The sequence below is a fragment of the Lutra lutra genome, chromosome 2 (genome assembly GCF_902655055.1).
Source record: "Lutra lutra chromosome 2, mLutLut1.2, whole genome shotgun sequence".
Taxonomy (NCBI): domain Eukaryota; kingdom Metazoa; phylum Chordata; class Mammalia; order Carnivora; family Mustelidae; genus Lutra; species Lutra lutra.
Genome location: NC_062279.1, coordinates 65,249,524 through 66,326,601, shown reverse-complemented (window position 1 = coordinate 66,326,601; position 1,077,078 = coordinate 65,249,524). Strand labels below are relative to the sequence as shown.

At 36.8% G+C, this 1,077,078-nt stretch overlaps 1 protein-coding gene, 1 long non-coding RNA gene and 3 pseudogenes across 5 annotated transcripts; 2 read left to right on the top strand and 3 right to left on the bottom strand.

Annotated features, from left to right (window-relative positions):
• Window positions 1-185,909: 185,909 nt before the first annotated feature.
• On the bottom strand, window positions 185,910-214,017 carry LOC125094071 (tigger transposable element-derived protein 1-like; annotated as a pseudogene).
• A 3,840-nt stretch (window positions 214,018-217,857) lies between these two features.
• Window positions 217,858-704,451, top strand: IQCM (IQ motif containing M). 4 transcript variants are annotated; one of them, XM_047717609.1, is made up of 17 exons: window positions 242,508-242,745; window positions 244,720-244,787; window positions 257,775-257,780; window positions 272,432-272,507; window positions 307,900-307,984; window positions 316,526-316,605; window positions 318,706-318,973; window positions 363,569-363,659; window positions 367,761-367,855; window positions 428,227-428,342; window positions 465,116-465,180; window positions 490,339-490,537; window positions 502,184-502,328; window positions 512,133-512,267; window positions 616,464-616,622; window positions 701,513-701,561; window positions 704,392-704,451. In XM_047717609.1, exons 5-17 carry the CDS (start codon window positions 307,948-307,950, stop codon window positions 704,414-704,416), a joined length of 1,464 nt encoding a protein of 487 aa, XP_047573565.1. In that variant the 5' UTR covers window positions 242,508-242,745; window positions 244,720-244,787; window positions 257,775-257,780; window positions 272,432-272,507; window positions 307,900-307,947; the 3' UTR covers window positions 704,417-704,451. The 4 variants fall into 4 exon arrangements, with proteins under 4 accessions (XP_047573564.1, XP_047573565.1, XP_047573563.1 ...); XM_047717607.1 differs by lacking the exon at window positions 704,392-704,451 and adding an exon at window positions 297,018-297,243 and having other exon boundaries at window positions 701,513-701,904; XM_047717606.1 differs by lacking the exon at window positions 704,392-704,451 and having other exon boundaries at window positions 701,513-701,904.
• On the bottom strand, window positions 384,094-392,817 carry LOC125093828 (40S ribosomal protein S3a-like; annotated as a pseudogene).
• Window positions 704,452-897,965: 193,514 nt separating the features above from the next.
• Window positions 897,966-898,065, bottom strand: LOC125094550 (uncharacterized; annotated as a pseudogene).
• A 20,359-nt stretch (window positions 898,066-918,424) lies between these two features.
• On the top strand, window positions 918,425-940,384 carry LOC125090407 (uncharacterized). The gene is made up of 3 exons (XR_007124327.1): window positions 918,425-918,437; window positions 937,064-937,069; window positions 940,223-940,384. It is a non-coding gene; the product is annotated as an uncharacterized LOC125090407 (long non-coding RNA).
• The last annotated feature ends 136,694 nt before the right edge of the window (window positions 940,385-1,077,078 follow it).

Here is a 1,077,078-nt window from a genome sequence, read left to right as displayed (position 1 = left end):
CAAACAAATGGAGTCCAAACAGAAGAGAGAGCAGGGTCTGGGAGGGTCTCAAATGCAAAACTTCAGCGTCCTGTCTCTACAGATGCATTAAATATTCGGCACCCTGAAGGTAAGGTTATTACCCACAGAATGTTAGTAACGAGGGATGCTCACTCAAGCTTCTTTGTCTCGGGTTTTCACTGGGATTTCATTATGGAATATGATTGATTGACTCATATGATTAAACTCAATCTCCAGACTGCCTTCCCTCTGTGGTGATCAAGCTTGTATCATGGCTGAACTTCATAATCCTCTAATTACCGGGTTGGTCTTTTTGGCATGGCCAGCCCCCATCCGGAGTCATTTCCGTAGCCTAAACTATCAATGGGCCCAGCAGGAGTCACCTCGTTAGCAGAAACTATCAGGGTCCATTGTGAATAGCAAAAATATTCTTATTACTCAGGAAATTCCAAGGATTTAGAAGTTACCTCCTAGGAGGCAGGGACAAAGTCCAGCCAAATTCTTTCTTAAATGGCACTGGATAAAGACATAGTTGGCCCAGTCTACGCTGGGCAGTTTGGTTACATGATCTAATAAAACTCTTATTTGTTCAAGCCAGACTGAGTTGCATTTTCTGTCACTATTAAAAGTCCTTAGTGACACACAAATCAATTGGTTTTCCTGACTCCTCTGTCTTCCCACTAGTTTGTATCGTAAGTAATTGTCTGTTGGATCAATCTTCCTAAACAACAGTTCTGATCTTGTCATTCTATTGTTGAAAATCCTCCATCAACAAGTTACTTAAGTGCCTTTTCTTTATCTACTAGTCCAAAATATTTAGTCTGACATTCAAGGCCTGCATCATCTGACTCTGATTTCCTTGATCTCTCACAGCTAACCTTTGGATATACACTGTATTTTTTTTTCCCAAGTAATACCTATTTTTTAAAAAGTTTTTATTTAAATTCTAGTTAGTTAACATACAGTGTGATATTTGTTTCAGGTATACGATGTAGTGATTCAACGCTCCCATACACCATCTGGTGCTCATCACAAGGGCCCTCCTTAATCCCCATCACCTGTTTAACCCATTCCCCTCCCTCTCCACCTCCCCTCTGGTAATCATCAGTGTGTTCTCTGTAGTTAAGAGCCTGTTTCTTCGTAGATGTGCACTTTAAACCAAAATGGACTACTTGCCTTTTCTGGAATGCTTTTTGCATTTTCCCATTCTGTGCCTTTGTCAGATCATCCTGTTTGTTTGGAAAGTGTACCCTCTTCTTTCTACTTGCCAAATGGTACTTAGGAAACTCTTCCATGAATGGTTCTCTAATAATCCCAGCTGGAAGTAATTTCTCAGTATAAATTCTTCAGTAGTGAGCACTGTCTTTGTGCTTCTCTAATAACACCTGTCACATCCTGTTTATTATTAATATCCATACTTTACTGATATATGCACACTTACATAATATTAATTAAATGAATATTTAATTAGTTTTTACAACATTCTAAGAATATAAATATGAATAATTAGCTTGAGTCCCAGAGCAACTAATTAGTAAAAGAGGATCATATATCTTTTATCAACTGGCTTTATTAACCTCCAAATATCTTATCTCCCATATCCTGCCTATTCTCTCCTTCTGTAATTCCTGTTAAATGGGAGTAGGACCTTTAAATTTATACTCCTTGCCTTTTCATTTTTTTTATTTCTTTATTTTTGTCCTACATTCAGGAAAATTTGTTCAAATCTATTTTCGAATTTACTAATTTCTCCTTTAGTTGGTTCTAATCTGCTGTTTAACTCATTTATCCAGTAGTAAATCTAAATGACTATTCATTTCTAAAAACTCTAATTCATTCTTTTAAAATTTGGAGTTTATTCTTGGAACACTGAAAAAAAAATTAAATTAAAAAATTAAAATAAAAATTTGAAGTTTTTTTCCACAGTAAATTGCCATTTCTTTATTTTTTTCAGAGCCTTGTACATTTTCAAATTTTAAAACATACATGGTCTTTTTTAGATTGTTTCCTTATATATCGAATATTGAGATGAAAAATATTATGTCTGATTCTCATATGCTCTTTGTGAATTTTTATTATGAGCTTCCCTTCAGTGAGGCTCACTTTTGTCTGTGGTTATCTCATACTGCATGGATAGCAGAATTTAATATTAACATCCTCCAGGTACCTCAGAGGCAACCTGGGACCAAGACTGTGATAATTTTTAGGCTTGATGTTTCCTGCAGGACCAGGTAAAGTAAATTCAGACTACACACCAACTAAAGCAATAGGTTTGGAATTTTTATTTCTCTGAGAAGGCTCGTTTTTTCCCCTGCACAGTTTTGTCATTTCTTGATTTTGTTGGCTAAAGTTTTTGGTCCTGTTTGGCTGGGATTGTAGCTTTGTATTGTCCTGGCCTTAAATAGGCATCTCTGTTCCTATTTTCCCTCAGGGGGGCATAAGAAGGCTTCTGTTCCTAATGGGCATTAAAACCCTGGTTGTTACCAAATCAATACCACAGTTTCATCAACTTACCAAGGTTACTGCAGCCTCAATTCTCATATGTATCATTCTGGCTTTTAATTCCCTCTGTGTTTTGGCACTTAAAGATTCCCTTTCTGTCAGCTACAAATTAACTTTTTTAACCCAGTGCTCCTAAGGGCTTCAAGTTAGAAGGTTTCCATGTTACCAGTCAACCAGATTGCTAGAACCACAATAAAAATAGATATGTATCCAGCTACATAGTGTCTACCACACCAGAAGACAGCCTGATAGATGTCATAATAAGGAACTGAAGGAATTCCTATGGAAATTCATAAAAGATAGTAATTAATTGTGATTTCAGGGTTTGAGAAAGTCTTGATTGAGTAACTGTTTTAGTCCCTTCAGGCAGCTATAACAAAATACCACAGACTGGGTAGCTTATAAACAACAGGAAGTGCTTATAGTTCTAGAGGCTGAAAGTCTGAGATCAGGGTGCCAGCATGGTCAGAGAGACCTTTAAATCTATTCTCAAAGTTGCTGGTCTCTTGGTCTAAATAAAAGCCATTGCCTAGAAGTTCCTTTTTAAGAGTCCAGTTTTCAAAAGCTCTCTCTGTATGAAAGCTTTAGTTTCTAAAAATAAAGTCAGAAAACTGTTCCTTGGAGGAAACATTTAGCAACAACCACCGCAAAAGTTTGAGAAGGAAACTCATTATTCAATAAAAGGAAGAACAAAAATCTAGCTTTATTCTTTTTAAAAAATTTTTTTACTTGCTGAGTTTCCCAAAAGCTACTTAGATGGAAACAAAAGGGAAATGAAACAGTCAAGAGTATTTCAGTTTGTATTTTAATTAAAAAACAAAACAAAACAAAACAACTCACCAATAGTGTTGTCATTTGGGAATAATTTTTTTAAAAAGAATAAAAGCAAAAAGTCATTGGGGTGCCTGGATGGTTCAATCCATCAAGCAGGGGACTCGATCTTGGGATTGTGAGTTGGAGCCCCATGTTGGGTGTAGAGATTACTTAAAAAAAAAATCTTAAAGAAAAAAGCCAGTGTGGTTCATTTTCATGACATCCACATTGCATCGATTCATTGATTCATTCTTTTATTTATTAAATATTTGTTGAACATCTGTGTCAGACATCATACTAGGCTTTAAACTAGGGGTGTAACTTAACTAGTAATGCCATCATGATCATTCGACATGGTAAATTAGGTCTTTCCTTCTGTGTGACTGGCATTGTGGACTGGCTAACTAAACTTTTATTTGATCATTCTTGCAGTGTGTCTTTTTCTACTGCACAGTTTGGAAAGCTGAAAATGTCATTTTTCATGATTGGTTCCTCCAGTTTGGCACATCTGCATGAGATTTTCAAGGGCAGAAGTGAAGTGAAAGCCATTTTCCTGACTTTTGCTTTATTCCATTGGCAAACTAGGTCATGAAATGTCATGAAATGTGAAAAATTTTGGTAGTAATGTATCCAAGTCCATTACCAAGCTTTCTGTCTATCGAGAGGAGTTGCTGGGGAGAGGAAGCCACGCTTAGCTTCTTTGTTCCCACTTCCTAATTTCTCCACTATAGCTATGACCGTATGTTCTTGAACCCGATCATTAAAATGATAGTTTCAGAGGAATAGCAGTTCTAGGATTCATTTCTATAGACCACGCTCTGCCAACCAACATTTTATTATTTATTGCCGACCAACATTTTATTAGCACCTAATTCCCTGTGTTAACTCCCTCCCTGTTTAAAATATGAAGTGTGGATTCTGTTTCTTGCACCGTATCATACCCAACACACCCTCCGATGTTACTAGGAATAATACTAGAATTCTTAGAGATGCAGCACTTAGAGTTGTGTATAACTAATCCCTGTATATTTAGTTTCTCTTTTCTTACTTCTCTCTCTAATATTGCAGTGAAAATTAGAATATACAGGGGCACCGGGATGGCTCAGTTGGCTAAAACTTTGCCTTCGGCTCAGGTCATGATCCCAGCATCCTGAGATGGAGCCCCACATCGGCTGCTGACTCAGTGGGGAGCCTGCTTCTCCCTCTCCCTCTGCCTGCTGCTTCCCCTGCTTATCCTTTCTAAATAAATAAATGAAAATCTTTAACAAGAACAAAAAAAGAAAATTAGAATATCCATATATTAGGAAGTCACTATTGGCCATATGCTGTCAAGGTTAAGAGCATAGGTCCCAAGTCAGATAACCTGAGGTTCCTGAGAGAATATGAGCTTCTTGAAAGCTGGGATATTGATTTACAATGGATTCCTCAGGTGCTAGAACAGCACCTGGCACACTCATTTGTGTTTACCTGGGGAACACAAACAGGCAGGTACACAGCTCTTTTACCAACCTAGCCCAAGAAAAATACAATGTTCTCATTGTTTGGTGAGAGCTGTGGTCATGCATCTGCTGATGATCCACGGATAGCCGTTGGCCCACCACAAGTATTCCAAAGGGTTTTTTATTTATTCCAAAGTATTTTTTCATCAACTAAAATAGCTTCCCAGCATAATATAAAGATTTGGAGTATGACAAGTAAATGGGTCCCATATTAGCCATGTGACTTCGACAAGTTCCTTATGTGCCAAAAGGGGAAAGTAGTGGTCAGTTTCTTATGTGCCAAAGGAGGAAAGTAGTGGTCAGCAGGTAGTTGTGAAAATTAAATTTATGAATGTAAAACGTAGGTTCTCCCCTGACTTTTCCACCTTACGAATGAACCCAGTAATTTGTGCTCTCCTCCATCTCCTCTCTGAGAATCTTTAATCATTCCCTGAACTTCATGTCACTGCTTTGTGCAGTATGTCATTCATGTGAGATTTCTCTGCATTATTCCTTGAGCACTGAGTATTGCAAAATATCGCAGTAGAGGCAACAGGGCACACAAGATGAATAATACATAGGTATTTATTTATAATACACTATAACAGTATTTAGGTGAGTTATATGAAATTTTTTTTCTGTAAGTCAAAAATGGTAAAATTGTTCCAATATCATATGGCTGAACTTACCTGCTCTTGAAGAGCTCACAATCCACTGATATACACCTAAGTCCTTAGTGAGGGTACCACGGAATTACCCACAATATGTTATGTGGATAAAAGAGACAGACTACTGATAGGAGAAGTTCTGAGAACATTTTGTGGACTAGATGGAGTTTACCAGGTCCTGAAATTACCAGAAAAGGGATATGTCAGTTTTATAAGGTAGAAGCCCAGTGACCTAGTCCACTGCTCATTGATTTAGAAGAGCAGCTGCCAACAAGTGAACTCAGTGGGTTTATTTTGGAAGGGCTAAAGGCATTTCAATTGGGTTAAGGAGACCAAGCCAATTTTCCTCAAGGAGAAGTGAGACACGCATGTCTGTGGTGAGAGCACTGAGGCCTCCAGAGAATGTGTATGTCTTATTATTCATTTGTATCTTACTTTGAACAAGAATTTAATAATGAGAAGATAGGGTGATGGACTCCAACTTTAAAAATTAAGGCCTATAAATTACACAGCTACTTTTTAAAATTCATGGTAAAATATACATGGAAAAATTTGCCATTTCAGTCAATTTTTTAAAGATTTTTTTTTATTTGAGAGAGTGAGAGAATCCCAAGCAGACTCCCTGCTGAGCACAGAGCCCAATGTGGGGCTCGATCTCAGGACTCTGAGCCGAAATCAGAGTCTGATACTTAACTGCCTGAGCCACCCAGATCCCTCCCCATTTCAATCATTTTTAAGTGTATAATTCAGTGGCGTTAAATATATTCACATTGATTTTTTTAAACTTTTTTTTTAGAGAGAGAAAGAGAGCAGGGGGTAGGGGCAGAGGGCGAAGGAAAGAAAGATTCTCAAGCAGACTCCAGACCCAGCACAGAGCCTGAGATGAGGCTGGATCTCACAACCCTGAGATCATGATCTGAGCTGAAATCAAGAGTCTGATGCTTGACTGCCTGAGCCACCCAGGTGCACCTATATATTCACACTGTTATGTAACTATTACCACAATCCATCTCCAGAACTTCTTACATCATTTCAAACTGAAACACTGTACCAATGAAACAACAACTCCTCATTCTCCCCTCTCTTCAGCCCTTGGCAATCATCATTCCCCTTTCTGTCTGAATGAGTTTGGCTACTCTAGGTACCTCACATAAGAGGAATCACAGAGCATGTGTCATTTTGTGTCTATACATTTAGTATGACTTTAAAGTTCATCCATGTTGGAGCATGTGTCTGAATGTCCTTCCCTTTAAGGCTGAGTAACATTCCATTGTATGTATAGACCACATTTTGCTTATCTATTGCTCTATCAGTGGACTTTCAGATTATTTCCTCTTTTTGGTAGGAGCTCGTTTTAAGCCAATTTGAGCAGCATAAACTAGGCTAGCTTCAGACAGCTCTTCACCTGCCATCCCTGGCTGGGAGGATGAGATAGAAGCACCTATCACTTACCAGGTGCCCTGAGAAACTGGGGTAGAGATCACCAGATCTGCCTTGTCCCAGTCAGGGATGGGACCAGTGAGGGCCTGAGATGCTGGGCCCTAACCCATGTGTTCCATGTCTTTGTCCTAAGACTGACCTTGGAGACATTCTTCCACCATCCTGGTCACATCCTACTTCCCATAGCAGACCAGCAGATCCAGTATTCTCGGTTTTTCTGTAGTTTTTTTGGACAAAAGCTTTATTACCCATGAGTCCACTTAAAAATCCCTTTTACAAATAAGGCCTCAAGGACAATGGGTTTTTTCCCAATTGGTAATAAGTGGCAGCTCAATAACTCCTCTTGCTTACCTCATACTTTGTTGCATCTTTTTTCTGGTGCCATCAGTCAGTCAGTCAGTCTCAGGAAGGGAAACTCAGCAGAACCACATTCCAGGGGCCCTCAAAGTGAGAAAGAGAGTTGCTTTTCTGTGTGTGTGTGTGTTTAAAAGATCTTATTTATTTATTTGAGAGAGAGATCGAGCGAGCGAGCAGGTGCAGGAGTGAGGGGCAGAAAGAGAGGGAGAAGTAGGCTCCCTGATGAGCAAGGACCCTGATGAGGGACATCATCCCATAACCCTGGGATCATGACCTGAGCTGAATGCAGACGTTTAACTGACTGAGCCACCCAGGTGCCCAAGGGTTGCCTTTCTTGTTTATTTCTAATACCTCTTAATTTTTAACCTGGTGGGTAAAGTCCTCTTTCTCCTTCCCCCAGAGAAGAAAATGGTAAGATTTTTCACTTGGTTTTGCAAACCAAAGTTGCATATGTTGATATGACATATCTTCTAATTACTGCTTCACTATCAGGGTATCATAAAGGCTGCTTCAAAGACCAAGCAAAAATAGATTTTGAGGAGTATAACACCCATGCTCTTTTAGTACATCTGTAATTATTGTGTACATTCTAATTACAATGTGCTTCTTACCTAGATATTCTTGCTCAAGGAAAACAACAACAACCACAACAAAAAACTAAACAAAACAAAAAATCCAACTGTGCTTCTATTTTCAGTCAGTGTATTTATACTCTTAAGCCTAAACCTGCTGAGTGCTGCCTGGGCTCTGCCATCCATACTTTTTCTAGCAGCCATACTAGGTGACTTGAGTATGCAAACTGACAGCACAGTATAATTGCAAGCTGAAATCAGATAAGATTTTTCATGCAAGATCTCAAATGTTAGAGTCTTAATTAACCCTTCGACTCTGAAGCAAAGAGTCTCTCCACCCATCTGGGCTAACTTTTACTCTCACTTCTTAGCCTGTTTCTCTGGGGTGTGAGCACTTGGAGGGTAGAGAAAAGACTCATGGGAGTCAAATACACTCACACTACACTGTTTCCATCTAATTAGAATTAAATCAGTAATTTCATTGGCTAAATTTTCAAAAAATCAGCAGTGAAAGTCAGAAGTTATCTTATTTTTTTAAAGATTTATTATTTGAGAGAGAGAGAGAGACAGCACAAGCAGGAGGGGCAGAGGGAGAGGGAGAGAGAATTTCAAGTGGATTCCACACTGAGCACTGAGCCCAATGGGGTTATCCCAGGACCCTGAGATCACAACCTGAGTGAAACCAAGAGTCAGACTCTTAACCATCAGGTGCTCCAAAGATTATTTTTAAAAATGCTTCTAGGGATGTCTGGGTGGCTCCGCTGGTAAAGTGTCTGTCTTCGGCTCAGGTCATGATCTCAGGGTCCTGGGATTGAGACCTAAATCAGGCTCTGCTCAGTGGGGAGTCTGCTCTTCCCTGTTCCTCTGCTCCTTCCCCCTGCTTGCGCGCTCTCTCTCTGTCCCTCAAATAAATAAATAAAATTTCTTCTATATTTTAATGTTTCCCTCATGAAAAGTATAGCATTTTATTGAAAAAAACTAGTCAAAGCTGGCAACGTCTACACTCCCTAACGTTTCTGATACCTTGAGTACTATTGGAAAGTGTGGGGCTAATTAAATTAAATATAAGTAGAGACAAAATATTTGGAGTCATAATTTTATTTCATGTCTTGACAAACATAAATGATGGGAAGGGTGTGGAAGAAGGAACCAGAAGCAGAGAAGCATAACCTTGGCTCCAGAACCAAGGACTACTGATATCTGGGTTTCAGCAACTCTGTGTGGGTGATTATTCATTTACGGAGTTGGGAAAATCAGGGTAGCAGTTGTTTATTCTTTTAAGTTTTTGAAATCAAGAGTGCTGTGTTGGACAGGCTGCATTTGAGACATAAAGTGTAGATGTGAAGTAGACATTTATAAACATAATTATGGAACTTACAGAAGTCAGGTCTGGGGATATAATTTCAGGAGTCATTAGAATATGGGTGATATTTAAAACTGGATTGTATGCATCCCCTTGGAGGGAGTGTGTTGCCAAATAAGAGGACAGAAAAGAAGAAAGAGCCAGTGCGGTAACAGGAGATCAAGGGGATGTGGATAATGGAGGCCAAGAGCAGAGTATCTCAAGAGGGAAGGGCTGGTAAAGGGTGCCACGTGCTGGTCATGAATCAAAAAATATAAAATTGAAAACAGTTCTTGAGCTGTGGCAATTTGGAAGTTGGTGACTTTGACAAGAACAGCTTCAGGAGAGTTGGAGGTGGTAGGACATTGAGTGAAGGATGGTGTGAGGAATATGAAGATAAACCAATTTTTGGGTTTTGGGGCAAGTTTCACAGTGAACATGTGGCAGAGACACTAGCTGCCCTTTTGGAATGCATTTCCCACTTCTATTTTAGAAACAGAGGCTAGATTTTTTTTTTTTTAAGATTTTATTTTTTTATTTGACAGAGATCACAAGCAGGCAGAGAAGCAGGCAGAGAGAGAGGAGGAAGCAGGTTTCCTGCTGAGCAGAGAGCCCAATGTGGGGCTTGATCCCAGGACCCTGGGATCATGACCTGAGCCGAAGACAGAGGCTTTAACCCACTGAGCCACCCAGGCACCCCCAGAGACTCGAATTTTACTTAGACTTTGCTGCCTGGAATAAGGACTTCATTGACTAGTCTCCTTTGCAGCTGGGGACAGAGGTGTGGCCATGGGACAAGGTTTTTGACAAAGTATTTCTGAACCCTCTTCTTAAAAGGAAGCTTTTTAAAAGGAAACTGGGAGGAACACCACCCTTGTCCTTCCCTCCTTCTCCTGCTGCCTGTAATGTGGGATGTGATGACTGGTACCTCAACAGTAGCCATGAGGTAACTCAGAACATGGCCTTGAAATCCAATGCAGGACAAAAGTGAAACATGGTTTCTTATGACTCAATGAAATAATTTACCTTTGTACTTCTTTACTGAGAGAGAAAAAAACATCTGCATGGCTAAATCATTATTTTCCCCCCTCTTACATTAACCAAATCTATTCCTAATTGACACAGAATCTAAGCAGATTAAGTTGGTGGTAGGTTGGAGATAGATGTGAGGTCATAGATGTTTTGTTGTATGTTTCTAAGTTGAATGATTCACTGAGTAGGAAGTAGACACTAGATCAATTCTTTGGGAAAACTTCCACAGTTATTCATCATCCCTGGTGTAAAATGCCATTCAAGTTTTGTTTCCATTTTTAGATTTAGTATATCAGTCAGGGATCTTGTTTGCAAGCAGTAGAAACTGACTCTGGCTGATGTAAATGGAAAAGGAAATGATTGCAGCCAGTCAGTGTCTAACCGAATTGTGGATGGCTGGAAAGCCAGGCTTGGACAAGAGGCAGAATGAGAGAGGCAGCACAAGGCACCACAGATACAATCATGCCACAGAGTCAGTCTGTTAGGGACACAAATGCCATCACCGATGAGCTCTGGATGCCTCTTCAGCCCTGCCCGCCTCCCTCACCAAGGATGGATGCTTTTGCCAAAAAATGATTCTATACCCCCTCCCTCTTTCCTTTGGGTCATAAGTGCCTCATTCAAAATCTGTGCTGGGATAACTGAGTGATCTACCTGTGGCCCAACTCCTAGCTGCAAGGGAGGCTGGGAAGGAATCGACTTCTAGAGTGAGGGCACCTCAGAAAAACTCATATGGGAGTTCAGATGTGAGTGGACAAAAGCAATAATTAAAAAATGCTACCATATACTCTACTACGTTAGTTTCTCAAATATAACTGTTTTTTATAAGATTTACTTTTAAGTAATCTCTATGCCCAACGTGGGACCAACCCATAACCCTGAGATTGAGAGTTGCCTGTTCCACCGACGAGCCAGCCTAGGTGCCCCCTCTTACCTACTTACCTACTCTTTAATTTGAATATTAACTACTCTTTAATTTGAATATTAACTTTTTAATTTTGCAAGACTTGAGTAGGATGCCTGGGTGGCTCAGTTGGTTGAGCATCTGCCTTCGGCTCAGGTCATGATCCTGGGGTCCCGGGATAAAGTCCTGCATCAGGCTCCCTGCTCAGTGGAGAGCCTGCTTCTCTCCCTCTCCTTCCTGCTGCTCCCCTGCACCCTGCTCATGCTCTCTCTCCCAAAAAAATAATAAATCTGTATTAAAAATAAGACTAAAATAGATTGTACATGTCTTTTGAGTATGGGGTATGTCGTTGCTGGGAAGAACAATGGACAAATTCATCTATTTTTTTTAAATCCTTTCAATATTAACAATTTACCATTGTTGAGTATTACTATGTGTTGGCATATATGTGTTGGTATATACATTTTCTTTTTATTTTAAAGATTTATTTATTTGAAGAGACAAAGAGTGTGTGCATGTGTGTGTGTGTTTTGTGTGTATGTGTGTATGTGTTTGTGTGTATAAGCAGAGAGAGGGGGTAGAGGGAGAGGGAGAGAAGCAGACTCCTGTGCTCAGAGCCAGCTGGACTGGGGCTCCATCCCATGACCCTGAGGTCATGACCTGAGCCAAAATCAAGAGTTGGATGCTTAAACCAACTGAGCCACCCAGACACCCCTATACATTTTCTTATCTAGACCTCACAACAGATCTTCAAGTCATCCCCACTCTACAGATAGAAAAATTGAGGCTCAGAGAAGCCAAGTAACTTGGTAAAGGTCATGAAAGCTAGTAAATACCATAACTAAAAATTTTAATGGAGGAAAATCTGGGTACAATTTAGCAAGGAGTGTTGTAGGGGACTTAGGAGCTCTAAAAACCTTATTCAGGTCAATTCACTTCAAGGACAATCCCAATTTATATAGTAAGCTGGGAGACTCTAGATGCTAGCTAGATTTCGACATGATTTAAGTAAATGTCCTTATGATTAATATGTTAGATGGAATATGGTGATCGACAACAAATATGGCTTGACAGTTTGTCCTTAGTTATTGAAATATCTCCAGCTCTGTGTTGATAGATGTGACAGTTTCCACATACCTCAAGCAGAAGATCTATTTGTGAAAAGTGGATTTGGCCCAAATTATCCAGATTGCATGTTTATGTTCATCAAATTTGTCCACTTAGCTTATTAGTGGGTCAAACAATTAGTAATATAAATAATCAAGTTTCTAGTTTAATTAGAGTACTGTCCAAATATACGAAGACCAGAACCGACTAGAAATTAGTCCTATTTAAGTGCAAATTGAGCAGACACGTTGACATCTTGTTTTACATTCTGATTAGAAATATTACATAATCTCCATGTTCAGATTTTTGTGTCCTACAGTAGAACCTGATAACACAAATCATCATATTGGATAATATTAACCTCATGAATTAAAACATTTTTTCCTACTAAAGGAATAAAGACAGAAGTACATTAATTCCCATTCCATAATGACACAAAGGGAAACACTTGCTGTTTGAGAAATTGAAAAGGAAATGGTCTCTGGAGAGATGAAAATGGAATTTGTAACCTTTTCAGAGGACATAGTTCCCCCACCACCAACCCCTCCTCTGATTTTCTGGGCTCTAATTCAATTGTGACAGTGAAATCTATTGAAAGTGACTTTTTCTTGTCGGCACGGAGAGAAGAGGCACAGGTTACCAAGCCTCTGGAGGTGCTGTCTGTGTCTTGGGCTAGAGAAGAGGTTATTTACTCATCACCCATGGGCGTTTCTGTGGGTCTGCGGAAGCCCTGAAATCACACACAGAATGCATTTAGGAATTTGAGGGTGTGTTTGTGGGAAGAGGTTCCCTAGTTTTTATTATTGACTCAGAGAGGTTGTGACCCTAATAGGATCACAACCCTGCTCTTCAGTAAGGTTCCTGGCACCTGAACACCAAAGCTAATGCCTGGGCTCCAAGTCAAAAGGCTTGTTTGGGTGCTGAGTTAGCATCAGTATGGTATTATTCGTTATTACAAATAAACATATTGCTTTCAAGTATGTTAATATAGATAAGGCATTTAAAGAGATTTTTACAGTTTCCATGTCACTGTTATCTGTATTTGCTCATTTAAAAATCACAATAATCCTCTGCTAAGGCTGGATCATTAATATTATCTTCATTTTACAGGTAAGCAAATAAAAACCCAGAGGGAGCAAAAGCAACAACTTGTTCTAGATGATTAAAAGATCCACAGGGATGAGTTTCTTCCCCTCAAGGGATTGGCATAGGAGTGGATCTCTGACTACCACTGGGTCAATCAGAGGTTCTCCGTGAACATTTGGAAATGTGGCCCCAAATCAAATTGTTTGCCCAATTTGGTTGTGGGGTTTGTGTCTTCTGCCTGTCATCCATACAAGCAGGGGAAGGGTGAGAGGGGAGCAGAGAGAGGAGAAGAGGGGGCAGGGAGAGAGAGAAAGGAGGGAGGGGAAAAGGGAGGGCAGAGATAGAGAACGGGACTTCAGGCTGTCTGTTGGCCCTGGGTCCCTGAGACAGGCTTGCATCTGTGACAGCACTTGGAGCAGAAGCTGGATACACTAGAGAAGATACATTTTAATTTTTATTGGAATATAATGTTTCAAAGTGAAGCGAAGAACTTATGAAACATAACTGATAGAAATAGGGGTACTACTTGATCCAGTGTTTGCAAGAATCATAAAATAACGTGCAAAAGATAATTTAAAGGGAATTTCAATCTCATCTTGGGTCTGTTGAGGATCCATTTACCACCCATAAGAACATTTCTTAAAAAGCCATTTTTGGGATGCCTTGATGGCTCAGTCGTTGAGCATCTGCCTTTGGCTCAGGTCATGGTCCCAGGATCCTGGGATCAAGCCCCCATCTGGTTCCCGCTCCGTGGGAAGCCTGTTTTTCCCTTTCCCACTCCCCCTGCTTGTGTTCCATCTCTCTCTGTGTGTCTCTCTCTCTGTTTAAAAAAAAAAAAAAAAAAAAAAAAAGCCATTTTCATCTGACCACTGGTTTCCCTTGTCTATTTTGGAACTACTCACATGACAAATTTAAAAACGCTCCCTTAAACTTCAACATGTATGGATTTATATATCATTGTTCTCATATTCCACCCCCAACACCCTGTCTTTCCTCTCTTGTTCTTTCTTCTTGTTGTCTTTATTGCCCATCACAATAAATAAAATAATAAGTAATGCCTTCCCTGAAAACTTGGAAAGGGGTGGGGGAGATAGGAGGAATTTTGAGAAAAACTGATAATATTTAAATGTAAAGAAATATCACCCCTGACACATATGTTTATAATAATTTTCCTTTTTTTTTTTTTTTTTGCCTAAACTGATATGACTGGTTTCTATTATTTCTTTAAAAAAGGAGTTCTAAGTATTATGTTCCTGGAGATAGTGAGAGAATTGAGGAGAGAACTCTGGCCTGTTGATTTAATATCTGCTGTTCTTTTTACATACCCTGGCTGTGTCTGCATAGATTTCTATTGCCAGAGAATTAAGGATTAAAGGCTGGGTACTGACTTTTGTTTTCCTTTAAGATTTTTTACTTATTTGAGTGAGAGAGAGAGAGAGAGAGAGAGAACAAGTTGGAGGGGCAGAAGGAAAGGGAGGTTCACAAGTAGACTATGCACTGAGCACAGAGCCAGACGCAAGGCTTGATCTCACAACCCTGAGATCATGACCGAGCTGAAACCAAGAGTCAGAAGCTTAACCAACTGCACCACCCAGACGCCCCATGACTGGGTACTTCTTAAACATTTTTGTATGTCTTCCTGGTCTGTGAGTTCCATTAGGGCAGGTGTCATGTCTGTCTTATTCACTTCCGTATTTTCGGTGTCTCGCACAGTGTTGGTGTGTGAATAATTGTTGATGCTAAAAAAGTGCATGAATTAATAAAAGAATGAAAGAAGCTTTAATCTTCAATGATTTAAAATGTATTATAATCTTGGGGCACCTGGCTGGCTGAGTAGGAGGAGCATGTGACTCTCGATCTCAGGGTCATGAGTTTGAGCCCCAACTTGGGTGTAGAGAGTACTTAAATAAATAAAAAAATAAAAAATTATTATACTCTTATTTGCCTTTGTGGAGTATCTTGACAGAAAAATGTAATAAATATAAACTGTATATTTACCATTCCTATTAAATTTATGCTGCCTTACAGAATAAAATACTAAATTTCTGTTAACTTTTCAGTATTTTTCCTGAAAAAATTTTCTTTCCTCTGTGCTTTATATCTCAAGGGAAACTTTTCCAATTAACTGTGATTTCTGTTGAAAGCTCTTTCCTCAAAGAGGGCAATCAGTCTTATCTTCAAGTTAAAGCTTTTGTGTTACATGTTAACACAAAAGGGAGTGGAAGCTAATTTTGCTAATCAGAAACAGCTCTAGTTACACAGCTCAGGCCTAAGAAATATGGGCTGGACTAGAGATATGGGGAAAGATTGATGAAACAATATTTCAAGCCATGTTTTCTACATATGTTACAATGAATCTATATTTGTATTATGATGAATACAAATCATAATTGACTTGGTCGAAAGCCCGATGAGTGTGTTGTGTCATAGTGATAATTGCGTTGGCCTGAAGGGGAAAAAAAAAAACCTTCCTTGGGGTTTGAAAAACCTTAACTGCCTGCTCTTATAGTCCAACATTTGTAGCAAAATCTACTTAACCTGAATATATACTTTATTCTATGAAACACTGTACTCCCAAAGGACCTGAATTTCTTCTCCCAGGGACTCAGGGCTTCCTGCTTCTCTCCCAGCCACCATTAGATCTTAGATTCTGAAGAAGGTAGATGTAATTTTCCAGGGGCAAGAAGGGGTCGTGCTAAGCATGGTTTTCTTCTTGATATCTCCAATTGGGTTGAGGTGTTAGTGTAGAACAGAGAATGCTCCGGATTTGCTTCAAAACTTAACTCTAGCTTTGAGACCTTTAACAAGTTACTTACTTCCTCTGATCCTAAATTTCCTCAGTTGTAAAATGGAAACAATGGTGCCTGTACAGGTTTATCACTGAACGCAGTAACATGTTAAATACCTGACTCGTGGTAGACTTCCAGAAAGAATGCTTTCTCCTTCTCCTCCCTAGTGCCTCTTTTCCACTCAGTTTTGTCTCTCCATGAAGGAGAACTCGTGACTTTCACTAAATGGTCTGAGATTTTTCTCTGGAAAAATATTTTCCTTTGCCTCTGGGAAAGAACTGAAGAAACTGCAGAGGTTTACCTTTTCGAACTTGTACCCATATTTCCAGGAGCACTGGGACTCCAAAGCCCGATGACTTTGTAGGGAAAACATCAAGCTGAGAAATCTCTAACCACCTTTTTTACTCAAGCCCTTGAATACTAAGCTATAGGCAGTCAACAATTTTGATGTCTATTCTACTTTTTTCTTTTTTCAGGTTTATTTATCTATCTAGGAGTTAGGGCATGCTCCAGCAGGAGGAGGTGCAGAGGAAGGGGGTGAGAATCTTCAAGCAGGCTCCCTGCTGAGGGTGGAGCCTGACATCGGGCTCAATCCCAGGACCCTGAGATCACAACCTTAGCTGAAACCAAGAGTTGGAGGCTTAACTGACTGCACCCAGGCGCCCATCTACTTTTCTTGTATAAGGAACTCATAAGGTAGCACAAAATCATGGGTTACAACAGGTGATGATACAGTCTTCAAATAGAGAGATGATCTTTGGGGCGCTTGGGTGGCTCAGCGGGTTAAAGCCTATGCCTTCGGTTCGGGTCACGATCCCGGGGTTCTGGGATCGAGCCCTGCATCATCAGGCTCTCTGCTCAGCGGGAAGCCTGCTTCCTCCTCTCTCTCTGCCTGCTTCTCTGCCTACTTGTGGTCTCTGTCTGTCAAATAAATGAATAAAATCTTTAAAAAAGAAGATGATCTTTAAATACTTTAATAATTAATTTAGACTTGCATGTTAAGCTGATTTGCCCAAACCAGGATTAATTTTTAATAGAGAATGGGTATTGGACCAATGAAAATTTTGCATTGTGTTAAAAAACTTCATTTAGATCATTTCACACACAGGAAAATTACTTTTTGGATGATTATGGCTTATTATATCTGTTGAGATATAAGCAAAAAGTTCTAACTTTAATTTGAATTATAGTCAGCAATTCTCTCAGATTCTATGATTCTTTGTAAAAGGGGAGGATTGAATCTCTGTAGAAATAAAGCCTCTTTTAATATCTGCAATACTGTTTTACATTTTATTTATTTTTTCTATCTTGGGTAGCATGGCCAAACATGTCAATTTGCCAAGGATGATCTCTTTTGGAGACCATTGTTCTGATATAATTATTAACAGAATTTCTTTCCCCACCAAACATGGTTTGGACAATGAAATTTTATGAGTACACTGACCTGAGGGCATTACATTTGATATTTTTCCATTGGAATATCAGAAGAAAAATTTGTAGTCTCAGTTTTTCCTTTAGAACAGGAGTTCTGTGGATGGAAGTCATAATTTGGGAAAAAATTTATGCCTTTATTATATCTAACTCTCATTGCCTTTCACTTATAGATTCAGGTAATAAATCACAGCACTATTAGTACTCCTGTGACTTTGTTACCAAGAAAAACTATAATGTGATATGATACTTTCGTATCACATTATAGTTATTCCAGATATTGCAAAAGATCACTCCTTCCATTATTGCTTTTATTTTTTAAAAGATTTTATTTTTAAGTAATCTAAATACCCAATGTGGGCTGGAGATTACAATTCCGAGATCAAGAGTTGCATGCTCCACTGATGGAGCCAGCCAGGCGTTCCACTCATTATTACTTTTAAATTAGATCACATGAGATCATTATCATTGCATCTACAGATACTGTGCAATGTTGTAAGCCAGCTATTGTCAAGCTCTGTACCTTCACCAAACCTGAAGTCACATATTCTCACAGCAGTAGCCCCCTGTAATAGCGTTACAGACATTTAGGCTATTTTGCAGGATTGTTCATCTACAACTGCTTGCTGGTCAATACAAGGAATTATTTCTTAAAATTTTGCAAACCTAGGCAGTTTAGATAAAAATTCTTCGTTCTCTGTAAGGCAACAGGCCTTTTGAACATAGCACATAAGTCTTACTGTCACGTTAATGGATACTCTTGGAAATCTACAATCTTTCCGGCCTAAGCTGCTAATGTGGAACATCTTTGCCAACTGTCAGTGCTGGAGGGAATGTTTTACTCTATAAAGATGAGATACAAAGTTCTTTGTCAGTCTCTTTGAAAAGAGAAACATCTGGAAACATTTCAGAAAGTTTTACAAATTATTTTATTTTGATGGCATCAAGTTGAAGCATGAACCATCATTCCCTTTTCTTTTTGATATAAAATATGTTAAGATGATGATCTAGCTAAAGAGAAATTCATTAGTCTTGGGTTAAAAACAAAACAATACAATTGCAATCTATTTTAAAAACCCTTGGAAAATTCAGGTGTTTCTTGATAGACACTATACTTGTCTTATAAGGTAACTATAAAACCTTTAATCTAGGGGCACCTGGGTGGCTCTGTTGGTTGAACATCTACCTTCAGCTTAGGTCATGATCCCAGGGTCTTGGGATCCAGCCCTGCATCCGGCTCCCTGCTCAGCGGGGAGTCCGTTTCTGCCTCTCCCTCTTTCCCTCCCACTCATGCCTGCTTGTGTGCTCTCTTTCTCTCTCTCAAATAAGTGAATATAATCTTTTTTTTAAAAAGCTTTAATCTATTTGTAAGAATTTATGTTTAGAAATCAGCATTTTCAACACCTGTAACAAGTAAAACAAAAAATTGAAATCAGTTGTTTATTCAAGACATACCTATAGTTTTTTCAAAGACCTCTCCACCTTAACGTTCTTTTTTAAGAATTTTTTTATTCTTAAGAGAGAGTGTGTGAGCACATACACACAAACACAAACACACAGACACACACACACAGACACAGACACGTATATGCAAGTGGTGGGGGAGGGGCAGAGGGAGAGCGAGAAAGAATCCCAAGCAGGCTCCATGTCCAGTGTGGAGTCCAATGTGGGGCTCAATCTCACAACACTGAGACAATAACTTGAGCCAAAATCAAGAGTTGGTCACTTAAACTGACTGAACCACCTAAGCACCCAGTCCATCTTAATGTTCTTATTCAATCTAGTAACAACAGCCTTTCCACTAAGTTTTTATTTATTTATTTTTATTTAAAAAAATTTTTTTCAAGATTTTATTTATTTACTTGACAGACAGAGATCACAAGTAGGCAGAGAAACAGGCAGAGAGAGAGAAAGAGGGGAAGCAGGCTCCTTGCTGAGTAGAGAGCCCAATGTGGGGCTTGATCCCAGGACTCTGAGATCATGACCTGAGCTGAAGGCAGAGCCTTAACCCACTGAGCCACACAGGCGCCCCTAAAAAAATTTTTTTAAAGTAAGTTCTATACCCAATGTGGTGCTTGTACTCACGACCCAAAAATCAAGAGTCACATGCTCTACCAACTGTGCCAATCAAGCACCTCCAACTAAGTTTTTAAAGATAAATTTATTTTCAATTTGTCTTTTAATTGTTTTCTTATTCGATGCATCAATAAATATACATTGTACTATATCACACACTGGTTTTTCAAAGCTATTTTGGTAACTATATAATTGGTTTCTCTTGTAATTCTATTTTATTTCCCACACTTTAAAAACATTATTCTGAAAAGGATCCAAAGCTTTATCAGACTGTCGCTAGGTTGCCAACAGGGTCCATGACACACACACAAAAGGTTAAGAAAACTGATTTTGGAGCTAAATCTCAAAGTAGAAACTTTTAGGAGGCACAGTAGGCAACCTTCCATTTATTAGCTGCATAGAATTACAAGGTTTTAGATATGGAAAGGACTTTGAATAGAACACCTACTGTACAGGTCATGTATGCCTTATGTCAGAAAATGGTTAGCAATGAAATGTAGCACAGAGAAATACAGGTAAAGTTCTAAGGATGGTCAGAAGAAAGAGAGACTACTGTCTATTAGGGGACACATGGAAAAAGTGTTATTTCTGTTGGTTTGGGCAGAATGGGTAAGATCGGAGTATTTTATTTGAGAAAATTCATGCTGAGATCCTCCATAGACTTAACCAAAACAGATTCTTTGGAGCTTTGGAGCCACCTTAGATTTCTTCTTATCCTGTCTCTGTGATTGAGTCTTATCATTTGTGCCTCCTTCCTCTTTCTTATAGCCATCCTCTCCTATTCATCCCCCAGGATCTTGCCTGGCTCATTACTAGCACTACTGGAATGGTCTGCTGCCTAAACGTCCATCTCCTCTCCTGCATCCCTTCCACCCAGGCTATCCTAACCACAATGACAATAGTAGATTGTTTGTTTGCAGCAGTAATGTTAAAGAAATGTTTGAGTGTTAGTGTTATATATATGATATAAGCACCATATTAAAAATTTGAAGTTCACATACAATACGTATGTTAAAATTGAAGAGGATATACTAGAGCTCTACCTATTAATCTTGGCAACACATGATAATCACCTATAGAGCTATTAACATGTCCTGATGCAGGAGACTTGCCCCCATAATTCTGATCATTCCCAACCAGACAAAGAGCTCTTGAACTGCCATCCCCATTCCTACTTACCCCTCTAGTTTTCACATTTATCATGCTCCACTTTGTACGCTACCAAACTCTTGGGAGGTTCCTCAAATTCCCATGCTGGTTGCATGATATCCTGAATGCAGTGTACTTTTTCTCCTTATCTATTCATTTTTTAAGTCTCAGCTCACCTTTTCTAGGAAGAATTTTCGGTCCTCTCCAGGTGAAATTGTCCATTCTCTCTCCTTTTTGCTCCTTCCTTCATCTGTATGCTCTTAGATCATAGCAGCTGTGCATATTTTAATGTATTCCTCCATACCTCTGACTAATAATGACATTGCAAGGGAAGCCATCTCCACCATGTCATTTTTATAAATATATGCATATATATTTTAAAGATTTTATTTATTTACTTATTTGAGAGAGAGAGAGTGTATGTGTGCATGAGTTGGGGGGGGGGGCAAAGGGAGAGAGTGAGGGAGACTTCCTGTTGAGCAGGGAGCCTGGGGATGGGGCTCATCACAAGACCCTGGGATCATGACCCCAGCTGAAGGCAGATGCTTAACCCACCGAGCCAACCAGACACCCCTACATATATTTTCAATGATTTTAAAACCTTACATGCACAGCCACCACTATATAGAAATACTAGACATAAACTGGAATAAAATTTGGCTTTTATCTGTATTTGCTTATATAATACCTTACTTATCAATCCCGTTTCATGGTAGTATAAGTAATAAGATCCTATTTCTGTGACAGACTTATTTGTAATAGAACACATAAGAGAACTCAATTGGAAATTTTGAAAAACATATCCTCATTGTTAAAAAAAGAAAGCCATTGGGATCACTATAAACATAGCATGATAAAGTTTCTATCAAAGTAGCATTAAGCCCAGATACCAATCTTTTATTTTGCTCTTGAGTTTCACATCAATATAAATCAGAAAAGTGGCAGCTGCTGCTATTACAAGTGGTAGAATCCCCTGGCAGATGGGACCAGCTCAGCTCTGGACCCTTTGGAAGCTGTGGGAGTAGTACATTCTGAGCTTGCTTTTGCAATGCTGGGCAAACTTTGCAAAATGGCTTCTCAACAAGGAGTCTATATTTGCATAGTCAAATTAGATCCATACAAATATGAATGCCTCCAACCTCGCTTCCATGTCAAATCATCACCCTCTGACAATACCTATATATCCATCTTGATTATTTATAACTTCTACCTTTGAAAGCTTAAGCTTAAATTTTATTTCCTCTATTTCCTTATGATTTTCAAGTCATTAATCATAGTCAAGAGAAAATTAAGTTCCCAATGCATTCTTTTATATACTCTAAAAGATATACACCCCTCCAATAATTAAACTTATGGGAAATATTTTTAAATGGACTTATTTCCCAAGTAAAAGTTTTGCTGAATCTTTATCTCAGTGTTATCACTATAGATTATATAGTAAAGCTGTAATGGAAAAAAAAATCACAATTATATAAGAATTCCTACTTTCTATATGCTGTTTTAAAAATGTGATCAGAAGACAACCTACATCAGAATAAAATGCAAATTCTTGCTCCATTCCTAATAAGGAATTTGCACTTCACTTGACTAGTTAGTTAGTTAGTTAGTTTAAGTAAGCTCCATGTTCTGCATGGAACCCGATACGAGCTTGAACTCACAGCCCTGAGATCAAGAGCTGAGCTGAGATCAAGAGGGATGCTTAATCAACGGAGCCACCCAGGCACCCCATCCATGTGAATTCTATGAACCATAAAGTTTGAGACTACTGCTCTCAGTCATTTTGAAAATTACACACTCCTGATAAAAGGGCTTTTTGAAATTCCCTTTGCGTAATCTATGGCATGTGACTCCAGCTTCTGCTAGCATTTTTGCTTCTTATGTTGTGTTGGCCGTATTTGTCCCTCAAGCTCTAATATTGATAGTCAGGAATTTAGTTCTATGTGGCCAAAGATAGAATCCAGTTATTACTAACCTCTTAACTGGCTGCTTTTCTTTTGTTATTTCTTTTGCATTTGGCATCTTTAACTTCAAATCTTGGGTTCTTAAAATATGGTTATGCTCTTGCTTAGTCAGCTGCGTGTGTTCTTTTAGAAACAGCAACAAGTCTTAAAAAAAAAAGCCCATATGTTTTAATGTTAGTGGTTTCATGTCTGCCCAGTCACCACCTAGGTTCTATCAGAAGACCATTGGATAATAGTGAGAACGCAAGAATGATAATTATTCAGTACAAAAATCCATCCCCACCCCCACTTTCATAATTTTAACTGGCTTCTCTCTTTAATTCCAAATGTAATTCCATTATATATTTATAAAAAGGTATACATCTTTATCATTATTGCCAAGTAGTTTGCAACAATTGTCAAAAGGCTGTAGAGCATTTAGATGAACACAACTTTTTTTTTTCTTTAGATGACTGCAACTTTTAAAATACAGCGTTTCTCTCTTCTTTTCTTAGTTAACATAGCTGAAATTACATATTTCCATAAGAAAAGACTCTTTGTAGTCTTATAATTTCATATATGCTCTGAAGAGAAACCAGAGTATAGCTACCTTTCAAAAGAGCACTCAATAGCAATTTAACATTTCCTGCCAAAAACCCTAGGTTGTGGTAATTTTCAAACATTGTATAAAATGACACACATTCCATATATGAGGTGTGATTAAAACATAAGACAAGTCACACATGAAAATGGCTCTCATTACTTTATAATCACACCTCATACATAATCTTAGGCAATCAGTCATGGAATATAATTTTTAAAACCCTCACCCTATTGCCCACCTACCTCTAATCCAACTTCCCTTCTGGCCACCCTGAGGTGAGAAAAAGTAGACTGCCATCCAAGGACATCTGGTTTGGAATATGGGCGGGGGGTGGCAATCAAACATCATCAGGTGGGATGTCAGTGGGGATCTGCCACCACTAAAAACTCAGCACTTATGTGGTTTTGAAATTATTTCTGGCTGTTTCACGTAGGGGCAGCTGTAGGCAAAATCGCGTAGTCAGTGCAGTCTGATTCTGCACTGCTCCCATGGCTTCCAGACCTGTTGCCTGCGTCTGAGTGTCCTCTTCCTGACTTGTGCTTCACAGGCAGTCCTGAGTCAATCAGCCCTTCTCATTTCCATTCTGACTTGTTAACACATAGCCATCTTTGGTCCCATCCCATCATTTGGTTCATTTCAGTTCACAATAATTGAAGACTTTATGCTGAGCAACTCTTATGTGCCAGGCAAGGTGTTTGGTGCTGTAGGTACAAATTAAAAAAAAAAAAACCAAAAACCAAAAACAAAAAACAAAAGCAAAACATGGCTCAGCTTCAAGAATTTGTGATTTAGCTGGACAAGGCAAATTAACAAATTTAACTACTTCAAGTTAAGATGGTTGGTTCAGGTGATTGATGTATTTGAAGAGTTGAAACAGTGCTTGGTAAATGCTCAGTAATTATTTCTTCATGAAATAGAACTATTCTAAGTGCTAAGCTAGAGGTAGGCTCTGGGTACCATAGGAACACAATGGTTCAAGGAACATATCCTGGAAAGATCACGGGTGAGCTAAGTCTGAAGAGGATGAGCCAATTATTCAGGGTAAGGTAGGCTGAGAAGGCATTTCGGGCAAAGGGAAGGTAGGAGCAAGACATTGGGGGTTTTAAATAATGCACTGTGTGTGAGGACATTTTAACAATTGGGTTTTATAATACTTAAAGATATAAAGCAAGGATGGGTGGAAGATGAGAGAGATATATAAGTGTAAGTTATACAGGTATAAGAGGTATATAGGGTGTAAGTTATCTTAAATGCCATATTGCATCAGGGTGTATTTTATTTGTAGTCCACAGAAAGTCACTGCCATATTTGCTTTTTTTTTTTTTTTTTAAGATTTTATTTTATTTACTTGACAGAGAGAGACACAGTGAGAGAGGAAACACGAGCAGGGGGAGTGAGAGAGGGAGAAGCAGGCTTCCCACCAAGCAGGGAGCCCAATATAGGGCTCAATCCCAGGACTCTGGGATCATGACCTGAGCCAAAGGCAGATGCTTAATGACTGAGCCACACAGGTGCCCCCATACTTGCTTTTTTATTTAAAAAAAATTATTTTATTTTAGAGAGAGAGCAAGGGAGAGAGAGAGCAGATGGGGGGCAGAGGGAGAGGGAGAGAAAGGACCTCAAACAGACTCCCCATTGAGCATGGAGCATGACACAGGCTTGGTCTAATGACCCTGAGATCATGACCTGAGCCAAAACCAAGAGTTAGACACTCAACTGACTGAACCATCCAGGCACCCCCCTTCAAGTTTTTATTTTTATTTTTTTAATCTCTGTGAATTGAGGAATAGATTGGAGGGAGACAAGAATAGAGGCAGAATGCACATTTAGGAGGCTACTGCAATCAGTGGAGCTAAAGATTGCTGGTACAGATGATGGTCTGAGCCAGCGTGAGCGTGGCCATATTTATATGTTAAAGACCTTTTCTTTTAGGTAAAATATAGATATTCCCTTGACCTTGGTTTCCAGGAAGCCCAGAACTGGATGTATGCTATTATACACACAGGTTAAACCAGTAAGTGGTAAAGTTATCCCAACTATTCTATTTGCTTTCAATATACAGATGGTTCCTGAGGTGTGATGGTTTGATGTATTAATTTTTTGATTTATAATGGTGCGACCCATATGAATTCAGTAGAAACCCAACTTCAGAGTTTGAATCTTGATCTTTCCCTGGGTAGCAATAATGTGGTATGACACTCTGGTGGGATGCTGGGCAATAGCAGCTACAGCTGCCTGCCAGCCACATGCTCATGAGGGTACACAGCTGATACACTTACAACCATTTTGGACCCACAAAACCATTCTCATTTTCACTTTCAGTACAGTATTCAACAAATTACATGAAATGTTTCATACTTTATTATAAAGTAGGCTTTGTGTTAGATGCCCAACCGTAGGCTAATGTAAGTGTTATGAGCACATTTAAGATAGGCAAGGCTAAGTTATGATGTTTGGTAGGTTAGCTGCATTAAATCCTTTTTTGACTTGCAGTGCTTTCAACTTACAATGTGTTTATTGGGACATAACTCCATTTAAGGCAAGGAAGTTCTGTATATATTTTAGTTTTACATTTTTTTGTTGAGATAATTGATACAAAAGAAAATACAGAGATATTAACTGTATAGTTTGATGGGCTTTGAAAATTGTATAAATCTACGTAGACAATTAGTCAAATTGAGATCTAGAGTATTTCCATCACATCAAAATATCTCCTCTTGTCCTGTCCAGTCAATTCTTTCTGCTCCAGGCAACCACTTTCTGATTTCTGGTGACATAGAGATGGTAGTTACCATGGGTCTTTGAGTTCTTATAAGTGAAGTTATATGCATCACAGCATACCACAATATATCTTCTTTTGTGTCAGGCTTCACTCAATATTATATGTGGAAGATATATCCGCATTGTTGATTCATCAGTAGTTTGTTCCTTTTTATTGCTGAATAGTATTCCACTCCCTTGATGAAATGAATTGTTTCAAGTTTTTGACTACTAAGAATTAAGGCTGCTATAAACTTTCTAGTAAAAGTTTGTTTTTTGTTTTGTTTTGTTTTTTGTGGACTTAGTTTTAATTTCCTTTGGATAAATGCTTGGGAATGGAATTACTCGGTTATAAAGTAGGTTTAGATATAGTTTCTCATAAAGAAAGTGTCAAGACGGTTTTCCATATCCTCGTCATTGCCAGTGTTTCTGATATCAGTAACTTAGAGAGTATAAAATTGTTATTTTAATTCATATTTTCCTGATGGCTAATGAAATTGAATAACTTTTCATGTGCTTGTTGACCCTTGGTATATCTTTTGAAGTATATATTTAAATGCTTTGTTATTTTTAAATTGGCTGTAATTTTCTTATTGGTTTGTAGGAGTTCTTTATAATTCTGGATGTAAGTCCTTGTCACATATGTGTATTATAGTGTATGATCTCCCAGATTTTGTCTGGCCTATTTATTTGCTTCAATAGTGTCTTCTGAGCAGAAGTTTATTATTTTAATGAAGTTCATGTATCATTTTTTTCTTTTATGGTTAGTTCTTTCAGTGTCCTAAGTTAGCTTATCATAAGTCATGAAATTATTCTCTTTTTCTAGAAATGTTATGGTTATAACTTCTATATTCTATAAGGTCTATAATCCACCTTAAATTAATTTTTTAATATAGAATGAAATAGGAGTCTAGGTTCAATTTTTCCCATATGTGAATTTGATTTTTTCCATTTGTTATAAAGATGTTCCTTTCCCATTGAATTATGCTGATACCTTTGCTGTAGATCAATTGACCATGTATATGCAACTCTAATTTTGAACCCTTTCTTATTCCATTCCCTGAAGCTATTTGTCTAGTCTATGATGATACCACACTGTCTTGATAACTGTGGCTTTACAAAGATTATAACAGACATCCAGTGGGGGCGGGTAGGGTAACTGACTGATGGGTATTAAGGAGGGCACTTGATGTAATGAGCACTGGGTATTATATGCAACCGATGAATTACTAAGTTCTACCCCTGCAACTAATAACACAGTATATGTTAATTAAATTGAATTTAAATAAAAAATGTAAAAAATAAGAATGTTTCTGTATTCATGAAAAAATAATAGTCATCCATATGTTATCACAGTGTACATTCAAGTAACACATTACTTCATAAAAATCTAGTTAACTTACAGAAGGATAATTCTGCTTAACTTTTTCCACACTTATGCTCTCATTGCCATAATTTTTCTTCATACATATTTAACACATTGCTATTTTTTTTTTTTTTAATGAGATTTCTCTTTTTTTTTTCAGAAGAGGGTGAGGGCAGAGGAAGAGAGAGAATCCCAAGCAGGCTTCACACCCAGCACAGAACCTGACACAGGGCTCAATCTTACAACCCTGAGATCATGACCTGAGAAATAAATCAAGAGTCAGATGCTTAACTGACTGAGCCACAAAGGTACCTCACTAGTATTTTTACTTAAAAGAATTAATCATCTTTTCGAGTAATTGAAAATTACATATAAAGATCTTTAAAAATTATTTTTTATATTTTCTCACATATTTGCCCCTTTCTTGTGCTCTTCATTCCTTTCTGCATCTTTGGGCTTTCATCTGGTATCATTTCCTTTTAGCTTGAAGAATTTCTTTTGGCATTCCTTATAGCACATGTCTGCCAGAGTCTGTCCAAAAATGTCTTTATCTTTAATGTGAAGGATATTTTCACTGGATATAGAATTCTATGTTGATACATACTATCATCTTCTAACTGTCTCTGTTTCTGATGAGATGCCAGATTAATTTTTAATGTTGTTTTCCTGAATGTGCTACATCTCTTTTATTTGTTTGCTTATGTGTTATTGGGTTTTTTCCCCCTTCAACTTTGGTGTTTAGCATGTTAACTATAATGTGTCTAGATTCAGTTTTCTTTGTATTTATTCTGCCTGGAGTTTGCTGAACTTCTTGGATCTGTGGCTTGATGTCTCTCATCTACTTTGGGAAATTATCAAACATTTTATTTTCAAGTATTTCTTCAACCCCTTTTTCTCACGTTACTTTCTTCTAAAACTCTAATTTCATGTGTGTTAGACCATTTAATATTATCCTATGGGTTTTAGATGTTTTGGTCAACTTTTTGCTCATTCTTTTTCCCCTCTTCTTATTTCAGTTTGCATTATTTCTATCAACTTATCTTCAATGTTTCTTTCTTACACATTTTCTACCCTATTATTAACACCATGGAATAAATTATTCATTTTTAACATTGTAATTTTCAGTCCTAGATTTATCATTTTGTTCTCTTTCGTAGTTTTCATTTCTTAACTGAAATTCCATATGTGTTTATACATATTTTTAACCTTTTCCATATGTCTTTTCACATATTTATCAGTTACTTTAAAGTTTTTTATGCTAATTCTAAAGCAATGCCATCTCTGGGTGAGCTTCTAGAGTCTGCCTTTTATCTTGAATTTGGGTCACATTTTCCTGCCTCCTGACATAGCTTGCAAATTTTTACTCTATGACCAACATTATGGGTAAAAAATTAGTAGTGGTGGAAATAAACAATATTTTATCCCTAACAAAGGCTACATTCTTTCTCCTCTGTTGAGTTATTAGTTTGAGGGATAGGTGGATAGGAAGTCAAACTGATACATACATGTATAGACTTGTAGGAGCTTTCATTAAGTTTAATTTACCTTTGGTTTCAAATGTTTCAAGCAAAGGTTTATATTTTCCTATTGGTATACTTTGGGAAATGTGAGGATCTTGTGATTTTTCTCTGCTATATGGCCTAGCCACGGGTTTCCTGGGTATCTGGGGGGTGTTCTTGCCCTATAGCCCTGTCCTTGGATTTCCATGCCTCAGGAAATTCTCTTTACCCTGTTCTTCTGCCCTTATCCTTTGCAGATCTTCTAGCTTACAACTTAGTAAAGGACTTATGTGCTGTGGAAAGTTTCAGTTGGCTCTTCTGTCTTTCTCCCAGCCTTTGGTGGGCCACTGCCATGACTCAGGAAAGTCTTGGAGCCACATGTGGGGATCTCTCCAAGCTCTCTGAACTTACCCTCTCTGTTTGGCTTGTTGTCCCCTCCCTCATGAATTAACATTCAGTGTGCCTCAGAAGTATTTCTCACAGCTTTCCTGTTCTGCACCTGGACTTCCATGCTGTGTCCTTAGTGAAGGCCTTGTAGGAACGAACCGGCAAATGAGCGCAGAGATACTCTGTTACTATAGCTTTGTAGCCTTCTCATCTATGATGCCAGCTCAAAAATAACCAGGGAACATTTATGTAAAGTTAGGCTGGTTTTGCACACCCTTGTCAATGACAGGTTTACTCCTCCATTTCCTCAGCTAAGGAAAAAAGCAGTCATGCATGTTTTCTTTCTTAAAAAGAGTTGTTCCTTTTTGGAATTTAGTTTATTTATGTGTCCTTAAGTTTATTTAGGTTTGTTCCTCAACTCTTTGGTTGTTTCTACTGCATCAGAGTATCAACTCATACACCATCCTTTGATAGTTCTTACTATAATTTAATGTTTTTAGCTTATCCAGCTTGTTCTTGTTGTTTGGAGTCATTTGAGAATTTCTATATCCTAACCAGAAGCAAAAGTACCTTCTTATTATTGGAAACATATCTTTTCTAATAAAGCATTGGAAATCTTTTCAAAAGTGGTTTAACTGAATTTGTAGAAATGTTAAATGTGTACACTGTTAGATAGATGGAATAAGAACCGTTCTTCAAGTATAATGAATTGGGAAGATAGTCTCATATCCAGGAGTGGTATGGTATCTGGGCAATGAAGCAGGGAGGTGGAAGAGGGAGAAGAAAAGTTAAGGAGATGGTTCTACTACCTCATACCAAAGAATTCTCATGGTCCATGCACAGATATAATGAAAGACTTCCTTCCATATTATAAGTAAATGATTTGGCATTGTAGTGGAATTTCCAGGACAGGAGAGACAGCTAAACCATGCTGCCCTAGCTCTTAGTCTGTTCTTTTTGAATCATTAGCTAATTACTGCTTCCATCATAAGGGCCTTAGAGACTACTCCCTCACTCAATAATTTGGTGCAAGTGTAGGAAAATGAATTATGCTGGTGGATTTGTATTTTGTCAGACTAACAATGCTGGAATGACATTTCCCTAGGAATCTCTTCCTTGCATATTTCCAAGTCAAGAAGCTATTGAAGACAATTTGCATGAGGTATGGAGGATGAGGAAGCACATATTCCTCTTATGTCTACAGGGTCAATCTGGAGGCTCTAAGTGTTATTGCCACTCATGCACACTACCATTTCTCTCCTGGCTCATTATGTTGGCTGAGTATGCAGCTGAGCTTACAGCAACTTCAGTACCCTCTGGGGGGAACTGACTTGACTTCTGCACCACACACTTATTTAGCTCTGTGATGAAGGACACCAGCTTCTCCAGCAGAACACTGCATCATCAAAATGGGAAGTTTGGAGGCAGTGCAAGAAACATGGGTTCTGGGGCGCCTGGGTGGCTCAGTGGGTTAAAGCCTCTGCCTTCAGCTCAGGTCATGGTCTCAGGGTCCTGGGATTGAGCCCCACATCAGGTTCTCTGCTCAGCAGGGAGCCTGTTTCCCTCTCACTCTCTGCCTGCCTCTCTGCCTACTTGTGATCTCTGTCTGTCAAATAAATAAATAAACTCTTTTTTTTAAAGATTTTTTATTTATTTACTTAATTACAAAGATTTGCCCCAATGCTGGGTTATAATAAAAGAAGACTAAAACTGGAGCAATATGGATCTGGATAACATGGGCAAACTATGGATCCTTTTCCCCTAGTTCTGATTTTTCCTGCACAAGCTCCTTCCTAAATCCCATTTCAAAGGCTATTCTCTTCTACCAGCAGGACAGTTATTACCTACATTTATTCATCCAAGTGTAGATCAAGGAAAAGAAGACAAGAGAACAAGCTTGAATCCTCCTTCCAATCTGTTTACAGCCTGCTCCCTGTCCCTAAGCCTTCTTGAGGGTTTGCCTTCTTTCCTGCTTGACATCAGAAGTTTCAGTATACTTCAGGAGGGAAATGGTCTACCACCCAGTTGTGACCTAGGCTTAGAGAATACAACAGGTAACAAAACAAACAAACAAAAAAAAGCAAAAAAGAAAAAAAAAAAAAAAAGCAACGCAAACCTACCACAGCCAAATACCAAAACCTATATCCCCAGTAGCAAATAATCTTTACCACTAACATAGTATTACATGCAATCTACTATCAAGGTAACTTATGTGAATCAACCCTCCTTCCTTCCTCAAGACAGATGTTATCCTCACTCTTTTGTGAGTGCTTTCTGTCCTGGATTATTTAACTTAGATGTACTGATATAAGACTATTGGGGGTTGGGAAGGACATGCTGTGATCTCCCAGGTTCTGTGTGCCCTTCACCATTGGATGCTGTGGTAAGGGAGATATTTCAGGCTGAGACAGCTCGTCGTTCTCCCATACATATACTATGAAGATAATGGCCTACTCCTACCATGCGTTTGGGAGTCCCTAGCCCTGCCATCATGTTTTATCTTCCCTCTCTACCTCAGTGTTATTTAGTGTTTGCACAAGGTAGAAACTTAGTTAATAATACCCAGAATTCAGACAGATTTAATCGTGGAGCTAGATGAAATCATAAAGGACATGTAGACCAAACCAGCCATTTTATAGATGAGAAAATTGACTAAGGGAAGTGAGGTCATGCCCTGTGGCTATTTGGGGAATAATAGTAGTGAAGAGGGTTGACAGTAGGTATGGTTAGCCAGCTGCTGGTGTCTGCCTCAAACACATTCATTTTACACACCACTGATTATATCCTCAATGACTGTCACAGTGCTTGGCACATTGTAGGTGCTCAAAAACATTTACTGACAGACTGAATGAATGAATAAGTGAGTATGTAAAATGTGCTGAGAGGTAACCTAGCTAAAGCCACAGGTCTAGTAGATAATGGAGCCAGGATATACATTAAGGCCTCTTTTAACCTCCATTCTTGACAAAGAAATGATTGGTTTGCTTAGCTTCGCAGACTCCTCGGAGTCCCCTGTGGAGGCAGAATAGTGTGTGTCAGAGTCTGTCAGCAGGAAGCCATGGTGGGCAATGCGAAGAGCTGAACTTCATGGTGGTGGTTCTACTATTTTCCCTCCGTGGTGACATGGGTTCCAAGTGTTTGTGGTCATATAATAACAGGACCTTGCCTCAAAATCTAATAGTCTAGTTCTGTGGTTCTAAATGGGTTTGGCAAAAGGACCCCAAATCTTTAAAACATTTTTGGCCCCCTCACTCATTAAAAATAGACAGTTGCATTAATAAGAAAAATAGTTTTTCGGTGCCATAGATTTTGAGTAAATGTTGTTATGGATTCAGATTTATTTCACTTGAACTTGGAAACATCAATTGTTGATTTTTGTTTGCCATACACTTCCAAAACAAACTTTAAAGTCCTGAATCCCTTCCAAATAACCATTATAGTGTTTTCAGAATCACAGAGCAAAGGAAATCATTATCTTGGGAAAACTTCTAGTTTAAGGACATTTTTCTCTTTTAGACATCCCTACTCAGTGTCCAAGAATTTTTGTGTTTCTTTAACTGACTCTGATCTTCATGTTCTCTCTCTCACACTTTTCCAACAGAAAGTATACATTATTCTATTGCAATTTTTAAAAATATACACAAAAAAGGGAAAAGCAGCTTCTGAAAAAATTATTCTGTGATTTTGGATGAATTTAAATAGAAGAAAATTATTTCAAAAGCTTTGTTAACATTTGTGCTAGCTTCTGTAGTGGATAAAAAAGAAAAGAAGACTCTGTCCCAGTCCTTTAAAAAATAGTTTGAGCCAAGCTGTAGGCATAGGCTTAGTGGACAGCTGCCTAGTCGGGTGATTTTGGAAACCCCAGAAGGGAAAATAAGAAGCCAGAATCTAATTATGGTCTTTTAGAAAAAGCATAAATATCAGGATGGACCTTGTTAAAACTAATGATAATAGAAGTTATGATAGCTAATAATAATTATTAATAAGCTCTTTCTTACATTAGGCTCTGTGCTAAGAGGATACTCTTAGAATGTGCACTTTACAGGCGAGGAAACCGAGGTCTGCTCCTGAACAAAATCCTACCTAACTGCTTTCTGTCTCAGAAAAGAATTCAGCTTGGATGCAGATAGGCAGGCAGGTAAACTTGTAAACCCAGTCATAACAGAGAGTGGGTCCTGGAACTGAAGAAAGGGTGGGGGAAGGGACCAGGAGTGAAAAGAAACAAGAGTCTTGATACACCTGAGTCTTTGTGGTGTCAGCTAATATTAGGATATAATGATGCTGAAATTAATGCACTCAAAACTAACGGAGTAGCATCTGGCATAAGCCTTGACAGCACTTACTTGTGAATGTTATTTTCCACTTCAGAATCTCATTTGGATTTAAGTTTCTGCCTACAGAAAGGGCAGAACAAATCATTCTAATTGTGATGAAAATAAATGTTAAGTTCACTTGCTTCTAAAATTAGGTCATCCTGAACACTGGGTTTAAGCAAAAGAAATGACAAAACCAGCATTAAAAAATACTTTTAAAGTGTAGGCTTTTTCTCCCTCCCCAACACTATATCTATGGATATTTTAACAGCATGGCATTACCTCAGGAAACCGGATAGCATCTAACTAGTAAGAACTTTCAGGAAGTAAATGAATAACAACAACAACAACAATAATAATACAAGATATATTTCATTAGCACTTAAAGTATGTTAAGCACTGTGCCAAGAGCTTTATATTGGTTAGCTCAGTTATTTAGACTCGGGTGGGCTATAAATAGATTTGAAGAAATACTACTTTGCATCTTCAAAAAAAAATTCAAATGCCAAAACCTGACTCTTTTGGTATTTTATACTTTCTTTGTATTTTATATATTTCCCCCAGTTCTCTGGAGCCGCCATTCATTAGGTGAGAGGAAAACCTGACTTCTTCCTGGAGGATTCTTCTGTGGAATTCTCAGCATGACAGATTTTTTTTTACCATGTGTGTTTCGTTTACCATCTCTTTCTCTGCCTTACCAGTTAGAGCAGGGCTTTTCAAACCAAAATTTCATAAAATATGTTCATCTATTCCATTCTATTTCGTTTTAAATGATGCTAGTCAATATGTACTTGAGTGACTGAAGAAACTGAGTTTATGCCTCACCCATGGGTCAAGCCCATTTCAAAAACATTGGATGAGAAACTACCCCTTGGTTAGAGAGAGTCGACCTGAGATGCATGGGGGACCATTTGAAAATGTTAACTTTATTCTTTATTGTCTACTAGGACTAGTTCTTTTCCAATCCCATAAATGATTTGGTATAAAGATGTCTGATGTGATTTTCCTATCATCCTCAAATTGTAACTCAAATCAAAAGCTGAGGACAAAAGATATCTAGGATCCCATAGGCTATCTTCACAACTGGGAATAGACTCTTCACCACCAACTTCCCAAGATGCTCCAGGACTGGCCCTTCTACCATTCTAGTGTCCGCACTCTGAATCAATAGAAGAGAGAGTTGTTTTTATGGGGGTGGGGGTGGGTTGCAATGTGCACTGAGACAGCCACTCCCTTCCCCCTGGAGGAGAAGATAAGATGTTTTTCCTTATCTGAGACCAAGGAAGGTTCCAGAGAACCATTCATAAAGACTTGGGAATGTGTGCAAAAAGGGAAGACTAATATCTTGTTCCACCATGGATCAATTTCTTAGAAGCAGACTTGCTGACCTATTTCTGTGGTACTGGAACTGAGGAAAAGAGAAACTGGGAAGGAGGGCATTATGGATGGATCACCAGGGGATTGCTATCTGTCCTCCCACTCCCAGTTCTTAGTTGCTGAGAGGTATGGAAAATGAAACCCATAGGTCTGCAATTGGGCACAGAAGTTAGATGAGGTGAGTGGGGCCTGTGGTTCTTGCTTGGGGATTGTGGTAACAGCAGCATGGGCAAGGAGTCGTGATAGTCAGAGGAATTTGTCTTGATGTTCCCTATTGGCAGGTGTCAACTGGAAGGTGTGGCCAATTTTGCAAGAGGTGATAAATGCTTAGGGGAACTGTGTGTGTTTCTCTGGCTCTCAAGAACCCCTTTATAGGTCTCCTGGCCAGAAAGTCGTCTTCTCTTGGCGTTTTTGCCAAATGCATCCACTAAGTAGTTCCGTGATTAAATCTGCTCTTCAAAGTCAGGAGATAAATTGGAGGTGGGGGTGGGCGGGGTGGAGGTGGTGGTGGTCATGAAATTCATTGCTATTCACTTTGTTTTTCAAGGTTTGGCTTTCCTCTCTAATCTTCCTGCTATTGTTTTCTTGTCAAGGACTTTAGACAGCTTCTTTTTGTATCTGGTCCAGAGTTTTAAGTGTAGTCCGCAGAAGACATAGGCTATCTAGGGAGACATATTCTATCTTGGCCAACATGGGAAATCTCCAGGCCCCCATCCCCTCTTTTTTGATGCTGTTGTTGTCATTGTAGGCTCCAAAAATCATGGGACAGTTTCTCAGAGCTATTCGGTTTTAAATCTGCAGTGGACAGGTCTCTTTTCTCTTTGGGTCCAGAGAACTATCATTTTGGTGCAGGAGGAGTCCCACTCTAATCCCACTATTATGTTTAGGAACATCTGACAAACACCTGTGGCATGGTGGTGATATTCTCACAAGAGACTGGGGCCCTGCCAAGGTATCTCCACATGGCTTTGCAAGTAGAGAACTTGGACAGATGGTTTGGGAGTTGGAGCTGGGTGGAAGAATGGGGTAAAGGAAGAAGTAGGAGCAGGGATTTCATATTGCAGAGTTAGCTGCTTAGGTTCACATATTCTCACATAATCTGTGATGTGCTTCTTCTCTAAGGATCCATTTCTTTGTTTCTAAAATGAGAACAACTCATTTGGAGGATGTTGTTGAATGAGAAGCTTAGGAACAACTGTGCCAAGTGAGAAAATCGGGGAGAAGAGAGGATGTGGCAAATGAGTCTCCACCTCTCTAAATGTTCTTCAAGAGCACAAATGAAGAATAGAATCCTCTTTGATTTCACTTGGCAGTTAGGCTGTGTATCTTCATACTCAACTTGCAGCAAGCTGAGTCACATGGAGTCCGGGAATTATTCGAGACAGAGAGGCGCACTTACAGAGCACGTCAACTCTAAATATCATAATCTCAGGTGTGAGAATGTCTCTGTGGTGGACAAAATTACCCTTGTTCCAAACACTATGCTGTACATGTGGGAAAATGCTATAATTAAACTGTATTAGTTCCTATGAACTGAAAATATAAGTCTAGCAAAAATGTTGAAACACTGGAGTTAGAAGATTGTAAAAAGTGCAGGAGTATAAGGACCATGTCTGGGAGGCCCTTGGAATAGAGTAAAGAACTGCTGACACTACGAATTAGGAAAAACAGTTGCCATATGGCGGAGGAAGTTGGCAACAAAGTGCAAGTACCCTGGAGAGGTAAGCAGAAGACCACGTCCCCGAGAATTAAGGAGTTTAATAGAATGCTCTGTCTGGCTTTCTGCCCAAACAACTGTTCACCTTCACACCTGGGGGCATGTAGCTCCTCCTGAGGCTTGGCATGGACCAGTAATTTGCCATCAGAAAAATGAAAGAATTCTGAACTAGTCCTGTAATAATGACGATTATAACTAACACCTATTGAGCAAATCGATCTATACTGTATCTAGAAATATAGGCCAGCTTATTGATCTATATATCACTATGCTACCCGCTTTAGATACAGTATCTAATTCTCGTAACATCTCTCTTAGTCAGATATTACTGCCCTCATTTTATACAAGAACAGGCCCAAGTTTGGGAAGTGAAGTAAGCAATCACATAGCTGGTGTTCAGTACAGGAAATGGAAATGACTTTGGTGGTTCCAAATAGAAAGGATTTGAATTTGCATTTGCATGAGGAGACTCCTAGGTGTAGATTTTCAGGTATTTATTCTGCTTTGTGTTTTCTGAGGTACCTAGACCTATGGCTGGAATTAATTTTTGAAAATCCTTAGCCATTATTACTTCAACTATTTCTTCTGTTCCTTTTCCTCTTTCTTTTCCTTCTGATATTCCCATTAGGCATATCTTTTGTTATTGTCTCTTAGTTCCTGGATATTCTATTTTGTCTTTTTCATTGTTTTCTCTCTTTGAATTCAATTTTAGAAGTTTCAATTGACTTTTTTTTCTTTTCCTTTTTTTTTACATTCTTTTTTCCCAAGTTTTTACTTATTTTTTTAAAAGGTTTTATTTATTTATTTGACAGAGACAGAGATCACAAGTAGGCAGAGAGGAAGGCAAGAGAGAGAGGAAAGCAGGCTCCCAGCTGAGCAGAGAGCCCGATGTGAGGCTCGATCCCAGGACCCTGAGACCATGCATGACTGGAGCCGAAGGCAGAGGCTTAACCCACTGAGCCACCCAGGCGCCCCTCCAAGTTTTTATTTAAATTCTAATTAGTTAACATACAGTGTAATATCAGTTTCAGGTGTACAAAATAGTGATTCAACACTTCCATACACCACCTAGTGCTCATCACAACGAAGTACACTCCTTAGTCCCCACCACTAGTTCACCCATCCCTCACCCACCTCCCTTGTGGAAGCCATCAGTTTGTTCTCTCTACTTAAGAGTTTCTTTCTTAGTTTGCCTATCTCTCTCTCTTTTATTTCCCTTGGCTCATTCATGTTGTTTTTAAAATTGCACATGTGAATGAAATCACATGGTGTTTGTTTTTCTCTGACTGATTTACTTCACTTGACATAATACTCTCTAGCTTCAACCATGTCATTCCAATTGGCAATATTTCATTACTTATTATGACTGAGCAATATTCCGTTATATATATATGTAAAATATATATAATATATACACATATATAAAATATATAAATAATATATAGTATTATTATATATTATTATAAATAAGATATGTATATAATATACAACAAAATTTTTTTAAATTTTTATTTTTTAAATTTCTTTTCAGTGTTCCAGAATTCATTTTTTATGTACCACACCCAGTGCTCCATGCAATACGTGCCCTCTGTAATACCCACCACCAGGCTCACCCAACCTCCCACCCCCTGCCCCTCCAAAATCCTTAGGTTGTTTCTCAGAGTCCACAGTCTCTCATGGTTCATCTTCCCTTCCAATTTCCCCCAACTCTCTTCTCTTCTCCATCTCCCCATGTCCTCCATGTTATTCCTTATGCTCCACAAATAAGCAAAGCCATATGATAATTGACTCTCTCTGCTTGACTTATTTTACTCAGCATAATCTCTTCCAGTGCCGTCCATGTTGCTACAAAAGTTGGGTATTCATCCTTTCTGATGGAGGCATAATATTCCGTTGTATATATGGACCACATCTTCCTTATCCATTCGTCTTTTGAAGGGCATCTTGGTTCTTTCCACAGTTTAGCAACTGTGGCCATTGCTGCTATGAACATTGGGGTACAGATGGCCCTTGTTTTCACTACATCAGTATCTTTGGGGTAAATACCCAGTAGTGCAATTGCAGGGTCATAGGGTAGCTCTTTTTTTAATTTCTTAAGGAATCTCCACACTGTTTTCCAAAGAGGCTGCACTAACTTGCCTTCCCACCAACAGTGTAAGAGGGTTCCCCTTTCTCCACATCCTCTCCAACACTTGTTGTTTACTGTCGTGTTAATTTTGGCCATTCTAACTGGTGTACGGTGGTATCTCAGCGTGGTTTTGACATTTCTTAAAACTTGCTGATTCTTTCCTTGGCCTTGTCCAGTGTATTGATGAGTCCATTAAGGACTTAACTTCATTTCAGTTATGGTGTTTTTGCTTCCTAGCATTTCTTTTATATTCTTAGAATTTCCATCTTTTTGCCTATGTTACCCATCTGTTCTTGTATATTGTCTACTTTTCCTATAAGAATCCTTAGGATATTGATCATAGTTATTTTAGATTCCTGGTCTGATAATTCCCAAATCCCCCCTATATCTGAGTCTGATTCTCACACAAGTTTTTGTCTCCCTTGACTGTGTTTTTTGCCTTTTAGCATGGCTTTCAGAAAGATTTTTTCAGAAGTTGAACATGATGTATCAAGTAAAAACAAAAACAAAAACAAAAAACTGAGGTAAATAGAGTTCCTGAAAAAAATCAGCTTTATTGAGGTATAATTGACAAATAAAATTGTCAGATATTTAAAGTGTATATAGTGATGGTTTGATATATGTATACATAAACAGGCCTTGAGTGTGCATTTTATGTTAATTTGGCCAGGAGTTAAAGGAGACTTACAGCTTGCTGTCGCTGCTGTAGCTGTAGTGTCTGAGGTTGAAATTCCTCAAGTGTTTGTTTTTGTCCTATTGTCTTTATGTTTTCCTACAGACCTCTTAAACAGGGTCTGAGGCTTGCAGTTCTTTCAGCTGTAATCCCGTTTTTTTTTTTTTTTTTTTGACAGAGAGATCACAAGCAGGCAGAGAGGCAGGCAGAGAGAGAGAGGGAAGCAGGCTCCCTGAGAGAGCAGAGAGCCCGATGTGGGGCTCGATCCCAGGACTCCGAGATCATGACCTGAGCTGAAGGCAGCGGCTTAACCCACTGAGCCACTCAGGCGCCCCTGTAATCCCGTTTTTATACAGAAGCTCTATTGATGTTGGTGGGGCTTGGGGGGAAGGAAGCATTCTATAGTCCCGTGATTCCGCGTTTGTCTTTTAAGGAGACTTTGTCCCTGGGCTGTGACCTTCATGCATGCTTCTCAATTCCCCCTCCTCTGCCTTAAGTGAGAGAAGGGGAAAGGGGCTGGAGGTGGGTACTTCCTTTCCCTCAGATCATTTAGCCTCTGGTAAAACCCAAGTCCAGCCAGGCTTTTGTAAAATAGCCTCCCTTGAGGGCAAGCCTTATGGGGGATAACAAAGGTCTCTATGCATATTTCAAAATGGTTACTTTTCTTTTCGTCTTGAGGGAAGCATGAGAGGATTTTTTTCTCTGATCATCACGGTGAGAAACCTTGTAGGGCTTTGGAAATAAAACATAAACGTGTGGGAGCACATCCCGCACACATATACACAAAAGACTGGGCCCCCTTGGAATTTTTAACTCTCAAGTTAGTCTACACTGAGCCTTCAGAAATTCCTCAATTACGGTTTGAAGTGCTCCTACCAATATTGGCTCCAGGTGTGGGCTTCTGTTCCTACCTAAGCTGGTAAACTGTGGTTTTCTGTATTCACCTGTCTCCCTAGTTTTTGGATCTAAGAGGACCTGTTGATTTTCAGTTTGTTCACCATCTTTTCTGGTTGGGAAGACAGAGCAACAACTTCCAAGCCCTTTCTGTGCCAAACTGGAAATCAGAAGTCTCCCAGAAACAGACTAAATACAAGCAATTAGATGTTTAAGGGATTTTAGGAAAGGCTGAAAGAGTGTAAGTTGAGGGCTGGGCTGCTACGGAACTTTTAGTTTCAAGCTCACACCGCCATCACTGAAATCTAATGGTCAAGAAGATGCCACGACCACCATAACTGCCTCCAGCCCAAAGCTAACCGGACTCGGCCATCCATAAGTCTGGTCGGCTTGCCCACCACAGGAGTGTCTACACATAAGGACAATCTTGTCACTAGCCTCAAATATAATAACTACTCTCTTTTTGTTCTTGTGTTTGTTCTTTGTTCCATTTACTAAGTCTTTACCTTGCCTCATCTTGTTTCCTAATGTCCGATTCCCTCACTGTTTTTGCAATCCTGGCCCAGATTTCTGCTCATTCTGCACAGGGTCCTGCCTTCCCCCGACCATTCCTTTTAGTCCCTCGAGAAGCTCCCCCCAACCAGTAGCCTATTTGCCAGGATCGCCCTCTCTCTCTTTGAAGAATTGTCTGTAGATTCATGATATATTAAAGGCAAACAGTATATTACCAAAAAGATTGTCCTGTATAATCCAGAGTTTGCTTATATGTGTTTGTGCACGTGTGTATGTACATGGGGGGCATGAAGATTAGAATTATACATATCAAAATATTAACAGTGAATATCTCTGTGTGGTTGAATTCACTTTATTTTCTTCTTGATATGGAAAATAGTTTTCAAAAGAGCCACACTGAATATGCACTGTTTGTGTGAAAAGGACTGTCTTGGGAGCATATTGAAGATTTTAATGTTGATCGGCTTATTTTCTGTGGCTGATAGGCTTTCATTTTTTTTTTTCCCCAGAAGAAACCAAATAAAGGACCAAGGACAGAAATATGTGGTGCTCTTGACAATCTCTGTATGCAAATTTCAAGGCATAATAAGGTCCATCCCTTCTCCTGGTTCACTTAAAATACGCAAAACAGAACTGTGGGAAAAAAATCTTGCGAGATAACTGAAGGTATAGCTCATGCAGCACCATCAGTCATTCTTCAAAGATCTAAATTTCACAAAAGAAATCATCAAATTGGCAAGGGAATCTTTTCCTTCTAAAACCACATTATCTTGTGCATTCCAGTTTTGAGAGTTTCTTAAATGACACAAAGTTGTCAGCAGATTCCTCAAGAATGAGAAGCTTAAAAGCAGTTTCTCAGAAGAACTAGAGGGACCAGTAAGATTGCTTCTGGTGCTTTTCCGTCCCTCAATTCGCTCGGAAATCAGAGAAAAAATATGGTAATAGTCACCATTTGCTGAGCATTTGCTGTGTGCCTGGAACTGTTGTTCTAAGCATTTTGCAAGGATGGTAGTGCTTTTATTATTATCCCCATTTTTATCGAGGAAGAAATTGAAGTTTAGAAAAGTTCAGTATTGTGTATAACGGAAGACCCTTAACATATGGGCATGGTTCCCAACCAGTTTCATGAGCCTGGGGACCTACATCAATTAGGATAATACAACAGTCTCATAAGCTAAGACTGAGTTTGAAAAAGCCCCTTAAGTCGTACCCACACTTAAGGCTGCTCTCAATACTGACTTTTTCCTCCCTGAGGTGGAGGCCTTTGCAAAACTTAACCTTTATAATTATCAACAGCAGCTCATCAACAATGCCACCAAGCTAACAAATGGTTGAACAAGGAGTTTTTGGAGTCAGAGGCTAAGAATCTCTGTTGTATCTGGAATAGTCAGGTTTTTAAGAAAATCAAATGATAGATTCTAGATTCCTAAGAATTATTTCTAATTTTGTTTGTCATATTGAACATGGATAGGAATCAGCAGATGATGAACTCTCAGAAGGTTTTCATTTCAACAAAGGGATGAAAGGAAAGATGCTTCTTAGCAACTGTAGAAATGACTTCGGCATGCTGCTCAAGAAAAAACATGTAAAACCCAGGATGCACTTTCTCAAAAAAGGGAGAAATTCTAAATTTTTAGTATTATTTTGTTTCTAACATTTTTTCTTCCCTCCCAAAGGGCGCTGTTTTATCACACACTCTACAAATAACCCGTGATGGTGTTGGACTTCGGTAGTTATCACTGATTTTTGAATGAAAGATGGTACGTTAGGATAAGTATGACCCTGTTTCTTATTACTGCTGCTCTCTCAGAGCAGTGCTAAGGCACAACATGGGAGAGGGCGTTGAATTCTCAATTGCTTACTAATCAAAACCTGCTTCATCCATAGAACATAAGGTCAACAAGGAAATTCTTGCTGTTATCAGCAAGGTCAAGAAGTTATACAACCAACTCTATAGTCAAGCCTTTTACATTGTATTAATCAAATGCTTCCATAGTGACCCTTCCCTACTTATAATTAGGTCACCATGTAAGGAGTTCTGGAGTTCTTTGTTGAGTTTGTGTTTCCTTGGGTTTATCTGTGGGCTAGGAGAGTTACTCTAAATATCAGTGCCCTGGTCCCCTACATAAACCGTAGGGGAAATTGCATTGGGCTTTGTATTCTGGCTGGAATTCTAATGTTTTATAACTACTCTTGACTCATCTTTTCCAGATGATTAAATAGATGATTGTTAAGTTTTTCACACTGTCTCTGTCTTACATTGGGCATGAATGGCATGCCAAAGGATCTTAAGGAATTTAAGTAACCATATGCCTAAGTTATCTGTTCCTGAAAGATGTCTTTTGTGGGAAAATTACATTATTTTTCAGCATCTATGAGGATTTTATAACCATTGACTAAGTGAATTCTAAAAGAGGATCTTCATACTTATTACCTTAGCCCTATAATAAGTTGTATATCAGAGGGCATTGGTTCAAACCATATCTGGTGGCCTGGAAATTGAATCAGACTGTGAAATGAATGGTAAACCAATGCAATTCACTTATTCAATGTTTATTGAGCACCTGTTATATGCCAGGCTACTTGACAGAGGTCATCAGTACATTTTGTTTAGGTGGCAAAAAACCAGGCTTTGATTGCTGCAGGGAAAAGACTTCACTGGGCTTTGGCTATATCTAAATAAAATAATTTGGTTATATCTAATTTGAGATTGCTAGTTTGGTCTCAATCTATGGAATAAAACCACGGCTCTGAGCCATGTATGTCAGACACTTTGTTTCTTATACTTCTGTATACTTTATCCCAGTTCAGTCATCTTCAAGCAAATAGTCTCACAAAAGCATGGATTATTAAGGTTTGTTTGAATTAGACTTATTAGGTCTTTTTTGTTCAGCACGCTCCCACAAAGTGTATTCACAGGATTCAGCATGATTGTCCTAGATTTAGATTCTGGCTCTTCACCTAACCAGGGCTGACCGCCTAACCTCCCTGAGCCTCAGTCTCCTATCTACAGAATGGTTAATTTAATATCACCACAGGTAATGCCTATAAGTTGTTGGTAATTAGTTAAAGTCGAAGGCCATCTTTTAACTGGACTTTCAAGGAAGAAGCGGCTCTCTAGGACAAAGAAGAAAGAATATTTCAGGTAGAGGACATGTCACATGTTGTTATGTACATAGGCAGTATACTTATTATACTGTCTAACTATTAGCATAGCTAAAACTATACTTTAAGGGGTTATCAGTTTATTCAATTTGGATTATGCACATCCAAGGGCTGTGTACACTGCCATCAAATCAGGCTAGAGGTGGCTACTGCAAGAGCTTCAACTATTTTTATCTCTGATCATCACTATAGGGGTTTAAAAGTCACAATAAATATTAGTAATGTGACTTTCATTGGTGAAGTTAGTGGCTAGTTTATCATCATAAAGGGTACTGGAGATGCACTTCCAGTTGTCAGATTGGTGGTATTCAAGATATGTGGATTGGTGAATATATTTTGGAAACATTCCCACCTTGCACGAACAGGATATAGAAATTTAGCAAGGTCTCTTTAAGTCTTAAGAAAGGCACTCCGTTGCCTGGCTGGCTTAGTTGGTAGAGTATGTGACTCTTGATCTCACTGTTGTAGGTGTGAGCCCCACACTGGGTGTAGAGATTATTGAAAAATAAAATCTTATAAAAAGAAAAAGAAAAAAGAAGAATGGCACTATAGATTTGACCCCAAATCAGTTCTAGGTCTAGTGGCTTATTCTCTGATTTCTGGTTTCCAAAATCTGAGTGTATAGTTAGCTGAATCCTGCTACCAAAACGTGTCTCATGTGCCTTAGGGGCTTACTGAAGTGAGGCAATGTAGGCAAATTGTTCAAACTTCACTGAAGTTTGAGTTAAATACATTGTTTCACCGTTTTATGCCCCTTTGCTAAAAATGTCTGTATGGAGAATTTGGTTTGGGACTTGCTTTCATTATAACTAAGTGGCCAGTGGGAGAGCGGGTCACTTTCTTCCCATGTTTTCTGGAACTTTCTTTATCTATTAAAAACAGCTAAGAATTGAGCATGACCAAACTGTCTTAGGTCAGTTTGGACCTGAGGGAAGGACACAGAGGCGTTGAGGAAGAAATGAGTTTAGAAAGTAAATTTGGGGCCACCTGGTGGAAGAACGTTGAATATCAGTCTAGTAAGTAATGTTTGCAGAGATGTCAGAGATTTTTAAGAAGGCAAATTACATATGTTCGGATTTGTATTTAGAGCATCATCTCTGACTGCCAGGTAGAGGAGAGAGACCAGTGAGAGTAGGAGTTCCAAACTATACCCATGAGCCAAACCTTGCCGGCCATCTGTTTCGGTGCTGCCTGAGAGCTAAGAATGGTTTTTACGTTTTTAAGGGGATTGGGGGAAGATGTATCATGGTATTAGATGAAATTAAAACTCTAGGGTCTAGAAATAAAGTCTTATTCCATCACAGTCATGTCCATTCATCCACATAATGTCCATTGCTGCTTTTACACTATTACAGTGTAGCTGAACGTGTGTCACAGGAACTGTATAGCTCACAGAGACTCAAATTCTTACTATCTGGCCCTTTACAGAAAATGTTTGTTGGCCCTTAAGAGAGAGAGTGATTGCCATCGTCCATGTGAGAGATACTAGTTATGGTGGTGAAGGAGTAGGGAGATGTGCTTCCTGCACTGAACTGTGAGGACTTAGACATGGGTTAAATTCGGGCAATGAGGGAAAGACTTCCCTTCTTCATCTCCTGGTGCTACTAATGAGGAAGAGTATTCTGGCAAAGAAATAATTTGGTGAGATAGAGGGGTAGATAATAATTTGGGTCAGGCTAATTGAATCTGAGCTCCCTGTGGAAAATCTAGGTAGAGGAATCTCATTTGAGGGAAGTTGGGGCTAGGAATATAGATTTGGGATTTATTCATGTAAGACCCCATTTGAAGCTCTTGCAAAGGTAGAACTGAGAGTGAACTGGCAAAGACAGAAAGAATGTAAATAAGAAGAGATAAGGTCCTCTACCTAAATGTCTAGCCAAAACCCTAGTGTCAGGCTGGACATGCCCTATTTTTCACCCCAGATAGCCATTTCATCTCTGAGTCATGTTGATTCTATGTCCTTAATATTTATTCAGGGTGTCCAGGACTCTTATGTCCTCTGTCATTACCATAACACATTGGTAGAGTCTCTCTGCTGGACTCCTGGAACAGCAACTTACCTGTTCTTTCCCACCTCTCCTTTCTTCTCCAATCTATGCTCCACCTACAGACAGCAATCCTCCCCCGCCCCCGCCCAAGTTTGATCAGGTCACATACCTGTTTGCAGCTCTGAAAGTAAAGTTCAAATCCTCAACATGCTCCACAAGACTCTCTTGATTTGTTCATCAAGTGTCCCACCAGCTCTATCCTGTACCATTTCTCCCAAAGTCTCTATGACAAATATCACATTGGTCTCCTTCCAGTTCCTTGAGAACACCACATTTCTTTCTACTTCAGGGTCTCCCCATCAATTAATCCCCTAACTTGGAACCTCATCCCACCTATGGAGCTAATTCCTCTGATTTCTTGCTTGATCAGGTTATGCTACTTCTTTAGGGGAACCTCCAATTCCACATTTTAGGTGGGTCTCCTTACTGTGCACTCTTAGGTCTGGAGTTTCTCCTCTGTGGAGACATGTAGGTATTGTTTGGTGTTTGTTTTCTTTTCTTGAAATCGGGAGTAACATCTCTCTGGCTTACTGCTTACCTTTTCACTGAGTGATTCCTTTGGAATGAACACTTGTGGTAGAAATGCAGAGATGGCGGGTTCCTTAAATTTTGGGTTCGATAAGTTTTCCATAAACTTGGATCCCAAAGGGAAGTAGAATAACTTAGTAATGGCAAAAACAGATTCAAAATTGATTCAAAATGTTTTTTTTATTTTTTAAATAGATAGGGAAGGTTTGAATAGGCAGTTGACCCTCAAACAATACAGGTTTGAATTGCATGGGTCCACTTATAAGCAGATTATATATAGTACAGTACTGCAAATGTCTTTTCTTTATCATTTTCTTTTCTCTAGCTTACTTTATTATAAGAATATAGTATATAATATATGCAATATACAAAATATATGTTAATTTACTATTAATATTATCAATAAGGTTTTCAGTCAACAGTAGGCTATTAGCAGCTAAGTTTTTGAGGAGTCAAAAACTATATGGAATTTTTTTTTTTTTTAACTATATGGATTTTTGACTGGGCGGGGGGGAGGCTTGGTGTCCCCATCCCCTGCATTGTTCAAGGGTCAACTGTATCTACAAAACACAGCAAAGGAGTTCAGTAGGAGAAGTGAACTTCTGAGATAGACACTGAAAGAGGAATAACTGGGGATAATAGGGAGAGACGGATCCTAGAGGTGAGGTGGAAGGTCCAGCTATACAAAGGCAGGAACTGTCTTCAGATACTGTAGGAAAGTGCTGCATGCTGGATTCACAATAGATAATGGTGGATATTAGAAGAAATAAAGCAGTTTTGTCTGAGAAGTAGGAAGTTACTATGGTTTGAGTTGTCCACCAGAAGGTGAACCTGGATACCTGTTAATGTGACCTAATTTGGAAATAGGGTCTTTGAGAATGTAATCAGGTTAAGAGGAGGTCATTAAGGTGGGTTCTTATAAGAAAAGGAGGGACACTATAAGGACCGCATAAGGACACTGGTCTTATAAGGACTTGTGTCCTTATAAGAAGAGGAAGAATGCCACCTGACTGCAGAGACTGGAGTGGGGCAGCTGCAAGCCATGGGATGCCAGGAATTGGCGGCTACCACCAGAAGCTAGGAAAACCCAAGGAAGAATTCTCTCCAGAGCCCAGAGGGAGGAGGAGGAGGGCCCTGCTGCCACCTTGATCTTGGAGGTTTGGCCTCCAGGACTGTGAGAGAATAAATTTCTGTCCTTTCAAGCCTCCCAGTTTATGGTACCTTGTTGTTGCTCCAGGAACACGGTAAAGATTTATGCTCATTGTTTTGAGTGCTGGAGGATAGTGTTCGCCTCAGGACAGTAATGAAGGTATTGAAAAGTCACTGTGAGGAAAGACAAAGGGAGTTGATTCAAATCTAGCAAAAAGTAGCTGAATATTTCCTGAATCTTCAAAGCCATGATAGGATTATTAAATAATAGGAAATAAAAAAGACTGGGGCGCCTGGGTGGTACAGTTGTTTAGGTGTCCCACTCTTGGTTCTGCTCAGGTCATGATCTCAGATTGAGCCCCGCATTGGGCTCTGGGATCAGCACAGATTCTGCTTAAGACTTTCTCCCTCTCCCTCTGCCCCTCCCCACCGATCTCGCTCTCTCGCTCTCAAATAAAGAAATTAATTAAAAGAGAAGAAAAGAAAAGACCATGTGGAACAATGGAAAACACTTAGGTAAATGTAATTTTTTAAGCCTTACATTTAAACCTAAAGAGATACAACTTGGAGACATCTTTTTTTTATCTTTCAAAAGGGAGTATAATTATCCTCATAAAAAATAATTACTTTCTTGGTTGTGATTTCTTATTTGAGAGACTGTGAACAACATAATAGCAACAAATTTCATACAAGATGTAGATTCAATTCATATTTAAGCATCTATTCTGTGTTAGATCTCTGTTATCTCATTTACTTTAATCATGATTAAATCTAGGTATTTTAAAATAATTTTTATTTGCTTATTTGAGAGAGAGAGAGAGAGAGAGAGAGTATGAGCAGGGAGGAGGAGCAGAGGGAGAGGCAGACTCCCCTCTGAGCAGGGGGCCTGATGCAGGACCTGATCCTAGAACTCCAGGATCACAACTGAGGCAAAGGAAGGCAGATGCTTAACCAACTGAAACACCCAGGTGCCTTAAATCTAGGTATTTTGTTTTCCTATTAATACAAGAAAACTGAACTCTAGAGATAGGACTCAGCTAGTAAGGGGGCACCTTTGAGCCTCAAATCAAGGTCCCTAACTTCTAACTTTTAATGTCTTCTAATTCTTCTTTCTACCATATCAGGTTACTAGAAATGTTTTTTAGGTATAGGCACTTCTTAAACTCACCTTTAATAACTGCCAGGTGTGTAACAAAATGTAAGTTTAGTAGAGATAGTTCTTCAAGAGTCTAAGTCTATGCAGTCCAAGTAAATAGCTTTCTGGAGGTCTATTTTGATAAAGAAGACAGTTTAAAATACCTAAAGAGATGAATGGATAAACTGTCTTGCTCAAACATCACTTATCTCTGTTGCCTTTTGACAGAAGCTGTGGAGCAGTCTGTTTAAGTTAAATTCTGGCAAAAATCCAAAGTGCAAATATCAACCATTATTGCTTGAAAGAAGCCTCATGTGATTTGGATATCAGAATGCACAAAGCAAGCTTGCCATTCTGTTGAAAGTTGAAAAGGCTGACTTGTGTTCTTGCCTGGATAGAGGGTCATCTCACCTCTATGTCCTAATTAAAAATTCATGGAGTGAGTAAGTTAATTTAAAAATTCTATATTAGCAATATTAGCCTAGAAATCATATAATGGATGCTCCACTGTAGCTGTTTAGGGAAGCATAAACTTTCCTAGCCTTGCTGCTATTGAACATTCTAATTTCATTGCCTGATCTGAAGGTCAAGGGCATGAACTTGATGAAAAAAACCCTCCTTTGGGGAATCATTAGAGGAAGTGTGCCCCAGTCCTTCACCAGTGATCACAGAGGAGGGGGTACAAATGGTGCACAAAGCATACTTGCCCTTCAGTGACCCTCAAAGCACCCTGTGGCTCCATGTGTCTTTGACCAAGTTTACAGCCTTCCATTGACCTTTGTGGTTATTGTGAAGCACCCATGGGAGAAAGATGATCTCAGGTAACCAGGACCCAAACTGTGCAAAATTCTCGAGATCACAATCAACAGCGCTGATTATTTACATGCAGTACCAATCGTGTGATCTTTATCAGTGGGATCAGGAACCACACTGACATATATCATCCGGGGCTGCTTTTTGTACTGCATCTCCTGGGCATTGAGATGGGAAGTGATAGGAACTCCATAGAGGACATGGGCTGTATAACAACATATTTTCTTTCCCACATCTGAAAAGCAGTATTGGATAAGCTCAACATTTGATTAAATCAGAGTATCTAATGAATTATTAAAATAAAAAAACAGCACATGCAGCCCTCTCAAAGATTCTGAAATCTTCTCAGCTGGAATATCAAGGTTTCCTCAATACTCGCATGCTTTAATAGCCAAAATCATGCTATCAGTTACCCTTTCACTGTAATAACTCTTTTATAATAGCAATAAATTATACATGAGTTTTAAAAGAGAGAGCTTTGACGTTTACTCTACAAGTTCATATAACTTTTTTTGTTCTTGTTGTTCTGGATGGTTTCTGTCTTTTCTTGCCGTTGGGGGTGGAGCAGGCAGAACATAAATTAATGGTGAAGAAATAGAAGAGTCCGGGATATTCCACTGCTATGCCATCCTAATATGCCGAATATATTTATTTATTCTTGCATGAAATTCTTGATATGGAATAAGGAGTAGACATACGAAAAAAAAGTGAGAGAGACAAACGAGTGTGACAAGTTTCTATCTGAACGAAGGAAAGGGATATTTCATTTGGGGATGGAAATTATACAAATGAAACAACAGAATGAGAATACCCACATTGTTTAGTTGATATCTATCACTGCAAATAACCATCACAAGATGGAATTATTCAGACAAGACTTGTTATTGGAATTACTAAAAACTTTCATAAAGGAAATTGAATAGCAATTTAGTGAAAACTAATTAGGTTTTCTGTTAACAACATGAAAAATCGGTGAAAGAAAAACAGTTCAGTGGCAACTTAAGGTAAATTTGTCACATTTTTCACAAAAAGAAGTAGGATAATCATTAAAGGGAAATACCATAGGTAGATATATTTTTCAGTATAATCATTGTGAAAAAAAATTTAATTCAGAGTACATAGCCTTTTGACCTCAATTCCCCTGACTGGGTTAAAAAAAACATGAGCAGACTAGACTGTCCAGCTGATGACTTGGGGAAGGAATGCTGTTATTTTTAACTAGGCAAATACTTACAGAGTCATCTGTTTTGCACAAAGAAGACTGATAGTCCTGTTCTGCATTTTCCCTGCGTCTGGAGTCTGAACTTGGCTGACTCCAAATTAGGAAGAAACACCCTTGACTTCAACACAACTTTAAAATTAGTTCAGAGTCGCTATCAGCTATAACATTTAAGTTTTCACTTACAAAATTGAGGCATTGACACATTTTCTAAGAACAAATGAAGGAATAAGAAGGAATAAGAACAATTGAAGGAATAAAGAGTTATCTGATGAGGTTCATACACTGAATAAGTATTTTCAGTTAATCATTACATGACGTCACAAATGACAGTCCCACAAGCCTCAAATTGAGCAAACAACTAGTTCTGCAGAAAGAACCACCCTGAGTTAAGGGATGACATTTAAAAGAATGCTACAAAATAGAAGCAGTTGTTACCACAGTTTATTGCTCATTTCTGATTATTTATGTTTTACTTTCAAAGATCTATCTGTTGAGGTAGCAGCTTCAAGAAAGAGAAGCAATGCACTCATTTTTTTTTTCTTTTTCAGATAAGCCACATGTATAGTCTAAATTCATACAAATGCAGGCTATAATTTCTAACTTAACATTGTTGGGAAATCCTATTTATTTTACTTTACCACATTTAGGTATGTTGAGGCCAATCTGCATTTTAATAAGCACTATAGGCTGAACGGTGTCACCCTAAAATTCATATGTTGAAGCATTAACCCCCAACTAAGGGTTAACCCCTAATTTCTAGAGATAGGGTCTTCAGGGGATAATTATGGTTAAACAAGGTGTAATAGTAGGGCCCTAATTCCATAGGACTGTGACTTTATGAGGACACAGTGTGAAGGCTGCCATCTGTAGGCCAGGAAGAGAGCTCTCACCAGAACCTTTGATCTTGGACCTGCCAGGATCTTGAATTGGAGAAAAAAAAAAAATATCTGCTACTTAAGCCACCCAGTGTGTGGTATTTTGTTATGGCAGCTCAAGCTGATTCAGACAGTAAGACTCAAGTCTACTTCTGACTGTCCCTTTTTCTAGAGCATGGCCCTTCCAGAGCTTTAATTCAGAACTTGCCAAGTTTTTGTTTCCTCAGCACCAAGAAATGAAAGGGTCAGCTCTCCTTCTAAGAGAGTTTAGATTTGGACTTTTAAGTTCTTTCCTTATGCAATTTCAGAATTGCTGAAGTCTTGGATGGGAAATAGTGTCTTTGAGAGTCCTGAAAGTCTCTAATTTTTGTCATTCAAACCCTGGAGCAACAGCCAGCGGTTTGCCATTTTATCTACCTACAATATAGACTCTGCTGGGCCAAATCCCAACTGCCAGTGCCTAGCCCCATCCAGAACTGGGTAAATGCCCCCAGGGGGGAAAAATAGAGGCTTGGATCCTCCACTCACCTCCGAGAATCTCTCCTCTCCCCAGAATTTTAATCCTCGAATTCCCCTTACTTCTAAAGCCTTGGAAGATTAAAAAAAAAAAAATATGAGTTTTGTATTTTATCTGAATTTTCTGGTTGTCCTTGGTAGGAGCACTGGGTCAGTTCAAACTATCCCATTCTATTCCATCCATCCAGTTCCTTTTCAACCTCATCGCATTAAGGGTTCAAAAAGTCATGGAGTACAGCTCCTCCGTGGTTATCAGGCATGGGCCAGAGATAGAGGAAGTAGAACATGGTAGAAAAAGTAGGGAGTCTGAAGTCAGGCACACTGAAGTCCTCATTCTGGGTCTCCTACTCATCTGCTGGGACTACAGATAACTGTCACATAGTAGGCAGAAGTACCAGCTCAGGAAGCAGATGGTCTGGGCTTTATCCCTGTTCCACAGCTAGCTGTGTGGAAATTGCAACACTTACTTGAACTCTCCCACCCTCTGTTTCCATATTATAGAATAGAAACTCTGTAATACATACCACCTAGGATTTTTGTGAAGATTAAATGAAATTTAATGCATTACACTTATATCAATCAAGACTAGCTATTGTTATCATTACTAATTTGGAAAAGTTTCATATTCTCACTAAGTTGATTTCCTCATGATGAACAACAACAAAAAAATGAGTATAATACCTGTCTCATCGAGTTAGGTATAAGGATTAAATGAAGGTGAAAGTCAGTGTATGTGACAATATAGTACGTTACAGTACTCTAGTCACGGTGGTTACTCAATAGTTATTTTTCATTTTACAAACTTTCTCTGAGACAAAATAAGATTGTTTACATTTCAGATTCAGATGGTTTATTTTATGTGGATTCAGATTTTTGAGGCACAGATCATATCTTATTCATCTTTGTATCCCTACCACATGGCCCTGGAGCCTGTCGTGCCAATGCATATTTGCTGAAAGAATGAATCAGTGAATACTGACTTCCAGTTCTATAGTTCATTATTCACTCCAGCTTCCAGCACATCTCCTCATTCAAAGGAAGAGCCAAATAAATATTTGTTGAATAAATGAATTATTCGGTCATAAAAAAAGCTTATTAGTTTATTCAAGGATAATATCAATCTTTTTCTCAACCTGAATTTAAAAGACACTTTTCATCTGGACAATGATCTACTCTGTTCTGACAAATGGGTTCCGGGGATTATAGAGGAACTGGGGCCAAGAATATTTCCTTATCAAATACAAGATCTTGACTCCTACTTATCAGGTTTGGTCACCAAATACATTTTCATATTATCCTGACTATAGGGTCATGCAGCAGGAATGTAAATTCAGATGACGGGACGGTCTGTAGCTGGGTTCAGAGTGGAAGCCAGATGGCTCTAATCCTAAAGGATTGAAACCTAAAACAATAATTGAAAACTTTCTTTCTAAAGTGCACATATTGCATGTATTCTTTTTTTTTTTAAGATTTTATTTATTTATTTGACAGACTGAGATCACAAGTAGGCAGAGAGGCAGGCAGAGAGAGAGAGGAAGAAGCAAGCTCCCCATGGAGTAGAGAGCCTGATGCGGGGCTCGATCCCAGGACCCTGGGATCATTACCTAAGCCGAAGGCAGAGGCTTAACCCACTGAGCCACCCAGGCGCCCTATTGCACATATTTTTAATCATAATATGAGAGTTTAACATTCAGAGGATAGCTAGAAGTATGCTTCGCCAACTAGGAAAATAATCTCTAAAGCATTATCAGTTGCCACTTTGCCACTTTAAAATAATAAAATAACATTTAGTGACTTTTTGTAATGTGCTTGGTATTGTGCTACCTACTTTCTAACGCTATCTGTTAATCCTCACGGAAAAAACAGTACGTCATGAGATGGGTTTTATTGGTGTCCTGTTCCATAGGTGAAGATGTTGAAATAATAAGTGTTTTAATAATTTGCTCAAAGAGGGATGCCTGGGTGGCTCAGTTGGTTAAGCCACAACCCTCGGCTCAGGTCATGATCTCAGGGTCCTGGAATCAAGTCCCACATCAGGCTCCCTGCTTGGCAGAGAGCCTCCGTCTCTATGAGGCTCTGCTGCAGGGACTCCCCCCACCAGAACCAATGTCTTCTTTACCACTCTGGAATGAAATTCACAGATAATATTATTTCCATACACACATAATAATAAAAAAATTTTCTGGCCTTAATATGCAAGGGTAATTCAAGGAATGTAATTTTTAATGAAACAATGTGTATTTCACTGTGTAAATGGTTTGACTTGATTATACTGGAATAAATTATGACGTGGTCAGATGCTTACACCCATCTGTAGACTCTTTATGAATGTATCAGCTATAAAAAGCAGAATGGTACTAGTGTGTCAAATCAGCAGCTCAAATACCAGCTGGGGCACTGCCATTAACGAAAGGATTTTCCCAAAATGATTAAGAATTTTTGGTAAAGTTTCAAACTAAACATAGTGCAGTCTTCCTTCTATTTACAGTCATGTTGCATTCCTGGAAAATTCCGTTTACATGAAAACCATGCAAAAGATTTTGTGTTTACGTGTAAAACATGAGATAATTATAAGCAGGCTGTTTATGTACATGAATGACCAGTGGGATGTTGGAAGGTCACGAGGGATCAGGAGTAAATTTTCCTTGTGCAGGATGATTCCACTCCTGGCAGGATGCCTAGGATTTTTGGCGTTCATTCATTAATTCCAGAAGCACCCTCCAAATCATTGCAAAATCCACAAAACACCTCCCTAAGTTTCTAAATGGCCCACTCTGGTGGTCCTGGCCCAGGTGAGGACCACTGCTCTATAGAATGCTCGAAAGAAACTAGCACTGCAAAGCCACGGGAAATTACACAATGCCAGACAAGCTAATGGAACATGGGACAGAACTTTAATCATGTAATTAATTATTGAGTGGTTTTTAAGAGTAGAAATAGAAATAGGGTCTAGGAGGAATTACATTTTAGGAATGAAGGGTAAGCGCTTTCAGGAAGGACTCAAGGAAGAACTCTTGCCCTGTCCCCACAAATTGGGTCAGGCTCTCTTTCAATATCCTATCAATAGCATCCTGTGCATCTACTTTATAATATGACAATTGTCATTAAGTAGATAGTTGCCTGTGGCTTATTTAGCATGTGTCTCTCCCACCAGAGGGTAAGTTTCAGTAAATTTATTGAGTACCACTAATACATATATATGTTTTGTATAAATAAATTTTCTTAAATTTTGTGTCAATAAGTATTTGTAAAATGAATATTTTGTGATATTTATTTGAAGGTTTTGGAGGAATCTGAGAAGGTTTATGGTTATGGCCTTGATGCTGGCAAATGCATTTAAAGTGTACACACTGATTTGTATATATTATGGTTCGCGTCCGTGTTCAAAGTCTGCTAATTAAACACTGCAGATAGTCCGCAGTGGTTTTGCAAGCATAACTCTAGTGCCACCTTCTGCCAGGGAGAGAAATACGTGCAGATCATTTGCCTTCTGAGAATCTAGATTTGATGCTCAGCTCTTTATGCTATAAAATTAGATATTTCAAAAATGTTAAAATAATGGGGGCCAATAAACTCCCACTTAAATATGCAAATTTTGAACAAACTATAAACAGTGTTGACTGGAGTGTGCAGAATTCCTATTTCAATGGTTGAGATACAGAGAGCTTTCTTAGAAAAAAGAAAAAAGATTGAGGACTTTGGTCTTAATGATTCAATGTCATTGGTCATTCATTTGAAAATTATTACAAAATGCCCCAATTATTATGAAAGCATATACTCAAGTTCTTGCTTCAGGAAAACAGCCTTGTGTATAAAATTCTCACTGAGGTTGTTATCAAGAATATTGTGGAGAAAATAGTTTGAACACTTAGTATCTCTGAAAATATTTGATCAGGAGCTCTGCAAATTGATGAAGTCTTTAATTTATCATAAAAACAAAGCCCATCTCTCTCTCTGTATCAAATAAATAATAAAAATCTTTAAAAACCTCTCTCTCTGCCTGCCTCTCTGCCTACTTGTGATCTCTCTCTCTCTGTATCAAATAAATAATAAAAATCTTTAAAAAAAAAAAAAAGGGGCGCCTGGGTGGCTCAGTGGGTTAAGCCTCTGCCTTCGGCCCAGGTCATGATCTCAAGGTCCTGGGATCGAGCCCCGCATTGGGCTCTCTGCTCAGCAGGGAGCCTGCTTCCCCTCTCTCTCTGCCTGCCTCTCTGCCTACTTGTGATCTCTCTCTCTGTATCAAATAAATAATAAGAATCTTAAAAAAAAAAAAAACAAAACAAAGCCCATGTTTCTATATATTCATGGGTAACCATGCAACTTGAAATGGCCATTTTCTCTGGTAAGATAATATTCTCTCTTTGTATGGTACTTTTTGTAATCGGTATGCTATTGTGCATTCTGTGAATAAAAAATAATATTCCAAGGCTCTAGTGGGATTAGGTAATAGATGTGGCACTGCTATGGAACAAGTATTTTTGTGCTGCACCAATGGAAACAAAATTTCAATTTTAACTCCAAACTGGAAGGAAAATCCTACTCCAATGGAAGGAGGATCAAAAGCTTCTTCTTATATATAAGCATAGAGCAAAGGTTAGCAAATATTTTCTTTAAAATATCAGTTAGTAAATATTTTAGATTTTACAGGCCATAGAATCTCTATCACAACTATCCAGCTCTGAATTTGTAACTTGAAAGCAGCCACGACTATGTACAACCAAATGAACACATTCGTGCTCCAATAAAACTTTATTTACAAAAAGAAACAATGGGCTAGATTTGGCTTGCCAGCAATTGCCAACCCCTGGCACGGAGATCTGAGAATGCCGTTTCAAAGTAGAAAGCTCTGATCTTTTGGGCAGAACCATAAGGTTTGCTCCAGATCTGGCATCAGAGTGGAGGGAAGCAGGGCTTTCATGAGGCAGCGTCCACAGACTGAACTGTGATGGAGTGGCAAGCAAAGACTAAGATACCACTAGATTCAAAACTGCGAAAGACACCAATAAACAAATGTGGACTCCGGTAGCTGAAGAGTCGGGAACAAAGTGCTAACAGGGGTAGGGTTAAAAGAAATAAAATCCACAAACTCTGTAGGAGTGGGAAGAAGCAGTCTTTCTTATTGTTGGTCTTTAGGGTCAGGTTCAAGTTCTTGGAGACAGCCCACTACCAGGCCTCACTTCAGACCTTCATCAGAATATGTATTTAATTTTCATCATCATATATTCATTTAACATATACTCTGAGTCAACTATGTGTCAGGTGCCATCCTAGGCACTGAAGATATGGCAGGAAGCAACCACTTGTTCGATCTGGAGTACAGAGGTAGACAATGAACAAATAAGCAAGCAAACATGTAGTGTAGCTACTCTCAATCTTTTTACCTGAATGAACCCTTGAAACAATTTTCAAGTCTCAGGGAAACTCTGCCTAAAAATTATTATATCCACAGCTCATGGGATATTAGCAGGTCCAGTAACCTGTAGATCTGATAATCTAAGAATAATTTTCTCTGATCCTTTGATAGACAATGTTGTTTTCCTGTAGATCTATCTATTTTGGCTAGTCTTCTAGTCTATTCTTTTTGTTTGGTTCCCTCTACCCACCAAGCATACAAAACCCACAAAACAAATCAGTAGTTGTATGTAGAGGAAACTCAGGATTGGTTGGTTGGTTTGTTCTTTCTGTTTACCTATTTGGTTGTGTGTGTGTATGTGTGTGTATTTAAAACCTTATCCAGTAAGCCTTTATATTAGTTTCCTCTTGCTCCTATAACAAATTACCACAAATTTAGTGGCTTAAAGCAATGCAAATTTATTAGCTCACTGTTCTGGAGATCAGAAGTCCAAAATGGTGTAGCAGGGCTGTTTTCCTTCTGGAGATTCTAGGAGTATATCCATTTCCTTGCCTTTTCCAGCTTCTAGAGGCTGTCTGCCTTCCTTTAATGATGACCCCCTTTCTTCTTATTCGAAGCTAGCAGCTTAGCACCTTCAAGGCTTTCCCCTTCCCTGACTTTCATACTTCTCTCTTGTAAGGATGCTTGTCATTACTTCGGGCCTACCTGGATAATCTAGTAAATATAATCTCCCTGTTATAAGACCTTAAGCTTGACCGACCTGTTAAATCCCTCTTGACAAATAAGGTAAAACATTAATAGGTTTCAGAGATTAGAATGTGGACCTCTTCAGGGGTCAATATTCAGTTTACCACAGCCTAAAAGTCTTACTACAGACTTCTGTGATACAAATGCTAACAGAGTATGTGCAACAATAGTTTTCCTTATTCAGAACAACAAAAAAGGATCTTTAGCTGAATTTTCTTGAAAAATATGCGCAGTTAAGCTTACTCTACTGAAGATTTATTTCCTTACCTTTCATAAAATTTAAAAACTTATGTGACAAACATAATAAACTTGTTAAATAACTGTCTTAAGCTAAAATAGGATTTAATTTCCTAAAGGCAGGTTTTGTAGATTTAAAGTTATAAGTTGATTTTAATTAATGCTATTTTCAACATGAAAAAAACATTTTTTAAAAGATTTTATTTATTTATTTGACAGAGGGACAGAGAGATCACAAGTAGTCAGAGAGGCAGGCAGAGAGAGAGGGGGAAGCAGGCTCCCTGCCGAACAGAGAGCCCGATGCGGGGCTCGATCCCAGGACCCTGAGATCATGACCTGAGCTGAAGGCAGAGCCACCCAGGTGCCCCTCAACATGAAAATTTATTTATAATATTGGATGGTAAAATTTACTAATACCATGACCCAAAGCAATGAATAAAAAAATACAGCCTAAGACACAGTTTTACTCATGATTTATTTATTTATTAAAAAAATTTGAAAAAGATTTTATATATTTATGTAAGAGAGAGAAAGAGAGAGCACACACGTGAGCAAGCAGGGATTGTGGAGAGGAGTATGGGGTTGGTTAGAGGGAGAAGCACACTGCCCACTGAGCGCAGAGGGAGCTGGAGGAGGGGCTGCACAGGCAGTGAGATCATGACCCTAGCCAAGTCAGACACTTAATAAACTGAGCCCCCAGGGGGGCCCTGGTTTTACTCAAGATTTAGAAGAAACAATTTGTTATTGTTTGACAAATTCAGACTTCAATATAGTTACAAATTATTGGACACATACAGAGTTATAAAATTATTATATACCTGTTGGTTTCCTGGATTCTTTTGTAGACCTATATATGCACAAAACATTATTTTTGAAAGCCAAAGTAAAGAATGATATGTACATTTCAATATGACACTTGTGGTTCTCCTTTTTTTTTTTTTTTTTTTTTTTTTTGTTGTTGTTGTTGCATAAAGTTTCAGTTTTGGGTCAAGTGAGATGGGTATAGAAATTTCATCTTCAACCAAAATAAAATGATTCCTGTTTTTGCTCCTCTTGTCTGTCTACGTTTCTACCAATCTCTCTATCATTCTGTATCACTTGTCGCAAACGATCATAATACTTCATCACTAACCTTATGAAAATTGTCCCTAAGCCTGGGATAAGAATTCTCTTCTCCCATCTCTCATGCACCTTCAAATATCACCATGTTGGAGGTCAGTCATGTTTATAAAACAAATGTTAATGAAATAGAAAACAGGAGGTCACAACAAACAAACAAGAAAGGAACAACGATTATGAAAACATTCAATACAATCTCTTCTAATCTGCACAATCTTGCAACATTTATGACAGAAAATCGACAGAGGAGAAGCTGAGACATGGTGCATAAAAATTCCTTCTTCAGAATAAAAATTTTCCTAAGATTTTCTGCTGTACTAGTAAGGTTTTTTTGTCCTGCTCTTGTTGTTTGTTTTTTGTTTTCCCCTAGTTCAATTTGGTATGTGTAAGGAGTGATTGGGGGATGTAACTTGGAAGAAAAAGCTTGAAATTAAAAAAAAAAAAGTTTGAAATTTTTAGTTTCCTGTCCTCCAATCTGTGCAATTCTGTGCGCAGAAATCATCAATGATCTTCTATATTTCACACCCAAAATTGAGAGAGAACCTAACCAAATAAAATGGTCCTACTCAGTATGGACAAAAAAGAGCAGAAATACTCGAAAGAAATTTCTACCAGGGCTGCTTGGTCATGACCCATCACTATGAGTGTTAGAATAGCTTGGCATGCCAAATTCAAAAATTAATGTTTGTATTTTTCATCATTTCTCTTATAGAATCCCTAGCAACATATCAGAGATATGGATCTATCCATATCCTATCCAGAGATAGGATCCATGGAACCCTAGATAAGTGCCGAAAAATCCTTGATAAGTGCCGAAAAATACAGCAGGAGAAGGGGCATAGAGCGGGCTGGGGAATAGTGGGAGTTGCCATCGACAACTAGATCAAATATCATGAAGAAAATGGTGAAAGGCAAAGGAGAGTGAGTACATTTCGTTTTTATAAAAATAGCAGAGAATTTGGAGGCAAAAATACATCTTGGTTTTGCAACTGAGGATTGTACTGAACTCACAGTTAAAATAAAATATGTGAATATACATGCCTATCTTGCCTCTTTCCTGAAATCCCATTAAAATGGCAGTAAAGGAATAATGTCAGTAAGAATAGGAGAGGTTATCATAACCAAATGGGAACTGACAATGAAAATTTGGAAGAAGGAATTCTGTAGCTGATTTAGCAGAGCCTAAGAAGCTGAAATCTAATGGCATACAAAAGGAGGACTCGACAAGAAAAAAATGACTAACACTACAGACTCCCAGAAATTGGAGGCAACAGATACCTCTAAAGAGGATGAGGGTGGAAATGAAAAGAAAGAATTGGTTAAAAGTCTATATAAAGAACTGTGTATTATTTGGCTATTGCTGTATAACAAATCACTCTAACACATAGTATCTTAAAACAATATGCATTAAGCTCACAGATATTCTGGTCACTGGGGGGCTGCACGTAAGACAGCCTTGCTCATGTATCTGTAGTCATTTGCCAGGTTAGGTAAGTGGTTTGGTGATTATAGAGGGCTCTCTCACATCTTGGGTATAGTTAGGTGGACTCAGCTCTGGTCTGTGTGATCTCTCATCTTCTTCTTTTTTTTTTTTTTTTAATTTTTTTATTTTTTTCAGCATAAAAGTATTCATTATTTTTGCACCACACCCAGTGCTCCATGCAATCCGTGCCCTCTACAATACCCACCACCTGGTGCCCCCAACCTCCCACCCCCCACCCCTTCAAAATTCTCAGATCGTTTTTCAGAGTCCATAGTCTCTCATGGTTCACCTCCCCTTCCAATTTCCCTCAACTCCCTTCTCCTCTCCATCTCCCCTTGTCCTCCATGCTATTTGTTATGCTCCACAAATAAGTGAAACCATATGATAATTGACTCTCTCTGCTTGACTTATTTCACTCAGCATAATCTCTTCCAGTCCCGTCCATGTTGCTACAAAACTTGGGGATTCATCCTTTCTTTCTTTCTTTTTTCTTTTCTTTTTTTTTTTTTTTACAGCTTTATAAACATATATTTTTATCCCCAGGGGTACAGGTCTGCGAATCGCCAGGTTTACACACTTCACAACACTCACCATAGCACATACCCTCCCCAATATGCATAACCCCACCCCCTCTCCCAACCCCCTCCCCCATCAACCCTCAGTTTGTTTTGTGAGATTAAGAGTCACTTATGGTTTGTCTCCCTCCCAATCCCATCTTGTTTCATTAACTCTTCTCCTACCCCCTCGACCCCCCATGTTGCATCTCCTCTCCCTCATATCAGGGAGATCATATGATAGTTGTCTTTCTCCGATTGACTTATTTTGCTAAGCATGATACCCTCTAGTTCCATCCACGTCGTCGCAAATGGCAAGATTTCATTTCTTTTGATGGCTGCATAGTATTCCATTGTGTATATATACCACAGCTTCTTTATCCATTCGTCTGTTGATGGACATCTAGGTTCTTTCCATAGTTTGGCTATTGTAGACATTGCTGCTATAAACATTCGGGTGCACGTGCCCCTTCGGATCACTATGTTTGTATCTTTAGGGTAAATACCCAGCAGTGCAATTGCAGGGTCATAGGGTAGTTCTATTTTCAACATTTTGAGGAACCTCCATGCTGTTTTCCAGAGTGGTTGCACCAGCTTGCATTCCCACCAACAGTGTAGGAGGGTTCCCCTTTCTCCGCATCCTCGCCAGCATCTGTCATTTCCTGACTTGTTAATTTTAGCCATTCTGACTGGTGTGAGGTGATATCTCATGGTGGTTTTGATTTGTATTTCCCTGATGCCGAGTGATATGGAGCACTTTTTCATGTGTCTGTTGGCCATCTGGTTGTCTTCTTTGCAGAAATGTCTGTTCATGTCCTCTGCCCATTTCTTGATTGGATTATTTGTTCTTTGGGTGTTGAGTTTGCTAAGTTCTTTATAGATTTTGGACACTAGCCCTTTATCTGATAGGTCATTTGCAAATATCTTCTCCCATTCTGTCAGTTGTCTTTTGGTTTTTTTAACTGTTTCCTTTGCTGTGCAAAAGCTTTTGATCTTGATAAAATCCCAAAAGTTCATTTTTGCCCTTGCTTCCCTTGCCTTTGGTGATGTTCCTAGGAAGATGTTGCTGCGGCTGACGTCGAAGAGGTTGCTGCCTGTGTTCTCCTCGAGGATTTTGATGGATTCCTTTCTCACATTGAGATCCTTCATCCATTTTGAGTCTATTTTCGTGTGTGGTGTAAGGAAATGATCCAATTTCATTTTTCTGCATGTGGCTGTCCAATTTTCCCAACACCATTTATTGAAGAGGCTGTCTTTGTTCCATTGGACATTCTTTCCTGCTTTGTCGAAGATGAGTTGACCATAGAGTTGAGGGTCCATTTCTGGGCTCTCTATTCTGTTCCATTGATCTATGTGTCTGTTTTTGTGCCAGTACCATGCTGTCTTGATGATGACAGCTTTGTAATAGAGCTTGAAGTCCGGAATTGTGATGCCACCAACTTTGGCTTTCTTTTTCAATATTCCTTTGGCTATTCGAGGTCTTTTCTGGTTCCATATAAATTTTAGGATGATTTGTTCCATTTCTTTGAAAAAAATGGATGGTACTTTGATAGGAATTGCATTAAATGTGTAGATTGCTTTAGGTAGCATAGACATTTTCACAATATTTATTCTTCCAATCCAGGAGCATGGAACATTTTTCCATTTCTTTGTGTCTTCCTCAATTTCTTTCATGAGTACTTTATAGTTTTCTGAGTATAGATTCTTAGTCTCTTTGGTTAGGTTTATTCCTAGGTATCTTATAGTTTTGGGTGCAATTGTAAATGGGATGGACTCCTTAATTTCTCTTTCTTCTGTCTTGTTGTTGGTGTAGAGAAATGCAACTGATTTCTGTGCATTGATTTTATATCCTGACACTTTACTGAATTCCTGTACAAGTTCTAGCAGTTTTGGAGTGGAGTCTTTTGGGTTTTCCACATAGAGTATCATATCATCTGCGAAGAGTGATAGTTTGACTTCTTCTTTGCCGATTTGGATGCCTTTAATTTCTTTTTGTTGTCTGATTGCTGAGGCTAGGACTTCTAGTACTATGTTGAATAGCAGTGGTGATAACGGACATCCCTGCCGTGTTCCTGACCTTAGCGGAAAAGCTTTCAGTTTTTCTCCATTGAGAATGATATTTGCGGTGGGTTTTTCATAGATGGCTTTGATAACATTGAGGTATGTGCCGTCTATCCCTACACTTTGAAGAGTTTTGATCAGGAAGGGATGCTGTACTTTGTCAAATGCTTTTTCAGCATCTATGGAGAGTATCATATGGTTCTTGTTCTTTCTTTTATTAATGTGTTGTATCACATTGATTGATTTGCGGATGTTGAACCAGCCTTGCAGCCCTGGAATAAATCCCACTTGGTCGTGGTGAATAATCCTTTTAATGTACTGTTGAATCCTATTGGCTAGTATTTTGGCGAGAATTTTTGCATCTGTGTTCATCAAGGATATTGGTCTGTAGTTCTCTTTTTTGTTGGGATCCTTGTCTGGTTTTGGGATCAAGGTGATGCTGGCCTCATAAAATGAGTTTGGAAGTTTTCCTTCTATTGCTATTTTTTGGAACAGTTTCAGGAGAATAGGAATTAGTTCTTCTTTAAATGTTTGGTAGAATTCCCCCGGGAAGCCATCTGGCCCTGGGCTTTTGTTTGTTTGGAGATTTTTGATGACTGTTTCAATCTCCTTACTGGTTATGGGTCTGTTGAGGCTTTCTATTTCTTCCTGGTTCAGTTGTGGTAGTTTATATGTCTCTAGGAATGCATCCATTTCTTCCAGATTGTCAAATTTGTTGGCGTAGAGTTGCTCATAGTATGTTCTTATAATTGTCTGTATTTCTTTGGTGTTCGTTGTGATCTCTCCTCTTTCATTCATGATTTTATTTATTTGGGTCCTCTCTCTTTTCTTTTTGATAAGTCTGGCCAGGGGTTTATCAATCTTATTAATTCTTTCAAAGAACCAGCTCCTAGTTTCGTTGATTTGTTCTATTGTTTTTTTGGTTTCTATTTCATTGATTTCTGCTCTGATCTTTATGATTTCTCTTCTCCTGCTGGGTTTAGGGTTTCTTTCTTGTTCTTTCTCCAGCTCCTTTAGGTGTAGGGTTAGGTTGTGTACCTGAGACCTTTCTTGTTTCTTGAGAAAGGCTTGTACCGCTATATATTTTCCTCTCAGGACTGCCTTTGTTGTGTCCCACAGATTCTGAACTGTTGTGTTTTCATTATCATTTGTTTCCATGAATTTTTTCAATTCTTCTTTGATTTCCTGGTTGACCCATTCATTCTTTAGAAGGATGCTGTTTAGTCTCCATGTATTTGGGTTCTTTCCAAATTTCCTCTTGTTATTGAGTTCTAGCTTTAGAGCATTGTGGTCTGAAAATATGCAGGGAATGATCCCAATCTTTTGATACCGGTTGAGACTTGATTTAGGACCAAGAATGTGATCTATTCTGGAGAATGTTCCATGTGCACTAGAGAAGAATGTGTATTCTGTTGCTTTGGGATGAAATGTTCTGAATATATCTGTGATGTCCATCTGGTCCAGTGTGTCATTTAAGGCCTTGATTTCCTTGTTGATCTTTTGCTTGGATGATCTGTCCATTTCAGTGAGGGGAGTGTTAAAATCCCCTACTATTATTGTATTCTTGTCGATGTGTTTCTTTGATTTTGTTATTAATTGGTTTATATAGTTGGCTGCTCCCACGTTAGGGGCATAGATATTTAAAATTGTTAGATCTTCTTGTTGGACAGTTCCTTTGAGTATGATATAGTGTCCTTCCTCATCTCTTATTATAATCTTTGGCTTAAAATCTAATTGATCTGATATAAGGATTGCCACTCCTGCTTTCTTCTGATGTCCATTAGCATGGTAAATTCTTTTCCACCCCCTCACTTTAAACCTGGAGGTGTCTTCGGGTGTAAGATGAGTTTCTTGTAGGCAACATATAGATGGGTTTTGTTTTTTTATCCATTCTGATACCCTGTGTCTTTTGATTGGGGCATTTAGCCCATTAACATTCAGGGTAAGTATTGAGAGATATGAATTTAGTGCCATTGTATTGCCTGTAAGGTGACTGTTATTGTATATTGTCTCTGTTTCTTTCTGATCTACTACTTTTAGGGTCTCTCTTTGCTTAGAGGACCCCTTTCAATATTTCCTGTAGAGCTGGTTTGGTATTTGCAAATTCTTTCAGTTTTTGTTTGTCCTGGAAGCTTTTAATCTCTCCTTCTATTTTCAATGATAGCCTAGCTGGATATAGTATTCTTGGCTGCATGTTTTTCTCATTTAGTACTCTGAATATATCATGCCAGCTCTTTCTGGCCTGCCAGGTCTCTGTGGATAAGTCTGCTGCCATCTAATATTTTTACCATTGTACGTTACAGACTTCTTTTCCCGGGCTGCTTTCAGGATCTTTTCTTTGTCACTAAGACTTGTCAATTTTACTATTAGGTGATGGGGTGTAGACCTATTCTTATTGATTTTGAGGGGGGTTCTCTGAACCTCCTGGATTTTGATTCTTGTTCCCTTGCCATATTGGGGAAATTCTCTCCAATAATTCTCTCCAATATACCTTCTGCTCCCCTCTCTGTTTCCTCTTCTTCTGGAATCCCAATTATTCTAATGTTGTTTCGTCTTATGGTGTCACTTATCTCTCGAATTCTCCCCTCGTGGTCCAGTAGCTGTTTGTCCCTCTTTTGCTCAGCTTCTTTATTCTCTGTCATTTGGTCTTCTATATCGCTAATTCTTTCTTCTGCCTCATTTATCCTAGCAGTGAGAGCCTCCATTTTTGATTGCACCTCATTAATAGCTTTTTTGATTTCAACTTGGTTAGATTTTAGTTCTTTTATTTCTCCAGAAAGGGCTTTTATATCTCCCGAGAGGGTTGCTTTAATATCTTCCATGCCTTTTTCAAGCCCGGCTAGAACCTTGAGAATCACCATTCTGAACTCTATATCTGACATATTACCAATGTCTGTATTGATTAGGTCCCTAGCCTTTGGTATTGCCTCTTGTTCTTTTTTTTGTTGTGAATTTTTCCGCCTTGTCATTTTGTCCAGATAAGAGTTTATGAAGGAGCAAGTAAAATACTAAAAGGGTGGCAACAACCCCAGGAAAATATGCTTAATCAAATCAGAAGAGATCCTGAATTGTGAGGGGGGAGAAAGGGGATAAAAAGGGGTTCAGAAAGAAAGAAAAAAAAAACTATAAAAAAAAAGAAAGCCGATAAAGAAAAAATATAAAAAGAGGAAAAAATATATATATATTAGATAAACTATTTAAAAAACGTTAAAAAAAGAAAACGGTAAAAGTTAAAAAAAATTTAGCAGAAGAAGAGAAAAAGAAAAAAAATTGAAAAAGAAAAAAAATTAAATTAACTGCAAGGCTAAAAAGTCATGGGGAGAAAGCCATGAGTTCCGTGCTTTGCTTTCTTCTCCTCTGGAATTCCGCCGTTCTCCTTGGTAGGTGAACTTGGTCCTGGCTGGGTTTCTTGCTGATCTTCTGGGGGAGGGGCCTGTTGTAGTGATTCTCAAGTGTCTTTGCCCCAGGCGGAGTTGCACCGCCCTTACCCTGGGCCCCGCTGAGTCATCCGCTCGGGTTCGCTTTCGGGAGCTTTTGTTCCCTGAGCGCTTTCCGTAGAGTTCCGGAGGACGGGAATAAAGATGGCGGCCTCCCGGTCTCCGGCCCGGAGGAGCTGAGAGCCCGGGGCCCCACTCCTCAGTGCGCCCTCAGAGAACAGCGCCAAATGACTCCCGTCACCCTGGCCTCCGGCCGCGCCCCGAGCTGACCGAGCCTGCGACCGGTTCAAGGCAACCCTGAGCTGAGAGTCACTCCTCGGCTCTGTCTCTGCAGCCGGCTTCCCCGTTCCAATACCGGTAAGCTCTGCGACACTGAGACACCCCCGATCCTTCTGCGACCCTGCGGGACCTGAGGCCGCACTGACCCCGCCTGGGCTTCACCCCAGTTAAGCCTCTGGAGCAATGTCCCTCAGCGGAACAGACTTTTAAAAGTCCTGATTTTGCTCCGTTGCTCTGCCGCTCGCCGGGAGCCGGCCCCTCCCCCCGCGGTCTATCTTCCCATTGCTTTGGATTCACTTCTCCGCCAGTCCTACCTTGCAGAAAGTGGTTGATTTTCTGTTTCTGGAATTGCTGTTCTTCTTCTCTTCAATCTCCCGTTGGATTTGTAGGTGTTTGCAATCTTTAGATAAGCTATTTAGCTGATCTCCCGCTACCCGAAGTAGTCTCAGCATGCTACTTCTCCGCCATCTTGACTCCTCCCCGATCTCTCATCTTCTAACAGGCTTTTTCATTAGGCAGAGGCAGTGACCCAAGAAAATGAGAAGTATGAAAAACTTCTAGATGCCTAGGCTCTTCCTGCTACATCATTTCTTCCATATTCCAGTGACCAAGACAAATCAGAAGACCAGCTCAGACTTGGGTAAAAAACTATATGTTCATGAAAGTGGTTGTGAAATCATGTTGAAAAGGGTATGGAGGGGTGCCTGGGTGGCTCAGTGGGTTAAACCTCTGCCTTCAGCTGAGGTCATGATCTCAGGGTCCTGGGATCAAGCCCTGCATGGGGCTCTCTGCGCAATGAGGAGCCTGCTTCCCCCCTCCCCATCTCTGCCTGCCTCTCTGCCTACTTGTGATTTCTTTCTCTCTGTCAAATAAATAAATAAAATCTTAAAAAAAAAAAGAAAAGTGTACGAATATAGAGAACAGGGAAGTACTGTGGCTATTTTTTGTTATCTATTATAAAGAGGCCCTCAAACTATTTCTCTTGCTCTCTATAATGAACTGGATACTACTGACATTTTTAAAGCATTCAAAGAACAAAAATAACTATTAGAATTCAAATATATGATAAAAATTTTAAACCTTTTATAAAGATTTATTTATCTGAGAGAGAGAGAGAGCAGGAGGGTGGGGGCAGAGGGAGAGAGAATCCGAAGCAGACTCCCTGCCGAGCATTGAGCCAGACAGGGGGTTCAGCTCCACAATGCTGAGATCATGACCGGAGCTGAAAGCAAGAGTTGTTCAACTGACTGAACCACCCAGTCCCACCCCCAATTTTAAACTTCTAATTAAAAAGTTGGAAAATAGAGGCGCCTGGGTGGCTCAGTGGGTTAAGCCTCTGCCTTCGGCTCAGGTCATGATCTCAGGGTCCTGGGATTGAACCCCGCATCGGGATCTCTGCTCAGCAGGGAGCCTGCTTCCCTTCCTCTCTCTCTCTCTGCCTGCCTCTTTGCCTACTTGTGATCTCTGTCTGTCAAATAAATAAATAAAATCTTTAAAAAAAGAAAGTTGGAAAATAAAGAGGAAAAAATTATCTAGTGTATTTGTTTTCAATTGCTGCATAACAAATTACCACAAGTCTAGTAGCTTACACAATACACACATTTCTCTTACACTGTGTGTGTGTGTGTGTATGTGTGTGTTAAAAGTTCAGGCATGACCCCTCTTTTGGGGTCACCTGTGGCTGCAATCCAGATTTTGCATCAGAGTCTCAGTTGGAGAAAGATCCAATTTGAAGCACAGTTAGTTTCTGGACAGAATTCACTTTCTTGCAACTCTATGACTCCAGGCCCCACCTTTTTTTTTATTCTGGCTATTGGCTGCTTCAGATCTTACAGGCCACCTAGAGATAGATCACTTGCTGTTCTTTGCCACACGAGCTTCTTCAATATGCCTGCTCACTTTATCAATCCAGCAAGGACGACCTCTCATTCTAGTTTGCTAAAACAGTCTTATATAACATGATGTAGTCATGGGAGTGATATCCCATCAACATTGCCAGGTAATATAACCTAGTCAAAGGAGTAATATACCACCAAATTGAAATAAGAAGACTAAGATAAGAAAATGAAAGAATGAAATTTGGTGATTTAATATCTGACTAATAGATTCAAAAATAGGGAAGTGAAAATTTTGAGATGAGGAAATTAAAAAAAGAGAGAAAAATGTATTTTCCCCAAATAGAAAGATATGAAGGTTCCAAGTTGAAATTATGTACTAAATTCCAACATATTAGTGGGAAAGAAACTTAAAACAAAGCACATCATTTTGAAACTTAAGGTAAAGAGACAATCTTTAAAATGCCTAGGAAAAAACCTGAGCCATAAAGGATGTGGATTTAAAATGACATTTGATTTCTGAACACCAATCCCTACATCTAGGGAACAGTGAAAAGTGGCTTCAAATATTCTCAATAAAAGTTATGTCCAATATTTAATTCAAGAGTCAGCTACTTATTTTTTTTCCAACAAAGGTTATAATAAAGTCATTATTTTATAAGCAAGTTTGTAAAAAATTAAACTCCAACATATTCTTTGTTTCATGAAGCTTCTGGAAATCTGCCCAGCCAAAAGAAGGAAATAAATCAAGGAAAAAAATATGTGAGTTCTGAGAAAGAGGAACAATAACATAGAGTCCTGGAGGTAAAAGTAATTCCTAGGACAATAGTGAATAGATGTCCTAACATGATGGCTGCACAGTAGACTGAGCCTACAAGTCCAGATTGGAGTGGGAAGACAGTGGGATCTAGGACAAATATCTCTAACAAAAAACCCCTGACATATTGTTTAATATTTTTATTATATTGAAAAAAATTACAGCTCTGCTGGAGATTTTGAGAGAGGAACTATATAGAAAAAGAATTACAGGGGCGCCTGGGTGGCTCAGTGGGTTAAAGCCTCTGCCTTCGGCTCAGGTCATGATCCCAGGGTCCTGGGATCGAGCCCCACATCAGGCTCTCTGCTCAGTGGGAAGCCTGCTTCCTCCTCTCTCTCTGCCTGCCTCTCTGCCTACTTGTGATCTCTATCTGTCAAATAAATAAATAAAATCTTAAAAAAAAAAAAAGAAAAAGAATTACATAGATAAAGGAATTACATAGAAAAAGAAACCCTCTTCCCAAACCGGAAACCCCAAAACCTGAAGTGATTATGAACTTTAGGAAAAACAAAGAGCTGTACATAAAAGGGAGTTGTAATCATTGTATACTATAAGCCTTATCTCTGAACAATATTCAGATACTTATGATAAAATATTGATTTAGTAAAAAATTGTGCCACCTGTTTGAAAAATATAGCAAGGGGTAAGTGCAGTATATATATATTTATGTGTATGTATGTGTATGTTTATATGTGTGTATATGTCCATAGTTGTGTAAATATAACATAAAATCTACTATTTTACCCATTTTTGCATGTACAATTCAGGGGCATTAAGTACATTCACACTGTTGTGCAATTATCACTACCATCCATCTCCAGAACTTCTTCATCTTCTCAAACTGAAATTCTGTATGTGTTAAACAATAACTTCACATACGTCCCTATCCCCAGCTCTGACAACCATCATTCTACTACTCTAGGTACCTCATAGAAGTGAAATCATACTTACATTTGTCCCTTTGTGTCTGGCTTGTTATATTTAGCATAATGTCTTGAAGACTCACCCATGTTGTAGCATGTGTCAGAATTTCACTCCTTTTTGTTTTTATTTATTTATGTATTTATTTATTTTATTTAAAAAAAGATTTTATTTATCCTTTTGAAAGAGAGAGCAAGAGATTGAGAGAGAAAGAGAGAGAGAGAGCACGAGCAGGGTGAGGGGCAGAGGGAGAAACAGACTCCCCACCCAGCAGGGAGCCCCATGTGGGGCTTGATCCAGGGATGCAGGGATCATGACCCGAGCTGAAGGCAGATGCTTAACTGACTTTGCCATCCAGGCGCCCTGTGAACTTCCTATCTTTTTAAAGCACAATAATATTCCATATTACCACATTTTGTTTATCCATCCACTCATTCATTGTTTGGACATTTGAATTTCTTCAGTCTCTTCGTTATCATGAATAATGCTGCTATGAACCTGAATGTACAAATATCCCTTTGTGTCCCTGCTTTCAATTCTCTGGATATATATACTCAGAAGTGGTATTGCTGGATCATATGGCAATTCTATTTTTCAATTTTTTGAGGAATTGGCATACCGTTATCCATAGCAGCTATACCATTTATATTCCTACCAGCAGTGCACAAGAGTTCCAGGTGCTCCACATCCCTGCTAAACTTTATTTTGTTTTTATTTTTCTTTTTAATAATAGTCATCCTAATGGATATAAGGTGATAACTCATTGTGGTTTTGATCTGCATTTCCCTAATGATTAGTAATGTTGAGTGTCTTTTCATATGCTTTGTGGCAATATTTATTTCTTCTTTGGAGAAATGTCCATTCAAGTCCTTTGCCTAATTATTTTTGTTATTATTGAGATGTAGAAGTTCTTCATATATTCTGGATATTAACACATTATTAGATATCACTTGCAAATATTTTCTTCCATTCCCATAGGTTGCCTTTTCACTTTGATTATGTACTTTGATGTACAAAATCTTTCAATGTTGATGTAGTTCATTTTATCCATTTTTCCTTTTGTTGTCTGTGCTTTTGGTGTCATATCAAAGAAATCATTGCCAAATCCAATGTCAAGAAGATTTCCCCTTAGTTTTTCTTCTAAGAGTTTTATAGTTTTAGGTCTTATGTTTATTTCTTACATATATTTTTGAGTTAATTTTTGTATATGGTATAAGGTAAGGGCCCAACTTCATACTTTTTCATGCTATTCCATTTCTTATTTATATGATTACTGTAATAGATAATAAAAATTATACATTTTAAAAAGAAAAAAGAGCAATGTATTGTTTTTAATCGATGTATAGAAATACGTCATGATTTGAAACTCTGGGTTATTTGCTATGACGTCATCTTGTATTGTCATTAGATTACTGTGGAATTGGGTGGTAGTAAAGTTTTAAGTAAGGCATTTAATATTTGATGATTTAATCTTAAATATTTTATTTGTCATTAAAAAATGAGAATTCAAAACTTTTCTGTTTTAGAAATAAAGACATTTAAAAAAACTAAAACCAAAACCTTTCCCTATACCTTACTCTCAAAAATGTTTCTATATTTTCCTTAGGTTTTGACATAATTTCATCACTGTAAAAATAAATGAGTGAAAGTCGATTGTAAAACTTAAGTTTCATGAAAAAGAGATCAAATACTATTTTGCTAATTAACAAAATTGAACAAGTTTTTAAAAATAAATTGTTAACATTACCTTCCCCTTATTTAATTATAATTCTCAAGTAAGTCAGTAGAATGGGGAATTAAGAAAGAAGAAGAGGAGGAAAATGAGAGGGAATTAAATACTTTGAATATAGAAATCACTATTCCCTATAATTCCAAGAAGGATAAAGTTCTTTTTCTTAAGCGATTTTCCAGAAATGATATCTTAAATGTTATTTAAAATTTGTTTGCAAAAGGAACTCTAATACTAATATCAGAAAGCCAATGAAATGTGTATTTTAGGCCAAAAGAAAAGAAAATTAGTATTGTTTCCACTACGTTGGTGGCAGAACTCAGAAGATTTCAAATAAATCTCTTTTTTTTAAATGCAAAATTTTATTGTAAAGCTTTAAGCTTCAAATCTAGACAATTACACTCCAGGATTTCAACTAATGAATACCACATGTTAGACTCAATAACTTCAGCTGCAGGGTGGAGAAGGCTGTTAAAGCCACTCAGATAATAAATAGCTATCCAGGTCCATTTCAGCTAGAGCAAGTCAACTGTATTGAATGTGAGTGAAACATTAATTCTTTATAAGAACATGCCCAACTGGCAGACACTTTGACATATAATATACATTAATTCACCATTCCACCCCCGTTGAATCATTTTATCCTTTGTTTGAGTCTGCACTTACCTGCGTACCTATCTCCCATCTCTTGAATCTCTCTTAGGGGTATCGCTTGCAGGTACTTACAAAACATACATTTTTAAACAGACACATAAATGAGAATAGTTCCAGTTTCTCAAAAGTGTTAGTTTGTCATTACTTCTGTTTGTTCTGCAAATAGCACATGGCTCTCTTCTTTCCTCTGGGACTGTCTCTGGGTTCTCCCTCCCTGTCCTTGGGACTTTGACAATCTCCCCCCCCCCACCCCCCGCCCCGCCACCTTTTTCTTTTCTAAAGTCTTGTAAAAACAGAGGAAAGAGACTATTACATGTTGGTATTGGACACAAAGGACACCTGGGGCTTGTTTTGGCTCCAGAATTTAAAAAAAAATTAAGAAATGAAAAGGGAAAGGCAGATCTTTCCCAGAGAGGGCTGCCTCACTGTACAGGTTATTCCCACGGGACAAACTCTTGCTTTTGAAAGCCAGTCTTGGGAAACAGCAACAGGAAATGCAGAAAGGAATAAATCTGTCAGACTCATTTTCCTTTCTATTTTACAGTGGAGTTGTTTTTGTTTTCTTTCCCCTTCTCCTGGATTGAAGCCACATTTCCCTGTTGCTGGTATGAATTCCTTAACCAGAAACAGGGAGGGGGTACGTGGGGGCAGTGGTGGAGAACGCAACATTCTCCAAGTTCTAGCTGAGACACTTAACTTTCTCTAACCATATTGATGAGGGAAACTGCAGACTTTAGCAACATAGTTACCTCCTCATACAGCATTTCTTTTCTTTTCTTTTTTTTTTTTAAGATTTTATTTATTTATTTGACAGAGACAGAGATCACAAGTAGGCAGAGAGGCAGGCAGAGAGAGAGGGGGAAGCAGGCTCCCTGCCAAGCAGAGAGCCTGATGCGGGGCTCGATCCCAGGACCCTGGGATCATGACCTGAGCCAAAGGCAGGGGCTTAACCATTTAGCCACCCAGGTGCCCCATACAGCATTTCTATCACACTTTTTATCATGTTATTGTAAGCTAATTTCATTTTGTTCAAATTTTGAAATATATGTGGCATGTCAAGATTGAAGAAATGAAATTATAAATATATAATTGCTATTTATATATGTATGAAGATTTTTTTTTCTAAATTATTTTAGAGAGAGAGAGAGCATGCAAGCAAGTGGAGGGGTGGATGAAGAGAATCTTCATGCAGATTCCCCACTGAGTGTGGAGCCCCATGCAGGGCTCAATACTATGACCCTGAGGTCATGACTTGAGCTGAAACCAAGAGTCAGACACTTAACTGACTAAGCCACTCAGGTACCCCATGAAGAATATTCTTTGTGGCCATATATATATATTACTTTATATACATTAACACTAGTCTTAAAAACAGTTCTAAAAGATAGGTAGACCATCTTTTTAAAACTCAGAAAACTATGGTTTAAAGAGAGAATGGGACTTGCTTACATTCTGAGCCAGGATTCCATGGAGCCCTTCAAGATCAACTCTATTTCTTTTCTCTCCATAAGTGTTTTTGTTTGTTTGTTTGTTTGTTTGTTGGATTTTATTTTTAAGGGGCATCTGGGTGGCTCAGTCATTAAGCATCTTCCTTTAGCTCAGGTCATGATCCCGGGGCCCTGGGTTTGGGCCCTACATTGGGCTCCCTGCTTAGCAGGGATTATGTTTCTCCCTCTCTCTGCCTTTCCCCTCACTTGTGTTCTCTCTCTCTCTCTCTTTATCAAATAAATAAATAAAAATCTTTTTTGAAAAAGATTTTATTTTTGAGGTGCCTGGGTGACTCAGTTGGTTAAGAAGGTGACTGGCTCAGGTCATGATCCCAGGGTCCTGGGATGGAGTCCCAAATCGGGCTCTCTGTCAGCAGAGAGCCTGCTTCCCCCTTTCTCTCTGCCTGCCTCTCTGCTTACTTGTGATCTCTCTCTCTGTCAAATAAATAAATAAAATCTTTAAAAAAACAGATTTTATCTTTAAGTAATCTGTACACCCAACATAGGGCTCAAACTTACTTGATCAAGAGTTTCATATTCCACCGACTGAGCCAGCCAGGTGTCCCCTCTCCATCAGTGGTTTCTAAACTGGCCTCCATGAAGATCTTGGGGCTGTCCTGCTTAAGGGGGTTTAGTTCACCCTGTCTTGACCCTTCCCCTCTGGAACCACACTAGGGTTTACTTGTTTTATTTGTTTATGCTTCTGTATGACATATTGGGGGACTTAGAATCCAAGTCCTCTTTCTTTCCCTGTCTCAAAAGAATAACTTAGTTGTTTCAACATGGAGTAGATCTTTGCCTTTCACAGAATGAGTCTTGAACATCTGTATCTTTTGTGAGTGACCCTGCAGTCATCTGGAGTTTGGCTGAAGCACAAATTTGAATTTCAAGGGTTGAAAGGGAGATTAGGAGAAATTAGCTAGTAAGAGAGCCTCCTTTAAAATATGGACTCTGGAGCTCATCTTGGTTTTGTTGTTTATGGCAAGCTAAACAGATGGTATCAGTTTGGTTTTAGGTCAGAGATTAGCAGATTTTTTTCTATAAAGGGCCAGATAGTCAATAGTCCAGGTTTTGCAGCCTACATAGTACACTGTTGAATTTTCTTACTCTTCTCTTTTTCCAACCTCTAAGAAAGGTAGAAATCAGTCTTTTCTGGAAGGAAGGCCTTCAAAACAGTCCAAAGGGGATGGACTTGGCCTATGGTCATGGCTCATCCTTCCCTATTTTAGGTAACACCATTCTTACTTTAAAGATTAATATCATATCTCAGAGGGGGAAGTGAGGAATCTGGGCTAGGTAGCTCACAATGAGGCAAACCTTGGTGTGTTTGGCTCCCCAGTGCACTTGTTTTCAGCTATACCTTTTGTTATAGTCTATTTCTTAAAGGGTTTCCTTTCACATTCCTCAGAAACAATAACAAATTGTGTTTTTTTAAATCATCATTTTCCTTGAACTTCCTTCTATAAGAGACATATCCAAGGGAATGGCCCCATTTCTCAGAATGATGATGAAAAACTAATGCGAAACAGAACACAGAACACAGGTTAGTTACTAGAGTTCTGGTTTTGAGTTGTCAGGCAAAGGAGATGACTCCAACAAACATCTCATACCTTTGGAATAAAGTCATTTTTAAGTAAATTGCTTTCACATACTTTTGTTCACTGATTTTTAAAAACAAATTCAGCTTGCGCCTGCTTCTGGTTTCTGTATCACTCAACTGGTGCGTGTCTTGAGGCAAGTTACTTAGCCTAAATATCAGTGTTTTCTTCTATGCAAACTGAGACCGCAGTAGTATATGCATCGTATGCTCTGTGGACCCCATGAGATAATATACAGAAAGCACTGAACAGCAAGTATGAAAAACTGTTGTTGCCACCCCCTTCTTCCCAACACGTACACAAGTTGTTTCATCTGCTGGACTTCCAGATGTGGCCTCATCCCTTTATTATCGTTGTTTTGTTGCTGTTTTTAGATTATCCTCACTGCCATGCTCTGTAGTCTCAAGACCAGACTGACCCTCTCTGTGCCCAGTCCCGAGGGAAGGAGAACAGACGAGAACACATCAGTTGAATGACTGAATGTTGTCAGGCTATGGTAGGCAGCCCAGAATGGCAAAATGGTTATAGGGAATGGGAAGATTGTTCTAGAAATAGCATTTCGATGGACTGGAGTTGGGTGAAAATTGTAAGACGAGCAGTAAGAGGCTTTTGGGTCCTGTAGATTCCGGAGCAGGGTTTCTCAGCCTGCCAAATCATAAGCATCCTGTGGGGTACCCTTGAATGCACAGATTCCTAGGCGGCAGTACAGAACTACTGAATTAGGGTGTGGAAGGGACAGCCTGGAATTGCTAGGTTTTTTTGTTGTTGTTGTTTGTTTTTTTAAGATTTTATTTATTTATTTGAGAAAGAGAGAGAGTGAGAGAGAGCATGAGAGGGGAGAAGGTCAGAGGGAGAAGCAGACTCCCCATGGAGCCGGAAGTCTGATGCCGGACTCCATCCCAGGACTCCGGGATCGTGACCTGAGCTGAAGGCAGTTGCTTAACCAGCTGAGCCACCCAGGTGCCCTGGAATTGCTAGTTTTAGCAAGTCTCTCCAGTGATTCTTAAGATTTTAAGTTTTGAAAATATTGCCCTAAAGCAAATGGTAATGTAATCAGACAGAGATGGGATGAAAACTGCTCTCATTAACTCTCACGAGTAACAACTGTCCCATCAGTTGTCAAGTGAAGCATGAGCTTAGACACCCTTGGGTGTCTGGAAGCTATAGAATCCTGAAGAAGGTGCCTTTGCTCTTTGCCTCCCTGGGTGTGTATAATCTCTTTCTCTGCATATTTGTAAGACTGTGATTATCAATCCACACTGTGCATCAAAATTACCTGAAGAACTTCAAAAATACTAATTCCTCGACTCTATTCCAGACTGATTAAATCAGAACCCATTCAAGTGAGTCTCCCCCCCCCCCTTTTTTAAGTTCCCAGTAATTCATATGTGTGACCAGGATAAAGAGAGTTACTGCCCCAAATACCTTGTGTGTACCTCTTATATTCTAGTTGTCACTTTTGTTTTCAAAATAAACTTTATTAAGCTATTTTACATGCAATCTGTTGTAGTTGTTTTCATACCCCAGTTATCTTCCAGGGGTTCACACATATGTTCCCAGTTTGCACTGGCTTGGGGGATGAGCATAATCATGAGAAGAACAGGTGCTTGTTTTTCCCTCTCTGTGTTATGATTATACAAAGCCCAAGGTAGTGGCTTTAGAACTGTTTTTAAAAACAGAAAAGCATTTTCCACAGAATAAATGGAAGCCCGCTGAATAAGCCTGGTTCTTCCCGTCCTCATAGTGGCTGCTGGGGCATTGCAGAAGTCCAGGCCGTGTGGAGCATACCTTGAAAACCACTTTGCTTAGAGACACAGGAAGCATTGAGACCCCACCAGAATCTCGTTTTGTGGAGAGTCACAGATTGCAGGAAATAGCACCCCTTACATATTTCGCCTTTCAAGGGGAGAGTCCCACAGATGATGAATTGCTGTTCCCCTCTATCCTGTTTCCCGTTTTGTGGCTTCAAGAAGTCCTGAGAGGCATGTCAGTTTTGTTAAGTGATGACTAAAGATGTCATAACAATTAAACCATGAGGGCCTTTATGAAATCCAAACCTCGAAAAAGTAGGTTCCCAAATGGTTATGTCATGACATAACCTTTGAAAAATTTAAATGGCTGGATACTATGCCTCTTCCTCCTAATATATTGATTTTTTACTTTAATCTTATACATTCGAATTGTTTTATTGATTTTCTAGGATACCAGGTACTTTGTTGCAAAAGAGTGTAATTATTCTCAAAGGTTAGGCAGCGCCTATAAGAATGTCCTTTGGAAGGCTGGAAATATTAACACCAAAACCACATTAACTGAAGAAACAAGAGCCCCAGGGTTAGTAAAACCAATGTCAAAGAGGTTAATACTGCTTTGCTCAGCAGATTCACACACAGGCCTGTGGGCTTAATGGATCAGGGCTCACAACAGTCACACTGAGAGAAAACAGAAACAACAGGTACATTTCAACTTGAATGTTTTGACTGGAAAATGTATTGGTGAAGCAACTTTGTATTAATTGTCATTAACAGTGTAGCTTCTCTTTGTCCTTCCCACAAAGCTATGGGTAGGAGTCAATGATTTCCTGTCAATAATTTTCTTTTACAACGATTTTGTTGTAGTTGCCAGTTGCAGTTACTTTAAAATCTTTTATGTAACCATGTTGTCCCTTATTTTTTTGAGGTGATGAGGCAACTGACTTTGTTTATGTTGATTTAGGAAAAGCTAGGGCACATGCTGGTATGACTAAGTACAACATTCATTGACCATCCAATAAAAATCAAAATAGGAAAAATAGGAGGTTACTTTTCTCAGATGTTGAATCAGACAATCAACCTTCTTTCACAAACACAATGCAAATTACAGTCTGATTTCATGCTTAGTTTTTTTTTCTCACTTCCTCTGTCTTTAATATTTTTAAAAATGGAAGTTCAAAAAGGCATTTTATGTCACAATTGTAAGTTTTTATAATAGTCCCAACATGACAATTTACTTTGTTTTCTTATCTCTGGTGTACAGGACTGCTTTCATTTTATATTCAATAATACTATTGATAATGGTAATCGCTATGGTTATGTGCTTTACACATGGAGTTCTTTATACATAGAGCTCCTATAATAGGGATAGTATTTATAATATTTGAAAATGATTTATATTCATTTGTCCCTTAAATCTTTTTTTTTTTTTTTAAGATTTTAGTTATTTACTTGACAGACAGAGATCACAAGCAGGCAGAGAGGCAGGCAGAGGCAGGGGGAAGCAGGTTCCCTGCTGAGCAGAGAGCCCAATGTGGGGCTCCATTCCGGGACCCTGGGATCATGACCTAAGCCGAAGGCAGAGGCTTTAACCCACTGAACCACCCAGGAGCCCCGTGTCCCTTAAATCTTATTCCCCTTTAACTTCAATCTAAACAGAAGGCTAAACTATGAGGTTTGTTGCCCCAAGAAAGGAAAAGGTGATACCAGATAAAGCAAAAAAGTGACACTAAATTTCTTCACTGTTTTAGGTCAGGGGCAAAGGTCTTGAAAATAAGATCTTTGGACAGAGATATGAGATTTCTAAATTCCAAAGACTTTACATATGAAGATTCAGGTCTAGTAGAAGTAGTTCTTAAAGTCATAATTAAACATAAATGTCTGAGCATGGAGGCTTAATGGCCCCCAGAAATGAATGACACCGGGAAGTCCAAGGTAGAAGAAAAGAGGAAGTGTGAGCCTGTCCCTTCATATGTGGTGGTTGGACAGTAAGAAGAGACAAGGAGGGGGGCACCTAGATAGCTCAGTCAATTGAGTGTCTGACTTTTGGTTTTGTCTCAGGTCGTGATCTCATGTGTGGCAGTATTGAACCCCACATCAGGCTCTGTACTTGGCAGGAAGCCTGCTTGAAGATTCTCTTCCTTGGCCCCTTCCCCAACTTGCTCATGCATGTGCTTAATCTCTCACTCTCTGAAGTAAATAAATAAATCTTAACAAAGAAAACAAAAACAAAAACGAAGAAGATACAAGGAGGGAGGGAGGGTGGTTATCAGACATCCAAAATGTGTAAGGGGCTTCCCTGCCTTCCATTAAAATCCCAGAATGTGTGTGTGTGTGTGTGTATGCAAATACTACAGATGTTGAAGCCAAATGCAGAGGGGTCCCAGGCTTCTTTCCCAGTCAATACCCAAAGAGCAGCCATAACCCGGTGAACTTCGAGTGTACGGTTAGGTAGAGGAAGAGGCTGACTGACTTGTCAGAGGCTCCTTTACCTCCAATGTGGAATGGAAGGTGTTAAGAAGTCCTTGTTTGTCCTGGGGAAGGGAAGGAAGGCTGGTAATCTTAGCAAGATTGTAGGTACAATGGGGATGAGGTGATCTTGAAACCAAAGGCTGCAGAGTGGATCATTTGGCCTCAGAATTCAGAGTCTTGTCTTAGGAGGGATGTTTATCTGAGAAAAGAACTGAGGTTGGTGTTACTAAGTCAGTGGGGAAGGCTGCAAAGCCCAGAGAATACATGTCAGCTGCGGTTATCAGGGTGAGCCTTACCTGGTGCCTAGGTTACACCCTTCCTGCCCTGGCCCTGAAGAACTTGGGGGAATACCCCAAATTCTCCAGGAAGAATGATGTTTTATTTACTCTATCCCAAGATGCCACTTGGAGAGAAGTGGTGGTAGTGGGGATTCTGAAAACCTGAGCTTTTACCTGAAAAGAACACTTGCAAGCTGAAAGCAGACCATTTAATGTGAAGTAACTGGATATTATTTCTCAGCAGGTTTAATTTTTTCTTTTACCTGGAAGAAGGGGTGGGAGGTTGGTAAGCTAGATTAGCAAGACAGAAAATTATAGAAGCTGTATTTCCTTTGCATATCTTAGTGTAGTGTGAATAAACTGTGTGTCACTACAGCTCCATACTATAACAAATGGAAAGAAGCAATCTTATAAATTTGTTCCCATAACAGATAAAGATCAATATTACTCAAAGCTGTTGACTTAGAAAGTCAAGAGAGATTGGAAGTTCTTAAGATGCTGTATTTTTGTATCTTTCAATTTATATATTCATTTTAGAGATTGTAACAGATGTTAAGACATGGAATGTATTATCCAGCCCCTTCCTTTTGTTGCTTCTCATATCTCTCCAAGTGTTCTTCATCTTTGTCCTTTACCCAGAGAGTGGTATGTCATTAAGCATGGGAAACAGGCTTTCCACTGCAGTGACCACATTGTGGGGCCTCAAAGGAAAAATTTCCTTTTGAACACACTTAATAAATGACTCTCTGAGGCAGGACATCAGGAAAGATCCCACATATGTAACAGCAGATGATAAATTCTGGTAATTTACATCCATAGGTCACTCTAAGGACATTTCTGATTTATGACTTTGAACGGAAAAAATCTAACTCAATTCAGAATCTTACCGAGGCAAAGAAGTTGAGCTCATGTCTGCCATCTGGTGTAAATAAAAGGTAAACACAGCCATACCTTAAGGACTGAATGCAATTTGTCACCTTGTAAATACTGTCTTTCTGATGCCTTTTGTTAAAATTCTTAAATCCACATAAAAACACTCCTTTGAATTCTAATTTTTACAATAGAAGAATTGCCCTTATATGCCTTTTTTTTTTGCAGTTGGGATTAAAAAAATCATATTAATACTTGAAAACAGGGAGGGGGGCTGGAGTTTATAAAATGAGGGTATGAATGATACCCTTATGCTACTATTTTCTTCTTTATAGTTAAATCATCTTTTGATTGGAATCTGTACATCTAAGAGAAGCAGCAAAATGGAAGAAGCAGAAATTTCCTTGAGAGTTTGGAATAAGGTTTTGGTTTACAGAGCAATGAAATTCAGGTTTAGATAAGGCCATTGTTCTGGTTTCCCCCCAGAACTGGGAGACTGAGGGGTTTCAGTGTTAACAATAAGGAAAGTCCCGGGTGAACTGGGATGGTTGGTTACCCAAGGTCAGAATCTCAAATCAGGTATACTTAAAAACCATTTACTAAAACATAGACCAAAGAAGCTGTTTGGAAGCGGTGGTTTCAAGCTGGATAAGTTAAAGTAGCCAGATGTTATTTGCAAATATTTTCTACTTTTTCTTTTCACTTAATCTATGTTTACTCTCAGCAGATTTGTGCTTTTGTAAGAGTTTGAGAGAGCCACTTTCTGAAACATTCGGAAGCTGGAGGCAGACTCTATCTAGGGACATCTGGTGCTGACTCTGCATTCCTCTATTTTCTGGAAGGGTTTGTATAGGATTGATATGATTTCTTTCTTAACTGTTTGATAGACTGAATCAGTGAAGCAATCTGTGCCACTGAGCTTTGATACATCAATGAGCTTTGATAGTTTGTGTCTTCTAAGGAATTTGTCCATCTCATCTAAATTCTTGAATTTATTGGCATAAGTTATTATAAATATTCCCTTATTATTTGTTTACAATCTGTAGAACATTAATTTCTGACACTGGTAATTTGTGTTTTTTTTCTTTCTTTTTTTCTTGACAAGTTTAGCTAGATTTTTATTGATTTTTTTTCCTGAGGAACTAACTTTTGGTTTTATTGATTTTCCCCATTGTTTTTCTCTTTTCTAGATCTATGATTTCTACTTTTATTTCCTTCCTTCTACCTACTTTGGGCTTAATACGTTCTTGTTTTTCTAGTGTTCTAAGATGGACACTTAATTAATTTTAGATGTTCCTACTTCTTTCTGTTTCTAATACAAATATTTAAACCTCTAACTTTTCCTAAGTAGTACTTTAGCTACTACCACAAATTTTGATATGTGTTCATTTTTATTCAGTTAAAAATGTTTTCTAATTCCCCTTGTGATTTCTTCTTTGGCTTTTTGTTGATTTACAAGTATGTTGGTTAATTTCCAAGTATTCGGAGATTTTTCCAAACATTGTTCTGATTTTAATTTTTAATTTAATACAGTTTGCTCAGAGAATGTCCTCCTTATGATTTCCATTGACATTTACTGAGACTTGTTTTGTGGCCCAACTTTGGTGTATTTTGGTAAGTGATCCACATAATTTTTGAGAACTTGTTTGGAGGTTCTAGCAGAAGAGGACAGCTACTGGTATACCCATGACCAAAGAATGGTCCTCCTCTGTTGGGGAAGGTTGGAAGTTTGTCCTTTTCAGTGGAGCATGAGACCCACATGCATTTGGAAAGAGAGTCTATTCTGCTGGTTCACAGTCTAGTGGTTTATAAATATCAGTGAGGTCAAGTTGGTTCATAGTGTTGGTCTTCTATATCTTTGCTAATCTTTTTAGTTCTGTTCCAGCAATTACTGGGAAAGATGTGTTTATTTATATCTCTATTTATAAATTATGGATTTGTTAAATTTTCCTTTTAGTTCTATCAGTATTTGCTTCATGCATTTTGGAGCTCTCCAATGTAATTTTAATTTTAATATTTTCTTATAGTATAATGTGTTAAGTTTTGCACTTAAGAAATGTATTTAAAAACTATTTGTATTCCTTTCCTTTTAACTCTTTCTCTTTTTTTGGTGCCCATTTCCCCATCATGTGCTGATGTTTTAAATAAGAATATCAGCCTTTTGCCTGTAATATTTGTTGCAAGCTTTTTGCTTTTGACTTGTTTAAAATGGCCTTTTTTAAAGCAGAAGTTTTTTATCTTTATGCACTTGAATTTTTCAGTCTTCTTAAAAAATTATTTCTGCGTGATAGGTCATCCTTAACAAGGCCTTACCCACTCTGATATTTCAAAAGTAATCTTTATATTTAAAAAACAGGGGTGCCTGGGGGGCTCAGTGGGTTAAAGCCTCTGCCTTTGGCTCAGGGCATGATCCTGGGGTCCTGGGATCGAGCCCCACATCGGGCTCTCTGCTCAGCGGAGAGCCTGCTTCCCCTCTCTCTTTGCCTGCCTCTCTGCCTACTTGTGATCTCTGTCAAATAAATAAATAAATAAATCTTAAAAAAAAAATCTTTGGTTTCAGTCTTTTATATTTACGTGTTGATCCATACAGAACTTGTAAGATAGAGTTCCAAAGTTATATTTTTCTCCAGTCCACCCACCCTCAGCTTGCTTGTTTATTTATTTATCCATTTATTTATTTTTATTAACATATAATGTATTATTTGTCCAAGGGGTACAGATCTCTAAATCATCAAGCTTACATATTTCACAGCACTCACCATAGCACATACCTTCCCCAACGTCCATAACCCAGCCACCCTATCCCTACCCCCAAATCCCCCAGCAACCCTCAGTTTGTTTGTGAGATTAAGAGTCTCTCATGGTTTGTCTCCCTCCTGATCCCATCTTGTTTCATTTTTTCCTTTCCTACCCCACATGAGCCGCCCACCCTGACTCTCAAATTCCTCATTTCAGAGAGGTCATATGATAATTGTCTTTCTATGATTGACTTATTTTACTTAGCATAATACCCTCTAGTTCCATCCATGTTGTTGCTAATGGCAAGTTTCAGGGTTTTTGATGGCTGCATAGTATTCCATTATAGATCTATATCTATATCTATATCTATATCTATATCTATATCTATATCTATATCTATATCATCTACCACATCTTCTTTAGCCATTCATCTGTTGATGGACATCTAAGTTCTTTCCATAGTTTGGCTATTGTGGACATTGCTGCTATAAACATTTGGGTGCATGTGCTCCTTTGGATCACTACATTTGTATCTTTAGGGTAAATACCCAATAGTGCAATTGCTAGGTTGTAGGGTAGCTCTATTTTCAACATTTTGAGGAACCTCCATTCTGTTCTCCAGAGTGGCTGCACCAGCTTGTATTCCCACCAACAGTGTAGGAGGGTTTCCCTTTCTCTGCATCCTTGCAAACATCTGTCATTTCCTGACTGGTTAATTTAAGCCATTCTGACTGGTGTGAAGTGGTATCTCACTGTGGTTTTGACTTGTATTTCCCTGATGCCGAGTGATGTGGAGCACTTTTTCATGTGTCTGTTGGCCATCTGGATGTCTTCTTTGCAGAAATGTCTGTTCATGTGTTCTGCCCATTTCTTGATTGGATTATTTGTTCTTTGGGGTTTGATAAGTTCTTTATAGATTTTGGATACTAGCCCTTTATCTGATATGTCATTTGGAAATATTGTCTCCCATTCTGTTGGTTTTCTTTTGGTTTTGTTGACTCTGTCGTTTGCTGTGCAAAAGCTTTTGATCTTGATGAAGTCCCAATAGTCAATTTTTGCCCTTGCTTCCCTTGTTTTGGCAATGTTTCTAGGAAAAATTTGCTGCAGCTGAGGTCGAAGAGGTTGTTGCCCGTGTTCTCCTCAAGGATTTTGATGGATTCCTGTCTCACATTGAGGTCTTTCATCCATTTTGAGCATATTTTTGTGTGTGGTATAAGGAAGTGGTCCAGTTTTATTCTTCTGCATGTGGTTCTCCAATTTTCCCAACACCATTAGTTGAAGATACTGTCTTTTTTCCATTGGACATTCTTTCCTGCTTTGTGGAAGATTAGTTGACTGTAGAGTTGAGAGTCTATTTCTGGGCTCTCTATTCTGTTCCATTGATCTATGTGTCTGTTTTTGTGCCAGTACCTTACTCTCTTGATGATTACAGCTTTGTAATAGAGCTTGGAGTCTGAAATTGTGATGCCACCAACTTTGGTTTTCTTTTTCAAAATTCCTCTGGCTATTGGGGGTCTTTTCTGGTTCTATATAAATTTTAGGACTATTTGTTCCATTTTTATGAAAAAATTGATGGCATTTTGATAGGGATTGCATTAAACGTGTAGATTGCTTTAGGTAGCATAGACATTTTCATAATATTTGTTCTTCCAATCTGTGAGCATGGAAAGTTTTTCCATTTCTTTATGTCTTCCTCAATTTCTTTTATGAGTAATTTATAGTTTTCTGAGTACAGATTCTTTGCCTCTTTGGTTAGGTTTATTCCTAGGTATCTTATGGTTTTGGGTGCAATTGTAAATGGGATCAACTCCTTAATTTCTCTTTTTTCTGTCTTGCTGTTGTTGTATAGAAATGCAACAGATTTCTGTGTATTGATGTTGTATCCAGACACTACTGAATTCTTGTATGAGTTAGCAGTTTTAGAGTGGAGTCTTTTGGGTTTTCCACATAAAGTATCATATCATCTGCAAAGAGTGAGAGTTTTACTTCTTTGCCAATTCAGATGCTTTTTATTTCTTTTTGTTGTCTGATTGCTGAGGCTAGAACTTCTAGTACTATGTTGAATAGCAGTGGTGAACACATCCCTGCTGTGTTCCTGACCTTAGGGGAAAAGCTCTCAATTTTTCTCCACTAAGGATGACATTTGCTGTGGTTCTTTCATAGATGGCTTTGATGATATTGAGGTATGTATCCTCTATCCCTACACTGTAAAGAGTTATGATCAAGAAAGGATGCTGTACTTTGTCAAATGCTTTTTAGCATCTATTGAGAGGATCATATGTTCTCTTTCTTTCCTTTATTAATGTATCACATTGATTTGTGGATGCTGAATCAACCTTGCAGCCCAGGAATAAATTCCACTTGGTTGTTGTGAATAATCCTTTTAATGTACTGTTGGATCCTATTGGCTAGTATTTTGGTGAGAATTTTTGCATCCGTGTTCATCAAGGATATTGGTCTGTAATTCTCCTTTTTTAGGGGTCTTTGTCTGGTTTGGGGATCAAGGTAATGCTGGCCTCATAAAATGTGTTTGGAAATTTTTCTTCCATTTCTATTTTTTGTAACAGTTTCAGGATAATAGGTATTAATTCTTCTTTATATATTTGGTAGAATTCCTCTGGGAAGACATCTGGCCCTGGGCTCTTGTTTGTTAGGAGATTTTTGATGACTGCTTCAATCTCCTTACTCGTTGTGGGTCTGTTCAGTTTTTTTTTTTTTCTTCCTGGTTCAGTTTTGGTAGTTTATAAGTCTCTAGGAATACATCCATTTCTTCCAGATTGTCAAATTCGGTGGTGTATAGTTGCTCATAATATGTTCTTATAATTGCTTGTATTTCTTTGGTGTTGGTTGTGATCTCTCCTGTTTCATTCATAATTTTATTAATTTGGGTCCTTTCTCTTTCCTTTTTGATAAGTCTGGCCAGGGGTTTATCAATCTTATTAATTCTTTCAAAGAACAAGCTCCTAGTTTCATTTATTTGTTCTACTGTTCTTGGTTTCCATTTCATTGATTTCTGCTCTGATCTTTATTATTTCTCTTCTCCTGCTGGGTTTAGGCTTTCTTTGCTGTTCTTTTTCCATCTCCTTTAGGTGTAGGGTTAGGTTGTGTATTTGAGACCTTTCTTGTTTCTTGTATCACTGTATACTTTCCTCTCAGGAGTGCCTTGGCTGTGTCCCAACGATTTTGAATAGTTGTGTTTTCATTTTCATTTGTTTCCATGAATTTTTAAAATTCTTCTTTAATATCTTGGTTGATCCATTCATTCTTTAGTAGGATGCTCTTTAGCTTCCATGTATTTGAGTTCTTTCCAAGTTTCCTCTTGTGGTTGAGCTCTGGTTTCAAAGCATTGTGGTCTGAAAATATGCAGGGAGTGATCCCAATCCTTTGGTACTGGTTGAGACCTGATTTGTGACCTAGGATGTGATCTATTCTGGAGAATGTTCCATGTCCTCCAGAGAAGAGTGTCTATTCTGTTGCTTTGGGTTGGAATGCTCTGAATATATCTGTGATGTCCGTCTGGTCCAGTGTGTCATTTAAAGCCTTTATTTCCTTGTTGATCATTTGCTTAGATGATCTGTCCCTTTCAGTGAGGGGGGTGTTAAAGTCCCCTACTAATATTATATTATTATTGTGTGTTTCTTTGACTTTGCGATTAATTCACTTATATAATTGGCTGCTTCCATGTTGGGGGCATAGATATTTAAAATTGCTAGATCTTCTTGTTGGACTGACCCTTTAAGTATGACCTAGTGTCCTTCCTGATCTCTTATTATAGTCTTTGGCTTATAATCTAATTTATCTGATATAAGGATTGCCACCCCAGCTTTCTTTTGATGTCCATTAGCATGGTAAATTGTTTTCCACCCCCTCACTTTAAACCTGGAGGTGCCTTTGGTTCTAAAATGGGTTTCTTGCAGACAACATATTGATGGATTTTTTTTTTTAATCCATTCTGATACCCTTTGTCTTTTGATTGGGGCATTTAGCCCATTTACATTCAGGGTAGCTATCGAATTATGAATTTAATGCCATTGTATTGCCTGTAAGGTGATTGTTACTGTATATTGTCTCTGTTCCTTTCTGGTCTATGTTACCCAGCTGATTCCTGCAGCGCACTTCCATGCCCCTCCCCCAGTGGAGGAAGGTGAGTCTCCCCATATCTGCTGTTTGTTGGGTTCCTGCCCAAAGAGCAGTGGTCTACTGTGCCATGGATCACAGTTTAAGGTAACTCCGAGATGAGAATGCACTCCTCAGCTCCGTCTCTGTAGCCAGCTTCCCTGCTCCAATACCTGGAAGCTCTGCCACTCTCAGACACCTCTGGTCTTTTTGTGTCCCCGCAGGTCCTAAGACCGCACTGTCCCCATGAGTGCTCCACCCCCTGCTTAGCCTCTGGAGCGACATCTGTGAGTGGAGCAGACTCCTAAAAGTTCTGATTTGGTGCTCTGTTGCTCTATTACTTGCCGGGAGCTGGACCCTCCCCCTGTGGTCTCTCTTCCTGAATGTTGCCTTGGATTCACTTCTCTGCATATCCTATCTTCCAGAATGTGGTCAATTTTCTGTTCCTAGAATTGCTGCTCATCTTCTCTTCTCTCTCCTGTTGAGTTTGTAACTGTTCAGAATGGTTTGATAACTATCTAGCTGAACTCCTGGAATCTGATGATATTTAGGTCTCCTACTCCTCTGCCATGTTGCTCCTACTCTCAGCTTCATTGAGATATAATTGACCTGTAACGTTGTGAAAGTTTAAGGTTTAAAATATGTTGATTTGATACACTTGTATATTTTAAAGTTATTATCATTGTAAGGTTGGTAATACTTTGTTACATCACATAATAACCATTTTTTTTTGGTGTGGTGAGAATATTTAAGAACTACTCTCAAAAATTTTCAAGAATGTAATAGAATATTATTAACTACAGTTACCATACTGAACAAGAGTCCTCAGAACTTATTTGATAAATGGAAGTTTGTACATTTTGACTACCTCCACTCAATTATGCTTTCTCCCACCCCCCACCTCTGGTAACTACAAGTGTGATCTCTGTTTCTATGAGTTTGGTTTCTTTAAATTCCACATATAAGTGATATTGTACATTATTTGTCTTTCTTTGTCTGACATATTTTATTTAGCATAATATCTTCAAGGTCCATCCATGGTGTCACAAATGATTGAATTTCCTCCTTTTTTCATGGCTGAATAAGATGCTCACATTTTCATTATTCATTTATCCCTCAGTGGACACTTAGATTGTTTTCATGTCTTGCTATTGTAAATAATTCTTCAATAATGAACATGAGAGTGCAAATATCTTTTCCAGATCTTGTTTCCATTTCCTTTGGATGTATACCCAGAATTGGGATTGTTAGGCCATATGGTAGTTCTGTTTTTAATTTTTTACAGACTCTCTATGCTGTATTCTGTAGTAGCTGAATCAGTTTACAGTTCCACCAACAGAGTACAAGGTTTCCCTTTTCTCCACATCCTTGCCAACTCTTATTTTTTTCTTCTTTATGATAGCCATCCTAATATTTGGGTGGTGGTGATATCTCACTGCACTATTGATTTGCATTTCCCTGATGATTAGTGCATCTTTTGATTTCCCTATTGGTAAGCTGCAAAATGGTTGGTCTTTGTAAAAATGTCCATTCAGATCTTTTGCTCATTTAAAAAATTAAATTACTTTTTTTTTTGTTGTTATTGAGTTGTAAGTTTCAAATGTGTATATATTTGGAGAGTAAACACTTACCATATACGTGGCTTACAAATATTTTCTCTCATTCCATAAGTTGCCTTTTCATTTTGTTGATTGTTTCTTTTTTGTTTAGAACTTTTTTAGTTTGGTGCAATTCCACATGTTTATTTTTGCTTTTTGTCACTTGTGCTTTAGGTATCATGTCAAAAAAAATCATTGATAAAATCAATGTCAGGAAGATTTTCCCGTAAGTTTTCTTTTAGGAGTTTTATGGTTTCAGGTCTTACATTTAAATTTTCAATTCATTTAGAGTTAATTTTGTGAGAGTTGTAAGACAGGGGTCTATTTTCTTTCTTTTGCTTGTAAATATCCAATTTTCCTAGTGCTTATTGAAGGGGCTGTCTTTTCCCCATTGACTTTTCATGTTTCCTTGTCAAATGTTACTGGAAGGTTTCAGGTCTTATATTTAAATCTTTAATTCATTTTGAGTTAATTTTTTTTAAAGATTTTATTTATTTATTTGACAGACAGAGATCACAAGTGGGCAGAGAGGCAGGTAGAGAGAGAGAGGAGGAAGCAGGCTCCCTGCCAAGCAGAGAGCCTGATGCGGGGCTTGATCCCAGAACCCTGAGATCATGACCTGAGCCAAAGGCAGAGGCTTTAACCCACTGAGCCACCCAGATGCCCCATTTTGAGTTAATTTTTATGAGGCATGTAAGATAGGACCCGATTTCATTCTACCACATGGAGTTGTCCAGTTTTCCCAGCACCATTTATTGAAGAGACTATATTCCCATTGAGTATTTTTGGCACTTTGTCAAATATTAAGTTGACTGTATATGTGGAGGTATATTTCTTTGCTCTCAATTCTTTTTTATTAATCCATGTGTGTTATTTTTATGTCAGTACCATGCTGTTTTGATGACCATAGATAGTTTTGTAGTACAGTTTGAAATTAGCAAGTATGTTGCCTCCAGCTTTGTTTGCTTTCTCAGGATTGCTTTGGCTATTTTGGGCCTTTTATGGCTCCATACACATTTAAACAACAGTAATTCTTCCAATCCTTAAACACAGGAAATCTTTTCATTTGTTTGTATCTTCAATTTCTTTCATCAAAATCTTACAGCTTTCAGAGTACAGATCTTTCACCTCCTTGGTTAAATTTATTCCTAAGTATTTTATTGTTTTTATGCTATTGTGAATGGGATTGTTTTCTTTACTCCTTTTTCAGATAATTCCTTGATAGTGTATAGAAATGCAACTGATTTCTATACACATATTTTTAAAATTAACATATAATGTATTATTTGTTTCAGGGGTACAGCTCTGTGACTCATCAGTCTTAACACAATTCACAGCACTCACCATATAGCACCTACTCTCCCCAGTGTCCATCACCTTATACATTGGTTTTATATTCTGCAACTTTACTGAACTTGTTGATTAGCTCTAAGAGTGTTTTGGTGGTGTCTTTAGGAAATTTTTAAGAATGATTTTATTTATTTATTTTAGAGAGAGAGAGAGAGAGAGCAGGGAGGGGGCAAAGGAGGAGGAGGAAGAACAAGCAGACTCCACACTGAGCACAGAGCTCCACATGGGACTTGATCCCATGACCCTGAGATCATGACCTGAGCTGAAACCAAGAGTTGCCCACTTAACCGACTGAGCCACCTAGGCACCCCGAATCATTAGGATTTTTGATATATAAGATCATATCATCTGCAAATAAAGTTAGTTTTACTTCTTCCTTTCTCATTCAAATGTTTTATTTTCTTGCCTGATTACTCCAACTAAGATTTCCAGTGCTATAGAAGTAATGAGAGTGGGCACCCTTGTTTTGTTCCTAATCTTAGCAGAAAAATCTTTCTACCCTTCACCATTGAGTATTAGGTTAATTGTGGACTTGTCATTTATGGCTTTTATCATGTGAAGGTATGTTTCTTCTACACCTAATTTGTCGAGTGTTTTTATCATGAAATGATGTATTTTGTTGAATGTTTTTTCTGTACCTACTTAGATAACCATATGATATTTATCTTTCATTTTATCAATATGGTATATCACATTTATTGATTTACATATGTTGAACCGTCCTTGCATCCCAGAGATAAATCCCACTTGTTCATGTTTGTATGATCTTTTTAATGTGTTGCTGAATTTGTTTTGTTAATATTTTATTGAGAATTTTTACACTTATATTCATAAAGGATATTAGTCTGTAGTTTTCTTTTTTTGCAGTGTCCTTATCTGACTTTGGTATTAGGGTAATGCTGCCTTATAAAAATGGCTTTGGGAGTGTTCCCTCTTCTTCAGTTTTTTAAAAGAGTTTGAGAAATTTTGGCATTCATTCTTTTTTAAATGTTTGGTAGAATTTATCTGTCAAACCATCTGGTTCTGGGCTTTTCTTTGTTGGGAGTTCTTGAATACTAATTCAGTATCCTTACTTGTTACTGGGTCTCTTCAGATTTTCTCATCCTTCATGATTTAGGTCATATGTTTTTAGGAATTTATCTATTTCTTCCAGGTTATCCAATTTGTTGGTGTATAATTATTTGTACGAGTCTCATAACTTCTATATATAATCTTTGTATTTTGTAGTATATATATTATAATGGATCCTCTTTGATTTCTGATTTTATTTGAATCCCCCCCCGTGAGTCTAGCTAAAGGTTTATCAATTTTGTTTATCTTTTCAAAAAACCAGTTCTTAGTTTTGTTGATCTTTTCTATTATTTTTCTGATTTTATTTATTTTTATTTGTTATTTTATTTAATTTATTTTATGCTCTCATATTTGTTATTGCCTTCCTTTTGCTACAGTGGGCTTAGTTTATTCTTCTTTTTCTAGTTCCTTGAGGTGTATAGCTTGTTTTATTGAGATTGTTCTTTTTTTCCCCTTAATGTAGGCATTTATTGCTATAAACTTCCCTCTTAGAACTGCTTTTGCATCCCATTGGTTTCTTTTTTCCCCATTTTCATTTATTTCAAGATATTTTTTGATTTCCCTTTTTTAAAAAATTAATTAATTAACTAATTAATTAATTAATTTGAGAAGGAGAGAGAACATGCATGCATGAGCAGGAAAGGGGCAGAGGCAGAGGAAGAAGCAGACTCCCTGCTGAGCAGGGAGCCCAATGTGGGGCTCGATTCCAGGACCCTAAGATTCTAAGAGCCTGAGGTCATGACCTGAGCTGAAGTCAGGCTCTGTTGCTTAATTGACTCAGCCACCCAGGCACCCTTTGATTTTCTTTTTGATTTTTTCTTTGACCCCCTGATTGTTCAAGACTGTTAATTTCCAAATTATTTGTAAATTTCTGGTTTCCTCTTATTGATTTCTAGTTTCATGCCATTATGGTTCAAAGAGATAGTATGATTTCAGCTTCCTAAATTTGCTAAGCCTTGTTTTGAGACACATTGTATGATCAATCCTAGAGAATGTTTTGTATGTAATTAAGAGGAATGTGTATTCAGTTGCTTATAGTTCAAACATTTTGAATGTATCTGTTAGGTCCATTTGGTCTAAAGTATGATCTAAGTCCAATATTTATTTATTGTCTGTCTAGATGGCCCATCCATTTTTGCAAGTGGGGGTATTGCAGTCCCCTACTATTATTTTTCATCTCTTTCTCTCTTCAGATCTCTTCGTATTTGGTTAATATATTTAGGTGTGTTGACACCAGGTGCTTATGTATTTATGAGTGTTTTATCTTTTGATAAACTGACTCCCTTACCATTATTTAATGAGCTTCTTTGTCTCATATTACCATTTTTGGCTTAGAGTCTGTTTTGCCTTATATTTTGTCATTATTTTATTTGTCTATATTTATCTTATGGTTTTCACTTGCATGGAATATCTTTCCATCCCTTCCCTTTGAGCCTATCTGTGTTCTTTTTTTTTTTTTTAATTTTTTTTTTTTTAAGATTTTATTTTTTATTTGACAGAGAGAGAGAGAGATCACAAGTAGGTGGAGAGGCAGGCAGAGAGAGAGAGAGAGAGAGGAGGAAGCAAGCTCCTCACTGAGCAGAGAGCCCGATACGGGGCTCGATCCCAGGACCCTGGGATCACGACCTGAGCCGAAGGCAGAGGCTTTAACCCACTGAGCCACCCAGGTGCCCCAGAGCCTATCTGTGTTCTTAAAGCTGAAGTGAGTCTCTTGTAGGCAGCAAATGATTACATTATTTTTTATTCATCCAGCCACTCTATGTCTTTTGACTGGAGAATTCTTTTACATTTAGAGAAATTATTGATAGGTAAGATCTTACTAATACCATTGTATTGCTTTCTGGCTGTTTTATAGAGCCCTTGTTCCTTTCTTTCTTTCTTGTTGCCTTCCTTTGTGAACTGATAATTTTCCGTAATGGAATGCTTTGATTCCCTTCTCTTTATATTTTGTGAATCTACCACAGATTTTGCTTTGTTGTTACCATAAGGCTTACATAAATGTCCTGTAGATATAAATGTCTGTTTTATGTTGATAACAGTTTAACTTCAACTTCATGCAAAACTATACTTTCACTCCTCCCTTTTTAATTTTGGTATTACAACTTACATATATTTTCATACTGTGTATCCATTAACAAATCTAGTACCTATAGCTTTTTTTTTAAGGTTTTATTTATTTATTTGACAGAGAGAGAGAGAAAGAGAGAGATTACAAGGAGGCAGAGAGGCAGGCGGGGGGGGGGGGGGGAAGCAGGCTTCCCTCTGAGCAGAGAGTCCGATGCGGGGCTCCATCCCAGGACCCTGGGATCATGACCTGAGCCGAAAGCAGAGGCTTTAACCCACTGAGCCACCCAGGCGCCCCCTATAGCTATTTTTAATATTTTGGTCCTTTTACATTTATATCAGAGTTAAGTAGTTACATCATCATGCTACAGTAGTAAGAGTATTCTGAATCTGACTATATACTTACCTTTACCAGTGTGTTATATATTTTCATGTTACTGATGAGTGTCCTTTCATTTCAGCTTGAAGAACTCTTTGCAATAATGCAAAGTCATTATTGATAGATACGTATTTATTGCCCTTGTGTTACTTGATTTTTTGGTTTTTGTGGGTTTTTTTGATCCTTTCTTCTCTCTCTTTAAAGATTTTATTTATTTGACACACACAGAAAGAAAGAGATCATAAGCAGGGGGACCGGCAGGCAGAGGGAGAGGAGAAGCAGGCTTCTTGCTAAGCAGGGAGCCCTGAAGTGGGGTTTGATCCCAGAAACCTGGGATCATGATCTGAGCCCAAGGCAGGCAACTAACTGACTGAGCTAACCCAGGGGCGCCTCTTCTCTTTCTCTCTTTCATGGCTTGGTGGGTTTTCTTTAGTGATATCCTTGAGTTCCTTACTTTTTATTTTTTGATTTATGGTTACTGTTCAGTTTACATGTAACATCTTCTACACATAGCAGTCTATATTAAGCTGATTGTCACTTGATTTTGAACTCATTCTTTACCACTCTCTCCTCCATGTTTCAGATTTTTGGTATCATATTTTTATATCCTTTTATTTTGTGCTTCTCTTGACTGATTTTTACTTTTTTTTTTTCTTTTGTGCTCCAAGTTCTCTTACTCTTACTTACGGTTTTTGTTTTCCACTCACAGAGTCCCCCTTAATATTTCTAGTAGGACTGGTTTAGTGGTCATGAATTCTTTTAACTTTTGTTTCAGGGAAACTTCTTACCCCTCTTTCTATTCTGAATGACAGCTTTTCTGGTTAGAGTATTCTTGGCTATAGATTTTTTCCCTTCTAGCACCTTAAATATGTAATGTCCCTCCCTTCTAGCCTGTAAAGTTTCTGTTAAAAAATCCGCTGATAGCTTTATGGGGTTTCATTTGTATATAACTGTCTTCTTTTCTCTTGCAATCTTTAAAATTCTCTTTTTTTCACTATTTTTTTTGCCATTTTAATTACTATGTCCACTTGGTGTGGACCTCTTTGGGTTGAATTTGTTGGGGGATATGTGGATATCCTAAATCTGGATCTCCATTTCCCTCCCTACACTGAGGAAGTTTTCAGCTATTATTTCTTCAGATACATTTTTTGCTCTCCTTTCTCTCTCTTCTCCTTCTGGGATCCCTATAATGTGAATGTTTTACACTTGATGGAGTGATTGAGTTCTTTAAGACTGCTGTCATTATGTAGTATTTGTTTGTCTCTTACCTGTTCAGCTTGATTGATTTCCATTACTCTGTTCTCCAGGTCACTGACACATTCCTTTCTTTCCTGTAGCCTACTATTTAGTCCATCTATTGTATTTTTAGTTTCATTCATTGAGTTCTCATTTCTGATATTTTTTTTAAGATTTTATTTTTGGGGCTCCCGGATGGCTCCGTCAGTTAAGCATCAGCTTTTGGCTCAGGTCATGATTTCAGGGTCCTGGGTTTGAGCCCTGTGTCTGGCTCCCTGCTTATCAGGGTGCTTGCTTCTCCCTCTGCCCCTCCCCCACACTTGTGCTCACTCTGTCTCTTTCAAATAAATAAAATGTTTAAAAAAAAGAGATGTTATTTTTAAGTAATCTCTACACCCAATGTGTGGCTCAAACTCACAACTCAAGATCAAGAATTGCATGCTCCACCGACTGAGCCAGTGAGATGACACTGATATATTATTTTTTATCTCTGCCAAGGGTCTCACTGATGTCCTCCACCCTTTTCTGAAGTTCAGTGAGTCTCTTTATGATCATTACTTTAAATTCTCTACCAGGCATATCATTTATTTCTGTTTCACTTAGATCTCTTACTGTGATTTTGTCCTATTTTTTCATTTGGAACTTATTTCTCTGTCTCTTCATTTTGTCCATCTCTCTGTGTCTGCTTCTATGTGTTAAGAATGCCAGTTAGATCTTATTGAAAGTAGTGGCTTTATGAAGAAGAGGTCCTATAGTGCCCTGCAGTGCAGAGTGTCCTGTTCACCAGAACCTGGCACTTCAGGAGGATCTCCTATATGTGTTGCTTGTGTCCTACTATCGTGTGTGAGTCCCTCTTCCTTTCAGTCCAGACATGTACACGGACTCCTTGTGGGCTGTCCGGACTCCTTGATGTTATTGAGACCAGGTAGGCTGACTCTGAGCAAGTGTGGCTATGGGAGGGCTCAGGGGTGAGGTAGTGATTCTAGCAAATTTTGCGCTGAGCCACTAGTCCTAGGCTGGATTCCCCCACAGTATGTTGGCCACTGGTGGGCATGGCATGAAGAGGCAGCAGATGGGTAGGGTGTTAACAAAATTTGTGCGGAGCCCAGGAAGGAGACCAGCTGGCTAGAGTGGATGAGTCATCAGAACCTGTGGGCAGGTGCACTGCTAACAGGTTAAGTAGCAAGTGTCTGTGTCGCATGCCTGTCAGCAGGTGGCTCTGTATTTATGCTGGGGGATGAGATGGGGGAGGAAAATGGCACCTGCCAGCTCCTTTGTTTCCAGAAAATCTCCCCAACAGACTCTGAAACCTGTATAAACAAATCTCTCCTGCATTTGCCCCAGGTATTGTGCAAACTGTTCTTCTACATTGCCTGTCTGTAGGCTGTTGTCACTTTAAGTGTGGGGGCCCAGCTATGCTTGGTCTCCCAGCTGGCCCAGTGCAGAGTCACTGACTTTTAAAGCTCCAACCTCTAAGTCCCACTGGTTATACAAACTCACAGAATTCAACTTCTCTGATTTTTAAGGCAAGATATTATGGTTTTTTCCCTGGGTGGGGTTCCTGGTGCTTTCCCCACTCAGTCCCTATAGCTTCCTCCCTCCTGTTAGTATCCCCTGCTTTTCTTGCTTGTTCCTAACTGTCTCTATATGTCTCAGCTTTGCTGGTCTGGGTAGGATGAAACCAAAATGGGATCTTCATGCCGTGGCGTGAAAGGCTAGGAAAGATGCTTACTCATCCTTCTCTTCTTTCTTAGCGAGGGAAACTTTCCAGCTAGTTTGCTTCTTGGTGCTGAGCTATGCCAGCTTGAGTGATGGGCAGATGAAGGCAAAATTAAGGTATCTTCCTTCTTTTATGTGTAGCTACTCTTGGGTTTTTTGTTATGCTACTTGCTGAAATTTCTAAAGTGGACCCCCACAGCTGTATTTATTCATAGATAGCTGTTCAATTGTTGATTTTTATTGGAGACTGGAGATTTGGTCTCCTGTCTGTCATTTTGGTGACATCATCTCATGCTGACCATTTTCCCCAGGTTTTTCGGTGCCATCTTTTTTCTGTAAATTTGAAATAATTCCTTTATTATATAACAGATTCTTACATGTGTTTGGACCTCTTTTTTGCATTTCATTTCTGTTCAGTTGCTATGTCTGGTAATTAAATATCTCACCTTTAATTATCATTACATTATTATATGGGTACATCTTAATATCTTTAGGTCTAGCCTTCCCTTTTTCTTCTTCTTTTTCAGAATTATCCTATTTTTATGCATAATAATTCCCATCTGAGCTTTAGAATCATCTTGTCTACTCAAAAGTAAGTTTGATATTTTTAATGGGATTATTTTAAATTTACAGGTGTATCATCTTCATGAGATTGAATCCTGCTGTTAAAGAACATGATATAATTCTCCAGTTGATCAAGTCCTCTTTTTAGGCCTTTATAGCCTTTAAAACATTTAAATATGTAGATCTTGCATGTCTAAAAAAGTGTATTTCTACTGTAAAATGGCTAACCTTTCTGATTGGTTGTTGGCCTTATAAATGGGCTATTGATAGCACACCTGGCTGGCTCCATCGATGGAGCATATGACTCTTGAACTTAGGGCTGTGAATTTGAGTCCAATGTTGGTTATAGAGATTGCTTAAAATGATAAATGAGCTATTGGTTTCTTTATATTAATATTTCCTGTAGTCATTTTGCTGAATTTTCTTGTTGTTTATAATGACTTTTTAGTGAATTCCTCTAGGTTCTCCAGAGAACCTCTAGGTTCTCTCTTGCATATGAATAAACCATATGCAAATAATTTAACCTTTTTCCTTTCCAATTTATATACTTTATGTATCTTTCTCCTCTCAAATTGCTTTGGGTAATCTATGCACAAAAATGTTGAATAGTGGTGGTGATAATGGACATTCTTGTCTCATTTTTGCCTTTAATGAGATACTTCTCATGTTTCTTCATTAAGCATGACACTGGCTTTGGAACTGGTTCCATATATTTTATTATGTTAAGGAAGTATCTATGAATTCCCATTTTATTAAAAGCTTAATTTTATTAAGAGCAGATGTTGAAGCATAGAAACTTTTTCAGAATTTTTAGAGAATGATACTTAGATTAAATAATAAGAAAATGTAACATATTTATATATTTAATTAAGTAAATTAAAAAAACCTCTGTCCTTCAAAAGAAACCATAAGGAAAATGAAAAGACAAACCACAAACTGAAGGGAAACATTTACCACAGAAGAATTGCCTGTAGAATATATAAAGCACTCCTACAAATTAATATTTTTCCTGTATGAACTCTACAAATCAATAAAAAAGACTTATAACCCAACAGAAAAAGAGGCAAATGACATAAACAGATGGATCTTGAATTTTATCAAATGTCTTTGCAGCATATTTGGAGATGACCCTTGACAATTTTCTACCAACAAATATATATATAAAATAAATATATAAAATTAAATATGTACATTTTATTTCCAGAATAAATCACACTTATTAATTTATTCTGTTTGCTAATATTTTAACGAAGCAATTTGCTTTGGACATTCTGAAATGTTCATGTATAGTTTTATATTTTTTTGTGTGCTATCTCTATCAGATTTAGGAATTTTTGTAATGTTGTATTTATGTATGTTTTCTGTCTATATTCTGGACTAGTTTAAGTAGTATGGGAATTATTTTTCTTTAAAAATTTGGTGGACTGGTGCACCTGGGTGGCTCAGTTAGTTAAGTGTCTGCCTTTGGCTCATGGTCATGGTCCCAAGGTCCTGGGATAAAGCCCCAGGTCAATCGCCCTGCTCAGTGGGGAGTCTGCTTCTCCCTCTGCCTGCGGCTCTCCTTGCTTATAGGTGGTAGTTTTGTGTGTATGTGTGTGTGTGTGTGTGTGTGTGTGGTATAGTGATTAGGAGGTGGTAATGAGTAAATGTTTTCTATTTCTTCCATCTTAATTTTTCTTTACATTTTCTATTTCTTTCAGACTCACTTTTGTAAATTATACTTCTTAAAAATTACCTGATTTCCATTTCTGCTTCCTGCTTATATTATGTCTTTACTATAAAAATATCCTCTCAATGTCTCCCTCTGATTTCTGTTTACCTCTCCACTCAAATCCTTTTCTCACACTGCTGCCAGGGCTGTGTCTTTAAAATATGGATTGGGTGCTCTCATTCTTCTGCCTAACCAAAACCAGTAAAAGCCCTTCAATGACTCCTAATTGTTCATAGATAAATTCAGAATGACCTGACTGTGCTGTGCTTTATTACTCTCTTGCTTCCATGACTCATGTGTGTACTCCTGCTGAAGAGTCCTCCTCATTTCCTTCACTGTTCCTTAGCTGGTGAAGTATTTTAAGGCTTACATTCATTGTGAGTTTATGAAGTTACAGCTCGTGTTCTATTCAACTTGATAATCTTCAGTGCTGATGCCAAGGGTGTGCAGGCTCATAGCAAATAAGTGATCAGTACGTACCTGCTGGATCACACTGGCTTTTATGTATTTGTTTTCATGGTGATTGAATATGTGTGTGCTTATTGAAGTGATTCCTTGTAAGATAAACACAGCTGAGATGCATCGGTGAGGGGAAGGGGGTACAGACACCAGTTATAGATACCAGGATTTGACTGTGAGCATATCTGCTCTTTGATCAAAGGTGACAAGATTCCTCCCCTCCCTAAGTATCAATACAGACACACATGCAGATGTACACATACAAACATGCACACTTCAGGAGGCTGGGGTAGTAACTGAGTCAATCAATCATTCTTGGTCCACTCGAATACCTGCATGAAGTTGATAATCCCAGAGAAAGGTCAAATCTTAGAGTTACTTTTTTTTTAAAGATTATTTATTTATTTGACAGACAGAGATCACAAGTAGGCAGAGAGGCAGGCAGAGAGAGAGAGAGAGAGAGAAGAAGAAGAAGGCTCCCCACTGAGCAGAGAGCCCAATTCAGGAATTGATTCCAGGACCCTGGGATCATGACCCTGAGATCATGACCTGGGCCAAAGGCAGAGGCTTTAACCCACTGAGCCACCCAGGTGCCCCCTTAGAGTTTTTAAAGAAGAACATTTACAAGCCTTTCCCCTGTGGTTTTCCTTTTTTTTTTTTTTTTTTTTGAAAGATTTTATTTATTTGACAGAGAGAGAAACAGTGAGAGAGGGAACAAAAGCAGGGGGAGTCAGAGAGGGAGAAGCAGGCTTTGTGCCAAGCAGGGAGTCCAATGAGGGGCTCAATTCCCAGGACCCTGGTATCATGACCTGAACTGAAGGCAGATGCTTAACGACTGAGCCACCCAGGTGCCCCGCCCCTCCCCCCCCCCCCCCCCCCCCCGTGGTTTTCCTAATGCAGATTTAGAGTATTCCCTAGTCTGTTCATCAGCACTGAATGAGCATTTGAATTTAGGCTAATATTTCTCTTGGCAGCTTTTTCCCTCTAAGGATGCAAATATATGTTCTAAGTATAATATAGAGATTCAAAACCAAATGTCACATAGGAAGCCAAATACTTCACTCTATTTCTCAGCAACATCAGGCTCAGCCAGTATTGCCAGGCAGCTGCCTGGGTAAGTGGGACTGGCTCTCTGTCTTTTTACTCAGACTCTCTGGATGCCTGGGCAGTGGTGCCGACTTCATGCTATCTGTAGAGTATTTGTTCATCTGAGAATAAAAAAAAAAAGAAACTTTGCTTGAAATAACATTCAAAATCAGGTCACTTTACACTTAATGCTTACTGGGGCTTTGTTCTGGAGATGAAGAGAAAAAAACACATGGGCTTCATATTTCTTCAGTTTTTATTTCCTTCAAACTGAGTCACTTTGAAACATTCTGAAAACAGTATTCACATGTGTTTACACTCATTCTACTTGATAATTCCTATTACAACCTACATGAATTATGGTGTGTTTCTTTATAATTGATTAGAATTATAGCCACTACTAGTGTATACACTAGAATTTGGAAAATACAGTTTTCTGGAGTGTATATATATATATATATATGGCAAATATATAAAATATATATATTAGGCAAATATATATATATTTTTGCCTAAAATAAAAAAAACCCACTACCCACAATTTTATTCCCAAGTGAAATTATATTTTCACTTTTCAACTTTTATCTATACTTTAAGAAATTGTTCCTGCATGAGTTCCATATCAGATAGCAGAAATAGAAAATCCACAGTAATTCCCAGCTCCTTTTGGTGTTTTGTTCTTTTCGTTCCCTTCACAGCTATCTCAATTCTTTTATTGCAGCTGCATAAATATATTTTACAGATCTCACATTCCCCCAAAGTCATATTAGAACCCAAATAAAGCCCCACCGATACAATAGCAATGACATTTCGAAGCACAGTAATATATCAGGAGTGCTAAAAATGTTTCCTTTAGACTTGGAGACCTAAGCTTCTGTCTACATCATTGTTGGTAAAAGAAGGAGGGTAAAATAATAGATTTGGACTTATGGTGATGTGGCTGGCATTATGAATTTTCAATATGACACCTAAAGTAGACTTTCAAGCATCAGGGGAAAAATCTAGCTTTGGTTATTGAGTGTTCCAGAAGAAGTTTTGGTGACATAAGAAGGAGATTTAGAGAGGAACAGGTACCAGGGGAGGTTTTGAGTTAACCCAGGGTCTGACCAGGACCACAGAAGAAAAAGGAATGACAGCGAGGGTGGAAGAAAAAAGTGAACAAGTGTCTCTGGGATGGAACTCAGCTGCCAAGGGAGCAGCCCCGACTATAAATTGGCCCCACTTGTTTTCACCCAAGACTCTGGACTCTTGACTTGGATATTTATTAGCTTTTACCGTGAGAAATTTACTTCACTTTTCCCAGTTTTGCTTTCCATGCCTTAAACTGACAAAATAATGTCCATTTCCCAGGCACCACTTTCTGCTTTATTTTTAGCACCGGTGCTGTTCTTGCATCATGAGAGCAGATCAGTAAGCACTCATTGATTGAATGCAAATGTAAATAAACTGCCCAGCCTTAGAAATGGTGAATTAAAGGATTAGCTGTGTCTTAAGTTTAAAATTTGGCTTTAAATATAAAACTTGGCTCTAATTAGGATTCCAGAGTTTTCTGGGTACTCTACCATATGCAGCATTGTTTGTGGTAAACCTGTCCCCGTGGGGGTAGTTGTGCAACTGATTGCTTATTTTAATTATACAGAAGAAAACAGTTAAGGTGAGGGGTTCCATTATAGCCCCACCTTCCTAACTGAACAATTTTTTTGTACTTACTGAAAACAGTTCCATGTTCATACAAAAAATTTCTAATTTACAGTGTATAAAATAATGACTTATTCAATTAAAAAAACTTTATTGAGTTACTCTGCTCTGGGCCAGTGGTTCTCAAATTTTAGTGTACATCAAAATCACCTGGAGGGTTTGTAAAACCCAGATTGCTTACAACATCACAAGACAACATCACACTCTTAACAAGTGATAAAACTACCAGACAAGACATCTTCAAGGGTATAGAACCGAATAACACTATTGAACAATAGGATCTAATTGGCATTTATAAAACACTCCATCCAACAAAAACAGAGTACACATTTGTTTCAAGCACTATGGAACATTCACCAAGATAGACCATATCCTGGGTCATAAAACAAACATTAAGCAATTTAAAGAATTGAAATCACACAGAGTATGCTTGCTGACCATAATGGAATGTAGCTAGAAATCACTAACAGAAACACAACAGGAAAATCTCCAAGTACTTAGAAATGAAACAACACACTTCTAAATAATCTATGGGTCAAAGAGGAAATCCCAGAGGAAATTTTAAAATACATAAAACTGAAGGAAACTGAAAGCACAGTATATCAAAATTTGTAGGATGTAACTAAAGCAGTACTGGGAGAATGCATTGCTTACATTAGAGAAGAGGAAAGATTTCAGATCAATAATCTAAGTTCCTACCTTTAGAAATCAGAAAGAGGAGATAAAAATAAACCCAAAGCAAACAGAGGGATGGGTACTAGATATCAAGGTGGAGAAGTCAGTGGAATTCAAAAATGGGAAAATATTAGAGAAAATTGATGAAGTATACAGCTGGTTCTTTGGAAAAAAGTCATTAAAATTGATAAACTGCTTTTAAGACTGATAAAAATAAAAACAGAGACGAAACAAGTCACCAGTATTTTTAAGGACAAGAATGTAATCATGGATCCTGGAGCCATTAAAAGGATAGTAAGGAACAACTATGGATGAGTTTACTCATAAATTAATAACTTTGAAGAAATGAACCAATTTGTCAAAACCCACAATCCACCCAAACTAAGCCAAGATGAACTAGATAACCTAAACAGATCTACAATAATTGAAGGAATTGAATTTGTTATTTAAAAAAAAATAAAAATATAAATATCCAGTCTCAGGTGGCTTTTTTGGAGAATTTTATCAAATATTCACAGAAGTAAAAAAAAAATTTTATACAGTATTTCCTAGAAAATAAAAGAGGAGAGAACATGTTCCAAATAGCAAATTTTATGACTCCAGTTTTACCCTGACATTATAAACTAACCAAATGCCTCCAAAAGAAAACTACAAATCAATAACTCCAATAAACTTAGGTGTAAAAATCCTCAACAGAAATTTGTCAAATCAAATACAATAATCTATAAAAGTAATTATAATCCAAGTGGGATTTATTCCACATATATGAGGTTGGCTCAACATCTGAAAGTGTAAGGCACCATATCAACAGGGTAAAAAGGAAAAATCACATGACTGTACCAAGGTAAAGAAAAAGCATTTGGTAAAATTCAGCACTCATTCATGATAGAACTTCCTCAAATTTAGAAAGAGCATCAACAAAAACTCTACAGCTAACATTATACTCACTGGTGAAAGACTAAATGCTTTCCCTCTAAGATCGGGAACAAGTTAAGAATGTCTGCTCACACTATCCTTATTAACATAGTGCCTAAAGTCCTTGTCAGTGAAATAAGACAAGAAAAAAGAAATAAAAAGCTTACCTATTAGAAAAGAAGAAGTGAAACTGTTTTTATTTGCAAATGACATGGTTTTCTATTTAGAAGTCCCAGGCAATCTTAAACACACACAACCACACCCAAAACTACTAGAATTAAGCAAATTCAGTAAGGTCAGAATAAAAGATCAGCACACAAAAAAATCAACTGCTTTTCTATATACTGATAACAAACAAATAGAAACTAAAATTAAAAAAGCACAAGACCATTTACAGTTGTTCTGAAGAAAATGAAGTAATTCTAACATACCCGTACAGAATTGGTATGATGAATATGATAAAATGCTTATGAAAGAAATCAAAGAAGACCTAAACACTTGGGAAGACATACTGTGTTCATGGATTAGAAAACTCAGCATAGTAAAAATGTCAGTTTTCCTTAAACTGATTCTTAGGATTTAACAGTTCTATTAAAATCCAAGTAATGGGGTGCCTGGGTGGCTCAGTGGGTTAAGCCTCTGCCTTTGGCTCGGGTCATGATCTCAGGGTCCTGGGATGGAGTTCCACATTGGGCTCTCTTCTCGGCAGGGAGCCTGCTTCCCCTCTCTCTCTGCCTACTTGTGATCTCTCTCTCTGTCAAATAAATAAATAAAAATCTTTTAAAAAATAAAAAAAAAACCAAGTAAGTTTTCTTGTAGACACAAACAAGCTTATTCTAAATTTATATGAAAGGGAAATAGCCAAAATAATTTTGAAAAGGAAGAATTAAGTGGGAGGAAACACTATTCTAGATGTTAAAATTTATAATATAGCTATGGTAAGCCAGACAGTGTGGTACTAGCAGAGGGATAGATGCATATAAGTCAATGAAACAGAATAGAGTCCAGAAACAGATGCACAGAAATATGACCAATTAATTTTTGACAAAGGAGCAAAAGAAATCCAATGGAAGAGTGACAATCTTTTCAATAAATAGTGCTGGAGCAATTGGACATCCACAGACAACAACAAGGACAACACCCCCAAATCAATCTAAATCTCACACTTTATATAAAAATTAACTCAGGATGAATCACGGACTTAAATGTAAAGCATAAAACTATAAAACTTCTAGAAAAAATAGAAGAAAATCTTTGGGACCTAGGACTAGCCAAAGAGTTGACAACAAAATAACAACCCATGAAGGGAAAAATTGGTAAGTTGAGCCTCTTCAAATTTAAAACATTTTTACTGTTTTAATAGAGCAAATATTTGTTAAATACATGGGTATCTCACTGAAGAAGATATACAGATGGCAAATATACACACAAAAAGATTCTCAACATCATTAGCCATTAGAGGAATCCAAATTAAAGCCATGATGAGATATTACTATACACCTATCAGAATGACTAAAAGTTAAAGGAAAATATATTAATAACACCAAATTCTGGTGAGAATATGGAGAAAGTAGACCACTCATATATTGCTGGTGGGAATATAGAATGGTGCAGCTATTCTGGAAAAACAGTTGAAGTTTTTTTAAAACTAAAAATAGACATATTTGATCCAGCAGTTGTACTCTTAGGCACATAGTATAGAGAAATGAGAATGTATTTGTCTGTAGAAATTCATGTGAGCCTCAAATTAGAAACTACCTAAATTATCCTTCAATAGATGAATTGTTAAACAATCTGTGGTACATCCATACTATGGAGTGCTACTGAGTAATAGGAAGAAATGGACTATTGATATACATAAGAAATTGGATGAACTGCAAGGAAATTATTTTGAGTGAAAAAAAAAATCCCCAAAGGATATATACTGCAGTATTCCATTTGAATAACATTCATGAGATAGTAATTACAGAAATGGAGAACAGATTAGTGGTTGCCAGGAGTCAGGAATGAGAGAGAGGTGAGTATGGCTGTAGAGGGGTAGTACAAGAGGGTCCTGTGGTGATGGTACAGTTAAATATCTTGACTATGGTGATGATTGCATGAAGCTACACATATGATAAAATTGCATAGAGATACACACACACACACACACATACACACACAGATGAGTACATGTATAATTAGTGAAATCTGAATAATCTCTATGGATTATACCAATATCAGTTTCCTGGTTTTGAAATTGTTCTAGTTATACAAGATGTTAACACTGGGGTAGACTGGGTAAAGAGTGGTTGGGACTTCCTTGTACATTTCTTTGTACCTCCTCCAAATCTATAATTATTTCAAAATAAAAAGTTTTTTAAATTTAGTTAAAAAAGTGTTGAGTGTTGAGTACTGCCCCCAAAGTTTTTGATTCAGTAAATCTGAAATGAGGCCTGAAAATCTGCATTTCTAATATGTTGTAAAGTGATGCTTTTGCTGCTGGTGGTGGTTTTGCTTTTGCTGCTGCTGGTGGTCTAGAGACCATGTGTTGAGAACCACTTGGCACTCTTGGCACACTGTAGGAAATATGGAGACAAAAAGCAAGAGCTTCCATGGTCAATATATTAAAATTAGAATAATTACTGAGAATACTGAGAATAAAACAGGTAAAAAATATGACAAGTAGATATAATACAGATGCTGAAAAAGTGATAGTTCTAGACATTTCTAAGGAGTAATAGATTAAAACTAAGGATCAAGGGAGACCTCCTGGAAGGAGTGGTGTTTGAGGTGTGTGTATGCAGGGATGACGAAAAATATAAATTTTACAAGGCTGGAAGGGTGTTTTAAGCAGAGCAGCTACATGAGCAAAGGGAAGGGGGAGAGAAAAATATTACTGGATTATTCATACAGCAAAGTTGGATAGAACTTGAATGGAGTACAGAGAAATTGTAGGGGGTAATGAGCAACCAGATGAAAAGCTTGTTTACAGTTCATGTTATAGAGGACCTTGTATGCCAGGCTAAGAACTTTGTACCTGATTAAAAGCAGTGTTGACCAGCTGAAGCTTTCTTTCTTTCTTTTTTCATTTTTTTTTTTTTTTGGGCAGAAGCACCCTGTTTTATTCACCAATTTGTAACAAAGCCACCCTGGGAATTCACTCTTCAAACATTTTACCAATAGTATCTTCAGCTGAAGCTTTCTTAAAAGGTAAATATAATTATTCTTTAAGATTTGAGGTAGTTTTGTTAATTAATAGTAAAAACACAAAGCTTAAAATCCATATTGTTATGTTAAAATTAAATGTAGTGTGGCAATCAACAACTTAACATTTTAGAATCCTATGAACAAGGTTAAATTCACCACTTACATGCTACAGAACCTTGAGCATACAACTTAACTTTTTTGACCTTAGCCTCATCCTGTTTATTATCTCATAATATGAGGGTAACTATCCTTATATCCATTGTTATTGTTGGGCTTATATAAGTTAATGGTCATAAAGTACTTATTACCATGCCTCCATAAATATCTATAATACTAATACTACTAAAAATAGTTATTATATTACTTTTACTATTATAATACTATATTACTATTATTACACTATTACATAATATTACTATTATGGTTATTAGGGGCCTAACAATTGTTCAGTTGGAAGCATGGTATGATATGATAATATATATATTTCTTGAAACTGTTGAGATAGTTTATGCATTCAAGTTTCTACATAGAATTTATCAAACTAGTCCTAGCAGTTAACACAACATACTATATATTCAAAATATAGGAAAATATAAAATATAAAAAAAATACTATATATTCAAATATTTCTTCTTATAATAAGAGACATAACATATATGTTTCACTTAATCCAAAAATTAAAAATTGGTTTTCTTTAATACTAGGTAATAATAATGATCTAAGTATACATAATACTTTTTCCATATTTTTCCAAGGACAGTTTTGTTGATATGGTTGCTTAGTATGTGTTGTCAGTTTAATACAACTTACAAATTGTAATAAATGACTTCAAAGTAAGTAAGGTAACTTTCCAGACTCTCTTTCCCCTATTAGCCTTTCTGTTTTTTATTATCCTATATTTCCTTATAAAGTAGCAGTCTTCAACCTCAGGTATACTTTGGAATTACTTTTGGAGCTTTCAAGAAATCCTGATGACCAGGTCATGTCCTGATTGATTATCAGAATCTCTCATGGTAGGACACAAGATCCAGGATCTCAGGTGATTCCAATGAAACCAAGTCTGTGAAACAAATACCGAAAGCTTAGTAGTATACATCCAGAACAACAGTCAGGTGGGAATGTAGAACCGATGGGGTGACCCTAACAGAGGGATAAGGGTGAGCAGTTGGTGATCCATCTCCCAATGATTGCACATCAATCACCATCAATCCAACCTGGATGTACTGTCTATTATCCACAAGCCACTATACTGGGAGAAATATACACAAAAAGACAAACCCTTACATACCATTAAATTAATATAAACTAGACTCTACCACTTATTAAAAAAAAAAAGAACAAAACTAGCATTAAATGACAGCCATGTACAAGAGCAGAGATCAAAAATGTCAAGATTTTAAGGTGGTCTTGTGGAGTGAATTTGCTTCTAGGTACTTTTTTCTTGGACCTGTGTATCCAAAAGCCTATGCTCATTTATGCCTATTGCATTTACCTATGTTGCTCCCCACATCTTGAATGCCATCCTCTTCTCTCTGTGACTGATGCCCTCATGGTCAATAAGACCTCAGCTTTCCCTCTGCATTTGTTATCACACAGCTCATTGCTAAGATGTTCTTGGTCTCTATGCAGTTCATGGCTGTCTTCAGTTCTCCATGCCCTGAGAGTTTTCCTATCTTCCACAGCCTTTCAATCTGCTGGCCTGGGGTTCTCACAGCGCTGATTTTTCTTTTAAAGAGCATGATAGGCTTTAGAATACCATGTCCTCATCAGCCATCTTCTGTTAAAAATATGGGAGAATGGTCTTGGCTTTGGGCAGTGTAAGAGAATAAAGAATATGCAAAAAAAAAAAAAAAAAACAAAAAACCCAAAACAAACAAACACCCAAAAAACAAAAACAAAAACAAAAAAAACCAAACCCAACACCCCAAAAACAAAACAAAACAAAACACCCCAAACCCCAAACCAAAACAAAACCAAAAAACCTCTCACTGTGTTAATCATTAGAGCTTATTTTCCCTTTCATCAATATGACAGCCTGAAGCCAACTGTAAGTGGGACAGAAACAGTGAATTCTGTGTAAATATCATCAAACTTATGTGAATAGCACATTACTCTTGAACCTTGTTTGGTCTTTTAGTGGGCCTTTCAGAGTTGACTTTTAGTGGACAAAAGATTGATTCCCTGTCACTGCAAGGACTTGTAGCATGAGGGCACATAATAGGGGCATGATAGATGCTCGTTGAATTGAATTGAATTTACTAGTCTTAGAGAGATGTTGTCAATGAAAGAGAATATAGTTAAGACAAGAAACATTGCTTCTTAGTACTTATTGACATATTTGAGCAGAGTGGATTGAAATACCTCCTTGCCTATTCAATTAAATGATCTGTTTTATTTTATTTCATTTTCCCATGCTAGTTACAAGGGCTGATTCTAGGCAGAAATCTGAGTTCAGAAAACTGTGTCATTTTCTGTCCCTTGTGACCTCATACTTGTCCCTTGGGCAGAGACTACAGAACATTCCTCCTTCCTCATTTCTGTCTACATATACCAAGTTTTTGTCTGAAGCCCCATTCTTCCTAGGCAATTCTTGCTACTTCCACAAAACTGACTAATAAGATAAATAGTAGACAAATAATTTAATAAAACCAAATCCAGGTTAATGTGCTCTTGGGAAAAGGGTAAAACTCCAACTCTTCTTCCTTCCTTAGGAACTCAGTTATACTTAATTATTGCTTCCTCCAGACCACACATTACCTAAACTCAAAGGAGTGGTTTTTATAATGACACATTCAAGTCAGAAAGAAAGGCGGGGAACTCTATAGAAAAGGAAAAAAGGGAAGGAAGGAAACTAGTATTTGTTGGATGATCACTCTGTGCTAGGCACTTTGCTGCAAGCTATATACACATGATTTCATTAAGTCTGCACACTGTATCTATGAAACAGATTCTGTCATTGTCCTGATGTTATACATGAGGAGACTGAGACTCAGGGGAGGTTAAGTCACCTCACCAAAGTAAAAGAGCAAATAGTGATTCTACTATACTACCTCTTAATGTGTTCTAAAGCTAAATTACTTTCCAGGATTCAGGGTGAGGCCCAACTGGTGCCATAAGAAATATAGATGAGGCTAAATTCCCATCTTCCAATGATAAGTATCTCTTGGCATGTGCGGGGCTCACATCTATGTCTTTGTCTGCCTTTATATGGGACTGGGCATAAAATGAGCCTCCTCCACTCAGTATAGAGCTATGTGCTGTGGCATAGTGTGCCTACATATGGTAAAGGCAGATATCACTGAGCATCTGCCTTTGGCATCTCTGTATTGGTATGAAAAGGACAAGAAAGCTTCTTGTCCTTAACAAATAAGGATCCTTGTTTTGGAGACTTTGAAAGCTTACTGGAAGGTAGGACATGCAGAGAAGTGAATCTGAGGCAATATATGGGAAGATAGGCTGCAGGGGGAGTTGCTGGCTTCTGGCAAGCAGTAGAGCAGCAGAGCACAAAATCAGAACTTTTGGAAGTCTGCTCCACTGAGGGACATCACTCCAGTGGCTAAGTAGGGGTGGAATCCTTGCCGGGTCGGTGTGGTCTCAGGATCTTTGGGATCACAGCCTGAGAGTGGCAGAGCTCCCAGATGTCAGACGGGAAAGCTGGCTGCAAAGATAGAGCTGAGGAGGGGGCTTTTAGCTCGGGGTTGCCATAAACCATGATCTGAGGCACAGTTAGACTACTACTCTTCGAGCAGGGACCCCACAAATGGCAGATCCTGGGAGCCCCCCCCCCCCATGAGAGGAGTGGTGTGGGAGCATGCTGCAGGAGTCTGGTGGGTCTGGAGACACCAAATGGGGCGATGCACCAGAGATAAAAAACTCAGTCACAGGCTGGGTGAGCTCAGAATACGGCTGGAGACCAGTGAGACAGATGTGATTGACTGCTCTTCTCTGAGGCCTCACTGAAGAGGGGGGCCCTGAGCTCTCAGTTCCTCAGACCCAGAGATTGGGAGGCGGCCATTTTAATTCTCATCCTCCAAAGCTGTATGTAAAGCTTTCAGGTAACAAAAAGCTACCAAGAGCAAACCCAAGCAGGTTGCTTAGCCTGGCGCTTGGCAAGGGTGGTGCAATTCCACATCCAGCAAAGACATTTGAGAATCACTGCAACAGGTCCCTCCCCCAGAAGATCAGCAAGAACATCCAGCCAAGACTAAGTTTTCCGATCAATGAGAACTGTGAAACTCCAGCATTAGGGGAATACAGCACATAGAATTCATCGCTTTTTTCTCCCAGATTCTTTAGTCTTTCAAAGTTAAATTTTAAAAATTTTCTTTATTTTTTTCCCATTTTTTTGAATTTTTCCTCTTTCCTATTTTGACCAACATCTTATTTTATCAATACCTTTTTAAAAGTCTTTTTTATTTTCATTTTTATGGTTATATTCTCTCCCTTTCATTGTATTCATTGTATTTATTTATTTATTTATTTATTTATTTTTAAAGATTTTACTCATTTGACAGACAGAGATCACAAGCAGGCAGAGAGACAGGCAGAGAGAGAGGAGGAAGCAGGCTCCCTGCCGAGCAGGGAGCCCGATGTGGGGCTCGATCCCAGGACCCTGGGATCATGACCTGAGCCGAAGGCAGAGACTTTAACCCACTGAGCCACCCAGGTGCCCCATCATTGTATTTAACCTTATTTTTAGTACACATATAAATTTTTCTTTCTTTAAAATTTTGAGATACAGTTGCTTCTAACAGACCCAAATATACCCTAAATCTAGTTTATGGCTTTTTTCTAGTCTCCTGACTGATCACATTCTCAATCTCTTTTTTTTTTTTTTTTAAATTTTTTCTTTCTTTTTTCAACCAACTTCTTATCTTATCAATTCATTTTTTAAGATCTTTTTAAATTTTCATCTTTAGGGGCGCCTGGGTGGCTCAGTGGGTTAAGCCGCTGCCTTCGGCTCAGGTCATGATCCCAGGTCCTGGGTTCGAGCCCCACATCGGGCTTTCTGCTCAGCGGGGAGCCTGCTTCCTCCTCTCTCTCTGCCTGCCTCTCTGCCTACTTGTGATTTCTCTCTGTCAAATAAATAAATAAAATCTTTAAAAAAAATTTTTCATCTTTACAGTCATATTCTATCCCTTCCTCATATTTACCCTTATTTGTGTGTGTGTGTGTGTGTGTGTGTGTGTGTGTGTGTATAGACATATACACAAGTTTTTCTTTCTTTAAAATTTAAAATTTTAAAATTTAAAATTTTAAAATCTAATGTGTGGCTCTGTTCTATTCACAAGCCTGATCATATATATATTTTTTTCTTTCTTTCCCTCCCAGTTTTGGATCTCTTCTGATTTGTTTAGAGTATATTTTTCTGGGTCATTGTTACCCTTATAGCATTTTGTTCTCTCATTTACCTATTCTTCTCTGGACAAAATGAAAAAGCAGAAAAACTTACTTCAGAAAAAAAGAACAAGAGACATTACTAACTGCTAGGGACATAATCAATACGGATATTAGGAAGATGTCAGAACTAGAGTTCAGAATGATTATTATAAAGATACTAGCTGGACTTGAAAAAAGCATAGAGGATACTAGAGAATCCATTCCTAGAGAAATAAAAGAACTAAAATCTAACCAAGTTGAAATTAAAAAAAAATATCAATAAGGTGCAATAAAAAATGGAAGCTCTTACCGCTAGGATAAATGAGGCAGAAGAGAGAATCAGTGATATGGAAGAATAAATGATGGAGAATAAAGAAGCTGAGCAAAAAAGAGACAAACAACTACTGGACCATGAGGGGAGAATTTGAGAGATAAGTGATACCATAAGACAAAACAATATTACAATAATAAGGATGCCAGAAGAGGAAGAAAGAGAGAGAAGGGCCGAAGGCATATTGGAGCAAATTATAGCAGAGATTTTCCCTAATTTGGCAAAGGGAGCAAGCATCAAAATCCAGGAGGCACAGAGAATCCCCCTCAACATCAATAAAAATAGGTCCACACCCTGTAATCTAACAGTAAAACTTACAAGTCTCAGTGACAAAGAGAAAATCCTGAAAGCAGCTCAGAACAAGAGGTCTGTAATATACAATGGTAGGGATATTAGTTGGGTAGCACACCTATCCAAAGAGACCTGGCAGGCCAGAAAGGACTGGCAAGATATATTCAAAACACTAAATAAGAAAAATATGCAACCAAGAATACTATATCCAGCTAGGCTGTCATTGAAAATAGAAGGAGAGATAAAAAGCTTCCAGGACAAACAAAAACTAAAAGAATTTGCAAACACCGAACCAGCTCTACAGGAAATATTGAAAGGGCTCCTCTAAGCAAAGAGAGGGCCTAAAAGTAACATAGACAAGAAAGGAACAGACACAATATATAGTAACTGTTACCTTATAGGCAATACTAATGGCACTAAATTCATATCTTTTAATAGTTCACCTGAAGGTAAATGGGCTAAATGACCCAATCAAAAGAACAGGGTATCACAATGGATAAGAAAAACAAGACCTATCAATATACTGTCTGTAAGAAACTCATTTTAGACCTAAATACACCTCCACATTTTAAGTGAGGGGGAGGAAAACAATTTACTGTGCTAGTGGACATCAAAAGAAAGTTGAGGTGGCAATCCTTATATCAGATAAATTAATTATAAGCCAAAGCCTATAATAAGAGATCAGGAAGGACACTAGGTCATACTTAAAGGGTCAGTCCAACAAGAAGATCTAACAATTTCAAATATCTATGCCCCTAACATGGGAGCAGCCAATTATATAAGCCAATTAATACCCAAATCAAAGAAACACATCAACAATAGTAGGGGATTTTAACACCACCCTCACTGAAATGGACAGATCACCTAAGCAAATGATCAACAAGGAAAGAAAGGCTTTAAATGACACACTGGACCAGACGGACATCACAGATATATTCAGAGCATTCCAACCCAAAGCAAAAAAAATACACATTCTTCTCTATAGCACATGGAACATTCTCCAGAATAGATCACATCCTGGGTCACAAATCAAGTCTCAACCAGTACCAAAAGATTGGGATCATTCCCTGCATATTTTCAGACCACAAAGCTTTGAAACTAGAGCTCAACCACAAGAGGAAACTTGGAAAGAACTCAAATACATGGAAGCTAAAGAGCACCATACTAAAGAATGAATAGGTCAACCAGGATATTAAAATTCATGGAAACATGAAAATGAAAACACAACTATTCAAAATCTTTGGGACACAGCAAAGGCAGTCCTGAGAGGAAAGTACATAATGATACAAACCTTTCTCAAGAAACAAGAAAGGTCTCAAGTACACAACCTAACCCTACACCTAAAGGAGATGGAGAAAGAACAGCAAAGAAAGCCTAAACACAGCAGGAGAAGAGAAATAATAAAATGAAATCGAAACCAAAAAACATTAAAACAGATCAATGAAACTAGCAACTGGTTCTTTGAAAGAATTTATAAGACTGATAAACTCCTGGCCAGATTTATCAAAAAGAAAAGAGAAAGGACCCAAATTAATAAAATCATGAATGAAAGAGCAGAGGTCACAACCAACACCAAAGAAATACAAGCAATTATAAGAACATATTATGAGCAACTGTACACCAGCAAATTTGACAACCTGGAAGAAATGGATGTATTCCTAGAGATGTATAAACTACCAAAACTGAACCAGGAAGAAAAAAAAAAAAACTAAACAGACTCATAACCAGTAAGGAGATTGAAGCAGTCATCAAAAATCTCCCAAAAGGGGCACCTGGGTGGCTCAGTGGGTTAAAGCCTCTGCCTTCAGCTCAGGTCATGGTTCCGGAGTTCTGGGATCGAGCCCCACATCGGGCTCTTTGCTCGGCAGGGAGCCTGCTTCCCTCTCTCTCTCTGCCTACTTGTGATCTCTGTCTGTCAAATAAATAAATAAAATCTTTAAAAAAAAAATCTCCCAACAAATAAGAGCCCAGGGGCCAGATGGCTTTCAGAGGAATTCTACCAAACATTTAAAGAAGAATTAATACCTATTCTCCCAAAACTGTTCCAAAAAATAGAAATGGAAGGAAAACTTCCAAACACATTTTTTGAGGCCAGCATTACCTTGATCCCAAAACCAGACAAAGACCCCATCAAAAAGGAGAATTACATACCGATATCCTTGATGAACACGGAAGCAAAAATTCTCACCAAAATACTAGCCAATAGGATCCAACAGTACATTAAAAGGATTATTCAGCATGACCAAGCAGGATTCATTCCTGGGCTATAATGATGGTTCAACATTTGCAAATCAATCAATGTAATACAATACATTAATAAAAGAAAGAACCAGAACATATGATCCTCTCAATAGATGCTGAAAAAGCATTTCACAAAGTACAACATCCTTTCTTGATTACACTCTTTGCAGTGTATGGATAGAGAGTACATACCTCAATATCATAATAGCCATCTATGAAAAACCCACAGCAAATATCATTCTCAATGGGGAAAAACTCTCAGTATTTCCCCTAAGGTCAGGAACATGACAGAGATGTCCACTATCACCACTGCTATTCAACAGGTACTAGAAATCCTAGCCTCAACAATCAGACAATGAAAAGAAATAAAAGGCACCCAAATCAGCAAAGAAGAAGTTAGTCTCTCACTCTTTGCAGATTATATGATACTTAATGTGGAAAACCCAAAAGACTCCACTCTAAAATTGGTAGAACTCACACAGGAATTCAATAAAATGTCTGGATATAAAAACAATGCACAGAAATCAGTTGCATTTCTATATATCAACAACAAGACAGAAGAAAGAGAAATTAAGGAGTTGATTCCATTTACAATTGCACCCCAAACCATAAGATACCTAGGAATAAATCCAACCAAAGAGGCAAAGAATCTGTACTCAGAAAACTATAGAATACTCATGAAATAAATTGAAGAAGACACAAAGAAGTGGAAAAAATGCTCCATTTTCATGGATTGAAAGAACAAAAATTGTGAAGATGTCTGTGCTACCTAGAGCAATCTACACATTTAATGCAATCCCTTTTAAAATACCATCAACTTTTTTCAAAGAAATGGGACAAACAATCCTAAATTTAAATGGAACCAGAAAAGACCCCGAATATCCAGAGGAATATTGAAAAGAAAACCATAGATGGTGGCATCAGAATTCTAGACTTCAACCTCTATTACAAAGCTGTAATCATCAAGGCAGTATGGTACTGGGTTTGAGGAATTCCTTTGGGTTGAGAAACTGGGCATCTCTGATAACCAGAGTGGCAAGTTACTGGAGAAACTCTGATAATTTTGTATCATGTAAAAATGGTGATCATGATGATGATAAATATTTACTGCCCGCTTAAGTGCAAGATATTACCCTAATAGCTATGGATACATTAACTCATCTAACTGTTCAATAATCCTGTGAGGTAGTTCCTGCCATTACTCTTCATTAATAGTCAAGAGGTTAAATAAGTTACCCAATGTTACATGCTAGTAAGCGGCAGAACCAAGATACAAATTTAGGTAACGTGGCTTCAGCGCCTTCAGGGAATGTCATTTCGGACCTCTCTAAATGATACCGAGAGACCTTTATGTGACCTTGAATTGGAGGTGGCAGTGAGTAGGAGAAAAAAGGAAACTTGTAATGACTAAAATTAAATTTTGCACCACCTAGTGAGAGAGCAATTGAGTGTTATTTATGTCCATGAAAAGGAAAAAAAAGAAATGTGACATTTCTTGTATTCCTAGTTTGTGAACCAAGATTCGAGCATTTTTCATATCTAAAATAACTTATTTTCTAAATTTTAGCATTACTACTAACCAATACAAGGGAGGAGTGAACTTGAGACCACACAATTAATTTAATCTTGCATATTTTTTTCTCTCATCATGTGGAGAGTGCCTGCTGACTCTCCCTAGCTGTGTGGCTCTCTAAAGAGACCTTTTCCCACAGATTCCCTATGGGGGAAACAGCGATGGTAAGGGAGCAGTGCACTCTATGAAGATGGATGTCATGGTAACCTCATGAACGAGGGCTAGTGATTGGGGCTTAGGTGGGTGGGCCTTTGTGGAGACACATACAAATGCGGAGGCATTGATTAGAAAACTTCCTGGCGTTTTTCAGTATTTGAAGTGTACCATTATACTAAAACAAAACGAAAAACAACTTTGGAAGAAAATTTCCTTCCTATTTATCAGCAGCTTGAGGTCATGATTTAGACAGACTTTCTCAAGGCGGAACGAAAGAGGAGAAATAATTTAGATACTCCAGGCAATGATTTCAGGTTGGCTGTGAGCTGTGAGGTAAACCGTGATAGAGCGGTGGTAGCTGCAGGAGGAACATCGGTTTGCAGCCACATGGATTTTCTTGCAGTGCTTTGAATAGGCTGAGCTTTTCTTAGCTCTAGATCTTTGTACTTTTGTCCAGCAATCTCTTTTTCCTTTTTCTTCATAGCGGGCTCTTTCCTTTCCTTCAGACCTCAGTTCAGTGTCACATTAGGTAGTCTTTCTTGGCAACTTTTTCTTTTCTTTTTTTTTTTTTTTTTTTAAGATTTTATTTATTTATTTGACAGACAGAGATCACAAGTAGGCAGAGAGGCAGGCAGAGAGAGAGGAGGAAGCAGGTTCCCTGCGAGCAGAAAGCCTGATGCGGGGCTCGATCCCGGGATCCTGGGATCATGACCTGAGCCGAAGGCAGAGGCCTTAACCCGCTGACCCACCCAGGCGTCTTGGCGACTTTTTCTAAAATAGGTCCTCTCCCTCCCTGATCTACCGCTCAGCATCCTGCTTGTTTCCTCCATTATAGTATTTTTTTTTTTAAGATTATTTATTTATTTATTTATTTGACAGAGAGAGAGATCACAAGCAGGCAGAGAGGCAGGCAGAGAGAGAGAGGAGGAAGCAGGCTCGTTGCTGAGCAGAGAGCCCGATGAGGGGCTCGATCCCAGGACTCTGAGATCATGACATGAGCCGAAGGCAGTGGCTTAACCCACTGAGCCACCCAGGCGCCCCTCCTCCATTATAGTATTATCTTCAATTGCCTACTTTTCCTTCAGATTACTTATTTATTTGATTTGCTCCTCCTGCGTTCTTGCTATAATGTAAGCTCAGTGAGGTTAGAGGCCATGATGGTTTTTCTCACTCCAGTCCTCAGCATAGTGTGTGTGTGTGTGCGTGTGTGTGCTTTTATCCTTGACACATTCTTTTTTTTTTTTTTTTAAGTAAGCAGTCTCTATGCCTAACATGGGTCTTGAACTCACAACCCAAGCACAAGAGTCAGACACTCCACTGATTGACTGAGCCCGGCACCCCACTTGGCATAGTGTTTTGCACAGAGAATGTCATTAATTAGCATCTGTTGGTTAAGGTATGAATGAAACTCCTCTGAACCAGGCTTGGATGTACAACTGAAGTCCCTTTTTCTTCCCCTTGGTAGTGGTGTGCTCAAGAAAAACACCTCCATGCTTATATTCATGGTGCTTTAATAGGAGTCTTTCCATATTATTATATTTATTTGACTAGGCCTTAGGCTTCAGCTCTGTGGAAGATTATTTTTTTTGGCTCTGTGCCAATCTGATTCTCCACCACAACTTTTGCCTCTGGTCTTAGCTGGTTAACTTGGTTTCTCCCAAATTCTGTTGCTTTAATTCTTAGCAATGGCTCCTGTCATTGTCACTGACTTGTCTGGGTCTTCCTTCTCTTCTGCTTTAAATTTTCATAGCAGATGAGTTCCAATTAAGATAAAAATAATATAAATTGAACAAAAATAAGCTATGCTCCTACAGAAGAAAAACAAGAAGCAGCAGATCCTAGCATAATTTTATATCACTAACTTCACCTTAATTAAACACAATTTTAAAAATACATTAAATTACTTTTTCAGTTCCATATTCCAGTTTGATGCTTGACAAATCGACTGTGGGCAAGTTTTGAAAGTTTCTCTAGAAAAAAATATCTACATTTATATCATATTCTCTAAGGACCTCAGAGTGCCCAAATTCTCTGAGTCAATTTTATGTGATGAGACATATGCCTAAAATGTCCTTATTAAACCTTCTCACTACTTGGAAACACTGGAAATTAAGGGAAGAATTCTTATCAGGAATCTCATGGCTTTCTCAGAAAAGACTCAAGTCTTCATCATTAAATGCCTTCATTCTAAGGAAGGGATTTGGGATTTTGAACTTCAGCCAAAAAGGAAAAATCCTGCCCAAAGATTACAGTTTCCTCTACTTTCTGATTGATGTCAGAGTGTTTCTATTTTTGTGTCTGAACTGAAATCATATTATCTGCTGCTACCTAACTTCTGAGGTCTTTTAACACCCTCTGCCTCAATCGAGAATAGAACCATACTCAGAAATTTACCCTTATCTTAGCTGGTGTCCCTTCTGTGCATCAGATGGAGGCTTTACATTATGTTTTGGGGGAGCAGGTGGGAGGAGCAGCTGGTATGAGAAGTGAGCAGCCTGACAACAGTAAAATTGAGAAGTGTGTGTGTGTGTGTGTGTGTGTGTGTGTGTGTGTGAAAAGAGAGCAAGTGCCACAACATGAAAATTTGCCCAAGAAATTGTAAACCTTACAGTTTGTTCTCCAGAGCTAACAGTACAGTAAATGTGCCAGGTAAAAAGTCAGTGAGACCCTAGATATCATGAAAATCAGAACAGCAGAAATTTGGATTAATACTAAGGTCTAAAGGATGTACAACGGATTTCAATGATACTTTATAATAATACTTTTTTCTATTTTTTAAGTTATAATTCCATTTAAATCTTTTATTTTTTTCTGTATATATTTGTTGTGCCCCTATGCTATGTCAGCTCCTGTCACAGGCTCTGGGGGAATGGCCAGAAATAAAACATAGAATCTGCTTTCATGGAATTTCCTGATTTTCTTTAAATGAAAGAACACTGAGACTATTCTGGAACTGCTTTAATCATTGCTTTTATATAATGAAATGAACATCATCCCTTTATTTTAAATTTCAATTATTAATAAATTATTTTATCATTTGGTCTTTTGCAACAATTCATTTTGTAGAGCTATCTAATTTAAATCTTTCAACTCTTTATCTGGGATGTTGCCTTACATTGAGAGTCTAAATATCTTTTCAAATATCCATTACGTTAGCCTAGATGATACATGCAAATGGAGATTATAAATTATATATTTTTAATCTTTTTCATTGTGTGAGAATTTATTTTTCTTCTATTTCATTCAAACCTAATTAATTAATTTGACTAGGTAATTTATGAACATTTGAAATGTTAAAAACATGCACAGTGGTGTGAATTGTAAGAGTAATTCTCCCCTACTTCTCTTCTAGTCAAGTTCTTCTCCCAGAGGCAAACTATGTTATGAGTTTTTGTGTATACTTCAAAAAATATTCATTACAGAAACAAATATACAATTTATATACACATACATATTTGCTTTTTCAAACACAAAAAGAATTATAATGTGCATGTTTTTCTGCACCCCTTCACCCAACAATGTCTTTCTTCTTTCTTTTCATTCCCTATCAGTATGTAGAGAGCTCTTTTTATATGTATGTGATATGTATATGTATATATATATGATTCCAGTGTATAAATATACTGTATTTATTTAACCAGTTCTAACCGATGAAACTTTAGGCCTTTTCAAGTCTTTCCAAATAGCACAACAATGACTATCCTTGTATATGCGTCTTTTAGCAATTGTTCACATGAAGAAGAAATTTCTGGAAAGGGTATTTCTGAGTCAAAGGTGTGTGCACTTGTACTTCTGATAAATATCGTTAAACTGCCCTCAGTATAAGTTCTATTAATTTACATTTAGCAATATGTAACTACCTATTCCTCAACATCTTTCATAAAGAATATATCAAAATTTTTGATTTTTGTCAGTCTAATAGGTGGAAAATTATACCTCTTAGTGGCTTTAATTTGTATTTCTCTTATAAGAAGACTGAGCAGCTTTTCATGTGTTTAAGTTATCAACATTTCCTTTTGTATAAACTGTTTATAGTCAGAAAGAAGAATGGATATTAAGGGATAGCTGGTAGTTGACACCACAGGCTCCTATTTTATTTATTTTCTAGATGGCTATCCTTATTAATTACTTATTAAGTAATTCATTTTCACCATCTTTTCAAATGCCAATTTGTTAATTTTTGTATATTAGGTTTAATTTTGGACATAGTATTATATTTCATTTTCTGTTCTTCTCTTCATATGCCAGGAGTACATTGCTTTGTTCTCATTTCAGTTTAATATCATATGATCAGAGAATACTATTTATACTTTTTTTTTCCCCTTGGAATTTATTCACTTACACTCTGTGGCCTACTATAGGGGCTTTGTGTTTCATTTTGTTTTAACGTGATAGTCCATGGATATCTGAAAACTGAGTTTATTATCTCTTTTCAAGGCATGGAGTGTTTTTTTTTTAATATAACAAATATATCTATCTTATCAGGTATGCTTTGTTTTTCTAAATTCTTACTTCTCTTTGTTCACTTGGGCTATCATAATTTGGGAGACATGAATTAAAATCTGCTACCATTAAAATATTTTTTCTTGTAGTGCCTCATACTTTTGCTTAATGCAAGTTGATGATTGGTTATGAGGTGCATAGGTACTCATTATTGGAGAAATTAATTGTGATTATGTCTTTTATTATGACAAAATAGCCTCTTGTATTGGTTAAGTATTAACCTTGAATCCAACTGTGTCTGACTATTAAAATCATGACCCCTTCTTTCTTTTTGTTTATATTTCCCTGGCATATTTTTATTCATTATTTTACTCCCAGCCTTTTTGAATCACCTTTAAATTGTTTCTCTTATCTCTCAGCATATTTTTGAGTCTAATCAGGCTTTTTCATCCCTGTTTTTTTTTAATAAGTGAGTTTCCTTATCCAATGTATTTGTAAGTTCTGTTCCTTGTTTTATGTTTCACTCTGTTTCTATAGCTTAAAATATTTAATACTCAGAAATGGTCTGCCTTTGCTTTCTAAGTGTTTCTTTTGATAATTTGAAAGTTTTGTTGGGGTGCCTGGGTGGCTCAGTGGGTTCAGCTTCTGCCTTCAGCTCAGGTCATGATCCCAGGGTCCTGGGATCGAGCCCCACATGGGGCTCTCTGCTCAGCAGGGAGCCTGGTTCCTGCTCTCTCTCTGCCTGCCTCTCTGCCTACTTGTGATCTCTGTCTGTCAAATAAATAAGATCTTTATATAAAAAAAGAAAGTTTTGCTTTGAAAAGAAAACTTGTTACTTTTTAAATTAAAACTTTATTAAATACTCTTTTTAAAAATTTATTTATTAGAGAGATAGAGAGAGAGCACAAGTAGGCAGAGCAACAGGAAGAGGAAGAAGGAGAAGCAAGCTCTCCACTGAGCAGAGAGCCCAATGTGGGGCTTGATTCACGGACCATGACCTGAGCTGAAGGCAGCCGTTTAACCGACTGAGCCACCCAGATGCCCCAAAACTTTATTAAATAATCTTAATAATCGATTTCTTTAGGAAATATCTTCACTCTGTACTATAAGCAATGAAAAAAAAATGAGTGGATTTCCATTTCCTCTTTTTTTTAAGGTTTTATTTATTTATTTGTCAAAGAGAGACATTTATTTGTCAGAGAGAGAACACAAGTAGGGGAAGCTGCAGGCAGAAGGAAAAGCTGCAGGCAGAGGGATAAGCAGGCTCCCCGCTGAGCAAGAAGCCTAATGTGGGACTTGATCCCAGGACCCTGGGATCATGACCCAAGCCAAAGGCAGATGCTCAACGACTGCACCACCCATGCATCCCACCTCTGATTACTTTAACCCAGCCATTTGGTTTTAGTTGTTCACATTCTTTTTCTAAGTGTTTAAGTGAACTATATATTACTTGACTAATTCACTTGAAATAACTTCTTTTGGCTTTCACCATCATAATACCAAGACTTAATTTAGTCTTACCCTTATGGCTACAGTAAATCCTCCACTGTCAGTTCTTTTTATTAAAATTTTTTTAAAAGATTTTATTTATTTATTTGAGAGACCGAGAGAACACAAGCCAGGTGGAGGGGCAGAGGGAGAAGCAGGGAGCCTTATGTGGGGCTTGATACCAGGACCCCAAGAACATGACCTGAAGAAAAGGCAGACGATTAACAGAGTGAGCTATCCAGGTGCCCCTGGAAATGCTGTATCGAAACTCAGGAAGTTTTCTGTTATCTTTCTATTTGAAGCTTATTTGGCTTTGATTAAATCCTTCGGTTACATTTTCTTTCTTGAGGATTTTGCAGGTATTTCCCAATCATGTATTTGTGTTGAATGTTGCTGAGGAGAAGTCTAAGTTGAGCCTGAATTTTTACCTATACATGGCTTGTTCTTTCTTGCCTCAATGCATAAAGAATTCTTTATTTGAAGTCCTTTCATTTTACTTAGATATTTTGAGTGTTAAGATTTGTATGTTAATTTTTCCTAGGCAGTGTATATCTTTCAGTTTTTAGATTTAAGTCTCCTTTGATTATGTCATTGCTTTTTGACTTAAAACTTAAAAAAAAAATTCATTTCTCTTATTTAGAGGCAGGCACCAAACACTGGTGGTGGATGGTGGATCTCCTTTGTCATATTCTTTCAATTCTTTTTTTCCCCTCCTTGGCATCCGCCCCACCCCGTTTTTCTCATTCCTGTCTTCTGTGTCCCCTACTGTATTTCCAGCAGTGTCTTGTTGTCTTAAAAAATTTCTTCACTTCCATGGTGGTTTGTTTTCTTCTTTTACTTCTTTCTTAAGATTTGCCAAGACATTCTCATCTTTTTTTCTGGTATCTTGACAACTTTCCTAAACTCTTGTATCTTTGCTTTGAATTCTTATTGTATAAAAGTCTTCATTACTTCTTTAAGCTTTTTTTTTTTTTTTTGATGGCATAGGGTGTTTTGGCCACAATATTCATTTGTTCCTTGACCATATTTATCTGGCAGTTGAGCTTTCTGTGTGATTTGTCCCCCAGCCACACTTAAAAAAAAAAAAAAAAGATTTCATTTATTTATCTGACACAGAGAGAGAGATCACAAGTAGGCAGAGAGGCAGGTGGTGGCAGGGGGTGGGGGGGGGAAGCAGGCTCCCTGCTAAACAGAGAGCCCTTTGTGGGGCTCCATCCCGGACCCTGAGACCATGACCTGAGCTGAAGGCAGAGGCTTAACCCTCTGAGGAACCCAGGTGTCCCCCCCCTCTTTTTTTAAAAGCTGTAACTTTAATATAGATCTAGTGGTGGATCTATTGATATTATTTGAATGAGGAAGGTCCATCTTGGACCAGCTATTTACCTATTTGTACTATGGAGAAGTCAGGGCTATATTCCAGAGTTACAGTCTTACAAAGATGATGTATTTGTGAGATTACTTAAAACCACCTCCTCGTTTGTTCTCTGTCAGGCAAGTTCTCTAACACATTATTATAGGCTTTGTACTTCAAAGTTGTCCACTTAGTTTGGAGAACTATGATTTCTTACCTTGTCTGAGATATTTTCCTACAGGAATTTTCTTCTTCCCATTCCTCTGTTTGACCTTCAGAGAAGTAAAATGGAGTAGGTGCTAGAGATTAGGCTCTAGGGCCAGACTGCTAGAACTTGATTCCTGACCCCTTTATTAACTAGCAGAGTGAACTTGGGCAAGTCACTTAGCTTTTCTGTGCCTCATTTTTCCTCATTGTGAAAGAGGGCATACTAGTATTGATCTCATAGGGTTTATATGAGTATAAAATGCATTAATACACATAAGGTGCTTAAAGAAGGGCAGGCAAAAAGGAAGGGGTCAACTTTATTGCCATTTAAAAATGGAACTATAGAATGAATGGTTTCCTTTTCTACTTCAGACTTCTCCATGCTTCTTCATGGTCTGTAGTGTTTGGAAAACATTCCCATTTTGGCTGAGAAGAAATTTGGACATTCTTCTCTAACCTGTCTAGACTGGCAACCTCCAGCTGTGTTGTTAAACAGAATCTGTGGATGGTCATGAAGCTATCTGTAAAAGAGAGCAATTCACTCTCAAATGATTTTTATATCTCTTTAGAAGTTCAAGTCTCATCGCTTCTCAGCCTTTTGGCTAAGATCAAGTGTAGAAGTTCAAGTCTCTTTCTCTTATGCTCATCAGCTCCCTCTCTGACACTCTTTGTAAGGGTTACTTCCTCATTAACACAGACACAAAATATGATTAATAGATTTTATTTAATAGTGAAGAAACACAATTTTTAAAACCTGAGTATTCAAAACAAATTTTGAGACACATATTCTCACAGAGAACATGGATGTACCTGAAAGGTTAAGAGTAGTAGTCTCTTGGCATAGGAACATGGCATTTTAATTTTAATAGCTTATCTCTATTTTCCAATGTTGTATAGCACACATAAAATTTTTTCATAACATGAGAACACTGGATCAACTCAAAATCATGGTAGTTGTAACATTATTGTCCTAGTCACATAAAAATTTTATTTAATTTGAATGTAATCCTAAGAGACAGAAACCAAATTGCATCTGGATTCAAACTTATCACCTTTTAAAATAGAGGTGGGGGCACCTGGGTGGCTCAGTGGGTTGAAGCCTCTGCCTTTGGCCCGGGTCATGATCCTCTCTGCTTGGCAGGGAGCCTGCTTCCGGCCACCCTCTGTCTGCCTCTCTGCCTGCTTGTAATCTCTGCCTGTCAAATAAATAAATAAAATCTTTAAAAATAAAATAAAATTAAATAAAATGGCCATTCTAATCTACTACATTTATACGATAGCATTATGCTTACATGGAAAGACAATGAATTTTGGGGACAGACTGCTTTTTAAATATTAACTTTGTCATTTAACTAATTCTATGCTTTGGGACAAGTTACCTGATCTCTGAATTTCAGTTTCTTCATCTTTAAAATGTGGAAGTAATGTTTATTACACAAGGTTGTTGAGAGTTGAGGGAATGTCTATAAACAACACAATGCCCACAATATACAGTAAGTACTTAATGAATTAAAAATAATTTCAAACCAAGAAGTCCAAAACCAAAGGAACTAAGGAGTAAGTTTTATAAGGAAGAGAAAGTTAACTGAAAGAAGTTAATACAATGCCCTTTTTCTGTCCTCCATGTACCAGAAACACTTGTACTTTTTTTTTAAAGATTTTATTTATTTATTTGAGAGGGAGAGAATGAGAGAGAGAGAGCACGAGAGGGGCAAGTGTGAGAGGGAGAAGCAGACTCCCTGCTGAGCAGAGAGCCCTATGTGGGATTCGATCCTTGGACTCCAGGATCATGGCCTGAGCCAAAGGCAGTTGCTTAAACCGCTGAGCCACCGAGGCAACCTAACACTTGTACTTAATACACACTTATAAAAAATAATTTCTGTGCCCACCTCCCCTCTTCAGACTGTGAAATTTTCAAGGTAGAATGCATTTATTTCAATTAATTTTTTATTTAAATTTTAGTTAACATATGGTGCAATAATGATTTCAGGAATAGAATTCAGTGATTGACCACTTACCTACAAGATCTAGTGCTTATCACAACAAGTGTCCTCTTTAATGCCCATCGCCCACCTAGCCCATCCCCAAGCCACCTCCCCCCATCAACCCTCAGTTTGTTGTCTATTGTTAAGGGTCTCTTAATAATAGGTTTTTTTGTTTGTTTCCCTCTCTCTTTTTTTTCTTTCCTCTCTTCTCATATGTTCATCTGTTTTATTTCTTAAGTTCCACATATGAGTGAGATCATATGGTGTATGACTTTCTCAGACTGACTTATTTCACTTGGCATAATGCACTCTAGCTCCACCCACATTGTTGCAAACGGCAAGATTTCATTCTTTTCAATGGCTGAGTAATATTCCATTGTGTATGTATGTATGTACATGTATATACATATAGGTACACCACATCTTCTTCATTCATCAACTGATGGATATTTGGGCTTTCTCCATAGTTTGGGAGGATGTATTTCTTTTTATATACTCATACTAGGATGGTTGCTGGCACGTGGTACATAATCAGTATTTGCTGTCTGAACTGAACTCAACCACAATTATCTATTTCTCTGTTTGCTCTGATACTGTGAGAAGATGGTTGAACAAATATCTCCCAAGTTTGGAGTATATTTGTGATTTTCTGACTCAAAATAGGGAGTATGTGATGTATGCAACATTCAACTGCAGGAAGAGGGCTCTGGGGAAAAACCTCAAAGAGAGAGATATCATCTGACGACAGGGCAGGGTGGCAGTGAGACTGCTCTAAGGACAAGCATGCTATGTATTAAGATGTTCTGGACTGAGAAAGCAAAACTGGTGTAGAATATGAATCTTAGCTGGAAAAATCCCAGACAGGCATTCTGTTTCAGGCAAGTCCTCCAGGGTGAGGAACAGCAAAGACTTTCTTTCTTCCTTCTTTTTAGGTGTGTTATGTGTTAAGGATACAAAGTGAATGTTTTAGTCTCTGTCCCATGAGCTGTTTGAGTGTGACAGTTAGGGTGTGGAAATCTAGCTTTTTAGCTAGATTTCCACAATCTAGTGTTCCATCTAGCTTTTTTCAAAATAACCCTTAAAGTTTTGTTTTCTTTTTTTTTTTTTTAAGATTTTATTTATTTATTTGAGAGAGATCACATGTAGGCAGGAGAGGCAGGCAGAGAGAGAGGAGGAAGCAGGCTCCCCGCTGAGCAGAGAGCCTGATGCAGGGCTTGATCCCAAGACCCTAGGATCATGCTCTGATCCGAAGGCAGAGGCTTTAACCCACTGAGCCACCCAGGTGCCCCAAAGTTTTGCTTTCTTAAAACAAATTTTTTTTTTAAACCCCTTTCTTCTTGCCCTGAACATCATTGCACATCTGGCTCAAAGTTACCCCTTTCCCGTCATGGTCCTGGTTCATCCACATTGCAAAATTCACAAACAATTGTCACAGTAGTCTTTTCAGGATGGAGGGGATTATTCGTGGATTTAATTTCTTTTCTTTGTGCCTTCCTATCGTCACTAAGTTCTATGCAATAAACGATCATTACTTTTGCAATTAAAGAAGTTATTTTTAAAAAAAGATAATTAACTTGCTCTGAAAGTCTTATCTTCCTGTAAACATTTCAACTCTTGTGTATTAACATATCAACACAGAAAACCCAAATTTGCCCCCACCCTCACCTCCTGAGACATTAATGTGTTACATCTTGCAGTTTTTTGGGAGTCAGTATCTCTCCAGGGAGTACAAGATGAGGAGTTACCCAAGGCCTGGCACAATTTATGCTCTGTGAGATCATTGCTCCATCTGAGGACTCTTCGCAGTCCAGAATGTTGAGAGCTGCAGGACTTACTCCAAATGCCACATGAATCGGTGGACTATGACCCATTAATCACATTTCCTGAGAGGGGCTGCTAGATATTTTTTGAGAAGCCAGTTGGTATTAATTAATATTACTATTTTGTTGTCCGTTGCTTTTGACACTTTATGAAATTATTCATTAGCTAACTAGCTCTTTTCCAAATTCTCTTTACTGTGTTTGCATTAATTTAATTTGGAATTGTTACAACCATTGCTACATTTTTCAGAGTGGCTAAGTCTTAATCAATAAATCCAGGGACCTGTAAAGTTCAAGACAGCAGAATGTTAGAAGTATGTTAAACTATGCTTAATATACCTTCTGTGTGAAGCAGATACTAACTGATTGTTTCCAAACCCAGATTTCTCTTGTCATCCAGCTCCTCTTAAACCTGTAGGCACCCATGTACTTCAAGATGGAATACTAAAGTTTTAAAATGGATAGTGATAAGGTTAGATTTATTTTGAGTAAAGGCAGGTTGAGATAAAAGTTATTTTCCTTAGAAATTACCATTTTTTTCTCTTTTCACGGCTACTCAGATATTTACAGTGAAAAAATTTCAGACTTCAATGTATATTACATAACATATGTAATATACATATGTATATATGCATATTATATATACATATATACATATGTAGTATATGTATATATATGTAATGTATGTAATATACATATTACACCTTCTTATATGCATAGTCCTGGATGGACTTGAACAATCTGCAATAACTTAGGCTTTCCAAGAGCCTGAAATAATTGAGTACCCTGGCAAATATCTGCGTGGTGAACAGATGAGATACATTAGTGAATGTATGGACTTTTTCTGTTTGTCTTACATGGAGATCATGATCACTGAAAGCAGTGTTGCAATGGGTCATGATTTTTCCAAACTGATATTTGGACATAGCAGACCTGTATTTTGGATAGATTAGAGAGTAGTAAGTAGTGAGAAGACAATGTGAAATTGCAGAATTGTCTCTGTGAGGACTGAGAGACTTGGTAGATTTTTAGAACTCTCTTTGTAGAGATGAATCAGACACTTTCTTAAGTGTCCATTTCAAGTTCTTAAGTATTCATTTCCTTAATGCCCATTTCAATCTTGTGGTTCCATTAAAGCTACTGTAAGAAATTTAAATACCTACATATAAGACAACCAGAAACACTAAATTAAAATTCTGGGGATGAAATATATAGCACTGTGACTAAAGTTGACAATATTGTAACATATATTAGTTACTAAGATAGCAGATCTTAAAAATTCTCATAAGAAAAAAAATCACAACTATGTGAAATGATAAATGTTGACTAAATTTATTGTGGTCATTTTTCAATATCAATTTATCAAGTCCTGTTGTATACCTATACAATGTTATATGTCAATTATATCTCAATAAGTTGAAAAAAATCAAAATAAAAGATATCAAAAAATGGATCATTAAAATCTCACAGGACCCTGAGAGCTGGGTATACCAAGCCCATACTACAGAGTAGTAAATGGAGAGACAGGGTAACAAATACCCAAGGGTAGCAGAACTGAGACTTGAGTCCCTGGTGTCTTGACTCCAAAGTATTCTTTCTACTGCTCTGTCAAGTCCTGGAGATGTAATATGTAGCATGGTGACTATAGTTAATACTGTATTGTATATTTGAAAATTGCTAAGAAAGTAAATCTTAAAAATTCTCATCGTAAGAAAAAGATTGTAACTATGTAAGGTGATGAATGTTAATTAAACTTATTGTGGTAATCATTTCACAATATATACAAATATTGAATCATTATGTTATATACCTGTGGTTAATATGTCAATTATACCTCAATAAAAAGTTTCGAATACTGAGTGAGGGGAGACAGGGCCCTGGGGTTGGTGAAAAGAGGTCTTTGAGGGCAGCCAGACTTGCCCTATTTGGAAAGTGTCCTCTTTTTAGCAGGTAGGTCTACTTTTCCAAGCCATGTCGTGACTAAGAGGTTGCTCTTTTTTTTTTTTTTTTAAAGATTTTATTTATTTATTTGACAGATCACAAGTAGGCAGAGAGGCAGGCAGAGAGAGAAAAAGGGAAGCAGGCTCCCCACTGAGCAGAGAGCCCGATGTGGGGCCCGATCCCAGGACTCTGGGATCATGACCTGAGCCGAAGGCAGAGGCTTTAACCCATTGAGCCACCCAGGTACCCCAGAGGTTGCTCTTTGTGCTGGGATAAGGGAAGTCACTAATCACGGAGGATCCCCGAATTGGAGTGATGTGCTGGGAAGGGCACCTACAGTAGTCAGCTGCACTACAGTTCTTTCCCTGTGCAACAACATCAGTTTGTGGGGCCTCTGGCAAGCCTCTGACTTTCTGGGCCTCAGTTTCCTTATCTGTCAAAGGAAAGAAGTGGACCAAACAATCTCTAAAGACTTCTCCTAGAAACATTCTCTGGTGCTGATGAATCCTCATTCTGAAGAGCTAGAGAATCATCAACCCATTACAAACTGAACTGGTTGTTAAAAGCTCTTCAATCTTATTTTGGTTTCAGAATATGTAACACTGTATTGTTTTGGTAATATTTTCTTCCTCTCAGGGCAGATATAGTATACGATGAAAATGAAAAGAAGCCTGTGAATAGAAGTGAGAAAAGTTGGGACAGTGAATCAGGTGGCAGAATATCTGGAAGCTTCTCGCAGACACAGATGGTTGATGTAAACTGTTCTGGCAGGGAATTTCTGCCAGACATCCCTTGGAGTTTATTACTAAATGTGGGATCAGTAAACTTTTAAAAACATACTGTGCATGTAAAATCATTTAAAATAACTGCAAGTGCAAAATCTTTCTGTTTCAGCAATATCTAATCCTTTCTTTCTGCTTTATAAATAATTTAGATTAAAATCCCAGCTTTGGCATTGAGCAATGTTATTATCTTTTATAACATTTTATCCTTTCTAAAATTGTTGAGTGGTTCATTGGGAAAAGTTGAAGTGGTGTAGTGGCCCCTGCTCCCAGGATGTTTCATTTCACTCCATATTTTTTTTAAGACAAAAATATTGTAAAGGACAATTAAGAAATATAAAATTCATGTAAGACGGTGGAATAAAATGAAAGAATATTACTCCGCAGTGGGTGGTCTGAGTAAAAAGCATTAAAGTTGAACCAGCTGCTAAACTCAGTGCTCAAGTGTAACAGTTAATCTTATGATATAGGAAACCACTGTTATTAGGAAATTGTTATATCTTAAAAATGTAACTCTGTATAGTAAAACCAGACAACCCTGAGAGTAGAAGCAGGGATTTTATGGAACATTAAAAATGTTTCTGTGCATGAAATCCCAGCTGCAGAAAATTTTAATTGAATATATGCTGTTTTTCCTCTATATATAATAGCTAATATTTATAACTTATAAACATATTCACATATGTTACCTAGTTTGGTTTGTATGCATTCTCCAAAAGGTATGTGGGAGGTATTACTCCATTGATAGCTTTATTTTGGAGATGAAAAGTTGGGCTTTAAATAGGCTAATGACTTGTCCAAGTTAACACAACTTGTAAGTGACATAGCTAGTACTCAAATCTGGTTTCTACCGAAAGAGTCTCTCACCAGCAGCATATGGAAGTTTCATAGGAGAGCGCGTAGGAGTGATCATTTTGTTTTGAAATGGATTGTAGACTCTGATATGATTTTGATCTTCAGGAAGAAAATGTTACATTTGGCTTCCCTAAGTTCACTCCTGCCCAAGTCCACTCCTACCAAGTAGTTGATAGCATTACATTTATTACAGCTATTTTCTGGATAAATTTAATTAGTTTTTTTTTGAATACAATAAATTTGCTAAACATTTTGTCCACACTGATACTAGTTTTTAAATTCTAAATGTGATGAAGGTGAAGGACATAGGCAGGTTCTTTTATTCAACATGGCCAAAGGAGCTACCCCCACCAACTTTAATATATAAATTTGTAAAGAAAAACAAGCTAATGGAATAGAGAATGCTGGAAAAGACTGTTAGGTCATTGAACCCGAACTCCTCCCCTCTGCAAGAATATGGTCCACAGGTCTTGGCAAATATTTGTCTATTTCACTATTCTAAAAAAACAATCCATCTTTTGTGGGAAAGAAGTAATTGCTACTGGTTTCTTTATTCTGACTTCTTCTACTGACCTTTCATTCATTGGTAGTAGTTCCACTTGCTAGAGACCCTCAGGATTAGTCTATGTTCTTATTCTTATGAAACTATTTCCTTGTTTGTTCCCGCCTTTCCCCAGATCCCTTTGGTTATTCTATATGATACAGTTTCTAGACCATTCCACTTTCCGATCCCCTTCCTTAGACATGTTTGTCAATATGTCCCTCAAATGCAGAATCCATAGTTGAACAGAATGATCTAGATGTAATAAGATCCAGTAGAAGCACTATTGACACTCTTGTTCTAGACACAATAATTGTATTAATTCTACTAAAGATTGCATCTGATACATTAGTGCGTTGTCAGAAGGTTGGCTTATAGCATTGTTGCAATTAACAAAAGGGCATAAATTTTTTCCCCCTACACAATTGCTATTTTTCCAGGTCTGACATTATGAGCCTCAAACCAGTTATTATTTTGATCCTTGGTGCAATATTTCATATTGATTCCTATTAAATTTTATTATGCCCATGCAAGCTATTAATTTAATGTTTTGAAGTATTCCTGATTTATTAAATTTTCTCAAATTTATATTCTTGGCAGATTTTGTTGAGTGTAATATTCTATAAAGTGCAACGAGGGACTCCCTCAATATTGACAAAAATCTATTAATATTCTTTAAGCATGCTGTTCAACCAAGTACAATGCAGTCAGAATGATCGCACTACTCCCTAACCTTCACAATCATCTTTGGGCCTCGGTTCCTTGAATAAGCCCTTATATAGCACAGGTCCCTAGCAAAGTTCAGTTGAACTGATTTGAATGTATGTATCTCTTTATGACTGTTCAGCATTTTGAGTCGTTGGCACCCTGCAAACAAAAGCTTGTGTACCCTTCTGAGGATAGCTCATATCATTCCTCCTTCAGAAGGTTTTTCTCTACTAACTCCAAGCTACATTAAATCTTTTTTAAGTCCTGTAGCATAAGTTGCTTGTATCACACATCTGAGCATTTAATTATGGGCTCCTTTGCGCTGTTATCTAAAGGTTTATGAGTGTAGGAGTATGTTTGCAATGTATGTTTGCATAGTGACAACAATTTTCTTTTCTTTTTTTTTTTTCTGTCCAATATCCTCTACCATTTCTGCCTCTTCTCATTATATATCACCAGTAATGAGACCACACTTTGGTCACATTTGATTGGTTCAAGGTTGCTAACTTAACCCAAGATGGACAAGAGCCCTTACCTGGAAATTTTGGAAATTGAGAAAGAGGTGGCTATCTCTTTTTAGGATACTTAAAATGAAAAGCTGGGGAGTTGTCCATGGCTGTGGCCGTGTAGGCAGAAAACATGAGTAAAATCAACTGAAGAGTGGGAGAGAGACAGAGAGAGGCAGAAACAGAGAGAGGGGCAGAGAGACAGAGAGACGGAGCACCTTTACAGAGAAAAGTGACCACTACGGCATCTGATAGAATTTGAATTCCTGGGCCAAATATTCCTAACACCTAACCACATTCCTCAGCCTGGGGCCATAAGATATATTAAGCAAATTCTCCTTTCCTAAGCTAGTTCAAATTGTGTCGCTTCAGTATTTTAAAATAGTAATTTTAGAGTTGTTCAATGGCAACTCAAATGGTGGAGAGAAACCCTAGGTTGTGAGATGAATGACAGGTTCTTTCTGTGGCTGAATTTGGCACTGCATAATGGATTTTGTATAGCACAAATTAATATTAAGAATTAGTATTCAGAATTTTAAAAATTAGGAAAATTTCTGCACACTGGATTTTTGGTTTCTCTTGAAAAGCCTGAAAATCTAGAAGCCCTGGGCTGGCGTTTGATTTGGCAAAGAGGTTGGAGCTGGAGACGAGTTGTCCCCTTTGGAAAGGGAGGCACTCTCTCGTTTGTTCTCATGCTCACCATTCCATACTAGGAGATGAGGCCAAAATCAGTTACCATTTCACATCATCAACACACACATACACATATATAAAAGTAAATTTCTTAGCAGTAGCTTTAAAAATGGTGATAAAAATTTGGGGACTCCATGTTGGGCATGGAGACTATTTAAAAAAAGAAGAATGAGAGAATTTTGGGAAATGAAAAACTGACAAAGCTCTATGTGTAAAATTTTTTCTTTGTGAAAATAAAAACTATTACTATATTTGCTTTCCTTTTGTTACTTACTTTACCTGCCTTGCACTCATTTATATGTGAGCCTGGAGAGAAAGCTTCCTTAGAAGGATAGAAAAAAGACAGGGCTTACCTAGGGAAACCGCCGGTAAAATTACCTGTGGGCAAGGAATGTCCAATGAATTGCTAGAGAAATAGGTTATTAAGATAAAGTTTAAAGTACAACTTTACCCTCCATTATCCTTAGCCTTCAAAAATGTATGTTATACATAATGGCCTTAGGTTAAGGGTGGTTGATGAAAGGGAGTTTGGTGAAGGGAGTTCCAGTCTGGAACAGCAGTATGTAAGTAGTCGTAGTGAGGAGGACTGAATCAGCAACAGACATGAGAAAAAGTTTTCCAGAATGTTCTAGGTAAAGGTGATAAGATTATCTGTTATGTGGGGTGGGTGATGCAGCTAAATAGAGTCATTTTATTTGATCTTAAAAGCAATCTGAATTGCTAGTGTATTACTTTTTACTGACATCTGGTCTTGGTTTAATGTTGTCTCTTGGGTTTTGCCCTAACTGTTACCAACACTTTATATACATCTTGTATTCAGATCCTGAGAGAGGTCTGATTAAGTGGGTCAGTCTTTATCTAGGGCAAAAGATCTCTAGTGATGAGAGGTCTTCTGCCAGATCCTCATATAAGGTACAGGCAAATTGGCAGATGGCAGTTCCTGGATTTGATGTGGCTTAGGAGGTAGGTTATCACTGGTAAATTTCCCAAGAGTATAGTAAACTTAACTCTAAATATGGCACAGCAGTATACCTCTGCTTATTTTACTTGACCTTGTGAAATTTGCTGTGTAGGCTTTTGTCTACATCAATTATTTTTTTTTGGAAGAAAGTAGAAGAGAACAAGTAAGTAGAAGAGTAGAAGAGAAAGTAGACTTTCTAGCTGGCAGCTTGTCCAGGTTTCACTCCATTCGCAGCTGCTGGAAGCTGAAACACAGTTCGTCTTGTTTGCCTGCCTACTTAATTCGCATTCGGAGACTGAAGGAAGGAATGTGTCTTTCCTCTGCTGTTGGGAAAATTTTTTTCTCTTTGGAAGTAAGCAGAAGAGTACAAAAGAGTACAATTAATAAATCCTTAAAATCTAAGATAAATATTTCAGTGTCTATTTTGGCTTTCATAAATTCAAGCATGATAATCATAATTCCAAGATTATTACTTTCACATCATTCAACATTTCTTCAGCTTTGATCAGATTGGAGACAAATATACATATTCACAATATAGTTCCCTTAAAAACCGAAAAACTAAAATCTTTTATGTCCAAGCATTTTCATGTTTTATTTGATATACTTAACTTTCATTTTAGCATGTAACAATGTTATCAGAAAAGACCACTAAAGTACTCCAATATTTAATTTGTAAAGTATCTGGAAAGAAACTTTCAGGAACATTTTGCTTGAAGAAGAACTAATCAGTGTGTCAGCCATCGTTTTAAAACTTGCTTTTATCTTAATTTTATATAATGCTTTTAGTCCCCTTGACGTATGCTTGAACTGGCCTCACAATTTCTGTTCATTAGAGTGCAGTTTAGAGAATGTTTACTGTGGGAAACAATCACTGAGCCATCTTTTAACATTTTTGCTTTAAGTGAGTAGTGAAATGGGAACCAATTTTGCATTAATAACCCAGGCACTTCATTGTTTTGAAGCACTGTTCTGCGTATAACGATAATACATTTAGTTCCACCTCAGCACCCGCCTAGTGTTAATCAATAATATTGATTAGAAATGCCTGCCCACCAAGTGCAAAATCAAATATTTGAAAGTCAAGTTGAATGATAAACTGTACTTCCAAGCTTAATCTGACGTTTTGGAGCTGGTATGTGATATTCTCCCCTTGTTTCCTGAAACGTCAATTTAGCAACCAATGGTCCTGTTATGTTGTATTCACATGGTGTTGTCATCTTTCTAGTAAAGAATGTAGAAACTGGCCATGGATAAGCTTTAATAATGTTAGATGGGCACTTGAGGAAGCACAGGTAAAATTACTATCAAGGAAACTACTAGATTGGAGCCAGAGTAGCAGCTAGGAAAAATGTGCTGCGTAAAATTGTAAAACAAAGTGTCCAAAGACATGATAATTGCTTTGTATTTATTAGCTAAATTCTGGATATAAATGTAGACATTCTGGGAATTTTGAAAATGTAATGAAACCATGGAGTGGGAAGAGAAAGCCATAGCAATTTTTGGTGGGAATGGGTGGGGGTGATTTGAGATGAGAAGGTGAATTTCAATATATGCATCATTTGTTGGCTTAGATTTCTTCACAGTTCTTCACAGATCTTGTCAGTGTATTAGTTTATTATATACCACTTGAGATAGCTTCAATAATTATTACCATATTAAACCTAGAAGGAAAATTTGAGGCAATAATTTAAAAGGGTTGTTTACTTTTAAATGCTTTAAAGATCAAAAAATGGATCAGAAACTTCTGATGGTTAAAAAAAGTAGAATCTTTTGGCTTTTGATAACTTTCAGAAAATAGGCAACCATTTGAATGAAGAAAAAAAAATCACCAGTATTATAGGACAAAAGAAAGGCCAATTAAAATTCTTGATTTAGAGTATTCATTTTCAGAAAAGAATCTCAGAAAGATAAGAACCATGCCTACTCCCCATCCTCCAATTCAAAAACTGTGTTTGATATATTTTTTGCCATAGAGGATTGGGTCTACTCAGTTCCCCACTCCCCACACTCCCCAAATCATTTATTGTATGGAAGTGAAGTGAAATACATTTTCTAGCCAATGGTTGGTGTTTGTTTTTTATTTGACATTGATATATGTAAACATATTTTATATATTGTATCAGAGAATAATAAGAAACTGGTTAGTAGAGAAAGAAGTCTGAAGCTGTGACAACTTTTGGTACGATGGATATTCTTGTTAGCAAATCCATCTGCACTCTTGGGCCAAACCTTGAAGATAATCAGATTACTAAAATATTTGGGAAAGATTTCTAACATCACATTTTGTAACCCACTTAAATTTTGGCTCTTTTAAAAAAAAATTATTGCAGCAAACATACCTATTGCTCATTTTGCTCAATCTCCCCGTTAGTGTTTGACCATTTTCTTTTCTCTGTAAGTTCTTTCAGTTATGGAATGATTATTTGAAGTTTTACCTCCTCTACCAAGACTTCCAGTTTTCAGCGCAGTGTCCTAGACACAAAATAATCTGTGGATAAGTATCTGAAGTCATTAATGATGGTGACTGCACAATAAACTCGCAGAAAGAAATTGAGTAGTTTCATGTCTCAGGGATTTCTGATTTCTTTTCATGTGCATCTACAGATGTCAAAAACACAGAGTAAAGAGTGAGCTCTGTCAATTTTGTAGGTGAGTAGACCTGGGTTTTAGTCTTTGCTATTAGAGTAGAGACTCTAATTCAGTGCACAAGCTATTGCTAACCTCTTTGAGCTTGTTACTTTATTAGTAAAATAAAAGGAATTCATATAGTGGATCCCTGTGATCTCGTTCTAAAATTGTGTGATTCTATTTAAGATTAATTTCTCTCTGAAGAATCCTAGGCTTTTTTGATATTAACCTTTATTTTCCTTTGGGGTAGATTCTTTTCGCTTTTGGACTACACAAAAGCTAGAAGAGGTGCAGTGTTTGTGGGATGGTAGGTGTAGCTAATGTGCCCAAGTGGGAGACCCTCAGAAGTTGGGGGACAGTATGAGATCTACTGGGAATCTGCAGGTGGGTAAAGAGGAAAAAGGAGATGAAAGCCATTGAGGATAAATTTTACTAGGTTCACAATTTTGTCCAGAGCTCTGTGTGGATGTTTTCTATGAGAGATAAATTTTAGGGAGTAGAATAATGATGCATAGAAATATATAATATTATATAATCTTTTATCATACTCATAATGAAAACTTTTTAGCCACTAGTGTTGTGCCAGACCATACAGAGCCAGAGGCAAAAGAAAAAAATCAGTAATACTAATCCTATCTTTATTTAGAATTTTAATGTATTGTTCATCATGGACATTTTTGCATTACATTTTATTTTTTAAAATATTGCATTAAAATATTATTTATCTTGATTACTGAGATTTTGGCACTCATTAAGTTTTGCACCCAAAGAGAGTACCTCACTGCTAGCCACTCAATAACATTTTGTGGTTCCTATCTGCTGCTTAACTAGCAATATGAGAAGGTTTATTTTTGCTTGCACATGGAGAATGTACCCTCTGGTGGGGTTCTTGCTTTTTGAGAACTTTCCTGTGTCAATCAGTTGAAACCCCTCTGCTTGGGATACATAACAGGCCAAAAAAGATGTATAGAGTGCAGTTTTCAAAAATGCCATCTGTGGTTCTTTTGGTTGCAGTTGTGTGCAGTTCACATTCTTAGTAATCATTAAATTGTATATTTAGTGGAGTTATTCCTAAAACTTAAAGACAAAAGATTAATGCAGAAGAAATTCTTTCTATTTGCAAAGCAAAACCACCCCACTAAATGAGACAATCAATCTGCCAGAAGCAGGAAGAGTAGCCTGCGTTTGCTCTGGGAAATGACATGGGGAAACTTGTTAAGGGAGGAAAAGACTGAAAGTGTAACTGCAGGCTGGTGAGGTGGAAGGATCTTGGTGTTTAGGGGACCAGAGAACAACTCCCAGCATATATATAGGGTAACCTAATAATAGGCCTTGGACATGCTTCCTTCCATTCAACTAAAATAATGCTTTCCTACAGCCTTAGCATGGAAAATGGAAATAATATGGGCCGGTGAACCAAAGGGAGAAATATGTACTTAATTACATAGTACTGTGTAATAGAAAAAAGTAAAAATAAAACCAAGTGTTAAAATGAGGGCTATTTTACAGTCCATTTATAAGAGTCTGCAGGACAGCATGACAAGATGAACGGTTCTGCAGGCTGGCTCCTTGAGGGACAGGCTAGTTCCTTATTTCTATCTTTTCTTTTTCTCTATTTTGAGGCTTAAGAAAAAGTTGCTTGAAAAAAGGAAAAAAAAATTCTTGTAGGAATATAAAATGGTACAGCCTCTGTGGAAAATAGTTCAGTGGTTCCTCTGAAAGTTAAATAGAATTATCATATGACCCAGCAATTCCAGTTCTAAGTATAAACCCAAAGGAAATGAAAACAGTCACTCAAACAGATAGTTGCAGGCCAATGTTTACTGTAGCATTATTTACAATCGCCAAAGTGGAAATAACTCAAATATCCATCAATAGATGAAAGGATAAACAAAATGTAGTATATTCATACAAAGAAATATTATTGAACTGTAAAAAAGTATGAAATTCTAATACATGATACAACACGGATGAACCGTAAAAACATTATGCAAAATGAAATAAGCCAGACACAAAGGGACAAATATTGCATGATTCAACTTAGGTAAAATATCTAGAGTAGGCAAATTCATAGACAGAAAGTAGATTAGAGGGTACCAGTGGCTGGGGTAAAGGGGAAATGGGAGACTGATTGCTTAATGGGTATAGATTTTGGGGGGTGATGAGAAAGTTTTGGGGGCATCTGGGGGTTCAGTCAATTGAGCATCTGAATCTTGGTTTCGGCTCAGGTCATGATCTTGCAGTTGTGAGATCAAGCCCCATGGAGGGCTCCATGTTCAGCATGGACTCTACTTGGGATTCTCTCTCTTCCTCTCCCTTTGCCCCTCCTTGTGCTCTCATTCTCTCTCTCTCTCTCTCTCAAATAAATAAATAAACCTTTAAAAAAAGAAAAAAAAAGCTGTGGAAATAGATAAGGTGAAGATTGTAAAACATTGTGTATTATAATTAATGCCACTGGATTATACACTTAAAAATGATTAAAGTGACAAATTTTATGTTGTATATATTATCACAATAAAAGGAAAAAAAAGGCAAAACAGGAAATCGTGGATTTGTGTAAAAAAATATATTTCTGCATATCAGTTAAAGCCAATTCCTATATTTGGAAGCCATTTTTAATTGGATTTGATCAACTCAACCTAGTGTTATAAAGCAAAAGATCAACTTTCCCCAGAAAAAATGTTCAGGAATAAATTAACCGCAATAAAGGTTATTTGATCCATTAACAGGTACTTATTATGAGTTAAAGCAGACATGTCACCCATTTTGGTTTCACAGAGCTCTCTCCTCAATTAGGGCTAAATTATACTCTGACTGTAGAAACCACTAGGCCTCCTGTTCTTCTTACAGGTAATCAATAGCATCATCTCCGAGCAAGGGAGGGACAAGCCCTGACATTCTTCCCACGATTGCCCTGATATTCCAGGGAATTTTTTTTCATGGTGGCAGTGGACCCAGGGCTGGGGGTAGGGAAATATGGTGCTTTAGAAGCTCTTGCATATTAGAAATAGCTGATATCTTTTTGACACAATTTTGAAACAACCGTGATTCTGAATGTCTGGATACATTAGAATGTGGATTTAGAGCATTTATGCTACAGATTTTCTGTGATTAAATTTAACAACCAGTGTGGCATGTTATACTTAAAAAACAAGTAACTTGAATTTGATGTGCTTTATATGCAATATAAGAGTATTTGAGGGCTAGATAAGAAATCCTATTTATCTTTTCATTAAATCCAGGTTCTCTATATTAACCATGTGTTGGCCTCCTGAGGTTATTACAAATATTTGAAAGTACTAATGTTTCATTAAGAATATCTATTTCTCTATGCCACAGTAGACCTTCTAGCTGGCAGCTTGTCCAGGTTTCACTCCATTCGCAGCTGCTGGAAGCTGAAGCACCGTTCGTCATGTTTGCCTGCCTACTTAATTCGCATTCGGAGACTGAAGGAAGGAATGTGTCTTTCCTCTGCTGTTGGGAAAATTTTCTTCTCTTTGAACCATACTTTTATAATTTTCTCTTCAAAATTTTCCTTGTTATTTTCAGCCCTTGTTATTTTTAGCTTTTTGCCAAATCCCTGCATGTTTTTCTCCTTCTTCTTCTTCTTCTTCTTCTTCTTCTTCTTCTTCTTCTTCTTCTTCTTCTTCTTCTTCTTCTTCTTCTTCTTTTGACTGCTTAATGCTCTTTAAGCTCAGAAAGGGTAAAGGGGATTTTATTACTAAGTGAATCATTTATAAATATTCTCTATGCACAAAGTCTCCATCTCAAGTGTAACAACACACAGGGTGTTATGTAGGTAAATGTGTAAGTACCTGAATAGGTGTGTATGGACAAGCATCTCTTCACTTCCTACGTGGAACAGGAGCCAGAACAAATAGAACTGGGGTGTTCTGTTTGAGGGAGGTGCCATTTATAACCAAGAAACTGTATGGGCAGTGCTGACATCCATACTTATGTATAAACAATGACTTAATAATGGACCTATTATAATGACATTTAATTTGGGGAACATTTGAAAATGTCATAAACACATGCATTAATCTCTAGAGTTTCAAAAATTTCAGGTGTTTTCTTGTTTTGAATGCCTTGGAAATCTTGTTTTGATGTAACATTTGGCAGGGTCTGGAGCTGATGACGTGCCTCCAAATTTAACATGTTCTTCCTGACCACGTTTAACTTTGAGGAGTCTTTAGAAATGGTTTTGTGTGCAGGTTTGTATCAATACCTTATTCAGCTACTAGAGTTATGTCTCAAGGACATGGTTGCTGATGCTGAAGGCTCAATATGGCACTCTAGGTGGCACTTTCTGGCTAAAACAGCTATTGCTGAATGAACGAATGAGGAATTAATGAGAATATAATATTTAAAATTGTCTGCATGTTTTCATCGGAAGGAGAGTGTAAGATGAAGAAGTCCCTATTAATCCATCACTGAAATGAGGTTTTTCGCAGGAGGAGATACAGCTGAAATATAAATGGGTGAAAGCAGAATGATAGACAAGCAAATTCTTGCATGCCAAATAAGGTTCTAGATTGCTAAGAGTCATGCAAGAGGGATCCAGTAAACCTGTTGTCTCTGGAAATCTGTGGCCTTTTTGGCGTTGTCATCAACTCCACGCCTGAGCACATGCCTTTAGCCCTCCTTCTCCTGTCAGCCACCCACCTGCTCTGGCTGTTTGGTGCCCATACTTTTGCTGATTTTGTCTGTCTATCATTCATTCCTACTTCTTCTAATAGAAGCTTAGTTTTTCTTTGGGGGACAGCCCTTTCCCTGTTGAATGCAGTTTCAGTGAGACTGTCAGGCAAGGTATCCATTTCAACTCCTGACTGAGGGGTGAGCCCAAACTCATGGTCAGATCCTTTCTCCTTGATTTGAATTTTGTGCGAGTGGCACAAGAGACAAGTGAGTAGGACCAGAACACATTCCTCATCATAGTGGTGTGATTATGGTGGTCAAAAAGGAACTGTCTGTTTAACTAAATTCCTAGAGCTGCTGGGATTCTAGCTTTTTCTCAAAAAACCTTTTTTGGCTCCCTGCTTTTTCTTTAGATCTATGAGCAACCTCTTATTATGGTAAAACATTCTTCCCCCCTTAAGCTAGATAGAATCAGTTTCTGTTGTTTGCAACTGACAAAATCTAAGTGATACAGGCTCTTTTTTCCTGAGTCCTGTACCCTGCATGGGCTCACGCTATAACAAAGACTCAGCCTTAGGCAGGGGTGAAAGGAGAAAAAGCCTGTCAGAGCTTCCTTGGTGGTGTCACTATTTTCTGTTCTGCTTAAAGATGACATTTAGTCTCTTTGTTTTTTTGGGTTTTTTGTTTTTTTTTTAATCCTTCAAGGTTACAAAGATAGATGAAATCTTATACTCAGAGCATTTTTCTGCTCTTGTGTATTCTTAAGTCTGTGGCTCAGTGCCCAACCCAATCTCAGTCTCTCCATAGCAATTCAAATGTATATGTGCAGTGGTGACTTGCCCTGGTTCTTTTAAAAGGGGAAGAGTTGCATCACACAGAGAGAGGCACCACTGCTCCCTGTGCACACACACATCCCTCTCCCTTTTCTCCTCTTTGCCCCTCTACCCTAGGAGGGAAAAAGTTGAGTCCATTCATCAGATAAAAAACAGACGCTAGAAAATACAGAAACATCAGCAATTAAGCAGCGTTGAATACACACATATTATTTATTCTGGGAATGCTCACGCTTCCAGCGTGCGAACTCCTCAGAACTACATATGTGTTTTTGTTCAGTGTAATTTCAACAATTGTGTAATATTATAAACATCGATTAAATATCTGTGCTTCCATGAAAGAAGGGTCCTGCTTCTATGCAAATATTAACAAAGTAGTTAAGAAAACACAAGGAAGTAACAAAGAAAATATGTCTTATGGGCAGATGGTTTCTGAAATTATATATTTTTTCTGTAAAGCATTAGTTGTTTTGAAAGCATTAATGCTGATCTTTCTTATAGAATGTGGGCGTATAATTTAAGGTAAAACACCTTCATTGCACAATGCAGAGCTTACTTTGCCAAGTACTTATTTTATAATAAGTTTTTTCTCTTGAAATATTTCCTCAAGTAATTTTTAGTAATTTTTCATGGAGTGCTATTTCTAGGAAGACTCTTATTTGAAGACTGAGAGAAATCTTGTCAGTATTTTCCAAGGCAGAAAAGAATACACAGTATTAGAGAATACCTCCTTTAAAGGAAATTCTACAACTTCTCCTACAGACCCTTTCTAAAGTTTATCAGCTGGTCTCTGTCAGAAAGTCGTTTTTAATAGTGACCTACATATCTCATGTTGTAATCTAAATCCTTATTTTCTTTTTTCCCAAGATGAAGAACAGCTGGGAATAACATTCTGAGTAAGGATGAAGGCATAAATGTAAAATGACTAGCTAAAATTCTCTGATAATATGAATTTTAAAATAATTTTTCTCATTGATATACTTGCTGATTTTGAAGAATCTCCTTGCCCATTTTATACCTTTACATATCCTTGAAGTAGTGGAGACAGAAGTGGACACACTATGGAACAAAAGTGGAGAATAACTGGACTCACCCTCAGGCAGGGCTCCTATGTCTGTATCCCCTTATTAGAATTGATGTTTAGATCTCAGTGACATATTGATGTTCATAAGTCAATGTGATGACCAAGCTGACTTCTAAATTGATTTCTACTCTCAACTGATCAGTCCCAGCATGTGAGGCCATCTGGTTGGTCACCCACACGATTGGTCAGCAGCACGGATTTGCCTCATCAGACAGCATGAGGACACAGCTGTGGAGAAGCCGGTCCCTCCCTTTCTATCCTGTCTCTCATCAAATTAATTGCTTGATGGAAAATCACCACTTTCCTTGCCAAAGTTGTTTTTATGTGAAGGACTATGAACTGTGCTTCCTAGTTAGCACTTCAGTTATTTTTCATATTTTACATATAGAATATTAATTTCTCTTCCTGAAATGTACTTTTTTCATATCTTCTCTTAAAACATCAGATTGGTCTTGACCACTTTCTTAATTTAATAAATACATCTCCATCTGAAAGAACTTTTTCTCACTCCTTCTTAGATAGATGTTAACTACACATTTAAGACCTCTATGCTCTTTATTTTACCTCTGAAGCCAAGAGACATGTGAACTTAGGATTGCCTCTAGTTTTGCTCCCAAAGGTTAACAATAGCCTTTAAGGAAGAAAAATTATCCATCTTCTTGTGTGCTGTGTGATTTTATTCTGTTGACTGGAGTCTAGCTCTAGAGTATGCTATTCCCACTTTCTATATACATTTTCTCTCTTCCCCCTTCTTTGATGAGAACTCCATATGGCACAAGATAAGAATTCTTGCTGAAGTTGGGACATTGCATTTATCACTTCCTCTTGACCCACCAGATCTATTATTCTGCCTTTTTATAAAATTAGGTGAGTCTGATGAGACCTCTTTCTTACAGATCATATATTCTGATGCCTTCGAGGTGTTTGTGAATTTATTGTGTAATGATTTCTTCCAGCAACTTTTTAGCATGGTTCATAGATTTGAAATAACCAGAAGCATTTCCTTTTTCAAATATAACTACTCTATTTACCCTCTCCCTGCTTGTTTTAAAAAAAATGGAAGGAATGTAAATATACAAAAAAAAAAAAAACCCACACAGAATAATATGGCAAAAATATTATTCTAGTTTAACGACACAAACTTTTTAAGGTCCATTCTTACACTGGTAGGCATATGGGTTATTTTCACTATTTTGCTATCATAGGTAGCTGTATAAATAATATTGCATGTGGGGCACCTGGGTGGCTCAGTGGGTTAAAGCCTCTGCTTTCGGCTCAGGTCATGGTCCCAGTGTCCTGGGATCGAGCCCCACATCAGGCTCTGTGCTCTGCAGGGAGCCTGCTTCCTCCTCTCTCTCTATCTGTCTGCCTCTCTGCCTACTTGTGATCTCTGTCTGTCAAATAAATAAATAAAATCTTTAAAAAAAAATAATATTGCATGCAAGTATATTCAGCTATTTGTAAGAGTTTCTTTAGGATATAAACCTAGGAGTGGAACTGCAGAAACAGAAATGTATACCCATCTTCAATCCTTTTAGATATGGTCAAATTTTTCTCAAAGGGCATACCAATTTGTAACTACCTCCATTGGTAGTTCATGAAAGTTCTTTGCTCCATATTCTTGCCAACACCTGGTACTTTAAATTTACTATTAACCTGTTGGGTATGAAAGAGTCCCACACAGTGGCTTCTTATTGATTTTATTTACTTATTTATTTTAAAAAATATTTATCTACTTGAGAATGTGGGGGAGGGACCGAGGAAGAGGGAAAGAGAAACCCAAACGGACCCCACGTGAGCGTGAAGCCCCATGACCCTGAGAGCACGACCTGAGCCAAAACCAAGAATCAGAGGCTCAACAGACTCTGCCACCCAGGAACTGCCCACACTGTCCTTTTAATTTACATTTTCCAGATTAGTGGTTAGGATGAGCATGTTTTCATTTCTTCCTTAGCCTTTCATATTTCTTCTTTGAGAAGCTTGCCTCTTTATATCCTTTGCTATACCATCCATTGATAGTTATTTTTGTTGTAAGTATCTTCTCCTGGTCTGCAGTTTGTCTTTTCTTTTTAAGTTGTCTTTTGCTGTGTGCAAGTTTTATTTTTAAAATGTAGTTGGTAGTATAAGTGCTTTTCTTTGTTTTTACGTTGGCATCTTGTTTCAGAAATCATTCTCTACCCTGCAGACATAAACATTATTGCCCCTTCTTATAAATGTTTTACATTTTGGTTTTTCAATTGTTTTGATCTTTTAAACTACAAAAAACCCTTTGTAAATGGTAGCCCAATTTATTTATTTTCTATTGGGCTAATTTGTCAAGAACCCATTTTCTTAACTATTAGAGTTTTGTAATGAGTGTTGATTACTTATGGCTCTGTCAAGTAACCCCAGCTTGTTCTTTGTTTCCAAATTGCCTCAGCCTTATTGTTCCATTGCCTTTCTAAATTTTGGATCAGTTTTTCAAGTTCTACAGAAATCTCTGTTGGCATTTCTATTGGAATTACATTAATTTATGTATGAGTTTGAGCAAGACGAAATCTTTATAGTTTGATTTTCTATACGTGAACATCACATATTTCTTCTTTTATTTTTGCCATCCTTTCCTACCTTTCAATAGGTTTTGGAAATTTTCGCCATATAAATGCTGCCCAATTAAAAAAAAATATTCCTACATGTTTTGCAGTTTTTGTTGTTGTAAATGGGGTCTTTTAAAAATTGTTTTCTACCTGTTTCTGGTATGTGGGATGCTATAGATTATATATAGTTCTTTTTTTTTCACCTCACAATTCTGCTGAACTCTTTTTTTATAATTTCTCTATAGATTCTTTTAGAGTTTTCTAGGCTGAAAACCATATTATCTGTAAAATAATGACAATTATGCTTACTCCTTTCCAAGTCCGTAAATCTTTGTTTTATTTTCTTTTAATGATTGGTGAGGACTTCCAGAACATGGCTAAGTAGAGCTAGTGATAGAAATATCACTGTCCCATATTTGACTTTAAAGGGAAAGTTTTAGCTTCCCATTAGTGAGTGTAATGGTCATTCCAAGTTTTTGGTATATATCCTTTTTTGGTTAGTAGTTGTGTTTTTATTTTATTTTTTTTTAATAGCACTATTTTGCTGAGGTTGGTTTTTTAATTTTTAATTTTTTAAAAAATCACGGGTAGTATGAATGTTATCTAATGCTTCTTCCTTCTCTACCTATTGAGATGATCACACATCTTCTCTTTTTAAAATTTTTTGTATTTATTTATTTGTTCTTTTTGAGTAGGCTTCATGCCCAATGTGGGATTCAAATACATGACCCCAAGATCAAGAGTTTCATGCTCTTCCAACTAAGCCAGGCAGGTGCCCCCACATAACTTCTCTTTTAATCTAATTGTCAATTACATAAATGCATTTTTATCACATTTAATCATTCTTGCATTGCATTGTCATCCTTGCATGACAATTTTTTTTAATACACTGCTAGATTTGGATTGATATTTTGTTTAGCATTTTGTATCCATGCTTATAAGTGATATTAATCTGTAATTCTAGCTTTTAAAAATATATTGATTTTCATATCAAAGTTACTGTTAGCTTCATTAAATGAGTTAAGTACCAACACTATCACTCCCATCTTCAGTTAGTGAAACAATATGTATAAAATTAGAATATCTATTCAATGAATGTTTGGTGTATCTTACGTCTCCCTTGTAAAGGCATCTGAGCCCAGGGTTGTATTTTTTTTGTGATTGAACATAATCTTTTAATAACTATTGTTATATTTACTAATGTCTTTTCATTTAAATTTATATGTGTTACAGAGAATTATTTCTGTGATTATGAAAATGTACCAATCTCTTCATGACACAACTCAAACTTATGTAAAAAAAAGTAACGCCATACATAAGTATTTATGATAATTATCTAAACAGGGGCATAATTTTAAATTCTATGTGTTTATGTACATCTTTAACCCCTTAACTTTTGGAATATTTTATTTTATTTTATTTTATTTTATTTTATTTTTTTAAAGGTTTTATTTATTTATTTGACAGAGAGAGATCACAAGTAGGTGGAGAGGCAGGCAGAGAGAGAGAGAGAGGGAGAGAAGCAGGCTCCCTGTTGAGCAGAGAGCCCGATGTGGGACTCGATCCCAGGACTCTGAGATCATGACCCGAGCCGAAGGCAGCGGCTTAACCCACTGAGCCACCCAGGTGCCCCTGGAATATTTTATTATCAAAACATGTCAGATTTAGTATGTTGGTGGCATGATAACAACTAATATTTATTGTCATCTATTCTGTGTAAGGAAGTTGACTTGTGTTTTTATATTCAATGCCTATAATAATCCCGTGAGAGTTGGCTAATCCCATTACACTTGAGTAAAGTCTAGGGGCTAGATAACTTGTATAAAATCTCATGAGTAGTGAGTGGCAGATTTGAGATTTAAACTACATGTGTTTGAGGGAAAGATGGTGTTTTTTTATTTTTACATCTTACTGGGAAATATATAATAAGGACTGAGAATCAGTTTTGATAATATGTAGTAAATTTTTATTGATGTTATTTTTTGAAATTGAGATTCATGATATAAGCTTCTAAGAAAATTGACTATGACAAATATAAATACTGCTAGAACTCTCATGTACTAATAGCCTATACACTGCACAACTCCAGAGGGCACCATTGATATGGGCTTCAAGGTGAATGATGCTTCTCTGGATTTATATAGTATGATGTGTTTAATGCTGCAAACAGCTACCTGCTTTGTAAGATTCTTAGGAAAGAGAGAAGTCATTCCAGTGAAGATACATTTTCTTTAAAATTAGTGAAAGGTTAACTGTATTATTGGGCTGAGTTTAGGGATTCCTGTTAGTACATATAGTGGGGCTTGTTAAGATTGTATTTTACAAAACTTGTACTTGATATTTGTAGTTCTCAGTTTACTTCATAAAAAAGGAGAAACATGTTTCAGATGAAGGCAGCTAATTAACTTCCAAATTTTTCTTTTGACATCAGCTGTAATATTGAAGAAGCTTAAAAAGGAAACTCATAAGGTTTGATGATTTGTTCATGAAATTCTTCTTTTTTTTTTGGACACAGTGAGAGAGGCAGTGAGGGAGGGAACACAAGCAGAAGGTATGGAGAGGGAGAAGCAGACTTCCCACTGAGCCCAATGTAGGGCTCAATCCCAGGACTCTGGGATCATGACCTGAGCCAAAGGCAGATGCTTAATCGACTGAGCTACCCAGGCACCCCTCATGAAATTATTCTTGCAGTGCAATGGAAAAAGGAAGCAAGTATGCTTTCTTAAAGAAGTCCAGACTTTGTTTACCATTTAATTACTTTACCTTAATGAAATGCAGCATAGAGAATTCAGTAACAAATAAGTGATAAATACAACAAATGTGACAATTTATTTAGCTTCGATTCTAGATTTGGAAATAACTGGTGTTCTAATAAAACAGAATTTCATGATATGAACATATTTTATAGGTACTAGAAGTAATGTAAGTTTTAGTGGGTTTTTTTTTTTTTGAGACTATTTCTGGCCAATATTGCACCCATTATATTTTATGTTTTGAATGCAAAACATTTGTAGTATTTCTGATTTCCCCTGACCCATCCATTCTTTTGTGCTTGTTTCTCCATTTTCCACTAGACTTTGGCTCCTTTACTGAAGATATATTTTTTCCTTCCAACTCCTTTTCTTCACAGCAGTATCCATTCTCCCTGCTGGCTGTCAGTTCTTTTTCTCCTCTCAAAGTCATTTCAGTCATTGTTCTTTATGCCTCTCAGAGGAATAAAAAAGGGCTGGTCTCTGAATTATTATTTCTCTTTGAAGCAAGGAGAATGCAGAGTGTGCTAAAAATCACTTTAATTTAATAGGTTCCCAAAAAGTGAATTCAGTTTTTTTCTCTGTTGCCATTAAAAAAATTTATTTACCCTGTCATTTAAACTTTATAATAGATGACAAAAACTTTTAACATTTAAAATGACATGAACAGTTGGCACTTTTTATTTTGGACTCACCTTAAGGCAATGTATAAAGACGGTGTTTCTCTTATTGTAGTGAAATCTTTGACTTCTCAAAACAAATTTGTTAATGCAATGTTTCTGAGTGCCGAGAAGTTAAACATGTTAATGTTTTTCCCCTTTAAGTTTTTGAAAAGCTCTGCATATATTCCCTGGGAAAATCTTGGTCTTTCTTACATATTACACATATATGGCCATATGCAGGCAGTTCCCAACTTGCACCTTTCAGAAGTTAAAATGTTGGCTCATTGACTAGCGTATAGAATGCATTTCCCCATAATAGCAATAAAGTAGATGGTGGTTATGTTCCATTAAAGCCTATTCAATCCTAATGTCAGTGCTATATCAGTGTGTCTAACAGCCATCAATAATGTTGCTTACATGGGCACTACATTTTGAGATCTGGTAGTAATGATGGTCATGAGGTAGGGTTGGCAAGGCCTATCAGTGACATCTCCCTACTGAATAACCTTGGATTCCACTGTGAAGGGAGAGTGGTTAAGACCACCTAGAGTCAGAATCTGAATTAGTCATAACTAGCTACATATAAACCAAGATGATTTTGTTATTTATATGGAGGGCAAAAGATCACAAATCTTGGGGAAATAGGATAGTCTGGGAAAAACCAAAGCCACATGGGAACCTCTAGCTGTGAGAATTAGAAGAGAGTATAATATAGGTCAAGGATTCTTAGATATACAGTACATATACAAGTGCCTTAACATAATTTAACAAAAATGTAGTTTTTTTCCATCTTTCAGTTTTCAACATTGACTATAAAAGCCCCTTTGCTTTCTCTTTATAGCTGAATCTATTATAACATTGGGCTAAACAACGCAAACCTTTACTGCCTTATTCCTAAAGAAGGCCTGAGAGGCTAAAGAAGAATGAAACACTAGTCTTCTCCTTTGTTCACCCTGTCTTTTCTCTAGGTCTCACTACCCAGTTTTCCCTGTGGAGTCTAAAATGTGTTTTTATATAGATTTTGGACCATTAATTTTAACCTCTAGAATTTCTTCTCTCCATTGCTCTTTCTTCAACTTCTCTCTCATCTCTTGGCATTTGTGCTGTATTTTGTTTATCTTATTTATTTCTCAAATTTGGTAATCCAGATATTGCACCTGTATCCAATTTCATTAGATTTCTCCATTTTTTATTTTATATGCTGGAATAAGGGATTTGTGAACTTAACATACAACTATGTATGAAACTTGATGCAAGTTTTATTTCTTTTTTTTTCTGGGAATCTAAGACCAATAATGGTACCTGAATTTTTCAAAAATAGTTTTAATAATAGTACCTGGCATTCCTCCCTTTGTGGAGTTGGCTTTGGTCTACATGGAGAGTTTAACCTTGATTCTCAGTGTACATTCTGTATTTTTGGATCCAATTTGCCCTTCACAGAGAGTCTACATGCTACTTAAAATGAAATCCTGCAAAACAGTACTAAAACAAATGTTATTACTATTATTATACTAATCTTCTATGAAACAAAGATCAATAGCTACCCTCAATAGATAAATTACCATCAGAGGATTATTCAAGGCAATTAAGAGTGTCAGGGAGGCAGTAGACAGTTTAATCTTCTTATTTTTGCATACTGATTTGGTTGAAAAGATTTGAAAACCAATTTATATCAGGTAATTTTGGATGAGGTTAGGATACAAGTAAAATATGAGAATCAACTTTTGGTTAGGTGCACCTGCCTTGCCTTGTGGTGTGGAGATGATACAGAAAAGGGCCTTCTTACAGGGTGTCATTGTCTCTGATGGCATTGTGTGTCTGTGGGCTCATCTTTCTTCCAGGTTTACCTGGGTCTGGTTACTGAGCCCAAAGCCCAGAGCAGAGTATAGGTGTCCTCCAGAGCAGGGCACATGAGTTCAGCATAGTCTCCTTTTGTTTCCTATGGATAGAGATCTACTTTTAAAAGGTCTTATTCCCCAGCAGAAATATGTTTTACCTTGGTCCCTTAAAAAAACAAAGAATCAAAAGGAAATCAGGACTAGATCCCAGCTCAGAATCCCAGGCAGTTCCAAGGATATGGACAACAGGAATCTATGGATTTTGAATCAAGGACTCTACTATTAATGAGACTCAGTTATTTTTCATATTTCTGCTCAATTCTGTTCACTCTCTTTTTTTTAATATTTAATATTTTATTAAAAATTGTTTTTAAAAATACAGGTTTTAGGGACGCCTGGGTGGCTCAGTTGGTTAAGCAGCTGCCTTCGGCTCAGGTCATGATCCCAGCGTCCTGGGATCGAGTCCCACATCGGGCTCCTTGCTTGTCAGGGAACCTGCTTCTCCCTCTGCCTCTGCCTGCCATTCTGTCTGCCTGTGCTCGCTCTCTCTCCCTTGCTCTCTCTGACAAATAAATAAATAAAATCTTAAAAAAAAATACAGGTTTTAGAACTGCAAAGTTAGCTTATTTACACAGGACACTTTGTAAACCTGACATGGAGATCCCAGTTCTTTTTTTTTTTTTTTTAATTTTATTTTTTATAAACATACATTTTTATCCCCAGGGGTACTGGTCTGCGAATCGCCAGGTTTACACACTTCACAGCACATACCCTCCCCAATATCCATAACCCCACCCCCCCTCTCCCAACCCCCCTCCCCCCATCAACCCTCAGTTTGTTTTGTGAGATTAAGAGTCACTTATGGTTTGTCTCCCTCCCAATCCCATCTTGTTACATTTATTCTTCTCCTACCCCCTTAACCTCCCATGTTGCATCTCCTCTCCCTCATATCAGGGAGATCATATGATAGTTGTCTTTCTCCGACTGACTTATTTCGCTAAGCATGATACCCTCTAGTTCCATCCACGTCGTCGCAAATGGCAAGATTTCATTTCTTTTGATGGCTGCATAGTATTCCATTGTGTATATATACCGCATCTTCTTTATCCATTCGTCTGTTGATGGACATCTAGGTTCTTTCCATAGTTTGGCTATTGTAGACATTGCTGCTATAAACATTCGGGTGCACGTGCCCCTTCGGATCACTATGTTTGTATCTTTAGGGTAAATACCCAGTAGTGCAATTGCTGGGTCATAGTGTAGTTCTATTTTCAACATTTTGAGGAAACTCCATGCTGTTTTCCAGAGTGGTTGCACCAGCTTGCATTCCCACCAACAGTGTAGGAGGGTTCCCCTTTCTCCGCATCCTCGCCAGCATCTGTCATTTCCTGACTTGTTAATTTTAGCCATTCTGACTGGTGTGAGGTGATAGCTCATTGTGGTTTTGATTTGTATTTCCCTGATGCCGAGTGATGTGGAGCACTTTTTCATGTGTCTGTTGGCCATCTGGATGTCTTCTTTGCAGAAATATCTGTTCATGTCCTCTGCCCATTTCTTGATTGGATTATTTGTTCTTTGGGTGTTGAGTTTGCTAAGTTCTTTATAGATTTTGGACACTAGCCCTTTATCTGATATGTCATTTGCAAATATCTTCTCCCATTCTGTCAGTTGTCTTTTGGTTTTGTTAACTGTTTCCTTTGCTGTGCAAAAGCTTTTGATCTTGATAAAATCCCAATAGTTCATTTTTGCCCTTGCTTCCCTTGCCTTTGGCGATGTTCCTAGGAAGATGTTGCTGCGGCTGACGTCGAAGAGGTTGCTGCCTGTGTTCTCCTCAAGGATTTTGATGGATTCCTTTCTCACATTGAGATCCTTCATCCATTTTGAGTCTATTTTCGTGTGTGGTGTAAGGAAATGATCCAATTTCATTTTTCTGCATGTGGCTGTCCAATTTTCCCAACACCATTTATTGAAGAGGCTGTCTTTGTTCCATTGGACATTCTTTCCTGCTTTGTCGAAGATGAGTTGACCATAGAGTTGAGGGTCTATTTCTGGGCTCTCTATTCTGTTCCATTGATCTATGTGTCTGTTTTTGTGCCAGTACCATGGTCTTGATGATGACAGCTTTGTAATAGAGCTTGAAGTCCGGAATTGTGATGCCACCAACTTTGGCTTTCTTTTTCAATATTCCTTTGGCTATTCGAGGTCTTTTCTGGTTCCATATAAATTTTAGGATTATTTGTTCCATTTCTTTGAAAAAAATGGATGGTACTTTGATAGGAATTGCATTAAATGTGTAGATTGCTTTAGGTAGCATAGACATTTTCACAATATTTATTCTTCCAATCCAGGAGCATGGAACATTTTTCCATTTCTTTGTGTCTTCCTCAATTGCTTTCATGAGTACTTTATAGTTTTCTGTGTATAGATTCTTAGTTTCTTTGGTTAGGTATATTCCCAGGTATCTTATAGTTTTGGGTGCAATTGTAAATGGGATGGACTCCTTAATTTCTCTTTCTTCTGTCTTGTTGTTGGTGTAGAGAAATGCACCTGATTTCTGTGCATTGATTTTATATCCTGACACTTTACTGAATTCCTGTACAAGTTCTAGCAGTTTTGGAGTGGAGTCTTTTGGGTTTTCCACATATAGTATCATATCATCGGCAAAGAGTGATAGTTTGACTTCTTCTTTGCCGATTTGGATGCCTTTAATTTCCTTTTGTTATCTGATTGCTGAGGCTAGGACTTCTAGTACTATGTTGAATAGCAGTGGTGATAACGGACATCCCTGCCATGTTCCTGACCTTAGTGGAAAAGCTTTCAGTTTTTCTCCATTGAGAATGATATTTGCGGTGGGTTTTTCATAGATGGCTTTGATAATATTGAGGTATGTGCCCTCTATCCCTACACTTTGAAGAGTTTTGATCAGGAAGGGATGCTGTACTTTGTCAAATGCTTTTTCAGCATCTATGGAGAGTATCATATGATTCTTGTTCTTTCTTTTATTAATGTGTTGTATCACATTGATTGATTTGAGGATGTTGAACCAACCTTGCAGCCCTGGAATAAATCCCACTTGGTTGTGGTGAATAATCCTTTTAATGTACTGTTGAATCCTATTGGCTAGTATTTTGGTGAGAATTTTTGCATCTGTGTTCATCAAGGATATTGGTCTGTAGTTCTCTTTTTTGATGGGATCCTTGTCTGGTTTTGGGATCAAGGTGATGCTGGCCTCATAAAATGAGTTTGGAAGTTTTCCTTCCATTTCTATTTTTTGGAACAGTTTCAGGAGAATAGGAATTAGTTCTTCTTTAAATGTTTGGTAGAATTCCCCCGGGAAGCCGTCTGGCCCTGGGCTTTTGTTTGTTTGGAGATTTTTGATGACTGTTTCAATCTCCTTACTGGTTATGGGTCTGTTCAGGCTTTCTATTTCTTCCTGGTTCAGTTGTGGTAGTTTATATGTCTCTAGGAATGCATCCATTTCTTCCAGATTGTCAAATTTGTTGGCGTAGAGTTGCTCATAGTATGTTCTTATAATTGTCTGTATTTCTTTGGTGTTCGTTGTGATCTCTCCTCTTTCATTCATGATTTTATTTATTTGGGTCCTTTCTCTTTTCTTTTTGATAAGTCTGGCCAGGGGTTTATCAATCTTATTAATTCTTTCAAAGAACCAGCTCCTAGTTTCGTTGATTTGTTCTATTGTTTTTTTGGTTTCTATTTCATTGATTTCTGCTCTGATCTTTATGATTTCTCTTCTCCTGCTGGGTTTAGGGTTTCTTTCTTGTTCTTTCTCCAGCTCCTTTAGGTGTAGGGTTAGGTTGTGTACCTGAGACTTTTCTTGTTTCTTGAGAAAGGCTTGTACCGCTATATATTTTCCTCTCAGGACTGCCTTTGTTGTGTCCCACAGATTCTGAACCGTTGTGTTTTCATTATCATTTGTTTCCATAAATTTTTTCAATTCTTCTTTAATTTCCTGGTTGACCCATTCATTCTTTAGAAGGATGCTGTTTAGTCTCCATGTATTTGGTTTCTTTCCAAATTTCCTCTTGTGATTGAGTTCTAGCTTTAGAGCATTGTGGTCTGAAAATATGCAGGGAATGATCCCAATCTTTTGATACCAGTTGAGACTTGATTTAGGACCAAGAATGTGATCTATTCTGGAGAATGTTCCATGTCCACTAGAGAAGAATGTGTATTCTGTTGCTTTGGGATGAAAAGTTCTGAATATATCTGTGATGTCCATCTGGTCCAGTGTGTCATTTAAGGCCTTTATTTCCTTGTTGATCTTTTGGTTGATGATCTGTCCATTTCAGTGAGGGGAGTGTTAAAATCCCCTACTATTATTGTATTATTGTCGATGTGTTTCTTTGATTTTGTTATTAATTGGTTTATATAGTTGGCTGCTCCCACTTTCGGGGCATAGATATTTAAAATTGTTAGATCTTCTTGTTGGACAGTTCTTTTGAGTATGATATAGTGTCCTTCCTCATCTCTTATTATAGTCTTTGGCTTAAAATCTAATTGATCTGATATAAGGATTGTCACTCCTGCTTTCTTCTGATGTCCATTAGCATGGTAAATTCTTTTCCACCCCCTCACTTTAAACCTGGAGGTGTCTTCGGGTTTAAGATGAGTTTCTTGTAGGCAACATATAGATGGGTTTTGTTTTTTTTATCCATTCTGATACCCTGTGTCTTTTGATTGGGGCATTTAGCCCATTAACATTCAGGGTAAGTATTGAGAGATATGAATTTAGTGCCATTGTATTGCCTGTAAGGTGACTGTTATTGTATATTGTCTCTGTTTCTTTCTGATCTACTACTTTTAGGGTCTCTCTTTGCTTAGAGGACCCCTTTCAATATTTGCTGTAGAGCTGTTTTGGTATTTGCAAATTCTTTCAGTTTTTGTTTGTCCTGGAAGCTTTTAATCTCTCCTATTTTCAATGATAGCCTAGCTGGATATAGTATTCTTGGCTGCATGTTTTTCTCATTTAGTACTCTGAATATATCATGCCAGCTCTTTCTGGCCTGCCAGGTCTCTATGGATAAGTCTGCTGCCAATCTAATATTTTTACCATTGTATGTTACAGACTTCTTTTCCCGGGCTGCTTTCAGGATCTTCTCTTTGTCACTAAGACTTGTAAATTTTACTATTAGGTGACGGGGTGTGGACCTATTCTTATTGATTTTGAGGGGGGTTCTCTGAACCTCCTGGATTTTGATGCTTGTTCCCTTTGCCATATTGGGGAAATTCTCTCCAATAATTCTCTCCAACATACCTTCTGCTCCTCTCTCTGTTTCCTCTTCTTCTGGAATCCCAATGATTCTAATGTTGTTTTGTCTTATGGTGTCACTTATCTCTCGAATTCTCCCCTCGTGGTCCAGTAGCTGTTTGTCCCTCTTTTGCTCAGCTTCTTTATTCTCTGTCATTTGGTCTTCTATATCGCTAATTCTTTCTTCTGCCTCATTTATCCTAGCAGTGAGAGCCTCCATTTTTGATTGCACCTCATTAATAGCTTTTTTGATTTCAACTTGGTTAGATTTTAGTTCTTTTATTTCTCCAGAAAGGGCTTTTATATCTCCCGAGAGGGTTTCTTTAATATCTTCCATGCCTTTTTCAAGCCCGGCTAGAACCTTGAGAATCGTCATTCTGAACTCTATATCTGACATATTACCAATGTCTGTATTGATTAGGTCCCTATCCTTTGGTACTGCTTCTTGTTCTTTTTTTGTTGTTGTGAATTTTTCCGCCTTGTCATTTTGTCCAGATAAGAGTAAATGAAGGAGCAAGTAAAATACTAAAAGGGTGGCAACAACCCCAGGAAAATATGCTTTAGCCAAATCAGAAGAGATCCCAAATCATGAGGGGGGAGAAAAGGGATAAAAAGGGATTCAGAAAGAAAAAAAAAAAGAAACTATTAAAAAAAGAAAGCCAATAAAAAATATAAAAAGGAAAAAAAAATATATATATATTAGATAAACTATTTAAAAAACGTTAAAAATAAGATGGTAAAAGTTGAAAAAAATTTAGCAGAAGAAGAGAAAAAAAATTGAAAAAGAAAAAAAAATTAAATTAAGTGCAAGGCTAAAGAATCATGGGGAGAAAGCCATGAGTTCCGTGCTTTGCTTTCTTCTCCTCTGGAATTCCGCCGCTCTCCTTGGTATTGAAACTGCACTCCTTGGTAGGTGAACTTGGTCCTGGCTGGGTTTCTTGCTGATCTTCTGGGGGAGGGGCCTGTTGTAGTGATTCTCAAGCGTCTTTGCCCCAGGCGGAGTTGCACTGCCCTTACCCGGGGCCGGGCTGCGTAATCCGCTCGGGTTTGCTGGGTTTGCTTTCGGGAGTTTTTGTTCCCTGAGCACTTTCCGTAGAGTTCTGGAAGACGGGAATGAAGATGGCGGCCTCCCGGTCTCCGGCCCGGAGGAGCCGAGAGCCCGGGGCCCCACTCCTCAGTGCGCCCTCAGAGAACAGAGCCCAATTACTCCCGTCACCCTGGCCTCCGGCCGCGCTCCGAGCTGACCGAGCCTGCGACCGGTTCAAGGTAACCCCGAGTTTAGAGCTTACTCCTCAGCTCTGTCTCTGTAGCCGGCTTCCCTGTTCTAATACCGGTAAGCTCTGCGACACTCAGACACCCCCGATCCTTCTGTGACCCTGTGGGACCTGAGGCCGCCCTGACCCCACCTGGGCTTCACCCCAGTTAAGCCTCTGGAGCCATGTCCCTCAGCGGAACAGACTTTTAAAAGTCCCAATTTTGTGCTCCGTTGCTCTGCCGCTCGCCGGGAGCTGGCCCCTCCCCCCGCGGTCTATCTTCCAATCTCTTTGGATTCACTTCTCCACCAGTCCTACCTTTCAGATAGTGGTTGATTTTCTGTTTCTAGAATTGCTGTTCTTCTTCTCTTCAATCTCCCGTTGGATTTGTAGGTGTTTGCAATCTTTAGATAAGCTATCTAGCTGATCTCCCGCTACCTGAAGTAGTCTCAGCCTGCTACTTCTCCGCCATCTTGACTCCTCCCCCAATTCTGTTCACTCTCTTGACTACCTTCTTCACCCTCTATTCTTTGTATATCTTTTCTCTACCTTATGCTTATTCGTGATTTTGGTTTACTCATAAATTGGGCTGTCAGTTTCCTAAACCCTCTATTTTTCCATGAGTCTTCACTGGCTTTCTCTGACAGCTATAATACATATTTTTTCACAAGCTTAAATTCCCTAAGATAGAGGCTGATTTTTTTATGTCAAAACACATTATAGATTGCTGGCTAGACTGTGGATTGGCTTCTTATGGATCAAATAAATGATCACTTTGGTTCAATGAACAGGTGTTGCTCTAACTTTGAAACATAGCTGCCTTAGGAAGAAGTTAAGCTTTCACTACTTGCAGATGACATGATACTCTATATAGAAAGTCTGAAGACTCCACCAAAAAATTGCTACAACTCCTACATGAATCTGGCAAAGTTGCAAAATATAAAATCAATGTGCAGAAATCTGTTGCATTTCTATACACCAATAATGAAGCAACAGAAAAAGAAATCAAAGAATCAATTCCATTTGTAATTACACCAAAAAAAACATACCTAGGAATAAATCTAACTAAAGAAGTAAAAGATCTGTACTCTGAAGACTATAGAACACTTATGAAAGAAATTGAAGAGGACACAAAGAAATGGAAAAGCATTCTATGCTCATGGACTGGAAGAACAAACATTGCTAAAATGTCTATACTACTCAAAGCAATCTATACATTTAATGCAATCCCTATCAAAACTCCACCAGTGATTTTAATGGAGCTAGAACAAACAATCCTATAATTTATATGGAACCACAAAAAATCCTAAATACCCAAAGCAATTCTGAAAAAGGAAAATAAAACTGGAGGCATCACACTTCTGGATTTCAAATTATATTACAAAGCTGTGGCCATCAAGATGGTATAGTACTGACACAACAACAGACACATAGATCATTGGAACAGAACAGAGAGCCCAGAAATGGACCCTCAACTCTATGGCCAACTGATTTTCAACAAAGCAGGAAAGAATATCCAATGGAAAAAAGATAAGCTCTTCAACAAATGGTGTTGAGAAAACTGGACAGCAACAAGTAGAAGAATGAAACTGGACCACTTTTTTATGCCATATACAAAAATAAATGGATGAAAGTCCTAAATGTGAGACAGGAATCCATCAAAGTCTAGAGTAGAACATAGGTAGCAACCTCTTCAACCTCAGCCATAGCAAATTCTTATTAGAATCATCACTAGAGGCAAGGGAAACACAAGCAAAAATGAACTATTGGACTTCATTAAGAAAAAAAGCTTCTGCATAGCAAAGGAAATAATCAATAAAACTAAAAGGCAACCTATAGAACAGAAGAAGATATTTGAAATGACATATCTGATAAAGGGTTAGAATCCAAAATCTATTAAAAAAAAACAAACAAAAAAACTTGCCAAACTCAACATCCCAGTGAAGAAATGGGCAGAAAACATGAATAGACACTTTTCCAAAGAAGACATACAGATGGCTAACAGACCCATGAAAAGATACTTAACATCATTCATCATCAGGGAAATACAAATCAAAACCATGATGAGATACCACCTCACACCTGGCAGAACAGCTGGGAATGCAAATTCCCAGAACATGGTGGGAATGCAAACTGGTGCAGCCATTCTGGAGAAAGGTTTTGAAGTTCCTCAAAAATTTAAACACAGAACTTCCCTATGGTCTAGCAATTGCACTACTAGGTATTTACCCAAAGGATACAACAATACAGATTCAAAGGGGTACATGCACTCCATACAGCAGCATTATCAACAATAGTCAAACTATGGAGGGACCCCAAATAACTGTTGACTGATGCATAGATAAAGAAGATGTGGGGTGTGTGTGTGTGTGTGTGTGTGTGTGTGTGTGGATATATATAATCTCATCCATCAAAAAGAATGATATCTTGCCATTTACAACAACGTGGATGGAGCTAGAGTGTATCACACTAAGTGAAATAAATCAGTCAGAGAAAGACAAATATCATGTGATCTCACTCATATGTGGAATTTAATAAAGATAACAGAAGGACATATAGGGAGGGGGAAAAGAAAAAAAGAGAGAGAGCAAAACAAGTCATTAGTGACTCTTAATGATGGAGAACAAGCTGAGAGTTGATGGAGGGTGGTGGATGGGGGATGGGCCTAGATCGATGATGGGTATTAAGGAGGGCACTTGTTTCAATGAGCACTGGGTGTTGTATATGAGTGATGAATCACTGAATTCTACTCCAGAAACCAATACAGCACTATATGTTAACTAACAAAATTTGAATTAAAAAAAAAAAAAAAAGAAACATAGCTGCCTTAGGCTGCCACTGTGCAGAGTCTGTGGAGACAGGGACTTTCCATTTGAAGGGGCTGTGGCATGTCAGGTACCATGATTAACAAATTGAGTTACTATAGAATCTCTAATCCCTCCTTTATGTATAATCTAATGATTACTGCTTTCATAACAATGTCTTAGAAGCAGAAGATCTGAAGCTCTTCAATATCCTGATAAAAAATTAAGCTATGTTCAGCAGAGTTTTGGTGTTAAGCATATTTTACTGTATTCTAATACTTTAAAAGTTGGTAATTTCTCTACATCATTATATGGTGAGTCTTAATTACCCCAAACTATTTCTATTAATTTCCAACAAAGAGTGATTATTGCTGTAATGAGAAATCTTGGAGGTTTGGAGGCAAGTTCTCTCCCTCCCCACTCCCTCAGCTGTGAAATAATGGATTGCAAAAGCTGCTACATATTGTCTTATGGATCTTTACCGCGCATGTGTGTTTTACCCCCTTTGAATAGTTGTTAAGAGCCGGTAAAAATTTCTGTTGATCTGCAGTCAATTGTCAAAATGTGTCCATCGTTGTATATTAGGAGACAAAAACTTTCCAGCAGAATGTTTGATCTATTAAGCAATGAGGAACTTCCTTTAGAAATAAAGTCAGACAGGTAGGAAGAATATCTGGAATATTCTTATGCCTCAATTCGGTCATGATTCACTAGTGTGCAAATAATTTGATCATAATGCAATTAAAGTCTAGAAGCAAATACTTTCCAATTCTTACTACTGTTAGACACACTTACCTTCTTCACTTAAGTAATATTTACTGACTACTGTCACCTGTAACATTGTCATAAGTCTAAATTGCAGTGACTACTTGCTGAAAGAGCATTGGAAACTATAGGACTTAGGACCATGCATTGTAGAATTCAGGTAATAGTACAAAAACCTTTTTTGAGTAGTTTTAGTTACTTTGAGATGGTCAAAATGAATTGGTTAAGTCTGTTTGGGAAATATAGCTACTCTTTTTGATATTTTTCATAATTTAGAAGATAAACTATATGACAGAGATGTCCTTAAACACCAACAAATGATATCCAGTTGGAGGATTGGACTAGTGGACTGGAGGTTAGTTAGCAGGGAATCTATTAATCACCTACTGTGTACCATGCAGTGTGCTACATGTGTGAAACATTTAGTATGCTCATTGTGGACTGGAGGTTAGTTAGCAGGGAATCTATTAATCACCTACTGTGTACCATGCAGTGTGCTATATGTGTGAAACATTTAGTATGCTCATTTTCAATGAGAAAGTTGCCTTAAATACTGTCTAATGTCACACAATTCCTGAATGAAAGACCTAGAATTCAAAACCAGGCGTGATTCTTTGATTCACGTCCAAAGTTCATAATCTTTTGATGACATGATACTGTTTTACTTTGACTCCTTTGTGGTATTCTTCCCCTCCTCTATGTTTTTCAGCTAATGATGATTTCTTCAACTTTTTAATGATAGTTTCAGTATTCTAGCAGGTGCAGTCTGTGTGGGCTGGTGAGGAAGGATGAGATGGAAAAGTAACATAGCTATAGCCTTTTGGACTATCAAAAGACTCTCGAAGGTCTTGGTTTTGAATATAAGAAAAGGAGCATGAGTATTTGCTATTTTAGGCCTTCCTGCCATGATTGGTGACTGTAGAATAGGAAGTAAATTAGTAGAACAGCTGAATAAAGCTGTGACCTTGAAATGAAGGTATTTTTCCAGTGGGATACCCAGATCAGTTTCTGTATTATCTCAGAGATGCCCACTAACTTCTGATTCTATTTACAGTTTAGATTTTTATGGCATACAATATGCAAGAAACTATGGCATAAGTAAGGAAAATAAAGATCAGTAGACTTTAGGAAAATTAAGCAAAGCCACATAATAATCCATTGGTTTAGGGGCAAAGGCTCTTTAATTTTTTAAAAATAGAACTTAGGTTAATTAGAATGAGTCCATAAGGCTAAATGCATTGACCACTATACAAGTTCAATTTTATTCTACTTTAATTATAGTTATAACTAAAATTATAAATACTTCTTATGAAAGTATAAATAATTAAAGTTATAAATAAATAAAATTATAAGTAATTCTTAGTTTTACCTTTTAGTTTTATTAATCTTATATTTTATAACAAATTTCCAGTGTCATTCAATAAAGATATCTAATCTACATTTTCTAGTGTTAAGCTTAATCGTAAAATTTTAGATAATAAGGGACATTGGGAAATCATGTAGTCTCTAGCTTTCAAACCGATTTATTGCCTTAGGCAATGATATTCAGCTCTGATATGGTAACGTTCCAGGGTGAGTCCAGTGATCTAAAAATTATGAAAACAAAATCTAAAAAGTAAATATATCCTTGAGTTTTCAGTTGGTTGATGTAAAAAATAAGTAAACCAACTTGATCTGAATGTCATTAACAGAAAACTTTAAACAGTGAGAGAACATGCATTCTTTTCAAGTGCACATGAAACATTCTCTAAGAGACCATATGCTGGACTATAAGACAATTCTCAGCTACTTTTTTTTTTTTAAGATTTTATTTATTTATTTGACAGAGAGAGAGAGAGACAGTAAGAGAGTGAATACCAGCAGTGGGAGTGGGAGGGAGAAGGAGGCTCTCCGTTGAGCTGGGAGCCCGCAGGGCTCAAGCCTAGGACCCTGGGATCATGACCTGAGCTGAAGGCAGACACTTAATGACTGAGCCACTTAGGGGTCCTAATTCTCAACTACTTTTAAGGGATTAAAATTATGCAGTTTGTTCTATGATGAAAACTGAATTAAATAAGTTATCAATAAAAAAATAATCTTAAGAATCCTAAAATATTTGGAAATTAAAGGATAGACTCTAAAAGTCACATGGGTCCAAGAAGAAAAAGCAAGGGAAATCAGCAAATAGAACTGAAATGTTAATGAAAATATAGCATATCAAAATTTGTGAAATACAACAGGACTTAGACATACATTTATCTTTAAACACTAATATTTAAAGAGATTTAAATTCAGTGATCTCTATTTCCACCATCAGAAGCTTGAAAAAGACCAATCAAAAGTAAGTAGAAAATAATAAAGAGAAGAGGTTAATAAAGTAAAAATCAGTCATTAGATAAAATCAATTAAACTGAAGTCTAGTTTTTTTGAAAAGACCAATACAGTCAATAAACCTCAGGCCAGACTATAAAAAAGTGAGATAAATCACCAATACTCAAGATTGAAAAAGAGGATATTACTACATATTTTATAGACTTTGAGAAGATAAGAGGTACTTATGAGCAATTTTGTGCCAACAGATGTGACAACCTAGATGCTACGGCTGAATCCTTGAAAGATACCAATTACCAAAATGAACTAAAAAAGAAATAGAAAATCAGAAGAGGTATGTACCTAAATGTATCAAAGAACTTGAATTCATAAACAGAAAACTTGCTTCAGAAAAACTTCAGACCCAGATAGTTTCATTGGTGAATCCTATAAAATCTACGAAGGAAATATTCCAAATCTTGCAAAAACTGTTTTGGAAAACAGAAGTAGAGGCTAAATTCCGTTTATGAGGCCAGCATTACTCTGATACCAGAACCAGACAAAATTACAAGGAAAGAAAACTGATCAATATCCTTTTATGAGCACAGAGGCAAAAAAAAAAAAACTTTAATAAAATATTAATAAATAAGTAATATGCTAGAGTCACTCAGCGGGGTTATACTGTAAATGTTAATCCTACTTACACCCAACCTAGCTAAATGAGACATTTAAGTTTGTACAAAACTTAAAAAAACTCTGCTAAAGTTTATTAGACATAAAATTGCCTACTTTTAAATATATCTATAGGTTTACCAACTTATAAAATATTATAATACAATTCTTGTTTAGTTATTCCTATATATTCATATATATATGAATTTCTAGATATTTCTAGAACCTTTCTAGAAAAGCAAGGGACTATATATATAAATGTATATATAAATATATAAATATATAGTCCCTTGTTTTTCTAGAACCTTTCCATTACATGGGAATTGTGCCCTATTTGACAAAAGTTTTCATAACTGAGAAGTGAAGGAAAGTAAAAGAGTAAAAAAATGATTTTAGTTAGCATCGGCTTTCCTGGCTTAGAATAACTTTTCTATTTAAGGCCAGACACTGAAAAAATACAAATCTCTTAAAATTGAAAGCATAATGCTTGCTCATGGTATAAAATTTATGTAATATAAATACGCCAATCCCATGTTTGGAGAAAACCATTATTAAGTTCTTGATAAAACATCTCTACTCTGATTTAATAATAGATATGTCCAAGCAAAGAGAACCAGAGAGAATCAATAATTTGTGAGTTCTACCTTGGGCAAAATGATTGTAAGACTTACTACTTTGGGGCCTCAGTTACCTCATCTATAGAATGTGGGGACTCAATTAGATATTTTTTATAGTCTCTTCATGGTTAACTTTAAGTATATACAAATCTAAGGGAAATTTCACAACTCTTTAAAGCATAGAAATAAAAGTAAAGTCCACACTAAACAGAAGGTGGCAGTGTTGCTGAAGAAAAGGGTTAGATTTTAATCCTGGTAAATGCAGGTGGATTGCTATACAAGGTGTTTGTACTTTGGTAAAATTAGTGCTGTAGCAAATTAGTGACAAACCACTAATTTAACAAGATTAAGATATCCTGTTACAATAGTTATGTTTTTCTGAGGTTGATAACATCATTATACATGACATTGCTTTACTGTGAAATGTGGCAGAATCAAATGGGATCACCTAACACTCGTACAAATATAGAAGTCGTGCTAAGCTCAGAGCTTTTGAGTGAATAATAATTATTGTTATATTGGTTTCAGGTATTTTGAAAGCATTTGCCTGGCTATTATTAAGTGACAACTTCCCCATACATGTTTGCAATTTGGCATGGCTATTTTTAGTGAAGCAAAGTTTTTCTTTTTTTTCTTTTCTTTTTTTTTTCCAACTTTTTGAAATGAAGGAGCATTCAAGCATATATATTTTAATGTGCTTTAGACAGATTATCTTTAACACTTGGAAGTGGAATTTAATAACTCATGCTTTGTTCTATCTTAAAATACTTAAGAGTTTAACGCTTATGCTAGACTTAAGATATGAAGTTAAATTTATGATCTATTGTTTATTTATCAACATACTAGAAGAATATTGTTCAAGATAGCAACCTATTGTAAGGGCATATGTAAAGTCAAGATTTTTGTTCACACTGTTTTAATATATTTCACTTGGGTCAGGTACAGTCTCCTCCCAGGACCCCTCAGGTTCCTAGATTAAGTATACTACCTTTATTGGGATACGCCTCTCCTCTCAGCATTTCTCGGAATATCCTATATGGAACAATCTTCCAACCCAAACTGTCTTTCTGTCCTTCTGAAAGTTTTTGAGAAAGATTAAACTAAGATTCAATTAAATGAAGATTCAATTAAAAGAAGAAGCATGCAGATTATATGTTAATGCTAACACGCATAAAACCCTTTCCTCAGAGGGGTGTGTGCATGTGTAATTTCCACAAAGCTCACATGCAAAAGAGAGAGATCAGTGTGAGAGAGTAGGAGGGCCTCTCCAGGGGTGGAAGTCAAAGCCTTCAGCCCTTGTACTGCTGAGCTGCTGCCCTCTATACTTGTCAACCTGCTCCCTAATTACCATGGCTCCTGTAGCAGGAAGGCAATAATTCCAGTACAGGTAGCACTCTCCTCCTTCATGAGGCCAACTCCTCTCTTTGGCTATTATTTTATAGAAAGAATCACTCCATATCCTTATACTTTGGTTTTTCCATTCCCAATCCCATTAGTCTAAACTGCGTATCCCCCTATCTGTGATACATTCCTATATTGTATTAGGAGCTGCCCTTACTGCCTCAAATCTCCAGTGGTGGCAACAGTCATGGTGACCTTCTTGTCTTTCCTCCATTATCTGCTTTCTGTCTCAGGACTTTTTTTAAATTGGGATATAATTGAGATAACGTTAGTTTCAGGTATAAAACATGATGATGCAATGTGTATATTATGAAATGATCACCACAATAAGTCCAGTAACATCCATCCCCATACATAGTTACAATTTTTTTTTCTTGTGATGGAAACTTTCAAGATCTACTCTCTTAGCTGCTTTCAAAAATGCGATAAACACAGTATTATTAACTATAGTCACCATGCTGTATATTACATCCTGATGACTTACTCATTTTGTAACTGTACATGTCAAGATTTTTATAATTGTTCCCTCTGTCTAGAATGTTCACCCTTTGATAATCACATGTCTAATTTCCTCCCAAATCTTTTTCTTCTAATGTCACTCTTTCTGTGAGGACTTCCCTCATCAGCTTATCTGGAGTTGTTATTCATTCACCTTTCTCCATTTTATTCTTCTCCATAGTGCTACCTACCTTCCAATAACTACATAACTTACCTAATGATTTTGTTTATTGCTCGTCTCTCTATACTAGAATGTAGACTCTATCAGGGCAGGAATTTGTGTCTGTTTTATTTATTGCTGCATTTTCAGTGCCTGAGACAGAGGAAGTATGCAATAAATATTTGTTAATGGAAGATATGATCGAATTTCCTCGATGGAATTTCCAAACAGAACATTTTTCTTCTTTCATTTTATTTGAAATGATAGAAGTAACACAAATGCAGTGAGGCAGCATACATGCTTTTAAAATGTGGTGGATATTTTAAAAATATTTCATGAAGATTCTTTGTGTTTATAATGCAACCAAAGATAATTTACAGAAAAATATGTCACTATAAGACACGAGTTAATAACCTGCTGTACAGACTTAATAATTGAGTCTTCAGATGCAGGTTGAGGCCAGCTTAAATCTTTTTGCATCTTCTCATGAGAGTTTATTATTCTTTGTTCACTGTTTCTTCTAGTAGACAACAAGGATTATTTAGCTGCCAAGTCACTAGACAATGTTGCCCGGAGGTGCTGGCTATTCTCACTCCCTTCCTTTCCTTCTCCAGGCCAATCTTGAAAAGTGTGAGAGGCACAACATTTTCTACAGATCACTAGTCAAAGCGCTTTGTCTGAGGTGTTTGTCTAGGTTATGTGTTTAAAAGCAAAGAAGTTATGGTCTAGATACACAATGGAATATTACTCAGCCATCAGAAAGGATGGGGCTGGAGGAGATTATGCTGAGTGAAGTAAGTCCAGCAGAGAAAGTCAATTCTCATATGGTTTCACTTATTTGTGGAACATTAGGGATACCATGAAGGATATTAGGAATAGGAAGGGAAAACTGAAGGGGAAGAAATTGGAGGGGGAGACAAACTATGGGAGACTGCGGACTCTGAGAAACAAACTGAGGGTTTTAGAGGGGAGATGGGTAGAGGGATGGGTGAGCCGGGTGATGGGTATTAAGGAGGGCATGGATTGCATGGAGCACTGAATCAAACAATGAATCATGGAGCACTGGATCAAAAACTAATGATGTACTGTATGGTGACTAACGTAATAAAAATAACTAAAAATAAAAATAACAAAATAATCAAAATAAAACAATGCAAGTTAAAATATCATACTTAAAAGTATTCTGATTGCACTTTATCTGTTGAACTAGAAAGCAAATTTTCATATGCTCAGAACCAAAGTGGACAACCCTCTTTTTTAAATAAACATAATTTATAATTTAGCCTTATTTCAAAATTCCTCCCCGCCCCCACCGCCCTTTCTCTTGAACAGACCTTTCCAGGCTTCACACGTTCAAATTTTCCTCATTCTTTAAGGATCAGTTCAAAGGCTATCCCTTTTTTCTTTTTATTCCTGACTTCTCCAGATAGAGAGCAATATCTATCTTCTTTCCACAACCAAAGCATTTTGACTCTATCTGCATTAAATGTTAGTTAGTCTTGCATTTCGAGGAGCAAAAAAAAAAAAAAAAAATTTCGAGGCCAGCAAAAAGATAAGACATATATGCTAATAACTATGATACTGAGTAGTGGTTGATTGGTATATCCTTTTAAATAATCATATAAAGTCCTGTGAGCATTTAAAGACAGAGCCATGGCTTCTGACTGATTCAGCCTGGGCCCTTCAGGAATGGATACAGTTGTGGGGGTGGGGGAAATAGCAGAGAGGAGGAGGAAAGGAGAGCTCACAGGGGGGATGGACTGAGGCATGCCAGCAGGAATTCCTGTAAGAAACAGAAATTGGCTCAATGAATATAGTGTCACAGTTTATCAAAGGGAAGTGAATGGGAGCTAGGACTGGAGAGATAGGCCTGGGCCAAATCATGAAGGGTTCCAAGTGTCAGGCCACAGAATTAAGTTTGCTGTTGTAAACATTTCATCAGAGGAATGAATGGACAGAGGTGCACTTAAGGTAGATTAAACTAAACCAGTGTGTATGTAGGATGGTTAACGGGGAAGAGACTATAAACAAGGAGTTGAGTGCGACAGTTGAATGAAGGCATGATCACAACAGCAACAAATGAGAAAAGAAGAGAGTGGGATGGCTGGCAGGGCTGAGTTATAGAAGTGACAGAACCGGAGGACTGACTGGCTGAGAAAAGGGCAGAGGTGTAGCTGTGTCTAGGTTGTTGAGAGGATGGCACTCATGAGCCAAAATACATGTGCAGTTTTCCACATACGCAGGAAGAGGAGCTTTTACTGGACAAAGGAGGAAATGTTGAGTCCGAGGTGGTTTCAGGAGCTTATCAAAAAGAGTCACTCTCTAGTAGGTTATCGGATGCAACATGTTGGATTCATGAATAGCATTATGTGAGCAGCTTAAAGTGAGGAATGGAGGCTGAAATCTTTCATTTTCACCTTTCATATCTACTGAGTGATAGCACAGTGCTGAGCACACTATACGTAGTTCAAGAAAAACATATTGACTGACACTACATTTTACTTTAGAAGCCAGGTTAGGGGGAAGAAGGTATTAGCCTAACTCTGAAATTTCTGATTAAAAAAAACCCCAAGCCTCTGAAGTGCCCTTCTTTGGCTAGCCTGAGGCTTGAAATTCTCTCCACTTAAATCCCTTGAGCTACTACAATGTAGCTGGATATTAACATGTAAATGATGGCTGGGTGGTTACATTAAAGCATTAAGCCTTTATTAATTAACATATTCTTTAAATGAATGTATCAGTTCCTTAGAAGACACCTGGTCCTCAGGGAATAAGAGAAAGGACAGATACTTTGAGAGGGGAGGGAATGAGAAGAGATATTGTCAAAGGACAGTGAGTGGTCCAGTACAAAGGTGAATTTGGGGCAGACAGGAAGCATGGGCTGGAAAGAAGAAGGTGGGCAGGCAAAACCCAACAGATGTTCACCATGCTGAATGCTGACCATGATAAGTGAATTTAATTTATAGTGTCATTTGTCCTCACTTTAAAAAAATGGAAATTGCTGTATAACAGTGACTATGAGGTGAGAAGTCAGGAGACCTGGCTGCCCTCCCCTAACTGGTTATATTGCCTGAGGCAATCTTTTAACCTTCCAGTACCTCTGTGTGGAAAGAAGCTTTGAATCCAGAAAAATCTGAAAGCTTGGCTCTTTCATTTACTAGCTGTGTGCCCTTAGAAAATGTACTTAACCTTGTTGATCCTTAAATTTCCATCTTTGTAAAATGGAAATGTCATTACTTCATAACCTTTTTTAAAGGATGAATGAAATGACAAATATATGACATAATTGGCTAATACTGGGATTTCAGTAAATGTTACCCTCTTTCCCCTTTCCCTGTCTTCATTGCCTGAATCTATGTAATGACAGAACTGGACTAGATGTACTGTACATACCCCTCCCCTTGCTTTTTTTTTTTTTTAAATGATTCTATGAATTCTTGAAATCCTTCCTCCCACTTTCCTGCCAAAAGTTTCCAAGAATCATAAATTAATGCTGCCAGGAAAATGATTCAAATAAATGACTTCCTTTCTGTCTCTCTGGGATGGTGGTGGTCCCTCTGTTACCCTTCCTTTCCTTTTCCTCTCTCTCTCTCTGCGTCTTAGGTCTTCTTAAGAGAGACTGGGGACCTTTCAAAATTATACTAAATAATTATGTGTGAAAACAAGGCTATTTTTTTTTAATTGGCCAACACATTAACACAGATATTGGTAGGAGGAAATAAAATTAGAATTCCTTAGTTTTGGTGATGGTGATTCAGCATTCATGTACTATTTTCTGGGGAAAAAATACCCTTGATATTTCCTGGGGAGTCAAGGAACTGGGTCTTTATGGTAATCCACACAAATACAGATGGCCAGGAACTGCTAAGGCCACTTGTAGGGATAGTGATCGAGCAGAGGTGTTCAGAGATTGCCTGGTACAATGAATATGAGACAAGCGCTTCATGAAGTTTCCAAGGCCATACTTGATTCTTCTAGGCTACCTATCTGACTCAGGGATGGGGTCTTCCACTGTCTGGTTCAGACTCTTGAATCCCAGCTGTTAAAATTTAGGTTGAAGTGAGCTCCCTGCCAGAATTTTTTTCTATTCCTTACAACAGTTATGCTTCCGTTTTGTCCCTCAAGTATTCTGTGGTGGGCACTTTTTCTTTTTATTATTCCTCCTGCTCATTCCTTGGCCTTTTCTGTTCTTATTTGAATAGAAATCCTGTTTTTCTTTGGTTCACCTCAAGTAAGTCTCCAACCTGAAGCCCTTTTATGAGTAGAAAAGAGTTCTTTTCTGTGTTTTGCTCTAAGACTTGTCCATTGACAATACTCAGGATCCTCACCTGGAACCCAGGTTGACCATTGTGTGCTGGGTGAAACTCCTAACGGATCTTAACAAGATACCACGCACATAAGAGAAAGGAAGCCAGTTCTCTTTTTCTGTAATTTAACTTGCTATTCAAAGAATAATGTTTTTCATGTTTGTACCTGAAAACCAAAAGAAGAATGTAACTTTCTGCTATTATTTAGTCACTCTCCGTTTCAATCAATTAATTTGTGAGAAACTCATCTGAAAAGGTTGGTAAATAGGATTTGGTCTAATGAGACCTCTGTATAGACTGGCTGGAAAGAGGATGATGCTCCAATTCACCTAAAATCCCGATTCTGGCCTCAAACTTTTCATTAACTAGGACAAAGTTTCTCCTGGACAAAAAAATCACCTGTGCTTTTTTCCCCACCAAAAAGTTCAAAGTCTTGTAGTAGCATCAGAGAATATTTTGAGTATCATCTGTGTCATTAATTTCTCATGCAGTAGAATGATACCTAGCTATTATAAGTTATTTCCCTAAAATTTAATGGACTTATTTCTAAGAACAGAGATGATAAAGATGATTACCCTTAGGGAACAAGAGCAAAGAATTCATATATTTGGATTGATCCAGAGTTGGTTTTTGTAGAATAAAGAAGACCAGGAGGGCAAGAGAGGTGAGGGAATATTGAGGATCTAACTGAAGGTGTATAGTGATGAAGATTTAGCTCAAAAGGAAGCTAATAGGTTGGAAATAACTGGGAAGGGGCTGTTATGGAGGAACCAGAGGTTTCAATGAGGTAAAGAATTAGATACACTATGCTAAGGTAGTGAATAAGTTGTATAGTTAGGAGGTGTTGGTCATTCAGTGAAGGAATTTAAGATTTCTGAGGGAGTAAATGAGAAGGCCTCCATGACTACCTGTAGACACTTTGAGAGAGGAACTTCAGTAGCTAAGACTGGAGACATAGGGTGGGGCCAGACTGAAGGTCTTGTATGCCTCTTTGAGGAGCTTGAATTACATTTGAAGGCAGCTGAGGTGTAGCAGTGAAGATCTTTATACTCTGGGGTGACAGGACCAATAGTTGCTTTTAGGGTCAAGTATGTGAAAGCTTGAAGGATGGGGGACATGGCAGGCAGAAGACCAGTTCAAAGGTTATTTCATCAATCCCTTTGACAGACAAGGAATGGTTGGTCTAAGGCAGAGATTTGATTTGTGAAGCTTTTTTGTGATAGAACTAATGAGTTTTGGTGACTCATTGAGATGTCATTGGTAAAAGAAAGGGAGGAAGCACAGAATATCCCCAGGATTTTACATTTGGAGTATACCATTAATTGAGGTAAAGAAAAAAAGAATAGGTTTCAAAGAGGGGTGGGGTGGGACAAAACTAAAATAAGGTTTAGTTACAGTATGTGAGGAGAATCTGTGAAACATAAAGATGGACAGACCTGTGTGTCAGGAACTTGAGAGAGACTGGGGCTGGAGATGAAGATTTGAAACTCACACCCTACATAGATGGTAGCTGAGATCATAAAGGGAGGGGAGTGGTGCGAGGGGAGAAGAGGACTAATATGTAAACATGAGAACTGCTAAGAGCAGAGGTAGAGGCGAGTTAAGAGAAAAGATAGGTAGAGTGGGAGGAGGAGAAGCAGAAGCAAATGGGGTTCTGGAGAGCAATGAAAGAGACAATCAGTATCTTAAATATTGCAGAAGAGCAGGAATGGCAAAGACAGAAATAGGGCTGGCTTTAGCAATTGGAAGGTGACTGGTTATTATAATTAGAGCAATTTCAGGGAGGTAGTGAGGCAGTGAATTGAGGAATATACTTATACTGAGAAAAAAGTAGATAGTGAAGATAGAACTCACCTCTGAGAAGTTTGGGGATAAAGTAGGTATACAGCAATAGAAAAGGAGGACCTCTGATGAAAGGAATTGAAGGACTCAAATACCAAATGTCTTAACATTGCAAAGGCTATGAGAGAGTCTTCTTATAGCTGTGTCTTCCTGGGCTTGAACTAATGTAACAGTTATGACTTGGGGGATATGAATTTGATCTTTGGAATGTCTAAATCTGTTTGCCAGCAAGCTGTATTATAGTCAACTCTGCTGGATATTATTTTAAAGAATTTAAAGCTATTCCTTTTGTTTTCCTTATCCATCTGCAAACATTTCTTTTTTTTTAAATCCAGAGTCAGTCTATGAGGACATTTCATAGCCTGTGGCAGACACAGGCTCTGAGAACTTCTCTTCCATGGACTGTTTCCAAGTCTCCCCTAGTTCTCTGAGACCCTCTGGGAGTGAGTTTCACTGTGCATGAGGAGTCAGACATCTTTAGTGCTTTTGGTTGTTATTTCCTTGATACAGATGAACCCATAGCCTTCTGTAGAATTCCTGCCCTCATCTCTTCAATGAGTGACACATTAGCTATGAAGACTATTTTCAAGTTATTGTTTTAATAGACCTTTTCCATCAGGCTCAAATAAACCATGACTACTTCACACTGGTTGGAAGACAGATTTAGAGTTAATGGGAGAGCACTACTAAATAGCAGTATAATACATGGAAAATTTACCTCCTTTTAATGTCATATTTCTTTCTAAATGGCTCTGATGAGTGGTTTTTTAGAAGGCTCATGAAAGTAGCAGAGTATTTAAAAAGTTAAAGCTTTATGACAGGTTTCAAAAATATCTGAAAGTCAGTATATATGTTCAAACTTAATACTTCCATATCATAATACCCATAATAGATTTTAAAAACTTTTCTTGGCAATTAAAAAATTAACTATTGCTAAGGAGATATTAAAAAAACCCCTTAAAACCAAATGAAATGTGTCAAGATTATTAGGTAGAAGCTGAAAATGAGTATGTGGGTTGGAGAATAAGGGTAGACTTTTTATTTAAAGCTATCTAGAATTTAGACAATGTGAAATTACTAATCAGTGTAATTCTCTCCTGTGGCAACCAGGAGAAAGAATTCTCCTTCTACTTCCTTCAGTGGTTAGGAATCTAACTACTGTCTTTGTGCTTATGACACTGTGACCTCTAAAACCATGGAAGACAAGGGTAGCACTAAATGCAATTTTGGACCAGGTAAAATTTGTTTTCGGTAACTTCAGGTCTTCCTTTCTCTCCTCTCTCTCAGAGCTCTCAGATTTTTCCTGGCTCCTTGTCCTGCCTAAACTTTCTCTTAGAGAAGGGTCAGCAAAGGTGATGTTTAGTTTAAATTGAAGTGTGCCTATGTTTTACATCTTCTAAAGGAATTTATAAGTTTTTTATTTCTAATTATCATATGAAAGAAAGGATTTGTGTTCTATCAGATTTTCAGGCATTAGTCAATGGATGGAAAGGTCTTTGCAGGGGAAAATGGGCTTCTTGGTATATCACATAGATAGCAACTTACCATAAACATCTATGCAAGACCAGCATGCTTTTAACAAGTGGGCTGAAAGTATGACTGTGTATTTATCATGTGCACAAGATAAGCCACATATGTGTGAATGTTGGGACTGCCTACTCTTTTTGCTCACATCCTACTTAATCCTCAACCCACACAATCCAGCTTCTCTACCTCTTCACTCCCCTTAAAGTCATTAATGGCTCCTTAGTTATCCAATCCAGTAGACTTTTCTTTTTCCTGTGCTTTTTCATGTCCTGGCAGCAACATTTCGTATCAACAGCCAGTTCCTCCCCCTCTCTGTGGTGTCCATGGCTTCCAGTCCCTCCTTGGAATTCTTTTTTTTTTTTTTTTTTAAGATTTTTGTTTATTTATTTGACAGACAGAGATCACAAGTAGGCAGAGAGGCAGGGAGAGAGAGTGGGGAAGCAGGCTCCCTGCTGAGCAGAGAGCCCGATGTGGGCCTGATCCGAGGACTCTGAAATCACAACCCGAGCTGAAAGCAGAGCTCAAACTAATGAGGCATGCAGGGGCCTCTCTCCTTGGCATTCTGCTGACTTAGTTCACCTTTCCTACGACAGACTTCTGGGTCCTTTCTTCTGTCATCTACCTTCTAGCTGGGTAGATTCATTCATGTCCATCACTTGAATTGTGCAATTTGTCCTCTTCCTATCCAAATCTCTATGCTAACCTCCAGATCCAACATCTGCACCTGCAAATTCCATAGACACCTTATGTGTCCTAATCTGAAGTCACAAACCTCCTTTTTGCCCTTATATATCATCTGTTCTAATCAAGATAGAAACTTAAGCATTATTCTTGTTTCCTGCCTCTTTCTCACTTTTTTCCTATCAATTACCAAATTCTGTAAGCTTGTGCTCCTAAATATGTATTTGAGCATACCGGCATTTCTATTTATTGTGACTACTGATTCATGTTAGGCACTTACCATCTCCAGCCTGGGGTTCTTACTCTGCTTTTCCTCTGCTCCAGGTTTTGTTTTGTGGCTAGAGTGACCTTTCCAAACTTGAAATTAGTATTTGTTCCTTTGTCCTGGTTCTTTGTGTATCAACTGTAGAATAAAGACTGAATTCTGTAGTCAGACATGACTGTTCTGTTTCTTATCAGCTGGTCCACTTTTCTGCCCTAGCTCTCTGACTCTCCACTCATATTTCACCCTTTTGCAACATCAGTCTCTTTGAAGCACATCAAGCAGATGTCTCCATCCTCTGGATTTGGGCAGATGCCATTCCATATGCCTAGAATGCCCTCTCATCCTTCCCAGGGTAAGAAAAATCTCTTTTCCATTTATTTTTTTCCTTTGTGAATTTTTGTTTGACACCTCCAGACAGACATTGGGTCCTCATTGTATCTTGTACATACTCCTAATAATTCTGTTGTCGTACTTATTGTAATTGTTGGTTTACCAGACTGTCTTTCCACCAAACTCTTAAGTTCCTTAAGGGCAGAGACTGCATATTTACATATGTACCTGTGGTTTCTAGAATAATGTGTAGCATTTTCTTTCTTCCTTTGTCTTTCTTTCTTTCTTTCTTTCTTTCTTTCTTTCTTTCTTTTTTGCGTGTAGCATTTTCAAAAGATACTTATTCAATGAATGAATGTGTGGATTAATTTGAAATTCCTAAAAATATTTATCTTTTTTCCTCCCTAAAAGTGTTGGGGCCCTTAAGAGGCTCATCTGCTAAATTCTTTACCCTAATTTCTTTGTAGACGTTCTTTTTTTTTTCCTTAAGATTTTATTTATTTATTTATTTGACACAGAGAGAGACACACACAGCAAGAACAGGAACACAAGCAGGGAGAGTGTGTAAGGGAGAAGCAGGCTTCCTGCCAAGCAGGGAGCCCAATATGGGGCTGGATTTTAGAACCCTTGGGTCATGACTTGAGCTGAAGGCAGACACTTAAGGACTGAGCCACGCATAGGCCCCCTCCTTTGTAGACATTCTTTTTTTTTTTTTTTAAAGATTTTATTTATTTATTTGACAGACAGAGATCACAAGTAAGCAGAGAAGCAGGCAGAGAGAGAGAGGGGGAAGCAGGCTCCCCGCTGAGCAGAGAGCCCGATGCGGGGCTCGATCCCAGGACCCTGGGATCACGACCTGAGCCGAAGGCAGAGGCCTTAACCCACTGAGCCACCCAGGCGCCTCCTTTGTAGACATTCTTATGTTTTCTTAGAGTAATCATTTATAGGATGTTCCCATTTTATACTCTTAAATCACTTTAGTAGTTCCCGTTATGGAAATTCAGAAATGAGATACAAACCACAAAAGGGCAGTGATAAGGAGGAAAGGTAAACTCCAAATATAGCTCTACTTTTTTTCTAAAGGAAATAACATTTGAGCTTATTTTAAGAGTATCATTGTGATCACAAGGTACTGATTTAAAATACCAGAGAAATATTCTCATTTATTTGGTCTTTCCAATTGGTTGGCACTAAATATTTAGAAAGTGATATTTCATCAGAATGATTTCCTTTCTGGCCCTAATATTTAATTCTTCGGTAAAGGCAACACAATACCTTGACACCCTTTTTATGCAATTACAGGCCTGGGAGCTGGGAAGTGATCTATAGTGTTCTCTTGATCAACACAGAACACGTTACAGAGAACAGTTATCGAGCAGTTACCACCAGACAGGTACTGTTTTTAGTTGCTTTCATATATTAATTCATCCTGTGAGGTATGCACTATTATTGTTATTTTTTAAATTTTTATTTTTCAGTGTTCCAAGATTCATTGTTTATGCACCACACCCAGTGCTCCATGCAATACGTGCCCTCCATAATATCCACCACCAGGCTCGCCCAACCTCCCAAACCCCTCCCCTCCAAAACCCTCAGTTTGTTTCTCAGAGTCCATAGTCTTTCATGGTTTGTCTCCCCCTCTGATTTCCTTCAAGTCACTTCTCCTCTCCATCTCCCCGTGTCCTCTGTGTTATTCCTTATGCTCCACAAATAAGTGAAACCATATAATAACTGACTCTCTCTGTTTGACTTATTTCACTCAACATAATCTCTTCCAGTCCCGTCCATGTTGATAGAAAAGTTGGGTATTCATCCTTTGTGATGGAGGCATAATACTCCATAGTATATATGAACCATATCTTCTTTATCCATTTGTCCGTTGAAGGGCATCTTGGTTCTTTTCACAATTTGGCGACTGTGGCCATTGCTGCTATGAACATTGGGTTACAGATGGCCCTTCTTTTCACTACATCTGAATTTTCGGGGTAAATACCCAGTAGTAGGTATGCACTATTATTATCCCTCATTTTACAGATGAGGAAGCTGAGGCATAGAGAAGTAACTTGTTTAGAAGTACAGAAATTGTTTAAAGAAGTATAGAAATTAAGTGGTAGAATCGGGATTTGAACCTACCTAGTTCAGTCTGTTCATATGATATATGAGAAAACTAAGATCCATCAAAGGTCTTAATTACAAGAGGCAGAATCCTACATTTTTGGCTTCTGGTAGTATATTAGCACTTTTTGATTTATTCAGGTATGTGTTGCAAACTAGAAAACCATTGGAAATAGTCCTTTCCCATAGCCAGTGTTAGCTTTTTTTTTTTTTAAGATTTTATTTATTTATTTGACAGATCACAAGTAGTCAGAGAGGCAGTTAGAGAGAGAGAGAGAGGAGGAAGCAGGCTCCCTGCTGAGCAGAGAGCCCTATGTGGGGCTTGATCGCAGGACCCTGGGATCATGACCTGAGCTGAAGGCAGAGGCTTTAACCCACTGAGCCACCCAGGTGCCCCGCCAGTGTTAGCTTTATTCAATGGTTGTTCATAGCAAGAGAAATTTTCTTTTGAAAATTCTCTTTAATTCAAAATCAGAAAAAAATCTTAGATAAAACACACATACCCACACATAACTACACACACACTTGGCAATGAATATTCTCAATCAAAGTGAGTCCCTTTGATCATTGTGGGATATAGAACAGGCCAGAAAATCTAACTACACCCATATAAGCAGTATAACAAAATGCAAGAATATACTGATTATTACTTGAGATTTGCTTTTAGAATTATTAAAATTTAACTTCAATACAAAACTATTTAATATCCAGTTTTTCTCTAGTTTTGATGTAAAAGTTTGAATCCCCAAGTTCTTGGCCTCGTTTTGGGAAGCAGTGGACCCATATGGGACTGCACATGTTAAGTTGCTATGGTTGTGATTTGCAAGGCTCATGAAGAAAGCTATTTCACTGTTTTCTGTGGGAATTACAGAAATAATTGTCACACTGGTTTTTGTATCTTTAAATTAGAAGTTCTTGGTGGTGGTGGGCTATTCTTTAGCAGCATGTTTCTGCTTATTGAAAAGCTTTGCTGAACACAATATACCCACTTTGCTATGTAAATAAAGACATTCTTGTTGGAATAATGAAGTTCATGGGATGCCTCTTCTGGTAGGCCTATCTGTCAATCTGTGTTTAGTTGACTTTCCCAGCCCACCCATTCTAATTACTGCTTTTCAGTCTCCTAGAATGGGGATCTAAGAAGGGGATTTGTTACAATTGGGTTATTTAAATAGAATTTTCCAAATATACACTATCTCCTCCTCAGATCACAAATTCACTCCCCCATTCCTTCCTACATGCTTTAGATAATAGCTCGTGGCAGGCTGTTATTAAGAACTAAAGGGCAGGTTTCAAGCACCCTCAATTTATGAAATGGTGAGGGCCAGTCAGTAAACTGCATGTGTTTGGGATTATTATACTTTATTATAATTTCATTTTGACTGCCGCTGAGTTTGAGTGTGAATTCTTTTTACGGAGATAACTTCATGAATGCTGAATGGCAGATATGCTGTCAGTCATCTGGCCATTTTGGGGACTAAAGTTTGGCTGACTTTTGACTAAATATGGGTCATATTCTAAATTTTTTTTTATCATCCCTTAACTTCATATAGAATCTATTTTTTTGAAAAACATGTTAAAATGTTAAATTGAAAGTATGGAGGAAAATATTACCTTGAAATGTAGGAGAACTGTGACATTATTTGTGTTGTTTAGTAAGGCAGTAGATATCTTTGCAATATCCCTGCCCTTGCCCTCTTGGCCAGTGACTCAGAGACAGCTTTTCAAAAGCTAAGAATATGGTCTATGTCACATTAGTGCAGAGATCTCTACATATCTTCTTGGATATAAAAGCCTGCTGTCTCCTGTTGTGACTTATTTATAAAGGAAACACTGGAGGCAAAATTTCTTGCTTTGTAAAATGAATGGTTCTTTTTTATTTTCTCTTCTAAAGGGTTGCCAACTTTACATGGCTCATAATCCCTTTAAGCAGTCATCTTATCCTAATATTTTCCTTTCCCAATCTTCCTTTCTCTGCTTCCCTTCTTAAATCTATTACTGCCTGAATTTCTCATCACCCACTCATGTCAGTTCCTGGTAGACTGGCTTCCATTCCCATTCCCCTCTCCTGGGTCACTGATGGTCTCATTGGCAAATCCAGTGAATATTTTTTTGGTATTTATGTCTTTCTATTCATGTATTCATGTCTCCATTTTGTCTCCATCTCCAACAAATGATTGATGTTATTGATCATTTCCCCATGTGCTTCTTTGTAAGAACAACAATAGTAATAATGATTAATGAAACTATTGATGATAAATGTACTTAGAAATTATAAAATAGGTACTTTTAACAATACTTATTGCTATTTCAATTCTTAGGACTATAAAATTCTGGTTCTTCTATTTTCAAGTCAATTTTCTATATCTTCTTTAATGACTCTACTTTCTTCTGTAATCTACTCTCCGCAGGCATTTTCTAATTTATTTAATCTAGAAATTTGAAAGTGACCTTGTTTTCTTGCTCTATTTCTTCCCCCTCATAATTCCTCAGTAAACAAATCTTTTGGATCTCCCTGTGCGGTATCTTTCAAACTCAGCCCTTCCTTCTCATTGCTACCCTCCAATCTAAGTGATCAGCAACTCATGTCTGGACTTCTGCCTCCCAGTACAGTCTACATATCACTGCTGAGGAAAATTCTCTATTCCACTAATATACACAGAAATAATCTGGACGTGAAGTAAAGCAGTGGTGGTAGGAATGAAGTAGAACAAGAGATATTTAGGATTCACAGGATTGGGTACTGGGGACATTGAGTTGGGATAGTGTTCTGGGCATCATGGTCTAGAGGACATTTGAAATTATGGGAGAACATGAGATCACCCTAGAAAGAGAAATCTTGGGACAGAATTTCACTACTGAAAGAAAAAGCTGATCTTATTCTCCTAGTAGTGCAGTTAGGACCCTTTATTCAAACAAATTCTTAACTGGATGTCAGTATGTGAAGCACATAAAAACAAACCTCCTTATGCCAAAGGCTAGTGTGCTTGACCTCCCCCTGTTCTTGATCTGTCACTGGTTGGGCTCCTGAAGCACCACAGGGAAACCATGTGGTATGGAAAGAATAGGGGTGAGCAAGGAGGGGAAAACATATTTATTGAGTATCTCTTTTGTCCTAGGCACTGTTCTAGGTACTTCCCATGTGAATGACTTATGATTATGATGATCCTGGGGAAGGTAAGTAGAATCAGTAACTACTCTTTTCTGAGCTATTAAAATTATCGCTAAGAAAACTCTTCCAAAAGCATTAAAAAAAATCCTTCATTCTACTCGGAATGGGTCTATATGCTTTCCAAATCACATACAAACATGGATAGGTTAAACCTGTTATACAAAATTGGTTGCTAGAAGCTGTTTGACTCTAGAAATGTAATGTATTCACATTTCTTTTTCAGAAAATCTCTCCTGAAAATATAGACGTTCCAGGTAACTATTGGTGATAACCCCTATGAATATTATTAGGATAATTAGGATTATTTTACCAGATTCTTTTAGCACAACTGGCAAAGTCATCCTATACTCTCTATTTTTTACTTTTAAGGGCCATAACTGATACATCACAAATGGTTCTTAGATGTGTGTTGTGTTTAATTTTAAAAGATTTTCTCTGCTTGATGTCTCTAGAAGTTTTTGAAAACAAATACTATAGAGAAATTTATTTGTCAGCTTTCACAAGTAAACTGTTATCATCTTGGTATATATTTAAAAAGTTTTTCTTAACTTTTGTCAGTGTATACTAGTAAAATTGTGTGTTATGTTCATAGTGGTACTGTAAGTTCCTTGGCTTTGTATTATTTTATTTCATCAGAATGTTGTATCAAAGCGTTAAGATGAAATTTCTAAAAAGAATTAGAGTTTTCCATGTGTTAAGTTTTAAATAAATTATTATTTAAAGTCCTCCCTTTATTATATTTTAAATATTTTATTTATTTATTTGACAGAGATCACAAGTAGGCAGAGAGGCAGGCAGAGAGAGAGAGGGGGAAGCAAGCTCCCTGCCAAGCAGAGAGCCCGATGTGGGGCTCGATCCCAGGACTCTGGGATCACGACCTGAGCTGAAGGCAGAGGCTTTAACCCACTGAGCCACCCAGGCGCCCCTAAAGTCCTCCCTTTAAATACATTAATTCACTTTGATTTTGTCTATTCTTTGTGAATACTTTATCAGACTTCTATAGATTTCCTTAAGGAAACTGTGTTTATAATTTTTAATAGAATAATATATTATGTGTTTTTAAGATCCTATAATATAGGCCATGAACCAAACTCTTTTGTATATATACTTCATGCTTAGAGACTATAAGCACGTAAGTTGATGTTCATGTACATACTTAAATATTTAGGTCTTAAGTTTCTAAATTAACATTTTAAAACAGGGCTTTCAGAATTTCCATATCTGAGGAAATGTCCCTTCTATTGTGATAAGCAACAAAAACTGTTTTCAAATTAATTTTTCAGGTGAAAATTTAATTTTTCACATTTTAATGGGTTGTTTTGGAAATAAAATCTTTCTCACAATAAGAAACAAAAATTACAAGCCCACTAAGATATACTAAGGGCTTTAGGGCTATCTCATTAAAGCAGCCAATGACCTAAGGTTTGTTTTTTTTTGTTTTTGTTTTTGTTTTGTTTTGGTTTTTTTTCTTTGTAAGATAGTTAATGGACTGCCATTGTTCTCTTCATTGCTGGGATTATTGTGACCTGAATTAGGAAGGCTTTTGTACTCTCACCCTTTAATTTAATTAGATAATGATTTTTTAGTCAGGAGTTCCCTGGAGATAACAAATTTATTGACACTGTAAATCAACCTCTGGATGCAATTTCATGTTGTTCATTTCATTGCTGGTGGACAGAGAGTCCACATGGAGTATGGGACAAAGGTTAATTCTGCCAACTATTAAGTCTTCAGTGATCTAGGCCTATCTTTAAACAAATGGTGGAAAGGTTGGGATAGGAGGCTAAATCCATGAAGTCCTGCAGAGATGTCCTGCATTTCATACAATTAAATATGTTAAGATATTGGGTACTAGAATATTGCAATAAAGTAAGTCAGATGAATTTTTTGTTTTCCCAGTGCATAAATATGTTTACACAATTTTATGGTCTATTAAGTGTGTGGTAGCATTATGTTTTAGAAAAACAATGTACATACCTTAATTAATACTTTATTGCTAAAATGCTAACCATCATCTGAGCTTTCATTGAGTCATACAAAATCTTTTCACTGATGAAGGGTCTTACTTCAATATTGATGGCTGCTGACTGATCAGGGTAGTGGCTGCTGAAGGTCGAGGTGACTGCGGCAATTTCTTAAAATAAGACAACAGTCAGTTTTGCCACATCAACTGACTCTTCCATGCATGAACAATTTCTTTGGAGCATGTGATACTATTTGATAGCATTTTACTCATAAGAGAACTTATTTCACAACTGGAGTTGATCTTTTCAAACTCTGCTACTGCTTTATCCACTAAATCAGTATAATATTTGAAATCTTTTGTTGTCATTTCAACAGTCTTCACAGCATCCTTACCAGGGGTAGATTCCATCTCAAGAACCACTCACTTTTCTCACTCAAAAGAAGCAAATCCTCATCTGTTAAAGTTTTATCATGAGACTATAATAATTCAGTCCCACTTTTAGGCTCCACTTTTAATTCTAGTTCTCTTTCTACTCCCACCACATCGGCATTTACTTCTTCTACTGAGTTCTTGAGCTCTTCAAAGTCATCCAGGGGGATTCAGGACCAGCTTCTATTGAACTACTGTTAATGTTAGTATTCTGACCTCTTTCCATGAATTGCAAGTGTTCATAATGGCATCTAGAATGGTGAATCCTTTCCAGGAGGTTTTTAATTTATATTGCCCAGATCCATCGGGAGAATCACTATCTATGGCAGCTATAGCTTTATGAAATGTATTTCTTAATTAATAGGGTTTGAAAGTCAGAATTACTACTTGATCCATGGGCTGCAGAATGGATGTTGTGTTAGTAGGCATGAAAACAACATAATCTCATTGTCCATCTCCATTAAAGCTCTTGGTGCATTGTCAACAAGCAGTCGTATTTTTAAAGGAATCTTTACTTCTGAGCAGAAGGTCTCAACAATGGGCTTAAAATATTTAGTAAACCATGTTGTATATGGATGTGTTGTCATCTAAGATTCTTCCATTTATAGAGCACAAGCAGAGTAGATTTTGCATAATTCTTTGCATAATTTTCAAGAGCCCTAGGAATGGTAAATGAATATTAGCTTCAACTTAAAATCACCAGCTGCATTAGCTCCTAACAAGAAATTCAGACTGATCTTTGAAACTGAAGTTGGGCATTTATTTCTCTTCTCTAGCTATGAAAGTACAAGATGGCATCTTCTTTCTGGTAGAGGGCTATTTCATCTACATTGAAAATCTGTTGTTCATTGTAGCCACCTTCTTCAATTATCTTAGCTGGATCTTCCAGAGAACTTGCTGCAGCTTCTACATCAGCACTTGCTTCATGTACTTTTATGTGATGGACACAGCTTCTTTCCTTAAATTCCACAAACAAAACTCTGATAGCTTCCAGCTTTTCTTCTGAAGCTTCTTTACCTCTTTCAGCCCTCACAGAATTGAAGAGAGTTGGGGCCTTGGTCAGGATTAGGCTTTGGCTTAGAAAAATGTTGTGCCTGGTTTGATCTATCCAGACCACTCAGACTTTCTCCCTATCAGCAATAAGACTGTTTTTCTTTCTTGTCATTTGTGTGTTCACTGGAGTAGCATTTTTTATTTCCTTCAACAACTTTTCCATTGCACTCACAACTTGGCTAAAATGTGTTGGCTTTTGATATGCCTTCCTCACTATGCTTAATCATTTCTAGCTTTTGATTGAAAATGAGAGATGTGTGACTCTTTCACTTGAATGCTTAGAGGTCATCGCAGAGTCATGGATTGGCCTAATTTCAGTATTGTTGTGTCTCAGGAAATAGGGAGGCTTGAGGAGAGGGAGAGAGATGAGGAGGAATGGTTGGTTGCTAGAGCAGTCAGAACATAAACAACATTTATCACTTAAGTTCACCATCTTACAAGGGTGTGGTTCATGGTGCCCCAAAACAACTATAATAGTAACATCAGAGATCACTGCACACAGATCACTGTAACAAATATAAGAACAATGAAAAAGATGGAAATGTTATGAGAATTACCAAAATGTGACACAGAGACATGAAGTGGGTGAATGTTATTAGAAAAATGGTGCCGATAGACTTGCTCAATGCAAAGTTACCACAAAACTTCAATTTGAAAAAATTGCAGTATCTGTGAAAGGCAATAAAACAAGGTATTCCTTTTTTTTTTTAAGATTTTATTTATTTGTTTGTCAGAGAGAGAGAGTATTAGAGAAAGCATAAGCAGTGGGAATGGCAGGCAGAGGGAGAAGCAGGCTCCCTGCTGAGCATGGAGCTGATGCAGAGCTTGATCCCATGACCCTGGGAACATGACCTGAGCTGAAGGCAGCCACTTAACCGACTGAGCCGCCCAGACATCCCTAAAACAAGGTATTTCTATATATAATTTAACTGACAGAAAGTCTCGTGTGCCAAAGTGAGGAGTGATAGGAGATGAGTTTAGAAGGCTAGGCAGAGGACAAATCATAAAGGGCATTTCAGGCCACGTAAGTAATTTCGATTTATTTTTCTGACTTTAATGGAAAGCCAGTCTTTGCGAAGCCCATGTTGGCTATTACCTAGAAACTTTAACCAAAGAGGATTTATCTATTAAGAATGCATTCAGGGGACGCCTGGGTGGCTCAGTTGGTTAAGCGGCTGCCTTCGGCTCAGGTCATGATCCCAGCGTCCTGGGATCGAGTCCCACATCGGGCTCCTTGCTTGGCGGGGAGCCTGCTTCTCCCTCTGCCTCTGCCTGCCATTCTGTCTGTCTGTGCTTGCTCTCTCTCCCTCTCTCTCTGACAAATAAATAAAAAATCTTAAAAAAAAAAAAAAAAAGAATGCATTCAGCTCTTAACCATAGGAAAAAACTGGGGTTTTTTCTGAAGGGGAGGTGGTGGGGGGATGTGGTGACTGGGGGATGTACATTAAGGAGGGCATGTGATATAATGAGCATTGGGTGTTATACAAGACTGATGAATCACTGAAAGCTAATTCTGAAACCAATAATACACTACATGCTAATTGATTGAATTTAAATAAAACAAAAGTATTTAATAATTTATAGCTTTAGATGCTTAGCTTAGAAAAGAGGATGGGTAAAAGAAGTCAACTGTATGGTGACAATGGTAACTAGACTAACTCCGGTGATCACTTTGTATTGTATGCAATTGTAGAATTACTATGTTGTACACCTGAAACTAATACAACATTATATACCAACTTTACCTCACTATAAATCAAAATATCAATCATAGAATAAAATAAAATAAAATATATTTTTTTGTTTTTAAAGGTTTTATTTATTTATTTGAGAGAGAGATCACAAGTAGGCAGAGAGGCAGGCAGAGATAGAGAGGGATGCAGGCTCCCCACTGAGCAGAGAACCCAATGCGGGGCTTGATCCCAGGACCCTGAGATCATGACCTGAGCTGAAGGCAGTGGCTTAACCCACTTGGCCACCCAGGCCCCCAAAATAAAATATTATTTTGATCCTAAGTAGTTTTAGAATAATATCAAAGAGTCTCTGCATGACATATTTTTTAAAAATAAATAATTTATTTTGTCATCATTAAAAAAAGGAATGCATTCAGTTGAAAACAACAGAGAACCCTATAAACAGTGCCTAAGATAAACCAGGGTTTTATTTGATTCACAGGATAAGAATACTTACACTGTCAGTCCAAATCTGGCTCAGTGATATCAACAAGGATCTAGACTTCTTCCATTTTATTGTGCTCCATCCTTAACATGTGGCTTTTATATCTTGGTTGCAATATGGCTGCTTCATGCTTGGATATCATGACCACAGTCTTTGTAGGAAGAGGAAAGAAAGGGTTGATAGTATGTGGTTATTAGTCTGCCCTTTCTGAAAGCTCTTCTGGAAATTCTACTCAGGATTATTCTGATTATTTCTCTTTGTCCAGAACTGGATCAAATGGTTACCTTTAAGTATGAGAGCAGCTCAGAAGACTAGTACTGAGCTTCCTACTCTGTGTCTCCCAACAAAATCAGGGCTCCATTGGTAAGAAAGAAGGCGGAATGGATGGGAATGGATGGGGGAATGGATGCTGCATAGACAACTAGCAGTGTCAGCTACCATGGGGGTCATGTTTCAGGCTATTTCAGGAATCATGGAGAGATGATGGAACTTCAACTAGGGTAATAGAGACAGTGGTAATAAGAAGTTGTCAGATTTATGATATTAAAAGAAAAGAGTCAACAAGTTCTCAATAGTGGATTTGTTGTGAGATGACAGAGGTTAACAAATAGTAAGGGGGGGGTGCCTGGGTGGCTCAGTGGGTTAAAGCCTCTGCCTTCGGCTCAGGTCATGATCCCAGGGTCCTGGGATCGAGCCCCACATCGGGCTCTCTGCTCAGTGGGGAGCCTGCTTCCCCATCTCTCTCTGCCTGCCTCTCTGCCTATTTGTGATCTCTGTCAAATTAATAAAAAAAATCTTAAAAAAAAAACAAACAAAACAAATAGTCAGGGATGTTTTCCCCATTTTTGTCCTGCTTACCAGGTGAAAAATGGTATTATTTATGGTGATAGTGAAAACTTGGGGAGGAGCAGATTTAGAAGGAAAAGAAGTCTAGAATTCTAACTAAGTCACAAATATCACCATTGTTGATGTCAGAGGCAGGAGTGCTTTCACTGAGTAGTCAGTAGATCTGCTGTGGCAGATATTTAGAGATTAGGCTGGTGATGGACATAACTTGAAATTTTTGAGCTTGTTAGTACATCATCTCATACAAAACAGTAGCCAGATGTAGCAAGAGATCAGTTTGAAACTCTTGGGATCTTGAATCAAATGAATCCTCTGACGTCATTATGATTTTGGTGTAATTGGCCCATTTAAGTAAGAAATACCCTCTTGGGTATTATGCTAAGTGAAATAAGTCAATCAGAGAAAGACAATTATCATATGATCTCACTGATATGGGGAATTTGAGAAACAAGACAGAGGATCATAGGGGAAGGGAGGGAAAAATGAAACAAGATGAAACCAGAGAGGGAGACAAACCATAAGAGACTTTTTTTTTTTTTTAAAGATTTTATTAATCCATTTGACAGAAAGAGATCACAAGTAGGCAGAGAGGCAGGCAGAGAGAGGGGGGAAGCAGGCTCCCTGCTGAGCAAAGAGCCCGATGCGGGGCTCGATTCCAGGACCCTGAGATCATGACTTGAGCTGAAGGCAGAGGCTTAACCCACTGAGCCACCCAGGCACCCCACCATAAGAGACTCTTAATCTCAGGAAACAAACTGAAGGTTGCTGGAGTGGAGGGGGATGGGAGGAATGGGGTCGCTGGGTGATGGACACTGGGGAGGGTATGTGCTATGGTGAGTGCTCTGAATTGTGTAAGACTGGATGAATCACAGACCCATACCCTGAAACAAATAATACACGATATGTTAATTAAAAAAAAAGAAATACCCTCTTGGATTTGGGAACTGGGTGATCTTATCTTAATTAAGTAGGCAACTGCGCTTCTAAAGAAACACAGAACAAAAAACGAAATATGGTAGGGGAATGTGCGTGGGTGTGATAGCTAAGGGAATGGGTATTTTCACTTTAAAGAACACTTAGGAGCAGATAATTAAAATGCGAAATACTGGAATGAAACTATGAAATTAATCCTGTTGGCTGTTGCTCCCATCATATTGTTATTACTATAACACAGTGCTGTTAGGATTATTAACATATAATGGTTTATAAACATATAATGACTCTTTATCCCTGAGTCAAGTCAGAACTTCTTGGCTTACTTTTCAAAATCCTCCAGGATATGGCCCCATCTAACCATAGTTCTCACTTTGTGCTACTAGTGCCTGGAAGGTGGTTCTCCTGTTTCCCTTTTGTCCAGCCCCTGTAGATGTATCCATCAGTGGGATGAAGGCTATTCCACATATTATACAGACCTGATGTGGCCTATAGGTCTACCAGCAATTTCAGCACTATCATTGGATGGAGTTTAGGATTACGTCTTATTGTGTGTATCAAATAACCAACCAACACTTTAAATATCTTACAATTTTATCTGTCATCAATAAAGCTGAAATTTAAAAAAGTGTTAAGTCTTATTGACTTCTAGACCTCCAGACCTGGGGCACCTAGACAAGCCCTCCAAACTTCCTTAATTATCCCTGGCACCAACAGCATTGTACCTTGGACTGGGTTTCTCTCTCCCATGCAGTACACCAGCCAATTATTTTGCATGATACCATTGTTTCCTTTGAGGACTGAGGATACTGCTCTGATCTACTCTTGTTACCTTGGAGGATTGTATATTTAGTGTTAGGCTAAATAGTGTTAGGCTCTCCCTTCCTTATGGTAAATGGATAGGTCTCCCAGAACCACACACAATTCCCATTGACTCTTGCAGAATTGCCAGAGACTCTTGTCACCATGTCTTGTCCTATGGATTAATTTTAGTTCTGAGGTCTGCCTGAACAATATGTAAATTTGTTTTGCTCTTGTAGTCTGTGTTGCAAACTCATTTTTAGGTTTTATAGTATCCATTTTCTTCCACCTCCTATTCCAATCTGGCTGATCTCACCTGATATGATCATTCTCTCCTCTGTGATTTTTTTTTTTTTTTTTTTTTTTTGCTATTCACCTGATTTGGAAAGGACTTTTTTTCCCCTTCTATATTCAAGGCCCTATATACCTGACAAGATCCAACTCAAGTTCTAGTTTTTAAACCTTTATCAATTTCTAGTTCCAATGTATTGCTCCTTCTATCCAGCCTCTTTTAATAGTTGAGCACTTTATTTTTTTTATTTTTTTTTATTTTTTTTAAAGATTTTATTTATTTATTTGACAGAGAGAGAGAGAGATCACAAGCAGGCAGAGAGGCAGGCAGAGAGAGGGGAGGAAGCAGGCTCCCCGCAGAGCAGAGAGCCCGATGCGGGGCTCGATCCCAGGACCCTGAGATCATGACCTGAGCTGAAGGCAGCGGCTTAACCACTGAGCCACCCAGGCGCCCCAATAGTTGAGCACTTTAATTATGGACCCATTTTTAAAACGTTTCATAAGTATACATGTATTTCTGTTACTTAATAATGAGCCCTTGTGGCCATAAAGTAAAATGAATGTTTAAATGATTTGACTTGAGATAAAATTTCCCAAGTGAAGTTTTGGATTTTCTCTATCCAGACTGCATTTTACCCAATAGCTACTCTTTCCCTCTCTATCAGCTTATATCTCTGTTTAAAAAGGTGCTATTGTAATCTTTGTGATCTTTAGTTAGGTAATGGTTTCCTTAGATATGACACCAAAACACAAACAACAAAAGAAAAAGTAAATCAACTGGAATGAGCAAAATTAAAAACCTGTGTGCTTCAAAGGACACCATCAAAAAGTGAGGCAATCCACAGAATGGGAGAATTTTTTTGCAAACCGTTCTGATAAGGACTTGTATCTAAAACACATAAAAGATGCTTACAACCCAATAACAAAAAGACAAATAACACAACTGAAAAGATTTGACTAAATATGTCTCCAAAGAAGATACACAAATGGCATATGAAGAGATGCTCAACATCATTAGTCATCAGGGAAGCACAAATCAAAACCACAATAAGATATAACTTCACATCCACTTAGCCACTGAAATGTGTAATAAATCTGTAATATTTATTACATAAATGTGTAATAAATGTGTAATAAATATGTTAAATATGTAAGAAAAAGAGATAATAACAAGTGTTGGCAAGAACGTGGAGAAGTTGGAAACTTCACACACTGTTACTGGAAATGTAATGCAGCGCAGCTGCTTTGAAAACAGTTTGGCAGTTTCTTGAATGTTTAAACGTAAATTTACCAGATGATCCAGAAATTCTATTCCTAGGTATATATCTATGAGAAATATTTTCATAGAAACAATTGTATGTGAATGTTCTTAGCAGCATTAATCACAATAGCCAAAAAGTGGAAACAGCCTCAGTGTCCATCAACTGATGAATGGACAAATAAAATGTGATATATGTGTATAATAGAATATCATTTGACAATAAGAATTGAAGTACTGATACATGCTAAAACATAGATTAACATTGAAAACACTATGCTAAGTGATGGAAGCCATTCACAAAGGACCAACTATTGTATGGTTCCATTTACATGAAATGTTTAGAATAGGCAAATCTATAGCAGCAGGAAGTAGTGGTTACCTAGCAATGGGGGAGACAGTGGGGTACTGGAAGGGTGATGGTTAAAGAGTATGGATTTGGGGGGGTTAATAAAAACGTTCTAAAATTGACTGTGGGGATGGATGCACAACTCTCTTAACGTCTTAAAAGCCACTGAATTGTACATTCAAAATGGTGAATCATATGGTATGTGAATTATATTCAATAATGCTATTTTAAAAGAACAAAAACAAAATATCTACTCTGCTGTTAAAGGGATTCAGTTGTTCCCCACCAAAAAAAAAAAAAAAAAAAAGGAAAAAAGAAAAGATGCTATGGAATATTCTCTGTGGTGGATGCTGAGATGCACTACTCAGAACCACACCTGAAAGACCGAACAATTTATTCTCCCAGCTGCTTGGGTGTCAACTGCTGGTGACTCACAGCAAAAGTCTCTCTCTGGGAATTGCCTTCAGCTGATGAAACTACTCCTTTAAAGTTACACCTCATCCCAACCACAGTCTAATCCCATGATGGAGCAATGTCGTGGTCCACTGGCCAGAGCCCCCTTCTTCCATTGAGGACACCTCTGAAGGGTCATCTCAGCTCCAGAGCTACTCCTGGGATCAACTGGAAATGTATCACAACTCAGTTTCCATGACTTTTTTACAGGTACCATTCTAAATAACATTCCCCAGTATACCTTCTTCATACATCTCCATCTCAGAGTCTGTTTCCCAAGGAACTCAACTTAAAAACACCCAATATTGAATGATTATGATTTATTCTTATCTTCTTTAATATAGGTGGTCCTCATCAGTTACATTGTAGGGACGCAAAAGTTTGATGAACTGGATTCTTTTCCAGAGACCGACTTGTTTGCTATCTACATAGAGAATGAATTTATGGACAATGGCCATCTATCTTCTACTTGATCCCTGAAAGTAGTTATTTCCGAAGGTTGAGTTGTCTGACCTCTGGCTTTGTTCTGTACTTTTGGCAAACTCAGCACTTTCCACAATTTCAGTTACCGAATAAATCTTTCTGCTGGTGAATGTCATATCCTTGCCAGGCTGCTAGACATCTCCACTTGCCTGTCCTGTGCCTTCTTAATTAAGATTAAATGCTGGTCTGTGCTGTGGCTACGGGTCGGAAGAATTAAGAGTGGTAGTAAGGGGTGGAGGTGAAACGTTGTGAGTGATCCCTTAGGACTCTAAGAACAGAGAAGAATGTAAGTAAAACGTGAAATGTATGAGGTTGAAAAAGAGTGGGAATGAATCATGGTGAATGGATTACAGAAGAGTTAGCCAGGACTTGCAATTAGGACTGAGAGGTAGGCACATTGTAATCAGAGCAGTTAGAAATAGTGGCTTGCAGCTTGAGTAATTCCTTAGTGTCGGCTGTGGTGGATGACACCACAACATCTAACTCAACAAACTGAAACTCATTTTCTTATTTTAACTTATCCCCAAATACCTTTGGTCAATTACTGGCCCCATTCTTTTCCTGGTTACTCATCCTTGAAAAATTCAAGAAATCTTTGACTCTTTCAGGGATCTTGCTTCTCATATCGAGAAAAATCTCACTATTTTTGTGAATCTCATTCTTTCTCAAATTCAGTAGAACTGAATTATAGTGACTGCTGCTTTATTGTGTATAACTGACTTCCAGGATTCATTAAACAGTTATTTATTATTTATAAATTATTATTTTTTTAAAGACTTTATTTATTTATTTGACAGAAAGAGGGAGACAGCGAGAGAGGGAACACAAACAGGGGGAGTAGGAGAGGGAGAAGCAGGCTCCCCACTGAGGAGTGATCCCTATGCGGGGCTCCATCCCAGGAACCTGGGATCATTACCTGAGCTGAAGGCAGACGCTTATCGACTGAGCCACCCAGGCGTCCCTAAATTATGTTTTTTAAAAAAGATCATTTATTTATTTATTTGAGAGAGATTTATATTATTTTTTGAGAGAGAGAGAAAGAGAGAGAGTGCATGCACATGAGCAGGAGGAGGGCTCTGGGATCATGATCTGAGCAAAAGGCAGAGGCTTGACTGACTGAGCTATGCAGGTGAGCCAAGAAAACATATTTTTATACTGTTTCAGAGGAGGATAATATACAAAACTCATAAATATCATTTTATAAAATAAGCTTTATGAAAAGAGAATTCTTTTTTTTTTTTAAGATTTTATTTATTTGACAGAGAGAGATCACAAGCAGGCAGAGAAGCAGGCTGAGAGAGAGGGGGAAGCAGGTTCCCTGCTGAGCAGAGAGCCCATGCAGGGCGGCTGGATCCCAAGACCCTGAGATCATGACCTGAGCCGAAGGCAGAGGCTTAACCCTCTGGGCCGCCTAGGCGCCCCAAGCTTTACATTTTTAACACAACAAAAATAATTCCCCAGAAGCCTAGCCCTAACCCTCACCCTATCTTACAAATATGCACATCTGTGTTTGCAAAGATATAAACAAGGGTATTCACTGCAAAATTATATATAGTTTTAAGAAAAAGTTTTGGAGGGGCACCTAGGTGGCATAGTTGGCTAAGCGTCTGACTCTTGATTTTGGCTCAGGTCATGATCTCAGGGTCCTAAGATCGAGCCCCACATCAGGCTCAGCATTCAGCAGGGAATCTGCTGGAGATTGTCCCTTTCCCCATCCCTCTACTCCTCCCTGGCACATGTGTGTGCACTCTCCCTCTCTCTCTCTCTCTCTCAAAATAAATAAATAAATCTTTAAAAAAAAAGAGAAAAAGGTTTGGAAACAATCTAAATGTCCACCCAGCCAGACATATATGCATATGCAAGTTCATATACAAATGGCAGTATCTATAATAGTGTTCTGCATATTACTGTTTTTCTTAAAAATTTATCTTGGGAATTGTTTCTTTTTAGTATATACCGATCTGCTATATTCATTTTATTCATGTATTCATTTTAACAACTACATAAACCATCCTTCATATTTCAGATACCTTACTTTGTTTGTATTTCTCAAACTGTTCCATGTTACTATATCCAAACGCTCTCCCCATTAAAAAATAGAAAGAAAAAAAAATCCCTCATTCACCCTTCACTGCTCTTCATTGGAAGCCCCATCTCTCCCTTCTCATACATGCATAAACTCCTCAAGAGAGTTCACATACTTCTTCAACCAGAACCCAATGAAGAACCCATTCTTCAACCCTCTCGTCTGTTTTTGTTCTCATCTTTCTTTTTTTTAAATTTTTATTTATTTATATTTTTCTTTTTGGTGTTCCAGAATTCATTGTTTATGCACCACACCCAGTGCTCCATGCAATATGTACCCTCCATAATACCCACCACCAGGCTCACTCAACTTCCCATCCCTCTCCCCTCCAAAACCCTCAGTTTGTTTCTCAGAATCCATAGTTTCTCATGGTTCGTCTCCTCCTCCAATTTCCCCAAACTCACTTCTCTCCATCTCCCCATGTACTCCGTGTTATTCCTTATGCCCCACAAACAAGTGAAACCATATGAAAATTGACTCTCTCTGTTTGACTTATTTCACTCAGCATAATCTCTTCCAATCCTGTCCCTGTTGATACAAAAGTTGGGTATTCATCCTTTCTGAAGGAGGCATAATACTCCACTGTATATATGGACCATATTTTCTTTATCCATTCGTCCATTGAAGGGCATCTTGGTTCCTTCCACAATTTGGCAACTGTGGCCATTGCTGCTATGAACGTTGGGGTACAGATGGCCCTTCTTTTCACTACATCTGTGTCTTTGGGGTAAATACCCAATAGTGCAATTGCAGGGTCATTTGTTCTCATCTTTCAACAAAACAGCCTTCAATAAGATCATCAATATCATTCATATGACTGGACACATATGAACATTTTTCTCCAACCAGTGATCTTTTTGGTTTGTCTTGTTTGCATGCAGCATGCTCTCCCTGAGTTCTGTGGGCATTCCTGGTTTTTCTTCTACTTTGATAACATTTTTTTTTTTTTTTCTGTTTTCTGCCTGGCTATTAGGTCTTAGAGTTCCTCAAGTCTCAGTTTTAGGCCATCTCCTGTCCTCACTCTACTCTCTTCCTAGGCAAAAATAAACTACAGTGTTAGTTATCCCCCATAGCCTAACAAGCCTCCTGCATGCCCAGCCCATACCTGTCCTTTGAGTTCCAGACTTGCCTATCCAGCTGCCTATTTACCAGCACCTCTCCTTGACCACCTTCTTTTGGAAGTTTTTTTTTTTTTAATTTATTCATTTTTTAAATTAACATATAATGTATTATTAACCTGAGGGATACAGGTCTGTGAATTGTCAGTCTTACACACTTCACAGCACTCACCATAGCACATACCCTTCCCAATGTCCATAACCCAACCACCCTCTCCATACCTACCTCCCCCTGACAACCCTCAGTTTGTTTTGTGAGATTAAGAGTCTCTTATAGTTTGTCTCCCACCCAATCCCATCGTGTTTCATTTTTTCCTTCCCTATCCCTCAAACCCCCCACTTTGCCTGAAATTTCCTCACATCAGGAAGATCATATGATAATTGTCTTTCTCTGATTGACTTATTTCACTCATTTTTGGAAGTTTTTAAAAGCATTTCAAATTTAGCATGTCCAAAATTACCTCATAATCTTACCCAAAAATCTAGGTTTCATTTCCAATGTTCCCTATGTCACTAAATGCTACCATAATTTATCCTTGGCAAAAGCCAGATACCTCAGAATCATCTTTAATGCTTTCCTATCCCTCCCTGAATCCATCACAAAATCATGTCTAGTTAACCTCTTAAATTTTTTCAAATATGTCCACACCTTCTTATCTCCACTGCAGCCAAAGAATGCCATGACACTTTGTCTCTCATATGGACGATTATAGGAACCTGCTAAGTGTTCTACCTCCATCCACTCTCACCAGCCTCCCCAATCCAGTCTCACCCAGCAGCTAGTGATCTGTCAGTATAAACACCAGGCACACCACTTCCCAATATAGGAACATTAGTAGTATTCCTGCAATAAAGACAAATGTCTTATGTGGCTTATGTGCACCTGTCCCCTTATGGTCTAGCAACAAACAGCTCATACACATTCTATACCCTATACCATGCTTTCCTTCTTTAATTCCTTCATTATGCCATGTTCCCTCCCACCAAGGGTCTTTTAGCAAACTGTCCCTCTGATGAGATATCCTTCCTTCTCTTCTTTGTCTAATTAATGCCTATTTATCATATGTCATACAGATCTTCATATTCTCAAGAACCTCTTTCTGCCATCCCTGACTAGATCAAAATCTCTCTGTTAAGACATATCTCTGATACCTAGGACCTGTCGCAGTTGCAATTTTACATTGATTATATACATTATATACATATAATTATATACATTATATAATTATTTTATTCACATCTATCTCTTCTTTAGACTATAAGCTGAGAGCAACACATGTTATTTTTCATTGCAAAGAAAATTTCCCAGTAGAGTATTTTCTGTAGTAGAGTATATGGCAAATCCTCAATAAATAACTATTTAATCCAGGTGCCTGGGTGGCTCGGTTGTTTAAGCACCTGTCTTCAGCTCAGGTCATGATCCCAGGGTTCTGGGATTGAGTACCGCATTGCTTCTCTCTCTGTTTCTCACCCTTCTTGTTCTCTCCTGCTCTTGCTCTCTGTCTCTCAAATAAATGAAAAATATTTTTAAAAATATTTTTTCTTCTGTTAAATGCATGGTTTTTAATTAACTTTTATGCTTCAACAGTTGACCTACTATAATACATTACAGCATATAGAGTGAGGTAAGGATACAGTATTCTTTTTCAGATGACTATCTAGTTTTTTTCAACACCATTTATTATATAATTCCTCTTTTCCTACTAGTTTGAAATGCCACTTTATTGACTAATAAACAGCTGACTTATCTGGGTCTATTTCTGGACTTTCCCTACATCCCATTATCAAGCTACTCTAATCAAAATGTTTTATGTTTTTGTATCTCATGGCTTTAAATTCTATGATGATTTTTTTCTTTCTTTCTTTCCTGAGCTATTTTAGCTTATTAAGGAAAAAAACAAAAACAAAAACCTTCTTTTGTCTTCTTATTTCTCCCTTGAATCCTTCTATGTGCTTTGAACTGTTATTTCATAGAGGCAATTTCTAACATTCATATTAGATGGTTTAGCAGGATGGTCACCTGTTTCATGGGAAATTTTTTCTAATGGGCTCTCTTTGTCTACCTTCTACTTAGGCATGTCTCTTTCCTCCTTTTTCTTTCAGTCTTTTCACATAGATTTTATGTTTCTTTTCTCAGCATCCTTTTGTATATTGGCCCAATTTTACTGCAACACTTAGTCAAATATATTGTGGTATTTCCCATCTATTTCTGTTTCTCATTCTTTGTTGTTTGCAGGTAGTTTCAGAGGAAAACACCCTCAATGGTGTTTTTGTTCTGCTATCTTAAATCTGACTTTTATCTTTTGAGGCTACTTTTGGTTCCCCTTAAGCTTCATAGATTCAGAATTACCTGGAAAGGTTTTCAGGAACTTATGCTGATCAAAAGAGCCCTGTCACTGCAAATATTAGAGTGGCTCTAAGATTATGGAGTAAGTCAGAATTAGAGGAAAAAAGAATATGCAAGAGTTTGTAAGTGGGAAAAATAAACCTTAGTGAAATGAAAGTAAATAGTTAATTTTTTCCCCTGAGAAATTGGTTGTATGATGCAATGGTAAAAATTGTAAGTATAAAGTAGACTCACTTTTTATATTTTAAGAGTTTTAAATGGTTCTTGAAAATCTGCTGTCTTTTTTTTTTTTTTAAAGGGGGCCAGTGCAGAGGGAGAGGAAGAGGGAGAGAGAGCATCTCAAGCAGACTCTGTGATGAGTGAGGAGCCTGATGAGGGGCTTGATCTCACAACCCCGAGATCATGACCTGAGCTGAAATCAAGAGTTGGATGTTAACTGACTGAGCCACACAAGTGCCCTGAAAATTTACTTGTTATTGAAATACTAAATTATTTTTAAAAACGCAAAGATTTAGTTTACAGACTTTTCATAGTTATTATTGCTTACTGTTTAAGTCAATGTATAAAAAGTGTCACAAAAATAAAGATGACAATATTGAGACAAAGGAAACATATATATATGTGCCTCAATAAATGAGTAAATACAAGAAAACAACATATTTTACAGAACCAAAAGTTTTCACTTTGGATTTTCTTTCCATGTTGTGTAGTAAAACAGTGACTTTACTATATCCAAAATCAGATGAAAGAAGTGTTTTTTTTTTTTTCTGTTTTTGTTTTTTTCCTGGCTGTTAAAAAGGTGTAGCTTGTTCACCTTTCTTTCATTTTGGTTTTATAATCACTGTTGAGAGATGCAATTTTTTTGGTAATAGGTGAATTATACAGCTTAAAAGAAATTTTCCATTTTTCCACCTCTTCATAGTAATTTTAATTCATTTTCTTTAAAAAGGGCTCTGCAAGTTCATGTAAAAGAAGCAGATCCAAGATGTCCAGGACTCTTTTAGAACCTATGTGCTGTTTTATCTACGATGACTTGATCTTTATTTTTGTTTTTTCTTTTTTATTGAAGTATAGTTGATGCATAGCTGATGCAATATCATATTAGTTTCAGGTATATGACAGTGATTTTACAATTCTATACATTATGAAATGCTCAGGTGACTTGATTTTTCTTTTCTTTTTTTTTAAGATTTTATTTATTTATTTGACAGAGATCACAAGTAGGCAGAGAAGCAGGCAGAGAGAGAAGAGGAAGCAGGCTCCCTGCTGAGCAGAGAGCCTGATGTGGGGCTCGATCCCAGGATCCTGGGATCACGACCCGAGCCGAAGGCAGAGGCTTTAACCCACTGAGCCACCCAGGCGCCCCTCTTTCTTTTTTTTTTTTTTTTTTTGAGATTTATTTATTTATTTGAGAGAGAGAGTGGGAAGGATTAAAGGGAGAGAGAAAGAAAGAGAGGGGAAGCAGTTTCCCCATTGAGGATGTAGGGTTTGATCTCAGGACCCTGGGATCATAACCTGAGCCTAAACCAAAAGTTGGATACTCAACTGACGGTGCCCCAGTGGTTTGATTTTTCTAATAACAAAAGATACCAAACTGTTACAGAGTGACCAAGCACTATAACCTCTTTGCCATTTCTCCATAAATGATGCTGTTGAATTTTTGGCTATAGTCAAAGTGCTAAAAATCAAGCAGCATTATAATTTGGTTTTCTCTGATTCAGAACTGGTGATTCACTTCTGACTACTGTTCTTACCTTGGCACACATTATATTAAATGGTTCTAAGTTTTAATTACCATATTGATTCCAATGTACTAATCATCAGTAATCATACTATATGGAGCATTCAGTCTAGTGTAAAGGAGACTCAGGACATTTTATTATATTTTCTCTAATTAGCTGTTTTATTATTTGAAATGGGAAGAAGATAGAGTCTTAGATAATCTAAATCTGGTATCCATCCAAAAGTGACTTAAATTGGTTATTAGTAAGATGTATGTCATTTTGTGGTTGGAAGTAAATTTATCTGTCTCATTCTACTTTCCTGTATTGAAAATATCCATGTTTTTTCTTCCTCTGCTGCAGAGAAAGGTTTGTAGATTTTTCTTTATATCCCAGCCAGGAGTCAGCAAAGTGACCAAGAGTGAAGGTTTCAGAGGAGAAAATAAATGTCAGAATATAGATATAAGAGAATCCATCTACAGAGACAAGACTGAATTAAAAAAAAATGATCAGGCTCCACTAGTAATATTATAATGCCTGGGGATGGGGAGGCATGAGGAGGTGCTTTGAGGTAGAGTAATTTCCTCATTCCTTCCTGCTTTCCTTCACAGCAATCAAACCTGTATCAGTATCTGAGGCTCTCCTGGCCTCTTACAAGACTCTTTCCATTTTTCTTCACCAGTGTTTCCTTCAGTAAATCTTTTGCGTATTTACTCATGTCTTGGCATGTGCTCCTGAAGGTTCTGTCCACATGTGGTTTTGCCCACATGTGGGCCAAGGTATTTTCAGGGAGAGTTAATATCCTTGGAATCTATGGTGACAGGAGCACTAATAGAAGTAGAAGTGATAGAATTTGGATATAAAGAAGAAACCCCAGGAGCTATTCGGTTAGCTGTCTCTTCACATCTGGACATTCTTACCTCTTCAAGCCTAAAACACATGGACACTTGGCTTTTATTTTGTTGTTATTCTATATGGTATTAGTTTAATTTATCCAAAACCAGGCTTTAAATTGTGCTCCGTAATACCTTCATAGTAGGGCACACATCTATTTACCTCACTCCTTGAGTCTTATATCTGTTTACATGAATTCACATGAGTACAGGTTTTGCTTTGTAAGAAACATGAGCGGTTAAAATAAATGGATTGGATCATGTAGTATTGTGTCTGCTCCTATTTTAATGTGTGGAATTGGGTTTGAGCTCTTTGGTCAGAGAAGAGAGGGTCAGAAATTTTCAGAACTATACAAGAGAGACTTTTTTGAAATTCAGGGTATAAACAGAGCTGTTGGGTATGCAAGAGACAAAATGTGATCAAAAGTTGGACAGGATGTCATTGTCTTGTCTTTTACAAGGATCCCAGAATAAATCTGAGATCCCAAAAGTTAGAAGTGTTAGAAGTCTCTGTGGTCAGCACCCTTGGCTTGGTCCCTGAATTTCCAAAGGCAGACAATGTGAACAGTAGAGCCTCTCTTCCTGGCTTTATGGGTAGTGGACATTGTCCAGTTTGAGAAGGAATGGTAATTCCAGTGACAAATGTATTTGTGGGCATATATGAGGCAATATTTTTGTGAACTCCAGAAAAACTGAAAAACTAGTTTTGGGGAAAAACTAGTTTCCACTAGTTTATTGAGAAATAAAATTACCAAAATATGGTTTTTTAAGAGTGAACAGAGCTTTAAGGATGCTTTCATTAATTTTGGAATCTCCTCCAGGATTTTTATAATCCTTATGTAATATATGTTTACAACCAATACTCCCACTGAGAAAAGTAGAACTATTGTTCTTTAGCAGAATTAATCCTCAAAGTTGGGCAACCAGACTCCTGCTCAAGGCCTCAAGATTTGGGGGATCCTATTCTGGTCCTCCTCCTCACCTTCCTACAGGGTGAGGAGCTGCAGCACCAGGACATATGCCTAACCAGAGCCTGTGTCCTCCACTCTACATTACATCTGAGTTATCCTGGCACACCTTGCCCAAATGATCCCAAGTCTGCTTCCAGAGCCCATATGGTCTTCTTTGTCCTGGGTGTCCTAAGGCAGACCATGCTACTGACTGTGCACCTATAGACCCAAAGGGTAACCATAAAAGATGGTTGTCTAGAGAACTGTGGATGAAGGTTGGCTTTGTGGGTTGGAGCATGAATATGGATGTACTTGAGGCTCCATACATTGCAAGAAAAATCTGTAAGTGGGAAGAGAAGTGCACTGGGCCATGAAACTAGCGTCTCCAGATATCCTTTAACCTCAGGCCCTGAAAATACTGGGAGAAGGCCTAAAATTGGGACAATGTCAGTGTCTTTGTTAGAGAACTGACCATCCATCATGAAATATGGATGGGGATTTTTAGAGAACCTGTCTGGCTTGATAAATACCAACAAATTGTGACAAGAGTTGGATTTGGAGAGATTTTTGTGGGTGGGCTTCAAGCTTCTGGGGATGAGGGAAGAGCCTTATGTTTGTATTCTTAATAGAATTTTCCAAACATCATAATTTCTCCATAATTCCTCAACATATATTAGGAGAGGGGGGATATATATAAAGTGATTTTATGTCTATATTTAGTGCTGAAGATTTCTAAAAAGACCAACCCTTTTTGTGCATTTTAGGGAATGTGTCAAAATTTTAGGTATGAGAGCACTCTTAAAACTCTTAGTGACTTTCTTCATAAGTGTACAGTGATATGTCATTGCTGTGGTAGCTAATGCGATGTATGCTTGTGTTTTATTATGTTTTAAAAAGTTCTCAGTTTTAATTGACAATATGATAAATATTGTAGATATGAGCCACATAAATTAAAGTCTTGGGGGTACACAATAATTTTTTAAATTAACATATAATGTATTATTTGTTTCAGGGGTACAGGTCTGTGATTCATCAGTCTTACACAAATCACAGCACTCACCATAGCACATACCCTCCCCAATGTCCATCACCCACCATCCCATTCCTTCCACTCTCTCCCCTCCAGCAACCCTCAGTTTGTTTCCTGAGATTAAGAGTCTCTTATGGTTTGTCTCCCTCTCTGGTTTCGCCTTGTTTCATTTTTCCCTCCCTTCCTGGGGATCCTCTGTCTTGTTTCTCAAATTCCTCATATCAGTGAGATAGTTGTCTTTCTCTGATTGACTTTTTTCGCTTAGCATAATACCTTCCAATTCCATCCACGTCGTTGCAAAGATTTCATTTTTGATGGCTGCCTAGTATTCTATTGTATGTTAACACCACATCTTCTTTATCCATTCATCTGTTGATGTAATGATCTGAAGGGAACACAATAATTTTAAAGAGTATAAAGAGCTCTTAATACCAAAAGGTGGGGAACCACTGGATTAGACATTAGCATTTCTCATAGTGATATGGACAGGTAAATCACGACTCAAATATAAAGTATTTTGCTAATAACTGTAAGAAGGAGACAAACAACATTGTGATTTTAGGCCTACCCACTAACGTAGTGGAATGTTACTTTTCTATTACCACCCACAACTAAAGACAGTGTTCTAAACAAGACAAAACAAATCTAGGTGGCTTGCTAAAATAATCACTGTCAACTGTTGACTTTCTACTCCTGATCGCAGTTGATAGGAATCAGAGCTGCATAAGAAGGCCCATACCCAGGTGAGGTTTGCTGGGGAGTACTCCTGACCCTATGGGTAGGAGAGGACAATGAGGTAGGGATTCAGGGGATGAGGATGGAACTGCTAACATCTCATACAGGAAAGCTGGCCTGTGTGTTTTTGCAAATCTTGTCCAGTGTCCTTTGATCTTGAAGGTGTATGAAGGACTTCTAACCTGTAGATAAAGAAGTCACCATGAAATACAGAGGGAAACTATTACCCCAAGGAGGTCTTTGGTGAATGAGTAGAATATTCTAGAATGGGGGGGGGGGGGCAGTGGAGAGATTGTGGGAAGACACAGGGTGAGAAATGGATCTGTTTTTCATCTCATGCTATGAATGTGGTGCTAGGCATGGGAGCAATACGAAAAAGTTGGATTCAGGTAAGACTGCCCCCTATGGAAGTATACAGGTGTATCAACTGAATGCTTGTGCTTGTGCTCTTCCCAGAGGCTAATTTTTTAGCCTCTGCCAAAAAAATTATTTAAACAGACAGTGAACTTTATAAAGAAGTATAAGTATGCTGTCAGAGGGAGAACATATAGGGAACAACTTTCTTTCCTAGCTTACTCTTGTCTTCCATTCACCATTATCTGCATAGTGCCAGACACAGTCCTAGGAACTTTATAGAAAGTTTCCCTCTTGAGCATTTATAGACAGAACACCTCTTGTTTGTTTTTTGTTTGTTCATTTAAAAATTTTATTTATTTATTTTTTTCTGTTGCTCTGTACTTTTTTTTTTTTAATTTAAGAAAGGAAATGTGCCTGGGGAATCTTCCACACACTTCTGATTTTATGTTAGAAATAAAATAGGATTGAGCTGAGTACTCATTGCCATTCTTTTGTAGCACAGTCCTTGACAGGCCTCCAGTTCCTGACTAGTGTGAGACTGGTGTAGGTTTGGAGGCAAAAATAAGAGCTCAGAACGAAATCTTGAAGGGCTTAAAGATGGTTACAGCAAGGAGGGTCATATTAGTAAACATTCATTCACCTGCCTTCTATAAAATGCTTAAAATATAGATTCTACTGATGTCAGATTTCATAACTGCATATAGTTGGAAAATTAAATTCTATCATTTTTATATGTAGAAAATTAATACTTACATAAATGGATTTTTACTTGTTCAAGGTGTTAGTACCAGTGAGCTAGAGTAATATTAGAGAGTAAACAGAAAAATAATCATGTTCAAGCCTGCACTGAAGTGAAATTACAAATATAAAATCTGTTGTATCAACCAGTGAATGTTTCAAAAGACCTTTTAAAAGAATGAGAAGGAATACAAATTTTTTAGAACAGTTGTGTAAAGTCTTACTTATTAAAATATAGTTGTGTTTGGGAAGCCTGGGTGGCTCAGTGGGTTAAGCCGCTGCCTTTGGCTCAGGTCATGATCCCAGCGTCCTGGGATCGAGTCCCACATCGGGCTCCTTGTTCTGTAGGGAGCCTGCTTCTCCCTCTGCCTCTGCCTGCCACTCTGTCTGCCTGTGCTCGCTCTCTCTCTCTCTCTCTCTGACAAATAAATAAATAAAATCTTAAAAAAAAAATATAGTTGTGTTTGTTTGGATCAACTCAGAAACAAGAAACTTAGACCCACTTTGAATTACTTATGACTTAGCTTTATATATATCACAAATGATCCAATCATAATATAGACATGTTTAATTTAAATATACTTGGTGTCTTTGAAAAGGAATAATGTATTTTTTTTGAGCATTTGAATGATCACAGCATGAAGAACTACTGCATGTTGTCCTCTGAAGTACTGCTTAAAAGAAATTTGATCTTTCCTTTTTATACATAAGATATGCAAATTTACATAATTGTATATACAGCTGGGATGTAAATAACTCAGAATTAGTAAATATGTTCATATATTTATTCTACTTTCATGGTTCTTTTCAAAATAAACTTTAATAGAATTCTAAAATCAGCTTTTGACATGATAACATTGTTTTAATTTGATAATTCAGATTGATTGGCACAAATGACAAAACAATCCCACATTCTAGGTATATGCAAGGAGTAATTTGTGTCTAGTAATTAATAATATCTTTCCTTGATATTCTTCTCCTTAACTATACTGAGAGAGTTAGAAAATGAAACCTGGGACCTAGAAAATGTGCCTGCTTGGAGGCATAAAAAATCTTAGATCTAAAACATGTATGCATCATAGTGGCATGATGGACATTTTAGTTTGAGAGGTCAACTTACTATAAGGTTGCAAGAATTGCTCCTGGAATCACATGGTGCCCAGAGATGCAAACATAAATGCAACCGCACACACTCTTATGCACACATACTCTCCTGCTCCATAAATTGGTTCACAGTGCCATGATATTATGCTTCATTACACAGAATTTAAACCCATGGTTCTCAAACTGTGTGCTGACATACACTGAAGCACTAGAAGGAACTCAGAGAGTCATTGCGCGGCACTTAAAATATCCAAGGAAACACAGTGATATTTATCATCTATCAGAAATTTTTGATTTTTAGCTTGAATTAGCTCACAGTTTCAATCTTAGTGCTATATTCCTGCCAGTGATGTCATATCTGTACAACACTGGGTTTTTGGTGCTTCCTTTGGGAAAAAAAAAATTACCACGTAAAAATCAATCTGGAACAGGAAAGAAAGGTGTGATGTACAACCCGATTCTAAGGTTTGAGGCTCTTGTGTGCCCAAAAGGCTCACACATCCCATTAGCAATTGTTGTAATTTAAGAATGAAATAATATTTTCTTTCAATTAATCTTCATTATTTTTTCAGAGGCTACTAAGTCCTTAGTATATAAGTGCCTATTAAGTCATTCAGACCTAACCACTTAATAAACAAAACTGTTAGATTATTTCTTTTTCTTTTTTTTTTTAAGATTTTATTTATTTATTTGACAGACAGAGATCACAAGTAGTCAGAGAGGCAGGCGGGGGCGGGGGTGGGGAGCAGGCTCTTTCCTGAGCAGAGAGCCCAATATGGTGCTCCATCCCAAGACCTTGAGATCATGACCTGAGCCAAAAGCAGAGGCTTTAACCCATTGAGCCCCCCAGACCCCTGTTGGGTTATTTCTTAGGAGAAAGTACTGTGCTGATGGCCTTGCTGGAGACTGACACACACATATGAAGGGTTAGTGCTATATGTAACTTGTTATTGTGGAGTAAGGCTATAGCAGATGTGTTGATGTTTATGGGTAGCAGGTGGGATGTGTGAAGGGGTACTGAGAATATGCTCTGAAAAACTGGAACTTGGGGTATACAGAGCAATGAGAAAAGGTGTCTGTTCTCTCAACTCACCAATCACTGAGGAGTTGGTCACTGAAGCATGTCCACTAAAACTGCAGCAGGTGACTGATGTCAGCCTCCATACAGTGATTGTATGAAGTGACCTCAAAGAGAAATAAAAAATGGGAAGAACAAAAACCAGTAAAGCAGAGACATCTAAGTGATATTTTAAAAAATCTGATATGATAGGAACATAATGTATTAAGAAGATCTAATGAAATGTTCATAGCAGCAACGTGCACAATAGCCAAACTATGGAAAAAGCCCAGATGTCCTTCGAGAGATAAATGGATAAAGATGATATGGTGTATATATACAATGGAATATTACTCATTCATCAAAAAAAGTGAAATCTTAGCATCTGCAATGATGTGGGTATTATGCTATGCAAAAGAAAGACAGTTATCACATGGTATCACTCATATGTGGAATTTAAGAAATAAAACAGAAGATCATAGGAGAAGGGAGGGAAAAATGAGGGAAACAGAGGAACACAAACCATAAGAGACTCTTTAGTATAGGAAACAAACTGAGGGTTGCCAGCAGGGAGGTGGGTAAAGGGATGGGATAACTAGGTGAGGGGCATGAAGGAGGGCATCTGATGTAATGAGCACCGGGTGCTGTGTGCAACTGATGAATCAATGAACTCTGCCTCTGAAACTAGTAATATACCATATGTTGATTAATTGAATTTTAATTTTAAAAAAAGATGACCTAATGAAACCTATCTTATTAGTTCAGATGAAAGAATGAACACTTGAGGTCATATTATCCCCAGGCTCAACTGACTGTCCAGGGAACAGGTAGAACCAGGCTCAGGAGGTACGAATGCTTGCTTATCATCCAAAGGAACATAAAGAAATGCAATCCCATTAGCTTACACAGGTATGAGTAGTTAGTTTGAACATGTCCAGGCAGCTAGTCAGCAGGATCCTGAACACACAGGCACCAGATGCACCTAATGAAATCTCTTCTATAAGGACAAATATAGTTTTCAGATTCCAAGTCTTCTGAGATGGAACAGACCTCTGTGGGACAAGATGAGCAGCACCAGAAACAACTAATATCTGTTAACATGACTTTGTGGACCTCTAATTAACTGTCCACCTTCTTAGGAGACCCTGCCCCCAATTTTGCCCTTTAAAACCCTCACTTGAAAGCCATCTGTGAGTTATGACTTTTTGAGCACTAGTTCCCACTTCCCCCAGGTGGTGCCATACCTTTTAATGGCCTGTCCTTGTCCACTGCAAAAGCTCAGTGTGTTTTTACTGGTGGTTTTTTTTGTTTTGTGTTGTTTTGTTTTTTCTTTTATTGCTAAGGGGGTGTGGGGTTGGACGAACTCTCCTTTGATTTGTTCTCCTGCAGAAAACCTTAATTTTTACAGTGGTAACAAATTATACCTTGTGAAGCACAAGTATCTAGACAACTGCTTGCAAGTACATATCCGGTCTACTTTTTCTATCTATAATCCCTTGTAGTGAACAAGTTTTGGAGCGTGTCTTGAAAGCAGTCTGAAAGACTGTCTCCTGGGCTATGGTCCTTAGTAAGACATGGAATAAAGCATTTACTAATCTACTTTGAGTTGGCTTTCTTTCTGACCATAGGTAGAGAACAAAACATCACAGAGCTGGAAGGCACCAGAATGTTCCTGCAGCAGCTTCTCTGGTCATCTCTTCCTAAAAGGTGGCCAGTGGGTAGCAATTCCAGTCATGCCTCAGGGAGACAGCGCCAGGAAGCTGCCCTCCAGTGTGTAGCCAAAAGAGGGAACCCAGAACTGGAGCTCTGACATGGCGAGGACATACAGCTCTGTGGTTTCTATTTCCAGTGGGTTACCTAGATTCTTGGCATCCATTTTCTAGTGGTCCTGGGCCACAGAGTAAGAGGCCACAGGCCTATGAAACCTTTGGATCTAATCAGTCTACTTTGAAAGTTGGTGACCATCTCTGTCTATAATCTCTGTAGATTTGTTACTGAACCTGGACTGGATCCTGACAGAAAAACCAAGTGGCACTTGGAGACCTTGGAGGATCAGAGGTTTATTTAATGCCGGAGGGCTCAGAGAAGAGTCATCTCCCAAATTCTGAACCCAAGCACAAACAAAGGGGGTGTTTTATGCACTTTCACTTCCTTATCCATGTCGCTGTTACTTCCTTATCTGTGGCACTGTTGCTCCTCCAGCAGGTGGGGCAGGAGGGAAAACCCGGAATGGTCCTACTGCCGGGACTGGGATTTCCCCTGCTGGATTGGCTGGCCATTTTGGAACCCAGCTTTCCCTTAATCATTCCCCTCTTTGATGCCCCTTTAAACATCTAGTTTAGAGAGCATCATCTTTATTTTCCAAGGGGCAGTAATGAGTAAGGAGTGACTGGAGTCTGAGCTTGGCAATTTGAGCCATGATAAACCTAGTAAGGGCATTAAGAATACAAGGACCAAATGAGGAGGAGCAACACACCGGGTAGCAGAAGACCAGGACTGACTGGAGTCAGGAAAACCATAGTGAAATGCGCTTAGGAGTAGATAACAGAGGGCCAGTAAAAGTGGGGTCCATGACCTTAGAGGGAGCCATCATGGTTAGCCTGACAGCAGATAAAATCTGTGGACAAGTAAGTGTAGTAATATACCCTAGAGTCACCCAATAAACGACAATAATGGCAAGTCTCAGGAAAGTCCAGTCAGAAGGGGCAACATTGTAGAGTCAGATTCCTAGGATGAGGGATATCACGCTGATAAGAGCTAGGGACGACAGCAAGCAGGTGTCCTTTAGTTGGTGGGGTCTCATCGAAGGTGAAGCTGGAATGGGTCTGCAGGGTTTGGCTGGACTTTCCACTGGTGAAGCTACTTGTCCAAGTGATGGGCTTTGTTCTCTCTGGAGTTGTGGACCCACCCTCTGGGGTGAAACCAGAGGGCTTAAGGGCAGTAGGGGTGGTTAGAACAACAGTCCACTGTCCACTGTGGTTTGAGGGGTACCTTTTCCACTTTTTGACCCAGACTGAGTCTCCTGCCTGGAAGGAGTGTACCTGGGATCCTAAGGAGATTGGGGCCCTCTCATTGGTATACTTTTGTAATTTATTTAGGATGGCCCCCAGGGCCTAAAGTTGTCTTTCTATTTCTTTTTTTTTTTTTTTAAAGATTTTATTTATTTATTTGACAGAGAGAAATCACAAGTAGGCAGAGAGGCAGGCAGAGAGAGAGAGGAGGAAGCAGGCTTCCTGCTGAGCAGAAAGCCCAATGTGGGGCTCGAACCCAGGACCTGGGATCATGACCTGAGCCGAAGGCAGCAGCTTAACCCACTGAGCCACCCAGGCACCCCTCTTTCCATTTCTTTATCCCCAATCTGATGTAAGCTTCCTGGAGGCACTCCCCAGGCACGGTGGAGGCCATCCATACACTAAATCAAAAGGGGAGAAACCTAGCATCTCAGGTGCGCAACAGGCACACAAGAGGGCCAGGAGTAGCAGATCTGGCCATGGGAGGTTAGTTTCCTGACAAAATTTTGCTAAGGTTCCCTTGAGAGTATGGTTCATCTGCCCTACTTTCCCTGAGCTTTGGGGGTAGTAGGCAGTGTGGAGTTTCCAGGTGATGTTGAGAAACTTGGTCAAGACCTGTACAATGTCTGATACAAATGCGGGCCCATTTTCACTATGGATTGTTAATGGCAGGCCAAACCGGGGCACGATCCTCCACAAGAGAGCCTTGGCTACTTCCTGGCTTCACTCTGTTCTGGTTGGGAAGGCTTCAACCCATCCAGAGTATATACATACAATTACTACGAGATATCTGAACACCCTGCTTGGCTCCACATGTGTGAAGTCTATTTCTAGATCTTTGAAAGGGGTTACTCCCATCCTCTGGACACCTAGCAGGGGCTGTGGTGCAGGCCAAGCATTATTTTTAGCACATGTTATGCATTGCTCACTGGTTGCTTGGCATAGTGCCTATAGCTGCCTGATGTAGTAGTACTTTTTGAGGAGGGCCTCTAATGCAGTTTTTTTTTTAGATGAGTGAGTTGGTGGTATTCATTGACTAGATGCCCTCCTGTTGCTGTTAGAATGAAGATGCATCCTACTGGCATCACCCACCATCCCTTTTCAGTCAGCATGGCCCCCTCCACCATGGCCCATTTTCTTGCTTTGTCAGTGTAACTGGGTGGAGGGACTTCCTCTGGGGGTGTCAGGGCCATGGTGAGGGAAGGGGTTCTGTCCATGTCCTTACTGGCTGTGGTCTTGGCAGCCTCATCTTCCAGACAATTTCCCTGTGCTGTGGGGTCATCTCCTTTCTGGTGTCTCTTGCAGTGCAGAACTGCTACTTAGAAGCTAAATGGCTTAGAGGAGTTTCAGTATCTCTTCCTTGTTTTTGACAGCTTTTCCTATGGCGGTTAGGAGGCCCCTCTCTTTGCAGATGGCCCCATGTATATGCACAGTAGCAAAGGTGTACCGAGAGTCAATGTAACCGTAGACTGACTTGCCTTCACTGAGGGTGAGGACTCAGACTAAGACATATAGTTCAGCCCATTGTGCTGACCATTCAGCTGGTAATGCCTCAGCCTCTAGGACTTCAGTGGTTGTGGTCACTGCATAACCCGATTCCTGGGCACCCCCTTGTTGGGTAACTGCTCCCATCCCTGAACAGTGTGAGCTCTGGACTCTTTATGGCTTGATCCTGTAGATCTGGATGGCTTGCATAGACTTCATCAGTTACTTCGGAGCAGTCATGGTCTGGTTCCCCCTCTTCCATGGGGAGAAAGTTGCTGGGTTTAATGTCCTTACTGTTTCAAGGGTGACCCATGCATTTTTGCAGAGGAGCCCTTAGTATTGTGCTAACCGAGAGCTGGAAAGGAAGTGGTGCCCCTGTGTGTTCATGAGGGTCACCACTGCATGTGGGACCTTGACGTTCATTTCTTGCCCCAGGGTGAATTTATCTCCCCCTGTAGCTGCTAGCACCTTGAGGCACGGTGGCCTTCCTGCTGCCATGGGGTCTAGTTTCTTTGACAGATATGCAACTGACCATTGCCAGGGCCCAACAGTCTGGGTGAGTACCCCTAGTGCTATCTTTCTTTTTTCATATACAAAGAGATTGAAGGGTTTTTCTATATTTGGTAGGCCCAGGGCTGGACCCCACCCTAAGGCAGTCTTTATCTCAGTGAAGGTGGCTTCTGCTTTCTCAGTCCAGACAGGGGGGTTTTGATCTGGTCCCCCTAGGAGATCATATAGGCATCTTGCTATTGGTGAGAACCCAGGGATCCAGATGTGGTAGAACCCTTCAGCCCCCAGGAATTCTCGTAGGCCACTTTTTTTTCTCCTGGGCCTGTGGCAAGGAGATGATGACTTTTTTCTCTCTGGCCCTAGTTCTCTCTTCCCTTAGGTGAGGAGGAAATGAGGTATCCAACCTGTTGTTGGCAGATTTATGTCTTCCTCCATGAGAATCAATATCCTGAGTCTAACAGGAGCTGTAGGATGGCCTTTGTGCTTTTTGTGCAGTCTTCTCGTGTGTCACTGGCGAGGAGGAGCTCATCCACATACTGGAGAAGGGTGCATCATGCGGCCTTTCTTGGGAACCTGGTGAGGTCTGCAGCCAGTGCTTCCCCGAAAAGGGTTAGTGAATTTTTAAACCCCTGCAGGAGGCATGTCCAAGTCAGTTGCATCTGGTGCCCTGTATCAGGTTCAGTCCTTTCAAAGGCAAACAGTGGCTGGCTCTGAGGAGCTAAGTGGAGGCAGAAGAAGGCATCCTTTAAATCTAGGCAAGTGAACCATCTGGCTAACCCTGGGATTTGGCTGAGGAGGGTGTATGGATTTGGGACCATTGGGAACAGGGAGATGGTCACCTTGTTGATGGCCCGCAGGTCTTAGACTGGTCGATATCCCCCCTCTTGGCTTCTTAACTGGCAGAGTTGGGTATTCTAGGCTGACTGGCATTCGACTAGGGTACCTACTTTCTTTTTTAAGTTTTCGCCAGATGTTCTTGGATGCCATCTTAGCTTTTTGTGGAAGGGCGTATTGCCCTTACCTCTTGGGGTGGATTCCTGGGATCAGTTCAACAATGATAGGGGCCCGATTCTGGGTTAGTCCAGGTGGGTTGCCTTCAGCCCATACTGAGGGGAAGGCAAGCCTGAACCCCGGCAGGCTGCTTGGCTGGGTCTGGATGCAGAAGACTCCATTCTTCTTCCCTCAGCATGGTAATTGCTAGTACCAGAGACCCCATCTACTCTTGCCCTGGGTTCGTTCGGAGGCTGGTGGGCCCAGTGGGCTCAAAGATTATTTGCGCCCCAAGCTTAGACAGTATGTCTTGGCTCAGGAGGGGGATGGGGCAATCAGGTATATAAAGGAATTCATGTTGGACCTTGTGGCCCCCAAGTTTACACTGATGAGCCTGGGAAAGTGTTGTTGTTTTGCCCATGTCCTGGTGGCCCCAAGGATGGTCACAGTCCTTTTGTTGAAAGGGAACACTGGGGAGGTGACAACAGAGTGCTCAGCCCCAGTATCAACCATAAAAGTCACTGGTTAGCCCCCTACTTTTGTTCTGACTGTGGGCTCATAGGGGCCAAGGAGAAGAAAGCCCATTCCCCCTCAGTCTGAGTCTACTTCTGCAAGGCCTATGAGGTCCCTCTCCTTTTCTCTGTATTAAATAGGGTGCAGAGTAACTATTGGCAATCTTCCAAGGTTGCCTGATGAGTCTGGGAGAGGGATTTTATGAGGTCTACTATAGCCTGTGGTTTCTCAGATGGGGTAGGATGGGGTAGGATGGGGTGTTGTGTCCAGTTGAGGGGGTCAGTGGTGGAGAAAGGCGGATAATACATCATGGAATGGCTGGATTGGACTGACCCATCTTTATCGTGCCTCTCAGTTTCTCGAATCTCAAGTTTCAGTTTCAAACACTAGCATCTCAGTTTTAAGCACCAGCATTTGGAGGGTGCTTGGCCTGGTCTGGGCTGCAGCCTGGCTGCTGGTCCCAGAGAAAGTGGATCCTCTGGGCCTGGGTGCCGGGGAGACTGATGGTGGTGGAGTGTCTGGAACTGGGAGGCCAGGTGTAGATGGCCTTAGGGATGTGTACGGAAGGGGCAGGATTGGTTTATCCTTGGGATCTCTGGCTAGGATCTGTGGAGGCTGGAGTTTCTATTGGTCTTTTTTTTGGGCTGCTTGGATGAGGCAATTAAGACTCTGGCTATTGCAAGCAAATTGTGCCCAGGGAGAAGGGTCTGGGAAATTCCTAGCCAGGAGTCAGTGTATGCAAACTGGTCACCGTGTCCTGGCTTTCCTGTTACAACTTGCCACACCTGATGAACTGTTGGGACATCCAGTGTCCCTTCCGAAGGCCATCCAACATTAAAGGTGGGCCATTTTAACTCACATGGTGTTTTCAATTTGCTGGGATGCATCTTAACTCCTTAGTCTTCTGAAAACCCTGTCTTGAAATTTTGGATCATAGTCCTGAGGACCATAGGTTTACTCTGCCCTGCTCCCATAGTGATGTTCCCGTATGCAGTGGCGCAGGGACAGACAAAATGTGGGTGCCTGTTCAAAGGAGAGACCAATAAGATGTCTGCCTGTCTGCCCTCCCAGAGGAGACTTGGGTGCTCTTAGCCATATGGAGTCCATATAAACCCGGACTGGCACCCAGAAGGGCTCGCCACAGACCCTATGAAGTCACCACAGAACCAGGTTGGGGCCCCCTCGGACTCCGTTGTCTCAAGACCGTGGAGCCACAAACACAAAGAGGCCAGCCATTCACTCATTCGCACCGAAGTTATTGCAGTTCCTCCCCCGCTGGGAGGCCCTGACTATGGAATTCCTTTCACAAATTCCTTCCTGTCCCCCCTTTTTGAGGGCGGTGTTCTTGACCTGAGGAATTCACCCCCCCCCATCCTTACCTGTGAGACCTCCAAGAGGTCTCTGGGAGGTGACTGGTCTCCCCTTCCACCCTCACGGGTGGGCCTGACTGGGTCCTGGCACCCCAGGCTTTACCGAAATCCGATGCCCGGACCAGGTCCTCACCTGCCAAATCTCCTTTGAATCTGGTGGGAACAGCAGGGTGGGGCGGTTGAGGCTACTGAGTGGGAGACTGCCGAAGATTAGGCAGGTCACGCCTTCTCCATTAGGACCCCTTGTTGTATCACCACCATACCCGCTGCCCTCAAACCGCTGGCAACAATGGGTCAGCACGGTTGGGTTTCCCGGTCAGGGAACCAAATGTTATGGAACCTGGGCTGGATCCTGATGGAAGAACCAAGCGCACTCGGAGACCTTGGAGGATCAGAGGTTTATTTACCGCCAGCGGGCTCAGAGGAGAGTCATCACCTAAGGTCAGATCCCCAAGCACAAACAAAGGGAGTATTTTATGCACTTTCACTTCCTTATCCATGGCCCTGTTACTTCCTTATCTGTGGCACTATTGCTCCTCCAGTAGGTGGGGCAGGAGGGAAAACCCGGAATGGCGCTCGTGCCGGGACTGGGATTCCCCTGCTGGATTGGTTGGCCACCTTGAAACACAGCTTTCCCTTATAGACTAAGGCTACATCCGGGGCTTGGCAATGATCACGGTTTTTAGGTGCAGCTGTGTCCCTTTTCAAACGCTTGGGGACGCCTCTTTTCCTGGAGATGCACTCATTTATGCCCTGAGGGCACTGTCCTGTGTCGGCGGGAGCTCTGTCAAGGCCTCCAGACAGCCTGGGTGTGTTGGCTTGAGTGAGCTCTGGGACGTGCCACCACACCGCCACACCACCGGGGGGAGACAGCCGCTGGAGTGGAGGTCTGCGGTGGGGGGAGGGACGGAGGGCACGACGGGAAGAGGGCCGTGTTGCGGTCCAGGCTTCGTCACAGGAAGCTGAAGGCGTCCAAATCCCAGGAGCCCCAAGGCGCTCGTTAGCTGAGCATCAGGACTCCTGCGTGAGCACACCGCGGTTACAGGAGGGTTTGGGCAAGGGTTGGAGTGTGGAGTGGTTTGGCGTCATAGGGTTTCTTTTTTAATACTTGGTAGAGTGGTACACTTTTCAGGCCATGTTTATATGGGAAAAATTGTATTTATATTTACAAAACTCACACTTTAAACAAAAAGATGTGCTGAAAAAGTCGGGAGTTAATCCAAAGTGATAGAAAATCAGAATTTTGAGCAGATGTCTTGCACAGCCAAAATGTTGGGCATCTAGTATGCTGCAGGTTGGAGGAGGGGCCCCACCGCCTAGTGCACAGTGTGATCCTGTCACTGGATTCTGGTCCCGAACAAATTTTCCAGAGTGCCTTTAGTATTGAGGCCGTGTTTTGCCTAAAACTGTGCAATGAGAGAGTACTGAAAAAAATAGTGAAATAGCAGAGCAATTGAGGAAAGCAATTAAATGGAAAAGATGTTACTTCATGCAAAGCCAACTTTTTAAAAAACAAATTGTTAATGATGTTTAGTGATCAGAAAGATGTTTTGAACATCTAAATTCTAAAATGATACTTTGATAATTATAAAAATTATGTATATAATTATATATATTATATAAATATATAAGTATATAATTATAAATTATAAAGCAGTTTTACTGCTTTAGTTTCTTTTTAGGAAGGTGACAGCATTGTGCCGAAAATCCTAAGACTGGCACATGCAGAGGAAGGGTTAGTGTTGTATATAACTGGTTATTGTGCAGTCAGGACACAGTGGTTGTGCAGGTGTATATAATGTGTGGGGTGTGTGAGGTGGGGCATAGGGATTTTCTCATTTAAAAATAATGCAATCTGGTGAGCATTTGTGCAATACAATATTCAATTTTAGGAATGGACTATGGATGTTAAGTAGGAGGTGCTTTTAGTAATTTATTTAATCTTTACCACAGAGAGATTAATTAATTTCCCAAAGTCACACAGCTAGTTAACGGTAGAACCATAATTTGAACCCAAGAAACCTAGCTCTAGTGTTTGTGCTCTTAAACTCAACTCTTTGTAGTTTCTAAAGAACAGTTTCAAAATGGTCTCATTTTATTTATTTATTTATTTAAGATATTTTATTTATTTATTTGATAGGTAAAGAGAGAGCACTCACGCAGGCAGAGGGAGAGGGAGAAGCAGACTCTCCGTGGAGCAGGGAGCCCAATGCAGGGCTCCATCCCAGGACTCTGGGATCATGATCTGAGCAGAAGGTAGGTGCTTAACCAACTGAGCCACCTGGGCGCCCCCAAATGGTCTAATTTTAAATCCTTAAAGAGACGACAGCCACGACTGTGTTTTTCAATCTCAAGAATCCAGTATTGGAAGAAGAAAACCTTTTTGCCTTCATCTGTAGGATGTCCTTGTTCTCTCTCCCTCACCAGTTTCATCCCTGCTTCCCCTTTCAAATCAAAACCCTGTAGTAGAACTCCAAAATGCTTTGGGCATGTGTAAACAGAGGGGACTTGTGTGCATCTTTTTGATGTTTATCAGCATGTTCATTGTGATTTTTTTCAGGGTAACAGATCCTTAGACACAGTAAGGTCTAAAGAATAAATATTTTAGGTTTGGCAGGCCATATGATCTCTGCCACAAGGACTCAGCTTTGCTGTTATAGGGTGAAAGCAATCCTAGACAATATATAAATGAATGGGGCATGGCTGTGTTCCAAAAAAACTGTTGACAAAAACAGGTGGCCAAATGGACTTGGCTTGTGAGTCAGGCTGTAGTCAATCCCTGATCTAGATCTTTGAGTAATGTCTATATCATTTTTCTGAATAATAGTTAATGTGTATCAACTGGATGCTCTGTGTCAGGCACTGGGCAAACACATTAACATGTGGACTCATTCAATACTCACAATAACTCTATGATGTAAGTACTTTTAAAATTCTATTTTACAGATAAGGAAATAAAAATGTACAGAGTTTAAATTACGTATCTCATAGGCAGAGCTGGGGCGTCAGAGGTTTTGCTATAAAATACATTCTATTAGTAGGTCACAATAAGGTTATTGTTTTGTAAGTATGCCAGTATTATTTTATTTGGATTTCATTACTCATTCCAATACACTTGGAAACTTATCTGTTACCATTCCAGTTATCCATACTGCCTTTTGAGGTCTAGTCTGCAGTTTTTGCTTGTGGGTTTGACATTTCTGTCCTGCACCTTTAAATTTTTTTTTTTTAAGATTTTATTTATTTATTTGACAGAGAGATCACAAGTAGGCAGAGAGGCAGGCAGAGAGAGAGGAAGGGAAGCAGGCTCCCCGCTGTGCAGAGAGCCCCGGGGCTTGATCCCAGGACCCTGGGATCATGACCTGAGCCGAAGGCAGCAGCTTAACCCACTGAGCCACCCAGGCGCCCCTGCACCTTTAAATTTAAATAAAAATCCTGATTGCCCATTTTGCATTTGATGCTTAGCATGTAGTCATTAATATTTATATAAGGCTTACAAAACCCTATTTGTTTATGGCTGTGAACATAAAAGATCTAATGACTTTGAAGAACACTTAAGAGCAGTATCTAAATATTTAGGGATAAGTGTTTTTGGAAACACTCGACAAACTTAAGTGGAAGCTGCAGAGACAAGATTACTTCTCTCTGCAAAAAAGGACCAAAGACAAAAGACCATCCTGGGAACTTGAGGTTTTCTTTTTTTTTCTTTTCAAGTATGCACGTGCCAGCTGAGAAAGCTGGAACAGATCAAATAGAAGGGTGTAATTCCAGGGGCACAACTGACATCCTTTGTGAGAATATTTGGTCTTTCACCAAAGCGTAGTGGCTCTAAATTTGATGTCTGGTGATTCTTACAGACACAATGATATCAGTAAGTAAGCAGGCACTAGAAATCATCAGGAAATAATTTTTATATGCAATAAGATATGTGTTCTTTTAAAGCTGTTTTAACTTAATGAAAAAAGTAAAATTTATCATACAATATAAGATGTATCTAAAAGGAATAGTCATTCTATTTAGAGTTAGAGTGCAGGGTACTCATAAGAATGTCAGAGTAGAACTTATTTCATGGTAGTTATTTTTTTAACTGTGGAACAGTTTAAACAAAGGCCTCAAGGAATACATCAATCATGTTATTTTTGTGTCAAACATTCTTGATTTTAGCCTTTAAGTAGTATCTCTGTTTTCTAGTAAAAACAAAAACTAAAGTCCAGAATATAGAACCCTGCTTAAGGCTTTGTAATAGATCAGGACAGAGGTGCTGACTGAGTCTAGGTTTCCTGAATGTTTAGCAGCTTCTTACACAGCTGGATTGAACAAATAGCTGATAGAGAAAATTAAGTCATTTTAGGCAGGAGTTTCTGGTGGTTTCCCCCTTTGTTATTTTTTTTTTATTCAATTAGAATAAATAAGTATGGAAGTTCGCTGAGCATTATAATTGTTTCAGTTTTTGAATGTATTTTCTTTGTAGCCTAAATATATTTCACTGCAGAAATTGACATTAGATAAAGAAGTCACTTTTGCCCACTGTCATTAGGTCACTAATATGAATACAGTTCTTGTGAACATCAAAATAAAGAATCAGAGAATGTGAGAGATGAAGGGGACTTTAGAGACCATCTAGTATGCAAGGTTTCTCAGCTTCAACAATAGTAGCATTTTGGACTGGATGGTTTTTTTGTTTGGGGAAGTACAGTCTTGTGCTTTGTTGGGCACCAGTAACCCTGGTCTCTATCCGCTTAAATGTTAACAGTTACCCCCCCACCCCCAGTTTCATCTGTGACAATAAAAAATTCTCAGTATTGCCAAAGCTACCAGAGGGTGGGGGAGTGGTAAAATAATGTCTTACTGATGTTTTCTGAAATAATAAACTTTTCCTCATTTACCTAGTTAGTATCATAAGTAAGTCTAGTGTACCAGAGGTAAGAGAAAATGAATAATTGAGTTATGGATATAATTTAAAGCCTGACATTAAATAGAATTGACAGATGGAAAACTTTCATTTGGTAAGTTTATTCTTGCTTTTATGGTTCTTTCTATTTTGTTTAATTCCTGTTTCTAGGACCTTCAGATTTTGCTCTACATCAGTGGATGCAAAGTCACTAAATATACTGTTTAATTCAGCTTTTTTTTTTTTTTTTTTTTGGCCGCAAGACTTTCTCAGTGAAGGAAGCAATGTGTTGATTTGCACTCTAATGCAAGCTGCCATCTCTTCACTATCCCATAGCAAAAAGTTCACAGACAAGCACCAGTCTATGGTCCCCTATTTGATAGTGCTAATACAGATGATCAAAGTTTCAAAGGGGGCTCCCTATCTTGGTCCTATTTCTTACTTTGGAGCTTTGTTCTCTGCCTGGCATATTCACAAAGCACACCATATTATTAACTGTACTAAATTGATTAGATGTAAATAATTCTTTGTTAATTCTCTAAAAATTAGAGAATATTTGCATCTTTAGGAGAATATTTAGGACGCGATGTTTTGAGATAGGCAAGTCTCTTGATGGCGTCACTGATTCAGAAATTGATTAATTCTGTAAATATATATAATTCCATATATATATATATATATGTATATACAACATATATATACATGCATATATATAGAGAGAGAAGTAGGTAGGCAGTCAAAAAGAGAAGAAAGAAGAGTGTGTGCAGATTCCAAGGCAGGAAGGGATATGGTACCCTCCAGATTGGGAAGAAGTTTCCTGAAGCTGAGACTAGAGTTCAAAGGGGAAATGAGGCCTTGAAAGAATAACAGAAGGCAGATGCTGGAGAGCTTGTAAGCTAAATTAAGTAGTTTGGATTTTATCACAAGGACAATGGAAAGCCAGTGATGATTTGATAGAGCTTTAACAAAGAATATGGAAAGCTGTTTCCATGATCCAAAGGATTCCAGTTTTTTTTCTGTTGCTTTCATCTTAGAACTGGTCTTAAAAGTGATCTAGTAGAGAAGAACTAAATCATAATTATAAGGATATCAAATAAGTTATTTTTTAACTGTATGAGTGTTTGTGGAATGTAGCCAAGCTGAACAGTGATAACATCAGATTGTAATTTCGCACAGATACAAGAGGATATTTGGTTCAGAACCTAACAGCCAGGAAAAAGATCTAGGAATGTGACTACATCTTTTAGGCAGGAGAGAAAAGAAATGGTTTCTAAATTCAACTTAGAAAGCTAGTGGCCACAATAATTTCTCTTAGCATTTGAATAAATAACCTTAGCCCTAACTAGAGCATGCACATTGGAAAACAGTCACAGTTTTGGAGAAAGCTGCTGTCTGTTCAGTTTTTGTTCTGCTGATGGAACAATCTGTTCCTGTTATGGTGCCCTGCTACCTCGATGAAATAGAGAGATTGCAAGCTGTACAACTGGGAAACCAAAAAAGTCAAGCTGTCCTGACTTTTCTGGTTTAGCCTTTGAATTGTCAACTGAGCTCTAAACTAGGACATGTTGAACACAGGAGAAGGCTCCTATTGTTAACCCCCAAATATAGAATGCTTATTACTTTTTCCTGATTTAATTAAACATATGATTGTTCTTTGCAATATGAAGAGAGTATCGCCATTGAATCAGAGGATGACTAAAATAATATCATGGTGCTCTTTGATGTAAAACCAGAGTTTATGTAAGAGAGTGGGGTCTGGCAATACCTCCTGTCATTTTTCAACTTTAAAGAGTGAGTCTAACTGCTTCCTTTTGTACTTCATGTAGATGACCAAGACAATGAGAACATTATTAATAGTAAATTCTAGTTAGTAATTTTCCCTGAAGCTATTGGACAAAATTCTTTTCATATCATGAGCTAATAAACAGGAATCTAGTATATTATGCATGCTGCCTCTCAGACTTTGAGAGCCAGGAAGTTTTTTATTATATGTTAGAAAAAATATCATTTTCAGGATTATTTTGGGACATGTACATGGTAAAAGTACCATTCAAAATGTTTTAAAATAAATGTTAAATATTTGGCACAATCTTTGGAGTTGCTTAGTTAAGCACAAGGACTTCTGTGAGTTTTTGCTCTAAAATATCAAATTCTTTTCAAATGAGGATTTGAAGAAAATTATTTTGGTTATATTGGCTTCGGTAATAATTCCATTCATTCAGCATGCTTTATTTCCTGCCTATTTATTTATTTATTTGAGGGAGAGAGTGAGCACACACGTGTGGGGTTGGGGGAGAGGCAGAAAGGAGAGAGAGAATCTTAAGCAGGCTCCAGGATATGGAGCCCCATGTGGAGCTTGATCTGATGACCCTGAAGTTATGACCTGGGTCAAAATCAAAAGTTGAAAGTTTAACCAACTGAGCCATCCAGGTGCCCCTATTTCCTGTTTTTTTAAATACTAATTTTGATTCTGAGAAAATTAAAAAAGTGTGTGATGGAGATTTTTCCTTTTACTCAAAAAATAAAAAATCCTAGTAATTTTCATCTTAGTTTTGCATTCCAATTATGAGTTTACATTAAAAAACATCTTTCAAAACCTGTATGTTTTGTTTTTCTTTTATTGTGGGGGTTAGCAAGAAATTGTTAGGCTATGACTAGAACTTTAAGCAGTATTGTCATTCTGTCTTCATGATTCTTGAAAATAGTAGGGGAAATCTCTTCAGTGAGAACAGAACAAAGATAATGTAAGTATTGAAGTTGCAAGGTGAAATATTAAGCTATACTTAAAAATTATGCTAAAATAGGAGTGAAGGAATTGGCCATGGTAGAGACAGGTCTTTCAAGATTGACAGATGGCTTAGAAGAGAGCACTGGGGATAATAAGGACTTTTTTTGGTGAATAGTGGGTGTCTAGACCAAGCTATGTTTTCAGAGGAAAGAGGAATGTGTTGGTTGTTAAGGGGATTTGATTTACTGTTCATGTTTTTTCATTCTCACCTCAGTGGATAGTCTCCACATCTTTCCAGCTGTTTCTTTTTAAGAGGAAAATTTCTAATTATTATTTTTTGGCTCCATAACAGTGATGCACACTAAATATGAATAGTTTAGGCAGACTGATAGTAGTTAGGGTATCCAGCAAAGAGTTTTTCCCAAACTGAGATATTTGGGAAGTTTTTTTTTTTTTTTTAAATTTCTGTTATTGTGGTGAATTAGTAATATTGATCCCCAGGCTCTATCATTATTAAGCATTTCTTCATATAATTAAAGTATTTTTTAAAAAGATTTATTTATTTATTTAGAGAGAGCATGTGGGAATGGGGCAGGACAGAGGGAGAGAGAGAATCTCAAGCATACTCCCTGCTGAGCACTGAGCCTGATGTGGGACTCAGTCTCAGGACCCTGATGTCAGTCACCTGAGCTGAAATCAAGAGTTGGATGCTTAACCAACTGAGGCCATCCGTATAGTTAAATCTAATTGCTTTTTAAAATTTTTGTTTAAGATTTCCCATAATAAAGACTTTTTTTTTTTTTAAGATTTTACTTATTTATTTGACAGAGAGAGATCACAAGTAGGCAGAGAGGCATGCAGAGAGAGAGGGGAAAGCAGCCTCCCCGCCGAGCAGCAAGCTGGATGCGGGGCTCAATCCCAGTATACTGGGATCATGACCTGAGCTGAAGGCAGAGGCTTAACCCACTGAGGCACCCAGGTGCCCCAAGATTTACTGTTTGATTTTTTTTTTTTTTAAGTAATCTGTACACCCAACATGGGGCTCAGACTCATGACCCTGAGATAAAGAGTCACACACTCTTCTGACTGAGCCAGCCAGGAGTCCCATCCACAGTAAAGATTTTAACATAACTTTTCCTTCTCTTTCCATTCATTCCCTATTTCTCAAGCTTCTCACAGTTTTTAATGTGTAATATGTGCAGTGAGTGCTGAACTAGCCACTTCTGTACTTTGAACACAATTTTTACCCTTTCTAGACCCTTCTTTACTCATCCGGAAAATAAGGAGATGAACTAAAGCAGTGTATCTCAGTAGGGATTATCATAAATCAGGTTTTGTGCAGGCAGACTCTGAGGGAGACTTGAGTGCACAAGATTTACTGGGATGTTTGCAAAAAGTGCTCCTGGGATGAAGGTAGGATGGCAGGATGGGGCAGAGGGAGAAGCTGAGTTGCAGTAGGATAGCCAACAGGTCTCAGCCAGTCCTACAGGGAGCCACAGAGAAAGGCCTAAGGAACTGTCTCAAATGGAAGCAGACCTTTTTCATGCCTTTATCTGCCAGATTTCACCTATGGGTTCCTCCTGGGAGGTGCAGTAACCTTGAGCAATGCTCATTGAGGAGCATAGATGTGAACCATAAGCAGACAATATTCCCAGCCACTGGGGGTTTGGCCTTGAAGAGAGGTTCTGGGCAGTATACCAGCTTCTACTACTGCTTGTACTTTGGGCAGAACAATTCTTTATTATGTGGAAATAGCCCAGGCACTGCGGCCATGTAGCATCCCTGGCCCCACCCACCAGGACTATCAAACATTCTCCACATTTCCAAACAACCCCTGGGACCCTGGTTAAGGATCATAAGATATCACTAGGCTGAAGCAGTGCTCAGTCTACCATGGATCTAACGTTGTTGTTTCTGGACGAGTGAGTTTATTTGGGATGAGAGTAGCACATGATCAAAGTTAGAAAAGATCTGGCAAAAGAATGGGTGTATTATGACTCAAATAATGCTGTGCTGAGCCTAGTTGAATATAAATAGTTCTGGGGAATTACCGGCTCAAAGGGCATGAAGATTTCAAAGGGTGTTGCTATGTGTTGCTCTGTGGAGTGGTTGGGCCAATTTATATTCTCCATTGCATTCTAACAATCATATACTTTTATTGTTTTCTCCCTATTAACTGAATCTCTGTAAATTTCATTGTAGAAAGAGTCCAGCAAGATAGGTAAGGACGTGGCAAGATAGGTAAGAAAGCTTGTGTACTATAGGCTAGGCTACTGTGTCTTTTTAATTTTTTAATTTTTAATTTTTTAAAAAAATTTTATAAACATATAATGTATTATTAGCCCCAGGGGTACAGGTCTGTGAATCGCCAGGTTTACACACTTCACAGCACTCACCATAGCACATACCCTCCCCAATGTCCATAACCCCACCACCCTCTCCATACTCCCCTCCCCCCAGCCACCCTCAGTTTGTTTTGTGACATTAAGAGTCTCTTATGGTTTATCTCCCTCCTGATCCCATCTTGTTTCATTTATTCTTTTTCTACCTACTGTGTCTTTTTATCCAGGTTTCACAAATGCTTCCAAGAACCCCTGTGATAACATGAGGAGAGCCAGGCAGAAGGCAGTGAGAGAATTGCTGGGCCCCTTATCTACAATTAATGTTTAAGGAAAACCAGAACATTTAAAAGAGATAAATGGAAATGTTTTAAATATTCACTATACAATTCAAGCTCTCTTGATGGTAAACCTTTATTAGATTAGATTAGTTTAGATTAACAGGTTTGATTAGTTCAACACTGTCTTTTTAGTATCTATTTTGAGTTCAAAAAGAAATATCTGTAGTGAGCCTCATCTTGTTCCCAAGAGGCCAGCTGGTGCTTGCTTTGGCAGCTTCTTTGGAGAAAGACTCAGTGAGTGTGGAGACTAAAATAACAAATTTGTTTTGATATTGAGTGATTCCAGAACATGATTTGAAACTTTAAAAATTAATTGCAGAGGTATCCAGCTATTATCTGTGAACAAAAAAACCTATTGTCCACATTTACACAAAATTCTTGATGTGGTCAATTTCAAGATTTGTTATTTTCCCCTTGTTTATTTTTGTGTTCTGTAATTATAGTTCATCCAGGAAATAATTAGTTTGCCCTCATATTTTAGTGTGTCAGTAGATAATGATGCTTTTCTACATTGGTAGAACATGAGTCAGCCAATCAAGAGCATATGGTGGACACCAACGTTGAGTTACCCATGTCACTTGAAAAACAAGTTGATGTGTGAAGAAACTTATATTTTACTTTGGAAAATATGTACAATTATAAGGGCTAGGTTAAGTATTTTGTGTTAACTGTGTCCCTTGATTTTACATTTTTAGAAGTAACTAATCAATTATCTTAAATATGAAAAAATACTGGGAAGGCAGGTATATTTTGCTATAACAGCAATTCAGCTATAATAGTATTCTGCTATAAAAACAGATTGGTTTTCTATAATTAATGTTTATGGGTCTATTAAAACAGGTTGATATTTTAATCTAGGTTCTTTCATTGAAAGAAATTTAAATAGTTGTTATAAGGGCAAAACACATTTATTAAAGACAATCAGGAACTATGGAAACTAAAGGAAGAGAAGAAAAATATTCATAATCCAATGATTTGTAGACAACCATGCTTATATAAGCCTTGGTTTATATTCCTCTAAGCTCTTTTCTTCTTTTTTGGTTACACCATCTCAGAGTTTTAAAAAAATGTATTTAATTACATATAAAATTGTTATGTTATTAATAATTATTTCTTAGCCTACTTTAATCAAGTATGTCATGAGCAAATATCTAAATTTGGATCCACTTTATTTTTTTTTTTAAAACAAATGAATACCATTTCATACTGTGGAAACACTGTAATTTGACCAATAAATTGAGGGACATTTATATTGTTTTAAATATGCCATTGTTTGGCAGAACATGGTGATGATAATTAACAATACTGTATTACATACTTGAAAATTTTTAAAGGAATAAATTTTAAATGTCACTATATGCACACACGCACACACACTCACAGAATTATAATTATGTAAAGGAATAGAGATGGCGATGTTAAATAATCTTACTGTGGTAATCATTTTGCAATATATACATGTATCTAATTATCTTGTTGAACGTCTCAAACTTACATATGTGATATGTCAATATCTCAGTAAAGCTGGGAACAAATTAAATTTAAAAAGCCACTGTTTGAAGTAATACTTCAGGAATAAGTTTTGTATATAATTGACTAAATGCTTGTTAGATTAGTTCCTTAGAAACTTTCCTAGCAGAATTGCCATGTTTGAAAGCATGCACATTTTTGAATTTGATACGGATTGCCCGATTTCATTCCAGAAAGGTTGTGCAAATTTGCATGCCCATTATTAGTCTATAATCTTCCGCACCAACACTGTGCATTGACAATCATATTGATTTTTTAAAAAAATTTTCTCCATTTATTTTTAAATTTCTTTTTATTTATTTTTTAAAAGGTTTTATTTATTTATTTGACAGAGAGAGACAGTGAGAGAGGGAGCACAAGCAGGGGGAGTGGGAGAGGGAGAAACAAACTTCCTGCACAGCAGGGAGCCTGATGCAAGTCTTGATTCCAGGACCCTGGGATCATGACCTGAGGTGAAGGCAGACACTTAACAACTGAGCCACTCAGGCGCCCCTATTTATTTTTTTAAATTAACATATAATGTATTATTTGTTTCAGAAATACAGGTCTGTGATTCATCGGTCTTACACAATTCACAGCACTATCACATATACCCTCCCCAAATGTCCATTACCCACCTACCCATCCCTCCCACCCCCTCCCTTCTAGCAACCCTCAGTTTGTTTCCTGAAATTAAGACTCTCTTACTGTTTGTCTCCCTCTCTGGTTTCATCTTGTTTCATTTTTCCTCTCTTCCCCTATGATCCTCTGCCTTCTTTCTCAAAATCCACATTATCAGTGAGATCATATGATACTTGTCTTTCTCTGATTGACTTATTTCTCTTAGCATAATACCCTCTAGTTCTATCCACATTGTTGCAAATGGCAAGATTTCATTTTTTTGATGGTTGTTGCATAATATTCCTGTGTGTGTGTGTGTGTGTGTATACCATTTTCTTGGTGTGTGTGTGTGTGTGTGTGTGTGTGTGTATATATATATATATAAAATCTTCTTTGTGTGTGTGTGTGTATATATATACATAATTTAAATTTTACATATATATATATATACATAATTTAAAATTTACATATATATATAAGTTTTTCTTTATCCATTCATCTGTTGGTGGACATCAAGGCTCTTTCCATAGTTTGGCTATTGTGGACATTGCTGCTATAAACATTCAGGGGCATGTGCCCCTTCAGATAACTACATTTGTATCTTTGGGGTAAATACCCAGTAATGCAATTGCCGGGTCATAGGATAGCTCTATTTTCTATAATTGAATTTTTTTTTTTTTGAGGAACCTCCCTACTGTTTTCCAGAGTGGCTGCATCACCTTGCATTCCCACCAATAGTGTAGGAGGGTTCCCCTTTCTCCAACATCTGTTGTTTCCTGATTTGTTATTTTTAGCTGTTCTGACTGGTGTGAGGTGGTATCTCACTGAGGTTTTGATTTGTATTTCCCGGATGCCAAGTGATGTTGAGCACTTTTCCATGTGTCTGTTGACCATTTGGATGTCGTCTTTGCAGAATTGTCTGTTCATGTCTTCTGCCCATTTCTTGATTGGATTATTTGCTTTTTGTGGATTGAGTTTGGTAAGTTCTTTATAGATTTTGGATACTAGCCCTTTATCTGGTACATCATTTGTGAATATCTTCTCCCATTCTTTCAGTTGTTTTTTGGTTTAGTTGACTGTTTCCTTTGCTGTGCAAAAGCATTTAATCTTGATGAATTCCCAATAGTTCATTTTTGCCCTTGCTTCCCTTGCCTTTAGCAATGTTTCTAGGAAGAAGTTGCTGCAGCTGAGGTTGAAGAGGTTGCTACCTCTATTCTCCTCATGGATTTTGATGGACTCCTGTCTCACAACAAGGTCTTTAGTCTACTTTGAGTCTATTTTTGTGTGTGGTGTAAGGAAATGGTCCAGTTTCATTCTTCTGCATGCGGTTGTCCAGTTTTCCCAACACCATTTGTTAAAGAGAGTGTCTTTTTTCCATTGGACATTCTTTCCTGCTTTGTCGAAGATTAGTTGACCAGAGTTGAGGATCCATTTCTGGGCTCTGTATTCTGTTTCATTGATCTATGTGTCTGTTTTCGTGTCAGTACTATACTGTCTTAATGATTACAGCTTTGTAATAGAGCTTGAAGTCGAATTGTGATGCCACCAGGTTTACTTTTCCTTTTTCAGATTCCTTTGGCTATTTGTGTCTTTTCTGGTTCCACACTAATTTTAGAATAATTTGTTCCAGTTCTGTGAGAAAAGTTGATGGTATTTTGATAGGGATTGCATTAAATGTTTAGATTGCTCTAGGTAGCATAGACATTTTCACAATATTTGTTCTTCTAATCCATGAAGATGGAACGTTTTTGAAGTGTCTTCCTCAATTTCTTTTAAGAGTATTCTATTGTTTTCTGAGTACAGATTCTTTGCCTCTTTAGTTAGGTTTTTTCCTAGGTATCTTATGGTTTTGGGTGCCATTGTAAATGGGATCAACTCCTTACTTTCTCTTTCTTCTGTCTTGTTGTGTATAGAAATGCAACTGATCTCTGTGCATTGATTGTATATCCTGACATTTTACTGAATTCCTATGTGAGTTTTAGCAGTGGGTTTTTCACATAAGGTACCATATTATCTGCAGAGAGTGAGAGTTTGACTTCTTCTTTGCTGATTCAGATGCCTTTTCTTTCTTTTTGTTGTCTGATTGCTGAGGCTAGGACTTCTAGTACTATGTTGAGTAGCAGTGGTGATAGCGGACAGCCCTGGCATGCTCTGTTTTTCCCCATTGAGAATGATACTTGCTGTGGGTTTTACATGGATGGCTTTTATGATATTGAGGTATATACCCTCTATCCCTACACTGTGAAGAGTTTTAATCAAGAAAGGATGGTGTATTTTGTCAGATGCTTTTTCTGAATTTACTGAGAGGATCATATGGTTCCTGTCTTTTTCTTTATTAATGCGTTCTTTTATATCCATGTTAATGAGGGATATTGGTCTGTAATACTCCTTGGGATTATCCTTTGGGATAAAGGTAATGCTGACCTCATAAAATGAGTTTGGAAGTTTTCCTTCCATTTCTATTTTTAGGAACATTTTTAGCAGAATAGGTCTTAACTCTTCTTTAAGTGTTTGGTAGAATTCCCCTCGGAAGCCATCTGTCCCTGGGCTCTGGTTTGTTGGGAGATTTTTGATGACTGCTTCAATCTCCTTATTGGTTATGGGTCTGTTCAGGTTTTCTGTTTCTTCCTGGTTCAGTTTTGGTAGTTTATATGTTTCTAGGAATTAATCCGTTTCTTTCAGATTGTCAAATTTATAGGCATATAGTTGCTTATCATATGCTCTTATAATTGTTTGTATTTCTTTGGTGCTGGATGTGATCATTCCTCTTTCATTCATGATTTTATTTTTTAAGATTTTTATTTATTTGACAGACAGAGATCACAAGTAGGCAGAGAGGGAGGCAGAGAGAGAGGAAGGGAAGTAGGCTCCCTGCTGAGCAGAGAGCCTGATTTGGGGCTCGATCCCAGGACCCTGAGATCATAACCCGAGCCGAAGGCAGAGGCTTTAACCCACTGAGCCACCCAGGCACCCCTCATTCATGATTTTATTAATCTGGGTCCTTTCTCTTTTATTTATTTTTTTAAAGATTTTATTTATTTATTTGACAGAGAGAGATCACAAGCAGGCAGAGAGGCAGTGAGAGAGAGAGGAGGAAGCAGGCCCCCTGATGAGCAGAGAGCCCGATGCGGGGCTCGATCCCAGGACCCTGAGATCATGACCTGAGCCGAAGGCAGCAGCTTAACCCACTGAGCCACCCAGGCGCCCCCCTTTTTCTTTTCTTTTTGGTAAGTCTGGCCAGAGGTTTATCAATCTTAATTCTTTCAAAGAACCAGCTCCTAGATTCTTTGACCTGTTCTTCTGTTCTTTTGGTTTCTATTTCATTGATTTCTGCTCTGATCTTTATTATTTCTCTTCTCCTTCTGGGTTTAGGTTTTATTTGCTGTTCTTTCTCCAGCTTATTTAGGTGGAGGATTCTGTTGTGTGTTTGAGACCTTTCTTGTTTCTTGAGAAAGGCTTGTATTGCTGTATGCTTTCCTCTTAGGACCACCTTTGCTGTGTTTTTGAACAGCTGTGTTTTCATTTATTTCCATGATTTTTAAAAATTCTTCTTTAATTTCCCAGTTGACCCATTCATTCTTTAGTAGGATGCTCTTTAGTCTCTGTGTATTTGAGTTCTAACTTATCTCTTTTGATTGAGTTGGAGTTTCAAAGCATTGTGGTACAAAAAAATGCAGGGAATGATCCCTATCTTTTGGTACCAGTTGAGACCTGATTTGTGACCCAGGATGTGATCTATTCTGGAGAATGTTCCATGTGCAATCGAGAAGAGTGTATATTTTCTGTAGGATGGAATGTCCTGAACATATCTGTGAAGTCTGTCTGGTCCAGTATGTCATTCAAAGCCCTTGTTTCCTTTTGATCTTCTGCTTAGATGATCTGTCCATTGCAGTGAGTAGGGTGTTACAGTCCTCTATGATTCTAGTGTTAATATTACTGTGTTCCTTTAATTTTGTTATTAATTGGTTTATATAATTGTCTGCTCCCATTTTACAGGCATAAATATTTACAATTTTTAAATATTCTTGTTGGGTAGACCCTTTAATTATGGTATAGTGCCCTTTATCATCTCTTACTACAGTCTTTAGTTTAAAATCCAATTCATCTGTTATAAGGATTGCTACCACAGCTTTCTCTTCATGTCCATTAGCATGATACATCGTTTTCTACCCCCTCACTTTCAGTCTGGAGGTGTCTTTGGATATATAATGAATCTCTTGAAGAGAGCATATTGATGGGTCTTGCTTTTTTATGCAGTTACAAGATACCCTGTATCTTTTGATTGGGGCATTTAACTCATAGACATTCAAAGTAACTATTGAAAGATATGAATTTAGGGCCATTGTATTGCCTGTAAGGTGAGTGTTACTGTATAACTGTATGTTGTCTGTGTTCCTTTCTGGTCTGTATTACTTTCAGCTCCCTCTTTGCTTAGAGGACCTCTTTGAATATTTCTTGTAGGGCGGGTTGGTGATCACAAATGCTTTTAGTTTTTGCCAGCCCTGGATGTTTTTATCTTTCCTTCTAATTTCAATGACAGCCTAGCTGGATATACTATTCTTAGCTGCATATTTTTCTCATTTAGTGCCCTGAATATATCATGCCAGTCCTTTCTGGCCTGCCATGCCAGGTCTCTGGGTGTTTTGCCAGTCTTATGTTTCTACTGTTGTAGGTTATAGACCTCTTGTCCTGAGCTGCTTTCAGGATTTTCTCATTGTCTCTTGAGATTTAGAAGTTTTACTATTAGATGATGGTGTATTAACCTATTTTCATTGATTTTTGAGGGGTTTCTCTGTGCCTCCTGGATTTTGATGCCCGTTTCCTTCCCCAAATTAGGGAAGTTCTCTACTATAATTTGCTCTAGTACCCCTCTGACCCCCCTCTCTTCTTCTTCTTCTTCTGGTATCCCAATTACTCTAATATTATTTCATCTTATGGTATCACTTAACACTTGAATTCTCCCCTCATGATCCAGTAGTTGTTTATCTCTTCTTTTCTCAGCTTCTTTTTTCTCCATCATTTGGTCTTCTGTATCACTAATTTTCTCTTCTACCTCATTTATCCTAGCAGTTAAGGCCTCCATTTTAGATTGCACCTCATTAATAGCCTTTTTGATTTTGACTTGGTTAGATTTTATTTCTATAGAAAGGAATTCTCTAGTATCTTTTATGCTTTTCTCAACCCTAGCTAGTATGTTTATAATTGTGATTCTGGGGGTGCCTGGGTGGCTCAGTGGGTTAAGCCTCTGCCTTTGGCTCAGGTTATGATCTCAGGGTCCTGGGATCGAGCCCCGCATTGGGCTCTCTGCACAGTGGGGAGCCTGCTTCCTCCTCTCTCTCTGCCTACTTGTGATCTCTCTCTCTCTGTGTTGAATAATAAAATCTTTAAAAAAAAATTGTCATTCTGAACTCTAGTTCTGACATCTTACTAATGTCTGCCAGTCGGTACTGCCTCTTGTTCTTTTTTTTTTTTTTTTGAGGTGAGTTTTTCCATTTTGTCATTTCTTCCAGAGAAGAATAGATGAATGAGAGAACAAAATACTAACAGGGTAACAACGACCCCAGAAAAATATACACTAAACAAATCAGAAGAGGACTTCTAGAAAGTAGTGGCTTCTCTGTTCATAGACTTGCTGCTATTCTTTTCTTCGATCTCCTGTTGGGTTTGTAGGTGTTCAGAATGTTTTGATAGCTATCCAGCTGAATTCCTGGGGCCAGACAGAATTTGGGTTTCCTACTCCTTTGGCATCTTGTGCCGCCACACCAATCATACTGATTTTTTGTAGATAGGTGATTATCAGTTTATTGTTTTAATCATTATCTTTTGATCAATATTGAGATCAAATATATTTTCTTATGGTTATTGGTCATTTTCTTTTCTTGCATCAGTTGTCTCTTTATGTCTTTTAATTTTTAATCTGTAGTGTCATCTTTTTAAATAGAGTTAAGGTATTCTACTGGTTGAAGATATTAACCCTTTGTCACGTGTACTACAAATATTTTCCCCAATAATTTCTATTTGTTTTTTTAAAATTTTGTTTATTGTGTATTTTGAACAGAAATTTTAATTTTTAGATGTAAAAAAGGTGTTTTTTTTTTTTTTTTCTTCCAGAGAGGGAGAAAGAAGGAGTAGGGAGGAGCAGGGGGAGAGAGAGAGAGAATTTTAAGCAGGCTCCATGCCCATTGTGGAGCCTGACACAGGGCTGGATCTTACAACCCTTAATCATGATCTGAGCTGAAATCAACTGTTAGGTGCTTAACCTACTGAGCCACCCAGGTGCCCTTACATGTAAAATCTTTAAATATTTTCCTTCATGATTTTTCAGTTTCAGTTCATGCTTAGAAAGAACAGTCTCAAAATAAAAATATTGTAGTTTTTATTATTTGAACATTTTTTCCAAGGTTTTATTTTTAAGTAATTTCTACACTCAACATGGGGCCCAGACCCACAACCCAGAGATCGAGTTGCATGCTTCACTGAGTGAGCCAGAAAGACACCCCAGTATTGTAGTTTTTAAAATATACTATTGGATTCAACACATAAAACTTTATTGGTTCTTGAATTTATTTTTGTGTATTAAGGTGTGAGGTAGTACTTCTTTTTTTCCCTAATTAGAGGGTAATTGTCACAATTATATTTGTTTTATAATTCATTCTTTCCCACTTATTGAAATTATCCTTTTATCTTACAATTAGTTCCCCACTATGTGTAAATATATCTAGATTTTCTGTTCTTTTCCATTTTATATGTTTAAAGTAGAGTAAGAGAAGATTTGATCTCTTTCATCTTTTATGAGAATAAGTCTAGTGCTTCATCATTAATGATATTTGTTTTTGTGTTTATTTGAAAATGTTTTTTCATGTTGAAGGAATTTCTATCTTTAATAAAAGCTTTAAACAGTATATCCTTGTGGATGTCAATTTTTTTTCAAATGCATTTTTCAGGATCTATTGGAATGACTCAATTGTTCTTATTTAGTCTTACACTGTAATGATTTTTATTGATAGATAGCCTACTGTTGAACCTTTTTTGCACTCTTAGTATAAAGACTACATGTTTTGATGTTATTCTTAAGTAAGTTGCTGGATATGAATTTTAATATTTTATATAAGAGGCATGTGTTTGTATTTCTAAGCAAAACTAACCCATTGTTTTTTTCCTTTGTCATCTTTTTGTCAGGTTTAATATCAAGTTTTTTTTAAGATTTTATTTATTTATTAGAGATAGAGAGAGAGAGAGAAAGCATGCACAGTGGGAAGGGGTAGAGGAAGAAGGAGAAGCTGACTCCCTGTTGAAGAGGGAGCCAAATTCAGGACTCGATTCCAGGACCCTGGGATTGTGACCTGAACCAAAGACAGAGGCTTAACTGTTAGAGCCACCTAGGTGTCCCTCCCCCTCTCCCCCAGTTTTCTCCTGACTCATAAAATACATTTACATGCCTTTTTTCTTTCTTTTTTTTCCCATCTGTTCCATGGAATTTTTGAAATATCTTAATTGTATCTTCTTTGAAAAGGTGAAATAATTAATGTGAGAAAGCACTGGTCTGGCAATTTTTTGAATCTAGGTCTGTGACAATTTCCTCATCATTTCCCCAGGGTTTTAGATTTTCTTTTCTCTCCTTTATGTGGCCAATTTTAGTAGTGTGCATTTTCTTATAAGAATATCCCCAGGTGTTCAAATTTTTAGGATGGTATCGTTCAAAGTAGTCTCTTACACCTTTTTATTCAAACTCTTTGCGTTTTTGATTCTTTCTCTTTCTGGGTCAGTAGACTGAATGTTAATAGATGAGAGTATGGATGTAGGGCCACAGTGTCTGGACTTGAATCCTAGCTTCATTGTTTACAAGCTGTGTGACCTCAGGCAAATTACTTTATTTCTCCTGCCTTTCCACCTATAAATTGGGGAAAAAATGGTTCCTTCCTCATGGAGTTGTGGTAAAGATGAAATGAGGCAATATATGTGAGAAGTGCTTAGAATAGAGGCATTTATAAACACTCCGTAAATGTTTATATTATTATTACTTGTCTCTAATTTTGTTTGTATTCCATTTCTTCCTTAAAAATGTGAGGCTAGCTGGTGGTTTATCTGTTACATTTGTTTTGCCTTCTTGTCTTTTATTTTACCCTCTACCCTGATTTCCTTTCATTTTTGTCCTTTTACCATATATATCTTTATAAATCACCATAAATGTCATAAAGCATTTGGTAAGTTTAGTTTAAAATGCTTAAAAATTAGCATTTGAAGAAATTTATAAAGATATATACAGAATATGTTTGCAGCAGGTATACTTAGGAGATCATAGATGCCATGCCAATATTTTCTTGCAGAATCCCAGATCGCAGAATTCAGACTGTGAGAGAATCCTTTGGTTGGACAATTTTAAGGAGGTAAATTTCTCCTTGACCTGACAAAGTCTATCGGTCTCCTGTCCTATCTGCCAAGTCTGCTATTGCTGTTGAACAGCATTTAGGGGTGCCTATTATGTCAAGAGGAGAGCATCTACCACCACTCAGCAGAAGGCCAAGCTCAGAGGAAGCCTTCTGATATGACTCTTATTCCCGTACATTTTCTTCACCTTAACTTTCTGCAAACTGGGAGGTATTAGGCCTGGACTCTTGATGGCATTTGCAGTGATCCCGAGGACAGAACTTGGTCATCAGATCCAAAGAGCTCTGTATCTGTTTTCCTCCTTTCACTCTAGTGCCTCTATTTTGCCATTCTCCCTAATGTTTGTCCCCAAAGAATTTCCTATCCAAGGGCTTGCCAATTTTGAGAAGGGCTTTCCACTCTAGGAAAAATCCTGTTATTGTGATAGACCCCAAATTCTATTTGTTGCAGTAATACACAAATTTCAGGATTACAAAAAAATCCACAGTGATTCCCTCTGTTTTATCTGCTAGTCAATGCAATGCCAAGTAGAGTATATATACTAACTATATTGAGCTTGGGCACTGATGTCATTTACAGTGATCTTGAGTCACCCAGAACAGAGTTCCTTCCTCTTGGACAGGGTGGATGATGGTGGGGTTTTCTTTCCCTTTTTACTAACTTTCTGCAGACCTTATAGGTCTATCATACCAAGGAATAGGTCTGTTTCGCAAGGTAGGAGTTATGGTCTTTTTAATAAAAACTTTCCTGACCAGCAGAAATTACGGTCTCAGGGGATATCTAGACTGTAATTTCTTACCTTATTTGAGACATTGTAAATGAGAGTAGAGACAGTGGGGCAGAGAAAGAGAAAAAATAAAGCGACAATATAAAGATGTGTTATTAAGGTTGCTGCTATAGATAGTGGGGGCACTCTTCCATCTGAGCCTCTGAGAAAGGTGCATAGTGCTTCTCAGAATTGTCTACCTTGAGAACAGGAGATTGGAGCAGAAACCATGGGCTTCCATTACCCACTGGTTGAGAGTTGACCTCCAGGGTATTGACTCCTCTCCACCCATCAATGTGTCTGAATCCCCCTGTTTAGGGCAAACTGGAACTTTTCACTTTTGCTTTTGCTTCTGGTTTTTAAATTCATACCAGAGTGTGTTTAGTTCCTGATTTCTGGGTTTTGCCTGAGGTTTCCAGACCTTGTGGTTGCTCTTCCTACTGATGTAAAAATTGGCTTCTTCAGTTTTAATTCTTTCCACTCTCAGATAGTATGGAAAAAAACAAAAACAAAAACAATTTCAGATATTGTTTTGGTGTTGTATACTTGCTTTGGCCATCCCACTTACTCAAGCTCGACTCTCTTGGAACCTAATTCTGCTGTTCATCTTTGCTTCCTTACTAAAAATTTGGTCTTCTCCCAAACCTCTGCTTAGAATCAGATACTGATCCAGTGAGGGAAGATAAGGTGCTAAAGGGAAGGTTCTAGAAGAATGGTTAGCCCCACGTTGCAGGCTCTTAATGGGAAGCCAGCATTCAGGACTCATGGATAAAACACGCTATATGCCCATTGATGCTTACTCTTGGGCTTGCTTTTGTTTTCAGTATATCTCTAGGGTCCATGGCTCTAATTTGGTACCTGTAATCTTGGCAAGTTCTTAAATTTCTTTGATCTTTAGTTCCTGCTGCTGTAAAATGAGAATACTAATAGGCAGTGATAAAATCACCTTAACTAGATTGTTACATCTGGCATATTAACTACTAGTGTTAGAATCTTGAGTTTTCCAATAGACTCATTTCCCACCCAGCAGTCAGAAAAACTCCGTAGTGGTTGCTCTCTGGGGTCTCATCAGAACTCAGGGCCAGCAAGGTGTGTGGGATGCAGTATGCTGGATCCTGGCTACCTTCTGTCTTTGCTTTTTGTCTTCTGACATAGAGATCTATAATTAACTTTGTAGAGAGTTAATAATACTGTACATTTTCTTATATGTTTCAGACTGTTTACATATACTGGCCCATATAATCCTTCTGAAAGGTAGATTTTATAATCTCTATTTTATAGCTTAAAATCAAAACCAAAATTAAAACAAAACAAAACAAACAATAGCAAAAACCAGTGGCTGTGAGTGATTACAAGCTAGCCTAAATTTATGCTTCCAGCAAGAATTCCAATCGGTGTTCCAATTTAGGCTTTCAGTTTTAAGTTCACACTTCAAATAGTGTGCATCTTTATTTTATCCTCTGGATACTTGGTCTGTTGTCCTAAGACAAAAACCAAACAAAACAAAGCACAATAAAAACCTCTCTATTAAAATATTTTTAAAAAATCTCATCATTTCTATTCTCTCTCATTCTGTGCTTGGAAGCCAAGGCGTAAGATGGGTAAATATATTACCTTGACTGTTGCCCAATGTTGTAACAACTTATGCCCTGTTTCTTCCATCTTACATTCTTAAAGTAATTTGCTATACTTTTGATTAATCTCTGAAAAGCCTAGAAAAATATCAGTATGTCCTAACGACTTTCCCTGTCATGAAAACATTTGAGGCAGCCAGGCCTACTTCACTTGTTGAGATCAAAATAAAACTACTTATAGAATGGAATGCTTGAAAGCTTCTCTGACTTTAGTTCAACCTTGATGCCATTCTTGCTTGTTTTATTACCAGTTTGATATGGGGAATTCAACTAAAAGAAATTGCCAGATATAAGAGATACACTAATTGCCAAAAAAGTGAAAGTTTGGGACTTCTGCATTTGGACTAACTCAAACTACTAGCCAACCTTTCATTTTCAGAAAAATTCCAAGACATTTAAGTCCTGCTTTTCTGCAGTTTTCTTATCCACTGTTCTATTTTTCAGGTATCAGATATTTATAGTTTTTATACTGAGTTCTAATGTAAAAAGGAAATCCAATGAACACATGCATGTTCTTCATTCAGAAGTCCCCAAATCCTGAAATCTTTTTTAGAGTGTGCCCAGTGTGACATAATAGTGAAAAGTTACAAGTCAGTGTTGGTGGTGAATTATGACCAAGGTCATGGAAAACACATTGCTTTTTCTAGTGGATGCATGATTATCAGGCCTCTGATGATAAATCTGCATCCACTGGAAATGCAGTTAACTTACCTTGGTGATTTTGATTTATTAGCCTTGCAATGGACAAGGTTGCCCATTTGTTAGTGCTTGTTTTATATTTGAGTAGCTTGGAAGCATATAAATTTGAGGCATAGCTTAAAGTTTGTCTAGTATTTCATATTTTATAGAAAGCATCTGATCAGAGGACTTCAACTTCTGTTATTTCTGTTGTGACACTATTCAGTTTTTAATATAGTGAGGACATTTGATTTGCATTTTAGAGCATCTTTCTTTGTGATCAATGCTGAAGTTTCTAAGAACTGTCAGAACTCTAATAAAAACATGAAAATTATAGATGAGCAATCAACTTCATTTGGAGAGTAAAAGTTAAATGGTTTAAAGGGAGGAGATTGAAAAACTAGTGATTGGTAAGATGTGTTCTATTTGAGCTTCTCTTTGAGCTTTTGTTAAAGACAGTCATAACTGTGAGGACTTTTATTATTTATTTATTTATTTATTTATTTAATTTTTCCAGTGTTCCCAGATTCATTGTTCATGTACCACACCCAGTGCTCCATGCAATATGTGCCCTTCTTAATACCCACCACCAGGCTCACCTAACCCCCCTGTGAGGACTTTTATTAAAAATTATACTTAATTTTATTATGCAGAAGGATCTTCTAGCATTGGTCTGGAAATACATAAAGATTATTCTTGACTGATGGAAGGATGTGACTAGAATGAGTACTGTTAAATGGGCTTTGAGTGCCAAAATGTAGAATAAATTCCAGGGTTAACCTGACCATAAGAGTTATGTGTCAGCCCGAGTTCTCCTTTCTCCTTCCTTATTGCAACCTGAGGCATAACACCTAACAGGAGCTTTTGAGTGTTAGTCCTTGTAGCTGGGTTCCTCAGCCTCCACAGAATAGTCATTTGGGTCTGGATAATTATGGGAGCAGGGGAGTTTTTCTGTGCATTGTAGCTATCTAGATGTCAGTAGCATTACACCTGGTTGTGATAACCAACAATGTCTCCAGCCATTGCCAAATATTCTCCTATCCTGGGAGTAAAAATCGCCCCTGATTGAGGACCAGTGTTTGATGTTCATGATGCAGAAAAGAGAGAAAAATGACCCTCAAGAATCCATTAGGGTGTGTATTAAAATATGATGCAAACCACAGTATTTAAACCATTTCCTATTGAGCACAGTCAAGGTGAGATAACCCTTAGAAGTTTAAACCAATCAGAGATAGCTGCAGTGTTATTTCCATATTATAGACCTGGCAACTGTGTAACATCAGATAGTTTTGCATTTGGTGTTGCATTTTAATAAAACATTGAGAATGATAAAATTTTTTGATGTAATTTAATATTTGGGGTTTATAAATACTGAAATTTTAATCACCATGGACAACCGTAATTTTATACTGTCACATGATGTTAAATATTTTAAGAAATGAAAAATAAGGAGTGTTCATCCTTCAGTTAACTTTTATTGATTCTTTTAAATCTCACCTGTTGAAGATATTTTACTCTTTGAGGCATTTTACTCTTTTCTATGGTCAGATTTGGTATTCTTCACTGAGGAAATTAGCCTGTATTCTTGTCTGGAACAGAAGGGCTCACCTTGATATAAGTAGTTCTATAGCAACAGCCAATTATTCTCTAGTACATCACAGGGAAATATTCTGATTCTAGAATTCTTTGGGTGTCTAATGAAGGCAGACATAGAGGAGAAGTAGGAAATAACCGCAGAGTTGTCAGGATCTAGAAAACTATCTCAATTGTTCATGACTTATTTGGAATTGGTTTTAAAAATTTTAAACAAAAATTTTAAAGTTGGATAGTTACAGATTGAAAGAAGAATAAAGGAAGATTATAGGGATTAGTTACTATCAAGCAACTGAGATAATTATCACTGGGGCAGTGTTTGTTTCTATACGTTTCATTGACTCTAAGGCGAAAGGTAAGTAGCTAAGCAGTATTAATTAGGGTAAGTAGTATTATTTATTTTTTTTAAAGAGGCTTTTAAATTACTCTGCAAGGTACTTTTTTTTCAATCTGAAGAAATACATTTTTTAAGGATTTGACAAAATTATATTGATAGAGTTTTTTGCTTAGAGATGTTGAGCTATATTGTCAACAATGTTTTCTGTTTTATAAGATAGAAAAATGTTGTCCATTAGCTCTCAGAGTTTTGTGCCTTATGGAAAGGAAACCAAATGGCCTTAGAAGGAAAAAATTTTAAGTGGAGGTTACTAATATACCACATTGTGTATGAAAATAATTAAAGCCTCTAGCCAATGTCTGATTTTAGGTAGTATTGCATCTTCATGCCTATTCAATTATAAACTGTATCCCCATGTAACCTTGTGAATTGATTCGCTTATTTGGGGTACTTACAAATTTTCACTTAAAAGTTGAAGGATTTTGCCAAATACATTTAGTGCTAATGCTGAGCTGTTACAACTGTTGTCAAGAGAAACCACACTCCTTTGAGAAAATAAAATTATGCAATTTTCAAATTGGACACTATTGTTTTTGTTGCTTTCCTTTAAAGTTCAGTTCCATCACTAAATAATCCATTTGTTTACATATGGATTTTTAGAGTGTACTTGGCCACAGACATATTTAATCTCTAGAAAGATTTGTATGGAATGAGACATGAGAAAAATCCCAGATTTTATTTGTAATAATGTGATTTAGATTTTATTTTTATTTTTTTTATTTTTTAAGATTTTATTTATTTATTTGATAGACAGAGATCACAAGTAGGTGAGAGGCAGGCAGAGAGGAGGAAGCATGCTCCCTGCTGAGCAGAGAGCCCGATGCGGGGCTCGATCCCAGGACTCTGGGATCATGACCTGAGCTGAAGGTAGAGGTCTTAACCCACTGAACCACCCAGGCACCCCGTGATTTAGATTTTAAAGTGGTAATATATATGATCTATGTGAGCATTATACATTTTTTTTGACTATTGATGGTCTTTGTCCATTGGATCAAATGCTAATGATAGACCAAAGAGATAGATCAGAGAAATTATTCAGAACAATTTTTCTCAACTGTTCCTAAGTGACATAGAACAGAGGTGAATAGTGATTGTTAGAATAACCAGAGTAACCATTCCAGACTGCTAGTTGGTATTTGTGATTTGCTATGAAAAAAAATCTGTCCTGGAGTTCTGAAAGCATACTAAAAAAATGTTATGCTTACACTTTGAAGTGATAAAGTATAAAAACATCACTTTGTCCATCTTTAGTAATTCACCCTATCGACCTAAGGCAATTAGCTCGATACAGAGACTGGGTGGTTCTTTTGGAACAGGTTGTGAATACAGTTCTGGTGATAAAAGATCATTGTTTTCTAGAGCCATTTCCCGTACAGCATAGCCAATTATGTGTTTTTAAGGGGAGGAGGTTATAAGCTTCTACTATGATTTATAATGGAAATATCAACATAAATTATTTTGGAGTGAAATTACGTGATCAATATCTGATGGAAACTTGCTTTTCAATATTTCCTCTTGGAATGTCTTACAGTTTTTAAACATAATTCTCTGTATTTGAGAAGTTTGGGTAGTGTGCAAAAGGTTTTATTCTGATGAGCATTAAAGAACCTAGGACCCAGGCTGATTTTCTGTATCTTAAGCTTATCTAGAGAGTCTCCTTTTTATTTTTAGAAATGTGAAGGAATTCAGAGGATTCTCTTCAACTGCCTCAAACAATTTAGACCACTCTTTCATGAAGCCCAGGATCCCAGCATGTTCCTAATGAATTGCACATTCCCAGTTTTGGGGATATTTGTAATGAAGATTTGGGGTTCTAAATGGGTCAGAGTGGATTTCATACTTTGTCAAGTTGTGAGAAAATCTAAGAGGCAATCTGTGCTAAAGACTCCAGGACAATAATTTTGCCACCTGTTGGGTTCTTTGTTTTTCTAGGGAGAGAAAAACATTATTGAGGACTAACCAATGAGAGTTCTTTAAAGGTATTCATTATTGAGAGATGGGTCAGTTTGTTCCAGCTCAGTATAAAGATGAGTCAAATAAGATTCTAATAATTTAATAAGATTCTAATAATTTAAGTGAAACTGTTCTATTTGGCTTAGACATTTGATATTTGGCTTAGATCTAGATTTGTTTTCTACTTAAAATTAAATGTGGAGAAACTGTACTAAAGAGCACCCAATTCAATTCTTTCTCAAATTTCAATTGGTCTGGTTGGAGAGATGAAAAATTCTTAAATTACTTTGTTGATGATTTTCTCTCCTCTGTTTTGTTTTCCTAGAAATCCTGCTTTATAGTCATTTGACCTCCTAAACTGGTCTCTTACCTTTTGTATCTTTCTCCTCTCTCTCCCCTTTTCACATCTTTTTATCCTTTTGATCTAATTCCTAGGAAATCACTACAATTTTATCTTCTAACCCTTATACTGATTTTTAAATCTTGCTTTTTAGTTTCTAATAGTTCTTTTTATGGTTCTTTCATGTTTATTCATGACATTTTGGTCTCTTATATCATGGATGAGATATTTTGGCTTCTTGTTCTGATTTTTTAAAAAAGTCCTCCCCTCCCCCGAATAGCCTCTGTGTCCTATAAGTTACTTCTTTTTTTTTTTTTAAGATTTTATTCATTTATTTGACAGAGAGAGATCACAAGTAGGCAGAGAGGCAGGCAGAGAGAGGGGGAGAAGCAGGCTCCCTGCTGATCAGAGAGCCCGATGAGGGCCTTCATCCCAGGACCCTGAGACCATGACCTGAGCAGAAGGCAGAGGCTTAACCCACTGAAGCCACCCAGGGGCCCCATAAGTTACTTCTTAAAGAAGATGTTTGTTTTGGCCCGTCTTCCCTAAATAGGGGACTGAAAATCTTCTTGGAAGCTCCAAGTATTTTAGTAATGTCACATTTAAATTTTACTGTGGGAGACAGGAGTGGGTCATTGGTTGGGTTAGTCAAACTCCCTAGAGACATTAATCTCCTTTCTGGAGGGAGAAGTTCTAGCTGTCAGTCATTTGGCTCTAGGAAAGGGCTGTGGGGGTGAAGGAAGATGTCTTAGCACCTTGTATCCTATATGCACAGTTACTTAATCTTGTTTTCAGTAAGTTTCCCATGTCCTCAGTTGCTTGGGATTTCCCCAATTTAAAGACCTTCCAGGCTTCAGTGGGAGTGGTGGAGGTGGAAGTGGGCAGTGGTGAGGGGCATTACTCAGAAAAGTGGATTATCTAACCAGTTTTCAAATCGCTTTGGTCCAATCCTACTTATTTTAGATTTCCACCTGCCTGCCCTACTTTGCTCTCAGTTCTAGAGAAACTGGTGCTACCAGTTGCTGAACATTTTGGGGAATCTCTTGCATAACTAGTTAATTCTTGGTTCTCACACTGCCACTTAAGATTGAGTATTCTTGGGTCTGGTAATTTAATTACTGCTCATGGACCTGTTTCTACCTTCTAAAACTTAGCTGCTATTGTTTTCTCTCCTGTTCTTCTCCTTCTTTATGGGTTCATGTCTTAAAAAAACAGGTCAAATTAGATACATTTGTTAAATATCCTATCTTGCCCTGGAACACTCTATTCAATTGGATAGGAAGCTTTCAGAAGGCAAATCTTAAATTAATGGTGCACAGGGTTTGGTGTACAAAGTTTCCTTGGAGGAATTTACTTTTTGAGCTAAAAGAAAAAAAAAATCAGTTAAAATTTTCTTATTTGGAGTATAGTTATTGTAACTATCTCTTTCTCGGGTGGTAGTTTTTTATCCAGCCAACTGTGTGAATTTTGAAAATTAAGACAAAATATAATATTTTTATGTGGTGAAAAAGTTCACCAAGGAATAGGTGTAGGTATAACCTGATATTTCTGCAGAAAGGATCTTGAACCCAGAGATATTAATGCAGCTGATTCATAATGAAGGTCAAGTTGTTGATTTTTACAACTGATACAACAAAGTAAAATGTTAAAGACCTTTATCATCACCACAGTGGTCTGTGCTGTCACCTTGTTGTAGAGTAGGGCAAAATTTATAATTAGCTAGAGTGGAGGATCAGCTTCAATTTACATAGATCAAACTGGAGGGAAAAAGGAAGAAGTTTCTTCTCTGTATTTTATACCTTGGATAAGGCAGAAAAAAACATACACTGTCAAACAAAGCAAAAGGGAGGTGTAATCACTTCTAACCTATTTTGTCAGCAATAAAAATGTTAGCATTTTTATTATCAGTGTTATTCAAATTGTTTAGGTGATATTTAGCTAAATTTTAAGAGGATACTCTGTAAATACTATTTGGGAAATGGTAATTTTTACCATCACTTTGTGTGTGTGTGTGTGTGTGTGTGTGTGTATAGATGATCTAGAAGTTAGGATAGATGAGGTGAGAGGCTGAACTTTACCTTGAAGTTTGTAGAGGCTCCTCTGCCATTATATTCTCATTTGTGTCTCCATAATATGTGGTTATATCATATATTTCTGGTGCTCACTCTTATCCTCCAATTAAAAGTTAAAAAAAACGTAGGATTAATCTAAAAAGAGTATCTGTAGGGTCATTTTCACATGACAGAGGATTTGACCTTTGTCACAGTGATATTTGGTGTTTAAGGATGGCTCTTGGGAATTTGACTCCAAGTTAAAAGAAGCATTTATATTTCTCAGTTCACCCAGAGGAGTAATAAACCATACTTCAACTTCTGAAGTCTGTTTCAAAGTCAAATGTCTTCCTTTGAGAGTACTTTGCTGCTCACTTATAAAACTGGAAAAGGGCATTTCAGTCAATGCTTTATTCTCCCAGTCAGGAACTGAGGCTGAGTTAGGTGGCCACCAACAGGGATAATTTAAGGAACCCTCAGAAGGCCCTTCTATCAAAACATCTCCCTGGAAGAAACCTATATATTTCCCTCTACTTTTTTGAACTGTTCCAAATTTTATCTATTACAGATTTACTTGGATTTCAGTCTCTCTCTCTTTTTTTTTTTAATAAAAATATCCTGGGGAGGGTTGAGTAGTCTATTAATCAACCATTCATAATTCAATGTGGATAAGTTTAATTAAGTTGCTTTTCTCTAGTTAATGGAAGTTTTGATGAGAGTCAGAAAGAGAGAAAAAGAAAGTAATTTAATCCCTGCTGTTCTTCAGTGTAAGGCAAGCTTGAACAGAGGGCATTAAAATGGGCTCACTTGACATCTCAAGGGCAACACGAGGGCATGGAATATTGGGATTGGGAAGGTGAGTCCCAGGAGCTAGGAGATGAGTGAACAAAGACAAGTAGGACAATAACAGAGACAAACTTTGAACTTTGAAATATTGTGGCCCAAATAATTTTCTATAATACAGGCCTTTAAGTTAATGTTACTGGATACCTTAGAGGAATGGCTTTGTATTTTTGCTTGGAATTTGTGTTATGTTTTGTGTAATATATATCTTAATATTTGGGGAAAGAGAATAAAGACCCTTAAAAACAGACAAGCTGTATTAGAAAGATGCCATAAAATGTATATGGTGCTTATTATATTTTATTTATTAAATAATTGCTTAATTTATGAATGAATAAATGTTTAATTCAATTAAACATTATTCATTAAACTTCCATTACCTAGAGTAAGGCAATTTAATTAAACTATTTTTATTTATTTATTTATTTATTAAACTATTTTTTATTTCAAACTTCAGGAAATAATCAGGGTTATCAGAATAAATATTGTCAAAGGCAAAGCAGAGATATCAGAATTATTCAGGAGAACAACTCAGTAACTCTTTGCAAGAAATATTTCTTTCAGAAATGTAATTTTTTTCCGATTTAATTTTTTAATTGTTGTTAAATTAAAGTTAATTTTTTATCACTGTTCCAAAATTCATTGCTTATGTACCACACCCAGTGCTCCATGCAATATGTGCCCTCCATAATACCCACCACCAGGCTTATCCAACCCCCCACCCCACTCCCCTCCAAAACCCTCACTTTGTTTCTCAGAGTCCATGGTCTCTCTTGGTTGTCTCTCTCTCTGATTTCCCCCATCTCATTTCTCCTCTCCATATCCCAATGCCTGTGTTATTCCTTATGTTCCACAAGTAAGTGTATTTTTTTCTTCGTGTTTTGCTATGTAGCAGGGATAATGCATTGTAGTTATGTCTTTGGTAGGCTTGAAAAATATTTTAGTTTAAACAGATGTTTCTTTTTTTTTTTAATAGCTTGCTCTAACTTGTCAAACTTTTGAAATACCTATTTTAGGAATTGCTGGGCTTATTCTTCTTATGAAATAGCATATGTGTTTAGAAAAGCAAGCTAACTTATATTCTGGGCTAATCACACCAATGGGAAGCTGACAGCTATACTAGAGTCCAGACACCCCTACCACTTCTGAGTTTTTATTTTAATTACACACTATTATCTATAAAAAAATGACTGATCTCATTCATAGCGGTTGGGCAAAATCAAATCTGGAAGGTCAGAAGCTTCCACTTCATATGTAATAGTTAGGGTAACAATGATTTATCATCACATCCAAATCAAGGTAATTTTGAGTGTGAAAAGTGATGTTTAAAATAATTAAAGTGTTGGGGTGCCTGGGTGGCTCAGTGGGTTAGGGCCTCTGCCTTTGGCTTGGGTGGTCGTCCCGGGGTCCTGGGATCGAGCCCCGCGTCGGGCTCTCTGCTTGGCGGGGAGCCTGCTTCCTCCCCTCTCTCTCTCTCTGCCTGTCTCTCTGCCTACTTGTGATCTCTGTCTGTCAAATGAATAAAATCTTTAAAAAAAAATAATTAAAATGTTATCCATATGTTCTTTATGCCCAGTGTAAACTTTATCACTTCTGACCTCTCCTAAAGTTTAGTACTCTTTCTTCTGCAGTGTGTAATCCAGAAGTTAAACCCATCCAAAGAATTTAAAAAATTTTTCAGTGTTAGAATTTCCCTTTAATTCTTTTTTAGAGTTTCCATTTATCTTCTGAGTACTCCATTTTTTTTTCAACCATTATCTTGCTTTTATTGAATATAGATGTTTCCTGACTTTTGATGGTTCAACTTACAATTTTTTTTGGCTTTTTGATGATTGAAAAGTGATACATAGTCTCTAGAAACCATACTTGGGATTTTGAATTTTGATCTTTTTCCAGACTAGTGATATGCAGTATTATACTCTCCCATGTTGCTGTTCAGTGGCAGCTCCCAGTCTGCCACATGATCACTAGGGTAAATAATTAATACATACTTACAGCCATTCTGTACATACGCAACTGTTCTGTTTCTTACTTTCAGTACAGTATTCAATAAATTACATGAGGTAGTCATTACTTTATATTAAATAGGATGTGTGTTAGATGATTTTGCCCAATTGTAGGCTAATGTAAGTGTTCTGAGCATGTTTAAGATAGGCGAGGCTGAGATACAATATTTGGTAGGTTAGATGTATTAAAGGCATTTTCAACTTAGGATATTTTTAATGTATGCTGGGTTTATTGGGATGTAACTCTATCAAGGAAAATATGTTTATATTCTCTTGAATATGAGTTTCTTATCTCTTGGCAGGTTTTGTAGTTACAAAAAATTATATCTTGTATATTGTTTTTTAAAGTACAATGAAGTTTGAATATCTACATCTGTATATATCTTAACCTTTTAATTTATTATTTTTCCTTTTACTCCATGTTTTCTTGACTTTATCTTGTAGTTCTTTCATTGAATTTTAATTTCAGTAGTTTTACTTTTTAAAAATTTTTGAGGATAGTTGACACAGGTTACATTTCAGTAATTATATTTTTAATTTCCATTAAAATCTTATTCTCTAATTACCTCTTTTTCTCCCATAGAAGTCTATTTTTATTATATGGCTGCAATATTTCTTAGAATTCTCTTGTGCTGTTGATTTTCTTTGAATGTCTGGTGATGCGTGGTTGATCATTCTTACTTGTTAATTGGGAACTTTTATTAACATAACACACTGATGTAGCTTTCCTTTGCCTTGTATACCTCTATGTCTGCCTGAGTAAAAACTTTTGAGTAGGCATGTTGACTGGTAGATTTAAGTTATGCACTGTATAATGGACAGTTCTGGTGCTTTCCTTTGGAGTATAAGGCTTTAAAGAAAAAAAAAACACCTCTAAATTCTTTAGGAATAGGCTGTATTGTATGGTATTTCTGCCACTTATTTGAAAGCAAAAGTAGGAGGGACTTAGCCAGCTGTTCAGTAGTTAGCCCTCCATTTAAATACCCTCAGTACTACTGTACAACCTATTTTTGCCTTCCACGCCTCCAGGTTATCATGCTAGAACCTTTCAGGGTCCTCTCAGGCAAGACAGACCTACCTTCTGTACAGCCCTCACCTGCTATCTCCAGCTTTGTCTACACATATCGTTACCCCAGTAATCCCATCTGCATCCTGTCTTCCTTAAATCCATGAAACATTGTAGCTCGCTGAGAACTTATTTTTTGCTCCACTTTCCTACCTCATTCACCTTTTGCTATTATATTGCCTTTTCCGCATTTTTAGATTTGTTTCAGTGTGATTTGAAAGGGAGAAAGGAAAATGTTTGTACTCCGGCTGCCTTCTTACCTCAGTAGTAACATTCATTTTGAATGATATGTTATTTAAATATTTATGCTTTTTGCTTTTTTGGTTTGATTTTCAAGAATTTTAGGGGCGATGAAAGGTTTAAGTATCTTCTGGTCCCATGCCTCCCCTTTATATGTTATAAATTCTGTCATGGACTGAATATTGAACAGATCCAATAAAAAAGTGAATAACTGGTTGAACATGAATGACCTACTAACATGAAAGCATGATGAAGTTATATAACAAAATGTGAAAATTTTGTGACAAATTTGTGTTCTGGCAAAAGTAGAAACAACTAAAAACCAACATATAGCATCTATATGAAAACAATATATGTTTTAAATGAGTTTTACTTAAAATAATCTTTAGTTTTGCCTCATTTTATAGATAGGGAACCAGGAAAGAATAGAGGGAATGGTTTAGAAGCTGGTGTTCTTAGAGCAAAGAGGCATGAGGAGGAGTAAAGTAAGAGAACTGACAGATGATGGGGAAGGAGGGTACTGCAAGGCAGAGTAAAAAAGGAAAATATCTGGTCTTCTGCCTCCTGCTTCCTTTGGCATGGAAGAAATTTGGAGGTAGTCCTGAACACTTAAAACTCAAAACTGCAACAGAAAACCAAATTTGGGTTTCTTTAGATGCTCTTGAGTATAAATAATGTGGATTCATGACTTGTCCTTAGTCAGAAGGTAGCTGTCTACTTTTTATACCAGTGGAGCATTTATGTGAACTAGTTTGGAGGTCCAAACCTTTCTTAACACTTCCTAATTGGGCTGAAATTCCATCACGGGATTTGTGCTGACCTCATAAATAATGAATGTGAAATTTAATTTTCCAAAGTCACAGGTGCCTGTTCAAGGATACAGACAATTTATGTATCTTTGTAGGATAGTCTGTGACATGTAACCATTGTTTCAGTGCTGAAATGCACGGGGCCTAGTGTAGAGCCTGTTTTTATGCCATGGTTGAAAACTTCTGAAAGCGTTTGTTGCTTTGAACACTTTAGAGACCAGTCAGGTGCATTACTGCCTGACCCACAACAATTTCGCAGGATTTATGTATATTTCTTGACTTGGTTGGATTGTTTGCTTTTCTTATCTCTGGAAATATGCACCTGTGAACAATTGGAGAGAAAATATCTTTAAAAAATTAACTTCCTTTATATGGCTATCTAACCTTCCAAAAATGAAGTGACCCAAACATGTGGCTTTTATGAAAATTACAATATGGCTTTTTAAATTATAATACTTGGCAATTAGCAACACATAATACAAAGTGCTCCTGCCTGAAAATTTTATATTTAATTTTGATCTTGCAGCATTACACTTTAATTGTATAGTCTCACACCATCAAAAATAAGTTTAAAAATGCATGTTTTCATTTTTACATATGGTAAAACTTTCTCAAGTAAATTAAAATACTGTTATCTTTTAATTGAATAATAAATATGGGTTTCCCTCTGATGAAATTAATATAACGTATACTACTCAGTAGAGGACAGAAATGTTAAAGCATACATTAAAAAGTGGCTAAGAGTACTTCATTACCAAACCAATTCTGCAGTTTCCATAGACTTATGGAAAATGTTATTCACCTCTTGGGGAAAACCTTTGGCAGAAAGCTCAGTTTTGCTTGGCATTCTGTTTGCATCTGTTTAGTGTCTGGTTAGCCTGTTCTTAATGTCAGTTGTATATATACTCTCCTCATGTTGTAGAAGAAAAAACAACTTTAGTTCTCAACCCATATTTATTTTTCTACTGATATTTAATCTGTATGTTGAGTTTAAGGTTTAGGATTCCACTGTGATAGTTTAAATGTGTACTGTTTGCAGTAGTGACAATTTCCAAGTAATTGAATGGGATTTTGGAGTTTTGCTGCTGCTTCTATTATAGGCTCTTTGTTTAAACATCCCCATGGTGTAAAATAAGGACATCCTATGAAGTATGGTTATGTTGCTGATGTGGAATGAACCTTTTCGAATTCTCAGACATTTAATAGCATGACTGCAGAATGCATATTAAAAATTTTCTAGGTAAAAGGGATAGAATCAATGAAAGAAAGATGGAGCAAAACAAAGATAGTAGTAAAATTTAGTAAATAATGTTACCTACAAAATCTATTTATGTGTAATGAAAGATGAAGCATAAATCTCATTATTAATCCTTTTATTGGAAATTTTGGTGCCTGAATAAAATTATTCCCACTTTATATTCCTTGCTTTTTAATTACCGAAAGTTTGATTATCTAAAATAACCATTGCTCTCTCTAAAATGAAGTCAATGATCTAACATATAAGAGAATATTAAGGAGTATAAATTCATAATATTTATGTTAATATCGTGATGATAAATTTAAAAGAGAAAAGCCATTAAAATTGGATGACTGTTACTTCAAATCATCAAATGTTATTAGCATAAATGTAAATATAAATGTAAGAGCTAGATTTGGCCTCTATTTAATTGATACTAGAGGGAAGTATATGGTGTGCATATATGAGTCTATGTTTTTCCTTGACATATGGCTTGACCCCTGGTTTATCTCAGAGTGGAATTTATAGTTGCTGAGTTGTATTATATTTTTAATCTTTTCCCAGACTAGTGATATGCAGTATTATACTCTCCTATGATGATTAAAAATCATTTTTGATATTATATTACAGTTTCAACTTATGTTATAGGGAGAATTTCATTCTTAATTATACAGTGACTTTTCCTTAGTCTTTTAAAATTTAGAGCCTGGATTGTCATTGTCTAATTACCTCCACAAGTTGTATCATGTGAGTTATTCATCTCACTAACACTTCAGGGTTTCTTGCATCAGAGAACACATTTCATTTGAGTTTATCCTTTTACGGTACCTGATCCATAGTAGAGGTTATACTTAAATAATTTTGACAGGACTCTTTAATTAAATTCAAAGCATCATTCGCCTTCCTTCCAAATATAAAGTGTATCTTTGAATGGTGGTGGACCTTGGGAAGGAACTATGCATTTATATTTGCCTACTTTGTGATTTTTTAAATTTCCACAATTAGATAATCTAAGTTATGGTTGGGTTAGGTTATTATTATTCCTACTATAAAAATGAAGAAATTAATATTTAAGAGAGTAGGTAACCAGTCCAAAATTATACAGGCTAGTCAAACATGGAAATAGGATTTGAAGCTAGGTCTTTCTGACTCTAAAGACTTTGCTTTCAACCACTAACATGCCAACTTCCTACCAAAAAAAAAAAAAAAGAAAAGAAAAAAAAAAAGCCTGATTTCAAGCTTTACTACCAACCCCCCCTCCAAAACCCTGTTTGTTTCTCAGAGTCCACAGTCTCTCATGGTTCCCTCCCCGTCTGATTTCTTCTCTCCTTCACCCAATGTCCTCCGTGTTATTCCTTATGCTCCATAAGTAAGTGAAAACACATGATAATTGACTCTCTCTGTTTGACTTTTTTCACTCAGCATAATCTCCTTTCTGATGGAGGCATAATATTCCATTGTATATGTGGACCATATCTTCTTTACTCATTCATTTGTTGAAGGGCATCTTGGCTCCTTCCAGTTTGGCAATTGTGGACATTGCTGCTATGAACGTTGGGGTACAGATCGCCCTCCTTTTCACTATGTCTGTGTTTTTGTGGTAAATACCCAGTAGTGCAATTGCAAGGTCATAGGGTAGCTCTATTTTTAATTTCTTAAGTAATTTCCACACTGTTCTCCAAAGTGGCTATACCAACTTGCATTCCCACCAACAGCAAAAGAGGGTTCCCCTTTCTCTACATCCTCTGCAAAACTTGTTTACTGTCTTGTTAATTTTGGCCATTCTAACTGGTGTAAGGTGATATCTCAATGTGGTTTTGATTTGAATCTCCCTGATGGCTAATGATGATGAACATTTTTTCATGGGTCTGTTAGCCATTTGTATGTCTTCTTTGGAGAAGTGTCTGTTATGTCTTCTGCCCATTTTTTGACGTGATTATCTGTTTTTTGAGTTTGAGTTGGAGGAGTTCTTTATAGATCTTGCATATCAGCCCTTTGTTGGTAGTGTCATTTACAAATATCTTCTCCCACTCCATGGGGTGCCTCTTTGTTTTGTTGACTGTTTCCTTGGCTGGGCAGAAACTTTTGATCTTGATGAATTTCCAAAAGTTCATTTTCATTTTTGTTTCCTTTGCCTTCGGAGACATGTCTTGACTGAAGTTGCTGTGGCTGATGTTGAAGAGGTTACTGCCTATGTTCTCCTCTAGGATTTTGATAGGTTCCTGTCTCACTTTGAGGTCTTTTATCCATTTTGAGTTTATCTTTGTGTATGGTGTAAGAGAATGGTCAAGTTTCATTTTTCTATACATAACTGCCCAGTTTTCCCAGCACCATTTATTGAAGAGACTGTCTTTTTTCCACTGGGTATTTTTTCCTGCTTTGTTGAAGATTAATTGACCACAGAGTTGTGGGTTCATATCTGGGCTCTCTACTCTGTTCCACTGGTCTATGTGTTTGTTTTTGTGCCAGTACCATGCTGTCTTGGTGATCACAGCTTTGTAGTAAAGCTTGAAATCAGGTAACGTGATGCCCCCAGCCTTGTTTTTCTTTTTCAACATTTCCTTAGTAATTCGGGGTCTCTTCTGGTTCCATACAAATTTTAGGATTTTTAGTTCCAGCACTTTGAAAAATGCTGGTGGAATTTTGATTGGGATGGCACTGAAAGTATAGATTGCTCTAGGCAGTACAGACATTTTAAGAGTGGTTATTCTCTTGATCCATGAGCATGGAAAGCTTTTCCATCTTTCTGTGTCTTCTTCAGTTTCTTTCATGAGTGCTCTGTAATTCCTCGAGTACAGATCCTTTACCTCATTGGTTAGGTTTATTCCTAGGTATCTTATGGTTCTTGGTGCTATAGTAAATGGAATCGATTATCTAATTTCCCTTCCTATATGTTCATTGTTAGTGTATAAGAAAGCAACTGATTTCTGTACATTGATTTTGTATCCTCCCACATTCCTGAGTTCTGGTCGTTTGGGGGTGTAGTCTTTTGGGCTTTCCATATAAAGTATCATGTCATCTGCAAAGAGAGAGAGTGACTTCTTCTTTACCATTTTAAATACTTTAATTTCTTTTTGTTTTCTGGTTGCTGTTGCTAGGACTCCTAGTACTATGTTGAACAACATTGGTGAGAGTGGGCATCCTTGTTGTGTTCCTGATCTCAAAGGGGAGGCTGTCAGCTTTTCCCCATTGAGAATGATATTCTCTGTGGGTTTTTGGTAGTTTGTCTTTTAAGGAATTTGTCCATTTCATCTAAATTGTTTAATTTATTGGCATAAAGTTGTTAATATTCTCTCATTTTAATTTCTGTAGAAACTCTAGTGATGTCATCATCCTCAATGCTAATATTGGTAAATTGGATTTTATCTATTTATTTGGTTGCTCTAACTAGAAGTTTATCAATTTTATTGATCTCAAAGAACTAGCTTTGATTTCACTGATTTTTCTTCATTTTTCCCGTTTTCGATATCATTGATTTTTACTCTGATCTTTATTGTTATTTTCTCTTGCTTACTATGGTTTTAATTCATTATTCTCCCTCTCTCTCTCTCTCTCTCTCTGTGTGTGTGTGTGTGTGTGTGTGTTACTACGGTTGAAGCTAAGGTCATTGTTTTGAAAACCTTTTTTTTTTTTAACCTAATACAGACATTTAGGACTATGTTTCTTTGTAGACTCTGCTTTGACTGAATCCCATAAATTTTAAATGTTGGTTGTAATTTTTATTCAGTTCAGAATGTTTTCTAATTTCTCTTTTGATTTCTTCTTTGACGTTTGAATTATTTAGAAGAGTGTCACTTAGTTTCCAGATGTTTAGAGATTTTCCTGTTGTATTTCTGTTACTGTTTTCCAACTTAGTCCTGTTTTCAAAAAAACATACTTTATAGAATTTGTATTCTTTTAAACTTAATGAGATTGATTTTATTCCCCCAAATGTGCTCTACTTGAATAGAATGTGTATTTATCTGTTGTTGGGTAGAATATTTTATAAATGTCGATTAGATTAAGTCGCTTGATAGTATTGTACAAGTATTGTGTATGCTTACTGATTTTCTGCCAATTTATTCTATTATTAACTTAGGCAAGGGTTTGGAATCGGAGTATAATTTCAGTTTTATTGATTTCTCATTCTAGTGCTGTCATTTTTGCTTAATGTATTTTAGAGCTCTGTTATTAGGTACATAAATGTTAAAGATTGGTATGTCCTCTTGATTAGTTGACTTCTTTATCAGTATGAAATCACTTTATCTCTGGTGATATTTTTGCTATAAAATACTGGTATTAATATAACTACATCAGTATTTTTTTTAAGATTTTATTTATTTATTTGACAGAGATCATAAGCAGGCAGAGAGGCAGGCAGAGAGAGGAAGGAAGCAGGCTCCCTGCTGAGCAGAGAGCCCAATATGGGGCTCAATCCCAGGACTCTGGGATCATGACCTGAGCTGAAGGTAGAGGCTTTAACCTGCTGAGCCACCCAGGCACCCCTACATCAGTATTTTTTAAAAAGATTTATTTATTTGACAGAGAGAGAGAGACAGTGAGAGAGGGAACACAAGCTGCGGGAGTGGGGAGGGAGAAGCTCCCCGCCAAGCAGGGAACCCGATGCGGAGCTTGATTCCATGACCCTGGGATCATGACCTGAGCCCAAGGCAGGTGCTTAACCACTGAGCCACTCAGGTGCCCCCACTATATCAGTATTATTTTAATTAGTTAGCATGACATATCTTTTCCATTCTTTACCTTTTAATTTATTTCTCTTAATATTTTAAATGGGTTTCTTATAGGCAGCATATACTTGATTCCTCCTTTTTTACCTAATAAGAAATGCTCATTTAAAATGTTTTTAGGGGTGCCTGGGTGGCTCAGTGGGTTAAAGCCTCTACCTTCGGCTTGGGTCATGACCCCAGGGTCCCAGGATTAAGCCCCACATCGGGCTTTCTGCTCAGCAGGGAGCCTGCTTCCCCCTCTCTCTGCCTGTCTCTCTGCCTACTTGTGATCTGTCTCTCTCTGTCAAATAAATAAATAAATCAAATCTTAAAAAAATGTTTTTAAATTGGGAATATTTATGCCATTTACATTTAATGTTATTATTGATATGTTTGGGTTTAAAGCTACCATCTTGCTATTTATTTTTTATTTTTTCCATTTTTTCCTCTTTTTTCTGAGTTTTGAATTCTATTTTTTATTCCATTGTACCTCCTTTATTGGCTTATCAGCTATAACTTTTTGTTTGTTATCTTAGTAATTGGTTTACATTTATAGTATATATCTTTAACTTAACACAATTTTACCTTAAAATGATAATACTATATTACCTCATGAATAATATTGGTAACTTGTGAGTTTGCTTCCACTTTTCTCCTGGCCTTTGTGCTATTTTCATATATTTTACTTATTATTATTTTTTAAAGTTTTTATTTAAATTCCGGTTAGTTAACATAAAGTGTAATATTAACTTCAGGTCTACAATATAGTGATTCAGCACTTCCATATAACACCTAGTGCTCATCCCAACAAGTGCACTCCTTAATCCCCGTCACCTATTTAATGTTATATATACCACGATCCATTGTTAATATTTTACTTGAAACAATTCTTTTAAAGAGATTTAAATAATGATTAAGTCTTTTATATTTACCCAGGACCCTGAAACCATGATATGAGCCAAAGGCAGATGCTTAATTGACTGAACCACCCAGGTGTCCCCAGACTTTTTTCTTTATGTTTCAGTTTAGATGACTTCTACTGATGTACTTTCAAATTTACTAATCTTTTCTCTTGCAATGTTTATCTCTGTTAATCCCATTCAGTGTATTTCTTTTTTTAATCATAGACATTGTAGTTTTCATTTCTAGAAATTGTATTTCAGTCTTAAATATCTTCTAGGTTTTTGCATTGCATGCTCAGTCTTTCCTCTAGCTATTTGAACATATGGAATGCAGCTGTTATAGCTATTCTAATGTTCTTGTCTACAAATTTTACTCTCTGTGTAATTTCCAGGTTGGTTTTGATTCAATTTTTTCCCCCTCATTATGGGTCATATTGGCCTATTTTTGCATGCTTGATAACTTCTGATTGGATGTCAAACATTGTGAATTATATCTGCTGGATACATCCTGACCAAAAGTGGAAGTCCTATAAGTTATCGTATAGATTTAAATACAAAATACTGCAATAGTTTTACTTACATTTAACAGAATCAAGAGATCCCAGAGTGAAAATGAAAGAACAACAGAATTTTGGCTCAATGTTGTTTACCTAGAAGCCAACAAAATGCATCAAGCAGGTCAAATTCAACCCAAGGCCTGTTTTTGTACAGCATGGGGGCTAATGTTGGTCTTTACATTTAAAAAAAGTTACAAAAGAGAGAAATAAAAACCCAACAGAGATTGTATGCAACCCACAAAGCCTAAATATTTACTTTGTGCCTATAGGAAAGATTTGCACCCCCCCCCAAAAAAAAATCCTAAAAGGTCTAAGTTTACTAGTAAATTATTACAAAGTATAAATTAGTTGTTTGTGTCATTTAAAAAATTTCATCCTTCAGTTTTTGAGAAAATAGAAACTTTTCTTCCTGATGTGAATTATGAAGGAGGAATATTCTTTTACTTTCTCTTGGCACTTCACCAATCTTCCAGCTTTGTCAGTAATATTATTTCTCTTTGTCAAAGTTTAAAACATTCAAATTATATTCTCTAACAAATTACTGTAGTTGTTTAAGTAGATTTATTTAAATTGATTCAATGCCCACCAACACTTATTTTATTCATTCTTGCTTTTCCATTTCTGAATCCCTTATTTCATGTAGGAGTTCAGTTTTCATAAAGCTATTGTAGAAATTATATTTCTTATGATTTTGTGTGCTTAATAAAGTCAGTTGCCTGAATCTCAAAAGAAAATTTGAATGAGTATAAAATATTAAAGTCATATTCTCTTTCTCTCAGAACATTTTGGTCATTGTTCCATTGTCTTCTGGAAGTTGCTGTGAAGAAGTATGGAGTTAGTCTAATTCCCATCGTTATATATTATTAAAATATATTATTTTTCCCACCTGGATCATGATGAATTAGGAAATTATCATTTATTATAGTTCAGAATGCTTTTTTCTGTTCTATTTGTTAAATTTATCTGTTAAGTCATTTTGTTTATCCCTCATGTCTATTAACTTCTCTCTAATTTCTTAATAATGCATTTGCTTTAATTCATTCATTAACTTATCTACCAACTTATTTATTTATTCAACATAGGTTCCACACATATAGATTAACAACAGTTAACAACAACAAAAAAATCTCTGCCCCCTTGGACTTTACCTTCTGGTACATGGAGAAATACAATAAGCTAACAAATGAATAAAAATGCCTAGCAGGTGGTGATATGAGAGTGTTGTGGAGAGAATAAAGCAATCATGTGCTAGCAGTACATGTTGAGGGTGTAGGAGTTCCTGTTTTTTTTTTTTTTTTTTTTTCCAGGAGAAGGTGTCTCCAATGAAGTAATTTTTGAATAGGTTCCTGAAGAAGGTGAGTTGTGAGCTAAGTGGGTATCTGGGAAGAGCATTCCAGGCAGAATATTGAAGACCCTGAGCCAGTCTGTCAAATAGAAAACATGGCAAATCTATTCTATTTGACAAGCAAAGAGGCCACTGTAGTTAGAGCAAAGTTTGCAATGGTGAAATGGAAGAAGATGAAGTTAGAGTGGGTAGCAAGTGGCAAAATTGTGAAAATGACTTGGGATTTTACTCTAAGATGGAAAGACATTGGAAGATAAATTAGTTTCCTGTTGCTGGGTAACAAATTATCACAAATTAAGTGGCTTAAAACATTTATTATCTCACAATTTGAATGGGCCAGGATTCTTGGCATGGTTTGAATATGTTTTATGCTTCAGGGTCTCACAAGAATTTATTCACTATATTGGCCAGGCTGCTTCCTCAGCTGGAGACTTGACTGGGGAAGAATGCACTTCCATGCTTACTCAGGTTGCCAGAATCTGTTTCCTCGTGATTGTATAACTGAGGGGCCCAGCTTTTTCCTGGCTGTTAGCTGAAGTTAACTCAGATCCTAGAAGTCACATGCAGTTCCTGGAAGATCTTGCAGTTCTTTGCCATATGGTTGGTTACTTCATCAAGCCTAGAAGGAGAGTCACAAATACCTATTACAGACACAACGATGCAAGGTCTCAGAGAATAAATCTCAACAAGGCCATGACATGAAAATTCTTTTAATGTTACCATTGTTCTTTAAAAGATGACATAGAAATCTCATTGATAAATCAATTAGTTTTTGAATTTTTTAGAAACTTCTGTCATTTTAAAAATAGATTGTAGGGGTGCCTGGGTGGCTCAGTTGGTTAAGCATCTATCTTCAGCTCAAGTCGTGATCTCAGCATCCTGGGATCGAGCCCTGCATCAGCTCTCTGGTCAGTAGGGAGCCTGATTCTCTCTCTCCCTCCACCTCTCCCCAGCCTCTGTTCTCTCACTGACTCGCTCTATCTCAAATAAATAAATAAAATCTTAAAAAAAAGAAATAGATTATAATGACTGAAAGAGGCATATGAAACATGTTATATCAGGTTGTTAGGGAGCTAATATCGAGCTGGACAATTTCTTAAAAAAAAAACCCACATGTCGGGGGAGGAGTCAAGATGGCGGAGAAGTAGCAGGCTGAGACTACTTCAGGTAGCAGGAGATCAGCTAGATAGCTTATCTAAAGATTGCAAACACCTACAAATCCAACGGGAGATCGAAGAGAAGAAGAACAGCAATTCTAGAAACAGAAAATCAACCACTTTCTGAAAGGTAGGACTGGCGGAGAAGTGAATCCAAAGTGACGGGAAGATAGACCATGGGGGGCGGGGCCGGCTCCCAGCAAGTGGTGGAGCAACGGAGCACAAAATCAGGACTTTTAAAAGTCTGTTCCGCTGAGGGACATCACTCCAGAGGCTTAACCAGGTTGAAGCCCACGTGGGGTCAGCGCGGCCTCAGGTCCTGCAAGGGTCACAGAAGGATCGGGGGTGTCTGAGTGTCGCAGAGCTTACAGGTATTAGAACGGGGAAGCCGGCTACAGAGACAGAGCTGAGGAGTGAGCTCTCAGCTCCGGGTTACGTTGAACCGGTCGCAGGCTTGGTCAGCTCGGAGCGCGGCTGGAGGCCAGGGTGATGGGAGTAATTGGGCACTGTTCTCTGAGGGCGCACTGAGGAGTGGGGCCCCGGGCTCTCGGCTCCTCCGGGCCGGAGACTGGGAGGCCGCCATCTTCATTCCCGTCCTCCAGAATTCTACGGAAAGCACTCAGGGAACAAAAGCTCCCGAAAGCAAACCCAAGCGGATTACTCAGACCGGCCCCTGGTAAGGGCGGTGCAATTCCTCCTGGGGCAAAGACACTTGAGAATCACTACAACAGGCCCCTCCCCCAGAAGATCAACAAGAAATCCAGCCAGGACCAAGTTCAAATACCAAGGAGTGCAGTTTCAATACCAAGGAGAGCAGCAGAACTCCAGAGGAGGAGAATGCAAAGCACGGAGCTCATGGCTTTGCCCCCATGATTCTTTAGCCTTGCAGTTAATTTAATTTTTTTTTTCAATTTTTTTCTCTTCTGCCAAAATTTTTAAACTTTTACCCTTTTCTTTTTTAACGTTTTTTAACTAGTTTATACTATATATATATATATATATATATATATATTTTAATATTTTTTCTTTATTCGTTTTCTTTTTTTAATTTCTTTTTTTTTTTTCTTTCTGAACCTCTTTTTATCCGCTTTCTCCCCCCTCATGATTTGGGATCTCTTCTGATTTGGTTAAAGCATATTTTCTTGGGGTTGTTGCCACCCTTTTAGTATTTTACTTGCTCCTTCATATACTCTTATCGGGACATAACGACAAGGCGGAAAAATTCACCACAAAAAAAAGAATAAGAGTCAGTACCAAAGGCTAGGGGCCTAATCAATACAGACATTGATAATATGTCAGATCTAGAGTTCAGAATGACGATTCTCAAGGTTCTAGCCGGGCTTGAAAAAGGCATGGAAGATATTAGAGAAACCCTCTCGGGAGATATAAAAGCCCTTTCTGGAAAAATAAAAGAATTAAAATCTAACCAAGTTGAAATAAAAAAAGCTATTAATGAGGTGCAATCAAAAATGGAGGCTCTCATTGCTAGGATAAATGAGGCAGAAGAAAGAATTAGCGATATAGAAGACCAAATGGCAGAGAATAAAGAAGCTGAGCAAAAGAGGGACAAACAGCTACTGGACCACGAGGAGAGAGTTCGAGAGATAAGTGACACCATAAGACGAAACAATATTAGAATAATTGGGATTCCAGAAGAAGAAGAAAGAGAGAGGGGAGCAGAAGGTATATTGGAGAGAATTATTGGAGAGAATTTCCCCAATATGTCAAAGGGAACAAGCATCGGAATCCAGGAGGTTCAGAGAACACCCCCCCCTCAAAATCAATAAGAATAGGTCCACACTCCGTCACCTAATAGTAAAATTTACAAGTCTTCGTGACAAAGAGAAAATCCTGAAAGCAGCCCGGGAAAAGAAGTCTGTAACATACAATGGTAAAAATATTAGATTGGCAGCAGACTTATCCACAGAGACCTGGCAGGCCAGAAAGAGCTGGCATGATATAGTCAGAGCACTAAGTGAGAAAAACATGCAGACTAAACAGCATCCTTCTAAAGAATGAATGGGTCAACCAGGAAATTAAAAAAGAACTGAAAAAATTCATGGAAACGAATGAGAATGAAAACACAACGGTTCAAAATCTGTGGGACACAACAAAGGCAGTCCTGAGAGGAAAATATATAGTGGTACAAGCCTTTCTCAAGAAACAAGAAAGGTCTCAGGTACACAACCTAACCCTACACCTAAAGGAGCTGGAGAAAGAACAAGAAAGAAAGCCTAAACCCAGCAGGAGAAGAGAAATAATAAAAATCAGAGCAGAAATCAATGAAATAGAAACCAAGAAACCAATAGAACAAATCAACAAAACTAGGAGCTGGTTCTCTGAAAGAATTAATAAGATTGATAAACCCCTGGCCAGACTTATCAAAAAGAAAAGAGAAAGGACCCAAATAAATAAAATCATGAATGAAAGAGAGATCACAACTAACACCAAAGAAATAACAGACACTTATAAGAACATACTATGAGCAACTCTATGCCAACAAATTTGACAATCTGGAAGAAATGGATGCCTTCCTAGAGACATATAAACTACCACAACTGAACCAGGAAGAAATAGAAAGCCTGAACAGACCCATGACCCATAACCCATAACAGACCCATAAGGAGATTGAAACAGTCATCAAAAATCTCCAAACAAACAAAAGCCCAGGGCCAGATGGCTTCCCGGGGGAATTCTACCAAACATTTAAAGAAGAACTAATTCCTATTCTCCTGAAACTGTTCCAAAAAATAGAAATGGAAGGAAAACTTCCAAACTCATTTTATGAGGCCAGCATCACCTTGATCCCAAAACCAGACAAGGATTCCATCAAAAAAGAGAATTACAGACCAATATCCTTGATGAACACAGATGCAAAAATTCTCACCAAAATACTAGCCAATAGGATTCAACAGTACTTTAAAAGGATTATTCACCACAACCAAGTGGGATTTATTCCAGGGCTGCAAGGTTGGTTCAACATCCACAAATCAATCAATGTCATACAATGCATTAATAAAAGAAAGAACAAGAACCATATGATACTCTCCATAGATGCTGAAAAAGCATTTGACAAAGTACAGCATCCCTTCCTGATCAAAACTCTTCAAAGTGTAGGGATAGAGGGCACATACCTCAATATTATCAAAGCCATCTATCAAAAACCCACCGCAAATATTCTCAATGGAGAAAAACTGAAAGCTTTTCCGCTAAGGTCAGGAACACGACAGGGATGTCCATTATCACCACTGCTATTCAACATAGTACTAGAAGTCCTAGCCTCAGCAATCAGATAACAAAAGGAAATTAAAGGCATCCAAATCGGCAAAGAAGAAGTCAAACTATCACTCTTTGCCGATGATATGATACTATATGTGGAAAACCCAAAAGACTCCACTCCAAAACTGCTAGAACTTGTACAGGAATTCAGTAAAGTGTCAGGATATAAAATCAATGCACAGAAATCAGGTGCATTTCTCTACACCAACAACAAGACAGAAGAAAGAGAAATTAAGGAGTCCATCCCATTTACAATTGCACCCAAAACTATAAGATACCTAGGAATAAACCTAACCAAAGAGACTAAGAATCTATACACAGAAAACTATAAAGTACTCATGAAAGAAATTGAGGAAGACACAAAGAAATGGAAAAATGTTCCATGCTCCTGGATTGGAAGAATAAATATTGTGAAAATGTCTATGCTACCTAAAGCAATCTACACATTTAATGCAATTCCTATCAAAGTACCATCCATTTTTTTCAAAGAAATGGAACAAATAATCCTAAAATTTATATGGAACCAGAAAAGACCTCGAATAGCCAAAGGAATATTGAAAAAGAGAGCCAAAGTCGGTGGCATCAAAATTCCGGACTTCAAGCTCTATTACAAAGCTGTCATCATCAAGACAGCATGGTACTGGCACAAAAACAGACACATAGATCAGTGGAACAGAATAGAGAGCCCAGAAATAGACCTCAACTCTATGGTCAACTAATCTTCGACAAAGTAGGGAAGAATGTCCAATGGAAAAAAGACAGCCTCTTCAATAAATGGTTTTAGGAAAATTGGACAGCCTCATGCAGAAAAATGAAATTGGATCATCTCCTTACACCACACATGAATATACACTCAAAATGGATGAAGGACCTCAATGTGAGAAAGGAATCCATCAAAATCCTTGAGGAGAACACAGGCAGCAATCTCTTCAACCTCAGCCACAGCAACATCTTCCTAGGAACATCGCCAAAGGCAAGGGAAGCAATGGTAAAAATGAACTATTGGGATTTTATCAAGATCAAAAGCTTTTGCACAGCAAAGGAAACAGTTAACAAAACCAAAAGACAGCTGACAGAATGGGAGAAAATATTTACAAACGACATATCAGATAAAGGGCTAGTGTCCAAAATCTATAAGGAACTTAGCAAACTCAACACCCCCCAAAAAATAATCCAATCAAGAAATGGGCAGAAGACATGAACAGACATTTCTGCAAAGAAGACATCCAGATGGCCAACAGACACATGAAAAAGTGCTCCATATCACTCGGCATCAGGGAAATACAAATCAAAACCACAATGAGATATCACCTCACACCAGTCAGAATGGCTAAAATTAACAAGTCAGGAAATGACAGATGCTGGCGAGGATTTGGAGAAAGGGGAACCCTCCTACACTGTTGGTGGGAATGCAAGCTGGTACAACCACTCTGGAAAACAGCATGGAGGTTCCTCAAAATGTTCAAAATAGAACTACCCTATGACCCAGCAATTGCACTACTGGGTATTTACCCTAAAGATATAAACATAGTGATCCGAAGGGGCACGTGCACCCGAATGTTTATAGCAGCAATGTCTACAATAGCCAAACTATGGAAAGAACCTAGATGTCCATCAACAGACGAATGGATAAAGAAGATGTGGTATATATACACAATGGAATACTATGCAGCCATCAAAAGAAATGAAATCTTGCCATTTGCGACGACGTGGATGGAACTAGAGGGTATCATGCTTAGCGAAATCAGTCAATCGGAGAAAGACAACTATCATATGATCTCCCTGAAATGAGGGAGAGGAGATGCAACATGGGGGGGTTAAGGGGGTAGGAGAAGAGTAAATGAAACAAGATGGGATTGGGAGGGAGACAAACCATAAGTGACTCTTAATCTCACAAAACAAACTGAGGGTTGATGGGGGGAGGGGGTTTGGGAAGGGGGGTGGGGTTATGGACATTGGGGAGGGTATGTGCTATGGTGAGTGCTGTGAAGTGTGTAAACCTGGCGATTCACAGACCTCTTCCCTTGGGTATAAAAATATATGTTTTTTAAAAAAAACAAACAAACCCACATGTGTGTCCTTTAATCATGGATATTTTTTTCTTTGTCTGCATTGAGTATTCTGATACCAGATGTCAGTAGTTATGCATTTCTTAAGACTGGAAAGAAATTCGCAATTTTTTAAAATGTCCAGGATTATGTTGCCATGGGCTCTTAAGACTAAGTAGAATTTTGTCTTAGAGGCAGTCTTTTTTCCTGAAAGGGAATAGGTTAATAAGTCCTTTTGGTCATTGTTACAGGATAAGTCATTGTTCTGTTGGTAGCTCTGGAATTTGGAGAAATAATCCAAACCAGACACTTCAGAGTAGGGTGTTAAGTATTCTGTTCAAAACTGAAAATCTGATATGACTGGACAGAATTCTATAGGGAACAGAAGTGGTCCTGAAGAGCTCGGGATTGATAGGAGGGGAAACTTATTGCTGGAAGACACAAGTATCACTGAGTTTTAAAATATTTATCTGGAACCTAACCATCTTACCAATTTTTAAAATTCTGGTCATAGTCACTATTATTATACAGTCTTCTTAGCAAAAGGAGATGGTTTATCTCTTATGCAATATTTATGCATTATAAAGTTAGAAGACAATTTTGAATAACAACAGTGATGAGGATATCCCTCTTTAGACTCTGGTTTTACTTAAAACTGCTTTAGCTCTTACTTTCTTTGGGGGGGGGAGGTCAACTTTGTGTCATATAGTTTCCTTTGTTTAATCTTTCCTCATTTATCCACATAATTTTTACCATGATAGTGAAAATACTGTCAAACTGGTACATGTTATCTCCCTATAATTCTATATTGGTATTATAATCAGAAGAACAGGGACGCCTGGGTGGCTCAGTTGGTTAAGCGGCTGCCTTCGGCTCAGGTCATGATCCCAGCGTCCTGGGATCGAGTCCCACATCGGGCTCCTTGCTCAGCGGGGAGCCTGCTTCTCCCTCTGCCTCTGCCTACCACTCTGTCTGCCTGTGCTCATGCTCGCTCCCTCTCTCTCTCTAACAAATAAATAAATAAAATCTTTAAAAAAAATAATCAGAAGAACAATATTTACCTCTGGTTGTCATTTATAGAATTTATCTACATACCTTGTAGTTTTAGCTATTGATGAAGCAGTGTGTTATAGTGGAAAGACATTAGATGTAGAATTAGAAAATATCAGCACAGGCCTTGGACCCATCATTTATTAGCTGCATAAACTTAGATAAGTTAGTTACTTTCTCTAAGCCTTTGTTTTCTCATTTAAAAGTGGAGATAGTATTGTGTTATTTATTTCATAGCTTTGTTTCTAGGCAAAAAATATAATGTTTCTGAAAATATTTAAACTGCAGAACACTGAATCCATAATTAGGGTGACTATTAATTCCCAGGGCAGACTTGTTTATGTCTGTTACCCTGGCTTAGTTTTTTTTTTTTTTTTAAAGATTTTTCTTTATTTATTCAACAGACGGAGATCACAAGTAGGCAAAGAGGCAGGCAGAAAGAGAGATAGGGAGGCCGGCTCCCTGCTGTGCAGAGAGCCCGATGTGGGGCTCGATCCCAGGATCCTGAGATCAGGACCTGAGCTGAAGGCAGAGGCCCAACCCACTGAGCCACCCAGGCGCCCCACCCTGGCTTAGTTTTTAGAAGTACCTCTCTCACTCTTAAAATTCCTAATTTGAATAATAGGTTTTTGTCACCCAAAATGTCATTGTTACTTTCTTTATACCTGTCTTCCTCGGTAGACTGAAAACTGACTGATGGTTTTCCAGTTTCGGGTCACCTATAACACCTAGCCCAATACCTTTTACTTAGGGCTCTTAACCTTTGAATTAATGAATATTTTTAAATAGGTATTGAAAGCTGTGATAGTTTTTTGTGATGAGCATTATTAGCATTATCTTGGCTGATATCAGACTTAAAATAGGTTGAGTGGGAGGAACTTATAGCTATATAATATGCTGCTTTTTACAACTTGTGAGCCAAGTATAATTTAGAGGTGTATCTGCAATGAACTAGAAAATATGCTTTTAGAATCATTAATTTGGTTAAAAGACCTGTAAAACACATAGTGAGTGTGTGACCTGTGCTGACAAATAGAACTCCTGAAAAGAATATCATAAGATCAGAAATGAAGAGATGATGGTATTATCTCACTTTCTGTGGTTGCTATGAATAGTTTTAGGGATCTATTTTCTTATTTTTTTGAACCAGCAGATTTAAGGTTCTTTTGAACTTTTATGCATGACTTGCTAGGTTATTACTATCTTCTTCTCTGTAGATCTTGAAAATTTTAGGCATTACTTCCTTACTCAGTCTGAGAAATATGCATTCTGGGTCATATCTTTTTTTTTTTTTTTTTTTTTTTTTTTTAAGATTTTATTTATTTATTTGACAGAGAGAAATCACAAGTAGGCAGAGAGGCAGACAGAGAGAGAGGAGGAAGCAGGCTCCCCGCTGAGCAGAAAGCCCGACATGGGGCTCGAACCCAGGACCTGGGATCATGACCTGAGCCGAAGGCAGCGGCTTAACCCACTGAGCCACCCAGGCGCCCCCTGGGTCATATCTTGAGGCATTTGTTTTTGGAGAAGCAACAGTCAGTTACTTTAGAGAAGATTTTGTGTTTAATAATGTCAAGAACATGATATAATCAAGAGATCTATCTTAGAAACTTTGAGTTTAGGTTAGAATGAAAGAAAACAATTTTTCTTTTAAATGTTCACAAAAAAGGAGGAATAATGTAAAATCTTGAGTTGCTGCATTGACAAAGTAAGTAACTTCTTGGATTTTTATTTTTATTTATTTTTTTAATTTTTTTTTTTGAGCAAAAAGAATCCAAGAAAAATGTGGGCCTTTTTTTCAGAATCATTAAATGGCAGTGAAGTAGTCAGACCCATAAACTCTCCAATAATGTGGGAACAATTACTTGGTGGTGGGAAAAAATGAATGTCTCATCATTATTGCAGCATCTTAACTTGCTAAATTAAAAAAATTGAAAAATGTTTTTTTAACCTCACCTTTATATATATACTTCATTCTTGGGAAAGAGAAATTGCTGTTTACTTCATCTTTTTGAATGTAATTTTTTTTTTTTTGAGGAACTGGAGATTTTAATTTACTGTAAAGCTTGTTACTGCTACAGGTTTGTTAGTTGTGGAGGTGATGTATATTACAGACTTAGGCAGCTTGTCCAGCTAATTATACTCTTGCTGTGTTTGAACAGAACTATGGAGAAAAACTGCTTAAATGCCTTTTGTATTTTTTTTGGTAACAGTCACTTTGTAGGTATGATAAGAAAAAAAAATGCCCATTACTTTTCAGATTGCTTTTAAATTTACAGTAGCATTAAAATAATATATACTATGACACTTAGAGAAACCTAATATTTGAATAGTGACTGTGATTTTTTTTTTTGAAAGATGTGAGATGAAACATTAGTGTACCTTTTCTCCTTGTTTTCACAAACACATAAGAAATACACTTGGGGCGCCTGGGTGGCTCAGTCGGATAAGCGGCTGCCTTCGGCTCAGGTAGTGATCCCAGGGTCCTGAGATCAAGCCCGGCATCAGGCTCCCTGCTTAGTGGAGAGCCTGCTTCTCCCTCTTCCTCTGCCTGCCACTCTGCCAACTTGTGCTCTTTCTTTCTATTTCTCTGTCAAATAAGTAAATAATATCTTAAAAGAAAAAGAAATATACATTGGGGGGGCACCTGGGTGTCTCAGTCATTAAGCATCTGCCTTCAGCTCAGGTCATGATCCTAGGGTCCTGGAATTGAGCTCCATGTCAGGCTCCCTGCTGGGTGGGAAGCCTGCTTCTCTTTCTCCCACTCCCCCTGCTTGTGTTCCCTCTCTCTCGCTGTCTCTCTTTGTCAAATAAATAATATCTTAAAAAAAAAGAAATACACTTTGGAAAAATATATACAAAAAGTAAATTCTTAAAACCAAAGTGGAATGGTGGTTACCAGGGACAGGGCAGAGAGGGAAAGGGGATATTGTTTAATGTGTATAGTTTCAGTTCTGCAAGATGAGAAAGTTCTGGAAGATCTGTTTTGCAACAATGTGAGTATATTTAACACTACTGAACTATACATTTAAAAAGGTTAAGATGGTATATTTTATGTGATTATTTTTTTAAATCACAGTAGTTATTAGAAGCAAAACCTCACCTGGTCAATATAGTCTGTTTTCTATAAATAAACTTTCTGAATGAAAAATGTACCCAGAAATCTACAATAATGAAGCCTAGCAATATTTATGGCCCACTGTCTTAGTGAATGATGTTTTCCTTGGAAGTCATAATAGCAGGGTGCCTAGGTGGTTCAGTTGGTTAAGCATCTAACTCTTGGTTTCAGTTCAGGTCATGATCTCGGTGTGGTGGGATGGAGTCCCAACTCCAGCTTGTGCTCAATGAGGAGTCTACTTGGGATTCTCTCCCTCTCTGCCTCTCCCCCTGCTCATGCTCAAGTGCTCCCTCTCTCTCAAATAAATAAATAAATAAATCTTAAAAAAAAAGTCATGATAGAGTAGGATAAAAGATCAGTCATTTGAAAAATGTATATTCAATTGTGATAAAATTAGAACTCTGAGTTAGCTAGATGAACATAGCATTATCATGTCATTATTGTTGCTGATTTGGCATTTTAGGGAAGCTAAGATGACAATTATATTCTATGTCCTTAATGCTATGCTTAGTTAACAAATGGAAAACATGTCATGCAAAGAGAGATATATAATAGGGGTAAAGTCATTCAGGAAGCATACTCATAATACTCATTTACCCCTTTGTCCAGTAATATTAATCTCTTACATGAAGTCTTTCATTTTAACTTTTTTTTTTTTAAAGATTTTATTTATTTGTCAGAGAGAGAGAATATGGACAAGCAGGCAGAGAGGCAGGCAGAGAGAGAGGAGGAAGCAGGCTCCCTGCCAAGCAAGGAGACCAATGTGGGACTTGATCCCAGGACCCCAGGATCATGACCTGAGCTGAAGGCAGTGGCTTAACCAACTGAGCCACCCAGGCGTCCCTCATTTTAACTTTTAACATGCACAAGAGTCACCTCATTTGATTGAACTTCTCTCCGCCCCCTCCACTTATAGTGGGAGTGCTAATGAATAATGAAGTGGCTGAAAATAATCGCTAACTGACTAGTAAATGATGGAACATCAGCTGTGTCATTACAGTTTGCTATAACTAAATGTGAGTAATGTGGATCACATCTCAGGAATATTAACATCATATTGCAATGTAATGATTTATAAAAAATACATATATGGTGTTGACTAAGAAGAAGAAGAAGAAGCTATAAAGCAACCAAAAGCATTTACTTGGGGTCCTAGGGACCACAATCTGAGAGACAGAGACACCTGAAATTAAAAGTGTGCTCTGAATTGCAAGTAGAGTACAGTCTTATAAAGGCAAAAATCATAGGTTTATATAATTTGTTTTGGAGGAATTATGATTGGTGTTGGCAGAGTTTAAACTGGCTGCCTAATAACACAATTGGCTACTTAGCTACTGATACAGCATTATCTATCTTAGTCCAGAGTAGAAGGATGTGTTCTAGGAAGTGGTGGAGTTATAACTGACAAAAGTCAAAAGTTCATTGTGTTGGAGAAATGAAACTGGAGACAGATGGAAGCAAGAGATGTGTATAGGCCCAACCTCTTCAGTGTCCTTTTGACTATTTTAAGTGACTCTCTTGGCAATGGTTACTTAATTTTCAATCTTTTACTTTGGTCATGCAGATGATCAAAATATATTTCTCAGACATATTTGGTCTTCATCTACAATTCCTGAATATGCTTCAGAACCATAAAAGTGAAATGAGCATCTTATTATTAATGAAAGTGACTTTTGGCCCCCACTCAAGGGCAAGGGCTAATTGCCAGAAGGACCAATCATGTGAGTAGAGGCATGGAACTTCAGTCTGACTGCCTGACCACCAAGGAGGGGAGACAGACTGGAGACTCAATCAGCCAAGGACCAAAGACTTAGGCAATTATGACTATGTTATGAAACCTTCATAAAATTAAATAGCTTTTTAGCCTTTTTTTTCTTGAGAGCTTCCATGCTTGGGGAACCAGAATGCTTCTGTGTGCCACCAAGCCAGGCCCCAAGCTCCATGAGGACAGAAGCTTCTTTGAGATCTTGCCCTAAGTATTTCTTCTTTTGGCTATTGATAGGTATTTTTTATAGTATCCTTTAATAAACTGGTAAACATAAATAAGTGTTTCCCTGGGTTCTGTGAGCCCTTATAACAAATAATTGAACCTAAGGAGGAGATTGTTGGAACTTCCAATATGTAGTTGATCAGTTGGAAGCACAAATAAACAGCCTGGGGCTTACAACTGGCATCTAAAGTGAGAGTTGTAGGGGCAGTCTGGTGGGACTGAATCCTTAACCTGTGTGATCTGGTGGTTTCACCAGCATAGGTAGTGTCAGAATTGAGTTGAATTCTTAGACATCCTTCTGGTGTTCAAGAATTGCTTGCTATTGTATGTGAGGCCACCCCCTGTTCCCACACTGAAATTGGTCTTAAGACACCTAAAGCCATGTCATGCCAATTTGGAGGGGTCATTAGAGAACATTTAGTCTAAATACCCATCTGATGTTTAGTTTTTCTAACAGAAGGTTAAGAAAAGTATCTTTACAAATAACAGTATATTCCAAATTAGTTGTCAAGTAGGTTCTTTTGCCTGTGACCTTACATGTATTTAATGAATGGGTAATAGTCCCCAAGTGGGTAGGAAGGGGGAACTTACTGCTTGAGGAAAGATCCCATTTCATCCTTAGTTAGTTCTAACCGTTAGCCATTTTCCTCACTAGATGACACAAAACCTGTGTTTGCTTAAATTTTTCTTTCTTAGGATAAGCATTCCCAGTGTCCTTACATGTTCTTCATAAGACATTCAAGTCTAAAAAAATTGATCTTAATTGCTGTCCTCTAAGTATATTCCACTTAAAAAAATGTTTCTTTTTAAAGTGCCTACAGTGTAATACTCAAGGTAACATTGAGTTGTTATAAGTTTAAGTAAGACTATATACTATGTTGGTTTTAGACACTTTTTTCTGTTTGAATTACTGTTGGGATTAGTAATGCTTGAAAAGAATGACAGCACAGAAAATGATCTATGTTAGAAACCAATGCTACCATGTTGTTTTTTTTTTTTTTTTTTTTTTTTTAGTATTTTTTTTTTTTAATTTTTATTTTTTCAGCAAAACAGTATTCATTATTTTTGCACCACACCCAGTGCTCCATGCAATCCGTGCCCTCTACAATACCCACCACCTGGTGCCCCCAACCTCCCACCCCCCACCCCTTCAAAATTCTCAGATCGTTTTTCAGAGTCCATAGTCTCTCTCATGGTTCACCTCCCCTTCCAATTTCCCTCAACTCCCTTCTCCTCTCCATCTCCCCTTGTCCTCCATGCTATTGTTATGCTCCACAAATAAGTGAAACCATATGATAATTGACTCTCTCTGCTTGACTTATTTCACTCAGCATAATCTCTTCCAGTCCCGTCCATGTTGCTACAAAGCTTGGGTATTCATCCTTTCTTTTTTCTTTTTTCTTTTTTTTTTATTTATTTTTATTTTTTTTATTTTTTTACAGCTTTATAAACATATATTTTTATCCCCAGGGGTACAGGTCTGCGAATCGCCAGGTTTACACACTTCACAGCATACTACTACTACTACTACTACTACTACCATGTTGTTTTTAAAAATGATTCTTGCTTTATGCTTCGTTTGCTTACTGAAACTGGTCTCTCCATTGCCAAAACTCCAACCTGGTGGATTTCTTTCATCATTCTGATTTTCTCTCTTTCCTGCTGTCATAGTAATGTTTATTTTTTCTGATTATAAAATTATCATTAAAGAAAAATTTAAAAATATAGTAAAATTTTAGGAAAAATATGATTCATAATCATTACTCAGAGATAACCATTCATCATTTTGGGTATTTCTACTTTTATAAATGGTATGTGTGTGTATGTTGAAATATATGTAGTAGAGAAGGGATTATATTATAAATACTTTTTAGTTTATTTTTTTCTGTTAAAATTAGGTATTATATATAAATATATATCATCACATATTTATATTATATATTATATATATAACTATACATATTTTTTATTAACATATAATGTGTTATTTGCCCCAGGGGTACAGGTCTGTGAATCATCAGGCTTACACATTTCACAGCACTCATCATAGTATATACCCTCCCCAGTGTCCATAACCCACCACCCTAACCCTACCCCCCACCTCCCAGGAACCCTCAGTTTGTTTCATAATATATATATGTATATACACACACACACACACACACACACACACATATATATATACACACACACACACACACACAAAATATATAATATTTTTATATTATATATAATACAAAAATATATATTTAAATGTATATATATTTTAAAAGAATTCTTTTTTTTTTTTAGATTTTATTTATTTATTTGACAGAGAGAGACACAAGGAGAGAGGGAACACAAGCAGGGGGAGTCGGAGAAGGAGAAGCAGACCTCCCATTGAGCAGGGAGTCTGATGTAGGGCTCGATTCCAGGACCCTGGGATCATGACCTGAGTAGAAGGCAGCTGCTTAACCAACTGAGCCACCCAGTCACCCCTGTTAAAATTATATTTTGAACTTTCTTATTTTTAGAATGTATTCCATTTATTTATGAACCTTTTCTTATATACCAGTTCTTCAGTTGTTGTCCTTTAAGTTATTTATATTTTTGTGACCATGAATGATCCCATAATGGACATGTTTATCTGCAAATGTTTATCTCTGCATCTGTGATTATTTTTTTGAATATATTTCTTGAGGGATTATTAGATCAAAAGATTTGAACATTTCTTAAGTCTCATAGTAATCTCTAAAAGAGAGGGTAACCATGTAGTTGATCAGCCAAACCAGGATACTTTTACCAGGACAAATGCACAGCTAACTGGACAGAACTGGAACAACAGGTTCAAACAGAGATTGGACTGAATGAAATGGGAAATAGGATCCTCCTGCTAAAAGAAAATGTGATTATTTCCTTTTAAAGTAAAATTCCTCCAGTGCTATCCCCATTAGATTTTAAAAATCCCTCAGCATGGCTGATTTTTAATGAAGGTCATAAAAGTGTGTTATAACAATTCATTATTAAACACAAGAATTTATACTTTCTTACTCATCAGAGGTCTGTTTATGAGTGAATGTATAACTACATTGTTAGAAATTATACACATGTGCATATACACACACAATATAAGACCTACAGTGTAACTGCATAAAATGATAAATAGAACTTAATATAACAAATTTCAAAGCATTATTATAAAGAGGAACTAAGTAACCAACCAACAAGTATATAAATAATGAAAGATGAAAGAACTTTATTAATCTGTCTTATCTCCCAAATAGAATGAGAAAGAAATTATACTCAACTATGGACAGTTTTGAAGAGATAACTTTCACACTGAAAGTAAATAAATTCTTTGGCTTTATTAATAAGAGACTCTTTAAAAGACAGTATAATATTTAAGTATGACACAACTATTTTGCCTTCATTCTACTTCCATTCTGTGATAAAGCATTGTCTTTGACAGAGACAGATATTTAAATACTAATTCTAAGGAGAAAATTAAATAAGACATTTTTAAAAACAGATTTTAAAATGGTTGCCATGAACATTTTTGGCACACAGTGATATTCAGTGTATCTAACAAAAGTTCCCTGGGGTCATCTGACCCCCCAAAATACTATTTTTCATAGGAATTACATAATCGCGGATAAATGTTCTCATTCTAATTTTAATTTAATTGTGGAACTTTATTTTTTGCTATTTATAATATATAAAGAAAGTACTTAGGGTCTATGTTTGTGCAATATAATGCTGGAAGTCCTAGCCACACCAATCAGACAAGAAAAATAAATGAAAAGCATCCACATAGCTAAGGAAGAGATAAAAGTTTTACTATAAGCAGATGACATGATACTATATATAGAAAACCCAAAAGATACCACTAAAAACCTACTAGAACTAATAAATGAATTCAGGAAAGTTATAGGGCACAAAATTAATATACAGAAACCAGTTGTATTTGTATACACTAATAATGAACTAGCAAAAAGAGAAATTAAACAATCTCATTTACAATCATACCAAAAATAATAAAATATCTAGGAATAAACTTAACCAAAAAAATGAAAGAAAATATAAATCATAAAATTAGACGTACAGTAGCAAGAGCACTGGACAAGCAATGCTAATTTGTCTTCTTTTCTAGTCTGGATAACTTTAATTTTATTTTCATTGCCTTATGACATTGATTAGAACTTGTAGTACGATGCTATAGAACAGTGATAAGAGCAGGCATCCTTGCCTTTTTCCTGCTCTTGGGGGAATGTTGTTCAGTCTTCTGCCATTATGTATGATGCTACCTGTAGATTTTTCCTAGGTGCTCTTTATCAGTTCAAGGAAATTCCTATTCATTCTATACTTCTGTTCATAGCCTGCTACAAATGATAATGATGATGGTGGTGATGATGATGATTAAAGAATGGATGTTGGGTTTTTTAAAAAATATTTTTCTGAATCTTTTGAAATGATCATATGGCTTTTCTCTTTTCACTTGTTAATATGAAGTACATTTATTGGTATTTGATAAATATTCTTGTATTACTGGGATAAACTTCATTTTGTTATGATGTATTATCGTTTGTATATTTTATTAGCTACATTTTACTAATATTTTATGGGGGATTTTTTATATATGTTTTTATGTGTATTTTTATATGTATTTTATGTATATCTGCATTTTGCATATTTTATGAGATGTGTGTATATATCTGTAGCTTTACTTTGTTTTTCTTGTATCTGTTTGATTTGTCTTAATGATTGCTCAATTGAAGGAGCTGGGAAGTAGTTTTTCCTTTTTCAATTTTCTGGAAGAGCCTTTCTATCCTTTTACTTTTAATCTCTTTTAGCTATTGAACACTGCACTTTAAAAAAAAATTTTTTTTAAGAGCACCACACATTTTTGAGTCAGTGTTTTACACAGTAGGTTTCTTTTTTTTTTTTTTTTTTGTAATTATATCCCAGACTTTATTTTTTTTTTTTACATTTTTTTTTAAATTTTATTTTTTATAAACATATATTTTTATCCCCAGGGGTACAGGTCTGTGAGTCACCAGGTTTACATACTTCACAGCACTCACCATAGCACATACCCTCCCCAGTGTCCATAATCCTACCCCCCTCCAAACCCCCCTCCCCCCATCAACCCTCAGTTTGTTTTGTGAGATTAAGAGTCACTTATGGTTTGTCTCCCTCCCAATCCCATCTTGTTTCATTTAATTTTCTCCTACCCCCTCAACCCCCCATGTTGCATCTAGTATTCCTCATATCAGGGAGATCATATGATAGTTGTCTTTCTCCGATTGACTTATTTCGCTAAGCATGATACCCTCTAGTTCCATCCACGTCGTCACAAATGGCAAGATTTCATTTCTTTTGATGGCTGCATAGTATTCCATTGTGTATATATACCACATCTTCTTTATCCATTCGTCTGTTGATGGACATCTAGGTTCTTTCCATAGTTTGGCTATTGTAGACATTGCTGCTATAAACATTCGGGTGCACGTGCCCCTTCGGATCACTACGTTTGTATCTTTAGGGTAAATACCCAGTAGTGCAATTGCTGGGTCATAGGGTAGTTCTATTTTGAACATTTTGAGGAACCTCCATGCTGTTTTCCAGAGTGGTTGTACCAGCTTGCATTCCCACCAACAGTGTAGGAGGGTTCCCCTTTCTCCGCATCCTCGCCAGCATCTGTCATTTCCTGACTTGTTAATTTTAGCCATTCTGACTGGTGTGAGGTGATATCTCATGGTGGTTTTGATTTCTATTTCCCTGATGCCGAGTGATATGGAGCACTTTTTCATGTGTCTGTTGGCCATCTGGATGTCTTCTTTGCAGAAATGTCTGTTCATGTCCTCTGCCCATTTCTTGATTGTATTATTTGTTCTTTGGGTGTTGAGTTTGCTAAGTTCTTTATAGATTTTGGACACTAGCCCTTTATCTGATATGTCATTTGCAAAATCTTCTCCCATTCTGTCAGTTGTCTTTTGGTTTTGTTAACTGTTTCCTTTGCTGTGCAAAAGCTTTTGATCTTGATAAAATCCCAATAGTTCATTTTTGCCCTTGCTTCCCTTGCTTTTGGCGATGTCCTAGGAAGATGTTGCTGCGGCTGAGGTCGAAGAGGTTGCTGCCTGTGTTCTCCTCAAGGATTTTGATGGATTCCTTTCTCACATTGAGATCCTTCCATCCATTTTGAGTCTATTTTCGTGTGTGGTGTAAGGAGATGATCCAATTTCATTTTTCTGCATGAGGCTGTCCAATTTTCCCAAAACCATTTATTGAAGAGGCTGTCTTTTTTCCATTGGACATTCTTTCCTGCTTTGTCGAAGATTAGTTGACCATAGAGTTGAGGGTCTATTTCTGGGCTCTCTATTCTGTTCCATTGATCTATGTGTCTGTTTTTGTGCCAGTACCATGCTGTCTTGATGATGACAGCTTTGTAATAGAGCTTGAAGTCTGGAATTGTGATGCCACCAACTTTGGCTCTCTTTTTCAATATTCCTTTGGCTATTCGAGGTCTTTTCTGGTTCCATATAAATTTTAGGATTATTTGTTCCATTTCTTTGAAAAAAATGGTATTTGCAAATTCTTTCAGTTTTTGTTTGTCCTGGAAGCTTTTAATCTCTCCTTCTATTTTCAATGATAGCCTAGCTGGATATAGTATTCTTGGTTGCATGTTTTTCCTCATTTAGTACTCTGAATATATCATGCCAGCTCTTTCTGGCCTGCCAGGTCTCTGTGGATAAGTCTGCTGCCAATTGACAATTTTTACCATTGTATGTTACAGACTTCTTTTCCCGGGCTGCTTTCAGGATCTTTTCTTTGTCACTAAGACTTGTAAATTTTACTATTAGGTGACGGAGTGTGGACCTATTCTTATTGATCTTGAGGGGGGTTCTCTGAACCTCCTGGATTTTGATGCTTGTTCCCTTTGCCATATTGGGGAAATTCTCTCCAATAATTCTCTCCAATATACCTTCTGCTCCCCTCTCTGTTTCCTCTTCTTCTGGAATCCCAATTATTCTAATATTGTTTCGTCTTATGGTGTCACTTATCTCTCGAATTCTCCCCTCGTGATCCAGTAGCTGTTTGTCCCTCTTTTGCTCAGCTTCTTTATTCTCTGTCATTTGGTCTTCTATATCGCTAATTCTTTCTTCTGCCTCATTTATCCTAGCAGTGAGAGCCTCCATTTTTGATTGCACCTCATTAATAGCTTTTTTGATTTCAACTTGGTTAGATTTTAGTTCTTTTATTTCTGCAGAAAGGGCTTTTATATCTCCCGAGAGGGTTTCTCTAATATCTTCCATGCCTTTTTCGAGCCCGGCTAGAACCTTGAGAAACGTCATTCTGAACTCTGGATCTGACATATTACCAATGTCTGTATTGATTAGGTCCCTAGCTTTTGGTACTGCCTCTTGTTCTTTTTTTTGTGGTGAATTTTTCCGCCTTGTCATTTTATCCAGATAAGAGTATATGAAGGAGCAAGTAAAATACTAAAAAGGTGGCAACAACCCCAGGAAAATATGCTTTAGCCAAATCAGAAGAGATCCCAAATAGTGGGTGGGGGGAGAAAGGGGATAAAAAGAGGTTCAGAAAGAAAGAAAAAAAAATTAGAAAAAGAAAACCAATAAAGAAAAAGTATAAAAAGGAAAAAAATATATATATATTAGATAAACTAGTTAAAAATGTTAAAAAAGAAAAGGGTAAAAGTTAAAAAAATTTAGCAGAAGAAGAAAAAAAATTTGAAAAAGAAAAGAAAAAAAAATTAATTTAACCTCAAGGCTAAAGAATCATGGGGAGAAAGCCATGAGTTCCGAGCTTTGCTTTCTCCTCCTCTGGAATTCCGCCGCTCTCCTCGGTATTGAAACTACACTCCTTGGTAGGTGAACTTGGTCCTGGCTGGGTTTCTTGCTGATCTTCTGGGTGAGGGGCCTGTTGCAGTGTTTCTCAAGGGTCTTTGCCCCAGGCGGAGTTGCACCGCCCTTACCCGGGACCGGGCTGCGTAATCCGCTCGGGTTTGCTGGGTTTGCTTTTGTTCCCTGAGCGCTTTCGGTAGAGTTCCGGAGGGCGGGAATGAAGATGGCGGCCTCCCGGTCTCCGGCCCCAGAGGAGCCGAGAGGCCGGGGCCCCACTCCTCAGTGCGCCCCCAGAGAACAGCGCCCAATGACTCCCGCCACCCTGGCCTCCGGCCACGCTCTGAGCTGACCGAGCCTGCGACCGGTCAAGGTAACCCCGAGCTGAGAGTCACTCCTCGGCTCTGGTTCTGTAGCCGGCTTCCCCGTTCTAATACCTGTGAGCTCTGCGACACTCAGACACCCCCGATCCTTCTGTGACCCTGTGGGACCTGAGGCCGCGCTGACCCCGCCTGGGCTTCACCCCGGTTAAGCCTCTGGAGCCATGTCCCTCAGCGGAACAGACTCTTAAAAGTCCCGATTTTGTGCTCTGCTGCTCCGCCGCTTGCCGGGAGCCGGCCCCTCCCCCCGCGGTCTATCTTCCCGTTGCTTTGGATTCACTTCTCCTTGCCGGGAGCCGGCCCCTCCCCCCCGCGGTCTGTCTTCCCGTCGCTTTGGATTCACTTCTCCGCCAGTCCTACCTTGCAGAAAGTGGTTGATTTTCTGTTTCTAGAGTTGCTGTTCTTCTTCTCTTTGATCTCCCGTTGGATTTGTAGGTGTTTGTAATCTTTAGGTAAGCTATCTAGCTGATCTCCTGCTACCTGAAGTAGTCTCAGCCTGCTACTTCTCCGCCATCTTGACTCCTCCCCCCTACACAGTAGGTTTCTGATCTCTTTGTACTTTCAGGGTTCTGGCCAGTCCATCATGCCCCATTAAAATGCTGGGTCTGAATGGTTGGTAGTTTTATTTGTAATGATATAGAGAAGGACACATTTTGGATATAAAAGATAATGGGCTTTATCTGGTCAAGTTGAGTTTGTGATTCTGGATAGACCCCCCTGGGGCCTATGTCCAACAGGCAGTTAAATATATGGTTATAGAACTCAGGTGATATCAGTCCATAGGAGGTATTTGAATTTATAGGTATAAATAAATTCCACTAAAAGCTGTTCACAATGAGAGAAAAGACCAAAAATGAAAACATGGCAAGTATGGATATTTATTGAGAAAAACCTGTAGTTTAGGTAAGTTCTAATATAGTAGCGATGCTTACGGTAATGAAAATTTCTTGTATGTATAAATTGTTAAGTGCAAATGACAGTGGAGCCTTTATTATGGAAAATTGGATATTTCACTCTTTAAGATCTGTTGAGATTTTAATATTCCCTCTAAAGTGTGTGATCTAAATGTAATAACCTAAACAGTTTAAACTATCCATAAATATTTTTGTAAATTTAGTCTCAGATGCTGCAAAGAATTCAGTTGTCCTGGTGAGCAAGTTATATAAACTCCCTAAAGGCTCAAGCTTGTCAGCTGTTTTGTTCATAACTCTTAGTGCCAAGTAAATCACAGAGGATTTATATAACTTAAGCCTTCAGTAAATACATGATTCAGTTGCCAAATCTTATGAGTAGTTTCCTTAATGACCCTTGATCTCTCTTTAAGTGCTACGGTTGCTGAGTAACCTTACACTGATAGGGGTGGGGAAAATATTGGGATAATCCCATTATAGATAGAAATGTCACAGGCTGGATTCTGCATGTTAGAACTCTTGGCAGCCGATGTTCAAGTAAGAGACTGTGTGTGGGCTGTTCAGACAATTGATCCTAAATAGGGTTTTATTTTAACTTTAAAATGCACTTGTCTAGAAATTTTTAAGTAATGCAATGACATTTGACATTCTATCTCTACTTAATTTTTTTTTCTTGTTGACTATGATTGTTATTGGTATAATTTATTATGCCTGTAACAATCCAAAGATAGGCTAGAAAATCAGATGACTCATTGTAAATGACTTATCTAGTGAATAAACTTTTCAATTTCTAACTCTGGTTGTGTTATCACAGAGATTGTGGAGGGGGCAAGGTCACTCTGCCTCCTGGTGTTGCAGTTAATCCTGTCTTCAAATTATAAAAGGTTTAATAGAGATTGTGAAATTATATCTCTGCTGAAGGCATGATTACTAACAGTTTAATCTACTCACCTCTTCACATTTTTTGTGTGTGAAATAAAAGTCTAGTAAAAGCAAGATGTGCGAAAAGAACCTCATCTCCTGTTGAGTTATCTTTCTAGGAATTTAGAGAGATGATAAAATTTCCTAAATCATGGCTATGAGTTACTTTCCTTGAGACATTGAGTAGTAGTCCCACTCATTTTATACAGAGTTCTCTTGGCCCATGTAACTAAAATTAAGCCAGGTATGTAAATTAAAAGTAGTAAGTACTCTAAACTCTAAAACATATCCCCTTAGTACATATACATTTATAAAAAACTATTTTATGCTATCTACCTTTTTGTTAAATGTATCTCTTGTCCCTCCTATGCTGCCATTCATTCTCTTATTTTTCAAAAGAATATTTACGCATCGAGATTGCAATTCTTCAAAACCCAGTTTAACTTGTCATCTTAATGACAGAGACTAATGATCAGCCATGATGATAGCACAGCTCAGCAGACCATTAAATATTCAGAGCTAAAGCACACAGTTACAATACTAAAATTTTTACTGTAACCAACATAATCAGTGGAGAAAAGACCACAGGCCCTCAAACAAGATGCACTCTTGAAACTAGGGTCAAGTTCAGGTAATATCACCCTTTAAAACTGATGTTGGCACCATGCATGGATGGAATTTGTTATTTACAGCCATCTCTTCTAGAAGTGACTCAGCTAGTGTAATTTTGAAATGACAGAAACTGAATATGACACCAGGAGCAAACCATACTAAGATATAATTAACTATCATGAAAGAAAAAATATATTAGAGGTATTTCGAAATGAACAAAAGATAATCTTGGATCTTTGAAAAATCAAGAGTTACAGAATAAGAATTTCAACAAAACCACAAAAATCTGTCTGTGCCAAGTTTTTTCAGGCAAGGTGTCATCCAGTTTAATACTTTGATAGTAATGTCTGGGCAACATCTGTTCCTGTGAAGATCTTCATGAGAGTTACTATAAGAAATGGATAAATTGCCATTTTGGTGATAGATTATTTTGGCTAATGAAAATCATCTCATTAACTTTTACTTCTTCCTATTCCCTCTTTTAAAAAATATGAGTAATGCATGTTGTTTTTAGGAAAATTAGAAAATAAAAATGAACAAAAAGAAAAAAATCATGAAGTCACGTCAAATTTATTTTCATTTTTTTACAAAATATGGCCATTCCTTACATATTATTTTGAACCTAATCCTTTTTTTTGTTAACAATATCATCAGGTAAAAATGTTTTAATTAGCTCTGGGTAAAGTAACAAAAAATGTCATTACTACTATTGGGGTCAATATTAATCCTTTCTTTTGTAGCATTTTTCTGTTAATGTGGAAAGAACAGCAGTAGTGATATTAAATGTAAAAATCAGAAAGTAACATGTAGTGAGTTTTTTGACTTGCAAACCTGAGAACCAAGTCCTATACTTATGCGGACTCACTGAATTTCCTATTTCATTAACTATTTTTGGTAAGCTAAGATGCCTTCATAATAAATCTGCCAGTTACAGAGCAGTGGTAGAAAAGTAGTGAATGTTCTTTGATTTTTTTTTTAAGATTTTATTTATTTACTTGACAGAGAGAGAGAGAGAGAGAGAGAGTGTGCATGAGCACAAACGGGGAGAGAGAGAGAGAGAGTGCATGAGCACAAACAGGGGGAGCAGCAGAGGGAACCTGCTTCTCAGGGAGAAGGCTCCCTACTTCTCCCTGCTTCAGCAGGGAGCCTGCCATGAAGCTTGATTCCAGGACCTGTTTGGTCCAAATACAGATGCTAACTGACTGAGCCACCCAGCCACTGTGATTTTTTCTTTCTTTCTTCTTCTTCTTCTTCTTTTTTTTTTTTTTTTTAGCAAATCATAGAAATTTTAAAAACCGAGTTAACACAGCATTTTGTCTTTTTTCTTCTTATTTTCAAAAATACTTCATCTTTGATTCTTCTTTCTTAGCTCTCACACTGTCTTACCTTGGTCAGTATCTGCTGCATCCTACTTCATAACAAAGCCATTTTTATTCTTTATTGCTCCTTACAAACACTTCATGTAAAGAGAACACTTTTCCAGAAAGACTTTGTCTTTCTTTTCTTGGTTTCCCTGATCCCAGTATTTGCCATCACATAAGATTCATAAGCTTTAGTCACAAATTTAAATTTCATGGAGTAATATTCTTGGGGGTACTTCAGATGTCTAAAGTGGTTATGTAGTGCTTAGGCAGAGGAAAACATGTCCCTATGTTTAGCAGCTGTCAACTGCCTTCATTTTTATCATTTTCCAGGTTGGTGGCCAATTGAAATTTTATTCCATGACCCGTTTCCTCTGTTCTTTTTTGCTTTCTGTAATACTCATTTGAAATGAATATTAAAGCAATGCCTCTGCTGAGTTTGAGCTAAGGTTACTGTAGTAAAAAATTAAATATAAAATTTTAGGTAAATAATTTAAACCATAGCTGACAGGAGATATGTGGCTTAGGACTTGTTATTTTTGTTAAAACACCACGTGTAAGATGTAAAGCTTTTATCCATCTATGATGTCTATGGTGCCCCTTTCTGCACAGCAGGATCCTCATTTAACGTCCCCTTTGGATAAATTTGGGGTTTTTTTTTTTTTTTTTTTGAGGAAAATGCATCCTTTCCCTGGCAAATAGGGCATATTGCTTAACTCTACCACTGATACGACCAAATACTTTCTGCTCTTACCTTCTTTTCCTCATTGCAGAGAATCTTCTAGATTAAAGAAATGAGTTCCAGATTCTTCAGGCATTCCATCTTTCTGTGTGAGTTTCTGTTCATTCCTTTCATAGCCAGAGGCAGTAAGCCCAATGGTTCAGAGCTTGAGTTTTTGAGTCAGAGGAATCCCGTGTTGAATCCTGTCTCTGTCTCCTATAGGTCTTTGGGTTTGAAGAAGTTACTGGACCTCTCTAAGCCCCAGTGTCTTTATCTAAGAAATTGATATGATTAGTACTAAGTGCAGAACATTGTTGTGCCTCTTCAGTAAAGTTCATGATTTAAAGAGTTGGCATAGTGCTCTGGGGGCTTCACACGTCAATTACCCTTATTTTACAAACTTCTGTGAGATTCTCTCTGGTGTTCTAGTTTAGGGAAGGAGCACGTTGGCTTTTGTGCTGCTCTAAGCTTCTTTTCCTCCTTTTGGAGCCTTTTAACATCCTACCTCTTCCATATATTTTCATATGCATTCTAAACTCAACATGCAGAAATAAAACACTTCAATGACTGCACATGTTTGTTCTTTCTGATGTTTTGAAAACCTGCTGTATAGTACACTGGCCGCATAATGTTTTACCCATCTTACTGCTTTCTGATAACAACAGTGAAGGTGATGGACTCTGTAAAGAGGAAGCCATTATATTTTTAGGATAAAGGCCGGTATTAAATAAAATTTACTTACATTTAAGCTTCACTCATTGAAGACTCAAAAGTCTTTGTGATTTTACTTCAGATGATATTACCAGAACATGGGCATGATATGTGTGTTTGTGTGTCTGTGAGTGTGTGTGTGTGTGTATGTGAGCTGCACTCCATGTTTATATGTATTTAAATCTAACATTTTTACTAAAGCTGCTACTGAAAATTGCTGCATAGGCCAGAGATTATCATCTCTGGGATCTCCTAGTAAGAGTAATTAGGAAAGGTGATTTAAATAAAAAAGTATTTTGGGATTTGTCTGTTAGAGGTTGTAAGATCTGTGGAGAACCTTATCATTGAATTACAACTGAGTAGGCTTTTAATAAATTAATTTGAACTAGAAATTATTTTTGCTACTCCCACATGTGAAACTATACCTAAAACTTATTAAATAACAAGGCAATTAAATATAATTTTCCTACAAGCAGCATTGATTGCTTTGTAGAGAGGGCCAATGAGCAGAACCTACAGGATCAAGATGCCTTTATAATACGGAAATACTGCAGCTTTTGTCCTCAGTGCTCACATCTTAATGAAGTGAGAATGTCCTTTTCAATTAGCATTTAGTCCTACCCCACAGAAGATGTCTTCCTCTTTTTTTTTTTTTAAGATTTTATTTATTTATTTATTTGACAGACAGAGATCACAAGCAGGCAGAGAGGCAGGCAGAGAGAGAGGAAGGGAAGCAGGCTCCCTGCTGAGCAGAGAGCCTGATGTGGGGCTCGATCCCAGGACCCTGAGATCATGACCTGAGCCGAAGGGGGAGGCTTAAACCTACTGGGCCACCCAGGTGCCCCACATCTCCTATATTTCTAAGGCACTTAATTTTCACTTTACATAGCAGGTAACTTTTTTCATAAATTTTGTAAGTTAAGAACTTTTTCCATTATTAATGAATACTATATGTTTGGGAAATCAAGGTCCCAAAGAATAGGTTATATCATTCAAGAAGTTAGCAGCTAAACCTAGTTTTGGTACATATATTTCTGGGGAACTAGCTTTTTGTATTAGTAAAAAAAAAAAATACATAATTAATTGCTACAATCAATTGTTTTACAAATTTAGAGAATTTTCTTAGGATCTGTGAGGGATCTGTGTGGGATATTAATGATAATTCAGACAGAAATATTATCCTTAGGACTTTTTAATGTAATAGAGGAAATAACATTTGCACACAAATAACCATAACACAAGATTTAAAAGGACAAGTGTCATAAATGAGAGGTAGTGTAAGGACTGTGGATTCTTAGGAGACAAAGAAGATTTCCAATGTGGAGGACAGGAGAAAACTTTGTGCAGAAGGAGGACTTTGATATGTCCCTCTAAGGAAGATCAGGACTGTTTGCTCTTTGGAAAATGGGGAAGTTGATATCAGGTGGCAAGAGCAGAATGAACAAAACTGAGGAAAGAGGAAAGCACAGGGTCCTTGTGGTGGGAATAGGAAATGGGAAACTTGCTTCCCTTGTGTAAATGATAACATTGGGACTTAGTGTTGGACTTATGGCTTTGGGTTATTTATTACCATATTATTTTATAAACACTGACACCTTGATCAAAAGAGGAGCATGAATATGGTAATCTGTTTTTAAAAGATTTTTATTTATTTATTTTTGAGAGAGAGTGACTGCATGTGCATGTGTTAATAGGAGGTAGGGTGTAGAGGGTGGGAGAGGGAGAGAATCTTTTTTTTATTAACATATAATGTATTATGTGTTTCAGGGGTATACAGGTCTGTGAATCATCAGTCTTATACAATTCACAGCACTCACCATAGCATATACCCTCCCCAATGTCCATCACCCATCCACCCCATCCCTCTCCCCTCTTCCAGCAACCTTCAGTTTGTTTCATGAGATTAAGAGTCTCTTATGGTTTGTCTCCCTCCTGATCTCATCTTGTTTCATTTTTCCCTCCCTTCCCCCACAAACCCCACCCTGCCTCTGAGATGTCTCATATCAGAGAGATCATATGATAATTGTCTTTCTCTGATTGACTTATCTTGCTTAGCCTAATACCCTCTAGTTCCACCCATGACATTGCAAATGGCCAGATTTAGTTTTTTTGATGGCTGCATAGTATTCTTCTCTCCCTGTGTGTGTGTGTGTGTGTATTATAATATACCACATCTTCTTTATCCCTTCATCTGTTGATGGACGTCTAGGCTCTTTCCATAGTTTGGCTATTGTGGACATTGCTGCTATAAACATTTGGGTGCATGTGCCCCTTCGGATCACTACATTTGTATCTTTAGGGTAAATACCAAGTAGTGTGATTGCTGAGTTGTAGGGTAGCTCTATTTTCAACTTTTTGAGGAACCTCCATACTGTTTTCCAAAGTGGCTGCACCAGCTTGCATTCCTACTAGCAGTGTAGGAGGGTGTCCCTTTCTCTGCATCCTTGCCAACACTGGTCGTTTCCTGACTGGTTATTTTAGCCATTCTGACTGGTGTGAGGTGGGATCTCATTGTTGTTTTGATTTGTATTTAGAGGGAGAGAATCTTAAGCAGATTCTGTGCTGAGCTGGAGCCCCATGTGGGGCTCGATTCCATGACTCCTGAGATCATGACCTGAGCTGAAACTAAGAGTCAGATGCCCCACAGACTGAGCCACCCAGGTGTCCCTGGTAGTCTCCTTTTACCCTGGTTTTGGTTTTTATGGTTTCACTTACACTTATGGTGGTCAACTATGGTCTGGAAGCAGATGTTCCTCCTTCTGGCTTATTGTCAGAAGGTCAATAATACCTAATGATATAGCATAGTGCCTGCATCATTCATCTCACTTCATCTCATCACATAGACATTTTATCGTCTCACATCATCACAAGAAAATGACGAGTACAGGATAATAAGATATTTTGAAGAGATAACATTCACCTTAATTTTACTACAGTATATTGTTATAATTATTCTATTTTATTATTGTTGTTTAACCTCTTATTGTGCCTAATTTATAGTTAAACTTTATCATAAATATATTTATATAGGAAAACTACAGTATTCTAGGCTTTGGTACTACCTACAGTTTCAGGCATCCCCTGGGGGACTTAGAAGTGTCCTCCGTGGATGAGGGTGGGGGACTACTCTAGATCCATGATTGAGAGAGATTTTTGATTTTTTTTTTTTTTTTTTTTTTGATGTTGAGCAATAAGGCCATGTGTGAAGGAAGAGCTGAATTAGTGTATTAGAACTGATGAGTGTACTCTAAACACTCTTCACTCATTTTCACATCCTGGCCTATATATTATAGGCATAGGAATTGACATAGGTATAGGTCCAGGGAATTGACAGAATAGTAATGGTTCTATATTTTGTGATTTTAGGGATTACTAGGAAATCTTGTTTTACAAGGTTTAACAAAGTCCTCCAGCTGCTAATATCTGATATTTTCTTATATACATTCCTTAAAGGTAAGTGATCAATGCTTGATGTTTTTCCTGTTAAAATATAAAAGCCTTTGGGCATAGTTCTAGAGCATCGTGCAGGGAAAAATATCTCCAAGGGGAAAGAACATTTCTGGAAGAATATCTAGGCAAACACTGATTTTTATTTTTTTTGACTGACTTCACAATTTTGCCTAACCTACTGTTTTGATTTATCTCAGAAATGTCAAATATACATAAATACATACATGTAAATAAAATATATAAATACAACACACTGAGTTCATTGGTGATTTCTATATTATTTTTACTTAATAAAAATGAAACAAAATGATCAATGTTTCATACCTAAAAGGTGTTTCCTAACACATGAAATCAGAAGCCAGACTCTTAGTGGGTAGTTGGATTTGGGAATTTTCTGTGGAGGAAGATCAGCTGTGCTTTCTTAATGAATACCTTGATTTCTGTTAATGAGCTACTCAGATGTATAAAAGAACAATTAAATGCACCCTCAGCTTTCTGCTCTATTATAATCTTGTATAAATAGTTCTTAATAAAGTCATTTTCTAAATTGATTTTATTTTATGTAATGCTAGTTTTTCACTTAGAAAGGAAAATACTTGAAGAACTAGCATATGGTTACCTTATGCCACTCTTCACTTGTTTCATGCTCTTTTCTGTGGTCTTTTCTCCTTATTTTCTGTGATTTCTTCTATATTTCTTCTTCCATAATCCATATAGGATTCAGTGCCTTCATACTACTCTCGGATATTTGAGCCTTCCTCATTTTCCTGCCTTACCTGGGCCTCCTTGGTTCCTCCAGCACCTTAACAAATCTAGACTTTTCTTGCCATCCTCTTTACCTTTTCCTTTTGTTCATAATATTACTTATTTGTCCATCTGTCCTCCCTCTGACCCTCCCTCCCTTTTCTGTTTCCTCCTCCTCTTCTTCTCCTTCTCTCCCTCCATACCTCTCTCTTTGTCTTTCTCTTTGCGGTACATAGAGGCTTGTATATCTTGTCAATATTCACAAAGGATTTTTTGTTTGTTTTGTTGACAGTTTCTACTGTTTGATTTTCTGCAGTTGTTTTTGGTTATATTCATTTTTACCAATGTCTCTATTAATTTCTTTCTTCTACTTTCTTTGAATTTAATAATTTTTGCTTTATATGTGTTAAAGTTGAATAATGATTTTAAATACTTATTTCACTTAATAAACTCATTTAAGAAAATAAATTTACTTCTGGATATTATGCCTGCATTCCACAGGTTTAATTTGTTGTGTTTCCATTTACTCCCTGTTCTAAATATCTTATAATTTCCATTTGATCTACTCTTTAACCAATTAGTTATTCAGGAGTACACTTTTAAAAACTATTTTTACTATTGATTTGTAACAATTGTATTATTCAGATTTTTAACATTTATTGGGATATTTCGTGTGATTTAGTATAAGGAAAAATTTTTTAAATGCTTTATATGTACTTGAAAAATGTCTATTTTTTATTTGTGGAGGATTCTAAAAATATATATTACATCAAGCATCTAATATTAAATATACATCCTTAGTTTTTTGTATGTACTTGATCTATGTTTCTAATAGTGGTATGTTAAAATATCCCTGTCCAATTGTTTTAACATTTTTTTCCTTGTAATTCTATTGATTGAAAGTTTGGAGCTATTTTGTTAGGTTTATATAAATTCATGATCATCCTAGCTTCTTGAAGCACTGTTTCCTTAACCATGACTTAGTGTACCTCTTCATTCCTATTAATAATTTTGACCTAATATCTGTTTTTGCTTGGTGGTACTAGTATGACAATGGCTTTTTTTTATTATTATTATTATTTGTGGGTAAATATTTTTTCATAAATTTCCAGTCTTTATGTGTTCTTTGGTTTTAAGTCAATCTTTTATAACCAACACTTTAGTTGAATTTTATTTGTATTACCTTATTCTGTAATCTTTTTCTGTTAAGAGATAGTTATAATCTGTATTTATGGCACTTACTAAGAATTTATATTTATTTTACCATCTTATTTTAGTTTTCCATTTAACTTCCATTTTTTCCTTTGGTTTTTCCTTCTTCTCTTGCCTTCTTTTGGCTTGATGGAGTTTTCAGTAATTATTATAAGATTCCTGTGGTAGTTTCAGAGCTATGCATTTGTATTGCCATTCTATTAGAAATTATCCTTGACATGTTAGTGGAAATATTTGTCTGTAATTTTTTCTTAAAACATTATTCAGTGTATTTATTCTCTTCCTTTTTTTAAAAAAAATTTTATTCATTTATTTGACAGACAGAGATCACAAGTAGGCAGAGAGGCAGGCAGAAAGAGAGGAGGAAGCAGGCTCCCTGCTGAGCAGAGAGCCTGATGCAATGCGATGCGGGGCTCCATCCCAGGACCGGATCATGACCTGAGCCAAAGGCAGAGGCTTTAACCTACTGAGCCACCCAGGCACCCCTCTTTATTCTCTTCTTAAGCAGGACAAAGGCCCTGAAATTTTAAGACTTTGAAAACTGTTCCCTTCTGAACTTCCCTACTCCCTTCTTGGTTATTTTATTTAAAATTTTAGTTCCACATAAAAAAAATCCATATTAACTACTCATAAGTTTTTGTAGGTAATAGTTATTTAAATTTATAAACAATATCAAATGCATTTTATTCATTGCTTTTGGGCTCACTTTCTTCTTCCTATAGTATGTCCATTAACCACTCATTTTTGGGGTGTGTGTGTGAAAATTTCTTAGACTTAGTATTTTTGAAAGTCCTTATTTTGTTCTCACTTTTATATGATAGTTTAGATTGATTCTGAATTTTATGTTTCTTGTTATTTTTCTTCCGATGTTCTAAGATACTGTCTTCTGTCAATTATCATTGCCGATGAGAAGTTTTGCCAAAGTTGTCATCCTTTTCTATATAGCCTATTTTTTCTCTGTGAGAATTTATGGGTTTTTTATTCATTTATTCATTATCCTTCAACTATTTATTGATTGACAGTGAGTGCTCTAGGCACTGGGTATTCATCAGTATACAAACTAGTAAAAAATCCTGCACTCATAGATCTTACAATATAACCAGTCAATATATTAGCTAAGGTAAAGCCAGCCACTGTAATAAATTAAACCCCTGATTATCACTGGCTTAATGCTTTGAGATTTTATTTTTTATTTTTCACACTGTCTCTTATGGATGTTCCTACTTAGGGATCTCCCAAGGTATAGGCTTCTTCTACTTTGTGACTCTGTCATCTTTAACAGTTAGTTCTGATGCTGTCCTGTGGTCACCAATGTTCTAGCAGCTAGGGAGGGAAAAGAGCATGGAGGATCATATGGGAGGTTTTTAAGGACTAGGCCTGGAGGTGGCACTCACCACTTTGGCCCATATTCTCATGGTTAGGATGCAGTCACTTGTTCACATTTAACTTCAAGGGTACCTGGTAAAAGTAGTTCAGCTGTGGGCTTAGGAAGAAGAGAAAACACATTTGGGAATCAGCTAGCAGTTTCTGCCATATTATAAGGAAAACACATAGTTTGCTAAATAGTATTAGTGCTAAGGAGGAAGTAAATCAAGGAGCGGGCTAGGGAGTGTTGTGGGAGGTGGGATCCCAATTGTATGTAGGTGGCTGGTGAAATCCTTACTCAGAGGGTACATTTGAGTATACACCTACAAGAAGTGAGGGAGTGGTACCATGTGGAGATCTGAGGGAGAATATTTCAGGCATAGCAAATAGCAAATGCAAATGTTTTGAGGTTGGGGGCAAGCCTGGCTTGGCTAGAGCAACCAGGAAAGCAGTGTAGCCCTGGGAGAGTGAACAAAGGGCTGGGGTAAAAATTAGATCAGTGACATAAGTGATACTGTAGGCCTGTATGAGCCATCAGTGGGTTTGAATGGATGGCATGATCTGACTTAGGTTTTAGTGGGATAGCTCTGGTCGCTAGGTTGAGAATAGATTGAAGGATAGGGGTAGGGAGCAGAATGAGACCAGTTAGAGGTTACTTTAATAATCTAGGTGAGAAATAGTGATGGTTTGGACTAGAGTGTAACAGTGAAGTTTGCATGAAGCTATCAGATTCTGAATATATTTTGGAGGGATTGCTGGCTTACGATTAGCTAATGGATAGGATGTGGGATGTACAAAAAAAAAACAGTCAGGGATGGTTGTTCAACTTTGATAACTGGAAGAGTGGAATGTCATTTACTGAGGTTGGGAAAATGATCAGAAGATAATTAGGAACTCAGTTTCAACATGTAAAATTTGAGATGATTTCATGACACTTACATGGGCATATGAAATAGCCAAGGAGAGAGGACCAGGCTGAAAATATGTATTTGTGAATCATAAACACAAAGATAGTACTTAAAGCCACAAGGCTGGATGAAATAACAAAGTAAATATATGTGGAGGAAAAGAAAAGAGATTCCAGTTCTAAGCCTTGGGACATTTTGCTATTTTGAGGTTAGTAAGATAAAGAGGAGCTAGCAAAAGACACTAAGGAGGAGGTAAGAGAAGGTCTAGGACAGTGGGGGGGTCCTAGGACCCAAATGCAGACAATATCTCAAGAATGAGTCAATGATAGGATGCCTCAGTGGCTCAGTTGGTTAAGTGTCTTCCTTTGGCTCAGGTCATGATCCCCGGGTCCTAGGATCAAGCCCTGCATCGGGTTTCCTGCTCAGCGGGAAGTCTGCTTCTCCCTCTGCCTTCCGATCCCCCTGCTTATACTCTCTCTCGCTGTCAAATAAATAAATAAAATCTTAAAAACAAACAAAACAAAACAAAACGAGTCAGTGACAAAATGTATAAAATGCAGTTAATAGGTGAACCAAGATAAGGACTAGGAATCGGCAATTAGATTTAACAGCATGAAGGTCATCAGTGACCTTGATAAAAGGAATGGCAGGTTAATAAAATAAAACCTTAATAAAAGGTTGTGTTTTTCAGGAGACAGACTCTGTCTGAGGTGGAGATAAGCAAGAGGTTTGTTAGGAAGTGCTTTTGGAATTGTCATCTTTGGAAGGGGAGGGAGGGAAACAGGAATTTGGGGAAATTGGTCTATCTTGATGCCTTCTAGTGAAGATTGCAACAAATCCCATGGGGAGGTCTAATGTTGCAATGGGGTGAGGTGTCTGGACCTGCACAAGCCTCTCGTTGACTTGTCATTGAAAGTGGGCTGTCCTGGAAAGGGGCCTGGTTTCGGACAAGGTGATACCTTAGCCAGTGCAATCTGAGGAAGGATCCTAATTGAGAGCTCTCTCCTGGAGCATTTCCAACAGCTGGGGAGTAAGTTCTTTGTGAGGCTCTGGCTGGCACATCGCAGAGTCCATTAAAAGCAGTTTAGATGAAGTAGGGAGGGCAAAGCCTGATGAGAGTGGGTTCAAAATAGAATGGGAAGACAGAAGTCAGAGACAATGAGCACAGATGAGTCTTTCCTCTTCATTCCTGATGCTTGCTAGGATGTGTCTAGATGTGGATTTATTTTTATTTTTCTTGCTTGGCATCCAGAGTGTAGTTTCAATCTCAAGATTCATGTTATTTTTCAATACTGGCACTTCAAACATTGCTTTATCTCCATTTCTTTCTTTCTTTCTTTCTTTCTTTCTTTCTTTCTTTCTTTCTTTCTTTCTTTTTCTTTTTTTTTTCCCCTGGAACTTCTTTTATACACATGTTGGGATCTTTCAATCTATGTTTTATATGTTTTGTTACTTCATCTTTTTATTTATATTTCTTTTTGTTATCTTCTGGGAAATTCCTCAATATTATCTTTTAAGTCACTGATTCCCTTATACTGTATCTAGTCTAGATTTTATTCTGCATGCTGACCTTATAAAATTTTTTCAAAGAATATATTTTATTCAAGGGATCTGATTTTTTTGTCTTTATTTCTGACAGCTTTGTTTCATATTTTCATAAATTTTTTAAAAAGAACATTATTTCCTTCTCTGTCTTTTGATAGAGTCTTTTTTTTTTTTAAAGATTTTATTTATTTATTTGAGAGAGAGAAATCATACACACGGGCACGGGGAAGGGCGAGGGAGAAGTAGACTCTCCGCTGAGCAGAGAGCCAGAATGGTCTCAATCCTAGGACCCTGAGATCATGCTCTGAGCCAAAGATAGATGCTTAACCAACTGCGCCACCCAGGTGCCCCTTTTGGTGGAGTCTTAACCTACTTATTTTAAATTCTTTTTCATATTCTTTTATCATTTTCCTTTCCTTTGGAGTGACTTACTATTCTAGTTGTTGATTTTATTGACTATCTTTCCTAGTGTTAGTTTTGGACATGTGTTCTCTAATTTTTAAGTTATTTTATAAAAATTTTCAAGGTTATGTGGAGGAGAAGTTTTCTTATATTTTTATATTTTATTTACTTCTATACCCACCACATTCTGATTCACAATATTGTCGCTGACACAGTGTTTCCCATTCCAGAACCATGTCTTATATTGGTTCCTTGGAACTTCTGCCCTTGTAATACTGATGATATTTCAAATCCTGTCTCTAAGCCAGTGGCTGGTTTGGCTAGGTCCTAGTAGTTTTACATGTGTATCTTCTGCCTCCCCAGTTATAGAGCTTTTGATAAGCCCATACTCCTAGCAATGGTTTGGAAGTTTTGTTTTCTGCCGCCTCTTATCTGGTGGCTTTTTTTTTTGGCAGAGCCTGGCCCTGATCCTGTACCTGACATGGGAATTGTGCAGAGATCTGGGTATCCCACTGCAGCTGAACTCCATGTAGCCTCTGCCTGCATCCAGGATTTAGGACAGCACCTTCAGTTTCCATCACATTACCACCGTGCATTTATTTTCTGTTTCTGGTTTCTGAAGATCCCTACTTTATTTTTGCCTGTCTCATACCTTAGGGAAAAGCCTTCAACCAAATATTGGTGGGAAAAGATAAGTGTCTTGGCATTTATTGTTCTATGTGTTACTCCTCTTAGAGATTTTTTTTCCCCTAGTGAGATATAAATGCTAGATATGGTACTGTATGTATCAGCGATATGGTAATTATAGATATTTTTTGTCTCTTTTGATGATTCTTCGTGTTTCTTTTTGTTGTTGTTGTTGTTTTACAAATGCATACTTTATTACATTTCCAGAGTCATAGTTTCCTTAAGAGAAAGTTTTTTTAATCGACAAGACCAAACATTAGAGAACTGGCAATGTTTTAAACAAGAGTCACAAACTATAATCATTTTCTTAGTTTGTTTAGTCCCATGTTACTAATTCTTGTTCAGTTTATTTATTTTTATTTTTTAAAAATATTTCATTTATTTATTTGATAGAGCGAGCACAAGCAGGGGGAGTGGCAGGCAGAGGGAGAGGGAGAAGCAGGCCTCCCACTGAGCAGGGAGCCTGATGTGGGTCTCCATCCCAAGACCCAGGGACCAACAATCCCAGCTGAAAGAAGACGCCTAACTGACTGGGTCACCCAGGTGCCCCCAGTTTATTTTTTTAAAAATATTTTATTATTCATTTGAGGTAGAGAACAGTGATGAGGGAGAGGCAGAGGGGGAGGAAGAAGCAGGTTTCCTGCTGAGCAAGGACCCATGAAGGACTCCATCCCAGGACCCTGGGATCATGACCTGAGCCAAAGGCAGACGCTCAACCAACTAAGCCAGCCAAGCACCCTGGACATATAACTTTTAATAATTACATGTTAAATGATGGATTCTTCATGTTTCTAAAGTTATCCCATATAATAGATAAAATATTATACCTCTATCCTTTATCTTCACTTCCTTTTTCTTTCTTTAAAAAAAAAATCCTTTGTAGAATCTGCATATATTTGTAGACTCAAGAGTAGAATTAGTTACTAAGCTTTTCCATGCATGCCATGGCCCTGAATTTCCTTCATTTCTGGTCTGATAATGTTGATCAATATGGCCTTGAAGACATGCTCCTTCTTTCTTACTGGACTCTCTATTTCTGTGCTAGTCCCACTCTCCACAAATTAACTCTTTGCCCTGTTTCTCAGAAAACTCATTCTGTCTCTTGGCTTTACATATTATCTGTGTCTTAAAGACTTTCAGATCTACATCTCTAACATGGAGAGGCAGAATTAGAAGTGACAGATATGGAAATGAGGGCTTCCATGGGCCAGGTTTAGGAGCTATGCTGAATGTTTTCATATATTTATTCATTCATTTGATCTTCTAGCAGCACTATGAAGCATAAGAATGGTTATTATCCATTATTTTACAGATAAAAGAGCTCAAGCTTATAGAATTAAGTAAGTAGCTAACCTCATTTATCTGGGATGGAGGTGGCTGTCAGGACTCAGGACCTTCATTTTTAAAACAGGAAAGTACTTGGCAAACTGGGATGAATTGGTCCGCTGAGGTCCAAGGTCAATGATTAGGAAGTGACAAAGCCCTTGGCTTTAATCCAGGCCTGCTCGAGCCTAAGATCTTTGCTCTTCACCACCATGTTATATTGCCTCCATTAGAACAAGGTAGGAAAAAAAGGGACTGATTCAAAGAGGAGGTAGAAAGTAAAGGCATGAAAGAATTCATCAAAGTATACTGTTTCCTGGAAGGAGTTTTGTTAGGGAAAATTGTGCTTTAGGAGGAGCCAGGAGTCCCGAATTCTGGTTCCAGTTCATTGACAAACCCAGTGTTAAGTTGTACATCCCCAGACTGCTGTGTCCTTTCCAATAAAATGATGGGCTAACAAGAAGGCAACTCCTAAGATTGTTTCCAGTTTTAAAATAAACTCCAAAACCATTTCATAGCCCATAAGTATTTTTACAAGGTAATCGAGAAAGAAGAAATCTGAAAGTAGATGCCAGGATTTACAGTATTTCAGGATTTTGCTCAAATTTCTGGGTAACATCTCGGATATCAACTAGTATTTCTGAGCACAGCCAATTTCCATTTAAAGAGTTTAACAGTTTTGGCTTTTAATTTATTTTATTTAATTTGTGGTAATTAACTTTATGGTGTTTTCATTGTTGTCTTTAACTGTTTATATAATGTCCCAAACATCTCAGCAGGAGCTGCTTTTTAAATCCGGTTTTCACTCTTTATTGTTATTTATAAAATGTTAATGTCTTCTATTTAAGGCATGTGTGATTAATAGCTGAGAGAATGTACTTTTATAATAGCACAGTTTTAATCTGTGAAAGTCATAAGAAAACAGAGTCACAACATGCCACAATTATTATTGAAGGCATAACTGCATTTATTGACATGTGAATCTTCCTAAGATATTTTGAAAGCATTTCTGATACAATAGAGTACTTAAGAAATAAGGCACTCTGACCTTTTTTTTATTGTTCCTGTACTCATGTATTGTATCTGATGTTTCCAACTCAAATTTCACCAAAATAAAATTTATAAGATGTAACTTCCAGTATTTTTAACATTTCATTCAAGAAAAGCCATACTTTCTATATTACCTCCTCCTCCACCCCTTTCTGTCATTTTCTTGAGGTTGAATTGAAAGACTGAATGGGAATTTGAGGCAAGAAAAATGTGGGATAGTGCAGGCTTTTCGGAAACCACTTTGCATGTGTGCGTGTGTGTTTGTGTGTATGATTACTGCACAATCTGGGCCAAAGCAATTAGCTCCTTTTCTCGTTTGGATAATTGGGATCTTTCTAACAAGGTAATAGGTGCATAAAATTAAACAATTCCATACATCACCCAATCCTCATCACAACAAGGGCACTCCTTAATCCCCATCCTATCTGGGAAACGTGGAAAAGTTGGTCCAACTTCTCTGAACCTCAGTTTCTTTAGGCAGTGAAATGAAATCCTAACTACTTCCCGCAGCTGCTGAAAGCAGTAAAAACGATAATGTATGAAGGCACTCCCCACCCCTTGCCTAAGAAACTGTTTCACACTATAGCCATCAATTCACAAATGCTACTTTTTTGAGAAAGCCTTTCCTAATGGCCAGCCCGTGGGACTTTGGCCAGCCTCCCCTACCATATTTGGTTGCAGCACCATGAAATTCCCCTGCGTAAATGCACATCATCATTTGTTTCTTTGTTGATCATTTATTAAGGTTAGTATGACCCACTAGATACCATAAACTCCATTAAAAAAATAAAGTCCATTAGCCACATTGCAAAAAATCATGACACATTACATGGAAAATTTAGTAGTAGTAAAATTTCTGAATTGATATTAATAACTTTGAAAACTAAGCAGATTATAATGATTGAGGACTTCTTGCAGGAATTCAAAGCAACTGGTTTTTATGAGGTTCTTATTGCTTGGCTAGCCATGTGCTTGGTGTTATGGAAGACACAAATGAAAGAAAAAAAAAAAACTAGTTCCTTTCCTAGTTGGGCTTAGACTAGTAGAGCTATTATTGGCTTTTAACAAAGCTCTATGCTTTATTTTTCTTTTGAGAAAGAGAGGAGAAATAAAGCTATCCTAATGATGAGAGGAGTGTTTTCAGAGTTTTAGTAGGTTATTTTGAAAAACTAATAATTGGGGCGCCTAGGTGGCTCAGTGGGTTAAGCCTCTGCCTTTGGCTCAAGTCATGATTTCAGGGTCCCGGGGTCCAGCCCTGCATCAGGCTCTCTGTTCAGCAGGTAGCCTGATTCTCCCTCTCTCTTTGCCTGCCTCTCTGCCTACTTGTGATTTCTCTCTCTGTCAAATAAATAAATAAAATCTTTAAGAAAAAAAAAACCCTAATATTAAAACTTAAAATTTGGGGCACCTGGGTGTCTCAGTCAGTTAAATGGCTGCCTTCAGCTTAGGTCGTGATTTCTTGGTCCTGGCATCAAGCCCTGCCTCAGGCTCCTTGGTCAGTGGGAGTGCTTCTCCCTCTCCCTCTATCCCCACACGCCATTTGCGTGCTCTCTCTTTTCTGAAATAAATAAATAAAATCTTAAAAAACCCTTAAAATGTATTGTTAAATAAATTTAAATTGATGTATAACATGTAATCAGAAACACGTGCAATTTCTAAGTGTACAGCTCAAGGAACATTCACAAAGTAAACCCGCCCATGTAACTACCATCTGATAAATAAACATTACCAGTACCCTAGAGGCTTTCTTTGTGCCCCATCAGACACTATACCCTTTCACCAAAGGTCACCATTATTCTGTTTTTCTGTTACCATTAATGTTTTGCCTGTTTTTCAACTTTATATTCATGGGAGCATACAGTATGTCCTCTTTTATGCTTTCTCTCAAGATTATGTGTGTGAGAATCAGTTATGTCTGTGTGTACAGCAGTTCATTCTCACTGCTGAGACACATTCAATTGTATGACTCTTGTGATTTATCTATTCTACTGTCTGTGGACAGTTGAGTTGCTTCCAGCTTTCACCTGTTACAGAGTAATGCTGCAGTGATCATTCTCTTTCGTGGCTTTCAGTACACAGTGTAAAGTGTTTCTGGTGGGCGTGGGAGGGCCGAGCCATACCTAGATACAGATTTAGGTTTTGAAGACACTGCCAAATAGTTTTCCAAAGATTATCAATTTACACTCCCCACAGGCAGTAAATGAATATTTCAGTAGCTCCATATCCTTGCCAACACTTAGGATTTTGTTAAAGCCATTCATTTGGGGGTGTGGCACTTGTGGTTTTACTTTGTATTTCCTTAATGACTGACGAGTTTTGAGCATCTTTTCTCATGCTGATTTCTTATTTGAAAATCCCCTTTGCTAAGTGTCTATTGCAATCATTTGCCTACTTTTATAATAGATTGTCTGGCTTTTTCTTTGATTTGTAAAAGTTATTTATTTTGTATGTGTTATTTTTGTGCTTATAATTTTGGAAAGTACCAGGACTAAATGTTGGTATTTCAGTTCCCTCTAGTAGTTGATCTCTTTACTGAGATACGCTCTATCTGACATCGCTGGCTTCCCTTTCCCCGCAAGTTACTCCGGTTAAGCACTATGGAATGATAGTCTTATCTTGCCAATGCCAGCCCATCTTCTGTTGGTAAGATTTGATTCTCAGTGGCCTTCAGTGTACATGTTCATGTATTGCCAGATCCTATTTTATATACCTGTCTATCAAAACCCGAAGGTGAGATCTCAGAAAGACTCTATAGCTTATTGAATATGGCTCAGAAGGACCAGTTGTACACATTGAGGTCAAATGGGAAAGAATGTGTATGTTTTAGCTAAAGAGTATTTTAAAGTATCATGTGTGAAGTCTTCCCAGTTTAGCATCTCCTTTCTCATGACTTCAGAATTAAGATGGAATTAATAGCTTTCTTTTGTGACTTAAAATTTTAACTATTTTATGTAAAACTAGGAATATTTGGGTTCTCTTCATTAGTGTTAGTGTCCATGCAAGCACACAAGGAAATAGAGCATAGCATCTGTTTTATGAGGTTGAAACTTATATCCAGAAGGCCCCTATGAAGTCATCTACTGGGTATTTCTGATCTGATAGTGTTGGGGTTGGAGTTGGTGCAGTGACAGCCATACTGGGAGAAGCTCAGAGACCTTCCTCATTCAGAACAGCAAGGCTTTCATCTGTTGTCCTCATTGACTTCTGAGGAAGAGTTCCTTTAAACATAGGTTGAAGCTCCTCTTTTAAAAATTGTGTGTCTATTTTAAGTCCTTAACTTATAGACAGGAGCTCAGAAAGGAGGTAGAATTCAGTGAGGTTAAGTGGTTTGGCCCAGATCACACACTTGGGCAATGGCAGAATCAGGACTGAAATCCAGCTTTGCTCTCTCCACAGTGCTCTGAGACTCTGATATTTGTGTCAGCTGGAACAATGTCCTAATGATTCAATTATGTCTTTTTCCTTCCCACTTCCTGGCTCTGAGAAGTGTATTCACCCAAGTTAATTAGAGAATCAGAGGGAGGTTTCTGTGCCGGGAAAGGAGTGTGTTTGTCACTGTTAACACACGTTCCCCAGGATCCCAACTTAGCTGATATTAATGATCATGCATTCATAAAGTATCTTCTTTCCGACTCATTTTATGGCCATCTGATTATTTGGTTCATAATTTTCTACTGTTGTAAGTTTTTTATTCTCCTATTGTCTGGTATACTTTTTTATCCATTATGGATGCCTAGTATTGGCTCTGTTACATTGGACCTAGTGAGGACTTGTTCCGTTCTGTACTTCTTTCTCTTTTCTCCTTCCTGTTGTTTGGTGCCAGGATATCTGGTGTCTGGTCAGAGGAACAAGGAGTCTCGACAGAGAGAAGTCAGGAAGCAAATCTGGGAAATGACCTAAAGGTCCTTGTTGACTTGAAAGAGAAAAAATGGAGGAGGGTTCACACTTATGAGAAGACAAGTGACAGGACAAAATATGAGAGGGCAACCGTCATGGCCAAGGGTTGAGAAGTACACTGGGAGGCTTGTAACCAGGGACATGATGGAAAGAGGTCAGGCCTAGGACACTTTCTTGGATATTCTGCTCCCAAGTTCCAGAGAACAGAGAAAAGTGGAGAGAGACAGGGTGGAGACGGGAACTCTTAACCATGCAGTTTTTGAAATTTGGAGCCAGTTAGAATTATATACATTACAAAAGCAACGTAAAAATAGATTTTAGGAAGTAATGGGGCCTTTGAGGTCTTCTTACCCAATAGTTTTATTTTGCAAATGAAGAAAGTAAAGGCTAAGAAAAGTCAAAGCAAGTCCCTTGGCTCAGTTCCTGATGGAGCTGTGGGATATTAGTCCTATATCTTTCATCCATATTTACTCAGTTGCAAGAGAGAGAAAAGCCCAAAGCAAAGAGCTAGGTTTTATTCTAAATACATTTGGAAGTCATGGAAAGGAAATGATACATTCTGATATACATTTAAGAAGACAACTCCTGCTGTGTGGAGAAGGAATTGGAATAGGATAAGAGTGGGAATTAAGATAGCAGTTAGGAGGCTGTTTCAGCATTCCAAGAACAAAATGACTGTGGCTGGGAGAGGGAAGTTGAGGAGAAGGAGATATATTTTGAAGTTAAAATTTAGAAGACTTGATGGATTGGATGTGATAAGTAAAATGTAGAAGGAGTCAACCTTTTATGACTTGGGCAACTGGATGGATATAGGTGCAATTTCTAACATGGAGAAATGAGAAGGGAGTAACGTGTGATTGAAGGTCAGGTTGCTCTTATGCACCCTCTATCAACTGTTGAAACTGCCTGTTTAGATCCTTGGATCATGACATGTTTCCTCAAGTCCTGCTGAATGCCATAGGGCAGTTTTTTTTTTTTTTTTCACCAGGATCCTTAATTATGCAGGGTACCATGACAAAGTCTTTTTTTTTTTTTTAAAGATTTTATTTATTTATTTGACAGAGAGAAATCACAAGTAGGCAGAGAGGCAGGCAGAGAGAGAGGAGGAAGCAGGCTCCCTGCCGAGCAGAAAGCCCGATGCGGGGCTTGAACCCAGGACCTGGGATCATGACCTGAGCCGAAGGCAGTGGCTTAACCCACTGAGCCACCCAGGCGCCCCACCATGACAAAGTCTTATCAGTCATCTGCTTTGGAAGGACAAGCTAAGGAGATAAAGAAGGGAAATATTGTTTCCACTTTTGTTTGCTTTTTATCCACATGGGAATAGAATTAGAAACCCTTAGCCTTTCTATAACCCAATAGGAGAGACTTGAGTTGCACTTACTGGAGGAGAAGGGGAGGAAGGATATTTTCACAGATATGTCTGAAAAGACCTGAGAAGGTAGGCCATCCCTGTCCATCATGCTGTTGCCATAATTACTCATTCCACAAACAAGTTTTGAAATCCTTCTTAATGCCAGGTCCTCTTAAAGTTACTGGGATTACAGCAGGGAAGAAAACAAAGTCCTTTCTTATGGAAGTCACATTCTAGAACACTACTTATGTCAGTGCCTGCTTCAAAATATTTCAGTGGTTTGTTGCCCATTTCAGCAGCGTAAAGTCCAACCCTGTGCTTAAATCAGAGCCACTGCTTGCTGTCCCCCAAACCATGTACGTTCTGTTCTCACCTTGCATTTGCTTCTCTTTTCCTCTTAAATCAGCAGGACTGATACTCAGTACCACACAGGTATGCTGGCCAGCATCCAGTTCTAACTAGTTGATGCCTATACTGAACCAGTTAACCAAAATGGCACTGTTATCCCTACACCTAACCTTCCATTTCACTCATTCTCCCTTAACACTTTTCTTTGGTCACTTTCTCAGCCTCCAAGGATCCCATCTTCATTTGAACTCATGGCACTCATGGGTTTATACACTTACTTACAAAACTCATGAACTTTTTTCCCCCTAATTTAAATGATCTCTACACCCAGTATGAGGCTCAAACTCATGATCCCAAGGTCAAGAGTTGGATGCTCTACCAACTGAGCCAGCCCTAGCTTACAGACTTTTTGATGACATCTGGTATATAGTTGTTTGCCTTTTATTTAAAATTTTGACTTACGTGTTTGTCTTTTCTTCCAAAATAGATGGTATACCCCTTGTACAACCCAGATACTAGATTTGTATTTATTAATTGACGGACATATTAGGAGGGACTCAGCATTTCCTAACTGTCTGCCGGGGATGTAAAGCGGTGAGGGGCTTCTTCCACCCCCAGCTTCTATCTCAGCATCCCCTATCACCTTGGGTTTGCGGGAGCATCACCATGCCAGCACCCCTTAGGATGCTTGGCTAGGTTTGTGCATTAAAAGGGCTGTGTGATGTCTTGCTTGCCAGCCAATTTAATGCAGGCTGACACTCCTGGCAACCTGAATTAAGGTGGAGGAGCCAAATACCCCAGAGAAGAGTCCATTTCTATGGCGATCAGAACAAGAAAATGACAGAGCAGAAAACACCTTTATTTTCTTCCTATATTTAAATGAAAAGAAGACAGTAATTAAGCCAGCCCAGAAGAGGAGTTCTGATTGTTAATTGCTAAGGGAGGTGCAGTATTTTAATTTGTCCCAGTTAGTTTGTAGAACCAGGCAGATGAGGTATGTGGTCTGTGCTCTTGTTATGGTATAATGCTGACAGTTTGAGAATTAACTGTTTTTGGATGTTCCAGATTTGTTATTTTAAAACTATAGTTCTAATATGTTCCCCCCTCTGGGTAGATGCTGAGGAAAAGTGTCAGAGCCTTTTATCTAAGAATATGTGGCTGTAGAGTCATGACTTCCATAGACCCGATGGTTTATGGATTTGTTTTTAAAGATTTTATTTATTTTTTGAGAGAGAGAACACGAGGTGGGGAGGTCAGAGGGAGAAACAGGCTCCCTGCTGTGTGGGGAGCCTGATGTGGGGCTTGATCCCAGGACTCTGGGATCATGACCTGAACCGAAAGCAGATGCTTAATGACTGAGCTACCCAGGTACTCCATGGCTTGTGAATTTACTCATAATCTCCAAAATTATTTAACACAGCTTTCACCTTTTATCTAGAGTTTTAGAACAAGAGGCTCCATGGGACTCTGTAAAACATTTCATATTGCTATTTCTAATTATAAAGCAATGTGAGCACACAGTAGTACTCAGTTACTGGTGTAACTGATTCCTTGTCTGTAGGGGCAACATTTGATGCATTTTGGATTATCCTTTGGAAGTAATGATAATTTCAAATGTAGGAGGAAGGGCTCAGCTCAAAAAACACATGGATCAGCTCTTTATTGAGCACTGCCAGAATGGGATGCACTGAACTGGAAACCATGAAGATCAAGGCAAAAGGCAGGGGTTTGCTCTTCCAGCTAACCATCTGGGAAACTTACAAAATGCAGATGCCTAGGTCCCACTCTAAACTGGTATCTTTTTAATCACCGCCCACACAGGCAATTCTAATAGACCTCCAGGGTTGAGGAGTTGAGGAGCCCTGGAATGAAGTATAGTTTGGTTTTCAAGGCTTTGGAGTTTAGTTGGGAACATAGGACTTCTATTTATATCTATCACTCTGGTTTTTTTTTTGTTTGTTTGTTTGTTTGTTTTTTTTTTGGTTGTTGTTGTTGTTGTTTTTGGTTCCTTACACAGAAGTATATAAGTTTCAAGTGAGAGACATGGACAACATGACTACTGTGTTTACAAGAACATATCCCTAGAGGCTGGGGTGATCATGAAGGAGGTAGGATTTGAACCTATGCTGTAAGGATGGGTAGGACATAGATTTTAAAAAAATGTGTGAGAACAGGGCATTCTGGGTAGAAGACTAACTTCAACCTAAGCTCAAGTGCATAAGCCCAAGGAAAGGATGTGTAAGGTATATGCCAGGTATTAATTGAATATTATATGGAAAATAGTGAGAAATCAGAGGGGCCTGCATAGGCCCTGGGTCTAAAGACAGGGATTGGAGTTCTGTCTGTGCCACAAAATAGCAGCTTATGTTGACAAGCTGTTTCATATCTCTAAGCTACAGTTTCCACATCTGTCAAAAGTCAGACAATAGTTCCTGTCAGGTTGTTCTGAACCAGTAAGGTAATATGTATACAAACAACTTGGTAAACCACAGAGCCCCACCCAATGCTAGCTGTTATTATCACTATCTTTTGGAGGGGAAGGCATGGAAGATTTTCAGCAGAGGAGTGATATATAACAAGTGTTAATAATTCATCTAATTTTTTTTTTATGAGTGGGTGAAAGAAATAGCTAAAAATATGTATTTATTATCAACATTATTTACTGTAATTGTGTTTAGGGACTTGGAGCCCAGCTTTCAAAAGGAAGGTCACCCTAATTGCCCATCATGGTTGCTACAGAGGCTATGCCTGATGAAGCAGAATGTGAGTACCACACTTCTGAAACAACTCAGTACACAGTGCAGGGCTCTAACAGCTTTGAGGAAACTTGGTTAGTTATTAATCCTTGGAACACTAAAGTTATTGGTGTACCTTGTAAAAGTTCATCTCATTCCCTTCATTTAAATATAACCAACTTTTGAGAGATCTATAGCAACTTTTAATTTAGTGTACTGTCCAATATGGTGTCTACTAGCCACATATGGCGATTCAGTGCTTGAAGTGGGACCAGAAACCACGAATCTGAATATTTAATTCTAACTCATTTTAATTTCAATACAAAAAGGTGGTAATTCAGTCATTGGAAAATGCTTAACCATGTTTGGGACACATGAATATATTTTTGCAAGTTGGTACTTCATAAAATCTAAATACAGATCAAGTATTTTTGATTAAAGGCCAGCATCTGAATTGAGAGGTATGTAAGTGCAAAATACATACGAGATTTTGAAGACAGAACAAAAAAGAATGTAAAGCGTCTCATTAATTTTTAATGTTGATTAATGTTGAAATGATAATATTTGGATATAGTTTAAATAAAATCTATAACAATTACTGTATGTTATTAGAATTAATTTCATCTCTTTCACTTTTAAAAATGTGACTACTGGGGCGCCTGGGTGGCTCAGTGGTTAAGCCGCTGCCTTCGGCTCAGGTCATGATCTCAGGGTCCTGGGATCGAGCCCCGCATCGGGCTCTCTGCTCTGCGGGGAGCCTGCTTCACCTCCCCTCTCTGCCTGCTTGTGATCTCTCTCTCTCTGTCAAATAAATAAATAAAATCTTTAAAAAAAAATGTGACTACTAGAAAATTTTGAATTACATATGTGCCTTGCATTGTATTTCTTTTAGAGCTGATCTAGACTTGGCAACACTTCAGGTAATCTTAAATTTAGGCTTACATAGCCTGATTGAGAAACATGGAGTGCTGAATAGAGGGTTGGGATTACCAAGATTTTCTGGTTAAGCAATTTCCTCTTGGCTCTTGGTACAGGCTCGTGGGCTTCTGTTCTAGGCTACAAATAGAGTGCCATGTGGATTACTGTAATTCTCTATTTGGATAATACAGCACATTTTTAGATGGAAAGGGCAGAAAGGAAAAATGTTCTCTAGTTCCATTTTGCCTTTGGGTCATGCCCATAATTACTTAAATTATATTTGAAGGCTTGATCCTGAGAGCTAGGAATTTACCTGTATCTCCTTAACAACCAAATCCACTCTGAGAGACACTAACATAGAGATTTTTAAATTTTTTTTTTTTAGAGGGGAGGTGCACTGTAAAATCTCCCTGAGGTAGGTAGGCAACCTATTAATCACTTATTACTACAAAGACAATAAGCCACTTTGCTAAAGAAGGAATAAAGAAAGTCGGGGAGTGAGGAAAAGTGTGTAAGAGACAACAGAATGCTGTTCCATTGGAAGTGAAATGTTGGGTCTTAATGCAGAATGTGTTGTAGAAATGATTGTCGAATGTAGGTTTTAGGAGATGATAGTCATATGCCACTTGGAATTTGGGTTTCATTTAGTTTTTGAACTCTTTTTGAAAATAAATTAGACAAATTATATTTTCCTCCCTTATATGTAATGAAGTTGAATATTAACTATTTTCTTTGAGGTTCTTCCTCGAAGGGTTTCCTTTCCATTTCCTAATTTCCACAATTTTTTGCCCTGGAATGAATTAAACCATCTTTGTTCCAGCTTCCCTTTCTTGCTCCTTGCCCCTAAGCATCTCCCCTCTCCTAACCTAACCCTGCCCTCCCTCTGAACCTGCTTTGAGAAGGAGATCTTTCAGCACACACAGTAATAGTTAATCCTTTGTTAGTTTGTTTTTTACTCATTTGCTGTGTGTTTGTTACTTTTAGCCAAGGAATATTTCCTACAAAATGAAAACTTAGGAAGAACTCAAATATACAAAACAGATAAGGTCTGAGCTGCTATGACTGGAAGAAGGAAGAGCCCTGAAGTCACATGAAATTGATGAAGCACAATTTTAAAATCACTGCCTTAGTCTGGATTTGATTCACTGTTTTATTTCTCTTGGGATACTTCTTTTTTGAACCTTATCTCTAATAATACAATGCAAAGTCCTATATCTTAAAAGGGGAATTCATATATTCGTGAGCTGGCAGTAGGGGCTGTTGGTGACTTATGCTGACCTCTGTCACAGTGTATGGAGCATATTGAATGTCATGGCATTTATTGACTTTTTTTTTTTTTCTGGCATTAGGCTCTAAGTACCTGGAAGGTGGGCATACCTAATATCCTATGTATTTCAACACATTTAGCACTAGGTTAGCACCAAATTAAGCACATTTAGCATCTGGGACTTAGTAGTTGCTTAATGAACATATGCAAAACTAAATCTCATTGAATTTGAGGTATGGCTTTTCTAACATCTGTGAAATCAAACATACAGGCACTTGCTTTGACTATATAGGCAAGGAAGTCCTTAGCCATGTAGTCATATATCTTTGTTCAGGATATCTCCTTAGTAAATTTTTGTGAAGTCTCTGGAGAATGCAACCAGTTTGTAGGAAGTTTAGAAAGCCTCTTAGTAACGCCAGTTATTTTAGTTATGGTTATAAAAAAAACACATGTTTGCAAGCCCCTCGGTCTTTCTAGAGAGAAAAGATTTGCTCAATGATACAGTCAAGAGATGGCCAATGGCTTGTTCCCTGTTACAGCTTCCATAATTAAGTCTTCTGGGATCTTCACTTTAGAGATTTACTAGAACAATTACACAGATCCTCTAAAGCATTTAGGGAAATCTGAAGTTTTATGAACTACCAACCATAATACTATTAAACTGATGATATACAAAGACTGAGATTTTTTTTTTTAATATAAAATAGTGGTGCCTGGGTGGCTCGGTAGTTAAGCATCTGCCTTTGGCACAGGTCATGATCCCAGGGTCTTGGGATTGAGCCCTGCATCAGGCTACCTGCTCAATGGGAAGCTTGCTTCTCCTTCTCCCACACCCCTGCTTGTGTTCTCTCTTTCTCTCTCTTGCTGTCTCTCTCTTTCTGTCAAATAAATCAATAAAAATCTTTAAAAAATATATAAAATAAATAAGAAAACATTTTAGCCTAGTGAAATCATTTGGCATTAGAAATTCATTATCTTTCCCCATGGAAATGTTAATATTTGTGCTCATGTTTTATGTAAGTAGTATAAGTATTTCAGTCTTTTCATGAACTTTATCATAAAGTACTTGTTATTGTTTATAATGATTTTTTATTGCTTTGGGGGGGATTAGTAACTTGAAGAATCCAAAGTTTAATGAAATTTTATTATTTGCAAATCAATTAGTTTTAGATAAAAAGACCTGTAATAAGACCAGATTTATTCAAACAAGTTTAGAAAGTTGAAATTTATCTTTGTGCTACTGAAGAAATGAGGATTGACTAATGAAACTAATAATATAAACATGGTTAGAGAAAAGTTGAGCTCAATGATAGTAATAATACAATAACTACAGTAATAATTGCTCACGTTTTTTTAAAACTTTTATGTGCCAGGCACTGTGCTAAGTGCTTTGTAACCAAGTCCAACTGAATCCTCACTACCTCGTTCAAGATCCCCTATTATTATCACCCTCATTTTACAAATGAGAAAATGAAAGCTGAGGACAATAAAATAAGACTCATGAGGAAATTGTAATTCAAGAGCAAAATAGTGTGACTCAGGAATGAGAGCTCTTAAAAGTCATTTTCTATGCTATGGATACATATTTGCAAATAAACAAAGACTTAATTATAGATTTTTTTTAAGAGAAGGAGCAGACCTTGACAGCTTCCTCTTAATAATTGAAGTTCCAGTGTGTACTTCAATGTATAAAAGCTGCATGCTTGTATACTCACCATATGATGAACAAAGAAACAGAAACTTCAAAGAATATTAATTAGATGGATTCTTAACATCAAAGTTAATGTCTCATAATTTTAGACTCCTTTGTTGAATATATATCAATTCAAATTAAAAAAATAACACACACTAGTTTTGCTTTTCTTTCTTTCTTCTTTTTTTCTTTTTTCTTTTCTTTTCTGGGAGAAACTGGCACCAGCCATTTACCTTTCCTAAGGCACTGAGATGTGAATTCTCTTGTGCTACCTTGAGAAGTTAACTTTTTGGTTCAAAGGCTAATTTTCAGTTACTGGAGAAAGTCCAAGTAGCTGCCTCAGCATCTTAAATGCCAGTGAGGGTTCAGGCTTAAATGCCAACTTGGAGTCAGCGTGTCAACATGCGTTCAGCTGGAGCCATTTTAAGATCTGTGAGAAATCCCTTTCTTCGGGTGGTGGCTGCCTTTCTCTGCCCCTTTAAGAACAGTCCCAGGCCTTGTCTTGTTCAAGAACTTCACAGCCTGACTGTGTGGGTTCAGTCTGGCAGTCCCTGATGAGTCAATCTACTTACTGGCTCCAAGAGGGCCATTAGCATTGCCAGAGTGTACACTGGCTCCTCCACAGTTCCCAGATGACAGGTGGCTCTTGGTGATGGGGGAAATCAGACACAGTGGACATCAAAGAGCCCAGAGAAAAGTAAGATGCTGCCTTGGGAATTTAACTCCTCTGTCTAAGGCCAATTAAGAAGGGAAAGATTCAGAACAGCTTTATCAGAACATTACATTACAATAAGGGCTCAGGATTGACAGCTTGAGATGAAAGTGTTGTGGTCTGTTTGGGCTGCTGCAACAAAATGTCATAATCTGAGTGGTTTATAAGCCCCAGGATTTGTTTCTCCTAGTTCTGGAGACTGTGAAGTGCAAGATAATGGTGCCAGTGATTTGGTGTCTGGTGAGACCTGCTTCTTCACTGATGGATGTCTTCTCACTGAAGGCTCACAGGATGGAAGGGACTACCTAGCTCTCTGGAGGCTCCTTCAAAGAGCTCTAATCTCAGTCATGAGGACTCCACCCTCATAACCCTCCTCCTAATACCATCATACCGGGCATTAGGTTTCAACATATGAATTTTGGTGGAATACCTGTCTTCAGTCCATAGCAGGAAGTGGCAATGAAAGGCAAATATTTCACTAGAGTGACCAGGCAAACCTCAGAGGAGCCTCCAGTACTCACAAGGAGTAGTACATGGCAACAGGAGTAACAGCAGATATGTAGAAAAAAAGCAGGAAATAACTCAGGACCAGCTCCTGGGAGGGCTTCCAGCATGGCTGGCTTCAGGAGGTCCCTCTGTGTACAAAATCTTTGCCTATAAATGAAGATAAGACCTTCATTTGGAATGAAGACATGATAGTTTTTATAAAGCTACATTTTCACCCCAAACTAGTGACTTCATCATTTCATATATGAATAAGTGATATTGTTTGTCATGTGTATGACTCATAGCAATACTATAATTATAAGTAATTATAAGGGAGGTAGTCAGAAGAAGGGAATTAAAGGAGGAAAGATGTCACGAGAGGAAGAAACAGAGAAGACGTAGCATCACAACCCGGAATATGTTACTGCTTTTCTTCTGGGGAGCACATGATCTGGTTAGAGGCCCCTCAAAGTAGACTTAGATTTTAGTTGAAAGTTGACAAGACAGTTTTCATTCTTGAACACCTGTCTCTTCCATGTGAGGACCGTGCATCATATGGCTTTGAGTGGTGACATTTATATGAACCATTTTATGATTGACGTGTGACTTTGTGCTCAAATCTGTACAAGGAGCATGTATACTTCTTGAAGCACGTGCTTGAAGTCTTGACAAGAACTTTTAATAGAGGAAAAAAAATCCACCAATCTATATCCTTAGAAATATGTAGATATCTCTTAATGTGGGGAGTTACAGAGGCAAATGTGGGCGGACAGGGAGATTTGAGCTTGTCGATGACTTACATACTTTCCATAGGTGAGAGTGGAAGGAGGGAAGAAGCTAGGAAGCAAGAAAAGATGTTGTTCTTTCTAGAATGATTGCAGAGCAGCAATTCCACTGCCTAGTGATGAGACACCTTAGGAGATGCTTTTTCTCCTAACCCAGCACTTTTGGGGGGAGGTTGGCAAAAGAGTCCAGCTGTCTCCCTCCTTTATTGGGAGGGTCTCCCCCAGGCTTCAGTCCTCAGGATGACATTGCCCCCAAAGTAACAGCTGCCTGTGGCCCCTGAGTTTATGTGGAGAAAAGCCAGGGGAAATTTTGTGAATGAATGAGGGAGAACTTGTCCCCAATATTTTGTTTTGAAAATTTCAAACATACAGTAAGCTTGAAAGAATTTTAAATTAACACCCATAGACCTACCACCCAGTTTTTACCATGAATATTTTCTGTATTTATTTCATATCCTTCCATCAACATGCATATTATTACTCAGAACTCATTATTTGTTTATATTTTTCCTTCTATTGATATAAAATGTATGATAAAATGCCAAAATCTTTAGTATATATTCACTGAGTTATAATAATTAAATATGCCTGTGTGATTGATCCACTGTGCATCAAAATATAGAACATTACTGTTACCCCAGAAATTTCTTTCCTGTCCCTTCTCAGTCCATGCCATTCCTGACCAGAAAAATCACCATTCCTTTCTATCTCCTGTATATTAGCTGTGTTTGCACCAGAACTTCATATTAAGTGGAACTATAAAATATTCTGTGTGTGTGTGTGTGTAAGGATGCTTGCTTTACATAATGATTTTGAAATTCATCCATATTGTGTATGGCAGTAGCTTGCTTCTTTTTTATTGCTGAGCGGTATTTCATTTGTGAATCTACCACAGTATGTTTACTGTTCTCTTGTTGATATACATCTGAGCTGTTTCGCGTTTAGAGCTATTATGAATAAAGCTTCTATGAGCATTCTTATACAATGCTTTTGCAAAAATACGTTTCATTCTCTTTGATAAATACCTAGGAGTGGGATTGCTAGGTCCCAGGTTAGGTGTATATTAAGTTTTATAAGAAATTGCTATAATGTTTCCAAGCTGATTATCTTATCTTGCATTTCTACCAATAACACATGACTGTTCCAGTACCTCCACAGCATCCCCAATTTGGTCTGTCATCAGTCTTTTTGATGTTAGCCATTCTGGTGGGTATGTGGTGGTATCTGTCATGATCTGAATGTTCTTGTCTCCCCAAAATTGGAATGTTGAAATTCCAACTCCAAAGGTGATGGTATTAGGAGGTAGGGCCTTTGGGAGGTGATTAGGTCATGAGAATGGATCACTCACTTAGGGGATTAGGGCTCTTATAAAAGGGGCCCCAGAGAGCTTCCTTCCACCTTGTGAGGATACAACTAGATGTCTGGGACCTGGAAGAGGACCCTCAACTGACCATGATGGCACCTTGATCTTGTACCTCGTGCCTCAGAATTGTGAGCTATAAATGTCTGTTGTTTTAAGTCACCCAGCCTGTGGTGTTTTGCTATGGTAGCCCAAATGGACTAAGACAGTATCTCATTATGATTTTGATTTACATGAAGATGAAATTTTAATTAATTAATTTTTAGATTTTATTTATTTACTTGAAAGTGAGAGAGAGGGAGGGAGAGAGAGAAAGCATGAGCAGGGGGACAGAGGGGCCTAGGGAGAGGAATGAGCAGACTCCCTGCTGAGCCCAACTCTGAACCTGATCCTAGGACCCTGAGATTGAAGACCTGAGCCGAAGGCAGACGCTTAACTGACTGAACCACCCAGGTGCCCAAGATGAATTTTTTAATTGCTTAAAATATGAGGGGGAGAAGAAGAGAGATCTTAAGAATACTAAAGAAGGTATAGTTATAGGAATGGGAGCACACTGGCTGTATTGAAAACTCAATTAGAATCAATAATTTGGTAATATATTTAAATTTTACTGAATTCGGGTTAAGGAGAGGAAGCCAAGAAACACTTATAAATGTCAGAATCAGCTACTAATGAAGGAAATATATTAGGAGAAAAACTTAGACAAGACCAAGAATGATATAGTCTATGCTATAGAATTCTATATATTACTCTAAATAAAAAGAGTAAGAATCTTAAGAAAATATAAATGAGTTATTATGTTACCCATTTATAGCTGTGTATTTTTTATTTCAATGCTATTCCTACCTAATAAACCTATTGAGTTTATTTTGCAATTATAATTTTAACTAGTTGTAAGGTAAATATTTGTAAAGGAATGTACAGCCATATGAATTAGTCATCAGATATAGAGAACACACTTAGATTGGTTAATAGTTTTTGTGCCCAAGTCATGTTATGTCTTCTGTACAGTAATATTGTAATATTTAAAGAACTTTAAAAGCTTTAAAAAAACTTTTAAAGCTTTAAAAGCTGAAGGGGATTTGAATTTTGTGTACTTTAATTAGTTCCCTTAGACTTTAATTAGGATAATCTACCTTTCACTATCACCATTAAAGTAAACTGTTACATTGAAAGAGCATTACATCTTTTGCATCCACTGTTAACTTCCACTTGGAACACTTAACCATTTATAATGTTCTGCAAGAATCATCACTGACCAAATTTTAATCTCACAGTTTTGCCATTTGTGATTAAGAAAGTATATTCATTACATTAAAAAAATAAAACATTTGTGTTTTTATTTTAGGTCCTGTATTCGAGATCAAGCAAGATTTTTTTCAAGAAGCAAAAACTCTCATTGCCCAACATTATGAGAAAATAAATGAGGTTAATGCTTTTAATCTAACTTATTTTCCAGGAAACTAATAACTGTTTTTGTATACGACAATGATTGTTCCAAATGGTTGCATGAACCCTAGTAGTCTCTGAATAGAAGAGGAAAATGAAATCTTTACTAGCTGTAAAAATCAATTTTAAATTGCATTTAAAAATATTTTTTTATAGCTATAGAGATTATTTAATTACATGTGTATTTGCACATTTAATCCTAATCCAATTTTTCATTTTTTCTTTTGATGAATTATAACAGAAATATTTGAATTACATATCTCAAATAAATATCCATCTTTAAACACTATTAGATAAAACTAAACTAGGAAATATGCCATGAGGTGTGTGCCCCCAGCATGACATGCTTCCTTGTTTCTTCTTCCATATCACCGTGCATTAGAGCCGTTTACCAGTCTGATCGTTCCTTGAGGACAGTGACTCTTTTCTGGTGGTTGCATCTCCGGCAAGAAGCTTTGCGGCTGGCTCAATAAATATTTGCTGAAGGGCATAGATTTGGAAGATGAGAAGGAGTGTGAGGTACTGGGTCTGCAAAGAGATAAGAGAGTCAGCACAGGATGAAATTTTAGTAGTAAGCATCTCCAAAGGAGGTGGGAAATTTTGGGGAGCAGCAGCTATTGTGACAAATGGGTCTTTAGGGGACAGGTGAAGGAAGGTGATCTTAAGATGGCTTTGTGTGTGCCACACTATACTATCCCCTTTTGAATATATATATATTTTTTAGGATCTTATTTGTTTATTTGAGAAAGAGAAAGAGCATAAGCACGGGAAGTTTAGGGTCAGAGGGAGAAGCAGACTCCCCGCTGAGCGCCCCAATGCCTATATTTTTCAAAGATTTTGTATATTTATTTGAGAGAGAGAGAATGAGACAGAGAGAGCATGAGAAGGGAGAGAGAAGGTCAGAGGGAGAAACAGACTCCTCGTTAAGCTGGGAGCCCGATGCAGGACTTGATTCTGGGACTCCAGGATCATGACCTAAGCCGAAGGCTGTTGCTTAACCAACTGAGCCACCCAGGTGTCCCTGAATACATTTTTTTAAAAAAACCTGTATCTTGGATAACGATTTTAAATACTTTTCAATGCTTACGGTGTGTGTGGGAATGTTGTAATTGTTACATATATTTCATTTGAATGGTCCTCTAGGCTGAAGCTGGTCATAGGTGGTTTTAATTTATAATGAACATTGTTAACACTGCTTAACTTTTTCCCCTAATCAATTGAAAATAATTTTACATTATATTGATTTCACTAGTAGACACATGGAATGAAAACTTCACAGTCTAAACAGTTTGATAGTTGTACTTTAGAACCTTGACTTTTTAAAGAGTTTTATCCATCTTTGGTTGCTTGGCAAAACAGTACTAGAATATTAAAACCTCCTTATTGGTGTCTTGAGTTGGCAACTTTTTTTTTTGGAGGGGAGTGATGAGGGCAGGGAATTATAGCTCTATCTATGGGGCAAGAGAATGTCTAGAATAGAAAGATTATAATTGTTTGGATAATTACCTATCAGAGACCTGGGACTGTATTATTTTTCTTTTGCTCAAGCTAGTCAAAATTAAGAAAGAATTAAGTGATTGAAAGGATCTAAAATACACACCTGATTATTAATATACTTGAGAAACTACTTCCATGTATGAGCTGTAATTTCGTATATTCAACAGAGAAAGAGGTTTGAGAGTGTTAGCATTTTATGGACATTCAAAAATTCTTAAAAGATGCTTGAAAATTATTAAATTCTTGTATACTTACTATTTGAAAACTTTACAGCTGCATTTGAAAATATCACATGTGAGGAGAAAATTATTACTGGAGAATTTACATTTTTTTTTTCTTTTGAAGTGGAATATAACCCTCATTCTTGTTAAGGGCTTTTGGAGAACTATAAAGGATAACATCTGCTTTACCTGATTACTGTTATGTGCTTTATAGTAAATATCTTATATAGTAAGGTACTTTATAAAATGCTTTTGGTAGATAGAATTTTACTAACTTATTAATAAGATGTATTATTTACTTTTATTATATGATTAATATTAAAATTAAATTTTATTAAATTTACTTTTGTTTTACTCACAGAATAAAATTCAAGGTACTTCTATAAATGTTTTTAAAAATAAACATCAAAACCCCAAATCTGGCAAATTCATACCTTTGGAGATTAAAAAAAAGGAAACACTTGATGTGGTCCAAGAATTTCGGACAGCACACAAAAGTATTTGTTTTCCCAAATACCTGTTCAAAAGTGAACATTTTAAGGAGCCCTCACAACGAACTTCTTTCAAGGAGCCAGACATTTTTAGTGTAAAGGAAAAATTCAAGGACTGTATGGATCTAATCACAAAAGGTAAGTTTTTGGTGAAACAAAGAAGTTCAGTAAGCCAACTGGCAAAACCGTTTGCTTCTGATAGACTTTTAATGAAATTTCCTTTTTGAAACAAAAGCCCACACTTTAAATCTTAGCAGTGGAAGGTGGGGAGGCATGATTAAAAGAGTTACTAAGCTCTGGGGCTGCCAGAAATTGAGAGGAGAGTACGCTAATGGGAACGAGGAATTTATGGGGACAAAATTGCTTAGCCACGTCTTCCAACAGAGTGATAGTTCTTCTAATATAAGACCTCAGACTGTAGTTCACTGTTAATAAAGCAGTGAGAGGTTTATGGCTTTGAATTCTATTGTTGAGTAGGATAAATAGGGTAGGCAAACTATCTGTGAATGTGTTCCCCCAAAAAGATTTTTGGGAGCTATAGAATTCCTATAAGACAAATTATAGTAAAGATTTACTTTTTATCAGGAACTTGGTAAGATGGAACCCGGAAGTCTATTTGAGCAAAGTGATATCATTTTCTAGAGACTAATGGCTGGAATAAATGACTTCTCATGACACATTTCTGTTTAAGCCTTCATAACTTCACCTCCACTTTTCCTCTTTTGTTATTGCTTGTTATGTTATTCTTTCATGTGAATTTTTTTTCATTCAATGAGTGCCTGCTCTGTGGCAGGCACTATGTTAGAAGTTGGATAAACAGAGATTAAAGGGCTCATAAAGTAATGGTGGAGATGAATGCCTGGGTAATTTCTTATTTATTTATCTATTCATTCATTCATTTATTTATATTAACATATAATGTATTATTTGTTTCAAGGGTACAGGTCTGTGATTCATCAGTCTTACAAAATTCATAGCACTCACCAGTGTCCATCCCCCAGCCACCCCATCCCTCCCACCCCCCTCCCACTCCAGCAACCCTCAGTTTGTTTCCTGAAATTAAATCTCTTATGGTTTGTGTTTTCCCTCCCTTCCCTTTTGATCCTGCTTTGTTTCTCAAACTCCTCTATCAGTGAGATCATATGATACTTGTCTTTGTCTGATTGACTTATTTCATCTAGCATAATACCCTCTAGTTCCATCCACATTGTTGCAAATAGCAAGATTTTGGGTTTTTGATGGCTGCATTATTATATATATATATATATATATATATATATATATACACACATACATACACACCACATCTTCTTTATCCATTCATCTGTTGATGGACATCTAGGCTCTTTCCATAGTTTGGCTATTGTGGGCATTGTTGCTATAAACATTGGGGTGCACATGCCTCTTCGGATCACTACATTTGTATCTTTAGGGTAATACCTTGTGGTGTAATTGCTGGGTCATAGGGTATGTCTATTTTCAACTTTTTGAGGAATCTCCATACTGTTTTTCAAAGTGGCTGCACCAGCTACCAACAGTACAGGAGGATTCCCCTTTCTCTACATCCTCACCAATGCCTGTCATTTCCTGACTGGTTAATTTTAGCCATTTTGACTGGTGTGAAGTGGTATCTCACTGTGGATTTGATTTGTATTTCCCTTATGCTGAGTGATGTTGAGCACTTTTTCATATGTCTGTTGGCCATTTGGATGTCTCCTTTGCAGAAATATTTATTCATGTCTTCTGCCCATTTCTTGATTGAACTATTTTTTCTTTGGGAGTTGAGTTTGATTAGTTCCTTATAGATATTTGGATACTAGCCCTTTATCAGATATGTCATTTGCAAATATTTTCTCCCGTTCTGTCGGTTGTCTTTTGGTTTTGTTGGCTGTTTCCTTTGCTGTGCAAAAGCATTTGATCTTGATGAAGTCCCAATAGTTAATTTTTGGCCTTGTTTCCCTTGCCTTTGGCGATATTTCTAGGAAGAAGATCCTGTGACTGAGGTCGTAGAGGTAGCTGCCTGTGCTCTCCTCAAGGATTTTGATGGATTCCTCTCACATTGAGGTCTTTCATCCATTTTAAGTCTATTTTTGTGTGTGATGTAAGGAAATGGTCCAGTTTCATTCTTTTGTATGTGTCTATCAGATTTTCCCAACACCATTTATTGAAGAGGCTGTCTTTTTTCCTTTGGACAGTCTTTCCTGTTTTGTTGAAGATAAGTTGACCATAGAGTTGAGGGTCCCTTTCTGGGCTCTTTATTCTGTTCCATTGATCTCTGTATCTGTTTTTGTGTCAGTACCATACTGTCTTGACGATTACAGCTTTGTAATAGAGCTTAAAGTCCGGCATTGTGATGCTGCCAGCTTTGCTTTTCTTTTTCAACATCCAGTTGTGACAATTGCTGTACTAGAGATAAGTACAAAACATTATGGAGATATTGAAGAGTAACTAACCTAGTGCCAGAATGAAAGTTTGTCAGGAGAGATCTCATTAGGAGCTGTCTAGGTGGCTCAGATGGTTAAACATCTCTGCGTCATGATCTCTGGGTCCTGAGATTGAGCCCTGCATTGGGCTCCCAGCTCGTGGGGGAGTCTGCTTCTCCCTCTCTTCCTGTCTCTCCCCCGGCTCGTGCTCTCACTCTGTATCTCTCTCTTCTCAAATGAATAAATAAAATCTAAAAAGACAAAAAAAAAAGAGCTCTCATTAGGAAGGGGTTTAAGGAGAAGTTTGTTAAATGCAGGGTGGGAAAAAAAGAGGCCATTTTGAGCCATGGGAGAAAAATATTAAAGCTCTGAAGGAAGAAAGATTGTGATGCATTTTGGGAAAGGAGAGATGTGATAAGAAGTGAGGTTAGGAAGGTGAGAAAGGCTAGAAGAGAATATAATTAGCAGGCCAAGGATTTGAACCCGTATGTAAGAGAAAGCCATTGGTGATTTCAAGATGAGGGCAAGGAAGAAGGTAGAGAGGGGTTTACGCAGCATTTCTCAAAGTATAGTCTTCTGAACACTAGTTCTGAGGGATCTGCTCAGCAAAAGGGATCTCTGGTTAGATGAGTTTAAGAAAATACATTTACTGGTTGAGATTCATATTAAACATTAACATATTGAAAGCTCTGTGAAATGCTGCAGAAAATAACTCTCTTTGTTGTTTTTAACGTGGCTATCACCAAATCACTTGACCAAAGATTTCCTAAAGAAAGATTTTGAGGTGGCTAGACTGGAAAACTGGGTAGATAGACATCATTAAGTTGAGATCAGAATTCAGAGGGGCAACTGGATTTTAAGCAGTTGGAGAAGGGGATGGGAAAAATAATGAATTCAGTCTTAGATCTGCTAAGTAGACATGCATATGGAGACAGTCATCAGGAAGCTGGAAGAGAGAGCTAGGTGAAGATTAAAGATTGATATTGGGGGTCACTATCCTGCCATAATTGTGGGGCTCATGTGTTTGTTCAGCCAACATTTACTTACAATGTGAGATGTATAGAGACAAAAGATATGCTACTTGTCCTCAAGAAGTTCAAACTTGACATATTTAATTTATATGTGGTTGGATGAAGAAGGATAAACAGACAATTATAATATAGTGTGGTCCATACTGTAATAAAAACAAGTTTTACTGCTTTGAAATCAGTAGGAATGATACCTAATTCAGAGATGTATTCCTGGGAGATTTAAAGACTTTGGTACATTTTGAGGATGAATGAGTTTACTGAAGAAAGAAAAATATTTCTATCTAGTCAGATAGTCTAACTTCAACATGATAATGGGTATCTGAGAAAGTGATAGTGGTATATTTGTGAGAGCTAAAATGATTTTACACAACTGAAATGAGGATTGAAGAGTAATTAGAGATGAGACCAGATATTGGAGAACTTTTAATTTTAGCCTAAAAGCAATGGGAACCCTTCACTTGTTTTAATAAGAGGTTGTAGTGATCGCATTGGCATTTTAGAACATTTCTGGGAGCAGAGATGAGGTGTGATGAATTTTGGAGGCAAAAATGTCCCCTCTACTAATGAGGGGACAAAATTAGATGAGAAAGGATGACTTGAATTAAGGTAGCACCCCTGGGGACAGAACTGAGGGGAAAGATTTTAGAGATATTTGAGAAGTAGAGTTATTTAGATTTGGTCAACAATGGATGGAACATAAAACACAGGGAAAGAGCTTTGGGATTCATTGGCATAGTGGTTTGTCTTAGGGGCAGCATGGAAACAGATGCGGCCTATTAAAGGTTTGGTGATGTATCTTATGTAATGGTAAAACTGCCACCAGCAATCAGTTGGAATCTAGACCACGTACCTACTGAGCTTTGTTCTAGGTGATGATATTGGGTTACAGTGTTATTGAAATATGCTGGTGGTTTTGGCTGCCTTTGAGAAGTTATTATAAAAAAAGAGATGAACTAACAAATATATTGGCTGGTTTGCAAGCAGAAGAGAAAGGGCATAGTCATACCAGGTATCTGGTTCCTTGGTTTTGGGCAAATGTCTAAGACTTATTGCAGCAAAGATCAGATTAAGGGTATGTCCTTCCTAACCCAGCGCATTATTTCAGATCACCTTCAGGCACTTACCATTAAGTTGAAGGACTAAGGTAAGAGGTGAGGAAGTGAAGATACAAAAGAAATTTTAAAGCTATGCTTAAAAAAAATATATTGAATGTGGTTATTGGCATGAAGAGTTAATTAAAAGAAAATAGTTTAAAAAATTTACCAAATATTTTAGACAACTTTATTGCCAAAACCATGAACCTTGATTTAATTGAATATTTGAAAGTAAAATAAGGTGGCTTTATGTGGAAGTGACCCACAAAAGCTGTACAGTTCCAAAGAGGATAATATTATGCAAGATGTGGCCAACAAACAAGGAAAAAAAACTTCCCAGAGCGGATCCCGGGCCACTAAAAAAAATGAATAAGGGAGTTTACTCTCAGAACAGAATCATTGTATACTCAAAGAACTTTCCCACTTCTAGGGTGAGGGGCTTCTCAGTGCCTCCCCAGCAGGTTCTATAACTTACTCGGTATGGTGATTCTCTTTTTTCCTTTCACTAATGGAGTTTTTCCCAAGGTTAGCGCATACCTACCTCACTACTGGTTTCTCACTACTGGATATTGTGTTCTTGTGGGGAAAGGTGGAAATAATTTTTATGTTTGGTACACATTTTTATCTGAGCAGAAGGAGCCACACCTGCACCTGATGAGGTAGTCTGCAAACAGCCAGAGATCCTGGGCTCTGAGCTGGATGTAGTACTTTGGTTGAACTTTAGGCTCTCCTTTGGGGAGCAGAAGAGTGTGATTTGTCAGGAAATAAGAACGGATTGATATTTGATGTCTAATAGGGCTGACTGTGGCAAAGACTTTCTAGTTTATCAAACTTATTACTATATCCTTTCTTCCTAGGCACTTGGCAGTTAGGTAGAGCTATGGGACTGGGGTTTAGCTCAGTGGGTTATGGCTGGAAGTGATGCCCATCCAAAAAATGTCTCATGTTCTCCTCTCGATGTGGTTTTTCAATTATGAAGACTCTTTTCCAATACTCTTAAGACAACTACAGTTCCACTTATAGGAGAATGGTAAAAGTGTTTTTAATAATGGTTGATTGAAATTTTTTTGTTGAGATATTCAGGATACATATAAAGTCAGTATGGGAATGCAAAAAATGAGAAAAGTGGTGGTGACTTGCTCCCTCATGGAACTTGTAGTGTAGCTGGAGGATCAGGTATCAATTAAATAATCACTTATATGCAGTTGAGAATAGATGACAAATGAATGAGACCTGGACTGGGGTCAGCAAAGGTTTTCCCAAGGAAATGACATTTGTAAGCTATGAAAGATGTGGGAGAATTACTCAGTCAAGAAGTATTGCCTGCTTGGAGTTCTAGGCCATGGGAAAACCATTTGCATTGGCCCAAAGGAGGGAAGCACAGAAGTTTTCAAAGAAGTGCAAAAAGAACTAATGTGGCTACAGTTCTGAGACGGAGCAAGAGAGGGGTAAACTGTAGCTATCTGAAAAACAGAACCTGTAGTCAGTGCTGTGCTAGCAGATGTTTAGTAACTGTGGACAAGAGGGAGGAAGCCTGATTTATAGCTTTGCCAGTTTCCGTGGTGTAAATACTCTAAAGTAGCCAATTTCAAGCTACTGATGTTACATCACTTATTATGTGAGTTGGGAAGAGATGCACATGGTTTGCTCTGAGAGTTGTGGCAAACACATTTCATACACCACTTGAAATTCTCCCAAACGTACTTCTTATTCCAGCTTCAGATATAGAGGCTGCTTTCTTCTCCAGGGTTCCCTGATGCCTTCCTGGCTTGGGACACTAATAGGAATGGGCTCAGCACTGACACATGAGCAACCAGGAAGGGAGGATAAGAGCCAATGAATAAATTTCTTCCTTTCTTTCCCTGGGCAAAAGGGTCTCAGTGACACTCTATGAAGCTTCTTAGAATGTCTCAAACAGTTTCTGGTAGTGATGGTCAACTCAAAAAGAATTCTTAGATTAGTCCTTTCTTTCTCAGTTTCTTTTTTCCTTAAAATATTCTCTTAAAAATAATTTGATGGTGAGTTGTCAGTTCTTGCTGAAAGACTGGGTGTGGAGTGTGAGGGAGAGAAAGAGTCAAGGAAAGATGATTCTTAGACTTTAGACCTGATGAACTGGAAGATAGGAATTGCCATTTTCTGAGACAGGGAGGAGAGGAACAGGCAGTTTTCAATGGGTAGAAACCTAGAGTTGAGATTTGGACACATGTTTAATGTGCCAATCATACATACAAATGAAAGTGTCAAATACGTAGTATGTAATATAAGTGTGGGCTCAAAGGAAAGAAAGGTTGGAGTCATTCAGGTGCAGATCAATATTGTCTAATAGAAATATATTATGAACCACAAATGTGACCGAGAATTTTGTAGTGGCCACATTAAAAAGATAAAAAGAAATAGGCAATGGACACCTGGTTGTCTCAGTCAAAAGAACATGTGATTCTTGATCTTGGGTTTGTGAGTTCAAGCCATTATTGAGTATAGGGATTACTTAAATAAATAAATAAGTAAATTTTAAAAAAGAAACAGGAAAATTAATTTAATTTAAATATTTAAAAGGATTTTATTTATTTGAGAGAAAGAGAGAGATAGAACAAGTGGTGGGGAGGGGCAGAGAGATAGAAAAGAGGGAAAGCAGGCTCACTGCTGAGCAGGGAGCCCATGTAGGGCTCGATCCCAGGACCCAGAACTCATGACCTGAGCTGAAGGGCAGACATTTAACTGACTGCAAGCCTTTCAAGTGCCCCGGAAAATTAATTTTAATAGTAGATTTATTTAACCTAATATATAGAAAATAGCCAATATAAAATTGTTAGTATTTTAGTTTTTTCATACTAAGTCCCTCAAATCCAGTGTATATTTTAGAAATTAGACTAGCCACATGTCCACTGCTCAAAGTGTTATGCCCAAGTTTTCGCGTCTGAGAGACCACCAAGGAGTCAACACGGATGCAATCACATGAGGGTTTATTTGACAAGCTTAAGCTTGGGCCCAAGTATACCTGACACAGTAGAGTAGGGACTTGGACCCTGAGCTTAGTTAAGGCAGGGGTATTTATGGGTTCCTGTTACTAAAGCAGGGTGGGGATTCCTATTACTAAAGCAGGGTGGGGGTTTCTGGAACCAAAGCAGGGTGGGCTTCCTATTACTAAAGCAGGGTGGGGGTCCTTGTAACTAAAGTAAAGTAGGGGAAAGTTCAGCCCTTGGGCACAGGGATCTGAGATGGCTGCTAGAGCTAAGATGGCTGTACTTATGCTAAGGCTAAACCTGAGGTGGGATGGCCTTAATTTTTCTCGGCCTCCACACAAAGCTATGGTTGGTGAGTGGCTACCATATTGAACAGAATAGATAACAATTTTATTTACAATCATTGACTTTGATAAGATCATGTAAGAAATGAATGTAGGTGGAAAGAAAAAATCCAAGGACTAAGTCCTGGAAGTTTCCAACATTTAGAGGACAAAAAGAGGAGTTCCCAGCAAAGGAAGTGGAAATAAACATCTCGGACAGAGTCAGGAGTGTGTGAGATGTTACTCATATTTCTTTTTAAAAAAATTTTTTTAAGGATTTATTAATTTATTTTAGAGAGAGAGAGAGCATGCCCTTGCATGCATGTGAATAGGGGGAGGGGCAGAGATAGAAGGAGAATCTCAAGCTGACTTCCAGATGAGCATGGAACCCAATGCGGGGCTCAATCTCACAACCCTGAGATCATGACCTGAGCTGAAACCAAGAGTTAGATGCTTAATCAACTGTATTAGAGCCATGTAGGCACCCTGTGTTACTCATATTTCAGTCAAGCAGGAAGAATCCCTTAGACAACAAGGAAAGCTCACCCATTGTCCTAGAAGGAAGACAGGGCCATGGACACAGACACAGGATGATTATTGGTAGATCAAATGGCAGGATTACTACTATTTTTTTTTTCCCAGTGAAATTAGAAGTGAGGTCTTTACTTGAGGTTGGGATGGGAAGTATTGAGTTTTGAGGAGTGAGGAAGAGGGTGAAATAATCATAATCTGGGTGTGGGAGTGCTTGGATTATGAAATTTGTTGTGAAAAATATACCTGCTCCTTTTTTTTTTTTAATAAGACAAAAGAGAAATTGTTGAGAAGTGTCAGTAAGGATAAAGGAAGAATTTGAATTTATCTCTAGCCCTAGAGTATGGAAGGTAAGAAGAGAAGCATAGTTACCCCTTTAGAGAGCTGTTGAAGAAGTTGTGCCCTTAGGAAACTAAGGGTGGTTAGAATGAGAATATAGAACATAGCTAGAATATCACTTTAGTTGATGAAAGATCTGGGGTTTCTTAGGGTTCAGTGAAAAATTTGGGGAGGTTATTTAAGGAAGGATAAAAGAGTGTAGGTCTGTGGAAATTAAGGCAGTGAAGAGAGTGAGAAGTCTAGTTCTAAGGGTCTTTCATAGAAGGTGAGTAACTTGTCCTAATGGTAGTCTCCTTTTGGGGATTATTTTCTTTGGTGGTTTGTAATCAGGAGACCAAGGATCTTGGGGTAGGGGATGTGAGAAAAAAGTCAAGGTTTTATGAATAGTATGAGGAGGACTGCAGTCGTCCTGAAAATCCTATTATAGGCTTTGCTGGAGTCAGAGACATTTTACTGGGAGCCTTTGCATGTGTCCCACCAGATAGCTGTGAAGTGCTGATCTTAGAGTTTATATTTGAATTAAAATTGGAATTCATTTCTCAAAGTTCTTATCTCAAAAAGTATATATTAAGTCTGTAACTTGGATCTATTTTTTAAACATATTCCCAATATTCATTTCAGTGTGAATGGAAGCATGATCTAAGATATCAGTGGTATTAATTCCAGAACTTGATTAAAGTTTGTGAGATTAGAAAGAAAAGTGAGTCCTGTGTGTATGATATATATACCTCTTGCTCATGCTGCCCTGACAAATCAGTTGCATTATCTTCCATAAGCTAAACATCTATATGAGAATAGGCCAAACATTCCTTGAATTTGATCCAAGGATATCAACTTTAAAAATACACTGTAATAATTATAATGCCAGATATTTTTAGTAAATATGTTCTTTGTGCTTACCTATAATACATGTCCATGTTTTTCTTAATAGAGCAAAATCAGAAAAAAATATTAAATGATTTCTTCTTTGAGTATATAGAAGTCCACAGTACTGCTTAACCAGTTTCTGTTGTCAAGCTGCCAAAAATTTATGGATCTTGATAATTAGAAATCAAACATAAAAATCTGTTTCTGAAATATATATTAAATATTATAGTTACTGCATAATGTATAGTATTCATCTCTTTATATATTCCCTTAGGAACAAAAATTACTTAAGTGTAATTTTGAGTCATTTAAATTTAAAAACATTTTAATTAAACCCAGTGAGATTTCCTGATACTCATGTCCAGCAAATATATTTAGGGTCAATATTGCATTGTTCCTTAACCAGTTTAAAAAGGAGTAGACATACGTGTGTGTGTGTGTGTGTTTGTACATGTATATGTATTCTTTGGTCTCCAAACACAAAACTTCCTTTAAATATGAAGGCATAGTGAATTTTAATGATGCTTTAAAATAACTATATAGCTAGAAAGCACTGGAGAAATCTGTCAGGAAAAATGACTTTGTGTTATGTTTATTTATTTATTTTTAACCCAGTGGTGAAAACTTACCAAACACGTTTTGTGATCAACAATGGATATAAAATCTTCTATTTTATATTTTAGTGACTTTAAGTGTACCTATGATATTAACAAATACATTAAAATTATTATTTTTACTCATTCCCACAAAATTATTTGGATGAATTTAAGACCAAGTTCCATAACAATTTATAAGAAACATGGAAGCTAAAGATTTTTTTTAATGAGGTGGTAAATTATATTGCAATTTGATATTACAAAATAATATGGTTTTTGGAGCTTCAGAACTTGAAGCATACTAATCTTCCTCTATGTATAAAAACACTCTACTTGAGAAATTTCTAAATGAGGGAATAAATTTGGGATAATCACAGAATTTTGCAACTGCTTCTCTGCTTCTTTTCATTTCTTTCTGGTTAGATTGGTATGTTTCTTCCCATTTCTTGCCAGTAATTTTCTTTTGCATACCTATGCTCTTGAAAAAAGAAGTTAAACAGAATTAAGATTAGCAAATTATATATCTGAGTGACAAATGTCTTGAACACAGTTCTTTCTTCTTTACACTTTTTCTTTTTTTATGCTGACCTGGTAAATTCTGAAATTGAAAGATGCAGGGCAGGGACTCTAAGACAGGAGACTCATTGCTTCTGTAATAACATGGTTTACTATATTGAAATACTCATAAAGTTCATTAACTTTTAATAAAGTAATAGTATATTAAATATAAAAATTATTAAACATTATAAAGGATTTAGAGACAATTAAAAGACATTCTTTTTACCATCTGCCTTCTATTATTTTATTAGTCCAGAGGATAATTTAGGGAATAACAGAAATCTTAGGATAGAGTACTGACTTGTAGCAGTTTTATGATTAAGTATATTTGTTCCATGTTTTGCTTTTGACAAGGAACACAAACAGAGAACTGAGGCTAGTGAAATATTTTACAGTGGGCTAGGGTTCTTCCTAAGTCACTTGTACCTAAGCTTTTTTTTTTTTTTTTTTTAAAGATTTCATACATAGAGAGAGAGATCACAAGTAGGCAGAGCAGCAGGCGGAGAGAGAGGGGGAAGCAGGCTCCCCACTAAGCAGAGCCTGATGCAGGGCTCAATCCCAGGACCCCAGGATCATGACCTGAGCTGAAGGCAGAGGCCTTCACCCACTGAGCCATCCAGGTGCCCCAAGCTTTTTGTACAAGTAAATAATACAAACTTCTCTGAGGATCTAAAATGAGAGCAGCTGCCTCCTAGAAATGGTTTCCTATTTGCAGTGAAAACTTTCAGTGGACCTTTGTTGCTTTTGGCTTCTCAGCATCCTTCAACCTTACCTCTGGTAACAGTGCTCAGATTTGACTTTGGAGAAATACTCCCTCCCACTTTGAGTTTGTGTAGTTTGGAAAGGGCTGTCACTGTCACACCTCTCCCCCCACTCCCTGCCCCCCACCTCTCCAAGTCCCAGCCTTGGCATGTGATTCAGGCACAGCCAAAGGGATGAGCTTATTCTCCTGATCACAGTGATGGGTGGAGTGATTGGGTTTAAACCAGCAAGGATGATGTGAGCGTGGAGAACATAGCATGGAATTCTGAAATAGAGTCAACGTGGAAAAGTGAGCTGAATGATGCAAATGAACAAGACCTAATGATACTGTTTACGCCTCTGACCCAAGCTTTGCTTGGGACAGACTTTCCTTGGATCTTCCAGTTTATGTGAATTGATGAACTCGCCCCCTTGGAGAAGGTGGTATAGTTTAGTGGTTCAGAACGTGGTAGTTCAACTCCGTAGATTCAAGTGTCAGTTTCCACACTCCTCAGTTTCCTCTATTTCTTTAAGGTAATTTGGTTTTCTGTTGGTCTTCACTGGTAGTCTCATGGAAATACCTTCTTTATCCGGTTATTGTAGGAAAAATCCACTTAAGGTGTGTGTAACAGGCTGAATCATAGATAAAGATATCACATCCTAATTCCTAAAATCTATAAATGTTCTCCCTTATTTGGAAAAAAGGATCTCTGTAGATGTGATTAGGTGAAGGATCTTGCACTAAAGAGATTATCCCAGATTATCCAAGTGGGCCCTAAGTGCCACACAAGTATCTTTATAAGAGAAAGCCAGAGGGAGATTATGGACATACAGAAAAGGAGACATGGAGGCAGGATTGGAATGATGTATCCACAGGCCCAGGGTTGTTGGCAGCTCCCAGAAGCTGGGACAGGCAAGGACTGGATTTGCCTGTAGAGACTTTGAAAGAGGGCAGTTCTGTTGACACCTTGATTTTGGACTTCAGCCTCCAAAACTGTGAGAGGATAAATTTATGTTGTTTTAAGCCACCAGGTTTTCAGTAATTTGTTTCAAGAGTCATATAAAACTAATATAGTGTCCTTCCAAAAGTAAGTTTCAATTCTAGACATCATGTAAAAAAATGATTTTTTTTGTTATAACAAGTGCCGAAGTGTGATCAATAGGATAATTGTTTCAATTTTCATTTCCTCATTCATATGTTTATTCGGAAGTTTTGTTAAGCTCCTCATTAATAATCAGATAATCAGATAATGTGTACCATGATCCCTGCCCTCATGAAGCTTTCAGTTTAGCACAAATTACTTTGCCTTTCTCTCTCTCTCTCTCTTAAAGAAAATATAGATATTGCAGGGTTTTCTTCAGGGGAGGCGGAGACCAGGGTTATGAGTAATACTGCTTTTTTCCCCTCCTGAATTTAGAGCTGATTGAATTGAGAAGACACAGGAATTGGGCAAATGGAGATTAAAATATTCATTTTGGTACAGAGAAAGCTGATGAGAGAATATGGCTCTGGATAAGTAGCCCTGTGGCTTGTTAATACTCTCCCAGAATTACACTCACCCTCCTAGCCATAGGCAGAACTTGCCAGCAGCAGCCCTTCCTCCCCTGCTCTCTAAATCTTGTAGTACTGAGTGGAGTATATTTGTTTGTTCCTTGCAGACAGGCTGGAGATACCAAAAGGACAAAGTCCAGCTTGGCTCTTCCAGTCCGAGTGAGAAGGGGGCGGGGTGAGGCAGGCCTGGTCCTCTCTCAAATCAAAGCCATGAGCCTTTCTGTCTAGTCATATCCTCATCTCTCTTGTATTTCTGAACTAAGGGAAAACATAAATATAGGCATGCTCCCTGGTGATATAGTTTCTTATTATCAAAGACCACCGTGTTACCACTGGCAATATTTGCTTGTAGTCTGAGGCTTATATACCTTTTGGAGGGTTTGGAAAAGAAGCAGCTATAAACTGGGTATTAGGGTAATTAAATCTTTTACTGGGTGGTGTATAATTTCCTCCTAGCAATGTTGGGCCCTTTGGGACATTAAAAAAAAAATGTAAGCCATGGAACACTTCCTTCCTCTTAGTGATTTATATGTAAGCCAAGGGACCCATAATTATTTCTGTCCTACTGTGTGGAAGTTAGTCAATGCTAACCACTAACATGTGTATTACTTTGTCCTTTGGGCACAGATCTGATCACTTGCTAATTAGTAAAATTAAGTAAAGTTAATTGTAAACATTTGAGTCTGAAACTTCTTATTAAGAAGTTAAGATCTTGGTTGTTTTTCTGTGACAATACCTTTCTGAGATTGATATGTTTTTATATAAAAGAAATAAGTAGAGGCTAACTTAATTGACTTCTCTTTTTACTAATTTTGAAGTGGAGTTTTTTTTTTTTTTTTTTTTTCAGTGACTTTCACACAAGCTGAAGAATACTATTAAGGCAGTAACCCCATTTTCAGTAAGAGACAGAGTTTTGTCATTTTGAGGCTACATTATTAACATGTTCCCCTAACTTGTCTCCCTACTTCTGGTCTACATCTGACTCAATCTTTAAAGAAACTTAGAGTGATTTTTATGAAATGCAAATCCTACACTCTCTTTTTTTCTAAAATCCTTCAATGTGTCTCTAGGGCCTATAGGATAACAGAGGTAAAGTTATATATTTTATGCATCTCAACTATGAATTTTTTTTTCTTTCTTTCTTTTTTTTTTTTTTTTTTTTTTGAGTAGGATCCATACTCAGAATGGGGCTTAAACTTATGACCCTGAGATCAAGACCTGAGCTGAGATCAAGAGTCAGATGCTTAGGGGTGGCTGGGTGGCTCAGTTGGTTAAGCATCTACCTTTGGCTCACGACATGATCTCAGGGTCCTGGGATGGAATCCCACATCTGGCTCTCTGCTCAGCAAGGAGTCTCCTTCTCCCTTTGCCTCTGCCTCTCCCTGCTTGTGATTGCATGCTCTCTCTTTCTCTCTCTCTGTCAGATAAATAAACAAAATCTTTAAAAAAAGAAAGAGTCAGATGCTTAACAGACTGAGCTACCCAGGTGCCCCCTAACTATGAATATTTTTAAGATGTTTGATCAGTCATGATAGAAGAAAGACTGAATTATATTTCTGTTCTTATTATGGAAAATATGAAATTTTTGTTGTATGAAGATGTAATCAAAGAGTACAGACCCAAAAAAAGAAGGCAAAAAGTACTACAGAGGTATTTCTGGTAGTTAACAAAAATACTGTTATTTGTCTGGATTTTGTAATGTGATTACTTGTCTGCTTTTAAGAACTTGTTATTTATGGTGACAACCTTCTCTAATTATAAATATTCACATTCACACCTCATTTTGTATTTATGCTTTTACAGCTACTTTCTTTGGTATATCCCCACAAGTTTTATCAGTTTAAGTCCCTAAAATATCTGAATTCACTATCAGTGGAGAGCCAAAGTTAAGCAGCAAAATCAGAAGCTATTGTCATAAAATAGAAATAGTGAGATGGTGACTTGAGGCTTTAGGTTTGTTTTGAAGGTAAATTCTTCAACAGGATTTGCTGATGAGTTGGTTATTGGATATTACGGGAGAGAGAGAAGAGTCAAAGATGACTAGTTCATCAGCAAATGCTGTTGAAGGTTGTACTTCAATTCAAAGTCGAAACCTAAATGCTTTTGTCCCAAGTTCCTGAGGGTAGAGTTGCCATTTACCAAGGTGGGGAAGTCTATGGGAGGAATAGATCTGACTCTTATGACCACAAATTCAACTTTAATCATATAAAGTCTGAGATGTTATTATACATCTAGATGGAGAAATTGAGTAGAAAGTTGGTATCTGGGTTTGGAGTTCATGGCATAGAAATAGGTTCAGATATCACTTTGGGATACCTCAGGTTATAGACAGCATTTAATGCCCCAAGCCAAATGATATGGTCCTAGGAGTGAGTTAAGAAGCCCAAGAACAAAGCCCTGGAGTATTTAGAGGTTAGGGAAATGAGAAGAAACTAGCAAAGATGAATGAGAAAGGAGCAGGAGATGAGGAAGAAAAAAACAAGCAAACCCCAAAAGGAGACTGAGATGTGCTGAAAACTGAGTGAAGAGCATGTTTCAAGAAGGGAGTGATTGATTAACTGTGTCAAATTCTGCTTATAGGTCAATAAAAAAATTGACTTTGGACTGAAAATTGACATTGGATTAGCCAGGTGAATGTGAAGGTCAGTGGTGAAATCAATACCCATTTTAGAAGAGTGGTCAACTCAAAAGAGAATGGAAAGGGGCCCCTGGGTGGCTCAGTTGATTAAGCTTCTGCCTTCTCAGGTTGTGATCCCAGGATCCTGGGATGGAGCCCCACATTGGGCTCCCTGCTAGGCAGAGAATCTGCTTCTCCCTCTCCCTCTGCTGCTCCCCTGCTTGTGCTCTCTCACTCTCTCTCTGTCAAATAAATAAACAAAATCTTTTAAAAAAAGGGAAGAGAGAAGTGAGACAAGCATAAGAACTACTTCAAGAAGTAATATTATAAAGGAGAACACAGAAGCTGGGTGCTTGTCGGGGGAGGTGAGATCAAGGGATAGTTCTATTTTTGTTTGTTTTAAGATGAGAGAGATAATCCTAATGAGAATATTCAAGAGGAAATGGAAAGATTATAATAAAAGAAGGGGGAGAATCCTTGAGGCAGTGTCCTTGGGAAGGTGAGATTGGAGGAGAGCTGTTGGTCAAGTAGAAGGGTTGGCCTTACATTGGATCATGGATGTTTTCACCTGCAATAAGGAAAGGGCAGTGGGTATTACAGGTACGGATGCTGTTAGGAGGGGAGTTTGGTGTCTCTTTATTGCTTTTGTTTTCTCAGTGAAATTGGAAGCAAAGATACTAGCTGAAAGTAAGGTCAACAGCAGTGTTGAAGGTTTGAGGTGAGAGTAGAAAATGTGAAATAGGGAGGGAAGAGTGAATGGACTAAGGAGTTGTGCTGTGATTACTGGATACATTAGCCCCCCTGGAGTTCTTGTTAATGAATGTGGTATGAGGCCAATCATGTTTTTTGTTTTCTCCTTTCACATTGGTCATGCTGGGTGCAAATACCACAGAATGGGTGGAAACCTTGATTCAAGTAGGGTTTTGCGTTTTCTCAAATGAATATGACAAAATGTGGGAGGGGCAATGGAGTTGAGGGTCTGTGAGAGATAGTGAGCATAGGTATGGGCTTTGGGATTTCAGCTGGCTAAGGTAATGAAGGTGGCAAGGGAGAATGAGAGGATAGAAACATCAGTGAATAACAGATCCTGGTAGGAGCCAAAAATTGTTGTCAATGGGAAATAACCTGAAAAAATAGAAGTTGATAATTGAAGAGTCAGATGCTTCAAGTGGAGCTCATCAAGAGGCTGTGATTGGTAGTGAGGAGGACCAGGGTGTGAACAGGGACACAATGGCTCCTTGAGGGTAGACAGTAGTTTCAGATTTTATAATCCATACATCCTAACAGATGCTCAATAAATGTTTCTGAATGAATTCAGAGAAAAGTTGACTATTGGCATGGAGGTGAAATAGGTCATTCTCGGTCAAATTTTAATTAGCAACAGCTTTTTTTCTTATACATTTGTGGGGTGCACATGACAAAGACCCCCTCAGACTAGCTCAAGTAATGCAAATGTATTTCAAGTCTCAGACCTTGCTATGCAGCTGGGCCTCTTGAGAACTGAGAGTCCAGCAGGAACTGAGGTACGCTCTCAGTCTGTTGAGAAATGCTTGGTCTCTCCTCCTTCTCCCAGTGGGACTGCTTTCCTCTGCCTTTCCTCACAGATAAATCTCTTCTCCTTCTTACAGACAAACACGGTTGCCTCAGGCCAAAGTCCACATGAACTTTTGACCGGGCACCACACATCTAACTCATTTTCTTAAAGCTCATATTTCTGGGAGAGAGGTATGATAGGTCTAGGTTGGGTTAGGTGATCCCAAACCCACGGTCAGGACAGAAGTGACCGTGATAAGGTACCATTATGGCCATTTAGGCCCAACCTCTTAGTAAAAATGGCAGACAAGAGAGTGATTTGGGGGACCGGGCCTTCATGGGATGGACAACCCCAAATAAGTCATCTTTTTGTGAGGGAGGGGATCAGGTAGAAAAAAGCAGGACTTGCTGTATTGAGCAAAAATATTCTTGCAGTTATTATAATACATTTTTTAGCTACTGGAATTTTATCTTTGGTTTTAGCAGAAGAAGTTCAGTAGAAGATAATCCTATTATTTAGTTAATATTGTTTATTTTGCTAGTTACGGTGACTACTAACAAGCCTTGACCACTGAAGAGCTTAATAAACTTCTTTTCATTTCTTCTGATAAAGCCATGTATTTATCCCTTGACTTAGTCAGTTAATTTGTACCAGAATATACCAGGATAAGTTATTTTTCAGGTCATCTAGTTTTAAAATAAAAAATCTTTCTTCATCACTTTCCTACTGCAGAGGTATTGACTAAGCAGACTCTGTAAAGGGGAACTTGGGTAGTAGCGTCACAGGATGAGTAGACATTGTTCTTATTATCATTTTAGAGGGATGTTAGCTACTCCTCCAAACTATAGCTCCAAGAGTATCTCTGATCAGACTGGTTTGCCTGTGTACTGATCTGTATAGTCCCTGCTAGAAAGTAAGCCTTTAGTGGGCAGGGAACTTATCTATCTTGTTTGCATTTATATCCTCAGTGCCCAGACAGCAGAATGATGGGCTCATTTAGAACCTGAGAGATGGTCTATACCTGTGTGTCAGATAATGGAGTGATGGGTGTGAGTGTGAGTGTGAGTGTGTCTGTAAATTATTAACAAGCTTTAGGCAAGCCTGGTGTCTTTTTCCAGCTCTTCTATGTACTATTGAGTGGATACTCATGTTGCAAGGTGCTGATCCCTGTGTTACACCTTAGGAAGACCCAATGTGTATAGTGTGTGTGTTTGTGAAGTGTGACAGTCACTGTACAGAATAAAGAGATCGATCCTAATCACTGTCCGGTGTGAAACAGCTGTTGCCTGAGCTCTTCAGTGCCCAAGGCAGTTATTCATTTCTCTGGTCTGCATGGATGCTTCCAAAATGATTCTGTCACAGCATGTGTGTTCTGGCATTCGCTCTGAACACTGGGAAACCTGGAGCCAAGGATCTATTAGTGCCTGAAGTGTAGAATGTGTGACATTGATCATCTCCTCTCTGAGCTGGCACTGCTCTGAAACAGCCTGAGAACCAGAGGAACAAATCTGTGGCCAAATCCATCTGGTTTTGATCCCATTGCACTAATGAGTCAAAACATTATTTTAGAAACACTTTATTATTTTTTTTTAACTATTCCAGAGGTTCAGTGGAGTACTCTGACTATACTTAGGATGGATCTAAGAAGTGTTTCATGCAGTCACTGTAGAGACATTCATGAAGACATGTAACATGTTATTATCACATATTTAATAGGTGCTCATAAGTACTTCAATGTGATTAAGTTGATGGCAGTTTCTACTTAAGTTCTTGGTTTCCTGCCAAACTCAACCTCTAAGACCTCTAAAATGGTCTTTAAGTAGCATTTAAAAGCAGACTGAGATATGTATGTGGTCATAGCACTATAAATAAATGACCTTTGCTTTTTTATTTCTCAGTGAAAGTTTGGAAATCTCTATCTCAACAAGCTGATTTTTGGTTTTAAGAAACTGAAAATGTTTCCACTATTCTTCTATTGGAAACCAATTAATGGGAGGAGAGGAAAAAGGAGCTAAACAATAGCATATATTGGACACCTACTACTTACTAGAAACTATTAAGCCATGCTCTATCCAAAGTCTTGCAAGATAGGCATGTCATTTAGTTGCATTCTGTAGATAAGAAAACAGGCTCAGAGGGAGACATGCCCAAGCTGCTGTCATGGATAGCAAATGGCAGAACCAGTATTCTGACTCTAAAGTTTGCACTTTTTCTGCTCACGCGCGTGGTGCTACATCCTCTTTCTCAGTGGCATTAGTAGCAATTCAGGGTTCTTGGGGAGGAATGAGGGTCTCCCAGGTGCTTTGGGAATGTGGAAGTAGTGCTACATCTCCTAATTTATTGTATACCGTGAGTAACTCACTTTTCTGTATATCTCAGTTTGACTCATAAAATGGATCTAATCCTTGCTGCTTTGGAGGGCTATTCTGATTTCATGCAGAACTATGATCTTTCAAAAGACGGGTGACATTTAAAGTGCCCGAATTCATCTTAGGTAATAGTGAAAATGATGCCATTGTCATTTATGTCCTGTAGCAATTGAAGTCTTTCCTCATTCTTCCAAAGAGGTTCCCAAGGGGCAGCAACGTTTTTCCTAGGTCCTCACAGAAGCATCCTATAGATGAAGACAGAGAATGCTGGGCAGTGACCATGAGGTAATCAGCCCTGACTGTCTGGATCAGGAGTGAAATATTCCAGTACTGTTGCTGCATTCACCTTCCTGTCTTACCAAAGCCACAGAGACCTGATGCATTTTTGAAATTTCACCAGAAAGAGAAATGACAGCTGAGGGGGTGAGGGGGTATTGTGCAATGTATTGGAGAGCTCAAGAAATCCCAGGAAATGAATCTATTTTGCTCATAAAAATGAAAAGCCAGCTATTGTTAAACAGATATTTTAAAGGTTAGGGTATTAGCTTTGGGATGAGCTTTGGCAATTGCTGCTGCTGCTGCTGCTGCTTCTTCTTCTTCTTCTTCTTCTTCTTCTTCTTCTTTTTATTTTCTTTTTGTGAAAATGGTGACTGTTTTTAAATCTACCTAGAAAACTCTTTTTAATAATACCACATTCATTAATGAAAGCACAGATGGATTCCTTGAGTGGGAGGAGCAGCAAAAATATGGGAAGGATTGACTGTCTCTGTAAAAAGAGGTGAGGGCATGATTACTTCGTAGGGCCAACATTAAGGTGCTACCCAAAATGGCTATAAAGGTGTTTTGATATTCCTAGACAGTTTCTTAGGTAGAATTGTTATGTGAGTAGTTAGAACCTAGCAATGACACTTGAATGTTTGTAATTCTAGGACCCAATGCTAGAACTATCAGGCGTTTCTTTGCCTGGCTTTTAAGTGAAGTCTGATTTTAATTTGTACATAGCACCTTTGTCTTGTTTATAGAAAAAAAAATCCTAATAGCTGAAACCCCAGTTTGCTGAAATCTGCCTTTTACAGCTGATTTTATTTACTTATAGGCATAATTACATTTAAAAAATGTTTTATGACATCAGCACTAAAATCAAACGAGTGTATACCTTTTCTAATCATATATTTCCTACAGAAATTTTATTTCATTTTTATATTTTTGACACTTATATCTTCAAGAGGGTTGGGAGGGGCAGAGGGAGAGGGAGAAGCTTAAGCAGGCTCCATGCCCAGTGTGGATCCTAACACGTGGCTAGATCTCACAACTCTGAGATCGTGATCTGAGCTGAAATTAAGAGTTAGAGCTTAACTGACTGAGCCACCCAGGCACCTCTATTCTCTACAGAAATTTTAATTGTCCAGATCTATAGATTTGGGTCTCTCTTTCCCTTGACAAAGGAATGTTTTTCAAGTCTTGATTTTTCACTGTAACTATAGGTTGCGCTCTTTCTGTGGTTGGCCTCTAAAGTTTATTCTCTTAAACCTAGAGGGAATTTCACAGATTTTAGAAATTCTATTTCTAAAATTTAGAAATTTAAAAATTTAAATTTCTAAAATTCTATTTTTAAAATTTCACAGATTTTAGAAATTCACAGATCATAGAAATTCTAGGGAATTTCCTAGATTTGTTCCTATGTTCATAGCCCTGATATAAACATCCTGTGCATGAGGAAATATTTGCACTGCTTTAAGGAGCAGCTTCTGTGGTTGGAGCAGGTAAGACAAGAAGACCTTACAGTTGTGCTTCTATGCCCTAAAAGTAGTCCATAATGCTGGTCTGTACATGGATGGTAATGGAAGTCTAATCTGCATGTACTTGGGGAAAGAATCTGAGAACCAGAAGAAAATTTAAAAAAAACAAGGTCTGATTCTCTTGCTACGTGATCTGGCCAAATTGTTTCACACATTGGAGCCTCAGTTTCCTATTGTTAAATGGCAGTGATAAAAATGACCACTGACTAGAAAAATGACCACTCATTAAAAATGACAATGACCAAATAAGATATCTGTGTGAAAACATAAATGATAAAATACCAGACACGTTATTAAGGCTCAGTGAGGGACTCATATAGGAAAAGAACATATACGCCGATGTGGAAGAGCCAATGGTTGTCTTATCCTTGCAAAGCAATTACAAAACACTGTTGCAAAAAGAAAATTTTCTTGGAAATATGAATGAGTTAACTGTATTCCTTCCCTTCCTTTAATTCCCCTAGGTCAACAGATCATTTTCAACTATCACATTTGGTAGGGAATCTAAAGCTTAGTATGATACGTTTACCTGGTGGTTATTTGAAAACTAATGTTCTAGTTTTACATAAATGTCTTCGAGCTACGTTGATGCCAAGATACTTGGTGCCCAAGTGTGTCATCTAGTTTTAGAGTTTTGTGTATTATGTGGGTTTTAAGAGTTAATAAAATGTTAACTACTTAATAAACTGCTCGGGAGCAACTGTGACAAATGTTGTTGGCATCAAATGTTCTGGGAAATAGGGTTTTTAGTAGAAGTGTCTTAATTAGGAGTGGGGCCAGATTCCATCCTCTATTTCACCTTGGTTTCTGCTTCTGGGACGAGTCACAAAACTGGTCAGCTTTACAGCCTCAAGCCTCGTGACTGGTTGCAAATGAGTCAGATTCCTGTTCTGTCTGGTGGTTTAATACCATTGGTAAGTCTATGCGGATAAACAGCAAAAAGACTGCCAAATCCATTTGAGGACAAACAGTGTATCATGGTTTGGCGAGCCATCCTCTGTCCTTTCACATAGACTTAGGCACTGGAAAAATATGACTCCTAAATGCAAGGTGAGAAAGTATGTCAAGGTATTTGAAATATTTTACCTAAAACAAGTAATGGTATAAAATGGGAGGAAAGGTAAGAGCTGGTGAGAAAACAAAGAAAGAAATAATCATTTACAAATAGCTGTTTACCTCACTTGAAAATGATCCTAATCAGGAATTTGCATTTCTTTAAAGCCTTTTTGTTAGTGATAATATCCCTATCCCTATTTCTCAAAAGGCAATTATCACATAAAATGGCTTATAATAGAAATGTTATTGCTTTCCTAGCGTTCAGCATGTAAGATTTTTATTGGTATACTTGTCTTTTTTTTTTCTAAGCACCTGCAATTATATTTACATTCTGACAAAATATAGTGGAGTTGGCACTTAAATCTCTAAGTTCCTTTCTACAATCCTAAGCAATTTTACAGTCTTTTCAGCTATCCCTATTTTCTGTAATAATTTCAAGTGCAGTTAAGGCACAGAACTATCATTTGTAAAGCTTCTGCAAAGAGAATGTATTTTGGGTATTGGTGCTAGATAACCTTACAATAACTTACTTTATAATTAGCGTGGCAGCTCTAGGATTAGCTCAGGATCAGACCCTTAGTAAGGCTATAAGATCTGAGCTTTGAGTGCAGGAAAAATTCTGACTGAGGAAAGAAGAAAGAGGTGAGGTGCTGGCAATTGTCATCGGTAAGGTTGAGTGGTTGCCAGGATGGGATGTTGATGGTAGCACGGTAAGTTACCTAAGAGATGATAGGTTGTGAGAACCAAGAAGAAAGAAGATCACAAACACCACACAAAGTCTCTTCTACATTAAAATATAGCACTCTCTATTTTCCTAGGAATAGGCAATAAACTCATCTTAGATTTCTACTAAGAAAAGGAAATGAAATGTATACAAAATATCCTAATTTGCATTCATCTAGCAATTGTGAATTTATGAAGCAACTTCAGAGTCTCTGAAAGGTCTGAGATTTCCTCTATTTACAAGCTAAAAAGTTAGCCTGCCACAGCTTCATGGATAGGCAGGAGACAGAATCAGGGCCTGTCAGAGACAAGGACTTTGTTACTCATGGTACAGCACTCAGGCTGAGCTTCCTGTCCATAGCACTTCCTGTGGCCCCCAAGTCCCCTAGCCGCCATGTGGAGGGCTCTCAGATGGATGCTGTTCACGTGGTGGGTTTGTATTATAGTCGAGAGATGTGAGCTTAGGGGAATCTATGGCCTTATAGAAAGCATGCTCTTTGTCCTAGGAAAGGCATTACTTCCTCAAGGTTGGCTTGCTGCAAACACAACCCTGAGTCTGGGTAAAGAGCAAAGAACTGCTAGAATCTGGCATTCTTGGCACCCAATACAGTATTCAGGGGTGCTTAGGATCCATGGTGGATTGCCTCTTCTAACCCTTAGGATCTTGAGATAATTATCTTACAAACAATATGTGTCTTATGCAATATGTATAAATTCTTTGCACGTATATTTGTAGTTGCAAAGCATTATTATTCTCTCTTTTTAGCAAATTAGGAATTTGAGACTCAATGTGTTTAAATAAGAAGCTGAAGTCACAAATAAATGGCACAGCAAGGACTACAACACAGTGTTTTTAATTCATAGCCTAATGTTATTACCATTAGACTGGTTTTGCATTACTGTTAAAGACTTTTCAGGCTATGTTGGCTCTGTGTTTTAGTGAGGGCTTTTCCATTATTTTATTTACTGCTGTGTACATTGCAGGAAATGACTACTCTTTTTGTTCATCTATTGCTGCATTTTGATTTTATCAGACGAAAGTGTTCCTGCATCTTTTCCTCCCTTTAGCCTAGATAAATCTGTTTATTTCTAAAGGCCTGTTGCTTCCCCAAAGTTCTAGGAAATAAGTTCAAAACAATGAAATTGACTGTTCATAGAATTACAGAATTGCAGAAATAAAATGTACATCAGATGCAATTTAGTCTAACCACCCTATCTCCATTTTACGAATAAGAAAGCAGAGGTCCAGAGAGCCCCAGTGAATTACCACTCAAGGTCAAAGGTCTTATTAGTGATAAACAAAATAGCAGTACCCAAGTTTTTTTGTATCTAAAATACACTATTTTTGTCACTGCACTACATTGTGTTCTGAAGGAAAAAGAATTCAAGGACATTGATAGAAGGTAGTACGTTTTCAGTACGTGTCTAAAGTTCTGTTTGGTAACAGTAGTACTTCTGTTTTTCATGTGCAGGAAAATCACCCCAGGTATTGCGGTGACAACAGAATTATAATTCCTTTAAATTATGGTTTACAAACTTAAATGCCCTTCTAAGATCAGCGGGTGACTGTGAAATAGCCAGTATGATCAATGGGAGGAATGGAGTCTATGGCAAGCTAGAGAAAGCACACCCATCCAGGCACATTCTGATTCAACATCTTGAATATTATATTGTGCTCCCCCCATCCCCCACCGCCACCATGTATGTCTGCATCAAGATTTGATCTTCCAGCTGCCATTTTATAACACCTGACTTGAATAATGTTGTTTTAAAAGATTTGCTGTATCTTTCAATGTGATCTTGTCACAGTCTTTTAGAGCTAAGTAAGGTATTGTCAGCTGCTCTAACCCACTATTATGCTGAAAAAGAAACAAAAGAGATTCTGTGACTTTATTGATTCAAGTCAATAAAGCTTGTTTGTCACACCAACCGTGACTAGAACCAAATTTCTAAGACTTCTAGTCCAGTGTTCTTTCTACTTCATCTTGAAACATTTTTTTTAAAAGATTTTGTTTATTTATTTGTTTGAAAGAGAGAGAGAGAGCAGGGGGAGGAGCAGAGGGAGAGGGACAAGCAGACTCCATGCTGAGGGTGAAGCCCAACATTGGGCTCGATCCCATGACCATGATGTCATGACCTGAGCCGAAATGGAGAGTCGGACGCTTAACTGAGTCAACCAGGTGCCCCATCTTGAAATGTCTTTTTTAAAAGGGTATTCAGTTTTGTAATATAAGTGATGAGGGAGTCACATTTAACATGGAGCAACACATTTTGCAGATAACCTCTTAGGAATCAATTAATAATTATTGGATGTATTACCATAGGCTCATGCTCAGTGACATGAAGCCTACTAAGACATAGCAGATACCTTTACTTTGTCGTTTCTGTCTTCTCTAGTTGGGAAAGTTAAAACTGCTATTACAGAATAAATAAATGCTAGGATCTTTGGCTCTGACTTTAAGAAAACTTCAGAAAAAAAGGGAGATTACTGAGGCCTTGAAAGCTTCAACTATCCATATTCTAATAATTATGTTTATTAGCATATTTAAGAGGACCCCCCCACCACCACAGCCAAAGGAATATTAGGATATTTGCTAGAGGATGCCAATACTAGAATTAAGTGTGTGCATATGAGTGTGTGTGTGTATATGAGTGTGTGTGTGTGAGAGAGAGAGATTGAATTTGAATCTGTGCTATTCATTCTTCATGTTAAACCATAATTTTTGACCATTGATATCTTAAATATTTGGTTGATCCCTAATCTGAAATTTGTGGCAAGTGCTGACATAGATATAAAAGGTATGCCAACTAAAGTTGGGGTGAGGTAGAGATGCCTACCTTCTGATTGAGGTTTTGTAAGAAATATCAGTCTTGAAAACTAAACTATTCCTCTAATAACTTTGATTTGTGTTTTGTTTTTATCAGTATTTGGATCCTGTTTTCATACTCTGTGATGCTGTGGTCAGTCTTACCCTGATCCTTTTATTCTGGCAGGGATTCTTCTCCTGTGCCTGTGTTGCATCTTGGTTGGCATCTCTAGCAAGATTTGTAACTTGGGTCTTTTTCTTTCCCTCCATTTCAGATGCTCTATCTGCAGAACTCTCCCTTCTTTGGTACTTGAAATTAATCTTGATCTGGGGATAGTTCAGATAGTGCAAATCTTTGGCTTCATGGACCATATTGCACCTGTCACAATTACTGATCTCTGGTTTTGTAGCATGAAAGTGACCATGACAATAGGTAAACAGGTGAGAGTGGCTGTGTTCCAATAAAATTTTATTTATAGAAATAGGTGATGGGCTGAATCTGGTCCTGGTATGATTTGCCAGCCTCTACTCTAGTCCGTTGCTGTTATAATAGGGAGTGCTTACTCCAAGTGTTGAGCAAGATGATATCTGATTGTATAGGAAGAAGCTTCTGTTTGTATTTTGCTCTATCTTCTAACTAAAATGTCTATTTTTGTTTTATAAGTACATGCTAATAAAGTTGGATACAAATGTAATTTATAGATAAACAGCTTTACATATATTAGAACCCCTGCTCAAAAAATAGTAGTGTGCAAAAAATATTGGAAAATTGGAGACTTACACACTCAACTTTGCATGTTCCTCCCAAATGCCATGCATTTGGGAGAAGATACCTTTGTTGTGCTTATACATGATTAAGGTATTCTCAGCCTAAGGAGTGGTGTGTGGAGTTGTGAAATAGAGGGTTCTGGAGAATGTTAGGATCTTATGAATTCTCTCTCTCATATTCTAACATTTTAATCAGAACTACCTCAGCTACTCAATAGTTAAGCATTAGTCTGATTTTCCCGTTAACAGTAGTCATTTTCCCCTTGACATACTCAAGAATACTCTGAATTATTACTTTCTAAATATTGTTAAAATTACTTCTTATTCTGTATATTCTTGTTCTCTAGTTCTGATGATGGCTCAGACCATATATTTTGTCATTTTGTTAACCCCACAGCATCTGACAGAAAGTCTGATACACAGAAAGCAACATGTTTATAACTAAAGTGTAAAACAAAACATAATTGACTAAGGGCCCTATCAGTCTCTTTAGAGACCACAGTGAGAGGCGTTGGCCTATTGTCTAAACCAATACTTGTCTGTCTTTTTCAGGGAGCTGTGATAATTACAAAGTTCTGGCATGTATTTTGTGATCCATTTCTTCCACTTCCTCTGCCCACCTAGTTCTAAACATGCCACTGGGAAGTGTTAATTTTAACATGAATGGCAATTGATTCATTGTGAGAATGTTTTTGTTAATATCATGAGGCTGTTCAATACAATGACAATATTTTGGGGCACTAATAAATCCAGGGTCAGAATATCCATTATAGGTAGTTAACAGAGGTAAACAATCAAAACCTTTCACACGGAATCACATTATTGCTTTCTAGTAACCTTTTAGCTTATAATTAAGAAGTTGCATTTTTTCAGTTTTGTTGCTCTTATACATTTAATTGTGCATGCGTTTAGAGAAAAAGTTGTAGATGTAAAATATAATAAATACAGACAATTTTCCCTTTTTAATGTGGCCTTGCCAAGTTAGATTTTAGGTTAAGTTGAGCACACAAAGCCGATCATGCTAGTGTTCTGTGGTGATCAGCTTTTATTGGGCTCCATTTTGTGGAGATTGGCTCTGTTTCTGAATAGCCAGTTTCAGGGTTAGTCTGCATTCCTGTTGGAATTTTGGAAACTAGAATAGACCCTTTGGACTTTTTGCAGGGCTCCCAACATTTCAGTGTTGTTAGTCATCTTTTGTTTCTCTGTTAAGGGCTATATGGAAAAGTTACTCTCTTACTTCCTAGCAATGAATCATCATCTTTCAGATAGCCACACTGTAGCCATCACTTCCCTCTTCCTATGAGGGGACAAAATCTTTTAAACCGTGTTCAGAACAAGCCTAAATGTGTCATTACTTAAGATTCCATCTGTATTTGCTTATTTCTCTTTTTGCTTTCTTCTCATGCTTACCAGGCTCTCAGATTCTATTTGTAATGAAACAAACCAGACATTTAAACTGGAGGAGGTGTCTTGTGCAGTTGGAAAGACAAGGAGAGGAAGAGGACACATTTTTACTCAGTGCTTGATGTGTGCCAAGTGCTTATTCTAGACACTTCTCTTGTGTGAAAGCGTCCTTTTTTTGTGTGTGTCTTAACATGTTTGTTATTTATTTGTTTATTTAATTTTGTGGTTGACAACTAGACAGATTATGTTATTAAAAATATATATGTGGTATTTGCGTGGGCATATGCCAAGGTGCTGTGGGTATGTGTTGAGTAAGGGAGTCGTCAGAAGGAGTGCAGAAATAGGAAGCCATCAGGTGTGTTGGTGCGTTACAAAAATTGGTAGGAAAATATCTGTCATTATTTGTAGATGCCAGTCCATCTATTGTTCAGTACATGATCAGTCTTCACACATTTATATTTATGGCAGATATGTCATTCTACCTCTGTTTATTTTTTATTTTTTTTTTAAAGATTTTATTTATTTATTTGACAGACAGAGATCACAAGTAAGCAGAGAAGCAGGCAGAGAGAGAGAGGGGGAAGCAGGCTCCCTGCTGAGCAGAGAGCCGGATGCCGGGCTCCATCCCAGGATGCTGGGATCATGACCTGAGCCGAAGGCAGAGGCTTTAACCCACTGAGCCACCCAGGCGCCCCTCTACCTCTGTTTAAATAGAGTGACTTCCACACAGAAACATGTTTCAAGATACATACATAGACATACACTCAGTATTTTTACTGGATTAGATCAGGTGACTGGATTGAGGATTTGGGGTTTGTTATGTTAGAGCATATGGGCAAGTTGTAGGCTAGAAAAGATATATGGTGTTTTCAATTTCTTTCTAATTATAGAATCTTATCTATATCAATAAAAGTTTATATTCAACTTTGTAAGAAGTGTATGTGGTGAGCAAGATAATTGTAGGCACCCATGCATCTGTAAAGCATAAATTAGATTTTGATAAAAAGTAAATTGATTCTTGATAAAGTTCCGAATGTTAATGGGACAAACATTCCCATCTGACTCTATTTTCTATTCTTGCAGTATCTTTTTCAGCGATATAGGTTGACTTTTTTTTTTTTTTTTGGCACCCACATATAGCAAATAACTGTGAAACATTTCAAACCTCAAAGTGACACTAAAACTGTGAAGTATGAAATGGAAGTGCCAGAGCGTGTGAGACACATTGCACAGCACTGCTCGGTAATTCAGTGTGTGCATGCAAGAGAAATGACAACACCACTGCAAGATGCAACATGATTAATGCTATAAAAATTAATAAATAATGCAGTCTCCATTTGGAAACACTCCCTAATGCCTCAAAGTTACCACCTTCTATGTTTAGCAGGCCTGCCCTGGTAATTACACCCCTCTCAACCCAGGAATATCTGCTGTGAGGAGTAAGATTATAAATGAATATCCTTGCCCTGTCAAGGTTACTAAATGGTTATGATTAAGGGCTGTGGTATTTTAGGCTTTTCCATGAATGCTTGTATTTTTCTTCCTAACATGTAAATTTCATTAGCTTTACATTGGTTTGTCTTTATATCTCTCCCCTACTCCTGATGATTGCTCCCTTTCCAGACTTCTTCAGACAGTGTTCTAGGTAGGGTCAAATAAGATCTGTGAGTCCTCAAAATCGAATTCAGGGCCCATGTTAGAGTGTCCTTAGCTATTTACTTGCTTCTGAGGCTCAGTTTGTGAATTTTTATGCCTCACTTTTTGGAAACCTGTTCAGCGGGATTTGGGATTATTAGCAAAGCCTCCTATATTCTCTAGGTTAGACACAATGGGAAGAAGAGATAGTTTCACCCTGGCGATGATGTCCTTAGTGGTAGAGGAGTCCTGTTAGATAAGGCGAATGCTGGGGAATTGATGCTTTGTCTCTGTGAAAAGCAAAAGAGCCCATATAAACATTAATGACAGCAGCAACAGATCCCTATTTTCTGAGTGCTTATAAACTCGGTGCTTTCTGTGCAGATAGTTTACAACTTATTTGATGCATTAGAATTTAATTTATAATGTTCAGGTATATCATTCCCTAATTTTGAAAATGAGGAAACTGTGGCTCTGAGAGGCTAAGTGGCTTACCCCAGGCCAGTGGTGGAACAGGTGCCTCAGGCTCTTGGCTCACTGTTGCTCTGTGCTTCTCCCTCTAAGTATCTCACACTCTCTGGTATGATACATTTCCTGAAGGAGTGAGTTTTTAACAAGTTTTCAAAAACTCTTGAGAGATATTACAACCAAATGGTTAGTACTAAAGAGTTTGGTGTGTGCCCAGCTGTAAGCTAAAAGAGAATAATGTTGAGGTTTCCTAGGTCAATACCCAGTGATGGACTTTGTTGGAACACGAGGAGGGAGCATGGGGAACAGGCCTGAGGGGTGGTGACCTGAGAGAACTGGATAGAATACTCACCCATCTTTCAGTCTGTTTCTTAATTCCCTTAATGTGGGTTATCTCTGAAGGAAAGGTGTCAACCCTGCTCCTGTTAACTTTTATATCTTTATCTACCTATCTGCCTGTCTGTCCCTCCAAACGTCCATCCATCCACATCTATCCTGATAGGAAACAATGTGAGATTTCTGGATCAGAGACAAAGACTTTTAATTACTCGGAGAACATCTTACCTCAGTTTCCCCAGGCTTCATGTACATTGGAGTTAGTACTACGGAAGAGGAACTCTAGAGATTATGAATTTTAGGGCTTATTTGGGGGGACATTTGCCTTTTCTTCCCTGGAGAGGCGGGGTGGGGGCGTGCCCCCCCCCAGCAAGAGAACAAGAAAGTACACAAGTGCTTTATCAATGTTAACTAAATCCATTCTTTGAGAAGGGGGTGAGGTGAACCTCCTTGTATCTATTACTCTTTGGAATGTAAATAAATGGCTCCAGGGGAGGTGCCTCTTAATCTCTCCTGAGCCTCTATCTTTAACTTCCCCAGCTTGTTTGCCATTCAAATATCCTTTAACCCAGGTGCCAGAATCTGTTGCTCAGAAAGCCCTGACAGTGCACAAACAGAAAAATATTCATGGAGAATTATTTCCTGACACCTGTTTTAATTCTGTTTAAGGGAAAGATCAAGATGGGCTGACGAGAAATACACACCAGTCTTTTTCAAAATGTCGGGTGGACCAGAGCCCAGTAAGCCCAAGCAAAGGCTCAGATTTGCAAGTCTTTTCAGTGGAGCCACCTCTTTAGTTTTTGTTGCTGTTTGTTTTTTTTTTTTTTAAGCCATTTGTTTTATTTTTTGTAGGATAAGGTGACCCAAAAAGATCAATAGAAACACATTTCTTTTGGGCGATTTTGTTAAGCCTTTGGCTATGATGTTTACTTGGTAGAGATTCAGCTATTTCACTGGGGGATATCTGGAGTTATTTTGCTTTTGGGGGAAGAGTGTATGCTACCTAATTTGCCAAAGGCTTAATGAGTACTATTGTATTTTATGACTGGGTAAGAGAGAAATGAATGCTTGATAGGAAAGTTTTAGGCATAAGAATGTTTCTTTAGCGTAATATTACTTTGTGTTTTGTTTTCAATATCTGTGGTATTCCTAAAAGCTTACATACTTGGTATATAGTATTTTGGTAGCACTTTATTTTATGGCACAGGTAGCCTCCACTTTATAACATGTTATATGTCTATGTATGCTTCATCTCCTGTATGGATTATAATCAATGTCATGTTATTGTAACATTACAACCACTAATTTTATTGAACATTTACTATATACCAGGCATCGTGCTGAAGTACTTTATATGTATTATTCACCCAATCCTCATGGTAACCTATTGTCATCATATACATTTTTATAAATTGAGGAAGGTGAATTCAGAGACATGATATAACTTCCTGAGGGTAATACTGATGAAAAAGTTCAAATTTGTTTCTCCTTAGGTCTCTCTGACCTCTTAACTACTGCTCTCTGTGATCCCTTAAAAATAATGCAGCATACCCACCTAAAGGGTGAGATTCAGATTCCTGAAACATCATATCATTAACATAATAATTTGTACCTGGTAGATATTGAATTGATTATACTTCAGTAAATTGTCCTAATCTTTATTGGAGTTGTGTAATCTTTGTCTCCTTTTTCATTATTATTATTATTACATTGTATTTTTAGATTTCTGTAAATAGTTATCTATTTGTTGTTTTAGTACATTTTGTACTATTGCTTTACACACTGAGGTCTCATAGTGGAGTTACATTTTACTGACAAAGCATATAATAATTTCCAGTATTCTTCTGACATCATAGAGAATTTTATATTCTTTTGCATTTAATTCAATCTGCTCTTGGTTCCTGGCTTAGTTTTATTTATTCACTCAGCATTTATTGAGTACCTAATACATGCTAGGCTAGGCACTTGAGGTATTTGTTCAATTAATGAATGGACATCTTTACTGTGGGATTAATAAAATACACACTTTTGGAAAGTGGTGATGACATTTTCCCCTTTTCTTATAACCATCATGGTCTCAGGCACATGGCTGAAGGAGATGGTCAATTACCATTTGTTGGCTGAATGGTATTATGTTGAGGCTAGTAATACCTACAGGAGGGTGGAGTACAAAAATATATAGTGAAATCTGAAGTATTCAGACAACTCGTCTAGCATATTTCCCTTTTTGACTAAAAATTCTTTGTATCTGTACCTAGTAAATGCATTGATAAATTAGTTCATTTATTCAGTTAATATTTTTTAAAAGATTTTATTTATTTGAGAGAGAGACAGTGGTTGAGAGAGCACGAATGGCATAGGTCAGAAAGAGAGGGACAAGTAGACTCCCTGCTGAGCAGGGGTCCCAACACGGGAGCTTGATCCCAGAACCCCGAAATCATGATCTGAGCTGAAGGCAGACACTTAACTGATGGAGCCACCCAGGCGCCCCTATATAATTAATATTATTGAGGTTCTGACTTACAATGCTATGTGTGAGTTAGAAAGGGAATAAAAATAACTCCAATCATAAATAGCTCATAACATACAGGAAAAAAGTTCGTTTATTCATTCATTCATTCATTCAGTATTTATTAAGCATCTATTATATGCCAGCCACTCTTCTTGACACTGATGGTGTAGTTGTGAAAATGGAGCTTACATTCAGCTGGGGGAGGACTGGCCAAAAGCATACAAACAGATAAGATAATCACAAAACACAAAGATCACAATGAAGGAAAGAGAGTGATATAATAGACTGTGGGGACACATTTAGATGCAAATGTCATGAAGGTGTTTCTGAGGAACTCATATTTGATCTCTGATCTCAAGGAGAGGACAAGTGGTGTGCTGGTAACTGGCACTCTGGGGAAAAGAAAAAAAAAACAAACAGTATAACATGTCCTGACTTTCATGGTTTAAATATTGCTGCTGTAGCTAATTTCAGGCTACCAAGGGTTTAACATCTGGATGCAAAAATTTCTAAAAATTTAACAATTGACCACTGAAAGCTGGTAGAAGCCAGCTGCAGCTCATCACTGGTAGTAATATGAAGAGAAATCCAGGCAGTGAAAAAAGCCCTGAGAGGGGACAGGAATTGACTTATTGAAGGTCTTGAAGGGAAACCACTGTGGATGTAGAGTAATGGCAGAGAAAATAAGAATAGTGATGGGAAAGCATGTGAGAGAGATTACGAGGAATTGGATGATGTATAGTCCATAGGTCATGGCAAAGAACTGGTTTTTGGTTTAAGAGTGGTGGAAAGTGATTGAATGGTTTTAAGGCAAGTGTTACGATCAGATTTACATTTTAACAAGATATGTTGACCTCTATGTGTAAAATGAAGTAATAGAGGCTAGAGGGAGATAGATTAACTACTATTTTTCAGACCAGGCAAAAGATAATGTTGGCTTAGATAGGGTTATTATTCAACACATATGCATTCTCTTCCTCTTCCACCTTGGATTGGAGGCTGCTTTCCTGACCCACTGATTGTGAGATTGGCCCTCTGCTTGCTTTAGTCAACAGAAGGTAAGAAGTCGTGGTGCAAGCAATACCTTTAAATACATTAGTGGTTTAACTTGTCTCTTATACTCAGTCTGCCATGAAGAGACTTGTGCCCCAGGTAGATGCACCCTCCAGCCCGGCCAGTCTAAGCCAGCTGACTCAGAGCTGCTCTGGCCAAGTCGAGTTACTGTGAACCAGAGAACTCTAAGCTTGTAATCCACTGATTTTTGGTTTGGTTTTTAATGCAGCATTAAAGTGACAATTGTTGTGGTATTAATGGAATTGGAGAGAAATGGGCAAATTGAGGATACATCTTAGTGATATGTAATGAGTTTCTGATTTGAATGGGTTTCTGATTTGTAAGAAAATATCATTTACAGACATGGGAAATAAAAGGAAGAACAGTTTGGGGGAGAAAATCAAAAGCTCTGTTAAAAATATTTAAGATACTTAATGCAAGTTTACATGTAAGAGATATATACATGAGTGAAATTTTGAGGACGGCTGTGGTATAGAGAATAATGTTTTGGTCATTGGTGTGTGGACGTAATTCGTCCAAGGAGTTGGATGAAGTCTCCTAAGGGACAAGTGATATTGACATAAAAGGGCTTATGATAGAGGCCCAAGGCACTCCATTCTCTAGAGGTTTGATAAAAGAGGACGGAGTCAGCAAAGGAAATTGAACATGAGCAGCCTGGTTTTCATAGGAGCAAAACCAGAAGAAAGCATCACATAATCTCTTCATAGGAGAGTCACCACTGCCATTGTGTACTGCTGAAGGCCCAGTAAAAATCAGACAGATTTATCCAGTGGGCATGATAGCACAGAAGTCATTGTGTCCTTGATATGGTGACCATGCAAACTGTATTGGGAATGGACCAGAGGGTAAGTGGAGTGAGGAAGTGTAAACCGTATGTATAGATAGTCAGTTTTAACATTTTCCTATAAGACAAGGAGAAGGTTTTGTTTTTAAGTGATAGCTGTGATGATGACTGCATGAGAGGTAATCAAAGTTAAAGCCTTTTATTTGACCTTGGTCAGTTTGTTTACCCATCCCACTTACTGTTTATTTCAAATTGTTGCCATTCTCCTGAAGACCCCTTCTGTACTTCTATACTAAACTTCTATACCCCTCTCCCAGTAAATGACCTCGCCTTCTACTTCATGTAGAAAATAAAGGTCTTGATGGTGAACCCTCTAGAAACTTATTCATAACAACCTAAAATCTTATCCACCTTCATTTAGAAGAAAATACCTATTTTCTCTAGATTATGGCTAAATTCTATCTCATCCCTTCCCTTCCTGCCAGGAACTTATCTCATCTCTTACATATTATTCCTTTGTTTTATGTCTCTGCCTTGTCCTTTCCAGTAATATATAAGCATCCTAGAGTCTCTCCATCTTAAAAATATATTGACACCAAAACCTTCTTTCTCAAACTTATGTCTCTGTGATGGTCATTTCACCTCTCTCCTCCCTTTCAAACTGCATTTTTCAAAGGGAGAATCTACATTTATTAGCTCTAATAACTTTATTTCAAATCAGTGAAATCTTGCTTCTACTTCCATCTTTCCTTTTAACTGTCCACCAATAGCCTCGTAATTCCTTGTCTTAAATGTATGACATAATGGAAATAAGTTTTTATAACACTGCATTTGGGATTACTCAGTTATTTGTATAATTAATTATTCAGTTAATTGAATTCCCTAGGACATAGCCTTCATAATCCTCACATTATGTCTTGCATCCCTGGTGCCTAGCTGATTGCCTGTCACGTTAGAGGCATTTGGTAAATATTTGTTGAATTAATGATTGAATAAGTGGATGTTGGATAAAAACACAACCCCTGTCCTCAAGAGACCACAAAAGAGTTCACAATCTAGGGAGGAATTGGCATTCTATATAACACACATGTGCTAGAAATTCCAACAGTAGAAAATCATATGACATCCACCCAGCCCACACACTAGAATGTGAAATGTCAGTAAATTGCAATCTGTCATTCTTGACTAATGAATCTGTCTATAAATTTGCAACATTAAGTTTTAAGTTTTATTATAGTTCATATGAAATTGAATATAATTTAAATAGCGGATCTTAAAAAAGAGAAAGTTGAGAAAAATATTTTATAATCACTCAATTTACAAAATCCAAAATCTCATTTTTTGAATGAATAGGATCTGGAAATAACCCATGTGAAGCACTTTCTTAGTGTTATTAAGTCTCTGTGTTGAAGATACCTTAACATTCTTCTAGCCTAACTATTTTCATGATATAAAATTTCTTAAGGTTTTCTGGGAAGTTCCTGTCCAGTCTCTACCAGGAAACACCAGGGGAATACATTCCCTTGTACAGTATCCAGTTTCTGAATTATTAAAGTTCTAAATTCTAAAAAAAAAATAAAAAACAAAAACAACAACAAAAAACTAGTTCCTAGTAACTTCCATTGGTCTAGCTTAAGTATTTAAGATTGGCTGCTTTTAGCCACCTGAATTAGAGCTTCTGGGCTTGCTTATTCGTTTTTGTGGAAGAGGAAGAAATAGGGATTCTTTATAAAATTTAGGGGAGAAATGAGGATCAGTTGAAGGAGAACATACATAGTGTCTACCGTATCTGAGAAAAAAGTTGAAAGAAATTAGTCCTTTACATTGATGAACCGAAATTAGCAATATTAAAATTTTATGTAATTGAATAAGATGTTCAATATTTTATTTATTGATTTATATAACAAATGTTTGATGAATGTGTTCAGTATTGAAGTGCCAAGGATTCAAGGGGATAAATTCAGTTCACATCATTAACAAAGTTTACAGACTAATAATGAGAAGGTGGGCCAAGTAAACAATGAGTGTTGCAAATTGTTTCAATGTTAAGATAGACTGAGGAGCTGAGTCTTGAAATATGAATGGCTAGCAAAATGGAGGAAAGTATATCAGGCATTCCTTCATTAGACATATTTTTAAAATCCAACACTTGAGAATCTAAAATGGAAAAAAAAAAAACACCAAAAAACAAAAAAACCCCAGAAGAACAAATCTAAACTTAGGGCAGAGTCCAGCTTCTGTTCCTGGTAGTTTCTGCATGTTTCTGGTGGCTCACGGCTACCATTGAACCTTGCATGGGCAAGGAAGGCACACAGAAAATAACTATAGCACTTGCAAGATGGGAAGTCAGGTCAGAGACTTCCCCAAATCTGAGACTCCTCAAAAGCTGATGCTGTTAATGAAAGACTAAACCAGGAAAATAAAAAGCCTTGCTTTGTAAGAAGGAAATGACAGAGAAAGAGGACAATTTCAGCCTTGGCTCTGAGGGAGGGAAAAATCAAGAAATTTCCCCTTATGATTTGTAACCACAAATAAGCTCACCTGGGACTGAATCAAAATCCATATTACCAGTATTTCAGAAATCCCTAAGTGAGAGATTAGTTTAACATTATTATGAATTGAAGTTTCTCTCAGCAGCCTGGAGGAAAAACAAATCATTTCTTGAGGAATGGATCTTAATCCCAGGTTGCAAATAATTCCCATTCCTACACAATATGAGTTTACAATTCAAAAAAATTTTAAATGCATGAAGAAATAGTCACTCTGAGTGATAAACTTAGTCCTCCAGTTCTCTCAAAATGCAATTGGACTTAAAAAGACCATAGATAATAAAATTGTCTGATAGAATAGAATAAAAAATAAGTAGGCTTAATATGTTTGAAAAGTATAAAAATATGAATGAATTAGAGACAATAAAAATGTTCAAGAAGATTTGATAAAGCAGTTAACTTCTAGAAATAAATATATACTAACTTAAATAAGTTTAATATGTTTTTAAATATAGATTTGGTAGAGCTGAATATAGAATTAGTAAACTAGAAAGGGTACCCTAAGAAATTTACAAAAGGAAGAACAAAGAGATGGACACTATGAAGATTAAGAGCTCTAGAGTATATATTGAGACCTTAATACAAATCTAATCAGAGTTTTCTAATAAAGAAACACTAGAGGGGCGCCTGGGTGGCTCAGTGGGTTAAAGCCTCTGCCTTCAGCTCAGGTCATGATCCCAGGGTCCTGGAATCGAGCCCCGCATCGGGCTCTCTGCTCAGCGGGGAGCCTGCTTCCTCCTCTCTCTCTGCTTGTCTCTCTACCTACTTGTGATCTCTATCTGTCAAATGAATAAATAAAAAAAATCTTTAAAAAAAAAAAAAGAAACACTAGAGAAGGGGGAGAATAGTAATTATGAAGAGATCATGACTACTGCTCCTTGGAGGCATGATTCCAGGTCTGGGACAGGGAAAGGACAAAGTGAGCCTAGAACTCTTACTGTGGCAGAAAGGAAGGAATGTTCAAAGACTAATGGAGATATGTCAAATTGTACAGGAACTGACTGGCTGATTTTGACATTATGAGCATCAAAAAGAATAATGATGGGAGTAGATTATAACACACTGAATAAAAATAGAATTAACGTGTCCCAAAAAGAAGGAGAAAGACAAAGAAGAAAATCTCTCCTTTACAGATTAATGCTAGTTTATAAATAGAGAAGAAAACACAGAATTATTAAAAAAAAACACATTATTTTGCAATTACCGCTGTAATAACTGACTTAGGCAAGAGTTATTAGTGGGTGCTGAACCATGTTTTTATGAAAGATGGTTGGGGAACAGCCAAAGTATCAGCCAGAAATTATTTAGTAATTACAAGGAGGAAAATGTGCATTTATAATGGAAATATTTGACAGTGGCCACCTTAATCAAATGATTAAATTTGGTAACACCTCATGGTACTGGCATAAACACAGACACATAGACCAGTGGAACAGAGTAGAGAGCCCAGATATGGACCATCAACTCTATGGCCAAATAATCTTCGACAAAACAGGAAAAAATATACAGTGGACAAAAGACGTCTCTTCAATAAATGGTGCTGGGAAAACTGGACAGCTATATGTAGAAGAATGAAACTCGACCATTCTCTTACACCGTACACAAAGATAAACTCAAAATGGATAAAAGACCTCAACGTGAGACAGGAATCCATCAGAATCCTAGAGGAGAACATAGGCAGTAACCTCTTCGATATCAGCCACAGCAACTTCTTTCAAGATATGTCTCCAAAGGCAAAGGAAACAAAAGCGAAAATGAACTTTTGGGACTTCATCAAAATCAAAAGCTTCTGCACAGCAAAGGAAACAGTCAACAAAACAAAGAGGCAACCCACAGAATGGGAGAAGATATTTGCAAATGACAGTACAGACAAAAGGTTGATATCCAGGATCTATAAAGAACTCCTCAAACTCAACACACACAAAACAGACAATCATATAAAAAAATGGGCAGAAGATATGAACAGACACTTCTCCAGTGAAGACATACAAATGGCTATCAGACACATGAAAAAAATGTTCACCATCACTAGCCATCAGGGAGATTCAAATTAAAACCATATTGAGATACCACCTTACACCAGTTAAAATGGCCAAAATTAGCAAGACAGGAAACAACATGTGTTGGAGGGAATGTGGAGAAAGGGGAACCCTCTTACACTGTTGGTGGGAATGCAAGTTGGTGCAGCCACTTTGGAGAACATTGTGGAGATTCCTCAAGAAATTAAAAATAGAGCTTCCCTGTGACCCTGCCATTGCACTACTGGGTATTTACCCCAAAGATACAGATGTAGTGAAAAGAAGGGCCATCTGTACCCCAATGTTTATAGCAGCAATGGCCACGGTCGCCAAACTGTGGAAAGAACCAAGATGCCCTTCAGCAGACGAATGGATAAGGAAGATGTGGTCCATATACACTATGGAGTATTATGCCTCCATCAGAAAGGATGAATACCCAACTTTTGTAGCAACATGGATGGGACTGGAAGAGATTATGCTGAGTGAAATAAGTCAAGCAGAGAAAGTCAATTATCATATGGTTTCACTTATTTGTGGAGCATAACAAATAGCATGGAAGATAAGGGGAGTTAGGAGAAGGGAGTTGAGGGAAATTGGAAGGGGAGGTGAACCATGAGAGACTGGACTCTGAAAAACAATCTGAGGTTTTTTTTTTTTTTAATATTTTATTTATTTATTTGACAGACAGAGATCACAAGTAGGCAGAGCAGCAGGCAGAGAGAGAGGAGGAAGCAGGCTCCCTGCTGAACAGAGAGCCCGATGTGGGGCTCGATCCCAGGACCCTGGGATCATGACCTGAGCTGAAGGCAGAGGCTTAACCACTGAGCCACCCAGGTGCCCCCAATCTGAGGGTTTTGAAGGGGCGGGGGTGGGAGGTTGGGAGAACCAAGTGGTGGATATTGGAGAGGGCACGGATTGCATGGAGCACTGGGTGTGGAGCAAAAACAATGAATACTATTACACTGAAAATAAAGAAAAAAATTTTTTAAAAAATTTCAAAGACTTTTTATTTATTCATTTGAGATAGAGAGGGAGAGAGCACAGCACGGGGAGAGGCAGAGGGAGAGGGAGAGGGAGATGCAGACTCCCCGCTGAGCTGGGAGAGGTATGTGGAGCTCAGTCCCAGGACCTGAAGATTATGTCCTGAGCCAAAGGCAGATGCTAAGCCATCTGAGCCAACCAGGTGCCCCTAGTAACACCTTTTGATGTGATGTAGTACGACCACTTCTGTACTATTCCTGTCAAAAATATTTAATTTTAATTTAGTCATAAATGGTGGGAAGAATTCAGATTGCCTTCAAGAATGTCAAAAAAGATGAAAAAGGGTAGGAGGAATGTTCTAGTCAGTGTTGTCCTGTTGAAAGACAATGCAAACCATGGGTGTAATTTAAAGTTTTCTGGTGGCCACATTAAAAAAGGTGAAGAGAAACAGATGAGATTAATTTCAATACTATATTTTATTTAATTCAATATATGAAAATATTTAAACATTTAATTAATATAACATTTTAATTAGCTATATTACATTTTGTAGTAATTTTAGAAATTCAGAGCGCATTTATACATATAGTATAGTGAATGTGTAGGAGATGTGTTTGTTCTTAGGAACTATGTGATGAAATATTTAAAGGTGAAAAGTCATACTGTTTGTAGCTTACTTTCTAATGGTAAAGCAAAAAAAATTATATATATATATACATATATACATGTACAGACATATATGTGTGTGCATATACATATTAGTAAGTATAAAATTTTATGTAAACAACTACATTAAGAAGTTTATTAAATCAATATAGAACAACGATGAGAGAATATACATTTTCAGACAGATATGGAGCATAATGAAAATTGACTACACACTATCAGTAAACTTCAAAGAATTTGAAATTATACATCATATTCTCTGATTGCAGTGAAATTAAATTTAAAAAGGACAATGATAATTTAAAGTCCCATAATTTGAAAATCAAAAATTACTTATGGAAAGTAAGGAGGACGGATTGGAGGGTATCATGGTTGGAGGCAAGAATTCGAGGGAAGAGGCTATTAGTGTTCAGAGGACAGATGATAAAGGTCTGCTTTGAGGCAGTGTGTGGGAAGAGAAGGAAGGGATTTAATGAATGATTGTATGAAGGTTGAGGGGGGAATGAGTTTAAGTAACTTCCAGGTAGATGGATGGACGATGGTGTCATTAATTGTGAGAGAAATGTTAATTGGAATGTCTTTGGGACATGTGTATAAAGATTGTTTGTTATTCAGATTTGGCATTTGAGAGTGGTCTGGGCAAGATACATAGATATTTGAGGCATCTACATTTAGATGATAAATTTAACTGTGGGCCTGGACCAGATCATTCAAGTAAAGGGTCAGAAGACAGCCAAGGGAAAAGCTGTGGTGCATACGCAGTAGGTGGAGGTAGTCAAAGCAAAATGAGTCCACAAAGGAGACAGGTGAAAGAGTCAGAAGTGAAGGAAATTGAATGATTGATTCCATTTGAAGGAATGGTCAATTCCAGCTGAAAGCTGAGCGAAGTGTGGTAAATAGTGTAAAGGGCCAGAGTCCTTTGGTTGACAGTTCTAATGCCTTATGCTCTGTATGTTGGATTTCATTACAAAAGCCCCATATTGATTTTGCTTAATTTTTTTAAGCTTGTCCAGGGAGGACAATGTAGTGAAGGAGTTAATTGTGTGGACTCTGAGGACAGATTACCTGGATTCAAAACTCTGTCGCTTACCAACCAGGTAAGCTTAGATGAATTACTTGACCTGTCTGTACCTCGGATTCCTCTTTAAAATGAAAATAATGGTAGTGCCTACCTTATGATTTTATTGAGAAGATTAAATTAATTAATGTATGTAAAGTGTAAAAAACAAACAAACCCACATTTATTATTTTACCTGCATTTTCTTTTCCCAGTCTTCTTGTTTGTCTCTTATTTACCAATTATTCTAACTAGAGGTGATTTATAATTTAGATTCCAGAACTGATTTCTAGAGTTTGGTGTAATTGGTTTAGAGACTAGATTTTATGTAAAGGGAATTGTTAACGAACTCTGAGATGATATAATTTGCTCAAAGTCACACAATAGTCTGGTTCCCCATCCAAAGGTTTAGTAAACTAATTAGAAATAGTGTTGAATTCTTTATATGCTTTAAGTGCCTTTCTAGAAATCTCCCTTTTCTTTAAGGGATACAACTATCTTTTTTTTTTTTTTTTTTTTTACTTTGGATGCAGTCCTAACATGATTTAGTTAAATGTTACCATAGGGGGCTTTTAGTTTAACATGTAAATGGATTATGGCTAGAGTTTTTAACAGATTTTTTTCAAAATAGGCATATAGGGGTGCATATGTGGTTGGGTTGGTAGAGCATACAACACTTGATCTCAGGGTTGTGAGTTCAAGCCCCATATTGTGTGTAGTAAAAGTAATAATCTTTAAAAAACAACAAAAATGCCATATCTTTTGCTTTATTAATTATTATAGTAACAAAAACATTCTTTAGCATCACTGTAAAATTCACTCCTTAGATCTCCGGATCACACATCTCATGACCTTTCCTTCTTAACCCTTTTTCTCCTTTGCTTTTCTGCTAACCCTTTTTCTCCTTTGCTTTTCTGCAGTGATTTTTGCTGTTAGTCATCCTGTCCATTGAGAATGGCAGTTAAGTCTTATTAATTGGTATATCCTACATCTCCCCTCTCTAGGAGTTAGCACAGTTTTCACTAAGTAGATATTCCTGAATTAAATAAAATAAAATGCATATTGAGTATCACGGTGATTAACAATGCAGCTCCAAAGACTGCCTGCCTGGGTTTGCATATTGACTATACCTCTTGCTAGCTATGTAACCTTGGGGAAGTTAATCTCTGTTTCTCTGCTTCAGTCTTCTCATCTGTAAAATGGGGAGAATAACAGAACCTAATTTATGGTGTACTTGCAAGAATAAAATCTGGTAACCCATGTATAGCAATTAGCACACAGCATATGACAAATATTTTTAAGATTCAAACTTATAAGTTCCTTCTCTACTTCTTCATCTTAGTATGTTTCTCAATCTGCCACATGTCTTTATATAAAGTGTGTCTTTTGAGAGCTCCCTAGTCATCCTCCAAAGTGATAAGCAAGTCAGAAATGACCCTCTTTCCTTGATTAGGCACCTGAGCCTCCTAAGCTGTTAGGCAATAGTGATGGAGGAACTTTTCGGTCCTAGGGATACAGGTTGGAGCTCTGGCTCAGCACCTTTTAACTTACCAGAGTTTGGGTAGGCTACTTTCCTCCCATGTAAAAAAGTAATCACTATGCTTCACCAAAAACAAACAAACAAAAATGCCAAAACTAGTTCTGAGGCTGTAGTGTGAGATGATTTGCAGGGAATGCTAAACAACCCTCCTGGTATATTATAAATAGTCCATACATTTTAACATTCTGTTTTCCTTTTCTCCAAAATTTTTATATTCTGTGTTATATATTTTAAATCTAAATTGACATAATGTGATCAACTGTGCTCTTCTGTTTGTTAGCATTAACACACCAAGCAGTTTGCAAATATTTCCAAAGCAGAGGGTTTCATTTCATAAGTTCCCTGTGTCATGAATATATCTTTAACATACCTGAGCTGGTAGCGAGAAAGTGCTTCATAGATATCAACTTAATATTTTGTTCTGATGTTTTAAACTCTGTTAGCCCTATTATCTGTGCAAAATAGAAGGTAATAGGTACTTAAATATATTTATGTAAATTTCTCTTTAGACTCTAAGAACTACTTTTTTTTTTAAGCAGAAGTTTGCCTTTTCTGGACTTCAGTCTTACTCAACAGGTTGATGAGTGCTCCTATTTACATGAACTAATGATTGCTAAATTATTTTAAAATAGCAGACTCTCCTATAAAAGCTAAGCCTTATGATGATAATGATGATAATAATGCTGATGTATATAAATGAGACCGTTGGTATTCATTGGTATGTGCTGTGCTATTGCAGACATTTCTTAGGGAGCTATCTCCTTTCTGATATATGCAGTTCATTTACTCTATACCTTCAGTGCTAAATTTTAGTAATTGCAAAACATCTGAGGAGCATGGGGGTGAGAAAAAACACTCAGATGTGTTTTTAGAGTATCTTTGTGTTAGTAATTTGCTTGAAAAATGTTGTTTCTCTTGTTATTAAAAAATCTGTGATTTGCAATTTAATTCAAAAAATGCACTTAGAACTTGAAAACAAATAGTATACAATTAAAACTTTTTTTTTTTTAAATTCCAGAACAAGTTAAACTGGGTAAAATAGTGACAAATATTGAATCAGTGGGTAAAAAAATGGAGAAAGAAAAGCATCAGCACCATGGGAAGTCCAGGTAATGTGTAATTGGCTATATCCTATAGAAAATGTATAGTTTTATTCTACCGTGCCAGTGTTTCCTGACCAATTGTCGTGGTTTATCAAGTCTGTTAACACCCCATGCATGAGGCTAATTTATCCTTCTGCTTGAGTCCCTCAAAGCATATCAATTATCAAAATTTTAGTTTTCAGTTCAATTAACTTTTGAACTGGGGTAATGTCTGAGTAGTTAAGCAGACCATCTGGGTTTTACAGTGCATAAGCTCAAATCCAATTTGTGGCTTTCTTGAGAAAAATGCCATATTTTATGATAATAGTACATAAGTTTAGAATTTTAATAACTCATCTGCAGCAATTATGGAGTAGATTTAAGTTATAATTTTTCTTTTTTAATTTAATAATTTAAAGTTAGTCTTTTTCCAACAGAAGGTGAGGCTGATCCTATAGAGCAGGTTTCAGGACAGGCATTTTGAGCATTGCTTCTGCTTTCCAAAGGTGTGTGGAGATGGGGCAGTTACTTTTCTGAATTATTCCACTAAATGACATCATCTTCAAGATAACTTTATAGTTGTGTACATAACTGTTAACCCTAGAGCTATAGAACCTTTAAAGGCCCTTGAACACATTTTGTAGAAACACTATACATGTAGAAAGTAAATACTGCTCTGTTAAAATGTATTTTTCAGTGGGTTGTTTTACATTACTTCACAATGTAACCTTGTCAGAAATTTGGGGTAATTGACACAGTTGTAAATAAAAAATTGAGAAATTATTGCCTTGGCTCTTAAGAGTAACATGGACTTTCCAACATTTATCTGGCAAACTGTGCTTAACAGTAAATGATTCATGCTCACAAGTAACCACTTCCATGGCTTAAATATAATATGATATTCAAATTTGGGAGAATGGAATATATGTATAGTTCTAAGACTGAGGGTTTGGTAGGGGAAGATATTAATTGCATAGAAAAGAAATACTTGTATTGGGAATTTACTAGTTTTTAAAAATTTAGCTTTGGCCTTTACTTAAGCCAAGACCCAGGTTTGTCTAGCAGAGTGGTTAACTGCTAAAAGAACAGTTAACAGACCAATTTAACCAAATAGTTTAGAATTTCAAGTAAGCCATTAGTAGCTGGAAACGTTAACTGAACTAATCTGAAAACCTACCATTTTCAGTGTATTGAGATGGGGCCAAAAATTCAAGAAAGAGTAATAATGACTTAAGGACATGTGGCGCACTCCTCAATAATAAATCCAATCAGGTAGAATATCTTTCAGTATGTCTTCCTCAGGAGAGTTGAGTATTTCTCGAAGAATTGTTTCTTCTGCAACTGGTGGAAGATAAAGGTCGCTTGACACCCTAACATCCCATTTTTAATGAAAACATGTCCTCCTTAATGAGGAAGAACAACACCCTTCGAAATTAAGAGCAAGTACATGTACTTCCAGTGACAGCCTGGGGCACATAAAGCCTGAACTTCAATCCACCAGGGTTGCTTTGTCTTTATTTATAGCTAGCTTACGGCAGTAACTTGTTTCCTACCTTAGCAGTTAGCTTCATTTCATTAGTGTGGGAAGTGGGGTGGGAATACAGAAGGGAAGACAAATCAGTGTTCTGGGACGTGGCGACTCAGGGTGTTAGAAAACCTGTGGTTAGCTAGGCCAATAAGATGTCATTAGAGTGAAATTTTTATTGCAATCTAGTTCACCACATACTAATGATAAAGGAAACTTAGCAATGAGGATATAAGCAACAGAAAGGAAAGCAGAATCAGTCAGAAATCCAGTAGGGGATTGTTGACAACGCAGAGACAGTCCCTAGCACTAATTAGCATGAATTGCTCAACTCTTTGTTGAGACTTTTGGAAGATTTCTGTTCAATACAAATAGATCCCTGTAAGGGAAGCTGTATATAAACTACTTACAATTCTCCTGAAGATGCTTGGGAAAATTCTATTATCTAAGGTGACATATAATATTTTTAGGTAGACCATAAAAAATATTAGCTCAATGAAAGAAATTTCTTCAGATAATACATGAAGAAATACAATCTTAATAAGTGTATGATTTCTTTTCCGCAGGATTCTCTATGTTTGATTTTGTGGAGGGAAAACAAAATCAACTAGTTCTGCATTTCCAGATTTAAGTTTAAAGACGTGAAGTTCTTTAATGTACCTTTGAATTCTAACTTCAAAGATTCCCATACATTAACATACTTTTTATGACAATAATGATAAATGTGAGCACATTCTGAATGTTAATTTTCCATCAAGGAAGTTAATTTACTATGCACCTATTTATTAGAGCTATTTATTTTAGTATGTAATATTTGGTGCATTTGAAGCCATGACAACTGCATTTCTGTAAATGCATTCTGTAATCCAAACAAATGAGCCTGGACTTCTTCCCCTAGTTTTGTGATCATTGGGAGTTTCTTATGTGATACATGACAATTTATATTTAGGCTATTCTAATCAATTTAATAATAAAATGAGATTATAAAATACTGATAGAATCTCTCATCGCATTTCACATTTATGTTAAAATGACCCTGCCATTTTACCTGAATGCCTGAATGTTTGTAAAATATTTTGCTTAAGTGGATGAACTGTGGTCTACTTCTGTTAAAATCTTTAACTAATAGGAATCATTGAACAATGCAATTAATAGTCCTAATTTGGGGACTTAAATATTTAACCATGGGCAAGATGGAAGAGAGCAAAGAAAACTGTGATTGATCAGTGTATCATGGCCCCATTCTTGGTGACATACAAATAAATTCTAGAATCTGAAATGGAGTTTTGCAAAGCTGACTGTATACTCAAGCCTTTCATATTTTCCCTTGACAATATGATTTTGTCATGCTAGCCATATCTCAGTTCTTCAGCCAACTGCATGGGTGTGACAACATGAGTAACAGCTAGACTAATGGATCCTATAAATCCGTCATTATTTACTATTTATAGAGTGTCTACTCTCTGCCAGTGTAAAACTCCAAACAGAACAGCCACAGACTTTTCCCTCATAGACTCTAGTTTTTTGATGGGCAAAATGTTTTAAAATCCTAAATATTTCTATAACATTTATATAACATTTGAATTAGCAATTCCATTTCTAGGCATTTATAATAAGAAAGAATTGGACAGGTTCACAGACATGAATATTCATAGATTTTCATCCTTGTTTATAAATACCAAAAAAGTGAAGTAACCCAGACATCCAGCAAAAGAAGACTGGTAAATAAACCGTCAATATGTTAAATCTATACAGTGGAATGCTTTGTGATGGGTCAAAATGACAATGTACATCTTTGTACATTTACAAATACAGATATTTATGATATTAACTGCAAAAAAATAAGCTAAAAAGTTCATGTATATTTTATGTGCACATAAATATAGAGAAGGTATGAAATATATTACACATGTTAATTATGACAAATGGAGTTAGTATAAAATAGTAATAAGTAGTTTAGTTCTTGAGGGCCTACTGCCTATATTCAAATCCTGCCTCCACCCCTTTCTAGCTGGGATAATTTGAACTATATACTACCTAACCTTTGCTTAGTGTCTTCATTTATAAAATGAGTGTACTAATAGTAAAATCCAGAGTCTTGTTGTGAGGATTAAAGGTAGTAAGACATAGACAGGGCTTAGAATAGTACCTAGCTCCTAGGAAGCATTTAAGGGTTTACAGTTATGACCAAAATATTAAGGTGGTGAATTAGGGATAATTCTTATTTTCTTCCTTTTTCTTATGTACATTTTCTAAAATTTCTATGTGGTGCATAGTTTTTGATTCAGCTGATTTGACTGAAGCTCACCAAGTCACGCTAGGAAAACATGTTACTTAAAATCTTGCAAAACAGAGAAGAAATAGATACGATGCTTGTTCATTTTTCTGATTTTGTTTTCATTTAGAAAGCAAATGTTCCTATTTGTTATCCATGCTCAGAGCCAGTAAAATTTGGTATTATTTGTCTTCATTTAATATTATGTATTTATCATGTAAAATAATGATATATAAATATATATTTTCAATAATGTTATAGAGGGCTTACTGCTCTTTTAGGGACTATAAATCACTCAAAGCTCTTTAACTTTATATTTTGGAAACAGATTGTTGGTCTCACCATTTGCCGCCCACATCATCAACCTTGGCTTGCCCTTAGAATCCATGACCTCCTCTTCCATGGGGCTTCTGAAAGAATATGGTGAGTTTCATTGCATAAGTATTAATAGCAACACGGTGATTTTCATTATTTTTGCATTCATTTAAAATGCAGTGTCAAACAGCTAGTATTTCCTTTCAGTATTGTGTCAAAAGATAAAGAGATTTCAGAAACAACTACTAATAACTAATTTTCAGCTCTTTTATTTGAACTTGAGAGATTAGATGTTTTTAATGTGTGTGACTATTAAAGGTTTTAGGAAATTATAAGGATCAAATCTTATAATTTTAAAAGTCTCTCTATATTTGATTTATTATTGTTTAAAACATTCCTAATTCTTCAAATGAAAATATAGATAATTCTTTAAAGTCCCTTAAGTGTGATTGAGAAACTCTTTGGAATTTGGTGAGTTACTTGAAGACCTAGGGGCTATTGATTCAAAGAAACTATTTTATAGTTTTCCTCTTTTTAACTTGTTACTCATGTTCTTGAGCTTCAGGCTGTCATTAAGAGAAAACTCTTCTTGTAGAGTGGGACTTTGATTTGGAAAAAAAAAATTGAAAATTTGCAGAATAAACTCCTTCTTGAGTTCTTAAGGCACTCGCATAAAATTTCCTTTATCCAACTACAATTTTACCAGTGTTTCTCTGGGCTATTATAAAAGGAATTCAAGCATCAGATGGAGGCTTAAATAACACATTTTCATTAATCCAAGCAATATTCACCAAAACTTTTAATATTGTGAATATAATGTCAGAATCTTGAACACATGAAAATGTTTAAAATTTTTGAATATTGAATTGATTCATGGCTTAAATTCTTTTAAGGTTGATTAGATATTTTGAGGCCCCAGGTAGTATAAATAATGGTGAGTCTCAATTGAGTCTAGAATTGAATATATATATGAAAAAGTAAATGCCCCCAAAAATTCTTCATAAAGCATAGGATCCAATGGATGAAATAGTTTTAATAGATAATAATCTTGAAATCTGATAACCCCAAGAGCTGAGGTTTGCAGCCCTTAATGACCTCATAAGTGAAAGTTCTGTGACATTTAGAGTTTATTCAGAATCATATTAAGCATTGATAAAAAGCCTCTCTTTTCAAATACCATCGAACTCAGATAAATCATGTTTATTTAGAAGCACCCTCACAGAGCTGCCTCTTATTAGCTCATTGAAAGGTCCAGTAAATTTCATGACTTTACGCAGAATGTAGAAATTTAAGTCTTTTTCCATATACATGGAGCTTACCATACAGGGGCTTGACCAGTGTTTGTTTAATGCTAAAAAAAAGACAGAAAATCTTTTTAAAACATTTGTTGAGAGCATCTCAGTTATTAGCTGCAGATTATTGTGAAATTGTGTGTGGAAGGCCAGCAGAATGGGGCAGTCACCTAAAGGATGTGTTCTGGGATTTGCTAAAGGTTCTGTCCATGCAAAAATGTTCTCTTGAAATATCTGAAATATTTACTAATGGAGCCATAGCTTCATAGAAGCTAAAGACTCCTTGTACTTACTACAGTGACAAAGCACATATTAGGCATTAACAAGCATTTGTTGACTGAATGAATGGATGACGACAAATTAAAAGAAGTGACCCAAATGGAATATATTTCTATGTGTCTGTTTGTACATAGTATGAAAAAAAAAAAAAAAAAAAGATAACTGCTAAAAGAAAACTGATTTTGGGTAAGTAAAATACAAAAATAACATTGAATATAAACATGCAAAAGAATGCCAACAGACAATTTTTTTAATAATTCTAGTTTACACAGATTATGCATAGATTGCAGAGATACCATAAAAATAAGTGAAATGTTCTGCATTTATCTTATATGCTGTAAAACCAAATTGTTGGGCAGATTATTAGTTTTATGATATAAGTCTTTCAATACTCAAATAACTTCATGGGGAGTTGGAAGGTTGAACAAGCTGAAAGTAAAAAAATTTCAATAAAAATATTATTTCCAAATGCTATAGGGTAGCTGTTCCTTTTTTACTTAAAGTGGAATGTACTTTTAGTCAAGTAAGAATGGGAATTTCATCATTGCTTTGTTGTATATGAAGTATTGCTTTATTTTGCTTTGTTTTCAGCCAAACCACTCTTTTATAATAGCAACATTTTTTTAAATGAGAACAGAAATATTTGAAGCCTTGTGGCCAGCAACTTACTTTATGTAAGTTGAAAAACATAGAAAAATATGAAAAATGTTGATTTTCTTTTTGAATAACCTAGGTGTGGTCCTGGCTTTGTGTTTTGGGTGAAAAATAATGAATACTTCATGAATACTTTTTAGAATTCATATTAATATTTTAGTTCATTTTACAGCTTATGTCTACAAATTTATCTCACAAAGCTTTTTCTCCACACCATTGTTAACACTGTTTAGTAAGCTACTACTTCACTGAATGTCTAAAACAGTCACTAATTAGTCTTCCTAATTCATTTCTTTTACATCTTTCTACATTTCATACACGTATTAAAAATCTGCTGCCTTCTCTTAATAAGAGAATATAGCTTAAATTGTGAGAGAATGCAGCTCTTGTTTTCTCAGGGGTGTTTGGTAATTTACTGGGCTCTTAAAATTGCCAAATTCTTTTTTAGAATAAATAAATAATTTTTATTAAAGGAAAAAGGAAAGGAAATTAGAACATGGGGGTTAAGACAAAGTCATGATTTCTATTCATTTGACCTATTTATATTATTATATATGATATATAATAATTATGTTACATATAAATATACTACTTGAAGCCTTGACTTTTAAAGTGGTATAATAGTCCCCCTTTATCTGCAGGTTAAGATGTTCCAAGACCCCCAGTGGATGCTTAAAACTGCAGACAGTACCAAACCCTATATATATATTATGTGTTTTCGTATACATATGTACCTATGGTAAAGTTTCATTTATACACTAGGCACAATAAGAGATTAATAACTAATGATAACAGAACAATTATAACACTATACTGTAATACAAATTACGTGACTGTGGTCTCTCTGTCCCAAAATATCTTACTGTACTCTACTCATCTTTCTCTTCTGATGATGTGAAAGATAAAATGCCTTCTGATGCAAGGAAGTGAGGTAAATGATGTAGGCATCATGTTATAGCGTTAGGCTTCTGGAAGAAGGATTATCTGCTTCCAGATCTTGGTTGACTATAGATAACTGAAACCACAGAAGGTGAAAGTGCAAATAAGGGGTCTCCTGCATAAGCACAGTAGTGCAGACACTGAAGTTACTCTAGTCACCCTAATGAGGTTAGAATTCTGGCTCTGCCAGTTTCTACCTGGAAAATCTCATCCAAGTTACCTAATCACTCCAGGACTCAGTTTCCTCATTGATTAAATGGAGGAATAATCACAGTACCAACCTCACAGTTTTTAGATTATACTTGTAAAGTGTGTAACATACATCCTGGTGCTTAATAAAATTGAGCTTTCACTATTAGCTACAATTCCTTAGATGTAAATAATAAAACATTATAGACTTGAACGTGGTGTTCAGTGACCTTGCTTTGACCCTATCCTAACGGATGTATTACTGGAAGCACAAGACACACCTCTTTACCACACTAACTTACGCTATCATGGCACAGAACTCAAGAAGTGAGGTTTATTGTGGAATTTCCTGGATTCAACTATTTTTGTCATTGTCATTGTTGGCATCCTGTTCTAGACCTTGTATCTGCCTGTTTACTCTGCTATTTCAATAAATTTGATAAGTCACACTGAAACTGCTATTCCTCAGGCACCCCTTTCACCAGTAGTTTCAAAGCAGTTTCTCCATTTTTATGATGGGAATAGGCCCATGGTAGGAACTCTTTAATAGGATTTTTCAATATAAAGTTCTGGGAAGAACGGAAATGTGTCCAAAAAGCCCACCTTGCTCTACATGAGATCCAACTCGGTTTTGTGGCTTGGTGTGAATCCCTTCAGTTCTCTGGGTTTTAATTTCATCATATGTAATCTTTGAGGAAAGAATGGAATTGCCTTCAATGAGAGGAATGAAAAGTTAGAAAATTTCCTTTTCCTCTATGACTTCTTCTCAGATACTATAATCTCTCTCCAAAATCATTGACCAAGGAACTCTCTTTCTAACTTTGTATGCCTTTTTTGGTGACCTTATCTCTTACCCTTTTTGCTCTTGAAACATATTTACTCTTCTCCCTGAACTCATAGCCAGTAACTCCTAAGCCAGCAAAACTCCTAAATCTTTACCCTCTGCTAATTGTTCACTTCACCACCTGGTCTTACAGAAATCTGTGATCAGTCTCCAGCCCTGAGGACATTTTCTTCCTCCACTGCTCTCTCAAGTGGTGATGAGATCCTCTCCCATGCCTCACCCATATGGGCCTGGAGATGGAGAAGTGACCTCCTTATTCCTCACACTGTTTCCAGACCGTTCTCCCTTTCTCTTCTCTAACATACCCAGCTTTGAATCCTATGTCATCAAAGGATAATATCTGTTATCTCTTCCTCTTATAGTAGTCTATTGATTTGTATCCATTCTCTAATTTCTTAAAGAATTTAGCCCCTGGATCCTTGTGACTTTCTCTAGTGCTAGTTTTTTAAGAACTGTGATTTTGGTGTCCATGTAAATAAGCTCTCTGATTCGTTGGCTTCTCCATTCCTTGAGCTCTTTTCATCCAATGATTTTGCCTTCCATCATACCATATATTCTCCAGTAGTTATACCTTTGAAACATTTCTAAAACCTGACTTTGAAGATCGCTACCATCCAACCAGATCATCTTTTAAACTCCCAACAATATTTTTAGCTCCCACTTAAGAGTCTCAGGGCTGTCAGAGCTCATAGAGGCCTGGGTGAAAATTTTTGAATTTCTTCCCCAGATATACTCATTCCCTTGGTAATTTCATCCAGTCTTTGGCTTTAAGTATCATTTATATGGTGATGACTCCAAACATATCTCCAGCCTGGTTGTTCTCCTGACCGCCAGCTCACATTCAATGCTTAATCAGCATTTCTATTTGATTTTTTAAATAGGCACTTCAAATCTAATGTGTCTAATGCAGGAACTTTGTAGGTGTTGTTCTCTTTGTCTAGAAAGCTCCTTCCCTTTGATGTCACAAGCATCACTCCTTGACCACTTTTGAGTTTTTGTCCAAATGCCTTCTTATCAGTGAGACCATTCTCTGCCAACTTATTATAGCAGGAGCCACACCTGCCAGCCTGGTTTACCTCTCCTGCCTTACTTTGATCTCTAACACTTGAGGTCTCCTGACATGTTGCTTCTTTTACTTACCTGATTTTGTCTGCCTACTCCTGCTAGAACGTCAGCTCCATGAAGGCAGATAGTTTTGACTGATTATTCACTACTAAATCTTTTGAATCCAGAATCATTCTTGGCATGTAGGAAGTGATCTGTGTGTGTTTGTGTGTGTGTGTGTTTCTGAGAACATGGTGAACAACTATGCAGGGAAAGACTTCTGGGTACAGAACACTTAAAAATGCTAGTTAAATATTAAAAGATAAGGTTAAAAATCTGGCTGAATGGCAGAAAAGCATAAAAATACTAAAACCAGAAAATATAAGAAAGTCTGATTCCATAATTATTTAATAGTATTTAGAGTAGTTTGTTTTTAGGACTCATATTCTATTCTTGGTAGCTTAGAACTTTCTTAGTTAAAACAAACAACAAAACATTGGTAACACTTCTCTCCCTTTTCTTATCAATCATGTATATATATATATATATATATATATGTATGTATACATACATATATATGTATACACACACACACACACGCATTTATTAGTCCTCAGAAATCCAGAATTAGATTAATAGAATTCCTTTTTGTCACGATGCATTATCATCACTTGTTTATGGATTGCCCTCTTTTATTTTTTATTTTTTTATAATATTGATAGCAATTAACATCTACTTAGGTGCCCTTCCCAAATCCTATCCCTTTGCTTCCACCATAGATTGCTAGATTTGGAGGAGTTCTATTAAATTTTTGATACTAATTCTTTATTAGTTGTACTGTGGCTAGTCTTTTAACTTTCTTTAAGGTGACTTTAATAAATAATAATGATTTGAATATAGTAAAATTTAACACAAATGTTACCTTCTTTGGGACAAAAAAGTGACTTTGAAGTACTTGCAGGTTTTTTTTTTTCTATTTTGAATTTCTTACTGTCATCATCCATTATTTCAATTTTGTCTTTTTTTTTTCACTTTAATCTCACAAACCATGCCATAATTGTTACTACTTTATAAAGATGATGTTTGTTTAGATTTACCTACCTCCAGGTAGATAAAGAATTGAAAGAAACTTTAAATTTTTCAGAATGAAATACAGATGATATATCATTTTATATAGGCCTTTTTTTTCTTAATATATAATGTATTATTTGCCCCAGGGGTACAGTCTGTGAATCATCAGGCTTAACACATCTCACAGCACTCATCGTAGCATATACCCTCCCCAGTGTCCCTAACCTAGCCACCCTTCCCCTACCCCCGCTGTCCCCAGAAACCCTCAGTTTATTTCATGAGATTGAGTCTCTTCTGGTTTGTCTTCCTCCCGATCCCATCTTATTTCATTTTTTCCCTCCCTACTCCTCCTGACCCCCAACCCTGCATCTCAAATTCCTCATATCTGAGAGGTCATATGATAATTGTCTTTCTCTGGTTGACTTATTTTGCTTAGCTTAATACCCTCTAGTTTTATCCACGTTGTTGCAAATGGCAAGATTTTGGTTTTTTTGATGGTTGCATAGTATTCCGTTGTATATATATATATACCATACCTTCTTTAGCCATTCATCTGTTGATGGACATCTAGGTTCTTTCCACAGTTTGGCAATTATGGACATTGCTACTATAAACATTGGGCTGCACGTGCTCTTTGGATCACTAAATTTGTATCTTTAGGGTAAATACCCAGTACTGTGACTGCTGGGTCATAGGGTAGCTCTATTTTCAACTTTTTTTTTTTTTTTTTAAGATTTATTTATTTGACAGAGAGAGATCACAAGTAGGCAGAGAGGCAGGCAGAGAGAGAGGAGGAAGCAGGCTCCCCGCGGAGCAGAGAGCCCCATATGGGGCTCAATCCCAGGACCCTGGGATCATGACCCGAGCTGAAGGCAGAGGCTTAACCCACTGAGCCACCCAGGTGCCCCTATTTTCAACTTTTTGAGGAACCTCCATACTGTTTTCAAGAGTTCCTGCATCAGCTTGCATTCCCACCAACAGTGTAGGAGGGTTCCCTGTTCTCCACATCCTTGACAACATCCGTTTCCTGACTGGTTAATTTTAGCCATTCTAACTGGTGTGAGGCGGTATCTCGCTGAGGTTTTGATTTGTGTTTCCCTGACGCTGAGTGAATGTTGAGCTCTTTTTCATGTATTTGTTGGCCATTTGGATGTCTTCTTTGCAGAAATGTCTGTTCATGTCTTCTGCCCATTTCTTGATTGGAATATTTGTTCTTTTGGTGTTGAGTTTGATAAATTCTTTATAGATTTTGGATACCAGCCTTTTATCTGATATATCATTTGTGAATATCTTCTGCCATTCTGTCAGTTGTCTTTTGGTTTTGTTGACTGTTTCTTTTGCTGTGCAAAAGCTTTTGATCTTGATGAAGTTCCAATAGTTCATTTTTGCCCTTGCTTCCCTTGCCTTTGGTGATGTTTCTGGGAAGAAGGTCCTGGGACGGACGTTGAAGAGGTTGCTGCCTGTGTTCTCCTCAAGGATTTTGATGGATTCCTATATCACATTGAGATCTTTCATCCATTTGAGTCTATTTTCATATGTGGTGTAAGGAAACGGTCCAGTTTCATTCTTTGCCTGTGCAATTTTCCCAACACCATTTGTTGAAGAGACTGTTTTTTTTCCATTGGACATTCTTTCCTGCTTTGTCGAAGATTAGTTGACCACAGACTTGAGGGTCTATTTCTGGACTCTCTCTTCTGTTTCCATTGATCTATGTGTCTGTTTTTGTGCCAGTACCATACTGTCTTGATGATAACAGCTTTGTAATAGAGCTTGGAATCTGGAATTGTGATGCCACCAACTTTGGTTTTCTTTTTCAATATTTCCTCTGGCTATTTGGGACCTTTTCTGGTTCCATATAAATTTTAGGACTATATGTTCCTTTTCTTTGAAAAAAATTGATGGTATTTTACTGGGATTGCATTATATTTGTAGATTGCTTTCGATAGCATAGACATTTCCACAATATTTGTTCTTCTAATCCATGAGCATGGAACGTTTTTCCATTTCTTTGTGTCTTCCTCAATTTCTTTCATGAGTACTTTATAGTTTTCCGAGTGCAGATTCTTTGCCTCTTTGGCTCGGTTTATTCCTAGGTATCTTATGGTTTTGGATGCCATTGTAAATGGGATTGACTCCTTACTTTCTCTTTCTTCTGTCTTACTGTTGGTGCATAGAAATGCAACCCATTTCTGTGCATTGATTTTATATCCTGACATTTTACTGAATTCCTGTAATGAGTTCTAGCAGAATTGGAGTGGAGTCTTCTGGGTTTTCCACATAAAGTATCATATCATCTGCAAAGAATGAGAGTTTGACTTCTTTGCCAATTCAGATGCCTTTTATTTCTTTTTGTTGTCTTATTGCTGAGGCTAGGACTTCTATTACTATGTTGAATAGCAGTGGTGAGAGTGGACATCCATGCCGTGTTCCTGACCTTAGAGGAAAAGCTCTCAGTTTTTCCCCACTGAGAATGATATCCGATGTGGGTTTTTCATAGATGGCTTTAGATGATATTGAGGTATGTACCCTCCATGCCTACACTGTGAAGAGTTTTGATCAAGAAAGGATGCTGTACTTTGTCAAATGCTTTTTCAGCATCTCTTGGAAGTATCATATGGTTCTTGTTCTTTCCTTTGTTAATGTATTGTATCACATTGATTGATTTGCAGATGTTGAACCAACCTTGCAGCCCAGGAATGAATCCTACTTGGTCATGGTGAATAATCCTTTTAATTTGTTGGATCCTATTGGCTAGTATTCTGGTGAGAATTTTCGCATCTGTGTTCATCAAGCATATTGGTCTGTAATTCTTTTTGATGTTTTTTTTTTTTTCTGGTTTAGGGATCAAGGTAATGCTGGCCTCATAAAATGAGTTTGGAAGTTTTCCTTCCATTTCCATTTTTTGGAACAATTTCAGGTGAATAGGTATTAATTCTTCTTTAAATGTTTGGTAGAATTCCCCTTGAAAGCCATCTGGCCCTGGGCTCTGGTTTGTTGGGAGATTTTTGATGATTGCTTAAATATCCTTACTAGTTTTGGGTCTGTTCAGGTTTTCTATGTCTCTCTAGTTCAGTTTTGGGATGCATGCATTTCTTCAAGATTGTCATATTTGCTGGTGTATAGTTGCTCATGATATGTTCTTATAATTGTATTTCTTTGGTGTTGGTTGTGATCTCACCTCTTTCATTCAGGATTATATTAATTTGGGTCCTTTCTCTTTCCTTTTTGTTAAGTCTGGCCAGGGGTTTATCAATCTTATTAATTCTTTCAAAGAACAAACTCCTAGTTTTGTTGATTTGTTCTACTGCTGGTGTATAGTTGCTCATAATATATTCTTATAATTGTTTGTATTTCTTTGGTGTTTGTTGTGATCTCTCCTCTTTCATTCAGGATTATATTAATTTGGGTCCTTTCTCTTTCCTTTTTGTTAAGTCTGGCCAAGGGTTTATCAATCTTATTAATCCTTTCAAAGAACAAGCTCCTAGTTTCGTTGATTTGTTCTACTGATTTCGTTGATTTGATTTCACTGATTTATGGTTTAATCTTTATTATTTCTCTTCTCCTGCTGGCTATAGGCTTTCTTTGCTTTTCTTTCTTCAGCTCCTTTAGGTGTAGGGTTTGGTTGTGTACTTGAGAATTTTCTTGTTTCTTGAGAAAGGCTTGTATTGCTATATACTTTCCTCTCAGGACCACCTTTGCTGTGACCCAAAGATTTTGAGCAGTTGTGTTTTAATTTTCATTTGTTTCTATGATTTTTTTTCAATTCTTCTTTAATTTCCTGGTTGACCCATTCATTCATTAGTCTCCATGTATTTGAGTTCTTTCCAACTTTCCTCCTGTGATTGAGTTCTAGTTTCAGAGCATTGTGGTCTGAAAATATGCAGGGAATGATCCCAGTCTTTTGACTGGTTGAGTCCTGGTTTGTGACCCAGGATGTGATCTATTCTGGGGAATGTTCCATGTGCACTAGAGAAGAATGTGTATTCTGTTGTTTTGAGATGGAATGTTCTAAATATAACTGTGATGTCCATCTGGTCCAGTGTGTCCTTTAAAGCCTTTATTTCCTTGTTGATCTGTTGCTTAGATGATCTGTCCATTTCAGTAAGGGGGGGCAGCTAAAGTCCCCTACTGTTACTGTATTATTGTTGATATGTTTCTTTGATTTTGTTATTAATTGATTTATATAATTGGCTTCTCCCATGTTAGGGGCATAGATATTTGTTAGATTTTGTTGTTGGACTGACCCTTTAAGTATGATATAGTGTCCTTCCTCATCTCTTATTATAGTCTTGGCTTAAAATCTTATTTATCTGATGTAAGGAATGCCATCCCAGCTTTCTTTTGATGTCTGTTAGCATGGTAAATTGTTTTCCACCCCTCATTTAAAATCTGGAGGTGTCTTTGGGTCTAACATGAGTTTCTTGTAGACAGCATATCCATGGGCCTTGTTTTTTTATCTGTTTTTTTATTTGATATCCTGTGTCTTTTGATTGGGACATTTAGCCCATTTACATTCAGGGTAATTATTGGAAGTTATGAATTTAATGCTATTGTATTGCCTGCAAGGTGACTGTTCTGTATATTGTCTGTTCCTTTCTGGTCTGTTACTTTTAGGCTCTCTCTTTGCATAGAGGACCCCTTTCAATATTTCCTGTAGGACTGGTTTGGTGTTTGCAAATTCTTTTAGTTTTTGTTTGTCCCAGAAGTTTTTTTTATCTCTCCTTCTATATTCAATGACAGCCTAGCTGGATATAGTGTTCTTGGTGGCATATTTTTCTTGTTTAGTGCTCTGAATATATCATGCCAGTCCTTTCTGGCCTGCCAGGTCTCTGTGGATAGCTCTGCTACCCAATTAATATTCCTACCATTGTATATTACAGACCTCTTGTTCTGAGCGGCTTCTAGGATTTTCTCCTTGTCACTGAGACTTATAGTAAGTTTTACTATTAGGTGATGGGGTGTGGACTATTTTTTTTTTTTTTTTAATTTTGAGGGAGGTTCTCTGTGCCTCCTTGATTTTGATGTTTGTTCCCTTTGCCAAATTAGGGAAATTCTCTCCTATAATTTGCTCCAATATACCTTCTGCCCCCATCTCTCTTTTTTTTTCTTCTGGGATCCCAGTTATTCTAATATTGTTTCGTTCTGGTTTCACTTATCTCTCGAATTCTCCCCTTGTGGTCCAGTAGTTGCTTGTCTCTCTTTTTCTCAGCTTCTTTATTCTCCATCATTTGGTCTTCTTTATCACTAATTCTCTCTTCTGCCTCATTTATCCTAGCAGTAAGAGTCTCCATTTTTTATTGCACCTCATTAGTAGCTTTTTTTTATTTCAACGTGATTACATTTTAGTTCTTTTATTTCTCCAGAAAGGGATTTTATTTCTCCAGAAAGGGATTCTCTAATATCCTCTATGCTTTTTTGAGCCTGGCTAGCACCTTGATAATTGGCATTTTGATCTCTAGTTCTGACATCTTACAAATGTCTGTATTGATTAGGTCTGTAGCTTTTGGTACTGATGCTTGTTCTTTTTTATTGTGGTGAGTTTTTCCACCTTGTCATTTTATCCAGATAAGAATAGATAAATGAGAGAAGAAAATACTAAAAGGGTAAAAACCCAGAAAAATATACGCTAACCAAATCAGAAGAGACCCAAGAGTGGGGGGAGTAGAAGGGGGGGGAATATATATATATATATATACACACACACACACATATATATGTGTATGTGTATGTATATTATGTGTATGTGTATATATGTGAATGTATGTATATGGATATATATATATATATATATTAGACTGATGAATAGAACAGAGCCACACACTTGATTTTGGGTGTATTTTGGTCTGTTAGAAAAACTACCTCCCAAAATTTTAAAGAAAGTAAAACTTATGTATATATATACAAAAACAAGGGTAAACATGATGAAGGGATGGAATTTGAATGTAAAGATGAAAATTAAAAAAGATTGTAAAGAAGGAATTGATTAGATAAGTTGGTTGAAAAAGAGAATAAAAAAGAGGAAAGAATGTGATCAGGCTGGAGACTAGAGCAAAGTCATGTGCTATATTTAGGGTATAGTTTGATCTATTAGAAAAAATTTTAATCCCAAAATTTTAAAGAAAAAAAAAACACAATATGTTTACAAAAAAATAAGGTTAAATACAATGAAGGGATAAAATATGACTATAACAATGAAAATTTAAAAAATATTTTTAAAAAGGTATTGATAAGATAAATAAAAAAGTTAAAGTTGGAAGGAGGAAAAATTAAAAAAATAGAATAAGAAAAAATTAAAATAAAAACATTAACTTTGAAAGACTAAGAGATCATGGGAAAAAGCCATGAATTCTATATGTTGCTTTCCCCTAGTTCTGGAGTTCCACAGTTCTCATTGATTGGTAAACTTGATCTTGGCTAAACGTTTTTGCTGATCTTCTGGGGGAGGGGCCTGTTGCAGTGAATCTCAAATATCTTTGTTGGAGGTGGAATTACGCTGCTAAGTAATCTGCTCAGGTTTGCTCTCAGTAGCTTTTGTTCCCTGAACACTTTCCATAAAGCTTTGAAGGACAAGAATGAAAATGGTGACCTCCCAATCTCTGGCCTCTCATAGGAGCCAAGAGCCCAGGGCCCCACTCCTCAATGCGCCCCCAGAGAAAAGCAGTCAACCACTCCTGTCTCCCTGGTCTCTGGCCACACTCTGTGCTCAACCAGCCATTGACCTAACATTTCTATCTCTGATGCACAGCCCCATTTGGAGTCTCCAAACCCGGCAGATTACTGTAGCACATGCCTGTACTGCTCCTCCTGGAGGAGGAAGAAGGGGGATCTCTCCAGATCTGCCACTGTGAGGTCCCTGCTGGAAAAGCCATGGCCCAACTATGCCTTGGATTGTGGTTTCAGGTAACCCTGAGCTGACAGCACACTCCTCATTTCCATCTCTCTAGTTGGCTTCCCGCTAGAGCTCTGCCACACTCAGGCATCCATGGTCTTTCTGTGACCCTGAGGATCCCGAGACCATACTGTCCCTGCGAGGGCTCCACCCTCTGCTTAGCATCTGGAGTGACATTCCTCAGTGGAACAGACTTCTAAAAGTTCTGATTTTGTGCTCCACTGCTCTCTCACTTGCTGGGAGCTGGCCCCTCCTGCTGTGGTCTATCTTCCCATGGCTTCGGATTCACTTCCCTGCACATCCTACCTTCTGGAAAGTGGTCAATTTTCTGTTTGTAGAATTGCTGCTATTCTTCTCTTCTGTCTCTTGTTGAATTTGTAGGTGTTCAGAATGGTTTGATAATTATCTAGCTGAACTCCTAGCACCTGATGATATTTTGGTCTCTGCGATCTTGCTTCTCCCCGTACGCCTTTTTAAAGTCAATAATATTTTGTAGTTTTCTGCATTTTTTTTAGATTTATTTCTATGCATTTGATGTGTTTGGTCCTATTTTAAATTTTATTTCAGCCCCTTCTCCATTTTCTACAATATAGAAATACCGTGATCTTTCTTACATGTTCCTTACATCTTGTGGACATTATAAATTAGTATAACTTCTAGTAGTTTATCTTGTTTTTCTGTTGATCCTTTAGATTTTCTAAATACACAATCATGTTGTCCTTGAATGATGGCAGTTTTTTGTTCTTTTCTTCCTATTTTAGACCTTTTCTATTTGTTTTACCTTATTGGTTTTGTTAACCCCCTCCTGCACAAGTAACACAGAAATGGTGAGCAGCTTTCTTTTCTCAATTCCTATCTCAGAAGGAATTATTATATATATTAGCCTGAAGTATAATGTATAGTATTTGTTAAAACCTCTCTATATTATTTTTAAAAGTTCTGTAGCTTAGCTAAGAGGTTTTATCATGAGTCAATGTTGAATTTTATCAGATGATTTTATTTTTATTTCTTAAGATGATTATATGATTTCTCACCTTTTTTCTCTTAGTGTAATGAATTATGCTTATCGATTTTTAGATGTGAAACAATTCTTCAACCTTGGAACAAACCTAACTTGAATTTAATTTGCTGATATTGTGTTGAGCATTTTTAAATTTACATGGATTTTCCTTGTTTATAATGTTCTTGTCAGAATTTGGCAGTGAGGTAATGATATTATACAATAAGTTGGAAATGATTCCCTCTTTGTTTATCTGTCTGGAAAAGTTTGTAAAATTGTGGCTTTTTTTTTTTTTTTCTTAAATGTTGGAGGAATATCTGTATTGATGCTACCTGGCCTGAAGATTTCTTTATATGGAATTTTAAAATCACAGATTAAATGTCTTTAATAAAATTAAGACTGATGAAACTATTTTCCTCTTTTGTCAGATTTTGTAAGTTATGTTTACAGAAATATGTCTAAATTGTCAAAAGTATTGTCATAAAGTTGTCCATAACAACATTTATACTGATGTCTCCTTTTTAATTTTCTATATTAATTATTTAGGTTTTCTCTCTCTACTACCTTCCCTTCCTTTTTCTCTTGGGTCATTTGTGCTGAAGGTCTGTCAACGTTATTTATTATTTTTTTTTTTTAAAGAAACAACTCTTAGCTTTTCTATTTCCTGAATTTCTATTAATCATTGTATTTTCCCACTCTTCATGTTGGTCAGCTCTGAGTGAACATTTTCTTTGAGATCCTAATATTTATTATTTGATTTTCCTTCAGCATTTGCTCATTACTATGAACATTTTTAAAAGATTTTATTTATTTATTTGTCAGAGAGAGAGAGAGAGAGCGAGCAAGGACATAAGCAAGGGGAGTGGCAGAGGGAGAGGGAGAAGCAAAGAGCCTGAAGTGGGACTCAATCCAAGGACTCTGTGATCATGAAGTGAACTGAATGCAGACACTTAACTGACTGAGCCACCCATGTGTCCCACAATGAACATTTTCTAAATATTTTACATATGGTATTATTATTCTCAGTTACTGTGACAGAATCTTCTCTCAATACAAGGAATGAGTTTTAGGAGGACAGCACTTCCCTTTTAAAAAGAGCCAAGAGAAAGGTAGACATTTGTGAACTCGAAATATGTTTTATAAATAGCTTTTGTTCCCCTGTAAAGATAGCTTAAAATAAACAAAACCCTTGCCATTAGACTCATATTGTGTTGCAATCACTGGCAAAATGTTAGTTTTCATTTTTTTTTCTATTATAAAAATACATAGGACTGTATTAAAGAACAACTTGGAAAAAAAAGAAGAAAAATCTTGTCCATTAATACCACTACCCTCTCACAGACATGCTTAACAAACTTTATTTCCTTCCAATTTTGTTCCTTTGCATCTTTTTAAAACTTAATGGCAATACTTAAATTTTTTTTCTAGCTAAGTCTAATATAATAGTTTTCTTTCATTAATTGGACGTAAGCATCAATTTCATTTTCTCTCAACAATTAGAAGGGAATTCTCACCCATGTACCAGTGCATCAAACTCTCCAGAGCTTCTTCACCTGCCTACTCCATCAGAGGTTATTCAGGTACTAGTTTGCTTGGGTTACTGTAACAAAATACCATAGACTGTGTGGCTAAAACAGCAGAAATATTTTCTCACAGTTCTGGAGGCTGAAAGCCTGAGATCAAGTGTCTGCATGTTCGGGTTCTGATGGCTTGCAGACAACCACCTTCTGTCTGTTTTGTCATATGGGCTTTTCTGAGAGCACACAGAAAGAGAGCTCTCTGGTTGAACTTAATGGGGGCACTATTCTCATCATGAGGGCCCCACCCTTGTGACCTCATCTAAACCTAATTGCCAAAGGCACCATTTCCAAATACTATCACCTTAGGGGTAAGGACTTCAATATATGAATCTGGGGGGAAACACAATTCAGACCATAGCACTCAGTTTATCAGAGAAGGAAAAGCCATGTTCTTTGTTCCTCCCTTCTCACACTATGTGAAGCCAACTGAAGTTAGGAAGGAAGAGGGGTAGAGAGGCATTTTCAACTCATTGTAGAAGTGGAAAATAGATGTTTAAAAATAATAAATTCTTTTTTTTTAACATTGCAGATAAAATATTTTTGGTTACCATTAAATGTCTGAATTTTAAACAGATTCTTGGACTGGTGGCTCATATCTATCAGCTCATTCATCTTTAGTACTGTTATCATCCCCAGTAGTTTTTCCAGAACTACTGCCTTCACTGTAAGGCTCCATGAGCTTTCCCAATTCAAACTTGGGCTTCTTGAGCATTTTTACTTTTCTGACATCCTGGAGTGGGAAAATAGACTGAACAGTCTTCTCTGTGTCTTTTCTGATGCTGTCTGGAATCAATTTATTGACCATTTCTTTCAAGTCATTTGTCTACTCCTCTATGGTAGATTTTCATCATCTTTTTCTGAATTTGGAGGTCCTGTTGGTGCTGAGTGTAAGAGGTCTTCTGAATCTCATTGTTAATTAGTTAGTTTGTTTGTTTTTGGTAAAACCAACATGAAATAGATGAAACAAAATTAATTGTCTTGACATCAACATGAACTTTAGTCATGGTCTGCCATTTTCTGATCATCGAGCACATTTTGTCGTGGGTAAGATCCTTGCCATGGATATCAGTCAGGTAGTTTTTGCCCTGAACGTCTTCAATAATTAGCTTGAATTTTCGAAATGCAGCTTCATCATTCCACAGATCAAGGGTCACTTCAAAAACATGACCCTTGAGGCCATCAGATGGGATTTGTGTTCCTTGAGTTCTTGTGAGTAGTGTTTTTCCAATATTTCTTATATTGACCATAGCTGGTGTTTTTCTATCATACAATCTTTCTTAGAAAATGGATCAATGACTTTCTTCTTGGTTCCCTTTTTGCTGTCTTTCATAAGGTGCTTGTTCTTGCCCTAAATTAATAAGTTATAAATGTTCTAAATAGATTTTTTTTTCAGGAATCCACTATATTATAACAGGTATAGAGGTATAGAAGTATAGAGGTATAGAGGGAGGGAGATGATGCTTGCCTTGTGTACATTTAGACTGTTGTTTCTTGCCTTTTTGATTCTGTGGTCATCTATCTCCCCCAGTTCTACTGTGATCATCAAGTACCTTCTCATACACATTTTCATTTATTGATGTAATGTCAGTTATTATTTTTTACCAAGGTGATTCCAAGAATTATTTGAAAAAGCTGAAACTTAAGATATTTAAAACATTTTTATTTTATTTTTTGCATCAATGGCTTCTAAAAACATTAACTGAAGGATAATTTTATTTTTATTTTTTTTTTTTAAGATTTTATTTATTTATTTGACAGAGAGAAATCACAAGTAGGCAGAGAGGCAGGCAGAGAGAGAGGAGGAAGCAGGCTCCCTGCTGAGCAGAAAGCCCGATGCGGGGCTCGAACCCAGGACCTGGGATCATGACCCGAGCCGAAGGCAGCGGCCCAACCCACTGAGCCACCCAGGCGCCCCCATTAACTGAAGGATAGATGCTTATAATAAAATACTAGAATAAATTTGTTCTTAATATAATAATATAATTTGTATCATTCCTTATTGGTAATAAGTTTCTTTTTACATGTTGTGTCCTTGATTCTCATGGGATGTTCAGGCATAGTTGATCTAACCTTTCCCATTGTTTAGATGAAGAAACTAAATATTAAAAAGTTTGCAAGGAGCTCGAATCTCACAAGTATCAGGTTTCTGATTTCTAGTTCTTATACTATTTTACTGTATTGCTTTATATATGTTCATATTGTCTTATATGTATCTATGACTATTTTGTATCTATTATATCTATGACATACAAAATTGGGATGATTTCTTCAATATCTTTTTTTTTTTTTTAAGTAAACACCACACCCAACATGGGGCTTGAACTCATGACCCCGAGATCAAGAGTTTCATGTTTCACTGAGTGAGCCAGCCAGGTTCCCCTAACATTGGATATTTTAAGACTATATTTCATGATAAAACAGAGTGATTCAATATAGGGTGGGCTTATGAGTATTTTGTAGTACATACAATGTTATCAACTAAAGGGTAGTGTCAATTTGTGTAATTTTTGAGTTTTTGTGATTTTGAGTTTGTGTGATTTTGAGTTTTTCCCATATAACCTAAATATGGTGTTTCTCACTATTGTATGTATTTTTAGAAGTACATTTTCAACCAGTCTTACAACTTTATCAATAATGTTACTACATCATGTACAGTTTTAGAGAGTTAGCCTTTATGTTGAATTATAAATTATAAATTAGCTTGTATTGCTGTTTCAGTATGTAACAACATATTAGGAAAGATAGCTTTCTTACATTATTCCCCACTGTTCACCTTAATAGACATTTCATAAAATACAAGTGTTTTACTGCCTGAAAATGTACCTTGCCTCATCTTCTTTAGGAAAATCTAAAAAGTATTTTTAATGTGCCCAATTCTAATTAATAAAAAATTTTCATGCTGGGAGAAATACATACGATGATATTAAAAGTGTTCAGCAAATATCTAAGAGATGCTTGAGGAATATGAAAAAGCTCCTTTCATTCCATTACAAGAATACTTGTGTCTTGAATCCAGGTATCTCTCTCTGTTTATTGTACACTCTATCCGGAAAAGGAAAACCAACAGGCTTTAGTTAATTTCAGTTAAGCTAATTTCTGAAATTTCAAGAGATTAAATATATTGTCTATAAATATTGATGGTGACAGGAAGATACATTACATAGTGGATTACAGATCTTTCTTATTCAAAATAATCTTGAAATATAACATTTAATGATCACAAGTAGGTAATTCATTTGTATATCTTGAAGCAAGATTGAAAGGTCATCTTTAGACCAATGATGTACAATAGAAATAAAATGTGAGACATACTTGTAATTTGAATTTTCTGGTAGCCACATTCAGTAAGAGAGACAGATGAAATAAATTTTAAACACATTTACTTTAACCTAATACATATAAAATTTATCATTTATATGTAATCAATTTGAAAGATTATTAGTATATTTTATATTCCTTTTATTTTCTTATCGTCTTTGAAATCCAGTGTATGATTTAAAATACAGCACAGGTCAGTTCATACTGGCCACATTTCAAATGCACATAGCCACACATTACTGCACTAAGAACACAGCGTTGGATTTTGGGTTCTAGTGGACATCAATCTCTCATGCTTGGCATGTAGTAAATGGACAATAAATGCTTGAAAAAAAGAAGAAAAAAGGTAGCAAAGATAGGTCACACAAGTTAGTAGTCTAATCAGACTATATATATCTACTTACTAGATGGATGATCTTGTAAGTATATTTAGCCTTTCCAACCTCAGTGTTCTTTTCGTAGAAATGAGATACTTGTATGTGCCTTTCAGTATTATTGTGAAAGAATTAAATGACGGTAACAAAGATAGAACACCTACTTGGTTTCCTTCCATCCCATTTCCCTTTGGAAATCTGAATTGTCATACATTAGATGACATAATCTATCTACTTCTTTTAGATCTTATAAACTGCCCCACCAAACATTACATTTTTTCAGTTAAAGTGAATGGAAAGAGAGAAACTAAAATCAGAGTAGGAGGTTCTTGGCATCAAGATTATAGCTGAGGACAATTATGTTAAATTGCTTAGCATGCTGTGGAATTAATTGCCCATGATCTTATAATTATAAATATTTAATATTTAATTTATAAAACATCCTTTAAACATGCAAGCCTACATTCATATGTGTGAACATTTTGGTAAATAAGCTTCAGTCTGATAGACAGTTTAAAAAGTTAATGGCATAATCACTTCAGATCTTCTCATTTCCTTTCTGCTCAGACCTCACCCACGGCTCAGGAACTTGCAGTAACAAATAGAAGCATAATCTCTTCTTTCCTCCATTCACACATACACATACACATACATAATACAACACATATGCAGAGATGTGCAGAAAACATACATTTATGGTGAGGGGTTGGCTTCATGGGCATGTGACCCCGCTGTCACACAGAACTCCACCCTCAGAACAGAATCAGCTCTGGGGATTAATGCTCTGTGGTTGCCCTCTTGAACTTCTTAGGAACTTACCTTTAAATTTGTGGTTTTGTAAGTGAGTCTGATAGGATAATAGAATAAGCATGGGAAGCTTGAAATCTTAGTTCACAAGTGGTCCCACCTCCTGTTTCCCTACGTGTCCTTCACCTCCAGGATGGAGTCTTGACCAACCACTCCCATGTTCCAGCCTAGTGACTACAGATACCCTCTGTCCCATTTGTGTTTGTAGGTCAGGGAGCATCTGGTGAATGAGTGCAGTCTGCACACCTGAGGACATGCCCTCACCCAGCAACTGTTCCCATACTCAAGAGAGCATAACAATATATTGCAAATAAAAACCACTATGATAGACTGAGAGAGACCAATGAATAAATGAAAATCTCGTATGATGTGGTAGATAATTATAAAGTAACCCTGTGTGAGCACTACACAGATCATTAAATAGAATATTGTCAGCAATGGGGCGCCTGGGTGGCTCAGTGGGTTAAGCCGCTGCCTTCGGCTCGGGTCATGATCTTAGGGTCCTGGGATCGAGTCCCACATCGGGCTCTCTGCTCAGCGAGAAGCCTGCTTCCCTCTCTCTCTGCCTTCCTCTCCATCTACTTGTGATGTCTCTCTGTCAAATAAATAAATAAAATCTTTAAAAAAAAAAGAATATTGTCAGCAATATTCTATTTTATAGATATAGTTACAAATGTGAAATATAGTTATATCTATATCTGCAGTTATATCTACATTTTATAGATATAGTTATAAATGTGAAATGTGAAACAGAATATTGGCTGACAATATTGTATTTTATAGATTTAGTTACCCCACCCCCACCTGATCTCTTCCTAATTGGAACACTTACTCACCCCTCAGTGTTAACCACCAGCTTTGGTTTTGTGATAACAATTTTCATGCTTTTCTCTCTAGTTTTACCACCCAGACTGATAATTCTTTGTGTTGATTTAAAACATTTATATAAATTAATTTCTACTGTGTATATTTCATATGCCCTGTTTTGCTCAACACTGTTTGCAAAAATTTCCCATGCTGTTACAGACTACTGCAGCTTGTTCATTTTCACTAATGTATAGTATACCATTTTAGGACTATGTCATCTGATATTTAGTCTGCCTTGAAGAACATTTGAGTTGGTTTCACTTTAGGGCTGTATTGGTACTATTATGTATGTCTCTTGTTGTGCATCTGCAAAGGGTTCTCTAGGGTATATACCAAGGAGAGATTTTCTGGTTCATGGGTTATATATACCTTAAACTTCTCTATAATGCCTGTATTCCAAGGCTGGTAGTAATTCGTGTTCACACTTGCCAGGAATGAGCAGTCTTATTGTTATACATCCTCTTCAGCATTTGAAATTGTTAAAATTGTAAAATTTGTGCCAATCAGTTGGGATTCAGTGTTTAAAAACATTTTTTAAAAAAGATTTACTTATTTATTGTAAGGAGAAACAGAGATAGAGAAAGAAGGTGCACAAGCAGGAGGGGCAAGGAGAGGGGCAGAGAATCTCATTCAGACCCCGTGCTGTGCGTGGAGTCCAACTGGGGGCTCTATCCCATGACCTTGGGATCACAACCTGAGCCGAAATGAAGAGTTGGATGCCTAACTGGCTATACCACCCAGCTGCCCCACATATTTAAAAATTTTTAAATACTGGGGCACCTGTGGTGAAGTTGGTTAAGGGTCTGATTCTTGGTTTTAGCTCAGGTTGTGGTCTCAGGGTCTTGGTATCAAGCCGGTGTGGAGGCTCCATGCTCAGCAGGGATTCTGCTCTCTCTCCTTTCCTTTCCATTTGCCCCTCCCCTCCCTGTGTGTGCGTGCACACACGCACACTCTCTCTCTCTCAGATAAATAAATGAATCTTTAAAAATTTTTTTTTAAAGATTTTATTTATTATTTATTTTGACACAGAGAGATCACAAGTAGACAGAGAGGCAGGCAGGCGGAGAGAGAGAGAGAGGGAAGCAGGCTCCCTGTCGAGCAGAGAGCCCGATGCGGGACTCGATCCCAGGACCCTGAGATCATGGCCTGAGCTGAAGGCAGCGGCTTAACCCACTGAGCCACCCAGGCGCCCCATGAATCTTTAAAATTTTTTTAAAAAATTTGCATTTCTGTGATTATTGATTAGATTGAACACTCTTACATATGCTTCTTGGCTCTTTGGATTTCCTTTTAAAAAAATCTTGTTTGATCACTTTTTTTCCATTTTTCTTTTGAGTTACTGCCTTTTTCTTATGAGTTTTAAAAATTTCTCATTTAATTTCATAAACCGCATCTTTGTCAGTTGGGTGTGTTGAAAAAAATTTCTCTGTCTCCATGGTTTATCTTCATATTCTCTTTTATGGTGCCATGACAAATAGAAATTGAATTTATCAGTGTTGCCTTTATTACTATTTCCTTTTGTATCTTGTTTGTAAACTTCAGTGTAAAACTGTTACTACCTAAAGTTCATTAAATTAATCCATTGTCTTCTAAATTATCATAGTTTTTATGTTTATATTTAGGTTGTAAGCTTCTTGAAGTGTATTTTTGTGCAAGGTGTGAGAGAAGGGTCCAGTTTCATTCCTTCCCCATGCTCCCCACCCTCCTCTGCCATAGTGACACTCAGTTGTCCTAGACATATTTATTGAAAAGCTTCTCTTTACCCAGTGGTCCTCTGGACCACCTCTTTCATAATCTAAATGTCTACTTATGCACAGGTCTCTTGCTGTGTTTTATTCTGTTCCACTCATCTGTCTAGTCTTAGAACAGTATCACATGTTTCTAATTATCATCTATTTATAATAAATCTTGTGTCCACTTTTTTAGCTGTTTGTGTCAGGAAGTCAATTCCCATAGCAGTTAATATTTCAAACAGAGAAGACATATTTTCATTATATATAACTATGACTCTTTCCCATGAACAGTAATGGAATGTATATATATCTATTTATTCTTCCTTCTTATCTCCTTTATCCACCACCCAATTTTATCAGATATATCTTCTTAATATATAGGTAAACATGATAATGATTTCACTCATGTGTGGAATTTAAGAAACAAAAGAAATGAGCAAAGGAGAAAATAAAAAGAGAAAGAGAGGCAAAAAATAGAAACAGACCCTTAACTATAGAGAACAAACTGATGGTTACCAGAGTGGAGGTTGGTGGGGAGATGGCTTAAATAGATGATGAGGATTAAGGAGGACACTTGTTACGATGTACACTGGGTATTGTATGGAAGTGTTGAATTACCATATTGTACACTGATAATTAATATTACACTGTATGTTAACAGTATAAGAATTTAAATAAAAACTTAAAAAAAGAGTATGCAGGGTGAAGTAAAATGGTATTCATACTTTAAATATACCTATTTTTGTACAAGGTGATTTACTAATTCCAAATGAGACTTATTCCCTTTGACTATAAAAGAGGTGGAAATCAGCTATGTAGGTCATTTACCAACTAACTTCTTTTCCTTCTCAAAATTTTGATTAGTTACTTATTGATCGTGTCATCTAGGCTAGGATGAAATTCTTATGTCATGTTCATTTTTTATAGACATTTCTCTACTGGCTTCTAGCTTGTGGCTTTGCTTTTTATAGATATATTGTTCTTTTTGTCTGGCTATTCAAAGGATTTTTTTATTTCTGAATTCTTATAATATTTCTGAGCTATGTTTTGGTGAGCATTATGCTGTGACAATTTTTTCCCTGATATAAAGTATGTCCTTCAGTATGTTTTTAATATATTTTTATTCTATTACTATGTTTCCTTTCTTCTTTTGCCTGTTTCCTATGTCTATCATTTTTCTTATAATCCTTTTAAACTTTCTTTTTTATATTTCATGTTCACTTTTATCAGTTCTATTTTCAGTGCTCCATACTCTGTCTTCATTTCTCCAAATGATTTAATTTTTTCCCTTTATTTCTTTTTGGGCTCCATCAACTCAAGCAATGATCTCTATTGTGTCTCCAAATCTTTCTTCAGTTTTTATATCCCTTTTTTGAGTATTCTTTAAATAGAAGTAATTATCTTTTTTCCTCCAAAACCTTTCTTAGGCAGTATGTTTGGTCAAAATGTTTATCTTAGTTGTGGCAATATTATTCACCTTTTTTTCCCCTCTGGCAACACTTTTCTCATGGTATTCATGTGTTATTTTTAAAAATAACTTTTCCATTTTATTTGTTTCTGCAGTATTTTTATATATATTTTAAGCTAGATGATGATGATATTTATATATATATTTTTTGCTAGATGATGATGATGATGATAGATGATGATGATGATGATGATGATGATGATGATGACTCACTTTGAGTGGGGTGCATTCTTCCTGGAGCAGCCGTTTGTAGGAGGTTGCAGATAGGAGCGGCCAGGGCAGTGTTCTAGGTTAATGGAAAATACCTTTAATGATACAGATCTGTGGTATGCATGAGTTCTTTTAGCCTTTTAGCTATTTTATTTGTACTCTGAAGGACAGCTCACATTGCTGAATTTCTTTCCTTACCCCCATTTCAACTGGAGGTTGAGTACTGAAAATCTGCTTCATCAATGTATTTTCTCATTCTGTCAGTCCCACCTTCCCAACTTCTTAAGACTTGAAAGTCTTAATGTCCTGAAAATATGGTTCAGGGCACTTCTGCTGTCAGAATAAACACCTTATTTTCATTTTTCCCCCTAAAGGGATTTGCTCCCCAAGATGTGGCTACTTATATTTGAGAACTCTTCTCTGCATTACCTGAGATTGGCAACTGTGGTGTCTTTAATTTCCTCTTCTTGCACTTCCATGTAATTTTCATCTGTATTTGGAGTTTCTCTCATAATGTGCTTCTGGGTTTTAGATGGCATCTGATTTCATCAAAGGAATTTTTTTTTTATGTTTAATTTTTATTATTGGCTTTGGACTATTTCCAAGAGTAGAAGGGGCCATGATTATATTTTTCTCCACAATTTGTAAACCAGAAGGCATGATAATATTTTGAGGAACTCAAGCAAATGCCAGCAAGGAAGCCTCCCTGAGAGAATTATAATCCATACATTAATCTTTAACATAAAATATATTATTACTGTACTTTTATGTTAAATGATAGTCTAATAACTTCCTCAAAGTTACTGATAAAATGTTGAATGTACAATGACATTTTTATAGAGTTCATTAGTTTGTAGGGTTACTGTAACAAGTTACCCCAACCAAATGACTTAAACTAGCAGTAATTTATTGTCTCACAGTTCTGGAGGCCAGAAATCTGAAACCAAGGTATTGGTAGGGTCATGCTTCCTCTGAAGTCTTTCTTTTATTCTCCAGTTTGTGATATCCCTAGGTGCTACTTGTCCTGTGGCAGCATAGTACCAGTCTTTGTCTCTGATTTTATATTGATGTCTTCTGTATGTCTCTGTGCTTCTCCTTTTCTTTTAAGGATATGAGTCATACTGGATTAAGGGCCCACTCTACTTCAATATGACCTCATCTTAATCTAACTAATTATATCTGCAATGACCTTTGTTTCCAAAAAACAGTCATATTCTGAGATACAGGGGTTTAGAATTCAACATATCTTTTTGGGGGACACAATTCAATGTAGAGCATAGTGGGTAGTATCTTTTGATAGATAATAGACTAGCTTATTGTTCTAACACTATTTTTTAACAGATAAACAACGTTGTCGTGAAACAACTCTAAAATATTCTTAAAAAACACAAATATTGTGTATTTTATGACAGTTATATTGAACCATTGAGACATATTGATTTCCTTATTTTAATACCATGTTTACATTTGTATCATTTCTAAATTGAGAAAAAGGTGTTTGAAGACCTGCCAGTGATTAATATCGTAGATGTAAATATAGTCCAATGTTACTTAGTTAGTTATCTACTCATGGGCAGATAAATAGGTATATAAGACTGTAAAATATGTTACCATGTAGCCAAGGAAATGTGGACATTGGAATGGCCCTTCTTTTTAGTTTATGGATAAATGTGATCTATTAAACTTTGATTTTAATAATTTGACAATTCTGATGAGGCACTTATTTCAGTTAATGGGAGGAAGAAATATTATTTGGATAAATTGCCCCTTTTGAAATAATAAAATATGTTAGTGAAGTTTTGTTTTGAAAACTATATTAAAAAGTCACTGAAGAACTAAAAAGACAGTGGGGAATGTTCCAGGCCAGTTTTTCTTTGACCATCTAAAACTAGAGTGGGAAGCAGAATATTGGAATACCAAACCTCTTTATGCCATGAAGGCATTGTTGTTGCTGCACAGTTGGGAAAAGCAAGCATGTGGATAAGGAGGACAGTGTCGAGGCTTAGAATCTGTCTCTGCTGGAGATTTTTACACAAAAACCTCCCCACATTAAGCCAGGGTAAGAGCAAATTAGAATGAAACCCATTCCTTTTCCATCAGTTACAGGAACTGTTTTTTGTTTTTCTTTGTTTTGGCTTTTTTAAAGTTGCCTCATTGCTAAACAGAAAAGAAAAACATGAAAGAAAGTTTTCTGATTTGTGGCCACAGGGTCTTGCATGGATTTATGCCTCATGTACACACAGTCTACTTTAGTGAGGAATCCTCAAGTTATGACTTAGTTTAAGTTGATTTCCAACTGGCTAGTGGTAGAAGGAAATGCAAAACCCTACTGATTAAGCGGAACTTAAATTATTTTTTTAAGGACAAAGACCTTGCCCTTAAAAATCAGTCAATGAGTCAATAATAGCTAATCACATGAGAAAACAGTAGAGAAGGTAGAAGAACCAATCAAAGAAAAAGACAATAGCAAGAGACTCATTCAGATTCAGATATTGGATTTAACAGATTCAGATATTAAAACAGTTATACCAGTGTGTTTAAAAGGAATAAATGAGAAGTTGAAGATATTTGTAGAGAATAAGAAGTTATAAAAAGTGACATAAATTTGGAATAGGAAGATCAGAAATTCTAGAAAAGAGATACACAATGACTGTATTGGCAGTGAACATATTTGGTAGCATGTTGGATGCAGCAGAAGAGATAGCTAGTGAACTGACAGAAATGTTAGAAGAAATTACCCAGAATTCGGTACAGAAAGACAAGTAGCAAAATACAGAAGGGAAGGCAAGAGTTATACCATGAAAATACTGTGAAGAGATTTAATATACCTGTGTTCAGGGTCCAAGAAGGAGTGCATATCACCTCTTAGGAATATGGCAAAGGCAACAGCTAAAGGGATATAGTGGTTGAAATTATTCCAGAACTATTGGAAGACACCAATCCTCAGATTTAAGAAGTTTAATAAATCCTAAATTGGATAGATAAAAGGAAATATACACTTTGAAACCATACCGAAGGTAAAGGAAACCAAACAAAAAGAAATTGCCTTAAAAAGCCAGTCAGAAAGAAAAAAAGAGAAAAGGAAAAGAGAGAAACCAATTATTTCCACAGCAAGAGCAGTAAGATAACTGATTACTCAACAATGACAATGAAAGCCTGAAGATAGTAGAATAATAACCCCGGTGTGCTTACAGCCATACCTATGAGTCTAAAAGTCTATAGGCGTAGTAGATATCTTTCAAGAGGTTAAATGGAGGGGTGCCTGGGTGACTCAGTGAGTTAAACATCTGCCTTCAGCTCAGGTCATTATCTTAGGGTTCTGTGTCATGATCTTGTAGTCTTGAGGTGGAGTCCTGGTTCGGGGACCCTGCTCAGTGGAGAGTCTGCTTCTCCTGCTCTCTCTGTGCACTCTCTCTCTCTCAAATAAATAAATAAAATCTTTTTTAAAAAAAAGAGGTCTGGGATGCCTGGGTGGCTCAGTTGGTTGGGCAGCTGCCTTCGGCTCAGGTCATGATCCTGGCGTCCTGGGATCGAGTCCCGCATCGGGCTTCTTGCTCAGCAGGAGCCTGCTTCTCCCTCTGCCTCTGCCTGCCATTCTGTCTGCCTGTGCTCGCTCTCTCTCCCTCTCTCTCTGACAAATAAATAAAATCTTTAAAACAAAAAAAAAGAAAAAAAGAGAGGTTCAATAAGGATATAATTAAATAAACAAAAGCAGAGTATTTATGACCAACTGAATCTCTTGAAGGAAATACTAAAGATGTGTGTAAGGACAAGAAAGATGGTCTGAAAAGGGAAAACTGAAATTCAAGGGAAAAATATAGATTTTTTTTTTTTAAAAGATTTTGTTTTATTTATTTGAGAGAAAGCAAGCTAGTGAGAGAGAACATAAGTAGAGGAGGGTAAAGGCAGAAGGAGAAGCAGGCTCCCTGCTGAGCAAGGCCACTGACATGAGGCTAGATCCCAGGACCCTGGGATCATGACCTAAACCCAAGGCAGATGCTTAACTGACTGAGCCACCCAGGTGCTGAGAAAATATAGATTTAAAAAGTCATAAATATCTATAGGAAAATGAGCTTATGATGTACAATAGCAATAATAATGTATAGTAGATCTAGAAAATATAATTAAAATATTAGTGATTACTACTATCTTTAAATTAACATAAAGGTTAAAGCATTCTAGCAAATTTTGTTTAAGAAAAGGATAAAGCTTTTGTTAAGTATGCATTTTTAATATATAGAATATCATTTTCAAAAGTGTATAATATTCAAAGTGGTGGAGGGTTAAAAATAGTGTAATAATAAGTAATAGCACAAATGAGGGAAGAAGAGGGAAAAAAGGAATGTGACAAAATAGGAAACAAAAATTAGGTGGAGACAAAAAAATATTGCCTGTTGAAAACAAATGAAAAGAGATACTCCAATTAAAAGTCAAAGTATTTTATTAAAGATTTTATTTATTTATTTATTTTGACAGAGAGAAGAGAGAGAGCATACAAGCAGGAGAAGGGACAGTGGTAGAGGGAGAAGCAGGGTCTCTGCTGAGCAAGGATCCTGATGTAGGACTCCATCTAGGGCCCTGGGATCATGACCTGAGCTGAAGGCAGATGCTTAACTGACTGAGGCATCCCAAAAGTCAAAGAATTTTAGAGTGTAGGAAAAAAAGTCAACTCTGTGTTATAAATGAGATACACTTAGAACATAGAAAGTTGAAGTAAAAGGTTTGTCAGCTTTTTTTGATCTATGTTGGTATAGTATATATATATTTCAACCCTTTTACCAATGTTAAGAATATAAAAGGCGAGGGACACCTGGGTGGCTCAGTTGATTAAGCATCTGACTCTTGATTTTGGCTTAGGTCATGATCTTAGGGTCTCAGTATTGAGCCCAGCATTGGGCTCCTGTACCCAGTGTGGAGTCTGCCTGAGATTCTCTTTCTCCCTCTCCTGCTGTCCCTCCCCCATGCCCTCTTTCTTTAAAATAAATTGAATCTTAAAAAAAAAGTAATATTGCTATAGATATCATAGATATAGAAGAAGAGAGGGAAGATGTTATGACAGGAATATTGAGAATGTAGACACAATAAAAAAATAGGGAAAATATAGGAAAAACATAAATCACCCTAACTGACTCAGTAAGCATATAAAACCTAGACTTTGAAAATCATTAAAGAAAGTAGGGAGGCCTGGGTGACTTAGTAGGTAAAGTATCCAACTCTTGATTTCCAGTCAGGTCATGATCTCAGGGTTGTGAGATCGAGCACCCCCCCTTCACCCGCCTTGGACTCCAAACTCAGCACAGAGTGTGCTTTAAATTCTCTCTTTCTGCTCCTGACCAGCCTCATGCTGTCTTTCTAAATAAATAGATAAAATATTTTTTAAAAAAGTAATTCTTTGTGAAAAACCTTTCTACAAAAAGAAAAAGCCAGGGCTGGCTTCACTGGCAATTTCTATCAAGCATTCAAAGAATGAAAACTCTAATTTCATATTTCAGAAGATGTTAGAAGTTTATATTTCAAAAATGTAAAGGGTTTACTTTAGTCTAGGTCCAATCAGGAGACATGGGGTACACAGTGATTTAAACAAGGGACATTTGATATAAAGAGTTATTAAGCTATGATAAAAGAGATGTAAGGGAATTGTACAGTATATCCTAAGGCTGAGGGAGATCATCTTGGGATGGAAATCCTTTGAAGGTGCCTCCTGACCCTCCACTGGAGAAGATGTAGTTGCCACCTGCTGGAAGGCAGAGAAGTTCACTGTGTACCTGGGTCAGAGATGGTCAAGCAGAAGCAGCCTGGGTTGCATGTAAGCCTCATGCAGGGGCAGGCACACAGGCACATGGGTGTGCATGGGCAGTGGGTATGGTCCTGTGTGGGTGGGAGGTCTAGAAGGCCTGGTGTCCACATCAGGAGAGGATAGATGAGCAGAGGGCGTCAGGGTGCCAGTGATGGCAGAGGCCTGGAGTGAGATCTTCCTTTTGCATGGACTGTGAAAAGTGACCACCAGGCCAGACTGGGGCAGTGAGTTTGCCAACGGATCTATACCTCACATGTGTGTCTGACCTACTAAAGAGGAAGCAGTGGATATGAGTGGAAATAAAAAGGACTTTCCAATACATTGTACTAGAAAAATTAATTACCCTCATAGAAAAAGGCAAAATTGAACAATTATCTCACATCATCTTACATGACTAAAAGGGAAGGAACATCAGAAGCATTTCGACTTGCTAGAAATCTCATCATCATTCATAAGGGCATTGGGAAAAATTTATTAAGCTGACTTCTCATGTTTAGTTTTCTTTATGAGTTGTATTTCAATAAAAAGTTAAGAAATGTGAGTTTTTTTCTTGGGAAGTATAGAGAACTACTCCAGACTTTTGGAGTAGGAAAGGATTTCTTAAGTACTATACTGAGTCACCAAACAAATGAAAAAACTGGTAATTTTCATTTCAGTAATAACCTGAAACTGGGGACAATTAAAATGTTACCACCAGTACAATGATGAATAAGTTATGCTAAATACATCCAAAGGAAAAGTATACAGCAAGAAATTGGACAACCTATGTCTACATGTAGCATGTAGTAGATGGGTTTTCTAAATATGCTAAGCACTAAAAGCAAAATAGGAAAGCATTTTGGTAGATAAAGTTCAAATAAAAAGGTAGAGCTAAGTTTTACAGCTTAATACCATTGGCAAATTTATTTTAAAAAGACAAAGGAACATTTAGAAGAAAATTCAGGAAAGGAATTAATTCTTGGGGGAGGAAAGACACTTTGAGAAGGAAGGGTTCTGAGGTGGTGGCATATATCTTGTTTCTGGTACCAAGTGGTCCACTGTTTGTTAAAAACTGTACATGTAACAATTTATGTGCTTTTCTCTATGTATGTTACATTTTAAAATAGTAAATGTTTTTTTTTTACTGTTTTAGTGGGTTTTATTTTTTTATTTTTTCAGCATAACAGTATTCATTATTTTTGCACCACACCCAGTGCTCCATGCAATCTGTGCCCTCTACAATACCCACCACCTGGTGCCCCCAACCTCCCACCCCCCACCCCTTCAAAATTCTCAGATTGTTTTTCAGAGTCCATAGTCTCTCATGGTTCACCTCCCCTTCCAATTTCCCTCAACTCCCTTCTCAGAGAGAGTCAATTAAAATAGTAAATTTTTAAAAGAAAAAATTCACTACATAAAGCAATGCTGTGTACCTATCCTATTAGAGCCTTGGGAGTGGGAAGTCTTAGAGTGATCAACTGGCCCAGCTCGCTCTGGATTTCCCAGGATTTGTGACTCTCAGTGCTAAATTAGAGGCCTTCTTGTGCAAACTGAGTTGGCTGGTTACTGAGTTGTGCATCTAGAACATTTTACTACCAGAGAGGCCATTAAATATGAAGGATAAGTCCTGAACATTTCATCAATTATTATAAAATTATGCTAGGAAATATAAATATAGGAAGGCAGAGTAAACCCAGGGTTTAAAATAGGTAGCTAAAGTTAATAATCCATTGGAGAGATTTATTTGGAGTTTCTAGTTATAGCATCAAGGAAAAGGTCACATTTTTTTTTATGTTAAGACTTTTTTATTTAAAATAATTTAAACTTACAAATAGCTGAAAATGGTATGCATAGTTCCCCTACCCTTCACCCAGGCTTCTCTAATGGTAGCATCTTACATAAGCAATGATAAATGAGCTAAACCAGGGAATTAATGTGAATATGATATTTTTTTATTACTTTTTAAAAATTAACATATAATGTATTATTAGCTCCAGGGGTACAGGTCTGTGAATCATCAGGCTTACACATTTCCCAGCACTCACCATAGCATATACCCTCCCCAATGTCCATAACCCAACCACCCACTTCCTAACCCCCTACCCCTGGCAACCCTTAGTTTGTTTTGTGACATGAAGAGTCTCTTTTGTCTCCCTCCCCATCCCATCTTGTTTCATTTTTAAAAGGTCACATTGTTAAACCATCAGTTGGGTTTCTTTCTTTCTTTCTTTCTTTCTTTCTTTCTTTCTTTCTTTCTTTCTTTCTTTTTAATTATTTGAGAGAGACAGAGAAAGAGAGAAAGAGGGTGTGTGTTGAGGGGAGGGGCAGAGGAGGAAGTAGAGGGAAAGAGAGAGAGAGAAGCTCAAGCAGATTCTGCATTGAGCACAGAGCCTGACATGGAGTTTGATCCTCTGACCCTGACATCATGATCTGAGCAGAAACCGACAGTCCAAAGCTCACCTAACTGAGACCCTCAGGTCCTGCCCCCCACTGCCAACAGTTGGTTACAGAGCTCCTGACCACCAGTCTTGTCCTGCCTGCTCAACCTCTCTGGATATCATGGGCAACTTATGGATTTTGGCTAAGTTCTCTTACACCCTCCAGTATGGCTAAACAGTTGTACTCAAATACTCTGTATCTTGGGATATGAATGCCCTTTGAATACCCTGGGAATGTAGGACTCAGAGCCCTTACTCCTGCTAGAGCTACTCATCATCCTTTAGTATTGAGTGCAAGTGTCCCATCATCGCCTGTGAAGTTATCTCTGGGCTCCTCAGGTGGAATTGCTTTGTCTCTGACTGAGCCTCCACAACGTACATCTAGTAAACACTTACTGCAAGGTGGTAGTGAGTTGTCTTTAGTTTTCCCTATTAGAATTTGTGTTTCTAAAAGCCTATGTCTTGTTCGTCTTGTACTCTCAACACTTAACACATGCAGGGCACATAGTAAGCATTCAGTGTTTAGTTGCACTTAGTAAACATGAAATAGATACCTGCTGGGATTGTAGACAATAAAACCATGTATTGGACTGAAATACTAGGTGTAACAATGTATTTAGCCCTGAAGAAAACCACACTATATTATTATTCCTAAGGTTTATTAAGTATTGCTTGCTTGAGTGAGTGTAATGGTGGTAAATAACACTTCTGATTAAAAAAGGAAGTATAAGAAAGAGAAAATAAAAAAAAAAGTATGCACTGATCTGTAGGCTACTCTTACTGAATGTATGTCTTAGAACATAAACCTCTCTGTGGTAGATACTATATTGTGTGTGAGTTCTGGTAGGTAGCACAGTTATTACTCCTAATTAAGAAAAATAACTGATGTGGTTTTTCTCTCTAATACATATGGCCAAGGCTGATACAAATTTTATGGACCAGTAGACCTATTTGTGTCCCTAAATATATTTTTGACTCTATCCTAACTCTGAGGAGAACTATTCATTACTATGTCCTAACTCATAAGGAAACCAAAGTCAGTCATTTTTCAAATTTAATATCCTGGAACAATATCCTAGTGTTCTAAAATATACTTTAAACCAATGAGAATCTCTGTTGTATTTGGATGATTGAGCTTTGAAGGAGCTCCAAATTTTCCTGTGCAGTCCGTGAGATGGGTTTATAGTTTAGATAGATGAAGGCAATAACTGTTGAAACCACAGAATATCCCTTCTTTGCTAAAGGGGGAAAAGAATAGTTTTGTCATTCCTGACTGCTTTGCAAAAGGTAAAATATTTCATTGCTTTTAAGTTGGAATTAATTTATAGCAACTATTCAAAGAATCTATTCAATTACACACCAATGAGTATGAAAATGGATTTTCTATTTTATGACCCTTCATTTTTATCAGTTTGTGCTAAGCTATGTCTACTGGGAAATACAGTGTATATAAGGGATGTTTCTTCTAAGCATTTCATACATATGAATCTTTTAAACATGAGATAGTGAAACTTTGACGGCAAACTATAATTCTGTTGCTTAAAAACAAATAAAAGCCAAGGAGGTTTGACTTAAAGGTTTACTGGGGTTTAGCAGTTCTTCAAAGTGCCATTTATTAATTGTCATATTAATTACTTGTACCATCAGTCCTATAAAGCAAACCTCTGTGAGAGCATTTCCTGAAGGTAGTTTTTGTTAGTTTGCTTGCTTTTTAATTTTTTCTTTCTTTCTCCTTACAGTTTGGAGTATTTCTTCTTGAATATACATACTGAGAATTTAACTTTGTCCTTGATAGCCAAAATTTTAATATTGGTTAATTGGTTTTAAAATTGGTTAATTTATTTATAGTGATTTTTGAGTCATTTTTTAGACTACAAAAAGAGGATCTTATTCCTTAATTTGACTATTTTTTTTAATTGATTTTCCAACCAGATTTACAATTCCTTTTTTGCAATCAGGTAGTTTCTCTGGCAAAAGTTTTAAAAATTAGACTTAATAATTCATGACCATGTGAACTAATGTAAATTTTGTAAGCTTATTTGACTTAAAAAATGGAAGGCTGATGCATGAAAATGAGTATAATTCAACTTTATGAAGTCTTCTTTTCCTGGGTTTCTAATTTTTGTCTTAAATTCCTCTGTGGGAATATCTCCCCCACCAATCTCCCACTTATAAAACTGGGAAAACACGTAGACTTTTAAAAAGAATTCTTATGTTTTTCATGATCTTAATTGTCCCCTAATAATTTTCTTTTAATTGTATGTGAATGGAAGTGGTTTTCCACAATTAATCTGTACAGTATAAATTTTTAAAATGGTATTTATATTTTTCAATTTTTAATGTTTCTGAAATAATACATAACTAAAAATAGATATGATTATGTGTGATCCTAATACCACAGGTCTTTAAAAACAATTTTCATTAGAATTAATAAATTGAAGTAGAGAAAAATAATAAGTAAAATGGTTAAATAAAATTATGTTCATTCACTCATTACTCTTTACTTTTCTATTAAATTTTTCTATTGTTTTGTCAGAGTTAGGTTTTTAATTATCAATGAAAATGAGAACATATATTTTCTGAAGGATACATCAAGGATGTCTAGCTGCTAAAAATCTTTTAATGTACTTTTGGCATCATTAAAATTGCCTTTGTATTGAAAGATTAGGCCTCAAAATGAAAAAAAAATCTGGATAAAAAGAATAATTTATTTAGGAAAAGTGGGGGTCTCAATTAAGCACAAAGCATTTAAGGGAGATGATAGAGTTAGAAAATATGGTTAGAATTTAAGGATTAGAAGAGGAAAATAGTTAAACAAACAAGAATTTCAAGCAAGATCAGGAATAACAATAAAAGAAGAGAAAACCAATGTTTTGTCTTATTTATAATGAGGAAGAAAATTACTCTTTTATCTACTAACCATGGTAAATACAAGAATCAGACAAGACTATGTAGAAGTATAAACTGTGAAGTGCTCAACTTTGATTACTACTTTTTAGAATAGAATATTAATAACTTGAATTGTGTAATATTGCAGAAATGCAGAAATTAAAAAAAGTCTTCCATGCCAATTTAAAATACATACAAGAGTGCTAATTCTCCTTAACAGAAAACCACCTCAAAGTAGTACTTAAAAAAATGATATTTAAAATTTGGTGCATATGCTAGTAAAATAACAAGAACTTATTCCCAGAAAAACTATTCAGCCACTTAGATTTTTTTTTTAAAGATTTTATTTATTTATTTGACAGAGAGAGATCACAAGTAGACGGAGAGGCAGGCAGAGAGAGAGAGAGAGAGGGAAGCAGGCTTCTTGCTGAGCAGAGAGCCCGATGTGGGACTCGATCCCAGGACCCTGAGATCATGACCTGAGCCGAAGGCAGCGGCTTAACCCACTGAGCCACCCGGGCGCCCCGCCACTTAGATTTTTGAATGGTTTGTTTTGTGATTGATTTATTCTGAAGATAAAGTAATTTCAAAGCATTTGGGAGGAGCTTTTAACCTTTTAGGATTATAACTTAAATTTGATTTGGTACCATAATATGAGTAATATAAATTGCTTATGTGAAGATGCTAATAGAAGGCACATAGAATATTTATCTTTATTTTTTATTGAAATATAACTTACATTTAGTGAAATGCTCATATCTCAAAGATACCATTCATTAAGTTTTAAGGAATAGATATCAAGACACAGCATTTCTATCACTCTACAAAGTTTCTGTCAGACTGTTCCTAATCAGTCTACCCCTACTCTACTCTCTCTAAAGTAAGCACTGACCTGATCTCTATTATCATCGTTTAGTTTTTGCCAATTTGGGAATTTCATATAAATCGAATCATACAACGTGTATGTTTTCTTGTCTGACATTTTTTGTTTAGCATGTTTTTGAAATGAATCCATGTTGTTGCATGTATCAGTTCATTCTTTTTTTTAGAGGGGGGAGGGGCAGAAGGAGAAGGGAGAGAAAATCTTCAGCAGGCTCCATGCCCAGCATGGAGCCTGTAGCTGGGCTGGATTTCACAACCCTGAGATCATGACCTGAGCTGAAATCAAGAATTGGCACTTAATGGACTGAGCCACCCAGGTGTCACCTCCCACCCTTTTTTTTTTTTTTTCCTTAGATAAGTTTAGGAGGGAGAGAGAAAATAGTTCATTCTTTTTATTGCTATTGTTTGATAATACCACAGCGTAGCTATCCATTCTCCTGTTTATGGACATCTGAATTGTTTCCAGTTTTTAGCTATTATGAATAAGGCTTCCAGTAACATTTGGTGCAAGTATTTGTGTGGGCCTATGTTTTCATTTTTCTTGGATTAATATCTGGATGCAGAATTGCTGGGTTACAGAATAGATGTGTGTTTAACTATTTAAGAAGGAAAATGGGTTTTAAAAAGTGGTGATAAACGTTTTACATTCTCATCAGTTGTGTATTAGTGTTCTGGTTGCCCCCCATTCTCCAACATTTGTTGTCAGTCTTTTTCATTTAAGCCATTTCAGTGGGGGTAGCTCTTTGAGGTTTCAATTTGCATTCCTCTGCCTGATGACTAATGATGGATGCTAAGCACTTTCTCACATACATATTTTTCATTTGTATATCTTTTATAATGTGTCTGTGTCTTTTGCCCATTTTTAAAATAGAGTGATTTGTTTTTTTGTTACTGAGTTGTAAGAGTCTATATATTCTGGAATTAGGTCCTTGTCATGTGTTGTGAATATTTACTCATAGTGTGTAACTTGCTTTTTTTTTTTTTCTTTTTGCCTTTTCTTATGAGTAGGTTTTATTTTTGATGAAGTCCAATTTTTCATTTTCTCTTTGTGACTTGTGCTTTGTGTCTTATTTAAAAAAATCATTGCTAGTCCCAATGTTGTGGAGCTTTTCTATACTTTTTTCCTGGTGGCTTTGTTGTTTTACGTTTTATGTTTCAACCTATGATGCATTTCAAAATTAATTTTTGTATATGGCTCAAGGTAGTACCATTTGTTGAAGATATTTTTCTTTTTCCATTGAATTGCTTTAGTACCTTTGTCAAAAATCTCTGTATTTTTGTGTGTCTGTTTTAGGTCTCTACTCTATTTCATTAGTCTATTTATATATTTTTTGCCAATACCACATAATCTTATTCCTGTAGCTTTATAGTAAGTCTTGAAAATATGTGGTATACATCCTTCAATTTTGTTTATTTTCAAGACTGTTTTAACTATTCTTGTTCCTTTGATTTACCAAACAAACTTTTTAAAAGTTATCTTGTTAATTTCCAGAAAAAGTGATTATAATTGGCTTTGTTTTGAAGCTATACATCACTTGAGGGATATAAAACAACAATCTTAATGCTAAGTGTTCAATCCATCAGCATAATACGTCTCTTCATTTATGTAAGTCTTTACTCTCTCAGCAATATTTTATATTTGTAAAATATATTTTTTATATTTATGTAAGGTTTTACATGTTATTTGTTAAATTTATCCTTAACTGATTTTTGTAATTTTCTACTATATGGAATACAACTGATTTTTAATTGATTTTGTACACTGCAACATTGCTAAATTTACTTATTAGTTCTACTGGTTTTCTTTTCAATTCTCTAGAATTTTTTACATACACAGTGATGTCATTATGAATAAAGATAGCTTTACTTTTTTCTTTCCAAGTTGTATGACTTATCACTGTCTTGTTTTATTGCACTAGTTAGAAACTCTAGCACAATGTTAAATAGAAGCAGTGATTACAGGCATCCTCTCTTGTTTCAAATCTTAGGCAGATGGCATCAATATCTCTCCATCATGTATGACATTAGCTATATTTCTTTGTAGGTTCCCTTTATCAGGGTTAGGAAATTTCCCTTTTTCTTAATTTGTGGTAAATTTTTTTTTTAAATCATAAATGTGTGTTGAATTTTGTAAAATGTTTTTTGTATGTATACTTTAATGATTATTGATTTTTCTCTCAGTGTTTTACTGTAGTGAATGAATTATACTAATAATTTTCATATATAAAACCAACTTAATATTCTTGGGCTACACTTAATTGATCATGATATATTATGCTTTTCAAATATTGATGGATTTGATTTGCCAATGTTTTATTAAGGTTTTTTGCATCTATATTTCTCAAGGACATTGGTCTATTTTTATTTCTTATAAAATCCTTGTCTTGTTTTGCTATCAGGATTTTAATGGCTTCATAAACTTAGTTGCCTTTCCTGGCTTTCCTCCTGCTGCAGCCAGCCACCCATTGTCCTCAGGCAGTGTCTCTTTTGGAGAGAGGCTTCTCTAGTTTTTTCTGCTCCACCTATAAACTAAGGCTAGACCCACACACCTATGTCACAGAGGAGGTCTCTCTCAGATCTCTTGCCTTACTATCAGACTCACTGAGAGCTTTTAGAAAAGAGTTAAAGTGTGGATGCAGATGCCCCATTTGGGCTTCTAAGAATTCTGTACTAGTAATTGAGTGTGCATTTGACCTTTAAAGATTTATAAAAAATTTCAGCTATTTTTTTTCTTGCATGCTTCTGTGATGGTCATCTCTTCTTCTCATGGTCTGTCCAGCGTGAATTGTATTCTGTCTTTTCTTGGAAGAGCTTGCCAACTTGTTCATTAGGTTGCCTTGTGACCTCAGCTCTTCTAGTGGCTCAGAATTATTGTTTTATAGACTATCTGTCTTGTTTTCATTGCTAGAGTGGAAAAGATTTTTTTTTGTGTGTGTGTGTTTGGCTCTCTATATGTAAAGTGGATGGTGAACTCTACGTGTCTTTTAATATTTGAAATGATATTCCCTAATATCATATCTAAAAGCCCACATAATAGGTTTGATTTTCTGCCTCTCATCCTTTGACTCTGGGCTCAACTTCAGGATGTTTTCTCTCCTAGAATTAATAATAATGAGTGAAAATGCTTGATTAATTAGAGATATTCTTAAAGAACATACAGATGGTTCTCCAGTTGAAAGAGTGAAGGATCATGAGTAAAAAGCCAGGACTGGAGTCTCAGCAGATCAGTATATTCTGAGCCTCAATTTTTTCTTTTCTAAAATGGGGGAGGTAATCCCTGTTTTATCTATCTCTTTTTGGATGAAGCTAAAATGAGATGGTGTATGTAGAAGCTCATCTTAACATGTTAAATAGATGTAAGTTACTGATAAATAATTTTCAGAAAGATTAATTAAAGCTTGAATCTCTGAGATGAATATTTATTCTGATGGTTTAATATCTATAATTAATGGTTTATGGTCTTGTGGTAGTAGCCAGGGGAGAACATATTTTATATACAGGAATAATTAATGGATATCTATTGAGCACCTACTATATATGCATTGCTTCTTGCTGGAGAGACACTGGTGAGCATGACAAGTTATTGACATTGTAATACTTATATTCTATCAGGGAAGACAGACAATAAACAAATTTTTGATGCTTTGCTCTCCCTGAGGAAGCTTCCAGCCTAGGATTTTACAATAACTTCAACAAAGCCACCATGTGAGGACTTGGTGGGGATTTTGCTTAGCTGAGCTTTCTTGCACCTTATTTTGCAGTTCTATTCTTCCTTTTTCAAACTAGATCTTGCCAGATAGAAAAGTATTGTTATTCATGTTTTGCTCTGTGGTCTGCTCTTTTTTCCTATGATTAGCTATTTAATTCAAACTTTTCTTGGCATTGGCAAAGTTTATGCATTTTGGAATAAACAGATAAAAAAGCATTTTATTATGGAAAATCTAAATATATACAAAAATAAAGAGAGTAGGATAATAAACCACGAGCACCCATCACCCAGCTTCAATAATTATAAATTCATGGCCAGTATTATTTCATCCATGCACTCACTCAGTTCTCTTCCCAACTTGGGCTATTTAAAGCAAATTCCTTGATATCTTTCCATTAAATATTTTTCAGTGTTATTATAAAATATAAGGAATCTCTTTTTAAAGAACAACCAAAATATCATTACCTCATCTAAAAAGTAAAATAACTTAATCAATTAGTATCTAGTAATTGTTCATATTCTATATTTTTCATATTTTGATAGAGGCTTCATTCAAGTGGAAATGGGAGTTGTTATATAATTTTTGCATTTATCTTTTACAGAGATAAAGACATTTTGGTATAAGTAACCATAATGGAAGTGAAGGTATCATCTGAATTTTGAAGGCAAAGTGATCTTGACTAAAATTTTTTTTTAACTTTTTGAAAACTGACCATACAGAATGTTGTGCATTTGGTGTATAGGACTACAAATAAATTTTAGATATTACCATGTCCTGTAAAGAATTTATGGACTTGTGGCTGAATTAAGTCACAGAAAAAGGTAACCCATAAGCAGAAAAAGCAATGAGCTGTGTTCTGTCCCAATGTGGAGATGAGTGGCCTCAGGCTTCATGACCACTCACATTGTTATATCATATCAGTGAGGTAGCTGCAAGGCCTATTTTTCCTAATGCTGAAAAGACAAAAACTTTTAAAATTAATTAAATTTTCAGTAATTATAATAGACTGAGGCTTATCTTTGTAATCATGCCAGTCACATTTCTTTGAATTCCAATATGCTTTTTTGTGTGGAGAAAAAAAAAATGATGGGCCTTGAAAATTTGGCCTTGAAAGTTGAATATACTTTGGGATGGTAGAGACTGGTTAGGATGTCTTATAGGGGATAGTAGTCAGGGTTCTTCAGAGAAACAGAAGCAATAGGTTCCCCCCAAACTTTCCCTATCTTTTGATATAAATATACTTAGATCTTTACATCTACTTATTTATCTATATATTTATATAGATGTTTTGATAGATAGAGGTATAGTTAGATAGAAAGATAGATATATGATATATACCCTCTCTCTCATTCTTCATATGTGATTCCTTAAATCTCTTTCTCCTCTTGACACTATATATGAAAAGATTTATTTTAAGGAATTTGCTTATACAATTGTAGAGGTTAACAAGTCCAAAATTTGAGTCTGGAGGTAGTCTGCTGGCAGAATTCTCTTTTTGGGCAGGAAGGTCAGTCTTTTTCCAACTGATTGGATAAGGCCCACCCATGTTATGAAGAGCAATCTGCTTTATTCAAAGGAGATATCAATATTAATCTCATCTAAAAAACCTTTACAGCAGTATCCAGATATGTTTGACCAAATATCTGGCCACTGTGTTTTAGACAATTCGACAGAAAATTAACCATCAGAAATGGAGACCATGGCATAGGCAAATGAGTGGACTTCAGTACTTTTTTAGGTTAAGGCAAGTAAAAAAACCAGTAAGGTAAAACCAATAAGGTAAATTAAGAATAAACTTTATTTTGTTCTCATTTATTCTTAAAGTTGCTGTTAAAATGATACATATTATGTTTCTCAAAAGAACCAAATTTTGTTGAATTTGATCTGTTGCTGTGTAGGAGTAAGAAGACAGAGCATCTATGAAATATTTTATTAGTATAGTCAATTTTCATTTATTAGTGATAATGGAAACAGGGTCCACATGGTTACTGAGCTTTATAGATAATATTTAACACTTTAAAATCCAGAATCTTCATCATTCACCCAGAACTTGGACTATTACTTATATATCTAACAAGTAGAAACGTTGATTTATGTTATATCTTTGCCTCCTTTCTGATGATGATTGAAAATACTGAAAAGGATGAATAGAAATGGCTAATTCTTAAGCCCAATAATTACTTTTTAATCAGAATAATAAAAAGTTCATTTTGTTAGCTTATTTAACTAGTATTTGTTATATTTATGTGTGATACTTGCTTTATCTTTATTGACTTAGGCCTTGTGAATCTCATTGTACTTAATTTTCTATAATACTCGGCCTATAACTTAGTTAAGTTTCCAGCAGCCATACATGGTCTATACCTCTCAAGGTGACAGACCAGCTCTCTCGTAGCCATGACTAGAAGAGTAGAAAAGAATAGAGTGAAACATTTAGAATGAAAATACTGACATAAACAGAGCTAAAATGCTGATATATAATTATCTTTTTGTTTTTGCCACCAGAATCTTTTCTCCTGCCTTGACTGTATTGTTTTAATGAATTTTAGTAAAGATAATGATACATTAATGAACTTCAATTTTCTGACAAGCCAATCATCAAAGACAGGTAGAAATAACTAAAAATTAACAATCTTTTTTAGGGGATTAGATTCTTGTTTTTATTTTCTAAAAAGGCAAGCTCATTCCACAAATTTGCACAATTATTCTAGCTCATGCATAACCTGTGAATAAACAAAATACCAAAGATTTGTGACAAAATATTTTGTAGATAGTTTTGTTTTTTAAAATGTAATCATCTTTTTATATTACAAAACAACTATATCTTCATTTCTAGAACTTTTTGAAAGAATTTCTAGAAAGCGGGGCGCCTGGGTGGCTCAGCGGGTTAAGCCGCTGCCTTCGGCTCGGGTCATGATCTCAGAGTCCTGGGATTGAGCCCCGCATCGGGCTCTCTGCTCAGTGGGGAGCCTGCTTCCTCCTCTCTCTCTGCCTGCCTCTCTGCCTGTTTGTGATCTCTCTCTGTCAAATAAATAAATAAAATCTTAAAAAAAAAAAAAAAGAATTTCTAGAAAGCTAAATATTCAAGTCAACCAACCTCCTTTACCCAGAAGGGAGTGGGATGTGGATATTTTTTTGATTGATGCATATATGTGAAGGCATCATGAGGAGTCATCCCCTCAATTTAACAGTCATTTTAGGTTCCAGATTTCTAACATTGGGGTTATCAACTTGCTTCAGAAAGAGGTAAAGGAGTTGCTTCACCTCCTAGCCAACAACCTAGTTCTTTTTTGTTCTTTTGGCATTTAAACTGTTACAATGTAAGATATGACTGTGTCAGATTGTTTCCATGTGGTGCAGAGACCAAACTGGGCAGTCTGAGCCAAGTAGGTTTGGGGCGCATACCCCCTCATGTCTAACTCATGTATATTTGGCACCAAACCCTTGACTAAAATCACTAAGATCCATATTGTCCAAACAACAGTGCATAGTAAGCCTGGAAGAATTAATTTAAAATAAATTATATGAGAGAAACATATGGCTAGTTATTTGTTGCTTCCTTTTGCAGGGGTGGGGCAGAGACCACTAAGAACACTCCCACCGAATTACCACCCAATATCCATTTTTCTCCTGGAACTCTTGTCTTTATTTTTTATTTATTTTTTTTTTTTTCCTAGAAGCCTATCACATCATTACCATCTGGAAAACAAGCATCATCCACTTCATTTTAACATTCATTTGTTCAAAACTATTTGTGCATATTCTATACTAGTTACTGTGGTTGTGTGGAGGATAAAACAGCGCACAGGACCTAACTTCTGCCCATCTGGAGTGTGCAGTCAGTGGCCAGATGCATTGTATTTGTCATAGTGCTTGGCAAAAATGACAGGTGAGCTGTCTTCAAGAGGCATTTTCAGACCATGTGTTCAGATAGCTGCCCTTGTATTGCAAAAGTAAATCTGTGACACACCTAGTGCCTAAGCTTCTGCTTTAGTTAATCAAAATTATTTTCTTAACTTTTGCATCAACATGGATGGGACTGGAAGAGATTATGCTGAGTGAAATAAGTCAAGCAGAGAAAGTCAATTATCATATGGTTCCACTTACTTGTGGAACATAAGGAATAACATGGAGGACATTAGGAGAAGGAAAGGAAAAGTGAAGGGGGAGAAGTCAGAGGGGGAAATAAACCATGCAAGACTGTGGACTCTAAGAAACAGGGTTTTAGAGGGGAGGGTTGTGGGGGGATGGGTGAGCCTGGTGGTGGGTATTAAGGAGGGCACGGATTGCATGGAACACTGGGTGTTGTACATAAACAATGAATCTTGGAACACTACATCAAAAATTATGATGTATTTTGAGGTGACTAACATAACACAATAAAAATTAAAACAAAATGTAAAAACAAAAACAAACAAACAAACAAAAAATATTTTCTCAGCCTAAGACCAGACTTTCTCAAAGCTACTACAATGCAGCAGACCGCTTCTCTTACTTCCTGGGAGGGGATTATGTGTTTTGACTGTTTAAAGATATTTCATCTCCTCCCCGCTCTCCAAATGTGGTGGCCATTGAGGACAATTTACAAGTACAAAATGTCCTTGTTAGGAAAAAAGAAGTAAAATGTCTCCTTAGAGGTAATGTCCCTAAAGTTCTGTGGTGATTTCGCTAGACTTTGCTTTTGCTCTTACCTTTTTTTTTAATATAATTTTTGCCTATTTTTACCTAAAATTATATAGTTTTATTTATTTATTTATTTATTTATTTATTTTTAAAGATTTTATTTATTTTTTTGACAGACAGAGATCACAAGTAGGCAGAGAGAGAGGAAGAAGCAGGCTCCCTGCAGAGCAGAGAGCCCGATGCGGGACTTGATTCCAGGATCCTGAGATCATGACCTGAGCCGAAGGCAGTGGCTTAACCCACTGAGCCACCCAGGCGCCCTATATAGTTTTATTTTAAATGTGTTCTCTCTAAAGTTGCAATTAGTTATAATTAATTGCAGAAAATGTGGAAAATACAGAACACTATCACATAAAAAAAGATAATCCTTTATTATTCTACCACCAAGAGATACTCTCTGTGAAATTCTGGTGTGTATTTCTTACAATCTATTTCCAGGTATATTTTTCCCCTTAAACAACAGAGTGCCAGAGGAATATTCAGAGGTTGTTCTTCACATAGAAAGAGGCACTTCCTGAGGGGTGTTGTCATGACTTAGGTGATTCTATTTGGAGTTTTAAAAGGTAGAAAAGTCATTATTTAAGTCCTATGGAAAGGAAAATAGTGATTATATTGTTCTTTGTTGTTCTTGTCTTGTTTACTGGGTCTCTGGGTACATATTCCAGACCCTTAGCCATTGTAAGTGCTGACCAACCAATGCTGGTCATTGGTTACTGTTTTTGATAATCCTAGAACAAGATTCCATTGAAAGAACAATTCATTTGAACTCATTGAGTGAGTTCATGTTTATACTCTAAGATATAAAATGTTTCATTCATAGGGAAGTAGAATAAAACAGAAACTATGAGGTTAGGACTGGTGGGACCAAGCTCTAAGTCTGAGCTGTGAATCCATGTGACTACACAAGGTCCCACTAGAAATGGCTGCATTGATTATGGAAAGAACTACCAGTCCTCTTAGCCCATGATTCCTAAACTCTTTTAACCTTAATTATTATTCATGTCTTGGTCTTCAGATAGATGTTTTTTATTTAAACAAAAACATGACTTTTCTCAGCAGACTTTCAGGACATTTGTATATTTGAGAATCATTTTTTTCCCTGGCCTTTATAAATCGAACACAGTTTGATTATAAAATTTCTGTTGCACAACCTTTCTTTTTCCTGAAAATTCTGTTTGTGATGTTCTATCATTTATTGATTCTTATGTTGTTCCACAGTAGACATTAGATCACAACCTGTGTTTTTCATGCCTTTGAGAAGCTTTTTCTTTGTAAATGTGTATGAATTTTTCTAGGAGTTTAAATTTTCTTTATTCCTGCAATTTTGCAGAATGTACTTGCATACAAATCTCTTTTAATTACATTCTCCTAATACACAATAAGCCGCAACACTCAAAGATTCCTATCTTTTTTTCAGCTCAGGAAATTATTATTCAGTAGTGTATGTTTTCTCTATTTCTGATTATTCTGGTTTCAACTTCAGTAATGTATATGGTTTCTTTGATGGATATTTATTTTTTGTCCTCTTTAATTTATAATCTTTCATAATTTTCATCTTTAGATACTTCTGTATTCTAGGAACACTATGCTAAATACTAGTCATTTGATACTCTGCACTGTCTCTTACACTCCTACTAAGTGTGAAGTACATTTTAATTCTGTCATTACATTTTAGGTTTCCTTGTATTTCTTTCCTTTTAAAAAATGTCTCATTTCCATTTTTATTTATCTTACAAATATTATTATTGTTTAAAGTCTTTGTTTTCTCCCTGTACTGCTTTTGGCTTCTATTTTAAAGAGTTTAGCTTGCTGTAGTACAGTGGAATGCCAGTACTATTATAAAATTTTCTTCTGGGCCTATTAGGATATTTTTGACTTAAACTCTTTTCCTAGAATTGCAGACTATATTAATTTCCCAGGGCTGCTCTAACAATTTACTCTACACACTTGGTAGATTAAAATAACACAAGTGCATTCTCTTACAGATCTAGAGGCCAAAAACCTGAAATCAAATCACTTTCACTGGACTAAGTGGTGATGTTCCCCAGAACTGATTTTTTTTTTTTTTTTTTTTTTTTTTTTTAGACTCTAGGGAAGAAAGTTTCTATGCCTTTTCAGGTTCTGAAAGCTATTTGCATACCTTAGCTCTCGACCTGTTTCCCAAATCAGTTCAGTCTCTTGCTTCTATCATCACATTTCCTTCTCCTCTTCTGTAGGCAAGTGAGGACCCTTGTAAGTACACATAAGGGCCATCAGGATAACCCAGAAAATCTTCCCCCCTGCGGATTCTTTCTCTCTTTCTTTTTTTCTTTCTTTTTCTTTCTTTCCCCTTGCTTCCTTCCTTCCTTCCCTCCTTCCTCTTTCTTTCTTTCTTTCTTTCTTTCTTTCTTTCTTCTCTCTCTCTCTCTCTCTTTCTTTCTTTTCCTTCTTTCCTTCCCTTCCTTCCTTCTGGGAGAAAGTGTGCACACAAGTTGGGTTGGGGGGATGGAGGTTGAGGTGGGACAGAGGGAGAAGAAGAAAGAATCCTAAGTGGGCTCCACACCCAGAGTGGAGTGCAATGCAGGGCTCAATCTCATGACCCCGAGATCATGACCTGAGCTGAAATCAAGAGTCTTTGATGCTTAACTGAACCACCCAAGCACCCCCCGAGGATTCTTAATTTAATTATATCTACAAAATCCTTCTTGCCATGTAAGCTAACATTTATAGGTTTCAGGGATTGGGAGGGATATGAGTATCTTTGGGGCCATCATTTAATCTTCCACTGGGACATTTCCCCTTATATCTCTGTCACTTGGGCTTCATTCATATCAGAATGATCTGGGTTTACACAACTGCTTAATTAGCTGTCTAAACTTGGGCAAGTGACTTAATTTGCTTTCTCCTCTGTTAAACTAGGGTTATTGTGCAGATTAGGTCAGGTAATTCATGTAAAGTATTTAGCAGTCTTGGTCCTCGATAAATGTTAACTACCATTGCCATGATCAATGTAGGCCCCAGGATGTTTAGTCTGCCCTGAATGAAGAGAAATAGCTCAGTGCACAGTGAGTGATTACAAACAGAGAGAACATACGGATTTTTCTCTACTCTGCTCCATGTTCACTTGGATGTGTCAGTTGTCTTTCCTAGTTCTATAGTTGATGAGTAGGTATCAATGTCCACTTTTCTGCCTAATTCTCAGTCACCTGAAGATGTCCATTTGGAATAGTCTGGCTCTCCCGAGGTGGGGCCTTTCCTCTTCCACACCTTCATTCTTTATTATTTTCAGCTGTTCAGTGCATGAAAATTACAATCCCCATTATGCATTGCTATCAAGTCCTTTCAGTCGCACCCTCTGTGCAGAGCTCTTCCTTTACAATAGGACTTTGTCGGATCCTGGTGCTACAGTCAGGATTGCTCCCTCTCCTAGTTGTTTCCTGAGAATTGGGGTGTCCAAGTGGATCCTGGTAGGTGAGGAAATGGAAGGGGAAGTGTTCTCCAAAAGCAACATTCACATTAGAGAGAAAAGGGTTTTATCCTTTCTTATTTATCTTTTTCTTGAGTGATATTAAGCCTTTTTCCAACATCTTTCAAATGGGTTAGGAATTTTATCATTATATAAAGGTCACTAATTGCTTTCCTCAATTCACTTCTCTCATCTTAATTAAAGAAAATTTTTTTCTCATCTGCAAATTGGTAAATGGTTAGACTTAATTTTTTGTGACCTTGAGATTTTTTTTTTCTTTTCCTTTATTGTTATAGTGTTTTAGCAGGACTAAAAAAGGGGCTGCTTCACAGCCAAAATTCACAAAGACATATTGAACCAGAAATGATTCTTTTTAAACATTTTTAAAATCCACTTGTAGCATGAATGTATTTGCCAAACTTTTCCAAATACTTAGCAATTCAGAAACATATGATGCAGTGATGCCCTATTCTGTATGATATTATATCCTAAAAAGAATGAAGTTCTCCTATATTTTTCTGACTCACTTTAAGTTTACCCTGCTTCTTAGTATTTGCTCTATATCTATAAACAACTGATCGCATTAGAAGCCAAAAAAGGATTATAGGTATGTTTTCCTTGCTGTCTTTCAGCACACACTTAAAGTGTTAATTAGAATCTACTACAAAAAGAGTTTACCCATATTTCTTAGATGTTTTATAATACAACATTTGGGAATCATGAATATTAACTGGTATTCAGTAGATACACATTAAGTTAGTCTGTTAAGTCTTTATTTTTATTGAATCCCATGGAAACAGCTCCTTTAAGCAAATGAAAGAAAGTAAATAGTTTAAGCAATTTGAGAATACATATTGTTCATTTTTGGCTGTAAATTAACAATATGATTGATTTAAATGGACATTTCTGTCATTGATTCTAAAATTTGAACTGATATAACAGATGGAATTCAGCTGCCCAAGCAAGCTTCTGGGATTTGATTATTCAAGTGATTAAGATGCTATTTGTCAACTCTAGTTTACCACCCCTTTTAATTATATAGATAATCAAACTAAGAACTGCTAATTCTGTCTCCTAACTATTAATTGTTTGTAATTACCCACAGATTAAAACTGCATGTGCAATTAACTCAAAGAATTAATTGATACAAGGGAATTGATAAAAGGGAAACAGAACAAGCTTGGCATAAAAAAAGACTCTAGGGACACAAGACCACTTGAACCCACTAGTGTCTTGGGCTCTGTCATGTCCTCTTAAAGATAATTTGCACTTTCTTTGGACTTCACCTCTGTTGGAGGCAGCTGCCTAGACTATTTCTTATGAACTATTTCTCTTATTACATTACATATTATTATTATAAACTATATCTTATTTCTTCTTTCATGGTTGACTGAAACAGTGTATTTGAAAAGTTTGGACCTCTACTGTCTCTGGTCTTTTGCTGATATTCAGGTGACTTGGACAAATGTATCCATTTGCCGCCCGAAAGAAATGTTTGTCACTGCAAAGATTACAGAAGTGGTAAAAGTTTTAGCTAGCTAGGGATTTTTCCCTTCCTTTTTGCCTCTTTCTTTCTTTTTTCCTTCTCTTGGCAATATCATTGGGGTATAGGATCTTATCAGTTTTCTGTGAGTCATTTGAATAATTTTAGTTTCTAAAATAATTATGCTTATTAGATTTTAAAGCTTTCTCTCACCTGTGCAAATAATTGGCTCATTGTTGACTATATAAATTTAAATAAAAATGGGAAATAAAATAGGAAACCACCCCAAACTGAAATGTATTTAAAAACTATTACCATTATAAACATCAAGATGATGCTAGAGAGTGAGGGAAGATAATCTGGGGGAAACTATTTGGTGCTGAAAAAAATAGAAATTTAAAAACCTGTTTTAAAGTTTTTCCCATTCCTTCAGATATTCATATCAGTTACATTGTATGGGGATTTTCACTCTTAACAGTTTTGCTGATTGGCCTTTCAATCATGCCAAAGAAGTCCAGGAGTATATATTAAACTTACGCTTGGGACACAGCATTATATTCAGTTTTTTTTTTTAAATTTTATTTTTTTATAAACATATATTTTTATCCCCGGGGGTACAGGTCTGTGAATCGCCAGGTTTACACACTTGACAGCACTCACCATAGCACATACCCTCCCCAATGTCCATAATCCCACCCCCCCTCTCCCAAACCCCCTCCCCACATCAACCCTCAGTTTGTTTTGTGAGATTAAGAGTCACTTATGGTTTGTCTCCCTCCCAATCCCATCTTGTTTCATTTTCTCTTCTCCTACCCCCTTAATACCCCCATGTTGCATCTCCTCTCCCTCATATCAGGGAGATCATATGATAGTTGTCTTACTCCGATTGACTGATTTCGCTAAGCATGATACCCTCTAGCTCCATCCACGTCTTAGCAAATGGCAGATTTCATTTCTTTTGATGGCTGCATAGTATTCCATTGTGTATATATACCACATTTTCTTTATCCATTCATCTGTTGATGGACATCGAGGTTCTTTCCATAGTTTGGCTATTGTAGACATTGCTGCTATAAACATTCGGGTGCACGTGCCCCTTCGGATCACTACGTTTGTATCTTTAGGGTAAATACCCAGCAGTGCAATTGCTGGGTCATAGGGTAGTTCTATTTTCAACATTTTGAGGAACCTCCATGCTGTTTTCCAGAGTGGTTGCACCAGCTTGCATTCCCACCAACAGTGTAGGAGGGTTCCCCTTTCTCCGCATCCTCACCAGCATCTGTCATTTCCTGACTTGTTAATTTTAGCCATTCTGACTGGTGTGAGGTGATATCTCATGGTGGTTTTGATTTGTATTTCCCTGATGCCGAGTGATGTGGAGCACTTTTTCATGTGTCTGTTGGCCATCTGGATGTCTTCTTTGCAGAAATGTCTGTTCATGTCCTCTGCCCATTTCTTGATTGGATTATTTGTTCTTTGGGTGTTGAGTTTGCTAAGTTCTTTATAGATTTTGGACACTAGCCCTTTATCTGATAGGTCATTTGCAAATATCTTCTCCCATTCTGTCAGTTGTCTTTTGGTTTTGTTCACTGTTTCCTTTGCTGTGCAAAAGCTTTTGATCTTGATAAAATCCCAATAGTTCATTTTTGCCCTTGCTTCCCTTGCCTTTGGCGATGTTCCTAGGAAGAAGTTGCTGCGGCTGAGGTTGAAGAGATTGCTGCCTGTGTTCTCCTCAAGGATTTTGATGGATTCCTTTCTCACATTGAGATCCTTCATCCATTTTGAGTCTATTTTTGTGTGTGGTATAAGGAAATGATCCAATTTCATTTTTCTGCATGTGGCTGTCCAATTTTCCCAACACCATTTATTGAAGAGGCTGTCTTTGTTCCATTGGACATTCTTTCCTGCTTTGTCGAAGATTAGTTGACCATAGAGTTGAGGGTCTATTTCTGGGCTCTCTATTCTGTTCCATTGATCTATGCGTCTGTTTTTGTGCCAGTACCATGCTGTCTTGATGATGACAGCTTTGTAATAGAGCTTGAAGTCCGGAATTATGATGCCACCAACTTTGGCTTTCTTTTTCAATATTGCTTTGGCTATTCGAGGTCTTTTCTGGTTCCATATAAATTTTAATTATTTGTTCCATTTCTTTGAAAAAAATTATTTGTTCCATTTCTTTGATAGGAATTGCATTAAATGTGTAGATTGCTTTAGGTAGCATAGACATTTTCACAATATTTATTCTTCCAATCCAGGAGCATGGAACATTTTTCCATTTCTTTGTGTCTTCCTCAATTTCTTTCATGAGTACTTTATAGTTTTCTGAGTATAGATTCTTAGTCTCTTTGGTTAGGTTTATTCCTAGGTATCTTATAGTTTTTGGTGCAATTGTAAATGGGATTCACTCCTTAATTTCTCTTTCTTCTGTCTTGTTGTTGGTGTAGAGAAATGCAACTGATTTCTGTGCATTGATTTTATATCCTGACACTTTACTGAATTCCTGTACAAGTTCTAGCAGTTTTGGAGTGGAGCCTTTTGGGTTTTCCATATATAGTATCATATCATCAGCAAAGAGTGATAGTTTGACTTCTTCTTTGCCGATTTGAGTGCCTTTAATTTCCTTTTGTTGTCTGATTGCTGAGGCTAGGACTTCTAGTACTATGTTGAATAGCAGTGGTGATAACGGACATCCCTGCCGTGTTCCGGACCTTAGCGGAAAAGCTTTCAGTTTTTCTCCATTAAGAATGATATTTGCAGTGGGTTTTTCATAGATGGCTTTGATAATATTGAGGTATGTGCCCACTATCCCTACACTTTGAAGAGTTTTGATCAGGAAGGGATGCTGTACTTTGTCAAATGCTTTTTCAGCATCTATGGAGAGTATCATATGATTCTTGTTCTTTCTTTTATTAATGTGTTGTATCACATTGATTGATTTGCGGTTGTTGAACCAACCTTGCAGCCCTGGAATAAATCCCACTTGGTCGTGGTGAATAATCCTTTTAATGTACTATTGAATCCTATTGCCTAGTATTTTGGCTAGAATTTTTGCATCTGTGTTCATCAAGGATATTGGTCTGTAGTTCTCTTTTTTGATGGGATCCTTGTCTGGTTTTGGGATCAAGGTGATGCTGGCCTCATAAAATGAGTTTGGAAGTTTTCCTTCCATTTCTATTTTTTGGAACAGTTTCAGGAGAATAGGAATTAGTTCTTCTTTAAATGTTTGGTAGAATTCCCCCAGGAAGCCGTCTGGCCCTGGGCTTTTGTTTGTTTGGAGATTTTTGATGACTGTTTCAATCTCTTTTCTGGTTATGGGTCTGTTCAGGCTTTCTATTTCTTCCTGGTTCAGTTGTGGTAGTTTATATGTCTCTAGGAATGCATCCATTTCTTCCAGATTGTCAAATTTGTTGGCGTAGAGTTGCTCATAGTATGTTCTTATAATTGTCTGTATTTCTTTGGTGTTCGTTGTGATCTCTCCTCTTTCATTCATGATGTTATTTATTTGGGTCCTTTCTCTTTTCTTTTTGATAAGTCTGGCCAGGGGTTTATCAATCTTATTAATTCTTTCAAAGAACCAGCTCCTAGTTTCATTGATTTGTTCTATTGTTTTTTTGGTTTCTATTTCATTGATTTCTGCTCTGATCTTTATGATTTCTCTTCTCCTGCTGGGTTTAGGCTTTCTTTCTTGTTCTTTCTCCAGCTCTTTTAGGTGTAGGGTTAGGTTATGTACCTGAGACCTTTCTTGTTTCTTGAGAAAGGCTTGTACCGCTATATATTTTCCTCTCAGGACTTCCTTTGTTGTGTCCCACAGATTTTGAACTGTTGTGTTTTCATTATCATTTGTTTCCATGAATTTTTTTCAATTCTTCTTTAATTTCCTGGTTGACCCATTCATTCTTTAGAAGGATGCTGTTTAGTCTCTATGTATTTGGGTTCTTTCCAAATTTCCTCTTGTGATTGAGTTCTAGTTTCAGAGCATTGTGATCTGAAAATATGCAGGGAATGATTCCAATCTTTTGATAATGGTTGAGACTTGATTTAGGACCCAGGATGTGATGTATTCTGGAGAATGTTCCATGTGCACTAGAGAAGAATGTGTATTCTGTTGCTTTGGGATGAAATGTTCTGAATATATCTGTGATGTCCATCTGGTCCAGTGTGTCATTTAAGGCCTTGATTTCCTTGTTGATCTTTTGCTTGGATGATCTGTCCATTTCAGTGAGGGAAGTGTTAAAGTCCCCTACTATTATTGTATTCTTGTCGATGTATTTCTTTGATTTTGTTATTAATTGTTTTATATAGTTGGCTGCTCCCACGTTAGGGACATAGATATTTAAAATTGTTAGATCTTCTTGTTGGACAGTTCCTGTGAGTATGATATAGTGTCCTTCCTCATCTCTTATTATAGTCTTTGGCTTAAAATCTAATTGATCTGATATAAGGATTGCCACTCCTGCTTTCTTCTGATGTCCATTAGCATGGTAAATTCTTTTCCACCCCCTCACTTTAAACCTGGAGGTGTCTTCGGGTTTAAGATGAGTTTCTTGTAGGCAACAGATAGATGGGTTTTGTTTTTTTATCCATTCTGATACCCTGTGTCTTTTGATTGCGGCATTTAGCCCATTAACATTCAGCGTAAGTATTGAGAGATATGAATTTAGTGCCATTGTATTGCCTGTAAGGTGACTGTATGTTTTCTCTGTTTCTTTCTGATCGACTACTTTTAGGGTCTCTCTTTGCTTAGAGGACTCCTTTCAAGATTTCTTGTAGAGCTGGTTTGGTGTTTGCAAATTCTTTCAGTTTTTGTTTGTCCTGGAAGCTTTTTATCTCTCCTTCTATTTTCAATGATAGCCTAGCTGGATATAGTATTCTTGGCTGCGTGTTTTTCTCATTTAGTGCTCTGAATATATCATGCCAGCTCTTTCTGGCCTGCCAGATCTCTGTGGATAAGTCTGCTGCCAATCTAATATTTTTACCATTGTACGTTACAGACTTCTTTTCCCGGGCTGCTTTCAGGATCTTTTCTTTGTCACTAAGACTTGTAAATTTTACTATTAGGTGACGGGGTGTGGACCTATTCTTATTGATTTTGAGGGGGGTTCTCTGAACCTCTTGAATTTTGATGCTTGTTCCCTTTGCCATATTGGGGAAATTCTCTCCAATAATTCTCTCCAATATACCTTCTACTCCCCTCTCTGTTTCCTCTTCTTCTGGAATCCCAATTATTCTAATGTTGTTTCGTCTTATGGTGTCACTTATCTCTCGAATTCTCCCCTCGTGGTCCAGTAGCTGTTTGTCCCTCTTTTGCTCAGCTTCTTTATTCTCTGTCATTTGGTCTTCTATATCGCTAATTCTTTCTTCTGCCTCATTTATCCTAGCAGTGAGAGCCTCCATTTTTGATTGCACCTCATTAATAGCTTTTTTGATTTCAACTTGTTTAGACTTTAGTTCTTTTATTTCTCCAGAAAGGGCTTTTATATCTCCTGAGAGGGTTGCTTTAGTATCTTCCATGCCTTTTTAAAGCCCGGTTAGAACCTTGAGAATCGTCATTCTGAACTCTATATCTGACATATTACCTATGTCTGTATTGATTAGTTCCCTAGCCTTTGGTACTGCCTCTTGTTCTTTTTTTTTGTGGTGAATTTTTCCGCCTTGTCATTTTGTCCAGATAAGAGTATATGAAGGAGCAAGTAAAATACTAAAAGGGTGGCAACAACCCCAGGAAAATATGCTTTAGCCAAATCAGAGGAGATACCAAATTGTGAGGGGGGGAAAGGGGATAAAAAGAGGTTCAGAAAGAAAAAAAAAAAAAAAAAGAAACAATTAAAAAAAGAAAACCAATAAAGAAAAAATATAAAAAGGAAAAAAAAAATATATATATATTAGATAAACTAGTTAAAAAACGTTAAAAAAGAAAACGGTAAAAGTTAAAAAATTTAGCAGAAGAAGAAAAAAAATTGAAAAAGAAAAAAAAATTAACTGCAAGGCTAAAGAATCATGGGGAGAAAGCCATGAGTTCCGTGCTTTGCTTTCCCCTCCTCTGGAATTCCGCCGCTCTCCTTGGTATTGAAACTGCACTCCTTGCTAGTTGAACTTGGTCCTGGCTGGGTTTCTTGTTGATCTTCTGGGGGAGTGGCCTGTTGTAGTTATTCTCAAGTGTCTTTGCCCCAGGCGGAGTTGCACCGCCTTTACCTGGGCCTGTGTGAATAATCTGCTCCAGTTTGCTTTCGGGAGCTTTTGTTCCCTGAGCTCTTTAGTAGAGTTCCGGAGGGCAGGAATGAAGATGGCGGCCTCCCGGTCTCCGGCCCGGAGGAGCCGAGAGCCCGGGGCCCCACTCCTCAGTGCGCCCTCAGAGAACAACGCCCAATTACTCCCGTCACCCTGGCCTCCGGCCGCGCTCTGAGCTGACCGAGCCTGCGACCGTTCAAGGTAACCCCGAGCTGAGAATCACTCCTTGGCTCTGTCTCTGTAGCCGGCTTCCCTGTTCTAATACCTGTAAGCTCTGCGACACTCAGACACCCCCGATCCTTCTGTGACCCTGCGGGACCTGAGGCCACGCTGACCCTGCGTGGCCTTCACCCCGGTTAAGCCTCTGGAGCGATGTCCCTCAACGGAACAGACTTCTAAAAGTCCTGATTCTGTGCTCTGTTGCTCTGCTGCTTGCCGGGAGCCGCCCCTCCCCCCGTGGTCTATCTTCCTGTCGCTTTGGATTCACTTCTCCGCCAGTCCTACCTTTCAGAAAGTGGTTGATTTTCTGTTTCTAGAGTTGCTGTTCTTCTTCTCTTCGATCTCCCGTTGGATTTGTAGGTGTTTGCAATCTTTAGATAAGCTATCTAGCTGATCTCTTGCTACCTGAAGTAGCCTCAGCCTGCTACTTCTCCGCCATCTTGACTCCTCTCCCGCATTATATTCAGTTTTACAGGAAATACAAAGCAAGTAAAAGACTTTTAACTTTAGAAAGGAAAATAAGATATGCAGGAGACAACAAAATAACTTGAACTAAATATATAATATTATTCACAGAGAGTCTAAGTAAGTATTGAGGAAATGCAAAGGCAGGAGGACATCAGTATGAATAGTTATTTAACTAAATTTTTAGGTTCTAAGTCAGCTCTGGTTCAGTTACTGATTCCTTGCTAATCTGATGGAAACTTTTTGGTTTCTTTCCAAATTTTGATATTACATTTTCTCCAGGTTTGTTTAATATCAGGATATTTTCTTCTATCCTACTGTCTGTTAAACTGGGATTACCAGAAAGATTTCTTGTTTTTCTACCTATAGAAATAGTGAGTATACTCTTGCTCACTCCCACCCCAGCATTCAGAATCTCTGTCCACTGTGGAATATCTGTGAAGATTGTTGGCTCCGTGGGGGCTTGTGAACATTTAGTCTGATGTATGACTGTGGTCTTCAAACTATCATTTTATAACTTTTGACTGACTGTGGAATAAGCTGGAATCTGCTGCATGTCACCTTCTGTGCCTGGCTTCTGAGGAGGTCATTAGCATACATCAATTTGTGAATGATTACCTTGAGGATTTTAGTGGAGGGTTTACTGCTTCTTGAAGTGGAAAAGTTATAGCTATATTTTCTAGTGTGATGCCTATATACGGGAGAAAATAATGCACAACCTTCTCAACTGCATGAGTCTGTTTTGTGAGTAAACCATATAAAATATCTGAAATACTCTGGACTGTCCTGGAAAAATAATTTGTATAGCATTTAGTTTCATTTTGGGTTTGGGCTGTTTCGTGATTAGGAAAGCTCCCTTTGCCTGTGAGATCTCACCTCCGGACGCTAATTCTTGTTCACTGGTGTTTACCTTAATTGCATTGCTGATGAACCAGAAGCATAGAGCAATTCCAACCAAGATATTGTCTTTATTATAGAAGCGCTTATAAATTTTAAAAGGAGATTGGGAAGAGACGCCCAATTATCTAAAATGTGAGAACACTTATTGTAGAAGTTCACTACGGGAAGTAGGTGGGCCAGAGATAATGCTAGTGAGTTGAGGAATGCTTCAAATTACTCAGAAAGCTTCATAAGAAATGTGAGGGCTTATACATCTCTAATAACCCTATGCTATCCTTTTATATCACTCTGGGTTTATAAAAGTCCAGAAGTTAGAAAATTGGACAGCCACATGCAGAAAAATGAAACTGAAATATTTCCTTACACCACACACAAAAATAGACTCAAAATGGTTGAAGGACCTCAATGTGAGAAAGGAATCCATCAAAATCCTTGAGGAGAACACAGGCAGCAACCTCTTCAACCTCAGCCGCAGCAACTTCTTCCTAGAAATATTGCCAAAGGCAAGGGAAGCAAGGGCAAAAATGAACTATTGGGATTTTATCAAGATCAAAAGCTTTTGCACAGCAAAGAAAACAGTCAACAAAACCAAAAGACAACTGACAGAACTGGAGAAGATATTTGCAAACAACATATCAGATAAAGGGCTAGTATCCAAAATCTATAAAGAGCTTGTCAAACTCAACACCCAAAGAACAAATAATCCAGTCAAGAAATGGGCAGAGGACATGAACAGACATTTCTGCAAAGAAGACATCCAGATGGCCAACAGACACATGAAACAGTGTTCCACATCACTCGGCATCAGGGAAGTACAAATCAAAACCTCAATGAGATATCACCTCACACCAGTCAGAATGGCTAAAATTAACAAGTCAGGAAATGACAGATGCTGGCGAGGATGCGGAGAAAGGAGGACCTTCCTACACTGTTGGTGGGAACGCAAGCTTGTGCAGCCACTCTGGAAAACAGCATGGAGGTTTTCAAAAAGTTGAAAATAGAGCTACCCTATGACCCAGCAATTGCACTACTGGGTATTTACCCTAAAAATACAACCGTAGTGATCTGAAGGGGCACGTGCACGCAAATGTTTACAGCAGCAATGTCCACAATAGCCAAACTATGGAAAGAACCTAGATGTCCATCAACAGATGAATGGATAAAGAAGAAGTGGTATATATATACAATAGAATACTATGCAGCCATCAAAAGAAATGAAATCTTGCCATTTGTGATGATGTGGATGGAACTAGAGGGTAGTATGCTGAGCAAAATAAGTCAATCAGAGAAAGACAATTATATGATCTCCCTGATATAAGGAAGTTGAGAAGCAACGTGGGGGGGTTGGGGGTTGGAAAGGAATAAATGAAACAAGATGGGATTGGGAGGGAGACAAACCAAAAGAGACTCTTAATCTCACAAAACAAACTGAGGGTTGCTGGGGGGAGAGGAGTAGGGAAAAGGTGGTTGGATTATGGACATTGGAGAAGGTATGTGCTATGGTGAGTGCTATGAAGTGTGTAAACCTGGCAATTCACAGACCTATACTCCAGGGGCTAATAATACATTATATCTTAATGAAAATATAAAAAATTAAAAATTAAAAAAAAAAGGTCCCCTTTTAAAGTATAATGTGTATGGCCTTTCCTTTACTAGCCTCTTTCCAGATACTAATACTTTCAGATCCTTTATAATCTTTCCATTATTGGCATTTGCTTCTGCTAAAGAATTTTATTTATTCATATTGAGTTGTGACTAAAACATATGATTTATTATGTTTCTTCTTCTAGAGACTTTGTCTTTTTGATAGAGGACAAAGATTCTCTTTGACTGAAATGGGAGAAATTTTATACATAAAAATTAGAATGGAGTAGGATGTCTGCATGGTATAAATTAGGATGTCTCTGAGATAACATTACATTTTTTATTCTTTTATTTTCCTACTCTGCCTCCCTATAGGACACTTACCTTACAATCCTGTAAATAAATTGAGGCAATGAAAACTTATTACTTTTGAGTTTTCTCTAAATTTATATGAAATTAACCAGTCCATAGATGACTCTATTAAATTGAAAGTTTCAGGAAAGAATATATGTATATAAATAAGTATTAGGAAGAAAATTGGAAATGTGAAAACAGTTTGATTCATTCTGGATGGCAAGATTGAACCAAATTTTTACTTCTTTTAAATGATTGTTTCTGAGAAATAATCTAAAATTTCCTCATCTTTAAAAAAAAAATTTCTCTGCGGAAATCCCATGTAACAACTGCCACGAGACTGGAGATATATGAGGGTTATGTTGGCTGACCTTTGCTCTTTCAACCTATTTTCTTAAGCACTTTTAATAATTTCACTTACTTTGCAATTTCAATACGTGTACCTTCATCATAATTCTGAATTTTCTTTTAAAATACCAATGTAACGAGGAGAGGAGCTTTCCTTTGATTTTTGTAAGTGCTACTCAGAAATATGATTTTGCTTTAAGCCTCCTCTAAAAAAAGAAGTCAATGTTCTTGAAGAGAAGAGAGTCAAAAGAATGAGCCTATTAGTTTTCTGATGGGCACACTGTTTGCAATAAAAACAGGAGAGATTCACTGTATGAGGAAGCCAATTAACCGAGGCCTCTCTGTGCAGTGGGATGGCTTCTCCTTCTCCCTGATTAGATGACTTGATGCAATTTTAATACAGAATAGCAGGGCCATAAAGATGATTCGCTTTCCTCTGTGTAACACTAAGCAATATGATCAGTGTATACTTTTCTTGGATAAATATTTTTTTAACCTACATTGATATTTCTAACAGACAAAACATTCTCCGATTGGAAAGGAATCATGCCAACAAAGTCTTCCCGTTTGACTCCTCCCCCAAGCTGGCCTAGTTTGTATGGGTCATCATCAGTGTTTCCGGATTACTGTCCTGTAAGTATTTGTGAAACTGGACATAGAGTTGAATTACCATTTTTTTTTTTTCTGGCAGGTTACTGGGTTAATTTTGATATATGAGATTTTCCTATGGACCTATTTCAGTACTAAAATAATTCTCCACTGAAATTCATCTTTTTTCCTGAAGAAGTGCTTTTCATTTGGTTATCATGTCCTGGGTTAATCTTGCACCATACAGACCATTGTAACTCATAAAACTCCTAAATATGTGTATTACATTTTATTTGAAGAGTACTAACAGCCAAAGTGATCATCACAATGGTTTGCTCAAAATGTGATAGTAACTATTTTTGTAATAGTACCTAGACTGTCAAGTAAATAAAATGGAGGCCAGTGGAGCATGAAGACATCTTTTAAGAGTGCATGACAATTAGAGGACTAAAAATATCCAAGGACAATTTCATGACCACACTTTGATGGTTTTCTGAATGAGGGCTCTCTAAACTGAAATGTGGGACTCTGGGACTTGTAAATGGAATCTGGGGTTTAGTATTCATCAGGGCAAGTGTAAATAGTAGAGGAAACTCATGTGCTTATATATATAAAAATATAAAAGGTTGAGCTTTTATATTTTTTCCTATAAACCAAAACTTTTGAATCATGTCAAATTTAACTTATGTTGCTAAATTTGTGAGTGAATTTACTAAAGCTAAACACTGTTTTAGACAAGGACATTATATGAATATCATTAAGGAAAATAATACAATATCTTTAACAAAAGCAATACCTATGGAAGGCTGTTTTTATTCTTTCCCAATAAAGGTAAAAAAAAAAAATGAACTGCTTCTAAACCTTTCAGCTCTACCCTGTTTTATACTAACACTGTAAAGGCTGCTCTTAACTGTGTGACAAACTACATTTATTTATTTATTTCTTTTTTTTAAAGATTTCATTTATTTGTCAGAGAGAGAGGAGAGCGAGCGAGCATAGGCAGACAGAATGGCAGGCAGAGGCAGAGGGAGAAGCAGGCTCCCCGCCAAGCAAGGAGCCCAATGTGAGACTCGATCCCAGGACGCCGGGATCATGACCTGAGCCGAAGGCAGCCGCCCAACCAACTGAGCCACCCAGGCGTCCCGACAAACTACATTTAAATGTATTTCTTTGGAAAATATATCTAGCAAGAGTACATTTGATTGTGGAGAGATCTGAACATAAAACTGGGAGTATTTATTCATTGCTGAGTAGGAAATTAGGAACATATGAGGCTATTAACTATGGTTTTGACATAAAAGATAATGCTTCATGTATGTGCACTTGTCTAAACAGTTTGAAGTGGACTGGAGTGGAGACTGGGTGAGCATTAATAGGCCTTTTGCATCAGTCCAGTTAGAGGCTTGTATCTTATCCTTGCAAACCAACTGTATGGGGGGCGGTGTGAATGGTAAGAGGGAGTAAGAGTCAAACCTTCAGATTTCTTTCCTGAAGCTTATTGCATTATCAGTTCCTCCACTGAAAGTCTAAATGGTTTTTTTATTTTTTTAAATTTTTTTTTACTAAGAATTGCTCTTGTTTATCCTTTAAAGTAATCACCTTTATCCTTTAAAATAATCATCAAGTTCTAAGTAATCTTTTCACCGCAATTTTTTATTGTGGTAGGATGTACATACATAAAATTTTAACCATTTTGGGGGTGCCTGGGTGGCTCAGTTGGTTAAAGCCTCTGGCTTTGGCTCAGGTCATGATCCCAGGGTCTTGGGAATGAGCCCAGCATCGGGCTCTTTGCTCAATGGGGAGCCTGCTTCTTCCTCTCTCTCTGCCTGCCTCTCTGCCTGCTTGTGATCTCTGTCAAATAAATAAAATCTTTAAAAATTTTTTTAGCCATTTTTAAGTGTATCGTTTGGTGGCATTGAGTATACTCCCACTGCTTTGTGACCATCACTGCCATTCATCTCCAGAACTTTTTCAACTTTCTGAACTAAAACTCTCTACCCATCAAATACTAATTCCCTGTTCTTCCCTCCCCTCATTTCCTGGCAACAAACATTCTACTTATTGTCTCTTGTCTTTTGATGTGTCCTTTTGTGACTGGCTTATCTCACATAGCATAATGTCTTTAAGGTTCATTCATGTGATAGCATGTGTCATAGTTTCCTTCTTTTTTAAAAAGATTGAGTAATAGTCTGTTGTATTTATATACAGGTTCCCCTGCATCTAAAAGTAGAGCATGCCTATGAAACTTTTTTTGTAAGCTGAAATTACATAAGTTGAAGAAATAATTACCATTGATTTATATGTAAAATTTTTAGTGTTCCCAGATTCAAAAAAATAACTTCTTCTAGGCTTTTCTGATATTTTAAGACACATCTTGCTAATAGATGAACAACATACTTGAAGATAAAGCGCAGATGCTCACAGACACAGTTCAAAGCTATGGTAGCTTGATGCTGAGATGCTTGCTGAGTGTAGTTCCCAGGGGAGCTTGGCAAGGCCACTCTCACTGCTTGGGTCTTTTTGCCTTTATAATGGCTGAAAAATGAATGCTGAGTGCTATTTTCACTTTTCATCTTTTTTCATAAAAGCAAAAATCCCTTTGGATTACTTTGGGTTAGCAAAAAGAGGTACTGATGTAGATATTTCTTACAAGGGAAGTGGCAGAATGCAAACTTTCAAAAAGCAGGGAATACTTGTACCATATATTGTTTACCCATTTGTTTGTTGGTGGACACTTGAATTGCTTCTATCTTTTTGGAAATTTTGAATAATGCTACTATAAACATGGGTTTACAAGTATTATTTGAGTCCCTGCTTTCACTTCTCTTTTGGTATTTATCCAGAAGTGGAATTGCTGGACCATATTGTATTCCTGTGTTTAATATTTTAAGGAGTTATCTATATTGTTTTCCACAATGGCTGTACCATTTTGTATTCCCAATATTGATGCACAAGTATTCCTATGTCTCCGTATTTTCATCAGCACCTATTATATTATACGCTTTCTTGATAGCAGCCATACTAATGGGTGTGAAGTGATATGTAGTCTTGATCTGAAGTTTATTCAGTCAGTCCAAAAAACAATTAGGAAATTGAGAGTGTCAAAGCCTGCCTTGGTAAAAGAAGAGTGGAGAGAGGGCATAGAAAACCCTGTCTTTGATTTTGTAGGAGGAGAGAAAAATTTTGTACATTCTGCTTTCAAAACACTCTCTATAGCATAGCTACTCTTCTCAAAATTTTAATTCACTCAAATAAGAAAGTGACTGGGGATATACTGTCTTTTGGCTAAAAAAAACACCATCTCTTTTAAGCCTGGAAGTTTTGTTTTCTTTTTAAAGTATTTTGAATTCTTACATGTTTTCAGTTCTAATTAAATAATAATTTAATAATGTTATATGTCTTTAGTTTTTTTTTTTTTTTTAAGATTTTATTTACTTGTCAGAGAGAGAGGGAGAGAGAGCAAGCACAGGCAGACAGAATGGCAGGCAGAGGCAGAGGGAGAAGCAGGCTCCTGCTGAGCAAGGAGCCCGATGCGGGACTCGATCCCAGGACGCTGGAATCATGACCTGAGCCGAAGGCAGCTGCTTAACCAACTGAGCCACCCAGGCGTCCCTGTCTTTAGTTTTAATATTTCATTTCTGCAACTGCAGTCTTATTGTATTAGAATTATGTTACATTTATAGGTACTTTAAGCAATAGCATATGGCTCCCTGAAACATCTTTAAATGAAGTTAAAGAAACTGCATCTTGAAGAAAAGGTTACTAATGTTACTTTTTATGATCTCTGAGGTACTGAGATATTTATAGCCTTAATTGTCTTGGAAGATAATATTTATTGAAGATAAGTGAACACCTGAAAATGTAATGCCTGTGTAACGTAAAAATTTAATATTATGTAGCAATAATATGGAAAAGACCACCATTTCCATCTTTCTTGCCGCAGTTTCATTTTATAATTATTCTTTAGAAGGTTTGCTAACTTGGGGGGCTTGGGTGGCTCAGTCCGTTAAATGTCTGACTATTGATTTCAGCTCAGGTCATAATCTCATGGGTCCTGGGATCAGTGCTCCGTCAGCTTCTGGCTTGGCAAGGAATCTGCTTGAGATTTTCTTTCTCTGCGCTGCCACCCCTGCCATCCCTCTCCTGCATGTGCACACACATGAGCTCTCTCTCTCTCTCAAATAAATAAATTCCTTAAAAAGACAAAAAAAAAAAAAAAAAAGGTTTGCTAACTTTATAGTAATATGAAGCAATCTTGAAACCTACAACCTGGAGGACTGTAGTTGTGGAAAACAGCCTTGGTATTTATCAAAATTCTGAGAAGGAAAAATTAATGTATTTATCAGTAGTGCTCTTAAAAATAGCTAGGATAAAAACAAATATTGACAGAAATTTGTACATGTGAAATAACTTTTATTCACTAGTTGTTAGGCAACCCTCTCCTCAGCGAGTGGTTATTAATTATGTTGCAGTACTCTCCCTGAGGGGACATATGCCATTTGCTGATACCCTAGAATGAGGATGAAGTGACAAGTGAGGGAATGCCAAGAGTGTGCCCATGCATCCATCTGGTGATGGTGATAGGGCTCAGGGTAGTAGAATAGAGGGGAAAGAGCAGTTGTAGTTGTCTGAGGTGGGAGAGGAGGGTGCATTTCAGGAATTGAAAGAAATTCATTGTGGCAAAAGCACACTGTTTAGTGCTAAGAAATGAAAATGAAGAGGTAAACAGGTCCCTATTATCATCAAGTGCCTTGTTGGAAGACTGTCATTCACCTTATCTTCCTAACCCTGATTACAAAAAATTTGCCTAACCTTGACACTTGGAAATAAGGGATACAAGCAAATAGAATTCAGTTTAATAATTAGTTGCATTATAAACTGTTTTGTGTTTCAGAGAATAAACTGTGAGTCAGTCCTTTGGGCATTTGGTGTCATTCCCCTCCATGCTGCCCACCCGCTCTTCTCTAGGGGAACACATCCTCCATAAGAGAGAAGAAAACAACTTGCTGGTCATATTTTTTTTTAACATACTTATAGTTTCATCTCATAAACAAAAATTTCATTAGTTTTATAGAAACATATTTTTAGAAATGAAAAAAATTTCACATATAACATTCTTCACATAATCTTTATTTTGTTTTTTTCATTTTTATTTTTTATTAAGTTTTAAAATTTCAATTTCAATATAGTTAACATACAGTATTATATTAGTTTCAGGTGTACAATATGGTGATTCAGCAATTTTCCACATCATTACTCAGTACTCATTTCTGAGGAACCTCCACACTATTTTCCAGAGTGGTTGCACCAGATTGCATTCCCACCAGCAGTGTAGGAGGCTTCCCCTCTCTCCGCATCCTCGCCAGCATCTGTCATTTCCCGACTTGTTTATTTTAGCCATTCTGACTGGTGTGAGGTGATATCTCATTGTGGTTTTGATTTGTATTTCCCTGATGCCAAGTGATGTGAAGCATTTTTTCTTCTGTCTGTTGGCCATCTGGATGTCTTCTTTGCAGAAATGTCTGTTCATGTCCTCTGCCCATTTCTTGACTGGATTATTTGTTCTTTGGGTGTTGAGTTTGATAAGCCCTTTATAGATTTTGTATACTAGCCCTTTATCTGATATGTCATTTCCAAATATCTTCTCCCATTCTGTCAGTTGTCTTTTGGTTTTGTTGACTGTTTTCTTTGCTGTGCAAAAGCTTTTGATCTTTTTTTTTTTTAAAGATTTTATTTATTTATTTGACAGAGAGAAATCACAAGTAGGCAGAGAGGCAGGCAGAGAGAGAGGAGGAAGCAGGCTCCCTGCTGAGCAGAAAGCCCGATGTGGGGCTCGAACCCAGGACCTGGGATCATGACCTGAGCCGAAGGCAGCGGCTTAACCCACTGGCCACCCAGGCGCCCCAAGCTTTTGATCTTGATGAAATCCCAATAGTTCATTTTTGCCCTTGCTTCTTTTGCCTTTGGCAATGTTCCTAGGAAGAAGTTGCTGCAGTTGAGGTCAAAGAGGTTGCTGCCTGTGTTCTCCTCAAGGATTTTGATGGATTCCTTTCTCACGTTGAGGTCCTTCATCCATTTTGAGTCTATTTTTGTGTGTGGTATAAGGAAATAGTCCAATTTCATTTTTCTGCATGTGGCTGTCCAATTTTCCCAGCACCATTTGTTGAAGAGGCTGTCTTTTTTCCATTGGACATTCCTTTCTGCTTTGTCGAAGATTAGTTGACCATAGAATTGAGGATCAATTTCTGGGCTCTCTATTCTGTTCCATTGATCTATGTGTCTGTTTTTGTGCCAGTACCATACTGTCTTGATGATGACAGCTTTGTAATAGAGGTTGAAGTCTGGATTGTGATGCCACCAACTTTGGCTTTCTTTTTCAATATTCCATTGGCTATTCGAGGTCTTTTCTGGTTCCATATAAATTTTAGGATTATTTGTTCTATTTCTTTGAAAAAAATGGATGGTATTTTGATAGGAATTGCATTAAATGTGTAGATTGCTTTAGGTAGCATAGACATTTTCGCAGTATTTATTCTTCCAATCCAGGAGCATGGAACATTTTTCCATTTCTTTGTGTCTTCCTCAATTTCTTTCATGAGTACTTTATAGTTTTCTGAGTATAGATTCTTTGCCTCTTTGGTTAGGTTTATTCCTAGGTATCTTAGGGTTTTGGGTGCAATTGTAAATGGGATTGACTCCTTAATTTCTTTTTCTTTTGTCTTATAGTTAGTGTAAAGAAATGCAACTGATTTCTGTGCATTGACTTTATTTACTGACACTTTACTGAATTCCTGTATAAGTTCTAGCAGTTTTGGAGGGGAGCCTTTTGGGTTTTCCACATATAGTATCATATCATCGGCAAAGTGATAGTTTGACTTCTTTTTTGCTGATTTGGATGCCTTTAATTTCTTTCTGTTGTCTGATTGCTGAGGCTAGGACTTCTGTTACTATGTTGAATAGCAGTGGTGATAACGGACATCCCTGCCCTGTTCTTGACCTTGTGGAAAAGCTTTCAGTTTTTCTCCATTAAGAATGATATTTGCAGTGGGTTTTTCATAGATGACTTTGATAATATTGAGGTATGTGCCCGCTATCCCTACACTTTGAAGAGTTTTAATCAGGAGGGGATGCTGCACTTTGTCAAATGCTTTTTCAGCATCTATTGAGAGTATCATATGGTTCTTGTTCTTTCTTTTATTAATGTGTTGTATCACATTGATTGATTTATGGATGTTGAACCAACCTTGCAGCCCTGGAATAAATCCCACTTGGTTGTGGTGAATAATCCTTTTAATGTACTGTTGGATCCTATTGGCCAGTATTTTCACATCTGTGTTCACCAAGGATATTGGTCTGTAATTCTCTTTTTTGATGGGATCCGTGTCTGGTTTTGGGATCAAGGTGATGCTGGCCTCATAAAATGAGTTTGGAAGTTTTCCTTCCATTTCTATTTTTTGGAACAGTTTCAGGAGAATAGGAATTAATTCTTCTTTAAATGTTTGGTAGATTTCCCTAGGGAAGCCATCTGGCCCTGGGCTTTTGTTTGTTTGCAGATTTTTGATGACTGTTTCAATCTCTTTACTGGTTATGGGTCTGTTCAGGTTTTCTATTTCTTCCTGGTTCAGTTGTGGTAGTTTATATGTCTCTAGGAATGCATCCATTTCTTCCAGATTGTCAAATTTGTTTGCGTAGAGTTGCTCATAGTATGTTCTTATAATTGTTTCTATTTCTTTGGTGTTGGTTGTGATCTCTCCTCTTTCATTCATGATTTTATTTATTTGGGTCCTTTCTTTTTTCTTTTTGATAATTCTGGCCAGGGGTTTGTCCATCTTATTCTTTCAAAGAACCAGCTCCTAGTTTCCTTGATTTGTTTTATTGTTTTTTTTTTTTTGTTGTTGTTTCTATTTCATTGATTTCTGCTCTGATCTTTATGATTTCGCTTCTCCTGCTGGGTTTAGGCTTTCTTTCTTGTACTTTCTCCAGCTCCTTTAGGTGTAGGGTTAGTTTGTGTACCTGAGACCTTTCTTGTTTCTTGAGAAAGGCTTGTACCGTTATATATTTTGCTCTCAGGACTGCCTTTGTTGTGTCCCACAGATTTTGAACCATTGTGTTTTCATTCTCATTTGTTTCCATGAATTTTGTCAATTCTTCTTTAATTTCCTGGTTGACCCATTCATTTCTTAGAAGGATGCTATTTATTCTCCATGTATTTGGGTTCTTTCCAAATTTTCTCTTGTGATTGAAAACTAGCTTCAGAGCATTGTTGTCTGAAAATAGGCAGGGAATGATCCCAATCTTTTGATACCAGTTGAGATCTGATTCATAACCCAGGGTGTGGTGTATTCTGGAGAATGTCCCATGTGCACTAGAGAAGAATGTGTATTCTGTTGCTTTTGGATGAAATGTTCTGAATATATCTGTGATGTCCATCTGGTCCAGTGTGTCATTTAAGGCCTTTATTTCCTTGTTGACCTTTTGCTTAGATGATCTGTCCATTTCAGTGAGGGGAGTGTTAAAGTCCCCTACTATTATTGTATTATTGTCGATGTATTTCTTTGATTTTGTTATTAATTGGTTTATGTAGTTGGCTGCTCCCATGTTAGGGGCATAGATATTTAAAATTGTTAGGTCTTCTTGTTGGACAGACCCTTTGAGTATGATATATTGTCCTTCCTTATCTCTTATTATAGTGTTTGGCCTAAAATCTAATTGATCTGTTATAAGAATTGCTGCCCCAGCTTTCTTCTGATGTCCATTAGCATGGTACATTGTTTTCCACCCCCTCACTTTAAATCTGGAGGTGTCTTTGGGTCTAAAATGAGTTTCTTGTAGGCAGCATATTGATGGGTCTTGTTTTTTTATCCATTCTGATATCCCTTGTCTTTTGATTGGGGCATTTAGCCCATTAACATTCTGGGTAACTATTGAGAGATATGAATTTAGTGCCATTGTATTGCCTGTAAGGTGACTGTTACTGTATGTTGTCTCTGTTTCTTTCTGATCTACTACTTTTAGGGTCTCTCTTTGCTTAGAGGACTCCTTTCAAGATTTCCTGTAGAGCTGGTTTGGTGTTTGCAAATTCTTTCAGTTTTTGTTTGTCCTGGAAGCTTTTTATCTCTCCTTCTATTTTCAATGATAGCCTAGCTGGATATAGTATTCTTGGCTGCATGTTTTTCTCATTTAGTGCTCTGAATATATCATGCCAGCTCTTTCTGGCCTGCCAGGTGGGTCTCTGTGGATAAGTCTGCTGCCAATATAATGTTTTTTTTTTTTTTTAAGATTTTATTTATTTATTTGACAGAGAGAGATCACAAGTAGGCAGAGAGGCAGGCAGAGAGAGTGAGAGGGAAGCAGGCTCCCGCTGAACAGAGAGCCTGATGCAGGACTCGATCCCAGGACCCTGAGATCATGACCTGAGCCGAATGTAGCGGCTCAACCCACTGAGCCACCCAGGCGCCCCAATCTAATGTTTTTACCCTTGTATGTTACAGACTTCTTTTCCCAGGCTGCTTTCAGGATTTTCTCTTTGTCACTAAGACTTGTAAATTTTACTATCAGGTGACGGGGTGTGGACCTATTTTTATTGATTTTGATGGGCGTTCTTTGCATCTCCTGGATTTTGATGTTTGTTCCCTTTGCCATATTAAAGAAATTCTCTACAGTAATTCTCTCCAATATACCTTCTGCTCCCCTCTCTCTTTCTTCTTCATCTGGAATCCCAATTATTCTAATGTTGTGTCATCTTATGGTGTCACTTATCTCTCGAATTCTTCCCTCGTGGTCCAGTAGCTGTTTGTCCCTCTTTTGCTCAGCTTCTTTATTCTCTGTCATTTGGTCTTCTATGTCAGTAATTTTTTCTTCTGCCTCATTTATCCTAGCAGTAAGAGCTTCCATTTTTGATTGCACCTCATTAATAGCTTTTTTGATTTCAACTTGTTTAGATTTTAGTTCTTTTATTTCTCCAGAAGGGGCTTTTTTCTCTTCGGAGAGGGTTTCTCTAATACCTTCCATACCTTTTTCCAGCCTGGCTAGAACCCTGGGAATCATCATTCTGAACTCTAGTTCTGTCATATTATCAATGTCCGTTTCGATTAGGTCCCCAGCCTTCGGTACTGCCTCTTGTTCTTTATTTTTGTAGTGAGTTTTTCTGCCTTGTCATTATGTCCAGACAAGAGTTGCTTTCTCCTCCTCTGGAATTCTGCTGTTTTCCTTGGTGAGTAAAGTTCTTGGCTGGGTTTCTTGTTGATCTTCTGGGGGAGGGGCCTGTTGTAGTGATTCTCAAGTGTCTTTGCCGGCGGTGGAATTGCCCCGCCCTTATCAGGGGCCAGGCTAAGTAATCCGCTCAGGTTTGCTTTCTGGAGGTTTTGTTCCCTTAATGCTTTCCGTAGAGTTCCGGAGGGTGGGAATGATAATGGAGGCCTCCCAATCTCCGGCCCGGAGGAGCCAAGAACTCGGGGTCCCGCTCCTCAGTGCGCCCTCAGAGAAAAGCGCCCAATCACTCCTGTCTCCCTGGCCTCTGGTGGCGCTTGGAGAAAAGCACTCAATTGCTCGCACTTGGAGAAAGTGCTTGGTCAGTTCCGTCTCCCTGGCCTCCAGCTGTGCACTTGGAGAAAAGTGCTCAGTCACTCCGTCTCCCTGGCCTCCAGCCATGCTCTGAGCTCACCCAGCCTGTGCCTGGTTCAAGGTAACCCCGAGCTGAGAGCTCACTCCTCGGCTTTGTTGCTGTAGCTGGCTTCCCCACTCTAATACCTGCAAGCTCTGTGACACTCAGACTCCCCTGGTCCTTCTGTGACCCTGCGGGACCTGGGGTTACCTTGACCCCGTTTGGGCTTCCCCCCTGCTTAGCCTCCGAAGCGATGTCCCTCTGTGGAGCAGACTTTTAAAAGTCCTGATTTTGTGCTCCATTGCTCTGCTACTTGCCGGGAGCTGGCCCCTCCCCCCACGGTCTTTCATCCCGTCGCTTTGGATTCACTTCTCCGCAGGTCCTACCTTTCAGAAAGTGATCAATTTTCTGTTTCTAGAATTGTTGCTCTTCTTCTCTTCGATTTCCCATTGGATTTGTAGGTGTTCACAATGGTTAGATAAGCTATCTAGCTTATCTCCTGCTACCTGATGTTGTCTCAGCCTGCTACTTCTCTGCCATCTTGACTCCTCCCCCGATATTCTTTATTTTAAATGAGTACCCTCAGTTATTTTTTTTGACAGAAACATATTTTACTTGAGTCATACTTCAGAATATATGGTTCTAAAATATATATATATATATATAATTCCATCCATGAAAAATAGAATACGCATTTTCTTCAAGTATACACAGAAGAATCCCCTGGTTAAATCACATAAAAAGAAGCATAACAAATATTACAAATTTAAGAAGATAGAAATTATTCTAAGTATATTTTCCAACCACAATGGTACAAAACTAAAGATCAGTAATAAAAACAAAGCTAGATAATCTACAATGTAAATATTAAATATTTAATATGTAAATATTGAATAACACACTACAGCACAACTAATGGGTCAAATAAGAAATCAAATGGCATGGGGCACCTGGGTGGCTCAGTGGGTTAAGCCACTGCCTTCAGCTCATATCATGGTCTCAGGGTTATAGGATCGAGTCCCACATCAGGCTCTCTCTGCTCGGCTTCCCCCCTCTCTCTGCCTACTTGTGATCTCTCTCTGTCAGATAAATAAATAAAAAATCTTTAAAAAGTTCCAGTTGACCTACATTCTTAAAAAAAAAAGAAAAAAAAGAAATCATACGACAAAAGAAAAAGAAAGCACAATATTCCAAAACCTATGAGATGCAGCAAAGTAGATGTTAGAGTGTAATTTATGTTATAAATGCTTGTAATAAGAACAAAAGTTCAAATAAACAACATTACTCCACATGGAACTAGAAAAAGAAGAAACTTAGCTGAAATTTAGCAGAGGAAGGAAATAACAAAGAAAACTCAGAAATAAATAAGAGACCAGAATAAACAGTAACATAACACTGAAAATAATAACCAGTTTTTCCAAATAAACAGAAATGCAGTGCTTTAATTAAGAATGTGCAGTGCTTTTTAATTAAGAAAAAAATTTAATTAAAAAAAGCAAAGACTCAAAAACCAAAATGAATAATGGAAGCGAAAACAAACAGATAACCCCAGAAATACATAGTTTGATAACAGATTTCTATAAATAATTATATGCTAACAAATCAGAAAACTTAGGGAAAAAAATCCAGATAATTCCTAAAAACGCACAAGTTACCATGATTGAATCATGAATCTTGAACTGAAGAAATAGGAAATTTTCTTAGACAAATAACAAGAATGAAAGTTGAGTTAGGAATTAAAAATCTCCCAGCACAGAAAAGCCAAAGACTACATAGTTCCATTGGTGAATTCTACCAGACATTTAAAAAAATAATTAATGATAATCTTTATCAAAATCTGTACAAATAGTTGAAGAGAGGGAACACATTCAAAATCATTCTGTGAGGCAAGTACTACCTTTATACTAGTGCAGGATTAAAAACAATACAAGAACAGAAAATTTAGTTTTCCCAGTATAAGTATTGCTATTCTGACTCTTTTGACATCCATTTGTGTGATAAATGTTTCTCCACCCCCTCACTTTCAATCTGCAGGTGTCTTTAGGTCTAAAATGAGTCTTTTGTAGGCAGCATATAGATAGATCTTGTTTTCTTATGCATTCTGACACCCCATGTCTTTTGATTGGAGCCCTTTGTCCATTTATATTCAGAGTAATTATTGATAGATATGTGTTTATTGTCATTTTATTACTTGCCAATGTTTCTGGATATCTTTGCTGATCCTTTCTTGTTTTTGTCACTTTTGGTCTCTCCTTTGCCCTCAAAGAATGCCCTTTAAAATTTCTTACAAGGTTGATTTAGTGATCATGACCACCTTTAGTTTTTGTTTGTCTTGGAAACTCTTTATCTCTCCTTCTATTCTGAATGAAAATAGAGTATTCTTGGCTGCAGTTTTTTCCCATTCAACACTTTGAATATATCATGCCACTCCCTTCTGGCTTGCCAAGCTTTTGTTGAAAAATCTCCTGCTAGCCTTATGGGTTTTCCCTTGTAAGTTAAGGATTTTGTTTGTCTTGTTGCTTTAAGATATTTTTCTTTATCACTATATTTTGCAAGATTAAGTACAATATGTCTTGATGTTGACTTGCTTTTATTGATTATGATGGGAGTTCTTTGTGGTTCCTGGAGCTGGATGTCTGTTCCCTTTTCCAGATTAGGAATGTTCTTTGCTATTATTGATGAGGGAACAGAAGGCTGGCTGAGGACAAAGCAAAAGCTGACACCCTCCAATCTCTCCCCAGACTCCTGGTTGGGACATATGTGACATTCTTTAGGAATCTCCCACCCATCTTAATGTTAGTACCTCGCTAGAGAGCAAAACAGCCTTGGCAATGGCAAGGCCTCTGGTATCTGGTATCTTTTGTAGGTCCTCTTTAGCATATGAAAGTTCTATTGAAACCTTCCTTTCCCTTACCTGCCCCCAACTCCATGGTACATAACCTACCACCCCTCACAACCCCAGGGCAGCAGCTCTTCCTGCCCACAGGTCCTGTCCCCGTGCTTTAATAAACCACCATTTTGCACCAAAGATGTCTCAAGAATTTTTCTTGGTCATCGGCTCCGGACCTCACTCCACTGAACCTCACCTATATTCTAGAACGTATTCATTATTTCTTGAAACAAATTTTCTGCCCCCTTTTCTCTCACTTCTTCTGTTTGGACTCCTATAATTTGAGTGTTACTGTTTGATGATGTCACTGAGTTCCCTAAATCTGTTCTCGTGTTGCCTAATTCTTTCTCTCTTTTGTTCAGCTTCATTATTTTCCATTATTTGTCTTCTAGGTCACTAATTCATCTCTTTGTTTCTTCTAGCCAGTTCATTTCATCAAGCCTGTCTCCAAACTCATTTATTGTGTTCCTCTTCTCTGGTTGGTTCTTTTTTCACTCTTTTGTCTCTGTGGTAAGGGTTTCACTGATATCTTCTTTTCTCAAGCCCAGTGAGTCTCCTTATGATTGTTCTTTAAATTCTTCATCAGGCATGTTACTTATATCTGTTTCACTTAGATTCCTGACTGTGGCCTTATCTTGTTCTTTCAATTGCAATACATTCCTCTGTCTTGGCATTTTGTCCAAGTCTCTACCTTCTCTGTATTAAAAAAGCCAGTTAGGTCTCCTGCTCTTAAAAGTACTGGCCTTATGAAGAAGAGGTCATATAGCATCCAGGGCCTGATTCTTCAGGGAGTGTTTCCAGTGTGCGCTGTGTACACTCTGCTGTTGGTTTTTGGCTGCTCTATCCTTCAAGCCAGTTGTCTGCAGAGGCTCTCCATGCCTGCAGGGGGCAGTGTTTTATCCCTGGCCTGAATGTGGCAAATTTTAACTAAGTGTGTTCTGGTCTGCTTGTGGAGTGAGACCTGACACCAACTCCACCAGAACTGAGGCCCTGCAGAACTCTCTGGTCAGGAGACATGGTGTGGGCAGGGGCCTGCACTGGTCTTTTAGGGGAAGCACCCACCTTACTGGGACTGAGGCAAGCTTGCCTGAGAAGGGCAGTCCTGCCTGAGTATTGAGGAGGTACCTTGGTGTAAACATAGTAGGCAGCTAGTGTCTGTACTGAGCTGCTTCCCTCAGGTGGCTCTGTGTTTATGCTAAGGAGCTGGGGAGGGAAATGGCACTGACCAGCTCTTTTGTTCCCAGAGAGGCATCTCTTTGAATGCTGCCTCTCAGGGAAGTGCTCCTAGAAGAGCAAATAACTATCCCCTGTGTACCCCAGATGTTTTTCAGATAGCTGCTTCCATGCAGTCTGCCCCCAGGTTGTTTGCCTGCATTCTCTCCTGGAGCAGCACAGTGGCCTCTTGACTTTGTCCCAGCCAAGTTGGCTGACCTTTAAAACTCTAGGCTGTAAGCCCCACTGGTTGCAAGAACTCATAAAATTCAATCCCTCTCATGTTTCAAGCCAATAGCTTTGGGGAAACAGTCTCCTTGTGTGTTCCACTGTGTGCTCCTCTCTCTATCACCCTTCTTCATGACCATGGCTCCCGTCCCTTTGCAGTAGCCATGAGCTTTTTATCCCTTAAACCACATCTCTGCCTTTCCTATCTTCTTCAACGTGACCTCTTTTCCCCCTTTAGTTGTATAGTTCTTTCTAGTTTTCAGTCTGATTTCTGGGATATTTAGGATGATTTGATATTTGTGTTCATGGGATGAGATGAGCCTAGAATCCTCTTACTCTGCTGCCAAATTTTTGAAATGGTATTGCTTTTAATCCATATAAGCTTAATTTTGACCATAGAATGAATTGGCTACATTTTAACAAGAACATTCTAATTACTTTTCTCTGGAGAATTTCTTGAGCCATTTTTATTAAAGAATCTAAGGAGATACTCTTCTTTTAACTTGGAAATTTAGATATCTTTTTGTAATTCTTCTTTTTTTTTTTTAAAGATTTTCTTTATTTACAGGACACAGAGAGCTCAAGCAAGGGGAGCAGCAGGCAGAGGGAGAGGGAGAAGCAGGCTTCCCACCACCAAGCAGGGAGCCTGAAGTGGGGCTTGATCCCAGGACCTGGGATCATGACTTGAGACTAAGGCAGACACTTAACTAACTGAGCCACCCAGGCCACCCTTTTTTTTTGTAATTCTTTACCAAATTGTAGTGTCAGAAGATTGTGGACATTCAATTGAAGGATTTTATTATATAATAAAAAAATAGTTAAGTTTTAGTATGTAAAGCATATTTACTCCCCCCCCCCATCTCAATTTCTTCTCTCTGAGCTTCTCCTTCCCTTCTGCAAAACACTGTGGAGGTGTTTTAATTATTTTCATAGTTATGATTTTCTCCCTGGTGGGCTGCATTTGATTAAAAAAAGGTCATCTGATTTAATTGTCTAATATTTGTAAGAATTAGCACAGATCATCTAAAACTACTAAGTTTAAATTTTCTATTTGTTCAACTGATATCCTAATTCTTTTTTGTAATTTTGGGTAGAAATAAAGTTACTTTTTGAAAATCCTGCAGTAGGTTTTTTTTTTTTTTTTTTTAAAGATTTTATTTATTTATTTGACAGAAATCACAAGTAAGCAGAGAGGCAGGCAGAGAGAGAGGAGGAAGCAGGCTCCCTGCTTAGCAGAAAGCCTGATGCGGGGCTCGAACCCAGGACCTGGGATCATGACCTGAGCCGAAGGCAGCGGCTTAACCCACTGAGCCACCCAGGCGCCCTGGTTTGAGATTAAATTAGGCACTGAGTTAACAGCTAGGTGACTATGATTTTTTTTAACATTTTGAATAACATTCCAGTAGTTTACTCTTATCTGTATACTTTTTTGTTTGTTTGTTTTGGTCTAACTATAAGGAGTAGTAATGCATAATGTATGTTATCTTCAACTTCCATATTTTAATTTTGAGATTCATATTCCTTTCCCTATGAAATATTAAGGTTTTTAATCTTTTTTTTAAATAAAAGCTTTATTGAAATATAAGTCATAGGATTCAGTATTTCAGTGTATACAATTCAGTGGTTTTTAGTATATTCACAAAGTTGTGCAACCATCACCACTACCTATTTCAGAACATTTTCACCAGCCCCCAAAAGAAACCCCATACCCATTGGCAGTCTCCCCATTCCTTCCTCCTCTTGGCCCCTGGAAATCATTAATTTATAAAGTTTTTAATCTTTATGATAGAATAAAGTGGATTTTACTTTGGATTCTTTGAATGAAGTTGGTATTTACATTTATATATATATATATAAATTCATAAATCTATATATATATAAATTTCTATGCACACACAGATTTTAAATTTACATGGTTTCCATTTAAAGCCCATATTTTATAGTTATGGTGCTTTTCAGCAGTATTATCTTGGCCTGAAGTATATTTTTATAGCCATTATTTATTTTATTTTATTGACTTTATCCTTATAGATAAAAATTCCTACTGTTCTCCTAGTTATGATAGTTATTGGGGAAAATAAAGGAGGTGCTCCATGCAAAATTCCTTTAGCAAGAGGAATAGTCAAAATAAATTGGTCAAAATTTATATTTAACTATTTTCACAACGTTTTAAAAGAAAACACTCTTGGTGAGTGCAAGATTTGGATTGCAATATTACTTAGATTTCCAGTGTACTACTGCTTAAACCATATCACAGACCAACCCAGACTAAATAATATTCAAAAGTGGAGGGTTGGATAAATAAATGGGATAATTTTAAAATTTGTTTTTTTGGATCAATTTACTTTTACAGAGAAAAACCTTAATCTATAGCTCTCATTTATTATAAAGAACTGTTGGATTTTTACTTTTGGAAACCATTTCACAATCTTTCTTTATTGTTGAAGCCAAAAGATTCAACCAAATTCTCAATCATATTGATTCTTCATTCTGAGATATCCCCATGGGGAGAGGTATTTGAGAGATAGACCCATGTATGTTGGAAATAGTGCTCACAATAGTTCTAGTTCTACAATTTCCAGTCAACATATGCATTGTTTTTTTAAGCTGGAGTGTGATTGTTACCAGAACCTGGATGAAGGAATGAAAGTTGACTGCAGAGAGCCATTTAGGCAGATATTAGGTTATGGTAATGAACAGACTGTGCCTGCCCTGGGGAATTCCCCTGCAGCCCCATCTGCTGGGAAGCTAGGTACACTTGTTCTTTTGTAAAAGGAACATTAACTAAATTTCTTAAAAAGTAATGAAAGAGAACAAACTGTAAAAAGGCAGCCAAAAAAGGCAAACATCTGTTACTGAACATGTCTCACTTGACTTCCTTTTAATGTTCTTAGGAATAAATTTATGAACTAGGGAAGGTTCAACACTAATTAGCTTGTTTTCATCAAACAAAATGCACCAGACATGGATGTTGAATATGAATGAAAACTTCAGAAGTAATAGTAAGTAGACATAGAAAGTATGAGTAGACATACAAAGTGCTGGTATCCAGGCTTGGATATTGCAGTGGCTAGTATTGACATTGTGTCAGATTTGGTGTAATTTACTGTTTTAAATGATTGGTGAAGAAAGGTTTGAAAGTCAAGTGTATTCATTAAGCAACAGGTGGATTAGGTGCAAAGTTGTCTCTTCAGGCTTCAGGTAATGAGATGGAATGATCTGGAATAACAAATACAGGGCTACTCAAAGGTAAAGTAGCACACGCAGAAACAGTAATTAATAGTTGGACCTTGTAGTAATTGCACAGATCTATAATTCTTTATTCAACACCCTTGGGGCCAGATATACTTAGTAATTTAGAAAATTTCAAACTTTAGAAAGGTAAGAAGATAAGTGGATCTGCAGTGAAATCTGTAATGAAAACATACTAATAGTTTGCAGTACAGCATATGGATGTTTTCATTAAGTGAGAGAGAGGCCACTATCTAGGCCTTTTTAAATTGGTTCAGGTTGGTTTTGCTACCAAATGTCAGTTGAGTTAAGTTTTCTTCTATATGAGTTGTGAAAAATTTGCTAGTTTTTAAAACTTTTTGGATTTTTGAGTCTGAGATAAGGAATCATAGACCTGTAGTCATAGTAGAAGGTAGATAGGAAAGATAAAGAGACAATATACACACTTACATGAAAACATCTACACATATTGTTAAGGAAAATATCATGATCATATATTCATTGTTTTTTATTCTTGGTGCAAGATATCCTGGAATTAATTTTGGAATGCCTATGTTTGTATGATTCCTAATGGCAGAATTAGGCAGATGTGATTTTACCTTGCTGATAGATGCAACCTCCTATAAGAGTCCTTTGCTGACCCCCACCTAAAAGAGCATCCCTACTTTATTTTCATCCTACAAGGTATTCTGACTTGATGGTATATTGTCTATCTCTTTATTGGATTACTCCTGGCCTTCCTCTCTAAAATGTAGGCTCCACAGTGCTGAGGAATTTTAAGGTCACTGATGCAACCCCAGTGCTTGGAGTAGTACCTGTCATAAGGCAGACGTTCAGAAAATATTTGCAAAATAAATGAATAACAGGTTATTTGAAATTTTCTCTAAAAGGAACACAAAAGAAATCCAAGTTCCCAAGGCAGTAAAAAACATGGCCATGATATTATTAGGGAGAGGGAAAAGAAAAAAAAAATGAATTAAATATATTGCATCAATCTTACTGTAATTATTATTATATCTTCCATGTTGACCAAAAGGAGTTGTACAGTTGTTGATTTTTTGTTCTGTAATGGACTGTCCCCTCATTCCTTTTTTCTGGAATCATTTTAATTTTGTCAGGCAGTTCTCTTGTTTGTTTCTCTTTTACTTTTTTGTAACCTCCTTTAACACTCATTAGAAGACCCTCCAGGTAACCTAGGTTACTAGGTAACATGGTATCCAGTTCTCTGCAGGACTAGTTTAAATAAGAGGTAGATTTAAGGGTATCTTGAGGAGTGTGGGGATATCACTTTGGTCCTTCCCACTCCATTACGCAATAGCATTGTTATCATCTAGGAATTTGTTACAAATGTAGAATCTCAGGACCCCACCCCAGATCTGTTGAATCAGAATCAATAGTGATTTATAAGCATATTACTGTTTTAGAAACACTGCTTTAGATCATTCTCCATGATATTCTGCCTTCTAAGTGAGCTTTGGTAAGTAGTGACAGTGTATACAGAGTAATTTTTTTTTTCCTGACAAATACTTGAAGTGGAGCTATGCTGTGCTAAATTTAAAGTCACGTGGTGGTACAGGGGTGTATTTTCTTGTGAAAATTGAGGAGTGAAATTATAACCAATCAGAAATATTAGAAACACATTATCAAATAATGAAATAGAACTACACTGAATGTTAAAATTGGTCTGGGAAAATATGCCACATAGTTTGATAATTAGATCTTTCACCCAAGTGGATTAATCTGGACAGTTTCAATAAGCTGATATATCTGTCCAAGTGTATCCTGTGTCTCTAGGAATTAGATCTTTGTGATTTATGAGCACATTAAAGTTTTAGAAGGACTGTTTTATATAATTTCCTATAAAAGTCCTGCAAATAAGGAGTGGTAATCAAGTTGTAGTTAAGGGGCTGAGAACTTTGACCTCTATGCATTTGATTGCAGTTCTAAATCCCATTATGGGGGTGCTTGGGTGGCTCAGTCAGTTAAGCATCTGCTTTCAGCCCAGGTCATGATCTCAGGGTCCTGGGATCGAGCCCCACATTGAGCTCCCTGCTCAACGGGAAGTTTGCTTCTCTATCACCCTGTCCCTCTATGTGTTCTCTCTTTTTTCTCTAGTTCTCCCTCTCTCTAAAATAAATAAGTAAAATCTTAAAAAAATGAAAAACACCCTATTATGAATAAGTCCTATTGACTCCCTACAAAATCATGGGATCTATACTAAAAGAAATAAAAGTGGAAAACAAAATTGCTGAGTGTCAATCAATTAAAAACCTAACAAACTCCAGTGTTGTCTTTGTTCACAATATTCTGACTGCGATGAATAAAAATCTGCTTGTGTCACCAGTTTCATCTTTTGAAGAGAGTAGTATATTGAGTCTGAATCCAAGGCATTTCCTACTTGTGTAATCAAGGTGAAGATATTAAATTCTCAACTTAGCAAAAGGGAATTAAATTATCTATTTTGCTGAGTCTTGGTGAAGATTGAAGAAAATGTATATAAGGCACATAATATGTTCTAATTACTGGTTATAAGAACTTCTTTGTTCTGTGAACAGTTCCAGATCTACCATAGATTACTAAACCTCATGATGATGACCAAACTCATGTTTACAGTGGTTTCACATTTCAATAAATCTCAAACAAATATACAAATGAAAAGTATTGAATTCAAAAATTTAAAACACTGTTCAGTTTGTAACTGAGTTGCTTAGTAATAAATTAACGTGGAAGGTTAGTTTAAATCCTAAGGGGGAAACATATTCAAAATCAAGTAAGCACCTTCTATCTATTTCAGCATCAACTTCAACATCAGGATGAACACAAGCATATTAGAATCCCCTGATGGTGGGTGCCTGGGTGGCTCAGTGAGTTAAAGCCTCTGCCTTTGGCTCAGGTCATGATCCCAGGGTCCTGGGATCAAGCCCCGCATCGGGCTCTCTGCTCGGCAGGGAGCCTGCTTTCCTCCACCTCTCTCTCTGCCTGCCTCTCTGCCTGCTTGTGATCTCTCTGTCAAATAAATAAATAAAATCTTAAAAAAAAGAATCCCCCAATGGTAAAATGGAAACTCATTTCCTCAATTTGTCCTTTTAATTCTAGCTTACCAAAAAAAACCAGTCACACGTATTTATAGATTCATACAGTTTAGGCTTCAGAATCAAACACCTCATACCTAGCAGCAGCTATTCTGTTCTTCAGCATTCTTAAATTTTAGAGTTTCTAAGAATACATGCAAACCACAGGAGATATTTGGAACCATATCATGTGCTAAGAAGTGGTATGGAAAAACTATGGGTTCCCAAGGTCTTTTCATTCCTTTCTTTCTCAAGGGGAATGATGTTCATCATAAGCTCAAGGAATTTTTCTACCATATTATTTAAAAATTATCTATTGTTTTATATGTCAATTATATACAACAGCACATTATACTTATCTATGTCTATGTATCTTAAAGAATAATACAAAAGCAAACACTTACAGAACTTGATAGAACTATGTGTCTTTGGCAGTGGGAGCTCAATAACTGATTATTGACTACATGCATAACTGATCGCCTCTCATTGAATGGCTGTGCTGGCCAGTGGGCATATGTTTAGATCTACCAGGCACTAGCAAACACTGTTCTCTCAACAGCAGCTTATGAGAGTCCTCATTGCTTCATATACTTGGCAACACTTAATATGTCAAAATTTTAACCTTTGCCAATTTGGCGGGCATGAAATATTCCTTTGTGATTTTAATTTGCTTTTTCCTAATGACAGATAAGCCTGAGAATTTTTCACATATTTGTAGGCCACCGTTATTTCTTCTTTGTAAATGTCATACTATTGTAATTTTAAAAATGTATTTAGATGCAATTCTACCCCTTTTATTTTGTGCTCTTTATTCTTTCCATTTTTCTCTTTTTTCCCATCCCTTTGTTGTCTTTTTTAGAAATTGATTGACATGTTTTCCTTCTTGTTCCATTCTTCCTAGAACTAGTTTTGCATTGTACTAGTTTTCCTTATACTAGCTTGACATTTTTATTCTTGTTTTTACAAGTGGTTAACCTGTAGGGGCGCCTGGGTGGCTCAGTGGGTTAAGCCGCTGCCTTTGGCTCAGGTCATGATCTCAGGGTCCTGGGATCGAGTCCCACATCGGGCTCTCTGCTCAGCAAGAAGCCTGCTTCCCTCTCTCTCTCTCTCTCTCTGCCTTCCTCTCCGTCTACTTGTGATCTCTCTCTGTCAAATAAATAAATAAAAAATCTTAAAAAAAAAAAAAAAACAAAAAAAAAACACAAGTGGTTAACCTGTAGATTTTAATATACAAATTTAACTTAAAGTATCTTTACCCTCTTCCCATCTCATACAGAAATCTTAGATTGCCGTAACTACCAAGGTGTAGTTGTCGCTTTTTAAAAAGTTTTTATTTTAATTCCAGTACAGTTAACATACAGTGTAATATTAGTGTCAGGTGTACAATATAGTGATTCAACAATTCCACATCACCTGGAACTCATCACGGACAAGTGCACTCCTTAATCCCCATCACCTATTCCCTCCACCCCGTACCTCCCTTCTGGTAACCATTAGTGTGTTTCTATAGTTAAGAATCTGTTTCTTTCTTTCTTTCTTTTTCTTTTTTTCTTTTTCTTTTTCTTTTTTTTTAGATTTATTTATTTGAGAAAGAGAGAGAATGAAAGAGAGAGAGCATGAGAGGGAGGAGGGTCAGAGGGAGAGGCAGACTCCCTGCAGAGCAGGGAGCCTGATGTGGGACTCAGTTCTGGGACTCCAGGATCATGACCTGAGTTGAAGTTAGTCGCTTAACCAACTGAGCCACCCAGACACCCCAAGAATCTTTTTCTTTGTTTGTCCCTCTCTCTTTTTTTCCCTTTGCTCATTTTTAAAATTTTTTAAAAAATTCCACGTATGAGTGAAATCATATGGTATTTGCCTTTTAAAATTTATTAACATATAATGTATTATTTGCCCCAGGGGTACAGGTCTGTGATTCATCAGTCTTACACAGTTCACAGCACACACCATAGCACATACACTCCTCAATGTTCATCACTCAGCCACCTTATCCCTACCTACCCCCGCAGCAACCCTCAGTTTGTTTCCTGAGATTAAGAGTCTTTCATGGTTTCTCTCCCTCCCTGGATCCATTTTGTCTTTTTCTGACTGACTTATTTCACTTAGCATAATACTCTCTAGCTTCATCCATGTCACTGAAGATTTCATTTTTTTTTTTTATGGCCGAATAATTTTCCATTATAGATATACCATCTCTTCTTTATCCATTCATCAATTGATGGATACTTGGGCTGCTTCCATATCTTGGCTGTTGTAAATACTGCTGCTATAAACATAGAGGTGCATGTGCCCTTCTGAATTGGTGTTTTTGTATTCTTTGGGTAAATTCCCAGTAGTACAATTAGTGCATCATAGGATAATTCTATTTTTAACTTTTTGAGGAAACTTCATACTGTTTTCCACAGCGACTGCACCAGTTTGCGTTCCCACCTATAGTGCATGAGTGTTCCTTTTTCTCTGCATCCTTGCCGACACCTGGTTTTTTGTGTGTAGTTCATTTTAGCCATTGTGACGCTGTGAGGTGATATCTCCTTGTAGTTTTTATCTGCATGTCCCTGATCATAAGTGGTGATGAACATCTTTTCATGTGTCTGTTGGCCATCTGTATGTCTGCTTTGGAGAAATGTTCATTTCTTCTGTTCGTTTTTTAATTGGATTTTGTTTTTTGGGTGTTGAGATTTTTAAGTTCTATGTATATTTTGGTTACTGACCCTTCATTTGTAAATATCACTCTCATTCTTTGAGTTGCCTTTTAGTGTTGTTGATTGTTTCCTTTGCAGTGCAGAAGCTTTTTATTTTGGTGTAATCCCAGTAGTTTATTTTTGCTTTTGTTTCTTTTAAATCAGGAGACATATCTAGAAAAAGTTGTTATGGCCGATGTCAGAGAGTTCACTGCCTATGTTCTCTTCTATGATTTTGATGGTTTCCTTTTTCACATTTGGGGCTTTCAACCATTTTGAATTTATTATTGTGTGTGGTTTAAAGGAGTGGTCCTGTTTCTTTCTTTTGCATGTTGCTGTCCAGTTTTCCCAATATCATTTGTTGAAGAGACTATCCTTTTCCCATTGGATAATCTTTCCTGCTTTGTTGAACATTAATTGAGCATATGGTTATGAATTTATTCCTGTGTTTCCTATTCTGTTACATTGATTTATGTGTTTATTTTTGTGTCAGTATCATACTGTTTTTTTGTTTGTTTATTTGTTTTGTTTTTCAAATTTTATTTATTTATTTGAGAGAGAGAGAGAACACAGAGGAGAGTAAGGAGAAGTAGACTCCCTGCTGAGCATGCAGCCCCATCTGGAGCTTGACACTAGGACCCTGAAATGATGATCTGAGTTGAAGGCAGATGCTAACTGACTGAACCACTCAGGTGCCCCTACTGTTTTGATTTTATAGGCTCATAATGTAACTTGAAGTCTGGAACTGTGATGTTTCCAGCTTTGCTTTTCTTTTTCAAGGTCAGGATCTTTTGTGGTTCCATATGAATTATAAATTTGTTCTAGTTCTGTGAAAAATGCTATTGGTATTTTGATAGGGGTTGCATTAAATGTGGCTTTGGGTAGTATAGACATTTTAATAATATTTGTTCTTCTAATCCATTAGCATGGAAAGTCTTTCCATTTCTGTGTCATCTTCAATTTCTTTTATCAGTGTTTTATAGTTTCCAGAATATAGGTCTTTCACCTCTTTGGTTAGGTTTACTCCTAGGTATCTTACTATTCTTGGTGCAATTGCAAATGGGATTGTTTTCTTAATTCCCTTTTCTGCTATTTCATTATTGGTGTATAGAAATGCAACAGATTTCTGTATGTTGATTTTGTATCTTTTGACTTTACTGAATTAATGTAACAGTTCTATCAGTTTTTTGCTGGAGTCTCTCTGGTTTTCTATATATAGTATCATGTCATCTGCAAATAGTGTAAGTTTTACTTCTTCCTTACTGATTTGGCTGCCTTTTATTTCTTTTTGTTGTCTGATTGCTGTGGCTCTGATTCCATTACTATGTTGAAGGAGTGGTGAGAGTGGACATCCTTGTTTTTTTCCTGATCTTAGGGGGAAAAGCTCTCAGTTTTTCCTCATTGAATTTGATGTTAGCTGTGAATTTTTCATGTATCGCCTGTGAGGTATGTTCCTTCTAAACCTACTTTGTTGAGGCTTTTTATCATGAATGGATATTGACCTTTGTCAAACCCTTTTTTTCTCTATTGAGATGTTCATATGGTTCTTATCCTTCTCTTATTGATGAAATGTATCATGTTGATTGATTTGCAAATATTGAACCATTTTTGCAACCCAGGAGTAAATCCTACTTGATTATGGTGAATGATTTTAAAAAAATGTATTGTTGAATTCAGTTTGCTAGTATTTTATTGAGGATTTTTGTATCTATATTCAACAGGGATATTGGCCAGTATTTCTCTTTTTTTAGTGTGGTCTTTATCCTATTTTGGTATTAGGATAATCCTGGCCTCATAGAATGAATTTGAAAGTTTTCCTTTCTTTTCTATTTTTTTGGAATATTTGAGAGGACTAGATATTATCTCTTCTTTAAATGTTTGATGATAGAATTCCCCTGTGAAGCCATCTAGTCCTGGAATTCTGTTTGCTGGGAATTTTTTGATTTCTGATTCAATTTCATGCTGTTTATCAGTCTATTCAAATTTTTTATTTCCATCTGTTTCAGTTTTGGTAGTTCATATGTTTCTAGGAATTTATCCATTTCTTTTAGATTGTCTACTTTATTGCCATATAGTTTTTCATAATATTCTCTTACAATTATTTGTATTTCTGTGGTATTGGTTATTATTTCTCCTCTCTTGTTTGTGATTTTATTTTTTTGAATCTTTTCTCCTTTTTTTTTTTTTATACATTGGCGAGAGGTTTATCATTTTTATTGATGGCTTTTTCACAGGATCAGCTCCTGGTTTCACCGATTTGTTACATTTTGTTTGTTTGTTTTGGGGAGGGGGGGCAGGGGGAGAGGGAGAGAGAGTATCTTAAGCAGGCTCCATGCTCAGTGTGGAGCCTAGTGCAGGACTCAATCTCATGATCCTGAGATAATGAACTGAGCCAAAATCAAGAGTCAGATGCTTAAATGATTGAGCCACCCAGGTGCCGCTATTTCTGCTCTAATCTATATTATTTCCTTCCTTTTGGTGGTTTTAGGTTTTGTTTGTTGTTCTTTTTCTACTTCCTTAGTATAAGATCATGTTTATTTGAGATTTTTCTAGCTTCTTGAGATAGGCCTGTATTATTATAGTTCCCTCTCAGAGGAGCTTTTGCTGCATTCCCGAGGGTTTGGACTATTGTGTTTTTCATTTTCATTTGTTTACATGTACTTTTTAATTTCTTCTTTGATTTCTTGATTCACCCTCTGATTGTTTAACAGCATATTATTTAAACCTCTATGTATTTTTGATATTTCCAGATTTTTTTCTTGTGCTTATCTTTACTTTCATAGCATTGTGGTTAGAAAACATGCATGGTATAACTTTGATCTTCTTGAATTTGATGAGGCTGGTTTTATGGGAGAATATTCCATGTGTACTTGAAAAGAATGTGTATTCTGCTGTTTTAGGATGGAATTTTTTTTTTAAGATTTAATTTATTTATTTGACAGAGAGAGTACAAGCAGTGGGAGTGACAGGTAGAGGGAGAGGGAGAAGCAGATTCCCCACTGAGCAGGGAGCTTGACATGTGGCTCAGTCCTGGGACCAAGATCATGACCTGAGCCAAAGGCAATACCTAACTGACTGAGCCACCCAGGTGCCTGGAATGGGATGATGTATATATCTCTAAAATTAACGTACTCTGGTATGTCATTCAAAGTTATTGTTTCCTTGTTGATTTTCTGTTTAGAGATCTGTTCACTGATGTAAGCAGGGTGTTTAAGTCCCTGAGTATGATCGTATTATTACTGATTACTTCCCTTATTTTTTTCACTAAATGTGTTATATTTTGGGGTGCTTCTGTGTTGGGTGCATAAATAGTTATAATTGTTACATCTTTTGGGTTCTTTATTATTATATAGTGTCGTTCTTTGTCTCTTGTTACAGTCTTTGTTTTAAAGTCTGTGTTATCTGATGTAACAATTGCTGCTCCAGTTTTCTTTTGACATCCATTTGCATGATAGATATTTTTCCAACCCCTCACTTTCAATCTGCCGGTGTCTCTGGGTCTAAAATGAGTCTCTTGTAGGCAATATATTGGTGGAACTTGTTTTTTATCCATTCTGCTACCCCATGTCTTTAGATTGGAGCATTTAGTTCATTAACGTTCAGAGTAATTATTGATAGGTCTGTATTTATTGCCATTTTACTACTTGTGTTGTGGTTGTTTCTGAAGATGTTTTCTGATCCTTTCTTGTCTTATTGTCTTTCATGTTTTGCTGATTTTCTTTAGTGATATATTTGGATTTCTTTCTTATTCTTTGCATGTTTATTAGTGGTTTTTGATATATGCTTACCATTGGGTTTGTATTTAATATCTTCTGCATATAGCAGTCTCTATTAAGTTGATGGTTGCTTAAGTTTGAACCCATTCTTTTCTCTTCTCCTCCTCACATTTTAGGTATATGTTATTATATTTTATATCCTTTTTTTGGTGAGCTCCTTGACTCATTTTTTTAAATAGAAATATTCATTTTTACTGCTTTTGTGTTTCCTACTTTTATAGTGTCACTTTTGGTCTGTGCTTTCCACTCAAAGAGTCTCCTTTAGTATTTCTTGCAGGGCTAGTTTAGTGGCCATGAACTCCTTTAGCGTTTGTTTGTTTGTTTGGGAAGCTCTTTATCTCTTTTTCTATTCTGAATGATAGCTTTGCCAGGTAGAGTATTTCTTGGCTGCAGACTTTTTCCCCATTCAGCTTGTTGAATATATCATGCCACTCCTTTCTGGTTTGCCAAGTTTCTGTTGAGAAATTTCCTATTAGTCTTATGGGTTTTCTCTTGTGATTTACTGACTTCTTTTGTCTTGCCGTTTAAAAATTTTTTCTTTATCACTATGTTTTGCTAACTTAATTACAATATGTCTTGATGTAGACCTGCTTTTGTTGATTTTGATGGGAGTTCTCTGTGCCTCTTGAAACTGGATATCCTTTTCCTTCCCAGATTAGGGAAGTTTTCAGTTCTATTATTATTATTATTATTATTTCTTGAAATAAATTTTCTATCCCCTTTTGTCTCTCTTCTTTTGGGACTCCTGTAATATGAATCTTACTATATTTGATGGAGTCATTGAGTCCCCTAAGGCTATTCTTACTTTGTGTAATTCTTTCTTCTGTTTTTGGTTCAGCTTGATTACTTTCCATTATTCTATCTCTTGTGTCACTAATTCATTCCTCTGCTTCTTTGATTCTGTTATTTATCCTTTCAAGTACATTTCTCATTTCATTTATTCAGCTCTGTATCTCTGCTACATTATTCCTTAACTTTGTGTTAAGGGTCTCACTCATGTCTTCCACTCTTTTCTCAAGTCCAGTGAGTATCCTTATGATCATTGCTTTAAATTCTGTCAGGCATGTTACTTATATCTCTTTTGCTTAGATCTCTAGCTGTGGTTTGTCCTGTTCTTTCATTTGGGATAAATTTTTCTGTCTCATTTTGTCTGCCTCTGTTTCTGTGTATTGAGAAAGTCAGCTATGTCTTCTCTTCTTGAAAGTAGTGACTTTATGGAAAAGAAGTCCTATAGTACCCTGCAAGGTAGTGTCTCCTATTCGCCAGAACTTGACACTCCAGGAGAATATCCTATGTCTGTTGCTGATGGCTGCTATTGTATCTGATTCACTTTTGCTTTCAGCATAGTTGTTTACACTGACTGCCTATTGTGGGCTCTACTTGCTCTCTGTGGTGTTAGTAGGACTCAGGGAGGCCAGCTCTGAGGCAGCGTGCCCACCAGTGAACTTGGGAAGAGGACAGTGGTGTTAGCAAAATATGCCAGATTCCCCGAAATAGTGTGGCTGCTATGTGCTGTGGCCAGGGATGCATGGCACATGACCTTGGCTGGGTATAGCTGGGCCTGGCACACTACAGTAGCTGGGGGTTTGCCTGGCTGGACTCTGCAGGGTGGCTCAGCAGGGCTCACTGAGGCAGCTGTGCCCTGGGGCAGCTGGGTGGGATGCACAGCTTTAACAAAACTTGTGCTAAGCCCAGTGGGCTGATGCTAGCAGGCTTGGAATGTGGGAGTCTTCATGAGAACTCATGGGCGAGGCACACTGATAGCAGGGTAAGTAGCAAGGGTGTATGTATGTGGCCCTGCCTCCTGTAGGTGGCTCTGTGTTTATGCTGGAGGGTGGTGGAGGAAAATGGCATCTGCCAGCTCCCTCATTTTTAGAGAAGTCCCTCAACACACTCCAAAAGCGGTATGAACAGATCTGTCTCCCATTTTCCTCTGGTATTGTATAAACTGCTGTTTTTATGTTGCTTCTCTATGTAGGCAGCTGTCTTTTTAAGGGTAGCAACCTAGCTATCACTCTCCCTTCCCACTTGGCCACTGCTGATTCAGGAGACTTTGAAAGCTCCAGGCTACATGTCCTACTAGTTTTATAAACTCATGAAATTCAACCCATCTGGCTTTCAAAATCAAACATTATGGGAATTAGTCGTCCCAAGGTTCCTGCCCTCTTCATGCATTCAGTTCCCTCCCTCCCATGGGCAGCCTCCCCCTGCCTTTCTGATTAACTTTCAGATGTAATTTCTCCTCTATATTTAGTTTTGGAGTTTGTTCTGCCCATTGTCGATCACTCTCCAGTTTATTGACTTGGATGTGGATGATACCTTCCTAAATGTGGGATGGGATGAACCTAGGGTCTTCCTACACTGCCATCTCCCCCAGTACTTTTCCTCTCTCTCTCTTTTTTTAACCTCATAAATTACATACAATTATTTTGTTTTGTACTAATTGTTTAGGTTTATCTACATGCTCCCCCCTTTCTTTTATTGTTGTCATTGTATCTAATATTTCAGACCTTTAGGATGATTTTCCTTCTTGAACTACATCCTTTAGACATACATTTAGTATGGGTCAGAAAACTTCGACTTATAGTATATTTATTTTTTCTTCCTCAACCGTACATTCTCAGCATTTTTAGGTTATCATTCCTATTTTCTGGCTGCTGCGGTTGTTTTTGAAAACTCAGATGTTTTTTCAGTTGTCTTTCCTTTGTTTTTATTTTGTTGTTTTTGTTTTTTTTTAAGATTTTATTTATTTATTTGACAGACAGAGATCACAAGCAGGCAAAGAGTCAGGGAGAGAGAGAGGAAGGGAAGCAGGCTTAGTGCGGAGCAGAGAGACCAACGCGGGGCTCGATCCCAGGACTCTGGGATCATGACCTGAGCCGAAGGCAAAGGCTTTAACCCACTGAGCCACCAGGCACCCCATTATCTTTCCTTTGTAAGTAATCTTCCTCTGTCTCTATTTCTAAGGACTACTTTTTGTTATTGCTCTCCTATTTTATTGTGTGATATTTAAGTGTGGTTTTGTTTTCATTTATTCTGCTTGTTGGGCTTCCTAAATATGAAAATCAATGTTTTTCAGCATTCTGAAAAAAAAAATCTCTGCCATTATCTCTTTAAATGCTTTTTGTCTTCCCTTCTTTCACTCAATTTCATTCTTTGCCTTTTTTCTTTTGTATACTTGCCATCTCTGTCTCTCATTGCTGCATTCCAGGTCATCTTTTATCCCCTGATTTCTCTTAGATTACTTCACTTTTTATTGAGTTACCAATTTTAGTTGTTATATTTTTCATTTTTAGAATGTTTACTTGCTATTTCCCAAATCAGCTTTGTCAATTTTGGTAAATTTTGGTTCCTTTTAATCTATTTTTCTATACATGTAGAAATAAAAGCTCATTCTTATTTTATGTTCTGTATATCTTTATAGTTTTGCAGTCTTTGAGTCGAATCTGAATATGCAGTTTGTTTTTCCTTCTGACTCCTTGATTGCTTTTTTTTTTATGTTTAATGACCTTTCTGATTTTGAGCTCATTTTCTTGATATTTTATTGTAAGAATCATTTGAAACCTGTGTTTAAATTGTTTTCCTTTAAAAATGATTAATGTTTGCTTTTACCTGGTGCTTTGGAACACTACCAACCTGAGACCACTTCATTCTAAACTTCTGCCTTTCATTTTTTTGAGGGATGGGGGTGTTCTGGAGCCCAAGGTCACCCAGGGCCAAGGTTGTGACAGATAGGTGGTCTCATAGTATCTCTTTATCTTTCTATTTTTTTCTCTCTATAGGGAAATATTTTTATCCTGGTTTGTACTCTAAGGTTTTTTGAGGAGTATCTTCAACTCTGATGTTCTTTCATTCTCTGGCTCTAGTATATGACTTCCAACTGCAGTCCTGCAGTTGTAATGTAACTCATTAAAACCAGGCTCTAGATTGTCAGGTATTGCTATGCTATCCTCAAGGTAAATATAGGCTCCAGATGTAATACAACAGTAAATTCAACATTTCTTGTTATTTTTGACCAGAAAGGAATTCTGTTAATTTCCCATGAGAGTTCAACTATGCATTTAAAATATCTTATTTTTTTTAGATTTTATTGTAGTATTATGCTGTGATTTGTTATTATAAACATATTCTTAGAAACAGAGGTCCTATTTTATCTTTAATAAATAGATTTCAACCCTCAAAGGGACTTATATTGGGATGTAAACTACTCCATCTAGCTCCCTCCTTCTCATCAGTCTTTTTGTTATCTACTCTGTTATACTTAAATTCCTACAAACAAAAGAATAATTCTTTTTTTTTAAAGATTTTTGTTTATTTATTTGAGAGAGAGAGATCACAAGTAGGCAGAGAGGCAGGCAGAGAGAGAGGGGGAAGCAGGCTCCCTGCTGAGCAGAGAGCTTGATCTGGGGCTCAATCCCAGGACTCTGGGATCATGACCTGAGCTGAAGGCAGAAGCTTAACCCACTGAGCCACCCAGGCACCCCTAAAAGAGTAATTCTTATGGTTTTAATTTCTCTTAGAAGTTTAAGAAACTTTGTCTAGTGACTGGTAAATAAATGACCTGTGTTTTGCTGGGTAACCTTCTTCAGTATTCCCTAATCTGAAAGTTGAGTAGCTTTTTAAGGCCATGCCCACTACAGAGTGGCCAGCATTATCTTTGGGATCCCTCCATTTTCTCTTATGAAATGTGAAGAAAATACCACATTTAAAAACATCTTCCAAAATGGAGGCTCCTGGCTCCGTGAAAAGATTTTTGGGAATCTGTGTGTGTTTCCTGGGCTATCATAACTTTCTACAGGTGGTTCTATGGCTTGAAAACCCTCCTGTGGTTTGTATGTGTTTGGGAAAGCTCTAAAATTTAATAATGTAAAGATATTGACTTGTGAAAAATCCAAGAATGATGCGTTTGGTGCCTTCTGGTTCTGAATGGGTGCAAGGGTATTGACATTTTTCTCTTTAAACTACTTTTTATACAAGGAGCAGAAGCACTGTAAGGAAGAAGGCTCACTACTATTTCACAGAAGGTGCTAGTGACATGACTGACTTCTGCTGGGGAAATACAAGTGTTAATAGTCAAGCCTGGCAGAAAAAGATTTTCAGTTTATTTCACGTTTTAATGTGTAATTGTAATTTTATAAGTATATGCTATCAATGATTTTCTCTTCACAGTTACCTACTTTTAAACAAACCTTTCATTTTACCTTTAATGATGTGTTTATATATACTTCTAGTAGGGTCACAAAGCTGTTTAAAACTATGAAAATTCTTTGCTACTCAGTAAATAGCCTTTAACCACATTTGGGGTAGGTATTGGGGGTATAATATTCCAATTATAGATTACCTTTTTATAGCAAACATTTTCTAGAATTCCACACTAATACAAGTAATGTAGAAATATTTCTTAGAGTTAATATCCAAAGTGAAAGGCTTTCTTCCATATTTCATCTGTGGTTAATCAAGAATTTAATTATTATACTGTGAGAGAAATTAATAGCATTGTTAAAAGGAAAAAAATCAAGGTAAAATGTGGAAAGAAGGTGATAATTGAAGGATTAGACAGCTACTTCTAAAAAGAAGCTGGAAGTATAATAATATTATGTAAATTATCAGAAGTAAGCTTGGTACCAGTTAAATTATGGGATTTGAGAAAATATGTGGGGCAAAGGAGTCTGAAAAGTGGTTTGGAATAGATAACACACAGGTTGTTACAAAACTTTGAAATTTTGACCTGAGGGCTTAATAAATAATTTACATTTTACATCAAGTATTTAGAATGTGTCACTCCAAATGCATTGTCATCAAGTGACTAAGAGCTTGAAGTAGTTTAAAGAAGCAGGTAGTACCTGTGAAAAGAAAAAAGATTTTGAGAGAGAATTGAGTTGAAACATTAAGGCAAAATGGACTTTAAATTCAATATATAAATATGTAGAAAACTAAGACTTATAAAAAATCCCACAGGACTTCTAAAATAAAAGGACTGCTGCTAATTTCGCAAAAAGGAGACCACTCTCCCTTCTCACCCCCAGAAAAATCCAAAACAAAAAACCAGTTTCTAATTCTGTTAGATATGATGAGAGGACACAATGGAGGTTGTGAATTCAATCAAGTTGTAAGAGAGTAACTGGAAAAAAATCAGAGAATATCTTAGTAATGAGAATCCTCAGGAATGTTTGTCTGAGAATATTTTACCTAGCAGCCTTCACATTTGACACCCTTCATCATGGAGAACATGCCATTTCAGTTTGTCTGGCCAAGAAGGAAACAGTTCAAAAAATTTTAAGTTGGCAAGCATAAATAGTAGTATCACATACAGACAGTGTGTTCCAGGCCAAGCACACTGTTTTGTGCTAAAGTATGGAATATATTGGTTAAAGTTAATTTTGTAGTCATTAGTATTTTTGTAGCCATGAATGCATGCCTTAGAACATCTTAAGATATATATATATGTGTATGTGTGTGTGTGTGTGTGTGTCTATATACACACACACACACACACACACATATATATATTTTATATATATATTAAAATATATAGGTCCTGTTTCATGTTTTATTATCACCTACATGTTGCACATAAAATTTTTTTATTTTATTTTAAAAGATTTTATTTATTTATTTGACAGACACAGATCACAAGCAGGCAGAGAGACAGGCAGAGAGAGAGGGAGAAGCAGGCTTCCCGCTGAGCAGAGAACCCGATGCGGGGCTTGATCCCAGGACCCTGGGACCATGACCTGAGCCGAAGGCAGAGGCTTTAACCCACTGAGCCACCCAGGCACCCCTGCACATAAATTTTTTAAAGTACAATATTATTCTTGAGGATGATTGTTTATTTTGAAAATGAAAACATCACCAGAGAATTCTAAAAGTAACAAGTAGTTGAGAGATGTTACAAACTAATTCTCAAGATTATTGTGGCATTCTAACATAATTATAGAAGGAAAGTTAATCTTCAATCTTAAAAAATGAATGGCATAAAATACAAATTAACATACACAAGTTAGATTGTATTTGAGAGAGCACTATGAGACAGAATGAATTTAACTTTAAAAGAGTTATAATTTGTTTAAAATATTTAAAAACCATTATGCTTATGTCCTAATACTGTTTTTGCAGTACAGACACACTGTCTTCCTCATTTGATCTTAAATTTATTCTTTATGTATTTTGATATTTAATATAAGAGACTTCTTTTGCTTCCCTTGTCAAATAGTGGTTAAACACATATTTGAAACTTAAAAAGCTAAACTAAAATAAGCATTTTCCTTGGGGTATCATGAGCATACCATATAACAATAACCAAGATGTTTGCTTTTCCTGACTTCTTATAGAGTGGGAGAAAGAAGACAAAACCAACAATCCAAAATCCATTAACCTTTTACTCATTTATCAAGATTACCTCAAATTCCTCTTATCTGAGACCATTATTTTCAAAACCCATTTTGTGCAAAATAATTGTCATTGAGGGTTATAAAGTAGATAGGCAATTCATCAATGCCTCTAGGTATCAGTTTAACCTTTGGATCATGCTGAATGACCAGAGAGGGAATCACCAGTTATTCTGAATTATCTTCCTGAGTTGTTCTTTTTACTGTTGACTGATATTGAAAGATTGTTTAAAAAAAAAAATCCACATTAAACACTCTGATGTAATTGTTGAATAGATGCTGTTGAAGGTGACCATCACATTATACTGGGCTTCTTTTGAGGGACTCCTGGAAGAAATTTTCACAAGTTTGCTTGTCTTATAGACATTAGGAATGTTAGAACTACTGTGTTTTCATTGTTACTTTGTGTATTAGTTTGCCAGTCCTGCCATAATCAAATACCACAGCTTGGGTAGTTTGTAGAACAGAAATTAGGTTTTTCACAATTATGGAGCCTGGAAATCTAAGATGAAGACGCTGGCAGAGTTGGTTTATCTTGAGTCCTCTGTCCTTGTTTTATACATGGCTGCTTCTTGGTTGTCCTCACATGGCCTGGCCTTTTCTCTGTGCACATGTGTCCTGGCATCTCTTCCTCTTCTTATAAGACCACAAGTTCTATTGGATTAGGACTTCACCCTTATGACCTCATTTAACCTCAAGACCTTACTTCCAAATGTAGTTATATTGGGGATTAGGGCTTCAATATATGAATTGTGGGGGAACACAATTCTGTCCATAACATTTTGTTACTAGGGATTTGAGAGCCAAATCTGTGTGCCACATCAAGTAATATCAGAAAATACTTCACAATATTTTTCTATCCATATTTTACCTTTAACCTGATTTTCTTGTTTTTCTTTTTCATATGTACTGTATTTTTCATAAAGCACCTTGAATCTTTTTTATAAGACAGAGGACACATAAGCAAATAAATAAATTCTCTTCTGTAATAGATTTGTATGTCTATTTGCTCACTGGAAGTGCCAAAAGGTGCTGGAGGGGGTTCAATGGTCATACTCCTCTGAGTATTGTCAAGCAGGCAAGTACTTAGGCTGCAAAGCAAACCAAAATTTATTTGGGGTCTTCAGGAATTCCAACCCAGGAGACACAGACTCAAGAGGAAACTAAAAAATGTTCTAAGGTGGGAGGAAAATGACAGACCATATAAAGGCAAAACTACAGGCTTATATAAGTTGTTTTGCAAGAACTCTGACTGGTGTGGGTAAAAATAATTAATGTTGGTCTATTTAGGATAGGTTACTATACCAGGTTTAGGTTACTATACCTTGTATAGTAACCTATAATATAGCTGGTATACTAACCTATACCAGTATAGGTTACTAGAGAAATGCTAAGTTGCATTTCTGTGATGTGAGCCTCATTCTAAGAACTGCAACAGAATGTAGCTATTTGTGGTTGGCACAACCTAAAATTCATGTTCTGTTCAGGTGTGGTCATGCATTTCTCCAGTGGTCTCCTGGCTCCTGACATCTTAGGGCCCTTGACATTCCTGACTCCATTTTGGATGTTTCTGTTCATGGTACAATTAACCAATTTAAATCAGTGTTTAGGTTTGTAATATATATTAAAATGGAATAGCTCTTTCTCCCTTTGATAACAGAACCTTAATGAAATTAAAATTTTATACACAGTGAAGTTGTTTTCCTACTTAAGTTGATTCTTCTTTCTTTTGTTCTAGAAAATCTTAAAGAAGAAGGATCAACAACCTATCAAACCAAAGCCAGGACCAAAGCCAGGACCTGGGTATATCTTTTTTTTTTCCAGGTGTATCTTTTATATGATAGCAGAAAAGTATAAATTAATGTGCTTATTTTGGGTTTTATCTTGACTTAAGTATTTAGGTTTAAAGAAATGCACATGGTTGAAAGCTCAAAGTTTTACCATATCATTTTCAGTATTTCCATTTACTCTGACTAAGGCAAGGAGAAAAAAAAAAAAACTTTTTGAGTATATTAATGATCATTCAGTAGACCAGGCTAGAACTTACTATGTAGTAGCTGGGAAAAGTAGTGTAACAATACTGTAATGTAATGCTTCAGCTGTTTTTTGTGTTAGAAACAGGACACTACAATTCACTACGCTAAAAGCATGCCTTTCAATGAATCTGTGAAGGGATTCTTTAGATTGCCATGCTACTACATGTAGCAAATTGTTGACAAACTTTTATGAAAAACTATTGATTTTGTGAGATAGATTATACAGTGAGGTGGAGAGAAGGGACTGTAGAAAGGTAACCCCGAAGTTTCTTAGAAGGACAGGTTTCATACTTGTGTTTTCTTATTCACTGGTAATACATCCATTCATTAATCCACCAAATATTATTTTAGTACTGATAGTTTATTCAGTCAATAATGAATATCAAGCACCTGCTATTTTAGGTGCTAAGGACAGAGTGAACACAATAAAATCTTTGTTATGGCACTTAAAGCCTAGGCAGATTGCTATTCATCATGGAAGGAGGCAGAAATTGGAGTTCCTACCAAGTGATGGGGACTTAATGAACACCTCAGTCTTTCCATGGAAGTCTTAGAAGGCTAACACCTAAGAAGTGGTGATTATTCATAGGAATAAGAGATTCACCTTAGTACTAAGGACAAAACAAATTGATTTGCCCTAACAAAAGCATGAAAACAAGCCTTCACAAGTTAAAAATGATAAACAAGTAACTCAGCCACCACCTAGAATTAAAAAATAAAAATCGACATTCCTCTGAGAACAAAAACAGAATCAAGAATTTTTACAATGTACAATGTTTATATATAATAAATAAAATATTAGACATGAAGAACAGGAAAATCTGGCTCACATCAAAGAAAAAGATATCCCAGATGTTTGAATTATCAGGTAAGAGCTTTAAAGGACCTAGAGGAAAAGAAGTTCATAATAACAGAGAATGACAGTTTAGAAATAGAAACTATAAAAAATAATCAAATAAAAATTCTGGAACTGAGAAATACAGTATCTGATATGAAAATGTCATTGGATGGGTTGAATACATATTGGGAAAGAAAGTAGAAAAGGTCAGTAAACTTGTAGATCTATAGAGACTTGTCTGAGGCACAGTAAACCATAATTAGAATAAAAATGAACAAGGCCTGACTGACCTATCATTTAATATCAAGTGGACTACCATATATGAATTGGAGTCTCAAAAGGATAAGAGAAATAGAAAAGAGGCAGAAAAAATAGTTGAAGATATAACAGCTGAAATTTTCCTAAATTTAATGAAAAACATCTTTACATATCTAAGATCATCATATCTAAGCAAGATAAATACAAGAAAAACCCCATGTAGGCAGAGCCTAGTTAGAGTTGAGAATCAAAGGCAAAGAAAAAACTTTGGAAATAACCAGACGGGAAATACACATTATTCAGAGGGTTACAATTCTCAGAATGATGGATGTCTTTGCATCAGAAATGATGGAGGACAGAAGGTAGTAAAATTATAGCTTTAAAGGGCTGAAATAAAAAAATTATCAATTGACAATTCTGTATCTAATGAAACTATCTCACCACATTGAGGATAAAAAAAACAATTTTCAGTTAAAGAAATGAGAATTTATTGCCAACTGATTTGCACTTCATAAATGTTAAAGAAAGTTCTTCATGCTGAAAGGAAATGATACCTGATGAGAATTTCAATCTACAAGAAGAAATAAAGAAGATTGAAAATAGAAAATATATGCTGATCAGTACAAAAGAATATATTTTTAAAAAATTCTTTAAAATTGACCATTGAAGGCAAAATTATAACATTATTATGTTACTTATAAGTTAGGGAGGTGCAAATATATGTGACAATAAAAGAAATAGAGTTATTCTCTTGCAAGTTACAATTTTATATGTAGCAGTATTAATCCTAAATAGAGTGTGGTAAGTTAAGAATGCATATTACAATTTCCTGAGCAACCACTAATACAAAAAGGCAAACCTAAAAGTACATAAACTAAAATAGAATACCAAAAACTGTTCAGTTAACACAAAAGAAGACAGGAAAGTGGAACATATTGAGTGAATAAACAAGAAATAGAAAATGGTAGACTTTAGCCCAACTGTAGCAACATTTATAGTAAATATAAAGAATAAACAGTATACTTAAAAACAAGAGTTCATCAGGCTGGATAAAAAAGCAAGACCTAACTCTCTGTTTTCTGTAAAAGATGAATTAATTGGAAGTAAAAGGATAGTCAAAGATAAACAATGAAAAAAAGCTAGCAGAAGAATGCTAGAGTGGCCATATTAACATCAAGGCGGACTTCGAGGACTTTTTCAGCATCAAAGAGGGCAGAAACTTCCTAATTGTAAAAGGGCCAATTAATCAGAATTAACTGATAATCCTAAATGTGTATACCTTACTAATAGAGAGTCAACATAAATAAAGCAAAACTTGACAGGATTAAAGAGCAAAATGGATGACAATCCCATAATTACAGCTGGAAAAATTTCCCATACCTCTTTTAGTAATAAGAAAATTAGTAAAAAGAATAAAGAATGATATTGCAGATTTGAACAAGCCACCAAGTTAACTTGACCTAATTGATATTTATAGAAGACTACAGTAAACAACAGTAGAATATACATTCTTTCTCAGTGTACATGTAACATTCATTACAGAGATAAGAAAGCAGTGAAATAACAGAGAGACAATGTGGCAAGTTAACAAAGCCAAAAATTGGTTCTTTGAAAAGATTAATAAAATTTGTAAGGTCATAACAAAACTGATCAGGAAAAAGGAGAGATACTACACAAAGTCTGGTATTAAAAATAAAGGAGATGTGAATAACTTCCTGCCTGCCACGTGTAACAACTAAGATGAAGTGGACAAATTCTTTGAAAAAAGATAACATACAAAACTGACAGAAGAATAAATAGAAAATTGGATGATTCATGTCTATTAAAGATTGAATTTGTTATCAAAAACCTTTCCACAAAAAGACTTGGTTTAAAGAAAGAAGGCTGTTTTTTATAACTATTTAATAATGTTAAAACCAGCTGATTTGTCTTTTTCCTATAAATATTTCTTACCTGGTTAGCTTGATTGGGAGGTCTTTTTTCCTCACAGGTGTCACTAAATTAAAATCTAGTCCAGCCCTTTCAATGATTAAAAAACTGTACAGTCTGAAAAATGAGTGTTTATTATAGTTATTTTACGGGAGCCAGCCAGCTAATCTGAATGCTAAACATTTTCCTGTATGGTCTACCATCTGTTGCCGGCATAAAGAGCTATGGCAAAGTTTTGCAGGGATATCCAGCTAATTTTTGCAGGATATCTTAAACATTTTAGCAAATAATGGCTGAAGAGAAGTTTAGAGGTCTTTTGATTTAATCCTTTTAATTTCTACTTGAGAAAATTGAGATTCAAAAAGATTGTGACCTTTTCAAGGACACAAAAGTAAAAACAACAACAACAAAATCAACAAACAGGACTGTTAACTAGGATCCAACCGTTAATTCTCAGTATTCTTACCAATCATGCTGCTTTATGCCATTTGTGTATTAATTGTTAACAACCTTTCTGATGATTACTTAAGTAGACTGAAACCTTACTTCATGAGTTAGCAAATCTTAGAGGGCTCTAGTGATCACTAGAATAAAATCCCAGGGAGAGAGAAACAATGTGAAAACAAAGCAAAGTGGTGAACAATATAATATAAGCTGTAAATACATCACACACAGACAATTTCATTGCAAATATCTAAGTTAAACATTGTTAATATTTTCTTGTTTATTTGAAATCTTGCACCATTTCTATCATAGAAATTCCATGTAACTTTTTAAAATCCAAATGTTGGGACCCTATCAGCTTGGCCAGAAGGAACTTTCTTGTTAGAGAAGAATTTCCCATATATTTTCAGCTAGAGGTTTCCTTACAGTCTACATGAAGCGGAGTGTATTATGTAACCTTCCATCAGTCATCAGTCAACTTCAATAAGGTACTGGCCAATTTCTAAAGTACTTTTGCATTTCAAGGGTAAGACTATGTCACCCATATATTACCACTGTCAGGCTACAGTAAGTACAAGAGAGTTTGTTCTTTCCCCTTCTCTTCTTAGTTATATTGAAAAAAAATATATGACGGAATTCATTCACAGATACCCACAAGCTTTGTAGGAACCCTCTACATTTGGCATATAGGACTGGTTTATGCACCTACTCAGCAGTGTTTTTTAAGGAGACACCCCCTTGTCTGTTAAAAGGTGGGGCAAGGAAGTTAAGCTAATTAAAACTACTGCTGCTGCACTGGATTTGGAGTCATGGTAAATTTGTGCACCTGCTCCTGTTCTCAGAGGAATGGAACTTGTTGCCTCATTGATAAATGATGGTTCCTAAGGCAGAGTCATGATCATTTCTGTCCTAATCTTCAATGATCATATGCCTAAAAGACAAACTTTCAAATTTTTTTCTTTCTTTATTTATTTTTATTATTATTATTTTTTTGGTCTTACCTCCCTGCTTTTTTCAACTGTGAAGATCTCAAAATTTAGAAGGAGAAGAAAAGATGGTATGGTACATTTGCCTATACAAATAGGTGTACAGATGTACATAAGACTTTTCATTAGTGTTATTATTAAATAAGGAACTATAATCCTCAAATCCAGTACATTTAGGTTGAATTTAGTAGGTTGTGGTTGCCAAAAAGTGGCTACTTGATTTTATTTTTGGGTTCTTAAATATATGTATTTGTGTATTTTTATGAGAAAGAGATGATCTTATTGCCTTAATTTTCTAATTCTACTGTAAATATTGATTTCATAGACACCCTTGCCCAATATTTATAGAATATAATATCCATAGGTGAACATATATAAAATTGTTTGAATCCTGAATAGTTTCTATTTCTTTAGTATTTCAACTTAAATAATAAATTTTGAGATGGTTGACACTCTCTTAAGTTTCAGAAGATCAGTAGAAATCCATAAGATTAAACTATGATTGCAAAAACCTGAAACCATTATTAAGGGAAGATTGAGTTAATCATTTCAAAGAAAGCCAAGCAAATTCAGTTAGAATTGTCAGTTCAATTAGAACTGACAAAGGAATATTTTTGTGGATTTTATTGTTTTTTAAAGTGAAATACCTAATATAAGATTCCTAAATTAGAAAGAATTAAAGACAAATAGATGTAACTCTTAATTTTTAGTTCAAAAATGTAATTTGTACATGAATTATCTATATATATATTTTAACTCAATAAAGATAAAGATTGAATGGTATTTTGCTATGAAGTAAGTAAGATCTTGTCTTTTCCTACCATCATTTAAAAAAAAAACTCCTCATTAACTTCTTGATGCTTAACCTATTTTCTCTTAAAAAAAGATTTTATTTACTTTTTTGAGAGATAGAGAGCAAGAACAAACAGAGGGAGTTGGCAGGTGGAGAGGGAGAAGCTGGCTCCCCGCTGAGCAGGGAGGCCCATGTGGAGCTCCATTCCAGGACCCTGATATCATGACCTGAGCTGCAGGCAGATGCTCAACTGACTGAGCCATCCAGGCATCCCTATTTTCTCTTATTTTTATATGGTATCTTTAATGTAAAGTATCAAATGCAGTTTGTGTTATTAGGTAAAGGAAAATAATGCATCAGTGTATACAGAGTCCATTCTCAGAATCTAAGTGAAAATTGTGAGCCAGGAGCTGTATCAATTGTAATCTATTGTACTATTATGATGACATTATACTTTTATTTTCTGTGAGATTTTCTTTATATAAACAGTCTTCTTTGAGGTCTACCTGAATTTGTTTAGTACCTCTAACCATATAGCAAGTATCTTCTTTTTCCTTCAGACAACCTATTGTATTCCATGAATAAGACATATACTTTCTTTTGATTGTCTTTCTGTGGTGAGCTGTTAATCCCTTGAAGATTCATATGAACTCAGTGATAAATTTTTCTTTTGTTGAATTTCTAAGGCCCATAATTGTTTTTTAAAATAATGGACTGATTTGTAAGTATAGAACAGAACAGTTGACAGATCTTTAATTCATAGAGGAATAGGGTGCATCTTTATAACACGGTACCTACATAGCCTTTACTTGAAAACTCCAGAGATTCATAACGCTTCTGTTCAAGTGGCATCCCATTTAATTCTAAGGACTGCTCTGATTTTCAGGCACTTCTCTGTGTGAAGCTCATCACCTATATCCCTTGAGCTGGTAATCCATTGGTCCTGATTTTGTCTTCTTGAAGCTACCACCCTAGTTATCCACCTTCTCTTTTTAGATTAAGCCCTTCAGTTTATATTTATAAAATGGTTTTACAACATCTTCATTAGAATGGTAATTTAACTTAGTTTAAGCAAAATGATACTTGAACCTGTATGCTCACATAAATGGAGAGATTCCAAAAGAGTAGGGTATGGTGGGCATCTGTTCTTTGTATATTTTTAACATCTCAGGCTCAGTTGGTTCAACAGACTCAAGTACAGTTGGCCCTTGAATATCATGGGTTTGGACTACAAGAGTCTACTTACATGAGAAATTTTTTATAGTATAGTACTATAAAAGTACTATAAATTATTTTCTCTTCTTTATGATTTTCTTAGTAACTTTTTTTTCTAGCTTAGTTCATTGTAAGAGTATAGTATATCATATATATATGATATATATATATCATATATATATATAAAATATGTGTTAATTGACTGTGGATGTAATCAGTAAGGCTTCCAGTCAACAATAGGCTCTTAGTAGTTAAGTTTTTCAGGAATCAAAAGTTATATGCAGTTTTTTTATTGCACAAGGGGTCAGTGCCTCTAACCCCCATGCTGTTCAGAGGTCAAATGTAATGTCTTTAAGATGTACTCTGTTTTCATTTATTTAAAATCTCTGCTTTCTCCTGCTTGGCTTTAATACCTCTTACTAAGGACTTTTTTCTCCATATGTTAAGAAAAATGGTTGACTTCCAGCTATTTGCAATGGACTTACTTCCTGCTTTTACCAAAAGGAAAGGTCTCTTATTATACAGCCCCCCCCCACCCCGGATTATTCTGGCTGACCTTCAACATGGATGATATGATCAGCCCTGGACAAATCATGTAGGATTCACACAAGTGGAAGAAGTCCAGTTCTACAAAGAGAAGGTGGTCTAAAACAGAGGAAAGGAACAAGTACCCACCACACTCAAAAGTATCCCTTTCACAGTATGTTGCTTAGGAAAAAACACAGTATTTCAAATGTAGTTTTATCTATGGAATCTAGAGTGGGACCAAACTGTCAACACTGTGGATCCCATCAAGCCCATTATGTCAGTTTTGGTGGGCAGTTTCTTAAGGGCAATACTCACATTGATTTAAATTCTGAAAACAAACAAACACAAAACAAAACCCTAAACAAGCAAACCCTAAGACCCCAAATATTTGAATGTATCTCCATTTTGATCTCCTTTCGTCCTTCCTTTCTTCTCTTTCCCTACCCCTCTTTTCTTCACTACATATTGCCAAACAAACAAAAAAAATTTTTCACCCTTGGGGAATTCAGAGTATAGAGGGGTGATAGACCCAGAGATAATTATAAAGTAATGTGGCGATTGCAGTGATAGAGGAAAGGTACCTAACCATTTTCATAGGTCTGAAAGGAATTATTTGCACAACAAAATATATTAACCAATTGCAGAGCTTTGCCAGTAAAGCTATGACATTCCAACATCAGATTTAGCTTCTTGTCATGTTTACCTAATATAATTAGTTCACATATTACCCTTTCAAGAATCCCACACCTGCCACGATAGGCATTTAAAATTATATCCTCCACCCCTGCAGCACTCCCTAACTGCCTTCCCTGATTTATTTTTTTTTTTAATTATAACACATATTGCCTTCTAACATACTGTGTAGTTACATTGTTTACTGTGATTACTATTTGTCTTTCCCATTAGAATATAAGCCCAATGCGGGCAGGGGATTTTCTGTTTTATTTACTCAAGTGTATTCTCACTGCTAGAAGAGCTTACACTGAATGAATGAACAAGTATTTGTTCAATGCATGGATTATATTTTTTTATCTTTTCTCTGTCTTCTAATGAATTTTCTTCCCATTCTAGCCATTTGTAGCTTCTATTTCAAATTTTCTACTGCTTATTGGTATCTTTACTAGAATATCCCATAGCCATCTCTTAAAACTGAAATAATTCTGTATTTCCCTCTCCAAATTTTCTCTCCTTTATTCCCTATCTTAACCAGAAATTATACTATTCATCCTATCATCTAAAACCACCCAATCAGCTTTCTATTTCTCTACCTGATTTACAAGTTTTTATAAGAACCTTGAAAATTGCCTTCCTCACATTTAGAGACATCACAAATCATTCCCTGGTATATCAATCTAGTAAAAACATTCTAGTAAAAACAATCTAGTAAAAACAATCTAGTAAAAACTAAATAATAATAAAACTAAAATTAAATAAAAGAAATAAATTCAAGGTGGCTTGACATTGTTTTTATGTACATGCTGGCTCTTGGCACCTTTATTGCTTTAATTACCTACCAACTAGTTGATAACTGATAAAACATGGTCCGTACTTACTTGTCCATACTTTGTAATTTTTTTTTGCTTTTTCCTCTTTGAAAGTGAAGATATTTACCATTCTTCAGAATTCTCATATCACATTCATTGTCCAGTTTCTCAGAGACAGCAGATGAACGGATGAATCTGGGAAATTACTTTCCTGAGCACAGAAAATTTAACTAACTAAGAGCAGCTTCAGTTTTGTTTGTGAGATCTTTCCTTGGTTTGAGCTTCAGTTTTCTCCTGTAAGTATCTGTTCTATCCTTTTCAGTTTGAGGGTCATTCTTCCTGAGCAGCACAGAATCAGTACAGTCTGAGATACTGCAGTTCCAGTACACACCAGGTGATGCCAATGCCACTGGCCCCCAGACCACACTTTGGAGTAGCAAGCTAAGAGGCATATTTGACTATGCCTAGGTTCCCCTTGACTCCGAGCTCTGTTGATGCCAAGGATGACATAGTTGCTTTCTGCTAGGGTTATTGAGTTTATAGAGAGAGCTATGGTGAATCACCTTCGTGGTGCTCCAGTGCCATATACTTGTGTTGAGAAGAAATCTGGAAAAACAGCTACCAGAGAACTGCATGTCCTGGGAAATGCTAGCATCTCCAAACTCACATACCTCGAAGTCAAGTATTATCATTTAGCTGCATGTTCAGTATTCCAGGCCTGCCTTCCTCAGGATTGTTCCTTAGTAGTCTCAGAAGAGGATAAAGGTAGCTAAGTCTAGGTCAGATAATTGCCTCAATTCTTCATTTCTTTTCCTGATATCATTTGATGGTGCTTGGTTTGTCCTTTTTGCTGATTCTCCACCTACCTTGACTTTCCTGTCTTATGACTATTTTCCTGGCTTTTAGAATGTCTACTTGACTCTGAATCTTCAGGAGCTATTGGTCCCTTGCTTATGACTTGCCAAGAATTTGAAACTTCCTCTTAGTTGTTAATTATGGAGCTTTGGTCTCTTCCTTATATTACTTATTCTTCTGTGTAAGGGTTCTGCTCAGGAAAGCTGTACACCCAAGCAGGAGCAAGGCTGGTGGTGGACCACTGGCAGCCTAGGTCTCTGAACGTGTCCAGAATCCAGCATCAGTGAGAGTCGCCAAAGATCATTAGGTTAGCAGCATCTGGTTTTTTTTTTTCAAGCTTGCCCAGCTAGATGGAAAAACACCACACCAATGGGCAGGCCAAAGATGATGTGAAGCAACATAGTTCTGATAGCTGGGTTCTCTGGTAAAACAGAGTTGGATTATGCTAGCTTAAGCTACAGGCTGGACTGGGACTTCTGCTTTCTTCTCTGGAATAGAGATGGCTGAAACTCTAGAATAAAGTCTTGAGTTTACTTCGCCTTTCACATGCATGGAATATTCATAATTCCATTGATGTCTGCTGAGGGATGCAGTAGTGAGTGAGGAAGAAACTGACTACATAGAATCAGTACATGGGAAAAAGAATGGCTGGGCTTGATTAAAGGGGAAAGTCCCTTTAGAATCAGAATGAAAATGTCTGAGGAGCAACAAGCAGAATCCTGGGAGGAGAAACACACATAAATCTTCATCTGTAAATCACAGTAATCCTGCCCACAAGTAAAATGAAGATGAACAAATGTCTCCAGCAGGGAAAATCAGATTTTCAGTTATGTTTCCATGGAAGAACTCACTGGGGGAGAATAAGAGGCAGAAGCATGGGAAAGGGGGCTATAAAGTCCCTCCTTTCTCTCTTCCAGGTTGCTCTGAGGAATTGTCCACTTTTTTCATAGAATTTGAGCTACCACTGTCTGACCATCACACTATGTGTGTCTGCATGAGGGTCTCTGAATTCCTGGCCATGACACTCCCTAAAACATACATGCCATTGGTACTGAAATATTGAGAATAATCTCAGAAAATGTTTTTAGAGTCACCTGAATTCTCTTCCAGGGACAAGGAATCTCTGAACAGACACCAGACTTCATTGCCTCCCTTTTTGAGCAGAGGTGAAGGAGACAGATGGCAGCAGGTAGAGCCAGCTCGCCTCCATGACTGACTAAAGTTTGGATGAGGAGTTGAGGGCTTCCCTGAGAGGAATAAGCAAATTACTGAATTGGAAGGGTAGACAAACCCATGTTCCCTATTTTGTAGACAAGGTCATGAAAAATGGACAACTCTGTTCACTGTGCCACAGAAAAATCTGTTCCTCTTAAACATTTGCAATGAACATCCTAGTCATTTCAGGCATCTTCAGGGTAACTTCTTTCAGTGTTGAACAGATAAAACATGTAGGCATAGTAAAAACGAATTTTAACTGTTCTATTAAAGAGAATTCCCTGAAAGTGCACCACTGATTACCTTGACCATAAAATCAGAATCAATTCAATTTGAACAAAAACAACATTTCCTTTCTACTTTTGTTATTCTACTATGTAAAATGACAATGTCATTTTAATTCAAAATAAATAGTGCTCCTCCAAAGTGTTTATATGTGAGGGAGATAATAATCGTGTTTTTTGAACTGCATTTGGAATTTAGATATTTCTAAATTTTTTTGAGGAAAAGCTGTTGATAAATTGTAGTAATAATAAAATAATAACAGTAATAACCAAACCCATCTTTCCATGGCGATGATCTAATAGGCTGGGAGATTTCTTTTAGGGGAAAATCAGGTGTGATGGGGGCAGGGAGAGGAAATCCTCCCAGTCCATTATATCACTTGCATTTCTGGATAGGTACTAGTTAGCAAACTTCAGGTAGTAAACTGTTTAAAGCAAATACCCATAGAGGCTTTCAGTAAAATATCGACCTCCACCCTTTAATATGATCTAGTTAAAGAGGTTGCTGTGGAACTGGGAGTAGCCAAAAATAGGAGGTCACTTGGTTTTGGGGGGATCAGACAGGCTGACATCATAAGGAATGATCAAGATTCGAAAGGAGTGTATAAATAACAGAAGGAAATGCATTTCGCTCATATTGAAACTAAACATTTTGCCTGAATTAAGGTGGTATTATCCTCTACTTCAGGACATTGCATCTTATTTTCAAAAGTCTTGGGAGCCCCACTCTGATTTTCAAAGTGTATAGGTTTTGTTAGCATGAAGTAGTAACCCCTTGGGAAGAGTTGGGAATGGAGTATTAAATAACATTAAGATTATATTATTCATGGAAATGTAGCACATCTCTTTCCTTAAAAATCTTACTTTTTTTTTTCTTTCTTTAAACAAACAAACAAACAAACAAACTCCGTGCTGAACTTAATGCATTTTTTTCAACCTGAACAGACCTTATGTGGGGGATTAAAGTAGGCTGCAAACTTATTTCACTCGTTAACCACATTGCTTTCAAATCTGGCATTCAAAGCACGAGGACATCACATGTTTCTACTTCAAGGCTGCACATACAGGAAATGAAAGCCCCCAACACAGCTTGGTAGCAGAGGATCCAAATCAGGGTAAATTGTGAAAATTATAATGAAATTGCAAAGCATTTAGACAAAGAGGCATGCTAGTCTAATCAGGAAAACAGTGATATTTACTTTTTGATAATGCAGGTTGGAAGAGGAATTGGGGGAGGGAAACATCACAAATCTCTTTTAATATATTTCTGAACTTGGCAACCTTCACTGGTTTTGTCACATATTTGCAGCTTAAAAAGTGTTTGGCTTTTGCAACAGCCAAAATAAGTATCCTTTAATCACTTTCAACCTATGAACAGATGGGCAAGCAGTGCTTTTATAAATGGAGCATACAAAATACTTCAATATCAGCCAAAACTAATTAGTAGCAATACTGAACCAAACTCCAATACTGATTTGGTGTTTAATATATATTACCCTATAAGCATTAGCAGTTGAAAGGAAATTCCCTGTTCAAATGTTTGCCAAGCTCAGTGTCTAATATTCAGACATGATTAACTTACTAATTAACTTACTGTATCTTTTCTCACATGTAATCTTGCTTAATGATTTCTTCCCTCACTGAAAACTATTTGATTTCATACCTTGATCAGAGATTTGTCAAACTTCAGGTGAAAAAGTAAAATTCAGTTATGCAGCTAGCCCTGGTCTTTCTCTCAAGCTTTCTTCGGGTGACTTTAGTAGGAGGTTGTGGCCTGAGGACCAAGCAGGTGGTCTCTTCAGTGCTGAAAACTGGCTTTATATCCAGCCTCTAATGACTCACATTTTTATCTTCATAAAGATTTTCTCTAAGAGTTTTATAGAGACTCTTTAGTGGCTAAGAATCTTTAAAAATGAGAATTCTCTCCCTATCAGGATTGTGTTGAGACATTGTGAAAGAAGATGAATTTTTGGGGTGCCTGGGTGGCTCAGTGGGTTAAGCCGCTGCCTTCGGCTCAGGTCATGATCTCAGGGTGCTGGGATCGAGTCCCGCATCGGGCTCTCTGCTCAGCAGGGAGTCTGCTTCCCTCTCTCTCTCTCTCTCTCTGCCTGCCTCTCCATCTACTTGTGATCTCTCTCTGTCAAATAAATAAATAGAATCTTAAAAAAAAAAAAAGAAGATGAATTTTAAAATTATACGTAGAAGGTAAGCAAAAGATAGTTCCTATTGATTCTTTCATCAGAGGTTACTTGACCTCCATATATTTGACAGTCAAGATGCACTTCCCCCATCTCTGTATATGTGGTATGGCTATATATTTGCAGTATTGCTGAAACATACAAAAGAAGAAAAAACTAAAGCCAGTCACCAAAATCATCCTAACCAGTTGGGGATTGGGGATTTCCAAGGCCAGCCTTTCTGAAGTCATGACGATTTTGTTCTCTTTTGGTTTTATCACATACAAGGCAAGAAGAGCTTTGAATTCTGACTGCTAATTATAGCTTCATGATCTTTGGAAGTAATCTAATTTCTTTTGCATCAATGTATAAAATCAGGATACTAACATTATCCAATAAAATTATTTTGATGATTAAAAAAGAAAGTATATCTGAATCAAATGTTTAATTAAAAATTGCAGGTACTATTGCCATTATTAGATTTAGTTATTATATGTTTCTTTTATGTTGTACAGTGCACATCAGCCCATTTCAGAAAATCTGAACAAAGCAGAATATGAGAAACAAATACAGTTGACTGTTGGACAACATGGGGGTTAGGCATGTCAACCTCCCACACAATAAAAAAATTTGCATGTAACTTAACTCCCTCAGAACTTAACTACTAATAGTTCAGTGTTGATCAGAAGCCTTACTGATAATAAAAAGTCAACAGACACATATTTTATATATCTATTATATACCAGATTTTTAGAATAAACTCACCTGGAGAAAAGAAAATATTAAGCAAATCATAAGGAAAATACATATACAATACTGTACAGTATCATTAAAAAATCCATGTATAAGTGGACCTGCATAGTTCAAACCCATGTTATTCAGTGGCCAACTGTAATCATTTTTCTTTTTTTTTTGATAGAAAACCAAATTTTATTTAAAATGTGTTTATAATAGCATCAAGCACATCGTATACCCAGAGATATAACTAAAAATTACTTAACTCTTCTACCAAATAAAGGGAGAGAAAAAGAGCTGGATTGAAAAGCATACCATGTTCATAGATTGGAAGTCTCAAAACTATTAGTATGTCTGCTCTCCACAAGTTAATCTATAGACATTGTTTTTTTTAGACATTGTTTTTCTTTTTTTTTCTTTAAACCTAAGGTTTTCTTTACAACCTTGTATTAACCATGGATTTGTGTTTTATTGGAGGAGATGAATCAGAATCTATGAGGACAGGCCCTAAGTAGGAGTTCCTTGAAAATATTTCTTAGATGCCACCCTTGATTCAGAACCACTGCATTAATACAGTCACTAATAATATTTTGGCATGTTTCTTTCTGGACTTATTTATATATGTCACTTAAAAAATAATGTTGCAATCATATAATGCATGTAATTTAATGTCTTCATTCTCTTAATACCATTTTTTGGAATCATAAGCATTTTCTTAAGTTATTACATAATCTTCATAAACTTCACTTTTTTGACCTCATAATTTATTGATTGCATATAACACAATTTACTTAGGTATTTGTTTCTGGATTTCTCCCATTATAAAGGAAATTATGATTGATATTTTCATACATACAGCTTTTCTAAATTTCTACTTTTTTTTTTTTTAAAGATTTCATCTATTTATTTGACAGACAAAGATCACAAGTAGGCAGAGAGAGAGAGAGAGGAGGAGGCAGGTTTCCCACTGAGCAGAGAGCCCAATGAGGGGCTTGATCCCAGGACCCCGGGATCACGACCTGAGCCGAAGGCAGAGGCCTCAACCCACTGAGCCACCCAGGTGCCCCTAAATTTCTATTTCTTTCAGAAATTAATCTAGAGAGAATTACAGGCATACTTTATTTTGCTGTGTTTCACTTTATTTCCCTTTACAGATAGTAGCTTTTTTTTTTTTCCCAAAATGAAGGTTTGTGGCAACCCTGTGTTGAACAAGACCAGTGGTGACATTTTTCTAACAACATTTGCTCATTTTGTGTGTCTGTGTCATATTTTGGTAATTTTCACAACACTTCAAACTTTTTCATCATTATTATATTTGTTATGGTTCTGTAATCAGTGATTTTTGTTAATATTGTAATTGTTTTGGGACACCACAAAACATATCCATATAGGAAGACAAGCATAATGCATAAATGTGTATGTTCTGACTGCTCCACCAACTGGCTATTCCCCCATTTGTCTCCTCTCCTCAGGCCTCTCTATTCCCTGAGTCATAATAGAATTGAAGTTGGGTGCATTAATAATCCTGTAGTGGCCTCTAAGTGTTCAAGTGAAAGGAAGGGTTGCACATTCCTCACTTCAAGCCAAAAGCCAGAAATGATTAAGCTTAGTGAGGAAGGCATGTCAGAAGCCCACATAAGCTGAAAGGTAGGCCTCTTGTGCCAAACAGTCAAGTTGTGAGTGCAAAGGAAAGATTCTTGAAGGAAATTTAAAGTGCTACTCCAGTGAACACATGATGATAAGGAAGTGAAACAGTCCTATTGCTGATATGGAGAGAGTTGGAGTGGTCTGGATAGAGGATCAGCTATAACATTCCATTAAGCCAAAGCCTAATCCAACCAGGGAAAAGTCCCAAGTCTCCTCAGTTCTGTGAAGGCTGAGAGAGGGGAATAAGCTATAGAAGAAAAGTTGGAAGCAAGCAGAGGTTAGTTCATGAGGTTTAAGGAAAGAAGCCATCTCTGTAACAGAAAAGCACGATAAAGTAGCACATGCTGATGGAGAAGCTGCAGCATTGTCCAGAAGGTCCAGCTAAAAAATTCTTGAAGGTGGCTGCAATGAATAATAGATTTTCATTGTATATGGAATAGCCTTATACAGGAAAAACATGTTCATCTCAGACTTTCATAGCCATAGAGGAGAAATCAATGTCTGTCTTCAAAACTTCAAAGGATAGGCTGACACTCTCGTTAGGGCTGAATGTAACTGGTAAGTTTAAGTTGAAGACAATGTTCATTTACCATTCCAAAAATCTTAGGACCCTTAGGAATTATGTTAAATCTACTCTGCCTGTGCTCTATAGATGGAACAATAAATCTTGGATAACAGAACATCCATTTATGGCAGAGTTCACTGAGTATTTTAAGCCTGCTGTTGAACTTACTGCTCAGAAATAAAGATTACTTTTCAAAGTACTGCTCTTCACTGACAATGCACCTGATCACCCAAGAGCTCTGATGGAGATGGACAATGAGATTAATGTTGGTTTCATGACTGCTAATACAACATCTCTTCTGCAGCACATGGGTCAGAAGTAAGTTAGACTTCTAAGTGTTGTTTTTTTAGATTTTATTTTATTTTATTTTTTTATTTTCAGCATAACAGTATTCCTTGTTTTTGCACCACACCCAGTGCTCCATGCAATCTGTGCCCTCTCTAATACCCACCACCTGGTTCCCCCAACCTCCCATCCCCTGCCACTTCAAACCCCTCAGATTGTTTTTCAGAGTCCATAGTCTCTCATGGTTCACCTCCCCTTCCAATTTCCCCCAACTGCCTTCTCCTCTCTAACTCCCCTTGTCCTCCATTCTATTTGTTATGCTCCACAAATAAGTGAAACCATATAATTGACTCTCTTTGCTTGACTTATTTCACTCAGCATAATCTCTTCCAGTCCCATCCATGTTGATACAAAAGTTGAGTATTCATCCTTTCTGATGGAGGCCTAATACTCCATAGTGTATATGGACCACATCTTCCTTATCCATTCGTCCGTTGAAGGGCATCTTGGTTCTTTCCACAGTTTGGCGACCGTGACCATTGCTGCTATAAACATTGGGGTACAGATGGCCCTTCTTTTCACTACCTCTGTATCTTTGGGGTAAATACCCAGTAGTGCAATGGCAGGGTCATAGGGAAGCTCTATTTTTAATTTCTTGAGGAATCTCCACACTGTTTTCCAAAGAGGCTGTACCAACTTGCATTCCCACCAACAGTGTAAGAGGGTTCCCCTTTCTCCACATCCCCTCCAACACATGTTGTTTCCTGTCTTGCTAATTTTGGCCATTCTAACTGGTGTAAGGTGATATCTCAATGTGGTTTTAATTTGAATCTCCCTGATGGCTAGTGATGATGAACATTTTTTCATATGTCTGATAGCCATTTGTATGTCTTCATTGGAGAAGTGTCTGTTCATATCTTCTGCCCATTTTTTGATATGATTATCTGTTTTGTGTGTGTTGAGTTTGAGGAGTTCTTTATAGATCCTGGATATCAACCTTTTGTCTGTACTGTCATTTGCAAATATCTTCTCCCATTCTGTGGGTTGCCTCTTTGTTTTCTTGGATTGGCTATGCAGAAGCTTTTGATTTTGATGAAGTCCCAAAGGTTTATTTTCGCTTTTGTTTCCTTTGCCTTTGGAGACATATCTTGTTTTTAAGATTACATATTGTAAGGCTGTAGCTGTCACAGGAAATGATTTGTCTGTTGGATCTGGGCAATGTCAATTGAAAATCTTCTGTAAGGATTCACTCTTCAAGGTGCCATTAACCACATTCGTGATTCATGGGACAAAATCAAGATATTGACGTAAATAGGGGTTTAGGAGAAATTGATTCCAATCCTCATGGATGACTTTGGGGATTCAAGCCTTCAGTGCAGGAAGTAACTACAGTTGTGGTGGAAATAGAAGGAAACTAAAATTAGAAGCAGAACCTAAAGTTGTGACTGAACTGTTGCAATCTCATGATAAAACTTGAACAGATGAGAAGTTGTTTCTTATGGGTGAACAAAGAAAGTGTTTTCTTGAAATGGAATCTAATCTTAGTGGAGATATTATGAAGATCGATGAAATTACAACAAAGAATTTAGAATATTACATAAACTTAGTTGATAAAGTAAGAGCAGAGTTTGAGAAGATTGGCTCCAATTTTGAAAGAAGTAAAATGCTATCAAATGGCATCACGTGGGGCACCAGGGTGGCTCAGTGGGTTAAAGTCTCTGCCTTAGGCTCAGGTCATGATCCCAGGGTCCTGGGATCGAGCCCCGCATCGGGCTCTCTGCTAAGTGCAGAGCCTGCTTTTCTCTCTCTCTCTCTGCCTGCCTCTCTGCCTACTTGTGTTCTCTGTCTGTCAAATAAATAAATAAAATCTTAAAAAAAAATGGCATCACGTGTTACAGAGAAACCATTCATGAAAGGAAGAGTCAATTGATAAGAAAAATTTTATCACTGTCTTAAGAAATTGCCTCAGCCACTCTAACCTTCAGCAGCTACCACCCTGATTATTCAGCAGCCATCAACAACGAGGTGAACCACTCCACTAGCAAAAAAAGTACAACTTACCGAAACCTCAGATGATGGTTAGCAATTTTTAAGCAACAAGTTATTTTTAAATAAAGGTATGCACATTGGTTTTTTTTTAGACATAATGCTATGGTATACTTAATAGACAACACTATAGTGTAAATAAAACTTTTATATGCACTGGGAAATCAATCAAAATCATTTGACTCACTTCATTGAAATACTCAATTTTGGTGTTCACTGTACTGTGTTGGTCTTGAGTTGAACCTGCCAATAACTCCAAAATATGTCTGTACCTGTGTTTGTTTATCATAGGATAAAAGAAGCTTTTCTTTTCCTGACAATCAGGTAATACGTGTACAGTGGCTTATGATTACAGGGAAGATGAGTTGCAAGTTTGCATCTGAACCTTGTTTTGTGGTCAGATTGCACTTCTGAATAAGTTTGTTGATCACTTTTTATTCAGTATTGTTAACTTGGTATTTTATTGGGCCAGCTTCAATAAAAAAGATGGAATCAGAAATGTTGATTAAAGCATAAAAATGCCTATACTGCATGGTTAGCAAAACTAGAATCATATGATACTAAGGCATTAGTAACTTCTGTCAAGAAGATTGACAGATTCCCTAGTGTCATCATCTATTTAAAGTGATTTTATGTGGCAGAAATATTTTTATTGTCTTTATCATTCTTATATTGAAGTTGGTATTCAGGAATCATTCCATTTCCCTCTTCTAGATTTTACCTAAATTATATATAATGACAAAAGCTTTCCTTTTCTCTTGTTATTATCTTAAGTTTTCCTAATATTTCTTGTTTGTCTGGAAGTTTCTTAGGCTTCCTAAGAAAGGAAGAGGGACCAGGCTAGTTATTATTTAGGACTTAGTGGCAATAATTTTCATATAATAAGTGAGTCCATGCTTCTAATTAGGAACAACCACATCTAGATAAATGACTTGCCATTAAATGTGATGTTTAGTATGGAAAGTGAGTTACAAACTAGATTTTTCAATTACATCATGGTAGGAAAAAAGTATTGATTCATACTAAAACTTTATAAATACTTCTGTAATAGAGAAATTATGTATATACTGAACTACTGTGGTATGTTATTTTGTAGATAAAATAAATTAATATGTGTTCTTAACTTATATAGTATTATTATTTCTGGTGTTTTTTTTTTAAGTTTATTTATTTATTTCAGTGAAAGAGAGAGAGAGAGCACGCACAGGGGGGAGGGGCATAGGAAGAGGGAGAGAGAAGTTCAAGCAGACCCTGTGCTGAGCGCAAGGCCCAAGTGGGGCTCAGTCTAATGATCCTGAGATCAGACCTGAGCTGAAACCAAGAGTCAGATGCTTAACCAACTGTGCTATCCAGGTGCTTCTATTTCTGGTGATTTCTTAACTTATCATGTACATTAAAATTTTCATGAGGATTTTTCCCCCTCTAGTTCTGATGGGTTATTTGGAACCATTCATGTGCCATTTAAAGGATGTTTCATTCTAGTTTGTACAAGTAATGCTAAGTAAATTGAAATTTGTAAGTGGATCCTTATAAAGAAAACATTTTTTCATATTTTTAATCAATAATTAATATTTATCTTAATTTAATTCATTTATTCAGTACAAGATAATTAATTCTTATTCTGCTCATCTTGGATTAAGCAGGCTACCTCCCCAAAATTGTCTGTTTATGGATGAAAAGAGCCACGCAGTAGGTTCATATTTATGATATCACTTTAAATTGAGAAGCCTGTAGTCATAAGTCTTTTCCTTCTACTAGAAATTGTTAGGAAAATGCATTTTTTATAAGACTATCATTCTTTTGATATTTCTTTCCGAAGACATAATTTTTGAGCTACAATTTGTATTAGGGTCTTTGGGCAAGTATGAGAGAAAGGTAGAAGCCACCTGTTGAAGATAGGACTTAAAGAGGTATACTTAGTATATATTTGATGTAACAACCAACAATACCAGAGTGGAGAGGAATGGAATCTTTTATTGAGGACATACATATTAATTCCATAAGGATTTAGTCATTGATCACCTTGAAATAAGAACATATTATTCACAGTGAGGGCACTGATAAACTAAGTTTTTAAAAAATTTATCCATAAAATGTTCATCATGAGTATTACTACTCAATGGAGATAATTTATCTCTGAAATACATCTCCTTAAAAATCAATTTGAGGGGCATCTGGGTGGCTAAGTCAGTTAAGTGGCTGCCTTCAGTTCAGGTCATTATCTCAGGGTCCTGGGATAGAGCCCCCTCATTGGGCTCCCCACTCAGCAGGAAGCCTGCTTCTCGCTCTGCCTGCTGCTCTCCTGACTTGTGTTTGCTCTCTCCCCTCCTTCTCTCTGTATTAAATAAATAAATACAATCTTTAAAAAAATAAAAATGTATTTGATTATTATTGCATTAACTTTTCGGTAAAAACATAAATATGTGTATCAGTTATCTATTGTTATAATAATATCATAAGACTTAGTGGCTTAAAACAACAAATATTGTTTCTCATGAGGCAATTCTGATAATCTAGTCTCAACTCAGATGATGCCACCGAGGTTCACTTGAATGGGTACAACTTGTCTATTCTCCATGTGGTCTCTCATCCTTAAGAGGCTTGCTGGTTTGTTCTCCAGTAGATGTAGGGTTCAGAGAATGGAACTGTTCAAGGCTTGGCAAGCACATGCTGAAAACTAGAACATCGCTTCCATTGGGTTCTTTTGGCCAAAGCAATTCACAAGGCCAACCCACATTCATAGGTGTGTGAAAAGATTCTACCTCTGGATGCGTGGGGCTGTAAAATCGCATTGTGAAGATAGGGATATAAGGAAGCATTAATTGACCATCAATGCAAGCAACTTAGCACAGGATGCTTCTGATACATTTATATTAATAATGTTTTGGTTGCTATATATTTAATTTAAGGTGGCAGAACTTTTTTTTTAAATTAGTTACCTCTTTTCATATTTTGAACTTTGGTAAATAGGACAGGTCTCAAAATAGTACTCACTTAAATAAACCTATGGATAATTGCAGTGAGTTCAAGGATCTTGGGGCTAATCAAGGAAAAGTTATGCCTATGAGGTGGTATTAGCACATAGCAAGCTATATTTGGGCATCATATGGACTGGTTTGCCTGAGAGGGGATGTGTCTCATAGCAGAAAACCTTCCAGAGATGATGACATAGAACTACCACCCAGGAGGGAAAAAGGGCTAGGGAACTCCCACAGGAAAGGGAAGTCAAAGAGAAGGGTTACATATCTGGGTAGGTCACTCAGCAGCAAGATGGGGAGTCTCTGGATCAGAGAGTTCTGATCTGTAGTTGGTTGGGGTCTTTTATAGCCCTAAGGTTTATCTTATCTATGGCTAGCACATGTTGGTTGCAGTTTTGTGTGGTATGCAAAGCAGGTAGACTCTAAATGGCTGAAACTATACTTTTTTGGGAGATATTTAAAACAACTGGATGTCTAAGAATTTTAGGTTTGGAGCCAACAGGCTTTCAAGTGCTAGCCTGATGTAAGAAGTAAACAACATAGGGGCCAATGTGCAGGAATCATCTTTGGTTCATTTCTATAACTATGTTAGACATACTTTACCATTTTTAGCATCCCTCCTTTTATATAGTGAAGAAGAAAATCTTTGGTGTGGTCTTGCAGCCATCTGGAACACCCAAAAGATAGTTTAAAATATGTCATAATAGTTTGTTTTTAAGTTTGGGGTTTGAACCTGGAGAAAACAATATGGAAAGAATTGTTAGAGGAGCCAAAGTATAAGCAAAAGTCATAGGTGCCTTTAGAGTACAAAAAAAATATAACACAGCCTCAGTAACATTAAAAATTAGGAATACCAGATTTCACAAGAAGCAGACTAGAAAGAAAAAAAAAGATAATTATGATAAAGGGAATATTTTTGTCACATAGGTAACTTCTGTTGTCCAGGAAAGCTATATTGAAGGCACTAAATGATTTTCCCTTTGTTAAATTAAGAGCAGACTGTGGATTCAAAACTCAGTCTGTCAGTTTAGCAGAAAGTAAATCAAATTCTAATCTTACTTTTTTTGTATACCACTTAAATAATATTTTGTAGTCAAAGATTGATGAGCATTTCTCTATTTTATGGTTAAGCTCATCAAAATTGACTTAACTTGATCAAAATTTGATATATTTTATAGCTTTTTTCACATCCATTATTTGTAAATATAATTCACTTTACATCAAGCCTTCTATAAATTATTCTTCAACCTCAAATTTCCCTTTCTGTTATTCTTAGCCTTCCAATTATTTAGACAGGTACTATTGATCAGAGTCCATATGTCTAAGGCTTAAGATAAAACTTTTTTCTTTTTAAGTTGATAAAAAAACAGACAGTACACATCCATCATTGTATAAACATGTTTGCATTTCTTCATTACTCTTTTACTTAATACAGTTCTAATTACTCATATTAACTATAGGTTTTAACCAAAATAACCAATTTCAATTCTCTCTCTCTCTCTCTCTTTCTCTCTCTCTCTCTCTCTCACACACGTGCATGCACACACACACACACACACACACACACCCCTTTCACTTTTCACATACTTTGGCTAAGGACTCTGTTACATTCAAGGCAACGTAAGAGATGAGCAGAGCTCTCGTGCTTCAATAATCCACATAACACATCACTTTACAGTCATACATAGCTCTTTAAGATTTGTTTCTCTCTTCTTGTTAAAACATGGAACTTAAGATATAAACTTGGCTGACTTGGGTATTTCTACAACAGTTCTCTTATTCTTCTGAGAGAAAGGAGAAAAAGTCAGGAACTCAAATTTTGTTGTATTTCACTATAGGTCTTGAAACTCCGGACAGCAGAAGTAATCATGAACATTTTATATTCATTGCCAGTTTATTTCATACATCAAGACCCATTCATAAAAATTGATATATTAACCAAACAAGAATCCTCTTAGAAGGCCGAGCTCTCTTCTAAGCTATTCAAAATCAATTTTAATTTAAACAAACAAACTGAATGTTTTCCATTATTTTCTTTGCCTTTTCTGGTAGCTTTGTCTAAGTAGAATATTTCTCCAGAACACAAAATCATATAGTTTTGACTCAATCTAAAAAAGTTTTCTCAGGAGAGAGGATGAGAGAAAGAACCAGTCATAGAAAAGAGCTACAGTTACAAGAACATTGTACAAAGTTAACTTTTCCTTTGCAAGGAGAGTAAGGACTTTTTTTCATTTATACACACAAGTTCAAAGAGAATGAATAGCCTTAGTTCTACATCTTTAGCTATAGGTTAAAAATAAATGTGGAACACAGTTTTCTGCTCCTGAGCAAATTTCTCTCCTCAGTTGCGGTTACTTGGGAGTAGGAAAAAGTTCTCTAAGGAATACTTGTTATGAAAGTCTCTTGATATGGAGCTGATCTTCATTCCAGTGGGAACAAAATTGTCTCAAATATTTTTGGCTTTACTGGTATTCAAACAACATGTAATACAAGGCATATCATAAGCTTCAAGACTCACAATAAAGAGAAATGAAAAAGACTGAGCTGGGATTCTCTGTCATCCACCATCTACCACCAAACAGAGAGTAGATGGCTAGTGAAATAATCAAAATCAGACTCCCAACATTTCAGTCACCAAGGAAAGAAAAGTAATGTCGTTTGTACAAAGTAGAACAGGACTCCTTGAGAACCAGCCTACTTTAGACATCAGAGTAAACTCAGAGGGGGAAAAAAATGCAGAAACAGAGCCATGATACTCACTCTGAGAATCAAGAAAGTTGGGCCTAGGATCCAGAGATCTATATACAGTCACTTTTTTAGGGAAAGACCCAGTTCTGGTGTTTGAATAGATCTGGGAATCTCCTTGGAATTTCAGCTGTGAAACTTACAGAAACAAAAGAAATTAAGAAGAAAAAAAGAATGTTTTATATGCTAAAGGTTGCAAGGAAACTAGCCTTTGACCTTTGGATGGCTTAGAAAAAACTGACTACCATATTAAAAAATAAAACATGTATAAATGAAAAAAGCAGACACAAGATTACCAAGATTGCAGTCTGTCTGTCTATAGTAGAAAGTCTGTAGTATTCTCATATATTTATCATCAATTCAAGGGCCATCCACATCAGTATGTCAGGGCTTGTCATGGTTTCCATTATAGTTGCCTGCTCCTGTGATCCCATAGTCCATGACCTTAACAACATATCACTGTTCATTTGAATTGAGAGCCTTTGTTAAGATCATTTTTCAGATGATTGGTAAGCAGAGTATCAGTGCCAAATTATTTTGATGTAGTTTTCAATTATAAATAGCTTCTGAGATAGGAAAGTTATTTTGACTAACCTCCTTTGTCATATGAAAATATTTTGTTCCTTAAATATTATATCCGACTTTTGAGTAGTTACAGATAAGCTTTGACAAATTTGCTTCCTTTTGGATTTCCTTTCTTTACAAGGTTCATTTTAAATATGTTATATTGATTCTGGCATATTCAAACTTCTTTGGAGAGTCCTATTGGCATGTCCAGGTGATGTATATGAAATCTATGTACAAATTATAATACATTCCCTATTTTAATACATTTATGATTGAAATGAATTTAAGACTTTTCAGATGTGATTATTTTCTTATTAACTATAGTAAGAAACTTTTATGTTTTATTTTTAGGCTGAAGTCTATTCTAAGTAAAAGTGGCAAACTCGACAATAAAGTTAAAAGGATTGGACCACACATAGAAATTTTCCAAGTGTTCCGGGAAAGGACCAAACTCATAAATAACAAAAAAGTAGTTAGAATGATCACCATCATGCAAGCCTATGTCAGAGGATGGCTTGAACGCAAAAGATTGCAGAGAATAATGATCAAGGTAAAGCATGTGTTAAATACAATGTGCACAAATTTTCTTATGTAGATATTAAATTAATCAAGTTTTGAATAATCTGGTCAATGTATCTATGATAAAGTTCTGACTACATTCTTTTCATTGAGAAAATGTTACGAATTATCTACTTTGCTGACAGTTTCAGATTTGGTCAAACCGGAGAATCTGAACAAAAGGCCCAGTGTATTCTTGATCCAATAGTTCTGGGTCCACTTTTATTCTAAAGTCAGGACCACCTGTTCTTTCACTAATTTTGTTTCACCTTTTTGCTGTTTATTGTCCATATAAAACAATTTTCTTCCACTTCCCACACTCCTAGATACTCTTGTATAGCATACATATTCAACTCAAAAAGAATTATAGACACACACACACACACACACACATCACCCCTGAGCAACTTGCATAAGCAACAATCTTAACTTTTTAAAAATAAATATCTAGGATCTATTTTGTCTGACAACCATTAATTCTTTGATCTATGAGTATGTTTATGGTTTGTTTTGTTAGTTCATTTGTTTTGTTATAGATTCCACATGTAAGTGAAATCATATAATATTTGTCTTTCTCTGCCTGACTTATTTCACTTATTTCAGCATAATACCCTCTAGATCCATCCATGTTGAAAATGGCAAGATCTCATTCCTTTTTAAGGCTGAATTGTATTCCATCGTATCTATCTATCATGTATCTATTATCTATCTATATATCTATCTATCATCTACCTATCTATTTATCTATCTATCTACCATCATCTATCACATCTTTATCCACTCATCTATTGATGGACATTTAGGTGGCTTCCATATCCTGGCTATTGTAAATAAAGCTGCATTGAACATAAAGGTGCATATATCTTTGAATTAGTGTTTTAATTTTCTTCAAAAAATACCAAGAGTGGAATTGCTAGATTGTATAGTAGTTCTGTTTTTAATTTTTTGAGGAACATTCGTACTGTTTTCCATAGTACCTGTATCAATTTACATTCCTGCCAATAATGCACATCCTTCCTCCACATCCTCACCAATACTTGTTATTACTTATCTTTTTGACAGTAGCCATTATGACACATGTGAGGTGATATCTTATTGTGGTTTCAATTTGCATTTACTTGATGGTTAGTGATATTGAGCAGCTTTTCATGTACCTATTGGCATCTGTATGTCTTCTTTGGGAAAACAACTTTGCCTATATTTTAATTGGATTTTTAAGAATATTTAGTTTTATGAGTTCTTTATATATTTTGAATGTCAACTCCTTATCTAATATGTCATTTGCAAATAATTTATGCCATTCATTAGGTTGTTTTTTCATTTTGCTGATGGTTCCTTTTCCTGTGCAACACCTTTTTAGTTGGAGATAGTCATATTTGTTTATTTTTGCTCTTGTTGTCCTTGCCTGAGGAGACGGATCTAAAAAAATTACTGCTAAGACCAATGTTCAAGAGCTTACTACCTGTGTTCTCTTCTAAGAGCTTTATGTTTTAAGGACTCATTTAAGCCATTAATACATTTTGAGTTTATTCTTGTTTGTGTATAATAAAGTGAACCAGTATCATTCTTTGGCATGTAGCTGTCCAGTTTTAACATCATTTATTGACGAGACTGTCTTTTCCTCATTGTATATTCTTACCTCTATTATCATAGATTACTTGACTTTATAAGTGAGGGTTTATTTCTGGGCTGTCTGTTCTCTTCCATTGATCTATATGTCTGTTTTGGTCACTGTTGCTTTGTAGCATAGTTTGAAATCCTAGAACATGATACCTCCAGTTTTGTTCTTCTTTTACGAGATTGTCTTTGTATTTGGAGTTGGTTTGATTTCATACAAATTTTAGTTTATTCTAATTCTGTAAAAATATGCTACTGTTGTTTTTATAAGGGTTGCAGTGAATTTGCAGATGACTTTGGGAGTATGGACATCTTAATACTACAAAAAAAAAAAACTAATGGTATACTGTGTGGTGACTGACATAACATAGTAAACTACAACCAAAAAACAATATTAATTCTTCCAGTCCATGAGCATACTATGTTTTTATATTTAATCATATTTGATTTTTTTCATCAGTGTCTTTTAGTTGTTAAAATACAGTTCTTTTATCTCTTTGGTTAAATTTATTTCTAGGTATTGTATTCTTTTGGATGCACTAGTAAATAAGATTCTTTTTTAAATTTCTCTTTCTGATAGCTTGTTATTACTATAAAGAAACATATTTCTATATATTGATTTTATAGCCTACAACTTTACTGAATTCATTTATTAAACCTAATAGTATTTTGGTTGAGTCTGTGTTTTTTTACATGTAGTATCATGTCATCTGCAAATAGTGATGATTTTATTTCTTCTTTTCCATTTTGGAAGCCTTTTATTTCCTTTTTTCCCCCCTAATTACTGTGTCTAGGACTCCCAATACAGTGTTGAATAAAAGTGGTGAGAGTGGGCATCTTTGTTTTGTTCCTGATCTTAGAGGAAAAGGTTTTGGCTTTTCATTACTGAGTATGATGTTAGCTCTAAGTATGTTATATATGGCCTTTTTATTAGTTGAGTTATGGTCCCTCTATACCCATTTTATTGAGAGTTTTTATCATAAGTGAGTGTTGAATTTTATCAAATTCTTCTTCTACATCTACTGAAGTGATCATGTGATCTTTACCTTCATTTCCTTAATATGGTGCATCATATTGATTGATTTATGGATGTTGTAACATTCTTGCACCCCTGGAATAAAGTTCACTTGATCATGGTATATGAACATCTTAATGTACTGTTGAACTCAGGTTCCTAATATTTTGTTGAGGATTATGGTATCTGTGTTCATCAGGGACTCTGGTCTGTGATTTCTTCTCTTTTCTTTTTTTCTTTTCTTTCCTTTCCTTTCCTTTCCTTTTTTCTTTCTCTTTTCTTTCCCTCTCCTCTCCTCTCCACTTCTCTCCTCCCTTCCCTTCTCCCCCTTCCTCCCTTCCTCCTTCCTTCCTTCCTTCCTTCTTTCTCCTTCTCTGACTTTGGTATCAGGGTAGTACTGGCCTCATAAAATGAGTTTGGAAGTGTTCATTCTTTCTGTTTTTTGGTAAGAGTTTGAGAAGTATAGGTATTAAATATACAGTAATAGTGTTTCTCAAATGCTTCCAAAAAATTGAAAGAATGAACACTTCCAAACTCATTTTATGAGGCCAGTACTACCCTGATATTGATACCAAAGTCAGAGAAGGACATCGCCAAAAGAAAGAAAGAAAGAAAGAAAAAAGAAAAGAAAAAAAGAGAGAAGAGAAGGGAAAAAAAAAAGAATCACAGGTCAGTGTCCCTGATGAACACAGATACCATATTCCTCAACAAAATACTACGAAACTGAATTCAATAGTACATTAAGATGATCATATACCATGACCAAGTGAACTTTATTCCAGGGGTGCAAAAATGTTTCAACATCCATAAATCAATCAATATGAAGCACCACATTAACAAAATGGAGGTAAAAATCACATGATTATTTCAGTAGATGTAGAAGAGGAATTTGATGAAATTCAATGTTCACTTATGATAAAAACTCTCAATAAAATGGGTATAGAGGGACCATGCCTTAACTCTGTTTCATTTAGGTCTTTTTCTGAGGTTTTATTTTGTGTTTATTTGGAACATCTGTTTTATTTGTTTTCATCTGTTTCCTCATTTTACTTACTCTATGTTTATTTCTGTGTATTAAGTGAAACAGTTACCTTTAGCCTTGTGTAGGTGATAAAACTTCTCATTCAACCTTGCTTTAGCTCTTAGTTGTTTCTTGAACCTTTATGATTGTGTAAGCAGCCTGATTAATTTTTGATAGGTCCCTATTACTGAGGTGTGCCAAGTCCTGCCAGTGTCCCAAGGAGAGGGATCTCATTTAGTACCAGGTTTCAGGCTGACTGGAAGCCAGACCCTCAGGCAGTAGCTTTAAAAATATTCAATTATACAGTCCTGTGGGGCTACAACTGTAAATCCTACTGACCTCCAGATCAGAAAATCTAGAGAATTCCTCTGAGTGATAGTTGCAAAATTTGGGGCTCCAGGTGAATAAATATATAATCTTCTTTTCTGGGAATTATTGTTGAGGAATAGAGAGTCCAAGAAGTATGCAAGGCTGATGTCGCCAAGCTTACATTCCCTGAGAGTGCTTCTGTAGACTCTAGGTGTGTTGCAAACCTGAAGCCTATCCTTTAGACTGAAGCTCTGTGACAAGTAAGTCACAGAGTCCTGTTTCTACAGGAAAACTGGGGGTGTATTTCAGTCTGCTGACTGTGGTTCTGTGGGAGGTAGTTTGCCAAGAGCTCTTTCCAATGGAAGTACTGTACAGCCTAAGAACATGAACTCTCTTGACCACTAGGGCCAGGCAACCAACAAGCATCATCTGTGTGGATTGTGCACACCCTCTGACTTTAGCAAGGCACGTGAAGAGTGTAGGGGGCAGGGCACACTCACTGGCTTCAGCAAGGCTGTGGGAAAATTCTTTGTTTGCATATGGCTGTGGCCTTAGAGATGTAGTAGGAGAACGTTTTGTTTGTGTGTGCCTGCTAGCTTTAGCAAGAGAGTGGGAGAATGTCATGATCACTTGCACTTGCTGGCCCCAGCCAGGTCACAGGCTTTAGCAAGGGACAGGGAGAATGTTGTGACACACACATGTGACACACACACATGTGATCACACACATGGGCCCCAGCCAGTGTCACCACCATTCACCCGTGCCAGCCTTAGCAAGGCAACAGGTTAGCACTAAATCTGCACATACCTGCCTGTGCTAGCCAGGTTGGAGAGAGTACAAAATGGCATTTGCTAGTGTGTCCATCTCTGAAGAGAGTCCCAGCTGTCCCCTGCCCCTTGTCTTAAGACTAGCAAATGAATTCCCTTCACATGTAGTCCAGGTGCTTTTCAAACTTACTTTTGTGCTGGGTCCTGGGATTAGTGAGACTATAGCCGAACCTTTTAAAAAGAGAAACTCAGTTCCCTACAGCCTTTGTCTCCTTTGAATGTAAGCCCTGTTGGTTTTCCTACCCATCTCTATATGGTCTTTTTATCCTTTGTTGTGAGGAACAGTTCTGCTAGTTTTCTTTTTCAGAGGAAATTGTTCACATGTAGCTATAGGTTTGGTGCGTTTGTAGGAAGAGGTAAGATCAGGATCTTCCTATGCCAACATCTTGGACCACCCCTCGGCCCTACCTATATTGATGAATTATTCCACCACTCATTGTCCAAATTATACCTGGAGTTTTCTTAGACTTTTTCAAATTCCTCACTTCCTTATTCAGTTGATTGTCACCATAACATTTCTGTGTTGCTCTTCCTCTCTTTGTTTCTTACGAGAGGTTCTATTTATCAACCTTCACATGGAGAACTACACTTGTCTCCTAATTATTCTCCTTGCTGCCTACCTCCTAATCTGTTATATATGCAATTAAGAAAATTTCACTCTGATTGCCTTATTCCATTTCTTATATTCTTTTAATGGCCCTATATTGCTTATAGAAGAAAGTATGAATTCTCTAACATAATACACATGACCTCCCTGGTCTGGCACTTGCCCACCGTCCATCTTCATCCCATGATACTTTCTCACTAATGCCCTGTGCTCTAACAAAGCCCCAATTCTTTATTTTTTCCTATTATATCCTATGTTTTAATGCTATTCTCTTAAGCTGGAATACTCTTCCTCCCTAATCTTTGGATAAACTCCAACTCATCTTTCAAGATCTTTTTAAAATTATATGTGCTAAGACATTGTCCCTGGTCCATCAAGCAGAAATGATTTCTCTATTCTTTTGGTCATTATTTTGCTCATGTTATCTATATTATGATCTTTTATTTACATGTCTGTCATAAGCAATACCAATAAATGACCTATTTGGGAGTACATACTTGTTATCTTCAAATTTTTAGCACCACGTTGTTTTTTGACACACAATACACTATCCTATTATTTTAACTATTTGCACTTTTTTCTGCTTTTTTCTTTTTTACTTAGTTATTTCTTTACGTTTACATGGTTTCTGTTTTGTTTGCTTCTGTGTTCAAAAGGCTAGAATAATGCTTGGTACATGGTAAGTATTCAACAAATATCTACTGAATGGATGAATTAATTCAACAAAATACAGTTATAGAAATTTATCAGGGTACTCTAATGATTCTCTTTCATATATAAAGAGAAATAATGTGGATGTATGTATTTAATATATGAAACAGTATATATTATATAATATATATTATGTATTACATGTATATGATATATGTATGATTGTGCATTTATATTATGATTTAATTTAATTATATCATTTTCTGCTATTGAAGAGAATTGTAGAGTCATCAATCACCTCTGGGAGAAAAACAAGCCCAGTAAACTTAGAAACCAAGAATGGGCCCAAAATCATGGTGAAAAGGAGATATTGACAAAGAAATGTTGAATTTCTATGTAGAGGTAGAATTTTAAATGAAAAGAATGGGAAGCATGTTCACAGAGTTGGGGCCAATATAAACTAGATTATTGACTTTGATTTGGTTATAAAATTTTTATGATCGTTCCTTTGCTTTTTTATTCTATCACTGGTATGGTGCTTTTTATGTTGAATGGCTGCTTTGTTTGTATGGTTAATGTTGTTTTGTCTACCATTGAACAGCTAGTGCAGGAGGCTTGTAATGCATACATTGTCAGGTTCCAGGACTGTGCCTATGTGCAGGGTTGTTTTTTGGGGAATTCTTGATAGTCTTTCTGCTCTAGCAGCTGCACAACAAATCACTGGGTAATTGTCAGCACCATGGCAATCCCTCTGCTAGAAAACTTCCATGGTCATATTGTTTGGCTGCCACTTCAGAGCTGGTAGTTGTAGACAGTGTCTACTAGAAAGTCTCTTTGAATTACCTCAAGAGACCATACAACTTCCATAATTTCCTGTGAAATACTCCAGTTTGGGTTTATTTAGAAATAATGAAGCACCACTGAACTATCATATCAGTCATAAGGGTACCACAGATGTCATTGCATTTGACTGTCAGTGTTATTTATTTCCACCTTTCGAAGTGTTCTTTACCTTTTAAAAACTCTGTGTTGTTTGTTTGCATGTATTTAGGAATAAGTAATAGTGATATTAAAAAAACAGTTAAGGTATAAAAATAGTACTTTTTTCTCATTGTGATTCCTCTGAGCTTTTACATAATTTCAGTATTTTTTCTCTGAATATTTATAATTTAAAATTTTAAATTTCAGTCTTAAATTAATATATTCATTTGCTATTTGCCCAAAATACTGAAATTCTAGGGCACTTGAAGAGCTCATGTTTGCAACAAGAAAGTGTTGAAAATCAATCGTCTTTGAATAAATATTTGTTGAATAAATAAACTTGGAATAGTTCTGAAAAATCCGAGTATTAAGGTTACCATAGCAATAGACTATGCATAAACCAGTGTTCTTTAACCTTTTGGAGGTCACAGAACACTTTGAAAATTTGATAAAGTATGGATTTCCTCCCATTATCTCAAAACACACACACAAAAAATAAGAAAATCCTGGAGCCCAATCTTGGTCCCCATAGCACAGGTGACATTGAACAGAATGGGTTTGAATGGATTTAAAGATAAGGAAGAGAGAGGAGTCAAGAACAATTCCTCAATTTTTGTGCTTCTTGTCTTGGGCATCCTGGTGGATGGTTGTGAAATACAGAATTTAAGAAGAAGAGCAGGTAGGAGAGAGAAGGAAAGAAAAAGAAATAGAGTCCAGTTTCCAACACTGGCTTTGAATTACCTGTGGGAAATCTTTGAGATATCCGGGAGGCAGTTGAATATATGGGTCCAAAACTTAGAAGGAAGATTGGGCCATAAGGAAACATTTAGATTTCTTCAGTAGTTTTTGAATTCTTTTCTACCTTAACACACTTCAGGAAGACAATAAAACCTTCCAACTCATTAAAGTAACCCCATTTAGCAGTGATTCTCATGTTATTCCTGAGAAAGTTCTTTACCTAGGTAGCTGCATGGCTCCCTTCATTCAGGTCTGTGCTCATTGTTAATTATCAAAAATCTGCTCCATATTGCCTTGTAAAGAGGTGACATCCAGTCTGGTCACTCCTTGTTCTATTTAAAAGACTTCAAACCACGTACTGCCAACCAGCACATAGATATTTGTTTATTAGATTACTGTTTCTTCCATTACAATGTAACTCCCTGAGACAAGAATTTTGCCCTCTGTGTTCATTAATCTGTTCACAAAGTGTAGAATACCCTGTTACATAATAGACTCCTAATTCATTAGCTAAATTACATAAAGTATATAAATTAAAATAAGTAATTTTCAACATGATGGAGGATGTATAATAGCTTATTTGGATGAGAGGATGTGAAATTTGAAAAAAATTTTTCTAAATATTTTGATTCAGCTCCCTGACCAAGGATGCTTCTTATACTATGCCCCGTCTGTATATTTGAGGTCATTATTAGTGATACTGACTGGAGCCAGGGGAATATTGTATTAAGAAAGAATGTGGAGTCACTAATCTCCAATACTGCTAGGAATAAAGGTCTAGACAGAATTTTCTGTCTTTACAACAGTTAGTTCATGGATGAACTTTACAAATTTCTTTGGAATGATGTGGAAAGCAAGGAAGAGAAAACATCTAAGAGACACTATGAGGTATAGCGAAAAATAGTTTACACTGGAAAATAATTAAGTACATTTAAATGTTTATTGCAAAAGCCAATAAGAGGAGAAGTTTGATGATATAGGAGAGGTGAGGATAATCCATATTAGAAGGCTAAGAATATTGGAGGGGGTTGTGTTTATAAGACACCTGACAGTATTAGCCTTAGGTAAAAGAGACATATTTCTCTATTGTGGGACCAAAGGATGTTGCTGAGTGTTTAGATTGATGATAGGAAGTTGAAATAACAATAAATGTTTTTCCCTTGGTGAAGTGGGGGACAAGGTCATTTGCTGAGAGTGAGCGTTTAGAAGGTGAATTTGAATGTTTCAGGAGGTCGAGTTTCTACAGAAAATGACTAAAAGAGAGATGCCCAGAAAAACATAGGTGAATTTTGATGCCACTTTGAGAACCCAGAGGGGTTGGTGATGAAGATTTGAAGTGGTACCATTCTTCTAAGTTATATAATTATCTTTACTAGCTATGAAAAGTAAGGCATAGAGAGTTAACAAAACTTGTCTAAAGTTAGAGATCCATCCAATGGCATAGCTGAATTTTGAGTGTCAAACCTAAGTCTGCCTAGTTCTAGACACTTTAAAACATTAGACCATTCTGGTAACAATAATATTCAATGATCATTGCAAAATAGTGGAGTCTTTTCTTAGGCTGGGCTCAACATAGACATTGGAGTGTCCTGCCAAAAGCCAAAATTAGATTAAAACTCCCTTCTGATGTAGAGCCAATTGGTATGCGGTCACATCGGAGAGATGATTTGGAGAGCCTGAACTGTATTGATATAAAGGAGCACCAATTGTGTGGCAACTAGAAGTTGCTACTTAAATTTTGCAGAGATGCATGAGAGGAAGACAAGATTCAGTGATACCATTGACCAAGAATGTGTACTCGCAGTCTTTATACTAAGCAATTAGAGATAGAAAAATTAAGCATGTGCTTCAGGTATGTTATAATTATTCTGATCAAGATCAAAGTGAGTGGCAGCTGACACAGAAAAGAGGCCTGAAGAGAGTAGGATCCAACCTAGGAGAGAGACATTTTCTTTACACACATGTGTGTGGCTAAGGGCTTCACTAATTCTTTAGTGCATGGGGAAGTGAAAACAAAAATTACATTTAACATTATGTGTGGCTTGTGTACTTATAAATGTATTTATGTATGTATGTGTAAGATAACAATTCAGAATATTCAATCCTTATTTCACTGGGTTTTAGTTTAGGTTTAAAAGACTAAACGAGGTTTTAAAAACCTAGTTTTAAATTTAAAAACCTTTTCCTGCTTTGTTTTAATAAGGTTTTTGTATAAAAACCCTTTTTGATAATGTCATATGCAAGTGTTTAGACAAGGTTAGACTTCAGTTCATATATATGGGCAAGTTATCTACTTATATGTCTAACATCATTTTTTAAAAGTTAAAAAGTTGAACTGTGGATAACATTCGATACTGCCCCAGTGTTAAAAAAAACTCAACATGTAAAAATCTCTTATAAACTAATAAGAAACACACTATCATAACAATAAAAGAAATAGGTAGAAGACATGAACTAGTACTTTACTGTAGAAGACGCACAAGTGGCAAATAAATAAGAAAAGAGAGGACTCTAGCTATCTAAGCTATCTAAGAAAATAAGCCCAACTAAGTGTCATAAGGTAGTGAAATTCTCCAAACAAGCAATCCATTCATTACTTTTTTGAAACAAGACGTGACCATATCAACCATAAGACAGACTAAAAGTGCATACTAGAAAAATTTTTAAACATTGATGTGTGGTAAGTATGATGCATTTACCCTTTAAGTCAACATGGATTAAAAATTATTATTACTAATTTATAAGTCTTTTATATTCTAATATTTTTGTAATTAGAGAAAAAATTCATGGACTTAAATACATTCTTAAAAAAATGAAAATAGATAAATTAAGTCTTCAATTCAAAAAGTCAAGAATAGGAAAATAATTCTTTAAAAAGATAAAGAATAAAATTAGATAAATAAATATAAATAGATAAATAGACAAATTAATGAGCTAGTAAATGTAAAATGTAAAAATAATTGAATTGATAAAATAGAACTATTTATTTAGAAAAAAAAACCCTGAAATAGATTATTTTTTACAATTTAATTTTTAAAACCTATTGCAATAGAATGTGGAAAATGTATTTATATAAATATATAGTCACAGTTAAAAGGCAAACTGATAAAGCAAAGTTTGTACATTTGCTGAAAAGGATTAAAGAGTTTTAGAAATCAACATGAAAAACCTGAAAAGTCCAGGAAAATTTAAGTAAAAGATAGTAATATACAATTTTCAGAAGAAAGAAAATAAATACGGATTTGAGCACCCCTAGTGAACAGCCTAGGCAAGAATCACCATTACAGAATAATGCCTTAATAAAACTTTTTTTTTTTTTTCCTGGTCAAGTGGGTTACATATTATAGAAATCAGGATGCCCAGCCTAGGAAGCTTCCATGAAAGTAGCCATCTGTGAAAATTCTATGCTTTGGGAACTATGGGTATCTGATGACAAAGTTTTTCATATTGAGGCTCTCTGAGCTTCAAGATTATCTTTTTTTTTTTTTTAAAAGATTTTATTTATTTATTTGTCAGAGAGAGAGAGGGAGAGAGAGCAAGCACAGGCAGACAGAATGGCAGGCAGAGGCAGAGGGAGAAGCAGGTTCCCTGACGAGCAAGGATCCCGATGTGGGACTCGATCCCAGGACGCTGGGATCATGACCTGAGCCGAAGGCAGCTGCTTAACCAACTGAGCCACCCAGGCGTCCCAAGATTATCTTATTTTACAGTGCGTGTGTTTTAGGCAACCTACACAATAAACATTAATAAATACATCCAAAATTTAAGAAACTGGGTGAAATAGATGAAATGAAAAGGGCAAAATCAGATTAAATATATACAGAAGAAATATGTAAATATGGGGCTTTACTGTCTATATTGCTGTTTTATAGGCTTTGTCTCATGGACCAAATTTGAGAGCAGTTATAAAGATGTATCGTAGACAGATCCATCGTGTTAAATATCGACTTGGTCTTTGGAGGACAAGACAAATTATAAACTTTGCAGAGCTAGAGGAATGGATGGACAGAAAAAAGTGTAAGTGATACAGTCATTCCTGGTTTGATTTTAAATTTGGAATTTATTCAACCATTGGAATTTTATATATAATTTACATGTAATTATCCATAGATACCAAAGGTAAATCTATTTTATAATCCTGAAATCTACCTGCATTTTATTTTTTTAAAAGATTTTTTAAACGTTTTATTTAAATTCCACTTAGTTAATATGCAATGTAGTATTAGTTTCAGGTCTATAATATGGTGAGTCAATACTTCCATACAATATCTGGACTCTATTTGCATTTTAAAGTGATGTATGTTTCATTTAATTTATTGGGATCCTGTGTTTATAAGCAACAGAAAACCCAGTCTAGTTAACCAAAGCAAAAAGAAAATTTAAAAGAAAAATACAGGAAATGTAACTTTAAGAGTCAGATTTCATACAGAACTCAACACAGAGCTATTTTCAGGGCTCCTGTGTGGTTCACTTGGATAAGTGGCTGTCTTCTGCCCAGGTCATGATCCTAGGGTCCTGGGATTGAGCCCCAAGTGGGTCTCTCTGCTCAGTGGGGAGTCTGCTTCTCATTTTCCTTCTGCCCCTTCCCCTTGCTCATGCTCTCTCTCTCTCTCTCAAATAAATAAATAAAATCTTAAAAGAAAACAAAACAAAAACAAACAAAAAACACACAAAAAACAGAGGTACTTCAGAGATTTAGAGAGCAAAATGTAAGGAAAAATTTCTTTTTGACTTTGGGAGATAGATAAGCTGTTATCACTTTTAAGACTTTTTTGTTTCTATGTTTTAAGTTCAAATTCCAAGGAGAGAGAGCACATGATTGGTTTAATTTGAATCATGAGTCCAATACTTTTCCATGGGAGGGCAGAGAACTTTGCTTGAGAGTTGCACAGAAGCTCTATCCTCTGAGGGAGGAGTCGCTCCCCAAAGGAAAACTACATATTGCTAACATAAGAATAGCTAATGGACACCAAGTAGACTAAATAGATACCTATTATGTGTTACTTGTTAGTGTTGATATTTTGTCCACAGAAGGCTTTCCCTAATATGTATCTTAGCTTTCAGAGAGCCTCATTCCTATAATATTTAATGAATTTACATTGCTTAGGATTAGGATGGACATTATAACCAGTGTCTTGATTAAAAAAATAATAAACGAGGGCTTCTTGTTTTTGGTTCTACATATAAGGAGCTTATACATCGCCAGTCCATCTTAACAACAAAGGAAAAAGCTGAATAGACTAAAAAATTTATTCTTTTCGTGGGTCTATAAGAGAAGAAAAGACACAGGTCAAAACACTGCCACCAAGATTAAAGAGACTGACATACAGTGAGTTGCAGTTTCCCAGAGCAGAGACTCATGAGTACAAATGAATGTGGGAGGAAACAAGTATTGGCAAGGATGTGGAGAAAAAGGAACGCTCATGCACTATTGGTGGGAATGCAAACTGGTGCAGCCACTGTGGAAAATAGCATGGAGGTTCCTCAGAAACCTAAAAATAGAAATACCCTACAATCCAGTAAATCACACCACTGTGTATTTACCCAAAGAATACAAAAACCTTAATTCAAAATGATATATGCATCCATATATTTATTGTGGCATTATGTACAATAGCCAAATTATAGAAGCAATGCAAGTGCAAGTGACCACTGATAAATGAATGGATAATGAAGAAGTGGTATATATACACTATGGAACATTACTCACCCATAAAAAAGGAATTACATCTTGCCATTTGTAACAACATGGTTGGATCTAGAGTAAATGCCAAATAAAATAAGTCAGAGAAAGACAAATACCGTATGATTTTACTCATGTGTGGAATTTAATAAAACAAATGAATAAAGAAAAAAGAGAAAAACCAAGACCAGACTCTTCAGAGAACAAACTGGTGGTTACCAGAGGGAAAGTGGTGGGGGGATGTGTGAAATAGGTGAAGAGGATCAAGAGTACACTTATCATGATGAGCACTGAGTAATGTAGAGAATTATTGAATCACTATATTGTACATCTGAAACAAATGTAACATTGTATGTTAATTATACTGGAATTAAAATAAAAAAAAAAAAAGAATTTGATGTAAGAACCAGTGCCAGGAAGGAAAATTGAACCATCATTGGCAAATAGCTAGAAGCTCAATGTGAACAATTCTGAGAGTTAAAAACCACAGTATCATTATAATTACCTCTAGGAGGTTGACCACATTCCCACAGTAAATATCAGAAAAAGGGAACTATTTTGATATTTGCTAGAGCACACTTTTCTTTTTTTTTTTTTTTTAAAGATTTTATTTATTTGACAGAGAGAGAAAGACCACAAGTAGGCAGAAAGGCAGGCAGAGAGAGAGTAGGGGAAGCAGGCTCCCTGCCGAACAGAGAGCCTGATGTGGGGCTCGATCCCTAGACCTTGAGATCATGACCCGAACTGAAGGCAGAGGCTTAACCCATTGAGCCACCCAGGTGCCCCGAACACACTTTTCTTAAGAAGGTCTACATTCAGGGGAAGTTAGTTAACTGGAGCCTAGCTGCTGGGTTATTTTCTGAACTTAACTGACGTGGTGAAGAGAATACCCAATTTCAGTTCATTTTGGCCATCCTGTCCCACCTATAGGGGGAGAGAAAAAAACCGAGAAACGCTTGTATAATTTACAGTCCAGAGACACAAGGTCATTAAGAGACTGCAACCTAATCATAGGTCTATAGAACACTTCCTCCCATGCCTTACTACCACATTACTGAAGGTCTATTTAAAACAGTTCCTTTTACTTGATATATCACGTCTGGCTATCAAGAAAAAATTAAAGCTATACAAAAAAGCAAAAAAGCACAGTTTGAATAAACAAAGCATCAGAACTAGAAATGGCAGGGATGTTGGAATTATCAGATCAGAGATTTAAAACAACTATGATTCACACACTACAGGCTCTAATGGATAAAGTAGACAGCATGCAAAAACAAGTGGGTGATGTAAGCAGAGAGATGGAAATCCTAAGAAAGAACCAAAAAAAAAAAAAATGCTAGAGATAACACTAATAGAGATGAGGAATGCCTTTGATGGTCTTATTAGTAGATTAGACATGGCTGAGGAAAGACTTCCTGAACTAGAGGATAAATCAGTAGAATCCTTGAAAACTGAGAAAGCAAGAGAGCAAAGACTAAAAAGAAAAAAAAGAAGAAAACTTGAACAAAATATCCAGGAGCTATAGGACAATTACAAAAAGAGTAACATAAGGATAATGGGAATACCAGAAGGAGAAGAAAGAGAGAAAATAACAGAACAGATATTTAAAAATAATGACTGAGAATTTACCCAAATTATTCTTGGACACCAAGCCATAGATTCAAGAATCTCAGAGAATACCAAACAGAATAAATTCCAAAAATTACAGTTATTTTGGTATATGCATTATCATCTTCAAACTATAGCAAATCAAAGATAAAAAATCCTGAAAGAAACCATATGTAAAAAGCACCTAGCCTATAGTGGAAGAAAGATAAAAATTACATGCAATCTATTAGAAACCATACAAGCAAGAAGGGAGTGAAATATTTAAATTAGTGGGAGAGGAAAAAAAAAACAACACAAAAAACCTAAACCTAAAGTGATAGGAGAAAAACAAACAAACAAACCTACCTAAGAAGAAAAGAACAAGGACACACATTAATATCAGAAAAAGAGGATATTTCCATGCATACTTTGGACACTAAAAGGAAAATAAAGGAATAATATGAACAACTTTAATTTACAAAATTAATATCCTAAACAAAGTGGACCAATTCCTTGAAACACACAATCTGCTAAAACTCAAACAAGAAGAAAGAGACAATCTGAATAGGCCTATGTCTATTAAATAAATTGAGTTGGTAATTAATAACCTTCCAAACAGAAAGCACCAGGCCCAGATGGCTTCACTGGTGAATTCTACTAAACACTTAAAATTTTATTTATTTTTTGAGAGGGAGAGAGAGAAAACATGTGAGCAGGAGGGGAGGAGCAGAGAGAGAAACTTATCAGGCTCCATTACCAGTGTAGAGCCTGACATGGGGCTCTGTCACTCAACCCTGAGATCATGATCTCAGCCAAATTCAAGAGTTGGACACTTAACTGTGCCCCAATTCCCTATAATCTTTTTCAGTGGTTAGAAGCAGAGGGAATACTTCCTAACTCATCCTATGGGCCCAGTATAAACCTAACACCAAAAATAGGCAAAGACCTTATAAGAAAACTACAGAACAGAATCTCTCTGAAAATAGATGCAAAATCCTCAATAAAATAGTAGCAAATCAAATCCAAAAAAGTATAAAAAGTATTATATACCACCACCAAATGGAATTTACCCCAGGTATGCAAGACTGGCTAAGTATTTGAAAATCAATTAATTTAATCGATCATATCAACAGGCTAAAAATGAAAAATTACATGGTCATATCAATAGATACAGAAAAAAACATTTGACAAAATCCAATATCCATTTGTAATATAAAATCTCAGTAAACCAGGAATAGAGAAGAACTTTCTCAACTTAATAGACTATCTACAACAACCCTACAGCTAATATCATACTTGATGGTAAGTAATTTTAAACTTTCCCGTTAAGATCAGGTACAAGGATATCTCCTCTCACCACTCCTTTCCACACCATAGTAAAGTCCTTGATAATGCAATAAGACAAAAAGAAAAGGACATAAAAGACATATAGATTGGGAAGAAAGAAATAAAACTATCTTTATTCACATGATTGATATGTGTGGAAAATCTGAAAGAATTGACTAAAAGATCTTCTGGAACTGAGATGTGATTACAGCAACATTGCAGGATACAAGATTAATATCCCAAAGTTAGTTGTTTTTTCTTTTAAATTCCAACAATGAACAAGTGGACTTGAAATTAAACAACAGCATTTACATTAATACCACCAGAATGAAATATTTAGGTTTAAATGTAACAAAATATGTACAATGTCTCTATGAAGAAAACTATAAAACTCTGATAAACAAAATCAAAGAACTAAATAAATGGCTAGATATTCCATGTTCATGAGTAGGAAGACTCAATATTGTCAGGAAGTCAGTTCTTAATTTGATGTGTAGATTCAGTGTAATCCCATTCAAAATCCTATCAAGTTACTTTGTGTATTTTGACAAACTGATTCTGAAGTTTATATGGAGAGGCAAAAGACAAGACTAGCCAACACAATGTTGAAGGAGAACAAAGTTGAAGGACTGATGATACATAGCTTCAAGAGTTACTATAAAGCTACAATTATTAAAACAGTGTGGTATTGGTGAAGAATAGACAAATATATCAGTGGAATAGAATAGAGAGCCTAGAAACAGGCCCCTAAAATATAGCCAAGTGGTCTTTAAAAAAGGAGGAAAAAAATACAGTAACAGAAAGATAGTCTTTTCAAAAATGGTGCTGGGACAACTAACTATCTATATGCCAAAAAAAAATCTAAAGACAGACCTTACATCCTTCACAAAAGTTAACCAAAATGGATCATAGACCTAAGTGCAAAAAAATAAAACTTCTATAAGGTAAGATATTAGAAAACATAGATGATATTTGATACAGTGCCTTTTTATTTTTTATTTATTATTTTTTTTAATTTGACAGAGAGATCACAAGCAGGCAGAGAGGCAGGCAGAGAGAGAGGAGGAAGCAGGCTCCCCGAGAGAGCAGAGAGCCTGATGCGGGGCTCGATCCCAGGACTCCTGGGATCATGACCTGAGCCGAAGGCAGCGGCTTAACCCACTGAGCCACCCAGGCGCCCCTATACAGTGCCTTTTTAGATACAACACTAAAGACATGATCCATTAAAGAAATAATGGAAGATCTGGATTACATGAAAATTAAAAACTTCTACTTTGCAAAAGAGGATGTTTAGAGAATGAGATTCCAATCCACAGGCTGGGAAAAATATATGCAAAAGATGCATTTATAAGGACTGCTATTATTGAACATATACAAAGAACAATTTAGGAATAATAAAACAGACAACTTGAATAAAAATGGGCCAAAGACCTTGCCAATGAAGATTTACAGATGATAAGCACTTGGAAGGATGTTCCATATTGTATGTTATTAGGTAAATGCAAATTAAACCAGTGAGATACACTACACACCTATTAGAATGACCAAAATCCAGAACATTGTCAATATCATATCCTGGTAAGGATGTGGAGCAACAGGAACTATCATTCATTATTAATGAGAATGCCAATGATAGAACCCTTTTTGAAAACATTGTAGTGGTTTTTTATAAAACTAATCATACTGTTACCATATGATCCAGCAATCATGCTCCTTGGTATTTACCCACAGGCATCAAAAAAACATATCCACAAAACGTACACATGGGTATACACATGGGTTTTTCATAATTGCCAAAGCTTAGTAACAACCAAGATGTCCTTCAGTAGATGAATAGATCAATAAACTGTAGTACATGTGAACAAGGGAGTATATTTAGAGCTAAGAATAAATGAGCTATCAAGCTATGAGAAGACAGGAATCTTAAATGCATATTACTAAGTGAAAGAAGCCAATCTGAAAAGCCTATACACTATAGGCTTCCAACCATATGACATTCTAGAAAATACAAAACTGTGGAGAAAATTAAAAAATTTATATTTGCCTGGGGGCAGATTGGGAGGAGGTATGAATTGATAGAATATAGAGGATTTTTAAGGCAGTAAAACTATTCTGTACAATACTGCAATGATGAATACATGTCATTATATATTTGTATAAACCCATAGAATGTGCAACACCAACAGTGAACTCTGAAATAAACTGTGGAACTTAGACTATGTTGTATAATCCTTAGTAACAAATGTATAACAGTGAGTGATGTTGATAATGAAAGAAGACTATGCTTATGTGGTTGTAGTGGGTATCTGAGAAATCTCTGTACCTTCTTAATTTTGATGTGAATTTCAAACCACTCAGAGGGATGTCTGGGTGGCTCAGTCAGTTAAGCTTCTGCCTTTGGCTCAGGTCATGATCCCAGGGTCCTTGGATTGAGTCGTGGATAGGGTTCCTAGCTTGGTGGGGAGCCTGCTTCTCCCTCTGCCTATTGCTCCTCCTGTTTGTGCTTGCTCATGCTCTCTTCTCTCTTTCTCTCTCCCTCTCTCTCTGACAAATAGATAAATACATAAAACCTTAAAAAATAAAACTACTCTTAAAATTGTCTTTAAAAATAATAAAAAACAACAAAATTATGCAAGTAAATTATATTTAATTGAAATCAGCATCTTTCTGCTTTATACTGTAAAAGTGCTACATTTTTGGGAGAGTTTCATCTAATCATAAAATGTGTATTTCACAGTGGACTATAAGTTCCATGAAGACAGGGACTGTATCTATTAACCTTCATTAATAAATAGCCACTATTAACGAATGCCTGGCTTATCAAAGGGCTCAGAAATATTTGTTGATAGTTTTCATTAAGTTTATTACTTATGCTAAAATTATATGCCAAAAGATATTTACAGATAATCAGAATCCTTTGAGTTAGAATGACTCCTTTTCTGTGGCTAGAGGTTAAGGAAAGAAGTCAGAGAGATTCTATACACATCATGGAATTGCACTAAGGGTTAAAGTAACTCTAGAGTCCACAGAATTTGCAAGTTCTTATTTGTCTTTATATTCCTCAGAAAATTCTCTATCCCTTCCATATGTGGATGACTAATTGGGTGATATTTGGCAGATACCTATCTCTACACATTTTTAAGAATCTTTAAATGACCAGAAAATTTCATTTGATTTTCATGATTTAAGTTTTTTTTTTTAAAGATTTTATTTATTTCTTTGACAGAGAGAGATCACAAGTAGGCAGAGAGGCAGGCAGAGAGAGAGGAAGGGAAGCAGGCTTCCTGCTGAGCAGCGAGCCCGACTCGGGACTCGATCCCAGGACCCTGGGATCATGACCTGAGCCGAAGGCAGCGGCTTAACCCACTGAGCCACCCAGGCGCCCCATGATTTAAGTTTTATATTGAATCTGATTAAACCTGTCTGGAATATTAACTCTGCTAGTGTGCAGCAGAACATTTGCTTTTCAAGCATAGTATATAGGTTAAGTGCATTATTGTCTATTAATACAGTTACATGGCCATAATATTAATATGTGTCTTAGTTTGATCTAGTGAGAAGCATCTAAAACTGATTAAATGAAAAACTAATAAAGGTAAATATACTATTTCAAGGAGAAATATATTTCCTTAACCAGAAAATAAAAAGTGACTTTTTTTGTGTGCTAGTTTGGATTTCTCCAGAATCAGACCCTGAGACAAGAATTTAAGTACAACTAATCTGCAAGTAGATCTCAGGAAATACTGTTAATGGAATGAAGTTAAGAAGGGATGGAAGTAAAAAAAAGAATGCATTATCAGACCGATTACCATCAACTGGAGCTCGATCCCTCTAAGGAACGGTGTAGACAACTTTTCTTAAGTGCTGGGCCTTTATCCATCAACTCCAAGTTGAGGGAGGGTCCAGGGTTGAGGACCACTGCACTGGGGGCTTTAATTTTCTGGCACTCTGGCTTGTGGCACAGGTGGGCAGAATGGAGTCCTGCGCCAGAGGGAGCCCTGAGGCAATAAAATGAGATGCTGATGAGTGAAAGTCAAGGTAGCAAGTGTAGAATTGTAAGGGACAAGGCAGTATGGATGGGGTACCAACAGCAAATGCTCTAGGTTGCTTATTTGAAAAGAGAGAAAAGCCATAGATATTCTAAATATAAATTTATTTTGCTGCTTTGTTTCCAGATCTGGAATAGTGGCTTATATTTAGGCAATCACTCAATATTTCTTGAATTTATTAATGTCTCACAACTGTCCACTTCAACTGAATGAACAAGTGAATAAACAAAGTCAAAAGTCCATGTGGCTGAGTGTCAGGATCATACACTGACTCCTGTTAGAAACCACTCTATTGCCCTTTGTCATTTGGAGCCCATACTTCAGAGCTAAGCCTGTACTGAGGCAGACTTTATCATCCTGTAAATGCTGATTGACAATCACCTTCATGGGGGCAATCCATCATACTTAAGAGTAGAGACTCAGTATTACCTTTTTGAAAAGAAAAACTAAAAAGTTTATGGAGAACTACACTTATAAAATGTTTGCTTCCATTTTCTTGCTAATTATCTAAGCCCCGTTACTGTCAAGTATGGGACATAGGTAAAGGATGGCCCTACTGAGTGGTTTTCTGTGGAAACCTTGAGCCAGGAGTGGAAAGATCACTTTCTGTGGTCACTCAAGTCCAGTCACCTTAAATTAGAAAGGAGAAATACAGGAAGTCAGGGGGCAAAAGTAAACATCATTCCATTTAGGGGCAAAATCAGAAGAAGAATAAGCAGTCCAAAGGACAGTCACTGATATAAGTGGCTAGAGTGTAGATAGAAGCCAAAAAGAGATGAAAAAATTAGGTGAACTAAATAAAAATGAGCACTGAGATGGGTCAGTAAAAGTCAGGCCCCCAGAAGCCCTGACATTAAAGCTATGTCTTGTGTTGTAGCTTGAGCCTTGATGTATGCATGGCCCATGGGCAGTTTTCATGTAAGCCAGGCCAGAGGCTGCCAGTGTTCTCTTTGGGGAAACAGATCTAAATCTGACTACTAGGGGATGTGGGAGGGAGAAGCATGTCCCATTTCCTTCTAACCTTCCCCAGGAGGCTGACATAGAGCTACTCTAATTGCTAGATATACAAATAAAACTGGAGGGAAAGCTTCTTTGAATATAGATGAAGCTTTCTGGTAGTTCATTATTGATATTTTATTTATAAGAAAAATATTTTCTTTTGTCTCTTTCTTTTAGTCTATGAAACAATGTTTGCTAAGAGAGAAGATTGGCAAGGATTAGAAAGAAGTGAGCTTCTCAAGTTCTTCAATGACTGTGGTCATTTCCCAACCCAGCAGCAAATTGACGAGGTTTGGGACCTGGTCCATAGAGGCGAGTGGTTTTCCCATTTCTTGTTTTCTTTTCCCTTTCTTTGCTGTTCCCTGTCCCTCTTTCTTTGTTCCCTTGTTCTTTCCTTTCTTCTTTAATTTAAATATAACTTAAATTGTTCCATTTTTGTTCCATTTTCTTTTTCCATTAAGCTTATCCTTGAATCCATTTCCTAAAATTTTAAAATCTTATTTTAATGTATATGAAAGAAGAGATTTAAAGGACAGGTCAAAAGAAGTTAATACAATACTGCTTTTTTTTTTTTTTTTTAAAGAGGGGTGGAGGAGATGGTTTTAAGTTTTGTTTTTTTTTTTTAAGGATTTTATTTATTTATTTGACAGACAGAGATCACAAGTAGGCAGAGAAAGCAGGCAGAGAGAGAGGAAGAGAAGCAGGCTCCCTGCTGAGCAGAGAGCCCGTCTCAGGGCTCGATCCCAGGACCCGAAGGCAGAGGTTTAACCCACTGAGCCACCTAGGCGCCCCTGGTTTTAAGTTTTTAAGATTCTAATATATTTTTTGATATAAAAATGTTACATCTAACTCAGTTTATTTTAAGCTACTATATTTTAAAAAGCTTTCTCCTGGATAGTTAGATTGGGTACTGAAGAATGTAATTGTTTAAATGTTTAAACATTATAAACTATTTCAATAAAATAGAATCTTACAGTTAGAAAATCATTTCTTTTCTGAACAGTAAGTAGGTGAAAGGATAGTATTGTTTGAGAATATTTAATAATTTAAATAGAACAATACCCTTCCCTTCTCTAAAGACTAGTCACCAAGATGGGGGAAGTCTCATCAAATTACCTTAATTACTTAAGGTTCTTCTCAATGTTTCTGTGACCATACTAATGCTATAGCTTGCTATTAGGTCTAAAGATGATGGATGATATATCTACAATTTAATTGAGAAAAGAAGATAAAACACTTCAGGACCCCTTCTAAATACAACAAAAGGGAGGAACCTCGGTAATTTAAGCATCTGCCTTCTGCTCAGGTCATGTTCCCAGGGTCCTGGGATCAAGATCAAGCCCCACGTGGGGCTCCCTGCTTGGTGGGAACCCTACTTCTCCTTCTCACTCTGTCCTTTTCCTCCCCCCCTGCTTATGCTCTTTCAAATAAGTAAATAAATACAAGAAAAGGGCTCACATGCCAGTAGAAAGATATGATTAAGGTCAGAGTGATAAGGCTGAAGTTTCCTTATAGGTTGAAGTTCTCTTTCTTAGTTCTTAGTTTGAATTTATCTAATCTATTACCTGTGGACTTTGCTTTGCCACTGCTGTATCCTTAGTACCTACAACAGTTTTCTAGACTCTCAATAACTATTTGTTCATAGACTGAAAGAAGCACCAAAATCATTTTGAGCTTTACTAAACATGTCTATATTGGTTAAGTCATTTTTTTCCTGATGACAAAAACCTTGAATGTTTATTATAGAAAATTTGGAAGCCTAGAAATATACAAAACTTCTAAGAAGCCGCAATTGTAAACATTTGATGTCTATCTTTCCAGTTTTTTCTGTACATGACATTATTTTTAATGAAAATTGAGATTTTCTACGTGTTTGAAAATCTGCTTGTTTTTTGCTTATTCATTCTTACAAGATTCTGAGCCATATCATACCACAACATTATTATTATTTTTTTAAAGATTTTATCCATCCATTTGACAGACAGAGATCACAAGTAGTCAGAGAGGCAGGCAGAGAGAGAGAGGGGGAAGCAGGCTCCCTGCTGAGCAGAGAGCCCGATGCGGGGCTCGATCCAAGGACCCTGGGATCATGACCTGAGCCGAAGGCAGAGGCTTAACCCACTGAGCCACCCAGGCGCCCCATCATACCACAACATTATTAAGAACTGAATAATAATCTGTCATACAGAGATTCTATGAGTTACTGTTGTACCTTTAAATTGCTTTCATTTTTCTTTATAATAATAATAATAATAATGAAAAAGTTAAACAACAAAATAACATTAATTAAACATTTCAGAAACTTTTACTGATTAGTGTTAATAATTTAAAATCTAACTTTTTACAAATTAATAGTTTCATAGAGATATTTCCCTCTACTGATTATTTTGGAGTACATCATAAAGACATATTGAGAGCGTAGGTCTGGAATTAGCTTTGCTGGGTTTAATTCCTGGCTTCACCACCCTAGCTATATGTCTTTAGATAATTTATTTATCTCTGCTGTGCCTTATTTTTCTCAACCATAAAAGGAAGATAATACTATCTAAGTCATTGGACTGTTGTGAAGTTTAAATGAAATAATATATTTAAAATATGTGTCCCAATATAAGTGCTCAGTAAAGATTGCTATTATTGTTCTTAAGTATTCTTAAGTATATTTAGTTATCTTTATAATTTTTTATTTTGAAAATGTTTAAATGTTGAACTATTTTGAATACTAGTTCATTTTATAGAGCTTATTTATTGAATGTTCTCTGTTGGTTTCCACCCTCTCTTTTGATTATCTTAAGGACCTGTGTGTGTTAGAGGTGGTGAGATGCTAACTTATGGTCATTTTACCGATGAGAGAACTGAGACTTAGAACAAGACTTTTCTAAGCTCACTAGTAGAGTTGGAACTTTATTCCTGGTTTCTTCAACTCAGGCTAAGTGTTGTTCCCATCTTACTATGTAGAGATACTTTAAAAGTCTGTGTTATGAAAACATAATTAGACAGATGATTAAAATGCTCTTGACAGCAAGTACTGCTTTTTATTGATCTTTCACAGGCTAGCCTAATGCCTTGCGATGAAGTAGGCTTTCTGCAAATGACCGAGTTTATTAAATTTCTTGTTAAAACTAGAATTTCCAGAAGAAAACTTAGTTTAAAAACATATTGTTTTTATTATAATGCCTAAAATTGGGAAGCTTTCTTTCATGTAAAGGAGCCACTCTAACATAATTTTAAATATATGTCCAATTATGTTGCTCTATCCAGTTAAAATTCTTTTGGTGCATAAGAAGCTTTCATTTGAAATGGAAATATCCTAACTAATGGAAGAAAAACAGAAAATTTATGGGAAATGAAGCTCAATTAATGGTTTTCTACTTGCTTCTGGTATATATTCCATTTTTAAAAGAATCTGGTTTTATGCATTTTAGATTGTCAGTCATCTTCATTCATACTGACTTCTTTGATTATGGATAATAGCTCCAGATGTGCAACCTACGCATTTTTTAACCAGTAGACTATTTCACCTAACGCATATGTAGTTAATTCAATTGATTAACTTCTTCAGTGTATGACACCAAGTAGGTCAAATTCCTAAAGCTGTCTGTATTTGTTCAGGTATTTTTAGCTCCCCCCCATTCTTTATTCTCATCACTATGGTAACAAAAATTTTGTGACTGAGGACAAGATTTTTGTCTGAAATTCTTCCTTTGGGGAAATGAAGCAACTTTAGGCTACATGTATGTGCTGATCTTAAAAGCTGAAGACTATGCAAACATGCTATTGTTTGATACTCATTTAAGTCTCAACCAATGAAACAAATAACTAAAGAATGGCATATCTGAAAGTAAAGAAAATAATACATTGTGGTTCTATACCATCTATTCTTGTATCTGCCTAATGTTTTAGAAATTCAAACTTTGAAAGTTTTCCAGTATTTTCCCAGTAGTTAAATAGAACTTATAGTTTATTTTCTGCAGTTGAAATGAACAGAAAACAACATTGAAGAAGTCTCTTTTCACTATGGAGCACTAGAGAAAAATCTTAAACTCAGAAACATAGAAGTTACTTATATGTTATTTAACCTTACATATTTTATACATCTGAAGAAACTGTGTTTAGGCTCCCTGACTAGTTAGTGGCAAACTGTAATTAAATCCTGTGCCTCCTGCTCCTTGGGACACAGCTTTGTCCACCATAAACAGACAACACTGCATTTTTTTCCCTGTTTTCAAAGAAAAGGATTTATTAAATGGGAAACATAATGATTTTCCCTTAAAATTTTTTTCATATGAACAGACATTCTATCAATAAAATTTTAATTATGTAGGAAAGTGATTAAGGAGGATTTATAGAGATAGAAAATTCTAGGGTAAAGAAATATGAGACACCAGGAAATTCTGGTGGTAAAAAAATGCAGAAGTTAAAAAAAATGCATAAGTATTGGAGGTAACACGCTACAACAGCCTTATCTTAAATAGCTTCTAAAAAATTTAGCACATATTTATTATAAAACATTTTGAAAATATACATTAAAAACAAGATATGAAATGAAAAATACTGGCAATTTTATGTTCCAGAATGCCAAGAAGCTAGTGACTAAGGGTCAGCTAGACTAGGTAGTCAGGTCTTATATAGATCTCTTAGTGCCATCGTTAACATTTGGGGAGAATATCTGACAGTCTTTTTTTTTTTTTTTAAATACAAATTTCATCACACTATATATTTATGTTGCTGGTACAAATCTCAGTCCAGGAATTCACTATTTTTCCTTAACAAGTTAATTTTTATTTCTATCCTTTAGAAAATTGAATTTCAGTCACTCTTGCTTTTCATTCTTTTTTTTTTTTTCTGAGACTGTGGCTAAGTAAAGATAGAGGGCATTTATCTAGTGAATAGCAAACACATGGAGTGTCTACCTGCTCTGCAGTATCACCTTTTGACATAGGCCCTTCTTGGTGTATTCGATTGCTGGGGCTGGCATAACAAAATACCACAGACATGGGTTTGGATCATAGATCACTTTGTGTTTATCCTACTTGGGGGTCATTGAACTCCTTTGATCTGTAGACTAAGGTTTTTTGTAAAATTTGTTAATTTTTCAGCCTTTTTTTTTTCTCTATACATTTTCCTCTCCTTTCCTCCTAGGACTCTTATTACACTTATATGAATACACTTAATGTGTCCCAGAGGTCTGAATTGAAAAAAATTGAAAAAAAATTTTTTCAATTTTTGTTCTTCAAAGTGGACAATATCTACTGATCTATCTTTAAGTTTACTTTTTCCTTTCAACTTTCTCAAATCTGTTGTTAACCCATTTTGTAAATTTCTCATTTTGTTTTATTTTTCTTTTCCTCTTTTTAAAGATTTTATTTATTTGGCAGAGAGAGGCACAGTGAGAGAGGGAACACAAGTGGGAGAAGTGGGAGAGGGAGATGCAGGTTTCCCACCCAGAGTGGAGCCAGATGTAGGGTCCTATCCCAGGACCCTGGGATCATGACCTGAACCGAAGGCAGGCACTTAACTGACTGAGCCACCCAGGCTCCCCATTTTGTTATGTTTTTCAACTCTAGAATCCATGGAGTTACTTTTTTAGATTCTATTTCTCTTGATAATGCCCCATTTTTGACTGTCATATTTTCATTTAATTCTTTAAATATAATTTATTTCAATTATTTGAGTATATTTATGACATCTTTGAGGTCTTTGCTAAATCTTATATCTAAGTCCACTCAGAGTGAGTTTTTGTTGACTGCTTTTTTCCCTGAATGTGGGTTACACTTTACTACTTATCTGAATATTTCTGCTGTTATTTTTGTTGAATACTAGACATTTTGAGTATCATGTTTCACAGCACATATAAAATGCTCAAAATGTATTTGATGAATATTTTTGCAACAACAAGTTTATCAAAAAAGATTCTAGATTGCCACAACCAAGGAAGGCATCCATTCAGTATGCTCTAATGCATTTCTTTTCATTTTATGACTTATTCCTAAAATCATCAATCAGGAAAGAGAATGTGTTTTTACCTTCCACACAGTTGAAAGCATCAGAGAATATCTACATTGGAGTTCAAAGATCTCAGAATCCATATAATAATTGGAGGGACGTGCACACATATAACTAGATAAATACAGTGCTGTAAATATTTATAGAGCAATAGTATGGAACCCTAAGCTGATACAAATATTATGTTCTAAGTTTGGAAATCAGAGGAGGTTATAGAGAATGTTGAAGATGAGTCAATAATTGTAGGATGAGTTAACTGGATCATAAAGGAAAGACATAACTATGGATTCTGGCTTCCCCACTCCAAGGGTTTATTTACTTAGTAACTTGTCTGGACTTAATATGTGGAATTTGATCTGTCTTCCCCTGCCAGGTGTTTGGCTATTCATTTCTCTGCTCAGTTATTGTTTTAATTTTTTAAAAGTAGCTTTTCAAAAGGTTCTCTCTGATTCTGTATAATTTAGTTATCATCCTATGATTGGATAGAATGTTTATTCAAATGCCTTGAGACCTTAATATTTCCACCCTTTGCCTATAGGTCTGTGTGTGGGTTGGGAACACAGTCAGGGTTCAGATGTGCTCATATTTTATATCTGCCTCACATTTTACCTTCCACTGGTACTTTTGGGTCTTTCCTGTTCATTACTATTGTTTTTCAGTTAGCTTGAGATGTGTGTAATAGTTATCAAGCCATTCTAATGCTTTCTCATTTCTAAATCTGCCTATTAAATTTATGACTTGCCTGTGACTGCACCAACTGAGATTGAATTCAGGCTAGCAGAGCTGCAGCTTCTCTCCATTTATTTCTTACCAAGTGTCTTACATCTACTGTCAATGGCAATGGATGTGGAGTTTTTCTAACCTCTTCATACGAATTTAGCTTCCTGGCTGGTTGGTGTCTGGTTATGGGGGGAAGGTAATAGTCTTCATATGAGACATATTGATACTGGTTTAGGTCTTCATGCTCTTGCCATGATCTAGTTCAGTAAAGCCTATAACCTACTGGCCTACCTTTGTTCACTGGAGAAGGACAGAATGCTCAAAAAAATATGGAGCCAGGTAAATGAGTAGAATTCTTAGCACAAAATCAGATTATCTGAAATGACACAGTAAGAATGATTCAGGTGTGTGGTCTGTGTTAGGAAAGCTTGGCACCTATCCTAATGGCTATATAATGAGAATGTTTCTTCTACTATCACCCCCACTCACTAGTGAAAATAGTCCCTGAATTGATTTGCCATGAAGATCTTTAACAGGATCCAGAACATTGGATCACTTTAGAAGTGTTTGATGTTTGTCCTACCTGCTCTGATGGCTCTACTGCAAAGCTCCTATGAATCTATAGACTCTTCCCATGCGTGACAAAGATATAAAGGTTTTGTAAGTGGTTTCCATAGCCCTTGCATAACAGGAAGCCAATTCCCCCCACCCGACCCCGGTATTTTAGTAGATATTCTCTGATGCTTTCAGCTGTATGGAAGGTAAAAACACATTCTCTTTCCTGATTGATGATTTTAGGAATAAGTCACAAAATGAAAAGAAATGCATTAGAGCATACTGAATGGATGCCTTCCTTGGTTGTGGCAATCTAGAATCTTTTTTGATAAACTTGTTGTTGCAAAAATATTCAACAAATACATTTTGAGCACTTTATATGTGCTGTGAAATACATTGTAGTTCAACGATCTCAAAATCCATATAATAATTGGAGAGACATGCACGCATATAACTAGATAAATACAGTGCTGTAAATATTTATAGAGCAATAGTATGGAACCCTAAGCTGATACAAATACTATGTTTTAAGTTTGGAAATCAGAGAAGGTTATAGAGATTGTTGAAGATGAGTCAATAATTGTAGGATGAGTTAACTGGATCATAAAAGAAAGAGGTTTCATACATAAAAGAGAGATTGTGTACAAAACAAACTAGAATTTTTAGGTCAGTTGGTTAACAGTGAATAGGACAAATCTGTGTCTGCTGGTGGGTAACGGGAGAAGGGACGATATTGCTAAAACATCTAACTAAAAGATGCCAGATCATTCATTGAGATTTAGTTGACAGTGGTGGCTTTTCATTGCAGAATTCTTGTTTTGAATCCTTTAATCTCCTATTATCTGCCTATTGGAAATGGATGTTTTCAAATACATAATGCAAATTAGATTTTGCATATAAATCAGTTTTGTGTCAGTAGGAGCTATTTAAACATTTTCCCCTGGAGCTTGAATACCCCTGTATAAACTAGATACTGGACCCTGGGGGCAAAGAGCAACCCTGAAAGATCTGTTCATCATCACCTTGCTTCAGCTACTTAACCCAAGCAGCTCTCCTACAATTTTTCCTGCTTTCTCCCCTAACACTTTTTAAAGATGGTTCCTGACATTTTGTCTCATCTTTCATTATTTAACTCTGTTAATGCCTTCTTTCCCCCAGCTATGGCTGTGCAAAGCCTGGGAAAGCCTATGCTAATGATAGGCCCTGGGAATGATCAGGGCTAGTTGAAAGACTGTCCCCTTTTTCCTGTCTTCCTGCAGTCATGTGAGTTGTTATTCCAATTAGTAAATTACTCTTATTAACCATTCTGGGATTTTTTCTTAAAACCTTTTACTCTCTTATTGTTTGGGTTGAAATATTTGTACCACTGTTATATAAGCTACATAGAGAATCTGATTAAATTTTGTAATATTACTTAACGCTAGCTATTCTTCTAAAGCCTGTCTGTTTTTGTTAAGTAGAAAATAACCATCTTCAAGAAACAGTGGGAACAGCAGGAGTTTGAGAGTAGTGTAACTTCAATAAAGGTATAATTACTTTCATAAGTCTATTAGAAGGCAAGGTTTTAGGCTCCTTTTGTTAGATCACTGTTTATTAGGATTATATACCCGATACTCTTAACATGCAAAGATCCACTAGCAAGTCTTTGTTTTATATGATTGAATTACATAATATCAGGAACATGAACTCCCTATTGAGAACAAGTTTGCTGGCAAATTTCTGATAAATGAAACATTAACATAAAATATTTCAGAAATTCTTATGAAATGAAAAATTTTTATGATATAGTATAATTATTTCAATGTCATAATCAAAGCATTAAAGAGCTTTGTTTTTTTCTGGCATTCCACTTGATTCAGAGTCCCACTAATTCCCCTACTAAAGTGAAACTCCCAAAGGAATTAAAGTAGTTTTCAGCCCTTAACAGTTAAGGGAGTTTTGCAGCTCTTACCCAGTCCACTTTTTAAGTCACCTTCAGGAATGCACATTTTCTAGAATTTCTGATTCAAGATTTAAAAAAAAAAATTAGTGTTGAATCACCATTGTACACCTGAAACTAACATTACACTGTATGTTAACTGGAATTTAAATGAGAACTTAAAAAAAATTATGCTCTGCTCAATAAGGCACCATGATGTTCCCAGGATGTGAATGAAGTCTCCCTCATGCTCTATATAAATTATCAATGGAACTGAAATAAATGTAGGTTAATTATTCAGATCTGTAAAACCACATTTTTTGGCGGGTGGGGAGGGACTGCCAATTTGGCATCATGGAAGCCAATTGCTAATGTAAAGGTTAGTTTCTCTAAAGTCTGAGCTAGAGTCATGATAAGCTCATTAGTTTCATTTTAGTATTTTAGTTTCCACAACTGAAAATTCTGTGACTGTTTCCACATTGAAATCCATAGGTTATACTGTTTTGAAGATGCATTTTTTTTTTTTCCTGAGTCATGTGGGCCTTTTATACAAGAAGATGTTTATAGAGTGTGCTTCTTTTAGGGCATAGTTTTTCAGGCATTTAACCATAAATACATCATGTTTCTACTATAAAGATGTTGGGTTTCTAGTCTTTGGAAATGTTCCTTCCAATGCTTCTTTACCTACCAATGATTTTATATATTATTTTGGCATGATGAGCAATCAAACATCCTTTCAGCTGATGATCCTTAGTGGTTTAGATATAGTGGACTTGATTTTTATTTGCGTCCTTGTATACATTTGCCATCTTTTGAGGTAAAAACAAGTATACATAAGTACATTTGCAGAGTGTATGTGTTCTAGTTAGTAACTCCCATCAGCACTAATTGCTCCAAAAAAGCAGGTATCAGAAATTTCTCATTCACTTTATTCTTTATGGAGTTTAATTCAGAGTACTAATCAGAGAAGACAAAATTGACTTTACACCTACAATTTATGGTGCGTATTTTCTAGGATTGAGATTTTCCCTTAACATTAAATAATTACTTAAACTAATGGCTCTTAACCAAGGTCTCATAACATATTCAGGCATTTAAATAAGTTGTAAAGTGAGTTCCAAATAATTTGATTCTAACAAAGTTAATGTACCTGAATTTTTAAAATGAGAAAGAAATTTGAGTGGATTAAAAATAATCCCTGTCATACTACTCTAACTCCCTGGAATTCTAAAGACTTTGTTGAGTGAGAAAGGATGGAGCTGTGGCTGGGCTGTTGGGAGCTTCACTCGAGGACAGCCCTTGTGTGTGCCCTGCAGGTGAACCACCCCCTGGGTGGTTGTAGCCAGAAATGGAACCAGAACCCCTGTCTTGTATTAATGGCCCATATGAGCTGGCTAATTTCTAGTAGGTCAGTGTTAATCTACTTACTCTGCCCTTGAGAAACAATTCTGATTATTGTAGTATAAATAGTAGTGCTGCTTTTCAGGGATGAGATGACTGCTCATGTAACTATTGCAAATCTCTCACTCGTGCCATATTTTTGTTTTCTGTAACTGCCTAGAACCAATCAGTGTTAGAAATGCTCCTAATACATGTTCTCCATGATGTTCTTCGTTGAAGTGAAAGAGAAAGAGGCCAATGACCAACTACCATATTCCAAACTTGTTATTCTGCAGATCATAACGGGCTCCCTAACCTGTACCATTTGCAGGACTGAGGCATTTATAGTAACTTGGGGACTTTTGTTATGTTAACATCCATATGTTGTCTGCATTATGGAGGTGCTTACACATAGCTGCTCATATTTCCTTTAATCTTCATTTCTAATGGTCATATTCCTATAGTGACTTACTTTCTTGGCTATAACTGGATTTTGGCATTCCCAGTAACTGTAAGCCCCCAACATCTGTTTTTCAAGCCTCTGACCACCTCTGACATCTTTCTGGCTCTTCTCCCCCTTTAATAAATCTGCAGCTCATGGGGACATTCAATCCATTAACATTACTATATTTACAGTGTTCATAACCTTCTATTCTCCTCCATTTCTTTGGTATTTATTTTTGACATATTTAAAGTATTTATATTTAAACATATATTTGTTAACTGTGTATTTCCTCTATCTGCCTATTGATTTTCAATATGACAGAGATCTTATCTTTCTTGTTCACTGCTATGACCCAGTTCATAGTGTAGATCCTTGTAGTTAAACAGAAAGAAGGGGAGAGATGTCATCAGCCAAATAAGAATGAAGGAATTCATGCCAGTACTAAAGGAAGAGATATGAAAGGAAAATCTTTCCTGCTTTCCTCTAAAGTTAATAGAGTAGGAAAAAATGAAAAAACGTATCATCTGCCTATAAAGTCCTAGAGATGATACAAAGTAAGACTATTTGGTCACCTTATCTTATCTCATGTCTTGGGACCAAGCAGGAATGTTACCCTTCAGAAAAAGTCTGCTCCTCTCAGAAGGCAAGAGTGTGGAGATCGTACAGGCTTGCCCTGGTAATAATTTCTTATTCATGATGATTCTGTTTGGTTTGGGGGATATGATTTAAAGAATGGGACATCTCTTGTAGATCTATTGCAAATGTGTCACTTTGTAGAAATGTACGATGGTCTGATGTCATACTAGCATCAGCTTACTTTACCAGGCTCCAAAAGGACATCTTGTCGCTATTGTATTTATTTAGTTTGTATGTTGTTTTTATAGTTTGTAAGGTGAAATCATTTAATGTATCCCAAGGCCATATTTATTGAGACATACTCAAATTGGTTTTTGCTATGATCTGGTGAACTTAGGACACACTTGCGTAGTCAGCCAAGTATGAGTCACCCCACAGAAGGGAAAGTTAGGAGGGGATTAAATCTGATTAGGATTCAAATACACGAGGTGATAAGGGAGCTGGCTCTGCTGCCAGGCAAAGCTACTCTCTTCTGTGGCCAACAATGAGCCTTCAGTGACCAGTTATGTTAATCAGACACCTGCTATAAACAATATGTTCATAGGAAAGTTAATAAACAATACCAGGCCAGTGTCTGTTACGAGTCAGCAGAAATGGACTGTTTAATCAGAGCAAATGTTTAAATATTAAAAGGGAGCATTATTCTTATTGTTAAAATAAAAATAAGAATGATAACTACTATGCAGTCTCCTTTGTGAAGCCTAGTTTTGTTGGTGCTGCATGTAATGAATTTTAAAACCTGGTAGCTACCAGCTTATGTCCAAGAAATTATTATTTGTAGCCATTTCTGAAGACAAATGTATTGAAATTAAAAATACAGATTTATTTCCCCAATGTATCTCATGTCCTAATCAGCTTAGGCTGCATAAGTATATATCATAGACTGGGTGGCTTAAACAACAGACATTTATTTTATCATGATCTTAGAGGCTGGGAAGCCCAAGATCAAAGTGCTAACAGATTCAGTTCTTCATGAGGACCCTCTTTCTGGCTTTAAGATGGCTGTCTTCTCACTGTATCCTCACATGGCAATAAGAGTGATCTCTGGTGCCTCTTTCTCTTTTTATAAGGGCACTAATTCTGTCATGGAAGCTCTACCCTCATGACCTCATCTAAACCTAATTACCTCCCAAAGGCCCCACGTTCTAATACTAGAACACTGGGGGCTAGGGCTTCAACATAAAAATTGGGGGGCATACATTCAGTCTCTAATAATAGAAGAATATATATTATATATAAAGCAACACATCTACATGTTCATAAATTTTAGTCACTTTGCCTTCTCTTTCTGTTCTGGAGAAAGGGCTCAACTATTAAACCTACTTTGGTTTCTGTGGCCAACTCATGCTCAGTATAGGGCTTCCTACTTAATGGGAGTGATAATCATGATCTATTTACAGTAAGCTTAGGGAATCTGGTGATTCCCTTCTCAGTTTGGCATTTCTATTATAATTTACTTCTTGTTGAGATCATAATTCATAGTTCATATAGGAAAGAACTTTGGTATGGAAGTAGAGTTCTTGCTTTGCTGCTCTTTAAATGTCCTGCAACCTAACTTATGTATAATTACTTTTTCTGAGAAGTTCTTAAAAAAAATTGGTTATTTGTAAATTCTAGTAAATGATTTCCCTAAAATGGATTTATCAGTCATCAGTAAACAAAATGTATCGAAATAAGAAAAAAGCGGGGGCACCTGAATGGCTCAGTTCATTAAGTGTGTACCTTCGGCTCAGGTCATGATCCTCAGGGTCCTGGGATCAGAGTCCCACATCAGGCCCTCTGCTCACTGGGGAGTCTGCTTTTCCCTCTGACACCCCTTGTGCTCTCTCCCTCTCTTTCTCAAATAAATAAATAAAATCTTTAGAAAGAGAAATAACAAAAAAGTAAACAAAAATATGCCTGAATGTTTATTTTCTTGTTCTGAATTTTAATTCTTTGTATTCACAGTTTATATATTTAAGACATTACCATAAAAATATATTTTCATAGAATTTCCAAGTTCTAATGTTTATAAATATGTAAAATGTCAAAAACAATATCAAACTGTTAAAAGTCATTAGAACATTTTGTCATCAGAATATTATTTAATTATTTATGAATTAAACATGGATTCATCTCTCATTATAGAGAAATAGCTTTCATTTTGTGTGGATTCTGTTTTCATCGGTGTAATAGAAACAAGCGGCAGAGTATTTGAGGAGGAGCCACTTTTTCACATTGGTATAGCTCTTTGAATTTCTTCAGAATGAAGAAATTTTTTTTGATATAATATATTCTTGTGGAATTTAAGTTTCTTCTGTGCTCGTCTTGCTTATACATAGATATGAAGGTATATGTTTATGACTACTATTCATTTTACAGACTAGAATCATATTATATGCATTTCTCTCAGTCTTTTTTCACTAGCAATACATCATGAGAACCCTCTATCTCTTTTTTAAAAAATTAATTAATTAATTTTTTTTAAAATATTTGTTTATTTATTTGACGGAGAGAGAGAGAGCACAAGCAGGCAGAGAGGCAGGCAGAGATAGACGGGGAGAAGCAGGCTCCCTGCTGAGCAGAGAGCCCGATGCGGGGCTCGATCCCAGGACCCTGAGATCATGACCTGAGCCAAAGGCAGAGGCTTAACCCACTGAGCCACCCAGGCGCCCCGTAATTAATTAATTTTTAATTGACATATAATGTATTATTTGTTTCAGGGGTACAGGTCTGTGATTCATCAGTCTTACACAATTCACAGCCGTCTCCATGGCACATACCCTCCCTAATGTCCATCACCCAACTACACCATTCCTCTTACTCCCCTCCTCTCCAGCAGTCCTCAGTTTGTTTCCCAAGATTCAGAGTCTCTTATGGTTTGTCTTCCTCTCTGGTTTCATCTTGCCTCATTTTTACCTCCCTTCCCCTATGATCCTCTGTCTTGTTTCTCAAATTCCTCATATCAGTCAGATCATATGATAATGGTCTTTCTCTGATTGACTTATTTCACCTAACATAATACCCTCTAGTTCATCCATGTCATTGCAAATGGCAAGATTTCTTTTTTTGATGGCTGCATAATGTTCCATTGTATATATATACCACATCTGTATCCGTTCATCTGTTGATGGACATCTAGGCTCTTTCCATAGTTTGACTCTTATGGACATTGTTGCTATAGATATTGGGGTGCATGTGCCCCTTCACATCACTACATTTGTATCTTTAGTGTAAACACCCTGTAGTGCAATTGCTGGGTCATATGGTAGCTCTATTTTCAACTTTTTGATGAACTGCCTTACAGTTTTCCAGAATGGCTGCACCAACTTGCATTCCCACCAACAGTGCAGGAGGGTTCCCCTCTCTCTCCATCCTCACCAACACCTGTTGTTTCTTGGCTGGTTAATATTAGCCATTCTGACAGGTGTGAGCTGGTATCTCACTGTGATTTTGATTTGTATTTTCTTGATGCCACGTGATGTGGAGCACTTTTTCATGTGTCTGTTGGCCATCCGGATGTCTTCTTTGGAGAAATGCCTGTTCATGTCTTTTGCCCATTTCTTGATTGGATTATTTGTTCTATGGGTGTTGAATTTGATAAGTTCTTTATAGATTTTGGATACTAGCCCTTTATCTGATACGTCATTTGCAAATATCTTCTCCCATTCTGCCAGTTGCCTTTTGGTTTTGTTGACTGTTTCCTTTGCTGTGCAAAAGCTTTTGATCTTGAGAAGTCCCAATAGTTCATTTTTGCCTTTGCTTCCTTGCCTTTGGTGATGTTCCTAGGAAGAAGTTGCTGCAGTTGAGGTCTAAGAGGTTGCTGCCTGTGTTCTCCTCAAGGATTTTGATGGATTCCTGTCTCACATTGAGGTCTTTCATCCATTTTGAGTCTATTTTTGTGTGTGGTGTAAGGAAATGGTCCAGTTCTATTCTTCTGCATGTGGTTGTCCAATTTTCCCAACACCATTTGTTGAAGAGACTGTCTTTTTTCCATTGGACATTCTTTCCTGCTTTGTCGAAGATTAGTTGACCGTAGAGTTGAAGGTCCATTTCTGGGCTCCATATTCTGTTTCACATATCTGTGTATCTGTTTTTGTGCCAATATCATACTGTCTTGATGATTACAACTTTGTAATAGAGCTTGAAGTATGGAATTGTGATGTCTCCAGCTTTGGTTCTTTTTTTCAACATTCCTCTGGCTACTCTGGGTCTTTACTGGTTCCATATAAATTTTAGGATTATTTGTTCTATTACTTTGAAAAAATTTGATGGTATTTTGATAAGGATTGTATTAAATGTGTAGATTGCTTTAGGTAGCATAGACATTTTCACAATACTTATTCTTCCAATTCATGAGCATGGAACGTTTTTCCATTACTTTGTGTCTTCCTCAATTTCTTTCGTGAGTATCCTCTATCTCTTTTTAATGTCTTTATTGTATTTTATGATATGGATGCACACCAGTTTATGCAGTCATCCCCCTGTTGAGAATTTACTTTGTTATAGCTTAGAACCATTACAAACATCTTTCTGTGTTGGTGTTTTTGATTCCCAAAAGTGAACTTGTTGGATCAAAGAATATAAATATTTTAAATTTTGGTTGATTTTACAGAATGCATTTCAAGAAAGTCTGTAACAATTTAGATTTATACCAGCAAAGTTTGAGTATATCCTTTTTATCCCAATTCCTGGTGGCAAGTGTACTTGTCAATTTGGTGAGGGGGAAATGATTTAAACTTAGTTTAATTTACATTTTTCTATCTATGATATTTAATTGCTCTTCATATTTGGGTACTCTTCTCTGATATACATACTTGTGGTTTTTAATCCATTTTGATTGTTTCTCTTTGTCTGATTTTAATGTGCTTTTTACTCTATTGTATATATAAAGTTTTCACTTACCATATATTTTGCAATCATTTTCCAGTCAATTAATTCTGAGCTTTGTTTAAGTTACATTTTTGCAATACAAAAACTTTATATTTCTATCTCTACACCCAACATGGGGGCTCAAACTCATGACCCTGAGATCAAAAGTCACATGTTGTACTAACTAAGCTAGCCAGGTGCCCCTCTAATCAATATGTATTTTTATACCTTTGGTTTACCTTTCTTGGTTAATAAAGTATTTTAAACTCAAAGCCACACATAAAACCTACTAAAATTTTCTTCTAAAATTTTCATATTTTACATACATTTAATTATCTGGAATTAACAATCTAGATATGATTTGAGTATGGGTCAAACTTTCTTCCAGATGGGTATCCACTTGTATCAACATCATTTTAAGTTAATTATTTGTTGACTACTAAATGAAAATGCTTTTCCATATATTAAGTCCCTATATATACTTAGATCTAATGAAAGACCTTTTAGGCTATTGTATTGATTTATGTTCCTATCGTATTAAAGTTTTTGTTAGGAATGACTGCTTGATTCAATCTATTTCTGATTCAACATCTATTGATTACATTTTTTCTGTTTTAATATTTTAATTCAACATATTTTATTGATAGAGCATATGATATTGTAGTTACTTTTCTAGAATAATCATACTTTTTAATAGTGGGATCGTGCTGGCTCTATTTGATAATATTTTATTTAAACTATTTCAGCTATTTTAATTAAAAAATAACTAAACTCTAGATATTTTAGAATAGCTTCATCAAATTTTGAGGTTAATATCTTGTTGGCTTTATTAAATAGAGATTTTTTTCTATTATGTTCTATGGTTCAAGAAAGTTTAATTAAAATATTTCAAATATTTGTTCTTTAAAGGTTAGGTAAAGCTTTGATATGGAATACTTGGTCCAGGTGCCTCTTTAACAGAACATTAATCACAGTTTTAATCTACTTTAATTGCTTTATTCAAAATTTCCTTTTCTTGGGTACTAATAGTGGTGATTTATATTAGTTTTAGGAAAATATTGATTTCTTTAGATTTACAAGGGTATTGCAGTCAAATTGTTTTTAAAGTTATCCTATAATTTCTTTTAATATTTTTACTAGAAATGTTTATGTCTCTTTTCTCTCAAATGGTTGCCTCATATTTTTGTTGCCCCTTTTCTTTGAAAACTTGCAAGGGTTTCTGTATTGTTAGTCATTGCAAACCACCAAAGTTTGGATTTATACTTTTACTTGTTTATTTTTTTCATTATCAACTTTTACTTTTAATAATTTTCTTTTACTTATTTATAATTCTAAAACATTTGAAGATCAGTATTAAATTCCTTTATTTGTAGTTATTTTCTCTATTTTTTTTAAAATTAAATTTATTATTTTTTTGATAAACATATAATGTATTTTTTTTTAAAGATTTTATTTATTTATTTGACAGAGAGATCACAAGCAGGCAGAGAGGCAGGCAGAGAGAGAGGAGGAAGCAGGCTCCCTGCTGAGCAGAGAGCCCAACGCGGGGCTCGATCCCAGGACTCTGAGATCATGACCTGAGCCGAAGGCAGCGGCTTAACCCACTGAGCCACCCAGGCGCCCCAACATATAATGTATTTTTATCCCCAGGGTTACAGGTCTATGAATCACCAGGTTTACACATTTCACAGCACTCATCATAGCACATACCCTCCCCGATGTCCATATCCCCGCCACCCTCTCCCGTCCCCCCTCCCCCCAGCAACCTTCAGTCTGTTTTTTGAGATTGAGTCTTTGATGGTTTGTTTCCCTCCCAATCCCACCTTCTTTCATTTTTTTCTTTTTCTACCCCCCAACCCCCCACATTGCATCTCCACTTCTTCATATCAGGGAGATCATATGATAGTTGTCTTTCTCCGATTGACTTATTTCGCTAGGCATAATACCCTCTAGTTCCATCCACGTCGTGGCAAATGGCAAGATTTCATTTCTTTTGATGGCTACATAGTATTCCATCATGTATATATATACCACATCTTTTTTATCCATTCATCTGTTGATGGACATCTAGGTTCTTTCCATATTTTGGCTATCATGGACATTGCTGCTATAAACATTCGGGTGCACGTGCCACTTCGGAACACCACATTTGTATCTTTAGGATATATACCCAGTAGTGCAATCGCTGGGTCATAGGGTAGCTCTATTTTCAGTTTTTTGAGGAACCTCCACATGATTTTCCAGAGTGGTTGCACCAGCTTGCATTCCCACCAACAGTGTAGGAGGGTTCCCCTCTCTCCGCATCCTCGCCAGCATCTGTCATTTCCTGACTTGTTAATTTTAGCCATTCTGACTGGTGTGAGGTGGTATCTCATTGTGGTTTTGATTTGTATTTCCCTGATGCCGAGTGATGTGGAGCATTTTTTCATGTGTCTGTTGGCCATCTGGATGTCTTCTTTGCAGAAATGTCTGTTCATGTCCTCTGCCCATTTCTTGACTGGATTATTAGTTCTTTGAGTGTTGAGTTTGATAAGCTCTTTATAGATTTTGGATACTAGCCCTTTATCTGATATATAGTTTGCAAATATCTTCTCCCATTCTGTCAGTTGTTTTTGGTTTTGTTAACTGTTTCCTTTGCTGTGCAAAAGCTTTTGATCTTGATAAAATCCCAATAGTTCATTTTTGCCCTTGCTTCTGTTCTCTTTGGCGATGTTCCTAGGAAGTAGTTGCTGCGGTTGAGGTCAAAGAGGTTGTTGCCTGTGTTCTCCTCAAGGATTTTGATGGATTCCTTTCGCACATTGAGGTCCTTCATCCATTTTGAGTCTATTTTCGTGTGTGGTGTAAGGAAATAGTCCAATTTCATTTTTCTGCATGTGGCTGTCCAATTTTCCCAGCATCATTTGTTGAAGAGGCTCTCTTTTTTCCATTGGACATTCCTTTCTGCTTTGTCAAAAATTAGTTGACCATAGAGTTGAAGGTCTATTTCTGGGCTCTCTATTCTGTTCCATTGATCTATGTGTCTGTTTTTGTGCCAGTACCATGCTGTCTTGATGATGACAGCTTTGTAATAGAGCTTGAAGTCCGGAATTGTGATGCCACCAACTTTGGCTTTCTTTTTCAATATTCCTTTGGCTATTCGAGGTCTTTTCTGGTTCCATATAAATTTTAGGATTATTTGTTCCATTTCTTTGAAAAAAATGGATGGTACTTTGATAGGAATTGCATTAAATGTGTAGATTGCTTTAGGTAGCATAGACATTTTCACAATATTTATTCTTCCAATCCAGGAGCATGGAACATTTTTCCATTTCTTTGTGTCTTCCTCAATTTCTTTCATGAGTACTTTATAGTTTTCTGAGTATAGATTCTTAGTCTCTTTGGTTAGGTTTATTCCTAGGTATCTTATAGTTTTTGGTGCAATTGTAAATGGGATTCACTCCTTAATTTCTCTTTCTTCTGTCTTGTTGTTGCTGTAGAGAAATGCAACTGATTTCTGTGCATTGACTTTATATCCTGACACTTTACTGAATTCCTGTACAAGTTCTAGCAGTTTTGGAGGGGAGCCTTTTGGGTTTTCCACATATAGTATCATATCATCTGCGAAGAGTGATAGTTTGTCTTCTTTTTTGCTGATTTGGATGCCTTTAATTTCTTTTTGTTGTCTGATTGCTGAGGCTAGAACTTCTAGTACTATGTTGAACAGCAGTGGTGATAACGGACATCCTTGCCGTGTTCCTGACCTTAGCGGAAAAGCTTTCAGTTTTTCTCCATAGAGAATGATATTTGCAGTGGGTTTTTCATAGATAGCTTTGATAATAATGAGGTATGTGCCCTCTATCCCTACACTCCAAAGAGTTTTAATCAGGAAGGGATGCTGCACTTTGTCAAATGCTTTTTCAGCATCTATTGAGAGTATCATATGGTTCTTATTCTTTCTTTTATTAATGTGTTGTATCACATTGATTGATTTATGGATGTTGAACCAACCTTGCAGCCCTGGAATAAATCCCACTTGGTCGTGGTGAATAATCCTTTTAATGTACTGTTGGATCCTATTGGCCAGTATTTTGGTGAGAATTTTCACATCTGTGTTCACCAAGGATATTGGTCTGTAATTCTCTTTTTTGATGGGATCCTTGTCTGGTGTTGGGATCAAGGTGATGCTGGCCTCATAAAATGAGTTTGGAAGTTTTCCTTCCATTTCTATTTTTTGGAACATTTTCAGGAGAATAGGAATTAATTGTTCTTTAAATGTTTGGTAGAATTCCCCTGGGAAGCCATCTGGCCCTGGGCTTTTGTTTCTTTGGAGATTTTTGATGACTGTTTCAATCTCCTTACTGGTTATGGGTCTGTTCAGGTTTTCTATTTCTTCCTGGTTCAGTTGTGGTAGTTTATATGTCTCTAGGAATGCATCCATTTCTTCCAGATTGTCAAATTTGTTTGCGTAGAGTTGCTCATAGTATGTTCTTATAATTGTTTCTATTTCTTTGGTGTTGGTTGTGATCTCTCCTCTTTCATTCATGATTTTATTTATTTGGGTCCTTTCTCTTTTCTTTTTGATAAGTCTGGCCAGGGGTTTGTCAATCTTATTAATTCTTTCAAAGAACCAGCTCCTAGTTTCGTTGATTTGTTCTATTGTTTTTAGTTTCTATTTCATTGATTTGTGCTCTGATCTTTATGATTTCTCTTCTCCTGCTGCGTTTAGACTTTCTTTGTTTTTCTTTCTCCAGCTCTTTTAAGTGTAGGATTAGGTTGTGTATTTGAGACCTTTCTTGTTTCTTGAGAAAGGCTTGTACCGCTATATATTTTCCTCTCAGGACTGCCTTTGTTGTGTCCCACAGATTTTGAACCGTTGTGTTTTCATTCTCATTTGTTTCCATGAATTTTTTCAATTCTTCTTTAATTTCCTGGTTGACCCATTCATTCTTTAGGAGGATGCTGTTTAGTCTCCATGTATTTGGGTTCTTTCCAAATTTCCTCTTGTGATTGAGTTCTAGCTTCAGAGTGTTGTGGTCTGAAAATATGCAGGGAATGATCCCAATCTTTTGATACTGGTTGAGACCTGATTTAGGACTGAGGACGTGATCTATTCTGGAGAATGTTCCATGTGCACTAGAGAAGAATGTGTATTCTGTTGCTTTGGGATGAAATGTTCTGAATATATCTGTGATGTCCATCTGGTCCAGTGTGTCTTTTAAGGCCTTTATTTCCTTGTTGATCTTTTGCTTGGATGATCTGTCCATTTCAGTGAGGTGAGTATTAAAGTCCCTACTAGTATTGTATTACTGTCAATGAGTTTCTTTGATTTTGTTATTAATTGGTTTATATAGTTGGCTGCTCCCACGTTAGGGGCATAGATAATTAAAATTGTTAGGTCTTCTTGTTGGACAGACCCTTTGAGTATGATATAGTGTCCTTCCTCATCTCTTATATTCTTTGGCTTAAAATCTAATTGATCTGATATAAGGTTTGCCACCCCAGCTTTCTTCAGATTTCCATTAGCATGGTACATTGTTTTCCATCCCCTCACTTTAAATCTGGAGGTGTCTTTGGGTCTAAAATGAGTTTCTTGTAGGCAGCATATTGATGGGTCTTGTTTTTTTATCCATTCTGATACCCTGTGTCTTTTGATTGGGGCATTTAGCCCATTAACATTCAGGGTAAGTATTGAGAGATATGAATTTAGTGCCATTGTATTGCCTGTAAGGTGACTGTTACTGTATGTTGTCTCTGTTTCTTTCTGATCTACTACTTTTAGGGTCTCTCTTTGCTTAGAGGACCCCTTTCAAGATTTCCTGTAGAGCTGGTTTGGTGTTTGCAAATTCTTTCAGTTTTTGTTTGTCCTGGAAGCTTTTTATCTCTCCTTCTATTTTCAATGATAGCCTAGCTGGATATAGTATTCTTGGCTGCATGTTTTTCTCGTTTAGTGCTCTGAATATATCATGCCAGTTCTTTCTGGCCTGCCAGGTGTCTGTGGATAGGTCCACTGCCAATCTAATGTTTTTACTCTTGTATGTTACAGACTTCTTTTCCTGGGCTGCTTTCAGGATTTTCTCTTTGTCACTAAGACTTGTAAATTTTACTATCAGGTGATGAGGTGTGGACGTATATTTATTGATTTTGAGGGGCGTTCTTGCATCTCCTGGATTTTGATATTTGTTCTCTTTGCCATATTAGGGAAATTCTCTACAATAATTCTCTCCAATATACCTTTTGCTCCCCTCTCCTTTTCTTCTTCTTCTGGAATCCCAATTATTCTAATGTTGTGTCATCTTATGGTGTCACTTAATCTCTTGAATTCTCTCCTCATGTTCTAGTATTTGTTTTGTCTCTCTTTTGCTCAGCTTCTTTATTCTCTGTCCTTTGGTCTTCTATGTCACTAACTCTCTCTTCTGCCTCATTTATCCTAGCAGTAAGAGCCTCCATTTTTGATTGCACCTCATTAATAGCTTTTTTGATTTCAACTTGTTATATTTTAGTTCTTTTATTCTCCAAAAAGGGCTTTTATCTCTCCGGAGAGGGTTTCTCTAATATCTCCTATGCCTTTTTCAAGCCCAGCTAGAACCTTGAGAATCTTCATTCTGAACTCTAGATCTGTCATATTACCAATGTCTGTATTGATTAGGTCCCCAGCCTTCGGTACTGCCTCTTGTTCTCTTTTTTGTGGTGAGTTTTCCCGGCCTTGTCATTTTGTCCAGATAAGATTTGCTTTCTCCTCCTCTGGAATTCCGCTGTTCTCCTTGGTGAGTGAAGTTGGTCTTGGCTGGGTTTCTTGTTGATCTTCTGGGGGAGGGGCCTGTTGTCGTGATTCTCAAGTGTCTTTGCCCCAGGTGGAATTGCCCCGCCCTTACCAGGGGCCAGGCTAAGTAATCCACTTGGGTTTGTTTTGGGGAGCTTTTGTTCCCTGAGCGCTTTCCATAGAGTTCTAGAGGATGGGAATGAAGATGGCGGCCTACCGATCTCTGGCCCGGAGGAGCCTAGTGTTTGGGACCCCGCTCCTCAGTGCCCCTCAGAGAAAAGCGCCCAACCCTGGCCTCTGGTCGCGCTTGTAGGAAAGTGCTCAATCGGTTGCACTTGGAGAAAAGCGCCCGGTCACTTCCATCTCTGTGGCCTCTGGCTGCACTCCAAACTCACCCAGCCTGCGACCGGTTCAGGGTAATCCTGAGCTGACAGCTCACTCCTTGGCTTTGTCACTGTAGCCGGCTTCCCCACTCTAATACCTGCAAACTCTGACACACACCTCCGGTCCTTCTGTGACCCCGCGGGACATGGGGTTATGCTGATCCCATGTACGCTTCCCCCCGGTTTAGCCTCTGGAGCAATGTCCCTCCATGGAGCAGACTTTTAAAAGTCCTGATTTTGTGCTCTGTTACTCCGCCGCTTGCCGGGAGCCGGCCCCTCCCCCTGCGGTCTATCTTCTCGTCACTTTGGATTCACTTCTCCGCAGGTCCTACCTTTCAGAAAGTGATTGATTTTCAGAGCAGAAACAGGAGCTACAGCCTAGGGAACCAGGGTCGGAGCAGGAAAAGCAGAACAGTAATTTGTAGTTATTTTCTCTAAACAATGAAGGAATATAAAGTTATAAATTTGATCTTGTCCCAGTTGTTTTTGTTTGAAGTTCTCCCTTTTAATTTTTTATAGCATTGGGATATTTCCATCTCTTTATTTTAAATATTTCTTTACCAAGGTATAACTCATACACTCTAAAGTGCACAAATCTGAAGTATACTTCTAGATTAATTTTATATATCATGTACCTGTGGAACCACCTATCTAGATCAACATATAGAACATTTACATGACCCCAGAAAGTTCTCTTTTGCCCCTTCATATCAATATAACCATTCTAAGAATAACCAATGGATTGATTTGCATCACCAGAGACAAGTTTTACGTCTGTATAAATGGAACATATCCATCATTGTGTCTGACTTTCTTCGCTTTTAATATCTGCAGGAGTCTTCTATGTCCTGTGTAACTATAGTTCATTCTTTTCTGTTGTTGTTCGTAATTCCAGTGTATGAATATGTCATGATTTGTTTATTCATTCTTTTATGGAGGCCAGTTTGGTTTATCTCCTGCTTAAGGTGATTATACACAAACTGTTATAAACATGTACATATTTCTTAGATATGCACATATCTTAGATTGTTCATATCTTAGATACAAGCATACACATTTATTTCTTTAGCATATATACTTCAGGAATGGAATAACTGGATTGATTAAAAAATTACTTTAGAATTTATTATTAATTTTCAAATCATTGAATATTTTAATTCATCTTTATATTTTTAATTTCCAATGTAATTGGATTATATTCAGAAGATATGTAAAATATAAAAAATTTTGGGAATATAAAATATTTTTTGGAATATAAAATATTTTTTGGAATATAAAAATATAAAATTTTTGTAAAATATAAAAGGTTTTTTTGGAAATAGGGCAAAATTTATATCCAAGTTGGTTAAATTTTTTTATACACAATTTTGTTATACCTTTGGCAATTATTTTTGTCTGTTGGATCCACCTGGTTCTGAAAGTATATAGTTTCTGTATGTATAGGTCTGATTCTGCCTTTTGTTTTCAATTAGTTATTCTATAATTCTAATGGAGCTTGCTTTATCTTTAGCTGCTATATTGTCTGATCCATAGACACTTATGATAATTGTATCTTGCCCTTTCCTATTCCATTCTGTCCCTTTTTATTCTGTTTAGTGGGTTTAACCTTAAGTGTCACCATCTCGAGAATTGTATTGCCACTCCAGATTTTTCTTTTTATTTGCTTGGTATCTCTTTGTCCAAAATTTTATTTTCAGTATTTCTCTATCACTTTTTAAATTCCATTTTTTTTAAAATAAATGACATATAACTAGATTTTGTATTTTCATTCAACTAGATCATGTTTATTATATATCTTCTATGTTTCTTTTTTCTGTTTCAGTATTATTTGCAGTTCAGTCAAGTCATTTTTTTTCTTTTTATCTCCTCACTGAAAACTTTTACTGCAATGTTTCATTCAATCAACTTTAATGACTCTTTTCTATGTAATCATAATCCAACCTATATTTGTCTTCAACTGTGTATGAACAGTGTACTATTTCTATCCACTCTTTTCAACCTAGAATGCTTTTACTCTGCTGTCTTAGCCCAACTCTTTTGCTTTGCAGAGATACATAATATTTTTACTTCCAGATTATTTGATTTTCCCCAATAGTATTAATATTCTTTTTTCCAGGATTCTTCTTTAGTACTTATTTTATGCATAATCTCAGTCTCTTATTGTTCATTTTGATTTAATAGCCATTCATTTATCAATAGTAATGTAGATATTCAGGGTTATTTCTCACCATTCTCTTCTCTTCATCTTCTTCTGTCTTGTGGTTTTTCTTCTAATTAATTTTTTGTTGGTTATTATCCTCAGGTGGGATACATGGGGAATGTGGTACCAAAATTCTTGCACTTCCTGTGTAAACCTGGCAATTCACAGACGTGTACCCCTGGGGATAAAAATATGTTATATGTTTATAAAAAATAAAAAATAAAAAATAAATTAAAAAATAAAATTAAAAAATCTTTGAAAAAAAAATTCTTGCACTTCCAAATTATAGTTTTTTCTTACATCTGAACCATCCTCTATGTATAAATGTATTGAATTACATTCCTTTCTTTTGGCTGTTAGCAGATTTTGTGGTAGTTTTTAAAACTTTTCTATGTTGATGAGAAGTTCAATGCCTGCCTGATTCTTTTGCTTTTTTAAGTAACTGCATTTCAGTCTGTAATCACATAAGATTTTTGTGTGTTTGTTTCTTTATCTCTGGAGTTTAGGAATTTTACCAGGGTATACCTGTTTTTATCTTTTTTTTTTTCCTTGCAGTCCTAATTGGAATTCTGGAACTTGATAAGCCTTTTCAACCTGTAGAATCAAATCTAGATTAATTCAAGCAAATTTTTTTCCTATGACTTGATTGATTACCCTTCCCTCTCCTCTCCCTCCTTTTTTCTTATAAAACCTCTATTCGCATGTTTTACTTCTTGGGTCTGTTGGCATGTTGTTTATCTTTTCTCTGGAGATACTGAGTTCTTCCCTACCCTTCCTTGCTAAGTCTTGAATTAATTTCAACCACTATCTTCTAGGCTACTAAGTCAGGCTTTAGTAGTGATTATACTCTTTTTCAATTTATAAATGGAATTATTAAAGTAGAGAATTGGGGTTTTTTTTGTTGTTATAGAAAGTCTTTTTTTTTTTTTTTACTTTTAATTGTACTTGCATTTGCTTATTTTACTCAAGTAGTTTTCTGTTTACATCAGCAATTCTATTAGGAGCCATCTATTCTGGGTGTCTGTTTCTTTTTCTTCTGCCTGGCTCTTGGGTTCCTGGAGTGTGAAGTTATTTTCCTTTGCATACATATGGTTCTTGGTGGCCAGGGCCAAGTGCTGGTTACCTGAAGTTGTGAGAGTCTGGATAGTGTTGGGGGGAGCAGCTGTCTGCCCTATAATTTGGCAAGGACTGGCTGGCAAGTTGTCAATAGTTGGCAAGGCACCAGAAAGAACTTGAAGAATCCTGACTGCTCCCTGGTGATCTTAACAGTAAAGGCTCCCTTAGCATCTAATGTCAGAAGCTCTTGGCTTACTTCCCCCTCCCCCCACCCGCTGTAAAACTTCGAGTAAAATGAGACTAGTATTTGCTCTCTGGAATAGGAAGTTCTTTGTTTCAAAAGGTCTTATCACTTATGGTCCTATCTCTCAGAGTAAGGGTGGTATTCTGATCCGTGTCCCAGGACTCTCTACCCTAGCCTCCAATCTCTTTTCCAGCCCAGAGGAACCCAGGGGAAGCCTGGCATCCCTCTGACTCTCCAGGTCCCTCCAGCCTGGGGAGTAAAGCAAGTGCTCCAATCAGTTGGACTGGAGTGGCAGAGGAGGGTGCAAGTATGAGTCCAAAGGGCCAATATAACCTGATTGATGGATTCAAGTATTACCCTCCTTTCCCAAATTGGAAAAGAGAGGTACTGAAATTCAGTGTTTGTTTGAGTCACACCCAGTTAATCCAGTGAAGCCTTTTATGTTGTTGTTAAAGATATTTAAATAATAGCTATTTTTAAAAACTTTAGCGAAATCACTGTCTAAAGGGTCAACCAACTTTGAGACTCTGCAACTCAATGACATATGAATGCATTTTGACCTAAAACCTCTGACTCTTTCTGAAGGAGGTTGAAAGATTCATATATTTAAACAGAATTAAACAATTACAAAAGCAGGATAATTTTTCTTTCTGTCTCTGAGATAGAAACAGAATTATTCTTTATGGAAATTGTGAGCATTGTGAGGTGATTATTTTCATGGTGGAAAAATGAGGGAAAGGATTTTTTTCTTGTTTTATTTTTTTCTTTCCTCCCTTTCTTCCTTCCTACCTTCCTTCCCTCCTTCCTTCCATTTCTTGTTCTCTGCCTCATTCTTCTCTTCCTCATCTTTTTAGTAGGTAGATGCTAAGGAACATGGGAAGGAGGACAACTGAGATGACAGATTATTCCCTGGCACCTCTTGCTTTCTGACTAATAGGTTGATTTGAGGCCTTGTGTAAGGAGGGGTTATGCAAAATGTGCAAAATGAAAAAAAAAATTTTCATGGTTAACCTGGTGACACTTGGTTTCAAAACCAACTCTTAGAGGCCCATGGAAAAAGAAGCAAGAGCCCAGATTGGGTTAGTGAGTCTTTCTGCCCTTGGCCCTGCTTCCTTACAGAGCAAAGGGAAGCTTGAGACCCTGCAGCCATGTATTTGCTAGATTAGCAGAGTTGCGATGTTCAGTATAGCAACAAGAAAGGTTGGGACACTTGAGAAAGTGGTGTTTTTATGGGGTATATGATATAGGAAGATGTCCCTTGCTAAGTAGCTGATGGACATCAGACTTCCAATGAGGAAGCAAGATGGAAGAGCATGAATACATTGTACCTATAGGCATGTGATATATTTAACTGAGGGAGTCTGTGGAAATCATGATGTCTTAGAATCATACAGATGGGGTTAAGAACAATTAGGACTTGTGCACTAAAATGAATGAAACCATTTATGCCATTAGGTTGGTGACACCTGGAATATTCAAATTATATTCTATACATTTTCCTTATGGAAAAGAAACCTGATATATTCTCTAGCCTCTTGAGATTTAACTAATCTGCCTACTGCTTTGAGCAGCATTTTCTTCATTTTTCTTTTTTCTTCTTCAGCACTGCCAGCTTTCTACCAGAGAGGCAGCACTGTGTAGTTGATGAGGATTTGGGCTGTAGGTAGGCTAACCATATAATTTATCAATCCAAATGGGATACCTTGAGAATTAAATGGCATGCTACTATTAACTAAATTGGGACAACAGGAAAAACTGTGAATCTTCTGGGTAATGAGGGATGTGTTGTCAGCTGAGCCCTGGAGCCAGATTGTGTGGGTTGAAGTTCTGCATTTGCTATTTATGAGAGCCTGTGCATTCCTCAAACACCCTTTGCTCTGATTTTCTGATGTGCCAAAGAAGATGATAAAGGTATCCACCTCATAAGGTTGTTGGGTGGATTAAACTACTTAATTTACAGAAATACTTTGAGCACTACGTGGCATTTATGTAAGTACTTAAATGCTTTACAGATGTTAACCATTGTTACCATACCATCACCATTTGATGGCAATGTCTTAACTGTGTCTACTAAAAATTGTTTAACAGGTATCAAATGTGACAGTGTTTTAAAATCCTGACACATATTTAAATGGCCCATTTTTAAGAAAGCACTATTCAAATGTATGTTCTGATTCAAAGAAAAGCAAATGTCATTATCTTTGTGTGCAAAGTAATTAGAATATATTTTCCAATTTTCCAAAATGACAAACGGTCACCAACTACTAGTAGAGAACTAATCACAAATTTGCATAATACTTTCTCTATGTTATAGATAACATCAAATTGCTCTTATTTATTTTTACTGAATTGAGGAAGGTGATTTCTACCTAGCAAAAGAACAGTAATGCCTGGTAAATGGTCTCTTGCACTGTTTGACAAGAAATTACAATTAGGGATTTAATATTATCTCTCTGCTATCTTCTCTAGATCACACGATGTGATCTATTATTTACTGTATGGTTGATGTGTCCTGGACAAGGAAGCTTAATTCAGATATTCTCTGTTTTCTTTCCTAATTTTTCCCTAAATGTAGGAACTCTCCAAGACTGTTTCTTTAATTACTTCCTACACTTTTGCACAGTGCTTTCCTTAGGTGACCTCATTAACTTTCTCAAGTTTCACTGTCATTTCTATATTTAAGACTTGCACCTCTCTCTCTCTCTCTCTCTCTCTCTCCTTCCCCCCACTCCCTCCATCCCCCTCTCCATTCCTTCCTCTTCCTCTCTTGTCTGACTTCTTGGCTGAGCTCTCTTCTCATGTTTCCAGTATTCTATGGATCATTTCCATTTCCATACCCCCTGGAACCTAAAACCTATTGTTATTCTTTCCACTTATTTCACACCATCCAATCACTTGTGTTCTCTTGATTCTTCTTTTCATGGTATCTCTGACTTCCTTTCCTTCCTTTCTGTTTTCCTGGTTTCTACCTTATATCTGACCCATATAACTTGTGAATATGCTCCTGAGGCATTACCCTAAATGTTCTTTTATTTAAAAAAAAAGACATAAAATTTATTGCTTTGTTCAAAATTTATTGCCATCTTTCTGGAAAACTTGAGTTATACCAGAAGATTTGTACATATCATGGAGACTTAACTCAAAGGAATAAATTTAGGAGTGACATTTGAGACAGATGATAGTAGTAAAAAACCCCTTTCCTGGTGTCCCTCATCTACCCAGTTAGCAGTAGGTTAGGGGAGATCAAATTTTATTAAGGTAAATTGTTCCTACAACCTTCATGGTAGTTGTATACTTACCTACCCTCTTGATATTGGATTTGACCATGTGACTAGCTTAAGCCTCATGGTGGGTGGAATGTGTGTTATTACCAATTGGCTTTGGGCTCAGCCACGTGACTTGCTTTAGCCAATTGGATGTTAGTGAATGTGACATGAGCACACTTGACATGCACTTGGATGGTTAGTCTTCTTGTGCCTATGTCATTGCTATGAGAATGATATAGTCCAACTAGCCTTCTGATCCAAGGATGATAAGAAACATGAAACAGACTAAACCCAACCTTCAGCTTATAGCTGCCTGGATGAGCCTCACTTAGTTTAGGGGACTTTCAGCTGATTCATCTGAGCCAACTGAACATCCATCATTGACACTTATAAGGATGAGAGGTAAATAAAAGCTTATCATTTTATGTCCCTCACATTCTATGCTGTTTGTTTCATAGCAATAGTTCTCTAATACAAGTTTCCAGAAGATTTTTTTAACTTCAAATAAGCAAAGTATTTCAGTATGTGATATTTATTAAGGGTGGTAAAATTCATATACTTCATAAAGATTGTCAAGATTGGAGGAAAGGGGGGAAATCAAAATAGACATTTAACTTGTCTTTTCACCCAACAGTCTAATTCAGTGGATCTTAAACCTTAAAGTGATTAAGAATCAACTTGCATAGATTATTTAAAGAGAAAATCTCTGTCTTTAGTTCTAGCAATAAATTCAGTAGTTTTGAGTGACTTCCAGGAATTTGAATTTTCAACTATCACTCCTAGGTAGTTGTTATGCATGTAGTAAACCAATGTAATAAGCATTGGTTTCATTTGTTGTTATTTTTAATCTCTTATTTTCTCTTTTTCTTTTTTAAGATGCTATACAAAGTATAAGTTGTATTTGGGTGACACCTAAACCAAATATCATGTAGAAAATGAAATGATAAAGATTCTATTCTATTCTTGTATGCTCTACTGAATATTTTTATCTATTATGAGTTGAAGATTGAAGAGCAACATTATCTTATTATTTTTGGTTTCCTGTAGTTTGCATCATAAACTCAGAAAGCTTTAATTTTTATTTTACTATTATTTCTATTTAATGCCGAACAATTCTCCAGAGACCTCTTTTCAACCAATGTTCCCTTTGGCAGTGAAATCCACTTACCTTAACTGACTGTGATTATACTTCAACCTAGTTCTCAGAGTCATGATGGTAATATTCATTTTACTATCCCAAAAGGCTCTTAGTATTCATCAAATATTTGATTAACATTGTCTAATAAAGCTTATAGAATGCAGAAACATGAAACCTAACTCCACCATGATTTTTACTACTGTCTTGTTCATTAACACTGCAAGTTTCTTCTCTAAAATAATTAAAATCCATAATTGAATACACTAGAATAATTTTGGAAAATTAGTTTAATTATTCCAGTACTTCCATTTGGAAAGCTTGCATTATTTATTACAACTAAATGGATAAATGTGACCCCTCTTTTCTTTCTTTTCATTTCACACTTATTCTTTAGGAGGGAATATTTGTTTTACATATTTGTGTTAAGGGTGTGAATAGTAGTTCTTAAAGCTATATTGACAAAAACATAAGTATAACTTGGGCACTATAAATAAGAGCAGTGCACTAACTGCAGAACCCTTTTCACCTTCATGAATTGGCTCATTATACTAAGATATATTCAACTTCCTCTCCTCACTTAGTATGTTGTCCAAGTTTTAAATTATTCCATACCTTTAGGTGCAAAATATAATATGGGAAATTGTAAATCTTTCAAAGATTCCCTCTGGAATAAAGAGACCAGATTTAGCTTTTCTACTAACTTTAGACTTATGGTCTATGGGTAAGCTAGAGGGGTTTGGGATATATGTAGTTCATTACTCTACATTAGCTCTGTACTTGAGAATGGCATCCAGGACATGGCTGCATTATTTATATAACAGAAGAACTGGAGGTATTTTAAAGGCTAGGAAATAAAAACCTAAACAAGGTATTTTTTTTTAAAAATTTTTTTTTAAAGATTTTATTTATTTATTTGACAGAGAGAAATCACAAGTAGGCAGAGAGGCAAGCAGAGAGAGAGGAGGAAGCAGGCTCCCTGCCGAGCGGAAAGCCCGATGTGGGGCTTGAACCCAGGACCTGGGATCATGACCTGAGCCGAAGTTAGCGGCTTAACCCACTGAGCCACCCAGGCGCCCCCTAAACAAGGTATTTTAAACTTAGATTAAATCCCTCTTGGCTGGGGTACCTGGGTGGCTCAGTGGGTTGAGCCTATGCCTTCTGCTCAGGTCATGATCTCAGGGTCCTGGGATCGAGCCCCACATCAGGCTCTCTGCTCGGTGGGGAGCTTGCTTCCCCCTCTCTCTCTTCCTGCCTCTCTGCCTACTTGTGATCTCTCTCTCTCTGTCAAATAAATAAAATCTTTTAAAAAAATCCATCTTGGCTATATGATTGCTGCAATCCCAGCAATCATATTGTAGGAAGCTAAGGGTATCTTTATATAAAAGCACTTCAGTTCAGCTTTATGAGACAAAGTTATTCAGAACACTGGATGACTGTAGTGACTTCATTTTTTTGGAAGCATATTTATGAGAAATAGCAAGGGCCTCAGCAGAAATTATACAATTAATATTTTAGAAGGTCCGTGGTTCACCCAGTCAGCAGTAGTATGAGGTGGTTGGGTCATAAGTCACAAGTATGCTTGGATTTCATAATTGTAAGCTTTACCTCTGACTTAGTAGAATAATTCAACTGACAACAGAGAATCAAATGAAAATACTCAAACAACTTAAAAAAGAAATAAACTAAACCTAATATGAAAGGTCAAAAGCTCTCCATCAAAATTTATATTTGTTAATTCTCTCAGGTTTAGCCAAGTAAGTACCTATAATGAAAGTTTTAAAAATGCCACTGCCATTTCTATTACCAAATTCCTTAGCTTGAAATAAAACTTGCAGATCAGGGTTTTGCATGATATTGCTGCAAATACTGCAGAAATCTCCCAATTTCTAAACCATTTACCCTCCTCCTCCTTCCACATTTTTACTCCCCAGTCCAATCCAACCTCCCCAACCCTCATAAACTATTTATGTGTTCTTTCTAGGGGGAGTTGATCAACTGGAATAAAATGGTTTAATTTATGGTTTCTGTTGAGTAGAGCTCATGTTCTCCCAGAAACTAAAGAGTTGTTGACAGTTGTCACTGTTGACAATCACAATGTGTAGCCCATGACTGATTTTTGGAAATGGCTATAGTTTTTAAAAAAGTTTTATGATTTCATGCAATACATTTTTATAACATCATAAGAGCAGAGGTCATAGTCTGGCTTATTCTCTGGCACTTAGCATGTATTTGACACAAAGAACGCGTGTCATAAATATTGGCTAAGTGAAAATTAAGAGCAATGAACACATACTTTTGAAGACTACTATAGCTGAGACCATGGTATTCTGAAACAGAACTTATTTATTCATCAAACGTTTATCAAGTACACATTATGTATCAGACACTATTCTAAACCCTGGACACATAAAGGAAAGAAGAAAGACACTCTTACTGTTCTATTGTGATATATAATCCATTGCAGGATATAGAAGATTATAGCACATAACAACAAAGTCTGTTATAGGGGAGGATAGTGTGCCATGGGAGCACAGAAATGTATCACCAGACTCAAACTGGAGATTTCATGAAATAACATTATGAAAAAAGTGATATATAAATTGGTATCTGAGGAAAGAATGGGATTTATCTCAGTGAAACCAGAGGTAAGGGCGAGGAAAAAAAGAATGGAATAAGCATGTGAATGAGGCTGAGGCAGACAGCTAGGGTCACATCCACCACAGACTTGCCGGTCATGTTGTGGAGGCTGGGCTTTATTACATGAGCTATGGTGAAATGGTTAGGTAGGAAACCCAGAAGTTTAAGTGAAAAGTATGTTTTCATTATAAAAAGTATCTGATTTTAATGGCTTGCTTCCAAAGAATAGAGTACGGAAGGAGAAAAATGGAACTTCATAGTGGAGAAACCTGGCAAACACCATGGTACCCAAGTGATGGAGTTTCTGTCACCAGCAATATCACATAGTACCATGTAAAGAGAAGAGCATGATACCATGTGAAGAGAAGAGCACCTCCATGGTACTGTTTCCAGAAACCCATTATCTCAGTTTAATCATGAGAAAAAAGTCAGATCCAAATTGAGAGTTATCCTGTAAAGTGTTTGACCAATACTCATTAAAACTCTCAAGGTCATGAAAAACAAGAAAAAGATTGAGAAACTCACAAACCAAAAGACAGAACTAAGGATTTCAAAAAGCAAATGCAATGTGGTATCCTGGATTAGATCCTGGAACAGGAGGAGGACATTAATGGAGAGGTATGAAATTCAAATAAAGTGTAAAGTTTAGTTATTGCTAATATACCAATATTGGTTTCTTAGATTTGATATCAGAAGATGGTACCACAGAAAACCAAAACTAGATGAGGGGCATTCAGTATTATTTTTGTAACTTTTCTATAAATCTAAAATTATTCCAAAATTACAAAGGTTATTTTAAGAGAGTGAAAAAATAATGTATAGTTAAGATATAATTGCTTTGCAAATAATACTTGTAATACTTTGGATATAAATATTTAAACTCTATGCAATACAAAGAGTCTTTTTATTGATAAGAAAAAGGACAAATAGCTGAGTAGAAAAATAAGCAAATGGTATTATAAGGAATTTGCCAGAAGAGCAGCTTCACATGACCAATAAACATGGTCAACCCCACTAAAAATAAAATAAATAAAATAAAATAAAGTAAAACACCAAAATGGCTCTTTTCACCTATTAAATTGTTAAAAATTAAAAAGATTGGTAATATCTGTTAGTGGAAATTCCAAGCATATGGCAGTCTTACATATTGCTGGTGGAAATTTTGTTTAATTCTTCATGGAATTCATTTTGGCAATATATTAGAATATAACACACATATATTTTCCTAGCAATAAGACTCCTGGAAAATAATCTCATAAAAATCAAAGCTGGTATAAAATAAGGAAGCATATTTCAGGGGTTTTTGGAGCAGAAAAAATATATAGAAATGTAAGTCTATAGTATGGGAATGATGAAAAATTGGGCATATCACTACCAAGGACTCAAAAGTAACCATTATGAATGAATTAGAACTAAATTTGGGAGGCTTTCCAGAGTACATTATTAAATAATAAGAGGAAATGTGAAGAAACATATAACGTATAAAAATTAATACATTTTATAAATTTAATAATGATATAATGACACACACAAGATTTATAAAAATACATATATACATATAAATATATAAATGTTTTTATATATTAAGTGTGCTAGTCTAAGAGAATGCAATAAGGAAATAACTTTCACTTTTCTCTACTAGTGATCAAACAGACTTTGTCAGGTATCCCTTCTTTGTCCCTGGAATATATCTTGATCTCAAATCTCTTGACTTTCCAGTCTTTTTTTTTTTTCAGATTAAAAATCCGACCTAACAATATCAGAACTTTAGTCTCTGTACCTATTCAAATCTTATCCCTTTTCCCTAATTCAGGCTGGATCTTTGCTTGTGCAAGACAAGCCATGAGGAAGACGAGAGGGACAGTGGTGAGTCATGACACAGTATCATCTATGTGTTCACTATTTTGTCTTTTCCTCACTTTCTTGCTGCAGCTTATTCTTCCAGTGTCAGTGGAGGGAGGAGAGATGAGTGGTAATCACGCAGGAGCTGATGCTGTTTGGAGTTCTTTCTTGGCTTCTGTATTCTGTCTGTTATGACTTATGTCTTACTGCTGCCAGCTTCTTCTCATAGGAATGCATTTGTCTATTCTGGAGCTGTGGCTTTTTTTAAAGTGACTTTACTTATTTTTTATGTATTTATTTTTAGAGAGAGATGAAGAGAGTGTGTGTGCTGGGTGGGGGAGGGAGCAGAGAGATGGGGAGAGAGAGAGACTCTTAAGCAGGATCCATGCCCAGTGATCTGGGGCTTGATCTCAGGACTCAGAGATCATGACCTGAACCTAAATCAAGAGTCGGATCCTCAGCTGACTGAGTCACCCAGGTACCCTGGTGCTGTGGCATTTTTAGTATTTAATATTTTTATTGTATATATTTTTAAATATTTGGCCTTATCCTAATTTGAGTAATGCACTTTGGACTATCTTGTCATAATTTTTTTAGCTCCTTTGCAAAGAACATATATTTTGGGTGCTCTGAACAAGGGACCCTTTCAAGGCAGCCTTAACCTAATTGCATTTATGTTATTCACTTGGCTTGTGGAAAACTTAGGTTTTTGCCCTACATCCATGGAAATATACTTTACTCCTGTTGCAATTTTCCCTCCTCTTTCTGATGTCAGAAGAATTCAGCACCTTCTGTTTTTATGATGTATTCTCCCAAACTCTTTTAGCACTCTAGCATATTCTCAGAGAACTCTTTTGTAATGGAGATGTAGTACTGGTTGGGTTGATGTGTTTTCTTAGATCAACAAGAATTCAATCAGAGGGTGCCTGGGTGGCTCAGTTGGTTGAGCGACTGCCTTCTGCTCAGGTCATGGTCCTGGAGTCCCAGGATCGAGTCCCACATTGGGCTCCCTGCTTGGCAGGGAGCCTGCTTCTCCTGCTGACTTCTCTCCTCTCATGCTCTCTCTCTCTCTCTCATTCTCTCGTTCTCTATCTCAAATAAATAAATAAAATCTTAAAAAAAAAAAGAACTCAATCAGAAAATAACATGGCTAAGTCTTCTTAGGCAAGCCTGCTGTCATCTTCCCAAGGATTTTATTGCTGCCCTCCCTACTTCCCATTCCTGCACTTGGCTTAGTGAGTGGGAAGATAACATCCCCTCCTCTATTAGGAAGAGGAAATGAAGTCTCACTCTCTGTTAAATCAATGTATATTTATATAAATAAATATTCATATGTAGGCTCAAGTGGAGGGATAAGTAAGATTCACAGGCCCAATTTTGTACCCCTTCTGAGTAAGTCATATGGAAATGTGTCCAGGGCCTCTCTTCAAAATCTTTAGAATTTTTTGACATTGGTTATTCTGGATCTTCTGCTTAGGGCTTCCATATACTCTTAGAGTCCAGAGACAATCCCTTCTAACATCTTACTACATAAAAAAATTGTACATAATTATATGAATATAGAAGCAACTAGATTTTTAATATTGATTTTCAGGGTGGATGATGTAGGGGTAAGAGAAATTCCACAATAAGGACAGCATTTTAGAGCAATCTTGATAGAGATCTATTTCTATCTCTACCTATCTATCAATCTATATTTGGTAGATATCTAAGACCATATTTTATTTTATTTTGTTTATTTTAAACTTTGTTCAGTTAGCCACTATATAGTACATCATTAGTTTTTGATGTAGTGTTCAATGATTCATTAGTTGCATTTAACACCCAGTGTACATCACAACACATGCCCTCCTTAATACCCATGACCTAGACACCCTATCCCCCCCAATACCCTCCCCTCTGAAACCCTCAGTTTTTTTCCCCCTGAGTCCTTAGTCTCTCATGGTTCCTCTCCCTCTCTGATTTCTCCACCTTCAGATTTCCCTCTCTTTCCCTATAGTCCCCCACGGTATTCCTTACATTCCACATATGAGTGAAACCCTATGATAATTGTCTTTCTCTGCTTGACTTATTTCACTTAGCATAATCCCCTCCAGTTCCATCCTTGTTGATGCAAATGGTGGCTATTCATCCTTTCTGATGGCTGAATAATATTCCATTGTATATGTGGACCACATCTTCTTTATCCATTCATCTCTTGAAGGGTATCTTGGCTCCTTCCACAGTTTGGCTATTGTGGACATTGCTGCTGTGAACATTGGGATGCTGTGCTTCTTCTTTTCACTACATTTGTATCTTTGGGGTAGATACTGACTATTATAATTATAGGGTCACAGGGTAGCTTTGTTTTTAACATCTTGAGGAATCTCCATACTGTTTTCCAGAGGGACTATACCAGCTTGCATTCCCACCAACAGTGTAAGAGGGTTCCCCTTTCTCCACATCCTTGCTAATATTTATTGTTTCCTCTTTTGTTAATTTTTGCCATTCTAATTGGTGTAAGGTGGTATCTCATTGGGGTTTTGATTTGTATTGCCCTAATGGCTAGTGATAGTGAACATGTTTTCATGTGTCAGTTAACCATTTGCATGTTTTCTTTGGAGAAGTGTCTGTTCATGTCTTCTGCCCATTTTTTTTTAAAGATTTTATTTATTTATTTGACAGAGAGAGAGATCACGAGTAGGCAGAGAGGCAGGCAGAGAGAGAGGAGGAAGCAGCCTCCCTGCTGAGCAGACAGCCGGATTCGGGGCTCGATCCCAGGACCCTGAGATCATGACCTGAGCTGAAGGCAGAGGCTTAATCCACTGAGCCACCCAGGTGCCCCATCTTCTGTCCATTTTTGACTTGATAATTTGTTTTTTGGGTATTGAGTTTGAGAAGTTCCTTATAGATCTTGGATACCAGATCTTGGATACCTTTATCTGTAATGTCATTTGTGAATATCTTCTCCCCTTCCGTAGGTTGCCTCATTGTTTTGTTGACTGTTTCCTTTGCTATCAAGAAACTTTTTATCTTTATGAAATCCCACAAGTTCATTTTTGCTTTTGTCTTTCTTATCTTTGGAGATGTGTCTTGAAAGAAGTTGCTGTGGCTGATCTCAAAGAGGTTACTGCCTATATTCTCCTCAAGAATTTTGATGAATTCCTGTCTTGAGGTCTTTCATCCATTTTGAATTTATCTTTGCATATGGTGTAAGAAAATGATCCAGTTTTATTCTTATGCAGGTGACTGTCCAATTTTCCCAGCGCCATTTATTAAAGAGACTGTCTTTTTTCCATTGGATATTCTTTCCTGATTCATCAAAGATTAGTTGACCATAAAGGTGAGGGTTGTATTTTGACTGTATGATTATATAGACAAGGAGATATGAAAGATAGGAAGATCAATTGCCCAATGCATATGGTGGTTACCTCAGGATAGGGTGATTTTGGAGGATTTATATGTGCTTTTTTATACTATTCTTTATGATAGTATTTCAAATGTATTTTTATATCATCTGCTAAAAACCTTTACAGCTACATTTTAAAAAATACAAATTCTGGAAAACTTTAAAATAAAACCAATATCTTACTTTCAAAACCCTTTTTAGAACCTTCAGTTTGGTAATATATATTGGGAATCCCCAAGAGTCTTTGCCAGTACAGTGTGACTGTAGAATTCCCCTTTTTTTAGTATGGTATATCTTTGGGAAATATTATCTCAATAGACGTGTCAAAGAAAGATTATTTTAAAATTATATGTAAATCATTGGTATTCTATGACTTCAGGAATTTTGTTTTTTCCTATGTATCTTTAAGGTAATATATTTAAAAAATTCAGTGATGTACTTATTGTCCCCTTTTTCCCCATTATAAAGTAAACTCCATGAGATTAGGGACCTGAGCTGCCATGTTTATTACTATAGGTCTCCATATGGAGTAGTATGATAGGTAACCCATAAATGCTTGTTGAATAAGTAGATAATAATTTTCCTATGTCATTCTTATATTCAATTGTGCATTCATTTTGATTGGTAATTTTTAATGTGGAATTGCTGAATCACAGAGTAAATCATTTTTAGACTTTTTGAGTCATACTGTGAGGTGTCTCTTAAAAGATTAATACTTCGTATATGACTGCCAGTTTTATAGGAGAACATTCATTTCTTCTCATTCTGGCCATCTTGGAGTAATGTACTATTTCATTAATCTGATAGATGAAAAATTATTTCATAGTGTTGGTTTTAGTTGTCTTATTCAGTTGCTGGTAAAAGTGAATCTTTTCTCATAAGCTTACACTCCATTTGAAATTCTTTTGTTAATGATCCATGTGGGTCATTTGCTCATTTGCTTAATTGATGCGGCTGTCTTTTTCTTATTACTTTGGAAGTGTTCTTTATACACCATAGTTCTTATTATCAAAAATTCCAGATGTAACTATTTCCCAATTCAAAGTTTATCTTTGAATTTAAATAGTATATTTTTTAGAAAGTGTTAGTGTTTTGGAATAAGCATGCCCCTCAGTTCCCTGAAGTCTATATGATATTTTACAATTCATCAGTGTTTCTGGTCTGATACAGATTCTTTGTTATATTTTGATATTCTGTTGGTCATTTCAGTTTTTTATTTTATTTTTTTTCCTGTTCACTTCTTGGTTGGCTGGCAGTAGTCTTCAATAATATTTATAGAAAAAAATACCCACTATTCTAGATTCTGAGCTCTAGCTTTTAAGGAATCTTTCTTTCTTTCTTTCTTTCTCTCTTTCTTTCTTTCTTTATTTTTTTAAGGTTCCATTTATTTATTTGACAGAGAGAGCACAGGCAGGGGGAATGGAAGAGGGAGAAGCAGGCTCCCCACTGAGCAGGGGGCCCAACTCAGGGCTTGAATGGGGCTGGATCTCAGGACCCCAGGATCATGATCTGAGCTGAAGGCAGACACTTAACTGACTGAGCCATGCAGGTGCCCATTAGGGAATCTTTCTTTTTCATTTACATGTGATCTACAATATGGCTGCACATCAAAATCTTCGGTTACACTTATTTTCTCTAAAAACTCTATAGACAACATTTCATTTTTAGCATTTAATATTTGGTGGAAAAATTCTAAAGCCATCTTGATTTCCCTCTCCCCTCAAACTACTTCAACCTAAGTAGTTAGGGAGTCTTTGAAATTTAAAATCCCATTGCCATATAGTCATGTATTTTTTTCCTGCATTAATTTTCTTGTTTTTTTTTTTTTTAATTTTTAAAATTTATTTTCAGCATAACAGTATTCATTGTTTTTTGCACCACACCCAGTGCTCCATGCAATCCGTGCCCTCTCCAATACTCACCACCTGGTTCCCCCAACCTCCCACCCCCGCCCCGAAACCCTCAAATTGTTTTTCAGAGTCCATAGTCTCTCATGGTTCACCTCCCCTTCCAATTTCCCTCAACTCCCTTCTCCTCTCCATCTCCCCTTGTCCTCCATTCTATTTGTTATGCTCCACAAATAAGTGAAACCATATGATAATTGACTCTCTCTGCTTGACTTATTTCACTCAGCATAATCTCTTCCAGTCCCGTCCATGTTGCTACAAAAGTTGGGTATTCATCCTTTCTGATGGAGGCATAATACTCCATAGTGTATATAGACCACATCTTCCTTATCCATTCGTCCGTTGAAGGGCATCTTGGTTTTTTCCACAGTTTGGCGACCGTGACCATTGCTGCTATAAACATTGGGGTACAATGGCCCTTCTTTTCACTACCTCTGTATCTTTGGGGTAAATACCCAGTAGTGCAATGGCAGGGTCATAGGGAAGCTCTATTTTTAATTTCTTAAGGAATCTCCACGCTGTTCTCCAAAGTGGCTGCACCAACTTGCATTCCCACCAACAGTGTAAGAGGGTTCCCCTTTCTCCACATCCCCTCCAACACATGTTGTTACCTGTCTTGCTAATTTTGGCCATTCTAACTGGTGTAAGGTGGTATCTCAATATGGTTTTAATTTGAATCTCCCTGATGGCTAGTGATGGTGAACATTTTTTTCATGTGTCTGATAGCCATTTGTATGTCTTCATTGGAGAAGTGTCTGTTCATATCTTCTGCCCATTTTTTTATATGATTGTCTGTTTTGTGTGTGTTGAGTTTGAAGAGTTCTTTATAGATCCTGGATATCTGTACTGTCATTTGCAAATATCTTCTCCCATTCTGTGGGTTGCCTCTTTGTTTTGTTGACTGTTTCCTTTGCTGTGCAGAAGCTTTTGATTTTGATGAAGTCCCAAAAGTTCATTTTAGCTTTTGTTTCCTTTACCTTCGGAGACATATCTTGAAAGAAGTTGCTGTGGCCGATATCGACAAAACAGGAAAAAATATACAGTGGAAAAAAGACAGTCTCTTCAATAAATGGTGTTGGGAAATCTGGACAGCTATATGTAGAAGAATGAAACTTGACCATTCTCTTACACCGTACACAAAGATAAACTCGAAATGGATAAAAGACCTCAACGTGAGGCAGGAATTTTCTTGCTTTTTAATAAGCCCTTTAGATATGCAGATTCAAGCATTTCAGAAAAGTTATTTTTAATTTAATTTTTAATTTTTATTTTTGTTCAAAATTTCTCTGGTATCTTCTTAGAAACACAAACATGTCTATTGGATACTGATTTTTTAGTCTTTTTGCTTGCTTAGAAAATTTCTTCTTTTTGTTCCCTACATAATTAATTCAAATTTACTGTAATGCCAATTTTACCTTTTATTGCTCCTGATGCATATTTCAATTCTGCAATTGCATTTTTTTTCAATTTCCCTTACCTTATGGGCCCTTTTTTCAGTTTATTGCTTTACCATTTTATTTTTTATCTCTAGTTTCAGAATCCATATTTCCCTTGAACTTTATTATGATTACAAATTTGATACATTTACAGACTTTGCTTTTGTTTTCAACAGCAAGTTATTTTTATCTCTCTATATCTGTATCTATGTATCTTTATATATTTGCATGCTTTTAAAAAATATTCATTGATGGGTACCTGGGTGGCCCAGTCTGTTAAGTGTCTGCCTTGGGCTCAGGTCATGATCCTGGAATCCCAGGATCCAGCCCCTATCAGGCTTTCTTCTCAGTGCGGAGTCTGCTTCTTTCTCTGCCCCTCACCTGGCTTGTGCTCTCTCTCTCTCTCTTGCTATTTCTCTCAAATAAATAAAAATCTTTTTAAAAATATTCATTGAATAAGGGAAGTCTATTCAGTGTTAGTAATAGCCCATAAATGGTTTGATGAGTTCTTATTGCCTAAACTGAGCTGTAAAAATCCTTTATCATATCTTGAAAATTTAGACTGTTGGACTAAGTTTCTGTAACCAGTGATCTAGCAACCTAAGGTGAAGTGTAGGAACTAAAGTTGTGGGAAATTCTGTAACTTTATTATAAGGATTTACTCCTAAAACTAACAGGGGAACTTCCTGATAGAGGAATCTTTTCTTTATTAAAAAACAAAAAACAAAAAAAACCAACCTGCTATGTTGGGAACTGGCTTTTGGATGATGTGTCTTCTTTTGGCTCAGCCTCATACCCAGGTCACCTTACTTATGCTGCTGTTGCTCCACTTACCTGCTGACATTGCAGCCCAAATACTATCCCCCAGACACACTGACTTCCTAGTGGCAGACAGAAAATGAAAAGGGTACTCCATATGGGCCATGCACTGTTCATGAATTCAGTATTTACTCTTCAAAGTTAAATGGTATCAGTGGGTTTCTGCATAGATTTTCTTCTTTCATCCTGATTTGGAACATCTCAGCAAGAGTGTTTGGGAATCACTTTTTTAAAAAAGATTTTATTTTAATTTTATTTTAAAAAGAGAGTGAAAGAGTGAGTGAGAGAGAGCATAAGAGGGGGAGGGGCAGGGGAAGAAACAGACTCCCTGCTGAACAGGGAGCCTAATGCTGGGGCTGGATCCCAGGACTCCAGGATCATGACCTGAGCTAAAGGCAGGCACTTAACCTATTGAGCCACCCAGGTGTCCCTGGGAACCATTTCTTATTTTCTATTTTCAGTGTGATCCCATCATACTATTTGTATGACTTAAATGTCAATGTTGGTGTTCTCCTCTCATTGTTGACCAGATTTCCTTCTATTTTAATTAATTAACTGATTAATTTTTACAATCTCTGTGGCATTTCAGTAGGAATCTGAAACAATGAACAGGTAAATGCCTTTTGTGTTAGCAGGAATTTTCTTTATTAAGAACTAGGTAGTTGTGGTTTCATCAGCAATTTCAGATAGAAGATTCTCACCATCTTCATTAACTTTTTCTGGAATCATGCAAGTTGGTTTTATTCATCAAGTATTGAATATCTGTTACATTTCAGACACTGAGGATACCAGTTTGAATAATGTCTTTTCTGCAGGATAGTCACAATCTAGATGGCTAAACATCAAGTAAACAACTAGTTTACCACACAAAATGATGAGTTCCGTCACTCAGGCATGGGAAAATATTTCAGCAGCTTTTTGGGGAAGGCATCCTAGAGGATATAATTTGAAGTCAAACAGATTTGATGAAAATATAGGAGCTGTTCTGCTGAACAAACCAGGAAGGGCAGGGGAAAGTCATTGCAAAATTTACAGTTTGTGCAGAAGCACAAAGAATGCAACTGACAGAACATAAAGTGTTTCATGTTAATAAATCTAAATAGATTTCTGTCTTTTAAAAGTGGTAACCATGACTTCCATGTCTTTGAAGTTACTGAGAAAAAACATTGCCAAAGGAAAGACCCCAGTGTCATAGGATAGCATAGATTTCCAAGTTGATATCATTTCATTGTTTAGTATCTTTCTACAATATATTCAATGATATCATGTGACTTTTATTGAATGTTTTAATGAAATCAAGTTCTTATATGTCTGGAGTATTCTTCTACTCTTTTAATAGTGAAGTGGTATCAAAAAAGGAATGACCATTGACTTGATTTGAATTTTCTTACTGACCCTAACTGGACTCTTGATTTCAACCTCTTTTTCCTAAATATACACAAGCCATCTGTCTAAAAACCTGTCCTCAATTTTTCTCTTGAGATTGATGTCAACGTTTCTGTGGTTCCTAGGACCCATCCTTAAAACAAAAAGGACAAGATACTTTCTGCCTTATTCTTTTCATACCTTTTCAAGTTTGTATGGTTTCTAAAAGTTCATTTAAGGTGTATTTTTTTTAAAGATTTTATTTTTATTTAACAGAGATCACAAACAGAGAGGCAGGCAGAGAGAGAGAAGGGGAAGCAGGCTCCCTGCTGAGCAGAGACCCTGATGCGGGGCTCGATCCCAGGACCCTGAGATCATGACCTGAGCTGAAGACAGAGGCTTAACCCACTGAGCCACCCAGGGTGCCCTTAAGGTGTATTTGTATCTAAAAATGCTTTCAGCTATCTCTGATTTAGTCATCTACCACTCTTAAATGTTCTTTTAACTTTTTCTCAGTTATCTTAAGTTTCAATTTACTACATCTAACAGAAGATTATATTCTTTCCTTCTTAGAGAGAGTATGTATATATACCTAAAAGATACCAACTTATGCCTGCAAGTCATTTGGCACTTTGCTGGCTTAAGTCATATATAATCATGCAGACTTCTACAAGGGCCAAATATAAAGCATTCACTTTGCAGGAATATCTCTCTTTATTGATAGTTGAGACCTTTCTCATTTAGTCATTCTTTACTGTTATCTTGGATTCTTTACCTCTGAAATACCAAAAGAAAGGTCACTGAAACAAAATTTCTTAACCAAATTGGATTTCAACAAAACAGAAGCTTATTAATTGGCTGTACATTTAAACTACTTTTCCCCAGAGGGGGTTTTCCAGGTCTGCTAAGCTTAGGCTGTTGCTTTTGGTCAGCTGGGAAAGAGCAGCGTGTTCTCAGAATGGACTGAGTTATAAGAAGTTGTTGAGCAAGGAAGGGTCAGACAGAACTTAGTCTTAGAACATAGTCTTCAGGCAATTTCTGAGGCAATGTTTTTTATTCCCTTGGCTAGAATATTCAAATAAAGATTATATCCCAAAGTAACTACAACTGACTCTCTGTCCACTATTTTGGCCAATCTACACTTCCTTTCTTCATTACTGTGGATTATGAAGTAGACATCTTGAATTTATTTTTAAGACACCACTTTAATTAGCATCATATTACTGTAATATAAAGTTTGGATTTTTTAAAAATCATGCCTTTAAGAGCCTTCATTTCTTGCCTATGGGGTATACAGCTGTTACTTTGGCAATAAATAAGGACCATTTCTATTAAAAAAAAATCTCTGGTAGCAATTTTTGCTTTGCTGAGGTAAGCTGTTAGTCATCTGCCTCCGAAGGGTAATTGGCTAGATTTTAAATATTGCTGTGTCTTTCTGGTTTTACAATATGTTTGATTAGCCAGTAAATATAGGTTCAGTATCTTTCCAAATTAGAGTTACTATGTTTGCATTCTCCTTTACTAAGGCAAATTATTTCTTTCCTAATATTTTGATGAAAAAGTATTGTTTTTTGGAGAAAATTAAAGGAGCTAAATAAAACTGTGGTGATTGTCCTGTTTTGTTTCCAAAAAAAAGAATAGGAGGTATCTATATACATGTGTGTGTATTTAATTGACAGTTATGATAGTCAGATAAGCATTTACATCTAACATGTTCTGTTCTCTGTATAGCATTCTTTGCTAGCCCTACTCTGCTTCCCAGGAGCCAGAAATTGTGTTTGTGCTTTAGGAACTTTGGGAGAATTGAATATGTGTTTTTCTCTGCTCATTTGAAGGAGATCAATCATGTCTTCAACTTTATTTCTAGCCAGATATAACTTGTAACAGTTCCTCTCTAAATATCCAACTATGCTGATAAATACCAGTTATTGAACAGTTTGTGGGGAAACATCTATTTTTATTTCTTCCTTTATCACCTTCAAGTATGCCTTCTTTCTGTCTCTTAATAATTTCCTCAAGCAGATCCATAGTCTTCTTGTTCTCTCACATATAAAAAAATCCATTACCATTTATTCCAGTGAAAATTTATGGTTTTTTTAAATTTTTTTTTATTTTTTATTTTTTTTTAAAGATTTTATTTATTTATTTGACAGAGAGAGATCACAAGTAGATGGAGAGGCAGGCAGAGAGAGAGAGGGAAGCAGGCTTCTTGCTGAGCAGAGAGCCCGATGCGGGACTCGATCCCAGGACCCTGAGATCATGACCTGAGCCGAAGGCAGCGGCTTAACCCACTGAGCCACCCAGGCGCCCATAGTTTTTTTTTTTATTTTGAGAGAGAGAGAGTGGAAGTGCACGCATGCCATGTGTGTGTGCGTGCGTACATGCATGAGGTGGGGGGAGGGGCAGAGGGAAAGGCAGAGAGAGTCTCTTAAGCAGGCTCCACACCCAGTGCAGAGCCAAGGTGGGGTTGATCTTACAAACCTGAGATCATGATCTGAGCCAAAATCAAGGGTCAGAGGCTTACCTGACTGAACCACCTAGGAACCTCTAGTTTTGTTTCTTCCCCATATACTATCTCTTTCCAACATGGGCAGACAGGTGTTGGCTGGAAACCTGGGTGAACAAGAGGATGGCCTGTGCATTCCTTCATGCTCCTAGGTGTGGCCCCTTCTCCTTTTCTTCTGGACCTACCAGAGTTGAAGGACACAGTAGGGGGTGGGGTGAACTAGTGGGAGGACTAAATAAAAGGCACACATGAAGATACGTTTTACTTAATTGTCTTCTCATTATCAGTTCTCTTATGAGATGTGTGTGGCCTTCACAGCACCCAGTGAGGTCATCCTGTTTCAGTTTCTTGATGGAGCACTGATTCCAGCATGGCCTCCTCTTCATTTCTGCCCTGCCCTGTGGTACAGCTCAGAGGCACTGGCTGCTAAGATCCCCATTTGCAGGAGGTAGGCTTCCAAGTTGAAATCCCTGCAAAGCAGACCCAATATGGCTACATTCTGTGGTAAATGTGATCTGCCAGAAAAGTGAAATCCTTGCCATAAGGATTTGCCATCCTTGCCATCCTTCACAAATCCTTGTGAAATGGACAGTGGCAGTTCCCACCATTGCCTCTTGCCTCTTTTCCTGCCACTTACCCAATTCCTTTTTCTATGATCCAGTAGTCACTGAGCACTGAGCAATTTTGCTACATAATCAGAGATAGGATGATGTTGTCTCTTTCTTGCAACTTCGTCCAATTTTTATGGTTCATCATTTGGCTTTGGGTGGAAGGAGCATATGCCTCCCTTCCCTTGTGGAGAGAGGAGAGGAAAAACAAATTACCCTAGACTAGTGACTCACTATGACAGATATTCTACTTTATATCCCTCATAGTCTATTTAAATAGTGTTCTGTTTAAACATGGTAGATATGGAGTGGGGATGGGATAGTGGGCTAGTTCTAACTTCTTTTGGGAAGTTTCCCAAGGATATGCCTGGAATTGTCTTTAGAATGTGCTGTTTTATTGCATCTGTGATATTAAACTTTGGGTAATTGACCTCCATTTGGTGACAGTAGAACAAAAGCCATTCAGTATTACATGGAAATAACAGAACAACTTGTGAACCAAAAAGAAGAAAATCAAAAGAAAAGTTATAAATTAGAATATACAAACAGGGGCACCTGGGTGGCTCAGTGGGTTAAAGCCTCTGCCTTCAGCTCAGGTCATGATCCCAGGGTCCTGGGATCAAGCCCCACATCGGGCTCTCTTCTCGGCAGGGAGCCTGCTTCCTCCTCTCTCTCTCTGCCTGCCTCTCTGCCTCCTTGTGATCTCTCTCTCTGCCAAATAAATAAATAAAATATTAAAAAAAAAAAAAGAATGTACAAACAAACTTGCAAATGATAGTAAAATAGAGATTTGGGGGGGTAGTTTTCTTTTTAAAGGTAAAATAAAATTTTAGCATTATTTTTTACCTTCATAAACATTCAGGGAACTGTGACATTTTTGCCCTAATCCCTTGCCTTCCAGGAAGGAAATGAAGGATTAATTTTGCTGGGTGTTCCTGAACATAAAGATCCATGGTTTCTTTGTTGTTCATCCTTCTCAGGCCCAGGCCCTCCCTGAGGTTCCTCCATCTCCTTCCAGGAAGCTCAGCACACAGCCTAAGAGGTAGTAGCCACCATCATTCATTTATTCCCTTGGCATTCCATTCTCTGAAAGATTCACTGGAGAATGGGATGTACTTTTTTACTGAAGAATGGGATGTACTTTTTTGTCCCCCATTATTACAACTCCCTAGGACAAATTCGTAGTTTGTTTGTTTATTTTTAACTTCAGAACTTTTAGTTATTCTCACAAAAAAAAGACAAAGAGACAGAGGAGATTCTATGAAGCCTTTCTCAACACTTCTCCCCACCACCTCCCTGCCCCCACAGCTAGCAGAACTTCTTTTCTTTCTTTCTTTCCCCACTTTTGCCCCATTCCATCACTTAAAAGATGTTATTGCATTCCTGTCACTTCCGCTGTACACTGAGCATTTGGAAGAACAAATACATTGTCTTGTTTGCCATTATATTTTAGGTGTTGGTAGACCTTGAGTTTTGATAAATATTTAATGAATAAATGAATGAATGTCACCAGGGATATTGACTTATAATTTTCTTTTCTTGTAGTGTTTTTGTCTGGATTTGGTATCAGGGTAATGCTGGCCTTATAAATGAATTTGTACTTGTTCCTTTGTCTTAAGTTTTTTGGAAGAGTTTGAGAATGATAGGTATTAATTCTTCTTTAAATATTTGATAGAATTCATGAAGCTATTTGGTACTGGGCTTTTAGTTGTTGAAATATCTTTGATTACTTATTCAATATCCTTGCTTATTATTGGTCTGTTCACATATTCTATTACTTGATGATTCAGTTTTGGCAAGTTTCATGTTTCTAGAGATTTATCCATTTCTTCTAAACATAGTTGTAAAAATCCTCAACAAAATACTAGCAAACCAAATTCAAGAGCATATTAAAAGGATCATACACCATGCAAGGATGGTTCAGCATTTGCAAATCAATAAACGTGATACACTGCATTAACAGAATGAAGATTAAGAATTATATGATCCCTTCATTATATGCAGAAAAAGCATTTGACAAATTCAACATTTTTTATGATAAAAACTCTCAACAAATTAAGTATGAAAGGAATATACCTTAATATAATAAAGACCATATATGAAAAACCTCAACATTGGACTTGATGGTGAAAAGTTAGAAGTCTTTCCTTTGGGATCAGGAACAAGACAAGGATGCTAAGTTTCACCAATTCTTTTCAACATAGTGCTGGAAGTCCTAGTCATAGCAATTAGGCAAATTAAAGAAATAAAACACATCCAAGTCATAAAGGAAGAAATAAAATTATCTGCTTGTAGATGACATGATCCTATATACAGAAATCCCTAATGACTTCATCAAAAAACTTTTAGAACTAATGAATGAATTCAGTAAATTTTCAAGATACAAAATCTATATACAAAAATCAGTTGCATTTCTATATACTAACAAGCAGCTATCCAAAAAAGAAATTAAGGAAACAATCCCAATTTTAATAGTATAAAAATAAAAATACTTAGGAATAAATTTATCCAAGGAAGTGAAAGATCATACATTGAAAACTGTAAGACATTGATAAAATAAATTAAAGAAGATAAAAAAAATGGAAAGATGGTCTGTGCTCATGGATTAGAAGAATATTGATAAAATGTCCATACTACCCAAAGAGATCTACAGACTTCAGGCAATCCCTATCAAAATTACAATGCCATTTTTCACAGAAATAGAAGAAAATTCCCAAGATTTATATGGAACCACAAAAGACCCCAAATAACAAAAGCAATCTTGAGAAATAAGAACAAAGTTAAAAGCATCACACATCCTGATTTCAAATTATATTACACAGCTCTAAGGACCAAAATGTATTGTACTGGCATAAAAATGGATGTATAGTTTAACAGAAGAGAGGGCCCAGAAACAAATCCACACATTTACAGTCCATGTATCTTCAACAAAGGTGCCAAGAGCACACAATGGGAAAAAAGATAGTCTTTTTAATAAGTGATGTTGGAAAAACTGGATATCTACATGCAGAAGGATGAAATTGAACTCACCTCACACCATATACAAAAATCGATCCCAAGTGGATTAAAGACTTAAATATAAGACTTGAAGCTATAAAACTACTAGAAGATAACAGAGGGAAATAATTTCTTGATATCAGTCTGGGCAGTGATTTATTGGACATGACCCCTGAAGCATAGGCAACAAAAAAGCAAAATTGGACAAAGGAATTATATCAAAAAACAAACAAGCAAATTCTGCACAGTGAAGGAAAGAGTCAACAAGGTGAAGAAACAGTCTATGGAATGGCAAAAAGTATTTGCAAACTATATGTCTAAGAAAGGGGTTAATGTCCAAAATATGTAAGGAACTCAACTCAATAGCAAGAAAACAAAACCCTGATTTAATTGGCCTGAATAGGCTTTTTTTTTTTTTTTTAAGAAGACATAGAAATGGTCAATGGGCACGCGAAAAGGTGTTCAACATCACTATCAGGGAAATATAAGTCAAAACCACAAGGAAATATCACCTCATACCTGTTATGATGGGTATTATCAGAAGAGCAAGTGATAGTAAATGTTGGTGAGGATGTGGAGAAAAGGGAACCCTTATACGCTGTTGGTGGGAATGTAAATTGTTATAGCCACATGGAAGACAGTATGGAGCTCCCTCAAAAAATTAAAAATAGAACTATTATCCAGCAATCTCACTCCTTCCATATCTGAAGGAAATGAAATTAGCATATCAAAGAGATACCTGTACCCTCATGTTCATTATAGCATTACTCACAATCACCAATCACGAAGGGATTGGAACAAACTAAATAAACTTTGACAAAAAGATGTGATCATCTCCCTCCCCCCAACACACACACACACAGTCCCTCTATCCTCCCCATGTGACTTTCCTTTTAGAAAACTCTTGCTGGCCATTCTTTAAAGGTATTTCCACTTCTCTGTACAAAAGCCTGTAGAGGGAAACTGCATGTCTGTTCTATTTGCTTAATCTCATGCAGCTAAATATTTTCTCCTCCTTCCAGGTAGTAGAACACTCACTGCTCATGGATCATGTAAGTAATGAGCTATCAAAATCTCACCACTGTTAGACAAACTGCTCTACCAACTTAGAATAGACATTCACTTTCAGTGTCAATTGTTTTTAGGCAAATCTTGATCTAGACAAAATTATATCTGAGGGCAAGTAATTTCTCAAGATTTCTTTGGATCCTCTAGCTAAGGTGCCTTTATCTTAATCATTTTACATACCTAACAACCACATGCTGCTCTTCCTTTCTGTAAAAAAAAAAAAAAAACCAAAAAACCAAAAAAACAAAAAAACAAAAAACAAAAAAACTTAGCTAGCCATCAGGGCTTGTCGTGCACTGCCCTCCTTGGAGTAGTTTTTCTGCATTCCCAGATGCTTAGAGTTGACATCAATCTTTATTCTATTATACTTTTACCTTAGAACTTTCTCTGTGTGTGTGTGTTTGTGTGTGTGTGTGTGTGTACACACAAACATATATGAGCCTATGTCTTGAAAGCTATGTGGGTTAAAAATTTAAGGGCATAGATTTTGGAAGCGAATTGCCTCAGTTTGAGTCCTGGCTCTAACATTTATCAGCTGGTGATAAATGACTATGGTCTTGCTACTTTACTTCTCTGGGCCCCAGTTTACTCACCTGTGAAGTGAAATTGTATGGGATTTATATGAATAAAAGCACTTATATTAGTGCTTAGTGCACACGTAATACATTTTATGTGTTAGCTATTCTTTTCCAATGACCACATACATATTGTCTCTCTGTGTCATAGCAGATTACAAGCTGTTAATTAAAAGGCAATGGCAATATCTATGGCATGTAGTAGACAGTGCTTGGTATAGATCAGACACCTGAAAATTGTTGACTTCAGTTCTGTATGAACTTTCTTTCCCTAGTCCCTGTATTCCTTGTCTTTGTGAATGGCATCCTTATTCTCTCCTATGCCCAAGTCCCAAACTGGTTTCATTCTTTGTCTATTCTTTTTCTTTATTTTCTCTTCTAATACCTGTCCTCAATCTACTTGTTCTTTCTACTTATTCCTATCTACAGTCTTATTCCTGAAGACCAAACATCCTACTGTGACAACCCATTGGTGGTTTTCTTGGTTTACTCTTGATCCATTCTGCTGTCACAGTAACCTTTTAGACACATAAGTAAGGTCATGGTGCTACCTTGCTTAAAATCCTCTCATGTTTTCATTGTGCTTAACATAATACCTGTTCCTCTTATCCTTCCCTATCAAACTTTCCATACCCTGATCACTGCCTGCTTCTCCAACCTCGTCTTGCTCCTTTGGCTTTTTCTCTGCTCTTCCCATCTGTCCAGCTTCCTCCCACTTTACAGCCTATTCTTCCCAGAAAGAGTGCTGAAGACTTGCCCTGTTTTGTTCTGGACTGAGGTGTTGTAATTTCTCTGTGTTATAGAAGTGATGTAGTCACCCAAGTGCCTCAAGTTCTCTGTTGGTATCTTTGGCACAAACATAAAAAATGAAGTCTTGGTTTTTGTTTTTATTTCTTAACCAGGGTACTCATTTTTTGGCATTGAAATTACAAGCTCATTAGTGACTTTGGGGTATTGAGATGACTAAATGCAACAAAAGATCAGAGCATTGAATGACATTTGTACTCATGCAATTGTATTGAAACCTATTTCCTGGTTTACCACTTGTTATTTTTCTTCCTATCCACTTATTTGTTGCAGAGACTTGTTGCAATTATTGTCAGTGTTTATATCTACTTATTAGAGTGATTACTTTGCATTTATGTCTCAGCAGTGTGCACACTGTAACTCACAGAAAATGTTAGCTGTTAAAAACGACTGCTGGGCCCAAGTTAATTAAAAATACAGAGGAGGCTGAATCTTATTGTGGGTGTAGTATCAGGCTCTGTTTGGACAGGAGTTTTTATATATTATGAAATGGAAAATGCAATAAATTAAATAAAGGAGAAAAGCATTGTATCTGGATAGAGCCACATGCTGGAACCATGGTTGCTGATTTTTATGCAACAAAACAGATGGTTTGTGTTTGATTATGATTCTCCTTTTAAGAAATTTATATGTCAGTAAGCTCTAGGCAGAATGTAGATTTTTGTGCCATTTCCGAATTTCCTTCTCTATAGTCCTACTCCTTACCCACACGCACCATTTTTTCCCCTCCTCTTGAAGGATGGTGTTAGCAGCAGCAACAGCACTTGAATTAACTTAATTTATTTTTTTATGTATTTGCGGAATGGTTCAAGGTCCATAGCAAGGTGAATGTTTTCAGACTGTGCATGCATTCTCAAACTGCAGAGATCCCACAAGGGTAAAAGTACTGATTGCTGGAAGCATTAGGATCCTCCTCTTTCTCTTCCTTTAGAAAGACAGGCAAATTGTAGGCTTGGTTATTGCAAGAAACCTGAGATATCTCTTACTGTATACATTTAGAGGGAATTTCAACATGTATGTTTTGGGGAGTTAAAAATGTGATAACAAGCATTTCTATGCATGCTTGGATGGACTGTTAGAACTTAATCCACATTTGTGATCATCAGTTGGTGACACATTTTCCAAAAATGATAATATCATGCTTATTTTTAAAATCCTAATGTTGGGTTTTCATGGATCTAAAAAGAGTTCTTTTAGGGGCGCCTGGGTGGCTCAGTGGGTTAAGCCGCTGCCTTCGGCTCAGGTCATGATCCCAGGTCCTGGGTTCAAGCCCCACATCGGGCTTTCTCCTCAGCAGGGAGCCTGCTTCCTCCTCTCTCTCTGCCTGCTTCTCTGCCTACTTGTGATTTCTCTCTGTCAAATAAATAAATAAAATCTTTGAAAAAAAAAATAAAAAAAATAAAAAGAGTTCTTTTAATTCAAGGTAAATTAAAACTCGCCCAAGTTTTTTGGAAGAAAACTATTATTCTCTTCTTTACCCTTTCCTTCTTAATGGGAAAAAAATGAGACAGTTATTAAGGATGACAACGGTTGATTAAGGTTGTTACTTAATTGTATTTAAAAATGTAAAGAAAAATTTCTGGATTTCCTGTTTGGGTGGTTGATAGTATTAGTCGCTGATAGTGTTACTATTAACTGAGGTAGGGAATAGAAGGAAGAAGATGTGTGTAGACCAAAACCAAGCAGGGAGTAGTTTGTAAATCATTATGTTGGAACAACCCATCAGGTATTTAGATAAATATCTAAGTAAAGAGGGCGATCACTCATCCTTTTGAGGCCAGAGTTTATTTGACTCATCTAATTTGCTATATCACGGTCTTTTCCTCTCTTTCTACCCTACATTCTGTAACCCATCCAAAAGTGTGCAAGAAGATGACATTCCCTGGTATAAGAGAAGCTTTCTTTGGTCAAAGACTTACTTAGGAGTTATGGTCACTTAGAATCCCCAACATGAGTCTGGAGTTTAAAAGTCAAAGCTGGCCATCCAGGATTAATTGTTTTAGACACATTTCCACAGGATGGTAGTTGGCAAAAGAGAAACTTGCAAAAACCATCGGTTCTACTCATACAGTTTATTACTATAAGAGGATATGAAGCAGTGTGGGAAAGGATACATCTCAGCTAATACTCTCTCACTTCTGTTCCCTCATGGGCTATTGTCAGGGTGGATGCTATGGTTAGGAATCCACCTGTGGTGAGCTATCATCTAGGCCTCAGAAAATTGTAAGGATAAATACATCTGTTGTATAAATTATTACCAGGTAATATTTCATTAAAGAATGGAGTTTTTATGGGTTAGCTGATAGTGAGAAGAGAAGCACTTTCCAGGTGCATTACTGGAGATGCTACAAGTATGACCTCAAAAATTGTGTTGGACTATTGGAAAATACACTGTAATGGAGGGAAGGGATTGATAGGAAAATAGTGAGAGAGTCATTCATTCTGTTAAAAGTGAGTAATGGGGGAAAGGAATAGAGTAGCCAGGGATACATATTTCCAGTCTTACTGATTTGGTTCCTAGTATATTTTTATTTTCTTTTGAAGTTCTATCTTAAAAATAAAGATTATGAAAAATTAATATCTCGGAGGAGGCAATAAAATGTATTTGAGACATATGACTTCTCTTTTTGATAGTATTTCTAAGCATTTCCCATTGAAAGTATTTATATAATAATAAAATGTTGTTATGGTTATTGTTACTGTTTTTGATGTTTAATGAAGACAAAAATATATTTCATTTCAAAATACTTAAAAACATATATCTATCTAGATACAGAAATCCTTTATTATATGTGCACTTTAATGTTATATACATATTAAGAATCACAGCTTTTTAGAACCATTAGTTTAGTACTTTGACTTTTTTCATTGCTTATGCAACTTATTTTTCTAACTTATTATAGTAATATTTCACATTTTATTAATCTGTACATTTTTAACAACTGCTTTCCTAACATATATAGAGCTAACACCAATAAAATGCAAAATTGGAGACTCCTACTCTCTCTCATATTGGATTTTTTTTAACACAAATATTGATGATTGCATTTAATCAAGGTAAAAAAACAAAGGTTTTAATCATTTTTATGTTTAGCTTGTATTTCAAATTCTAGACAATTTCTCATTAATGTGTTTATTACACTTATAAGGATTCCACTAGGATGATTTAAAAAAAACTCTATTTGATGGTTATATATATGCACATATATATTTATTTATATATATTTAATTACAGAGATATCCTTGAACCCATAAAGCATGACAGCAAAGCAGGTCAATTTCTTAAACAACAGTATTTCATTCAGTACCTTGGTGGTTGTAATTAACGTTTCTGTTTAGTTCTAATTATAGTTTTTGTATCGCAGCCATTATGCTAATGGTGTTATTCAGTAGTATGTGAGATTGCATTCATTATCACTGGTGAATTAAACCTTTATTAAAGAAAAATTCCCGCAGGCCTCATTCTGGAGTTAAGTAATTATTCATTTGGTTTTATCCTAGCAATTAGCTTATATACTGTAGCACTCATTATTGAGTTTCTATACCTCACTGAATGAGATTAACCCACCATGGTAAATAAATGCCTAACAGCTCCCAAGCTCACAATGTGTTGCTTTTTAAGCATATTATTATGTAACAAATAAGGAATCAGAATGCATTGAAGCAGCATTCTGGCTTCCAACAAATAATGTACTTGCTGGGAAGACTATGTTGGACATTTTGTGTTTAATTCAGCATTAAAAAAAAAATGTAGTTGAAGCCCTCCAACGCTTAGTTCACCTTTGTGGGTGTATGTTTTCCTTTGTTTAATTTCATTCCATTACTTGCTTGCTTGTTGAATTATGTTACTATGCCCATTTGATGTTGATAAAAGCCTTTTTCAATAGCACAGACTCTAAATAGAACATCCAATTAAATCTCCATTCCAAATGTATTTGGAAAGGGTTAGATCATCCAAGTCTTTTAGCTGGATGAAATCTTGAGCCATTCATTATAAATCATTAGAATTTGATTTATATTTTAGTAAAAATATATCAAATTACTGCTCTGTTTTAACATAGCCATTCATGCCATCCGAAGTACCACCTTCTCACTGTCCGATAGAAAAATACTACTCACGTTTTCAGGTTTCCACATTCATTATCAGCTGATGTTACCTTTTGAGAGAAAGTGGCTCCCATTACCTTTTCTCTTCTTGGAAATTCTGTTAGACTACTTATTCTGCCTCCTCTGTTTTTGTCTAGCCTTGACATAGTTCATAAAACACCACAAAGTAAAGCATAGAATGGGAGCCCTTTTGGGTTACAGCTGCCTCTTTTCAGAACCTATGGATGTTGTCCATAGGTTGTCACCTTTCTCTTTATGCTCTCTAAGATAGTCTATGTAGACTATGTATTAAGGCACAACCTCAGAAATAGTAGTATAAACTTTGTTTATTATGGCCATGATGTATCTGGAAAGATAGTGTTAACAACTTCTCATAATGTAGTCATTTATGTTCTTGACTGGAAATGCCACTTATATGAAAATGAATTGAGAGATTTCAGAATTTGGTTGTTTCCACTTCTTAGTCTATACCAAATGTATTTTTGAGAAGTTAAAGGTCATATAGACAGAACTTCTATCATCTTGAAATTAGTTTGCTCATTTTAGCATAACCCTCATTTCTTTAATGCCTGTTTTACAATCAGAATATTTCTTTTGGTCCTGGATTATTGGTAAATATTTGTGAAACAAATTAATTGTTCTGGCATTTCTGAATGCCTTTCTTCATAGAAGATAAACATTGCTTGGTAACCATGTATATTTCACACATCAATACAGGCATTGAAATAATTAACATTATAGCAATATTGATCATCTCTTACAGAGAATCTTATATGTTAAATGAATCAAGTATCGGGCCTGCCTCCCGTGTCCCCATCATGGCCACCTCATTTCTGCTGTGGCAAGGACAGTCCACCCTGCTAAAGACTGTGTTTCTAGAAGCATGAGTGTTTCAAGGACTTGCTCCTATATCTGCAGAATCAGGAAAGAGTAAAAAGGGACTGCTACTGTATACCAAGAAACAAAGTCTACCAAAAAAGCCCACTTAAGCCTTTGGCCCTACCTAACCATGCAACAATACCTACAGGAATCTCCAGCACTGTGACTATCCCTGTACACCTTACACCTCAGCCTGGACCTCTGGGAGTTTAGGATGCTTCAGCGCTCTTCAGAAAATCACCTCACCAGTGAGAGCTTACTTTAAAGACCTCAAATTGCTTGTGCTGCAGTTATAAAATTCACTCCCATCAGGAAAATAAATAAAAGAATTAAGTACCAAGGGAAAAAATCTTTAAAAAATCTTTATGGATGTATCTTTTAAAAAAAAGATTTTATTTACTTATTTGACAGAGAAAGACACAGTGAGAGAGAACACAAGTAGGAGGAGTGGGAGAGGGAGAAGCTGGCTTCCCACCGACCAGGGAGCCCAATGTGAAGCTCGATCCCAGGACCCTGAGATCATGACCAGAGCCAAAGGCAGAGGCTTAATAACTGAGCTACCCAGATACCCCTTCATCTATGTATCTTTTTTTTTTTTTAAGATTTTTTTTTTTTCTTTATTTGACAGAGATCACAAGTAGGCTGAGAGGCAGGCAGAGAGAGAGAGGTGGAAGCAGGCTCTCCACTGGGCAGAGAGCCCGATGCGGGGCTCGATCCCAGGACCCTGGGATCATGACCTGAGCCGAAGGCAGAGGCTTTAACCCACTGAGCCATCCAGGCGCCCCCATCTATGTATCTTCTAATAACATTTTTTATTTTTATTTTTAATGATTTTATTTATTGATTTGACAGAGAGATAAAGAGATAGAGCAGGGAGAATGGCAGAGGGGCTCTGGGATCATGACTTGATCCGAAGGCAAACGCTTAACCGACTGAGCCACCCAGATGGCCCTTAAGAACACTGTTTTTATTTACTTATTTATTTATTTAAATATTTTATTTATTTGAGAGAGAAAGAATGAGAGACAGACAGAGAGCACTTGAGGGAGGGAGGGTCAGAGGGAGAAACAGGCTCACTGCTAAGCAGGGAGCCTAACATGGGACTATCCCAGGACTCCTGGATCATGACCTCAGCCCAAGGCAGATGATTAACTGACTGAGCCATCCAGACAGCCACTAAGATCACTTTTTAAATCACAGTGATTAAAGGTCATCCACCAATGGCATATTAACAGTGCTTATGAGGGTTGAACAAAACACTTCTCCATGTTAATAATCATAAAAAGATCATCCTTTAATATCTAAAAGCGGCCTTTAATTGCAGCTCTTTTGGTGTTTGTACTTTATACATTATCTAATGTTTCTGTATGTGGGTATCATCTTGTTTCATCTGTCGCAATTTTTCCAGAAGATCTAAGTGCTATTTGAGATCACCTTTTGGCACAATCTCATGGGCATCATCTGGGGCTCCCTGCATGTGGCCGCCCTCCTGCATCAGGTTTCCCTGTGAGGACATGATCCTGGTTCTTCCCAGAGTTTTCACTCCATCACCCCATGATAGGCCTGAGCACTGTGGCTCCTCCTGCCTGGTGTGAATGCCTACCATGCTCATTTTCACCTCATTGCTTTAGGAAAGGAAAAGAAGAAAAAGAAGTGGGGACTCCCTATAGTCATCACTTGGCTCCACTACTTAACATCAGTGTGACCTGTGAATGTTACTTTACCCATCTGTTTCCCAGGATCTTCTTCCTTAAATGGAAGTAATGAATGTCTCTCAGAGTTGCTAGTAAGATCAAAAGAGTTTGATAGGTAGGTGTTAAGCCATTTAGAACAGTGACTAGCATATAGCAAATTCTCCCAGATGATAGAAGCTTATAATTATACTCATCATTATTATTTTAAAATTTAAGTGACATGCCTGAAATGCCATAATTTAGGCCATGTGGCAACATCAAGACCTGGAGCATGGCATGTACCCCTGGAGAGTGCTTTTTCTTCTATATACCATACCATTTGGGATGAACACTTAGAAAAAGTACAGTTCATCGTGTGACATTTCTACCTCATACTTCAGCTAATAGTGTCAGTGTGACCAGTAATCGACACTGAATCATTCAAATATTAATTACTCCTGTTGTACTCTAGAGAGTTTTCTATTCTTGCTGTGATATTTTCTCTCCAGCAACACTTGCCCATATTTTGAGGCAAAGTGAAACTGCATTATTCTTCACTTTTAATTCTTGCCTCACCTGATTCTGTTGAAACTAAGACTCACCTTGATCATCATCAACAAATATTTATAAACTGGCTTTTTTATTAGGAGTTAGGGGACAGAGTCCCTGCACTCTAGGAGTTTACATTGTATCTAGAAAAAATAAACAGGTATGTATGTTCCAAATATTCCTAGTCATCATTAACCTGTAAGTACAAATGAAATCATATTGTTATACACAAATTTCCCCTAATTGTAACCTGAACTGATTCCAAGGAGTTCCATACTTTCAAGAAATCTTACCCAGTTATTTTCCTGGAAAGCCCTAGAAGGACTTAAAAGACCCTCACTTACATTAGCATTTGTCTTCTTTCATTCTTAACTTCCTTGAGGAAGGCTCAGGCTCTTTTATGCCATTCCTTGCTGCTTATTCTTTATGAAATTGCACGAGTGTGTCTCCTGGTGGTCTAAAGCTACAAAACTCAAGAGGTACCAAACATGCTGTATTGTCTGAGCCAGAATTTTGTATTTTGTGCCTTAACGAGAAGACTGTCCCTTTTGCTAATTGTGTATCATGACATTCTTGTGAGCTGATACTTTGGCTTCGGGGGTTTTGGCCCGTGTATCATAATGCTCTGTAGAGAGGTCCACCAACTCTGGTTCTAGGCTGGAAAATAGATGTAGAGTGTCAGAATGCAGGAGTCCTCAGGGCCTACATCCAGCAAGTTGAGTATATATGGTCTTGCACCTGCTGGTATCCAGACAAGAAATACAAGTTTTCTGGCCACGGGGGCTGCTGCCCATCTCTTCTCAAAGGCTGTTGAAACTCTTACTCCCTAACCTCCAGTCACAGTGGCCTCCTCTCTGTGCTGTGAATGTGTGTCAGGCTTTTCTTATGCTTCTCCCTTTATCTAAAATCATAATAATCATGGCCAATACTTATTCTACACTAATTCCATTCTTGGTACTTTTCTAAGTTACTTATAGGTATTTACTTGTCTAATTTCCAAAACAACCCCAAGAGATAAGTGTTATCTTTTTTTTTTTTTTCATTTTAAAGATTGATAAATGGAGACATACAGCTTAAGAAATATGCCTCTGGTCACACATTTGAAGGTGCAGGGTTAGGACCTGAGCCCAGGCAATGAGATACCAGAGCCTGGGTTGTTTCTTGAGTGGTTGTTTCTTGTGTTTCTTGTTTCTTATGTTCTAGGGGATGTCCTAAATGCTTCACATAGACTAACTCACACAATCTTCAAGCTTATTAGGAAGGTGTATTATATTTTACAGATAAGGCAGTCAAAGCTTAGAAGTGTCAAGTAACTCACCCAAGATCAGACAGCTAATAGTTCTTGTAGCCAGGATTGAAACTCATGCAGCTGGGCTCCAGAGTCTATGCTACTAACCACGCAACTTCTACTCTTCAGTGAAGGGACGGACCTGCTTCTTTAAGGCTTCATCTTAAAGATCCCCAAGGCTTAGAACCTATGGATACTTAATATTTGCTAAAATGTTAATTAATAAATCTGTCTTTTCATCTATCAACATCCAAAGCATAAGGTCTCATTCCAGTAATGTTTTACTTCCCTTTCCCTGATCCATCTCCTCTCACTTTCTGATGGCCTAAATTATTCCACTGTGCCCTTGGACCTGCTAGTCCCCAGCCATCCAACCCTGGCTGTCATATAAATGTGGCTCCCTTGCTAAAGATGTCAATTCTCTGGTAGGCTTTTCAGGTATCGGCTCTTTGTTTTCTTAAGAGCCAAAAGAGTAAGAATAAGATAGGGGATTGAAATGTTTCTGACATCCCACTTTTGTTTGCAGACCATAAATCCTTCTTATAAAAGATTTTGATTTCAGAGGTCTCTGTCATTTGACCATGCTGCTCACACTCATGTCCGTTTCGCTTCTTTATATATCCTAAGTTCCCAGTACAGTGTATGGTACTCAGTAAATATCCACCTCCTGGTTATTCGTATTTCTTCCCCTTCTCAGCAGAGAGGGATTCCTTCTTTATAGGCTCTCTTATTTATGTGCCAGTCAGCTCTTGTTAATAGGCTCCGGAGAGATAACAGTCTTCTAGTTCATCAGAAAATGCCTAAAGGTCAGTTTTGCCTCAGGTTTAGTTGAGACATGAATAAAAAGCCTCAGCAGAAAATAACCTAATCCAAAAAATAGTGGTCTAAGGTACGCATCAAGTGAACATCATCAATTGATTTATCAAAGATACCAGGAAGGACATTCAGACCCCTTTTTCCACTTTATGAACATAGCCATATTTCACAAAAACAATGTCTTTTGATAGGGGTACGATGTATTACTGTTTATTTTCCCCTGTAATTCTTGTCATTGGAATGTGATTAAGTGAAAGGAAGTAGATAGGGGAGTTCTGATGGCATGGAAGCTTCGATGAAGCCAGCTGTCTTCCCAAAGACCAGGTTTCTGTCTTTCCTCTACTGTGAGTCTCCTCTCAACTTAAATTTCATTTAATGTAGTACAAGGCCTTTTAAATTGTAAAAGGCTATTCAAGTGAAAGGTCACTGTTATTATACTCATAGGAATATAATTAAAGAGCAGTAGGACTCAGCACCACTGATATGAGACAGACCCTCTCAAACCCATCAGAGTGTCTGCTGGGCAGGAAGGCTCACCCTCAGTTTGCTTTTTTACCCTCTCTGGCTTATAGGGTTTCTTGTAACTGATTTAAAGGAAAAAAAAAAATAAGGAAATTTCTCTTTGTGCAGCTTAGGCTAAATCTAGTCTAGCAGAAGATACCCGGAATCTGACTTTTTGGACCTTTCAAGACAATTAGCAGTTTATTCTTTTTTCAGGTTAGAAAGAATGCAGTGATACCACTTGTAATCCCCACACTCCTCCTGCCTTCGAGTGGACTCAGAGAATGACTACGCTGAAATTCACACTGCGTAGTTTTACTGCTGGTCACTTAAGAGTTAGTAATGTTTTGATCACTTTCTGACTTCGTGATAAAGTCCGTTTACTCATAAATTAATCTAATTTCACATTGTAATATAAATCCTCACTCTTAGTAGAGAACCTGTGCACCTCCTGCCGTACTGGGGAGCTTAAGTAAGGAAATGGACTGATTTGGAATTTTTTTTTTTAATGTCAAGCAAATAGGCTAATGCATCATACCTCGTAAGAAATTTCTATGCCTCTGTTACTTCCATCTGTTACCCTGCCTTCCTCTTAACTCTCATAGATGCACAGCTTGCTTCGTGTTCCAATCTGAATTTGCTCCATTCAGTTGTGCCCCAAATCCAGCCCCATCTCATTTTCTTCATGACATTGCTCCAGTAATTCTCATATCTCTCTCCGAATCACCAGTCTTCCTCTTTTTACTGGGTATTTTCCATCAGTATACAAACAAACAAAACCCAAACAAATAAAAAAAGTTCTTTCTCTGTTGGTTACTACTTCTTTTGCAGCAAAATTTCTTGAGTTATTTATACTTACTGTCTTTGATTCCTCTCCTCTTATTCCTCTTTTTAATCCGTTATTGTCAGGCTTTCACATGTAACTTCTCCCATTCCGCCACCCAATCTATTCTTGTCAAAGCCCCTCAAAACCTCCATTTTGCTAAATCCAGTTATCATCTTACTTGGTCTACCAGCAGTGTTTCCAGGAGCTGGTCACTTCCTTTTCCTTGATAGACTTACTGTTGTGGTTGTTCAAAAACATCTCTTGGTTTCCCTCCTCTCTCTGGTTTTTCCTTATCAGTCTCCTTTGTTGATTCGCTATCTTCTCCCTACCACCTTACTGTTGCAACTCCCTAAGCCTCAGTCCCTAGTTCTCTTCCATCCTCTGTTTATACTTAACTGTCTTCGTGATCTCTTTCATTTCATGGCTTTAAATATCACATGTATGCTAACCACTCCCAAACTTCTATATCTAGTCCTGACCCCTCTCCCAATTCTAGGCTTGTTTATTTATCCACCTAGTCAATATCTCCACTCAGATATATTGTAATGGATTCTCTACATGTAACATATCCAAAATAAACTTATCTTCTGGTTCAAATTGGCCCTACCTACATTCTTCCCATCTTTATTAATGCCATTTGCATCTTCTCCTTGCTCTAAAGCTCTGAATTTGGGGGGACATCCTTGACTCCTCTTTCTCTCACTATCACATCTAACTTGTCAGAAGATCCTTTTGGCTGTACTGCTGATCTCTGGTGCCAGAGCCTAGTCCCAGCATCATCTCACTTGGATAACTGCAGTACCATCTTTGCATACTTCCTCTCCCTGTCACAGTCTGTTTCCAGCACAGCAATCAGAATGAATTGTGAAAAATTTGTCAGGTTATGTCTTTACTCTGGCCAAAACTCTTCATTAGTTTCCGGACTCTGCTCAGTAAAGACCAAAACCCTTTCAAAAGCCATCAAAACCATGGATTCTCTCTCCCTCGCACCAAATACTCTGTCTCCATCTCTTACTATTTTCCTCCTCACTCCCTTCACACTGGCTGCCTTGTTTTTCTTGAACAGAGCAGCCATGCACCAACCATTTCTTCTTCCTGGAACACCTTCTACCCAGATATTTGCCTGGCTAACTTCCCTATCTCCTTCAAGTCTTAGTTCAAACGATACCTTCTCAATTCTCTCTACTCTGACCACTTTACTGGGCAACACCCTCTCCTGATCTCTGTACCCCTTATCCTCCTTTCCCTACTCTGTAATTCTTACTATTTTCCATACTTGCTTTCTTCTATCTTGCCATACTGGCTATTTTTCATTTGCTCCCTCAGAGCCATTCTCCATCCTGCTCTGTGCCCTGGGATGATGAAATGTATGAACTGCCTCAACAGGCTTCTGGTCCTTTGGGTTTCAGTTGTGTGTAATCAACAGGAGGCAGAAGCAATAGGTCAGATGGCAAAAGGGCCATGAGGCTGGGGTATTTATTTCCCCAGATCCCTTCCTGTTGTGTCTCTATCTATTGACAGCTTTGCTCTACTGAAATCTGTAACTCCTGTCATATGGCCCTTTATGAGTTTTGATAACTCTGACCTTTATTTGTTCCTTCAGTCCTAATGGTATAACTCCTCCCTGAAGTTGTTAGCCCTGGGATTATGCACTAGCCATTATTGGTTTCCTTAAACCTTGACCTTACATTTTTAAAGTAGTCTTTTTTATTAAACTTTTTAAAGAATGTCGTCTAGTTCCTATCTGAGATCCTAACTGAAAAACATACTAATATACTTATCATGTTACTTATTGTCTATATCCCACAACAGTGATCTTTCTCTGTTTTGTTCACTGATGCATCCCCAAAATTTAAAGCAGTGCCCAGCACATAGAACATGCTTAGTATGTATTTTTTGTTAGTATGAATATGCAAATGAATTAAGGATTCTTATCATGCCTATTCTCCTCTTCTAATAATGTGGTTCTCAATACTTTTATTTAGATATTCTCCCAAGTTTAAGGTCAGGATATCAATGTTGGAAGAAATTTTTGTGGACATCTACTCTCTTAGTCAACATTCCTGAAAGGTGGTTGTCTGACCACATAGTTTGTGAGAGCACAATATTGCCTGTGAAAATGTTTTCATTTTCAAACATCACTAATTGTTAAATAATATGTCATTTTGTTCTGTCTCTCTGAAGCTCACGTCTTTTTCTCATAATTCAACCTTATGGAGTTATACAAGTCTCTTACCTATCTATACTTCCCTCTGGTACTCTTGTTAACATGTATAGATAGCTAATATGGTGCTCTGTGTTTTTACTCTGCATGAAAGTAAGCATCCCCAGCTCTTTTTCAATATCAGTCTACAATATTCCGTGAAGCTCTCCTTTGGTCATGTTCCTCTTGTTAAAAATGCCACAAAAAGTGTAATGCATAGAATTGAATATATCATTTCAACCCAAACAGAAATAAACAAAACAGGCATCTCCTTTAATCACATTATTGTACTTTTGTTAGTGTAAACTAAACACTAATTAACTGAACATTGTTATTGTTGTTGTTATTTTATTTAAGATTTTTAAATTTATTTGAGTGAGAAAGAGAGCACTAGTGAAGAGAGGAGCAGAGGCAGAGGGAGAGAGAATCTCAAGCAGACTCTATGCTCACTGTGGGGCTTGGTCTCACAACCCCGAGATCTTGACCTAACCTGGAACCAAGAGTCAGACACTTAACTGACTGCACCATACAAGTGCCCATGTTGTCATTATACCTGTTATGAGCCAAGGAAGGATTGCTCTCAGGTTGTATAATACATACCACACAATTCTTTCACTCAGGGGGCTGGCCATCTAATAGGAGGGAGCTGGGCAAAGAAACAGCAAAGGTGATGCTGTGTCCTAGCTGGTAGGATAGAAATGTGCATATGACGTTGTTCACAGCTACCTCAAAGGATTGATTCATGGAAGCAATGTTTGTGGCAGCCTAGGTTTTAATTCCAGTTTATTCAATATTATCAACTGGTTTACTTTTTTGAAAAGCTGATGAGCACAACTACATTTCATTTGTTTCAATGTGTACTTTTCTGTAAATGAGGTTGATTATTCAAATATTCATTAACCATTTGTAGTTCTTCAGTTAATATCTTGGTAACTTTTTTATTCTTTCCTATTGTTAGATTGTCTTTTATTGATTCATTAGAACTCTAAATATAACTTCTATAGACTTACCCTTTGTTATATACCTTGCAAATATTTTCTTTTTACTATTTGTGTATCATTTGATATGCTGTATTTTCATTATTGTTCAACTCAAAAGACATTCTAATTCTTTTTTTTATTAATGTATAATGTATTAAATGTATTATTTGTTTCAGGGGTACAGGTCTGTGATTCGTCAGTCTTACACAATTCATAGCACTCACCTTAGCACATACCTTCCCCAATGTCCATCACACAGTTACCCCCTCCCTCCCATTTCCCTCTGCTCTAGCAACCCTCAGTTTGTTTCCTGAGATTAAGAGTCTCTCTCTCGGGGCGCCTGGGTGTCTCAGTGGGTTAAAGCTTCTGCCTTCGGCTCGGGAATCGAGCCCCACATCGGGCTCTCTGCTCAGCGGGGAGCCTGCTTTCTCCTCTCTCTGACTGCCTCTCTGCCTACTTGTGATCTCTGTCTGTCAAATAAATAAAATCTTAAAAAAAAAAAAAAAGAGTCTCTCTCTCTCTCTTTTTTAATTTATTTGACAGAGATCACAAGTAGGCAGAGAGGCAGGCAGGGGGTAGCGGGGAAGTAGGCTCCCCCATTGATCAGAGAGCCTGATGAGGGGCTCAATCCCAGGAACCGGAGATCATGATCTGAGCTGAAGGCGGAGGCTTTACCCACTGAGCCACCCAGGTGCTCCAGATTAAGAGTCTCTTATGGGGGACACCTGGGTGGCTCAGTTGGTTAAGCAGCTGCCTTCGACTCAGGTCATGATCCCAGCGTCCTGGGATCGAGTCCCACATCGGGCTCCTTGCTCGCCAGGGAGCCTGCTTCTCTCTCTGCCTCTGCCTGCCATTCTGTCTGCCTGTGCTCGCTCTCTCTCCCTCTCTCTCTCTGACAAATAAATAAATAAAATCTTTTTAAAAAAAAAGAGTCTCTTATGGTTTGTCTCACTCTCTGGTTTCCTCCTGTTTCATTTTTCCCTCCCTTCCCCTATGGTCCTCTGTCTTCTTTCTCAAATTCCTCATATAAGTGAGGTCATATGATAATCGTCTTCCTCTGATTGACTTATTTTGCTTAGCATAATACCCTCTAGTTCCATCCATGTTATTGCAAATGTCAAGATTTCATTTTTTGATGACTGCACAATATTCTATTGTATATATATACCACATCTTCTTTATCCATTCATCTGTTGATAAACATCTAGGCTCTCTCCATAGTTTGGCTATTGTGGACATTGATGCTATAAATATTGGGGTGCACATGCCCCTTCACATCACTACATTTGTATCTTTAATGTAAATACCCTGTAGTGCAATTGCGGGGTCGTACAGTAACTCTGTTTTCAAATTTTTGAGGAAACTCCACAGTTTTCCAGAATGGCTGCACCAGCTTGCACTCCCACCAATAGTGTAAAAGGGTTCCCCTTTCTCTGTATCCTTGCCAACACCTGTCATTTCCTGACTGGTTAATTTTAGACATTCTGAATGGTGTGTGGTGGTATCTCACTGTGGTTTTGATTTGTATTCCCTGATGCCGAGTGATGTGGAGCACTTTTTCATGTGTCTATTGGCCATTTGGATGTCTTCTTTGGAGAAATGTTGTTCATGTCTTCTGCCCATTTGTTAATTGGATTATTTGTTCTTTGGGTGTTGAGTTTGGTAAGTTCTTTATAGATTTTGGATACTAGCCCTTTATCTGATATGTCATTTGCAAATATCTTCTCCCATTCTGTCAGTTGTCTTTTGGTTTCATTGACTGTTTCCTTTGCTGTATAAAAGCTTTGGATCTTGATGAGGTTCCAATAGTTCATTTTTTGGCCTTGCTTCCCTTGCCTTTGGTGATGTTTCTTAGAAGAAGCTACTGTGGCTAAGGTCAAAGAGGTTGTTGTCTGTGTTCTCCTTAAGGATTTTGATGGATTCCTGTCTCACATTGAGGTCTTTCGTCCATTTTGAGTCTATTTTTGTGTGTGGTATAAGGAAATGGTCTAGTTTCATTCTTCTGCATGTGGCTGTCCAATTTACCCAACACCATTTGTTGAAGAGGCTCTTTTTTCCATTGGACATTCTTTCCTGCTTTGTCAAAGATTAGTTGACCATAGACTTGAGGTCCCATTTCTGGGCTCTCTATTCTGTTCCAATGATCTATGTGTCTGTTTTTGTGTCAGTACCATAATGTCTTGATGAGTACAGCTTTGTAATAGAGCTTGAAGTATGGAATTGTGATGCCTCCAGCTTTGGGTTTCTTTTTCAACATTCCTCTGGTTATTCAGGATCTTTTCTGGTTCCATATAAATTTTAGGATTTGTTCCATTTCCTTGAAAAAAGTTAATGACATTTTGATAGGGATTGCATTAAATGTGTAGATTGCTCTAGGTAGCATAGACATTTTCACAATATTTGTTCTTCTAATCCATGTACATGGAACGTTTTTCCATTTCTTTGTGTCTTCCTCAGTTACTTTCATGAATACTCTAGTATTGAGAGTATTTTATGGATCTTGTTCTTTCTTTTATTAATGTATTATATCACATTGATTGTTTTGTGGGTGTTGAACCAGCCTTGCAGCCCAGGAATAAATCTCACTTGGTCATGATGAATAATCATTTTAATGTATTGTTGGATCCTATTGGCTAGTATTTTGGTGAGAATTTTTGCATCCATGTTCATCAGGGATATTGGTCTGTAATTCTTTTTGATGGCGTCTTTTTCTGGTTTAGGATCAAGGTCATGCTGGCTTCATAAAATGAGTTTGGAAGTTTTCCTTCCATTTCTATTTTTTGGAAAAATTTCAGGAGAATATATATTAATTCTTCTTTAAAAGTTTGGTAGAATTCCCCTGGGGAGCCATCTGGCTCAGGGCTTTTGTTTGTTGGGGGATTTTTGAAGACTTTTTAATCCCCTTACTGGTTATGGGTCTGTTAAGGTTTTCCATTTCTTCCTGGTTCAGTTTTGGTAGTTTATTTGTCTCTAGAAATTCAGCCATTTCTTCCAGATTGTCAAATTTGCCTGCATATAGTTGCTCATAATATGTTCTTGTAATTGTTTGTATTTCTTTGGTGTTGGTTGTGATCTCTCCTCTTTCATTCATGATTTTATTAATTTGGGTCCTTTCTCTTTTCCTTTTGATAAGTCTGGCCAGGGGTTTATCAATCTTATTAGTTCTTTCAAAGAACCAGCTCCTAGTTTCATTGATCTGTTTTACTGTTCTTTGGGTTTCTATTTCATTGATTTCTGCTCTGATCTTTACTGTTCTATTCTCCTGCTGTGTTTAGGCTTTCTTTGCTGTTCTTTCTCCAGGTCCTTTAAGTGTAGAGTTAGGTTGTGTATTTGAGACCTTTCTTTTTTCTTGAGAAAGGCATATATTGGTGTATCCTTTTCTTTCAGGACTACCTATGCTGTATCCCAAAGATTTTGAACAGTTGTGTTTTCATTTTCATTTGTTTCCATGAATTTTAATATCCTGGTTGACCCATTTGTTCTTTAGTAGGATCCTCTGAAGCCTTCATGTATTTTGAGTTCTTTCCAAATTTCCTCTTGTGGTTGAGTTCTATATTCAAAGCATTGTGGTCTGAAAATATGCAGGGAATGATCCCATTCTTTTGGTACCATTTGAGACCTGATTTGTGATCTAGGATGTGATCTATTCTGGAGAATATTCCTTGTGCACTTAGAGAAGAATGTGTATTTTGTTGCTTTGGGTTGGAGTGTTCTGAATATATCTAAAATGTCCATCTGGTCCAGTGTGTCAATTAAAGCCTTTTTTTTTCCTTGTTTGATTTTTTGCCTAGATTATCTGTCCATTTCAGTGAGGGGAGTGTTAAAGTCCCCCTACTATTATTGTATTACTGTCGATGTGTTTCTTTGATTTTGTTATTAATTGGTTTATGTAGTTGGCTGCTCTCATGTTGGGGCATAGATATTTGAAAGTTTTAGATCTTCTTGTAGGACAGACCTTTTAAGTATGATTTAGTGTCCTTCCTCATTTCTTATAGTCTTTGGCTTAAAATCTAATTTATCTGATATAAGGATTGCCACCTCAGCTTTCTTTTGATGTCCATTAGCATAGTAAATTGTTTTCCACCCCCTCACTTTAAATCTGGAGGTGTCTTTGGGTCTAAAATAGTTTCTTGCAGACAGAATATTGATGGGTCCTGCTTTTTTATCCATTCAGATACCCTGTGTCTTTTGATTGGGGCATTTAGCCCATTTACATTCAGGGTAACTATTGAAAGATATAAATTTAGTGCCATTGTATGCCTGTAAGGTGGCTGTGACTGTATAATGTCTCTGTTCCTTCCTGGTCTGTTACACTTAGGCTCTCTCTTTGCTTAGAGGACCCCTTTCAATATTTCCTGTATAGCTGGTTTGGTGTTTGCAAATTCTTTTAGTTTTTGTTTGTCCTGAAAGCTTTTTATCTCTCCTTCTATTTTCAGTGACAGCCTCGCTGAATATAGTATTCTTGGCTGCATATTTTTCTCATTTTGTGCTCTGAATATATCATGCCAGTCTTTTGGCCTGCCAGGTCTCTGTGTATAGGTCTGCTGCCCATCTAATATTTCTACCATTGTATGTTACAGACCTCTTGTCCCGAGATGCTTTCAGGATTTTCTCTTTGTCACTGAGACTTGTAAGTTTTACTATTAGGTGATGGGGTGGACCCATTTTTATTGGTTTTGAGGGCATTCTCTGTGCCTTCTGGATTTTGATGCTTGTTCTCTTGGCCAAATTAGGGAAATTATCTGCTATATTTTGCTCCAAAATACCATCTGCCCTTCTCTTTTTTCTTCTTCTGGGATCCCAATTATTCTAATACTGTTTCATCTTCTGGTATCAATTATCTCTTGAATTCTCTCCTTGTGGTCCAGTAGTTGTTTGTCTCTCTTTTTCTCAGCTGCTTTATTCTCCATCATTTGGCCTTCTATATCACTAATTCTCTCTTCTGCCTCATTTATCCTAGCCATAAGAGCCTCCATTTTTTATTGTACCTCATTAATATCTTTTTTTTATTTCAACATGGTTAGATTTTAGTTCTTTTATTTCTCCAGAAAGGGATTCTCTAGTATCTTCTGTGCCTTTTTCAAGCCCAGCTTGTATCTTTATAATCATCATTCTAAACTCTAGTTCTGACATCTTACTAATGTCTGTATTGATTAGGTCCCTACCAGTCAATACTGCCTCTTGGTTTGTTGTTGTTGTTGTTGTTGTTGTTGTTCTTCATTTCATACCATGAAATTTTCTGCCTTGTCATTTGTCCAGAGAAGAATAGATGAATGAGAGAACAAAATGCTAAAAGGGTAACAATGACCCCAGAAAAATATTCACTAACCACATCAGAAGAGACCCAAAACCAGGGTGAGAAGAACGGGAAAAAAAATATGATTAGGCTGAATAGAACAGAGCCATACACTTGATTTTGGGTGTATCTTGGTCTGTTAGAAGAAACTGCCTCCCAAAATTTTAAAGAAAGAAAAACTTTAAGTTATTGATAAGATGTTGGTTAAAATAGGAATGAGGAAAAATTCAAAAGAAAAGAAAAGAACAAAAACTTTAAAAAAAGTAACTTCGAAAGACTAAAAAAATCATGGGAAAAAAAAGCCATGAATTCTATGTGCTGTATTCACCTAGCTGATGTTTTGCTGTTCTTATTGATCTGTAACCTTGGTCTTGGCTGGATGTTCTTGCTTATCTTCTGGGGGAGGGGCCTATTGCAGTGAGTCTCAAATGTCCTTTATCTCAAATTCTGCCTGAGGCAGAATTACACCACACTGCAAGGGCAGGCACCCCCAATCTTTCTGACCCTCTAGGGTCCTGAGACCACACTGACCCAGTGAGGATTCTATTCTCCCCAACTAAGCCACTGGAGCAATGTCCCTCCACAGAGCAGACTTTTAAAAGTTCTGATTTTGTGCTCTGCTTCTCTCTCATTTGCTGATAGACAACTGATGGAGGCTCCCAACCCCCTCAGTCTATCTTTCTGTATATTGCCTTGGATTCACTTCTTTGCACGTCCTACCTTCCAGAAAGTGGTCACTTTTCTCTTCATAGAATTGCTGCTATTCTTCTCTTCAATCTCTTGTTGAGTCTGTAGGTGTTGAGAATGGTTTGATAATTATCTAGCTGAATTCCTGGGACCAGATAAAATTTAAGTATCCTACTCCTCCTCCATCTTGCTCCTCCCTCTCTAACATTCTAATTTCTATTGAGATCTATCTGTCAATAGATCATTTACCTGTTTTACTGATGGGTCATTTGGAAGTACATTGTTTAATTCCCAAACATTTGTGGATTTACTGGTTATCTTTTTTAAAAAATATTGATTTCTAACTTAATTTCACTGTGGTCAGAAAATATACTTTGAATTATCTTATCACTTTAACATGTGTTGAAATTTGCCTTATGGCCTGGAATATGGTCACTTTTGGTAAATGTGCTGTGCAAAATTTTAAAAGAATGTGTATTTTAGGCCAAATTTGTTAATTATGTTTTTTAGATCTTCCATAGTCTTACCAATTTTTTAATAAATATTCTATTGATTATTGAGGTAGATATTTTTTAATCTTATGGTTATGGATTTGTCTGTTTCTCTTTGGGTTTTGTCAGTATTTTTACTTTATATATTTTAGTAGTAGCAAATAAATTTGGAAGTGTACCATACTTATGGACTGATACTTTTTATCATTATGAATTTTTTCACCATATCTGTCATGCTCCTTGCCTAAAATTTATTTTGTTTCATATTATTGTAATTATAATGTACAAATTATTAAAAAATTATTGTACTTACAATATTTACAAATGTACCTTTTATTTTTGGTTATTGCTGAAAGGCATATCTCTTTCCATGTATTTTCTTTTAAGCTTTGCATGTCTTGATATTTACAAGGTGGCTTTTGGACATGGTTTGAAATTTGGTTTTGTTTTTATCCAGTCTGGCAATCTTGGTTAGCTGCATGATTTATGCTATTTCTATTTTATATATCTTGCCATATTTTTGTATGTTAATCTCCCTTCTTATTACTCATCTTCTATCTGTTCCACTTGTTCTACATTCACTTTTATCTCTATCTTGAATCATTTGTGATTGTTTTTACTTTTTTTCAGCTTTATTCTCTATCCTTTGTTAGTTGTACTGTGTTTTCCATTTTCTCTCTTGTTATTTTAGAGATTAAAACATGAATATTACCTTGTTAATGTTTAATGTCAACTGACTCTTTCAACACTTCTCAGAGTGTAATGTGTTAGAACACTTCTGATCTGCCTTGTGGTTTAGAGTGGCAATTTTTTAAATTCTAAAATCCTCATTTAACATTATTTTTATATAGTCAATATTCATTTTCTGTGTGTGCTTTTTTTTTTTAACATCTTGGTTTTGTCCTTTAGAAAATTCATTATCTATGGTTAGCTATGATTTTCTTTGAATTTTTATTGTTTGGGTTTCCTGGTGCTTCCTGCATTTCTACTTTGATTTTTTTCATAACTTTTGGAGATTTATTAATTTCATCTCATTCTCTCTCTTCTTTTCTTCTGAGCTTCATGACATATGTGCTACATGGTTACATTTTCCCCAAATGTCCTTAGATTCTTTTCTGGGAATTCTTTTTTTTTTTCTTTTACTTGTTTTTGTGTTTGGGCACATAGTTTCTATGATACAGACACACACACACACACACACACACACACACACACACACACCATACTCTATATATGTTTCTTTCTGGTTTAGCTCTAGTGATTAATATACTCTTATTTGGGAGTAAACTGAAATAATTTTAATAAGAGGCTCCAGCTCTCTGATATCAACCACTTGCATCCCTTTCTATGCTGGAAATCTCTTTATATTAATTATGTCTCAGTATAATACAGTAATGTTTCTGTCACTTCCAGTTCATAAACCACCTCATTCTGGTTTGGTAAGACTCTGACCCACTAATGTTATACTTTCAATCACAGAAACTAAGACCTTGTTTTTCTTGCAGAGAGTTTTGATAATGGCTCCAGTGTCTTGCAATATATTCTCACTTCTCCATTCATTTCTCTGGGTAGTTACGATCCTAATGTTGGGCAGGAGTCTGGCTAGGTAAAACAGTGATATCCTTATTTGTCTGCCTGTGTCAGGTTTGGTCTGTGTGTCTGCTGTTCTAACTTACTGTATATAGACTCATTATCTATGGTGAGAGCTTCAAAAGGACTCAATACAGAAGGGCTCACACCCAAGTAGTCCACATAGGCATTGATGGCCCTTTCCTAGGTTAGACTATGCTTTCTGGATATCTCTCAATTGTTAGTGTCTTAATATCTTCCTCTAATGCTCAACTCCATGGTCATGATTAGTTTGAAGGTTTGGGACGAAACCAGGTAACTTATCCATCCTACCCCCTCACTTCCTGAATCTGTCTGTGTGTCTTGATCTCAAGGAAACTAAGGATATAAGAAGGCAGCCTTTCTTTTGCCCTTTGCAGTTCTCTACCATGTAACTTTTCATCTTTCCTCATTGTTCTTACCTTTGCTCCAGTAGTATAGAGACAGGTTGGGCATGCTTCTGATTGAACTGGTATATGTATTGAACTGGTGTATTTCTGATGAGCACTGGGTTTTATATGAAACTGATGAATTGTTGAACACTACATCAAAAACTAATAATGTACTGTATGTTGGCTAACTGAATGTAATAATAAAAAATAAATTAGCAGAAATGGCAACAACAACAAAAAAATAGTGCCTAATAGATGGCAAACTAGAAATCAAAAAGCCAATTTCCCCTTCTTGAAGGGACCTCCATTATTTACAACCAGTTCTTCAGAATCTTTCTCATTTAACTTTGGGGAGGTTCCCACAAGGAGGTAAAGAGAGGGAAAATTTTTCCTTCAGTGGCCTTCACTCAAAGCACCTTCTTTCTCCCTGTGGTGCTGGCAGTTGTACCATGAAGTGAGCATTGAGGAGAATTAGAGCTTGTTCCATAGCATATATCTCTGAGCAAGCCTCAACAGCTTGTAGCTTTCTAGACTTAGAATGTAGTACATCAGCTTCTTGTTTCTACTCATTTGTGAATCTTAATTTCCAATTTTGCCCTTTGGCTCTTAATAGGATCCCATTATATACAGAAACACCATATTTTTAGTGACTATGTCACAAGAGTTTATATGGAGCTTGAAGACCAATTAAAAGCTTCTTTATTACTTTTATAAAATGTGCTTGTCAACCTACTTATTTCACACCTTTTGTTAGGTAATTGATTGAAAAATCAAATGTAGGGTATCTGGATGGCTTAGTCAGTTAAGCATCTGCCTTCAGGTCAGGTTGTGATCCCGGGGTCCTGGGATGGAGCCCTGCGTTGGGCACCCAGCTCAGCTGGGAGTCTGTTTCTCCATCTCCCTCTGTCCCTCCCACTCCACCCCGGCTTGTGCTCTCTCTCTCTCTCTCTCCCTCACTCTCTCTCAAATAAATAAGTAAAATCTTAAAAAATAAAATAAAATAAATCAAATGTGAAACTATTTCTTCATTGAATATTATTCTTATTTATATCAAATGGAATATAGAAAAGTACATAAAGATTAGCATTCAAATATCTTTTCTCCTTTTTCTTAAATGTCATCTTTAATATGTTGTTAATTGTTATATTAATGGTTTGGGTACTTACATAGGCTGGTTAGTATCACAGATATTATGAAATGGGGGAAGGACAAAAACAAAATAATAATGTCATGGTTTTCTTCTATCTGTATCTGTATTACACCCTACATATAGATTTTATAACAATTCCTATTTAACATTATATTATGAAGTTTACTTGTCAACTATTAAGAAGTTGGGGGAGGACTTGGACCTGATGTATCCAAAATGGTAAACAATTAATTAAAAATTTAAAAAACTAAAAATTCAGTACCTTAGTCACACTAACTGCATTTCAAGTACACAAGAGCTACATGATGCTAATGGCTACCATAATAGATAATAGCACAGATATTTGCATCATCCCAGGAAGTTCTGTTAAGTAGCTCTGGTCATATAGAACTAGAACCTACAGACAATGTAGATCTCCCAGGTCAGGCAAAGCAATCTCAAAAGGTTCCAACAAAAACAATCATTGGAAGTACAATTAGGTAAGTAAAGTTTGTATGAGAAAAACCCAGTGGTTTGCCATAGGTAAGCAAGGTATACTGTCTTAGGATATGATAGCAGGCAATAATCAGGGAAATCAGACAAATTTGGGAATTTAAGGGCTGGGTGTCTAGTCCGGAGAGTTTTTAGATGAAGACTGAGGTTTATTCATGAGGACCTCGTCTAGAATCCATTTAGTAGAATTAGATTATAATCTCAGAATAAGACTGATTTAACAACAATTAAACAGCCCCTGATTAAGAATATGAAACAGAGCAGAATGTTAACATGGGGTTAAGTGTCCTTTCTATGGGATGGTAGGTGATGAAAGTCTGAGACCAACAGTTCATTATAATTAGCTGAATAGCAATATTACATATACAATAAAAGAACAAAAAGATGAATACCACAAGGCTTTATAATTCTACTTTTGTGCCCAATGTAGAAAGAAATGTGCAGTTTATTCTAATTTCTTATCTGAAGAGCTACTCTTTTGAGACTCAAATTTTCTTTCCAAGTAGCATAGTTAGGAACTTTTCAAAATGGTTCATACTTCTTGGGTCTACTGGTGTTATTTTCTTGTTTTACTTCTGAAGTTTTTTTTTTAAAGCTAAGTCTACATTATTTCTCCCAAAATGTTGAACATCTGGCATGACAATTACAATCATTCTTTTATATTAATTATGATTTTAATTTTGATTCTCAGCCATCATATTTTGAAATACCGTATTTACTTTAAGCTACCTAATTAATATATGTTATAGCCATCTTATAAAAAATGAGTTCATTTTAAAGGGAAACAAAATAAAAACCCATATGCTTAGTATTTAGATAGTAGTTACAATAATGCACTATTTAGGGACTTGTAATTTAGCCATCATGATTTCATAACCAATTGTTCCCCAGCCCTCAAGGATTAAGAATATGGTTTCCATGGTAATTCTGGATTCTAAAAATGCTCATCTTTGCCCTAAATGGGTAGTAAATAGTTCGAATAGAAAATAACCTGTTAGCTAGGATTATACTTTAGTGTTGTAAGAAGGAGAAATACACACCTATTTAAAAATAGACTAGTTTCAGGGCAACCTAATAGGTTCCAAGTCTGTAAAATCACAACCCCATGATTGCTAGTGTTAACAAAAGCTTGTTCTTTAATTACCTATATTGCATTCAGCTTCTGTTTCCTTCTAAAACCCAATTATGGCTAATAGCAGGGGTAAGGTGTATTCCTGTTGTTTATGGCAATTAATTATAAAGTGCTTTTTTAAAATTTTCATTTGTCTTCATGACTTAATGAGTCAGGTTCAGATTTTGATTGGACACCTCCAGTTTAGTAGTCTTTACCTTGCCTGCATGCATAAATAGAATTTTTTGTAATGCAAATGTCTTTATTATTTTCCTTAACCAAATGTTGTTCTCTAAATGAAGGAAATCATGCTATTTTTCTAAGTTCTTATTAGCAGGTTTTTTAATGTGGTATTTCCAACTCCTGACACCAAAGGGATATTTTGAAATTTGTAGAAAAGAGATGGAGAACTTTTATTTATCCCTTCCTCCTACAAATCCATTTTGTCCCAGTGTGTTGTACATTGCCTAATCATTCTCTGCAGCTCAAATTCATATGTTCTCCTGCAGAGACTAGCAGCCTGCCTTCTAGAGTTGAGTCCAGAATAATTCAGCAGTCTAATTTCTGATTTAATTTTGCTGCTGTCCAACTGTGGTATAAACCCAGCTCTAAGAATTGAATGTAATTTGTGGCACTTTGCCTCACTTGAAAATACTTGTCTCTATTCCTTATGCACAGCAGAGTCATTGTTTCCATGATAACTAATGAGTTTTAGTGGAAAATGGAGAAAAAGACACATGCAAGATAAACAAGAAAATAAAAGAAATTCAAACAGTAGGAAACAGTTCTGTTGTTTTATTGAAAAAGAATTCAGTGTACTGCCTGTAGGTGGTAGGTGCTGTTTTGGAGATGGGAAGAGATGAGTAGTTTTTCATCTATCTCTCTAATGTTCCTTCTTTTCCTTCCCCTGTCTTTAGAGTAGTCAATTAAACACATGGACAGTGAGACAACAGACTGGCCTGTCATTCTGTACTATTATTTGTCATTATTTTGACTGAGTTATTTTCTTTCAGAAGTGTCATTATTCTGATTATGGTCTATTCCTGAAAAAGACCCTTCCCCTGCATTAGCTAGGCAGCCTGTGAGAACATTTTCACTCAATGTTCACTGATCTCAGCTATGCTAGTGTCACTTTAGCTGTTGTTAGAAATGCAGAATCTCAAGCTCTATCCCAGCCCTACTAATCATGATGTACATGTGGGTAACACATGTAACAGAACATTAACAAGATCTCCAAAGAATTCATAGATGACTTAATAAATATTACACATCTCTTAGGCACAATTTATCTAGAGAGGTACAAAGTATATATTAATAGATAAAGTCTGTAAAAGCAACTGATTTTTACAGTGTGGGATCTTTCTCATTTTCTAATACTTTAAAAAGAAGGCTCTTGAGGGATATAAGCATGCTTCTCAACAGTTCTCAAGCTTCTATTCCTTCCCTGTGACTTAGATTTGAGTTTCTCCAAGTATTTCTAAGGGAACTCATATTTATCTTCCATCTACACTATAGCCATTTTGACCATTTTTATTCTGGGCATGTGGTTTCTCCAGTATATCATCAGTATTTAGTCATTCATCACTTTTTTTCTTTGACAATGTAATAAGCAGCCTTATAGGATGATATAAGACATTTCCATTGGGATGAATCTAAGTTTTGATAAAATTCAGTCTTTCTTTCTTTTCATTTTTTTTTTAAGATTTTTAAAAACTATTTATTTGACAGAGAGAAAGCAAGAGACAGAGCAGGAGTGGAGGGGGACAGAGAATGAGAAGTAGGCCCCCCACTGAGCAAGGAGCCAGATGCGGCTGCATGCTTGATCCCAGGACTCTGGGATCATGACCTGAGCCTAGGGCAGATGCTTAACTAACTGCATCACCCAGGCACCCCTAAAATTCAGTCTTTTTAATGGAAATTTTCTCTCTTAAAAATGATCCACAAGGCCAAGGATAGCCTCAGGATGGATATGTGTAAGTTGTCCCTTCAGTTTTATTGATTTTATATTGCCATTTATAAGAAACTTGCCACAGTAGAATCTTTCTTCTTTTTTTCCAATCAATTACAAAATTGGAAATGAAATCAGAGGTGTTATATTTTCTTCATGTTTCTTTTTCTTGGCATTTTCTAATCTAGGCTGATGTAAATTGAAAAAAAAAAGACATGTTCATAAACAATTTTTTCTTTTATTTTTTTTTTCTTATAAGGGAGATAAAATTCTTGATGTCATTACATAGGAAAAGTGCTCATTAGATGTTACCTTATCATCAACAGTAGCATTCCATGTAAACCTTTACCTGTTTGGAGTGAAGCACTACTTTATTAACATATTTTGACATTGATCTTTTTTTTTTTTAAACAGAGTTAATTTTCCAAGTAGTATAACGGTAGTATGCCGAGAGGTGTAGCAGGAATTTTGAAAATCATATTTGATTATTTTTTAATGAAATAAAGATTTTCTGATGACTATCAGTATTTTTTGGCCTATATGGCAATGGTGAGTATTAAAATGCTTTACAGGGACTCCTGAGTGGCTCAGTTGGTTAAGTGTCTGCCTTCAGCTCAGGTCATGATATCATGTCCTGGAATTGAGCCCAGGAATCAGGATCCCTGCTCAGCGGGGAGCCTGCTTCTACCTCTCCCCTGACTCGGCTCATGTGCTCTCTCTCTCTCTTCCTTTAAAATAATAATAATAAATAATATAAAATGCATGACAGCTTTCTGTATCCGCTAGTTTAATTTTTACACTCCATCATTTGGTCTTACTTCCCTTCTTCCTTCCTTCCTTCCTTCCTTCCTTCCTTCCTCCCTTCCTTCTATTTTCTACCACTTTCTCCCTTCTTTTATTATATTGCTATTGATCCTCTTAGATGACATGCTATCTGGTACCAAAAAATGTCATCTTTGATCCCAGAGATCTTTTTTTTTAAAGATTTTATTTATACATTTGACAGAGATCACAAGTAGGCAGAGAGGCAGGCAGACAGAAAGGAGGAAGCAGGCTTCCCGCTGAGCAGAGAGCCAGATGCGGGGCTCAATCCCAGACCCTGGGACCATGACCTGAGCCCAAGGCAGAGGCTTTAACTCACTGAGCCACCCAGGCGCCCCAATCCCAGAGATCTTTTTAACCTGAGGAAATATAATTATATTACATGGGGTAATTCAAACATTTATTTGATAATCTAAAGTAGACATTTTATACAGCTAAAAAAATGCTTTGTGTGTGTGCAGTCATTTCTAAAACCTTGAAACTAAGTTAAAATTAAATTGTGAAATTAGGGGAGAAAATGGGGAGATATTAATTTGATTTTATGAGTACTTCTTCATAGTTTTCTTTTCAGTTAATCCAACAGCCAACATTTACTGAGTATCTACTAATTGCCAGGCATTGGCCTGATGGAAGGGAATGACTGAGAATGCTCTCTTAGGCTTTAAGGGGATATGGTATGATAAATAATCTCAACACAGAGCATTCTTTGCTTTCATTCTGAGTCTGTTTTATCCCATTGAAAGAAGAGAATGAACAGTTGTTTTACATTAATCTTGAATATTTGATCATATGATAGTCATTAGAATAGGGAGTATAATTTCTTGAGCTATTTAGACCTTTTGTTTCAGTATAGCCAGAGCTGCTCTATGAAACATATAAAAATATTTTCAAGACATCAGGCAGGGATTCACACTCCCACTGCACTATAATCTAGTGGTGCTGGAAGTGAAGGAACAATAACAGAAACCCTCTATCCAGCTTTATTATCATGACTTATGTTAGCCATTTACTCAACTGATGGCTGTTTAGGGCACCCAAACAATAAACTATTTAATCTGTGGTAAAGCATAGTCCCAAACCTAGTACTTTGTGGAGGGCCATGGAAACCAGTTTTTATAGGTTGAATTTGATTATTTGAAACCTATAAATCAGTTACTAAATTTCTCTATTCCCAGCCACTTGTAGAAAAGAATTTGCTCCAAAAACATTAAATTATGAATTAGCTTTCAAAATGTTTGACATCAAACTAATTTGTCTGTAAGAACATTGGATAAAATAATTTTAATTTTTCTTTTACAACATTTCTATAAGAAAATTACCTTCTAAATTATTTTTCTCTCTTGCAAACTAGAAATTAACAAATTAAAATTTACCACACAGCAGGGTTACTTAATTTTAGAAGATTGGCATTTAAGAAAAACCAAAAGACACTAAAATTAGAGAATAATTTTATACTCAAGCATTTAAATGCTCTCAATATTTTCATTGATTTCCCATTGCCTTTATTAATCTTGGCCCCTAAATTTACTCATTGGATATATATGTTAATAAATTTTAGATAAGAGGTTTTGTCATCTTTTTTCCTGAATTTATTTTGTTTATGTATTCAAATTTACTTAGTAAACATAATAAACTGTTTACTGCTTAGGGAAATTTCTTTTACATTCTTTGTTGGTTTTATTTTAGTCTTATGAAATCACATTATTTCTCAGATGACCAGGATAATTTAAGTGATTAACCACAATGCCTGAACAGTTAAGCACTTTCAAGCACAAAATTAAGCATTTTCCAATACTCCATTTTTGTTTTCCCAATGAGATTTTTAAAGTCTTCTGTGGGACTTACAACATTTGAATTTTGTATTAGTTGTTTGTGTAACATCAATCGTCTATGCTATTTTACATTTCTTTATGTTATGTTCATCTTTGTACTCCTTCCCTTCCTCTCCCTGGGATGGCCCATGCTGATGTGCGTGTGAGATCACTTAATTTACATTTCCTGAACCAACTAACTTAACTTGGATTTATAAGGAAAGGGAAATAAAGTGCCAAGTCAAAATGAATTTCTGATTTTTTATTCTTCCTCTTAACATACATGCAAGAATTTCTCTTAGTTATTAAAGAGAAGCATGATTACAATAGGAAGCATTAAAGTTATAGAAAAAGGTAGAATTTAAAAATTTATTCCTAGCTCAATTTCTAAAACACAGTATTAGCATCATGGTACACTTTTTCCATAAATTACTGTTACACAATTTTGATAACACTTTTGTATTTTTTTTCCTTTAGCCAGCCAAACTCTGATACATGCTTTGTTTTGTTTTGTTTTTCTTTTATCAAGCTAATAGCAAAAAACAGGTAATGGTTTCCATGACCTTGTTTTTGGTTTCTTCAGATTTGTTATAAACTTAAAAAATCAATGATGCTGAGGTTGAATGAGCCTTTGCTAAAGTCTGTTCTGGAAATAACATATGTGAAGAGAGCAGCACACTGTTCAGTTTAGCCTTTCTATTGCAGGGCACATTTATATCATCCTGCCTTTTTTTCTTTTAACAATAGTGACCAGAGTAACTAACAGCAGGTTGGAGAAGATAATCACGGAAGAGCTTTTCAAGGCCATTGTATATCCATTCGGTGCTGCACTTCTTTTCTAGAAAGTCCTAATTATAATGCAATCTAAGAGCAGAGAAAGCTTCTCAGTGTTTTGTGGTAACCAGTTATAACCCAAGTAAGATAGGGAAGAATTGTATCAATTCTAAGGGGGAAAAAACTGATTGGTATTCTTTTTATTGCTGTACAGAGAAAAAAAATAAAATCAGACAAATCTGAGTTTGCAACCAGAGCTACCTCATTTAGAGTTGTGGAACATTCTGTAAATTTGACTCTACTGAGCCTTTTAAAAATATTTAAATAGAAATAACAACAAAACAGCCACAAAAATATAAGATCTTTGTGATTGATGAGATCTCCTGTATGGCAATTCCTAGGGTGCTGTTGGCTCATAGGAAACGTTAAATATTATTCCACTTCTTTACTTTTTTTTTTTTAAACTCATAGCTTTAATAAAACTATAATCATTTATTCATTAAGACTTTCAACAAATATTTGTCAAATCCAAATCTGAATTTCGCATTAAACATACAAAGTAGAGGAAGATGGGTGCGATCTCTATTTTCTTATCAACTCGGCATTGTAACTTGAAGATGGCTGTAAAGAGGACTTTAGGACAACAGAACCATGCATTTATTAGTCTAAATATTTGAGTAATTTCATAATTCTTTTATACATACACATATACATAAAATTAAGGAATGGCTTTATTGGAACGTAACCTACATGCCATAAAGTTTATCTTTTTAATTTTTTTTATTTAAATTCAATTAATCAACATATAGAACATTACTGGTTTTAGATGTAGAGTTCAGCAATACCCCAGTTGCATATACACACAGGGCTCATCCCATCATGTGCCCTCCTTAATGCCGATCACCCAGGTACCCCATCCCCCCACTGACCTCCCCTCTAGCAACCCTCAGTTTCTTTCCCATAGTTAAAAGTCTCTCATGGTTTGTTTCCTTTTCTGATTTCTTCCCATTCCATTTTCCCCTCCCTTTCCCTATGACCCTCTGTGTTGTTTCTTATATTCCTCATATGAATGAAACCATATGATAATTGTCTTTCTCTGATTGACTTATTTTACTCAGCGTAATACACTCCAGTTCCAGCCATGTTGATGTAATGGTTAAGATTTCATGCTTTCTGATGGCTGAGTAATATTCAAGTGTGTGTGTGTGTGTGTGTGTGTGTGTGTGTGTGTGTGTGTATCTTCTTTATCCATTCTTCTCTCTATGGACCTCTCAGCTTCTTCTGTAGTTTGGCTGCTGTGGACATCACTGCATAAACACTAGGGTGCAGGTGCCCCTTCAAATCACTACATTTGTATCTTTTTTTTTTTTTTTTTTAAAGATTTTATTCACTTATTTGACAGAGAGAAATCACAAGTAGGCAGAGAGGCAGACAGAGAGAGAGGAGGAAGCAGGCTCCCTGCTGAGCAGAAAGCCCGATGCGGGGCTCGAACCCAGGACCTGGGATCATGACCTGAGCTGAAGGCAGCGGCTTAACCCACTGAGCCACCCAGGCGCCCCACTACATTTGTATCTTTAGGGTAAATAACTAGTAGTGCAGTTTCTAGGTCATGGAGTAGCTCTATTTATAGCATCTTGAGGAACCTCCATACTGTTTTCCAGAGTGGCTGGCTATACCAGCTTGCATTCCTACCAAAAGTGTAAGAGCGTTCCCCTTTCTCTGCATCCTTGCCAAAATTGTTGTTTCTGACTTGTTAATTTTAGCCATTCTGACTGTGATGACTATGGTATCTCCTTGAGGTTTTGATTTGTATTTCCCTGAAGGCAAGTGATGTAGAGCATTTTCTCATAGTGTCTTGGCCATTTGTATGTCTTCTTTGGAGAAATGTCTGTTCATGTCTTCTGCCCATTTCTTGAATGGATTATTTGTTTTTTGGGTGTTGAGATTGATAAGTTCTTTACAGATCTTGGGTATTAGCCCTTTATCTGATATGTCATTTGCAAATATCTGTTCCTGTTCTGTAGATTACCTTTTAGTTTTGTTGACTATTTTCTTTGTTGTGCAAAAGCTTTTAATCTTGATGTTATTTTTTCCTTTTGTTTCCCTTGTTAAAGTTCATCTTTTTAAAGTGTACAATTCAGTGATTTCTAGCGTATCTATAGAGCTGTGCAACTATCAGCATAACCTAATTTTAGAACATTTTTTTTTCCTCCAGGTTTTTATTTAAATTCAAGTTAACATATACTGTAGTATTGGTTCAGGAGTAGGCTTTAGTGATTCATTATTTACATATAACACCCATTGCTCATTACATCAAGTGCCCTTCTTAATGCCCATCACCTGTTACCCCATCTCCCCTCCAGCACCCCTCAGTTTGTTCTCTGTAGTTAAGAGTCTCTTATGGTTTGCCTCCCTCTCTGTTTTTATCTTTATTTTTTCTTACCTTCCCTGATTCATAATTTTTGTTTTTTCCTTACCTTCCCCTAGTCATGCTTTCTGTTTCTTAAATTCCACAGATGAGTGAAACTGTAAAGTAGTTGTCTTTCTCTGACTGACTTATTTTGCTTAACCTAATACACTCTAGTTCCATCCATGTTGTTGCAAGTGGCAAGATTTCATTCTTTTTGATGGCTGAGTAATATTCCATTATATATGTGAGATCTCTCTCTTTCTCTATGTATATACATAGATAGATAGATATCCATATATATAGATATGGATATATATATCCCATCTTTTTTATCCATTCATCAGTGGATGGATATTTAGGCTCTTTCCATGATTTTGCTATTGTTGATAATGCTGCTGTTAACATCAGAGTGCATGTGTCCCTTCAAATCAGTATTTTTGTATCCTTTGGTAAATACCTAGTAGTGCAATTGCTGGGTTATAAGGTAATTCTATTTTTAACTTTTTGAGGATCCTCCATACTGTTTCCCACAGGTACCACATCAATTTGCATTCCTACCAGCAGTGTAAGAGGGTCCCCTTTCTCCACATTCATTTGATGTGTGCATGTTGCTATAATTTCCTTCATGTTTCTTATACTGTGGGTTCATTGAGCTTCTAAGACCTGTGAATTTACAGTTTTCATTAAATTTAGAAAGCTGGCTCTTATGTCTTCAAATACTCTGTTCTCTCTCCCTATTGGGCTCTTCTCCTTAGGGGACTTGAGTTATGCATATATTAGACTGCTTGAAGTTGGTCCCACAGCTAACTGATTCTCTGTGTATATTTTTCATTCTTTCCCTATTCCATTTTGCATAGTTTCTGTAACTACGTTTTCAATTTTAAATACTGTTCTTATAGAATGCATAATCTGCCACTATTCCCATCAAGTATATTTTCATTTTAGACATTGTAGTTTTCATCTGTAGATATTTGATTCTAGTTCTTATTATATCATTCATTTGCTACTTTGCATGTTTAATCTTTCTTTTAACTTCTTAAACATATGGAATATGGTTGTAATAATCATTTTAATGTCTGTTGATTCTATAGTCTGTGTTATTTCTGTGTCTGTTAGATCAATTGACTTTCTCCCCTCAGTATAGGTTGTACTATTCTTTTTCTTGCATGTCTGGTAATTTTTAATTTTTATTGCATGCTAGACAATTTGGATTTTACCTTATTGCTGTTTGATGATTTTATTCCTATAAATATTATTGTGCTTTTAATCTCTGTAAAAGCATTTTTTTATAAACCTAGCTGATGTGGTTAATTCTTCTACCATCCACCATATTATTTTTTGTCACATCACTATGCTTTTTCCTTTGTTACATGAGTAATAATTTGTATGTATTTGTTCATTTACTTTTTTATTATTTATCTTATATCCTGATAGACAATCAGGTCCATGAAAGAAAGTGCCACTCTGTCTTTCTCTTTCTTTTTTTTTAGGATTTTATTTATTTTATTTTTTAAATTTAATTTTATTATTTTCAGTGTTCCAAGATACATTATTTATGCTTTCTTTTTATTTTGCACACTTGCACAGTGTTTACCACATAATTGCTCAATTAAAAATAAGCAATTTTAGTTTTCTATTTTATATTTATTTATAAATATTTTATTTATTTATTTATTTGAGAGAGAGACAGCAAGTGTGAGTGAGGGAAGAGATGGGGGTGGGGAGGGGGAGAAAGAGAATCTCAAGCCAACTCAGCGCTTTAGTGCAGAGCCTCATGTGGGGCTGGATCTCATGACCCTGAGCTCATGGCCTGAGCCATAACCAAGAGTCAGACGCTTAATTCACTGAGCCACCCAGGCACCCCAGATTTCTGCTATCTTAACATTATGTACTAATGTTTTGCTTTGGGGCATTAACTTTCTTGGCCACATTTCAATTTCACTCTAATAAATGTAAAATATAAATCATCTTTGTGCTTTCTAATTATAATTTTATGAAGTTTTTACTGATTAGTCTGACTTTATTTTAAGGAAATTTAAAACACTATATTTTCCCTGAATTTCTCTGTGAAATATTCTACAAAAATGTTTGGCTCATAGAAATACATTTATATGTACAATTTGGAAGAATGTTTGATGTCTTTCATTTGAATTTTTAACATGAAATTTATAACTAGATAATTAAGTGTTCGACTCATTATTTCCTCCAACCAGTTCTGGAGATTATTAAAATTAAGGTCTTCAAACTATGTTTGAAGACCTTAACTATGTAAAAACTCCATGTTTCAGTTTGCTATAAAAATTTCAAAAAATTTCCTCCATTTCTGTACAATTTACTGTCCAATATTAATGACACTTTGCATCTTAAGAACTTTGCAAAAAACAAATCTATCATCAATACAGATCTCTATTATTCCAAAGTTTAAGTATTATTCATATTTGAGTCAGCTAGTTCTTTTGAACAGAGCATATTAGAAAGGTAATTATTTCATGGGCCAATCAGCTTGACACAAAGAATCCATTCTGCTTCATTGCACAAGAATGAATTCCTTTGTAAAGACAGCTTTCTTATAAATACATCTCAGGGATTTTAAGACTCACCAAATAAGAGAATGTGAGTGGCTCATTTCAAATTTCTCATGACAAATAATAAAAGAAAAAAAAATCATTGAACTGTATTTTTAGTATTTTAAGTCAGTGATATGATAATTATATCCAAAATATTACATGTCAGAATATAATATTTATCACATTTGTTTTTAGTTTTTGGTGATTTCTCTGAAAGATATGATAATATCCAAAGATTTTTGGTGAAAATGCATACATGTCAAGACTCCTGAGGAATAAATAGAAAATACTCTTTAGTTTGCAACAATGATCTAAATTTCATAGGAGTATAGGGGGGAACTTTTTCTTTCTTTTTTTTTTTTTTTTTTTTTTGGTGGGGGTATTTTTGCATGCTTTTATTTACAAGGAAGTACTATGCTTTTTGGAAATTAGAGACCCTTAGACTTATTTTTTATATTGGAAGAAGTTCAAGAAAAAAGTAATTTCAAATCTATTTTCCAGGTAAACATAGATATGAGAATATGGTACTAAAACTAACATTTTTGAGTGCTTACTACATAGGTACCAGGTGCTATTTTAAGTGTTTCACAAGGATTATTGCATTTAATCTTTTTAAAAAATTATATGTATGATGCTTTTTTGTTTGTTTTTACAATAAAGTAATTCAACAACTTTATATATTACTCATTGCTCATCATAATCAGTGTAGTCTTAATCGCTTTCACCTATTTCACTTATCCCTCCCAACCACCTCTCCTCTGGTAACCATCAATCAGTTCTCTATATTTAAGAATCTGTTTTTCTATGTCTTTTTTCTCTTTGTTTTGTTTCTCAGTTCCACATATGAGTGAAGTCATAAGGTATTTGCCTTTCTCTGGCTTACTTATTTCACTTGCTAAGTGAAATAGACCCTCTAGATCCATCCATGATATATATATATATATATATATATATATATATATATATATATATATATATCTCACATCTTCTTTATCCACTCATCTATTGATAGACACTTGGGCAGCTTCCATATCTTGGCTATTATAAATAATGCTGCAATAAACATAGAGGTGCATGTATCTTTTCAAATTAGTGTTTTTGTATTCTTTAGGTAAATGCCTGGTAGTGGAATTACTGGATCTTATGGTAGCTCTATTTTTAATTTTTTGAGGAAGCTTTATACTGTTTTCCACAATGGCTGTATCAGTTTGCATTCCCACTAACAGTGCACAAGGGTTTCTTTTTCTCCACGTCCTTGCCAACATTTGTTGTTTCTTGTGTCCTTGATTTTAGCCATTCTGACAGGTGTGAGATGGTATCTCATTGTAGTTTTGATTTGCATTTCCCTGATGATTAGTGATGTTGAGCATCTTTTCATGCGTCCATTTAGAGGAAAAACATTTTTTTAAATCCAGATCAGTCACAGATTATGTGACAACCTAAATGATGGGCAGCTGTATTGCTCAGAAAGAAAAGATATTCTGTTACTTTTCCCAACTGCCATCGTAGGTAAAACATGTTGACGCTTGAAACATAAACCTTCCTTTAAAAATCTGAATCAGGGGTGCCTGGGTGGCTCAGTGGGTTAAAGCCTCTGCCTTCAGCTCAGGTCATGATCCCAGGGTTCTGGGATTTAGCCCCGCATCGGGCTCTCTGCTCGGTGGGGAGCCTGCTTCCCTTCCTCTCTCTCTCTGCGTGCCTCTCTGCCTACTTGTGATCTCTATCAAATAAATTTTAAAAAATAAATAAATAAAAATCTGAATCAAACTCCAAAATTTTAGGTTAAATCGTCAGAGATACCACTGTTAGTCTGTTATGAAAGGGATACAGAGAGTAGTAGTATGATAAAAATGCTGAACTCAGAAAAACATCTTGTGTGACTACCCAATGATGGTAACAATTACCTTAAGCATAGATAACATTTAGCAGGACTATTAAATTAGGTCCCTGTAATTTATCATTTTGGCCCAAGAGTAAGGCTATATATTTTATCTTATTGCTTTCTTTTATTAGGATCATATTTTTAACCACCAGATGCCTGGTTTAAAATACTTTTTTCTGTTCTGATTTTGAAATTAGATACTTGGAGTATCAAATATGTATCAACTACAAAGTTTGATAACGTATATTAGAAATAACTTTTTACATACTCTATATCCTCTGTTAAGGAGTCTAAAACTCAGAGATTTAAATGAATACACATATTTAACACAAACATACACATAGCTACATGAGCTTTTTCAGGAATGCAGATTTTACCCTACCTTGACAGCCGTGGTGAATTTTCAGCCACTATTGTCTCAGTCACTTATATCTAATTAATGCTAATTTTTGAGCTAAGAAAAAAACTTCATTGAAGAGTAGGAAAAAAGTGCTCCTGAAGGTGTTTCTAGGTTTTATTATTCACAGTTCTCAACAAACTGTCTCTAGACTGTACTTGAAGGTTAAAGGTAATAAATGAACATTGTGAATGTGATCTAATTGCAGTGTATGATGAACCACATTAGTATACTTAGTGTTACTTACAAAGGGTATTTCCAACCCAAAAGGGAGCGGATGTTAAGGGGAAGGGTGGTTTTTGATAAACCATAATTCTTAATTTTAACGTAATCAAATTCATCTATCTTTTCTTCTTTACTTTGTATTATTCTGAAGATTATTCCAGTGCATTTTCTGAACTATGTTACCTTAACTTTTTCCCCTTTTCTTCAAGATAATACAATATGTTAGGCTCATATTTGTTATCAATTTAACTAATAGGTCTTGTCAATTTGCCATGGACCACTAAAAACAATCTGTTTATTATTTCTGCCAATCCATTTGATCTAATCTGTTTTTCTTTAGTTTCCATATTTTATTTTTTACAAAGTCTTCTTTAAAGCCCCATTAAAATAGAAAGATAGCAGGTCTCTAATTTACTTTATCCTTTAAGCTTATTATCCTATGAAAGAAATTAAATACAGGACAGTGAATTGCATACACATTTATAAATTATGTAATATGCTTATCTTTATTCAAGTAATTAATTTTGCTCTTTTGGAAAAACCCAAGGGGAAATAATTCAAGTTGTCTTATATTTCCAAGAAACAAGATGAACAAAACACTGGAATTTTGCTGCTTTTCCTATTTCAAATGTCAGAAAACTATCTAAACATCGTAGAGCTTTTCTTCTAAATACAGTTATTAGATAACCTGATTGATAAATGTTTACTTTGATCTAGAAAACAGAATAAAATGATAGAAGTCTAAATGATAGAAAAAGTGTGCTATTTAAGTATCTACAGGAAAAGTATCTCATGAGCGTTTCTTTCCAAATGCCTTTAATTAATTTGGAGAATGGAGAAAGACAGTTAAATACATAGATGTGTGGTCTTTCCCCTTTTCATTGGTAACCAAACGTCTAAATTGTTAGAGGCAGCAGTGTGTCTGGATAAAATACATTTTTGTTATCATTTGGGAGTTTAGCTTTATCAGAGATAATTCTGCATTGGTTTTGGTCCTTTAAAGAATAATTTAACAAATTTAAATACTTGTGGTATTTCCTAATTTAGCAAAACCATCTATTGACATCCTACCAATAAAATGAGAAAATTAAGTTTCCTTTTACTTATCTCAAACATCTCCCAATCTTAAAAATGCATCTTATAATTTTTGAAAATATTTTCAGTGTTTCTAACAAATACCATTTTCTCTCTTTAGAATGGAAATGTCTTAGCTGTTACCTTGTGCTTGTTTTACCATCGTAGTTTAGGAGCAGACAATGTGTTCTTAAATTTCAGAGGTCTATACATGGAGAGGAATTATTCCCAAAATGGATTATACTGAGTATCACCCATATCATATTTAGATGATTTTGATGATAAGATTTGGGACTTTTCAGCTGATGAGATTTTTGGACTTTGACTTGATGCTATCAGTGATTGTGACCTAAGGGGCATTGGGACGGGGTGAATGAACTATGCACGTAAGACAGACATTAATCTTTCTTCCTTTGGTACCACCTCTGCATCGTTCTAGGTGTGGAATGGAACTGGGTATCTCTGTTACTTTTTCTGCTTCTCCTATGTTCATCTACACAGATAGGTCTTGTCACTCCCTCAAAATGTCATGGAGGACCATGATTCTTCCTTCCAGTCCAATATCTGAAGGAGTTTTTATCAGCTCTAGATATTCTAATTTAGGTCTGAATTTCATTTCTTCTGTCAAATATTCTTGAAATTTATTAGAGGTTTTGGGAATTTTAATGTTTCACTAAAGATATATTTCTATTTTGTTATACTAAAAATGTTTTGGGGTGCCTGGGTAGCTCAGTTGATCAAGTGTCCAACTCTTGATTTTGACTCAGGTCATGATCTCAGGATGGTGAGATTGTACTCCAAATTAGGTTCCCTGTTCAGTAGGGAGTCTGCTGGAGATTCTCTCTCTCTCCCTTTGCCCCTCCCCCTTGTACATGCACACACACATGCATGCTCTCTCAAATCTTTTAAAAAAGAAAGAAGAAGAAGAGGACTGGGTAATTAATATTTAATTTAGTTAATTATTAATTATTTTTTTATTAACAATTTAAGGTGACATACTTATTTGGAGTTTCTATGCTTCCAACTTAAGAGTTAATTTTTTAATTAAAATATTCTTATCAAGAAAGTAAAAAGAAATATTTCGAATTATGTATGATGAGTTCAATAAAACTGCTACTGGGGGCGCCTGGGTGGCTCAGTGGGTTAAAGCCTCTGCCTTCGGCTCAGGTCACGATCCCAGGGTCCTGGAATTGAGCCCCGCATCGGGCTCTCTGCTCCGCAGGGAGCCTGCTTCCTCCTCTCTCTCTCTCTGCCTGCCTCTCTGCCTGCTTGTGATCTCTGTCTGTCAAATAAATAAATAAAATCTTTAAAAATAAATAAATAAAACTGCTACTGTGCTCTTAAGTTTTAAGAGTTTTTGCACTGTTGTGTTCTTTCAAAGTAAGAATATTCAGATTAAAGTGAGAGGATTGTTTGTCTTTTGTCAGAATAGAGTAATGTTAATGGATTTAATCTGGTCATCCTGAGAGTCAAACCTTCAGAGAAAAATTAAAGGCATATTTTTATTTTTTTTATTTCTATTTTTTTTAAGATTTTTATTTATTTGGGAGCGATCAGAAGTAGGCAGAGAGGCAGGCAGAGAGAGAGGGGAAGCAGGCTCCCTGCTGAGCAGAGAGCCTGATGCAGGGCTCAATCCCAGGACCCTGGGATCATGACCTGAGCCGAAGGCAAAGGCTTAACCCATTGAGCCTCCCAGGTGCCATAAAGGCATATTTTTAGAATAGAATACTTAAAATTAACCAGAATACCCCAATCATATAGCGGCAATGTTTGCATGACTTCTAGTATATAGACAGTCACCCACAAGGACACACTCATAGGCTTTTTTTTCCAGCTGTTTGGTCATTTTTAAAAACTGTTGAATCATATTCTTCGTCTATTATGTATTCTAGCAAGTTTTTCTTATGACTATTAATTATTGTATGTTTATTTTATAACCTATAGCCATATTTTCTGAAGATTATAATAGATTTCATCTGATCTTGTTGAGTTTTATGACTATGTAATTGCTCCCCTGAAAATAATGATACTTTTCACTATTATGCATCTATCATTTAGGATGTGACTTTATGATATCTTTTTCTTGACTTCTGCATTGGCTAGAACTTTCAAGACATTAGATAATAATGATAATGATGGACATTTTTGTTTTTTCATTAATTTTGTTATTATGTACTGCTAATGCTTGTTTTAAGTATTTTCTTCCAAATTTACTAGATGTTTTTATGAAAAGCATTATTTTTAGTTATATTAAGTACCTTTTCAACATCAATTAAAATAATTTACATTTTACTTGATCTATACCAATCCCAACTTAAATCTTTACTCCTACTTGGGGAACCTGGGTGGCTCAGTTGGTTAAGCATTTGACTTCAGCACAGGTCAGGATCTCAGGGTCTCAGATTGAGCCATGAATAGGGCTTCTTGCTCAACAGGGAGTCTGCTTGTCCTTCTGCCCCTCCACCTGCTCATAATCTGTCTCCCTCTCTCTTTCTCAAATAAATAAATAAACCTTTAAAAAAGGTTTGTTCCACCTTAGGTTTTAATTTTTAAATATGCTTTTTTTTAATGTTATTATTTTTTTCAGGTTTTTAGATGTGAAGTTACCTTACTCTTTGTTGTTTAATAACAGCAATGCTTTTTTTTTTTTTAAACACAAATCTATCATTGAGCTTTTCTTTAGCAATTTATTTTAGGTTTTAACATACCATTTTTTTTTTTTTTACATAGAGTTCTAGAAGAAATAAAATGTCCCTCATAAGGAAGTCTTATATTTCTATTGGAATTATTAACCAAAGTTATGTATTGTTTTATGTAGCTATATAATTTATGTATGCTAATAGGATCTGTGTTTTCAATCTAAATTTCATGAAGACAAAAAAAGGAAAAGTCTTTTAGCTTTCTTTATCAATTATTTGAAAATATATTGAATTTGCTTTTAAGTCCAAAATGTAAAAATACAATGGAAATAAAATTAAAATGTTAGGATATTTCCTTAGGAACTTTCTATGTTCTGCTGTGGAAGTGAACCTTTTGAAATAACTGTACTTTAATTATTGAGTAATCCAATGGCTGCAATTCCGTAATTTTCTATTCTACAGTAGAAATTTTATTGGATTCATAAAGATATATATATCAAGGCCACAGTTTTCTTATATTTAACCTTTAAATTATATAGTAAAGAACATTCTGGCAAATTGACAATATACACCTGTTTTCATGAACAGAGGAGATTTAAAAGTAAATTTTAAAAGATTTAAAAGTAATACTTGTTATATTTCAGCAATTTTTAAATTAATATTTGCCTAGACTTTAACAAATTTTTAATTGATACATGCCAAGTATTTAACTATGATATGAAAAATCAACTGCCCTTGCATTTATATTTACTGGTTATATCATCCAGTGGCATATTGTCTAACTGCCTTAAACCATTTTGGCCTTTGGTTTTGAATCTTAATGTTTTGCTCCTTCATTAACAATCATTAAGATCTTGTCTTTCTTAAAGGAAGTTAAATTTAAGAAAGTTTCATTAATTTAAGAATGGGGATGCTTTAGATTCATTTCCCTTGCTCAAGACAATTTTTCCACTGATAAGTTGGTATCCTTCTCATGGATTTACTAATAAATAGAAAAGCTTAGATAAAAATGGCATGACAGAAAAGTATGACATTCTTTTATTTCAAGTCAAAGAAAATGAAAGCAACAGAAGTGCTGTGGCAGTGACAGAATATTAAATGTACAACATTTAGCAATTGGTCACTTACAGTGGGTTGTAGATGATTCCACTGCTAGTTTAAACTCTTATTTGATAACCCCATACTGAAGCTTCCCATGACTTGTCAGTGGCACATGAGAGATAAATTAGCATTTTAATGAGAGCATAATGCTCACAATGGAAGAAAACCTCCACTATCACCATTGCTTTTAGCTTATGAACTTTGTGTTTGAAGGAAGGATTTAGAGTATATTTTTACCTTGGTAATAAATTGAGTTACATAGTAGTGTAGCTACTGGGCAAAGGTAAAGGATAAGCTATTTCTACCCATACTTGTAAATACATGTTAATCATTGACTCCAATAACCAGGTCTGCCATTCTGGTTTAGTAACTGAGGGTCACTAGTGAAGCTTTGTTAGCCCTCTAACTCTCCCTGATACACTTAAAACTGGTCTTGTACTAACAATTTACACACATGTCCTATTTAAATATTGAGTCTGTACTGGGATTTGTATTGAGGACAGGCCCATTAGGAAAAAAATTGACACCTTCAAAAATCCTAGAAGCTCAAGGTTCTCATCATTCAGTATAAATACTGTTCTTTCATCTGAGATTGTGCTAAAATATCCTTTAATAATAATTCCAGAAAGAGAAAATTATGATAATAGATGGTCTTTCTTTTTATCACTCTTACTTCTTAAAAAATACTAACATAGAGCACCTGGGTAGCTCAGTTAGTTAAATGGCTGCTTTCAGCTCAGGTCATGATCCCAGGGTCCTGGAAGTGAGCCCCACATCAGGCTTCCTGCTCAGCAGAGAGCCTGCTTCTCTCTCTGCCTGCCGCTCTGACTACTTGTGCTCTCTCTCTGTCAAATGAATAAATAAAATCTTTAAAAAATATTAACATATACTGTATTATTACTTTCAGAGGTAGAATTTAGTGATTCATCAGATGCATATAACACCCCGTGCTCATTACTTCAGAAGTCCTCCTTAATGCCCCCTCCCCCAGCCATCTTCCCTTCAGCAACCCTCAGTTTGTTTCCTATAGTTAAGAGTCTGTAATGGTCTGACTTTTTCACTATTTCATCTTATTTTATTTTTCCTTCCTTTCCCCTATATTCACCTGTTTTGTTTCTTAAATTCTATGTATGACTGAAATCACATGATAATTGTCTTTCTCTGACTGACTTATTACACTTAGGATAATACCGTCTAGTTCTATCCATGTCATTGCAAATGGCAAGATTTCATTCTTTTTGATAGTTGAGTAAAAGTCCATTTGTGTGTGTGTGTGTGTGTGTATGTTTATACATACTACAACCTCTTTATCCATTCATCACTTAATGGATATTTGGGCTATTCTTTGGTTTCTCTTCAGATTACTTAAATAGTTTGCCTTTTACCAATTTAAAATTTAATATTGTATTTTTTAAAGTCTGCTAAGCTTATTATTTTTAATATAAATATTTTAATATTTATTTGATCTAGGAGTGATCTGCCACTAAGCACCCTACTAACTACTTATGCTCTATTGTGGTCTCTGAGGTTGTGAGAGAATAAAAACTATGCCCATGGGATTAGAGCTGGCAAATACTGAAAGTAATAATTAATTATTCCTTATCCTTTTTTGTATTTCCAATGTTTCCTATCATGAATACATGATGCTTTTAAGACCATGAATTAATGTTAAAATAATCATGAAACCAGAATATTTGCCAAACACAAATAAATTCAATTAGTAAGATCCCATTTATAGCTTACTAAATATCTTACTAAATTACTGTGTACAGATCTGGGAACAACTGCCTTAACTATTCAGATTCAAGCTCAGCAAGAGGGAAGCAGTGAGCTCTCAATAACACTGCCCTGTTTGGGAGAGGAAGGGAGGAGCATCTTGGAGTTCTCTGAAAATTCACCATCTAGAATAAATATTTAACATAAGGAACCTCACTTATTTGAGAGGCAGGAGAATACTGGAGGAGGCTATGGAGGTCACACTGGGATTTTATGCTAGTTTACATCCTTAGCAAACTAAAAGGGTTTTAATTAGTTGATGAATACAGTGTTGGCCTGAGAGATCATCAGTAGCCTCTACAAAATAAGTTCTTGTGAGAAGAACATTAGAAAACTGCCTGGAAAGAGCTATGAACTGTTGGTTCTGAGAGAGAAGTCATAGTGCTGATGAGCAGATTATGCTAGGACAACTAAAGAGTTGGAAAGATGAGAAGAAAACTTCAAGGGGAGAGGCTACCAGGTGCCTAGCAACTCATGAAGCAACTAACAAGTCTCATGATACCAAGAACCCTGTGTTTAAAGCAGTCTGGCATCCTCATTAAAAGGATAGGCTTTGAAGTGAGACAATGAAGAGTAGATCCTGGCTTCACTATTAACTAGCTGTGAAGCCATGAAAATGCTCTGCACCCTCCCTCTGCCTCAGTAACTGAAGATGTGATCTAAGTATGATGATATGAGACTCACAGGATTGTCAGCAATTTAAACATGTGCTTTTAGGATGAAATTAGCGAATGTATATAACTTGTTTATTAGTATACCACCATCCACATACTAAGCTCCCTCAAAATACTATCAGTTATTGTTTTATTTATTTAATTTAGAAACCTTTTATTGATCCTTTGTAAGTCTGAAACACTCCTAGTGATAGGAGATACAGTAAGTGGGTCAGCAAACAGTCATGGACCTTGTCTGTCTCAAGCTAAAAGTCTTATTTTAATCAAATAATAATACAAATGATATAATTACGAATGTCAGTAAGCATAATGGAAAAAACATGCAGAGAACAATAACTCTGGGATCTTATATTGATCTAGTTTGGTGAAGGTCACAGGAGACTCTTGGGAGAGATGTGAAGGAGGTATAGAAATTACTGAGGTAATGGAGGGAAGGAGAGGGGAACATGACAGGCAGGTAGAACATCTTGTGGGAAGGTTCTGAAACAGGAGGAATCAAGGTTTATTTATGAAACTGAAAGAAAGCCAAGGTTGTTTGAGGTGGAGGAAGTGGCAGAATGTTCAGAATCTTTTAGGACATAGTAAAGAGCCAACATTATTTTAAGAGCATCAGGGAACCATTGAATAAGAAAATGTATAAAAATACATTTTAAAAATATTATTGTGGCTGTGTTTAGAGATAAGATTGGAAGGGCAAGAAGACTATTTAGGAGACTAAGTTGTTTGTGTCAATATAGGTGATAATTTTTTCTAGAGTTTACCATTAGATAGATGCTAGTTCCACAATAGCCAAACTGTGGAAGGAGCCCAGATGTCCATCGACAGATGAATAGATAAAGAGGATTTGGTATATATACATACAATGGAATATTACTCAGCCATCAGAAATGATGAATACTTACACTTTACATTGATGTGGATGGAACTGGAGGGTATTATGCTAAGTGAAATAAGTCAATCAGAGAAAGACAATTATCATATGTTTTTACTCATATGTGGAATATGAGAAACAGTAAAGAGGACCATAAGGAAAGGGAGGGAAAACTGAATGGGAAGAAATCAGAGAGGAAGACAAAGCATGAGAGACTCTTAACTATGGGAAACAAACTGAGGGTTGCTAAAGGGATGGTATGGGAGGAGATGTAGTAACTGGGTGATGGGCATTAAGGAAGGCATGTGATGAGATGATCACTGGGTGTTATATGCAACTGATGAATTGTTGAACACTACCTCTGAAACAAATGATGTATTGGCTAATTGAATTAAAAAAAAGAATAAAGCTATAAAGATGGATGGGAGAATGACAGTTGACTTTGAAGGGGTGGGAGATTAACTAGAAATGGGTATCAGGAATCTTTCTGGGGTGATGACAATGCTCTATATCTTGATATTTGCTTTATATTAACATTTGCTAAACGCATTAAGCTATATACTTAAAAAGAAAACAGTTTTATCTACATGAAAGGAAAAAAAGAGATAAATGTTATTTACTGAGACAAGAAACCCTGGCACAGGACATGTTTTGGCATATAGAACTTTGAGATGCTTATTTGTTACCTAAGTGGAGTTCTCAATTAAGTAGCTAGGTTGCTTGATTTTGCCACATTTTGTTAACTCTAGATGCATACTTTCATATTTTAGTGTTGCCGAAATTAACCTATGTCTTATAATCAATGGTATGCCATAGTTAAATTTCTAGTCCTTTATATTTCTTAGTGCTGTGTAAATTGATGGTGCCTTCAATATCTGTAAATCTGTAAATCCAACAAAATGTTGTTAATAATAATGACAAGGAAGAACACCATAATGCCAATTAGTAGCCCACAAATGACCAATTAACAAAAACTTCTGATCACTATCGAGTAGGAACCACTGACCCATAGAGCATCCAAAATAATGTAGGAGTGATCAGAAAAGGCAATGGCTTCAAGACAACTGACCTTTCTTCCATCCACCCACAAGCAAGCAAGATGGAAGAAGAGACAGGAACTGCTATCATTATCTAAATAGGATAGAGGCTGTACCAGCATCTGTTAAATGAAGGTCATCATAATAATAGTAATAACTAATGCTTAAATAATACTGGCTATTGACTAGGTGTTCTTCTAAAGACTAGATACTCTTCTAAAGACTTTACTTACATTAACCCTTGTAGTCTTCATAACAGCACTATAATGTGGACAGTTTTACTATGATACTGAACTGGAATGAGGTTAGATAACTTGCTTCAGGTCACACAGCTCATAAATGGCGGATCCAGATTCATACCCAGGCAGTTCAGCTCAACAGCCTCTGCTATAAACCACTGCTATCTCTAATGAAGACAATTAACTACTTGGTGACCTGGGAGCAATAGAGAAATTTCGTGTGGGCTTTTGCCACAGAACCAGATCTAGAATACATACATGGAAGATCTTCAGATTTTTACTGAACATACAGCTTGGGGAGGAAGAGGTAAATAAGAACTCTTATTGTGAGTTCTGAGAAAAGTATTACTACATCTGAATCCAGTATGGCAGTATTGGCTCAGCAGTGCAGTGAAAGGAAGTTGCTCCATAAATAACAAAAATTATCAATATCAGCAACAGTAGTTAAATTCCTATTTTCATCTTGGGATGACATATGTAATAAAATAGAAAGAGAACATGTTTTATAAGCTATATGTTTTCTAAAATTAAAAGTGTTTATTTGTAATCATCTTTGATATTATGAAGGAAGGTGCAATCATTCAAAAATCATAATGCCTTGTTTGTATAAGATCCAAGCCTCCATTTGTGTTACTGATGGCAAATGGTGACATTAGCAGGACTCTGAGCTAGAAACCTTCAATGTGAGTCTGCTGTTAGAATTAGCACCATGTCTTACTATCCTAGCAAATGCAACATTCCACTGACTTGTGTTTCTGCTTAGTCTTTAATCAAGGATATACCAGTAAGAAATCCTTTAATCAGGATATACCAGTAAGAAAAAGTGGCAGTTCTACGTTTACTGCCATAGAGATTTTAGTTTAAGGCATTTATTTTGCCTGAAATTAGAAACATTTGTTTTTATGCATAATACAGTACTTTATTGAAACTAGTAAGCATAATCCTATCAAATAACATTATTAAACATCCTTTTTTAAACTAAAGGGGTTAGAAAGATACAAATGTTGGGGAGGGGAGAAACCTCAAGGGTAATTCTATCTTTTCATGCTCACTAGCTATAATTATTGCTCGTTTTTCTTACTTTAATTTTCTTTATGATTTCAAAGAAAGAAACTCTGATCTATATTGTTTCCTTATCTTGTCCATCATGGAAAACTTCAGCATTGCATTTTATTTGCTGCGTGATTTCTCATGATACAATGCTGTATCCCTAGCCTCCCTTACAACTCAGGAAGTCACACCCTGCCTGAGGAGCTCCCCTCTCAACTTCTGGAAGAAGTACGACTGAATGAAAAAAATAGAGTATGTTCACTCTTCAGCACTGCTTTATAATAGTTCCAGCTTCCTCTCTGCTCTTGACAGATGATGTTTGCGGGTGTTGACACAGATATCACGCATCTAAAATAGGTGCTTCACTGAGGAATTTTGAACTCTCCCTTTTAAAAGGAGGCAGAAAAGTCCCTAATATGTGTATAACTGAAAGACGCAATACATATTATTTATTATTTTTTGACTCTGTCATCATTTCTGTTATTACTGAAATAGTACTAGATGAAAATTGATAACACATTCATCTAGTACATAAAGACATGATGCCATATAAATGCTTTATATATCTTATATCACCTAAATGTTAGGATTATCCTAGCAACAATTTTATGAGACAAATATTATCACCTGAAGGTAAACTGATTTGACTAATATTTCACACCTTGTTAATGGTGATTTGAACATTAAGGCCCAGGTCTGTCTATATCAGCTGGGGTCCAATTAGGAAATAGAAAGTACACAGTAATTTGAGCAGGAAGAATTTAATGTAAAGAAATATTAATTATGATCTACTACTAAGGGGTAAAAATAACTCTAAAAAATTGAGAAGTACATGTATAGGTAGTGGCAGGTACTCCTAGGTCTGAGGCAGAGCACCCAAGGAAAAGAATAAAAAAATTTTTTTTAAGATTTTTATTTATTTATTTATTTGTCAGAGAGAGAGAGAGAGAGAGAGCAAGCTCAGGCGGGGGAGTGACAGGCAGAGTAGTCAGAGGGAGTAGCAGGCTCTTCACTGAGCAAGGAGCCTGATGTAGAACTTGATCCCAGGACCCTGGGATCATGACCTGAGCTGAGAGCAGACACTTAACTGACTGAGCCACCCAGGTGTCCTGGAAAGAACAAATTTTAAAGAATACCTTCTACCCCTCCCACCCCCCACCATGGAAGCACATCTTGGAGAGGGCATAGCTCTGGCCCAGTGAATAGCAGAGAAGTTCACTGAGATAGCAGGCTAGAGGAACTCATAAGAAAGTCACTTTCTGGAGTTCTTGGGGAACTATCCATAGGGAGGTGTCACAGTGTGGAAAGTGCTGCACCATAAACTTAGTGGAAAGCTCCCAGTGTGAGTGTGGTGGGGGGTGGTTCCAGAAGACACCCCCCAGAAATTGCCCTACACTGCTGGGTACTGTGCACTGTGAGAGCTAACAGAAAGAACTACCCAAAAACAGGAAGAGCCCTTCATTGTCTATTTCACTTTGTGGTTTTCTATGGAAGATGCTTAAAATTGTGTCTTATGGCAAAGAAGTGTTCTAGTCTTACAAGCAGGACAGTAAAAGGTGGATGAGGAGTGAGGTAATAGATTGATACCTGGCACACAGCCCACCAACAAATCTCCTTTCTTAATCATGTAAGCATTATGTCATACTGCTTTATACTTACTGTACCCAAAATATACTATTTAACAAAATAAAGGAATATAAGAAGAAAGGAAGGAAATCAGGAAAGAAAGAACAAAAATGTAACAGGGTTATAAATGAAGATTTACATCAGTATTTCTTTTTTCTTTGAAATGTTTCTCGGTAGAGTCTCTTTGAATTCATTGCTCAGGAGTTGTCTTATTGAATTTTGGGCAATGGCTTATCAACCAAAAACTGAAGTTGCAAAGTGGAGGCCCGGGGTCAAAACCAATGATTTTTTCACTCTGTAGTTCAAATAACTTTTGAATTCTAGTTTCTTCATTTACTAGTTAATGTACTTTATGTTTGGTTGACAATTTTTTTTTTAACAAATCAGAGTTTTCTTAGATAATCCAAAGCCTAATTGCATCATTTATAGACTGCAAGATTTAGGCAAGTTCTTTAATTTCTCTGGGTCTCAAATTCTTTATATAAAATGGAAATAATAATAGGATATGCCTTACAGATGTTCGATGAAAATTAACTGTATTACTGTTTAAAAGCCCTTGGAAAAATTCCTATACATTAAGTGGTATATAAGTATTTGTATACGTATCATTATATTTTCCTACAGATCATAACCTAGAAATAGTAATTCAGTCATTCCACTTTGGAGAACTTTATGTTTAGTCAACATTTTTTGTCAGATTAATTTGCTTTCATTGTTTAATGGCAAGTAAAAAATGTCATGTTATGTGTAATATGGATGCTGTTCATTGGCCTCCCTACTTTTTACTATACCTATTAACTATACTTCTTTAAACTTACAGTGTTTAAAGATGATATTTGTAAAATACTTACTCCTTAATTTTTGCTAGGAATTATCTGAAAAGTAAGATTGTTGGTGAAGTACCTTGGGCTAAACCCGCCCCCCACACTATCAACATAGCCATTAGCATTCGAATTAGTAAATAGTTTTAATTTACCTCACTTACAAGAAACACATTAGACAAAAATGTCTAAAATTTAAAATTTTTTTAATATTTTTTTTTTACAGACCATGAGAAATATTCTGAACTCATCAAGAAGTACAATGCAATTGAAATGTTATTTACACTCTATCCTCCTCAAGGTGCCCACGTGCATAATAATATACGACTTAGGTCAACTTGGCTGAGACCCATAGTAAATGGGGAAGAAGGATACAGATATATAGGTAAGATGCTGAATCTTATTATTTCTTTTTATAATATAGAAGAAATGACCCTTAATCTTAGGAAACAGACTGAGGGTTGTTGGAGGGTTGGGGGTGGGAGGGATAGGGTGGCTGGGTTATGAACATTGGGGAGGGTATATGCTGTGGTGAGTGCTGTGAATTGTGTAAGACTGATGAATCACAGACCTGTACCTCTGAAACAAATAATACATTATATGTTAATTTAAAAAAACTTTTAAAAAAAGAAGAAATGATCCTTTTTAGGACTCTTATTTGTCACTTAGATAATATAGGGTAATACATAGGCCCTATAGAATATTCATTTCAGTTGTTAAGTACTATGCCTGTAGCTTAAAAAGTGGTTATTTTACACTTTGGTGCCTCCTCGAGAATAGTGGAAACATACTGTGTTTTTTCATTCACCGATGATGGACATTTGTGTTACTTTCAAAAACATGATAATATAAGGAAAGTTCCCATGAACATTCCTGCACAGGTCTGTGTCTAGACAAATGCTTGCATTTGTCTTAACTAACCTGTTTTCCAAAGTAGTTCAGTTATTTCATATTCCCCATCAGGAGAGATCTGAGAGCTGCATACACTCCACAGCTACATCAGTACTTGGTTTAATCAGTTTTTCTAATTTTAGTCTTTCTAATATGTATTGATATTCCATTGTGGTTTTCATTTACATTTTTCTAGTAGATGATGTTTTCATGTATTTGTCATTGTATGTCATTGCTGGTGAAGTATCTGTTCAAATCTTGACCATTTTTTTTTTAAGATTTTATTTATTTATTTGACAGAGAGAAATCACAAGTAGGCAGAGAGGCAGGCAGAGAGAGAGGAGGAAGCAGGCTCCCTGCTGAGCAGAGAGCCCGATGTGGGGCTTGAACCCAGCACCTGGGATCATGACCTGAGCCGAAGGCAGCGGCTTAACCCACTGAGCCACCCAGGCGCCCCATTGACCATTTTTTAATATATATTTTTTATTTGTCAGTGTTAAAAAGTCTGTCAGATATTCTGAATAGAAACCCTTTAACATATATTCTTTGAAAATATTTTCTCCTAGTTTGTGTCTTGTCTTTTCTGTCTTTTTATAATGCCTTTTGAAGAGAGGTTTTTAATTTTGATGAAATCTAGTTTACCCTCATATTTTTTAATTTATTAATATATAATGTATTATTTGTTTCAGGGGTACAGGTCTATGAATCATCAGTCTTACACAATTCACAGCACTCACCATAGCATATACCCTCCCCAGTATCCATCACTCAGCCACCCTATTCCTCCCACCCCCCTCCAGCAACCTTCAGTTTGTTTCCTGAGATTAAGAGTCTCTTATGGTTTGTCTCCCTCTCCAGTCCCATCTTGTTAGATTTTTCCCTCCCTTCCCTCCACCCTTGCCCTGTCTCTCAAATTCCTCATATCTGAGAGACCATATAATAATTGTCTTTCTCTGATTGACGTTTTTTACTTAGCATACTACCTTCTAATTCTATCCACATCATTGCAAATGGCAAGATTTGTGTTATTTTTTTGATAGCTTCATAATATTCCATTGTATATATATATATACCACATCTTCTTTATCCATTCATCTATTGATGGACATCCAGACTCTTTCCATAGTTTTCTTATTGTGGACATTGCTGCTATGAACATTGGGGTGCACATGCCCCTTGAGATCACTATATTTATATCTTTAGGGTATACCCAGTAGTCGATTGCTGGGTTGTAGGACAGCTCTATTTTCAACTTTTTGAAAGTTCGTTTTTGAGGAACCTCCATACTGTTTTCCAGAGTGGCTGCACTAGTTTGCCTTCCCACCAACAATGTAGGAGGGTTCCCCTTTCTCTGCATCCTCACCAACACCTATCATTTCTGACTGGCTAAAATTAACTGGCTAAAATTAACTGGTGTGAGGTGATATCTCACTGTGGTTTTGGTTTGTATTTTCCTGATACAAAGCTTTTGTGCAGCAAAGGAAACAGTCAACAAAATTAAAAAAAAAAAAACAAAAAACCCAACAGAATGAGAAAAGATATTTGCAAATGACATATCAGATAAAGGGCTAGCATCCAAAATATTCAGAACTTATCACACTCAACACCCAAAGAACAAATAATCCAATCAAGAAATGGGCAGAAGACATGAGCAGACATTTCTGCAAAAAAGACATCCAAATGGCCAAGAGACACATGAAAAAGTGTTCAACATCACTCAGCATCAGGGAAATACCCTTGTATTCTTTATGTTTTTATTGTGATAGCCAAGATATATTGGTCAGACTTCTAGTCACAAGGTTTTTTTCTAGAAATTTTATACTTTTGGGTTTTATATATCAGTATAAAAATCTATCCTGAGTTATTCTTTTTCCTTGGCTTTTTGTTTTGTTTTTGTTTTTGTTTTGTACTTGGTTTTTGTATTGTTTTTTTAATTTAGTATGTTGATACCCAGATGTGCTAGTGCTATTTGTTGAAATGACTCTCCTTCTATGAATTAACTTTGTATTTTGGCAAAACCAAATAGACTAAGAAGATATACAGATGGTAAATAAGGACATGAAAAGATGATCAACATCATTAGTCATTAGGGAAATATAAATTAAAGCTACAATGGGAATATTCACCTATTAGAAAGACTAAAATGAAATTAGAAAATATGACAGCACCAAGTCTGGCAAGGATGTAGAGCAACTAAAACACTCATTCATTACTGCTGGAAATGCAAAATGATGCAATCAATTTCTAAATATTTTGGTGCTTTCTTATAAAGTTAAGTTACTCTAACCATAGACCCAGCCACCTTACTCTGGGTAATTACCCAAGAGAAATGAAATTGTTTGTTGACCAAAAACTTATGTGTAAGTGTATATAGTTGTTTTAGTTCTAATTGCCAAAAGCTGAGGGTGCCTGGGTGGCTCAGTGAGTTAAAGACTCTGCCTTTGGCTCAGGTCATGATCCCAGGGTCCTGGGATCGAGCCCCGCATCTCTGCTGAGCAGAGAGCCTGCCTCCCCTGCTCTCTCTGCCTGCTTCTCTGCCTACTTGTGATCTCTGTCTGTCAAATAGATAAATAAAATCTTTAATAAAAGAAAGGGTTAATTGCCAAAAGCTGGAAACAACATAAATATTCTTCAACTGGTGAGTAGATAAAAAAAAATTTGTTACATGTACACAGTGAAGTATTTCCAGCTATAAAATGGATTGAACTTTTGACACACACAACAACATGAATTTCAGATGCATCATGTTAAGTGAAAGAAGCTAATTCATAGGTTATATATAGATTCTATTTAAATGACATTTTGGAAAAAGCAAAACTATAAGGAGAGATCAGTCCAGTAATTTGCAGGGCTTATTGTAGGAGGGTTTGGTTACCAAAAGGCAGCATGAGGGACTTCATAGAGTGATGGAATTATTTTGTTTCTTGATCATGATAGTGGTTATATGACTCTAAAAATTAGTTGAAATGAACTGTATACCAAAAGAGTGAATTTTACTGTAAGTAAAATTTTAGAAATAAACACAAGATAAAAAGAGAAAAGAATTTATGTGAATGGCAAACAAGTCCAGAAGATGTGCATTATTATTACTCATTAGGGGAATGTAAATTAAACACAATGGGCTAAGAACTTACTAAATGGCTAAAATTAAAAATTGAACACACCAAGTGCTGACAGGGATGGGTGGCAACTTTAACACTAATATTCTGCCAGTGCAAATGTAAAATGGTCAAAACGTTTTGCAAAATAGTTTGATATTTTCTTTTTTTTAAATAATAATGAATTTATAGTTTATTGAAATGATACAAATTCCATAATTTGAAATAAATCAATACAGAAAAATATGAAGAAAAAGAGCAACAAATCACTATACACACCTAAACACAAATGTACCAAATTCCAGGTATACCTCACATATACAGAGAGAAATGAGATATAGTGAGAGAAAGGAGATTTGTCAAAGTAACTTTATAACAATGGAATATTTTTTTAATTTTTAATTTTTTAAATTTCTATTCAATGTACCAGAATTTAATATTTTTTTTTAAATTTTTTATTTCTCTTCAGAGTAACAGTATTCATTGTTTTTGCACTATACCCAGTGCTCCATGCAATCCGTGCCCTCTACAATACCCACCACCTGGTTCCCCCAACCTCCCACCCCCCGCTCCTTCAAAACCCTCAGATTATTTTTCAGAGTCCATAGTCTCTCATGGTTCACCTTCCCCTCCAATTTCCCTCAACTACCTTCTCCTCTCCATCTCCCCTTGTCCTCCATGCTATTTGTTATGCTCCACAAATAAGTGAAACCATATGATAATTGACTCTCTCTGCTTGACTTATTTCACTCAACATAATCTCTTCCAGTCCCATCCATGTTGCTACAAAAGTTGGGTATTCATCCTTTCTGATGGAGGCATAATACTCCATAGTGTATATGGACCACATCTTCCTTATCCATTCGTCTGTTGAAGGGCATCTTGGTTCTTTCCACAGTTTGCAACCGTGGCCATTGCTGCTATAAACATTGGGGTACAGATGGCCCTTCTTTTCACTACCTCTGTATCTTTGGGGTAAATACCCAGTAGTGCAATTGCAGGGTCATACGGAAGCTCTATTTTTAATTTCTTGAGGAATCTCCACACTGTTTTCCAAAGTGGCTGCACCAACTTGCATTCCCACCAACAGTGTAAGAGGGTTCCCCTTTCTCCACATCCTCTCCAACACATGTTGTTACCTGTCTTGCTAATTTTGGCCATTCTAACTGGTGTAAGGTGGTATCTCAATATGGTTTTAATTTGAATCTCCCTGATGGCTAGTGATGGTGAACATTTTTTCATGTGTCTGATAGCCATTTGTATGTCTTCATTGGGTAAGTGTCTGTTCATATCTTCTGCCCATTTTTTGACATGGTTATCTGTTTTGTGTGTGTTGAGTTTGAGGAGTTCTTTATAGATCCTGGATATCAACCTTTTGTCTGTACTGTCACTTGCAAATATCTTCTCCCATTCTGTTGGTTGCCTCTTTGTTTTGTTGACTGTTTCCTTTGCTGTGCAGAAGTTTTTGATCTTGATGAAGTCCCAAAAATTCATCTTCGCTTTTGTTTCCTTTGCCTTTGGAGACATATCTTAAAAGAAGTTGCTGTGGCTGATATCGAAGAGGTTACTGCCTATGTTCTCCTCTAGGATCCTGATGGATTCCTATCTCACATTGAGGTCTTTTATCCATTTTGAGTTTATCTTTGTATACGGTGTAAGAGGATGGTTGAGTTTCATTCTTCTACATATAGATGTTCAGTTTTCCCAGCACCATTTATTGAAGAGACTGTCTTTTTTCCACTGTATATTTTTTCCTGTTTTGTTGAAGATTATTTGATTGTAGAGTTGAGGGTCCATATCTGGGCTGTTTACTCTGTTCCACTGGTCTATGTGTCTGTTTTTATGCCAGTACCATGCTGTCTTGGTGATCATAGCTTTGTAGTAAAGCATCCGTTCCTGATTAAAACGCTTCAAAGTATAGGGATAGAGGGAACATTCCTGAACTTTATAAAATCTATCTATGAAAGACCCACAGCAAATATCATCCTCAATGGGAAAAAGCTTGCAGACTTCCCATTGATATCAAGAACACGACAAGGGTGCCCACTCTGACCACTCTTGTTCAACATAGTATTAGAAGTCCTAGCAACAGCAATCAGACAACAAAGAGAAATAAAAGGTATCCAAATTGGCAATGAATAAGTCAAACCTCTCTCTTCGCAGATGACATGATTCTTTATATGGAAAACCCAAAAGACTCCACCCCAAAACTACTAGAACTCATACAGCAATTCAGCAGCGTGGCAGGATACAAAGTCAAAGTACAGAAATCAGTGGCTTTCTTATACACTAACAATGAAAATATAGAAAGGGAAATTAGAGAATCAATTCCATTTACTATAGCACCAAGAACCATAAGATACCTGGGAATAAACCTAACCAAAGAGGTAAAGTTAGAACTCTACTGGAGGAACTACAGAACACTCATGAAAGAAATTGAAGAAGACACAAAAAGATGGAAGACCATTCCATGCTCTTGGATCGGAAGAATAAACATTGTTAAAATGTCTATACTGCCTAGAGCAATCTATACTTTTAATGCCATTCTGATCAAAATACCACTGGTATTTTTCAAAGAGCTGGAGCAAATAATCCAAAAATTTGTATGGAATCAGAAGAGACCCCAAATCGCTAAGGAAATGTTGAAAAACAAAAATAAAACTGGGGGCATCACATTACCAGATTTCAAGCTTTTTTTTTTTTCCCCAGTTTTATTTTTTATTTTTTTTTAATTTTTTATTTTTTCAGTGTAACAGTATTCATTATTTTTGCACCACACCCAGTGCTCCATGCAATCCATGCCCTCTCCAATACCCACCACCTGGATCCCCCAACCTCCCACCCCTGCCCCTTCAAACCCTCAGATTGTTTTTCAGAGTCCATAGTCTCTAATAGTTCACCTCCCCTTCCAATTTCCCTCAACTCCCTTCTCCTCTCCATCTCCCCTTGTCCTCCATGCTATTTGTTATGCTCCACAAATAAGTGAAACCATATGATAATTGACTTTCTCTGCTTGACTTATTTCACTCAGCATAATCTCTTCCAGTCCTGTCCATGTTGCTACAAAAGTTGGGTATTCATCCTTTCTGATGGAGGCATAATACTCCATGGTGTATATGGACCACATCTTCCTTATCCATTCATCCATTGAAGGGCATCTTGGTTCTTTCCAGCTTTACTACAAAGCTGTGATCACTAAGACAGCATGGTACTGGCATAAAAACAGAATTTATTGTTTATGCACCACACCCAGTTTGATATTTTCTTAAAAAATTAAATGTATATCTCTTTTATGATCCCACCATACCACTCCTAGATATTTAACCAAGGCAAAAGAAAGTATAAATCCATATAAAGACTTGTCCATGAATATTCATAGATCCATTTTTAAATAAAAGACTCAAACTAGAAACAACCCAAATGCCTATCTACAGGTGAAATGATAAACAAATTGTGATACACCCTTGCAGAATACTTCTTACTCAGCAATATAAAAGAACAAACTATTGACCATATTGAAACAGGTAACAACATGGCTGAATCTCAAAAGAATATGCTGAATGAAAGAAATCAGACAAAAAAGAAAGAGGTCAAGAGTATGATTCCATTTATATAAAAGTCTAGAAAATGCAAACTAAATCTTATAACAGAAGCAAATCTGTGTATACCTGAGATGGGGGGAACATAAGTGTAATGTGGTGGGTTATGAAATTTTGGGATGATAGAAAAGTTTATTATTGTCACTGTGCTGATGGTTTCATGTAAGTAAGTCTATGCCAAAATTCATCAAATTGTACACTTTAAATATGTGCAGTTTTCATTTATACTTCAATGAAGCTATAAAAGTAAACTTGAAAACATAAATTTAAAGAACCAAGATAGTGAAATTTGTATTTTGGTAATATTTTTGAGAAATTATTTCTCTTTAAGTTTTAAAACCAGCAGTTTAGAACTTATCTAAGGAAAGCCACAGATCTACTGCAGTCTCATGGGGCTAGTGCATATAATGGCATACTTAAGTACTGTTTTCTGATAGGAAGCATAGAGGAAGAAGAGGAGCGAAAGAGAAGGAAAATTATGAAAAAGTTAATTGAGAGTTTTAGGTTCTATAAGATGAATCAAGACCCTGGTTGCGATCTATCTTCTCTTTGCTATTTTCCACCTGAACATTACCACCGTGTGATCCATATCATTCTAAAAGATTTGTGTTCATTGTTTATAGCCCATTTGTGAACACTTGGTACAAATAAAACAAACATAAAGGAAATATGCAAGAGGTACTATGTTGTAAGTTAAAGACTCATCTTCTGAGGTTTTATGCTTATCTTTTCCCTTTTTCGTAAGGGACCAAGGTCTTGCATCTTTGTGAATTACAGTTGTTATTAAATTGATAGACAAAATATTTTGCAGCATTTGCCTTGAGAAAGATTAGTCTATTACAGGAGTGCCTTCTGAAACTCAGTATCTGCCCCACTAGAAACATTTTAGGGAAGATAGCTCTGAGAATTTATTATGTGTCCCAACATTAATAATACTCCACAATGTAAGCACTCCTGTTTATTGATTTCACTCTGTAGATTTAGAGAAGTATCATCAGCAAGAACTGAGGAGTAGTTAATAGAATTACTGAATGCTCTATAAATGACATGAGTTGCTAACAAATTACGTAGTATTAGGACCATACATATTCTAAAAATATTCATTATATCCATGTTTTTACACCCTATAATTCATATTACAGTGGTTTGAATCTCACTGGAATGAAGCACAAGTCATGTATTCAAATTGGTTAATATATACAAAGTATTTCTTCTGAATCATAATTTTATATTTTTAGATCAATGAAGTAAAAAAAAAAAAGCTTTACATTTTCCTCTAGGAACATATGTTTTGTCAAACTTATTTTCAGAAAATAAGTGTAACAAGCCTTTTAGAAGGCTTGTATCTTTTGTTACCTTCCCTTATGAGTTGTCTGTCCTTCAGTTCCCTGGTCTTAAAGACTGTCACAGATACACTGAACTTGTTTCTCACCTTCATTAAGTTTTTGTGACTTTCGTGGATTTTCACCCTGGAAGCTGTAGATTATATTAAGGAACTCCTGGAATTCTAATGGGAATACCTTGAAAGGAGTAGGTTAGCCATTATCTTTTAAGAAAATCATTTAGAGAATACACATGAGTGATTAAATTACTTTCTCAATCCAATGGTGCATTCTTAACTGGAACCATATTATTATATTAATATAAGGTTTCTAATTAGTTCAGATCCTGAATAATGAGCAAAGACCTCTAGTTCTACTACTTCTTTTGCATATATCATTTCCAGCCCTTCATATAGTAAATTTTTCTTACCCTTATAACATATGGTTATTTAAGTTATATACTTAATCTGGAACTGATTTCCTGTCCTAATCACTGTTTTGTTACCCATTATAAAATTACAAAATATCTTTTATGCTATTCAGTTTATTCCACTGCCTTCAGGCAAGATCTGATGTACATTAACCAAATGATAATCTCATCTTTAAAGACCCTGGCAATTACATAATTGTCCTTGACAGGTCTGATTTTTTTTTATGATTATCTCTCTCAGAACTTTCTACTCTGCAATATAAGACTCTTTTCTTACACATTCTTCACTGCAGTTGTAACTTTTTCACTATCCACAAAGTTAAGGCTATGTATAGATTAATAAGAATCTATTTCAGTAATAGGCCTTTAAAAATATTTTTCCTCAGAAGTCCTCTTTCTAATCCTTAATGTCTTCTGACACTTCTCTCTAAATATTTCCCAAATTTTCTCCTTTCTTCTAAGTGATGGGACTCAGAAGATAAGATAATCCAATATATCGAATTTATTGTGAATATAATCCAGCTTCTACATGTTCTGCTTATACTTTTGCACTTGTTTTAAACTTTTAAAATACACATGTTGGGGGCACCTGGATGCCTTAGTCAGTTAAGCATCCAGCTCTTGGTTTTGGCTCAGGTCATGATCTCATGGGTCCTGAGATCAAGCCCTGTATAGGGTTCCGCTTTCAGCAGGGAGTCTCCTTGAAGAGTCTCTCCCTCTATCCCTCCAACCCCGCTTTCTCTCTCCCCCTCAAATAAATAATCTTTAAAATACACATATCAGTATTTGTATTTCTGTCCATCATCAATCTCTCCTTTTTGGGGGGCCATATTTCCTTTAATTATTGATATGGGTAGAATTTATTTTGCCTTCTTAAATTTGGTATCTTGATTATTCCTGATTATCCTTAACTTATTTAGGATATAGACATTAATTTTTGAACCTGTTCTTTAGGGGTGTTCTATAAGATTAATTATTGAAAAATGAAAAACTCAAATCCTGATTTTAAGTGAGCTTCATATACTTTATATGACTTATATATGTGCAAGTAGAGGAAATGGTCTGTTATGGTTTGGATAAGTTTAAATGTACTCTGGTTAGTTCAATGCCTTGCTTAACCTATGGATTACCTGCTTGCTTGAGGAGAATAATATCACTAAAATCTATATATTATATTCAATTGGACTTATAAAGTTGTCTGGGTATATACCCATTGATATCCCTTTTTACCAACTCTCAACTGCCAGCATCTCCACAATATGTTATTTAGTGTCCCTTTGTTTTTCTTTGTTAAGGGCAAATTATGTGACTCTACTTTCATAAGGGTAATTGCTGGTGGAAAAATAAAATGGTATTTTATTTTTAGATGATGGTTCCATTGGTTAAAACTTTCAACATTTAATATACTCACAGAAATTATTCACAGAAAGATAAAAATGATTGCTATATTATATCTGGTGAAAGTTCTTCAACTGTGGGCAGGTTATTACAAATACTTTAGAATGATGAATTAGGTCTTGCTCATTTAATGGAATGAATGTATTCTATGTGAATTCCATTTTTTCTTGGACTTCATTGATCAAATCAGAGATATGTCTCTCATCCATCCAGTTTCATCAAGCAGGTTGGAAGTGTTTGAGAAAGAAATTAAGATGTGGCATCTGATCTATAAGCTAAAGGAAATGTGAGTTGCATATTTACAATAATCTACCACTCAATACTTCTCAACCTTTTAAAATGAAAATTTTAGGATTATGTTTCTATATCTGAATTCTGCATCCATTTATTCAACAAGCATTAACTGAGTATCAACTATGTTCTTGACAATACAGCTTGAAAAATAACTTAAGCCTAATCCCTCCCCTAGAAGTGTTCACATTCTAGCAAATCCAAAGCACTATCAGAGTTTTGGCTCAGTTAGTCCCAGTGAGCACTTTTATTGGTCTATGGGACAAACAAATAGCTACCAAAGAAAAATCTTCCAAAAAAAAAAAAAAAAAAAAAAAGTCTTGGGAGAACATCTCAAAAATGGCAAAGGATGACAGCAACACTCAATATCTGAAATAAAAATTCCAAGCTCAATTTGTTGTCCATCTAAGTAAAGGAGAGTTATGCTGGTTGAACAGTCTTTCTGGGCAAAGCAGACTATTGCTATAATATAGGGTTTTGGGGAAGAGAGGTAGCTAGTCCCCAAGATGGACATAATGATCCATGCTTTTGTGGAAATATACATACTGTATCAGGGCCGGTCTTTGTTATCAACAGAATACAAGCAAATTTACAGTATTTTACCTCTGAGGCTAGGTCCCAAAAGTTTTTGTGGAAGATTTTGTGGCTCCGGCCTTGCTCTCTCTTAGATAAGCTTCTCTGCGGAAAACCAGCTGCCATGTGATAGCGGTCTCAGCAGAACTGTTGAAGTAAGTCAAGCGGAGAAAGTAATTATCATATGGTTTCACTTACTTGTGGAGCATAAGGAATAACATGAGGACATTAGAAGGAAAGGAATAGTGAACTGGGGTAAATCGGAGGGGGAGACAAAGCATGAGAGACTGTGGACTCTGAGAAACAAACTGGGGGTTTGGGAAGGGAGGGGTGTGGGGGATGTGTTAACGCTGGTGGTGGGTATTAAGGAGGGCACGTATTGCATGGAGCACTAGGTATGGTGCGTAAACAATGAATCTTGGAACACTGAAAAAAAACAAAAATTTTTTTTTTTAAATGAGAAAATACAACACACAAAGAACTCAAAGAACTGTTGAGAGGTCTTGAGGTCTTTGTGCTAATAAGTTGAAGGTATCTGCCTATAACCAGTGAAGAGTTGAGGTCTGTATGAGTAATGAAACATGTAAGAGGAGTCTCTTAAAGAGTCTTTCAGAGGACAGCAACCCCATGAGAGATCGTGGCCTAACCCACCTAGAAAATCCATTCCAATTCCTAAGTCTCAGAAACTATGTGAGAAAAATACTGTTTTAGGATTTTAATTTGGGGATAATATGTTACACAACATGCAAGTTAGTGATTAGTGGCTTTTAGCCGTAGAAGTGAAGTGACACAAGATTTAGGGTATGGTTCCTCAGGAAAAAACAAGTTGTTGATTGACTAGCCTTCAAACTTGTATTAATAGAGAGACTTTTGTTCATTAACTAGCTTTCAAAAGTAGGATCGCTCATCTATTGGTTGGTTTTCAGGAGTATGTTTCCAGAATTGAGCTCTACCACTGGTTGATTAAACAGGTTTAAAACTTGTTCTGGGCATTATTCACCACAATTATAATTGATTGGTTAAAGAGGCTTAAAAAGTAAGTTGTAGTTTTAATTTATTACTGTAGCTATAGAACTCTTAAGCTTTTCTTAAGAGTATGAAGAAATGTTATTCCTAATGTTATTAGTAAATAAGCACATAAAGAAAAAATTCAAGATTTCTTGCTAATTGATAGAGGTGATTATGTATAATTAATTATATTAATTATAATTAATTAATATAATTAATTAAGTATAATTGAGTATAATTGTGAGCCTAAGAAAAGGAAATGACTACATCTGGCAGTATGAAAGATGATTTTATAAAGAAGATGACATATGAGTTCTTACAGCATGGATTACAGTTACTAAATAAAGAGTAGAAGATAGTGCTATAATCAATGGGAAGAGCATGTGACCTCCATGTTGTGGAAAGTTGTGGGAACTAACTTTATTTTAGGTAGTCCCCCTGCCAACCTTTACTGAATGGAAAGTCATCAGAGATGGAGAAAAACCATGAAAGACTCTTAACTATAGTAAATAAACAAGGTTGCTAGAGGGGAAAGGTGGAGGGATGGGATAACTGGTTGATGGGCATCGAGGAGGGCACATGATGTGATGAGCACTGGGTGTTATACACAACTGATGAATTATTAAATTCTACATCTGAAACTAATGAGGTATTGACTAATTGAGTTTAAATTAAAAAAAAAAAATTCCCTCCCCCTTTTTAAAGTGCTCCTGCACAACCTAACACAAGACTCTTTAAAACAGTGGTTTTATAAAGTCTGATAAATTGGTGACATACCATATAATGCCAGGTATAACAAAATAACCATTTGGAATTATATGCCCTTACACTGTTCAGATCTTATTAACATAGCTTATAACTACATTATACACACACACTATAATCTCTCCTCATATGTTAATGATTATTTTAGTTAATACATATTTTAAATATATAACTAATATGTAAAATTAGAGATTAGAGTAACTTCTTATATGTTAAAAAGTTTTTTAGGTAATAAATTCAACTTTAAAATTCGATAAAGAATTTGAAAGTTTGCATAAAAGTGTCTTTAGGTAGTCAAAATTGATATAACAAAGGGAATATATTAAAGCTCACAGGAGAGAGACTCACTCAATGCCCATTTACTCTTACTTCAGACACCAGAGAAACCATATTCTTGTTCATGAGAATTTCTCCCAGAGTAATAGATCTCAGCTTTGTTAGACCTTCATTAGATGCCATATAGGTTGAACCTCAAGAGGAGTACACACTAAGACAATAATTAAATTATTAATTGAATAATTAATAATAATTAAATAATTAAGTCAAAGACAAAATTAAAAAGGGTTAAGAGCAACAGAGAAAAGAGAGAATTTGCACAAAAGAAGTTTCTTCCCCTCCTCCTCACAAGATTATTTGCAGGTTTCTTAACAGAAACTTTTTAGGCTGAGAGAGAATGGAATGATTCAAAATATTGAAAGAAAAATATCTGTCAATCAAGAATTCTATACTTGATAAAGCAGTACTTCAGAAACAAAAGAGGGATAAAGACTTTCCCAAAGAAGCAAAACCTGGGGAGTTCATTACCACCAAACCTGACTTGTAAGAAATGCTAAAGGCAATTCTTTGAGTGGAAGTAAAAGAATGATAATTAACATAAAAAGTCATAAAATGGTAGGGTAAATCTTAGTGGTAATGGTAAACATATAGTCATATTTAGATTCTGTAATATGGTAATAGTGGTGTATAATTCAATTAAAACTTTAGCTTAAAAATTCAAAACAAAAATAGAAAACCTGGAAGAAATGGATAAATTCTTAGAAAGACACAACTTTGTAAGACTGAATCACAAATAGGAAATCTGAATAGACTGATTACAAGTAATTAAATTAAATCAGTAATGTAAAAGCTCATAAAAACAAAAGACCAGGACCAGATTGCTTCATAGATGAATTTTTCCAAACATTTAAAGAAAAGTAAGTAACTACCCTCAAATTATTGAAGAGGAGTATTTCCAAACTCATTTTATGAGGCCAGCATTACCCTAATAACAAAACTAGACAAAGACACCACAAAAAGGAGAGGGGAGGTGAGAGAAAGAGAATAGTAAAGAAAAAAAAAATTACAGACCAATATCCCTGAAGAACACAGATGCAAAAATCCTCAATGAAATATTAGCAAACCAAATTAAACAATAGACTAAATGGACCATTCACCATGATCAAGTGGGATTTATTCTAGGGATGCAAGGATGGTTCACCTTCCACAGATCAATCAATGTGATACACTACATTAACAAAACAATGGGTGGCTCAGTCTGTTAAGCATCTACCTTCAGCTTGGGTTGTGACCCCAGTGTCCAAAGATAGAGTCCTGTGTCAGGGTCTTTGCTTAGTGAGGAGTCTGCTTCTCCCTCTACTTGCCATGCCCCCTGCTTGTGCAGTCTCTTTCTCTCTCTCTCTCTCTCTTTCTCTGACAAATAAATTAATAAAATCTTTAAAAAAAATAAAAAGTGAAAATCATATTGTCTCAATAGATGCAGAATAAGCATTTTGCAAAATTCAAAACACATGTAAGATAAAAACTCTCATAGCATGTATACAAGGAAAATATTGTAAGAAGGTCATATAGGACAGACTCACAGCTAACATAATATTCAATAGTAAAAAGCTTAAAGCTTTTCCCCTGAGATCAGGAACTTCACACAGATGCCTAGACTTGCCACTTATATTCAACACAATATTAGAAGTCCTTGCCAGAGCAAGTGACAAGAAAAAGAAATTTAAGGGACCCAAATTGGAAAAGAAGTAAAACTCACTATTGGCAGATGACGTTATGATATATAGAAAATGTAAGGACTCCACCAGAAAACTATTTGATTAATAAATGAACTCGCTAAAGTTGCAGGACACAATGTTAACATAGGAAATATGTTTTAACTTATTTTAAGTTAAAAATCAGAGGCACCTGGGTGGCTCAGTGGGTTAAATCTCTGCATTTGGCTCAGGTCATGATCTCAACGTCCTGGGATCTAGCCCTGCATCAGACTCTCTGCTCAGCAGGGAGCCTGCTTACCCCTCTCTATATCTCTGCCTACCTCTCTACCTACTTGTGATATCTGTCAAATAAATAAATAAAATCTTTTAAAAAATAAAGTTAAAAATCAGTTGCATTTCTATATACTAATAACAAACTACCAGAGAAAGAAATTAAGAAAACAATTCCATTTATAACTGCATCCAAAAGAATAAAATACCTAGGAATAAATTTAACCAAGGTGGTGAAAGACCTGCACTCAGAAAACTCCAAATTGTTGATGAAAGAATTCAAAGACAACATAAATAGAAAGATATTCAATGCATACAGATTAGAAGAATTAATAGTGATAAAATGTTCATACTACCCAAAGAAATCTTCAGATTCAATGAAATCTCCATCAAATACCAGTGCAATTTTTACAGCACTAGAGCAGAGAATCCCAAAATTTGTATGGAACTACAAAAGACCCCAAATAGATAAAGCAGTGTTGAGAAAGAAGAACAAAGCTCAAGGTAAAACACTCCTGAATTTCAAACAGCACTACAAATCTATCTTAATCAAAATGGTATGGTTCTGGCATGAAAACAGATGCATACACCAATGGAATAGAATAGACGGCTCAGAAATAAATTGATGCATTAATGGTCAATTAACCTTTGACAATAATGGCAAGAATATACAATGGAGAAAAGACAGTCACTTCCATAAACTGTGTTGGGAAAACTGGACAGCTACATGTAAAAGAATGAAACTGGACACTATCTTACACCACATACAAAAATTAAATCAATGTGCACCGGAATGTTTATAGCCGCAATGTCTACAATAGCCAAACTATGGAAAGAACCTAGATGTCCATCAACAGACGAATGGATAAAGAAGATGTGGTATATATACATAATGGAATACTATGCAGCCATCAAAAGAAATGAAATCTTGCCATTTGGGACAATGTGGATGGAACTAGAGGGCATCATGCTTAGCGAAATAAGTCAATCGGAGAAAGACAACTATCATATGATCTCCCTGATAGGAGGGAGAGGAGATGCAACATGGGGGGGTTAAGGGGGTAGGAGAAGAGTAAATGAAACAAGATGGGATTGGGAGGGAGACAAACCATAAGTGACTCTTAATCTCACAAAACAAACTGAGGGTTGATGGGGGGAGGGGCGTTGGGAGAGGGAGGGTGGGGTTATGGACATTGGGGAGGGTATGTGCTATGGTGAGTGCTGTGAAGTGTGTAAACCTGGCGATTCACAGACCTGTACCCCTGGGGATAAAAATATATTGTATGTTTATAAAAAATAAAATTTAATAAAAAAAATGAATTGAAAACTTGATTATGGAACCTGAAGCCATAAAACTCCTAAAAGAAAACAGCCAGAGGGGAGGTGCATGGGAGGCTAAGTTAAATAGGTGATGGAGATTAAGGAGTATACTTGTGATGAGCACTGGGTGTTATATGGAAGTGCTGAATCACTACATTGTATACCTGAAAAAATAAAATAATGTACTATGTTAACTAACTGGAATTTAAATAAAAACTAAAAAAAAAAAAAAAAAGGAAGAACAAAGGAAACATAGGAAGTAAGCTCATTGACATTGGTTTTAGCAATATTTTTTTGGACCAGTCTCCTTAGGCAAGGCAACAAAAGCTAAAATAAACAAATGGGATTATATCAAACTAAAAAACTTTTTCACAGCAAAGGAAGCCATCAGCAAGATGCAAGGCAACTGCTTAATAGTAGAAGATATTTGCAAATCATGTCTGATAAGGGTTAATATCCAAAATATATAAAGAATTTACCCATATGAAAAACAAAATAAATAACCTGATTAAAAAGTAGACAGAGGACTTGAATAGACATTTTTCCAAAAAAGACATACAACAGGCCAACAGGCACGTGAAAAGATGCTCAACATCAAAAGATGCTCACTAATCATCAAAAATGCAAATGAGAAACCACAATGAGATATCAAATTATACTTGACAGGTTGGCTATTATCAAAGAGACAAAAAAGTAAGTATTGGTGACGTTGTGGAGAAAAGGAAAAGAAAACCCCTGTGCACTGCTGGTGGGAATGCAAACTGGTACAGCCACTATGGAAAATAGTATGGAGGTTTCCAAAAAATTTAACATAGAATTACTCAACATACAAACAACCCAAGCGTCTATGGATGGACAAATGGGTAAAGAAGTTAGGATATATATATATATATATATATATATATATATATATATATATACATATATATATACACACACACACACACACACACACATATATGTATATATGTGTGTGTACATATATATATGTGTGTATCTGTAAAAAACAAGTCCTACTATTTGTGACAACTTGGATGAACCTTGATGGATCTTGAAACATTATGCTAAAAGAAAAATGCTAAGCAGAAAAAGAAATACTGTATGACCTCACTTATATGTGGAATCTAAAACAACAAAAGTCAAAGAAAAAGAGATCTGACTTCTTGTCACCAGAGGCAAGGGGTGGGGGAAGGGGGAGTTGGAAGAAGGTGATCAAAAGGCACAAACTTCCAATTAGAAGATAAATAACTACTGGGGATGTAATGTACAACATGATGACTATAGCTAATACAGGTTTGTGATATTTAGGAACTATGTTAAGAGAGTAAATCCTTAGAGTTCTCATTACAAGGAGGAAATTGTTTTCCTTTTCTTCTTTTACTGTATTTATATCAGAAGATGGATATTAGCTAAACCTATTATGGTAATTTTCACAATATATATAAATCAATCCCTCATGCTGTATGCCTTGAACTTATATGTGATACATGTCAATTATTTCTCAATAAAACCAGTAAAAAATAAATGTGATTTTCTTATATAAGGTTATAGGAGAATATTTAAAATTTGTGTAGGACATTGGACATTTTTTTGTTGTACATACTGTATTATTTGTTGAAGGGAGTAATGTATCCTGTGTCCTACCCAATACAAGTCATTTTATCTCCTCCCAATGATTATGATAACTAATACCACATCCTCAAAGTTCTAAAATATTCCCTAAGAGAGGTTTCATACCTGGTAAGATCCTGTGTGCTAAAAATAAATATAGAAATAATTATATGTATGTGTGTGTGTATATACACATATATACAGACACTCAGCTCTTGTTATATATAATTTATAAAAGAAATCTATATATTATATATATTATATTTGAAAGCTGAAAACTAATTATAATTTTAGTTTGTTGAGTGAGGGGTAAATGGGTTGAAGAGCTTAGCAGTTCGTGGTATCAATTGATTGTTATGATGGTAAAATTATATTTAGTGTAACATATTTATTCATTTCATACTCTTCGTTTCTTTTAAAGATTTAGTCATTTATTTTAGAAAGACAGGATGTGGGGTGGGGAGGGGTAGGGGGAGTGGGAGGGGCAAAATCTCAAGCAGACTCCATGCTGAGCAGAGAGCCTGTTGTGGGGCTCAATTTTATGACCCTAAAATCATGACCTGAGCCAAAACCAAGAGTAAGACACTTAGCTGACTGAACCACCCAGGTGTCCCCATTTTGTACTGTTTAAATAAGACTAAGAACTATACGTTTTATGTAATTTTCTCATTTCATCTTCATAATCTATTTAATGGTTGTTATTATTAAACTCATTTTACAGAGGAAACATTTCTTAGAAAGGCTAAATAACTTTGCCTTAAATTATCCATCTACCAGAGAATGCCACCAGCATTTCAGCTCACACATTCTAAACCTTAAGCAAGTACTTGCTACCTTACTATATACTGTCATATATGTGATTTATTTTGAATGACCAAGAAAATATTAAATTATCATTTTTTCAGAATTCAGGTGTATAATAATTTATCTTAAAAAAATCATGTGTATAGATGTATGTATGCTAGTAATTACAATCTTGTAATTACTGCACATGTTGAAACGATGTAAAGTCCCAGTAATAGGGAAATGGTTAAATATACTGTGGTGCATGAATAAAATGGAGTTCTATATAACCATTAAAATTATGTTACTGGGTATTTACTTATAGGTAAATAAAAATACATTTTTATAATGGAATGATGTGTATATTCACATGGTTGCATCAATTGAATATAAGAATATGCAAATTTTAATCTTATATTTTGTTAATCCAGTGGACTTTAACTATTCTAATATTCCTGATTTTTCTAATTTTTCTGTACATTTTACAAGTTTTACTCTACATCTCTTGTTTTAATAATAATAAAAAAATTGTTAGGGACTTGGAAAATTTCATTTTGAATTTCCATATGTAAGCTATAGTCTTTATGAGACCTCTATACTATCTTTGCAACTTCCTAAGGCTTTCTAATAATTTAAATATTAAAATTTTTAAAATTAAAAATAGAGCTACCCTATGACCTGGCAATTGCACTACTGGGTATTTACCTCAAAGATATAGATATAGTAAAAAGAAGGGCCATATGTACCCCAGTGTTCATAGCAGCCATCTCCACAATAGCCAAACTGTGGAAAGAGCTGAGATGCCTTTCAACAGATGAGTGGATAAAGATGATGTGGTTCATATACACAATGGAATATTACTCAGCCATCAGAAAGGATGAATACCCAACTTTTGCATCAACATGGATGGAACATGAGGAGATTATGCTGAGTGAAATAAGTCAAGCAGAGAGAGCCAATTACCATATGGTTTCACTTACTTGTGGAACATAAGGAATAACATAGAGGACATTAGGAGAAGGAAAGGAAAAGTGAACAGGGGGAATCGGAAGGGGAGATGAACCATGAAAGACTGTGGTATCTGAGAAACAAACTGAGGTTTTTAAAGGAAAGGGGAGTGGGGGATGGGTGAGCCTGGTGGTGGGTATTAAGGAGGGCATATATTGCATGGAGCATTGGGTGTTGTACATAAACAATGAATCTTGGAACACTGCATCAAAAACTAATGGTGACTATGGTGACATTAAAAATTAAAAATAAATAAATTAAAAAATTTGTCTATGTTTACATTGTTTTTCACTGATAAATTTATCTTTATATTATTTTGATTTTGCTGTATTGAACTATAGTGAAAAGAATACTTATCATATAAAATTAAAAATACAGCATTTCATTCATTTCAAATAATGGAGAAATGAATGAAACCATTTTCTAATTTTATTTTACCCCAAACCATTTAAATTGGTTTTGCATTAAAACTACATTTCAGGTGTGAAAATATAATACCTATTTTAAACATCTCTTCCTCTGATAGTTCATAAGCTTTTGAGAACATACTCTATAATTATCCTATTCCCACACAAAAATTCTTAGCACATAGTAGGCATTTATGCATTAACTTTTTGTTACATGAATCTATAAACTATTATAGTAGCATTTAAGCTCTTGTATTTCATGTTAAAGGTGAATACTTTTTTTCCATCAGTATATTAAAACTACTTTTCTTTATTCTTTCTAGATTCCTTCAAAGATTACTATAACATGATATGTCTATACTATAGTGTGGCACAGTTCTTTAATATTTAAAATTTTTATTAATAAATAAGATATAATTTAACCATAATGGAGGCAAAAATCCAAGGTAGTAAGAGCATGTTCAGTCACTCCACAAATCTTTATGGAGTGCCTGTGTTCAGTACTCTGTGATAGACATGAGGAGAATTCAAAAGTAAATAAAATAGCCTTTGTCCTGTGTTTATGATTTAGGCTTGGGAAGTGATACCAATACATAATTAACTACAGTAGAAGATATGAAGTGATGAGAGATGTAAAACAAGTGCTTATGTGTTCCCACTTGCTCTGCTAAGCAGTCTCGAGAGGTTGGACATAGTAAGGGTTTTGCAAGAGAGGAGCATAAGCCCTGAAACAGAGATAGGGGATGTCTTGAGAGAACTGTCAGGATGCCTTTTAAGTTATTCCATGCTCTCAGGAAAAAAGAGTGCCCTCAAGTAAAGCACTGATGGTATGCTTAACTGGCCCTTCCAAAATAATCTACAATAGTGCACTTGTTTACTAAGGAGTAAGCATCACTCCATTACATTAGTGATCAACCATAGTGCCCTAGACATTGATATTTTTATGTCTGAATTAATATAAAGGTGAATTACAGATAACTTGCAAAATTGTGAAAAAGGAAAACACAACTGAGAGTAAAAACTGTTTTGGTATATTTTCTTCCAGTATTTTGTAAAACCATTTACAAATATTTAAGCCCTGGAAGGGACATTACATGTCATTACGTCATTTTGCCAATTCCTCTTTCATTTTTATAGGGAGCTAGTTAGAAGGTATTGGAAAAGAATCACTTGAATTGAGCAGAGAGCACAGAGGCTAAGTGGCTTGTTCAAGGTCATGACCTTAATTATAACTGTGATGATGATTCAGGTTCAGAGTCTCATCAGGCCCATTGCTGTCCACCCTCCCCCACCACACACACATGCTCCACAGATTATCCTGGCTTTTTATGAAAAGTACATTAGACAATGTAAGTATTAACACATCTGTCTTTGTACTAGTCTTCAATTTTCTCCCTGTTTTCCTCAAGCTTAAAAACTGGCTGCTAGTTTTGTCCTTTGAATATTTTCTAAAGCAAAAACTGAAAGCAATACCCCTCACACCCCTTTCTGCTCTGTCTTCAGAAAGGAGGTGAGACAAAGGCCTGGGGCTAGGGAAACCTGGCACTGCAAAAGCTCTTGTTGCCTATGGACACATTGGGTTCCAATCTTTCTGAAAAGCTCTGACCATGCAGTTTTGGCCTGTCATCTTGTTGTGCATGACTATTTTTAGCTCTGTTCCTTTCCTTTTCCAACTACACATATTAAATAGTAGGAAATAGTACTTCATCATGAAATCTCACATGAAACAGAAACTGATCATTATTAGATGTAAACTTTGTCTAAGCTGAAAATTATTTAATATCCCTAGGGTAGAGAAATGACTTTTCCCCCTAAGACTGAAGTATAATGAGTTAAAAATGTTTTCCAACAATACTTTGGAATTTTTATAATTGTCCTCTGTATTGTTTGACTGTCAGTTAAATTAGAACATTTGATAATTGTAGGGAGCTGATAAGACTTTCTATTAAAGGTATGTCATTATGTTAATCTCAGTTCAAATATAGTTTGCCTGAACCCTGTTTTGATTATATAATATTAGAATAAATTAACCCGTTAAATAAGCTTACCCTGGAACATTTTAAATGCTTTAATGTTAACATTAGTTTAAACAAGTATGTAAATCATATACTGAAACTATAGTTGTCTTTCCTTCTTAAAGTCTTTAAAATTTGAAGCAGATATTTCTACATAGATATAGATAATTTAGACTTAAAATCAACTGATGAATACAATTTATTTAGCTTATAACTGCATATTGTCGGAAAGTAGTGAGTGGTGAATTTCAAAAAATGTAGAGGCTCCAAGGTTTCATTTGATATGCAAACACCTGCATACCGGAGTTATTTAATGAATACATTGACATCTACTTATACAAAACCCTTGTAATTTTATTTGAAAAAACAATCATTGGGGTATGTTGTAAATAATAGAGGTCTTTCAACAATTTTAGCTGTACTTCCGTTATTCATGCATGGGAAGGACTCAGTGACCATGAGTACCACATATATGCTTTTAAACATTCACATAACAATTATATACTGTCCATTTTTTGGTAGTCTGGCATGCTTCATTTTTTTCAGAGTAAGTTGAACAGATGTCTATGCAAAAAAAAAAAAAAGAATGATACCAACTTACCTTATTTAAAGGAAATCCTCAAAACTTCATTTATTTGTTCATTCAATGAATATTCTGAAGTGCATGCCATGGTACTATGTACTAGGAACCTGTAACAATGAAGAAACATAACAGGCTGAGCACTGAGTGGATTTCTTTCTAGCCAATATGTATGTGGACTCTTAGGACCTCTGAACTAAAAGATATGCAAAGCACATCATGTTTTGGCATCATAAAACATTTGTGCTTTTCATGATTACATATTCTAACCTCCTCCTTACAGTCTGTCTAATGGACAATTATGAGAGATTTTAAGAGTAAAATTTAAAGACAGAAGGGGGAAAAGTGTGGAGGATCTGGGTAGGAGAGGAATTTTATGGTAGATGCTGGTACCTAATCATTTGCTAATACATCTCTGTACATTGTCATAGGTATGGGCAGAAGTTAAGAGAACTATTTCTATCTTTTAAAAAAGTGCTTATAAAATATCATTCTCAATGGAGAAAAACTGAAAGCTTTTCCGCTAAGGTCAGGAACACGGCAGGGATGTCCATTATCACCACTGCTATTCAACATAGTACTAGAAGTCCTAGCCTCAGCAATCAGACAACAAAAGGAAATTAAAGGCATCCAAATCAGCAAAGAAGAAGTCAAACTATCACTCTTTGCAGATGATATGATACTATATGTGGAAAACCCAAAAGACTCCACTCCAGAACTGCTAGAACTTGTACAGGAATTCAGTAAAGTGTCAGGATATAAAATCAATGCACAGAAATCAGTTGCATTTCTCTACACCAACAACAAGACAGAAGAAAGAGAAATTAAGGAGTCCATCCCATTTACAATTGCACCCAAAACTATAAGATACCTAGGAATAAACCTAACCAAAGAGACTAAGAATCTATACTCAGAAAACTATAAAGTACTCATGAAAGAAATTGAGGAAGACACAAAGAAATGGAAAAATGTTCCATGCTCCTGGATTGGAAGAATAAATATTGTGAAAATGTCTATGCTACCTAAAGCAATCTACACATTTAATGCAATTCCTATCAAAGTACCATCCATTTTTTTCAAAGAAATGGAACAAATAATCCTAAAATTTATATGGAACCAGAAAAGACCTCGAATAGCCAAAGCAATATTGAAAAAGAAAGCCAAAGTTGGTGGCATCACAATTCCGGACTTCAAGCTCTATTACAAAGCTGTCATCATCAAGACAGCATGGTACTGGCACAAAAACAGACACATAGATCAATGGAACAGAATAGAGAGCCCAGAAATGGACCCTCAACTCTATGGTGAACTAATCTTTGACAAAGCAGGAAAGAATGTCCACTGGAAAAAAGACAGCCTCTTCAATAAATGGTGTTGGGAAAATTGGACAGCCACATGCAGAAAAATGAAATTGGATCATTTCCTTACACCACACACGAAAATAGACTCAAAATGGATGAAGGATCTCAATGTGAGAAAGGAATCCATCAAAATCCTCGAGGAGAACACAGGCAGCAACCTCTTTGACCTCAGCCGCAGCAACATCTTCCTAGGAACATCACCAAAGGCAAGGGAAGCAAGGGCAAAAATGAACTTTTGGGATTTTATCAAGATCAAAAGCTTTTGCACAGCAAAGGAAACAGTGAACAAAACCAAAAGACAACTGACAGAATGGGAGAAGATATTTGCAAATGACATATCAGATAAAGGGCTAGTGTCCAAAATCTATAAAGAACTTAGCAAACTCAACACCCAAAGAACAAATAATCCAATCAAGAAATGGGCAGAGGACATGAACAGACATTTCTGCAAAGAAGACATCCAGATGGCCAACAGACACATGAAAAAGTGCTCCATATCACTCGGCATCAGGGAAATACAAATCAAAACCACCATGAGATATCACCTCACACCAGTCAGAATGGCTAAAATTAACAAGTCAGGAAATGACAGATGCTGGCGAGGATGCGGAGAAAGGGGAACCCTCCTACACTGTTGGTGGGAATGCAAGCTGGTGCAACCACTCTGGAAAACAGCATGGAGGTTCCTCAAAATGTTGAAAATAGAACTACCCTATGACCCAGCAATTGCACTGCTGGGTATTTACCCTAAAGATACAAACGTAGTGATTCGAAGGGGCACATGCACCCGAATGTTTATAGCAGCAATGTCTACAATAGCCAAACTATGGAAAGAACCTAGATGTCCATCTACAGACGAATGGATAAAGAAGATATGGTATATATACACAATGGAATACTATGCATCCATCAAAAGAAATGAAATCTTGCCATTTGCGACGACGTGGATGGAACTAGAGGGTATCATGCTTAGCGAAATAAGTCAATCGGAGAAAGACAACTATCATATGATCTCCCTGATATGAGGGAGAGGAGATGCAACATGGGGGGTTAGGGGGGTAGGAGAAGAGTAAATGAAACAAGATGGGATTGGGAGGGAGACAAACCATAAGTGACTCTTAATCTCACAAAACAAACTAAGGGTTGATGGGGGGGGGGGTTGGGAGAGGGGGGTGGGGTTATGGATATTGGGGAGGGTATGTGCTATGGTGAGTGCTGTGAAGTGTGTAAACCTGGTGATTCGCAGACCTGTACCCCTGGGGATAAAAATATATGTTTATAAAGCTGTAAAAAAAAAAAAAAAGAAAAAAGAAAGGATATGAATACCCAAGTTTTGTAGCAACATGGACGGGACTGGAAGAGATTATGCTGAGTGAAATAAGTCAAGCAGAGAGAGTCAATTATCATATGGTTTCACTTATTTGTGGAGCATAACAAATAGCATGGAGGACAAGGGGAGATGGAGAGGAGAAGGGAGTTGAGGGCAATTGGAAGGGGAGGTGAACCATGAGAGACTATGGACTCTGAAAAATGATCTGAGAATTTTGAAGGGGTGGGGGGTGGGAGGTTGGGGGCACCAGGTGGTGGGTATTGTAGAGGGCACGGATTGCATGGAGCACTGGGTGTGGTGCAAAAATAATGAATACTGTTATGCTGAAAAAATAAAAAATTAAATAAAAAAGCTAAAACATTCAAAAAAAAAGTGCTTATATAACTTATAACCTACATATGTCAGTAGTAAAACAGTCTGCCGCATGACAGAATATTCTCATATGTGTTCTTCCACATTCACTGTTGAAGAATAACATGGTATTTGTGATTTCGGTCTCTGGCTTTAAGTTTGAGGTTAATCAAACTTAAGAATTCTAAGGTTAATCAGAATTCTTCAAAGCAAATCAACATCTATGCTCTAGACACTATATTTTTAGGAGGAAAAAGAAAAATAATTATATTTCACATGTACTGAATGTTTCCTATATACAATGCACTGTGCTAAATGATTTACCTAAATTTATGTAAGCAATATCATTTAATTCTTGGAAATCCAATGGACCACATGCCTAAGAACAATAATTTAGAGAGATAATACCTAAAATGTACAACTAGGAAGTGATAGAGTTTTGACATGAACCCAGCTCATGGTTCCTGACTATTTAGTCCTTGGTTGCAAAATACTTAAAGTGATGTAGGATATTAAACATACAATTGAAAAAAAAGAAAAGAATAAAAGATTCAAACAGTAGTTTAAAAACAAAGCCAAGGGGCACCAGGGTAGGGTAGGGATGTCATTCAGTGTCCAACTCTTGTGTGGCTCAAATCTTGATCTCAGGGTCTGGGATCAAGCCCCACATTGGGCTCTGTGCTTTGAAGCACAGAGTCTGCTTGGAATTTTCTCTCCCTCTTCCTCTACCCACCCTCCCCCCTCACGTGCACTCTCTCCCTCTCAAATAAATAAAGATACAGATAAATACAAACAAGGCCAATGCACAATTATTTGGATGGCAATCCTTGTATATTGTGAATAGATATAATATTTTTATTGGCAGTGTTAAGTCTCAGTGATAGAAAAAAAAATCTTTTTGATGAGGGGACAAAATTAGTTCTTATGGGCCAATACCAAACACAAAGTTACATTTTATTGATTTTTTTTAAAGAAGAATGCAATATTTGTTCATTACCAAAAACTGTTTAAAATTAGAAAGGAAAAGGAAACAAGTTACTCTTTTACTCAACAAATATTTATTAATCCTTAAGATCACCTATAAAATATGCCACTAAGAGATAACTGTTATAAATTTTTAACTATATTTTCTATTTTTCTTTTTTAAAAAATATACTTAGTCCCCCTTTATCCATGGGGAATACATTCCAAGATCCCCAGTGGATGCCTGAAACTACAAATAGTACTAACCCCTATATATACTATGTTTTTTTCTTACATATGTATCTGTGATGAAGTTTAACTAACAAGTTAGACACAGTAGGTTTAACTATTAACAATAAAATTAATAACTAAAATTAATAAAATTTAAAAAATAAAATTAACAATAACTAAAATTAACAATAACTAATAACAAAATAGAGTAACAATATACTATAATAAAAACAATATGAATGTGTTCTGTTTCTATTGCTTTCAAAATAACTTACTGTACTCTACACCTTGTGTGGTGTGAGATGCGAAAATGTGTAACTGATGAGGTGAGGTGAATGATGTAGACATTGTGACATAGTGTTAAGCTACTATTTCTCTGATACATCAGTAGGATCATCTGCTTCCAGGTCACAGTTAACTGAAACTACACAAAATGAAGCTGCTGATTAGGGGTGACTACTGTAATTTTAATAATAGGGTATATATAAATTATACATACAGGACTTTTAAAATCAGTTTTTCGGGTTATAAAAATCATGCCTTCTCATTGTGGAAAATGTAGAAAATGCATTTAGAAATAATTAAAAATACTGTCAATTTTTGTGTATTTTTATTAATTGTATAATGACTTAGAAGACATTTTACTAACTGCGTATGGTAATAAGGTTAAACACATCTGTATATCTTGACATTTTTATCATACTTAAGCCAGGAATACTCATATGTCTGAATGGGAAAGGATAATGAAGAAAGCAATGGAAAGATGTAGTTAGCTATGAGACAGTGTACTAAGCTTTCTTGATTGAATAATTGAGTAATCTGAGTCATTCAGCATAATCTAAAAGAGGCAGGAGAACATCAGTCACAATTCTCTATAAAGAAAATGGCCAGTCTGTTTCTCTATGCTCCTCTGCTTATGTTCAAGGAAAAAAATTAATAATACAGCAGAGTACCGAACTGTGTAAATAGTTTAGCCTTTTGGTGAAGCTTCAGAGTCTACAAGAACTCCTCATTGCCTATGCAAAGCTCAAGTGTCTATAGGTGATGACCCTCATTCACCCCACGAACCCAAATTACTATTGATATACTTCCACAGTCTTAAAGTATCTATTTCTGCAAACTTCCAAGTACCTTCAATAAAAAGCAAAGTAAAAGAGGAAATAGGGAATGGTTTTTTAGCGTTTGGCATCTGAACATGTCTGGCCTAAAAGAGGGGTCACCAGAAAGGAGACTGTAAAGTGTTTCTCTCTCCTAGAGCAGAGATGGGATGACTCAACTGTACAAGTTTAAGTTTTAGATTGTGGATGTTGAGCCTAACAGGTTTTATGTACCAATCTGTGACACATCCATCAAAGGTATCCATTGTGATGTATGATGAATTATGTTTCTAATTTAGTTACATTAGAAGCTTGTTAAATTCCAGTGGACTGAAGGTAACAGAATCAGCAGCGCTCAGAAATATCATCAAGTAGGACCAGTTCCAGTGGAACTGAAGTGCCCAGACAAGGAGGTGGCTGGTGCAGAGTCCCACAGATGTATAGGCATTGCAGCAGATCCTGAGTCGGCATGATGAATGCCAGGTGCAGGGAGAGGAGCTCTTAGTTATGCAGGGAGTGTAGCTCTACCTTTTAGGGAGAAACCTAGACAATCATCAACCTGATGAGAAATTCCAACTAAATTGCATTTTAAAGGATGTGGCATAAGAAGCATATTTCCTAAGACGGGAAACAGCAAAACCAGGAACACTGCTGGGGAAAAAGTCGGATCAGGCTCCATGAGTGTTCTGACAATATGTTATCCAAAAGGACCCTTGACTTTGGGTTCAGAACTCAATAAGGAAAAACCTATAATACACAACTTTTCCAGTCTTGAGTGTAGTTTTGATTACTCTTTCCATCTGCTAAAATCTGTCTGAAATAATGTGAAAATTCTTTAAGTCCTCACATAAACTGTGAAAGTCTTTCTGTCCCCCTCATAAAACTAGGATACATAATGAAACACCTAGGTCAAAATCTTTTCCTGCAAAAGCATACAGCAATCCCTCAGTTATCATATACATTTAGACAATTTTTTATTCCAGAAATTTTCGACATACACAGTTATGGAGAGAATTGCTTAGTGAACCTCATCACAACCCATCTTCATCACTTACCAGGATCTTTGCAGTGTTTCAGAATGCTCCTTGCTCTCTCTCCACTTCCTTCATTCTTGTTCAAGTTACATTCTTTCTGGTCTGGACCACTGAAAGTCTCTTAATAATCTTCCTCTTGCCCACCCAACAGTGGATTTTTCACACAAAGTCAAAATGATCTATAACTCTGTAAATCAGATCATACTATTCACCTGCCTAAAATCTCCTATGCCTTCTCTGTAAATTAAAAAAGAATCCAGGGCACTTATCAAGGCCTAAGAGGCTTTTCTGATCTGTCCTGGCTGGCTTCTCTCATATCTATCATACCACTCATCCCAGGCTCACTGGCCTTGCTTTTGTCCAGCTCCTCAAATTCATACCACTTTAAGGCTTTACACTACCTGTTTCCTCCTCCTGTGAAGCTCTGTCCCCAGATATTTGCAAGCCTGGTTTTTCTTAATAATTAAGTCTCCATTCAGATGTCACCTCTTTAAGAAAGTCTCCCTAATCACCCAATTAAAAATGTCCAGCTTCATGCCCTCCAGTCTCTCTCAGGTGTGAGTTGCTTTGTTTTCATCATGGATGTTATCACTATCTAATATTATATTACTTCTCTGTTTATGACATAACTCTGACCTCCAGAACTATGGCTCCATGACAGCTGGAACCTTGTCCCTATGTTCACAGCCCTCGCCTACACTTCTAGCTGAGTGGTTAGCTCTGGCTGCTCGTTAGAATCACCTGGGCAGCACTGGATGGTACAGTCTGGAATGGGGCCCAGGCATAACTTGTTGTATTCAGACCTTCCAGGTGATTCTAATGCATACAAGAGATTGAGAATCACTACCTTATCAAAACATCTGGCACATATAAGATACTGAACAACCTCCAATTTAAACCAGTGAAGACTCAGCTCCTACTTTATAGATACCATGTACCAAAATATCCAAGAATTTTATTTTGAACACAGCAGTAGATAATTTATCAGGAGTATATTTTCCTCTGGGAATTCAGGATTTTAGTTTTGCAGTATTTTTTGGTAGACAGAGACAGAGAGAGTGATCAGGTTTCCTGTTCTTTCATCCCTAGATGAGGAAATATCTGTCTGGTGCTAGAGTTAACTGCTTGTTTATGGGTAAGACCTGGCCAATCATCTGACTAGGAGGCTTCTAAACTAACATTATTAGCAGTTTCTTACCCAGGCCAGCAATCTTACTACTCAGCTCTCTGACTCCTGATAGAAGAGTTTGTGAGAAGCTACCCTTGTATGATTTGCTACTATTTTTGCTATGGCCTTATACATTCCAGAATGGAACCTGCTACACCAGTCCCTTTCCTGACTCCTCTTGTTCCTATTGGTTGCAATAGGTCAATAGATATCAGATGAACATTACGATTAAGTTGGGAAATGTAAAAAAGATCTTCAGCTGTTTAAAAAAAAAAATCAGGAGCCATAAAGCAGGGTAACAGCCATTCCGTATTCTAGCACGGACAGACCTCATGCTCCTGCTGTCTTTGTGGATATTTGCAGTTGTCCTGTGATTCACAGAGAACATTATAAAACACACTGCTGACTGTGATCACTTCAATATTACTGAGGCAGGTAATAAATAGATAGTAGATAGATAGATAAGTAGATTATTTCTTTTTTCATTTTGCAGAGCAGAAAACTAAGGTTTAAGGAATCATGTCCAAGATTCTAGTCAGTTTATGGTAGTCTCCTTTTCATATAGCTTTATCATCACTTACAAAGAATGATGAGCAAGATAGGGTGATTGAGCTCTCTTCACAAACCAATGACTGCAGTATAATTTTTCTAGGTAACCTCAAAACTTCAAGTGTTCAAGGCTGTCCTTTTCTGCATGCATTTTTAAATATGATGAAAATATGGCATGATGGCTTTTTAATCGAAGTATCCATTTCTTTTTCCAACATAATTGGCAGTTTTAGAAGTTGTATAAAATGAGTTTATTTTCAACCAGATACAAATAGTATGAAATATAAGTGGAAAAATAAGAAATATGAAAGAAAGCATACATATAGTTGAATCCATGCTATAAAATATATTTTATTAGATATGATGCATATAATTTTCTCCATGAATCTACCAGACTGAAGGTTTTTCTTGCTTTAATAATTCTGATAGTTGCATTTTTTTCCCTATGTGACTTACTTTCTTGTGAGAATCCATTACCATTCTTTTTAAAAGATTTTATTTATTTATTTGACAGAGAGAGATATCACAAGTAGGCGGAGAGACAGGCAGAGAGAGAGAGAGGAGGAAGCAGGCTCCCCGCTGAGCAGAGAGTCCGACGCAGGGCTCGATCCCAGGATTCTGGGATCATGACCCGAGCCAAAGGCAGAGGCTTTAACTCACTGAGCCACCCAGGTGCCCCCATTAAGATTTTTAATTTATTTTATTAAATTTTACGTTTGAAATCTCAGGCTGTTCTTCTGTAAATGTGAGAGGGAAATTCCTCGATAAGACTATTGTTGGGGGTTACCTGGGTGGCTCAGTCGGTTAAGAATCTGCCTTCCGCTCAGGTCATGATCCCGGGGTCCTGGGATCGAGCCCTGAATTGGGATCCCTGCTCCTCGGGAAGCCTGCTTCTTCCTTTCCCTCTCCCACTGTTTGTGTTCCCTCTCTCACTGCATCTCTCTCTGTCAAATGAATAAAAAAAAAAAGACTATTGATGGGTAGAAGAAGTCCTCAGTTAATATTTTTCAACTGTTATTTTTTCACTTATAAAGATTAGTGACAAATGTTCATTACATAATTGAGAAGTATCTATACAACGTGGAAAATATATAGAAAATACTCATGGAGACTCTATTATTGTGTATTTCATGAATGTATGACTCTATGCACTTCACAGACTTGTATCTCATTTTTCAACACTACTTTTCTCTTATATTGAGACTAAAATGAAAGTACCATGAATCAGAGGCTAAGATTCAGATCCCAGCATTATTATATAACCTAGAAAAACTATCACTGTGAAAGCAAAACCCTTATTCCTCAAATAATTTGAGGTATCAGTTTTGAACAAAATCATCCTTTGTGAAGAAAGTACAGTGGTATCAATTGAATCCTTTAGTGATACTCGGAATTTATTGGAGCTCCATATCCTTATGTAGTAGGATGAAGTGAGAATACTCTGAATTTAATCATTAATTGTTCCTCAGTCCTCCCTCAGGAAAACATTCATTATAAGATAGGACTTGATAAGGTAGGACAGGGATTTTAAATATAAGAAAAATCAAAAGAATTACTTTATGTGGCATTCATCTTCAAAAATGTGCATATTTTAAATCACTGGATTTCAGTCAAGATTTTTTTGCCTTCATACTAGAACTAGAAATGTTTTTATAACATGCCTAGAGGAAAATTCTTTGTTATGGCTTCACTGAACACTCATTAATTTTGTAACAGAAGAGGGGAGTTGATAGCAATTTTGCACCTATCTGCAGATATATGAAATGTTTAGTCATTTTAAGGTAAGAAATTCTCACATGTCAACATTTCACTAAATTTAATAAAAAAGCTTCATTTCTCTAAGGAGAATTTAATGTTTAATAATCATAGAAATCAAAATTCTTTTACTTAATGAATTTGATTTAAAAATGCAAGCATGTAAATAAGTTGTATTTTTATTTAAAAGTATTCAAAAACATTCAGAAATACAGAAACTAATGAGCACTCCCCAGATAGAATTAAAAAAAAAATTTATTTATTTTAGAGAGACGGTGGAGGGGCAGAGGGAGAGGGAGAGAGGGTCTCAAGCAGACTCTGCACTGAGAGTGGAGTCTGAGGTGGGGCTCTGTCTCATCCCTAAGATCACAACCTGAGCTAAAATCAAGAGCCAGCCACTTAACCAACAGCCCCACTCAGGCTCCCCATATCCAGAGAGAATTTTTAAAATTTTGTTTATATACTTCCCTTTATTTTTTCTATTTCCTTATTTTTCCTTAACAAGGTCAGGTCAAAAAGCATGTGGAAGAGAATTCCCTGAGGAACTGTGTATATGGTTCTGAGTAGCCCTGGCAGATGGATTGCTAGAGCCTCAGCATGGTCCCTGCACTCCCAACCCCCATCTTCCCCTCTCTGCGCAGGGGAGCTAATTAGTCACACCCTTTGATGCCACAGTTCAACTCAGGTTCCCACCAGCTCTCTGGCACCATCCCTGTAGGCGGCCCCTGATCTTTTTTAGTTCATTTTTCACACTTCTCCCTGAGTTGGTCTCCCCAAAATGCAAAGCTGATGGTATCACGATAGTATCATTCCCTGTTTCTAAGTCTCTCCTGAATGTTCATTCCCTAAAGGAGTCTTTCTGAAGTGGGGTGCGTAGACAAAGAATGAGCTGTTAGGGTGAGAGAAAAAAATTTCATTTCCTTTTGATTTTATTTTTTATATCTTCTGGCATTTGTACTTATTTAATGTGTACCTTACAATAACATAAGTAAGCTCATCATTACATAGATAAATATGCATATCTTCAGGATTTGTGCTATAATAGAGGTGCACAATAGAAAATTTTAGAGACCACTGGCTTGGTGAACAAAATTTAAGCTCTTTCACAGTTTGGCCAGGATACATTTCTCTCCACCCTATTACCTGCTGGTCTCCTACCTCCTTGGCACTCTGACCCTTTTAACTTTCCCTGGACCTGCCTCAGCACTGGTTCCCTTGCACAGAAAAGCCTTGCTTTCTTGATTGGAAATTGCTTTCACATGCATTAACTAAATCCATTGGTACTAGGGTATGAAACATTAAAATTTCTACAATCACTCTATCCCCCAAATTCCCATAGCCCCTTTTCAGACATTTTGAAAACACCTAAAACAATACATCATAATTTAGATCTGTACATATGTGTCTCCCAAATTCTGCTTTGAACTACATGAGGTGGGAGCTGTTCCTCATTAATGTTTGGATCCATAGTACTTGCACACTACGGCAGGTACTTGAGAAATACTTCTGGATGAGGGACTAGAAATGCAGGTCTGTATTATAGAGATACTACTACTGCTTACAAGCGATGCTAAAGGAAATCAATATATAGCTTTAAGTTTAGCCAGTGTACATTGACTCCAAGAAGATGACAGAATGCAAATATGAGTTCGGTTCCTTTGAGAGGGATCTAGGTATCTAGTTGGATTTTCCATGCTCAAAACATAAAAACATAATTTAAGTTCTCTAGTGAAGGAAAATTCTGTCTTGTTATTTTTAAGCCTTGAGGAATTTTTTAGGCCTGGGGTGACCTAGGCTCACATTTTCCTTTTTGCCATGGAACCCAAAGACATGACTTCTAGACTATGATATCCACTGTGGTCACCTGTATTATGTCCATATTCTATTTCCCAAGATTTGTTGCAGAGTGAGAGACTGAAAAAAATAATATATATATATATATGAATTTAGGAATTCTTAAGAATTTTAAGAATTTAATGTCATATATATATAAATATATATACATACTTATTCTAAGTATTATATGTATTAAGATATATATGTGATGATACATATAAATACAAAAATATATATGAAGTTATAAGGGAAGTCTATGTTGTTTATATTATTGGATATAATAATAAAAATAGCTAATTTAGTTAAGACTGTGGGTTCTGGAGTAGCAGAGTAGAATAATTTAAGGTCAGTCTCACCTCTGTCCCTCTTAGTTGTATATCTTGGGACAAATTATTTACTTCCCTCAGCACCAGTTTCCTTATCCATAAAATAAAAATTTAAAAAACCGTGGCTTGAATAATGCAAAAGTAATGTAGCATAGTGCCTGAAAAAAAAAAAAACCTGGTAATTTTTGATGACTTTCTTTACTGGACTTCCTAGTAAACATCACTACTTTTTTAACTTCATAAAGTGGATTTTTAGAAAATTTTAATTCCAGTTAGTTTCAGGTGAACAATATAGCGGTTCAACACCTCTGTACAACACCTGGTGCTCATCATGACAAGGGCACTCTGAATCCCCATCACCTATTTCACCCATCCTGCATCCCTTCCCCTCCTGCCTTTTTGGTGGGAAGGCAAACTGGTGCAGCCACTGTGAAAAACTGTACAGAGGTTTCCTTAAAAAAAAAAATTAAAAATAGAATTTTCTTAATAAAATGTATCTTAGGTGAACTAGAAGTATTCTAACCTAGTGGAAAAACATCTCAGTAATTCCTTTCCTTTTTATTCTCTTACTTTGGGTGGAACATTTAATCAATAAATTTTATTTTTCTACCTAGTCAAAACAATATTACTTATTTCAGCCTCTGTTAAGGCTGCCAAACAAATCTAAATCCCAAAATACAGATTAGTTAGTACATACAGGTCACCTGAAAGAAGGCTTGACACACACTGAGCACTCAAAAAGTGTTAGCTACAACCGACTTTTTTACTGACAGATTTTAACCTATTTTCCATGAACACAATATTGTAAAAATAAAAACATATTTTAAACTGTTAAACAATTATGTTTTCTCCAACAGAACTGTAATGAATAGAATCTGTATCTTGTTTTAAAATACACTAAAATATTAATCATTTAAAATGACAGTTGAAAAACATATTGTAGGAAAAAAACAGCTACAAAAGACTATTGAAAGCAAAATATTGAGGGTACATAAATTTTATAAATTTAATGGGACATTGCAATAGAAGTGCTACTGTGTAATTGGTGATTTTAATGAGCTTCAATTTCTTTGAAAAGATCATTATTATAAACAGGATGCCCATATCCATGGTAATGGGGAGGATACCTTTTAGCTTTTTGAACCATACAGAGATAATTAAGTTTTCATTATTTCTTTTTTCTCCATACTCTAAAACAACAATAAAGGAGAGTTTTGCTCATTTGTTCATCAGAATATTACACACAGTTCCAATATAAAAATGTAAGTCTAGTGAGGTGAAATCAATAAAGACTGCTGTATCGAGGGCCTGGGAATAGGTCCTCGGTCTACGGAGACTACTGGTCAGTAAGATCGCTTCCTGAAGAGAGTTAATTAAAGCCACAAAATTTCACCTTCACCAGACATTATCAGATAAAGATAGAAGTCTGAGTTTTGCTAATTTTATCCTTAATCTCATTGAAAATAGGTCTTATTAAGGCAGAGATACCTGAGCAATTTTCCTACTAAAAAAAAAATGTATGATAATATGAATGCTACTGTTAATCTTCCTGGTCTGGAATTCCAGTATATAACAGTACAAATTTTTTGTCATCAATGAGCTGTTTATTAATTAAAAAATGAAAATATTACAGAGATAAATTGAATTTTTACACATTATGATTTATATCATATGCTATGACATAGAACATAGAAATAGTATATCTGAAAAATATGTCTGAAAATATTATCTCTATCATCTAGCCAGCTCTGTATTTGCAGAACAATTTCTCCACAGGAGGGAAAGCTTATTTTTAATAATTTAGGACCACATTTCATGCTATATAAATATAGTACTATAAACTGTGATGGTTAACATCGTGATTTCAAGGACTGCTAGGGGGCAAATGTGAGCATTCTGGTGACTTTAGCGCCATTGAGCTGGTCCTGATGGAGTGCCTGGGTGTGCTACAGGATGCAGTGTGAATAGGGCTGACCAGGCAGGGGGAGTGCTTGTACCCTCCGCATATTACCTCTCCCCTACAGAGATGTGCGCTTCTTTAGAAAAAGGTTGGAGGGTCTTCACAAATGGGGGAGGAAAGTCTGCAGGGAAGGAAGGGAACATTTTCAGGATCGCAGATCATTAAGCAAACTCAGACTGCTCACAAGCCTTTTAACACACTACCCTTTCCTTTATTTATTAAAAAAAAAAATAGTTAAACTGGATGCCACCACACAAATTTCTAATTGACTTCAAAGAGGGATTTGGTGAAGAAACTTTTAAAAAGTTTCCTGCCATCTTTTGTTTTGTTGTTTGTCAGCTTGGCCTTCACAAAATAGAACAAAAGCAACCCATGAGTTTTGCTTTGTGAGATGCCAGAATGATAATTGCTAGACTATTTGCCACATCCTATGACTCAGTGTGCAGCCATAGGCCGTGCCAGAATGTCTGAGTGGACTCGTTCTGGTGTAGACCACGAATTTCTGGGCTGTGGGATGACTGGCATGGGCAACAGTCTGACCCCTGTGAGGCCTTTCAGTACTTCCAATTTACACACGACCCCTTATACCCATCCTAGAGCCATTTGTAATGTCCTCTGAGGCCCATCTTGACGGACCTTTTGTGGTTCTTCTCGGTAAGTATTTTCTGACCTGGCTTGTCACCCAACTGGATAGTTTTCAAGGGCCCTGGGATTGGCTCAGGGCCTCTGTTGGTATGGGAGCACATCCTGTATCCCAGAATGACATGGAGCAGTATTTTTGTCATTTCAGGAGGGTTGTGAAATGTTGTTGATCACTTTATATAACTCTGCCTCATTTGGAAAATAAAAGCAACACAGAAAGTGATTTTGTCAAAGGTTGTGTAGCGTGCATGTATCAGACCAAAATGTTGACTAGCTAGGTTGAGCAAAGTGAGGTTTTTCTAAAACAGCATAAAAAGAAAACAAAGAAACAACAACAACAAAAACCTTTTAGACCACTTTGCTGTTTTTTCACATTACATACTTCTGGTCAGCCTGAGAACATCAGTTGAGGCACACAGTCTGCTCTTAAGTAACAACAGTTGCATTTCTCTGCTATGGTATTATCTTAAAAAATAACATTAAAATGTAGAAAACCCTCAAAGGATAATTTTTGATTTTTTACAAACTAATATTCAATGTTATATGCACATACACACGGACAAATACAAGCACACTGAGGATAGTAATCAAGATGTATTTGGAACTTAGTGGAACCTTAAGTTTAAACAAATTTCTTAGCTCTTTAAGATTCCCTTCCTGTTGTTATAGCACAAAAGAATAGGATTTGAATGACTGTTAAAGTCATTTCTTAAAATGCTGTGGTTTCTAATGGGAATTCTCTCTTTTTTTTTTTCTTAAGATTGTATTTATTTGTGAGAGAGGAGTCCATGAGCCGGGGTGGGGGGGATGGAGAGGGAGAAGCAGGTTCCCTGCTGAGCAGGGATCCCAAAATGGGGCTCTATCCCAGGACCCCGGGATTATGACCTGAGCTGAAGGCAGATGCTTAATCCACTGCGCCACCCAGGTGCCCCAATGGGAGTTTCTTATATGATAGGAAACAAGTGCATTCAAAGGTAAGAGATGCAGTTCTGTTGTTTATTTAAGTAGGGATGGCATAGTATATCAGTTCAGGGGAGTTCTTAGAGTTTCAGGAGGACAGGTCTCATGCCTCTTATCAGCATTTATTATTCATCAATTACTTTGTACCCATTCTACTTGTCATACTGTAAACATAATAATCATCTATTGCACACATTCATTATTCATTTTCTTTATTACTCCATATGTCACAATGAGTTGGTCAGATTTTAAATAGAAAAATACCTGCTTATCCTGGTTTTGTTGAGAATTAACTGTTTCCTGCAGTCTGACTTCCTAGGTAATTAAAATCTGCCATAGAAACATCAATTTTTAAATCACAGTCATTTTAATGGAAAACACTGAAAATGTAACAACTTCCATAATTCCAGGCATTCATAAACGAAACACTTTGAACATAATTTAGTTTGTATGTGTGTGATTACTGTGATCTGATTATATTACAGATTCTGCTTCTGCTTAAGGCCATTTTTTTTTCTTCAACTTGCTCTTAGAATGGAGACTAAAAGTCTTAATATAGCCTGTAACCTCCCTCCCTCCTTTGCCAACCTCATTGTACATTATGTTCTCAGATGTTCTCGTTGCTCTATGGTCTTTTTCTTTTTTTTAAGATTTTATTTTATTTTATTTGACAGATAGAGATCACAAGTAGGCAGAGAGGCAGGCAGAGAGAGAGAGGAGGAAGCAGGCTCCCTGCCGAGCAGAGAGCCCGATTCGGGGCTCGATCCCAGGACCCTGGGATCATGACCTGAGGCTCTATGGTCTTTTAAAATCTCTTTTTAAATCTCTTGCTCTTCCATACTCCTTCCCGCCATAGAGTCTCAGTACATATTGTTCTCTCTACCATGGATACTTTTCCTTTCCTTCTTCACTAGATAATCCTACCCATCTTTCAGATTTCAATTCAAGTGTCTCTTTTCCCTATTTCCTATTTCTTCCTTCAGTGTCTGGAGGGCAGCCATTTCTTATTTCTATCAGGTTACTTATCTCCATCTCTTAATCTCTTGTGGGCTAAGAAAACAGATGGCAAAGCTAGGAAAGTGTTTAAAATAAAAGTTAAGTGGCTGTAGAATGAGGGCCCAGAAAGTTCCTTTTTGACTAATTCACTGATCAATAAATGTGTCAGGCACTGTATTGGGAAATGTGATTTTATGCAATCTTCCTATTATTTTGGCTGCTTAGAAGTCTCCTACTCCCCTCTTCTCCTCTCTTTACTTATATAGCCTAATGTTCCTTCACTTCTGAACATAAAGGTCTGCTGGAAAGAACCCCTAAAGGAGTGATGTGTCCTTTTATCCCAAAACATACTCTCCTGTCTCAAGGTAGATTGTATTTATATATTTCCTGAATTATTGCTGTTTCATAATAGGAAACATTAGCAAAGAAATTCAATTTGTTGGGTTATTCAGATTTTTCTTCTACATGAAGTATAGATTTATGTTCATATCTTTGTGTTAAATAAGTTTCTCTGCTTTTTCTACAGAAGAAGATGTTGTTAACTGGTTAATTCATCCTTTTCCATAAAAATCTGCTATGAAAAGCTCTATACTTGTGTACATATTTTCTGTGCCATTTTTTCTCCTTATCCTTGGAGACTGTATTCTTTTATTTCTTTTTGTATTCTCCAAACACTTTCCCATCTCTGGTTGCTAATTGTACTGATTTTTATTCCATATCTGATTTAATTTTTTCCTTGAGATTCCACCAGCTGCTAGACTTTATTTTCTACCCTAAGAAATAAACACACTTCTCTATATGCATTTCTTATATTTTCTTCCACCTCTATGTTCATAAATAGGAACTTCCTATAACATCTCCACCTCCTTTGTGTTTCAGTGCTTTTGGTTTTTAACTATTGTAGTATTTAAGAGTATTATCCAAACTTATGTTTGAATTCTTTTCATTCGATAAGCAGTCAAGAGCCCAGAAACTCTTCTCTAAGGTTCCATCTGGTTAATAGTTTCAAGCACAGCTTAGAAATACAGGACAAAGGCCAAATATGTGGAGTCTGGAAAGGTCCTAAAAAAATCCTTGCTTTGATGGTGGTCATCTGTGCTACTATCCTAACAAGTTTGTGTGTTGGTTGGTCAGTAGAGATGTGGCAGCTGGAGTTGCCTCAGCATACCCAGTCATATCTCCGTAAGTCCAGATAAATCCCAGGTGAATTTGAGCAATGGTGCAAAGTGTTTCAAAGAAGTAGTCTGTTCACTGCTGTGAAGAGGTGAAAGTTCTTTGTGGGAAGGAACTATGTCTTATTCTGTGTTCATTATTGTATCTATTTTGCTTGACAAAATGCCTAAGAAATATTAGGCAGCTAACAAATGCTTGCTGAATACTTTGCAGTTAACAAAAAATACTCATTTGGCTGTTTGTCCATATTTGACTCATTTTTCATATCAGCACCATTTACTTTCTAACTAATTCATCTTGAATTCTTCCCTAGTGTTGTGACTATTTAAAAAATGAAAAAATTGAAAATGTTTAATTACTTTTCCATAATGTATTATCTGTGACATCAACTACCTAATCAATATTTTACCTCTAATTGAATTTGCACACATAAGGACATTATAAATGATGTCGTACGCACTCAATTTTGTCTTCTGACTCCCGAAAGCTTTTTCTTTCTCCTCCATCTGTCCCATTATACTCCCGATTTGATGATGATGCTGCCGTCTGCAATGCCATGCATAGTCTTACATTGTGTAAAAAGACCCATGCAGGAACTGATCACTAATTAGCAATGCATTTCCCATAGTGAAAAATTGGCCTAAAGTTTCAAGAAAAAAATAGAGTTGCTGAAGCTGAAAATTAGTCTGCCAGTTCAGATCCACAGCAAATTGTTATTGCTCTCAAACTTAGGATTTTACAATAGATAATTGAAGATTCTCTTAACTAAAACATTGTAAATGGCATAATTGTGATGATCCTATTTGGAATTCAGCCCTTGTTTTCAGGGATTTACTGTTTTGAAAAATGTTTGATAAATTTATAGCAGAAGAGAAAATACTTCTGCCAACTACGTAAGTGCTTTGGACATAATTTGTATTCCTGCTGTTACATGCAGAAGCTTGTGCCAGAGGAAAGAAAGTAAAAAGAAATTTTGTTTGGAAAGAAACCAGCAGTCTGGAAAGGTAGTTTTGATCTATAAATATATCTCTTGAGAAGAACTAAACACCAACTAAATTCGGTCTCAAGAAATAAAACGCATAAGGTAATCAAAATATTCCATTCACTTAAAAATGCTTATACTGGATATATTTTTGATGAATTTTCAAATAAGAATGTCTTCTGAGAATTATGATAAATTATTTCATAATGAAAAATGAAAACAGCAGTACATTTTATGTATCACAAAATGCAAGTAACCGTGTTGAAATGGAAATAGTGCGCAAACAGAGTTGAAAGACCTTGATAAACGTCCTAGCTTGGCCAGTTACTAGGTATTTGTCATTGGAAAACCTAGCTTTCCTCATTTATAAAATGGAGAGCACTACTCAAAAGTTAAGAAGTTTACAGAAAACCATGTTTGTGAAAATGCCTTGTAATTGTGAGTCACCATACAGATAGAGGCATAATTATTTTAAATTGTGTGACATGGGATGCTCCGAATAGAGAAAGATCCTAATAAGTAGCTGAGAAATATGTTATAGTCACATAGTTCCAAGTTTCAATTAAAGGACTGTTAGTTTCTAATTTTCATGTATGGTATCTAAATGCCCATAGGCATTTAGAAAAAACTTGAGGAACTTGAACTTGAGGAACTACCACTGGGTGGTGGCTCACTGCTCTGTAAGCCAAGACTCTCCTCCCTTGCCTTCATAGAGGAAAGAGTATGTGACAGCCCAGAGTTTAATATTGGATATATGTTTAAAGAAGCGTTTTCAGAACCAATAGACATCTACCCAAAGGCTGTATAGAACCTGCAAATGCGAATTTCTGAGACGCACTGTACTTTCAGTTGAACACAACTGACCATAAACTCCCTTATATATTTTGCACCTGGAGACCTCTCTCTCTGTTTCTTCTGCCTTGAATTGCTACAAAGGTATAAGTGGAGGATCCTGAGGAATAACTGTTTTCATAGAACCCACAATAAGAATGGTATTTTCCTAGGTAATATAGAAAAAGGAAATTTGTTGAGAGAAGAGGGACCCATGGACCTAAATATTGGTTTGTGCCTTAACGACATTCACTAAGTCCTGAATTTCCAAAGATATATTCCTGTTCTTTCTGTGCTCGCATTCATGTATCTGTCAGCAGTCACAGCAACAACAAACAGATGATTATTCAACCCAAATTATCTCTATAGTCATCATGAAAAATCACAAATTATGTTAATGCAGCAACCTCCCTCTTCCACAGAAGTGTTTTAAGTCCATTTCCACATGATCTAATTCAACATTTATAATTTTGCCTTAAAATATAATTAATGTTCAATCAAAATCACATGGACAAAATGTTTTAATTTCCTGGAAACTATCAACCCTTACAAAAGTAACCTTTAAATTATGCTGTGTTTTCATGATGTAATCATTGGAAAAGTTGTCATTTTCATTAGCAGTGCTGAAAAGTAATCATTTAGAAATAATTTTATCACTGTAAAAGTATCATGCTCTATTAACCTGTTTTGTGAGCAAAATGCTTACCTAACCATTGAAATATGATGTTTAAAACCTGTATTTAATACATAACATTTGTTATATCATAGATCTGCAGCACTGCTTCTGTCCTATTAAAAATATTTCTATATGATGTTTGCTAGTTTATCTGAGGACACAACCAAGATAACTTATTACGCAAATACTGATAAAATCTTAGCTACAAATATCTGGATCAAGGTCTGCTTGGTCATGGTCTAACTTCATGGTCATGGTCATGGTCAAACTTCAAAGGAATCCCTAAATCTCCTGAAATTGTGTGCAAAATTTTGGTCTGTGTATATAGCAGTGGTAGGGGTTGGATCTCAAAGTAGTCCATCACCCGGCAAAAGACAAAAACTATTCTGTATCACATATATGAGTTTTAAAATTATATCCATCCACATATTTGACAAAAACAAACATTTCCCTCTGTCTTTCTTGGTTTCATTTGAATACTGTACATTCACAGAATATTTTGTTTGCATCCACCACAACATATTTATCATATTCTACTTGTATGATTTTTTTTTGGAGGGTTATGTTATCATATCTCTATTGGTTGCAAGGTTTTTAAGGGTGGGTGTGTCTTAGTAATATAAATTTTACATAACCAGAAACACCTAAGTATGTAGGCATTCAATTATTTATTGTTCATTTATGGAACCCACAGGTAGTATTTTAGGAGGTGGTATTAAAAGACAAACCAGTCAACACTTCCAACATATGTTAAAATTGCTAGAGTGAAGTTTATGGCAATAGCACAGAACAGGGCATGCTGGTTTCTCTCTGTTAACGTGGTCTACCACAAGAATTAATCTGTAAAACTGTACGTGAGAAGATGTGTGGGAAAATCTCATTATTTTCTAATTGATGTACCTTTCCTTCTTCTTCTTTTGGTTATGCCTAATTTATCATGCATTATACTTTTAGATATTTATTACTTTATTTATTACTTTTAATACTCTTCCATTGATGTATCCTTTATATGTCACCCAATGATACACTAATAAAAATATTTGTTATTTTTAAAAAAGATTTTATTTATTCATTTTCGGGAGAGAGAGAACATGAGAGCAGGGGAGGGGCAAAGGGAGAGGATGAAAGAACCTGAAGCAGACTCAATTCCAACATTGCGCGATCATGACCTGAGCTAAAATCAAGAGTCAGATGTTCAACCAACTGAGTCACCCAGGTGTCCCTAATTTAGTTATTTTTATTTCAAATGTATTTTAATATACAGAAAGGCTGGTAGTATTAATGTTTTGCCTCATTCTTTTTCTGAGTGTTCTTTGATATTCTCAACTACAAATGATCAAAAATGGAATTTAAAATAAGAACATTATGTTTTCTGAAAAAATTCTGTTAAGATTTTCATTTTGATTTCTGTCTGTATCCATTAAGAATGCATTTGGCTGGGGCACCTGGATGGCTCAGTGGGTAAAAGCCTCTGCCTTCGGCTCAGGTCATAATCCCAGGGTTCTGGGATTGAGCCCCACATCAGGGTCTCTGCTCCACGGAGAGCCTGCTTCCTCCTCTCTCTCTGCTTGCCTCTCTGTCACTTGTGATCTCTGTCTGTCAAATAAATAAATAAAATCTTTAAAAAAATGCATTTGGCTGAAAAAAAGCAGGAACTAGACAAAAAGCAGCTTCCAAAACATATACATTTGTCTCTTATAACATGAAATCTGTAGACAATATAGAGTTAGACAACAACTCTGCAGTGCCATGGGGGACTCAGGTTTTGTTCTTTGTTTTTTTCTTCTTTTTTTTCTATTTTCCATTCTTCCATCTTTAACTTGTGAGACTTTGTCTTCAAGCTTCCTGTCTTAAGGTCTTAAGATAGCTCATGTACCATGAGACTACAGAGTTGAGTTGTAGGCAGAAAGATGAAGGAAGGAGCAAAATGAACAAATAAACACAAACAAACCTTATTTCTAAAAGTGTCCCAGTGGCACTTTGCTTCGTTATATGATTAGAAACTCTGGGATGCTCATCTGCTCTCATGGACCATACTAATGTTTCCTGACATCACTAGCTGCAGTGGAGGCCAGAGAGTTGAGTAGTAAAGGTTTTCAGTCTCAAGTTAAAGATGATAAACAACAAAGGTGTTGCTATTGCTTTTTGATAATCAGTCCAATCTCTGCAGTCATATTTCATTACATTAACAAGTATCTTAGAATAACTTTATATATATGTGTGTGTATGTTTATATACACTTTTCCCTTAAAACAACACGGTGTTTTTCTCCACTAATTCCAGGATTCTTATATAATCTCTCTAAAAGGACAGCAATTATCATTTATGGAGAGCTTGCTATTTTATAAGCATTGTTCTAAGCACTTTGCATATAGTAAACCACAGTCACAGTAACCCCACGAGGTTAGAGAAATGAAGATGACCAGTATACACTGATATGCAGAGATCACAAGAATACAATTTAAATGAACAAAAGAATGTGTAGAATTGCATACAGAATGCTTCTCTTCACATTATAATATATATGTTATATGTTATACATTATACATTATTATATATTATATATTATAAATTATATATTATATATATTGTTAATGGTGTAGTAATAGGGTTGTGTGGTGACAGATGGTAGCTACACTAGCGGTGAGCATAACATAATGTATAAACCTGTGGAATCACTTAGCTGTACACCTGAAACTAATGTAACAATGTGTATCAACTGTACTGAAAAGAATAAAAAATTAGGGAGCTAAACCAGAAACTAATTAACTATAAAATATAGATTGTGGGTAAGGTATTTGCAGGACAACTATTACAATTTGATCATGGACCGGACTTTGCATGAAACTTTGGTGTTTTTTTGGTGACATAATTGTATTATTAATAGTATGTAGTATCTGTAACTTACTTTAAAACAATTGGGTAATTGTGTGTGTGCACATGTGAGTGTTTGATAGATAATTAACCATAAGAAAAACTAGTAATTATTGAATCAAGTTGACCACCTGGTGATGTAGGCATTCCTTACAGTATTCTTTCATTTTTCATGTTAAAATATTCATAATTAGAAGTTGTAAAAACTTAAAATGCAAATATTAGATATGATTGACCCAATTTAGATGTTGACCTTTATCTCTTGAAAATATAAAAAATATAACAAAAATCCTCCCAGTTTCTGCTAGTTTACTACTTGTTTTATATTTCTGGCATGGCAAGTTTGACAATTGTCCAACAGGGAGAATGAAATCAGACTGTGAAGTAAGGCTAATTAGGGAAAAGTAAAATGTGAGTTTTATTTGTATAGAGAAAGCTGAAGAATAATATGTTAGTGTTTTCAGGATTGCAGGAATTTTTATAAAATGCAAAAAGTCTAGTCATTTTCCCCTTCTGGGAATAGAGAACAGGTCTTAATACTAATTATAAAAACTTGCATTTGCATAGCACTTTATTGTTCCCAAAATACTTTTCTGTCTCCTGATAGAAATGGTTGTAGGAAATCGTATGAGCTACTTGGAATAATTTAAGATTCACCCTCACTCTTTGGCAAAGAACAGACAACCCCATGACAGGTGTGTTGTACAATTCTCCAGTGGTTAAAGAGAAGCGATGTATAACCCCTTGAGATACCTTTCAGTTTATACTTTTATATTTTCCATCCTTTGTTATACAAAACAAGCTATGCTTAAATAAAACATTAAATCCAGGGTACACATATGTAAACCATTTTCCTTAAAGCAGCACTTAATTAGAACCTGAAGTCTATTAACTCACATACTGGTGTTTTTGCCTGAAAGCTATATTCAGCAAATGATATTTCTATAATAGAAATAGTTATCATTACTGCAAAAGTGGATCTCTACTATTCCTGTAAAGTGGCACTTGCTGAGTTTTAAAACACATACAACACCCCTAATACTTTGGATTCCAAGGCAGGTTAGTCCTTTAGCTGCTGGCAGTGAAAATAGGATTTTCTTCCTGGTTGCCATGTGTTTCCCAGAGGAACGTGTGATCAAAACAAATGTTAGCTATAGATATGTTTATATGTTTTGCTTTGTGACATCTTTCCCATTTGAATTGGCCTCTAATTATATTCTTAAATTTCACTGGGGCAGCTTTAGATACCTATTTGTGGACATGTGCTCTTGTTCTCTTAGCTAGCTTTTATTTGGTGGGATTTATTTCTAAGATTTTCTGTGTCTGTTAAATTGTAGGCAAAAAACAAAACAAAACAAAAAAAAAACTTGTCTGGAAGCAGTGATATGAACCTCAAGTTAATGTAATTGCAAATTCTCTAGAAGAGAGATTTAAGTCCCTTTCTTTGGCATGACTTAATGAATAACTAGGTAAAAATATTCAATTAATCCTTTCTCAAGATGAGGAGTTTGTATATACAAAACTATTTAGATATTTCAAATTCATCCTTTAGATGCTGTAATGTATTTGCTGCTGTGGAAGCCAGATGCGATGAGCTTCAGGCTAGTTTGCAAGTAACGGGACTGGATTTAGTTGAATGGGACCTGGACATCCAATCTGCAGGGACTCCCACCTTGGCAGGCACCCTGGAGGTCATGGAACCTGAGACCTCAGTGCAAGAAATGCCAAGATATCTGTTTGTTCTAGGAAAGAGAGATGAGCTACCAGAGCATTTCATAAAATAAGTAGTCAAGGGCCCAGAAGAAGTGACTGAACAAACTTGAGGAAGTACATAAGTGAAACCAAGAACAACAAAGAACAAAAACATTGTTTGGAAACCAATAATATAATAAACATTAAACAATAACAAGAACTATTGCAAGATAACCTCTTTCAAAAGAAAAGGATGAAGTACACAAAAATAAGAAAAAAAGTAATATGGGGACAAAATGTAAAATTAGAGGATCAGTCAAAACCGAAATTTTAGAATTGCAAAAAGATGGGAAAAAATGAAGGTATTATATTATGAAAGAAACAATGGAAGAAAAATTTCTAAACATTTAAGATAAGAACAAATTAAATAAACCCTCAATGTACCCATCAAAATAAATGCAGTAGGACACCCATCAAGATTATGTTAAATTATCCATAAGTTTACAAAGAGAAGAATAACAAAAAAAGGTTATATTAAAATCAATTTGAATAAAAATAGCATTGGGCATGCCAAGAACAATACAATAAGAAGGGAGAATGTATTGGAAATCAGATGTACTGATTTGGAAACTATTATTCAGTATTTTTATTTTCACCTGCTTGTTGTTTTATATACTATTATTTGTTTAGATTTTTTGTTTTCCCAGTTTCTTTTGTTCATCAACTCTTCTTGCATCTCTGACTTCCTTCTGGGAATCTTCTTTTTCCAGAAATATATCCTTTAGAATGTCCTTTAGAACCTATGTTGATGGTAAATATTCTCATTTTTATTTATCTGAAATTATTTTTATTTCTGTTTTGGTCATGGATGTTAGATAGCTAAGCCCTATATTTAATTCTTGGTCTATACTGACTTTTTCTCAGTATCTCAGCCATGCCCTGCTGCCATTTATATTGCCATTCATTTTTATGTAAGTATGTTGTCTTCTCATTTTTTTGAAGTCTTTCCCTGGTCTTTGATTTCTTACAACTTCACTAAGAGGTATTTCAATGTAGAAAAATTATTTGTCTTGTTTGTATGCCAGAATCTTAAATTTCTATATTTTATTAAATTCTTAAAAATTATCACACACTGTTCTTAAGAACATTTCATCTTTTCTGTTATACACTTTTCCTTTTAAAGCTCCTTTAAGTTTACATTGGAACTTCTCATTCTTTTCTTCACATCTCATAACTTATCTTTCATCAACTTTTGCTATGTTTCTCAATTTCTTCTAGTTTACTCATTCTTCTTCAACAATGTCTACTTTTGCAATGTAACCAACAAGGCAGTTTATAATTGAAATTATTGTATTCCTCATCTCTAGCAATCCACTTAGCTCTTTTCCACATCACTTGATATTTTAATAGTATTTTATTATTTGTTTATCTTTTCAGTTCAATCTTAGTTCTTTAAACTTTAATTAACTTTCATTACATCTCATATATTTGTAAAATTTGAACTTTTAGAGAGTCAAAATCGGCAATGTGGTGTTCTGCATTCTCTGATGGCTGCATATTTACTGGGGCATTATGTAAATTTTGGATTCTGAGATTATAAATCCTTTAGAAAAGATTTGCCATGGCTTCTTTCCAGATTTCTGGGACACCCTTATCATGGAGCAACTGCAAATTCATTTCTGAGTTTGGAGTTTCTGGAACCATATAGTTAGCATAAATTATAATCCTAAACCCATGAGAAAAGAACTGTAGTTATAAATTCTCAATGAAGGTTTTTTTTTTTTTTTTCTTCTGCCTAGTGTCCAGGTTATATCAGACACATTCTTATGTCTTTTCCTTTTCCGCATTTTCCCCATGGACAGATTTTCACTGAAGTTGAACTATATATGGAGATAATATATATAGTACATTATATGGAGATAATTCCAACTCTTCACCTTATGCGAGTCAAAGCTTGTCTCCCGTCTTCTGTGCACCACTGTGGATATTGGTTATAGATGACAGGAACTAACAAATTACATTTTAGTAGCTATAGCTTTTTTTTTTTTCATTATTCAATCTCATTCATATCTCCCTATTGATATTTGCTCCATATGCATTTTCATTATTTTTTTAAATTTTTTTTTGAAATTTTATTTTTTATAAACATATATTTTTATCCCCAGGGGTACAGGTCTGCGAATCGCCAGGTTTACACACTTCACAGCACTCACCATAGCACATACCCTTCCCAATATCCATAACCCCACCCCACGTCTCCCAACGCCCCTCCCCACATCAACCCTCAGTTTGTTTTGTGAGATTAAGAGTCACTTATGGTTTGTCTCCCTCCCAATCCCATCTTGTTTCATTTATTCTTCTCCAACCCCCTTAACCCCCCATGTTGCATCTCCTCTCCCTCATATCAGGGAGATCATATGATAGTTGTCTTTCTCCGATTGACTTATTTCGCTAAGCATGATACCCTCTAGTTCCATCCACGTCGTCGCAAATGGCAAGATTTCATTTCTTTTGATGGCTGCATAGTATTCCATTGTGTATATATACCATATCTTCTTTATCCATTCGTCTGTAGATGGACATCTAGGTTCTTTCCATAGTTTGGCTATTGTAGACATTGCTGCTATAAACATTCGGGTGCACGTGCCCCTTCGGATCACTACGTTTGTATCTTTAGGGTAAATACCCAGCAGTGCAATTGCAGGGTCATAGGGTAGTTCTATTTTCAACATTTTGAGGAACCTCCATGCTGTTTTCCAGAGTGGTTGCACCAGCTTGCATTCCCACCAACAGTGTAGGAGGGTTCCCCTTTCTCCGCATCCTCACGAGCATCTGTCATTTCCTGACTTGTTAATTTTAGCCATTCTGACTGGTGTGAGGTGATATCTCATGGTGGTTTTGATTTGTATTTCCCTGATGCTGAGTGATGTGGAGCACTTTTTCATGTGTCTGTTGGCCATCTGGATGTCTTCTTTGCAGAAATGTCTGTTCATGTCCTCTGCCCATTTCTTGATTGGATTATTTGTTCTTTGGGTGTTGAGTTTGCTAAGTTCTTTATAGATTTTGGACACTAGCCCTTTATCTGATATGTCATTTGCAAATATCTTCTCCCATTCTGTCAGTTGTCTTTTGATTTTGTTAACTGTTTCCTTTGCTGTGCGAAACCTTTTGATCTTGATAAAATCCCAATAGTTCATTTTTGCCCTTGCTTCCCTTGCCTTTGGTGATGTTCCTAGGAAGATGTTGCTGCGGCTGAGGTCTAAGAGGTTGCTGCCTGTGTTCTCCTCAAGGATTATGATGGATTCCTTTCTCACATTGAGATCCTTCATCCATTTTGAGTCTATTTTCATGTGTGGTGTAAGGAAATGATCCAATTTCATTTTTCTGCATGTGGCTGTCCAATTTTCCCAACACCATTTATTGAAGAGGCTGTCTTTTTTCCAGTGGACATTCTTTCCTGCTTTGTCAAAGATTAGTTCACCATAGAGTTGAGGGTCTACTTCTGGGCTCTCTATTCTGTTCCATTGATCTATTTGTCTGTTTTTGTGCCAGTACCATGCTGTCTTGATGATACAGCTTTGTAATAGAGCTTGAAGTCTGGAATTGTGATGCCACCAACTTTGGCTTTCCTTTTCAATATTCCTTTGGCTATTCGAGGTCTTTTCTGGTTCCATATAAATTTTAGGATTATTTGTTCCATTTCTTTGAAAAAAAATGGATGGTACTTTGATAGGAATTGCATTAAATGTGTAGATTGCTTTAGGTAGCATAGACATTTTCACAATATTTATTCTTCCAATCCAGGAGCATGGAACATTTTTCCATTTCTTTGTGTCTTCCTCAATTTCTTTCATGAGTACTTTATAGTTTTCTGAGTATAGATTCTTAGTCTCTTTGGTTAGGTTTATTCCTAGGTATCCTATAGTTTTGGGTGCAATTGTAAATGGGATGGACTCCTTAATTTCTCTTTCTTCTGTCTTGTTGTTGGTGTAGAGAAATGCAACTGATTTCTGTGCATTGATTTTATATCCTGACACTTTACTGAATTCCTGTACAAGTTCTAGCAGTTTTGGAGTGGAGTCTTTTGGGTTTTCCACATAGAGTATCATATCATCTGCGAAGAGTGATAGTTTGACTTCTTCTTTGCCGATTTGAGTGTCTTTAATTTCCTTTTGTTGTCTTGATTGCTGAGGCTCGGACTTCTAGTACTATGTTGAATAACAGTGGTGATAACGGACATCCCTGCCGTGTTCCTGACCTTAGTGGAAAAGCTATCAGTTTTTCTCCATTGAGAATGATATTTACCATGGGTTTTTCATAGATGACTTTGATAATATTGAGGTATGTGCCCTCTATCCCTACACTTTGAAGAGTTTTGATCAGGAAGGGATGCTGTACTTTGTCAAATGCTTTTTCAGCATCTATGGAGAGTATCATATGGTTCTTGTTCTTTCTTTTAGTAATGTGTTGTATCACATTGATTGATTTGCGGATGTTGAACCAGCCTTGCAACCCTGGAATAAATCCCACTTGGTCGTGGTGAATAATCCTTTTAATGTACTGTTGAATCCTATTGGCTAGTATTTTGGCGAGAATTTTTGCATCTGTGTTCATCAAGGATATTGGTCTGTAGTACTCTTTTTTGATGGGATCCTTGTCTGGTTTTGGGATCAAGGTGATGCTGGCCTCATAAAATGAGTTTGGAAGTTTTCCTTCCATTTCTATTTTTTGGAACAGTTTCAGGAGAATAGGAATTAGTTCTTCTTTAAATGTTTGGTAGAATTCCCCCAGGAAGCCGTCTGGCCCTGGGCTTTTGTTTGTTTGGAGGTTTTTGATGACTGTTTCAATCTCCTTACTGGTTATGGGTCTGTTCAGGCTTTCTATTTCTTCCTGGTTCAGTTGTGGTAGTTTATATGTCTCTAGGAATGCATCCATTTCTTCCAGATTGTCAAATTTGTTGGCGTAGAGTTGCTCATAGTATGTTCTTATAATTGTCTGTATTTCTTTGGTGTTCGTTGTGATCTCTCCTCTTTCATTCATGATTTTATTTATTTGGGTCCTTTCTCTTTTCTTTTTGATAAGTCTGGCCAGGGGTTTATCAATCTTATTAATTCTTTCAAAGAACCAGCTCCTAGTTTCATTGATTTGTTCTATTGTTTTTTTTTTTTGGTTTCTATTTCATTGATTTCTGCTCTGATCTTTATGATTTCTCTTCTCCTGCTGGGTTTAGGGTTTCTTTCTTGTTCTTTCTCCAGCTCCTTTAGGTGTAGGGTTAGGTTGTGTACCTGAGACCTTTCTTGTTTCTTGAGAAAGGCTTGTACCGCTATATATTTTGCTCTCAGGACTGCCTTTGTTGTGTCCCACAGATTCTGAACCGTTGTGTTTTCATTATCATTTGTTTCCATGAATTTTTTCAATTCTTCTTTAATTTCCTGGTTGACCCATTCATTCTATAGAAGGATGCTGTTTAGTCTCCATGTATTTGGGTTCTTTCCAAATTTCCTCTTGTTATTGAGTTCTAGCTTTAGAGCATTGTGGTCTGAAAATATGCAGGGAATGATCCCAATCTTTTGATACCGGTTGAGACTTGATTTAGGACCAAGAATGTGATCTATTCTGGAGAATGTTCCATGTGCACTAGAGAAGAATGTGTATTCTGTTGCTTTGGGATGAAAAGTTCTGAATATATCTGTGATATCCATCTGGTCCAGTGTGCCATTTAAGGCCTTGATTTCCTTGTTGATCTTTTGCTTGGATGATCTGTCCATTTCAGTGAGGGGAGTGTTAAAATCCCCTACTATTATTGTATTATTGTCGATGTGTTTCTTTGATTTTGTTATTAATTGGTTTATATAGTTGGCTGCTCCCACATTAGGGGCATAGATATTTAAAATTGTTAGATCTTCTTGTTGGACAGTTCCTTTGAGTATGATATAGTGTCCTTCCTCATCTCTTATTATAGTCTTTGGCTTAAAATCTAATTGATCTGATATAAGGATTGCCACTCCTGCTTTCTTCTGATGTCCATTAGCATGGTAAATTCTTTTCCACCCCCTCACTTTAAACCTGGAGGTGTCTTCGGGTTTAAGATGAGTTTCTTGTAGGCAACATATAGATGGGTTTTGTTTTTTTATCCATTCTGATACCCGGTGTCTTTTGATTGGGGCATTTAGCCCATTAACATTCAGGGTAAGTATTGAGAGATATGAATTTAGTGCCATTGTATTGCCTGTAAGGTGACTGTTATTGTATATTGTCTCTGTTTCTTTCTGATCTACTACTTTGAGGGTCTCTCTTTGCTTAGAGGACCCCTTTCAATATTTCCTGTAGAGCTGGTTTGGTATTTGCAAATTCTTTCAGTTTTTGTTTGTCTTGGAAGCTTTTAATCTCTCCTTCTATTTTCAATGATAGCCTAGCTGGATATAGTATTCTTGGCTGCATGTTTTTCTCATTTAGTACTCTGAATATATCATGCCAGCTCTTTCTGGCCTGCCAGGTCTCTGTGGATAAGTCTGCTGCCAATCTAATATTTTTACCATTGTAAGTTACAGACTTCTTTTCCCGGGCTGTTTTCAGGATCTTCTCTTTGTCACTAAGACTTGTCAATTTTACTATTAGGTGACGGGGTGTGGACCTATTCTTATTGATTTTGAGGGGGGTTCTCTGAACCTCCTGGATTTTGATGCTTGTGCCCTTTGCCATATTGGGGAAATTCTCTCCAATAATTCTCTCCAACATACCTTCTGCTCCCCTCTCTGTTTCCTCTTCTTCTGGAATCTCAATTATTCTAATGTTGTTTTGTCTTATGGTTTCACTTATCTCTCAAATTCTCCCCTCGTGATCCAGTCGCTGTTTGTCCCTCTTTTGCTAAGCTTCTTTATTCTCTGTCATTTGGTCTTCTATATCGCTAATTCTTTCTTCTGCCTCATTTATCCTAGCAGTGAGAGCCTCCATTTTTGACTGCACCTCATTAATAGCTTTTTTTATTTCAACTTGGTTAGATTTTAGTTCTTTTATTTCCCCAGAAAGGGCTTTTATATCTCCCGAGAGGGTTGCTTTAATATCTTCCATGCCTTTTTCAAGCCCGGCTAGTACCTTGAGAATCGTCATTCTGAACTCTATATCTGACATATTACCAATGTCTGTATTGATTAGGTCCCTAGCCTTTGGTAATGCTTCTTGTTCTTTTTTTTGTTGTGAATTTTTCCGCCTTGTCATTTTGTCCAGATAAGAGTATATGAAGGAGCAAGTAAAATACTAAAAGGGTGGCAACAACCCCAGGAAAATATGCTTTAGCCAAATCAGAAGAGATCCCACATCGTGAGCGGGGAGAAAGTGGATTAAAAGGGGTTCAGAAAGAAAAAAAAAAAAAAAAAGAAACTATTAAAAAAAGAAAGCTGATAAAAATATAAAAAGAAAAAATATATATATGTATTAGATAAACTATTTAAAAAACGTTAAAAAAGAAAATGGTAAAAGTTAAAAAAATTTAGCAGAAGAAGAGAAAAAAAAATTGAAAAAGAAAAAAAAAATTAAATTAACTGCAAGGCTAAAGAATCATGGGGAGAAAGCCATGAGTTCCATGCTTTGCTTTCTTCTCCTCTGGTATTCCGCCACTCTCCTTGTTATTGAAACTGCACTCCTTGGTAGGTGAACTTGGTCCTGGCTGGGTTTCTCATTGATCTTCTGGGGGAGGGGCATGTTGTAGTGATTCTCAAGTGTCTTTGCCCCAGGCAGAGTTGCACTGCCCTTACCAGTGGCCGGGCTGAGTAATCTGCTCGGGTTTGCTGGGTTTGCTTTCGGGAGCTTTTGTTCCCTGAGCGCTTTCCGTAGAGTTCTGGAAGACGGGAATGAAGATGGCGGCCTCCCGGTCTCCAGCCAGGAGGAGCCGAGAGCCCGGGGCCCCACTCCTCAGTGCACCCTCAGAGAAAAGCGCCCAATTACTTCCGTCACCCTGGCCTCCACCTGTGCTCTGAGCTGACCGAGCCTGCGACAGGTTCAAGGTAACCCCGAGTTTAGAGCTTACTCCTCGGCTCTGTCTCTGTAGCCGGCTTCCCTGTTCTAATACCGGTAAGCTCTGCGACACTCAGACACCCCCGATCCTTCTGTGACCCTGTGGGACCTGAGGCCACGCTGACCCCGCGTGGGCTTCACCCCGGTTAAGCCTCTGGAGCGATGTCCCTCAGCGGAACAGACTTTTAAAAGTCCTGATTTTGTGCTCCGTTGCTCCGCCGCTCACCGGGAGCCGGCCCCTCCCCCCGCGGTCTCTCTTCCAGTCGCTTTGGATTCACTTCTCCGCCAGTCCTACCTTTCAGAAAGTGGTTGATTTTCTGTTTCTAGAATTACTGTTCTTCTTCTCTTCAATCTCCCGTTGGATTTGTAGGTGTTTGCAATCTTTAGATAAGCTATTTAGCTGATCTCCTGCTACCTGAAGTAGTCTCAGCCTGCTACTTCTCCGCCATCTTGACTCCTCCTCCTGCATTTTCATGATTTTTATAAGGGGTCATAGAATCTCCAGGTTGTATGGGACCCGAGTTTTCTATCTCCCCTCTCCTCTTCTCCTCAATTTCAGTGTCTTAATAGAACATACTTGCAAAGTGCTCTAGGGCTTATGCATCAGTTATCAGTCATGAACTTCTCTTAAAACTGATCCATTCCTCATTTGTGATCATTTCTTGACTGCATTTAATTTTTGCATGGTTTTTGCCATTTATTTAGATTTGATAACCTTTATTCATTCCACTGCATAATCCTTAAAAAAATGTATATCATGGTGGTGTTTTATATTTACAAGTCAACTGGATTATTTTAAAGAATCTGTTTTGTAAGAGAAAGGTTGATTTTGAGCTATAGCATCATATATGTCAGGAATTGGCTTATTTCACACATTTCCTAATGGAAAATATTGTATTGGGGTATAGGAAGTTTACACATATGATAAAATCCCTCTAATTTTTATTAATTGGGAATAAAGTAGTTATCAGGATCAGCAGGAAGTATATATATATTTTTTCACATATTTATTTATTTATTTTAGAGAGAGAGCATGAGCCGGAAGGGTGCAGGGAATGGTAGAGAAAACCTCAAGCAGACAGTAAGCTGAGCATGGAGCCAGACATGTGACCCAATCTCAAAACCCTGAGATTGTGACCTGATCTGAAGCCAAGAATTGTATGCTTAACCAACTATACAACCCAGGCACCCCTCAACAGGAAATATTAATATAATCATTGCTTTTAAGTTAGCAAAACAAGCTGATTGCTAATATGATGTTGTCAAGAACATTGGCCAAATACCTATAACATGAATTCACCTGCTAACAGAGCCCCAAACTTCATGAAGCAAAAAGTGTCAGAACTGAAGGGAGAAATAGATAATTTAGCAATAATAATTGGAGACTTCAATTCTCCACTTTCTATAATGGATAGAACAACTAGGCAGATCAACATGGAAATGGAAAACTTAAGGCTAAAAACCGACTAGACTTTAGACATCTGTAGAACACAACACTTAACAGCAATAGATTACTCATTCTTCTCAGGGGCAATGAGAACATTCTCCAGGATAGATAAAGTGCTAGGCAATAAAACAAGACACAATACATTTATAAATATTAAAATCATACAAAATATGTTCTTTGACCACAATGTAATTAAATTAGAAATCAATGTTGAGAAAATTTGGGAGATTCACAGTGTGTGGAAAATTAACAACACCCTCCTAAATAACCAATGTATCAAAGAAGAAATCACAAGTGAAATTTTAGAAAATGCTTTGAGATGACTGAAAATGAAAACCTGCTAAAACTGATGTACAACTAAAGTAGTGTTAAGAGGGAAATGTATAGCTTCAAATGCTCTTTATTAAAAAGAAGATAGATCTCAAATCAACAATCTACCTTTCCACTCTGAGAATCAGAAAGAAAAAAACAGAAGGAAAAAAAAAAACAGGTTAGAGAGGAAATAATGAAACAAATAGAAAAACAATGGAGCTCTTGCTGGAACTGGAGAATTCATGATTTGAAAACTTAAATGCAATCAAGACAGCATGATTGCTATGGATTGAATTGTGTTCCTTCCAAATTCATATGCTGAAGCACTTACCCCCAGTGTGAATGTAGACGCAGATAAGATTGTTAGTAGTAACTAAGGTTAAATAACATTGTAACTGTGAGTTGTAATCCCCTGGAATTGTGGCAAAATAAAACATAGGCAAAGAATTGAATTAAATTTTCTCCAAAGAAGATATACAATTAGTGAGTAAGCATATTCAATATCCTCAGCAATTCTAGTAATTAGGCAAGTGAAAATCAAAAGCATAATTAAAATCTTCTCCATACCCACTAGGATGGCTAAAATAAAAAGACAGACAATAATGAGTGTTGTTGAAGAGACAGAGAAATCATAACACTCATATATTGCTGGAAGGGATGTAAAATTATACAGCCACTTTAGAGAACAGTCTGACAGTTACTCAAAAAGATAAACATGGAATTTCAATATGACCCAGCAATTCTACTTTTAGATATCTATCCAAGATAAGCCCATATAAAAGCTCATATACAGGTGTTCATAGCAATATTATTGATAATAGCACCCAAATGGATAAACAAAATATGTTTCATCAATCCAATAGAATATTATTCAGCAATAAAAAGAATGAATTGCTGATACATGGTCCAATATAAATAAACCTTGAAAATGTTGTGCTGAGTGAAAGACACTAGTCACAAAGAGTGACACATTACATGATTCCATTTATGTGAAATAGCCAGAACAGCCAAGTCTATAGGGACAGCTTAGTGGTTCCTTAAGACTAGGGAGTGGGGATAGTAGGAACTGACTGCATGAGCAGGAGTTTTTTAAGAGTTTTGAAAATGTTCTGAAATTTGATTTCGATGATGAGTGCACAACTCTGTAAACGAAAACCATTGAACTGTATATTGTGAATTTACAGTATGTGAAATATCTCAACGAAGCTATAGAAACATACACACACACACACACACAGACTAGGCCCTGGACCAGCAGCTATTGTCAGTTAAGGGAAGACAGGAATATTTCTGCTTTATCTATATGAGCCATTTATTTTAGGATAAACAAATGATCTTAGTTGACAAGGGAAACTTTGTTGTTGTTTTTACAGAGATATTCCAACAAATAATTATGGAAGAATTGATAGAATTAGAAAATTATCATTTTGCAAACCCTTAAAAACTAATTTAGACGAAGATCAGCAAAGAATGAAGCTATGGGGTAAAAGTGTGATTGGTAATATTGTAATGGAGGGGTCAGTCTGTCACCACTTGAACTGATGTTTATTTTAGTATCACTAAGAGGGAGATAATTAGATATTATGTGCCTCTTCTGTAATGTTATGGGAAATACATAGCATCATTTCATTGTTTTTGGTGGGAAGAATTACAGGAGGACATTAAATCTGAATTTATTCAAATTTTTTGGATAACTTTCAATTTATAGAAAATTTTGTGGTAACAAATTAAATAAGATGACAATTGCATCAAACTGAAACATCTAGAATACAGGAGATTCTATAGGACAAAACACTGTGTCTTCAAGTCAGTAGGATAAGATTTTAAAAGTTGGGAAAGAGGACTGCTTCCCATTAAGAGATTTGGGAGACATAACCAAACACAATGTAGGGATCTTGTTTGGATCCTGATTCTAGTAATTAATATGCAAAAAAGGACATTTTTTGAAAAACTGAATTTTTGAGTATGACTTTTAAATCAGACAATGCCAAGGAACTCTTAACTTTTTTTTGATTAGATGTGATAGTGACATTATAATTTATAAGCAAGCGTGCGTATTGTTAAGGTACCCATTAAAAGTGTGAAATGAAGTGACATAAAGTTTAACCTTTCCCCTAAGATACTCTTAGCTATAAAATAAGGAATGTAAAATAAAATATTTATAATTGTTAGATCTATGTGATAAGTATATGGACTTTTAGATTCCTTTTGTGTCTGAAAATATTTATAACTCCCAATTTTATTTTAAAAAGTCTGTGTCATCCGGGATCACCTTTCCTCCAATAATCTCTCTTCTTGCATCCACTGAAGTATGGCACACTCAACAGTTCCCAATTATTCAATGTTGGGGTTGACATCACAGTGCAAATCCTATATGGTGGTAATAAATTACAAGTGCACAGACTCACATTTCTCATCTTGTTTTGTACAAGATAGAGCATTAACCAATCCATTCATGCAAGACCTTTTAAGGCTTATTAATTTTTTTTCAAAAAGTAATGGAAAGCCAATAAGGAGAATGACATGATAATTTCAGAGAACTGAGAAGATCACTGTGTCCCTTAGAAAATGAATTAGAGGATAAACAAAAAGAATGAGAGGAATCCAGTTCTGTCAATCATTTATTTATTCAAATATATTTATTGAGAATTTAGTGTGTGTCAAGTGTGCTTCTAAGTGCTCAAGTAATGCAATAGTAGATGTGGTTGATGATTGCACTTTGAATTACAGTAGACCTAGAGAAAACTTGAAAAACTTGGATTTATTTGAGAGTCATTCTCTTCTTCCTGTTACAGGAGAGGGGAGGAGAATACCTTTACCAAAGAGAACACATGCCTGTTTTTAGGAAGAAAGGGGGAGAGCAGAGACTTCTTGCATTTGTTGCTTTTGAGTTGTCTTCAGCTCAAAATCATCCTTTTGCTAGGTTGACATATTTTGGGATAGCATATTCAGATCCCCTTTAGTCACAGTATGCAATTATAACTACTAATATGGATCCATATTTCTTTGCTTTTCTGGATTTGAACTTCTTATCTGTAAAATTAAAAAAAAATTGAGCGAAGTTAATCACTAGTGTTCTTCTTAGGTCTCAAATTTTATTAGAAGACATACTTTTCATTATCTATCCTATATGATCTTTACATTAATAGAAACTGTAACTTTGTAAGAATTTTTAATATAGGACATATTTCAGAATGTTCTACAAAGAATGAGGATTAATCATGGAGGAATTTAGCCCATGAAGTTTAGCCCTTCCATAGAGTTGGCCAAAAAGATCCAATTGTTCAAATTTAATACTCAGTTTTATAGCTGAACACTTAAGAATTTCTGAAATCAGCTACTCAGTTTGTGGCATAACTTTAATTGTACATTTAAAAAACAGAATTTTGTCGTGGTGGTTTATCAAATAGGCCAAAACACTGACCATCTGATCTCAGTATCACATTCGTGTAGTATAAAATTCTAGTGTCTAATTTGGAGTCTGTATTATCCTTGGAGGGCCATAGAGGAATTCATTATCTACATATGATTTCAAACATTACTTAATGACCAGAGATTTTCTAAATTTCCTAGATTTATGAGCAAGTCAAAATATATTGACTATGATTTTTGTCTCCAGTTCCTATCACCTACATCATTATTTAAAGTGTCTACATATGGCAATGGAAGCAATTACCAATCTAACCAGACTTCAAAATCTTAGAGTATGAGGACACAAGAAATTCAAAATAAACACATGTTACTCTTTCAGCCTGGAGACGGGTAGGGGGAATCCACGTCCTTTAAATGCTGGTATTGTCTCATTAGGATATATGTTTGTGTGTATTTTAGGGTATTGATGCCTCAATATAATTTTCTTTTTTTTTCCTGCTCAAGAATATGATCAATAATGTCAAAATAAGACTAAAAATAAAACTCAAGTTTCCAATTTTTCATTCTGATATAAACTAGATGCACCAACCATTATTAAAATCGATGAGCTTAAATATGTGTCATCCTAACTGATGTATCCAAGCCTCAGGGTGATTCTGCCTTTGGCATCACTGAAACTTAATATGAATAATATCACTCAAAACAATTTTACAATAGGACCTTTATTGTTGGTTCATTAGCATCCAGAGACAGTTTTGCAGGGGATTATTCCCTTCTATTCTGCAGGATATTTTTCCTTTCTTCTCACTGACATTGTGTTTTTATCTGAGAAGATTGCTATGAGTGATCAGATGCCAGATACAACATAGGCTTTTTATCTAAGTTCTGTTTAAAAAAAAAAAAAAAAGACCTGGGAAAGTACTCATTCTGCCACTAGAAAAACTTTATAGTGTAAATTAGAGTTATAATATACCATGGTGTCATATTATAGAACTCAGTGCCAGTTTCATTGTAATCAGTTTACCAGGCATCCATGGAAACAACTTTTTTCCTGACTAAATTACTATACATCCACAAATTTTGGAAACGAAATCTACACAGATGCAGAATCTAAATAGAACAAAACAAAGAGCTGGCAATATTCCACTGAATTAGGGCAGTGGAGGCAAATAGTTTGTGTAATTCAGCTATTCTTCCAACTTCACCCCCACAAGCATTTTTATTTCTTATCTGAATTTACTCATTCATTTATTCAAGGGTTTATTGAGCATTTACTATATGCAAGGCACCTTTCTAGGCACAGAGAGATGCAGTTGTGATCTAAATAGTCAAAAATTTCTGCCAGCAGAGAGTTTATATTTTAGTGGAGAGAAGGAAACAAAATGAATTAAATATATACTGTGTTATATGCTTGTAAATTATATGGCTGAAAGGGGCTAAGATGCCCCAAGGGGAAGGTGGTACTTCAGTTTAAATCAAATGGCCAAGAATATCTCATTCATAAGGTGACATTTGAGCAAACACCTGAAGGTGTTGAGGAATTGAACTGAACAGACAATTGAGGAGAAATTCTAAGAAGCAAATGGAACAATAAAGACAAAGAGCCTGAAAAGAAGGGTGGCTAGAGTATTTCAAGAAAGCAGGGGGAGAATATATGGTTGGAAGGAAATAAATAAAGAGGTGAATTGTTGGAGGTGAGGTTACAGAGCTAAAAGGGTGGTGGGGTCATTGTACCTTTTTTTGGCTTTTAGCCTGAGGGAAATGGGAAGCTTAATGTAGTGTTGATCTGAAGAGTGGGATGATTTACTCTGGTGGCTGTGTAGAAAATAGACTTGGGGGAGGGTGGAGGTTGAGAGAGGCAGAAGCAAGACTATTAAGAGCTCTTGCAATAATCCAGGCAGGAGAGAATAATGGCTTGGAAGACCTTGGTGACAATGGAGGTGATGAGAAGTACTCAGATTTTGAATATATTCAGCAGGACGTTCTATGGGATTGGATATAGTTATGTGAGAGAAAAAAAGTCAAAATATAATAGTTTTAGCTTGAACAACTAAAAAAAAGATGGAGACATTTACTGAGCTGAAGAAGATGAAATGTGAATGAAGCAGCTTTGAATGAAATTCAGGAGATCACTTTTACATGTGAATTTTGAGATGATTATTACACGCTTAAGTGGTAATTGCAAGAGGTCAATGTAATACCATATCTGGATGTTAAGGAACTGTTTTTTTTTTTTTTTCCCCTCAACTAAATCTTAAATGGCAGTTTTAATAAGAACTTCTAAGCTAAAAGAGTGTTTATTTAAAGAACAGAATGGAAGCACATGAAACCCCACTGCAGGGAGAATAGCCATGCTATGTGGAATTATGGGTTATGAAATGGCAAGTTGCTGTCTCTTTCCAGGACCACGAGATCTCTTGGCACTGTTTCTCTTTGCATATTTGTCTTATTCTCCCTGTTTCTTTGTGATTTCCTCTGTTCTATAGTACATTTCTCTTCACAGCAATAATGTCAGATGGAATACATAAATATGGTTTTCCAACTTGGTTGTCAAGAACTAACTGGCCCACAAATTCCAGAAGGGGAAAAAAAAATGATTGGCCAGTTTGTGTTAAGTGTCTCCTCCTGGATCTAAGTATCTGCACTGGGAGGGAGTTAAAGGTAGCAGTACCATCAGATCCTAATCTAGATAGTAATTATTAGTAAAATCATCCTTAAAGAAATTAAATTTGTTTCCTCCATCTCCATATATTGCTCCAGCCTTGTTATTCCTTCTGAACGAATAGGTTAAATATCCCAAGACCACAAAATCTAGCTGCTGATCAGGATTTGGAACTTTGTGTGTATAGAGATATTTTAAATAAAATGAAGCAATAGATTTAGAAAATGATCTTCAAGGAATAACCAAAACAATATCCCCCTGCCCCCAACACACACACACAAGGGTATTTTAATTACTCAGCATTTTGTTGACCCTCATTTTCTTGGGCCTTTCCAGACTATCACAGGCATTTGTGTGCTGTTATGCTAGTTCTGGAGTGGGTAAGGATTTGTACCATTTGCTGGTTTTCATGGTGAAATAGTCCCAATGTGGCCACTTTCAGGCTACTAATCAGATATCACTGAATTCAGAATTGGGAAGAGATGTGTATAATCTGTTCTTATTAGACTAGCACATCATTGAAATTGTTCTTTTCCCTTGATATGTAGTGAATTCTGGAGCCCACTTTCCTACCGAATCTGGAGTTTAAGGAGCTACTGAAGCTGGCGATATAAATTTGATCGCCATTAATAAATTTATGATCTTTAAAGACAGGGAATTGGATAAGGACATAGATGAGTGTTCAAGGCACAGAATATGATACCAAGTCAGAGAGAAGGATGGAGAATCCTAAAATTTCTGAAAAGAGGCAGTTCATTAAGGTTGGAGAAAACTAGACAGTTGACTCATCTGGAAACCTTGTGAATATCATTCCATAAGATATTGGGAAGATAGGAAGGGGACACAATTTTCAGGGCATTACAGATAATGTTAAGAAATTTTTTGTTTATCATGAGCTAATAATTGCTTTCTGTCTTGAATCGCAGATATTTTTTTTTTTAAAGATTTTATTTATTTGACAGAGAGAGATCACAAGTAGACAGAGAGGCAAGCAGAGAGAGAGAGAGAGGGAAGCAGGCTTCCTGCTGAGCAGAGATCCCAATGCGGGACTCGATCCCAGGACCCTGAGATCATGACCTGAGCCAAAGGCAGCGGCCTAACCCACTGAGCCACCCAGGCGCCCCGAATCGCAGATATTTTAATGTTACAAAGATTTTGACATGTCCTACTTTTCTTCTAGAATCTAAATAAGATTTAAATTTCCTTCCAGAAAGTCAAATGATTCAACACTGTCAAGTTGGCCAATATACCCAAATATCGTGAACGTAGTTTTTAGTTAGACGGTTTAAAATACCAACTTTTTCTTTTAGTTTGAAAACGAGAAATTTTCTATATTCTGGATAAAAAGAACAGATTGTATAATACTCTAAACTTTAATTTGACTAGTAGTTTAATGTATTAATTAACATGTTTAAATAACAGAGACTGGCATAACCTAGTGTGAATGGTGACATTACTACACTAAAATTATGGAGATAGTCTCCTTCTCTGTTTTTTCCTTTGTTTATAGCAAATACAATCTGAAAACCTTAACTAAATTCTTGAATATCATACAAGATTTAAAGCCTACTTAAAAAGCAGAAAGATTTGTGTTTGTTGCTTTTTATGTACATCTCAAACTCAATTAGATAAAAGTTAGTAGCTGAAAACGGACCCACAAAATATTTTTAGTTCCTTTTTTATTGCAGGAAAATGCATTTCTCATCTCTCTTACCACATAAATATTAATCTGGTTTCATGTTAGAGTCATAGAATAATGTTAAAAACCGAAGGGCCAGTGAGTGCCATTTGTGAATAACATCAACAATTCGATGGTCCTGATCATCTGTCATTGCACATTGTCATCTCAGCTGGGCAACCCTGGCAATATTGCAGCAGGCTATTGTTTATTGAGAAAGCTAATATTAGGAGAAGATGTGATAAGAATGCCTTTTAAAAAACTAATTGAGTGCTATCTGTTTTTGGCAATAGCGTCTTGTATCTCTCTGTAGTTTATCGCTTTAGAGTCCTTTATTCAGTCTTTTTATAAAATCCCATTATTTAAAAATCGAGGGCAGTGTGATGGCATGTAAGGAGCTTTATATATTAGTCTGATACTCAATGATAACCCTTTGTCCTCTACTGCTCAACAAATCCTACTTTATTGAAAAACATGAGAAAACCTGCAGAAAACATTTGAGATATGAGTCATAATCCCAGTGTTTACTTCAAACATTATCCACATTTTTATAGTAATTTTAGAAAGGAAAAAGCAAAGTCAAAATGTTGAAAACATTATTAAGGTTGGGGAGATTTCTACTCAGTTATGCCCTTTCTAAATGTTTTTCAGCTGATTCTTATTTTCTGATTACATAATCCCCAAATAGGGCAGATAACTAGAGATACATAATGAAGAAAATATAGTAAAATATTAATTGAAGACTCTAACTGGTTTTAATTCTATAATTCTTCCACATTTGTAGTATGTTTGTGAATGTTCAGTAATAAATCACTGGAAACAAAATACTGAAATATTCCCCTGCTGTCCCTATCATTGAAAATGCAATAGACATTTGTTTGTTTCATTGAATTATTATTTATAATAAATTTAAATTAAAATAGTCTTGTGGCATCAAATACTATTTGCTAAGGAATTTCCCTGCCTCCTATCTGAATTTAAAGAAACATAAACTGGGAGGGAAAAAAAAATCAATGAATTACAATATGAAGGAAAAACACAATGGAATAGTAAGAAAATAGTTATGGAAATTTTATTTCTATTTTTGTAAAAGATCTGGAAAGAAACCAGAGTTCAAAAAGTCCCAGTTCTTCCCACAGAAGTGCACTAACCTGATTAACTTTCAAACTAGGGTTTAAAACAATTGAGAGTGGGAATTGTATTTTACTTAGTCTTTCTATTTTCCTACAAAACATTTCCCATTTGCCATCCAGAAACAAAAAGTCGGAGCTAATCCTGTTCCCAGTGACACGGAGTTTCTCTTCCGTTAGGATACTTTTCTGGTTTTGCTGTGGCATTTTGGGACTTAGGCATAGTTTCTGATCTGTCTGCTCCTTCCCTTCTGCAGGGAAGGAGGATGAGAGCAGAAGTATCAGATGGGTTGTAGGCGCCCATCTATGTAGTAGCACAAATACCAGCTGAACATATTTTTGGTCAGGTACAAAGAAACAAATGGCTGTTGGTTTTCCCAAATGTTGTTTACCCTCCTGATATTCTTCCCAACAACCATCACGTATAAATATGTATGGTATTTATTTTAGTGTGCAGCTGAGTACAAATTCAGCAAGGTGCTCTGGTAGCAGTATTTCTTTTTTGATATTAATTTATTGAGCTTTTTAACTGAATGGATTTGAAACTTTCTTAATGACTACTCTTAGGCTAAACTCTTGGCTAACCTTTATTGCTAATAAAGAGTATCCTAGAAAAAAATTGACTGGACTTTCAAAACTCGTTTTGCCAAATGATTATGTGTAAAACTGTAGCAGAGGCAGGGGACTTGGCATGATTTTGATCTCTGGTTTTGAAGACATTTTTATTTGTGGCAAACACTGAGCATCAAGTACAGTACCTACATTTTTTTTTTAAGATTTTATTTGGGAGAGAGAGCATGCAGGAGCATTATTACATTATTAGCATAATCTGGATTATTACACAGGGAGAGGCAAGGGAGAAGGAGAAGCAGGCTCCCTACTGAGCAGGAAGCCTAGCTGAAGGCTTGATCCCAGGGCTCTGGGATCATGACCTGAGCCAAAGGCAGATGCTTAACTAACTGAACCACCCAGGGGTCCCTCTACAATCTTTTTTGAAACAATTTTCAGGACAAGGGTGAAGCAGTAACAATTGCAGCAGCAAAGGGTGTTGTACCAATGATGAAAAGTGGCAGGAGATGGGAGCTAGGTACCAGGACATATTTCCCAGTTTAAATATACCAGAGGAGAGAAAATAAACCTGTAAACAACAACAACAAAAATTCCTTTCATCAGAAACATCATGGTGTTTTAAAAAAACATTGATTTATTTATTTGATGGTGAGAGGGGAGGGAGGTGGGGAGGCAGAGGAGGAAAGGTGAGAGAATCCCAAGCAGACTCTGCACTTAGCATGGAGCTGCATGGGTGCATGGATCTCATGATCCCTATATCACCACTTGAGCGGAAAACCAAGAGTCAGACATTAAACTGACTGTGCCGCCCAGGCACCCCAGAAACATCATTGTTTGAAGTGGCTTAAAACCAATAACATCTATTTGGTTTTGAATGTTCTGTTTTCTGAATTTTCTTTTTCTTTCAAAATGATATTAATATTCCTGAACTGGAAACAAAGAATATATTAGGTCTGACTATCAAAGGGTTTTTGTAAATGGTTTAGAAGTAGTGAATGGACAGGGTTATGAAGGAAAGGAGGATGGGTGAGGGGGAAGGACACGAATGCATGAAAAGACCACAGTGTAAGGGACATAGCACCACAGTTCTAAGAACTGCTCCAGAGACCAATCATACAGTTCAATGAATACTGTATACAACGACTACTCTATCAGTCAAGCCTCAGCACAGGGAATGAAAAGCACACTAGATGTTTTAAGAAGAAATGGATTTGATACAATAAATTAAGTACTTAACAAAAATCTTTGGAGGGTAAAGGGATGGATTTTAGTTTGGATTTCTAAGATTGCCTCTCAGAGCAGCAAAGACCTGACCCACCATGGAAGCTACCACCTGGGCAGTTGCTGCTAGAGTTATGAATTCACAAACACCCAATAATTGATCCAGAAATCAGGATGTGCAATTAGGGGGATTGCTGTTGCTGTTCCAGATTCTTCTAGTTTCTCAGGAATCTAAATAATAGTCTTTGGAATACTGCAGTGGAACGAAGCCACTTTCTTTTTTTTTTTTTTAAATCTGCTAGAAGAAAGGTGAAAAATTTCCATATCTCTTTTTCCTTCTAAATCCTGTGAAAGTTTAGCTGATTGGTAGACGATAATACCCAGAGTCTTGTTTCAAGGACATGTCAGAAATAAAATTTTTATTTCAAGTTGATCTAAATCTAAAATCTTTTATTTTTTTATTCATTTGACAGAGAGAGCAAGAGAGCACAAGCAGGCAGAGCAGCAGAGGGAGAGGGAGAAGCAGGCTCCTCAGTGAGCAGGAAGCCCGATGTGGGGCTTGATCCCAGGACCCTGGGATCATGACCCAAGCCAAAGCAGTCACTTAACCAACTGAGCCACCCAGGCACACCTATTTGAGGGGGCGCCATTGTTGTTACTACTGATGCTGTTGTTCTTGTGTATTGGAGTCAGTCACCTCACCTCCACTGCTTGGGTTTGAAGTACAGAAATAAGGTTTACTAATCCGTGACTGGGAAATTTACTTAAAATTTCTGTGCCTCAGTTTCCTCCTGTGTAAGACTGAGATTATAATGATACCTATCCCATAGAGTTGTGATAAGAAATAAATTACACAGTACACAAAAAGTGCTTAGAACAGTGTCTGACAGAAAATAAGATCCAGGGTATCTTTGAAAACATCTTATATTTAATTATTGAATTTGTTTTCACATTATCAGTCTAGTCAACATTTTCTTTCTGAAGTTTTAACACAAAGTCTTTGTTTTTGTAACCCTTCTAAGACGAAACAGAATAAACCTATTCTGCTTATTGTATCTTTTTTTTTAAGATTTTATTTATTTATTTGACAGAGATCACAAGCAGGCAGAGAGGCAGGCAGAGAGAGAGAAGCAGGCTCCCTGCTGAGTGAAGAGCCCAACGCGGGGCTTGATCCCAGGACCCTGAGATCATGACCCGAGCCGAAGGCAGCGGCTTAACCCACTGAGCCACCCAGGCACCCCTCTGCTTATTGTATCTTATAGACACAGATTGCATTATAGTCTCAGGCATGAAACTGTCTAGACTGGTACACATTATTCATATGCTATCCAGATATGATCTGATGGATAACATGTGTAATTTTTTTACTACCAATACAGTAGATGCTGAATTATAAAAAATTCTCAATTCTAGTAGTTATAAAATTTACTAATTTTGTCTCTCAAAACAGGGAACTGTGACAATAGAATAAATCAAGAAAAAAGATGCATTCGAGGATATTATTATGATTTTATTAAAGTTAGGTTTGTTTATAAAAATTGAAATGATAACTGGCTAATTTAAGCCACAGTACCTCCTTTGGAAGACTATTCAATTCCAGGGAAATTACTTTGTGATCAGAAAAACCAACCTGCATTCAAATCTCCATTCTGCCATTTACTGTCTGCGTGACTTATTAACCTTTCTGGGTTATGGCTTTTTCGTTCTAGACGGGGGCCACCTAAAGAGTTCTTGGTAAAAGTTCATTGAAATTTGTACATATTCCCTATGCCCATAGGTTTAGTGGGTACATCATCTGGGGTTCTTTTTATTCTAAGATTCAGGGAACATTTTATATTAAATAATTTTTTTGTACTCAAAGCTCATTATCAGTAACAGATATGACTCTGTAGCCAACAGTACAACTTCAGATGGGAAAATCAAGTGTAAAGCAATGTAAAAATAAACCAAAGAAATATAATTAGACTTACAAATAATTAAAACACATTTATTTGAAAATTTTTGTAGTCTTCAATTTTATTTTGATTGTGAGCTTTAGGCTCTGTAAACTCCGTAATGACTTTAATGGGTTGAAACCCAAACTTTGGTATTACCTTCTTGATCTTGAACAAGTTACTCAACCTGTTAACTTCAACTTCCACATTTGTGAGTAAGGATGATTAAAATACTTACCATAGTGTCAAATAAACACCTAGTGCCCCAAAATTCTCAATAAACGTTAACAATTATTGCTATCATCATCATCATTATCATCATTAAGCATCTGTTACATATTTCAAACTTGGATCGTGGGTTTAACTACTAAAGTATCTGACATGGAGAGTCAAGTTAGTGAATTATTCCTTTGGTAAATAAGCCAAGTTTTCTCCCTATTTATAACCCAAGTTGTAGACTAGTCATTTATATCATTTTGACTAATAAATTTATATTTATTTATTTTGAATTTGAAAAACAATACAGTATAGTAGTTAATACTAATAATTTAGTATTTACTATGTTTTTTACTCATTTAACTCATCTACTATGTGTGTTTTGCTCATGTATTTACTCCTTTAATCATCCAACAACTATAAATAGCAACCTGGTCATTATCCCTACTTTAAAAAATGTAAAAAATGAGGCATATAGAGATTCATTCAAGGCCATGCTGATGGTAAGCTGCTGATTGATGATTCCAGCCCAGACATTTTGGCCCAGAATTGGTCTTCATAACCACCATTTAATGCTGCCTGTCTAAATGAAAATCTAGAGTAATGTTGACTTGAATATTCAAAGTCCACCTCTTAATTGGGCAATTACTTAGTCCCTCTAAGTCTGGGTTTCCTTATCAATACAACCATTAAAATATTAGCAGTTGTAGTGTTAGAGTATTTATTCTCTGGACTTGAAGGGGGTGGGAATAGCTGATTATTGTCTAAAAAATCAATCATAGTAGAAGAAAAATGCCTTTCCAGAGACATACATGAAGAAGGTAGAGTTGTAAGGTATAAGGCAGCATTTCAGGAGCATAGACACATTAACAGCATGGGAATAGAAGAAGAGAAATAGGGAAAGATCATAACCATGGGGACACTTATTGAAGTTTGGATAAAAGAGAGACAAAAGATAGATTTTTTTAGCAGTTGCCATATGTAGTTACATTTTGAGGATAGTGACCAAAAAGATTCATAGGATTGGTGTTCGGGAGCACTGATGAGTAGAGAAACAAACAAAGAGAGAATAAGTTTTTAAGAATTCATTTATTTATTTGAGAGAGAGAAAGAAAGAGTGGGCACATACATGTGTGAGTGGGAGTGGGGTAGGAGCAGAGGGGAAAGGAGCAGAACAAGGAGACTCTGCACTTAGTGCAGAGCCTGATGTGGGGCTCAATCCCAGTACCTGGGATCATGACCCGAGCCAAAACCAAGAGTTGGACACTCAACTGACTTAGCCACCCAGGCACCCCGAGAGAAAATATTTTTAAAGGGAGTTTCAGATGGATGTGCAAAAGTGTTGACTGTCAAAAAAAGATGTCTAAAGATTACTTTAAAATAATTTTAAGAACCTACATTTGGGGCATTTTATTATGAGACTGAGTAAAATGGAATTCTCCATCATTACCTTAGATTATGCCATATATCTCATGCCAGATATGGAATCATGCCAATGCTTGACTTATATTTGAGTTACACTGTGGGATCTATAACCCAGAATTTTAAATCCAACTTGTTGCTCAGCATTAAAATTACTTTGTACTTGAGCCAAGAATACCTTTCACCATTTTTATTTTTCTGATAAAAGGATAGCATAAAGGAGAGGGATATCAAGAAAACTGAATTTTTGCCAATTACAATTTTGTTTAGAATGCCCTGCTCAAGACAAGAATATTCCTGAAAGCAAATCTATTCAGCACCATATAAATTCCTAAATTGAGGAAATCTAAAGAAGTACTTTATTAAATTTCCGATGGGACATGAGTTTTAACCAAGTCTCAATGGAGACTTAGTTTCTGAAAGACTTAAAAATTCTTCTTTTCAAAAAAAAATTCTTATGTTCAGGGGTCTTTGTTCAGGCTAACTATAATTAAAAAAAAAACAAAACCAAATTCATGAGAAGTAACAAATGGAGAAAAAGACTGGTCATGGGTAGAACATGTTAAATCTCTGGGCATGGCCATCTTTGGAAGCAAAAATGCTAAGTGTGAATCTAGAAGGATTAGAATTGGGGTTTTTCCATTTCAGTTCCACACAGTTCTTTCTGGGGTGGACTTACTGAGGAATAGTTGTTGGATTCCCAGTCTAAAAATAAGTTTCCATGGTTTGTCAGCAATAGTAGAATGAATCTTAGAGAATGAGGGACAGTTGGATCATGTTTGCATAGCAGCTTTATATGGTAAGGATATATTGACTAATCTTCGTTTTCATTATAAAATTGGAAACCCATATGAGTTGTTGCTAGTGATACCAATACAATACAAGGGAATACAAGAAGTGGTTCCATCAACCGCTGGCATGATGGAGCTTGGAAAGCTGGATTCTCTTGGAGACAGAAATGCTGCAGGTGTGCCTTAGCCCTTTGGAAGTGAAGACTTATACAATGAGGTTGTGGTTGTTGGAGATAAGGGTGTTCTGTCCTCATCAGAGGATACTTAGAGCCCACCTTGGTCTTACACTGGAGATTAATTTTATTATTTGCTTCTAGTGCGGCAAAGTCAATGTTACAATTAGCTATTTCTCAGGCGAGGGACAAGTGCCTAGACTGCAGTGCATTTTGGTAGTAGGAAGTGGCCCCACATTTGCTTCGATGTGACAGAGTGACATCTAGTGGTAAAATATAACTGAGCATATTTATTCTGTGAACATACCCAATTGAAGCCTTTTCACAGATACAGATCCTGTATGAAACGGATTTTATTGTCAGTAAATATGCTTACTCAGAACGTGTCATTGCCTATCTTCAAGGTCTGGGAGAAGGAAATTTGAAGCACTCCATCAGATGGAGTCTTAAGATTTCCAGTGTCATGTCCATATTAGAAGGGAGAGGTAGAGGGGCAGGAAGATTTGATTGTTTTGGTAGACCTCTTGAAACACCAGATAGGTTTATCTTATTTATCTAAGAAGACTGAACAAAATGAAGAATTTATATTCCTCAGTATTTAATTGGATGATCTATGTGGGTGGAAGAGGTAGCATTGTGTGTTGAAAACCAATTAGGAAGGGAGGAAGAATTATATTTTCCATGGTTTTCACATCAGAATTTAGGCACATCAGTGGTAAATACAGAATATGTCTATAGGAAAATGTTAGAGGAAACAATATGGTGGTCCATCGGAAAAGGGTTGCTAGCTTGTCTGGAAGTGGCATTCACATAGCATGCACACTATTAAAAACAATGACAAAATAACCAATAAATAAATAAATATATAAATAGATAGTTGGGCAGATGGTGATAAACTAATCTCTATCTCGAAGGAGGACAAAAAAAAGAAGGGGATACTAACAGATACAATTTAAGAAATTATGATACATTCAAATCTAAATCAAGTGTTTGTGTGTATTTTCTTATTAAATTCCTATACTATTTCTTTGAAGTAGGTACTGTTATCTCCATTTTACAGATAAAGAAATGCAAACTCATCTTTCTTAAGATCACGAAGTGCTAAGTTAAAGGTGCCAGTATTTGAATTTTAGTCTTTCTGATCCCAAAGTTCATGCTCTTACTTCTGTACTAAAAATGTCACAAGAATTTTTATCACTTCTAGGTGAGATATTGACCATCCTGCTTTGAAAAGTTTGTCCATTAAATGTCCCTATCTAAATCCTGTTAAGAGCAATTGGATTTCAATTAGAGTGCAATAGATTATAACACACATAGCTTGAAATTTCTTTGCTCTTTTCCATTGTGCACAGATATTGGGAAACTTTAATTTTATTGTATTTGTTTCTTCTCAGAGGCAATTTGGCGATTTGAATCTTCACTCTGCTGTTGTCCCCATATAGACTAAAATGAATAATGAAACACTTTGAATATTTTCTCATCTATTATTATAGTAATACCATACCACTTTTGTTTTTTGTTTGTTTTTGTTTTGTTTTGTTTTGTTTTGCTGGCTGGTTGGAGTTTATTTTCTACTTGGTGCAAGGGCATGGTTACAGGATGTCCGAAAGGCTTGTGTGTGGCTTAGTTAGTAAAAAGTGGGGTTCTTCTAACTTCTTTTTTGGTGTTTTGCTGTTTTGATATAAAAGAACCCACCTGCTTCTACTTGCTGCAGCCAGGACAGGAGGGGAGGGACTCTGAGGAGCCTCCAGGCTCCTAAAGACTGGTGGCTGGTGGTGGCCACTCAGGATGGGGACACTCCTTTTGATAAGGAGATGGAAAACAAATGATGGTTAAGTTATGGAAAATATCTAGGGTAAAATGCATTTGCAAACATTTTTTTCTAGGTTTTAAAACATGTTTTCTAGATAGGACTCTTCCTTATGCTAATCTCATGTTATTTAGAATATTAAGCTCTTGCCTTGATTCCCTACCATGACTCCTGTGGAAAAAATGTTCTACCCTGGTTCAGAGAAATTTGTTATTTGTGTCTTTTACAAGATTATATAGTCTTTGGCTTTTATTACTTTGTCTTTTTCTATCACCTCGAGAAAATATGACAAAGAATTTCCAATTGAAAATTCTAAAATTGCTTTTATATTTTCATCTCTCATGTCTTTGCTTCAAAGCTATATCACGTCACCACTGGGCAGAGGATGAGATCCAGGTAATGGAAACAGTCCTGGCCACTATTGTATGAACCTGGCTGAAGGGCTCTTACTGAGAGTGGATCTCTTATAATTGGGCCTGAAAGATCCAAAGAATGTTTCTGAAGGTGGGAGTGGTTGGCATACTTTGTCTTAGTAGTTATCAGCACTGAGTACTTGGAGAGAAGGAAGTTGTCCCAGTCATCTCTTAAAGGATAATACACTAAGCCCAAACACATTCTGTTCCAACTATAAGGATGGCACCATATTAAGAATTCAGAATTCTATTCCCATAGTTGATTACATAAATACTTTTAGGGAAAAAATTGTATGATATTATCAATAGATACTAAAAGAAACAATTGAGAAAATTTAACAACCAGTCTAAATCAATCAATTAGTCAATTAACCAAACTTCAAGGAAATCTGGAGAACTACATATTCAAGCTAGGAGCAGGAAAGATATTTAATAAAAAATATAAAGCAGAAGAAAAATAAGTTTGTTTCTTTTTTTTTATTTCAAAAATTTCTATGAAAAATAACCATAAACAAATCTATTTAAACTATTGATTTGGAGTGGGATTGCATTTTAGAAGAGGTTTATTATGATGAGCTATTTAAAATCGAGCATAAGAGGATAATCTTGGGTGCTTGGGTGGTTCTGTAGATTGAGCAGCTGACTCTTGGTTTTGACTGGGGTGGTGATTGCATGGATCATGGTTGAGCCCCCTGGGTCGGGCTCTGTGCTCAGTGTGGAGTCTGCTTCAAGAGTCTCTCCATCTGCCCCTCCCCCGACATATATGGTGATGCCTGTGCATACACTCTTTCTCTCAAATTAGTAAGTAAATCATAAAAAGAAGATAATCTAAGAGCAAAATAGACAAAAGATGTAGAGAAACCATTCATGAAAAATCCAACAGCCATCGAATATATGCAAAGTTGCTCAAAGTCACTAGAAAATGAAGAGACTCAGTGGATTAGCAGCTTTTAGACTGGCCACAGTTAAAGTGAAATAAAAGAATAACTGCTATTGCTGGCTAGGTTGTGAGCAAAGAAGTAATGTCACACGATGCTGGTAGAAATGAATTTTGTAACATTTTAGAAAGCATGTGGGCAATAGCAATTAAAATTAAAAATATTTAGGGTGCCTGGGTGGCTCAGTTGGTTAAGCAACTGCCTTCAGCTCAGGTCATGATCCTGGAGTCCTGGGATTGAGTTCCACATCAGGCTCCCTGCTCAGCAGGGAGTCTGCTTCTCCCTCTCACCCTCTCCCCTTTCATGCTCTCTCTCCTTCAAGTAAATAAAATCTTTTAAAAAAATTAAAAATATTTATACTTTTGAGTGCATTATATATTGGTGAATCTATCACATGGAAATGAAAGCACTGCTAAGTAAATAAACATGCTTATTTTAAGCATTTTTTATTAGGGAAAACTGAGGAACAAAGTAAACACTAATCCATAAAGCAATGTTTTGGTACGTTCTTACTACAGAATACTATGCACAACTTAAAATAATAAATTAGAGCTATACTAGTTAGGTTGGAGAGATTTCCATGAATTTTTCTTGAGTGAAGAAAGCAAAATATGCATAATATGATGTCATTTTTGTAAAACAAAAATAAGCATTATCAAAATTACTGAATGCTAGTTAATTTACAAGACCTCTCTTAGAAGATTAATACAGTGACACAAAGAACTGAATTACTGATATTTTGAAGATACAGGACAAACACATAAAAAGGCAGGCAACAGGGGTACCTGGGTGGTGCAGTTGGTTAAGTATCCAACTCCGGGTTTTTGCCCAGGTCACAATCTCATGATCTTGAGATCAAGCCCCGTATCCAGCTCTTGCGGTCAGTGCAGAGTCTGGTTAGGATTCTGTTCGCCTCTGCCCACTAAATAAATAATTAAATAAATCTTTTTTAAAAAGACAAACAATAGGGTGTCTGGGTGGGTCAGTGGGTTAAGCCTCTGCCTTCAGCTCAGGTCCTGATCTCAGGGTCCTGGGATCAAGCCCCGCATCGGGCTCTCTGCTCAGTGGGGAGCCTGCTTCCCCCTCTCTGCCTGCCTTTCTACCTACTTGTGATCTCTCTCTCTCTATCTCTCTCTGTCAAATAAATAAATAAAATCTTTTAAAAAAAGACAAACAATAATAAAATGTAACATAGACCTGCTTTAAAAATGAGTGATTTAAATAATGCTACGGTTTCCAGTAAATTATAAAAGGTTCTGCAATTCTTATGTGGATCAAAAATTACCTATAGCCCAATAAGACATGTTAGTATTATGAGTCGTAATATCTTATAATAATAGTGATAACATCTGGTATTGGTAGAAAGATAAACAGAGGTAATATAAGTAAAGCACTCAAAACAGTGCCTGGAAAAGAATAATTGTACATTAAATGGAAGCTGTTATTCTCATTGTCATTATTATTGTTTTTTAAACGCTGAGGCTGTATGTTTTTGAAAGAATATCACAGAGGTGAACTGCCCTTCTCATCACATCATATTAGCAGGAACATGGGACCAAAATGACTTTTTAACCTGGTGATGTAAACCTTGATCAACTGGCCAAGGTAGTATTTGCCAGGTTTCTTCAGTCACTATTAGTTACATACACTCCACCCACTTTCTGCAATCTATTTTCTGAAATCCCATAACTAAATCCAGCTCACAGTCAAGGAGGGGTGGGTGTGGAATGAAACATTTCCTCTGGAAAGTGGGGATATCTACATAACTTATGAAGAATTGTTATGTAACAAAGACTTTTTCTCCCCCATCTATTTATTCAATCATTTATTTACATGTACTCATATGTATTTCTTTTATACTTTGAGTTATAGTCTAATAAACGTTTGTTGTTATTGTTGTTCAAATTGTTCCAGTTTTAGACATTAAGTGGTTTTTCATGTTGGTTCCTGCGTCCCTTTGAAATGCCCCCGGTATTTTTGTTTTCTCAGCACTTCCTTACTTTCTGGCATTAAAAGATTCTACAGACTCATTTTGTATTGTTCCTGCCCTGGCCCTGGAAATAGCCATTCTCCAAGAACTCTTGGTTCCTTTATTTTGGTGTGTGGGGGGTGGGTGGTGGAGAGAGAACAGGGAGGGACAGAGGGGGAGGAAGAGAATCTTAAGCAGTTTCCACACCGAGCTCGGAGCCTGACACAGGCTCCATCTCACCATAGTGAGATCATCACCTGAGCTGAAATCAAGAGTCAGATGCTTAACCGACTGAGTCACCTAGGCACCTCAACTCTTGGTTCCTTTTATTGGAGAATAATCTTAGAAACCAAAATCTGGGCACTGGATATGTTCATTGTTGCTACAGTTTCCAGGATCCCTCAGTAGACAGTTCTAGGAAACAGGATATGAATACTAAGTCAAGTTTGTAAACAGAGTTATAATATTACTGTATGTATCCATCTACATCTATCCATTTGCATTTTGTCATTATCCTTCAGTTTCCAGTCAAAACATTGTTTTCTAAAGTTACTTAGGTCAGCTCCTTTTCCCTCTCCCCCTTCAGTGAGTTGATACCGATTTTGATGAAACTCATATTTTCTGATTGCACAGTTAAGTAGAGTTTCATACTCAAGTCTTCCACATAGAAAAGATTTCCCTGTTAGTAATCAGACTGATTTCATCTTAGTATTCTATAAGCTACATCTCTAACTTTCATGTTTTTATGTTGCTCTTATTGCTTATATATACCATCGAATTGTGTCCTTGATTCTTATTCTGTACCATACCCCCACTTATAGCAGGGCTGCTCTCTATTTCCTTTCATCTTGTGAGAGACATCCTTTGTGTGATCTCTTCTTTTTGTTGGCCTTCTGAAGTCTAACTCATGCCATCTGGACCTTGGGAATCATTGGCCTCAGTCTCTGCCATAACTCCAGGAGAGAAGTACTTATACTTGGTTCCCTGTCCCTGTCCTGACCTCTACCTCCTTCAGCCAGCCAGTCTTCTCAAAAGTCCCATGCCCATGTGGGAATCTCAGCAATCTCAGTAGCTCTTCTCATACCACATTGGGCTGTAGTTCTGTAAGGCTGCTCTACCATTGTCTAAACCCTCCCCAGAGCTCCTGTTGACAGCGCCATATTGGCTACTTGATTTTTTTAAAAGGATTGCAGCCCCTTCAACAAAACTCCTTTACTCTAAATCTTTCCACAAACTGTATGTGCTTTTGGTCTTTGAGATTTCCCTTTTTGCTTTTCCCCAGGGCAAGGTGCAAGGGGTTAGGGTGTCTGAGCCTTTCACACAAGAGCATCAATTTTTGTTGTTTCCACCTATTTGTTAGTGCAATTCCTGTTCTCTGTAAGTTGGAAAAGGCTCCATGTGCTAAGTTCTTCACATTCTGGTGTCTTGGATCTCCCCAAAGCTATATATTTTGAGCAAAGGCTTCTAAGTGGAAGCCTTGCTTTTGAAAGTATTGTTTTTGCTTTTTGCTTTAAAACCTCCTTGAAATGTCATTGTCCTCTTTGTTCTAGGATGTTTCTGCTATTGGGCAGTGCATGTGTAGAATGTTGCGAAATTGCTCACCTTGTTTTAAATAGACATGCTTAGTAAATAGCTATATGTTTTCCATCCTTAGAGATTACAAAGAGGAAGCGGACTGTTCAAAAACTCAAGAATGGAATGTTTAGTAGCTATTTATAATTTTTTCCTTGTTTCAAAATTGACACGTGTCAGAAACAAGGTGATTTATTTTCAGTCACCCTCAAGGAAGCCATCACTATTGCCTGTAGTGGCAGAGGCAGGAGCTAGGAGTGGTGAAGAGTCGGAAGCAAACCTTTTCTATTTCAAAGTAATATCCAGCTATGTATAGGCACACGTACGTATATGTAGGTACCATCTACAAAATACTATATACAAAAGTATTAGCACACAGAATTATCTACCTATTCTTGTGCAACCTCTAGTTTCTTTGAAGACGTTCCCCATAACTGTGGTTATTTTGAGAATATCTCACATTTGCTCATAAATATGCCATCCTAAGTGGAATGCAACACAGCGTTCCCTATTCTGTGGTCAGTCTGCAGTGCCAGAAGCCTGCTGAAGGTGTTCTGCTGCTGACCTTGCTATCAGCACCTACATAGACCATGCTAGTGATTCCAACAGGCTGAAGGAGAAAGCTTCTCTCCTGAACTTTGTACCACTGTTCTTTCCCTCTCAGTACTAGTGAGTGCATTATGCTCACAGCACCCCAGGACATGGTGTAAGAAAACCAATTTTTCAGCTCTGCCATTTTCTCACTGGAGCCTTTCTCACAAAAGTTATTGAGAATCTCCCAATGCAGTGGGGGTGGGAGCAGGAGAGGGACCAGGAGAGCGGAGAGTCAAAGCAAAATCATCTTAGCAAGAGGTAATTCAGATTATGTAAATACACCCATCCCAGGCAGTTGCCACTGTCTTATTCCATCAAGATGAAAACACTCAGCTAACTCTCTTATTAAGAGTTTTTCCCCAAGAGGATTTCTTGGTCTTTCTTTGCAAAGCTGACCATAGAGGATTTGTTCTGCCAGTCTTCTGGACATACTCCTGTTTGAAATCCTAAGGTGCACAAAATATAGTTTCACACTTAGACCCCTGCTGTATAATAGCATAAAGTGTAACTACTTAAATATGTCCTTAATCATTTGTCATCTAGGATGATATTTTTGCTATATATTGACTATAATAATCTTTTGGCGGACAGGACCATGATACCAACTTATGTAGTTGCTTTTTTTGTTTGTTTGTTTGTTTTTCCTAACTAAATCTCTTTGAGTAACATAATGATTGCAGGGTGGTTTTGTTTGTTTATTGGTTTTGGTTTGTTTGTGGCTTAGGAAATGGAGACTCAGAAAAGTCTTAGCTGGTGCCCTCTACATCACCTCCTAGCACTTTGCGTGACCCTGTGCAAATTGGGCTCCATGGCTACTCAGTGACCTAAATGTATATTTTACTTTTTACACAATCCGCATTCATTTCTTTCCAAGTTGGTTTACAAAGATTCATTTTGAAGCATTCACAAGAAGTAGCCAATAGTGTAGAATAATACATAACCTTGAAGAGGTCAGAGAGGCTGTATGAGAAATAATGGAATAGACTTGTGAGCGTGAGAGTCTGGAGGTGGTTAAATACCAACAACAAAAAAAGAGGACAAAACATATTTTGAATATTTGAGAAAATTTTAATATTCTTTTCTGAAAAATGCAGCCTATGAAATGCATATTTTTAGCATATTAGCTTTTTAATTTGAATACTTTCTCAATTTATAATCATTTCTTTAAATTATTGAAGTATAAACAAATATATCTAACTTCTGATTATTTATTCATTAGCTATAGTAAAAATGACTTTCTACCATATATTCCAATCTAGAAACTTGAAAAATCTCTAAAATTGTTATATTTACATAGGTAGTATCTACTATTGAGAACATGGGTAAAAGAACTAAAGCTAAGTTACAATTCCACTTGCTATTAATATTCTGCTATTTAATATTATGGGTGTTTTCCTTTGCATATAATTTTTTTTAAAAACCTGGGATCATATTGTAGATGCTGCTTTGTAATCTGCTTTTCCTTTTAAAACAACATTGTAACATATAGGTATTTAATAAATATGTTTTTGTGACATATTTTAAAAGCCTTGGACGAAGTTGCTTTCTCCCGTAGAGGTTTTTATTTGTTCTTGGAGCCCAACAAACTCTAAATTTATTGAAATATTTTTGGACACACGGGTGATATGAACTGGAACATCAAACCAGAGCCAGGTTTGGGGTTCTGCTCTATTTACCCAGTCTCATAGAGATAAGAAAGTTTCCTTGCTGTTTTTCTTTGAAGTGTTCTTTCCTTTTTTCTTCCCTTCAGCTCCCCAACATTATCCTCCCCTCCCCTCACTTTCCCTTCCCTTCCCTTCCTCTCCTTTCCTTCCCTTCCCCATTCTCCTTCTGCCTAGCCCTCCACTTTCTTTCACTACCCTGCTCTGCTTTGTCTTCCCCTTTCTTCCTCTCTCCTTCACTTCCTTTTCTTTCCATACCCTGTTCTGCCCTCCCCACTCCACCCCTCCCCTCCCTCCCCTCCCTTCCTTCCTTTCCCTTCCCTTCCCTTCCTTTCCCTTCCCTTCTCTTCCCTTCCCTCCTCTCTCTCTCTCTCTTAACCTCATCCTGCCTACTCTGATACCATACCCCTCTGTGGACCAAACCCTCCATTGTGGTATCCTGCTGAACTCTTCATTTTAGGTGGACCCTGTACTCTATCTCATGTCCCCATTTCCCTCACAAGGTTGAATGAAGTTTAAGTATCTGGGGTTCTGGAGAAAACCTCAGACCAAAAGAACCAAACCAAATGAAACCAAACCAAAACAGAACAAAACTGGTTTTTGGCTCTTAAATATTCACTAAGTTTACTGATTTTACTTTGTTTTGGCCTCTGAATTTTCTTCCTTCTCTGCCATCTTAGCAATGCAGCTAAAATATATATAATAATTCATTCAAGATTTGACTTTTTTAATCAAAAACATTGTTCTCTGCCATATGACAAAAATGAAGGTCAAGAATACTTACTTTGAAAGATTAAAAATATATCATGTATATTTTTATTCTTTCTAAAATTAAATGATTCTTTATTTAACTGAAATATTTGTGCAATAATGGATTATATAATTTAGGATTCTGCTCCCAATCCCACTTCTGATCACCAAGAATCTAGTCATCAGTGTGTGAGGTTTTCTTTCCCCCACATCAACAAGTAATTCTTGGATACCTGCTGGATGTCCTATTAGTTAATTCAATTCTCACAACATCTATCTGGACAGAGCATCATATCCCACAGTTAAGGGGTCAATCCCAAGAGACTGCCCCATACTTCAGATGCACATTGCAAGTAGTAGGCTCCCAGACCCACAATTTATGTTCAATTTGGCTAGAAATTGGAGTTTCCCCACAACTCTTTCCTTAGGTTTGATTAATGTACTAGAGCAGCTCACAGGACTCAGTGGGACACTTATGTTTACTAGTTTATTAAAGGATTGATAAGGAGCACAGCTGAACAGCCAGATGAAGAGATACATGGGACAAGGTCTGGGAGGATTCTGAGTGTAGGAGCTTCTGTCCCTGTGGAGTTGGAGTATAGTCACTCTGTGGTATAGGTGTGCTCATCAGCCTAGAATCTTTCAGAATGCCCTACTATTGGGATTTTTATGGAGGCTTCCTGAAGTAAACATGATCCATCATTAACTCCATTTTCAAATCCTCTTCCTTCCTTCTCTCAGAGTGGGGTACTGAAAGTTCCAAGTGTCTAATCATGGCTTATTCTTTCCGATGACTTCCTCTCTTCCAGGAGCTCTTCTAGAGTCACCTCATGAGAACAAAAGATGCTTCTAGTGCTCTTATCACTTGAGAACTTAGAAGGGTTTCAGGGGTTTTGTGTCAGAGAGTGGGTCAAAGACCAAATATTAGACCAAGAGATGCTCCTGGTGCTCTTATCACTTAGAAAATTAAGAAGTTCTGTGCCAAAAATCAGGGAGATATATATATATATCTGTGTATATATATATATCTGTGTATATATTTTCTATATACACAGATATATATATTTCTATTATCTCACACAGTTATTAGTGAAATACCTTTATAAAGCCTGTATAACATCATTATATAAATAATAATAATAATACAGCAACTATAAATTAAATACTTATGAAGTGTCAGACCTATCTTTTTTTAAACTAACAGACTTTATTTTTTTGAGGAGTTAAGTTTTCAGAAATAATGGTGGAAAGTAGAGCATGTTCCCATATCCCCTCTCACTTACAACCCCCTTCCCCCATTCCCTATTATTAACACCCTGCGTTAGTATGGTATATTGTTATAATTGTTGAGTCATTATTAATACATTATGATTACACATATATCTTTTTCACATCCTTTCAACAACCAGAGAAGATAGATATTATCCCCATTTCAAAAATAAGGAAACTAAGGTTGAATATTAAATCTGAATTGACTGACAAATGTATAAGAACAAGAGCTTGGGCCATTATATTCACTTTTTTCTATTTTACCTACTTTGAGAAATCCTGTTTTAAATATCTTCTGTCTGAAGAAATGTACGGTTGGTATTGTATATAGTTTTTAAAAAGATCACAATAAGAAATCATTTTTTATTAAGATCTGATCTTTAGAACTAACGTGCTTATCTTGTATGAGTACTAGATTAGAACACCAGTTGGTAGTTGTCAATGATCACAGTTGCAATGATAATTACTAATTACTTTATAAATACTATGAATATAGTATAATTTAGTTTTGTTATTATAAGCCTTGCTATATGTCTAATGGCGATATAGATAAACATAAAAACAGCAACAATGCCCTGATTCTTCTTTTACAACACATCAAGTCATTAAATTCCTTTAAGTAATGTGCATGGTTCTTTTCATAACTTAAACTATTTTTCAATTATGTTTTTGTTTCATAACAACAATAGATCTTAAAAGGCAAAAGGACACTGCCCTATCTGTAAATTAGTGCTGTGCATAATGGTGGGCACAGTAAATCTATGGCTTTTATTTCTCATTTGGAAAGTCATTTTATACCTAAAGATGAATCTGGTATAAGCAATCTATATGAGTAGTGGTGGTTTATATTGATTTGAATATCAGTATCAGAGCTGAGTCTATTGTATTGCAAAAAAAAAATCAATACTGTTGCTCTTATGGTCAAACATATGTTGCATCTAATTTATTTCAAGCGTGCTGTATATTGATGGAATCCAGGTTCCGCCATCCTTTCTCTCAGCTGTTTGGTCTCACAGTAACTCTTGCTGAGTCTCTTGGCATGATATATAATGTAATGATACACCTGAAAGAAATGTGTCCAAGTTAAATCCTCTGAATGTTCTAGCACAACTGTAATTTATTGCCTGTGATTTTTATGGTTTCAAAAGCATGACATGTTGTTATATTAATTAAAAATTTACTAATATAATTATATATTTCTCTTACAGTGAATGGACATCCAATACTCAAAAGAGCTAACATCCGAATTGTTGGAAAGTTAGTATCCAGATCTATAAGAGAAAGGAAAATGAGACATTTATCGCGAGAAGTAGAATAATGTTTCAATACAATTTTATTATCTTAAGAGTTGAACCTTTCTACCAAAGAGATTATGTTAACATCAGCCATAGATTAATTATGTATCACCAGGAAAAAAAATGACAAGCATCTCTGGACATCAAAGAAAAGATTTCAACAAGTCAGTTCATAATTTCTAAATATCTTTGGATGAACCATTCATTGGATCTTCTTCATAAAAAGCTACTGTTTTATCATACTGAAATTGAAACCACCTAGTATCAAGTATTCCTTTCATTGGACGTTAATTTCTTGTGTTCCATTACCAATAAATGCCATGAAGAAACTTCAAGACTTTTATTTCTAAAAATGCACTTAACGTTTTTGGAAAAGTTTTCTAAAAATGTGTTTTAAGTGATATGATTTTATTAGCGTAGTCATATATTATTTTTCCCTATTTTCATTCCTCACTCTAGTGAAAAACTGGAAGTCAGTCTACAGTGTTCCTGAATTACATGCCTTAGTTCAGAAAGGATTTGAGACACAGTGGCTAACACTAGTTCCTTAAGAATCTTGAGTTTAATTTTTTTGTTAACAAATAATGTATTATTTGTTTCAGAGGTGCAGGTCGGTGGATCATCAGTCTTAAGCAATTCACAGCACTCACCATAGCACATACCCTCCCCAGTGTCCATCACCCAGCCACCCCATCTCTTGAGTTTAATTTTATCTGTCCATCAATCCCTCTCTCCCCCATCCCCTACTTCTAGGAATGGGGTTGGAGAACCAAGTGAAGGATAGTTGAAGGAACAGACCCTGTACCTAACATGGAGACTAGATATGAATAGAGGCAGGAACTATGTGTGTTTCATTTTTTCAGTTCTTACCTCTGCTCTATTACTTCTATAATCGACTCTGATTTAAGATTAAAATCTCTCTCAGGCTACCTCATGCAGTGGAGTTTACTGTAGAATCCATATGAAAGTTATTAGAATAAAATCTTTAGAAAAGCCAGTTACAAGAATCACATTAAGTCATGGTCTCACCAAAACCAGAACCAAGCTGGATTAAAAAACATGCTGATCCTCTAGCCAGAAAATGTTTGCAGTAAAACATTTGAAGGGGGGGTGATGGTGGAAAGCAATGACGAGCTAAAATGTAGACATTAGTGTATTTATGAAATTAAATTATCCATATTTTCTTTTGGTAATTCAGAGGGTTTCATTTGAAAGAAAAATCTTTTCTTCCTTTCAAAACTTTCAATATTGAAAACTGGAAAGTGCACAGTAAAAAAAAAAAAAAGGAAAAAAAATTACATGAGTTGAGTTCCAGTATGATACCAGATTATCAGCCTGCTCCTTTTTTTTTTTTAAGATTTTATTTATTTGACAGATCAGAAGTAGGCAGAGAGGCAGGCAGAAAGGGAGGAGGAGGCAGGCTCCTTGCTGAGCAGAGAGTCCAATGTGGGGCTCGATCCCAGGATCCTGGGATCATGACCTGAGCCGAAGGCAGAGGCTTTAACCCACTGAGCCCCAGCCTGTTCCTTTTTATAACAATATTGGGATAAAACTTTGGCTAGATTTCTGCTACCACTATGCAAAAAAAAAAAAAAAAAATTGGGAGGAAAAGTATGGAATTATAATGAAAGGTAACTGCAAAATAAAATACAGGAATTCCTAATGAGTGTTGCATAATGAGTTTCATTAATTCAAATGGCAAATATATTTATAAGAGAAAGCAATGAATATAAAAATATCAACATTACATTATAAAACTAGAATATAAAAATTAAGTTATGATTATGACAATTAGGGTCAGGAAATAGTTTATTTTTCCTTTAACAGTGTGATGATTGTTCTTGTCTCCTATTTCCAACATTTGACGACTATTGTTCTTGATTTTCAGCAAACTGAGGGCTACTGAATGTCTTTTTGAGGTGTGATCCTGCATTAAAGTTCAGTGACAATAAGTGACTCTAGGGCCGCAGAAGACAGGGTAAGGTCAGGGAAAAGAAGCCTTCACTTCTCAATAGTCAGTTTCTATATAAAAATTGGCACTTGGTGCTCATCAAAGAACAAGAAATATTGGATATGCTCTAAATGTCCATTGTGTTTTTGAGCCAACTACCTGATGGAAGTCATCACTTATATGTAAATGAACTGTCAATGGCTTGCCACTGTTGGCAGTCACTGGACTGTGAAGGGTATGTCTTAATAAGAACCAAAGTTCTTCACAGACTTTGATTTACTGGAAATAAAATAGAAAAGTCCTCTGAGACTACAAAGGACACTTGTTTCAGATAAAACGTCTAGACAGTAGCAATATATTTAGGGCTTTTATTATAGCAAAACTGAAAATTAGGATGGAATGGTGAGAAAGTCCCTGTGACCCAGCTGAGTTCTAAAACACTGCTTCTGACTAGAGTAATACAATCTTTAAAATAGCTAAACCAAATTAAATAAAAGTGCATTAAGAAAAAAAATCCAGAAACAGGGAAAATTCAAGATTCAGTTTTGTTGCCTCTTTTAAGTCATCTCTGTCTTATGTTTTATGCTTTCTTAGGAGTCTACATTTTTCTTAATAAATCCAGCTATTAAAATAATCATGCTACTATGATCCCACAACATGGACTACCTCTCAGAAAAGCCAGATTTCAGGGGATTCTGCTTTGTCTATCCATTCCTTTTCCCAACTTTCATTCCAAAACACACAACTGCAATACTTGAATTCTCTGTAATTATGAATATTCTTATTAATGCTGTTAATAAGAATCATATATTAAATTTGAAAAATGCTTTGGTATTTGCAGTGTACTTTTGCATAAATATGAATGATGGAAACTCTTATCAGTGTGAAAAAACAATTAAAGAAGACAATCCAGGTGACACAAACTTTAACACTTCAGGAAGTGAATCAGCTCCAGAGAACTACAAAATGGGGTGGAAGGCGAGTGGCATTTCCAGGATAAAGAATAAAGAACAAAGAAGAGAAAAATAGGAGATAGTAGCTGGGGCTACATTGTCAACCTTGTTAGGGTTGGAAAGGAATAAGGAAATAAGTATGAGCCCAGACTTGGCTTGGCATTTGGGGATTGGCTGACTGCATACGCTGTTTCTCTGGTCTGGTGGAGCATCTACAGGGACACAAAAACTAAGTTCCAGGTTGCTGACTTGGCAGCCCAGGCAAGAGCAGCTCCATCTTGGGCCTAGAAATTTCTTTTGACAGTAGGCAGACCAAACTTTTATATTAACTACTTTCTTCCAAAGCACACTATGTTAAAGAAGTGTATCAGTCAGGGTAGGTTAACAGCTTTGGAAAGCAATATTAAAAATCCCATTGGCTTAAAGTAATAATATCTTTTTTGCTTACTTCACTGGCCAGCCTAAGGCAGCAGGGACTCTGCCCCATGCAGTCTTCCACAGAGTTACGCTTCTACCATCTTAATAGCCTTGCTGCTTTTTAGGACACTACTGCAGTCTTCACATCCAGGCAGCAGACAAAAAGAGAGTGTGGAGAAAGCATAGCCACTTCTTAACCGCTTCAGCCTGAACTTGGAACACATCTCCTCCGCTCACATTCTGTCGGAGACAACTTGTTACCTGGTCCCACTGAAATTCAAGGGCACTAGGAAATGCAGTCTATTTGATATCCAAAAAGAGAATATGCCCCCTTGCTGCTAAAGGGATTAAATTACATTCCTCATTATTTTAGGGACCAAGAAAAATTTCAAGTGCCTTAACTTGGATGGTTATCATTCTAGTTTAACTTTCTATTTATAAAAGTATCCAAATAATCTAGATGTTTTTAATTTTCAGTATTGTGATGTTAATCCCTCATAAATTCATCAAGAATCCTGCAAACATCTACCATCAATTTAAAGGGAAAAACTTTTTTTTTTTTTTTCATTTCTCTGGTATGTGTTTTTTCTTTCCTATAATTAAAGAACTTTGGGTTTTATTTTTGTTTTGGTTTTGTTATTCAAATAAAAATCATGTCAAGTAATTTTCAGTAATATGTTGATAGGAGCCATTCTTCTTTTATAAAAGCCCACTCATTTCCAGTCTGGAGAAACAGGCTACCAGAAATGAGTACATGCAGAGCAATGGAGGGAGACACAGAATTGTACCATCTCCAAACCTTTCTCTAAAAATAGTCAAGAAATACAATAAAATAGTGTGGGACTGATTTGTCATTTCAGAAATAATTATTCATTTTATTCCAATGGGAACAAGATTGAAGAATTAAAAATTTTCTTTCTGGGGTGGCTCAGTTGGTTGGGTGTCCAACTCTTGATTTTGGCTCAGGTCATGATCTCAGATCCAGGGATTGGCCCACTCTAGGCCCTGCACTGGACCTGGAGCCTGCTTAGGGTTGTCTCTCTCCCTCTGTCCCTCCCACCATTCCTCTTCTTGCTCTCTGTTTCTGTCTCTCTCTCTAAAAGAAAGAGAAAAAAAAATTCTCATTCTGAAAGATTTTCAAACAGCTAAGAGAAAAGACAAACATGAAATGTAAAGAACCAAAATTCTAAATAAGTTTGCTGAAAGTTGAGCAAATGTGCTAGCTGAAGCCTTCTCCCTTCAAAATTGCTATCTCTTTCTGGAATTAATACTGAAACATTCAAGTTTGGGGGTTATTAAGCATATTTCACATTAGACTCTCTAATTTATGTCTCCTCCAATTTTTTTTTTTTTTTTTTTTGACAGAGAGAGAGATCACAAGTAGACGGAGAGGCAGGCAGAGAGAGAGAGGGAAGCAGGCTTCTCGCTGAGCAGAGAGCCCGATGCGGGACTCGATCCCAGGACCCTGAGATCATGACCTGAGCCGAAGGCAGCGGCTTAACCCACTGAGCCACCCAGGCGCCCCTCCTCCAATTTTTTTTTGAGCAGTCTCTACACATTTGGCTAGTATTTTACATTGTTAAATACACTTTTCCAATGTAATAGTAGTAGTAGTAATAATAATAATTAATAGTAATAACAACAACAGTAATAATGCCAAAACTTTATTTTCAGCCTCCCCATACAAAATTTTGCTTTGGCAATGAGTTGGGCAAGGGTGAAGAGCAAATACAAAGCACTTACCTTGCTAGACTACCTCATAGCAGTGAGCTGGCCTGGCTGTTCTAAGGTTAGTGGCTGTAGGGTAGCTTCCTGATTCAGAGCTTCCTGATTTGGGCAAGCCTGTTACTGAGGTGATACAAAGAGTGACTCATGAAACTCTTGCAATCTGTTTCTTCTGCAATGCCAACAATTTTTTTGGTTGTCTATCTCTCTTAATAAATTTTTCTGATAAATGTAGTTCCTGTTGCTCTGTCATCTGAAACTGAGAACCTGATCCATATATTTTCCTTCCTTCCTTTTTTCCTTCCAGTCTTCCTTTCTTCCATTTCTCTTTATTTACTAATGCTAGTCAATAAAGATTCTACCAATATAAAGGTATTTAAGAGTTCAGATGTATTTTTCAAATTGAACATTCTGGATGCATAAATGCCAGATATGCAATCTCCTATCATGTCACATTGTCCTAAGCAACCCCAGTTCTACATTTCCCCTGCATATAACTGTAGCTTCATCCTCATTGAAATCATATTTGATATCTTAAATGGTATTCCTATAAGTAATTCTCTATGGAAGAAAAGCCAAGGATATCAGAAAAGTAACTTTATTTTTGATAGAAGGATGATAATTCGATGAAACTCCAGAAGCTTGACAGTTGCTTATAATCCACAAAAATGAAAGGGATGGAATAGGCTGAGATTTATCAATTTAATCTTTCTGCATTTTGACATGTATATTAAAGACTAAACTATTTGTAAATGTAGTACTGTTTCAATGATGATATAATGCTTAGTCTGGAAGTAGAATCCCTCATATAGTTAGATGACTAATGGAACAGACATTTTGGGACTCTGTAATATGTGAAATATGGCTTTAAGAAAAACTGAGATTGTCTTATGCAAATATAAGTCCTACATATTTTCATCATAAACCAAGATATCAGGCTAATCTGTAAAAGAGTCTGAAAATATGTCTTTGAATCATCATCGGTACTTCAGAATCTTAAATAGGTGATATTCTTGATAAAAGTGTGAGTTTATTTATAATACTCCCTTATACTAAAAGAAAAATACCATAACCAAAAAAAAAACAAACGAACAAACAAAAAAACCCTGTGAAAATAAAAATGTAACTATTTTATAGAATTGAGTCACTGGAGCAGACATTACTTAAATGGTCCAAAGCCCTCTTAAGTGGAGGGTGAAGTGAGGGCATATAGCATTTTAGTGTCTGAGCTGGGATTGGCATAGGATCTTGTGATTCCAGGCCAGTCTTCTTTATCCATTTCCTTCTTACCTCCCAGAAGAAAAAAATGAGGATAATTCTTCTAGAAAGAAGTATCCACAATGCAGGCCGGAACCAGGCAACATCACAAACTATAGGAGCCCTGTGTGACAGATTCCTCCTTCTGACTTCTCTGATCTCCCTTCTCCCACATAAAAAATCTCCCTGCTGTCCTTGCTAGCATCCTTCTTTTCCTCACACTTTAGAATAGGTTAGCTAATTTGATCAATTAAATTAGTTCAAGGTGTTAATGGAGCCTAATGGCTTCATGTATTACCTTGTTTGCATTTTAACAAGGCCTGTCAACTGCCTGTGAGTGACTAATGCTGGGAGCTTCCGACTTGGTGCAAACCAGTTGAGGGGCATCCTGGTAACATTTATGTCACGATTTATCACTAACTTCACTGAACACCAAAAAAATCCCTATTAGAAATTTTATTTTGTGTGTTTGTTATGACCAATACAAAGTGAGCCGCCCTCCTAGAGCACATCTTGTGACCCAATGACTGTATCAATACAACATATTATTTCAGGTTCTATAAACAGAAAGTCCTTGTTGAATCTTGACTCCCAGGCTAGCCAATACAAATTCTCGGAGCTAAAGCTCAAAGAATTAGATTTCTTAAAAAAGTCATGTTTCTTATGTAAGATAGTTAGCCAGTTCCTTTCTCTTCAAGACATTCCCTGGATTTGCCCCTTTCTTTTTCACTTTCACATTCATTTTGCTAGTCCAGGACCTTATCCCTTCGAATCTAGACTTCTTAATATGTCTCTAAATTGTCTCCTATAACAGTGTCCCATTCTCTAGTCCACCTAGCAATGCATGGGCCTTCTACTCAGGTATCTTATACATCCTTGTTCATGATTTTCTAGACCTTCAGCTGAAGTTCAGGTCTTTACCCCTGTGTTTTAGAGGTCCTTGCAGTACACTGCCTTCTTGCCTTGTCTGCTGACCACCCAAAGAAAGCCTCCTCTACTGGTTCACCTCTCCCATTTTCTCCTAGTCTGCTTGACATTTAGCCAGTCATCTAGATAACCAGTCCTAGAGCTACCTTTTCAGAACTTTTCTAGAAAACGGTCATCTTTAGTGCTTTTATGCCCTTCTGCCAGCATGAATTTGTCTGCACCATTTACTTCTGTTCTTGATAATGTTATTTTGCACTGATATATACTGGTCTCAGTGAGTTGTTTCATGTGCATAACTTATAACTCACCAGAAAAAGAAAAAAAAAAAAAAGAAAAAGGCTCCTGAGAGCAAAGATTATACCATATCCCTAAACCTAACACAAGTTTTTGAGAAATGTTCATTGAATGAAGAGGATTTATACCCGACTACCCAATCAAGCTGGACACACTGAGACGTGAAACACTTCACACTTTGATCCTGCACCAAACACTGGCAAGTGTATAGAAGGTAGCAGGTCACACAAAGGCTGATGAAAAAGTGTTTTATCTAAATTGAGACAATTGTGAGGGTAAAAGGGCACCCAAAATAACTAAAATTATTTTTCCCACAAAATTTCTAATTTTATTATATTGGAGCTATAAAATAATTCTGTTAAAAACTATTCTCAAAAATAAAATTCTTACTTAAAAATAGCATACATCTACATGCCTTAATGCAATATACAAAAGCATCCTTTTATTGATTATTTGAACATTAAAAAGAAGATATGCAGCATAACTGTTCTTGGTATTGTTAGCAGAGCCTTAGGGTGTGGGAGCACCTGGCACTAGGGGTCCCAAACAGACCAGGTTTGACCACTTGCCACTGACAAAATCTGTAAAGGCAGAAACACCAGTGGTGGTGAAACAAAGGAATTTAATCCAGTGAGGCCCACACTGGGATGGAAGACTAGTGTCCCAAGAACTATCTCCAAGGTGCTGTGACTACGGCTAAATTTACACAGGAAAAACAGGGAACAAAGATGGATGGGTATGGGCAGCTGAGCAGCAAAGGTTAGGTTGATCATTGTCTTGGGGTCAATCATGCAGGGTCTTGTTGGCATTAGGGCAGCTGTTATTTCTTGAGGGGATAGTTTCAGTTCCCATCACTGGATGTTTTGTCCTCTGGGTCCCTTGCCTGAGTTAACAGGTAAGCTGTAGGGAAAAACAAAGCAATTAAGAAGAATAAGTCAGGTTGAAGGTAAAATAGTGTCAGTCAGGACAATAGTGGATCCTTCTCCAGTATTAATTCACATTTTTAAATCACATACTTTAAGGAATTAGCAGTAGCTCTTTAATACAATACCATTGGTATTTCTCTCAAATATGGTCTCATTTCATAAAACTGCCTGATATAGACTTCTAAGTTGCATTTTATGGTTAACAAATTTAAAATGGACACCTTCTATTGAATCTTCTCTGTAGATTATACTAGTTTTTTTTTTTAATTTTTATTTATTTTTTAAATTTCTTTTCAGTGTTCCAGAATTCACTGTTTATGCACCACACCCAGTGCTCCATGCAATCAATACTTTCCCTCCATAATACCCACCACCCGGCTCACCCAACCTCCCACCTCCCTCCCCCTCCAAAACCCTCATTTAGTTCCTCAGAGTCCACAGTCTCTCACGGTTCGTCTCCCCCTCCTTATTTTTAATTGAAAGAGCACTAAAAATGCCAAGGTATCTGGTAAGCTCAGAGCAGATTCTGCTAAATGGAGAACATTCTCAAGCATAAAATTTTTTGTATTAGCATATATAAATATTTCAACCCCCAATATTTTCACAGATATTCATAGTTAGCCTCCAGTTAGAGTCCATTCTTTAATATTTTTACATGAAAAAGCATATCAAATATGTTAAGATGATTTTTTGAATGTTTTATCAATTTTAGATGGTATAAAATTATAGGCATTTTGTCAGTTTCATTGCATCCCAGAGCATAACTTATTCAATTAAATTTTAGAACTCCAATAACATGGTGTTCTGACCAGTCGAGATACTCCAAAGCAAAACTCTACAATTTCAGAATTAAATCTTATATATCATTTAAGTTACTCTTGCTTTTATATGAATAAATGTCAGTGTCTTCCTGTTTTCCGATAGAGTGCAAATCAATAAAATCTTTCAAAGATAGCATTTTTGACAACCCCCTTTGTTGAATATTTTTAGTAAAGATTTCATATTGATTTTGAAGTAAATGAAGAAAATCTAGAGGACTAGGGGCGCCTGGGTGGCTCAGTGGGTTAAGCCGCTGCCTTCGGCTCAGGTCATGATCCCAGGTCCTGGGTTCGAGCCCCACATCAGGCTTTCTGCTCAGCAGGGAGCCTGCTTCCTCCTCTCTCTCTCTGCCTGCCTCTCTGCCTACTTGTGATTTCTCTCTGTCAAATAAATAAATAAAAATCTTTAAAAAAAAAAAAAAGAAAAAAAAGAAAATCTAGAGGACTCACAGGCGTTGATTTACAAAGTGGTTCTTTAAAAACAAAACATTTCTGAAATCAGGTTGATGATGGGTAGCAGTGAGAGAAAATACATAGGGCTACGCTGAAATATGGCTTCAGTTTCAATCTCATTTTCATCACACAAACTTTGTAATGTGGTTATTCTAACTCAGGTCACCAGTGTGTGTGTGTGTGTGTGTGTGTGTGTGTGTGTGTGTGAAATTCCACAACTACAGCTTCTATTTCAGAATACTGAAGCTTCTGTGTTTACAGTTTGAATTATGTGTGTACTACAACCAATTCCAAGAATACTTCTGCCCCAAATATTTCTTAATTTTGTAAGGGCATTTTTTTTTTTACCATTATCCCATTCTTCACAAAATGCATATTGATATTATCCCTGCAAAAGCAAAGCTCTATTTTCAATGTTGAACTTTTTTTTTTTTAAAGATTTTATTTATTTATTTGACAGAGAGAGATCACAAGCAGGCAGAGAGGCAGGTAGAGAGAGAGGAGGAAGCAGGCTCCCTGCTGAGCAGAGAGCCTGATGCGGGGCTCGATCCCAGGACCCCGAGATCATGACCTGAGCCGAAGGCAGCGGCTTAACCCACTGAGCCACCCAGGCGCCCTCAATGTTGAACTTTTTAACTTAATTTATAAAAGCACTTTAAAAAATAACAAATGCCTCACTTTTGAGAGAATGAAATACCAAAAAAGGTTTAATTCCATGAAACATATAAAAAATCATACTATTTTTTGCGATTATCTTACCTGATATTTCCCTTTATAAGATCTGATGATATTAACATAATCTACTTTGTATATAGTATCTTCGGCTAATAGAGTTAACACATTAATAGATATAATTCAACTTGGAGATCATGTAAAAGAAAACTTGGATTTGAAAGTAAGCAAAATTCCATTTAGTAATGAATCTAAATGAATGTCCTACTTCATGGTGTTATGGTTAAAGGCATCATCTGAGTCTGTACATGTTCTGTACATGTTAAGTCATCATCTTTGGGCATAGTCTTCTTAAAATAACTACTGGAAATTTTTTGAGAAACTCCATCCCTAATTTATTTTATTTTATTTTATTTCTTTTCAGTGTTCCAAAATTCATTGTTTATACACCACACCCAGCGTTCCATGCAATACATGCCCTCCATAATACCCATGACCAGGCTTACCCAACCCCCCACCCTCTCCCCTCCAAAATCCTCAGTTTGTCTCTCAGAGTCCACAGTCTCTCATGGTTTGTCTCCCCCTCTGATTTCCCCCAACTAATTTTCCGCTCCATCTCCCAGTGTCCTCCATATTATTCCTTATGCTCTACCAGTAAGTGAAACCATATGATAGTTGACTCTCTCTGCTTGACTTATTTCACTCAGCATAATCTTTTGCAGTCCCATCCATATTGATACAAATTTGTGTATTCATCCTTTCTGATGGAAGCAGAATACTCCATCATTTATATGGACCATATCTTCTTTATCCTTTCATCCTTTGAAGGGCATCTTGGTTCTTTCCACAGTTTGGCAACTGTGGCTATTGCTGCTATGAACATTGGGGTACAGATGGCCCTTCTTTTCACTAACATCTGTATCTTTGGGGTAAATACCCAGTAATGCAATTGCAGGGTCATAGGGTAGCTCTATTTTTAATTTCTTAAGGAATCTCCACACTGTTTTCCAAAGTGGCTGCACCAACTTGCATTCCCACCAACAGTGGAAGAGGGTTCCCCTTTCTCCACATCCTCTCCAACACATCTTGTTTACTGTCTTGTTAATTTTGGCCATTCTAACTGGTGTACAGTGGTATCTCAAAGTGGTTTTGGTTTTAATCTCCCTCATGCCTAATGATGATGAACATTTTTTCATGGGTCTATTAGCCATTTATATGTCTTCTTTGGAGAAGTGTCTGTTCATGTCTTCTGCCCATTTTTTGACGTGATTATCTGTTTTGTGTGTGTTGAGTTTGAGGACTTCTTTATAGATCTTGGATATCAGCCTTTTGTCTGTAGTGTCATTTGTGAACATCTCTCATTCCATGGGTTGCGTCTTTGTTTTGTTGACTGTTTCCTTTGCTGTGCAGAAGCTTTTGATCTTGATGAAGCCCCAAAAGTTCATTTTTGCTTTTGTTTCCTTTGTCTTTGGGGTCATCTATTTGACACACAGAGAGAGGGAGAGTGAGAGAAAGATAGTGAGAGAGAGAGCACAAGCAAGGGGAGTGCAGAGGGAGAGGAAGAAGCAGGCTCCCTACTGAGCAAGAAGCCTGATTCACGACTAGATCCCAGGACATTGGGATCATGACCTGAGCTGAATACAGATGCCTAACTGACTGAGCCACCCAGGCACCCCTCAGTCCTTAATTTTTAATGGGATGTTAAAGATTTCTTGAGTTGATGGCTATTAAAAAATATTTGTTGCAAAATGTTACCATATAAGATATGGGTTAACAACTACTTTACAGGTATACTAGGCATGAACAAAGAAGTAAATACATTGTAGATAATGAGTTAAGTTTCTCACTTTCTAGGAAGTTACAAATAAGCAAAGTGTAATGTTTTAGAATAAAAAATTCTAAATTCTACAATAAGCTTTAATAATAATATTGAATTTTAACCCTAAGGTTAAAAAAAAAAAAAACTCTGTGAGTCCATAATAATACATAAATGATTGAATAAATAAATGGAAGAAAACATATGCTACCAAAAAAAGCATAAATTATAAAGCCACTCTTTGCTTTTTATTGTTGACTGCTCAGTCTCCATTTCCTATACTCATTTCATATACACCTAACCTATAATTTGCCATATTTCTTCCTGACTCCACTGACTCAAGGTCTGGAAATTCAGTGCATCTTGGAAACCCTGACGGGGGCTAGAGCACAACTGTCTGGTATACCACGTAACCAGGTGGGGCAGTGGCATCAAATACATCCCCTGCCCAATTGCAGGAAATCTTTCACAATGTGTGCGTATGTCAAATCATCACTTTGTACACTTTAAATACATGACAATTCTAGTTGTCAATTATACCTCAATAAGGCTGGGAAAATACTACTAGAAGCCAGGATATTGCTAAAAATAATCGAGTGAGTTTAATTTACATTTCTATTTCTAAGACTAATGGTAACAGCTTCCACCCTTATGAGCATCCTTAGTAAATAAAAATATACTCAAACCCCTCCCCTACCAAAAAAAAAAAAAAACAAAAAAAACCTTTCTCTACTGTAACTGCATACCAAAAGTAGTTGTTGTCTCTTGCTGCTATTGTTAGCACACACTTTGCTTTATCAGGGAATACTCTGCATTTTGTCCTTGAAGGGAAATGTAAATTGTATTATTTATGAAAAGGGTTTGGAAAAGAGAGATGGGTCATTGAAGACTGATTTCCTGAATTAACTTCATACTGAATAAGACTATTCACTGCTCGTAAACATCACATACTGCTAGATGATTACTATGACAGAAGTTGAAAGTGCACAGGGGAGCTTTACCACACTAATTCTGGTTTATTTTTAATGTAATTATTAAAATGAATACTTCAGTAAAAAAATGAAAAATCTGGGGAAAATGCTAACTGGATTGGAAGCTGAAACATTAGGTGTCAGTCAGCACTGTTCTGAGCAAACTAGAAAGTGTGGTCATCTTAATTATAAAATGGAGACTGAATCAGTTCCAAGGATGAATTGTTTGTCCTTTTGAAAAATGCTAATGCTTTTTAGCCAAGAGCATGCACTTTTCAATTTGCCACCGTCCTCCTTACTGTGTCTATTTACTCTACAAAGTGATTTCATCAATTATTTGAGTAGAATTGACACCTTTATAATATTCTCATTCATAATCATGGTACTAGTTCAGGTGAGATGGAGGAAAGACCCTTAAAATAACTGTCAGCTGGTGACTGCCTTGTGGCAGCTGGATGGTGGCAAATAAGTCACAGAACCTCATCACATGAAATCACAACCTCATCACATGAAGTCACTGAGCTTATTGTGGAGCAAGACTAAAACAAGGCAATTACCTAATGACACAGACAAAAATAAGGATGCCATACATACCGTAAAGATGACCTAACATTCCCTTCCCAGATAACCTGTGAATGTTGCTTATTTGCCGGTTATAAAATTATTTCTTTGTTTCTCATACCTCTTAGATAAAGTTAAGATCTCCATTAACCCACAATCCCCAAGTAATTAGCTCTACTTTCTGACATCATCCAGTCCAGACCAAACCCTCAGGTCCTTTAGGTCTCTCCCAAATCACCAACATAAGCCCCTAAATCCTGTCAAAAGCCCCAATTTACATCCTCTTCTCACTGCTCCCCATGGCATGCAGTTTTACTTGCTGAGCTAAGTAATCAGGAAAATTGACAGTCCATTTGAAGCCAGGTAGTCCTAATGGTCTTTGTATTTGTGTCTTAGATGTAGGTCTTCTATGTCCTTAAAAAATAGCTTGAGGGGCGTTGAGTGGCTCAGTCAGTTAAGCAATTGACTCTTGATTTCGGCTCAGGTGATGATCTCAGGATCCTGGGATCCAGCCCCACATTGGGCTCCCTGCTCTGTGGGGAGTGTGCTTGAAGATACTGTCTCTCCCTCTCCCTCTGCTCTTCCCATCACTCTCTATCTCTCAAGTAAATAAATAAATCTTAAAAAAAATAGTTTGAATTTGGGGATTGTTATGAGTTGAATTGTGTCCCCTGCAAATATTTGTTGAAATCTTAACCCCTTAATCTTAACTTCTTATTTTCTTTTTTAAAAAGATACATTTATTTATTTGACGGGGAAGGGGGTTCAGAAGGAGTGAATCTTTAAGCAGACCCTCCGCTAAGCACCGAGCCCAATGTGGGGCTCAATCCCACAACCCAAAAGGTCATGACCCAGGTTGAAATCAAGAGTCCGATGCTTAACCAACTGAGCCAATCAGACATCCCTTAACTTCATATTTTTTAAGCACCCAAAATGTGATCTTACCTGGAAATAGGGTCATTACAGATATAATTAGTTAAAGTCATAAAGGAATAGATTGGTACAGTAATTCAGTATGATTGTTCTTATAAGAAGACAGCCATGCGAAGACACAGATATGTAGGGGAAGCACCATATGTAAATGGAGGCAGAGATTGGAGGTGTGCAGCACAAACACAGAACATCCCAGGCGACCAGAAGCTGGAAGAAGCAAAGAATCCTCCCTTTGAGAGTTTAAAGAGAGTATGTATGGCCCTGCCAATATCATGATTTCAGACCTTTAGGGTCCAGATCCTTGAGAGTTTCTATTATTTTGAGCTATGTAGTTTATGTTACTTTGTTAAGGTGGCTGTAGGAAATAATATGAGCCTACATACTTTTGTTAGATGTTTTGCTAGGCACCTTATAATTTTGTTGCTATTATAATCAGTATCATTTCATTGGTTATTTGTATTTATTTTATATATTGAATATAGTGGAGGAGTCAAGATGGCGGAGAAGTAGCAGGCTGAGACTACTTCGAGTAGTGGGAGATCAGCTAAATAGCTTATCTAAAGATTGCAAACACCTACAAATACAACGGGAGATTGAAGAGAAGAACAGCAATTCTAGAAACAGAAAATAATCACTATCTGAAAGGTAGGACTGGCGGAGAAGTGAATCCAAAGCGACGGGAAGATAGACCGCAGGGGGAGGGGCCAGCTCCCGGCGAGCGGTGGAGCAATGGAGCACAAAATCAGGACTTTTAAAAGCCTGTTCCGCTGAGGGACATAGCTCCAGAGGCTTAACTGGGGTGAAGCCCAGGCGGGGTCAGCGCGGCCTCAGGTCCCGCAGGGTCGCAGAAGGATGGGGGGTGTCTGAGTGTCACAGAGCTTACCGGTATTAGAACGGGGAAGCCAGCTACAGAGACAGAACAGAGGAGTGACTCTCAGCTCTAGGTTGCCTTGAACCGGTCACAGGCTCGGTCAGCTCGGAGCGTGGCCGGAGGCCAGGGTGATGGGAGTCATTGGGCGCTGTTCTCTGAGGGCGCACTGAGGAGTGGGGCCCCGGGCTCTCGGCTCCTCCGGGCCGGAGACCGGGAGGCCGCCATCTTCATTCCTGCCCTCCGGAACTCTACGGAAAGCGCTCAGGGAACAAAAGCTCCCGAAAGCAAACCCAGCAAACCCGAGCGGATTACTCAGCCCGGCCCCAGGTAAGGGCGGTGCAACTCCGCCTGGGGCAAAGACGCTTGAGAATCACTACAACAGGCCCCTCCCCCAGAAGAGCAACGAGAAACCCAGCCAGGACCAAGTTCACCTACCAAGGAGTGCAGTTTCAATACCAAGGAGAGCAGCGGAATTCCAGAGGAGAAGAAAGCAAAGCACGGAACTCATGGCTTTCTCCCCATGATTTTTTAGCCTTGCAGTTAATTTAATTTTTTTTTCTTTTTCAATTTTTTTTTCTTTTTCTCTTCTTCTGCTAAATTTTTTTAACTTTTACCATTTTCTTTTTTAAGGTTTTTAAAATAGTTTATCTAATATATATATATTTTTTCCTCTTTTTATATTTTTTCTTTATCAGCTTTCTTTTTTTAATAGTATCTTTTTTTTTTCCTTTTTTCTTTCTGATCCCCTTTTTATCCCCTTTCTCCCCCCTCATGATTTGGGATCTCTTCTGATTTGGCTAAAACATATTTTCCTGGGGTTGTTGCCACCCTTTTAGTATTTTACTTGCTCCTTCATATACTCTTATCTGGACAAAATGACAAGGCGGAAAAATTCACAACAAAAAAAAGAACAAGAAGCAGTACCAAAGGCTAGGGACCTAATCAATACAGACATTGGTAATATGTCAGATATAGAGTTCAGAATGACGATTCTCAAGGTTCTAGCCGGGCTTGAAAAAGGCATGGAAGATATTAAAGCAACCCTCTCGGGAGATATAAAAGCCCTTTCTGGGGAAATAAAAGAACTAAAATCTAACCAAGTTGAAATAAAAAAAGCTATTAATGAGGTGCAGTCAAAAATGGAGGCTCTCACTGCTAGGATAAATGAGGCAGAAGAAAGAATTAGCGATATAGAAGACCAAATGACAGAGAATAAAGAAGCTTAGCAAAAGAGGGACAAACAGCTACTGGATCACGAGGGGAGAATTTGAGAGATAAGTGAAACCATAAGACAAAACAACATTAGAATAATTGGGATTCCAGAAGAAGAGGAAACAGAGAGGGGAGCAGAAGGTATGTTGGAGAGAATTATTGGAGAGAATTTCCCCAATATGGCAAAGGGCACAAGCATCAAAATCCAGGAGGTTCAGAGAACCCCCCTCAAAATCAATAAGAATAGGTCCACACCCCGTCACCTAATAGTAAAATTGACAAGTCTTAGTGACAAAGAGAAGATCCTGAAAACAGCCCGGGAAAAGAAGTCTGTAACTTACAATGGTAAAAATATTAGATTGGCAGCAGACTTATCCACAGAGACCTGGCAGGCCAGAAAGAGCTGGCATGATATATTCAGAGTACTAAATGAGAAAAACATGCAGCCAAGAATACTATATCCAGCTAGGCTATCATTGAAAATAGAAGGAGAGATTAAAAGCTTCCAAGACAAACAAAAACTGAAAGAATTTGCAAATACCAAACCAGCTCTACAGGAAATATTGAAAGGGGTCCTCTAAGCAGAGAGACCCTAAAAGAAGTAGATCAGAAAGAAACAGAGACAATATACAATAACAGTCACCTTACAGGCAATACAATAGCACTAAATTCATATCTCTCAATACTTACCCTGAATGTTAATGGGCTAAATGGCCCAATCAAAAGACACAGGGTATCAGAATGGATAAAAAAACAAAACCCATCTATATGTTGCCTACAAGAAACTCATCTTAAACCCGAAGACACCTCCAGGTTTAAAGTGAGGGGGTGGAAAAGAATTTACCATGCTAATGGACATCAGAAGAAAGCAGGAGTGGCAATCCTTATATCAGATCAATTAGATTTTAAGCCAAAGACTATAATAAGAGATGAGGAAGGACACTATATCATACTCAAAGGAACTGTCCAACAAGAAGATCTAACAATTTTAAATATCTATGCCCCTAACGTGGGAGCAGCCAACTATATAAACCAATTAATAACAAAATCAAAGAAACACATCGACAATAATACAATAATAGTAGGGGATTTTAACACTCCCCTCACTGAAATGGACAGATCATCCAAGCAAAAGATCAACAAGGAAATCAAGGCCTTAAATGGCACACTGGACCAGATGGACATCACAGATATATTCAGAACTTTTCATCCCAAAGCAACAGAATACACATTCTTCTCTAGTGCACATGGAACATTCTCCGGAATAGATCACATTCTTGGTCCTAAATCAAGTCTTAACCGGTATCAAAAGATTGGGATCATTCCCTGCATATTTTCAGACCACAATGCTCTGAAGCTAGAACTCAATCACAAGAGGAAATTTGGAAAGAACCCAAATACATGGAGACTAAAACACCATCCTTCTAAAGAATGAATGGGTCAACCAGGAAATTAAAGAAGAATTGAAAAAATTCATGGAAACAAATGATAATGAAAACACAACGGTTCAGAATCTGTGGGACACAACAAAGGCAGTCCTGAGAGCAAAATATATAGCGGTACAAGCCTTTCTCAAGAAACAAGAAAGGTCTCAGGTACACAACCTAACCCTACACCTAAGGGAGCTGGAGAAAGAACAAGAAAGAAACCCTAAACCCAGCAGGAGAAGAGAAATCATAAAGATCAGAGCAGAAATCAATGAAATAGAAACCAAAAAAAACCAATAGAACAAATCAATGAAACTAGGAGCTGGTTCTTTGAAAGAATTAATAAGATTGATAAACCCCTGGCCAGACTTATCAAAAAGAAAAGAGAAAGGACCCAAATAAATAAAATCATGAATGAAAGAGGAGAGATCACAACAAACACCAAATAAATACAGACACTTATAAGAACATACTATGAGCAACTCTACGCCAACAAATTTGACAATCTGGAAGAAATGGATGCATTCCTAGAGACATATAAACTACCACAACTGAACCAGGAAGAAATAGAAAGCCTGAACAGACCCATAACCAGTAAGGAGATTGAAACAGTCATCAAAAATCTCCAAACAAACAAAAGCCCAGGGCCAGATGGCTTCCCGGGGGAATTCTACCAAACATTTAAAGAAGAACTAATTCCTATTCTCCTGAAACTGTTCCAAAAAATAGAAATGGAAGGAAAACTTCCAAACTCATTTTATGAGGCCAGCATCACCTTGATCCCAAAACCAGACAAGGATCCCATCAAAAAAGAGAACTACAGACCAATATCCTTGATGAACACAGATGCAAAAATTCTCGCCAAAATACTAGCCAATAGGATTCAACAGTACATTAAAAGGATTATTCACCACGACCAAGTGGGATTTATTCCAGGGTTGCAAGGCTGGTTCAACATCCGCAAATCAATCAATGTGATACAACACATTACTAAAAGAAAGAACAAGAACCATATGATACTCTCCATAGATGCTGAAAAAGCATTTGACAAAGTACAGCATCCCTTCCTGATCAAAACTCTTCAAAGTGTAGGGATAGAGGGCACATACCTCAATATTATCAAAGCCATCTATGAAAAACCCACGGCAAATATCATTCTCAATGGAGAAAAACTGATAGCTTTTCCGCTAAGGTCAGGAACACGGCAGGGATGTCCGTTATCACCACTGCTATTCAACATAGTACTAGAAGTCCGAGCCTTAGCAATCAAGACAACAAAAGGAAATTAAAGACACTCAAATCGGCAAAGAAGAAGTCAAACTATCACTCTTCGCAGATGATATGATACTCTATGTGGAAAACCCAAAAGACTCCACTCCAAAACTGCTAGAACTTGTACAGGAATTCAGTAAAGTGTCAGGATATAAAATCAATGCACAGAAATCAGTTGCATTTCTCTACACCAACAACAAGACAGAAGAAAGAGAAATTAAGGAGTCCATCCCATTTACAATTGCACCCAAAACTATAAGATACCTAGGAATAAACCTAACCAAAGAGACTAAGAATCTATACTCAGAAAACTATAAAGTACTCATAAAGAAATTGAGGAAGACACAAAGAAATGGAAAAATGTTCCATGCTCCTGGATTGGAAGAATAAATATTGTGAAAATGTCTATGCTACCTAAAGCAATCTACACATTTAATGCAATTCCTATCAAAGTACCATCCATTTTTTTCAAAGAAATGGAACAAATAATCCTAAAATTTATATGGAACCAGAAAAGACCTCGAATAGCCAAAGGAATATTGAAGGAAAGCCAAAGTTGGGGGCATCACAATTCCAGACTTCAAGCTCTATTACAAAGCTGTCATCATCAAGACAGCATGGTACTGGCACAAAAACAGACACATAGATCAATGGCACAGAATAGAGAGCCCAGAAGTAGACCCTCAACTCTATGGTCAACTCATCTTCGACAAAGCAGGAAAGAATGTCCACTGGAAAAAAGACAGCCTCTTCAATAAATGGTGTTGGGAAAATTGGACAGCCACATGCACAAAAATGAAATTGGATCATTTCCTTACACCACACACGAAAATAGACTCAAAATGGATGAAGGATCTCAATGTGAGAAAGGAATCCATCAAAATCCTTGAGGAGAACACAGGCAACAACCTCTTAGACCTCAGCCGCAGCAACATCTTCCTAGGAACATCACCAAAGGCAAGGGAAGCAAGGGCAAAAATGAACTATTGGGATTTTATCAAGATCAAAAGCTTTTGCACAGCAAAGGAAACAGTGAACAAAACCAAAAGACAACTGACAGAATGGGAGAAGATATTTGCAAATGACATATCAGATAAAGGGCTAGTATCCAAAATCTATAAAGAACTTAGCAAACTCAACACCCAAAGAACAAATAATCCAATCAAGAAATGGGCAGAGGACATGAACAGACATTTCTGCAAAGAAGACATCCAGATGGCCAACAGACACATGAAAAAGTGCTCCACATCACTCGGCATCAGGGAAATACAAATCAAAACCACCATGAGATATCACCTCACACCAGTCAGAATGGCTAAAATGAACAAGTCAGGAAATGACAGATGCTCGTGAGGATGCGGAGAAAGGGGAACCCTCCTACACTGTTGGTGGGAATGCAAGCTGGTGCAACCACTCTGGAAAACAGCATGGAGGTTCCTCAAAATGTTGAATATAGAACTACCCTATGACCCAGCAATTGCACTGCTGGGTATTTACCCTAAAGATACAAACGTAGTGATCCGAAGGGGCACGTGCACCCGAATGTTTATAGCAGCAATGTCTACAATAGCCAAACTATGGAAAGAACCTAGATGTCCATCAACAGACTAATGGATAAAGAAGATATGGTATATATACACAATGGAATACTATGCAGCCTTCAAAAGAAATGAAATCTTGCCATTTGCGACGACGTGGATGGAACTAGAGGGTATCATGCTTAGCGAAATAAGTTAATTGGAGAAAGACAACTATCATATGATCTCCCTGATATGAGGGAGAGAGGAGATGCAACATGGGGGGTTGAGGGGGTAGGAGAAGAATAAATGAAACAAGATGGGATTGGGAGGGAGACAAACCATAAGTGACTCTTAATCTCACAAAACAAACTGAGGGTTGATGGGGGGAGGGGCGTTGGGAGAGGGGGGGTGAGGTTATGGATATTGGGGAGGGTATGTGCTATGGTGAGTGCTGTGAAGTGTGTAAACCTGGCGATTCGCAGACCTGTACCCCTGGGGATAAAAATATATTTTTATAAAATTAAAAAATATATAATAAAATATATATTGAATACAGTAAAACATGCACATATTTTTTATTTTTTATATATAACGTATCTAAGAACCTTGCTGAACCTTATTGTGAGCTCTAAATCTTTGTTTAGAAATTATCATACAATCCTTTTTTATTGATAAATGTGCTCTATACAAATAATTGTTTTATTTATTCTTTTTGTTGTTATTTTTAAGGTTTTATTTATTTATTTGCCAGAGAGAGAGAGAGCACAAGCAGGGGAAGTGTCAGGCAGAGGGAGAGAGAGAAGACTCCTAACTGAGCAAGGAGCCTGATGCAGGACTCCTGGGATCATGACCTGAGCTGAAGGCATATGCTTAACTGACTGAGCCACCCAGGCATCTTTGTTTTATTTATTCTTTACCAGTCTTTATGCATTTATTTATTTTTCTGCCAGCCTTTCCTTGGCTAGGAACTTTAGTACAATGATGAATAATGATGAATGATGACTGAGAGTGGACCACACTACTTATTCATGATGAATAAGCATATTTCTTAAAATTTACTCTATATATGTATTTTTTTCCTTATGTAGTTTTTCATTTGTCATGTTAATGTTGCTATGTGAATTACATTGCTGTATTTCCTTTTTCCCTTTTATTTTAGACAGAGATCATGCATGTACACAAGAGGGGGAAGGGGCAGAGGGAGAGTGAGAGAGAATCCCAAGCAGGCTCCATGGCCAATGCAGAGCATGACATAGAGCTAAATCTCATGACTCTGAGATCATCACCTGAGTGGAAAGCAAGAATGGGGCATTCAACTGACGGAGCAACCCAGGTACCCCTGCATTAGTTTCTGAAGTTAAATCATTCTTGAGTTCCTACAAGAAATCCTCCTTGGTTATAAGGTACTTATTAAACACTGCTGGATTTAATTTATAAAAATTGTATTTAGGAATTTTTCATCTATGTTACCACATGTGACTATTTGTAATTTTGGATTTTCTTGAATTCTCCGTAAGGTCTTATTTTCAAAGTTGCATTAGCTTCCTGACATTAATTTGTTAACCACCCCCTAATTCTATTATGTGAAACTTTTTATATGAGATAGGATTTGAAATTAATAAAATGATTCTATAAAATTGCCTCAAGGGGCATCTGGGTGGCTCAGTTCCTTGGACATCTACCTTTGGCTTGGGTCATGATGCTGGGGTCCTGGGATTCCTACCGGCATCTGGCTCTCTGCTCAGTAGGGAACCTGCTTTTCCATCTCCCTCTGCCCTTCCCTCCTGTTGTGCTCTCTCTGTCTCTCTCACTCAATAAAATAAAATAAAATAATAAAATAAAATAGCCTCAGCTTACTAATAGCTTTTTTGAGGGAGAAATTGTAGACTGCCCATTTCATTTTTTAAAATAGGTATTAGGTGGCGTTTTTTTGTTTTGTTTTTGTTTTTTGTAAGTTACTTTTGGTAATTGACATTGACAAATTTGCAATGTCCTGGCAAAAAGTTGTCTTCAGAATTTGTTACTATTTGTAAAATATCTGTTGCATTTATGGTCATATTCTTCCTTTCCTTTCTATATTAATGTTTATTTGTACCAACTCTTAATAATACCACATAGGATTTCTGTGAGGATTAAATAAATTAAAGTAATGTAAAGTGTCCACATCAACCTTGCTAGAGGTTATTAGTCTTTTTAAGAAACATTCTATTACTTTTGTGATTATATATATATTTTTTATTTCATTATTGTCTGCCCTTGTCTCTTTTATTTCCTTATCTCTGCCTTCTTACATGTAATCTGTTTTTCTTTTAATAGCTCCTGTAGCTAATTTGTTTTTAATACCTCTTGTATTTAGAATAATTGCATTTGTCTAAAATTTCTATCTAACCAATACTTTAGCTCTATCTATTGGGTTTGATATATAATATTTCTATGGTATTCATTGTAAATATTTTGTAATTTTAATTTTTAATCTTTAACTTAATGAATTTAGATTATTATAGTAATTCAAAGCTATGATATGATTTTTAAAAACTCACATCATTTTAGACTGTTGAATTTGGAATTATCTCCAACATTTTGTGCTTTCCATTTATTATGCTTTTCCTTTGTTGATTTTTCTCCTATTTGCCTTCTGTTAGATTGATCAATTTGTTTTATTACTGGCTTATTGCCTTTACAAATATTAACATATATACTCAAATACATTTTTTCTTTCAGAGTCTAAAGTTTTCATTACTTCTATTCCCCTGCATGAGAAATAACATTTAGTAAGTTTAACTCTTCATTGTCTAGAATTTACTTTTAGAATTCTAGATTTGCACATATTTTGACCTAAAAAATAATTTTTATGGCAAATATTTTGTTAATGTTTGTGGTATTTTTCTTTCTGGATTAACTTTTATTCTTGCTAAATTGTACCCATTAATAGTTTCTCCAATAAGGTCCTATGGGTAGTAAATTCTGTTATGTGTTGAATATCTGAAAATATCTTCACTTCTCTTTCCTTTGAGTGGTATTTCAGCTTAATCTAGAATGTGAAATTGGAAGTTATTTTCCTTCAGTACTTAGAAGATTTTATTCTGTCTTCTATCTTTTATTCTTGCTGATGAGATCACTGTTCTAGGTCTGTCATTCCTTTGTAGGTAATATTTTTATTTTCCTCAAAGGGTATAAGATTCTCTATTTGTTCTTGGTATTTTTCAACTTCACTAGGATGTGTTCTTGGAGTAATTATTTTCATTATTCTGGCTTGGTTTTATATGTACATTTTTCATCTTTCTTCAAAGGTGGAAAAATTCTCAGCCACATTAAATAGATACTGTCTCCTGTCATCTCGTCTATTCTCAACTTTGGGAAAATTAGGAGACCTCAATTTATCGATGTCTTATTGTATCTTTCATGTTCGTTTCTTTCTCTGTTGTGCTTATACTGTTTTTTTTTTTTTTTAAATCTCCCAAGGTTGTATTCTAAAATAATTCCTCAGATTTAGATTCCAATTTAGTCTTTCTTTCTCTTTCTTTCTTTCTTGTCCTTCTTTTTCTCCTTCTTTCTTCCTCCCTCTCTCCCTCCCTTGATTCCTTCCTCCCTCCATCCTTCTTTCTTTTTCTTTTTCTCTTTCTTTCCTTGTTTCTTTCTCTCTCTCTCTCTTTCTTTCAAAGGTTTTATTTACTTGAGATAGAGAGAGAGAGAGAGCACAAGTCGGGGAAAGTGCAGAGGCAGAGGGAGAGGGACAAGCAGATTCCCTGTTAAGCAGAGAGCCCAAGGTGGGGCCTGGTCACAGAACTTTGAGATCATGACCTAAGTTGAAGTCAGGCACTCAACCCACTGAGCCACCCAGGCACACCAGGAATTCTCTTTTTAATTGTCCCTCCATTCTAGAGTATTATTTTGTTCATGGAATTTTTAAGAAATGTTAATAAGCATATTTTAATTGCAAATTTCCACAACCAGTTCTTTTATATATTTTATATATTACTAAATATATAAATAATACATAAAATAATATATTTTATATACTACTAAATATATAAAAGAAAAAGAATTTATTCTTTTCCCCCATTTATTCATAATTCATGATTTGTTTCATAATGTATTTTTAAAAATATGTTTACTCTTTTTTCTTTTTATCTCATTTACAATCATTAAAAACTTTTTACTACTAGTTAATCCACCTCCTTATTACCAATACTAGTTAATCCACCTCCTTATTACCGAGTTTGTAGATTGTTACATAGTATTAGCTTTCTATACATTCCTGTATATTGTGTCATGCAGACCCTTCTTAGTAAGAATTGTTTCTATTTATCATTCCGTTTTCTTTTTCTCCCTCTTTCTTTAGCCATACTTAATTGGTTATCTTCTGGTTGCCCACCCTGACCCCCATTTCACAGGGACAGAATTTGGACTAACAGTGACAGCAAATATAAATGATCCTGGAGCTATCACAGATCCAGCTGTTTACCTGATGCTTGGTTAGCTCTATTACAGGTTATTGGATATGTGTGTGTCTCTTCCTCCAACATGGTATGCAGCTCTATATAACCTATAGCCTCAGGTGACTCCTGAAGCTTTTCAGTCTCTCATTACAGGCTTGATGTCCATACTCCAGCTCCTCTACCCCTCAAGAGTCAACTTTTAGTGACCTCTGTGTGCTTCAGCTTAGAGCCCAGCAAGCCTATAACTTCAGCCCTTTATTTTTCTGCGTTGGTATTCAGTTGCTGGTACAGGGAGATGTTAATCTGTTTTTCACATATTCTATCATTTCTGTGTAGTTTGATTAGATGGGGTAGTTAATAATATGGACTTGCAGTGCTATCTGGACTCCAACACACAAATGAATGGCTAAGATTTATTTCTATAATGGAAACATTTTCTCTTTAAAATATTTGCATGTAAGAAGATTTAGTTTGAAAAATAACAACAGAAATCTTGTATCTTGTTCTATATCAGAGAACTATGAGAAAAGAAAGAACAACCACTAAATAAGAACAAAACAAAACAAAACAAGAAAAATCTTGACAAATCAGAGTTTAGGTAATTAGAACTTTTTGATAAAGTTTCTGTGTTGGGGTATATATCAGACATCCCTCTTCCCAAAGGTTAGAGATTCTGAACAAAGAGTAATATCAGAAAGATAAAATAATAGTAATGTTGAGTACTTACTATGTATTAGATCCTTGTAGATAGGTGGTCTTAGTTCTCAAAATTACCCTATGAATATATTATTATCCTCATGATATTGTGAAGAAACCAACTGAAGCCCAGACCATATAATCAGTCCAGGCTGAGCCAGTGGAGGATTTCCTAAATCTGAGCCTAATCTGTACCTAAATTTCTGTCAAGTTATCTTCCCACATGGAAAATGGGATTCCTCACAAATTACTGCATAAGAGTGAAGAGAGGAGAAATGAGTTGGGGGAAATTAGAGGGGGAGACAAACCATGAGAACCTGTGGACTCTGAGAAACAAACTGAGGGTTTTGGAGGGGAGGGGAATGGGGCTTGGGTGAGCCTGGTGGTGGGTATTAAGGAGGGCATGGAGCATGGATCACTGGGTGAGGTGCATAAACAATGAATTTTGGACCACAAAAAAGAAATAAAATTAAATTAATTAAAAAATTATTTAGGCTGAAGTGTCTTTACTCCTTCACTATAGCTAATCCTCCCATATTTTTCCAGTAATAACTTTTTCTATTCAACACTTTCCCCTCCTATTTCTCATATTATTGAGAACACATGCATTAACCTGAAGGAAACAGTATTCATTACCTGGTAAATTTGAAGTTTCAAGAAAACCAAACAAAACGAAAATCCAGAGGCAGAGGTGAGACCAAAAGCTTCAATTTCCTTTAATCACACTGCTGATTCTTTTTAGGCCCTTTAGCAGATGGGCTTGGGTTTATTTGGGGGATTGTTGAAATCCCTAAATGGGTGCCATCAGGGTAGAGTTATCCACAGGGACAAAGCTTAGAGAAAAACAAATGTCTTACTTCCTAGGAACTGAAAATGTCAACAGGATAAGCTTAAAAATCAATCTGCTAGTTCACAGAAAGGATCGGAAAAAGTGTAAAGTGATCACAAATGCTCAATTTTTGGAGTAGACATGGTGTGGTTTAAAGGAAGAAGTTCTACTAACCATCAAAATCCGGTTTTTCCCTAGATCAAGGAAGCAGTTCTTTTGGGGAGGCAGGGCTACAATGTACCTCTCAAGGAAAAACTGAGAACCATTCCCTTGTCTGGCACTGGGGTAAAAAGATCACCTACTAGTAATAACAATAATGAATATATATGGAGTGTTTGCCATGTGTCAGTCTTCTTAGCTGTTAATGTGACATGATCTCATTTAAACCTCATAGTATTCCAGGTAAGTATTATTATTCTCATTTTGTGGATATACAAGTAATGTTTAGGAAAGCTAGTAAATGAAAGAGTCTGAACTTCAAATCCTGTCATTAACATCTGGGCTTTTTGAGTTATCATGGTAGCCCTAGATTAAAGTTTCTCACCTGAATACTTTTCATATTTTGGGGCAGATAATTCTATATTGTGGAAGGTTGTTCTGTGTTTTACAGGGCATTTATCACCATCTTTGTCTTTTACCTCATAGGTGCCAGTAGTAACTCCACAGTTGTAACAAGCAAAAATGTTCCCAAATATTGCTAAATATCCCTTGGGTAGCTAAATTGCCCCCAGCTGAGAAATGCTGTCCTGTATCAATCCATGGCAAGAAAAGAGCAGAAGAAGATAAAGATTAAACCTGCCCAGAATTATTGGCAGGTTTGAGGCTTGCATATATTATACACTCTGCTTGGCTTAGAATGTAAAGTTCTTCAGTCATATCTAACAAGAATCCACAAGCGCTTGTTATAGGCACTCAAAAGAAAGCAACTTTGCACCAAGAATATTTGGTAGGTTGGTTGGAGAGGTCACATTTATAAAGAGCCAGGCTCTTTACTCAGTATGTTGAGAGAAATAATATGTTTTAGTAGTAAAAGAACAGGCTTTGGAGTTTGATAAATGAAGCTTGAATATATGTAAATTTTTTTAAGTCTTATTTGAATGGTCTTGGGAAAAATTACTTACACCTGCTAAAATTCCATTTTTTCATCTATAACAGTGGAAATTTTTACTCTTTCCACAAGGTTTTTGGAGGCTTACATGTAAACATGTGTGTATATGATATAGAGTACAGTGCATTATAACAACTGTCATAAGTGATGCCAAAATAATGGGTAAGAATTGTTCCATCTATAGTTAAAAAAGATTCATAATCAAGAACATATATAAACTTTCTTCTGCATGTCCTGATTCCAAAGATGAATACTGGTATTCTCATTAGAAAGTATGCTAACACAACCCAACTAACAAATTCCAAACCAGAGCTGCTATTGTATATAAGGAAAATTGGTCTAGTTCTTCTATGTGACAAATGATTCTGTGAGCAGAGTTCACAAGGAACAATTTATGAGTTTGAGAACAATAAGCAATAATGTGGTGTCACCAAGAATTTGGAAAATGGGCATCAAGGTGAGCTTTTGAGAGTTAAAGTGTAAGATCACAGACCATAGTTGGGCAAAATCATTTTATAGACCAAATGACCATCAGAACAGAAAGACAAAAATATAACCAGACTGAATATATCAGCCAGTCTAGAGAAATAAAGTGTCATGCATTCAGGAAGTGGGGTGGGAATTTGGGGGCCACAAGAAGCACAGAAGAAGGAAAATCATTTTGGTAGTGCCATCTAAGTCTGTCCTGTGGATAGGCACCAGCAAACACCAGGAATTTTGGATATATTAGCAAGACTCTCTCTAAAGAGGGTTGTATAAGTTTATCTTAGCATAATTCCATCAACATATTTCATTAATTCAACAAATATTTAGTTCTTAATATGTGTCAGACACCCTTCAATAGACAAGAAAATATAACATTGAAAATTAAAAATAAGTCTCTGCTTTCAGAATTTACATTCTAGTGTGAAAGATAGACATTTGGGGAAAAAAGAGCAAATAAATATATCATGTGGTGAAATGCACTAAGGGAAAAGTAAAGGAATAGAAAGAAGAGTGTGTTTGGTGAGTAATCAGCAATGCCCTCTTTGAAGAAGTGCATCCAAGTGGAATACTTGAAATAAGAAAGTGAAGCAGGATATTGGAAATGCAAATCTAGGGTTCAGGGGGAGGGTTTGGGCTAGGGATACAAATTTAAGGTCTTCAGTGTAAAGATGATGGTTAAACTATTGGATCAGATGAGATTACCCAGAATAAGTATATAGAAAAGAGACCAGAGCTATAAACCAATCCTAAATTATTACAATATTGATAGACCAGGACACTAGAAAAAAGTATCTGGCCAAAAGGAACTAAAAAATGGAACAACTTCAGCAGCAAAACAAATTATGAAAACAATGGGTTGAATAAACCCATTGAATGAACTCATTGAATACAGTATGAATTCATGATACCATACTGATATAAAATGATTATGAAATAGATGGGAGAAAATAGGAAGTTAAGCCTGAAAGTAAGTAGCATGTCAACTAATAAATGTAGTTGAAGTTAAAAAGTCACCATTTTGCAACCAGGATAGTAATTGATTAAGGCAAGAATCAACAAATACTAAGGCTAAAAGTTGAAAGTTAATGAAAAGCAGACTATATGTAGATTCTCAAAGTAACTCCTTATGAATTACTTATTAACTGTAAAGGGAAAAGTAGTAACTCTACAGGGAGAACCTTGGAAGATATCAGTCTAGCCGAATGATCAGAGAGAATGTAATCAATAATGGAACAAGCCAATAACTGTGTGTCTCCTAATGAGATGTGTTGAAGATGACACAGTTCCATTTCTGTAATATTCCTAAAAAACATGCAAACTTAAATGTAATCATGAGGAAAAATCATTAAATCAATTTGCCTGTATTCTTCATAAAGTAAATGTCGATTATGCTAAGTGAAATAAGTCAAGTAGAGAAAGACAAATATCATATGGTTTCACTCACATGTGGAACATAGGGAATAGCAGGGAGTACCATATGGGAAGGGAGGGAAAACTGAATGGGAAGAAATCAGAGAGGGAGACAAACCATGGGAGGCTCTGGACTCCGGGAACCAAACTGAGAGTTACAGAAGGCAGGGGTGTGGGGAGATGGGCTAGATGGCTGATGGGTATTAAGGAGTGTGCATGTTGTGACGAGCACTGGGTGTTATATACAACTGATGAATTGTTAAACACCACATCAAAAACTAATATATTGGCTAACTGAACATAATAAAATTTTTTTTTAAATAAAAGGACTGAAATGATAATTTAAAAAAAAGTCAATGTCATGAAAGACAAATATAGGCTAACAAAGAGTTCCAGATTAAAAGAGGTAAAACAGGTAAATGCAGTCATGGCCCTGGATTGGATCCCAGACCAGAAAAAAAAATATTATAAAAGGTATTATTGGGAAAACTGGTGAAATTTTATTAATTCCAATGTAGAATACAGAATAATATTGTATCAATATTATAATGCCTGATTTTGATTATTATACTATAATTGTATTAAAATATATCCTAGTTCTGAGGAATTACACAGAGAAGTAAAGAAGTTAATGGACCTGTGGTCTCTGATCTATTCTCAAATGGTTCAGAGGTAAAAATTAATGAGAGAGAATATAATAAAGTGTGGCAAAATGTTGGAAGTTAGTGAATCTGCTTGAAGGGCGTGTGGAAATTCTTTGTACTATCCCTACAACTTTTCTGTAAATATAAAACTATTTCAAAATAAAAGTTTAAAAAGTCCTTGAGAATCAACATGATGTTGGAAAATTAAGGGAGTATGGAACCAGAAATGTTATGGCTGGGAAAATGGTGCAGGAATGCTTCAAGGAAGAGGACATCATCATTGTGTTTTACATGGTTTTACACCATTGCAAGATCAAGTCAGAGTAGACTGAGAATTGACCACTGGATTTGGCAACATGGAGGCCTAACTGGAGTGGGTTCCAGGAAGAATGAGAAGATGGAGAGAGAGCAAGCTGTGACAATTTAGAAACTCCTCTGAAGACTTTGAGGGAGCAGAGAGTAGAGCCATTGGGGCAATAGGTAGATGGAGATACACAGTCAAGGATATTGTTAAGGACTGGATTCATATGGTATTATTTCCTCTATTTTAACTACACTTGGTCTGATTTCTGCTCTCCAAGAAAACTTCTAATATGTATTTCCTTGAATGTGGGTCTACATGCAAGGGTTTTGAATATTTTGGTTTCATTGCAGAGATCATTCATTGTAAATTAATAAATCGGCATTCCAATTTTATACATGAACTGCTTAATATGATTCTGTCCTTTAAAGGTGGATAAAATAATATTTCTGTCATACACATAGCAATTTGGAGACAAGGAGGGGGATATGTCTAATTTTGCAGAGTTCTTTCAGAACTGTGTTGAAACCTTCAAAGATACAGCAAGTCAGCTACATGAATTATGGAATATTAGAGTCATCTCTACTTGTTCTGCAGTATTGTAAAGACAATTCTCAATGAAAAAAAAAGCCCTACTATTTACCATAATGAGATGTAAATCTCAGAAATTGTAACTCCCAAACATTTTATCCATAACAAGTATATATCTGAGGATGAAAGTTAGCCAGTCATTCCTCGCATGGTGGAGAAACAGAGATAATGAATCTCTCCCCATAAAGCCTTTGTGGGACAACCTGCCTCCCATTTTCTTTGGCAGTGCAAATCCAATTTTACCTTAAGGCTAAAACTACTTTTTCAGTGTAGCCATATGGTACTTGCAACATTTTGTAAAACCTTATTGAAAAAGTTTTGGTCAGTAAAAATATCAACAGAAGACTCAGAATTTTGTTTGTTTTATTTAAGAAGGAAAAACTTTTACCCCTACCACAATAAGTTTGTTGTGTGCGATTTTAATGTTCTTGTCCCAGTGGATTATTGATTTTAAGATGAAAAGCATAAGTTATCTAAAAGAAAAGTGTAAGTAAACTTAACAGAATTTTACATAATTTCTACTATTCATTGAGAACTTACCAAGTGCAAAGATGTACTGGAAATGATACCGTTATTTCTCACAAAAAATTTCATGGTTTAGGTTGTTATTATAATCATATTACAAGAGATGAGGCAATTGTAGCTTAATTTAAAGTACCCAAAGCAGGATTTGAATTGATGGGCTGGCTCCAAATCCTCTGCTTTTTCCACTGTGTGCATTTTTTCATAATAATTTGCCTATCCACAGCCTTATCTAATCTGATTTACTTCCTTACTCTTGCTTCTTATGAATATCCATTGAGATTTTCATATTTTGGGAGAGATAGTCTAAGATTCTAATACTTAAATTTTCAAAAAGGGGCGCCTGGGTGGCTCAGTTGGTTGAGCCTTTGACTCAGGTCATGATCCCGGAGTCCTGGGATCGAGTCCCACATCAGGCTCCCAGCTCCATGGGGAGTCTGCTTCTCCCTCTGACCTCCACTCTCATGCTCTCTCATTATGTCTCTCTCTCTCTCTCAAATAAAAAAAAAATTTTTTTTCAAAAAGGTTCTTTGAGCCTGAATCTGAGGAAATTTGAGGACAAAATAATTGAAAGTGTTCACTTAGAGGAATATACTGAAAAGGAAATCAAAAGTAAGATAAAAGAGCCATGTGGAGTGATATCTTCCACTGACCACTTGCCTTCTCAGAGATATTGAATTAATAGGGCTACACTGCAGGTACCGATTGTTGGACATTATTTGCAGTATCTACCTGGTTTTCAGGAAACAGTCTATAATTAGGAAGTATTAGCATTCTGTACTCCATAGCCAGCACATCAAATCCTAATGTACATTTTCAATAGGGAAAATAATAGCTAGAAATATAGTTACTAAAAATGGATAGTGGCCTAGAATAATATTCATTTTCCCCCTTGTTAATAGTATCTAAACTCCATAGTCACAGTATATTAACTCATGCATTTTCAGCTTTTCTACTGGGGCTAACAAAGGCTCAACAGATTCTCTGCTTCAATTAACAAATGTTTATATTTATAAAAAGGAAATATTTAAAAACTTTGGTCTTACAATTAACTCTTACTGGGAGGAAACAAAATCATTTGCAGATTCCTTTAACCAATGCTTTTTACTCAACAGATATTTTCTTTTTTTTTTTTTAAGATCTTATTTATTTATTTGACAGACAGAGATCACAAGTAGGCAGAGAGGCAGGCAGAGAGAGAGGAGGAAGCAGGCTCCCTGCTGAGCAGAGAACCCTATGCGGGGCTCAATTCCAGGCCCCTGGGATCATGACCTGAGCTGAAGGCAGAGGTTTTAACCCACTGAGCCACCCAAGCACCCCACAACAGATATTTTCTAATGTAGAGTTATCAGAAAGTATAATGGTGATTAAATAAAAGAAAATGATTTATTTATAACTGGACTAAGGAAAATTCAACTAGAATAAAAAGGAATTGTATATTACTGTTGGTATTTGATCAAATCTGTTTCTACCTGAATTTAAATGACAAAATGAGGTAAAATCTTATAAATGAGGTTTTCGTACAAGGGCACAATATAGATTAAATTAAAACAAAACTATTTTTTTATGACTTCTAAGGTACAAATAATATAGATTAAAGTAGAGTGTTTTGGACTATTTTCTAAACTATCATTATATGTTCAGTGTTTTATTTACTTATTTATTTAAAATATTTTTCTATTTTAATTTTTGTTAAGTTGAACCATGTGTAATTGCCATTTTCATAGGCCAAAACTGATAAATATCAGCAATTTCAAAATAATATTTTTCAAAACAATATAATACATTCTTTTACATAGAACTACAGTCTGATTAGTCCTTGGGACTACTCCTGCTGCATCCCTGGTTCCAGCTTCCCAGAGGCAACCACTTTCAGATTTTAAACTGTTTCTTCCATTTGCTTTAAAAAAAAATTTAATTCCAGTGTGGTTAACATAAAGTGTTACATTAGTTTCAGGTGTATAATATAGTGACTCAACAGTTTCATATATTAGTCAGTGCTCATCAAGGTAAGTGTACTCTTTTTTTTTTTTTTTTTTAGTTTCAAGCTTTTTATTTAAATTCCAGTTAGTTATCACATAGTGTAACATTACTTTCATGAACAGAACTTAGTGGTTCATCACTTATATATAACACCCAGTGTTCATCACAACAGGTGCCCTCCTTAATCCCCAACCTCCATTTAGCCCATCTCCCCACCCACCTCTCATTTAGTGACCCTCAGTTTGTTTTCTATAGTTAAGAGTTTATTTCTTGGTTTCTCTCTCTCTCTCTTTTCTTTGTTGTTTTATTTTATTTATTGTATTTCACATATGAGTGAAATCATGGTGTTTGTCTTTCTCTGATTAGCTTATTTCACTTAGCATTATCCTCCCTAGGTCTACCCATGTTGTTGCAAATGTCAAGATTTTATTCTTTTTTACGGTTGAATAATATTATATTGTGTGTGTGTGTATTTATACATCTTCATATTCCTCAGTGGATGGATAGGCACTTGGGCTGCCTCCATAATTTACCTATTTTTATTTTTTTTTAAAGATTTTATTTATTTTGTTGACAGAGAAGAGATCACAAGTAGGCAGAGAAGCAGGCAGAGAGAGAGAGAGAAGCAGGCTCCCTGCTGAGCAGAGAGCCTGATGCGGGGCTCGATCCCAGGACCCTGAGATCATGACCTGAGCCAAAGGCAGAGGCTTTAACCCACTGAGCCACCCAGGCGCCCCCACAATTTACCGATTTTAAATAATGCTGCAATAAACATGGGGTTCCATATTTCCCTTTGAATTAGTGCTTTTGTATTCTTTGGGTAAATATCCAATAGTTCGGCTCCTGTATCACAGGGTAGTTCTATTTTTAAGTTTTTGAGGAATCTCCATACTGTTTTCCACAGTGGCTGCACCAGTTTGCATTTCTACCAACAGTTCAAAAGGATTCCTTTTTTTTTTTTTTTTTACACTTTCTTTTTTTTTTTTCTTTTTTTTATGTTTTTATTTAAATTCCAGTTAGTTAACATACAATGTAATATTAATTTCAGGTGTACAATGTACTGATTCATCACTTCCATACATCACCCAGTGCTCATCGCAAGTGTCCTCCTTGATCCCCACCAACTATTGCACACATCTCCCCACCGCCCTCCCCTCTAGTAACTATCGGTTGTCCTATATAGTTGAGTCTGCTTCTTGTTTTGCCGCTATCTCTTTTTCTCTCACTTCCTTTGCTCATTTGTTTTGTTTCTTAAATTCCACACAGGAGTGAAATCATATGTTATTTTTCTTTCTCTGACTGACTTATTTCATTTAGTTTAATACTCTGTTGCTCTATCCATGTTGTTGTAAATGGCAAGATTTCATTCTTATTTTTGGATTAATAATATTCCATTGTATACATATACCTAATAATATTCCATTGTATACATATACCGCTGCTTCTTTATCTATTCATCAGTTGATGGACCCTTGAGAACAAATAATCCAATCAAGAAATGGGCACAGGACATGAACAGACATTTCTGCAAAGAAGACATCCAGATGGCCAACAGACACATGAAAAAGTGCTCCATATCACTCGGCATCAGGGAAATACAAATCAAAACCACCATGAGATATCACCTCACACCAGTCAGAATGGCTAAAATTAACAAGTCAGGAAATGACAGATGCTGGCGAGGATGCGGAGAAAGGGGAACCCTCCTACACTGTTGGTGGGAATGCAAGCTGGTGCAACCACTCTGGAAAACAGCATGGAGGTTCCTCAAAATGTTGAAAATAGAACTACCCTATGACCCTGCAATTGCACTGCTGGGTATTTACCCTAAAGATACAAACATTGTGATCCAAAGGGGCACATGCACCCGAATGTTTATAGCAGCATTGTCTACAATAGCCAAACTATGGAAAGAACCTAGATGTCCATCTACAGACGAATGGATAAAGAAGATGTGGTATATATACACAATGGAATACTATGCATCCATCAAAAGAAATGAAATCTTGCCATTTGCGACGACGTGGATGGAACTAGAGGGTATCATGCTTAGCGAAATAAGTCAATCGGAGAAAGACAACTATCATATGATCTCCCTGATATGAGGGAGAGGAGATGCAACATGGGGGGTTGAGGGGGTAGGAGAAGAGTAAATGAAACAAGATGGGATTGGGAGGGAGACAAACCATAAGTGACTCTTAATCTCACAAAACAAACTGAGGGTTGATGGGGGGAGGGGGTTGGGAGAGGGGGTGGGGTTATGGATATTGGGGAGGGTATGTGCTATGGTGAGTGTTGTGAAGTGTGTAAACCTGGCGATTCGCAGACCTGTACCCCTGGGGATTAAAATATATGTTTATAAAGCTGTAAAAAAAAAAAAATAGAATCACCCTACTATCCAGCAATCGTACTACTAGATATTTACCCAAAGAATACAAAATAGCAATTCAAAGAGTTACATGCACTCTGATGATTATAGCAGTATTATCTACAATAACCTAACTATGGAAAAGGGTTCCTTTTTTTCCACATCCTCACCATGACTTGTTTCCTGAGTTTTTATTTTAGCCATTCTGACAGGTGGAGGTAATATCTCATTGTGGTTTTGATTTGCATTTCCCTCATGATGAGTGATGTTGAGCATCATTTCATATGTCTGTTGCCTATCTGTATGTCTTCTTTGGAAAAATGTCTGCCTATTGTTTGGTGTTTTATTTATTTATTTATTTATTTTAATTTATTTTCAGTGTAACAGTATTCATTGTTTTTGTTTGGTGTTTTAAATAGCATCTTAGTCATCTGAAAGTATTAATGTATCCTTTAAAGATGACTAGCTTACATTCAGGAAAAGCTTGTACACTGAAAATAGGAAATTTAGAATGGCATAAGATATAAAATCTAAGGAGTCTACCCAAGTTCACATTTTTCTATAACTACTTTGTTCAATCTGAAATTATTACTATAACTTTATCATTGTACTTAATATAAATGCAACTTTTTGAGGAACTAAAAAATGTATGGTGTAAGTGGACTGAGTAGTCTCTTATTGGAAAGATTAAGCTCAATTTAACACATAGTTATTAAGCAATTAAACATGTGGATGTGCCATCCACAGTTGTAGGCATCTGAAATGCACAAGTAAGACAAAGACAGTGCTCCTTACTATTGTAGAGCTTATGTTACAATAGGTGGAAACACATAATGTAAAACTACATCTAAAAATGAACTTTCGGGTGTTAAAAAGTAGTATGTACTATAGACCAAAATAAAAGTGTAGCCCATAAGGTAGATTGTGGTGGGGATAGGGTTCACTTGGGTGATCACATAGGCCTCATTTAGAAGGTGACAGTAAGCATAATTGAAAAAGGTTTAAAAAGGTAAGACGTTTCTACAGCTATTTAGGTAGAAGGAACAGGTAATTCAAAGGCCTGAGGCCAGGAGCATGATACCATAGGTGGGTATGTTGAGGAGGCCTGCAGGTCTTGATCGGAATGAGAGAGGGAACAGTAGGTGATGGGAGATGGAGGCAGAATCATGGAAGGGTCAATGAGAATTCAACCCTTTCCTCCTAGTGAAAGTGAAGCCATTATAGGACATTGAGCAGAATAGTGACATGACATGAGTCACATTTTAAGGGGATCACTGTGGGAGCTGTGTGGAGCATGGACTTTATTATTTTTTTTAAAGATTTTATTTATTTATTTGACAAACAGAGATCACAAGTAGGCAAAGAAGCAGGCAGAGAGAGAGAGGGGAAGCAGGCTCCCTGCTGAGTGGAGAACCTGATGTGGGGCTTGATCCCAGACCCTGGGATCATGACCTGAGCCGAAAGCAGAGCCTTTAACCCACTGAGCCAGCCAGGTGCCCAAGGAGCATGGACTTTAGCGAGATAAGGGCAGAGGCAGTGAGATAAGGTGGGAAGCTGCTGCATCTTTCATATGAGAGGCTACAGTAGTAGCATGGAGTGGTCAAAGTCATCAGATTCTAATAGACTTATTCATGAGAACTGCATTGCTCTATGAAGGATAATATAGTGGGAGATTATAATTTTGTGAAAACATGAACTAATGAAAAAAGACAATATAACTAATGATAAAACACGAAATGACACTTTTTTGGGGTGTGTGGGGGGGGAGTAAGTAAACAAACATTTAATGTCCACTGGACACACTGCTCAGCTGTGTTGTTAACCAGCCAAATGATTTTGGGCAAATTTTTTAGACTTCTTTGGGCCTCCTTTTCTCTCCATCTAAAATATTGGGCTTAGATCTAAGGCTACCAAGTTTTGTCACTGATTCTCTTAGGTGATGGCTCATCACAGTTACTAATAAAAGGACTTCCAGTGAATGATTGGTGGAACAAGCTACATTCTGTCCTACTGCTGTTGGCCCTGAGACTAACTGATATTTGTTTTTATCATTTTTCTTCCTCACCACCCATTTTATTTTCTCTTATCCATGGCTAGCTTTTCTGATATTCTGTCTGATTTGCCTAGTAGAATAAGCAAAATCTTTAGGGGTTCTGAGCTCATGATTAAAGCTCTGGGGGTCAGGAATGCTTCAATTCCATGGGAATGGGGGGTGGGTGGGTGGGCACAAGAGTACTAAAAGTACTTAAAGGGTCACAGTGAATGGATTTCCCAGGCTGTAGATATACTTCCCAGATATACCACTTTCTGTACACATTATGTTTTAGCAGTAATTACATGGTAATTAGAATGAATGCCACTGGCAGTCCAGTAACGTCCTTCTTTACTAGCTTAGTCTATTGGCATGAGAAGCACAAAATGATTTAATAGAGTCCTTAATGTGTCACCTGTGGAAATATCCTCCTTCTGAGAATGAGACCCACCCTCTGCTAGTGGGTCATGGAGACTGATGATGACAAGAGTTGCTCTTATTTCCACCCTCTGTTTCCCAGACCATATGCTATGACTTTCAAAGACACAGTACCATAAATTGGCTACATAAAACAGAGGCCACATATTGAAGGACAGGACCCCAACTTTCCAGGATGTTATCTGTAGGCAGGTATTTTAGCTGTGCCTTTAAGAGATGATTTCAATGTTTTTGTATTTGGCTGTTTTAGAATGATGTGGTCATGGTAGGAATAAAGCATCCCACAGTCATCTTCCACTATTACATATTATTTCCCACAAAACTGGTATAAGAATATGTTGCACAGTTTTCTTTGATGCTAAATCAGATACTTCATGAAAACTTATAGAACTGGCTAAGACAGTGGAGGTAAGAAAGATAACCTCATACTCAGAAACTAAGTTAACTTTAATCTTAATCTCTATCCCTTCTAAGAAGGAAGTTGTTCAAAGTAGTCAACTTTCTACCAAGTGATTCTTTGATTTCTTTGAGGGATATAGCATATTGAGGGTCACTGACAGATGGGGTATTCAGCTGCTCAGTAGCTAGGTTAGCTTCAGCAAAGAACAGTCCATGCTACTGGGTCTATTCATAGCGTCCAGTTCAGCCACTATGGCTACTCTGCTCATAGATCCATTGAAGCAAACACTGAAATGGCCAACAGCAGAGACTGGCTGACTTCCATAGGAAAGTCAGTCTGCCCACCTGGTTGCTTACTGCCTTTTCTTCAGAGAAGTTTGGCAGGCGTTGCTGTTAAATGAAAAGATCTGGAGATTCTGCGTATGTATATGTATGTATGCATGAACCCCTAGGTTCATTTGCACACTTCTTCCTTAAAGTTCTTTGTCTCGAATTTTCCAATCTTTCTCCTCACAGTCCTTCTGAGGAAGCACCAACCAAGGCATTCGCTGTAGCCCAAGCATATCCACGACTCACAAAGCTGATGACCGGGTGTACTTCTTGAAGCTCTGCCCACTGGAATACTGTCTCTCACCATTGTTATTCAGGACCACTGCTGAGTAGGGCTATATGTAGTGCATTTATGGTCCAATTTTGGTTCTCACAGGCATAGTAAGCCAAACCATCTGTGAAACAAACTGTTTTTTTTTCCCCCTTCTCTTCCATCAGCTGATTGTGAGGAATCCTCAAAAAGGCTGTGAGTGTGAGATAAGAGAAAGAGAGTTAGGTGCAAATAAGTTAGGTGACATGATAGAGTGGGCACCTGTTCACATAACTGAATTTTATCTTCCCTCTGTGCTTAAATCCAATCCCAAATATGATGTTTCCATTGCATGACATGTTGCTGCTGGGCCCATCAACCTGAGAGGTCTGGCTTTTTTGGGAGATTCCAATTCCATAGTCACTCTACTAAGGCATAATACATGTTAAGTCACTTTTTAAACATTGAATAGTTCTTCTGTATAGGCAATATGGATTTGCTCCAGAAATGTTGAGGGGTGCATTGTGACTTTGCTATCAGGGCTTGCTAGCAGATCCACATGGCTTCCTTAACCACCATGGATACTCCCTGTAATAATGTGGAATCTTCTGTGTCTTGTGGCCAAGGAGAAGGGCTGTGTGTATTGCAGTCTGTATCTGCTACAGAACCTTCTTCTGCTATGGGCCCCACACAGATTATCAAGCTTCCAAATCACTTGAAAAATGGGCCAGGGCAACATTTCCAAGTCCCAAGTATTTTATGAGCTATATCCAAAACCACATCCTGCACAGCAACTACATTGGTGACTACCATTTAGTTATGTTTTTAGCCATTGGCTATTTGCCATGATCTACCTGGTTTTTCAAAGCACCAAACTGTTGAATTCAATGGGGATATGTTGGGGACCACTACTTCTGCATTATTTAAAGTCTTTGAAGGAGGCAATGATCTCTGAAACTTCATGGAAGATGTGTTTTGCTTTTCATTTTTGATTTCACCTGGGTCTGGGGCTGTTTCCGGGATTTTCACCTGGCTGCTTTTCTAGCTGATGCTATGGTTCTTAATTTACAGATTAGGGAATCAGTGTGAGGGTTCTGGAAGCTGTTAATTATATCCATCCTGATTATGCACTCAGATGCCAGGCAAATAAACCCTGAGCAGGTTCATGGACTCCATTTTTCACCAGGCCTCCTACACCCAGCTCTAATAAGGAGTCCTGAGGATCTTTTGAATCCTCTTGTACCAGTGTTAGCTCATACACTTTATTCAATAATCCTTGAAATATATAGATATAATTCCTCTGGTGAATGTCTGTATGTCTTTTTGGGGGGGTGGAGGAGTACTGGAGAATAGGCATTGCATATATTCATTCTGGCATTGCAGCATCATTCCTGAAGGAGACCCTGCCTCCTCTTCAGTCAAAGTTCGTTGGGTCTAATTCATGTCTGGTGGCTGGTAAGATGGTTTTTCTCTTGGCTGACAGAGACTTTCCTCACCTGCTCTTGATACATCTTGGATTTGAAGGTTAAGCAACTTCTTTGTTAGAGGTCTCTCACCTCCAAAACATCATGGTCTGTTTGCCATAACTATAGGTATTCCTGTTCATTATGGCAACTATATCCACTTTGCCTCCAAAAATTAAATAATATTACTTGACCTCCATTATCACAGAGTCCTGTGATAATGGGCATCTTAAGGACAAGTTACTTAGCTGTCCTACAAACCAAACTTCCATTGGATTTTTTAATGGAACTCATGCCCCCCCGCTTTAACCTATTCCTTATCATTTGATTCAAGGGATATACCCTTCGGTTCTCCTACAGAAAACAGTCATCTCTGTCTTATAGGATAAGTCCACTGTAGCATATATTCCTCTTTGAGCCTTTTGGCCCCTTCCTCTATACTCTGGCAGAGCAGTTCTGGTAACATAACCTCAATTATCATCATTTGTTCTGTGCTTGGAAGAATCAACTCATCAGTCTGTTAGAATTAGCCATAAGTGACCTTGCCTGGTCATTAAATCTTGAGTCATGACGGAGTGCCCCACAACAGTGAACTCTCTCTTATTCAACTTTTATTCTGGCCATCACTCACAATATCTGTTCTCAGGCATAGTCTCCTGTTTTTTTTTTTTTTTCCAGTATGTTTCGGCCAGATCCCAAAGCTATTTCAGTAATAATCCTTTTCCTCCCATAGCAAGGATCCCCGCCCCCCAACCCCCACCGCCCCACCACATCTTGGTCATGGTGAGCCTTAATTTTAGTTATTGGTCCAGAAGTACTGAGGAGAGGGGGGTAGATTTTCAGGGGGGCAGACATCATCTTGTGAGGCAACTCCAGGTAAGACATTTACATGTTCTTTAAGGAAAGGAGACAGGTGTTCTCTAGCAAGGGGATGGGGTCCTTTTCTGCCAGTATATTGACTTAAAAGTCTGCAGGTTCTCAGGCATACTCATTCAAATGTTCTGATTTCAACAACCTTACCAGGAACTCTAGCTCTGACTTTGACATGGGAAACTGGTCAGGGCTGGGGTTTCAATCTATTGTACTTAGTAACAGTCCACCTACTTTATTTTTTTTTAATTTTTATTTATTATTATTTTTTTAAGATTTTATTTATTTCACAGAGAGAGATCACAAGTAGGCAGAGAGGCAGGCAGAGAGATAGAGGAGGAAGCAGGTTCTCCGCTGAGCAGAGAGCCCGATGCGGGACTCGATCCCAGGACCCTGAGATCATGACCTGAGCCGAAGGCAGAGGCTTAACCCACTGAGCCACCCAGGTGCCCCCACCTACTTTATTTTTTAAAAAAATTTTTAAAGATTTTATTTATTTATTTGAGAGAGAGAGAGAGTTAGAGAGAGCATGAGAGGGGAGAAGGTCAGAAGGAGAAGCAGATTCCCCGCGGAGCTGGGAGCCCATGGCTGGACTTGATCCCAGGACTCTGGGATCATGCCCTGAGCCGAAGGCAGTGGCTTAATCAACTGAGCCACCAAGGCACCCAGTCCACCTGCTTTAAGCTTCTTATAATTACCAAGGACTCCCTATCTGTTAAGATTAGAGGCATTGCATAAGCCAGTGCCTTCCCTTCTGTCTGTATCCATCCCAATTCACCTCATATGAGAGCCCAGTGATTAAGGAATGGCAACAATATGAGGAATTATACCCATTCATGACCAGCAAGGGTATCGTTAATTGCCATCCGATTAATAAATGACTGAGCTTCAGAATGCCACGTTGAAAGATGGCTTTCTTTTTTTTTCTTTTTTTTTTAAGATTTTATTTATTCATTTGACAGAGAGAGATCACAAGTAGGCAGAGAGGCAGGCAGAGAGAGAGGAAGAAGCAGGCTTCTGAGCAGAGAGCCCGATGCGGGGCTCAATCCCAGGACCCTGAGATCATGACCTGAGCCGAAGGCAGCGGCTTAACCCGCTGAGCCACCCAGGCGCCCGGAAAGATGGCTTTCTGAGACAAATTCTTTTACCAGCTATCTTAGTTTTAGTTCCTTCAGAAGCAGACCTTGAGCAAAGAATTGAGTGCAAGGAGTTAATTTTTCAGGTGATTTCAGAAAACGCAAGTGGAGGAGGGATGAAGTGAAGCAGAGAGGGAAGCAGTGAAGGGTGAGTTAGCGAGAATGTTGTTACCATGGATGGCCAGGCCTTCATTCCACTGGGGAACTCTGGGACAGTGTGTAGAACTCACCTCAGACAGCGAAAAAGGCACAAGCCGACTGGGGCATTTATCCACCAGTTTCTTATATATCATCAGATGACAGACTTTTTGGGTGTATGTTACTTCTTTGACACCTTGAAGTTGCCTGCATATAGGCCCAGGGCCAGAGTTCGAGGAACCTCTCAGGGAGAGAGTTATAGGTCTCTAATAATTACTATTATTGAGGCACTTCTGTGTCTTGGCTTCTGTGATCACACACTCTACTGGCTTGAGATACTACTGACTTTCAAGTTTATTCTTCTAACTTAGACTTCTCTCATGCTCCTTAGACCCTTTCTTTGCCTGTTAGAAATTATTACTCAGAGGGCTCCCATGTATCTGAAATTCAGCATATTCAAGACCAACTCCCACATCCCCACTTTCTAAAATGGTTTCTCTTTCTGGATTCCCTGAATATATGATTGGTACCTTCCTACTGGTTGCCTAAATCAGAAAATCCAGGTTAGCCTACCCTTGCCCCTTTCACTTTCTCTCTCTCCACATTCACCACTCAGAAATGCGATTTTGTCCTATAACATCTTTTACATTTGTCTTTTCCCTCCACCTACACTGCCTTAGTGCAGACCATCATTATTCTTACCTGAATTACTGTTACAAAAGCCTAACTGATCTCTCTGCTTTCCCCTCAGTCCATTCTCCACAGTGCAGTCCCTGTAATATTTCCAAGGATAAGTTTGATAAATTGTTCCTATACTTTAAACTCTAAATAGTTCCTCATTGATCTTAAAATGAAGACTGATCCCATTAAGGTAGTGATCCAGGTCTTTTAGATCTGGCCCCTGCTTCTCCTTATCCTCAATTCTTCTCACTTCCATTCTTAAAGGCTAGACTCCAACATGCTAATCTTTCTTCAGATCCTTCCTCTTCTCCTGGATCTTCACACATGGCTTCTCTGCCTGTAATACTCCTTTTCCACTCTCCACTCTTCCTTAACCTTGTAATTGCTTATAATTCTTTAGGCCCCAAATTAGACATTTCCTCCTGGAGGTCTTTACTCCTTGGTTGCCTTGAGTAGATTGCTTGGCCAGTGATGTGCTCCTACTAGTAATTTTCACCTCCTTGTCAGAATTTATTATATTTCATTGCAATTATTTTTAACTGATTTCCTCTTAAGCTATACCGTATGATCTTTGGGAGCAACAGTAGTATCTTTCTTATGCACTTTTAAATTTTCAACAACTAACCATAATTTCTGGTATATATTAAGTTCTTAATAAATGTCTGCTTATAGACAGATTATTTATTACTTTTAGCTTTTTAAAACATACTGTACTTCATAGATATTTTACTTGATCATCTGTTTCTTCAGTGCCTAGCACAGTGCTTGGTAAGTAGAGGCATTTGCTAACTGTTGGTTAACTTAAGAAATGAAGATCTTATGATATTGCTTAGTAATAATAACAAGCACATTACCGATACCAGATGAAAATACCTAATGAGAATCACTAGTACAATCATGTTTATGCTCAGGATGTATAAGTCATTTTCAGTTTACTAATGTTATCTCTCTTCATAATTACATATGCAATAGTACCAAGCAAATGTTATTTCTAAATGAATTTAGAATGAAGGAATACTTGTTAAATAGTATCTGTGAATATTCCCCTAGTTATTTTGGGGTAATAAATAATTCACATACTCAAACTTGAAAAAATTGACAAATCCCTATAAAAGTAATGAAAATCATTACCATTCCAAGATTCAGTGGTATATTTTAAGATAAGAATTGAAGAGGCATCCTCAGGGAATTATCTTAGTGGGGAAACCAAAGAATTTCCCCTGTAAACTTTTCGCTCCACAGAACTAAATGTTAAATAGCTTCATGGTTAGAAAATGTATTCTCCCTCCCACTAGCTAAATATTTCTCTGTGGCTTGGATTATCATTTCCTAAATCTGTTATGACACGCTCCTTCAGAGTGCAGCTCAAAGACGCTTCTGCTTCTTTTCTTCATCCTTATGAGGAGTGTCTAATAACTTCTCACCAAATCCTCATGTCTTTGTTTTGCATCCTGGAAAACAGATGGTCTATTTTATCCTAATAGAGTTCCTTTCAGGCAGTTGGAAGACCAGGATATCCTGTTTTAAATTGGGGTTATCTGGAGGGAAATGCCACTTTTTGAAAATATCTATTATTTTGTGTCTTGTCATGGAGATATTAATAAAATTTGATAGAATATGGTAATGCAAGTTTGTTCGCTATTCTTCACCATGCTGGGCACCCTGGTCTTTCTCTCTCCAAAAGAAAGAAGTACAAATGACTTTTTGGAAGAGTTCTAAAATAATACTGAACAAAAATATTTCAACATCATGGATAAAGTCTTAAGACTTGGATATTGGGGATTGGAATGGCTGAGAGGAGTCAGCGCTCCTGAACTAGTCATTTAATAAAGTGGGCACATATTGAAAAGGTATATTTTGACGTTTTGCATAAGGCAAAAATTTAGCAAGTTTGAGCAAAATTGTCTGCTGTAAGTTAGTATAGTTCTTTCATTAACACTAGATTGAATTCTGGACATGATCCAAGCTTGATCTACATGAAAACCTGATTTACATTTGTTGAGTTTTCCATACATTTCTGAAAAGCTGCCAGATCTGGTATCAATGGAGTTACTGTATATTAAAAGAAAACACAACCATCTTCCATTGAGTTGGATCAACCTGATTACCTTGATAATTTTGTCCAATTGTATCAGACGCTCTGAGAAAAGCAACAGTATCCTTTTGTATATTGAACTTATTATATTAATTTTCTTCATGCAAACGAATGGAAATGTAGAATTTCTGTGGGGCCCACATGGGGTATTTTCAAATGAGATCACCTTATCTTAAAAGCTGTTTGGAGTAACATACTATAGAGAATGATTTTATATGAAAAAGTAAATGTCAATACGCTGGCAAAAAAATAAATAAAAGGTTTCACATTGTGGTATTTTAAAGAGAGTTTTAGTTTGATTTTAAGTTTGTATTTGATTTTAAATTCCTATCACCTGCAGCTTTTTATATTACCATGACTACATTGTTCTTGCATTCAGAGTTCTACTGCCCTCCAAAAGCGCCTGGGCATATATCCAGTTTGTGGATTACCTTGAATTTGGTAAGTTAATATTTTTGGAGAGCTTCAGAGAGTCTAATTCACTTCCTGATGTAATATAATATCAATTGCTAATGAGAGATAATTACTGTTTTAAGCAGCGCTGCGATGTTAGCTTTTTCTTTTCTGTTGCTGTTGTTCTTTTTTTTGGTATGTGTCTTTCAAAATACCTTTTCCTTTTTCACGGTGAAATTGATACGTGTCCACTGATAATTCATTAAACTTTAAATTTTACTAATTCATATAGGTGTGAATAATGTAGTCATAGATCAAATTTCCATATGACCATTCATTCCACCTCAAACAAAACATAATGTCATTGTGTTTTTATGCTAATGTAAATTGAGATCTGATAAACTCTTCCTTTTTTTTTCCATTTTCTTTTTCTAATTTTAACAACAACACCTGCTCACTTATTCACATATTCACATATCCCTGGCATCGCATTTAATGTGCATATGTTACCGATTGTAATTCAGTATGTAATAGGGGAGGAGAAATAGTTGGGTGACAGAGATTGGAGAGGTATCTTATAATTTACTAAGGAAGTTATATCAGCACCTCAGCTCCCTTTCTCCAATATAAAACCATCTCTAATGAGCATACTTTTTTCTTCTAAGATACATCCACTAATTCTTAACAATGCTCAGATAATTCAGTATATGTTATTTTGACAATTTAAAGATATACATGCTAAAGATTTCTATATTCAAATATATAATTAGCTTGCCACAGGGAAACTTTTTATTAGCACATTGATTAGATAGGATTCTAATAGATTTAATTTTTTGATGTCCTCTAAAATCATCTTTTAAACATAAGAGATTCACATTGCCATTTATGTGCTGTATTTAATAAACTTGTCAACTTGAAGATACCAAGTTTAAAATTTTCCTCTATTTCCAAATTTATTCTATAGGAAACTTATTGAGGAAAATATCTCATATCAACAAGGTAGACTAAAACAATCATGTTATTTAATTTCAAGGGAGATAGAAGAATGGATGAATGCTTCAGAACTCTTTCAAGTATCTGAGAATCATGCTTGGTTCAGAATATTTATTTGAATTCAAACAGAACAAAGATGAGATATTTATTTACTCCTAACATTTGTATATGTCAATTGAAGACAATAGCATAATCTACAAAGAAAAATTCTGAGGGAAAAACTATTTCAATTTCTGTATTGTCATATATTTTTTAAAGATTTTATTTATTTATTTGACAGAGAGAGATCACAAGCAGGCAGAGAGGCAGGTAGAGAGAGAGGAGGAAGCAGGCTCCCTGCTGAGCAGAGAGCCCGATGCAGGGCTCGATCCCAGGACCCTAAGATCATGACCTGAGCCGAAGGCAGCGGCTTAACCCACTGAGCCACCCAGGTGCCCCTGTATTGTCATATTTTTGACTATAAAGAGGAGATTTATTCCTTTAAATTTCATATCAAAATGATATTTAAGGTCTTAAACAGCTATCCTTGTTGATCAGATGAAATTCATACCATAATTGCAATAAAAATCAGTGACACATTTATTTTGTGTGGGTCTTATGCGGTAGACACATACCCTAAACTTTTTTCCTCACATAATAGTTTGGAGTATTACAGCACAATCTAGGACTAGGTACACATAAATTTAGATTTCAGTTGTGTTTACAACTATGTCTATGACTTTGGAATTACAGTCTATAACTGAATTTCAGTGTAGGTGGTACTAGAGTTCATCTCAGTATGGTTGGAATTCTATTCAAACTTCATTCTGTGTTGTTTAGGCCAATAATGAAAGAATACCTGAGAGAGGTTTTTGTTCCTTCTGACATCAAATATGTGCTGTTTTCTCAATACCACTTCTTTAAATCTCTAATCCCAACTTGGTGTCCAATAAGTCAGTTCGATTCTGGTACTAATTACATGGAATTAGACCCCATAACCTAAGGTCTCAGTACTTCAAGACTGTCCCTACTTCAGATGCCAGTCACAAGACTTGGGCCACTTCTGACTGGACTGGCTCAGGTTTAATAACTTGACAAAACAGCTTACAGAGCTCAAGAAGACACTTCGCTTACATTTGCCAGTTAATAAAGAATTATAAAGAATATTAATAAACCAGAGGAAGAGGTACAAAAAGTCATGTCTGGAAGACTCTAGAGCACAGGACCTTGTGGAATGGGGGTGTACCACCAGCCCTGCACATGGATGCATTCACCAACCTCAAAGCCCTCCAAACCCTGTTACATAGGCATTTTTATGGAAATTTCATTAGGTAAGCATGGTTGATTAAATCATTGGTCATTGATGATTATCTCAATCTCCAGCCCTCTCCTGTTTGACGAGGCCAGGGAATAAGGTTGTGAGTACCAAGTTTCTAATCAAGGATTAGTCTTTTGGTAACTAGCACCCATTCTGTAGCTAGTAGAGGCCTGACAAGGGCAGACTCATTACAACATGAGACAATTCTATTAGCCTTATCATTCAAGAAATTCCAAGGATTTTAGGTGCTGGGAACAAAGGAACAGGGGACAGAGACCACATATCTTTCTATGATATCATAATACCTATTATAAACCAAATGGGTCAATTAGGTAAAAGGGAATTAATTGAAATTACTTTTAGCTTTCTATATGACTATGGTTTTAAGTCACTAATATTGAATACTGATTTTGTATATGACAGACACAGGAATACTTTAAATGCCAAGGCCTCTGGGCATCAGAGAGTTTCTACCCTCCTCAAAATGACACTAAATTGACAGATGCTTCCTATGTGTCATTATGTCAGTTGACTCCTATGACATTAGCTGTTACCCTCTGATTCCCATAAGGCTTTATGTATCTGGTCCCAACTCTTCAGGTCTTGCAGGCCTCTTCTGTGTCTCCTGAACCATCCTTCTGGATTTATCAGCTTTTCTTCATACCTCAATAATTTCTCTGTGTGCTTTCTTCTCCTTATGCCTCAGCAAAACCTGCCTTGGTCCTGAGGACCTAGTTTCTGCGGTTGGCATCTCAGGTGATAGCACTTTATGCTCTCCCTGCCCATATCCTTTGCTCACCGAGATGGGGTTTCATTTCCTATTGTTCCTCTTTGCTGCTTGCAAACCATTTGCCCCTCCACTCTCGTTAACAGTTGTATATTACTCCTCTTCTAGCTATTATTCCATTTCATACTCAGGTCAACTTATCTTTATTCATTACACACATGAACAAACAGTTGCATTCTTCTCCAGATTAAGTTCAGCTAGAATCCTGTGAGGTTTCAACATACTGCCGGGCCTGCACACTAGACTAGTTTTCACTAGTGAAATTTCCCATCCACTGATGCCCATCTCTCATTCAAATCATTGCAACTTCTCCGTCTTTCTTCTCTCTTTTCCTACCATGGTCCCCAGTTCTGAAAACTCTCTTACTCATACTTTAAATGTCCAGTTCTTCTGGAGGAGGAGAAGTCAAGATGGCGGAGAAGTAGCAGGCTGAGACTACTTCAGGTAGCGGGAGATCAGCTAGATAGCTTATCTAAAGATTGCAAACACCTACAAATCCAATGGGAGATCAAAGAGAAGAAGAACAGCAACTCTAGAAACAGAAAATCAACCACTTTCTGAAAGAACTCTATGGAAAGCGCTCAGGGAACAAAAGCTCCCGAAAGCAAACCCAGAAAACCCGAGCGGATTACTCAGCCCGGCCCCGGGGTAAGGGCGGTGAAACTCTGCCTGGGGCAAAGACGCTTGAGAATCACTACAACAGACCCCTCCCCCAGAAGATCAACGAGAAACCCAGCCAGGACCAAGTTCACCTACCAAGGAGTGCAGTTTCAATACCAAGGAGAGCGGCGGATTTCCAGAGGAGAAGAAAGCAAAGCACGGAACTCATGGCTTTCTCCCCATGATTTTTAGCCTTGCAGTTAATTTAATTTTTTTTTCTTTTTCAATTTTTTTTCTTTTTCTCTTCTTCTGCTAAATTTTTTTAACTTTTACCGTTTTCTTTTTTAAGGTTTTTTAAATAGTTTATCTAATATATATATATTTTTTCCTCTTTTTATATTTTTTCTTTATCAGCTTTCTTTTTTTAATAGTATCTTTTTTTTTTCTTTTTTCTTTCTGATCCCCTTTTTATCCCCTTTCTCCCCCCTCATGATTTGGGATCTCTTCTGATTTGGCTAAAGCATATTTTCCTGGGGTTGTTGCCACCCTTTTAGTATTTTACTTGCTCCTTCATATACTCTTATCTGGACAAAATGACAAGGCGGAAAAATTCAAAACAAAAAAAAAGAACAAGAAGCAGTACCAAAGGCTAGGGACCTAATCAATACAGACATTGGTAATATGTCAGATATAGAGTTCAGAATGACGATTCTCAAGGTTCTAGACGGGCTTGAAAAAAGCATGGAAGATATTAAAGCAACCCTCTTGGGAGATATAAAAGCCCTTTCTGGAGAAATAAAAGAACTAAAATCTAACCAAGTTGAAATCAAAAAAGCTATTAATGAGGTGCAATCAAAAATGGAGGCTCTCACTGCTAGGATAAATGAGGCAGAAGAAAGAATTAGCGATATAGAAGACCAAAACAGAGAATAAAGAAGCTGAGCAAAAGAGGGACAAACAGCTACTGGATCACGAGGAGAGAATTTGAGAGATAACTGAAACCATAAGACAAAACAACATTAGAATAATTGGGATTCCAGAAGAAGAGGAAACAGAGAGGGGAGCAGAAGGTATATTGGAGAGAATTATTGGAGAGAATTTCCCCAATATGGCAAAGGGAACAAGCACCAAAATCCAGGAGGTTCAGAGAACCCCCCTCAAAATCAATAAGAATAGGTCCACACCCCATCACCTAATAGTAAAATTTACAAGTTTAGCAACAAAAAGAAAATCCTGAAAGCAGCCCGGGAAAAGAAGTCTGTAACGTACAATGGTAAAAATATTCGATTGGCAGCAGACTTATCCACAGAGACCTGGCAGGCCAGAAAGAGCTGGCATGATATATTCAGAGTACTAAATGAGAAAAACATGCAGCCAAGAATACTATATCCAGCTAGGCTATCATTGAAAATAGAAGGAGAGATTAAAAGCTTCCAAGACAAACAAAAACTGAAAGAATTTGAAAATACCAAACCAGCTCTACAGAAAATATTGAAAGGGGTCCTCTAAGCAAAGAGAGATCCTAAAAGTAGTAGATCAGAAAGAAACAGAGACAATATACAATAACAGTCACCTTACAGGCAATACAATGGCACTAAATTCATATCTCTCAATACTTACCCTGAATGTTAATGGGCTAAATGCCCCAATCAAAAGACACCGGGTATCAGAATGGATAAAAAACCAAAACCCATCTATATGTTGCCTACAAGAAACTCATCTTAAACCCGAAGACACCTCCAGGTTTAAAGTGAGGGGGTGGAAAAGAATTTACCATGCTAATGGACATCAGAAGAAAGCAGGAGTGGCAATCCTTATATCAGATCAATTAGATTTTAAGCCAAAGACTATAATAAGAGATGAGGAAGGACACTATATCATACTCAAAGGAACTGTCCAACAAGAAGATCTAACAATTTTAAATATCTATGCCCCTAACGTGGGAGCAGCCAACTATATAAACCAATTAATAACAAAATCAAAGAAACACATCGACAATAATACAATAATAGTAGGGGATTTTAACACTCCCCTCACTGAAATGGACAGATCATCCAAGCAAAAGATCAACAAGGAAATCAAGACCTTAAATGGCACACTGGACCAGATGGACATCACAGATATATTCAGAACTTTTCATCCCAAAGCAACAGAATACACATTCTTCTCTAGTGCACATGGAACATTCTCCAGAATAGATCACATTCTTGGTCCTAAATCAAGTCTCAACTGGTATCAAAAGATTGGGATCACTCCCTGCATATTTTCAGACCACAATGCTCTGAAGCTAGAACTCAATCACAAGAGGAAATTTGGAAAGAACCCAAATACATGGAGACTAAACAGCATCCTTCTAAAGAATGAATGGGTCAACCAGGAAATTAAAGAAGAATTGAAAAAATTTATGGAAACAAATGATAATGAAAACACAACGGTTCAGAATCTGTGGGACACAACAAAGGCAGTCCTGAGAGGAAAATATATAGCGGTACAAGCCTTTCTCAAGAAACAAGAAAGGTCTCAGGTACACAACCTAACCCTACACCTAAAGGAGCTGGAGAAAGAACAAGAAAGAAACCCTAAACCCAGCAGGAGAAGAGAAATCATAAAGATCAGAGCAGAAATCAATGAAATAGAAACCAAAAAAAAAAAAAAAAAAAAAACAATAGAACAAATCAATGAAACTAGGAGCTGGTTCTTTGAGAGAATTAATAAGATTGATAAACCCCTGGCCAGACTTATCAAAAAGAAAAGAGAAAGGACCCAAATAAATAAAATCATGAATGAAAGAGGAGAGATCACAACGAACACCAAAGAAATACAGACACTTATAAGAACATACTATGAGCAACTCTACGCCAACAAATTTGACAATCTGGAAGAAATGGATGCATTCCTAGAGACATATAAACTACCACAACTGAACCAGGAAGAAATAGAAAGCCTGAACAGACCCATAACCAGTAAGGAGATTGAAACAGTCATCAAAAATCTCCAAACAAACAAAAGCCCAGGGCCAGATGGCTTCCCGGGGGAATTCTACCAAACATTTAAAGAAGAACTAATTCCTATTCTCCTGAAACTGTTCCAAAAAATAGAAATGGAAGGAAAACTTCCAAACTCATTTTATGAGGCCAGCATCACCTTGATCCCAAAACCAGACAAGGATCCCATCAAAAAAGAGAACTACAGACCAATATCCTTGATGAACACAGATGCAAAAATTCTCGCCAAAATACTAGCCAATAGGATTCAACAGTACATTAAAAGGATTATTCACCACGACCAAGTGGGATTTATTCCAGGGCTGCAAGGCTGGTTCAACATCCGCAAATCAATCAATGTGATACAACTCATTACTAAAAGAAAGAACAAGAACCATATGATACTCTCCATAGATGCTGAAAAAGCATTTGACAAAGTACAGCATCCCTTCCTGATCAAAACTCTTCAAAGTGTAGGGATAGAGGGCACATACCTCAATATTATCAAAGCCATCTATGAAAAACCCACGGCAAATATCATTCTCAATGGAGAAAAACTGATAGCTTTTCCGCTAAGGTCAGGAACACGGCAGGGATGTCCGTTATCACCACTGCTATTCAACATAGTACTAGAAGTCCGAGCCTCAGCAATCAAGACAACAAAAGGAAATTAAAGACACTCAAATCGGCAAAGAAGAAGTCAAACTATCACTCTTCGCAGATGATATGATACTCTATGTGGAAAACCCAAAAGACTCCACTCCAAAACTGCTAGAACTTGTACAGGAATTCAGTCAAGTGTCAGGATATAAAATCAATGCACAGAAATCAGTTGCATTTCTCTACACCAACAACAAGACAGAAGAAAGAGAAATTAAGGAGTCCACCCATTTACAATTGCACCCAAAACTATAAGATACCTAGGAATAAACCTAACCAAAGAGACTAAGAATCTATACACAGAAAACTATAAAGTACTCATAAAGAAATTGAGGAAGACACAAAGAAATGGAAAAATGTTCCATGCTCCTGGATTGGAAGAATAAATACTGTGAAAATGTCTATGCTACCTAAAGCAATCTACACATTTAATGCAATTCCTATCAAAGTACCATCCATTTTTTTCAAAGAAATGGAACAAATAATCCTAAAATTTATATGGAACCAGAAAAGACCTCGAATAGCCAAAGGAATATTGAAAAAGAAAGCCAAAGTTGGGGGCATCACAATTCCAGACTTCAAGCTCTATTACAAAGCTGTCATCATCAAGACAGCATGGTACTGGCACAAAAACAGACACATAGATCAATGGCACAGAATAGAGAGCCCAGAAATAGACACTCAACTGTATGGTCAACTCTTCTTCGACAAAGCAGGAAAGAATGTCCAATGGAAAAAAGACAGCCTCTTCAATAAATGGTGTTGGGAAAATTGGACAGCCACATGCACAAAAATGAAATTGGGTCATTTCCTTACACCACACACGAAAATAGACTCAAAATGGATGAAGGATCTCAATGTGAGAAAAGAATCCATCAAAATCCTTGAGGAGAACAAAGGCAGCAACCTCTTCGACCTCAGCCGCAGCAACATCTTCCTAGGAACATCACCAAAGGCAAGGGAAGCAAGGGCAAAAATGAACTATTGGGATTTTATCAAGATCAAAAGCTTTTGCACAGCAAAGGAAACAGTTAACAAAACCAAAAGACAACTGACAGAATGGGAGAAGATTTTGCAAATGACATATCAGATAAAGGGCTAGTGTCCAAAATCTATAAAGAACTTAGCAAACTCAACACCCAAAGAACAAATAATCCAATCAAGAAATGGGCAGAGGACATGAACAGACATTTCTGCAAAGAAGACATCCAGATGGCCAACAGACACATGAAAAAGTGCTCCACATCACTCGGCATCAGGGAAATACAAATCAAAACCACCATGAGATATCACCTCACACCAGTCAGAATGGCTAAAATTAACAAGTCAGGAAATGACAGATGCTGGCGAGGATGCGGAGAAAGGGGAACCCTCCTACACTGTTGGTGGGAATGCAAGCTGGTGCAACCACTCTGGAAAACAGCATGGAGGTTCCTCAAAATGTTGAAAATAGAACTACCCTATGACCCAGCAATTGCACTGCTGGGTATTTACCCTAAAGATACAAACGTAGTGATCCGAAGGGGCACGTGCACCCGAATGTTTATAGCAGCAATGTCTACAATAGCCAAACTATGGAAAGAACCTAGATGTCCTTCAACAGATGAATGGATAAAGAAGATGTGGTATATATACACAATGGAATACTATGCATCCATCAAAAGAAATGAAATCTTGCCATTTGCGACGACGTGGATGGAACTAGAGGGTATCATGCTTAGCGAAATAAGTCAATCGGGGAAAGACAATTATCATATGATCTCCCTGATATGAGGGAGAGGAGATGCAACATGGGGGGTTAAGGGGTTAGGAGAAGAGTAAATGAAACAAGATGGAATTGGGAGGGAGACAAACCATAAGTGACTCTTAATCTCACAAAACAAACTGAGGGTTGATGGGGGGAGGGGGGTTGGGAGGGGGGGTGGGATTATGGACACTGGGGTGGGTATGTGCTATGGTGAGTGCTGTGAAGTGTGTAAACCTGGTGATTCACAGACCTGTACCCCTGGGGATAAAAATATATTATATGTTTATAAAAAATAAAATTAAAATAAATAAATAAATATAAGAAAAAAAAAGTAAAAAAATGTCCAGTTCTTCTGATTTAATTTATTTAATATGAGAATTTATTAAAGTTGCACAACAGTTATACCTTCTACTTAGATCACACCATCCATGCATGAAGTTGCAGGAGAGATATGTTTCTTTTGCTAAGTACATATTCGTCTGATATTAATGTCATGGCCCTTGCTTTTTTTGTTCTTATATTTGCCTATAATATTTTAGACCCTCCTAAAGTGCTCTCAGGCTCACTGTGATCACCCTAAGATTCTACCTATACGTATATATTGTTTGGAGAACTCAAGAAAGATAAATTTTTAAAAGACTCAAAACTTAGCCTTGTCCCTCAAAGTGCTTAGTGAATTTAATATGAGAACAACATATATTACTCTTTTAGTATTTTAAAAAGTGATATTGGGGCGCCTGGGTGTTTCAGTGGTTTAAAGCTTCTGTTTTCAACTCAGGTCATGATCCCGGGGTCCTGGGATCAAGCTTTCTGATGGGGCTTTCTGCTCAGCGGGGAGCCTGCTACCTCCTCTCTTTCTGCCTGCCTCTCTGCCTACTTGTGATCTCTGTCTGTCAAATAAATAAATAAAATCTTAAAAAAAAAAAAGAGATTATATTGTGATAATCTTCTATGCTTCTTTCTCAGAAGCAATCTACTCTAAACAAGGTCCAGGGCTGAATCTCTTCTGTTTTTCATGCCTGAGTACAACTCAGGAACTAAAAAGAAATCCCTGGCTAAAATAAATTATCATTGGAAGGGGAAGACCTAGAAATTAGATCTGGTCCTAAGGGAAAAAGTGAGAGTGGCAGAAAGAATGTAGTTCTAGGGGAAAGAGATGATCGAGCATCAAGGGCGTGGCTTGATTAGGGTCCTGGAGCCCTCTTCTCATCCCTTCTCCACATCGTTCTTTCCAATCTTCCTTCCAAGGGCTTCTCCCATCCTCCTTAAAGCCCTTTGGGATCTTCCAAATATAGAAAACTTCCAAAATGGCCTCACAAAAATATAGAAAGAGACAATACGTATAATATGTTCAACCTCATTGATAATACAAGTACTTGGAATAAAAACAGTAAGATGCTCTGGAAGTGTTTTAAACAATGAAGGATGTTTTTGAAGGAATATACTTTTGTTTCCAGTTGAAAACTTAATGTAACTTATAATTATCAAGAGGCATTTTAAAGCAGAAATGATCTAGATTTCGTATTTGCAAAAAAAAAAAAAATAGTATTATAGCAACAAAAACACTGCTATTTTGATACTTAGTAACACATCAGCTTTCTGGCATAATGAAATACCAGAAGCCAGCATCACCCTAACTGTTGGATGCTATATAGAAGTGTTTGTCCCAAACCATAGATTTAAACATTCTGTTCTATTTAACAGTGTCTCTAGAAATTGCAATGATGTCAGATTTTGAGCAACCTAATAGAGGTAACCTTTTGACCGCCCCACTCTGATTTTATCTTGCACTTCTCTCTCAAATGATAGTGCTTCAAAATTATTCAAATAAAAGTATTGAAGCTGAATGATAATCTTAGCCAATGGATATCTCTTTAAATGTTCAGTGATAGCAAAAGCGTAGTGTTTAATCAATATCTTTAATAGTGTTTATACCTACAAGAGTGATAAAAATAAACATGTGGCACACAGAAAGGAGAATCACATGATGAAATTCAAATTTTTTCTAAACAAGGACGGACAATATTCTCAAGTACTCAAGTACATGTCTATCTAGGACACACACACAGTAATTCTAAAAGCTTTCTGGTTGAGGGTAGATAGGGGCTACAAAAAAACTGACAAACTTGGAAAGTCCAGAGAGTAGAATGAACTTCAAACCTGGAAAGGGAGGATTTCCACTAGAGGGATCAAGGTCAACATTTCTTCAGACTAACAGAACTGGGGGAAGGACACCTTCAAATCAGAATTGATTGGCTACAATTTGAAAGTTCTATAGCACAAAGAAAGCAAACTGACTCCTTTCTGATTTCTATTATAAGCCCATAATGCTGATCTAAAAAAAAAAAAAAAAAAAAAAAAGAAAAAAAAAAAAGGAAAACTAATCTTGCTTAGAAATATTGATGCAATTCCTAAATAAAATATTAGCAAATAGAATCCAGCAGTACATTAAAAGAATAATTCACCATGGCCAATTGGGATTAAGTCCAGAAATGCAAACTGATTCAATATTTAAAAATGCATTACTAATATTCAGCACATTAATAAGTCAAAGGAGGAAAAAAAAACAAATGATGGTTTCAACATATGCTGATATGACATTTGAAAAATTTCATTACCCATTCCTGTTTCAAGAAGAAAAACACTTAGAGAAAGAGGAATAAATAGAAATTTCCTTCACATGAAAAAATATGTATGCCAACTAAAAGTGTCATGATAAAGAATGAAGCAGCTGAAATATTACAACTAAAGTCAGAAATATAACAGCGATACCCACTATAATTGGTAGTGTTTAAGATTAATGAAGAAACATGTAAAACATTGCTACGAAGGGGAACACATTATTTCATCCATTCTATTCCACAAATATTGATTGAAAGCCTATTAGGTGTCAGCCATATAATATGGCTTTTAGGATATTCTGCCATGGAAAGATGGATGTACTGCACTCTTGGACTTTACATTAAAGGAAGGTAGATTTTTTGCAAATTATACTATGACTGCATGCCTGGAGGAGGCAAGAACCCAGATTGACTGCATATTAAAAGTTTAGTTGAGAACTATTTAAAAATTATTTTACAAATGTCAATAAGCAGGGAGCAAAGATGATTGAATAAATATATTCCAGTTAAAGAAATAATAACAACAAAAACTCCTAGAAAAATAGAAAAAAATATGCAGTAACTTTTTAAAAAAAAAAAAATGATGAACTACAAGTGTGAGAAATAATGTCTTTTAAAAATGGAAACAGTCTTTGTTCATTCATAGGAAAATTTAAGGATATAAATTCATCTTAATCAATAAGGTAAAAGAAATCCCAGTGTGAATCATAACATAGTTTTCTTTAAACTTCATAAATTTCATCTAGATGTATAAATATATGAACTTAGATGAGAGATTCTGGAAAGACAGAATAGTCAGGAGGAAATATTCATATTGGATTTTAAAGTTCTTTTAAAGTTACAGTAATTAAAATGATGTGGTACCAGTAAAAGAACAGATAATCCAGTGGTATAGACTAATGAATAAATAGGTTAAGACCTTTATTAGAATTCACTTGTGAGAAAGATGGCATTGAAAATCCCTAGGAAATTATTATTCTCAATCACTGATGTTTTGAACGGTGACATAGCTATTAAAAAAAAAATTGGATCCCTACCTCAAAGCTTAAGACTTGAATGAATTCCGGATGAGTTAAATTATCAAATGTCTTTTTTTAAAAATGAAATCATAGAAATATTGGGATGAGATGTAACTGAATATTACTATTATCTTGAAAGAATTTCCTAAACCAGACACAAAATCTGGAAGTCACAATGAAGAGAACTGACTCACATTTAATACACCCTAGTTTAAAACTTCTACATGAACAGAAAGACCCCCAAAGTATTAACAAAATATATTCACAACTATAGCACATAAAATAATCTAACATCCTTCAAATAAAAGGAGCTCTCTCTTACATTTAAATGGGATAAAGAAAAAGCACTTTTTCTAAATGGCCAAAGGGTATTCACAAACAACTCCCAGAACTGGAGATATAAAGGCACAATATCAAATAAAATATGTTCAATTTATTGTGGAACAAACACAAATCAAAGTGACTAAAAAAATCAAAGTGACTAATGCAAATCAAAGTGACTAACTAACAAAAGACAAAATGACTGTTACTAGTAGTGTGGGTAACAATGAAAGCACTGAGTACTTTTATACAGTATTCTTTGGATTATAAGTGAGTTCAGTGCAAACTTTTTCGGAGCAATTTGTCAACATATGTCAATATTTTGTCAATAATTGTAGGACCCCTTTAACTATAGATTCCAATTTTAGGAATAAGCACTGTAGGAGAAAACAGCATGTAATGAATGCTCACATGCATAGGCACAGTAATTATGTTCTTTTAACTGCATAAATTTGGAAAAAACTAAATTTTCATCTTTAGGGATTGGTTAGATAAGTTTTGTTACCATACATGTACTAGAATATTATGCAGTTGTTAAAATAATAAAGTAGATCTGCATATTCTGTTGTAGAAAAGGTCCATGGTGAATTACTAAGTGAAAGGTAATAGGATTTACCTATAGAATAGGTAATAGAATAGAATAATAGGTAATAGAATAGGTAATTCTCTGTTGTATAATCTAACTATTGTAATTTGAGTGTGTATGGATATGTATTTGTAAACTCACAAACATTTGCATAAGGATATACATCGGATTGTTGAAAGTTCTTATCTCTAGAGAATTAAATTCAAAGGAAGAGAGCAGAGGGAAGGGAGAATAGCACATGTTCTGTATATTCTTTTGTATTTTCTCAAATGTTGTTTTATATAGGGAACATGCCTCCCTTTTATAATAAAAAACAACTACAAAGATTTAAAAGTTTTTGCTGAAAATAAATCTGAAAATATAACTTTATGTTTTCCATGTTTCCTGATTCTCTTTGAGAAAAAGTTCTTTCATTTATACTGGCATACTGGATTTCTAGTAAAAGTTAACTTTATGAACAAGTTAATAATCTATGTTTTGAATTATTTATATGCACTTTGAAGCTTTGAGGCAGAGAGGGCAAGCTCCATATTTTCCTCCCCTTCAGATCATAATCCTCCCTCTGACACCTTGGTCTTCTCCATATTGATGAGGTGCAGAGAGCGGAAAGAATGTTAGATTTCAGATGGGAGGTGTGGTATGCCTTCTTATCTGTTACCTTCCACAAGATAACCATGAAGGGCAAAGAAGTGAATTCAGCAGACAAATGTTTAGCCATTCTGGGGCTTAGGAGTGATACAGCATAGAAAAGTAAATTTATAGGTATTTGTAGGTGGAATTCTTGATTAAGAATTTTTTCCAGCTTTGGCATAGGTTGAAGGATGTGCTTTACCTCCAACCCACTTCTATCCACCAGCCTCAGAGGCTTGTTTGGTTCTTGGGGAAATCTGGGATTTGATTCTAAGTCCTGAAGAGGGCTGTCTCTGGTCCTGATTCCTACTCAGTCCAGAAGTCCATTTCAATTCTAAGGTCACATGAGAGGGATTTGTGTATTGCAAGAAGAAAATACAGGGTTTACGTTGGCCAGTTCCTGCAGAGTTTGATCCAAAGAGCACTCATACGGATTCAGTCTTCTGAAGTGATTTTTGTTTCTACACATTTCTGAAAAAAAAAAAAAAAAAAAAAAAAAAACAAAAACCTGGAACTGAGTATCACATCAGACTAGAAATGCAGCCCAGACAGGCCCAGAATCCCATAGGTTCCCAAGAGAGAATGTACCTGTCCTCTATTTATTGTGCTACTAATATTTGCCTGAGGAGCAGTAGCTAAATGATTTTCTTTTTCCTGAAATATAGCTCTAATCTCTCGTTATGTTTTGTCTGTTCACTGAGCAGTTCTCAAAATAAAGCAGTTTTTAATATTTCTAAACATTCTCATTGTTCATTCATCACTATTCTGTCAAATATTTGGCACATTACTTGACCAAAAATCTGGCAGGTGTGAATGGCATTGGTTTGAGTTATTTCCCCTATAATCCCTTGCCAGAGCTCTGATACTGCAAGAACCATTACACCATGTCTCATCTGTTCCCTGTATTTCTAAAACTCTTTCTTCCAGGAGAATGACCAAGTCCTTCCAAGACTAGAAAAAGAAGTCAATATTGCATTTCAAACATGATTGGGAAACAATAAAGACACTGGTAGAAAACAGGAGAACCAAAGAGGCTTTATCTGTCATGGCTTAGCATTTCGCCATGCATACTCTGTCCTTAATTTGGAGACTAACCTACTGGCGGGGCTGTGTGCTTCCAGGATGAGGGAGAAAAGATGCACAGGCAGGAAGGAACAAATTCTATTTCAGTAATACACTTTGTTACTGTGGTCACATAGCAGATGCAGTCCTCTTCACCAACGCTTTCCCAGATCCCAATAAGCATTTAAATATTGAAAAGACACCTAAGATTTTATCTCTGGTGATCTGAGAGCCTTGAGCCACGGGAAAGGCATATAAAATAACATTCTTTTGATCAAATTTCCTTTTTTTTTTCCCTTTCCTTATTGGAAAACCTCTAACCGTTGATCTATTTAGTGCAGAGATCAATTGATGGATTTATCTTGAAGAAAGAATATTGTAGCAAAGGCTTATATATATATTTTCTTTCTTTTTTCTGAAGATCCTGGAAAGTCCTCAAACTTTTATGCTGAGATAAATCTTCAGGAAATGAGAACAGTCCTCTTGTAAGAGCAGATAATCATATTTAAGGAGTGGGATACATCACCACAGCATAAGGTTTAAGGTGGTGTATGAGTCTGTTCAGGCTGCCATAACAAAATACCATTGACTAGATACCATAAATAACAGAAATGTATTTCTCTACAGTTCTGGAGCCCAGAAGTCCAAGATGAAGGTATGGGCAGGTTTGGTTTCTCTTAAGATCTTACTTCTTGGCTTGACGATGGTGGCCTTCTCCCTGTGTCCTCTGAACATGCACATCCCTGATGTCTTCCCCTCTTCCTGTAAGGACATCCATCATATCAGATCAGGGTTCCACCCTAAGTACCTCATTTTAACTTAATCATCTCTTTAAAGAGCTTATCTCTAAATATGGTCACATTGAGGCACTGAGGGTTAGGACTTTGACATATGAAGAGTGGGAACACAATTCAGTCCATAACAGGGGATGAGAGAGCATGCTCTAATAAAAGGTCTATAAACAGAAGGAATGTGCCATGATGTATAGCAACATTCATGGGCACTAAGGGGAAACTATAATGACTGATTAGAGCCAGTGACCTATAGAAGGAAATTCCACGGTTTCTCCAATGATAATACTAGCTAGCTAGGATCCTTGGGAGTCCCTTAACTTCATCTATCTGAAGAGTGGAATAACTCACATGAACCATCATGTGAAGTTCAAATTAAATCTATAGTATTTTTTTCTTAATGCAATCTATAAATGTGAAATATTTTTATAACCAAGAATTCTCTAGGAAATTCCTTGGTGGAGGTGCATGTGAAAGACCATTTTGAAGAGAAGAAAAAGCTGCGGAAGAAAGGACACATTTTCCAAGGGGGGATAGTCCATGTTCATACGTATTTTTTTTTTTAAGATTTCATTTATTTATTTATTAGAGACAGAGAACATGAGCAGTAGGAGAAGCAGTGGGAGAGGAAGAGGGAAAGGGAGAGAATCTCAAGCAGACTCCTTGCTGGGGATCCAAGGGGCTCAAACCCAGGACCCTGAGATCAGGGCCTGAGCTGACAACAAGAGTTGGACACTTAACCAACTGAGCCACCCAGGCACCCCAGTTCATAATTATTTTTTAAGTGAGGGGTGATTTAGAAGATCCAATTTTGACCAGCTCAAGCAGAACAAATAGTATAAGACAGACTTCCCATCTCTTCCCCAGACCTTACAGTTTTAATATTTTTGTACCTTTTGGTTGTTGTTTGTGTTTCTAATTTGGGGGATTGGACCCATAACTGGCTATAGCCACTTCCATTTACTCTACAATGCCTTAGTTTCCACATGTATAGAAGGGAGAGAACAACAACTGCTTAGCCAATCCCAGAGATTCAATTCAATAACAGATGAGAGACTTCTTTGGCATGGCTAAAAAGACACTATTCAATTAGAAATTGATGATATTTTATATGACAAACTAATTTTCATCTAGCACATGACAGGAACTGAATTAATGATCATTGTCTGACAATGGTAATTTTAAACAAAACACTAAATTGTTCAGGAGAGTATAATTTCAAGATGATATTTTTAGAATTCAGTTCTCAGTGTTGCTGTAGGAAAGAGAAGCGACAGAAGCAAGGTAGCCAACTGGGATGCATACCAGGTATGATTTGATAAGGGTCTGTCCATAGACTGTGAAATAGAGGGAGAAGGGGTAACATACTGTGAAAATTGGTGACATCAGCCAATATGTGCAGAATGGGAGAAGGTGAAACACACACAGCATATAGAGCAAATTTCTTCCTTTTGGAATTAAAAATTATGGTTTTATAAGCTTTCTCCAAGTATGTATGTGATGCACAATACATTGCTTAGTCTGCAAGATTATTATATAGAATAATAATGTTTACTCTTAGAACTTGCATAGAATTCTGCCTTTTCTTTTTCTCAAGTTTTCTTTTTCTCAATTTCACTCTCCATTACTCCTAGTTATACCCTATGTAACTACACAATGGAGATCAAAGTGCTGTTTATTTTCCTTAACATTTAGCTTTTTCTATCTCTTTCTGTCACCACTAGCAGAAGTGTCCCTCCTTGTATATTTAGATATTTTCCCTACATTTTCTTATTTTGGCCTCCAGATCTTTATGAGCTCTTTTTTTGTGCTGAAAATTGACATAGAGTAGCTTTCTGGATCTCATAAAATGGGTATAGCAGACTGCTTGAAAAACTGGCTATATTATGGTTTTTCCTATAAACATACCCTTACCATGTTACTTAGCAGTAGTTTTTTGTTTTTTGTTTTTGTTTTTGTTTTTGTTTTTTTTTCCCATCAAGAGATGGATTCTACTACCCTACACTTTCATTCTCGATTGAAGATTGCTCTGGTCAAGAGACTAGTTTTGGCCAAGAGACTGGGGCATAAGAGTCAGTGTACAAATTCTAAGTCTAGGCTTTAAGAGAATCTCAATTTTCTGTTTTGTTGTTATTTCAAAATTCTGACTATCCAGTGTGTGGGCTACCATGCTTGGGGATAATACCTTGTGTTGCAGAAATGAGTTACCTAGCTGACTGGAGGTACATAAGGCCAGCTGAGCCCAGAAGAACCAGTCTTTTGAGCTTAGCCTAAATTGTTGGCCCACAAGCTAAATAAATAATAAGCTAAATAATAAGCCAAATAAATAAACGTTGGCCCATAAGCTAAATAAATACATCTTGAGGTGCTGGGTTATATAGCAAAAACTATTGCAGTGGGTTACTTAAGAAGTGTGTGAAATCTCCCTTTCCTTTGATGAGAAATATTTGCAGCAATTCCATACAATCCTCACATCACCATGTTACCATATAAAGAATAAACACTAAAATCGTTGCTCAAAGGCATTTCAAATACTTTAAATTTATAATATGTATTAACCTTCTGATATATTATTTTTTTCAGATATATTCTTTATTAACGGCATTTGGAACATTCCAGTATTTTAAATATGCCAAAGCAAAAAGTCCAGAAGGTGTACTATTTTCATTTAACTTCACTCTTCTAACATTTCCTGTGATTTCAAATATGAAGAAGATCTAGCAGTAAGCAAAATCTAGAATATGTTAATTTTCTTGATGCTGTCAAGGAGAGAACATTGGCTTGGTGCCATTGCTGCTTTGGGGTCATCGCCAACCTGAGAATGAACAGCTGTTGTTATTCAGAAAAATTCAGACAATATTTGGGAAGACATTAATTTAGGGGAAAAAATAAGAGGAAAATGAGAAAACAACAAGCTAAATAAGACTGTGGACTCCAAGAAACAAATAGGATTTTAGAAGGAAGGGGGAGTAGGGGGATGGGTGAGCCTGGTGGTGGGTATTAAGGAGGGCATGTATTGCATGGAGCACTGGGTGTACATAGACAATGAATCTTAGAACACTGCATCAAAAACTAATGATGTATTTTACAGTGACTAACAAAACAAAATTAACAAAAAGAATAGCATTTTTTAGGCTGTAAAAAATATCTAATGATTCTAGAAGTGTTGAATATATCTTTCAATACAGTCTAAAGGGGTGCAAAATAAGCAAGATTTGTAATATACTTAGCAAGGCATTGAGAGGCAATGTGGCATAATGGAAGCATATGGGATTTGGGGTCAGAGAAAACTTCAGTTTTTTGGGTGAAGATAATTTTCATGTGTTCTCATTCATATAGAAATGAATGTCTTTCAGTTCTGTTTATGAATCTACATGCACACCAGTTTAAAACATTTTAATTTGGGAAGGAGTCAAGATGGCGGAGAAGTAGCAGGCTGAGACTACTTCAGGTAGCTGGAGATCAGCTAGATAGCTTATCTAAAGATTACAAACACCTACAAATCCAATGGGAGATTGAAGAGAAGAAGAACAGCAACTCTAGAAACAGAAAATCAACCACTTTCTGCAAGGTAGGACTGGCGGAGAAGTGAATCCAAAGCGACGGGAAGATAGACCGCGGGGGGAGGGGCTGGCTCGCTGTGAGCGGCGGAGCAACGGAGCACAAAATCGGGACTTTTAAAAGTCTGTTCCACTGAGGGACATCGCTCCAGAGGCTTAACCGGGGTGAAGCCCACACAGGGTCAGCGTGGCCTCAGGTCCCGCAGGGTCACAGAAGGATCGGGGGTGTCTGAGTGTCGCAGAGCTCACAGGTATTAGAACGGGGAAGCCGGCTACAGAGACAGAGCCGAGGAGTGATTCTCAGCTCGGGGTTACCTTGAACCGGTCGCAGGCTCGGTCAGCTCGGAGCGCGGCCAGAGGCCAGGGTGGTGGGAGTCATTGGGCACTGTTCTCTGGGGGCTCACTGAGGAGTGGGGCCCCGGCTCTCGGCTCCTCTGGGGCCGGAGACCGGGAGGCCGCCATCTTCATTCCCACCCTCCGGAACTCTACGGAAAGGGCTCAGGGAACAAAAGCTCCCGAAAACAAACCAAGCGGATTACTCAGCCCGGCCCCGGGTAAGGGCGGTGCTACTCCGCCTGGGGCAAAGACGCTTGAGAATCACTACAACAGGCCCCTCCCCCAGAAGATCAGCGAGAAACCCAGACAGGACCAAGTTCACCTACCCAGGAGTGTAGTTTCAATACCAAGGAGAGCGGCGGAATTCCAGAGGAGGGGAAAGCAAAGCACGGAACTCATGGCTTTCTCCCCATGATTCTTTAGCCTTGAAGTTAAATTAATTTTTTTTCCTTTTCTTTCTCAATTTTTTTTTTCTCCTTCTGCTAAATTTTTTTAACTTTTACCCTTTTCTTTTTAACATTTTTTAACTAGTTTATCTAATATATATATATATATATATATATATATATATATATATTTCCATTTTATACATTTTCTTTATTGGATTTCTTTTTTAAATTTTTTTCTTTCTTTCTGAACCTCTTTTTATCCCCTTTCTCCCCCCCCCCCCACGATTTGGGATCTCTTCTGATTTGGCTAAAGCATATTTTCCTGGGGTTGTTGCCACCCTTTTAGTATTTTACTTGCTCCTTCATATACTCTTATCTGGACAAAATGACAAGGCGGAAAAATTCACCACAAAAAAAAAAGAACAAGAGGCAGTACCAAAGGCTAGGGACCTAATCAATACAGACATTGGTAATATGTCAGATCCAGAGTTCAGAATGACAATTCTCAAGGTTCTAGCCGGGCTCGAAAAAGGCATGGAAGATATTAGAGAAACCCTCTCGGGAGATATAAAAGCCCTTTCTGGGGAAATAAAAGAACTAAAATCTAACCAAGTTGAAATCAAAAAAGCTATTAATGAGGTGCAGTCAAAAATGGAGGCTCTCACTGCTAGGATAAATGAGGCAGAAGAAAGAATTAGCGATATAGAAGACCAAATGACAGAGAATAAAGAAGCTGAGCAAAAGAGGGACAAACAGCTACTGGATCACGAGGGGAGAATTCAAGAGATAAGTGACACCATAAGACGAAACAACATTAGAATAATTGGGATTCCAGAAGAAGAGGAAACAGAGAGGGGAGCAGAAGGTATATTGGAGAGAATTATTGGAGAGAATTTCCCCAATATGGCAAAGGGCACAAGCATCAAAATCCAGGAGGTTCAGAGAACCCCCCTCAAAATCAATAAGAATAGATCCACAACCCGTCACCTAATAGTAAAATTGACAAGTCTTAGTGACAAAGAGAAGATCCTGAAAGCAGCCCGGGAAAAGAAGTCTGTAACGTACAATGGTAAAAATATTCGATTGGCAGAAGACTTATCCACAGAGACCTGGCAGGCCAGAAAGAGCCTGGAATGAGAAATGAGTAATGAGAAAAACATGCAGCCAAGAATACTATATCCAGCTAGGCTATCATTGAAAATAGAAGGAGAGATTAAAAGCTTCCAGGACAAACAAAAACTGAAAGAATTTGCAAATACCAAACCAGCTCTAAGGAAATATTGAAAGGGGTCCTCTAAGCAAAGAGAGACCCTAAAAGAAGTAGATCAGAAAGAAACAGAGACAATATACAATAACAGTCACCTTATAGGCAATACAATGGCACTAAATTCATATCTCTCAATACTTACCCTGAATGTTAATGGGCTAAATGCCCCAATCAAAAGACACAGGGTATCAGAATGGATAAAAAAACAAAACCCATCTATATGTTGCCTACAAGAAACTCATCTTAAACCTGAAGACACCTCCAGGTTTAAAGTGAGGGGGTGGAAAAGAATTTACCATGCTAATGGACATCAGAAGAAAGCAGGAGTGGCAATCCTTATATCAGATCAATTAGATTTTAAGCCAAAGACTATAATAAGAGATGAGGAAGGACACTATATCATACTCAAAGGAACTGTCCAACAAGAAGATCTAACAATTTTAAATATCTATGCCCCTAACGTGGGAGCAGCCAACTATATAAACCAATTAATAACAAAATCAAAGAAACATATCGACAATAATACAACAATAGTAGGAGACTTTAACACTCCCCTCACTGAAATGGACAGATCATCCCAGCAAAAGATCAACAAGGAAATCAAGGCCTTAAATGGCACACTGGACCAGATGGACATCACAGATATATTCAGAACTTTTCATCCCAAAGCAACAGAATACACATTCTTCTCTAGTGCACATGGAACATTCTCCAGAATAGATCACATTCTTGGTCCTAAATCAGGTCTCAACCAGTATCAAAAGATTGGGATCACTCCCTGCATATTTTCAGACCACAATGCTCTGAAGCTCGAACTCAATCACAAGAGGAAATTTGGAAAGAACCCAAATACATGGAGACTAAACAGCATCCTTCTAAAGAATGAATGGGTCAACCAGGAAATTAAAGAAGAATTGAAAAAATTCATGGAAACAAATGATAATGAAAACACAACGGTTCAGAATCTGTGGGACACAGCAAAGGCAGTCCTGAGAGGAAAATATATAGCAGTACAAGCCTTTCTCAAGAAACAAGAAAGGTCTCAGGTACACAACCTAACCCTACACCTAAAGGAGCTGGAGAAAGAACAGGAAAGAAACCCAAAACCCAGCAGGAGAAGAGAAATCATAAAGATCAGAGCAGAAATCAATGAAATAGGAACCAAAAAAACAATAGAACAAATCAACGAAACGAGGAGCTGGTTCTTTGAAAGAATTAATAAGATTGATAAACCCCTGGCCAGACTTATCAAAAAGAAAAGAGAAAGGACCCAAATAAATAAAATCATGAATGAAAGAGGAGAGATCACAACGAACACCAAAGAAATACAGACACTTATAAGAACATACTATGAGCAACTCTATGCCAACAAATTTGATAATCTGGAAGAAATGGATGCATTCCTAGAGACATATAAACTACCACAACTGAACCAGGAAGAAATAGAAAGCCTGAACAGACCCATCACCAATAAGGAGATTGAAATAGTCATCAAAAATCTCCAAACAAACAAAAGCCCAGGGCCAGACGGCTTCCCGGGGGAATTCTACCAAACATTTAAAGAAGAACTAATTCCTATTCTCCTGAAACTGTTCCAAAAAATAGAAATGGAAGGAAAACTTCCAAACTCATTTTATGAGGCCAGCATCACCTTGATCCCAAAACCAGACAAGGATCCCATCAAAAAAGGGAACTACAGACCAATATCCTTGATGAACACAGATGCAAAAATTCTCGCCAAAATACTAGCCAATAGGATTCAACAGTACATTAAAAGGATTATTCACCACGACCAAGTGGGATTTATTCCAGGGCTGCAAGGCTGGTTCAACATCCACAAATCAATCAATGTGATACAACACATTACTAAAAGAAAGAACAAGAACCATATGATACTCTCCATAGATGCTGAAAAAGCATTTGACAAAGTACAGCATCCCTTCCTGATCAAAACTCTTCAAAGTGTAGGGATAGAGGGCACATACCTCAATATTATCAAAGCCATCTATGAAAAACCCATGGCAAATATCATTCTCAATGGAGAAAAACTGATAGCTTTTCCGCTAAGGTCAGGAACATGGCAGGGATGTCCGTTATCACCACTGCTATTCAACATAGTACTAGAAGTCCTAGTCTCAGCAATCAGACAACAAAAGGAAATTAAAGACACTCAAATCGGCAAAGAAGAAGTCAAACTATCACTCTTCGCAGATGATATGATACTCTATGTGGAAAACCCAAAAGACTCCACTCCAAAACTGCTAGAACTTGTACAGGAATTCAGTAAAATGTCAGGATATAAAATCAATGCACAGAAATCAGTTGCATTTCTCTACACCAACAACAAGACAGAAGAAAGAGAAATTAAGGAGTCCACCCGTTTACAATTGCACCCAAAACTATAAGATACCTAGGAATAAACCTAACCAAAGAGACTAAGAATCTATACACAGAAAACTATAAAGTACTCATAAAGAAATTGAGGAAGACACAAAGAAATGGAAAAATGTTCCATGCTCCTGGATTGGAAGAATAAATACTGTGAAAATGTCTATGCTACCTAAAGCAATCTACACATTTAATGCAATTCCTACCAAAGTACCATCCATTTTTTTCAAAGAAATGGAACAAATAATCCTAAAATTTATATGGAACCAGAAAAGACCTCGAATAGCCAAAGGAATATTGAAAAAGAAAGCCAAAGTTGGTGGCATCATAATTCCGGACTTCAAGCTCTATTACAAAGCTGTCATCATCAAGACAGCATGGTACTGGCACAAAAACAGACACATAGATCAGTGGCACAGAATAGAGAGCCCAGAAATAGACCCTCAACTCTATGGTCAACTCATCTTCGACAAAGCAGGAAAGAATATCCAATGAATAAAAGACAGCCTCTTCAATAAATTGTGTTGGGAAAATTGGACAGCCACATGCAGAAAAATGAAATTGGATCACTTCCTTACACCACACACGAAAATAGACTCAAAATGGATGAAGGATCTCAATGTGAGAAAGGAATCCATCAAAATCCTTGAGGAGAACACAGGCAACAACCTCTTCTACCTCAGCCGCAGCAACATCTTCCTAGGAACATCACCAAAGGCAAGGGAAGCAAGGGCAAAAATGAACTATTGGGATTTTATCAAGATCAAAAGCTTTTGCACAGCAAAGGAAACAGTGAACAAAACCAAAAGACAACTGACAGAATGGGAGAAGATATTTGCAAATGACATATCAGATAAAGGGCTAGTGTCCAAAATCTATAAAGAACTTAGCAAACTCAACACCCAAAGAACTAATAATACAATCAAGAAATGGGCAGAGGACATGAACAGACATTTCTGCAAAGAAGACATCCAGATGGCCAACAGACACATGAAAAAGTGCTCCACATCACTCGGCATCAGGGAAATACAAATCAAAACCACCATGAGATATCACCTCACACCAGTCAGAATGGCTAAAATGAACAAGTCAGGAAATGACAGATGCTGGCGAGGATGCGGAGAAAGGGGAACCCTCCTACACTGTTGGTGGGAATGCAAGCTGGTGCAACCACTCTGGAAAACAGCATGGAGGTTCCTCAAAATGTTGAAAATAGAACTACCCTATGACCCAGCAATTGCACTGCTGGGTATTTACCCTAAAGATACAAACGTAGTGATCCGAAGGGGCACGTGCACCCGAATGTTTATAGCAGCAATGTCTACAATAGCCAAACTATGGAAAGAACCTAGATGTCCATCTACAGACGAATGGATAAAGAAGATATGGTATATATACACAATGGAATACTATGCATCCATCAAAAGAAATGAAATCTTGCCATTTGCGACGACGTGGATGGAACTAGAGGGTATCATGCTTAGCGAAATAAGTCAATCGGGGAAAGACAAGTATCATATGATCTCCCTGATATGAGGGAGAGGAGATGCAACATGGGGGGTTAAGGGGGTAGGAGAAGAGTAAATGAAACAAGATGGAATTGGGAGGGATACAAACCATAAGTGACTCTTAATCTCACAAAACAAACTGAGGGTTGATGGGGGTTGGGGGGTTGGGGGGCGTGGGATTATGGACACTGGGGAGGGTATGTGCTATGGTGAATGCTGTGAAGTGTGTAAACCTGGTGATTCACAGACCTGTACCCCTGGGGATAAAAATATATTATATGTTTATAAAAAAATAAAATTAATTAAAAAAAATACAAACTCAAAAAAAAATATTTTAATTTGTATATAAAAATTCATTGTTTTTTTTCTTCCTCCAATTCTGTAAAGCAGTAGCTCCGAAAGCATAGTCTGAGCTCCTAGAGGCACCAGAGATAAGAAGCTATGGTAAGAATGTAGCTGTCTTCCATTAAGCTGTACATTAAGAGATTTGGAAATATTTAAAACAATTCTATTCTTCTACTTTCTTTTATTTGGAAAACAGTTTTTTAAATAAAGATTTTATTTATTCATTTGACCGTCAGAGAGCATGAGCAGGCAGAGAGGCAGGCAGAGGGAGAGGGAGAAGCAGGCCCTCCACCGAGCAGGAGCCCCATGCCGACTTGATCCCAGGACACTAGGATCATGACCTGAGCCGAAAGCAGCCCCTTAACTGCCTGAGCCACCCAGGTGCCTTAGAAAATAGTTTTTATTAAAATATTATTTGTGTTACTATGTCATGAGTTTGTCATTGTTATTTTTTAATTTTTTTTAATTTTTAAATTTTTTTATAAACACATAATGTATTATTAGCCCCAGGGGTACAGGTCTGTGAATCGCCAGGTTTACACACTTCACAGCACTCACCATGTCATTGTTATTTTAAAATAAGTTGTTGATATTGATATTGATATTGATGTGTTTTCTTCATTTTAATTTCTAAAATTATAAAGATTAAACATAACCCATATAATGAAAATTTTTTGACATTCTTAACACTTCTTAAGAACATTAATGGGAACAGATACAAAAAAAATTGAGACCTACACTTTCCAGTAAGTTGGGTCAGGTATTATTATACCCATGTAATAGATTTGGAACAGAAGACTTAACAATGAATTTACTTGAAGCTAATTTATTGGACAGGGATCTAGAATGAAAAATTTCTAACTCAAAATTCCCTTCACATTTTAAGTTTACCTTTACTCAGTGAATTGTCCATATTTATAACATTTTTATTGCTCAAATTAAAATATAATAAAAATACACTTTTTCATAGTGTATAATTATCTGACTTTTAACAAAAGTAGGGATTTATAGAACCGTCATTTCTGAAGGGTACCAGAATATGCCATTCCAAAATATGGCTTTTTGGCATATGGATTATTTTGAGTTAATGGCCACTGAGAACAGTAGTTGCAGGAAAAATTCTAAAAACAGGGCACTACTTTTCCTTTTATAAAGGAAATTTACATTTATGCAGGAAGTTTTCTTTGGTAAAAGATGTCTCTCTCTCCCTAAGAAGGAAGATGAGGACTCCTAACTCTCATCAATGGAAGACTTATCAAGGAGAACTCTTAACAATGGAGAAGGCACTGACTTAAATCTCAATAACAAATCTTACTGAACAACCCCCATTTACCGTACTTTCCCGGAGCACCTTCCCAAAACTTGCTTCCCTTGCCCAGAAACCTTAAATTCCCTTCCCACTGTTTAGCCTAAAATGATACTTAAGCCCCAATTCTAACCATTCCTTTGGATTACTCATCTCTGGATATACTCATGTGTACATGTGCTACATACATGTTAATATATTTGTTAATCTTTGGCTAGTCTTACATATAGGGCGCCACCTGGAGGACCAAAGATGGGTAGAAAAATATTTCTTTTCTTCTATACCATAATAAAGGTATAAAACAGTTCTATACCTGTAAAAATTTCGTCATGCTCTCCTTATATATGTCAGAACCTCTCCCAGGACTGTAGTTTGTCTTTTTGAGAATGTCATATAAATGGAAATATACCATATGTAACTTTCAATATTGACTTTTTTTCTACTCATCATAATGTCTCTGATATACATCTACTAAGTATTGTGTATTGAGGGTTCATGACTCTTCCTGAGGAATAATGTTTCATTGTATGAATATTTCACCATTTATTTATCCATTCACCTGTTGAAGGACATCTTGGTTGTTTCCAGTTTTGGCTTATAATAAATAGGAGGGCTGTAAACATTTGTGTATAGGTTTTTGTATGAACATAAATTTTCAGTTGTCCAGGATAAATGTTCAGGAGTGGAATTTGTAGGTCAATGTATGTTTAATCTTGCAAGAAAATAATTTTCCAGAACTGTTATATATATATATTTGTATACACACACACACACACACACACACACACACACACACACGTTGTTAAGTATTATTTCTGGCCTTTTGCCTATTTTTAATTGGATTGTTTTCTAGTTGAGCTTTGAGAGTTCTTTACATATTCTGAACTCAAATCATATTCCAGATATATCATTTACAAATATTTTCTCCCAGTTTGTAGTTTATCTTTCATTCTCTCAATAGTGTCTCTTTCATAGAAATAAAATGTTTTTAATATTGGTGAAATTCTATTTTTCAATATTTTCTTTGATGAATCATGCTTTTGGTGTCATGTCTGAGAGCTCTGCCTAAAATGATTTTGCTTCATATGATTTTCTCCTGTATTTTATCTTAAAAACCTTATAGTTTTATGTCTGACATTTAGATGTACAATCTATTATGTGCTATTTTTTGTTTAAAGTATAAAGTTTGGGTTGAGATTCTTTTATTTACTTATTTATTTTCATTTGATATTCAATTCTTCTAACACCATTTATTAAAAAGACTATCGTTTGCTCATCTAATTACATTTCTAATTGAGCATACTTATGTTGGGCTCTGTATTCTCCACCCTGTCTCACTGATCTATAGATCTATCCTTTCAATAATAACACATCCTTGATTACTCCCTCTTTATGCTAAGTCTTAAAATTGAGCAGTACGATTCTCCTGATTTCCCATGATTCCCATGATTTACTCTTCTTTTTCAAAATTGTTTTGGTTATTCTAGCTCTTTTGCCTTTCCACATACACTTTTTGAATTAAGATACTTGTCTGTATTGAGATTTTGATTGGAATCATGTTAAACCTATAGATCATTTTCAGGAAATTTGGCATCTTTACTATGCCAATTCTTCTCTTTTAAAAAAAGATTATTGGGGCTCCTGGGTGGCTCAGTGGGTTAAGCCTCTGCCTTCAACTCAGGTCATGATCTCAGGGTCCTGGGATCGAGCCCCACATAGGGCTCTCTGCTCAGCTGGGAGTCTGCTTCCTCCTCTCTCTCTTTCTGCCCACTTCTCTGCCTACTTGTGATCTCTCTCTATCAAATAAATAAATAAAATCTTTAAAAAAAATTAAAAAATAAAAATAAAAAAAGATTATATAAGTAACCTCTACACCCAGTGTGGGCTCAAACTCATGACCCTGAGATCAAGAGTGGCATGCTCATGCTCCTCCTTCTGAGCCAGCCAAGCACCCCTATGTCATTCTTCTTATCAATGACCAAATGACTACAGAATTTCTCTCTGTTAATTTAGGTCTTTGTTTTCTGTCATTCAGTGTTTTGTAGTTTATAGCATATAGATAGATACACTACAGCTTCATTAGATTTACATTTAAGTATTCCATTTATTGCAGCTATATTCTACTACATTATTTTTTAATTATTTAATTGCTCACTAGATACAGAAATATGATTGATCTTTGTGGTTGCCATCTACCTTATGCTTTTGTTAAATTCATTACTTTTAGGAGGTTAAAAAAAATTCCTTGGGGTTTTCTACCTATACAGTCATAATGTCTGAACGTAAAGGCAGTTTTATTTCTTCTTTTTCAATTTGTATGGCTTTAAATTTTTTTCTTGCCTTACTGAATGAATTAGGACTTCCAGTTTAATATTGATTATGACTGGTGAGAGTAGAAAGGCCTTCCTTCTCAGTCTCAGTGGGAAAGCAGTCTTTCACCACTAAGTACGAAATTAGCTGTAGGTTTTTTATAGATGCTCTTCATCAAGCTGAAAAGGTCCCATTTATTCCTAGTTCACTGAAAGTTTTTACCATGAATGAATTTGGAATTTTGTCAAGTGCTTTTTCTTCATCAATTAATAATCATGTTGCTTTTCTTCTTAGACTGTAACATGGTAGATTACAGCAATTGGTTTTTGAATATTGAAATTGTCTTGCTATCCCAGGATAAATTCCAATAGGTTGTGGTGTTTATTCTTTTTTAAATATTGCTGGATTGGAATCATTTATATTTTGTTGAGGATCTTTGTATCTGTTAATGAGGAATATTAGTCTGTAATTATCTCTTCCTGTTGATCTTCATCTAATTATACCAGGGAGGTGCTGGCCTCTTAAATTGGGTTGAGGAGTGTTTTATCCTTTTCTATTTTCTTTTAGAGATTGTGCAGCATTGGTTTTACTTTTTCTTTAAATGTATGGTAAAATTCTCCAGGGAAACTGAGCCCAGAGATTTCCGTTTTGGAAGGTTTTAAAATAACAAATTTAATTTCTTCGGTATTTATAGGGTGAGTCTGCTTATCTCTTTCTACTTGGAAAGTTTTGGGAGTTAGTAGTTTTCAAGGATTTGTATTTAAGTTCTCAAAGTTATGTGCCTAGATTTTTATGGTATTCTTTCATGGTCTTCTTAATGTTTTCACAGTCTATAGTGATATAACTTCTTTTATTTCTTTATTGGTAATTTTTGTCTTGCGCTTTGTTAGTCTTACTAGAGGTATATCAACTTTATTGATTTTTTTCAAAGAAACTGCTGTCATTTCATTGATTTTTTTTCTCTATTGCTTATTGTTTTCAATTTCATTGATTTTTCTTCTTTATTTTATCCTTTCTGCTTGATATATTTTGCTCTTTTTCTTAAAGTAGAAGTTTATTATTAAGTTGAAGACTTTCTTTTCAATGTAAGCACTGAATTGTATAAATGTATTTCTTAGCACTGCTTTAGCCCCCTCTTACAAATTTTGATAAGTTCAAATTTCTCTCTCTCTCTCTCTATATATATATATATATATGTATATATATACATATATATATATATATATATATATAGCTTTAAATTTTCTCTTTGACCCATGGCTTATTTAGAAATATTTTACTTAATATCCAAATGTTTAAAAATGTTTTTGTTAGTTTTCTGTTGCCTACTTCTAACCTAATTCTATGATTAGAGAACATACTCCTTATGGTTTCAATCATTTTACATTTGTTAAGATTTATTTTATCACCCAGGATATTGTCTATCTTGGTCAATATTTCATGTGCCTTTGAAAAAAATGTGTATAATGGTATTGTTGGCTGTGGGTTTTGTAACTATCAAAAAGGTCTACTTGACTGATAATGTTTTTCAGTTTTTCTCTATCCTTGATAAGTTTTTTATCACTTACTGAGATGGGAGTGAAGAAATTGCCAACTACAACTGTGAGTTTATCTAATTCTCCCTTCAGTTCTGTTACTTTTTATTTCATGAATTTTGAAGTTCAGTTCTGATGCATAAATATTTAGGATTGTTATGTTTTATTACTAAATTTACTTAATCATTACATAATGTTCCTTTTTTCCCCCTAATAGTTTTATTTGCTCTGAAGTCTATTTTGTTTGATAGCAACATGGCCATTACAACTTTCTTTACATTGATATTTGTATGGTACACTTTTTCCTATCCTTTTACTTTCATCCTACCTATATAATTACATTTGCGGAGGCTTTGTGTACACACATAGAGTTGGATCATCTCTTCTTTTTAAATACATTCTAATAATTTCTTTTAGTTAGCTTTTTTAAGGCCATTTTTGTTGGATGTAATTCTTGATATGTTGGGGCTTGTGTCTACCATGTATTTGATTTTGTTTCTTCCTTCTCTTATTTGTTCTTCTGCATCTCCTTTCTTGCCTTCTTTTAGGTTATTTGACCACTGTTTTACTTTATTGTATTTTTCACTCTATTTCTTTGTACAGGATTTCAGTGGTTGCTTTAGTGACTAAATATATACTTAAATTTTCTCTGTCAACTTATAATCAGTAGTTTACTACTTCAAGGAGAATGTAGAAACTTACCACCACTTAGGTCCCTTTAAATCCCTCCTACTCTATTATATTAATAATGTTATGTATTGCATCTACCTACACTGAAAACCATATCTGACAATATTATAATTTTTGCTTTCTGGTGTCAAACATATTTTAAAGAATTCAAGAGAAGAGCTGTATGTTGTATTTTACTCAGTTATTTACATTCTGTTGTGATTCTTCTATTCTTTACCATCTGTTTCCCTCTTGTATCATTTCCTTTTCTCTGATGAACTTTCTTTGAAAATTCCTTTAATCTTGGTTTGGTGGCAATGAATTCTTTTAGTTTTCCCTTATCTATTAATTTCTTTATTTCACTTTCATTTGTGGAGGATATTTTTGCATGAGATAAAGTTCTTTTTTTTCTCCCAATATTTTAAATCTGTTGTCCTACTTCTTTCCAGTGTGCCCCCCTTTTTTTTCTTAAGAATGTAGGCATTCAAATTATTGCATTATAAATATTAGAGTATTTTTCCCTTTTTAAAAAAAGACTTTTTTTTCCTTTAGTTTTGAAAAGTTTAATTATAAAACACCTCTGTGTGGACTACACATCTTCAATCCATAGATTTATGTCTTTCTCCAAATTTGGGGAGTTTTTGCTATAATTCCTCCAAATATTAGCCAGAATAATGCTCTTTTTCCTCTCCCTTTGTGTCTTCAATGACACATATTTTAAAGTTTCTGTCATCGTACAGAAGTCTATGAGACTCTGGCCATTAATTTTAAAATCTTTTTCCTCTTTATCATTCATATTGGGTAATTTTTATTCATCTGTCTTCAAGTTCACTCTTTGTTTTGTCTTTTCCATCTAGTGTCTTTTCATCCAGTGTATTGTATATCCAGTGAGTTCCAAACTTAATTTTTCTTCTCTACAATTCTCTGGTTCTTATTTATATCTTTCGTTTCTTTGGTGAGACTTATCTCTTTTCGTTCATTTTAATACTGTCTGTCTGACCTTACTTCTTAGAAGACTTCTATGATATTTGCTTTACAGTCTTGTTAGGTAATTCCAACATCTGTGTCACTGAATTTTGCATCTGTTTATTGGCTTTTCACACAAATTGATGTTTTCTTGGTCCTTCACATGCTGTGCAAATTTGGATTGCATCTTAGACGTTTTGAATATTATCCTACAATTCTCTGAGTCTTGCTTACATCTTTTTTTTAAAGATTTTATTTATTTATTTGACATAGAGAAGTCACAAGTAGGCAGAGAGGCAGGCAGAGAAAGAGGGGGGAAGCAGGCTCCCTGCCGAGCAGAGAGCCCGATGCGGGACTCGATCCCAGGATCCTGAGATCATGACCTGAGTCAAAGGCAGAGGCCCAACCCACTGAGCCACCCAGGCGCCCCACATCTTCTGAAGAGTGTTGACAACTTTCAGCACACAAGTGATCAGGTTGGTTTCAAGTTCCAAGTTCTTCCTTATGGGAGTTGGAGTCTTAATGTCATTTCCTTTGTCAGTGCCTTTGTAGTATTACTTGGATCTGTTTTATATGTGTTCCACCCTGTAGACATTCTGAGTCCTGAGTGCTGATCTACTTGGCAGTTCAGTTCTCAAAGTTGATGGTATGTTATTATGTGGCAAAGCTAGACATGTGCATCTTGGGAGTGTTCCCAGAACTGCTTAAGCTACTTTTTCTGGTCACTGTCCGAACATTTTTTTTTTTTTTTTTAATGTGACCTCCCTAGAACCTTCTGGGCTCTCTGGGGCTCTTCTTTTAAGTTCAGCCAGAAAACTGGGGCTTTGTTTTCCCAGTTCTGTTATGTACTTCCTGCAATTGTAATCATTTCCTGAGCTGAGATGCAGCAAGAAAAAAAAAAAAAAAAGCAGCAGGTGCTTGCCTGACTCTCGTGGGGTCTAATCTCCTTTGATTTGTAAGGAAGCTTCTACTTCCTCACTGTGCCTCTCTTTGACATCATGGATGCTGTTGCTTCCACTGCCATCACCAGTTGCACTGGATTGCTTGAGGACCGGGAGAGGAGAGAGAGGAGAAAAGAAAACCACAATAACCCAGGGGGTTTTATGCCACTACCTTTGACTGTTAGAAGATCTCTTTCTCATCTTGCAAGCCTACATGTTGGCAGCTTTGCTTGGAACTCTTTCTGTCTGTGAGAATACCCACTTCTGGGTTTCAGGTGACATTGCAACCAGATCTGTATCTACAGAGACCAAAAAAAAAAAAAAAAAAAGTAAGTTCACTGGTGACTTATGCACCCCGCCACCCCAATCTGCCTGTTACTGTTTACTTTTCAGAATTTCAAATAGCTGCACATTCATTCTGTCCATGTTTTGTTATGTGTTCAGTGGCAGAATGCGCTTGTTCCATCTTGCCAGGCAACAGAACCTCAATAAACTCTTTGCAGTCATGTAAAAGTACTGAAGTACCTAAGAAAAATCTTCAGAGTTGGTATTAGGGAAATGTGATGCTTGGACTTTATAGCCTCAATTTACTCCTGTGACTTCTATTTCCATTTGTGATCTTTTACTTGTTATCACTGATATCTCCATACTTGCTCAGGAGGAGCTAGTCTTAACCACAGGGATTTCTTCCCTCAATTTCTTACAGTACCCTTGAGATATAATTGGAATGTTTAAATAAAATTGTATTAAAAATGCATGGTCAAGAGAAAGAGACGACAAGGCACTGACAAGAAAATATCTGCGAAAGAGGCAACTGATAAAATACTGTATCCAGAATACACAAAGAATTCTTAAAACTCAACAATAAGAAACAAACTGATTAAAAAATGGACCAAAAACCTTAACAGACACCTTTCCAAAGAATATTTATAGATGTCAGGCAAGCAATCATATGAAATGATGATCCACAACACATGTCATCAGGGAAATGCAAATTAAAACAACAGTGAGATACCACTAGACACCTATTAGAATCTAATATAAAACAAATCTAAACACTGATGATAACAAATGTTAGTGAAGATGTGAAACCAGAGGAGCTTTCATTCGTTTCTGATGGGAATGAGAAATGGCACAGCCACTTTGGAAGACAGTTTGTCAGTTTCTTACAAAACTATACATATTCTAACCATACAATCTGGCCAAAGAGTTGAAAATGAATGTCCACATAAAACACCTGCACACAGATGTTTATGCACACTTGATTTATAATCGCCCAAACTTGGAAGCAAGCAAGATGTTTTTCAGTAGATGACTGGGTAAATAAAATGTGATATATCCAGTCAATAAAGTGTTATTAACATTAAAATAAAATGAACTACCAAGCTATGTAAAGCCATGAAGTTACTAAGTGAAAAAGCCAATCCCAAAGGCTACATAATGTATGATCCCAACTATATGACATTCTAGAAAAGGAAAAACTAAGGATAGAGCAAAAAGATCAGTAGCTGGAGGGGAATGAGAGAGGGAGGAATGAATAGGTATGACACAGAGGATTTTTAGGGCAGTAAAAATACCCTATATAATACTAAAATGTTAGATATAAATCATCCAAACATTCATCAAACACATTGGGTGTATAATACCAAGACTTAACCCTAATGTAAAGCATGGCCTTGAGATGATTATGGTATGTTGAAAGTAGGTTCATCAGTTGTAACAAATGTACCACTCTGACAGGGGATTTTGACAATAAGGGAGGTTACGCATGTGAAGAGGTAAGAATATATGGGAAATTTCTGTACCTCCCTCTCAGTTTTTTTTAAGATTTTTTTTTTTAATTTATTTGACAGAGAGAGAGAGATCACAAGTAGGCAGAGAGGCAGGCAGAGAGAGAGGAAGGGAAGCAGGCTCCCTGCTGAGCAGATAGCCCGATGTGGGGCTCGATCCCAGGACTCCGGGATCATGACCTGAGCTGAATGCAGAGGCTTTAACCCACTGAGCCACCCAGGTGCCCCTCCCTCTCAGTTTTGATGTGAACCTAAAACTGCTTTAAAAAATAAAGTCTTAAAAAAGGAATGAAATTCTGACATATGTTACAACATGGATGAAACTTGAAGACATTATGCTAAGTGAAATAGGCCAGACACAAAGGGGCTAATACTGTATGATTCTACTTCCATGAAGCACCTGCAGTAGTCAGATTCATAGAGACAGAAAGTAGAGCAGTCGTTACAGGGGCTGGAGGGAGAAGGAGAAGGAGAATCATTAAATGGATATAGAGTTTCAGTATGAGATGGTATAAAAGGTCTGGAGATGGACAGCAGCAATAGTAATACAAAAATGTCAATGTACTTAATGCCACTGAGATGCACACTTAAAAATGGTTAAAAAGGTAAATTTTTTGTAATTATATGTGATCACAAAATAAAATAAAATAATTGTAACTAAGAAAGTACACTGCTAAATGAAGGAAGTAGGGAGAGAATAATACATAACCAGATCATAGGTTGGCAAACTATGATGTGCCCATGAGTCAAATCCGGTCATACCAATTAGTTTACTTATTATCTATGGCTGCTTTTGTACTGTAACAGCAGAGTGGTATAGTTGTCTATAGTTTTCTGGCCATCAGCACCTGGAATACTTACTATCTGGCCTTTATAGGAAAAGTTTGATAACCGTTATTCTGAATGGTATGGTACAGATCATTATGGTCATCTTGGGATTCCCTAGAAGGCATCTTTCCACTGATCTTCAAGCCTGACCTATCTCTGAATAGGAGCATACCTTTTGTAGAGAAAAAGGAGTAATGGTAAGTTCTCTTCTCCTTCTACAATCTTACTTTGATTTATTTAATTATTATTAGTAAGTTAACTGTTATTTTTCCAGGCATTCTGCTAAATGCTTAGGATACACTGTTAAAAAAAAAAAAGAAAAAGAAAAAAAGAAAGAAAGAAAGAAAGAAAGAAAGAAAGAAAGAAAAAAAGAAAGAAAGAAAGAAAAAATCCTGCCCTCATGAAGCTGTCAATGTGAAGAAATTTTTGCAGATATTTGAAAGCCATGTCTCCCTAACAGCCCCTTATTGATCCTAAATCTATTTTACTGGGCAAAATAAATCAAATCTGGCATCTCTTATGCATGATAGCATGTCTGGGCAACAACAACAAAAAAATTCAGACTTTCTTAGAATTTTTTTTTTGCCCATTTAAACATTTGCCCCTTCATTTATGATTAAGAAATGATTCTAAAAATGCATTTTAAGTCACAGATATGTGTGCTTGTGATACAATTTTTGCATCATCTACAAATGTCAAGTAAATATGCCTACTTTTCTGGTATATTTGCCTAGAGCAGACATAGAGCATTATCGTTGACAATGAATGGAAAACTCTTTTAGTTTCAGAACTTGAGGGACATGTTCCAATACAGTTGTATTTCTGTTTACTGTATAGGGAATAAACTTATGACAGGTTTTTTTCAATAAGGCTTATTTAATGTAGCTCCAAAGAACAAATTTGGAATGATTAAGTGGAAGATAAAGAGAAAGTTTTCACTCAATATAGAGAGAAAGATAACAGAGTTGAATATACTTAATAACTTTATGAGGCAATAAATATCATATATATCATATGTATATCAAATACCTATAAATTATTTTTTAAATCTGGGGATGATGTTTTTATCCTTATTTTAAAGAGAAGAAAAGTGAGGAGTTTTGAGAAACTATAAATAAAAGAGCAATTAAGTAGTAAGCAGCATCTGGATTTCTCTCCCATTAAACCATGTATGTAAGTGGATTTCTCCAAGAATGGAATGAAATGTCCAACATATCCACCCACAATCTTGGTTTTCTTATGTGCAAAGGGAATGCTGAAACAACTCTGGCTCCAAAGAATACACCCCATTGCTTCATGTTTTCTACTGAATCATCACCTATTTGTATGACACCAAATTAACCAAGATTGTATTTACATGTTCAGTTGATATATTTAAGTGCATTAATAATTTTTTGTTTAATTTCTTTTTCCCCAAGTTTTTATTTAAATTCTAGTAGTTAGCATATAGTGTCCTATTGGTTTCAGGAGTAGAATTTAGTGATTCATCACTTACATATAACATCCAGTGCTCCTCCCAACAAGTACCCTCCTTAATACCCATCACCCATCTAACCCATCCTGCTTGCCATTTGCCCTCCAGCAACCCTCAGTTTGTTTTCTATAGTTGAGTCTATTTTATGGTTTACCACCCTCTCTTTTTTTTCTTCCTTCCCCTATGTTCACCTGTTTTGTTTCCTAAATTCCACATATGAACAAAATCATATGGTATTTGTCTTTCTTTAACTGACTTATTTTGTTTAGCATAATACACAGTAGCTACATCCATGTCGTTGTAAATGGCAAGATTTCATTCTTTTTTTTATGGCTGAGTAATATTCTGTTGTATATGTATACCACAACTTTTTTATCCATTCAACAGTCAATGGCCATTTGTTTGTTTGTTTGTTTGTTTTCATAATTTAGCTACTGTTGATAATACTGCTATAAACATCAGGTCCACGTATCCCTTCAAATCAGTATTTTTGTATCCTTCGGGGAAATACCTCATAGTGCAATTGCTAGGTCATAGAGAAGTTCTATTTTTAATTATTTAAAAAGATTTTATTTATTTATTTGACAGAGAGATAGCAAGAGTCAGAGAACACAAGTGAGGGGGTGGAGGTAGGAAATGGCAGAGGAGAGAGAGAAGCAGTCTCCCTGCAGGGAGCCTCATGCAAGGCTCAATCCCAGGACCCTGGGATCATGACCTGAGCCAAAGGCAGACCTTAACTGACTCACCCAGGAGTGCTATTTTTAATTTTTGTTTTCCAGAATGCCTGCACCCATCTACATTCCCAATAGGTTAAAAGGGTTCCCCTTTCTCTGCATCATCACCAAAATCTGTTGTTTCCTGTGTTGTTAATTCTAGCCATTCTGACAGGTATGAGGTGATATTGCATTTTAGTTTTGATTTATATTTAGCTGATGATGAGTGACGTTGAACATCTTTTCATGTGTCAAAAGACAATGAATTTATGATAGTCCTTAAAAATAAGTAGACATGAGGGGCACTTGGGTGGCTCAGCGGTTAAGCCTCTGCCTTCAGCTCAGGTCATGATCTCAGGGTCCTGGGATTGAGTCCCACATCGGGCTCTCTGCTCTGCAGGGAGCCTGCTTCCTCCTCTCTCTCTCTCTCTCTGCTTGCCTCTCTGCCCACTTGTGATTTCTCTCTGTCAAATAAATAAAATCTTTAAAAAAAAATAAGTAGACATGAAGTACAATTACACACAATTTAAAGTCAGTTATTTTGAAATTAGGAGACAAGTTTATTAAAATTGTTGCACAGAAAATTATTGACTTACTTTCAGGTAACTGATTTATCTAACCACAGGAATCCCAGTTATTATCTGTGTTTTTTGGATTTTTCATGGATGCCGCTTGTCTGTCATTTTCTTCTCAACCATAAACAAATAGTATTTTTTTCTGCAGAAAACATCCATAATAAAAATTAGCAACAAGTTAATACATATTTTAATTTCAGGAGTATTATAAAATGATATCAATAAATGGAAAATTGTTACAGATTTTGTTGTTGTTATTAAATGTAAAAAAATAGTGTGTACCAGGAAAGTCTAGAAACCATTTTGTTGAAGTGTTAGATTCTAATGTAGCAAGACTATGATTTATTTCATGGTTCAAGGGTTACAAAAATGCCAGCTAGAGGGGCACCTGGGTGGCTCAGTGGGTTAAGCCGCTGCCTTCGGCTCAGGTCATGATCTCAGAGTCCTGGGATGGAGCCCTGCATCGGGCTCTCTGCTCAGCGGGGAGCCTGCTCCCTCCTCTCTCTCTGCCTGCCTCTCAGCCTGCTTGTGATCTCTCTGTCAAATAAATAAATAAAATCTTAAAAAAAAAATGCCAGCTAGAATCCGGATTGGTAACAACTCAGTGTCAAGTAAAATTCTCACTTTACAAACAAACAAACAAACAAAAAAACCCAAAGCTGTAGGAAATAGCCAAAAGGTGGTCTCTCTAAATATATTTCATGTTATCTCTAGTGGCCAGCTGAGATACCTAGTTCTAGATGGAGACATTTTTCAGAACTATAAATAATTTTTTGATAACTGTGAAGTTTGATATTGTGGTATATTGCTCCAAGAGGAAGCAAAAATTTGGTCAATAAGGAAAAGAAAACAAAACAATTGGTGCGAAGTTTCTTCAATATGTTAATCCTGTCACTTCTTCAAGAATTCTCAGTGCCATTACATGTTGAAGACTATTCTATACATAGGCTTGAACCTTATGTATACAGAAGCAGAGCTGAACATGGGCAGATTTTGAGATATGAAGTGATATAGATTGCTTCCACTTCTCAGTGTAAGTCAAATTTTCCTCATCAGCTCATTTGCACTATTTTATAGATGGCTATATTTCTCTTTTCATAATCTCCAACTATTTATTTAGAGGGTTTAGTATTATTGATGGCCCAACAGAATTAATCAGAAATATAGCTTCATACCTTAAATTCATTTATTTATTCTTAGAATGAATGTTTATTGTATAACAACTCCCCAGTTACTGCAAATTCCAGGAATATATGGGATTATAAAAATTGGAGCCATACCTAACAGTTTTTTTTTAGAGAAATTAATATGAACATAATTATGGACATAATAAATATGTGAAAATAAAGAGGAGTTCATAATAGGGCTGACATGCACTCAATTGTATCACCTAAAACAAGCTTTCCAGAGATAACAATGCCATTCATTATGCTTCCACATTCTGGTGGTGTCCAGGAAGCTCAGAGGCAAACTTGGAGTTCAACTCTACAATTGAGTTAACTCTGCCATTTAAGCTACTTGTGTTCTTCTTTTTTCCTTATATCTTATTTGCTGATTCGCCCCCCCCCCCCATTATTATGTTTGTTATTGTGTCTGTTCTATAAGTTGCTTTTTTTTTTTCTTTTCTGTAGGCTGGTGCAACAAGGACAAATTTACTGCATGTTAAGTTTTTAAAAATTTTTGTTGCTCTTTTGAAAATTTTAAAAACCATACATGTTCATTGTATAAAAATTCAGAATTCCAGATGAACAAAAAATGTAATCCAGTTACTGAACAAAAACCGCTAATAATATCTCAGCTTAAATCTTCCTACATTCTTTGCTTTGTAGGTGAATTAATTTTTATTCTTCTTTTTTCCATTTTATTTTATTTCTTTTCAGTGTTCCAAAATTCATTGTTTATGCACCACACCCAGTGCTCCATGCAATACATGCCCTCCATAATACTCACCACCAGGCCCTCCTAACCCCCAACTCCCTCCCCTCTGAAACCCTGTTTGTTTCCCAGAGTACAGAGTCTCTCATGGTTTGTCTCCCCTCTGATTTCCCCCATCTCACTTCTCTCCATCTCCCAGTGTCCTCCATGTTATTCCTTGTGAATCACAAGTAAGTGAAACCATATGATAATTGACTCTCTCTGCTTGACTTATTTCACTCAGCATAATCTCTTCCAGTCCTGTCCATGTTGATACAAAAGTTGTGTATTCATCCTTTCTGATGGAGGCATAATACTCCATAGTGTATATGGACCATATTTTCTTTATCCATTCATCCGTTGAAGGGCATCTTGGTTCCTTCCACAGTTTGGCAACTGTGGCCATTGCTGCTATGAACATTGGGGTACATATAGCCCTTCTTTTCACTACATCTGTATCCTTGGGGTAAATACCCAGTAATGCAATTGCAGGGTCATAGGGTAGCTCTATTTTTAATTTCTTAAGGAATCTCTACACTGTTTTCCAAAGTGGCTGCACCAACTTGTATTCCCACCAACAGTGGAAGAGGGTTCCCTTTCTCCACATCCTCTCCAACACATGTTGTTTACTGTCTTATTAATTTTGGCCATTCTAACTAGTGTATGGTGGTATTTCAAAGTGGTTTTGATTTGAATCTCCCTCATGCCTAACGATGATGAACATTTTTTCATGGGTCTATTAGCCATTTGTATGTCTTCTTTGGAGAAGTGTCTGTCCAGGTCTTCTGCCCATTTTTTGACGTGATTATCTGTTTTGTGTGTGTTGAGTTTGAGGAATTCTTTATAGATCTTGGATATCAGCGCTTTGTCTGTAGTGTCATTTGCGAATATCTTCTCCCATTATGTGGGTTGCCTCTTTGTTTTGTTGACTGTTTCCTTTGCTGTGCAGAAGCTTTTGATCTTGATGAAGTCCCAAAAGTTCATTTTTGCTTTTGTTTCCTTTGCCTTTGAAGACATATCTTGAAAGAAGTTGCTGTGGCTGATGTATAAGTTGCTTTAAGCAATTTTATAAAGAATAAGTTTTAGATAAATTCAATGTTGAAAAAATATGCAATGCCCTATCATCACAAAATCATGATTTGGAGGCCTTGGGCTCAATCATTTGGGTTGTTGCTTTGAGAAATATTCCTAGCTACTCTTATGAGTTTTATCATAACCAAAGTTTTCTCTGTTCAGACAAATAAAAACAGGAACTCAGTTGTACAAAATACAGGCGTGGAGGATGCTCTCAGAGCACTCATAAAAGATAAACCAAGATTTGATTTTACTTGTTTTATGAGTAGGATAAGTTTTCGGCCCTTGAATTTAAGTTTTCTCACTATTGTAGAGATAATATCTACTTTCATAAAATTATTATGAGGATGAAATGAGGTGATAGATGGATACATACATAGAAAACCGGATAGGTAGGTAGAGTCCTCACTATCACAATTACAAGTGGCCAATAACATTAGCAACTATCATTGTTGTTTATAAATATCAAAAGACATAGCCCATTGTTTGCTTATTTTAATGGAGTCTAAAGATGTCATTTGGGCTGCAAATAGAACAGCAAATGAGACACACAATTCTACATGATTAATGCCAGAGATGACTGTAAGTCTGATCGACCGCACAGGTCACAAGCTTTCAGTATTGTTGGTGTTGCACTCACCTGGCACTGTGAACGCAACTGATTCAAATACTGCCCCCCAAACTTAGTAGACAACAAGGCCACAAGGAAACGGAAGCTTACTTCTCCTGATCTCAGATGTCTGAGAAAACTCTGATGCTTTTAAAATCAGTGTCTGGCCATAGTGTCTGCAAAAAAAAAAATAATAATTCCAATACTTTGCTACATTTTTTAAGATTTTTTTTTATTGTGACATAACCTAGGATTTTCCGGTAACTAATAGAAAGGCCCAATACCCTCCCATAATATTCTCCCACATTACCATCAGAATCCTTTCCTTTCTCTACACGTTCCCTCCCATCTCCTGATCCCGATAAATGTAAGGCTAGAAGCTAGAGTTACACTCTTTTATTTCTAAAAGCAAACATAATAATCTTCCTTGCTGAAGCTTCCTGGCCAATATCCTTTCAGAGAGACGTGCTCCAGTTTGAGCTCATAGGTGAGCCATTTCTGAGCATTTACAAGTTGATGCATTTTTACTTTCACAGTCATTATATTACCTTATCATTCTTCTTGCTAAAAACATCTGCAGAGAACTCGAGTATGAAAGTTGCAATACAAAACTCAATATTATTCTTTCTAGAAATATCACTAATTATAATTTCACAGGAAATGAATACCCAGCAACCATGAGTTAAAAAGAAAGAAAAGATTGGAAAGGATTTATTGAGTAGAACAAAAAGACTCCAAAACCTTTTAAAAAAATAGAAAAAAAGCTTTAAGTTCTTTGACAAAATGCAATATGATAAACCAGGTCCACCAATTAAGTAAAAACCTCCCACGATAAAGCCACAGATTATATACTAAAGTGGCAGAACAGGCTCATCATTTATAGGAGCTATGATTCTGGTGTATGTTTTCCCAACAGTAAAAAGGAGAGAGGAATCTATTTTGGTGCTATTAGCGCACAGCTGGGTTTGATAAAGAGGGGTGTCTGGGATATCTGCTGTGGTCTGTAAGACAAACCAAGGGGGCTGATTTAACTGTGGTCCAAGGCCAGAGGCAACAAAGAGAATGACCTGTGGGAAATATCTGTTTCATTCAGAGTCCCAGAGTCCAGGGAAAAGGTTATGCTATAAGAACCTACACTAATCTGAAGAAAATTTATAGTCACAAGTCAATATGTTCTCTTTCCACCTCATGTTTTCTTATTAAAATAATTGGAATTTGCTAGAAGGCACAAACTATCTGAGGAAGGAAGAAAGTCAGAGAAATTGAAGGGAAGGAATAGGGCAGGAAAACAGATAAGAAGAAAGGGTAGACCAAAAAATGCATCAGCTTTCTTCTTTTAGGAATTTTGTTCATTTAGCCAATATGCGGAAGTCCCTTAAGTAATGAGAACAAATGAGGGAGTGCTCAGCCTGAGTTCTCTAAGTCTGAGCTGCAGAGTATTGTCTTTAAAAATGTGGCTTTACATTGTAGAACACATAGTAACTTGAATTAGTAATTCTGGAACAGAGATTCTAAGATGCCTTATGCTATTGACAGATAAGAATCATTAGCAGTTAACCGTATTAGTTATTTGTATTAAAATATTTATTCCTGCTTCCTTGAAAAGTTGATCTTTGTAGCTAGGATATTCCTTACAACTCCAGTACTCTCTCATTCTCTTAAAAAAATATATTGACTAAGTTGGCAAGGTAAACTTCTGTTCTGGTCTTAGGAAATTATCAAAAATTACCATAATTCTCCTCAGATTATACTTTGCTATTCTGGTTCTCAATTACCTTATCTAGTTGAGCAAAATGTTGTACCATTAAATTTTTTTTTTCTTGCACTTAGTTTTTCCTGTTTCCTTGTCAAGAAGCTTGTGCTTCTATCCCTGCATCTGGTTCTATGAGGCTGCTTGGCTTTATATCTTTTTGGTATAAACAGTGATTAAACATCCCTTCCCCCTCCTAGTTTTAGGCAGACATAACCTAATCTGTGTTATGTGACAAGACCAATTAGTCTCGCCCACTCTCCAGCCTTCTGTCCCTCCCCTCTCAGCTGCTACCCTCTTGGCACTCCATCTCTTTTAGGAAGTAGCTGTAGGAGCCAAATTTCTAAACTGAATTCATTAGATGAATATGCAGGTCCAGATTGCATAAATGTGCTCACATCCTCAAGTAGAACTCAGACTCAAGACTTCTTCTGACTCTTTCCTCTCATTGCATTTTATGTTTGTTAGAAGATTTCTGACTACAAAACTTCCTCACTGGCTAGAAAGAAAGGGAAGGTATATGGACTAGAAGTGGGCAAATGGAAGGCCCAGAATTGGACTGAAAAAAAAAAAAATAAAGGCAGAGAATGCCATCCTTTCCTTGGATCTGTTATTTTCTACCTGTTTTAACAAGGAGCAACCTGCCTACTTCTGACATGTATAGGTGGCCTGCAGAGTCCAGCTGATAGATGGGCAAGACATGCCATTCATAATTCATGCTCAGAGCACTTACACTACAACTAGCTGGGTCAATTGAAATCAGAAGGGGACCCTGAGGACAAGACATGGAAACACAGAACAGCTGGTGGTGCACAATTCTGATGAGTCTATTATCCCATAGCCAGACTGTAGCCACCACAGCTGGGGATAGCAGGTGCCAAGAAAGCCTGACCCATTGGATCTTGAGGTACTAAAGAGAGAAAACACTTAAGCTTGCTTCATTTTGTTTCTGTTATCGGAATTATTTTTTTGGATTTTAAAACCTAACATTTTTTTTTTCAATAGTATGACTGGTAACAGAGGGCTGAACATTCTATGATAAGTTATTTGGTGCTGGCAGCTTAAATTTCAAAACTGATAACTATAGATATCATGTCATGCTATCTGGTAGAAAAGTCATAAGTAAATCTCTGGGGCAACTGCTTAGATAAATATCAGACTTAAAAAAAATCACAGAATTCACCAATAAAACCTGAGTCCCATTGCAAATATGCCTGCTAGTAAGTCTTCATTAGATAATAAGATTGGTGACTTCCTGTCATTTTAAAAGCACAGGCATCTTCTCTTGGATTAATTGAAAGTTTCCTTAAAAATGTTTAAATGTGAGAGACAGAAAGAGGTAGAGGAAACAACTGAGAAATAAAACAAATATCAAAGCCTTACAACAGATTTCCCTTTCTAGGCATTTGAGATGACAATATGATGCTATTTTTTGTGTGTTCAGTTTGTCCCTCACTCCATATTCCTGCAATTCACTGTCATCTGTTGCCAACCCAGAACCCTCAGGAAGCCTGAAAGTACTTAATGTGGGCTCTTAGTTCATGCCCCTTTAACTAAGAAAGTCTGGGCTGTGACATCATTGCTTCTGTGCTCACACCTGCCCTACACAGAGACTTGGATCACTGGTACCATGCATTAGGTGGAAATTCCCATTAATATAAGCCTGAAAATAAAAAGATTAATAGAGGATCCTTTGGCCAATTTAGATGTGGTCCGAGAATACAAACATAGCACCTTGGACACTGGTGCTATTCTCAGGCAAACATTTCAGAAAGTTCCCTCTTTTTCTGGAATGCCTTCACAATGGAAACAAGAGTCAGAACTATTTTCTTTCTTTTCTTCTTCAAATGGATTTTAATATCCTGTCACTCTAAGTTTAACATAGTAAATTCTCAATAGTACCTGTGCAGCGGTTTGTATGTCATTCCAGCACAGTGCAATCCAGGATAGCAGTCTGTGGAGGGAGAAGTTCTCCTGAAAGGCCGTCTACATTAATTCGCCATTTTCCAGCATTCTCCACACTGTGATTTGTACAGAATTATAGGAGCTGCTGAAGCCAGCTGGCTCCTTTGTTTTTCCTTGACTTCTGGCCAGCCTCTATTCATATTGCTGCGACCAGAAGATTTAAAAAAAAAAAAGAAAGAGAAGAGAAGAAAAGGAACTCATAGGTTTAAGAAGTGCCTAAAATTGTGCAGAAAAAATATATCTGAGATATTATCAGTCAACTAGTGCCTAGTAAGCTTTTAATGGGGGTTAAAAATGCAAAGCACAGGGGCACCTGGGTGGCTCAGTGAGGTAAAGCCTCTGCCTTTGGCTCAGGTCATGATCCCAGGGTCCTGGGATTGAGCCCCGCATCATCGGGCTTTCTGCTCAGTGGGGAGCCTCCTTCCCTTCCTTTCTCTCTGCCTGCCTCTCTGCCTATTTGTGATCTCTCTCTCTGTGTCAAAAAAATTTAAAAATTTAAAAAAATGCAAAGCACAGAAAGAAGAACTAAAATGTATACAATCAAGTCTTTGTCGTGACAGAAGTTTCTGTAGTTGGTGAGTTAGAGAAATAATCCAAATTTATCATGCATTTGAGCTTCAGTAGAAGGGGAGAGACGCATCTGGAGGCCTTAGAACACTACATCAAAAACTGATAATGTACTGTCTGTTGACTAACATAACATTAAAAAAAAAAGTTCATTCTTTTTGACTAAAATCCCAATTCCAAGAAATAAATAAAAACAAATAATACATACAGAAAGAACTATACACAAGGAGGGTCATCATAACACTACTTAAAATAGTAAAAAAAAAATAGCAAGAAATGAAATGTTGGATAATTAAGAAGACAAGACTTAGACTAAAGTTATCCTAATATTATTTCCACCTTTCTGTCAAATCTGAATTTTGCGTGAGAGATATACAAAAATATAAATTCAAATCTTAATCTTTTATAACATGGTTTTATATATGATTTTTATATTTAAGATCTAGTGGAGGGTGAGGCCAAAAAGTCCCTTGGTAGCAAAACTTAAGGAGGTGCTCACTCTTGGGAGCTTGCAAATGCAGCGTTGGCACTTAGCCATGAGAATGGGTGATTCCTTAAATCACGTGCCCAGAGCACCTGTCTTGCCTCACCCTTGACCCAGTCTTGTGCCTGGTATCTTCCAGATGCACCGTAATGGACATAAGCACTACTCTCTGGTGGGACATTTAAGTTCTTTTTAATGTTTTGCTGTTAGAAATAACACTCCGATGTGTATATGTAACATTATAGGTATTTGATTTTATCATTGGAATACATTTAGAATAGTGGGTTTTCTTCTTAAAAGTTTAAGGATTTGATCTATATTGACATATTTCCTCCAGGAAATTGATATGCCTCTACACTGATTCTTTCAGCAGTATTTGAGAGTTTTTAATGCATATTTTTTCTATTCATTTTAGTCTTTGCAATATGATAGAAAAATCTCATTGTTTCTCTTTTCATTTTTAAGTGTTAGTAATATTAAATATTTTAGCACTATTTTTCCTTTGTGTGTGTCTATTCCCTGCTTATGTGTCTTAGCAATTTTTCCATTAGGGTTTTTGTATTTTTTTTTTAAGTATCTTATTTACTTATCTGAGAGGGAGAGTTCAGGGAGGAGGAGCAGAGGAGGGGAACAAGCAGATACCCCTCTGAACACAGAGCCTGACTCTGGGCTTAAACCTCGGACCCTGAGATCATGACCTGAGCTGAAGTCAGATGCTTAACTAAATGAGTCATCCACGTGCCCCTGGGTCTTTATTTTTTCTTAAAGATTTGTAAGTTTCTCACAAATTAAAGCTATCAGTCTGAATCTCAGATATGTTATATTTGTTATCAACTGTATTTGCCACATTTTGTTGTGCTAAATTAAAAATGGTAGAGAATAATAATAGCACTTTCTGTGTGGTTTCTTTGTTTCGGGTACTGTATTAACCATTTATAATTATTAATCCAGACAAGAGGCAAGTACCATCATTATTCTTCATTTTATAGTGGAAGAAACTAAGATGTAGAAAAGCTAAGAGGTAATGTAATATGCCCCAAATCATTCGGCTATTTAGAGGTGGGTGAGTTTTCTTATTTAGGAAGGCCTTGTCTTGGATCTAAACTCTTAAATGTTGCCCTACACAACTTCCTAGGACAGAATGGACAGTAATAAAATGATAAATCAAATCTATTGACCATTTTTTACTATCTCTAGTGTTATGCTATTTTATTTTAGTATTTTCTTTACATAAGTCAGTAGATTAAAGATTAATTTACATACCTGATATTTGATATATCAAATATTGGGGATATTTGATAAATTAATGTTTAAAGATTCAATGCCTCCATCATATATCAAAGTTTATTCCAGAAGGATTAGAGTTAAATGCTAAAAAATTAGATAATTCTGTTTGCTAGAAAATCATATACTTATCATTTAGTTAAATATAGAATTTTCTTATGATCCTTTGTGACATCTTTGTATAACATACTTTGCCTAATATCTATGTTTTTGAATGTTTAAATTTTTCTTTCTTTTTTAAAAAATTTTATTTTTTTTTCAGTGTTCCAAAATGCATTGTTTATGCACCACACCCAGTGCTCCATGCAATACAGGCCCTCCACAATATCCACCACCAGGCTCACCCAACCTCCCACATCCCCCCCACAACCCTCAGTTTGTCTCTCAGAGTCCACAGTCTCTCATGGTTTGTCTCCCCCTCCGATTTTCCCCAACTCATTTCTCTCCATCTCCCAGTGTCCTCTGTGTTATTCCTTATGCTCCACCAGTAAATGAAACCATATGATAATTGACTATCTCTGCTTGACTTATTTCACTCAGCATAATCTCCTCCAGTCCCGTCCATGTTGATACAAAAGTTGGGTATTCATCCTTTCTGATGGAGGCATAATGCTCCATTTTATACGTGGACCATATCTTCTTTATCCATTCGTCCATTGAAGGGCATCTTGGTTCTTTCCATAGTTTGGTAACTGTGGCTATTTCTGCTATGAACACTGGAGGTACAGATGGCCCTTCTTTTCACTACATCTGTATCTTTGGGGAAAATACCCAGTAGTGCAATTGCAGGGTCATAGGGAAGCTCTATTTTTAATTTAAGGAATCTCCACACTGTTTTCCAAAGTGGCTGCACCAACTTGCAATCCCACCAACAATGTAAGAGGGTTCCCCTTTCTCCACATCCCCTCCAACACATGTTGTTTACTGTCTTGTTAATTTTGGCCATTCTAACTGGTGTACGGTGGTATCTCAATGTGGTTTGGATTTGAATCTCCTTGATGGCTAACAATGATGAACATTTTTTCATGGGTCTGTTAGCCATTTATATGTCTTCTTTGGAGAAGTGTCTGTTCATGTCTTCTGGCCATTTTTTGACATGATTATCTGTTTTGTGTGTGTTGAGTTTGAGGACTTCTTTATAGATCTTGAATATCAGCCCTTTGTCTGTAGTGTCATTTGCGAATATCTTCTCCCATTCTGTGGGTTGCCTTTTTGTTTTGATGACTGTTTCCTTTGCTGTGTGGAAGCTTTTGATCTTGATGAAGTCCCAAAAGTTCATTTTTGCTTTTGTTTCCTTTGCCTTTGGAGACATAGCTTGAAAGAAGTTCCTGTGGCCAATGTCAAAGAGGTGACCAACTATGTCCTCCTCTAGGATTTTGATAGATTCCTGCCTCACATTGAGGTCTTCTATTCATTTTGAGTTTATCTTTGTGTATGGTGTCAGAGAATGGTTGAGTTTCATTCTTCTACACGTAGCTGTCCAATTTTCCCAGCACCATTTATTGAAGAGACTGTCTTTTTTCCACTGGATATTTTTCCTGCTTCACCAAGGATTATTTGACCAAAGGGTTGACCACATCTGGGCTCTCCACTCTCTTCCACTGGTCTATGTGTCTGTTTTTGTGCCAGTACCATGCTGTCTTGGTGATCACAGCTTTGTATAAAGCTTGAAATCAGGCAATGTGATGCCCCAATTTTGCTTTTCTTTTTCAACATTTCCTTAGCAATTTGAGGTCTTCTCTGGTTCCATACAAATTTTAGGATTGTTTGTCTAGCTCTTTGGGAAATGCCAGTGGAAATTTGATCGGGATGGTATTGAAAGTATAGATGGCTCTAGGCAGTATAAACATTTTGACAATGTTTATTCTTCCAATTCATGAGCATGGAATGCTCTTCCATCTTTTTGTGTCTTCTTCAATTTCTTTCATGAGTATTCTGTAGTTCTTCAAGTACAGATCCTTTACCTCTTTGACTGGGTTTATTTCCAGGTATTTTATGGTTCTTGGGGCTATAGTAAAGGGAATCGATTCTCTAATTTTCCTTTGTATGTTTTCATTGTTAGTGTATAAGAAAGCAACTGATTACTTTCATCAAGGTTGTCCAGTTATTATTTTTTTCCTTTAAAAAATAATTTCAACTAATTAACTCTTGGATTTATATATTACTGGCTGAACTATCCTGAGTTGCTTGGAAAAATTATTAAGTGTTGCTAAATAAATCCTAGATCCTACCTACTCTACAGCCTGTTACACAGAGTTGTATAAGTAAGATTCAGAGCAATTGTAAATCAAAATCTGCAACTTGGAGCATCTGTGTATGTTCAGAGATAATTCTCCATGGGTTTTCCTCATTTCTGAACATATTATGAGGAGAGACATGGTGGCCTTTGTCCTAGAATATCTTTTCAAAGATGTTGTAGAGCAAACAGGAAGATAATGATATTGTCTCCCTCTGGAGCAGAGGGCAGATCTGTTTACTGCCTAGCATAATAGAGATAATATCTTGCTTTGCCACAAAGGTCTGGTAGGTCTGCCTACAGTCCATTACAAAAGTTTGAGTTTCAGCTCAAGGCTCCTTAGCTGTGATGCAGACCCACTGGTGCCTAGCAATCACCTGGGCTACTCCATATCAATCCCCCTAAAACTTGGGTGCAAGAGGAATTAATAGAAACAAGATACTCATTGAAGGTTTGTTGTTGTTGTTTTTTGTTTGTTGTTTTGTTTTGTTTTTGTTTTTTTTTTGTCTCTGACCCTTGGGTTTTGTGTCTCTGCCAGCTTCATGAAATTGTGGTGGGACAATATGTTAATTTGAAAGCAGTATAAGTAGAATCTCATGCTCTTCATAGTGCTAGATGCTGACTTTTTTATACTTCCATTGATGTGTCTATTTCATTCTCTAATATGTCTTAATACACTTGGCATATCTCTCCTATTTTGTCTGTGAAGTATTCATTAGCTACAGGTATTTGTAAGAGTATGACCTTCTCTTTTAGTTACTCCCATGGGCTCGGTAGGTGAAGTTTATGTTTCCCCTCCTGGTGTTTATTTGACAGCAGAACAGCTCAGTTTTCCTCAGGATTAGGTAAAAAATTCATCCTCAGTTTTAGCTATACAGAAATATTAAAACATTTCTTTGAATAGACCCACAGAATTTCTCAAATTTATTTTGAGGTGTCTGCACACCCAATATTTGAGAAATTCTGTGAATTCTTGTTATTTCTTCAAATTGCATACATTCATTTCTCCTTATTTTAATCAAAGTATTTCATGATGTAAATTTGCTTTTAATTTCATCTTTGGCTGGGTTCCAAGGGTTTTAATATGCAGTGTTGTCATTATACTCCCTATGTATTTGATAAATTCAGTTTCAGTGTATTTAATAGTGTACAGTTTATTTAGAAGAGTATTTAATTTCCAAGTGTTTTATCAATATCAAGAACAAAACAGTATTCACTGGCTTCCTGTGATGCAAGATGAAAACATTGCCATACTTTACCTTCTCACTCAAATCCCAGTTTATTTTCATAAAATTTAATTCATAGATTCAGTTTTTAAAATTTTCACAATATCACATATTTTATTTTTCAAAAATAAAATTACCACTTTCACAATTGTATGTATAACAATTATTCAGACATTTAAAAATGGATTTGATGCCCACCTTCAGTCATTATATTATGACTTTCCTGTTCTTTAATTATCTTATTTTAGTGTTTTGAAATCAAATGATATTGAGTTTAAAGCTTGGCCCAATGGCCATTTACCTTCTTTTTCCTTTTGTAAGTAATAGGCAATCTCCAAAAGGGGAACATAGTCTCAGCATTGTCTTTTCGTAGCAGTCAATGGCACCAGTGTCACCTGGGAGAGGTTGCTTCTTGCCCACCCACTGCCTTTTCAAGAATACACTGGCTGCTTGGAGGAAAAGTCTGCTAGTGTAAGCACCTGTGACCCTCTGGATACCTTTTTCGTGTCTCTCAAATGTCCTCAATCCACAACTGCCAAAGGAAAACCCCTTCTGCCCTATAGCTCACCTTTGTTTCTAGTACTCTGCTTTCCAAACTAGATGGTGTTTATGGAGTCCTTTAGCTCCTCTGCTTGGATCTCAAAAGGCTACCCTTATCTCACAGGGGAGTGAGTTGAGATATGTCTCTGGTGTCTCTTCTCAATGTGGTTTTATTGCCATTATTTCTATCAGAAAAATCTTGAAAATTCCATGATGAAGGTGATATATTCCCATGTCTTTTTTCTGCCACAGATTCCTCACACTCCCCATTTTTACATACTCTTGGTCATTTCTATCATTGACCGAAGAGCAGTCACGTTTTTGTATACACACGGCATTCTTCCCAGACCTCTAGGTTACTTTTATTTTTCTTTGTCTTTTGCTCTGTTGTAATTAAGAGTAAATGCCTTATAATGAAAAAGGACAATATACATGTTTTCTATTAATCATTTTAGGACCTGAACACCTTACAAAGTGCTTTGCATGTACTCTACTATGTGAGGGATTTCAAAACTGCCTATGGGTACATACAGCTGCCGTTCACATTTAACAGATAAAGCAACTGAAGACTTAAGCAGTTGTCATTGGCCCAAAGCCACGTAAGTAATAACTGGTAGATCCAGATACCTGAGGCAATAAATGGTAAGGAAGAAATGGGTGGAGGAAACAGTACCATAGAGATTTAGGAGGGAAAGAGATTGTTGTACAGTAGAGTTATCTAGAAAAGAAAGTGGCCTTAAAATTGCACCAGCAAGGGTTAGGTTTGAAATCAAGAAATCCAGAAGTGTTTCAACCTATTAATTCAACATAAAGGTTAGGAAGTCAGTTAACTTCTTATTAAAGAATGAATTAAAAAAACAACAACAACGAAAAAACAAAAAGAAAAATAAAACAAACAAACAAAAATACAGATGTCACTCTGGCTAAGGAGAGACCTGGACTAAGGTAGGGAATCATGTTTTCTAATCATGGGGCCTCTTGGAAGACGCTGGAGCTGGAAATGATGCAGTTTAAGTCATAGTTAGCACAGGCTAAATGTACAGAGTCCAGTAAAGACAAAAGCAGGGAAAGCACTGAAAAGGGTCTGAAAAGAGTGGCCAAAACAGAGGAAGAGACATCTCAGGAGTCCTTGTGGAGTGATAGATTATGGAGGTTCTATAGAAAGCATGTATTAAAGATTCATTACATAGAACACCAAATAATGATTGAAAAATGAAATAATCCAGCCTAATACCTTCACTTGACAATAGAAAAAGCTGCAATCAAGGGGAGAAATACCCAGAATGTCCTAGCTTGTTAGAAGTAAGGTTTCCTCCACACCAGCCGCTTGCTACTTACACTGTCTTACTGTCCATATTTATGTGAAAGTCATAGAGCCCAATCAGTAACCCAAGTCCTACTTTGTTCAAGGTTCTGAATGTGGTAAAAAGAAGAGTAGAAAATTGAAATATTTCCCCTTTTGCCACACCTTTCACAGGCAACTTCAGCCTTCTCTGGCATCCCTCACTATGTCCCAGTTCCCATTATACTTCTTCCTACAGTGCCTCAGATTTTCAACTTACTCAACAAGTATTGGACTGTTAATACTTTTTATTTCATCTGAATATTGCCAGAGCAACCCTTTAACAATGTATGGAGGAATTATTCTGGGAAAAAAAAAAACAGAATTAAAGTATATTTAGTTAGATGTAAGATTAAGAGAATGAAAGTAGGAAAATTTGGGGCCACTTGGCTAAGAGTTAACAGTAAGGAAGTTATCTTCTTAGGTTTGTTGGGCTTACAAACAGGAGTTAAATACCAAATAATGGTATTATCTAGTATGATTTCTCAGATACGAAAAAGAATAGAATTGTGACCTCCCATACACCAGCCCTGGAGAAGGTCAGATAAAGTGGAGTGATATTTAGTGCCCTAGAGTTTTCTAAATGCACACTAGTAGGAGGTGAAAAACTCTATGCAACCCACTCCACACATGTACTCATTCAAATCAACAAATATTTATGGAACACTTGTGACGTGCAAAACATTTGGTGAAGTGCTACAAAGGACAGTAAGGTACATGAGACAGAAAGTCTGTCCTAAGGGAATTTGGGATCTAGTTCTAGCCATTCACCAGAAAGGCCACGAGGGAGAAAAATGTGATTCCAAAATTGGAAGTTACTAATGGGCAAAGAATAAAGCAAGAGAAGGAAGACAGTATGTCTTCATGTGACTAAGCAACTTGGAAATTACTGCTTTTACTTAAAACCATACTCATTTTATAAGATCCTTAAAAGTGAATAAGGAGAAAAATATTTTACAGTCAGATACTTAACATCTTCCTAGTGTTAAGATGAAACCATTTCTATGATATTTCATTAGCCTGCTTCATAAGAATGAATGACTGGGGAGAGTTCACTGCTTTATTAGGTAAGACTCAAGAACAGCTAAGGCAGTGGGAGAAATGCAAACTCTTTCAGGGCCATATATAAACAAGGCATTCATATTAATAGATGTTTTTAAAATTAGATTCTTGTCGCTATCACATTTTTCTTAATTTCTCATGGTTAATTCTCTTTTTCTTTCTCTCTCTTACAACACACACACACACACACACACACACACACACAGCAAAAATAGTTTGTGGTCTATTAGCTTAGTCATGAAAAGAGAAATGGGAATGGGTCGTCTTGTTGGGAAAGGAAAGAACTGGCATCCTCAAATACAAAGAAGCAGGATATGTAAGTGGTGAGACAGGCAGGGTGTAGAGATTTTTGGAACATTTTTGCAAGGCATCAGGAAACTATCTCTATAGTCACAATGATGTTTCTGTCTTGTCAGCATTTTTTCTTTATTTGTGTTGGGCTTTATGACATATCTAAGAATAATAAATAATTTATAAGATGCAATAATGGCCTGGTACATTTCTGGCAGATTTAAAAAAAATTCTTCTCCAATAACTCATTTGATAAACTCTTGAATTCTTTTCTCTAGAACATTTTACACAACAATGCTTTGTTTTAAGGGTTGTCTATCAATGAGTTGCAAAGCATTCATTATGCATTCAAGCCTACTTTTTTGTCTATCCCTTTCTTGCCTCCTTTTATTTTTCCCATTTAAGTGGCATTTTTCTGGGAGTAATCTGATTCTTTGGGATGTAAAATGAAATCATGCTAGAAAAAAATTAACTCTTTAGACTCACAAAAACAATTGAAGTCTTTTATAGTAATGATCAAACTTCAAACTACGATTTGATTCAATACATGCTTTTTTATCATTTACCTACTCATCCCTACCCAGGTACATGCATACACACATGAAGTGGTTAGACTGCTATGCTCTGGAAAAGGAAAAATAAACAACAGCATTCCCCATACATATTCCTAAGCAATAATAACGTCTTCTTGTTTTATCAGATGCTTCCTGAACATATATACTTAACTGGCTGTCCTGGCCATTATCCAAAATGAATATATTGTGTGATTTTTCTCTTCTGTTTGCTTTTATAAACCTTATGGATAACCCTAAAGTAGGTGACAGGAATCAGAAAGCATCCTCTATTCTTGATTATTTCTTGCCCACAAAGTGGGTAGCTTAACCTGCTGTCCTTTGTGATTAAGATTATGTTCACATCATACCGTCAGCACATCTAGTGCCAGAAAATGTGTTTCTAGAAGTAGAATTCTAGGTACACTATGTGATCCGCATTTTCTGTTCTTTCCTGGAACTCTTTATAACCAAGGATTTAATTTGGAAACTGGCCAACTGTTGTTTGGCTATGAATCCAGATTTTACACATCAAAAGGAACTAGTCTTTATCATGATGAGAAGGTTCAGGCAAAACATGAATGAAGACAGAACTAAGTGATCCATCTATATTTAAAGATGGCCATAAATCGCAGTGATAAGGGGGCATGGAGAAAACGGATTAACATCTGAGAACAAAGGAAGGCAGGAAGAAGAGTGGGCAGTGGGCTAGCTCTTTTTTAAAACAATTCTTGCAGTTTTTTTAGAGATGAATACGTGTTCTAGTCAGAGCAAATATTCATTTCAATTCAGGGGTGCAATGTATCAAACAAAGGACTCTGCTCCCTTTTGGGAAGATGAAGATTCTTTTCCTCACATTCAACCATGCACTCTTTATTGCAGACACATGTGAAACCAATAGCTGATCTTTAAGTTAGAAGTTTTGACCTGTATTCTGTTTTTTTCAATTCAAAGGCACTATTTATTCTAAGATGTGCCATCAATAATAACTCTTTTCACACTCACACACACACACACACCCCAACAATAACAACATTAAATGTATGCATCAAATGTCAGAGGTATGGTGATTTTGGAAACACTGAAATTAAAACTGTGTTTCTAGGAATCAAGAATCTCCAGGCCTTTAGTCTCCAGGTACAGAAGTTTAACGTGAATAGCCGTATAGTAATAGTATAGACCCTTATGCATTCATGCAGATTTGCAGACGTACGTCTGGGACATTCTATAGGTAAGGTATGCTCTACGTGTTGGGATGGCTTCAAAAACAAATTAAACTTGACTTCTTTCCCTCCAATACCTTATGGCTTAGGAGAGGACCAAACACATTATGTTCAGTTAAGTACATTCCAAAGTGGAGATGATACCTCAGATATGGTGGAGAAAAAACAAATACTTGAGAAATAAATGCTATGTTCTGAGTATTTATCTTAGGAAACCATTGCTTCTAATTTGGCTGGGGAGGGTAGGGAAATGGATAAGGGACTCTTTTGAGAAAAAGTGGCTTTTTTCCCCTTTTTTTTAACATAATGAATGATGAGTAGAACTTTGCATAACGTTTTCACTGTGATGATTCAAATTATCTTTAAAAATTAATTTTATCAAATCCTTTTGCATTACATGTTTTCAGGCTGAACTTTCACATAATTTATCAAGATATTGTTCCTAGTATATACTTGTGTTGCCTGCCGAGCACTGGGCTTCATTTTCATTATGCTATGTTATCATTACGTGAACATCAAACCAGCATTCTCTAAACTCAGATCTACTGAGCATGCTAACGCAGCACTTGAAGTAACTGTTGTGTAACCAAATCCGCGATAGGACTCCTGTCCTTGAAAAGACTCCATCTTGTTTAGGAATTTTGATTGCAAATTAAAAACATAAGCTATGACACAAAATAACATGTACTAATATGAACTATGAGAATTAGGGAAAATAGTAAATGCTGTAGGACGAGGAAGGAGAGAAAAGTTTGTGTTTTCTGGGATGTCTCATAGACTGTAACTTATAAAAATGGAAAGAGTTAAAAAGTCACGAGGAATCAGAGCCTCCCGAAAGGAAACACGGTAGAGGCCAAGCCACAGAAGAGGGACGTTTTAGTGTCTGGGGATCAGAAGTTAATCAGCTGGGTTGCAGGTATGCTTATAGTGAATGATAGGAAGAAAGTTAATAAGGATTAACAATTTTTTACTGAGTACTTGCTGTTTGCCTGGGACAGAGGTAGTCCTTGGAGATAAAATTATTAGGACACCATTCTGTTCCTTAACCTCTAATCCATGGCGTCTGAATGATCAATCAATAGATCTTATCAAATCTTAGGTAGTCAATGTAGTACTTGAGGGCTACCCCTCAAGAGTAGTACAAGGGGGCTACCCCATTGACAAAAGTACTTTTTGAGGGTCTTGGGTGGGAGGAGACATTTGCAAAGCAGTATTATTTAGAGCAGAAAGTGAATGCCAGATGTCAGAAAAGAGCTAGGAAACTAATGCAGAATCCATTTGTAATATTTATTTCTTTTCCTATCCATTAGACATGCACATTAATATATGAATAAAACATCCCATATATAGAATTCCACCTAAATACTACCTTTAAGCTAAACAGCAAGCTTAATGGTCTGTTTTCAGCAGATAACTATTATTTATAAACCAACCTAGTAAAGGTATCTTGGGGGATACATTTTCTATATTTTTGGCTGACATTTCTAGGTCCCTGAGCAGATCTTATTAGCTTGGTGATTTTAATCTCTGCCTCTTAAAAATGAAGGTCTTTGGCTCAAAATTTCTTCAGTTGATTTATATTACCTGTATTCTTTTCACCATGCCGCTATCTCCCCAGTGATATTAAATGGTGATTATTAGGCTTGATCAACATCACACTCTTCCTTTTGATTTAACAGTGGAATATACACAGGTTTTAGTGATCAGTTTAAAGTTCCTTGTAAACTGTATTTATATGCTGAAACAGAGTAAACAACATATTCACCTTGAAAAGAGATGGATGCCACTGTATTTTCTGTCTCTTTAGGCAATATTACTTCTACGGTTTATCAGTAATGGCCATTACCCAACTAAAGTTCATTTAGGGTCTGAAACAAGGTTCTGGAAATGGTAATATCAGTTCTTCTCTGAGTCTTGTTTTCTGTGTTACATATTCCTAGTTTACAAATAAACTGACATTTATATTAATCACCTCTCTAGAGCAAACATAGCTGAAGAAGGGCTAATACATCATCCAAAAATTGCTACCTAAGTTCTAATTCCAAAATCTTTATTGCTGCTCATGAAAAATGGCATAAAGAAAAAGGGAAATTTGGGGTTTGCAGTGGTCTGGTAGCTGTAGGAAATAAGTGTTCTGCATTTTGAGATAAATTTTGAATATATTTTCAAAGGATTCTGATGGACTAATAAAGATTAAACATCATAATACATATTTATCATTTTTCTCAGGAGGTTATTTTTAATGAATACATTAGTAAGTCCCAGTTTTGTTCCTGGAATGGTTTAGAACTCTTTGTTCAAGTCTAAGAATGTACACAACCATACAGGAACCACCAAAACGTATGGTCCTGATGTTTCAGTAAGTATTTTGGTTTAAACAGGGGTTTTTAGGGGCGCCTGGGTGGCTCAGTGGGTTGAGCCTCTGCCTTCGGCTCAGGTCATGATCTCAGGGTCCTGGGATCGAGCCCTGCATCGGGCTCTCTGCTCAGCAGTGAGCCTGCTTCCTCCTCTCTCTGCCTGCCTCTCTGCCTACGTGTGATCTCTCTCTGTCAAATAAATAAAATTAAAAAAATTTTTTTTTAAAAATTTAAACAGGGGTTTTTAAACCATAAGGTTTAAATAGGGGTTTGAAAAAAAATTGTAGTTAAATTTCTGTAATTTCTTACAAGATAAAAAACCTTTTGACAGAGTCTGAGAAATGTACGCTTGTACCTATAGATCATAATGAAGTTAAGACATGCAGTAGACTGATCTCCAATCTTTTATAGTACTGAAACTTGGGAGTGCTTAATGATGTTAAAGCAAGATGCTTAAAGCTGTCCATCAGCTTCTGAAACATCACCATAATTAAATTTCAAGGCTGTACTCCATAAATCACTGGAACAGATATTAGGGTTGAAAAGGTCTCATTGATATGAATGGCATAAGTCATCTAGATGCCTAATAAGAGATGCCACCTTAAATATCATTCTTTGATTAACTCTGAAAGAAATACATCTACCAAGAGCGAGTGAGGGGCCACTTAAAAGTCTACTAAAAAGTAGGTGTTGCTTTCTGATAAAAAAGCAGTTATAAAGAGTAAATCCCAAGATGGGGTAGCTGAGCAAAACACAAAGACAGAGAGATGGTGTTTCATATACGTAAATACAGGAGCTTGGGGAGAAAACAAGAAAAAAAAATCGTGTACTGATTTTAAGAATACACAGCTGTCTCCACCAAGTTTGCTGAGTCCTCCAGATTCTACCAGGGGAGGTTTGGGACTGTTACTTTATGAAGTGCCACCTTTTCTGTTAAAGCTAAAGCTTCAATCTAGCTTCATCTGAAACTGCTTCATTTCATTTTAAGCAGAGGGAAACAGGATCATTGTGAAGAAGACACACGGATTAGTAACAGGGAGTCTTTGGGCTTCAGCACTACCATTATTTTAAGTTTTGTGAGCTTGAGCAATTTCTCTAACCTACCAGAGCTTCATTTCCCACTTGTGAGAAAGGCATAAAACCCATCGCCATCTTGTGCTTTAATAAATAAGAGTAGGACTTTAAAAACTACAGTGTTATGCTGATTGAGAATTGTTACTATTAAGAATCAAGTTGTTGGCGCCTGGGTGGCTCAGTGGGTTAAAGCCTCTGCCTTCGGCTCAGGTCATGATCCCAGGGTCCTGGGATCGAGCCCCACATCGGGCTCTCTGCTCAGCGGGGAGTCTGCTTCCTCCTCTCTCTCTCTCTCTCTCTCTGCCTGCCTCTCTGCCTACTTGTGATCTCTGTCTGTCAAATAAATAAATAAATCTAAAAAAAAAAAGAATCAATTTGTTGATAAGTAGTTCATTTTTATTGGAAATACTTAACTATATATTAGGAGTACTAATTAGGAGAATAATTAACAATAAATTGATCTTCAACTTTGACAAATGTTCCTAAAGATAGTCAGTGTATTTATTTGTTTTCCATTGGGTTTACACATCAAGGTTGTATCCTGGCCACTCTCTAGAACCCAGGGACCCTGTGTCTGAAATTCTTAGCATTTGCCACCAGATGGCGCTGTGTAGCAAGCAAATACCAAGTGCCTGGTCACTGGTAGGTAATCTCTGAGCTCCTTTCAGCAACAGGGACAAATAATTTGTGGAAAAATACGCATGCTGGGTGTTTACATACTGTGCATGACATTTTTAAAAAGCAATAAAGGTAGAATTCCATTGAAACTAACATGCAAACAACCAATATCTTATACCATATTTGTGTTTTCTGCACCTGCATTTTTCTGTGATTTTAAGGGCATAAATGTTTTTGTGGTTAGCTCAGTGCCCTGCTTCTAAGTCATCTCTACCTTCAGTGAAAGTAGTTATCCACCTTCAAGATATCCTGAGTGATCATAATTGAGATTTGTATGATGTAGAGTTTGTTAAATTTGTTATTGCTGTTGCTTTAATCACAGAGGAGTAAGTATTTTCCCCAGTGCTTTCCTGTCCTTTTGTTAAGTCTATAACGCTACTCCAAAAACCTCAGTAATAGTAAAAGTCTGTGTGAATTCACTTGTGAGTGGCAGCAAACATGGGACCAGCAGGTCGTAGGGAGCATTTTCTTTTAATAGCAGCAGCTCCCCAAAGTCTTTTCTGTTCTCTTCACAACTCAGACCCTCCTACCTCTCTTTTATCTTCCAGATCTGTTTTATTGTTGTTCCTCAGATAGTACCCTGCTATCTTAGATAAATCTTAGGTTTCTTCTGGTTCCACTTTCCTGGCTAAGCTCTCTCAGCACTACACAACCTAAGAGGTGAAGGGTACGACATAGATTCCTTTTAGAACGACATTTTTTTGTTCCTAGCATACAATCTAAGACAGTATAGATAACAAATAATTACAAAAATCCAAGTTCTTGGATTTTATGGTCAAGAAAGATCAATTAGGTCTCAACGTCATCTAGAAGTTCATTTTTCCCACGTTGCCAGATCTTGCTAATCTGATAATGGCCAGGAAAAAGCTCTTTCTGGATCATTCGAACCATACAGTTGTTCCCTCTTCTGGACTCTATCGCAGTCCCTATGATATGCTGCTTTGCATGGCTTTATAGCCTTTAATATGTGTATGTATTTTATGGCCTGGTTTTGCTTAAGAACATGTTTGCTGTAAGTAATAGAAAAGCTGGTTTAACTTATCAAGTACTGAAAGATGGAGTTTTTATTTCTTCTATAATGTGGAGTCTGAGACACCAGGAGCAACAGCCCTGCAATTCATTAGAACTCTCTCATGAACCCTATTTTTCCTTCTACTGGCTCAAATTACATGTGATGGCCGAATCAGCCATCTTGGATTGTAAACCAGTCCTAAGAAAGGAAGCCGGTTTTAGCAGGGCAACCAGATACTGAGAGTCTGAGTTGCTGACACACTGTGGAGAATCCTATCAGCCTTTGGCTCTGTGCCTAGATTTTATAAGAGAGAAATAAACTTCTACTGTGTTGTAAAGGGTTGAATTATGGCCTCCCAAAAGATCTGTCCACATCCTAATCCCTAGAACCCTGTGAATGTAACCTTATTTGGATAGTCTTACAAATGTAATTAAGTTAAGGATCTCAAGATGAGATCATCCTGAATTATCCAGGTGGGCCCCATATTCAATTACAAGTGTTCTTATAGCAGACACAGCAAGGGGAGACACACAGAAGAGAAGGATCAGACACACAGAAGAGAAAAAGATGTGAAGACAAGACCAGAAATGAGTGTGATCCAGCAACAAAGAATGTGGGAAGCCACCAGAAGGGTGGAAAAGGTAAGGAAAGACTCTCCATTAGAGCCTCTAGAGGGAGCATGGCCCTAACTAACACCTTGATTTTGGACCTGTGCCCTCCAGAGCTATGAGAGAATACATTTCTCTTGTTAGTAACTCAGTTTGTGATAACGTCATACAGCAGTACTAGGAACAAATACACTTGTTTAAGCTGCTATATTTTGAATATTTGTCTCTCAATAAGGTAACCTAACCTAAGTAATATTTTCCCAAACTATCTTGCAACATCTTGAAATCGAAGTTTGCATCTCATAATTACTATCCCTCACATGGACTAGGAGAGACACTGCGTGTGCGTGTGTTATTATTAGTGGCACCACATTTGCATTGCTACCAATTCTGAAGGGAGACTGCTAGCCTCAAATAATGCTTGGAAGAATTTCAGAAAGAGACATTTTTGTCATTATTACTGCCTAGCAAAAAATGTAAGCTAAAGTAAAAGATGGGTGAGAGGAAAGTCAAATCTGGAGTGGCAAATCAAGTTTGGGTATGCTAATATGTTGATGTCTATTGCAAGGTCTGGTTTACATTATGAATGGGAACAGACATTTCTCTCCCACTCACCAATACTAAATAAAGACCAGCAGTTGTCTGCTGTACTTACGTTAACCTGCTTTCCAAGTTAATTGGTTTTCTTCCAGTTTTTAACATCTTGAAGACTTCCTCAGTTTTCTGTCATGCTGGTTTGTGGCTTATTTCACTTGAATGTGAACTCACATTTTTTTGGGGGGGACAGGTTTATGATCATACTTAATCAGATATTGAAATAATCATTAGAGCATCCTGAGGTGTTCAGAAAAGAGAATTAGAGTGTTCTACGGGCTTACTGACCTTTGTTGAAGATCACATTAACCATGGGGAACTTTAAAAGATTTGTCTTAGATTCAAAGCTTATTCTGCTGTTGAAGAGCTCCATGTGTTCCTAGAGATGTAAATTCATGAGTCAAGGTCTCAATTTCTATATGCATAAGGGAGAAAATATGTGCAAAATGTGTGTACACACACATGCACATACACATATATACCACATATATATATGAACCAGCTACTTTTCACAAATTATCACATTTTTTCCTCTCAGTTCTAAAAGGTAGGTAATACATAGTGTCTCCAGAGAAAACACAGGGACTTGTTTAAATGATTTGCCCATGATTACACACTAATAAGTATTAGAAACAGGGTTCATAAGAGACTCTTAATCTTAGGAAACAAACTGAGGGCTGCTGGAGGTGGTGGGACGGATAGGGTGGCTGGGTTGGGAAGGGATAGAGTGGCTGGGTGATGGACATTGGGGAAGGTATGTGCTATGGTGAGTGCTGTGAATTGTGTGAGACTGCTGATTCACAGACCTGTACCCCTGGAGCAAATAGTACATTATAAGTTGAAAAAAAAAAAAAAGACACAGGGTCCAATCCCAGGTCCAACTCCAAAGCGTGTCATTGCAAATTCATTTTTAAAAAATTTTTCTTGGAAATATTTTCTTGAGCTACCGTTTTGTACAAAGATAAGCTATGACAGACTTGATATTACTAGATAATTACTGCTTTTCTACTCAGAGTTCATTCTTTATAACTGTCTCTATTTTACATTTTGTCAATTTAATCATATCTACAAATTCTTGGGGTTTATCCTATCACTACTTATCTCTCACTAAAAATGTAGAATGTGGTATTGATGATGTTACCTAATACTTATGATTTAAACATGGGCAACGGTAGTTTATATTTGTATTTTCTTTTTCTAGATTATTTATTTATTGAGAGAGAGAGAGAGAAAGCACATGTATGAGAAGGGGGAGGGATAGAGGGAGAGAGAGAGAGAGAGAGAGAGAGAGAGAGAGAATCTTTAAGCAGATTCCCCGCTGAGCCCAGAGGCTGACTCAGAACTCAACCCCAGGAACCTGAGATCATCAACTGGATCAAACCAAGAGTCAGATGCTCAGCTAGCTGAACCACCCAGAGACCCCTATGTTTGTATTTTCTAATACATTTGACTTCTAAAGACTACCTAGGCATTGAATCTGTCAAAGACTCTACTATTGACTTAACTCCCTTCCAAAGATTGCCTTTCATGATAACAGGAGGAAGCTAGAGCTCATTATTTTCTGAAAGTAGATCCTTCTTGAAGTTCTAGAGATTTTATTTCAAGAGAAATGCCTGGTTCATTCTAGTCCCACCTATGAATCCAAAAACCATCTACATTTAGATGCAGCTAACAGGAAGGAACTTCCACGAAAATAGATTCACCTTTCTTAGGAATGGATGAGAAGCAACATGGCTGACAGGATGTTATGGCAAATGTTGCAATGTCCCCTTCCCTTGGGAAACCTCTCTGTTGGGCATTTCAGAAAGTGCATGTTATCAAATACTAGCTATTAGGAGTACATCCATTTCCTTTCTGATTGTATTGGACATAACACATAAGATGCTATTGAAAGTCTACATCACTATTTAAATTGTTAAGCGGTCCAAGAGTTCAGCTGTCAGCCTAATAATTAATATACACTGAACCAGTGTTTGAATTAATTTACATTTTCAAAAAATAATTTCTTGTACCAGTCTAGATAACTTAAAGTTTATAAAAAATTACACTGGAAAACAATCAAAGTCTTTAAATAAACAAAAATATTGACAGGGTTAAACCTATTTAAAAAGTAGCCCGGAAACTAATAAATCAGCAAAGTTCCCCCACGGCCTGGTTATTCCTATATAAACGGGATGGTTTATTGGAAGGATGAAGAGCTGTCTGGGTAACAAGGAGCTCTCTTTGCCCTAGTGCCAAGCCAGTCTGAAGGAGGGCTCTTCAGGGGGGCATTCATTCTTTAAGGCATTAGGAACTCATTTAATACCCTAAAATGGACTCATTATTTCCTAAAAGGAATGCTACAGCCCACCTAAAAAGTCTTTTCATACAGAATCCCACAGTTTAAACTAATTAAATTCTGCATTATTTAGTTTAATGCACATCATTAAAGTCATTTTTCTTCCTTGGGGGTGTGCTGAATTCAAATAATAATAATAATAATGCCTTGTGTTTGTAAAGAACTTAGGAAGCTTTTTTTTTTTCCCATTTATGATGTTACTTGATCTTTAAAGTAAGTATCTGAAGTTGCCTGTGTGCACAGTTGCCTCCATGGCCAAGTCTCCAAGGGCAAGGGCCAAATCTGTCTCCTCTCCACATCTTCCTGAGGGCCGGATGTGATGAGGCAACTAACAGCCATACTCACTGTTTGCCAGGGACTCATCTAACCATCTGTAAGAATCAACTCATTTCATCCTTAAAATTGCCCTATGGGGATACATCCAATTGTTCTTGTTTTACAGATGAGCAAAGGAAGGCAAAAAGGGACTGAGTAACTTGCCTGATATCCTGCAGTGGGATGTGTGTGGATCTCTAGAGCTCTGGCTCTTTGCCACCATGTTTCATTTCACTGCAGTAGGACTGTTTCCTGCTGTGGGACACAAACCTTTGTTGCATTCGTGAAGGAATGCAGGGATGTAGTAGGCAGGCGCAATACTATCACCCCCATTTGAGAGCTCAGAGGGAGGGCCATGTCCTCAGTTCTGCAGTTGCAGCTGCGCAGGGAGAACTCAACTGGACACCTGACTCCAGCCCAGTATTCTTTCCACTGTATGATTTCTGCTTTCTCCTCTGGTTCATCGACAAGCCACCTGTTCTAGTGTTTTATTTTTAATGTTTTAACTTGTGAGTCCGATTAAGCTATTTGTGGGCCAGGCTCAAAACATCGCATTGGTATTCTATGTGGCTGATGCTGCTTTCCTCACGTATTAGACTGGCTCATTGCTGAAGACCGCTCAGTGCCCAGCAGCAGTCTTCATTCTTACCAAGTTCGTTAGAAGTGATCCAGTGCTAGAATCTTCAGACTCTCTCCTTTGACAATGTCTGTACCTTTAACTCAATTCACTCTTGCCTGGGAACCAGAAATGATGATCACTTCCTGAAAATAAATGGGAAATTTAAGTTTATTTAGCAAACAGTTTGCTTATCTTCCCATTAAAAAAACAAATTTTGAATATCTAAATAAATTTGACAATGAGAGCATCAACCACACAGTTTCCCTCACTGGATTTTAGAGGGCCAAGTTTCTAAGAACAGATTGAGTTTTGCTTACTGGGGAGAGTGAAGTCTCCCTCTCTAACTGAGTATTTACGGATCTACAATGGAATTCTTAGGATACCTCTACTTAATGTTTAAAGACTTTCTGCTCGAAATGAGGCAAGGCACATGATAACCATATTTGAAGAAACATTTTGATAGGATAAGTCTTCCCCAGCCAATTGGGAAGCAGACCAGTGTCCTGGTATGCTTCACCTGGTATCTTCACCCAAATGAGGGGGGTCATGATGCTTTTTTGCCTACCACACATACCATCAGCCAAGATACACATAACAGAGAGAATTAGAATTTTAGCCTCAGACTCACTGTTGATAAAGACTTTGCAATTCTGTTTCTCATGGCCCGGCTGAACTGAAGAATGATGGTCTGTAGGTAGCAGTTCCAATATTCAAAGGGCAAAGACCACATGCAATGTTGTCTGTTCTTTCCTCTGCAGCTAAATGTGAATAGAGACCAACAGTGGCTAGTTCCAGAATCACAATTCTCAAAGGGAAGAAAAAACAAAATTTATTTTTTCTAAATTGTCAGCTTAGATTAGCAAGAAAATACTGAAGACACGGTCTGAGGACATTTTCCATTATGGGGAAGATATCACAGAACTAAAGAGAGACTCAGGAACAGAGTCTGGGCATTTCTGGGCAGGAAGGGCCTCTCGCTTCTCTTTTACTCGTTGCCATTCTGACCTAACATCAATCCCTGCTCCTCCTGTCAAAGGGTGATTAAATTTTAATAAGAGCTGTTTTGGTGTAGAGTCTAGGGACAAACTCTGGATTGGGAAAAGCAGATTTGAGAAGACAAAGAAGAGACAATAAGTCCAAAATCACTTTTTTGGAGGATGTTTGCCATAAAAAGAATCAAATGGATGGGCAAGTGCTGGTGGGGCACATGGGGCCCATTGAGCCTTGCTGTTTTTGTTTTGTGTTTAGATTGGAAATAATACATCTTGTTTGTATACTGATAGACTTAACCTGGAATAAGTGAGCAAGATCAGAGAGAAAGATAAGGAGATAGGGATAAATGCAGGAAGGAGTAAAACTTGAGAAAAGGAGAAACGGAATCTAGTGCAGCTGGCAGTGGCTCACCTTACATAGGAGCAGGCACATGACACATTCAACACTTTTAACAGGAGGTAAGTATATGGGGATAGTTCTACACAGAGATGTACTTCTTTCACACTGGCTCTCAGGACTAGTTTCCCAGTCATGGAATTAGTTCTTCTCATGATTTACTCTACTTTGAGCCACCTCAGGAAACACCTCTCCCTGTTCAGCCTGGTCTTGTAACTCTCCTATCCTGGCACAACCTTTGACACCATGTGGCCAAATCCTAATGGTTAACTCCTTGCCTGCCTGATTCAATGTATCAAATAGTATTTGATAGAGTTGTTTATTTTATCTACCATCACCTACTTTTCCCCTTGGCCTTTGGAAGACAACACTTTCCTAGTTTTGGGTTTTGTTTTTGTTTTTGTTTTTGTTTTTTGTTTTGTTTTCTGTCCTACTACTGACTTCTTTATTGGTTCTTTCTAATTTCTGGAGGACTCAAGCCTTGGTCAATTTCCTTTCACTGGTTTCCTTCCTTTTCTTCTCTTTTCTGTTTCCCCTGTGCATATATAGTTCCTTTGCATTTCTGCACACAACCTGGGTTGGTAATGATGCTTGCATCAAAATATGAGCTGTAAAGACAAGGGAGTTGTGTTCGGTTACAGTAACGCCCCACTGGCTAATTCCAGGGCAAAGGCCATTGAAGACATGCACCAGAAAGATCCAGGCAGTTTGTGGTTTGAAGTATCATGGTTTCCCAGTGCAGGCTTAGAACCAGCAATTCGGCATTGTGGAGGAAAGTAAAAAGAAGCCTAATTGTTACAGTTTCTGATTTACTGAGAGCAGGCTGTCCACCCACACATTGTTTGATGGATGCCAAGTGTTTGCAAACGTTTAGAGTAGCTTTTTAAAAAACATACACTTTGATATATTTTCCTTCAGATCTTTTATGTGACAGAATTCACATATTGCTTGGAAATCCTGTGTTTTCCCGGGGAATGAACACAACACACAGTACTGCAGAAAGGTAACATGAATCCCTAGTTCCATTTTATTTTTTCAGGTAGGGGTAGACTTAACCATTCTACCTCCCATCAATTTTTGAAACTGTCAAATAATATATTTATAATTAACAGAGCTATCAAAGGAAATATAAGGACCTAAGAAATTTTATTTATTATTTAAAAATTTGAATACAGCTAACACACAATGTTGCATTAGTTTCAGGTATACAAACAGTGATTCAACAAGCTTATACATTATGCTATGCTCACCATAAGTGTAGTTACCATCTGTCACCATTATAATACTGCACAATACCATTGACTGTAGTTCCTGTGCTGTACCTTTTACTCACATGGCTTATTCATTCTGGAACTTGGAGCCTGAACTTCTCACTAGCCTTTACTCATTCTATTCATCCCCTTAACCTTCACACTCTGGTAACCATCAGTTCTCAGTATTTATAGGTTTTAGTCTGCTTTTTGTTTGTTTATTTACTTGTTTTGTTTTCTTAGATTCTACATATTAGTGAAATCATATGGTTTTTGTCTTTCCTTAACTTATTTCACTTAGCTTAATACCCTTAATACCCTTAGCTTGATACAATCTAGGTTGTCACAAATGGCAAGATCTCATCTTATTTTGTGACCAAATGATATTCCATTATATAAACCACATCTTTATTCATTCATCTATTGATGGAGACTTGAGCTGTTTCCATATCTCAGCTGTTATAAATAATGCTGCAGTAAACATAGAGGTGTATGTGTCTTTTTGACTTAGAGTTTTCATTGTCTTTGGATAGATACCAAGTGAGTGGAGTTATTGGATTATATAAGTATTTCTATTTTTCATTTTTTAAGGAAACTCCATACCCTTTTCCACTGTGTCTACACCAATTTACATTCCACTTACGGTGCATGAAGTTTCCTTTTTTCCCTACATCCTTGCCAATACTTGTTATTTCTTGTCTCTTTTGTTCTAACCATTCTGACAGGTATAAGGTGATATAAATTGTGGTTTTGATTTGCATTTCCCAGATGATGAATGATGTTGAACATTTTTTTCATGTGTCTGGCCATCTGTATGTCAAGAATTTTTATTTAAAGGATGCACATATAGTGGGCTGACTTTAATTTGATTCATAATTTTCCAAATTGTGTATTCACACCTTTTTCAGAGATGCTAACTTGTCACAAAATGGATTCATTTGATTTTCTCGATCATCTACCTTCTGAATCATACATAAATGAGCTCAAAAGTAGCCAAAAGTCTAGAAGTCAAGAAGAAAAGGATAAAGAGACCATGTTATTGAATAATCCCAGAGTAAGGTTAAGGATGCACTATGAATGGAGACCAGTTTAGGACAGGATTCACCTCCCTGCAGCTGACCTACCTGCTCCAGTGGAATAAAAAGACCTCCATGGCAGGAATGGGCAACAGAGGACAAAACAAGCAGTGTCTGCATTGTTTTGTGTGGAGGTAAGAAAATGGAATGAGATAAAGTGTGATCTTTCTTGGTGAGATTTCAAAATAACAAGGTAATTTGCATATGAACCATGAGAGATGTAGCCTGGTGTGGTGGTTGAGCATGGATTATAGAGACAGGCTGATTAGTCTCCAATACCAGCTTTACCACTTAACGGTGTGAATTTTAGCCCATTAACCTCTCTGACTCTCACTTTGCATATATATAAAATTATGATAATAACAGTCCCTACTTCATAGGATGTTTTGAAGATTAATGAATTAATACAGGGCTTCTCAACATCGGTGTTATTGATATTTTTTGCTAAATAATACCTGTTTTGAGAAGAGGGGATATCCTATGCATTATAGAATATTAAGCATCATCTTTGACTTCTACCCACTAGCTAGAGTGTTAACAACCTCCACCCCCAACACACACACACACACACTAAAATTGTGACAATCAAAATTATTTCCAAACATTGCTCCTTGAGAACCACCAAGTTACTAGATAAAATCCTTATAGAGTGGTGCTCAGTATACAGTAAGAGCTATATAAATACTTTTCAATAAAAATAATAGCAAATATTCCAAAAGCAAATGATAGATAAATGGCTTAAAGATGGGCTAGATATAAGCAATAGGTAGAAGAAAATAAATGGTTGGTCTCCCTAGTTTGTAAATTCCATCCCTAACAAATCCTCTAGACATGGCTGATTTAGAAATAATGTCCCAGGGACCAATCTGAAAACCTTGACTGCTATTAGCATTGAAACTTCTCTTATAGCTGTTCACAGCCTTTGACTCCTTCATACTCCAGCCCCCCTCCCACATATATTTGCTCACCTATAGTATTATCCCCCTTGTCTTGGTGAATGTCCCATTTCTGCCACACATGTAGCTCCATAGAATCTCATTTTTTAGTAAGTTGCCTCTCTTTTATGTGTAGAGTCTTTTTGTTCCACTTTCTAGAAGTAAAGATAAAATCCTGAAATCTAATGTCCCGGGCCACAGAAGATAACCAACATGGCAGAAGGGCCCAGGGAGGACCATGGTGAATGGAAAGACCATGCTGGTAGAAGGGAACACTATGGAGCTCCAGCAGCTGAGTAGCCTCGGAGATGTGGTCCCCCATTTTTTCCAAGGCCAACATTCTCCCTAGAATGTAGTGCAATTGTGGGATACAACTTGGTAGTGCGTCAAGTGAGGAGCTGAGATTTTCTAGCATTTTTTTGCTTTGAATTTTTGGAAGACTATAGACTGAACACAGCATGTTTTTGACACTTGGAAGTAGTTCTGTGGGGCATTTCAGGTAAATATACAAAGATAATTCTAGTACTGTTTTCCCTACACCATGTAGTCTTATATTCCTGAAAAAATAACTTAGGAATAAGTGACATTTGAAAAATGTTTAAAACCTAGAACTCAGTGAAACCAGGGTATTGAAATGCAAAACCATATTGTTTGCTTTGATACAACCAATTTTTAAAACCAATATTTTAACTTGGGGTACTGGGGAAGGAATCTTGATTTAGAACTTATATTAAAGTATGCTATAACATTTTAAATAATAAAGGCATAACTTGCATATACTCTTTCACTAGAAGGAACTTCATTAATTTTGAATAGTTTGATAGCAACTAATTGTGCAGAACTGATTGTTAAATAAAGCCAAAATAAGCAATTCATTTATGTTATGGCTGATTAGGTTTTGTCATCCATGCAGGATCTTGTAGGCAGGAACTCTGGCCAGCAATTCTGTTTGCCATAAAGCAATTCCATAACCTTGTAATGATCATGTCTCCTTCATCTCAGTCTTAAAGAAAGTATATGATCACCTTTAACATTTTCATACCATTTATTGAGTATATACTAGATGCGAAACATTGTCCTAAATACTTAATGTATATTATTGTATTTAAATCTCAAAACAACCTGTGAGATAGCATTATACCTTTACATGTGAGAAAACTTAAACTCATCTTGCCTCTGCCACCAACTGCTAAGGTATGGAAATTATTTTTAGATAAAAAAATTCCTGACTATGCCAAAGGAAATTCCTTCTTAAAACTGGAATAAGTACAATGGTGATATGTTAGTAAAAAAGAAAAGCTGATATGCCTGGTATATGTATGTGTGTATGTATTTATGTATTTGTGTGTATAAATATTAATCTAAATAAACATATACATATATTTATTTATTGTAGGCTACATAAAAACAAATTATACTGAAAAGCCTGAGTTAATTACCATGGTTGGGAGGGGGTAGTTTACATAGTAATAAGACTTAGCACCATCCAGGAATAAGAAATTCAGACAGAATTTCTATTAAAATAGACAGAAGTTTTACCTTATAAGCTTATCTTTAGTAAGGAAGCAAAGCAGGTACCAGAAAAAATCAAGAGATGTGAGCTTAAGACAAAGACAGCAAAGTTAGTCTCTGGCCAAATTTACCTAAGAGGTCATGAATTTAAGGAAGGGTTGCAACTAGAACCAAGCTTCATTTACAATTAAGCCTAAGTAATCCATATGGAGCTCTCATTCCACAGATATCTCTGTGACTTAGGATTTATTAAAGATTCATCTATTATTTTATAGATAGGTGCTTAAACCAGGGATACAAATGAAACATTACTCTTAGGATTCTAGTACACAGAATGAACTCACTAGATTAGAAGTGCTTCTTACACAATAGCACCTTAGCAAGAGTCAGTTTCTTTAGAGGCTACAGGAAAAATTAAAAAAAAAAAAGATGCAAATATAGATACAGATGTAACTAACAGGAATAAAGGGGAAAAATAAACACAAACACATTCAGTTAGTTTATGGGCAAAAGATAATTTTCAACTTGTATAGAGACAATACAAATTAGAGTGCTCAAAGTCTATGATTTTGAAAATTGATGGCCCTCTGTGAGATTTCTGCTGGATCCTATTTTAAACTTTATAGACTTCTTGACCTCCCTCTGGTGATAAACTGTTGTCCATGGAACTGAGCCTGCTGGAATAAGAGAAAATGACTCAGTCACTTCTCCTATCCATCTCAATCATATGGTAACTTTCAAACCCAATTATGAGCACCTAAATGTCAGCTCTGTTAAACGTTCACTTCTGATCTGTAATCACTATTATAAGTTCATTTGGTATAAAGAAAGGGAAGGGAAAATGACTTGTCAGGTCCTGATATTCTATGGAGAAAAGACATGTAAAACTTTATAAATATTCATAAGTTTAGTTTGACTACTGTGATATCCTTTACATTTTGTAATAGGGTTAAAATATATTCTTTTAAGGAATAAGCTTGGGATTATGGGTCCTATGAGTTTTTTTAAAAAAATCTGTGAAGGCAGTTTGAATTAATGAATAAATACATTATAAGTGATTCTCCTTGTAAGTGTATTTGGTTTTAAAATTTGAGTCCTTGACTCAAGGGAGTGTATCAATAAAAAAAAAATTCCATGTTTGCCTTTGATTCAAGTATATCCAGAGCATAATTTTATTGTAGATTCAACCAACAGCACTGCAAAATGATTTTTAGGTCTTAGTACATTTAGTCAGTGATCTGGGGGTTAGAAGATAAACTGAAACTTATAACACTGCCCCAACAGCTTATCAAAGGGACACTAGATGAAACTGATTGATTGAGGGCCTGGGACCTGGGGGAAGGACAGGAAATTAAAATCAGAATGCGCATAGAGGAAACTAACATGGACAGAGAATATGACAGAGACTATAGAAGATATATGACATTAATTCTACACCAAAAGTTGTGCTATTTCAACAGTGGTGAAAAGCACATTTATTGTCAATAAGGAACTGAGGTATTAAAAATACATCAATTATACATAAATTAACTCATTTATATTATGATTTGTTATGTATCTGTCTTTTCCTATTAGATGGTGGGCAGGGACTAATGTCATCTTCATCTTTTGAGTGTTCCATTATCTATGAGTGCTCAGTATGCATTAGGCTAATCAGTGCATAAACTTGACCATATGTCTTTTACTCTTCTCATTGAGTGGTGAGAAAATCTTAGAGCATACCTTCCTAAGATGTAGAACAACTATCAGCCTCACAGTCCACACTAAAGATGACCTCGTCCCAATATTCTAACCCTCAGTTTCCAGAATTCTTTGGAAGATACCTGAGAAAAAACTCTTGCAAGTTAAGCTTTCCTTTGAGGACATTACAAAGGAATAGGTAAGGAATAAGGTGATTTATACCAGATTGGTTAATATGTCCAAGATATATTGGATAATATATACAAGAGTGGGATCTGAGAAACACGTGAGTTTTCAAAAATTTTTTCTGTAGGGAATCTGCTTTAGAAGAGTGCAACTTTTTAAAGTCTTTGAATGGGACTTCCATACAGAGATCCTTACATCTAACATCTTGTCTCTTTGTAACTCCTATCAATAGTTTTCAAAATTAACAAAAATACAAATGCAGGTCAGATATGTCTACAAGGGCATGAATGGGTCATCAAAATCCAGAATGTGTATAAATGCAACAGTCAGGGACAAACTGAGATCAATAATTGGATTATAGTAGAAGAGATAAAATTTGATTATGGTGCATCATGTAAAAAGAAAGAAGACAGAAAGAGGGAGGATTGCTCTGGTGTCAGAGCTGGTTGAGAGTGAACAAAGAGAAACCAGGACAAGTTTTCTTGAATCGTGAGCTACTCTAGTGGGATTACTTTTGAAGGTCTTTGTACACACAGATGTGCTTTCTTCAATATTGAAAAGCAATCTGTTTCCCATGGCAGAGTTGAAGTGATCTTCTGGCGCTATCTATTTCACAGTATCAAAGGAAGGCAAATGAGATTTTTTTTCTTTCTTAATAGCTTGGAAGGTGAGTTACAGCACTGCTCCAGACACACACAGAAAAATCAAGTCTGGCTATTTCTACCACTTTTATCATATAAACAGCGTCAAAGTCCTTGCACATATACTAAACTTTGAGAAACATAACATGTGAGACTAGAGTTAAGTTCATTATAGATTTTCTCCCATGTCTACCAGTTCATTTTCATTAACTCACTCTCAATTTCATTTAGAGGGAAGGAAAAAATGAAGAAAAATTAAGTAGGTTGAAATCTAGTTGTTGGACAAATAAAAACCTATGGAGAGCAGATTTTTAACCTGGAAATGAAGTGGCTTGTACTTTCCAAATATATCCCTCATATTGTGGTTTCCTGAACAACACTATTAATATACATTTTTTTTGAATGGATAAATAAATCTCCTAATAAGTAAATTCTAGAGAGGGTTAAATACCAAGATGGCTGCTCTGAGAAAAGGACCTTGAGACACAGTCACTGAGGAATGCAGTGGTAAAAGAGGCTAGGGACACCAGGATTCCTAAGCAGCTGTTCTGTAAAACCATAGAGTAGGAAGGCTCTGAACAGGGAGAAAGAGTGACCTGCAAGATAAAGGAAATGAAGAAAGAGAGATACTTACAGAAAACACAGAGGAACTGTCAGATGAAGGAAGAAAGATGGGAACTAATCTTTACTGATGTTCCTGTTATGGACCCGACACTCCACCAGCCATTTGTCATATGCTATCTCATGCTGTAATAATAACATGAGTTACTGGAGAATTTACTATGTCTCAGGCACTAAGTTAATAACTTTACATACCTCGTTTCACTGAATCCTCCCAACAGCCCTCTTGACTATCAGGAAACAATTTAGAGCGTAATTCATCCAAGGTCATGCAAGAATTAAATGATGCAGGCAGGATTTGATCTCCATTCTCAGACTCCAAAGTAGATTTACACAGTCTTCCTCTGGGGCCAAGAGGCAGGGTTGCATGTAAGAGTAGAGCCCTGGAAATAGTAGAAATCATCAAAAACTCACTGAATTCTTTAAAACAATGCATGCATTAGCATAGATAACATTATCTTAAAAATTTGTTTCTTGGGGTGGGGCAAATGACAGTGACATGCACCTATATGCCTGTTTTATCTCATATGTGAATTCCAACCCTCCTAATCTATTACAATCCTAATTTATTTCCTGAAGGACCTCAGCTTTGAGTCAACTCTAGAGCACTTTCATTGGACTTATTCTGAGTTAGCACATTCTCTCTCAACCTCCCCACTTGTTACCCACAGCATGCATTTGTGAGATGTCTGGCCAGGTTAAGGTACAACTTGTGAATGTAGAATAAGTTTGTTTTTCTCTCTGAGTCAATTTTCCTGGTTTCTATGGGGAAAGAGCCCATGCTTTTGGCCTTATTAGCTCCACACCAACTGAGCTCACTGACCCAGATAAATATTGTCTGTCTGACATGGTGCTTTAGATAATAAATATGCAAAGCTATAGACTCTGCTCTCATTATTGGTACTCATTGAGCAAGTCAGAGATTAGGATAAACCCCATCACCAGATAGCCCCATACTTCTCCATCATTCCTAATTGCTTTCCAGCTATCCAGTATGATTTCTTTTCTGTGGTTTTAAGATTCTAATAATGCTTTGGTTAAGCTAAGGTTAAAATTAGTTTGCATTTTCTGCCCACACAGCAACTGATGGCAGGGGATTTATCCTGGGAGCATGCTGCACAGTGGGAGAAGCTGGCTCAGAAATTGCCAGAGGTAATCTGGGAAGAGGAAAATGCCAATGATGATAATTGAAAGACAACAATAGATCATTGCGATCATAAAATCATCTTCTTCTGTCCAAACACAAGGTAAAGAAAGACTAGAAGATAGAAGTCACAACTATAGGGGAAAATAGGGGAGAAAGAATGTTACATAAAAATGTTGATGCTGTGGTAGCAGCCATAAGAAGCAGATTCTCAGTGAGAAAGATGGCATGGGGTCAACCTTAAAAAAATAATTCCCACTTATTGTTAGAGATTTTCCATAAATGATATTTTTTTATTAGTGTAGTTTATTCATCTGGGAGTATAAAAATAATGCCATTTTTTCTTGCATTATGAGACTTTTATTCCATTTCTGTTACTCATGAGACTTTATAACTGAAGATAAGTAGAATGCTTCTAATTAACCTACTTTGTCCATCATTCAAGGGGCTTTGCTGCCAAGGCCTTCATTTTGACTCATTAATGAAACCATTGATGTTATAGGAATAATGCAAGAAATTAAAAGTGTTAATTTTTAATTTGAAAAATTAAAAATGTTAATGTTAATGTTAATGCTAAATGTTAGCATTAAGAATGCCACCAAAAGTGGAATGCTGTTTTGTATATGGCCTGGATAACCCTTGGGAATACATTCGTGTCCAGGTAATTTTGTAATATTTTTTCTTTTTAGAAAAAATGTGGCATTTTTTGTTGTTGTTGTTGTTAAAAAATGGGTGATACAAAGGCTAAAAGTAATTGTGTTTTTTAAGCTTAGGATGCTAAAATGCAGTTACAAAATTATGAAGAGTAAGTCATCAGATATTTCAGAATTGCTCAATGTGTGAGACTTTAAGATGCCCAATCATCATGAACTAAAATGCATTTTCATAGTCACTTTTCATTTAATATAAACTTCTGACATAGTAAAACTGTTAGGCAGGAAGGAGACCACAAGATGTGGTCCTATGTTGTATTGCTAATCATAAAGCAGCTAGGAAACACGCATTCCACAAAGGCTCTTTATCTTGGCAAATTTATATGAAACTAATCTCAAGGTAAAGTACTGTAGCCCACTACTACAGGGACATAAAATATTTTAAAATGTTGAACACAACACTTTTCCCTATTAGTACACTAAGCCCTTCTTGGTTAACAATAACTTAACCAGCAAGTTTATGGGCTTCCAGCTGTCTGCCTTTGTTATGCTGGTAGATTTAGAAAGATCTAATCTCTGTCTATGCAGTGGCGAGGGGCAATATTTATTTCCTTGTGACTAAAGAAAGACTTCAGGAAGGATAACCAGAAAATGGTTTGCAAGGAACTGTAGGAGAAGAAGTGGTCTCTTACTTTTATTCTGGTGACCTCTTCTAAAAGACCCTCACATTTCCAGAGTCCTCTGGAAGGACCAAAGTATAGTACTGGGCACCGTTCAAGCTCAGAACTCTGAGGGACACCATGTTAATTCCTGAATAAGAGTGGAGTAGGAAGTGTCCCTTTTTCACCAGAGAAGCCAAGGAACAGCTGCCACCAATGTGTACAGGTGACTGTCTGGGTGAAACACACACCCCTAGCAATCTGTTGGAAATGGAGCAGACACTAGCTTCACACACACCAAAATGGGAACAGCATATAAGTGAGAAGACAGAGAAGGTAGTCCATTATGAGTAAACAAACTATAGGTTCACAGTATCCTGAGTTTCCAGGTGCCCTTCTTCATCCTGAAGATATTGATCTTACTACTACATATGACAAGGAAAAATAATTTCTCTCAGCCCTACATGAAGAATTCCTGTAGCCTGGTGAGGAGGTCTGGCCTTTACTCTTGTAGCAAGATACAACTGGCAATACCAGCAGATGGGATCTCAAAGTCATCATCGATAAGCTATGTTTAAATAAGTAGTAGTTTAATAGTTTGACAGGTAACGTAAGTTAGATATATGGGGGGGCGCCTGGGTGGCTCAGAGGGTTAGTCTCTGCCTTCAGCTCAGGTCAGATCTCAGCGTCTTGAATCGAGCCCCATCAGGTTCTCTGCTCAGCGGGGAGCTGCTTTCCCCTCTCTCTCCTGCCTGCCTCTCTGCCTACTTGTGATCTTTCTCTCTCTGTCAATAAATAAAATCTTAAAAAAAGAGCTAGATATATGTATCAAGTAGGATTGCATTTTTCTGACAACCTGATGAAAAATAGGATCAATAAAATTGGAGATTATCATTCTCATGTAACAAAAAGTTCAGCTGTAGGACTGGTTTGATTGTTCAAATATCTTACCAAAGACCTGGAGTCCTTCTGACTTCCTATTATCTTTTTGGTTGCAGGATGGCTATTGAATTTGTGAAATATGTTTGTGGTCTCAGTAGAGAGAAGGAGGATGGACAAAGGCAAAATAGAAAAGGCGAAGTCTTCCTGTTAAGTTTTGCCTTTTTATTTAAGGAAACGCTCCTTAGGGACTTTGTGCTTATACCAACCTGATCCGGATTATGTCACAGAATTGAATCACTTTTTGTGGGAAGGGAAACTAAGAATTCAAGTATTTAGCTAACCTCTATCATATATATATATATATATATATATAGAGAGAGAGAGAGAGAGAGAGAGAGAGAGGAAGAAGATAAAGGATTGGAGGATTATAATGATTATTGAAAGAACTGTCCACAAAGGAGGAAGAGGGAGAGGCCAAACTGAGAATATCAAGTACAGAACATCAAGGACCACCTATGACTCATTAGATCACCAAGTAAGACAAAATAGAAACTGATTAATCCCAAGAAGACCTGATTCTCTTGTTTTATTTGAAGCAGACACATTGTACTTTGGAGGGAGTATTAAGCAGCAGCAGTATACTACAAAGGTGATCTAAGAAGATCTGATTTTATATTCCTTTTTGTAATTTAGATAGGTTCTCCTCTCCCTAAATTTCTTCTTCTTATTTCTCCATCCTAAATGAATACCATTACACCTTGAATTCTCCATAGAGCACTACAACATTTCTAGGGTGATAAAAGTCCAATATGAACATGCTTCTTACGCAGTGCTCATAGGTGAGTGGGTTTGTGTGAAATCTATAATAGCATCATTGATCCAGCTACTGAAAAGCTCATACAGCTATATTTGCAGAAGTGTAAGTATATCTCATCACAGAGCTGGATATAGAATGATAAAGTACATAAGACAGGGTAGACCAGCAGATGTTGAGAATTAAGTGGGCATTTTCCAGAGTGGGATAAGCACCAATGCTGCATGTAGGGAGAGGCAGATATACAAGCAATCTGAGGGATCCAATCTAGCATTTCATAGAGCAGCAGTTCTCAAAGTGTGGTTCCTGGACAACATTAGCAACTCCTGGATATTGTTAGAAATGCAAACTTAGTTCTTTCTTGAGGTGGGGTTTAGAGAAGATGTCAGACTCAATAGAACATTTAGTAAGAGCTAGAGATTTGTGGTCTCTTAGGTGAAGCGAAGATGCTAAAAGAAGTTGAGGCAAAATCCTTGAGACTTGGTATCAAGGACAGAGGACAAAACTTGATTATTATGAGTAAAGGTTACAATGAGTTTACTAGTTGTGCTGACTTGCAGCTATTTCCCATGACCATGGAATTAAAGCTCCTTGGAATTTTCCCCTAAGACAATCTTGGCAGCGCATTAGAACCACCCAGGTAGTTAAAAACAAAACAAAACAAAACAACAAAAACAAAAACAAAAACCCAAACCCAGACCAACTAAGTCAGGATTTCTGAGAGGTTCCCAAACTTTGGTAACTTTGAGAAGTTCCCCAGAGGTTCTAATGTTCTGCCAAGCTGAAACTACTGCCCTAGTATCTTTAGGTGAAACTAACTTCAGTTTGGGGAAGAAAAAGCTACCGAGACAGGGCATTATAGAAAGGAGCTAGTTTTCTCATCGGTAAATTGAGAAGAATAGTAGTACCTACCTGAAACATGCTGGAGATAATATATAGGGAACACACAGAAGAGTTTCAGGACAAAAATGCATAACAAACATCTATTTGTCCATTTTTATGATAATGTAAACTCAATGAGATTGAAAACTCTTTGTGACACTGTTAGCACCAAGTACATTGTAAAACATAAGGTCAACAAAGAATAAATATTTGTTAAATAAATAGGTGGATATTTCAACTTTCTGGGGTTAAAAATTAAAGTTTAGTATAGTCTTGGGATGCCTGGGTGGCTCAGTCAGTTAGGCATCTGCCTTTGGCTCAGGTCGTGTATAATCCCAGGGTCCTGGGATCGAGCCTTGCATTGGGCTCCTTAGTGGGGAGCCCGCTTCTCTCTCTGCCGCCATTCTCCTTGCTTGTTCTCTCTCTCTCTCTGACAAATAAATAAAATCTTTAAAAAAAATAAAAAAAAATATATTCTTGACCTTCCATTATCATAGGGTGTTAGAAAATAGCTGAGTTCAAGTTCATAAAGCCTGATTCATGTGTTTCTTAAAAAAGATTGTCTAGAAACTGCACTGTCGATATAAGTACTTGAAATGGGGGCTAGTCTGAATTGAAATTTGCTTGAAGTATAAAATACACAGAGAATTTGGAGGCTTAGTATGAAAAAAGAATACTAAAAACTTGATTAATACATTTTGAGCTGATTATATTGAAATACCATTTTGGATATTGGATCAAATAAAATACATTATTAAAATTAATTTCCCATTTCTTTTCCTTTTTAAAAATGCGGTACAGAAACATTTTAAATGACATTTGTGGCTTACATTTTTGGCTTGTATTTCTATTAGACAGTGCTGGTCTACAAGTGGAGAGTACTATAACGTTTATTTCGTTTGATGTCTATGGAAAAGAGAACAGTTATTAGGAAGACAAAACCAACAAGACCCTTATATTTTGGGTTAGAGTGGCCCAGTTTTAACTGCAAGTGAATTATAAGGAAAGTGCAAACAAAGGTATGAAAATACTTAACAAATTATAGAGGTAGGCTTTAGGGTCAGTCATCTAATCTTAGCATACCTCTTACCTTAGAAGTAGTTTTCAACTCACCGAAGTTGGTGCTATCCATTCAAGGCCTTTGGAAAGGAATTATTGACTGCAAAGTATTTCTCTGAAACATCTGTACCCACACCGGTACTTTTAACAGCTATGCTTCTTAATCTGTTCATACCATGGTAACATTTGTTGTGAAATTCACTTTTTACTACTAAGCATTTCTATTAAATGGAAATTTGCCAATACATTAGATGTTTTAATATATTATCAACAAAACTTTTCCCCTTCTGTCCCAGAACTTAAGGTGTCAGGAATTTTTCAACTGGATCACTGATAAAGATATGTATGTATATGGGTGTGTGTCTTACATACAAATGAGAAATAATATAATGTATTATCTGATTCATTATTTACTGCACTCCTATTTGCCATTAAAGATGGTAGGTATTAAAATTAGTATTAGGTTAATTGAGGTGAAGAAGCTGATCATAAGCTTTTAACATCATAATATGTTAGATACTGATAAAAATAAGCTTTAAATTTTATTTTGGAAAGAACAACCTTCTTCTTTCCCTATTTCTACTTTGTAGGTAATAGAAAATGAAACAAAGTGTTAATAACAATCTAATGCTCAATAATGGCAAGGAGAGGCAACATATCATTATCTATCTGCAATGGAATTATCATTCAGGAAGACTTTCATAACAAGGCATATATCCATCTCTCTGTTCATTCTTATTCATGGACAAGAGCTTATGCATTCTTAAGTACTTGAAACTTGCTGTCAAAGATCTTTGTAGACTAAGCAAATAATTTCATGTGCTTTGAAATACAAGTGTTGAACTTGGGAAATGTAATTTTTTTTCCCAGATGCAAAGTAGAATTCTACGCTTTTAGACTAAAAGTGAAATAAAAAATTCTGGCCCTATATCCTGCAAAATACACCATTGATTAATCCACTTTTTAATTGGCTTTGTTTCTTTATAGCACACTCTTTAGTTTAGTCACACATTATTGAACATCTTCTTGTTCTTCCAAGGAATTTGGACTTTGTGCCAGACTCAAGTAAACTCCATAAAAATTTGACCACGATGTGGAAGAGAGTGAAACCAGAATCCAGATGAGAATCAAGATGAGGCCTAACCTTAGGATGCTGTAGAGAGACAGAGAAAAAGGGAAGATTATATAAATTTTGAACAAATTTAATGTTTTCAATTTCTAGTAGCATGGTAAACTGGACACGTGGAAAAACTCTGCTGCAGAAGTTACTAATATTCTAAACAAAAATTTAAAAAAACAAATTTTAAAGATCAAATTTTTGTATACAACTGAAGGAACAAAAAAAGTTGGAATCAACAGAGGCTAAAAAGTGAGTGAAAGCAGAAACTCTGGGAAGTAAAGCCAGTATCTAAAGCCACTCTAATATATCTGCCAAACCCTAAGTGACCTTGAGTTTAAGTTTCAATAGCTACAGCATGTGTGAGAGACACAACATACAGCCTAGATCCAGACAAAAATATGGAGTCTATTAGAACTCTCCTACATAAATCTGGGGTCTTAAAGTGTTATATGCTCAGTGTTAGGTGTCCAGGTGGAGGGACCAGCAAGGAATCTTTTCCTCCCTTGATCTTGTTGCTAAAAAACACTTAAAAACTCTCCCTTGAGATGTCACAACACAATCTTTCCATCATGTGAGGTTATAGCACAAATTCATGCCAACTCACATAATACAAACCCAGATCAGTGGTACTCCCAGGAAAAAGCAGAAACAAACTCATTGACCCTTTAGAAAATGCACCTTAGGCCAGGTCTCAAAGAATTCCACACCAAATATCTTGAGGAACATGAGTTCAGAGTTAAAAGTCAAAACAAAACAAGAAAACATGATTCCATATGTAAGGTGAGCAAAAACAACAGGAAGTAGCATCAAACCTATAGTGACACTTAAATTGTGAGATAATAAAAATATTATTATATTTTAATGACTAAAAAAGATTAAGTACATAAAGAACAAGAATATATAACATTTACAGAAAAAATTTAAAAACAAAAATTAAAGAAAGAGCTCCTATGCGTAAAAACAACAATCACAATTTAAAACCTAATGGATAGGTTAAACTATATATTCAATTCATTTGAAGAGAGAATTAAGGAATTGGATGAAAAGTCAAAAGTTAATCAAAAGTAGCTCGAAAAGGTGTATTCATTGTCTATAAAAAGATAACAAAAATTGAAAAATGATACTCTTCAAAGATAAATTTCCTCAATTATGTAAAGACAAAGTGAAAAGCACAAAAAAAGAGGGTAGAAATAAGAAGTAATAACAATATAAATGGAGTAATCTCTTTACTTAAAAGGCAAAGATGCCAGATTAATTTTTTTTTAATTTAGTTAACTGCTCTTTACTAAAGAAACCCTTAAAATATAAAAATATCCTGCACCATATTGTTTATTGCTGTATTATCACAATAACCAAATTATGGAAAGAATCCAAATGTCCATCAACTGATGAATGGACAAAGATGTGGTATATATACACAATGGAATATTACTCAGCCATCAAAAGAATGAAATCTTGCCTCTTGCAACAATGAGGTTAGAGCTAGAGAGTATTATGCTAAGCAAAATTTTCAGTCAGAGAAAGGCAAATACTATATGGTTTCACTCATAATTAGAACTTAGAAACAAAACAGATGAACATAGGGGAAGGAAGAACAAAAATAGAGTATAGAGTCTCTTAACAATAGAGAACAAACTGAGTGTTACTGGAGAGGAGGTGGGAGGGGATGGGCTAAATGGATGATGGATATTAAGGAGGGCACTTGTGATGAGCACTGGGTGTTATATGTAAGTGAGGAATCACTAAATTCTACTCTTGAGACTAATTTTACCATATATAAACCAACTAGAATTTAAATAAAAACTTGAAAAAAAAAATAGGGGTGCCTGGGTGGCTCACTTTGCTGGGTGACTATGTTCAACTCAGGTCATGATTCCGAAGTCTCAGGATTGAATCCCACATCAGGCTTCCAGCTCAGCAGGAAGTGTGCTCGTCTCTCTGACCCTCTCCCCTCTCAAGCTCTCACTCTCAGATAAGTAAAATCTTAAAAAAAAAAAATTATAAATAAAAAATAAAAAATTAACCCAATTATTGAAGATAAAATATTAGTTACAAGAGACAAATACTAACCAAAGAAGATTTCATGATTATACAAGTAACAGAAAATAAAAGTAACTTTTACTAATGACCAGAATATTACCATATATTGATAAAGGATTCACTACCAGAGAGATCTAATTGTATAAAACTGAAGATATAGTACATATATAGTCCTCATCTAGGCTTGAAAAAAGGCCTAGATTAGAAGCTGAACTTGACAAAGTTATCAATTCATAAGTATTGTTTTAGTACTATATTTATTCATAATTTATGACAGGTAAATAGGATAATTAATGTTTAATAACTGATATACTAAACTAATAAAAATATCAGTAAGGGTATATAATTTTGAAGAGTTTGATTAGCAAGCTTAACAAACAGACATTAAAACATTCTACTTGGCAAATAAAGGTGCAATTATTTTCCAAACACATATGTTATATTTAGAAAAATTAAACATAACCTAGATTATCAGTTTCAATAAATGGTCCAGAATTTAACAACTAACAATGAATTCACCATATTATCAAAATAAAGAGACCATAGATAAAATTTTCTCAAATAATGCAGAAAATCATTTGTTAAAATTCAATAGCAAAAAGATGACCAGAAAAGATGCCTATACTGGAATTTTAAAAAACTCATGTATGTGTAACACATATTAAGGAATAAATAATTATTTAGCAATATTTAGATATTGTTAAGTTTTGATGAAAGCTCTTTATACTGAAACTTTTGGTATGCAGCTAAGAATGTGCATAAAGGGAAATGTAAATTTAGATTTAAATACTTACTTTTTAAAACAATGGCTGGGGGGCACCTGGGTGGCTCAGTGGGTTAAAGCCTCTGCCTTCGGCTCAGGTCATGATCCCAGGGTCCTGGGATCGAGCCCCGCATCGGGCTCTCTGCTTGGCGGGGAGCCTGCCTTCCTCTCTCTCTGCCTGCCTCCCTGCCTGTTTGTGATCTCTGTCTGTCAAATAAATAAATAAAATATTTAAAAAAAATGGCTGAGAATTAAAGAATAAAGTATCCAGATTACAAAGTTAAAAAAGAAAAATTATCCTACCAAGAATAGGAAAAAAGCAAATGATAAGAGTACAGGGAAATGACAAGGAAAATAAACATATAATGGGGCAAATCAACAAAGTAAGAGCTGAGTCTTTGAAACATTAAGATCAGATAAAATGATGGCAAAGCCAATTAAGTAAAAAAAAAATAAAAACCCACAAACAATGTTAGAAAATAACTGAGTTCATACTTATAAATGCTACCAAAAATTTAAAGGCTTATTGGAAAAAACAGCTAATAAATATGAGCAATTTGATTAAATTGATAAATTTGTGAAAAGCATTATTTGCTGATCTTACACCAGGAGAAATAGAAAATTAGAAACTTCACATAACAAAAAGAATCAACAAAGTTAAACATCTTTTCAAAATCAAACACCATTCTCACACAGTTTTATTTTTGGGTTTTGTCAAAAATAAAATTTGTGGGGCGCCTGGGTGGCTCAGTGGGTTAAGCCTCTGCTTTCAGCTCAGGTCATGATCCCAGGGTCCTGGGATCGAGCCCCGCATCGGGCTCTCTGCTCTGCAGGGAGCCTGCCTCCACCTCTCTCTCTCTGCCTGCCTCTCTGCCTACTTGTGATCTCTGTCTGTCAAATAAATAAATAAAATCTTTAAAAAAAAAAAAATAAAATAAAATAAAATTTGTTCTCATGTTCTATCAAATTTATGAAATAACAGAAAAACTCCAAAAGATGAGTAGAAGTAAGGGAAATTATAGAGCAGTATTTTTCATGAATACAAGTGCAAAGTTTAAAAAGCAATAATTTTTATTTATATAATATGAGATGGCAAGCACAATTCTAAGGACTTATATACATAAATTCATTTAGTCATCAAAACAAGCCTATGGACAGGTACTAATATTATTCTCAATTTACAAGTAGTAAGACTGAGGTACAGAAATAACCTACTCAAGGTCATATACTAAACATCAATGCCAGGATTCAAATTACTCCAGAGTCTATTAAAAAGACTGGCAATAATAAGTGTTGGCAAGATGTAGAGGAATTGGCATGATTGTACATTGCTGGTGAGACTGAAAAATAATATAATCCTTTGGAAAACAATTTGGCAATATTTTATACACATCCACTTGCCCATGACTCAACAATTCTGCTCTAGGTACTTACTCCAAAGAAATGGGACATAGTTAAAGATTTGTGGCCAAGAATGTTCAAAATAGCGGCTTTATTCATATTATCCCTAAACTGAAAACTACACAAACATCCAAAACCAGGTGAATAATCAAATTGAACTGTATTATATAATAGTAAAATACTTATTAACAAATAATAAATAATATTTACATATTAATAGAAATAACTTAGTTAAATACTTAGCAATAAAAAGTACAAACTAATGATATACACAAAAATGTGAATAAAAGATTTCAGACCAAAAGACTTTATTTATATGAATATTTTTTATGAAATTCTAGGAAAGGCAAAACTAAGATTTGATGATTAAAATCAGAACAGCCTCTAGGAGGAGGGAATTAGCTGGAAAAAGGAATGAGGGAATGTAATAGTCTTCAATTGCTATATAACAAGTTACCATAGACTTAGTGCTTACACATTTTTTCATTACCTCACAGTTTCTATAGGTCAGAAGTCTGGGCATGGTGTTTACTGGGTCCTTTGTTCTGGGTCCCACAAGGCTGAAGTAAAGATGTCAGCTGGGCCTGAGATCTGATCTGAAGCTCCAAGTCTTCTAGCAAGTTCCTGTAATTGTTGGAAGAATTCAGTTTCTTGCCTAGAAGGAAATTCTTCCTTTCTAGAAGGAAATTCCCCGTGTCTTACTGACTTCCAGCCAGAAATCACTCTCAGTGCCTAAAATTTGGCCTCAGGTCCTAGCCATGGTTCTCCTCCACAGGCAGTTTACAACATGCTTGATTATTTCTCCTAGAGGAGAAGAAGTGTCAATTGATGGTTCTTGTTTTTTTATGGCTACCTGATTAAGTTAGTTCCACACAGAGTAATCTTCCTTTTGATCAAAGTCAATTTGATTAGAAAAATTAATACTGGCAAAATCTATTATGCTATATGACATAAGATAATGAAGGGAATGATGTCATATTCATAGATTTTGTCCACACTCAAAAGGAGGGGATTATGTAACGTGCATGTCTTAGAGACTGGAAAACTTGAAGGCCATCTTAGAACCGTGTCTACCACAAGGACTTACTTGGGTCTGTATACATTTATCAAAGTTCATGGCTCTTCACACTTAAATCTGTGTGCAATGTTATATTTAAAATATACTGCAGGAGTGCCTAGGTGGCTCAGTTGGTTAAGCTTGGGACTCTTGATTTTGGCTCAGGTCATGATCTCAGGGTTGTGAGATTGAGCTGTGCATTGAGCTCTGTGCTCAGAGTGGAGTCTGCTTGAGATTACCTTCTCCCTCTGCCTCTTCCCCCACTCACGAGTGTGCACTCTCTTTCTCTCTTTCTAAATGAATAAATAAAATCTTTGAAAAAATAAGTAAAATATACCACAACAACAATAGCAACAATAATATAAATAATAATGACATAAGTGAACATTATATTTTATGGCAACATTTTGAAAGCTTATGCCTGATGTAGAAGAAGAAAAAGATGCTTGCTATAACAAGTTTTATTTAACATTGTACACATCTGTATAGGTTTCCATCTTGGTCTTCTGCTTCATCCCAATAAGACAGGGTAGGGGAAGAAAACTGGTGCAAATGTATTGATACTCATGCTATTTGCTGTGCTGTGAGTAAGTTATGTTTTTGTCTCTAACCTAGGAATCTTGCATCTTCTGCCAGAATTCATGAAACAATTTACTGGCTTTGAATAGGGTAAAATAAAATTCTGTATCTAAAAAGCATATACCAATAGAAATATCAATATATAAAAGGTTCATAACCATACTAGCCAAAAACTCCAAACTACAGATTAATATTAGAATAGAAAAGTAAATGGTGGAACATTACTATAGTATAATAACATATGACAATGAAAATAAATAAGCTAATGCTACATTGATGGATTTCACAAATATAGTGTTGAGTAAAAGAAGCCAGTCAGATATTGTATGATTCTGTTGAAATAAAGTTACAAAGAACAATAAGTAAACTAATTTATGAATTAGACAGGATAGTGGTACCTCTTGGGGCAGGAAATATTGAGAGCAGAACCATCACGCAGGAATCTTCTCGGGTTCTGACAATGTTCTTTTATAACACATGTTTGTTGGTTACATGGATGTATTCTTGGTATCATAATTAATTGAGTTTTACACTTACAATTGTGAACTTTTATTGTTCTTCAGCTGAAATCTTACTATAAAAAGGTAACATTTATATCATAAATAAATACATAAAATATTTAAGACTAAAATACAAAAGATGAACAAGCTTTTTGTAGAGAATATTATAAAATGTTATTAAAAGACAATAGAGAATAGCTAAATAAACCAAGAAATATGACATTTATACAGACAGGAACATATAAATTCTGCTAAATTTTTCTTTTTATTAAATAGACTTGCAATCAAAATCTCAAAAAGATTTTTTTTTTAAATTTTCTATAAGAGGTTTCCAGGGCACCTGAGTGGCTCAGTTGGTTGAACTCTGACTCTTAGTTTCGATTCAGGTCATGATCTCATGGGTTGTGAGATTGAGCCCTGTGTAGGGCTCTGCACCTAGTGGGGAGTCTGCTCGAAAATTCTCTCCTTCTGTCCCTCCCCCATGTGTTCTTCTCTCTCTTTCAAATAAAGAAAATAAAGAAAAAAATGAATATAAATAAATAAATAAAATAAAAATAAATAAAAATAAAATTTAAAAAAAAGAGGTTTTGGAAATTTATCTTTGAGGTGGGAATGGGGACTTTCCTATGAAGTATCAAGGTATCATAAAGTTATATTAAGACAGGTTGATGGCAGTGCACAGCCAATTGAACAATGGAACAAAGTAAAGAATCCAGGTCTATACTCATGCACCTATGAAAATTTAATTCATAATGAAGTTTGCATAAATACTTTTGAATGCAGAGATGGGATGAATATTCCTGTGAACACATGCAGTACTAAATAAATGATGGCAAAAAATTAATTATACCTATTGGAAAATAATTATTGTATCACACCACACAAAAATCAATTCCAAGTGAATTAAACATGTAACATAAAAAGCTATTCTATAAAAGTTTTTGAAGACGATACAGAAGAATTTCTTCATATTTTTGCGGTGGTACAAGATTTCTTAAGACACAAAAGATAATGGGACACCTCGGTGGTTCAGTCAGTTAAGTATTTGTCTTCAGCTCTCAGGTCATGATCCCAGGGTCCCAGGGTCCCAGGGTCCCAGGATCTAGCCACAGGCTCCCTGCTCAGTGAGGGAGCAGGGTCCCAGGGTCCCAGGATCTAGCCACAGGCTCCCTGCTCAGTGAGGCGTCTGCTTCTCACTCTCCCTCTCCCTCTTCTACTCCTCTCTCTCACTCATGCTCTCTCTCTTCCTCTCAAATAAATACATAAAATCTTAAAAAAGACACAAAAGACAAGAAAAACTAAAGGAAAAGAACAATATATTCAAAAACATTAATCTAAGTACTTTAGATCACCATAAGATGTTAGGCATGAATACAAATACAAGACAAATACTGGAAAGAGATAAAAATATAGAATAATATATAATAATTATATATTATTATATATAATATATATACTATATATATTATATATATATAATAAAAATATAATTTGAAAACAAATTAATAAAAATATTAAATATTCCTATGAATCAGTAAGAAAGAGATCAACAGTCAAAAGAGAAAGAAATGGACGAAAGATGTGGAAAAACATTTCCCTTAAGAGGAGACAAGAATGACCCAAGAGAAGTTGTTCACTTTCTCTTCCTTTTGTACTGCCTCTGTCCATTATAGGTCAAGCCAGCAGTGCTTCTTCCAGAATAATTACCTTTAAACCCATGTAGATTTTCTATAAACATTATTGGGGTTCACTCCACTAGACAAAAGCTACAACCAAAGATATCTTTGAGATAAACCTTGTTCTACTGGGGATTACTGAGGAGCCATGTTCTTAATTTTCTTAGAAGCCCCAGTGCTTAATGCAGAGGATCTATGAAGCATACCTTTAATATTATTAGGAAGTCTTTTGTCTGTTTGATAGGCTTATAATGTATTGCCTTAAATCTTGATAATGTCTTAACAAAGGGTCTTAGAGGCCTGCCATGGATTTGACATATTTGTAGAAGCCATATTTTAATTTGAGAATATTTTGTCATCCAGAGAGACTGGGAGTAAGATGTTTTCATTTTTGAACCTAGCAGATCCTGAATCATTTATATTTCCTCTAAATTTTCCTCAAAAACTCAACAGTTCTTTTCTCAGCTCATCTTTCTCCTCTTTAATTTGATAACAAACAGCTAGAGGAAGCCAGGCAAGACCTTTAACACTTTACTTGGAAAATCCCCTTACCGAGATAATTGAATTCAGTAGATGTGTTCCTATTTCCACATTTCTTCAGGGGACAATGTTACCAAATTTCTGTCACTATATAATAAGAATCCATTTTCTACCGGCTTTCAATGTTATTTTCCTTATTTTAAACCTCCACCAACAACATTCTGAAGTCTTTTAGATGTTCGATAACATTCTTCTCATCCCTTGAGCCTTTTAATAACACTCTCCTTAAATTTTCTAGGCTTCCACAAACAGACCCCTCAGTGCCCTTCCAGCTTCTGGAAATCAAGGTCACAGATTTTTGTTCTAGCAGCATATCACTTCCAGCACCAACACCTGCATTAATTATCCATTACTGCCTAACAAAACAGCCCAAAACTTACTGGCTTATACAACAGCAGTCATTTACTCTGTTCACAAGTCTACAATTTGATTAGGGCTCTGTGTGAACAATTTGCCTCTTACCCATGCCATATCAGCTATGAGAGCTCGATTGGAGCTGGGTGAGCCACTTCCAGGATTTCTCCCCAAATGGCTGAAAAACTGGTGTTCTCTGTTTGTTCTCTGTACTTGTGTGGGCTCCCTCACAGAATGGTGACTATATTCCAAGAAACGTGGTATCTCCATAATCGGCAGTAGAGCAGGGTCTGTCTCAAATAGATGCTTGGTTGTAGATTCTGTGTGGGGGGCAAACCCAATGAGGTGTGTGGAAAATGTGTAGAAGCTTAAAGATAACGGGACCTATTTTCCAAGAAACAAATGGTGTTTATATTCTTAAGAAGCTGTTATTTTCTTAAGACTCAGTTCTGGAAATGGGCACAGCCCTTTTAGTTAGTGAAGCATTCACAGACTGAAAAATTCTGGGGATGGGACATATACTTCAACTCTAAATGAGGAAGTATCAAATAAATTTGGGGCCATAATTACTTTCTGTCTCCTTCTTTTTATTGTCAAACATTCACAAACTGGTTTTGATCCTTGCTTTCTCTCCTTTCTCGCCTCCCCACTCTTTAATTCAGTCATCTGGCTTTCTCTAATCCTTAACCTCACTGAAAACTACTCTTTACTTTGATCTCAGCAATGACACTAATGGCACAAGGGCACTTCTCAGTTATTCCTGTGTTTGATATCTCAGCAGCTACTGACACTGCTGAATTCACTTTTCTTAAAGATCTCTCCCTACTGACTCCTGTAACTCCCAGCCTCTCTTAACATTCTCTCTACTCATTCTGAATAAGAGCCATGTTCTTCTCAATTTTGAGGCTGGTTTATAAGCAACACTGGTGAAAATACTATAATACTGTAAGGTATGCAGGAGTGTTTATGGCAAATTCAAGTAGAAAAAATGAATTTTATTTTATCTAATGCTAAAAGTTTATGAAACATTATCTTCAACCCATATTTCTGGAAGACAAGCTGATATTTAATAATTCTATTGTCTATTCCTGCCTGACCAATTATTTTTGTTTGTGGGCTAGTTAGGTAGTCAAATTTAATGAATATTTCTAAATTGTCATGAATTTTGTTTAACTGAATTCTAGTCTTTTGATTTTAAAATTGTTCTCTTGTAACAGTAGGGGTTGACAGAAGGTAAGAATTCTCCTGGTCCTGATTCCTCATGAGTGGAGCAGAGCTCCTACAAGCCTGAAGGAGCTAGTCACTAAGCTATTGAGCAAGAACTGTGAAGGGAATTGGCATTAATAATGATTCTTAGTGACTCATTCATGTTGAAAGGGGATACATTTATTAAATGTTTATGTACTTGCTTTTGTAGTAGCCTGTTTTTCCCAATAATAATTAAAACTAATTCAGAAAGGGGGAAATAATACATATTGTTTAAAGAGATAATAACCTATAATGTTATTAAGACAAATTCTGTGTTTTAGAGAGAAGTGTTATGACCAATGTAAAGTAAAAGTAGGCAAGACTATTGTCAGGAAGGCTAAAATATGCTAATTTACTATACTTAACAAGAAACATCATTTTGATCTTAAAGTAATATATCTTTGTTGACACCGTAACCATTAACAATATTTATACCTTACAATTTATTCAACACATATTTTTTTTGAACTAAGCTGGGATACAATGAATAAAATATTCAAAATCCCAGCCCTAGAGAAACCCACGTGATAGAGATTAAACATTCCTTGGCTGGGTAAAAGAATTAGTTCTCTACATTTTGACATAGACTTTTTCAAGTTTTTCTTTTCTTTTTTTAATTAAAAATTTAGGGGCGCCTGGGTGGCTCAGTGGGTTAAAGCCTCTGCCTTCGGCTCAGGTCATGATCGCAGCAGGGTCCTGGGATCGAGCCCCGCATGGGCTCTCTGCTTGGCAGGGAGCCTGCTTTCCTCTCTCTCTCTGCCTGCCTCTCTGCCTACTTGTGATCTCTCTGTCAAATAAATAAATAAAAAATATTTTAAAAAATAACTAAAAATTTAAAAAAATTAGAATTTTTATTTCAGTGGTGGATAATTATTAGTGGAATGTTCTAATTAATTAATGAAACATTTTGAGGTAACTCTCATATGTTATCTTTCAAAAAATGTTTCTTTATTTAAGTTTTGCTTTTGAAAATTTAACTTTATGATAGGAAATTAAAAGAGTATGTAATAAAAACAAACAGTACATTAAAAAATTATTGCTATGTTGCAAGATTTTTCTTACATGTTTAGAGAAAAGAAATATACTTACCTAATACGTTTTCCAACTCAAATAAATTTATATTAAAATAGCTTCCATGAATTATTAGCATTATTTCACCTACTTTATGAGCCAATGGTGAGGTCATTCTGTGCAGGAAAAGGGCCAGAATATTATCTTAGATTCTTCAAAGAAACTAAAATAAAAATCTATTAGCTAGCACTCATGTTGATTTAAGGAGTATATATTTCAAAGCAGGTAATTTTCATGATTTTATTGTTTTTGACCTAAGTAAACTGGAGCCCACTCTTCCATTAGTTTATCCAAAATTAATCTAGAAACATTCTATTTCAAATGTAAGGGGAATAATATAATTAGGTTATAATGTCAAAAGTCCTCATGCAGAAATCATATTAGCTTTACTCAGTTTGTAACTCAAAAGAATTATGCCTCATTTTGTCTAAAATTTATTAATAATATGATTCTTCCTTCTAATAGCTATTATGAAGGGATAATTTTATTGGTTTTTAAGTTATTAAGGTACTATAAGTCAGCTTTATGTAATATGCCTTTTAAGAAGACGATGAAAATATTAACTCTTCAGTTAATCTGAAGCTAAATCTTCCCAAACCTAAATTCATCTTAGGAAATTCATATAGCCTGTAACAATTGGAATCATGATTCAAACCCCATCTCTTCCACATATATCTGGTTTTCTTTCCAATGTCAGGTTTCAACATAATCCAGGTAAGTTAGGTTGTTCCAGAAACCTAGAATGAGAACAATCGTTATCAAAAAAAGGAAAAAAAAAACTTTGCATAGCAGGCTTGAAATGAACCAAAGAGATGTTGCATTCATTCAGTTTTTGTCTTCTTAAAGCATCTACCTACTTTGATGATTTGCTGGTTTATTGCTGTGAAGAAAGCAGAAATTCCTATGAAAGAATAAAAACTGATAGAAGGAAAATCTGCCCAAAGTATAGTCCATAGACCTCAATAATCTATATTAGTTCCATAGCTCTTGAGAGAAAAAAATAGCAGCCACATAAATTGGGGTTAACATCTGCCAATCAGATAATGGCACTGTTGAGGATTTAAATTTTTTTTTTTTCCAATTATAATGTAGCCCGGCTTTTTCCTATGTTCACCCTTCTTATAAGACCTGAAACTTATAAATAAAACTACATTTACCTCTACAATTCTAGTTGCAGTTAAACATTCTGCCAAATATGGTTGTTCACCTATGGGCAGAAGTATGGGACTTTGAACACTGGAGATTTTTCAGCATCCGTCAGGCATTATCCCCAGGCAATTACCTCCCTGAGTACTTCAGACAACTGGGGCATTTGATAGAAGTTAGTTACAGTTCCTAACCTGGGTGTCCAGAACAATTTATTAATTCAATCAAAATGAGTGGTAAGCTAGAGAGCTAGTGTTGGTCTTTTTATTTCTTCACTCTAGTCTTTTTAATATTCTTAAAAACACTACACTCCTTATATTAATTCCCTTTCTGCTTCTTATATCTAGAATTGTGTTTATTTTTCTAATGAAACTCTTCACTGGAAAAGAGTACTTATAGCTTGTGTACCACTGTGGTTTATCAACAATGACTTCCTTTGGTGAATTGTTTTGCCAAGGTCAAGCCAAAAACATCAGAGGACCTGGTACAAAGAAATGACTGTTTAAACGTACATGAGTTTAAATATCTGTGAGTTCGAAACCTGGATCAAGACAACATTCTAATTACTTAAAATTGTTTTATTGTTAAAAACTTACATAAGTTCACCATTTTGACCTTTAAAGTATACTACTCAATGATTTACAGTGTATTCATAATGTTGTATAACCATTACCACTACTAAATTCCAGAACATTTTTATTACCCCCGAAAAGAAACCACACACAGTCCATTCCTCTATGCCCAATCACTAATCTACTTGTGTTTCTATGGATTTCCTTCTTCTATACAGTTAATATAAATGGAATCATATCATATATGGCCTTTAGAGACTGGTTTCTTTCACTCAGCATAATCTTTCCAAGGTTCATCCATGTTGGTGGATGTATCAGTGCTTTATTGCTTTTGTAGTTGAACCATAGTCCATCATATGGATATACCACATATTGTTCATTCATTCATCATTTGTTGGACACTTGGATTGTTCCACATTTGGCTGCTATGAATAATGCTGCTGTGAATATTTGTGTGCAAGTTTTTGTATGAACTTATGTTTTCAGTTCTCTTGGTCATAGATCTAGTAGTAGAATTGCTGGTATACATATGGTAACTTTATGTTTAACTCTTTGAGGAACTGTCAAGTTGTTTTCCACAGTAGCTGCACCATTTTATATTCCCACCAGCAATGTGTGAGGGTTCCAGTTTCTCCACATGCTCTCCAACCGATATTTTCCTTTTTAAAAAATGTAAATAGCTATTTTAGCGGGTGTTAAGTGGTATTTCATTGTGGTTTTGATTTGCATTTCCCTAAGGACTATTAATGCTGAACATCTTTCATATGCTTATCGGTCATTTGTATATTAACTGTAGAGAAATGTCTGTTCCATACTTTTTGGGCTGTCTTTTTATTGTTGAGTTGTAAAAATTCTTTATATATCTGAATACTAGATCTTTATCAGGTAAATGATTCACAAAGATTTTCTTTCATTCTGTGGGCTGTCTTTCTACTTCCTTGATTGCGTCCTTTGATGGATAAAATTGTGATGAAATCCCATTAACTATACTTACTTTTGATGCTTGTGCTTTTGTTGCCATACTTAAGAAACTATTGCCTGATTCAAAGTCATGAAGATTTACACCTATTTCCTTCTGATAGTTTTATAGCTTACACCTGTATTTGGGTCCATTTTTGATCCATTTTGAATTACTAATTCCTTCTTATACGGTGTTACTTTTGCTAGCCTTATTTTGTTCTATATTCTTCTTATTCTCTCTGTTAATGAAGATAATTAAGAATTAATTCTATTCTGAAATTCTGCTGGTTAAGAAGCTTTAAAAAATGCAGACATCAATGTCAAAAGAGGAAGTTCAAGCATAATGACTTTAAAAAACATAAAGTGCTATTTGAGTCCTCTTGGAATAATACTGTTGTAACATGTGGAGTCTGAGTTACATTGTCAGTAACTATGAAATTTTAACCCAATTAAGAAATGCATCATAATGTATATTTCTTTCTACTATTTGTGCCCTCTAATCTCCCTTATCTCTTACCGAGAGTTTTTGTTGGAAGGCTGTTGTAGTTGTTCTAAAAATCACCCTAATTAAGGTCACATTAGAGCTGCTTTAAAATATAAAACTTTTGATCACAATAATCCTGGAGTCAGTGTTAAAATGTGCTCTCCCCTGTGGATGGAAAAGAACACATAAGGTTAGTCAGAATTGAGGAGACTACTGAGGAATGATAACATGAGAACTCTGTGAAGATTTTAGGTCAGGGATTATAACAGAATCTTCAGGGACCACGTTCAGGGTGGTTGACACTCTCTCTTAGGTCAGTTTTAGCTCTGAGAAGCACTGGAGAACATGTAAAGGTCCCTTTGCATGGGAATTTGTTTTAACAAATGACATTATGAAAACCAGTTGAACATAAGACTGCTATCTAATCTTGGATTCCAATCAGTATTAATATTGTTCTGTTGCATCACTAAAAGTACTACTATTTTTGTTTTTGAATAACTAGACTTTTATCAAAACAATTTTTTAAATCCCCTATCTTTGTGCCTGGGTGGCTCAGTCAGTTAAGTGTCTGCCTTTGGCTCAGTTCATGATCCCAGGATCCTGGATTGTGCCCCTGCTCATCAGGGAGTCTGCTTCTCCCCTCTCTCTCTGCCCCTGCTCTCTCTCTCTCATACACTCTCTCTCATAAATAAATAATTAAAATCTTTTTAAATATACCCTATCTATTTAACAATTTGTTTACCAATGAGGTTCTTTAAAAAAGTGGTGTTTATGTGATAGAAAATGGGTATTTCTCAAGGCTTTGAAATCCTTGCCTACTTTTGTTAAACATAAAAATCCAAAGTCTTTTTAATGTTATTGGAAATTTAAACTTAGTATCAATTATTGTTTATATATAATTAGAATATTTGAAGCATCTTTCAAACTAGATCTAGAGGCCCTAATATCTCCCTCCCTGTTCCAAGCCCAGTTATAAGATTCTAAGATACAGTACCTAGAAATGATATAATTTCTCCAGGATGCTGGGTTGAAAATTCACTGCTCCTCGGAATATAAAATATCTTTCTTCACATTTTTGTGAATCTAGGAATATCAGGTACAATCCAGAAGTCAGACGCAAGATCCTTCCAGTCAGTATTTTGAGAATAGAGGTTTTATTTAAAGCACTGTCCTGGTTGAAGATGAGAAAGGCATTAATATGCAAAGAGCAGAAGGAGGAACAGCAAGCAACAATGTTAAGAAAGAAGGATGGAAGAAAAGGAAGTAAACTAGGAATGTGAAATATCCCAGAAACCAGAGAAAGAAGTATAAACAAGTTCAAATATTAAGAAATTCAAAAACAAGCATGTAGTCAACACTGACAATTTCCATTAGACGTTGAGAAATGAGACTATTGTGACCTTTGATCAAGTTGCTTATGTAAAATTGTAGAATAGATCCTGAAAATGAATGCAAAATGAGGAAGTGGAGCCAACACACAGGAGCTTCCTGAGAGGAGAATAAGAGCACTTAAAAGGGATGTAAATTGGGGGTGGGGGGCATGTTTTGTTTTTTAAGATATAAGGGATTTGACTATATTTATAGAATGCAGGGAGTAACACAGCAATAGAGAAAAGAAAGGGAATCTTTAGAGAAATATATTTTTAAAGGACACAGGCCAAGATGGATTGATGATATAGGGTGGCCACAAGACTTGAAAGGAGACAAAAGTCTTCTTTCTCCAAGCCTTGAGGAACAGAGTGAAAAATGGTTATATCCTCAGATAATGTGTGTTGATGATGAAGGCAAGTGGGGAGTAGAATTCTCCCATGATAATCTCTAAGAGGGAAAATTATCTGCCAAGGGTTAGAAGCTCAGGAATTATTTAGAGGGCTTAGGAGGTACTGAAGGTAAGAAATGGCAGGTGAGTGAAATATATCGGAGTGTTTACCAAGGACAAGATGAGAATATAGCTAATATAGTTTTAGGACATAAATCAGAAGTTTAGTGATTTTTTTTTTTTCACCCAGTGACATTAGGAAAACTAAAGCAATGGCAGCTGGATTGGAGAGAAGGGACAGACTCTAGAATTCTGTTTCGAAGATATTTAGTGTTTCTGGATGGTCATTAGTGCCTTTCTTTGAGTTTCACATTTTATTTTTGCCTTATTAAAGGTAGTCTTATTTACTGAGCCTGAGAATGTTAAATAAATTCCAGATTACTAAACCTCAGAACTGAGGAGTCTTAATACTTGTCTACTTCAGCCCGCATGATTTCATACACGTTAAGACGTTAGATTTTTTTGTGGATGATGTCATCAACCCTCAAAGATATGCCCAGAGCCCATAGCTAGTTAATGGAGATACAGAATATCAGGAAGAAAAATGCCACCTGTAAAATGTGATGGACACATTTTCAGGAATGATGGGTTGCTGGGGAGTCATTTTGCAAAATGTCGTTTGAACACTGATCACCCAACACAGGTTTCCTCTTTAAGGATTTTGAATGTCTTGTTATTCCCATAACGATGTGTTGGACTTTTAAAAATCTAAACATTTACCTCCTTATTTGAAAATGTATTATCTACTAAAAGATACACAGTAAATCTAGCTCTCTGAGCTAAACACCTCTGGTAATTAGTGAACATGAAACCAGAAGTAAAAGTAAATAGGGCTTTATGCTGCTTGTGGCACCACAATAGAGCAGCTACTTGAACGCCAGTGTTTTGTCGTTCAAGGTCTTTGTTAAATCATAACAAAATGCATGTTAAAGGTTCTCAAGAAAGAGCAAAATGGAATAAACCTAATGGGCTAATTCTACATGCTGGAAAAATCCTTGACAAAACAGCTTTCAGAATTCGAATTATTATAAGTTTTCCAAAAAATGCTAAAATAATTAAAAAATCTCTTTGGAACAAGATGACAATTATAAGGTAGCTACTTTCACGACTACATTAAATTGCATCCATTCTGTACTAGGTGAATACTGGGGTTTTATTCTGTTAATGGGACTTGCTTTGGCTTTAAGACATGTTTCATAAAGCAACATACATAGAAATAAACTGCTGTTTTCAAGGTTTTTGCCTTTTTTCTCTTAGGAGGTCTTTGAAGAAAGCCTAAATCATGAACATATAGCATATGCATCTACATGAATACATAACATATAGAAATATTATTCATTTGGTCAATGTTATTAAACCTCTCCCTTATGCAAAGCACAAGCTAGGCATTTGAGGGTTACAGATTCATTCAGTTAAATAAATAGCTATTCAACATCTACAATGTTCAAGACATGAGTATAAAGATGATTAATCACGGTCTTTGTTCATACGTATCTGATTGTCTCTCACATGTACTTGCTGGGAAAAGAAGAAAGTAAAACAATAATTGCAGATATGCACACTGGAGTCAGCCCAAGGTTTGTTGTTTGCATAGCATCTACACATGACTAATTCACTACAGGAGAATGTGAACACTTCTCTGCTGGTGGTGGGGACAGTAGTTTGGCTCCTATTACATGGTCAAGGAAATTACAAATGGCTGAACCAAAGCAGTAAAAGTAGAAACAGACACCTAAGGGCACATTCAGTTAATATTTAAGTGTTATTGTCAATAGAAATTAACATGGAATTAGATGGATACAGTGAGCAAGTGGACAAATTCATGTTTTGAATTTCACTAGCATTTAGGGGCTTTTTGATCAAGGTCCAACAGTGCAAATTTGGAGGCTTATAGACTGCTTAAAATAGTATAATTGCTATATAGAGCCTCCCAGAAAAAATATATTTATAAACACATTTGCACATGGGAGATTTGCTTGTATTATCAGGAATGTCCTGATCCTCCTGAAATCTATCTGTATCTTCCGATCCAGATGTATCTTCTGATTTGAAGTGTTGCTTAAACAACTGTAAAAGTCTGGGACTAAAATTCCCACTGAAACACAGTCTTGTCTGCTCTTTATTTTTATTATTATCATGTATACCTTCATACAATGATATATATCTATATGCTTTGTTAGTGTTTTAAGTTGTTCTTCAGTGTTTTATATTTCAGTTGTGGAAACAATGCTTATGGGCCATGCACACCACACTAGGTATTACAGATAAATCGGTGATCAGAACAGATATGCTGCTTTGTCATAAAGATTGCAGCGTGATTACAAATGTGATGTTTGCTCTGAAGGAAAATTGAGTGGTCCTGCGAGGATATTATTCATCCAGAGATAGACATGGAGGTAGGGATGCAACAAGGTCAGGGAGGGCTAATCTTGAGAATTGAATATATACATGAATGGATGAAATAGTGAATGATAAATGAATACATTGGATTTTAAATCCCAAAGCCTTATCTTTCTCAAAAAAATAACAGCTTTATTGAGCTATAATTCATATCCCATAAAATTCACCCATTTCAAGTGTACAATTTAATGAATTTTGGTGTATTCACAGAGTAGGGCAATCATCACCACAGTTAGTTTGGGAACATTTTCAATACACCCACAGAAAACTAGGCCTGCTAACAGTCATTGCATATTTTCTCTGAACTTCTGTCTTCCCATCTTCACCAGCACTGGGCAAACTCTACCTTCTTTTGGAAGCTATAGATTTGTTTCTCCTGGATACTTCATATAAATGGAATCATGCAATATTGGTCTTTCCTGACTGGCTTCTGTTTTAATATAAATGTTTCAAGATTTACCCACTTTGCCACGGCATGTGTGCGTATTTCATTCCTTTTCATGGCTGGTGGTATTGGACTATCTGGATGTACCACATTTTGTTTATGTACTCATCGGTTGATGAATATTTGAGTTGTTTCCACTGCTATTATGAATAATGCTGCTATGAACATTTGTGTATAGATTTTTGTGTGGATTTATGTTTTTTTTTTTTTTCTCTCTTGGATATATATCTAGGAGTAGAATTGCTGGGTCATATGGTAACTCCCTTTTTAATCTTTTGATGAATTGCCAGACTATTTTCCTTACCTTTATCTTAAATTTCATCGCATTTGTCTTACAACTTCCATCTCTTGCTTTAGGTAATAGATGTTTTCTGGAAAAATTCCACTAGAGTTGAATTTTTTGTTAATGGAAATCATGTTTTATGTGTCTAAAGGAGGTTTGATTTTTAATGGCATCTGGATTTTTAACACTTATGTAAAAGTTCTGAATTAGGTAACAGAAAACCTGGATTCCAAGGCTGAGCTCTAACATTAACTCACTATGTGACTGAGTCATGGCTATTAATTCATAAGATAGAAGGAAATTTCTTTTGAGAAAATTATCTAGTACAATCTGTAATGGCTAGTGAAGTATATCAGAAAGATAAATTACATTAGGTGTCATATGTTACACCAGGTTTAGATAGGGATAACAAGAAAACAAAGAAAAATGACAAAGTGTAGATAAATGCAGGTTACTTAAAGAAAAGGTTGATCCTGGATATTTGTCACTTAAATTTATAATTGAAAAACACATATAATTTAAAATATGAATCTCAGTTTTATTTATTCACTCCCACTTCTCTATATTTTCTTTTTCCAGAGCTTTAGTTTTGGCTTTTTTGTTACCACCTTTTATCTAATACCTAAGCAGAATATGGAGAGAAATAGGAACCTGAATGACTGGTGAACTAATTAGCCTCTTAGTGCTGATGTTCAGAATCTTAGTGTGGAATCAAGCATTCAACAGCTCTGAGATTCCTGGGTAATCAGATAATGCTGAATTCTTGGAGTTTAAAAGGTATAGCAGCTGGTTTATAGTTGCCATTATTAGTTTCCCCTGCTTTCTTTTTTCTTTTTCTTTTTTAGATAGGTTGAATCTCCAGCTTTTTATTTTATAATGGAGACAGACTGGCTAGAAATGGAAGAAAGTTATGCTGTCAAACTGTGTAATTTTTGAGCCATTCCTTCGATGGAAAAAAAGAGAGATATTATTCAATTAGTTTTCACCATGCATAGATTGACAACCCGATGCACACAAAACATTCATCTGGTTAAGATGGAGGATGCGAAGATAATGCCCACTACCTTCCAAAAGTTCATTTGTGTCAAGCACATAGATAACTGTTAAGTATGGTGAAAATGTCTAAAGATCATTAGAGTAGTAAATAAAGCTGTGAAGGAAATTCAGAAGAAGGAGAAATTGCTCCTATCAGGAGAAATAGAAAAGGCTTTAGAGAAGGGATTTGCTTCTAAGGGATGGCATTTCATCTGGCACAGGATTCAAAGACATTCTAGATAGAGAGCACATTAGGAGTAAAGGTATGAAATAAGTAAATACACCCAGCTTGTTTTGGCAAGAAGAGTTTTACCCGAAAACATTCGAGAAAAGCCTTAGATAGACTCTTCCACAAATTCTCTAGACATTTCAAATAATATTTGTGTTTGAGAGCCTTCTTAATATATTTTTGTATGGCTTTGGGAAATCTCTTCTGTCTCATTTATCATCTCATTGGAGAAAACAGAGTCCCAAAAGTTCCAATGGGATATGTTTAGATTTGCCATATGACTTTATGTATAGAGAAGAATGTTTTGTTCAAAACCAATGCCCACATAATATTCCACAGTTAGGTCCATCTTCCTGAAGAGAGAATGTATCTTTTGGATGGATAGATGAATGAATGAATGAATGAATGAGTGAGTGAATGGAAAGGAGACCAGCAGACCTTTGTTTATGAGGGAAAGCTTAGGGGAACTTCCTTAGAAATGTTCTGTAACATGTTCTAGATTCTTACATTATGAAGTCCCTTCAAAACTGCTTCTGTGGTAATCATATATCTGTTATCTTACTTCCTATATAGATCATGGAATTCACTTGGAGTATGTGAAGTCCAGGATAGAAATGATAGAAATATTTCCAACTGCCAAACAGTTGGCAATGAAATAATTCACCTCTAAAAGTGCCAGTGTTGGGGGTCCTGGGTGGCTCAGTGGGTTAAAGCCTCTGCCTTCAGCACAGGACATGATCCCAGGGTCCAGGGATTGAGCCCCACGTTGGGCTCTCTGCTCAGGTGGAAGCCTGCTTCCCTCTCTCTCTGCCTACCTCTCTGCCTACTTGTGATCTCTGTCTGTCAAATAAATAAATAAAATCTTTAAAAAAAGACAATACATACAATTGTACCTTTTTCCCTATATGAGTTGACACCTTATGTAATTTTTAATTGCATGACTTGTAGCTTATGAAAACTGTTTACTATGTCATACTCCTTAACTATGGCTGAACTTTGTTTTATTCCTTGCCAGGATTTTGACATATTTCACATTAGATCCTTTCTTAAGGTGACACTACACATACAGGAAATGTCCCTGTGTAACTGTTTCCAATTCATTCCCATTCTTCCTCTACTGAGTAGTAACCACTACACTGACTTTGGTGTTTCTTATTTCTATCATTTATCATTCCTTTAATAAATATTTCTTAGGTGACTCTTGTAGGCCAGGGAGGCTTCTGTATGTTGGGGAATTCATACAACGGTGAATAGCCATGGGATGGACAACATGCAAAAAAACCCAAGCAAATCATACTGAGAGAACTGATAATTTTTACTTGAAGAAGTATAGCTCTAAATTTTCATATAAAGTACGTGAGGTCAATTATATTTGTTAGTCTTAATATATATACTTCAGAGTCAGGTCAGTGGAGTTTGTTCTTGAATATTATAAGACACATTTTTTTCCTTTGTGGTAAAATTTGTATCACCCTGACAATTCCTCAGTTCTTCTAAGTAGTTTAATCTGGGTTGTATATACCAATTATGCAGTCACATGAGGCACCAAACTTGTACAGTATCCAAATTTGAGTGAATTCAGTTGGCTTGTTGTCAGCAGTCGACATTGGATATCAAGATTCTGGCAGGAGCCTGCATGAAGTCATCTCTTCCACCTTCAGTTGACCTCAGCCAATGGGCTGTGGCGCTCCGCTGTAATGTCTCACAATCCATCAAGACACATCAGTGCCATGCCAGTCCTTGCTGAGCTTAAGTAATAAGTAAAGAAAGCAAAGTTCCTTTGCTGAGCTTAAGTAATAAGTAAAGAAAGCAAAGTTCCTTTGCTGAGCTTAACTAGTAAGTAAAGAATGCAAAGTTCAGTGATGAGAAAAGATGTTTTCACCCCATTCACATGTTTACTACCAAATATGATTTTTACTTGAGGAAGGAAACAATAGGATCTGATCTAAAATCCATCATATTGGGGCGCCTGGGTGGCTCAGTGGGTTAAGCCGCTGCCTTCATCTCAGGTCATGATCCCAGGTCCTGGGTTCGAGCCCCGCATCGGGCTTTCTGCTCAGCAGGGAGCCTGCTTCCTCCTCTCTCTCTGTCTGCCTCTCTGCCTACTTGTGATTTCTCTCTGTCAAATAAATAAATAAAATCTTAAAAAAAAATAATAAAATCCATCATATTCAGCATCAAAAAAAAAAGTTGTCTTATCTAGGTCAATAACTTTTATCTATTTTTACTTAACAATCATTATGGAAGGCGAAGTTAAAATTATAGTGTATAAAATAAAAATAAATACAAGAGAGGTTCTTTTGCTATTCCTAGCCTGTTAAGAGATAGAACCCACTAATAATAAATTTATGTATTTAAGACAGGTTTAGAGAAAGTGTGCCTGCAATAGTACATCTAATAGATACATCTGGAGACTCATTCATTGAAAAGTATGTTGTCTGATGTCATTCTAAATACACAAATACAAGAAGAACAGATTTAAAGCTATTAATCTTGATACCAATCTTTTTTTTTTAAATATTTTTATTTATTTATTTGACAGAGATCACAAGTAGGCAGAGAGGCAGGCAGAGAGAGAAGGAGGGGAAGTAGGCTCCCCACTGAGCAGAGAGCCCAATGCGGGGCTCGATCTGAGGACCCTGAGATCATGACCTGAGCCGAAGGCAGAGGCTTTAACCCACTGAGCCACCCAGGCACCCCTCTTGATACCAATCTTAATCAAATATTGAGATGAATTTAAACTAAGCAGATAAATGAAAGCAAACCCCAAACAAAGAAACCTAAGTCTAACACTTTGAATTGGTTTCATAATACATCTTTTCACTTAGAGTCTTATTGAGAATACACTTCGGCAGGTGCAAGTCATTTTGCTAGATGATGAAGGTCAGGTATTATTCATACTTTACATGCCATCTTCTTTGGCTGGAAAACGAGAGGGCCGAACAAAGATTCTTGAATCTCAGAAGCTTTTGTCATCATAGAGATCACTTACTGGTTCACAAAGTCCAGTGGCTTTTCACTGAAACAATGGGGCCCCGCCATTGGTGCTGGGAGAGCTGAGTTTAGGAGAACTTTTCTTCTTCCTTTATTTGGTCTGTCTCAGCATTCTGAAGGTTGTCCAACTCTGGGAGCTCACCAAGTTTCATTTTATCCATTAGGCCTGGAAGTGAAGAACAAACCTGCAAATTCTGTCAAAATTGGTGATGTATAGCTGCTGAGAAATTCAAATTGCCTCAAGTGTGGGAGCCAACAAAGTAATGTCCCACTACAGGATGAGATCACAGCAGCATGTGCTCACTCTCTATGTGAGCTGCATTCTATATGCATGGGGAAGAGCCAAAGCATGAGTTCATTGAAGAAATGGTGAAGTGCTTCTTCTTAACTCTCTAGCTGCCAGGAGTTCTACCAGATCCAGCATAGCTACAGATCCCACTTAGAATACCATTGGACATATTACCATACTACACAGAACCCTGGTGATGATAGACAAGTAACACAGACACAAGGAAAGCAAAGTGAAAATCTAACTTAGATTGTTGATTGGGCTGGATTCCCAAGTACACCATCACCTTATCTGACATGGTGGCTGAAGTTGTCCAGGTTTATAAAGTTTTGCTGTTCTCCATGAGTTTAAGAAGTCACAGCATCTTTTCATAGCATCTTCCTTGTGTGAGTTGTCTGAAATATGTTTTTATATGTCATGGTGACAAGCAAGTTTTAGATGAGAAGTAAAACCAGGGTGTTCGTTTATGAGGAGAGTTAAAATTCCCTCGGGATTTTTTTTGGTAAAAGCATTTGGCAAATATGAAGCAAATATATACATATATATATATATATATATATATATAATATTATTTCTAGGTTTCAGAAGACAAACTCTATGTGGGAGGAATATACATCGATGAAGAATTCAAACAGTGTGTGGTCATTAGGAAGAGTTTTTAACAAGGCATAGCCTCACAAAGAAGTGCTTTGGAAAACAAAATTTAGTAAAATATATTTGTGGCTCTTACCTGAGAGCAGGCTTTCACATTTCTAAGAGAGCAGAAGAGAACCCCTGAGGAATGTTCAGCATGAGCCTGTGATAAAGATGGAGGAGGACTATCAAGGGTAAGGATGAATGGGATGCTGTTCACATACCAACAGTGCTATGACCTCAAGGTATCAGACATCTCTTCTTCCCTTTTTTTTCACATGCTCATCTGCTTCCATGTTTCCTCCCCATATCTAGGTTAGCTAAGTAAAACAGAGAATGTCCAGTTTACTTACATATACACAATGAAAAATTTCATTCATTATTTATGGAAAAAATACTTACACCTTGAATATATATATATATATATATATATATATATATATATGCAGTTTAGCTGAGAATCAAATTTAACTGAGTGCCTTGTGCTTTTGTTTGCTAAACCTCACAACCCATCTAGTCCATCCCACAGGAACTGAACAACAGACAGAGAAAAGAACTGTAATTCCTAACAACAGCCAAGGAAAACATCACCAAAAGAATCAGGATGGCCTCGATACCCCTGGGTATTTATAGGCTCCGTTTCACTGATGAAATGGTAGTTTGCCATATGCCTTTCTGCCCAGGCCTCACATTCCTACCCTGGCCTGATGCTCCAGCTCTAATTCCTTTCCCTTTTAAGTTCATGGTTTGAGTAAAGTACTGGAATAAAGTGGGAAAATTTATGGAGAACTGTCCCAGGTGAAGGCCTTAGGCTGTCTGTTGGGGATACTTATCATCGGGGCGGGGGGCGGGGGGGCTAGATTCAGCCTTCAGAACTTTGTCTTTATTCTTATTCCTCAGCAACATCTTGGGTAAACACCCTTGTTAAATCATCCACTTGGTTTGATTCACCAATTTTTGCATATGAATGCTTTGGATATTAAGTAAAATCTTGAAATACAAATGAAAACATTGCTGTGTTGCTGCTCTCACATATTCACCAGGAAAAAAATGTTTTCAAATATGCATTGCCTTAGACTGATTTAATGACAGAACTATAAGAAGAGATATTAAGCCTTATGTATTGCTGTGTACTCATTGAGAGAGTGTAAAACTGAAAACCCTTGCACCATAGAATCCACAATTGATTGATGCCAGTCATGGAAATGTGTCAAATTTAACAGCTTTCAAGCACTATCTTACAAAGTGCACATATTTTCTTTCCTATGTAAAGATTTAAATTGGCAGTGTATTATATCTGTTCTAGTCTCAGTAAATTATATAAATAACTTACAAGATATACAAAATTTCTTTCTAACACATTAAGTGTTACAACACATTTTCATCTCCACTCCTCAGATCATGTATAGAACATAGAGTGCCCCTAGAATACAAACTGTAAAGCAGATATTGAAGCTTAGCACACATTAGGAAAATAAGGAGCATTCCTTCTCAGGTTGGAAGCAATGCATTCCAAGCGGTAAGACAAAAATACCACAAATCTGCTAATAAACCCACCAATAAACTTTCTAACTATATTCAAAGGGAATCTAATTACTGTATAGTGAGTAATGCATATATATGGCTGTTTATAATGACTTGGAATTTATCCCCCACCTCGAATGTCCTCAGTGTTTAAATACAATTCTACCTAATTTTAAGTGATTTTTTAAATTTGGTAAATTTATTCTCATGTGTTTTTTGGTCAGGCTGTCCCAAATGTAAGAGCAATGACTCCCCCCACCCCCAGGTCTTTGACCCAAGACTAGCTCTTCTCATTAGACTTATCCCTACAAGGGGATAAGACCCTTTAAGTTAGACCCTCTTTTACTTGTATGCTAACAGAAAAGAGCCAAGTTATTTATTTTGTAATTTCTCAAGGTATTTTATTTGGAAAAAAATGACACAAATCTGCTGAGCTTATGCTATTTATTGCCTTTTAAGTTTCATTTTTAAATTGTCTTAAGGCTCTGTTTTAAGTACATTTTTTAAAAAGTACATTTTTAAATGTACTTTAAAATTGTAAAAATATTTTAGTAAAATTGATAAATATGAATATTTCAGAAAACTTTTTTTGTATCTGAAATTAGTTATGTGCCTGAGGATAAGCTGTCCAATGCAAATGAGCAATAGAGAGATACAGATGCAAAGGCCAAAAAGCTGAGGTAGAAAAGAGACAATGACTTTGTCTGATTAGGAAGACTTACGGTCTTGCAGCCACAGAAATGTAGCACGGTGTTTAGTTTCGACATTTTGTTTTAGCATTTCTTCTTCTCTCCAAGCCTAAAAAAAAGTAGGAATCTCAAAGTTCAGAAGTGGGCCTAGGACAGAACTCTTAGAGCAGAGAGAACGCTAATAGAAACACATCGTCATTTTTCCTAAAGCGAATACAAGTGGGTAGGTTGAAGTACCTTATTGATAGGGGTTAACAAGGAAAAAAGAACCTTAAAAACCCACTGTTCAGGGCTGCTACACTCTGCACTCAGAGGATAACCTCCACTCTAATTTCTCCCCAAAAGAAAAGGCCTTTGCCACCTAAAAATGATTGTATTTGAGGAGCTTTGTGTGGAAAACGAGTTAGATAAGGTAGAAAACAGTCTTAAAAAGGACTTGGGTGATTTTCTTTCTTTAAATCTTTCTCTGCTTGCTTATCTTGTATAATGTAGTTGATATGATACCTTTACCTAAGTTTAGCAAAATATGCAGAAAGAAATACGCAGAATTCACATCTTGACTTTGCAAACCCAAATCGCTGTTTAAAGTAGACCTGTAGAAATAACTCTGCTGATGACTTGTAAATCGCTTACTCCCCATCCTTACCTCTGTGCGTCTCCCAAAGCCCTGTTCTACTTTTTTCACACCTGTAAGACATCGCTACCCCAATTTCAAAATCTCTAAAATAAATTCCATGTCTGCTCTTTTGCCTGATTTTTCTGCAATGCTTTCTCTGTATCCCCCTCATGCTTCTGTTTTGCCTCCTGTCTCACTGTGATGATACTACAGCAACTTCTTACTTTCCTGGGCTTCTCTTGCTCATTCTCACTGCTCCACCCTGTTTCTCATAACTATGGGATGTCACTTGAGCTATTCCAGTGCTTCCACTCTGTCTACCTGACTGCAGTCAGGGATGGAAATATTCCAGGGTGTTATATTAAAGAATCAGCTACATTATCATATAATTAAATTGTGTGTGCATTTTACAATCATTACCTTTCAAAGAGATACCAGCATAAATTCTATTTACAATTATTTCTTGACAAATAACTATTTTGAGTTTGGATTTTTCAAGGTGTGATTTGTATGGGTTCCAAAAGAGTTTCTTTCACTTGGTAGGCTTGGGATGCCCTATTACAGTTCACCTAATTTTATTTAAAACTGACCTAAACACCACCACCACCAACAAAGTATCTTTTTAATACAAGATATTAAAGAACATTATCTCTAATTATAATAAATGTTATTTATGAAGAGTCCCCATATTCATAAATATGATAGGAAGAAAGTGAGAAGAGATAATCTCTTTTTTTTTTAAATTCATTAATCCTATTGAAGGCTGAATACATTTTAAATAATAAGCAAGAGCCTCAAAGACTTTGACGTAAAAAAATACAAAGGCCAATAAAACAGGAGAAATTATTAAATTTCTACAGACTGATAAAGTTTTTCTACAGGACAAAGAGTTGAAGAAAAGAGATATTAATGCAAACATGCACTAAAATACAGGGTAGATTGACAACTTGGGATGAATATTGATTAGAGAAAAATATGTGATTGTTGGAAACAGTGCAGTTTCTGTTCCAAGTCTGAATTAAAATTAAGGAATGACTAGTTGTATTTTAAACTTTTCACTTCAAAGACTGTTCATAAAATGGAAGATGTGGACGGGTCAATAATTTACAGGACATACGTAGTTAATGAAAGGGTTTCGGGTCTCATTTAAAGAAGTTCCAATAATCTGTCCTTCTGCATATAGAAATTTCTTATTCTCATCCATAATGGATATAAGGCCAGTTAACATTTAACTGGCACATGATTGCAAAGCACTTTGCAAATATAAAATATTATATAAGTGCTATAGAATCCATTACTTCATACTCAATCTTCAAGCAACAATTAATGAACAATGCAGTATTACAGAATAGTCTTACTAATGGAAATTTAACTTCCCTATGGCATTAGAAGTTTTCAGAACATTACATAATTGTTTAAAGTCAAATTGAATTTTAATTCATACATTATTTATACTATTGGGCCGTCTGGCTTTAAATAGATACATATATAACATCTTATATATAAAATTATATATGAATGCATATATAAAATCTTCCATTTCCTGCATGAGGTGATAATTTTCATTCTCAGATTCATATATTTGTTGCCTCAAGACAAAGTATTTTTCAAGCACCCTCACTAGGTTGAGCGTTATGTATAATTTGCAGTGGACTCAGCCTTTTCAAAGCTGGTGATCCTAAATGACTCTTATTTGAGGAATCTTCATTTTCTTTTTAAAGTCCGGTTTTGGGGGAAATGGTCAAAGAAAAGAAGCTGGGTGCATTCTTTTTGGGGAAAAAAATCCTGGGAAGGTTTTGAACCTAAAGAATGGCATGCCCTAAGGCTCTAGCATGCAGACCAGGCAGGGGGCTACTGTTACCTCACCTGCAAACTGATTGGATAACCCAGTGTTTTTACATTGTTTGGACAGAGGTGATTAGTCTCAACAACTACACTGTTTTCAATGTTTGGGGCTTTTAGGACACTTCCATTTTTAAGGAAAAAAAATGAGGGAAAGTAGACACCAAGAACCCCAGTGATTTCATCAGTTCTCAAAACTGATCATTTTGTGTAGGCAGATGAGGTCAAGGTGAATTTCAAGAAAGAATATCTTGAGGCATGCTGCCCTTTGAGTGCACTGAAGAGATTTAAGAAATGTGGGTCTCATCATTTACAAAAAGTTGTGCCCAAAAGATCTAAGAAAAAAAGTTTGATCAACTATCTCCTATGAGCTTTGGTATTTTTTATGTTAAGTAGATTTTTATAAACCTTTGAAGATGGAAATTTTATTGAAGTTTAATTGGCTTTGAATTGAATCTCAATTTAGGAAAACTTTCATAGTATCTTTAGGTCACTATGCCAGAACTTTCTAGAAGAAGAAATGAACGCATTTTGTTCCAACAAAGCCCTGAATATTTCTGCAACATGTGACCCAAGTGCTTGTGGAGTAATTTACTCATTCATTTTATTCACTCTAAAGACATTATGCCTTTTATTCATTCTAAAGACATTAATGAATTGCTACTATGTACCAGCCATTGTGTAAGAAAGTGAATATGATGGGGTTCTGTTAGGAAGTTCACAGTAGAGATAAGAAAATAAACAATTATCATAGAATTGGATAGGTGGTGGGATAGATTTGTGTACAATAAGTGGGGTCTCTAATAGTCTGAAAGGTCAGGTGGGTCAAAACAAGTTACTCTGAATAAGTGAGTTTCAGTTTCCATGAGTAAGTCAGGAAAGGATATTCCTGGTAGGATGGATAGGAATGCCAAGTCTCAAGCAGGGGACAAGTTTATAGGGCACACAGAACTTGTGATCAGAATATAAGAGATATATGAAAAAGTGGCAGAAAATATAGCTAGAGAGTGAGAAATGGAGAGAAGATCAGGAAGGCGCTTGTATGTAATGCTACTGAGTTAGAACTTTATCATGAAGTCATTGAAGAGACACCAAAGAATAGTTGCTGAACGGATGAGTGAATGAGTATGTAAGTGAGATAAAAACACTTCTAATGCATTTCCAAATTGAAATTGAAATCTTTGGCAGTTTTGATGCTCTTATTATGTCTGTGACATGTTTTATATATATAGATATATGTATTTTTTATCACAAGACAGGTAGATATCTCTAGGTATGTCATAATAGAAAGGTATATATCTGTCTGTAAAAATACACACACATGTACACACTTACATGTGTGTGCATGTGTATATATATTAAAAATTACCTTCCTATGAAGGGAAGGGCATGGTTATCATGTTTTCCAGGGGTCTAGAGCAGAGCCTGGTACACAGTGGAAGCTCAGTTAATTCTTACTGATTGAATGTATGAATAAACAGATTTTAAGCAGGAGGGTGATATGGATAAGGAAGTGATCTCTGGGACAAGGGAATGGATAGCAAGGTGAAAGAAGGAACACCTAGAGATGATTGATGCATTAACATCCTTAGCGATGGTTTGTACTAGAAATGATGAAAAGTTAAATTAAGAGACTTGAAGACTGAAGAGAGCGCTTGGGTGGCTCATTTGGTTAAGTGTCTGATTTCAGCTCAGGTTCACCAGATTGAGCCCAGTGTCTGGGTCTGCGCTCAGTGGGAAGTCTGCTTCTCCCTCTTTCTTCCTCTGCTCATCGCCTCTCTGTATCTCTCTCTAGTAAATAAATAAAATCTTAAAAGAGAGAGACTTGAGGACTGAAAGGCTGAAGGAACGTTAAGACATTACTCTTGAGGGCGCCTGTGTGGCTCAGTCATTAAGTGTCTGCCTTTAGCTCTGGGCACGGTCCCAGGGTCCTGTGATCGAGCCACACATAGGACTCCCTGCTCACCGGGAAGCCTGCTTCTCCTTCTCCTACTCCCCCTACTTGTGTTCCCTCTCTCGCTGTGTTTCTCTGTCAAACAAATAAAATCCTAAAAAAAAAAATAAATAAAAAGACATTATTCTTGGAACTTGGTTGACAATAAGATGACTGTGCTTATGGAGGGATAGGAAAGCTGGATAACTACCAGGCTACTTACTTGGGCTAATGAACAGATGGCAGATCATCCCTCAGAGAGGGGAATTTAGGAGAAGCAGATTTGGGATGTGAAAGTAAAATTTTATTTTAGACATGTTGCTGTTGAACTTGTGGTGAGACATCCTCGGGATGTTAAGAAAGCAGCTCAATATATACCAGTGGGGAATCTAAAGTCCAGGTGGTAGATAAAGCTAAGGGGGTAAATCATTCTCAGAAAGAGTAATTAAAAAAAGAGAAGGATTGTACACAAAACCTGAGACTGCATGGAAGAGAACAAAGAGGAAACAGAAGAAACACTCTGAGTTTTGGGAAGACAGCTGGGAAAGTGTAGGATTACCAGAGCTAAAGGAGAAAGTTGATCAATTTTCACTACCAGTGACAAATTTTAAAAAATCTATGTAAAGACATGAAGAAGAATGAAGCAAATAATTAAATACTTAATTGGGACCTTACCCTCTTTGACTACAAGGGTCCTAGATTAGAGAATGTGTCTAATCAACATAGAAAAGTTGCCCAACTTGGATGTTTTCTTATCTTTAATTTAAGAATTCTCTTCAGTCCATGTCCTTCTAATACACACAAAGAATGTGGTGATAAAATTCATGAACTGTGCATAAAAGGGAGACAACAGCACCCCAGTCTTAGGGGCCAAAAGGTCCAATTTTTGTCCCTAGACACCCTACCCCCCCCCACACACACACTTCCCTCTCAAGAATAAGTTGTTTCCCTTGCTTTAAAGCCATTTATCAAAGTAATGATACTAGTATTTCTAGAGTGCTTTTCAGTTTAAAGGCTCTGAAAACATCATGTCCTTATGTGTCTCAGTCCTAAAAATGTTTGTTTTTTTTTTTTCTGAATATAGCAAGTTTCCCCCCATTTTCCATAAAAGGAAATCTAGGCACAGTTACTTACCTGGCAAGTGAAGATGGTGGGATTTCAATGCAAGCAGATAACTTTAAAGTCATACCCCTAACCATACTTTAAAGGACATACCTGTAACTTTCTCAACCTGTGTACTTTCTCAACATTAGCAAAATAATAATTAGATACCCCTTCAATCAGAACTAGTCACTGAAATTTGTAAAAGGTGGACCTATTTATTACAATAGTCATCTATATATAATTGTACTCTTTTGTGCCCTGGAAGATTTACGTGGAAAGTGCATCAACTAGAGCTGTATTTCTTTTCTATAGCCAGAAGAATAAACAAAATGTTCCAACTGCCCATTACATGGTAGTACAGAATTCATCACGCTTTGTTATTTAGTGTCTATTTACATTATTTAAATTGTGGTTTTCTAAGCATGCTTTTATGTAAAAATCTCTTAAAAATTTTATGTTTATATAATAAATTAGATTCTCTGGTTATTATTATTGCCTAACTGTTTATAATTCAAAGTCAGTATCTGATTTATTTTTGAAGATTGGTAAAGTTCTGACAGACAGGAAGATGAAAATCAAATCCAGAAGCTAAATGAACATATTAGTACTTGTATTAACCTAAAATCTTTATCAGCATAGAGTTAGAGGCTATATAAGCAGGTGGAAAATGATTTTAGAACGAAGAAGATGATGAAAGCTACTTAATTCCAAAAGAAGTTAAAATATCTAGAGAGTAATTTCACAGAAATAACTGTAAGCAGATAGGTAATGTACATAAGCACAAGAGGTTTAGGATTTTCCCATCTCATGGACAAATTAAGACGTTTTCAATGGATCTAAACAGATGAGTAAGAATAAAAGCGTGATTTAATAAGAAGAACCACCAATATGAATTGGTAAATATTTAATCATGAATAATGAATAGATCACAGGTGATGAATAACTGGTGATTCTGGACATGAATAGAAATAGGAGAGGAATTTGTTCATGCCAAGTAATATAAAGAGTGGCATTTGCTATTTTATAATTCCAGTGGTATCACTTGCTTTCACATCCTGCTAATAGATACCAAACCCCACATAGCTGCTTTCTGCTGTCTGTGAGGTAAGAATTCTGAAGATAAGTGATGTGGATCCTGCTGCTGTCATTTCTTTGGAGTTTGACATTGTAAACAGTATATTAAGGGCAAAGGTCTCCATGATCTGCATCTCAATGAGGGCATTTCAAATTGTCAGCATATTTAAATGGAGAAGGACTATAGTATCACTATCTGAATTTCTCTGCAAGCGTTTAGTGACTTACCCTCTGATTTAACTCAGAAAGTTTTTGTGTAGGTGGCTGATTCTGGCTTGGTGCTCTTTTCTTTAGACACAGTATTCTGCTCTCTACTTTTTCCTGTGCATTTCTTTTTATGGGGTAGGTAACTCTACTCCTGAGCCATAGTTCTCTGTCTACCCTCTCCCCTCTGCTCAAACTTCTCCCTCCTTCAGACATTTCAGTTTCTTCTGGAGGTAGAGACAGCAGGTGGTAGTGATGGAGAAGGTCTGTTCATATTCAGAATGGGATGAATTTTGGAGCCCTTTTTTTCCTCTGTCTGAATATTTGGAACTGCTTTCCATAGTTATGAAGGAATCTTGCTTCCTGGCCACCCCCCTCACTGACGTTTTCCCCACCATCCGTCTGTGAGCATTGCTTTGTTTCTATGATCACTGAACTGAAACCAGTTGAGTGTCAGCACTTATCCCATATGTTCATTAGCAGTGAATCTGTAATTAATTTCTTATGGTTTGAAGTTAATGAGACTGTGTGTGTGTGTGGATGTGTGTATGTATGTGTGCGGGTGCACACAGGAGCGTTGTGTTTATGGATTTTAAAATGATTCTTTAATTATTTTTCTTAGTTTTGCCTGCATTCATAATGAAGGGACCTTGTTTGGTTTGGCTATTTACCAATATAATTTTTGCGTAAATCTACTATGAACATAATACATGTGAAAAAAAAATCTCACTTTTGAGCCTCCTTGTTGATTTTTGAGGCAAGAATATTTTACTGGCACAACAGTGAGACATATTAAACTATTTCACAGGGAGATTTAGACCTGGTTTCACATGTTCCTCTTCAGAAAACTATAGCAAAATAGTCTATGAAAGTTTAAAGATAAGACATATAATAGTATCAGGTATTGTTTAGCTAGTGTTGTTGCTGTTAATCATAGCTGGTAGATGGTCAAATGAGGAATTTAAAAATTCAAAGCATTACACCAGCAAAAGCCCAACTCATTTGTATATATATACTCTATTCTATATGAAGCATATCAGTATTTTCTGTCATTTTTTACAGTAATCATGCATTATATATGTAATAAAAAATAAAAACAAGATATATTCTCAATATAAACAAAAGCACACATCATGTTATAATTTCAAAACATATTAATATGTGGTATTCCTCCACCTATTTTCAACCATGTAGGCACTTATAGAAATATGAATTCACTAGTTTAATAAATATTTGTTGAAAGCATACTATCTGCAAAGCAATATGAGAGATTCAAAGACAAATAAATACGGCTCAAGAGGGCTGATCAACAGGCTGGGGAAAGTTAACACTGTCAGGGAAGGTATGCACCTTCTCCAGCACTATTTGATTTTTTAGAATATTTATGTTTAATATCCTCGTGGCAAAAAAAAATGTAATATGTGTTCAATTAGCTTGTCATAAAAAGATTTAAACTATAGACACTAGAATCTTGGTATTTGGGAAATTAGTAAATAACTATGAAATCTTTAACTGAAATAGTTGCATTTTGATGAATCAAAACAGGCCAGGAATCTCTTTAATCTTTTCTTGTGATTAAGAGCATGGGATTAGGAGTTAGAAAGCCATGAGTTTGAATCCTGGATCTCTGTTGACTAGCTGTAGAAACAGAAAGAGGACATCATCTTCCTACTCTTCAGTTTTAACAACTTTTATTAGTTCCAACTGCATACACTTATGGTGAGGATTAAAGGAAAAAAATATTCTAAAGAATTTATCACAATGTTTGACCAAAACAAAACAAAACCCCACAAGGATAGTTAATAAATGCACCTAGTATCACCAGTATTTGTGTTATTACTGGTTTAGAGGCAAGTGTCTCATAAGTAATAATAATTATAATTTCCCCTTTGTGGTCCTGAAATTATAAGCTCCCCATTCTCACAGAGAAAAAGGAGCTGTGCAAAGAAAATTTGGGGGAGAAGTACAATTTTGCTGACAGAGGGAGAATTAGGGAGGTGACTCCTCTTGGTGCTTCTCACTATACCAGTCCTTTCACTTAAAAAAGGTAGATTCAGCTGCTCGTAGTTTGTTTCATCCATACCAAGTGCCTCATCCTTTGGGTTCTGAGTTGTGCAGAATGTAAGTCGTTCTGATCCTGGAGAAGCTTCATTGACTTGGGCTATTCCAGTTTGGTGTAGTAAGCAGAAAGTAATGCAGAATGACCAGGAAATAATTATCACTGTGTGAAGACCCCAGATCACAGACCACAGAAAGTCTGTGGGGGCTTGGAACTCTATCAGGTTAATGAAGTTCCTGGCTGCTAGTTGATGCTGAGACCCTGGAAAGACCTGAAGGTGTTGCTTTACTATTCCTGAAGAAGAGGTTAGAATGTTTACCAGCTTTTGATGCTTCTAAAAAGTAATATGTCAGAGTTATCTTGGCTAAAGATGTTTGGCAGGAACATTTGTTTTCTATTCTTAGATACACAAGAAGACAAAATCTCCTAGCTTCCCTTGTTAGGAATTTTGTACCATGTAATTGAACCTAGGTCTGCAGGATGTGGGCAGATGTGATATAAGCCACTTCTAGGTCTGGCCGAAGAAGTATCTTACATGATACTCTCGTCTTCTTTCTTTGCTTGCCTTGGCATCCTTGGGGAGTAAGTATTCTAAATCATGCAGCTACAGGATGGAAGAAAGATTCCTGACCTATAGGACTTTATGTAAGGGAGAATTTTTATTGTATTACACCACTGAAATATCAGAGCTTATACCTGTTCATTCAACAAAGCCCAGACTATCCTGACTTAAACAGGATGAGTGTTAACTCTCCAAGAATCTTGGAGGATTGTTATAAACATGACTTGCAGAATAATATTTTTGGAATCATAAACCAGATCTTAGTTTTTCCATGCTTATAACCCTCCAGTGGTTTCCTCTTTAGAATAAAAACTGAGCTCCTACATAGTCTAAAAGGCATGGCAAAACCTGACCCCTGTATCCCTGCCGGGTCTCATGACCTGCATTTCCCTTTCACTACATTCCACATAAACTCACCTCTTTGAAATTTGTTGACTATGCCATGGATGTGTCATAAGTTATGGTCTTCGTATGACCATGACTTCACACTAAAATATCTTTGCCTAGAAATCCACATGACTGGATACTTTTTATCCTTCAAAGCTCTGCTCAAATGTCATCTCCCCAGTGATATTGCTGCCAGTGAATCTCTCTCCCTTTATCTTATGTTTATTTTTCTCTGAATATCTGAGTATGAGAATATCCAAATATTCACTCAATTATTGTCTGTACCCCTTACCCCCACACTAGAATATAAGCCCCATAAGGTCAGGCACTTCATTTGTTGTATCTTTGTGTCTAAAACAGTGCCTGACACATAGCCTATATTCATTAGTAAGTTTTTGCTTAATTAATGAAAGAAACAAAGGGTTTTTTGTTTGTTTGTTTGTTTTTGTTTTTGTTTTTAATCTTGGGATGCATGGGTGGCTCAGTTGGTTAAACATCAGACCCTTGGTTTCTGCTCAGGTCATGCTCAGGTCAGGGGTTATGAGATTAAGCCCCATGTTAGGTTCCACCCTTGATGTGGGATTCTCTGCCTCTCCTCCCACTGACCCTCCTCCTGCTCATACTCTCTCTCTCTCTCTCTCTCTCAAATAAATAAATAAAATCATAAGTAAAAATCTTAAAAAAATCTTAAGTCCTGGTGGTAATATACATTTGATTCCATAGGTCTGTGTAGCACAAAGGCCAATATTACAAAGAGTTATATTAGAATATACTTGTATTGAATTGAATACTATTACCTAAAATTTTATGTGTATCCAGAACCTAAGAATGTGATCATATTTGGAAATAAGATCTTTATAGGGATAATCAAGTTAACATGAGGTCGGCATGGATTATAGTGGGTGGTCAATCCAGTATGACTGATAACCTTATAAAAAGGAGAATTTGGACACAGAAACACATGGGGAGAACACAAACCATAAGTGACTCTTAATCTCACAAAACAAACTGAGGGTTGATGGGGGGAGGGGGTTGGGAGAGGGGGTGGGGTTATGGATATTGGGGAGGGTATGTGCTATGGTGAGTGTTGTGAAGTGTGTAAACCTGGCGATTCGCAGACCTGTACCCCTGGGGATAAAAATATATGTTTATAAAGCTGTAAAAAAAAAAAAAAAAAAAAAAAAAGAAAGAAAGGATGAATACCCAAGTTTTGTAGCAACATGGACGGGACTGGAAGAGATTATGCTGAGTGAAATAAGTCAAGCAGAGAGAGTCAATTATCATATGGTTTCACTTATTTGTGGAGCATAACAAATAGCATGGAGGACAAGGGGAGATGGAGAGGAAAGGGAGTTGAGGGAAATTGGAAGGGGAGGTGAACCATGAGAGACTATGGACTCTGAAAAACGATCTGAGAATTTTGAAGGGGTGGGGGGTGGGAGGTTGGGGGCACCAGGTGGTGGTTATTGTAGAGGGCACGGATTGCATGGAGCACTGGGTGTGGTGCAAAAATAATGAATACTGTTATGCTGAAAAAAAAATAAAAATTAAAAAAAAAAAAAAGAGGGAGGTGGACATTGAGTTATGCTTCCACAAGCCAAGAAACACCAAGGATTGTCCCCAGCCACTATCCACTAGGGAGAAGTATGGAAAGATTATCCCCTGGAGCCTTCTGAGAGATCATGGTCCTATTCACACATAAGTTTCAAACTTTTAGCTTTAGAATCATGAGAATAAATTTCTGTCATTTTAAGTCATCAAGTCTATGAAACTTTTACAGCAGCCACAGAAAACTAATACAATGCTTAAAAAAAATTCAGAAAACATGATTTAAAGCAGTGGTACTGATATAAAGAAATTAAAATCATTACAATGAGCACTGAATGATGTATGAAATTGTTGAATCATTATGTTGTACACCTGAAACTTATGTAATACTGTATGGCAACTATATTAGGATTAATTTTAAAAAATAAAAAAAAGGAAAAAAATAAATTAGGGTCATAGAAAAGAAAGGAAGAAATTAAATTAAATTTAGCTTACAAGGATTTTATAAGACAAAGTAAAATATACAAATAAAGCAGAAGGGGTGTCTATTTTAAAAATTTTAGGACTAGAACTGCATAGCAATTGGCAAAAAATAAAATATGACCCAAATGGGGTTATACTTAATTTATACAATCCTTCTGCAATAACCCTCTCCTTTAATTTAAGTAACAATAAATTGAACCTTATTCTAATCTCTTGTCCAAGTATTTCTGAGTATTTTTAGGGCTACTTTATGTATATTCTAGGAGTCAAGTAGTCTACCACTCCAGCATGCTTTGACCAACTTCACTTCTAAAATACAAACTTGGACTTCTCTTTTTTTTTTTTTTTAAAGATTTTATTTATTTGACAGACAGAGATCACAAGTAGGCAGAGAAGCAGGCAGAGAGAGAGGAGGAAGCAGGCTCCCTGCTGAGCAGCGAGCCCGATCCAGGGCTCCATCCCAGGACCCTGAGATCATGACCTGAGCTGAAGGCAGAGGCTTAACCCACTGAACCGCCCAGGCACCCCAGTGTTTTATATTTCTATCTCTAAATTTCTACTTATATATCTCTATCAATAACTATCTGTATATATCTGAGTGCTGTGCCTGTATAATATTCCATCAAAAGTGTCTACCATAACTTAATCGCTTTCATTCTTTAGAAACCTTGAATTTTTCTAAGTGTAACTATTATAATTGTATAATTATGTAAATGATATAAAATGATATAAAATTTCATTATAGTGAATTTATATGTAAATCTCTATGTAGGTTTTTCATACTTTAAAAAATGATTTCCTAGAACATCTTTGGATATGTCCATGGCATAAACATTTTTAAGGGTATTATAAATATTGTTAGGATTTACTCCACAAATTTGCACCAACTTAAATAACTGCCTTCAGCAAATGAGAGTATCTCTTTCACCATGTACTTTCCAATAACAGATATTAATATTTTGTTTTTAATCTTTGTCAGTTTCATAGTTCAAAAATATATAATTTTAATTTTAATTTCTTTATTATTAGTGAGATAGAACATATTAAATTTTTTTTCTGCTAACTAAATTCTCGTTATAAATCAGTAATAGGAGAAATTATAATATGAAGTATACTGGGAAAAAAAGAAAGAAAATGATTTAATTTGATATAATGCTTATTCCCAACTGTACCACATAAAAACAAAATAGGAAACTTATATGAACTGTAATCTGGAACTTTGTTACATTTGGCACAAAATTTACACCTCAAAATATTAAAAACTCTTATTTTTTAATATTTTATTTATTTATTTGACAGAGAGAGAGCACAAGTAAGCAGAACGACAGGTAGAGGGAGAGAGAGAAGCAGGATCTCCGCTGAGGAGGGAGCCCGGCGCGGGGTTCAATTCCAGGACCTTGGTATCATGAACTGAGCCGAAGGCAGATGCTTAACCCACTGAGCCACCCAGGCACTCCAATATTAAACTCTTTATCATCAAATATATACAAATTCATGTAACAAGTTACCATTTATGTTAAAAATAAATCATACATTGTTAAGCATACATTGTTGAGGTATTTTTGAGTTGCTATGTTAGGGACAGTGTCTAACAGAGGAGGGAAGGGTTTGGGTGGTAAATTAATAAAGTATGGCTGATGAAAAATGGCTGGTTCCGAGAACAAATGAATTATTCAGCAGTTAGAGATTTTTGCAGCCATGGGAGGAAAAAGATTATATATGTCAAGTTAAGATAGAGTCTGATTTAACCATGTAGCATGTGTACTAAATGTCCAGGATTTAGTAGGGATAGGGTTTAAGAATAAGTGTACTGTGGAGGAAACTTCAGGTTAGGATATCTTCCTAAGCATAGCAGATCAAATGGCTAACCATCATCACTGGCCACTGGTGATTTCAGTTTTGTGATGATGTTAAAGACATCCATGCCCCCATACCCTTGCTTGTCTAAAAATAAGAGACCTATTTGCAAGTTTATCACATGGGAGATAGCGATGGAACTGACAGACGTTAATGGAAATAGATAATAGAATACAATTCACTATCCATAAAGGTAGAAAAATTTAACTGCATTGAAGTTATCCCTACAATGCAAGGGACATCAATCATATCATTGATACTGATAACATGATCAATATCCATGTAAGTCTACATGTTAATAACACTTCTTGATTAAGTCCTTTGAGATGCATCCTGGACTTTTTACTTAAATGTACTCCTAGATCCTTTTACCCATGCTGGAAAATGTGTCTATGGGCCTGTCTTTCCACGAGATGTAAGCAACTGGTAGCACTGTAGGAATGTTGCTAGGCCTTACTATGAAATGACTAACCCAGACACCGTTTCCCAAGTAGGTTATCCCTAGCAGCCTAGGTTTCAGGCTTTCTGAGGGTCTAATCCTATAGTTCTAAAATCACAATTCTGTACTGTAAATGGGTTAATTTATTTTAGTTATTAAAAAAATCCAGTCAGAATAAAAATATCCTCTCCTCCTTTAGCATATTCTTAAATATTTCCAGAAGTAGACATGAGTTGGATATGACCTAAAATTTAAATGTAATGGTTTTCAAGCAATGGCTGAAGTTTGTTATCTCCTTATAATTAGAGTTGATATGATTTGATAGGATTAAATTTCACTGAAATTATCTGTGCTATGTGAATACAGCATATCTTAAAAACACATATGATCAATCTTTACAGAGTTTCCATTAATAGTAATTAAGATGGTCAAAAATAGGTTTTGTGACATGGTTATTTCCATACTCAAGAGATAGATTTACCATTAGAGTGAATCCTGCAATTCAAGAGAATCAACAACAGATGGCAGTCTGCTCCATTCAGACCTAGAAGGTGTTTCCAAATCAAGATATTTTTTACCAGATTTCTAGGTTTGGCTTAGTTGCTTAGTAAAGCGCAAACTCTTCAAAAAAACTAATGGTTTAAACTTAGCACTGGTTAACATTTAGCCTGTGTTTCTTAGTTATTCAAGCAATTTGCAGTTACCACATGACAGAATCACCTTTGAAACTGGCTCACTGACAAAAAATATTTAAATAGTCCATGAGCTTTAATTCCTAGAAAGCAGTTTAACTTCCCAGATTGTCATTCAATTCAGGCAATTATCAGTAATATATAAAATGTATTTCAGGGATGTCTGGGTTGCTCTATTGGTTAAGCATCTGCCTTTGGCTCAGGTTGTGATCCCAAGATCCTAAGACTGAGCCCAGCATGGGGCTCCCTGCTCAGTGGGGAGCCTGCTTCTCCCTCTGCCTGCAGCTCCCCCTGCTTGTGCTCCCTCTCTCTCTCTTTCAAATAAATAAATAAAATCTTTATTTAAAATGTATTTCATTTTATTTTTTTAAAAGCCAACAGCATGACTTCTTTAAATCTCTCTTCTGCCTTCTGCTTCCATCATGTTTTTCTCTGACCTATAAAATGTATTTTAGTATGAAATAAAATATATTGAAAATACTTAACATATATGCTGAAGTTTTAAATTATAAAGACTGTGTATAGCAAATCAGATCCAGTAAAGTCTACAAATTAGTATATTTCTTCTCCTAAGGGGAAACTAGAGAGTGGAGACTATAGGAGTATATGCAAAAATTAGATGTTTATAACAGCATAATCCATAATAGCTAAATTATGGAAATTATTGAAATAGCTCATGTGTCCATTCGCTGATGAATAGATAAAGAATATACATACAAGGAATATTATTCATCCACAAAAAGAATGAAATCTTGCCATTTGCAATGACATGAATGGAGCTAGAGAGTAATATGCTAAGTAAGGGAATAAGTCAGTCAGAGAAAGACAAATACCATATGATTTCACTTATATGTGGAATTTAAGAAACACAACAAATGAGCAAAGGCAAAAAAAAAAAAAAAGAAGAGAGAGAGGCAAACCCAGAAACAGACTCTTAACTGCAGAGTACACACCAGTGGCTATCAGAGGGCTGGTGTTGAGGGATGGGTTAAAAAGTTGATGGGTAATAAGGAGTGCACTTGTAAAGAACACAGGTTCATATATGTATGGAAATATTGAGTCACTATATTGTACAACTGAAACTAATATTATACTGTATATTAACTAAGTAGAATTTAAATAAAAACTTAAAAAGAGTATATGCAAAAGTTAGTGTATCAAATTGGAGAGATACTGTTGATTCATAAAAGAGGTCATGCATTATAAAACTGATAAAATTTTCTTGAACAAGAGGGTATGAAGCCTTTATGTAGACAGAATAGGAACAAAGAATATATACTTTCCCTATAGTTTAAGACTTTTTTTAAAAAAGATTTTATTTATTTATTTGATACACACAGAGAAATCACAAGTAGGCAGAAAGGCAGGCAGAGAGAGGGGGGGAAGCAGACTCTCCACTGAGCAGAGAGCCCATCCCAGGACCCTGAGATCATGACCTGAGCTGAAGGCAGAGACTTAACCCATTGAGCGACCCAGGCACCCTGTTTAAGACATTTTAAAATATAATGGAAACCAGAAAAATTGATTCTTAAGGTGAGCAATTATGGTATAAGGGGATGAGATATTTGAATGAGAGAAAAAAATTAGCTTGAATAGCTAAGATTGAAGGTAATTAAGAATAGTAACTGGTCAGGACTAACTAATGGACTGCTACGGGGATAAATATTAGGGCAGAGTTTGTTCACTCTATACATCAATGACCCGAAAGAGGGGATGTGCATTTGGAAGATAAAATCTGCTGACATAGGGATTTTGGGGTGTTGAAGGGGCAGCCACAAAAGAGTGCTTAGACTGACTTGGACAGGCTACAAGTGAGGAGTGATAAGTGGCTTACTCAATTCAATTCTGAAGACAAAATTCCGGGATCTTAAAGCCATAATAACAAGAAGAATATATACTTCTGAAACCTCTAGAGGATTGAGCTCTGAAAGAAATACATTGAGCCAAATCTTTCAACGTATGTTTAGAAGTAAAAAAGAGCAAATATAAAAGTAGGCATTCAGTATATAGAAATTATATAAAGTATGATAGGAAAATTCTACTTCTGCCATCAGATTCATGTGTCCTAATTTCTCATTCCTCCCCTGATTTTTTCTCATTTGACCCTTAACATGCAATCAATGCATAGCATTGAGACTGTTACCACTTTTTTTTTTTCTTCTTAGATATCCTGGAATATTAGGATGGAGAGTGAACGTCTGTCTCTCCTAGCTGTGCCTGCATATGGGAGGCAGCTAATCAAAAAGACAGAATCCTCCACCAAGGTAGCCCAATTATATTTTGTCCTGATGACTTTTCAGTTTTCACACGTATCTTTGTTAACAATGTAGACTGAAAAAGTTGAGAGTAGTTGAGTAACAGAGCAATGTTTTCCAACCGGCACTCATTTTACTTAAACTCGCAGAAGACAAGCAGACCCTGAGTTTCCCATGCCCAGTGGGAAGGGATAAACCTAATAGATAGCCTTAAACCCTTCGTGTTTGGAATGTGATTGTAGATTGACCTGTGCTCCTCAAACTCGAGGAACAGCATAGAAATAGGACACTAAATTTTATATATAAATACACACACACACACACACACACACACATATAAATTTAATAAATTATAAATTATATATGTATTATAATCACTACCTACTGAGGAATTCTTCACTTTTTTTGTCTTATACAAATTTGTGAAATTTGTGAGAATTTTTAAAGAACTTTCTCCTTTCTCTTGGTGACTTTTATAGTTTAGTTTGATATTATAATATTCTGGAAGAAACTGTCTAGTTAAGAGTACAGACTCTGAAAAAAAAAAAAAGAGTACAGACTCTGTAATTAGATAACATGGATCAAATCCTGGCCCTGCCACTTATTAGCATTGTGAGTTTAGGCAAATTGCTTGATCTTTCTGTGCCTCAGTTTCCTCATCTGTCAAATGGGATAAAAAAGAGTACCAACCTGCTTAGAAAATTGCCTGGAACATTTATAAACCCTTAGTAAATATTAGGTCAGAGTGAAATAATTGCAAACCTGATTATCTTATTTCCTCCCACATTACTCTTATTTCACTTCATTTATAATCTTTCTCTCCTTCAGGGAAATGGAAAGCTAATTTAAGATTATAATGGAAATTAAGATAGACTTGTTTTCCACATTGAGTTAAATTAAGCTCACAAACAATTATTTATAATGTACAACAGGCAAAATACCAGCCTTGTGCTGAGAGACACAAAATGGATGAGACATGCATATGTACTGCTGACCCCTGTGAGATCATGGTACGGGAGTAGAGAAACACCTTTAAAACTGCACTGTGTGGTGCTCTAAATATAGAACTGTTTATCCCTTTGCTGTGCTTCAGAGTACCAGTGTCTCTTGGAAGGCAGCTTTTATGTGTGTCTGGTGCCCGAATTCTTGCCACTGCCATAATCGATTGATCACCTGCCTCAGAAGGCCAGGAGAACTTGTATTCCTAGTCACATGAGAATTTAATAGTCAGTGCCACTAAGGAAAGAGCTCATTGCCCTGTCTGGCACCCTGAGTTTTGCAATTGCTCTGAGAAGACACCTCTAGGTCATCTGGCTCTGGTGGCTGGTAGGGCTTACATTTATGGGTCCAATAGGACTGTAACCAACAAAAAGAGTTACCACCCTAGGCAATAGACCCAACAGTTCAGTGTTTCTGTGAATTAGCCTATTAGCTAGTCATGACTGTGGCTTCAAGGGCAAACTCCTAATTAAACACACACCTTGGAACTGACTATAATCTTTTCCAGATACCATGGAGGGCAGGCACTATCTTTGCACTCACCCTCAGCCATACTCAAAAACATCAGTGTCTCCTGAAGGGAAGCTTTACACACATCTGGTGCCCTGGTTTTTATGTTGGGCTCCCCAGTTTTTGTAGCTGCCGCCCAGGAAATATCCCTTGATTGCCAGGTCTGGTGGCTAGGGCGGGGGTTGCATTCCTGGGGCCCACAGAACTGTGGCAATTAGAGAGAGAGTTCTTGGCAAGCTGTCAATTCCAAGGCATAGCACTGAGGACGAAGCATAATCCCCAGTTGTTCTGTGAAGGAGGCCTCTTTGCTTGTCTGGGACTTTGGTCTGAGTGGCAAGTGTCAGGTTTGGCACACATCTAGTGCTGCTGGAGCTGCTCTTAAGACATGTAGGCTGTGGATGCCATCTTAATGCTCTCTCTCTGCCTTACTCCAGTGTGCTCGTATCACCCAGAGAAGAGCTATACACTCATGTGGAGCTTTGATTTCTGTGACTGCCACCCAGGGACAACTCCAGATCACCTAGTTCTGGTGGCTAGTGGGGCTTATGTTTGTGGTCTCACAAGATAGTATATATTTGCATCCATTTAAAAGCTGATGTGTGAGGCTCTGGCTACCAGTCAACCTGAATCTAGGTGGTGAATTTAATGAGATTCTCCCCTTTGGCATATCAATGGGTCTTGACACATCCTCAACTACAGGGAGCTATTAATAACATAATGACCTGCTTGGTTTAAGAGAAAAACCAAGAACTGAAGCAGGGATTAACCACAAGTTTCACCTCCCTTATAAGACAATGCCTTTAAGACAGGGAGAGCAGCTGTTGTATAGAAACCAACACAAAAAGCCAAGCAAAATAAAGGAACAGAGGAATATGTTTCAAACAAAAGAACAAAATAAAACCTCAGGAAAAATCTTGAATGAGATTGAGATAAGTAATCTATTAGACAAAATGTTCAAAGTAATAGTCATAAAAATGCTCATGAAACTTGGGAGTAAAACAGAAGAACAAAGTGAAAACTTCAAAAAAGACATGGAAAATATAAGAAATTACCTAATAGAAGTCAGAGAGCTGAAGAATACAATAACTGAACTGAAAAATACACTAGAGGGATTCAACAGCAGACCAGATGAAGCAGAAGAAAAACTCAGCTAACTCAAAGACAAGGCAGTGGAACACATCCAATCAGAGCAACAAGAGGAAAAAGAATGAAAAAATAGTAAAGATATTTAAGGGACATGGGGGACAACATCAAACAGACCAACATTTGTTAGATAGGGCTCTCAGAAGAAGAGAGAGAAGAAGGGGCAGAAATCCCATTTGAAGAAATAATGGCTAAGACAGATATGCAAATCCAGGAAGTGCAGAGTTCCAAAAAATAGGAACCTGAAAAGATTCACACCAAGACACACTATAATGAAAAGTTCAAAGGTTAGAGATAAGGAGAGAATATTAAAAGCAGCAAGAGCAAACCAATTTGTTATGTATAAGGAAACCTCCATAAGACTATCAGCAATTTATTCCTCAGAGACTTTATAGGACAGAAAAGAGTGGCATGATATATTGAAAATGCTGAAAGAATAAAAACATCCAATCAAGAATACTCTACCCAGCAAAGTTATCATTCAGAAGTGAAAGAGAGTTAGTTTTCCAGATAAGCAAAAGCTAAAGGAGTTCAGCCCCACTGAAGTGACATTATGAAAAATTATAAAGGTATTTCTTTAAGCTGAAAAGAAAAGGCACCATTTAGTAACAAGAAAACATACAAAAGTAAAAATATATATTAAAGATAGTAGATTAATAATTTATTAAGCTATAATAAAAGTTAAAAGACAAAAGTAAAAAATTAACTAAACTACAATAATTAGTTAAGGGATATATAAAATAAAAGGAGGTAAAAAGTGACATAAAAGCATAAAACATGAGAGGGGAGGAAAGTAATAATGTTGAGTTTTACAGTGGGATCAAATTTAAGCTGTTATCAATTCAAAATAAACTGTTATGTTTTTATATACAAGCCTCATGGTAACCACAAAATCAAAACCTATAGGAAGGGGCACCTGGGTGGCTCAGTGGGTTAAAGCCTCTGCCTTCGGCTCAGGTCATGATCCCAGGGTCCTGGGATCGAGCCCCGCATCGGGCTCTCTGCTCTGCAGGGAGCCTGCTTCCTCCTCTCTCTCTCTCTGCCTGCCTCTCTGCCTACTTGTGATCTCTCTCTGTCAAATAAATAAATAAAATCTTAAAAAAAAACCTTAAAAAAAAAAACCTATAGGAAGTACGCAAAAGATAAAGGAATATAGCATACCACTAAAAAAGGTATCCAACCACAAAGGAAGAGAGTAGAAAAAGAAGAAATGAGGAAAGAGAATCTATAAAAACAGGAAACAATTAACAAAATGGAAACAAGCACATAAAAAACAATAATTACTATAAATTTAAATGGACTAAATTCTCTAATCAAAAGACATAGAGTGAATAGATAAAATAGCACAACCAATCTATACGTTGCTTTCAAGAGACTCACTTTAGGGTAAGGACATACATAGACAGAAAGGGAAGGGAAGGAAAAAGATATTCCATGCAAATGAAATCTGAAAGAAAGCTGGAGTAGCTATACTTATGTCAGACAAAATAAACTTCAAAACCAAGACAGTAATGAGGGACAAAGAAAAGCATTGCATAATGAAAAAGTGGTTAATCCAAGGATAAGATACAACACTTATAAATATTTATGTGCCAACACAGGAGCACTTAAATATGTAAATAAAATATTAACAGATTTAAAGGGAGAAACAGAAAATAATACAATAATACAAGAATATTCGAGGACTTTTCTTTTTTAAGATTTTATTTATTTATTTGACAGAGAGATCACAAGTAGGCAGAGGCAGGCAGAGAGAGAGGTGGAGGCAGGCTCCCCGCCGAGCAGAGAGCCTGATGTGGGGTTCCATCCCAGGACCCCGGGATCATGACCTGAGCTGAAGGCAGAGGATTAACCCACTGAGCCACCCAGGCGCCCTCGAGGACTTTAATACCCAACTTACATCGATGGATAGATCATCCAGACAGAAAGTTACAAAGCAAACAGCAGCTTTAGATGACACATTATACCAGATGGACTTAGATGATATTTATAGAATATTCCATCCATAAGCAACAGACTATGTGTTATTCTCAAGTACACATAGAACATTTTCCAAGATAGATCATATGTTAGGCCACAAAACAAATCTTAATAAATCTAAGAGAATTGAAATCATATCAAGTATCTTTTCTGATGACAATGGTATGAAACTAGAAATTAATTATACAAAGAAAAGTGAAAAATTGACTAATATGCAGTGATTAATCAATATGCTACTGAATAACCAATGAATCAAAGAGGAAATCAAATAAGAAATAAAGGAATACCTTAAGACAAATGAAAATGGAAATGGAATATGGCAAAATTTATGGGATACAGCAAAAGCAGTTTTAAGAGGGAAGTTCATAGTGATAAATGTTTACCTCACAAAACAAGAAAAATCTCAAATAAACCTGATTTTACCCCTCAAGGAAGTAAAAATTAGAAAAAACGAAGGCCAAAGTTAGTAGAAAGAAGGAAATAACAAAGATTAGAACAGACATATGAGACAGAGACTAGAAAGACAATAGCAAAGATCAATGAAACTAAAAGCTCATTATTTGAAAAGGAAAACAGAATGTTAGACAAATCTTTAGCTAGACCCACCAAGAAAAAAATAGAGAGAGGACCCAAAATAAATAAAATCAGAAATGAAACAGGAGATGTTACAATTGATACCATAGAAATACAATGGATCATAAGAAACAACAATGAATGATTATAAGCTCACAAACTGGACGAACTAGAAGAAATAGATAAATTCCTAGAAACATAAAATATACCAAGACTGAATGATGAAATAGAAAATCTGAACAGACAGATTAGTAAGGAGAATGAATCAATAATCAGAAATTTCCCAACAAACAGAAAGTCCAGGACCAGTAGCTTCACTCATGAATTCTACCAAAGATTCTAAAAAGAATTAGTATCAATCCTTCTCAAACTCTTCAAATAAAATAAAGTAGGGGGAAACTCCATTTTTTTTTGTAGATTTTATTTATTTATTTGAGAGAGAGAGAGAACAAGCAGGGGGGAGGGGTAGAGGGAGAAGGAGAATTAGAGTCCTCTTGGCATAGGGAGCCTGATGCAGGACATGATCCCAAGATCCAGGGATCATGACCTGAGCTGAAGGCAGATGCTTTACTGACTGAACCACCCAGGTGCCCCAGGAGGAAACTCTTCTAAACTCATTTTATGAGGCCAGCATTATCCTGATTGAAAGCCAGATAATGATATCACAAGAGGAGAAAATTACAGGTTATTATCTGTGATGAACATAGATGCAGAATTCCTCAACAAAATGTTAAGAAACTAAAATTAACAATATATTTAAAGGATCATATGTCATGATCACGTGGGATTTATTCCAGAGATGAAAGGAGGGTTAAATATCCACCAATCAGTTAGTGTGCTACATCATATTAACAAAATGAAAGGAAAAAAATTATTTGATCAACTCAATAGATGCAGAAAAAAAATTTGACAAAATTCAATATCCATTTATGCTAGAAACTCTTGCAAAGCAGATACAAAGAGAAGATACCTCAATATAATAAAGGTTATATATGGCAAGCTGAGAGCTAACATCATACTCAACAGGGAAAAACTGAGATCTTTTCTGATAAGACCAGGAACAAGACAAGGATGCTCACTATCACCTCATTTACTCAACAAAATATTGCAAGTTCTAGCTCCAAGCAATTAGGTAAGAAAAAGAAATAAAAGTCATCCAAATTAGAAAGAAGTAGAACTGTCACTTTTGCAAATATCATTAAATCATCTATAAAAATCATAAATTCTTCATAAAAAACTGTAAATTAATAAATGAACTCATAAATGAATTCAGCAAAGATGCAGGGCGCAAAGCGCACCGAAATCTGTTGAATTTCTTTTTTTTTAAACTTTATTTATTTATTTGAGAGAGAAAGTGTGCATGCATGCACACACACACAAGTGCAAAGTGGGGAGGAGCAGAAGGGGAGAATCTTCAAGCAGACTCCCCGCTAAGTGGGAGCCTCTTGTGGGCCTTGATTTCATGACCCACAAGATCATGACCTGAGCTGAAACCAACAGTCAGACACTTAACCGACTGAGCCACCCAGATGCCCCAAATCTGTTGCATTTCTATACATTAATAATGAATTGTTAAGAAAGAGAAATTAAAAAACAATACCATGTACATTGCATTATGAGACTGACGCGCTGCCTACTGCACTAAGAAGGCACTTCATGTACATTGCATTAAAAGGAATAAAATACCTAGGAATAAATTTAATTAAGGAAGAGAAAAATTTATATATTGAAAACTACAAGTTTGTGAAAGAAATTAAGGTGGCACTAATGTGAAAGAAATTAAAGAAGACAAATAAATGGAAAGATATTTCATTCTCACTTCACTCTTACTAGAAAGGCTATTATCAAAAAGACAAAAAAATAAAATTGGTGAGGATGTGGAGAAAAGGAACCTTTGCGTTCTGCCAGTGGGAGCGTAAATCGGTGAGTCCACTATGGGAAACAGAATGGAGTTTCCTCAAAAAATTAAAAATACAGCTGCCATACAATCCAGCAATTCCACTCTGCAAACTTATCCTAAGGAAATGAAAACACGAACTCAAAACCATATATGCACCCATATGTTCATTGCAGCATTATTCACAATAGCCAAGATAAGGAAGCATCTTAAGTGTCCAACGGTGAATGACTGGATAAAGATGTGCTATAGACACACAATGGAATATCACTCAGCCATAAAAGGTAAAATCTTCCATTTGCAGCAATACGGATGAACTCGAGAGCATTATGCTAAATGAAATAAGTCAGGTGAAATTTTATATATTTTATATAAAATTTTACATAAAATTTCTCCCAACTGGGGCACCTGGGTAGCTGTAGCTCAGTCATTAAGTGTCTGCCTTCTGCTCAGGTCGTGATCCTGGGTATTGGAATCAAGCCCTGCATCGGACTCCCTGCTCAGTGGGGAGCTTACTTCTCTCTCTCCCACTCCCTCTGCTTGTGTTCCCTCTCTCACCATGTCTCTCTCTGTCAATTAATTAATTAATTGATTAATTAATTTAAAAAATTTTTTCCAGCAAACTCAATGATACAGGGAACAGATGGGTGTTTGCCAGAGGAAGGGAGTTAACAGTGGGAGAAATGGGTATATTGCTTTTTGTTTTGTTTTGTTTTTAGGTTAAATAAATTGAATTAAAAAACAAAAACTGTTTAGAATATGGTCCCCAGTTGCCAAAATAGAATTTGTTACTAGAACTAGGTTTGTTATTCTTAGACAACAAAGTGATTACTTTGTGAATCTGTTCGATACATTTACCCAAATACCAGCGAAGAACAGAGTAAAACCCTGAGTCATTGTGACCTTTACCTAACAGCACACATTAGCCTTCAATTCTCTAGCACAGCCCATCTACCAGCGGAACCAGGGACAGTCCTCTGCTAAGGGCAAATCTCTAACCCTTTCATTCCTAAACGCATACTTCTAGATTTTGGTTTCCCTAGGTTTTGGAGACCATTATGATGATTCTTTTGGAAAAAAATTCTCTATAAAACACATAAACTTATTAAAAAATTACTATTTAATGCTTATATAAAATATTGCCAGGAATAGTGTATTTAGAGGGTAATATATACATTTATTAGTAGGACCAGTTTAAATAATAAGCTGCTTAAATAAAGTATAACACATATACATATATGCTATATATATGACATATATATAATATAAAAATATAATGTGTATTATATATATAGCACAAAGTTTCAATTGAATATATTAATATTTTCTTATGTATTTTCTCAAATCTAAAATAAAATATGTATTGTATGTGTATGTGTACACAATTCCTTCCCACAATATACATATAGGTGGATTCCCATTTGTTTTAAGGAGTAAATTGCTATGTATTTCCTATTATGTTATTCAAGTGGATTCAATGTTATAAAAAATGTGAAATGCAGGAAGTAAGACAAATTGTACATTAGCAAGTCTCTTGGTGACCTTTCAGCTTGGCAATCCCATCTTCCACTGACATCTTAGGACAAGTAAGAGTGATTCAGGTTCCAGATTCAAGGTCTCCTTTCAGGAAAAGAGGTGAAGAGAAAAATAGTTAAAAGCTTCTGTAGCTTTTCAGAGAAAATTGTCATCGTGTTTTATATCATTTAGTAAAAATTTTTATCTTGATTAAATTTAATCATTTAGTAAAAATTTTTATCATGTGAGTTCATAAAAAGCAGCAAACACTGAGTCAAATTGCAAAACTATTTTATTTTCATTTTGCTAATAAAAAATAATTCTCATTAATGTTCACATCAAAAATGAGACTATAAGGCTACCTGTATAAGAGAAAAGAAAATTATTTTAATTGATGTCAAAACATAATATCCAGTGACTACATTTAATTTCTGGGTAATGAATAGCAATGGCTATACCTTTATTATCAATATCTTCATATTTGTTGAGGCTCAATAGCCTAGATATTGCATCTATTTACACTGGACATTATTTGCTTTAGTGAGAATTTGTTGAGCAACATCTAAGGCCAGGAATATAATAAGTACAGCGCATGTTAATTAAGATGAATTCCCTGTCTTCAAGGGACTTACTTGGGAGAAGGAGGCACAGATCTCAAAACAAGGAACTAAGAAAAGCCATAGTGAAGTAGATGTTTTAAAGCAATAGGAATTTAGGCTTTCAGACTGAGGAAGGAAAATGGTTGCAAATTAACATAAAAATATTCTGGAATGGAAGAAAACCTAGAAAGGAAAAGAGGAAAATATAAAACAAAAGGAGGAAGCGAAGCTGTTCTATCAGAATTTGTCTTTGAACACAAGACAAGTATCTAGATAATGAACTCTTTTTTTGTGTGTTTTAACTTATTTTATTTAAATCCAATTAGTTAACATATAGAGTATCATTAGTTTTAGATGTAGAGTTCAGTTATTCGTCTGCTGCATGTGACACCCAGTGCTCATCACATACCAGCTCTTCTTAATGCCCATCACCCAGTTACCCCTTCTCTCCACCCACCCTTTTCCAGCAACCCTCAGTTTCTTTCCTGTAGTTAAGTCTCTTATCATTTTTCTCCCTCCCTGATTTTGTCTTATTTTATTTTTCTCATCCTTTCCCTATGATCCTGTTTTGTTTCTTAAATTCTGCATGTGAGACCCTATTACAATTGTCTTTCTCTGACCGACTTATTTCACTTAGCATAATACCCCACACACCAATGTTTATAGCAGCAATGTCCACTATAGCCAAACTATGGAAAGAGCTCAGATGTCCAACTACAGGTGAATGGTAAAGTATATAATGAACTCTTAATTTATGTCCCCAATAGCCTGTGCCATGACAGAAGAGAGAATGTCCACTTTAAGTCCCAGGTACCTGCACAGTTCCATAGAACATGTGGAAATAAGTGTTCAATAAGCATTGTTAGTAACTTTTCCCTATCCCCCCCTTCTCTCTCTTTCTCTCTCTCTCCGTCCCTCTCTGTCTTGCTTCAGGATCATTTACCACATTAAATTAAACTCTCCATCACTTTTCTATATTAACAGGATTATGTTAGATTAAACCAGATAGAATTCTGCTTTTAAGTCAAAGGGTTAAAAAACAACAATTTCATATGTTTCAACCCAGTAATTTAACTGGTGTAAGGAGTTAATCTATTCACTCCAACAAGAAACTAAGACAAACAACTGATCATAGTGAACTAGGATAACATGATAAATTTTCACAAATATATATATATGTGTGTGTGTGTGTATACACACACATATATGTATGTATACACACACACATATATGTATATAATCAATCAAAATGTTCTATAGGACTAAATAACGTGGGTGTCAACAATAGTGACAATTTATCAACAATTGAATATGCACTCCAAACCTTGGGCTTTGAGTATGGAACTGGGTCCTGTACTAGAGATTGACTTCCAGCATCTGGACTCTCAGTCTGGCTGCTACCCAATATTCATCTTTCCTCACTAGAAACAGTTTAAAAATATTAATGCTTTAGGGGCACCTGGGTGGCTCAGTGGGTTAAGCCACTGCCTTCGGCTCAGGTCATGATCCCAGGGTCCTGGGATCGAGTCCCACATCGGGCTCTCTGCTCAGCAGGAAGCCTGCTTCCCTTCCTCTCTCTCTGCCTGCCTCTCTGCCTACTTGTGATCTCTCTCTGTCAAATAAATAAATAAAAATCTTTAAAAAAATATTAATGCTTTAATTTCAATTTAGTGTATGTATCCCACTGTGGCTTCCTTTCTTCTGTTCCTACAAACATTCACACTTTGGTCCCAATCTGATCATCATTCCCAGTTTCACACTCTGTTTGTTTGTTTTTTTTTTTTTGTTGTTTTTTGTTTTTTAAATTTTTTATTTCTTTTCAGCGTAACAGTATTCATTGTTTTTGCACCACACCCAGTGCTCCATGCAATCTGTGCCCTCTCCAATAACCACCACCTGGTTCCCCCAACCTCCCACCCCTCGCCCCTTCAAAACCCTCAGATTGTTTTTCAGAGTCCATAGTCTCTCATGGTTCACCTCCCCTTCCAATTTCCCTCAACTCCCTTCTCCTCTCCATCTCCCCTTGTCCTCCATGTTATTTGTTATGCTCCACAAATAAGTGAAACCATATGATAATTGACTCTCTCTGCTTGACTTATTTCACTCAGCATAATCTCTTCCAGTCCCGTCCATGTTGCTACAAAACTTGGGTATTCATCCTTTCTGATGGAGGCATAATACTCCATAGTGTATATGGACCACATCTTCCTTATCCATTCGTCCGTTGAAGGGCATCTTGGTTCTTTCCACAGTTTGGTGACCGTGGCCATTGCTGCTATAAACATTGGGGTACAGATGGCCCTTCTTTTCACTACATCTGTATCTTTGGGGTAAATACCCAGTAGTGCAATTGCAGGGTCATAGGGAAGCTCTATTTTTAATTTCTTAAGGAATCTCCACACTGTTCTCCAAAGTGGCTGCACCAACTTGCATTCCCACCAACAGTGTAAGAGGGTTCCCCTTTCTCCACATCCTTTCCAACCCATGTTGTTTCCTGTCTTGCTAATTTTGGCCATTCTAACTGGTGTAAGGTGGTATCTCAATGTGGTTTTAATTTGAATCTCCCTGATGGCTAGTGATGATGAACATTTTTTCATGTTCACACTCTGTTTTACAAAGAACCCTAATCTCCAAGGGCTGGATTGTGATAAGGAGTAATGAATGTAGGTAGCCAAAGTGATTATGTGTCTGGTATTCGGTTATGAATTATGATAGAATGCTCTCTAGCCTCACAATAGGGACTTGTGTCCTTAACTGAAATGGTGACCATATAATTCATCATCCAGATATGGACACTTCTGGAGAGTAAAAGTGACCTATTAATAATTATACTAGGACAGCAAACCTAAACAGAAGTTATTCCAGGCAATTGTGGAGACACATAATTATACTGTAATTTGAGCATTTTCTCAGAACACATCCTGTGTGATACTCTGTGTAAAATAACTAACTAACTAGAGAGTGATTTAGATATCAAGAATGAAAGGTCACAGTGTGTTATTATCTATATAGGTCAACTTTATCTCCTTCAATTTTCACATTCTAGGTTTTAGTTTTCTGTGGGACCTTGTGGTAGATTCTTCACATTTTGTTTCATGACTTCTGGTGGACAGTACAAATTTTTCTCATTTTCTTTGTTGTTGTTTTTGTTTTTGTTTTCCAGATTCATTTGGGAAGAAAGAAATATTCTTCTGTGAGATCATATATTGTTCTGTTATTCACATAATACTTTGTTCTATATCATGCTTCTACAAATACAACCCTCTCTAATTTGATTAGAAAATGAGTAAACTAAAGTAAAATTATGTGAGAATATTTGGTGAATTATCTTTAATTGTGAGGAGCAAAGTATAGAGTTTAACAAATTCAGGCCAAAGACAAATCACTCATATTTTAATTTTATTTCTGCTATTAACCATCTATGATGTTAAGTAAACCCCTATATTCTCAAAGAAACAAAGTTGAGGAAGGAACAGTCTCAGTGTCTTTTTTGTGCTGGGATGGTGTGAAGCTATGAATGGATCTCATTGGCCCCTTACAATAGTACCATTCCCCATGTGCAATTTCATAACTGATGAAACTGAGTAACTTGCTCCAAACCTTCACTTAGTAAATGGTAGGGCAGGATTTAAATCCAGGCTTATCTACAAAATCCATGCTGCCAGTCAATCATTTGTTTACTTATTTTGAAAATGGGAATCTTTCCCATGATTCAAAAGATTATTGTAAAGATTCAAAGAAAAAATGCTACATCTCTAAAATTTTTAAGCCTATATATTCTGGTGGAATCTTTCCCTTATATTTTTCTATTCATTTCTTGACTTTTTATTCAGGATTTAGATAAAATTTTTTAAATACTCATCACATTTTATAATGAAAAAAAAAAAAAGAATAGATCACAAACATTTTGCAAAGTACTTTCTAATTCTCTTTGATCTCACATCAAGTGTGACACCCCCATAGAAGGACAGCATGTCTGTTCCCAGGGGCTCTATGCCATGGGCATTTGCAACTTTCTATTATCACTACCCTAGGTCACTCTGCCATTTCAAAAAGACTGCTTTGTCTTGTATTTATATTGGTAGTCTTTATTAAACTAAAGTACAATTTGTTATTAGTTATTATGTCATTCCACCTTCATCTATAAGATGATATCCTTGTTCAATTAGCTATAGCACTACTATTTCAGGCAAGAGAAGAAGGTGAAAGGAGAACAAAACAATTACAAGGTTAGTCTCTATTTTCAAAACATCACCAGAGGCTTCATTCAGATAATTTCAATTAACTTTTATGGAAGTTACTCAGCTAAAACCCCAACAAATGCTACTGTAACTAGATTCAGTGCTCCAGAGCTACACAACTGCTGAGGAATTTATACTGTAATTTTTTCCAAGTGTACCAAAAAATATTGCTCCCAAGACTGACCTATGTGACATGTTCCCCATGGTCTAATGCAAATTAGGATGACTGTGATATAAAGATCTCTGAGACCAGGGTCATAATGGAAACATTAGCAGACCCTTCACTATAGAAGCCCTGTGGGGGGCCATTAAGATATTTTATGGACATACTAGTGCCAGCCTGAAAGCAAATGGCAAAGAGCAGGAAACATAAGCGACTCTAAAAAGAAAACAAAACAAAAATCCAATAAGAGACAATGAAGACATCATTAAAAACATAAAGGCAATGAAAATGCCTATGGTGTATTTTCCATTATCTGTGACCTTGGGTTTCAGTTATAGCTTTGTGTTCATTATCAGTTTAAGAAAAATACTGCCTTAGACTCCTAGGCTCACACATTCTTTGCATGATTCCTTAGAAGAGGAGGGGCAAAGCCCTAAGCTAGCTGTCAAAAAACAATTTACTATAAATTGTAAGAGTAAAGAATCCTGTAAGAATTTTCCCTCTGCACTCTTCATTATTGTCTTTCAGGAAACCCACCCAGGATGACAGGAAGATAAAAATTAGATTGAGCCCTTTTACACTGTTTTGACTGTTCATATCCTCCCGGTGTGTTATTTATATTAACAAATTCAGTTTTCTACCTCAAAAAGACAGCTGGTTAACAAAACGCTATTGAACAAAAGAGATCTCTTAGCCATGGTTAAACTGTCAAGTTATCCCAGATCAGAACCACACATAGCCAAGTAGTCTATGTTACTCAGCAATGATTGTGATCCAAATTTGTAAGTGATTTCCATCAAGCCCTTCTTCAAATAACAATTAATAGGATCCTCACCTGCTAAGGTGTTAGTGTTTAGCTTTTTTTTCTGTAATTTTTCTTTTTTCATCATAAAACCATTTTTTTTTGCTTGAAGTAAAATAGGCATTATTTACTCTAAGTGAAGTGAAAAAATGAGAGTTAATTTCTGTACTTTCCATCAGAAGATGCTTCATTCCAGGTATCCCAAGGTTAAATTTGACATCAGCACAGACTATCAGAAAAAATATCCCCATTTCCTCCATTTGTCTTGCATGTATAAGTTCAGACTTTACATAATTTTTTTTGTAGAACATTAAATTAAATGTGCCATGAAGTCTGTATTTTTCCAACATTTAGTTGACGTTTGATGAAAAATTTGGCAACTTAATTCTCATAAAATGATTAAGTAGAATTATATTGGCAAGGCTCCGCTATCATGCAATGTTTGGGAAAGTGGATAGGAAGGAAGATAGTGAATAGGAAAGTCTCTTGCTCTTCTCTCTCTCTCTTTCATCATCACATGCACATCATCAAATAATGTTTCTATGAGAATCTTAAATCAGAACTTAGATCCTAAAGAATTAAGTGTGAAGCATATTGGGGTTTACTCTTTGTGATCAGTCTGAAATAGATTGCTTTGTTTTCCTTACAAATAGTCACTTTTGGAGGAGTCAAGATGGCGGAGAAGTAGCAGGCTGAGACTACTTCAGGTAGCGGGAGATCAGCTAGATAGCTTATCTAAAGATTACAAACACCTACAAATCCAATGGGAGATTGAAGAGAAGAAGAACAGGAACTCTAGAAACAGAAAATCAACCACTTTCTGCAAGGTAGGACTGGTGGAGAAGTGAATCCAAAGCGATGGGAAGATAGACCGCGGGGGGAGGGGCTGGCTCCCGGCGAGCGGCGGAGCAACGGAGCACAAAATCGAGACTTTTAAAAGTCTGTTCCACTGAGGGACATCGCTCCAGAGGCTTAACGGGGGTGAAGCCCACGCGGGGTCAGCGTGGCCTCAGGTCCCGCAGGGTCACAGAAGGATCGGGGGTGTCTGAGAGTCGCAGAGCTCACAGGTATTAGAACGGGGAAGCCGGCTACAGAGACAGAGCCGAGGACTGACTCTCAGCTCGGGGTTACCTTGAACCAGTCGCAGGCTCGGTCAGCTCGGAGCGCGGCCAGAGGCCAGGGTGGCGGGAGTCATTGGGCGCTATTCTCTGGGGGCGCACTGAGGAGTGGGGCCCCGGGCTTTCGGCTCCTCCAGGCCAGAGACCAGGAGGCCGCCATCTTCATTCCCGCCCTCCGGAACTCTACAGAAAGCGCTCAGGGAACAAAAGCTCCCGAAAGCAAACCCGAGCAGATTACTCAGCCCAGCTGGGAAAGGGCGGTGCAACTCTGCCTGGGGCAAAGACGCTTGAGAATCACTACAACAGGCCCCTCCCCCAGAAGATCAATGAGAAACCCAGCCAGGACCAAGTTCACCTACCAAGGAGTGTAGTTTCAATACCAAGGAGAGCGGCGGAATTCCAGAGGAGAAGAAAGCAAAGCATGGAACTCATGGCTTTCTCCCCATGATTCTTTAGCCTTGCAGTTAAATTAATTTTTTTTTCTTTTCTTTCTCAATTTTTTTTTCTTCTTCTGCTAATTTTTTAACTTTTACCCTTTTCTTTTTTAACATTTTTTAACTAGTTTATCTAATATATACATATTTTTTTCCCTTTTTATACTTTTTCTTTATTGGTTTTCTTTTTAAAATTTTTTTTCTTTCTTTCTGAACCTCTTTCTATCCCCTTTCTCCCCCCACACGATTTGGGATCTCTTCTGATTTGGCTAAAGCATATTTTCCTGGGGTTGTTGCCACCCTTTTAGTATTTTACTTGCTCCTTCATATACTCTTATCTGGACAAAATGACAAGGTGGAAAAATTCACCACAAAAAAAAGAACAAGAGGCAGTAACAAAGGCTAGGGACCTAATCAATACAGACATTGGAAATTTGTCAGATCCAGAGTTCAGAATGACGATTCTCAAGGTTCTAGACGGGCTCGAAAAAGGCATGGAAGATATTAGAGAAACCCTCTCGGGAGATATAAAAGCCCTTTCTGCAGAAATAAAAGAACTAAAATCTAACCAAGTTGAAATCAAAAAAGCTATTAATGAGGTGCAAACAAAAATGGAGGCTCTGACGGCTAGGATAAATGAGGCAGAAGAAAGAATTAGTGATATAGAAGACCAAATGACAGAGAATAAAGAAGCTGAGCAAAAGAGGGACAAACAGCTACTGGATCACGAGGGGAGAATTCAAGAGATAAGTGACACCATAAGATGACACAACATTAGAATAATTGGGATTCCAGAAGAAGAGGAAACAGAGAGGGGAGCAGAAGGTATATTGGAGAGAATTATTGGAGAGAATTTCCCCAATATGGCAAAGGGAACAAGCATCAAAATCCAGGAGGTTCAGAGAACCCCCCTCAAGATCAATAAGAATAGGACCACACCCCGTCACCTAATAGTAAAATTTACAAGTCTTAGTGACAAAGAGAAGATCCTGAAAGCAGCCCGGGAAAAGAAGTCTGTAACGTACAATGGTAAAAATATTAGATTGGCAGCAGATTTATCCACAGACACCTGGCAGGCCAGAAAGAGCTGGCATGATATATTCAGAGTACTAAACGAGAAAAACATGCAGCCAAGAATACTATATCCAGCTAGGCTATCATTGAAAATAGAAGGAGAGATTAAAAGCTTCCAGGACAAACAAAAACTGAAAGAATTTGCAAATACCAAACCAGCTCTACAGGAAATATTGAAAGGGGTCCTCTAAGCAAAGAGAGACCCTAAAAGAAGTAGATCAGAAAGAAACAGAGACAATATACAATAACAGTCACCTTACAGGCAATACAATGGCACTAAATTCATATCTCTCAATAGTTACCCTGAATGTTAATGGGCTAAATGCCCCAATCAAAAGACACAGGGTATCAGAATGGATAAAAAAACAAAACCCATCTATATGTTGCCTACAAGAAACTCATCTTAAACCCGAAGACACCTCCAGATTTAAAGTGAGGGGGTGGAAAAGAATTTACCATGCTAATGGACATCAGAAGAAAGCAGGAGTGGCAATCCTTATATCAGATCAATTAGATTTTAAGCCAAAGACTATAATAAGAGATGAGGAAGGACACTATATCATACTCAAAGGAACTGTCCAACAAGAAGATCTAACAATTTTAAATATCTATGCCCCTAATGTGGGAGCAGCCAACTATATAAACCAATTGATAACAAAATCAAAGAAACACATCGACAAGAATACAATAATAGTAGGGGATTTTAACACTCCCCTCACTGAAATGGACAGATCATCCAAGCAAAAGATCAACAAGGAAATAAAGGCCTTAAATGACACACTGGACCAGATGGACATCACAGATATATTCAGAACATTTCATCCCAAAGCAACAGAATACACATTCTTCTCTAGTGCACATGGAACATTCTCCAGAATAGATCACATTCTTGGTCCTAAATCAGGTCTCAACCGGTATCAAAAGATTGGAATCATTCCCTGCATATTCTCTACCACAATGCTCTGAAGCTCGAACTCAATCACAAGAGGAAATTTGGAAAGAACCCAAATACATGGAGACTAAACAGCATCCTTCTAAAGAATGAATGGGTCAACCAGGAAATTAAAGAAGAATTGAAAAAATTCATGGAAACAAATGATAATGAAAACACAACATATAGCGGTACAAGCCTTTCTCAAGAAACAAGAAAGGTCTCAGGTACACAACCTAACCCTACACCTAAAGGAGCTGGAGAAAGAACAAGAAAGAAACCCTAAACCCAGCAGGAGAAGAGAAATCATAAAGATCAGAGCAGAAATCAATGAAATAGAAACCAAAAAAACAATAGAACAAATCAACGAAATGAAGAGCTGGTTCTTTGAAAGAATTAATAAGATTGATAAACCCCTGGCCAGACTTATCAAAAAGAAAAGAGAGAGGACTCAAATAAATAAAATCATGAATGAAAGAGGAGAGATCACAACGAACACCAAAGAAATACAGACAATTATAAGAACATACTATGAGCAACTCTACGCCAACAAATTTGACAATCTGGAAGAAATGGATGCATTCCTAGAGACATATAAACTACCACAACTGAACCAGGAAGAAATAGAAAGCCTGAACAGACCCATAACCAGTAAGGAGATTGAAACAGTCATCAAAAATCTCCAAACAAACAAAAGCCCAGAGCCAGACGGCTTCCCGGGGGAATTCTACCAAACATTTAAAGAAGAACTAATTCCTATTCTCCTGAAACTGTTCCAAAAAATAGAAATGGAAGGAAAACTTCCAAACTCATTTTATGAGGCCAGCATCACCTTGATCCCAAAACCAGACAAGGATCCCATCAAAAAAGAGAACTACAGACCAATATCCTTGATGAACACAGATGCAAAAATTCTCGCCAAAATACTAGCCAATAGGATTCAACAGTACGTTAAAAGGATTATTCACCACGACCAAGTGGGATTTATTCCAGGGCTGCAAGGCTGGTTCAACATCCGCAAATCAATCAATGTGATACAACACATTACTAAAAGAAACAACAAGAACCATATGATACTCTCCATAGATGCTGAAAAAGCATTTGACAAAGTACAGCATCCCTTCCTGATCAAAACTCTTCAAAGTGTAGGGATAGAGGGCACATACCTCAATATTATCAAAGCCATCTATGAAAAACCCACAGCAAATATCATTCTCAATGGAGAAAAACTGATAGCTTTTCCGCTAAGGTCAGGAACACGGCAGGGATGTCCGTTATCACCACCGCTATTCAACATAGTACTAGAAGTCCTAGCCCCAGCAATCAGACAACAAAAGGAAATTAAAGGCATCCAAATCAGCAAAGAAGAAGTCAAACTGTCACTCTTCGCAGATGATATGATACTATATGTGGAAAACCCAAAAGACTCCACTCCAAAACTGCTAGAACTTGTACAGGAATTCAGTAAAGTGTCAGGATATAAAATCAATGCACAGAAATCAGTTGCATTTCTCTACACCAACAACAAGACAGAAGAAAGAGAAATTAAGGAGTCCATCCCATTTACAATTGCACCCAAAACTATAAGATACCTAGGAATAAACCTAACCAAAGAGACTAAGAATCTATACACAGAAAACTATAAAGTACTCATGAAAGAAATTGAGGAAGACACAAAGAATTGGAAAAATGTTCCATGCTCCTGGATTGGAAGAACAAATATTGTGAAAATGTCTATGCTACCTAAAGCAATCTACACATTTAATGCAATTCCTATCAAAGTACCATCCATTTTTTTTTCAAAGAAATGGAACAAATAATCCTAAAATTTATATGGAACCAGAAAAGACCTCGAATAGCCAAAGGAATATTGAAAAAGAAAGCCAAAGTTGGTGGCATCAGAATTCCGGACGTCAAGCTCTATTACAAAGCTGTCATCATCAAGACAGCATGGTACTGGCACAAAAACAGACACATAGATCAATGGAACAGAATAGAGAGCCCAGAAATAGACCCTCAACTCTATGGTGAACTAATCTTCGACAAAGCAGGAAAGAATGTCCAATGGAAAAAAGACAGCCTCTTCAATAAATGGTGTTGGGAAAATTGGACAGCTACATGCAGAAAAATGAAATTGGATCATTTCCTTACACCACACACGAAAATAGACTCAAAATGGATGAAGGATCTCAATGTGAGAAAGGAATCCTTCAAAATCCTTGAGGAGAACACAGGCAACAACCTCTTCGACCTCAGCCGCAGCAACATCTTCCTAGGAATATCGCCAAAAGCAAGGGAAGCAAGGGCAAAAATGAACTATTGGGATTTTATCAAGATCAAAAGCTTTTGCACAGCAAAGGAAACAGTTAACAAAACCAAAAGACAACTGACAGAATGGGAGAAGATATTTGCAAATGACCTATCAGATAAAGGGCTAGTGTCCAAAATCTATAAAGAACTTAGCAAACTCAACACCCAAAGAACAAATAATCCAATCAAGAAATCGGCAGAGGACATGAACAGACATTTCTGCAAAGAAGACATCCAGATGGCCAACAGACACATGAAAAAGTGCTCCACATCACTCGGCATCAGGGAAATACAAATCAAAACCACAATGAGATATCACCTCACACCAGACAGAATGGCTAAAATTAACAAGTCAGGAAATGACAGATGCTGGCGAGTATTTGGAGAAAGGGGAACCCTCCTACACTGTTGGTGGGAATGCAAGCTGGTGCAACCACTCTGGAAAACAGCATGGAGGTTCCTCAAAATGTTGAAAATAGAACTACCCTATGACCCAGCATTTGCACTGCTGGGTATTTACCCTAAAGATACAAACGTAGTGATCTGAAGGGGCACGTGCACCTGAATGTTTTTAGCAGCAATGTCTACAATAGCCAAACTATGGAAGGAACCTAGATGTCCATCAACAGACGAATGGCTAAAGAAGAGGTGGTATATATACACAATGGAATACTATGCAGCCATCAAAAGAAATGAAATCTTGCCATTTGCGACGACGTGGATGGAACTAGAGGGTATCATGCTTAGTGAAATAAGTCAATCAGAGAAAGACAACTATCATATGATCTCCCTGATATGAGGGATAGGAGATGCAACATGGGGGGTTAAGGGGGTTGGCGAAGAATAAATGAAACAAGATGGGATTGGGAGGGAGACAAACCATAAGTAACTCTTAATCTCACAAAACAAACTGAGGGTTGATGGGTGGAGGGGGGTTGGGAAAGGGGGTTGGGGTTCTGGCCATTGGGGAGGGTATGTGCTATGGTGAGTGCTGTGAAGTGTGTAAACCTGGTGATTCACAGACCTGTACCCCTGGGGATAAAAATATATTATATGTTTATAAAAAATAAAATTAAAAATAAATAAATAAATAAATAAAAAATCATTAGATTTGAACCAGAAAATATAAATTATTTGTCGAAATATTATATTCATTTTGAAAATCTTTTAAAACTGACCTATAGCATTCACGAGGCTTATATTTGGTTAATATTTGAGGTTTTCCCTTTGTACTTGATAGAGTTCAGGACATGCTAACCCCAAATATGGCACTTTGGCATATTGAATATTTTAAGCTGAAGGAGTTTGAGAAAATGGCAGAAGAAGAAAGGTCACTCTGATCTTCCCCTGACCCTTCTCTACTGAAACATATAAAATTCTCATGTAATATGTGCCCCCTCTATGGCCAGAGAAAAGGAGCATGTTCCTCTTGAAGCCAAAATACCCCAATAAGAATCCTAACAAACAGGCCTTGCTAAATCTTCCCATTTACTACACTTACCACATTTTCTCTTTGGGGAAGATTAATAATCTAATAAAAGACCAACAGAGAAACATTCCATGGTCATGAATAAAAGTTCTTGATGCTATATGGATAACGGTACTATAACTATTCTACCATAAATTTAGTCTAGAACCAATTAAGAACTATTTAGATATTTGAGATCAGGAAAGTTACTTAAAAAGTTATTTGAAGGGCTGCCTGGGTGGCTCAGTGGGTTAAGCCTGTGCCTTCAGCTCAGGTCATGATCTCATGGTCCTGGGATCGAGTTCCGCATCAGGCTCTCTGCTAGGCAGGGAGCCTGCTTCCTCCTCTCTCTCTCTCTCTCTCTCTGCTTTCCTCTTTGCCTACTTGTGATCTCTCTCTCTGTTAAATAAATAAAATCTTAAAAAAAAGTTATTTGAAAAATAGAAGCCCACAAATAACTACAACCTTAAAAAGGAAGAATAAACAGGGAGAACTTGTCCATCAGATTTTTTAAAAAATTATTTATTTATTTATTTATTTATTTGTGAGAGAGCATGAGTGAAGAGAAGGTCAGAGGGAGAAGCAGACTCTCCATGGAGCTGGGAGCCCGATGTGGGACTCGATCTTGGGACTCTAGGATCATGACTTGAGCTGAAGGCAGTTGCTTAACAAACAGAGCCACCCAGGCACCCCATATTTTTTTAAATTGAAGTATAATTAGCACATAATGTCATATTACTTTCAGGTACAGTATGATTCAGCAGTTGCATGCATTACCTTGTGCTCATCATGATAAGCGTATTTTTTTAAAGATTTTTATTCATCTATTTGACAAGGAGAAAGAGAAAATGCATGAGCCGGAGGAGGGGCAGAGGGAGAAGCAAACTCCAGGCTGAGCAGGGAACCCAACATGGGGTTCAATCCCATGACCCTTGGATCATGACCAAAGCCAAAGGCAGGCATCCAACCAACTTAGCCACCCAGATGCCCCCATGATGTGTATTCTTGATCCTCTTTATCTATTTCACTCCAAAATATGGAACACTTCTTGAATTGGCTTGTCATCCTTGTGCAGGGGCCATGCTGAACTCTGTACCATTTCAATTTTAGAATATGTGCTGTTGAAGCAAGCAGTATCCTTTAAGATTTTAAGACATATATTCTAAAATGCAGGCCCTGGGCCCTGAGATGGGTGTGCTTTACATGGAAAAAAGTCTCAGATAAGGACCTCACTAACTCTCTTTCAGATCCTAAGGAGGGAAGCACAAGGAAAAGCCCAAGGAAAAGACTGAGATAAAGGCCTAAAACACCGTGTCCCCACTTGTGAGGTAAAGTAATTCTACACTAGTGAAAATGTTAACCCTGAAGACCATTCATTTACCAATAAGTTTAGAACTATTTCAACCTGAATAATAACATGTGTAGAGGAAGGCAGAGGTTCTCTTATAAGCCAAAGGATGGAAATGATGGAGGATCATTTCTGAGGTGAGCATGGGAGCATGGGCATTCCAGGAAATGAGATTTTTTTAATGAAAATATTGGATCATAAGAGTGTGTCATAAGTCACTGAGGCATTTTTAGATTGATTTAAAAAATCAATTTGTGCCTAATTGTTTAGCATAAATAATCCTGCCATATATTGATAAATTTAAAGTATTTTATATGTTTCTGTCTGTCCATCAATCTATATTGTTTGCAAAAATACACGTGTGTGCATGCACACACACACACACATGCACACACACTCCAAGAACCTTAAATACCTTTTACATAAGTACTTGTAAGATGGCTATTTACTTGCATGATGAGCAGGCTCACATTTGCCCTGAGGAAGATTAGTATAGTTCTCTTTGCCCAGTAACTTTCTTTCCATTTTTTTCCCACTAATATTGACTCTGAAGTCAATATCATAGATTTGACAATCAATAGGCACAATTTTGATTCAGTCACTAGCACTTACATAAGTGACTGAGACCTGCTTGTAATCTTAAAATGTATTCTGTAAGAGAACAGGATTCATGAAGAAGAAACAATTCAAGGCCAATTTCCAGATCAAGGATTTTGCTATTGCCCATACGTGTTCTAGAGTCTGGCTTAACAGTGGCAAAACCGTTTTTTTTTTTTTTTTTTTTTTTTTTTTTTAATATTAAGACTATTCTTTCCCTAACTCGGTATGGAATTTTAACTTAATATATTAAAGCTAGATTAAAGCAAATGTAATCCCCAAACTTATTCAAACTCCCTTCCTCTCTTTCCCCAATATTTCTACCCAAAGTCTACCATTCTCAGCTTGGTTGCCTGTGCAAAAATAATTTTAAATAATCTAGAGTTTGCATCTTGTTTGCCCTCTCAAACAATATTTATTAATCTAAAATGGTGATTACTTAAGTTATTAACACATGTCTCTTATTTCATTTCTTCACTCATCAATTCAATAAATATTTATTGAGGGACTACCTTTTGCCATTCAGAGTGCTTATTTGATCCAATGGTTTAAAAAAAAAAATAGGTGAGATCTGTGCTCTACAAAGTTGATGTAAAAGAAGTAAAGTGATTACAAATTGTGACGAGTGAATGCTATGAAGAAAATAAAAAGGGAGCTGAGATAGAACATAGTGGAAAGGAATAGTTTTGGATGGGGCTTTTTCATTGGCAAATCCAAGTGGGGCGGACTAGGTGAATTTTTTTTCTGATATAAATAAACATGTTCATTTAAACTTTAGTAACAAATCATCAAAATACAAATATAGCCCTTGAATATTATTTAATGAACTAGTAGAGAGAAATTTATCACAATTCTATCAGGTTATCTTGCATCAAATAAAAGTTCCAAAGTTCTAAATAAAGACTTGCCTTGATGATATTATCAGTAATTGGCAACAGCAGATTTGGGCTGTCTCATTTTAGTCATATCACTAAGTGAGGCACATTCTCCAAAAATCACACCATCTAGCTCCACATCAAGAAGATTGAACTGTTCTGGGAATTAATTCCAGAAATGGGACACCCAGGGGCTAGGATCTGAGTTGCTCAGCAAAGAAGCTCACTACTCTCTACTTTTTAACAAAAGACCCCAAGGGGTAAACGTGTATGCATGTGTACATGTGTGTATGTGTGTGTGTGTGTGTGTGTAGATAAGCCACTGAAACAATGCTGTGAAGTGTAATCTGAAGACAGTGAAAATCTGACACAATTGGGAGAAGATAGGGTTTATTTTGTATAACCGAAATTATTTTAGCAAAACAGTCATTTATAAATAACTGCATTACGTCTTTCATGACTAATTTCTGTATCTAAATACCAAACATGAAGCACAAAAGCCTTAATTCACACAAAGTTCATATAATGTCATTTTAGAAGACATTGCATTTGCTCTGGAGTTTCGCACACACATGCAAAAAACCACCCCTAGCAAATGTCTGTAGCCACTTGAACATATACCACCTCCTGTGGTTTCTCCATATATCAAATGCAGCTGGGATGATTTAAAGATGATCTATTAAGAATGCATCTAGCCTGCATTTTTAAAATATAAGTTCCAGCCAATACATGAGCTAAATGAACCTTTATTGCCACACAGCTCTTATTACCTTTCCGAGAAATCAGCAGTGTAAATATTCCACCCTGTGTCAACTAACACAGAAACTGGTAGAGCTAGGTTGCTGGAAACTTGGCATGGTGTGTAAATTCACAAGAATCCATCAAGCTCTTCTATTATTTACATTGTAAGATTTGTAGGCTGTCTGTAGAGTAACAGGTGTAGCCCCTGTGGGTCAACAACCACCTGAATAATGCATGGGAAAAGGAAAGCAATACCACATACACCACAGTTTGGTATTGTTCATTTGGGGGAATATCTTTCCCTATAATGGTTGCCTAAAAAATCTTCCTTAGCAGTGATCCATATGCTATATGGTCATATGTGATATTTAAGACCAATTCCTTTGTGATTGACGGATCAATGTTGAAATCTGTTTTTACCTTTTCCTATTTTCTGATTTTTTGTTTGGTCAAGACATTCTAAGTTCAGTTGAATTCAGTCTTCCTCAGAAGAAGCAAAACAATATGTATATAACTAATTTCTAGTTAGCAGAACATTAGCAACTGGATTCTATTATTAGCTTACATATATGAAGGTCTCAATTATTAGATAGAAGGGACAGAGACAGGAAGTTATTTTTATTTGGAAATTACTAAGATCAAAAATATGTATCATAAGAGGTTGTATATTACAATGAGTTATTATCATTATGTATTAATTTAATACAGATTCTGGATATCACCAATAGCTATAACAGAGAATGTGTTTGTGTGATGAGGGAAAAAGAACAGAACCATAGCACCCTAAAGTTCCTTGACTCTCACAGAGTCATTAATATTATCATTTGGACAACAAAATGCTCATCTTGGGGCACCCAGGTGGCTCAGTGGGTTAAGTCTCTGCCTTCGGCTCAGGTCATAAGCTCAGGGTCCTGGGATTGAGCCTCCCATTAGGCTCTCAGCTCAACAAGGAACATGCTTCTCTCTCTCTCTCTGCCTGCCTCTCTGCCTACGTGTGATCTCTCTCTCTCTGTAAAATAAATAAATAAAATCTTAAACAAGTACTGATCTAAAAAAATATTAAAAATATACACATACATACAATCATACATACATACATACATACATATAGGAAGGAAGGCTAAGTGAATTGACTGAGGTTTCCAGTTCGTAATGGAGGAAAATACGCTACCCTACTGCTGTTAATAAATCATAGACAATGGAAATGCAAAATGATCGTAATAGTAAACTCTAATAATATGATCTGGCATTTACTGAGCATTTACTCTGTGCCAGGCATGCTGCTAACTGTGCCCTATGTGTCATTGCCTCATTGAATTCTCACGATAACCCTAAGAGGTAGGCACAAATATTAATTTGGTTTTCCAGATAGGAAACACTCAGATTTAATGGGCTTAAGTAAGTTGTCTGTGGCCACACATGGAACAAGAGGTAAAGCCAGATCTCTTTGATTCCAAAGTTCATAATTATGTGGCTCTGTAATTTTTTTCTAGTCTAAACTTAATAGGATTATTTGCTTCTCTGTAAACAACCAGATGAACGTTTTTGCTATGGTGCCCAATGCAATCAAGGCAGTGACATATGAGAGAGATGAATGACTACCTTCCTCCAATAAAATTCTTTCTTTTAAAAATAATGGAATGAAATTTCCATAAATCTTGTCAGCTTTGTTTTAAAATTTTCTTACTATGACTCATAAGCATAAAAACCAAAGCTGCCATGAAAAGATGGAGAATCTAAACAAAGTTGGAAAAAATGTATTTTTTTGAGTCTTTATAATTCTGTCAATTCACTTTATTTTTGTGGCCTTGTTTTCCCTAGTACATAAATACACGTATGTCTGTGGGGGAAGTACTGCACAAGGTGAGCCACATTCTTTATAAAAGGAGTTCAGTTTTTCCCCCAAATGATATATTATCTCATTCTTAGAAATGTTATGGGCCCAGATGCTACCTCATAAGCACCCTGCCCTTTGAGTTTGAAGACATCACAGATTTCTTATAGAACCTCTGTTCATAGCTAAGAGTGAAGGAGCAGAGGTCCAAAGCACCATTTCTACCCTAACTGCACACTTGTGATTTCTGGCCCATTATGACTAGATGAGTCCTAAAGACAGAGAGGAAAAAGGCCCCTGGTGCCAGGGCTTGTTGGTTTGCTTGCTACTTCTGTGTTTGTTTACTGGAGATGAATGCCAAGAAGGCAATTATTTCTCCTCCTAAGAACAGTCTTGACTGAGAAATGATAAACAGTCCCACCCATTGTGGTGAAAAATCCCATAGAGCTCGAGAAAAAATTGCAAGCCAAAGAGCCTGAACACAAATGCTGGACATGACAGAAAAGAGGGAAGGAGGGAAAGAGGGAGAGGGAGGAGCAGGAACAGGAGGAGAAAGCAATGCTAAGTGATACAATGAACAAGAAAAGAGATAAAGGAAATGAGAGCAAGAGGTGCTTCAGGAAGCCTAGTGTGTCTCTGCATCCTTAAAAGATTTATCATCCTGTAGTGCTGAACACTCCTGAAAAAATCAAAGACAGAAATCTAAAGAAAACAAACATAGCAGTAATCACAAAGATGGCATGAGACTTCTAAAGAGCTTAGGAGAAACTACCTGAACACAAAATGTAGCCAGGAGAAGGTAAAAACAATCACTAACTCTTGAGAGCCTGCATTGGCAGGCAAAATTTAACTCTGCCTTATAGTTTCTTATATATATGAAATTAGACAGCTAAACTTCCAAAAGAAAAGACAGAAGCCCCATCTGTTTTAACCAAAGGGAACGTCTGTAATAAGAGAAATGATCAAAAATTGGTAAATAAGCAAGGAAACAAATCACTATTGACAGAAGGAATTTCATATAACGGACAAGAATCATTCACTCAAATAAGAAAATACTGTTTTCTTCTTAGAGCCAGGGCAATCTATAAAATCCCTACCAATAAAATTGCAATATGCATATTAAAGAAGACTTTTTATTTTAAATTTTGTGACACAGTTTTTTGTAAAAGACTTTAACAAAAGACATTTCAATCAGCAGAGAGACATACCTCCCGAAGCTCATGTTTTTGCTCAAATTTCAGAAAAATAGCATTTTAGAAATAAAACTGGAAAAGTTGTAATTGAAACCAATCATTAGGCAATTTTAGGCAAAGAACTATATATATATATATATATATATATATATATATATATATATATATAATTAGGCAATTAGCACCTTTGTTACCAGAAAGCTAGTAAAACTGGACTGAGGAAGTGAGAGAAGAATAAAAAGGAGGATATTTTCAAAGAAAATTGTATTTCAGTCCTGACTTAAAATTGATTTGACACTGTAGTTGTACTGTAATATCACTGTGGCCATAGCCATATTGTCTTAGTTCAAGCTGCCATGACAAAATATCACAGGCTGGGTGGGTTAAACAACAGGGACTTATTTTCTCACAGTTTTGGGGCCAGAATTTCATGATCAGAGTGCCAGGACAGTTCGGTTTGGGTGAGGATTCTCTTCCTGGCTTGTAGATAGCTGATTTCTTGCTAAGTCTTCATGTGGTCTTTCCTTGGTATGTGAGTGCAGAGAAAGAGAGAAATTTCTCTTGCTTTTCTTACAAGACCAGTAATTCCATCAAGAGAGTTCCACCCTTCAAGCCTTTTCTAACCCCAATTACCTCCCCAGTGCTCCATCTCCAAATTAGGACTTCAACATAATAATTTTGAGGAAGGCACAAACATTCATTCCATACGTGTATGTATACTTATAATCACTCAATAAAAGCTAAATCCTTTGCATTGTTATCTTTTATATCCCATGTCTCTGCATGCCCTGTCTGTCCTTCCCAGTATTACTTATCTTTCCACTCAGCACCTTGCTTGCTCTATGGCAGATACGATGGTGTCTTTGAGCCCTCTGAAGGCACTTCAGAAGGCACTTCAGAAAGCACTCTCATCTTGCTGTGTTTCCATTTGCTGGTCCCTCAACACGAAATGTGCTTCTCCCAGGTAGTTATCTGATGTACTCTTTGCTCAAATGTTACTGCATCAGGATGGTTTTCCTGAACATCCTATATAAAAGAGCAACTTTGTCCATCCCCATCCCACCTTGGCATGCTGCTGTCTCTTTTACCAACTTCAGTTTATTTTACACACACACATATATATATATATAAATCATCTTAGTGTCCCATCAGGGACCAGTGTATTTCATTCACTTCTGTATCTTCTATGTCTAGTCTTATGTTGGCACATAGTGGTTCTCAAATAAATCTTTGCTAAAGTCTGTTTAAATGAATAAATTATGTGCTGTGTATATTTTACAAAGATACACTTAATGGATCCTTGTGCTCACTGTTGTTTCACAGAGGTTCTAGATTATACTTCTTGGAAATAGATCACTCTGCTTTGGGAAAAAAATGATTCAGGAAGTGTTCTTTTTCCCCACAAAACAATCTTTATAACTATAGCATATTAGCCACCTAATCAAAATGTAGCCTGAGCAAATCACAATTTTGTAGAGTATTGTTTATGCTCTCTACCCCTTTTGGGGCAACAGGTTATTAACCATTACTGTTTTTGAAGTTGAACATTCTATAAACTGAACGAAAACTGTACTTTTACTTGAAGTATAATTCAAAATTTAGTAAGGACTGCCAAGACAATTATTAAGAACACCTAACCTATATAATGAAGTGAGAATTCTCTACATATACACTATAAAGGACATAATAAAGTGTGGGGGAAGTGACATATTTGTCATCTTTATATAATTATACAAAATGGAGTGCTGATAGAAACTTTCAATTCCTCCTTCCAAAGAACTGTGGAAACTCAGCTAGCTTTGGCTAGGTAAATAATTCCCTATCTGGCCTTGTTCTGGTTATTTATTGCCCATTCCATTCTGGCAAACTTAGTGGCTTAAAACAATGACCACTTATTTAGCACAGAATCTACAATCTGGGCAGGGCACATTGGGGAAGGCTTATCTTTGTTTCATGTGGCATCAGCTCAACTGGACGTTGGATGATCCATTGCAGAGTGGCTCATTCACACGGCTGGCAATTTGATTTGGAGCTAAGGGAAGGCTGAGGGACTGGGGATTCAGTTCTTCTCTGTATGGGTCTCCTCTTATGAGTCCTTCCAGAGGCTTTCTCCTGATCTCCTCATATCAAGGTGTCTGGATTTACAGAAAAAGTGTCCCAAGAGAAGAAGGTAGAAGAACAAGGAATTTTTATAACCTAGACTTGGAAGTCATACAGCCTTACTTCTGTTGTGTTCCATGAACAAATCAGTCACAAAGGTCTGTGTGGGTCCAAGGAGAGGGGATAGAGATTCTATCACTTGATGGAAGGGTTGTTAATGTCGTTATAAATGGAGAATGGGGCATGGACCCTATGGTGGTATTCATCTTGGGAAAATACAATCTATTGTGGGACCTATCCTGATTTTTTTCTTCATACATTACCCAGATTCTCTGAACTCTCCTAAACCATACTTCTCCCACACTTATCTGCTCAGGGTTGTTGCTTACTTGTATTTCAGCCTTTATAATTAGTTATAGACAACACTTCTTTTCTGCTTGTGTATCAAGCTTTTATCAATGGTGCTCCTTAGGAGGTTTGTTTTCTCCAAATTATTGGCAAGAATTTTCCCACTAATTATTTAGTACTCTGAGAATTGCTTATTTCTTTTCAGTGATCCTAAAGTTCTACTTGATTTTCCCTTGTTTAGGTATTTGTGTTCTTTGGCTATCTGCTTCTGGGTTCTGTGTTTTATTACCTATTATAGCAATAAAGAGAGACTTATCCTTTTCCTACTTTAATGGAAAAATAAAGCAAAAATACTAGGTTATTTGCTGAATAAGGCTTGAGAAGAAAATGAATGTGTTCTCTACTTGGGCAGAAACGTGGGTGACATGACATTGTCTCTGAAACTCTATCAATTCCCCCTTATTGAAATAGTTACACCCCCCTCCCTCCCAAGGCAATTTTCCTTTTATAGCAGACTGGGTACGACACCTTTTTCTTCAAATTGAGCCTTATGAGATTGGCCCAGCAACCACCTAGCAGCCCCAAAACCCACCCTCTTCTATTGTCCTTCATGTTCCTTTCCATACAGCTCTGGAAACCACCAGAATCCACATCACATTTCAGAGGATTATGGGAAATAAAGATGGAGTAGGGTTACCACCATTTTCCTCCCAGGTACACTGTGCCACCCTTCCTTCAAGTGTTACTAATATAGGTGTTTCTGCTACAGAAAACTCAAAACTTCACCGCATCTATGTACACTTCCAAACTTCAGGGTTACATTTATTCTTCCTCATATGGATGAAGAGGACTAAAAAGGATAAGACTGTAAGCTTCAGACTCCCAGATGCTCTTCCCAAATCCAGTCTCTCTATGTACAGCATTAATGATGGCACAGACGGGGACGTTTGTGTTCTGCAGCCCAGCACACATCCTGCTATATTCAGCTTGCCAGGTTCCCCTGGCAAAACTGTCAATCTTTATGTGATCCTCCTGGAATTCTCTCACTGAGTTTTAGAAAGGGAAGAATGGTGCTTTCATTCTTACCCAAACTCTGCTCTCTCCAGGAGGCTTACCACTTCTCTTTCCCACACAACCCTCCTCTTACTTTGGGTGGGATGATCCTGGGGGTGGGAAAGGTGGGGAGAATGGTGACTAGGCAATTTTTTGAACTGGCTCTTGTCAGTTCCTGGTAGGAAGGTGGGGGCTTTCTGAGCATAGAACATGAGGTATATTTGTTCTTGGCTTTGGATCTTTGTGAAAATTCTAGAACCTATTTGACAACCTAGTATACGTATTATTAAGTCTAATGCAATGATTATACTAATCTGTACATTTTCTATTAAGAATTTGGGCTACAAAAAGATACTAGAAAGCCTCAGGCAATGTGAATCTTTAAACACTCAGTTGCATATCTCACAGCCATATAATGGGATTCTCTTACCTAATTCCACAAACAAATGCTTTGTTGTGTGAGCTGCTTCTACAGTCTCATATGTTTCCCCTGAGATGGACACATCCTTATTCAGAGTGTTTTTCCTTCCTGTCCCTGGAGATGACTCCTGAAGGGAAAAAAAAAAAAAAAAAAAGATTACACTTCAGAGAGAATAGGAAAAACCTCTCTCAGTTTCACCCAGCATCGACCAACACTCTTCTTGGTAGCTGCCTGCTTCACTGTGTTTCTTTCTCATCTTTTTTTTTTTTTCCACACAAAAACCCCCAAAATAGAGGATTTTCTTCAGCAGACGAAGGGTCATAAGAAGTTACAATTTTTATAATGCTCCCCTAGCAACAGACCCAGTGAATCTTTTCTACCATATTTATCTTGGGTGGCATAAACGTGGGCATAGACATAAAAATATGGATAAAGATATAAATGTGCATTACACCACAAGGCTCACTGTTGCGTGGACTCTATATAGCTCTATATAGTCTGTTACATAATATTGATTTGGCTTTCATTTATTTTGCTATTTTTTGGGGGGCTTTTTTTATTTTGTTTTTGTTTTTGTTTTGTTTTGTTTTTTGCCACAAAAATTCTTTCAGGTTTTTTTTTTTTTTTTTTTTTTTTTTTTTTTCAGGGAGAACTAACTGAATGAGTCTAATTCAGCCAACATTTGGCTCTGAGACTGGGCAGTCTTGGATCTGAATTCTGCTCTGTCCCAGAGCTTTCTCCACCCAAAGAAGAAGAAGTTAATAAAAATTATTTGCATGGACATGTTTGTTTTAAGTGTCAGTTTCACTATGAAGTACTCTTTTTGAAATTGTAATGGGTGAGTAGAAAGTTCACTGGATCAGATGCAAGCCATTTGTTAACAAATACTGAACAAGTGCCTTCTAAACACCAGGTACACTCTGAGGGTTGAGGTAACAGCTGTGAGCGAAAGATACAAAAATCCCTTCTCTCAAGGAGATCACATTCTCATGGGAGGAGGCAAATAATAAATGAATTAAAGAAGTAAAATATATTATATATTCAATGAAAATAAAGCATCAACTCTCCACCAATCAATAATTTGATGACCTTGGAGCTATTATGCACTCTATTGAGTTTTTTTTTCCGTGAGACAGAGTTTGTGGGGATGATCACTAGTTGGCTTTTGGTGCTGACATCTTGTGCTACTTTTCTTTAACTCTTTTCTGGTTTCAGTTTGATTTTTGGTGTAAATTCAGAATGGCCTCCATATAGGCAACATTCCAGCCAGCTCCATTCACTAAGGGAAGGAAAAATTCGGGTCAGGAGACTAGTGTCTGGCAACTGGATATGATTCATGAATTTGTAGTAATTGCTTTTAATCTACCTTTTTTGGTCCTAAAACTCAGACCTGAATAGGTCTGAGCAACTCTCTATTAACTTTACGCAATAGACCTTGGACCACCTGTCTGTTTCCTGTTTTCCTTGCCAAGTATCCCTTTTGGGAAAAGCTGATTGGAAACACAGCAAGACAAAACTCATTTTTTTCCTTTCTTTGGTCCATCTGTCTCTCTTCTCATTTGGGAGATCTCTTGTTCACTTTCCCATTATTTCTCACGTTCAAGGGTAAATTCTCCACCTGTGTTCTTGAACCACTGCTTCCCATCTTCTTCCAGATGTTTCTCCTACAGTAAGTCCTACCCTTCCCTATCTTTTCAGTATTTTAGATGTCTCCCTCTACCCACTCGTCACACAAGCTAAAAATACCAAGTCTTTTCCACTGAAAAAATCCTTGATTCTCCTGGAAAATCCTCTAAATATTCACTTTTTCTTCACTAACCAAGCTCCTCAGAAAAAATAGGTTGCATTTTATATATTCTTCTACCTCATCTCCTATTGACTCTTCAAAGCATGCATGAAGTTTTGTAACTATAACTGAATTTGAAATTGGTTTCACTAATGTTCTCGTTGATATGCCAAGTATTTTCACTACTCTCAGTAGCATTTGACATTATTGGCCATAATACTTTTGAAGTCACCCCTTATCATATTTGAGGCAGGACTCTTTCCTCTACTACTACTTTGTTATTCTTTATCAGCTTCCTTTTCGGTTTCCTTTCTCCCCAAACTTAGGACTCCTTCTTTCTTACTTCCCTCTTTTCACATTTTAAATCCACTTGCAGTTTCTACTACTACCTGATAACTGTCAGTTCTCCAGATCCAAAAACTTTCTCTGAAATGTTTGTAGCTGATTGCCTTCTGGATAGCCATATACATGACTATAGGGTGTCATCCTTGTTCCTTACCTTCAAGACAACCTATTCCCAAATGAACTCATAATATCTACCTCCCTCTTGGCAAACTTAGTCTATTCTTTTGTTTTCTTTTATGTTGAAAGACTACCACCTACTCAGGATTATGCTTTTAAAATTGTCTATGTTGATATTTGTGTGAGGATCTAATTTATTTATTTTGACTGCTATTTAAAGACTGTCTGGACTCAAATCCTATTTCTGCCACTTAATAGCCTCGTGATCTTAGGTAAGTATTTAATTTCATCAGGCTTTATTTTTTATCTGAAAAATTAAACTTTTATATCTAGTATCTGAGATTTATGTTCCATATATATTCACTATATATATAGTGAATACATATTTACAATGTTCTGTTTATATTTTTACAGATTTTTCTTTACATTGTCAGGTTGATGTATTATATTAATGTATTTCCTAAATTTAAATCATTTTTACAGATATGTATATATATGTACATACACACACATAACATATATCTTTATCAATACTTGTTATTACCAGACCTTTTAATTTTTATCGATCCTTTGGGTATCATCTCAATAGGATGAAATTAACCTTTATAAGGTTTTGCCCACACTTCCATGGAAAAATAAATACATATTTAGCAAGTGCTTAGGAGAGTACCTAGTACATAATAACACCTCAGTGAATGTTACCTGTTACTCTTATTAGTATTACTATAGAGTATTCTACTGTGATGCTATATCATGCAATTTTATCGATTTGCTTATTACTGAATATTCAGACTTTATTCTTTTGCTACTAAAAACCTTGTTTGATGATTATGCTATTCCATTCTCTTTGACAATAATTGGTTAGAGAATGGGCACATGATCAATGGTGAGCAAAGAAATATGGACTTTTGGAAATGGTTCCCTTACTCGTAAAAAGAAGTCACAAGAATATAGCATCCTTCCTTTTCTCCTCTCTATGTTGTCTGTCTAGTTGAGATCCTTGGAAGAGTTGCAGTGTCTTGCCACTGAGAGAGGCCTGTGTTGGAGAGAAATGGGTATATTAAGAATGGTAGAAACAGAGCTGGAAAGAACTGGTTTCTTGAAGGCTTGTTGAGCCGTTGATCATTATAAGCCTGGTTTTCAGCTAAACTTTGTACATGGGTGATAGTAGATGTCCATGTCAATTAAGCCAATTAGAGATAAGATTTCTGTTGCCTAAAGTCAAAAGAATTCTAACAATAAACTTGATGAAATCATTTAAAAAAATGTATACTCCCACTAGCAGTGTACTAGGGTTTGTATTTTTCCATGACTTCATCAACACTTGGTATTATCAAACCTTTTAATGTCTGACAATGTTATGAGTATGAAAGAGTAGCTCATAATGTTGTAATATAAATCTCTGTGATTTTCTGTGTATATAATCATAAGATCCTCCAAACCTCAACTAGGTTATATTTATAACTTATATCTCATTTCTTTTTATTCTTTCATTACATTTGCTAGTAATATACAGGGTTGAGAAGAAGCAGTCATGGTAACAGCATTTTTAAAAAAAAAATAGAAGTTTATTTCTTACTTACTTTTTTAGAAGACTGGAAGCTGTCAGTTTGGAGCTGATATGGTGCTACATATTGTTAAGGACTCAGACTTTCCAGTTCCCCATTCTTACACTCTTGATTCATAGCAGCCTCCATGTCAGCAGTGACAGGAAGGAGAAAGAGTCCAAAAAGAAAGGTCAAAACTCATGGACCAGATATCTGTTAAGGAAGGATCATGGAAACTTCCACTTATATAGCTTTAATTGACATAGATCTACATAGATTTTTATTTATAATGAGTACATCTTAACATGCATTTCTAGATAATTAACATTTTATTTTAAAATTTATTATAAAGGGTCTCATATATTTTTTTAAAGATTTTATTTATTTATTTAACAGAGAAAGAAAGAGATCACAAGTAGGCAGAGAGGCAGGCAGAGAGAGAGAGGGGGAAAGCAGGCTCCCTGCTGAGCACAGAGCCTGATGTGGAGCCCAATCCCAGGACCCTGAGATCATGGCCTGAGCCGAAAGCAGAGGCTTAACCCACTGAGCCACCCTGGTGCCCAGGGTCTCATACTTTTAACAGGTTTTTAAATTCCTCAATATTATATATAGTTATGGTCTTTTCAATATCTTATCTTATTATTATCAATATTCAATTATCAATTATCAATTATCAATATTATTTATCTACTTATCAGCTATCTGTCACTTCTCTGTCTCCTTTTTTCCTAATCAACTTTGGCAGAATTTTGCCTACATTAGTGGTGCTTTTATAGAACTGGGCTTTTACTTCATTGCTCTTCTCTATTCTTTTTGCTTGTCTTCCATGATATCAATATTTCTTCTTTCATTATTTTTTCTACTTTAAGAGGTTTTATTATTTTTCTAATTTATTGCTTGTAATTTATTTATTTATTTGAGAGGGAGAGGGAGAGAGAGAATCTTAACCAGGATGCATGCCCAGTGTAGAGCTTGGCCAGGGGCCTGATCTCACAACTTGAGATCATGGCCTGAGCTGATATCAAGAGTCAGATGCTTAACCAGCTGAGCCACCCAGAGGCCCCTTGATTGTAATTTAAATCATTAGTGCTTAACCTGTTAGTTATGGTTTAATCCATGCTGTTCTATATTAGTTAGGATATGCTCTAGTGTAATGCAAATAAATTTTCAGGAATATTTTGAGTAGGAGTCCAGACCTCAAGTGATGGCTTAAAGGCTTCAGGCCCTGAGATCCTTCCATTTTTCTCCTCTCCTATTGTTATGGAATTCCTATCCCCATGGAATCCTCACATGCATGGGAGAATATTACCCAAAAGCACAGCTACATTCAAGCTTAAAATCATAACATCACTTTTATTCACTCATCTTGTTTTCTAACTCTAAGACAAGGGAGACACACTGATTTGTTCTTTTGGCTGGCAGGCATAGGTTGTCCACCCATCCCCAACACACACACACACACACAGTTTTAAAAATGGAATAATTTCACATGTTATATAGATCTCCACCTCTAAGCCCAGGTTCAAATTCTGGTTCTAGCACTTCAAAATGTAGCATTCAACAAGACATTTAAATTCTCTAAAACTTGGTGTTCTCATTTGGAAAATGAGAATAATACAATATTTTTTATGAAGTTGTTGAAAAGCTTTAAGTAAGGAGAGTGCACAGTTCAGTGTCTGGCACTTAGTAGCATTCAACAGAAGTACACCTCTGTGTACCTACAGGAAATGGCTCAGTAAAGGTGAGATCACCAAATGTAATTCCCAAGTTAAGAAGAAAATGTTTGTGATTTTCTTGTTATGTGTCTGCTTTGGCGACAAAGGACAATGTTTTTTTTAAAGGTGACAATTCTCTAATCATGGTAAAGGGAGATAAATACTTTGTTTTCCTCCAGGGAGAAAAAAGAGATGCAGTAAATGCTTAATGGAATTTTCCTCAATGCCACAAAGTTCATGGCTATAAATCTTGAACACAAGTTGAATTATTGTTGACTTTTATTTCCTCAGGGTGTTTTTGACCACATCATTAAACTATATCACTTTCATTGACCTAATTTTATCATGAAGTCTTAGGGGATTACATAAAGGAATACTTTAAAAAATAAAATAAAATAGTAAAATAATAAAATGAAATAAAAGGCTTTGTTCCATGTGGTCAATATGACATTCTTGCTAATTCCTATAAATTGCTGCTAACTCATTTTTGTTTCTTGGAAGAGTACATATAAAGCTAAATAAATTTTGGTTTTCCTTTATGAAATATTATTTCCATAAAAGGACAGAGACCATAAAGAGTAAGGCTCAATTATTCTTATATTATTTATTAATATTAAAGTATTAACACATTATTAATTACTAATATAATATTAATAATATTATGTTATTCTTAATATTTATTAAGAGAAATATCTAAGAATAAAATGAAAGATGTTACTCTTCACAAACTAATTTAAATGTATTTTGAAAATATGGGTTCAGAGAGTCTAGTTACTAGTTTTTTTTTCATTTTTAAAGGACTTTATTTATTTATTTGTCAGAGAGAGAGACTGAGAGAGAGTGTGCAAACACAAGTGGGGGAGTGGCAGGCAGAGGGAGAAGCAGGCTCCCCACTGAGCAAGGAGCCTGATGTAGGACTCGATCCCAGGACCCTAGGATCATGACCTGAGCCAAAGGCAGATTCTTAACCAATTGAGCCACCCAAGCATCCCTAGTTACTGGTTTTCAACTCACAGATCAGTATACCTAACTTTAGAATTCAAATGTCATCCTTTGCACACTACCTAGAATAAATTATTACTACAAAAAATATACATCAATATACATGTGAACTTTTTTTCCTTGACTGACTATGAAAGGAAGCCTGAGAAATGTTATCTGTATTTTATCTGGGGAGTAAGTAGTATAATTTGTTTTATACTATAAAATCCTATTGGAAATTTTATGTGAAAGAAAAATCAGTTAATTCTAACAACTTAACAACATGACTACAGGGGAAAGATGAGAAGAGATTGTGGCAGAAAGAGAGACAAAAACAGAGCCAGAGACAGAAACAGCCATAAAAAAAAAAAAATGACAGAAATAGAGCAGCAGAGAGAGGCATTTCCCCCTACAACTGAATGAGGTCATCTACTTACCTGGGTTGTCTCTAAGATACTAATTCCATATTAAGGGACAATGCTTCCATATTAAGAAAGCATGAAGAAATTGATTTCATAAACTCTCCAGAATTCTCTCTCTCTCTTTTGAAGATTTATTTATTTATTTGAGAGAGAGTGAGAGAGAAACCAGGAGTATGCAGCTAAGGGGAGGGGCAGAAGGAGAGGAGGAAAAGGAATCCTCAGGCAGACCCAGGACTGAGCATGGAGCTCCACATGGGGTTGGATTCCAGGACACTGAGATAATGACCTGAGCTTAAATCAAGTGTCAGATGCTAAACCAATTGAGCCATTCAAGCACCCGTCTCTAGAAGCCTCTTTTATTAAAACCATTTTTTTTTTTGAATCTTAAGGCTAGTGCTATATACCACTTGAAGAACCAAGACATATAATGTTTGCCTTCCTTGTCTTCCTTGATCTGTCTCTGGGAGTGTGTCAGAGAAAGGACCTCAATACCCAAGAGGAACAAGAAGGGCAGATCTCACACAATGCCACATCCTAGATGATTATCATCTTACAATGATGTTGGGACTTCTTCTCTAATCAATGGTATCTGGATTTTAAGTTTTAAGCACAGTTTTATATAAGCATATGATCTCTATGTCGTTGTTGTTTTTGCCTCATATGTTTCCTCTATATGAGGAATCATTACTTGGTTTCCCAAGCAAATCAGTTTTTCTCAAACTAAAAGTTAACCTTTGTTGAATGCTATCCTTACAAAAAATAACCTAAATAGAGTATTTTTGCAACTATAACTGTCTGTTCCAAAAAGGTGGTGATACCTGGAAGTAATATATATCTATAGATATATAGATACACGTGATATATGACAGATATGATATCTATATCTATCTATACATATTTTTGAGGTAATGGTGGAGAGTGAAGAACCTGAAGGAAGCATGACTTTCACCTGGTAACTTTCTTAATTTTCATTACCACTTTATGATGCTATTTGCAGCTGAATAAAAAGTTTCTTTCTCCTAGCCATGATTTCCTTCTGTTCATCCCTGCAGTGCAGGCAGAATCCTGTATGTGTGACACTGCAATCTGTCACATGGTATGATTGTAATCCCCACACATTCGGCATTCACCATACCAAGTGTAAGGAAAAGAAGAACAATATCCTCCACACTTAGTTAAAATGTCATGGAAAACTGTGAAAAAAAACCACACACAAAGTGTTCAGGGTGTCCATTTTTCAGCATGATGTATTTTTAGTTTTCTGCAGCCTGCAAGTCTTAATTCAAACCAAAGAAAAATATCAATGGACTGCATATGGTACACTTCTCAGCATCTTTAAACATATTTGAACTAAGCAACATCATCCTTACAGCATTTTCCAGGATTAAGCTATAACTGCTCACATTTATAGTGCCTCCAAATCAGGGAATGAAAAGGCAATAAAGAATCATTCTTCCTATCTTTCTGGATGCTCTCTCTTAGTCTTTTTGTGGGTTCTGATCTTGGTCCTCTTCTCTTTTATGATCTTTCATGTTTACACCCACCCCCCAGATGATCTCATTCAGACCCATGTCTACCATCCATATACTAATGACTTCCAAATCCATGCCATTACTGTAGCTCTTTCCCTTGAAATTTGAATTCATATATCCAGCCATCTACTTGACATCTCTTCTTAGATGTATAAGAAGCAGCTCATACTTAATATGTGAAAGATGTCCAGACACCAATCCCCATATCTCATCTGGGTATATGGCAACTTCATTTTTCTAGTTGTTTTGCACCAAACCTTATTACTGACAATAATCTATGTAACAAGTCCCAAATATCTCGTTGTCCTATTTCTAAAACTTCCATAAAGTCATAGTTTAAAAGCATATTTTTAGTAACCTAATGTTGAGAGCACTAGAATCATTTGTTGTGTGTTGAAAAAGGAACAAGAAATGGAATTCATGGTAATAAATACTAAAAATGAGCAAAGAGGGGCGCCTGGGTGGCTCAGTGGCTTAAGCCGCTGCCTTCGGCTCAGGTCATGATCTCAGAGTCCTGGGATGGAGCCCCACATCGGGCTCTCTGCTCAGCAGGGAGCCTGCTTCCTCCTCTCTCTCTGCCTGCCTCTCTGCCTGCTTGTGATCTCTCTGTCAAATAAATAAATAAAATCTTTAAAAAAAAATGAGCAAAGAACCAGTTTTTTTTTAAAGATTTTTAAAAGACTTTAAAAAATTTATTTGAAAGAGAAAGAGGGGGGAAGAAAGGAGGAGACGGAAAGAGTGGGAGGAGGGGTAGAGGAATAAGGAGAGAATTCTCAAGCAGACTTCAGACTGAACAGAGCCTGACAAGAGGTTTGATGCCAGGATCCTAAGATCATGACTTAAGCCGAAATCAGGAGTCAGATGCTTAATCAACTGAGCCACCCAGGCGCCCCCAAGAACTCATTCTTTAACACAACTTTGTTTATGCAGCAGGGCTCAAAGAATGACAGGATAGATGAATAAATAAAGGAGCATGGTATTTATAATATATCAGTGTCAATATTTAAAGTGTAGTCACACTGTTGACAATATGGAAAATGGATATAAAAACAGAATAATTAGAACTCTATTCTTAATCCAAAAAATCAAGTTTCTCAAGTGTAGTCAAGTGTAGTCACACAGTTGACAATATGGAAAATGGATATAAAAACAGAATAATTAGAACTCTATTCTTAATCCAAAAAATCAAGTTTCTTACTATCATCTCCCTAAGTCTTATGTTTTGAAGACTTATCTTAGTAAACTGCCTCACATAAATGCAAAATTTTTTCAGGTTTGTAGAGTAGTTAGTATAAAGTTAATGAGTAAAAAAATCTGTTCAAAGGAATATTCTGTTTCTTCAAAATATGCAGTACATTTTATTGCTTAAACAATATATCTAGGTAATGTTTATTAGAAAATGAGTTTATAAAGAACTATTAATCAGTGTGTGTCGATTAAACTCACACTATATTGCATAATTACTCAAATACAAATAGTAGAGAATGCTGTAAGACATTTCTCTGCCAGGTAAATGTTCATCACAAATATGTATAAAATAAATTAATGATTTTTCCAAACTTTAATTGGTGGTTTAGCCTAGGAATGTTTACCTTTTGCAGAGTGGTAAAGTCAAAGGATACTGTCTTGCAATGTTTTTAATTCGTAACATTTATATAGGGAACAAATTATATTGAGATAGCCAAATATTGAAATAGAGAACAAATAATACTGAAATTGTCAAGTATGGGAATAGGAAATAAATTATATCAGAACAGTCAAAATATTAAGAAAATATTTGTGACAAATATTGTTTCCTTAAATATTAATAACAAACAAAATCTAGCAGTTGGTCTAATAACTGGTGTAATTTCAAAACAGTGATATGAAGAAAATTTCTAAGTATCTTCAATACATTTAAATATGACATTATGGGGACGCCTGGGAGGCTCAGTTGGTTGGACGACTGCCTTCGGCTCAGGTCATGATCCCGGAGTCCTGGGATCGAGTCCCGCATCGGACTCCCAGCTCCACGGGGAGTCTGCTTCTCCCTCTGACCTTCTTGCTCATGCTCTCTCTCACTGTCTCTCTCTCAAATAAATAAATAAATAAATCTTAAAAAAATAAATATGACATTATGAAAATATTTTATTTCTGTTGGGGACAAAACCATTGATATTACTAACAATAATGTCATTAATTGTCTACATCCTTATGGGAAGGAAATGCTAAAATTTGAGTTGTAGGTTAGTAAAGATAAAAATGTACTTTTTTTCTATCTAAATTTTCAACTCCCCTTGAACTCTGATGGATTTCTTTAGGAAGACTGGTCCCTATAGAAGAATGCCTGATTTAGCACTTCTCTTGAGTAAGGGTTGTTAATGCATTAAAATGGTGTTTTTTGAGACTGTCAGAATCACTTTTATTTTTCTTTTCCTCTTGGAGGATCAATGTTTGGATTTAAAAATATATACCCTTTTATAAATATTAACTGTCATCTTTAGCTGTGATAGATACTCACTTATCCCAGGGTGGCACATCCATAAATACATTCATGTTTCTTTCCTTGTTTCTTCTCATATTCTCAGTAGAAATTTTAGTCTCCTGTGTGTTCTCCAAATTAGTTAACAGAAAGCATTTGCTTAAATGTATTTCTCATTTGCGATGTTTAATCAAAAGGAGAATATTTTCCCCCAGCTTTCTCTAACTTGACGCAAGAAACAGCTTAAAGTTTTTTTCAATGAGACTCATTATGTGGTTGCTGATTAGTGCGATATACTTGTTTGGGGTGATTGATTCTCGCTTCTGGAGTACCAGCAAAGGGAGCTTTGCCAAATTTAGAAGTCGTTCCACCCTTATGCGGTCTGTAGTTTTGAACAGAAAAAATGAGACTCTGAGCATTTAAATTTGTTTGTTCTTGGCAAAATACATCTCAAAAGGCTTCCTGGAGATCCCATATCTTAAAAAATAATCTTGATAACTCCAGTGACTCGATTGTATTAGAGCTTTCAGAATTTCTTTTGCTCTCAATAAAGACTAATCCCTTGGCAAAATAAGTATGGGCTTACCATGAACCTGGGATGCGTACATGTTATGCTGAGATCTTCAGCAGTCTCACACAGGTTCTGTCATTAACCCAGGCTTTATTTGGATCATAAAGAACTGCCCTAAGATTAGAAGGCTAGTGCATCATCTTAATTCTACCTTTGTTAGTCCTCGGGCTTGTCACTTAATTACAAGGCTCTTGAGTTTCTATGATTGTGAAATTCACCTTATAAGATCTGATACTAACCTAATTTTCCTTAGCTCTTTAGAAAACAAGAAAAGAAAGGATTTTCAGCATGTACTTTGGGGAAAGATGGAAATTAATATTGAACAAATAGTCTATGACAAATCATTTTAAATCACTCCTGACTTGAACACCAATACTATATAAAATATGCTTAAATCAGATCTGATCCACTTAGGATTGTGTCCATTTAAAATGTTTAATATTTACCATCATTTTCATCCATTCAGCAAATATTTACAAATATTTACTAAACACCTACAATGTCATAGGCAGCATATCAGGTAAGTCAAACACAAAATGGATAAATTGTGGGCTCTTTCCTCAGTGAGCTCACAGTGCAGGAAGGAAGTAATGCTTAAACATTCTTTAAGAACTCCAGCTCTTTCTGTTTTAAGGTAACTCCTTCCATCTCTAGATGTTGTATCTTTCCATTTCCTTTCCTTCCCTTGGAATCAGATTGGAACTATAGAAGAAAATTAAAAACACCTTTAGTATTCTACATTATTTATTTCACAGACTAACATTAAAAAATTAAGGCTAAGAAACATTTGTCTTATTTTTATAGAATCTTAGTATTGATATGACTCACAAACTAAGAGAAGATTATTCTACTTATTAGAATCCTTTCATATGAAAAAGTACTTTCTCAGTTTCTTAACATTTTTTCACTTTAGTCACTAGTAACTTCTACATTCTGATGAAGGAGACCATTAAAAAAGAAAAAGAACTGAAATTTTAACAAATTCAGTTCTTATAAAACTTTTGACAATGAAGGCAAAAGCCTTGAGATGAATATTGTATTATCAAGAGTAGATATTACTAATGGAGTATTATGCCGCCATCAGAAAGGATGAATACCCAACTTTGGTATCAACATGGACAGGACTGGAGGAGATTATGCTGAGTGAAATAAGTCAAGCAAAGAGAGTCAATTATATGGTTTCACTTACTTGTGGAACATGGGGAATAACACAGAGGACATTGGGAGATGGGGAGGAGAAGTGAGTTGAGGGGAAATTGGAGGCGGGGGAAGACAAACCATGAGAGACTGTGGACTCTGAGAAACAAACTGAGGGTTTTGGAGGGGAGGGGGTTGGCAGTTGGGTGAGCCTGGTGGTGGGTATTAAGGAGGTCACGTATTGCATGGAGAACTGGCTGTGGTGCATAAACAATGAATTTTGGAACACTGGAAAAAAAAAAAGGTTGGGTATTACTGCTGCACTATCTAGTCATGCTTTGCTTTGAGTTATTTCTTATCAGGAGAGTTAATTAACAATTACAGTATCTAACTCAGCCTTAAAAAGAATCACTAGCCTATTCATCCAAGAAAGACCAACAAGCTCCTCCTTTCTGTTTATCAGTTCTTTTTTACACCACACAGTGCTATTCCTGCCTCTCCCACAAGCTAACTCTCAGTGAAAGAAATGGGTGAAAATGATTATGAAAATGTTTAGAATTGTTCCCAGATAAAGAGACCTCTCCCATCCCTACCACCACCACCACCAAAAAAAAAAAAAAAAAAAAAAAAAAAAAAGGTAGAAGAGAAAAGAGAAGTAGAAGACTGGGCCATGAGAGACAAATGATGGAAATGAAATTGGATCAATGGAAGTCACAGTAATGGTAGTAAAGGACCGAAAAAGAGAAACAACTATAACCAAAGTAAGAGTTTTCAAATGGCCTGGTGTTAGGTAGTAAAAGAGATGATGGGGTTTGAAAAAAATTATTCTGGGGGTCTATTGACTCTTGTAAACTTAAAGAAGCCTTGTAGGACTGGAAAAAAATAAGACGAGCAAAATTCAAGAGAAATGAGTTTTGACTCTCCTTTTTATGTAAAAGCGTTTGAGAAATCAATTTTTAAACTAGATAATTAACAGTCACCATGCTTTTAGAAAAAAATACAATTGGGAGGGTGAGAAAGTGGTAGGGAAAAAAGACCCATGTTTCAGCAGTTTTGGGGACTTCTAATTGGTTTGAGGGACAAGAGTCCAAATGAAGTTCATTTCCAACTTTATTATGAAAACAAGAGGAAATTAGTTTTCTTGGTTTCGAAGGGGTTGTGAAAGTACCGTGTGCTTTATTTTTTAAAAAAGATTTATATTTACTTATTTGACAGAGAGAGAAATCACAAGTAGGCAGAGAGGCAAGCAGAGAGAGAGGGGGAAGCAGGCTCTCTGCTGAGCACAGAGCCCTATGTGGGGCTAGAACCCAGGACCCTTGGATCATGACCTGAGCCAAAGGCAGAGGCTTAACCCACTGAGCCACACAGGTACTCCAAGTACTGTGTGCTTTAAAATCAACTTGGATTCAGTTAATATTGGACCACTTTACAAAAGTGATTATTTGACTACTTGTGTCAGGTCTTAATTATTAGGTTGAAGGAGTAGAAACTCCATTTTTCTAATCATCAGCTATAAAAATTTATATGTGACATATTTTTCATTGTCACAACCTACATTTGACAGTTGTATTCCTCTTTTTTCTACTCCTTAGTTACTTCTATTCCTTCCCATTATCTATAATAATAATAATAATAAAAATCTGCTACACAACACATGTACACACACATTTATGTCAAAGGGATTCTCAAGCCCACTGAGAAAGAGAATATGACAGAGAACACACTAAATTAGTCTTACATTCTTTAGAAAGTTTCCATGAGTTTCTCAGTGTCATTTCACTGCTTTACCGTGCAACCTTGTGAGTTCTGACCCTGTCTAAGGGCTCTTATTTTGAGAGCATATCAGTCTTCTATAATGTTTTGTTCTCATTTTATGTATTTTGTAAATAACATTAAATGGATTAAGTACATTGGAGTTTATTAGCTAGGAGCAGGAATTTCAATTTACCTCTTCTAGAAATAAATGCAACTGGGTGGGGTTTTCTATATGACTCAAAAACAGTTGCTGGCATTATAGTCTAGGATTTTATAGTGATGTGAAACCAATGTTGCAGGAGCCAGCTTTATCAGAGCATTGTATTCCAAGGATCTGCCCTTACCAGCAACTCACCTTGCCTTCTGCTATAGTCCCTTCTGTAGAGGACTGACATATGCAATAAATCAGGTCGGTGCCTTGTCAATCTCGAGGGTCTGGGAGGTGATTAGAACATTTGCTGCTTCAGGTGAGGTTGCCAAGAATATTTTGTGTTTACTTTTGATCATATGATATATATTAAGTTTTTTAAGGATTTGAACATTAAGACCAAAGGCTTATTTAAGGGGCTGGGTTTCTGGCAAGAACATAATTTCTAAGCCAATTCCCTCATTATCTGAATATAAGAAAGTTAGAAGTTTGTCATATTTGACTTGAACATTTTTACATAATCCCTGGAGTGGGTCTTTTCACTTAGTTAGACTCAACCTTAAAGCTCAAACAAGCATAAGCTGATGTAAATTTTAAACCTAATTTTACTTAGAGAATGTTCTTGTGTGCAGAGGATAAGAAACATGGGAAGTTTACCCATTAGCTGCCTGCTCAGTCTTCACAGGGAGAGGCTTTCATCTGACAAAAATAGTTGTCTGTTTCTTTTCAAAATCAATTTCCCTCAGTGTTTCTCCCATCCTCATATTTATAATTACATCTGGTTCATTAAGACATGGAAATTGATAGAGGATGTGCTGGTTTTCTCAGGGGGAAGGCAGCCCTGTGAGATGTAGAAACACTGCTCACTGTTCTGTTTGTTCCCACCTGTGCCTTGTGGTGAGGCTCTGAGAGTTAACACCTTTCTTGTCATATTCAATTTCTCCACTTATAAGTTGACCTCTATTCCTATAAGTCATGACTCCTGGGGTAAAAATAATCTATAGAGTTGTGATCTATGAAGAAAACTATCAATATGGTTTATATAGGGGATAGAGGGCAAACAGACATTTTTGAGCACGTCTATATATTTTGTTAATATCAAGCATGATTTTCCAGTAGTATATGAATACCCAGGACACCTCTTGCAATCCAAGAACTGTCAGAACACAGTTTGTTCAGCAATTTGCACAAATATTAGGTATATCATTTGCTGGTTGTTGGGGTGGATGGATGAATGGCCTATGTCAAAGTCACTACCACCCCTAACTCCTCCCACCTCCTTTAGCTCAGGAGGAAGTTTGATCTGGCCTGAGGACTTTACCCTCCAACCAACCCTGAGATAGATGATTGAGAGAGAGAGACACACAGAGAGAAAGGAGACAGAGAGATCTCCTTCCCCTCAATTCTGGGTAACCAAGAACCAGGTGTAACAAAATACACATCATTCATACTATTCTGAGCCCTTGCAGCTGTGAGGACAGATCTCAGTAATTTTCAACTCTTAAAAATTCACATCCTGGGGGAGGGCAGGCCTAAGGTAACATTACTTTTATTCCCACCTTAGCTGTCCTGTGACCCAGGCTGAACATCATCCAAGAAATGCTAGTTCATCACATTTATAACACAGCTGTGCTTAAAATGGGGCCAAAGCTTCAGACACCCTAGTCCTGGCCTCTCTCCATGGAGGTCTCTTCTCATGTTCTCACATCCTCACCTCCGGTACAGCCTCTACTCCCCTGAGCCATCCCCACAACAGCAGGACCACGTCTGCCCACATGGAAATTTCCAGTACCTTTTGTCCTGTGAAAGAGTATTGCATACAACATGGCTTTGTTGTTTTGTTAAGAGCTGTGGATATATACAGTGACATAGCTTTCTTGGATTGTACTGTATGTGAGGATGAACTCTTTCACAGACACATATCCAGGAAAGACTCTTTTTTATAGACAAGAAAGCAGGAGAATATTTGGACTATGCTTCAAAATGTATAGCAGAACCCTGGCTTTAAGTCAAGGAGAGTGGACTGAAGGGTGGTGGGGGAAGTGCGGTGTTGGAAGAAGTCTAAGTCTTCCTCAGCCTTTATAATATAGACCAGACTCAAATCCATATGGCCTTGTAGCAGCAATCTTTGTGGTTTTGCTCTCCAGCCATTTCTGATTTAACAGGGAGTGTTTCTTTTGTTGGGTGGGGCCTTCCTTTTCTGAATCTTGGGGTCTGCATTGCCTATCAAATAGTTGAAGACATGGAAATGTTTACATTTTGCTCAGTTTTCAAGAAAGAGTTGAAGTTACCCACAATCTGAAAAAGCTCATTTTATCTCACAAAACAGTCTTATTTTAGGAAGATCTGGGGATTTTTACAAAAAGATGACTGAAAGAAAATGATAAAATATTGGGGGCCCTAGATCCCTCCCTAGATCCAAAGTTTTCACCACAGAAACCAGTCCTTTATTAAATTAAACTTTTCAGTCGTATTCTCACTAGGCTCCTAGCTTTGCTTCTTATCTAACAAGTAACAGTGTAACAAGTCAAAACTCTTTGTCCTTCTCTGTTGTATCCTGATATTCAAATAGAGAAAGAGACTATGGGGACACTTCAGCAAAATTTATGGATATTCTGTATACACATAAAAAGAAAGGTAAAATGTCTCTATAAAAATCAAATGTCTGCTTTGCAGAACTTCCTAAAAAAAGCTTATTCAAAGAACAGTATATTCTCAGGTAGAATAATGAGTTCCAAGTTATGAAGATTGAAACCCTGATGGAGCCATGGTATCACATAACTTTCCATCATTGGCCTCACTCTGGCTGCAGGCCTTGGGAATGCTTCTTCATACAACCCCTGTTGGTCTCTTTCAAGGAATAGGAGAAAGGAAATCTGGAGTGGATAAAGAGGTCAGCCCAAAAAGCCAGGTGAAGAGAAGTGTCTGCAGTGGAATGGGGAATATGGAGAATTTAACTCTAATAGATATGGGATCATGAACCCCAAATAAAAAAATTTTTTAAGTTGGAAATACAATTGCAGTATAAGGGTTTTTATAGGAATCTTTCATAGAATCCAGGAATTAAGTCAGAGAGGATAGAGGAGTTTCACAAAGGAGTCAAGACAGGCTTCAAGTCTGTTTGCTTACTTAGTTCTTTAGTTCCCTTGGAAGTTTGCAAGCACAGACTAATGGCTTATGGGAACACAAAAGTTTTTTTCTACTTCTGTGCTCTTCTCTCCAGCCCTAACTCAACCTCTATGGAAAAAGAACAAGACCACACTTAGTAGTCATTTTAGTTATTACAAAAAGTGTGTTCACCAAGTTGCTTCAGGTCATTCTAAAGTTACCAAACCTGTCAGAAATGTACTGATGAAGAAACAAAATCATGTGACTTTAGGTAAACAATCAAGGAAAAAGGAAAGTATAGTTTAAAAAAATGTGGTTCTGTTATGAACATTGGGGTACATATGGCCCTCCTTTTTGCTACATCTGTATCTTTGGGGTAAATACCCACTAGTGCAATTGCCGGGTGATAGGGTAGCTCTATTTTTAATTTTTTGAGCAACCTCCATACTGTTTTCCAAAGTGGCTGCACAATAACCAAACTGTGGAAAGAGCCGACATGCCCTTCAACAGATGAATGGATAAATTGTGGTCTGTATATACAATGGAATACTACTCAGCCATCAGAAATGATTAATACCCAATATTTGCATCAACATGGATGGGATCGGAGGAGATTATGCCAAGTGAAATAAGTCAAGCAGAGAAAGTCAATTATCACATGTTTTCAGTTATTTGTGGAACATAAGGAATAGCATGGAGGACATTAGGAGAAGGAAGGTTAAAATGAATCGAGGGGGGGATTGGAGGGGGAGATGAACCATGAAAGACTGTGGACTCCAAGAAACAAACTGAGGGTTTAGGGCGGTGGGTGGAGGGAATGGGTTGGCTCGGTGATAAGTATTAAGGAAGGCATGTATCGCATGGAGCACTGATTGTTATACATAAAAAATGAATCTTGGAACACTACATCAAAAATTAATGACGTACGGTATGGTGACTAACATAACATAATAAAATAATATAATAATAATAATTTTAAAAATGGTTCAAAACCCAATTCAAGTCCTTTAGAGGCCCTCAGGGTTTAGCAAGACATTGCAGCCTACAAAATGCAAAAATCAAAATTCTATTTTGCTTCTCACCGAGCTGGCACTGTGGCTGTTCTAGAAGTTGAAATAATTGTTTGGTAGGAAGTCATTTTCTTTAGCACAAAATCGAACAACTGACACTTCAGGTCTGTTTATAAGGGATGGAACCACTCTAACACTAAATATTTATGTAATTTTGTTCATCAGGTCCTGGCCAGCTATTCTACTATTTGCTAAAGAACCACATTTTTTTAAACTAAAGACAGTAAGTTGGAATGTTTTACCTAGAACTGTAAAAACTTGAAAATGCCTGCTAGGTAAATACACTTCTTTTTCCCTTCACTAGGAAAAGAAAGGATGTGAGAGGGAGAGAGAATAGTGATGCTGGCCACACTAAGAAACCCAAGGAAGGAGCTCAGTTTCTCATCACACCTGTAAATATAACAATGCCTCCATCAGTGTACTTCCAAAAGGGACAAATGCAAAGCTGATAACTCTGAAGACCAAAGTCAGGAGGTTTGGACGAAAATTTACATTTTGGGTTAATGAATCATTGGGGTTCTACTTATTTACCACATGCACCACCAAATTTCTTACTACCCAAAAATAACCCTCAATAACATGTGAGAGTAGATATGTGAAAATACACAAATAATGTGAAATGGTCAACCTCTGACCTTGGAATGTTAAATAGATTCAGACCCACATTTGGGAGGTCTATAATGTACTCCTGTGTACAATATATGTATTTCCATCAGTGTTTTCATTCATCTGGTAAACTGTATTGAATATCTGTAACATTGATCAGATGAAAAACATGTGTAGAGGGTGGAAGCATCTACAGGATGGTAATCTTAAAAGCTAATGATGCTTTAGCGTCTTTAGCGTCTGCCTTTGGCTCGGGTCATGATCCCAGGGTCCTGCATTGGGTCCCAGGTTCCTGCATGGGAATCTCTCTGCTCAGCGGGAAGCCTGCTTCTCCCTCTCCCGCTCCCCCTATTTGTGTTCCCTCTCTCTGTCTCTCTCTGCCAAATAAATAAATAAATAAAATATTTTTAAAAATCTAATGATGAAGATAAAATGAGATTTTGCCTTAAAGATTACTAGTAGAGATTATATTAGTTTACTAGGGATGTCATAACAAAATATCATGGACTTGGTGCTTAAACAACAGAAATTAATTTTCTTACAGGTCTGGAGGCTGGAAGTCCAAGTTCAAAATGTCACAGGTTTTCTTTCTTTTGAGGCCTTTCTCTTTGTCTTACACATGGCTGCCTTCTTGCTGTGTCCTCACATGATCTCCATGACCTTTCTTCTGTTTAGGACCACATTTCTGGTGTTTTTATGTGTTTAAATTTGCTCTTCTTATAAAGACACCAATCAAATTGGATTAGAGACTAATGAATGGCTTCATTTTAACTTAATCACCACTTTAAGACTTTATCTCTAAGTATTGTTATATTCTGAAATCCTGGGGTTAGAACTTTATCATATGAATTTGGTGGGGTGGACAGAATTAAGTCCATAATAGATCCATGAACAGATAAACAGAAAACTGCAATAAAATATTATTGGTATAATAATAGAAGGTTAAATGGGAAAAAGATACCCAAAGGTATCAGAGATGGGACAAATTTTAAATAAATTCATGAAAGTTGTCCAAGCAAGGGATGGGTATTAGGATGGGTGTTAGGTGGAGTTAAGGAGAAGGAGAGACATTTAGGGGAAGTATTTCAAGCACAGGAGAATGCATAACTGTGGACATGAGATTATTTAACAGGATTTTACACAAGGTCAGTCTAAGGGGAAAAGGGAAAGGATAACAGAAAAGCCTGGAAAGAGAAGCAAGTGTCAGATCACAGCAAGACTTATACTCAGACAATAATGTCTGCGTCTATGACAGCACATTCTGGAATTAGTCAGACCTGGATCCAAACTCTCAATCTTCTACTTCTAAGTATTACCTTGTAAAGCCACTTCAAATTTTTGTCCTTGGATTTCTTTACATGTAACATAATGTCTCTATGGAGTAATCAATCAATCAATCAATCAATCAATTATCTCTGAGGCTGTATGAAGATTTCTTGTGCTTAGCCCAGTGTTTGACACATAGTAGCATTAAAGACCCATCAAATATCATTATTCTTCTGTTGCTTGAAGGTTTTGGACTTTTTCCTGGAGGATGTTTGGAGATAATCAATATTTTTAAGTAGGGAGTTAGTATAATCAGATCTTAAAAGTCATTCTGGTAACTGCAGGTCAAGGATCAATGAGATGGAAGGTGAAGGAGAGTTAAAGTACCAACTCTTGCAATATCCAAGTAAGTGACCAAAGAGCATAACCACAGGAAGCACAACTGGGGAAAAGAAGAGAAATACTTGAAAATATGTGACCAGCTCAGTAGAAACTGATTTGGGATAGCAAAGCAAGAGACATATAAGATATTTCCAGATTTCTGGCTCAAAGAAATGGTGATCCATCACTGAGAAAAGAATGAAACAGAAGAATCAGGTTTGAGGAAGAAGTTTATGAATTCAGTTTGGGGGCTGTTTACTCACCAGGGTCACCCGTGACCACCATCCTTTCACACTGAGCTTTTAGTTCTGGGGTATTTCCTTATAATCATTATTTTGAAAAAATCTCAATTCCTTTGCCATTCTTTCCATACATAATTTCACATAACAAAATACCAACCACAGTTAGAAAATACCCTCACAAAGAAAGAGGCTAAAAAAAAAAATCCACATCCATGGTGACAGGTCTCTTTTCACAATTATGACCACAGTCTCAAGTGAGCCAGCAGTACCGTCCAGATATCTTCTTTTATTTTTCTTGTCCATTCACCTCCCAAAACTACTTCAACCATTTTGTTTTCCTCCACCAGGTCTTCCAGAATCCTTATTCTCAATGGATAAACCTTGTTTATACCTAGAAATGAGCAATAATCAGAAGATTATATCCCAATATTCCCACCACAAAAACCAATCTATCTAAATCTGTCACCATATACACTACATTCCCTTTTATCAGGTGGACCAAGAGTCTCTGCCAGCTTTGAGACAAACCCCTCCACTTGTGTACTGGATTTCCATCCCCCTGAAATATGCAAAAACATTGCTCCTGCATTCAATCCTGCTCCCTCCATCATTTTTAATTTCTTCTGTTTTACTAGGTGATTTCCATCAGCATACAGATGTGATATAATCTCTCTCATCTTAAAAAACAAATCCTGACATGTTTTCTTTCTAGCTTCTACCCACTTCTCTCATAAACTATATAGCAAAACTTCTTGGAAGGAAAGTTTATATTCTATATCCTCCTTTCATGCCATTCTCTCCAACCTTCTTGAATCCTCCTCTCCAAGTCTCTTCATTCACTGCTCTTACCTTCAGTCCTCAGACCTCCCTCTTCAATTCTACACCCTCTTCCCTATGTGACTCTATTCAATCTCCTCTCTTTAATGATTTAATCTTTTCCTTCCAAGAAAGCACTATCTATAGCCTCATCTTTGAGTTTCAGACTTATGTATTCAATAGTTCTTTCAATATCTTTAATTTAAAGAATCAAAAAAAAATTCTGGATATCTTCCTACTCCACTTCTAGCTGTCCACTGTGCCCAACATTAGTAAGGGTACCAGATTACACCCAGATGCGTGGGCAATTTTTAATACATCTTTGCCTTTTCCCTTTCTCTTACACCTCATGTCCAAATCCACCAGCAAGTTCTATCCACTCTACCTTCAGGGTGTATTTTGAATTGAATCACTAGACATGAAGCTGATGATAGAATTATTAACAGTTGGGAGGCAGTATATGTGAGGTGTTTCAGCAATGGGGAAATTGCAAGGAGGCACCTGAATATTGAGGTAAGAAATTAAAAGGCAGTAATGATGATGTACTAGATGTATTTTTTCTGTTCTCTTCACCCTTGAGGGTATCTTAGTGATTAGATATGGAAAGAAATCACAAATTGCATTTATAATTGTGAAATTGTAATTCAGTGGTGAGTCCATGAATGTATTACCTTGCTTTTTCATACGGAGCCATTTCTCTAGTTTTTGTTTTATTATGTTTTAATTAAAAAAAACATTTTTTGTGAGTATAATATGCAAACAGCTAAATAGTAGAAAATGCACAGTGGTGTTTTGGAATTTGAAAAAAAGAGATGCTATATGAATGCTCAGGCCCCTGAAAGACAAAAAACATTTGGGAGCTAGGATATCTGTCTGTTCTATGCATCCAAGCACAGAAAAAGAACCCACAGTACAATCTAGCCACCAGCAACATTAGTTCCAGGCAACCCACATACCTACTGATATACATCTCCAGTGTTTTCAGATTAGTAGGATGGCCAAAGAAGAGAGGAGAAAAGATTTCCAGTTGAGAAATTATAGTGGGAAATTTTTTTAAGTACACGCTACTATAAACCACTCTTACTTTCTGAGGAAGGAAAAAAAAAATCAGCTATGTATCAGCACCTGGCATCTCTATAATCTCCCATGCTTTGATGAATCCATGGCACTAGTAGAAATACTCTTGTTGCTCTCTGATGATATTCTCTCTCTCTCTCTCTCTCTCTTTCCCACTCTCCCTCCTTACCCCTTCCTTTTCTCTTTTAATGTACCTATCTAATCATTATTTTTATTTATTTATTTATAAAGTGCACTTCATGGTAACCTACCACAAATTATTGGGGCAGTAATCTTATCAATACTGTTCAGAGTATGTTATTCTAATTTTAAAACTTTCTCTTCAAGAAAGTCCTCAAAAAGCTTGGTCGCCTGCTGATTTTTACACTGGCTTGTTAAAGGTCTCTGGGTGAGGAAAAGAAGGGGGAAATGGTAGGATTTTTTTAAATTTAATAAATTGACTTTAAAGAATTTATTTCAATCTGCCAAGCTTCTAAGAAAAATGGGGTAGCGTTTTATAGTAGGCAACAAATTATATTATTTCCCTGGTGTTGCTTGTGATAATCACATTACTCCCCAGCAGCTCTCCAGGTATTTCTGTAGCTGTGAGGTGTAATTCTACAGCATCTTATACACTGTATTGTAATTTATAGTAACATGAATTAATACCCATTTACAAGGAAATGTTAATGAGAAAAATATATGTGAAGTCTTCATGTAGTACTGTATTTTTTAGTTTAGAGGAGGGGGAAAAAAGCCTTGCATAGAGTAGCATATTCCCCAGTTATTCACAGTGAAACTACTGAATTGTCATTTTATAGACAAATAATCTGAGGTTGACAAAGGCTAAGGACACAACAACAAGTGATGAAATATGGCAACTTGGCAGAATTCAATTGACCGCATCACTTAAATAGCTTACATGGAACAAAGCAGATGAGATAAAATGTTTCCAGACATATTTATTCACAGTGATATTTGCTACATTATAAGGATGCTTTTGATGTTTCTGGCACTGCATTCAGTAGACAAAGGTCTACACAGCTCCTCCCTAGAAATGCATACTCCACCAGCTGACATCATGCTTGTGACTTGATGTAGTCAATGGAACATGAGCAAAAGTGACATTGTGCCTTTTCTTTTCCTTTTGCCATGAGCTCAGTAATGCAAGATTGAGGCTGTTCAATCAACCATGGTCACAGGATAAATAAGAGATGAAGCAGAGGTTTTCCAGATGGGCCAACCACCAGTGAATATGTAACAAGAACAAGCTATAAACGTTTGTTTTAAAGGAAAGATGATTTGAAGTCAATCATTCCTGCAACATAACTTAGCACAAGGTAAATAATACTATTCCAAAAAGGTGAAAATTTCCTCCCTCTTAAAGAAAGAGACAATGTAGGTCACAATCATGTTATTCTGCTTGTAAGACACAAGGACATAGATCTTTGCAAAACTTAGCTGTCAAGGAAATCTTCTTAATATTCCCAAGATTGCAAAAATTTTCTTTTGGCAATGTACAATTTTTAAATCTTCATTTCAACCAAAATATAAAAAGAGTACAATTAATTGATAGTTGTGATGTTATCTACGGTAGGATATTGATTGGATGTAACTAAGAATTTGAAATTAGATTTTTATGTTAACAATGGAATTCACAACGAGATTTCGTTTATTTGCATGAACAAAGAGCTGAACACTGGAACAATTTAATTCTCCTTTTAGACAACAAAGATAGTGATTAAAAACTAAGGAAAGGCAAAATAAAATCATGACTATTTTCAAAAGGGAAAAAGCTCCTTGTTATTCTGGATGCATAATGTTGTGTGTATATTTTAGGATAAATTTGTACTTTAAAGTTTTATATCTTAAAGAAATTCCACATGCTTTTCTACTTAATAAAGGAAACATAACTAATTTTTGAATTGAAAGAGTTACAAAAAATAGTTATTCCATTGTACTCCAAAAGGAATGTCTTTTCAGACAAGTTATCCAAACTTAACCAATGTTATTGCCTTACCCTATTTAGCAGCCTGGAAGCAAATTGGCCAATCAGTTTCTAGTAAAATAGTAGTCTAATATTTGATGCTATGTCAACATGTATATGCCCTGATTTTTAAACTCATTTTCAGACTGAAGGGAAATATACTGCTGTGGTCAAGAGACCAGCGTAGAGCATAATATGCCTCTGCAGCAATCAAAACTGGGGCTTGCTGGTGGGTTATCCCTCAGATTTCTTTCCCCACCCCCTCAGCTCTCTCTTATTATTATTATTATTATTATTATTATTAAGCTCATTCTATTTTTCAAGGAAATCAAACATTGATCACATTTTTCAGTGAGAACATAAGCTACAGAGTTGCAGTCTTTCATAGAAAGCAAATTTAAATATGAGTTATTTCCTGCTCCCTTTCCCCAAATCCAGTGCTACAATAATCCCTGCAACCTGGACACTCTGGCTTTGCCCAGACATCCCTAGACAAGAGGAACTTAGTGTCTCTCATTTCTACAGAGCTGTAGCTATTAGAACATATTTCCTCATACATAACTATCATCTGGCTTTCTCTTGTTTTACTCCTTGACCCTTTTATTCCTAGAGTCATCTAGAATAAATTTGATCCCTCTTCCACATGAAAGAGCTGAAACACTTAACATTCTCCAACATGCCTTCACATTTCTCAGGGAGGGAACTCCCTGCCCCCAAACAAATCTTCCATTTTCTAAACAAATAAGTCTTTATCTCTCTACTACTTCTTATTTGGCAGGGTTTCTAATCCACTTGCCATTTGACACTCCTCTTAGAATATACTAAAGTTTGACACTATTTTCCTTAAAATAGTAGTCTAAAAATAGCCTAATATGAGTCTACCAGCTCATAGCACTGAGCCCAATTACCTGAAAAAATGTAGAGAAAAGCAAGAGCTTCAGCCTCTGACTTTAGATATTTTACCAGTGGATTATATGAGCAATCACACAACCTTATTAATCAGTTAGTGCTATTTGTTAAGGAAATTCTTTAACTCTAGTTCATTTTTGTGGTTCCTGAAGTTTCTCTGTTCTTAGATAGAGCTATCAGAATATTTGGGACCTGAATTTCAAATCTTAATTTAATAAGATTATATTTTAACTTGCTAACATGGTTGAAGAAGTCAAAAGAGAATGAATAGGTACAGATAATTTTTACCAACTAAAGTTCATTTGAACATAAGCTTTAAATATTATGTTCTTTAATGGGATCCACCTATCCCTGTAGAATCGTGGAAGGGAAAGCACTGAGAACTATTACCACAACAGGGTTATTCCATCCTTGTTCAAATCCCTTGTACCCAGGATGAACAAAGCTCTCCACAGAGCTTTTGTCTGCTCACTTCCCTTCTCTGAAAAAGATACTGCAAATGACTTCTAAGTCATCATCTCAAGCCTCTGGTTAAGACAAGAAACTCTAGCAACAATGGCACAATCATCAGCCCCTATTCCACAAAGAGAAAGATGAGATTCCTTTCTGAAAATAATGGTAAGGATGTCTACTTACTTCTTAGAGAAATATGAGATATTGACTGTGTGGTATTATAAACATGGCAGCCTCCTCAATCTGAGCTGAATTACTTGATTTATTAGGAACAAAACAGCTATGTGGGTTGGACTCTACTGGCCTTATTAAAGATTCTGTTTCACTAATTGCCTGCCTGGTGGGCAAGGGAACAAAAGGAGGAGGGAAGAAACAAAGAGAAGCAAGTGTCTGTAAGAGGGATCATCACTGGTTAGCCTATGGTTAAGGGAAATGACATATACTTCGGTAGCTTGCATAAAGCTACTAGGCTTCTGCAGGGAAATAAGAATTTAGAATACCATGTTACCCTAGATGAAATTCTAAAGAAAAATCTTCTTGTGCTAGAACTTGAGACTGTCAGAATGGTGGCTTGTTCCATCCTGTCTGCACAGATATTTGCACACAAACACTGAGAAGAAATGAGACTTTCCTTTCTCACTTATAGGAAACTAGTTTTTATGAGTTAAAAAGAACCTTGGCTCAGAGCCAAAGGGAAGCAGGAAGATCATGGGGGGATGAGGAGGTATGTAAGAGCAAGTTCAGACTTTCTCCAGGGACTGGGACTATGGACAAATTATGCCAAAGGCAGCCTAGAATGGTTAGGAGAATAGATTTTGGAGCCAGAAACTGGGTCTGACTTCCTGTTCTGCCATTTTCTGTATGTTTTAAGCAATTAATTTCCCTGAGCCTTGGTTTCCTTAGACAAAGATTTTAACAATGTCTAAATCACAGAACTTTTCTGAGATACATATGAGAGAATATATGAAAGTGGTTTGTATAGTATCTGCATATAATAAGCTTTCAATAAATGAAATCTGAAAAAGAAAAAAAGCCTCCATAATTGTCTTAGGAACAATTCCACATAAATCCATTCTAGAATATCTTCCAGGCTCAGAATTCTATCAGTCTCCAGCTGTACAGTTAATTATTATCCCTGAATGTTAGAAGTAAGGGGACCTTAGAGATCATCTATTTAAACCTTTTTGTATTACAAACAGGAAAGTCAAGGTCCAGACCAAAAATTTAAGTGCTTGGCTCAAAGTCCCTAGCAGGAGAGGGTGAATATAAAATTTTAAATAATTAGAATTATAGTTTTAAAAATATGTCCACTTACCACATACTATAGCTTTTATCTATAGAGCTCGACAAACATCAGTCAATTAAGGTGTAAATCACCAGTGCACTGTAAATAAATATTAATTATCATTACTTATTTAATAGGTATTAAGCACCCACAAGTACCAATAAAAACATACAAAATTACCTTTGCTTCACTGAAGTATAGATCTTTTTGGTTAACTTTGCCTTTTTCCTCTACCCCCAGCACTTATCTCTATAAATGCTATAAATGAGCCTCGGTATCATCATGGTTGATAGCTTTGTTAGTATTGATCATCTATCCTGCACATTTCACTGCCCAATGGGACTGCAGATGTGAGGAAAGACTCTGTGGCCTCACATTTAGATGTGGATTTGCACCGCTCACCTGTAATTATGGGGCCTGGTTGTAGCTATGTAAATGGAGACAGTTAAGTAACGTTTGCTCATACATCATCCTCTTTAGGATTTCCATATCCATTTAGGAAATTGGGCTCTTTGTGGTGCACCAGGTCCATTGTGCTACTACAGTATTTAAAAATAACCTGAGGGGTTATTACTCAGGTGATGGTGGCCAGCTGTTCGTGCTCTCTATTGATAGGAGAATTTCTTTAATAAGCCATTTGAAGGTGGCAAAAAAGGACTTAGACAAAAACAGGCAAATCTCTTGACCGTGGAGGGCTAGCAGAAGTTGTAGAACTTCATTTCCAGAACTATAAATGCAGATACATTTTTATCTTTCTGTGCTGCTGTACTTCCTAAGCAGCCTGTCGAGAAGCAGAGGGTGGACTTTGTTCCCTAGAGGGTTCCTTGAGCACAATGATCACATGACACATTATACTATCCTAGGAGATCCTGCATAAATCAAACTATGTTTTGAAAAGAATTTCCTTCCCCCTGCTCGCATGGAAGACAAATATGTCAACCACATCCTCCCTGGATATGCTTCTTCCTTTTCTGAAGAAAAAGATCAAGAGGAGAGATGGTACTTTTCCACAAAAGAAAAGGGCCTCTCTATAGACTAAACAGAGTAGAAAAGAAGGTTACTTGGTATGTGAGGTCTCTCACGCAGGAGAGAGAAAGTGAAGACCTTGGGGCTGATATTGCTACTGAGGAACCCAGCTGAAACCCAGGGCTGGTGACCCTGCCTCATGCAACCCCGCTGTCTGGGGTGTTGCAGAAAAAAATCACAACAGAAATGAAGATTGGGTTTGATTCAAGGATTATAGTGGGTTAGAAATAAGCCTGTGTTTATGTTGCCTCCAAAAAGCTTAATAGCTGTAGAGCTTGAACTTTTGTGTTTGTTTAAAAAATGCCAGGGAACAACATTTTTTCATTTTCCTTCTGCAGTGACTGTTGGTTGCTTCAAATCCCTTCATGAATGTATTATGGAAAACTGGGACAGAGCTTTCCCCTTGTTAGCCAACTGCATGCCTGCTGAGGTTTTATGTTAGAAAATACAATTTTCTTTAAAGGAAATGTACAGTAGAAACCTGAGCCATCAAGCCCGAGATCATGTAGCTTAGAAATGCATGTTTGTGCCTATTTTTTTTTTTTTTTTGGTCAAACTCTTCTACCTTCCCAATGATTTAATGCACATTGTAAGAAAAAGTGTATCAGTTTTACAGGTATAATTTTTTAAAAGATTTTTTATTTATTTATTTGACAGAGATCACAAGTAGGCAGAAAGGCAGGCAGAGAGAGAGGGGGAAGCAGGCTCCCTGCTGAGCAGAGATCCTGATGCAGGATGCAGGGCTAGATCCCAGGACCCTGAGATCATGACCTGAGCCGAAAGCTGAGGTTTAATCCACTGAGCCACCCAGGGTCCCCAACAGGTATAATATTTTATAGCATTTTACCTTTCTGTGGACCTGAAATGAATCCATTTCACAAAAAATCTTTTATTAGGTCAATGTGAATTTTTATTTTTTGTACTCTTGTTTATGAATTGATGCCCAGAATATAGTGTTTGAAACAGAGTATATTGAAATGAGCATTTTATATACCTGCATCTGTTAACAACAACAACAACAACAACAAAATCTCTTATTTCATGAAGTGTGTTGAAAATACCCTCTAAGACTTCCAGTTTCATAGACTTTATAGAAGCTCTTAGTTTGACAACCAGTTTTTGGTTTTAGTACCAAAGTAGTATGTATTAATAAAGAAGCTCTCATGAAACAATGCATCAATAAGGGAATGTACATTGTTTATCCTTCACCCATTCAAACTCTTATTGAGAGAGGCATTGTTGCATTGTGGGAAATACATGAAGTTTGGAGTTGGACTGAGTTTCAAATCATATTGTGGTACTCCATCTTGAATTCCTAATCTATAAAATGTATCTACCTCATAAGGCTGTGGTATTAAATTTAACTGGTACAGAGTTCCAAGCTCATTACTGGCACCTAATTGGCCTTAGTCAATAGTAGTCATTGTTAGTATTTTCCTCAAATCTTGACTCTAAGGATCTAATCTGAAATGTATGCACATTCTGCATGAAGTCAGTCTTGCAGTGTGATGAAGATGACCCATTAACACTTTCAAGTATTCTTGATCATGAAAACGTTTTCAGTGATGGTTGTCAAGAAAAAAAAGTTCAGATATTTAAAAACTGTTTTTTTTCTATATTGATTCCACCAACTGAAACATGCAAGCTTTTGTATTATAAGTCACATGTTTTCTGGTCAAGTATTTCAGGGAAGCAGGATTGTAACAGATAATCCTATTTCTCTATTTTGTGATGTTGTCATTTTTCTGATCTTTGGACAAGTTTATAGTAATAACCACAAATAATGTTCAGGAATTTTCATTTCTCCAGGAAGGAAGTGAACTTGCCATTGCCCTGTATTCTACAACCCATATGGTTAAAGAAAATCCTCCCTAGACAGGCTATTTTATCAATACAAACATATGTGGACATTATCACAGTTGTCCCCACTTTATAGGATGATTGAGATTTAACAGAAATATTAGTTGTGCAGAAGGTTTCACCCTTTGGGGCAAGAGGTTGCTGACATTGAGAAATTTTTCTTAATGTTTTAACCTTAATGTTGTATACATTACACATGACCTTTGCCATTTTTTCATACTTACCTTCAGGAAAATAGATGGATTGGAAATTAGAAGAGAATACAATATGATTTTTTAAAACAGTGCTTTCCATATTCTGGGCTTTCTAAGACTTGTCCTAGAAATCATGATCTTTCTGCTAGAATTGTAAGCTCTATGAAGGCAGATATCTTTGTCTAATTTATTTGCTATAGCGGTAGTTCCTGCCACAAAACAGGATCTCAAAAATTGCTCATTGAATGGGTGAGTAATTATTTAGATCAGAATGCAATTATATATTGTGTGCACATTATCAATAGTCTATTGATAGGATAGGAGGGCAACAACATTACTTTGTTTATCTCTCTGTTTTTGGATATTTTCCTGCTATTACACATGAAGATTAACTGAAAGAGAGATCTAGATCCTTTTGGTGTGATCCCACTGCCCTCCTTCAGTTTATTTTTTAAAATTACATACTCTAAGTCTGATAAAACAGAACAAAATGTTGGAAAGCAAATTTAAGGATCCCAAAGCCCCAGCTACCAATGGAATTGAAAAGGTTTATTTTTTTCTATGCATCATCCTCTGTTTAAATCCCACAAATTAATTTTAATATTTGCTGAATACCCCATATACACCAAGCATTGTGCTGGGCAGAAATTCGTCCCTATAATCTTAGGCAAAAAATCTTCTAAACATTTAACAATCAGAAATTCTCAGTTCTCCTTGGTGTTATTTCAGTATTTGGTATTTCTTTATGTGTTTATATGTGTGTTCAGAAAATGTATGTATATGTAAAATATATATGTGTGTTTTCCTCTAATTCTATTGTCTGAGAACTAAAAATGGCTGATTTTCACGTTTCTTTTAATAAAGTTTCAATAAAGCTCCAAGTTTGGAGTGCCTTAGATATTGCAGTTTAGTTGTGTAGTGAAAAACGTGCTTCCAACAGTCCAGAAGAAGCTGTTTCAGCAGCATTTTGGAGTCTTCATTTTTAGAGTCTTTTTTTCTGTTGGTGTGCAGGACATTTGTATTCTTCTCACAACCTCATGTAATTCCTAGTCCTCCTCTTCTGTACCACCAAGCTGAGAAATGTTGGCAGTCCAGAATCGTTAGGGCAAGCTACACAGCTGCTATCATATCCCTTGCCTCTATAATTTCCCCTGATTGATATATTTGTGCTCAGAATGGATAATCCATCATTTAAAAAGGTTAATATAAAATGCTCAGAATGGCAGTTTTCTTTGTTTTTTATTTAATTCTATCTTATCCCACTCTCCTTTATTTTGTTCTGTTCTTCAAGATTGAGCTTACTTATCCCTCTCTAAAGAGCACAGTTGGAAATATTTGCCTGTTGCCCATCAAACACAATATGGTTGTAGTAGAAACAAAGGACATTCAGAATCAAGGATGACTGGGAGAGACAAGAAGACAAATCTCTAATGAATGAAGACCAAGAACAACAAAACAGAATGAGACCTTTTTCTGGTTGACTGGGATTTAAAGTCAAGAACTTAGAATACCTTCTACCGTCTTTCTCATCCTCCATTGTGAAAATCTATCTCCATTTCTCACATATCTGTTAAAAACTTTGGCAAACTCTCTTGTATTAGGAACTCTGGAATGTGCTGGAGACAAAGAAAAATAATAGAATATGTTTCTACCTTTGAGGAAGGCAAATTAGTGGCAGAAATACATACATAAATAGATAATCATAATACAATTATATAAATGCAATGGTATTGTAATTAAATACAAGAACATTGCACCAAAAGTAATGAACTCTGCTTCCCAAAGTCAGGAAAATCACCAGAAAAGAGGTGTTATTGAACTTGGATTTAAAAAGGAGGGCTATAAATACCTAGCAGTACAATTTATGGGTCATAGGGTAGCTCTATCTTTAATGTCTTGAGGAACCTCCATACTGTTTTCCAGAGTGCCTGTAGCAGCTTGCATTCCCACCAACAGTGTAAGAGGGTTCCCCTTTCTCTACATCCTCGCCAATGCCTGTAGTTTCATGTCTCGTTAATTTTTGCCATCCTAACTGGTATTAGGTGGTATCTCATTGTGGTTTTGATTTGTATTTCCCTAATGGCTAGTGATGTTGAACATTTTTTCATGTGTCTGTTAGCCATTCATATGTCTTCTTTGGAGAAGTGTCTGTTCATGTCTTCTGCCTATTTATTGAGTGGATTATTTGTTTTTTGGGGAGTTGAGTTTGAGAATATCTTTATAGATCTTGGATACTAGCCCTTTATCCATAATGTTATTTGTAAATATCTTCTTTCATTCCCAAACGTACAAATATAATGAAAAGAAGGGGCACATGCACCCTAATGTTCATAGCAACAATGTCCACAATAGTCAAACTTTGGCTATTCATCAGAGGAATGGGTAAAGAAGATGTGGTTCATATATACAATGGAATATTACTCAACCATTAGAAAGGATGAATACCCACCATTTGCATCAACATGGGTGGAACTGGAGGAGATTATGCTAAGTGAAATAAGTCAAGCAGAGAAAGACAATTATCATATGGTTTCACTCATATATAGAATATAAGGAATAGTGTGAGGACCACAGGGGAAATTAGGGAAAACTGAATGGGAAGAAATCAGAGAGGGAGGGAGGCAAACCATGAGAGACTCTGGACTCTGGACCAAACTGAAGGTTACAGAGGAGAGGGCGTAAGGGATGGAATAACAGGGTGATGGGTATTAAGGAGGGCATGTGTGGTGATGAGCACTGGGTGTTACAGGCACCTAATGTATTGTTGAACAACTACATCAAAAACTAATGATGTACTATATGTTGGGTAATTGAATACAATAAAAAAAAAATAAATAAATAAAAATAAAAAGAAGGGAGAATGACATTGCAAGTAGAAACTGTTGTCTCAGACTGCTAAGATGAGAACAGCTAGAGCATGAGTTGTGGGGGACAGGGAGAGGAGAAATGCTGAGAAGATGGAGTGAAGAGGCATTGTACTGCAAAGGCATTTTGACTTAACTGTAAAATAAAGGGTTTTGGAGGAGGCATCAATTTTGCATTTTCTAGAAACAGCTCTAAAAGTGGAAGGAGAAAAAGATATGGGAGGAATGAGGAACTGCCAGGAAGCAGCTGTTAGAGGAGTGATTCTTTACCTTCTTTCCAACATTGACATTCATTCAATGAAGAGTTTTCATGTTTTATCAATCTCTGTTATTTGAGTCTTATTGCAGAAAGTAGGACTGTCGGGAGGAGTCAATATGGCGGAGAAGTAACAGCTGAGACTACTTCAGGCAGTGGGAGATCAGCTAGATAGCTTATCTAAAGATTGCAAACACCTACAAATCCAACGGAAGATCAAAGAGAAGAACAGCAATTCTAGAAACAGAAAATCAACCACTTTCTGAAAGGTAAGACTGGCAGAGAAGTGAATCCAAAGCGAAGGGAAGATAGACCGCAGGGGGAGGGGCCAGCTCCCGGCAAGCGGCGGAGCAATGGAGCACAAAATCAGGACTTTTAAAGGTCTGTTCTGCTGAGGGACATCACTCCAGAGCCTTGACCGGGGTGAAGCACACGTGGGGACAGCGTGGCCTCAGGTCCCAGAGGGTCACAGAAGGATCGGGGGTGTCTGAGTGTCGCAGAGCTTACAGGTATTAGAATGGGGAAGCCAGCTACAGAGACAGAGCCAAGGAGTGAGCTCTAAGCTCGGGGTTACCTTGAACCGGTCGCAGGCTTGGTCAGCTCGGAGCGCGGCCAGAGGCCAGGGTGACAGGAGTAATTGGGCGCTGTTCTCTGAGGGTGCACTGGGGAGTGGGGCCCTGGGCTCTCGGCTCCTCGGGCCGGAGACCAGGAGGCCGCCATCTTCATTCCCGTCCTCTGGAACTCTATGGAAAGCGCTCAGGGGACAAAAGCTCCTGAAAGCAAACTTGAGGGGATTACTCAGCCTGGCCCCTGGTAAGAGTGGTGCAATTCCGCCTGGGGTAAAGACGCTTGAGAATCACTACAACAGGCCCCTCCCCCAGAAGATCAACAAGAAATCCAGCCAGGACCAAGTTCAGCTACCAAGGAGTGCAGTTTCAATACCAAGGAGAGCAGCGGAATTCCAGAGGAGGAGAAAGCAAAGCAAGGAACTCATGGCTTTCTCCCCATGATTCTTCAGCCTTGCAGTTAATTTAATTTTTTTTCTTTTTCAATTTTTTTTCTCTTCTTCTGCCAAATTTTTTTAACTTTTACCCTTTTCTTTTTTAACTTTTTAACTAGTTTATCTAATATATATATATATTTTTTCTTTTTTATATTTTTTCTTTATTCGTTTTCTTTTTTTTAACTGTATCTTCTTCTTCTTCTTCTTTTTTTTTTTCTTTTCTTTCTGAACCTCTTTTTATCCCCTATCTCCCCTCTCACAATTTGGGATCTCTTCTGATTTGGTTAAAGCATACTTTCCTGGGGTTGTTGCCACCCTTTTAGTATTTTACTTGCTCCTTCATATACTCTTATCTGGACAAAATGACAAGGTGGAAAAATTCACCACAAAAAAAAGAACAAGAGGCAGTAACAAAGGCTAGGGACCTAATCAATACAGACATTGGTAATATGTCAGATCTAGAGTTCAGAATGACGATTCTCAAGGTTCTAGCCGGGCTCGAAAAAGGCATGGAAGATATTAGAGAAACCCTCTCTGGAGAGATAAAAGCCATTTCTGGAGAAATAAAAGAACTAAAATCTAACCAAGTTGAAATAAAAAAAGCTATTAATGAGGTACAATCAAAAATAGAGGCTCTCACTGCTAGGATAAATGAGGCAGAAGAAAGAATTAGCGATATAGAAGACCAAATGACAGAGAATAAAGAAGCTGAGCAAAAGAGGGACAAACAGCTACTGGACCACGAGGGGAGAATTCGAGAGATAAGTGACACCATAAGACGAAACAACATTAGAATAATTGGGATTCCAGAAGAAGAGGAAACAGAGAGGGGAGCAGAAGGTATATTGGAGAGAATTATTGGAGAGAATTTCCCCAATATGGCAAAGGGAACAAGCATCAAAATCCAGGAGGTTCAGAGAACCCCCCTCAAAATCAATAAGAATAGGTCCACACCCCGTCACCTAATAGTAAAATTTACAAGTTTAGCAACAAAAAGAAAATCCTGAAAGCAGCCCGGGAAAAGAAGTCTGTAACATACAATGGTAAAAAAATTAGATTGGCAGCAGATTTATCCACAGAGACCTAGCAGGCCAAAAAGAGCTGGCATGATATATTCACAGCACTAAACGAGAAAAACATGCAGCCAAGAATACTATATCCAGCTAGGCTATCATTGAAAATAGAAGGAGAGATTAAAAGCTTCCAGGACAAACAAAAACTGAAAGAATTTGCAAACACCAAAGCAGCTCTACAGGAAATATTGAAAGGGGTCCTCTAAGCAAAGAGAGACCCTAAAAGTAGTAGATCAGAAAGGAACAGAGACAATATACAGTAACAGTCACCTTAGAGGCAATACAATGGCACTAAATTCATATCTCTCATACTTACCCTGAATGTTAATGGGCTAAATGCCCCAATCAAAAGACACAGGGTATCAGAATGGATAAAAAAACAAAACCCATCTATATGTTGCCTACAAGAAACTCATTTTAAACCCGAGGACACCTCCAGATTTAAAGTGAGGGGGTGGAAAAAAATTTACCATGCTAATGGACATCAGAAGAAAGCAGGAGTGGCAATCCTTATATCAGATCAATTAGATTTTAAGCCAAAGACTATAATAAGAGATGAGGAAGGACACTATATCATACTCAAAGGATCTGTCCAACGAGAAGATCTAACAATTTTAAATATCTATGCCCCTAACGTGGGCGTAGCCAACTATATAAACCAATTAATAACAAAATCAAAGAAACACATCAACAATAATACAATAATCGTAGAGGAATTTAACACTCCCCTCACGGAAATGGACGGATCATCCAAGCAAAAGATCAACAAGGAAATCAAGGCCTTAAATGACATACTGGACCAGATGGACATCACAGATATCATCCCAAAGCAAAAGAATACACATTCTTCTCTAGTGCACATGGAACATTCTCCAGAATAGATCACGTCCTCAGTCCTAAATCAGATCTCAACCAGTATCAAAAAGATTGGGATCATTTCCTGCATATTTTCAGACCACAGTGCTCTGAAGCTAGAACTCAATCACAAGAGGAAATTTGGAAAGAACCCAAATACATGGAGACTAAACAGCATCCTTCTAAAGAACGAATGGGTCAACCAGGATTAAAGAAGAATTGAAAATAATTCATGGAAACAAATGATAATGAAAACACAACGGTTCAAAATCTGTGGGACACAACAAAGGAAGTCCTGAGAGGAAAATATATAGTGGTACAAGCCTTTCTCAAAAAACAAGAAAGGTCTCAGGTACACAACCTAACCCTATACCTAAAGGAGCTGGAGAAAGAACAAGAAAGAAACCCTAAACCCAGCAGGAGAAGAGAAATCATAAAGATCAGAGCAGAAATCAATGAAATAGAAACAAAAAAAACAATAGAGCAAATCAAGGAAACTAGGAGCTGGTTCTTTGAAAGAATTAATAAGATTGATAAACCCCTGGCCAGACTTATCAAAAAGAAAAGAGAAAGGACCCAAATAAATAAAATCATGAACGGAAGAGGAGAGATCACAACTAACACCAAAAAAATACAGACAATTATAAGAACATACTATGAGCAACTCTACGCCAACAAATTTGACAATCTGGAACAAATGGATGCATTCCTAGAGACATATAAACTACCACAACTGAACCAGGAAGAAATAGAAAACCTGAACAGACCCATAACCAGTAAGGAGATTGAAACAGTCATCAAAAATCTCCAAACAAACAGAAGCCCAGGGCCAGACGGCTTCCTGGGGGAATTCTACCAAACATTTAAAGAACTAATTCCTATTCTCCTCAAACTGTTCCAAAAAATACAAATAGAAGGAAAACTTCCAAACTCATTTTATGAGGCCAGCATCACCTTGATCCCAAAACCAGACAAGGATCCCATCAAAAAAGGGAACTACAGACCAATATCCTTGATGAACACAGATGCGAAAATTCTCACCAAAATACTAGGCAATAGGATTCAACAGCACATTAAAAGGTTTATTCACCACAACTAAGTGGGATTTATTCCAGGGCTGCAAGGTTGGTTCAACATCCGCAAATCAATCAATGTGATACAACACATTAATAAAAGAAAGAACAAGAACAAGAACCATATGATACTCTCAATAGATGCTGAAAAAGCATTTGACAAAGTACAGCATCCCTTCCTGATCAAAACTCTTCAAAGTGTAGGGATAGAGGGCACACATCTCAATATTATCAAAGCCATCTATGAAAAACCCACTGCAAATATCATTCTCAATGGAGAAAACTGAAAGCTTTTCCACTAAGGTCAGGAACACGGCAGGGATGTCTGTTATCACCACTGCTATTCAACATAGTACTAGAAGTCCCAGCCTCAGCAATCAGACAACAAAAGGAAATTAAAGGCATCCAAATTGGCAAAGAAGAAGTCAAACTATCACTCGTCGCAGATGATATGATACTCTATGTGGAAAACCCAAAAGACTCCACTCCAAAACTGCTAGAACTTGTACAGGAATTCAGTAAAGTGTCAGGATATAAAATCAATGCACAGAAATCAGTTGCATTTCTCTACACCAACAGCAAGACAAAAGAAAGAGAAATTAAGGAGTCAATCCCATTTACAATTGCACCCAAAACTATAAGATACCTAGGAATAAACCTCACCAAAGAGGCTAAGAATCTATACACAGAAAACTATAAAGTACTCATGAAAGAAATTGAGGAAGACACAAAGAAATGGAAAAATGTTCCATGCTTCTGGATTAGAAGAATAATATTGTGAAAATGTCTATGCTACCTAAAGCAATCTACACATTTAATGCAATTCCTATCAAAGTACCATCCATTTTTTTCAAAGAAATGGAACAAATAATCCTAAAATTTATATGGAACCAGAAAAGACCTCGAATAGCCAAAGGAATATTGAAAAAGAAAACCAAGGTTGGTGGCATCAGAATTCTGGACTTCAAGCTCTATTACAAAGCTGTCATCATCAAGACAGCATGGTACTGGCACAAAAACAGACACATAGATCAATGGAACAGAAGAAAGCCCAGAACTAGACCCTCAACTCTATGGTCAACTCATCTTTGACAAAGCAGGAAAGAATGTCCAGTGGAAAAAAGACAGCCTCTTCAATAAATGGTGTTGGGAAAATTGGACAGCCACATGCAGAAAAATGAAATTGGATCATTTCCTTATACCACACACGAAAATAGACTCAAAATGGATGACGGACCTCAATGTGAGAAAGGAATCCATCCAAGTCCTTGAGGAGAACACAGGCAGCAACCTCTTCGACCTCAGCCGCAGCAACATCCTCCTAGGAACATCGCCAAAGGCAAGAGAAGCAAGGGGAAAAATGAACTATTGGGATTTTATCAAGATCAAAAGTTTTTGCACAGCAAAGGAAACAGTTAACAAAACCAAAAGACAACTGACAGAATGGGAGAAGATATTTGCAAACGACATATCAGATAAAGGGCTAGTGTCCAAAATCTATAAAGAACTTAGCAAACTCAACACCCAAAGAACAAATAATCCAATCAAGAAATGGGCAGAAACATGAACCGACATTTCTGCAAAGAAGACATCCAGATGGCCAACAGACACATGAAAAAGTGCTCCATATCACTCGGCATCGGGGAAATACAAATCAAAACTACCATGAGATATCACCTCACACCAGTCAGAATGGCTAAAATGAACAAGTCAGGAAATGACAGATGCTGGCGAGGATGCAGAGAAAGGGGAACCCTCCTACACTGTTGGTGGGAATGCAAGCTGGTGCACCCACTCTAGAAAACAGCTTGGAGGTTCCTCAAAATGTTGAAAATAGAACTACCCTATGACCCAGCAATTGCACTGCTGGGTATTTACCCTAAAGATACAAACATAGTGATCTGAAGGGGCACGTGAACCCGAATGTTTATAACAGCAATGTCTACAATAGCCAAACTATGGAAAGAACCTAGATGTCCATCAACAGACGAATGGATAAAGAAGAAGTGGTATATATACACAATGGAATACTATGCAGCCATCAAAAGAAATGAACTCTTGCCATTTGCAATGACGTGGATGGAACTAGAGGGTATCATGCTTAGCAAAATAAGTCAATCGGAGAAAGACAACTATCATATGATCTCCCTGATATGAGGAAGAGGAGATGCAACATGGGGGGTTAAGGGGGTAGGAGAAGAGTAAATGAAACAAGATGGGATTGAGAGGGAGACAAATCATAAGTGACTCTTCATCTCACAAAACAAACTGAGGGTTGATGGGGGGAGGGGGATTGGGGGGGTGGGGTTATGGACAATGGGGAGGGTATGTGCTAAGGTGAGTGCTGTGAAGTGTGTAAACCTGGCAATTCACAGACCTGTACTCCTGGGGATAAAAATGTATTTTATGTTTATAAAAAATAAAATTAAATTAAATTTAAAAAATTTTTTCTAAAAAAAATAATAAAAAGAAAGTAGGACTGTCATATTTAATGCCCAAGCTTATCATGAAAGTATTATTTGTCTTCTCTAAAATTCGAATCTTAAGGTAATATGTATGCCCATGAAGAACCATTTATAGCGATCAGTCAATTATTCTTAGATAGCAATTCATGGAAGGAGATTGCACAAATCCTGTTTTTCTACCTCATGGCTCCCTCAGGTAGTATCTGTTGTCCTCTAGGATGATTGAAAAATTATTTTCAGATTCTTCCCAAAACTTTCTCAAGGATCACAAGAGACCTGCTGCAGGTTTAAATTCTCACCCTCCATCTGCTCTCTCCTCTCCGCCCTCTCTCATCTCCTGTGACTTCTCTGTCCTTTTACAGATCCTGGAGGTTCTCCAGCTTTCTGGTTTGTATTCCATTGGGAGTCTCTGATTGTGCTGAGCATTAAGGTTTGGATACATGCAGCATCCATGGGGTAAAAAATGTTCTTCCCATGTACCGTTTTTTCTGTCTTCATATTTGTTAGCCAGAAAATGAAACAGATAATAGTCAAGGTTTCACTAGAGAGTTCTGATCAGTGACTATTTCTCTATAAAATAAAAAAATGCTCCATATTTGCTATATTTCTTCATTTATGCCAACCTCTATAAAAGATTCTTTGAAATTTTCCTGGGGTTGACTGGAATCAGAAGAAGGAGATTTCTACCTACCAAATATACCCAAAGGTCAACTTCACTATTCCTGGGCTCCTGAAAAGAGAAGACACCTCTCTTTCTGCCTCTTGTCCTTCCTTGGTCCCCTTCTCCATGCTTTTGATATCAAATCCTGAGCCAAATGAACCACTAAGTGATGCAGCCATTTTGTTGATGAAAATTTTCTGCATTGACTTTCTGGCTTCATATTATATTGTTTACTGTCCTACTTACTTATTTTTGTGCTTCTTTAATTTTTCTAAACTTAGGAAACATCACAATCCTGTTTGCTGGGGTACTAAGTTCTAGTTAAAAGCTATAGAATGTAATCACACTAATTTACATCTTCTCTTCTTTTTAAATTGTTATTTTTTTATCATCAAAATTACACATCAACATGATTATGAAAGTCAAATAATTCTACAATGCTTATAATGAAAACAGAAGTTCCCTGCCCCCAAAGCTTCCACAGACTCATTTTCATTTTCTGGAGGGAGCCACATTCACAGTTTTCATTTTCCTTCCTATTTCTGAATAACATACTTATACTCTTATTTCTTTTTTTTTTTCATTTTCAGATATTGTCTATTGATTTTCTGCTGCAGAAGATGAAGATTTATGTCTCTAGGGTCTTTCTGCTCCCCTCACACAAACAATTATCACATTTTTGTTTAAGCCCATTTTCAAGTTTATTATTATTGTATACATACTCATACTGAGCCATGTAGAATACTATTATTATGTTTTTTTAATTTAATTTTTATCATCTCATTTTTTATGGTGTAGTTTTCCATATACTTATCAATAATTCATCACCAGACTGTCAGATGGGTAAAATCCTCTCCTAATACAGTTTTAATTTCTTCTTGGAAATTCTCCTCCTGGAGTAGTCAGCTCCCTTTTACAAGATTATTTTCTTGACTTTTTCTTCTATTCTTGATCTCAGATCTATATTCACCACCATCCGTTTCTCTCCTCTGTATAGATTCTGTAGTTCCTGGATTCATGGATTTGATTTTTTTCATAGATTATCTCCTAGTTTTGGTAAGCACATTCTTCAGGTGTTTCCTAAGAAATGAATGTAAAATAATTTTTTTTAAAACTCCTATGTTTGGGGTGCTTGGGTGGCTCAGTTGGTTAAGCATCTGACTCTTGATTTTTGGTTCAGGTCAGGATCTCATTGTCCTGAGAGTAAGCCCAGTGCTGGGTGTGGAGCCTGATTAAGATTCTCTCTCTCCCTCTCCCTCTGCTCCTCACCCAGCCCAGCACTCTGGCTCTTTCTCTCTCTCTCTCTCTCTTAAAACAAAACAAAGCACTCCTATGTTTGAATACACTTTACTCTCTGCTCAAATATTGTTGATATTTCATTGGAAATAGAACTTTAGGTTGGAAACCATCCCGAATCAAAATTTAAAGAAATGTCTCTTTCTTTCTAGTGTCCATTGGTACTATGAGAAACCCTGTCATTCTTATTCCCAATCTATTTTGTGAGACCAGTTTTTCTCTGTAGAATATTAGAGTTTTCTCTTTGTCAACAGTTATGAAATTCCTTCTTAATCTAGAAATGCATGTCCTTCAGTCTGAGAAATGTATATATTTGATAAATTTTCCCCTCTCTTAATTTTCCAGGGCTCCTAATATTCATGATCTCATATTTTCTCTTCTATTCCACAGAGCCTTTTTTTTTTTTTAATCACATTTCTGGAGAGTTTCTTCAGCTTTATCTTGAACTCTTCTATTGACAAACATATGACTAAGTGCCAGTGATGTGTGAAAACCCTACCCATGCCCTTAAAGAGAAGGAAGGTGGCCTTCTCCCGCTTTCCTTTTGGTATATGGATGGAACTTAGTAATTTTAAATTAACAAGATGAGTGTAATACCCGTAAGATAGCAAAGCAATGAATTAGAGCAAGCCTAAGTTTGTGGACAGTGGACAGTGACACCATATCAGCTGAGTTTTTTACTTGAGGCAGAAATTGATTTCTTTCACTTAAGTCATACTAAGCTTTCCTAGGCTTAGTGTTTTTATGGTTTAATCTTTTTCTACCCTTTCAATTTTAACCTGTCTACATCTTTATAGTAAAAATTAATTTCTCATAGAAGCAAATTGTTTGGTCTTGCTTTTACACTCAGTCTATCAATTGCCTTTGTATTGGAATTTAAAAATTAAATTGAAATTAATGAATTGAAGAAAAATATGGTTTCTGTGTGTATGTTAATACCAGATAAAGTGAATTTAAGAGTTTTCCAGGTATTACTAGGGACAAAAGGAAATTTTATAATAACAAAAGATTAATTCACCAGAAAGAGTTAACAATAATAAATACACAAAGCTTTAAAAATACATCAAGTAAAAATTGGCAGAACTTAACAAAACATAATTGGCTCTTTAATATCCCTCTTTCAGAAATTAATAGAACATGCAGACAAAAATCAGTAAATATTTAAACTTAAACATTATCATGCAAGTTGATACAATTCTTCTTAACTGTGCATGAAACATTCATCAGAACAAACCATATGCTGAGTCAGAAAACAAATCTCAGTAAATTTCAAAGGATTAAAATCATACACACTATGATATCTAACCACAACTAGATATCAGTAATGAGAAGATATCTAGAATATTTCCATCTGCTTGAAATTAAATCACTTACACCTAAATAATTATAGGTCAAAAGAATTTCAAGGAAAGCATATTTACCTGAATAATAATGAAATTACAACTTACCAAATTTGTGAGACATGAAATACTTCTTAGACATAAATTTATAGCTTTAGATGTTTATATTAGAAAAGACCGGTATACAATTCATAATCTAAGCTCTCACCTTAAGATGTAAGTAGAAAACAGATTAATTGTTTCCAAAAGTTAGGAGGGAGCAAGAAGCCAAAGAACATGTCTGTGTCTATAAAAGAGCAATGTGAGGGATCCTTATGGTAATGGAAATACTCAATATTTTGACTGTATAAATGTGAATATCCGGGTTGCAAAATGGTACTGTACTCTTGCAAGATACTACATTGGAGAAACTGAGTCAGGTACAGGCATACCTTAAAGATAATGCAGGTTTGGTTCCAGACCACCACAATAAAGGGAGTATCACAATAAAGCAAATCAAATGAAGGTTTTGGTTTTCCAGTTCATATAAAAGTATGTTTACACAATACTGTAGTTTACACAATACTGTAGTCTAAGTGCAATAACATCATGTTCAAAGAATGATGTATGTACCTTAATTAAAAACAACAACAACAAACTTCAGGGATGCTGGGTGGCTCAGTCAGTTAGATGCTTTCCTTTGGCTCAGGTCATGATCCCAGGGTCCAGGAATCAAGCCCAGCATCAGCCTCCTTGCTCAGCGGGAAGCCTGCTTCTCCCTCTGCCTGCCACTTCCCCTGCTTATGAAAGCTCTCTCTTTCTCTGACAAATAAATAAATAAAATCTTTAAAATAATAAAATAAAACTTAGTTGCTGAAGAATGCTAACCATCACCTGAGCCTTTAGCAAGTCACAATCACTGACACAGACTACCATAACAAATATAGTAATAATAAAAAAGTTTGAAATTCTATAGGAATACCAAAACCTGACAGAGGCATGAAATGAGCAAATGCTGTTGTCAAAGGATGCCAAATGATTTGCTCAATACGTGGTTTCCACAAACTCTCAATTTGGAAAAAAATAATGCACTGTCAGAAAAGTGTAGTAAAACAAATTGCAATATAAGGATATATGCCTCTACTTGGACTCTCTCTACATACATTCTTATTACTGCATATCAATCTACAAATGTCTCAAAATAGAAGTTTAGTTTTAAAAAAAATCCTATGCAATACGTTTTTTTGACTTAGATGTCATTGCAGTTGTGTTTTGAATTCTGGGAATCAAAGTGTCTCTCCAAAAGGCACTAAGTTATACTATGAGGTCTTTTTAAAATTCTTTTCTTTTTCACTGAGAAAAATAATACACATTCAGAAAAATGCATAAAACAAATTTGTAATTGAATAATTATAATGTGGATCTCCATATATTAGCACCCAGTTCAAGAAATAGACCTTTGACAGCACCCCAGAAACTGCCCATAGCTATTCTTTGGATACTCTTGCTTTGTTTCCTCTAGCAATGACCAATACCTTGACTTTTTATACACATTTCCTTTTTTTTTCCCTCATACATTTATCTTCTATTATGTATCACTAAAGAATATAATTTTATTTAGACTGACTTGAAATTTATGAGTGGAATCTCATGTAGATGTATAATTTTTAGTCTTGACTTTATGGGGGTTAATATTATGTATGCAAGATTCATCTATATTATTTTATACCCTATAAGTTTATTTTTAAGTTTGTTGCTTAGAGTATTCCATTTTACATAAAATACAACATTTTAATTCATTTTACTACAGATGGATCTTTAGGTTGTCTTCCATCTGGGACTGGTTCAGAGTGTTGCTGTGAACACTGCACATATTTTTAACATGTTTGTATGCACTTCTATGAGGCATTTACCTGGTAGGACTGTTTGGTCTTAGGTTCCTTTACCTTCAACTTTGGTAAATAATGGCAAACTACTTTTGAATAGTTCTACACATGTATACTCTCACCAGTAGTGGGAGAAATTCATTGATCCACATCCTCATCAGCACATGATAGTATCAGATTTTTATTTAACCTTTCTCAATCAGGAAGGCACATAGTGTACCATTGGAACTCTGATTCACATACTGGGAAGCTGGGAAGCACATACGGGTCTCTATGTTGCCTGATGGCTTGAATATTTCTTCATAAAGAACTGCTAACAGGTTGTCTATTCAGATCTTCCTTGGATAGTTTTGTCATGCTCTGTTTTTGAGTGACATCTACTTTTTTTTTTTTTTTTTTTTTTTTTTTTAATTTTTTTTTTTCAGCATAACAGTGTTCATTATTTTTGCACCACACCCAGTGCTCCATGCAATCCGTGCCCTCTACAATACCCTCCACCTGGTGCCCCCAACCTCCCACCCCCCACCCCTTCAAAATTCTCAGATCGTTTTTCAGAGTCCATAGTCTCTCATGGTTCACCTCCCCTTCCAATTTCCCTCAACTCCCTTCTCCTCTCCATCTTCCCTTGTCCTCCATGCTATTTGTTATGCTCCACAAATAAGTGAAACCATATGATAATTGACTCTCTCTGCTTGACTTATTTCACTCAGCATAATCTCTTCCAGTCCCGGAGTGACATCTACTTTTAAATATTTTCTTTGCTTACATTCCTTTTAGTGAATTCATGTTTTATAGATGAATTGGTTGAAGGAAAAAGCAAAATATTTCATGAGGAGGATGTAGTCCTGATTATTCACAATCCCTTCCCTTATGCCCATCCTCCAGCTTTGCCTCCAAAACATGGTATCCTGCATCTGGGAAACAGCACTTATGAGACTGGCTCAGAGTAGCAGCCCAAGCACAACCATCTTTCCTGAGCTAGGAATTCCTCTACCATAGATAATGCAAGGAATGATAGGTTCCCCCTCAATATTTGAAAAATCTTCCTATTAAAGATTTTGTTAAGTGGAAATGGTGTAAAGCGCTACCATTAATTCATATGGAAAATTTTTGAGCATTCTCAGACCTCCCAATTTACCTCTCTTAGGCTTTTCTAATACTTCAGGACACATCTCACTAATGAGTGTACAAAACAAATCCAGAAAAAACACAGATGCTCCTAGATACAGTTCAACCTCCGGTGGCTTAATGCTGAGATGCCATGTCTTTGGGAGCTGAGGAGGACCTTGGTGGGGCCCCTATTGCTGCTTGCTATGTGCTGCTTCTATAAAGGCTCACTTCAACACCAATGCTGAACACTATTTTCACTTTTCGTCTTTCTTTGTAAAAGCAAAAATCCTTTTCCCACTTTGGACTTCTTTTTGTCAGTGAAAACAGGCACAAGAAATAGGTCTTCTGTAAAAACCAAGCATTGTAATGCGAACTTTTGAAAAGGGAGGAATACCTGTACCTCTAAATTCTACTGTTTATGCTTTAGTCTTTAGAAAGTTTGAGTTCAAAGAGACAATAGAAGATGTTAGCCACACAGTTAATTTGGCCTGGCAGGTATTAACAATCTGTAAACACTTGGAAGCAAGTTGTGCCTCATGGAAACTGCACAAAGCAGACCACTTGCCTGTTGAGTCTGAGTTAACTATGTGGGAAATAACCCAGGACAAATTTAACACTGAGCACAGAGTTACTAAGGATGAAAAATGAAACAAGGCATTTTGCTAGTTTCTAAAATTTTCTATTTTTGACCTTCAGACATCCATTAACCCTTAATTCATAACAGAACAGAAGATAACAGAAGATGTTGATATGAGCGATAATAATTGCTTGGAAAGGCTGACTCCCCAAGGGCATCCTGTTAGTGATCAAACTGTCTACACATAGTTCTACCTAAGAATGAAATCTCTTTTAGTGATTATCACTTTTCAATTTTATGTGTATGCATATTACAGTCATCATGTACTATGGTAATTTTGGAAATTTCCAGGAAGAATTATGTCATAGACAATATGGTTCATAAAAAGTCATAGTCACAAAAACCACGATTTTAAAAAAGCAATATGTTATTAGTAATAATAAGTTAGTTATACAGTGCCCACTTTCCCCCTACACTATCATTCATGCTTGACTATAAAACTGTTAATGACTATTAATAATACTAATATCCTTCCTTTCTGAAACCACAAAATGTAAGTTCTAATTCTTTAAAATGTGGAACAAATTACTCCACCAGTCTTAAAAACTTTGATTTATTTCTTTCTTTTCCACATCATGTCCACTCCATAACCTCCTGCTCACATCTTTAACCACTCAACTACGTCGAAGATATTTGTGTCTCTTCAAGTTAGAAAGGTGAAAGCAGAAATGATGAGGCATTTCTTTTTGGCTTTTGAGGAAAAGCTGTCTTTGTCTACAGAGGTTTATGAAGACACCCAACTATGACCGAACTCAATGACAAAAACATCTGTAAAATTGATCTTTCTCAGTCAACTAAAACTTTCGATGGTTAACTTGAATATAAAAAGTTGAAATGAGAAGCATGTAAGCATTTATTTGGCATCTAAGAATGGCAATTTCGGAAGCAAAGATTCAGGTAGAAACCCAAATAGTGTCTTACTGGTAGGGTAAAAACAAGAAGTTTTAATAAGGAAGAGAAACGGGCAATTACATGAGTTGAAGAAAAGAAAAAAGAGTTTTCTGTGGGTATTTACAATCTAGGCTACTCTGATTTCTCCATGGATTGACTACTGACTATATCTTCAGAAAATCCACAACCATGTCTTATGATCATGATATCCATTCTCGCTCTGGTGTCTGCTTAAAACAATTGCCATTTTGCCCAATCCAAAGTTTAGGTCAGTTCAAATGAAGATTGTTAAGGGAGTATCTCTGCAGTGGCTTCTCCAGCTCTATTTTAAAATGGCTTCAGTCATGCCGTTTTTTCACACAATTAAGAAAAAACACAACATGTTTAAGTGGCATACGCATACAGTTTAGGATTGAGATGAGGTAAACCCTCTTACTGATGCTAAGAAATGGCACAGTGAAGCAGCATCATGATACTTACCCAACCTAATTTTGGGAGGTTACCTAAGCTTGATTCAGTTTTATTGCTGGTTTCACTTCTGTGAATACTTCAGTAATCCTTTAATTGTCCAGTGGTTTTATTTTATTTTTGCAAGCTTTATAGTTTCCCTTTAAAATGATTTTCATGATGTCGATGTACACCGAAAATCATCTGAACACATATACATAATATTCTGGGATACATAAAAATGATGATGACATATTTCAGCTTATTTTTTTAGAAGTGAGGAGGTTTTTCTAAGCTAGAATATAAATGATGGAGTTTATATATAAAAAATGTCTAAATGTGTTTTTTAATGAGGCATTTCTGTATTTCCCATGGCAATTTGAGATAATCACTGTGTACAATCTTTTAAAACAATTTTCCACATTTATTTTTAATTAAACTTGAGAGGCTGCAAAATCTCTCAATTTACCTTCAAATGAACACTATTGAATTCATGTCTATGTCTCCTCCCCCACTATCTCGGGCAGAGCAACAAGATGAGCAACATTCTCATTAGTTTTAAATATGGATTTGTGGACAGTTTACTTCTGGTACATTAAAAGTTATCAATATTTACTTCTGGAGTTGTGTGATAAAGTCTTATTTTAAGGATTGCCCTTGAGTAACATATAGCATGTGATTTTTTTCCTCTTCTGTAAAATCAGAATTTTAGGTATTCTACAGAAATCACAGATTTTATTGTGACATTCTAGTCACCATCATATTTATTCCTCAAATGTATAACATAGTCTAACTTTCATTGAATGAACTTGATAATGTTTTTTATTGATGTCCAAAATGGGAGGGAGAGCTGTCTCTTCATTAGGCATCTGACTATTTTTATGTAAATGGAATAACTAAGGGGAAAGGTTGCTGTTAATCATGTTTATGCTTCACAACATTTTTGTGAAGTGGAAGTAAAAATTCATTTCACAGGTGAAATAAATGATAGAGAGAAAATTGGAAGTTGATGCCAATAGTTTGAAAACAGAAGTCTGAGGAGATGAGTTTGACCAGGAGCATCCCTGTGGTCTCCGTGCTCCAGATGGAAACTCCTCCTGTTTCTCCCTAGTCATTACTGCCTCAATTAACTTAACCCTTTCAGACTAAATTCTGTGTATTACTATAGGCTCTCTAATCCTTCAGAAGAAAATTTTAGGCAGAAAGCACAGCTCTGGAATTTGCAGCCCACCGCACAGCCCATAGAATATCACTGGCCCTCCCCATGCCTTATAAAACAAAAGGTAACATATCAACCTTTTCCTCACAGGGAATTGATGTATAACAAAGGGCAGAGAAGAATTGATGTGACTGACCAGGAACTGCCCTTTGTGCTCTTGGACATGAACTGAGACAATCAATTTTCCTACATAACAACAAGGGCTCCAGTTAGTACTCAAAGTCTTTTTATCCAAAGCCCTCCAAGTGCACCACTCCAAGGGAAAGGCTCATAATTATTTCCTTATTATCACTCCTGTCCGGAGCAGAGTTGAGTCATGATCAAAGAGAAAGCAGGTTGCTGATTAATCTATATCAACTCTCATCCAACAGATTCATGATCTAAAATACTGCCTGAACTTTTAAAACATGAAACTGTAATTTCCATGTAATTGATTTTTGACCTTGAACCACATAATTCAATTGTAATTTTAACCTAAGTTAAAACTAAATGGAGCTCTCAGGTGACTATGAACCAGCAAAGAAGACACTGCAGGGAAGGAGGAACTCGATTTAATGCAAGTTAACTTTTATCAACCTTAGCCATTACTCTAATAATATGTTTCCTGCTTCTAACAAAATGTCTGCAACTAGCCTAATTAAAAAAAAATAAGTCTTTGTGGAATAGAACTAAAATAGATCATGTAGTCACCTGATCCAAACCTTAAATCTGTCAGATGAAAAGACCTAGGCCCAGAGTTTGTGCAACATGCTCAAAGTTACATAGCTAATAAATGACAGAAATAGTATTGAAATGAAGGCAGCCACTTTCTTTTACGAATACAAAAAGTAAAACCCACAGATTTTCAGCCCTTTGTTCAAACTTGTGGGCTGGTTGGAAGGATCAGAACTATCACCTCTAGGCTGACTCTACTATACTGTGGGCTCAAGGCAGGAGTACATAAGGAAGTTATGTGTCATATACTGAAGGATTTAAAAGTTATTAATCAAGCTCACAAACTGTTAAATAAAATGTGTTTTATACATCTATTTTGACAAACATACCTCATCATGATCTGAAAGGTTTGAATCAAATTTTTAGTTCTTAGACTCCTCAGAGTTCATGAAGAAAGTCAACCCCTGGCATCCAGCTCCTGGCCTAAAGTGTATAATCATTATTTTTCTTTTTAATCCCTAGGTCATCCCACACCACTGTAGGCCTCAAAGGCCTGCTTGTGGACAGCCCAGTCTGTATGTCCAGGCATGAATGAGGCTCATCCAGGCATGAATGTATACTCCTCATATACCCTTGGCCAACCCTAAAGCCTAGGGATGCACTTGCTCACATAGTCTGTCTTTGGGCTCAGAGACCCAGGCAAACGGCCTGATCAGGCCAAGGAATCTGGCTAATAGCTGTATTCATTCCGTTGTTAGGATTTCAAAACCTCAGCTAACCAGAATATGGTCTTCTGATGATGGTATGTGTGGTGAGTGCTGGTTCTGACTGGGCACATCCTCTTGACACTGTAGACTACTTGTCATAGTGGTGTGCAGACAGAGGAAGGCCTGAGCTGGTAGCTCGTAAAATGTTGTGGCCTAAAGCAGGGACCTCTCATGCCCAGGTCTGTATAGGCAGAAAGAGAAGAAGTGGTTTCTTTACCCTTTAGTCCTGTGTTTTTCTCTCTTTCCCAGGATAACCCTCTGGGATATATAATTTTTCAAAAAATTTTATTGTCCTTCAAAAAGAGAATTTAGAACATCTTAATTCCTCATCCCATTTTCTATTTTAATCAAAATGGATAGATCAACAATGTTGGGTTAATAATAGTTCTCTAACTATTCTCAGAACAAAATTTATTTCAGTTGCTGACAATTTTCCTTAAATCCCAATTATATATACTATTTTCAATGAACACAATTTCTTTTTATTAGACTTTTATGAGAAAAGTATGCTAATTTCAGACTTTAAATAGAGGGATTTATAAAACTTGGAAGTGTTTTGGGAATATTTATTAAATAATTTCAATATAAAGTATATGGCGAAAGGTTAAAAGAAGTAGTACTTATTTTATCTTGCAGATGACAGAACTAAGGAATAAATTAATAATTTTCTTCAAGTTTATAATTGATACCAAATGAAGGAAGAGGACTAATTTTCTTTCTGGTTTCAATTGTGGGTAGTGCCAAAAATTTGAAAAGTAAAAATTGAATTGAATAAATGATCTAAATTTTTCTAACTGTATAAACATTTGTTACAGACATCACCCACATAGCCACACAAACCCACACACATGCACACATCTCAATAACTTAATCTGTTACTCTTTATCTGAATATCTCATGGTATGTAGCTCTATCTTTTTTTAGATACCATTTCTTTAAACCATCTAATTTCCTCATTACCTAGAAATGATTCAGGTAGACAAATATGTAAGGTTCTTTTAAAGGCATCTTCCACATTTCTTCCTTAACTGTATGATACACTATGGAGTAAATACTGCTATTTCCATTTCATATATGAAAAAAATTGCATAAGCCACAGAACAACCATGTGGAAGAGCTAGGACTCAAACCAACATATGAGTGTATGCCTAATGCCCCTTTGACTACATGATGTGTCTCCTAAATAGGAATAACCTATATGTGACCGAGCACCAACGATTAGAAGTAGCAATAAATGGGCAAAAAAGGGCAAATCTCCCATGCAGAAGATTTCTAAATAATTTATGTAGATAGATTGCTTCCAGTGAAGGGGCTCCCACTCCGTAAGTGTGAGCTTCCAGAGATTACAACGTGAAGGGGGGGAAAAAGAGTAATCTTACAGTGGAAAAACCTGACAAACAGGATAGGAAATTTTATTTATTCAGTCTGTAGATAATTCTTGTTACACATATTTACTTACAGATGCCTTTTAATAGCTCTATAACTTCATAAGTTGCAGTTTGTATACTTCCAATTTACAGGGAAAATAATGTCAATATTCTGATGGGGCCTGAAAGATTACTAAAATAAATAAGGCAACTTCTGCTTCTAGCCATGATGGAGTAACTGGTACCAGACATACGTTCCCACCATAAACAACTATAAAACTGGAAAAACTGTCTGAAACAACTTTTTTTAAGGATTAGATAATAAGCAGCCCAAGACTGTAATCCTTTAGAGAAGGAAACTCTAGGAGTCAAGCTCCATCTTTGTCTTAGCTTTTTGCTTAGGAATAATTTCTGGAGGAATTGTCCAAAAAAACAAGGGTATGGTGAAGTTCAGAGTTCAGAGCTACTGAAGAGCCAGTCATGTGTGGGGCAGAGTACCAGAATGCAGAAAGCTGTGGAGAAGGTGGTCTCAAACCACTTGGGGCTTCTCTGTGGGTCTTTGGCCAAAGTCTTGGCTGTGCGTGCATAAGTCCAGACAACCCGAGGCCTGGTAGAGAGTAGTTTCCATGAGGCTGAAAGCTGAATGGAGACAGCAGAGGTATAAGAGAACAGAGGCTGGGTAGTGCACGTCTAGGAGACATGGGTGTTCCAGGCCAGCCAGAGCAGAGTTGCCACTGAACTCCTTGGTCATTTATTTTAGACTGAGAAAGGCCCATAAGAACCATACCCTTGAGTAAGGGCCATGTTCTAGGGCTAAGGACAATTCTAATGAATCCCACCCAACCAAGTAGCAAATCAAGCCTGGGGGCTGTAAATGATCCAGCAGTCATCTTTAAAAAACAAACAAACAAACAAGCAAACAAACAAACAAAAAACAAAAAAAAACCTTTTTTTTAGTTTAATTGAGATATAATTGACATTAATATTTTATGCTTCAGGTATATAACATGATAATTTTATATATGTATATATTGGAAAATGATTAGTACAATAAGTTTAGTTAGCACCCATCACCTCACAGAGTAACACTGTTTTTCTTATGAAAAGAACTTTTAAGATCTACTCTCTTAGCAATTTTCAAATCAGGGACACAGTCTTGTTAACTATAGTTATAGGTACATATACATATACTGTGGTATACATGGCAGTAATTTTTAAGTGCCTGCCAGAAAAAAATTTAACATTCTTTAAGAAAACAGCATAATCTAGACTCCCTATAATGTATCTTCCATAATATTCTGGATAAAAAAATATATTACTATATATTCCCTTCCTCTATGAGTTTGACTATTTTAGACACTTCATATATGTGGAATCATGCCATATTTGTCCTGTGACTGACATTTCAGTTAGCATAGTGTCCCCTAGTTTCACCAACTTTGTCACAAATGGCAGGATTTCCTTCCTTTTTTAAGGCTGAATACTATTCCATTGTATGTATATGACACATTTTCTTTATCCATTCACCCAACAATGGACATTTAGGTTGGCCTGTGGGAAGAAGGGAAAATGGTGAATTGTTGTTCAATGGGTATAACGTTTCAGTTATTCAAGATGAGTAAGTTCTAGAGATCTGCTGTACTAATAGATAACAAACATTATTGTTCACTTTAAAATATGTTGCTGTTAACACACACATACACACACACACACACACACACACGAGAGAGAGAGAGAGAGAGAGAAAACACAAAAGAACACAAGATTTAGTACTTTGGTTAGGGTGATGGTATCATGAGTGTATGTATATTTCCAAATTATCAAGATGCATACACTAAATATATGTAAATTTTTGTATCACAGCTATAACAACAAAACTTTAAAAAAGAAAAAAAATACTGTTATGCTAAAAAAGGAGAAAAATGAAACTCACAATCAGGAAAAAGTCAATTCAAGTAGACTACAACGGTTCAAAAATGAACAGGTTAAGACTTTAATAAATATGTTCAAGGACTTAAAGAAAAATGATGGATATAATGAGTAAATAGGAAATTTCAGCAGAGAAATGGAACACATTTTTAAAAAAGTGAAAATAACTTTAAAATACAATATCTGAAATGAAAATTTCAACGAATGGGATTAACAGATTAGAGGTGACAGAAGAAATAGTGAACTTGAAGGAAGATTAATAAAAATAATAAAATTTGAAAAACAAAGAGGAAAGAGAATGAAAAAGGAGGAAAAGAAAAGAGTCTTAAGGATCTGTGAGATGTCAAACTGTCAAGTGTGCACAGAGTTGGAGTCTCAAAGGGGATGAGAGGGGGACTGGTGGAAAAGTTTTTGAAAGAAATAATGTCTGAAAATTTCCCATATTTCATGAAAAACATAAACCTACAAATTCAAAAATTCAGTGAACCCCAAACAAGAAAATACTATAAAACCACACTTAAATATATCACAGTCCAACTTCTGAAAACTAACAATAAGGAGAAATACATTGATAAGAGTGTGTTAGTTTTCTATTGCTGTTTAACAAATCACCACAGACATAGAGGCTTAAAACAATACCCAATTATCATCTCACAGTTCTTTGGCTCAAAAACTTGTGTGGTCTCAACTGCATATTCTGTTCAGGATCTCACAAGTTTGAAACCAAGGTATTGCTTGGGCTGGGCTCTTATATGGAGCTCTAGAGAAGTGTGCTCTCCAAGTTAATTCAGGTTATTGGCAGAATCCAGTTCCTTTTGGTTGTAGGTCTCTGGTCCTTGTTTCCTCTTGTGATGTTGAAGGCTACTCTTTGCTCCTAAAAGTCACTTACAGTTCTCCTCCTTTGGTACTTTTCATTGTCAGCCAGAAATGACATATCAACTCCTTCTCACACTGGGTTTCTTGGACTTCCTCTTCCAAACCCAACTGGAGAAAACTCTCTGCTTTTAAAGGGCTCCCATGTTTACAATAGGGTCATCCATATAATCTCCTTTTTACTAACTTAAAGCCAACTGATTAGTAATCTTAATTACATCTGTAAATCGCTTTTTCCGTATAATGTAATATGATCAGGGCATGATATATTCTCAAGAATTATAATCTTGGGTGGGGTAGCAAAGGATATATTTAAGGATTCTATATACCACAAAGAGCCCCAGAGAAAAGAAAAAAATTATGTCTGATTTCTTATTACAACCATATGTAACAGTAGATTTGGACTAACACTTGAATGATAGAAAGGAGGAAAAGAAAGGGAAAATGACAAGCAGATTTCCCTATCCACTGATATATCCTTTGAAAATGAGGTAAAATAGAAGACATTTGCAAATGACTGAAAGCAGAGAATTCATGAGACCTGCATTACAAGAAATGTTAAAGAAAGTTATTCAAGCTGAAGAAAATGATGCCAGCTTAAATTCACATTTGCAGGAGGGAAAAAAATGCATTGAGAATGATAAATATAAAAACTTTTTTTTTCTTTACATTTCTTTCTTTAAAAAAAAACTGACTTTTTGGAATAGAAGCATGCAAGCTCCAAAGCCCATGGGCCAAATCCAGCTTACAGACTGTTTTTGCTTGGTCTGACACCTAAGGAAGCTTTGTATATTTTTAAAGGATTATGAAAACAAAAACAAGTATGAGCCACCACTACCAAGACCACCATCACCACCACCAACAACAGCACCACCAACAATTGACAGATATGTGGTCTTTAAAATCTAAAACATTTACTAGTTTGTTTTTAAAGAAAAATATTTGCTGATCTTTTTAGAGCAAATATATGAATAAGATTGTTTTATTGAATTTAAAATAAATTAAGTGGTCAACTATATGACATTAATAGCCTAAAGGATGGGGAAACATAAATGGAATTGTATTTTGAAAGAGTCATACATTTTTTTTAAATTTTTTTATTTTTTTCAGCATAACAGTATTCATTATTTTTGCACCACACCCAGTGCTCCATGCAATCCGTGCCCTCTACAATACCCACCACCTGGTGCCCCCAACCTCCCACCCCCCACCCCTTCAAAATTCTCAAATCGTTTTTCAGAGTCCATAGTCTCTCATGGTTCACCTCCCCTTCCAATTTCCCTCAACTCCCTTCTCCTCTCCATCTCCCCTTGTCCTCCATGCTATTTGTTATGCTCCACAAATAAGTGAAACCATATGATAATTGACTCTGAAAGAGTCATACATTTTAAGTGAATGTTAGAATCACAATATTAGCTCTGGGAAAATTGTAAGTATGCAGATTATAACCCAGAGCAATCATTAAAAAATACAAAGTAATATAGCTAGAAAGCAAAAATATATATCTATATCAAAATGGAACACTAAATAATTTTTGACTAACAAAAAATAAATGCAGGATAAGAAAAAAAAATAGAAAAGAAAAGAGATCAGCAACCTAGAAAACAAATAGGCATAACAATGATTTTATTAAATATAAATAGATTAAATAGTCCAATTAAAAAGAAAAGATTGTAGGACTGCATAAAAAACAAAATCAATTACATGCTATATATATATATAAGTGACATGCTTTAAATATGGAGAAATAAATAGGTTGAAAGTAAAAGGTTAGTGCCATAGGCTGAATTGTGTTTCTCTCCAAGAATATTTGTTAAAACTTTCTTCCACCATGTGACTATACTGGAGAAAGTTTCTTTAAAGAGGTGATTAAGGTGAAATGAGGTCACAATAGTGGAACACTGGTTGAATGAACTGGATGTCCTTATAAAAAATGAAGGAGCACCAGAAACTCACTCTTTGTCTTAAAATGACATAACAAGCAGCTGTCATTTACAAGCCAGGAAGAGACTTTTCACTAAAAACCAATCCTACTGGACCTTTATCTTGGACTTCTGGCCTCCAAAACTGAGAGAAACTGAATTTCTGTTGTTTAAATCACCCAATCTATGATATTTTAAAAAACAGCCTGAGCTAAGACTAAGCTTGACCTCGAGACTGAGAAAATTGAAAAAGGTATACAATGCAGACAGTAAGAATAAGAAAGATGGTGTGTGTAGAGGGTAACAGGCATCAAGACAAAAACTGCTACTAGAAATAAAGAGATGCATTTCAAAATGATAAAAGGGTTACCTCCTCAGGAAGACATAAAGTCATAAATGTGTATACACTAAATATAAAAGCTTCAAAATACATGAACAAAAACCTGACAAAACCGGATAAGTACACAATCATTGTTGGGAATTTCTACACCTCTCTTTCAATAATTGATGGAACAGGTAGATAAAAATCAGCAAAGACACAGAAGATTTGAACCACCTTGACTTTATTACATTCACAAAGCACCACACCCAACAACAAAAGAACCCACATTATTTTTAAGTGTTCATGAAAAATTCACTAAGGTAGGTCATACGCTGACTGAAAGAACTAGTTTGATTTAACTAAAGTGTTAAAGTGAAAGAATATATTTTCTGACAAGAGTGGAATTAAATGACATATCAGTAATATTAATATTTCTAACAAGACCCTACTATTTGAATTAACCACACACTTCTAAATAACATAGGTTTTAAAGCATATCTTCTCATAATATTGATAAACAAATCATCAATCCTCAGATAGACTTGGAAAAAGTTTCAACAAAATACACTACTCATTTCTTATTTTAAAAAATCCAAATAAATTCCCAGCAGGCTTTTTTTTCTTAATTAGAAGATATTGAGATACCACCTTACACCAGTTAGAATGGCCAAAATTAGCAAGACAGGAAACAACGTGGGTTGGAGAGGATGTGGAGAAAGGAGAACCCTCTTACACTGTTGGTGGGAATGCAAGTTGGTGCCAGCCACTTTGGTGAGCAGAGTGGAGATTCCTTAAGAAATTAAAATAGAGCTTCCCTATGACCCTGCAATTGCACTACTGGGTATTTACCCCAAAGATACAGATGTAGTGAAAAGAAGGGCCATCTTTACCCCAATGTTCATAGCAGCAATGGCCACAGTTGCCAAACTGTGAGAACCAAGATGCCCTTCAACGGATAAATGGATAAGGAAGATGTAGTCCATATACACTATGGAGTATTATGCCTCCATCAGAAAGGATGAATACCCAACTTTTGTAGCAACATGGACAGGACTGGAAGAGATTATGCTGAGTGAAATAAGTCAAGCAGAGAGAGTCAATTATCATATGGTTTCACTTATTTGTGGAGCATAACAAATAACATGGAGGATATGGGGAGATGGAGAGGAGAAGGGAGTTGAGGGAAATTGGAAAGGGAGATGAACCATGAGAGACTATGGACTCTGAAAAACAATCTGAGGGTTCTGAAGGGGCGAGGGTTGGGAGGTTGGGGGAGCCAGGTGGTGGGTATTAGAGAGGGCATGTATTGCATGGAGCACTGGGTGTGGTGCATAAACAATGAATTCTATTACGCTGAAAAGAAATAAATAAAAATAAATAAAAAATAAAAAATAAAAAAATCCAAATAAATTCCCAGCAGGCTTTTTTTCTTAATTAGAAGAAATTGATATGCCAGTTCTAAAATTTATATCAGAATGCAAAGATGCTAGCTAGAATAGTCAAGACAAAGTTGAAAAAGAATAGCAAAGTTGAAGGATTCAAACTATCATACTTATTCTAAAGCTATAGCAGTCAAGACAGGATGGTATTGACATACATGTGGGCTGACAGAGTAGTGGATTTGAAAAGATAGTTCTCTGAACAGAGATACACAATTACACAATAAATTATTTCTCTATCAAGGTGCCAGTAGGAAGAGAAAAATCTTTTTAATAGTGTTTTAAAAATAGATAAATCATATGCAAAAACAATGAAACACAAATATTACCTCCCACCATCACCAAAAATTTATTCAAGAAGGTTTATAGATGAAACACAAAATCTCTATCTATAAATCTTTTGAAAAGAAAACATAGGCAAATGTCTTCACAGTATTGGAGTAGGCCAACATTTCTTAGGGAGCATGAAGAAGCCAATAATCAAAGAAGAAAAAATTGGTAAGTTACACTTCATTTAAATGTAAAACTTCTACTCATCAAAAGACACCATTAAGACATTGAATAGAAAACTTACTAGGAGTACACATATAGAGCTGAGAAAGCACTTTTATCCAGATATATAAAGAATTCTTACAAATAGAAAATGAAAAATAACAGAATAAAGAAATGGGTAAAAGACGTAGACATATACAAATGGTGAAAATGTACACAAAAAGATTCTCAGCATGATTAGAGAAATTCAAATGAAAAACCACATCTGTTAGAATCTCATTCTGTACACCAGTTCTAAAAGGGTAAAACTGGAGACAGATTATACGAAATGTTAGAATGTGGAGAAACTGGGCCTTCCATACATTGCTGTTAGAAATATTAAGTGGTAGTTTTTCTTTTTTTTAACTCTTTGGCAGATTCTTTTGAGTTTAAATACACACTTACCCCATGACCCATCAGTTATGCTTTTATGTATTTACCCAAGAGAATTTAAAACAAAGATTCAGAAGAAACTTCTACATGTATATAACAACTTTATTTATAATAACCTCAAACTGGAAAAAAAAAAAACATGAGGTATATCAACAGGAGAACGGATAAACAAATTATGGCATATCATATAATGGAATACTTCTCAACAATAAGAAAAGAATAAACCACTGATATACCCAATAACACTGATGAATCTCAAAATTATCATAACTAAAAGAAGTCAGACATGCAAAAAGATACATACTATGTTATTAAATTTATATAAAGCTTAAGAATATGGAGGTAGGAATCCAAACAGTGGTTGAGTATGATGGGTGTGGATTTATTGGATAAAAGTAGAAGAAATTTGGGGGTTAATTAAAATATTTTACATCCTAACTGTTTAATTTGTTGGAGTTCATCAAATTGTACAATAGAATATGTATATTTTCTGTATGCAATTTTTACCTAAATTTTTTAAATTGACAATGTAAAAGTTGAACAAAAACTATCTTCCAAGGCTTTCAGTAACATATTTAGACACATGGGTACACGTGAGCAAAGTAACAAGCAGAAAGTCTAAAAAAAGTAGACAGAAAAGTTAGATAGTGTCATGCCAATACCACCCAAGCTGTTTACAGCCTGTCTGTAAGAGGTTTCTCACAAAGTGGAAAAACAGACAGTCCTGTGTTTGCACTGCCAACTTTGATTATGGAGGACAGCATGGGGATTGGACAACTGCTGCCATTATTATCCATCACCAGCGAACTACTTCAAGGATATCCAGCAGGTAATCTTTGAATACAAAACAAATATTGCAGAGAAACATTGACAGCTCTGGACTCATAAAAGGCTATATAAAGAACCACTCAATGGGGAAAGCTGTTGATGAATTTGAAAGACTGTTCAGGGTATCTGGTGAGAACAGAGTGTGAGTCCAGACGGAAGAAGTAAATCAAAGTATACGACCAGATTGAGATTTTTAAACTCTGAGCTATGAAGATGGCCTGAATCTTGCCTTTCTTAGGAGAAAAGTGCTGTAACCAAAAAGGCCTCTGAGGAAAGTTAAAGATATGCACTAAACTCCTGAGAAAAGAATTCAGCAAGACAAAAATATGCCACAATTATTTTTGAATATATTTATCTGACATGGACATCTATTGTCACATTAAAACAAAATTAAGGAAATAAGGAACTTATTTGTGGGTAAGATTTATGCCAAAAGCAGGACAGTTTTAAGACTGAATTTGATTAGTGCTATAGCCAGGAATGGAAAAGGATGCAAAATGTCAAGAGATGGTAGAATAATGCAATCAAAGCATTTACTAAGCTAAAAGAGTAAGTACGACACAAGATGGTGACATATAAGTCCAGTTTAGAGAAGCTTCAGTAAGATTATCAGCTATCCACTAATAATGGGAGCAGTTATTGGTACATGCTGGACAAGTCTGTGTATCTCTGGTTTTTGGATTCTTAGTGAGATGAGTAGGCTGTTTCTCATTTACCAGGCTTATAAAATGAATACTAGTTTGACTAAAACTGTACTTCAATAAAAAAGAAAAAAATGTATTATCTCCTTTCTTTTTTGGGGGGGGCTGGAAATATGAGTTTATTCTTTTTTAATTTTTATTGTTTTTTAAATTTCTTTTCAGTGTTCCAGAATTCATTGTTTATGCGCCACACCCAGTGCTCCATGCAATATGTGCCCTCCATAATACCCACCAGCAGGCTCACCCAACCTCCCACCCCTTCCCTTCCAAAACCCTCGGTTTGTTGCTCAGAGTCCACAGTCTCTCATGGTTCATCTCCCCCTCCAGTTTCCCCCAACTCACTTTCTTTGTAAAAGAAAAAAAAATCAATACATTTGAAGGTGTAATCAGCACCAACAAGGTTCAATTAACACATCTTGCCTTCATTTTAAACAAACTGAAGAGACCAAGTTTGATATAAAAATTGCACTTGTATTTTCATGTGGTTTTATTTCTTTATTATATATGAAAGTCACATTTTCTACTTTTTAAAAAAAAATCTGAGTTCAAGGGCCACTAAGTGTGGAAGGACAGCTTGATTAAAATCTAAAAGAATCAAGCCACAGATGCATTGTCAGGAGTCTTCACAGTCCTCATTTTGATATACTGTGAATGTTAATATAGTTTTAAAAGGGCATATAGATATAATAATAATATGAACTTCAGATTAGGAGAGTGAGAGAAATGCTGCAGCCTGGACCCCACTGATGTGGAAGGAAATATTTTTTAGAACACGGGTAAATGCTATTTGTTAGAGGTAGTGTTGGGGAGATGGCTGTCAGGACCCTAGGTCACAAGCACCTGGCTTTCCCTCTCCTGAGGGCTCAAGGTCAGAAAAAGCTAGAGAGTCACCATACATATGACCATGACAACCTGGATGTCCCCAGCTAGTCCAGAACTAACTAAGGACTATGTCCAGGACTAACTCTTTTTCATCCAGGAAAAAAAAAATGGTAAGGCTGTCTCCCAGTTTTTCTCTGCTCATGAAGGAGATGAAAGAATCTCTGAAGTGTTCAGGATTGGGATGTTTTTATCATAGACCGTATTAGCAGATAGAAGCCTTCACTATGTGAAGACAGGAACTCAAAACTCAACAGCAGGGAGCTGAGAAGGAGAGTGATTGCTATTTTCTTTTTTCTCTTTTTAAGCTTCCTTTCCCATGTTTCAAGAGAGGCAAGGCAAGGCAAGGACCCCATCAGCTTCCTTATGGGAATCATTCAGATCACTGCCTTGAGGTCACTCCAAGTCCTGATGTTCTCTGAAGGCTCTGCTTGAATAGCTCTGGAATTTGGGTTTTCTCTCCCTATAAAATAGAGAATGTATGTCTTTGCCACCACCTGAAAGATGCAGTTCCCCCGTTATCCCCCCAAAACATTATAATACTAATAGCCTAAGGCAAGACATTCAGCTGGCTCTAAACTAGATATTGAAAGGAAATGTTCTGACCTGCTCTTTCTTCTGTCTTCACTAGTCTTCTGTATGTATCTAGACTGGCTTGCTATTAAATTGCATTGAGATTTAGGGCTCAAACCTCAACTACAAAGTAAATATTTCTTGGTGCAGAGTGATCTCTAATCTAGAACTCTCCTCTGAACTCCACAAGTGTAAGGCCTATTTCCTCCTTGATAAAAGCTCAAGGAAGAATGATTCTTAAACACTATTCCTATGTTCTCTGTATTTTATTTTGTATTTCAGAAAATCAAAAGAAAAAGAACTCTTTGAACATGGTCATAATCCTGATACATTTGCCATCACCATCATTGGTAATATCAGCAACAGATTCTTGCTTGAATCTTTATTCTGTGTTTTAATCTTTAATCTGTGTCCAGCACACAGCTCCCAAGTTCCTTCAACATTAAGAAAGCTGATTCCAGAGGGAGGAGGGTCAAGATGGCGGAGAAGTAGGAGATCCTGTTTCAACCAGTCCCCTAAAGTGAGCTAATTATCTACCAGAACACTCTGAACACCCATGAAATCAGCCTGCAATGTAGGATTATACACTTCTGGATCTCTATGGGGGCAGAAAACACCAGTGCAGAAGTAAAGTGTAGTGGGAATGATCGGGCTGATATTGGAAGATAACAGAAGGGGGAGGGAGCCACCAGAAGCCACCCATTGGAAAGTCCCCCCTCCCCCCCTCCCACGAAAGTGTCCTGTGATTCGGGACCAGCATTAGCTTGGAGTCTGGGTAAAAGCACGCAAAAAGAGGAAAAGATCTTAAGGGGCAACTGGTGGAATTGGGCAGTCATGGGCACGGCCTAAGCCCACAGTCCCAGAACAACCACCGCCGGTGACCACCCATGCCAGAGAGAGTACAGCAAAGCATCCAGGCTATCGTCCCAGAGCCCCGGGTTGCACAGCTTCTACCACAACTCTGCTGGGTGCATTCCTGCCCCCACATGAGGGAGTCTGGTGATGGCACAAGCCTGCACTCCCTAGAACTACAGCCTTTTGCACTCTGAGCACACTGTGTGACAGGGGTCTGACCCTCTCCCGTGCTCCACCTGAGAAAGTTCCATGGGGGCACCAGCCGGTGGTCTTTAGGACCAGCTGAGGGTCTGGACCCTCCCATCCTGGGCCTGATAAAACTTAGCGTGATCTCTGGTAGGGATCCTCCAGCAGCAACCTCTGCAACCATGAGGTGTGAACCCCAGACAGCAGTCCTGGCAAAGGAAGTCACCCGAAGCAGGCTCCCTGGACCAATATCGCTGGCAGTTTTTAGTGGCATGGGGGTGCAGAGACAAACGGGCACTTTGGGCAACCCCTGAGATGGTGGCTGGATCGTGCACTACCTGTGGGAGCTTGCATGGTTCAGCAGATATTGCAGAAGGGGAGTCTGTGTGATCTGGACCACCCAGAGGGGAGCAGACTGAGACTTCTCTCTGAGATGGAGGTCTGGGTGCAGTTAGCTTTCTACTAAACCTCTGTCTGAAAAGCCACAAAAAGCTGCCAAAGAACAAAAACCTCCAGATAACAAAAGCCTGAAAAACTGGTTTCCACAGAGCCCAGCTCCTTGATAGGGGGCAGGAGGACTCATCCCAAGCAAGACTTACTGAAAAATAATGTGGCAGACCCCTCCATGACAGACCCCTCCCCCAGAAAGCAAGCCAAAAGAACAAGAGGACAACCACCACAGGGTCCCCATAAAACTGTAAAACCCCAATGTCAGGGGAAAACAATATATTAAACTCTTGGTATTGCCCTAAAACCTGTATATTTCATAGATACAACTTTTATTTTCAATTCATTCTCACTATTCTTGTTCTTTTTAATTTTTTAAACCTACCTACCATTATAACTAGAGGTTTAATACAACATATCCCATAATAACATTTTATGAAATTTTTTCATACATATACCTGTGTTTTTCTTTTTCTTTTCTATTTTTTTTAATATACATATAGATATAAGCTTCAAGGTAACCCTCTTTCCCTAATCAATACTACCCCTATATATAAACCAGTTTTAATCTCCCTTTATCTCTGGAAAGTTGAGTCCTTTAATGAAGATATCAAGATGCACCCAGAAAGAATCAAAACAAACTTCCTCGCCCATATCAAGGTTTTATAAACACCCTCTCATCTTCTTCTGTCACTGTTTCTGTGTATTTGTTTTTGTTTTGGCATTATATAAATCTTATCCCTGAGGTTCATTTAGCTGGGTTCTTTTTTTTTTTTCTTGTCATTTACTTTTATTGGTCTTTTTGTTTGTCTGTTTTTGTTTGCATACCTTATAAATTTTAACTTTGGGGCACATTCTGGTTGGGTCTTCTCTTTTTTTCTTTCTCTCTTTTGCTCTCTCTCTCTTTTATTTTTCTTTTTGGTGGCGACTTCGATTGCTCAGAAGCATTCCAGGGTGCACCTTGCCTGGATTGCAGTTGATACATTCAGCTACACATCCACTCAACCACCTCTCCCCAGAATGACTAGGAGGAGGAACATCCAACACAGGAAAAATTCAGAAACTGTGCCCTCTCCATCAGAACTATTGGATATGGACATAAACAGCATGTCAGAAAGGGAATTCAGGGTAAAATTATCCAGACAATGGCTAGGTTGGAGAAAACCATTAGTGAGAACATGGGATCTCTAAGGGCAGAATGAAAGCCACCCTGGAAGAAGTTAAAAATGCTATCAATGAGATCCAATCTAATCTAAATACTCTAACAGCTAGGGTATCCGAGGCAGAAGATAGAATTAGTGATCTAGAGGACAAACTGATAGAGAAAAAGGATCAGGAGGAGGCCTGGGAACAAACAGCTTAGAAGCCATGAAAACAGAATTAGGGAAATAAATGACACCATGAAACGTTCTAACATCAGAATTACTGGGATCCCTGAGTAGGTAGAGAAAGAAGACTAGAAGATATATTTGAACAAATTCTGGATGAAAATTGTCCCAATCTGAGGAATGGAACCAGTGTTCCATTGGGAATACTCCCCAAGATCAACAAATCTAGAAAGACCACGAGGCACTTGATTGTGAGACTGACAAATCATAATTTAGACAAGATCTTCTGAGGGCTGCTAGAGGGAAGAGATTCTTCACATACAGAGGAAGGTCCATCAGACCTGTCCACAGAAACCTGGCAAGCCAGAAAGGGCTGATAAGGCATATTCAGGGTACTAAATGAGAAGAACATGCAGCCAAGAATACTTTATCCAGCAAGGTTGACATTCAAAATGGATGGAGAAACAAAGAGCTTCCAAGATTGGCAGGTTTTAAAACAGTATGTGACCACCAGGCTGGCACTACAAGAAATATTAAGGGAAGCTCTATAAAGGAAGAAAGAACCCAGGAGTGACATAGAACAGAAATTTACAGACAATCTATAGAAACAAGGACTTCACAGGCAACTTGATGTCAATAAAAACATATCTTTCGATAATCACTCTCAATGTGAATGGCCTAAATGCTCCCATAAAAAGGCAAGTGTTGCCGATTGGATAAAATGACAGGACTCGTCCATATGCTGTCTACAAGAGACACATTTGGCACCTAAAGATACATTGAGACTGAAAATGAAGGGATGGAGAAGCACTTTTCATGCCAATGGGCCTCAAAAGAAACCTGGGGTAGTGATTCTTATATCAGATAAATTACATTTTAAATTAAAGACTATAGTCAGAGATAAAGAAGGACACTACATTATTCTTAAAGAGTCTATCTACCAAGAAGATCTAACACTTGTAAATATTTATGCCCCCAATACAAGAGCAGCCAACTACATAAGGCAACTGTTATTCAAGATAAAGAGTCATATTGATATGAATACATTCATAGTAGGGGATCTTAACACACCACTCTCAGTAATAGACAGATCATCCAAACAGAAAATCAATAAAGAAAGAAGAGCATTGAATGACACCAAATGGACCTCATAGATATAGAGAGAACAATCCCTTGAAACAGCAGGATACTCATCCTTCTCGAGCACACATGGAACTTTCTCCAGAATAGACCATATACTGGGTCACAAATCAGGCCTCAACCAATACCAAAAGATTGAGATTATTTCCTGCATATTCTCAGACTACAATGCTTTGAAACTGGAACTCAACCACAAGAAAAAGTACAGAAGGAATTCAAACACTTAGAAGCTAAAGACCACCTGCTTAAGAATGTTTAGGTCAAACAGGGAATTTAAGGTCTACTTAAACAATTCATGGAAACCAATGATAATGAAGACAGATGGGTACAAAACCTATGGGATACAGCTAAGGCAGTCCTAAGGGAGAAATACATGGCCATCCAAGCCTACCTTAAAAAAATTGAAAAATCTGAATACACCATCTCTCTTTACACCTTAAAGAACTGGAAAACCAACAACAAATTAAGCTAACCCCACACACAAGAAGGGAAATAATCAAGATTAGAGCAGAGATCAATGAGATAGAAACTAGGGATATAGTAGAACACATCAACAAAATTAGAAGCTGTTTTTTTTAAAGAATTGATAAGATTGATAAACCACTGGTCAAACTTATCCAAAAGAAAAGAGAGATGACCCAAATTAATAAAATTATGAATGAAAAGGGAGAGATCATGACTAACACCAAGGAAATAGAAACAAACATCAGAAATTATTATCAACAGTTATAAGCCGATAAGTTAAGCAACTTAGATGAAATAGATTCATTCCTGGAAACCTATAAACTTCCAAAACTGAATCAGGAAGAAATTGACAACCTGAATAGACCAATATCTAGCAACAAGATTGAAGCACTGATCAAAACCCTTCCAAAAAACAAGAGCCCAGGACCTGATGGATTCCCTGGAGAATTCTACCAAACATTGAAAGAAGAAATAATACCTATTCTCCTGAAGCTATTTCAAAAAATAGAAACAGAAGGAAAATTTTGACTCTTTTTATGAAGCCAGCATTACCCTGATCCCCAAACCAGACAAAGACCCCATGAAAAAGGAGAATTTCAGACCAATGTCCCTGATGAATATGGATGCGAAGATTCTCAACAAGATCCTAGCTAATAGGATCCAACAGTACATTAAAAAGATTATCCACTGGGGCACCTGGGTGGCTCAGTGGGTTAAGCCTCTGGCTTTGGCTCATGTCATGATCCCAGGGTCCTGGGATCAGGCTCTCTGCTCAGTGGGGAGCCTGCTTTCCCCCTCTCTCTCTGCCTGCCTCTCGTCTACTTGTGATCTCTGTCAAATAAATAAATAAAATCTTAAAAAAAAGATTATCCACCATGATCAGGTGAGATTTATTCATGGGATGTGAGTGTGGTTCCACAATTCGCAAATCAATCAGTGTGACAGAATAAATCAATAAGAAAAGAAAAAAGAACCACATGATCCTCTAATTGATGCAGAAAAACCATTTAATATACAGCATCTGTTCCTGATTAAAATGCTTCAAAGTACAGGGATAGAGGGAACATTCCTCAACTTCATGAAATCTATCTATGAAAAACCCACAGCAAATATCACTCTCAATGGGAAAAAGCTGACAGCCTTCCCTTTGAGATCAGGGACACAACAAGGATGTTCACTCTAGCCACTTTTGTTCAACATAGTATTAGGAGTCCTAGCAACAGAAACCATACAACAAAAAGAAATAAAGGTATTCAAATTGGCAAAGAAGAAGTCAAACTCTCTCTTTTCGCAGATGACATGATACTTTATATGGAAAACCCAAAAGACTCCACCCCCAAACTACTAGAACTCATATAGGAATTCAGTAATGTGGTAGCATACAAAATCAATGTACAGAAATCAGTTGATTTCTTATACACTAACAATGAAAACATAGAAAGGGAAAGTAGAGAATTGATTCCATTTACTATAACACCAAGAAGGATGAGATACCTGGGAATATACCTAACCAAAGAGGTAAAAGATCTGTACTCAAGGAACTACAGAACACTCATGAAAGAAATTGAAGAAGACACAAAAAGATGGAAGAGCATTCCATGCTCATGGATTGGAAGAATAAACATTGTTAAAATGTCTATAGAGCTTAATGCAATTGATCCTTTCAATGCCATCCTGATCAAAATTCCACTGGCATTTTTCAAAGAGCTGGAACAAGCAATCCTAAAATTTGTATGGAATCAGAAGATTCCGAATTGCTAAAGAAAATAAAAACTGGGGGCATCATGTTGCCTGATTTCAAGCTTTACTACAAAGATGTGATCACCAAGATAGCATGGTACTGCCACAAAAACAGACACATAGACCAGTGAACAGAGTAGAGAGCCCAGATATGGGCCCTCAACTCTTTGTCAAATAATGTTTGACAGTCTCTTCAGTAACTGGGGCTGGGAAAATTGGACAGCTATGTATAGAAGAAAAAACCTGACTATTCTCTTACACCATACACAAAGATAAGCTTGAAATGGATAAAAGACCTCAACATGAGGCAGGAATCTATCAAAATCATAGAGGAGAACATAGTCTATGACCTCTTCGACATCAGCCACAGCAACTTCTTTCAAGACATGTCCCCAAAGGCAAAGGAAACAAAAGGAACTTTTGGGACTTCATCAAGATCAAAGATCAAAGGTTTCTGCACAGTGAAGGGAACAGTCTAGAAAATAAAGAGGCAACACACAGAATGGGAGAAGGTATTCATAAATGACACTACAAACAAAGCGTTGATATCCAAAATCTATAAAGAAGCCCTCAAACTCAACACACACAAAATAGATAATCACATCAAAAAATGGGCAGAAGACATCAACAGACAGTTCTCCAAAGAAGACATACAAATGGCTAACAGACCCGTGAAAAAATGTTCATCATCATTAGCCATCAGGGAGATTCAAATCCAAACCACACTGAGATACCACTTTACATCAGTTAGAATGGCCAAAATCAACAAGACAGTATACAACAAGTATTGGAGAGGATGTGGAGAAAGGGGAACCCTCTTACACTGTTGGTGGGAACGCAAGTTGGTGCAGCTGCTTTGGAAAACAGTGTGGAGAGTCCTTAAGAAATTAAAAATAGAGCTACCCTATGACCCTGAAATTGCACTAGTGAGTATTTACCACAAAGATACAGATGCAGTGAAATGAAGGGTCATCTGTACCCCAATGTTCATAGCAGCAATGGCCACAGTTGCCAAACTGTGGAAAGAGCCAAGATGCCCTTCAACAGACGCATGGATAAAAAAAGATATGGTCCATATATACAAAGGAGTGTTATGCCTCCATCAGAAAGGATGAATACCCAACTTTTGTATCAACATGGATGGGACTGGAAGAGATTATGCTGAGTGAAATAAGTCAAGCAGAGAGAGTCAATTATCATATGGTTTCACTTACTTGTGGAGCATAGGGAAAAACACGGAGGATATTGGGAGATGGAGAGAAGTGAGTTGCAGGAAAGTGGATGGGGAGACCAACAAGAGAGACTATGGGATCTGAGAAACAAACTGAGGGTTTTGGAGGGGATGTGGGTGGGGGGTTGGGTTAGCATGGTGGTGGGTATTAAGGAGGGCATGTACTGCATAGATCACTGGGTGTGGTGCATAAACAATGAATTTTGGAACACTGAAAAAATTAAATTAAATTAAATTAAATTAATTAAAAACAAACAAACAAAGAAAAAAGTTCATTCCTCACAGCCCATTCCCAATAACCAGTAAGTACCCTGCTGAGACTGTTGAAGGCCAATGGCAATCCATGAGCTCATGTAAATTATACTTTATCTTTTCCAGGATTTTTCCCATTTATTAGGACAATACAACCTTTCCTTCTGAGGGACTGGTCCTCCTATCCCCACATAAGTGTCTCTGCCTCTTCCTCTTCCTTACCCCCCTACTCCTTGGCAGTGGTAGATACATGACCTAAATGGATCAGAAGTCTTCACCAGAAATTTTTGAATTGCAAAGGGTGTAAGTAAGGGAATGGAACTTTAATGTTTCTGACAGCCATTATAGAGCAGGTTGGTCCGAACGAAGAAATTTGTTATTGACATGGAGAGAAGTAAATTAGAGAAAGTGGCAAGAAATATCCTGAAGTTTTCCAGTCCTGAAACTTGATTTACCCTTCTATGTCTGGTGATTTATTTATTTGTGTCAATAACTTTTCTTTTGTGCTGCTTCAAATGGAGACTCTATCCTTTGAAACCCAAAGAATCCTTACTAATAGAACGATGCACCAGGAGCAAACCTGGAAATACGAGAAGGGTAAGTGGACATTCAGTCTGAATTTAGATAGAATGATGTGGTGAGCTTAGTTACACAGTTATAATAAAAAAAATTAGTGAAATCTATACCAGTTCAAAATTAAAATGATTCAACTTATTTTCTGAATACATTTTTAAAATTTATTCTTTATTGGGGAGGAGTCAAGATGGCGGAGAAGTAGCAGGCTGAGACTACTTCGGGTAGCGGGAGATCAGCTAAATAGCTTATCTAAAGATTGCAAACACCTACAAATCCAACGGGAGATTGAAGAGAAGAAGAACAGCAATTCCAGAAACAGAAAATCAACCACTTTCTGCAAGGTAGGACTGGCGGAAAAGTGAATCCAAAGCGACGGGAAGATAGACCGTGGGGGGAGGGGCCGGCTCCCGGCGAGCGGCGGAGCAACGGAGCAAAATCAGGACTTTTAAAAGTCTGTTCCGCTGAGGGACATCGCTCCAGAGGCTTAACTGGGGTGAAGCCCAGGCGGGGTCAGCGCGGCCTCAGGTCCCGCAGGGTCACAGAAGGATCGGGGGTGTCTGAGTGTCGCAGAGCTTACCGGTATTAGAACGGGGAAGCCGGCTGCAGAGACGGAGCCGAGGAGTGACTCTCAGCTCGGGGTTGCCTTGAACCGGTCGCAGGCGCGGTCAGCTCGGAGCGCGGCCGGAGGCCAGGGTGGCGGGAGTCATTGGGCGCTGTTCTCTGAGGGCGCACTGAGGAGTGGGGCCCCGGGCTCTCAGCTCCTCCGGGCCGGAGACCGGGAGGCCGCCATCTTTATTCCCGCCCTCCGGAACTCTACAGAAAGCGCTCAGGGAACAAAAGCTCCCGAAAGCAAACCCAGCAAACGCGAGCGGATTACTCAGCACGGCCCCGGGTAAGGGCGGTGCAACTCCACCTGGGGCAAAGACGCTTGAGAATCACTACAACAGGCCCCTCCCCCAGAAGATCAACGGGAAACCCAGCCAGGACCAAGTTCACCTACCAAGGAGAGCGGCGGAATTCCAGAGGAGAAGAAAGCAAAGCACGGAACTCATGGCTTTCTCCCCATGATTTTTTAGCCTTGCAGTTAATTTAATTTTTTTTCTCTTTTTCAATTTTTTTTTCTTTTTCTCTTCTTCTGCTGAATTTTTTTAAACTTTTACCGTTTTCTTTTTTTAACGTTTTTTAAATAGTTTATCTAATATATATATATTTTTTTCCTCTTTTTATATTTTTTCTTTATCAGCTTTCTTTTTTTTAACAGTTTCTTTTTTTTTTCTTTTTTTTTTTTTCCTTTCTTTCTGAAACCCTTTTTATCCCCTTTCTCCCCCCTCACAATTCGGGATCTCTTCTGATTTGGCTAAAGCATATTTTCCTGGGGTTGTTGCCACCCTTTTAGTATTTTACTTGCTCCTTCATAAACTCTTATCTGGACAAAATGACAAGGCGGAAAAATTCACAACAAAAAAAAGAACAAGAGGCAGTACCAAAGGCTAGGGACCTAATCAATACAGACATTGGTAATATGTCAGATATAGAGTTCAGAATGACGATTCTCAAGGTTCTAGCGGGGCTTGAAAAAGGCATGGAAGATATTAAAGCAACCCTCTCGGGAGATATAAAAGCCCTTTCTGGAGAAATAAAAGAACTAAAATCTAACCAAGTTGAAATCAAAAAAGCTATTAATGAGGTGCAATCAAAAATGGAGGCTCTCACTGCTAGGATAAATGAGGCAGAAGAAAGAATTAGCAATATAGAAGACCAAATGACAGAGAATAAAGAAGCTGAGCAAAAGAGGGACAAACAGCTACTGGACCACGAGGGGAGAATTCGAGAGATAAGTGACACCATAAGACGAAACAACATTAGAATAATTGGGATTCCAGAAGAAGAGGAAACAGAGAGGGGAGCAGAAGGTATATTGGAGAGAATTATTGGAGAGAATTTCCCCAATATGGCAAAGGGAACAAGCATCAAAATCCAGGAAGTTCAGAGAACCCCCCTCAAAATCAATAAGAATAGGTCCACACCCCGTCACCTAATAGTAAAATTTACAAGTCTTAGTGACAAAGAAAAGATCCTGAAGGCAGCCCGGGAAAAGAAGTCTGTAACATACAATGGTAAAAATATTAGATTGGCAGCAGACTTATCCACAGAGACCTGGCAGGCCAGAAAAAGCTGGCATGATATATTCAGAGTACTAAATGAGAAAAACATGCAGCCAAGAATACTATATCCAGCTAGGCTATCATTGAAAATAGAAGGAGAGATTAAAAGCTTCCAGGACAAACAAAAACTGAAAGAATTTGCAAATACCAAACCAGCTCTACAGGAAATATTGAAAGGGGTCCTCTAAGCAAAGAGAGACCCTCAAAGTAGTAGATCAGAAAGAAACAGAGACAATATACAATAACAGTCACCTTACAGGCAATACAATGGCACTAAATTCATATCTCTCAATACTTACCCTGAATGTTAATGGGCTAAATGCCCCAATCAAAAGACACAGGGTATCAGAATGGATAAAAAAACAAAACCCATCTATATGTTGCCTACAAGAAACTCATCTTAAACCCGAAGACACCTCCAGGTTTAAAGTGAGGGGGTGGAAAAGAATTTACCATGCTCATGGACATCAGAAGAAAGCAGGAGTGGCAATCCTTATATCAGATCAATTAGATTTTAAGCCAAAGACTATAATAAGAGATGAGGAAGGACACTATATCATACTCAAAGGAACTGTCCAACAAGAAGATCTAACAATTTTAAATATCTATGCCGCTAATGTGGGAGCAGCCAACTATATAAACCAATTGATAACAAAATCAAAGAAACACATCGACAAGAATACAATAATAGTAGGGGATTTTAACACTCCCCTCACTGAAATGGACAGATCATCCAAGCAAAAGATCAACAAGGAAATAAAGGCCTTAAATGACACACTGGACCAGATGGACATCACAGATATATTCAGAACATTTCATCCCAAAGCAACAGAATACACATTCTTCTCTAGTGCACATGGAACATTCTCCAGAATAGATCACATTCTTGGTCCTAAATCAGGTCTCAACCGGTATCAAAAGATTGGAATCATTCCCTGCATATTCTCTACCACAATGCTCTGAAGCTCGAACTCAATCACAAGAGGAAATTTGGAAAGAACCCAAATACATGGAGACTAAACAGCATCCTTCTAAAGAATGAATGGGTCAACCAGGAAATTAAAGAAGAATTGAAAAAATTCATGGAAACAAATGATAATGAAAACACAACATATAGCGGTACAAGCCTTTCTCAAGAAACAAGAAAGGTCTCAGGTACACAACCTAACCCTACACCTAAAGGAGCTGGAGAAAGAACAAGAAAGAAACCCTAAACCCAGCGGGAGAAGAGAAATCATAAAGATCAGAGCAGAAATCAATGAAATAGAAACCAAAAAAACAATAGAACAAATCAACGAAATGAGGAGCTGGTGCTTTGAAAGAATTAATAAGATTGATAAACCCCTGGCCAGACTTATCAAAAAGAAAAGAGAGAGGACCCAAATAAATAAAATCATGAATGAAAGAGGAGAGATCACAACGAACACCAAAGAAATACAGACAATTATAAGAACATACTATGAGCAACTCTATGCCAACAAATTTGACAATCTGGAAGAAATGGATGCATTCCTAGAGACATATAAACTACCACAACTGAACCAGGAAGAAATAGAAAGCCTGAACAGACCCATAACCAGTAAGGAGATTGAAACAGTCATCAAAAATCTCCAAACAAACAAAAGCCCAGGGCCAGACGGCTTCCCGGGGGAATTCTACCAAACATTTAAAGAAGAACTAATTCCTATTCTCCTGAAACTGTTCCAAAAAATAGAAATGGAAGGAAAACTTCCAAACTCATTTTATGAGGCCAGCATCACCTTGATCCCAAAACCAGACAAGGATCCCATCAAAAAAGAGAACTACAGACCAATATCCTTGATGAACACAGATGCAAAAATTCTCGCCAAAATACTAGCCAATAGGATTCAACAGTACATTAAAAGGATTATTCACCACGACCAAGTGGGATTTATTCCAGGGCTGCAAGGCTGGTTCAACATCCGCAAATCAATCAATGTGATACAACACATTACTAAAAGAAAGAACAAGAACCATATGATACTCTCCATAGATGCTGAAAAAGCATTTGACAAAGTACAGCATCCCTTCCTGATCAAAACTCTTCAAAGTGTAGGGATAGATGGCACATACCTCAATATTATCAAAGCCATCTATGAAAAACCCACCGCAAATATCATTCTCAATGGAGAAAAACTGAAAGCTTTTCCGCTAAGGTCAGGAACACGGCAGGGATGTCCGTTATCACCACTGCTATTCAACATAGTACTAGAAGTCCTAGCCTCAGCAATCAGACAACAAAAGGAAATTAAAGGCATCCAAATCGGCAAAGAAGAAGTCAAACTATCACTCGTCGCAGATGATATGATACTCTATGTGGAAAACCCAAAAGACTCCACTCCAAAACTGCTAGAACTTGTACAGGAATTCAGTAAAGTGTCAGGATATAAAATCAATGCACAGAAATCAGTTGCACTTCTCTACACCAACAACAAGACAGAAGAAAGAGAAATTAAGGAGTCCATCCCATTTACAATTGCACCCAAAACTATAAGATACCTAGGAATAAACCTAACCAAAGAGACTAAGAATCTATACTCAGAAAACTATAAAGTACTCATGAAAGAAATTGAGGAAGACACAAAGAAATGGAAAAATGTTCCATGCTCCTGGATTGGAAGAATAAATATTGTGAAAATGTCTATGCTACCTAAAGCAATCTACACATTTAATGCAATTCCTATCAAAGTACCATCCATTTTTTTCAAAGAAATGGAACAAATAATCCTAAAATTTATATGGAACCAGAAAAGACCTCGAATAGCCAAAGGAATATTGAAAAAGAAAGCCAAAGTTGGTGGCATCACAATTCCGGACTTCAAGCTCTATTACAAAGCTGTCATCATCAAGACAGCATGGTACTGGCACAAAAACAGACACATAGATCAATGGAACAGAATACAGAGCCCAGAAATGGACCCTCAACTCTATGGTCAACTCATCTTCGACAAAGCAGGAAAGAATGTCCAATGGAAAAAAGACAGCCTCTTCAATAAATGGTGTTGGGAAAATTGGACAGCCACATGCAGAAAAATGAAATTGGATCATTTCCTTACACCACACATGAAAATAGACTCAAAATGGATGAAGGATCTCAATGTGAGAAAGGAATCCATCAAAATCCTCGAGGAGAACACAGGCAGCAACCTCTTCGACCTCAGCCGCAGCAACATCTTCCTAGGAACATCGCCAAAGGCAAGGGAAGCAAGGGCAAAAATGAACTTTTGGGATTTTATCAAGATCAAAAGCTTTTGCACAGCAAAGGAAACAGTGAACAAAACCAAAAGACAACTGACAGAATGGGAGAAGATATTTGCAAATGACATATCAGATAAAGGGCTAGTGTCCAAAATCTATAAAGAACTTAGCAAACTCAACACCCAAAGAACAAATAATCCAATCAAGAAATGGGCAGAGGACATGAACAGACATTTCTGCAAAGAAGACATCCAGATGGCCAACAGACACATGAAAAAGTGCTCCATATCACTCGGCATCAGGGAAATACAAATCAAAACCACCATGAGATATCACCTCACACCAGTCAGAATAACTAAAATTAACAAGTCAGGAAATGACAGATGCTGGCGAGGATGCGGAGAAAGGGGAACCCTCCTACACTGTTGGTGGGAATGCAAGCTGGTGCAACCACTCTGGAAAACAGCATGGAGGTTCCTCAAAATGTTGAAAATAGAACTACCCTATGACCCTGCAATTGCACTGCTGGGTATTTACCCTAAAGATACAAACGTAGTGATCCGAAGGGGCACGAGCACCCGAATGTTTATAGCAGCAATGTCTACAATAGCCAAACAATGGAAAGAACCTAGATGTCCATCTACAGACGAATGGCTAAAGAAGATGTGGTATATATACACACAATGGAATACTATGCAGCCATCAAAAGAAATGAAATCTTGCCATTTGCGACGACGTGGATGGAACTAGAGGGTATCATGCTTAGCGAAGTAAGTCAGTCGGAGAAAGACAACTATCATATGATCTCCCTGATATGAGGGAGAGGAGATGCAACATGGGGGGTTGAGGGGGTAGGAGAAGAGTAAATGAAACAAGATGGGATTGGGAGAGAGACAAACCATAAGTGACTCTTAATCTCACAAAACAAACTGAGGGTTGATGGGGGGAGGGGGTTGGGAGAGGGGGTGGGGTTATGGATATTGGGGAGGGTATGTGCTATGGTGAGTGTTGTGAAGTGTGTAAACCTGGCGATTCGCAGACCTGTACCCCTGGGGATAAAAATATATGTTTATAAAGCTGTAAAAAAAAAAAAAAAAAAAAAAGAAAAAAGAAAGGATGAATACCCAAGTTTTGTAGCAACATGGACGGGACTGGAAGAGATTATGCTGAGTGAAATAAGTCAAGCAGAGAGAGTCAATTATCATATGGTTTCACTTATTTGTGGAGCATAACAAATAGCATGGAGGACAAGGGGAGATGGAGAGGAGAAGGGAGTTGAGGGAAATTGGAAGGGGAGGTGGACCATGAGAGACTATGGACTCTGAAAAACGATCTGAGAATTTTGAAGGGGTGGGGGGTGGGAGGTTGGGGGCACCAGGTGGTGGGTATTGTAGAGGGCACGGATTGCATGGAGCACTGGGTGTGGTGCAAAAATAATGAATATTGTTATGCTGAAAAAATAAAAAAATTTAAAAAAAATTAAAAAAAAAAGAAATGTAAAAATTTATTCTTTATTGAAGTATAGCTCATGTACTGAAAACTGCACATATCATAAATATACAGATTGATGTTTTATATCCAACGAGGCACATGAAGAAACCATCACCCAGATCAAGAATGAGAACGTTGCTATCATCCCAGAAGCACTTACTGTTAGTGTTGAGAGATCAGAGAAAGTGATCTTGCTTCATCTGAAGTGGAATGAGAGAGGCCTAAAGAGTTCTCACCACAGTGAGACAAGGCCCTATAGTTTAAGGGGCATCACAACTAGCATGTAGTCAGCCATAAAGAGCCTTGGGGCTGGAAGTACAAAATTAATGGGTCAAATTGTGAATAAGTCCATCACTTATACAAATGTCAGGACAAAGGCTCATGTCTTCTTGACATCAGAAGAGCTTGTAACAGGTCTTGGGTTTATCTGAACTCTCTCATTTGTCTTCAAAGAAATCTCACCCAAGAAAAATGTCTGGACAGGCAAAAGGACTAAAAAAATGGGATGAACCAATAAAGGCCAGTAAAAGCCTAGGGACTGTAAGGCAGTAATGGAGATGACTGGCCAGAGGAACCATATGGCTTGATTTATGGCAGATGCAGTCAGAAGCATTCAGTGAAAGGCTTTCTCAGAATGTGCAAACATGTCACATGGGAGAGTCCTTAACACAGAAGCAAACAGAAAGAAAGAGAAATGAATAAGGTTTCTTTTTTATTATAGTATAACAAGTTCAGTTTGTTTGACAGACTAGATCTACATACATGCATTATTCCCTATTCAACTGTAAACACTCTTTTTTTCTTAAAGATTTTATTTATTTGACAGAGAGAGGGTGAGAAAGCACAAGCAGGTGGGAGCAGCAGAGGGAGAGGGAGAAGCAGTCTTCCCCCTGTGTGGAGATCCTGATGTGGGGCTTGATCCCAGGGTTCTGGGATCATGACCTGAGCCAAAGGCAGACACTTAACCAACTGAGCCACCCAGGTGCCCCTCAACTGTGAACACTCTGAAGGTGAGATGTCTCACCTTATTTCACCTTATTTCATTTAATGTGTCTCATATCAGTAGGTGCACTAGCAGCATACTGGAGTGAATTTTGATTCACCATTGGCTGGATAAAGACAAAAGAAAGTGTGAAACACAAATAGAACAATGGAAGCGTAGAAAATGAATTTGAGCAAAATGATTACTATGTACTTCTGTTGATATGATGCTAGTTGTTGCTCTTCCTCTCCTCTTTCTATTCCCTTCCCTCACCTTCAAGGAGTGGGAATGACTAGATGCTGAGGTGGCAGCACCCCATCACACAGTGACAGGCCAGGAGCTGAGGTGAGAGCAGCAAGATCAGAACAAATGTGGTGGCCACCATGGTGCTGAAGATTTGGCTCCTGAACAAATGAGTAAATATGTAGAGGATAATGACAACAAAATTTCTCACTGTTGGAGGAGGGATTCACAAATATGGAAAAGTTGGAGGTAAAAAAGTATGTGTGTGTTTATGTGTGTGTGTGTATGTGTGTATGTATAGTATGTGTAAGTACGTATATATGTGAATATTTATATTCTAATTCTGTCTGTATACGGACTTTAAAAAGCAATTGCAGAAGCTCAGTGAGTGTGCAGATATTGAATTCTAAAAACCTTCTTCCACTAAGAGAGACAGACTATCCTTGAATGGCTGACTTCAGGGCAAAGGCAAGGAAAATACAAGATAAACCCATAACATCTTTCTTTGTTAAAATGTAAAGAAGTGGTCAAAGAATGATTTGAACATGTCAGAAGGACATAGGAGCCTAGGAAGAACTTGCCACTGGCCAAATTTGGAAAGTTTGAACATCAAAACAAAAATAATAGAAATAGATCACAAACTTTTGAATAAAATAGACATCCATATTTCCATTCTGTTATTAGGAAATAAATAGAGGGATAAGGTATAAGCTTCTCCTTAAATTAGTATGCCAACGACTAAGTGTTGAAGAAATTATGGAAATAGATAGATTACTATTTGGCACCATAACTGGTGATTGATTCAGGTGGTAGTCATTAACAGTTGTTTAGCCTGGGAGGTACAGGTTTGATGAACAGGATAGTGACATAGTCTTGGAGTATTTTTCTTCAAAACACCTTTCAGTTGCAAAGGGAAAAACGGGGACCTTAAATTGGAGGAATATGACAGACACACACTTGGACAGGTGATCAAGGTTACCATCATCAGTGGAGTGACAGGTGCCCCTTGATGTGATGCACCGAGAAGAGCATGGCTTCATTTTGGTGGTACTACTACAGTAATGTGCAGCCTGAGACTGAACAAGAGGGAAATTCAGATGGATACATATTGAAGAACAGTCCTCAGGATAAAACACTGAAGTTCCTGAGAGGCAAGAGAGGCAATGAAACCATTTTAGATTAAAAGAGACTAAAGACAGGTGACAACTAAATATACCATATGAATCCGGACTGAACCCTGAAAAAAGAAACATTGTGGAAGCATTTGGAAAAATTTTAATGGGTTTCATTGACTTGAAGTGAGAGTTGCATTAATGTTGATCTACTGATTTGTGTGGTTACATTGTTATCTGGTGTCTGTTAAGTCTCTGCACCATGTTTTGGAGATCTACATACTTCTATACTTAGGGGAGTAGGGGATATTATGATGGCAACTTGTTCTCAAAGAGCTCAGTGAAAGAATAATAACAAGCAGAGTGAGAGAGAATGAGAGGGAGGAGAGAGAAAATGTGATACCTATGATACAGTCTTCACTGAAGAATCTAATCAAAGAGGATGCAGGAGTTCTTTGAACCATTGCTATAACTTTTCAGAACATATGAAATTACTTCAAAATAAATTATTAAATAATTTAAAACATTATTTTATTTATTCTTTTATATTGTTATCTATTTGATTCATATGACAAATTCATCATCTATTATGGATTGAATTATGTTGCCCCAAAGTTCATATGTTGAACTCCTCCTAATCCTCAGTGCCTCAGTATGTTACCATGTTTGGAAATAGGGTCTTTGCAAAGCAATTATTGAAGTCAAGATGAGGTAGTACTGGAATAGGGTGGGTCCCATATCCAACATGGCTTGTGTCCTTGTCAAAAGGGGAAATTTAGAGACAGAGATGCACACAGGGAGAAGGCCAGGTGATGAGAAGGATGGAGATCAAATTGACACATCTATAAGTTGAAGAATGTCAAAGACTGCTGGCAAACCACCAGAAGATAGGACAGGGGCATGCAACAAATTCTTCCTCACAGCTCTTAGAAAGAACCAACCCTCATGATCCCCTGCTCCCAGATTTTTGGCCTCCGGAACTATGAGGGAATAAATCGTTATTGTTTAAGCCACTTGGATTATGGTAAGTTGTTACAGTAGCCCCAGGAAACTAATAAACTGTCTGTAAATATTTAAGGAAATAAAATGGGGAAACTACCATATCACATAAAGAGATGAAATAAGGGGCACCTGGGTGGCTCAGTGGGCTGGAGCCTCTGCCTTCGGCTCAGGTCATGATCCCGGAGTTCTAGGATCGAGTCCCACATTGGGCTCTCTACTTGGTAGGGAGCCTGCTTCCTCCTCTCTCTGCCTCTCTGTCTACTTGTGATCTCTGTCTGTCAAATAAACAAATAAAATCTTTAAAAAAAAAAAGAGATGAAATAATTAGAAGGGACATTATGAAAATTTCTCTGGATTAGGAAAAGAGAGATAGAATTATCTGGTACCCCTTTACTTGTTCAATTTATATTATTTATTTATTTATTTATTTATTTTTAAGATTTTATTTATTTATTTGATAGACAGAGACCACAAGTAGGCAGAGAGGCAGGCAGAGAGGAAGGTAAGCAGGCTCCCTGCCAAGCAGAGAGCCCAATGCGGGGCTCGATCCCAGGACCCTGGGATTGTGACCTGAGCAGAAGGCAGAAGCTTTAACCCATTGAGCCACCCAGGTGCCCCTTGTATTTATTATTTATAATGTGACAGGCTATTTCAGCCACAGGGACACAGTAGCCATTTATACCACCAACCTCTTGCTTTCATGGAGCTTACATTCCAGCACAAGGAGGGAGATCTTAAACAAGTGGCAATAACTGCTATGTATAAACATAAACTAAAAGAGGGTGAGTACATAGAGAATAATAAAAGTTACTAGTTTAGGTGAGTGGATCTGAGAAGACCTCTAACCACTCGAAGAAAACAAAATGAGGGACTGGGGAGGAGCTGTCAGTAAGGGAGAATAGCAAGTGCAAAGCAGGAAGGAATCTGAAGCACAGAGGAGAAGCAGGAAGGCCACTGTGGCTATGGCAGAGTAAGAGATGGGAAGAGTAATTAGAGATTGGTTTGGAAAAATAGCCAAGGATGAGATCCTGTAGGAACTTTAGATCATAGTAAAGATTTTAAATTTTATTCTAAGTGTCAGGGAAAGCCACTTCAGCATTTTAAGCACTGGATGACATAAACAGATTTATATTTTTCAAAGGGTCCCTCTGACTGCTTTGAACAGACAGATGGTAGGAGGGCTTGCACAAGAATGAGGAGACCACATAGGGCGCTGTGCTCAGGAACTTCTGTTGGCTCCTCCAGAGTCACTCGCCGTCTGTCTCCATGCTGGGTCCCTAGAACCTGACCTTTCTAGGCTGTGCCAAGAAATTCCTTTGACTTTTGGCTTCTAGTTAGGTTCACTCAGTGAGAGCCACCAGTGCAAAACTGAGAGGAGACTGAGGTCAGCAAACTAAATTCCTTTGCAACCTTTCCTGTAAGGTTGCCAAGGGTCAGCTGCATCTCTCTAACAAGAGCCACAGTCACTGTCAGCACCTCATTTCCCTACTTTTGGTACCTGCTTCCTCCCTCTGTTTCTTTAGGTCTTCTCGTGGAAACAACTCCCCATTATTATTAGCTCTTGATTATGTAACTTTTCTCTTTTGTTTTTTCTAACTCAAATTTCACTTTTTCAAATAATCTCTTTATTAAATTCTCTCCTAATTTATCAGTTTGAGTATACTGTTTTTTATCCCTGCCAGAGCCCGGATTGACATGGGGCTTTCACAGTAATGTGACGTTATCTTGGAGTAGAGTGGTCTCAGTTATGGTAAAAAGAAGTTGGATTTGGAATGTATTTGGAAAGTGGAGTTAATGGTATTTGATGACGGATAGACTGTGGGAGGTGGAAGAGAGAAATGAAAAAAAGAGGATTCTAAATATTTAGTTTGAATGTCTAGAGCACAGAGGAAAATTTAAAAACAGCTTTTGCAAAGAATAAAGAACTCAGTTGTAAGCATGATACATTTGGAATGTGTGTTAGACATGCAAGTTTGAGTGCTGAGTAAGTTGGAGTTCAACAAAAAGGTCAGAATTGTAATACAGAATTTTTGCTTCCAGTCAAGATGGTGTGACAGGGGCTGGATTTACCTTTTAATCTGAAACAACAAACACATCGGAAGAATATCTGAAACAGTAATTTGTCCAAAATGCTTGATACCAGAACACCAGAAAATGAAGGACAGCAATATTGGAGAGATAAGAAAAATATGAGGTGAGGTGTATGAGCTCACTGACCTGCTTCCTTCAGAGAGTTTACATGCTGTGGCACAGGGAGGATGAACCCAAGTAAAGCCTAGCTGACTCTGAGTTAAGGAGATGAAGTTGAGAGTTCTAGGAAACCAAGAAGCTAGAATTACAGGACAACATCCTGGGAAGGAAAAAGCTACACAGAGAGAAAATTCCAGGGATATGCATAAGATCCTTCTCAAGTGTTTAGCAAAGTACAGGTCAGTACATGTAGGTGAGAAAATTATTCAAGTCTAGGCAAAGAACCCCTTTTAAAGATAGTTGAAATTTCCACAGGGCAGAAATGATGTGTGCTCCTACTAGCAAGAATGAAAAACAAAACAAAATAAAAAACAAACAAAAAAAAACCTCCTCATGATTCACGGACCATAGGTAAAATACTCAGAAATGTCTTGCCTTTGCAGTGGGGACTAATAAACCCTTGGCTGAGCACTGCTCTGGTCTTATTTAGCAAATCTTAAAAGCAAATTTTTATGCCAGTACCATGCTGTCTTGATGATGACAGCTTTGTAATAGAGCTTGAAGTCCGGAATTGTGATGCCACCAACTTTGGCTTTCTTTTTCAATATTCCTTTGGCTATTCGAGGTCTTTTCTGGTTCCATATAAATTTTAGGATTATTTGTTCCATTTCTTTGAAAAAAATGGATGGTACTTTGATAGGAATTGCATTAAATGTGTAGATTGCTTTAGGTAGCATAGACATTTTCACAATATTTATTCTTCCAATCCAGGAGCATGGAACATTTTTCCATTTCTTTGTGTCTTCCTCAATTTCTTTCATGAGTACTTTATAGTTTTCTGAGTATAGATTCTTAGTCTCTTTGGTTAGGTTTATTCCTAGGTATCTTATAGTTTTGGGTGCAATTGTAAATGGGATGGACTCCTTAATTTCTCTTTCTTCTGTCTTGTTGTTGGTGTAGAGAGATGCAACTGATTTCTGTGCATTGATTTTATATCCTGACACTTTACTGAATTCCTGTACAAGTTCTAGCAGTTTTGGAGTGGAGTCTTTTGGGTTTTCCACATAGAGTATCATATCATCTGTGAAGAGTGATAGTTTGACTTCTTCTTTGCCAATTTGGATGCCTTTAATTTCCTTTTGTTGTCTGATTGCTGGGGCTAGGACTTCTAGTACTATGTTGAATAGCAGTGGTGATAACGGACATCCCTGCCGTGTTCCTGACCTTAGCAGAAAAGCTTTCAGTTTTTCTCCATTGAGAATGATATTTGCGGTGGGTTTTTCATAGATGGCTTTGATAATATTGAGGTATGTGCCATCTATCCCTACACTTTGAAGAGTTTTGATCAGGAAGGGATGCTGTACTTTGTCAAATGCTTTTTCAGCATCTATGGAGAGTATCATATGGTTCTTGTTCTTTCTTTTAGTAATGTGTTGTATCACATTGATTGATTTGCGGATGTTGAACCAGCCTTGCAGCCCTGGAATAAATCCCACTTGGTCGTGGTGAATAATCCTTTTAATGTGCTGTTGAATCCTATTGGCTAGTATTTTGGCGAGAATTTTTGCATCTGTGTTCATCAAGGATACTGGCACAAAAACAGACACATAGATCAATGGAACAGAATAGAGAGCCCAGAAATGGACCCTCAACTCTATGGTCAACTCATCTTCGACAAAGCAGGAAAGAATGTCCAATGGAACAAAGACAGCCTCTTCAATAAATGGTGTTGGGAAAATTGGACAGCCACATGCAGAAAAATGAAATTGGATCATTTCCTTACACCACACACGAAAATAGACTCAAAATGGATGAAGGATCTCAATGTGAGAAAGGAATCCATCAAAATGCTCGAGGAGAACACAGGCAGCAACCTCTTCGACGTCAGCCGCAGCAACATCTTCCTAGGAACATCACCAAAGGCAAGGGAAGCAAGGGCAAAAATGAACTTTTGGGATTTTATCAAGATCAAAAGCTTTTGCACAGCAAAGGAAACAGTGAACAAAACCAAAAGACAACTGACAGAATGGGAGAAGATATTTGCAAATGACATATCAGATAAAGGGCTAGTGTCCAAAATCTATAAAGAACTTAGCAAACTCAACACCCAAAGAACAAATAATCCAATCAAGAAATGGGCAGAGGACATGAACAGACATTTCTGCAAAGAAGACATCCAGATGGCCAACAGACACATGAAAAAGTGCTCCACATCACTCGGCATCAGGGAAATACAAATCAAAACCACCATGAGATATCACCTCACACCAGTCAGAATGGCTAAAATTAACAAGTCAGGAAATGACAGATGCTGGCGAGGATGCAGAGAAAGGGGAACCCTCCTACACTGTTGGTGGGAATGCAAGCTGGTGCAACCACTCTGGAAAACAGCATGGAGGTTCCTCAAAATGTTGAAAATAGAACTACCCTATGACCCTGCAATTGCACTGCTGGGTATTTACCCTAAAGATACAAACATAGTGATCCGAAGGGGCACATGCACCCGAATGTTTATAGCAGCAATGTCTACAAGAGCCAAACTATGGAAAGAACCTAGATGTCCATCTACAGACGAATGGCTAAAGAAGATGTGGTATATATACACAATGGAATACTATGCAGCCATCAAAAGAAATGAAATCTTGCCATTTGCGACGACGTGGATGGAACTAGAGGGTATCATGCTTAGCGAAATAAGTCAATCGGAGAAAGACAACTATCATATGATCTCCCTGATATGAGGGAGAGGAGATGCAACATGGGGGGTTGAGGGGGTAGGAGAAGAGTAAATGAAACAAGATGGGATTGGGAGAGAGACAAACCATAAGTGACTCTTAATCTCACAAAACAAACTGAGGGTTGATGGGGGGAGGGGGTTGGGAGAGGGGGTGGGGTTATGGATATTGGGGAGGGTATGTGCTATGGTGAGTGTTGTGAAGTGTGTAAACCTGGCGATTCGCAGACCTGTACCCCTGGGGATAAAAATATATGTTTATAAAGCTGTAAAAAAAAAAAAAAAAAGAAAAAAGAAAGGATGAATACCCAAGTTTTGTAGCAACATGGACGGGACTGGAAGAGATTATGCTGAGTGCAATAAGTCAAGCAGAGAGAGTCAATTATCATATGGTTTCACTTATTTGTGGAGCATAACAAATAGCATGGAGGACAAGGGGAGATGGAGAGGGGAGGGGAGTTGAGGGAAATTGGAAGGGGAGGTGAACCATGAGAGACTATGGACTCTGAAAAACGATCTGGGAATTTTGAAGGGGTGGGGGGTGGGAGTTGGGGGCACCAGGTGGTGGGTATTGTGGAGGGCACAGATTGCATGGAGCACTGGGTGTGGTGCAAAAATAATGAATACTGTTATGCTGAAAAAATTAAAAAAAAAAAAGCAAATATTTAAAGGATCAAGTTGTTTCCGAATTGTTGTGTTCCAGAGCATAGTTCAAGAATACTTGTAGGGATAAAACATATCCCATTAAGTTAAAATTTATAGTGACCCTGATAAAACCCCAGTAGTTCATAAGGGAGAGGAGATGCAACATGGGGGGTTAAGGGGGTAGGAGAAGAGTAAATGAAACAAGATGGGATTGGAAGAGAGACAAACCATAAGTGACTCTTCATCTCACAAAACAAACTGAGGGTTGATGGGGGGAGGGGGGTTGGGCGGGTGGGGTTATGGACATTGGGGAGGGTATGTGCTAAGGTGAGTGCTGTGAAGTGTGTAAACCTGGCGATTCACAGACCTGTACCCCTGGGGATAAAAATGTATTATATGTTTATAAAAAATAAAATTAATTAAATTTAAAAAAATTTATAGTGACCCAGTAAGTTAAAAAAATTTTTTAAAAGATTTTATTTATTCATTTGACAGACAGAGATCACAAGTAGGCAGAGAGGCAGGCAGAGACAGAGGAGGAAGCAGGCTCCCCGCTGAGCAGAGAGCCCGATGTGGGGCTCGATCCCAGGACCCTGGGATCACGACCTGAGCCGAAGGCAGAAGCTTTAACCCACTGAGTCACCCAGGCACCCCCAGTAAGTTAAAATTTATTGTGGCCCAAAATAAGGAGAAAAAAAATGATTAATTTAAACTAGTTAAGACAGACAAAGGGGAGACTGTGTGGTACAGTCGTTTAAATGACTCCTGGTTTCAGTTCAGGTCATGATCTTATAGGTCTTGGGATGGAGGCCCTTGCAGGGCTCTGCAATCAGCATGGAGTCTGCTTGAAGTTCTCCGTTCCTCTCCCTGTGCCTCTCCCACTCATCCTCTTTTTCTCTAAAATAAATAAATAAATCTTGAAAAAAAAGAATTATGAGATGAAAGACATTTAAAAAGTTGTACCCCGTATGTTCAAAAAGTAGAGACATAGAAAATTAAAAAGGACTCAAATAAAGCTTCTAAAGATAAAAACTACAATGTCAGAGATAAAAAATACACTGTGTGGGATTAATGACAGACTTGACATTATAGGAGAAAAGTTTAGGGAAATTGAAGCCGTGGCAATAAAAACCATGCAAAAGGAAACATAAGAGGAAAAGGATTAAGGATAATGAAAAGAGAGTTATTGAGCAATGGAATAATTTCACGTGGTCTAATTTACCTTTAACTGAAGTCTCTACAGGTAGTGGGAAGGAAATAATATTAGAAAAAAATAATAATGGACAAAAATCTTCCAAGTTTGCTGGCAACTATAAATCCCTAGATCCAATAAGGGCAACAAACTCCAAGCACAAGAACCTTGAAGGTGTACAATGTAATCCAATAGCTTAAAGCCAGTGATAAAGAAAACAGTTTAAACACAGCAGGAGGAAAGAGACATAGAATCCACAACAGAACAAATATAACAATGACACAGACTTTTTGTAGTTGAGAATGCAGAGAGGACAGTGGAGTAACATAGATGAAAGTCAAAGTGAAGAATACAGATACAATGCTGAGAGTCAACAACTTGCTGGTGATTTTAAAACCATGGGATATAGGAAGTGAGGGAAGACAGACTAGAAGAAAGTCAAGACGGGAAGAATGAGTAAGTATTAATGTGAAAAGTCCAGCACTAAAGAAGTGAAATTGATGGGAGACACTATGAAGCTGACCTTTTGAGAACTAACCACCTTCTACTTCTGTACTTGGGTGATAAAGCTAAATGATTGATAATATAACTTCAGTCAAAGTAAGACATATTGGTATGGAATCGATTGGTGATTATTTGGGGGCAGAAAATCACTAATATTTTTCATGCTCAGAGGGGAACATGCTAGGTAGTCGTTGCTGTTTGGGCCATTGTGGAAAAGATAATTTCCTTTTGTTTTTTCCTTTCTCATATTTTCACAAGGCTTTCACAAGGCTCTTCTATGTTCAGGAGGTCTATTGATGCCTCTAAAGTTGTTTCTATTAAATTAATCCACTCCATTTAAAGAAAAGTTTTGCTGTGTTGCTTAAGATAGTTTGTAATTCATGGGGAACCTAGGTGGCTCAGTCAGTTGAACAGGTGACTCTTGGTTTTGCCTCAGGTCATGGTCTTGGAGTCCTGGGATCTAACCCTACCTTGGACTCTGTGCTAGTGGGGAGTCTGCTTGTGGATTCTCTCTCTCCCTCTGTGCTTCCCCCACTTGTTCACAGCTCTTTCTCCCTCTCTCTAAAATAAAGCAATCAATCAAAAAAAGAGATAAATTGGAATTTGTTTCTAGAATGAACTAATGGTGAATGGTGTGACTTAGAAGGCAATTCTGCAAGGAAAAACAATTGAGGAAAAATATGCAAGCATGTTATGATTGTCACTGGATAGTGGGAAGCTGAAAAAGAGAGTAGGGAGGGAGAAAGGGGAGAAAAGAGAAAGCAGCCTAAAGGGCACCACAAAGCCATTCTTTATACCCCATAATTGACACAGGAACTAAGCAAGAAGCTAGAGTCCATGGATCCTGGTTTGGCCTATACTTCAAAGAGGGGGAAAAACTAGAGTAGAAAAAAAGTTGATGATTTTAAACATATTAGACACTTATTTTCAAATTTGTAAATAGGAATATGTTGTTTAAAACTATTCTGCATAGTGAGTGAAGTCAAAACAGAAATTTAACTGTATCTTCTATTCACTTTCTCAGTGTCCTTAATGATAGTTTTGTTTTCTGAAATTACACTATTCTTCCCTAATTTATCTGACAATAGACATGTTTTGTAGCATATTTTTAACTATTCTATCACTAGGCAATTTTACCAAGGCATAATTTGAAAGCAAAGCAATTATACCATTTTGCCTGTGATCAGTTTATGCTTTTCTTTTTTCTTTCTTTGTCTTATTTTCTATTTCTGTCCTTATTCTCCCTCAATATCCCTCTTTCTCCCTCCCTCTCTTCTCCTTCCTTCCCTCTCCTATCTCTCTGCCTTAATTCTATAGTGAAAAGAAAATAATTTATGTGGCGTTAGAGGCAAAACAGCCTCTTATTTTGCCAGAAGGTGCAGAGGGGAAAGAAAACAGGGCGAGCAATCACCCATTACAGTATGTGAGTGTAACCAGTCAGTTTCCTCTTCCTCACTAGCTGCAAACACAACCAGAACTGTAGAGAATATGGTACACTTAAAAAAAGAATACCTGTAAGAAAAGTCGTGATTTCACTGATTCATCAAAAAGACACATTATTAGATTCTTCAGTGGTAATTCCCTAGGGCAAAGAAAGGAAATTTCACCTTTTTAAACATTGAAAATATCACCAGCATTAAGCCATGATTGAGCCCTTCATTTTGAGTTCCAGTCCAAAGTGATCCATCTTAAACTGTGTCAAGTTCACACATTTGACAGCAATGACTGGTCCCCTTGAAAAGACCCAGCTGGCCCTGTTCCAAGTGGACTAGTGATTTTAAAGCAGAGAATCCTAGAGTTGAGAAGACTTTGAAACTTATCCATTCCAACCCCCTAACCAATTTAAGAATCCATTGTGTAATACGCTGGTAAATGCTAATCCCACTTCCATTTCAACTGCTCCAAGGATAGGAGGCTTACCACCTTGGTAGTAACATGTTTAAGTTTTTTGGAAGATGTCAGTTGTAGAAATGTCTTTTTTATATTGAACTAAAATCCAATTTCTTGTAGCTCCTACTCTCAGAGAAAGAACAAAAGCCTCAGCACTGATCTTTCTGCTCTGGGATCTGTTCTCAATTTCTTAGTTCAGAAAAACAAATCTGGTCAGAATTGGGAAGGCAATGCAAACATCACAGGATAACGTAGAAGTGTAAGAACACCTAGATCTGTGGAACAGGGACTCAGGATACCTTAAGCTCTTGGATAGTATAGAATCATAGCTAGGGTGACCATATAATTTATCATATAAATCAGAACACTTTTGAAAGTGAGAGAGGTGTTATTAACAATTATACCAGAACAACAGGTATGAATTAGTACTTTTCAGGATACAGGGACATCCTAATCAAGCTAAGAAAAATCAGCCTGGGACAGAAACAATTCTGAGTTCACTAAAACATTCAGATTTCCTCCTGGGCACAAAAAGACTTTATTCGCCGCCGCCACCACCACCAATCACAACACACATACACACACACACACACACACACACACACACACACACACACACACGCAGATGGATTAATTGAGTCACAGTCTATAGATAGATTGAGATAGATTGAATTATGGTTCTGAGTTATGGGCAATTTAGTGCGGGCAGAAGTGAGGTAGCCTGTTTTAGATATAGCCATAGAACATATGAGTCATTTTATGATGGTTCCCATTGACTCCTTGAGGGTGGAAACATACAGAGGAAGGAGCCTGAATCTTGAGTTTACTGCTTGGAGGAGAGCCACCCAGAAAAATCACTGACCAGAAACATCCTCATGAGACTCTGTGTGAATGAAAAATAAATCATTGTTTTATGGTTCTGAGAGTTTGAGGTTGTTTGTTATTACAGTTAGTCTACCCTGAGTAACACAGCTGCAAATCATGGAAATACCAACATCAAGGATTGCAAAGCCAGTTTCAAAAAATCCACTTTTCAGGATTTATCCTTAGAAAAATGTTTTGGGTGTACTACTCAATGATTTTCTAAAATGTCTCTACCAGACTTGTTTATTATAATATGAAACTTCAAACAACCTAAATGTCCAACAATAAACATTGGTTAAAAAATATGACACATTTTTTTTTTAAGATTTTATTTATTTATTTGAAAGACAGAGATCACAAGTAGGCAGAGGCAGGCAGAGAGAGAGGGGGAAGCAGGCTCCCTGCTGAGCAGAGAGCCCAATGTGGGGCTCGATCCCAGGACCCTGGGATCATGACGTGAGCCGAAGGCAGAGGCTTTAACCCACTGAGCCACCCAGGCATCCAAAAAAATATGACACATTTTTAAGATGAAATATGACACAGACATTAAAATGACATGAGAAATATTCACACATTTTAACATGTTTAGGCTATAGAATGCCTTACAATTAAACCTATGCATGGAAAAATTATTGTGTATATATATGTATGTATGCATGTACACTATATATATTCATCCATATGTGTGTGTGTGTGTATGCGTGTCAAGAGGGATTACTGTAGGTGTGGACTTTGATATAAATTTTATCTTTTTCCCAGAGATTTATTTAATTGAGACAGAGAGAGAGGGAATGAGTGAGGGGACGGGCAGAGGGAGAAAGAGAGAGAATGTCAGATTCCACACTAAGCATAGAGCCCAATTCAAGGCTAGATCTCAAGACCCTGAGATCCTGACCTGAGCAGAAACCAAGAGTCTGATGCTCAACTGACCGTGCCACCAGGTGCCCCATGAGTTTTATCTTCTTTATTTCCCTTTTGAGTTCTTTATTTCCTGGATTTTTCAATATTAAAAATTGTAGACATGTACATATATAATGTCTATAGTCAGAAATTTTAAAAAGAGTCTCACAAATAAGTAAGTGAACTTGAAAAATTGACAGAATAAAACAGGGGACTCTTCAGTGCAGAAGAAATGGCCACCAGGAATCACAAACCAAGACACTGTTCCTGCAGGGAAGAGGCATAAGGTACCTTCAGCTTAGTTGAGCTGTTGTCTGCTTCTCACCTACATCTCACCTGCTTCTACTTTTCTGACATTGTAAGAGCCTATCCTGACCCGGTCTGGGAATTTGCTGTTAATAACTACCAAGAGCTGACTGGCTGAGTGGTACATTCAGTGACTGCCATTAGGCAGCTCTCTGGTAGATGCATTTTCCTGAAACTCACACTGCTCGTAGGGTAAAGAGTAAGATGGTGGGGGAAAATCTTGCAGTTATCTCCATGAATTACTGAATAGCAATAATCTTAGTCACAAAAAAATAATCTTACTAATTGCAATCTTTCTTGATCCAAAATGATAATGTTATCATCAACTCTCAAAGGGAAACAGGAAACAACAAATAGCATCCCTTTTGAGTTCTTTTATTGTTCTCCCAGTTTAACAATAGATCAACAAAAGCAATTTTCATCCATCCACTATTAGTATCATGTCTCTTTAAGTTGTTCTACAGCCTTCAAAAATAGCAACTTTGAAGATGGATACTCTAGAAAGTAAAATATAAAGTTAACAAAAATGTCTCAATATTCCTAATTTGCATACATGGTATTTAATTAAAGAGATGAATTCAGGGTTTTATCTCTCTGTGTCCTTGTTTATTGGGTCATGTTTTAAAATTGATCTTTATCTGACTCTTCTTCACTGAGAAATAAGCTTTCTGCTTCCCTTTCTTCTTTGACTTGTCAGGTTTTTCTAAAAGTGGGAATCCAGAAACAAAAGTCAGGGAAATCAGACACTCTAACATTTCAGTGAAGGATTTAGCTAATCCCTTTCCATTAATGTTCAGAAATTCTGGCACTGAAGGAAGAAGCACTGCAGGCTGAATTTCACCAATAAGGCATTTTAAAAATTTTTTTATTTATTTGACAGAGATCACAAGTAGGCAGAGAGGCAGGCAGAGAGAAAGGGAAACACAGGCTCCCCACTGAGCAGAGAGCCAGATGTGGGGCTCGATCCCAGGACTCTGAGATCACGACCTTGGCCAAAGGCAGAGTCTCTAACCCACTGAGCCACCAGGCGCCCCCAATAAGGCATTTTTAAATAAGAGTTATAGCTTGGATGTATTTGAGTCCCCAGTGTTTGCGTAACACATATCATGGTTTCTGATTGTACAGTAGAAAATACTTCATTTAGGAATTCCATCAAACAAAGAACCATGTTCTTTAAAGCACTGGAGTTTTATTTCTTGAAAACATCATTTTTTGTTTAAATCCAGCCTGTGCAATTACCGTAGGGAGCGTTTCCAAAGTTTGTTAATACATGATGATGATATGCCTCACTTGATCTCCTGAAGGCCAAATGGTTTCAGTGAGGATTGCAGGAAGCACGGTTAGGTAGATTACCACTGAAGCATCTCTCATTCATCCTGTGTGTAACTCATGTTTTGTTAAATAAAGTGGATATTTTATTGGGTACCAATTATTTTAAAGCATTGAAATGAATTTGTGCAAATGTGTCCTGTGACAACACACATATACCTTTCAATCATTTTTACTCTTGGAGTTTAAAATATCTGATGTCCAGAAATCAATTCATATCTCAGATATTTTACAATTTGAATTCATTTCTAATAAAATTTTAATAAAAAATTTCCTCCTGAGTGGTTGCACCAGCTTGCATTCCCACCAACAGTGTAGGAGGGTTCCCCTTTCTCCGCATCCTCGCCAGCATCTGACTGGTGCAACCACTCTGGAAAACAGCATGGAGGTTCCTCAAAATGTTGAAAATAGAACTACCCTATGACCCAGCAATTGCACTGCTGGGTATTTACCCTAAAGATACAAACGTAGTGATCCAAAGGGGCACGTGCACCCGAATGTTTATAGCAGCAATGTCTACAATAGCCAAACTATGGAAGAACCTAGATGTCCATCAACAGACGAATGGATAAAGAAGAAGTGGTATATATACACAATGGAATACTATGCAGCCATCAAAAGAAATGAAATCTTGCCATTTGCGATGACGTGGATGGAACTAGAGGGTATCATGCTTAGCGAAATAAGTCAATCGGAGAAAGACAACTATCATATGATCTCCCTGATATGAGGGATAGGAGATGCAACATGGGGGGTTAAGGGGGTAGGAGAAGAGTAAATGAAACAAGATGGGATTGGGAGGGAGACAAACCATAAGTGACTCTTAATCTCACAAAACAAACTGAGGGTTGATGGGGGGGGGGGGGGGGGGGGGGGGGGGGTGGGATTATGGACACTGGGGAGGGTATGTGCTATGGTGAGTGCTGTGAAGTGTGTAAACCTGGTGATTCACAGACCTGTACCCCTGGGGATAAAAATATATTATATGTTTATAAAAAATAAAATTAATAAAAATTAAAAAAAAATTTCCTCCTTTCTGCATCACATAAAGGACTTCTATTGATTGTCTCAGTGGGAAAAAAATGCAGCCAGCTCTCACCACCTGCAGCACTACTTACTTTTGTGTGTATGTGGGGTGGGGGAGAGTTTCACTGGAGTGGAGAGGGTTTCACTGGAACAAAATGAGCCATTGAGTCATAAGTTTGAACAGTGCTTTCTCTCCAGACAGTAAGATGAGCTGACACTAGAATTCCAAAAATTTGCCTATAAGCAAGTTCAAAGTCATAGTATCACTTCCAGAACCAAAATGAGATGTGGGCACATGGGGCTAACTAATAATTTGACACTCCTTCAAACTGATATTCTTTGAATACAAGTATGTATTTGCAGACAGGATGAAAACTGAGAGGGGCAAGTGCAGAGAGGTGCTGGTTCAGAAATCAGCCACTTCTCTAATGTTTAGAAACATTTAGCTTACATTCCCTGCTCAAGGAAAACATGTCCTTTAAAGGCACTTTAGAAGAAAAGAAATGGTTCTTCCAGTGACCCCTCTTTAAAGAGTGCTTTAGGGACCATCAAGTGATCATTTCCTACTTGAACATGACTCTGAGGTCAGGCTTCCAATCAGTTCTGGTTCATGAATATTATTTAGCACCTACTAGGTTTAGGCACCCTGCTTGGCTGGTGCTACAAGGGTAAGCAAGCAGCTTATCATAGCATTTCTTCCAATCATTAGCAGTCCTTTCTGAAAGGAGATTTAGAAAATGCAATTTGCTGCAGCTCCCAGCATTTTCAATCACGCTATAGTGGCCTCAGTGGCATTTCAGTGCCCAGGTGCTAGCTCGGCTGGCCTTTTCTAATTCCAACTCTGAGCATACCACCTCCCAACAGAAAGAAATAGCTTGACCTTCTAAAGGCCATTCACATATTTCCTCCTTGCCAACGCAATTTTAATAACAACAGGAATGAACCAATATCCCTGTGTCTTACTAACAACTTGAAGCTGGTCTAGCAAAGCTCTGTGGTATCAGATGGCAAGCGTGGCATCCAGGGATCAGGAAGGGCTGAGACCAGAGTTCTTGGCTGGGGTAATCAGGCTGTGTGGGCTATGAGGCCTCAGACTTTAACTGTGTCTTCTCTTACTGGAAGGCATAGAAAGGCAGGTGGGATTTTAGGTAAGCCACTGTTGAACTCACCTATCACAGGCTGCTTCTTTGATATCATTTTTATTACTGGAGAAAGACCTGCAGCAGGTTTATAGATTCAAAATCTGTAACTTCACTGAAACTCAGGAAGAGTAAAAGAAACAGATCAATAAGCTTAAGGTTGGTCCTCCCTTCTATTTCAAAGAATTCAGAGCGGATAAACAGTGGTTTCCATAACAGGTGTTTTAGCGGTGGTCGAAATACCTTTTACTGTATCCCATTGTTTCTTCCACAGAGTATAAGACAAACTGGCACTGTTTGCTTAGGTTGAACCAATTCCTGAGGTCCCGTAGTGCACAGAGTGTCACTTTGCATTTTGTTATTTTAAGTACTATTTTCTATGCATTATTTTAACCTTAAGGAAGGGTTAATTTACTCCATTGAGACCATATACTAATTGTAATTATTTTTTATTGCCTTGATTTATTGGAAGAATCACAAAACAAGATTTAAAATATGCAATGTATAAATATTTTCTGTCCATAGAAGAAGGCCATTTTTTTACATTAATTTATCTGTACTTGGCTTATTTGAAGAGAACAAAAATGCAGCACACCTATAAGCTAGTAAAACTGGAATTTCCTCCTTATTGAGAAAGAAAATCAAAAGTATTCTCAGATCCCAGAGAGATGTGTCATGCATAAATTTTTTTTTTCTCTTGGTTTCAATTCTTTTTTTTTAATTTTTTAAATTTATTTTCACTGTAACAGTATTCATTGTTTTTACACCACGACCAGTGCTCCATGCAATCCGTGCCCTCTCCAATACCCACCACCTGGCTCCCCCAACCTCCCACCCCCCGCCCCTTCAAAACCCTCAGATTGGTTTTCAGAGTCCATAGTCTCTCATGGTTCACCTCCCCTTCCAATTTCCCTCAACTCCCTTCTCCTCTCTAACTCCCCTTGTCCTCCATGCTATTTGTTATGCATAAATTTTTGACTGAAACTTACCTCAGTATTGGCCTTTAACAAAAAAGCAATAGGACATTAATATTACAGTTGGGCAATCTGCCATGCCTTACTGTCTAACTTTCACTTATTGTCCCTTAGCCAATGACTCTATGATTCTTTTCTTCCCTAACTACAAGGGTTCATATTCCCAATTGGATTTTTTTTTTTTTCAAATTTACCACTGCATTTAACTTGAACTAAGAGGTTAAATGCAAATGTGAAGATTTGCCCACAAATGTGGGCTGGGTTACAGCATCAGGAATGTAAATTATCAACCAAATGACAACTATTAACTGATGTTTCAAAGAAATTGTGTTGGTTTAACAGCTAGGTAGCTAATAACTATGCTTATCTAAACATGCCTCAGGTTTTCATTCTTTATTGTACATAAACAGGGATGGGGACAGTGGAAGATAAGGTTTTTTTAATGTGCAAGTTATTTTTCAACCCCTTTGTTGTTCTTCAGTGTGTTGTGATATTTTTCCTCCTAAATTCTGAAAACAACTCTAATGATTTGGTGGGAATGCCTTTCATGCAAATAGATGAAGTAATTGAAAGAATAAATAAAAATATTCAGTGGAAGTTCCATGATGAAGCAGCACACCTGTGAGACTTCAGTGATGGATTGATGGATTATTGATAGTATAGAAATTGTAAGATCTTGTCAATAACATTGGAATCATTCCTATTTTTTTTTCAAAAAATAAGGAAAAACTGTGTGAATTCGTTGGAGTGTGGGGGATTGAAGCTAATGAATTTTTTAAATTTAATAAAATATACAAATGAAACTGACACATGACCTCTGAAAATAAACAGAGAAGCCATATGATCCCTATATATTCTTCTGCTACCATGGCCTAGATGCTGAAGTGCGGTGCAGCTGGTAAAAATGCTTCTGTGCATTCACTCATGAATAGAGAAAGCTCTTGCAACCCCAGAGACTATTAGATAATTAGGCCAGGCCAACACTGTATACAGATACCATTAGATCAATGTGTGTGAGTGCATGTGTGTGTGCGTGTATGTGCATGTGTGCATGCACAGTATTATTGACTCAAATTGTTTAATTCAAGTTAAACCATTTCATTCACTTAGCATAGTGCCATATACTCAGTATGGCAAGACCAAATAAATACCAATTAAGGTTAATGAGATAGATGAATCCCAAGAAATGATTAACTGATTCCGTGATGGTGTGATCAATGCATTGATACTTCTCCAAATTAAAAGCTAGAAAAAATGTATGGTACCATGAATATCGACATATAATAGCTCAAGTTAGAATCAGGATATTGTATAAATGTCAAACGATATGTGGCTCATTTTCAAATATCACAATTAAAATAAAAATACCTGAAATGTAACTGTGCTCTAACACTGCATAGACATATAAGAAATAAAAGATACCATCCTAGTTTTGTAATTATCGTGCTACTGAATGTTAATGAATGAATGGCATAAATAAAATGTGGTTTTTCAAATGGTTGTTGTCACAACCTGAGAAATTTGTATGTTTGCATCTCTGTGGTATGAAGGAAAGAAATACTCAAATATTCTGAAGCATAAAAAAACTCATATCAAATACATAATGAAAAATATTGAGATTGTATATTAATAGTAAGGGAAATATACTTAGTGAACAGGACACTCTTTCTTAGACTTATATCACTTTCATGGGTAAGATATCAGTTTCATGTTTGCTTCATACGATTTAAAAAATCTTGTTTTATTTATTTATTTATTTTTAAAGATTTTACTTATTTATTTGAGAGAGAGCATGAATGGGTGGAGGGGCAGAGGGAGAAGCAGGCTCCCCTCTAAGCAAGGAGCCAGACACAGGGCTCATCCCCGGAGCCAAGGGCAGATGTTTAACTGGCTGAGCCACCCAGGCACCCAGAAAACATCTTGTTTTAAACATTTAAATCCCATGTTTAAACAATGGGATTGCACTGATCTCTTTCCATAGGTACATATCATCATTACCACATAGGGTATTTTAGAAAAGCTTTCATATCTGTGAATGGATCACCCATCATGTAATAAGAGAATTTTAAATACATATATTTATTCTAAATAACTTACTTGGATTAACAAGGAATCGCATGGGCAGGGGAGAGAGATATGTATAAACTTCACTTGTGATCGCTCTAAGTGTTTTGTGTATTTAACGTGATATAGATGCTAGTTGTACTCAGAAACACACAAATCAGCATGAAATGACTGCAACATGCAACTGTATTTAATGATGGAGTCCACTATTTGCACCTATAAAGAACCATCTGCAAGAAATGTGGATGAATGGATGGATGGATGAGGCTTGTGTGTTAGAGCTTGATGTCTTCATGGTTTCACAACCACTTATTTCATGATCCATAATGCTGTAGAAAGAACTGTTTCCTGAATGGTACAAAGCTTCGGTGTGTGAGTAGAGCCCCCGGGTTAGCTATGCTGGAAGTTCTGATGGCACCATTTCATTTTCTTGCTTTTTATCTGCCTTCCTTTCAGCTGTGTGAGCTATTTTATTTTGACGTTTCTAAATACCAGCCTCCTCAAGATAAAATGCGACTGGGTTCTTTGGAGTGCTTCCTGGCATGGATCCTTTTTTGCAAAATGGATGTGCGTTAATAATAGATACTATTATAAAGCTACCACAGGGCTCCCACCTTTAACAAAGGTCCAAGAAGAATTACAGATCTCCATTTTGGTAGTTGCCCAAGCTGAGCACTGGCCAACCTTGAGGAGCAAGGAGAAGTAGGGGATAAATATGTCATGTATTTACTTACATATTTATACAATGGAAAGAAAACATATTATATAGGGCCCCAAACTATTGTGACATAAGTCCAAGTTTCGACTTTAAAACTTCATAGAAGCAATACATGTTTAGCCTTCACATTTGCTTCTGCCTGGTAGCTGTGTGAATATTCTCCTATTTTAACCACACAATCACCTCCTAATGGCGTACTGAGATGTCTGATAATAACTTAAAATGTCATATTAAGAATAACGCCCTGACACTGTTCATGTAACACCCATTACCATACTTTCTGAAATATAAGTCCTAGAGAACCAGCTGCTGGAGCCAGCATTCAGTGATTCTAATGTGAAGATGACAGATTGCTCTAATACATAACTGACATGCAGTGTAATTTAAAAAAAAAAAATCTAATCTCATGCTGCAAGTGAAAGGAGTATATGGGAGTTACCCAAAGGGCAAACAAAAAAAAAAATTTAAAAGAGGAAAAAAAGAAAGTCTTATGAAACATTTTTCACAGCATATTTCTGAAGCAACAGCAAGGAGAAAAAGCTATCATCTTGTCATGAAAAATAGATCTAAAACAAGCAGAGGCTGTGGAAGGTTGAGAAAATGCAATAGAATATCAGGCATCTAAAGAGACAAGGCAACACTTTTGGAATAGTAAGCAGATTGGTTACACAATAACCAACCTATAATTGAGGACTACTCCAAAGAACCTTCATTTTACTTGCCTCTACATTGCTCATCCCTATTTACACGGCACACACTTAGCACTGCTCTGTGCTGAGAGGACCTGACGCACAGTGAAACCTGACTCTGACTTGCTTACCTTTGAGAAACACCCTAAGGAAGTGAATACCAGATGGGATTAGGGAGGACATGGACTCAACTTCTCACTCTCTCCTGCTGTATTGACCAATAACCTAATAATGGAAGATTTTATTAACTCGCTTTTCATTTTGAAACATGGGGAATATTTTAAACTGTATGAAAATAGTGTCAACTTTCTATTATAAATACTACATATGTAAATATTTATTTATTTTTATTTTTAAAAATATTTTTAAAAAATTTTATTTATTTATTTATTTGACAGACAGGGATCACACGTAGGCAGAGAGCAGGCAGAGAAAGAGGAGGAAGCAGGCTCCCCGCTGAGCAGAGAGCCTGATGCATGCTGGGCTGCCAGGACCCTGGGATCCTGACCTGAGCCAAAGGCAGAGGCTTTAACCCACTGAGCCACCCAGTACCCCTACATATGTAAATATTTAAAATAGAGCTACAAATCATACTCAAATGGATGTTTTTAAATGCAGCCATTGGGGGGAAAAGAATCTGTATCAGTCATACTGCTTAGAATTGAATTTCCAAACATTTTTCAAGAACAGATTTGAGTTAGCAATCATCAGGGGGAGGTTGTAGAGAATATAAGAACCAGGAGTAACAAGAGGAACCAGGAAACCCACTGCCCCCATGCCTGGATCTGCTGGATCTCTGAAACCCAAATTTGCATTTTAAAAGCTATTTATTGCCCACCGCCATCATGGGCTGACACCAGAGACTGATGGTGTCACATACATTACCAACAACTGATAGAACTGTGGGAGGACAAAAACGAAACCCACAGACCTCTCAACCTCTTCAACCACAAGGCCTGCAATCTGTTGGTGGTTGAGCTTGTGTATCTTCCCAGCTGTCTTCTAGAAATGAGATTATTTTCATCAAAAAGGAGAGAATGTTCATAGGGAGGAAAAGATGACTGGTGGGAAGTGTTTTCCTTTAAAAAAAAAAAAATCCCTAACACCAAGAAAAGGTAAATCAGAGAACTTTGACAGAAATGACAATGAGGAGACAATGAAACCTCTTCTAAATAGTAAAAAAGGTTATTAAAGGCATACTCTTTCCCTGAGAACTAGACCCTAAATTTATTTTTGATTCCCTTTTTCTGGAATGCCCTTTCATTAAAAGAGAAAAAGCCAACCCTGAAGCCATAGAGCTAAGCTTCTTTTGATACCCTAATTCAATTCAAATACATATTGAGCCGATGTGCCTGTGACTGGCAGGTGGAGAAGATGGGTGAGAGACAGCCACAAAAGGTCAGAGAAACATCCAAGAAGGAGAAGACATGATTAGGGACCTCATGGGTAGATACCCTGACCAGACATGAGGGAGTCCTCCTCATATCTGGGTAGGCCAGTTCCCATCTTGATCAAGCCTGTCCCTGGAACTATTGGTCTGGGTTCACCTTTGGATACCTGTTTGTCTCAGTGAAAGGTGTAAGTTCCATCATGAACATCAGGCTGTGAGATGAAAGGTGAAGATCCTGCTCATCCATAAACCAGAGGAGCAGTATTGGAATATTTGAGATTCATTCACAACCATTTTTTCCCAAAATAATAATATCAGAAAGGAAACAGGTTTCACATTTCACAGACATAAAGTTTAGATTACTCTATTGGGAACATTAAATATTGTAATGCTGCCAGTTCTTCCCAAATCAGTTTGTATCTTCAAAATGCAATCCCCAAATAAAATCCCAATGGAATTTTTTGCATAACTTTGGGGAAAATGATTCAAAAATACATCTTAAAAAATAAACAATGGGGGGATTGTCCAAAATCATGAAAAAGAAGAATTAAATACTGGAATAAGAAGATTTATTCTATTATAAGAGCCAATAATTAAAAACAGTGTGATATTGGCATAAAAAATCAGCTAACAGATCAAGGGAACAGAACAGATAACCCTAAACAGATCCTAGAATACAAGAGTCAAAAATACTGCAAACTACTGATGTTGATTAATTGGCCACATGTGGCAAAATAAATTGTGTTTTTACCTCTTAAAATACTAAGATAGGTTGGTAGATAGATGGGTAGATGCAGTCTGAGCTAGATTATTAAATGTTACAAGTGAGTCAATAAAAATTAGAAGAAAACGCTTGTAAATACTGAATCTCAGGACATGAGAAATAAAATAAAGCATAAAAGCAATTGAATAGTTTGCCTGTCACATCTAGATATCCAACCATTACAGATTCTTTACTGTCATAAAAAACTAAAATGAATACCAGTCAATCACTAAGAGAATTTGAACAATCAAGTGAAAATGTACAGCCTGAGAGGCCTACCAACCAGCTATAGTAAAGAAGTGAAAAGACAGAGCACATGCCTGACCCAAAGGAGATAGATAGATCGATAGATCAATAGATCTATCTATCGATTTATCTATCTATGATAGATCTATCGATCTATCGATCCATCTATCTCCTTTGGGTCAGGCATGTGTGTGTGTGTGTGTGTGTGTGTGTGTGTGTGTGTATACACACACAATTGGTTCCTGACCATCATGCTATAAAAATGCTTAGCCAAATTTGAAACACAAAAAGAGAAGTTCAGATTTTAGTTTGTGATTTTCTCAGGGCCGTGAAGATTGCAAGGTGATGGACCCATACTCTATACTACTACCAGATACCCAAAAGTAAGCAGAGATTCAAAGCAGGGCAGAATCTGTTGTTACCCTTCACCAAGCCTTTCTGGATAATGTTCTGAAGCCATTGATGACCGAGTCTAGGATCTAGCTTAGTAAATGATTCCAAGTGTTCCACTGACTTAGAAGGCTTTAGTTTGCCTGGAAAGAGGTCCAAACTCTATAATCTGCTATAAATGTTTAAACCTACAGGTTTAACACATATTTAGCATTTGAATAAAATAACTTTTATTTTTAAAGTATCATACAGATCGAGTTACTGCCTGCCTCATGCAAGTTTAAAATTTACATCAATTTAACTTTAATTTATAAAATGCAACACATAGAGAAACTTTTAAATGCTTTCAAATGATGGTACTTATTAAGTTTTCTCTCAGAAAAATAGAAAGAAGAGTGGAAGGAAGGGAAGAAGGAAGGAAGAAAATAAGAAACCAAGAAAGGAAGGAAGAAAAGAGGGAGGGAAAGAAGGAAGGAGGGAGGCCGGGAGAGACAGAAGGAAGCGCTGAGGGAGGCAGGAAGAGAGAGAGGGAGGGAGGAGGAAAGGAAAGGCAAAAAGAGAAAAGGAAAGGAAAGGTACTATTAGGATGATGATTCTTATGATTATGAATTCAAACATCAAGCCTTGAGCTCCAAACCAGGCACATTATAAATGCTCAGTGCTGCTTATATGACAGCTGTCTTCTTATTAATGAAACAGCAGGCCTATGTTAACCCTCACTTGTCAGTCCTCACTCTTTCCCCCAGCTGATCAACGTGGAATAAGCTATATAGTATCAAAGAGGGACTCTGCATTTGCACTGATTACAATCTTGTTTATGAAATAAAACACATGACACGAAAAATGGATTGACCATAATAAAATAAATCCAACCTAAGGAGAGCATGTACTACTAAATGTTCTAAAGAGTAGAAACAACAACTAACACATCTTGGATCCTTGTGACTCCCTAGGAAAAAGCACAAACCTGACATGTGACTGAGGGGAGGAGGAAAATTGCCATTCCCATAGAGGAGAGTGAGGAAGGGGTGACAAGTTCCTCAGGGGGAGGCAGAGAATGATTGATCTAGGGGAAAGCAAAGAGGTGGAAAGAAGCAGAAAGAAGTGAAGGTGAAGGAGGAACAGGTGACCCAGAAGGAACTCAAGGGCCGGCTTAAGCCTTTTCTGTCCTTTATTTCACTGAAGATGGGTGGGCCTGTGGTCTTGCACAGAGGTGGGGCCAGGTGGAAATGGAATTATGAGGGTTCCCTTTCTTTCCCAGTATTTTCCCTCATCATTTTATTTTATGTCTTATTTTAGTTAAATATTGAAATGACTTTAGAATATCTGTTTACAATTATCAGCAACCAAGCAACACCAACCATGCAAGATACTTCCCTGCTCTATTTTAAAGAACTCAGACAATGACTTTTTCCAATAGCTTAAATATAGGGCCCCTAAATAATATACTCTCTTCCCTAAACACTGTTCTCTTCTATTAAAAATGTAGTATTTCTCTTCCTATTCATATACTTATGAATATTTTAGAAACATTCCCTTCCTGTGTTCATCTGTTTACTTTATACTTTTCTATTTCCTTCCCAATTATCTTTCATCCTAAATTCTAGAACTTAGTTTTTAACAGTTATTTTTTCTTACCAATCACATGTGCTCTTTTCTTTCCCCTCCCTCTTGCCATACTCTCTCATACCTAGCTTTGTATTCTCAAATGAGATTTTTCATATATATTTTTTATCTTTTCAGATTTCTTTTCTATTTGGATCACTGCCAGACCTATCGCCCCATTTTACACTTCAGTGAATTAATCAGGAGCTGAAATAGTCCTCCTCAGTGTTTTATGTAATATGTCTAGCTCAAATTCACCATTGGAGGGAATATAAAAACCTTACTTTCCTTTAAAAAGAAGAAGTTGTGAATCAGAAAACCATGTTTAGGAACCAAAGCAGCAGTGAACAAGAGAGGCAGAGACCCCATTACCTTCTAAAGATCAGCTCTGGGGGACATTCCCTGGAGTCTGCTATTGAGTACCTCCCTGATTTTCACTCCCTCCTGGCACTTGCTGACCTTCAACGTCCCTTGAATGATTCATATTTTATGGTATCCCTTCTCCATCAATCACACTGCTTCCACCTTTAATTCCTGTCAAGTAAAGAACCTGTTTTCCACAATTTTTCTCTTTATCTTGGTAGATAACTGAGACAATACATAAAGGTGTAAAGGAAAATGAAAGGTGATTTTAGAGAATTAACCCAGGCTACCTGCTACTCATTACTTTGTATAGTTTTCAGCTCCACTTTTATTTTTGTACACATGGTTACAAGGGACACCATCAAAAATTCTTTGCATAAGTATAGCTAGTGTGGTTTGTGGGGAGTTTTTAGCATAACACCTGTTTTGAAGTATAAAGATATTTGGAAGAATAAAAGTTGAAATGCTAGTGTATCAAGGATTACCTCTTTTTTACAACCTCAAATACATTCCTAGTTTGGTCATTAAACCAAATATATTTTACCTCATCTTAAACCTTCAGTTTCTTTGAATTACATAGAAAATACTCATCCCAGTCTGAGTCAAAGTTACACAGTTTCTGAACTCTAGTAAACAATGCATGTGAGTGTGCACCCACCCAAGTCTATGCATGTGCGGGCGAGATTAGTGGATAGTGAGGAACAGAATTCTTATCTCTGCAGTCATGATTTGGCACAAATATGAAGCTGCAGAAGCCCTGTGTGCATAGAATCTTGCTTTGCTGGAGAGTATCTTGGACTTTAGCAGAAAGACAGGTGTGTAGATGTTAATACAATAAAATATCTAATTCTCAAAATACATTGTTTTAGATAATTTGTAGTTTGCTATCTTCCTAACACCAAAGAACTTCTTAATTTTCTTATAACATTGAAATACACTTTAATCAATTGTTTTATCATTGTCTTGTGGCATATAGAGAAGCAATATCACTAATTTTAAATTTGTATGTATAGACAGAAATGTCCACCATGCCCGATGGAAGAAACATCCCATCTTCAACAGCATAGAAAGAGGAAGACAAGAACTATGTCATACGCACAGTTATTAATCCAGGTTGGCAATTTAGAGAGACAGTGTGGTCTAGCTGATAGAACACCAGATGGTAAGGCATGGGACCGGGTTTCTATTCCTAGTTGTATTGTTGTTAGATTCATCAGGGGATTTCTCTCTGTCCATCCTCTTATGTCAAAGTGTTCACAATCTTCACCCTCACTTTCCTTCACAGGTATGACATGAAAACTTGCCCAGAGAGCAGCTAGGGATTCTCAAAATGATATTAATAAACATAAGAATGTTTTAGTGTTAAAGCGTCATTTGAAGCTGCTGTTGACTCTCTTTGAGCTCCAAATGCTTCCTTAACACAGCAGGTGGGTAGCTAGTTTGCTCCTGGTTGTTGACAAGCTTGGTCATGGTAACACTGGCTCAGGCTTGAAAATAGTTTTCAGAATTCTTTAGTATTCAAATCTATCTTGTTCATTTACTTTGCACTGTTTCCATACCATCTTCCTAATTTGATTCCTTCCTTTTGTTATAATATCCACCTTCAACAATTCAACAGGGGAAGGAAGGAACATTTATGTTAAAACAATAGTAAATTTATTAGGTTTTTCTAAGTCCATGGCCCTTTTGTGGATATAATAGGGAATACAGATGTCTAATATATATTTCTATGAAGAAGTACAGAGTTGACTTTGAGAGATAGATTTAATTCACATGAAATGTTTAGATTAATGAACTGGTATCAAATATAAAATATAATTGCAATTCATATAAATAAAAACTGGTATGAACTAAGAGGAAATCTTCATGGTATATATGGAACTGATTTGGGCAAAGTTAATAGGATTTGGATCAGAAGAGAGCAGAATGGTTGGCCATTCTGAAAAAGGTCTAATAGCAGAAGTAAATTCAGGAAGGCAGCAGTGCAGACAACAGCATGATTGTTGATATTAAGGATCGGAGAGAAATATGCTACACATAAATACTATAGCTTCGTTAGAATTTGACTAGTTAAATATGGAGAATTTTGTATCATTGGGTTCTAAGGCAATATAAAGCTTTTGGAGATTTTGAAAAGAAGAATGTCCTCAGTAAAGATTGATTTGGGCAAATTAGCCAATAAATAGATATACAGGATGGCCTTAAGGAAGCCTGGACCTACAGAGACCAAGAGCAGGGGAGATGGAGAAAAAGAACAGTCAGGGAACACTTTTCTTTGAAGAAATGACTTGTGATAAGGAACTATTTTCAAGAGAATGAGAGTGCTAAAAAAGAAAGAATGGACTTTTGTGCCATGAATTACAAGATAGGAAAGATAGTCTTCCCACATCTGGGGAATGATATTTCAGGAAATGGTGTGAGGGATTAAGTAATCGTAGATATATGGGAACCAAACTGATAAATTTGGCAAGAAAAATTTGATCATTGACATATTCAGAGAGGGATTCCAAGGAAATATTCATCTGAGGAATAGTGTTGTGTGATGATATAAAAAGGAGCCATGAAAGTGTGCAACCATCAACATAAAGCAGCTAGAGACTTCCAGAGTCATCACAAGACTGAGGAATTTGATGCAAAGTCATTAGGAGTAATGGCAGGGAAAGACTCATGTTTTATTTTGAGCACATTTCCTGAAACAGAAAACTAGGGTGGAAGAGAATGGAGAAAAATCTTTGGTTGAAGTTTTCTTCATCTTGATATAGGATTCCTATTAAATTGCTACCCTGATTTCATTAAGATATGTTTAATTTCCTTTAGATCTTTCCCACTGGAGACAGTTAATTTTGGTGAGAACACTGGCTTACTTTTTTTTTTTTTTTTTTTTTTTTTGCTATAAGAACTAGTGCATAGAGTCAAAGATGAGAGAGAGAAATCTGAAATGGCAGTATGACAGCCATCTACATCCATCCTTTCACTCCTCAGAAATATAGCAATACACAAGAGGAACATGATCCTTCTCTTATGGACCTTAAATTATATGGAATTAATTTTTACAAAAGTTTAAATGAAGATTGCTATGAGAATATGCATTAGGGTTGCTGTGCTAGCCCAGGGTTTCAGGAATGATTTCATGAGAAAATGTCACTTTTACTAATTATTACAGAAGGGGAATAATATGGGAACAGGGACATACATAGCACATAGAGAAAGACCTGGAATTGCTCCTCACTACAGTTTTACGGTGTCAGTCCAGAGTTAACGGTTGCTTACTTTCCATTGAATGCGTATCTGCCAGTGCACACTAGTTCCTGTAGGCAATTGACTTCATGGGGCAACACTGCAAGACATCTTGGAGAATCAATATGAAACAAGGCAACTTCCCAAAGGACAGAAATTCAACTACAGCAAAAATATAGTTTTCAAGAAATACAGCTGAAGTCTCCTGGAGAAATAGGATGGGGAATAGACCTGAGGAATAGGGCACAGTACATCTGCCTAAGCCTCGTGATACTAGGTCAGTGTAAACTTGCCTGGAGGCAGAATGGTGGCTATCAATATTTGTTTTAGGTATGTGATAGAAACCGCATTGGCAGAAACCATGGATATTTTGTCTTCTTTATTTAAGGAATACTAAGCCTACACTTCCATTTATTTTAATGTCATTTTTTGAGTTACCTAAATATTTAAAAATAGAAACAGAATATCACTATTAATAGAGTCAATATCTCTGCAAATAACTTCCTATCTTAGAGCATGTATGTGTGTGATAGGCATAATTCAAATTTGAGATAATCCTATACATACTTTTGCAACTTCTTGGGTGTATTTTGGCAACCATAGTGAGGAAATGAAAAATATAGTATCTTAACACCCATCATTCGAGTCCTGTTTAGAGAGACTCTACTATCTAATTGGGAAATATTTTGATGATCATGAGACCCAGAAGGCATGAGTGTTAGCAGGAACTAAGAAGTTATTACTTACGCATGTGAAATGACAAGAGGAATTACTGTTATGTGCAATACAAAGAAAGAACAAAGTGGAGTATAAAGAAGGAAGAGGTAAGACAGAGAAGTCAAGGAGATTGTGGGGAATGAGAGCTGTCTGGGAAAGAGCTAAGGAAATGTCCTAGTGATGTGGCGGCCAAATGACATTTATGTCTATTATTTTGTTTGAGGACATTGAAGTTGGTCATCCAATTTTAGGGAAAACCTCCCTCACTTAGGACACCTGGGTGGCTCAGTTGGTTAAGCAAATGCCTTAAGCTCAGGTCATGATTCTGGAGTCCTGGGATTGAGTCCCTCATCAGGCTCCCTGCTCAGAAGGTAGTGTGCTTCTCCCTTTGACCCTCCCCCCACCCATGCTGTCTCTTACCCTCTCAAATAAATAAATAAATCTTAAAAAAAAATTTCCTCATTTCAAAAGTCCAACAAGAGAGATTTTAAAATTTTGGTAGAAGCTAAAGAGGGGATAAATTTTATTTCTTGGTCAACATGGTGAAGAAGAATGTCAGGAGGGATCTCAGGAACAGAGGCGACTAGGGAAAGAGTATCCAGAAATGTTCAGAGGATTTGGAAGGGTTTGGGGCTGTCAAATGATGTGACTAGGAGGTTCCAGCTGAGTATCTAGATACCAGCAGACTAGTAAATCTCACATGACTTTGAGTTAGGTTTATTTTCCTTTAAAAAAAAGTCTACTTTATTGAAATATTCATACTAAGATTGACCAAGTGATATTCTTTTAGAATTTTATTTTGTTTATTTTTCAATTTTTTTTAATTTTTTTGTGTTATATTAGTCACCATACATTATTAGTTTTTGATGTAGTGTCCAAGATTCACTGTTTACATATGACACCTAGTGCTCCATGCCATATGTGCCCTCCTTAATACCCAAAAAACATCCCATCAATTGGTAGGATTTGTCATGCTTACTATCCCAAATTTGTGTTTTCTATGTTTTTAATTTGTGTTTAAACTTATTTCCAAAAGGCCAAGATTTTGGATTAGTTGATCTTTTGTTTCTGATCCATTAATTTATGGCTTTATCTTAATTCTTTAGGTATACATTGGTTTTATAAATTTTTAAGGCATGTCAAAATAAGTGAGGAAATAAAATAATGTACACTCATCTACCCACCTAACTTAAAAAATAATATATTACATAGTCACATGAAACCATAATATATTACATAGTCACATGAAACCAACTCTGTTGGTTGCTCCTCATACTCCACTTTCCTCACTTTCTCCTAGAGGTATCAACTCCCTGGATGTGATGTCTAACACTCATGTGCCATTTTTATAATTTTATTACCTATACATTTATCCGTATATGAATCATGAGAGTCTCAATGTCTTCCTTGCCAAGCATACACGTGCATGCGCGCTCGCACGTGCGCGCACACACACACTTTCTCTCTCTCTCTCTCTGTTTTCTATATATTTAGGAGTGAAATTTCTAGGTCATAGAATGCTCATTCTTTTGATTTTACTAAATTGTCAAATTTGTCTCCAAGATGTTTGTGCTGATTTGCCCTCTGAACTAAAGAAAATAATTAGTTCTTCTTGTTCCACATTATCTTCCTTTTGTCAAAATTCTTAGTTTTTTTATATCTTAGTCATTTTTTATATCAACTAGCATTTCCATGATTATTAGTAAGATTATATGTATTTTCATTTTATCTTTTGTTCAGCTTTTAACTTTCTTGAATTGCTTCTTCATATCTTTTTGCTTATTTTCTATCAGGTTGTCTTTTATTACTGACTTTAAGTGTTATTTATATTCTATTGAGTTGCTCATATTCATTGTAAAAAATAAAAACAAAAATTCCAATTTTTTAAGCCTACGTTTTGTCTTTTGCTTTTTTTTAAATGGTGCTTTCTGAGGTACATAACATTTTAATATGAACGTTATCAGAGCTATCAATTATTCTCTTTATAAAAGTACTCTGGGTATTTTAAGAGAAGTCCTTCCTGGCCTCCAAGGCCATGAGATATATTTCCTGGAATTTTATTCTTCCATAGTTTTTTTTTTAATTCTTTTTATATTTCTGTGGTAGAGCATATAAATTGTTTTCTCTGAGAATAGTTTTGTTTTCTTTTTTTGTTTGTTTTCCTGGACTTCTTGATTAACTGAAAAAATTAGATTTACAAATTTTCTCTTTATATTACCTTGTCTACATCTCACTAGTTTATATACACAATGTTCTCATTTCTCCCTAAATATTCTGTACATACAGTTTTTATTTCTTACTTATTTCTAGAGTTATTTAAATAATAACTTTAAGTGTCATTAATTCGTCTTACTTAAAAAATGTTACCAGGATCTTTCTAGGTAGTGACAAACTATTATTAATTTTTTCCGATATAAAATGTGTCATTCTTATCCGCAGAGTCTTTTATCTTGGGAAATTTCCTCTTAACTTGCTTTTTAAATTTTTGGTCTAGTCATGCTTACCAGTGATCTGTAAGCTGGCTCTTAATATCCTGCCTTTTATATCTAGCATCTTCTAGGATTTGGTCTCTTTGTTGTTATTCTGTGCATTTTGGAAATGCTTCTCTAGTTTGTTTCTCACAATATGAATTCATTTTTCATTTTTCTGCCATATTGCTTCTGCCTCATTCTAAATCTGATTTAAATTTTTGTGATTATATATTTTGTTTATGTTTTTATGATTTTTCCTTATTTAATCTATTTCTTATATTGGTTCTGGTCTTATTCCCCTCTATTCTCCTTCATTTCATAGTGTACAAATTTTCCTAGGTCTTTGGAGAGGACAAAGCTTTCCAAAGTGCACTCCTTTTGAAGTAAAAAAAAAAAAAAATGTCTCCAGCATTTTACATATTAAGTCTGTTTTCTCTTAAAACCTACAGAAACTCTTTATAGGTTTCATGTTTTCTTTCATTTATTTATAAGAAGCATAATCTAGGGTGGATTATTAGGATTACCCAGAGTTTCCCACACTGACCCCCTGATTCTTATTAGAATTCCCTTCTCATATAATGAACTGAGAACTGGTTAATAATATTCCAGTCCTAACACTGGCAGTGTCTTATTTAGCATGGTTCTGTTGAACTAAGGGATATAGTGTCAGACAGATAGGGTGTTCTAATCCCAGATCTGTCACATACTAGCCTGTCAATTTTGGACAAGTCACTTAACTGCTTTGAGCCTTGGACTTACCCATAAAAAGGAAATAACTACCTACCTTATAGATCCATCACTGGTCATTTCACCGGTAACATATAATTGATTGGAGGTATTTGAGAGTTTTCTTACCCCATCCCCAAATTTGGTTGGCTGGCATATAAGGTAACAGCTGTCATAGCAGAGAAAGCCAAATGGAAGCCAAATGACCCCAGCCAAGATAGTAAATCAAAAACAATATTAGGCTCCAGGGAAATGGCAGATTAGTGGCATACTTAAAGACCTCAAAGATACGAGGGAGGTAGTCCCCAACATATCTCCATTAACATCACTAATTTCATCCCTATAAAAGCCAAATGGGTCTTAGAGACCACCCCAAACTCACACAAGTAATAGCCTCATGTATAGTTGCTGTGTTAAATGTGGTTATCTCTGCTGGGCAGGTTCATATAACCTTAGGGACGTGTCACAACCAAGAATCTTTAAAATGTGTACTCCTGTATCTTTATCAGAAAGAGAAATCAGAAATAATTCATGTTCATTTAGAATGATAAGGAGTTAATTGTCTTGCACAAGACTAGTTATCCATCCTGCCTTCCGTCATGTTCTATTTCAGAAGGATCTGAGGGTTGGACATACTGAGAAACATCATTCTGATCCACCATATTGGTAAGCTTATGCTAACCACACCAGAAAAACAAGAGTTTGGTGTTTTGGGTCCCTTAGTAAGACATAGACATCGGAGAAAGTAAAGGTACATCCTATAAAGATTCAGAGGCCCACCACATGAGTAAAACTTTTAGAAGTTCCATGGTCTGGGGGCATGCCAGGACATGACTTCCAAAGTCAATGACAAATTATTGCATCTTACATGCTTTGTCACAAAATATGAAGCACAATAGATGGTAGATGTCTTCAGATTATGGAGGCAGCATATTCCATACTTGGGAATACCACTCAAATCTAGGTATCAGATACAATGAAAGTCTTCCAGCTTTGCATGGGACACTGAACTAGAAAGAGTTCTTTAGTAGGTCCAGACTGTATGCAAATGTTTAAGCCACTTGAACTTGTTCCCTGCACATACAATAGACTAGAAGATAAATCTGGTGAAAAAAAAAAAAAAAAAGCACAGGGTGGAAGCGTGAGTGGTCCCACCTAATAGCATTGTCAGTCACCCACTTGAGAATTTAGACTTCCCACACTCAACTGTAGATGTTATGGGGATATAGGTCTTGGCTCCCAAAAGGGAATACCTCCACAAGTGGACACAGCAGAAGTCCCATTGAACTTTAAGCTACAGCTGCTGTGCAGTTATCTAGGGACCCTAATGCCAAGAGACTGCAGCCGAGAATAAGAGTCACCATTCCTGGAAGGACTCATTGAGCCTGACTATAGAAATCTTGTTACACAATGGGAGCAGAATGGAATATGATGGGCACCCACATGATTTACTTGGACATCTCTATCTATTCTCACCAATTTTTATGGTTTGTGAAAAAATACATGATACAGCCTTAAAAGGGCATGATGATTAAGGGCTCAGATTCCTAAGGAATAAGAGTCTATGTCAGATCCATACTCTTCTAAAATTGAAGTCCAAGCTGGGGATGAAGGGACTCTAGAATAGATGATAAAGGGAGAAGTGGGCAAATAACAGTCATGGCTGCATGACCAGCTCAGGTGTTGGGAGGCCATAATTTGTCCCAGGTATCTTCTTAGAAATTTCTACTGAGACAAGAGACTCACTAGAAACTTTGAGGAACTTCTCCCACAATTTATTAAAAAAAGAAAGAAAGAAAGAAAGAAAGAAAGAAAGAAAGAAAGAAAGAAAGAATTTGAGCATTTTGAGGGGTGGTCTGTAATGGATGCCCTAATATACCATCTAGGTCTTCTTTAATCCTGAAGGACACAGTCCTCAAGGTTTGGGGAGTGCTTCTGGATGACAGCTCCCAGCTGCCAGCCTCTGCACGAACTACATTCACCTGAAGAGGTACTTTGGCAAGATCACACCCCTTCCTGGAAGAAGGCTGCATCCAGTGAATGGTAGATACTGTAGTGTAAAGGCCCAGAAGCCTCTCCCAAGCTGGGGTAACTTTAAAGGTCCATCCCAGCTTTAGAGCTCTCTATAGGCTTAGCTTAGAGCTTTGTTGAGACTTCAACATAACCCAACTTCTCCTTTTACCCTCTCGCTCTCTCTCTTTTTTTATTTTTGCCAGGGATTGATCTGTAAGCAATTCTTATTGAATTTTCTGCAGATTAATCTCTATCTTTGGATATACTCCCCTAGAAAGATGACTTGCAACATGTACCTAGCAGTCATTAACTCATTTATTCAATATATATTTTATAATTTGAAAAATTATTATTGCCTGGCATTATGGTAAAGGCAGGGATGCAGAACAAAAGCATAAAACATGGACCCTATTAATAAAGAATTTACAGTCAGTTCAAGAAGATACCATATATACACAGAGAGTAAACCAATGTTACATAAAATAAAATAAAACTTGTAAAAATTGACAAGATAATGGTGGCCAGGGGCTCAGTCTTCCCAGGAATGAGGATTGAGATGACATCATCAGATAAGTCTGTAAATATCCTGTAAAACCTGCTTGGTAAAAGTAGGTACAAAGTTGGATTATATACAGTAAGTTTCTAATTGCATAGCAAAAGAACTAGAGCAAAAATTACCACCCCTTTTGCTGGAATGATATGGACTACTGTGCAGTTACCATACTGGGGTTTGCAGTCATCCTCTCTTATTTGTAAATACTTGGGAGAGTCTGTCCATTTTATAGGTAAAGTATTGGCAAGCTCATTTTGACGCTTACCTTTCCACATGCTTAAAAAAAATAATCTTATCCACCCTGCCTTTATCAGTTAAAAAAAGAAAAAGCTGACATTTTAACTCACCATTTACTCACTCCATAATTGTTTCCAGCCCCTGACTAGGCAGGAGTCGAATTGGCAATATTGATTCCCTATGATTCCAATCCCAGTTACCTATTGAGAAAGCAGCCCCATTGCTGAGTATGTGATCTTCATAAGTGGGGAAAAGAAATTCGTTTTCCAATCAGATGCGGGCAAGAAGTCCTATTCATCTAAGGTGAATCTTTTTTGGAAACACATTTGTTCCATCTGTGGACTATTTATGATCATCAAATTTAAAGGTTAATCATAGGATAGCAGGGTTATTTTGAGGAGTAAATATTCGGATCCAGCTACAATATTGAAAGTCTATCCTCAAAAATTGTAAGGAAAGAATTTCTGTTCCTTTTTCATTTTCTGTATGTGATAAGTGATGCTATTTCCCCCCCTCTCTTTCTCTCCTTCTCTTTCACATACACATGTTCAAGGTAGAACTTGGATTAGTTTGTGTACATACAGTATATATATCAATATATTCAACATATCATTAAACCTTACTTGTTTACTTTTTTGCTTCATATTTTTAAAATATAAGAAAGACCTTGCAATAGTCTGAGAATTGTGATTCTATTAAAATACTAAGAGAACCTTAATAGGAACTGTAAAAATACAAAACGAAAGCAAAACAACATAAATTTTCTCCTGCTGACGTCAGTGAGGATTACATAAGTTTAGGAGAGCTTGATTAAAATTATTAGTATAAATTAAACATGACACTTAATAGTGGTTGTGTACATTGTAATTCTTCCTAAGAGAAGACCATACTGCATTACATCTTTAGTTACTGCATCAGTTAGGGTTTAATCCAGAAAGTAGATCAATTATAAGTGATATACATTTATTTAATGGGCTAGATCATATGTAATTTTTGGAACTGGATGAAGAAGTCTATGGAAAGCTGTTGCTGTTGCATTTGTCCTGAAATTGTTGTAGGTCATCAGGACTGGCAGCTAGAAGAAGTGCTCCACTGACTGGAACCTGCAAGGAAAAAATGGATCTCACATCAGTCTCTCACCACCACAATCCTTGATTACATAAGTGACCTGCAGAGGAAGCTGATACTTTTTCCAGTGGTTGTGCACATCTCCTAGTCCAGTACTTGGAGAACTGAAGAAGGAGATCCAGCTGGATTGGAAGAGTTATAAGCCCAGCTGTGCCCAAGTAAGCCAGCAGATCAATGACAACATACATGAACTGCAGGGATCCATGACACCCTACATTGTCCTTCAGTGGGTAATGACTTCTTCATTTTTAGCTTCCAAATCTTGTACAAATTTCCCATGGGGTCATCCTAATCTGGACCTATAGATTCAAGGATATTCTCTAGACTGTATTTCCAGCTCAGTTAAGTTGTCACTGAACACAAAAGTCCACTCCTAGTCCACTTGCTATCCCTACCCTAGAGGCACCTCTTTAGGCACTTCTACATAGATGTGATAGGACATGATGCAACTATTCTTTTAAAAAAAGATTTATTTGTTTATTTATTTGAGAGGGGGTGGAGAGAGAGAGCGAGAGCACGCACGTGAGTGGGGGAAGGGGCAGAGAAAAAGAATCTTTAAGCAGACTCCACGCTGAGCTCAGAGCCTCACTGAAGACCTGATCCCATGACCCATGAGGTCATGACCCAAGACGACATCAGGAGTTAGATGTTTAACTGACTGAGCAACCCAGGCACCCCTGCAACTATCTTTTGTACAACCAAAAATACATTAACTCTTTCTGTATAACAACTCCATATGTCACTTTATCCATCTTTGGTTTATGTTCATCTTCTTCTAGTTGAGTCACACTCTTCCTTTGATATTCTGTGGCTTAAATATTGAACTATAAGATTAACCACTATTCACATGCCTTATATGGAATAGTAGGAAAATGGAGGGGGAACAAAAGAATTGGTTAACATACACAAATACACACACATGTATGTATGTATATATATGTACACACATGCAAAGATATATGTATATAAATTAAGGAAGAAATATTCATAACTATTACAGTCTTCATTTCTGTTATTGTCAATATGGTCAAAGCTTGCATTTATGACCTCCTTCTTCCACTACCAATTTATTTTTCCTTACTAAGCACCTCATCTTGCTATAATTCCATGCCTAATAGAGTGACTCAAAATTTTACCACAGGATAAGGAAATACTAAGAGGTGCCCTAGGTGATCTCCTGGATTCCAGAAACACTCATTCCTTATTCCCACTCTATAGGGAAAACTCAATTTCCCCCGTGTAGTCAGTATTGAACACCCCAACCACTCTTATTTGTCTTTTAATGCACTGGTATCTGTTTAAAGGCAGTAGTCTTAACTTCCATTTTAATGGAAACCTTACTGTGTCCCCTGGTAGAAGTAAGCATTCTTCTCTTGGAAAATTAGACCTCTAAAGCACTACAGTCCAATGTTGATAGTAAATCATTAATGGTAATAGTGAGAAGAGCTACTCCCATTCCCATTCTTTGATCATGCTTTGGGAGAAACAGCACCACGATTTGGTTACTGATATAGCATAAAGAGATGGTGCCTTTTTGCAAAACAAATATGTGCAGTGAAAGCATATCTATGTCCTGACCAAGTGTCTTTCAGTGAGGACAAAGCATTGCCCCTCCTGTGATGGAAATAGTCCACTATAATCAACCTGCTAATACAGCAGAAGATGATCTCTATAGGGAATGGTTGTACTGGAACCTCCTGTAGTCCTTTTGTAAACTAGATCCAAATATTTCACTTTTCAGTTGTGATCATAGGGAACTCTCCAAGAGGCCATCCTATGGTTAAGAAGGAGGAGACTATGGGTCCTGAGGTTCTGGGAAACTTGCTCATGAAACTTACTTATGCCTTCATGACCTACTTAAATTGATTATCATATCTACTACTCCCATTTGATGAGGGAAGGCTGTATACCCAACTTCATGGTTTGGTGGTCAGACAATACTCAGTTCATGTTGAGTATTTCAGGTGGTATGGCAAGTTGATGACCCATGGTCGGCATTTAATCTGTACCAGGGCCTAGTAGCATAATAGAAACTGTTTCTTAAAAGGAGAACTGATATATGCAGAGTATGACATAGGTTTATTTCAAAATCCTAAAGGTTTTCACAGTCATTCACATATAAATTCCTGTTAATGGCTCTCGACATCATCCCATCCCCTAAAGACAATTCAAGCACTATAAGATCAGTTGGGTAGTATGTCCCAAATGGTAGAACAGTCTATACATCAGCCTGGAGCTATTAGAGTTGTCTTTTGTTCTAGGACCCACAGAACACTGGATTCTTTTGAAGTTATTGGATAAATAAATATAAGAAGCACTGTTTATTGAAGAGACTGTCTTTTTTCCACTGTATATTTTTTCCTGTTTTGTCGAAGATTATTTGCCCAAAGAGTTGAGGGTCCATATCTGGGCTCTCTACTCTGTTCCACTGGTCTATGTGTCTGTTTTTATGCCAGTACCATGCTGTCTTGGTGATCACAGCTTTGTAGTAAAGCTTGAAATCAGGTAATGTGATGCCCCCAGTTTTGTTTTTGTTTTTCAACATTTCCTTAGCAATTCGGGGTCTCTTCTGATTCTATACAAATTTTAGGATTATTTGCTCCAGCTGTTTGAAAAATACTGGTGGAATTTTGATCGGAATGGCATTAAAAGTATAGATTGCTCTAGGCAGTAGAGACATTTTAACAATGTTTATTCTTCTGATCCAAGAGCATGGAATGGTCTTCCATCTTTTTGTGTCTTCTTCAACTTCAATGGATGAATGGATAAGGAAGATGTGGTCCATATACACTATGGAGTATTATGCCTCCATCAGAAAGGATGAATACCCAACTTTTGTAGCAAAATGGATGGGACTGGAAGAGATTATGCTGAGTGAAATAAGTCAAGCAGAGAGAGTCAATTATCATATGGTTTCACTTATTTGTGGAGCATAACAAATAACATGGAGGACAAGGGGAGATGGAGAGAAGGGAGCTGAGGGAAATTGGAAGGGGAGGTGAACCATGAGAGACTATGGACTCTGAAAAACAATCTGAGGGTTTTGAAGGGGGGGGGTGGGAGATTGGGGGAACCAGGTGGTGGGTATTAGGGAGGGCATGGATTACATGGAGCACTGGGTGTGGTGCAAAAACAATGAATACTGTTATGCTGAAAAGAAATAAAAAATTAAAAAAATATATAAGAAGCACAACCAAATGAGGCATACGATGCCTCTAAAATCCAGAGATTCCTCTAGGCATTGCATCTTTATTGTAGTGGTAGGAAACACCAGATGACACACCTTTTCCTTAACTTTGGAAGGGCTATCCCACTCATCTGGTGGTTCTAGACCACTGGTTCCTTAGATATTTCTATGGCTGACAGGCCTTAATATTTGTGGGATTTATTTCCTACTACCTGACATGTCTATCTTACCCAGGTGCCTGTAGTAGCTGCTACTCCTCCTTACCAGGTCTAATCAGCATTAAGTCAACAAAGTAATGGTCTAGCACAATGTTCCTTGAAATGATGTGACAATCAAAGCCCGTCTTGACTCAATTATGACATAACATTGAAGAGTTGGAATAGGCTTGAGGTAGGATAATAAAGATATATAGTTTGTCTTTTCTACTGAAATCAAATTGCTTCTGAGATTTTTGTTTAAAAAGTTAGAGGAAAAAGTATTTGTGAGAACAATAGCTATATACCTGTTGCTGATTTTCTCTAGAAAGAAAACATTAGAATAGCAATTGGAATAGGAGTCACTACATGATGTTGAGGTTACCCACTGTGTACTGCAAGATGTAGCCATCTTCTCCACTAGCCAAATAGGCAAATTAAATGGGGATGTGGCAGGGATCACCACCCCTATATCCTTCAAAACTTTGATATTGGCAATGACTTTCGCAATTTCTCTAGAAAGATGTATTGCTTTGGGTTTACTTACTTGGTAGGCAGAGTCACTTCCAGTGGCTTCTACCTGGCCTATGTTATCATCATTTCCTTGACTGCATGGGTCAGGGAATCAATATGAGGAGTCTGCACATTGCTAATTTTATGTTACTCCATCTATGCATTTATAACATAAAATAATCCCAGCATAGATTTGGGGACCCGTTGGGACCCACAGGAGTTGAACATGAACCAAAACTGTTCACCTGACTTCCACAGTCCTGTACTTTGGCTGGTGGATCATAACAACATTCTGTGTCTCCAGGAACTGTTAGTTTGGAGCCAGTGACCAACAATTTCCCAAAAGTTTGAATTATTTCTCTTTCTGAAATGCAGTAACCTTGAGAGATGGTCCTATGTCCTTTTGGGGGAAATCTGGAAAAGGAGATTTATAGAGTAAATTTTTGGCTACGAGGAAGGATCTTTCTTCATGAATAACCTGGCCTTTATTTCATTGAAGGTGTTCTAGTTTGTAAATTAGCTCAAAGCTGGGAAGTGGTTGAGAGGCATGACCATTATTATAATTAAAGTTAGATTTCCATTCACCAGAAGAGATCTTTACTGCTATATACATTAAGTAACACTTTAAAAGTCCGTCAATCTATTTCTGTTCTAGAGACACATTATTGATCTGCCCAAAGCTCTGTGTGGGCCAGACCACCTTGTCTCTGACCATTAAATGCCATAATGTCATCCTTGGACTGCAAGATCTCATCATCCCTGTTGAATTCAGTGAGTCTACTTTTATTGCAGCAGCTCCCACTGGTGTTTCTGAACTACAGAGAATAGGCAGTCTAGAGTCCACTCACTAAAGTGTTCTGCAAAACCTTTGTGAGGCGAATGTCTGGACGCATGGAATAGGTATAAGCCAGTCTTTTCTATAACCCTACCTTGGTTGGGTACCTTCATCTCCAGGGAACCAAACAAATTCAATTATCTAATGAAGATGACTGTTAGAGCCACTCCCAGCTGCACAAACAAACACATTCAATCTAGAATCTCTTTTAAGTATGACTATACCAAAAAATGCAGTTTAATATATTTTCTACCTTTATCCAATGTAACTTATTATTCATTTCCAAACATATTGCCAGGGATGTTGATATAAACTGGAGACAACTTGCATTCATTTTGCTTGTTTTATGGAGAATAATTTTGTTCATTTGTTTGTTGTTATGGGTAATCATTTTGTTTGTTTAACTTTATGGATATCCCTGGAGTCTGCTAAGACTGGGTTCTAGTTATAGGTCTGGAAGCAAAAAGAGATGGGTGGAGGCAGTTTCTGTAGAGGATCAGCAGTCCCTATACAGACAAATTCCACAGGTGAATCTAAAATAGGTTTTTTAGGCAGGGGAGGCTAATGGATTTCCTTGGAGAACCTTGAAACAGTGCAGGTTACTCAGTTAAGAAACTGGTACTGTTTGTCACAAATCACACACGAAACTTGGTCCAGAACTTGAGGATCTACAGGAGAAGTTTGGGCAAGAGCTGGAGGAACACTGTGAGAACATGTGTGATCTGTTGGGGTCCTTGGGATTCATACGTTTAGAACATAATGGCTCCTTCAGCCTTCCAAATCTTATGCAAATTTCTTTTGTGGCCAACCCTAAACTGAATCCACACACAAGGAAGAAAATTCAGGAAAACATAGTTGCAGTTTAACTAGGTTGATACAATAAGGAAAAAAATCACATTTTCATATCCATATTAATGTGGCTTTAAACTCATATATATAGTAGTACTTAGAGCCTTTAATTTTCCTGTTTGGCTTTGAAGTTAATTCACATGAAGTATCAAATTCTGAATACTATTTTCTTGTTGTCATGCTGACTTCTGATTGAATCCCTTTATTTTCTTGCTTGATTATTAGATATAGCATTTTTGTGGTCCCATTAGAAATAATAGTGTTTTGGTTTTGTTGACTATTTCCTTTGCTGTGCAAAAGCTTTTGATCTTGATGAAGTCCTAATAGTTCATTTTTGCCCTTGCTTCCCTGGCCTTTGGTGATGTTTCTAGGAAGAAGTTGCTATGGCTGAGGACGAAGAGTTTGCTGTCTGTGTTCTCCTCAAAGATTTTGATGGATTCCCATTTCACATTGAGGTCTTGCATCCATTTGAGTCTATGTTTATGTGTGATGTAAGGAAATGGTTCATCTTTATTCTTCTGCATGTGCCAACAGACACATGAAAAAGTGCTCAACATCACTTGGCATCAAGGAAATACAAATCAAAACCACAATGAGATACCACCTCACACCAGTAAGAATGGTGAAAATCAACAAGTCAGGAAATGACAGATGTTGGTGAGGATGTGGAGAAAGGGGAAGCCTGCTACACTGTTGGTGGGAGGAATGCAAGCTGGTGCAGTCACTCTGGGAAACAGTATGGAGGTTCCTCAAAATGTTGAAAATAGAGCTACCCTACAACCCAGCAAGTGCACTACTGTGTATTTACCCTAAATATACAATGTGGTGATCTGAAGGGGCACATGCACCCAAATGTTTATAGCAGCAATGTCCACAATAGCCAAATTATGGAAAGAACCTAGATGTCCATCAACAGATAAATGGAGAAAGAAGATGTGGTATATATACACAATGGAATACTATTCAGCCTTCAAAAGAAATGAAATCTTGTCATTTGCAATGGTGTGGATAGAACTAGAGGGTATTATGCTGAATGAAATAAGTCAGAGAAAGACAATTTTTATATGATCTCTTTGATATAGGAATTTGAGAGGCAGGGTGGTGGGTCGTGGAAGGTAGGGAAGGAAAAAATGAAACAAGATGGGATTGGCAGGGAGACAAACCACAGGAGTCTCTTAATCTCATGAAACAAACTGAGGGTTGCTCGGGGGCAGGGGGGTTGGGATAGGGTGTATGAGTTATGGACATTGGGGAGAGTATGAGCTATGGTGAGTGCTGTGAAATCTATAAGCCTGATGATTCACAGACCTGTACCCCTGGGGCAAATAATACATTATATGTTAATTAAAAAAAAGAAATAATACAGTGTTTCAGATCTGAGTTGCCACTGAAGATCTTTGACTCTGGATAGGGTTTCTCAGATTAATATGTGGCTTCAATCTTCTTCTGAACTCTCATCAGTCTACATCATGATCATTGTTGCATGTAGATTTCAGAAGCACACTTTATGTGCTGACATAGCCCATTGAAGAGAAAAATTTCTTAGATATACAATGCATATATTAACACTAGCAACAAGATCCCTTGCTGCATCTTCAAGGATGGCTGATAAATTATTCAATGTTTTATTTATTCAAATCAAACAAAACTTTAATTTGTCCTTAATATTTTCATTCAAAATCTCAGAAGATGAGAAATTTCTAGGTCTAATGTCACATCCAATATTTCTATGCAGGAGATAGTGAGTTAGAGGGGGGAGTTTAGGGTTTTTTGAGATGATACTTTACATAATATTAGGAATAAAAATGGTCAAAGGAAAGGGAATTATAGAGGTGATTATAGATGTGATGGGGAACCTTAAATCTCCCATTGTGCCACCCTGGGTACTGCCACTATCTTCACTCTTGTCTTGCTGAAATCTAAACCAAATCCAATGAAATATTTTGAGGAGCTTACTTCCATTTAGTAAAGAAAAATAACTTGCTCCTATGGGCTGGCAATAAGACATACAATAATCCACATCTAAATCTCTTGATTTATATTTCATCAGTACTTTGTGAGAAGTTGGGAAGAGGAAAAGGAAGGAGAGGAAATATCAGGAGGGATGTGGTCCATGGTTGTAACTCCTTTATTTATCAGACATGTGACTTTGCAGTGTGTTTGGTTTTGTATTTCTTACAAGATCCTACACATAGTACACACTCAATAAAGTTTTGTCCAGCTAAAAACATGGAAGTGATTTGCAATATCTGAAAAGAGATCATTTACTTTTAGAGTTTCACATTCTTATATAGTTTTAGACTTGGATCTCTAATACATTTGAAAGAGGAGAAGATAAAAATTACCAGTTTAACTCTATTTCTGCAAGTTAGATGGAAAGAGGATAACTATGTAGAGGATAGGAAGTGACAGTTGGGGCTAGGAAATAACTCCTTTTCCACGTACTTATGGGATTTTCTCTAGACGCAGGTATTGAAGAAAACAAGTCATTAATTCTTGACAACTGTTTTTCTCTAGTAGAGCAAGTATAGTTTCTTATACCTAAAGATTTTCTATATACAGATAAATGTTAATTATTATATACTCTTATGACCACATGTAGTTTAATTATTTCCTTAAGTAAAAGTTTTTATAAAAGTTATGTTTCCTTCAATTTTTGCACATAAATAAAAATACATATGATTAAAAAGATATGTATGATTAGAGATTATATTTTCTAAGAGTTTTTAATGCATTACACTAATAAGTAACTATTTGATGTGAACTATCACATATGTATGAATTTAATTGGTCTAGAAAAATAGTAGATAGAAACCATCTACAGGAATTCCTTATGAGGTCATTTTCTGATTCAGTTCTTCATATATGTTGTGATTTATATTTTTAATTTCAGGTTATTTCTGCTTTAGAGGATGGCTGAAGTCTGTTTTGAATCAGGGATTGTTTGAATTATTTAGGTGCTTTCACTGGAAGTCAAAAAAAGAAGCTGAAATTCTGGATACAATAAGAAAATATCTCCTCGTGTCTTTGTGTTTCAGTCACCTGAGTAAATCCGTTTTCTTCCCAGAACAGGTCCTTTTTGGGAAAAAAAATAACATCTGGATCCTTGTCTATGACTTTCCTTAGCCATGTGACTAGATCAACTATTATGGCCATTAATTCATTTAAAAGATACACCAGCTAAAAGATATACCAGTTCAGTTTGAAAATTTTAGTTAAACTAATAATGATTTCAAGAGGAACTTTGGAAAGAATTCAAATACATGGAGGTTAAAGAGCATCCTACTAAAGAATGAATGGGTTAACCAGGAAATTAAAGAAGAATTGAAAAAAATTCATGGAAACAAATGAAAATGAAAACACAATGGTTCAAATTTTGGGGGACACAGCAAAGGCGTTCCTGAGAGGAAAGTATATAGCAATACAAACCTTTTTCAAGAAACAAGAAAGGTCTCAAATACAAAACCTAAACCTATCCCTAATGGAGCTGAAGAAAGAACAGCAAAGAAAGTCTAAACCCAGCAGAAGGAGAGAAATAATAAAGATCAGAGCAGAAATCAATGAAATAGAAACCAAAAGAACAGTAGAACAAAACTATGAAATTAGGAGCTGGTTCTTTGAAAGAATAAATAAGATTGATAAATCCTTGTCCAGACTTATCAAAAAGAAAACAGAAAGGACTCAAATAAATAAAGTCATGAATGAAAGAGAAGAGATCACAACCAACACCAAAGAAATACAAACAATTATAAGGACATATTATGAGCAACTATACACCAGCAAACTTGACAATCTGGAAGAAATGGATGCATTCCTAGAGACATATAAACTACCAAAACTGAACCAGTAAGAAACAGAAAACCTTAACAGACCCATAACCGGTAAGGAGATGGAAGCAGTCATCAAAGACTTCCCAAGAAACAAGAGCCCATGGACAGATGGCTTCCCAGGGGAATTCTACCAAACATTTAAAGAATTAATACCTGTTCTCCTCAAACTGTTCCAAAAGATAGAATTGGAAGGAAAACTTCCAAACTCACTTTATGAAGCCAGTATTACTTTGATCCGTGAACCAAAGACCCCATCAAAAAGGGGAATTACAGAACAATAACCTTGATGAACACAGATGGAAAAATTCTCACCAGAATACTAGCCAATAGGATCCAACAGTACATTAAAAGAATTATTCACCATGACCAAGTGGGATTTATTCCTGGGCTACAAGATTTGGTTCGACAGCCACAAATCAATCAATGTGATACAATACATTAATGAAAGAAAGAACAAGAACCATATGATACTCTCAATAGATGCTGAAAAAGCATTTGACAAAGTATGGCATCCTTTCTTGATCAAAATTCTTCAAAGTGTAAAGATAGAGGGTACACACATCTTAATATCATCAAAGCCATCTATGAAAAACCCACAGAGAATATCATTCTCAATGGGGAAAAACAGAGCTTTCCCCTGAGGTCAGGAACACAGCAAGGATGTCCACTATCACCACTGGTATTCAACATAGTACTAAAAGTTCTAGCCTCGGCAATGAGACAACAAAAAGAAATTAAAGGCATTTGAATTGGCAAAGGAGGAGTCAAACTCTCACTCTCTGCAGATGATATGACACTTTATGGAAAACCCAAAAGACTCTACTCCAAAACTGCTAGACCTCATACAGGAATTCAGTTAAAGTGTCAGGATATAAAATCAATGCGCAGAAATCAACTGCATTTCTAAACACCAACAGCAAGACAGAAGAAAGAAATTAAGAAGTTGATTCCATTTACAAGTGCACCCAAAATCATAAGATACCTAGGAATAAACCTAACCAAAGAGGCAAAGAATTTGTACTCAGAAAACTATAAATTACTCCTGAAAGAAATTGAGGAAGACACAAAGAAATGGGAAAACATTCCATGCTCCTGGATTGGAAGAACAAATATTGTGAAAATGTCTATGTTACCTAAAGCAATCTACACACTTAATGCAATCCCTATCAAAATACCATCTTTTTTTTTCAAAGAAATGAAACAAATAATCCAAAAATTTATACAGAACCAGAAAAGACCCTGAGTAGCCAGAGGAGTGTTGAAAAAGAAAGCCAAAGTTGGTGGCATCACAATTCCAGACTTCAAGCTCTATTACAAAGCTGTAATCATCAAAGCAACATGGTACTGGCACAAAAACAGACACATAGATCAATGGAACAGAATAGAGAGCCCAGAAATAGACCCTCAACTCTATGGTCAACTAATCTTTGACAAAGCAGGAAAAAATGTCCAATGGAAAGAAGACAGTCTCTTCAACAAATGGAGTTGGGAAAATTGGACAGCCACATGCAGAAGAAAGAAACTGGATAATTTCTCTACACCGCACACAAAAATAGACTCAAAATGGATGAAAGACATCAATGTGAGAAAGGAATCCATCAAAATCCTTGAGGAGAACACAGACAGCAACCTCTTCGACCTCAGCTGCAGAACTTCTTCTTAGAAACATCGCCAAAGGGAGGTAAAGCCAGGGCAAAAATGAAATATTGGGACAAAAATGAACTATTGGGACTTCATCAAGATAAAAAGTTTTTGCACATGAAAGGAAAAGTCAACAAAACCAAAAGACAACTGAAAGATATTTGCAAATGACATATCAGATAAAGGGCTAGTATCCAAAATCTATAAAGAACTTAGCAAACTCAACACCCAAAGAACAAATAATCCAATCAAGAAATAGGCAGAAGACATGACCAGACATTTCTGTGAAGAAGACATCCAGATGGCCAACAGACACATGAAAAAGTGCTCAATATCACTTGGCATCAGGGGAATACAAATCAAAATCACAATGGGATACCATCTTATACCAGTCAGAATGGCTAAAATAAATCAGAAAACAACAGATGTTGGCAAGGATGTGGAGAAAGAGGAACCCTGCTACACTGTTGGTGGGAATGCAAGCTGGTGTAGCCACTCTGGGAAACAGTATGGAGGTTCCTCAAACAATTGAAAATAGAGCTACCCTACAACCCACCAATTGCACTACTGTGTACTTACCCTAAATATACAAATATAGTGATCCAAAGGGGCACATGCACCTGAATGTTTATAGCAGCAATATCCATAATAGCCAAACTATGAAAAGAACCTAGATATGTCAATCAACAGATGAGTAGATAAAGAAGATGTGATAGATATATGTGTGTGTGTACACATGTATATGTATATATATGTATATATGTATATATCTGAGTGTATATATACATATATATGTATACAATGGATTACTGTGTAGCCATCAAAAGAAATGAAATCTTGCCATTTGCAATGATGTGGATAGAACTAGAGGGTATTATGCTGTGAAATAAGTCAATCAGAGAAAGACAATTATCATATGATCTCTCTGATACGAGGAATATGAGAGGCAATGAGAGGGATGGTGGGGCATAGGGAAGGAAAAAATGAAACAAGATGGATTGGGAGGGAGACAAACCATAAGAGACTCTTAATCTCATGAAACAAACTAAGGGTTGCTGGGGTGGGTAGGGATAGGGTGGCTGGGTTATGGACTTTGGGGAGGGTATGTGCTATGGTGAGTGCTGTGAAATGTGTAAACCTGATGATTCACAGACCAATACCCCTGAGGCAAATAATACATTATATGTCAATTTTTTAAAAGACCATAAAAAAACCTGATAGTGATTTATTTTATTATATTTTGTTTTTAGATTGAATTGTGCAGAGAACCTATTTTAGAAAAATGGCCTGATGAGTAATAATGAGTGTCAAGAGAATTCTTACATATAATGAACACATTTTTGCTAAACAGACAGAGTTTTCCCTTGGTTGTTGTTTCCATTCTCTCGAGTAAATGAGCAAGACTATCAAACAGTCCAAATCTGTGGACAGAAATCAAGTCCCAAGACATCTCTAAGCCATGACTAGGACCAGGGAGGACCATCACAGTCCTGGCCCTGAATGTCCAGGCAGCTATCCTTCCTAAATCCAAATGAAAGTAAGGAACTGTTGAATCAACAGGAGTTAAATGGCATCCGACAGGAACTGGGGAATAAAGTGGATAATACAATCCATAATAACTCATACATCTGGATTAATCCCTCAGAGAATTTTCTTTTTCTAAGTTCTGAAGGAGGATTCCTCCAAGGGTAGCAAATGCTCATAAACTGTGGATTCTTTAAAGAAATAATGATTTTGCCATAAGAGACCTAAAAGGAATGTCTGCCTGTCTCTGTTTGGCATCACTGCCCCCTCATGGATTAATGAATTCTGTGTCCTCCAACTGCTTCATTAGGTACCTCTGTATCATATGAGTAGCCAAATGTATCAGAATTCACTTTAATGAATGTGAGTCATTCCTTATTTTTTATGATTTAAACTCACTGGTCTGTAAGGGAGCCATTAACTGCGCTGAAAATAAGAGATACTACCTGCTGGAAAACCTGTGTAGCAAAAGGGCTCATGGCCAAGAGCACCAAAGAAATGGGTGGGGAGAAGGGCTATGATGGTGAAAAAAAAAATACCCACCCCCATTTTTAAGGTTAAAAAAGCAGTCCTTTTACCAGAAAACTTAATTTTATAGTGCTGTGGATTCATGGAGCCAAACAATTTTGCTACCATATTCAGAACCACACAGTCTATTTTGTAGTAAAGAATTCAAAATATCCATGTTTGTTTTCTCATAGAAAAAGAAGGCTCAGTCTTTCTGGTCATGATGCCTCTTCCAAATTCTGCAGGTAAGCATCCCCAAGAGGAGCAAAAAGGAGTCTGCGGTCTGAATGAGGTGTTTCAGTATTTTAGCAGTTTCTTCTGCTAAATGATAGTTTCTTCTTAAAAGTTAGTTTCAGGGCGCCTGGGTGGCTCAGTGGTTTAAGCCGCTGCCTTCGGCTCAGGTCATGATCTCAGGGTCCTGGGATCGAGTCCCGCATCGGGCTCTCTGCTCAGCAGGGAGCCTGCTTCCCTCTCTCTCTCTCTCTGCCTGCCTCTCCATCTACTTGTGATCTCTCTCTGTCAAATAAATAAATAAAATCTTAAAAAAAAAAAAGTTAGTTTCAAGTTTAACCCAGAGTTCATGAAATACATAGCTTTAAAGAGAGAGTCTCTGTCTATACATTTATCTATTTTTGGCTTACAATCTGCTACTTCTTTTAGAATGTAAGTTCCATGAGAGCAGGGATTTTGTTCACTGTTATATTCCCAGTGCCCCAAACAGGGAGGGTTTGGCACATGGCCAGTTTTCAATATATATTTGTTAAATAACTGGCCAGAATATAGGGTTAAAATATTAAAACTTACTATAAAAATGATTTTATTAAGGCATAAACCTGGAAATTAAAGTTTCCCTTAACTGGACACTGTTATTAAACTGGACAATGATTATTAAATACAGAGTCTGTAAATGAAAAGCAGAGAAATTAATTCTATGATTTTCATTTGAAAAGTGTAACTTGAAGGGACTTTGAGATCAGATTTATTTTTAGGTAAAATGCCATGAACTCCATCTCATTATATTGATTAGCTTCTTTGGCCAAATAGTGTTTGAAATGGTATAAGTCAAATACATTAATGAGGTTCACTCATTCAACAAATTAGTATTAGCACCCCTTCTATGAAAGACTCTGCTAAATATCAGGCACACAAAGCTAGAAAAAATTCCTTTCCTTCCCAGAGAACCTTGTGGTTCAAGAGAGATACAGGAAATCAAAATTGTAGCAGTGCATAATTACTATAATTAATTCTCATGCAGAGTGTTACCTGGGCGGAGAGAGTACATACTAACAATTTTGGGGGATCCAGAGAATATAGACCTATGTCTGGCATCATCTCCTCAAGTAGATGATTTGATGAGAGTAGAATTTGATAAGATGAAGAAATGAAGGACATGTCAGGCAAAAGGGACTGTATGTTGAAGGTAGGTTGGTCTGAAATATCATGATGCAATTTGAATGCTGTACATAGTTCCTCATGACTGGAAAAAGATCAACTCCAGTAAAAGAAAGGAAATGATCTCATGCTTCCAGTGTGCATAGCCCTTACCAATCTTCAATAATCATATTACAGAGCCAAAGTAGAGGGGTCACAGATACAGAGATAAATTCCAGCTTTTGTTTTTTGTTTTAAGTGTCATTTGTGTAAACAGTAAAGAAGTAACATATGGTTTTTTCATTTTTCGAGAGGACATTATCTGAGGCATTTTGTCTGATTCATCTTTTAAAATGGTCATTGTCAGGTATTTACTTAGAGCAAATAAACCTACATAAACTAGATCTACTGCAAGAGTGGTTTACTATGCACTTTGAGATGGGCTTCTCTGATAGAATATTCGGCCAATCTCTCCACACAGGAAGTCCTCCAATACAACTTAACAGGGTCCTGATAATGAGCTGCTCACAAACTCTAGCTTTTCAAGCACAATTATAAATGCAGTTTATATGCAGTATAAATGATTAGAAAAGTTTAATTATCTTTAGTTTTTTGCAAATCATAAAATTATAAGGTTATATTCAAAGAGAAGTGTCTTGAAGCAGGAAAGAATATGACAAGTATAGAAATCTGAGTCAGACAATGGAAAGAGAGAGGAAGGAAGGAAGGAAGGAAGGAGAGAAGAAAGAGAAAGAGAGTGGAGATAACAGATGGCAACGTGCACCCTGTAGCCTGGAGTAAAAGATGCTTGTGGTATCCTGGAGGGAGATTGGGCTGGAAAGGGAGGAGAGGGGATCATGGAGGACCATGGACCTGAAAAACATGAGTTTACATTTTTAATCATTGCAGTGGCATGATCTACTCTTCATTTAAAATGTTAACATTGAAAGAAAATGCTAAGAGAAAGATATAAAACATAGATTTTCCATTAAATAATGATTTTCAACATTTTCTTTCACTATTCTTTAATGTTGTCAGATAACACTTGACATTATACATTACTGCCTAAAGAATGTAAAGTGTTGCTCCATGATCTTCAATATAATTGTTCTTGTTATAAATAGCTAATTGTTCTTGTTATAAATATATTCATATATATATATATGAATAATACATTTATATATTACCCTATTGGGTTGATCTTTCTCTAAGCATTCATAAGGTTTCCAAATAAACAGAGGAATGTAATTTTTTTTTTGTAGCATACATTCATGCCTCCTGATACATATACATTTGGACCCAAGCAATAACACCAATTGTTTTTGTTGTCTTTAAATGCAGGAAGGGTTGGAAGGAAAAGCTTCCCTTCTTTCAGCCAGGTAGGTGCTTTTGTACTAAAAGACATTTGTTGAAGCATCTGTAAAATGTTATGTTTAATTAAGCACATTTTTGTTACAATGAATAAAACAGCAGAGCCAGGGTTTTTCAACCTAAGAAGTAAGAAAATAATAAATAAAAACAGCAGTATAAAAGCTGGTCTTCTATCTTCCCACCTATGAAGAGAACTAAAACAAACAATGACAACTAATTAGTATTGGCCCTGGTACTGCTCTAAGAAGCCAAAAATGAAACACCCACAAAAGAAAATGGTTCCTTGTTCACTGCATCTAGTATGTTTTCACTTTTGAATAATGAATAAATAAGATTCCGAAGATAATTCAGGAAGCATGAAAGCTGAGTGGGCCAGAACAAGATGCTGTTTAAATTTGTCCTTCGTCCACAACCAAACCTGTAAAATTTTTAATTGAAAAATCTAGAAAGTCCTTCTAAGATTCCCCAGAACAAGCATTTTACTCCCCCTTTAGCAAGTGATTCAGCTGAATAAATGAAATTTTAAAAATAAGCGAAAAAAAAGGAAACAGCATCTGACAATTTTGCATGGCATAATGCAACACTGATGGATTGCTGCTGTCTGTAGGTAAGGACCAGTCACATTAGGCCCTTTCCTAACATGCCTCACAAATATTTTGTTTCCTGATTTCTTTGCCAATGAACTGACATATAGGTGGTACATAGAAGTCCACTGAAAAGCTGCAAAACTGGATGTCTTTTGTAAGCATATCAAATATATCACTTTCCTCTCCATTTAAACCTCTGTGTCTGATGTCATCACCTCTTCACCTTTGTTCCTCCTCTTTGGTATGATCCTTTCCTTTGTCTGTGACCCAGCTGAGGAACCTGGAAGTCAAGGTGGTGATGAGATTTGAAACTTCTAGGGAATAGGCACAAAGGCATAGGAGAGCAATTTATTCAAAAGTTCTAGCAGTCCAAAGAGTTCCAGGAGTCAGTCAACTGAAAAAAAAAACAAAACACTAAATCTAAGGTGACATATTTGGGGATGGGTTCATTGGGAAGTGGTTTACGCAAGCTTTAATTCCTTTTCCAGCTCAAAACGAAAGATTAGTATATTAAATATTCTTATTTTCATGTTGTTAACAGTAATACTAGCCATTCCTCCTCCTCCTCCTCCTCCTTCTTCTTTTTTTTTTTTTGCCATTCCTTCTTATTAAAAAAAAATAAAATAAGGGACAAATAATCTTGCAAATATGATTACACATAATTTTATTTATTTTTACAAATAATCTTAAAAGTGAAATGACTTACACAATTCCAGGGACCCAGTCAGCACTCGATAAATATTGATCAGTAAAGAAGATATGGCCCATATATACAATGGAGTATTATGTCCCCATCAGAAAGGATGAATATCCAACTTTTGTATCAACCTGGATGGGACTGGAGGAGATTATGCTGATTGAAATAAGTCAAGCAGAGAAAGTCAATTATCATATGATTTCACTTACATAAGGAATAACATGGAGGACATTGGGAGATGGAGCGGAGAAGTGAATTGGGGGAAATTGGAAGGGAAGAAAAACCATGAGAGACTGTGGACTCTGAGAAACAAATTGAGGGTTTTGGAGGGGAGAGGAGTGGGGGGTTAGGTGAGCCTGGTGGTGGGTATTATGGAGGAGTATTGCATAGAGCGCTGGGTGTGGTGCATAAACAATGAATGCTGGAGCACTGAAAATAAATAAAATAAAATGGGGAAAAAATTAAATAAATAAATAAATATTGATCAGTGCTGCTGATCAGCAGAGAAACCTACTTACAACAAACCCCAGGGTACTTGGAAAAAATAACAATGTCTTATTTGCAAGACAGGCTTGCCCATCCTCTGATGCTGTGTCAGTATAAAACAGAAATGATGCTAGTAGCAGTGAACCTGAACATTGAATTCTGATTGAAATTCAATCATAACCATCATCAAAACACGACTCCCACACTGTCATATATCTTTAAGTGACAGTGGCTCAGGTTTTATTCTCAATTCAGGTTAGGAATCCAGCTAAAAAGGATCTTATTCCATATCATAGTTATTCTGTTTCATCATTTTTTCTCAGAGCTTTATCAACTCTTCCCTTCTCTACTGTGAAAATGTTGGTTCTCTGCTATACAGTTGACTGTTGAACAACATGGTTTGAATTATGCAGGGCCAATTCTGTGCAGATTTTTTAAAAATACTATACAGTACTGTAAGTGTTTTTTCCCTTATGATTTTTTAAAGAACATTTTCTTTTCTCTAGCTTTATTATAAAAATACAACATATAATATTGTAAAATACAAGCTATGTGTTGATTAACTGTTTATATTATTGGCTCAGATGAATAGTAGCCTATTAGTTAAGTTTTTGAGGAATCAAAATTATATGCAAATTTTCAGCTGCGTGGGGGGAATGATGCCCCTAACTTTCCAAGGTTATTCAAGGGTCAACTCCACTAGTTTCCCATTAAGAAGACCTATAGAAAAACTTTATTTATTCTTTGACATTTCTCTTTATTTCAATTCTTTTAATAAGTGATTATCACTATTGGAAAACAAAGAAATAAACAATTATTAAAGCCATTGGAGTGTTTTTGCCCATTTGAATGAGTAACAAATTTAGGTTGCACTATGTTGCAGAAAATGGAAGTCTTGCTGTTGGGCACAAATTGCTGTTGGGCACAGTTTTCATAAAATAAAGACCCACTCATCAGAAACAAATAGGATTCTGACTCTTATTGCCAACTCAGGTATGACAGGAAGAAACTAGAATTAACAGACGACACAGCAGAAACTATGAACCTAACTCAAAGTGGACTTATGCAGAATCTATCTTCGAAGAGCTAGTTTGTCTTTGACGAGTTCAGTTTCCACTAAAATTAGTAGTACCCTATATTATATGTTGGTACCATAGTTTAAGGGCAGGAAAGAGTACAATAAGTTTTTAAAAATTGTTAACTCTTCATATTGAAAAATAAGTAGGTCTGTAGAGCAAAGGGACACTTCATTTCAAGTCCAGTGTAGGATTTCCTTGGCTGTCTGCTCTGAAAAGTTTGCTTTCATACAACACAGTTTGGAACTAGTTTGGGATTCTCTTTATTACTTATACATTTCTATTCTGAATGTTCTCAGTGCTGCTGGGGAGTGTTTTCAGTTCTGAGAAGCAACCAAGTGCCAATAAATGGACAATATGGTTTCAGGTTCTAGAAAAAAAAAAAATACTGAAATCATAAGGCAAACATCAAAAGTGCAAATGACTCTAGGGGCCCAGCAGATGAAGAAGCAGGCCAAGTGTAAGTGTGCCTGAGGGCATTGTGGGAGTGGTGTGGCCCACAGAGAGAACCAGATCATTCACAGCCCTACCATAAGCAGCAGCTGCCTCTCTAGATAGTTGCTGCCATGTAAGATGCAGTTGCAATGTTGATATGGGGGGGGGAGCTCTTGACATTTTAATATTGTGTATCATTTTCTATATCTTTTTAATTTTTTTAATTTATTTGAGAGAAAGAGAGAGAGTGCACTAGCAAGGGGAGGGGCAGAGGGAGAAGCAGACTCTCTGCTGAGGCGGGAGCTGGACTTTGGGCTTGATCCAGGACCTTGAGCTGAGCTGAGCGACCTGAGCTGAAGGCAGATGCTTAACCGACTGAGCCACGCAGGCATCCCTTGATTTTCTATTTTTGTGTAAGAATTTATCACAAACTTGGTGTATTCGTTTCCTAGGGTAGCCATAACAAATTACCACAAACTTAGAGGGGCTTTTTTTAAAGATTTTATTTATTCATTTGACAGAGAGAGAGATCACAAGTAGGCAGAGAGGCAGGCAGAGAGGGAGGAGGAAGCAGGCTCCCCACTGAGCAGAGAGCCTGATGTGGGGCTCAATCCCAGGACCCTATGATTATGACCTGAGTCGAAGGCAGAGGCTTATCCCACTGAGACACCCAGATGCCCCATTACCACAAACTTAGACTTTTAAAACAACAAAAATGTATTCTCTCATAGTTCCGAGGGGCACAAGTGCAAAACTAAGTGGTCAGCAGTGTTTGTTTTCTTCCTAGATTCTGAGAGTGAAGCCATTCACTGACTCCCTCCCAACTTCAGGTGACTACCAGCAACCCTTGGCTCCTTGATATGGCAGCCACAAAAGAACAGTCTCTGCCTCTGATTTCACATGGCTTTCTTTCTGTCTTTCTGTGTCATCACCCTTTTGTGCCCATCCTCATTCAGGATGATCTCATCTCAAGATCTTTACCTTAATTACATCTATAAAACCCTGTTTCCAAATGAGATCACATACTAAGGTTTTTGTAGACATTCCTCTTCGTGGCCACAATTCAACCCACTATACTTGGCAACTTAAAACAATAAAAATGTGTTATTTCACTGTTTCTGTGGGTCAGGAATCCTCCATGGGTTACCTGGGTCTTGTTCTTAGCATCTCAAAGACTGAAATAAATGTACCAGCTGAGACTGAAATCTAATTTGAAGCTCTGGGCCCTCTTCCAATTCAGTTCCTTGAAGGGATAGATGGAGACCCAACTTTTTTGCTGGCTGCCAGCCAGGGCTCATTCTGAGCATATAGAGCCTGCTGTACATTTCCTGTCACATGGTCTTCACAACATGGCAGTTTGTTCCTTCAAGGCCAAAAGAGAAAATCTGCCTGATGTTCTCTGTCTCTGACCTCTGGACTGAGATTTAAGAACTTACTTTAGTTAGGTCAGGCTCACTCACCCAAGATAATCTCATTTTTGATTAACTCAAAAGTTAACTGATTAAGAACCTTCATTACATCTTTGTCATATAATGTAATCCCGCTGGTGCTATTTCATCATGTCACAAGCCCTTTCACTCTCCAGGTGAGAGGATTATACCACCTGTATTCCAAGACAAGGAATCTTGAGAGCCATCTTGGAATCCTCACTACCAAAATGGGCTCTTTTAAAAAAATTACACAAAACACTTTATATATAAGCAAAAAATGCATGCTCCACTTGCTTTGAGGTCTCAAAGCAGAGTTAGGAATTGTTTAAATTGACTCTGGAAGTATATGTAAAAGTGTAGAAACTATTTCAAAAAAAGAGTAGCAATGTAGAAAGAGCATAGCTGCACTTCTAATGGAATCAGTGTAAAGAGAACAAGAAGTTTGGATATTGATTAGTTTGTTTAAAAAAATGAATCAGTGATCTTGAAATATTTTTATTACAGTCTCATACAGAATATTAATACATGCTGTATATCTATGATATATTATTGGATGAAAAAACTAGACGGAGGCACTATCTGATCCCATTTTGACCAAAAACCACCACCATCAGCAGAACCCTACATGTTTCTGTATGGTACATGTGCACATGTGTGCTTATGGGTGTATATAGAAAATGAGGATCTGAAAGATATGTATTAATCTGAAAACAGTAAGTCGCTCTAGTAGAGCTGGAAGAGCTGATGCTCTAATGTGATGAAGATACTATATTTTCTACTTTGGTATATTGTTTTAATTGTCTGCAATGGACAAAAATAACAGTAAATTTGAAAAGTTTGGTAAATTTAAAAGGAAGTTTTAAAATCACTTTCTTTCATTTATGAAGCATCCAGCTGCTAATCCACCAATGTGGAAGGGTGACATTGGTAAGTAAAAGAGGAATGAGAGTGACACCAACGTCACCAAATGCAAGTGGCTGCTACAGGCTCCATCTCTTCTTCTTCCACAACATTATCAAGCGTTCTCTATTTCTCCACCATATTATGTTAAGTAGACTTTTATTTTTTTATTATTTTTTAAGATTTTATTTATTTATTTGAGAGACAGAAATCACAAGTAGGCAGAGAAGCAGGCAGAGAGAGAGGAGGAAGCAGGCTCCTCGCTGAGCAGAGAGCCTGATGCGGGGCTTGATCCCAGGATCCTGGGATCACGACCTGAGCTGAAGGCAGAGGCTTTAACCCACTGAGCCACCCAGGCGCTCCATTAAGTAGACTTTTAAAAATGTGGATCTATGTTCAATCTGAAAAGGAAGGAAGAAAGAGAGAAAGAGGAAGAAAGGAAGGAAGGAAGGAAGGAAGGAAGGAAGGAAGGAAGGAAGGAAGGAAGGAAGGAAGGGGGAGGAAGGAAGAAAGAAAGAAAGGAAGGAAGAAAGAGAGTAAAAAAAGAAAGAAAAGGAAGAAGGAAAAACCGTGTGTTACATTCACTGGGCATGGGATGCCCTGAGGCTGATAGATGTACGATTACTCAATCCTTTATGAAAACTCCTCCCATTGATGGAAATAGAAACCTGCTTGGCCACTAGCACCTGCTCCCTGGAGTACCTCATAATCCTCTGAACACAATAAAGGATTACAAACAGTAAAAACTCTAAAACCTCTGTAAACCTGATGGGTCATTGAACATTACTAAAAAATAGTAGCCAAGTTTAAGTTACAGCTATATATTAAGACTTAATAACAAACTGCAACCTCACTAATCACCATAATTTTATCAATGAAAATGTTAAACAGAAAATCAATTTTCTTGTTCAAAGTGGAGAGTTTGTTTAATTAGAGTCAGCCTTTAATAAGGAATAAACATTAACACCTTACACAGGACCATCATTTTTTAAAAGCCAAGACAAATGCGTTGATTATATGAACTTCCTTTCCAAAGGGGGAGAAGAAATGGAAAGTGGGACATCTTTGTCATTAAGCATCTTTATCATTGAAGATCTGAGTGTTTTCCCTGGGATAGCTATGGGACATTTAGAAAGAGTGTCTGTGTGTCCAGCAGCTGGGCCTCTGAGTCACATTGTCAAGGCCTTTGCCCTTCACCACACAGACACACTCTATGGCACCCACGGCACAGCATTTTTTTTTAACCCCTGACTAGAAACACAGGCAAATAATGTGGTCAGAGGAGATATCTCCGGGATTCATATTTGTCGTTTGAATATAAATGAAATCAGCAAATATTTTAAAAGGGATAAACTCTTAACTTAGGTGCCAGAAAGAAAAAGCAAACCAGATCCAGTAAAGGTATTTACAAAGTGGGCAAGTTTACATAAAACACTGTGTCAAACACTAAGAATGCAGATAGAATGATTTTTCCTTTGCAGGGCATTACTCTGGAGTATTCCCTGCAAAGGAGCTCTTCTGTCACACAGCTATGTTCCCTCCCATTTGTGTCTTTTTAAAGTCCTGGACCCATCAAGAAACTTCCCAGAAATTCTGTAGTGAATGTATTCAGTTAGGCACTTTACAAAGAAGCCTTGGCTAATACCAATCAAGGCAGCCACACTGTAAAGAAAAGGCCAAGGTCATGCAAGCATAAACTGGAATTAGCCATAAGTAAGAAGCATGAAGGTTTTGTTTACAGAACACAATGTGGAGCAACAATTCTTCATTTTTGTGAGTGATATGACCTGTTTTAATATATGCCTGTCTCCATGAGCCAAATTAACCATACATTTTCCAGTTCCTTATATCACTCTATGTGCAGCCAAAGTCTGAAAGACAGCAAGTTAATTTATGTATTCTTCCCTTGCCAAGTGTGATTAATTGATGTAATATGTCAATTCCTTTTATGCAAATGTTAAAAATGCAACTTCATCTATATCCATATATATTGTAGATGAATGCTTTCGGAAGGGATGATCTCACTGGGGCAGTCATGGGCAGGAACTTCTTCACAGTTCAATTTAGGAGATATTTATTGCACTTAATACTCCAAAAACATTGTGCTTTGTGCTATGAAGGAAATAGGTGTAACTGTACTCAAAGAGCTTAAAATCAGCTTTGCCCTCTCCAAACCTGCCATCTGCATCTTTCTGTCTTCTGAAACTTAGTAGGTGGAGCTACTCTTATATTACTAAAACCCCAAATTTTGGGGTTATCCTTTATACCCTCTTCACTGTCTCCATCGATTTCATCAGCAAATCTTACAGATTCTATTTCCAAAATATATCATAAATCTGCCTTTTGTCAGCTCCTGTAACACCAATCCATTTCTTATCTTTGCAAAAAACAAATTACCCCAAAACTTCAATTGCATGAAAAAAACTTTTTTTTTTTTTTTAATGCCCACAGATTCTGTGGCTCAGGAATTCTGACAGAGCACAACAGAGAGAGGCTGGAAGATAAAACCATCTGAAGGAGCTTTCACTGGCATTGATGCTGGGTGGGGGCTGGCAGTCCCAGTTCTCTCTCCATTTGAATCTCTCCATGTGGTCTCTCTGCATAAAACAATTTGGGCTTCCTTACCTCACAGTGACTGGCTTCCCATGGAGTCAGTACCCCAAAGAGAAACAGCAAGGAGGAAGCTGTATCCTTTTTATTGTCTAGCCTCCACTGTCACACCATCACTTCTACCATACTCCAGCATTTTGAGGAGTCACAAGCCTTTTCAGTTCAAGTGGAGGGAACACTGAAGCAGGATCATGGAAGCAGGATCAAAACATGCGGAATACAAGATATCGGAATCCATACCTGGATTCCTATAATATCCTTCTAGCTAATCTTCTCCATTATCCACTATCTCCCTCAGTCCACTTTCCCCACCAAAGACAGAGTAATCATTCATTTTACGTTATATTTAAAACAGAAATTCTCTCCTCCTCTATAATAGAGACCTCTAATGACTTTCAACTGAACTTAGAATAATAAAATTAAAACTTCTTGCCCTGGTCTATAAAGCTCTGCACATTCCCACCTTACTTGATATACAAAAAGTCTTCTATTTCATCTTTCTTTCTCCTCAGGGCTTTTGTACACCCTTGCCTCTGCCTGAAATATTTTTTTTCATTCTTTCCATAGCTGTATTCTCTTGAATTCTCTCTACCACTCAGCTTAAATTTCACCTTCTCGGGGTGTCTGAGTCGGTCAGTGGGTTAAAGCCTCTGCCTTCAGCTTGCGTCGTGAACTCAGGGTCCTGGGATCAAGCCCCACATCAGGCTCTCTGCTCGGCAGGGAGCCTGCTTCCCCCCCAACCCCGCCCCCTCTGCCTGCCTCTCTGCCTGCTTGTGATCTCTGTCTGTCAAGTAAATAAATAAAATCTTTTAAAAAATTTCACCTTCTCAGGAGGGTTGATCACACATGATGGATAATTTTGTGTCAACTTGACTGGGTCATGAAATGCCCAGATACCTGACCAAACATTATTTCTGGTGTGTTTTTAATGGTGTTTCGAATGAGAATAGCACCTGGATCAGTGGACTCAGTAAGGCAGGTTGACTGCCCTCCTCAGCATGGGTGGGCATCGTCCAGTCCACTGATGTACTGAATAGGAAAAAAAAAAAAAGGTGAAGGGGGAATTCACCCTTTTTATGCATGGCTGATAGAGCTGGGACATGGGTTTTCTCTTGCCCTTGGACTGAGACTTACTCCATCAGCAATCCTGGTTCTCAGGCCTTTAGACTCTAACTAAATGGCACCATCTGCTTTCCCAGGTGTCTATCTTGCAGATGGCTGATAATGGGACTTCTCAGTCTCCAGAACACCATGACTCAATTCTTCATAATAAATCTCTCTCGCTCACACTATCTCTGCTCTGCTTCTCTAAAGAAACTGGTCTAATGATACCCCTTATCTTAAATATCTTGGTATCCATGATAGTTTTTATATCAGACCCTTGCTTGTTTGTTTTTGCATATGATTTATTGTTAAATATAATTTCTTTATTTGCATTTGTTTCTTTTCTTCTCCTTCTCTCTCTCCCTTGTTCTATTTTTGCTATATCCTCCCCACTAGAATATGGTGTCCATGAAGTTTTTCTTGTCATGTCCTAATACCAGCATTGTACCTGGCATATAGTAGGTACTCAAGAAATATCTTTGATATGAAAAAAGTCAATATATTTTCTAACAATTATAGAAGAATCTATTACGTAAAAGTTTTAAAGAAAAGTACAAAGTTCAAAGTAAGATGGGCTATATGGAATCGGTAGGATCAAGAAAGTTTCATAAAGGCAGGTCTGAATTAGGTTTTGAAATATGTGTGAAAGGGAAAAGGAGAGAGTCACTCAAGAGGGAAAAACAGAGAAAATTGAGGAAAAGTCCAGAAGGCAAGTTTAAACAGAAGGTAAGATACTTAAAAAGTTAATAGAGGAAAGGAATGGAGGGGTAGTGTGGAGCCAGAAAATGAATAACCTACATTATTCTACAATCAATAGGTCTGTATTTCATGGTTTTCAGCAGAGATTGAGATATGAAGTGAATTGTATCAAAAGACTGTTATGGCAATAGCATATACTGTAAAGAGATAAAACTGATTAAATGTTGTGTAAATTTTTATACTAGATAAGTTACCTGCCAAAGGGTTAAGTTGTCCTACAGAACTTCTAGCTAAAATCCAATTCAGAAACCCAAGGCAATTATTCTATGCCATAAACTAGAAATATGATACTACTTCTACTTCCTGCAAGCAGAGAGACCAGGGATATTCCCAAGTAGAACTTTATTTTCTCTCAAGAAGTTGAATTTACCACCAATTACTAAAATTCCTCTTCTATAATGTGGATAGAATCTGGTTCTAAATGTAAATGTTATAGGGGCACCTGGGTGGCTCAGTTGGTTAAGCAGCTGCCTTTGGATTAGGTCGTGATCCCAGGGTTCTGGGTTTAAGCCCTGCACCAGGATTCCTGCTCAGTGGAGAGCCTGTTTCTCCCTCTCCCTCTGTCTGTCATTCTGCCTACTTGTGTTCTCTCTCTTATCTGTTGGTCAAATAAATAAATAAAATCTTTTTAAAAATGTAAATGTTATAATTCATTAGTTTTCCTTTTAGCAAAAGCATCATTTGCCTAAATGAAACATGGGTTCTAGAAAATTATTTTCCTCAACTTTAAGGTTTTAGGACCTAAATGGAGGGAAAAACATTATGGTTAAAATGAAGGAAATGCTGACCATTATATTAATGAGTGAATTATTCAGTTAAAGGGAAACAATATCTAAACACAGAAACCATTTGTCTACAAGTTTCCAAGTTCATGGAATAGCAATTTATTATTTCCCTTTTGATTAAGCTATCCCTAGAAATGTTGATGGCATTCCATTCCAAAAGGGACACTTAAGCTTTCCCTATTGCAGTTTCCAATATAAAAACTCTCTCACCTCTGTAAAGTCTATCTATTTACCTGATGGCAGGAGACCTAAAGGCTTGGAACAGTAACTACAATGCCAAAGCTATAAATCATCTCAGCCAGGAGGATTTTGCCCTATGGCAGTCTTTTCTGAGGACAGATATAAATTCAAGAGGAAAAAAGCTGCTCAAGCACAGCCAGAATATTACACTTGTGAATAGTAGTCCATGAGCAAAACCCAGATATTGATCTTTTTTTAATCATTTTTTAAATTTATTTTCAGCATAACAGTATTCATTGTTTTTGTACCACACCCAGTGCTCCATGCAATCCGTGCCCTCTCCAACACCCACCACCTGGTTCCCCCAACCTCCCACCCCCCCACCTCTTCAAACCCTTCAGATTGTTTTTCAGAGTCCATAGTCTCTCATTGTTCATCTCCCCTTCCAATTTCCCCCAACTCCCTTCCCCTAACTCCCCATGTCCTCCATGTTATTTGTTACGCTCCACAAATAAGTGAAACCATATGATAATTGACTCTCTCTGCTTGACTTCTTTCACTCAGCATAATCTCTTCCAGTCCCATCCATGTTGATACAAAAGTTGGGTATTCATCCTTTCTGATGGAGGCATAATACTCCACAGTGTATATGGACCACATCTTCCTTATCCATTTGTCCGTTGAAGGGCATCTTGGTTCTTTCCACAGTTTGGCAACCGTGGCCATTGCTGCTATAAACATTGGGGTACAGAGGGCCCTTCTTTTAACTACATCTGTATCTTTGGAGTAAATACCCAGTAGTGCAATTGCAGGGTCATAGGGAAGTTCTGTTTTTAATTTCTTGAGGAATCTCCACACTGTTCTCCAAAGAGGCTGCACCAACTTGCATTCCCACCAACAGTGTAAGAGGGTTCCCCTTTCTCCACATCCCCTCCAACACATGTTGTTTCCTGTCTTGCTAATTTTGGCCATTCTAACTGGTGTAAGGTGATATCTCAATGTGGTTTTAATTTGAATCTCCCTGATGGCTAGTGATGATGAACATTTTTTCATGTGTCTGATAGCCATTTGTATGTCTTCATTGGAGAAGTGTCTGTTCATATCTTCTGCCCATTTTTTGATATGATTATCTGTTTTGCATGTGTTGAGTTTGAGGATTTCTTTATAGATCCTGGATATCAATCTTTTGTCTGTACTGTCATTTCCAAATATCTTCTCCCATTCCGTGGGTTGCCTCTTTGTTTTCTTGACTATTTCCTTTGCTGTGCAGAAGCTTTTGATTTAGATATTGATCTTTTAATATTTAGACCATTTTTACTTATTACCACTCTTGGGGTGGGTATTTTTAGATTTCTCTTCCTGTTGACCCTCACTATAACTATAGTTTTTGTTTTGTTTTGTTTTGTTTTTACCCATAACTAAACTCATAACATAGTAAGATGGAGCCAGCAAGTACCTAACAAATTGGATTTTGGTTCAAAAAATCATTTTAGTATTTCCTCCTAAGAGGCATTTCTCCATAACTCTTATCACTAGATTATTGAGTGGATAAATTATGATTCAACAAGGTCTCACTTGCTGGTTGTTGGTTTGATAAGGATGTTTCAGAAGCAGAGAAAAAAAGCTAAGTTAGCCACATGGCACTTAAATTGGAGTATAAAAACTTCCTAAGAATGTGTTGAGTTTAACAAATGCTTTATTACTTAAAAAAATAATCACAAAACCTGGAGTATAATAAATTCTAGTGGGAGGCCCTGCATTTGGCAGTTAGGACTAATAATTATGGTAGATTTTGGAACATAGTTGCTGACAGCATGGCTCTGGGTAAAGTTTCTCTGGAAGCACAGATCTCTATTGACATATGGGAAGCTCATTCTCACAGCTCTCTGCCCCCATGGAGCCACACACATCGCTATTATAGCATTATTATAGCACATTGTTTTATAACTATTTATTTGTCCATCTTCCCCACTAGACTGAACTCTCTGAAGCCAGATATTTTTATCCCCATTTTCATCTGATTTTGTCTCTAGTAACTAGCATAAGTCTGATCAATAGGAAAAAATCATTATATATTTATTGTGTGTATGTGGGTTTTTAAATAATCAGGGAAAAGTGTCTCTTAAATGACAGACAACACTGCTTTATCTAGATGAGATCAATAACATCTTTAGTCATTACTTACCTTACTAGCCATCTGGTAAAAAAAGGATCCAGGTTAAACTCTTTTGCCCTCAGAGTTATTTAAATTTAGGTGGATTTTAATCCATGCCAATCCTTGACAATCACTTCAATCATTCCTCAGGCACAATAAACTTTGTATCAATTCAACAAGTTCTTCTTATTCCATACATTTGCTGGATTCCTTTAAGAGATTAATCTATTTTCTCCTTCTTAAGAAATGAAATGAAATATTTCAATGTACAAACAATGATAGAGAATAAGTTAAACACCAGTATACTCACCATTCAATTTTATCAAATTTTAACAGTACAATACATGTGTTTCTCAAAATTTATAAGAAGTTAAATACTGTATATATAATTAAGGGTCTCCATGTACCTCTCCCCATGACTTCTCTCCCTCCCTAACATCCTATAGATATTTTTTATACTTTTCCCATATACTTTTGCTCTATAAGCATTACAGATTATATTTTTCAGATTTCAATCCTCATATATAAGATTTTACATACACTTATTTAACCTATATTTATTGCCCATTTATTTGATTTATTTATTCAACTAGTATGTATTGACATTTAACTATGGGTCAACCAAGATGCTGAAGATATAGCAGTGAACAGCACCAATAAACTCCTGCCTTCATGACACGTTCAAAAAGAAGCACATAGAAAATGACAAACATGCAAACATCTAATATTTCAAATGACGATAAACACTATAGAGATAAATCAAGGAGTGAAAAAGAAATGCATAGTATTTGGAATGTGAAGTGATCCAAAAGTTGTTATTTTAAGTAGAGATTTATGGAAAGACTTTAATATTCAAGAGATTTTGGAGCACAATATGGAGACTGTCAGAGTGCAAGCCTAGAAAGCAAAAGGGAAATAAAATTGCAGGCAAATAGTATGTCAAATGCAAAGGTACTGAGGTAGGAAAATTTTCTAAATTAGTTGACAAACCACCAAAAAATGTTGTATTGTATTTCAGCCATTGAAAGAAACTGGCTTTTATTCCTAGTAAAATGAACAAATTTCTTCAAAGAATTTTAAAGAAAGACATGATATGCTAACATTTACATAAAAATTGTATTAGTTTTTCTGTCATATGGAGAACAGACCATAGAAGAGCAGTGACAAAGGCAGGGAAACCAGCCAAGAAGACATTTCAGTAATCCAAGCTGAGATGCTGGTGGCTAGTCAAAAGTGGTCTGATTCTGGATATATTTTAAGGGAGAGCTGACAGTATTTGGTGATGATTAGATATGAAGTTTGAGGAACACAGAAGTTAAGAATTACTCTAAATTTGGGATTTAAACAACTGTAAGAACACTTTTCCTTAACTGAGATGGGGAAGTTTGTGAAAAAAAGCCAGAGAAAGATTTGGAGTTTTATTTTAGATCTATTAAGTTTGATATGTCAGTAAAACATCCAAGTGGAAATGTTCAGTGATAAATTAAATTTATCAATATGGAGTTCAGAGGGAGATGGAATCAAGATATATAAAATGGATTCAATCCCACTGCGATGACGCACAAAGCCATAAGCTTGGATGAGGTCACTTAAGAAGGTGGTGAAGATAGAGAAGTCAGAAGATCTGAGAAGCCCTCATTTATTCAGTGTTCAGAGTTTGGGGAAATAAAGAAGAATGAGCAAAGGAGACAGAAAAGAATTAGCCAAAGACATAGAAGGAAAACAGAGAAAATGGTGTGCTGAAATGGAATCAAAGAAAATGTTTCAAAATAGAGAGTGATCAACTGTACTACATGCTGATGGAAAGTCAAATATAATAATACCAAATATGCAATAATATAAAAAATTAACCATTGAAATAAATAATATAGAGGTTACTGATAATTTTTGACAAGACATCTCCCAGTGAGGTGGTGGGAAAATATGTTGAATAGAGTGGGTTCAAAAGCAAAAGGAGAATTTCTGGTGGAACGCGTTGTGTGACTCAGCATTTTTCCCCTTGTCTTGGACAAAATACATTTTCTGAAAGTGCAGGGCTCATCCTAAATTATAAAACCCGTATCATTTTGCCATCAAGTATTATAACTAGAATGAACAAAGCTAGGGGCAAAACCCTATTGGATGAGGGTAGCTTATAAAATCAGTGAATTCAGAGCTAGATAAAGATAAGTGGTATTTGCCAGAAATAGCCTACCTCTATAGAAATAAAAAAAATGAGACACCTTTGGATTCTGTTTCCTAGAAGATTACCTGGCTCCATTCAACTGCTCCCAAGAAATTTCTGACAGTTATTAGTCCAAGCAAATACAATTTGTCCAATAAAAGTAGTAAAAAGTTATATGGCACAGTAGATAAATGCAACAAAAGTTATCAGCAGGTAAAAAGATTCATAAAAACATGTTACCATAGGCTAATACAAATTTTCACCAAGGATTTTGCCATGGATATTTCCAAACTTGATAAAGTAATTATATTTCTGAAGGAATATTATAAAACAGAAATATAAAATCTAAGGAAAAAGATGGATAATAATAGATTAAATGTGATCCAATAAAACTCAGAAATAAAGTAAATATATATCTTACAAAAATAAAGTGTGACTGAATATGACATGAAATAGATTATATATCATAGAACAGAGCAAGAAACAAAAGAAATGAGAAAAACAATCTAATTGAAATTAAGAGTTAAAAATGAGGGGCGCCTGGGTGGCTCAGTGGGTTAAGCCGCTGCCTTCGGCTCAGGTCATGATCTCAGAGTCCTGGGGTCGAGCCCCGCATCGGGCTCTCTGCTCAGCGGGGAGCCTGCTTCCTCCTCTCTCTCTGCCTGCTTGTGATCTCTCTGTCAAATAAATAAAAATAAAATCTTTAAAAAAAAAAGAGTTAAAAATGATTAGAGAGAAAATTTTTGTTGTGAAACATAGTCAAAAGAGAACCATTCAGGAGTCTCTGAAAAAGGAAAGCAAAATGATGGAACACAATAAACACTGAAAAATATAATTTAAAAACTTTCTTGAAATACAAGAATACTTGAATCTACACATTAAAATTTCCCATGTACCATAGAAAATTGAACACTTAACACAGAGCACTCTACACTAAAATATATTTTAATAAACTTGTTAAAATTTAATTAGAAAGAAATAAATCTTGGATAGCCAAGACTAAAGAAGAAATTACTTATTGTTAATGTCATAATATAACTCAAGCTTTTGTGGGGGGCCTAAGGGGAAATGCTGTCCTGGTTTATGGCTTTTGTTCCAGTATAATTACTAGTAGAACACTCCTTTGCTCTTATAGAATTGCCCCTGTTTGAACAATTAAATTTATAAGCACCAAATTGGTATTTGGTATATTGGTATAAATTTTTGTAAATTTATAAAATTTGGTATGTATTTGGTATATATTTGGTATAATGGTATAAATTTTTATAAATTTATGAAATTTATAAGCACTAAATTGGTATCATGTTTTCCTACAGCAGTCTTCATGACTTAGTAAAGGAACATTTGCAAGTTTATTGGCAGCCAAAATTATCTCTAATTGTAAAAACCATTGATAAGGAGATCTGATGTACAAGATAGGAAGAAATATTGTTTCAGTGAAGCTGTCTTAAGGAAACTTCTAGATGAGTCAAAGATGAGGTAATGAAAATGGATGGAGATTTCCTTAACAAATGACTTTATCAGCCCACAAGCCAACATCATACTTAATGGGGAAAGACTAGAGATATTTCCCCAGAAGTCATGCAAAACAAAATGTCCACCATTATCCTCAATGCAATTGAAAAGAGGAAGTATGTAGGGGTATAAAACCTGAAAAGTAAGAGGTAAAATGATCACTTTCGCAGACATTATATTTTTTACCTGTATAAGCCATGTTATATCTGTATACCTGTATAAGGCAAGGGAATCAATTGAAAACTAACACAAATAATACAATTATATCAGATAATATAGTATAAAATCAATATGAAAATCAGATTTTATGTATACTAATAATAAACAGTTTGGAGGTTGGAATTGGAATTCCAATCAGAAAAGTCTTATTTTCATGAGGAGTAAAAAAATACAATAAAATACTTGAGAACAAAAGGAAATATTTAAGATTACATGAAAGAAACTTCTCTGAAGAAATATGCAAAACAGTATGAGAGAAACATTATTTAAATGAATAACATACCAATTTCCTGGGTTAGAAACTCAATATCACAAAGATGTTAATACTCTGCAAGTTAACTTACAGTTAGTTTATAAATGTAATGGTTCCCAATTAAAATGCCAATGGGATTGTTGAGGCACTAGAAAAACAGATGCTACATTCACATGAAAAAATAAACAAGAATAGCAAAGGGATTCTGAAAAAGAAGAGCAATGATAGGGAGATTAGCTCAATTAGATATTAAAAACTTATATTTAAAGTCTCAATCTTGCAATTAAAACAATATGATACTGGTACATAGACAAACAAACCAATATACAGGAATAAAGAAGTATAAAAATAGCCTTAAGTTGACATTTCAAATGTAGAATATTCAAAAAGTGGAGTAAGCTGATAGTCATCTTAATAAAAATTGGATCCATAGTTATATCATATTCAACCATAAGTTCCAAGGGTTTCAGAAATTGAAATGTTTTAGTGAGTCAAAAGCACTTGAAAAAAACTTAGAAAGATTATTTTACAACCTTAGTGTGGGACCAGTTCTTCTAACCAAGACATAAAATCAACATGTTATAAAACACAAAGAAACTCCTACCTGGCAGAAAAAAGTCACAAACAAAGGTAAATGACAATGACAAAAAGGGAGAAAAAATATTTCACAAACAAAATGACTACTAGTTAAAGAGCTCTTAGAAATTGGGAAGAGCAATAACCCAACTGAAAATAGGACAAAAGATTAAAATAGACAATTTATGAGGAAAATATAAAAAGTTTTAAACCCATGAAGAGATGTTCAATTTTGTTTGGAGAAATGCAAGTTAAAACTATTTACCATTTTCTATCTATAAAATGAGAAAAAAAAATTTCATTCGATAGTAGAGGCTATGAGGAAACAGGTGCTCTCATGTATTGTTGAGAAAATCCTAAATTGATACAATTCCTATTTAAAAACTTACTAATATCTATCAAAATTAAATGCATTTTAGCTTTGACCTAGGAGTTCCACTTCTAGAAAATTATCTGCATGTGTTTATGCAAAATAGTATATATACGAGGTCATTTATTACCGAATTATTTATGAATTTATGAATGCAAACACATGGAAACTATCTAAATGTTTGTCAATAAGAAAATGGTAAAATAAATTATATGGTACCTCCATTCAATCAAATAATAAACACTTAGGGAAAAAAATTGAAAACTATTATGTGTTAATGAGAAACAACCCCAAGATACATCATTAAGTGAAAAAATAATTCTGCAGCAGAGTCAGTATAAATACATTTTCATTTGCTTTGTGTGCACAAATAAGCTGAATAATACACAAGAAAATAATAGAAGAGAGTAGAATTGTGTAGAAGAAAGACTAGAGTAAAAGAAATTTTTCGCTGCACATAAATTTTTTTTAGATTTCTGAAATGGGTGACTATCTTATCTATTGAAAATATTAAGTTGATAAAAGACAGAAACAAAAATTGTGGTTAATATTTTGAGGCACTTGCTGTTGCAGTAGGTAAGGAAACTTAGAAAGATAAATAGAATGGGAGCAGAGGAATTAGAGACATCAAGTATAGTCAGCTCTTTCAAAGAGTTGTCTTATAAAGAGCAGGAAATGGGATGGTAGCTTGAAGAATGAATGTAAGATGAAAGAGGATATAGCAAGTTGCATACTCATGGGAATAATCCAGTAGAAATAAAAAATTTACTCTTGCAAGAAAAAGAGAAATTCTTAGAGTGGTGTGCTTGAGTAGGTGAGAAAATAGGGATCTAATGCACAAACTGTGATTAGCATTAGGTTTTGATATTTGTTCACGATGATAGCTGTAGCTCTTATCCATTCACAGTAACTGTGTGTGTATTTTTTATAGGAATATATCAGAATAATTCATCCCCTGAAAGATAGTTTGCTTCTATTTATTACTACAAATGATATTGTTAGGTATAGTCTTGTGCATGTGTTTTGGAGAATCCATATTAAAATTCTTCTAAGGTTTATGTCTTAGAAGTACAATTGCTGGATTATCTCTTAAAAGCATTATCAATGTTCCTTGACATAGCCAAATTACTTATTTTTTTTATTTTTTTATTGTTATGTTCAATTAGGCGGCATGTAGTACATCATTGGTTTTCGATGTAGTGTTCAAGGATTCATTAGTTGCATATTACACCCAGTGCTCATCACCACACATGCCTGCCTTAATACCCAACACCTGGTTAACCCATCCCCCCACACTCCTCCCCTCTGTAACCCTCAGTTTGGTTCCCAGAGTCCAGAGTCTCTCATGGTTTGTCTCCCCCTCTGATTTCTTCCATTCAGTTTTCCCTCCCTTCCCCTGTGGTCCTCCGCACTATTCCTTATGGTCCACATATGAGTGAAACCATATGATAACTGACTTCCTCTGCTTGACTTACTTCAGTTAGCATAACCATATCTAGTTCCATCCATGTTGATGCAAATAGTGGATATTCATCAACAACGGGCAAACTGTGGAAGGAGCTGAGATACCCTTCCACAGATAAATGGATAAAGAAGATGTAATTCATATATACAATGATCTTGTCAATGTGATGAACATGAAATGGCATAAGATTGATTTTTTCTAATATTTATTGGACATTTAGGTGCCTTCTTTAAATTACTACTATTTGCCCATTTTGATTAGATTATTATTTTCTTACTTATTTTTAGGATTTCTCTCTATATTTTAATACTAATCACTTAAAGCAATTGCTAACATTTATTGAGGGCATTTAATAGGCTTTATCCTATTTGGGGGCATTTTATTTTTATTGACTCATTTGATCTTTACAACCACCCTACGAGGTGGAGACATCTATTATCCCTATTTTGTATATACAGGGAACTAAAGCACATAGATGTGAATTAACTTGCCCAAGTTTATCCAGGTAATAAGTGGTGCAATTTGATTTTGAACTCAGATGGTTTAGCTCACTGCTTCCCAGCCCTGTTTTGATTTTATCTATTCAAAAAATCTTCTCTCAGTCTCTGACTTGTTTTTCCATTTTGTTTATGAAATATGTTCATGTGCAGACTTTTTTTCTTTTTGTCTTCTGTCCTTCTTAATATACTCAAATCTATCAATATTTCAGTTACAAAGAAATCCTTAGCTACCTAAGCATTGTATTATCTTTTATTTTCCTTACATTTACCTTGAACATTTGATCAGAATGTCCCCGTAGAAATAATCCTTCCTTCTTGGGTATAGTTTGATCTTGAGTCCTATTATTATTATTACTACATTCTGTGTAGATTACCAATTTTCCCATCATCAATGATTCATTAGTCCACTGATTAATCATGTCACCTCTATCATATATCAGGTTTTCATAGTAGCTCTATTTCTGGCTCTCTGTTTTGTTTCTTTGGTCTATTTGTCCATCTCTGCTTTCATATACACTATCTTCATTTCCATAGATTCCTAAGGACCTGCCCTGCTCCAATGTATTCCGCTTTAATTTGCCTTAACTCTTGCTTTTGCCTTTTGTTCTTCTAAATTAACTTAAGTTTTTATTTTAATTCCAGTTAGTTAAGATACTGTGTAATGTTAATTGCAGTGTGCAATATAGTGATTCAGCACTTTCATACATCACCCAGTGCTTATTATAAGTGTATTCTTTCATCCCCATCACCTATTTCATCCATCCCCTGCCCACATCCCCTCCCAACCAATCAGCTTGTTCTCTATAGTTAAGAGTCTGTTTCTTGGTTTGCCACTATCTCCTTTCCCCCTCTTTGCTCATTTGTTTTGTTTCTTAAATTCCACATGTGAGTGAAATTATATGGTATTTGTCTTTCTATGACTAACTTTATTCCCTTAGCATAATACTCTCTAGCTCCATCCATGTTGCAAATGGAAAGATTTCATTCTTTTTAATAACAATAATATTCCATTGTATATATGTATTTATATATACCACATCTCCTTTATCCATTCAAGTATGTTAACTTTAGAAGGAGTTTCTGTAGTTACATGAAATACTCTGGTTAGATTTTTTTTTAATTTTTTTTATTTTTTTCAGCATAACAGTATTCATTATTTTTGCACCACACCCAGTGCTCCATGCAATCCGTGCCCTCTACAATACCCACCACCTGGTGCCCCCAACCTCCCACCCCCCACCCCTTCAAAATTCTCAGATCGTTTTTCAGAGTCCATAGTCTCTCATGGTTCACCTCCCCTTCCAATTTCCCTCAACTCCCTTATCCTCTCCATCTCCCCTTGTCCTCCATGCTATTTGTTATGCTCCACAAATAAGTGAAACCATATGATAATTGACTCTCTCTGCTTGACTTATTTCACTCAGCATTTTCTCTTCCAGTCCGTCCATGTTGCTACAAAACTTGGGTATTCATCCTTTCTTTTTTCTTTTTTTTTTTTTTTTACAGCTTTATAAACATATATTTTTATCCCCAGGGGTACAGGTCTGCAATTTTTTTTTAATGAAATATGTTGATTACTTTTCATAGAATTTAAATCATTGCAATACTGAGTCCACATTTAAATTAACACCATACATTTTTCATTATTGGCTTCTTTCATGTCACTAATTTTTTTTTAATTTCTCCATAAATTCTTAAAGATTTTGTTATATTTATACTTGCATGCCTTTGTATTTTATAGCTAAAAATAAAATGAAATGGAATTTGTTTTCTATTACATTATCTAACAGTTATTGTTATAGAAGAAAACCATTGATTTAGGTATTTTGGATTCATATCTAACAATATTAGCATTCATATTTGCTCTAATAGTTTGCATATTGTCCAAGTAAATAATAATTGTGTCATCTAGTAAAGAATAATCTCTTCCTTTCCAATTCTTAACAGTTCTTATTTCTTTGTTTTCCTCTATTCTAATAGGTATAACCTCAGGACAATATTGAATAGAAATATTGAGTGCAGGAATTATCATTTGCTCTTTACATTAATGGGAATATGTCTAGAATCTAAACATTAATGGGAATGTGTCTAGAATCTAAACATTAAGTATGACGTTTGCTGCAACTTTCTGAAAAATGGAGTTTAACATCAAATTCTATTTTGTCAGAAATTAAAGTTAATAAACTTTATAAAGTTTGCACTTATTCATGCAACATTTTTATCATTAATTTGTATTAAACTTCATCAACTTACTTTTTCTGAATTCATTGAGATTATATGTATTACATTTGTAGATTCTTTTATGTTTTATCTTCTTTTCACAGAATATTTTATTTTAATGTATTTTTCATATACTCTTGAATTTAATTTGTCAATTTTCAGCTAGTATATATATTGTTTTGACCATGTTTTAACACTATATTGGTAAATAACATTAGTTTATACTTTTCTTGTGTTGTACAGTAGCACCCCCTTGTTTGCACACCTCTCCGTGCATGCCTAAAGCCACATAGTGCAAGATTAACAATAACTAGTAATAAAATAGAACGTTATAACAATACTCTGTAATACAAGTTATATTAATGCAGTCTCTGTCTCTCAAAATATCTTACTCAATTTCTTGTGATGAGGTAAGATAATAAAATGCCTGTGTGATGAGATAAAGTGAGGGGAATGATGTAGGCATTGTGATGTAACATTAGACTACTAGTGACCTTCTTATAATATGTTAGAGGGAGGATCACCTGCTTCTGGACAGTGGTTGATGGCAGGTGACAGAACTGTGGAAAGTAAAACCATGGATAAGGGGGGACTATTGTACTGTCCTAATCTAGTACAATACTGTCCTTATGGAAGGTTAAATGTGTTTAGTAGATTACTCTCTTTTGCAATTTTCAGAAGCAGTTTATTAAAAATCAAGATTGCCATATGAAAGCCTGGTAAAACTCATTTATAAAACAGTAGAAATGGTGACTATAGAAAGAGTATACTTTTACTTTTCAATTCAATTTTTAGTTGCAATTGGTTTATTTATTTTTTGTTCTTCTTGAGTTAGAGTTGGTAATTAATATTAACAAAAATAATAAACATTAATACTCATCAAGCACTTAATATTTGCCTGATAACTTTTCATGCATGTTATAACATTATTAATTAAATCTTTATATCATTTTTATGAAGCATTCTGATTATCCACATTTTTCAAATGGGAAAACTGAGTTTAGTTAATTTGCTCAAGTTCATACATCTCAGAAGTTGCCTTCAATCATTATGCCAAACTGCTTCTAAAGAAATAGAAAAACTTTTTTTTCTAGAAAATTTGTTGTTTCTTCTGAATTTTCAGTTAAGTTGAAACAAATCTATTTCCTGAGGATTTTTAAGTCTCAAATGCATTTCTACTTATAGCCTCTTTTCCATTTCTAATCTTGTTTATTTCTGCCTAATTATTTTAGGTCACTCTTGCTTTAAAATTTTTCTACTTAATCATCTTTTCAAATAAACAGCTTTGGGATTTGCTGATTTTTGTTATTATTTCCTTGTTTTCTACTTTATTAAAATATTCTCTTGTCTTTATTATTTCCTTCCTACATTGGTTTATTCTGATGTCCATACATTCCAAAATTGAAAGTTTAACTCCTGTGTTTTTATTCTTCCATTTTTATTCATTTTATTTTTATGTTTTAAAGATTTTTATTTATTTATTTGAGAGAGAGAGAACAATGGGGGAGGAGGGGCAGAAGAAGAAGGAGAAGCAAATTCATTGCTGAGAGGGGAACCTGACATGGGACAGGATCCCAGGACCCTTGGATCATGACCTGAGCTGAAGGCAGATGCTTAACCGACTGAGCCATCCAAGCACCCTCATTCTTCTTTTTTAATGAATACATTTGTAGAGTATACATTAATCTGTATGCATGGCTTACACTGTATCCCTAAAGTTTTGATATGTAATAGGTTTATGTTCATTAGTTATAGATATTTCCTAATTTTTATGATATTTCTCTAATCATGAGTAGATGTTTAAATTATTAAGTATGCATGGTATGAGGAAGGAATTTTTTACTATTGTTTTCTAATGATCAGAGAATATGATCTATATAATATTCAATATTGAAATTGTATTGTGGCAGGTAATTTTATCTAGTACATGGTCAATTTTTTAAGTGTTCCATTTGTACTTGACAATTATATACCCTGCTCTCATAAGTCATTTTAAATATACCTGTTATATCAAACCTATCAATTCTATATTCTTAACCTAAGTCTTTTTGTAGACACGCATTTTTCATTTTCCTTGAGTAGATACCTAGGAGTGGAACTGCTGAGTCATAGATAGGATTTAAGTATGCTTAGCTGAATAAGGAATTGTCACACTGTTTTTTCAATGTGGTTGTATCATTTTGCATCTCTACCAGCAATGTATGATATTTCCAGTTGTTTCACATCCTCATCAACACTTCAAATTGTCATTCTTTTTAATTTACTTAGTTGAAGTTCATTAAGGCTTTTATTTTCCTTTTCCTGACTAATGATGTTGAACATCCTTTCCTATGTTTAATGACCCTTTGTATATATTCTTCGGTAAAATATCAGCTAAAGTTTTTTGCCCTTTTGTTTTTTATTAGGTTGGATATACTAGATTTTAAGAGTTCTTTATATATTCAGAATAGATGTACCTTTCTTCCAGTCTGTACTTTTATTATGGTTTTCTTAATGGTGTCTTTCGATAGCACAAGTTGTAATTTTTTATAAAGTAGAATTTAAAAATGGTGATAAATCTACCCTTAGGTTGTAAAGTAATTGCTAGAATTTTACATAAAATTCTAGAAATTTTATGGTTTTAACTTTCATATGAATCTCTATGACTCATTCTGAATTAATTTTGAGGGAAAGCAGTTATAAGAGGAGTCATCCTTCTGCTAATCTTTCTATAAGGTAATTATCTTAAATTTTGAATTATCTCATAGGCAAAACACATGCAGAAAATAACTTGTCACACAAACCTGGGTCTAGAAAAATCAAAACTAATCTTATTTGCTAATGCAGTTGCCATCACTGCTGTGTTTTCTTTACAACATCACATGCAAATCTTGCTATCCCTCAATGGCCAGTTCAAATGCCATGAATTTTTCTTTGATCAGTAGATTTGAAAAAGAATGATATGATACCTTCCTTTAAATTCCCAACACACGTTATCCCTATGTTTCAGACACTTATCCCTTTCTACCTTACAGGGATGCTATTTGGTATTTGCCCTATTTCCCCTCTAAAAGAAAAGTTCCTTGAGAGGAGGATTCTTGTATTATTTATTTTATAACCCTACGGCCCTGGCAGATATATTTTGTCAACTTTTGTTGGATGCTTGGTGACAATTGATATTCTGGGGAAACAACAGCTGGTATTTTCTTGAGGGAAAACAAATCTGCATTTCATTATAGATTTCACCATTCAAATGGTGAATTTTTTTAATTCTCTTTTTTTAATTTAGTTTTATTTTTTCAGTGTTCCAAGATTTTTTTCAATAAGAAAATAATTACTTATCAACCACAGAGATGACATCTAAGAAAGTTGCTCATAGGTAATATTTAGAAATGAAAATAAAATGGCCATATGGGCCTGTGAAGAAGGAGTTAGCCTTTATAGTATTATGGAGCTTTTAGTTTCCAGCTCACACAAATATCCTTGGAAATCATGGTCACCAATAGCCACCAGCTGAACATTTAGTATTATCTAAACACTGTTCTAAGTATTCTATGTGTACTATCTTCCCTTTAATTCTCACAACAGGGCGCCTGGGTGGTTCAGTGGGTTAAACCCTCTGCCTTCGGCTCAGGTCATGATCTCAGGGTCCTGGGATCGAGTCCCACATTGGGCTCTCTGCTCAGCGGGGAACCTGCTTCCCCCTCTCTCTCTGCCAGACTCTCTGTCTCCTTGTGATCGCCCTCTCTGTCAAATAAATAAATAAAATCTTAAAAAAAAAATTCTCACAACAATCTTGCGAAGTTAATAATGTCATGTCTCCATTTTATTCCCAAGAAAACTGATGCTTAAAGAGATTAAAATAATAAACTCAAGGTCATACAGCCAGTTTGTGGTAGAATCTGTGTTTGAATGCAGGCCATCTACTTCCAGAGTCTGTGTGTGCTCTGAAACATTGTCCAAGAGGACCTCGGCCATTGTTAGGCAGCTACCTGGCAATCACACATACTAAAATTAAGACTGCTGGGCAATTATTCCATATTTTTAGTTTGGTCACACAGGATTTTAAATATTTGGTACATATATTTGGCCTTGTGGAAACAGTTTCCTCTCAATGAAAATTAAGTTTAGTTATGGAAGTACACTTCAATGATGTTACTATTTTTATTGAAAGATAAAATTAATAGACTTTTCAATCAGAGAAAGATAATTATCATATGATCTCTCTGATAGGAATTTGAGAGGCAGGGCTGGGAGTCGTGGGGTGTAGGGAGGGAAAAAATGAAACAAGATGGGATCAGAAGGGAGACAAACCATTAAGAGACCCTTAATCTCACAAAAGAAACTGAGGGTTGCTCGGGGAGTGGGGGAGTAGGGATAGGGTGGCTGGGTTGTAGACATTGTGGAGGGTATGTGCTATGGTGAGTGCTATGAAATATGTAAACCTGATGATTTACAGGCCTGTACCCCTGGGGTAAATAATACATTATATGTTAATAAAAATTTAACAGACTTTTTTTCTTTTTTTTCAAATCAATCTTATAATGCAACACTTTTTTTTTCCTGTGTTCAATTCTAAACTTTACTTCCTCCTCGAAATAATCACAGAAACTGCATGATATAAATTTCCCTTTGAGTTAGTCTTACCATGGCCTACTCAGAGCTAAAGACTATTTTTCTTTGTAACTCTCAGACTTAAGGTATAACTCAGAGTGCAGAAGGCAAAGAGGTTGCTATCTCAAACTGAGGGCTGAAGTGAGCCATCAAATATGTGTTTATTAGAAAAACTCTACTGACTTTATTCCTCAGATCTGTGAATCCAGGAGACAGGAATAAGAGAAACATCATTTCAAATCAGATATCCCAAGTTTAATACAAGATTTTTTTTCCTAATTAAAAACAAAACAAAACAAAAAAAGGATCTCATGCTTTGCATTGTTTATTGCTAAGGGTATTTAAATAATTTTGGAAATCATAAACATATATTATTAATAATTGTGTATTTCATTATATCAAAAAGAAAGACCCATCTAAGGAGATTATAGTTGCCTGTGGTTGGTAGCTACACTGTAAGGACTTCTCATGCTCCAGTATGTCCCACTGCATGCTTACACCTTATGCAATAAATGGGTTGCCTACATCACTGATTTTGATATTACTTGGCTTTTTGAGACTATCACCCAGGTTCAATATTTGATCTTATGAAGAAAGAAGTTCAACTAAGAATAATATGTTTCCAGCTGCATCCGATGAAGGCTATGAGAACAGTTTAAAAACCAGCACATTTCACAAGACTCAACAGGCAAAACAATATACGCAGATTCACCCTCAGATCTCATAAATCTGGTAGAACATGTACTGCCTGGTTGCACAGCAGCCCAAAATGTCAGGAAAGGGACAGTTTAATTCCAATAGATGGTTTTAATCATACAAAATTTAGTGCTCTTAGTTTATATGAGTAAGCAGTGGAAGAGTTGAGTGTTTGTCTGTATTGCCATGGATAGAATATTATAAGACAGTGGGATAGATATAATTGACTTCTAACACAGGGTGAGGTTTGCAATTTAGAAAATTGTATATATATGGCATCTTCTTGATAGCTGACTAACATTTAAATGATGTTCCTAGAGAACATGTGGTTTCACATCTTTTTCCCTATTAAGTTATATAATTATTAGCCTAAATTCTTTGATTATTGGTTCCATCATTCATCCCCGATCATTAACTGTATTTGAGTCTATGTTGGCCAGATTTATACCATCACTCTGGACAGAAATCAGAAGAAAAGAGAAGTTATCGATTTCAAAGTCCAAATTCCTGAGAATTTTAAACAAATTTATTTTTAAGTCATAAAGTTAATATATGCTTATTACAGACAAACTGGACACTATTAAAATGTTTAAAGAAAATAAAATTGCATATAACTCTGCCATTCAAAACAGATGCTACTTATATTTTAGTTTATTTTATTCTGCTTATTTAAGTGTTTTAACATAGCCAAAATCATATGTTATTCATTGTTATATCATTTAAAATAGTGACATATAAACCAAAAACTTCTTCATAAAAATCATTTATAATTATAAGATATTATTTTATTCTATGAATATACTTTATTTGCTTAACCATTTTCCTTTTGAGGGAACATTAATTTTTTTTTCCAGACTGCTTTTAGTTTTATCTGCTTATCAGGCCATCAGAAAAACATTCTGTTTCATGATTTTGCAGGGAGCAATGAGAACAGAATCCAACTCTAGAAAAAGAATGTTTTTGGATTTGACAATACCATTTAATAGACCCTTTGCTTTAAAAGGTAAGATGGGTCCCAGTCATGGAGTGCCTGGCTGGTTCAGTCAGTGGAGCACGTGACTCTTGATCTTGGGGTTGTGAAATCAGGAGCCCCATGTTGGGTGTAGAGATTACTTAAAAATAAAATCTTAAAAAAAAAAATAGGTCCCAGGCAAAATTTAGAATGGGGACATTAAAATTAAAGAATCTAAACTGTTCTACAAAATAAAGTAAAAATATATTTCCCCTGAGGGAAAACTATTTTGAAATAAAAAATGATTTGTAATACCACTGTGTGGTCCTCAGAAAGGAGACAAGGCCAGGGCCAGGGAAGGGAAACAGGAAGTTGGGATGACCAGGACTTGGGGTAACTAGGAAATGGGAAGGAGGTTTTGAAAGGAGAGACCAGTGCCCATCAATAGGATGATGGTCAGGAGACCCAGGAGAGAGTCAGCCAGGAAGGGATTTTCTAGGATGGCAAACAGGCTTTAATAACATAAATGTGATCCAGATCCTTTTTAAGTTATTTCCTATCCTGTTCTGCAAATCTTTCCACCATTCCCAAAAATTCAGTTATCTTAGGGGTCCTGGGGACAATAACGTAAATGGCATGAAATGGACCAGCAAGACTTGTGTGACATGGAAAAGCAGAGATGGGATGTCCCAGAGATTCAGTAAAGACCTGATGCAGGAGCTTGGAGAAGTTATAATAACCAACATAATAATATAAGTATCTCTTGTCCCCACCCCAACCCTATAGTCCTTGATAGTTTAGAAAGTCCTTGACTTCTATAGTTGATATAGGTGAAAGCTTGACTTTTTGACCTAGATATTAAAAGCAAATAATAATCCCATATACTTGAAGGACCCGGGGTTCCTAAAAATCAACAAATTGATTTATTTATTCTGTATCTGGTACTTTTTCCTTATGTTGTACTCCAAGAAGAGAAGTGCCTAGCTCAAGGGATTTGCTTTTAAGATTCTTACAGCATTGGGGCGCCTGGGTGGCTCAGTGGATTAAAGCCTCTGCCTTCGGCTCAGGTCATGATCCCAGGGTCCTGGGATCGAGCCCCACATCGGGCTCTCTGGTCTGCAGGGAGCCTGCTTCCTCCTCTCTCTCTCTCTCTCTCTCTCTGCCTGCCTCTCTGCCTACTTGTGATCTCTGTCTGTCAAATAAATAAATAAAATCTTAAAAGAAAAAAAAAAAGATTCTTACAGCATACTGCTAAGCTGTTTTCAAAATGCTTGCACCAATTTATGATCCCACCATCACTGGACAAGAATGCCTAAAGACACTGATTATTGTAACTGAAATCTGAAAGAACGGTGCTGTCAAAAATGATATCAACATTGGTCTAGAGATTTTCTAGGTGTTTACATTCTGTCATCTAAGGCTGACAAGATGCTCAGTCAGACGTTAATGAAACATAATTGTTTCTTAACAGAGGGTCTTAAGATCTCACGAAAGAGTGAAACATTCATAACCTAAAATTAATGCTGAAAAGAAAACAAGAAGTTTGTCTTTAACCACAATGGATCAGTTATGTTTTTCATTTACCACATTTCATATCTTTTGGTTTTACCTAAGAAGTGAGTAAAGAGAATACAAATCATAATTCTTTCTCTTTGCAATTCACTACTGTGTGCCTTTTCCCCTCCCAGTTTCTGTATCTAGGGAAAAAATCTGACGGCTGACTGTTCTTAAGAAATCACATGATTAAAAGAATTTAAAAATGAAACACTGATTATAAGCCACAGATTTGCCCATAAATGAATGCTTTAGAAAATAATACATTTGTTTGCTAATTTTCCATGAGCATAAACATTAGCAATACTCTGCTAATTGCTCTGTGAAAATATGCATGGCAGAAAAAGAAATAGTAGCAGGACCCTGGAGCTTTCACAGTAAAGTATGAGTTATCTAGGCTTTTTATCCAACACTATTTTTTTCACCAGACGTGGGTCCACATATCCTAAAACCTGCAATTTTCCCTGGCAGTTTAAGAGGTCATGAATGTCCAGTTAGTTGATCAGCCTGGTGACAGGACATAAGTTGCAAACCAGACAGGACAAAGATTTTTACTTACACTGCATTGGGAAGGCTCTGTTTTCTCCCAGATGCTTCTACTTAGAACAGCTTTCAGAAGGAAAAAAAAAAAAAAGAGAGAGACAATTTTTTAAATTGTAATATCTAAATAGAAGGGAGAGAAATAACAAGAAAACAATATTCTTTTTTTAGAAACAAATTTTTTTTTGTCAAAATCTTTATGGTAATACAAGATAATGTAGACAGTTTTGTTTTAGCAAGAGCAATTGTCAAAAGTTTAACAACTTTGAACAGTCATAAATCATTTCAGTTCCCTGAGGCTTTTATAAGTTTTGATTGTTCAAAGATAAGAAAGATCTGGCTCAACTCTACAGACATTTGGTGTTTTGTATTTTGTTTTGTGTCTGAATGATAGATGTGTGAACATGGGTGGTTACTATAAGTCCCTAATCATGCATTTGGACACATGAATGAGAATTTAACAAATTGTCTTGCACAGAATGGGCAAATTCCCATGATGCCAATCCAATAATGAAGTTCCCAGGATGCCAGCTGACAGTTGCCTCTGACCTACCTCTCTATACACAGAAATCGAGTTTACCCTATGGAATAAGAGGCAGACCTTGGTTTGCTTTCTGAGTCTTTTTTGGTTGTGTGATATGACAACAAAGGAAACAATCCAAATAATTGTGTGTGTGTGTGTGTGTGTGTGTGTGTGCATGCGTGTATGAATCTTTATTTATTATTTATAATCCATTCATTGCTTCCAATCATCCTTCAGTTTCGTATTTTCTTTGGTATTCAGAACCCTCAAAGTTCATTTACACAAGCAATATCTTCCTCCCTCATTTAAAAACAAATGTTCTTCTTAAAAAATAAAAATAAAAAAAAATTAAAATTGTTCTTAATCTGTTTGGAATCAGAGAAGAGAAGGATCTCAAGATTATGCAATTTTATAAGCTATCACTTTCTCCTTGCTTTTGAAGTATGAACTAGGGAACATGTACCGAAAGCTTTCTCCACAGAAATTGTTTTATGCTTCTGGCGTTTCTTTACCCATTTTGTACAAAACTTGATAAAGAGAGTGGTTGACACTCTCATGTAATTCACTAGCCAGACCACTGGAGTTGACTGTTGAGACTTTCTTCTGCCACCATGTCCATTCTCACCCAACCTTGTCTAAACTCAGCTTTATGATGTATTTCTGATAAGGATGAGGATGAGGATGATACCCATGTTTCCAAGGCCAGGAATGTTGTGCATAAGAGAGCAAGAAATAGTAGAATTAGAACCTTTAGGTACATGTTTTGTTTTTTTTTTTTTTCCAAATGCCCCAAATAGAAAATATCTTTATCTCTCATTTGCATATTGCCTGTTCTAAATAACTTAATGTTTTATGTGTGGTGTGCCTGCTCTTGTTGAAAGCCATCATTAATATATTCAAGCTGATATGAATAAAACTATTAAGGCAATTTTTTAAAGTTCTTCTGATATTCTTCTTTTGTGAGGAGGGAAGTGGAGATTTCAGGGGTTAAAGGAGCATGTTATGACCTGGAAAAATAGACTATCCAGATAAACCTGTCAGCTTTAGAAATGTGTGGTACATGTGCCAGTACAGTAAACACATTTGGTTCCAATTTCCTCACATCACACATCATTCTGTCTCAATCTTAGTTGATCTTCAACACAGTATTAGAGGTGCCAAGGAAATAATAAAAGAATGAGAAGGGGAAAAAAAAAATCAAACCTCAGTGACAGCATAGCAGCCTGTAAGTCAATGAAGCCTGTTGACTAGGTCTTTAATGAGCCTTACTACAAGGCAGCAGAATATCCATCTGGGCATCTGTGGCCTCACACAGCAGTGAGAGACACAATCATCTCCCTTCCTCATCTTCAACATCCAAACTAGAAAACAACAAAACAAAACAAAACAAACAACCAAAAAAAGCAACCAGGAGAAGTTTTACATTAAAAGGTCAAATGCAGGGACACCTGGGTGGCTCAGTTGGTTAAGCAGCTGCCTTCGGCTCAGGTCATGATCCCAGCGTCCTGGGATCGAGTCCCACATCGGTCTCCTTGCTCATCAGGGAGCCTGCTTCTCCCTCTGCCTCTGCCTGCCATTCTGTCTGCCTGTGCTTGTTCTCTCTCCCTCTCTCTCTGACAAAAAAAAAAAAAAAAAAAAAAAAAAAAAAAAAAAAGTCAAATGCATACAAGGACAAAGTGACAGTTTGTGCCATCTTCAGACACAAAGTACAATCAGTATCCCAAGAGGGTTCCCTAAAGAAATAGGGAACCCTGGGACAGTGCATTGCAAAAGACCTCCCAGAACAATCTGGAGATGAGAGAGGCCTTATTACACACACCAGGCTGACACAAGAACCTGCAAAATTAAACAGGCCAAATGGCTGATACTACATCTGTGTCTTCTGGTGCCCGAAACCCTTAGAACATTTAGAGTGGTCAAATGTTAATCTGCTGATTCACACCAAGAGGACTCAATTCGGAATATCTCCTCACCTCTTCCCCACGTGTGTGTGAATACACGTGAGCACATACTCACACAAATATATATAAACACATTGCTTTTATTTTTACATTTTTTTATTGATAGTGGTAAGAAAACTGTCATTTTTATCAAATTCCCTGTTCAATCAGCATGCAGAACAAAGGTATTGAAAGATGAGGTGTTTCGTGCTTGGTATTTTATGCATATGTACATCAACAAGAGCAGGACTTTTTTTTTTTTTTTTTTTGAGCAGGACCATTTTATGTTCGTCTTGAGAAGGGAGAATTGTAGAGTACACTGATTCATATTTAGTATCTCCTCCAGGGTTTCTATTTCAGCACTGCCTGGAATCATCAGCCAAGATACTGTTGAAAGCAGAGAGCTTGCTTTTAGCCTATAATTCATTTTCATTTTCTTCCATTTTACTTAAATGTGCTTAAACTGTTGAATAGAGTGAACGAGTAGTTGTAAAAATCTGAGGACCTTTGACCCAGAGTTCTCATTTATTTGTTCCTACCACTAAGAAGAAAAATAGAAATAGTAAAACCAGAAATATTGTTATACTAGCTCACGTAAGCTTGTGTGGGTTTTCATCTTTTGTTTAAAAAAGAGGCCGGGAGCAGAAAATCTCAACATACCTCAAAGTTAAATCAAATCTCTATAACTGACCTCAACAACAGATCCAGCTGGCTACAGTGAAGATATAGTAAGGGATAAACTCCAGGAAGTGCATTCATAACTCATACCTGAAAATAAAAACAACTAAACCATATAATAATTCTACCTCTGAACTTTCCAAAAATCATAAACCAACAAGTTTAGTTTTCAAGACAGTAAAATAAAGGTGGCATGCACAAAGAAAAAACAAATAATTATTTATACAGAATTGCAGGTCTTTTCCAAAAGCAAAAGAAATCAGACTCACTCTTCATTGCTCTTCAGTGCTCTTGAGACTCAAACTGTATTTCTTTCTTTATTTTTATTTTTTCATTGAAATATAATTAGCACACAGTGTTATATTAGTTTCATTTGTACAATATAGTGATTCAACAGTTCAATACATCTCTCAGTGCTCACCATGGTAAGTGTACTCATAATTCCCTTCACCTATCCCCTCACCCACCTCCCCTCTGGCAAGCACCAATTTGTTCTCTGTATTTGAGTCTCTTTTTGTTTCCCTTTTATTTATTTGCTTGTTCATTTGTATTTATTTCTTAAATTCCACACATATAAGTGAAATCATATGGTATTTGTCTTTCTCTAACTGACTTAGTTCACTTATTATACCCTCTAAGTCCATCCATGTTGTTGCAAATGGCAAGATCTCATTTTTTTTAATGGTTGTATTTCTTGGGAAGATGAATCAAGACAGAAAAAGAAATGCAGAGCTAAGAGGGAACTTAGAGTCAACTAGTCCCTTCCTCTATACTTGGTCAAGAGTGGAATCTGCACTAGACTTGAAGTTCCTAGACTGGTCTGTAACCAGGGTGCCTTTCTCTCAATTATTCATATGTATTTTGTTTTTGTTTTGCCTTGTTTCCATTTTATTTATTTATTTATTTATTTATTTATTTATAATGTATTATTTCCCCAGGGGTACAGGTCTGTGAGTCTTCAGGCTTACAGATTTCACAGCACTCACCATAGCACATACCCTCCCCAATGTTCACAGCTGTGCCTCTTCAAATCTTGGTCTTGCCTCTTGAAATTGAATATCATGACTCTTCACCTAGATGGAATTAGCATGAGTATGTTTAATGCTTCATATGGTAGTATAAAAACAGTTAAGATTCTGATACCCTTCGAAAATCAGAGCATAGTTCTAGTTTGTTTCATTCACATTGAATCTGGATGAGAGTCATGATTGTCTCTTCTTACCTTGGTGTAGGATTGCTTTCTCCAGGCAATATTTTGGTCAAATCAATAAGATAGCAGAGATAAATAGCTACTCTCTTCATAGTTGATGTCCTTATTTAAGTCGTGCTTTGGGATTTTTGTGTTTTTGTTTTTTTTTTCATCTGTCCTTGGAGTGAGTAACATCTACACTTGGGTATCTCCGTCATCAAGGTTCCCTGCCCACATACCTATCAGGGCATGGGATTTCATATCATTTATCAATGCCTGTGACTGACAAGGATCCTTCTGATATGCTTATTTAACGTCGAAGTCCTTGAGAATGCCAGTGACTAGGAAGGCTATGTTAAAAAAAAAATACTTTTCAACTAGCCAAAATGTCCTAGTTCAGTTACTTCTGATAATAACTAAAGGATTTTAAAAATATTTAGGAACATGCATTTTCAAAGTATACAACCTGAGAAATAAAATTTAGCACAGTAAGTAAAAACGCAAAAGAACACGGATTCATTTGTACTACATAAATTATATCTCTGCTTTTCTAAAATTTGCCTGTGAAACAATGCAGTATCTTTGATCCTCTCTTGCCATTCAAAACATTTTCTCCATTCACTTCAATCTAAAATATGCTCTGATAAATCTTCTTTCCTTATTTCTGTCTTTCTTGGTCTCAGCTTTCTTATATTCTTTTCTCACTACTTACCTATACATGAAAGTTCTACATGGCACTGTAATGGCTTATAAATTCTGCTTCTTAAGTAAAGGCTTTCAGGTCATGGTTCCCAGGACCCATGTCAGACAAGCAGACAAGGCAGCTGAGTCTTCTGAATATCTGCCTTCACACTGATGATATTCTAAACTCCCGACAGGATCAACTGGTTACCAGGAAACGTTTTCCATCAGTTCTTCACACTTCCCTCAGTTCCTCTTGATGTCAATTTTGTAGACTTGTCAGATTTCCAGCTTTAGAAACATGTATGACCTGAAGAAAAGCTGGGCCTGTGTTCAATTGCATATCCCACCCTTTCCCTGATCTTGCATCTATTATGACAACTTGACAGCCATGCCTGTTTCTTCTTTCCAGAGTCAGATCATGGCAGTGCAGGGCCAGATGAGAGTCTGGTCCCAGGGTATATCAGAGCTCTTTATTTCTAGAGAAGAGAGAAACACAGAATTCTCTATAGTCAGGTTTTCTTTTACTTCTTTGTAGAAACAGCTCTCATCCTAACTCATACCAGAGGTTCTGGAAAGTTTTTGACTCTCCCAAAGACAAATAACACATTCCTCCTGGGTAATTCAAGCATCTTAGATTCCCCAAGCCACATTTCTTCAACTACTGTCAATCAGTGCCCATGTTGCCTTTTCTTTTTAAGGAAAATCAGTGAATGAAGGAAGGGGAAAGGCTGAATCTGAAAATTGCCAAGAAATGAAGACAATGCTTAGAATTTCTTAATAAGGATAAATTAATAAAAGCAATTCACTGAGTGTTTTCTGTATGTCACTACTGATGAGGTTTTATGGGTGTGATATCATAATTTGGCTCTCTTTGACCTGCCCCTCCTGGCCATTCTAAATTCTGCAGACATTATGCAGATATCTTGCCAGCTAAGAGAGCTGAATGCCAAAGGCCTGCTTTATTTGGGCAGAAATCAAAGGCCCTGTGGGTTTAAGGAAAGGCAGGCACAGTTACTTTCCCCAGCTCCAAATTGCTCGGCTGTGGCTAGAATCTGTTTGTAAATATAGCTGGAGTTTGAACTAGCCTCCCCCCAAAGACAAATGAATTTCCAAGCATGTTTGTACTTGCAAATGCATGGTGTTATACACTTCATGCCACCTTAATCCCTATTAAACTAATCTGAAGTCATGTCAGGCCAACCTTCCATAGCCAAATGGATTAGACAAGCCAATTGATCAAATATAGGAAAAGACCAAGAGCTTTTCCTGTCTGGCACTCATGCATTTGAAGAATAATTTTCATACCAATATTTATTCTTTTCCATTCTTTTGAGTTTGAGCATATCCACAAGTGAAATCAGTTACTTGAAAAATGGCAACTAAAAAAAAAAAAAGACAGAGTCTAAAATTTATGTATTTCTTAAATACATATCAGAAAAATAAAAATATTGCAACACCCCTAGAGTTTTAAAAAAACTACTGAAAAAAGTTGAAAAACATTCAACTTAAAACAATTTGGCATCAACCCCT

Excerpts from the sequence above, each read along its gene's own strand:
- IQCM (XM_047717608.1), top strand. The coding sequence starts at position 307,948 with ATGGTTGCTACAGAGGCTATGCCTGATGAAGCAGAAT. Across the intron at positions 363,660-367,760 it reads CAGCACCATGGGAAGTCCAG|ATTGTTGGTCTCACCATTTG; the intron begins GTAATGTGTAAT and ends TTTTGGAAACAG. Across the intron at positions 428,343-465,115 it reads TGTTTCCGGATTACTGTCCT|AAAATCTTAAAGAAGAAGGA; the intron begins GTAAGTATTTGT and ends CTTTTGTTCTAG.